Raw genomic sequence first — 1,153,433 nt, 5'->3', positions numbered from 1 at the left:
AATGTATCCATGTAAATAGCTTTGCAAATGCCACATATTACGTGATCTTTTTCTAGAAGTTAAGAATGGATATAGTAAGTTATCCTTAAAAGATAGACATTTCACATCGCGGACTTTTTTGTAGACCTATGAATGAGAAACAACCCCACCATACATTGTGTTGTTATAGCTCAAACGGATTAGGCAGCGTTTTCGATTAAAGCTCCTAGCCAGCGTGATATTTTCCGACAACATCGTTATATTTCAAACAATTTACACAAAACCTTAACAAGTTATATACTTAAGCCTTCCTCAAGAATCACTCTATTGATAGATGAAAGTCGTATGAAAATCCGTTCAGTAGTTTTTAGTTTTGGAGTAGTTTTATAAGATGTAGTGAATTGACGTTTTCCCCTAGAATTGCGGACACTAGGTTGCGTGACAGTCGTGCACGCTCCCATATTGTACATTCATGAACCATCGCTCATGGGGCTATGAATAATATCATTGTAAAGGGTCACTAAATGTTCCTATGACTGTTTGCACGACTGATCCGAAATGTATGGGAAGATTCGTGGATCCGGATTCAGATTAGGATAATTTCGGATCCGGAATGCAAACCTTAGGTGTGTCTGGCACATCTGGGGAAGTTGAACAATTTTTAGCTTTTTTAATCAGATAAGATTCAAACGAGCAAACGAATCGCCTGATGGTAAGCAATTACCGTCGCCCATGGATACCTGCAACACTACAAGGGTTGCAAATGCGTTGCAAGAATATAAAATCGGAGTACGCCTTTTCTTGAAGGTCGTATCGGTCCAAAAATATCGCGGAAGAGAATTCATTACAAAAGCAATTGCTATGATACATAGTTATGGAATTTTCTATATATTCTTTTACTATTTAGCTCACCGACGATACCGATTTTAACACTAATACATTCTGATTATTGATCAGTGCGTCATTAATACACATTAACTATGCGCCTAGATCAATAACTTATAGATCAATCTCAATCAACCTCGAACGTCTATTTCAAGTGCGTCAATGTACATACAGTCGCCATCAGATACATCGGAGCGGCCAAGGTGTTAGAACAAAGCCTCGATTATCAAGACGTTAAACAAATTCCATATTAAAGGAAAACATGGATAAAAGTTACGCTTCCGGCAGACGCAGACGCGGCTCGCAGACATATCTGCTCGTTAAAAAAATACCATACGTTAAATAAATTTCATGTTTAGATTTTTTGAGCACTTTGGCCGCTCCGATATACCTGACGGCGTCTGTACGTACATTTTATGATATTCATTGTACAAGGTCTCTAACTTATTTCGGTATTTGTAGTTCTTAGAAAATATGGAAAAGTTTAAATTTGTACATTATTTGCTTAAATTTTTATTTAACTCGTGTTTTTGTACAATAAGCTACTACCTAACTAGAGCCCTATTAACCAAGATATGCAGATATATTACCGTATATTACCTATCTTTGATTTTTATTGTTATTCAACATTAACACAATTGAATTATAGTTTAAAATCAATACTCGTATTGTAAAATGCGACAAACATTGTACACAGGGCGTAACGAGGCTAAAGCTGATTTGTTGTATTCTAACCCTGATTACACTTGATCTAACACTGGCGCGTAACTAGGGGGGAAGTCAAATATTTGATTCGACTGTCAACACGTCACATTTACATATGCGTTAACATATTAAACATAGTGTACGTGAAACTCCCTCTAAAGGCAACTCTCGATACAATGTCTGCTACATGTCGAGTCAAGGACCCCAAATCAAACTTACATTTTGATGTCCAAATGATACCTATATGATATCGTTTAGTTATCATTCGCGTATGCATTTCGCTCGTACTTGTTAGTACATGTATTGGCGATGAAATGCGCGATATTCCCGTATTTGAAAATAAAATACTTACTTTCGTGTATGGTAAAGGGGAAAAGATTTTTTCCACACGGCTGAGGTTCGCGACAACCTTATAAGGTCGTTGCGTTGTTCACCGAGGCTTCTCCATTCCGCACGATTTTCCGCCATTCTGATGAGTATATTATTAGTAGGTACTTAAGTTTGTTTCAATATTCTCCATTTTTACAAGCTTTTATTTAACTTACCCTGATAGTATGTATATTAGTTTGTTAGATTTCCGATTGAGCTGAAAATTTGCAAACATATGTAAGTCGGGTGACAATGCAATATTATCGTATTATCGAGCTGATCTGATGATGTAGATAGGTGGCCATAGGAACTCTGTGATGAAACAACACAACTTATTGTGTTTGGGGTTTTTAGAATTGTCACGATGAGTATTAGTTCCCTGCGGTAAGAAAAGGACAGTCAAAGATAAATGCCTCTACCGAAAATGTTTTTTTTTTTTTTTGCCTGAAACTTAGGTATTTAAGATTCTTTTTTGACTTTTTTCCAGTCTGTCTAGTACTTATTTGCCGAAACCAAACAAAAAACATTTTTTTGCCGAAAACTGCTGAAACAATAAACGAAACAACCGCCGGACCTTACCGAAAATACAGTTTCGGTGCGGCCGAAAGGTTCAGCAGCGTTTGGCCGAAACAGAAACATGATTTTTATGCTGAAACCCAAACTTCGGTCGGACACTGTCGACAAAGCGCCTGTCGTCCATCTTTTATAAACTTAACATATTGTTCTTCATTTCCGTGTTGGTTTATAATGAATAATACTTTTATGCTCTAATGCTGACATCTCACCTATCCGTCTATCCCGACATCTGATTGCGTTAGTCGCTTATCACATCGATATTCATTAGCGATAAGTGACAGGTATCGTTCTGCATACCAAACTGAACTTGATTGGGTGCTCTTCAATTAGGGGCTAATGAGAACTAGGCCGAGGCCGAACTGATTAGAGTGAACATAGGCTAATTTGAGACCTGAATAGTCGGACCAACCTTACTCTGCGCAGTACTTTCCAATGACATTTAAGTGTCACCAATGTCAACATTCTATGAAAATTCTATATAATGCATTACGCTACATATTTATATAATATAATGACGAAACGCACAGAAAAAATCTAATTAAAATACCCCTAATTTTAGCCCGGTAAAAAACAGTAAGTACAACCGCTCCAATAAGGGTAATTGCCTTGTTATATGTAGGTATTTAGCTCGTTGTTAGCATTAGAAAAAGGTAAACAATCATGACGTGTCTTTTTATTGCGTATTATTAAAAAAAGCTTTTAATAAATTAGTTTACATTACTAATGAAAGCAAAAGATTGTAAATAATCGTATTTGATTTATAATTGCTACATATTTACTGACTTATTTTTCATCAATTTAAATTCATTCATCATTCAAATATTTATTTTGAAGAGTACACCTTTTCATACACACGGAGTCCTTATTTTCCTCTCTGGATATAATATTTTTAAATATATTTTAACGCAGTTTGTTGTATATCAACCACAGCTATGCCCTATGTTTGATTTTTTTTTTCGAATCTTAAATTATTATAAGAGTTAGGAGCACTTAAAAAGTATGAAATCTGTTTTTCGCTATTCATACATCACCTGCAGGGGCCCATTTCTCGAACGGTATTAGACTAATAATATTAGTCCACGAACAGGGGCCCATTTCTCGAACGGTATGTCTGTTGCCATGGTACCCCATACGATTTGACAGTAAGGGGACTAATAATACCGTTCGAGAAATGAGCCCGTGTCAAATTATATGGGTTGCCATGGCATTAAACTAATAATATGAGACTAATACCGTTCGAGAAATGGGCCCCAGATATGCCAGATTTCCAAATTCGTAACCTCCTAAGCGAGGAAATCCGTAAGTTGCTGTGCGAATCACTAGTTCTCTCTAAGTTGAACTACGGAGATATAGTGTATGGGCCACGATTGCTGGATAAAACGCGCCGTCTTATCCAAAGAGTCCAAAATGCCTGTTTCCGCTTTTGTTGTTCAATCCCGCCGAGAAGACATATTACGCCTTACTTAAACAAAGCATCCATATTAAATATGTCCTCTCGTAGACATCTACATCTTGCGAATCTTCTATTTGGCGTGTTGAATAGCGAAAGGCCCGGATATTTGTACTCCAAAATACGTATTTCCTCTTTCCATAAACGACACGGTACTCGATCTACCAGACGATGTCTTTTGGAAGCGCATCCCCACAAAACCGTTGCTTTCACAGGCTGTTTTCGGTATCTCGCAACCAGGTGCTGGAACAATATTCCTCCACCTATTCGTCATATGAAAACCAAGCAATCTTTCAAATTTCATTTAAAAAAATACCTTTTGTAGAAACAAACTTTGGGAGTCCCTCATGGTTACCTGGTTGCTGATTACCGAATTTAGTCTTCACTAATACTATTATTTTATTTGGTTTTAGTAATTCATAATGTATATAAAATGATTTTCTTCTTATAATTACACTTGAAACTACGTATTACTTAAGCATGCTAATCACACTGACACTTCAATATCATAACTTTGCAAGTACTCACTTTCAATGATAATTATGTCACTAGTTTTATAAACAAGGTATTTAGGTAAGTACTAACTTTGAATATTGCATATTTTACACTGTATCTTGGTTGACGTGATCTGGTCCTGGCAGAATATCAGTGCCTCTCCCATAGGGTGAAGCGTAATACTGAGCCAGAACCCCTTTGTTTGCTGCGACGCACACAACATTTCCTATATGTATGGAACAGTATTATTTAAATGTATTTTTTTTTCTCTTTCTACTTCTATTTTGTATAAATGTGTATTTCTCTCGTATAATTTTGTATTATCTGTTTTTTTTTGTCATTTTATTAATTTATTTCCTGTGTGTATTGTGGCAAACAAATAAACGGATTATCTATTTATCTATCTATCATTTCTCTGCAGCTGACTAAACATACATGTATGGGTTGCTTATCTTGTTACTTAAGTACAGCCAGCCGCAGGAGTAGCTACCCCGATGAAGTGAAATGGACATATACTTCTGCTGCTGACTATACTTACTATTTTACTATACTTATTCATTAGTAACTGATTGAGTTACGCTTTGGTCTTTCGTAGATGGCGTACCTTTTGGATAATGTATGTCAAGTAAAATCTGTTATACTATACAATTTACAGACAATACTTGATCTAATAGACGCTTATCTCCTCGGTCATTATTTTGAAGAGGCAGTGATCACTTTTGGTACACAGTTTAAAATGTTGCTGTTATCAGCATGTGACGCTGTGCATAGCGTTTTACTTTAAAGCTTTGCAACTTATAATTATGTAATATTTATAAAGATTCAACAATGCCTCTGTTTGTTACCTTGGGTAGAAACATTTTCTAGCGTTTTCCTTGAACCGAGTTTCATAAAGACGTGCAAAATAAATGGATGTGAATTTTGCCACAGAATTGAGCTAACAAACGACGGACTGGGCATCTTGTAGCGTCACCTGTGTTACAGTTAGCCACGTGTACACGATTAACCGCAATCATATTCAGAAAAAGCGACATGATCGTTGTGCATTACATATTATTTAAATTAGTCAATCTGACCTTGCTGTTTCTAAGTCGCGAAAAATTTTGTATGCTGGAATTTAGAAAAACCTGTCTTAAGAAACGATCCAGAACATTCAACTTCCAAAAATGGCTGTAAGATTTTATGTACAGTCCATAGTTTAGCAGTCGTTGGTCGAATGATTAATTCTGTGCATGACATTGCGTGCCTGTGGGGCGTTGTTGCCTCGGTTTTACGCAATATTTTAATTATTCTGCCGATATTTCGTTTTGTTTTGTTTGTTCTTTTACATTTTTTCTACTGGACTGTTATGAACAGACGAGCACATGATAATGTTTTGTAAAATTTCTCAATTTGTTTTAAAGTAGCCTAGTAATTACCTAAAAGTTTAGATATAATGGGTCAAATGTAAATTAAAACGAATAAATGTAATGGGTATGTCAACCTATAGTAGGTGGATATATTTCCTTTAGCAAACTAATTCGATCATTACTTTCCTATTTAATACATGCATAATGTGGAGACAGGTGATGGGAATGTTCATTTACTTATCTGTATGTTTTTGTTCCCAGGTAATCATCATTGATTGCAGTTCATGGTGATAATTGCATTGGAGAAACATGGGTATCGATTTTAATAACAAAATTTCCGTGAGACACATACATATTAAATATGTTAAAACGGGTCACTAAAACACGGGTCGAGTGAAACATGTCGAGAGTGTTTGACTTAAAATAAGTGATTGGCCCGTTTTAACATATTTAGTTAATAGGGATCGATTGTTTAGTACGAAAATATTGAACGCGAGTTTTAAAAAAAATCGCCATGTATTGTAAAGAATAAAAAAAAAACAATATGTATGTTGCCTTGGAAAATATAAGGAGGCCTTTCTTTAATAATGCCCAATTACAGGCAAAACATTCAAACAAAAGTAATTTCATTTATATTTCGGCGAGAAAATCAAATTTGTCGTGTAAATGTTTCTGAGACGTATGGCACACTCTAGAGATTTGTGATATTATCGTGGTCTTAACCAGCAATAGAATTAAAGCCACGTTCGTGTCTTTTGTTGAAAAGATAATTGTTAACACTTGTTCATGGAGTAATATTTCGGTACAAGGCGAATGATAAAAACCTTATTAAAACCCAACGAAGTTTGAAAATCCTAAAACCACATATTACGTGTATAATACGTTTGTAAATCGGTGAAATGACACAATTTGTTGACACGAAAAACAACATTTGAACAGACGTAATATATAATTTAAAAAGAACATAGTTTTGTAAATTTATCGTAGGGGTTTTTAAACCTAAATTTGCCTTTTTTTGAGAAAAAGTTTATTTAAAATGATTAAGGACCACTCACGTTAGAACAGTCCAGGTACGGGTCGAAGCTTCCGAGACGTTGTTTTCTATGATCACACTACTCGCTTAACTCCTTACTCACGGCACTACCAGAGTGGGATTTGTTTGCGACAGGGATAGGAAAGCTGATATAGGAAAAACGTAAACTTATTTAAACAAAAAGTAGCAAAATCTGTACTCCTAGTGTAAATTTATTCGATATCGAAACGTGACGTCCGCGTTTGCGTTAAGTCTCATTTTGTATGGGATTTTGAGTTTCCAAAACGTCCCGCTTGGCGCGCTGTTTCTAAATCCTATACAAAATGAGACTAAACACAAACGCGTACGTTGCGTTTCGATATCGAATAAATTTACACTAGGGGTTCAGAAAGACGCAAAAACATAAACCAATTAGTTACCTTGCGCAAAATTAGGGATGTTCAGAAATGGCCCTTATTATAAATGTATTTTGCTTAATAACAAAATACCGGAAGAAATAAAAAATGAGACCAAAGATTATATTTTTAAGCGTAAACTTAAAAAAAAAACTATGTATTGAAAAGAGCTAGTGTCTGGCTACCGAAATATTACACAAGTTTTTGGCGGGAAATTAAAAAAATCTTGGGCTGGTCACACTTTGTGTAGTACATATTTTTGATTTTCTGTGCACACGTAAGGTACCTAAGGAAATCAGTTTACGTTGACGTGCACTCAAAGTCAGCTCACTTAATTTCTACCGCTATGTAAAATACAAAGACATATATAGATACATAACATGAACGTTGGACAACACCATAGTTAATTCGTAACATAATACTACCTCTAAGAAAAATTGCTGTCCTTACTTGTATAGGGTAAACCGTCTATTACTGGCCGACCTCCAATTACTGGCCACCTTATACTAAAAGGGATTCTGTTTAATAATCACACAATCTAAGTTAATCATCAGAACGATAGTTATTTAGTTTACTTGAATTGTGTAAAAAAATAAATAGAATTCTTATTTTAACCATTTTAGTATAAGGTGGCCAGTAATAGGCAGTTTACCCTATGTGTAATAGCAGCAAATATGCCATATTAATGAGTAAAACTGTGTGAGAGGGACTGAAACGCTCCGGGGACGCTACGAGCAGTTGCTAACGTTGATAATAATCATATTTAGGAGGCGGTCTAAGATTTATAAAATATAAGCTACCCGCTCTGACTGACCGAATTAGGTCCGGTATAGAAGATATTAGACATATAGTGCAAAAGACAATGACACTCGTATAAAAAAAGCTTTTAAAGCAGTCACTTTTAAAGTAAACAAGACGTTCAAATTTTTTCTTCAAGGTACAATAAAACAATACTGTTTTTCTTGGTGGTCCGCGGTTATCTAAATGGATCCAGTTGTTATGAGTCATTCTGCAAAACAAACATCCAACGTCCTCACTGTTGATTGTCAGTACTTGAACCTTATTACAATGGCATTAGGCCTATCTATAGTAAAATAATGTTTCTGTCAGTTCGTATACCCTTTTTGGTCCAGCGCTCAGAATAGCCGGTTTTGTTTAGTCGCCTTTACATTATGGCATAGTGTATGGAGTGACAAAAAATTTATTTAGTCTCAACCGCTTTTTGAAAGCGTTTAATTTGGTCTCTGTTTTGCTGTATTTTTAAGGATCGTTAACTCGCAAACTATATTTACATGAGGGCCATAAAAGAGCTTGCTATACATTTAAGACTAACAGTATGATGTGGCCACTGTAATTTTGCAATTTCGGCATGTAAGAATGTCCAGTGCTCGGCCAGCGATGATAACCAAGTTTCATCTTATCTATAATATGATAACGGTTGGGGACGGTGACGCAGTAGACACTTTCACTTACCCCACACGATGAGGCTTGTCTTTACTCCCAAACGCCACACAAATGAGCATCTAATCAAAAAATACAAGGTTAATTGTAATGTTAAATGTGAGGTGGCACATAGAGATCAAAATTTGTTGAATTCAAGTAATAGGTACCACAAGTGAACTTGAAAGTTTTTGTTTTAGATCTAACGAGGTTTTAGTATCGGAGCCAATAGTATTTTTCCGGAAAACGAAACGAACGACCAACGAACTTTTTTGATTTCGGCCGTAATTTTAACCCATGACTTCTAGTTTCAAAGTTTTCTACCTGAACTAGGTCACACTATGTATTATAGCCGTCGTGATTCTAAATATTAGGTAGTATTTTTTGCATTTAGCCATACTACATTCAATGAATATTATCTGTAGGTAACATTGCTTGTGGCATCAATCCCAAAAATCGTCAAACATTTTTTTATATTGGCTGATCAAAGTTATTTCAAAAGATATGAAACCCCAGCCAAGTTGATTGGACTTTCTACTTACCTAAAGGATAATAAGGATTTTACTCCACGCAAAGACATCCCAAGAGCCATTACCTAAAGTAGACGACGTTCGCTTCAATAATTAAAGCTTGAATTTGTAACCATTTGAGATTTTAACGAGTAACCGCGAGGAGATTTATTTAACAAATGACGGAAGTAACCTAACCTATTTAACTTTTGTTCTTTGCCAAAATTTAAAACTAGATATTATTCTGTAAAATATTATCTTAAAATTTTTTTTTTGAAGTGAAAACTTCTTTAGCGGCGCTGTGCACTTTTTGTGTTGGGGAAAAAATGTTAAACTCGCGTCAGGTGTCACGTGACCGTCAGATTGAAAATTCGTCAGACGGACACGTGACATCATGGTGACGTGCAAATTGAATGTCATCGAAGCCTGGTTACTTTTGACATATCGTATCTCATTCAAGTGTGACATTTTATTTTCTTCATAATCAAAGTGCTGTCATAACGGTTAAAGAGGTTTAGGTAATCTTTGTTAATTGTGTTGTATTGTATCTTTGTGTTGTTGGGTGACCATGATTGTAGGTACTCAATTTTCTTCCTTACCAAAAAGTTAAATAACAGAAAAGAAGCGTGATTGTTTTACTTAATATGATGGTGAACGATTCATTAACATTTACTGATTGTGTAGGCTGTAGTCCTGCTCACGTCTCATGAATTACTCTGTATATGTTATATATTAACACTAAAATTCTCATTTAAAAATATCTTCCAAACTCAAATTTATTTACGTAGGTATAATAAAGAATTATCTCCTTTTATAAAACTGCTATTCAATTTCTCCAAAATATCAAAAATGCACAACGTTAATATTCAAGTTTTTACTTCTGCCGGCACTCCCGGAGTGCAACCCGTTGTTTTTATTGGGTTTATTCTCTTCTTATAACAGAGAAGATTTCTCCGGGTACTTACTAACCTATTTGTAAAAAAATCTTTAATAAAACAATAATTCAGTAATTGATCAACCAATGTTTGGAAAATATTCATAAAATTGTATAGCAAACAATAAATACTTTCCCGTTGGACTTCCCTAGTATTTGATAGAGTGCGTGCCTGCTCTTCGTGTTTCCCTTCAACCTCGCATAATCCATCTTGTAAATAGTAATCCAAACAACCTTCAAAAAGAAATAACAACCTTAAATAAAACCGCGCTACTGACCTAACCCAATTCGATTCCTTATAAGAAATCTGTAAAGTCTTCAAAGACCCAATTCAAAGGGCGCCTTTGAGGAGTCGAGGGCTCTTCGTTAGTGCGCAATACGACCTTTTCCGAGGGTATATTCCATGCACTTGACTTAAAGGGAAATACCGTGACTTTCCAGAGTTGGTACATATAGAAATACAAAAAATATATAACATTAGGCGTAGATAAAGTATTAACTTATAACAGATAAACTAGAAACAGCGAATGTGTCCCTAAATTGTCTTATCTTAGATTGTAGTCCCCGTTAGCTAATAGCGCTGATATTCTAATGAGACTATCAGGTAAAAATACAATCTCTAGTTATAATACTTATAATGGTTTTATGGTTTACTTCAGTATTACGCTCGAATTGTTTAGGAATACTAAATCTCCTTCAGAGACTCTTTAAAATGAAAAAAAAAAACGAAGTGAGGCTAAATTTGAAACATTTCCCTATTAATCTTAAGAGCGAATATGTGTGCATTTGGTTAAGAAACATTTTGTTAAAAAAAGAGTTTACAAAATGTAAGGTACTTTAATATGTAGTACATATATTACGATACAACTGCGAAATATAGGAAATTTGCAACCTCTTAGCACATGTATCGTAAAGCGTTTTACAGTAAATATGTAGTGTAAATTTTATATTTACTGCAGAATTATTTCTTTTTCAATCAATCTACATAAAGTTGTACATGCATTTTCCTTGTTTAATACATGTTAATCCGTAGAACTACTATCAACCGTTAAATAATTATAGATTGGTCTTGCTACTATTACAAACAGTCAACTTAATTTATGAAAACTTGGTGCATAAAGGGGTAACTTTGAATATTCCCGATCGGACGCATGCGGGGTTTCCTCGAAGATAACTTTCATAGTGGTTTTCATGAAATTAGATATTTCAGAACGTTCACTCTACAATCAGTTTTTATGCTTGTTATTTCCCGAATTACCGCAACCCTCAACATTTGAGGGGAATATTAAGTTTTTTGGTGGGCGGAATGTTTTATTTTTGTATAAAGATTTTCTTTCCAGATATTTTTATGGCTTTATTAAGGGTGGATTAAATTGACGCTATTTCCGAAAAGCCTATTTTTTATCATAATGACGCTATTCTTTACTTTGTGATGACGACAGAGCTTAAGATAAAGCATTAAAAGCTTAATGGGTTTATTCATAATATCTAACAAGCCGTTGATTATCGTTTGTTCCTATCTGTCATATTGACCTTTTTTTTTCTCTTATCTAGAGACAAAATTAACAAAGTTTTGGTTAGCTTTATGAATAAGTATCTCTCTAGCTTGTAACCTAAAAGTTAAATATTTATTATTTATCGTTTGACTTGTCAAATTGGCAATGTCATTTGGAATATGTCAAAGTCAAACCTGCCCTTACGCCGCATGCCCTTATGCTGTAACTTACACGTTACATCGACCGTTACATAATCATTTCCGGGTCCCTAAACACACTTTTAATGGATATCTTTTATCCTTTCTATATTTATTATGGCTGTTTTAGATGTAAACTTTTTGGGTCACTCATTCAATGTACTTTGACAACTCCAATGCTCGGTATTATTCGACTTTATACTTGGAATTGATACATTAATTGCAAAGTCAAAATATTGTAGATTGTTAAGCAAGGAATGAAAGACACTCATTTTAGTTGAGGCAGTTTCAAAATAAACATGTACCTTGATTTAAAAAAAACATGGAAAGTATAGTTTTATCATAGTATTTATTGAGGGACCTTTTAATTATCAATTTAGGTCAAATTATCGTAATTTATGGAATGAGGAGTTAAATATCAGAATGTAAATTTTACAATGAATCCATTTAAACCTAATGTAAATTGCTTAACGTAAAAAAAACGAACTATACTCGTAAATATCCGAGTGAATTTCTTCATGGCATTTGCCCTTTATCAAAAAGTGTAAACATTCAATAATAAACTACAATTTAGCATTAGCTCCTCTTAACCCTCAGGACACACTTACGATATTGAAAAAATAAAAGTTTGTGACAACCACAACTTAAACTGCTACAAGTTTCATAATAGTCTCCGATATTGTTAAAGTTTCAAGTCCTCCAATCATGGTTGGAGGGCAGTCTAACTCTAGTTAAACTGCAAGGAAGTCGGATCATATAGTTTATAAATACTTTACTGACAATTGGGGTTCGGGCAAATGAGTTGTGAAATTTTGTTTTTGTACGTTTTACTGTTCTATAGGCTACTAAAAACCCTTATAGTTCCGTCGTCTTTCCGTCCGCGGCTATGCTTCGTGGTTGTTAATGCTAGAAAGCTGCTATTTGGCATGGTTATATAAATCAATCATGTCGATAAAATGGTAAAATAAAAACTAGATCTTTAGGGCCCACGTTAATTAAGTGTTTTTTTTTTTCACTTCGATCTTATGGTGTGTAGGAGGGGTGTCGTTAGATATGGGGAAATGGAAAATGGATCTTCCACCAACCATTCAAAGTAAAGATTTTAGGAAATAATCACTCCGAAAGAAAAAAAAATGGTATTTCCCCCTCTCATTTTTCAAAAATCTAAATATGCTTCCAAAATATTACCCAGGTGTCCAAAAATATTTATACAAAAAAATCGTGAAAGAAAAATATACTTAATTCATGCTGAGCTGAAGGTTGAAGAGGTCTATAATAGTGTCTGATGGTCAGCGGATATCGTTACCTATTAGGCCAGCGTTAATTAGTACCTATCAGGCCAGCCATATCCGGGACATTGGGGACTTCAGACACACCTTTGAATTTCTTAGCATCGCATGTATTATTTCTTCACAGTAAGGATGAGCAAGTTTCTTCGGTATCTCAGTTGTGTAGAACAATTTGTCGTTAGACATTTAGGTGTGTCAAAACTCTTCGATTTTTTTATTAAATACCTAGTGAACCTATTCTGTTATAAAACGTTTTTTGATTTTTTAGGGTTCCGTAGCCAAATGGCAAAAAACGGAACCCTTATAGATTCGTCATGTCCGTCTGTCTGTCCGTTTATGTCACAGCCACTTTTTCCGAAACTATAAGAGCTACTGTTCAAACTTGGTAAGTAGATGTATTCTATGAACCGCATTAAGATATTTACACAAAAATTTAAAAAAGACAATAAATTTTGGGGGTTCCCCATACTTAGAACTGAAACTCAAAAAATATTTTTTCATCAAACCCATACGTGTGGGGTATCTAATCTTGGTTGGTGGGGTCTTCAAAAATGATATTGAGGTTTCTAATATCATTTTTTTCTAAAGTGAATAGTTTGCGCGAGAGACACTTCCAAAGTGGTAAAATGTGTCCCCCGCCCCCCTGTAACTTCTAAAATAAGAGAATGATAAACCTAAAAAAATATATAATGTACATTACCATGCAAACTTCCACCGAAAATTGGTTTGAACGAGATCTAGTAAGTAGATTTTTTTAATACGTCATAAATGGTACGGGACCCTTCATGGGCAAGTCCGACACGCACTTGGCCGCTTTTTTAACCCTCCTACCACAAGGTTGTTTCAAAGACATCGCTTACAGCAATTAGGCCACCTGTTGTTACCTTTATTCAGATTGCAAATCTGTTTCAGCATCAGTGTGATACTCACAAAACATCACACATCCGTTGTGCTGCTCCATTAAAGCAAAATGAAATTTCAGTGACGCCTCTATCTAGGACAAAAACAGTAAACACATAATGCTCCCCATTTCTGGTGTATGTATCGAACTCGTCCCAGTTTCCAAGCGAAAGTGTCACAAAGACAAAACCACACTTGCTAAGCCCTCCATTAGCAAATGCGTTTAATTTTTCACGCGAATGATGCGGTAAACAAGGGTTTCGTTCTGAATTCCGGTTGCTTACCGAGAATAGGCCTAGCCAAAGACAATCGTTGATAGAAAACGCCAATCTAAACTTAAATAATGTATGGAAATAGTCACGTTTTTGTAGAATTATTCTATTCGTTTAACGAATTTCATCTTGACTAGGCCCCCAGGACAGCCGAATACTTGGTAGAAAAGGCGTAAAAATTTATCTCTGTATCCTCTGTTGACAAGTTGGTTTTGCGAGTTAAATTGGCTTCTATTGACTATTTAAAATCTTTTTGAATTGAGAAATCATGTCTCGCCAAGAGGCCACACGGGGGAACAAAACATAAGAAGGTCAGAAACCATAGGTGTCGTCAGCCTCACACCTTTCAGAAGCGCAGGATCCTGGAGAATCTGAAGGTTTCTCGAGTGACTTCGGGAGAGTGGGTCTGATGCTTATAAGAACAATAAAACCGGTTTCGGTTTTTAGAATCAACAATTCTTAAATTCATCGCCATGGAATAAAGAAAAGATTGCTTCACGTGTAAAAACGAATGCTAGTATAGTACGAGGGTTGCTACTTATATATCCGGAAACAAAAAAACAAACGTACACGGCTGAAAATGGTTTTATTGTTTTTCAAAGTATTCCCCTTGATGATCTATGCACTTTTGCATTCGTGTGAACCAATTTTTCGCTCACCTCCGCCACTCCGCCTGAGGTACCTCCATAACGTGTTGTTTGAATGCGTCGACAGCATCTTCAGCGGTGAAAATCGTTCACCGCGTAATTTATTTTTTATATTGGGAAATAAATAAAAATCATTGGGTGCCAAGTCAGGGCTGTACGGCGGATGACCCGTTAATTCCACATTTTGACCTTCCAAAAATAGAGTTGTTTCGCGTGACGTATGACAGCTGGCATTGTCATGATGAAGAATGATTCTTCGTCGCTGGTTAGTTTTACGAATTTGTTCAAATACTTCCGGTAAGCAAATGGTCGTGTACCAATCTGAATTAACCGTTTTACGGTTTTCTAGTGGCACTGTAGCTACATGGCCATTAATACCGAAGAAGCAGGCCACCATTTGTTTCAATGTACTTTTTGCACGAGTAACTTTCGTAGGGTTCGGCTCATTTTGAAACACCCATACCGTTGATTGTTGCTTCGTTTCGGGATCGCATGCAGATCCAGGATTCGTCACCTGTATAGATGTTATAAACGGCCTTTGAGTCACCACGGTTATATTTTTTTAACATTTTATTGCACCATTCAACGCGAGCATCTTTTTGCTCCTTAGTTAAGTTGTGCGGTATCCAACGCGAACAAATTTTTTACACAGCTAAATGATCATGTAATATGCTATTAATGCTAGTCATAGAAATACCTAGAGTCGACTCTATCTCGCGGTACGTAACATGTCGGTCGTCCATTATAAGTTTTCGCACAGCCCCAATATTTTGTGGTACAACGACCGATTTCGGGCGACCTGCCTTAACTTCGTCCGTAAGCATACTACGTCCACGATTGAACTCACTAAACCAGTGATACACAGTAGTTTTAGATGGAGCTTCATCACCAAAAGTTGAAGTTAGTTGATCTATGCACTGTTGTTGCGTTAAACCACGCCGAAAACCATAATAAATCATAGCACGAATATTTTCACGAGTGAGTTCCATTCTTGCAGCGAGATGACATTTAAAACCCGTCAAAAACAAAACACTAGCGTTAATAAGAAAGAAAAAATATACCGGCCAGTACTTAAACGAGTTCAAATTTTACCATGGAGGTCAAATATACTATTTAAGAAGATTGTAATCCCGGTTTCCGGATATATAAATAGCAGCCCTCGTATATACACGATTTTATCACGAAATTAAAGACAGAATATCTGACTATTTTATTGTATTGTATGGGAATTGTCAAATGACTTAATGTTATTTGTAACTAGGAATAGGAATAAACCAATTATATAAAATTATTTTTTTGGTTTGTTGATCAAACTAACACAACACCACATTATTTGATTTGATGTCGATTCAACCGGTTTAGGGCCGATTTACAGCCTTATAATGAATAAAACATGCAACTTAGTTAAATAAAAAAAACCGAATAAAACCGAAACCGGTTTTTTCAAATTCTAAAAACCCGGTTTTGGGTTTCCGTCAAAAAACCGGTTTTAACCGGGTATTTCGGTTTCGGTTAAAACCGGGTTGCATTCCCTAGTGACAGCTAAAGGGACCACATATAATACTCCTATGATAACAAAGATTGGTGTTACGATAATTTTGGCTACTTGTATAGCCTATCTGTTTTCTAAGATCAAGTTCGCCATACATTTACTATGGCGTACTTGATCTTAGAAAAACAGATGAACTATACCGCTGGTACAATTAACTTGATGCCGATTGTACAAATGAAACGCTTTCTGCGTACAATAACAAAATCGTAATAAGTTTCGCTAATCGCTTTAAACGCTGTGGATATTTATTTTTAGAATCAGATAAAGTATGAAAGTGTCAGTTTAAACAACACATTTCTATATATGACGTTTATTACGGCACTCCACACTATCACGTCAGCTCGATCGTAGTGCACGGGTCGCGGCAGCTGCTGGAAACCATCGCGAGCGTGGACTTCTGACCGAAGGGTGTGGTATTGCTGCGGTACCTTGGAAAAATATGCAGCAAAAAACTGGTGTGTCGCCAAAATTATTTTTAGTTTTTAGATTTTAATTACTGCATGGTCTGTATACATACAGTCTGCAATGCAAGGTATGTATTTATAGGCCTTGGTTGCCTGACAATAAATAACTTTGATTCGATAGTCGGTACAGACGCAGAGTTAGCTGTTGGTCCAACTAAATATATAAAACTGATCGCCGAACGAGAACGAATTCGGTTTTTAAAGATTGACAGTCTATAGTATATTTCTCCCTCTAAACATTTCCATTATGTACAAAGTTATGTCAATTGCCAGCGTTTCTTTGAATAAAAAAAAAAAAAAAAAATAAAAAAATCACTTGAGTACGAAATATTCCGTCGGGGAATTCCGACACGACACTGGAACATTCAATGACATATGTATTAAGGCGTACTTTGAATAGAGCCTTTGACTTCAGCTGGCTTGGTTGACTTCAAATATACGTAGACTTGCTTCGCCTTATTGCAATGGAATAAAGTGCAAAACCGTGGACATATCATTGACTTCGTCTGTATACAGGTTGCTATTGTAAGTACACTGTATGGCTATTGTCATCAGCCTATACGTTCCACTCCGCTGGCTAGACACAGGCTCCCAACGCAAGCTCAATGCGGATAAGGGACTTTGCTACACATCTTTGAATTCCTTACTATCGTGATTCGTGAGTCATACATATACTACACGACTATAACAAACGATTTTTTATGAACCAAAGGATACTACAAACCTTTAAAAGGAAAAATTCACCGATTCGTAGCAAATTCGAAGTCGTGACCTTTTGGAACACCCGTCCAATCGCTCTTCACCGACTGAGCTACCGAAACTCACCAGAAGCGTGCCAATCTTTCCATTCCTTCTTTTTGTTTATACGCCTTAGGCGCATAGCGACATCTGCCATAAGAATATTGTACTGCCTTTTGTCTTGTCTTGGCGGGTACACGACCGTGTCCCCTGTCCCCAGATCTTAGCGGCACGATCACCAGTAAATGTGTGCTAATCCATTCTAAACTATTTTTATCAAAACGATTCAACACAGTTTTAAATTGAAGGAAAACACAAAGGAAGGAAGGATAAAACAGAAAACGCTTATAAACATAAAATGGTGTTGCAGACAGGTTGAATGCAATACGGGTTATCTCACAATGATTTTTCGTCACGAAGCAAATGAGTAATTTATTTAATCAGGTGTTTCTTTGCGGAAGTCTTTAGTAATTCATTACTAGAATTATTTCGTTATTCCGTTATTTAGCAGAATAATACAGCAATATGAATTAATAATTAAAGTGAAACTGGTTAATATGATTCCCTGGATTTCATGTTTAATTCTGTCGATAATTACTGGTTGTATGGAAATAGATTTTAATAAAGGCTTTATTGATCTTGTTGCTTAATTTTGGCTTTTTATAATATGTATATAAAAGTAAAATATAAAGACACAAAACAATACAAAAAATATAAACACATTGTACTCGTAAAAACCTAACCTAGGGTGCCGCAAGCAGCAGGGCAGGGCCGCAGAGAGAGGAACCGCCGGACTATTCCAGCCGTGTCCAACTACCGCCCGCCTTCTAGCGAGAGTCTCTCAAGATGTTGGTCGACACTCTTCGCTGTCAGACCGTTCGCTGAAACGAATATCGGGACAACGATCGTCGAATCAACATCCCACATGGCGGATATCTCATGAGCCAAGTCTAGGTTTTTACTGGACTTGTCCTTCTCGGCTTTCACGAGATTCTCATCATGGGGGATGGTGATGTCGACTAGCACGGCCTGGGGCGTAGCGGTTGTCAGTGATGATAGATCTTTGGACGACCGGTTTGGCCTAGTGGGTAGTGACCCTGCCTACGAAGCTGATGGTCCCGGGTTCAAATCCTGGTAAGGGCATTTATTCGTGTGATGAGCATGGATATTTGTTCCTGAGTCATGGGTGTTTTCTATGTATTTAACTATTTATAAATATCTATATATTATATATATCGTTGTCTAAGTACCCTCAACACAAGCCTTATTGAGCTTACTGTGGGACTTAGTCAATTTGTGTAATACTGTCCTATAATAAAAAAATAAAAAAAAGATCGATCCCAATAGAGCGTGGCACGACCATTTTCTAGAGCTGGCGCAGGTAGTACGGTACTTCGCGGTCCACAAGGCCGTATAGAAGAGCAAGTTGCTGGTGAATAATCCTGGCTACGAGATAATGTATGTACTCGCCGTTAGCAAGATGAGAACAACCGTAGATGAGGCTTTATTATTATTAATTCTTTATTTTAGATTTTTATCCGTAGATTTGTTAGTTTGGCTTATGGCTATGTTTGTTACTTAACAACTTCATTATTTATTTATGATTTATTGATCCCAAAATTTCAGTAAGGTATAATCCAACCTGTCAGCTATGACCTTGAGTATGCTGCTTTCTTAGTATACCTACATGTATTATTATACAGTCATATTGATTATTATCATTCATAAAATATTTTGTAGGCAGAAAATATTTGTAAAATATTTGTATTCCTCGAAAATACGTTGCGAGTGTAATAAATTTATTAAAAGGTCACAGTCGTTCGGGAAAATCGATTTCCATGGCCATTACAAAAGTCTACGATTTTTCTAAGATTTTCATCATAAATATTTTAAAAAGAAAAACGTTTCTACATGCTTATAAAGTGCGAAAGTAAAGTATTTAAAGTAAGATGGTTTAAAAAGGTTCTAACGTTGTATGTTTTCAAAATACGAGTATGTTCTTTTTTCACTGTGACTAAAAATTTCTCTTTTTTTTTAAGCATCTCGAGTATTTCTATTACTAATAGATACTAACTATAGTACCTAACATATGTATCTGCGCGAGTTGTCTCCACTGGACGTATAGTACGAAGCCCCGCTGTGAAATGGACATTCGCTGTCTTTCGTCCCCGTAGTGCCACGCTGAGTCGGCGGAGTCGTTACATTCTAAAGTAGAGTTAGCCCCCGGAGGCACTCTGATTAAACATAAGATATCTCGTACCGGGAGTTAGAGGGAGAGTAAACTGACAGTCACAGATTTTGTGGCCGGCTAACTAGATTGGTAAAAGAAAACTTAGTCCTTATAAACAATTAATAATAAACATATTTTATAAAATTAATATCCGTTGATACGTGAGCCCAAACCAATAAAATATCGTCACTGGCCTTAATGTTCTTGAATCCCGATCTTCGTCGGACCGTACGATGAATTTTGGCTTCGGGATCGCCAAGGGCTCACCAAGGCTCACGCAGAGAAAAACTTTAGCAGCAAATAAAAATAAATAAGCAGCGACAGTCATACCTTCTGTTTAAAAGCGAAGAAAGGGCTGTAACAATAGTACGTGCTAAAATTTCGGGTCGGAACCTGACCCAAGCCTCATTCAGTTACAAGAAGCAGTGGTTTATCAATAAGACTTGGATTTGGTCTAAACATACGCAAAAACTTAAAATTAAGTAGATATTTTATATAGGTATACAATTTTACCTGCATTAGAGGCAGCCCATATATATACGAAGTTATTATCAAGAATAATAAAGCATAATCACAAAGGCCTGTGTCAATTTAACAAGTTGTAAAATGGGGAGTACCTGTCTCAAAAATGGATCCACTATCACTGCCTACTGTCGGCCGCTATGTTGTGTAACTTGAGTCATCCTTTACTTTGTCGTTACCTGAAAACTAAGTAAACACATAAATAAATATATAATAAAGCATAACCGTTAAAGTCTTGAAGATATCGGTTTATTGCCTTTTACGGTTATATCGATAAAGGTTCAAAAGAGCAGTATGATTCCATTTGCTAACTGAGCATGCGTGAGGCGAATTTGCACAAGAACCAGTATCAGTATTCTATGATTACGCTTAGTTATGACGGATTAAAAGGTCACACTACAATCGCGATTTAAAACTCGACTCATTCACAGGCAATGGGAATAGACTGACAGTAACAATGTGTGGTATTACTGTGTAAATTGTATCACATTCTTGCTTTAGCCAATAAGATAATAAAACTCAGACGAAGTTATGTAGTGGGAAAGTAAATTATTTACCTACTGCAGATAGTGCAGATGCGAAGCAGACCAAAAAAGAGATGGCGGGATGACCTCAACGCTTTTTGCAGCGACTGGCGGGCGCATGCACCAAACCGTGATGAGTGGCGGAAGAAAGCAGTGGGACACAAGATAGGCTATCAAAAAATACGGAACCCTAAGAAAAAGTAATTAAATGTTGCATATAGCGTTGTTGTAACACGGGCATTACATTTAACTCAACCAAACAACTCAAAACTGACATATCAATGTCATTTCGAACATCGATCGTCTGAGATAGTACTTACGTTTAGTAGAAAATGTATGACCTCGTACTAAACACTAATCAATATGTAAACAGGCCCTAACGCTAGTGTACGAGTACACGCTCGTAAGGGTCTTATAACATAAAAATTAATAATTGATTATCACCGAAGAGGAGTTAATTAGAATACCCGCGATTTTAAGAAAGTTACTTAATTTAAGCTCAGGGATGCACCATTGAAATTCACGAAAAAAAAAAACACGGTGTATATTGGAGCTATTGTAAATCAAAACAATTAAAGTAAGGTTGGATACCCATCTAGGTTACACGTGAGAGTATTTTACTCCTTTTATTCAATTTGCATATTAATACATTTGTAAATGAAATTTTACTTCCATCCACTCTCATTACAATTATTCATGTTTTTCCGTACTTTTGTTTTTAGCGTTAACAGACTTTAAAATAATTGAGAAGGAGGCTGTTGATGCTTAAGGTTGTACGAAAGTTTTTTTAATTTAATTTAGTCTTTAACAGATTCGGGTTTTCTTTAGGTACCTATCGCTAGGTTTACATTAACTTAGTGATAAATATTTAGTACTAGTTACTTTGACTACATATTGTGTTGTCTATTTGTTGTAAACAATAAACATACAATATTTGTTTTGTAGTTGTAGTACTTGTAGTGCGATTATTAACATATTGGATTTATTCATGGATAGTCAACATTTTGTACATAATATACAAAATACATTGAAATGAACTATAAACTAAATAGAATTAAAAATAATAAATAAAATATAAAGGGTACCGGATAAGGCTACATTCCCATGCTGAGTTGTGATGCTGATTCTTTGGTCTAGAAATGAGCCAGCCCTATTAGGGTCACTCAGGGACTTCATCTCAAGGAGTTCCATATAGTCATTTACACATTTAGATTTACATAGTTATTTTCTTATGGCGTTATTCATAATCGTAACCGTCTGTCAAATCTAACAAGTCGTTGATAATGTTTGGTCCCTATCTGTCAATTTGACATTTGTGTCAAGAAAGGAAGAAAGAATTTAACTCGTGTTGTTTCACACGCGTCACCCAAACAAGGCCAAGTCTACACCATACTCCGCAGTAATGACGTTATCTAAATATAACTTGGTTATTGTCACTCGTAACATTGCGGACAAGTAACTTATGTAGTAGTAATGTAGTAATGATCGTGTAAACCAAGCATATGTCCAAGAAATCATCACAATAAACAAACAAAAACACAGTTATTTCGGATCTCAATCCCTTTTTAAATTGAAATTCATACCGTAATAAAACAAATCCTGAATCAAAATTAGAATGTCGTTTTTATCGCGTATTTCGATGATGGATGACGTCATTACGGGATGTTTCCTTTTGCCCCGCGTTTTTACTCTTTTTGTATCGTGTAAGCCCTTGACAAAGATCTCTATATACTAGATGGAGTATCAGTGGCGGTGCGTCGAACAAATATATCGCTTAGGTAATCGGTTATATTGTTATCTGCTAAAGACTATTCGGTATTGTTAACGGCGATAATCATTATATACTGTGCTATATTTACGAGTACGTCGACTCGCGCACACAACTTAGTTTGAGTAGTATAATTTATTAGCCAGCGGAAAAAACGGAGCAAAAAACAGTGAATAAGGCCTTTCAAGTGCCAATAAAAAAACTTAGAAGTATTATTAGATGCGAAATCTCATACTCGGACATATTTTAATATAATATAACTTCGGTAACTTCGACAACGGCGCAGTTTTATAAATCGCTAATATCTATTAAACTAGAAGCACTTTATACTTTGGCAACACTTACGTTACGCTATTGTAGCGTTAATGGCGTCTTGCTTGCTGTAGCTGTTTGCCACAGTAGAAAGTACTTCTAATTTAGTAGATATTTATAAGCGATTTTTAAAATCACCTCGCTTTCGAACTTACCCCAAAGCTAACTTTTACTTACTTAGTTGTGATTGTTTAACAATGTGGGATTGGGATCTAGCGTGCGGTAATCTACAACGCCGAGCCACCTTAGCCGTTCTTTGATCGTCCTTTTTACGATCCAGTAATTTTATGATTGCTGTTCCCATTGTCGGGATAAGTGCTTGTCAGCGACCGCCGTCAAAGTCGCTGCCATTGTATCCTTTGTGATAGAGGTGTAAATATTTTGTTCATATCGTGACGAAATCCGAGGTTAGAGGTGTCACTTTCGGTCACAGTGTTGTCACCTTGTTATAATATCTGTCGAAAATTGAAAGCTTAGTGACAAATGATAGCCCTTATAATTGAGTCTGTAAATATCGGTAAAAAAGTTGAGGGGACTCTAAACATCAACACTTTTTTGTTAGGCGCGTGCAGTTTTTGTGTGGGATGTGATAGGTGGCAGTTAACGGAGCGTATTTTTCTTTAGAAAAGATTTGCTTTATAGTTGATGTAATCAACATTTATTTTTCTCGTACAATAAAGTGTTTAGTTTCTTACTTGTTTTTAAAAATAGGATAATATTGCGAGTAGCCTTAATTGACTGGAAATCATTGCTCTAATGGGCCACTGATAAACGCACCTGGTTCGTTATATACATTTAAATTAGTTTGACTAGATGCGTTTTTTTATAGTGCAAAAAACGCTATTGACGGGCCGGGTTTCATGTCACTATTCACCTTATTCATAAAACTTAGCAACCTCTTACAAAGCTCTGTTTAATTTTGCCTCTTTCTAACAAACGTAAACATCAAAATGACGGATAGGTACACACGATTGTCAACGGTTTAATATATTTGACATTGACACATTTTTAATAATATTAGATTGATTAGTTTAGTTAATATATATACGCGTGGTTGTGTTTTTGCATGCAGTTGCTGGTAAAATATGCATGTGCTTCTTAGTTGCTAATTGCTAAGTCCATCTTGTATACCATATTTTGTGCAATTTAAGATATTTGATTTTAATTTGATTTTGTACTTAGAAGCTTGATTTAGAAGCGCTGGTGGCCTAGCGGTAAGAGCGTGCGACTTACAATCCGGAGGTCGCGGGTTCAAGCCTCGGCTCGTACCAATGAGTTTTTCGGAAATATATACGAAATATCATTTGATATTTACCAGTCGCTTTTCGGTGAAGGAAACCGGACTAATCCCAAGCGGACCCTAGGCTCCCATGAGCCGTGGCAAAATTCCGGGATAACGCGAGGAAGATCGTGATGATTTGATTTTGGGCTTACTTTGATGTAGTTACTTACTGTTGCACAGTGTTGCCTCACAGTTGTTACACAAAAGTTAACTGCGGTGTGGATGTACCTTTAATGATAAATAATGGCAGAAATACGACAAAAACATCAGTCCACATCATTACATTTTATTTAACAAATCTAGGTCAAAATCCGCCAGGTGCTTTCCCTTTCCAATCCAGCCTGAAAGAGACATTTCCTACTTATGCGGCATTGCGAATGCCGTGCCTACGCATATTAATGAGGGACTGGTATTATTTTGTTTTCCTACAGACTTCATTGTACAATTATTTACTTAAATACGAATATAGTATTGTGTATTATACTGCGCTAACGTCTATTTTTGCCTTGAAGAGTAAATTTGCCTATTGTGAAATAACTGGCATATAAATTCTAGTGGTCCTGTAGCTAAAGAGAGCCCGCTGGCTCCGCCTTTATGAAATATTTGCATAAACTAAATTGACAATAAAATCCTGCTCACATAATTTCAAGAGAATAGTTTGAGAAATAGGACCTTTCGAAGAGAACAGCCCGATAGACATACGAAAACATTTTAGCTGGAGACGCTTCGTTTCTACTTACGTGCTCGCTCGGTCGAATATTTCGTGGTTAAATTATTGTTTACTAAAGGCATATGCACTATACAGTTCCAGTTTGAGTTTCATCTTACGTGTCGAAGCGTCAGCGATATGTGGCATTAAATATACTTAATAAAAAATCTATAAATAACCTTATACCTACTTTACATGAATGTCGTGGTGGTTATCGATATTTTTACCCTTTATACATAACACACCAAGGGTAGATTCTTACCCGATATCAACTTTCTTTGTAGTCCATAAATCAATGTCGGGAAAAATATTTCTATACAGTGAGGCGTGACAAAAGCGAGGCGTGTCAGGTTCACGTGCAATTACGTATTAATACTGTTAAAATCAGCTTAAACCTGGCTTAAACGGTAAATATATTATAATAGTAACTATTATCCATGCCTTTGTAGGGACATGGAAGTGACGCGTGTTTAAATCACGTCGGGGTCACTACTATGGGGTATGGGTATGAGGTAAAATAAAGTTCACTTTATACACCTTTTTATTACGTCTCAAACAATACATCAGAAGGTTACGATTAAAAATAGATTTATACAAAACCAGGCGGTGCCGCGGTATCGGTACAGTTAATTATGTGCGCATTATATGCCTAGCGCCTACCGACTGACTGCTTCTAATGTTCGTTTATGCTGAATACCGAAAATTCTGATTCTAAACACGCGTCACCGCCATGTTCCTATACTTTAAATAGATAGGTAAATTACTTGTATTGAGGGATCATGTACTTAGGCCTCATGGTCATCACACATTGGCACTCCCATACTAATTGAGAATGAATACCCTATCATTTTCAATAATGCCAAAGTTGCAAAGAAATCGATTGAACATCAGGGTTAGTAAAAATATAGATCTACCGCAGGGAATCCTAATTTCGCTGTCGGTATCCAACTTCGCCCAAGTTATATATTACTATTCACAATACTAATAGTATTTTTCCTTGATTGAGGAAGGGGTGAGGAACAAAACGGCAAGGGTTATAAAAAAGGAAAATTAAACACCAAGTAAGTAGCGCACGTGCCGTGCTACTTTTTTTATTGTGCCATTCGTTAGCCCAAGCAAAAGTTATAATTTAGGTATAAATAACTAAATAGTATCGGGATATTGTGTGTACTAAGACAACGAGATATATAATATACAAATACTTAAATTCATAGAAAACATCCATGACTGAGGAACAAATACCTGTGTTCATCACATAAATACATTCCGTTACTGGGAATCGAAGAGAAGAGAGCTTATATAGAGCCAACGAAGTGGGAGAGTCTAGCCAGTGACCGTCCACGTTGGAGGCATATTGTGCAGACTCAGGTGCGTCAGTTTGAAGCCAGGCGGCTCACAGAACTCGACGCTAAGCGCGACGAGCTGAAGGCCAGACCACCTGCGGCCATACTTTACAATTATGTCGGAGGGGTGCTGACTTGCAACGAGTGTGGTCGTACATTTGCTGCAAAAATTGGCTATATCAGTCACCTGAGAGCGCACCAGCGACGCTCTCAGCGGTAGAACGCAGTCGCTGTGGTCGAAAACGGCTAGGAGATGATGATGAGGCAGAGTCACTACCCACTAGGCCAGACCGGTTTCATCGTATCATATCTGATACTATTTTATGCAAGCCTATGTATTAATATTAATAGTTTGAAACCCTAAACAATCCCGTGGTGTATTATATTTCTGTGCCTCCATTGCTATAGTTAGGATAATATTAATATTTTGGTATAATGCTCTCTATTGTTATTTAGCTAATATAATGTATACATAGTACTTGCAATCCTGTAATATATGTACATTTCCACAATGAAATGAACTCCAATCCTTATCCAAAATAATCACAAGCCAAAATTAACAATTTCCAATATCCGCATAAATCATCTCGAATTCAATTCGAAATGTGCAAAATTCATAGCACTCGCTAAATTAAGCGTTGTAAAAAATTGCTAAACTCAAAACGAGCTCCAAAAAGCCGATAGGAGAAACTAGCGCTCCTAACTCACATATCGAAGCAATAACTCACACGAACACCTGTTCTTCGTAACTTCACGTTTGTTCCATTTGCCGCGGCGGTTCCATTCGACTCGAATTGGAAACCCAGAAGTGACAACATATTGATGAGTTTTCAAATTGCGGCTTCCGTCTTTTTGTCTCGAAAGCAAAACAAAAAAAACCCTTGCAAATTGGATGCGCGCAAAAAATAGGTCGCTCTACGATCCTATAACGGTTAAATGCGTTAAAAGGGTAGGGCAAACCCTACGGCTGCGAAATAAGCTGAGTAGGCAAAACTTTGCTTATGAAGCTGTGGTTTTATAAATCTGTACTGATTTAGGCCTTATCTGTATTTACATACATAAAGCTAGTCCATTAGGTATTACCGCAACAGTGGTGCGTAATGTAATCAGGTCGAATGTATCTAAATATGTAGATTAGACGGCCGAATGGTGCCGTCAGACGGAAAGGACGAGATTGCTCGTTCACAGTCCGTATAAGTCTGGATTAAAGGGCATAATATTGCTCTAGAACTGGCAGGTTCACAATACAGGTATAACAAGCAAGTATGTTTACATTTCTTGCATTCGGTTTTGTTTATAGTGCTTACACAAGAAATTTAATCATAAAGGGTCGGATGATTACGCCCTTCACGTTGCGATCGTTATGGTTATTATTTTCAATATATTTTCTCGTAACAGTTCTGCTTCGCGAGAGCGGAAAGAGAAGAGTCGTGGAATGTATGGGGCCCAGTACATTCCACGACTCTTCTCTTCCTGAACAGACTCTAGTAGAAAAATTCATGAGCTAAACTAAACATATGACATATCTCTTGTACTCGCTTAGTATTAGGTCGTTTACAGAATGTCAACAGAGTATCAACGAATTTTGTGAACTAAGAAGTATTATCACGTACAAATAAAATAGCTTGGTAAAGCGGGATGTAAATTAAAAATAACCACGTTTTTATTTGTTGCTTTTTTTATTCGTTCGTAAATCTATTTGTTAAAATAATAAAAATGTTGGTATGAAGTAACGGCCCGGCCTGGGCGTCGCCAAATGTCGCGTTTTCGCTTAAGAACAATAGGTAACAGACAGGTAAAATAACCTTCTTCGAAGGCTTGGCAGTTGGCACCTATGTTATTTTTACCAGCTTAGTGTTAAACTTCCAGCTTTCGGAACAACATTACGGTCGAGATTACCGTGGCAAAGTACCGTTTTACAGCCGCCTAGAATAGACGGCGCGTTAAATTTACTCATTTATGAGCGTCGTAAACAATTCGAAAGAGTTTAAACAACGATTTGTTGCAACCACAAACAGGGTCGTTGTTACACACGCTTACCGAGTATAGTGACTCAGGATGACTCCGGACCGGGCCGGAGCTTCCGGCGCCTCGTTTTAAATGTATGTAAGCTTTTAACTTGCAATATTTGTATGTATGAGCAGGTCAAATATTGCAAGCTAAATTAGACCCACTTTATTCGACTGAACTGAAACTTCACATACTTACATAATGTAAGTTGGGCGACAATGCAATATTATGGTACCATCGAGATGATGATGGAAACACGAGGTGACTATTAGGAACTCAGTGATAAAACAACGCAACCTAATTGTGTTTGGGTTTATTATAATTGTCTCAAAGAGTATTAGTTGCCTGTTGAACGAAAAGTTTAACCAGCGATAAAGCTTGTATCATTATTTTTTTTACAAAAAACTTATTTACTCTGATAACGTCGGTTGGAGCAAGACTTGCCGTGAGTTTTGAGTTTTATGTGATTGAATACATAGTTACTTGGGCATATAAACACATGTACCTATATCGGTTAACATACTAGTCGGCATTTAAGAATAATTTACCCATTTTTAAAGATAATTTCCTCTTAAAGTTGATGAATGAGCAATACTCAAAATATATATCTACTGCTTCTAAACGGGGGCAGGTTACTGCGGCTACTCTTCGAATTCTAACCTAACCTTACATTATATTCTGATAAGTATATATAAAATAAGCGTAGTTTCGCTAATCTGAGCATCTTTTCCTATTTAACCGGAGTTTTTAAAGATATACTTAGGTTTCATCGGCTGGCAAGAGAACCCATCTCTCCCTAGCTCGTTGGACCAACGGCAATAAAATAAACAGGACGGTTTATAGCCCGTGTTCGGAAACCGTGTGCATGTCCATTAGTCTTGCTTCTGTTAGAGAAACGTTTGTGCTCTATGTATACCTTATTGAGATATCGTATTTGGAAAATAAGTTTTCAAATGGCCAATACTTATTTTGATAGGTGAATTTGCATGTAATATAGGGCACTTTGTGCTCATGCTTAGTTATAAATTGGTGCATATCATTAATTAATGTTGATACAAATACTTTGATTATTTTGTATTTCTTCTTCGTCGAATCTCTGGAACTGAGGGTCGTTAGTCAGGAGGCAGGGTAGTTAGTTAGGTCGTTAGTCTTTGGGCTAGGCTAGGCCTATTGTGCCGGTAGGTACTAGGTTAACTACGGTGTAAATTAATTATTCGAAACTAAAATAGGGTCTACTATACCTACTGATACAGCGACCGTACACAAATGATAACTTATCAAGAAGAAATAGCTAATGAAAGTAATGAACCTACATCCCTTGTTTGAAAACTTGTTATCAAGATTTTTCGTAAAATAACTAAGGCCAATGCGGAGAATCCGTCCACAAGCTCATTCGTCGCTTTTAAATGTACACATACTCCTCTTACAGAAGATAAGTAGAGCAGAAGGAGTGAAGTTCTTCCTTTCCGATTCTCTCTGAGCGACTTACGTATACCGATAAGAGAGTTCTTGACCTATATATTAATCTAACCTTTAATGGCATGACAATACGAGCCAAGGTACGCGTCCTCATGAATGACACCGATCCATATCTATATGACATAGGATTGTACTTGTTTCAATGATCCTGGACAAATGTTAGCTTGCTCATATATTGCTTCCTTATTTAGATAGCTATGTACCTAATAGAGGTTCGTTATGTTAAATTGTACAGTCAGCATCAAAAGTAACGGATGAAACAACGCGCCAAAAGTATCTGATATTTCAGATAACTTTTCCAAATATAGAAAATTTTTTAAAATTCACGCTCAAAAGTATATCTTTTACAGTCTTTGTTGCTCTGTATTAAAGACATCACTTTTTGTTAAGCTGTTACAGAATGGTAGATATTTATGAAACCTTATTTGATCCGCTACTTTTGATGCTGACTGTATAACTAGGGTAATGTTCACTACGTTGTCTATATGGGATTGAATCCAAATAGAGCAGGAAAGGAATATCAGAAGTTATGTATAAAAGATAGCTTTTGTTGTTAGGAACTTCCAAGACCTATTTTAAACGAAAAAAGTGTAACGAAGTTTAACACTAAAATAAAAATATATGATTTCGTTATGGAAACGTGTTACTCGTAACGTAAGTCTATCAATCTTTATAAACTGCCGCAATTCGCTAAGTGCGTCTGGGCAGCAGTCGAAACATTTTAAATATTTTAATACAAACGTAAACTGAGAAAAATGTCCTTCTGAGAAAATTTGAAATACAAGTAATACATATAAGTGCTAAAAAGAGAATATTTAGGTAGGCAACGTTCGGTCCTATGAGCTGTTGACATCCGTCTCATCACGGCCCTACCTTTTGTCACGCAATAAGTTTTGATGGTCGATTTCCTACAATGTTTGTAACGAGTTGCAAATTTCCATGGACACATAGGTAATGAACTCATTCATAAAGTGGCCATGAAATTTTGCGTTTGTGTGTACCTGTTTAACAGTGATCTGGACCCCTAGTATACATTTATTCGATGACGTAACATGACGTACGCGTTTGTGTTAAGTCACATTTAGTATGGGATTTTGAGTTTCCAAAACGTTCCGCTTGGCACGCTGTGTCTAAATCCCATACTAAATGAGACTTAACGCAGACGCGTACGTCACGTTTCGATTTCGAATAAATTTACACTAGGGGCTCTGGTACCCGAATCTTATTTAACAATTTGTTACTGTTTTAAACTGAAATTAATGTCATATAGGTACTTAAATAATTTTTAAGAAAAAAAACTGACTTCAATGAGGGAGACCGCAGATAGAACTATTATTGTTGATTGTAGATTTCATACAATGTAATTAAAAAGACAGCGTCCTACGCCTAATTATGTAGAAAAGGAGGTAACATGTTTTTTTTGCCACTGCACCCACCTTGACACATTTCAGATTTGCCCTATGGTTGACTGGTAAGATACCCGCAATAGGGTATTCGACTGTATTTAAGATAAATTATTTCACACCATGCATGAAATAAAGCACCAGATAATTATTAAAAAAACTAAATAGGATAGAAATATGAAAATGTGCCTTGAAAACCTAACTGCTTGGCAAAGAGAACAAATTGCCAAACGTGAACTATGCGTCATTGTAGAGTTCCGTTCTGTTCATCATCAGCAGTTCCACTTCATCACATGACACTTCTACAAATGTAAATACTTGATTTGTTAATAAAAATACTAAAATCACTATATATATGCCTTTAACATTTGAGGAGTTCCCGCGATTCCTCATGGACCCCATCGTCAGAACTCGAACTTGACAAAAATTTGTCTTGAAAATCGAATTTGCTTAACAAAAATAGCGAAAAGGACAAATCGCCAAACGTGTACTATGCGTCGTTGAAGAGTACCATTCTGATCATCATCAGCAGTTCCGCTTCATCAAATGTCACTTTTTTAAATGTAAATGCTTGGTTTGTTAAAGAAAATAGAAGAATCACTATATGTACTTATGCCTTTCATATTTGAAGAGTTCCCTCGATTCCTCATGGACCCCATCGTCAGAACTCGAACTTGACAAAAGTTTGTCTTGAAAATCTAATTAACTTAACAAATACAGCGAAGTGGAGAAATCGCCAAACGTGTACTATGCGTCGTTGAAGAGTTCCATTCCGATCATCATCAGCAGTTCCACTTCATCAAATGTCACTTTTTTAAATGTAATTGCTTGATTTGTCAAAGAAAATACAAAAATCACTATATGTATGCCTTTCATATTTGAAGAGTTCCCTCGATTCCTCATGGACCCCATCGTCAGAACTCGAACTTGACAAAAATTTGTTTTGAAAATTTCATTTACTTAACAAACACAACGAAGAGTAGAAATCGCCAAACGTGTAGGTACTATGCGTCGTTGAAGAGTTCCATTCTGATCATCATCAGCAGTTCCACTTCATCAAATGTCACTTTTTTGCATGTAAATGCTTGATTTGTTACAGAAAATACAAAAATCACTATATGTATGCCTTTTACATTTGAAGAGTTCCCTCGATTCCTCATGGATCCCATCATCAGAACTGAGTTTTGACAAAAACGGGACCAATCTGTGTATATATATAAATTCAAACAAAAAAATATTTTCAAAATCGGTTCAGAAATGACGGAGTTATAGAGTAACAAACATTTAAAAAAAACATACAACCGAACCGAATTGATAACCTCCTGTTTTGAAATCTTGAAGTAGGTTAAAAAAGTGATCAAGGCCTCCAGTGCCCAGGGCAGAGCTTACAAGCATTCTTACTATCAAGTTTATGTAAAGTTAGCGTGGTCACAGTCTACCTACCTAATATTGAATAGGATGTTACAACCTTGATACGCAAAAAGTCCTTGTATCAGCGAAACTTGAAACGTGCCAATTAAAACTGCTCCGTGGGGCTGCGAAACGTATAAAATGACACCAGGATTAATAATAATGAAGGGAATTTGTGACGATCCTTGATCTCTGACATTTTATTTTAACGATTGCGTAAAAAAACTCGGATTTATACGAGTATACCGGTGATTAGTACTACCTGCCTGAGGGTTTAAAATGGTCGCACTTTAATCGAGGCCATCCCTTTTGCCGAAAAATATATGATAAAACGTTCCGAATATACCGTATACATTTTAGATGGATCGTACGATATTTGCGAAAGTTTTTTTTATGTTTTATGTTTCTACGTTTTTGACACACTTGCCCTTGACTAAATTTAAAATCTTTCCCGGCTAGGCACTAATGATAATTATGGCTAGTTAAAGATATTCCTAATTCCTATATATAATATATGTGTATAATATATATTTATTAATTATAGGACCTTCTTACACAAATTGACTAAATTCCACAGTAAGCTCAAGAAATCTTGTGTTGTGCACTCAGACAACGATATATATAATAGGTATAGGTATAATAAATATTTAATACATTGGGAAAAGTGTGGACTGAAGGAAGTTTTAGTGACAAAAATTGAGAAACATACCTTTCTCAGGGATGGTTTGGACAGGTGGAAAGAATGAGTGAAAGAAGATTAACAAAGAGAGTGTATAAGGGAGAAGTAGAAGAGAGAGCTGGAAGGGGTAGACCTCGGCGGACTTTCTCTGATCAAATCGGGGAAATCCTGAAGAAAGGCCAGGTCAAGAGCACCCTAAACCGACGAGCGTGTATGAGGAATGTTGTGATAGTGAAGGAAGCGAAAGAGGCATGTCAGGACCGTAGCAAGTGGAAATCCGTGGTCTCTGCCCACCTCTCCGGGAAATAAGCGTGATTATATGTATGTATGTAAATACATAGAAAACACCAATTGCACATGCACGAAGAAATATTTAGCTCATCACACAAATAAATGCTTGTGGCGGGCTTGAATGTACAAATCGTAAAATTGTCGGAAAATAGGTACGAAAAACTACATTTAGGATATACACTACGTGACAGGTTGGTCTAGTGGGCAGGACGTTATTAGCCGCGTAAGCTGAAGACACCGATTCGATTCCGGCCTCGGCCACTTTTTCTTCAGTATATGACATTTATTTCAGTTTATAACAAATAAATAGATAAAAAATATCATTCAAGTGCCGCTCCGTTGAGCACAGCCACAAACAGGATGCGGTTTGTTCGCAAGAACTGGCTGCAAATTGAACAAGCGCAGTCTATTGTACCTGTGTTTATTTTATTGGATAAGATTAGCTCGTGACACCACAGGATTGATAATACTTAGGTAGGTACCCACAGAAAATGCAGTCGCGGACAAATGCGATGTCTGAGAGAAACAGCTCGGATAAAAGCCATTGTACTTTAATCTTCTTTTTCAACCCTTTTTGATTCATTATTGGGTATGGGCTTCCTCATCAGCACGCTATTTTCCTCAGTCTTTTTTAGATGACGTTGATGGCAAACGAGCTTGACGTTATTGCAGCAAAAAAGTCGCCAGCATTACTGTAGCAGTATTGAAGCGTGACATTACTGCCGACTGCATTGCTCCTGATTGCCTGATGTCCGGATTTTTGGTATTTGCGGCTGCAAAGAAGCCAGTCAGTCAATCCTTATAGTAGTTTGAATGTTTCTAAGAACAGTGCCCCTAGTGTAAATTTAGTCGATAGCGAAACGTGACGTACGCGTTTGCGTTAAGTCTCATTTTGTATGGGTTTTTGAACAGCGCGCCAAGCGGGACGTTTTGGAAAGTCAAAAATCTCATACAAAATGACACTTAACGCAAACGCGTACGTAACGTTTCGCTGTCGAAAATATTTACACTAGGGGTACTGTATTCACATATTCGCATGGTAAACTTTCTAAACAATTGAATACCTACAACTCAAACTGAGGTAAACCAATATGGCCTACTTTTTTACCTTTTTGCCGATAAAATCTACAAAAGCATAAAATTCGAACATACATCAGGGTAAGTTTAGCCGTGCTTTTCTGAGCAGGTTTCGAACCCCAAACTTCCTGCTCAGTAAGCATCTGCTTTGGTACTGGGCCAACAGTTCGTGGAATTGCTTCAGTTGGCTTCGTCTAATATTTGGTATTAATCTTTGGGTAGAGCCTGATGTGCGCAAGCAGGATGGGAACGACAGATGATGATAATCTTAAATTATCAAGAAACTTTAGAGACAGACTTATAGATTATGCTAATGATGTTGTCAAGTTTAAGTATTGTAGTCGTCGTCTAGTGCACTTAATGTAATGCAAACCCAGTTCGGCGCTATTAGATGCTCCAAGCTAACCTTGAGACCTAAACTTCGAGTCCATATCTTGTTCTAATGTCATGGAAAGCATTGATCCTTAAAATACTTGTTTATTTTACAATTCATAAAATAACGATAACCCAGTTTTCCTGTTCTACCAAAACCTAAAAACCGGTTTTCTGAATAACGCGCGGTTTTATGACCCCTAGGTTCATGATGGGGGAACGAAAATCTCAATTTAATTTGCTTTTCGTTATGGTTCGACCTTGATCTAATCGCGTCTTACGCGCATCAGTGAGTGCAAATGAAATGTATTAATATCATTCTTGTTACCTATTCCAAGTTTCGTTACGCAGAGGCCTGAAATCTACTTGTGACACGTGCAGGTACTTGAGTTTAAAAATAAACCTAATAATGTAACTCAAGAGGAAGTCGAGGGAAGGAATGTCAAATGATTTATTTACAAAAATAAACCTCGTTTTAGTCGGGATGAAATACAGGAAAATCTGAAAGTTAGGATCTTATTTTTATCTTCCAAAAAATTTTATAAGGAGTTATGTAAATTGGAAGGTCAGTTTCGTGCGTTGGTTATGAAAAAATTACTGGATACTTTTTGTAGTAGTGCCTTGTTTGTTATTGCTATACTTTTTACAAGCTTTAATGTAACTTACTCTATTAGTAAAATGTAGGTATGTTATTTTGTTAGTGTGGGTTTAATCTTGAAAGCTGAATTCGACCCACTTCCCGATTTCCGATTGAACTGAAATTTGGCATACATATGTAAATCGGATGACAATGCAATATTACGATGACATGAAGCTGATCTGATGATGAAGACAGGAGATGGCCGTGGGAACTCTGTGATAAAACAATGCAAAGTAATTGTGTTTGAGGTTTTTAGATTTGTCTTGATGAGTATTAGTTGCCTGTGGAAAGAAAAGTATCCGCGATAAAAGCTTGTATCAAAAATGTTTTTTTTTCCAGGAACTTATTTTATGTGTACCAAATTTATTAATCTTTACATTTGTCGACCGGTCTGGCCTAGTGAGTAGTGACCCTGCCTATGAAGCCGATGGTCCCGGGTTCAAATCCTGGTAAGGGCATTTATTCGTGTGATGAGCATGGATATTTGTTCCTGAGTCATGGCTGTTTTCTATGTATTTAAGTATTTATAAATATTTATATATTATATATATCGTTGTCTAAGTACCCTCAACACAAGCCATATTGGACTTAGTCAATTTGTGTAATAATGTCCTATAATATTTATTCATTTGTATCTCTTTCATTCTGCATCTTTTTTAAAGTATTTAGGAAACTATTTCATGTTATTGCCGGCGAATTTTGTCAATGTCTCTATTTGCTTTAATACAAAAATATTTCCATTTATGTTGTTTATTTAGTTTCTTTTCAGATTCTTCGCGAACATTCTATCAAATTTATATAATTTCCCTAAAAAATACTTAATGTTATTCACATAAGTACTAAATAATTTAAACATATTGAGCGTATAAGTACGCCATAAAGTTACAAAACTTTTCAGAAAAACCCTGCCATCGGAACTTTTCGGAAAAACTCGAAAACAGAAAACCCGCGCACGTCCATAAGGTATGTAAGGTATGTGACGTCGTCTTTACAAACAAGTCGAAATTGTCAAGTGTCGTTGTACTGTCATTAACGAGACTAATTATACCGTTCTTTATTACACTTAAATTTTCTGTTAATGGAAACACGCCATTGTCGTAATTGCTGGAATAGTTTTTCCGCTTATTTGTTCAACTAGCACCGTAGAAATATATTTAATTACCCGGCAGGCGAAGTGGGGTTAATGGACGAATGATTTAAAATATGAGATATATAGAGACACAAGCATACAATGCACATACATGGTATGACCTTTACAGTTTTGAACACATTTAAATCTTTGATAATGAATTAACGGGGCGAAAATTAGGTTAAAAGTTTAGCTACGCGGGCGAAGATGTGGCCAGAGGCTGTTGTATGTATATCTCTTAGAACGTTATGTACTAGTGTAGTATTTGAAGATTTCGACTCGTTTTAACATGACACTGCGTGCAGTTTGTACGTGCAAGTATCTATCCACAAGAGGCATGGGTTTCTAACAAGTTCAAAAGAACTCAAGTTTCATTTTAATTACTAGAGGCTCAAAAACTGAGTCGAGTCTTAAAGCAGAAGACTCAAAGGACTCGAGTCTTAACCAACACCATTATGTAAAATCAAGAATTTGATGTTGACTTCCTTCTTCAGTGACATGGAAATCAAATTCCTTCACCTGTACCTACGTACCTAGCCAAACCGCTGGACATGTCATAGGTTATTTTTTCGGAGATAACACAGAAACAATCATAGAACATGCGCGCAATGCGATAATTCTTTGCTAAAATTGGAAACAAAACCGTGCGTTAAAAGTACATTGTTTGTAGCTGAACTGTTGTATGCTTAGGGATGTGTTAATGGGTATCGTTGTTATAGACAAAATTGTGGAACAGACAGGGACAGAAGCTATACTGCTTATTTTGTTGACACTATCAGTTACGTAATTGTAACTATATGTCATTAACATTATCTGAGCAATAATTACGTGTTTATTAATATTTAACATTGCCCCTATTTCTATCAGGGCCACGCTCTGATTCAATATACTCGTATGTGCCGGTAGCAAAAACAAAACATTACGCCGCAACACTCCATTCCACTCCACTCCACTCCAACACAGGTGTGAACGCACGAGATCACTGATCTAACTGATCTTGATTGCATAACAAGTTGTCCCAAACGGAGAGACCAATTCTGTTATAACAAGTTGATGTGCTTTTAATTTCATTTTGATACGACCTTGAGTCACCAATGCGAACGAAATTTATTTTGAGAAGACGATATTTATTTAATTGCCTAGTCCGATCTAATCTCGAGTATGCATCTGTTGCTTGGAAACTCATTTATAAAACCTACATCAATAAAAAGTCTCCAGGATAGACTTGCTGTCGCAGATACTCGTATTGTCATGTTGCATAACATATGCACTGAAGTCGTAGATACATCATCTGCCCGCAATTATTATTGAGCATTCGTCTCCGAGCACCTGTAAGATGGACGGCACGAAATCCAAAGACCTTTTCAGCCTTCCTAAAGACCAATGCCGGCAAACGCGCTCCAATTTATAGAATGTGTAACAACCACAATACGGTTCTTAATGAAGTAGATTTATTGTCATGCTCTCGCTCACAGTATAAAGCTATTGTAAAAATATATATAATAATTAGCGTTAAGTTTAAATTTATAATTTATCTGTAATTATCGTGAACTAAATCGTGTATAACTTTTTGCGTTCATAGTGAGATATGTTTAAGGAGATAATGTTACTAACATACGAATACCCTGTATTTCTGTGACTGTTTCTGTTTTATCTCCTTACTAAATAAATAAATGAATCTCTTCATTGCATTTTGTCAGCACCATTGCAATTGGTACCTATTTGGTGAAAGTTGTATCATAACATGATGAAAACCATATCACATGAATAAAGCAGAATGGGCCTCCAAGTAGAGCATGGATGGATAAATATTGAAAAAAATATTTAAATATATACATTTTTTCCAGGTAAGCATTGCAACTGACGGACCTCCAAAACTAGACGGGTTGTTTCTTCTATGGAAAACGTCACGTGAGTCCAATACAATTTTTATCTCGTGGATGTTATATTGAGAAAATAGTTGATTGGAGCGCTGGGTATGACAAGTTTCTGGATAGAATAATGTATTTTATCAATGGCTTTACGTGAGTTTATTTTTGGTCTCGCGAGCCAAAATTACCGTAACAGCAATGGCAGCATGGTTCCATTTTTACCGCTTATCACTATGCCCGTCACTTTCGCCCTTACATACTTGTTAGAACGTGACAGGCACGGTGACAGATGATAAAGAGCCGACCATAGGTATTAGCCCTACAGGACACTATGACTGCGATGAAATTGAAGTAAGTACTTTACTGAAATATCTGGAAGTCGCATAAACAAGTTACCACAGTACAGGCCTAATTATGCGCGCGCGGGGAATAATCAGCTTAAGCGATTGTCAAGATTTATCAAAATCTGAACAAACCCGTAACCATTATTTAGATCAGAATTGGACTCTTAGTATTATTGTCGTGGGCATTGGTTTTCGGAACAGCCTGTAGAACTACTCGCGAATTTTATTTTAAAAAGATTGTTGATTGTGGTGCGTGGGACTGACAGGTTTTTGAATATTTTAACCTTTTAGGTGAATCGTTTGATGTGCGTTGGTTTGATTTTAGCTATGTATGTATACGGTATAGGCACAACTGCACACTGCACATGTATGCATGCATGAATTTCGTTCCAATTTTTTTCGTGTGCCCTGTGCCTATTGCAAATACATTGTTGTCTTTTTAATTTCGATTATCAAAAACATAGCTGCGTAAGTAATTTTTTCTTGCTGAACATATATTTTTAGATGTGTCTTTATGTTTGTATTATTTCTTTTGGTTCCTAAAGGAAGTTTATGGAGGGAAGGGGGGAGATTTAATTTATGACATTCGATTTTCGTGTGTACAAAATTACTCCTATGTGGGATATTGCCTTCTGACTGAATGTTGCCTTATACAGCCATACAAATAATAGTTATCGAAACGAAGCTCTTAGTACATTTTTGACTTCGGAAAACGGTAAATATATCACTGATGAATATTTTTCAACACACAATTTCCCGCTATTAAAAAAGAGTTGTTATTGGCCATTAAAAGTTATGATTGGCAAAAATTAAATTATATATGTATGGAAAATGGGCGTTACAATATTTGACGTTGCCAACATGCGCTCTGTACCATATTTTATTATTATTATATCCCTTTATTCATTTAAAATCTTAGATTAGGTTATTTATAATATGAATATAAAAGTAAATTATAAAAACACTTACAAAACAATACAAAATACATATAAACTCATTATAAAAAACCTAACCTAGGGTGCCGCCAGCAGCGGGGCAGGGCCCAAGCTACCGGTGGTCAGGGCTGCAGAGAGAGGAACCGCCGGACTATACGCGTCGTGTCCAATATCACCGCCTTATGCATCTGACCCTTGATCCAACCACCTAACGAGAGTCTCTCAAGGTATTGGACGAGACTCTTTGCTATGAGACCGTTCGCTGAAATGACTATCGGGACAATGATCGTGGAATCAACATCCTACATGGCGGGTATCTCATGAGCCAAGTCTAGGTACTTACTGGACTTGTCCTTCTCGGCTTTCACGAGATTCTCATCATGGGCGATGGTGATGTCGACGAGCACAGCCCGGCTATTATTATTATTATACCACGACGCCTATGGACCCCTATTTTATATTATTTAGAACATAAACAGTCGCATACATATACTTACAAATGTATTTATAGTACAATGCAGTGTACTTACGAGTAACACACTTAAGAAACACAGACCTGGAGGTTCATTATTAAGTTCATAATGTTAACATAAATAATAACAGCTTAAAGAAAAGAAAATCATGAGCCATACTCATAACATACACATATATACAGAGGTAATTACTACAGTTGCACAATTCCCGTGGAGTAATTTTTTAACTCTACTTATAAACAGACTTCTATAGTTATTTAATTTATCGCCTTATAAAAGCGTCTTGACGTAATTTCAAAAACAAACCGGGTGAAATAAATGGGATACCTAATCAACTTTAACATTAGCTTGAAACTGACGCGGAATCAAAGCGAAATCAAAGGAAAGGTGGAAACAAGACCAATGCGCTCCACATCGCATTGTCTTCATTCTTTAGAAGCCGGAAAGAATAAAAACTCCGTACAAATCTTTCGAGTGAACTTTAACAAATAACATATTAGCTTACTAAAACTTCTATCTGACGCGACTGCGTCATTATAAAACCAACCTTATCTTACACAAAATTTGGCTCGCTTTTCAATACAATGGCTAAGTAAGATGTGAGGTTTTCAAAGTAAATGGTGGAAAAATAAGAGGATATTTCTGGTGTCAAAGTCTGACGCCGAACTTTTATTGAGATGGAATTTCTTTTCCGATAATATTGGTGGGACGCTGGGTTTCCGCGGATGTTGGTAAATATTTGTATATTTTAAGCCATACCTGTGATTATACTTAATAATGACAAAGGTCATAAGTAATTAATTATTAAATTAAAATTAATACAGTTGTAAACAAATAAAGTATTATTATTTACATAATAGATATATACGGAGGTTATAATAACTAGCTAAAATCTAAAATAGACCCTTGAGGCATTATACCAAGGATGCTGGCGGTATTTCCTCGTTGTATCGCAATGCTGATTCGTTGTGCGAGGAAGCCGCCAGCTCTTCGGTCACCAGTTAATACAGTAGTAAGACTCAGATATCACGGACAGTATGTTGGGAATAAAAAAATACGACAGTCAATTAGGATTCTGAAGAAGTATCGTCATTACATTATTATTAACATTCATTTTAAGAATTAGTTGAAAACAAAACAAGTCAGAATATAAATACTTGCCTACTAAATATAAAATAATTATTGTCAAATACAAGGTCTAGAAAAACAATTTACATTCCTTTTACTTCAATATAAATAAATAAATATTATCGGGACATTGTTACACAAATTGACTAAGTTCCATGTTAAGCCAATGAAGGATTGTGTTGTGAGTACTCAGACAACGATATATGTAACATACAAATACTTAAATACATAGAAAACATCCATGACTCAGGAACAAATGTCTGTTCTCATCACACAAATAAATGCCCTTACCGGGATTCGAACCCAGGACCATCGGCTTCATAGGCAGAGTCACTACCCACTAGGCCAGACCGGTCGTCATATTAGACGTATTATCCATGTAGCTAAAACCTCACGTACAAGATGACACTTTGCCAGGTCGCAATTTAACGCAAAGTCTGCCTACTTATATAATAAAATTAATAAAGAACTTGACATCCACTCAAAGTCACACCGAGATTACAAAACGCTCCTTACTGAGTGGCTAAAAACGAAATCGTACGAGGAAACGGAAAAACTACTAATCTCAAAATACTAAAAAACAAAACAAATTGCCAATCGGACAGAATAGTCTATCATACATACGTACACATACACGCACACACACACACACACACACACACACACACAAACGTTTTCATGTACAGCTACTTTCATATTTAAGTTAGTTATATTTATAATACAATAAAATAAGTCTTCAAATTTAATACTTAATTTATAAGCATATTAAATATTTAGAAATTATATTTTTAGATTTTTAGGTTTTCATATGTTGTCTAAATAATTTACTTGTTGTTTTGTTGTTAACGTAGGGAAGAGCGGTGCCTCCCAACACAGGCAATTCTTTGCTTACCGAGCGGCTCCATCCCCTAAATCATGGCCATGTGTTTTTTAAGGAAATAAAGAATTTTGTATTTGTATATATTAAACCTAATTGTTTGGTTTTCTGTATTTAAACTTTATTGCACAGTAAACAATCTACAGTAACAAAAAACTGAATTAATGCCACAGCATTCTCTAAGGTTTACCAACAGGTGTAATATATGTTAAAACTTATTGACAATATGAAAATAAAAAAAATTGCTCGAGTATTCACCGAACAACAGGCAAACGAAACATGCATATGAAAGTAATTGCTTACATAAATCTTAAACTAAGTATTTTACAAATCAGTTCTTGCTGTTATTTACAAGCAATAAATATAATCACTTAAATCGCAATTTATTGAGTATTATATTAACAAATTGTATCAAAAGTTTTGTAAGATATATTTAACGAATAAAAAAATATGTATGGGTATGTAAAGAACACTTCTTTATTTCTAATGAAATTTGCATTTAATGTGAATCGAAAATAATGCTGATAAGAATTCACAGCTGAATGACGTTCTTGATATGCACTAATTATAATTGTTATGATTACCACTTGTTACCCATTAACCTAATTATTCGTGTCGGCTAGGTTATGTACATACGTAACTGCTGATTGATAAGCGATGATGCATTTGGCCCTATGCAATTTAAAATACATAGGAAGAGTGCTATGTAAGCAACTCTACCCCTAATAGGCTAATTAAATTAGACCCAAAAAAAAGCGTTTTAAGGAATTAATTGCTAGCAAGCTCGAAGTCGTTTTAATACCTTCATTTGGTCCTAAATGTGTGTAATCCGAGTTTGTGCAATCCCAGGTGCATACAGTTTGGGAGCCTTGGGACATACATTTTTCCTTGGATTGCCAAACCACTCGATGTAGAAGGAACCCAACATCAATTTTAATGGCACTACCAGCAAGGTTTGGTGGATAAGACACCGATGAAAAGACGTTTTCGTATTTTATCATGATCATACCAAAAATATTTTCTATATGCCGGCCATTTTTTACAACTGCTGGCCATTTCTTTCGGATCCTCAAATATCAATTTTCATCATGATTAGAGCGAATTTTCCGTCGGACGTACCGTTTTCGAGCTACAAGCAAAAAACTGCAAAAGAGCAAACATTTTTGCACACCTCCTGGGATGGCGCAAATACGGATTGCACGCATTTAGACCAATTGAAGGTACTAAAACGATCTCCAGCTTGCTGGGAATTAATTCCTCAAAAGTCTTTTCTCTATCTATTCTATTCTATTCTTATTTATTTAAACTTTATTGCACAAAAGAAAACTTATCGTACAAAAGGCGGCCTTAATGCCAAAAGGCATTCTCTAAAGTAAAGCAGAGATATTGTGAGATATTATTCTTCGAAAAAATCTAATTTGATTGGCCCGTAATTTTCTTAATGTTTTTTTAAATACATCTACAGTATTACTTGATGCGTTATTATGTAAAATAAATAAATAAATATTATAGGACATTATTACACAAATTGACTAAGTCTGTGGGACTTAGTCAATTTGTGTAATAATGTCCTATAATATTTATTTATTTATTTATTTATTTATTTATTATGTGCCATATAAAAAAACGATGGCGGGACGTCTTGGACGCATTCTACACAGAATGTACGTATGTACATAACAAGAGCCAGGGCCGAATGGAGAAAAACAGGGATGGAAACTAAAATAGGATCTTAAAAAAAGAAACGCAACCCATAAATTTACAGTATTAAGTTTATGAAAAATAATTAAAAGAAACATACAGTTCAAAATCAGAGCTGCCTTGCATTGCAAAGAAATTCATAAAATTTACAAAACATTAGTCAAAGTACTTAGTTGTTCGGTCCGATTCGAACTTTAAGATACGTTAAACATTGGCTAAAGATACGATATGGATTAGATATATCAGTGTCAAAAGTGACGTTTCCTCAAACAAAAATGACACTTGTGACACTGACATTTTAGCAAATGTTTGACGTAAATGTAAGTTCGTATCGGGCCGGTCGTCGTTACTAAATACCTAGAGTCCGTATTAAGTAGCTACGACAAAGTGTGTAAGTGTGCGTTTATGGTGGCATATCCATACTTTGTTCTGGAGACCGTACACTTCGATAATTGAGATAAAAGTACCGACAGCAGGTACATATAAAGCAGCGAATATTATGACACCGCAATGCAATTTCATGGAACCCGCGCTGCACGCGCTTTGGTTAGCTATCACATTTTCCGAAGCCCAAATAACGTCACGCTCTTATTAGGGTCGCCAATGTTGGACCATTATATTTTAAATTAATTAGAATAATTATTCGCTATGTTGGCTTGCGTCGAATTTATTTTAGAGTCGGACCAAGCTAATTCTGCATGTTATTTGCAATGGGATTAAGTGTGATTGTAAAGAATGAATTATTTATTGTTAAGTATGTTAATAATGATGAAATTGATAATTCAATGTATTATATACCGTATTTTTTGACATTTAGATTTTATTCTAGAAAGTTTCTAGACTAGTATTTTTATACAATTTTGATGTTTGACGATCCTTTTGTGAAATTCTTATTATTAAGTTTACCATATCTATAATAATTCAATGTTTTTTTTAGAACAATAATAACTGCATCAATAAATTGCTCTGATATTTAGATTAAGATGATATTTGTAAAATTTGACGATTTAAAAGTGCTTGTTGCTAGGCCTATTTGAATAAAGAATATTTTGACTTTGACTTGATTTTGACAATGACAAAGTGATCAAATGAATTTCATAGAAATTTGACATTAATGTCAAATTTCTATGAAAATATGACGTTTTTAATGTCACTCGAATGCAAAGCTAGCTACGACCGACTTTAAGCATTGATGATGATTGAACTAAATATCTGCCTTATTCTGCCGCACTTTTCATTTCACGGCTTCATCATTGAATCTAAAACGCGTCAAATCAAATAAACAAATTGAAATACAACATGCTTATCTTAAAAAGTTGTTATTGGATTGTTATTTGTTGCGCATATCGCTCGAATCAATACTTTATAATATTAGTACAATACACGGGCGAGTAAAAAAAATGATTCCGTTGTCATACATTTATAATTTTGAATCGCCTCCAGTGACAGCTTTCTGTTATAGTGACAACAGTAAAATTGTTTGCTCTTTCTACACTAGTTCAGTTTCTAGAATACTCCGACCTGCCCGGTGCAATTTCGATTTGGCGTCAAATAAAATAGTACGACGGGCAAATGAAAGTCGCTCGTTTTCAGTCAATATCAATACAGATACTTTGACATATCATACCATCGTTATGTAATTCTAAAATATTATAATCGTGATTATAATAATATGAATCGATTTTTTTAATGTATTCTAAACTTTTGTTATATTATTAGTTCACGAACTGCGGCCCATTTCTGGAACGGTATTAGTGTGTTGCCATGGTAACCCATACGATTTGACAGTTCGTGGACTAATCTTATTATTTCTACCCATTTCTCGAACGGTATTAGACTAATAATATTAGTCTACGAACTGTCAAGTCGTATGGGTTACCATGGCAACACACTAATAATATTAGACTAATACGGTTCGAGAAATGGGCCCCTGTCTAATCGTAGGAGCTACTATGGCAACACAATAATAAAATTAGTCTAATACCGTTCGAGAAATGGGCCCTTGTCAAGTCGTATGGCTTACCATAGCAACACTAATAATATTAGACTATTACCGTTCGAGAAATGGGCCCTTGATTACGCGGATGTAAGATCCTACATCCGATATCGGATCGAACAACATGAAAACGTTCTTAGACTTAACCACTACATAAAACTCCACTAAATCTGTTAGACCTCTTCTATCAGATACCGGAAGTAAATCCGATAAATCCTTTATACGTTTCACATTCGAACAGTTTCCCTTACAGTCGTTAATACCAAATCGCTTGTGAAAAACATGCTCGGATTTTATTCAGCGTTTGTTTTTATCGAAGGACAGGTTGCCATCAGATATATCGGAGCGGCCGTGGCTCTCAACAAAACTGAACACGCACTCTAACACCTTGACAATAGAGGCGCGTTCAGATATTTGTGAGCGCCTTGACCGCTCCGATATATGTGATGACGACTATACAATCGGTTATAACAGACACTATTTTGTTCAAAAATTGGTGAAATAAATCGTAACATATGTTTGTGATCATAGAAATAAGAGTTCCGATAATAATATATTTAGCCACTTTGGCAGACACTGTCTATTTCAGCTCACTGTTGCTGTTATACTCAAATCATGACGTTTCTTCTAGTTTATATGTTGATTTCCTTAAAAATAGTTAATAATCACAACTGTCATATCAAAGGCCATGCCAGGATAAGCTAAGTGAATCTGCCCCCAGCGAGTTTTGGCTTGTAATTTTTTTTGATGATGTGGCTTTATATTAGTAGTAAGTATATAAAATTTTGGACACTGACAGATCATATTCATAACACTTCCCAATCAATTGCGTAACCTTGTATTAGAATCAGAATAAGCTCCACGTTGACATTTATTTTTCAGGTTACAATTTATTAGTAGTAGTGTTTTTCTTGAAATAACACAAATAAAATTACTTTAATTTGTTTCTAATAGTGCACTGCTCATCTAAGTGTGATATTGATTACATTTATGAAGCTTTAAGTAGTGATGTTTAAGTACTTACGTGTGATTCAAGAACTTGTTGCAACATGTTCCTTGATAATACGAAGTGACTAACCTACCACAGATATTCCCTGTCAAGCTGACCTCTGGGTTATCGGCGTTTTGTTTATGGATCGATTTAAGTGTATCCATTTACATAGTTACTAAAGTAAAACACAAAATAAAAATGTTATTCGTAAAAAATATATTTTACCACTTTATCAGATATTTTAGTAATCAAAACAATAAGCAGTTTTAGAAATCCAGCAATACGAGCATGTCTCAATTACCAATTTACTCTTAACAGATACAACACACTACTTACTTTACATGAAAACAAAGCAGGATTATAGATTTTTTTGTACGTGACGTCACCAAAGCGCAATTACGTCGAGTGCGTGTTTTAACAACGTTAAATAAATTATCATATCCTTAATCTTGGTTTTTACTACATAAAAAGTGTTGAAGTCATATCAGTAAGTTACCTGTTGTTCATTTAAGCTAAATTATATTGGTGGTCTGAAATCGTGGTATCAAACCTCGGTTGTGTAGTATAGAGCAGAAACAATCGTTCTACAAGACCGTTCTCATCCGGATCGTTCTCATAAAAAATGCAAAAAGACGTCTAAAAATTAGGTCAGGATCTTTATCATATACAGGCAAGAAGTTGAGCAATGTGACGTCAAACCCAGGTCTGGCTTCAATCCCAGAGTTTCTAACTTCTGTCGATCTGTTGCTATATTAATAAAGTCAAGTTTGAAACTTCAACCTGATCCGGACCGAGCCGACAGAACTAACTAGCACTTTGTGAAGTTGCCAATGTGTTTATACTGTTTATTGTCTTTGCTGATGCTAACTAATTTAAAATGACTGAAATCAGACATTCTCTTTAGAAGCGATAAATAATTGAGTTCCTGTCGGGTGAACTTTTTTCACTTCATGAGCTCAAGCCGAAAAGTTTAGCTGATGTTTTATACTATGTTTGTTTTTAATGGCGAATTTTAGCACTATAATTTTAGGTTAATCGTATGTGGGAAATTCGGCACAAGAGCGCGTTTATATAAGACAGTGCACTATTGTTAAGATTATTGTTAAACCAGTGACTGCTTTTAGCAATTAAAAACAGGCGGTACTTTCGCTGTCAGTTAAGGTTGAAAATAATGCTCTAGTAGTATACGGATTTTGACGCAGACGGATTTAGCCGCTGTGTATGTGTCTTTTGTTAGTATCACTTCTCTTGTGAGTATCACCTGTAGTATACATAATAGACGATCTAATATGAGAAACGAATTTGTTTGCTCAAAATCGGCGGACATATACATTTTCGCCTAACTTTGATAAATTTCAAGTTTTGCGGCAACCCTAGCGCTTGTCCACATGCCATTGTGCGAGGGCGTCAGTTCGCAGCGTGTGGTTTGCATCCGGCCGCGTACAATAGCCAAAGCGCGATTAGAATCGAGATGCGATCTCAACCGCCATGCAAGCTTTAAAAATTTAAACTTGATTTGAGGTTTCGCAGTGCATCCCGCGCGCACCAATAAGTTCGAGCTAGATAGTGCGAGTAGTGTCAAATCAAGTTGTGATTGTCACAATTCTAATGCGTGTCCTGGTCGTGTGTTGCCATTGGTCACGCGTTTATTAGACCAGTGTAAATTGGTCTCCCACAATTGAAATGATACCGCTGCAACACATCCGGGGCAATATAAGTTTAAAAAAAAATCGGCTCGGAGTTTGATTTGAACTTACTGGTACTGCTGTGGCGCGTCGACCCGAAGTGGATATTGGCCGCCCTTTACCAGAGACATGTTTCCCTGTTCGGAGCCGTTTCTTTCCAACCGACAGCGCCAAATTCACTGAGGTATTTTTGCACAAAAAATCCTTAGTTTTAGACAAATTAATGCAGGTTGAATTTGGCTATTGAAACTGATTTACGAACTAAACGAAGAAGTAACTATGAAACTTCTCATACTGTAAAATCTTAGCACACGTAATCGCGAACATAAACATTTTCGTGCTCTAAATATTGATCGAATACCATGTAGTGACTGAAATATTACTTACATTGTTAGGAAAATAAATGACTACATCAATTATTTTTGACCTGCTAATATTAGTAACATCTGGACGCTAAAAAGTTCCAAGAATATTATATTGAACTGACAGGATACGACCGATGATGTCTGACACAAATAACGTTCACAGACTTCGTCAATTTAGCGTAATCTATCGGCCCGATTCGCACACACATGCCTCTTGGAGTTGCAGGCGTACATAATAGACTATGGAGACCGCTTACCATTAGGCGGGCCGTATGCATGTTTGCCACCGACGAAGTATAAAAAAGGTATCATTAGATAGATAAAATCTAACCTAGGTTCTTCCCCGGGACTCAAACTCTACCATACGATCTTGATCGGTTCAGTGGTTTAAGCGTGAACAGTTAATAGATAGACAGACAATCAAAGTTACTTTTGCATGTGTCTGCGGAATTAAATGGCGCTCATATCTAATCCAGAGTGGAAAATGGGCACTACGTTTCTATGTACAAGCTGTCGTCCACTTTTCCCTTAAGGAATTAGAATTATCAAAATGTATGTATCTACCTTGTCGCGATCTCTGTTTGGGGCGAACTACCTACTAAAATACGTGTATAAATATCTGTATATTCGTATTAAATGGGAGTTGGGGGTAATTGAACGCAGCCACTCGTTTAATTAAGCCAATAGGTTCGTTGAGTCAATAGCTAAAAGTTCAGAGCTGTTTATTCAATTTAACAACCACCTGTAGAATTAAAAAAATACTTATTTTATTTGCGGTTTATAGAACTTTGTCGTAACTTAAGGCTTAAGAGAAACTGGGAATGAAATAAAATACTTCTTTTATTTGCAGTTTATATATAGAACTTGATCGTTACTTACAGTATTGGAACTTGGGACTTAAGACTTAATACAATAGGCTTAAGAGAAACTGGCTAAGTGCGTGTACAACAATGGCGAGTTCCATGCCTTCATACGTTACGAAATAAACAAAACTAGTCGCGACTTATGATTTACTTACGTCTATAGAGTACGGTCATGACTGAAAATATCGATACGATAAAAGTGCTAAAAATATGTATACACACAGTAGTGTATACATATTTTTGGCACATTTTTCGTACCGATTTTTTCAGACGTGACTTTATATTGACGACCGGTTTGGCCTAGTGGGTAGTGACCCTGCCTACGAAGCTGATGGTCCCGGGTTCAAATCCTGGTAAGGGCATTTATTCGTGTGATGAGCATGAATATTTGTTCCCGAGTCATGGGTGTTTTCTATGTATTTAAGTATTTAGAAATATTTATTTATTATATATATATCGTTGTCTAAGTACCCTCAACACAAGCCTTATTGAGCTTACTGTGGGACTTAGTCAATTTATGTAATAATGTCCTATAATATTTATTTATTATATTTATTTATTTATATCGTGCAACGGGGAAGTAATAGTAGTAATAGAAGAAGTAATAGTAAGAATAAAATTTTGTAAACGGGATTAAAGTCTAAAGATTCAAGTTTGCAATATGCTTAATGCTCTGTAGTAAGTGTTTTGTGTAATGTTATTTGTCACACTTGTGAAGAAAAAACAAAATTTTAAGGAAAATAATTCTTTAATACGGTGACATTTCAAACATTCGTCCGCCATATATTCTTTGACAGGTTAGCCATCGAAGGCACAGACATATCCGGCATTCAGACACGATGGAAATATCTGTAAAAATATTTTAAACGGCTATTAAATTATTCAAATAAAATATTTTTTAACATAAACATTAAAAATAAATTATAAAGTTAACTACGAAAATAAATGGTTGTTTGATATATAATTATGAAACAGCGAAAAAATATTCCATTTACGAAGTCAATTACGAAATCTTAATTATGAAAACAGACTAAACGAAAATACCCGCTTCCATATTTTAATAATGTTGTCAATAAAATTTAATATTTCAGCGATGAATAAGCACTACAAAAACAATAAAGAGTTAATCGCTACTAAAATAATTTATTGGTTTGCACATTTGTGTGGCATTTCGCCAATTTGTTCCATTTATCTTTAATGCCATCGACCCCGGCGGTCCAATTCACGCAAATTAATCATTGCCGATTATGCTATGCGATGCGATTGTTTGAAGCACTTGCGTTTGTACCATTTAATGTGGCTGGCAACTCACCAGATCATTGCCTCTAATCAAATTACCTACGAGGTCTAGAAGATGCTATTGTTTTTAGATTTTAAAACTTTACCCCGTTATTCATCAAACTTTACGGACCTGCTGGGCTAAGATTGTCGGTCGAGATAAAAATGCAACCATGATACCGCTGCTGCGGCGGCATCATGGTTCCATTTTTATCACTTGTCACTATGCCCGTCACTTTCGCACTTACATACTTGTTAGAACGGGACGGGTATGGTGACAAATGATAAAGAGCCGACCATCTTAGCCCTACTGAATTAGGTATAAATCGTTTGTCCCTTTTTTTCAAATACATAAGTCATAAATTATGTATTTCTAAGAAAGGGATAAAACATAATTTAACTAAATCAGCCAGTAACGCGTTTATGAATAACGTCATTAGTATGGAATCAATGATAAGTATAATAATCAGTGATCGCCGTTTTGCTTGCAACTTGGGGTGAATGACTTCAATTATATTTTATTTAATGCCGTATATTTTATAAATATATTACTAACACTTAAAAAGTATTATTTTCATGCAGTTTCAAATGTATCGCGTATTATGCATACGTTGAAATAGTGAACTTTTTATGCCGTGGTGTTGCATCCAAAACGCCGGTCGCTGATAATAATAGTATCTAATTTGGGTTAAACTTTCGACTCAATCATCGACCTCACCATACTCGTACATTGAACTGAACACGTCACCTCAATCTACCGTACGTCGCATCTACACAGTCACCTGCCATATATCTTGCACTACGATGCGCGGAAAAATATCTTACAATCTTATTTCTCGACTCAGACGAGCGTGTCATATATTTTTTATATTTTTAGATATTTTTGCAGCTGCTTTATAGACTAGCTACTACTGGTGAATTCGTCTGCGTAGAATTTTGATGATGATTATGATGAATAAAAACTATCCTATGCCGAAGACGTAACAGACAGACAGAGTAACTTTTAATATTTGTAGGATACTAGGGATTCATAATAATATTATTTAAACAGATAAAGAGACCTTTGAATTAATTAAATTAATATTTAATACTGAAAGTTTAGACTACGTATAGTTTGATGCGAACTTCACTGCAGCCTGCAGCAGTCAAAATCGAACATTCTCCAAAACCAATCGCCTTAATACTCGCTATCTAACTGAGCGGAACCATAAATTGCACTCTCAATAATGCCTGAAATGCAAACGATCCTTATTACCATTAGTCCCTCAGTGCAGTCAATACTGGCATTACTGGCATATATTAGGATTTGCATAATGTAGGCTAGAATCCTACATTTGTCATGTCATCGAGCTGGATTAAGCCATTTAACTGTTAGTCTGTTCCTATCGCTCACCGATCGTTCGCTTATGAATCGGTTTAGGTAAGTATATTCTTGAAGTCAATATTACGATTTGCATAATGTAGGCTAGAATCCCACATTTGTCATGTCATCGAGCATCGAGCTGGATTAAGCCATTTAACTGGAAGTCTGTCCTATCGCTTACCGATCGTTCGCTTATGAATCGGTTTAGGTATATTCTTGAGGTCATAATTGTTCGAAAAATCTACAAACAATACTTCCTTTGCAGGAATACAATCAGGAAGCAGAGCCAAGATGACATCAAACGAAAAATACGAAATGTTTATTTACAATAACAATATACATAATGGCTATATATGTACAGAGGATTACTATAACTAGCTTAAATCTAAAATAGGCCCTTGAAGCATTGTACTAAATATGCCGGCGGAATTTCCTCGTTGTATCGCAATACTTCGGTCACCAGTTACGTCAACCAGACGCTTCGCAATTTCTGCAATAAACTTGTGCGCGCTGTGATCCCATGGACATTGAATTTCAACGCGAAATGGTACAAAATGGTACTCTCTACCAAGGCTCTTACATTTATTACGTTTCAAATTTTCGGCGCTTTCCGCAGCTGCGCCCGCTTTTAGTCCGTTGGAGGTGCGACGGTGCCAGTCTGTCTACGCAGGTAGCATCCCACACTATCATCCGTCACAGGCTCCAGGAAACCAAGTGCATTTATGGAACTATTAACGTTAGAAACTTGGTAAGCGCAATCTAGAACCTTTATACAAATTATGTTCGTTAAACCCGTTTTCGTTGACTCCTAGCAAATGCTTAGACGCATTAAATGCGCTTGTTGTACTTTTTTATGTGCAATAAAATCGTATTGAAATAATTACGTGAATTTTCGTAGCATCTTTCAACGTTTGTCGTTTGTCAATTATCAATGTCCAGTTGTCATCTTGACTAAGCCCCCTACTCATTTCCAATAAATTGAAATGGCCTATTGTGGCTACTCATGCGAATATCATTTCTCTCTGTACCCAGATAAATGTCCATCGCATTTCATAAACGTATGTCCACTGTATCGGATTTACATTTACGTGACGTGAAACGGAAGCATACTAAATAGTTACCTATATATTATACTTTAGCGGATGATTTTTTTACGACTGCAAAGTAGCTTGTTTACATCTAAAATGAATATAAAATCTGCAACTGATACATACTCCAAAGTGATCCTCTAAGTGATTCTTGAAGCCATTTTGGTACAGTACGGAACGTTAAAAAAATTTGCACAATATTAACTTTAGGTATGACACCGCTAACAGTAAAAAAAATAAATGTCTATGTCATACCAAATATTATTTTTATTGTTCTAATATTAATTAATTCACTGATTGTAATTTATAGAAAAATAATATTGTTTGAAAAGATACGGTTTATAATTTCATGTATAGGTATTTCTTATAGTCTATTGTTGTAGTAAATGTACGGTTGACTACTATCCGTCTTTTCACTCCTAGCTATTTTAAGCTGTTTACACCATCTAACCCTCTTGGACAGCATTCAGTAAACATGTTCAGGTGATAAACACGACGGTATGCGCAGCAGAATTTGCTAAGCGAGCAAGATGTTCAAAATAAACCTTCCATAGTTTTATTACAGACATTAAGAGTAAGTATGTTTAGGTAAATCATATTAAACGCCTTACCCGCTTCTATGACTTCTGATGTTGAAAATATGTTGGGAGTAAGTCTACCTATAAGTAGAAGAGTAAGTTGTTTGCAGTGTTTGTGTTTATGACATACAACTTGAACTTCATTCACGACGACGACGACGCGGGCCTTGACTCGTATTGTCATGTTATTAAAGGTAGATTTGACAAATCTGCGCGTCGTCGTGGATGACACGAACTATATTCATAAGTAAATCGGTTAGGAATTTATCAATTTACACCCGTGGCATCCGCAGTAGGAATACGAAATCATATAAGTACTATATGTAAGAAGTGTTTTCATCAACCATCAGGAACACACTTTTAGAATCTTTCGGATTCCTCGTGAGCACCGTGTAGAGTTCTCTTTTTGTTCAGCTGTTTGAGAATGGTAGAACTATACATTTGTCGCGTTAGTCTGATCCGTTACTTTTGCGCGCGCTGGTGGCCTAGCGGTAAGAGCGTTCGACTTGCAATCCGGAGGTCGCGGGTTCAAACCCCAGCTCGTACCAATGAGTTTTAAGGAAAACATCGCGAGGAAACCGGACTAATCCCAACAAGGCCCTCTGGGTTGGAAGGTCAACTGTCAGTCGCTTTCGTAAAACTAGTGCCTACGCCAAATATTGGGATTAGTTGTCACGCGGACCCCAGGCTTCCCAAGAGCCGTGGAAAAATGCCGGGACAACGCGAGGGAGAACAAGTCTGATCTGTCTTGACGCTGACTGTACAACTGGGACGACGGTACAAGGGGACGGACTGAAAATCAGCGCTGCGCAATCAATTTGTAATAAAATGGCTGACGCAGCGTACGCTGAGTCCGTTCCTTTTGCCGCGCATGCCTATTTTTATTATTTTTAATTGAAACATTGTATTTTGTGTGGCAATAAATGGTTTCTTATTCTTATTCTTATTCTTAACTTGCCAAGACAAATGCAATTTTGATGTATACAGTATCTCGCCCGCAAGATAGTCTACCCGCCTTTTTCTAACTGTATTAATTAAAGAAGGACGGGTAGTCTTATCTCGTTAGCCCGGCTGAGCGGCTAAAGGTTGAACGATTTTTTCCATGCTGACTGTATGCAACGTTTTTTCTGCTTAATTAATATGTATGAAATGACCGATCTCGGGATGTTTCTTTTAATTAACACCTATCAAATGTAACCTTTGCTTAATTTCCACTCAAAATGCTAATCGGTCTTTTTGGGGCCTTCCTCATTGTACCAGGCCTGATATAAAATAATACCTTTGACACGAGGTGAAGGGAGAAATTGCCAATTTTCTATCTGGCTTTTTTGCGATACCAGCTTGGTTCGTTAATTTCTTTGTATCAAACGTTCGCCAAAATGAGGTACGAGGCTCCTAAAATCGAGATGCTAGTAAAGAAATGGAATTTCATTCAACATTTCGTGCCGCTATTAACACTTAAAGGTCATTTATCCGTTTGATGTTTATTGCTCAATAATACGAAAATTACCTACTAGTTTTTTTTTCATTTTAAGAAAAGTACCATAACAAGCGAGGATATGAAAATTTCATTCAGTTGCCTATGTACCTTGGCCAGAATAGGGATATCTCACTATTACATTAATTCACGTTACGGTTCGTCTAAGCAACAGTTATATATGATCTGCACTGGTTTCCGGTAAAACCAATTACTATCAAAATATATCTCAACATCCCAAAGTCTAGATATATTGATATCCGATAAGGATATTTTAATTTATTCATTATTCTTTATGAACCTGTACTCTCCTACTGCAAGACTTGGAGTACAGTAGTGGCAGCCGAAGTCGGGGTCCATATTCTGGAGAATTGAACCTCTGCGCGTTTTCGGGCCAGATCTTGGAACCAAACGTTGTCGTGGGTTTCGCGTACTTTCTAGTACTGGTACCCCTCCATCCATCGCGATCTGACGTATTTATAGTTAATTCGATACTCATCTAATTTCTGAGAAACCGTAATATGGACATGTCACACGGGTCCAGGACGGGGCCTACTGTGAACATCGCAATTCAATAATCGTCTATCTCCATCTTTATCTATTGAATGAAGCAAGAGCGAAAGCAATGCAGATAAACGATGCTATGGTACTGACCTTGGCATTGACCCATTAGTTTCAATTCAGTTGACTCGTTTCTCGGTGTCCATTGAATTTGGGCTTAAGTATTAAAAGAAATATTTGCGCCTTATGATTGCCTCAATGTTAACATGTAAGTCGACAGATTAGCGCATATACGTATTTTTAAAACAGCCGTTTACTTTTTGGAGTTTTTGGCTTAATGCGTACCTAGTTAATCCTTAATTTGGCACAATAAAATCAAAGTAGTGACTTCAAGTCTCCTTGACATTATTATTTTATTTATAATGGTTCTGGTTAGATAATAAATAGGTATAAAAAGGTAAAAGGTTTTGTATGTTCCGACGAAGATTGCCAAATAAGGGTTAATGTTCTTTGGATGGTAGGTACAATAAATGTATATTTTACCGATTTGAGTAGCTATGTAAGATAATTATGAGCTTATAGGTCCCTAAAACGGTCATTTTATGCGTACAAAGCCTTATAAAGTTTGTGACTTGTTTCCTTCCCTCCGAAAAGAACTTATTATGATATTTATGACACATCAATGGGCTTGAGATCCCATAAAGAAGTATATATCCCCAGTACGAGCCCTAAAGCCCCCACAAGGTTTTGTCATACGTATAATGCCAAATGGAAATGTGCATCCAGTCATGAATAACATATTGGTTGATATTGAATACGTCTCAGTTCAAAGAAACCGGCAATGGCAATAAATGTAGCTCCGTTCTTATTAAAGAGCTGAGCTGTGTTACTCAGGAAATGAATCGTAACCGTTTTGCTAAGTAAAAGAACAGTTTTTTAAATAACCAGCTTCTTCGAGAAAATAAAGTAGTGTTTGGCCTAGCGAATAGCGCATACACATCGAAACAAAGAAAACTGAGGCTATCACAATAATTACCATTGTTAGTTTATCTAAATTGCGTTACGTTACTAGATTCTCTGTATGGAATGGTAATATCCTTGTCTCAGATAGATAGCCAGAAAATACAATTCTCTCAAAATAAGCACACTAAATGTCCGATTGCGGAAAATACCCAGGAAAACTAACTAGCCAGAAATATTACATAAACAGTTTCTGTCTAAAACGAGAACCGTTTTTCCGTTGCCGGAAAAATAGTCAAGGAACAGATATTTATGTATGCCATCCCTATTGCAAACAGCGATACGGTTGGTGTATTGTGTGTGAATGGTGGAGTGAGAGCACCGATAAATCCAGCTCGCTTCACAAAATGCCTTTTATTACAAACTGGTATGTGCTGTTAGGGTAAGCTCGGGCAGATTAGTGATACTTATATTATTATTGCACCACGGTGGTTGCAACCTACGGCCAAAATTATTGTAAACGGCACCAGAGCTCTTAGGTACATACTGCAACTCAAGAGATGGCACAAGCGGCGTCATTTTAGGTGTCTATTTTGACAGTTCAAGGTTAACTGCTCTCTTTGAACGCCCAGAATAGCTTATCCTTGGACTCTTGCTCGCACAGTGCACAGTGCATCCTCGTTATATTGTTAATACGGTCGTATTGCCTCTTATATTGACACATTTATTTCATTTCTATCGCAACCACGACGTTTGCGAAAGCGATCTTTACGAACATAGATAGCGTTTATGTGAAAGGTAGCGTTTATTTGAAATTATTTTACTTATATTATTTACTCTATGAAGTAATTCACCGAGTTCACCCTATTGAAACAGGCCTGTTGACTGGAACTGGGGTGGAACTACTACATGTCCTCGTACTGTAGCGATACGGCCCCACTGATGCGTTCTTGTGAAAAATATTTCAATCTTCGGCGTTAATAATTCCTTTCAGACAAATTCCGACCAACGCCGACCATTTTCAGTTCTGTTAACATTTTTACCTATTGGATATACTTTTTTTATTCTGACTATACCTACAGGCGATCCCTAGATTAACAAGTTTTTATTTGGTATCCATCATAACATGACGGTTCACGTGATCGCTTTACGAGGCAGATGCTGCAGCAGGGTATGTCAGGTATGGTCAGTGGCGTGCACAACAAGAATTTAAAAATCTACAGTGTCAGTCTCCCGGCTCTCCAATTAATTATGTTTTTAATTTCAACTTTTCCGTATAAGCTTAATTACGTTCATGATTAAAATGATAAGGTCGATTTAATACCGTCTGCTTAACTTAGCTTAAACGTCACATTGCCTGAAGTCCTTTGTGATTAAATTAACTGACTAATTAATAAGAAATGTGAGCCAGCGTTCCGCTTTATACAAAAATGTCGATTTCGACGTTTCGCTCTTCGCTGTTTCCTTCATAAATAGTAAAGATTTTCGTCGATTTTTCTTTTTTGTCTTTTTTTTCTATTTTTCTACTCATGATAACGAGGTTTTTCGACCCTAATACGAAAAAAACTGTCCCCAACAATTACGGTCATAGACGGTTGTATTCAACACGTAATAAAAAAGTTGCGTACCTTTTTTTGTCGGTAAGAATCGAATGAGCTTGTTATTCTGAGTAAAAATGATATGAAAAACCCAATTCTAATACAAAAAATGGGAGTACATCTTCAAAGCCATAAAATGACTGTTCAATTGGCCAATTTGCTACCCAATCATGCAATAAAATTTTAAAATAATAAAACGTAGCATAGGATTTAAATAAAAATAAAATAAAAATCATTTATTTCAGACCGATAGGATCCATAAATTTTGTTAGTAACAGCAAAAAAAAAAATCTTACACCCTACGTTAGTACCAATTAATTTACATAAAACTAAATTAAAACTAAATCATCCAGCTCATTTAGCCTTGCCTATCAACACGTCTACCCAGTAGCTCGTGAGATGGCAATCAAGGCGTTCAGCCAACGTCCTTAGGAGGCTGTTGCTACTGCCGCGCACGCGTGTCAGCAGAGACGCTATTCTTTTGCGCCTGATGGCATAAAAGTCATCCGTTCGCGCCTCCGCGAACATACCGGATGCGCTACAGTACCTCGGCAGCTTCAACAGCATCCTCAGGACGTTATTATACTGAACCCTTAGTGTATTGTAGGCTCGCTGCGTAAATGTTGCCCACAGACTGCACGTGTAAAAAGTTTGGCAGTATGCTTTAAAAAGTGTTAACTTTACTTGTTTGTTACATCGTGCAAATCTGCGGGCAACCATATTGCCCCTTATAGCCATGGCTCTCCTTTCTCTTTCTAGATCCAAATCATCTTTCATATCTCCAGTGAGCACATGCCCCAGATACTTAAAACTCTCCACCACTTTGAGGGGTACCCCTCCCAGCATGATCCTAGGCATAGTTGAATCTAAATTGTACTTTCGAGCCTTAAAAATGAGTATTTCACTTTTGGTTGCATTATACCTAAGACCATGCTGCTCGGCGTAGCCCTCGCATATGGTGATTAGCTTTTTTATCGAGCTGACTGAGGGGCCCAACAGCGCCATGTCATCCGCGTAGCTTATGTTATTGAAACAAGTTCCTAAAATATGACATCCAACACGCGCGCTGCTGAGCCTCCCAATCAGTTCATCTACATAAAGGTTAAACAAGGTGGGAGATGTTAGCCCTCCCTGTCTAACCCCGCATTGTAGTCTATACTCGTCTGAGTACTCCCCATCCCATCTCACTTGATTGACCTGATTGTTATACCAGTATTTTAACAAGCCTACGCACTCTTTAGGTATTCCGGTTTTAGCCAGCTTGTCCCACAATACAGGGTAAACAACCAGGTCAAAGGCCTTTGACAGGTCCAGGAAACACGCGTACACAGGCGTGTTCCTGTCCCTGTAATACCTGACAGCCTGCTTAAGGCACAAAATTGCGGTTTCTGTTGACAGTCCAGGTCTAAACCCGAATTGCGCGTCGTTCAGCTTTATATGTTTCTGCAAATGTGCATTAAGCAAGCCATCAAGCACTTTTGCCATAATAGTTGCAAGTGAGATGGGTCTGTAGTTCCCTAATTCAGACAAGTCACCCGTTTTATTCTTAGCGAGCGGCACTACCACAGTACGCATTAGCTGGTCAGGAAGATAACCGTGCCTTAGACATAAGGTGTAGAACATTGCCAGAACACGAGGCATGTGTATCCCAGCGTGCCTGAGATGCTCAATACTGAGACCATCATGACCTGGATATTTCCCCCTCTGCATGCTATTTATGATGGCCTTAACATCTTTAGCCATAAACATTACAGTTGTTCCTCCCATGATAGTCTCAGCACCCAGCATCCCATGCGCAGTCGCACTCAGCGGACTCACTGCAAAAACACTCTTGAAGTTATTGGCAATAGACTTTTTATTGGATTCCCCGCCAACGCTCACAGGTACACTCGGACGCGCACTGAACTTATTAGTGTTTTTCCAGAAGGATTTAAAGTCTTTTAAGAAATTTATAAGTGTGAAGTTATTTGTTGATCATTAAGAAAAAAGGGACCTAATCCCTTTATGACCTAAAAAACTTTATACGCACAGTTTTCATTTTAAAGGACTAAGCAGTCGAAGAATGAACCTCTGCGAACTGACTTATCATTATCGCGGTAGTCTCTTTACTGATTAATTTAGTTCGAAGGATGAATCAGAGCATACTTTTTGAAACACTGTAATTAGCTCCATTGTTTCCGTCTAATAGGAATGCTTAGTGAGGTCACGAAACACCGATTTTGCTCTAAATTAACGCTGTCCACTAGGAAACCGGCACGATATTTTTTGGATTCTTACTTATTTATCAATAAGTTTTATTCATTGTTTTTCTCAGTTTTTAGCTTGTTTAGTAACTCATCATTTATGTGTGTCATTTTACTTTCGTTGTAAATGTTAAATACTGGTAATGAAAGTCGGACGATAGGGTTGTCGCTGAGATAAGACGTCTCGAGAATATTTTTTGTTTCTTGCCCATGCATGTTGTTCAAAGTGTAATTTCGATAGTTTATTATGCAGCGAACTATGGTGGAAGTGCGCAGCTAATGAGAAACTAATTTTGAAACGCGCTTAACCATGTTTTAATCAACACCCGGACTATCCAACATGGCTTTTAGTAAAGTCCACCTATCTCTTTACTAAAAGCAACTACCGAACAATAACGTCATGCTCTACGAGCATACTTAAACGTAACTACCGGATAAAGACATGCTCTATGAGCACATTTGACATCGGCAAAATCATCATACAGATTTGATGAGAGCCATATTTTAGAAGAAGAAGAAAGTCGGACGGCAAATCCACACGGCCACCACCGCTTTCAAATCAACCACCTCTTTTTCATTTTTGTACTCGTAAAGATAAAGTTTAATGACCAATAGGTGCAAATTATATTCGTCAACTATATACCTACATGTTTTGTTTGAACTTAACGTTTACCTTTGTTTTTGGGCTTCTTTGAAATTTTAATGGTGGCTGTTGTACTATTGGCGTTGTTTCATGTTTGTAAGTAGATTATCATCACAAATACTGCGGCGGCTTTGATCTCGTGTTCGTTCGGAATATTAAATGGACGTTGAGTTGCCGTTTCCAAACAGAACGATTTGTAAACGGGAAAAGGTTTATACGGAATATTAGGATCTTCAGAAATACAGTAAATAATATACATTTTAATATTTAGCTATCCCTTAGGTATTGCCCCTTTGGGAATTCCAATTATTTATCAGTTTATCACACTTAATGTAAAATACATTAAAATTAACTATAAATTACATACTAAAGCCAATACAATAAATTAAAACTAGAGTGACTCACAAAGGCCGTTTATCTACGCCATGCTCTTAAGGCCCCCATTCATTACCATCAGTCGGCCTGCAGTCTCTGGTCCTATCGAGGCCTGCCGTCCCAGGCCAATAACGTGTACACACATGTGATGATTGCCCGTTGGCAATGGTCTGCAGCTACCTCTGCGACTACATACTAGTAGTTGATAGTCGTCAGTTTTCGCCGCAAAACCGCGGGCTGTCCGGCTGATAAGTATCTGTCGACGATGACCGGAATCGTCAAGCGGCCACACACTCTCGGTTTGTATTAAGGATGACTCACGCTAGACCGGGCCATGGCCTGACCGGAGCTTCCGGTGCTTCGTTTTCTATGGAAAACACCACGTGATCACCGATCAGCCGTCATAGAAAATGACGAGTCGGACGCTCCGGCCCGGTCTAGCGTGAGCCATCCTTTAGTCGTCAAGCCGAGACCTGAGATGGAACTGTTAGTGTGTGATCTTTTGCAATTGACAGGTTTATATCATCCGGTGAATTGGTAATCCGTGCGCCGCTTTAGGCACTCCATTAACCTATCCCAAGACTCGGAAAATATGACTGCAAACCTTCACTAATTGGTGAGATACTAAAAGAAAAGGAAAGCTCTTTGTGCATGATATTATTCCATACGCTGTTTAGTTTTCTATGGGAAGTATATACTGTAAAGAGACCATCGATTTACAACCATTCATATGATACGATAACCCGATAATTCATATGTTAATCAATAAGCGGGTTATGCGCTTACATTCTACGAATCAATACTATGGAAAAAAATACTATGAAATTTCCCATTTTGGTAAAGTTCTCATAAGACAGTGATACCCAAATAAAATCGTCCACTAGGCTACTGATACTTTTTGATAAAACTAAAGATTTACTGATGCGAAATTTTCCTGTCCTATTATCTTCTTGTCTTTTGAATTCACAAACAGGGGTCAAATATGATACCAATGTGATGCCTATATCTTGCGTCGTTATAGGTGTATGAGCGAGATGCACTAATATTGAAATTTTATTGATATATTTTAAGTATCTGAATACAGTTGTATTTCGACAGATTTAAAAGGAAACAGTTTTCAATGAGTAGCAGTGTGTGGGCTGTATGTGGACTTAAAGATGTTTGAAACGTTCTTTAGAAAATAAGTATATTAAATAACTAGCTTCTGCCCGCCAATCGTCTGAATAGAACTCGTCACCCATCAGATATTACCAAATCTAGGAATTCCATGACACTATAAAACTTTAGGCGTGTTAACCCGAGTCACCTACTGAGTTATGAATTACTAGTGGGCGATTATTTTATTTTATTTTTCATTTGCGGCGGGTAAAACGGCTGCAAGGCTTATAACTAGGAGTACTTAATAGTACTCCTTGGAAGTGACGTACGATTTCGTACACAGATCTACATATACCCTGATTTCCTCGCAGGTTTGGAGAAAAGCACTATATATGCCTCGGCAGGAACAGCAATTCGTGGATTCGTCTTCTTAGTCGGACTCTGCTTCGCGTCGTCCAACAAAATCGAAACTCATCCACGAATTGCCCTTTCCCGGCCTCTGCAATAATGTACTATTAAACGCATGTAACACCTCTGGAGTTGCAGGCGTCCATAGGCTACGGTGACTTCTTACCATCAGGCGGGCCATATGCTTGTTTGCCACCGTGGTATTAAAAAAAAAGTAAGGTTATGACGATGCTTGTGCGGATCACGGTATACTCAACAAAATGTTTTATTTTTACAAAATTTTACTTAGGCACCAAATATCTTATACCATCTTGTACAATGCCATGTATATGGCCCTCATATGGCCTAAAGGTATAATGATAATGATGGAACAAGTCTAGTTTGGCGGTATAGTAAAGGTCTAATTTATTCCAAACCTATCAAATTGCCGATCCATAGACGACAGACTATCAAAACAAATGAAATTATTCTCAATATTCGTTGTAAGAAAATGTTTACCGATTGTGTTCCATCAAGTTCTGACAACGTGGCAAGGACCATCCAAAAATACTCTTTCGGAAACTCGTGATTCACAAAACACTCCCATTGTTCGCTACTCAGAACGTTTCATAATCATTATCATAGTCTACACTACACGAACTTAAACCTTATTGCAAAGACATAAGGATCGGCGAAGGTCAGTATACGAGTGTTGCTGTTATACTTACTTGTTCAATTAGTAATGGAGCGAATTATATTTGGAGTTTCCCTGAACAGGAGTACGTGAAATCAGATCGTGGACACGTGTCGGAAAAAAATTAAACGCCTCAAAAATAAATTTTACCTTGAGAGATTTATTTAAGATGGAGGTAATCCGTTTATGGGCAAATCTTCGAGCGCTTGAACCGCGCGTTTTAGCAATATTCTTTCCATAAGATTATTTTCTCGAATTATATTTTGTACTTGGAATTTATTGCACGAGAATACGACAAACAATTGGATGTGTTTTCGAAGTTCACTTACCTAAGTATGTCTGGTGGGGCAAAACACGACTTTGATCACATACTGTCGAAGACTCGGTAACACGGCATTTTCTTTTGTTCCTTACTCACCGGCAGGAACACAACACTATGAGTAGGGTCTAGTGTTATTTGGCTGCGGTTTTCTGTAAGGTGGAGGTACTTCCCCAGTTGGGCTCTGCTCTAGATCTGGAATGACATCCACTGGCTGTGCCCTACCGCACAAAGCGAGATGACATTCACAATGCCCATACCTCTCTCTCTCTTTTGAACGTAGTTTAAGGACGTACCCGGGTCAGATAATAGAGATAGGTTGAATTTGGAGTTAGCCAATTACGAAAATTCGGCCGAATGTTCGGTTCTGACTTCACCGAGCCGAATATTCGGCCGAGTGATTCGGTTCATCTGTACGATTCTCATAAATCATTTGAAAACGTTTCAATTACATTAGCAGCTACAAATGGATCGCTCCCTAGGCAATTTCCTAGAAACAAACAGGTCAAAAGGCAAGGTCCGGTCAATTTTCAACACTCCGAATACCGAATAATTACCGAAGATTCGGCCCTTCTCTAATATAAAATATCTTAACAACCCACGGGTCATTAACAGCGCTCTAAGGAGTCGCAAGAGTTGCATTTACTGTTGTTTGGAACAAAAATGCAATGACGCATTGCCGCACGCTAACGTCCTCAGATGACTCACGGAAGACCATAAACTACAACAGACCACTTACAGACTTTATAAAGATCACGAAGTCACCACAATGGATCATTACATATTTTGTCCCAAATTGGGATTGCATATTATTAATTCTGCCCGTAATGAGGAGCTCTTCGAACCTACCAAATTTTATCAGAATCAAAAAAAAGTAAAACAAAATAGAAATCGGTCGATAAATGCTCCGTCTAGCGTGTAAGTATCTGTACGGAAGACAACTGAGCAAAAACTTCGGGAGCAATCTCTCGTCAGGCCCGAATGAGTAAGTCGTTAACTTATCTGAGATGAGCCGAGACGGTATCTTAAACCCACGGTCCGTTGGTCGAATCGTCCATCTCTGACTATGCAACTCTTGCTGTATTGGAGTGACTATGATGAATAGAGGATTTCAAAAACTGGACTTCTCAGGAAATCGGCTCCACCAAGATTTTTGAGTTTTTGTTAGCTCTCACAATCAATGGTACTGTTGACGGACTGCGCTATTACCACAATCTGCATTTTTATAAGGTCATATATACCAGTTTCTATAGCTCTTAATTAGAGTGACAGAGACGAATTTCGGAAACTGCATTCAACAATACGTACTGGTACTTGCCTATTTCACCACGCTGTGACTTGACACTGACGAATTCATGTCAATATCAGGGTATAATTACTTATACCTACCGCTAACGTCGAAAAATCAATATTGTTTCTTCTCTACCGTTCTTGTATATTGGAGCGGCCGAGGCAGATAATGTGTAAGTATCTACTTTTCGATGTTGGCCCGGTAAGCCGTCAGATGTCAATTGTCTTGATATACAGTACGTAGTGAGAATACATGTACCTACTCGAATTATTTGCTTTTGGACCAGCAATGTACAATTGTCAGCATGGTGAATCAGAGGCTCAAAGTGTATCCATCCCTGTCTTTCAAGCTGGTGATAAAGTTATATGATAGGGACAGAGATAAACAAACATTGACGGATAATGACCAAAATTGCCTTATTTTTCGTTCATATCTAGTCCATTAATTTGTCCCTAGTACGCTGTCCGGTGAAGGGTGGGTTCCGCGTCAGCACGGTTTAATATTTACATTGGCATATTAAGAATTAACTTGAGCCTTATTCAGAGTAATTCGTTTACCCTTATCAAAAGCTGCCCGTGATGGGAGTCAGAGATTTGGACCAATCCGTGTTTATGGCAACACTTAATCATTGAGACAAGAGACCAATCAGCGGACGGAAAAGTTTTGAATGAAAAGTTTTCTTTTTGAATGAGTTTCTAACTCCACAGTGATAAAATTAAGTCTGAAGAAAAGATTGTTTTAAGCTGATTCATCTACTTGTACTTCACAAAATTTGTTAGCTGAAAGTGGTTAAACATTATAGCAATAATATTTGTGTCACTTAAAGAAAATAAAAAAGTAGTACAGGTACAAGTACTTACAGGTAACACTGCGACCTTATCGCTAAAGAGCGATCTCCTCTAGACAATCTTACGATCAAGCAAACGTACTCATTTTATACCGAAGATTGTGGGTGATAATCCTAGATTTGTACCATCAGTTTTTAACATTTTTAATTTGATATTTAACGACTAACTGCTTGACTAAGGCAAATCATAAGAAAGTGATTCAGTGGTACCTAGTGGAACCTCAATTGATAATGCCTATTTTTTAAACGAAGTCAATTTAAAAAAAGACTCGATTACAGTACAGACATACAGAATTACAGACAACGGGACAGGGGAAACTAATAAATAAGCTTGTTAATTTTAAAATATAGACAACGCGTGTAAGTTTAAATATAAGAAATAATTTTCCAAACCGTTTCAGAAATGACGGAGTTCTTAGGTTACATACAAAAAACACGGTACCTTTTCCTTTGTTTAAAGTTAGTTAAAAATACAACTTATTGAAGCCTTTACCGAGATTAGGCTCGTTTGGAGTATATTTGAAAATAAAAGGAGGAATATAAATAATAAAATAGGATTCGAGATGTCCTTGGATTCCATTTAAAACTTTTAATCTTACAATTTACTGTACCTATAAGTTGTACAGTTACTTATATTTTCAAACCTAATACAAAGTATTTCTTGATTAACAAAGTTATTCCTCAGACCCTATCCAACTGTTCCTTTAAATAAACATTCTAAGGGCGAGGAACTTTCTGAAAGGCGTTCCGTACAAAAGAAATGGCAATAGAAAGCCGGGAGTTAATAGTTCGACCTTTTCATGTTCTTCGTAAAAATAACATCGAAATTTACCAAAGGGTTATAAATATAGGTATCGGACTTTTTGACCTGGATTCTTTGTCGTCGGTCAAGTGTTTTCGCAAGTTTTATTGAGATTTTATTCATGTTCATTTCAGGTTAACAAAGGAACGGAATAAGTAGATGTTCGAAGCAGGGAAACTTTTATTTCACTTCTGAAGTATAATCCGTATAGATTGGTGGTTGAAAATGGGTTTATTTTTGCTGCATATATAAGTACTTACGTATAGTTCTTTTTTAATAACAATGTATAACTTACACGACAAACACAATAAATAAAGTAGTAAATAAAACTAAACTATGATAAATCTTTTAATAAACGGTGCCCAGAAGGCTGGCCGCGTTACCTTTTTGCATGGCCAGTATCCTCTGGCCGAGGTAGCTACCAGCCCTCCGGTCGCCTGAGGTGTCTATAAGGCGCTAGGAAATCTTTTTTTTACATTACGGAACTATATTTTTTAGTATGGGATGATGCTGACCGGGGTGTTGTGAGTCCACAGGGTTTATAGAAATTGGTTATTAAATACATTTTAGTTTCCGTGTGATTTTTTCAAGGCGTTTAAAAAATTACGCTTGATTATAACGTGTAAATATATATGCAAAACTTCAATTTTGTTCGCACTACGTGGAAGTCAAAATGAATGTAATCTAGCATGACGTGTAACAACAATTAGTAAAAGGAAATACTCAACTACTTATTTAATAACGGTATTTGCTAATGACTTGTGGTTTTGAAAAATGACAATACAAATTATACGTTTCTACAACTTTAAGTATAAGGCACGGCCGATAGTCACCGTCAGTTGGCAAAGGTAACTTAATATAATGCGTGTCATTCACGAAGATGCGTGCATTCACTCGTATTATCATGTTATTAAAGGTAAGATTTGACAAATCTGCGCGTCATCGTGGATGACACGAACTATTCCATTGAATGAATTACTGATTATAGAAGAATTCCATTATAAACAATCGTTTTCATGTTTAAATAATATAAGGCCCAGCTTACAAACAGGGTTGAAAGGTCAAAAGGCAGTCTCATTCGTAAAAATATTAAAAAAAAAATATATAAAAAATCATTTATTTCGGACGACACAATCCATATTTTGTTAGTTACAAATATACTTAAATTACTATGTTAGTACCTAAACTAAGACGTTGGGATGGGAGGTCCAGTGCCTAATTAATGCACTGTACCATCTCCCTGCCACGACGGCCAGGAGACTGTGGCGGCTGTCGCGCACCCTTCGGAGCGTCGCGGCGCAGCGCTTGCGCAGCGTCGCGTAGAAACCATCCACATGCGCGTCGGCGAACATGCCCGACGCGCTGCAGTATATCCTATATATATCCCTAGTACCTAATTTGAGGGAATAACTTTCAAACTTAAACTACTACTTGATAGTAGTACGCCAGTTCTTGGGATTAATTAATTGCCCATGAGAATTAGACACCCATTTTCATTGCTCTCTGCTGTAGTGTATATGTGCTCTTGTCGATAGAGTTAACTGACCATTTATACAACTTGTGGCAACCAGTAGGTCAGCTAAAGTATGTTGCCTATAATTTTACCGAATGAAAAACAACAGAATGAAATTTGACTTCATTTCAGTAGGGCTAAGATGGTCGGCTCTTTATCATTTGTCACCATGCCTGTCACGTTCTAACAAGTATGTAAGCGCGAAAGTGACGGGCGTAGTGACAAGTGTTAAAATGAAACCATGCTGCCACCGCTGGTGTGAGTCGAGATGCCGTTTCATTCGAATTTATGTAAATAACAAATGCAAACAGTGCAGTGTGGTCAAATGTCGCAATGGAATTCGTAACATACGGCTCCGAAACACATCACGAAGAGCTTATAATATATGTGTGTAACAAGGGCCATATTTCCGCCTACGCCCACAAGGCCCGGGCCTAGGGGCCTAAGCAACCTAGCAATGGTTTTAAAATGTAGAAGGGGGTCTCCCTACATTCCAAGTGCCTAGGCGCCCTACGTCTCTAAATCCGGGCCTGTGTGTAACTGTAGTGTATGTAACTGTACTTAATTAGGCATCAAAACATCGCGTGTCGTATTTATGTAACTCTCTTTCAACTCGTTTTATAAACCACTCGTATATTTAAAGCCTTCCGTATGTAGCAGTCACATAAAATACTTTTGTCTCTTTGCTGATACTAAAGTAACGTTAATGATGATGACACCGGACATTCCAAACAAAGGAAGATAACAGTAATTTAATTAGTCATTATGCCACTGCCCATTTTGCATAACGGTTCATTAATAGACATAAAAAATGTCTAATGACGGTAGCTATAACGATAAAATTATTGAAATGTTTGAGTTTGGTACTTCTAACTTCCCTCATAACTGGGGGCCTGGCCAAGATGATAATCGACAAACGAAAAGAAAAAAATACCGGTCAAGTGCGAGTTGGACTCGCCCACCGAGGGTTCCGTACTTTTTAGTATTTGTTGTTATAGCGGCAACAGAAATTCATAATCTATGAAAATTTCGACTGTGTAGCTATCACGGTTCATGAGATACTTACAGCCTAGTGACAGACAGATGGACGGACGGACGGACAGACGGACAGCGGAAACCTTTGAGTACGGAACCCTAAAAATGTATCGGGATGATAGATGCTACGAAAAGTCACGTTTCTATTTCTATACATTATCAATATTGGCGTTTTCCATCAGGCAATATTGTCCAATATTCAATTAGCTAAGCGAGCAAGATGCTTAAACTTAAGTGAACACCAACATATTCATTATAAGAGAACAAAGAAGTGACTAGATTTTTTTATAGTACATTGGTGGCAAACAAGCATAGGGTCCACCGCCACCTAAGCAGTCTCCGTAACTCCAGAGGAGTTACATGCACGTTACTGACCCTAACGGGGAGTGTTAGTTACCCTCGTTGAGCACTGGCAAATTTACTCACCGGCAGAAAAACAATACTATGAGTAGGTCTAGTGTCATTTGGCTGCGGTTTTCTGTAAGGTGGAGGTACTTCCCCAGTTGGGCTCTGCTCTAGATCTGGAATGACATCCGTTGTGATGACACTGATGACATTCACATTGTTCATACCTCTCTGCATATACCCGGGTCTGCATACTTCTGCTATTCACTGTACTAAATACAGTTTGTAACTTTACCACAGGTCTTTTAAATTATTGTATTACTAGCCTAAGTCAGCATCAGAGTTGTGCTTAGAGGTACTTACATTAACTTTTGCCCGCGACTTTGCCTGTGTGGAATTAGTAATTTGGGTAGCTTATTTTTCAACCAACATGCTTTTTATTGATTCTCCATACAAACTTCCTTATTTGAGAGACAACTACAAAAAAAAATCGTAATCGTTCAATTTGAGTATATGCTTACATCAATTATCAGGCGATGCATCGCAATAATCTCATTTATCTTACTTACACCCCACTTTTCACCATTATAAAGGATGATTTCTGGGATAAACATTCTCTGGTGCGTTCTCTGGGACTCAAACTATGCCAATTTTTAACTAAATTTTATAATATTATGGGATATGGATTGACCCAAAAAAGTAGAGTGACATCGCTCCACAAAATTTGGAAACTCTTCCAAGTTTGAAACTGAACTTAAACGCTGTCAATGCAAAATAGAGCCAACAGCCGTTAATCGGATCGGTGCACAGTGAGCCAAACAAACACATAGGATTCTATTGTTCCGTGTTCCATTCTCATTGATCCTCAACTTTATCGCCTTAGAAATAAAGTCTTATTTTAATTAACACGCGCGTGCCCAAAATTTCTGCTATTGGCAAGGCTGCTTTACTGTGAGTCATATTACAAATACATTAAAGATAAATTTTGAATGAAGGGTATAATATGCCTCTGGCCTCAATTTGTTCTTGGTTATATGCATAGTCGGCATAAAGCTTACAAAATAGCCAGGACTAATGAAGAATGCAAAGTAATTACTAAAAATAAAAACATGAAAAAGACGATACTAGTCTGAAAACAAGGAAATAATAAAGTTCACTTCATTTGATTTGAAATATGAGAACATATTAAATATTTAAAGGAAGCGTTTGTTTTCAAAGTTGATGCTGTAGTAAAAGTTGATAATGGAAATATCTCACCATCTTAAAAATGTCACCCAATATATTTCAAGGAGTACTTGATATTAATCGAGCTATATTTTGTTCCAGGTAAGTGACATTTAAAGAGCTTCCAGTTTGTGTCAATCTTCCGGATCCAGTATTTAAAGGTCACCTCGATTTAATACCGGTAAGTGCAATTCAATAAGCGCTGCTGTTATTTACGCTCTAGGAGCCTTAGGGGTGGGTACTACAGTTGATTGAAATGGACTCAGTTGGATCTGTTCCTTGTATGTTTGTGTACCTAATACCTATAGTGTGGTACATTTGTTAATTGCTGTATGTGATGGTAAATCCTGTTTTGACGACCAGTCTGGTCTAGTCGATAGTGACCCGATCTATGATACCGATGGTCTTGGAATCGAATCCTGGTAAGGGTATAGGCATGGATATTTGTTTTTGAGTCATGGGTTTTTTCTTTGTATTTAAGTACGAGTATTTGTATAAATATGTACATATATCGTTATCTGAGTACCTACTACACAAGTCTTCTTGATTACTGTAGGCCTTAATCAATTTGTGTAACGATGTCCTATAATATTATTTGTTCTTTTATTTATGTGATGTTTAATTTTATTGGGCAAGTGTGATTGAATTAGTAACTATATTTTTTTTGAAGAATCTTGAGGTTTATAGTAGTAACTGTATAACCTAATAGACAAAATCCTCATATCCAGCCGGACATCGAACCAGGTGGACAAATCAAACTTGTATTGTGACATCAAAATATCTAAATGATGTGAATCGCGAGTGCATTTTGCTCATACTTGCACGAGCGGAGCGACTGACATTTAGAAATCATTTTGATGTCACATTGGCTTCCGGATATAATTCTTTAAAAAAGATTGCCGGTAAGGCCCGTCCGATATATGTCAATGAATGCCCCTTTTTACGGAAATGGTTAGCCTTACCCTAAATAATTGCAATAGGCGTTTTATTATATATCAACGACCAATATTCATTCTACAAAAAAAAATACATTTTGTGCATCAGAACGGCTGCAGTTGGAATTAATTTGAATAATTTAGACAAAGAAATATGTCTGTTCTGGAAATCTACGGATAGGTATATTAGTTTTATCTTATCTTATCTTATACCTTTAAACGAGCAATTCTTGTATATATATAAATATATATATATATATCCGGGATCTCGGGAACGGCTCTAACGATTTTTCTGAAATTTGGTATATGGGGGTTTTTGGGGGTAAACAATCGATCTAGATTAGTCTTATGTTTGGGAAAACGCGTGTTTTCGAGTTTTCATGCGTTTTTCTTTCGACGCAGAATATAGTCGCTAATTTCGTGTTGCCGGCCACTGTCCGTCTGGTCCAGCGGGGTAAGACGCGGACTGCTAAACGAGTGTTACGGGTTCGAATCTCGCCCGGTGACTAACTTTTGTTTTTTTTTTTATATGTTCAATTTTATACATAATTTTTTAATTTTTATTGTTCTAGAAAAGTTTAATTTAGGAAAAAAATGTAGTTAAGATTATCACCTATACACCACCATATTACAATAAATAGTTATAACCGAGCAACGCTCGGTCGCCCAGGTACTTTACCTTTGTATGTCCAATATATGCCCCGTGGCTTCTAAACACATAGGTTTTTTCTTATGGTTTCTGATTTACCGTCACTGTCCATTCGGTTTAAACTTTCTGTGTACGTGACCGTTTAAGAATAACTCGATTTAAATATCGAGAAAATGGCATAAATTGATGAGCCGTACGGTATGATCGTAAGGATAAAATGTAGTGAAAGTGGTCCGGTTCCGCGTGGCCTTGCAAACGGAATGCTCTCGTTCACATTACACAGTGTTACGGCAAGAACTATACATCCTTTTATTTCCTGTCCTCTACTCAAGATTATCCAGGGTAAAAGTAGTGGAATATAATAAGTACCTACATAAAAGTGATCGGTACGAAGGCGATCCCGTTGAAACTTGAATGTCAGTTGCATGCCCACGCCGGTTCCGCGTGGCCTTGCAAACGGAATGCTCTCGTCCACATTACACAGTGTTACGGCAATAGCTATACATCCTTTTATTTCCTGTCCTCTACTCAGCATTATCCAGGGTAGATGTAGTGGAATATGTAAATACCTACATACAATGTGTCCGGTCAACGATGTCGGAGCCGTTAAGGGCATGTAGTACAATCGATTTCATCGATAAATCACCACGTGTTTTTTTTTTTAAGTCAAGGGTAATTAAATGGCGGCATTTTTAATTTTTCGAACACCTGAGCACGGGTGCTCGTGATATTTTTGGCATTATTTGTCAATTTTTCGTCCTACGAATACAAAAAATATCTTATTGGATGGCTAAACATGTAAGCAATCGATTAAAGCTAATAATTGTATGCAAACATTTCAATAGCAAGGCAAAAAAAATTATTAAAAGTAAATAATCAGAACAGAAACGCATTACTTTTTCAGTTTTTATTTTTTTATGTAAAAACTACGTCGTTTACCTACATTTTTTTTATTCTGTGTTTGTAGTACAGGATATTGGCTAGACATCAATACCAAAATTACGGATCTGTCATAATAACTTTAGAAGTTACAGAGGTTCCAACATGTGCCTAAAAATGTGTTGTTTTTTTAGAGAAGGAGAAAAAATAAAACAAAGCGCTAATAATCATTTAAATTTTAATAAAAATCATAACAAAAGTATCTTAACGCTAAAGATTACTAACTAGTTTAGTAACTGCTCAAAATAGCCCCCTCGATTTTGTAGACAAGCAGTTGCTCTTATCGCAATATGCTGCGTAGACCGCCGAATCATCTCCTTATCTTCTCTTAACATGTTTCCATGTTCAATTATTCTTTGCACTAAATCTTCCCTTGTGCCCGGTATGTCAACGTACACTCTTTGTTTCAAGGTGCCCCATAGAAAATAATCGAGTGTAGTTAAGTCCGGTGATCGAGGCGGCCAAGCGACATGTCCGTCACGTCCAACCCACGGGACATAATGCTCATTCAAATAATTTCGCACATCTCTTGCAAAATGTGGAGGAGCACCATCCAGCTGCAAAATCATCCTCCTCCTGTATGCTACTGGCAGCTTCATTAATGCGTCATGGAACTGTGTTTGGAGAAATTCTAAAAATCGTGGGCCATTCATTGTCCCAGGTAGAATAATTGGCCCAACTAAAATATCGTCAATGATTCCCGCCCAAACATTTACTGAGAATTGGTGCTGGAACGAACTTGGTCTCACAGCATGAGGATTCTCCAACTGCCACAGATGCTCATTGCGGTGGTTTACGTATCCCAATCGCGTGAAAGTGGCCTCGTCGGTCCACATAATACGTTTCAAAAACGTTTGATCTATTCGTGCTCTTCTTGTTATCCAGGAACAAAAAACTGATCTTGCAGCGTAATCTGGTCCAATAATGTCTTGTACTCGTCTGAAATGGTAAGGGTGTAATCCTTCTCTCTTTAATACTCTCCAGACTGTCCACTTGCATAAATTCATCCTGTTCGCTATTCTTCTAATGCTCAGTCTCGGGTCCTGTGTGACTAATCTTAAGATCTCTTCTTCGTCCTGGGGTGCCACAAGTCGAACACGTTCATCGGTGGGTCTTCTTATGCCGTTCTCAGCGAGCCGTGCATGAATTCTTATGAATGTGCGAGAATTCGGAATGGGTCTGTTAGGAAACCTCCTGGCGTACTCTCGAACAGCAGCATTAGCGTTCCCGTTGCAAAACCCATAAACGAAATGTATGTCAGCAGTGTGCTGACTAGAATAGTAGCCGTCTTCCATTTTAACAAAAACGGAAAATAAACAGCAGGTCCAACAACTAACAAAAGTTTCAACAATAACACAATCGAACTGAAGTAAGCCAAAGATAGCAGAAGTTTGTTATCACAACGCAGAGCGAGGGATGACTGATTGATCTGGCAGCACCCCTTGACTTATCTACCTGCTTGTAAAAGAAAAACTGGGAGTGGGGATGATAATTCTTGGGATTATCTCAAGTTATTAATAAAGGTAATTAACAGGGTCATATTTGAACACGTGTTATTTTTGAAGTATCGAAGATAGAGCTATGATTTTGGTATGCATTTCTAGCTAATATCCTGTACTACAAATGCAGAACAAAAAAAATGTAGGTAAACGACCTAGTTTTTACATAAAAAAATAAAAACTGAAAAAGTAATGCGTTTTTGTCCTAATTATTTACTTTTAATATTTTTTTTTGCCTTACTATTGAAATGTTTGCATACAATTATTAGCTTTAATCGATTGCTTACATGTTTAGCCATCCAATAAGGTATTTTTTGTATTCGTAGGACGAAAAATTGACAGATAATGCCAAAAATACCACGTGCACCAGTGCTCAGGTGTTTGAAAAATTAAAAATGCCGCCATTTCATTACCCTTGACTTAAAAAAAAAACACGTGGTGATTTATCGATGAAATCGATTGTACTACACGCCCTTAACGGCTCCGACATCGTTGACCGGACACATTGTATAAAAGTGATCGATACGAAGGTGATCCCGTTGAAACTTGAATGTCAATTGCATGCCCACGCCGGCTCCTCGTGGCCTTGTAAACGTAATGCTCTTGTTTACATTACATAGTTTTACGATAATAAACAGTAGTAGCTGCATATTTGCGGCGACAGAAACTGTGGCGATCGTTACTAATTTTATCAAGCAAATTTCATTTATACAGCGCTCACGCCCAGACCGTAGCAGTACTATAGCAACAGTAATGCATCTGCAGTAGCCATCTGAACGTCACCTTTAAAGATGTTCTACCGCGTGGCCTTGCATTGCATAACGTTCGACGATGCAAAAATCCCGTAAGTGATTTGAACGTGACTGTTTACCCACTGGAATTCTCTGTGTACCTTACCATCGCGTTGTCGAACGTAATTCATTTGGAATTCTAAAGTGTTTATAAAATTTGCATTTCAAAGACCACAACTGTAAGATTTCACCTTGAAACGAGCGCACCCAAGACTAATTTTAAACGGTGCGCTATCAAGGGAAAACGGCCATTCGTAGCATTATATTTTGTTGAGTTTTCTGAAGATTGTATTCTCGTACTCGTCCCAGGAGGGTTGCCATATGAAAACATTGGAATATCCGGACAAAAATTTGGACATCACCGTCCTCCAAATAACATAATGCCATTCGAAGTTTTCGACCAAGCAAAGCGAAGATTTCCGTAGTTTCAATTCAGGATTCGTAGATAAAGTCAAAAGCAGAACTATCTAAGCGAAGTCTTAGTTTTAAGAGTCTAAATTTTTACCCATTTTAACCTTTTATAAGGCATAAGGGTGTATGCAAAATTGAACCCTATCAATTTGAAATAAAGTTGAAAATCAGGTTGGATTGCCTTATAAAGGCTTAAGTGATTATACGAATCGTTGCGGATTTAGGATTGATATAGGAATAATGTTATTCTAATCGGACGCTCAAGCCTACAGTACAGCAACCACCAGTTTGACACTGACATATTCGCTAGCGTGTGCGTAACTTTCACTTTCTAAGCATCGCCCGTAATGCTTAGAGATGTATTAGAAAGTAAGTTACGCAGACGTTAGCGAATATGTGATATTGTCAGTTTAACACTGCACAAGTTGCGGATGGTTTCCAAAAAAAAATATGAAAATTCTCGGAGAGGAAACAAAGGAAACTTTGGAAATTGAAAATTTCTCACACAAAATTATGAGAAGATCCCGAAATTATTACAGGTGAAAATTGTTCTACATATTTTGGAAACTTTCCGACGGCTTATCAGTGCTCAGAACATTTTCTTTATTTAAACTTTATTGCACAAATAAAGAAAAAATTACAAATAGCGAACTTAATGCCAGTAGGCATTCTCTACCAGTCAACCATTGGGTCAAACAGAGACATTTGTGTATGTTGGTGCAGGAGAATTTTTTATCGCATACTTTATTATTTTCATTCTTCCGGACGGCTCATTACTGCTCAGGGCAATTTATATAATAATAATACTGTTTCATTTGTTAACATGAGGCCATACGCTTACGGCTGTGGGCAAAAGCGCAGCTTATCGCCGAAGCGTCGCTAAAACCTCTCGGGATGATCTTTGAGAGCACTCAAGCTCGCGTTTACTTTACGGCGACCATGCTTTCTGTTTATTAGTGGATTATTGGTGATGTGTTATTAGTTTATTGCCCAGCTATTTCGGCATCATTGTCATTTTTATTTATTTATTTTATTTTATTTTAACAACAAAATTACACAGCATTACAGTATGTACTAATGCACTGCGAAATTTAGGACAGAAAGTATACAAATGCATACACATCAGGTACATAATACAATCTGGGACTAGGTAGGTCAATATTATTTTTAAGTTATATATCCGTACACAAATAAAGGGTATTGATCATTAAATTGTGTTATACATGAAAAATAGAATAACAAAACACAAGAGAACCTTAATAACTAACTGAGGACGGACGGTCATCCATCGCCTCACAATGGTTTTTGTATTGCTCACAAATTTGCCTCCAACTACTGGCAAAAAGATCGCAGTCTGGAGCCGACTGGAGAAGTGCGTTGATGATATCATCTCACACAGACGAGGTCGCGGGCAAAAGCTAGTATTTCATACTTTGTTTAATTTGTTAACTTGAGGCTACACTTACCGGTGTGGACAATAGCGCGGCTTATCGCGTCGCTAAAACCTCTCGCGACGATATTTGAGAGCACTCAAGCTCGCGTTTAGTTTTTACGGCGACCATGCTTTCTATTTACTCGTATTTGTGGATTACTGATGATGTGCGGACATCGGAATTTAGGAAACAATGAATAGAATCAGGCGTTTCTATGCGGAAATCTATATTAAGAAAAGTAATATTTTTTAGTTTAATTTAGGGAACATTTAATGGCAAAGTTGGGAGTTCTTATATCGATAAACTCAATTATTGATGCTTCTTTCATATACCAGTGATGCTCAAAGTTTTGTTTACAAAAATAAAATTTTATTTAAAGTATTAACATGAACATAATAATAACTCAGTTCCCTTCTTTATTTTTCTTTTTGTGTTTGTTAAATATTATTACTGGGTTCCAAAGGCAAACAAATTTGATTTTTTTTACGCTACGACGCACGGTTTAGGAGATACAGCCCTATAAAGTTTTTTTTTCAGTCATGCAGAAATAATCAAATTTTCGTTCTCCTTTGAAATCCGACGCTCTAAATAACCTATCACATTAGGACATGAAACAATCATCATCATCATCATCCTATTTTTTATTATTATTTCATTCCAAGTTTGAGAAAAGCACTATACGAATCTCGGCGAGAAATGAAGTTGCCGGCCGCGTATCCCTATAAGACCTCGCTACGCTCGGCCGTCTATATCTACTTGGCCTGCAACCCTTCGTTTCCCGTCCTCTATAGTAATGTACTATTACCGTAATTTATTCCTGTAGGAATTCCCTACCGCTACTTGTCATTAAATGTTACCTCTTTGAATCCAATGATTTTATAGTTACCAAACTATTTGTAAACACAAAACTTAAACAGCAGCAACAGTTTAAGAATATACCATATTAAAAAGTATTAAAAGTAAAGGTAAATAATAAGCTCCCTTATCGCTAAAGAGCGATCTCTTCCAGATCACTTTTGAGTAGTTGAAAATTCGAAATAGAGATATGCAATTAATACTAAATACTTAATACATAGTTATTAGTTTCACATTTAATTACTTCAGCTCCGTGTTTTTTTTTTCATTACACTTTCAATGTCTGTTTTAAAGAAATAAGTTCTAATTTTATCCATATTATACGCTTAAATTACTTCTTTTACAGTCAAATATCTATTAACTATTATAACTTTTTAATATTTTGTTTTCTACTCGTACATTGTATCGACATAGGTGTAACGGAATTCGATACATGAGAACCCCCCATGATAGTTCAAAAATGCCACAATAATTCCGGTCTCTGATGATAACTCTCTGCTGCACGGCTTGGCAATTGACATTTACGTTAGTTAGCGACAGAGCGTGAACTCTATTCATTCAGTCATTTATTTCCTCTGTATCACACGTATTGGTGTAATCAGTACCAGCGAGATGGCCTACGATGGAGTTTAATGCAATCGCTAAAGTAAACATCAAGTGTCAACTCGTGGTACGGCTACTGGTCTAAATTGTATAAAAACAGTGGTTGACAAACTTTTGGCCTGCCAAGTAAAATGTTCTTGAGATTTATCTATACCCAAACAAAATTAATAGGCAAATGTTTTTTTTTTATTTGAGCAAGTGTTAAAAGCAGTTTAGCATGTAGTTCATTTTGATTGGCTGTTGTTTTATTTTTATTTATATAGGTATGAACATAATGTTGCTTTGTTACTTTTTAATCTTTTTTTTCGAAAATTCCATTACATTCCTACTCTTTTCTATATTTACATTATACATTTAAAAAAAATGTCGTTCATGAAACATGGGCACCTATCCACTTAACGAACGTTCTAGCGCAGCGGAGTTGCCTTTCTTTGCTTTCCCCTCTTTACTCGCAATCAGCTTGGCCCAATGCCATAACTTTCTGGCATTTGATTTTAAACTCTATTAGGAAGACATAAAGAAGATTTTTCTGGAGTATTCCCGCTAAAGATGTGAGTTCGTTGCAGAGGCTTAGGTGTACTTGGGTAATCCTTGCGTGAATTTCATATGAATTTTGTAGCTCCATTTACTAATGTAAGTAAGTGAGCTTAATAGGAGTACCTATTAGATTTAATTTATTTTTGAATAAATTCAGCGCTTTAATTTGGTATAGTCAACTATAAAATAAAATGAGTGTGATTAAAGAAATGCTTCTTGTTAATGTGTAACTTGCCCATAATAGCAGTTTACTTATTTATAATATTAACAAGTTACTTACATACAAATTTAGAGCTTTATCATATATGGACAATACATTTTTAATGAAAAATAACATTCATTTCGCCCCTGTAAACTTCACGCCTAATATTCTCGCATATGTACAAAATAAATAATAACACAATAAAAATGTTAGAACACGAAACAATATAATTTCAAGGTTCGTTATCCCCGACGACTCGCTTTAAATAAGGAACAAAGCAAACACCATAATTCTGCCGCGTTCGGCAGTTATACCGTAACTGCCTTTAAAAATCCAACCAAACGTGGACTTTATATTATGAGAATAAGGTTTACGATCAAATGCGTTTTGAAATGTAGTTACTACATATAGGTATGATTAAAGAATGTGATATTCCTATAGCTTACCTAGTCTGGGTAATGCTAGTGGTGGTAAAGAGGAGTCCTTAGGCCGAAGCTTGAGTCATTTTAAACTTTATTAAAAACTTAAACCTTCAAAAGGAGGAATAGTATGTTCAAAAAATTATTGTATGCTTAGAGCGTTGTAAAACTGGAAATTTCTGGATTAAATTTCATTCATTCATTCATTCAAAACTGAGTCAAAGTTGTTACGACTCTAGACACGTCAATCTCAGTCTAAATTCATCGATGCTAAATTAGCATAAGATAGGAATGCTATGAGTGGTGACACTGGTGACCTTTAAGATTATGTCCTCAATGGTGTTGGCCGGTCGAATTATGTTACAGATGGCGCCAGCATCGGGTTTACCTGTAAATCCTTCGAATAGTGTCTATAAATTGTTTTTTTTTTATGGCCTGTCCCTTTAAGCCAATTCTCATAGAACAAAAATGGGTACAGATAAAGCCTATGCTGGCGCCATTTTTAAATACCTTTGACAATTGTCAACCCCATTCGTAAAACTTACTGATAAGTTAGAACGTCCACCGACGGTCAGTTAATATTACTGTTAGTAAGGTCATTGGGATAACAACTAACAACGGATCCAGGAATTTTGAAGATTGCAAATGTCTGCTTAACAAGAAGCAATTTCTCAGCAATCTGGAAACAATAAGCAAGTGGCTTTGTTATTGTACTAAAGATTACATACTTGGAGTTCCTAGACGACGAAAAACTGCATTTGCGGCTCTTTAACATTTCTAAAATATGTGATTTCTACCTTAGTACGGTCAAATTAAGTCAAATTTCACAAAAGTCAGGAACTAATTCTAAGGACTAATAAAATCACTACGGATTGTTTTGTATGGGCTAAAAATCGAACATTATACAATCGTTACTAAATTCACCCCCCCGGAAAGGGGTGAAATCGGCTGAAAATAATGTAATGGTTATAACTAAGAAGAGAAAAAAGGTGTACTCGGTGCAATTTGGCGTACGTTTTACAACACTTATATCTAAATTCGCACGTGTTATTTATGTTAATTTAAGTTACGGAACAGGTAAAAAAAAAACAACATATAAAAAAATATATTTTGGCCATTGCGGGTCTGGGGAAAGTAATGTACTCGGTGCAAATTGAGTAAATAATTAGAAAAAATATCTAAATCCAATGTCAAATTCGCACCAGGGTGCGACACCCGGAAAGTAGTTTTTCATGTTTTACTGTCGTTGTACTTCGGGGGAAATTTTAATACTATTGGAAATTGATGCAATCATATTCATTTGATTTTGTTTACATTCGCACCCCATAAAAAATTGGCATTTTTATACGGAACATGCAGTTTTGTAATCAAGTACTAAAAACGTAGAGCAATAAATACACAGAAGCGACAAGCGCGTGATTAGTGGCAAGAGAAGGAACGCGAGTAGATGCACCGACGAAGCACGGCTCTTGAGGCACGAGTAGTGGCATGTACTGCAAAAATAGTAGGGTTTCTGAGTATGCAGACAGACAGTCAACAAATTAAATACAGGTACGCTCAATGTTTGTTAAATTCGAAAAATCGCGTTTTTCCATATACTTACGAAAACGTTAGACTACTTAGTTCACTCAATGATTATTTAAAACAATAGTTCCGTTTTCATGCCAGAAGAAAGATTTGTGCTCGTTGCCCGTCAAAAGTGTCAAACAAACTGTCTCGGAACAATCGCTGCGCGTAGGGTTTGAGATCCGGATATCCGAAATATCCGGATATCCGTCAACTATAAGATCCGGATCTAGCGGGTCATAAGATCCGGATATTACGGATCCGGTAAATATGGTTATTGACCTATAACCGAAACAATCTTCTAATGAAATTTATGAATAATTTCATACCATTTTGTCATTTAAATATAGTATTTTCATATATTTAATCAATTCAAATACTAACAGCACATCAATTTTGATAGGTACATCATGTCACGCAGTAACTTTATACAATGAATGCGAATGTTGCTTAATGCAAACATTAGTTCATTGGATATCCTGATGACTTGGGGCTATAGGCTCAAAACAAAAGCGACCTGGAGGCCAAGGCTAGGATAGTAGAGTACGAAGGAGAGAAAATTGGTCTGATAAGCAACCACTAGAATATCTCCAAATGAATAGGGCTAAGATGGTCGGCTCTTTATCATTTGTCATGAAGGGCATAGTGACAAGTGATAAAAATGGAACCATGCTGCCACCGCAGATCGAAAAGAAAAGACCTACCTAAAGTAATCGGGAAGAGGAGATAGATGTTCGAATCCAAAATGCCCTAAGATGCTCAGCAGCGCTTCACCGAGTTCTAGTATCCAAGCTGATCAGTAGACTGTCCATGATTCAAGTCTATAAGACAATAATTAGATTTTGATGAATTGCATCGGTAAGTATTACACTTGGACTCTGAATCAGAAAAAAAAGAACAAGTTCTTAGTTAAGAAGACGAAATTCTGGCGGAATATTCTGGGACCTATCAGAGATAAAGATAGAGAAGATGAAAGCGTAGGAAAAATAGGGAGCTAGAGTAGCTAGTTGCGGCACCCAATATAATTAGCGAGATTATAGCCGCACGAATTCGCAGGCTTGGCCACTTGGAGCGGACGGGAGAGAATCGGGCTGTGAGAAGATAGGAGCGATGTAGCCCTAAAACGCCCTCGGAGTATCCAACTAGCGTGGAGTGGTGCAGAATATAGCAGAGTGACGTTGTTCTTGTGTCAAAGGCCAAGATTCTTTTTGGGTCACTGATCCAGTGAAGTAAGTAAGTATTGCTTTCATAGTTAGTATTTCATGACGAATGAACACGAGGTGAGGCATTGGACGTATTTCCAACTATGCACCAGCTAATCCAGATATAAACCTTCCTTATTAAGTACGGTTTTAGAGATAACATTATGTTAGCTATTATAGTAATCAAGTAATCATTTAAAATTGGTTGGGGTAATATCATTGTATTAAAACATAGTTAAAAACGTTATTTCTGTGTTATCTAAATCCGTTTATTCGGATATTTATTTTGGTGGACATTCGAATAATTAGAATATCACAATATTCTAATTGCAAACCCTACATATAACTTCCCAGTAGTGACACAAATAGGTAATGTAAATACTGCGAGGAGGATCTTGTTTAGGAAATAATCGGACAGACAGACGGACATGACGAATCTATAAGGGTTCCGTTTTTTGCCATTTGGCTACGGAACGCTAAAACAGAGCGATCGAGTATATTCCTTCAACAGGATGCTCTCCTACAGCATATAAAAAGGGCTTAACAGACCCACATTGGGACCAATTTACCTGAATAGCGACCCACAAATGCTAGATTCTTGCAACTAGGCTTGGCGAAAGAAAAATGATGGACCAGCGTACACCTCTTTGTAGAAAACCCTTCCTGATGCTAGTCTCAGCTGCAAGGAGTTATTGTCTTGCAAGTGCAAAGAACGCTGTACAGGGTGTGGGTGAGTAAAACACGGATTTAAATACACTATGCTTTGCGCATGCCAAGGTGCATGCTCTGGGACAAAATAATACGTAAAAAAATAAATATTTTTGTTTAATTAGTGTGTAACTTTAACCGATTTTCAAAATTTTAATGGAATTTTATAGCTTACTAATGTAGCATTCATATCTTCATACAATGTTTTCCTGTAAAGTTACTAGTAAAGTTGAAGAAAACAAAAAACGGATTTTTTTTTTCGAGAAAATTTAAATAAAACTTAAAATTTCTCGCAAACTATGGTATTTACAAGGTCAAATGTATGAACGATATTGTAGCGCATTTAATTTTGCTTTTTATGACACCCCACACAAGCTTACATGTGATATACTTTCTGTGGTATACGCAATATTCTGAACACGGCACCGGCCATTTTGATGACGTCATAACTGGTGACTTAACCACGTTAGAAACTGTCTCCCGATGGTTTTTTTGTCAAAATAACATGCTTAACAACATACTAAAATATGGTGCTGGCTTCATCAAAGGCACCTTTTGGGCCCTATATGACCTAAGGGAAGCGACTTCATACCTACTCGTATAACTATTTTTTATACAATCAAACACATTTGAATAAGTAGTCGATAAAGCGGTCAAACACCGATCGATTATTAATATGTTGTAACATGACATCACTATTTTTGATCTCACATAGACAATTTACGCACAAACTTGCATTTCATTTTTGGTCGCACTTTTGAAGATTGACAGTCGTTCTTGATATCCTATTTCTATGTATCCGGATACGAACAATTGTCGGATATTGCAAACCCTAGCTGCGCGCTGCGCTATCTCCCCGCCCCGCGCGCCCCGCGCCGCGTGCGGCCAACCACCTTCGCTTGCTGTTCGTTGCGATTAATTCTATTTACTTTTTGACAAACTTCCGGTAAAAAAAATCTATTTTTTATTTAGTGCAAATGTAGTGTCTTTAGATAAGTACCGTTTTTAAAATTTTCACGTCTCTCTTAATTTCCCCCGAAGCACAATGTACAAAATAATTAAAAATACATGTTCCATAATTTGCCCAGGCGTGCAAAGTTAACTGAATGTTTATAATGCTTTAAAAAGCTTAACTTGAGATTGCACCAACCGACTGACTTATCCTCGAGCCGCAATCGAAAAAAAAAAATTTTTTAGTGTATTATACATTGCACATCTTTTTAATTAAGATATACTATGCACCAAGGTGTTCTCTATACACTACTTAGCTTGAACCCAATAGCTTTTAATTTACTCCAAAATTACGGCACTTTATATTTTATACCTAAAATTTAACGGTCTTCCGTACATAATAGAAACGGTGCAACTCGGGGGAAATAATCTAGTTGCGCCATCTAACGAATCCAAAAAAAGCACAACTACACGACTTACTTCCATACTTTTCCTTAACTTGACTATACTACTGGAGTTGGGCTCTTGTTCGCAAAAATTTGCCGAAGTATGAAGTGCTAGGAGCATTAGGTAGATTCTAGCGATTTTCAAAATTAACCTGCTTTCGAAGTTACGCCACTGCACTTTTTATGCTCCGTCCACTAGGTAATCTGTGGTCAGAAACTCACACACCAATGAGAACGCCTGAATTCTCAGTATGGCATTAACCCACTGGACGCTCTGGTGCACACGTCACATGGTGTTATCGTGAAATTACGAGGGCAATGCATTATCACATTGTCCGTTCGCTTTAATAAAATATTAGCCTCTGTTTTTTACACTGAACGACATATCCTTTTACAATAATTGTTTTTTTTATATTCCTTTGCATTCTACTGAGATGCTAAATTTGTTTTTTCTCATAGCCAGAGAATCGACAATCATACTGTCTGTTGAATTACCTATACAATGAAATTGAAAATATAAAAAAACAAATGTTTCGGTTGTTAACTATATGAAATAAGTTTTTATCGCTGACTGTACTTTTCTTTTCACGGGCTAATACTGATCGAAAATTGACCCACACTTACAAACTAAGAGCGCCAGTTGAATGCAAGCTTGTAAAAAGGAGATCACAGATTGCCACAGACCGTTCTTAACTACAACTGATATTTTTTCAAAAGTGGCGTACGTAGATACTAGATAATAGATTAAATCAGATGATTTAAAAGGCTTGTTGTATGTAATCCGTCTAAACGTAAAGAAAAACGTATCGTTGGTGGCATCACTTGTGTATAATGAGTTGGATAAGATTTTTCTTGGAAATTTTTGTGCTTATCGCTTAAGAGGGAAGTATACAATAATCGTTCATAAAAAAAAAGTTTTTCAACTTCTAAATATTTTCCATTCTCCATGATTTTTTTGTATGTTATTGACACAATGAAAATCTAGGTTTATAGGTTTTCCTTTTTTTTATATACAATTTGCAATACAAAATTACAATGTTTTTCAAAAACCTTATGCTGAAGCGATCGACATCAAAATCAAAGTGATTTGATAAGATTTAGTTAGTGGAAACCGTTTTCTCTCGAAATGGAATTTCATAGAAAAATTACCCTTATTTCGTTAGATTCGACAACCTATCGAATACCTCTTAAGTCAATATAAAAATGTTAGGTACATATCCCGACAAATTTGCGGATGAAATTGTAAACAAAACGATAAATTAATGCGGAAACACGCCGCAATAAGAGATAATTACCATTTTAAGTGAATCAGTAACTATGCGAATAGCGACTAATAGCGACTGTAATTAAATTATCGGTTTTTACTGTACTGTATCCACATTGCTAGGTATTGGTATTTTGAATTATCTGGAAAACCCTTAAATATGACAGTCATATTCCCACAATATTACAACAGGATAAAATCTAAGAATATTATTTAGATATTGGATGTAATGTAACCGGATTTTATCTGTCTCATAACGTAAACCTTTCGTTTACATCCAAATATATCCAGTTTCAATTCCGTACCCATTCTGATTCCAAAAATATTCCCCACAAAACGTCACCTAATTCGGGTTGAGTGCCTCAATACCCACAATTCAGTGAATTCCTGTACAAAAAGTATTTTACCTAATAATGAAGACATGCTGAAATAAATATCTTTATTGTAACTCTACTTTATGGAAATATTTTTGTCGCTATCCGGAAATCTACTGTTTTGTGGAATAATTCCTTTGTTTTCAGCGCGAATTTTTAAATATAAACCAGAGATTTATATTAAAACATTTTCCAAATGTAGTATTCAGTAGTTTATCTCTGAATCGTTATAAATAGGTTAGGTCCTTTTTAAGGTTCCGTACCCAAAGGGTAAAACGGAACCCTATACAACAGACGGATAGATTCCGATGTCTATCGGTCTGTCACCAGGCTGTATCTCATGAACCGTGATAGAACATTAAATTTTCACAGATGATGTATTTGACTGACAAGAAATACTAAAAAGTACGGAACCATCGGTGGGCGAGTCCGACTCGCGCTTGTCTGGTTTTGTAAACTTCAGGTAACCTATTTCCGACAGGTGGATTAAAAATATTGAGGTTTGTATTTGACGTGATTCTATCTTTGAATCTGTTCAAACATCGAACTAAAAAAAAAGAATAATAAATTAGAAGACAAAAGAACCTTACAGTATTGTTATTTTTGATGTAAGGCTGGAAACAATACAATTATCACGAAAGAGTGGCGACATTATTCAGATCATGTTATTCAAAATGTATTTAGTATGATTTGTAAAATTACTGTATTCTTATAAACGTGTATACTAACAATTGTAACAAAATTCCTCGAAAATATGAATTTATTAAACGCCACAATAATATACTAATGCGCACGTTCGCACGACCCACTGCATAAATAAACAGTTAATTGCGGTGGATCTCAACCACACTAACATTACAAATTCAAAAATAATTTATTTTGTCTGATTGTTACTACTTTTATAAACTACACCCCCTACTAACTTTTTATTACTAGTAGTAGTAGTAATTTTAACATACGTGTGCTACTACTACACTACACTACGTGTGTACTAGTGACATGTAGAACACGGCTACGAGTTTGCATTTGACATATAATACGTTCGCGACGGCGTGAACTCGCATTCCCTCTCTATTGCACCAATATTCAGTGCGAGAGAGGTGGACTGCGATCGAGTTCACGCAGCAATCGCTAACGTAACCGTAAAGTGTCTCATAGTACGGCTAATAGGTATACATTTTAGCGACTTTAGTTTTGGATATCCTCCCCCTGTCGGAGGTAAAATGAAACAGAGCGATCGATCCTCAGGCTACCGAAACCGCGGGTACAGCTGTTAAATTAGGTATATTAGGCTTTGTAACCGTAGAATAATTATCAAGGTTATTTTCATATCCCGCGAGTTTTACTATTAGCACTCATTATGTGTACGTAATGCCTGCGTCCTGTGGTAATACGTATGGCTAAATTGCATATCATTATACATGTTACAAATGATAATTACACGCGAAAATGATCCGAGGATTACTCGTTTTGTTGTAATCCAACGCATAGATATAATTTAGGAAAATAATGTAGGCACACTCTCATAGTAAATACCGTAATTTTTTTCCTATGAGTTTCTAGGAACTTACTATCAAAATATCATTTGATATTTACATGTGGGTTTTAGGTGAAGAAAAGCATCACGAGGAGAGTGTATATGTATGAGAAAAAACACAAAGGTATTCAACACTTTATATCAGTGATAAACCTCAAAGGCTGCCGAAAACAGTATTTCACGGTCGAAATAACTCATCAGTCTTGGATAATTATTTTACTTTTTACAAAATAAGCCTATAATCCGTACAGAAGACATAAAGTCTATTGCGGTAACTGGAGTTTGGCATGCTATTAAAACAAATATAAAATAAAGAATGACAATCTCCATGACAATCGAAGACGCATTTACTCCTTAAGCTCCCGTTTGAACTCAGAATGCAGCAGTATTGCAGCACGACATCACTGCTGACTACATTGCATTCGCTCCATAACGCAATATCCTGTATTTCATTTATTGTGCTATTATATTACGCCTCAACTACAGGACACCAACATGCACGTTCGCCGACCGCCAGACATTTGCGGCGTCAGAGTCTAGCGTACTGGCTCCTGACCTGACGCTCCGAGCGCGCTTTAAGAATTGAATAATTCATTCATCCCTCCATACGTGGTCCTAAAAGGAAGGTGTCTACTCTGTACAAGCTTCTGACTAAAATTCCAATAATCAATGGATGGAAATGGTAGATGTGCCGCTTAACATGAGACGAACCGTACGCCAGAGAACTCATACAAAACCTCCGCCAGGTTTTAATGACAGAAACGGAACTGATAGACGTTAGAACAAATTTGTATGAAACTTACAACCGAACGCTTCAGAGCATAAAGACAAAGCCAACGAGTTAATTGGAGACTAGATTCTAACGTATACCAAAGGACTTGTGACAGCACAATATAAACTTGCGAAGTTTCTAGACGTTTCCGATACTTGCCTGGAACTGGAACTAATAGGCTTGTGTGTCACAATCTATTTCATAGAACACTACCCTTGGCTCCGTCCATTATGGTAACGTGATTGAGTTTGCTTAGGATTCTCTTGTAAGGTTGGTAGCACATTTTTACGAATTTTACCCGCGGAAAATTATGGCCGTTATATTCAAAGAGAATATAACCAATACATTGTTATATTTGGCAAGAGTTATCGTAACTTTTACGCCAGCTTGCACTAATAAAAGTTTGTTGAAGTCTGTTTACTGGAGACGATTCCGAACATATGCCAAAAAATCAAAAAAAAAAACTTTCAATGGACATGAACACTCGATTGAAACAATAACAGTATTCAGTTAAGTAGGTATCGAAGAAATTGAACGGCAACCGCAATCGGGCTAACTATTTAAATTTTAGAAAGTATGATTTATGATTAATTAACTATAGGTACAACCCTAACCGTCTTGTATTTAAGTACGTTAAAATTAAGGCATATGTCCACATTGTAGGTACAAATTGTATTTATAATAAAATCATATCTAAAGGGGCGCTGATTACCAGTTCGCTGGACGAAATCGGCCTGTCAGTTCTATCCTATTAAAGCAAATAACTCAAAACTAATCATTGTTAACCCAAAAATAGTCAATAACCACCATGATTTTAACCAAATTTTGATTAAGAATGTCATGCAAACATTTAACATCTCGTTATCGTACTAAAATAACTAACTCACTTTATCACCATTTTCTAGTAGCATTTCGTTTCTGTAAGTGTCGCAGTTCTAACCTAATCGAGCCCACTTTTCTGATAGCAGTTCGGTTCTGTGAGGATCATTTTACTTTATTTGGTAATATGTATACATTTTATGGTAATCATAGTGATTTATTTAGGTGAAAATATTGCATTAATTTTCTCTTCAACATATATTTGGTGTTTGAATACAATCTGAAGTGCAGTCGTGATTAAAACAGCTCGTACTTGTGTAATTTTAGACCTTTTTGGTAAGGGAGATTTCTTTATTTAGGATATCCAAAGTATTTTTTCAAAGTGGTCATTATAAAATTGTAGCCATTACAGTCTGTGACCGTACCTGCGAATTCATATCCAGTGTGCAACCATCCTTACACGACATTGCCCAAGAGTTCCTTTTGTGCTCTACAGTTTCTTCTCGTACCAGTGCATTTAGCGAAAACTCGATGCACTTCCAATGGCCCCCAAAACTTAAAGAGATTCCCGGTCGTCAAAGCTTTGTGAAAGTTGCTAATGAGAAAATTGAGTTTTGATTCAAAGGACTTGATCACAGATTTCAGAAGACTGCTTAAGAGGAAAGACGACCACTTCTCCATACAAACGTAGTCCCCGTTTTCCTCTTTGGATATTATAGAAAATATTTTTATATTAATCATAGCTATGCCCCTTTGTTTAACATTTGTCGTTTTTTAGGGTTCCGTACCCAAAGGGTAAAACAGGGCCCTAAGACTCCGCTGTCCGTTCGTCTGTCCGTCTGTCACCAGGCTGAAATTTTCACAGATGATGTATTTCTGTCGCCGCTATAACAACAAATACTAAAAAACAGAATAAAATAAAATAAATGTATAAATATTAATTATACTCGTTACAGTACAGGAGCAAAAAACATGCGAAGATATTTTTTTAACCTCCTAAAGATACCTTTCGGATTTAAACTACAACACCATTACTGCTGCAGTAATGCGGTGCGATATAACTGCCGACTGCAATACTGTGGAATATATAAAATTTTCGGGCAGCATCGATTTTGACATCGCTGTAATACTGTGATACTGCTGCGAATTATAAGTACATTACTGCTGGTGTTGACAAATTGTACGTAATGTCTCAATAAAACATTTAATACGTTCGCATTTTGAACACATTTTAATACATTTAAAACCAGGTCTATCGCGAATTTATAAACACATTTGGTGGTTTGAAATTGTGATGCCTGCCCCAAACTTTTTCATAGACTTTTCGTCGGATAGATACTCAAATCTCTGTTTTGATATTATGTTGGGACATCAGATATCCGCGACCACGACCAGTGAAACCTGCGTCGAACCGTCGGCAATAAAGGTAACAAAATAAATTAGGTCCAGTATTAAATATGTTTTTAAAATGTCTCAATAAATTTATCTGTTTTTGCGTTTGTTGCAGCAACGCTGTCGGTAGAATTACTGCAGCAGTTTTGCTGCACTATATTACTGCCAACTGCTGCCCGGATTTTTGTCAATTGCGGCAGCAATGTTGCGCCGCAATACTGCAGCAGTAACGCTGGTGCAGCCTGTATCCGAACGGCACCTTAAAGGATGACTCACTCTAGAATGGTTCGGGTCTGCGCCGAGGCGACACTGAGTTATCTATAGAAAGCTTCACGTGATCACCGATCACCTTTCATACAAAATGAAGTGTCCGAAGCCTCGGCCCGGACCATGACCTTAATCCTTAACTCTTATTATTTACGGACTACGTTTGTATGGAGAATCGGCGCGCCACTTTTCTCTTCAAAGCGTTATTAATATAATTAACCGATCAAAACCCGCTCTTGTTCAGCCCTTTGTTTGTTCCAACGATGTTTGTTAACTTGTTTTCTGAAAGAAAATTTCGAAGGGCCTAATTAAGAAGGCGAATCAGTTTATTAGTTCAACTTGTGGTTGATTTAATTTCGTAAATTATACTTGTAGAGATACGGGAACATTGAAATAATTCTGGTAAAGCAACAACCGCGAAGTGTGTGAACGATTTAAGCTATTTTATTTAAAATTGTTAACACTGCACTTTTTTTTCAGTTTTAGGATTGTTTGTGTTATTTCTAATAAGAATCACGAGCTTTTTCGATAAACGATCTGTGTGCCACATTTCAGCTAAATTATTTCAGCCATTTTGGCGTGACTGTGGATCTAAACATCTAATAAACGTTAAAAAATGTTTATTAAAATTTAATATTTATAATTTTAGTATGTAGTTAGTAGTTATACAAACCATACATAGCTACAAATGAAAAAATAATTATCCAGATCGTCTCAGTAGGACTACCTACCCCATATTTATCAAGTCCATGTTTACAGTAACAATATCAACCAATAATAGATGCAACAGGTATTAAGAAAATATGTTTTCAATTTGAACCGCACAACGCAGAATTTTTCTAAAACGCTATTTCATCGCGAGTTTCCCGTGGATGCCTGCGAAAGAAATGTAATCTGCATCTCGTTAGTTATGGTACTGCTTTTGAGCGGCCATCTGGCCGTGATTCCGGATGGTCATGCGAGGACGGGTGGCCAGTTGTTGGGCGACCAATATAGAGTAAGTCTCGACCCCATACTAGCGTCTCCCGAGCGTCGGTGTCTAGTAAATTTTATGGCCGCTGCTCGACGCAATGTTGGCGTAACTGACTAGACGCCGACGCTCAAAAGACGACGGACGCAATGACGGGCTCAAAAGAAGTGGACGAGTGACCCTTGTGAATTTTGTGTAGTTGGAGATTGCATTATGCTTCGTCTCAATTTTCTTCGAGAAATCGTGACAATTTGGCTTAGCAATTTGGCAATCATATCAATTCACTAATAAGTAAACAATTAACAATATATCTTCTAGTTTAGAGAAAAAACTGCATTCATTTTTGTTTCCATAAAACTTTTTATGCGGCATTGATTGAACTCTGTTGACCAGAAGTTAGTTCTTTTGATTTAGTAAAACTAGATAGGGCATTGTTAATTTAGAGAAAATGATTATGATAATGTATGGTTATTTCTTTTAAAAGTCTATAAATGTCGTCTGTTTTACATGTCTTTCAAATATACATTACTGTTCCTTTGAATAAATCCTCCTCCAATTCAATCTCCTCATTCTTCTCCGTACGATACACGATACATTTTTCAAACTTTTGCCTTTGTATTCTTAGAGGCGTACTTTACAAAATTAATATAAGGAAGCTAAGTGAAGTAAGACTACCCATGGCTAGTCCCAATGTATGGACGTACCTCTCACTCGCTCAAAAAGGGCACCTTTTAAATGAGGAATGAAACAATCACATTCGCAAATAAAGCCATAACGTTAAACCAGTTCAGCGCCATTTAGCGTGATAGTTTCTAGAAAGCCTAAAATCTAAGTTCGCAAATTGCGGATAATTTTCTCTTTTACTCCAATTAAGGCGTAATTAGAGTGACAGAGAAATATGCCCGCAATTTGGAAACTTCGATTTTGCGGTTATAACCTAGATACAGTTATAGGCTATTGGCAAGATACGGACGCAAACATGTCGCCCACCGAGAATAACAGTTCTTAATACAACTTAAAATAGAACGACATTATATATATATATATGTGCAGTGACTGGCAACAGCGACCCTAACTAATTACTACCGTGAGCTCTAATATGGTTTGCAAAGCCGAACTTACTTTTAAAAACTCTATCGCAGGTGGGGCAGTAAAGTTGGCCAAATATATTAAAGGTATAATGATAGGAGGGTTTCGGTCGGGATATCTGACGTTTCGCGTCAAGATCAATGAGATGAGCGTTTTCAAAGTTCTCTACACTCGTTTTGACACGACAACGCCATTCTGGCCGCAGAGAAGTAATACTCCTCCCATTTGTCAAGTGGTATACCGCAGGAAGTTAGGTGGCGCTTATCCACGTCTTTGTAACGTCGGTGCTGCCCACTTTGCTTCCGTTTACCAGCTGATAGCTGGGAATAGAAAACGGCTTTCGGTAGTCTGCAATCACTATACACCAAACACCTTAGCTGACCCTTCATCAAGAGCGCCTCCATACCAGGCATCTTGCAACGACGAAGTACTTTAGTGTTGGGGACGCGATCTTGCCATTTTATATGCGAAATGGAACGCAGACAGCGTAAGTGGAACGTGTCTAGCGAGCGAATAGCCCCTTTGTCAAAATACCATGTTTCCGAAGCATTTAAAAGAATCGGAAGAACCATGACTTTGTACACCGACAACTTCCCGATCCACAGACACGATGCGTTAGCCGACCGAAAGTGGACGCAGCTTTGGCAATCCTTGAAGGGATCTCGGAGGCTAGTCTGTTATCCTTTCTGATCTGGCTCCCAAGATACTTGGAAGAGGACACTTCTGCTAGGGGTTTCCCTTCTATAGTTAGTTTGGAAGTGTCCGCTTCGCAATTACGGGCTGGTTGATTTAGCACTTGAGTCTTGAATATGCTTATTACTAAGCCAAATCTAAGGCACGACCTTTGCAGAGCATCCATGTAGGATTGAAGCGCCTCCATGCTATCGGCCATCAAGCAAACGTCGTCGGCATAGAGAATCTGCAGAACGGAGAGTATTTTGGAGAATAACATAATAAACTTGTAACAACATTTAATCGGCTAATAGCAAAACACAAATTCTTAAAGTGTATATTTTTATAAGAGTTTTTTTACATCTAAGGGCCACTTGCGCCATCCAGGGTTAGCCACTAACTCCGTGTTAACCGGTTAAATCGCGAGTAACCCTGGATTAACGGTTAACTTAGTTAGTGCCTCATTGGTGCAAGTGGCCCTAAGAGTAACGAATTCTACTCACGCTCTACCCTGTCCAAACCTGGTAAGCGTTTGCGTTTGGAATGACGTTGGTCGGCCTTCAAAAAGGATCTTACGTCCAGGGGCGGCCTTAGCCTCTGCGAGGCTCCGGGCGAAAAATCTTTGCGAGGCCCCTGTTATTAGTACTAAATTAAAAAATTGGTAGGTCGTATCAGGGAAACGCCTTGTAGACAGTCGAAAAGATTCTTCAAGAAAATGGAGCTCGGTCGTGAACTAAGTACGTGTGTTACTTATAAAGCGACGAACGAAACGAGGCCGACGGCTAAGCTCCGCAAATATAAGGCCGGCAGTCCCGAATGTATAGTTTCCTGCGAGTCTGAAGTCGAGCTGCAGAAGAGCATAACTTGGAATTGAACCAGTGGTCTAGTGTAAGCAAGACCGAAAGGGAAGCTTGGCTTAGCTTCACTTGTTTCCCTGTTGTGAATGTTTTCCATTTCAATTGTCTAGTAGGTACCTACCCACGACATAAGCCTTATTGATCTTTTTGTGGGACGTTGATTTGTGTAACATTTTGTTTTGATTGTTATTTCATTTATTTTTCATAGTCATTAATGCGTAAATTAAGTCTACCGTAAATACGAATACAAATAATTTGAAATAACATTATGTTCAGTCTACTGCAGTATTATCTTACACGAGTAGCGATACTTGACATGCTCTAATGGGTCGCGAATTATTTTACGCATTTCCTCGAGAGCGAAATTGCACGTTACTATACTGTACAGTCAGGGACTTAAAAGTTCAAAAGCAAATTTCAAAATTCAAAAATGTATTCTGTAAGTAGGCCTCAAGCATTGAGTTATTTACGATACAAGTGCAGAAAATAGGAAAAAAACGAGTGGTGATAACGACACGAGTTGCGAATTACCTTTTCGCACGTGTATCGTACAACGTTTTATAGTAAGTACATATGACTCTTTAAAGTTTCGACATATGGAAAGTAACACCATATGGACTGTAAAATACATTAACTAACATTTATAAATACTACAGCCAATACCAGGGTAACATTATATTATTTTTGTAGTCGACAGCTACCGACAAGTAGGTTGTAAATTATTGAGCAATAGTAGCACTTTTCGTCAGTCGCGACACTCGTGACTGCTATTGTCAAGTAGCAATACTGATAAAACCGCTACTTGACGCTAGATGTCGACTACGAAAATAATAAGCGTTTTGGTAAGAAAAAATATTTCCTTAATACACTTGTTAGCAAAATTGTGGGCGATTACTATTATTTGAGAAAATTATCGATTATTATTTGAGTTTATCGATATAGGAACTGCCTAACTTTCATAAACTTTTGCCCTAAAAATTCGGATGTCGGGCGATTAATAAAGCCGAGTTTGGTCTCATAATAAAAGTTGATCATATAAATAAATAAATAAATAAATAAAAATATTATAGGACATTATTACACAAATTGACTAAGTCCCACAGTAAGCTCAATAAGGCTTGTGTTGAAGGTACTTAGACAATGATATATATAATATATAAATACTTAAATACATAGAAAACACCTATGACTCAGGAACAAATATCCATGCTCATCACACGAATAAATGCCCTTACCAGGATTTGAACCCGGGACCATCGGCTTCGTAGGCAGGGTCACTACCCACTAGGCCAAACTGGTCGACAAATATAACCTACATATTTACTTACCTCGCAAAAAGCTAAGGGTTATAAACCACCCCGTATACAGCAATTCGGCAACAAGCTGTGTCAAATAAATTCTTAAGCGTTATCTCCTCTTACACTCTCTCACTTGTTACCAATTCAAGCTTATCCGCGCCCTAAGCGCAGCTCTTAGAGGGCCCTCCGTCAGAAAGCTGTTTTCCACACCTGAGACGCGAAACATTTTATATTGTTAACATATGACAACTGTAACTTGACCCCTATAACGTGAGGAAATGTGAAATCTCAGACGAGTCTTATACTGGTCTTTGTGCTGGCCTTACTATGAGCTTACTAACTAGCTGTGCATATCTCTCGAGCTGAGAGCTGATTTTTTTGGCGCAAATGAGATATAGGGTTTTATTTTTATTTTTTCAAATTACAATTTGCACCTTACAGCTATTGCCCAAGTGGCACAAATTTAAAAACATTAACAATTTTAACACATTAATTTTGATATTCATAGGCATAAGTCAGGTCCCCACTGAAAATCAGCGCCACGAATTGCCGCGGCATTATGCTGAGTGGGGATCCTATTTTAGCGTCCAGTTTTTGTTTTCTGTATGTCTTCTTTTCTCAAATGTTGTGGCGTTAAATACTTAAATGTATTTTCTTTCTTTCTATATGGTACTTTCAGGCATCTCTCTTTCTTATATTATCTTGCACTCAATCATCAGTCGCCCCATCTCACATACAAACAAATCACACGCCGGCTGTGCCTCGAGCACGGAGTTGAGCAGCGCGTGCGCGCGCGCGACTGGATGAAGTACGAGTGAGATTATGCGCACTTTTTAAGCATGTAAATTTGACACTCGCTATTGATCGTAATTTCGTAAAGCGAGGTTTAGAGTTTAGACTAGCAATAGTTTGCATGTAATTTTCGTTACAATGCAGTATCTGATCAGACTTTTGAATGCGTTTAGCTTAGTAGTCGGCAATGTAACGTAAATTGCATGCAAGTTCTTGCTAGTCTACGCCTCGCTTTACGTCCCCAAATAAAGTCAATTGTCAAGCGTATTACAGATATGTTGATTGATGGCATTCTTCATCGTTTTGTCATACTACGGTAATATGAAAATAATAAATAAATACGGGTATTGATTGACGGCCCGATTCGAACTTAAAGATTGGATATGTCAGCGTCAAAAGTGACGTTTTTGTTTGAAGAAACGTCACTTTTGATACAACATATCGTATCTTTAGCAAATGTTTAAAGTATCTTAAATTTCGAATCGGGCCGTGAGTCCCTTTCTCTCAAGAGCCGCATACATTTTTGATTACGACGGAAAAAGCTTCGTATATTTTTATCGTCAAATATACTATTTAAGCTTTGAGCCGTGGAATAAATCACAACAAAGGTTTTATATCGTCTTTGTAACATGAAAAAGGAAATATGTATTCAATATTAAATACTTTTTATCTTACATAAGGCACCGCTTTTATAAGAATAAAGGACGTTATGATAACATCTCTGTTTAAAGAAATTTAATTTATTACATCTCTAAATGCTAAAATGATTTGCATAATAAATGCAAAATTTACACATAATGCATCGTACAGCGGTATCAATAACTCAAAAAAACGGGTAAAAGAATAATTTAAGGCATTCCTTGCTTGCAGCATACGCTTGACGACATGTTGTGTGTAATACGGTTCATTTATATTTTTATGTAAGTTCCACCTACTATATTGATAGGTAACCAAATACACGAGTTGTACCTTTTGACTAAGAACAAAAATTGTTAACTTATTATGGTATTTCATCCGTTTGATTATTTAAATATGTTCTTACGTCTTTTTGTCAACTAACGAAACTTGTACTTCATTTAATTATCTACTGATTAAATCCTTGGTATCAATCGGATCGTGCAATCTTCAAACTATTGAAAACAACCTCTCTCTCTCATTTTCTTATAAATAATAAACATCTTTATCAGTCAAAATGTGAACTTCTATTAGTGTTTTTTACATCAAAATCTTTACAAAATACACGCAAATTTTCATCTTTACCAAGAATATGAAATGAACAAATATTTTAGGCAAATTGAGACAGGTAAAATTTCATCTTCAAATTATATAGGAGCGTACAAATGACTCCTTAGCACCTGCTAATAAGTACAACGTTGAACCGAGGCAATTACAGGACGTATTCGCTTTGCTTAGCTAGTCTCGCTCAGGTGAACCAGATGAACTTCGATTAATCTGAAAGTATCGTTCTGATTCGAATATTACTGCCCGGATATTTGATATTTTCGACACCAATGCATTTCGCGTCTGAACTCGATCTGTACGTTAATTTTGATATCACTCGCTGTGCATTTTGTTCGTCGTAAAGCGAGATGTGTGAAGCCAAAATGAAACTGTAAAAATATGACATCAAAAACAATCCTAAGCTCGTAAACGGTTTCGCTAATAAAAGAAGTGAGATCGAACTGGAAACCAAACCTACGGAAGACCAGCGCTGGCTTGGTCTGCTGAGTTGGTCCATTTCGTGATGCGCACTTAATGTTCTGTTCTTGTTTGTTTGTTGCCTCTACGTGTTCGTACATGTTTGTGACTGTTATATTGAATAAATATCTTTTATATTTATCTTTAAATTCTTTCAAATCCTCTTAAACCACAGCTCTTAACATGTAAACGTTTCCGTTGCTTAAAACGATTTGTTACGTTATTTGCTACTCAAACCATTTGTAATGCTACTCGTATACAAGTAAAGCCAAGAAAGGGTTCTTTTTATAAATTCATGGACCACTTCAGACGCTTCCAAGGACCACCACTGGTTTAATGTGTGCAAAGACACCTGAAATATTGTTTCTTCTTCGTTCGACTTACCTCGGCAATTGATCGGAATAAGAAAAGCCGGGATGTAATTTTGTCATGTTACTAAAATGTTATCAAGTTTGGCGGAACACGAGTTTGACTTTGATTTCATTACGTCAAAACGTCAGACAGCATCTCTAAGTGGCCTCGTTCACGTTAAAAAACAAACGTTTGGTGATTAATTTCTAACTATAGCCTTGATTCTCAAATCTTGATCTGAACAGGCATTCTCCAATGATTGTATTTATTACTCTCTATTTAAGTAATAAATGTTACTTTTTTATAAATGTAAAAATATTGATAATAGCTACTTACATATAATGGTGTAATACAAAGTATTTAATAAAAATAACTAATTAAGATTTTGAATCGTGATGATCACGTAGTTACTTTCATATATAAATACTTTATATTCTTCTAGCTAAATTATACTCGTAACATTCTTAGTTAAATTATCAGTACATGTATATTTCTAAGAAATCTTTTCTTGTTCCAGGTAATTCATATGCTGTCGAGTTGCGGGAATTGTTAAAATACTTCAGTTAAAGGTATTTATAATACCGTGGAGGAGTGTTCAGAACTAATAAATCTATGATAACATTTTTATTTCAATTTATAACATTGTGCTTGTTATATTTTTTTATGTACATTATATGTATGTTCCGGAAGCGCTCCATTATATGAATCTAGAGTCACAGAAAGTATTACATTTCCAAACACGTGCGGACGTTAATGTAATTGGGCGCTCACCTCATCGCGCGCATCACAGTGCACACTAACACCTAACCAGTTCGAGTTTCATTATTAGATCTATTACCAATACCAGACCTGTCAGTGTCACAACTGAAATTTCTGTCATTCATTCATTCTTTTAAAATTATGGCTTCAGTCCAGTGGAACTATTTCGCCAGTATAAAGGTATTACGACTAAAATTGTACGGTTAGTATTTTATCAGCTCTTGTAAAGTAATAGCTGGACTTTACAAGTAGCACGTGGACTACCGGCCGTTGACTCCAAAATGGTGGTTAAACGCGTTTTAAGATCAAATCTTCATTCACTGCAGACTACCACATTAGTTTACTGTATAATAAGCTATCGATATTACACTTTAAACAATATTAATGAGCAAGAAACAACGGAATTAATCACGAGGCTAACCATCAAGATGGCGCTCGAACCGGAAGTCCTGAAATTTCTTTAATCAAAAACGTCACTTTAAAAAAAAAAAAAAAATATATATTATAGGACATTATTACACAAATTGACTAAGTCCCACAGTAAGCTCATTAAGGCTTGTGTTGAGGGTACTTAGACAACGATATATATAATATATAAATATTTATAAATACTTAAATACATAGAAAACATCCATGACTCAGGAACAAATATCCATGCTCATCACACGAATAAATGCCCTTACCAGGATTTGAACCCGGGACCATCAGCTTCGTAGGCAGGGTCACTACCCACTAGGCCAAACCGGTCGTCAAACTTTTATATACATATTGGAAAGAAATCGAATAACCAAAACTCGTCAGACTTTATTCCCACACTTATATAAAATAACTGTTGATATAAAAAAATCGGCCAAGTGCGAGTCGGACTCGCGCACGAAGGGTTCCGTACCATTATCTAAAAATCACTTTTTTTGTATGGGAGCCCCCTTAAATATTTATTTTATTCTGTTTTTAGTATTTCTTGTTATAGCGGCAACAGAAATACATAATCTGTAGAAATTTCCGCTGGCTAAAGTTCATGAGAATACAGCCTGGTGACAGACGGACGGACGGACAGCGGAGTCTCATTAATAGGGTCCCGTTTGACCCTTTGGGTACGGAACCCTAAAAATGAAAAGTTGTGAAATAAACGATTCTCGACTAACAGCTACCTATATTATAATACATCAGCGAGCACTGTCATACCCGTCTGGTTAAGGCTTTAAGGTAAACACAAAGGCTATAATAACTGTAATAGCACAAGAGGATTACAGCAAGCTGGCTTAGTTCATGCGGCTCAATCAGAACCGCGAGGTAATCGGCTCAGAGCACATTATTATATGAATATTTTACGGGGTTGTGTACGTTAATAGCTAACAAACATGATGAAACAACAAATAAATTTGATATTAATACAGGGTGGCCCAACAATACTTTGTGATTTTTTATTGCTGACGCATATTGTTGATAATATTCACAAACGGTTGCAAAAAACTTAAAGAAAAAAATTTGTGCAAATAAGGCCTCAAGGGCTCTTTTACAAGCCAATACAACATTTATATTAACATCAGATAGTGATATGAAAACTACATGGCAACAATTATAAATCAATACAACAGCCAATACTTGGGTAAACAATGTCAGACTAGTACTAATAAGATTTGGAGGTGTAAAGTCTCTCCAAGTGTCTAAATGAAATTTATATTAAATAAATCGCGTCTAGACTGTAAAGCTAACAGTCTTGCATTTGCTTATCTTATATTCTTTATTAACTTCGTAGCTGACTTTTTCAGTCAGAATGTTAATCTCGGTAATACACAGATTTTTACTCATTATTGTTTACAAAAAAGCACTGTTGGCCTAGCGGTAAGAGCGTGGGACTTGCAATCCGGAGGTAGCGGGTTCAAACCCCGGCTCGTACCAATGAGTTTTTCGGAACTTATGTACACAATATCATTTGATATTTACCAGTCGATTTTCGGTGAAGGAAAACATCGTGAGGAAACCGGACCAATACCAACAAGGCCTAGTTTACCCTCTGGGTAGGAAGGTCAGATGACAGTCGCTTTCGTAAAAACGAATGCCTACGCCAAATCTTGGGATTAGTTGTCAAGCGGACTCCAGGCTCCATGTGCCGTGGCAAAATGTGGGACAACGCGAGGAAGAAGGAAGAAGGATTGTTTACAAAAACGGAACATGATCGCATAGCTATGATTAAGCTTTAAAGATACCTCCGACGTTTCGAAGACAGCGTTGTCCCGTGCTTTCGGAGAAGACTGGCTAAAGTTGTCATGAACATCTTCTTGCTGCACGAGTTTTTTTAAGTACCCGCGTTTGGTCTTGTTTATCAGCTTGAATATTTTGCACAATAGGGGTGTCACTCGGTCGAGACACAACACTCACGATATTTGGTTTTTCAACCGACGATATTCGTTTTCGCTTACATTTACTAATGACTGGATTCCATGTAGATGAAATCCTAAAAGCATCGTCCCGATCGTAATTTCTTTGTTTTTTTTTTATTACATTGGCTTCCCGAATTTTTCTACTATAGAAAGAGAAATGGCGATCCGTGGAAATGATTTTAGGATTAAGGTTGACTCACGCTACACAGGGGCAGGGCCGGACCGGAGCTTCCGGCGCTTCGTTTTCTATGGAAAGCATTACGTCATCACCGGAGCTCTGTAGTGGCCCGGTGCGGGCTCGGACCGGAGACTAGCCGGTCATGCTATGAGCAAAAATCGGATTTCCCGGAGCCTCCGGGCCACCCGGTGACTCAATTCTTCCTTTCGGGTGATATTCCACTAGTCTAAGATCTTTGTCCAATGTGCATTGCGTCTCACTCTCTCATTAAGCAAAATGTCAGACGCAAATACACATTGGACCAAGATGAAAAACCAGAATACCACCCTTCGCAATGTGCATGCTCGGATGTGTCGGTATATATTTGCCAAAATAAGAAGGTTACAAAACGTCATAAATTTGTTTGTTAAATATGGATGGTATAGCCAATACATTACTTGGTCGGGTTATATTTTACTCGGCGCAGAGAGAAGTTAATTAACAATGACTGCCAATCTCTATATGAAACCAAATTTCTGTAAATAAAGCTACACAATTCTACATATTGCCGGTTTTGTGGAAAGCAATAAAAAAATAGTACTTATATTTATTTTAGTCACGCTGGCTCCACATTTTACTTGAGATAGTTGATAGCGCCAGACAAGTTGCCTAAGAATTTGTTACCAATTTTAATAGTAAATGAAGTGGAATAAAAAAATGTTCAGAAGAAGCAGAGCTTTAAGAACTAAATACTGCCGTTTCGTACATATTGTCGGATTATCATATTATTGACAATGAAATAAATTATATAACAAAAGAATAACGTACTATAAGTATATATAAGTCGTTACGTAGCCGCCTGTTGTCTGCCTCTACATTTAATCAATTGTTTGTTTTTTATTTTCTTTTGTATCTTTTTACTGAGGTGTTCCAATAAAGAGTATTCTATTTATACATCTATCTATCTATCTATCTACGCAAGGTTTATTACAAGCGACTTAGTTAAGTATTTATTTGACCTATATATATTTCCCGAACAACGCGGTATCCGTGAAGATTCAGTCTTTATTATTTACTTTTCCATGTTAGGTGTTACTACATGAAAGTCGCGACGGTCGCAACACGGGCGACTCGGATATATACGTCAAAATTATATAAGTCGCATAATGTCTTGATTTATTTTGTGAAATACGGAGGTGTTGCGGAAATGTAATTTAGTCGGATTATATTAAATGAGATATCTAGTAATGTTACTGCTTGTAAAAATTATTCATTAATGAGCATGTAGGTTATAAATTAATATAAATATACTAATTTTTTCTCATATTCCCACGTATTACTTTTCATTTCGTACGAAGTTATATATAATGAAATATCTCGTTAATAAATTTGTAGATTACGGGAAACTATTTCTTTTACTTAATTTAAAGTCCAACTGATCTTCTGTAAATCTGCCTGCAGAGAGTACCTACGAACATCATATTTCAGTGCAGTTATTGAATTACTCATAAAGGTATATTTCATTTGCAATCTGTCGTTGGCGATATAATTGCTAACTGCTCGCGTACGATGCATTCTCCTGAAATAGATAGGCCATACATTTTTTCAGGCTGTAGAGAGCAGCACTAGCATGTATTATAAACCTGAGAGTAACTTATGCATACTATGCCTTAAACAGTTTTTTGACAAGTTTTCACTATGGCATTGATGCATCAAGGCGTTTTGGTTACAGATGGTCTAACGCGAAACGAAATTTCGTTACCTATCTGCCTCTCTGTCTATCGAATATGCAAGAATGATGGAGGCAGAAACCACAATTTAGATTTTCCATTTCGCGGTAGGCCCCGTGTGCGTTAGTAACGCCCTCTACGCAGAGTTTTGCGTAATACTCCCTATTTTATGCCTATTATTACTGTAACTACTGAAATAATACAATAATACTCTTCGTATGTTTTATTGTTCTTAAATTAATGATTAAGACGTGGAACGCATAATTTCGTCAGGGGGAAGGGGAAGCCTATGTGCCTCTCTTTCGCACAAAGAAAGATCGCGCAGTGATAGAGAGGCGAATAGATGAACTAATGAAGTGGTTCGCGGTTATAGCCCTTACTGTATTGTAGTATCGTAAGTGTCAGGATGTCAGGACCATGATAGCTATTTATATCGTTTACTCCCAGTTTTAGTACCTTTTTTGTATTATTTGGTACATGACATCAAAAAAAATTTACCTCGCTAAAAATCGAGAAATATTGAAAATAATGTGGTCAAAAAAGTTACAGTTAGAATAAACTTTGTATGTGCACAGTGGTGCAGCCACTCAATGTGAACCGGGCCTTCAATATAGTTCAACAGTTAATATTTTTGGCTAAAACAGTTATGTATTTTAGAGAAGTGGAAATCTTGAGCGTTTCGGGGGTTTGAAGACACGAGGGTTAAACAATTTTTTCTAACGACTGAAACACAACATTTTTTATAGTACATATGGTACTACTTTACCGCACTAGGGCGTTAATTAGTACTTTACGCGCCTATGTCGAAAATTTAAAGTGCCATATGTACTGTAAAACGTTGTATATGTGCGAATAGATAATTGGCAACTCGTTTCGATTTAAAACACTCCTTTCGATCGTGTTTTAATTTACTGCCACTGGTTGTGAATAATTGAACTCGTTATGAATTACCGGGCCTTCAATATAGTTCAACAGTTAATATTTTTGGCTAAAACAGTTATGTATTTTAGAGAAGTGGAAATCTTGAGCGTTTCGGGGGTTTGAAGACACGAGGGTTAAACAATTTTTTCTAACGACTGAAACACAACATTTTTTATAGTACATATGGTACTACTTTACCGCACTAGGGCGTTAATTAGTACTTTACGCGCCTATGTCGAAAATTTAAAGTGCCATATGTACTGTAAAACGTTGTATATGTGCGAATAGATAATTGGCAACTCGTTTCGATTTAAAACACTCCTTTCGATCGTGTTTTAATTTACTGCCACTGGTTGTGAATAATTGAACTCGTTATGAATTAATGTATAATTACCACACCAACGCCAAAAATTATTTAAACTTCAAAATCATCACAAGTCGTCGTCGTCGTTAATTTTACATTCCTAGGTGATAAAATATTTCAAAATTTGAATGATTAAATTACTTTGCATTTCTTGTGAATAAAATGTAAGTAACTTTCCCATCCGTTTTTAAAGAATAACGGCAATACATGCGAAAGACCGACTATGACTGTTAACCACCGAATCCCAGCGCTCAAAATGTATTCCACTGATGTCATGCTTAAAACAATCCAACATTTTGAGAATAATATGGTTAGTTATAATTTTTTACCCCTCTCATTTCTTGAAAATATAAGTAATTATGTTGAAACTCAGTAAGAGTTGCTGGAGAGATGCTATCTAGCAACCCTTACTGGACTTGTACTCCCTAACTATAGAGCTATTTTTTAATAAGTAAAAAGAAATGCAAAAAAGCAGTTACTTCTTTTACAGTCAAATATCCATTAACTTTATAACTTTTTAATATTTTGTGTTCTACGTTGTATCGATATATGTGTACCCGAAGTCGATAAATGAGAACTCTCTATGACAGTTCAAGAATGCCACAATAATTCCGGTCTCTGTTAATAATAGTTTGCCACCTTATTAACGTGCATTTTTACATATCAAACAAAAAATAAATAAAAATTATTGAATGTGGATACATTCATCCTCCTTAGACGTGGCTGCTACAGTCTTCACGATTTTATTTGCCGTGTGATCATCGCTTTCCAGTTGCAGCTTGGTGCCATCGAGGAATGTCCATAGTATATGAAAAAAGAAAAATGTTTATAATACCATTCATTGTATCACAATATCGACTAAGTACTACTAGAGGGCACCTTTAACCTTATTTTGGCAATGTTAAATATCCTTACAATTGTCTATTAATGATAGTTTTCAGTAAGTAGCTCATAATTGGGTAGTTTCTCCCCTACACCCTAAATTCATCCAACGAAATAAAATGTTCCGTAGGGTATACATGGTGGCCTATTTAGATCGTTCAGTATGGGAAAGTTTGAAACTATAACACATACGAAGATCTGTTCCTAGGAATCATGCCATCGATTTTCTATATATAAAGACGGGCCAATAACACCTGCTTTGTATCTACTGTTTTATTTTTGAAGATTCTATACCTATGTTATAATTATCACCTACTAAGTTTTTGAAATTAACAAAACTAAAGCTATTTTAGTCTAACAAGCATATTGTTATACTTTCTCTTTCACATATGTAAACTATTGAATGAAAAACAATAGCCCATAGGTAAGCCCATATAATATACCTAAGCCCTAACTCGTAAAATACTTGTCAAGGAGAAGTTATATTCTAATCTTCATGAACACGTTTCACCAAATAGCACTGTTTAAATGCAAATATAAAAATATACTATATGTAAAATATTTGAAGAGTTTCATCCATTATTCCTGGGATCCATTATCAGAAATAGATCTGGACTAAAATGAAGCTTGAAAAATAACTTGCAGAACAATCTCAACGAAGAAGATATCGCCAAACGTGAAATACGCGTAGTTGAGGTGTTCCGTCTGGTCTTCATCAGCAGTTCCACTTAATTAAATGTCACTCACTTTTTTAATGTAAATGCTTGATTTGTTGATACAACAACAAATATATACAGGGTGTTTATTTAGTCACCAGCAAATAATTTACGAGGTGAATAAATTACGAGGTCATACATTCCTTTGTACATCTCTACAAATCTTATGATATGAGCTCTGTTCATGGGTTCTGCTCGTTTGCCTCCTATATTTAAAAAAAATACTTCTACTTAACATAACGCCATTCCTTTGTACATCTCTATAAATCTTCTGATACGAGCTCTGTTCCTGGGCTCTGATCTTATGCCTCCTATATTTAAAAAAATACTTCTACTTAACATAGCGCCATTTCTATGTACATATCTACAAATCTTAAGATACGACCTCTGTTCATGGGCTCTGCTCGTTTGCCTCCTGTATTTAAAAAAATACTTCTACTTAACATAACGCCATTCCTTTGTACATCTCTACAAATCTTATGATATGAGCTCTGTTCATGGGCTCTGCTCGTTTGCCTCCTATATAAAAAAAAATACTTCTACTTAACATAACGCCATTCCTTTGTACATCTCTTTACATCTTCTGATACGAGCTCTGTTCGTGGGCTCTGCTCGTTTGCCCCCTATATTAAAAAAAAAATTCTACTTAATATAGTGCCATTTCTTTGTACATATCTACTTATCCTATGATACAACCTCTGTTCATGGGCTCTGCTCATTTGCCTCCTATATTTAAAAAAATACTTCTACTTAACATAGCGCCATTTCTATGTACATATCTACAAATCTTATGATACGACCTCTGTTCATGGGCTCTGTTCGTTTGCCTCCTGTATTTAAAAAAATACTTCTACTTAACATAACGCCATTCCTTTGTACATCTCTACAAATCTTATGATATGAGCTCTGTTCATGGGCTCTGCTCGTTTGCCTCCTATATTAAAAAAAATACTTCTACTTAACATAACGCCATTCCTTTGTACATCTCTATAAATCTTCTGATACGAGCTCTGTTCGTGGGCTCTGCTCGTTTGCCTCCTATATTAAAAAAAATAAATTCTACTTAACATAGTGCCATTTCTTTGTACATATCTACTTATCCTATGATACAACCTCTGTTCATGGGCTCTGCTCATTTGCCTCCTATATTTAAAAAAATACTTCTACTTAACATAGCGCCATTTCTATGTACATATCTACAAATCTTAAGATACGACCTCTGTTCATGGGCTCTGCTCGTTTGCCTCCTGTATTTAAAAAAATACTTCTACTTAACATAACGCCATTCCTTTGTACATCTCTATAAATCTTCTGATACGAGCTCTGTTCGTGGGCACTGCTCGTTTGCCTCATATATTTAAAAAAAATCTACTTAACATAGTGCCATTTCTTTGTACATATCTACTTATCCTATGATACAACCTCTGTTCATGGGCTCTGCTCATTTGCCTCCTATATTTAAAAAAATACTTCTACTTAACATAGCGCCATTTCTATGTACATATCTACAAATCTTATGATACGAACACGAACTCTGTTCATGAGTTCTGCTCGTTTAGCTCCTACTTAAAAAAAATCGATTCTACTTAACATAGCGCTGTTTCTTTGTACATATCTACCAATTCTATGATAAGAGTATGACCTCTGTTCATGGGCTCTGCTCGTTTGCCTACTATATAAAAAAAATCTACTTAACATACCGCTGTTTCTTTGTACATATATATCTACTTATCCTATGATAGGTACGACCTCTGTTCATGGGCTTTCCTCATTTGCCTCCTATATTTAAATAATACCAGACAAATGCGAGCCGGACTCGCCCATCTAGGGTACCGTAGTTTTTAGTATTTGTTGTTATTGCGGCAACAGTAATACATCATCTGTGAAAATATCAACTAACTATCACGGTTTACGAGATACAGCCTGGTGACAGACGGATAGACGTACTGACAGCGGAGTCTTAGTAATAGGCTCCCGTTTTACCCTTTGGGTACTGAACCCTAAAAAGGAACTTTTACTTATCATAGCGCTCTTTTTGGATATACTGTATAGTAATATTGAATTTACTGCTCTTCTGACCTATTTCGGTACCTTTTATGTACTTAGTACTTGCCTACATACATATTAAGGTTATACAACTATTATTTCTAGAATCAAAAAATCAATACAAACAAACCTACGTAATATACACGTATTTTAAAAACATAATCCTCGAAACTCGAAAGCTCCTCTTTTTGTAAATGCAATGCAAATAAAACGCATTAAACTTAATCATGACGTCACGATCAAGTATCATTTAATAAGGGGCGTTTCGTGCGTAGATAACGATTGTCAGATTTGACTCTCATTTCTAACTTTTGTATTGCTTCAATGTTATGGGTCCCATAAAGACATGTTTCTTTTATAAAAACTTATTATCTAGCCTAGCCTTTTGGCAGTATTTTCTCGAGCTTTATGCAGTTGATTGAGGAAGCTGCCATACAAGACAAAAGCATTTTCAAAGCGACTTTCTCTTAGAACACCCCATCTATCCGTCTATCTATCATAATTTATTTCAGGCAACTAGCGGCCCATAGATAAATACCTTAAGATTAGCATACACATTATAAACTTATATTTTAAAACTAAATACTACAAATCACATTATTTTACTGCGGCATGAAACTATTTATCATAAGACATACCCTTTGAGACTGTCTACCCATTGTTTTTGTATATGACAGCTACACATCCTTTCAGCAATGGCTTTTAGGAACTGCAAACTAATAATCTATGGCCCGCTGATTTTACCAGTGCAATCAGTCAACTTCGGGCAGCTTGTGGCATGCAGTTGGGGAGTAACGATCTCACGTACCCGAGTGTTCCTAGGGAGTTCTGTCATTCGAAGGAGGGTGGGTGGGACAGGATTATCTGCTTCTGGGTTGCCTTGGCCGGCCGGCCAGGGTGGAGTCGTTAGAGCTATAAGTTCCAAGGGTGGAAGTGCAAGACGCGAGTTGGCACAGTGGCTGTTACAGCCACTGGGTTGAAAGCGCTGCACGCCTCTCGATACCCCTGAGCCGCTCACACCAGTGTTACTCTTGAGCCACCCCAGATGTCGCTTTTTGTGTCGTCTACCGGAAATAAAATTGTATACCGTTTTATTAGGCAGGCGTCTGGTTTTTTTATCCCATAGCTCAGTGTTTAGCCCATCGCTTTCACACAGTAACCTAGTTTATTTTAGATTCCAACAACTCTCAATAGTCCTTACACCCTGTCGGGCCTGCCTCTGCGTGCGTCCTATGACATGGGCAAGGGCAGCATCAGCTCGGTGTACATCTTACATTTCATGAACGTGTCAAAAGGGCCTCTACGTTAGGTTAGGGCTCGGCGCACGCTTCTCAAAGGTCCGGAATACCATTGTTCCGTGATGGGAAAGACATACAAATTAAAATAATAATAATCGTTAATGCAATGCAGTGCTCTATTTGTCAAAGAAAATAAAATTGTTTCACACTCACAAAACATTCATTCTTATTTTTGCTTATTTTTTCATACATTAAGTATCTTTCTGTAAATAAGATCACTATTTTCTCTCTTGTCAGATTTATTTTACTATTTGAATAACATGACAGCGTCAAATGTCGTAAAAAGTATACAAGTAAAAAGGTTTAAGAAAAGAGTCCGCAACATATTATTTATTAGACCTATTAGCAAAGAATATCCTATTAGTACGGTCGCGGAAATTGATTCTTTAGCAACTTGCGGTTCAAGTAAATTTGGCTGTACATACTTATGGTAAGAGCTGTCCATTGTAACGTGACACGTTAACTGCTAAAGAATCAATTTCCTCGACTGTACTTACAAGCTAAGCCTAAAGTGCCATGGCAATTAATGCAAGCTTACGAATAAATACAAAAACCGGACAAGGGCGAGTCGGACGTCTATCACGGTTCATGAGATACAGCCTGGTGACAGACGGACGGACGGACAGCGGAGTCTTAGTAATAGGGTCCCGTTTGGGTACGGAACCCTAAAGATGAAAACTGCTGCCATGTTACTATACCTACATTTAAGAAACACAGAAAATCTGGAATTGACATATTGAAAAAATTATATTGTTATCTTCTTCTGTACGACTTTTTAGTATGAGGAAGCTACTTAGGTACGTAAGGCTACCCCCGATTCATTTGTTATGAGGGGGCCCTCGGCCTTAGAGCACGCATAGCACAAGGGCTACGCCCGACTTTCTCAATATGAGGCCGCCGCTGTAGCCCGACGTCAGAGCGTTCATATCATTTCGGGCTAGCATGACGGGCTACGCAAGACTCCTTTGCCATCTCACTTACTTAAAAAAAATCTTAAATTTAATACTCTTTTACTTGAATAACCTTTTCACTTTTAGTTACATGTATGGCGTGCCTAAAAATTATATTTTTATACATTTGAACTTCTAAACTAAGTAGTAGCTTACCATCAGGCCGGCCACCAACGTAGTATAAAAAATACCTACTTTCCACTTTTCTCTTTTGGTTATCTTATAGTTTTTGAGTAAAATAGCTGTGACATACGGACAGACAGATAGACAGACAGATGGACATGACGAAACTGTAAGGGTTTTTGCCATTTTGGCTACGGAACCATAAAATGCACACTGTAAATTTCAACTACCTAACCCACTCGTATTATAGATCAAAAATTCCTTTTCCGCAAGAAGTAAGTAAGCCAGTAAGTAGTTTATTTTTTGTACTTGTTAGACAATTCTATCTTAGTGTACCGAACTTAAAGGTTATTTTTTTTTACTTTGAGAGCGCACCACCGACATTCTTAGTGGTGTACGCGTATTTCTCTATAGCTGAATGTTTGTAGATGATTATCTTATATCGATACTTTAAAATGTTGTGGTATTCCTAACAGCCATTTTAAATATCTTCTCTTTTAAACTTAAGTTTTTCATGCATTCCTGAAACGGAACAAGTCTATGATAGGATTGATGGGAGAAAATAATGCAAAAACGCGGCATTAAGCAAAATGATCATTTGTGATTCAGGGTTAATATCTATCGGGTATCACTGAACCCCAACGGATATATTTTTGCAATACAACACAAATGCACACCTCAATAGAAGAAAATAATACTGAAAAACAATAGGCCTGTCTACTCGCTAAGAAGCACTTAGGGCAGCTTGTGATGAGTCAATCTCTAAGTAATCTGCCTAGTTACCTACCTCAAAACGAGACCGCTTTTCCATACAAACGTAGTCCCCATTACGGATAATATTTTTACAGTACATATGTTGCTACTTTACCGCACTAGTGCGAAAATTAGCATATTACGTTACCGTGTCGAACATTTAATGAGCCATGTACTGTAAAACGTTTTACGATACATGTGCGAATAAGTAATTCGCAACTCGTGTCGATTTATAACACTCCCTTCGGTCGTGTTTTAATTTATCGCCACTTGTTTCGAATTTCCTATTTTTCGCACTTGTATCGTAATGTACTATTACAAAATTGGATGTAGAACGAAGGGAATATCAATATCCAGAGAGGAAAATGGGGACTATGTTTGTATGGAGAACCGGTCATCCCTTTTCCTTTAATAGTTTAATATGCTTCGGCACATGATTATTTGAGACAATATACACGCATTGTATTTCCATTACCTTAAGCAGAGAACACGGTGGCTTCGAAAGAGTCTCGGGTCATGTGGAAATAAAGCTCTTCACATAATGTTGTGTAATTCTCCTTTTTCCGAAAGTGTCCGCGAAATGTCCAAATGCACAATTGCCCAGAGTATGCAGTATTCTCTTCATCAGCTATTATGGCAGCCAGGGCCAATATTTTGATTTTATTATTTATTTCTATATCGACTTGCTTCCCATCGAACCAATTTTTTCAATATGATTGACATTTGTGACATTTGTCATGAACAGTCCGTTATTTGGACGGCTCGGTGAGCTCGGACAGCCCGGCCCGGCCTGTCTCGCGCTCGGAGACTCAACGATAGTGTCAACGCATAGAGATACTATAATATAGAGATGATGGCCCGGTCGCCCCGGCCCCGGAACGGTCCGGCGACGGTGGCGCTCCTGAAAGTCCGTGTGACGGCTCGCTCCGGTCCGCCCCGGCCCGGTCCTGGCACTGTGTAGCGTGAGTCATCCTTTATGCAGCTCATTTGGCCCTCTCTAGACTCTAGTAAATTCTCAGCAACGGCAGGTTTGTTCTTGTTATATAAATTAAGCAGATTTGTTAAATATAATAAAATTATTAAAATAATTAATAATATTTATATAAATTTAAATATTATTCACGAGTGAATTCTTGTTAAATAGTGTACTGAGATATAAACACAATTAAATACAGCATGTGCCACTAAAAATAGATAACGAAGAGTTTACGCTTTACATAAAACTAGAATCAAAAGCTACAAGATACTTTCTTCCAACTAAAACTTGTGACAGGTGAAGTCGAGTAAATTGTACTTAAAAATAAATGTGCAACGATGCTGCCTGCAAACATTCCCTTAAATATAAATAGCTACTTAAAGTTCGTTGCCAGCTTGCCTTGCTACAAGTTCCTAGTAAATTTGTTATAAATTGAGGCGTCTGCGAATTTCGCCATCATTTTGAATGCACATTTAAGGTTAAAAATAACATAATTACTATGAAATGGAAATGAAAAATTCCAAGTCCAGTCATGCATACAGTTACATAAAGAAAAACTCATGAATGGTATATAGTTGACAGTCCCTTATCTGCATTGACCGATAGCTATATCTTGATTTGATATCCCTTAAACAGTGGACCAAAAATACGTTGACAAAATATTTTTTGGAATATTATTCTTACTTTTACATCTCTTAAAAAAATCTTTGAAAACACAAAAAGTATAATCTTTGTAGTGATTTGAATAACTAACACTGAGTTTAAGATGTATATTATTTATTAAAGAACATTAAGAACACCAACCGATATTGTCATAACGTAGATATGACAATAAAAAAAAAAAAAACAGTACTGTAAATTCTTCAAACGGCTAAACTTAAATGAGGGTCATATACTATGAATACATACAAACTCAATGTATTTGCATCGCTGTGTTATTCTAACAATCTTCAAAGTATTCTTCAGCTTTGCAAACGTTTGTTAAAATTTAATAATCATTGTTATTATATTCGTGGGCCACCCTGTATATCTAGTCATTCTAGTACAAATGTAGGATTGCCAATCGAACTCTCAGGTAAGTATCTGGGATATATAAACGAAAGTCTATAACTCTGGGGATATATTAATATTTGATCATCTATGGGATAAAGAAAAAAGCCGATTTTTTACGCCGGATCTTCTGGGGACAGAAATTTTGTTCTAGTCTACAGATGGTTTTTTAAGCTCTTTATAAGCGCTTTGCAATATGTTTTAATTGAATAATAAAGATAAGTTTTTAAAAAAAGTCAAAATAATACGTTGATTGATGTCTACATCAAGAAAGAAATCGGCTTCTTACGACAACTTTTCTACTTTTACGGCGTCTATAATTTTATAAGTCGCCAATGTTCGTCCATCGCCCACATTTTATTGTTTTCCGATACTGCGAAAACTTCAACTGTCGTTATAATTTATTATCAGTTATTTATAATTCCGGAGAGCGCTGTATCACATCTACAGAGGGACGTGAACAATAATTCAACTGTATATAGGCTGTCTTGTGGGATAGGAGCGATTTGTTCACTTCGCCGTCTTGCCTAAGTGGGCGCCACTCTAGGGCTGGTATTCATATACAGAGGTCGGAAAGGGTTGATGAGGTTATCAAACTATTTGCTTCTATTATTAATGTAATAAAATATTTCATAATTAACTTGTTAACGTTATTAACTTTACCAGGCGTATGTCACTCCGCGCCGCGCGGCCGGCACCAGATCTGGTATCGCAACAAAATATGTCTAAAGCAAATAAACACTGCATCGCGGCTGGGTACAGAAACAATGACTAAAATGCTTACCACACATAAGTATATATAATAATCGGCAATGTTTAAGCACGAAATACCTAAACAGGGGTTTTATTATACAGTTAACCTTCTGTACGTAGTACTATTATTTATTCTGTGACTTTACTTTAATATTGTAGCGACTGAATTTTTCTCACAGTACAGGGTGGCACAAAAACCCTTGATTATTTTTACCTTCCGTCATGCGCATAGAAAACAGATTAAGTTAACCGTTTAAATCTACAAACTAGCAGCTTGACAAGGTAGATGAGAATTGAGCAGGGTTTTGGGAATCTGTCACCAAAGAGAGAGAAAATGAAGGATCCTTGTATAACAATGTGATTAATAGAAATGGGTCTCAACGACATCCCACGGGGGTAAATAAGGAACGAAAACTTGTTTGGAGGAATATTTACTTGTAAGTACATTATTTTTGTATATACAAAAGATGCCATATCCAATAGATTTTTTTTGTGCTATGATGTTTAGATTCGTTTTATTTTTCGTGAATTGCCTCAGCTATAAGGATGTTATAACAATTTTAAAAGCATGGAAATATCGGTTTTTTTTTTTTTACACCATTACGTAAGCTACAATATGGTTGATCCTTTTTGCTAAACGTGTCGCGGAAATTTTGTCCCCTCGTGAATTCGAAGCTTTACGGTCAATTTGATTACACGGTACCTTAATAAATAAGGGTTTGGGTCCCTGTTGCGCTTATATTCTAAGTAATGATATTTAGGAGGCAATCTGAAGCAGCTCAACCTTATTCTAAACTTAACTGGGCTTGTTGAAAACAAGAATGGTAGTTTTGGTTAGAAATGCGACCTGCAGATACAAACTTTTACAAGAAAATTTGGTTTTAGAACTCTACTGGGCGATGGTGCGAGAACTCGCATGGGAATTTCATTACATAGCGTTATTTAATCGGTCGGCCGAATAAGGTGTCTTCTTCCTCGCGTTGTCCCGCCATTTTGCCACCGCTCATGGGAGCCTGGGGTCCGCTTGACAACTAATCCCAAGATTTAGCGTAGGCACTAGTTTGTACGAAAGCGAGCCTGGTTAGGATTAGTCCGGTTTCCTCACGATGTTTTCCTTCACCGAAAAGCGACTGGTAAATATCAAATGATATTTCGTATATATTTCCGAAAAACTCATTGGTACGAGCCGGGTTTGAACCGCGACCTCCGGATTGCAAGTCGCACGCTCTTACCGCTAGGCCACCAGCGCTTCATATTCGGTCGAATAAGATGTATAATCCGCAATGTAAATAAAATCGCATGCGAGTTCGCGTGCCGTATTAATCAGTCCTAAGCCAACTGGAATGCGCTTGTTTTTAGGGTTCCGTAGCCAAATGGCATAAAACGGAACCCTTATAGTTTCGCCATGTCCGTCTGTCTGTCTGTCTGTCTGTCTGTCTGTCTGTCCGAGGCTTTGCTCCGTGGTCGTTAGTGCTAGAAAGCTGAAATTTGGCATGGATATATAAATCAATAAAGCCGAGAAAGTCGTACAATAAAATCTAAAAATTTAATTTTTTTTGGGGTACCTCCCCTACAGGTAAAGTGGGGGTGAAATTTTTTTTTCGCTTCAACCCTAGAGTGTGGGGTATCGTTGGAAAGGTCTTTCAAAACTAATAGGGGTTTTCAAGAAACATTTTTTGATAAAGTGAATATTTTCGGAGATAATCGCTCCGAAAGAAAAAAAAAATGTGTCCCCCCCCCTCTAACTTTTGAACCATAGGTCCAAAAAATATGAAAAAAATCGTGGAAGTAGAGCTTAAGAAAGACATTAAATGAAAACTATAGCGGACATGATCAGTTTAGCTGTTTTTGAGTTATCGCAAAAAGTTTTCCCTTCATAGTAAAAAGACTTATTTTAATTAGGTACTGATTATGCAAATTTGCCTATTTGTTTAACTCAGGTGAAAAGTACCGTTTCATCCCTTGGTTAACAATTTACTATACTTTAAGCTCCAGTTTAGCTTATTGTGACGGAAGAGTAACTACGGAACCCTACACTGAGCGTGGCCCGACATGCTCTTGGCCGGTTGGCTTGGTGGGTATATTCTGAGTAATATATATAAGTTTGTATACGTTCTATTACTTACCTCAATGGAGCTTGGCCTTTAATAACACTCATTATTCCATCCAAAACATGTCTAATAGAGACCACATGTTTCACTAAACGAAAAAGGGAATATGTTACCCATATTTGGCCGCCTGTTAAGCTCTTTATTTTAGATAGCGTTCTAGGTATCGGTTCTTATCTGTAATTACCGCTTTACTACGATGTTACATCATCTATTTATAGGAGATAATGAAGGGTTTTCAATATAGTATATTGATAATGAAAATACAGGTGCTCTTTTAATCTTTAATCGTACTCTGCGAGGTGTATACTACGAGGTAGGTACTTCATGAATATTATTTTGCTGTCATTAAAGCTAATATTATTAAACCGTATGTTTAGTTACACGCGACATGTTTCGGAAACACGATCGTTTTAGAAAGAAGCTGAGGGTGAAATGCAGTCCTGACGACACCGTGGGGACCACAAGAAGCTGATAGCAGCGCAGACCGGCATGCGATACAACAAGATAGGTCTGAAGAAATGATACACCGTGTTTAAAGACCACATCAAACTATCCGATTATGAAATTCACGACGGGATGAACCTGGAGCTCTACTACCAATAGTACCAATACATAGCAAAGACCAAATGTCAATAAGAGCCCTTATAGACATTTAATCCTCAAAAGAAACTTATTGATCGACTGATACCATTAACAAAAAAAATTCATCTAATTATACAGAAGGTGCACCGTAAAACAAAACCAATGTTCAACAGCAAAGCTCGTTAACCCATTCAGCACTAATCACGACACGTTGGCGTTTTGCCTCTACGAAACATTTCCGTTACCTACATACCAGGAAACTCATCTTATCGGCTACGACCGTAGCTCAGCGTTGTCTGTGTCATGTATCTCAAGCGTTAACAGTTACTGTATAAGCGATAATATGTATATATATATTATCGCTTTGCTACACTGCAGCTTCACAGCGTGTAATACAACTGGCAAATGACATCCGCTGTCAAACGTATCTGATTTCCAGGCTTTTTAGTATCAAAATCAAATTAAAGCAAAACCTATATTGAAATATTCACTTCCAGCCTTGCCAATCCTACTGACGATGCAATTGCTTTCAGCAACTAGTATAGGGTTAAATCCGCTTTAGTGCTTGGGACTAATCGTTTGTACACTTTGTACCTAGAACAGCTTTGAGATTTAGCCTGAGCAACTCGAATACTAATTGCGACCTAGTAGCCAGTTCGATTTAGGTTGGTGGGTCCCTACGGGCTCTACCGTTACTTGGTTATATACCTATAAATCCAACTAGCCTATAAAAGGCACAAGCTTCGAATTACTTACAAAACAGCGCATTTTTCAACAACTGCACTTCAAAAAGAGCTCTAACTGTTTAAATGTTTAAGGCTTATTTTCATATGTCCGAGGGAAATTGATAAGTAGTTCTTGAAGTAAGATTTTTGGAGCTGGCGTAAAGTGATCAATTGTAGACTTTATTAGCGTAGTGATAAGAGTAAATTTCAACTAAACTAAATGAGCACGTGGAGAACGATGTGCTGACTGAAGATAGGAATGTGGTTTTAAAGGGGAATTTGGAATGTAACCAGAGATTTAGTAATATTTTATGAACTAAGGATTAAATGTAGAATTTGAACGTGAAATGTGGTTACAGATGGGTGGAATTTGAACGATCACGCTTGATTGAACTTACACGTAAAGATCCTTCTTGGGAATATCAGATATGTACCTAATGTTTGATAATCATATCATGTTCAGGGGACTGTGAAACAGAGGCAAATATGAAAAGATTTTGTACAAAAATAAGTCATCTGTAAATGTTAAATGGCTCTCGCTGTTATTGAGATAAGAGCAGTTTCGAACCGACTTACATTATCTACCAATCTAAGGATTGTGTAATAAAACCAGCACGTCCGTTCTAACGCCATTTATTTGCGAACAACCCGAATACCCACATCCCATATTTATCAAAAGATTATATGATTACCTACATTACACTCCTCTACGCTAAACATATGAACTAATGTTCTAGGGAACCTTTTAACCACCGTCTATTGAGCTGGGGACGAATGTCATCTCAGAACGAGCCCAACATGATAACTTGCAACTGCGAAAAATTAAGTTACATTAGGTAAACGAAACTAGTATATAATAATTTAGTAATAGGCGGTTAAAGGGTTTAACAGCTTTTTAAATAATAATAATAAATAAAATAAAATTCATTTATTTCAAGCTACAAGGCTCATAATCAATTTTAACATGTCTTAATTCTAAATCGTACATTCATTCTAAATTTTACATTCTAAATTTTATAATTAGGTTTATTTAATCGACACTGACGGATTGGGCGAGCCCGGGCAGGTGTAGAAGCACGAGGAGAAGCAAACTGCCACTCCGGTGAAGCCGGAGAGGCGCTGCCAGAGCTGGCGGTCTGCGCCGTGCCGCGCGACTCGTCCGCGGAGGCCGCCGACGTCTCCGCCCGAACCCTCACCGGTGTTACCGGTGTCTCCGCCGATACCGAGCGATGCCCTTGAGAATCTGTGCCAAGTGTGTCGGATGGTTCTATTGCCGTCGTGGTAGCTGCGAGAGATAGCCTACCGTTAACTGACCGTTTCCGCAATTGATCGATATGCCTGTGTACAGTTTCACCATCATCTCCTAAAACTTTATAATTGCTCGGCCCTAGAACATCTACTATTCGACCCGGAAACCATTTTTCTCCCTTCAAGTACTTCCTATACCAGACCGCGTCCTCCATCTCTACACTCCTACTCACTCCTCCCGCCGCCTCCTGCTGCCGCTGCTGCGCACGCCGCACGTGTCCCTCCCTGTCCGGTTTAATTGTGTCTAAACGCGTGCGTAAACGTCTACCTAAAAGAAGCGTAGCCGGGGATTCGCCCGTAGTGGAGTGTTCTACATTTCGGTAATGTATCAGAAAGGCCCATAATGCCCTCTCCACGTTTTGGTTTTCTTGCAGTGCCTTACGGATCACCCGCTTTAATGTCCTAACTGAATTTTCCGCTAACCCGTTTGACGCCGGATGATACGGAGCTGTAAATATATGTTCAATGCCACAATATTTTGTAAAATCATCGAGTTCCTTTGAAGTGAATTGCTTGCCGTTATCACTGACTATTTGTTTAGGTATGCCGAACCTACTGAACAATTCGCACAGCCGATCTATTAACCCTCCCGCTGTGGTATTAGTGACATTAAAGACCTCTATCCACTTAGACATAGCATCCACTACGACTAAATACGTTTTGCCCCCTATAGGGCCCATGTAGTCCAAATGGAGGCGCGACCAGGGTCGGTGAGGCCAAGTCCACATGCGCGGCGTGTGCCGGGCTGGCGCGTCCGCGTGCGCCGCGCACACCGCGCACGCGCGGCACACGCGCTCCACGGCCTCGTCGATCCCCGCCCACCATACATAACTGCGAGCGAGCGCCTTTGATTTGACGATTCCCATGTGAGGCTCATGAATCATAGTTAATATTTTATCTTTACATTTTTCTGGTACCACCAGCCTGGGACCCCACATGACGCACCCTAGTTCCTCGTACAACTCGTTCTTCCTATTGAAGTATGGTTGTAAATTCGAAATCTCACATGATTCGGGCCAGCCATCCCTAATGTAACTTAAAACCTTAGATAGCAATGGGTCACGTGCAGTCTCTCGTTTAATTTCATTATAATCTAGCAAGAGTGCTTGTTGAACAAAGTGCAAATAAGTTTGTTCCGGTGCCGATAATTTGTCTTGGCTCTTGGTACTAACAGGTAACCGCGAAAAACCGTCCGCGCCGTTATTATCCGTTCGCACATATTCAATATCAAACGAGTAGGCCGATAAAATAATCGCCCATCGCTGCATCCGACTAGCTACCATAGTCGGTAAACCGGTGTTGGGTCCGAAAATTGACACTAGCGGTTTATGGTCGGTACGTAATGTGAAATGCCGACCATACAAATACTGGTGAAATTTATTCATACAAAATATGATAGCTAATGCCTCGCGATGTATTTGTGAATAGTTCCGCTCGGCGTCATTGAGAGTGCGCGAAGCGTAGGCAACGGGCCGCTCGCGGCCGTCCCGGCCCGGCTGCGTCAGCACGCCGGCCACGCCGCGCGAGCTCGCGTCACAGGTAACAAACAGCTGTTTCTTAGGATCATAGTGAGCGAGTACCTCCGCGCTGGCTAATATTGCCTTAATTTCTTTAAAAGATCGTTCACACTCTGAAGACCAAAACCATTGTTTTTCCTTTTTAAGAAGTTCATATAGTGGGACTAACTTCACACTCATATTCTTAATAAATTTCCCATAGAAATTAATAATACCTAAGAAGGAACGGAGCTCCGTGACGTTACTTGGTCTAGGTACCCGAAGTACAGCCTCGACCTTGGCCGGGTCGGTTTTTATACCATCCTTACTTATTATGTACCCGAGATATTGAACTTCGTCTACTAAAAATACGCATTTGCTACTTTTTAGTTTTAAACCGGCCTTATGTATCCTGCTGAACACCGCTTCTAAGGCCGCTAAGTGTTCTTGTTTAGTTTTACCCCCAATGATTACGTCATCCAAAAATATTTCCACATTAGGTATACCTTTCAGCAAATTACACATTATACGTTGGAATATTCCCGGACTGGACGATAACCCGTATACTAGTCGATTATATTTTTTTGAATCATCCAGCTCGATCTGGTTATAGGCTTGGGATAAATCTATTTTAGAAAAGTAGCACGCTCCGCTAAGGCTTACCATTAAATCATCGATTTTAGGCAAGGGATATCGATCAATTAGCAAAACCGGATTCAATGTAGATTTATAGTCGGCACATATTCTCAAAGAACCGTCAGCTTTATTTACCGGCACCAGCGGTGAGGCCCAGTCGGAGCAGTCCACGGCCTCGATGACGCCGTCCCGCAGCATGGCGTCCAGCTCGGCGTCAACCCGCTCGCGCAGCGCGTACGCCAGCGGCCGCGCGCGGTGGAACACCGGCGCCGCCCCCTCGCGCACCCGCAGCGTTGCCTGCCCGCCATTGTACCGCCCGAGCCCGCCGCTAAACAATTCTTTATATCTGCAAAGTAAATTATTTATTTCATTAGACATTTTTAGATCATCAACCTTTACATTGTTACAATTGCTGAACTCGGGGATCTTAATATTTAACTCGGCCAACCACTGTCTCCCTAGCAGTGAGGTAGTGCCTCCATCAATAACAAACAATTCTAAATATTTTTCTTGCTTATCATAACTAACTTTCGGCTTGATAACGCCTATCGGCTTGACCTTTGCCCCGTTATAAAACTTAAGTGTTAACCAACCATTTTCAAGAGGATAGTGACTTAAAAGTTTCTTATAAGTTTTGCTACTAATACACGATATCGCCGAGCCCGTATCTATCTCCATTTGTAGTAAGATATGAGAGTCTATAGTGATAGGTACACTCACCGGTCCGTAGTCACTTAAACACAAATGGTGAAAGTCCTCGGTGGTCGACTCCTCCCGATCCGAACTCTCCGCTTGGCTATAATGCAGCCTTCCTGATGGGGCGCTTCCCCCGCGACCGCCGCCCTCACTACGGCTCGAGCACACTCGTCGCAAATGCCCCCTGCGACGGCATAAACTGCAGATATAATCTCGGAAACGACAATTGGTGTAGTCGTGAGCTGTCGAACCACAGCCTTTGCAGTCTTGGTGGGGCCCTCTGCCGCCTGGAGTGTAGGCCGCCATGCTGCCGCCGCCGGCGCCATGTCCGCCGTTCTCCGCTATGGCGTGCGATCTTGTCCCGCTTCCCCGCGCTATGCTACCAAAGCTCCTGGCGCGCCAACCACCCGTGGCCCGGGAGCCCCGCACCACGTTCCCGCGCGGCCCTCCTGGCGCTAGAGCATGTACCGCAGCTGATACCGTCGGCCCCGCACCGCTCGACCCGGTGCCCGACGATGGTTCTACCGCTGCCGCGTCTCTTTCCGCTGCCTCCAAGGACGTCGCAATCCTTATCGCGTTTGTATACGTTAGCGTATCTTCCTCCGCAAATAACCGCTGACGTATGATGTCACTTCGCAGACCACATACAAATTGGTCGCGAAGGTTTTCATTAAGGGTAGCATCGAATTTGCATTCCCTGGCCAGTTTCTTCAATTCCGCCACGTAAGTGGCAATATTTTCGCCGTTATTTTGTCGACGTTGTCTAAAACGATATCGTTCGGCCAAGACGGACGGCGTTGGTTGTAAATGATGACGTAATAGATCCACAGCTTCTTTGTAAGTGACCTCCGACGGCTTTTTGGGGCTTGCCAGGTTCACAAGTAGCTCGTACGCCCCGTTTCCCATCACAGCAATCATAGTCGGCAATTTTAATTCATCTTTTATGGCGTTTACCAGAAAAAACATTTCCAAACGGTCTACATATGATGACCACGTTCCGCCCGTCACGTCGAACTCGCTCATTTTCCCTATCGACATTGTTTATGTTGTTATTTTTACACGTATCACTTAAAGCACTCTGTTTAACGTAAATTTTGCAATAACACTGTATATACCGAATAGATCCCAACCTCGTAAGCCACTGTAATAAAACCAGCACGTCCGTTCTAACGCCATTTATTTGCGAACAACCCGAATACCCACATCCCATATTTATCAAAAGATTATATGATTACCTACATTACAGATTGCAAACTCCATTACAAATAATATCTACTTTTAAATGCAACGCAATATTTCACGAGTAAATAGCTGCACATATATTTTGAGGGATCTTATTATCTGGTACATATTCGTGAAACTACTTGTAATTAACTCTATTCCAGACCGAACCAATCTACAAGGTTTTCCTAAAAAATCCACATATACTTCAAATAAACCAACTTTGATTATCAATTTGAAACCAAGTCACATTTCTTGAAAGGCCAATCCAATTTGAACCTCAAAATTGGATTGCTAATGCTAAGGGTTAACATAGCAAAAAGTGTTCGTTAAATACGTCCGAATTTTTTATTTAGTCATAGTATGTTGTTGCAGTCAGTTCGATTGACACAAATTAAATATAGCCATCGGGGTATAGTGGTCTTTTTAGGGTTCCGTAGTCAACTAGGAAGCCTTATAATTTTGCCATGTCCGTCTGTCTGTCTGTCGTCCGTCTGTCCATCAGACACGGCACTTTTATAAATCAGTATAATTTGGCACGAATATATAAATTAAAGACTTTCAAGGAAAACTATAGCGAACCTGTTCGGTGTGTAGTGTAGCAGATGAAGATATCCTCAAAGCATACTCAGCTGTTAAAATGACATGCCCAGAGGTTTAATATAAGGTAAGGAAACTTAATAAAAACGAAGGGGTCATTCAGATGTGAACTGGACCTGCATTACTATTGCTACATTACTAGGCGGCGAATGCTGCCGCTGTAGGTATCTGTCAATGTCGATTCCCTTGATGTAATGAGTGGCGTTCGCCGCCGCATTACCGCCGCGATAATTATGTTCACTCCGTCATTCATTTTATCAAGGAAATTCACAGACACGTCAAGGCCTCAGCAGTAATTTAGCAGCAATTGCCACCCGAACGTCACTTGGTGCAGTCTGGTACGACTGTTTGTCCCTGATGTTCCCAGGATTGCACTCAGGCCCCGCCGACTTAATGGCAGTGCCGGCGGCTAGCACTGTGTCGTCGCGTAGGAACTCGCGGTCTCACTGACTTCTGCTTCGCTGCCGACTGTGATATGTTTGTGTGCAGAGTTGCAAATAATTCATTAATTTTTATAATGTATTACATTTCTATTATACATTATCATTGTAATGAGTAATGAACTTAATTTTCATTACTCAATACTTTATTTTTAATGGGTTTAATAAATTTTCCAATACATTTTTTTAATGAGTAATGTGTTTTAGCTTACATTACTCATTTCAATTTGAAATGAGTATTTTGAACTTGTCCATTAAAAACTTTTTTATTAATGAGTAATATATCGGTCCCTCATTAATCGTTATTTATTTAATTTTTAATGAATAATGAGTAAGTTTTCAATATTTCCATTACTCATTTCAAATGAAAAATTAATTTAAAGCTAATCAATTTTAAAATTTTAACTAAATATGATATTTACAATCTATAAATAATTTTTACAAAAAAGCGGTTTTGCAGGTTCAATTGATAAATGTAGTCTTATTTGACATTATTTAAATAAAAATACAATTACATATAAGAGCTAACAATAATTTTTTGCAAAATTAACTTTACAAAGTACTCTTTGTTCGAAATGTTCATCAGTAAGTCTATTGTACTTCGGTAAGTTCATCATTGTTACATGACTAAATAGCCTTTCTGCTGGAGCAGATGAAGGTAATGGCGTATTGAACTTCAAAAAAACTTTTCGAATTGTTGGAAATTTTTCCAAAAGGGTTAGTCCGGTCTCTTTACTCTTCAGATAACGAACAACTTCAGCTGCAGTTTCACCTTGTGATCGGGAAGGTTGAAATTCAGGGATCGCTGAAGAACATTCGCCAAAATTGAATCCATCGATCTCATCTTCAGTAATGGTAGCTGTCGAGTCGATCAATGCTTCTGCGGATACCACGCATAAAAAACGATCATGAATTTTTTTTTGTTCTTCTTCCGTGAAAGCAGTCAACCAGCGACCTTTAAACTGTGGATGAGAGATAGCAGCTATAATTGCATCTATATCCGGTTGAGATGGGTCAAATAATTTTTGAAATCGCTTATCGATCCCATCAATAATTGCTTGAGCAAGTGGCTTAAAATCAATAACCGTCGCATCATCAATTAATTTCTTCATTTCATACTTTAAGGAAACTAATGTTGGGAGAAGGACGCCATAGTAAGACTTGTCTGCTTGTAGACGATCAATTGCACACGCCAAAGGTTTTGAACAACGAATATATTCCGCCAAAAATTTGAAGTCATTTACTCCGAAAGCATTCGCTAACTTAACCTTGCGCGTGTCTAAAAGCTTATCTTGAACCAACAAAATCTGATCAATACAATCATAAGTGGAATTCCACCGAGTTATAACTGGCCGTTTGAGTGAAATTCCTAAATAAGCTTTTAAACTCTCTGATGTCTTAGGAGATCGTAAGCTATTCCATAATGATGAACATTTTCCCATTATCTTGTGATATTTATCCTTCAACTTTGAAGGAAAACTATTTATAGCTTTTAAGCTGTCGACTGTTGCTATTAAATTTAACGTGTGGCTAGCACAACGAAAATGACGAGGAAGTTTATCTTCACACGTTCTGGCAAACTCATCGCTCATCTCGATATTTTCATCAACAGAATCAAAATCTGTCTCATATGCACTGACATCAATTGCCATGTCCGTATCACTAGGTTGTTTTTCGTTCGTATCTGAAAGTAATAAAAAAAATTATGAGAATGGTCCACCCATCAGGCCATCCTTGTAATTTCCCGCTAATTACATACTGTTTTTGAAGCTTACTTTAGTCATAAAAACACATATTTACCTGCGAAAGTATCGTTTAAAGCTGCTATTCCAAACTCTTGAAAGGCTTTAACAAAATTAGACCCATTATCAGTTACAGTAGCTCGAATAGACTGCGCTGTTAAACCAAAAGATGAATGAATGTTTGATAATTGATCTGCAATAGCTTCGAAGGAGTGCGTGCCGTAAAATCTTCTACATGCAATCGCTGCAGATTTGCGTTCCAACGATTCAGGGTCAATCTGTATGAGAATCAAAAAATATGTTTTATATAAATAAATACGGTTAACTTTCAAATAATTGATTAATTTTGTTACGATTGAAAAAAAGATAGTAAAGCTAAGGAAGATAAATTTCTTTTCTTAGCTATTCACAATAATTTTGACAATATTATTATTTTTATTTAGATTAATCATGAATATAATCGTCTAGTAATTTATTATTTACCCAACTAACTGTTACTCCTAGAAATCTGCGTGATCCTCCAGTCCACACATCGGCAGTTGTACATAAATATCCTCCTTTATTTATAACATCAAGAATTTCTTTACGCACATTGTCAAATGAACTTTTGAAAATTCTATCAACTCGTTTCATTAAAATGTAACGAGTTAAATGCTGTAGTTGACAATTATCTTTCTTAATTTTAAAATCTGTGAAATGTTAGTTAGTTAAAAAACAAAAATAAATCACATTCGAAATTTAAAAAATCTGAACTTGGTTGCAAAACTTCATAGAAAGTCCCATAATAAAATTGAGATGAAATGAATGTAGCATCAAGCTATTCGTCATCTGATTGGCCAATCAAATATGACATAAGCATGAAAATATCTGCAAGATATAATATATATTGAGGTGCGTGCTTGCGAATTCTAGTTATATAAAAAATGCATCATTCATATTTACCATCAAATATTTTTCGGAAAGCTGGATCTTCTACTGCTCTGAATGGTATCATAAATCGCAGCATAAAATTGGCCACATTAGCCTCGAAACTTTCCTGGTTAAAAAAACATGACCAGCGCTTGCGATCAATCCTTTTGGTGTTCAATCCCTTTTTTTTTTCTTCAGAATATTTCTGATATTCTGTATAATTATTTTTGTGACATCTCTGTATAAAATCAAAATTTTACGGAAATATAGTTATAATTTGATTATACGTAATGTCAATGTGTTTACAAACTTTGAGAAAATCGGTAACAGTCACTTTAATCTCAAATACGCTTCAATTAGAACAAACTTGCCGCAACAAAACATTTCTCATTTTATTTCATTCAATCTATCAAAAATTAAAATATGACTAGAAACTATCAAAGATCGGAAACAAGTCATGATAAAAAATACATCTATTATAAATTAAATTTTGATTAAAATGTATGTTTACCTTAAGATGAGTAGTAAAGTTTGATGTTGTCCGTAATGATCCCTGGATTCGTTTATGTGGATTACAAAGCTTGCAGTTGGCAATAACTTTTCCAGTTAAACTTGACTTGTCAATAACAACTTCAAAATATTTACCGTCTAAACAAGCTAATTTTTCAGTAGCAACTAATAACTTCTGCTTATCATCTATTTCTTCATCCTTATCGGCATCCAAAATCTGATCAATTGACATTTCATCGTGAGCAGACACAGATTCATGAGTACTAATATTATTACCATTATGATCATTATGACGATTATGACTATTAGTTCTAGAATCATCACCAGTCTCACTGCTTTTATCACGAGTCTCATTAACATTGTCATTTTTGGAATCAGCGTCATAATTAAAACTTGTTTCACTTTCTTTCTCCGTTCTATGGGACGTGACATTTTTACTGATACCACTATCAGCTAATGAAATATTATCAAATGATTCAGGATTGATGCGACGTCTTTTTGTTCGTGAAGATCTCTTAACTTTCCCCATAATGCTGTCAACAACAATAAACGCCAATTGTCTAATTATTGGGCTAACTGATTATAAACATAAAATTAACATTATTGTAGTTTTTATTACTATTTTATATAAACAAAAAAAATTCTTTCATAACTTTTTTTCAATTTAATCTATAATTAATGTAATGTATTACACATTATTTATTTTAATGAATAATGTATGCCTTCACAAGACTCATTTTTTATTCTTTACTGAGCAATATATTTGCTATAATACTAATTAACTATTCGGTGAGTTAATGTAATATTTTACATTAATCATTAACTATTTAATAATTAATGAGTAAATATATAGCATTACTTAATATAAATTCTACTTACATTTTATGCTGATGACTGCGAAGAGCACTACAACGACTCCTGCTTCCAACTTCATGCGGTGACAGCTTCCCGAGCACGAATGACGAATATCTGGAGTCACTTCATTTTTAAACAAGTACTTGTCATCAAACCGTGATTCGTTTAACCGTGATTGGTCGAAATTATAACCGTCTGTTGATTGGCCAGTTAGATGATGACGTCTTGGCTTCGGTAGAAGATTCTAGAATCAGCATTTTGTTCAAGTGTTCCATCAGGACTCATGATTTTTTTTTAGCTCTATAGATTAATATTTGAATAATTCTGCGTTAGATTTATGCAGAATAGTTTCGAAAACATTTGTAAAAACTAAGAAACTTGTTTTATATATTAATTTTACACAACTATCTAAATTGAAAAATTCTGTATAATGATTAGTACGCTATCAATTAAGAAGAAGAAATTTTTCAAAACAATTCAACTATTGACATAATAAATATTGTATAGTATCCTATAATAAAATTGTTTAACGTCTTGGAAGTACTGTCACCAAATGTTCACTATTTTAAATCATTATTCAAAAAGCTATCAGAATAGTTAATAAATTACTTAAATAATCAAATTTTACTCATTTTTAACTCACAATTAAATCATTAATCAAAATCATAGCCAATTAAGTTATCGAATTTAAAATTTGAATGGAAATAGGTACCTATACCAAATAGTAAGATGGACGGTGTGGCTCAATGGATATAGAATAAGTGAAAGGAAATTTGGTATAGACCGGTTAGCTCAAATGGTAGAGCAGTCGACATGTCATCGAAAGGTTCTGGGTTCGAATCCCAGCTCGAGCTACCCCGAATTTTTTCTCACATATTCTATAAACTCCCATTGAGATGGTCCTCTCCTCATCCTCTCTCAATCCTTATCCTTCCCTATCCTGTTACGTGAGGAAGTGGAACGCTTCACGTAATAAATACCTCGTAACTCCCACTCTTTCCCGCTTTACAGCATTACTTGCATTTACCTATTTAATCGTTTTTTCCTCAAAATATTTGCCGCATAATAACATTTTTTATCTCCTTATTTTGCAGGGATCAGACTAGGGTCAGATTTTATCTTTTTTGCCTCCAGCTAACAGTAAGTGTGAGATGTGAATCAAATTAGTTACAGAATATTTGAGTCTTTCTCCTGCTAGATTTTTTAAAATCGGTATCATGTTCGAGCTTTGTACGCACGTAAATTATAACTATTGAGCTATGACCTACACGTAGAGTGTTTTTTAACTCAAAACTTTAATTATCTAAGCAATGGTCTTACATGCTTATATTATACATATTTTTAATATTTAGAGATGAAATGATGAACGAATTTGCATCCTTATGTACAAATATTTCTTTTTGAACTAAATTATTTGCATGAGTGTTAACTCGTGATTGAGGGAACTATCGCTCGATAATTAAATCAAAGCAAAAGACATAAATTAAACAGTAATGAATATTTATTATAAACTTAAAATAAACAAAATTTTGGTTCTTTTATTTACTTAATTTTTTCTGTTTTGACATTCATTAAGCATGAGTCTATAGCAGTAAAGTGTCTTCGCATTTCCAAGTACATTCCACTGTCGGGGCGAATATTTTTTAGAAAATGAACTAAGATATCATTTAGAAAAAAATACTGATCTTGAGATAAAATACTGAAATTTCTCTGCATCCTTATACCCAGGACTACTGATGGTATTGATACTGTTGCTGTTTTTATCAGTTGATACAGACAGAAATCTGCAGCACAAAAAGTCGCTGTTCTTCCCACACCTGCTAGTCCGTGGACGACAATTGGGCCCGGTGATGATTGGTGGTTAGCTAATGATTCTAAGAAGAATTCTTGGTATAGCTTATTGACTGCTAGCAAAAATTCAAAAAAAGATTGTACATCCGGAGTTCCATTTTCAGGCCAGTCAAGAAACTTAAAACGATATATAAATCTTTTTTCTCCAGTCTCAATGTGAATGAGGCTTAAAACGCTCATAGTGTAGTTATATTTTAAATAGATATTCTCTTTTTCGAAAATAAAATCTCTTAAGATATAATTTGGCTGTGATGATTCTCCAAGGCTGGTTAGTTGGACAATAATCTGAGAATTTTCTTGCCAAACCATAGACCAGAAGCTGTTTATGGTGGATTGCATAGGCTGCTCAGTTGCTATAAATTTGTTTGTTAAGTGGAATCCATCTATATAGTTGGCGTTGATGTAGTCTGATCCATCAATCTTCTCTGCTAAGACGACACGAGTGATATCCCAACATGGAAAGTACGCGAACCGATTTTTTTTCTTATTTTCAGGCTTATGAAAGTTTTCACAGGAGCCACTTATAGGTATTTTATTAATCTTGGAATGCTCTTCTAACTTCAGAAATATGTTGTTTGGATTACAAGCTCGTTCCATGAATTCAGCAGCTCCAAATGTTCTTGGTAAGTTGAAATCCATAGCAGAAAATTAATTCTTGCTTCGATGAGACGTAGAACTGTAACTTCAATGATGAGTTTTGATATACTAAAAATGAATTAACGTCAGTTTGCCTTTTGTAGTATTCCTTATCATATAGTGGTGGACTTATGAACTTGGTTTGTGTATAGTAGGTATAGTTAAATTTCAAATAATTGAACAAACAACGGCGTTATCTTTCAACAGTTGGTTACTGCGGTTTATTTTAAAATAATTAATAATATTATAGTTATTTCAAAACTCATACGATAGAATAATAAGTATCGTCCTCTATTTTTTGACAAAATTCATATGAAATGTTTATCTATAAGTCAGTATTAAGTTTTTTCTAGTTCAATTATAGATAAGTTAGTTTAAGATTTATGTGATTACTAGTAAGGTTGTAATTTATGTAAACCAAAGATACTAAGGTTGTGTAAAAATTTTTTAAGCTCTCTGAATAGTATTAAAGATTTAATAAGTCACCTTATTTTTATTTTTTCAAAGACCTAAACCATAAAGCAGGATTTAGATGTCTTAGTCCAAGTAATAATTTTAATATTGTAATTACAGTGGAAGTTTCAATAGAATACAGATTACATAGAATAATTAGACAATCGTTAAACACCTTAACCTATAACTAACACAGGGGCTATAATATTTAATGACGTTAATCGCTATTATTATACAATTCAAAAATTTTAGTACTAACCCTAAAGCTTCTAAGGATACTCATCATTTTCTTATCATTTCGATCAAGCGCTATTTGAGAAGCTGTCAACCTACTGCGATTTGTAGTATTCAATTCTAACGGAGTTGCTAAGCTGATAGTTTTGCATAAAATAATAAGTATGCGCATCATTTTATTTCAAGAAAGAAACAGTGAAAGTTCCTTCAAAAATTTTAATCAACTATCACTTGAATTCTCATAGCAATTATGATATTTCTTCTAATTATTTTCACAAGTTAGTATCCCTCCGTTTTCACTGATAAGAACATTAGATACTATTCAACCAAAAGCCATCCGTTTTTCGCCCACGAAACATTTGTACCGATGTATGCAGAAGTTAAATAAACTACTAAATTTAAAGTAAAAAATTTTAATCCATAAAAACTTATTTTTTAATAACAATTAAGATATTATTTTCTACTATAATGTTACATTAATTATTTTATAATATCTTAGAATCTCAGGAAATTGGAAAGATAGGAACAGTAATAATAACGTAATAATTTCGTATTATGATGAAGGTCTAATAAAGACCGAAACGTCGCAGAAGTAATGATTTAATTATTATTACTGTTCCTATCTTTCCAATTTCCTGAAATTCTAAGATATTAATAATGATGGAGAATATACATAACAATTAATTATTTTACTCTACATTCTGAATCACATGAGGTCTCATAAATGGAAACACGTCGAAGTGGTTCAATAGACTAAACAGAACATCATATATGAATACATACTGCTTTGGATCTAAAACACTTAATTTTCGCTGTTGCCGAATGTCTATCACGACTTTCGGCACTGAAATTTTACCGGTGTTTGATAACTTATGAATACAATAGTCTATCGTATGTCAAACACGTACCGTAATTACAAGAGAGCTATTTGCACTAGGTCTTCAACGAACCGCTCCCTTGAACACATGATCACTAACTCGTACTTCTTATTTTCATAAAGTTGTTTAGCTATCTCGATCTCTGCATCATTTAGTTCCTTAGCTTCCACCGTTTGAAGATTTTTAGACCTTAAATGGTGAAGTCTTGCCTGGAGCTTAAGGACTTCTGCTGCAAGCTCCAGTCTATCTTCAGGAGAATACATCCTGATGCACGTATGATCTTAACCAGACTTGGCAACGAAATAGCCAACCCATAGGTACCCTGTGGTTTATAGGTCGTCGCGGCTACAGTCGACGAAGTAATATATTAAGATAGTGATACAGAAGGAATGTAGTAACTATAGAGTCTACAGAAACAAATTTAGTAGGCAATGTAAAATCCTTCATATTACAATATAAAGCTCTTTTTTGATCAAATAGCAGGACATTTTTTAGCATACGTGAATTTATTTTGCTCCTACTTTCAATAACAACATAACAACTAATAACCTGCAATTAGGAATCAATGTCAATGTGACCGAAATAACCCCAGCCAACTAACGTCATTAATAAATTATTAAACTGCCAATAAAGAGGGAATACGTGGTTGACGATATGATACGGAAAGTCCAAGAAACAATTGACTTTAAGGTTAAATCATTTATCAATAGCTTCGCTGTAAGAGTGCGACATGCTTTAAGTTATTTAGTCCAAAGTTCTACAAATTACAGCAAACATTCTTCGCGATGTTAACGACATTTTGTAATAAAGGGCCCACTGTTCGTCTAATTCTTGAAATGACAAGTTTGAACGAATTTCATAGGTAACTGTACACTCGTGTTTACATCAACTTGTGGCGTGAATTAGAATAATGAAATAACTCATTTAATAACTAAAGCAAATGGTTTTACGCATGGATTTACTTGGAAAGTTGTAAAGTTTTGAGAGCTTCGGTGAAACGACTCCTATAAGCATTTACTACTAGACGTAAAAAATTAACACATGTTTAACATGTGATGAAAATTAGAAAATTTGGGTGAGGCTTTGGTACTTTACTGAAATTTTTCTAATTAAATTCTACAAAAATATTTTTGTATTTTGAACTTAAAATAACAAATAAAAATATATGTAATAGATATTTTGCTATTAAACTTCGGCGTCTGTACTATCTTTATTGAGATTTTTAAATAATTACGTCACTGAAAGAACATGTCATTCATATCTCTGAGTATAGGAAAGTGTTAGAGTATAAATTTGACTCATGCTATTATTACATATTGACGTGCATTCTCTTGACCTAGAATTATAGAGATTTAAAACAATAGACTGACTTACATAAATCATTGAAAAGTATTTAAATTGAATAGGTACAGAACAAAATTTAGAATAAAATTACCTTCGATATAAATTCACCCACTTATTAAAACATTTAAAAGCTGCCGTTTATAAGATCAAAGTGAGCACATTTCACTAACGAAAATACAACTAGTTAAAATCTTTAATTTGAGACATTAAGTCTCTAACTTCACTCGAACTAACCGAACTTGCTGGACTCACTGGATGCTCAGCTCTTGCTTTTGCTGCCATCAAAAACATATTCATTGTTTTTTGGTCATTATTTTGTTCGGCAATTTGGTAAGCCGTCAACCCATCTTTATTTTTTAATGTCTTGATTAATGTCCATTTCTACCAATCCTTCTATCAGCTCGTAGTCCTGCTTCTTTACCGCTATGTGTAAAACAGTGTCTCCGTTTTTATCCTGAGCGTTCAACGCCGCTCCCATAGTTGCCATCCTCGCTATCATATTGTCAGCATCTACTCCACTTCGGGTCTTTGCTGTAGTATGAAGGCACGTATCTCCGTTGTCATTTTTGAGTATTAAAATGTGTTCAAAGTCTTTTTTATCAGAATATCCAAATATTCTATCCCAAATCACGCTAGTGTTATAGTCAGCTATCGAATGGAATATCGTACTATTCTTTCGCGAAGAATCTGGACCAAATATATTGTTCAAGTTGTTGGAGTCCATTTTCAGGGAGACGTATAAACAAATTAGCCGATAAATGATATCAGCTATCACAATATAATTTAAACTAATTATAGTCTCTAACTTACGTTTGAAATATCTTGAAAATTACGATAAAGCGATCGACTTGAAATCCTTTACCAACCACTCATCGAAACTTCCTTTTTTCGTTAAAATCAAGGTTGTCATTTTGTAATCTTTCTTATTTTCTGCGACTTGATAAGCTGTTAATTCACACTTATTTTTTATATTTATGTCAATTTGCAGTGAAAGCAGCCACTTCACAAGCTGGTAGTCTTGTCGTTCCACTGCGATGTGCAGAACAGTGTCTCCTGTTTCATTTTCTTGAGCGTCCAAATCTGCTCCCATATCGAATAGCTGAGCCATTATTGATTCAGCTTCAAATCCTCTTAGGTTTTTGACGGCGGTGTGTAGACACGTCTCTCCCTTGTCGTTCTTTAGCTTCAGTACGTGCCCAAGCTCATTGCGACGGGTAGCGTTCCAAATTCGATCTAGAATATTGCCGAGGCCTTCTTCAGCTATCACATGGAACATGGTTGTATTTTTATCAGACTTTACTTGACCGAAAATATTTTCCAAGTTACGAGAAGACATTTCTCAGACAGCTATGTTACTTCTTGAAGTTTTGAATTGTAATGATACCAGTCCTACTGGAACATTCTTATATAGCGAGCTGATATGGATGGGACATAGACACAATTAGATTAAATTGCCGGTTTTCCCGCGGGTCAAATGTTATCGTGGTTGGAATTCTCGCGTGCTCCATATGGAACGTCGCCTATTAAAATAACTTTACATTGTTTACCACACAATGATAGTGAATGAAATTATTGAACTTGGAATAAAAAAACCTTTATTATAAAACCCATTTAATAAAATACCTGAAAAGGACAATACATAAGATCAAGCTCATTATATATAACTAGCAAAATACAACAAAAAATAGTTTATAACATAAATTTAGACTTATTAAAAAAAGAATGTCTTTAATATCACCTAAGTTGATTGGCCAGACTGGTCTTCTGGACCCACAGAATTATCCTCTCCTGTCATCAAAAACATATCCATCATTTTAACATCATGATTGTCTTGGGCTATTTGATAGACCGTTGACCCGGTATTATTCACAAATTTCTCATCAATTGGCATTGACAGCAACCATCCCACTATATCGTAATCTTGAAGCTTCACTGCCAAGAACACAAATTATATGAAACTCTATCAACAGTACTGGGATGCTGTTTTTCAAAATGGCTATTAGAATCACCGAAGATTCAAGCCGCAAAGAGACGGCTAAGGTCGCACACAACTTCTGAAGGTCGCTCTTCATCAACGAAATTGCTATTTCCAAAAAAGTGATTCAGGCGGAACCCAACAGATCGAAGACTTTGACGTACATTGTTTAAATATCGTACGGTACGCCTCCGCGCTATCCGTTCCCAAATCTGCATTAACTCCCTGTACAATAATAGTGGACATTCGGCTATGATCATATTTACATCCTCTGGGTCTTCAAGTAGTATGAACTAGAACAAAAAAGCAAAAAATATACACCATGAAGGAAACATAAATTACATAATCTGTCAGCAAGACCTACCTGGAGCATATTGGGCACCTCTTCTTCAAACATGTTAGTCTGCGGGTACTCCATTGTCACTTCACTGAGCCAAAGCTCTTCCGCCGAAGATCGCACAAACCACCAAATCGGGTCATTTGCTCGCACCATAGTGTCATCCTAAGAGAAGCGAAGTTTAATTAACTTGATGTTTATCCAAGTTACAATGTTGTTCTCAAATATAACTCACCATTTCTTCTTCGAAAGAAAAGCTATTTCTTCTCTCATATTCACACGTTACATTTAATATATACAAACTGAACGCAATTACAAAATACATTTTGAATACGCAAATTTAAATTGATCACTTTATTTACACTCGTCAATAAAAAGATCGGTCTATATACGTGTGAGGCACTAACTAGAGAAACAAATGTTGATCGTATGAAACTACAATTAGAAAAAATGTCTTTATTTGTAAATTATCTAATACAGATAGATAGATATATAGATAAGGATTTTACTTGTATCACTTATGGAGTGTTTACGAGCGGGTGGTAAGGAACACTTTTTATAATCTCTGCCCTTTATTATATCACCTATTATCATCCGCTTGTTACTCTCCACTTTATATGATACTCACAAGTTTCTCCACATATCAGTCTGTCTTTCTCTGCGTTTAAAGTTCCCCCCCCCCCTAACTCTCTCCACATGGTAGCGGCTGTGGTCGACTTACATCTCTCCTCTTTTACTGTACCTGGTATACAGGTTTCAACCTTAAACTGTACAACAGTCCGTCCCTGTCTTTTTCGAATAGAGATTATAACCTCTTAGACAAGGACATCACCCCATCATACTGTAAAGGAAAACCACAGAAAACCCGGTCGGTACAGCTCGGCTACCGGAGTGACGCTCGGCGATTGTTAATATAACTATACTAGCATTCGCCGAGAATCGAACCCTCACCTAACCAGTTTGATGTACAAAGAGCCCAAGAAACTGTGCCTTAGACCGCTCGGTCATCGAGCCTATTCAAAACAATTAAATAATTATGATTATCTAAGTTTGCTTTAAACACAGAACCGGTTCAAGGAATTATGACAAAAATTATAGGTAAATAGTGAAAACTACCAACAAATATGTTACTCAATATGTCATATTACAGAAGTTACTTTATTTAGGTCAATTAGTTATAGGATTCAGTTAAAAACATGTTAAGGTTTTAGTTAATTTAAACTTGGCCTGTTGCTAACGCGTTTTAATGATAACGAAAACAATTGTAATACCTAACTGTTGCTTCTATTTACGTCATGAATCATATCGCAAGCTCGTAAGGGAAAACCACAGGAGTTTGCGTCACCGACTTTGATATTATTTATTAATTCGCTTTAATATTATGAAATTCAGTTACATAAAAAGGACACTGGCTATTAATAATTCTCACTTGTAATCCAGCTCTGGAATTATGAACACGAAAATTTTTGTAGTCCTTGCTATCCTGGTCGCGACCTCAAGTGAGTATTAAATTTCAGTGCAATTGTTTAATAATATTTAATTTTCTACTTAACTCCAGATTATTATAACAATTTTTTTCCAACAGGGATCGAGGCGGCACCAGGTTACGACGACGATGTCTTCTTAAGCGACAATACAATCGAGTGCCGAAGAAATGAAATCCACACCCGTAGCGCGGCTGCTTGCCAACCAGATTGTGGAAACCCAGAACCTTCATTGTGCATCAGAGTAAGAAACTTTTTTTGTGCAGACTATTTTTGTATTTCTTTGTATCGCTTCAGGATTTTCTAATAATTATTTTGCGTTATTTTATTCCAGATTGGTATGCCCGGCTGCATATGCGAAGAAGGGTATATTAGAAATTTTAACTGGGATTGCATCAAAAAAGAAGACTGTGTTTACGAACGCAACCACGAAATAACGGAAATCTAAGGCCTATCAGAAGAGAATTCGAAACGTTGTGGAACGTGAGTTAACTTGGAGGTTTATTTGCTTCAAGGTAATACCCTCGCCAGAGGGGTTTTCTTAGGATCTTCTTATAATTTACACCAATTATTCTAAGTAATAATTCTGTATCGATTTGTAAAAAATGAGATTGCTGTTCTATACAGTTTTGGTAATATTTAATTTCAAACTTTGAATTTTTTGAGGAGGTTATACATTGCACTATAGGATAAAAAGGAAAATTTCTTCGTATATTTGATTATAATTCAAGAACTGTTCTTTAGATTTTTATAAAAAAATAAACCAACACTAAACAAAGACTACTTATTAGTTTGAACAATTTTTTATGCATGGTGACTACAAAGATTTCGAGATATAATTAAAAAATGTGCGCAGTATTCGAGAATTGTCATTAGTGTAAATGAATAAGCAATAGGAAATGAAAAAGACGAAAATAGCCTAAACTGTACAATGTTTAGCACGCCCTACAGTCAGCGAGGGTACTACCTTAATTGTATCATCGTCACAAATTTATTGTACTCAAAAATAAAAACTAATAATTATTTTGCATTTTTATTTATAGTTTTTTCTAAAAATCTTCAAATTATTTAATAATATATATAATCCCTCTCTTCTATTGCTAATAATAAACAATAAATTTGAAATATTTCTTCATACAAATTGACAAACAGTTTTTATTATTAACATGATCTTAATGCCCTACTAAATTATAAATGACACCAATTATTATCGATACTATATTTGTTTACTTAAACCACTAAATAAGTAGTAGTAAGAATTGAAAAAAAAAAACGAAAGTAAGTTTATAGAGAAGCTAATAACCTGACCAAAGTTTAGAGCTTCTGGTCCTCTCTGACACTTAACAGCGCGATGAAGACAAGTCTCTCCATTGTTGTTCTTGAGTTTCAGCGACAGTATGTCCGCGAATTCTCTGTTGCCCATACCACTATGAATACGGTCCAAGATGTCATCATAGCCCTTTTCAGCGATCAGATGAAACATAGTAGAGTTACCAAACCACATTACAGGCCCAAAAATAGTTTGCAATCTGCGCATTTCCATTTTTGAAAGAGTAAGTTATGTTACTTTTAAGGGTTTTGGATTTTCATGATAGCACGTCCTACTGGAATCGTCTTATATAGTCGGTAACTGATGTGGGAGAATTGATAAACAAAAATAGTTGAGTTTTCCCCATAGGTCAAATGTTATCGTGTACGTTATTCCCGCGTGCTTCCCAAGGCATGTAACCAACCTAAATTACTCTATATTATTGAAAATAAAATGATGTAGTGTGGTGTAACAAAAAACATAGTTCTCTGCTTGGTTAATAATGGGATCTTTGTTCACCTACGTTATCCTCTTCAGATCTTTCGAGATAAATACACCATCAGCTATTCCTGAAAACAAAAAGCCCACTTTAGCATAGCTACTGGACACCTTCACATGAAGGGTAGCTTTCAAGAGCTCTGAAGCTCTTTATACATGTGACATAGGATTCTGATCGATTGGAAGAAGAAAGAAACAGCAATCCTGCTTGTTTTCTCACCTGTACTCCCGATAACTTGATTGGCGTTACCTAAACTTTTTTCCTTAAACGTATTTAGCCTTTGAATGCTAACCAAACCAAAATAAACCTTATTTCAATAAGAAGTTATTTACAGAGCCGCCTACGTGTACTAGGCTAGACACAGATCGCCTGTTCAATATTCATTTCTTGATAACTCGAGTAGATAATCATAATCAGACATTATCATCTTTTATTTTAATATTACTTTCAAAAAACCCACGAACTAAAAAAAATATTGAAGGTGGTACTCACATTGTCGCTCGGACCAGGGTGGCTTGTTTACTATCGATAATTTGAAGTTGACACTCGGCACTATCACGGTGATATTTAGCGCGATTTAATTCCGATCTAAGACGATCCCTGTGGCTTTCTATGTTACGTATTTGGCTCTCCAACAATTTTATCTGCGAACTGAGCCGTTCAACTTCTGATCGTAGTCTACTGCAGTCAGCGTTGGAATTCATATTTTCCGTGGTGTTAATAATACAACAGAAAATAAAGTTATGATGTTATACGTGATATTCATTTTATATTAACTTTTAATTACCTATAGTTAAGCCCAGTATAATTATTCACATACTGTAGAGGATATTTTTACTTGAAAATCCATATAAGGGATTTTTAATTGTACCTAAGCTCGACAATAGCATTATTAAAAACAAGGAAAGGAAGTTTACGATAATATTCGAACGCACTGGGGTTTTCAGAACTGATAAGTTAGTTAACAACCTAATAGTTAACCACCAGCGGCAACACTCTGGACATCACGCACTTCGCTTACACCGATTGGAGTCATATATAAAAGTTTGTTGAGGGGCCTATTAGACTTTCTTAAGTTTGTTAAATTATTTACCAACAGTACCTTGTTATGAGCGGAAACTTCTGTTTGCCCTGTAATGAGCATAGGTCTATAAATAAAATAGGTCCTCGTTAGGCACTTATTTATGCCCGTATTTTTCCTGAAACCTTGGGAGTGTTATTGCGATACTTTGGGAAAACCCCGGTCATAGGTTACTGTTGACAGATAGGCGCGTGGGCACACTATCGAACCAAATTTATAGGTAGTACTGATAACATATTGGAAGCAAACAAGTCTCATTATCTTTATCACTTACTGGAACTGAAGTTGACCCTCGTCAACTCATTACTGAGTAATCAATGTTGATAGGGATAGTGTTGTACACCTATATTTATTTCTATCCAGAAAAGCTGACGCAATTTTCTATTTGTTTGAATTAATAAAGTGTTATATGGACAAATCTCGCGCCAAACGCTCGGATCCTCGCGACTTTGTTATCAGTATCCTAATTTTGATACTAGGTAGTATGTTAAACTGCGCCTGATTGATTTGTTATCTATGTTATGATCAATAAGAACCAGTTATGTAGAAATAAAAGAATGCATTGGTATTCATATAGTATTTTATTTTGGTTATTAAAGCTATATGGTATCTTGCTTCTATATAAATTGATATGGTGTTCGACCTTAAGACAACGTTCCTTATTTTCTTTGCATCCTTAATTGATTTTAGGACTATTCAATAAAATAGTAATTATTCCGATCAATTGAAATGTATGAAAAACTCATAATATTACGCTTAACCTTATATTTATGAATTTAATGAGTAATGTTTCCCATTATATATTAATTTTGAAATGAGTCATGTAAGGTCCCCTCCTACTCATTTTTTATTTTCTAATGAGTTATGTGTATCCCCACATTATTCAATATTTTTCAATGTGTAATCTATTTTCTACATTACTCATTCAATATGTAATGCGTACTGAACGAATATGATATTATCATTAAAAAAAGTAATGAGTATTGTATTATTTCTTACATTAAGATTTTTGCAACTCTGTTTGTGTGGCGATGGACGGCTGTGTGCAGTGAATATCTGAGGTTTTGTGAGAGGATGGATGATAGTTGTCCAACTGTAATAATTTAGTATTATAAATGTATCATTTCAGTGTAATTTAAATGTACTTAACTAACTTTCGTGGCGCATTAGTTATACACTGTAATGTCATGTAAATGTGTTTTCAATTAATGAATGTATTTATGCACGAGGTGGAGATATCCTCATAGCATATATGATACTCAGCAGTCGAAAGGAGACGTCCCGAGGTTTGATACACGATATGCACGAGGTGCTATATTAAGAGCGAGCGTTGACCGCTGCCGTTCCGTACCCGTTTATTCGTAATATGACTACTAGACCGCGGGCTAGGAGCATATTTTGTCAGTCATCGCCTTCTGGCTGATACTTTGTCAGATGATAGTTTATATGCTGTTTTAAATTTAAAAAAACCGTCAGCCGGTTGTATCGCGGAGGAAAGACCGTCAGCTGTAAAATGAACATGTAAAAAATATGCGCCTTACCACTTTATGTGCCGCAAAGTATGCGTAATGTGTAAATTGCGTAGTCCGTTGATGGCGTTTCAGACTTTACGCCTGATGAAATGCTTCATGCAAACTTTCATGATTTGTTATTGCTATCATAAAAAGGTTATAGCTATTATTTTTTACATATTCTTGCGACATGTAAAAAATAAGCGCTACGTTTTTAAATTAACAATAGCATCTGAAATTTTTGACAGGCGATGACATTTTTTTTTTTTTTACGCGTTTCGGTGGCTGCCATTCCTCAACCCACCAACGGAGCGGCAGCTGACGTCCACGAGGGTTCATCATACCTAACCGTTAACGACTATACGAGTTTTCGGCCGGGAGGCGATTTGTCATGGAAATATTTTCCTGGCTCGCGGTCTATACGGGAGACAAATTCGACGAGTTGTGATTGCAACTCAAAACATCGGAAACTTTGGTTAATCATTTTACTAGAAAAAGGCTTAGCAACATTCTTAAACGTAATATTAGTCTTATTACAAGATTGTATTACTAGCATCGTCACAGAATCTTTTTTCACCGCGAAAAAATTGAAGTGTGGTAAAAGATGTAATTTTTAGACGAGAGGAAGGTATCGTTCTTCGTATTCTTTAGTGCTTCTATACCCGAAAATATTATTCGATTCGATTATATTTCGGTTTGACTTTCTCTTAACTTTTTTATTTATTACAAAAATAACATAATATATACTTTTTATATATTATGTTTTTTCTTTTGTATACATGTATACTTAGTTGTGCGACAAAATGAAAGGGAAATTAGTGTGTAGGTACCAATTTTTCGAAGAAATAACGTATTTATTTTCATTTTGTAAGGTGCAAAAATAAATAATAAATGTTAACGGTTCTATAATATCATTAAAACACCCTTGCGCGGAAAAGAGGAAATGTCGAGGTGTAAGTTTTATGCCGAGGGGAGAATTTTTCATTACCGTCGTGCCCTCGTATTGTGTCGTGCTTTTCCTTTAAAGTGTTGTCAGGTGGCCCTAAATCTCTGAAGTAATCGAAATTACTTGAAAGCTACGAAAAAGTTGAGGCCAAAGTGCTCTCCTTTTGAGCAAATCGCCCGAGATTAAAAATGTACTAAAGGATAGTAATTTAAGGTTTTTTTTTTGACAAAGCAAGCATTATTACAATGACGTGGCTCAGCTAGCTAGTATTTAGAGCGCCTATTTAAAGATCCAGAATATATTTTTATTAAAATTATTTTGTTCATTGCAAACTTCTTGTTTTGTATTGATTCCATTTATTTATACGATTACAATTTTCGATGATCCCCTTTTTTCCGCACTGAGAAAAAGCTATCACTTTTTACCGATCACTTTAAATAATTTTCACCGTTGTAATGTTGCAAATGTAGCAATATCGATGTAAATAATATTACATTGCGAAGAGACGTGACATCGGAAAATATTCCTCTAAATCCACTTTTTACGATTATTTGAGGAAAACCATCTGGCAACATTTGTCTCGCATGGCCGTAATATTGTTTCGGTAGCGTCTCGCCAAAATAAATGTTTGTATGGACCCCGCGTGGGGATGCAATTTCACGTTATTGGTTCTCGGGAGATGTACATGGGGCGCGCTTTATTGTTACTATTAATGGCCTTAAGGAAGACAAATGAAAGCGAGCTTATGAAAAAGGGTGTTTCCAAGTAGCATTTTAAGAAAATGGTAGAAGCGACTTTTTAAATTCAAGAAGAAAGTTGGCCTACGTTATTTATTTAAAGGTTGTCTGGAAGAGACCGCTCTGTAGCGATAAGGCCGCCTGTTGTTAACCTCTATCTTCATGTATTATATATGTTTCCATGTACATTTGTTCTGAGGTTGTGCAATGAAGAGGATTTGTATTGTATTGTATTGTTATTAAATGGAGCAATTTTTTACATACATTTGTATATTTTCACTTTTAATTTCAGAAATCGCCCTTGGGTCAAAATAATTATAAACCTGTATCAGAAAACGAATTTAATTTTTTCCCCCAATTTAGGCATTATTATGATCCGGCTAACCGGAAGCCAGCGTTGTTTTAAATATTTCATCAGCCCTTTCCGGTTGGTTCATTTGGGAGATATCCCTATTACGGCAAGGCATTAAAGTTGCAAGCGATTCATTCGCAATGCTTACCGAAACCATTTAAGCTAGGTCTCCAAAAAAATCTACGTACAAAATCTAATTTGTGGACACAGATATCAACTGCGTCTGAATCGGTCCGCCAACGCTGGTCAACGGGAGCATTATAGTTCCACGGTGTGGAGCGAAACGTATCGAGCAATCTTCAACGTAAAAATACTTGAGTGATCCCCCAATAGACGGCACCTTCAACCAGAAAGTATCTCCAAAAGTAGCTTTCTGGCGAACCAGTTTTCGTCATTTCGAACATAACAAATATTTAGTAATTCCGAGCATTATATTTATATTCTTTTAAATTATTTGGTTTAAGGGATAGTCCTAATTTTGCATTGTCTCTTAAGCTTGCGACGACACCCGTATTCAGCAAGCGATTGGAATGAACAAATGTTGTTATTCTAACCTAACCCGTTTAATCCATCCAGTCTTAAGATGATCTTCCACTACAAACAGTTTCTATAGACCTCTAGGTCAACTTACACTGGATAAATATAAAAGGTTCTGAATTAGGTAGCAGTGCGCTTCTGAGACTAAACGGCGCTGGCTGAAGCGCCGATGACTTTTAATAGACCATTAACGGTCTTAATTGAATTTGAAAACAAAGGCTATTTTAGAATGTCCTCAAACTTTCCAATTGTACAGCCAGAAAATCATTGAGGTCTTTGATGATATTTTTATTCTGCCACTACGAAACTGTTTGACTACACCAGCATTACTGCTTCATCCGCAAGTATCAAGAAATCAGGCAGGAACATCGATTTTGACATTTGCAGCAGTGGGCAGTAATGTCGCGCTGTAATACCGCTGCGCGGCGCTAAGTAGCGGGACATTACTGGCAAAATCAAATGTTTCTGTGCTGGCACACCAGAATAGACTACAGTCTGAACAGAGATAGATCAGACTAGACTACAGTCTGAATCCGAAAGGTACCTTTAGGTACTGCTGTGCTACTCCTTAAAATTACCACAATTGACCACATAAAGTAATATAATAAATAATAATAATATAATTTTAAATTTTAAAATAAAGGATAGTTACTTTACCTATACAATAACGAAATATTTTTGCCATTTATTGTTGTATGCGTTTCCTGTGATATATAATTCAGTGATATATATCTGTTTTCCTCTTTATTCAGTTTACGTCGTCTGTCAATGTCACTAGTTATTTTATTATTTAAAAACATTTTATGTCTAATCAGCTTACCAAAATAATAATAATATATAATTCTGATTATTCTATAAAATTGAAGTAGATACTTATCCGTAATGAAAAACGGTACGTATTATTATGATTGCACTTAATTAAAATGTAATCTGAACGATTGATAAAATTAGTAACAATTAAATTTTGTTAACAATAATGATTTCATTTAAGCTATAGCGCATTAATATCCAATAGGTGAAATTCTGATCTCAACTGCACCTGCATCACTGTTGCGACGTCTTTGTTGCACCTCTGTACTTATCTGTCAATTTCCGTGATAAAATGCAACACAGGTAATACGGAACTGCAGTTGACATACGATTAAAGATTCCTAATTTTTGAAATCAAAAGTCTCAAGTAATAAAAAAATCTTTATATACTCGCATACGTAGACAATTTGTTATAGGTACTTCTCTGTTTAGAAAATCTTCTGGTGTCAAAAATCGAGAGTAAAATTAATGTTCAACATTCTTTCATGCCTGCACTGGGAAACGTTACCCACCCTTCGTCAGTTCAGTAGGAACTGTTTGAATCAAAATAATGTTGGAAACATTGCTGCTGACATTCGGCGACGCACCATTTACCAAAAAAAAAAATTAAACTCGCGACATATGAGCATAAGACGCGTCGCTGCGTCTCTCTCCCTGCCTTTAAGAGGGCTAACGAAAAAATATAGTTTTGGCAAATGCCTTGAAAAAAAAAACACACGTAAAGTGTCCGTGAACAAAGTTTTATACGGAACACTAAAAGTCAATAAAACATGTGTAGTTTTCATTCACTTTTAGTTGTATATAGTTACCCTGCTTATCATAACAGTATAAATTTTGTTAAAAATAGTGAGAGCAGAGAGAGACAAGCATAAATATTAAACAGAAGTATATTTTCAGAGTAATTAAGATAAAAGTAAAAACCCGCACAACGGCCATATCTTTCGTCGCAAGTTTCGCGCGACAAAGTATATCTTTTGTTTCCAAATTTCCTGGATTTACGTCCCCTCTAGACTTCAGTTCTCAAAGGTCAAACAAACAAAAATAAAAGGAAAAAAAGCTTAATGGCAGAATTTTCCTCATGGTTGAATGCCAAGACGTGCCATAATTTGACAAAAGAAAGTTGCCTTACAGTGTGTAAAGCTGTATGAAATTCCTTTACATATCATCTTCACTCATCGCACCTGATATGTAGTATTTCCGGACCTAATTCGAAGTAAGTCATGTCAACATTTCATTACAAGTTTGAGAAAATAAATATTAAATATATATGTATTATAGGACATTAATTACAAAAATTGGCTAAGTCCCACATTAAGTTCAATAAGACTTGTAAACCTAGACAATGACATACTTATATAATAAATAAACACTTAAATACATAGAAAACACCCATGACTCGGGAACAAATATCCGTGGTCAACACACAAATAAATGCCCTACCAGGATTTGAATCCGGGACAATCGGCTTAATAGACAGGGTCACTAACAATTAGGCCAGAGCGGTCGTCATAATGTAAGTACCTAAATTTGTCTCCCATGATTCCTTTACCACGAAGCAATGTAATTATCAGAAAAGCTTTTTCAATGATTGAATTATTAGGCTACGCTCACACAGAGTGGAAAGGAAAATGCACCAACACATGCAGCACTTTGCCGCATTACCGCCCCGAGTAGGTGAAAGGGATAAAGTTTAGTATTGTCAAAGGAAAAACGTACTTCGAGGATTTGAGAACTGGAAAGATTTCTTAGATGCCGACTGCAAAAACAGGGGTTACGTGTAAGTACATAATATATGTACATTTGTTCGTTCGTACACAAATTACTTGCGATTCTGACCATTTTGAGGAAAACTAACGCCAGACTTTATAAGACTAGGGAACAAATTAAATACCTATTTTGATTTGTGTTTGATAAGTGTTAGTTACACTAAATATAATTTCGTCATTAAACCGATGTCGATGATAATTATGTATACACTGAAATATATATATATATATAAAAGGAAAAATGACCAATTCCTTCAGCGGTGCCGGCTGGATACTTTATAGTGACAAATTTGGGGAAAGACCCCACTTTGGCAAAATGGAGTTAATAGTAGTTTTAAAATAGGCCTAGTTTCTTCTCTGGGTAAAGGTCAAATGTCGTAGGCGCTTTTGTAAAACTAGTGTCTACGCTAATTCTTGGAATTAGGTGCCAAGCGGACCCCAGCTCGTAGGAGCCGTGGCAAAAAGCAGGGACAAGGCCAGAAAGATGATGAGCAGTTCTTATATCTTAATATAGTCTTATTTATTTTGTAAAAATAACAGATTAATGAATAAACATTAGATATCACAATAGGGTTGGCAAAAAATGAATTAGCACTCTTGAAGATTTTCTCTAGTGACTTCATTGAGTCGAATCCTATTTTTTTAATTTTGCTCGACAGACACAATCACGAACATAGGTCTAAAACACACTTTGAAATTTGTAACAATTTATATTTTATTTTGGTGGCTCATTTTTCTTTTGTTAAAACTTACAACAACTTGAAATTTAAAAACATGATATTCGCGGTCCCGAGCATGCACATTTATTTCGCCTTCCCTCACGCTTACGTTACGTTTCTTAGTGAGAGTGAGAGTTAAACACGAATCTACGAGCTTAACATTTGATCGTGAAAAAAAAGGATAGTACCTACATACTTAGATGTTCTTCATCGTTGCATTTAATATTTTAATTAGCGCTCAACTTTAACTACAGTTGCAAACTTCAACAGCGATATAAACATTCTTCCTTTATCGGTTTTCGTGAAGCTGCGAACTTCCTCAATAGTACCGAGCGCTGTTCAATTATTAACTTCGTCGTCGCAAACCTAAGACTGCATAAAGTTACAACTCCACGGCCTACGGGTACGCTTATACCTACTAGCGGCCTGATTCGAACTTTAAGATACGTCAAATATTAGGTCTAGAAAAGATATGCATTGGATATGCCAGTGTCCATAGTGACGTTTTTGTTTGAGAAACGTCACTTTTGACGTTGACATATCCGTTCCATATCGTATCTTGACCTACTCGACGTATCTTAACTTAAAGTTCGAATCGGATAATACAAAAATGACACTTCTTGAAGTTTGACAGCGATTTAGAGACAAATCATGTCTCTTTCTAATGTATGGCACTATTAACGAGGCTCACCGCAAGTATAATTTCCATCAGAAAGCGAGGTTGGCAATCTTTTACGTCGACGTCCGTGTTTCTTACTGAACTGTCCAATAGTACCGAGAAATGCACAACTATCAAGTTCGAGGTCTCGTATAACGTAGCATAAAGTTTTACCTCAGTTCCGCAGGCTTATGTTGCGTATACACTGGCTAGAAGAAATTTTTGCCTTGTCTCCTAAACTTTTCCACTCCTAAATTTCTAGCGACAAGACGATTAACGTAAATTAAATCGTATATACTCGTAAGTAAGCAAATATTTTTTGTTGCTCCAATTACAATACATGTTACATGTATTTTTTTTAATTGGTAAGCATAGACATCGGACACGTCATTACCAAATTAAAATGGAGCTGGGCGGGACATGTTGCCAGGCAGAGTGATGGCAGGTGGGCCAAAATGCTAACGGAATGGTGGCCGCTTTCAGACGAAAGGAGTGCCTGGCGTCCGTTGGCTCGTTGGGTGGACGACATTCGGAAGACTGCGGGTCACTTCTGGATGAGATTGGCTCGGGACCGGGATAAGTGGCGTACTAGAAGAGAGGCCTATGCTCAGCAGTGGGCGATAAAAGGCTGATATGATGATGATGATTAAATTTATTTAAAAACACGTATTTCATGGTAGTTTGAATTAAAATAATACAATAATTAAATAATATTTAAGGCCTGAATGTATGTATAGCTTTAATTAACTTATCAATAAACCCTAAGATTAGTAAAACGACTATAATGAAAAAGGAGTATAATAAAATAAATTAATAATAAATCTTCCGTAACACATTTAAGGCTTAAAAATAAACTATAAATAAAACTAAACCTACAACAACCCACCCCGCATCACTCCCACATGTAAAATTGCAATGAAGAATTTAGAACAATATTCTAACTAGGTAACAATAGGGAGTCTTAAGGCTAAAAAGCGATCTCTTCCAGACAATCTTTGGGTAGCGGGTAATGAAGAATTCATATCAAAAGTTAACAGGTAAAGTCAATACAACAAACAAATACATACGAATACGTACATAGGTACTTATATCGGTCTATACCAAGCCTTACTATACCTACCCCTTCATGAGCATTGTGTTGAGTTGAAAATATTTTCTCACAAATGGCACAATGTAGATTTACTTTCTTGAGTGTGTTGTATTGATTATAGTGTTTTGTAAAACGTGTCACGTAATTTAACCCTGTTTTTCTTTTTCAGGTATGGGATTTATACAAATACATGTTGGCTAGAACTTCACTGTGTAGGTAAGATAATTTTCGGTAGATACCTAAGCCTTGCCAAGTAGAAGTGAGTAATAATGTGGTTAGTTGACGAAGATAAACAAAACAATGCCCTTGTTACATGATGCCTGCTAATGATGAGTCTAGACTGGTATTATAATTAATTACCTAAAATATCTTGAGTAAAGTGTTCAGGCGTGTATTATTAATACTTAATAAAATTAATTGTGTATTTAAGAAGTTAATCATGTTGTGGTGCTTTGTTAGTGCTCCGTACAAACTTTTGTTCACGGAGCACTTATGGGATCACTTCGGTCTTGAAAACAGCTTAAAGGTTTTTTTTTTTTCATAAAATAAAGCTAGTTTCATTAATAAAGCTCCTTAATTGCCTTCTGATACGTATGTAAGTTTTAGGCAATAAAATAATTTTTGGTACAAGCTTTTATCGCTGACTGTACTTTTTTTTCCACGGGCACCTAATGCTCATAGAGACAATTCTAAAAACCCCAAACACAATTAGTTTGTGTTGTTTTATCAAAGAGTTCCTATGGTCAACTCCTGTCTCCATTATCAGATCAGCTTGATGGTGTCATAATATTGCATTGTCACCCGACTTACATGTTTATGCAAATTTTTAGCTTCATTGAAAGTCGGAAAGTGGGTCAAATTTAACTTGTAAGATTTGACCCGTACATACATAGGTGGGGTCAGCATCAATAGTAGCGGATGAAACAACGCGCCAAACGTATCTAACATCCCGGATAACTTTTCCGAATATAGATAAATTTCTAAAAATTCACGTTAAAAGTATATCTTTCACAGTGCCAGTTGTTCTATATTAAAGACATCACTTTTTGTTAAGCTGTTACAGAATGATATATACTTATGAAGCGTTATTTGATGCTGACTGCTGTACATTGAAAGTTAAAAAAATAAAAATAAAGTAATAAATAAAAGCTTGCAATAAAATTACTAAATTGAACATTTTTAAAAGGCTGTCTGTTTAGTATATTTCTGAGTCAGAGCACGAGTGTAAAGTCTCCAGTAGATACGCGGCGAGAGGCAATAAGTACTTTCTTGGCATCTAAGACTTAAAGGCTGGAAATACAACATTGGGACTATATCATGATACTTGCGGGAACAAAGTTATGATATAACTTTACAGCGAGTTGCAAAGTCCGGATTTAGTTGAGAATGTGAACATTCGTTGAAACGTGTGTATGTATGTGTGTATGTATACAATTTATATTGTACCTACATAAGCGTCTCTCTGTTGTAGGGACTGCAATATCCGGCCAAACTGAGAGGTTTTAAATAATAAATCAGAGGTTTTTAACACTTAAATCCTTATTTATTTATCGGGACACATTAATGCGTCGAGCTAAATTAAACGGAGACAGAATGACAGATGATATTTGCGTTCAGAAACTAACTACAATTATCAAAATAAAATATTTAAACGGTTTACAGACTATTATTTAACACAAACTTCATTACCGGTTTCGTTTGTGGTTATGCCCGAAAAATAACCGACAATCGGTTATAATCGGTTACGGTTATTCTCGACAAAAAATGATACTTTTTCAATCAAGTAATGAAAAATTAACGAAAATAAAGGTACAATATTAGGGAATGTGACCATAAATAAGTCTTCGTTTTTTTTTTAAAGTACACAAAATACAGTAAAAGTGATTCGGTTTCCGAGTTTAATACTCACTTTAAATAACACAATTGTCAGGAATAATATCACACAAAATACGATTTCTGACGTTGTGTGTCCTTGTGCATCCACTTTATTATCTTTGAGTTAAGGTAGAAAATGAATTAAGTAAAACCATCTTTAAATTCTAAATTAGCTTTGAAACACTTGTAATTAGTTAAATTTGTTTTATTCAACATTATCGTTAACGTTTATTATTGTTTGTAAATAAAATAGAATTTGTTGTTACAACTTCAGCACCCTAAACTAAGTTATTTTTAGATTCTAATTTGGACTAGTGTAGGTAAAGTAGGGGAGGACGGGGCAAGAAGTTACTATTTTTATAAAATACAAAATTGATGTATGAAAACCGTGTAATTAGATTGCCTGGTTTGCGCAAGCTTAAAGAATGATTATTTGCATTTCTGAAAATTCATACATCATGCGATCTAAAAAGCATGATCTAGAAAGGCAGATTATCTTAGGTCAATTGGATGGCAATCGTGCGCAAGGAAGAGCACCCACGAGATGGTCTGGTGCTGTAAAGAGGGTGGTTGGCGGTAACATGCAGTGCGCTGTCCCATATGGCTTATGACCGTACAATACTGACAAACTGAGCAATGAGGGACCGAGGAAGAAGACGTAGAAAATTGATATTGTTTTGTTCATTATTAAACAGTTTTCTTACTAGAAATTTTTGTATTAGATCGATCGGAACGGAACTACTAACTCCGCTCTGGGGCGGGTTATTCCGTCGATTCAAATTATAACTTTTCCGTCAAAAATTAAAACTCGGTTCTTACACGCTAAAAGACTTTTTTGCAATTCATCGACTACGTGATTATTTTTGTGTACTATTAACAGTTAATAAAATAAACATAAAAATATATAGTTTCGTGGGGTAAGTTATGCCGTCATTTTTTATTGTTTTTCCGTAACTACTATTCTACCATAACGGAAATAACTAAAATGGCTCCTGCAATGACATAGTATCCTATTCCTAACATTTGGTGACAAATATCATACGAATCGCTCCATTGTTTACTTGCGTTTCTACCCTAATCGGAACGACTTACCCGCGGCATTTTAGCCCCGATCTCCCCTACCATAGAAGGTCCGTAATAAAATACTACATACCCGTTTATGATTGAAATTGGTAATGAAAACAACAAGGGTCTCCCTTGGGACCCCTGGATATAAAGGGCAAAAACAACTACCCTCTGAGATTTATTAAAATCCAAATGAGAAAGAACGATCACCTTCGATATTGTACCATAATATTGTAGATATAAAACGGGGACTTGCTTGGAGACTTATTCCAAAACCACAATTTTGGGACCACCAATGAAGGATTATGTTAAGATTTAGGATTATTTTGAGCAATTAATGAGAAATAGGTCAGTTTATTAGTAATTAATGGGTTTCTGAATAATGGTTAATTATAGGTAGCGATCGGGGTTCGCTTGTAAACACGCAAATAGCTTATGAACACGCTTTACCACGAATACTTGATATACTACCTAATTATTTATTTAGTCGAAAGTGGACGACGGCCCCCATTTTCCTCTCTGGGTATTAACACAAATTTATGTATATCAAGATATAATAATTTGTATGGAATTGGGTTTTCGCTCCTATTTCTCATATGTGCATTGCCGCCAAGTTTGTATCGGTCCTCGCAGTTTTGTTACAGCTTAAAACTACGTTGAGATAATTTTGGATAAATATAGGTAAGTCTCAATGAAAATAGACTTTAGTAGCTATGTATTTACTCTTAACTTTCACTAACAAAACTTCTTTATTACTTTTCTTCTGCACGTATTTAAAGCTTCATGATCCCACATCTGGAGAGTGGCTTGTTTTCATTGCTGTTGAGTGTGATTTATCACCATCAGGCGCATATTCCAACAAGTGACAGCCAACAATCTAGTATAACTGGATCAGGCATGAGCGGTGGGGGGAAATGACCGAACGGGATAGTGTTATGTGTCTTTCAGTAGGAGTAGCAGAGAAAGCGTTATTTGTTCTTGTCACAGTCTCATTTTGTTTTATTCCCCACCGTAAATTGTTGTATGGTTGATGGTGGGCAACAAATAACCCGACCAAATTACGTAGGTTGTTTTTGGTGCGTATGTTTTGTCCCTCACGGGCGAATGCGTAGCACATCTAAAGGATCCTACCATCTATGGTGACACCTGATATTGACAATTTCCTGTACCTTTCTGGCTTGGTAAGTAATGTCAGTACATAACGTCAATATTTACTTGTTAGATCAGCAATGTACGGTGCAACAACTTTTTCCAAAGTATTCAGGAAGGTCACGGCAATAGAGACAATTTAATATGATTCAACTTTCAACCACACCAACCTTTTGTGCAGCCGGAGGGCTCACAATCTGATTCTGATTAATTAAATTAAAATGGCGCTTTTTCTGAACAAAATCTTTTGATCGTAATTGATGCTTCAGATTCAGCAATTTTGTTGATTTAACTTAATGTGTTTACCCACCCAGGTAGTGACACTGCCTATGAAGCCGATGGTCCCGGGTTCGAATCCCGGTAAGGACATTTATTTGTGTGATTAACACAGATATTTGTTCCGGAGTCATAGGTGTTTTATATGTATTTAGTTAAGTATGTATTTTTCTATATACGTATATCGTCGGCTAGTACCCATAGTACAAACTTTGCTTAGTTTGGGGCTAGGTCGATTTGTGTAAAATTGTACCCAAAAAATAATCTGTCATTTCGAACATCGATCGTCCGAGATAGTACTTACGTTTAGTAGCAAATGTATGAACTCGTACTAAACACTTATAAATATGTACATAGGCCCTAAAGGAAGGGTATGGGTATACGCTTGTAAGGGCCGAATAAAAAAATGGATTTTCTCCGAAATGGAGTTAATTAGAATAACCGTGTCTTTGAGAAAGTTACTTAATTTATGGTCAGGAATGCACCCTTGAAATTAACGGAAAAAAAACAGATGTATATATACATATTTTAACGTCTAGCCTAGAAAAAAATATTTTATTTAAATTGGAATTCTGGAAGTCGGTTATTATAAAATTACTTTTTAGTTTTCGTTTTCTTTTAAATACTGTAATTAGTTTGGGACTAAATGAGATCTGTTTTCATTAAGAAAATGGTTAATTTGCCAGTACTTTAAGATAATTAAGTTAAATCCTAAATATACAAATTTCATTAAACATTTCGTGTTTTAAATGAAGATTATTCGCCTTTTCATTATTCAATGAAGGGTGTCTGAAGTTTTTAGAGTGCACGTTTTGCTTGAGTTATTTTATATAAGAGAGCTTTTGGCCATTGTTTACTTATTTAAAATGCTTTATTAATAAAATAAGTTTTAATTGCGATTGATTTTTAAAACAAGTTTTTAGGTACGAGATTATGTTGTTACAAAATACATATTACGAGTAATTCCCTATTTACAATTTGAAGAGAGGTATTGGGCAGTGTGAATGATATCTCGCTTTGTGTGGTAGGTCACAGCACAGCGGATGTCATTCCAGATCTAGAGCAGAGCCTAACTGGGAAAGTACCTCCACCTTACAGAAAACCGCAGCCAAATAACACTAGACCCTACTCATTGTGTTATGTTCCTGCCGGTGAGTAAGGTTGCCAGAGCTCAACGAGGGTGCGGAGTGTTAGGGTCATGTAACGGTAACTTACATAGGCTACGTAGACTGCTTACCATCAGGCAGGCCGTATGCTTGTTTGCCACCGACGTAGTATAAAAAAATTACAGTTTATAAATCGTGTCATTCACGAAGACGCGTGCCTTGACTCTTATTGTCATGTAATTAAAGGTTAGATTTGATAAATCTGCGCGTCATCGTGGATGACACGAACTATAAAGGTAACAATTTTATTCTACCTTGAGTAATCATACTCGTACTAAAATAATCTCGTGGGACGTTATATTGTGCTCAATTTCATAAAGATTTCAGTGCATTGATAGGTCCTCAGAAATTAATTAATATCAAATGATTAATATAATTGTTCATTAAAATCACCCGGAGAACTATGCAGAATATGACCAATTATCACATGACTCGCAGTGCAATACGCGCGCTCTAATAGCCGCGAACGATGATAGCATATCAATATCAAAACAATGAAAGAAAGAAAGAAAATACATTTATTTATGACAAAACAAACACGGATACTATAATTATACTTAAGTGATTAAGACCTAAAGCTCTTAACCTTTTCTTGGCAAGAAAGCCTGTTTTCCTCCAAAACCAATAAATAGTGCTGTAGTTTACGCATTCACTACGATACTGCAGGTAGACATTACAATTTCTATCAATTTAGCCTACCTACCTAATAGATACCCCTATTTATAGCAATAAAGCTCAACAGCAGCATTCAAACCTTATAGGTCTGATTCTGATTTGACATTCACAAGGCTCAGCCCAGCTTGTTCGCACCAAAATATACACGGGAGCGTCTCACATCTTCTCAGATGAAGATAAATATCCAATCAAGAGCATACTTTAAAAGTTCGAATGCCGCTTAAGAGCTCGAATGGCCACAACCATAAATCCTGACGGAGCGATTTACAGAGCTTATTACAATCGCTTGTGTGGCACGGGACATTTACCCTACCACCACTACAACTACCTTAAGGTACCATTCGGATTCAGACTGTATCAGCGTTACTGCTGCAGTATTGCTGTGCGACATTACTGCCGACTGCATGGCTGCCGCAAATGTCAATACTCTGGGCGCGAGTTTGACATTTCTGGCAACAATGTAGTTGACAATACTGCAGCAGTAATACTGGTACAGTGGCTTAATAGGGTTTAAGGGTCATCCCACTCTCGCGTCTTGAGCCTCAGCGTCTAGTCATCGCTGTGGAAAATGGTGTCGCTGCGCAGTTGCTCCCACGCTCGGGAGACGATAATGTCGGACTCGGCTGGCTCTAACAGACACATAAATTGGCGCCCGTGCTCGCTCAGCGAACGTGAATATCGGGGATACACGGCGATAATCTCAAAGATACGACCGGTGAGTTGAATCCGCTAACGTTCTTGAGAAAATGGCACTGGATACTTGGACAGCCAGTGAATGGTAAGCGGCAACTGAGATATGTTTGCACTTTAACAACTTGTGCCTTTGCATTTGTTCGCCTTTTGCGATGCCTTACTCTGGAGACCAAATGTTACATATAGTATGCGATATCAACTTGCCATCCCTTGGTCCATCAGCTGGCAACGCTCTTGATCTTGGCTACAGCCCCTTGACATCGCTATCGTAACTACAGGTGAACTGAAAACCAGCGCTGTGGGTGCTAGTCTACACTGCACCACAGCAAATGCTGAGATCATCCCTTTTGTCACACTGCCTGTTACTTTCTTGTTTAGTTTTTAGGAAACTGTCTAGTTTCAATTTATATCTTCTGTTTTATCTTTTTGTATGTTTATGTTAGTGGCAATAAATCGATTCTTTTCTACAGTTAACAATATTGATAATCTTTACCAACGTTCAGTAAAGTGTGTTTATGTACCTAAACCCACTGTCACTTGGGTCAGAAACGTTCAGAAAGATCGGCGTCTTTTCTCTGGACATTTCAAAAGGTAAAGATTCCGTTACATTATTCTAAGACTTTCATCACACAACTTGAAAGAAGTATCAAGTTTTAATATGCCTATAAGAATAAAGTAAGAAAATTAGGCTTTAAATGTTATTTTATGATTACCACAGGAAAGTAATCATAACTCATACTGAATAAGTTTGTCTTCCAAACACTACGAGTGTAAGGAGCCATCGTCAACATAGTTAAGAAACTGTTCGTATACCTTATTGCTTGGACATAAGGCCTACCAACAATGAGTTAAGTGTATTGCTAGGACAAGCGTCTGGGTGCTGAGATAAGTCGAGAACCTAGTAGCTGTTCACTGAAACATTACGTATTCGACGTATTCGTATTGCTTACAATGCTTTCATGTGAATGGTACTTTTTAAATACAGCATACACCAGCAATGTCTCAGCCGCAACTGTCAAAATCCAAGTTACTGCCCGGATTTTTGCAATGCAGTTGACAGTAATGTGGCTCTACTACTGCTGCAGTAATGCAGCAGCAACATCATTTTGACATTTGCGTCAGCAATGCAGTCGGCAGTAATGTCACGCTGCAATGCTGCAGGTTCAGCGGGACAAATAGAGTTATCTTCGCATTTCAAACATATAATTATTACACATTAATTTTTTTATTACATAAGAAATTATACAAAAATTACGGCCCATGTAAAATTTCAACTACCATAAGTTTAAAATTAATCCAATTATTATGTAAGTTATCCGCAAGTTGCGGACCGCAACACAGGCTTCGTCAGGTGGCCAAAGATGCAAATCAGCAACATGCTTCGTCCCAAACATACCAATGATGATATCCGCAACAGGCTTCGTCATTTTTGAACAATAATTTGAGCTAAATAAAATCACCGTTACGAATCGGACCTGGCTCAAATGTCCCCATCACACTGGCAGCGTTACCACGCTGAATAGCCAATGAGATCTGTTGGACCAGGTACGATCCGGACCGAGTCGGTCGCACCCCTTCTCCTTCAGCCGCCGACCCAAATCCCTTACGAACTCTTTCGCCTCCAAAGCCCAAGGACCCGCAGTCAGGTAATATAATATATATCTATTTAAGTATTTATCTATATATTATATATATCGTCATCTAGTCGGTTCGCACAACACAAGCCTTATTGAGTTTAGTGTGGGACTGGGTCGATTTGTTTAAAAATATTGTTTATTTAACTACATATATGAATTATATACGATGTGTATTTAGTCTGTCGAGACCTACTTACACTGGATTTAAGGCGAATGTTGACGCTATGTTAATAAGTCCAGGATACTAAAATTGGGTCACTACTAGACAAGCTGCACAAAGGTGAATAATTAATAGCCCTTCGCCGAGTCTTAAACGAGCATCATCGCACTAAAGATTAATACGTTTTATGAATTGTCCATTTGAAAACATTATTAGGGCCCTGTAGTCAAAACGGCAAAGAAATATTTTTTATAGTTTCTTCATGCATGCTTTATCATGCTAGATGTATTACCGTGCAATCGACCAGATAGTATGAGATTACCGTACAGATGTGTCTTTTAATAAATCTAAAAGGGACTTTTTATATAGGCATAGGTATACTACTTTTAACTCTTTATTTAAAGCATACTTAGGTAGATACTATATGACAAAATGACCAACCTATTTTTTTCTTATTCAGAATTTTTAAGACTTGAAGGAGGCGATGTGACTTGAATCGTGTATTTTTTTAATCTTGAGCGTTAAAGGGTTGGACTCCATATTCTGGTCCTTCAAGAGAACTGGTCAGAATGCTCACCCAGACAAAAAATTCAATTATTTCTATAAAGAAATTAAAATATCTCGAATAAATATTTCCAGTATAATACATTTGAATTACGACCCAGGACACCCAAAATAGGTCATGACTGCGAGCTAAACTAAGCTTAAAAATACCGTTCCGGATTATACGGTTTATAATTAGTACCGTGTTTAGATTGGGAAAAAGTAGAAAAAAAAATTTTGACACAAAAAAATATTGACCTTTGTATGGAGGATTGGCCGACTTGAACGACCTGCCCCATACAAAAAATGCCCTCAAACGGATCCCCACTATTTTTATTGCACCTTGTAGAATACATCATGCACAACACAGCTTTTCAAAGCATTCCATAATCAAATCTCTCGAGAAAACATGGCAGAAACCTCATTATTCATCTTGCACCTTTAGCAGTTTGAATCCTTTGGCTTCGTGGACGAAATATGAAAGTTTCTTAAACGAAATATGTAGTAATTGAAACAACGCCATGACAGCATAGACAATCTGTTTATTTTTTAAACAAGAAACAACACTTGTCAATGTGCAACATAACACCTTTCCACTAAAATTGACACAACATTAATCAGACTTAAATCTCTCGAATATAATTAACTACTCAACAGTACTCTCTGTGAGTGGACAACAACAACAGAAATAAATTCTAACATTACACATGTAACAAAATCAGAATCCAATTATATCCCTCCATTCACTTTCAGGTGGTATCACAATAGGCGGATCACACTCCTGTGACAGATCTCTGACCCATCTCTCTGGTGTATCGCTCATGGGCTCCGGTGGGACTCCAGTCTCAGACTCCTGGTCCACGCTGTTATCTTTCCTTGCTCTGATCTGATCAACATGACGTTGATGTACCACCCCATCTTCAGTTTTTACCTCATAGATTGTTTCACTATTCCGTTTCACCACCATTCCTTTCATCCACTTCTCCAAATTACTGTTATATTTTCTTATGTATACTTTTTGGTCAATCGAAAATTCTCTCAAGGCCTTACTTGATGCTTGAACAATCTTTTTGCTTTGAGTGGACTCAGGATGCAATGTTGATAATGCAGTTCGAAATTTCCTGTTGTTAAGGAGTTCTGCTGGAGTCTTCCCTGTCACTGTACTGGGAGTTGTTCTTATATGATACAGGAGTTTTGCAATTCTTTCCGGCCATGGTATATCACTCTGACGCTTGATTTTGTTCTTAATTGTCTGCACCGTGCGTTCGGCCTGTCCATTCGAGTTTGGATGATAAGGTGGTGAAGTTATATGTTGTATAGAATTCCTCTTCAAAAAAGTTTCAAATTCATCAGAGACGAAAGCAGTTCCATTGTCTGATACGAGTAAATCGGGCAATCCCTGTTCCGCAAAAATCCTCCTAAGCGACTGTATCACTTGTGTGCTTGACATACTAGACATTACTTTTTTTTTTTTTTTTTTTTTTTTTTTTATAACGATAGGCAAGCGTTTGACCACGATCTCACCTGATGGTAAGTGATGATGCGGTCTACGGTGGAGCACGCTTACCTATGAGATACCTATTTACCCTAGCCTTGAAGAGACCCAGATTGTACTCATGCGGAAACACAGACTCGGGCAGGGCATTCCACTCCTTGGCAGTTCGCATAAGAAATGTTGAAGCAAAACGCTTCGTGCGTATTTGTGGAATACCTACCATGAAGCGGTGCCGGAGTGCCGATTGTCTGGTAGTCCGATGGTGAAATGGGGACGGAGGAATAAGGTTGTGCAGTTCCTCGGCACACTCTCCGAAATGTATCCTGTAAAAGATCGTTAGGCTGGCAACCTTGCGACGATGCTCCAGACTTTGGAGTCGAGCATTCGTCAGATCGTCATCATTAATGATTCTCTTGGCTCTCCTCTCAACTGACTCGAGCGCCTCAAGCTGGTATTTTGCTGAACCATCCCACAGATGCGAACAGTATTCCACACACGATCGCACTTGTGCTAGGTAAAGGTCGAGCAGTTGCCTAGGTGTAAAATACTGCCTCACCTTGTTGAGGATGCCCAGCTTTTTTGCTGCTAACTGTGCTTTCGACTCGATGTGCGGGCCGAAGTTGAGTTTCGAAGTCAGCGAGATTCCGAGAAGCTCAAGATGGTCGGTTATCGGAAGGGATACATTTCGGAAAGTAGGAGTCAGATGGAATGGACTCCGTTTGGCGGAGATAAGACACGCCTGGGTCTTACTAGCATTGAACGAGACCAAATTGGCTTCACCCCAATCAGAGACTGCCTTTAGTGACACGTTCATGCGTTCGACCATTGCCTCCCTGAGCGCCTGTATTTGGACTCCACTAGCTCGTGAATTGGGTATGTAGCTTTCAACAACCGTAGTGTCATCTGCATATCCGAACGTACCTGGTTTCAGCAGGTCGTTTATGTGGAGCAGGAAAAGGGTCGCTGAAAGCACGGACCCCTGAGGGACTCCGGCATTGATTGCCAATTGATCGGACGAGCAGCCATTAATGACCACACGAATCGATCGATCCCTCAGAAAGTCTGATACCCAGTCACAAAAACTAGGGGGAAAACCGAAGGACGGTAGCTTGCTAATAAGGCCCTCGTGCCAGACCCTGTCAAAAGCCTTCGATATATCTAGAGAGACGGCTAAAGCCTCTCCATTCTTTTCGATGGCCTCACTCCAGATGTGGGTGGCATACGCTAGAAGATCTCCAGTAGACCGGCCTCGGCGGAACCCGTACTGCCGGTCACTGAGCAGGTCGTTCGCTTCTAGGTATGCCAGGAGTCGGTTATTCAGTACACGTTCCATACTCTTACAGAGTATGGAAGTGACCGAAATCGGTCTATAGTTGGCAGGGTCAGCCCGGCTACCTTTTTTCGGTACTGGTTGCACATTAGCAAGCTTCCAAGATTTCGGAACCTGACCGGTAGTCATAGAGAGGCGGAAGAGGCGCGTCAATATGGGACATAGCTCAGGAGCACAGGTTTTAAGAACTATGGCTGAAATACCGTCAGGACCACTTGCTTTGTTCACGTCTAGGTTTTGCAGCACTTTGCGGACCTCCGTCTGACGTATGCGTATGTCCGACATAGAAGTCTCGCAAACTAGTGGACTAGGAGGTTTTGCGCCAGTTACATCTAGACGTGAAGATTCAGCGAAGATGGAAGCAAATAAATTCGCTTTCTCTTCAGCAGTGTGGGCAAGTGACCCATCTGGTTTCAGCAGTGGGGGTAGTGAGGGGCGGCAGAAGTTCGATTCGACTGATTTCGCTAGGGTCCAAAACGCTTTACTACCCGTAGGGTGCGCAGCAAGTTTGTTTCCTGTCCGGCGTATATGGTCAAATCGAGCCTTCCGTAGAGCCTTTTTACTGGACTTGGTTGCCCTATTATAGGCTCTCTTCTTAACTGGTATGTCACTAGCATTGCGGTTTCGAGCATCAGCCCAGGCAAGGAAGGCCTCGTGTTTCTGTGCTTCAGCACGTCGGCACTCAGCTCCAAACCAGGGTTGTGTTTTGCTAGATGTGCTTGAATCGGAAAAAGGAATAAAGTATTCCATACCTTGGCGCAGCACATCAGTTATAGCATCCGCACATGCTGAAGGATCACCCGAAGAGAAGCACAAGGGCCGCCAAGGATAGGATGCAAAAAACGAGCGCATCCCATCCCAGTCTGCTGACTTATATCGCCATATCCGCCTAGTGCCTGTTGGGCTAAGGTCGGGTGGGGAATATACCGACACAGACTTCACTAGACAGTGGTCAGAGCTACCTAAAGGTGACGACACTGACACTGCGTAGTGATCCGGGTCGGTAGTCAGCAGAAGGTCCAGGCAATTGGCTGTTTGGCCGTCAACATCTGGAACCCTCGTTGCCCCTTGGACCAACTGGGTGAGGTTTAATGCCAGAGCGAGTTTTCGCATCTCTCTCCCAGCATGGTCAGTGTGCTGGTATGGGAATAGCCATTCTTGGTGGTGGGCATTAAAATCCCCCAGCAAAACCAGTTGGGCAGTTGGGTGTTTATGTTGAGCGGCTTCCGCCGCCTCACTTAGATACTCTGTGAGCCTGGTCGTCTCCCGATCTCCGCTGTGCGACCGGTAAACACAGGCATAGAGAATCTTCTCTATGCCTGTATCTACCAGTACCCATAGGGTGGAGAAGTTGGGGTCTTCAAGGCATCGGAGACGCCGACAGCAAATGTCATCGCGGATTACTTCTATTTCTGGCCATTTCGAGTATGCATCCACCAGTATTAAGAAGGTCTTATTCATGAATGGGCCCGCAAAATCAATGTGCAGGCGTTGCCATGCTTTCTCAGGCATAGGCCATTCTCTCAGTGTTGCCGGAGGATTGTTGCGAGTCAACTGACAGCGTTCACATTGCTCAACAATTTCAGTGATATCTGCATCCATACCTGGCCAGTAAACGTACGCTCGTGCATAGGCTTTCGATTGTACCATGCCAGCATGCGGTGCATGTATAATCTTTAATACTTGACCCTGCAATTTCTCTGGTATTATGACCCTATTTGAAAACAATAAGCAATCTTTGCTGACTGAAATTGCATCTTTCCTTTGTATATAGGGTAGCAACCTGCGGTCATTGCTCTCTGATGGCCACCCATGTAAAGCAAAAAACACAACTTTTTTAACACCTCATCCTTCTTAGTTTCCCTGGCAATATCGCCTACAGAAACTGTCCACCCTTCTGGTGTTTGTTCTAGCAGTAACACTTCTGGCAAAGGAGCTTCCTCCTGCACAGGTTCTGGACTGCACCATCTGCTTAATCCATCAGCATTCAGAATTACCTGGCCTGGCTTATACAAAATGTCATAATTGTAACTAGCTAAAATCAGTGACCAGCGTAGCAAACGAGGAGAGATCTGGTCTGGAATTGGCTTTCTTGGGTTCAAGAGCCCAATTAGCGGCTTATGGTCTGTAACTATGGTAAATTTGACTCCCACCAGGTACTCTCGGAACTTCCTTAGTGCATAAATAATAGCCAGGGCCTCCTTATCCAGTTGGCTGTAATTCCTTTCATGCAGCTGCATAGTTCGTGAAGCCATTGCAATCGGTTTCTCTTGGCCATCTTCAAAAACATGACTTATTACAGCTCCCACGCCATATTCCGAGGCATGGCAAGTGAGAATTACCTCTTTATTCTTGTCAAATTGCACTAGTGTCAAGTCAGAGGTTAACAGCTGTTTAGCCTTCTTAAACGCGTCTTCCTCTAGCGTTCCCCACTTCCAAGTCATATTTTTCTTCAAAAGCTGATGCAGAGGCTCTAAGATGTCAGACTTAGCTCTGTAGAACCTTTCATAGAAATTGATTAGGCCTAAGAATGCACGGAGCTGTTTCAGATCTGAAGGGCTTGGCCTTTCTTGGATTTCCTTAATCTTTCTTGGGCAAGGGTGTATGCCATTTGCATCAAGAACATAGCCGAGGAAGGTCACTGATGGTACCGAGAATTGACACTTGTTAATGTTTATGGTGAATCCCAGCTCTTGAATACGCTGAAGTACCTTAGCTAGCCTTGCAGCATGTTCAGTCTCATCAGTACCTGTCACCACAATGTCATCTAATAGAACAGCGACACCATCCATGTCTGCAAATTGACTTGACATCACTCGTTGAAATATGCCTGGTGCTGAACTGACCCCAAAAGGTAATCGGTTTACCTTCATCAGTCCTAATGGGGTATTCCATGTCAAAATTTCAGCTGATTCCGTATCTACTAACATTTGTGTATAAGCTTGCTTCAGATCCAGTTTTGAAAATATTTTACCTCCAGCCAGTAATTGGAATGCTTCCGTTGATGTTGGCAGTGGATAAACATCACAGTTTATTGAGATATTAACTGTAGAACGGTAATCGCCACATATTCTCAAGGTTCCATCTTCCTTTCTTACAATGCGGAGTGGTGTAGCCCAATCAGAATATCTCACAGGAGTCAACACTCCAATTGCCTCAAGTCGCTTCAGTTCAGTTTTCACCTCTTCTCTAAGAGCATAAGGGATAGGTCGACATTTCAGAAACTTTGGTTGAGCTTCATGCTTCAGAATTAGTTTTGCAGGCGGCCCCGTATAACAACCCAGTTGATCACTAAATACTTTAGGGTATTTCAACTGTAGTTCTTCTGGTACTTGACTTGTCCAACAGAGTCCTTCAACTTGTATGCCCAATGGCGCAAACCAATTTCTTCCCAAAATATTAGGTCCCCTGTCTTCAGCAACAATTATTGTTAATTCATGTTCAAGCCCTTTGTATCCAACTTTAACTTTAGCTAATCCCTTCAGCTTAATTGGATGCCGACCCCAGGTGATAAGGTTTATTTTAGCATCCTCCAATTTAATCTTGAACTGCAGATTTCTCCATGTTTCATATGAGATAACAGTACGTGCAGCCCCCGAGTCCACTTCAAACTGAACTTCTTTATCATGCAACTTGATTATAGTGAAGATCTTGCTACTAGCTTGTTCAGCACTTGACTTGACATGTACTTGCAGGATTTCATTCATGTAGGCGAAGTCCTCCTTGCTGTCGTCCAGTTCTTCAACTTCAACCAGGTTAATTTTCTTCTTATTACGATTCCAACATACGGCAACCGTATGGCCCACCTTCTTGCAGTAGTTACAGTTCGCCCTAGCAAATTTGCAGCCTCTAGGGTTATGATTCGCCCCGCAGTGACGACAGGCAGTCTCGCGCTTTTGCGAGCCGACGTTAACTAGGTTGGTGTCCATCGGTTCAGATATACTTGTGCTCGTTGTTGGTTTGGTCTCCAGAGGTGTTGAGGTACTTGTTTGCGGGTAAAGGTCGCTCACAGTTTGCTCATATTGAACACTTCGGCTTACGGCTTGTGCGAACGTTAAATTGTCCGTTTTCAGTAATTCTCGCCGCAACCGCACATCTCTAACTCCCAACACCAGTCTGTCACGCAATTGTCTTTCTAAATCACTGAAGTTACAATGCACTGCTATCGCTTTAATGGCCGAAATAAAAGATTGCATTTTTTCACTTTTCTCTTGACATCGTAGATGGAATTTCCCGGCTTCGAGTATTTCACTTTTCTCGGGCGCGAAAAACTTGTCTAATACGGCCAAGATATCATCAAAGTTCACTTCTACGAGTTTTTTCGGCGCCACTAATGAACTTAAAAATGCAAAAGTATCTTTTCCACATTGTGAAAGGAAAATGGCGCGGGCACTTTCTAGGTTATTTTCCACGCCCAGTGCTTGTAGCGCAAATAACATTTGTTCTTTATACACTTTCCAATCGTCCTTTTTTGATCGAAAGCCCCGGGCAGCAAGAAATTCGTATTTAACGCCATTTCGCTAATAACAACTAATTAAATTTCCTCGAATCGCCAATGTAGTAATTGAAACAACGCCATGACAGCATAGACAATCTGTTTATTTTTTAAACAAGAAACAACACTTGTCAATGTGCAACATAACAAAATAAAAACATTCCAAATAAATATGAGGAATATACCCAGGACACCCAAATTAGGTCACGACTTGGGAAGCTGAACTAAGCTGAATAATAAATGGCCCTCACCGAGTCTTAAATGTTCTCATCGTTCCGGATTATACGTTTTATAATCTGTTCACCGTTTTAAAAACGTATTTTGAGGAAGGATTTAGAAGAATTATGGAATATACTTTGGAGTTTCGCTTTCTAAATAGGAAAATCAGGAAGATGGGACATTTGTAAGATGAATAATGTTGAGATATCTAGTAGATCTAAAAAGTTTTTTTATCAACCACTAAAAAAACATTGGTACAAGGCGAATATATAGGTACTTTAAATTGATCTCTGCCAGCTAATTTGAGCACTTGGCACACCTAGGCAGACCTGGATCGTACATAAAAGTGAAAGTCTGTATTTTTTAGTGCCGCTTCTTCAATTTAGGTTTATTACAATGCACTTGTGAATGTCAAACACTACCATCGGTTCTAACCATACATCACAGCCACGAGAAGATACCGGCGCAAGAAACTCAGCGGGACTCCTCTGGTCAAATATTTATACATTACCTAAATCTTAAAAATGCTGACCAGGACCGGAGTAAGTGGAAGAATATGATTCGAACTCTACACCGTAACAAAGGTTAACATGATAAATAAGAAAGAGGTATGACCCGGTCTACTAAACCTCTAGTGTACATTTATTCGATAGCATAACGTGATGTACGCGTTTGCGTTATGGGATTTAGAAACAGCGCGCCAAGAGGGCGTTTTGGTAACTCAAAATCCCATACAAAATGAGACTTAACGCAAACGCGTACGTGACGTCACGCTATCGAATAAATTTACACTAGGGGTACTGATCTTAATCTTACTCCATTTCCATAGCGATTAACAACTCTTAAGGCGCCGTGAGTTCAGTTGGCAGCCAGCTAAGCACTGCGCGGACAGCCGTGCGTGCCCGTGATCGCGGATATCATTGTTATTAAATTATTATAAGTATCTTAATAATTTTTAACAAAAAAAAACAGTGCTTCAGCTTTCGTGCAAAGATAGTTATAAGTGTTTGATGGTGCGATTTAGACCTATGTTCGTGATTTTTTTCTATTAAGCGAAAGTTGTTTAAGTTCCATGTTTTTAGGGTGCCGTAGCCGAATGGCAAAAAAACGGAACCCTTATAGATTCGTCATATCCGTCTGTCTGTCCGTTTATGTCACAGCCACCTTTTTCCGAAACTATAAGAGCTATACTGTTCAAACTTGGTAAGTAGATGTATTCTATCAACCGCATTAAGATTTTTACACAAAAGAGACGCTTCCAAAGTGGTAAAATGTGTGTGTGTGTCCCCTCCCTCGTAACTTCTAAAATAACAGAAAGAAAAATCTAAAAAAAAATATATGATATACATTGCCATGCAAACTTTCACCGAAAATTGGTTTGAACGAGATCCAGTAAGTAGTTTTTTTTAATACGTCATAAAATTTAAAAAAAAAAAGTTTCATCAAACTCATACGTGTGGGGTATCTATGGATAGGTCTTCAAAATGATATGTAGGTTTTTAATATAATTTTTTACTAAACTGAATACTTTACGCGAGAGACACTTCCAAAGTGAAAAAATATGTCCCCCCCCCCTGTAACTTCTAAAATAACAGAATGAAAAATCGAAAAAAAATATATGATATACATTACCATGCAAACTTCCACCGAAAATTGGTTTGAACGAGATCTAGTAAGTAGTTTTTTTAAAACATCATAAATGGTACGGAACCCTTCATGGGCGAGTCCGACTCGCACTTGGCCGCTTTTTTAGCAAATGTGATCTAAAAAAGCGCTACTACTTTTTCAAAACCTGTTGGCAGTACTCACGGCACCTTAAGTATAATAATAGCCAATTTAAAACTTGCACCGGTCTTGTCGCTACCACCGATTAATTTAAGTTTTCTCATCTTGTCGGTAAGAGCAGGTTAGTATGCTCCACATTAACTGATAATATAAATAAGTAAATATTATTTATTCCACCATAAAGAAAACAAATTTAAGAACATAATATATTGTATTGTCTAAGCAATAACATCCACTAATGGTTCGTTATGTTGGTTGGTGTCTTTTAAAATTTTGACGTTAAAATTTACGTTTTTGTAGACATTACTAGAAAAACGATAACGGGTTCATACAAGTAACGCTAAAGTTTTGTATAGTGAAGATTAGAGAAGAAGATTGACAAAAAAAAGCGGCCAAGTGCGAGTCGGACTCGCCCATGAAGAGTTCCGTACCATTTATGACGTATTAAAAAAACTACTTACTAGATCTCATTCAAACCAATTTTCGGTGGAAGTTTGCATGGTAATGTACATCATATATTTTTTTTAGTTTTATCATTCTCTTATTTTAGAAGTTACAGGGGAGAGACACACATTTTACCACTTTGGAAGTGGCTCTCGCGCAAACTATTCAGTTTAGAAAAAAGATATTAGAAACCTCAATATCATTTTTGAAGACCTATCCATATATACCCCACACGTATGGGTTCGATGAGTTTTTTTTTTTTTAATTTTATGACGTATTAATAATATGAAGACCTATCCATCGACACCCCACACGTACGGGTTTGATGAAAAAAAAAGAGTTTCAGTTCTAAGTATAGGGAACCCCCAAAATATATTATTTTTTTCTTCTTTTCTGTGAAACAAGTTTCAACAGTATAGTTCTTGTAGTTTCGGAAAAAAATTACTGTGGCATACGGACGGACCGACAGACGGAGATGACGAATCCATAATGACATGAGGGTTCCGTTTTTTGCCATTTGGCTACGCAACCCTAAAAATGTGACCAAACTTAATGTCTTTATAGAAAAGGTACTAAGTTTTTCTAATTCCATCCAGTATCGCTTTATTGACGACCAAGAATGAGTTTACTTACCTTTAAGCTGTTTGCTTGAAAATGGCACAAATGCAGTTTAAAAACTCCTTCCAAGTTTGATAATAGTCTCAGTTTGAAACTTGCGCTGGACTTGTCGCTATTATAAACAGATTAGTTGCTCCTGTACACAAGAGCAAACTAAAACGGGACATTATATTACGAAGCTGCAAAATTGCATGAACACATTATGATATATTTCATTCATTAACTAAAAAGCCATGCTTTTGCGGCTAAGTATACAATGTGACCAGTTTCCATTGCAATTAGGTGTATGTGCCAATCAATTTAAGTTTCCCCATCTCGACGCTCGCCGGGAGGCCAATCCGAGCCACATTTTGACATCAAAAGGATATCATCTGGTTATCATTCGCGCGTGCAATTTACTCATACTTGTCCGTACATGTATAGCGCGAGCGAGATAGTGTTACGGGTGAATAATAACAAAATTACATCATTTAGATATTTTAATGTCACAAATCAAGTATGAATTGGCCGCCGGGTCGAAAGTTCTGTTACACCCTCATTAGGTTTGAACAAGAAACTTGATAACTCAGTTAGGTTGTGCGTCGAACAAAAGTTTAAGTGGCATCTTGTGTTCGTACCTCGTGTATGTAATGGCTGCCATTAGCAATACCAACCATTTTGCTCAAAAGACTGCTAAACCTTCACAATAGTCGGGTAAAGATGTCATTTGCATGTCAACTGCCGCTCCCTTGGAGGAATTAGCAACTGTAAGAGCTTACCCCTCTGTCAAAAACCTCGGCCAATTGTCATATGTAATGTATGGACTGACGTTTATCTGACGATAGCCATACATTTGACGTGCCCTTCTCCGGCTAAAATCGGCAGACATTTTTGTACAAAAAATTCAAAATTCAAAAATGTATTCTGCAAGTAGGCCTCAAGGCCTCTTTTACAAGTCAATACAACATTTATAGTAACATCATATAGTGACATGAAAAATACATAAATACATACAACAGCCAATACCTGGGTAAACATTACATTATAATAATCTTAAAATAAATAATTACTACAATACAATAGAGATGTATAGTCTCTATGGTTAAAAACACATTAAATCTGGAGGTGTAAAAGGTGTCTGCAGTTGTTAAATCCCCCAAGGCGATGCATTTCTTTTATGGCGTTTTTGCTGCCGCCGTTGTACTTGTCAATTTCCTTGATAAAATGAGTTATGGAATGAACATCATGATCGCGGCAGTAATGTGGCGGCGAACATCACCGCTACGGTGACGTTCCGATGTCAACTACAGCTGTTGCGGCGTCTTTATTGCTGCCGCGGTATTTGTCAGTTTCCATGATAAAATGATGATGACTGGCGTCATTATGATGTTACTTCCGTCACTCATTTTATCAAGAAAAGTGACAGATACAGCAGCAGCCGCGGCGGCTGTTGACATCCGAACGTCACATTTAAGTTCCCTTTTTTCCCTAGTTTTTTTAGTGTCCCACAAAGGTCTCCACGATTTCCGATCTAGCGCCTCTTCCGACCAATTGTTGAGGAAGGTGTGTAGGTCGTCCCGCCATCTCCGTCTGGGCCTACCTCGTCCGCGCCCATCTCCTGGCATCCACTTCGTACCTACACTAACAGCAGTCGTCAGTAGCAGTCTTCTCGCCAACGTCAGCAATGCGGATTCTTGAGCGCAGTGTGGTGTTCCGGATACGATCGGCCCTCTTAACACCTAAAACGCTGCGCTCAATAGCCCTTTGGCAAACTTTCAATTTGGACTTCTGACTCTCTGTTAGCGACCATGTTAGAGCACTGTAGGTTAGGACGGGCAGAATACACATTAAGCCCCCTTGCCTATAACAATTACTAGGGGCTGTTGAGGATACTAGGCAGTAGCATGTAGCATATTAATCAAACCACAAAATCTATTAACTATGTAATATTTACTCTTAGTACGCGTACAATATTATACATGTAACCCACGCTTCGTTAATGTAAGAGCGGATTCGATTCCCTGCGGAGACACCTGATGTAACTACGAAACCGTAGTGCGGCTATCAGCTTGTATATAAAATCGATAGGTTCTACGTACTTACAGGGAATTTCGGAGCTTGGCATTCAACTTAGTAGATATTTTGTTGTATTTGAAGCAATATATATAAAAATAAAACCTATTTTTATAATTCTGCATTGAAGAAAATAATAATCAATATTTTTTTGGAAAAAAACTCATTTTTGGTTCGAGATGTTATCGCTGTCGGTACTTATATCACAGAGTTCCCATGGCCACCCCTGTCTCCATCATCAGATCAACTCAATGTTATCATAATATTGCCTTGACATTTGATATAAATATGTAAAGTCACGTCTAAAAATATCGATACGGACAAAGTGCCAAAATATGTCAAAATTAGCTTCCAAGAGTTGACCCAACTAACATACTTAACTTACTAACAGGGCAGGTTAATAAGAGCTTGTAAAAAGATCTCCCATTTCAGATGTAGAATTGGGAAGAATAATTTGACAGCAGGTTAAGAGATATTTTTTAATGCAGGCAAAATAAAATTATCTAGAAATATTATTAGAAGCCACGTGGCTTCTATACCTACTTAGGTACCTACATATAAGTCAAAATGTGACGTCTGGATGGCAACTGCAATTGCATTACTGTTGCAACGTTATTGCTGCGGTCTTGACGCGGGCGATCTTTATTGCTTCATAAAATAAATGACGTTCGCCGCCGCATTAGTGCCGCGATTATGACATTCAATACATCACTCATTTTATCAAGGAAATAGATACCGCGGCGGCATCAACACCGCAGCGGTAATGCCGCAACAGTAATGCAGCTGTTGCCATCCGAAAGTCATCTACAGATTGACGGTGATGGTACCCGTTTCATTACTGCAGCGCAGTAGCAATAACCCTCGTAATCTGATTGTATATGTTAGGGCTTATTTTGGCGGCGCGCGACCTGGCATGTGATTTAAGATACATTGCTAACTATTAAGGTTACATCCAATTCAACCGACGATCAAATAGCGCAATGTAATGAAACTCGCATGCTAGTTCTCGCACCGTCTAAATGAGCCCCTAAGATAGATTCCTTGCATCTCATACTTATTCATAATTTCGAGTTGAAATTCAAAACTCGATTTAATTTCTTGGTAGGTAGGGTTACGAGAATTACGTTCAGATATTTATTTTAATGATTGTCTCAATTGGGTGATATCGGCATTGTAGTCACGTCAACCATTTGTATGCTAATTTGATATACAGCTTACTTGGCATTTAACCGAACCTAATAAACAACGTCTTATTCCAGGATTTCCTCTAATAATATGCAGATTTTGTATTGTTTATGTCTAAGCAAACTTGTAGTAATTGGTAGTTAAGTAAAGGCCAAGGAGCGGTATCCGAACTTTAAAAATCTGATCTTGATGTGACATTACTCGCATTGCTTATTGATATGCTTAATGAAAATCTTTATCTTTTTTTTTTCAGGTAACTATTGGCCCATTATTATAAAATATATCTAAAAACTAAAAACACAGTTAAGAGAACTACGGTAAATATCCAAATCAAGTAAATCTAGTAAAACTGTTTTTTTTTCCACATCTTACCATTTATTTTGATGTGTATCTTTATGATTAACTATATATTTTGAAACACATTTTCTTATACAGGTACTAGTTAGGTATGTAGTTCAATAGGTATCATCTTTCTGTAAAAATAAAAAGACAAGTACAGTTAGGTATACCTATAGATAAATAATAATTTAAGTATGTAACGGACAAATATATCCTACAAAGTTGTACCTAGGCGCAATTAACTAGAATAACGGCCCAATTCGAACTTTAAGATAAGATCAAATATTAGCTCTAGATACGATTTTGATCGAATATGTCAATCTCAAAAGTGAGGTTAGGTATAATTTATTCCGTCGCTGCGTCGATGGGTCTCAGGTAAGATACTCGTTACCAGTATTTTTTTCCATTTGGGAATATTACCAGTAACTCCAGTAAGTTACCAAACATACGAAACCTACGATTTTTATGAGACTTGATTATAGTTTTATTATTTATTTTTTATTGATTGACATTTCGGAAACATGAGTAAATATGTACAATACAGACATATTATAAGTATAACGTACCAACTACATTGACAACGCACAAAGATGTAGTTTTGATAGATACGAGTATTCTTAAATTATCCATGTTATACGTATACGCAATTTTTATACATATTCTCTTACTTTAATTTAACTATGTTATATGTATAAATAAGTTAGACTTAATACGAAAGGTGATTAATATTCTGTTCGAAAAAATATTTTATACATTTCAAATCGGGTCGGTTATTTATCACAGTAAAATATAAAAGGAATACCCGTAGTATTTCCTTAGACAATAAAACGCTTGATTTCATCAATTTACGACACATGCAGAGTCTACACAAATATATGTCTGTAACAGCCCGTGCCCTTTTTTCTCCTGGAACCCGTGGTACAACTGAGACGTAATATGAATAGTATATCAACACAGACAATAGACACACGCCAGTCCATCAAACTGAAGCCCTGGGGAACAATAGTGATATGAAGACGGTCCAATATTGATGGAATATTATGAATACTCCAGGCAAAGAGGACCTACTGGAGCGTTTCACAAAAAGGTCTACTCTGTCGGGGACTTGACGCGTATGGCAGCTACCTAAATAATTGAAAGAAATATCTAATTATACATGTCACATATCGGCTTCTTAGCTTTATAAGAAGTGTTAAAAATATGGTCACGTACCCGACACTTCTGAATGCCCTTATTGCACTGTACATTTATGTTCATGTTTGTATTCTGTATCTGTACTACCTTTTGGCCGTGACTTCGTCTGCATGGAATTTGTAATTGGGTAGAGCTTATTTTTTATCCAATCTGCTTTTTATTGATTCCTATAGCGCCTGGATAAAAAATAATGGCAATCATTCAATTTGAGCATATGCTTACAATAGTCATCTCATCAAATCAATTATCTCAAATATATTTCTGGGATAAAAACTATCCTATGTCAACTATCCTATTAGCCAGGGAAGGCCCTGGGACTAAAACTATCCCTATACCAAATTTCAACTAAATATGTATCTTAAGACGAGGGTTTATTATCCGGCGAAACTGAGGTTTTTTTTCTGTTCTAATAAACAACCTCGCCCATCATGTGAATGCCTGATGGATGCTGACCATTAGACACGTACTTTTTGTAGAATTATAAGTATACCTATAATTATAACCGGATATAAGTAACCAACCTTGCTTCTAAGCAACCAGCCCAGTGAGCCCAGCATAAAAAACATTATGTGCGGTGTTAGTCCGTCTATTTAAGGTATCTTTGCACCGTTTCAAACAGAACTAACCGAGGAAGGTCATTACACTCATTATAAACGACGTATTTTCATAGAAATTTGACAAATGATGACATTACCACACTTAGTCATTGCAAATGCTATGCAGAGCTAGCATGGTCTGACTCTAGCGGACCTTTGTTAAAAATACCTTCAGAGTTTGCCATTGATTACTCCATCCATATATTTCCGCTGGTTGACTGGACTAAAGGGTCTGAGCATTGTCGGAGGTATTTAGTGAGAGGACATAAATCAAGGCGATTTAATTAAATTGACTAGGACAAGATAACAAGTGGGGTTATGCATCAAAACCGACCAGCTTTACGGGAAATTCCACCATTTTGTAGTAATAGTTACGGTTACGAAATGGCGTTGTTTTAATGGTCGGTCACGCCTCTACTCAAAAGACGGTGACGGTACGGATTCGTAGTTACGTGCCGTAAGAGTACCGTTCTTTTTGTACGTTTTCCACGCCGCTGCTCAAAACACGGAGACGGTACGGAATCGCAGTGACGTTCCGTAAACTTCACGGCTTTAATTGGAGGGCATGCGATAATATCGTGTCAATCGTGACATTTACGGCACGACACTGCAATTTTGCACCGTCACCGTATTTTGAGCAGGGGTGTGGAGAGCATGCGATAAAATCGTGACGCTTAAGGCACTTCACTGGGATTAAAGATAAAGATAGTTTATTTTCCAAGTAGGCATATTATAATGCGCTCATGAACGTCAAATGAAGCTACGCCGGCTTTAGAGCCGGTGTACGGTTAGCCGTACACCTCTGACCCGATAAGATTTAAATTTCTCCTAAATTTTATGAAGATATCCCAATATGGGACCGGCAAGAAACTCGGCTCGGAAGAAACTCGGATTCCGTTCCGTTACCGTTGCTACAGCGTTGAAAATTGAAAATAAAAAAATGATTATTATTCGAGTGTTTTGTTTCTCTGAAACCCTATTTTGATATAAAAATAAATGTAACATGATTTTTATTTCAAGTCCTTTTTAGTCACGAGCTACTCCATTTTTCAGACAATTATTGTTCTCCGAAATGGAATATTGCAAAAAATATCTATCAACGTCACTTAATAAAGTTATTTCTGTATCTAAAATAATTATTAAGTTTTGTCTGAATGTCTCAGGGTAGAAATTATAACGGATCTCCCCTACTAGTTTTTTGATGTCTGGTGATCAAGACATCCAGCAAGCCAAACTATTCATTGGACGTAGTATGAGACTAAGCTAAGTTGGCAGCGATTTTCATAGCCCAGGCAAGTGTTAAGTAAACGTCATACTTCTATTTCATAGAAGTTTGACGCTTAAAATGACACTTGCACTGTCTGGGCTGTTAAAATCGCTGCCAACTTATCTTGGTCTGACTATCTACGAGTATGCTTTTCGTAATCTCTTATTTTCTGGATGACATTTGTTGTCTGCTTTTTCACCTTATAGATAATCGTTTTAAGTTCCCCGTTTAGAGACTTCCGTAGGTAGTTACGAAGTAGTCTGACGCTGTTCTGCATTTAAATGCAGATTAACCTATCAAACTAACTTTAATTAGCTTTTCCGTATGTTTTTACAGTGATATTAGTATTTTTATTTATAGTAATAAATAATTTACCTAAGTTGTTTTTTATGATGAATCTTTTATCCACCTAAAAAATATCTAGTTTCTCATTTGTGTAAGACAAGAGCCTTCCCGTGTCAAATAAAACTAATTCCACTAAAACATAAAACAGTAATTCAGAAGAATTATGAAGTATCTTTGATCTCAAAGATACTTCATAATTCTTAGTAAATCGCGACAAATAACTTACAAAATGGACATAAGTAATCAAACCCAAAAGTTTTTTTCGACTTTCGAATTCGACCCTTGTCATATTATAACTACTCGGAGTTTACCTAAGAGGCCAATTCGAACGTACACTGACATCAGAATGATACTAAATGATGTCAGTGACGTTCGAATTGGCCTTACAGACTGTGAAACTTGAAATGTGTGGACTTAACTGAAGAACTGTGTTTCGAGTCACATTCATTTATCACTAGCTTCTGACCGTGATTTTATTCGCGTAGAAATCAATAAAATACATCCATCCCCTCCACTTTAGTACTCTTGTACTATACTCCAACCCCTAGTCCCCTATTTCTATCCCTTGGAGCATGAATTCCGAGATTTAGGGCCTACGCTAGCTGACGCGGGTGCACGGAGTGAACGAGCGGGTTAACGAAAATTCTGAATTGAATACCTACGGGATATTTAGTGTTTTTATTTTTCTCGTTTGTTTTGGATAGCTCTTAAAATGTGTGTCCCATAAACGTCTCCAAAACAAGTTAACCGCAAAGTGCTGCTGCGGTACCTACTCCAAAACTGTCTATAAGTTCCTTAGTTCCTACATTTTATCCCCGAGGACTGTTTGAGATGTATTCAGAAAGATAACTAAATAAATATTATAGGACAATGTTACACAAATCGATCTAATCCCACAGTAAGCTCAACAAGGCCTGTGTTGTGGGTTCTAGACGACAATGTATTTACCTACCTAGTACCTCTGGTATATAGATATAAATAAATACGTAAATACTTAGAAAATATGGATATTTTGGATGTTGGAGTTATGGATAACTTACTAATACACCGTACTGGTTTTATAACTATTTCGCCGTCCAGGCTAGTCTTCTTTGGAATTCACTCCCTCTAAATATTAGACAAGCTCCAAGTAAGTTATCTTTCAAGCGGATGTTACGTAAGTATTTGCTAAAACAAGAGCTCGAATAATATCCATCATTATTATATTTATAGTATGTATTCTATAAATATGTGGTAATTTATATAGTTTTATTATTTATTTATGTAGTTTATAAGTATGGTTTGCTTTTTTTATTCATTCAATATTTTTTTTTTCTCTGCACCCATTCTAGGTATCTCTGTTTGGACCTATGGTTGATTAGAAGAAAATGCCATTTGGCATTAAGTTCGTCATTTGTACATTGTTGTATATATTTTGTGCAATAAAGCTTAAATAAATAATATCAATTGTGCAATAAATACCCTTATTATGATTTTTAGGCTCGCGTTAAATCAACGACCATTACACACAAACTTACCTTGTATTAGGTCTTAAGATACCTAAGATTCAACATATATGTATACTCGGATCATATTACAACCACGTTTTAAGGATGACTTACGTCTCACGTTAGATTGGTCCGGGTCCAGGCCGAGGTGTCCCACACTTATTTTCCTATATAAATAAATAAATAAATATTATAGGACATTATTACACAAATTGACTAAGTCCCACGGTAAGCTCAATTAGGCTTGTGTTGCGGGTACTTAGATAACGATATATATAAGATATACATATTTATAAATACTTAAATACATAGAAAACATCCATGACTTAGGAACAAATATCCATGCTCATCACACGAATAAACGCCCTTACCAGGATTCGAACCTGGGACCATCGGCTTCTTAGGCAGGGTCACTACCCACTAAGCCAGACAGGTCGTCTATATAACATCACGTCAGTTATAGAAAATGAAGTGTCGGTTTCCCAGGCCCGGATCCAGGCCGTTCTTACGTGGGTCATCCTTTCATTGTAAAAGCCAATATATCATTATAATCATTTTTATTATTGATGTTTATAATAAAGAAATATCAAATTCTTATAATATCCCATGCTTCCGAACACGCCCCAAAATTGAAAACTAGCACATTACAGTCTAAGCGCATGTCGCAAGTTTTACTCTCGATTTTACTTAAGAAACCAAGTTTCACTCGGTCGATTAATATGAATTTCTCGTTAAAACTGTTGCTTATCAATCTTATTAAAGTCTTATTCGAGAAAGAGTAAAAACACACTTTATTTTACATTAGCGTCTAGCTGCAAATCAAAACTTACCAAGACAAATGCAATTTTGATTTGTTTGGCCTCTGGGCGTCTGGAGGTCGAGAAAAACGAACAGTAAATACGTGCTCCTTTTACCCGAACTGACCCTGCAACTTTTATTTATTAAAGAAAACATTCACGATTATATAAGCCCTGTGTAAGCATTTAAAAAAGATCATCATTTTCCTCAAAATTAATTTAGACTTCACTTTATTTATCTTAGGATTAGCCGCATTAATAATAATGATTATATTTTTTGAGTTAGGCAGTTTCTTAAATGGAACGTCAATACCTACACTTTGATTATCTTAATTCTTACTTAGGTAGATATAGGGTAGACTGAGGCGTATCGGATCACATGGTGAATCGTATCAAAACGACTGGTCTAACCTAGCTTGATGGTAGTGACCCTGCCTATTAAACCGATAGTCCCGGGTTCAAATCCCGATGAGGGCATTTATTTGTCTAATGAACACAGATATTTGTCCCTGAGTCATAGGTGTTTTCTATGTATTAATCCATTTACGTATGTATATCGTCGCTTGGGACCCATAGTACAAGCTTTGCTTAGTTTGGCTACCCAAACTACAAATTTCAGGTAGACGAGGTAGCTGACAAAAGCTATTGATATAATAAAATCATTATGGAATCAAAACCATGAGTTTAAGCAGGCGCCTAGTTAAAAATGAAAGAAGAAATCGGAAATTCTTCAGGGAAAAGAATCCGAGTGTTATTACGTTTGGGTTCCGCCAACCCATATTGGATCATGTCGTTCCAAACGCTGACCGAGTAAAGAGTTTTCACACTGTCCTATCCGACATCCTTGACCGAGACCCTTGGAGAAAGGCAGCTGCCTAAAGTATCAAGTGGTTTTCTTTTGAAACATAAATAAATATTATAGGACATTATTACACACATTTCTTAAGTCCCATATTTAGCTCAATAAGGCTTGTGTTGTAGGTACTTACACAACGATATGCAACATATATAAATACTTAAATACATAGAAAACATGACATGACCCAGGAACACATGTCCATGCTCATCAGACAAATAAATGCCCTTACCAGGGATTTGAACCCGAGACCATCGGCTTCATAAGCAGGAACAAAAATGTAACATTTCATTAAACAAAGACTTTGACTCAAGAGCAATAACTCTACGTAAATGGGGACCAAGAACTGGACCCTCCCGTACTCGCGGAGCCATCACGAACTCAGCTCGGTTTATCCTTTTTTCTGCCTCTGTGGTCCACGGGCTTGGCTTATAATATTGCATTGGGATTTGGGAGTTATTGCACCCTGGACACAGATTACATTGTCAGTTGAGACACTACACTGAAAGGCGAAGTCGTAGCTAAATCGATAATGCGAAGCAAAGCAATGGCATCAACATTACAGTTACTGTTATTTGAGTAATGTTACACTTATCTAATTTCAAACTAAACATGTAGATATTGGTCGACGATTTATTTATTTCATAAAGTGAGTACTTGTGCAGCTGTATGTACAGCGAACTGCAAAATTGCACGATCACATTATAAATTATTTTATTCATAAAAGCGAACTGTGCATACCCATATGCACAGTTCGCTGTACATAAATCGTCGACTAGTATCTATTGCTGAATTTGAAACTGGATCAGTGTAAAATATTATTTATTTATTATAAATTAGCTACCTACACCATTGTTTTGCTGAATCTAATACATTTGCTGACGAGTGTTTTTTCAATTAGAAGAACGTTAACAGTTCGCGTTTTCTGACTTTTCCTCGATGAATACCTCGGGTTGTTGGGAGGCTGCTATGTGTATTTGAAAGTAGCGTATCTAATGCACAATGTACATTGTAATCTGTGACTTCCTCTTAAGGAAAGCAAGCTTTTAATATGAGATATAACAAACCTTTCTTTTTGATACTGAAAGACACATAGTTTCTTCACAAACCACCAAGAGCCACCAAGAGTGCGGCATGCATCCTTACATATAAGTTTCCTTTATTTGGCTGCTCTTCTTTAGACTTGTTTGTTTAATGAGGGCTAACGCGTTTAATTTCGGCGCGCTAGTGTAGACGGGGGCCTTTCAAAATGTCAAATGCATAGTATTTTTGAGGGGTTACAAACTTTTTTATCGCATTTATTATTATTTATTTTCACTCTTTATTCATGATTCTGGTAAACATTAAATAAAGTTCAGTAAATGTTAGTCGTTTTAAAAAAAGTGCCAACTAAAGTATATGCAAAATTAAATAGGTTTAAAAAACGGCAAATTTAGACACTGAAATATTTTTGTGTATAATAGAACTTTTTTTATAAGCATAGCAGACTTTTCAGAGCTGGTTTTTTGGACCACCATCTACAGTGGCGCCAACTGCTGAGCAATAAAACGGTAGCCCTCATTGAGATTGTACGAAACAAATGGTGGACTAAATGGCATTTTCCTACCACTTGGTTAACCCTCGGGTCAAACAAAAACATGAGCTGGTTTGAAAAAAGGTTTAGAATCATAGATTTTTTTCAAATTTGTTTTTGGCAGCCTATTACATCTCAAATGTTCATGACATGGCCCTGAGAAAGCTCATCTTATGTAGCTATGAGCGAAGAAGGAAGGAACAATTGAGTACATTTTTCACTTTTGCACAATGTTATCTATGACGAATTGTAACTGCCAAATTTCATCATTTCTTTGTATCAACATTTTTTTAAATTCTTATAATACAGTTTTAATTTCTTCAATAATTTGGGCAAAACATCCTGTAGGGTGTATTTCGGCAAGTCCAATTTATCTCAAATTGTCGGGTTATTCCGAAAATCATCCATGAGATAATGGAATCATTTTTCATTTTGGTGTAAATTGTCGAACTTACCAGAGAAATACACTGAAAGAAATGTTTGCATTACAGTAACTAAATATTCTGTTACGTAGTTTACATACGTACATAAAAAGTCGGACTTGCGAACTATGTGTTCCCATACCGGTCAGCAGGTCTCTTTGTAACAACAAAATCGGCTTTAGAATATTGATCAATATTTTTATTACTTGAGGTTAGTTCGTTTTTTTTTTCAAAGTGTTATATGCATTAAATTACACAAATTATGTCTACCATTGATCAATTTATAATCAATTATGGCGGACAAGAAAGCTGTGATAGATATCTCGTAGTAACCCTTCCCGCAGAGCAAGATGATCCCTCGTAAAAAGAAATCCACTAACTATGGAAGCCATTACTGTAATTAATGATCGAACACGGTTGTGTGCAACAGAGACGGACGGATCTTTGGACGGATGGGACGTTATTTGAAACTACAAAGATAGCAAACAGTCGTGTAACTTGTCTGTTAGTAAGTGGACAGTTGCAGGCTATGGACGCTTGCGAATGCAAAAGCGTCACATAAATATTAAACACATTAAAACGAGTCACTCACGTATTTTAAGTCGAAAATCGCATAAATAGACATGTTTCACTCCGTATTTAGGAGCTTCATCGGGAGCTGCGTAGCTATAGGTACGGAGTGAAACATGTTGAGTGAATTTTGACTTTAAATACGTGAGTGATCCGTTTTAATATATTTTTTAATACAGTTGCTCAAAAAGTGCTACTTTACGTAGCTGTTTAGCGTGCGGAAAGTTGCATTTCGCGAACTAGTGCTTTTTACTTTTCCACTTGTTCCAATTCATGACTACATGATGATTGATGAGTGTTAATGTTAGTTTCCTTTAAAAGTCATAATCAACATAAAAACCTGCTGTTAATGTAAAAATAATAAATATAAGCATATCTCTTATTTTATTACTTACCTCTTCATCATTATAATAAGTTTATTTTTTAATATTGAATATTGAAAAACCGTTCTTAATAAGTTGTCTGAATGGAACGGAATAGCTGCCGAAACGCCTGTCGAAGCAGAGGCGTTTTTCTTACTGCAAGAATGTTTTAAGGTGGTTCGATTAGGTTACCCAAAGCTTAAACCTCACTAGATGGCGCCACAATTGCAAATTTTGAGTTTTAATTTTTTTGTGGAGTAGTCTTGGTATTTCTATACTGTAAATTATGTTTAGCGCACTCATTAAATAAATATTGAACTATTACAACAAACATTGAACACTTCATTGTACAAAAACTACCCCTTAATGTCGACAGAATGTTTCTTGACTCTATTTCTAAGTATCACTCACACATTCAAACAGTCTTACTGGGATCCTTGTAGTAGACAATTTGGCACAGCGTGAGTAGGCTTCAATAGCGTTGCGGTATGTACGTGGAAATACATGCAAGAGGATGTGGGTTCGAGACTCATAAAAATTTTTTTTGTTATCAGTATTATCAAGTAGGTACCTATTATTAATAAATTATTTTATGAGAAATATGAGCGTTTTCCATAAAAATATTAAAAATCTGATTCTCACACATCATGATATTTTTGGGTTCTTCCAACTCAGAATCACTAGCATAATCAATCCTCGTGTTAAAAAAACCCGAAAATTTGTATTGAAATTTTAGTTTTACATTGAAATTTCTTTCACACTAAAATGTGACGTAATGGTATGGATATTTTAGGATATCTTTTTTTAATGCGAGGGTGGAGAAGAGTCTAAGTAGAATGAACCTAAGAAAGTCCAAATTTGTAAGTCAGATTTTCCGGTATTTTTTTTCAAAAAAAAAACGCTGTTTTGTTCTAAAATTAAAGCAATCCCTTACTGCCCAGCCTTTAAAAAAGTAGGTACTATTTTACAGTAGAATTAAAACAATTTTTTTACGATACATTTAATTAAATTACAGTGAGTTACAAAATTGCATGGCCTTCTATTTATAACCATTATAAAAAGAAATGAGATATTTACCATGTTTGTTTATATTATTGATTTCCCGATATTTTGTCACAACTAGAAGTTTCACACAATGCCTAGAGATAGAAAATTATTTATTTATTTTATTTATTGTCAATTTCATTCAACGGATCACATCATATCCAATTTATGTGTTTATGTATTGCATTGTCTGGAAGAGATCGCTGTTTAGCGATAAGTCCGCCTGTTGTTACCTACATATTTATACCTTTACATACTTTGTACCATTTTTTATTTTTTTTTGTAGTGTGCAATAAAGCATTTTATTATTATTACTATTATTGTTTTCTACCTAGTTGGTTATTAAATTCTGTTACTTCAATAATCTTTATCTACATAAAATATACCAACGAAAGTTTAATAAAGTATATATTAAAATGAAGTACACAAAATCAGGAATTACATATGACAATATCATTCAAAATCGCCTCCTCTGGCTTTGACACAGGCCCTCAAACGACGAGGCCAGTCATCAATAGCGGCACGCACGATTGTCATGTCTAATTCCGTCACTGTCTTAACTATGGCCCGCTTGAGGGAGTTAAGATTTGTGTGGGGTTTAGCACAGGCTTTCTCCTCAATAACCTGCTATATGGCATAATCCAGGGGGTTAAGGTCCGGGCTGGAGGACGGCCAGTCTTCGTGGGCAATAAAGTCAATTTTGTTCCTTCGAAACCAGGCTTGAGTTGTTTTTGCCTTATGTGCAGGAGCTGAGTCCTGTTCAAAGATCCATGGCTGGTTTTGAAATAGGGTGTGGCTTAAGGGCTTCACTATTGGTTCGAGAACGGTTTCCAGTTTCCGGTTTTCACACCTTTTTCACAGAAATGAATCTGTGTTAGCCCTGAGTATGACACACCCAAAATCATGTTTGGCGGGTGCCCACATTTGTGCAACGCAATAGGGTTGTTTCCATCTACAAATCTTAGGGCATAATTGTATCCCAAAAAATTTTTTGGATTATAAGAACATGTTAAACTACTTTTAGGGGACCTGTAATGACCATATTTTTGTAAATATTGAATTTAAAATATCTTTTGGCACACGTCACGTGACCAAACTCGAAACGTCATTGAAGATTCTGATGACGTCACAACTCTCGGATTGACACTGTTGACAGTTAGGCGATTAACAACAAATGACAAATATCAGTTAACAGTTCGTATCTTCTACGTGTGTATGTAGTTATGTGTCAAACCATAAACTGTGACGTCACACAATTTTCAAAGAGCGTTTTGGGCGCGAAACCATCTTTTAAAATATATTTTGTTAATTTAACATATTTAAAGCCGTTTTTAGTATAAAAGCTGAATTTTGAGGCAACTTTTAGTTAATATAGAAAGTAATACAAGCGTTTCAAAAAATTGGAATACGATTCTCTTTTAGGCCCGAATTCATTATAGATACGACGAGATAAGCGTTATGTGTGGTATATAATTATAGCTCACAAATCCACCACATTATGTCATTTTTTATTTTTTCGGTAGCATTTGTTTTAACGGAAATAAAGAGGTTGCAAATCGAGTAACAGAACTTCAGAACAGATATCATTTGATATTTACCAGTCGCTTTTCGGTGAAGGAAAACATCGTGAGGAAACTGGACAAATCCCAACAAGGCTTAGTTTTACCCTCTGGGTTGGAAGGTCAGATGGCAGTGGCTTTCGTAAAAACTAGTGCCTACGCCAAATCTTGGGATTAGTTGTCAAAGCGGACCCCAAGCTCCATTGAGCCGTGGCAATATGCTGGGACAACGCTAGGAAGAAAGAAAGAAATCGAGTAACAGAACTTAGTAACCAACTAGGTATAATAGTTATGATGTAAATGTCCATATCATGTTGGAGTCATATATGTATTAGCCAACTAATTATTCAAGATCAATACACTTAGCTTCCTTAGGTATTCGCCTAAGTACAATCTCGGGCAAAATTGAGTTTTATAAAAGTGAACTAGTTTCTAGGTCATATTTTCTATGAATTGGTCATTTTTGTAGACTCCAATTACAGTTACACTTTTCCTGGTTTTTCGCGGACCAGATTATCGATGATTTTTGTAACTTGATTTAGACGTTGCTATCATTTTCAATCCAAAAACACAAAAAATCACAATTCAGAACATGCGGCAGCTTTGTTTTCTATCAAGTACCTCAAGCACCAGGGCGGCTACCGGGAAAATCGAAATTCGTCAATTTCGGGCATTTTTCTCTGTCACTCTAATTACGTCTTAGTGAGAGTAAAAGAGAAAGATCCCCACAATTTGCGAATTTAGGTTTTCGCGGTAGGCCCCCAGGTCCTGTCAAGTTTCAGCAGTGTTGCCAGGTGAGCGGAAGAGAATTATCGTACTTGAGTGTCAATATTATTGTACCGTTGAAAAAAATATCGTACGCCAATCAAAAAGGCAGCCCCTAAAAATGTCTTGCAAAATAAGCTTAAACTTCCAATTAATAATTAAAAAAAAGACAATTTTCGTCTAAATTGCGCCAAAAATCTGTTTATATTTGTGTATTTTTGGGATAGACTCAAACGGTATACAGGAAATTGTGACATTTTAAACTTTAAACTTACACCAAGGAGCCGAACACCCAAAAGATACTAATTTTAGCCTATTTCTGAGAGAAAGTGTCATATTTTGCTTCAAATTACTAGACTTTTAAGGTGGCATCATCCAAGGGCTGAAATTATAGTACTTTAGTGTACGATAATGCTCTTTGGAACATTACGTCATACCGGGGCCCAAATTATCGTACATATACGACAATTATCGTACGCCTGGTCACACTGAGTGTCAGTGTCGACAGAGTCAGCTAAAAACGCGTCAAACTTCGCAACGTCGCGCCGATGCATGGAGTGGCAACGCCGCAATGTATTTGTACACGACATTTGTCACACACACATGAGTAAAATTTATGAAAATATAACGTTGATTATTGCATGATTTCTGTATGAAACAAAGTTTTTCTATTAATTTAGCGCAAATGAATATTCGAAAGTAGATAGATGCGCAACTATTTATGTAATAATATTGTGTAATTAATAAATAAATAGCGATTGTTTTTTGTATGAAAATCGAACCACCTTAAGTTTCCAAAAGCAACATTCGATGTTGTTTTTATACAATTTAAATATACAATACACAAATAATCGTAAATAACGATACTTAGGTAACAATTGTTTCTGTCTTATAGAACATGCATAATATGTACTTGTTGTTTTTCTTATTTTTTCGCAACTGTATTAAAAAACGTCGTTCGATACACGTGCGGAAATGTCATTCTTGTTAATTCAAGTAATGACATACTTTCCGCACTAGCATCGAAATGTACTATTACAGTACATATGGTGCTACTTTACTGCTCGAGTGCGAAAATTAGCATATTACGTTACTGTGTCGAACATTTAAAGGGCCATTTGTACTGTAAAACGTTGTACGATACATGTGCGAATAGATAATTCGCAACTTGTGTCGGTTTAAAACACTCCCTTCGGTCGTGTTTTAATTTATCGCCACTCGTTTCGAATTTCCTATTTTTCACACTTGTATCGTAATGTAATGTCTGTGTCTCACGGAAGTTTTGTTATTAATATTGCGTCACATGAACGTATGGGTATCTTTATTTAAGAGGAAGTAGTTTAATTCATGAGCGAGTATAAAATTTGCCCCAATGTAAAGATTTTTTTGCGAAATTGCTAGTAAATTTTATTTTCAGTTCTCATGCTCTGAAAGTGGATCATCGTTGTTTTACAAGGTGTACAGAAAGTAATACATTTTCGCACTAGAACATTTTACATTCCAAGTAAGTTTTTTAATTTTCCTTTTTAAAAAAAGCAATTAAAATTTTGTTTTAAATGAGTTTCCATTCTGATATTTAACTCCCCATTCCATAAAATTGAAAGTATCCTTAAGAGTAAGTACTTTGTAAGTTTATAATTGTCATGTTTTTTTTCCTCCTTTGTACTTGTTACTTTCCTCGTATTCTAAAATTATCGTAAATGAAAATAGACTGTTTAACTCGGGTGAAAGGCACCATTTCATCCCTTGGTTAATAATCTACTATTTAGTATGCTAAACATTAGTGTTACAATTTTAGATGAAAACTCCCTGGATACTCGGAATTTATAATACTGATTTAAGTGCGCCTATTTATTATATAAATCCGTTTATGTCATTAATATCTACTGTTCTCTGGTCTTACTTTCATTAAAAAGTAATTTAAAATATTCGGCGCGAAAGAATCTCTCCTTAATTATTTTGGTTCGTCAAAGCCAATTTGTAAAGCCATTTATCAACAAATTCCTTCTTTTGCCGAAGTTTTAAATATATTTTCTTTTTTCTTTAACGGCAATAAGGTTTTTTCTGCCACAGAAAATAATTGTATGTATCACTAATCTCAGTATAAATAAAACCGAAACCAGGATTTTAAACGCCAGTATCTGTGATTAAAAATTATCCGCCTAATTTTCTTCACATATTTTAATTTACTGGTTGTACATAGGTGCTTTTACAGGGTATTCAATTGTTAGCTATAGATAGTTTGCGAGGTGATACGTAAGTATTAGACCATACGAACAATGTTTACCTATATGGTCGATATCGGTAGACCTACAAATCGCGTTATAACTCGGTTACTCCAAAAGTCACCCATTAGGGCGTTTTCACATTGCCTGATCCGATATAGGATTTCGGATCGATCACAAAGAAGTAAAATAGAATAAAAACCGGACTAGTGCGATTCGGACTTGCCCACCGAGGGTTACGTACTTTTCAGTATTTGTTGTTATAGCGGCAACAGAAATCACGGTCACGGTCACTATCACGGTTCATGTGATACAGCCTGATGACTGACGGACAGTCAGACAGACGGACGGACAGCGGAATGTTAGTAATAGGGTCCAGTTTTACCCTTTGGCCTTTTACTCGCCATTTTGAATAAATTCCAAAATCTGAATCAATAAAAATATTACGTATCGTTATGGAAGCTGCTCACAAAATTTCACGAGCGTCCGTTGAGAAATGCGACCTATCGAGATTACCGGGACTACGAAAGAATTTTCGCCCAAGCTGAAATGTAGACCTTCGCTTTGCTCAGTCAAGAAATATACATAATTATATTTTTTGCTGTGTTATTTTATATTTTTAACAGATGAGATACACAGAAATTCTGCTTTTTATTATTTATTATGCATTAAAACTGAAACTCAAATTAATTTCATTCGCAATCAGCTTAAAATATCTGTATTGAGTAAAGAAAATACCAATAAATTGCATTGAAGCAAAATTAAACGTATAAAGTTGCAAATAGTTAAGCTTATTATGACACAAAATATATTTTATACTATCATGTTATAATCCGATTACCATTTTCGTGTTCCTTGAGGGGCCCGTCCGCAAGCTGGCGCGGCTGCACGGACCGAGTTGGCAGGTTAACAAATATTTTTTAAGAAAAAAAACCGACTTCAATGAGGGAGACCGGTGAAAGAAAATTATTGTTGATTTTGGATTTCATACAAAGAAATTAAAAAAAATTGTCTTGAAAACCTAACAAACTTAACGAAGACGAGAAATCGCCAGGCGGGAACTATGCGTCGTTGAAGAGTTCCATTCTGATTAGCATCAGCAGTTCTACTTCATCAAATGTCACTTATTTAAATGTAAATGCTTGACTTGTTGAAATACTCATAGAATAGAATTACGATTCATAGAATTACGTATTAATTTTGAAAATATTTTATATTAAATCCTTTTATTTGATTACAGGTACGTTTATTGAAACTGAAGGATATTCTCTTTAAAGCGATTGATCAAAATGGTGAGAATATGGTGAGAATAGTTTTAAATGGATCAATATTGACAGGCTGGTAGTGTCCCAGTGTCTATCTTTATTTCTCGGGTTCTGACGAAATTATTGTTTATTTCGGCCCGATTCGAACTTCATGATACGTCAAGTATAAATATTGTGACTTTTTTGAAGAAACCGTCACTTTTGACACTGACATATCCGATTCATATCGTATCTAGACCTAATACTTGACGTATCTTTTAATTCGAGTCGGGCCGTTTATTAGCCTCTATCGACGTTATGAACTCCTAAGAAAGTTAATAGACACTTTATTACTCAACATAAAAAGATAGGTACATAACAGCGTTGAATTATGATTATGAAAGTAAAAAGTCTTCTCGGGTCAGAGGTGTAGGGTTAGAGCCAGTGTAACTTTATTTGACGTACATAAGCGCATTGTAATATGCCTTTATCTTATGTTTAAAAGGCGAACTTATCTCTTTGAATGATCTTTTCCAGCTAACCTCATTTTCACCAGTTTTACTTGAATTTCAGAAAATCTTTACTTTGGATCTTTACTTATAGGTTTTTATTTTTCAAATTAAAAGGTCTATCGCCTATCGTCAATGGTGTAGGTTGTACATTGGTATATCATGTATAGTACAGTTTAACGATTAAATACCGTTATATTTAAAAGTATATCTGAACGTTAAAGACATAAAACTTTCATACCAATAAACGAACGTGAACAGAGCGTACCTGGATCGCCTAGCAGGAAGACGTCCTATCGGACGCCCCAGGTATAGCTGGAGCGACCTGCGCGCTGCGCGAACTTCGAATCAACAATTGACGGAAAGTGGCGTTGTCTTGTGTCGGAAGCCAAGTCTCATTTTGGGTCGCTGAGATAACAGAGTAAGTAAGTATATCGATAAACTGACAAACGGTTATCTCAATAGATACAACTATGCTAAGTTCAATTAATATCCGAACTAAGTTCTCCCGCGGCGAACTAAATTGAACAACTAAGTTTACTACTTATGACAAGCTTGTGCTTGTAAAATGACGACACACTGCTTTGGACATGTAATTAAACTTAATCAAACTTTAGTTGGGGTATAAAGTTTTGTAGTAAACTTATATACTACTTCATTACCCCTTTAGTCTGTCATTTATTTGTAGGTCGCCCAGTGGCTAAATTCTGACAATAATTACATTATTTATAGTAAACTTTCAACGCCATGTCTTCAAGATTGTCCTCAACCTACTACTTACTCATCAATGTGATTCCAACGTAATCAATAAGGTTGCGTTGTTTTATCCAAAAGTTTCTGTGTTCAATATTTACATTAAAATTTAGATCGTAAATAAAGGTAATATAAGTCTAGCGACAATAATAATAAAATTGCGTCTTTAGTTTAATAACCCAAGTCCCTAATAAACTTGTAAATTACTGTTATGTTGTTGATGCTCGGTTAGAATTCGGTTGGTTGAAGCTCACGTATTTAGATTTAAAGTCCGCAACTAAAAGTTAGTTGGCAGCCCTCATTATAGTTAATTACCAAGTTTTGGACACCAAAGTTGGCTCCGAACCGGACGACACCCGTGAAGCGAGAAACGGGTCCGCGGTTTGTACGGTCACTTTACTGTGAGGGGTTTTATAATGGGTCCGGGACCCGGACCCATTATAAAACCCCTCACAGTAAAGGGTCTGCTACAGTAAGCTACCCGGACTCCGGGTAGCTTACTGTAGCAGACTCTAGTAAATAGAGAAGACTAACAACCCGCATAAAACGCCGCGAGAATCGTCAATATTTATAAATTCAAAGGCTAATATTGGACTTCATTTACCGTAGTTATAGTGGCAAAAGTAGATTATAAAGCATAAATAAAACATTATGAGCCCTTAGAAAAGGTTTCACAGTGTTCAATAAAATTATGCTTAAACTGTTTTCATTATTTATCATTTTATTGTGCTTATGTGCATAGCAGCCAGGAAGATAGGATTCTTCGTTTAAACATGGTATATTTTATACATGTAAAGGTAAAATGGAAAAACAGTACGAAGGTAGCAATTCGAATGAACTGTCGCCTGCGGTATTTCCGGACCGATACGACCTTCAAACCTTCAAGAAAAGAGCGTACTCCCATCTTTTTCAAATAAATTTTGTGTCCATGGGCGGCGGTAATCGCTTACCATCAGGTGATCCGTCTGCTCGTTTGCCTCCTCTACCACAAAAAAAGGCACGCGTAAAATTCGGGTGTTTATGATATTTACTAGTCTCTGACTGCAAACACGTAATAGCACTCTGTACAGAAGTCTCACTGTCAAACAAGAGCGATGTTTTACATCTGAAGGCCACGCATATCGTTATTTTTGGGTCTCTAGGGTTGTCGCATTTGCGTGACGTTCTACCGTTACCGTTCTATTAAGTGTACCGCGTGATGAGTACATCAATTTTGCATTAAGTACTTTAATTTATTGACATATTTTAATGTTGTTTTTTCAGTACGTACTCGTATTTCGACCCCTTTTAAGTATCTTTCTGTTCTGCCATAAATGGCGATATTTGAACCATTGACCGCGTTGCATTCAGAATTATATGTATTGATTAGTCATTTAGCACAAAGCTCCGAGTATGGAACAGTTCACACTGAATGAAAAAAAAATAAGCCGCATAAGTAAGGGCCCCCACCTCGCGAGGACACTTGCTATGCTCTATACCCTCTGTGTAAGCCACTCATATTTACCGCCTGAGCTCATACGAACGGTAGTGGTTCCTATTGTAAAAAATAAGACGGGGGATTTGTCCAATACTAGTAACTACAGGCCAATATCTCTGGCCACTACCATAGCTAAAGTGTTTGACGGCTTGCTGAACGCGCGATTGCAACAACACCTGCAGCTGCACGACAACCAATTTGGGTTTCGGCCTGGACTTTCCACCGATAGTGCCATCTTGTGTTTAAAGCATGTCGTCAGATACTACACAGATCGAGAAACACCTATCTATGCCTGTTTCCTTGACCTGTCGAAGGCGTTTGATCTGGTTTCATACGATATCTTGTGGAAAAAACTCAAGGAAATTAATGTTCCTTGGGAGTTAATACAAATATTCAAACATTGGTATGGAAACCAGGTCAACGCTGTTAGATGGGCAGGTACATACTCTGATTGGTATAGGCTGGAGTGCGGTGTTAGGCAGGGAGGGCTGACGTCACCCTCGCTTTTTAATGTGTATATTAACTCACTCATCGAGGAGCTTAGCAGTCAACATGTTGGCTGTCATGTGGACGACATAGCCGTCAATAATATAAGCTACGCGGACGACATGGTCCTGCTGAGCCCCTCGGTGTGTGGGTTAAGGAAATTGCTGAGTACCTGTGAAAAGTTTGCCAATAATCATGGGTTGTTATATAATGTAAATAAATCCGAATACATGGTTTTTAGCGGGGGAAATAAAGCGCCTAGTAGTGTACCGGAGATTAAATTGTATGGTTCTCCACTAAACAGAGTGCAGCAATTTAAGTATTTGGGGCATATACTTACTCCAAGTCTTAAAGACGATAGTGATTTAGAAAGGGAGCGTAGGGCGTTGTCGGTGAGAGCCAATATGTTGGCCCGCAGGTTTGCTCGTTGTTCCAACGAAGTTAAAAAAACGCTTTTTAAAGCTTATTGCACATCTTTTTACACGAGCAGCCTGTGGGTAAACTACACTCGAAAAACTTACACCGCCCTACGCGTACAATATAATAATGCGTTCAGGGTGTTGATGCGGCTGCCCCGCTTCTGCAGCGCATCAGGGATGTTTGCGGAAGCGAGAGTTGACTGCTTTTATGCAACAATCAGAAAGAAATGCGCGTCCCTGGTGCGGCGGGTGCGGGATAGCCGCAACCGCATCCTGGCCATGATAGCGGATAGGATTGATTGTCCTTATATACGACATTGCTGCAGTGTGCACATCTCTTACAATGCTCAAGTAGTGGGGTGATGTGCCCACTGTTGCAATGGAGTATTTATTTATTTGTGTACATAGCCATAGCAATATAAAAACCTTAGATATAAGAATACTAACGTAGATAATAAGATAATGAACTATTTTGTTACTAACCATGTATTATGAATCCTTGTTATTTGAAATAAATGATTAATAATAATAATAATAATAATAATAAGTGGGAATTTTACAGAACAGTCAATTACCAGCAGCCACACATTTGACCAACTATTGTACACTTTATCACATTGGAATAAGGAGTAAAAATGGCCATTGACATTCAGCCCTTTTCGAAATATTTGAATGATGTGTTTAAATATCGTCTCGCTCGCGCCAATGCATGTACTGAAAGTACGAGCGAAATGTACGATAGCTGAATGACATCAGTTAGATGTTATTCTGATGTCAGTGTACGTTCGAATTGACATGTATGTCGTCGATGGCACATTGATCCCGTAACCCAGTTAAAGGTAATTATTTTACAATGGATGCTTAATCCGATACCTTTATAATGGAGCGATTAAAACTCCCATTGGATCCATAAATGTGTTTTTGACATCCATAACCCTTTTTGCCGTCATTGTTTTTAGGGTTCCATACCATAAGGTATAAAAGGAACCCTTATGATGCGACTCTGTCCGTCCGTCCGTCTATCTGTCACATTGCCAACCATCTCGATAACACTTTCAATGTGTCTTCATAAATATTAGCGTTGTTTATAAATATTCAAATTTTAAAATCAATAGCTCGAGTATAACTTCGGTTTTTAATTTTGAATATTTATATGAAAAACGCTGACACATTGAAAGTTTTATTTTCATTAAATAAAAAAAATGCCCAATATTAAGAGGGGCAAAAGTTTAGTTACTAGGTCAAATGAGATAGGTTACCAACGAAAAATTATCAAATTTTTACATAACATTAACATTACGAGTATCATAAATATTACAAGAAAAATATAATCACACCTCTATCTTGATAGCTTTTTATTATTAAAACCATTAACTAAATTTATTTGCATTTTAACCTCCTTTGCGGTTGTTTATTATATTTGAAATTTCTGTCCGATTACATCATTATTAAAAACACGTTCTTTCAAATAATACAAAAATTGTTGAAATCGATTCACATAATAAAAAAATATCCCAATAAAAACAACATACACACAGGTCGCGCAAAGTAGCTAGCCAATTTCAGGACCCGGGTATGTCCTTAAACTACGTCCACAAGAGAGGTACGGGCATTGTGAATGTCATCTCGCTCTATGTGGTAAGGCACAGCACAGCGGATGTCATTCCAGATGCAGAGCAGAGCCCAACTGGGGAAGTACCTCCTTACACCTTACAGAAAATCGCAGCCAAATAACACTAGACCCTACTCATATTGTTGTGTTCCTGCCGGTGAGTATGGTTGCCAGAGCTCAACGAGGGTGGGAGGGGGTTAGGGTCGGCAACGCGCATGTAACTCCTCTGGAGTTGCAGGCGTACATAGGCTACGGATACTGCTTACCATCAGGCAGGCCGTATGCTTGTTTGCCACCGACGTAGTATAAAAAAAAAAAAAATTACCGATAGATGGCGGCGCTGTTCACAATTATGCTTAGGCTTGGGCTTGGTTTGGGCTTATTGTATAGGTCTTGGCCTTTCCTGTTTATTGTCAAATGAGATAATTGAAAGTTTGTACGGAACCCTCGGTGCGCGAGGTAAACGGACTCGCACTTGACCGATTTTTTTAAAGCTTTTATTGACTTTATCTGTACCAGGGTCCAATGGAGGTAATAAAACATTTTCAGTGAAATTTTACCCACTTCCCTGTTTACGTTGGTCAACCTTACTTAGTAGATGTCAATCCAATGTTAAAATACCATGAAGCCTATCTAACTAATAAAGAACGCGATAGATTTTAAGATCGTCACATAGCTTTAATATAATTTTTTGGCAGAGAAGTTGCGTGAGATTTTTTTTTTTCAAAGAATTGGAATTTAAATTATAAATTTGTGAGCATGTTTATTACCTTTTCACGTCTAAATCATAAATAAGTTTTTGATGATATTTAAAATAGAAGGAAAAATTATCAAGATAAAATAAATAAATAAATAGTGTTGTGTTCCTGCCGGTGAGTAAGGTTGCCAGAGCTCAACGAGGGGGGTGGGGTTAGGGTCGGCAACGCGCATGTAACTCCTCTGGAGTTGCAGGTGTACATAGGCTACGGAGACTGCTTACCATCAGGCAGGCCGTATGCTTGTTTGCCACCGACGTAATATAAAAAATATATATATATCTTGCAGGCGAAACTTTGGGCACGGCAAATCTCATACATACTTGACGCGGCATGAATTATAGCAATGATGATTCCTATCCTATGACAGTTCATTTTCGTATGGAGTTATTGACAATGTCAAATGTTTTTGGACTTTTTTTTTGGTTCAAATACATACTGTGAAAAACATTTTTTTATCAGAAATGTAACAATTAAGTAATAAAGATACTGTAAAAATCTATTTCATCAATTATTTTGTAAATTATGTCTACCCAAAAGCAAATTGGAGAAACTGTCATGGGGATCATCATTGGCCGCGTCAAGTATAGTTGTGAGCTTAAACTTATTCTTAACATTTTTTCCAAGAAATTATTTTTTTGAAATACCTAATTCTTTATAATTTTTTTGTTCACTATTTTATGTATGCTGCTGCACTGCTGTTGATGCCCCAAAATTTTTTTTTTCTTCCTCGCGTTGTCCCGGCATTTTTGCCACGGCTCAAGGGAGCCTGGGGTCCGCTTGACAACTAATCCCAAGATTTGGCGTAGGCACTAGTTTTTACGAAAGCGACTGCCATCTGACCTCCCAACCCAGAGGGTAAACTAGGCCTTGTTGGGATTAGTCCGGTTTCCTCACGATGTTTTCCTTCACCGAAAAGCGACTGGTAAATATCATATAATATTTCGTACATAAGTTCCGAAAAACTCATTGGTACGAGCCGGGTTTGAACCCGCGACCTCCGGATTGCAAGTCGCACGCTCTTACCGCTAGGCCACCAGCGCTTGTTGATGCCCCAAATAAATAAAATAAAATAAAACGGGCCAGTAATTTATGTTATATAGTTAATAAATACCTCTAAGATTCTCTTATCATTGTGTAACAGGAGGCGTGTTGTTCCCGAAGCTTTACCCCTTTTACGCGTAAAACTTAACGCCCCTCAATTACACAATTTATCTTTACAAGTTGCACTGCATTCTCTTCTTTGATCAAAATAATTTCGTGTTTTTTGTTTATGTAATATTTTCTAAAATGTTTAGTACAATATAGTCGAATTTCTGGGCTTCACTGAAAATAAGAGTAGCTCTTTCCGTATACCTATAAATAACTCTGCGCTAAATGAGGATTTTTTCTATGTAGAATATTAATTTATTCTTTGTAAAAAAATCTATTGTTTTTATATTATATTCTACATATAACGCTTATAATGGTTCATCGTATCAGTGTGTGCGGTAAGTTTTAAGAATAAGTGCCGAGGGCGAAAACCGACCCGATTTGCAGATCCTCACAAAATTGCAAAGAAACTTGATATATGGAGCAGCCAACAATTTTACACAAATCAACAAGGTCTTTTTTTACATAGGTACACGGAAGTTTGATTAGTTCGTTACTGTAATAATTAATTAGTACCTACCTCTTGCCTCCCACACCTACACTATGGAATAGACTGTTGCCAATGGTATTTCCGGACCTATGCGACTTTCAAGAAAAGAGCGTACTCTAATCCGCCGGCCGTCTTATCTTAAAGGCCGGCAACGCACTGACAATCTCTTTGATGTTGCGGGTGTCCATGGGCGATGGTAATCGCTTACCATCAATACGTATGCTCGTTTGCATCCTATTACATAAAAGAAGCGGTAGTACATTGCCGTGGCGGGGATGTCTAACTGCTTTAAGAGTATACATTTAAAACGGACGACCTTGGGAGTGGAAACCGTGAGAGACGATTACATCCCAGACATAAAAATTACAGATTCGCGAGTCTAGTTTTTTTGTATGTACTGTAAAGGTTAGAAACCTTCACAGTCTCGTGGTAGATAACTGGCAACGATTATTTGAATTCAGAACTATCGCCCTGCTGAAGACGATATTTCTGTTATTAGTTTGAAGAAAAAATAGGATTAAATATTATCAGAAATCTACCTCGAGCGTTTACATTCTCCACCTCAGATAGACCGTATCTCTTTACAGTACCTACACCTATGGACACCCGCAACACCAGAGGGGTTGTAAGTGCGTTGTTGGACTTAAATATAAGAATACGCTCTTTTGGTTTTTAGGTAAACTGGTTTTTTACTAATATGACCAATGAATTGACCGATCCAACATTTTTAAAGACTGAACTTAGTTTTGTAAATACATTGAAAATAAATTAATTTTACTTTGTCGAAGGCCCCTTCGACCGGGGTAAAACACGAACATGTGACTTTGGCCCGCTTCCAGCGAGACCAATTGACCGCGGGGTACCGACGGTAATATTATTAAACCTCCACGCCACCGAAATTTACCTTTTACCCTTTGTAATAAGGCTTGAAATCGCTTTACGCTTAAGTGATACATTTCATGTCTATCGTATTTGTGTAAGATATCTTAAAGTAATTAAAGTTGTAAAATATAGGTACATATTGCTAACGATTTTGATCCTTTTGCTCGAAGTTTCATAATCAAGTGTCTCGTGTGACAGAAACCAAATAAATAATAACCGGTCCTATGTGTTACAGATTGTGTTTTGAGGTAGTGTCATTATATCGAGAAAGTATGCGTGGTTAGCAATTTTATTAACAAAACTTCCGTGAGACACACACATATTAAATACCTATGTTAAAACGGATTACACACGTATTTTAAGTCAAAAACGCTCGATATGTTTCGCTCCGTAACGCGTCGAGCGTTTTCGATTTAAAATACGTGAGTGACCCGTTTTAACATATTTAATATGCGTGGTAATTTTTTAAAATCGCAAAATAAAGGATACCCTAACGGTGATAGCTAGTATAATCTATGGAGATATAATAAATTGTATGGACAATTTTTAATATTAAAACGCAAAATTTCGATTTTTTTAAAATGAGATGACAACTGTCAGCATACCCAGGCTATATGAAAAATACTATACTTGAGGTGCTCTGTACCTAGACTTCTATGATGTAATAACCATTTTGCACCATTTATCAATTAATTAGTTTGTTTTAGAACTACGATAGCCAAAAAGTAGGCTTACTACGACTGCCTGCAGTTGCAAACTGACTCATTAACGTCTACGTAACTTACTTTCTACTTCGCTCACACTAATATGCGAGCACAAGCAAGATACATAGAAAGTAAGCTACGCAGTACGCACACGCTAGTGAATATTTCAGTGTCAAACTGGTGGTAGCCGTACTGATGGATTTAGCTGTAATCGGTATAAATGATGTTTGTACCTGTTCTACGGCTTAGCAAAATTAAACCGATCGGCGTCGGCAACCATTCTATCTTCATTAGAAATAATAAAAATAAAAGTTAATAAAAATGTTAATGATAAGAAACATATTTTTGGGTGAGGAAATAGAGTTACTAAAAAATGGGTAGCTTAATTACATGTTCACCTCTCTATTATTTTTCTCTTATTTTCTTCTTAAGTTGGGTTGTTTATAACATGAATGTAAAAGTAAGATACAAAAACACGTACAATAACAATACAAAAAACATATAAACATATTATAAAAACCTAACCTAGGGTGCCGCCGGCAGCGGGGCAGAGCCTAAGCTGCCGGTTGTCAGGGCCTCAATGAGGGGAACCACCGGACTATCTGCGTCGTGTCTAAGACCATCGCCTTCTGCATCTGACCCTTGATCTAACCACCTGAGCAGGAGTCTCTCAAGACGTTGATCGAGAGTTCGAGACTCTTAGGTATCAGACCCTTCGCTAAAACGACTATCGGGACTGAACTGCCCCAGCGGGCGTTAGTTCTTCGAGCATATGCTAACCTATAATTGAACATAAATGAAAATTAGACATGTTTTCGTTTTTTTTTTCTATTAAGACAACTTTTAACGGTTTTGGTTGATATCTTGGGGAATAATTTTTTTGACCGACACAGATATGTCCTCAACTTTTAAACTTCGTTGTAAAATTTCACTTTTAAATAATGGCTTTTCTATGTTACAGTTAATGGTGAACTTAAACAAAATCTTTGTACATATATTAGAAGCCCGATTTCTTGGTAACTCCAGATACATTTTGAGTAACGCTAGAGACAGTCTTAACTGTCGGTCATAAAGTTGATACGGCCATCTGCGTTAGCAAATGTAGTCAACATACTTAGTTTCCGTGTGAATATTCTCATGGTATTGAAACGTGTTAAAACTAACTACAAAAACTACAATTATGAGTTGGCCCCCGCTTATTGTTGACGAGGTTTACAAAATAATGTATGTATAAAGACATCGTCACCATAAAATAAGCCATTAAAACGTCAGTGCAGTAAGAAGGTAATTTTCGCTTCGTGGTTAGCACTATTACCGCTACATGCACGGCGGTAATGTGCTTTGCTGGAAGTATTCCGCCGAGACCAGCTATAAAATGGATAGTGGCTTTACATTGCTGGATTAAATTGTTAGGTTACCTGCAACAATGTCTGAAATTAGCAGTGCAAATTTCGAAGTCGAAACAGTGGTCTAGAGGCTAAAGCGTGCAACTTTAAATCCGGAAGTCGCAGATTCATACCCCGGCCCGTACCAATGAGTTTTTCGGAAGTTATGTACGAAATATCATTTGATATTTACCAGTCGCTTTTCGGTAAAGGAAAATATCGTGAGGAAACCGCGCCCAATCCCATTTCGTAAAAATGGTACCTACACGCTAACATAATAAAACAGCCACACTGAAGTGGATGAAAGCTAGTGTTTTACAAAGAAACATAGCTAGTCTTTTAACTTCACCAGTTATAGAAGCTGTTGGCGACATTCCAAGCCTCGTTCAGGTTATATTCCCTCCACCCACCAAACCAATCGCCTCATCTTAAAATACGTAACAGGTATAAATTCTCGTAGCTATACTGTGGAATGAGCTATTGCAGTATTTACGGATTGATAAGACCTTTAGAGTACTGTAGTACCTTTGCAGTACATACTTTTACTAAGAAGGGAAAACTGTTTTGCAAAAACTCTAAACCGGCTTAACCTATCATGCTCGCTATAGTGTTCCTTGAAAGTCTTGGCTAAGCTTTACCTTCGCGTTTTTCCTATTTTTTGGACCCATGGTTCAAAAGTTAGATTGGACAATATGTTTTTCTTGGGCGACGGTAATTGTTAGCCATCAGACGATTCGTCTGTTCGATTGCCTCCAATAGACGGCCAGGATCGCGTTCACGTGGAGGCCGCATGGGAGCAGGCGATGGGGTCGGCCGGCGCGCACGTGGCAGCGCACCGTCGACGCCCAGCTGCGGGCAGCCGGACTGAGTTGGAAGGACGCGGACACAGGCAGCAAGAAGACACAGGACAGGAGCGGATGGCGACGACGATGTCTCGCGAAGGCCCTCTGTGCCAATTATACCCTATTGGCACAGCATAATTTAAAAAATATATGAAGATATTGCATAGCCGCGCCACAGTCATGCACAGAGCGAATATCCACCTATGAACTTGTGCTGATATGATGGCTTGCTAGACATTGTGAATTATAGGACCAAGCTCATATCGATCGGCTTACACTTTATGGCCTAACTATGCAATGAATATCTAAGTGAAACTCATTTAGCGACTGCAGGGTGATGTATTTTTAATAATTGTTGTCATGTAATATACCTACTAAAGCAATAATTACGAGTATATTCGGTGGCGGAGAGGAAACTTCAACAAGCGTTTTCAGTTTTCTCAGCTGCCGGGAGGAAGGGGATTTATGCGGTGGTAAAAAATCTCGAGTTCGGTTGTGTTGTGCTGGTATGAGAAAAAAGAATTATTTCGAAAAAATTCAGTCTTATATATTGACGAGGTTAATTTGGATTTGACCATATTTTGAGTGGTGGATATGTAACTCATACTGAACGACTTTTGCCAACCCCGAAAAAATCTGATGTTCCATAGAAAACATTGACATGTGATTCATTGAAAAGTATGAGACGGCAGATGTTTTTTCGCGAATTCAAGGTTGTTCCCATAATAAAAGTTGTTAAGTATGACCCACATGTTTACCCCTCAGAGTATGGTCAGATATAACCAAATCACTGTGTATATCTAGTTTCCCGCGCGAGATGTATGTAAGGACAAATAAGCATCAAATCAATAACCGATATTTAAAGTTAGAATGCGGCTCTAGTGGGCATTTTTTATTTAAGTGGGCAAGTTTTTGTAAATAATGTCAATCGGTCTTGACTTTTCTGAGGATCAAATGTCTATATAGGACTCATGGCATTTAAGCAACACAAAGGTCAGAAATTATAGTTAAAGTCCGACGCTCGCACTCGACGATTGAAACGCCTCTAACAGAATGATATTGTAATGTGACTTCACGTTACATTCGTCTGTCCTAAATGTAAGTACCTATGGATGATCAAGATAATTGCTATTTCGAACCTGAAATAATGCATTTATGTATATAGTGGCCATACAATTTATTTTTCAATAAAATTTTGCGATTGAATGGTACCATTTTCTTTTTGAAAGTAGAAAAAAAATAACTTTTTTTTAGACTTTCGAGCCTTGTACTTTTTTATAATCTCAGTATGTGTGTATGTCACTTTATTGAACATAAACAGGTCTTTTTAAACCCCACGTTTTTATGATGGATGGCTCATTTTCTATCCATTTAGCTAAATTTTGTTATAATATTCAACATGTGTCAAGTACCCAATTGGGAAATTTTATATGATTTCTACTCGGAATCACGAGATTTTTCAAGTTATACCGAGAATTAAAATGCCCCTTAGTTTTTGCTCCATTTGGTAGCATTTTCAGTACAGCCTTCTATGACCGTATAAAAACTGACAAACAAAAAGGTTACATATATGTAGTAGTAACATTAAGTGTATAATCTTCTCCAAGTCTTAAACAAACTCAAAAAACGCATAGCGAAGCACTTTAGCACTAATTCAACCAGCCTATAAATGAACCACAAAGCACTTATCGTAACTAAGTGCCAAATAACCAAATATAATGACAATATATGTATTTTAAGGACACTGTTTTCTCGTATTAGAAATATTAAAATCAAAAAAGCTCGTGATTTTTACTGAAAATATTATTATAATTCCAAAATCTAAAATGCAAGTGAGGGATAAGTACGACTTCAAAAAGAAATGCCCTAGTAATTCTCTTATTATTATTTATGCGTTTTCATTGTTACCCTTGCTCAAAACTCTCTCAGTAAAGCGATAAAGTCGTAAAACAAGCACACGCCGCGCTCCATTAAATAACCGTCTTATAATGGCAGCTAACGAATCTTTTATTATGTTTACCGACCTTGATAATAACTACTTAACCCGAAATTTATAACCGATCTTCACTAATCCATGTGGGTGGTCTAAAATTGCGCATTAAAAAGCATAAGAGTACGTATTTATTACGATTTTATTCTTGTAAGATGGACCAAAAATACCTAGACATTTTTTTTTACTGTGCATATTGTTGCCGTGCATACCATTTTGAAGATTGTTTTGGTTTAGTTAAATGATTATGGTTTTAATTTTAATGATATTTACATAAACATAAATAAAATCAGACCCCATATGGAGTATTGCTGTCACCTTTGGGCAGGAGCACCTGCATACCAGCTTGGACCATTCGACTCAGTCCAAAGGCGCGCTATACGAATCGTCGACGATCCCAAACTCACAAGCGGTATTGAACCTTTAAGTCTAAGGAGAGACTTTGCCTCCTTGTGTTTGTTCTACCGCTTGTACAATGGGCTGTGCCCTGACGAATTGTTTGACATGATGCCAACGACCGCACCGCTCGCCGTCGGCAGGGTGTTCATCCTCACACCCTAGAACCTAAATGGTCGCGTACTGTGCGGTTTAGGAGGAATTTCCTCCCGCGAACGCTTCGGCTGTGGAATGAGCTTCCTGCCGAGGTTTTCCCGAGGGGCTACAGTATGGGGTTCTTCAAAAAAGGAGTGTACAGGTTTTTAAAGGGTCGGCAACGCACATGTAATAATACCTCTGGTGTTGCAGGCGTCCATAGGCTACGGTGACTGCTTACCATCAGGCGGGCCGTATGCTTGTTTACCATCGTCGTGGTATTAAAAAAAACACGTGTAAGATAGAAAAATATTTCGTTACTAAGGTTATATAGTTCACACATCCTCCTATTTACCACATTTTGTACGTGTTATCGGGCTTTTGAAAATTTATTTTATGCAACTTGAATTCCCCTTTCGAGAAACAATAGTGACCTCGCATTAGTTGCAGATAACATTGCCGGTTCCAAGAAATCAATGTGCGATAGCATGATGTCATAAGTTCATCTGTAAATACCCGAGTTAGTGTTAAAAAATGTCTATATTTCAAGAACTATGTTTTTCTAGTGTAGGAAATCCCTTTACGTAAGTAATATATATTTTCTTTCGTTACCGCTTTGGTTATTAATTGAATAAAACTATTTTTTTTTAGTTTATTTCACAAATCACGATATACGATGTACCCTCAGATCATAGAAAGTACTAGATGGCTGACGGAGGCGTGGCGCGTGTCGCCGTCGTGGCCATACCGGCCCGCCGTAAGACAGTAGCAAATTAGCTGTCATTGAACAATGTGCGCGTCAATTTTATTGAAATGCCGAATTATAGCGTTATTTTGTGTCGAAATAGGAGTGCATCCAAAAACTATAAGGATCATGGAGTTACATACCACATTTTTTTTCACATATTAGTCAATAAAACCACACATTTTAACAAATAAATCCAGTGACATATGATTTTTCTGAGTCAGACCATGTTGTCATACAAACGCGTGCCAATTTATCTATGCATCCTACATTGACGCTTTGGCATGGAAAACTATTTGTAGTGTCCATAGCAACGGCGCAATGCATTAAACCGCTAACGATATTCACAGGGGCATTATTGTTTCTTGGTACGACCGCCAACCGCTCCCTTCATTGACGCCGCGAAGTAGAGTGGTGCTCGTGCATATAATTGATCTTTGAGCGTTATCGATAAAAATGTTTGGATATAGTGTGAATGAAAGTAATTATTTCTCAAGTAAAATTTTACAATTATTTTATATGCACCTAATGTTTAATTTAATACTTATTAAATTGGATTAAAAATCGAATAGGTAAGCCAAAAAATAAACTGATTTAATTAAGTACAATTTATTTATAACATTATAGTTTATACCTATAAGTATATTTTATTCAGGTTCTTAGCAACGATTCGAATAACTGCACTAGGTATAATCAAATATGTTCATGATTGCAATTTTTTTTCAGTTTCCCGAAAAATTCCAGTATTAAAAAAAATAGATAGATGCTACAGGTAGAGGGCCCTAACTGGTTTACGAGCGAGAAAAGTGTTATTTGTTTGGATCATTTTCAAGAAAAATGTTTCCAGTTACACTTCACCTCATTTATATAACGATAGAATATAAATATGTTTAAAATAATAGTATATTGTTATACTTAGTCGATCCAAAAGTTCTATCAGAAAGATTTTTACTGATAATTATGATGACTCTTTCCTTATTATTCGTACATATGATTTAAAAGCTTATTTAATGGTGCATTATACTTACAATATAATTTACTATAACTTGCTTTCGCAGTTCTTCATAACTCTATGTAACATGCTGGAATTGCTTTCAATTGATGACGAAATATGCTATAATAAACTGAAACTATTTTTTTAATGAAGCGCTCACGTCTAACGACAATCCCAAAGTAAACAATTTAAACAAACATTACATTAAATAATGACTAAAATTTAAACCAATTTGATTAGTTAAGCATAAACAAGCTTTCGCATCATGGTACATGTTTTTTTTTTAAATTAAAAGCTTTGTATTACATTTTATCAGTAAAAACCTTTGTGAGAGAACTTATGGATCAACTAATATACCTTACACGTACCTTAAAATTCTTAGCTCGTAAATAAGGTCAAAAATTTAAAGGAATATAAATTAAGTCTATGGCAATTATTACTTAAAACAAAAATGTCAAAACTCTAAGGTCATGTTACTCATGTTCAGAACATGTAAAATATCGATAGCTCTATCGAATTGTCCTCACTCTAGTGCCGCCGCTCTAGGCTCCTACACCGCGCGGTTTGGCCAATCACAGCGCGTGAGTTGGTTGTCTGGCCACGCCTTTAATGATGTGGTGGGGGACAGTTGGAGACAGCGAGACTCGTTGAAATTATGCTTCGTTATAAATCTCCTTACTTCTTATATCTATGGATGTACCTATAATTAAAGTTTCGCCAAACTGTAAAACAGTTTGTTGGCGATGCGCTCCAACTAAACTAAAACAATAATACTGCTTAAGAACCATATATCGACAACACAACTGTCCCCCGGCCAATAATAAACCGTATTTCGACGCAATAAGCTGTCATAGCATTTGTCCGGTAAGTAAAACCTACGCCGCACGGCTCACGCTAAATGAATCGACACTTATTGTTATTTCCGCGAGTAAAGGTGCAAATTATATATTAAAGTCTACCTTAGATCAAAATAGGGTTTAAATGGGTTATATCGCGTATAATGAATTTAAAATACATCTCTACGTTTCGAACCCTTGACAGCGTACCAATGAGTTTTTCGGAACTTATGTATAATATCATTTGATATTTACCAGTCGCTTTTCGATGAAGGAAAATATCGTGAGGAAACCTGACTAATACTAATCCCAATAAGGCCTAGTTTCGTCTTTGGGTTGGAAGGTCAGATAGCAGTCGTTTTCGTAAAAACTAGTGCCTACTCCAATGCTAGGATTCCCTAACGGACCCGGGCTCCAATATGCCGTGGCAAAAAGCTGGGATAACGCATGAAAGATGATAATTTCTGTAAGACGAAAAACTTATTAATTTGTACAAACAGATTTCTTCCTTGAGCGTGGCATCACTTTTTCGCAGGTAATATATTTTTACACGATTTTCAAACGTAGCTAAATACCGGATGGGTCTATGCTTTAGATGCCTACAAAGTGTGGCAGTGTCAGTGACACACAAATTACCTCATCATCACATTTCCTTTTAAGTAAATATTTTAACGACCGGTATGGTTTAGTGGGTGCCCCTGCCTATGAAGCCGATATGGTCCTTGGTTCGATTCCCGGTAAGGGCATTTATTTGTGTGATGAACACAGATGGATGCGATGAACTGACCAAATCAAATCTGCCATGGAGGGACCCCTGAACGCATTTTCCAGAATGACCTCCAACCGTGGAAAATGGCGAAAAATCGTACGGCAAGCGACATCTACGACTGATGTCAGCAGTTGACCACGACACTCTGCAAAGAGTACAACGACAAAGAAGCAAAAACACAGATATTTGGTCCTGAGTCATCGGTGTCTTCTATGTATATACATACGTATGTATATCGTTGCCCAGTACCCATAGTACAAGCTTTGCTTAATTTGGGGCTACGTCGATCTGTGTAAGGTTGTCCCCAAATATTTATTTCCCTATTTTTTATTTTATTTAAATACTTATTAAATCGAAAAATTATAGTAGTCTCGTGCAACAGCATCGGCGGTCATTATTACTTGATAACCCGCGGGTCGTCGACGCGAACAAAGAATCCAGTACCCGGCTAACATTTACATTATGTGCAAAAAGATAAGCGGTGACGCAAAAACTATGTCTTAATGACTAGGTATTTCCTCCATTCAATTGGATTATTCCATTTGATTAGCAATAAAGGAAAAGTGGGAAAACCCTCTGTCTCTCTGACTCGAACTACTCCGGGATACCAGCCCGCTGCTCTACAACTGAGCTTCTGCACGAGTGATCTTTTTTTCCTACCGCCAACTGCGAGATCGACTAAAACTTTTTTAAATCTATTATCTTAAATATCGTGCTTTTAAATCGCATTCACTCATTCGTTTATATAATTAGTATTTTATGTAACTGTGCAAGCTGAGCAAAATTCTAATTTTTATTAGAGCATGTTTTGGGACCATATTTTTAAGCTTTGTTTTAATAGGATTTTTTTTTTATACTACGCCGGTGGCAAACAAGCATACGGCCCGTCTGATGGTAAGCAGTCTCCGTGGCCTATGTACGCCTGCAACTCCAGATGGAGGAGAGGAATGTATAAATCTAATTTTGGCATATAATATAATACAATTTAACTCGGCTGAGAACATAAAATATTGAAATTTATTGTTTTTTGCCAAGGTTACAGGTTGCCAAGATGCCATTTGTGACTCATTACATGACGTCATTATTTTTTAACCCCCGACAGAACAAGAGGGGTGTTATATGTTTGACGCCAATGTCTGTCCGTCTGTCTGTGGCATCGTAGCTCTTAAACGTATGAACCGATTTCTATGCGGTTTTTTAAGTGAAAGCGAGTTTCCTTGCGGTGGTTCTTAGCTATGTTGAAGTTTGAGTATCAGCTCTTTTCTTAAATGATAAGGCTTTATTGGCATGAAATGGAGTTTTTCGGCATAATGTGTAGGGTTTTTTTGTTAATTTCATAGTTATTACTTATACTTATCACATTAACGTAATCAGTCTCAATCACATTTGCAAATGACAGCAGAAAATTATATGGCCTTATGTAAATTGAATTATTCAAAGTTATTTCTCGTCTCATCTCGATATACTTAATCAAATCACTGCCCCGGAATTTCACGTTTAGCATTTTTCAAATACACGGCCACACGATTATGAGTTTTAACTCGTAGGCGCCAGGGTTGATATTGGAGCAATCAGTTCCCGGAATGACAAGGTAAGCCGGGAGTAAGTGACCTGGAAGCTTTTAAATTACGCCGGCTGAATATTTTATTTGGCACAGACCGTTTGGATATTTCCGTAGCCCATGTAAGCAAAGATATTATAACTAAAGATAGGTTATAGGCGTTCCAAAATTATAAAAAATTGGGGACAATCCTACACAAATCGACCTAGTCCCAAACTAAAGTATTGCCTGTACTATGGGTACTAGGTGACGATATACATACGTACATACATATTTATATACCTAGAAAACACCCATGGCTAAGGAACAAATAAATATCTGTCTTCATCATACAAATAAATGCCCTTACCGGGATCCGAACCAGGCTAACCAGGGTCACTACCCACTAGGCCAGAACTAGCCAGCTTACCCTTGTACAAGTACGAATGTACAAGTTGCCTTTAGTCGCGGCTAGGCAAGCGAGAGATGTGAACGTCCTTATGAGCTCCCGCACAGCGAAGGAAAAAAAGACAAGCTTATGTTTAAGTATGTCAAAGATGAATGGAATGCGAAAATTAATCAAAAATAACAGATTTCTTCGTAAGTATAGAAATAAATGAATGGATGGATGAATGTTTTGTGATCCTTAATGAGTTATAACCTATCTATTGTTATATAAATAATATCATTGCATATAAGGGCCACCCCACACTAGCGTCTTTTGAGCGTCGGTGTCCTGTCAGTGCTATGGAAAATGGCATAATTGCGCAGTGGGGCCAACGTAGCGTCGAGCATCAGCCATAGAGTTGACTAGACGCCGATGCTCGGGAGACGCTAGTGTGGGGTGGCACTAAGGCGATCCTCACTTTGGATGAAGATTCACGCCGCTCGAGTGTGCGAGCGGGACATCGATATACATGCGTAGTGCTGTCTTGCTCACATTCAGGTGCACATCAGTGTGATAACCGCGTAATGGCGAGATTCTTTCGTTATTCATTCGGTGGTGGGATTAAATTTATAATTGTTCCATTTCGAACGTCAATCCTAAAATCTTTTCGAGCGGTGACATTGGTCGTGTCGTCGGGAATGGGACCATCAGCGGTTCAGCGGATTCAGATCTAATTACAACCTTACTCTCTTTTTTTGTCTCAATTTAATTTTGAATAAATTTATTTTTAGCGCTTACTTTTCGACGTAAATTACAGAGCTGATATTCACTGTAATAGGCGCCAGGATGGGATGATACACAAAACTCAGTATTACTGTATTATGGATTAATTATAACAAACACTATAATCTCCCCTATGCTTGTAAAACTTAACTAAGGTAAGGTGGGGTAAGAGGAACATAATTTATTGTGCTCGGGGCAAGACATAAGGAAGATATGAGGATTCCATACAATTGTTTGTCTTGCCGCGGTCGGTGGTAGTCTTTACCCCACCTTACCTTATATACACCTCTAACGCTAAGTGCCTGTGAGAGGCAATCCCTTATCGGGTGTAGAGGTAATCTATCTTGTAGATTCATATCTACACGAATACTCATGTAATTGCCTATCAGATACGTTTAATTTAAGTATGAATACTATGAAATCACTTTTTGGTAATATGCAGATTATAAAATTCTAACTTTATTATACTCTACCTTCTACTGCATTGGTAGCTTTCAGGTTTGCGTACCCGAATTCTCTGTTATTTACTAGTCTATTTTATGAATTTCAAATACACGATATGAAATTCTGCAACTTTTATTTACTTCATTTCATATAAGTATCATTCGTATGAAATGTTTCGTCCCACAGTCCCACATGACGGAACGTCGGTTTCAATTTGAAGCAATATTATTGTTGATAAACTTATTCCAAGAACATAAAAATATTTTATTGAAAGATACTTTCGTCTCGTACACGGATGCGGTCGGCATTTTTGAAATCATTGATTTGAAGTTGAAATTCAGCACCCGTTTGAACCCGCGACCTTTTTTTAATACTCCGTCGGTAGCAAACAAGCATACGGCCCGCCTGATGGTAAGCAGTCTCCGTAGCCTATGGACGCCTGCGACTCCAGAGGTGTTACATGCGTATTGCCGACCCTAACACTCCGAACCCTCGTCGAGCTCTGACAACCTTATTCACCGGCAGGAACACAACACTATGAGTAGGGTTTAGAGTATTATTTCCCAATTTGGGCTCTGCTATAGATCTGGAATGACACCCGCTGTGCTGTGCCCTACCACACAAAACGAGATGACATTCACAGTGCCGACTGCCCCATACCTCTGTTTTGGTCGTAGATTAAGGACATACCCGGGTCCACCGGGACCTTCTCTGTGGTCATCATAAGTAGATTGATCTGCTTGGTTGTATAATAATATTAATAATATATAAAGGCACAGTATAAGCACACGTATACAGAGAAGAGGTCACGCACCTAACAACACCTAGTGTACATTTAATCGACATCATAACGTGACGAACGCGTTTGCGTTAAGTGTCATTTTGTATAGGATTTTGAGTTTCCAAAACGTCCCGCTTGGCGCGCTCTTTCTAAATCACATACAAAATGAGACTAAACGCAAACGCGTACGTCACGTTTCGAAATCGAATTTATTTACACTAGGGGTACTGTATTTCCGACGTTTCCACGCAGGTTACACTGGGCGTGCTCGCAGATAACTGACGTCCCGGCAACATTTCAAAACAGAGATTCGCGACGACCCGACGAAAAGTCTATAAAAAGTTGAGGGTAGATATCACAAATTCAAATAAGAACAATAAGGAAAAGTTTGCTTTTTTCATTGAATTTATTTTGTTATTATTGTAATACTAGCTGTGCCCGCGGCTCCGCTCGCGTGGTATTCGGTCTGTGTCAGTAACCGGCTCATTCACCGCTAATTTCTCTGCCTCTCCCCTGGAGGTGGAACTTGAAGTAAAGTTGACAGATGGATACGCTAGAGGACTGTAGTCTAGATAAAATATTTTACAATTAGGTACCACTTAATAAAACTACACTCGGCATTTTTCATAAGGCATTTTCAGTTTTTAGTTCTTATGGCATTTTAACGCGTATAAAATGCGAGTCCCAAATCGTTTGACATTTACACCGCAAACATCAGAGAATTTTTTTTTCATAGTACCCACCTTCGTAGCCATTATTAAGTGCTTAAAAGAGGCGATACGTATGCATATGGATACGATAAAATTACGATTCATGACGGAGAAAATATTTTTTTATATAATTATGCAGTTATACGCGTGTTGATATGTGTGTTGATTTTGCCACTACTTAACTATGTAAGTAAACTCATTATTAACCGACTTCAAGATTTCAAAAGGAGGAGAATCGAGGGAACTCTTCAAATATGAAAGTCATACATATAATGATTTATGTATTTTCTTTAACAAATCTAGCATTTACATTTAAAAAAGTGACATTTGATGAAGTGGAACTGCTGATGATGATCAGAATGGAACTCTTCAACGATACACAGTACACGTTTGGCGATTTGTCCTCTTCGCTGTGTTTGTTAAGTAAATTAGATTTTCAAGACAAATTTTTGTCAAGTTCGAGCTCTGACGATGGGGTCCATGAGGAATCGAGGGAACTCTTCAAATGTGAAAGGCATACATATAGTGATTTTTGTATTTTCATCAACAAATCAAGTATTTACATTTGTAGAAGTGACATTTGATGAAGTGGAGCTGTTCATGATGAACAGAATGGAACTCTTCAACGATGCATAGTTCACGTTTGGCATTTTGTTCTCTGTGCATGTTTGTCAAGTAGTTAGGTTTTCAAGACACATTTTTATATTTCTATCCTATTTAGTTTTTTTAATAATTATCTGGTGCTTTATTTCATGCATGGTGTGAAATAATTTATCTTAAATACAGTCGAATACCCTATTGCGGGTATCTTACCAGTCAACCATAGGACAAATCTGAAATGTGTCAAGGTGGGTGCAGTGACAAAAAAAAAACATGTTACCTCCTTTTATACATAATTAGGCGTAGGACGCTGTCTTTTTAATTTAATTGTATGAAATCAAAAATCAACAATAATCGTTCTTCCACCGGTCTACCTCATTGAAGTCGGTTTTTTTCTTAAAAATTATTAGTTTACTTGATTACTAAATTTTTACTCAGTTTCCCAAAAGATGGCACTGTGCAATGTATGGCAATTAATTTAGTGTCGTTTAATTTCGTTGTATTATTAGTATTATTACATCAACACAATTGAAATTGAATTGATATCCGTACCCCCCTCTTCTAACTTTAGAGTTAATTTGGCAAAATCCTTCCTCGGTGGCTTAATTTCAGCACCATATCTGTTAGTTTAGCAGGGTACTCGATACTCGTAGCACATATTTGTTGTAAAAGTTTGCACCTCCTTCCTAAGTAGCGCCATAAGATTCAGGTGCAAACTTAACTCAATCGAGTGTAGTGGCTACCCCCCCCCTCTAGGGGTTGAATTTTTATAGCCTATAACTTGGCCGGGCATTTTCTCGACAGATTAGTAAAGTTTGCATCAAAATCCGTTCAGCCGTTTTCACGTGATGCGAGGTCAAATAAACAGACAAACAGAGAAACAGACAAACAGACAAAAATTCTAAAAACTGTTGGAACGTGTTCTGTTAACGATTCTTAGTATCCCCAGCCTATTTTTTTTCGAATATCTTTCGTGTACAGACTTTCGACCCGCTTCAGCTTTATTATATGTATAGATACATACATAATATAAAAGTGAAATGTTTCGAATGCCTTTGAAGATAATGTCCTCTTTAACGCCAATGAGAAAACAACCAGCAGAACTTTTCTCAACGTTAATTTTATGCGCTTTACTCGTCTATCCTTCTCAACGCTAGCAAGCGTTTGCCTCAAACCACTCAACTCAAGAAGACGTAAGTATTATTATTATTGGAGTGTTGCGGGCCTTAGAGTGCCATGTCGATCAAACAGTGATCTATTGTGACCGCCTTTTAAAGTTCATTACTAATGGCCGTTTTGGCAGTGGGGTTTGGTATTTGTACTTAGGTGTTGGGATTGTTGCAAATAAAAAGTTCAGACGCGGTAACAACAATAAATCTATATTAACACAACTCAATACTAAACTAACACTAATTACAATAATAAGTAGGGAGCGATATATAATCGAGCTCGACCGTTTAAGATAGGTACCAAGAGAACGCGAAGGAGCGATACGATATCAAGCTCAACCTGTGATAATAGGTACGAGACAACTTGTTGAGTTGACGTCTGACTACGAACTATGTTTGACTCCCGCGATCCCGATGATTATAACCTTGCATCAGGTACGCAATAGGAATAGCGGTACAGAACCTGTAACGGTTTCGCACATGGCGAATCCTAACGTTTCCCACGAATTACTCCGCTGGCTACAAATTAGTTTATGACTTAAAGTTAACAATATTCGGAAACTGACAATAAAACAAAGAGAGATTAACACAAAGGCAAGTACCGACAAAGGGAAGGAAACAGATAACTTATATTACAATGTTTTTACAAGCTCATCCCTGTAACGGTTATAATAAACAGTTATGTATGCTATTAACTAAAATGCACATTGCGCATAACGGGAAAAGCTAAATTAATGTATTATTTATTTAATATCATCTAAAGCTTGGGCGAATGTAGGACGCAGTCCCTACACCGTTAATCCCGGAAGTTCTAGATTATACGGGCCGTAATGTTCCGTACCTCATAGGGTTGCAATTCTGACTCCTGGCAGAACTTGCATGTCGCATCTTGTTTATTTCTAATCTGAAACATGTTTTTGTTCAACTTACAGTGTACTGTCAATATTTAGGCACCATGCAGGTTTTGTGTCTTTTGAGCCCTAGAAAGCTCCTAAGCAGTTTTGCTATTGAACCCTTTGAACTTCGTAAGTAACACATAGCTATATAGTAACATATAGCTATTATTTATATATATTGAATATGTATATATGTAGGTATATTTAAAATATATATTTGTGTAAGTATAGTATCATAGTAGTCTCGACTTGTGTCTATTTCCATATCAACTCTTTACAATCCTGCACCAAACTAACTATTTCTGTTTAGCCCAATGGTTGACTGGTAGAGAATGCCTCAAGGCGTTAAGTCCGCCATTTGTACTCTTTTTGTAAATTTGTGCAATAAAGTTTAAACAAACAAACAAACAAACAGCTATCTCTTCTGGACAACCTTTAGGTTGTTGTTGTCCTAAAGCACCCCAGAGGTTCACAAGCTCGCGCCACGCCTTCCTATCTTCAGCTCGCCTTCTGGCCTCGCTCCAACTCAACCAGACTGCTCGTAGCTCACTTATGACAGACCGTTGCTTAATAACAGTGCTTAAATAAATATGTATATAAATATATCTTATAAATATAGTAAAAAAAAAACAAAACAAGAAAAAGTAAGTATGATTCGCTCCGCCTATACTCCACTGATAAGCGGCTCTTGCCAAATTAATATATGCTAACGGCTCGATTTAATATGAAAGGAGAATTGTCACGACTGCGGTCTACCAAGGCTTTTGTTTTGAAAGTGCACAACAAGGAAATAGAATATTTATCCATGGGTCAAGTTAAATTGGTTTATTTAAAGCGTTGTAAGCGTATACAAAGCCGTGTCAAAAAGTTTCCCAATTGTGCCCGTTAGTACGCCTGACTTTTAGAATTAATCTCCACGTTAGACAGCGTTATATTTCAAATTCAAATTCTCGGAATAATGAAACTTTGCTTACGGCACGCAGTCTTCCTTGCGGCTATTTTTAATTTGGTTGACACAAGTTTTCTTCGCAGTTGGTAAACTGATTAGCGACATAACAGCCTGTCTTACAAACGTTTTACAAACGTGACAGCGACATATCACAGGCAGGTGTCACTGTAACTTGTAGTCGCGTAAATCTGTTCACAAAGACACAAGTACTAGTATTGCAAATTAGGTCGTGTAAAATAAAAAAAAGCGGCCAAGTGCGAGTCGGACTCGTCCATGAAGGGTTCCGTACCATTTATGACGTATTATAAAAAACTACTTACTAGATCTCGTTCAAACCAATTTGCGGTGGAAGTTTGCATGGTAATGTATATCATATATTTTTTTTTGATTTTTCATTCTGTTATTTTAGAAGTTACAGGGGGGGGGGGGACACATTTTTTCACTTTGGAAGTGTCTCTCGCGCAAACTATTCAGTTTAGAAAAAAAATATATTAGAAACCTCTATATCATTTTTAAAGACCTATCCATAGATACCCCACACGTATGGGTTTGATGAAAAAAGATTTTTTGAGTTTCAGTTCTAAGTAGGTATGGGGAACCCCCAAAATTTATTGTTTTTTTTTTTCTATTATTGTGCTAAAATCTTAATGCGGTTCATAGAATACATCTACTTACCAAGTTTGAACAGTATAACAGTAAGGGGGTATCTATGGATAGGTCTTCAAAATTGATATTGAGGTTTCTAATATCATTTTTTTCTAAACTGAATAGTTTGCGTGAGAGACACTTCCAAAGTGGTAAAATGTGTGTGTGTGTGTGTGTGTGTGTGTGTGTGTGTGTGTGTGTGTGTGTGTGTGTGTCCTGTAACTTCTAAAATAACAGAATGAAAAATCTAAAAAAAAATATAAGATATACATTACCATGCAAACTTCCACCGAAAATTGGTTTGAACGAGATCTAGTAAGTAGTTTTTTTTAATACGTCATAAATGGTACGGAACCCTTCATGGGCGAGTCCGACTCGCACTTGGCCGTTTTTTTTAACTATGGTATCTGAAGCTACATACACTAATTACAAGCATAGATATACCAAGAACAAAGTTTTAGAGCCATCTAGCTAGCCGTTTTAAAATGAGAGCGTAACTACGTTTGGTTGGAGAACCGAGCTCGCTGGGCTCTTTTAATCGTCACTAAATATTTATTTTTTTGCATAAATATCGTTCGAAGCAAATTTTCACGAATCCATTAACGAAAGTCGTAAGTCTCTTCAACCTTAATATTACTTAAACGATAGCTTTTAAATAACGGAAACGATGCTACGACCCGCTGAATCGACATCGCTAAATACAGGTCCATTTAAATTTCTACATGAATGCCTAAGCTGAACTGTTCTTAAGTTGGATTTAGTGAATTGTAGAGAGAAACTTGAGACTTAATTTTGAGAATATTGTTAAACTAACTTTTGCTCTATGAGATGCTTGATTTAACAACTGTGTTTGTTTTGTTTGTACTCACAGACAAACTTAATAGACTGTTTGAAACACATTGGCAATACAAACTTTGCACGTTTTATTCTCGCTCGTAACGTAACGTAGTAAACGAATAACGTCTGCTATTTCTTTATAGTAACTTATTGTAAAAAATCACAGCAATTATAGTATTTAAGTACTTTATACCTTTTCAGATTTATTTACTATTAGGTATAAGTAGTATCAGTAGTGCAAGTTGCAGAAGGTTTAAAAAAGTTGGATATGTTCTCAGAAATTTAAGAATAATTCATAGCAAATTAATGAAACCTACATTTTAGAACGTAACATTTTAATCCCCATACATAATGAGGAGTTACCGAAATTTTTCAATGTGGAAATTTCGCAATTTTGGCAACTTTTCTACGGTGTTTCTTATCTATTTATCTCAGGCGGTTGATAAACTAGTCGCGAAGTGATTTTCTAGTTGAAGGTAGCCGAGTTCTGGGTCTAAAACTAGTTTAATATGTATATTTACATTTTTACTAAATAAATATCTTGTGCGTTACAGTATTATCTCTCTACTATTTATTTATACTTCTTTACATATAAAATAAGAAAAACAAATGGCGTACTTAATTGAGACATACCCTAGCAGTCAAACACTAGGTCAAAAATTTTTTTATTAGGTGCAAGCTTTATAATTTAAAATAGTTAAACATCATCACTACCCATTAAATAAATACATATATTATGTACCTTAGCTATACCTAAATGTCTTCGAATATTCTACTCAATCTCTGTATCGCAAACTATTCCATAAATCTGAAATTCCAAAAGCGGCATCGCTTTACAGAAAAAGACGTATGAGTATATTCCAGTCCAGAGCTACAATTATTCACTCTCGCTACCTTTGTGTAGACTCAAGTATGCCTCTAGAGGCCGCTTAGACCACGTCCCGGAGACGCTATTTTATCTAACGTGCTCAGCCGATTATTATGTTACATGGCGCACTGGTCAAAAGAAAATAAAATGGGGTTACTTGAGAATAGGGGCTACTTTGATAAAACTCAAAAGGCACTTTAGATGGTAAAGATGATATCAGCTATCGAAGACGCTTGGCCATCAGTCAGTAGATTATTACGTTACACGGCGCGCTGGTCAAAAGAAGGTAAAATGGGGTAAGTTGAGAATAGGGGCTACTTTGATAGTATGTTAGAGCTCTAACGGCGTCGTAGACTACAAAGATGCTGTGTGTTACCGAACGTGTCCAGACACATACATAACAAACACACTGATCATATGCAAATCTGTGAAGTAGATTGATCATAATGATTAACCAGCGATTTATGATTGATTGATTCGTTATTCTTAGAACGATTGAAGAATAATAGCCCATCCTACACAATCCTTTACAGCATTCACAAAATTTTCAAAAACCTTTATTTTATTAAAATAATATTTGGAAATCGGACGTAATCAAACTCCTTATTAAGATTTTACGTAAAGATCCCTAAAGTATATTGTAAATTGACAATAACCCATTTAAACAGGGAAATGGGCCTGAATTTAAAGTGAAGATTATTTTCGGTTAATTTTAGTTAACATTTAGGCCAAGTTATTTCGAGCGGTTGTTTGCCATAAAATACTCGTAGGAAACCTCTCTAAAGTTAAACTGTATTCAATCCAAAAATTTGAAATCCGGTTATTTAAATGCACACAAAAATATCAGATTATTAGATAAAATTACCTTAAGAGGACAGACAAGCCCATAACCAGGGGGGTGTCCCTACGCAGTTTAGGTATATTTTGCCGGCGCGCCTCCCGGGCAGGCGTATAGCAGCGGGCTGCCGCTCGGCTCGCACGATCACGATAGTCGTGTCACGTGGCGCTCGCGCAAATTTAAAAATACACAATGGATTTGAAACCTAAATCTCGATCTAATCCGTATAAAAGATATTGTTCTGTTTACTGATGTCTGAATAAACGGAAGAACAAGGAAGCAGATATAACATTTTTTTTAATTCTGGACGATATTGAAAGTTAAGTCATTTTGATGAATTTAAACTTTAAACCATAACATAAATACTCATTAATCAAATTCGATAACATTTTGATTTGTTTTGTTTGCATAAAACTAAAGCGCTTTAGACCAAATTAAAATGAATTATGGATTCCTAAGCTTAGACTAGGTAAATACCTACTTCTAAGAATTTTTCAATAGCCTGGGGGGTAAGGTCTATTAAGCACCTACTAAATTATTCCTTTACTTTATTATTTATTATTAGGAAGGTACCTATAATTACGTCGTCAAGTAGGTTGATGATTGATATAGTCTAAGAGCTAGTGACCTTTTCGCGAATCGTACTTTCTTTTCAACAATTTCGACATTCACACAACAAAACATATTTTTCACCACACCCGCTCGTACAGGCTGATTTTACCCTATAAAAACAGTGAGTAAAGTTTCATTTTATCCTCTAGAGAGTTAACGTAACTAGATTTTGATTTGTTGTTCACGCGTTAATTATCTTGTTGGATAGACTAATAATACTTAAACGATTATTTTGAATAATAAATGTTACATATAATTAATATTTATTACATGCAATAAAAATTGTTGCAATTAAAACAAATGGTAGTTTCCTCGCATAGTGTGGTTAAGTAAAAGTTCAAAAATTAGGGATTGCATTTACACACAATTTTAGGCACTATTTACACGGAAATCCTCGGAGTGAAATATTTCAATTACTGCAAGAGATTCAATTACGTAGTAATTGCCATATTCGTGTTTCCCTGCGGACTATTTATTAAGATTGTATATTTTCAACTCTGAGATTTAATAATCGAACTTTTAAATTTGGGATAAATCAATTAAATAATACTTAAAAGTAAAACAATTCAAAGATAATGTTGTAATAAACACATTTGATTTTTGTACCTATTTGTATTTTATTTCGTTACAAATACTGAGTTAAACGCCCATCGGTCCAATAAACTAACTTAACAATTAACATAATTAAGTTGCCAGCTCTTAGACTATGATTATGGCGCGTCGTCTTGGAAGCAAGCGTAAAGGCGGCGGCGCCCGATCGGTTCGCATTTCTTCTTTAGTTCCCGGAGTCCTTACTTAGTAAAAGTTAAAATAGACATCCTTAATGTATTGAATATTGGTTGCCCAGAAACAATATTAGGAACTGACCGACATATATTTCCGTGAGATGAGAATCAGACATACTATCTCCGGATAAAATTTTTATGTTTACAGAATCAACGTTTGTAATTCCTACATAATTATTTACCTTAAAAATAATTAGTAGGTATAGGTACAAAAACTTGTCAAGTGACAACCCTGTGCCGGCACTCACAGCTGGGTCATAAAACTGCGGTGCGCAAAGAAGATTCACGGTTCGTACGCGGTTATAAGTTTCAATTTTGCTTGCAGGCGGCGAGTATAGGTATAATTTTATACCTAAATCTGACTTTTGTGAAGGAGTGAACTTTCTGTACGGTAGTACTATTAGTTATTCTGTGCCATAACCTTAAAGCAGTGGTGGTCAAACTTTCTCCATGGAGGGGCAAGAAAGTTTAAGAAATTTAAGAGGCGCAAAAATGTATTTCGATTTACGATTATCGTGAGCCAATGCCATATACTGCTTATAAATCCCGTTTAGGGTTTTATCAGCAACAAGTTTTCACCAGAGTTGTCCGTCGTGGGCTTGATTTTTAGGTTCATACTTAATCATAAGAATCTTAAGGCTTAGCAAGTATCTATTGGGCAATTTATGTATTATCCCTTTTCAGATTTTATGAACCGCAACTATTCAAATAAAACACACATAAAGATAAAGTACATTGGACAGCTTTTAGCATATGTATGTACGTTGTACATAGCACCAGAGCAGTTAATTTGGTTAAATTTACTTGAACCGCAAATTGCTAAAGAATCTACTCGAATTTAGAAAAGACCGTACTAGTTAGACGGCGCGAGAACTAGCATGTGATTTTCTTAACATTGCAGTCTACTGAAATCAATCGATCAATCAAATACCGCAATATTGAAAAAAATTGTAAGCACATACATTTATATATATATAGTCCTCCTCGCCGTATCCGACGCCGGCGACTCCTTCAACTGTTTTTATTCGGAAACATGGAAAGCTCTAATATGGCTTGCAAAGCCAAATTTGGTTTTGAAAATGCGATCGCATGATGCGCAATGAAGCTGACCAGCTGGGTTGTAGGTATAGGTATACGAGGGCCTCGGTCGCGTCTTACGGAGATGGCGCTTGGCATCCAGGTCTTCCAAGCGCCGCTGCTCGTATTGCTCTACCTTTTTATGCACAGTTTCGCGCCATTCCGTTCTACGCATCGCCAGTTTCTCCCAGGAATCACTCGGTATACCGCAAGTGGTCAGGTGACGCTTGAGGACGTCTTTATGGCGCAAGTACTGACCCCCCTGTTTCCTCTTTCCGCTGGAGAGTTCTGAATAGAATACTGCTTTGGGTAATCTGTTTAAATGAGTTTCAACGTTAAAAATATAATTTAGTAGCTTGTAAGACTTATATAATTAATGTCATTAATATAAATAAATCCTTTAATGCAACGAAACCATTTCATATCATATCATATCATATCATTTATTCAATTGAAATCATGTTCATTTGCATATTTAGGTCTTACATATGGTCAAGTAGGTAAATGATACCCTGCTAGGGTGTACAATTTAGGATTTTAAGGATTTTAAATTATAATTTTTAGTTTATATTAATTTCTAGAAATACTTAAATGTCGAAACAAGTATATAAGTATTAAAATGTACATAATTCATTCAGAAATATATTTACAAAATCATTGTTAATCCTCAGTTATAGTCATACGAAAATAAAATTTAAAAATAACTAATCAATAACATAAATAATTATTTTTCACAATCCAGACTTTTATCATTCAAAGACTCATCCATTGAGTAATAACATTTTTCTATTAGCATTTCCTTTAACTGTTTCTTAAATAATCTATCACTAATTCCTAGATTCAAGAAACCAAGCACTTTATTCATAATGCGCACTGTTTATCGAACATCGACATAAAAGATACAAAAATATACCTAGATTTTAGCAAATATAAACCCTGTGGGTGCAGAACGTCCCGAGGAGGCAAGTGAGCAATCGTGGCGCATCGTGTGCAAGTGGCGTGCACTTTTAATGATACCCTCGACGTGCCGCCTCTATCGACTCTCTAGGGTCTCCGTGTTACACTTAAAGGGGATTTTTGGTTTGATTATTGATGAGTACAGTTTGGTTTCTAAAAACTTGTGATTTAAAAATACAATTTGTTTCACCGCAGACAGTAGTGGAGGAAGGGCGCGATAAATAGACTACTCGTTTTTTCTAACTATAATAATTAAACTAATTAAATAGGGACGTGTAGTCTATCCCGGGGGCGAGATACCGTCGTGCCCTAGGGCTATTTCAGACAGGCTGGTTTTACAAAAAAATAGGTAAATACGTGTTTGCAAGTTTAATAAGGCCCTATTTTTTAAACTGTGTGATTATGGAGTACCTAATCATATAGTTTGTGCAGACGATTCCTTATTTTACTAGTACGGTTACTTTTTAGTTACCTGCGTTACCGTTACCTTGCGCTAATTATCATACTAGTGCGGTATAGCATCACCTTATGTACTGTAACGTACACGTTACACGATATTGTTCAGAAAATAGACTAAATCCGAAAGAATCGATCGACTAGATAGTTACCAGGAATACATGCACCGCCTGGTTACTCGTATATAATTATGCAACTCCGTTACCCGCTCGGATGGGTTTCACGTGTACGTGAAGACGCTCTATCGATATCTGACGTGATCTTTGAACTGGGTATATTCGAGTGTTGATATGTTTGACTCATACCCGTAGGTATTCATGAACGGAATGCTTTGAAGTTTGAGTATGCATGAACAGTGAGCTGCGAAATTACATGGAGAAATAATGAATGAATTCATTGATTAAGTCGCCATGCACTTTTACGGCTGATGGTACAGTAGATACTTTATAATAGTAGATAGTCTAAGCACTTCCAAATTTACATTTTAACTACTAAAATAAAATATTGAGATCTGATGGGACCTACGAACCGAGCTTGTTGGTATAACTCATACTCGTAGGTATGGGGATTAGGGATGTATAAGTAAATAGTAAAAAAATACATAGACACCATGCTTAACTGTGTTTAAGCCCATTTAACACTTATTAAGAGAGAAGAATAGCTTTGTGATCCTAAGAAAATTACGATACATTTTCTATGAAATTCCATTTCGGCAGAAAACGTTTTCCACTTATTAAATCCTAACAAATCACTTTGATTTTGGTGCCGAGGGCTTTCGCATTCTAGGTTTATAGGTTTCGCTTTTTTGAAAATAAAAAAAATATTTTGAAAAATAAAAAAACGGAAACCTATACCTAAACCTAGTTTTTCATTATGTAAACATGGAGAATGGAAAATATTTAGAAATGAAAAAACGTTTTCTCTTATCAAATGGACGATCACGTGGTTATACTTGCCTCTTAATTGATTTTATTGTGTCACATAAGTTACCGCTTTCATAAACATTCACAGCTTACACCAACACACTTACATGCATGTAATTTAAATATAAACGAATTAATATTCCGAGAATGGAATCAGATATCTTAAAACTAATTATAGTTATCGACTAGATACATTGTATTTGAAATGCACCCGTCTACAGGCTTTAGTGACATGATTGCCTCCTATATCGACCACCGAGACTGGGAGCGCTCGCAGAACAGCGAACAGCGGACTGGCGCTAACGCGTTGTGGAGGGTCGCAAGTTTTGTGATGAGACCTGATTCACTGCACTCGCTGACAAGAGGCAAGTCGACACTCGAAAACATGGTGTCTCAGTGCCGTTTTCCCCACTCTTGCCAGGCCTGTGGTAGACCATGTCGGTCGCGCAGCGGTCTCAAAAACGTTGGCTCTCTGGCGTTACACCATAAATCGTCTGCAATAGACGCAAAGGCCAATGATGATGACAGTCGTTACATTCTTCTTCATAATTCCAAATTAATAATCTAAGTTTTCAGAGTTACAACGCTCAACGTATTGCTAAAGAGAGAACCGACTATTCCCTAAATTAAAAAATAAGAATATTAATTATATTTCCTCACGCGTTAAGTCTCGCGAATAAATTCCGCAAACGCTACAGGAACGTGATAAATGCGCGATCCTCGGGATAGGCTTTGCTCGCGAATGAGGCTAAAGGAACATTAATTTATATTTAAATAATACAAGTCTGTGATTGATCATGAGAACCGGATGAAGACTGATTAGGTGAATTATGTTTAAAATAAATTATAGGAATAATGTTAGAAATTTGAATTTGATTACTCGCAGTGCATCTTGCGCGTAATTGTGTTATCATATGGTCCAAGCTTAGGGAATATCAGACAAATATTAATTAGGAATAGAGTTTTATCATTTGAATGCCTTCTAGGTAAAGTGGAGGTCAATAGGAAAGGCAAATAATTAAACAAATATGAATAATGAACATATATTTTCACTAGTAATCGATAAACATAAAAGATTTAAGTATATAAGTTGTTAATTAAATCATGGTTGTCCACAAAAAGTGCAAGATTACGAAGAAATTAAGGTAAATTGGTTTGTTTACATTATTTGCCTGTTCTATTGAACACCACTTTAGGCATATGTAGGTATAAACATATTTTATGACGACGATACTAAAGAGAAATGTCAATAATTTCCACCAATATGATTGGCATTCTAAGGAAATAGCCAATGTCATACCGTCGTCAAAGCGTCTTACACAAAAACCTTTGTTATATTATATAGTTACTGTAAATACTCGTAATCAAAGAATTCATAGTCAAGTCTCGACAGTATGTTAATTAAACTCTCGAGTTATCGTTCAAAAACAGCGAAAATCGGTAGTACATTTTCTTTCCTTGGAAACATTATTCTAGTAGATACTTCTCAGTTTGCAGGCCTCTTCAGGAATTCTACTAAAAATTGAAGTAGGTATGTATATGGTACTATCCGAAACATCTATTTTAACGACGGCTAATTTGGATTGAAGATCATAGCTTATTATATTTTATTGTAGTCAGTAAAAAAAATTGAAAAAAAAATATTGAACTAATATGTGGTAAATTTGCTACTTCTAAGCGGTGGATAACGAAAATCATGTTCTTTTTAGATCATTGGCTTATTACAGTTATTACTCAGTTGCTTTTTGTCTTGACTAGTTTAACTATTTGTAAGTTCTGTAGAATCTTATAATGACATCGATGAGAAGTGACTAACACGTCATACTAAGTGGATGCCATATAAAGCAAAGTTGTACAACTTCTTATTTTTGTTAAGTTTTCCAAATTAATCTCAAATTCCTTTGTGAGAGATGAGTTTTATTAAACTTGCAACAATTATCACTGAGAGCTGAAATTATCACCGAGAATCAAAACTACAATAACTTACACCCCTCGAACGCACCAAATGTCCTCGCAGGGGAAGACGTGGTGACAGCCACGAAAACCAGCGAATGTGGCAGTATAACCGATCAGAATTTCATAAATATAATATGACTTATTCTATACATAATAAGTAATTTGTCAATGTACACGAAGTCATCTTGTCCGACTTTGCTATGAAGAATTCTATTAGAAAAGCAAACTTCGCACAGTAATTACGACATAGTAAGTGGTTGGACAGTAACTATAAGCATTACTCTAATTATACTCATACTATACGTAGTAGTATAATTTAAAGCATATCCCAATGCTGTAATCGGCCAAAACAACTATTCTCCTATTCCTGCTAGAGATCTAGATCGTATTTAGAAAACTCACGACATGTTTAACAAGCTTGGTATAAATTATAAAACAGTTTCGCCCGCAGGCACATGCCAGTGCACTTGACCCAGTTTATTTTGAGATGTATCGCTTTCCGAGACGAGAGCTCTTTTCCGTTCTCCCCAGCACTGTGACTTGCAATTTGGCAGTGTCGGTGGTGCAACATGCAAATATGGAATGCTAGTCGAGTACTTTTGCACCTAACTCACACGAGTGGCTGACGCGGCCGCCCAAAATGCCGGGTTAAAAAGCAAATAGGTACAGGATTTCGGAGCTACATATGACTATAGGCCGTATTCGAACAATGCTTCTAAGATGTCAGAGCGATACGATCAGTCAAAAGTGACATTTCATCAACCAAAATCGTCACTTTTGACATCGGCAATATCTTAGGCTTAGTTATTTTAGTTTGAGATTTTTACTTGTTTTTATTTTGCAAGAAACTTGAAATAACTAAATATTTAATGAAGCGAGCTCCGCAACGCGCCATGCAAAGGAGAATTTCCTATATCGAATCTAGATACCGGTGAATATTGAAGCGGAGGTACATTTTACCGAACACATTTCTTATCTTATTTTACCGGAACGGATGCTTCGTTTAGTTCGTGTTTATTTTATGATAGAGTCAGACCACTTAGGGCAACGATTTTGATAGCCCAGCCTGTGCAAGTGTTAAGTAATCGTCATAATTTCATAGAAGTATGACGTTTAAAGAACACTTGCGATGTCTGGCCTGTCAAAATCGCTGTCACTTCGTTGGTCTGACTCTAGTGCTTACATAGTAATTGGTTAATTTGCTTAAACAACTGTTTTGAAGTTCATAAATAATAATTTTGAAAAATTCTTATTAAAGTAAAACTTACTTCGCTATAAGTGAACAACCTACTTAATTTACCTTTTAATGTATATTCAAGTAAGTACTTGATCAATGTAAACGGGCTTCCAGGGGTGCTAAACATACCGGCGCACTGCTGCATCTACCTTACCAGCTGATAGCATTGGCTTGAGCGTAAGCCGGTTGATAGTGGTACGAATGGAATCTACCGGGTACTAAGCTTTAATTCGCTTTACGTCGCCTGACAATGAGGAGCCCATATGAGACGTGCATTTAATAAAATTACCTTGTTAGAAAGAAGATTTTCTACGTAGGGTTATTAGATATAAGGTAAGGTATTTTAAAAACCTAGACAACATTTACGATTCTATAACAATTAAATGTGCAATAGATTATTTCTCAATGATAACATTTTCAAAACTCTTTCTTTGATTGTATTCATTGTATTTCAGGGAGTATACTGTTGAATTGGTGATATTAACTAAATTCTATTTTTGTTTTAGGTACACAATCCTTAAAGAAAAGAGCTACATATATAACTTCCGGATCCATTACGAAAAGGTCAATTCAATATAAGAATATAAATAACATATGTAAGTGAAATAGTGATAGTCGTGTTTTTGAACGAAGACGAGGGTAGTGTGCACATCCTACCCTGTTGCCGAGGTTTTTCGTAAATACTGCAGTATGTTTTTTTTTTTCAATAATGAGAGCAGGTACTTACATTCAGCATCAAACTACGCGTTAAAAGTATACAACAAAAAGAGATACTGTAAAATGGGGTGAGTAGGGACAAAAGAGATAATTCAAACCTCGATAAAAAAATATTTTTACATATGGCACGTTTATTTTTATACGTAAAATTATTCCGGCCGTGTGAATTTTATTTTTTTAATGATTATCTGTCGTTTCATTTCGTAACTTTAACGATAAGCTCAAAATAGTGGTAGATCCCACTTCACCGAAGTGGAGTTAGCTTGCCTTGATCCGCGGTCCGAGCTACTCTTCGCTCATCCTTATCACTCATATCTAACACATCTCACTTCTAGAGATTTCACTTTTTTTAATGTTATGTTTGACTACCAACTCAGTTTTTCCACAAGAAAAAGTAATATATTTAAAAGTATAATAAAATTACTCTAAATGCAATGATCGAACCCATCGTTTTTAGAGCTCCGTACAAAACTTTGTTGACGGAGCTCTTATGGAATTACTTCTGTCTTGCAAATCGGTTAAATGCGTTTTTCTCACAGACCGTATGACGTAGATACTTAAAAAGTCAAAGTCAATATATTCTTTATTCAAATAGGCCTAGCAACAAGCACTTTTAAATCGTCAAATTTTACAAATATCATCTTAATCTAAATATCATAGCAATTTATTGATGCAGTTATTATTGTTCTAAAAAAAAACAATTAATTATTATAGATAAGGTAAACTTAATACTAAGAATTTCACAAAAGGATGGTCAAACACCAAAATTGTATAAAAATACTAGTCTAGAAACTTTCTATTATAAAATGTAAATGTCAAAAAATACGGTATATATACATAAAATTATCAATTTCATCATTATTAACATAACAATAACACAATTTGGAACAGTTCTAGCAATTACCACAACTATCACTATGAAGAAGTCACAACTGCTTATTTCTTATTTTTTTGTTAAAACTTCTCTTTCTTTCTCGTGTTGTCCCGGCATTTTGCCTCGGCTCATGGGAGCCTGGGGTCGGCTTGACAACTAATCCCCAGAATTGGTGTAGGTTCTAGTTTTTACGAAAGCAACTGCCATCTGAGCTTCCAACCCAGAGGGTATAAACTAGGCCTTTGATAAAACTAACTAACTAAAACATTGTAAAGCACGATATCCGCGATCCCGGCCACGCACTGCCATCTCCCTCACGCTTACGCTCAGCGAGAGTAAGAGAAGAATGCAGCGTTCAAATCATACTGTGTACACAAAGCTTACTCAATTTCCCGGTAGATGGCACTTTTCATTTTTACAACTAGCGAACGCCTGTCTACCGTGGATTTTATAAGGTACTTAATCATTTTGTTTTTTGTTTTTTTAAGGTACTTAATCATTTGTGTGGAGTAGAATACATAAATTAAACAAACTACTGTTTTTAATTCAACGAGTTGTTTGATTTTGAGCTTTCCCTTTCGAGACCAGAGTCCAGATTATACATACTGAATTTGGCATTTATCGTCCGTTTCAATCGTTGTTTATCATTTTAAGACGAACAGCCATCCCTTTTAAAAGTTACGTAATCGCCCTGCAGGATTAAAATAATATTTATTATGAAAATTGTACAGGTATTTATCATTGAAACCATCATTTATTCTTTTTAACCTTTCATCAATAAAGGAAATGATTTACATTTTTTATTGTACACTTTGTAAAATTATTCCGGCTCGCCACCGGTAGTTGGTAACGAATACAATTTACATACTATTTCATTTTAAAAGGATGTGGAAGTTTTATAAAATTGTGAGATCCGGGCAAAATAAAGCTATAGGTACTGAATGAATTAATTTCATAAAGTGAGTATGTACTTTTGCAGCTGCGTGTACACGGTACAGACATCATTAATAGTAGAAGATAAAACAACACGCCTAGAATATCTGCCATCCTGGAATACATTTTTAAATAGGGATGTTTCTTTAGGTCGCGGATTGGACGCTCGCGACGGACGGCGCGATAAGCCGCCGCCGCTGTCGTCTAAAACAGGCTCATTCAAGTCTACATTTTGATTGCGCGCCGCGTTTGTCCAGTCTGCGGCCTTGCAGTTTGCGTTCAAAAGTATCTGACACAATTTAAATGATAATTTATAGAGAGAAGTACCAAATCTACGTACTTTTGACGCGCAGTCTCTACTTTTGACTGAGAAAGTGGAATAATTAAGTGGGATTTTTAATTAAATATTATTAAGATCTGTAAGTTCTTTGTCATGGCTGGACTAGTATCCTGGGTTGGAATTCAGCATGCAAAATTTTACTTTAAATAAATTGGTAGTTTTTGAAAATCTAATTATAACATAGGTTATATAGGAAAATAAAGTATCACCACTACCCGACTACCATGAATCCCTATTGAAAGTTAAATTTCACTGTGACTAAAAATAGTAAAGTGGGAGTAAAGTAGCGTATTAAGCTTGTGTAAAGGAAAGCCAGAGTTTAATGGATTTCCTCAAAGTATCGCCTTTTATGGTGATGGATTAATGGATCACGCAGATTTTTTTACCTAAAGAGGATATTATTTTATCAGTTGTGTCAACGGGTTGAAATAGAACCCGGTAGAAAAGCATACCTATATAGAAAACGATTAAAGATACTGACATATACTTTTTATATATTAACCCATAGGAAATAACCTCTAGGCATGTAAGCGACTCACAATAATAAGACTTTAAGAAGTAATGCTTTGAAAAGATGTATCCCGCCGAGTTTCTTGCCGGTCTCATATTGGCAGGGATCGGAAACCGGTATTTTTTGTATGGGAACGAAAACGGTATTTTTTCGTTCTTTGTTAATTATTTCATTTCTAATTGGGCAATCTATTAATACGAAGTCGTTATCTAAAAACACAACCGAGTCCTATATTTGGAGTATAAAATAAACCGAAATATATGTTTATTTCAAAGTTTTTCCAAAAAACCGGCTCCGATCCCTGCATATTGGGATAGCCTCCTCAAGTTGAGGGGATTAAATCTTCTCGAGGCAGAGGTGTAGGGTTAGAGCCGGTGTAGCTTTATTTGACGTTTATAAGCGCATTGTAATATGCCTACTTGAATAATAAACTATCTTTATCTGTCCATTGCAACACATAGCCAATGTCCAATTAAAAGGCGTTAAAATCGTCCCACCATAATAATATATCCATGGTTAGGAACTCCTTTGCCGATGACGTTATAAGGTACGTGTAATCATCGAATCCAAAAAACATTCAATAAAAACCATTTTAGTTTTTTTTTATTTAAGTACATCTAGTTCCAGATACGGTACTCATATATTCAATAAGTACCTACACGAGAATATCAAACAATTCTTTCAAAATTGGAATACAATATTTTAATTACCTACTCTTTGTTATTTGCCAAGCTTGCGATACCTTGATTTCGTATTCTAGCTTAAATATTTTCTTATAATTTTAATTTTTACCCTTGACTGCTTTGTGAAATGGTTGGTATGTTCCTGAAAATGAGCACTTGGTGTTTATTACTACTACTATATTATTTCCACCGGTCAATACACTTTTCAGAGTTGCTAAGTGCCAACACATACTTATCACAGAACCGACGGTATTCTATCTGGTCAATACACTTGTCATACTCGCTAAGTGCCAACCCATATTCCTCACATAACTCAAGACTCGTGTCAAGCCGCATCCGTCCATTTGTCACAATCTACACGATGGCCGACATAACTGAATTATCATCTCTCCATGCTAATTTGACATATAGTTCGTGACATTCACGATGACGCGCAGATTTGTCAAATCTAACCTTTAATAACATGACAATAGGGGGCACGCGTCTTCGTGAATGATACAATCTATATTTTCGTGGTGACACCTGAAAAGGCCACTGAACAATTGAACATATAGAACATATTTTAGTAATATTGAATACGATCAAAGGTCGATGAAACTGTCAAATGAAAAAAAGCGGCCAAGTGCGAGTCGGACTCGCGCATGAAGGGTTCCGTACCATTTATGACGTATTAAAAAAAATCTACTTACTAGATCTCGTTCAACATTTTACCACTTAGGACACACATTTTACCACTTTGGAAGTGTCTCTCGCGCAAACTATTCAGTTTAGAAAAAAATGATATTAGAAACCTCAATATCATTTTTGAAGACCTATCCGTAGATACCCCACACGTATGGGTTTGATGAAAAAAAAATATATTTTTTATTTTATGACTTATTAAAAAAACTACTTACTAGATCTCGTTCAAACCAATTTTCGGTGGAAGTTTGCATGGTAATGTATATGATATATTTTTTTTAGATTTTTCATTCTGTTATTTTAGAAGTTACGGGGCCCGGGACACACATTTTTTCACTTTGGAAGTGTCTCTCGCGCAAACTATTCAGTTTAGAAAAAAATGATATTAGAAACCTAAATATTATTTTTGAAGACCTATCCCTGGATACCCCACACGTATGGGTTTGATGAAAAAATTTTTTTTATTTTATTTTAATGACGTATTAAAACAAAACTACTTACTAGATCTCGTTTGAACCAATTTTCGGTGGAAGTTTGCATGGCAATGTATATCATATATTTTTTTTAGATTTTGCATTCTGTTATTTTAGAAGTTACGGGGGGGGGACACACTTTTTACTACTTTGGAAGTGTCTCTCGCGCAAACTATTCAGTTTAGAAAAATATTATATTAGAAACCTCAATATCATTTTTAAAGACCTATCCATAGATACCCCAGACGTATGGGTTGGATGAAAAAAGATTTTTTGAGTTTCAGTTCTAAGTATGGGGAACCCCTAAAATTTATTGTTTTTTTTTTCTATTTTTGTGTAAACATCATAATGCGGTTCATAGGATACATCTACTTACCAAGTTTGAACAGTATAGCTTTTATAGTTTCGGAAAAAAGTGGCTGTGACAGAATCGGACAGACAGACGGACATGACGAATCTATAAGGGTTCCGTTTTTTGCCATTTGGCTACGGAACCCTAAAAAAGTGGATTCTACTAATACAAAATATCATTAAAATGTATGTATGCTATTGCGATACAGCGCGGGAATGCTGCCTGTGTGATGGGCACTCTGCCAAGAGGCCAAGGGTTGGAGTGTAAATTTTAGTTATTTTACTTTTTGAGTTAGGTTTAGTTATATTAGTTTATTTTATAAGTAGTTATAATTCTTGTAACTTAAATTTAATTTGTACTTATATACATTATTTATTAATAAATTCATTATTTAACTTAATGCTATACAATACAATTAAAATATATGGGTATATGGATGTATTATCTTAGTTAAAGAGAACGTTATGACAAATATTGTGAAATGAAAGCATTGTCAGAAAACTTGTGACATAATGGTGAGATGTTACAGAACAATGTATAAATTTACTCTTGGTGTTAATTTGAGTACATATCTACAACAACATGTTATTCCATTTCCTATGCATAGCAATTTGTACATACATGCAGAGAATTAATTACTTAAGTAAATACATAAGTATGTTGAGTAGGTATTTATTTACATGGGCGCTCATGCGAGCTCACTGAATTAATAAATATGCTTTCTAGCTTACCTACATTACTTACATCCATGTCTTTAACTGTCTAGATTCCTAGGTATACATATAGACGCGACATGACAATTATATTTTTGTCAAATGGAATGGATCTTATCAAAGAAGTTTGTCACTCAAAAAGCATAGTTTAACAGTAGGTCAAATATTACTCGCAGCTTCTAATACTTATATCATATTTACTTTACATTGGAGGAATGAGGCGTCTTATTTTTAATACTTATGTTCTAAGTAAATTTTGGCAGAATGTAAAGAAAAATTATTCTATAGGACATCCTTACACAAATCGACTAAGCTCCACAGTAAGCTCAAGAAGGCTTGTTTTGTGAGTACTCAGGCAACGACATATACATACACCCATAGAATATACAAAACACCCATGACTCAGGAACAAATAACAAAGGCCCTTACCGGGATTCGAACCCAGGACCATATAGGCGTGACCCTGCCTATATAGATAGAATACCGACTAGGACAGACCAAATGCTAGAATAGGACCATAGAAAATTACTGTACACTTCATACTGCCACAAATGTAACCGATATGAAACAACGGTGGAAAATGTCCTCAAACAATTAGCGACCATTTCAAGCACCCAAGCCGTCGAAATATCTAAATATCCAGACATTTTCTACGTCAAACAACGTCAAAGACCAAGGTCCGCTGGACAAGACGCAGGCTGTACGCTTTAGGCATTATTTATGTTGAAAACTATATTTCAATTTGTCTTTGTCGTAGTTTTGTAAACGGCGGCCTCTTTTGAATCTGCAAAACAATTCTCTTTCAGAGGAAAATTCAAATAGCATTTTGCCGTATTGAAAAGATTTGAAATTCCTTGTGTATTTTGGCTTAGAAATGTGCTTATTTATTTATACGGATTCTTATTTAAGGTCAAGGCGGCCAAATCCGTCATTGGGACAATTCCGTACACGTGCGTTTTTTTTTTTCAAACAGTACACAATTGATAATTTCATTCACAAAGCAGCGATTGTACTTTTAGTATCAGCAATCAAAAACAGATCGGCTTTTTTTTCCCCGTTCGTATATGGAATTGTCCCTATGACGGCTTTGGCCGCGTTGCCCTTACTTGAATGTATTTTTGTACCTCTAGGGTATTTATTATAAACATATCATTGATTACTTTCTAAACAGAGCGTTTATAGGATTGAAAAAAACCGGCCAAGAGCATGTCGGGCCATGCTCAGAGTAGGGTTCCGTAGTTACTCTTCCGTCACAATAAGCTAAACTGAAGCTTAAAGTATAGTAGATTGTTAACCAAGGGATGAACTGTGGATGTAGGTACGTCTTTTTACTATGAAGGGGAAACATTTTGCGATAACTCAAAAACAGCTAAACTGATCATGTCCGCTATAGTTTTCATTTATTGTCTTTCTTAAGTTCTACTTCCAGGATTTTTTTCATATTTTTTGGACCTACGGTTCAAAAGTTAGAGGGGGGGACACATTTTTTTTTCTTTCGGAGCGATTATCTCCGAATATATTCACGTTATCAAAAAATGTTTGTACCCATACTGTAGGGTTGAAGCAAAAAAAAAAATTCACGCCCACTTTACGTGTGGGGGAGGTACCCTAAAAAAAGAAAAAAAAAATAGATTTTATTGTACGACTTTGTCGGATTTATTGATTTATATATCCATGCCAAATTTCAGCTTTCTAGCACTAACGACCACGGAGCAAAGCCTCGGACAGACAGACAGACAGACGGACATGGCGAAACTATAAGGGTTCCTAGTTGACTACGGAACCCTAAAAATGAGGATAATATTTAAGCTTTTTTCTCCCATTTTTTTCTGCTCCTCAATAATTGAAGCAAAATGTTACATTTCGCCGAAAGCGCTAGTATTTGTATTATGTCAACAAGTCGAATTCACCTTATCACACTGTCAGGGGAGCTATATAGATATATACCACAGGTTAATTAAATATAACAAATGTGTACCGCAGAACTTCCAGCGTATAAAGGTTCTTGACCCGAGGAATTATTACATTTAACACCTCGGTTGGACGTGGCCCGCTTGTTAGGAGTAATTCCGTGGAACATGCTAAAACCTAGCGGGAATTTACGGTGGCCATATTTCACAGCTACCTTTATGCCAGGTTTACACGGACGTAGTATTTGTCATTGGTTATAAGGCTGTATTTTTCCAGATAATTGCGTGACTAGTAGTTGTTTACGTATTGGTATTAATTGGGAATGGAAGTTGAAACGGCTGGGTATGATTTTGTGCTAAAATGTGTTACAGTTGCCGTGAATTCAGGGCTAGAGGAAACCTAGCGTAAGAGCAAGCGAGGGTTTACGTTGCTTCTTTGCACATCGTGCCCTTCATTTTTTCATATAATGCATGTTAGTTATATGATGTAACGTAATGTTTTGGAAGGATGTGCCCCGCCGAGTTTTTTGCCGGTCCCATATAGAGATACCCTCCTACAATTTAGGAGGGATTTAAATCTTGGATCAGAGGTGTAGGGTTAGAGCAGGCGTAGCTTTATTTGACGTTCATAAGTGCATTGTAATATGCCTGCTTGAAAACTAAACTATCTTTATCTTTATTGATAAAAAGTTACACGGGTGTATTACATTTCGGGTCGTGGGATGTTCCTTCCTAACAAGAATCGAAAATACACATCACATAACACATCGTATTCGTGACCTCACTGAACGTGGCTTGCTTATTGTTAAAAGTAATTTTTTAATACAGTTGCTCAAAAAGTGCTATTTTACGAAGCTGTTTAGCGTGCGGAAAGTTGGATTTCGCGAACTAGTGCTTTTTACTTTTCCACTTGTTTCAATTCATGACTACTTATTGATGAGTGTTATTCCTTTAAAAGTCGTAATCAACATAAAAACCTAATGTTAATGTAAAAATAATAAATATAAGCATATTACATATTTTATTACTTACCTCTTCATCATTATAACACGTTTATTTTTTTATATTGTATATTGAAAAACCGTTCTTAATAAGTTATCTGAATGGAACTGAATAGCTGCCGAAACGCCTCTCAAAGCAGACGCGTTTTTATTTCTTACTGCAAGAATGTTTTAAGTTTTCAAAGGCAACATTCGATATTGTTTTCATACAATTTAAATATACGATACACAAATAATCGTAAATAACGATACTTAGGTAATAATAATATAATACTTTATATTTACAATTGTTTCTGTCTTATAGAACATGCATAAAAAAGCGGCCAAGTGCGAGTCGGACTCGCCCATGAAGGGTTCCGTACCATTTATGACGTATTAAAAAAAACTACTTTCTAGATCTCGTTCAAACCAATTTTCGGTGGAAGTTTGCATGGTATATCATATATTTTTTTTAGTTTTATCATGCTGTTATTTTAGAAGTTACAGGGGGGGGGGACACATTTTACCACTTTGCAAGTGTCTCTCGCGCAAACTAGTCAGTTTAGAAAAAAATGATGTTAGAAACCTCAATATCATTTTTGAAGACCTATCCTGATATCCTATTTGAAGATACCCCACACGTAGGAATTTGATGAAAAAATTTTTTTTTAAATTTTATGACGTTTTAAAAAAAACTACTTACTAGATCTCGTTCAAACCAATTTTCGGTGGAAGTTTGCATGGTAATGTACATCATATATTTTTTTTAGGTTTATCATTCTCTTATTTTAGAAGTTACAGAGGGGGGGGAGGGGACACACACATTTTACCACTTTGGAAGTGTCTCTCGCGCAGACTATTCAGACTAGAAAAAAATGATATTAGAAACCTCTATTTCATTTTTGAAGACTTATCCATAAATACCCCACACGTATGGGTTTGATTACAAAAAAATTTTTTGAGTTTCAGGTCTAAGTATGGAACCCCCAAAATTTATTGTTTTTTTTTTCTATTTTTGTCTGAAAATCTTAATGCGGTTCATAGTTACATCTACTTACCAAGTTTGAACAGTATAGTTCTTATAGTTTTTGAAAAAGTGGCTGTGTCATAAACGGACAAACAGACGGACATGACGAATCTATAAGGGTTCCGTTTTTGCTATTTGGCTACGGAACCCTAAAAAGTACTTATTTTTTTCTTATTTTTTTCGCAACTGTATTAAAAAACGTCGTTCGATACACGTGCGGAAATGTCATTCTTCCGCACTAGCATCGAAATGTACTATTGCAGGACACGTCACAATAAAGCGGGAGTGTATGGGTGACCATAATTCACTGATACGGAGGCACCTTTGTGCAAGGTTTACACGAGATTAGTATTTGCTTAGCACCTCGGCGGATTTCATCGTGTCTCTTTGCGTGCGACGTCTTGTAAATGTTACGAGTATTAATTGATATAACAGCTCGCCATATGACGAATTTCCTCAGAGTTAATAAGAGTCTGTCTAACCTAACTTTGCACCAATTTGAACAGAACAAAGCGAGGGAAACGTCATATTTTCATAGAAAGTTGACTTTAATGATGACATCGCCACATTCTATCATTGCAAATGCCATGCAAAGTTAGCTATGTCTACTGTACTAGTGTACATGGATTGGGTCGATTCGGTCTCGTTAGAAATAAATATAAAAAATGTTTTAAATGGCGCATTTTACAAAAATAATTACTTATGCTAACTTTTATGCAGATATTTTTTTTTTTTCATTTACTTAGGTAGGTACACCTTCATGTCAAAACAGTTTTAATAATGCAGACAAGTGCATAGTCACAAGTGACAAGTGGTTTATTGTATTAGTACGAAGTCCGTTGCATGGTAACTCAACGTAAATGTTCAGAGCACTCGAGTGCAACATGTATTTAGTATTTAGATGTCTGTTGGGAGTTGAGTTTAGTAGCTTAGTAAACAGGGATGGCGTTATTCACTTGCACTTGCACTTTGTAATAATTTACTTTGTTTATGCATGGCTAATAGTTATAATTGTTAGACTTAAATTTCATCTGTAAGTATGTGCTTCTTGTCTGAGGGAGGTAAAATAAGATAGATAGATAAATAATTTACTTGAAAGCTGCAAAAACACATAATATAAAGTTTAAATCACCATAACAAGCACACAAATTATTACACTAACAAAAAAATACAATAAAACTGGCACAAAAAAAAAATAGACAGCAAAATAGAAATAAGCACACATACAGTATACAAAATACTTGGAAAAATATGCTCAATTTCAATATATCATATTATTATCAGCTTGTATATTGAAAAATATAAATGGATCTATGGAGAAAATTTTAAAATAGGCACTAAACCTCATAACTACACTCCCATAAACATAGCATTATTAACCGTATTTAATTTTAAGTACCTACTGCGTGTCTTTGGGTGCTTTTAGTTAATGTTTTTTGTTAAATTACTAGTATTTGTGTTAAAACTGTGAATAGAGTAACTATCATTATTACATGTTATTGCTGTATTCATTCTATTGTTTTCTGTACAAAGAGGCAAGAATAGATTTTTGAATCTGACGAAATAACGGTATTTATTTTTCGTTTCAGGAATCCCATTTCGGGAGAAAACGGTTTCCACTAACTAAATTTTAACAATTCACTTTGATTGTCATGTCGACAGTACATAATATATTCTAGGTTTATAGATTTAAATTGTTTGAAGTAAAAAAAGTTTTTTTTTTTGTTTTGCAAATAAAAAAAAGGAAAACCTATAAACCTAGTTTTTCATTGTGTCAATGTCAATAACATACTAAAAAATCAGGGAGAATGGAAAATATTCAGAAGTGGAAAAAAGGTTTTCTCTTTTTCATGAACGATCACGTGGTATACTTCCCTCTTAAGGTTTGCAATAATAGTTATTTGTGTCCTAAGGGAGGAAAAGTAGGAAACTGCGTGCCGCGTGTAAAATTGTTCGACGGAGGCGGAAAGCGGCAACTTCGCTTAGCGCAGCGGGAGCAAAGTTGACGCTTTCCGCCCGGAGGGCAGAAAAGAGTATTGTATGCATAATTGTCAAAGGTAATTTCTATCCGCATACTACATGCGCGTGGCATGTGCGAGCCCCAAAGTTGATCACGAACAAGCGCATCACAACCCTGCCAAGTAGCCTGAGGAAGGCCTATAATAATATAATCTTTATTTCAGACCATGAATCCATATTTTGTTAGTAACATACATAAAAACTAGTGTTAGTGTATAACATAGAAATAAAAAATAAAATAAAAACAATTACAAACAAATATAATAACGTCATGTAAGGGCATAGAGCCCAATCCACCTCTTCAACACTGGTAAGTCCCAGCGATCAATAACAGCGCGTAGGAGCGTGTTGCGGCTGCCGCGTGTGCGCTGCATCATGCTGGCGGCGAAACCCGCCGTGCACGACTCTGCGAACATCGCAGAAGCGCTGCTGTAGCGCGGCAGCCGCAACAACGCTATACGATATATATACAATCGCTACAATTATTCATTTTATTAAGACAGCTATACTAAAATTACTTTATTACTCGGTTATAGTCTTCCCAAGGGAGTGCTCATCTATAGGTACGAAAGGGTCGTACGAAAATAAAACCTAATTGGTGTCATATCAATTCGAATCTGAGTAGTTACGCCTCCAAATTCTAAGCAGACGAAACCACAAACACTGCTAATGTGAAACAAATTATTAATATTAAATAATCGTTTCTGATTGTTAATAATTTTAAGAAATTCCAAATGGATTTGAAATACGAGACCCAAGTTTTGTTAATTATTAATCTTTACTTTTTATTGGGACCGGGACCGTGTAAGTCTAGAAAGTTCATGAGTAATTTTTAATAGACACGTCAAACTTTACTGATGAGAAAGTTTGATCTTATTACAAAGAAAACTTCTAAAAGTCATCGTATTTTAATAAAATATTAGCGTACGAACGAAATTTAATAAAGTTTATCCCATGTCACTTATGAAATCATTCTTAGTTTTTTATTTATTTATAAGAATCAATATAGTTTACGAGTATATGGTGTCAAAGTTTGACTAAAGGCGAATGAAATACACACAGGCAGTAAAACTTCGGAGATAAGAATAAAATTCTCGCGATTGACGCAATCGCGACGCGATGACGTGACAACTTGAGTGAACAACGATAGCGATCATAAAAAACACACACACACAACAAACGTGTGAAACCACAAATGTTTACGCCAAATAAATTAGATTTCATACGATAATGTTTGTAAACTTAGGCGTCTATATTTACTCATGAACATTTGAGGTGTTAATTTTAGCGCTCGATCTCCCGTCGTGTGTTGAGATCAAAGACGATGTTATTAAGACACTTAATAGATTTGTTTGATGCTGAGGAACGTTAAATATAAAAGGATTTCTTTTTATAACCTTGGGTAAAATTTGCTTAAATTGGGTATACCGGGTGGTATTAAACAAAATGCTTCTAAAAATATAGTTAAAAAAATATGGTCCATAAATAGGGTCAATCTTAAAACTCGATCATTTCGCATTAGTGGGTTTATTAATACTGGGTTTGTTAAGTACGGAACCAAATAGTTTTCGATATTATTTTTTACCACTAGTTTTTGGGTTCGAAAAATAATATATGGTGACTAACAGAATCCATGCAACCATCTCTTAGAACTGACGCAATAGGAAAATTCCCAAAATGAAACTTTTTGTGGAAAATATACGCCTTTAAAGTAGGCCAGGGTAGAGATAACTGTGCACTAGTAAAAAAACTGCACGATCCCCAACTTCGTAATCAAACTAACTAACCATGCCCTACAACAGTAATACCTACTGCATTTGCATGAAAATCCCTCGTTTTATATACCCCATATGTTAAAAACGACACAAAATATGGAAAGTTGGAAATGCGCTTTAGAAGTCGCCAAGAGCACACAGCCTCAAGTGAAATGCGCTTTTACCTAAGAAATATAAGTGCCCACTTCATCGCCTCGCACAAGAAAACGCTTCTAGGTTTCTGCTGCCCTGTATATCTATGGAATTACTCGTATAATATGCTAGTTTACTGTAGACTGTAATATTGTAAATTATTAGATGCTTGAAAAAGTACACGAAAAAAACTGACTAAGAGTATGTCGAGCCATGCTCAGTGTAGGGTTCCGTAGTTATGCTTCAATCACAATAGGCTGAACGGGAGCTATTAGTAAGTATTATCTAATTATAAGAAGTCTTTTCTTCAAAAATGGCTTAACCGATCAAGTTCGCTATAGTTTTCAGTGAAATTCTTTCTTAAGCTTTACTTTCATGTTTTTTGGACCCATGCTTCAAAATTTAGAGGGGGGGAGGGGGACATTTTTTTTCTTTCGGAGCGATTATTTACAAAGTATTTACTTTATAAAAAATGTTATACTATTTTCTTAATTTATACAAGGAGAAACTAGGAAATTAAACAAAACCTTTCGTGAACCTTAATTAAACAATTAAACGCCCCCCGACGCTTTAAAGCGATGTAGAACTTTTAAAAATATTTTTAAAACCCGTGGATAGGAGAATAGAGAATAGATGTATGTACTAGTGCAGCCTGCAATTACGTATCCAAGCGGTTTTACCCCCATTCACCGCTTACTCTCACAAACTCGTATCTCGTTCACTTTGATTGCAGGAAAAGTAACTTTCTGTGCAAGATTTAGGGTTGACTTTACAAAATAAAGTTAGAGAGAGATATGAGGATGGTTATGTGGTGGAAATGCGCTAACGGGCATTTTGCGAAAGTGAGATAATGTTGGCATTAAATTCTGGTACAAAATTGCAGATTATGAAATTAATGGTGTTTACCTGACTTTAGATCGACTTTTTGTAGTTTTTTATTTTAAAAGCGAATAAATATTTTTACTAAAAAAGCTGCAGTAGTAGCTAGTTTCAAATATTTAGAAGGCAACTCTTTGTTGGGCTGAAATAATTTCTCAGAACTGATACACGAAATGTCATTTCATATTTTATCACAAGCTTCTTAAAAAATAAACACGTCGTAAAGAAACCGGATCCCAATAAAGAGAATCCCTCAGTAAGATAAAATAAGATAAGATATATAGATAAAGATCAAGACGTATACAATTTATAGAAAATTGTACATATAATACATGCAGTTAATCATCTAAAAGTGTTTCGCTGATACTTAATTTAAGTATCAACCAACCAACCTACCATCTGACTGTAGATAATTTAGGGTCTTTATGTGTAATGTGGATACCCATTGATAAGTGTTTAGTTCTAGTTCATATATTTCTAAACCCAAGTAGCAAATGTATGAACTCGCACTAAATACAAGTCAATGTGTGAACAGGACTTTAGACACGGTGTTACATTGAGTGTCTCTCTCGCTATACCGTAATCCCGTTAAATGATTTGTATAGGAGGTGCAACCACGTACTGCTATCCTTTCAAAGTTGCTTAAAGCCGTTAAAGCCGCCTAGCCTTTCAAAGAATGAATATAGTCTAGAAATTAAAACAAAAGACATTACTTTGCTAATCCGCGAGAAGATAAGATGCTAATCAATCAGTGCTAACCCGTTATTGCTTTACTTGCGTATTTTTACATATAAATTAATGTTTCCACCCTCCCACCGCAAAAATAAATATAACAACCCACCACCGAAAGTACAAAACTCGACACGTGTTTCGCCTCTCTACGAGGCATCCTCAGGAGATGTTGACGGTCCGAAGTCTGACGACTGAACTTTTCAGTAATATTTTTTGTTTTAATTAATATGGATTTCCGCAAAGTAACGAGTACCGTCGTGGCCGGGTGGTCTAGTGATCAGAAAGTTGACCGCGTAAGCCGAAGACGCGGGTTCGATTCCGGCTTCGGCCACCGGAGAGCTTGATCACGTTTTCTTCTGTATATGTCATCTATTTCAGTTTCATAGTGTTTCATATTTCCACTGGAGCCATGGGAGCCATGCATGGCCCGGGGTGGCAGGCTGCGAAGGGCAGCGCAGGCACCACGTTTCCAGCGGTGGCAGCATGGTTCCATTTTTATCACTTGTCACTATGCCCGTCACTTTCGCGCTTACATACTTGTTAGAACGTGGCAGGCATAGTGACAAATGATAAAGAGCCGACCATCTTAGCCCTACAGAAGACGCCGAGAAGAAAATGCATTTGTACTTATTACATGAGACCCAGGCCCACTGGCCCAGGGGAACTAATATTAAAATACACCTCTGGTGATTCAGACAGATCAGTGGTTTCCATTTTGAGCCAGTTACAATGCACAAAAAAACACGATGGCTCACAGAGCTATCCATTTAAGTATAAACGGAACCAAAAGATGATATTTTAATGCCACTTTCAATTTCCCGGCCGAGAGCGTGCCAAACACGGTCTTGCCATAGAGCATCCATTTAGATATTGGATTGCCGGCCCAATCGAATTAAGGGAATGCAAACTGAACCGGGCCCGTGATTCTGGTCGCTTGAAGAAAATAGGGGGACTAGACAAGACGACAATCGTTTGAAGAAAACGAAACTTAACGCTATACAGACATGAATTTACGATTGTCTTTGCGTTTGTTTTCGTTTTCTACATAAAATTTACATCTTAGTTAGGCTCCCTGGGCGGCATTTAAATAAAATAATATTGCCCACAGCTGGGCCCAATTTCCTTAGATTTGAACATTGAAATAAAAAAATACGAAATGTCACGGATCAATTTGTTTAGGTACTTTGATTACCGCTACTGCTAGGGCTAAGATGGTCGGCTCTTTATCATTTGTCACCATGTCTGTCAAGTAATAAGTTCGAATTTTAACTAGTATGTAAGTGCGAAAGTGACGGTCGTAGTGACAAGCGATAAAAATGGAACCATGCTGCCACTGATAATGTATGACGAAGCTGTACACATTAATGTGTATAATTAGCATACCCACAGGGCTACAGGACCTTGAAACAACTCGTAATATAACTCGCGCGCATTAATAAGTGCAAGTGATCGTATCTCACCAATATCAAAGCTATTAGTACGAACTGATTGTAATATCTGAATTCCATAGCATTCGTTATACTGGTATCTTTGAGAACGAAAACTTGCGAAATCATTGGGAATACACAGAAATGGATTTGTAACACTTACTTCTCAATTTCAAATACGGAAATATTTGTAAGACGGGAAATAATATTTCAGAGAGTGACGCTAACTTAGTTTGGTTTCACTTTGGTTCTTAGCGCGAGGGGATTTTTCACCGACTTCAAAAAGAAGGCTCAAGGCACGTGCGGTTTTATAATAAAATAAAATGCGTGACAATGAGAGATTCACCGGATATTCAGTTACTATCCGGTATTCAGCCAAACAACTATCCACTGCATCTGTAGTAGCAATGCCCTCTAGGCATAGAACGTGTTGCAATGGAAAACATATTCATACGTTGTCTATTAGCACTATAACTCTAATGACAAGCAAAACTAGAACTATGTAGATTCTAATTGGCAATACGACCGTGTAGGGGAAATATAATAGAATGTGTAGACCTCTTAGTAATAAGTGGTTAGCACACACCATAAATTGAATTAGACGCAGCAATTGCCCGTACGTTTTGCGAGGCGAATTTTGTTTTACCGAATTGTAAGGTTATCATGGCGCTTATTCACCGGCGCGTGTGAATAAGGTTACAGTCTGCTTGAGCAAAGAGAATTTAGTATAAAGGCGTATTGTCAATGTAAATTTTGTAGTTAACTAAATTTACAGCCATTTTTCGACACAGAACTAACACTTTTAGAATGACATATGGCTATTTGACCCATGTTCTTTCACTGATATGTGTTAAATACTCGTATCAAAATCATACTCGAGTATAGGCCAAAGGTATATCGCCATCTATTCGAGCATAATTTTTCTTGATTTTTCGAGGCACATGCTTTTCTTAGACTTTATTTATGGTGGGCGACTGTTACCGTTATCAAGTGCTATTTATTTATTTAATATTTATTTATTATTATTTATTTACTTTTACGAAAACTTATTCGTAATAAAATTTAAGCTTAATAAGTATTAAGATTTAAGGGAATTTAAAACTTATTAATAATACGTTTTATCATACCTCCCTTATTAATTTATTATCTATAAAATACGGAATGTGAGCCTACCCCCATAGCTCCGCCATTAAAAAAAATCACAGTAATTGGTTGAGAAATGCGACCTATAAAGGACAGCTAGCATTTAAATAGACATACAGACGATTTTTGTCCCAAGCTGAAATGGAAACTTTTGCTCTGACTCGGTCAATACATAAAAACAAATTTTCGTTCCTATCCTGAATTTGCTGTTCGTATATAAAAATGGACGAACGAATGGAATTCAATTTACATATATATTTTTATTGTAAATAGTTCTACAAATACAAATAAAAATGATTCCATCCATCCTTGTAAAACTTTACGTATACCTAAATCGGAATGATACTAACAACATTCCTTCAAAGTTCCTTCGATAAGATACAAAAGAACATTAATTCGGAACTCCATTATTACTTTTACTCGTACATATCAATGTTCAAAATGAGTCATACAAAAAAGAAATCGATAAAGTATTTTAGCCGTTGCTCGCTATACGAATGAGAGCTTCACACAATACACTTAAGAGCAGTAGGTTCAGAGGTGGAACGGGGGTCGGAAATATTAATTTAATGATAACTTCTAAACTTATTAATAACTCACAAAATACACATATACATCTTCCAAATTTCACTCCTATACCTTAGAGTTTTTGACTTAATATCACAAAACTTCTTTTCATTTTATTTGAAGACATATTCTACAATGATACGGGACTCAATACACGATTTAATTAATTTGCGTCTAAGTAAATAAAATATCGCAAAAGAAGCTCTGGTTATTACTTAATCTTTTATTTTTATTTTTGTAACCTCTTTTATTTAATAGGCTTGGAAGTTTTCAACACTCATAAAATAATTAAGTAATACGATTCAAGTGCGATAAATAGGAAATTCGAAACGAGTGGCGATAAATTAAATCACGACCGAAGGGAGTGTTTTAAATCAACACGAGTTGCACATGTATCATACAACGTTTTACAGTACATATGGCCCTTTCAATTTTCGACATATTTACATAATATGCTAATTATCGCACTAGTGTACTGTAAAAACACAAATGTAAAAAAACGCTCGGCTCAGGCGTGGTCCACCACTCAATATACACTTTTAAAGTCTGAGCGGGTGCCGCCTTATGAGCAGCCCCTTGTTTACATTTGGTAACGGCGGGGCTATAATATAATTTGGAAATTGAGCGGTTATTAGATTAAAGAATCGATGACAGTTAAGATAACGTGTACTGATATTAGTTTTAATACAATAAATGTGGGAGATAATTAAGGAACGTTGTTTTTCACTGGGAGTGTTGTTCACAATTTTGGCATTATTCTAGCATCTGCCCACGACTTCATATTCAAATTATGATAATTTATAAAAACTATTCTATTTCCATCCTCGGGCCTAAAACTATCCCTGTACCAAATATAATATCGGTTAAGCGGTTTTATAGTGAAAAGGTAACAGATATATTAGGTACATAGATCGTCTATGTATTTAAGTATTTGTATATTATGTATATCGTTGTCCGAATACCTACAACACAAGCCTTTTTGAGCTTACCATGGGACTTATACAATTTGTGTAAGAATGTCCTTATAATGTTTATATTTATTTATAGATTTCACAGTAATAAATAGCTACTACTAGTAAATAGTTGGGATTCAATAAATGGCATGGCAAAACAAAATAATATATTTATGTATTTTTTATTTCTTAAAAGAAACACTTAGCGTACAAACGGTGGAAAGAATTTTGTTTCAACCAACCTTAAGGTGAAGCAGAGAAAGAAAATCGTTCAAAAAAGTATAAAATCGTATAAAACATAAATCTATGGAATACTTAAAATTCAATTAGGAAATCAAAAGGACGAGAATTTGATTTCACAACTGAATTGAAGCATACCACGGGAAATTGAGAATTTCAAACTAACATTGCGAATCCCGCTATTTCGATAGTTGAACATGCCACTTTCACGGAGCAACGGATGCACGTCAGTTACTACGTGAAGATACACAGGTCATACTGAAAGTTCATATAAACACAAAACCTGTAACCAGCAGATATGCAACATTTTGTTTTATAATTGCTTTTCTAAACTCTTTCTAACAATGCGTACAAGTATTCTTTACGATGGGATCAACCTGAAAAGTACACGGCCCATTTTTCCTAACGCACTTTTTGTATGAAAAGGCCCTTTTGTATGGCGGTTGTGAGGTATTTATTTATATTCCTGTTTTCTGGCGTACTTATACGTGTACGTGTACGATTTTTCTTACTTGATTCATTTGAATACCTCAGGTCTGAATCTGGTGATATGCGATTTTTTTTAACTTTGAGCACACAATTGCGATTTATAGGAAGTGTCTTCTCCAGACAGTCACACGCAAACTGGACTTCATTATAAGATAATACTCGAAGCCTGGGATTTTGTCGTCGAATGAGGGTACATTTAGAGTCGTATATAATTCTAACACGAAAAAAATCTAGGGTTTCAGTAATAAAACGCCCGCTATTCACTTTTGAACATATTACCATACCCAATTAAATTGTACCTAAAAAAAGACAAAAAGTTGCATTTTCAAAGAATAAATGTTTTCTTTCATGTGTAGTCTCTAAGTGGCTCATTATAGAAACTTTCAGTACATATTTACGGCCTGCTTCAAACTTTCCTAAAGATATGATATGGATTAGATATATCAGAGTCCAAGTGTTTTGTTGTTTCTGCAAACAAAAACGTCATTTTGACACTGACATCTATATCGTATGTTTAGGAAATTTTTGACGTATTTTATAGTTCGAATCGGGCCGATAGTATGTGCAACTGTGCCGAAATATCAGGAACTCACTCTTTTTAGATTATAATTTTCTTTTTATAGGTTTGCCTGGGTGCCTTTAAAGTCAGTGTCGTCGTGTCTATGACAGGACTTATGTTGAGCGACATCCTTGATTCAAATTTAACAACTTGTCATGGTTTTGATCTCATTTTGATTCGACCTTGAAGATCGCTCACGCTAATTGGTGCATGTAAAATAAGGAAAGTCGTGGATGAGATGCGATGCAATCACCAAGACGATCGTCAAGGTCGTATGACGTTCAGTTCAAAATCATAACATATTGTTAACAATTTATTTATTTGGCGTGAAACGGAATACTTAACCCCTATTTCGTATATCTGTAATTACTTTTTTTTTTGTTTCCAGTATTCCGTATTACGCGAAATAAATTTGTTCTATTCTATGTTTTATATTATAATATTAAGAATGTCCACACAAAAATATAATGTTCTTATCCTACTGTAGCAGATGCAATAAGGCAGCCGTAAAAGCCTCTCGTTCTACAATAGCGCACGTTTTCGCTACGTTGCGTTTGCTCCCAACTTATTTCCAATGAATTTTAGTTCGTGCTCGACTTCGGCGCGCCTAAAAGCGTCGATCGCTCTTACTGGATGGAGGACTTTTCGAAATTGATTTTTTTTACTTAATTTATACATAATAAATAAATAAAATCCTACAGTAAGCTCAATAAGGCTTGTGTTGTGGGTACTTAGACAATGATATATATATATAAAGAATCCTTAAATACATAGACCACCCATGACACCCATGACTCAGGAATAGTTATTCGTGCGCATCACACAAATAAATGCCTTTAACAGGATGTGAACTGTGAACCCGGGACCATCGACTTCATAGGCAGGGTCACTACCCACTACCCACTAATTATGAAACATTTACATTGTGTAACTTGCATGCTATTCACGGTTAAGTATGATTGTTCAAATTAATTTTAAAACTTGTGTATGTTGTATGTTATTTAACGCAAATACATTTATCATTATCATAACCACTAACAAGGAAAGGTACCCCTGTCCGGTTCCGATTTGATTCATATTTATATATGTTATAGAGTACTCTAAAATAACGGACACGTATTTTTTTTTTAGCTGTCCAAACTCAACCTATTGGGAGAAATTGTCCTCCGAAGTACTAAAAAGTTACTAAATCTTCTAACTCCTATAGAAAGTGATGCTCCAGCAACTTGCTAGTTAATGGCTGGTTTGAGTATATGTTTGAAAGCAGCAAAAAATAGTGTTCGTTGTTTTAGACTACTCTATAACATATATAAATATAAATCAAATCGGAACCGGACAGTTGGGTACCTTTCCTTGTAAGTAGAATTTTACCGCCACTATTTTTTAAGGAAGGGAGTAAATATCTGACAGAAAAAAACTAGTTTTTGTTGGTGAACGTGCATATGCCATAACCATCAGGTGAGCCGTACGCATCTGCCACATACGCTATTAAATATTAATGTTTAAAATCCTTTTCTATATTTTCTTTTACTGAAACGCAAATAGTGTCTGTCACGTTCTGTATGTATGTATGTGCGAAAGTAACAGGCATAGTGACAAGTGATAAAAATGCAACCATGCTGCTACCGCTGATAGTTTTTCTCGGCAACAAACTCTTTCCAGAGTCCCTTAAGCTACTCTAAAAGCCTCGTGAAACGGCATTTCAGAAGTATTCACTATTAAGTCAGTCCATGGCATGATTTGCTGGTTCTTTGCCATATTATCAAACAACCGCCTGTGTGTTATGAGCAAGAATCATTCTCAACTTTATATTGCGGGATCTAAGTGAAATGATCTACGCCTAAAAATGGTGTCGTCGTATAGATTCCATATTGGAATTCCTTTGCGATTTTCCGCCATCCAATTTTCATCGAATACCTGATTATTGAGGAATGCTGTTATTATCAAGATAAAACAATAAAATACGTGCTTTCACAGTAATAGGTATTTCAGCAATAACCTTTACCTAGGAAATGGTATTACAAGCAAAAAATATATTTACATTCGTTAGGATTCAATATATTGAATTACTTTACACAGAGAAAATATGCTTTATATTTTCTTCGCAATAAATAAATACACAGGGTGTCGCGTTCAGTACGAGTGAAGCGAAAATCAATGATGCTGAAAGTGACACCGTGTTTGAAATACAAATATTTAAATAAATATATGGGGATAATTTTAAACAGATCTAGGTAGCCTCAAACTAAGCAAAGCTTGTACTATGGGTACAAGGCGACGATATATACTTATAAAGATATACACGCAAACATAGAAATAACATCCGTAACTCAGGAACTAATATTGCACAAAAGGCAGACTAACTGCATCATGGCAATCTCGACCAGTTAATATTAGGGCGAAACAGAAAAATATCAACCTGGGTGCGGAAAAAAACATTTAAGATCGGACCAAGCGGAGAATTGTTTGACATGATGCCCACGGCTTCTTTCTATCACCGCACCGCTCGCCGTCGGCAGGGTGTTCATCCTCACACTCTAGAACCTAAATGGTCGCGTACTGTGCTGTTTAAGAGGAACTTCCTCCCGCAGAGAGCTACCTGCCGAGGTTTTCCCAAGGGTCTGCAGTATGAGGTTCTTCAAAAAAGGAGTGTACAGATTTTTAAAGGTTCGGCATTGCGCATTTGGCACCTCTGGAGTTGCAGGCGTCCATGGGCTACGGTGACTCCTTACCATCAGGTGGGCCGTATGATAAAGATAAAAATATTTTAATATTTTGATAAAGGTATTTAAAAAAAATTACGTAATTTTTTTGTGAAACTATCAATGATATTTTATAACTATAGATAGTTATACTCGTACATAAGCAGCACAAAAATACTTCCACATTTATTTTTATACCGACAAAGAAATCTGATATTTTTGATAAATTTTCGCATTCCATTCATTTTTGTCATCGTTGTTAAACATGAGCTTGTCTCTTTCACTTTCGGTGAACGGGAGCTCGTCAGCACGTGCACATCTCGCTTGATCAGATGCGACTAAAGGCAACTTGTACAATATGTCACAAGGTAAGCGCCTCAATTTTGGAACGCCTATAACCTATCTTGAGTTTTAATAAATCATTGGAAACTAAGACGTTCACTTATCACGCTATCTTACAAGCTTTTATTTACATAAATTGGCCCTGATAGCATATTAAATGATTTATGTATGTATAGGCATATTAGTTAGTGTGGGTCAAATATTAGAAGCTAAATTTGACCCGCTTCCCGATTGAGCTTAAATTTTGCATACATATCAAAATCAGATGACAATGCAACATTATGATGGCATGGTGCTAATCTAATGATGGAGACAGGGGGTAGCCATGGGAACTCTGTGATGGCTCCTCTACACGATGGCCCAGCACAGGCGAGTCCAAGGGACGCATTTATACGTTAGAGGGAGTAAGTGATATTGCTATCTCATTCCACCGCATGGCTGCGTCCCTTAGACCTACGCTGGGCCTATCGTGTAGAGGAGCCTTAATAAACAACGCAAACTGTGTTTGGTTGTTGGAATTGTTTATATGAGTATTAATTGCCTGGGGATTTTTTTTTTCTACACACTTATTCTATTCATGTCTTGTTGATTGAGGGAACTCCAGAATAGTAGGCAATTTTAAGTAATTATTCATAAAGATATGTTCATTACATACATACTACTATTCATTTAGGTTAAACAAAACAAAAATTAAAGATTTTATTTCTTACATACGACTAAAGAAAACTAATGGACCGTATAGTTAATACGCTATCCTTCGGGAAATGCATTCAGCCGCGCAGATTATTCACAGATCCCGAAGTTGTCGAAAAAAGTAGGAAAGCCGGAAAGTTCCGGCAAAGTTAGTTCACGTAACGATCTGCACGCGGCCGGTTGCCTAGCAACGCGAGGGCGGGGCCAAGGGGTTGCCAGGTTAAGGTTTCTAATAATAATGAAAAGTGATCCTTTGGTTTTTTTCTATAAGTACTTTTTTTAGCGGTTGTATCGCAATACTTTACAGTTCTGTATAGTATGGAATATTTTCGATTTTGATATCTGTGACGGAAAAGTCAATGCAAAGAATTTATTATTGACATTATTGTAACTATATAGTGTTAGTCGATCATGATCATTCGTTTCTTAAAAATACGTAAGTCAAAATGACAGACGTTATGATTATGACAAACGTTTATTAACTGAGGCTTGTAGGGCATTTATGGTGAACGCAATTATTTAATTAACACATGTCAAATATGTACATATTGTTAACTGTTCTATTCACTGACGTATTCGCTAGCGACTGCATAAACGAACTCACAATGCATCTCCCTCGTATTGAGATTGGTGCAAGCGACTTGCACTGCGTTTGAGTTGATGCAGTCGCTAGGGTTTATGGCCGCGTAAAACTCTTTGTCGGGGTATTGATAACACTAGCAAGCACCGAAGATTGTCAGGCAAAAGAATTGTTATGATTTTTGTTTGACAGCTGTATACCTATCCTAAACATTAAAAAATATATATATATGGCAGTGTTGTAAATAGTAATATTTTGTTTTGTAATGTAAAGTACCTATAAGTAATTACGGTTGCGGAAGAGCGGGACATCACAACGCAGGCCCTGTACTTAAAGAGAGGCCCCAGTAAATGTTTATTGTAATGTCTGTAAATAGATAACACAGATATTTTTAATTTTTTTTCATGTTCATTTTTTTCATTTTCATACATATGCATTTTACTTGTCATCCAATCACGGGTCGCTGGCATATAGATGCTTCTCAACCTGCTGTGCGGAGCCCTCATACTAATGCATTTAGAGTGTCGATGTTTAACGATGTTTTTTGATCAAATATTATGTAATTGTGATTTATCTCTAATAAATAAAATAACACACACAGGTGGCGTTCTCTCGTTTCGGAGGCCAAGATTCTTTTTGGATCGCTGAGCCAAAGCAGTTAGTTAGTAGTTAGTTAAATACTCGTAAAATAAAATGAATCAATAAAAATTCTAGCTGGTGTCCGTCCATGTATTTCAGATGAGAATATTTTCATTCATAATTTTTTGAACGTATTGTTTATTAGTCGGATTTTAGTTTTTGAATTATTTTTTTATTATATAAACGTGAGGTCAATAGCTTACAGAGCCGCAGTCATAATCATTTCATATAGATATATTTTTCCAAATAGCCTGGCAACCCATTCCTACCTGCGCTCCCGGGATGTATCCTTGCACCATAACAGTAAATATTCACCCCCTGTCGATACAACACACCATGTTTTCCTGACTCTTATGCCCTTGCATTACAGCCTATTTTCCGTAAGCAAAGTATCATTTTTCCCCTGTCAAGATTTGAATAGGTCCTCCGGAAAATGGAGCATTATACTCTTAGAATGTGGAAAGTAAAAGGCGGTTTTTGTTACGGAAAATTTAATCACCGTGCGTAAGATATTAAGTCATTTTTATAATTTTTTTGGAAATACCAAAAACATTTCTATATAAACCAATTCGTTAATAAAAGTATTCAGAATAATACGTTACATTTAACTAGGGAAGAAATCAAATTATTTTAGGATGTATTTTTTGATTTGTGATTTTTAAGTAGTCACACTATATATAAATTATTAACTGAAATAGATATGATACACTAAAGAAAAAACTACCAAATTCCACCGGTGGCCGAGGCGGAAATCGAACCCGCGTCTTCAGCTTACGCGGCTAACGTCCTGACAACTAGACCACCCGGTCACGGCGGTACCCGTCCCAAATTCTCTGGCGTATGCTATCTTTGAAAGGCTAGGCGTCTATTATTCTACTATTTAGAAAAAATAATATTTGGCCATTCCAAACTGAGTACTGGTATAAGTTTTTTTGAAGTCAGAATTAGAGCTGCGAAAATTTAAATTTCGATTTTGCGTCTCTATTACTCTTCCATATTCGTACGATAGAGAGGCAGATAACGAACTTTTGACATTTGTTTTCCGCGGCAGGCCCGCCAGCCATCTACCAGCTATGAGCTTGCTACGCGCCGCTACAATCGTAGCACGTAGCTCGTCTACGTAGGCAGATTACGGAGCCGAGCGATAATCAATGCTACGAAACGACTCTCTTGTGTATTCACGATTTATCTTAATATTAGGCTTGTCTGCGGTTTAGGAGGAGAAGGGGTGTAAAATAATTTATAAATTGAAGTTAACATGTTAGGATTAGCATAGGTTGCATTGAGATAAAGTTGTGTAGTATTCAATTTATACTACCTGTACCTTAAATTAAATAATGTCAGATCTTCAAATTCCTTCATGAGCGACTCTTGATAGTTTATATGTAAACAATACATTATTTTATAAAGTTTGTTTGACAACAGATGAATTTGGAATATCCTAATTGGCTTAGAGGTTGATTCAAAAATACACTTTGACATCAAAACTATATCGAAATGATGTAATTTACTTATCATTTGCGCGTGCATTTCACTGCTACTTGTACGTACATGTATTGGCACAAGCGAGACGAACGAAATAACATCGTTTAAATACCATTTTGATGTCAAAATGTAAGTTTAGGGTGGTTTCAGACTAGAGTTATAGACAAGCGTACGCGTACGAGCACGTCTTATAGACCGAATGTAGGGAAAAGTAACACGAACGTAAGCTCGTAAAAACCAAATATTAGCTAGTCTGAGACCGCCCTTTGGCATACTTAACCTTTAAAAAAACACTCCAAGTAATAATTTAATTCTGACTTATCTTTTATTACTATTCCTTTTCTTTAATCGGACTGAAAGCTTTCAAAGTAAATATACATTTCTTTCAAAATAAACACACTTAGCTTTCAAAAACCCTTTGAAATACAGAACGGCTGTGAATAAATAAAGGTTATACTAAAAATGTACCGTTATTTCAAAACAAAGTCATAAAAAGAGAAAACGGCCGTGTTCTTCTCGAAATAAGAACGTGCTCTAGAGTAACGACCACAGATATATATCTAACTGGACATCGCATGTCCCAATAAACAAGGAGTCGTGTAAATATTAAAAAAAATTTATTTCACTCAATACGCCTTGAAGGCGCTATGTTTAAAGATAAGTTTATTGTTGCTGCAATCTCTTTAGTTTGTATTTGACTTATATGCTTGACAAAATACATTTTTTTTTCTACAATTTACAAAACCGGCTAGATTACCCTGATTCTTATATTAAAAAATATGTTAACTCGTCATCTTTACAGATGATGGTTGCAGCGTCTAAGGAGGTATTTCGAGTAGGTAGTCTGTAGCCTGCATCGACTGCGATGGCTGTATAATCTTATGGCATGTATTGTCTACACTCGTATCATAAACCCTCTATGATGCTTTCAAAACCGAAAATTACGGGCCGCACAAATAAACTGTTTAATTGGAACGAATTTATTATCTTTGAAAATGAAATTATTGCGTTATAATCACGCCGATGGCGGTTTAATAAAGATATTCAAACTTTTATCATCTTGAAAAACAAAGAAATTTAATTAAACCTCTTTCTCCTCTATTTGTCGTCATTACATTTTATTCGAAATTAAATGTCAATTGCAAGCAGTGTGATAAAATGCCGCATTGACGGTCGTAAAACGCAGTTCCTGAACGCATGATAGAGAGCTTAAATTATGTGTGTGGATAAAACAGTTTATCTAACTGTTCATAATTTAGGCATTATGTAGCAGTCAGCAGTTCTAGATTTCAATTGATTAAAAATTTAATTTGTCCAAAGGAAACAGAACTCACATCCATTTAACAACATCTTCACAAAAAAAAGTTTACTAACAATGTTTAATGTTTGCTTAAAATGTTTTTCTATACATATTTCTCTAATCTAATATTACAATTTAAAACACAAACATGTGATGCTTATAAAAATATATTTGGCACGCGTAAGTGCTTTAAGATGACCTATTAAATGTATATCTGTGGGAACGATCTTCGCATAAAAGTGAAAGCCATATCTCACCGGAAGCTGTGGCGTTGGGTGTGTCTTATGTTACTTGTGTAAGGTCTATTATCGATTGACGGTATTCGAATTGACGAAGATAGGGGTATACAAGACACAGATTGATATGATAAACATAACCCAAGCTAACCAGTTTTAGTTGACCCTTCTGTACGTGAGTCCCAGGAAAATTTGCCAGCCAAGAAACGACCTTAAAATTTCAAGTTTAGAGTTGATTTTTAGGGTTCCGTATCCAAAGGGTAAAACAGGACCCTATTACGAAGACTCCGCTGTCCGTTCGACTGTCTTTCTGTCCGTCTGTCACCAGGCTGTATCTTATGAAACGTGATAGCTAGACAGTTGAAATTTTCACAGATGATGTTTTTTTGGTACCGCTATAACAACAAATACTAAAAAGTACGGAACCCTCTGTGAGCGAGTTCGACTCGCATTTGTACGGTTTCTTGTTCGTCATTGCTGATCCGATAACGCGCCTGTGGGACTCTAAGGTTAGCGAGGGTTCCTCAGAATGTTTGATTTGCACGTGCATTTCGCTCGTACTTCTTACATATTATGTATATTGGCGCAAGCGAGACGCAAGAACGAACGATACCAAAATTACATCAAAATGTAGGTTCGAATTGCTGGATTCTAGGACCCTCGAAAACCATAACATATTTTAATGAATTTCGCTCGATAGAAGACAACACTCTACAACTCATTTTGTCTCTCGATCATAGTACATAACATGATTTAAAAAAATTACATAAAATAAAATATAATGATGGCGTCAGCCATGAAGGAAAAAAATAGAGAAATGTTGTTATTATCATCTTGTTGGTGCATATTTTTAAATAAACTTTTAAGCTAAGAGATTCAAGTAATCTCTTCAATCTCTTCATCATGTTTTGAATAAATATTATTTCACATATTTCTCGTAACTAAAAGTATTGGTTAAAAGCCAAAGCCGATTACAATAATATTAAAGAGTTTCTAGGATAAGGAAACAATGGAAATCGTAATCCTAAAAGGAAAACACGGTGGGCTGGTACTGAAAGCGTAAAGGTATAAATCCTTTTTATATCAGTGCTGCCGCAGTCACATTACGCCTACGGCACAGATTACTTCTAAACAGAGTAAAGTCAGTCTTAAGCTAACTTTGCATCAGCTTGGCAAGCGACGTAGCCGGATGCAGACGGGTGTATCGTGTGTAATCCATCAATTTTAATAGGAATTCTGCGTGTGGACGGTACTACGAGTATTACATGTAAGGCTCGTGCCCGATCCATCGGCTGTCGGTTTTTAGCGTGAACACAAAGGCGCTCGCACTCGCAGTGCCGTCCACACGTTGACGCCAGCGTAATCTTACATTACACGTTACACCTTATGCTTATGGAAGCGCCACCATACGTCAAATTTTTAGCTTATAGTGTCATCTCTACATTTTGTCGCTGCACAGTAAGCTTTTTCAAGTTTTTATTGAACTTGACATGTTCTTTATATGTAATTCTTTTTTTTTTTTTTCAAATATTGCAAAGCATTTTGCAACCACTTCCTGATATCTGATGGAGCTGAAAATTGGCACACATATGTTTATCGGGTGACAATACAATATTATGGTAACATCGAGCTGATCTGATGATGGGGACAGGAGGTGGCCGTAGGAACTCTGTGATGAAACAACGCAACCTAATTATGTTTGGAGTTTTTAAATCAATACCTATAATAATATACCTAATATATATATATATATATATATATATATTTATATAGGTAGGTAGGTTTTTAATATAGGTAATTATCAGTTCAGTGTTTTTAAATACACAACAACGATATTTTTTCCATATCCGGTTCGAAGGACCAAATAAATGAGTGAGCCACGGGCTCGTGATACTACTGCCACTCTTGGTCTCACGGAATTTTAATGTAGAAAAGATATTGGTGTATTTATTTTTCAACAAAATTAATTTACTATGGCGGGATGCGAAAGGCGGGGCGGGTTTGCGATACTTTCGCCGTTCACAAAACTTGAGAAGCGACTTAGCCTTAATCTAGGGGCTTACTTGGTGGGTCCTCGTTCTTCGCTCAGGCTTGATCTGCAGAAATCGGGTCCTTTTTTGATAGGCGCACCTCGTGGCCCGCTTGATGCCAAAACCACTGTTGCTTCTCGATTTTGATCACAAATCCGACGTAGTCCATATGATTGACAACCCCGGGGCGAAATACAACACATAAAAAACACTAAATAACTAATAAGGGCGGTGCTACGGCGGCGATGCAATAATATGCTTCCAAACGTAGGAGTTTCGAGCGAAAACTGATTTTAGTAATGGCCGCGGGCGTTCACGCCTTGTTGTCCCTAGGTGGCGCTGTCGTACTCAGTTTTTAATAGGCGAGTATCGCATTGGCTCAAACAGAAAGGTCTAAATGAGTATTAGTTGCTCGTGGTAAGAAAAGTACAGTCAGCGACAAAAGCTTGCACCAAAACTGTTTTTTTTCCAAAAAAATATTTTTAATGGATCATGAACATTTACAGGGATCTACATTATAAAGACCATACCGTAATACGAGTTTTTCTGATATAAAATTATCAGGACTAAAAATGTCAATACTAGATTACCTAAAATTTGTTTAGTTAATAAGTTAAACGGTATGTCATTTCGTACATCACGACAACCGGTCTCGTCTAGTCGGTAGAGACCCTGCCTATGAAGCCGATGGTCCTGGGCTCGAATCCCGGTAAGGGCATTTATTTGTGTGAATGTCACGACCTCAACGCTTAAGCGCCATGAATTTTATGGCGCTTACGATGTTTTGGTCGCGTGGTACAGGTTGCGATTGTGACAATTTCATTGTTTGGTCTGGCTTATAGTATTATTACTTTGTATTGTATTGGCCGTATAGTAAAAAATTATTAAATGTTGATTTTAAAACAGATATTATCTATCTATTATATTATATTATCTGGAGTTGCAGGCGTACATAGGCTACGGAGACTGCTTACCATCAGGCAGGCCGTATGCTTGTTTGCCACCGACGTAGTATAAAATAAAATAAAAATTTAAAGTATAAAGTGAATTCGCTGTACTCTTGTACTACACTCGAGGGATTAAAAAAACATTACAGGCAAAAACAACGTTAGGACCTATTCTTATTTTTTTATTTTATTTCCTGAATACTCTTACCCATTATATTATTCAACGAGATTTCATTTCATTCATTACAGTCGACTGGAGGAGATTTGATTTCGAGCGAAAAAAGTTCTAACATGTCTGTTTGGTACCTACTCTTAATGCTTAATGCTTGCGAGTTTTTTTAATTTTTATCGAACGAATCGCCTAATTATATTTCGTGTTATCCACGATGACGCGCAGATTTGACAAATCTAACCTTTAATAAGATGACAATATGAGTCAAGGCACGTTTCTTTGTGAATGACACGATCTATATGAGTGACGGTACTGACGGTAAGTAATTACCCACGCACATAATAAATAAATAAATTGCTAGACAACGATATATATAATTATAAATACTTAAATACATAGAAAACACCAATGACTCAGAAACAAATATCCGTGTTCATCTCACAAATATATGCTCTTACCAGGATTTGAACCCGGGACAATCAGCATCATAGACATATGGACAAGTAATATTAGATAAAAGTACGCTGACTGGTATTTGGCTTTCAAAGCTCAGAAAAAATGTCTTTGAGCGACTCATCATCTGCGGCCCACAGTATCATGCAAGTCATATTTTGTAAATTTGAAAATAATCAATAAACACTTCCTTGTATGTACATCTATGAATTATTAGTTTTTGTAAAAAATCATCCAGATATTTTTCGACCCTTGCACAGTCAACGTTTGCAACACATGGTCTGCTATTGTCAAAAAGCGTTCTCGGTATGACTCCCAGAGTGTACAACAAATTACCTGAATATATAAGGAGAATGTGTGATGTAAATATTTAAAAAATCTGTAAAATATTTTTTAGCCAGGAAGGTTTTCTACTGATGTAATGAATTTCTTACTGGAAACTTTCACTGACTAATACATAAATTATTATTATTTTATTTGGAAATTGGAAAAAAAAAACTTTCTTATTATTTTATAGTGACATTACTGGAACTTTTAATTAATTGTATTTGTTGACATTTAATTCTGTTTGTTAATTGTAATTTAGTACATGGTGCATGCTAATTGATATTATCAATGAAACATAATTTCGTATGCCCTTGGGTACGACATAGTGGAACAAGCAAATGTATAACCATCATATGCAATATCATGTTGTATACACCTATGTTCAACGAATAAAGTAAGTATTTGTATTTGCTCTTTTCTGGAACCCCGGTAGTGGCAGTTATGTTTGTGAATATCTCAAATATGTTCATGTTTTAATGTATATCGATCGATTTTTAGCGATAAGACCGCCTGTTGTTTACCTCTTCTTTATGTGTTGTATTATTTGTACTGTTTCTGTATTGAGGTGTGCAATAAAGAGTATTTGTATTGTATTGTATATCGTCACACCGAATTCATAGCAACAAAGACGGCTTAAGTCATAACTTTTTCTTTGCCGTAGTCGAGTAAACATTTCCTCTAATATTAACCATAAAGCAGACAGGGGTTCAAGTTAGTATGGAGAAATGGCTGCCTTAATTATTACTCTCCCCATGTCTAGACCGCTCGCCCGCGGCTACCTACTTAGTAAACCGCTTTGTGCCCTCAACTTTGGGGTAACTAGGCTTTTACTCAATTTTGACTAAGATTAGGTACATAGATTGATAATAACCTATGGACGTAGCAGTGACCCTTGCTACCTACGAAGCAGGAAATCCCGGGTTCAAATCCTGGGTGTGTATCACAAATATTTGTTGCTGGGTTATCGATGTTGTATATAATATGATGTTGTATACAAGTATGTGTACCGTCGCCTAGTATCCATGACACGTACAAGCTTTGCTTAGTTTAGGATCCCCCACATTGTTATTTATTTAATTTATTAAATACTGCTTTTATTAACACTCTATTTCACTCTCACATTGACTATAGTTACATATATTATATGAAATACTGTTAACATTATAATTACAACACTTCTCGTACTCAACTAAAAAGTAACATACACGCACTTACGTATAGTTTACTTTAAGGGCTATACAATAATACCATTAAATTAAATAGCAAACATTATTGAAAAATATGTATAACTTCAAATTAGAACACATTATGTGTAACGCAAAAAAAACTACAACTCTAAAAGGGATTTCCAAAACCGTTGCTCTACTATCAGTAAAAGTACTACCCTAAGCAAAATTTCAGTTCACTATGTCAGCCAAGCGTAAATCTAAAGAATTTTCCAGCAGGTCTCCATACGGTATAGGGTCAAGAGATAGGTTGCACGTGAAAGGCTCGGTTGCATGAAATCCCTATTTCCGCTCGAGTTCATATAGATCCAGGGTAGAGAAGACTTGTGTCTTATAAATTCAAGGTGTCTTAAGACTTTTCGGTTGAGGGCTGGATGCTGGGTCATGCGCCGCGGGCGCAAGGAGCCGTACTCAATGGTAGGGTGTTATTGCTGTGACTTAACTAGCGTTTGCCTCGAAAGACGCTGCGTTCTTGATGTTGATATAATATACGTAGCACGCCTGAGTTACGATTAACCACAAAAAATAGTTTCAACACGTTATATGTGTGCAGGTACTATAAATTAATTTTGAAATGCTGTTATTTTTCGAAAATTTACAGACTTATTTTCTCAGCTCCTTGACTTCCTGGCATGTATAGTTCGCTAAAACTTTGACTCAGTTCTCAAAAAGAAACCGAGATAGATCATTATTAGTCCAGTTTCCTCATCATGGTTTCTTTCACTCCCGAGCGAGCTACAATATGAAATATCCTAGGTCCTGCCCGCAACTTCGTGTGCGTAAAATGATGATGATGATTAATAAAAACTATCCTATGTCCTTTCCCGGGCCTTAAACTACTCCATACCAAATTTCATATATATCGATCCAGCGGTTTAAGCGTCAAGGTAACAGACAGACGGGCAGAGTAAAACAATTTTTAACAACATTTTGTATGGTAATATTTTCATCATCATATCATAAGCAAAAGTAACCTCAGTATACTTGTTACGTCCCATGCTAACCATCGTTTAAAATATATTCACCTGTATTGAATTTACACACTGGGATTTTGTTCATAAGTTCCGTTGCGAGGAACTTCCAAAATATCAAATTCATCCACTCTAGTTACTGTTAGCTTGTTATGTTATGAAATTCAAATTACTTAAAATTGCGAAAATTAAATTACGAGTAGGTATATGAGACACGTGTAACATGGCAAAACATATTAAAACATAATCAAGGTATTTAAAATTGTTGGTTATTGCTTTAAGGTTTTGACAGTCGTATGAATAATACTGTATTTTATAATCAAATCAGCAGCTTTTTTCAAACTGTAAATACGATTAGTTACTATAGTTCGTGTCATTCACGTTAACGCGCAGATTTGTCAAATCTAACCTTTAACAACATGACAATTAAAGTCATGGCACCTGTCTTCGTAAATGACACAATTTATACGTATGGAATTGAACATCTTGCCTGCGTATGATTAGGATTCTGGTTGATTTTTTTTGCAAAACACAGCACAACCTAGTTTTGAACCCAAGATTTTTGACCACTATACAGATATGAAAAGTTATATATATGTAACCGATATATGACGTCGCGTTCAAGTTACAGATGTAGTGCATAATTATTTTCCATAGTATTTTCACGGAAACTTGCGAACGTGTCTTGCTGTTTCAGTCAGTCTCGGTACAAAAAGTGCTGACAATGACTGACGGCCAGATTTGATCTTTCTTGTCTAGATTAGGGTGACCAGATGTCCCGTATTTTACGGGTTATCCCGCGTTTCAGGCATGAATTTTTCATTGTCCCCTAATTTGGCGAAACTATATATTACTTTATATATATATTACTTTTTAAAGTTTTTCATTAAGAAATTGAGCAATAGATAGGTTATTTAAGTGATTATGCCAAATTTTAGTAAAAAAATTGTTGATTTTTGATAAAAAAACGTCCTGCCCCATATTGTGACCTCGACTCCGTATTTATAATTGCAGTTGTCCCTTAAAACCGGAAATTAGATCTGGTCACCCTACCTCAAGGATATGTCAGAGTCAAAAGTGACATTTTAGTTTGAAGAAACGTCACTTTTCTTCCGAATCGGGCCGTGAACTAGCATGACAAATACGAACGCTTCCGAGAAAATACAATGGGAAACAATTATACACTACATCTGTACTCGTACCTACCCTTTATAGTCCTTTCCGATTGATTAAATAGAAATTGTTTTTGTTATTATTTTCAGTGGATAGTATGAAATAATTTATTTTTAATCATAGTCCAAGTTCAATCCCTATACGGGATCACACGAATGCTGGTTAGCATGAAACACACGCTTGCTAAGCAACTAGAAAACTTATACTCTTCTATAACGAAGTAACTGTGCTAGTGCTTTTATAGATATAGGTCCTTTTTGAATCAGGGGTCGAATTCGACGCACGGTGCTGCTCGAGTGAAATGGACGCTTTCATATTCGTATGTGCGTTTTATAAATTGGTCACGGGTGGTTGAGTCGGGAAGTTAAGAAGGGTCATGTGTTATTTTTATTTTAATGAGGGCTGTATATTACCGCAGAATTTTAAACATTTTCCTGAATATGGCAGAATATATAATATCTTATAATTAATTTTAATTTTACATTGTATTTCAGTTCAAATAAATTTTATTTCTCTAAGATTACAAATCGCTTAAGCGAGAAACGAACAAACTTTAGTAACAACATAAATTACAAGTAAATTCATACATAGGTATAAGAGTATTTCATATAAATTTAGCTTAGCTACATACTTTGTTCGTGGAAATTAACATTCAGCCTACAATATATGATTTGTTTAAGTTTGTAATTGAATTTGTTACTATAATGTTCGGAACAAAGAGAAATATGTTTTTAACGCAAAACAATGTTCTGTTACAAAAATAACTAATTCATTCTTGTAAACCTTGAAGGACGATTGGAATATGCAAATAAAAAATATACGTTTCAATACACAATAAGAAAACAACTTTTTCACACAACAAACAAATTGAATGCAAAACAGCTTAAACTTTTTCAATAGCTTATTGTTTCCGTAGCTTAAACCGTTATTACGAACACAAAAAGTGCGATGATGAACAAACTAGAGAGCGATCATTTTTGACGTGTTCCGAATAGAATTTCTAACTCGCATGTGGAAGCTATTCGTGCAGTGACGCCAGCATTCTTTTATTTTGCTGATTTTGATCGCTCACGGAGGCTGCTGAGGTAGCCAAACAATTAGTTTAGAGACGAACGAAGCAAAGTGTGGCTATGTCATTATTAATGTCAAAATTCTATGAAAATATGACGTTTATAAACGCTCTCTCAAAATTTTCTGTGCAAATCGGTGCGAAGTTAGTTCAGAAGGACTTTATGTGCTTATTAATGTTAGATTTGTATAAGGCCGCAATCGATATAGGAGCCTATTAAGGTGTAATATAACAAATTTGACGTATGATCATAATTGTAGGATTACTGTCAAATACGATTCATATCGAAACTTATCTATAATAGTCTAATTGCAGCCTAAATAGTCTTCTGAAACCCAAACTAAACACTATTTGAAGGCCTGATTTTTTTCTCACCCTCTATTTAATGCGGAAAGGAAAACTGCCTTTTTGTCGTAAGATTTGTAATTCATGCCGTGTACAAAAACTTGCAATTTTAAAAGCATGTTTAGTAAGATGACATGTGCTTTTATATATCTAATGCGTCCTTATCATGACGTACTCCCCATCTCTTGGCTATATTCATTATTTATTGAAATATACGTGTAACTCCGGCGGAGCCCTCGGAAGACATACTCGTACTTTAATCGTAAACATAGCGTCGCCGTTGCTTACCAAGTCATTAGCTTAGCGTGCAGTTGGGTTCAAGCAGCAGACTTTTTGAAAAGTCGTAGCGCTTTTTTAGATCATAGATAATAACGTTTCCAAAAAATATGAATCATGAGGCTTTTATCTAGTAACTTAATCAATTCAAAACCTAATTAAACAACTTTCACTCGACGGATAAACATCACGAACATAGATCTAAAACGCACCAATACAAAATGTTACCATTTTGGCACGAAAACTATTAAGAGGGATGTAAGTATACCACTTGATAGTCCATACAAATAGAGAAAACGTTTTCCCACTTCAAAATATTTTTCATTAATTTTTTAACAAGCAAGTAATTGACACAATGAAAAACTAGGTTTATAAGTTTTCCTTTTTTTTTAAAGCGAAACCTATAAACCTAGAATATATTTGTGAACCAGTTTAAAAATAAATTAGACAAGCATATTATATCTACTACTCGTTTATGATAACTTTCTTTATGAATATTGGATACAGGTCATATCAGTTGTCAAACTGCCTGCCTGCTTATTAAATAAATAACTAATAAATATTATGCTGAAGCGATCGACATCAAAATCAACGCGATTTGTTAAGATTTAGTTAGTGACGTATTCTCCCGAAACGGAATTTCATAGAAAACGTACCGTTATTTCGCTAGGATCGCAAAGCTATTCTTCCCTCTTAACATGAAAATTGCTCCTAAATATTCGTAATTATTTTGATGAAACTTATCGATTACTTTTGTGTGAAAAGGAATGCGCTCCCGCCATCTGTATTCCCTGATAAATATGACCTCGGCCTCTTTAAAGCAAGAGTGAACAGGCTACTACAGAACCGGTGAACTCCATCTTAGTGTCTTCACTTTCCGACAGGTGTGACTAGAGCCAATCGCCGATCAGTTTTTAATAAAATAAAATAAAATGTTCGGGCACGCACAGCTGCTCAGTGCTCAGCGAGCTGCGTTCTGACCTCAACTCACTGATGCTTAGATAAAAGAAAATATTATAATGCTGTCCCTTACTGAGAAGTTACAAAAATGCAAATTTCTTTAAACAAAAACGTTACTTTTGACACGGTCATATGCAATCCATGTCGTATTTTAAAGTTCAAATTTTTGACGTATCTTAAAGTTCGAATCGGGCCGAAGGTCACATTACACCGGTACCTGAGAACTAGATTCTCCCTTACTCGGGTAACCATTAAGAACACGAGGCGGTTACGGGAACGTATGGCCGCCGCGCGCCGGTATTAATAAAATTATATCGACATACTTTATTATCACTGTGGGTGTTCTCAGTTATAAACGAGGCTTTATTCATTTAACGCTCACTAAAACACATACTTTTACTCATTCGTTTACGGTTTAATGTAGTAAGTTATTTATAATAATAAATAATTAAGTTTGTGAAATTAACTTATATATTTATCTGCCGTCTTTGGGATAATGTTAGCGTTTTTGTTGCGGGTATGGAGTCAACTAAACCGCTATCGAACAGGCGTTGGAAACTGTGCTTACCATTGGCATAAATGGGGCTGTTGTGACTCCCCTCAGAGTGTGCGGTGACCCTCAGCAGACGGTCGAACACATTGTTCTGGAATGCCCTCTCACCAAATTCAGGGGACAGATTGAAGACCTCGCGACCTTAGAGAAAGGGCTATCGAGTATCTGAAGAGTGCAAACATTAGTCTCTGAATTAATATTTAATTTAATTGAAATCCAGTAACTAACTATAATTTTATATGTAACATAATTATAGAATTCTGTAAATTATAGTTTATTTACAACAGTTATTTTTGTCGGTCGAAACCGGGCGTAGTTTTTGTACTAAACATGATTAATATATATTGTCTTTTTCCAATAAAAACATACAAAATATCTTTCCTTTTAAATCTCAACACCCTTAACCATTAAATTTAATATACATCTATTAGTCAAAACGTCAGGGCCAAGGTTTTATAAAATGACAAAACGTCTTTTCATAAGACATGACAAATAATGATCTAGGTCTGTCTAATTAAACCAAGAGTGAATAAATAGCCTTTTATGAACCACTCAGTATTATTAAGTCTGTGTCGTTAGTCTCCGTTATATAAAACAAGTGACTTGTAAATAACAATTTTTGAAGAGGTTAGTGACAAATTAATGATATTTCCTATGTAACATTCCCGCACACCACATTCAAGTTATTAAAATTAAACAGAAACAAATCGCAATATCGCTTTTATGAACAAAAGCCGATGATGAACTTCATCCATTTCTAGTTCCGATATATGCGGTCTTTCCAATTACTACGGGTCGGTGCGTCTCGCGGTCCAATAGTTGGAAGCTCCACTCTCCCTTTGGTTACACGAACTCGGTGACTTCGAAATCTTTTAACAACCAATATACCAAGACCCTAAGACTCATCATAAATGTGTGTGATCATACAGAGCTCTTATACTGGTCAGTTCGACCGATCAAATCGCTATAGCTGCGAAAGCGATTATAATGACAGCTTTATTAATTATTTCCTAGTATTATTGGGCCCGTTAGTCTGCATTTGAATATGATATTTGGGTAATGGATGAAGCTGATATTCCCTGTGTTATTATAAATACGAAATTCGGATAATGATTAACAGTGAATTTCAATGTGGCATATAAACTATAGGTGAATGTTGTCAGAAAGTGACGTATTGACAAAATATTAAAATATGACTTCTAAGCAACGAACTAGAATAACTATAGAAGTATTTCGAAAACGAGTAGTCAATATCACTAGATTCCCAATTTCTATCGCTTGTATTTTATAAAAATAGCATTTCGCCGCGCCGTTTTCCACAGATTTTCGAGTGACGAAATCGAGCGCTCGAAATTCAAAAATCGGCCCCAGGAGTAAGTATAATATTGTGCATTATGCCGCAAGCGACTCGACTGTAGGTACAACGCGCATGTTGACAACGTCAAATATTGTTATGCCGCGAAAGAGGATTGACATGTAGAGTTGTTTCTACTTACCCAATTGAACAAACACAACTTTTTTATAGCGGAAAATTATCATCATCAGGAACTTAACAACCCTAAGGGTTATTAACAACCCTAAGAGTTATTCTCTTGTCGGTGGAGTATCTTCCAGCTTTTCCTATCTTGCGCCAGCTCTTTGACTTTTTGATACGACAACCCCTTGGTCTAAGTAACTGCGTCTGGGTTATCCTTTACCTCGCTTGCATCCTATCCGCCTCTCCAGGATAATCATTTCTCCGCGTCTGTTTTCAATAGTGTTCAGAATAGCTCTTCTTTCACTCACTCTTCGTAACTCTCTCATTCTTTATCTTGTGTCTCTAACTAATGCCTTCCATTTGTCTCCAGCACCACATTTCAAATGCTTCCATTTTCTTCCTGTCTCTTAAGGTCATTGTCCATGTTTCATTTTCATAGAGTACTATACTCCAGAAGTACACTTTTATCAGCAGTTTCTTGTTTCTTTAAATTGATATAATTGGGGCAAATTTATGGAGAAGGGGTAACTTTCAGTGATATGTGTCAGGTAAGTGTCAGTCATATGATCCGTTTTTCGAAGTTAAAAATATACTGAGAGCTTCGTCTATAATTAATCGCTGCTTCTAAGCCCTAACCTACATATTACGCCCGGAGGGGATAAGGTCTCTCAAGATCAAAAAGATCCTGCAGCTGTTTGAAGTTGCAGGCTTGGATTGAGAGTTGTAGTAGGTGGCGATCACAATAGATCAGGGCCCATACATAGCCCCCAAGAAGAAGAAGAAGCAGCCCCCACCTAACAAGAAGCCTATTTTATAATAGGCTTGTTATAATATGGAGGTGAATTTGACTATTGTATTGTTGCCATTCAATGGAGGCTATATCTTTCAAAGCTAACTAATAGAAACGTTACTGCCTTTTCCAATACTTTTGATACACGCAAACTACTGTCTAGTTTATCAGTATCACACAATGATGTGCTCGTCTATCTGTTGTATTCGTAAAACCAAAAGTCAACCTGGGCATGTCTAAGTCTCATGCTAGTTTCAGTAGAATTTTGTAACTGTAAATTTCTACATAAACACTCATGTAATGAGGGAGATAATTGATGATATTTATAGTAATGCCCTCGAATGGACAATATTTCTCTTTAAAAAGTTAAAATATATTCCTTTATTCTGCTTATTCCTAAATAACGTTATTTATTCGTATTTAATGCAGTCCCAACCAATCCTAATTAGTACTGTATTAAACTAAATTCGTGAAAGCACCACGAGCACATATAATAGGAATAATATCATTAACGTCACGATACAGTGGATGGAAATGCTTCTACGTAGATAATGAAATTCCTTTCCTGGGACCTATTTATTGCCTACACCTTGGTATTGCTTATTTAGCCAGACGTGGCTCACTTCGCATTATAAGTTATATACGCTCTTGACTAGATAGTATAAGTTCTACTTGTAAAAGGTTACGGTGGCGTTTTAAATTAACATTATTTTAATTGAGTGTATTTGTAAAACGAACGCTTATTTTTATCTGTCGCATGTTGTCAGTCTTAGTGTCACCGCATTCGGAGTCTATACGATATATTATATGTGACATATCTAGAAATTAGTAGTAGAAACCTGTTATTTTTAAGTAAGTGCTTGCTATACGAAAACTTACTTCTCATGTACAAAAACAAACTCATAAAAAATAGCAAAAAACAGCAATACGTAGGTATAAGATATTGCATCGTAAACGCAATATTTGATAGAAACTCGTATGAACCTGACTCGACACACGTCAATGATCCGCTTCTGCTCGCACTGCGCTCGACTCGACGCAACATGAATATTCCTTTAATTAACGTACATTTTCAATACCTCCCAATATTCACTTTTATGTTAACAAGTGCAAGCAATTAAAACGTAGAATGCAGATGATATATTCCTTTAATTGGAAAGTCATTAAATGGAAATTATACTCGATTCGGTAATTATTTAGTACTCCTCTTATTAACGCCTGAGTATATCTCTTGACAATCATATTTTAGGGTGCTTGGAGTATTCCATTTTCCAGTGGTAGTCGTTTGCTAGTTGTATTCCTCGTAGTGCGTGGCGCTGAACTGAAATAGCATGGAGCGAAGCGTAACAAACCAACGCTTAAGAGATAGAAAATAGCGTCGCTGCGCATTTGCGCTAACGTTGCGTCGAGTAGCAGCCATAGAGTTGACTATGACGCTGCCGCTTTGGAGACGCTAATGTGGGATCTCTAATAACCCGCGTGAGCCCGACAACTTGTTACGCTTTTGAATTAGGTAGTTTTGGCGATCCTCTTAGTGATTGACGTGCATCTCATGCACGATCTTCACTTCATTTCGCATCTACCAATCAGAGTGAGCAAACTTCAAGGTCATATCAAAATATTGGGCTCCGTGTTACACTATGTGATTCTTAAGAGATACTTGTAATGCTAATGATTTTGAAGTCACGGCAAAGGGTCTTTTCACTGCTACTTAAGTCTATTAGAGACTTCCCGTCCTCCACCAACGGCCCCTTCTCTTGCAAATTTTCTTTCTTAATTTGTTCTCTCAGAGAAATTGAACAACTTGCGCCCTTGCAATTTGTGTAACCTTAAGCCTTCTTATGAGACTCATTGTATCTTGATATAATACCGACACAGAAATAAGCAAATTAAGTCTAGAAACACTTTATGTGTTTTGAGAACTATAGGAAACCTAGCAGGTCAAAGGAAACATAATTAACTTACAACAATTCATGGTTAATTACATTGTTGTCTTAGTGTCTCGTAGCTCCTTCATAAAGGATGCTCGCGAGAAAGCCGAATGATCTTCACTGCGTATTTTAACCATATATATAAACTGAAATGTTACATAAAGTTCACTCCATTTGCTATCACTACACATTATAAAACAATGTTCCCCGCCGGGCCTGTTTGTGTATGTGTGTTCGCGATAAACTCGAAAACTACTGAACGGATTTTCATGCGGTTTTCACTTATCAATAGAGTAATTCTTGAGGAAGGTTTAGGTGTATAATTTGTTAAGGTATTGTGTAACCCGTGCGAAGCCGGGTCGCTAGTACATAGATAAATACAAATTCAAGTTTTTGGCATGACTAAGTAAAAACGTCTTGATTGCCGCCACTATAGAGTTTATACTAGAACTCTTTGAAAAAGACACTGCGAAGTTTACATAAGCTGATAAATCCGAACCATATTGTTCTTTGTTCGTTCTCTACGAGCTATATGAAAACATTGATTACAATTCTAATGCCAAATTTAAATAAGAATTATAGTTCCAATTATACTATTGGAACCATTAAGACCAAAAGCCCTATTACACCTGATTTACATTAAGATTGCCGAGTCACACCTTCAATCACGAAATTGGCTTGCTCTTGATAGCCAAAGCGCGAATTACAGAAATGAAAGTCGTTGTCACGCGATGTCTCGGCCACTGTTAGCGTAAATTACTTGTTCATTTCCATGTTTCATGTCTACTTGGCTTTGTGTGCCAGTTTTGGCTAGTGCTGCGTTTACATGAGCTTAAAGATTACTTAATACTAGTTTGTTTCTTTCACTGTAGGGTGTATAAAAATTAAATATGCTGTGCTTGAAATTTCAAGTCCCAGTGATTTCTAGTAGCATGAACATAGTTATGTCAACTATTCATTGGAAATAACACATTAGAGGGCTAATCGTCTAATGCAGGAGTCGGAAAGCCGCGGCTCGTAAGCCGCTACATATCTCTTTATAGGTACAATTGCGGCTTAACAAATCACTCAAAAGCTTAACATTTGTTTGATTTTGAACCAATAGTAACAGCTCTTGCGGCTCTTGGAGTTTCCCAAAACTGGCGACTTATATTGTGATTGGCTCTTCTTCTCAAAAGTTTGCCAACCCCTAGCCTAATATTATCCCGGCAGTATAAAATTATTTTAATGTACCTAAGTGAGGAATATTGATAAAATAAGTGATTCTTTAAACTTATATCTATAATGCTTGACGGCTTGTTGTAATCAGTCTTGTCCTAATATAAACAAGCTTAAGCTCTAAAGACAAAAAAGCTTGTGTAAAGCTAGCATTATGTGCCATTGTTGTTTTAATGGAGCTCGGTTCGACCGTCTTTTTCATTGTTGTGCATGTGCAACACAGCGAAGATTGCTGCACACCGAGGTATCGTATTTATTTGCGGATGTTTTTTTTTTAATTTTCGGTATTGTATTGTTTTTTCTGTTGCTGAAGAGATCTTAGATTAAGCGAATGAACAAAATTTATAAACTGCACAACTATAACCTATGTCAGAACCGATTTTGGTCAGTTCAACCCGCAACGTAATCCAAAAATTAAGTAGCATAATCCTTAAATTTTCTAAAGGGAACTATGTATATAGTCTGTTTTTAAAACTATAAAGTAAACAAATTTCAATTAAATAAACAAATGAGCGTATTTAGCTTATAACTGAATAACCAGCCTTTCCGATGGTGTATAAGTCAAACAAATGAGCATAGAATATCAAACTGTAAATAAAAATTGTCTTTCATTTTGTTGCAGATCTTCGACAACCACTACCACTTCCACCACAACTCGGTGGCCAAGCGGTCGCTGTTGCCCTCGCACGACCACCACGGGCGTCTCGAGGGAGACACGAGGGTGCGCTGGGCGCGACAGCAAAAAGCTCTGTCGCGGAAGAAACGGGACTTTATAGTCTTCAACACCTCTTCTACAGGTAAGATCTGTTCTACTGATACTGGTCTAACCAATGCCTTTTCTACCCACACTTGGTGGCCAAGGGGTCGCTGTCGCCGTCGCACAACCACCACGGGCGCCTCGAGAGAGACACGAGGGTGCGTTGGGTGCGACAGCAGAAAGCGCTATCGTGAAAGAAATGGCACATAGTTAGAAAACACGATGGCTGCGCAAAAGCCTCTTTTAAGGATGTCCATCATCGCTTAATGATCAACTTTTCCTTGCGTAATTCGATCTGCCCGCGAGGGGAAACTAGCGGCCGCGACCTAGTGAACGAGGGAGGGTAATCATAGCGGTTCTGTTTGGAACTGACAGCTATTTCTTTCAATTCACCAAGTAAATGCAATCTAATCTGCTGTTTAATTTTTTTATTTTTCGGACTAATAATCAGCGCTGATAGCCTAACGGTAAGAGCGTGCGACTTGCAATACGGAGATCGCGGGTTCAAACCCCGGCTTATACCAATGAGATTTTCGGAACTTATGTACGAAATATCATTTGATATTCACCAATCGCTTTTCGGTGATTCGGTGAAGGAAAACATCATGAGGAATCCGGACTAATCCCAATAAGGCCTAGTTTACCCTCTGGGTTGAAAGGTCAGATGGCAGTCGCTTTCGTAAAAACTAGTGCCTACGTCAATTCTCGGGGTTAGTTGCCAAGCGGACCCCAGGCTCCCATGAGCCGTGGCAAAATGCCGGGACAACGCGAGGAAGAAGAAGGACAAATAATCAGCGCTGCGCGATCATATTATAATGAAATGGCTGACGCAGCTTATGCTGAACCTGTTCCTTTTGTCACACATACTAATTGTTAAGGTTTTTTTTTGTAAATTGGCATTTTTTGATTGGCAATAGCTGCTGACTCTAACAGCATTGACTAAATGCTAGTTCGTTTTCAACATTCTAGAGGTGTTTTACATGAGCTAAATATTTATTAGCGTAACTTTGTCCCGTCTAAACAGTTTAATAATCTCCTCTAACAAAAATCTTTTTTACAGTCGGGACGTATGTCCCATCGCCGTCATCGGCGACGAAGAGAGAAGCAGGGAACAAGAGAGAGATACCAGCGAGAGTGAAGGGTCGGCCGAGAGCCGCCGACTCCAAGTTTCAACTCAACGACCCAAAGTGGCCACACATGTGGTATCTAGTAAGTACTTCTTCTTCTTTTCGGTGCTCTTGTCGGTGGAGCAATCTCCAACTCGTCCGGTCCTCTCCCAACTTCTTAACCTTCTGATATGACACGATTTGAACCTTTTCTTTTATATGGTTGAAATAATTTTTAGACGGTCTTATTCTTCTCTCTTTCCCTCTATTTTTCCTTCCATGATGTTCTTAAGGAACAGTTCGTGTCGTAGCAGATGACGAATTAGTATTCCTCTTCTATTTTCTATTTCCTTTATTATTATTTTTTTCTCTTTAATCCTATCAAGAAACCTCATTTTTTTTCTTGTAAGTATTACTTTTTAATTTGTGATCCTAACATACCTATTTGTGTCATCGTAGTAATGGCTGGACCTGACAGATAAATTGATTCCGTTCCAGGCTTTTTTTGAGACCACCATTAGCAAAATTCCCAGATGTAGAAGTCCCAGAACCAGGACCAGTTGACATTAACAAGTGATACATTGTATATTAAGTGTCAAAAACAATAAATACGAGTAGCATTTACTTAAAGATATAATGTTTTTATCATTATCAACAAAAATAAAGGCATTCCACTAACATGTACGTACGAGCAATGCATATAAACAGCCGGTAGTAATCGCCGCCTATTTATGACATAACACCGTTAACGTTCGCTACATGCTAAAAAAGAAAAATAAAACCTCAATTTCGAATTTCTGAAATAGCCCTGCCTAAAATATATTTCGCAATTTTGGCAAAACGAAATGATAACCCGTACGGTGCGTTGCGGCGAAAAATCCGCGGGCTGATTGATTGTTTGATATCTGCGTTTTGATGTACAATCGGCACAAATCTACCTACATGTTTAACCTTATCCCATTGAAATAAAGTTTAATATGTTTAAAATGTGTGGCGACCAGACGTACCGCAATCAGAATGAAATGTGGTGGTTGGCAGAGTGTTGGGTTACAGAATTATGTGTTTTAATGCTGAACATCAGTGTTTTGTTGTGACTTGTGGTATTGGTTTGGTAATTTCAAATGGAATATGTTTTTGTAATGTTAACAAAAACAAAACACGGTCAAGCATAAACATGAATTATTTATTGTGATTCATCTTTACATAGTATTTTGTCATACTTATAGAAACAAATGAGAATTAAAACAGTCGTCTTTGTAGATAATTCGTGATAAAAATGTTTATGTTACTAAATGACGCGAAATATGTATGTATGTATGCTTAAAGGAGAATGGGCAATTTGTCCCATGGATGTATACTGTTGAGACATATCTCGTTTGAAAGGGTTTACTCTTAGCATTATTTTATTGTATGACACCAACTTTGGATAACGTGCAGGGACTGAGCAATTAAAAAAAAAGAGTGGCGAATATAAACTGTTGTTTTACAAAATACTTGTTATGTAGCCGGTTGTTAGGTGTTTTGTATGAAAGAATATGAGAAATTCTAGATTTCTGTTTACCACTACTTACGTTTAAGTACGTACAGGGCTGGAATTAGTTGATATAACATATGCTTGAATTAAAAATACTGCTATTAAACACTGGAACTTGCTTGTATACTCAAGCGATATATATCATTTAAAAGACATTTTTATAAGGTATTTTAATATATATATACTTGCACTCAAATGCTTGCAGGGGCGGTAATAAAACGAGTTTTTTCGTTAATTAATAGTGGTAAATGCCGCTTTGTTTGTTCTACCTGGCACTAGATGGAGCCTTGGTAGCAGTTTGGGTAATTTTTACTATTGGTATATACAATTGAGTCATATCCTATTTGGAAGGTCTTCAATTAAGCATTAATTACTTATATGACACCAAAGACCGAAAGTGTCCAGGGAAGATGATATTAATAATTTTGATCATGCGCTGCGGCGTAAACTGGAACTAAAAATATCATTCATATAGAGTTACTTTTGTAACCATTTACATCACTTTGCATGCCTGAAATATAATGAAAAAGTAAGTTATATATTTTTTTAAATTATTACCGCTCAATAAATGGCACTAAACTACTTAATTATGATTTTTCAAATCCTCTCTAGTACTGACATCTTGCGTGCAATAGGAGAACTGAATGAGCGGCAAATGCTGGATCCGTATAGTCGCTTATAAACGCTAAAAAATGTCACCGAAGAATAAGTTTGTTTAATTCGGAACTTTGACAATAAAACGAGTGGTTACCTTAAACTAGTAAGTTTCGTCTATTTATCTCTCTTGCTCTTACATATTCGAGTGATAAAGGTAGAAAAAGCATTATATATTTTAAAGTTCGCGTTATGTCCCGGTAGAAACGTTATATAAACTTATTATTAAACATGAAATAAGATTCCTAAGCAATAAGTAGGTAAGTAAATGTATTTATTGAGTAGTTGGAGTACCATAATTAGCAGTAAGAAAATAAATCTAAGTTTATATGTTACGATAAAATAAATCGTAAAAAGGTACTATGTACATACTTGTTTTGTCTCTCTGCAGGAAAATTGTGTAAATTGTGTCGCGGTTCAAAGCAACGTTCCCTTCGTTTGCCATATGAAGCAGGATTAAATTGTGTAGTTTTAAGTTCTCATGTAAGTGAATTGTCAAATTCTTAGTGAGAATAAAGAATCTTATACCTAAAATTAACGCAGTGAATACATTACAAGCATCAGCGACTCTTAACTGCTTGCCAAGCTAAGATAGTAGCTGTATTTCGTTCCATTATATATACATATGAAATAAAAACTTTTGAATACATTCAACACCTTTATTTCATATAAATTGAAAAATAACTGACGGCATACATTTTCTTCACGGTCGCACAAATATTAGCAGGATGAGTCGACAAGTTAATTTAAAGCAAGCATTGGTGAATAGGTGCATCCAGATCCAGATAAGAGAATGCATGGTTATTGCGCCAATCTCGGACCATTTGCGATTGGTTTGCTAAGGGCACCGCTAGCTGGTGCGGATGCACAAAGCACTTATACATAACTTATTAAATAAAAACTTTTGAATACATTTAACATCTTTATTTCATATAAATTGAAAAATAAGTGACGGCATAGATTTTCTTCACGGTCGCACAAATATTATCAGGACGAGTCGACAAGTTACTTTAACCCTTTACCAGGCCCCGAAGAACCAGCGTGTCTTAATACGTACTTTATATGCTGTTGCAACCGTATTGAACGCCTTGTAAAAAATGTATTTATGAAAGTCGGAGATCTTCCTTTAAACCAGAAATAAAAATGTGGGTTACGGTTATCCCATCGCCTGTCTAAGTAATGAACTGTCATACTAGATTTTGTCTTATTATATTCTTGATCAGGCCAAGGGATATATTCCACCCACATCTTATATCGGTTATAATAGTCAAGGTTTAACTCCAAATCTCCTACGAAACATTATATCAATCACTACTTACTTACGTGAGTTTTTATGACATGACAAGACAATTTACCGGGCCATGGGAAAAATAGCTCCCACACAGTTAAACTCTAATAAGGCCATGGGATAATGTCAACCCACGTCCTAATTCTGGTCATACACAATAATGCATGAATATTTAGCAATGTTTACGATTACATTAGCTTTCAACACTCAAAATATACAAAATATCAAAAAATTGTTCGACCTATGTACTTCTGTTTCATAGAAATTATGGAAAGTGTTCGAATTTCTCCGTAGTTTACTGAAATTAGCGTTCAAGTGAATTTAAACGGCTGCCGAAGATATATTACGCAATTTAGAAGCGTGTTCTGAATGAAGATCATAAAATAATATTTTCAGGGATTGACAAAATATTTTGTAGGTGGTTTGGAGTTAAAACCTGACTACGGTAACCGATATAAGATGTGGGTGGAATATATCCCTTGGCCTGGTAAAGGGTTAAAGCAAGCATTGGTGAATAGGTGCATCCAGATCCAGATAAGGGAATGCATGGTTATTGCGCCAATCTCGGACCATTTGCGATTAGTTTGCTAGCTGGAGCGGGTTAACGAAAAACAGTAACTGGCGATGCTAACTGGCGCGGACGCGTGCGACGAATTTTACCTACAAAGGCACCCGCGCGCGTGCACCCGCTCCGTGCACTCGCGCCAGCTAGCAAACGCCCTTAACCTTTTGAACGCCAAGAATACCTTAAGGCGTCGTAACTAGCTATGCTCAAAGCGTCATAAATACATTATAGCTGATATAGCCGCTGGCAGAGTAACCTTCACACTTTCAAGTAAGGTTTAGGGCATAGGGCGTCCGCAACGTCGCGCGTGTGCATGGAGCGGGCGTGCGGCTTACAGTATGAGCAACGCTAACTGGCGCGGACGCGTGCGACTGATTTTACTTACAAAGGCACCTGCGCGTGTTTGCCCGCTCCGTGCACTAGCGCCAGCTAGCAAACGCCCTTACCCTTTTGAACGTCAAGAACACCTAAAGGCGCCGTCACTAGACATGATTTAAGGGCCATGAACACATTAATGATTATAGCTGTTATAATCGCTGTCAAAGTCCCTAATGTAATACTCATGCACTTTCAAGCTCACTTGCGCCCGTGACCTTGGCATGTGAGTAACGTTTTTGTTATGGCGTTCAAAGGGTAAAGTATCAATGTCGTAATGCGTCGCTAGCGCGTTATTTTCGAATCGCACCCGTGCTCCCGTGTTGGACTGCACACGCGGTGTACACTTCTTGTTATTGTAACCGTTTGTGCGCCTAGATAACACAAGTACACATACACAACTCGCAAAATGCTCGCGTGCTCTTGTTTATATGTAAAGTACGTCTTCTAGGGCCGCGGATTGGACCCACGCGACCGGCGGGGCGGTGAGCGGCATACATTGGTCGCAATGCAAGCTGTAAAGCTAGTGCAGTGCATGAGGGACGCGCGGCTTTCTCTCACCACATCTTTAGATGTTCTTGCCGTTCAAAAGGCTAAAAGCACCTAATGAGGTGGCTTTACATTAGCTAGATGCCAGCCCACACGCCGATCCGGTGTGCAGGCTAAGGAAATCGCTATGTAGGCCAATTCGAAAGTGCAACTGACATTAAACCAATTTTAGAATAATATTGGAATTTAAGAGGAGTGTCATCTCTTATGGTAAAACTGTTGCAAAAGTGTCCAGCTGTCAGCTATAAATAATAGTTCCAAATCTCTCCGGAGTAGCGCTAGAGTAGCTAAGAACCTGGGCGCTATTGACGGAGTGAAGTGCGCTGTCTATGATTTGATTTTTTTGTTCAAGTATTCTAGGTATTGTAGCGCCACCTATTTAATGTTTTTTGATGACACTTTTTGGTACATGGAGATTTATTTCCTTACCTCCACCTTCCGCAATTGGAATGATACCAGTTAGCTGTCATTCGTGCGTTCATTTCGCACTTATACGCATGTATTTGTGCGAGCGAGACGCCCGCAACTAACTGATATGATTCCAATATTACTCTAATATCGGTGCTGTGCACGCCCCTTTTTATTCATTAGCAAGATTGAACCACTATAGAAGGCAGTGTAGAGGCCGGCAGTGGAACTGGTAGCGTTTGATGGAGACAATCAGTTTTCTGTCAAATGCAAGTTCAAATTGGCCCGACTGTCTCACTCGCACACCGGAGTAGCGTTTCATATAAGCGTACTTTGGTATATCCAATCGACCCGCTCTATTCAGTAGGTTTCATTATCTCGATCCATTAGTTAAGTAACAATCTCTTCAATCTGGTGGATCGAGATGGTGGATCCTACTGGACAGATGGAACCTATGGATAGGAAAACGTTATGCTCAACAATTTGGTAGCAGAAGCGATGTGATTTTTTAAAATCGCGACTGTGTCATTGACATAATATATCTGAGGACGGGCCTTACGGGCAATAAGAATGGGGCCAGTACAGCGGTTTGAGTACACGAGTTTGAACCAATCGTGCAGTCTAACGCCACAAGTACCACAACGTGATTGGTTGATGAGTTCGCATTACGCACGCGATTGATCGCATCTAGTTGCGTTAGACAGCACGATTGGCTCGAATTTGTGAATGACACAACTGAACTAGCACTATCGTTATTGCCCCTAAGGTCGGTCCTTAGATATATGGTAAGCGTCAGGATGGCGGTGGATCAAATCAGCGAATTTCAAAGAAATATTTATAAACATATTGTACCTTCTGTGTACCTCAGTGTACCTTTAATAGAAACCAGTGTACCTTTCCCCAAAACGAGATATTTTACAAAACGGTCCACTCGCCAACCTGACGTCAGGATGGCGGGTGGACCTATGAAATCTTGCATTATACCGCACTAAAAGTATGCAGTTTTATTGTACATGAGCTTAGCCTAGCTTGTTTTGGGGAGAGGTACACCGGTTTCTATTTCTATTTACAGAGGTACACTGAAGGTACAGTCACCATCATATATATCGGAGCGGCCAAGGTACCCACGAATGAACATGCCTCTACTGTCAAGAGGTTAGAGTGCGTGTTTAGATATCTTTGAGCACCTCGGTCACTCCGATTTATCTGATGGCGACTGTACCATATAACTGCATACTTTTAGTGCGGTATAATGCAAGATTTCATAGGTCCAACCGCAATCCTGACGTCAGAATGGCGGGTGGACTTTTTCTTAAATATCTCGTTTTGGGTTAGGTACACAGAAGGTACAGTATGTTTATAAATACTTACTTACTGCTATGGCGCAGAGACCCGAAGTGGATCTTGGCCTCCGACACCAAAGACCGCCATGCTTCTCTGTCCAAAACCGTTTCCATCTAGTCGACGGCGCCGAGTTCGCTAAGGTCTTTTTGCATTTCGTCTCTCCAGCGGGACCTACCTAGGACGTCTAGACGGTCTTCGGCCATTTGGAACTTCAGAGTACGCCCTCCAGGCTGCACGATCCTCACCCATCTGGACTACGTGCCCGAGTCATCGGAGTCTGGCAGTGCGAAAAATCCTAGGACTCACACGTGGAGAGGATGGAACCTGGAGACTCCACAGGAATCAGGAGATTGAAGATCTGGTGTCCGAGCCGAACGTCATTGGATGATAAATATTTCTTTGAAATTCGCTGAGGTCCACCCGCCATCTAGACGCCAGATGTCAATGCCGAGTGCGACCGCCCTTAAAGCGCTGTATTATCTCTATTCTCTCCAATGTGTTCTCCTGGTGGGTCCACGGGGTTTATTTTAAGTGTCATCATAAACAGTGTTCACCAGCGGGTCTACGGGTACCTAATTATTTTTACCATGGGCCGACCATGAACACGATTCTATTTTGAAAACGTTGCCCGCGTAGCTACTTCAGTCTTAGGCGGTATATACTCTACACCACGTTCACAAAAGATTGATATTTTAGGTAAAAACTCACATTTCGCTATATTTGTCCATAGTAAATACTAATTCAAAAACTACTGTAGGGCCTAAAATCTTCTGTGATAGTAATGTAGAAATAAATACTGTTGACAGGCGGTCAACGGTATTTAGTACAATAATTACACTAAAACAATTCGTATAGAATACAGAACCTATGAATAATATATACCTAGAGAATCTAACTTTAATGCAATAATATAATTGAACAAAAGAAATACATTAGTACGAGTAGTACGATCAACCTATATGTCTATTTTTAATAGTTTTAATGTTCGTGTATCGGTTCTGTATTCTATGGCCATTAATTATGCTTTATTTTTCAACTTTCTTTGACTACACACAAGGACACATTATATTTGCTTTTTTCTAGAACTTTATCTTGCCCATGTTCGATTCTTCTTATGTCGATGCATCCTCATTATTGCCGTATGGTTTCTGAAAATACAATAACAGTTTTTGTATTGTTTTCTAATACCTATGTTTGAAGTCGGTTTCCTATTTTTAAGAGAAGTTTTTTTTTTCATGTAAGTACCGTCAAGTGGGGTAAATTAGAGCAGATGGGATACCTATCGACAATTATGTCAATAAACAGTTTTACGTTCCATCAAGAATTGAGAGGTTGCCTCAATTCCTCATAGAACCCATGATGTAAGCTAGACCTTTACACAAATATTCCTTAAACCTCGTTAAGCAAGTAGCTTCTTTACAAACATAACAAAGAAGACAAATCGTCTAGCGTGAAATACGCATCGTTAAAGAGTTCTTTTCTGGTCCTGATCAGAAGTTCCACTTCTTCAAATAGCACTTTTTTGAATGGCAATGCCTGGTCTGTTGATGAAACTAAAAAACGCCTATAAGATTTGGGGAGTTCCCTTAATTCCTCGTGGTTTTGTCAAAAATAGGACCATCTTGGAACTATATACCCACTTTCAAACGATAACTAATTTTCAACATTGGTTCAGAAATGACGAAGATCTTACTTAACATATATACAAAAAAAAAGTTTTTGAAGTCGGTTAAAAAGTAGTATCTTTACAATACTTCCGTCCTTTTATCCGTCCGTCCGTCCGTCCGGGATGACTACTACAATTTGCTTACTAAGTAAGTACTTACTTACTATTAGTATCAGATTGAAGTCGACTCGAGAGTCGATAAAATGGGCGTCGCTGCCCTTTCCGGGTGGGGGGGATTTCACCGCATGAAAAAGAGACACATATAGTGAGTTCTTACTGTTCTACCAAACTACATATATAAAGTAGTCGTACTTTTAGAGTCAAATTAGTTTCATTCTAAAGGTGCGACGTAATGGCCTGAAGCCCGCTCTTAGCATACCTTGTTATACTATTTGATGGATATTGGTGTCAATTTATAATACGTTTCATTATTCATTGTCTTTACCTAATTATCTTTACCTTTTGCCGACCGGTTTGGCCTAGTGGGTAGTGACCCTGCCTATGAAGCCGATGGTCCCGAGTTTGAATCGCGTAAGGGCATTTCTTTGTGTGATGAACACAGATATTTGTTCCTAGGGTTTGTTGCTTTCTATGTATATACGTAAATATATATTTATCTAATTAAGTATGTTTAACGTCGCCTAGTACCCATAGTACAAGCTTTGATTAGTTTGGGGCCAATCTGTGTAAGATTGTCCCTACATATTTATTTATTTATTACCTAACGTAACCTACATTAGGTAATGAAAGCATTTTATTTTTGTAAGGGTAACAGTTTTGTTGGGATATAAAATGGTTAATGATAAAAACTAATACTTTTACCAGCATTTTAACTTTATATTCATATATTCGAAACCTATACATTTATGACAATAACTTTTGCAAGACGATAAGATTTTTTATTCACAATAACTTGTCCGTATTCGAACTGTCTGGCTACCCGTCTAGCCGTGGCTGTGTACCCGGATTTTATACTCTGAAACTGGAACTAGTGACAGATAAGAGTCTATTGATGTTTTTTTTAAAGATACTTATACTTAAATAGAATTACTTACCTATGTTTAATTAAAAGAAAGACTACTTATACATAATAATCCTTACAGTTTTAACCTATTTAACCTGCCTACCTACTTTTAATAGTAGCAGTTCGGTTCACTTAGTAGAAATACCTGTTCTAAGAATAATGAAAAAGAAAGAAGAGTAATAAAAATAAAGAATATGGAAGTCGTTGAGGTGTTCCGTTCTTCATCAGCAATTCTACTTCATCAAATGTCACTTTATTGAGTAAAATGCTTGTAATATTGATGAAAATCCTAAAATGACTATATGTATGCCTATCCTATACAATATGAGAAACTCCTTCGGTTTCTCGTAGAACCTATCATCAGAACTGGACCTTGACACAAATGTTCCTTAAAAGCCTTACATGCTATAAACGAAATAAAATAAAAAAAACGCCTAAGGTAAAATACTCCTACTAGGTAAGGGCATTTATTCGTGTGATGAGCATGAATATTTGTTCCTGAGTCATGGGTGTTTTATATGTATTTAAGTATTTATAAATATTAATATATTATATATATCGTTGTCTAAGTACCCTCAACACAAGCCTCATTGAGCTTACTGTGGGACTTAGTCAATTTGTGTGATAATGTCCTATAATATTTATTATTATTTATTATTATTATTATTACTTGTCGTTGAAGAGTTCCGTTCTGGTCAATATCACTAACTTGTTTAAATAAAAATGCTTGAAATGTTGACGAGAATCCAAACATTACTGTATGTATTGTATGCCTATAAGATTTGAGGAATTTCTTCGATTTCTCATGGAACCCATCCTCAGAACTAGACCTTATGACACAAATGTCTTCAAGAACTTTACTTGCTACAAAATAAACAAATAAAACATATCGCGCGCGAATTGGCGAGTTCCATTTTGGCCAGCATCAGCTGTTGCATTTCGTCAAATGTCACTTTTTAATAAAAATGCTTGATATGTAAATAAAAATCCAGAAATTATAAGATGTCAGGAATTCCCTCGATTATTTATGAAACCCATCATCAGAACTGAACATTGATATAAATACACCTTAAGAACGTTACTCGCTACAAGCTTAATAAAGAATACAAAACGCGTGCGTTGAAAAGTTCCGTTCTGGACAACATCAGCAGTTCCACTTGATCAAATATAACTTTTTTTAAATAAAACACCTAGAGATATTGATGAAAAAAAAACTATATGTATTTCTATAAGGTTTGAGGTGTCCATCATCAGACCTAGACACTAGATACTGGTGTCTAGCACAGATATTTCTTAAGAACCTTACTTTCTACAAACTTAAAAGTTCCGAGGAATTGTTCAGATTAATCTCTGCCGCCTCTTTCCGTCACCGCTTTACGCTACATCATTTATATCTTCACCACTTAGATTGTTGGCAATCCTCAACTGTGCATTTCTCTAGAAACTTCCTGCCTCATACAGCTAAACTATGAAATGATCTGTCGCATGCGGTATTTCCGGCCCAATACGATCTTTAAAACTTTAAGGAAAGAGCGTATTCCTATCTTAAATGCCGGCACCACACTTACAATCCCTATGGTGTAACAGATGTCCATGGCCAGCGGTAATTGCTTACCATCAGTTGATTGGTCTGCTAGTTTGCCTCTTATATCACAACAAACAAAAAAAGAAAAAAATCTCACGCGTTGAAGAGTTCCGTTTTAGTCAACATCACTAGTTCCACTTCATCAAATGCCACTAATGTGAATAAAAAAAGCTAAAGATATTGATGAAAATCCAAAATGACTATATGCCTATAAGAATTGAGGAGAATGAGGAGTTCCCTCGCTTTCTCATGAAACACATCATCAGAACTGTACTTCGACAAAAATGTTTCTTGAGAACCTTACTCGCTACAAACTTAACAACGAAGAAAAATTGCGCGCGTTGGAGTTCCGTTTTGGTCAACATCAGTAGTTCCACATCATCTAATGTCACTTTTGTGAATAAAACTTGATAATATGTTGATGAAAATCCAACAAGTACTATATATATACCTATAACATTTAAGAAATTCCCTCGATTCTTCATGGGACCCATCATCAGACCTTTACCTTAACCAAATGTTCGTAAAAACCTTAGTACTTAAAAGTTACTTGCTACAAACTTAACTAATAAAACAAATCGCGCGCGAGTTGGCGAGTTCCATTCTGGTCAACATCAGCTGTTACACTTAGTCAAATGACAATTTTTTTTATAAAAATGCTTGATATGTAAATAAAATCCCAGAACTTATTACATGTATGCCTATAAGATTTTAGGAATTCCCTCGATTCTTCACGAAACCCATCATCAGAACTGTACTTTGACAAAAATGTTTCTTAAGAACCTTACTTGCTACAAACTTAACGAAGAAAAATTGCACGCGTTGGAGTTCCGTTCTGGTCAACATCAGTAGTTCCACATCATCAAATGTCACTTTTGTGAATAAAAGTTGATAATATGTTGATGAAAATCCAATAAGTACTACATATATGCCTATAGCATTTAAGAAATTCCCTCGATTCTTCATGGGACCCATCATCAGACCTTTACCTTGACACAAATGTTCCTAAAAACCTTAATACTTAAAACTTACTTGCTACCAACTTAACTAATAAAACAAATCGCGCGCGAGTTGGCGAGTTCCATTCTGGTCAACATCAGCTTAACTTTTAGTCAAATGACACTTTTTTAATAATAATTGAAAACATTTATTTCATGTAACGGTGACACATACATTTTGTTAGAAAAAAAAAAACAGTTTCAAAAGGGTTAGTCCTTAAGCCTAAAAATTATATCTAAAAATTATACCTAAACCTACACACTTAACCTACCAGCTACCACTGTATGGAACCCATAGGGGAATGTAGTCCGCACAGTGTAGCATTCAATAATGCTTGATATGTAAATAAAATCCCAGAAATTATTACATGTATGCCTAAAAGATTTTAGGAATTCCCTCGATTCTTCATGAAACCCATCATCAGAACTGGACATTGATGTATTAAGTACACCTTAAGAACCTTACTCACTACAAGCTTAATAAAGAATACAAAACGTGTGCGTTGAAAAGTTCCGTTCTGGAACACATCAGCAGTTCCACTTGATTAAATGTAACTTTTTTTTTTAATAAAACGCCTAAAGATATTGATGTAAATCCAAAAAAATATGTATTTCTATAAGGTTTGAGGTATCTATCAGACCTGGATCTAGACACAGATGTTTCTTAACAACCTTACTTTCTACAAACTTATCAGGACAAATCTATTACGGCGAGTGTTCCATCGAATTGCTCGGATTAATCCTTACCGCCTCTTTTCGTCAGCGCTCTACGCTACGACATTTTTATTTTCACCACTTAGATGGTTGGTAGTCCTCAACTGTGCATTTCTTTAGAAACTTCCTGCCTCATACAGCTAAACTATGAAATGATCTGTCGTCTGCGGTATTTCCGGACCAATACGACATTTAAAACTTTAAGAAAACAGCGTATTCCAATCTTAAAGGCCAACACCGAACTTACAACCCCTATGGTTTAGCAGGTGTCCATGGGCGGCGGTAATCGCTTACCATCAGGTGTGACGTCTGCTCGTTTGCCTCTTATATCATAAAAAAAAACAAAGAAGAAAAATCTCGCGCGTTCAAGAGTTCCGTTTTGGTCAACATCAGTAGTTCCACTTCATTAAATGCCACTAGTGGGAATGAAAAAGCTTAAGGTATTGATGAAAATCCAAAATGACTATATGCCTATAAGATTTGAGGTGTTCCCTCGCTTCCTCATGGAACCCATCGTCAGACCTTTACCTTGACACAAAGGTTCCTAAAAACCTTGGTACTTGAAACGTACTCGCTACAAACTTAACAAAGAAGACAAATCACGCGCGTGGAAGAGTTCCGTTTCTGATCAACATCAGCAGTTCCACTTCACCAAATGTACTTACTTACCACCCATTTATTTGAAACAGTACCTAGGTACTCCATTTTGATGCTGCCAGCTTGAAACTTCAATGGCCTCAGTGTCCGATGAACAACTTAAAAATGCTGAAAGTAATAACAATTATAATAAGATGGGGAGTAGCGACCTTACACACCCGAGTGCTCCTGGGGAGTTCTGTTACCGGACATACAATAATAATAACAATAAATAAATATTATAGGGACATTCTTACACAAATTGACTGAGTCCCACAGCAAGCCGAGAAGGCTTGTTTTGTGGGTACTCATACAACGACATAATAATATATAATATACAAATACTTAAATACATAGAAAACATCCATGACTCTGGAACAAATATCTGTGCTCATCACACAAATAAATGTCCTTACCGGGATTCAAACCCAGGATCATCGACTTACTAGGCCAAACCGGTCGAGAAAAAAAGAGCAAAAAGAAAGATATGTCAAAAGAAAATGCGATTTGGAAACGTTATTCGCCACTTAAAACACTTTATATATCTGGTTCACAGCATTTATTTGGTGCTGATATAATGCTTGCAATATTACCCGAGTACATTAAAATATGAATAAATTATCATAAATTCAAAAGATGGTCCCTATAACAGTTCATTTTTACGTGGAAAAATGGCTTTCATGTAAAATGTTTGTCAGACATATTTTTGGAAGTATAGTACAATCATTATATAACTTAGAAATATAGGTAACATTTCACGAATGAAAATACGGTAACACATATTTTTAATTATTTTTTTAACTTATCCTACGCAAAATAGAATTGGAGAAACTGACATAGGAATTATCATTCGACACGACACGTATAGTAAAGTATGAATCCGCTCTAAGTCCCCTTACATAGACAGTGGGAAGTAAAATAATTCTTGTTCTGAAAACAATAAAATGTAAAATGATAAATGATTAGGTAGGACAATCCAAACTTCTAAGGTCGCGTAGATCAGAAGTAGATATGAATTTGTTCGACAATACGATAGGAAACTTTTCAGCATTTACATTGGCGCATTTTTTTCTGGAATACTATCTAAATTGCACTTTGTATACATGCTACATTTTTAATATAATTTGGAGCCTTTATTTTCCATGGAGTCGAACGCTATATAGCAGCTATACGAGAAAAAATAATATTTTTATCTTACCTACCCCATGAATAGTGAAGATCATCAAGGAGCATACTCTCTGAGATCAATGGAATGGAGTGCCTTTCGATTGGAGAAAATTATAGCGTATTAGAAATATACTATTTTGTAATTACAATGTTGAATATTTTAAATTGCGTGCTTTGACAATTATTGTTGACAATATTACATTCAGTCATCTTGACATAACTTTAGAAATCCATAAACTAGTCTATACTTTTTAAAATGATGGAGTAAGACTGACGAGATTACCGCTATGTATAAATGTTTTACGTCAAGTAGAATTTTGCTTTAGAGCGACATCTGGCGTTGAGTAGAAAAGTTAAGGCGTAATTAACTACAATTAATTAAGTCATTAAATGGTTTTATTTTGGTCCCTGCAATGATTTGACCCCAGTTATATTATACGAAAAATAGCTTATAAAAATACTTTTCACATGATATACATGGCATTTGTATACACTCTTATTTCGCTGTGCATCAAGTAATTTATCGAATGACGATTTTTTAAAACTGTACATTGTGTCCCTTTAAATACTTTATCATTGGTGTTGATACAAAAAACATAAAGCATTTTTTATATTCTTTCGAATAAAATACGCTAAAACTTTTTATATCCCGCGTATAAGGAAATATAACTGCTTATATGCGCAACTTCTTTTTTTATATAGCTCGGTCCCTGCAAGTGGTCCAAGGTTGGTGCCATACAATAAAATAATACTACGATTAAGAGCTTTAAAACGACATATGTCTCAACAGTATACATCCATGGGACACTCCCCATACAAAAGTGCCCATTGTCCTTTGACAGAAAAACACTTAATACGAATTCTTTACGGTATGTACATATGATATGACTTTCAAGATACTTATATTATAAAACGTTATACCTCGTTGTATATGTGACCGTTAAGGACATAGGGACATAAAAGACAATTCGTTAAAAAATATGAATACAGTATACAATCCAACAATTCGCAACGTGTTTTTTTTGTTAACTCCGAAGTATAATGTCTAACGCAGTTTAAAAACCCGAGCTAAACTTGCCAGTAATAAGAGTCAAGTTTGCGGCTCCGTCAATATTATGAGAAGAACATAAGAAGAAAATTTAACTTCATTCCCAAGTCGTTAAAGAAGCACATTGAGTTACTTTCGGCTTTGACTCGTAGTGTACTTTTAATATTTGTTTTGATTTCACTGGAGCAAAACGACTCCTTAAGTCAATTATGTTGTCGCGTCAAGTTCATTTGTTCCATTTCTGTCTGCTTGCAAAAGTGCTGTGTGGGTTTTAGGACTTTGACGTACTTTTATATCGAAAAGGCTTTTAAAAGTGAATTTGAATGATAATGTAGGCTTAGGCTACGAGTCAATGAAAAGTAAGGATAGTCAAGAATTCAGAATAAAACTGTGTGATGAGATAAGATGTCAATAATACAATAACGGCTTTTATTTGAAAGTCACCGACTTAAAAAGAAAATTAGATGTGGGCGAGTTTAATACACTTGATAGAAAAATCGCAATCTTAGCTCTGATTTTGCATTGTTTTACCAAAAAACCGTACCATTTAATTATTAGATTAAGAACGTTGATTTATCTCGTTGAATTTTAAGGTACACTGTACTTAAATATATTCTTTAAAGTTACATTCTTACACATTATGCTTACGTTCCAAACTCCACTATTATTAAACTTACTCTCTGTTTAATTTATGTGTTATTTGTCACATAAATTAAACGCCGAGCTGTGGAGAATTTGTGTGTTAGGTATACGTTGTTTGTGTTTTGTAATTATGTACGTGTCAGCACGGGTTGTGGTGACCTGTAATAGAATAAATATTTCCTATAGAGGCCAATAATGTAAAGTATATTATTCTTAAATGTCTTTTATTTTATATTTGGAGTTGTATTTGATTACCTCTATCAGTCTATCGCGGAATATCGACCTGCTAAGTATATACAGAATTGTCACTAATAAAATAAGATGTCACAGCGGAAGGTCTACAATCTTACTAAAAATATCCCTCTCTAAATTAGGGTACCTTATCTTTCTTGCTCGCTAAATCATGAGGCGACTGTGTTCCAAAACTTTAGTGATAGTACTGCTCCTGTTGAATTTTACAGCTATTCCACGGAAAACAAGTCCAAGTTATTTTCTAAAATACAAATAATAACATTGTAATTTGTGTTTTAGAACCGAGGTGGCGGTCTCGACATGAACGTGATCCCAGCGTGGCGGGAAGGAATCACGGGCCGCGGCGTCGTGGTCACTATTCTGGACGACGGGCTGGAGACCGACCATCCTGACTTAATTAACAATTATGTAAGTAATCCTTCTTCTCGGCCACACTTTGAATTCCGGTTCCGGTTTTTTATTTTCGAATGTTACGCTACCAACAATTTCCATTGACGACCACAATTCTTCTTTCCAGCAACGTTTGAGAACATGTCCTAGTTGAACCATCTTTACTTCTCTTTGGTATTGTCGTTTGTCCGATGTCTTTTATCTCTCTGCTTGGATACTTATATGATATGATAATTGCTAGTGGAGAAAGAAGGAATCCAGATATTTTTCAGTCCCACTTTATATTTATTAGTTTTTTTCATTTGCGCTAGTAGCACAGTTCAATTATTTTATAAAATTTTATGGTCAATAATAATGAATGAACATCAAATTAAGGTCGATATTTAGAGGTTATGATTTACCTACTCGTCATTCATATTTTTGCTAAATATGCTGCGATTCAGAATTTTTAAGACATCATCCAAAACATAGGTGAACAATTTGATATACTCTTGGCTAGGCCTACGCTGGATCCTACTGCAATCGGACAGAATTCGATTTCTGGTTGATACGGAAAAACATACGTATCTTGTTTTCCTGCAACATCAAAAGGCCAGAAACAGGGCGAAAAGATTACGAGTGTTTTTGACAATATATTTCTTCCATGTATAGTTAATGAGCCATGGTTTCATCTGGAAATGTCAAATGTGATGCCATTACCATTTTCCATAAATTACAAGTGTTTCGAGCGCGAAATAAGAAATTCATTTCCACATCACACGATCCGCCATTATTATGCATTATGTGTATCCCGCCTTATCCCTTTTTCTAAATGGGTCATTCTACTTTTCTTTAGTCCATTTTCTTTTGCAGGAAATAATGATACGTATTTACCTGGCGACAAAAGTTGTATTTAGAAATATAACTTTTTTAGCATACAGATTACCAAATAATTACCATCGTAATAATGTGATGATGCAGTGAAAAATATATTCTATTTTAACCGGAACAGTTCGAACAAACATATTGAAAGCTCGGAAAAAGAAAGAAATATCGGTTTTGTTCAATGAGCGAATTACTTTCTCTCCTTGCTTCCTCACGCCGCCGCTTGTTATTTTATTTTATAATGCAGGTTTAAATACAAATTCCAAGTATGTATATTGTGGATTCCGTTGGCTCTATCTCTTTCAGTACGTACTTTCAAAGTTGTAAAATACAGTATGCGATTCTTGGAAAACAATATTGATAATGATTTATGACCAATTAAAGCTCCTGGTCTTTTCTACCATCGACACAACGTTTGGTCCACATTTTGAGCACCATTTTGCGACAAACGAAAGTGGGACACATGGTTTTAACCGATTTGCAGACAAAGCGAGATTCAAATTGCACGATTCATCTCGCTCGCATTTAATTCCTTCGGAAAAACGTGATATTTGGAATGCGGTGTGCTGGGCGTGTTATTCCTATATACCTACTACAGGCCAAATTATAGCGTTTCGGATACAAACTAAGCTAGTTTTTTAAGTATTTTCATATTTTGTTATCAAACCCGCAAATCAAGAATTACCTATTAAAAGAGATTTAGTCGCATTTTTGTGTGAAAGTTTGTGCTTTAGTAGTATTCAAATATATATCTATAATGTTAATACATTGATTGTACCTAATCTTGAAAATGACTAGCAACGCTTATGTTCTGAATAGTAAAAATATCCGAACCGAGCATGGCTTGTTATCAGAGAAGCTGCACGCTTAGTAGTCTCGTAGGCGTCTAAGTCTAACTTTTAATGATTTTAATTCAAAAACTTGTTTGCAACCGGGAAGCGATAGGAATTGTGGGCTGAAACAGCTTTGCGTTGAAAGTGCGGGATTTAAGTGCAGGCCGAGAATTCGTCTTTTTGGTCCCCGTGTTAGTTCAATCGAGGACAGAAAACCATACATTAGGGTCGTGTGTAAAAATAAATATTTGATTGAAATTAAAATACAAAACTACACGTTAACGATTGTGAGTTACTATTCTGTTATATTTTAAGACCAGGGGGCCGATTTTTGAATTTCGAGTGCTCTATTTCGTGTAATTCCCTTCAATTTATCTCCACTACTAGGCATTTAAATTCTACTAATATAATTGAAAACAAGTGGTCAATACCACTAGATTCCCAATTTCTAAAGCTCGTATTTCTAAAATATCAATTCGCCGTTTTCCACAGATTTTTGAGTGACGAATTCGAGCGCTCGAAATTAAAAAATCAGCCCCGAGTTAATTTATTTTATGTCAAAAGCGTCACTTTTGGACATCAAATAATGATCAAATATATTTCACTGACAGGTTTCAGAATGTACGTCTTTTAACCCTGTATAAACGATTAACTCTGAGTTAGTTGGCTAACCCTGGAACGCGCCAAGGGCCCTAAGCGCGGTGTCAAGGATCCGACCGCCGGAACTTGACACCCAAAACTCCTCTTTGGTGATTGAATTTCGCTAGATTATTTTCTGAGATCCTTTTTAGTGAATCCTCTAATAATTTTTAATGTTATTATGGTTCTAATTATGGAATTACCATAATTTGGCTCTTAGAAGTTCTTGTAGGAAATGGCCAAGCCTTATTTAGCGCTGCCTCAAAAAAAATATGTGCCAGAAAATCCTAATTGGAAATCAAATTCGGGCGCGGATCATCAGTCTAGACATAGTAAAACATTGGCGCCAACAAGTATCAAAACAAAAAAAGAAAAAGTAGAAAAACACGAGAGCAAAGACAACAGGATACTTTGTCTAGGAATTTCCATCCAAAGTGATCATTTTATATTGCTTTTGACTATATATAGTTGTTCGTTATTTTTCTTTGAGGTGAACATTTAAACACCAACAAGTCGTTTACATTCTTAAACTTTTTCACTTGAATAAGCTGAAAATCTTAAAGGTTTGTTCATTAATTTAGGGGTTGTACAAAACAAATCAACGTTACAAGGAAGTTATATTCTTCTTTATTTACCTACGGGTCTGTCAGGCAAGTCGTATGATTTTACTCCATCCATCCCTGCATACAAATCCAACAAAAAAAGTGCTAAATGATTAATGTTTTGCTTGAACAAAAATGTATGCCGAGAGGTTAAATTTTTAACTTTAATGACTGTACTAGTAAGTATTGCACTTCAAATGTATGTATTCTCTTAAAATTAACTTTCACCCATTTCCCTCTAAACTCATTACTTAATTTCTGTTAATATATCATGAAATTTTTTGTCCCCAGGACCGGATGGCATCATACGACGTGAACTCGCACGACCCAGATCCGCAGCCGCGGTACGACATGATCGACTCAAACCGCCACGGCACGCGGTGTGCGGGTGAAGTAGCCGCCACTGCTAACAACTCGCTCTGCGCGGTTGGCGTCGCGTTCGGAGCTAGCGTTGGAGGTACGTGTGTACTATCAGACTGTCAACTAGCACCCGCAGCCGCGGTACGATATGATCGACTCCAACCGTCACGGCACGCGGTGCGTGGGCGAGCTGGCCGCCTTCGCCAACAATTCGCTCTGCGCGGTTAGCGTCGGGTTTGGAGCTAGCGTTGGAGGTATTTGTGTACTAGGTATCAGGCTGTGAACTAGCACCCGCAGCCGTGGTGCGATATGAACGACTCCAACCGCTACGGCACGCGGTGCGCGGATGAGGTGGCCGCCACCGCCAACAATTCGCTCTGCTAGGTTGGGTTGGTGCTAGCGTTACAGGTATGTGTGCTGACGATTGCAGCCAATAACTAATTTGTTTGAACCTTATATAAATATGTATATCGTTGCCTAGTACCCATAGTATAAGATTTGCTTAGTTTGAGCTAAGTCGAATTGTGTAAGATTGTCCCCATATATTTATTTTATATCATATTAGATCAAATGTGTAGGTATCAAAAGCTATGACTATGATAGTTTTGTAGTCACTCTGGGGAACACATATAAATATGCGGGTAAAAGCGAATAAATAAGTAATTTGATATTTACTATAATCGCATATTATACCAATTTGTCGTAAGGTGATATCCAGTACTGAATAAATTTCTATACTTAATTTAACATTTTTAACCGAAAATAAATCAATCTGCTGTCATTTTATCGGAGAAGGGTCGTAAATTTGCTTCATCAAAGGCGACATTATTAACCCGCAAAATTAAGCTTGCATAAATAACGCGTAAACTCGAGAGCAGTGTAAATTTATCTCTCTTAATAGGTATTTCAATACATATAACCCATTTTATTGCTCTTCAGAGTAACTAGTTGTTACTTTGGTGTTGAGTTGGTTATCATAATTTTACTAAGCCTACCTACTTGATCTGTATTAAATGTAGGTATCGCACCATTTCATTTATTAGGGTTCCGTACCCAAAGGGTAAAACGAGACTATTACTAAGACTCCGTGTGTCTGTCTGTCTACCCGTCTGTCAGCAGCCTGTATCTCAAGAACCGTGATAGTTAGACAGTTGAAATTTTCACAGATGATGTATATCTGTTGCCGCTATAACAACAAATAGTAAAAAACAGAATAAAATAAATATTTAAGGGAGCTCCCGTACAACAAACGTGATTTTTTGTCGTTTCTATAGATAATAGTACGGAACCCTTCGTGCGCGAGTCCGATTCGCACTTGGCCGGTTTCAAATTAAATATTTTACTTAACTATCTTTATAATATTACAAAATATGATAAGTTTGTCTCCAAAACACTTACAACTACGTAATTTCATTTAAATTAATAGGTAAAAGTATTTAGTACTACTCATCTAATTACTACTTACATCATTAATGTGTAAAAAATTAAAGTTTTCCACACATTCTTTACTTGTTGTTGTGTAATTCCATTCATTCATCATTCGTTTCATTCGCATCTCTCTTGAAGTTGGACAAAAACGCCCATTCAAAACATTACTAAATACGATAAGTTTATTTCCAAAACACTAACATTACGCGATTACGTAATTTTATGTGGGCGTTAGTCTAAATATAGGTATTGCACCGTTTTACGCACACGATTATACATCGTGTGTACAAATCAAAGTGTCAGCATCCGTTTAAATTTTTCCACACATTTCTTACATATTGTTGTGTAATTTCATTCATTCATCATTCGTCCCATTCGTATCTGTCCTGAAGCTCGACGAAAACGCCCATCCCAAATTACATTCAATCTGGAATCACAAAATAAAACCTCTAAAGAAATAGACTGGTTCTTAAGGATAGTAAGGCAAAGAGTAGCTTTAGCTACTAGGGAGATAAGTAAAGCGCTCAGTCAGCGGAGCGCACGTTTGAAGTACGTGTAGATTTTACTTATATAGGGAATGATTGATAGAGAGCGCTCAAGTGGAGCTATTGCTATTGGAACTGAAGGCAATTCACGTAAATAAATGTACATTTTAGGAAGTAGGTCACTGAAATATCTTTTAGAAAAAATTGTTTGCCGTTAACGCTTCATATTTATCCTATCGGCGGGAATGAGTTGATTAAAATATCATAAAATGTTATTTAACAAATGTAACTTTCGATGAAAACAACTTTGGTAAATAATTCAGACGTCAAATTTACAAATTTTAACTAAAATGAAATTTTATCAGTAAATTATTTATTTATTTATTCGAGACACTCGTTGCGAATTAACTTTCGCACATGTATCGTACACCGGCCCTTTAAATTTTCGACATAGTTACGTAACGTGCTAATTATCGCACTAGAGCGGTAAAGTAGCACTATATGTATTGTAAAGTATTTTTATGATTTGTGAATTAGAGGGTTAGTCGATTATGTGAGAATTTAAGACCAACGTTAACTAATATAAACGCAACTCTTACCGTGCAAAGAGCAGTTCGCAGCTGCGGACGGCACCGCGCATTGTGAAGATTTGCGTCCATGATACTCGTATGTTTCCTTTTTTTGTATAATCATGCTAACAGACTAGCGTACCGGACCGCGAACTTGGTCCGGTCAGCTTATCTCTTACTCGCTTTCACTCATAGGTCGTACGGTGAACCACCTTCCACTCGATCGGACAGGCCTCGGACTGTACCAAGATTGCGTTCTGGTACGCCCTTCTGTTAGTGATTTAAATCGCAACGTGAGCGTGTCAAGTTGGTGGTGGCGACCACCTACATACTCCGTCCTACTGTGATAAAGCCGTTGACAGACTAAAGGACAAACAAACGGAGGACAACAGAAGGCTTAGTAATAGATTTCTGTATACCATCCTTCGGATTGGAAACCGAAAAATGCTGCCCCGAAAAATATTTACATAGCTATCTGCTTTTCTTTTATTATTTATAAAAACATCTATAACAGCTTATTACAAATAGTTATACCCACAAAGGCGCCAAATACCGAGAGAATATTTAAAAAAATATATGTGAGTTTCACGTTTCAAATAATTTTAATACCGAGAGGCGTATAGAGTTTCAAGAGTATTTTATTCGTTTTGGGACTAAAAACATTTTCAACGCAAATCAATTTTAAATTCCAAATTGGACTACGATACGGAGCCCGAATCAGATTTTTGTAACGGTTTTCAATTAGACACGACCTTTAAGCAAAATGAAGTGACGGCCCGATTTGAATTTAAAGATACGTCAAATATTAGGTTTAGATAGGATTGCTTTAAGAAGATTCTTCCAAAAAAGAAACTGACATATCCGATCTATATTGTATCTAGACCTAATATTTGACGTACCTTAAAGTTTGAAGCGGGCCGTGAAAATCGTGCGCGAGATGCGTGCCATTCACCAAGACGATCGTCAAGGTCGTGTCAAAACCAATTCAAAGCCATAACTAATTGTGAAATTAGAATCGGCCTCATATAAGCAAGTTAATAAACACTATACGTACAAGTACAGTTCAATAAAACCATACGAAGCATAAATTGGGAGTTGCTTTCGAGCCAAGCGACTGCAGCACCACGTTGCCAGATGGCCGTGTATTGCTATTGGATGCGCGAGCGCGGGCGAATTTAACTCTCCAAACTTGCGCTTAAGAGGATTTGGGAGCTGAGATTTAAATATTTTTATTAAAATCTCATTAGGTGAATATATCCGTCTCGCTAACGAAATCAGCTCATAAAACTAGTGCGATAAGGACAATGGCAGGTTAGGCGAAAAAAAACCTGCGTAAAAATCTCAAAAAACGATTATATATTGATTAATTTAAAATTTGGTTATATTTTAGTAAACACGACATTTATGTAACGTATTTTCCTTTGAAATGCATGCACTTTTCACATACCCTAAGGCCGAACATATCAAGGGTCAATAATGTACACTTAATGATATTTAATGTACCATATGTTCTCGTGAATAAACTTTCATTCATTCATCATCTATAGGCCTTAGTTGTCTGACAATAAATTACATAATTATATTTGATTCGATATCATCTGTAACACGTGGAAAATTAGTCGGATGTTCCTATATTTCGCGAAATTTAATTCCTTTTGCACGATAGATCTGAAATGTATTGGAAGATCCGTGGATCCGGATCCAGATCCGGATAATTTCTTACATTCCGGATCCGGATTGCAAACCCTACTCTCCGGTAAGAGGGATCGGGAACAGCCTGGTGTCCGCTACGCTATTTAATTCCAGAATTGTTGCAGATACGAGTTTTATGCAGATACTACTAATAACCAATTCGAAACTGGAAGGGAATCTACGGTTTATTGGGATTCATCCGTTTACCTTGCGAAAATGTATTAACGCTTCCTTAAGTTCAGTGTAGTCAGTGACTCGCTTGTGTTAGTTAAACGACTGGAATGCCACCCCGGTGGCAAACTTTCCCGCCGTCCCGACCGAAACCTAATGCCGTCCTTGCGAATGGCTAAAATTTTCAATTCAATTACTAGTTTGAAGTCAATGCAATTTTGTCACATACTGGGTATCGCCGAATTAGACGCGGTATTTGTCCCCAAAAGTTGGTGCTAGATTTATGTTTGAAGTTTGAAACTAGAATAGTTCAAGTTTATAGCTACTGACTTCTTAAGATTTTACTACGTACAGTGTAGCAAAAATGTTTCGACTCTATTTGAATAGTGCGAAGGTTCAATTACGACAAGCCTTTGCATTCAGCGAATGTACAATGGTGCTACGAACTCGAAGTGCTACAAGTTGCGGCATGCTACGAATTACTCGCATTTATCGTAGCACGTGCTATCGTAGCTTGTCCGCTTTAACGCGTTCGGCATTAAATCACGACTGTACATTCTCGTTCCTTTACGAAGCATTTTGGGCGCAATACCGATAGCACTATAAGAATCAAACTGGCTATTCAACTTTTAGACTCGATAAGCGAAAACTTTCAAACGGGGCTTTAGTTAAAGTACAGAATGCTCAAATAAACATATTAGATTTGAGAAGTTCTATTAGGTAAAACTTTTTTCACCACACCAGCTCGTAAAGGCTCTTTTTGTACGAAATGAAAAAGTTGCGTTTTATCCACATGTGTGGCAAAATATAATTAGATGCAAATTTCGAGTTGTTTTCTTATTTGTGCTGATAGAATTAACTTTCAAATGATGCTTTTGAATGATAAATATTTAATAAAGTTTATTTTAGTGTGAATTGTCTACGCTCTTGGTTCAATTTTGTAATTTTAGCGGATACCAATTTTAGCATTAGGGGTTAAACAACAACTTTTCCCCCTTGTAGAACTAATAACTATTTCTATATTATCACCATTTCCAATTTAATTGCCGGCATGTAGTCCATACGAGAAATTATGTCTTAATAGTAGTTAGCAGAGTTGCTAAGATTCGATTGATTCAACTGAAGACTAAGAAGTTTAAATATTATTATTAACCACCTATCTGCATTTCAACCATCCGTCGCCCTACAAAAGGTTCCTATCATGTAACGTTCCGAAGTTAAAGCCTCAATTTGAACGGTCAAGAACTAGCAGGCTACGTTACATTACGGTATTTAGTCGATCGACTGAATTCATTGTACTCTGCAATATATCAAGTATTGGAACGGTCTAAATGGGGCTTTATACATATTACTCTTTTTACAGGTGTGCGGATGCTGGACGGTGACGTGACGGACGCGGTGGAGGCGCGTTCGCTCAGCCTCAACCCCCAGCACGTCGACATCTACAGCGCGTCCTGGGGACCCGACGACGACGGCAAAACAGTCGACGGACCCGGGGAACTGGCCCATCGGGCGTTCCTCGAGGGAGTTACTAAGGTGAGATCGTATGGTTGTAAAAATGACTATAGCGCGTGGAGGCGCGCTTGCTCAGCCTCAACATGTCGAAATATACAGCGCATCCTAGGGCCCCTATGAGGATGGGAAGACCATCGATGAGCCTGGAGAGCTTGCCTATTGGGCGTTCCTCGAGGGAGTCTCTAAGGTGAGACAACATATGTGTTTACATGTGTAAGGTGCGCTTGCTGAGCCGCAAACTACAGCACGTCGACATCCTCAGCGTATCCTGGGACCCCGACGCTGACGCCAAAACTGTTGAGTCCGGAGAGCTGGCGCATCGGGCGTTCCTTGAGAAAGTCACTAAAGTAAGAGAACAGACAACACCATACCGTTTGTAGAGAACTGTCACATATTTCCCTGCAAAGTAACGCAGTTCAGCCCCTGCTCTGCGTTATTTATACCCTTTGTTCAATTAAAAAACAATATAAGTCAGCGCCTTCCAGTTCCCTAAAGATGAAAACAAGATGGACGACATACAAGCACGATGTTTAGTTATAATAGCCACGGGCCACATGGACAGAATGAACAAAATCACTCATTTATGTGTTTCTAAATTACCAAACCGCGTTGAATGCAACTCAGGTGTTTAAAATCTAAACGTTATCTATACTCTTCTTCGTTTTTCTTCGTTTTCTTGTATATTTTTACTGAGGTGTGCCAATAAAGAGTATTCTATCTATCTATCTATCTACTCTATATAACGTCATGAAAGTTACCAGAAATATATCATGTATTAGTCGTTACACAATCATTGTTACGTTATGTTGTATATTCACAATTGTAACGTCACTCAAAATTAATTGGATTCCCAAATAAATAATCATTTCGTGTATTGTCCGCAAATTTGAATATAACCATTCAGTGCAGGACCAACAAACTGAAAACTGTCATCGTCAGCGACTACTATGACAGCGATTTGTGCTCAACTAGCACAGAGAATATTATATCACAGTACTCTGACAACAAATACTACTTATTGCCACGTTTATACACAGTACTCGTACAAAGCTTAGCAGCTTTAAATCTACCCTCTGATTACACATAGCTGTCATCCAGTGCTCAAATACGGGGTCACAGACGAAATACAAAACTGTCTGTGGGCACATAGGATAGAATGTGGGCCTCGTGCGACCGCGCCACATCGCGCTTTGTTTTACTAACAAGCTTCGTTTGCTATTTTGTTTTTCGTTTGGTATGTTGCGCTTTTTTTATTACTTTGCTGCCCCTAAACTGTAAAAATACCTGCAGGATATGGGTCTTTTGAGGATTGATTGGTTGACACCGTCATCATTTTACCAAAAGCTTTGATTTAAAAATACACGTATTTTGTACTCTTAATTGTAATTGAATTGTAAGTTTGGAATTGTGAGTCAATTCTCGTGCAAAGAATATTGTAACCAGAGGGCCTACCGCGAACCACGTTCGACGTGTTACCTCCCTATTACGCTTACGTACGAATTTACAAGTGCGACAGAGAGGTAGGATGTCGAACGTGGTTCGCGGTAGGCCTCCAGGACTTATCCCAATGCAACTTTCATGTCAGCTTATTAACAACAGCTGAAACCGAAAGAATTTTGTTGTATCGTGTTGTTTTCACTGGAAATTTATAATAATGTCTAAAACACTTGTACCTAATATGTGTCTCTCTACTAAGTTTTCAAGTCCAATTACTGCTTACAGACAACTATCGCAATGACAATGAGCTTTTGTTGACCCAGTAATGTATTTAGTCACACGGGCATTGACGGTCGCTCGCAGTCGTCTCGTTCCGCTGTGTTCGGCTAATTCTGTTTGCCCGATCATTATCGTCGCTTGATGTTGATTGGCGGGTTAACTTTATCGAACGAGCGAGCGAATTGCAGAGAAACTCTTACACTTAACTTGAAACAAATTTTAGCATGTTATCTGTACGGTCGAGTTCAACATCTTTTACAAGCCATAGTTCAAAAATATATTTGACGACCCGTCTGGCCTATTGGTTAGTGACCCTGCCTATGAAGTCGATGGTCCCGGGTTCAAATCCTGGTAAGGGCTAAGTTCCTGAGTCATGGGTGTTTTCTATTTATTTAAGTATTTATAAATATTTATATATTATATATATCGTTGTCTAAATACCCTCAACACAAGCCTTATTGAGCTTACTGTGGTACTTAGTCAATTTGTGTAATAATGTCCTATAATATATGTTTGTGACTTCAACTGTACATTTCGAAGTTAAGGTTTTGATACATAGTTTGTTGACAATAACTTTAGTACAGTCTAAAAATTTAATATGTGGCCCATTTTGTACCTTGTTACAGTGACAATAGTATGAGGTCTCTAGAGATTTCTAGGGGGTTCTTGTTTCGGAAAGTCCGATGATATCCCAGTTTATATTATTTATGGCATAATTTAGTTCTGTTATTCTATTATCGTTAAGTAGTGTTCTAACATTTAAAGTAGCTATATAGAGATCACTGCCTTCATTCACTTGTTTGTTGTTGTGGTTTCTGGTTGGGGGGTGTTGGTCGTACTCCTCCACGGGGACCAGCCGGCTTGGAGAAGGTGTTGTTTGTGGGGAGGCGCTTGTTAGTTTTTTTGGTCATAGTTGCTATTGTTTTTGGTGGATAGGTTTAATTGTGGTGGACGTAAGTAGTTTGTAATGCTTTGTGGCCTCGTTTTCTTGGCTTGTTGTATTGTTTTTTCTTCATTGGATTTGACTATCTCAACAGCGTCGGGAGATTCAGACAGCATTAGTTTTTTAGAGTGGTTGTCATTAGGCGTACGATTTCCCGCTGGATGTGATTTTAAAGTAATAATCTTGTTATATCGCAGTGCTACGTTTTTTCCAGCCTGCCATTCCCTTTTAAGCTCTTCTTGGAGTTCTCTCCGTTTTTGTAAGACAGCTGGGGAGTAATCTTCTTTAATATATATCCCGGTATCATCCAACTTCTTTCTATATCTAATCAGTTCAAATTTTCTACCAATTGTTGTAAACGTGACTATCGCCTGCCTAACCTTATCACTTTTTTTGCCAATTCTACTTACGTGTTCTATTTCCCACCATTGACACTTAATTTCCATTTTATTGTTTATAATGTCTAATATTAATTTGACCAAGGCATCGTAGTTCCGTTCTTCTTCCTGCACCCCGAAAAATACTACATTTTTCTTCCTTAATTTATTATCTAGTTGGTCTATTATTAAGCTTACTGTTGGACTACTGTGCACATGTTAGCGAATATGTCAGTATCATGTCAGTGACAAGCTCGTGGTAAGGTTACAGGTCGATCCGTTTAAAATTCTCCTATAATATTTATATATCCAATAACAAATCAGTCACGGTGTTCGCCCGGTTCTCGTTCTCGAGCGAGCTCTAATTGAAAAGGCATTACATCAGTCTAAACGAATTCCGACAAATGTAAATTACGTTTCCTTATTTAGCGAGTATCAATTAAAACTGCGTTACGACGATGACAATCTGAAATGAAAATACAATATAAATAAAATATTTAGGTTTGTAATTTTCTGTATGTATCGTTATGTATTTAATATTTGTATGTGTATTAGATCTCATTTTTCTCTTTATGATTTCTTTAGTTTTAAATGCACCGCCTGCAGTCTTTTCTACTTTGCCCTAAGGTTGACTAGGCTTAGGCATTAAGTTCGCCTTTTGAAAATATTTTTTATCTTTGGGCAATACATTTTAAATAAATAAATACATTTAATTAAAGAAAAAAAAATCTTTGAAGCAATTTGAACCCGTGACCTTATCGGATACCGGCCCAGCGCTCTAACCGACTGCATGAGCTACCAAAGACTGATATAAGGCGACGGTATTTCCGGACCGATACGACCTTCAAACCTTCTAGGTGTTGCAGGTGTCAGGTGATCCGGCTGCTCGTTTGCCTCCTCTATCATAAAAAAAAATTTGTCCACGACTTAGTCCGTAATGCAGTTCTTTAACTTTATTCTACTTATCCTATAAACCATATACGTTCAGCTATATTCGTTTTTTTTTTTCGATGAAATCAAAGCACGTCGAGTGCAGGCATTTAATACGTTTTTATTATCTATCATTTTCATAGCCTAATGCGCATGGGGAATTCTTCTTCTAACCGCCTTCTAACGCCTTTATACATTTGCGATAGTGTAGTAAGCAAGCGTTTAAATAACGCAAAAATGTTTTCCCAATGCAATATCACTAACGCATTGAAAATATATCCACATACTCGTACGTAACTTCGAAGCAAGCATATTCACATAACCAACCGTTAAAATTTCTTCCAAAAAGTTGAACGATAAAAAACTTTATAATTCCCATTAGCGGCATTCACCTCAAGTTCCCTTTTATGTTATTAATAAAGAATTAGTCCTTGAAACGCGGACAAAAAGTCCTTTCAGAGTGCCTGGTAAGCGTTTTTATGTTTCGCATTTTTCAGTTCACGTAGCCATAGGTTTTAATGAAAAGTTACAACGGTGTTCGCTACAAGATCGAATTATGATCGCTTAGAGAGCGCAGGAGCCACATTTAACCCATATCGGACTTGAAGTTCAAACATAACAGTCAAATGGCAGTCCTCCCCGTTGCTCATAAGACTTACCAATACATTTTTTTCTGGTATACGCTTATGAAATGAATTACGCCATTCATTAAGGGCTGATTTAGACGGTACATAGACATTTAGATTTTTTTATTTTATTTTAACGATTTTAGTTACATTGCGGATTATTTAGGTTACAACCAATTCGGCCGACCGATCAAATACCGCAATATAATGAAACTCGCATGCGAGTTCTCGCACCGTCTAAATAAGTCCGAAAGATTAAACGAATGTTTCAAGTGGCGCATGGGATCTAGCAATCACACGCCTGGTCATCGATCGGCGAATTTAGAAACAGCCATTGTCTTGATAAATATGGCATCAATATCAAATCTAGTTGAGATTGTTAAACTTAAAAACGGCCTCACGCCCGTTGTGCATGGTGGCGGCTATGTTCTTTTGACTCAATTATCGAGATTGTTGGCGTAGCTTCGAGTTCTCTTAGAATTAAGTGGAATGTCCATGGCACGCTGAACCTCTCGATTGAGAGGAAAGGGAGAAGGTCGAGGACATAGCACACAGCCCACAGAGGCCTTTGAGACGTCTATGCGGGATGGAAAATCCAAACACGACAATTAAGTTACAGTCGTTTTAACATAGTTTTTAAGTCTTGTTTTATTTTATATGTAATACTAACAAAAATGAGATCACTTTTGTCTTAAAAATAATAATCGAATTGAATTGAAATTAGGGAAATTCAGCTGTTATAGGTAGTCATCGTTTTTGTTTTAGTAACTACGAAGCCTATTTAAAAAAAAAGCATTGTCTTTTAAGATTACTGTAGATGTGGGCGTAAGTGCTTCGGAAAGGGAACGCACTTTTAAAAAATCTTAATCTCGAAGTCAAAGTTACACTGGTCACTGTGTGCGTTTCGGAATATAGTAGCAATTTGTCACCATTCACCCTCAATCCCATATTAAGCCTTGTTTAAGGCAGTTAAAGTGCATTTTCCCGTGGCAGAAGTTGTGGAACTAAGTTAGTTTGAAGGGCGCACAGTCGGGAGTGTAATTTCTGTAATGACGCAATTATTTTCTCCTGTTTGCCGCGACACGATATGGTCAAGTGCTCTTGGCTGTAAAATTTACATAGGGTAAAGTCGGGAAAATATGTTGTTCACTTAATGGTGCTCCTACATAAAGCTTAGAATAAATTTAAAAGTGGAAAAATTACTGTCTTGGGTGAGACTTGAACTCACGGCCTCTGAATCGATACTCCAGCGCTCTGCCATCTGAGCCACCAAGACCTCATCCATAGGCAGCAGTTTTTCCACCATATGGGTCTAGGGGACCCTAGCGGTACCTCAAAAATTGCTACTACATAGCTTGTTTAATCTATAACTCTATAATCTCTATATCAAAATTAATAATGGATATGGATTATAACAACTTTCGCTAAAAACTTAATTTATGGTTTGTAAAAGAAATTAACTGTAGATTTAATAATTATGCAATAAGCTAATCATGTTAATATTATTATTGTACTAATTTTGGTAATTCAAAATTTATATTTGTATTGACATTGTTATTCAGTAATAATTCATCCAAGCAATATAAATATTGAGTAAATGCATGTTAGTCATATTTAATAAATATGTATAGAGTACTTATAGTAAAATTTGCAAGCCATAAGTCGGCGGAATCATACCAGTATGAATCATACCAGTCTCATATTTCGATGTAACATCTGTGTTAACCATGACTAGCAAATAAATAAATTACATTTCACTGGCAACAGGGATGAAATAATATAACACTATCAATTCTATAATGGTGCCCTTGTCACACGATGTTATGTAACGTTATATAACTGCCAGTATAGGAGCACCATAACCCGAACCCTAAACAGAACCCCAAAGGGTTAATTTTTCCATTTCCCCTTTAATTTAAAATTATGTGTATTATTTCTAGATTCTTGTTTGGGGCATGATACGGTAAGATCGAAAATTTCCATTAATTACGCGAACTTCGTAACAAACCGGTGATTTTACCCAAATACATATTCAGCCGCAACAGTTAGGAAGAAACACCCAATCAAATCCAGCTATTTATTTTATGTGCGCTTCTTGCCTATGATCATGTAGCGGCCCGATTAGAAGAATGATTAAGACACCTTGGAAAGATATTTATAAGATAGATAGCAAAACGACATCAAAATTGACGTTTATTTCGATTCCGCTGTGATCCCAGTAAGATCCTTCTACGATATTTCTACCGTCAAAGTGACATTGGTTGCCCGAATCGAGCTGCTTCTGTCAATTAAACAATATACAAACGATATCTAAATGAGAACTTATCTAAACCACAACTTATCGTTATCGTATCTCAGTTTTCGAATCGTGCCTTTAGGTATAATAACACTGGGTAGCTGTTTTACAACATTAGTTGGCGAGATTTAAACAAGGTCTTTTACTTTAGTTTTTTATACATAGATCGCTTATTATTGAACATAATGATTATAAACGTGACCATTTTCTGATATTAAATTATGCATGCTTTCTCTTTAAAAGCATATTTTTCATCTCAAACTACCCAAGTTCACTCTAATCTCGTTTCCTTCTTCAACTCTTAGACGTCTCGTTCCTTGTTTACACCGAAACCTCGTTTAGGCTCTCCTCGCCGTACTTTTTCCTGATTATCTTTGCTGGCTCGAGGCCTAGCGCTTTATTGCAAGGAAACTTAATTTTACTTTACGTCTGATAGCTGCGGGGGACGAATTTTTGCAAGCGTCGCAACTCGCTCTTCGAATTATGCGTATAAATTTTATATTTCTTTAAATTAAAAAAAATGTCGCGTAAGCATGACTCGCGGGAACATTTGTCGTATATTTTCTTTCGTTTATCACCAGAAATGCTTTTTCTTGATAACGCACGTTTTTTCTTGATAATCTGTTTTATATTCTGCTGAAGCCGATCTTTTCATTTCTTCACTTATTATAAATCTTGTCTTTGTTTATATTGTCGGACAGACGAATCTCAACACATTTTTTTTATACTACGTCGGTGGCATACAAGCATACCTACGGCCTGCCTGATGGTAAGCAGTCTCCGTAGCCTATGTACGCCTGCAACTCCAGAGGAGTTACATGCGCGGTGCCGACCCTAACCCCACCCCCCTCGTTGAGCTCTGGCAACCTTACTCACCGGCAGGAATACAACACTATGAATAGGGTCAAGTGTTATTTGGCTGCGGTTTTCTGTAAGGTGGAGGTACTTCCCCAGTTGGGCTCTGCTCTTGATCTGGAATGACATCCGCTGTGCTGTGCCCTACCACACAAGGAGAGATGACATTCACATTGCCCATACCTCTCTTTTTTGCCCGTATCTCACATTTTTGACTTCTGAAGACGGTCCATATGACTCACTTATCTGACACTGAAAGTTCGTGTTCATAAAAATACCCCGCCCGCAGCTTTGAATATTTCCCAATACACCATTTCCCGCTTTAAAAAAGTTGTGATTGGGCAATAAATAATTTTGATTGGCCTGAATAACATTGTTTATGTCACTGTCAGTGATAATTTAATTTATTTTTGGGCGTTGTCGCAAAATACAGGCCTTATTTGATAGATTTTTTGTTAAAAGGTTAATTACAGGCCTTGCTATCGATTGACCCAATAGCTAGGGACACTGCTTGATTAAAAAGCATGGTCGCCGCGTTTTTATTCTCAAATTAAAGAATACGGTGAATTTTTGCAGGTTTCCGTGGAAAAATGGCAAAGCTATGTTTTTTTTTAAATATACAACGACGTTGTTAAACCATGCGTTAAACCCGCTACATGCTTAGTGATCACCGTAGCCTTCGAGAGCTTGAAACTACAGACTCGTGTATTTTTTGTATTAAGCTAATTTTCACCACACCAACTGGTAAAGGCCCTCTTGATTGTTCAAAAACGAATGAGAAAGTTGTATTTTATCCACATGTGGGGCAAACTAATCAGATGAAAATTTTGAGTTGTTTCCTTATGTTAGCTGGTGGAATTGACTTTTAAATGATGATTTTGAATAATACATTTCTTATTACGTTCATTTGGATTCGATTTGGTTTGTTTTTTTTTGTTATTTCATAGTTAGTATTTTCCTCGCGTTGGTGTGGTAAAAAAAAATTGTGTTTCACTCGGAGGCAAAGTTTGTTTAACCCTCCTGCCTTGAAACCCTCGCAACGCTCAAGATTCTTTCAGTTAAACAACAACTTTGCCCCCTTGTAAAACAAATAACTATTAATGTGTTTATTCATGTCTAATGGTCTATTCTATACTATTGCACTGGCACACCTCAATAAAAGGAAAGAGGGAATGCAGCAATTAGCCATAATGTACTTTTTATTCAGTGTCTAATACCTATCTCGACTTTTCTCAGCTACTAAAAGGTTAACTCGAAGAGTATATCCTCCAGACTTCTGAAAAGACTGCTGTAAAGAGATACTTGAGTCATTTGTATTCGATCTTGTTATTTCTTTGACATCACAAAAATATACTAAAGCAATCGTGTTCCGCAGGGTCGCAGCGGGAAAGGTTCCATCTTCGTGTGGGCCTCCGGTAATGGCGGGCGCGAGCACGACAACTGCAACTGTGATGGCTACACCAACTCCATTTGGACTCTCTCCATCTCTTCCGCGACCGAACGAGGAGAGGTGCCGTGGTACTCTGAGATGTGCAGCTCTACGCTTGCTGCCACGTACAGTAGTGGCGCGCTAAATGAGAAACAGGTGAGATAGATTCGACTATTAATCTTTCTTCTCAACCTCAACAATCCCTATATCATACGAGTATCCATCCTCTTCTTCAACTTTGATTCAGATTACCCTCTTGAAGTACATATGTTTTTTGCATGCCTGTTGGTCAAATTTAGCGAGACCACTCATTGAAGGATTATCATCAGTATAATGTACTACCTATATTTGCAAATAAAACATTCTGAATTGATTTGAATTGAATTGAAGTTAAATAAAACAGCAGTTTATTTGCATTCAACGCTACACTTTGACTTATTTCTAGCTTTGACATCTGTTTTTACCTTGACTTTCTTATACATATTTGATAAGTATAAATTAAAAATGTGGCTCATGAGCGAAGTGTTCTACGATTACGCAGAATACTTTAACCTACCTATTATAATTTAAAGTAAATAATATTATTGTTTCTGATTATATAAATAATATTGTTGTTACTCTTATAATTTGAACTTATATACATTGATTTTATAATGAATAATTAATTAATATAACACTCTGTGATTTTATAATCGTAATTACAAGGCATAAAGTACAGAATGTACCCACTATCAAGAAACGACTTGTAACTTTTTGTTATTAATAAATATCTGTATTTCATACACAATTCTTTAACTTCACCGTTAGCTTTATTTTATGTTTATCTCTCTTTTGTATGACTTCTTTTTTTGAGTTAATCTAAATATTAAGACTTTTAGTGTCACGTTGATGCCCTTGCTACTCAGTCCATATGTTCTAAAAGAGAATTTTCGACATATTTCCAGTACAAAGACACTTAAAAACTAGTTTTGTTGACAAAGAGATAATTAAATTACTTAAATGGGAATAAAAATGCAACTTCGTTACAAAGATCATACCTATAACTAGGAGCTCAATGCAAACAAAACGAGAGAAATAACAGTTCCAACCAGCTCAATAAACAACGTCCATTAAAGCAAAAACGTCAGCATAAAAACTATCGTAGCCAAAGATAACAAACGGAACAAAGTAGGGCATTTTATAAATGAAATTCAGAGTAACATGACACAGAAATGTATCTGCTTGATGAATGGCCAGGCGAGCTAATGAAATTGAGTTCGTGTCTTTATAATACGACCCGAGCTGTATTCAGAGCCAAGTATATGTATATACAAATGTTATATTTATTGGATACCAATTAATTATGAATATTAACGCAGGAATAAAGTGAAAAAGTTTACTGAGTGCAATTGGATCAGAGAGGCCTCGTATAAGATTTGTATCTATGTAGGACTAGTTTTTGCACTATATTAAACCTAAGTGGTGTACTGTACACTAATGATGATCTAATATCACTAGCATGCTTTTGACGATCGGTCTAGCCTAGTGGATAGCGACCCTGCCTATGAAGCCGATGGTCCTGGGTTCGAATCCCGGTAAGGGCATTTATTTGTTTGATGAGCACAGATATTGGTTCCTGAGTCATGGATGTTTTCTATGTATTTAAGTATTTGTAAATATCGTTGTCTAAGTACCCACAACACGAGCCTTCTTGGCTTACCGTGGGACTCAGTTAATTTATGTAAGAATTTCCCTATAATATTTATTTATTTTGATATTATTTAGAAGAAACAAATGCACATTTTGAGGATATACTTATAAGACCCTGGTCAAAACTTTTTGGTGTACTACAGTGTCACAATATCCTAAGTGTGTTTACACTACGTTAGTTAGACGCAATTAAGGAGAACGGTGATTAGAGTTAGTGAAATAAGCATGACTTTATTTCCATAATTAACCTTGCTTACACTTACATCGAGATTACTGTGCTTGACTTATTTTGAGCCATATGTTACCCCATCTAATACGGAAATTATTAGAACTAGGGGCATCTAAAAGCCGAAAACTCTCATTGCAGTTTTAGTACGTGCACCTCGAATACCGGATAGCCGTATACGTGCCGGTTTTTTTCTGTTAGTCCGTCAGTAACAAACGGCCGGGGGATGTAATCGGTGGAGCGCTGCCCGCACAAAAGATACAGGTTTCGTTTCAATTGCTCTCAGAGCGGGCTGGCCGACTCGAGCGAAACGGTAGTAATGTATGATTCACATAGAGGGAGATGACTTACATGAGCAGCAAGAACCGTCATATGACAATCATACATGCGTATACATTAACCCAAAGAGTAAAGTAAGTATATAGGTAAAGAGAGTCCCCTTGAAGCATTTTAAGGACACTAATTTCGAAGCGCTATCTCTAATTTGAATCCGAATCTGGCTATGTATTAGGGTGGTCCAAAAAAATTTTTTTACGTTTTTCTGTCAGGCCACCCCGTATTTTTGTGATACCTACCCACAAACTTATAATGCTAAAATTTTGTCTTCCTAGTGATAGCAGAAGTCAGTGCTCAACGAACTTAAAAATTTATATTTTTCGTTAAAATTGACTATTTTGATTTTACTCGCAACATGTATTAAAATCATTATAAAGAAGTTATTTTAATGAAAACAAAGTGTTATTGAATCAAAATTACTATAAATTAACCTAAAACTTGTATAAAGAAGTGTATTAGTGTTTGAAAATGGCTGTTTCAAGTTGCTAGTGCTGTATGTAAATTATTAGAGGAGTGGAATGTCAAAGGCCAAGTTCGAGCTATGAATTTTGATACAACATCATCAAATACTGGGCACATAAAAGGAGCATGTACTCTGATTGAAGCTAGTTTGTCTCGTGAGTTGTTGTGGCTAGCCTGTCGTCACCATATGATGGAAATCATTCTTGCTAAAGTCTTCACCTTATGCTTTGGCCCATCAAGTTCCCCCGAAATACCTTTATTCAAAAGGTTTAAAAATGGATGGGATAATATTTCTTGTGATCATTTCGAAGGCCTTGACTTAAGCTCCGATACAGAAATGTTTGTTAAAACTACCCTAGAATCGATTTATCGCACATTGAGCAGCGGAAGACAATGCCGGGATGACTATCAGGAACTTATCGAACTGACAATGGTAGTTTTAAATAAACCTCCCGAGAAAATTCATTGGCGTTCCCCAGGGCCTATCCACCATGCACGCTGGATGGCAAAACTATTATATGGTATAAAAATATTCTTATTTAAGAGTTAAAAAAGTAATGAAACTGACAAAACGAGAAGAGACTCAATTGAGTCGTTTTGTGCGCTTTGGTGCACTTTTGTATACAAAGGCGTGGATTGAAGCACCACTAGCAGCAGAAGCTCCGGGTGGAGATCTTCAGTTATGGCGAGACCTTAAGGCATATGAAGCTATTGATTCTGATATTGGAGTAGCTGCAAGAAAGGTTCTAGAGCGGCACTTGTGGTATCTATCGGATGAGCTCGTAGGCCTTGCTTTATTTTCTGATCGTGTTTCTACCGCCGAAAAAGTCGACATCGTTAACGGAATGAACACTGACCCTACCTGCCGTCAAGTAAGGGGGCAATCTACACTCCTAACAACTGATTCCACATTGGCAAGCTTTGCATCTAAAAGAACTTTACAAATGCTTTCCCTTTTGGATATAAAAGATACTTTTTTGACTCAATCTCCCGAAATGTGGAAAGAAAATGAAGATTTTCTACAAGGCCAAGACCGAGTTAAGAATTTACGAGTAGTAAATGATACAGCCGAAAGAGGTGTTAAGTTGTTTGAAGAGTATAACCGGCTGCTTACTAAAGACGAAGAAGAGAAACAATTCTTACTTCAAGTGGTTGAAAAAAACCGGAAAATTGTACCCACCCAGGCAACGAAAAAGTCACTTGTAAATGTAGTTTTTGATTAAGTAAAAGTACTATTAATTACTAATAACTTGTGCAATATTTTTTTAAATATGAATGTTATTACTTATTTTCATTTAATAAAAAAATAATTATTGATGGTATTTTGTTTTTTCTGCTTTTTCTAGGTAAAACAAAACAAGTATATTTTTCGCTAAAATTTCAATATTTGACTTTCGATGAGCACCATCTTCCCATTAAGTTATAAAGCTGAAATTTGATGAATATGTTTTTATATGTGTATGTAACAAAATTAGGGGGTGGCGTGAACAATAGGAAAAAAAAAATTTTTCCCCATACTAGCGTGGACCACCCTACTATGTATGTGTGCGTGCAGATCTATAAATGCATCCGTATGTGTAAGTACTTTTGTACTACATAATATTAGGCCTACTGGGGTGGTTTACAAGTCAATTTTTTATTTTATTTCTTATAACTTTGATAGTTTTTTGTTTACAAGATATCAAATAAAATATCGACTTGTAAACGATAAATCAAAAGAAGGTTTATTTGAAAAGAATAAAATCCAAGTAAAAAGACATACTTTTTTGGTCTTCTTCTTCATCCTCACGTTGTCCCAGCATTTTTGCCACGGCTCATGAGAGCCCGGGGTCCGCTTGACAACTAATCCCCAGAATTGGTGTGGGCACTAGTTTTTACGAAAGCGACTGCCATCTGACCTTTCCACCCGGAGCTTTATAGTAATACAAGTACATGTTTATTGCTTTCAATTTGATATACAAGTTAGTAATAGAATACGTGTCGCAAGTACTTGCAGCTTCTGATTCTCTTTGGAATTATTCTTCTTTTTACCTTTCTTCATCTTTCTGTAGGTACAAAGTTGCATTAGCTTCGTCATCTGTGAGTTATGTCTCAGTCTGACCTAGAACTCTTTCATGTGCGCATAACTGGCTTGCCTAGTTCTCAACTGATGCATTTTTCTTTGACCTTAACATCCAACTGGACTTGAATTCAAGATATTCCGGAGGTAAAGTAAGGACAGGTAAAGTGCACTGTAGCTCCGTAAACAATTCGCTCCAGATATTCTTTGAAATAAACACATGAGTAGGCAATGATATCGTGGTTGGGGTCCTTCTTCTTATAATGAATTTCAGGCATAGGACGTATGTCTTGTCTTCGCACGTACCTCCATAGATGCACTATATCTCGTCTTACTTAGCAGAATCAAATTGCACAATTCAAATCGCAGAAAATTAAAATAATCATCGCTTCTTTTCATCACTGCATGAGCGCTAAGGATGGTATTTTCTTCTTACCTTCAAGAATATCTAAACTTCCCGGCATTTTCTGTTAAAAATCTTGTATGGTGAACCGCTTGGATTTAGTACAATTATGTAATAAATAGCTTGTTCTTGATATAGTTAAATTGTAATTACATTGTTCGAAGTTTGCAGGTGATCTTTAGCTCAAATATTAATGGAAATTAAAGACCGCCTGGACTTAGAATTGACTTCGTAATATAAAACAGAAGTTTTCGGCAGTAATAAGTTGATTCCTAAGAAATGCCGGCAAATTACGATTGCAAAGGAAAGTTGAAGAAAGAAAACTCTGTCAATATTTAATTAACTGTATTAACCGAAAAAAATGGGAAATTCATAAGTAACTGTTAGAGAGAAACTAAGCAGAGAGCAGTAGCATGAATGGAGCACAACGGATGAATCTTCAATGAATATATTTCATAAATTAGTTAATACAATTAATCTAAATATATTATAAGTAACATAATAACAACACAGACTGTTTTTTATCAAGTGACAATTGATTGACTTAACAGTTCAAATCTATATTCTAAATTTGAAATATAAATTGTGGCGTGTAGCTTACAACCTTATTTCAACACTCCTCCTGAATATAGACTATACTGTCATCAATACATTCAATCACCTTGCATGCCCATTAACTTGTTTGTACACCATACAAACTTTCCTTTCAACAAAGGTTTAGTTAGTGCATCAGCAATCATAAGATCTGTCTGAACATACGTAACTGTTATCTGCCCATTCATGATCGTTTCTCTCACAAAGTGATAACGTATAGACATATGGGCGTGCTTCGTCCGCTGATGATGCACTGGATTGTCTGCAATCGCTATTGCGGATTGAATATCACTGAGGATAGGAATCAGTTCCTCTTCCTTTCTGGTGATTTCTGCAATTAACCTTCTGAGGAATATTGCCTCTCTTGCAGCTTCTGACATAGCTACGTATTCTGCCTCTGCAGTAGATAGTGCTATTGTCCTCTGCTTGATGCTTTGCCAGCAGACAGCTGCTCCTTGAGCTATAAAGGTGTAGCCAGTCCATGATTTTCTATCTTCATCACCTCCGTGACTTGCATCTGAATATCCTTGGATGAATCTGTCAGCACTGCATCTTTTGGAGTACACTATTCCATATATTCCATAGGATCTCTGATGTATTTAGCAGTATGTACGAGGCCAGACATAACGCATGCAGTCAGTATTTTGAGCCAATTTAATACTTGCTATACAGAAGAACACTGGGTAGCAGCAAAGCGTGTGCTCCGCTACCTAAAAGGAACGAAATCTCGTGGGATAGTGTACTCCAAAAGATGCAGTGCTGACAGATTCATCATCTATCTCCTTTCCAAGGTCTGACAGTTCCTGAGATGTCTCCATTACCGCTGTTACATAGTCTCTTACTGTCGTAAACATCTCTAGTTTATAACTCACTAGTCTAGAGAGTAATCTACAGCGGTTATTCAAACCTTTGTCTTCGAAGGCATCTTTCAACACTTGCCATGCCTCTTTAGCTGTCTTCACGTGTTTGACGTGTACTAGGCAATGCGGCTTTATCATCAAGCAAATTTTAGCTTTTGCTTTTTGATCCTTTCTCGTACCTGCTAAATCGGTAATCGCGGGAGTAACGCTCGTGTATTCCCATAAGTCTGTATCTATTAGGTATAGTTCCATCTGGAATTTCCATGTTGAATAGTTCGAGCAGCCGTCCAGTTTATCGAAGAGCGTCATACTATTCATAATTCCAGTACCTCTGTTATTATTCACGTCACTAGAAGAATCGCCAGAGCCCGTTGACATTTTTCATGCTTGTGCTGAATATTGTTCGCCCATAACCCTGTTAGAGAGAAACTAAGCAGAGAGCAGTAGCATGAATGGAGCACAACGGATGAATCTTCAATGAATATATTTCATAAATTAGTTAATACAATTAATCTAAATATATTATAAGTAACATAATAACAACACAGACTGTTTTTTATCAAGTGACAATTGATTGACTTAACAGTTCAAATCTATATTCTAAATTTGAAATATAAATTGTGGCGTGTAGCTTACAACCTTATTTCAACAGTAACTAAGCTTTATAAGCTTCGTCTGTAACTTATTATATTTTTCTGAACAAGCAAGTAACGTAAAAAAGTGGTGATCAAATCAAGTATTGCGTCAGGAAAAAGAATTGCTTCATAATTAGCCGGTTCCAAGGACTAGTTGAAATTGCTAAAAATAAACTCGGTTGCAGTTTTTTAATTTAAAAAAGCGGCCAAGTGCGAGTCGGACTCGCCCATTAAGGGTTCCGTACCATTTATGACGTATTAAAAAAACTACTTACTAGATCTGGTTCAAACCAATTTTCGTTGGAAGTTTGCATGGTAATGTATATCATATATTTTTTTTAGATTTTTCATTCTGTTATTTTAGAAGTTACAGGGGGGGACACACATTTTTTCACTTTGGAAGTGTCTCTCGCGCAAACTATTCAGTTTAGAAAAAAATGTTATTAGAAACCTCAATATCATTTTTAAAGACCTATCCATAGATACCCCACACGTATGGGTTTGATGAAAAAAGATTTTTTGAGTTTCAGTTCTAAGTATGGGGAACCCCCAAAATTTATTGTTTTTTTTCTATTTTTGTGTAAACATCATAATGCGGTTCATAGAATACATCTACTTACCAAGTTTGAACAGTATAGCTTTTATAGTTTCGGAAAAAAGTGGCTGTGACAGAATCGGACAGACAGACGGACATGACGAATCTATAAGGGTTCCGTTTTTTGCCATTTGGCTACGGAACCCTAAAAATGCAACACATTGGACAAGATTGGAGCTTACGGGTTTCTGTTATTCTAGCACAACCGATCCAACAACTGAGCTATCGAAGCAAACCCTCAGTCATTTAATGACGTTATTTTTTAATTCACCTTTTTTAGGGTTCCGTACACAAACAAATACTAAAAACAGAATAAAATATTTATTTCCAATCTCGAGGTTCTCATCCAATCACCGAAGTTAAGCAACGTCGGGCGGGGTAAACTAAGTATTCATTTTAAATTAAGAGATCCATAAGCAGAATAAATTGTAAAGTAGCTTAAGGTGTAGGTATGAATATAACTCGCGTAAAATACAATAAGAGTATTCCCTTGGTTTATAGGTGGTGACAACAGACCTGCACCATTCGTGCACCGCGGGCCACACGGGCACGTCAGCGTCCGCGCCACTCGCGGCGGGTATATGCGCGCTGGCGCTCCAAGCCAACCGCGAACTGACGTGGAGGGACATGCAACATATCGGTAAGATAACATGTTTGACGAAGAATCTGTATCATGTACCGCGGGCTATCCTGGCCACTCGCGGCTAGTATTTGCTACCAACCGCGAGCTGACGAGGAGGGACATGCAACATATCGGTAAGATAACATGCTTAACGATGAACCTGTATCATGTACCGCGGGCTATCCTGGCCACTCGCGGCTAGTATCTGCTGACAACCGCGAGCTTACGAGGAGGGACATGCAGCATATCGGTAAGATAACATGTTTGACAATGAACCTGTATCATGTACCGCGGGCTATCCTGGCCACTCGAGGCTAGTATCTGCTGCCAACCGCGAGCTTACGAGGAGGGACATGCAGCATATCGGTAAGATAACATGTTTGACAATGAACCTGTATCATGTACCGCGGGCTATCCTGGCCACTCGAGGCTAGTATCTGCTGCCAACCGCGAGCTTACGAGGAGGGACATGCAGCATATCGGTAAGATAACATGTTTGACAATGAACCTGTATCATGTACCGCGGGCTATCCTGGCCACTCGCGGCTAGTATCTGCTGCCAACCGCGAGCTTACGAGGAGGGACATGCAGCATATCGGTAAGATAACATGTTTGACAATGAACCTGTATCATGTACCGCGGGCTATCCTGGCCACTCGAGGCTAGTATCTGCTGCCAACCGCGAGCTTACGAGGAGGGACATGCAGCATATCGGTAAGATAACATGTTTGACAATGAACCTGTATCATGTACCGCGGGCTATCCTGGCCACTCGCGGCTAGTATCTGCTGCCAAACGCGAGCTTACGAGGAGGGACGTGCAGCATATCGGTAAGATAACAGGATTGTTTGACGAGAGACCAGCACCACTCAGTACCGCGAGCCATTTTAAGGCCTTTATCTGCACGCTCGCGCACCAAGCCAACCGCAAACTGACGTGGTGGGTCACGCATCATATCGGTAAGGCCTATTCTTACCTGAGCGAATAACTCACGAACGCGACGCGGCGCGGCGCGGGTGAATTCAATCCTTTGATACCTATGGAAGTGTCCTACGTGGGCGATCTCCGAATGCCGTTGGGCCGCCGTGCCGCGCCGCGTCGCATTCGCGAGTCATCGCCCACGTAAGCCGCGCTGTAAGACTCCGGGATAATTTGAAGTACGCTCTCTCAACACTGCAAAACATCGACAAGAGATGTCAGGATTTAACTGATTAATGCTGACTTATCACAGGTTGCATAACCACTACCTTGTAGTAGGGCTCGACGTATGTATACTGAATTCATCTAATTTACATTTTAATCAGCTCAACTGAGACCTCCCCGTATACAGTAGACTATAACCTATTTCTAGTTAAATAAGTAACTAGAAATTGGTTATGGTCTTCTGTATGACAATTTTTTTAGGGTTCCATACCAAAAAGGTACAAAAGAAACCCTTATGGTGCGACTCTGTCCGTCCGCCCGTCTGTCCTTCTATCACATCGCTAAATATCTCGAGAACCACTTAAGCTATCGATTTTAAATTTGGAATAGTTATGAACAACGCTAACCCAGACACATTGAAAGTTTTTTGTTTTATTAATTATGGGAAATTTCAAAATCTAGTGACTAGGTCAAGTGGGGTATCATTTGAAAGAGCGTTCTGCGTCATTGGTAGTGGTTCGTCCAGAACGAAATTCTGTAAACCACTTATGTACCATTCCATGAGAAGATTCCCCATAATATTTTTTTAAACAGTTTTCAGTCTCTTTAATAGTTTTTCCACGTAAAAAGTAATGTTTAATTAACACACGAAATTCGCTTTTCTCCATTTTCCAACAATTTTCCGATGGTATTTGACATATGCCTCAACAACTTTTTTATTGCTCCGCCTTTTAAAAAAAAAAACTGCGAGCTACCAAGGAGTTCAGAAAAAGTTTACATGTTAAAATGATATTTGTTTTGTAAAGTCACTGACTTCTCAAATCGCCGTCGTATGGATCAAATGTTGTCTGCAATAAATGATTTTATTATTTATTTATTTAATAACCTTGAAATTGTAAATAACAGTACAATTGTCTGGGATGTAGGTATACGGGACAAGGCATACGAAAGGTTAACTTATCATAATTATAATTTGACTTTATACTCGTAGATTTTCGTTACCGAGTTTCACCATTTAACAAAACGCTGCAATCTTAACTCATTGGGATACTAATATATTATGAATTTTACCTACACAACATGTAATCTAAAATCGTGTTTCAAAGTAAACCCGCTACAAAGTATGTCTAGCTTCAGCTATCTCAAGCAACGTGTAACGAAAGACGGTGCAAGTGAATTATTAATTTTCTACAAAGAAGACCACCCAAGGTTTTCATATTAGCTCCGCTAGTTCATGATTTACATGGTCGCTGATATAGAGGAAAATAAAGTTAGTTTGCACACCTTTCACCAACTTTCCCTATACGTTTTCTAATTTTAGAAAAATCGCAAGAATAACGAGGAAAAACTGGGCCGGGGGAAATCATGTCTTGGGAGTTAAAAAAATGTAAAGTACGATTTGTGCTGTCATTTCATTTCAGAGATTTCCAGCATCTTGACAGTTGACATTTTGATAAAAATCTCTTATGTTTAACGACAGTGCACATAAAGCATGGTCACTGACCCAGTCTAGGTCACTATTTTATTAGTATCACTCACCTACCCCATCTTAAAAAGTAAAGCAACACTAAGGTGAGGTGAGGTGACGTGAGGTCTTTTACTGAGGTGTGCATAAAGAGTATTCTATTTTTCTAATTATCTATCTACTGGCGTACAGTCAGCATCATTAATAGTGAAGAATTAACGCGCCAAAAGTATCTCATATTCGGGATGACTTTTCCTAATATAGATACATTTCTAAAATGCGCGTTCAAAAGTATATCTTTTACAGTCTTAATTGTTCTACATAAAGAACCATCACTTTTTGTTAAGCTGTTACAGAATAAAGTTTTGACGCGTTGTTTGATAAAATTTTATTTACGAGTAAATCAAGGCTTAAAAGCAATAATAAAATCACAAAAAAATATTGGCAGAGTTATTTTTTCCCTTAATAAAGTAATCTTCCCTTGCCTAATTTTTTTTTATATAGCTGTTTAATGTAATTTTATATATTATATTTATATGTATGTCTATTTATATTTCTTATATGTGTATGTTTATTCACTGTTATTGTGTCTGTGAATGTAAGCTTCATAACGTTTTAGCAAGACCTACTTTTTCGATTAACTTCTCTGTTTCCGTCACCTAAAGATTGTCTGGAAGAGATCGCTATTTAGCGATAAGACCGCCTGTTGTCTGCCTTTACATTTAATCAATTGTTTCTTTTCTTGTATCCTTTTACTAAGGTGTGCCAATATTGAATATTCTATCTATAATATCTATTTATTTTACATACGCACTTTATTTATAACGTATCGATACGTATAGTTTGTATTTATAGACAAGTGTAGATTTATCCAATATATTTTTGAGCATACAAAGAAAATAAAAAAGTAATTCAACACAAACAAAATTCAACTTTAAAATTTTTGCTAAAATTCTGTTTGATATAAAGTTAACGCATGGTCTGACATGTTAGGAATGTTAGATACTCGTATTCCTACAACAATAAAAAACTAGATACATTTCAGGAATATTCAGGATAGAATGTAAAAAACAATTACCTAAGAGAATTTTGCTAGAATAATATAAATATTGCAACAGAATATTTCATGTGTATTTTGTAGCACCGAGGGAGTAGAAAAAAATATCTAAAAATGGACGATAGTTACTCGAAAAATTAGAATTACAGCACTCTGTAGACCAAGTTAGCGCGCTCGGCCGAACCACAGTATAAAAATACATGAAAGTAATTTATTACACACATCCAACTTATTTATTAGTAAGCTTTTATCTCGGTGCCTTTAGAAGTCATCTTACAATCAAGAAGATCCATAGGAAAGGTTATCATTAGTTATATTTATTTATCATCATCATCACAGGCCTTTGCGTCTATTGCAGACGATTTAAGCATTGCTGTTTAGACAACGGGTTTGGCGACTGTGGAGGCCGATGCGTGAGCGGCACGACCTCCCACATTTTTGGCAGAGAAAGCTCATGCCACCTGAGGTTCCAGTCCCGATTTGCTTTCTGCGACACCTTCTGCTATCTAACGTAGTAAACCAGGCTTGGTCGCATAGCTTTCTCCCCTCCACAACACGCTTGCGCCATCCATCACGGTCCTCAGCTAGTTTCCCAGGCATGGTGGTCGATTTCAAATGCTGACATGTCTCGCTTAACACAGTCTTTAAAGCGCAGCATCGGTCTTCCAACGTTCCTTTTAGCATACGCAACTGCACCAAGCAAGACACGTCGAGGTATTCTAGAGGATTCCATCCGGTGCACATGCCCCAGCCACCGCAAGCGTCTCTGTTTGAGAAGAGCGGCAAGACTGGGCAGCTGCGCTTTTTCAAGAACCCTCTGATTTGTCACTTTGTCCTGCCAAGTTATGCCTAAAATGTTGCGTAGACAGCGCATGTGAAAAGTGTTGAGCCGTCGCTCCTGTTTTGCATACGTCGTCCAGGTTTCTGCTCCGTACAAGAGTATACTTAGAACGCAAGTCTGGTATACTATCATCTTGGTTCTAACAGTGAGGTGTTTGTTACACCACACCCTTGAACGTAGCCTCCCGAACATGGTCGCTGCTTTGACAATACGAATATCGATCTCTGCATCAAGCGAGAGATTGTTTGACACAGTCGACCCAAGGTAGCAAAACTTATTGACGACTTCCAGAGCGGTGCCATCCACCAGTATTCTGGGTGTTTCCGCACTCCCCTGCACTAATACGACTGTCTTTTTGGCATTGATGGACATGGAGAACAAAGTGCATGCCCGGGAAAACCTGTCCATGATGTTTTGCAAATCAGCTGCAGAGTTTGCCACAAAAGCCGCATCGTCAGCAAACAAGAGACTGTCGACGAAGAAGTCCTCGCGGTGTTTTGCTGATTTGAGGAGAGAGATGTTGTATAACTTCCCGTCGTTTCTTGTATGCAAATGCACCCCCTGTTGGTTATTACTAAAAGCAGCCTTTAAAAGTAGTGAGAAGAAAATAATAAAAAAATTTTATTTTATTTATAACGTATATGTATATAAAACTTTTAAGTGAGTTAAGTAAGTTTTTACACATTGAATTTGCTAGATTCTATTAACTTGTTACCCGATTCATTTAGAACCTTATCTTGCAAACTACTTGTCCACCACCATCAAATCGATTTTAGATTAGCTAAGGGTCACAAATAGCCTAAAAGAAGTTGCATTATATTTTCCGAAGCCGGTGTGGCAAAAAGTTACCTTGCATAGTTGGCTGACACACTCAAAAAAAAAAACAAAAATCAAAATAGTTTATTTGGTATCTATTAGAATTTAAACAATATTGGTAATGGATACCTCCTGGTAAGTATAGCAATACTTGTGTTAGGAGGTACCGCTCCTTCCTGACGGAGTTTTTCGGGTTTATCTCAGTTGACTTATTATTTTATAAGGTACATTTTGCTATTTTAACTATGTCTAGCTAACTATATATAGCTTATTTATATAAATATTATTACAAAACCACTCATGTGTTTAGACCACATAACATTTACAGTAAACATGAGAACCCTTAAAACAGGGGTCACGTAATGGCGGACCGCGGTCCGGATGTGGACCACCGACGTATACATTACATTTGCTTATTTAATAAACTCAAGTAGAAACTCATTTTATTTTAAAAAACGGACCCCTTAAGTAACTAATTGGTGATCCCTGCCTTAAAATCTGGATCGTCACTTGATTTTCATGTGTCCTAATTTTCATTGTTTAAAGTTATACTACTCTATTTCAACCTACTATAGTCTTAACTTTCAATTTAATATGCTAGGTATTTTCACATGTATGGTTATCTATTTTAAGTTAAATTTGTAGGTTATTCGGTGCGTTGGGATAGTTTATTTGCCAAGCCGTCTAGACTATTTCGCCTTTATTATAAATATTGATTTTCCATTCGTTATGTACACATTTTTGTGATCGATTTTAGGATTAGAGTGTAGGTAGGCATTAAGAATCTAGGTAAAAGTAATGCATTAAAGCCACTTTTAGGAGTATCTACATGTGGAAATGATTGTATATTAGATTGAAGTACCTGGGCGACCGAGCTTTGCTCGGTTATAACTATTTATTGTAATATGGTGGTGATAATCTACATAAATTTAAAAAGTAAAATATGAACTGACAATTATTATTATTTACATTCGATTTTAACCTTACAGCACTTGTCACAGAATAACGCCATCTATTGTCAATTTCTCTTATTACATAGGTCATTTTTTTTACTAAATTAAACTTGTGTAAAACAATAAAAATTAAAAAATTATATATAAACTTGAACATATAAAAAAAAACAAAAGTTAGTCACCGGGCGAGATTCGAACCCGTAACACTCGCTTAGCAGTCCGCGTCTTAACCCGCTGGACCAGACGGACAGTGGCCGGCAACACGAAATTAGCGACCATATTCTGCGTCGAAAGAAAAACGCATGAAAACACGAAAACACGCGTTTTCCTAAACATAAGAGTAATCTAGATAGATTGTATACCCCCATAAACCCCCATATACCAAATTTCAGCGAAATCGTTAGAGCCGTTTCCGAGATCACAGAAATATATATACAAGAATTGCTCGTTTAAAGGTATAAGATTATGGGTGTGCTTTAAAAGATAATTTTGGAAATTCTAACATAGAGAGTTAGGGACGTAGGTTTTGAAAATGTTCTACTAAGAAAGACAGCTAATACGAGTATATTTTTTCATCAAATCTTTGTTGAACAAGAAAACTTGGAACGGACTTGATGTTTGTTGTGTTTTTTCGCGCCTTATTTTATTTCTACTCTTATACACCGTGTTTTTTGAACTCCGTTAATTTCAAGGGTGCATTCCTGAGCTTTTTATTTTTATATCGTAAGAGCCTTGTGAGCGTATGGCCTGTTTACATATTGATTATGGATATGATTAGTGTTTAGTGCGAGTTCATACATTTGCTGCTAAACGCAAGTACTATCTTGGACGATCGATGTTCGAAATGACATTTGGTTGAGTTAAACATAATCCCCGTCTTACAAGGATATAGGAAAAAAACAAAATAAAAATGTACGAAAATTTACTCAGTACCTACTCCATTTAGTTTTCCGGAATTTGATAAAACAACCGTGTAGTGTCTAAAGCTAATTAATCAGCATTACTGCTGCAGCATTGCAGCGCGACATTACTGGTGACTGCATTACTGCTGCAAAAATCCAGGCAGCAACATCGATTTTTAGGGTTCCGTAGCCAAATGGCAAAAAACGGAACCCTTTTACATTTGCAGCAGTAATGCGGGCGAAAGTAATCTTGCGCTGCAATACTGCTGCAGTCGACTGCATTACTGCAGGAAACGTAAAACATTTTACCTCGTGTCGTCGTGTAAACATTTTACCGAAATGAAAGCAAGCACGTCGTAAATGAAAACTTTATAGTTGTATTATTTGAGTTTGTTTTTTTATACATTTTCATATTTTAACCCCCAGTGGTCCGGACGGCGCGTCCAGAGCGTCTGAGCGCCGGCGGCGAGTGGCGAGTCAACGGCGTGGGTAGAAACGTGTCACACTCGTTCGGCTACGGGCTGCTGGACGCTGCGGGCATGGTACCTATACTTCAGTACATTAGTATTTAGTTTGAAGGTCGGGAAATAGCGATTTGCTAGCTGAGCGTAATAATGGGCCAGCGTTTAGATGCCGTTTAGTAGGTACCACTATGACTGATCATTCTTATTCTGGTTGGAGTATGTGCATACATAATATTTCTTCATCAAATGGTTTGATGTGTCTATGGTGGTACGGTCGTTACGTGACGTGCCGCTCAAGACAATTTTACACGTCTTCACTCACTATATTTGAATACTTCGCAGTTCATTATAATAATCTTATCGTAAATGTTTTCACTCGTTTTTATTATTCATCGCCGCGATATCGCTTCGGCACTCGGCAAAAAGTTACCGCCGTCGAAATCTCATACCAAAATGTATGAAAAAAAACGCCTGGGATTTAAAAGTTGGTAACATTTCGTATATCTGTGGGAGTTAAGGGGATAATTAATATGTATGTAAGCAATGTTTAACCTAGAAACTTTGTATCCAGGTCCGAATGGCGCGAAGTTGGAAAACCGTGCCACCGCAGCGGACGTGTGAACTCGTCGCGCCCAAACCGCAGCGAGCGGTGCCGCCCCGCTCCAGCGTGACTTTACAGGTTTGATCAAGATATTTAACAGTGAGGTCCCATTAGTTCGTTGCATTGCGTTAACGCTGCGACGTTTTATATAGGTGTGGTTTCGATCATTTGTTAGGTATACAACGCATTCTAAATGTATATGCGACGTTTTAAGCAAAGAAAACATGAAAGGTTTTTCGATTTGTAGATTTTTCTCATTTCAGTCTCGTTCATTCGCTTTCTAACCTAGAATAAAGGCCTGTTTACAAATTGACTAGTGTTAAATGCGAATCCATACATTGACCACTAAACAAGCAACACATTTATATACGAACTCGCACCTAACACTAATCTACCTATACCTATGTAAACAGGCACTATTAGTAGTTATGAAAAGCGATTAAGTTGAAAATGTGACCAAAACTATCACAATAAGCACCGTTCGCTCTCTAAGATGCCAAGTCGACTCGTATGGACTATAGCGTGTAGCGCGCAACGAATGTCATAACATCATGTACCTATTAACTATATCCCCTTTTTCAGTAATCCCTAGACTACATTTTATAAGTTACCTATTTTAATTGTATAGACAGGTGAAAAGGCCTATCGCCACTGTTCCGTCAAACGCATGTCATTGTTGCCGGTTTAGACCTGCATACACTAGCTTCATTAATTCGAGCCCTGTATTCTTTGAGCTCTCTTTAAACACCCTCTTCTAAAGTGTATCTCATTAACCATTGTCCCACAGTTGGACGTGAACGCGTGTCCGGGAGTCAACTACTTGGAGCACGTGCAGGCGAAGGTTTCCCTCTCCGCGGCCAGGAGGGGGGACCTGAAGATCACTCTTACGTCACCAGCTGGGACTGAGGTCACGTTACTTGCTCCAAGGTAAAATATTTAGTCATGTTTTGATACTCATTTCTGCCCTCTATTTCTTTCGCACTTTTCTCGAACTGTGCTATTTCTCCCCTTTCCCCATTTATTATGTTATTTATTTTCTATTTATTATGTTTCTTATTCTAGGAGGATTTTTTTATGATATAGGAGTCAAACGAGCACACAAATCGCCTAATATAAAGGCATTCTTTACATGCCAAAAAGCCGAGAGAACTCCAGAAATATGATCACTATTTAGTATTTCTTCTGATTGGCCGTTTTGGCGTGGTTAAGCAAAACATCCAAATTTAAAAACATGTATATTATAATAAATTAAGTTAATCCTGAGAAGTTCATAAAGGTAAACAGAGAGTTTTGGAAAAAAAAATTGTAGAGAAACTTACAAACATCTGCGAAAAAACTCAAAGATGTCTAAGCACTGGAACTAATCGCACGAAAAGGCTTGTGCCCAGCAGTGGGACATACTATGTGCGTATGTTAAAGCGTCTAAATGTAATTTGATTAAATTTCCTCCATTCAATACTCGCGAATAATGCGCAAATGTACAAGACTCGATGGTTATTTACGATCCAAATCCCAGCGTTGCGTCGTTCTATTTATCAAGCAAATATCCTCGATCAAACTGTTTACACAACAGAAATCCAATTAAAACATACGCAAATCGGCGATTTCTAAACGTTTTGTGAAAACTGAACCACTTTTGTCTCAGATCAGATTTAATCTTTGTTGTTGTTTACTTCAATTCAATCGCTCTAGGGAATAAGAACTTTTTGAAACATAAATAACTCCGGCAAAATGATAACTAGAGGATTCAACACCTATTTAAAATCGGTGGAATGTCACAAATCCTTTGTAACTAGCAAAACCGCACTGTCATTTAATCGTGTGGGAGCTACGTTACTACAAAGTACAAGCAGCAGAGACACAGATTTACTTATCAAACTTAAGTATAACTCCGTTCGTTTTGCGTTCAAAAAGAGTACAAGAAAGATCTGATAAATAAGTTCTGAAATAAGGCCTTTCGTAAAGCGAGGCTTACAGGCGTAGGTATTCTAATTTTATTAAATGGATATGAATTAGATGTGTATTACACATGGATCTGATCTGTCAATGTCAACACATTTCTTTAACCAAAAACATCACTTTTGACACTGACAGATCAGATCCATATCTAATTCATATCCTGTTATTAGAATTAGAATACGCTTGTTAGACTAGCAAGAACTTGCATGCAATTCACGTTCCATTGCCGACTACTAAGGCAAACTGCATTCAAAAGTGTGATCAGATACCGAAATGTACCTAATTAAAAAAATTGCATAACTTGCATGCAATTTGTTTAATTACATTGCGGTATCTGATCACACTTCGTAGTCTAAACCTCTATTACGGTTTTTTTTTTAAATCGCTAACTTAATTTGTTTAACTAAACATTTGCGACTGAAATTATTCCTATCAAACTTAGCTTATTAGTCCCCAAAACTCGTGAACTGTACAAACTGTAATTCCCCTAAGTCCTAAAAGCCTGGAGTCGTGCCCAAATGTGTAATTAGTCTTTGAAGATGTGTAACTGTCAAAACGTGAACAAAGGTTTAGTTTTTCGAGAAGTTGGCAAACTAAACGCGCCTATTTAGCGCAAAGACTCTAACCTACAATTATTGTAAATATGTAAAATATTTAATTTTATTCCTCTAGTTAGATAGCACCCAGCGCCAAGCAAGGTCTCCGATATTTATCATTTCAATCATCATTATCCTAATTTTAATAATGAATTCTGCTTAATATCACTACTTTTCTTCCTTTTTTATACCATGATGGTGGAAAACAAGAATACTTCCCACCACCAAACTAATGACAAGCAGATACAGAATACTTAGCTTAAGAAAATATTTGCAACGCGTTTCTGGGGTCCATGTATCTAATACTTACTTTGTATTTTGTGTAACAACTTTTTACCATGGTGCAATAAAATATATTATGATTATAATTATGAGATCTAGTGACCTTGTGTGATTATAATGTGAGATTAGAATAGCTATCCATAGAGACTACCAATCCTTATCTTACTCAAATGTCTGTGTCTGTAGCTAAGACGCGGGATTCACAAACGCTAGTGGTGGACCTTACACGGGTTTATATTTGTTTTTACCTCGATTCTGTTACCTACAAAGAAACTCAATTACCTACAAATGTTTTCTTACGTTGAGACGACCCGAACTCTAAGGACCAAAACGCGAGTTATACAATGCGACGACAGACATACCGCGAAAATGTTGTCGCTTAGATTTTGTAATAAATGAACCATTTTAAAAATACTTAACTGTCAGTGTCAGTAGTGACGTTTCTGGTTGAAGAAATGTCACTTTTGACTCTGACAGTTCAAATCAAGATCAAATTCATAACATGTTATTACATTCAGAGTACGCTTACCGTTCAGTCTTTTTGTATGATTGAGTATGAGAGTTAAAGTCCGTTTATTTCCGTAACACGTCGTATCGGCGTCGTTACGGCATCGTACCATGTAATGCGTTCTCGGCCTAATTTGGGGTTAGCAAGAAACAAAACAAAAGGCAGGCATCGATGTTAACATTGTTTCTATCTTTGAAACTTTGTCGATAAGGCACGCACTTGAGTCTTAAGCTTGTAAAAAACGGCTAACAGAGAAATCTCTCGCCAAACGGATAATTGTGGATCGAAAGTCAATAAGAGTTTGCTGGACATAGACATTTTATTAACCTTGCATTAGAAAGATTAGTATTAGAAACTTAATCGTACGAATTTCTTTAAAAGGACATACGTCTCAACAGTATACTCGTACATCCATGGAACATACAAATACTTTAATGTAAATAAATGTGCTTTGTTTTCTAATGTTTTTATAGTTCATTATATTAACAGCAAAACGGAGCAGCATTAAGCAATATACTATCCCATATTTACCTCAAAGTTCATTGTTTTCGAGATATTTGGCATCAAAGTCGGACAATTTTAGGGCAAAAAACTGGTTTTCTCGCCATAATTTTTGTGTTAATTAGTTTAAAATTAAAAACTCTGTCCAGTTTTTAGAGACGTCAAAGACGAACCCATTGTGTAAATTTCGAATATGTTAAATCCATCACCGCAATCGAGTACAAAAAAACTGTTTTATAGACAATATTTAAAAAGAACATAAATAAATAAGTGTTCATTTCTTTCAAAATTGGACAGGCCAGAAAAAAGATAGAAGATTAAAAAACCGATAGCCGTTTGTCTCATAATTCTATCTATAGTGCAAATGTAGGAGTAACAACTCAAAACTTATCATAAATCGATAAAAACCGCGGGGAGCCCCATTACTAGCGCGATCTTATTTGAACATATTATTATCTATTGATAAATACCGTAATTCTTTATTTCTATCGGTTTACGGCGTCATATATATTTAAATTTATTTTAGTTCACTTGTTTCTCCTTAAGGCATTTTTTTAAATTAGAAAGATAAATACGAGACTTACTTTAAACCAACAAACGCACGCTAAGTTATATTAATAGAGATATAAAGCTCCAACAGCAATGTTAGTCAAGCATTACACGTATAAATTGCTTAACTTAGCTGCTGCACTACAAGTTTAGAGAAAGTTGAGACAGCAGTATTTATAGGTTATAAAGCTTAGGCAAAGCCTGAAGTTAGTTTTGTAACAGTGGTAATTACATGAAACTACTCGCATCTCCGACGCTCATCCATTAAATCCTCATTCCGAGCCGGTCGAGAGTATAGTCCGCGGAATTTAAAAAGTCCATTCTGTTCTGACATACTTGTTTGACCAGTGGGTTTAGGGATCCGCGGATCACTGGTAGTCTCTGGCCCCAGTTTTACCACTACGACAATTGTTACCACACAGTGATAATTTACCGTACATGGTCCAACAAGTAAATATCGACGCCTTATTACTTACCGACATGGAAATATAAGTTTGGGAAATTTTCAGTTCCAAAGTGTCAATTGTCAGAATAGTGAAGAGTACCTGAAGTGTTGACGACCTTTTGTTAACTTTATTCGTCATAGATAGACATCAAAACTATTGGTCGTTTCTGGCAAAAAAATGGTCGCTGTATTGTAAATTCTTGTATCTCCTGGTATGACGTCTACCTTTTCCTTAATTCAATTTACATAACATTTTCCTTGACTTTCCTTTTGCACACCATCCTTCAATTTTAAATTAGATCATTTTGTCGTGTCAAGTTACTTTTAATAGGGCATTAAGTTCGCCCTTTTTACGTTTGTATTTCTTTCGGGCAATGAAAATTAAATAAATAAATAGGATATTTACTATGTAAATTTGTTTATTGACAGTTTCCGATATTTTGACACTGTAAGTATCATTTTCACAACGCTGACATTCAGTGAATTATGATCTATCGGGAACTCATAAACACTGCACAGTAAATGTAAATACCGACCGGGGTATCGTTATTGATTAAAAAGCGGCCAAGTGCGAGTCGGACTCGCCCATGAAGGGTTCCGTACCATTTATGACGTATTCAAAAAAACTACTTACTAGATCTCGTTCAAACCCATTTTTCGGTGGAAGTTTGCATGGTAATGTATATCATATATTTTTTTTTAGATTTTTCATTCTGTTATTTTAGAAGTTACAGGGGGACACAATTTTTCACTTTGGAAGTGTCTCTCGCGCAAACTATTCAGTTTAGAAAAAAATGATATTAGAAACCTCAATATAATTTTTGAAGAACTATCCGTAGATACCCCACACGTATGGGTTTGAAGAAAAAAAAAATATTTTTAATTTTATGACTTATTAAAAAAAACTACTTACTAGATCTCGTTCAAACCTATTTTCGGTGGAAGTTTGCATGGTAAGGTATATCATATATTTTATTTAGATTTTCATTCTGTTATTTTAGAAGTTACAGGGGGGGGGGGGGGGGACACACATTTTTACCACTTTGGAAGTGTCTCTCGCGCAAACTATTCAGTTTAGAAAAAAATGATATTAGGAACCTAAATATCATTTTTGAAGACCTATCCCCACACGTATGTGTTTGATGAAAAAAGATTTTTTGAGTTTCAGTTCTAAGTATGGGGAACCCCCAACATTTATTGTTTTTTTTTTCTATTTTTGTGTGAACATCTTAATGCGGTTCATAGAATACATCCACTTACTAAGTTTGAACAGTATAGCTCTTATAGTTTCGGAAAAAAGTGGCTGTGACATAATCGGACAGACAGACGGACATGACGAATCTATAAGGGTTCCGTTTTTTGCCATTTGGCTACGGAACCCTAAATAGGAGTCCTGAGAAATCTATGTGATATAATCATTACTGTTTAGTAATGATTATATCTAATAGATTTCTCAGGACAAAAACACTAAGCACCGAGGGGTAACCAAGATGACAATCGTATATGGACAAAAGCTCTGGATGACAGGTTTAGCAAAAAGTGACGTGATCACTTCCAAACATTAGTTATTTAAGTTTTTCACTTGACTAGGCCTTCAAAAGAAATTACTTTTAAATCTGTGTTATCGTCGATCCAAATTCCACTGACTGTATAATTTTTCCTCCAGGGCTCACGACTCGTCCCGCGCTGGATTCACATCATGGCCGTTCATGTCGGTACACATGTGGGGCGAGAACCCCATAGGTGTCTGGCAGCTCGAGGTGTCCAACGAGGGACGTTACATGGGTAAGCAGAAATGTTTATATTGACTAACAATCCGTTATGCACTTGGTACACGCAAAATTCCGAAGTCATTTGTCAGAGAGTATATTTTTCCGAAATCCCATACCTAAAGCGTTTTCCGACAAATATAATTTTGGATTAGGACAATTAATAGAAAACTTACCGTCGATACATTATGCATTGAATATCTGAATGGAATCATCCGTGTGCACGTCACGCTTGTATAAAAATCTCGATATGACAGGGCAATTACTAAAATGATACATGTCAATCGTTTAGTTTATTTCATTTCATTGTTTGATGTGAATCATTAGCTAATCAATAAGTAATTGGGGTTATTATTATGCCTAGAAAAAAAAACTTGTATAGCGAAACATGATTTTCATGAGGTCGAAATTAAGAGTGATGCTTTAAAATAAATGATTTCTGAATTATGTAATGTTTTCTTACACACTTGTGATTAACATGGTCATGTAACATTTATGAACCCCAGGCAGAGCGACGTTACAAGACTGGTCATTAATTTTATACGGCACGACCCAGCCCGCCGCCAAAAACGATCCCATACCCTTCCGGAACCCAATAGTGCGCAAAAAGAGCAACGCCACTCGACCCGTCGTGGTCCAAACTAAGAAAAACAACAGAGGGAAACCTGTCCCTGTACTTCCTACTTATACGGTTGGAGTCGTGAAAGGGAAGAGGAAAAAGAATAAGAACTCCAAGAACTCAAATAGGAACTCGCAGAAGTCTAAGCAGATTCGACCAGCGACGCAATCAGCGACGGATAGCTCTACAGCGCGAGCAGCGACGTCTTCGGCGCCAGATTTGAGTTTAAACTTGCAAGGGGATTTAGGGGATCCGCTGGCGGATGCCAGAGGGCGCAAGATGACGAGTCTGTTCGAGCACAATCCGAAAATCCAGTTAATTTATCCGGCGTCGCTGCAAGCTAACGGTACACAGCATGTCACGATTCGTTTTGCCGTTTTATTTTCCGACGCTAGTTTGAGCCTGGCCGTGTGTTGTTATTGCGAGAAGAGCGCGGGTGGGTTATGTCCTAGTTCGAACCAGCGTTCCCAGTAGTTACCATTTTCTTCCCTGAATGTTAACAATATAGGAAATATTTTACACAATTTGATGAATATTAACCACAGATATGCCCCTTCTTTTCGTTTTTAATTATTATTTTATTTTATTCTATTATGGGAACAATCAGTCATTACATCAAATGAACTAAAATAGATGAACTACATAGAAGACAAACAGAGCCGAAAATTTTGCGATATTGTGGAAACATTATAGGAGTTGATACTGAGAGGTAAAGATAGATTCATCGTATTATAAGAATTAGGAGGTTTATAAGATGTAATTTGTTTCTTCTATTTTATTATAATAATCAAAAAAATCGAAAAAGGTAAGCGAACTAACTCTGGAGCATAACTATGGTTAATATTAAAAAAATGTGTAAAAATAATTTCCACAGTGTGAATACCCAGGGAGGAAATGAGGACAACGTGTGTTGCAAACGGAGGCATATTCTAATTTTAATAACAGGTTATGAATTTGATCTGAATTTGTTAAGGATATGATCTGTGAGTGTCAAAGGTGACATTTTGACATTGCCAGATCATTCCCGCAACAAATCCAAATAAAGTTTACAACCTGTTATTGCAATCAGAATACGCCTCAGGGTTGTCCACAATCCTAAGTTTGGTTTGTCTGCATACACGCCCCGCCCGTGCTCGCCTAGTTGTTGGAATGACCTGCGCGCCAATCACATTAGTTCCGGCGCGTTTCGCATTGTTTAAACTTTATTTCGTAGCGGATGTTGATTTCAACACTTGTTTCGTTTCAGTGTTTTTAGATTTTATTTTAATTATATTGCCTTAGTAAGCTCGTTTTGATGTGATTGATCTTATTTGCATAAATGTCTTTTGTTTGCAGTGTTCTTTAGTTCGTAGTTCATGTTAATGTATTTATTTATGTTGTTTAGCACTAATTTAGAGCGTTGTGTATCTGCAAAGCATTGCTTCTACCATAGATTCCTTAGATTTCTATTATAGATTGCATTTCTATACGACCCAAAGCAAAAACAATATTTCACATCCCTTATTTTATTAGAATTAATCTATATCTAGGTAACATTATAACTGAAGCTACAAGTTTTCATCTCTTTTTGTAAGAACCATAAGTATTCGATAGAAAAAGTAAAAACCCAAATTTTATATTTTTATAAAACGACCCTGGAATCTTTATGTTGTCTTTTGATAATATTTTTTGCATGTCGTAAGATATCCTTCATTCACTTTGTTTCCTACTCAATAGAAAGTAAATATTGCCGCGGAAATCGAATTCCCTAAGCAAGCACTCTCTCTTTGGCCAACAAACATTGTGACTAGTTTATGGTAGAGCACTGGATAAAATATCGAATCCTGTTCTAAACATTGACATATTTCTAAGGCCTTACGGGCACTAAGAATGGTGCTAGTTCAGTGGCGTCACTTACGAATTATAGCCAATCGTGCAGTCTAACGCAACTAACCACGACTAGCCCTGAACGACTGGCCTCGAATTCGTGTGCGTGACACCGCTGTACTGGCCCCATTCTTATTGCCAGTAAGGCCCGTCCTTAGATATATGTCAATGGATCTAAAACTCTAGTATCTTTCAAGTCGAAATTTGTTACCAGGATCTTGGTTCTACCAAGTCTCGGTATGAGTCTGGGAGCATCAGCGTCTGATGCTATTCAAGATGTTGGGATATAAATTATAAACTGTAAATTATAAAATAGACGTCACATAGTTATGTACTAAAGAAAAAGTGACCAGGATGCCCTGCGGTGGCGCCTTCAGCTTACGCGGCTAAAGCCCTGACCAGTAGACGTCCGACCTTTGCCACCGAAGGGCTTGGTTATTTTATAAAATTGGTATACTTACCTAAAGAAACTCTTGATAGCGCAATTCAGATTTTTTACTACACAGAACAGCTCCATCTGTCGTATAACCCCAAAAACTAAAACCACTTCCAAAGTGTTATTCAAATCAACTTACTCCACAGCGGGCCCGCTCTCACAATGGGAGCTCATCTTCTATGGCACGGAGACGCCGGCCCAAGAAGACGACGTGTCTTTGGACGCGCAGAAGGCTGGGACCTGGAACTCAAGGGAACCTGAGCCTGTGGACGAAGTCCAGCAGAACGATATAGAGTTCCCGCCAGCATGGCATGACTCGCATTCGGTAAGATTTTTTTTAATTATAAGCTGAAATAGAAAATAAAAGTCGCCAAAGCATCCAGTGCCCATGGCTGTAATTTAACCTGCCTCCTCTGCAATCGCTCGGCTACCCGGGTTTCAGCGGCATGGATTGAATTTTCTTTAGTATATGCGTCTCTTACTACTAGGGGAGGGCTTACGGCTCTTTATTTCTTAACTAGTAGATTTTTTGTACTTAGTTATCTAATGGAGGTTTTAAAAGGACAGTATTTTGATACTTTTTTTAAAATTGTTATTGCACAGTGCGAGCCATATACGTGCTCATCAGAAATAATTGTAAAGGTCGCCGTTGTTGGATGCGACATAGAGGACTATATATATATATTGATATCAGCGAAATTTATTTATTTTTTGAACGGACGTGTCTTTGGGACACAGATCTTCTACAGAAGACCTACCAGAATGATATAACAGTTCCGCCTGCTATAAACTTTATAAGTTCTTGTTACTAGCTGACCCTAATATAAAGAGGAAATCAAGGGCCTCTTGGGTGGATGCCGGTTCAAAATACATAGATATGCGTTTCTATATTTCCACCTAGATGTGCCTTTTCGTTGTCAATCGCAGCTATTTATTCACTGCGAATAATTTTATGAGTATGATACAAATTGTATTATAGGTGGTAAAAATTGACCAAACTTGGTTTGGATGACTAAAACCAGACTTATATTTTGACGAGTTGTGATTATTCCGTTATAAGTACCTATATGTAATTAGCAAAAGTATGTAAATCCGATACGGGCAATAAATGAAACCAGATATACAATTTTCCGTACAAAATGTTATCCAGAGTACGTTCAATTCATATAAAAGAAGCATTTTAACCATTCAAAATGTTTGCTTGTACACTCAATTAGCGACTGCAGTACAGACTTCACGTTACAAAAAAAACATAGTATTTCGAAATTCCAATATTTCCGACATCACTTTCACGATGCAAGTATTCCGTCCGTAGTTTAAAATTCCCGGGCAAGAACATATTGGCCCAATCAACGACGTTCCAGCGCTCTAAATTCGAGTTCAAAAAGAACCTTCCATTTCTGCTAGCTTTGTCCTCTATTTGGGCTACGTAGTGATGCCCGTCATGGAATGTGCAAGGAATGCTCCTGGTTCAAGGGAATAGGATATTGCTGGTCCATATGTTGATGAATGAATTGAATTAATTTTATTTGCGGAATACGTGTAAGTTCTCCATATTCTACTTAAACAAGCATGCAAAATATTATCTGTATTTTTGGTGGATTGTTTATGATCCAACAAAATACAGAAACTTAGCCTATTTACAAGTTTTATCGAACAACATGAATACTATTACTATATACAATTAACATTACAAAATTCATTTATAGTTTAAACATTTAGGCCACATAACTAAGCATACAAACTTGTTTTAAACTGATTAAGACATCGATTTTTTATATTCCTTGGAATCTTATTATATATTTTTACACACATAAAATATGGACTATGTGTCGTTTGTTTCAAGCGAGCGATGTTGTAACCTAATACCAAGATTTCCTTGGAGTAGGTTAATACACAAGAGCTTGTGCAATATTTGTATTCATAAAACCCGTGCCAAGCTTCGTGAACCGACGTATAGTATAATAAACACACAAAAAAAAGTTTGACTGGGACTGTACTGTAAAAATATACCCAATTAAAATCATACTCAAATAATACTAAACACAGTTCTTATTTTATTTTTAAATTTATTGTTAAGAACGTCACGTTTAGTTATCGATATTATTAAAATTACAACATAGTATTTAAAAAAACATCAGCTTTTGTTTTCATTCTTTTTTGTTTTCCCATGTTTGTGACATATTTCGGTAAACAGGGAAATATTCCCGGCATAATTCCCGCACAACACTAGTACCGATACGAGATAGGTAAATAATTATAGCCTCTAGTAATTTGTTCCGAAAGGTCAGCAATATTTCTTTCAAGCCAATTGTAACTGCTGTAATTTACACGAAATGTGTTTCGACAATTGATAGCATCGCTACGAAGGTGTCAGTTCAACGGGGATGCTCGTTTTTTTTTATACTTAAGCTGAACAGAATACAAAATAGGTATGTTTACTATGGGTACTGTAGGTATATACTGAATTCTCACTGTATATACCTCCCGTTAAATGACGGTTCCTAACAGATCCTTCAAATGTCTTTTGGTTGGGCTTAATTAAAAAAGAATCACAATGTTACATTTCTAAATAAATTAATGTGGTAATCTTGCAAAACTACAAACATTTTACGTGACAATTGCTCCATATAAAATTAGGTAAACTGTCATAGGGAGCCCATAGAGGTATAACAACATCAATATTCATCTGTCAAACATCGTGCATCGGTCTTTTCAGATATTGAGATATTCTATTTACCGTATTTCTTCGTAAGTATCTGGTAATTTTCTGGACAGGGAGTGGGCCTTTCTCTTGTTATTAAGTAGGCCATACACGCTTACGTGTACATTAAACTGGTGTGGTCTGTTTATTATAAGAGAGTTAAGTGCAGACACAGAAACCAAAAGACTTATTTTAGGTAGACCGTACAAATGCACTTTGCGCACATTTTGTTGGTGTATTTCTCTTGAAATAATTAAGTCAATAAAATGCTTAAGGATAAAAATGCCCTGGATGCTGCATAAAAAAAAACGAAGGAATAAATATTACATCAAGGTTTATTGTGAAGTCATTTACATGAAGCTCTATATAAAAGTGCTACAAATGGGAAGCACTGTCCAACTGTTCGTATCATGGTATTTTTAAGACGCTTGGCTAACTCGCTTCACTTTAACTCCTATTATCGGTTTCTGATCATTAAATTCTGTCATGCGTATGCAACATAACTTAAAAATTAGAAAAAGATGTGATGATAAGAGAGAGTATCCTACTATAGTGGTATTTCTAGTACCATTCTCACGCTGTTCTATTAACGTACATGTCTATGACAGACGCAGACACTCAGCATTAATGCTCTTAGACGTGGGAAAAATATCGTGGATTACTTTCCGTGACACTTATGTATTACAGAGGATCTCGTGATACACATCACTCAAGGACCAAAGGAAGGAGAACGAATTATTGTAGTTGTGTAAATAAACCACACACCATTTTGGAAACAAAATAAAATATATTTATTTTCAGACAACGTAACTGGACCAAATAAGATCGCTGTTTAATCTAATAATTATTTTGTATTAGTATTAGTTGGTGTATAGGCGCTCAGCTAATAAAATAAGCCGTTGTATTGTACCCATGGAAACCCCAGCACAAATTTACCAATCGATAAAACTAGCCACATAAAATTTCCACAAGGACTCGTAGATTTTCGTAAATACTTAACAGCTACGTTCATATTTACAACTTACATATTTACATCATATTTCATATTTACTGTACATGCGTCAAAAACATATCAACAAAAATTTTGGTCCAGCAATAAATAAGGGCTTTTGCAGTATAGATTAGTAATTATAATTAGTCAGTTAATCATTATATGTAACTACAAAACAAACACCGACTAAAAACAAAGCTCGTATATCACTGAAAAAAGGGGTTTAAATTAAACGAATTCTGATGGTGACTTTACGTTGTCAACGGACGATATGACAAACACGTATCTTCGAACGTAAGGACTACGTGAGTATAATATATAGCGTGTATTTTTGATACGACCACATAATCAAAGGGCAGTTAGTTTAGGCTTTAATTAACGCACTTTCATAGGTTTTTAAAAAAATGGACGACTTTTATTTTTCCATATAATATAATTCAACAAGCAATGTATCACTACTTTGTTTTAACTCAAAACGTCGCATTAATGACGCGACGTCACAACTGTCACCTGCGGTCGCGCTCGCAAAAAATGCAAAAAATTTGTGTTGTTGTGGTTAAGAGTAAATTAAAAAATTCTTTCAGAATCATTTCATACCAATAAAACCTATGTATATGTCTCGTTTATGTTTGTGTTTATATCAAAAAGACAGGCAGTATATATTGCTATTTGTAGGACCTATATAACGTACTCTTTGAAAGGAACCCTTGTCACATGAGATGTTTGTTCTGAGATACCTACAAAACTGGGGTGAAATCGCCCTTCATATACAAAATCTTGGTCGACTGATTCGATTTAAAAACCTTCTTCAAGCAAATATCCCTGACCTTTGTTTGTCCAGATGTCCTGAATACCCTCTGTACATATAAGGTCACTTTAATAAGTTTATAATAATTGTTTTTCCTAAGAGTACACTCGCACATTGTTTTTATTGAAGAATTGAGACAAAGTATTAAGAAATGAATGTGTAAATAGTAGTAATCACTCAGCAAGCTTTCACGTAATATGTAGCAATAAAAAAAATTTGTACAGTAGATACAGGTGTAAATACAACTTACAGGAATTGACGTACAAAGGCGTAGTTATGAACTGATTTACCAATTAATAAAAATTAATAAATAATTATTATGGGACAATCCTACACAAATCGACCTGGCCCCACGGTAAGCTCAATAAGGCTACCTATATAGGTATAGATAGATATAGATAAATACTTAAATACAAAGAAGACAACCATAACTGAGGAACAAAAATTTGTGATGAACATACAAATAAATGCCCTTACCAGGATTTGAACCCGAGACCTCCTGCTTTGTAGGCTAGGAGGCGTTAAGCAATATAATAAAATAAACATTCGAAAATCTATGTTGATCATAGAGGTTGTCACTGTAATGTTTTTTTATATTTTCTCCAGTTACCGAGATAGTTATTCACGAAATAAAATAAACTACCACGCACCACAAACGTCCTAAAACAAAACGTCGGAATTAAGTTGAAATTCATTATCTACATGTACGAGATATTATCCGTTTTCATAGTTTTATTGTAATGTTTTTATTCAAACTGATTGACGACAGGACTCGGATTTCGGAATTTGGACATAACTTCGATGGAAGCAAACGATCTGGTATGGCGATGTCATAACTAAAACGCGTAATAACGATGTAACGACCATGTCTTAATTTATGTTAATTTGCTAAATATGATACTGTTTTGTTGATTTCCGCAAAATACATAGTGCTAAAAAAACTAAGTACCTATTTGTCTTAATCAGTATGTTACAAGTGGTGATCATTTGCAAATTATTTACTCTCATCGTTGTTGTTAATATATCAAGTTAATTAAGCTTTCGTTCTATGTATTAATATCACTTATAAGTTTAATTATATAAGACAAATAATACTTAATGTTACTAAAAATGTAGGCGTGGAAAGTAGATTACCAGAATGACAATCCACACTTCGTCATTACAAATGGCATGCAGACTTATCTTAGTCCGACTCTAAAGCTTCGCCTTTCGCAGATCTTACCGCATCTTCACGACCGAATCAGGCTTGACATTAGAACCACATCAAAACAACATTGAATTAAGAGATCTACTCCAAATGCCACTCAAGGACAACCTAAGCTACAATTACGCAGTCTTTACGAATTTAGCGGTAAAACCAGAACGCACGACAGTGGGCGTGCCCCAGTCAACCTGAACTCATTCCGTGAATAGAAATGCATCGGCATCTGACCGTGGAACGCAGGCAATGCGACCGCTGCGCTAATGAATCGCACGTGGGTTGCCTGCGGTCAGACTGCGGTCCATTCAAAACGAAATTTATTTTAAATATAGCCTAATGAGACGACGCGGTAAAATCAATAATCAACAGAATATGTGTGTTTTGTGAGTTTCAATAAATTTGAGTTATTTTACCTTCATATAAGTATTAAAGATTAAATTTACATACTAGCATGAACAAAGTCAAAAATTACAATAACGCTTATGATTCACAAAAAATAACTGACATACACCTCTGTCCACCTCGAGAAGATACCAGCGCAAGAAATTCGGAAAAACATACCTAATGTATTAAAACAGTACACTCTAAGGCCCAGAGGCCCACCCACTTGCACCATCTCACTAACCCGGGGTTAAGCGGTTAAATCGTTAACATAGTGACAAATTGTACCATTACCATGGTAACTACAGGTTTAACCGATTAACCCCGGGTTAGTGGAATGGTGCATGTGGGCCTAACTTATGATATACTTTTTTACATGACAATATTACCTATAACTAGCTTAAGATTGTGTTAGTTTTAATTGGTAACGTACCTGGGTATATATGTCGTGTTATTTTCAGTCTTAACTCCGCTAAAAACCATTGCCTCACATTGCCGTACCGTTAAGTATGGGGACATAATTTATTGTTTTTTGCCTATAGCCGACTGAAAGAACATAGAGGGGTCTATGTATATTTTTACTAGTTACAATCGATGAATCAAATTTAAATTTTCAATGGTTTTAACAACTATCTACCGGCCAAGTGTCGGTTCAAAGAATCTAGGGATTAACAGTCATTTGTTATCTGTTCAGATCCGCGAGGAAGCACCCTCAGACGCGCGCGCTGACGGCGCGGACGCGCTGCGCTCCGGATGCACTGCGCGCGCGCCGCCCCCCTCGCACCGCTGCCTAGGTTTGTGTCTCCTCCTGTTACTGTTATTGGCCGACGCCTGCTTACTTGGCCCGAGTAACCATCGGCTCGAGCCGGCAGGCAGACAGCCTAAACCTAGACTAAGAAGCGACTGTGCACTAACTGCTAGCCTAAGACTAGACTTAGACTTACAATCAAGACCGCCCCGGGCCCCCTGCTTAATACAACACCCGACCCCGGTTATGGTGACTTAGCGTGCTCATGGCTCTTGTGATTTTAGTTAAATTTACTAAGTTAATTTAATTATAGGTCGGGCTTTACAGTTACTTGCTTGGTTCAAGAGAATAGGCTAAGGAAGCACTGCCATAGCATTACGACAATGACAGATCATAAATGCTCGGATATTAAAGGAAAGCTTTCATGCACTTTGGTACCAAAACTATTTAGTATCGTGCAAAAATATTATCACTAAAAATACCGATCATAGTGGTTACTTTCACACTTGGTATTGCACCGCGCGATGGGCACAAGATGTGATATTTTGATTTTTTTACTAAGGGTCGACTTCAATTTCAATACCTACATATAACTTGTGCGTAACAGCTAATCTTTTTTCCGAGTGTGGCAGATCAGTCTTATTGGCTAGTCAATGGATTATATTATACCAAGCGGGTTAGGAAATTAAATGTTTAAAATGAAGGACTGATCCTTTAGACTTAATTTAGTTCTTGAATCAAATAAGTAATTGAAGAGCCTCTTGCACGTCCATTTTAGTATAATTGTGAGCTTACACTCTCTGAGACGTATTGAGATTTTAAAAATATGATACTAATTTGATTTAATTTTGATACCTATTCAATTTCTATATTCAAATTAGGATCAGATTAGTAAAGTCTGGATATGCCTTTGGATTATAAAAAAAATGTTTAAGAGAATTTTCTAAATGGACTTTGCCTCAAAATCCAGGCGATACTGTGTATTTAAAAATAAGTACAAGCTGTTAAATAATAACTATGGTTTACTTAATGTTTTACTGTCAACTTGTATCATTTTAATTAATTATTGTAAATATCATCCTATTACCAAGGTGATAAATATCATTAGCTAATTTGTTATAAATATTATCATCGTACTTAATGCCAGTTTTCCTTATATTAGAAAAATAGCAGATTTCTACCTTGAGTTACCTGTCAACAGTTTATTATTTTGTTGACCAGATATAAGTCAGTTACACCAAGTTACTACGTTACGTTTTATCTGAGATATTTGCTATAAGTATATTGTTTTAGACTTACAAGAAAAAGCCTATTAAGTTATAATTGCTACTACATACCCTATATTATAGCCTTAAACAATACACTAATAGCAAATTCTTAGCTCAGGAGTTACATTCAAGTCGATGTTTTGCGAAACTGTGTAACCATCATTTAGTCATGTTAATGTTTGTATAAAATGAAACATTAAGTTATTAACGTTGTGTGTGGGTATGTGTCAGCTCCGACGCACGATTGGATTTTACTCCTTACGAACGATTATAAAATTCGTGATCATAACTCTGCAAATCGACAGCCGTTATTTGTGTGACATTGAATAAATAAAGTGTTTCCATGCAGACGTGGCTAGTGGATGCGCAAGATAAGTTTCACACAAAACATAACGTATCGTAACGTTTGATTTTTCTCCCCATAAATAATCATACCCCGGGCTCAATACTCGTATGTGAAATCGATTCTTAAGGAATGAACTCCAATAATTCAGATCCATATATAAACAACACTTTAGAATACCTACGAATAATATTTATTAAGGTTCATACATTAATATCATCGATTTGACATTGTCAAGATTCTTGAACTTAGTAATGAACAAGTGCAATTACTTACGTAAAAGTAACGTTATAATATACGATTGTCCAATACGTCCATTTTAATCGTATCAAGCCATCACGAATTCATCTATTATAAATTGTATTTATATAAGTATTGAATTTGGTCATACATGTGTATTTTCATCTAAATGTTGTCTTGCGTTATCAAATATAATGTCCACATGTATTACTTGGAATTAAAAGCAAGATGGCCAACAAAAGAACAAGATTTTATCATTATTTGATTATTATACGTATTTACAAAATTTGCAAAATAATAAAATGGTCTTAAACCAGACCTAAGTAAAATGGTACTTAACTTGTTGCAACAATTTACTAGAGCCACTTGGACCTTCCCACTAACCGGGGTTAATCGGTTAAACCGTTATCCCAGTGTCAAATTGTATACGTAACCATGGTACCTCCAGGTTTAACTTAAACACTTAACATGTTTTAATTAAATATCCAATTTGAAGATGAGGATTGTGGACAATATTTAATCCTATCATAACTCCTTACCTCTAGTGCCAATAAACAAAACATTTTAATTACTTCAGATAAATAAATTTATTTAACTTGCGAATAATGATTTAGGCTGTAAGTTAATTTAAGTTCGGGACATGTAGAATCCCAATCAATGGTGATACCAAATTGTAGCACATATATATTTATGGACGCAGTAAAATTATATTTACGTTACGCAACGCAAGCCGTAAAACAGCATTACCGCTACGCGGAAAAAAAATCCAAGCCAGAAAAGACGTAAGCTATTGTACCTACATATGATGAGCGGTAAAAAAGGCCTAATATCAATAATAAACAAGTAAAAGTAGGGCATTTGTTATTTTACCGCCCTAAGTATGTAGCTTAAAGGCGATGTCGAAAATATCGAAGCGTACAATGCTCACAAATATCAATATCTGCTTTACAAACACAACAGGGGGCCGTAGCCACCCGTACCTTGGATGACAATCGTTTAGAGTCAAATGAAGCTAACTCGGCAGCTATTTTGACAGCGCAGACTGTGCGAGTCTTATTTTAAACGTCATAATTTCAATAGAATAGTTTGATTGGTCTGACTCTATCGACAAACGTCAAACAGAAAGTATTAGTTTAATAGGATGACCTTGTCATGTGGTCATGTCCATGCAATATTTAACCTTCGATTGGCGTGTTCTACGATTGTCACTTGTCTAGTTGTCAAGACATTAGAGTATGTAAAGACTTTTTTGAGCAACCTGGATACATATATGACGATGACTATACTTGCACGTTGTTGGTGATTCACTTACCAAATATGTTCTTGATTTGCCGCGTGCACAAAAAATATAAATTCGTCATATGCATCCTGTTCGCCGATGCTGATATACGGCCCCAGAATATCGTTTTATCAATATTTATGTCGATCCATTGCAGGCGTTGGATTTTTCAATTCGCCAATATTGTAGTTTCATTAGTCGTTCGACATACATACATATCTGTTACAATAAGTTGATGTTAAATTAAAGTGTTAAATAATAATGCCTTTAAACGTAGAGCCGAGCAATGATATTATAGGCAATAAATACAATAAAAATAGCAATCAAACGTATGTCACACACAGGCCAAAAAATAATATTAGAAAAAATACAACATGAACTTTAATACCTAACTTTTTCAGATTTTAAATAGGTGGGTTTATTAAATAAAACAAATACTCTAGCTAGGTACTGAAGCGTGTGTTCCCCAAACAAGCGCGGATATAATCAAAGAACAAGGCTTCTAGGGAAGCTTTAAGGCACCTTTTAAATTTTGTACAACATTGAAAAGTCTTATACATTCCTGAATCAGAATAAAAAAAGGCAGCCGGCCTTGTGCTTATGTTACTAACCGGCCAAAAATTTCCGTAAGTAATTCTTTGTAAGTAATGCAATATTGCATATAATATCATTGTTGTTAAGTAGATCCAATCAAGTTAACGTAATTGTAATAAAATATAATTGCATATTGTGGTTGTGATCATAGCGGAGATTGCCAATCCATCTAGATGTAATGTAATTTTAGCATTAACATAATTGTACAGTACATTATAAGTATGTGTCAAGTTAAACAATTTGGAGACTTGTACAAATTTGCTCACATGTAAATTGAAATAGTTGTTATAAAAATGACTGAAAAGATCATCATTTCTCATCGACTGGTAGTTAAATTAATGTTAAATGTAATTCTGTAAAAGTAATTCTTGTAAACAATAGCTGCAGTAAATAATTATAGGTTAAAAACTTAAAAGGTACGCTCAGTTTGTGTAGTTGTACTTATACTTATTTAAAATCGGGTATTCCGTGCAGCAATATTTTTTTTATATTTCACAATATATATATATTTCAAACCGTGAGTTATTCGTTATATGTGATAAAGTCATCACATAGGGTTGATAAGAGTTATTATGTAACAATCCAATAATGATAACGATGTAAGCAATATAAACATTTTTTATGTATGACACGGATTCTAAAGTTTTGTCACTTTTCGATTCTATGTAATGGCATTAAGGTTCAAAGGTGACAAACATTCAAATTCCGTGACTGTACATTTTCATAGAATATAAATAATTTGAAAAACGAAATTCTATAAACAAGTTTTTGTATAAACCTTGGGGTACTTTTTAAGTTTTTAAGCTATACAAGTATTGGCCGTGGTAAAGAGTGTAGGTGTGCTGGAGTAAGTAGCTAGGCGCCAGCATTTCGCTCTCGGAGGGTCTCTTTTGTAACACTCACTGTATCAAATGTAAAATTGTTCAACTACATCGTTAAGTAGCTATCGTACGATGTATTTAAATGTAAATGTTGATGCATAATATGTATATATTGGTCATATGTGAACGAAAATAATAATAAAAACAATCTTTTATTACAAAACGTAACGCAGATTTTCATTTTAGACGAGTCTTGTCTCTGATCGTATTTTTTTCAAAGCAGTTAGTCGCATTTAGTTCCGTGTTCATTTAGTTTGAACATAACACAAGTAGATTGTAAGAAACACTGTTATTATGATTTATTGTAAACACACTTGTACCTATTGTTTATGTTTACGTTGCATGTTTTGCTTCGCTTCTGCCGCTTGTTGCAACACGCTTTTTAATTCACTGGTAAAATGCACGTAACATATCTCCTTTAGTCTCGTAACCACTAACAATGACACTACTGAATAATAACCAGTCGTCAAATTATCTGCTACGCTCAATTACTTTGAAAAAAGTAACTAAATGTAGCCATAAATAAAAATAGCACAAAATCAATGTTCGGCATTGGGAGCTAAAAAAGTATGTGTATTTCAACCGTGACTCTCTGTGTCCACTTAATTTATTGCTTGATGTTTATTTGTTTCTTACTGTCCACCTATCTACACAGCTCACTGAAATTCAAGAGATTACCTCTGATTTCATTTAATTTTGTGCACGTCTTTTCGAGCATGGTCACTATAGCAACGTGTTTTGTTTTGATACAATTTCATCATTAAATCAAAATTATTTGAGATCAGTGACAAGATTCTATAACCTATCCTAGTTTCCTCGATTCTATCTCCGACTGAAGGATCGCTAGTGTGGAGCATCTGCATCATCATTCGAGCAACATGACTGCATGGAGGCTGGAGGTGCTGGGTGGTGGCGGACTTTGGTTCTTTGACCTATGTAATAAACGGCTCTGTTCTCTCTTCCACTAGAATGCGCGAAGGGTTTGCACTTGTACGAGGGGCGGTGCTTCACGCGCTGTCCGCCCGGGACATACGCCAGCGAGTTACTGCAGGAGCGCAGCTCAAGACGACGTAACCTCACTTATTTCGAGACGCCCCAGCACAGGAAAAGACAAGGCACTGACGCTCCTACAGCTTTGGAAGCTGCCGATATGGAAGCTTTTGATATAACCGCCAAGTCTCCTTTAGTCTGCCTGCCGTGTCACTACACGTGCGCGACGTGCTCGGGCCCGCACAATAGCCAATGCCTGTCGTGTTTAGATGACGCTCGTCTTTTCAACATGTCGGATGTGGAGCCGCGACTCTATTGTTACCCCAATACTGTCCTACCGCAAATCGATAATGCGAACTGGCACTACAGACTAAACATAGCACTATCTCTGGCTCTGTTCATTATTTGCTTCATATCACTATATTTTTTGACTGTTTGTCTTATTAAAAAATGCGGCGCATATTGCTGTGGTAGTCACTATTCATCTAACTTGGTTAACTCCAATATTGCTTATAATAAACTCGCCGTGGACGAGACTCAGCAAAATGAAGCGGAGATAGAAGATGAAATTCTACAAGCCATAAAGTATACCAGTGACAGTGACTCTGAGGATAATTTGAATTTATAGCGTCTAGCGATATTCCACTCCGAGTATTATGAATTAGTCGAACAACTGAGTTGTAGCGAGTAGCAAAAAGTGAGAACGCTTTCAGACTAGCGTGTTTTCTTCGAGTAGAAACGCAAATGTGCGCTATTACATTGGCGTGTGTCATTCGTACGCGTTTATACCACTGTAAGTGAAAAACTGGCAGAATTGAGAATTAAAGTAACTTTTTTACTTTGTTTAGACACATCACTAGGTTTGATAAAGCAAATGCCCCATTTCAGAGCGACTTCGGCAGAAAACTTTTTTCCTAGGTTGAGCGCATAAACTACTCTAGTCTGTAAGCGCTCTAAGAGAATAAGAAACGAGTGCAGGGCAAAAATGTGATATTCCCGAAATAATGTCACAAGTTAAATGTTAGTATACACATCGTCGACTGTAAAATGACAAAAAACTAGGACCGTACAAAATTTTAGTGTTAATTATTCGTCCAAAGAGATTTCTAAAACTTCTTCTTTCCTTTATTTGGTTCAAATACTACGATATTCCACTGAGATTTGCGAATAAAGCACGTACGTGACTTGACGCAATGTGGTTTTAGAAAAGCTGTAGGTATATAAGAGTATGTATATATTTGTGACTATACTTTTTCGCCTTACGGACCCGAGTCAGATACATACTTATTACGTGTTATTTATTCTCGGAATTTAACTCCTTAAATGGTAATGTGATAAATTCTCGGAGACGTGAAAAATAGTTTATAAAAAGTATTTAAATAAAAATAAATAAATAAATATTAAAAAAATAAATAAAATTAAAATAAATATTTATAGGACATTATTACACAACTTGACTAAGTCCCACAGTAAGCTGAATAAGGCTTGTGTTGTGGGTACTTAGACAAGGATACATATAATATATAAATATTTATAAAAACTTAAATACATAGAAAACACCCATGACTCAGGAACAAATATTCATGCTCATCACACGAATAAATGCCCTTACCAGGATTTGAACGCGGGACCATCGGCTTCGTAGGCAGGGTCACTACCCACTAGGCCAGATCGGTCGTCAAAATACAAATATAGTAAACACCCCTATAATGGAACAGGCACCAGTAATGGGATGGTATATTTAGACAAATCTTGTAATACAAGTATTTACGATCAGTTTTTAATCGCTGGCAACATTTTACCATAAACAAGAGCCAAAGAGCTGCTTAAGTTTAATTTTTCATTGTTATTTGTTAATTTGAAAATTAAGGGCGCCATACATCCCATGACTGACTGGAACAAAAAACCATAGTTTTAACTGGTTAATAATATTGAAACCAAATGCAGTAGCTTTCATTAAATAAATATAAACCATCAAGGACGAATTGGATATTTAACCTTTAAAGCATAAAGCGGTAGAAATTTTACAGATGTCGGTGAATTAACAAAAATACTCTTTATTTTCTCTTAAATGTCCCATGATTGGTGCCGTTAACATACTTCCTTGATTACTATATCAAATGCAAAATACAAAATAGTTTTTGTATTTAAAATACTGAATACAGAATAGATGCTTTCAAAATACTTTTTTTTAATACAAGTATTTTGCGATAAAAGGTACTGTGAATCGTGAATATCGTTGCCGGGGAGGTTTTGGGATTATGCTGAGCAACTTTTACTATGGGACTAATCCCGAAAACTCGAAAAAAAATTTTACCCTCCCATAGAAAATGGACCAGCTGAAATGTATGAAACAGCCAGAAATATTTATCGCGATTTCGAGGTTGGTCCCATAATAAAAGTTGCTCAGTATAAGCCCAAAACCTCCCTGGCAACGGGAATGCACATATTTTTTGGCCACCTTGTATAGTCTGAATTAAAAAATATCACTCGGAATTTCCGAGTTGCAGAGGCTCTCTTTATTTTTTGAAAACAGTGTTTCCTGGTAAAATGGACTTTTAAGTGATGGTTTTTAACGGTCAAGCTAAAATATGTTGCTGGCTCGTGGTCCATTAGGTCGACTACTTTGAAACCTTTAAGGATTACTCACTAAGATTATCCGACGTTAACGTGAACTTTTATTTTCTAAGTAGCTTTAAAATCCATTTTCTGGACCCTGGTCAAGTAACTGAAAACTTAGTGTACTTTACGCAAGGAGTTTTAAAACTTTGAAAAGTTGGGGTAAGTAAAACCAGGGTCTTTAAATTTATTATTTCATTCCTTGGTCTTAAGAGGTGATCACAGTTATTTTTGTTGGATGCAAATTTAATAGTTTCCTTAGATCTAGTGTATTTAGGTAAGTAGGTAATAAAGTAGGTGTAACTTTAGACACTTTTATAGTGAACAATTTTGCACACGTCAAATCAAACAAAGCGATTGAATGATAACTCTTGAACTACACCGTGGGCAACTATAACCCGATGTACTTCATCATGTAAGAGTAAGACATTTTTTTTAATAAAGGGAGACTATCTATCGGTCTGAGGGAGATACACGTACTAATCCGAGAGTTCTGGGCGGTCTTTCCACCGATAAATTTTATATGCCAATGTGTTTTTTTTATTTTTTAAATTACATATTATAAATATCATCCGCCGTTCTTTTTGCCTTAGGCGTAGCAACGGCCATGAAAATTTCCAACTGACAACTTTACAAGTTTTAATATGTTGACGTTTATAGGTTCTGTCAAGTCAAGTACCTACACTTTTCGAGTATGATTATTAAATTTGTCGGGTTATTAGGTCCCACGGTGTAGTTATATTAGAAAGTAGGGTATTTGAGATTCCGGCTGTGATCCGCTCTTAAATAAATGCGACCAAACGTAGCAATAATTCGTAAAGCATAATATTACTTAAGGTAAATTTGCTCAAGTTGCCATCTTATGTGTAGCTGTAGAGTAAGCTTGATTGATGTAAATATGTGCTACATATGTAAATAAAGGAGTTCCTATTTTTAGAGGTTGTTATTTATTTAGTTTCGTTTTCCGGTAAATAACTAGTGGTAAGTACTTTATCTATATTATTATTTATAAAACAAGGTGTAGTTTACAGTTGTATCAAAAATTAAAAAGAGTACACTAACAATAGCGTGTGTTTCGTGCGATTTTTATGACCACATTTATTTACTTGACATCATTGTTTCTCAATAATATTTTCATAATGATAATGATAAATCGCCTAAATATCTTAATTAAACTTTTTTTTCAAAACTATTTTGCAAGTTAGTAAAAATCAAATTCCAAATTTCATCTTTCTTCGCCAACCGCCTCTGATAAAAGACCGTATCTGAAAAATCACTCATAGAATCCACCTAAAAACAAGAGCTACATAGCTCCATCTGGATTAAACACCTTGTATAGAAAACTAACCTACATATTTATCGACCAGCTACAGGAGTCATGCATGTTGCATTGTCCCTCGACCATGAAATGGACGCTCGGAGCGTGTACTGTACCTTCAACGCTGACGTCGATCGTCACACATTTGTTTAAATACACTACGAGCGACCCAGTAGGTTCTTTGGTTAACCGTACTTTCCACTTCAAAACGCAGAAAACGTAATACCGACTACGAATGTAGTGCGTAGCTCGCGCTGGCAGGGAATTGTTTTTAGTGGGTACCTAGAGTAGTTAATGTGTAGTAATATTTCTGTTATACATGTTTTAGTGAGAGCGGTTAAGGAAATAAGTGAATGTCCTTTGTGTCTATTTGTAACCTTATCTCCTGCTCACTTATTTCTGTTTGCTTTCCTTTATAAAATAAAATAAAATGTATTGCGGTGGGCGTGCGTCGAGCGTGCGTTCCATGGCCCTCGGGCGAGGCGAGTATGATTAAACTGGAGCCCTCTATTATTGGGTAAGGTGCGCGAGCGATCGATGAAGCGAATGTATCGGGGTAATAGAAAACGAGAGGATATATGGTTCATGGAAGTGGCTCGTTCTCGTTTCAGAAGCAACTGAGCTAAGGGCGATATCATGATATCAAATATAATTTTAATTAATCATCTAAGCGGAGTCAGGGAGACCTTGCCCAGGATCGTAGGTGTCTAGTTCTAGAGATATGTTTAGGTTTATGCTCATTTCATACCTGTTAATGATAGGTTGGTCAATCAATCAATGACAGTGTTGGCCGGATGTTAATTAGAATTATATATTAAAAATTAACCTTTACAAATTGAACCTTAAACTGTAGCCGTCCGTTACGGTTTACGGTTCAATTTGTAAGGTTAATTTTTAATTACCGTTCGGCCAACACTGATCAATGAAAGATAAAAATGCAAAATACTTGCAAGGGTTAAATGTGGTAATTATGTTTTGCTGCTGGGCATCCAAAAATGTCAGAAAACTCAAACGTAATTAATATAAAGAATTATAAATTCCGGCTAGGGCCCTAGAGCCCATTATTTAATAGTCTATTACACACCTAGGGCAGAAAAGTAAGAAATGTCTGGGCTTCGCCTCGGCTACAATTACATGTGATCTGAGGCTTTCCTATTTACTGCCCAAGGTTTGTATACTATATTCCTGTTCAATGTAGCCGAAAAGCGGCAATCTCTGTCGAAAGTTGACGATTTCCGCTAGGATAACAGCAAAAATATTTGCTACCTTAATGTTGGTGAAATCACTCTACAGTCTCAATTAAAGTAAGTAGGGAACTATAAAAGTATTTTATATATACACCATTTTTTATCAGTTATTTACAAAAGAATTACGGCACACGGGAACTAGTTTATATTTGTCAAAGCTCATGCATCAATTTCAATTTTATATATTATGTCGTTACAAATGTTACAATAAATAAAAAATAAATTAAATATTTACAAAAAATCTTAATATTTATAGTAAATATTTATGTTGATATTAGGAACTTTTAAAATATTTTGTCACGTTTCCTGAAATAATTAGATATGTATTTTATAATTAGATATGTATTCTTACAACTATTTTTTGGCAAGTTTAATAACTTGCCAAAAAATAGTTAATATATCAAATGACAGTTTATTAAACAATTACAGATAAAATAAGCTCTTCCAATTTCTTTACATCTCGCCGCTGCGCCCCCGCGCCGGTGTCACCCCAGAAACTCGAGATTTCGCCGAAAAATCCGAATAATTACGTGGGGGAGACGAAATTAAGCTTAACAATATATTGAAGGCGCACGCGGGGGCGGGCGCCGTCATAAAAACGAGCGGAGGCGAGGACATTGTTCGACATGGCGCATTATTCAATATTATTGTAAGCTCCTCTTTTTGATTGACTTCACTTATATGTCGTAATATGGTAATAGAACGATGTATTTATTGGTTTTGTAAGAAATGATTCCATATTTTCATAAACAGGTATTTGTTTCAAACGGCAATCTCAATTATTTCAAAATACGTGGTAATGACCTGGCCTGAACCATATATTATCATGCTAGCGAAATGAAACTATTATTACTTTTCAATATAGTGGCCTATAATGTGAACGAACTTTTGACATCTATGAATGAGCATCTCTATGCCTTTGTATAAGTACCTCGAAGTCTTGTCTTCATAATTACCTAAAACGGCCGTCTCCCTCCAGGTCTTCGTCATTGATTTTTTTTTCTCGCAAGTCTCGTCCTCGGACTGGTGCACCTTCACTTTAATACCCGGCTTTTCGTTTTTAAAACGCCACTGCATTGACTCACGTTGGCTCTCGATCATAACAAATCACCATTGTTTCGTCTCCAGTCATCACCCGTTCAATTACGCTTTTAGGGTTTTCGTCACACAGCTTCAAAAATTTAGAAGCATTTCCACTCGTTCTTCTTTCTGAACAGCTGATAGAAGTTTAGGTACCCACTTTGAACTGACCTTACTCATGTGAAGATCGATGATCGTTAATTATGCGGTGGACGGTGCTCTTAGGAAGCACTAACTAGTCTAGCTGCTATTTCTCTTATCTTTAGGCGGCGAACGCCTAAAACTATCTCTTGAATGCAGTTGATATTTTCAGGAGTGAGGACCTCCGCTGGTCTTCCATCATGTCCCAAATGTCCCATGTCTATATGATCAAATCGAAAGTCGTCTACCCAGTTTTTTACGTTGCTAAGTTTGCTTTGTTACGAAGGAGAAGAGTCGCCAAATACGCCATCTAAGCGATCTTTGATTTGAGCGGGAGATAATCCTTCTTTAAACAGGAATTGAATGACACTTCCGTACTCAATTTTCGACGTTGTTAAAAATTTTGCGATAACCTTGAATTAACTTCATTTAACTTCATCTAAACCTGAAAATAAAGCAAACAAGTTTTTCCGTTTAAAAACCACTGATTAAATGTACTATACAATACAACATGTCATGACATGTTGCGCAGAAGTGGGTCGGACCAGTTCATTATGGGACAGCCTGGTATCAGTCCCTCCAAGTTAACTCCTCGCCCACTTTTTCGCCCACTTTACCGTTTATTATGTTACGTTTTCTGACTCTGATTGTACTTAATTTATGTTTTGGCACATTTCAAGCACATTGATTTGGTAGCACACATTGGTTTCGTACATTTAAGCATATTAGGATATCAGGATTATTAATCATTCTGCTGTTTAAAGGCTTTTTGGCGAATATTTGGCACATCACTTGAACCTACAGATTTATCCATGGGATTATACCTACACCCGTCATTTTGATGCTCATTGCTCACAAAACCTCACAAACCAATCACGCACTTTATATTTTTTCATTAAAATTTTTCAAATGTAACTAGACTCCGTTTACGAATACGATAACTTTGCAACGACTTGAACAGAACGAAGTTAGGAAGTGAAATGATGACATTTTCACACCTTGTCATTGCAAGCTAGAAGTTAGCTTGGTCCTCTATCGCTAGGAATACATGTATTTACTAGAGGGGTTTATAAGCGTAAAAGTAAAGCAGGTAAGATAGGTATTTCTAGTCAATTTTCCTTGCAAACGAAAATAATGTCATTAGTGCCTACCTACAGAATATCTTCAGCGGACAAAGCTGCCATAATTGAGTAAACAAGGTCCCAGAAAAAATGACAGAAATAAGTTACGAAACCGCACTATATTTACTTTGCGGCGCAGCAAACTTATTTTGCGGTCGCAAAAAGATTTCTATCAAAAGAATGTTGCGAATGTAGTTTGTGTCCATGTCTGTGGCTTTTTTCATCGACTGCAGAGTTAAGTTGGTGTTATTAATGTGACTAGAATTCTAGTCATGGCATTGTCAGTATAATCTAGCATTTCATCAAGAAATGGAAGAGTATTCTCGATTACATAATATAATAGCCGTGTAATATACCTTTAAACGAGCAATTCTTGTATATATACATATATATTTGATTTTATTAAGCAGTATTCGCACGATCATACACGACGGTATTTTAAGAACGAGACATGTAAGGCCGTTTAACATACTATCTCACTCTATCCTATAGCTTGAAATGATGCTGACCGGGTCGTGTAGACGCCCGCTATATTAATAGACTGTTTGCGTTTTTCTTATTGGATACATGTTTAAAAAGAATAAAAATATCTTCCCATCCGCTAAAACACGACAATAATGATTAGATTTTTTTTATTTGAGCTTGACCATAATGAAGAACTTCCCGAACTATTTTTGCTACAATAAGGCGAACATATCCGAGCATATTCGAGAAAAAGTGCATTTCATTTTACAGCTTATTAAGAATGAACCTATGTTCACAGCTAGTTGTAAGCAGTAAAATGTAAACGTCTACCATTATTCGTAGAAGTACGGTATGAGAAAACGTGCAATTTAAATTTTCTTTCTTTCATATGGTAAGGGGAAAAGCTAAGTATTTAAATTTGCATTACAAATAAAGGGAAAATCTTGTTTTTACGTTCCATATGTAGCCCGACGAGCTACCAATGTAATGTAAGATCAAAATGAGTTTTATGAAAGTAAATGTTTGAAACACAAATGTAATTTTAATTTAGGTAGGTACTGCATAACTGCATAGTTATAAAAAAACATTTATTTTAAGCTACAAGTCTCATACTCAGTTTTAAAAATTTCTCATTTCTAAATCATATAAATTTCTGTCATAAAATATTGTACAAAAATATATAAAAATATTCATTTATAATTGCTCTTAATGAATATTATCATTATTCACAATACAAGTACAATAAATGTTAAAATTAATATTGAAAAAACTAAAATTGGTATAAATCAACGACAACGAGCTCAACGAGGGTGCGGAGTGTTAGGGTCGGCAACGCGCATGTAACTCCTCCGGAGTTGCAGGCGTACATAGGCTACGGAGACTGCTTACCATCAGGTGAGCCGTATGCTTGTTTGCCACCGACGTAGAAACAATGCATACAAATGTCTAAGTCCGTATCCTATCCCAGTCTTAATTAATTACATACCTGTGACAGCAGTGCATGATGTGAGGACAGTCTAGTCTGTACACGATCATCGCTAGGACAGCTATTATTGTGCAGCACAGTATTTTGGACAGACATTAGGGGGTCTAGAAAAGATGAAAATCGTAAATCGACTAACGCCAAACGAAAATAAGAATGTATTGGGATGACAAATGCTACGAAAAGTCACGTGACTATTTCCATACATTACATAAGTTTCGATTGGCGTATCAATTACCCCCTAAAATCCAATGCCAATTACCAATTATATTGCAACATACTTTGTTTTTGTTACCATAGAAATGAGGATTATATTGACTCTAAACAGGGACAGTAAACTTTATCTGTCCTTTCTAATCTGAAACAAAACTTTTTAAGCAAAAACCAACCTAAATCACTGGTGATAGATATGTAAATTCGTCGGGAGCCAGACATGTCTGTGTTAAAAAATAGTATTTAATGGGAAACATACAGCATATAATAAAACAAAATGGTAAAAACTAATCTAAATTAAAATATATCTAAATAAGGCCCCCGCGGCATTGTGCCAAAGATGCTGGCAGCATTCCCTCGCTGAATGGCAATACTTATGCGCTGCGAGAGAAAGCTGCCAGCTCTCTGGTCACCGGTAGAGTCTATGAGCCTTTTACTCATATCCTTAAATAGTATCTTGGCGCTTGGACCCCACGGCCCTAGTTGACTTGCAAGTGTCTGGTACCGACAGCTCGTAACGCCGACCGTCCACAGAAGACGCGGCTATAAAACCTTATCGCTAGCGTTTTATAGGTTGTTCGAGGTTTATATCTTCATAGAAGTAGTCTTAAATGGGTCACACATACGCAAAAAAACAAAAGTCTTCTTTTACTGGAAATAAATGGTGAATAATGAATAATGAAGCCAAATTTTTGGATTTGATTTATATACATCATGTATTTTTAATGCCAAAATAAAGAAGACGAAGGTTTTATTGCTATGATACGTATAAAAAAATTGTTTAGCTTTACCTAACAGAGTGCAATTCGTTTCAAGCGTATTTAACTTGCCCTGTTAGTATGTAAGTTTGTTAGTTAGTGTGTTAGTACTGATTACCGATTAAGCTGAAAATTTTCGTACATATGTAAGTCGGGTGACAATGCAATATTATGGTACCATCGTGCTGATCTGATGAGGGAAATAGAAGGTAGCCTTAGGAACTCTGTGATGAAACAGTGCATCCTAATGGTGTTTGGGGTTTTTAGAATTGCCTCTATGATTGTTAGTTGCCTATGATAAGAAAAGTACAGTCAGTGTTTAAAAGCTTGTACCAAATTTAATTTTTTTCGGGAAACCATGTATTGGATGCATTGGCATCATTTGTGACAACTATGATGTCGTATCAGTACCAGTAGGGTGACACTGGACTTTTCGGGCGATCTTAGCTCCATTCGGCTCAGCCTAAAACAAAACTAGTTTTCACCAAGGGACTTTGCGAAAACAAGCTTTAACTGAAAAATCCCAGTTAAAACTGGTTTTCACCAGCAATACAAGTTTCTTACGCCTTGTTTTCACTGAGGCGATTCGAAATACTAATTTTAACTAGGCAAGACGCATTTTCCCTAAAAACGGATTTTTACGATGGCATGTTTTCCGTTTACCTTTGCCATCCAATGTTATCACATCATTGTTATCTCTTCATTTTCCATAAAAGCGCGTAAAAGGAACAAATACATTATGTAAACTATAAAGCTCCACAAATTGATTACAAGATTTCTCAGAAAGAATACAAGACGAATGCTTGCTCGAAGCGCACGTAATGGAAAACTCATCACTTTATGATGGAAAGCAAATACAATGAGTCTCGATCGCTTTTCATTCTTTACCTTTCATAGAAACGTTCAACAACAATGGATAGAAGAATCGCTTCGCTTGTTCAGATTGAGAATACATTAGAGTATGGGTATTTTACACTGTTATTTAAACAAAAAGATAATGTTAAGTGTAAGGGTGATTCAGGAGACGTGATCAAGATGAACACTACTGCGCATTCAATAAATTATAAGCAACTGTTTCGTACCAATAATAGTGAGATTAAAAATAGATTTTATATATTTACAATACGCATGGACACCCTACATTAGAATACTTCCATCAAACAATTCTATCCATGACAAGAGTGTTAAATTGAATGTCATCATACTCTGGCTACTTTAGAAAAATCGTATCACACTCAAGTGTGTAATTTTTTTTCTTTATAATTAAAGTGCTGTCATAACGGTTGAGGAGGTTGTATCTTTATCAATTAGATGCTGTAGGATAATCATGATTGTAGATAATTAAATTTGTCCTCACCAAAAAGTTAAAAACAGGAAAATATATGATTTTTTACTTAATGGTGAACGACCCAGTATAATAACATTTACTGAATGTGTAGGGTTAGTCCTACCCTGCTCACGTCTCATGAAACACCCTGTATCCCTATATCTTGGGACTAATAGGCACAAACGTTCTACCCTAAAGATCAAATCACATGATATGGGTAGTAAGAATAGTGAGTACTTATATGTATTATGAACTACCAAGCTAAGGCTTGCTGTGTACATTTGGTGTATACTTATATTTAGTGGACTTTGTTAGTTTAACATTATCATTAGCATAGAGAATAGGCTTAGAGTACCAGAGTACTCGGAAGTAGGCTGAGTGTGTTATTTCTCTATGTCACTAGTCAAAGACACCCGCCATCCATATGCTCACCAAACATAGTGTAGGTAGTCTTACCACGACTGCCTTAGAAGTGTCAAACTGACATATTCGCCAACGTCTGCGTAACTTACTTTCTATACATCTTGCTCGCACTAATCCCTATGCCAGAACGAGTGAGATACATAGAAAGTTAAAAGTTACCTAAGTCTATGTCAGTGTCGAACGGTGGTAGCCTTGCGGCGTTTAGATTTTTCGTCCAAAAACGAACAATAACTCTCGATTTCAAAGCACGTGTCTCACCGCTCAGCTACCGATGCCTGCTTATTACTATAACTACATCCGTAATAATCTTAGAAGTGTTGAAATGACAATAAAATTCTCCCTAACCCCAATATGACATAGGATAAGTATAAGAATGGGTAGCATTTGCACTGGTGGTCATTGAAGGGGCCATAAGGGTCGGACCCTTACATTGGACCCCAAATAACGTCCGAAACGTGACTGCAGGCCTGTCAACAATAATGATCAATACTCGATATCGAGGGTCATTACAGAACACTATTATAGAGCAGTGTGTTTAATGGACGATCGTTAATAACCAATCATTTTTGTAGCGGAAAATAATAACGGTTGAATCATGTTTCCATTCATCAAAAATATCGTCCGGATTTTCAGCACGCACGGAAGGCCAATTCGATTATTTTTAGATCTTATGTGTTAGCAATAAACTTAATTGTAATATTGTATAATAGGTGCGTTTTTGATGAAAATATTAGCTTTTATTCCTACCGATAAAGTTATTAAAGCGGTCGAAACACCCGCTACAAATTAAGACTGCACTTTCCTTACATTAAGGGCCTGTTTCACAATGTCCAATTAAAGTCCTGAATGAACCTGCCACATATCTGACGAATAAAGTTATCGTTGGCTTTTCTTCAAATAAGCTCAATTGGCAGATAAAGTGCTAACTTTTGCATGAAGTTTTATCTGACAGTTAGTTTATTTGTTAATTAGCTATCCGATACTTTACTTGGACATTGTGAAACAGGCCCTAAAACTTTAACGCCTTGGCCACGATACGAACGTTCCTAGCAGGCACTCTAGTCGCGGGCGCCGACCGTCATATATCGTTTAATAGTCTGTGGTGCAGAGAATTTCAATCTATAGATGATTTATATGAAAAGGTATAAATGAAATAACAGAAATGAATTAAGCATCCTTGATTTACACAAAAATGGTACCAATACATAGCAAGGATTTTTTCGAGAAATTTGGATGTACCGCTCCGTACATTATGCGGTAACTCTAGTCGTCTAAATTTGAAATTTAACAATTCCGTTTTCATAAGACATATGGCCCCGTACTGCTGTCAAACACGAGGCTATGATTTTTCAGAGACATAATTGGGAGCGTGCACGACTGTCACGCAACCTAGTGTCCGCAAGTCTAGGGGAAAACGTCAATTCACTACATCTTATAAAACTGCTCCAAAACTAAAAACTACTGAACGGATTTTCAAACGACTTTTATCTATCAATAGAGTGATTCTTGAGGAAGGCTTAATTATATAACTTGTTAAGGTTATGTGTAAATTGTTTGAAATATAACGATGTTGTCGGAAAAAATCACGCTGGCTAGGAGCTTTAATCGAAAACGCTGCCTAATCCCTTTGAGCTATAACAACACAATGTATGGTGGGGTTGTTTCTCATTCATAGGTCTACAAAAAAGTCCGCGATGTTAAATGTCTATCTTTTAAGGATAACTTACTATACATATTCGTAACTTCTAGAAAAAGATCACTTAATATGTGGCATTTGCAAAGCTATTTATATGGATACATTATTAACAATTATCAAAATAAATACGTTACTTATATTAAGCATTTCATACAGCTTACAATGGTCCCTTACACCATACAATTTAAATAAATATTTCAGGAGTAATCGTAAATCAAAGTTTTATTTCGAGCCATATAATTGTACGAAATGTTAAAGACGCTATCCGCAGTTAGTTCAAATTTTTACCACCTTATGCGCTGGGATCGCTTTACTTACCCCTACCATGCACTTCGCACGGTCCCAATAGACTTTCCAGACACTCGTCTTAATAAGTGAAAGTACAGCGCCATCTTGTGATGTGTTTAAGTAGTAATTGTAAGAACATATAAAATGCCCTTTTCCCTAACTACGGCATTATTGTCTACCCCGGGGCGCTTCTTAAATTAGGACTGTTGACTTCCTTTACAGGAAAACAGGGACGTAATTCCAAACGTTTGTCTATCAAGCGAATATATTCAATCAAAATTATTGCCACTTGGTCCACAACGACGAATAGCATTTCGTTTGATAATTTTGGCGCCATCGTCTACCTGATTATGAAAGCTTACCAAACAAAACGTTAACAATTTTAATGTTTCTTCAAACTGACATGATACCTGACTATAAAATACTCCTAAACGCACATTGCGGTATCTATTGGTGGTACTCACCCAAGCTCCTTAATACGAGCTAGAGATAAATAAGATAAGAGAGAGATAGATAAGTTGAGTTAATTTACAACAACCTCCACATTAGTCTAGGCGGTAGTGACCCTGCCTACAAAGCTAGAGGCCCTGGGTTCGAATCCAGGTAAGGCATTTAATTGTGTGTTTATTACGAATATTTGTTCATGAGTCACACTTGCCACGACTGCAAAACTGCAAACAAAGCAAACGAATATTTAGTTGGTCAAATGGGCAACTTTACGACGACTACCGATTGGATCGCACTTTTATCGCACTAGACCCTAATTTACGATCGCTGCGAGTTGCTTCCGCAAGCTCTTATCTCTGTGAAACGTGGATTATTTTAAGTCATACATATATATGGAACCGGGGGTTCCGTATAAATTTAACGTATTTTTTTATAGTTATAGTATTTATATTTTTCCCTGTACTTGTAGTATAAGACGATATGACTTGGCTAGGACAACTGAAAGTACCTATCCTATAAATTTTGATTCCCTTGAGAGTGTCCAAACGAAATATAGGGTTTTTGCGGCATAAATGGCTGTATCTTTTTTTTACGTTAACTTTGAAGTTTAATTATTTCACAGCTTTAAGGGACTGGTATACTTACGTACGGTTTTAATTTCCAATCGATATGTCCACGCGTTCCCGAGATAAAGGGTCATGATAGACAGACGGGCGGACGGACGGACAAATAAACGGAAAACAAGGTGATGCTATCTAAGGGTTCCGTTTTTTTCCTTTTTGAGGTACGTAACCCTAACAAAGTTATTAACCATGTCTATGTATGAAAAAAACACATCGCTTTTAGATGCATTTCAGGCCAATTCGGACCTGGATTTGACGTCAAACGATTTTAGAATAATATTAGAATCATAACAGTTAGCTGTCATTCTCGCGGGCGTCTCGCTCGCCCTAATACATATGTAGACACACTAGGCCCGTCACATCTCCACCGAACCTCCGTGAGGGCAGCGGCAGAGGCGGCGGAGATCGTCAAAGTAAAAAAATACAGGCGTCTCGACACTCTTGACACCGAGTATAATTTTATTCCATTCGGATTCGAGACCTTGCCGACCTTAGTCCGTGGGGCTCTGGCGCTCTGAATGTTTTCGAAGACCTGTCGAAGATAAATAAAATTGTTCTACTTACCTAAGCAAGTCTATTAGAATTCTAAATTTGTAATTCTAACTGCTAAATTAAATTTTAATATGTTTTTAAATGTACAAGTTTTATAAATGTTTGGTTTATCAAATAGCTAATACGCAATGGTTTAATAATTTGTTTATATTCTAATCTTCATTCAACAAAATAAAATAAAAAAATATAGGGTAAAATTTTCAAATAAACATGAAAATAAGGGCATGTATAATTTATTGCCATATATCGAAAATAAACTTTTACATTCACCACCGAGTAGGTAGGTATACAAAACATATTTAACAGCAAACAGCTTTCTCTAAAATAACATTTTGGTAAGTAATCATATCTACTAATCTTAATCCCTTCGGTAGGTACAACTCGATCATATTCAGCCGCCCACCCGCCATATAATTATACCTACATTAAACCTCTAGGTGCTCCGAATTCCCTCCTATTATTAGAGATTCTGTATATTCTCAAATAACACACATAATTGAGTAGGTAAATCATGCACAAAAGGCTTGGAATTAATTTTACTCTCATAGTCTTGGCTCATTTTCTACTTAAAATAAATATAAATAAATAAATATTATAGGACATTATTACACAAATTGACTAAGTCCCACAGTAAGCTCAATAAGGCTTGTATTGAGGGTACTTAGACAACGATATATATAATATATAAATATTTATAAATACTTAAATACATAGAAAACACCCATGACTCAGGAACAAATATCCATGCTCATCACACGAATAAATGCCCTTACCAGGATTTGAACCCGGGACCATCAGCTTCGTAGGCAGGGTGACTACCCACTAGGCCAAACCGGTCGTCGTCTTATAACCTTAATTTAATTATGCAGAAGTAGGTATAAAGCATAGGAATAATGCTTCAGAATTAAGCGAAAACATACCGAATTAATTAGAAGTAGAGTTTGCTAACACGAAGAAATCATTTACTAGCATTACGCGAAGGCAATTTACACACCAACGTACGAGCGAAGCGGAAGGAAAAATTTAGCCATGTTGTGTTATAAAACAACTCCTTTCCTCCTTTTGATTCCATAAAGGATGACTCACTCTAATACGGTCAGGGTCCAGACTGAGGCTTCCGCGACTTCATTTTCTATGACGGGTCATGGCGGTTCAACTGATCACGTGATGCTTTATAGGTACCTCGTCGAACGGGTAAACAAAACGACGAACTAGGTAGATGAAGTGTCGGTCGCCTCGTCCGGAACCGGACACTTTTAGGGTGAGTTATCCTTAAATTGGGAATGCGCTGTAAATGCTTATATAATGCAAGTAATGTAAGAAGCTAAGGTGAGGTGCAAAAGGAATGCACGAATGCATCTGTATCTAAATCCGAGAACTGGGTCGTTGTCGCAAATCGGCTCCTTGTCGATTCCAACTCGAGTGCCAGTGATCGTATTTTTGTGGATCGTAACGACAGGCAATACGTGAGCAGCGTTGGAAAGTTAGTGCTGGTAATTTTACTAGCAAATACCGGGTGGCTTAAAAGATGAACAAGAATTTAACATTAACTGTTAAGGTTTTCGTAGCGCTACGCTCGTAGCCAATCCCAGCGTTGTCCAGCTTGTAAATGAAAGCAATCAAAGCGACTGCAATACAAACAGAGCGGCACTCAATGTGTTAAACAGTTGACCCCTTCTTTAAACCCTACTCACTTAAATACACGAAAAATGTCACATATTCAATCCCACTTTACTTGTCGGAGATGGAAGTAGTGATAAGAAAGATGTCAACATTGTGTTCTAGAACGTACGTCTAACGTTAGCTAGGTATATTAATTTATGAAGGCGCGCTCCACGTCTTCTCGTACTAATTGCTCAAAAGACTACGGAAACAGCGCAGGTCGCTTTGGTCGATCCTATCTTATACCTACCTATAATTTTATATAGAATTCGTCAGCGTTGAAGTGGCTACATGGTGGCTACTACATGTGCTTTCCTAGACGAGCTCTATGTTCAAAATTTAATGTTCCAAATCCTGACCAAATGTGACCTGAGTGTTGTCTGTTAGGATACCTTTCTATATAACTAATCTTGTATTTCAAAGGTAATATCTTCGTGGAATAATTTCTACAACGCAATTTTGATTGTGACAACTACCACATGAAACCCCAAATAGTTTAAACATTTCTGTGGAAGCGAATTCTTATCGTTTAATATCCGCGACATTCCTCTACGTGGAATCTTATTTCCTCGGCTTTCTTTACATTTCCTTGCTTCGAGAAAAGCCGCTTTGCTAGGTGATGTTTTAGGGAAAAGATTTTAAGAATATTTTCAGCGGGTGTATGCTACTAGTTGGAGTTAAAGCTGTGAATTCACGGGATATGTCGCGCGTCTGGTGTTGTCACTTCAGACGTAATCGTATGATTTGTTCAACGTGTTTGATCAGTTAAGGCGTACAGTCAACTGCAATAATATCATGCACCACGAAGCGTGTCAAAATATCTGACACAATCTTATTTGTAGAGCTGTAGCAGCATTTCACATTACATTACGTTACATTACATTATACATATTATTGTAAGGAATATCTACCCTCATCTGGTATTTATTTGTGATAAGAAATAAATGATAGACCATATTCACATTGACACCTTGCAAATAGGCAATCATTAAAATTGCGTACTGGTACTAGGCAACCTATTTGCAATGTATACATGTATTTGTATATTGTTATTGTAATAAAAGCGTTTAATGTTTGCAAAAAATGCTCAGACCATTCATTATGTTTGCAAGCATCATTGTGTTCGATATTAAGAGGGGGCTAACGCAAACTTATAATTTTCATATTGAATTATTAAACGTTTTAATCAAGGGCAAATACCATGAAAATGTTCACAGGGAAACTAGACTATATTTGCAACAGCAGACTCCAACCAATACCTAAACTTAAAATTAGCGCCAAATAAAAAAAAAAAACACCAAAACAAATTTTCCTTTATATTCAGTTAGGCACGTCCGTCCGTCGCAAGTCTAACGCAGCGCGCCATATCTTTAATTTCCTTCTACAGCGTAGAACCGTAGTATTTTCATTTCAAGTCAAATCAAATATTATATCACTTCTTTTCAGGCAATTAAGGCCCATAAAGTAACCTATATATAATAAAAAAAGGTTTAGCTGAATTATCCTTATATTTCAGCAAAACCTCCATTTCCTCCTTATATTTCAAAAAATAATGTCGGCGACGCAGTTTTTTTGTTGCGGTGTAGTATTCCGCAGATTTTCACGGAACTCCCGTCCCGGGTGCGTATTTCAGATACCATTAGTTAGAATCTACTAGGTTCTAACAGGTTCAGAGCTTTCAGAGAACCTTTTTAGGGTTCCGTAGCCAAATGGCAAAAAACGGAACCCTTATAGATTCATGTCCGTCTGTCTGTCCGATTATGTCACAGCCACTTTTTTCCGAAACTATAAGAGCTATACTGTTCAAACTTGGTAAGTAGATGTATTCTATGAACCGCATTAAGATATTTACACAAAAATAGAAAAAAAAACAATAAATTTTGGGGGTTCCCCATACTTAGAACTAAAACTCAAAAAATCTTTTTTCATCAAACCCATACGTGTGGGGGATAGGTCTTTAAAAATGATATTGAGGTTTCTAATATCATTTTTTTCTAAACTGAATAGTTTGCGCGAGAGACACTTCCAAAGTGGAAAAATGTGTGTCCCCCCCCCCCCCCCCCCCGTAACTTCTAAAATAACAGAATGAAAAATCAAAAAAAAATATATGATATACATTGCCATGCAAACTTCCACCGAAAATTGGTTTGAGCGAGATCTAGTAAGTAGTTTTTTTTAATACGTCATAAAATTTAAAAAAAAATTTTTTTTTTCATCAGACCCATACGTGTGGGGTATCTATGGATAGGTCTTCAAAAATGATATTTAGGTTTCTAATATCATTTTTTTCTAAACTCAATAGTTTTCGCGAGAGACACTTCCAAAGTGAAAAAAAGTGTGTGTCCCCCCCTGTAACTTCTAAAATAACGGAATGAAAAATCTAAAAAAAATATATGATATACATTACCATGCAAACTTCCAACGAAAATTGGTTTGAATCAGATCTAGTAAGTAGTTTTTTTAATACGTCATAAATGGTACGGAACCCTTCATGGGCGAGTCCGACTCGCACTTGTCCGCTTTTTTGCTAAGTTGTACAGCAAACAACTTCGATTTCGATACATCATGAACGAATACAAAAGCAAATTGTAGATAGTGACAGTAATGATACCTGACATCGAGCATTGTTGACCTCTGCCTCTTTAACTCCTCGTGTTTTAAACGGAAACTATATTAATTTATAAACTACAATTGAAATATTGTATCCTTATTTAGACGGTTCAAGAGCTTGCATGCAATATTCGATACATTGCATGCAATTTCTTGAACCGTTTAAAATTTATACGGTTGAAGAAATTGCATGCGGGTTTCGTTACATTGCGGTGTTTGGTTGATCGACTGAATTCTTTGTAGTCTATTTATACTACAGTATATATGGGGCTTTACATATTATGATTTGATACTTACTGAAATATTATAGTATAAATTAGGTAGAAGTATTTTCTTCTTCGATATTTTATTTAGAACTAGGTTTGGAGCGTATAATTGAGAAAAGCTACAAGTGAAGTCCTAAAAATTGCACCATTTTTCTTTTGTCTAATCCTAATTGGAACTGAGTAGGTGCAGACAGTGAGCATTATATACCAATGTAACTATTATCTACTCGGTCCCCTGGCTAGTCAATAAGTTTCTCGGTACTCAGAACAACGAAAAGTAATTTGATATGTACCGATAGATCTTCAATGAACAAAAAATTGTGAGGAATCTGGTCTAATTTCCCGTCTGGGTCGATCTTTAGTACCCATTTGTTCAAAAGAAAGAATTGTACGTGTCCTGGTTTCCATTACCCATTTATCAGTCTTAAGAAATTCATCCCAACGCTATCTAAGTTTTAAACTGTTTTCCGACGCAACTTCAGCAGACTCCTGTTTACATTGCAGTGAAATCACTGAAAACACAGATGTCACAGTAGATCACGCAAATGCACCGACCGCGGTTTCGTGCTCTCAGCAGCCGGTAGAGCAAATACAGTCATGAACATTTAGATACTAGGGCTCTGTGAGCTGTAGACCTCGCGTTAACCTTTTCGCCGCCAACTCAATGAAGTAATAAAGTGTCATCAACGCCACGTCAAAAATTGCACGTAAACAAACCTGACCAAAACCACGAATTAATATGAAGTCATAGTCATGGCGTGTGGGGCACGAAATGTACTGACTTTATATCAAGACAATGGCGACGAAAAGGTTAAGCTTAGAAAATGTAAAAATGAAAAATACTTAATTCATTGAGTCGTTATCACAGTGAACTCACAACGGTCTTAAGCGCCACACTGTTGGCGCTTAAGTCCTTTACGTCAATTTCCGCTTTTTGAAAAATTTCCCATAAAATGGATCGACAAAAGAAATCTATTTAATCATAGAATCTAGTCACGAAATTCCACGAGAATCGGTTGAGAAATACGAGCTGTACAGGAGAACATCCGGACATACGAAAGCAGATTGCCCGAGTCAAATCGGAGACCTTGGCTAACGCTTCGGCCTCACCTTTTTAGGGTTCCGTAGTCAACTAGGAACCCTTATAGTTTCGCCATGTCCGTCTGTCTGTCTGTTCGAGGCTTTGCTCCGTGGTGGTTAGTGCTAGAAATCTGAAATTTGGCATGGATATATAAATCAATAAAACCGACAAAGTCGTACAATAAAATCTAAAAATTTAATTTTTTTTAGTGTACCTCCCCTACACGTAAAGTAGGGGTGAACATTTTTTTTGCTTCAACCCTACAGTGTGGGATATCGTTGGAAAGGTCTTTCAAAACGAAAGGACTTTCAAAAAGGGGTCTTTAACAAACATTTCTTGATAAAGTGAATATATTCGGAGATAATTGCTCCGAAAGAAAAAAAAATGTGTCCCCCCCCCCCTCTAACTTTTGAACCATAGGTCCAAAAAATATGAAAAAATCTTGGAAGTAGAGCTTAAGAAAGACATTAAATAAAAACTATAGCGGATATGATCAGTTTAGCTGTTTTTGAGTTATCGCAAAAAGTTTCCCCTTCATAGTAAATAGACGTACACCCACAGTTCATCCCTTGGTTAACAATCTACCATACTTTAAGCTCCAGTTTAGCTTATTGTGACGGAAGAGTAACTACGGAACCCTACTCTGAGCATGGCCTGACATGCTCTTGGCCGGTTTTTATTCATTATGTTTTATATGCTTGTTTTTCTGTAAATGGACTTTGATATGATGTGATCTGATTTGTGTGTACCTATGTACTAAGTATACCACTCCAGACGCTTATATTTACAACCAATCGTGGCACTCGCGTCGTCTATTTAAAAACATGTCTGTATGTGCAAACTTTGAACGCAGTCATATAACTAGTTCCCTTGCGCAGCATATGTTCAATTCGCATATAGGATAGAACTTCGTTAGTACAGGATAACTTTTAATCCAGTTAGGAAACAAGGAGGTATGCCACGACTTTTGAATGCAGTCCTGTTTAATAGTCTCCCGTGACCCTACTGAAGTAAATCCTAGATAAATGGAATCACGAATAAGGCCTTTTAATAGCTAGGTAATAGGGTTGTTTCCATCTACAAATCTTAGGGCAGAATTGTATCCCAATAAATTCTTTTGGATTATAAGAACATGTTAAACTACTTTTAGGGGACCTGCAATGACCATATTTTTGTAAATATTGAATTTAAAATATCTTTTGGCACACGTCATGTGACCAAACTCGAAACGTCTTTGAAGATTCCGATGACGTCACAACTCTCGGATTGACACTGTTGACAGTTAGGCGATAAACAACAAATGACAGTTGACAGTTGACAGTTCGTATCTTCTACGTGTGTATGTAGTTATGTGTCAAACCGTAAACTGTGACGTCACACAATTTTCAAATTATTAATATATTTAAAGCCGTTTTTAGTATAAAAGTTGAATTTTAGGGACAACTTTTAGTTGATATAGAACGTAATACAAGCGTTTCAAAAAATTGGAACAACCCTATTACGACCAGTTCATGGGTGTACCTGGGATGGTATAGTATAAAATGGTGTAAAATACATCTTAGCTATGCAGCTCAAATTGTACCTATGTGTGATGACCTCGTGCTCTTTGTAAGCCATTCATGCGTTGTCTGTGTAGTATGTGTGTATATGTAACGGCGTATGAAATTAAATTCGAAAAACGAATATAGAAAAGAGTTGTGTACATAAATGACCTCACAGGAACTATCATACATCCTACAGTTTTGTATGCAGATGATTGTACGGTTGTGCTTACACGCAAAAATCAAATAACTAGCAGTCTATAATCAATAGTACAGTGGCTAGATAAAAATAACCTGAAAATAAATTTACAAAAAACTACAATAATGAGTTTTAGCCAAAGAAAAACTGAGAATAGCACTGCTGTAGCATTTAACGATACCAACATTGCTAGCACACATGTCACAAAATTCCTAGGAATATACATAGACGACAAAATGAATTGGACGACTCACACTGACAATCTCTGTAAAAAACTTATGCAATATTCGTATACCTTATATATGCTAAGTAAAGTCGTAAATCGCACTGCTGTTATGTCTGCTTATCACGGCTACGTATCTTCTGCTTTAAGATATGGAATTATTTTCTGGGGGAACTCTAGCCAAGCCAACGATTTTTTCAAAGCACAAAAACGGTGCGTAAGATCGATCTGTAAGTTGCGGTATAAAGACAGCTGCAGATCATATTTTAAGCAACTTCACTTACTAACCGTGTCCGATTTGTACATTTTGGAGACTACAATGTTCGTCAAAAGAAATCCACATCTTTTTAAAAATGTTGCTAGTGTACGACATTGCGATAAACTTTACCCAGTTCCTGGCAAATCAGCTCTTTTCCAGAAGAGTATTTTTGCAATGGCGCTGAAAATCTATAACGGGTTGCCAAAAATCACTGAGGTTGGTAGATGACGAGGTAGTTTTTAAGAATCTTTTGGTGAAGTTTTTGAATGAGCACTGTTTTTACTCAATGACTGAATTCTATAATATTAAGCATTGACTTGTATAAAAATCTCAATTAATTGACATATTTAACAATTTCATCTTTAAAATAAATTATTTCTCTTTGACATTTAATGTATTTCGATAGTGTTTTTCTAGCTAGCTTTTTTAAATCTACCAGAAATAACCAGAGATAGCCGTATTTTCGTTTTAGTTTTGTTTTGACATGTTCTAATTTTAGTTTTAAGTTTATTTGTATATTTGTAAATATGTTCTATATGATATGATTTGCATGCCTTCTGGCTGAATGCGCTGATACCAATATTGATTATGTCTGACAATAACATCTATTATGTACGTGCATTTTTAGCAAATAAAATTTTGAAGTTGAAGTTGAAGTTAAATTAGCCCACGAGCAATCTTTAGTTTGTTAACATAAGATAAAATTTCCGTCTATTTAAGTTCCATTTACTGAGGTTTCACCTTACTTTCTCCAAGTTTATCTACTGACAAATGACGGTAGTCTCAAATTAAGAGGTATTTATAGTACTGAAGAAGTGATTTGGAGCTAATAAAGTACTGGCAATTACCCGAAATAAGATAGGGTAGGTAAGCTATTTAGAGCTTTGGTCGACTTTATATAGGTACCTACGCCATGAAAGTTGCTGTACGATAAATTAGGCTTAAAAAATTCATTAGTTTAATCGTAGGTGGGTTGCGTATACTGAAAAGCTACTTTAGTACGTCCCCGTGTGATCTAAGACAAAGTTGATCCTAATTCGAACGCAATTTTTATTTGTATAGAATTTCAATATATTCCTAATGCAGTAGCTAAACGCAGCCGTCGGGCTCGGCTAGTATTCGGAGGCTTTTTCAAAAGCACCAATAGCAGCGCTCGACATATTTTGTATCGCGGTCAATTAGAGGCACCTACATTTAAAACCATTTTTATACTGTTCACTTTTGCGAAATCACTCTCTCATCAACATCCATACTATCAACCACCACTTCTGCACTTAAGCGTTTTTTGCAAGAACCCTTGTAAACCAGTGCATTGGAAGAATACATTAGTTTACTATAGTAAATTTATAAATCCAAGCTTTTTATTGGAGTCGGCGAGACCTGAGTGACTGATTAAAAAATGCATACAAATAATTGTCAGATTAAGTATTTAAGCACAATTATAGCATTAAAGTGGATCAAACTAACCAAATCCACAATCTAATTAACGATTTTTTTAACTGCCCACCAACTCCCCACCAACCAATGAACCATCATAGACGGCTAAAAGTGGATAAGGTAGACTCCACGGGTAGCAAGATATCACTCATATCTTAATCTGACACGCTCGAGTATGTCGAGTAACTACAAAAATCGGTGCAAATTAGCTTAGACAAACTATATTATAATATTCTACATCACATGTGGCGGTCCACACCAACCCATCTTCCACGGAATTAGTGACCTCTCGGTCCGGTTTCTTGCCATCATCCCTGAACCCCGGGAAGCTCGAATAGAAGCGAAGAACGCGGTGTGCCTAGAGAAGTGGCCGGCGCTCACTTGGCAAGAGAGCCCGTGGTGTCCAAGGACGTCTAAGTCAGTAGCGCAGTGCAGGGAAACTTAATTTACGGAAAACACAAATGATCGCGTGCTACATACATTACTCATGAATACATCTCGCCCACATACATTACCCATAAATATATCTCGCCCACATATATTACTCATAAATACATCTCGCCCACATACATTACCTATAAATACATCTCGCCCTGACAGAGTCCGCCATTTGTACCTTTGTAATCAAAAGTATTACAAAACCGAAGAGAATAAACTAAACATATATCCCAGTTTTCTTGCAGAACAATCCCCGTGCGTGAGATCAGAAGATCTCACGCACGGGGGTAAATAGAAATTTACGACGTGGTCGCACACTTGCCCGGTACGTAATGCTCTATAACTAATAACGGGGGATGGAGGGACAAATATTATCCCTAAAACGTACAGATTAAATAATGCTACTATTGCAGATACGGCACTTAAAAAGAGACTACACAAGGCAGCATAACATTTTCATGGACAAGAAAAGGCCATTCGAACTTAAACCCTGTCATGGATCAGCTTTAAAAAAAAGGATGGTCCTTTTTGCCGTATAAGTATAATATCTAAGTGTATAAAGGGTTAAAATTATAATGCAGAAATATGTATAACAGATGAAGATTCGATTTTTATAGTTCAGCGGCAGAGAGTTCCACTGAAGCCTAGTGTGTGTCCATTTAAATTCGTGGCATTTCGTCGTAACTTAGCAAATAATTTACGTACCATAATCTCGTCCTCTGATGTTTAATTTTGTCTTTTATCGGTAGGTACCGCAGTTAAAATTTCAAGGAATATACCGAACTAGTGTATTGATGAAATACTTTACAAATTATTATGACAAAGCAAAAGGACACGAAAGGGAACTTCATAGTCTCAATACTGGTAATTTTATAAGAAAGGTACCGTTAAACAGCCCAATTATAGTCCAACATCTCTCAAATATTGTTCCACAACTTACTCGAAGGTCGTGGTTTAAATTTAGGTTTATACGGTATGTTATTTTTAAATAAAATTTTGTTTAATGACAGTGTATAGTGAGCAGCGAAATTTCATAGAGAAATTATAAAGTCCACTTGTGATACACTTTTACGGCTGATGGTACTTTGCGACGCCTTAGTTCGGGCGAAATACTTATACGTAGTATTATACTTATAAGTTATGTACGAGTATGTCACGGCCATGTGGCTGTAACAAACAGGCATCGGCATTACGGACGGACGGAAAGAAGATGGTACAGACGGACATGATGAACCTATAAGGGTTTCGTTTTGCCATTTTGACTACGGAATCGTAAAACACGTTTTATTAAGAGTGATATATCTGCGATGGCAGAATTCAGTCCGTGCCCCCAGTGTGGACAATGCCGTCCCTTTTTCATTAGGCCTCACCTAACGGCCCGGTATTATGACGATGGGTATTTGCACGCTCTAGTTTAAATATTGAGTTAGTTTCGTATCTGTTCTACTGAGTATTTTATACACTTCACTACACTTAGAGTCAAAATGTCCATACAGTTACCTACCTAATATTATTTTTGAGAGGAAGCTAACGCAAATATGCACTTTTTATATTGAGTTTTTAACTCGATTTAATCAACGGCAATGCCATGAAATAAAGCACTCTGAAACTAGACTATATTTATTTGCGAGGGCAAACTCTAAGCAACACCTTAAAAAGTTAAAGTTGTCTCTATAGAAAAAATCACGAAAATATGTCTAATTTTCATTTATTTTCAATTTATGTTCTACTATTCTATTCTTACCTTGCATACCATAGCAGTATAATTTTAGTATAAAATAGCTAATGATATAACCGAGGCATTTTACTAGCAAATAAACAGAAGTACCTATACTTTCAGAGATATTCAGGGAAAACGTAAGAACCAACGCCATCGCGAAGTTTTGTTTCTTTCTAATATTCTGGCTTTAAGACCCCCTCTTAAGGGTATTTACTTTGCTACTTTCAGAATTAGGTCAAGTCGGGTCGGGTAAGAGAATCATTAAAAAAAAGTCCTACGTATGTATTTTATGATAATTTTTATTTATGCATTAGTTTTATGCCATACGAGCGTTTCTCTTGCCACAGAGTTTCTCTTACCGCATCTAACCTTACCTACGAGTATATGAGAATTTCACTGATACGACTGTTTTGAAATAATTATTCGTATTAGGGGAAATACGGACAAAATGACATGTATGGACAAAATTACACAGTTGGTTTATTTCAAAATTGGCGGGCTGTACTGAGTTTATAGACATAGCAACACCTCACAACTGTCATTTTTAGGGTTCCGTAGCCAAATGGCAAAAAACGGAACCCTTATAGATTCGTCATGTCCGTCTGTCTGTCCGATTATGTCACAGCCACTTTTTTCCGAAACTACGAGAGCTATACTGTTCAAACTTGGTAAGTAGATGTATTCTATGAACCGCATTAAGATTTTTACACAAAAAAAAACCAATAAATTTTGGGGCTTCCCCATACTTAGAACTGAAACTCAAAAAATCTTTTTTCATCAAACCCATACAGATATTGAGGCTTCTAATATTATTATTTTTCTAAACTGAATAGTTTGCGCGAGAGACACTTCCAAAGTGGTAAAATGTGTGTCCCCCCCCCCACCCGTAAGTTCTAAAATAAAAGAATGAAAAAACTAAAAAAAAATATATGACATTCATTGCCATGCAAACTTCCACCGAAAATTGGTTTGAACGAGATCTAGCAAGTAGTTTTTTTTTTTAATACGTCATAAATGGTACGAAACCCTTCATGGGCGAGTCCGACTCGCACTTGGCCGCTTTTTACAATTCTGCGAGATGCCCAGGATCATTGACTCATTATTGAGACTTGTGTCTACAGACTTGATACTTATTTGGCATTATGTAAAGGCAAGGAAAAAACGTCTGTTCTTCTCGGCAGCTGAATTATTTGAGTGAAACAACGTAACACCACACTATTTAAAGGAACTAGACCTCCATTCTGTGAGACTGAGCTTGAAATAAAAGACTTCAGTCTTTTGACTTGTGAGTCGACCATTTTACGAGCCATTTTGGAGCACGAGACTTACTCCGTCAGCAAATTTGACTATTTGCCTATAGAAAATCTTAATTTTGTGTACTTTTTATAAAATGTGCCTACTTAGCTCCCCACTAGTTGATTAATGGGTAATGTTGATTCAACAGTTTTTACACATTTCGAATTTTGGGGCCAAATCTGGAGCAAAGTTAGACCTACTTTCCTTAATTCGATTGAGCTGAAACTTCACGTACATTATTAGGTATGTATGTTGGGTCACAATGTAATATTATTGTACCATCGAACTGATTTGATAATGGACGCAGGAGGAGGTGAGGAGGAACGCTGTGACTAAACAACGGAACATAATTGTGTTTGGGTTTGTTAGAATTATCTCGATGAGATCTGTTGAAAGAAAAGTACACTCAGCAATAAAAGCTTCTATCAGAAATGACATTTTTGACAAAAACTTATTGAAATTTATGTGTTTTTGTTACTGCCAGAGATGGGTAGGAGTGGGCAAATAGTGAGTATTTATAAAGTATTTAGTCAGTATTTACTCAAAGCACCCGATAAATACCCGTATTTACTCATCTAGGTGAGTAAAACCGATTACTAATAAAATATTTAAAAAGTGAAATATAAGAACTAAATTGTTTTTTATTGAAAAGTTTTTACGTATATTAACAATATTTACATAACAAAAAGCATATAGGACTTAATTTTTGAGAAAAAGGGGTAATCATCAGTGAGAGGCAATTTGTAATAATGCGTAGAGAACAATACTGTTTTTGATTAGAGCGTATTTACTTTAAAAATATGGGACTTAAGAAGTTCTATCGATGGTCTACATAATTGCATGTCGCGAAAAAGTGCGTGTTAACACTGCACTTACGACCTTTTATTAAGTTTTTTTTTAAAGATTACTTTTAAAGTTCAAAGTATATTTTTAGTACCCTATTCTACGGCTAATCTCCCAGGATTTTTTGTATTTTTTTAAAACTTTGGTTTGAAAGTTAGAGGGATAAACATTATTTCAGCCTTAGAAACGGGGTTTTTCCAAAAGTTTTCAATTTATCCAAAACCGTTTTTAGAAACATTCAAGTTATTTTTAAAGACTCATTTAATGATGTGCAGCACGTTGGTGGTTTCTGGATATTTTTTTATGACAATTACTTACATGTATCGAGTACAATTACTTACATGTAGCCCCCCTAAAAAAATATTTCGTACAGTTTTGAGCACTTAATCCAGTAGCAGCTTACAAAATACACCTATATTTCAAATTATTATGCCCCTCTCAGCACTCTAAATAGTTTATACCCACCAATTTGGGTTTAAACGAGTAAATACTACTAAATTGAGTAAATACTGAGTATTTACTCAATTTAGCAGGTTACTCGGTATTTACTCACTACTTATCTCTAGTTATGCCGTGTCTGCCCCTTGTCCCCGTCCTTTGTTGTCGTCGTGCTCGGTGCCGTGAATTTCTACGGCAGATTTGAAATGCCGGAGCATCTAATAAGTTCTTAAAGAAAGTTTTGATACTTATTATCGAGTAGAGTGAGGTTTCAAAATCTGCCAATCGAATTGCTACTTCCCTATGGTTATTTCAAACTCTGAAATCAAAGCTTCGATTGAAATGAAACAGATTTTTAATTTCAGAACTTCTATATACCTTCTGTAGTAATTAACTAATTTAGGTAACCTTCTAATATCTACATCATGTTCTAATATTGTATACTTAATGCGTGGGCCTCTCTTTACGAGAAAGTGGAAACTGTTGTGCTGTAAAATTTTAGAACGTTGCAGAAATTGGCTTGTCGTATTGATAAATTTGTCTAGCACAAGAACATCGCGTCGTTTTGGTAACTCAATTGATATTTCATTTGATATTTACCACTAGTTTTTCGGTGAAGGAAAACATCGCAAGGAAACCTGCATTTGCAAAAAAAAAATCAAAGGTGTATGTGACGTCCCAAACCCGCATTGGGCCAGCGCAGTGTGGGGACTATAGCCCAAGCCCTCTCGCGCATAAGAGAAGGCCTGTATCAGCGTTGGCGTAAATCGTTTACGGCTCAATTTGTAATGGTTAACGGTCAATTGCATTAACGTTTCGGCCAACACTGGCCTGTATTATTATATTATTAGGTATTACAGTTTGAATAGCCTGTAGATATGCTACGGCGGATCCCTTTGTTTGACATAATTATTGAAAGTCATAATGTAATGATAGTCATATTATCATTAGTCATAACTCTGAAACCGTTAACTTTTCAGGAATTTCCTTAGATTATCCTATAGATAGGTTAGGTTAGGTTAGGTTTGTTTTATGGCAATCCTGAAAAGTTAAGCGTTTCTGAGAAAAATCAAATTATGACTAACGAAAATGCGGACAAACAATACATTATGACTTAAAACTTTATGGGAAGCAATAGAGACCCATGCTACGGCACCTGAGCTTCCTTCCCCTGTGTCTGGACGACAAAGACTGCAAAGTTTCTCGCCATAAAACTTGGAATCTGGCCCTTTATTCCAATCGCTAACAGACAGTTTTCTTAGATAATCAAGGGGCCTAGCCAAAATGACTGGATTAGTCACGTGAATTTTTGTAGCATCGGTCATCACGATATTTTTTTTTCTTGTGTTTGTCATTTTGGCATGGCCCTTCGGACGCATCCAGCGATGTCGAGTGATATAACGCAACTTTGTAGCCCTTGTTTTAACACGTCTTACAACAATCCCATCCGGCAGTCCGGCAACGGTTACACGTGTTGCCAAACCTTTGTTCCCAAAACAATTTCTAGTTTTATACGGTCCAAATAAGGCAAAGGCTCGTTAAGCGATGTGATGGCAGCTAGACAATGGGGCAAGTTATGAAAATTAAAATAGTTCGGCATTTGAGGCTTCCGCCTCATTTCAACTTTCACGTGGATTCCGAGAATTTTCGGTTTCATGCTGGAATTTCATTTTAGAAACGAGAAAGAATTTCTGGTGAACACTGCAGACGGCAATTTGAAATTTTGTAGTGTTAAATTTATTACAGGGCAAAGTGAGGCAAACAATCTTTTTTTTTTAATTTAATGTATTACCTACGTATCTTACAGTATATTGCAAATATCGTTAACAATCCAAATAATAAGTTTGTAACAAAAAAACATTTATGGCACAAGCTTTTATCGCTTACTGTACTTTTATTTTCCATAAGCAACTAATAGGTACTGATGTAGACAATTCTAACAACCCCAAACACAATTAGATTGCATTGTTTTATAACAGAGTTCCCATGGCCACCTCCTGTCTCCATCATTATATCAGCTCTATGTCATCATAATATTGTGGGTGCGTCATGAAACGTATACGCACTCTTGGTATAATTTTACTTTACAAACGTTCATAACAATATATTATTGCCAATTGTCATTGTCCCTTTCACTTCAATAGCAAAAAGAAAGAGACAAAAATAAGTGCATACGTAATTCAACGGTATATTGACGGTTTATATTAGACCCCGGAAATAAGCCAGACCGCATCGTTCCAAAACACCCTACGAGTCCTCAATCGTAATAATTAATTAATGAAATAAAAGTTTAAAATGTAATAATTAACTGTATAATAAAATACGTAAAATATGGTGTATATTTTACGTATTTTATTATACAATCAAAAGAATGAACTTAAATAAATACGCAATTGTTACGCAAAGTAAATAATTCTACTTTTAACGATCTCTACTATAGTTGACAAATAGTTGTATCCGCAATTCGGACCGTATTTTACAAAGTTTTTTGTTACAGTCGAGTTCATAAACATGTATACATTTCTTCACCTTAGTCCATTGCAATAAAGTGAAAAAATGTTTACATATTTATGAACTCGACTGAACAAAAAAAATTGTCGATTGAACTGTCAATTGATGTTCGTTACTTCATTATTTCCCTAGTCGTATTATCTTATTGAAATTTCTTTCGTTTTATTTTATTGCGGTAATTAAACTTTATTGTTAGAATACCTTAAGAAAACATGAATGAAATAGTGATGAGGGCGTATTAGATTTTTTCAGGTTGTATTTTTACCTTTCAAATATGTTCACACTGCTGTCGTGAAAAATTTTGTGTACTACACGAGATCAATAAAAGTATTTACATCTCGTGCGCTTTTGAGTCCCTTACTGCGCTCAAGATTCTAAATAATATTATAGAATCTTTCGCATGCACGGGACTCAAAATAAGCACTCGAAGAAATATCAAACTTTGCTCTCTTGTTGTACAAATAACTATTTCGACTATCGACAATTCTTCTCCTTGTTTATAACTCAAATAAACATTTTATCGAGCGGAAGTTAAGTAAGGTCAACATTCAACAACTTGAAAAACAGTTTCCATCTAGGGAACTTTTTATCGGGTTTTGGCTACTTGGTGAGTAATAAAACACTTTATTGCGCAGAATCGGTTAGCTGATAGCGGAAGGATGATTCACGCTAGAACGGTCCGGGTCGGGGCCTATGCGCCCGACACTTCGTTTTCTACGATGAGTAATCGACCACGTGGTGTGCTTTCCTTATCCTATTAAGTATAGATACTCTTAAAATTTGCTACAGGATGTATGTGATCTCACAACGAGTAAGTAGGTACTGAGGGCGTACCGCAAGCAACTTCGTTCATTCATTGTTATATTTCCTTCTCTATCGCTTGAATATGCAAGAGTAATAAAGAGGCAGACAATTAATTATTTATTTTTATTTTCGCGTAAAGTCCTCTAATCCGATGGCAGTAAATTGAAGCATCCGTACATCAAATTGATAAAATTTTAGTATAAAATGGAAATAAGAAGATAATATCCAAATTGTAAGACATAGAAATGTAAAACAACTCCCTTTTTTATATTGATCCGAAAACCCTTAAGATTATAAATACTTAAATAAACAAAAGTTCGAAAACCAAATTCTTATTTAAGTACGTTGTTAAAGAAATACGCAGTACAACCAATAACTCTCCAAAGTTTGCAGAATTCCTAGTAATAAGTTCCTATGCAAAGTTGAAAACATGGAAACTTGGAGCCAAGGTATAGATTACATAGGACTATTCAGATACAGCCATCTCGACACAAAACACGTCCGCGACTGAGGAATGTGGATGGCACTGGTGGTGTTACTTCATCATCATATCAGCCGAAAGACGTCCACTCATGAACTTAGGCCCTCTTCAATAATGTCGACAACGACCAGTCGTACGCTGCCCTCTTCACGCTTCCCTGCGATATTAATAATAGATCTACCGTTTAACTGAAGTGGTTGGTACTTAATTGATAATAATTAACTAGCAACCGCCTCAGCCAAACCATGCTGACTGAACATAACGGTCAGTTACGGACTTGCTGCATGAAGCTGATTTCTTCTCGTATTACAGTTTAAAACAATTAGGTACAAAAACTCAATTAGGTACTTCCTAGAAATCACAGTGTAAGTTATTTACCAACCGTTTGAGATAAATGGATCTATAAGTAGTCTAGTGGTAAAATGTACATTAAGTCCTTTCCCTGGCCTCAAACGATCTCCATGCCAAATTAGATCTAAAATAGTTTAGCGGTTCAAGCGTGAAAAGCTAACAGACAGATAGGGATAGATTGTATTCGGTGTACCTAATGCCCTCCGGATCGCTATTGCCACTAAAAAGCCCTTCTGCCCCATGCCTTCAGGCACTAACTATATTTACTTACCTTCGCATTATTGACCGAAGCGTCAGCGAAGGTCTCCCTTTTAACGGCATTTTGCTTTCGTATGTCTGTTCGAATGTTCTCCTCTACAGGTCGCAATTCTTAACCCATTCTCGTAAAATTAGTTACTAGTTTAATCTGTGGTCAGGTGTATGCAGAACTAGAGCAGCCCAATTATTTTACTCTGCAGGTACATGCCGCTGACAAGACTTCGAAAAGAAATAAAACTGCCAAGAGACTTAAGAGAAGTTAAGAGAGAGTACACTTAAGAACATACATGATGCAGAGTCTAGGCCGATTGGTGAGAAAGTACAAACTACAGGATGGAGGAAACGAGGGGAGGCCTTTGCCCAGTACACTAAATTAGGCTAAAAAAAGAACATGACATATATTTTTATAAATAATTTGTTTATAAAGTGTCGTTATTGTTGGTTTATAATAAGACGCGTCATTTTCCACAAATAGCACTAAAATAATTTCTACCTAAGGAAGAAACGGCAGTTACGCATGTACTGACTCATATTTCGCATTAAGTTGTTATTTTTCAGTAATCATGTGCCTAATATAGTGGATGAAGTGGACCAAATTAAGTTTGCATCTTAGACTTTGCAATAACAAAGCGTGGCGGTGTAAGCATAAACAAATCTACATTCATGGCAAGAAAATAATATTTTTACTTTATACCTACGTATATGAAGATATGACGTTTATTGTGGAACTACACACACTTTGTCACGTCAAACTCGGTGCTGAGTTAGTTTACATGAACTATATTTTTTCGTCATATAAAAATATTATTTTCTTTCGAATGAAATCCATTCTCTCATCGGTTCTCTGAAACATCCTAACTCAATTAAACTTTGCGATATGAGAACCAATATCTACAAGATGTCTTGACGGGGAAAAATCGGGAACCAATTAAATATCTGTTGACTCTAGGGCATTTTTACTTGAAAAAGGTTTAAAGTTTTAAGCGTGATTAGGCAAGTTTTGTGTTTGAAAAGTTTTTAACGAGTAGATATTATAACAGTTTAGCTTAGAACTACATCATACACTGAAGTGTAGTTTAATCTAACGGCCCGATTCGAGGAATGATTAAGACACGTTTAAGATCTTGGAAAGATCTTTAAAAGATCGATTTCGATAACTAAACGATGATATCAAAATTGACGTTTATATTGATTCCGCTGTGATCCCAATAAGATCTATCTACGATATTTCTAACGTCAAAGTGACATTGGTTGCCCGAATCGAGCTGCTTCTGTCAATTATACGACTTACAAACGCTATCTAAATGAGGACTTCTCTAAACCAGAACTTATCGTTATCGTATTTCATTCTTCGAATCGGGCCGTAAGGATATTTTTTCCCGCTTCAACCCGTAGCACCCCATAGTCCAAGCGACCTTTTCGTGATTTTAATATTTGAACGGCTCAATCACGAAAATCAAAATTCGCTGGAAGACTCCTGTATAGCTCTGTTTTCCTAGGATAGCGGGGCCGTGATATAGCGGCCGTCTCCGTTCTCCATACTAACCTACCTATGTACTTAAGTTTAAGCTTAGTTTTAGGATAGGTAGGTGACCTACCATAATAAAATTGTACGCCCTAGTAGGCAACTGTTGAAACTTATAATGTAAAAAGAGACCACCTTTGTATGTGCACAGTTATACAATAAAAAAATATATTCTATTCTATTCTATTCCATTCCATTCCATTCTATTCTATTCTATTCTATTCTAAATAATACGGCTAAATATGGATGAGTAGTATTTTGTATGGAGACGGCCGCTATATGACGGCACCGCTATCCTACGAAACCAGAGCTTAGACTCAAAAGTATTACAGTAATTTTCAAGTTACTTTTACTAACTTTAAACAAGAGAAAATGACCACGTTATACAGTTTTGAAGCCCTAATAAGCCTATTTGTTCTGTAGGGCTAAGATGGTCGGTTCTTTATCATTTGTCTTGCCTGTCACGTTCTAACAAGTATATAAGTGCGAAAGTGACGGGCATAGTGACAAGTGATAAAAATGGAACCATACTGCCACTGCTGGTTTAATACTTACATCAAAAACCACGTATGTAGCTACCTATAATTAAATTAATCAATTAACCATATCATATTGTTTTACCTCAAGTAAACTAAGGCTGGATGCTCAGCCAATTCGAACGTACATTTTGACATCGAAACGATATGGCGAATGATAAACTAAATGACATCAGTTTCACTCTTACTTGGCCGTATATAGATGTATTGACGCGAGCGAGACGCACCGATGAATGATAACAAACTGAAATCATTTTGATGTCTAAATGTAAGTTGGAATCGGCCCCTGGCTCTACTCAGCTACGCTGAAATATTTCACCGGTATTGCCATGAATGGGTCATAAATTGCGATATCAGTCCTCGGCTTCCTTAAGTTATGAATATCGAGGCTCGTCCCGCAGTGCAGTGCAATAAAGGTATATGGCCATGGATGATAGCAGATAGCATATGTATGTTAGAGATCTTTGAGCTTATGACTAGTACTTTTTTTATGAGCAAGATAAATAAATAAATACGAGTAAAATAAATATTTGGGGACAATCTTACACGGATCACAGATCGACCCACTAGCCCCAAACTAAGCAAAGGTTGTACTATACACCGTGTTTTTTATTTTCGTTAATTTTAATGGATTCCCGAGCTTAAATTAAGTATCTTTCTCAAAGACACCGGTATTCCAAGTAACTCCATTTCTGAGATAATCAATCATTTATTTTTATCTTTTAAGGCCCTTACGAGCGAGAAGCGCTGGTGGCCTAGCCTCGGTAAGAGCGTGCGACTTGCAATCCGGTAGTCGCGGGTTCAAACCCCGGCTCGTACCTATGAGATTTTCGGAACGTATGTACGAAATATAATTTGATATTTACTAGTCGCTTTTCGGTGAAGGAAAACATCGTGAGGAAATCGGACTAATCCCAACAAGGCCTAGTTTACCCTCTGGGTTAGAATGTCAGGTGGCAGTCGCTTTCGTAAAAACTAGTGCCTACGCCAAATCTTGGGAATAGTTGTCAAGCGGACCCCAGGCTCCCATGAGCCGTGGCAAAATGCCGGGACAACGCGAGAATGAAGAGAAGAGAAGACCCTTACGAGCGTATACACTTGCCTTAGGGCATATTTATATAGGTATTGATTAGTGTTTAGTACGAGTTTATACATTTGCTACTAAACGTAAGTACTAGGACATTGATATGTCACAGTTTTCAATTGTTTGGTTGAATTAATGTTTTGTATTTTTTTTAAATTAACTATGCCATTTAGTTTCCTTAAACGTACCTACTTACCCATACCCTGGAGTTAACGGAATTCAATAAAAACATGGTGTATAAATACAAACTTATATACATAGCAAACACCCAGGAACTGAACTGAACTGACTCAGGAACAAATATCTGTGTTCATCACACAAATGAATGCCCTTACCACCGTTCAAATCCGGGACCTTCGGCTTCATAGGCAGTGACCCTGCCTATGAAGCCGAAAGTCCAACCCACCCACGAGGCCAGACCGGTCATCTTACCTAACTACCTGGATACCTCTATTTTCTATTTATAGTATTCTCGTCTGTATGGTAGAGATCTCTCTCTTGAGCTTGTGGCGTCTCCTCTGTCACTGTCAACGCCGTGCCACAAGATTCTAAAAGATGGCGTTAGCATTTCCTACATCGCGCTTACGCTACAACTCAACTAACCATTGGACTTCGGTCCCCAGGCATAACATACAGTGCATACAGTTTTTACTAATACGAACAAGATGCTTTTTAAGTTTAAATTGTATTCAAAGGAAGTCATCTAGCAGGCGCTGTGGTATGGCCAAGATAATATACACTCGTATGTTAGAAATCACACTTGGGCTTACGTCTAGCAGGCACAGACCACAACCAAACAATAGCATATGTATGTTGGAGATCTCTTACGTCTAACAGCATTACATCTTCAACCTGTGAATCATCTGAGCCTATACTAGATGTGTCTTCGCTCGTAGAGGGGCATTTTCAGAAAAAAGGTGTACTCTGTACTTTTTTTTAACCTAACAAATTTTGGGTTATTTCTACACAGACTCTCGAGCACTATCGATTTAAGCAATAAAAAAGTGTCTTACTTTTAATTGTCAGTTTTGTAACGCAGTTAACCATACATGTTGTATGGACCGTTACAAAACTGACTAATAAATTTTGTATGGGCGTATTTAACCTAGGGCCAATGGGGCCATGGCCCGGGGCGGCAGACTGCAAAGGGCGGCAAACTAAGCAAAGCTGGTGCTATGGGCCATCATCCTGTCCTGGCAGCTTTCGGCCATGGCGACTGGGTGTAATCCTGTGTACTAGCTATTGAGAGCGACGATCGTGAGCTCTCAAGTGGCTATCAAATAGCGTTATTTCTATAGAAAATTTTTACTACGCTCGCGTTTTTATTTAGGTTCTTTCAATTCAATTTGTAAACAATTGGATCAGAGTCCTCCTTGTAAGTATATGTATATATACCTTTATCAGGAGAACCCCCGCTCTTTCTTAATGTAGGTACATGATATTCATATAACTTAAGCTAAGCTCAAGTAATTATTAAAATTAAAACATTGTAATCATTGATCACTTAATGGGGCGGCGAATCTAATTGGCCCGGGCGCCAAATATTTAAATACGCCTCTGAGAACAGGGACAGATTTGGTTAAGATACAAATGTATAGTGGCAATATTGGATATTGATATCGTTTCGTCATATAAAGGTAGACTAGTAGCATGTTGCACGGGTTGCACCAATCACAATAAGCGGACTTCATTTAGCAGTGACCTATGAAACTTCCCGTACAATATAAAATTAAGCGAACGCTTTAAGAGGGAAGTACAGCACGTGACCGTCCATATATTTTTTTCTTTAAAAAAAAGCGAAATTTATAAACCTAGAATATTATGCTAACGCGATCGACATCAAAATCAAAGTGATTTGTTAAGATTTAATTAGTGGAAAACATTTTCTCCGAAATGGAATTTCATAGAAAAAGTACCGTTATTGAATGAATGAATGAAAGTTTATTCACAAGACCAAATAGTATAGGTAGTTGTTAGTTTTGTAGCTGGCCCCCAACGGCTTATCCTTTGTCTATTGTTAACTAAAACCGCGCGTGCCACTTACCTGCAAAAAAAGGGCCGGGTAACTTTAAGCGGTTATTTAATTAGCACTCCTATGGTAACTGAAATAAGATTCAAAATGAACAAATGGAAAAATAATTTGTACCTTCTTGTATGGTCCCTATACGGTTACTGAGTGCCGGTGAGTCGAATGCTACCGAACCAGTCTAAAATGTCTTCTCGATATGCGTAACAAAGGCGCGTTATCGGAGAGCGCGCCGACACTGGTTTCTTGAGCGTTAGACTAGCCCGCGCTCAGGTGCCAATTAGAATTATACGACCATTTTATTGCAGGTAGTGGCACGCGCGGTTTTAGTTAACAATAGACAAAGGATAAGCCGTAGCGGGCCAGCTACAAAGCTAACAGCTATACATTAGATATAATTATGTATACATTATTTTTAAAAAAAAAAGCTTTTATATTCATTTACAGTTTGGGTCCATATTATATTAGTATGAAAATTTGTACATTTAAAAGTTAAACTTACAACTAATGTTAACTTAAATAACTATCCTAAAACCTAAACTTAAATGCAGATGAGATCAGTGCCTTATCAAGCCACTGTCCCACCTATCGGCTACGACGGCCAGGAGACTGTGGCGGCTGTCGCGCACCCTGCGGAGCGTCGCGGCGCAGCGTCGCGTGGAATCCGTCCACATGCGCGTCGGCAAACATGCCCAACGCGCTACAGTAGCGCGGCAGCCTCAACAGCACCCTGAACGCGTCATTGTATTATTGACCTTTGATATTTCGCTAGGATCGCAAAGCTATTCTTCCCTCTTAACAGTGGCAGACAATTTGGTGCAACCATTGATGTACGAGATAATGTTGCAACCGACCCTTAAACCGACAGAACATACTCGTAACTCGTAATGTTCGAAAAAAGAATTTAAATTAACCTCTTTCTTAAACACCGATAACTAAAAAAATACTTTAAAAACAAAGGAAATAATTAGGCTGTCCTCGTTTTTTGGCCTGTTAAATTAGATTGAAATAAGAAATCGTGATTATAATGGCAGTTTTTATTAATGCAAAGAAGTTAATTTGGTGTCTCTTAATATCTCGTCAAATAAAATGTACCTAGTCTTTTTTGCTGATACTTCAACTTTTACATTTTTATTAGGAACCAAATACTAGTCTTATCTACCTATGGATTTTTATAGCATCGATTCAAACAAATTCCCCAACATTCATCTTATTTAGAATAGACTGAAATGATAGTTAGTATTCTTTGGTAGGCCCGGCAGTTTTTAATCTTCTTAAGTATCCAAATCTTATTCCAGTACGCTACCACTCGGGTTCAGCCAATATTATGACCAGGCTTGGTGGATATTCTCTTAAAATGAACTACTCGTACTACTCGTACTTTGTTGTACAGGTTTGTCACCATACTAGCTGTATAAAAAAGTGGATAATTATGTTAAGGCAAGCTCTACGAAGAAGTTCTACGAAGCATTTCGTCTACATACCGAGAAACCCCTGTTATCGGCTACGACGTAGCGAAATTCGCAATTTGCGGGGATCTTTCTCTTTTGCTCCAAGCTCCAATGAAGGCGTAATTAGAGTGACAGAGAAAGATGCTCGCAATTTACGACCTTCGATTTTCGCGGTTATAGCCCAGAGGTCGGCAAACTATACGGCTCTTTCACGGCTCTTCTTTGTTTCTCAAAAATGGTGATTTAGTCAGACCACATCAACATTCATGCTTGTTTGGATAAGATTCCAGACCGTAGAAGGGCTCTATACTTAACTCTCAGGCTTATTAGTTTGACCTGACTAGAATGACACCTGACCCGGGTGATCCATTTAGGGTGCCTTAGAGCCGAGCCAAATATCCCACAGTTGGTCAGGGTACCCTTATATCTACTGGGATCTGAGAGACTCGAGTCCTCACTCCTCAATAAAGCCCTAAGACAGAGGAATAGCAGCCTTGGCTTAAAATTAAAGCTTTCCGGCTCTGAGATACGATCGGCTGATTTACATTAAGAAGCGATATTTTTGTTTCTGCCACTCGTAATCTGGCCGGGCATTATGCAAACTGTTTACCCGTGACTTGGTTCTAAACAATGTTTACAGACAAACAGACGAGGAATGTTTGTGGACCTTTGTGCATATCGAGTGCATTTTGCGACGATTCAGCTAGGATTTTCACAAGCAAAGCAAAAAGCTCCTGGATTATTTAAAGAGCAATGTTTTATTTAAACATGTAGGTATGCATGCTAAATCAATTCTGTCCGGAACATGCTGCAAACAAAATAGAGCAATGTTTTTGTCAGCGAATTTTTCCCTGTGCCATCCTATTATTTTAAAGGTGACGTTCAGATGTCAAATGCAGCCGCATTACCGCTGTAGGTATCTGTCAAATTCCATGATAAACGAGTGACGTAATGAACGCCATAATCACGGCATTAATGCGGCGACTCATGTCACTTACTTTATCAAAGAAATTTACAGATAATGCAGCTGCAGTTGGTATCAGAATGACACCTTAAGCTTGTGTAACATTGGAATTATTGGGAATCTATTAGGTCCCAATATTTCACACATCAGGTATTCTCATCTACCTAACTGTGACCTAGACGTTTTCTAAAATAAATATTGAAAACTTGATTCTTACAAATCTGGACATTCTTTGGCTTATTGTACATACTCAGAATCGACAGCATTCTCCATTGCACCTACCCTATTATCATTAAAAAAGATGTCCCAAAATGTTCATTCCATTACGTCACGTTTTAGTGTGATTTTTTTTTCACTTAATTGTATGTACGTGACGTATTGGAATTACAATTTTCATACAAATTATTAAGATATCCATAGCCAGCAAGTTTTTCCACCGTATTGGTTTAGCGACATTTATCGAGAGCGTTACACATCTGAAACGGCTATAGGAGTTCTATATTGGAAATTCATGTGCTACCCATACTAAATTAATTACAGGGTTGAGTTCAAGTCTTACCCAAGGCAGTAATTTTTCACCTTTAAATTTATTCTAAGCTTAGTGTATTTTTATTTAAGATGTTTTTTCTGAGACAAACTTACTTATTTCTTGCCAAAAAGCTAGTGATTTCCGTACGTTAAAAAAATAATTGATAGGTACGAACATGAATCCTCATAAAAAAATCGCACTCGATCCGCGTGATCTCCTCGGCTTACTAGGTAGTTAATAGTCAGCGATTGATTGATATGATTAAATTGATAATGTTTTTTTCGTTCGCTGTTAATAGTAACTAGTAGCAAGTTACAAATCTTTTAAATACTTCAGTGTACCTTTTCAAAATTTGTAACTTTTCTCAAACGTCCATTTGAAGGAAAACCAGTATCGGAAACGTAATCTACAGTGGGAGTCCATTGGGAAATACGAATTATTTAAGGATTTCCGGATCCAGCCCGCGCCACGGATCACTCTGAATTTAGTTTGTTCGTTCAACCGTATTATTACGTCCCCAATGAGGGATAGCAACAATTTAAATTCACGGGTATAAACATTTCTATTCACTCCTCCTTCAATGTATTGGATACCTACTCATAGTGTTGTATTTAATTATCTAGATCAAATTATGTTCAACTTGTTCAAGTTTATAAGATTTTTGAGTATTATTCAATAAGAGCTTGATTACCATTTGATTATCTATACTCGTAGATACTTCTTTAGCGATTTAGATACAATAACATTTTTTTGCTGCGTGCAAAACAGGGGAAGCCGAAACGATCACAGCTCTCGTTACTGAGGGCCTACCGCCAAAAACGAAAATTTAAATTTCGTTATCTGCCTCTCTACAGGCACTAGCTACCTACCTACAGGCACCAATTTCAGTTTTGTGTATCTCACATATACGCTTACAGTAACAGTAACAACCAATGTTCTAGTCGTGCTAGAGCTAAAAATCCATCCCCCCACCAAGACATGACGCGATGAGAATAGAAGCCAGCAAAAAAAACGAGGGCAGCCTGTAGGTACAGTCAGCATCAAAAGTAGCGGATGAAACAATGCGCCTAATGTGTCTGATATTCCGGATAACATTTCCAAATATAAATAAATCTCTAAAATTCACGTACTAAAGTAAATATTTTACAGTCTTAATTATGCTAACATATAGAAGCATCACTTTTTGTTAAGCTGTTACAGAATGGTAGATACTTTTGAAGCGTTGTTTGATCCGCTACTTTTGATGGTGACTGTACATGTACCTACCGTTTAAAAATTTACATACATAAATCAATCTTGATTTATATTATGCGCTCAGCCCAAGCTCAGCCCATGACCCCATGATCATGCTCGTCGCGGCAAAAAAATTAACTATCGCAATGACAGTGGGGCGCTACTATCGCGCACACAGTCTATCAAATGAATCAAATCACACCAATCAGTACTCTGGTTGGTGTGATTTGATCATTAAATCCAGTATTATTTTAGTGTATAAATAAGTATTATTTTTTTAAGGTGCCGTATGCAAGCATATGTAGAATGGAACGGAACGCAGCGTAATATTCTAATTACTCAACAGATGGCGCGCAAATCAAACTTATTTCGTCGGTAATAGACCAATCAGAATCCGCAATGTGTCCTGTCGCATGACGTCATTAATTCCACGTTGGAAGTTGTTCCCCCAAATGTCATTCTCAGTTTTGTGTATAAAATATTGTTTGTGAAGCAAAATGCAATAATGTTATCAAATAACGCTTTACGCTGCGATAATTGTGTTAATATGAGTCAAATAACCATGATCTGAACATAAATTCCGTTTAATTATGATGACCTTAAAGTGCGATTACATTGATAAAAATGACTGAAGTTAACAATGATTTCACCGGATTAATGGAATATTTCGCGATAGATGATCAAGAATTGAACAAAGTGGATGTTACAAGTGTTAAAATGGAAGACTTTCAGCACAATAATTACATTGTAAGTTATAGGTTAAGCTTATTTTTATCTGCGCGACACGGCGTGTGTTGCAATCTGCGAAGTTGATAACATATCATTGGATACGACAATGAGACAATTTTAGCGAATGATACGAGCAAGCGCGAGCGATCGAGAGGCGCGGTGAAGTAATAGTGATCGTCTAGCGCACCTCGCTCGACGGCTTTCGTGGCTACACTTTTACCGTTATACTTACGTTCATTTCATTCTGGGCTCGGCCGCGACCCGCTCGACTGCTCAAACCCAACTCACCCCAAGTTATCTAATTAGCGTAATTAACAATCATCTAATTATTAATAGAGTTCTTGATTTTGTTATTGTTCATGTTAGTTGCTCAGTGCGTGTGAGTCCGCGGCGCGAACCGGCGTTTTTACGTAAACAATCAGTTGCCAGCTAGGCACCATGCGGTTATCACTGCCATATGCCATCTAAATAACCAGCAGTGCACATAATTTTCCAGTCGTTACAACAAGTTACGGACACAAGTGAATGTTGTGTGATCTTACATTAGTTCTTTCACAGTGATAGGACCATTTTTGGGACATTTTTCTGTTATAAGTGACTGATGTTATAGTTTTGATGTTGTAATATTGTGAAGTGTTCAAAATGGATAAGAAACTGGACCTATTGTCCTTGTTAGAGGTAATATATAGTTTGATATCTTTCACTTTTCCCCAGAATCAACTTATTATCCACTATTTTTCCCTGTTTGTAGGTAGCTTCTTAGGTATAATTTAGGCAAGCTTTAAACTAGATATCTTTTATTTTGTTAAGATAAGATATAAACGGAGAAGCCAACAAACACATGTAGATAACTAGCTACATAGGTATTATAACCTCTCCGCCACATTTACACCTTTCTCTTCAGACTTTCAGAAGTCTAGAAAATGAAAGTGCTCATAAAAACTTACACCAATCTCTGAAAGGATTCAGTTCACTATTATACTCACATACAATTAAATATTTTTATTTTATAATTTAAAAAAATAGTTGTTACAAAATACTTTTATTTAACATTTTTAAAAAGCAGTAACAATATTTTTAAAGCTTTCATTAAACTGACAGTCCAAATATAGAAAGTCAATCTTCAGTACCTGCCAGTTTTAAGTTAACTCAAATGCATGCATAATTGCATGTATAATATGTAGGTCCAATTAAAATAAATGTTTGAGAGAGGCTTTTTTACATTACTATGTGGCATTTCTGTTCATCAGTATTTATTTCAAAAGTGACAACAACCTCAAATCATAATTTAACTTTTAGATTAGTACCTATTGCTCACACCTTGAAATCACGTCATAGATGCAAGCTGGCAAAACATAAACCTTAATAAAAGTATACAGGTCACATTGGCAGTATACAAAACTTACGTTGACACTGAGGGCTCAACCAAAGGCACACTTTCAGTGCCAGGCATCCCATTTACAATACAAAATGAACACACCTAGCATTTTCTTGACAGTGAATATGTTAAGAGGTGTTGATAGGGGCTCTGCTTATGAAGCCAATGGTCCTGTGTTTGAATCCCGGTAAGGGCATTTATTTGTGTGATAAACAAATATTTGTTTCTGAATCATGGGTGTTTCAGTATTTATATATATAGGAGTTGGGTGGGTCTAGAATATGCATTTTTGTGACAGTACTAAGGCCTATCCATTAAAGGCCTCCTACATGTAAGAAACATGTCTCACAACAATTCTTCTATTAACACATTCATTGCCAAGAACATGTATGTGTATTCATTTTGTACAGGAAACGGGGCGCTCTGCACTGAAAGTGTTAGCTATTGTTGTCCCTGAGCTGATGGGACAGAATAACAACTACAACAATAAACAGGAAAATAATTTCAGAAACTTGTTTTCCTCTGATTACTGATTCCTACAAAATCCCAGCATGTCATAGCAGCATTAACAGCTCAATGTTATCTAAATATAAACATTTAGATCATGGAATAACCAATGGTCAGATAAGAATTATTCTTACTTAACACACTTATCTTCCAAGAAATGTCTAACAAATAAGCAAAAAAATCAGATATTAATATGTTTTGCACTCATGTTAAAAAAGCATCGGATCATGTAAAATTGTATTTCATATATAATCCAAACGGAATATACACACTCCATAAATAAATGTATTTACCTGTATGGATTCCCCCAGTCTCAGGAAAACATTACCAGCCGGTTCTAAATACCAGCTGATTTCATAACAACTGACCTAATTGTTGTCTCTAACCTAGACTGGACTTTAAATCTTAAGCTTAGCTTCATAAAGTTCATTTTGCTTAAGCAAAATGTAAAGACTTATGTCCTTAGTAAATGGTAGTTAAGATGAGTCAGGCATGCCATTGTTTTTTGCTTCCTTTTTGAAATTCACTCAACAAGTCTTTGCCCTTTGTTTGGCAAACATTCAATCAAAAATACTGAAATGTTTTAAAGTACCGTTGTTATGCCTATTTGCGGATACTATACTGTAGGAGTAAAAATACTTAAATTAAAAAGGCCAAAATTTTAAAGTGTAAAAAAACAATTAACCTACAATTTATTTTGTATAGCCTAAACGGTTATCTATTACTATGGTATGATTGGTATGATTATATGAACTAAAATATATATTTATATTTATTCATATATGTATATAAAGATATTTATTTATATATACTTTATAGTATGTAATAATATATAATTACTTTAGATAAAGTTTTTAATTACTCTTTTAGGTATGGGTTAACTGGAAGAGATCCCTCTTAGGGATAAGTTCGCCTTTGTACTACCCAATTATTTTCCATCTGATGTTTTATTTATTTTTCTCATACAATAAAGTGTTTACTTACTTACTTAAAATGTACTATTTTAATATTTTTATTAACAGTACTTTTGTACTGTATAATCAAGTTTCTAATTAGAGTATGTACTTCTAGGCAGACTCGTGGCAGAGTCCGGATGATCTCCTGGAGAACATCTTCTCCTTGGAGCAGGGCTCCCTCAACTTCCTCGAGGAGTCCTTGCCAGACTTCAACTTGGCCACGGACAATGTACTGCAGTCCTCCGGAGCTGTCAGCAGCTCGTGTTCAGATAGTGGGCTGTCCAGTGATCCTGCTGAGTTGTAAGTACTAGAAGTTTTATTTTAGAACTTCACCCCGTTATTGAATTTGTTTCATAACCACAAATGTTATAGGGTTAAGGACTAACGAATTTCAACGGGATTCTCGTTATGACAAACATTTATGAATAATCCCATAAGAATTAGTGATCAACAACTAAAATATTCCAATTAGAAAAGTCTTCTGAACAATACACGCGCCTAAGTACCTACTTTTATTGTGCGGAAGATCCGTACTCCATAGTCGCTTGGCATACTGGATGCGATTCGCAGTTCGCACGTCGCTCTGATGTGCGAGCGGGATGTGGCTATAAATACGCGCATAGCGTTGTCTCCAGTGTGATAGGCGCCTTACTAGTTGGCTCCGGATTGAAAAACCTACACTAATCGTCGCGTTTAGATATGAGAGTAATAGAAATTGTTTTGATATCACTACCAAAAAAACTGTCAACAGAACACCGTCGTCGAAACTGACCTTTCTTAATCCTTATTGCAACGAGATAAGTTTCGCTGGTGGTCAGTTGTTGCTGAGAAAATATGATAGTGAGACAGTCATGACCTCATGAGTCATGGTAAACGGAACATTGTTAGACGGCGTTTGAGCGTGCGTAATGTCGGATATTCCTGGCGAAATACCGGAACTAGAGAGGCTTTGTACCTACAGAAAGATAAGTGGTATATTTCGTACAAATGAAACAATATTTACGGCCACTTTGTATGTATAAATTTGTATCCAATATTAAGTACACACGAACTTAATACACTGGCATTCTATAGTTGGTAGTGAAACTACCTACGAAACAGGTGATCCTGTGTTGTAAGATTAAATCCCAGTAAGGGCATTTGTGTGGTAGGTATAAGATATTTTTACAAGCTTTTATTTAACTTGCCCTGAATGCCATGTATGTATGTATGTGTGGGTCAAATCTTGGGAGCTAAATTTGTCTTGCATCTTTGTTTGCATCTCCAGATTTAATGTATTTTTAAACATAGAGACTATACATCTCTATTGTATTGTAGTCATTATTTATTTTAAGATTATTATAATATAATGTTTACCCAGGTATTGGCTGTGGTATTTATAAATGTTGTTATGTATTTTTCATGTCACTATATGATGTTACTATAAATGTTGTATTGACTTGTAAAAGAGCCCTTGAGGCCTACTTGCAGAATAAATTTTTGTTTTTTTTTTTGACCCACATTCCGATTTCTGATTGAGCTGAAAATTTGCATACATATGTGACAATGCCATATTATGGTACCATCGAGCTGATCTGGAGGCGGGAGGCACATATAAGAACTCAGTGATGAAACAACGCAACCTAATTGTGTTAGGAGTTTAACTGTATCGATTTTGCCACGTTGAAGCTTTGAGCGTGGCGTGGCAGATCCAACGTGGCAAATCGATCCGCAACGAGGACCATTCTTTCATCATCTTTGTTTTGTCCGTGACGCATGCGGGGCGCCCCTTCTACATGGCTGGAGGCCAATGTAACTTAATATCTCGTCTTTATCTGTTTTGATTTGTGTCTCGCCCTCACTTATACAAACAATGTTTTTTTTTTTACCTTTAGGCATAATTTACGAGGAGGATATGTAAATATGAAACTTTTAGTAGCGGCCTAAACCCAAAATTGGCTGCTTCATACATTTTCCGTGATCAGATCTCGATGGGAGAGCTAATTTTTTTCTCCATTTCTGGGTTGATCCCATACTAAAAGTTACTCAGTATTCTGAATGCCTTGTCTTTGTGTAGAATTCATGGATATAAATAACATAAATCATATTTTTGTATAACGCCTATTTCCCTTACTGTTGTTTAGATAAAACCTATAAAATTGTTGACTGATTCTTTATTCGGAGACTCGAGTTCTTTTGAGTTGCGCTTAAAAAAGACTCAATAAGGGACTCGACTGGGGACGTAAAGGACTCAGAAGTTTTTTAAGCTCTCAGTCTCGTAAAAACAAGTCGAGTTCTAGTAGTAGTAAAAACAAGACTCAAAAGACTCGAGTTCCTACCAACACTAGTAGATCGTAGACATAAAGGATTGTTTGTGCCAATAAAAGACTTAAATGCAGTTGATTCGCTTTATAGCTAAAGCGCTTTATTGTCACAAACAACATGACATGAGCAATTCGGTACACTACTTAGCTGACGAAGTTGTGGGCAGAGGTTAGTACCTATTAGCCTATTACATAGGTATGAAAAGATTTAGTAACTTGGGCAGCTCGCTTTAGTTTTATTTCATAAACATTTAGGTTTCTACTAAGTATACTTTGGGCCACTTGCACCAATCCCTAATCCGGGGTTAACCGGTTACATCTGGAGTTGCCATGGTTACCAGTACAAGTTGACACTGGGCTAACGGTTTAACCGGTTAACCCCGGGTTAGCGGGATGGTGCAAGTGGCCCTTACCGTACTAGTCCAGGGCCCATTTCTAGAACGGTATTAGTCTAATTTAATAGCGTGTTGCCATGGTAACCCATACAACTAATAATAGTAATCTAATACCGCTCGCGAAATGGGCCCCAGTACTACAATTAATCATAACTACCTATCTTCTTTTTGATGCTGTGTGACTTATTTTTCCCATCTCCCATTGATCTAAATATTTTGTCTTAGAACTGCAACGTTCACATAAAATTCACCTGGGGTCCATTTCTCGAACAGTATAATATTATTAGTGTGTCGCCATGGTAACCCAAACGACTTGACAGTTCGTGGACTAATAATATTGGTCTAATACCGTTGGAGAAATAGGCCCCTGAACGAAGATATTCAAGTTCGCTTTGGACCATAGTTAGGAGCCTTTCGGCTATAGTTGAGTGGTTTTACGGTAATTATCATCATGATCTAACCTTTAAACGGTCTAATAAACACACATATTTCGGGTTCTTTGTTTTCGCTGGTTACATCGTTTTTCTTTCCTTTTTCTTGCACGTCAACGTTCTTTCCTTCTTTCACGTCAACGTCCACGCCCACGTTATCTGTCTCGATCATGTCACATATGAGAAGACGTACGAGTCTGTCAATAATCACGTCGTTGGTTAGGGTGTTAGGGGGTTGGGAAGGCGCGCTGAGCGGTCGGGAAGGCGCGCTGGGCGGGCTGTAAGGCGCGCTGAGCGGCGGTCGGGAAGACGCGCTGGGCGAGCGGGAAGGAAGTGGCTTGATAATTGCTGGTATGATGAACTGACCTGGATTGGGGCTGGGCTGCGAACGTCCATTTTGCTCGTTGCCGTAGCCGTATCTACCGGAAAATTGGGTATACACCTGAAAGAATCAAACTGTATGCGCCAAATACAAAGTTCACCGATTAATATCGATAATGCCTTATTGCACAAACATAAGGCCCACCGATGGTCTGTTAACAGTATTGCTGTTACAGAGCACAGGATTAAAGTGACTGGAGTTTATATTGTGTATACTTATACACTTTATACAAGTTTCGAAAGATCTTTCCACCAGGCGCACCGTGTGCTTGCTTGCCATTAACGTAGTGTAAAAAAGAAGCACCCGGTCTTTCAGATATTGCGGAGTCAGTTTGACTTTGAAGTACGTTTTCAAATTGTCTCAATTTTTACGCTGCTATGTATGTCTTTCTCGTTTTTTAGATAATATTGCAAACAATTATTTTATAAAATTTGGCAATTGAAAGTATTAATTAAAGCCGTACCTCAGATATGAATAAAAGCGATGCCAACAACTGCACTTTGTGTGACACCATTTTGATATCGGTTTGACCTAATAAGGCTTTTCACCGCTTTATATACCTACACTGATGATTTCAAAATAAAAGTCAGATACTGCTACTGGGTTTTGTAACAAGGTTTTAGGTTTGATTTTGTTTGAGCACGTAATGTTTTTTTCTGAAATCATATGTTTTAGAAAAGACCGGACAAGTGCGAATCGGACTCGCCTACCCAATGTTTCGTACAAATTTGTAGGTAGGTACATATTATAAAAAGTTTAATGATATCTACAAAAAGATTTGGTCACCCATACAATTATAATTACAATGTATATTTTCAGATTTTCTCCCAGTACTTGTTGAAATTTCATAGTTCTGGGTCAACAGAAAGTACCCTATTTAATATTTATTCTTGAGAAAGTCATAATATACGTTTTTGCGGCATAAACGGCCGACTCTTGTTATTATGTCAACTTAGAAGTTTGACTGTTTCACAGCTTCAAGCGACACAAGCGACGAGTATGTGGTTTTTATTTCAACTCGATACTTCCACGCGTTCCCGAGATAAAGGATCTTGCCAGACAGACAGACGGACAATGAAATATTATGGGTTCCATTTTTTCCTTGTGAGGTACGGAATCCTAAGAAAACATTACGTGCTCAAAACATGTGCCAGCGACAGATAATGTTTGTGTAACAGCATGGAGGACATTCCAATGCTTTCTTTATCAGTGTCAATCTAACCTACTTGCTAATTTAATTAGATTTGACAACCGGTCTGGCCTAGTGGGTAGTGACCCTGCCTATGAAGCTGATGGTCCTGGGTTCGAATCCCGGTAACGGCATATACTTGTGTGATGAGCACGGATATTTGTTCTCCAGTCATGGATGGTTTCAATGTATTTAAGTATTTGTACGAGTATATTATATATTTATTCGATTGTTCATGTAATAAAAATAAGGACATGTACTAAACTAAAATATCTCATAATTATACTAAAGTTTACAAAATAACAATAAAAAATGTGATTGAATGATTGAAATATAAATTATGCATAATGTAATATAGTTTGCAAATATTAGATATTAAGGATATCTCGAACGATCTTTTAGTTTTATTTTGTCAAGTGTTTGACAAGTGACAGATAGTTGCCGCGGTTTTGGTAATATGTGACTTTGACAGTTAGATTACGCCTGAGAGGAAAAACTCAAGCGGTGGGCTGCTTTTATCAAAATTGGTTCATAGGTTTCGTTAGGTTACACCCTATCACCTGTACTAAATGTACCTATTTTACACCTATGGTGACGAAAGAATGATTGATTGGGGTGGGTATTTTTTATTATTATTATTATTTAAATTTTCCCAGTATTAAAACTGTTGCATTTAGTTTTTCTATTTCCTTAAATCTTTATACCAGACCGGCATACTGTAGAGTGTAGATAGCGATAGAAGCACTGATATCCGAACGGTATAACGTCCGGCTTCCTTTGCCGGAAGTCGTGGTTCGAATCCCGGCTCTTGGAGCTTATGAACGATACGAAATATCATTTAATATTTACGAATTGCTTTTCAGCCAAGGAAAACTTCATGAGACTGCATATCTTAGGTATCTGCGAAGTCAATTTAAGGGTGTGCGTCATTGACATGCATATCTATACTTTGTATTTTTAGGTATTTAAATAAAAGTAAACAAAATCTACCCCCAAATGGCTCCTTAAGCCAGTTGAGGGTAGATATAAACATTACATGATCAAAAAATGTAGGTTAAAGTCAGGTCGGTCAGTGACAGATCCAGGCGGTTTTGTATTTGGTTGGTTAACCAATAACCAAATGTTATAACTATCCGAAAATGTACAAATTGTTTATATACTTTTATTTAAATACCTAAAGATACAGAGTATAGGGACGGGCCTTACGGGCACTACGAATGGCCCTAGTTTAGTGGTGTCACTCTCGAATTAGAGCCAATCCTGCAGTATAACGCAACTAGTTGCGATCAATCGCGCGCGTGACGCGAACTCATCAACCAATCGCGTTGCGGCGTTAGACTGCACGATTGGCTCGAATTCGTGTGCGTGACACCGCTGTCTGGCCCCATTCTTATTGTCCGTAAGGCCTATCCTTAAATATATTATGTCAATGGTGTGTGTGTCGTCTCGAACCCACTTTTGGCAGGTAGATTATAAAACATGTAACTTTCAACGAAGATATTAATTAATTGGGATTTGTTAATAAGGAAATGATAATAACTCGTTTAGATCGTAATCATCACTAATGTAGTGATGTACTGAAATAGCTCATTATATTATTCGTGGCATTACCTAATAACATTGTTATTCAATATTTAAATTACAGAGTTCTACCGGTATACAAATACAATACTGGCATTGAACTCAATTAACTAATTCCTTATTAAAAGAAGTATGTTTACAAATGTTGCAACTATTCGATTTTTAAAATGTAAGTAATGAAGCGATACAGATAATATATTTTCTTATTGGAGTCCTTTCCTACTAATCCCACTATGGAATTTATATGAAAACTGCACAAGTGACGTCAAGTCGCCCACTTTTTTGGTTCTATCTGATTTATTAAATAGAAATTGTTTCAAAAATTAACTGCTGTCTGCGTTTTTCTTATAAAGTGCATTTCGTGCATGGCATGAAATAATATATTGTATAGTAATATAATTTCCTACTTTCCGCACTTGTATCGTAAATAACTACTACAGTACATCCGGTGGTCGAAATTTATAAGGGTCATATGTACTGTAAAACGTTGGACGATACACGTGCGAATAGGTAATTCGCAACTAGGGTTTTAATTTATCGCCACTCGTTGCGAATTTCTATCTATCACTCTTACATATCAGTGCGACAGAGACATTGTCCTTTTGTTCGCCACGGAGCGTAAACGATTGGTATCTTGGCATAGGCACCTATCTAAATTTCACGTGAAGTGTGGCGCAAACACACATTGTTTTCACTTTCCTCGGCCTCACTCTAAGGTTTAAATAGTGGTTCTTCTCTAACCCCCATATTCATAAACGTCTACTAAAATTACGAAGCCGCTAATAATCGTTTGTCCCTTTCCATCATACCAATACGTCGGAAAGGGACAAACGATTATTAGCGGTATCGTAACTTTAGTAGACGTCTATGAATAAGGGGGTAAATTCCTAAAACCACACAAAAAATGTCACTTCACAGCCAAGGGTGCCAAATTGGTTGCAAACTTAGCGCGGACGCAGTCTAGATACGTAATAGAAATTAATAAATATTTTTTAACATTTATGAATCACAGAAAAGGTAAGGAAATATCCTTTAATGATTTTGGATGTCGGATCTTTGTTTCAAGATTCGAAATATTTGCTAGCGGTCCGGTTGACAGGTTAAAGGCCTAACTACATCGTATGCGTAAACAGTAATGCAACAGGGCTTGAGCTTGTTGCGTTGACACGCGCGTGCGCATGCCGGTTGAAGCGTATAGAATTTTAATCAGCACCTGTCTATGTCCATACTTGGGCCATTACACTGATTCACTCCTTTTTTGAAGAATACTGCGAGCCCTCTCGGGTAACATGCTCAATGACTGATCATTTTGTGTAGCGTGACCACGTACGCAATGTACTGGCCTTAACCACATAATGGGTTCAAAATCTACAAGTCCGTATGTACTGTTTAGCAAACGCATTACATGTTTTCTATGTGTGTAATCTCTTGTACAAAATTAGACAATTAATTCGTGAAACAGCACAAAGTCATTCACCCGTAAATATGCGGACGTTAACATTCTAATCAGAAGCCTAAACTAGGACATGACATGACCAATATGACCATGCGTTACAGCAGCAATGACGTTTGCCGCTTCTAAATACTGTCTATTATGCGAGTTTGAACTGTGCCATCATATTATAAAGTCGCTTTTCATTTGACCTTTTTAGCGGAGACACAAGAAATGTCTATTAACACTTTATGACATATAATTTTAAACCGTGTTAGAATGTAATAAAGTCTGTTTTGATTTGACATACATACGTACTTTTGACGGATGCAACCAAAGTACAGTTGTAAAGAATGTGCCAATGAAAATAGTCAGAATGGAGCACTTGAACAATTATCATCTTTTTTGTTTGTTTTCCGGAAAAAATATACTACAATACATGTAGGTTTTCAGTTTATGTTTAAGGAAAACAAGTAACAACAAATTGCCAAAATTACATGTCAATGTTAGTACCTAGTTATCTTACATCTAGTGTTAGTATACATTTTTGTTGTCAGGCGTTTTTTATGATGTTTGCTTCAAACCGACTCTAAACTTTTGCTAAAAGCTAGCATTTTGGCTAAAAAAAACCACAAACTTTTGCTAAAAAAATGGTTTTGGCGTTTCTGTTTTTTAAACAAGTAATTGGCCCGATAAATAACCTAATTTTATTTTTGAAGGAAAAAGTTGCGCCACAAAAAGACCTTTTACCATCACCAATGACATATGATGATAACAATGAAACCTTGTAGTAGTGGTGGTTCAGGTGCTACAGCTATTGCCTATTTTCCAGCTTAGTTTTAGACCATCTATTGCCACATTGACTAGCTATACAAAGCGAATAAATAGTGTACAAAATTTAGATACGAGTTTTTTGGGACATCTTTCATAAATACCTTTTTATGCCCAAAGCCCAAAACTTGGCAATGAGATTGTCCCAATTTGTCATACCGATTTGTATTCTAGTATAGTATTAGTGTAATAAAAGCAAGATGAAGAAATAAATTGCCAATATAATTTAATTTCAGTATCAGGGATGTACCTACTCCTACAAACAAAACTAGCACCGTAAGGTTGCAATGCGTCATTACTTTGTAAACGTCTACTGTAGTTGAAAGAAAACAGTCAACCGACTATTTGCATAAACAACAATACATACTATGTAATTACCTTTTATCTTCTAGTTAGTAACACATGTAAACCGTATTTTTGTTTTTGTTAGTACCTATAGATAAATGATATCATTCGAATAATACTAAAATAAAGATAGATATTTTCTTCCTTGTCGTATCCTCATGGCTGAGGGACGTGACGAATGTGGACACTTCACCAGTGCTCTCCAAGCCGATGTATCTTTGGGCCCAGTGTATGCTAGCCTGTAATGTGGTCTTTGTCTCTGACGTTATAGACAACTTTAATTAATACAGACAACATAGATAAGCCGCTTAACTGACATTGGCAAATACAAATTTTCTTCTACAGGGGTCACATCTCTTTCCTTAGCCTTAAGGTTTACCCTTTCATGAATGGAAAATTGTATTACGGTTCTCTGCAGACCTTCATCTTTTAACTCTAATTCAACGATTGTGATGATTACTTTTCTCCGGCCCAAAGGTCGTCGTTTTTAATTTTCCCTGAAATGTAATATGACACATGTGAATTTCGCGTACTCGTATTGCGTACAGGTTTTCTATGCCGCTATCAGGCCTAGTGATAGCGGGGTCACCACGTGCTCATTTGCGCATCTTTCATTTAGTATAAACATTGGGAAATTAAACATACTACATAGTAGTAACCACGTGTATGATACGAGGCCTTTGCATAGATATACAATATAGCCGTTTATTAGATATCTATATAATCATAAACTGCATTGTCGCCATGTCGTTCAAGTTGTGCTTGTCGCAAAACGAATTGGTAAAAAACGCAAGTGAAAGATTTATATAAGCGTACTAATGAGTATACAATTGAACATATATTTTGTGTATAGGATAGCTAAAGCCTACATTTGAATAACTCAGCTCTTTATCATGACACGTTTTGGACGAATAAATAATATGGAATGTACAGTTGTGATTACGTTACCCCTACAAACTAGTTCGTTTCTGCCGTTAACTAAGATAATATGTGTCGTTTACAGCCACACTTTTTGTCATTTGCCAATAAGGCTCTGTCTTTGAATAAATGGCCGTCAAACAGTTATATTAAAAAAATATTGAGCTGGTAGAGACCAGAAAACGTCTCAATTTTGGCTGTCCGCAAACCAGTAACATTCTCGTATCACCCTAACTGACTTCCGATAATGCGTCAACTCTGGTTCTGATAATATTTTTGCTGGCCAATTATTTTCTCCGTCGAAACCGCAAAATACTTGCCCTTTCCATCCCGTTGTCCTTTGCCTCATGGTTACAGAAATCCGTGACGCCGCCATACCTGTTTTGTCCTCGTAAAACCGAAACTTATTTCAACTTTTCAAATCTGCTTACTTCCATTTTGGTAACTTCAAGACACGTTATTTATGAAGTTGTAGAGTCTCATGTAACCTTCAAAGGGCTTATTTGGAAAAGTTTTTTCAACTTTTAGTCTGAGTTTTCTTTGATTGCTGACTACCAATAGACATATTTACAATACTCGTAATTCTACGTTTATAAGTTCTACAACAGTATTATTAATATACTCGTATTTGAAAGATTTTGAAGCAGTGTATGTTTGTATGTAAATATATTGATTCTCAGTCAGACGGCCAAAAAGAAACAACAGTGGGGATATAATATGCTGGAGTGCCATGAAACAGCTAATATCGTATTCGTAAGATTGTAACCCTTTCTTTTGGCTTTTCTATTTGCAGTTAAAACTAAGAGAAAATAATCCATCCCACAAGGATTTTCTTTTGACGTCAGCAATGTGTAGTTCGCTTATTTCTATTATAATTGTACATATTTATAAATGAATAATAACTTCTACCCACTGCTTTCTACACAACGTTCATTGCACAAAGCGATGATAAGCATTATCCAAGGTGAACAACAAATGTTAAACACATAATATTTATGGCACAATTAGGTCTAATAATAATGCAGTGAATATACAGAATGCCAGATGCAATTGCCTGAACTGCTGCATGCCCCTGCACCGAAGTGCGTCCTCCGTACCATAACGCACAATAGAATGCCGGACCTTAAGTGCCATAGAGATAGTTGGGCGCTTTCAACTAATACGGGGACGTAGTCTAGAAAAATGGTAAAGCAAACCACACTAAGAATCATCAATGGTTTTTTATTAATGGGTTCGCTTCGAGTCCGCCTCTATGTTTTCTGTACACGAAAGTTTAGAACACTAGTGACACATATGCTAACAATTTCTATCACTTTCAATTGATATCTACTCCCGGAAACTACTTCCCGACCGGTTTTGGGCAATAGACGATTTAAGCCAGAATTTTGATTTCAATATCCTTATCTCTCGGGTACAGGAGGAGTATTTTTTAGGGTTCCGTAGCCAAATGGCAAAAAACGGAACCCTTATAGATTCGTCATGTACGTCTGTCTGTCCGTTTATGTCACAGCCACTTTTTTCCGAAACTATAAGAGCGATACTGTTCAAACTTGGTAAGTAGATGTATTCTATGAACCGCATTAAGATTTTTATACAAAAATAGAAAAAAAAAACAATAAATTTTGGGGGTTCCCCATACTTAGAACTGAAACTCAAAAATCTTTTTTCATCAAACCCATACGTGTGGAGGTGAAAAAATGTGTCCCCCCCCCCCCCTGTAACTTCTAAAATAACAGAATGAAAAATCTAAAAAAAATATATGATATACATGAATTAAATTCTTACCCCCGGAGTTACACACAATGTTTTTCATCACACTTGCGAAGAAAAAACTGAATTTTAAGCGAAATAATTCTTAAATACGTCACCGTATATCAAAGTTTGTCCGCCATTTTGTAATTTCCCGACAGGTTAGGCATCGAAGGCACAGACCTATTTGGCATTCAGCCATTATTGAAAATTATGTAAAAATATTTTAAACGATATTTTATTAATCAAATTAAATAATTTTAAACATAAACAAAAATATTAAATTATAAACGTCATATTTTAAAAGTAAAACTCATTTATGCCACTTGGTTTGTATGAATAAGTGACATAAGTAATTTAAAAAAAGCTATTACTCCCTAGGGAGTTATAGCTTTTTTTTTTTTTTCACAATCCGTAACTCCCGCGGGAACAAAATAGGCCTTTGTCCTTCAGCAAATCAGCACACCTGCATGAAATAAGATCTTTTTCGAGCAAGTATGATGAAAAGATCTTTTTCGAGCAAGTGTGATGAAAACATATTTTACTTACAGCGGCGCTCAAAGTTGTTACGTGGATTTCACATGCTTGTCGGCTCTTTTATGTATTTTATGTATGCGACTAAATTGAGAGTGCTTAATAGGCATCATTGACCGCCTGAGGTCCGCGGGGTATCGAGAAATGCGGTGTTAGATAATTTATTCAGAAAACCGGCGTAACCACGTGTCTGCGGTGCGTAGTTTTAATGTCAATAACTTCATCTGGGGGCTCCGCAATGGCCCCGCCAAGTCGAGCTCAAAACAAGTTTACCCAGCGCCACATTCTAACAAAAAAAATCACATCTTGATTCCCTCTGTCCCTCATCCTTATAAAAGATAAAAATAATACATTTATTCAACAACACCATAAAGGTTAATTTGACAATATTTATGCGATGCGAACAACACAAATTATAAGTCAAATAGGATCCCCGCTCTGCATATTTCGACGGCAAGTCAGCGGTAGATTTGTGGGGACATAGATATAGGTGCGCGCCAAATATGTGTTAAGATTTTCAAGTAGAAATAGGGCTCCCAAACTCCGACCATGCCACGACTCTCGGCCCGTGAGCATCATCGTTCATCAGATAACGCTTTATCTTTGCCTATTTTTAACGAGGTTTCATATCAGTTGCATTGAACTGCAGCTAAGGATTGAAAGGAATATTCCTATAACGTAAAACACTTATGAATTTTATGTACCTACGAGTAATTAATTCGTTCGAGTTATGCTAGATTATAACGAGACGAATGCAATGTAGAAAGTAGTAGCATGATACGTGACTTCGTTTAGTAGGTATATTTGATTTAGAACCTTGTCAAAAAGCGTACAAAATCTCTGAATAAGTATGCAAATTGCGTAACATTTGTTTTAACAGGTAATTAATTATTTGTATCTAAAATAAATGCATTTTATTAATAGCATAAATAAGCGATCTAACAGCATAACCGTATATAGACATTCTGTCACCAAGTCTTTAAATAGTGTTGTTTTATATTTATAAAATGTCGCATGTTATTTTATTACATACCTAGGTTTTTCTAGTTTTTGTGAAAGAGCCTGATATCTGACCTTTCGATCCACAGGCACACTAAAGTAAATGAGTTCACGTATTTAATATACATTAAATACACATAGCGTGATATTTTATAGCTTCATCGAAAAGGTAATAAGGTAAGGACGTCAAGAAGCATAATTATTTTCCAGACTTCTCCTTATTTGTCTCAGAGCGGAACTCCATTGAGACGCTCGCGAAGGCAATCTGCTTTTTATCTTTCGACTTGTCAACTTTCTTTGAACGCTATTGTTGCGCCTTGTGCATCCCCTGTAGAGGCTCGCAACCTCGCAAGTGAGTTTGGCTGCTATTGAAGTCGGTGACGGGTAACGAAATAAATAAATGATTACATTTGTAACTTTCAATTCCCTGGCAATTCAAATATATTGTGCAACTTAAAACTGATTTTGAACGGACATACCTATATGTATAGAGTTATTTAATTATAAAATGTAAGTACAATTAACACTTATGATAAATGTCCAGAATTCGTAGATTACTTACACGATTCAACGTAGTTCCATGTCTGCCCTATCACTTAAATTATTTCGCTTTACTTACTTAGTCATAAATCGATATAATTAAACTATCACATAAAGTAGATGTACGCGATGTGCAAACAATATTAAGTTCGTAGGTCATTAGGTGCTCATTTATCTACATTTAACGTTTACGTAATATTTTCTCCTTAAACTTATGTAAACTTCGATATCTTAGTATTTCTACGCCTTCAACTTGCCTTATCTTGTTAGTATTTTATTGTAAGCCCCGACTTTTTAAAGCAAATATGATTTTGCTTTCAGACCAACGAAGGTTGTTATTATGTGTAGAAGCTAAACACTTTTTTTTATTTTTTATGTTTTTTCATCTAATCTAATAGGTAATTTTATTACACATCATGTATCTTTTTTTTTCTATAGACTCATATTTCTTACGTCACTTTCATTCCACATTTTGTTATATTTACTTTTAAGGGAATTGAATAATATTTTAAGAAACCTCAACTTTACCTACATAATACAGTTGATGGATGGGATATAAGATGGAAATAAGAATAAACAATATATGTATTACTTTTCCGTTTTACACCCATGGCCTTAGTAGAAGTAAGTATAGTAGTACACTATGAATTCCTTATATCTACCTTTGGTGGGATGGCAACAGTTTTTTTTTTTTAAAAAGACCTGTTTAATTTCTAACCGTCTCATGCTGAGCCTCTTAACATGCAATGGGCAATAGACATCCTTTATTCACCTATTAAATCGACCCTTTATTTCCAGCGACTTCGAGCAACAGCTTTCCCCGTTCCTGATCCAAAACTCCTGCGACGAGGACCTAACAGGCGCGGGCCTGGAGCCGACCAGCCCCGGCGCCGTCCAGGATGTGGTCATCCAAGACTGCAGCGAAGCCTCCAACTCCACCGACGCCTTCGACGTGCTCGACTTCGAGCAGAACGTCGTTCCCGGCTTCATCAATAAGAATACATTCCAAAATGGTGAGTCCCCTCCTGAGCTAAATGGTATAGCTGAACGTTTAAACAGGTGGCGTAGATTGTGAAATACTTGAGTTTTAATACGTTATTCGGTGTAAGGATGCCTAAAATTTTCATTTGTGCATTCAACATTAGTTTCATTTGTCATTGTGTAATTGTCTTTGTACAACATGAGAACGGAATTGCAATGAGAGTTAAACAAGTAGAAGACATTAAATAACAAGTATAAATGAACCGGTAAACTAAACAGCCGAAAGTATGATGCCTTTAACTAAGAAAGTAACGAATAACGGACTTTGTACTAGGCGTGAACAGGATCCAATGGGAAGAGATGAACATGAACAGAGACTCTCAGTCACTCCTTCTTGGGTATTTCAAAAAGAAATAAATGTACACAGGTAGTGTGAAATTTTAGAAATTCTAAGGCGCAATAGCACATTTTGTCTCCTTTTATTTGATCAGACAGACCTTGGAAATGGATAGCTTTAATAATTTATACATGTTTGGCCTAGGCTAGGTTTAAAAGTTTGTTATGATATATACCATTTTAAGGTTATACTGCACTTAAAACTACATAGTCAGGTCATAAGTTCTGTCAAGAAGGTTTTGACTGATAAAAAGCTATGGGTTAAGCTCCCTTATTATTCCTATATATATGAGTTGAAACCTTACGTAATGCTTAATTACTTACATCATAATGTAACGTAATTTTCTGTCTCAGTTTTGCATAATTCTTTGTAATATTCAGAAAAAAATTATAAAAAACATGCAAAAAATACGCGACTTGTTCAAGGTGATTTTGATATAGTTTTTTTTTTTTCTTTGTTTACATGGTTGAATCTTACATAAAACAAAAGCTGGATCTTTTATCTTTCTTGAAATATATAATTCATGTGTATTGGTATTGCCAAACTGCAACTGTACGTGTTTCGCCAAACCTAATCGTTGTATTGCAGTTAAAAATTAGCGTGTCACTAAAAAACCTTAAGTTTGAACGGTATTAGCTGAAGTAGAGATTTGTCGGAGAACTAAATGCTGGTGATAAAATAACGTCCTAATAAATTAGGTTCATACAAATAATTGTTTACCTATTTTATTAATGTGACACTGATTTTTACTCCCTTTTATAAAGTATAACTTTTCACAATCCAGCCGCGTATTTGCGTCTAACGACAATCCCAAAGTAAACAAGTAGTAAATAAAGACGCGATCTAAATTTTAAACAAATTATATTACGTTTTGATCAGTGTAAAACAAGCTTTCAAATCATGGCAAACTTTTTTTATTAAAAGTTCTGTATTACATTTTATCTGTCAAAACCTTTGTGACAGAACTTATGAGCTAAGTATATTAATTAATACATTCATGGGCCGGCATCGGCACCATATATGTATTTGTCTGTAATGACTTCGCAGTGTCGCTAAGGAAATAAATATTTAACCAGAAAACAATACATCAAGCAGAACGGAGGTCATGCACAAAGTACTCGAACATTATATACATTGTCTTGATAACAATTATATCTGTTTTCCTCTTTGAACAAAAATGACAGCTATTATATGTGTGTGCGATTCTCTTCGTATAAGCATCATAGTACTGTGTCCTTTGAAGGCTTTTATTTGCACATAAAAGTTTTATTTTGTAAACTTTATATAAAATTTAATGGACTTGATATAATAATAAACACCCCTGCCAAGATTTACGTTGAAATGTTTCTTAAAAAAGAAAATTAAAATGTAGATCCAGTGACTCTGTGAAAACACGTTGTGCAAATCTAATTAGTTTAGCGTTACTAATCGGATTTGAAGACGACGCTAACCATTGCAACGTCTTTGATAAACCAGCGCTCAAATTTAAATGGTTTACTTTTCATCTCCTGTTTCAGTGTTAAGAAAATATTTAGTTTGTTTTAGTGCTGTTTTTAAATGCAAATGTTATCTGTAGTTATTTCGCAATACCGTTTCAGATTACGTAATGTCCTAAAAAAATGATCAATTCTATAAACAGGTCCAAAAGACATCGCCCGCCACTGTTTAAACTAAAAACTAAACGAGAATAATTTATTCTACAAACACGTTCTATAAGCAATAACTATAATACATTTTGTTGTCTAGAGAATTTTCGATATCTTAAAGAAATTTGCTTTAATGAACCTGGGATCCATGTCAATAATTAAATATTATTGACATGGATGGTTTATACATGTACTTTCCCTTATCTTTAACGTCCTATTCTCTCCTTCTTCTCCCCCTTATCTCTCGGAGAGGTTTACATTTTTAGTAGATGGCAGCGGGCACCGGCTCCATTCCAGTGCAAATCTCTCTATGGCTATCCCGCCTCACAAACTGTTAAATTATGAAATTCCTTACCGTCTTCTCTTTGACAGTGTCAATCGGTCGCATCGATAAAGGCGAATTTAAAAAAGTTGTGGCTTTCGGACGGAACTTAATCATTAGGTAGTATTAGGTGGTATTAAAATATTTGTTTTATTTCATATCCCATTTATATATTGTAGGTTATAGGACTTATTTACCTATCTTTTATAAAATTAAATATTTTCTTTTATGCCGTTTAGTACAGTTTTGATGTCTACCGTTCTCCAATTCTTCCTCAATTGCTCAAAGGTAAACTGAAAGAGATCCCTGAAAGGGATAAGTTCGTCTTCGTACAAATGATGTGTGTTCTTTCCTGTTTTATGTTTATTTTTGTACAATAAAGTGCAACTACTACTAAACTACTAATGTTTTGTACTACTACTACTAAATACTAAGAAATAAATTTTATATGTTCTCAGAAATACAATTTAGAAATAGAAAAAAAAACTTACGACATTCAATCTTTAAAACATTATTCGTAGATAAAAAGTTTCAATATGATTTAGATTATTTAGTAAATTGCTTTGAAAGAAACACCTGTAATTTCTGTACAGCATATAGCCTTGAATACCTATAGGAGGCTATAGGTATTGAATTTATGATTCATTTAAACCACTTGATTAAACATAGTCTCCTATGTTATTCTGTTTGTGTTAATTCGGATGATGATAACATGATAATGTATTGCGTTATCATGATAACAGTACCTTAACAGAGACTAACTATCGTCAAGGATGCCTAGTTAAGAATGTTAAGATATTGATAATGATGAAGGTACGCGGAAATAAATAATAGGATTCAATAACACGATCGACGTGGTTTTTTAAGTGTCCGTTGTATATGACTAGAGTTGGGTGGGATTTTTTTCTTTATATATGTAAGGGAAACCTGAAAGCAATTAGAAAAATATTTAGGTTCATAGGCACAATAAAATATTAAGTATGTCTTTTTCAAAATATGTCAAAGGAAAGGAAACCATTCTAAGATGTTTAATTGCGATTTTATCGTATATTTCCGTATAGTTTTTTGTTGCTAGGATTGTTGAACAAACTTCTAAAACAATAAAACAAACATAGCATTTCAATATATCAATCATTAATAAATATTTGCGCTATTTCAGTCCGTCAATCCAGTTATATTAAGCACAAAAAGTTACTGTTATATCTCGAACTGTAGTTAAATGCTGCTTACAACGTTCACCTTTCGCTCACGATTTGAATCACTTTCGCACCGACGGTTACGCAGTCGCGTAACTATAGGGTGGCAAAGCGGGCAAAATGCCACGTGACCGGTTTGACCGAGAGGTCGTGAGCATAGGCCTCCAATGGCCTCATTCGGTGAATTTGCCACGGATGTCAGTCTAGCCGGACCAAGATCTACACCGACTTTGACATGCCAAAGTGTCATGTTTTCATAGAGCGTTGACATTTTTATTTGACTTTTACACTTTGTCACTGAAAAGCAGACAAGTTTTTGTGGCAAAAACCAGTGTTTGAAAAAAATAAGTATCGATAAATCTGTTATCGATAAGTCAGTCTTATGTTAATAATTAAGAGATGTAAGTTCTACTTGCTGTTAATTACCGAGAAATTTCGAGAATGAAAATTAATTACAAATCTTTACATAATTGATTTATTACATTTATTTTGTACTTAAAATAAAAACATAAACCGGAGTATACAGTGCTATAAGAATAGAAAACGACCAATATATTAAACGTGTTGTGTATTTTGCGGTAGATATCTTCAACATCGATAACACACAGTCGATATTTCATTTTGTCAAACACTTTATTTTGCCACATAAACTTCTATGTCTGCTGCATCGGTCAGAGTAAGCTTTGTCCGTGTCTAAAGTTACGCAAATACCGTTATGTAATAAAGAAACCCGTCTTCAGACAAAGAGGGGCGCAAGCGGCGCCTCTCGCAGACGCCCCAGGCCGTGGTGCAGCCCAAGGTGCAGAAGCCCTCGATCAAGATCGCAGCCAATGTGAAGCCACAACTGGTGGTCAAGTCGCAACCGCAAAAGCCTCTTAAAGTTGCCAATATACAGGTACATTTATATACACGAACAATCATAATTGGTCATGTCTCGTTTCTATTTCCTAGCTTAATCTGGCCTGCATTTTTTTAGCGTAGAACCTGATTTTTTTTACTCCTGTACCCATAAAAGATTCACTGAATTATTTCAATAATATTTATATAAAAAACTCCTACAATTAACTGAAAGTATCATAAAGACCAATGGTAATAAAACAGTGCAACCTCATCTTCAATCAAAAAAGTACTGTCGGCGATAAAAGCTTATACTTTTTTTTAAACAAAATGTATTAACATCCTCCACGCAAATGTCAATTAACAATAAAATTAACCATAGACAGACACATCTCAATTTATTTTTCATCCCTAGGTCATCAACCCGCCACCAAAAGTATACTGCAAACCCGTCGAAACAGTCGCCCCCCAACGTAAAGTCATCCGCGTCGCGCCCATGGCCGGCAACCCCCGCTCCATCCTCCTCCCCGTCACCATCAAAGACATGAAGGACCTCAAGTCCATCAAGATCATCAACGCTGCCGACTTGAAGAACGCCTCCAATATCAAGTTGGCAGCAGCCAATCTTCTATCTCAGAGCAAACGACAGGACTTCAAAGTGGAATCTAGGAATGACTATGAATATGAGAATAATAATAACTGTGGTAAGTTTATCTAAAAACAATCCCTCTTATTCATGAACTACCTGAGAAAACTAGTTCAAATAGTTAATAGCAATTATCAAACTTTTTTGAGCAGCGTTTTTACTTCATACACTACTAGTGTAAACAGGGGCGTACGAAAGGAACAACCGTTAATAAATTAGCTCATTAATATCAATGTAGGCAGTTCGAGCGCAAAATAGTATAGTGCGTACTGCAGCTGTTTTAGTAAAGAAAATCAGGAAAGCATTCGAGCAAAGAAAATCATAATTCGATCCTGAATTTAAAACTTCAAGGTTGTTTTTTAGCTGGCAATTCGTACTCCTGGGTGTGGAAAAAATCAAAGCTAATACATTTGTTACGTACAGTCACGTTAATCTATTTGCAAAAAAATGGATATTGTTGCGTTGCGGCGCCCGGCTAGGACTCGACAAAAAGTTAAACCGTTATAATTTTAAAGTGAAATTACTGTTACGAAAGCTGTATATGATTATGATAATTCTTATAGCATAGAACCTTGGTTGCGCGGAGTGCACTGACCCCGTTTTCGATTATTGGAGGCAATTGTCTTGATTTAGACGCGCGTCATGTTTGAAATCGCTTTGATTTCATTGACTTAACACTTTAGTAGACGTTATGGCTTTTAACGATGACTTTCTAGATTCTAGTCATTGCTTTTATTTATCAGAAACATGTACTACCAAGAGACTTGTGATAAATAAACCATTATCAGGTGGAACTGTAAGCAAATAAACTTTTCAATTTGCCACCAAAACATTCCGGTTTCGGTATTTTTTTAAAGATACTTACATTAAATTTATCAAAGTAAGCACGACTCTGAAACTTACTAACGTTATACTCGGATTCATTAAAGTATTTAACTCAATCAAGATAATACTTATTTCAAATAGTATTTCAGATTTGACATGACCTGTTGATATTTTGTACTTGCCGATTAGTGCTTAGTGACATCACATGGTGTCGATATAAAATCCTAAAACTTCGGTATAAGATATATGTATAAGCAAAGGCCTGGTGTCGAAGGGTTAAATGACAAGAAACGAATCTTACAAATCCTACTGAAGCATGCTAAACCACTTCAATACTTCTACTGTACACAAAATAAACGAATTAGTACAGTTACAAGTTTATTATGAGGTACTTCTCACATAGCACCCGTTAAGTATGAGATCACGAATGTTTGAAGTGATGAACTTAGGAAAAAAATGACAGATCGCCGATATTTACTGCGTAAGGTCAACGCCACCTGCTATGTGTGTGTTTGTGTGTGTATGCGTGACGTGAATATGTTTTAGGACATGCTTGATTGTGCTAATGTTATGGAAATGTTTTTTTTTTTGGGCGTGGTACCAAAATCCTTCGAACAGGTTTGGTTACAATTATTTTACGTTTGTTATTTTTTTCCGCTTTCGTAAGTTTATAAAATACTTAAAATGGTATTAAGAGTGCCGGCAGCGAAATTTAAATAAAAACCTGATTATTATACCTAAACTTATGTCTTGTCAAGAACTGGAATAACATATAATTCGTTACTGGTTCGAAAATATTCAACAGTATATTAATTTATTAATAATATAGTAAGGATAGCAAATAGCTCCCGCCTTAAAATTGAGGTTTTTACCGTTTCTTACTTTCTGGATTAAAAACGAAGTGGTTTTACGTAATACTGCCTTAATACCGGTACTTTACCAACACTAATAAACTACACGGACACCTTATCTATAAACCTTTCCCCCAGACGACTCCGGCACCGAGCACAGCGACGACGACGACGAGCGCGCCCCGCAGCACGGCGGCGGCGGCGGCGGCGGCGGCTACCCGCGCCTGCTGCTCACCCCCGAGGAGCGCCGCCTGCTCGCCAAGGAGGGCATCTCGCTCCCCACCAGCTACCCCCTCACCAAACACGAGGAGAGAGAGCTCAAGAGAATCAGGAGGAAGATCAGGAATAAGATCTCCGCACAGGACTCGAGGAAGCGCAAGAAGGAGTACGTTGACGGGCTGGAAGACAGGTTTGTGTTGTTTTATTAACCACACCTCGCCAAGGAGGGCATAACCCTTCCTGCCAGCGTGAGGAGAGAGAAGTCGAGAGGATCAGGAGGAAGATCAGGTATAAGATCTACGCACAGAACTCGAGGAAGCGCAAGAAGGAGTCCGTTGACGGTTTCGAAGACAGGTTGGTATTGTTTTATTGACATACTATTTAATTTACCCCCGACGGAACGGAGCGGCTACTTGTTTGTGTATTTGCGCATACAAAAGTTCCCAATTTATTTAGGCTCTTATGATTCGTTTTTGCGAGTCCAATACTAAGTATCAAAAATTATATTTGTGTCAGAAACTTATCGATATCTTTCTCGCAACTTAGGAAGCTCAAACTCCCAAATATTTAGATGTGTACGTTAATGAGTCACATTTTTGTAAAACCTTGACAAATCGTATATTGACCCCTGGTCGCTAGCGACTATTTCACAAACTACGTAAAATAAAATAAAAAACACTTTAATATTAGGCGTACTCGTACTGTATAGCTGTAAAATTCCCATCACTCCCTTTCATTCTCCAAATAGACATATTTAACTTACAGCACCGCTGTCGACTGTACCACTTTAATTTAAGAGCAAGTCCAATTCCGTTGGACGAGTGCTCAACAATTAATCCGACTTTCACTGCATGACATTTCACGACGTATATGTAGCAAGCCAGTCGTGAAACAAACCAGTATGTGTACTTTGCAGTTGCATAATACAAATACTCTTTTTTGCACGCTCAATATAAACGATCGTTTTAACAGCCCATTGTGAATCGTGAATGAAAGTTTCTCTAAATTTTGGTTATTGTGTCGGATGAGTGGCTTCCTTATTGTGCACGTAGTGGATTTGAATGCGAGTAACATCCAATTCTTAATATTTTTACTTATATTACCTACCCGATTACCAGCAGTTGTTTTATGACAAGCGTCGGACTGCGGAGATATTAATTTGAGCTTTTAAAACATTTTGATGTTATAAAACAACTGAATTGATTCAAAATTGGTTTAAAATCGTATATGATCTGTCTGTGTGTGTGATTTAAGCTGTTCTTTATTAGTAGTTTTAGCAACGCAATAACAATATATTGATGTTTTTCCGTCTATAAACTCATTGGTAGATCCAACACGTATAGAGAAGTTTGCTAATATGTATTACACCTACTAGAACCTATTCACGAATACAAATAGAATAGATACCTGAATACCTGTAAATCGGTCCCAGCTGACATCGCGTCGGGGGCTATTATAAATAAGGTGGAATTACGCTTTATTGTTGCCAAGTTTATGCATTTAGCATAGAAAAGTTGATCAAATATAACATCTCTTTAACCCAGTTGCTATAGTCACACTACGTAGTCGCGGTCTCGTGTACGAATCCTGATTCGCGAGATCAAATATCCGGTGGCAAATATTTGCGTGATGATCGTTTCCGATATCGTTATGTGAGCTGAAAATGCAGACCATTTTTAACGAAAAAAACGGCTGAATAAGGTATATTAGTTTAACCACACCTGTTTCATATTTTTAGTAAGTCAATTTGTGTAGGTACATAAATTATAATAAATCACAAAAGTGTCAACATTTTTTACATTAAAAGCATTTAAAATAAAAATTATATAGGTACACGATTATTAAGATAACGGAAAGTCGTGGGTTACCAAGCAATAAATAAAACTTAACAATAGATACATGTGATTGGTGGTCTTGTCGATAAACAGAAATTATGTACTTCTAAGAAATATTGCAACAAGCTGACATATTCGAGTAGTTGCGGGCAAAACTCAGCTAAGTGACTTGACATTTGTTTTAATAACACTTGGGGTTTTTTATTAAGCATTATCATCACTATAGAAACAGTTCTAGTAACACTACACTTATCAAATGAGAGACACTGAATTCCGCACAGTGACCTCTTTATTTTATCAGTGGATGTTACGTAAACTTACGTTGAATTAAATGCGATATTATTCACTTGCTTTTTAAATGATAATGTAATGTAAAATGTTAAGCAAACATTTTGCGATCGGAAATTGGTTATATTTATTAATAAGAGTCCACAATCACGTCGCGCTGTCTGCTTGATAGCAGTGGCGGATTTGCCCTAAGGTCCAGTAGGCCTGGACCTAGGGGGGCAAGATATTAGGGCCGACAGTCGATATGACGGGTGCTGAGAAAGGGGCGGCTAGTAACTCACTACAGTGCCTGGCCTGGGGCCTAGGGCGTCCAGCACTGCAAATCCGTCACTGCTTAATAGGGTAACTTGGGGAGTAAATAAACACCCTAATTTATATAAGAATAATGAAAATTGATATCTTAGGATTCGAAAGGCTAGACGGTACGGAATAGGAATCCGGAGTCAAAAATGAGAAAAACGGCCGCCATCTTGAATTTCTTAGTTTTTGCTTTAATTTAATCATGATGAAAATTTATATCTAATATAATTAAATTCAAACATTGTAATAAGCGGCAGCCATCAAGAATTTTCACATTTTTTTATTTAAACGCGTCAATAATTAAATTGATATCTATGAATCTACTCATACAAATAGTTTTTGGCGAAACGCGAGTTCACTGTTCGGAGCGAACAAACTTAATAAAAAAAATTGTATTGTTGTTGCCATTATTAAAAGATTCATCACCCAATTACAAACTCAGGTTTAAACTCTATTTATTTATTTATCGTATGGCATATGTATGTCACTGGATTACATAGATAAACTTATAATTAGAATTTCGCCCTTCCTAGGTACACGACTGCTTCTTCTGATAGGATCTTAAAATCATCTACATGGCCTGTGTATCTAGTAAGGGGGCACTCCAGAATGATATGGTTGATGGTCTGGTCTGGGTGCCCGCAGTTACAGGCAGGAGAGGAGCTCCAGCCCCATTTGTACCAGTGGTGGCCGCAGTTGCCAACTTCTGTTCTTAAGCGGTTAAGAGCAGACCACACCCGGCGCGGTTCCTTGAATCCCACTGGGGATACTCGCAGGGGTAGAGCAGAGAAGGGGTTTGCTTGGTCCCTGAGGGCTTCCCATTCTGCGGTCCATGCCTCCTCCAGGGTACCGGTGGTCAGGGAGACTATAATGCATGGCTTTGCAGACTCTCGAAGGCGGCAAATAACCCAGTGTATAGTAGTCGTAGTAGCAGTAATAAAACACTTTATTGTACAAAAAGAAACATAAAACAGGAAAAAATACACATCATGTGTACAAAGGCGAACTTACCCGCCATACTTTACCTGGAGAACGCCTGCATAATTGTACATGTGTTGTTACAGGGTCAAGCAGTGCACAGCCGAGAACCAAACCCTGATCCGAAGGATAAAGATCCTGCAGTCGCAGAACCAGTCGCTGTCCGCACAGCTGAAGAGGTTACAGGTACGGAATAAATTATTAATTAATTTTTTCATTCTGTAAACATAGACCAAGAAAGTTGGCTGTAAGAAATAATGCGCGATATGTTATTGTCATTACCCGCATGGCAATTATGCTAAGGAAAACTGTGTTCTTTTTATGGTATACAAATTGTATCTGCGTTTTCCTCAGGACCTCATCTTCTGCCTTATTAGTGTAGTATTTAAAGTGCATAGCACCAAGAACATCTAAAGATGTCGCGAGTTTTTCATCTACAATGTGTCCACGTATAGTCGAGCCGTTAACCACGTATACGATGAATTTTATCGACAAATCAAGTGCAGTCTTGTTTGGCAGCATAAAACTTTGAAGGGGTGCAGTTTAAAATGGTTGAGAAAAAAACATAGGGATGGGGGGTGATTTGTCGATAAAATTCATCGTACTATACGTGGTTAACGGCTCGACTATACGTGGACAAACACATTGTATACTGCCAAGAAATATTGGTTAAGTTAGGTTAAACTTTTATTCCTCTTCTTGCAATAAATAGTGCACATCCAACTTTTAGCGTACGTAAGTCTTTTTAAGTGTTCGGTAGTAAAAGAAAAAAAATATCGTTGTCAACATGTTATTAGTTATTCTCATGATCATGAGATAGGCAAGTATGTAAGCGCACTGGGGCGTAAAGTTGCATTTGTCCTCGAGATTTAATGAGATTGTTGTCGCTATCATGTTTACTACGCTGTTATGTAATGAAGAATTTTAGAGGTCAATTTGGAATCAAGCAATGATTACCTACTATTAATATTGATAAAAAGTTGTGACACTGGCGACATTAGGCTTAATTTTTTTATAGTTACCCATACATGAAAAGTACGCAATTATAGTTTGGTATACGAAATCTTAATTCAACCATTACAGTCGGCGAGTAAAAAAAGTAAATTTACGAATCTACGTCGAATAATATTTAAGCATATTCCGAAGTGATTACAACTGCTACTATTACATAAAAAATTGACCAATCACGTGCCGCCGCGCTCCCATAGTAAACTTTAAACTGGTGCGGGCGCGAGTCGCGCGTTTATGTCTACATAAAACGTATTTGGGTCAGACAGTAGGTTTTATAGGGTGTGCTCCCTGAACTGATTTTCTATACAAAAAAAGGTCCGGAACTGGGAATTCCCCGTTCTCCCAATTCAAATGATACAAGTGAAAATGAGCAGTGGATCTGGCCCATTTAGTATATCGCTTGGTCCCCAGAACGTGCTGACGGGCGCCACGAGCGCGGGCGGCAAGGCGCAGCCCGCCACGTGCCTGCTGGTGCTGCTGCTGTCCGTGGCGCTGGTGGCGCTGCCCTCCCTGCGCGACGACGTGCGCCCGCCGCACCAGCACCAGCCCCACCAGCACGATCAGCACCACCAGCACCACCAGCACCAGCAGCCCGCCGCCGCGCCCGCGCAGCGCGCCAGGACCTTGCTGCAGCATACTAGTAAGTAATCGAGACGTTGAGCTTCCAACCGATGGAATCCTTTTTATAGTAGTTTATGTGACTGCTACATAATGAAATGCATTCACTAACCAAAATTACAGCCAACATTGGGGCATCGTTGCTCTTTTGGCGGAACTCGCGGATATGTGGCGGCGTCGTCGAAATATCTTCATCGTCATCGCTCATTTTAAACGAAACTTTTGCTATAGCTACTTTAAATATAACAAAACAAACTCATTTTATACTTAAAACTAATTAAATGATAAACTGTACGTCAAATGGCGGTAAATTAAAACTTTTTTCACGCATGTCACGCATTCGTAATTTTTATTTTATTCAGAGACAAACTAGAGTCGGGGTTGGGGCCGTATTTCCGTAACGTTCGACACAAACTAACATGCGAGATTTGTCAAAATTATATGCAATGCAATTTACATTTCATGTCGAACAAAAACGCATCGACTGTTATTGAAATAGAGGTCGAATCGAATCGCTTTTTTTCCGAAAATGTTCGAAATGTGAATGTTATTACCAAATCGATTTTGATCTAGTAATGAAGCAATTACAACATTTTCACAGATAATACATTTGTTATAACAAAATTATCTTATGGCTAACCATCATTTACGGATTTTTAAGGCATCATAGAAGGTTTATGATATGTGTGTAGATAAAACTGCATAATCGAATCTAAATGACGCTATCGATCCCACCGGCGTCAATCCAAGATGGCCCTCTCCAAAGCGCTATGCTGTTCAATCGTTTTCGTGTTAACAGAAAACTAAAACAATCTCCTAAACTCAACCTTCTATTTCGCATTAAATACATCATAGAATTCACCAGTGCAATTTAATAGAACGTAGCCCGTAATTTTGAATAATTAAAGCCAATAAATAATGTATGGAAATAATCACGTCAGTTTTCATTCACATCTCACAGTCTCCAGACTTCGCACATCCATACACCTACAATAATATTTGCAGGGCTCTTGACATAAAATCATTGTCCGTTCATAATGTCAAAGTAAAAGTAACAAAATGGTTGAACACTTTATCTTATGCTGAGACGGAAAAACTGACAACGATGGCTTTACCTAGCCACATAACATAAACATGCAAACACACACACACTCCTTCTGGCACACACACATAAACTACCCACACAAACACACGCTCACATAATATCTTGAATCTTGAATAATATGTTTGGTTAGTTCTTTTAGTTTAGTTATTGTGTATTTTGTAGCTTGTATTGAAGTAATTACTTTTAGTATTAAGCACTGTATCATCTACTAATGTGAAAATAGTTGTCAATCGCTCTCGCAGACTGCCAAGATACAGGCTCAGCCTAGTTTGGAGTCTGATGGATATATCTCTCACATGTATACAACCCTTATGATAATAAATTATTTGTATCTTTCCTTCCGATGCGTTTTTAACTTTTTACCATTCGATTGACGTTTCTCTACGCGATTTAGATAGGCTCGCTGTATATTGATTGTCGTGATATTTAAAAAGTTAACAGATATAATTATGCAACTTTCAGGGATTATTCAATGTTCGAAAGTAGCCGTAACGCTTTACTTCACTTGCATAATATAAACCGAACTTTCTTGAATTTCTTTTGTACCAATTGAATTATGCAATTATTACGTAATTGTTAAAATGACGATTTTATGTTTTTTATTCCGATAATACTTGAGAAACTTTGCAATTAAAGACCAGTTTTACGCCAATGCGATACGTAACTGATACTAGGTAAAAAAATTATCAATGATGAATTTCATTAAACTAATTACCTGAAATACTGGATTTGTTACGTTTCCGAACAAATATCTACAGCTGAAATAATTTATTGCTTAAAAGTTAATGGTAAATCTAAAAGTAAGGTACCTGCACCAAAGAAGGCTCATCGTTATTTTTATTAGGGTTCCCTTATAGTCGACAAGTCGACCTTATAGTTTCGCCATGTCCGTCTGTCTATCCGTCTGCGGGTTTGCTCCATAATCGTTAGTGATAGAAACTGCAAGTTGACATGGATACATAAATCAATAATGGCGGCGGCAAATTGGTAAATTAAAAACTACAGAAAATATTTTTTACCTCACCTCCCCAATTATTATTTTTTTTGTTTTCTCTATTATCCTATGGTGGGGTGTTGATGGATAGGTCTTTAGAATAGAATAGTGAACTCCAGCAACCATTTTTGATAAGGTTAACTTTTTCGTAAATAATCTCACCGAAAGAAAAAAAAAATTTACACGTACCTATAAAAGTATGAGTTTTTGAAAGTAGGCAAACTTAAAAACCGGGCCGCCTTCTTTGGCGCAAGCGTACTTTATATTAAAATGAACTTAAAACTTGAAATCATACGAAATTGTGCCACTGAACTCTCAGTTTTCACTTGTATATCTCTCTTGGGCTGACACAAGATATCCTGTCAGCCGTTGCCTTCTCAAAATTCCATCGCCAACTGGCTAAAAAAAGTATTTATTTCCAGAAATGGTGCTGGACGAAGCCGTCATCGACGATGGCGAGTTCAACATGGATGAGCTGATCACCTTCAACCGGCACTCCGACCACGACTACCAGGTCAGCAAGGCCGAGCTGCCCGGCGGCTACCTCGACCTGCCCATCGACGAGGACTGGCCGCCCAACCTCAAGAAACGCATGAAAACGGTGCACTTCGACTACGACGACGGACACGACTACCTCCCCCCTATCGTCAAGGAGGAAAACTACGAGAACGCCTACAAAATAGAAACCAAAATCGACGAAATAGAAGACAACGCGTTCTTTACTAACACCCTCATGTCCACAGGGAGAAAACTAGGCGAGCTGATCGATCTGTTCCCGCCCATACCGGTCAAAAACGAGGACATACTGGTGGAAGAGGTGTCCGATTATGACACGAGAAATATCACAGAGGTTAAAAGCTTCGTCGTGAATGGTGTGAACGGTATTTAGTTTAGTAAAAATACCATATAAGTTCCTACGCTTTATATTTAAATCTTATATGGTATTTCCATTGCATAATTATTTCTAACTTTATATTTTGTTACAATATATTTTCTCTATTTTTACTATTGATTTTATTTCGATGAAATTATTCCTTGCGTTAGTGAGATCGTATGATTTTATTTAGGCTAAGTATTATCTCCAGATGAAGTATGATATTACGTAGATGAATTGAAAGAGTTATTTATTTAAGACTTCAAATTAATATAATGATTATAATCTTAGACTTGTATTAGATATATTTTTACTTTGTTACGCAATTTTAATTTAAGGCATTTTGTGTTAAATTGGTGCAATTATGTGTTAATCGTCGAGTAGTGTTAGCTAGGCTAGAGTAAGTTACGATCTGTTCGATTCACTTTTAGCTGTAGTTCCGTTATATTATCTATACTACTTACACGATTGTTTTAAGTTTATTGTCTTATTGATTGGAATGTGGACGTTAGTGGAAATAAACTACGAGTAACTATATTATACTTTTCATTTAATGTGACCCTCGCCCTCAGAACGCCCTCGAACGGCATCAGCGCTGTAAAATCTAGATAGCTCAAATATCTATAGTCGGACCAAGTTGGCAACGATTATGATAGCCCAGCCTGTGCAAGTGTTAATGTCACAATTTCATAGAAGTTTGACGTTTAAAATAACACTTGCACTGTCTAGGCCAGGGTCCCCAAATGGCGGACCGTGGTCTGGATCCGAACCTCCGACCAATTAATTTATTTTTGGTTGTTTAATAAAATCAAGTAAAAACGGACCGCGGTGGTCATTTTGTTTTTGGAACTGGACCCCTGAAGAAACTAATTGGTGACCCCCTCGTCTAGGCTGTCAAAATCGCTGTCAACTTATCTTGGTCTGACGATCAGTTTGAATTATGCTTGAATGGTATCACATCATCTGACCGATCAATTACCGCTATGTAATGAAACTCGCATGCGAGTTATCGACCGTCTAAATGAGCCCTAAATCTGAGTTGTCTGACGGCAAATATCTTGCAGTTACCCACTATAGTTTGTCATCCACGATGACGCGCAGATTTTACAAATCTAACCTATATGCGTATTTCGTATCCCTTTCGTATGCGCCTGTCAAAAATTTGCCATTTATTTAGCAACCATGACATCTTCATGTTTAAGTTGAATTTGGTTGAATATATATGGAGCAGATCTTCTAAGCATACCAAAGGTTCATAACATGAGTCAAGGCACGCGTCGTCGTGAATGACACCATCTATAAAGGCTTAACCATTGTTATATATGGTACGGGCACGTCTGAAAATATCTATACGAAAAAAGTGCCAAAAATATGTATACACGACTTTATTACCCATATAGTGTATACATATTTTGGCACATTTTTCGTATCGATAGACGTGGCAGTACATAATAAAAACCAAGTGCCTACAGTGAAGCTGGCTTTGGATCTCATATATATCTATGGCCCAACCAAAAGAATTGAAGGAACTGGCCCATAAACGTAAAAAAAAATTGAAGGAACTGTCATGGGCATCATCATACGACGCGCGGGGTATACGTTGTTAGATTCCCTTATCCATTGTTTGTATCAAGATTTTTAGGACTCATTTAGACGGCGCGAGAACTCGCATGTGAGTTTCATTACATTGCGGTATTTGATCGGTCGGCCGAATTGGTTGTAACCCAATAGTCCGCAATGTAACTAAAATCGCATGTGAGTTCGCGAACCGTCTAAATCAGCTCTAGTCTAAAAAATAATGGTGCCTCCGAGTTACCGCGTAATACAAGAGCCATACAGTGCATTTACATTAGCTGCCAAATTCCAAACACGATTTCGTCTTAATAAAATTTACATCAAAGAGTAGTATATTTACACTATCATGAATTAATCTTTGTTTATAAGCGTAGGTACAACAGGTTTTTGCTGACTTGCAAGGTAAATAAGAGCCTGCAATTAAAACGAATAAAACAAATATCTTATAATAAGCTTTATTTAATTATGAGTTAACAAATATTTTCGTATTTTTGAACAGGTTGTGACCTTAACTGAATACAAGTCAAATTGCGTATGCAAATTTTTACCATACATCTTACAGAAAAATAAACACTGAGAACTGTTTCTATGAATATTAATATTTATTTTATACTTACAATAAGAATTCAATTCAGTTTCAAAAGCATCATGTATTATAATACATAAAGTTATAACTATAGCTTAAAAATCTTCATCGTGCGTCCGCAGACCGATCGAACATGACTTACTTTAGGTAAGCGAACGTTAAATTATAATTTAAATTAACTACACTCCAGCCTACCGGGCGGGCTCCGACCACGTACAAATACATTTTTGGTGCAACTTTCACATATCAAATTGTTCGGTTTTACATAGTGTAACTATGCGATGTAGGAAATGAAAGGTGCTTTATAACATTGTGGTTATTTTGTTAAGTTTTAACGCAAACTGACGATAGCTCTGCGTGTTTGATCACGTTATCTACACTTGGTCTTAAATGTCTATTTAACGCCGGATTTCTGAGCACCAAGTTGACACCTGATAACCGGCGTCTAAATTATTGAAGGACTAGGCCAAGTGTAAATGACCCGAACATAAAACGCCATATTGTATAAAATATCATGAGCAGCAAGTACCAGTAAATTATCCTAACGTATATCGCCATCGACAGCATTTGCGTTACGAACAGACTCGAAATGTATTATTGCGTAGACGCGCAGATTTATTTGTTCGCGGGTTACAAAACACTTTACATTTTAATACCCAATCTAATTTGATTATACTATCTAGCAAATAGAAAGTAACAATTAGGTACAACTATGGTATTTACGATCATGTTTAGATATACATGGTTTAATTACACTCCATTATAATATTGCCTTGTACAATACGAGTTAACGAACATTTAACGAGGAAAATACTTCATTTTGTTCACAATAATTCATTAAAAAAAAACATGATTGAAGAATTAAAAAAAAAAACTTTTACATTTACAATTTTCGACAATAATCGCATTATCTATACTTTTTCTAAAAATATGAAATCGACACAACAAGATGTTTTTAATGTTAAATCACTTCAAATATACTTAGCCAAAAACGAATAACTTCTAATGCGGGAATACACATTTGTGATGACTACATCTGTGACTAATCCATTACTCGTTACAGACGGCAATGCGCCACCTCCAGGTTCCGAAGCCGACATATTGCCGTCCACAAAACCTTACTCCTACGCTCACGCGTTGTCGATAATACTTGCCGCGCCCTGACCAAGCAAAAATATACAAATGTATTTCCTCCTAAGCTGTACAATTTTTACACCGACTACGCAGCGGCCGCGGCGAGCGTAACCATTCAGTAGAATTTAGCCATACTGTAATGTAATATTTTCATAAGCACAAGGAAGACTACAAAACCATAACGACCAACGAAATGTAACGTATTTTTGAAACTTTAACAATAACATAAAAAGTGATGACCAAATCGCGCCCAATGGTTAGTTAACATCTCGCGCGGCCGCGGCCCTCGGCGCCTCCTCGCGTCCCCCGGACTACTCAGTCTCTTCGCATCCTGACTCCGTCTGTGGCCAGGAAGCCGACATTCCTGCGTGCAGCCGTGCCTCACTATGTAAGCAAGAAGTGCTATTGGAATGACCGCGCTCCGAGAAGCGTCGCCGACTATCCTAATCAAAATGATATACAGTCATAAGAACTATTATGAAAAGAAAGCTCGCAAACGTGAATTGACTCTTGCCCGTAGCCGCGTTTGTACACGAAGGTGAAATGTTAGTCAGTCTTGTAGGGATCGGTTCCTCTACCCGGGTCGGGCACGCCCGAGAACAACCTTTACACGCTGTTATGAACCTTTACATAAATTATTGCACGTTAATAGCGATGCCATCGAAAACGACCGATTACTTCCATACTGAAGAGCTTTTGACACTTTCTTACTTATTGCATGAAATTACGTCATATATTAAAACTATAATTAAAGAATACGAGCATAAATAATGATAGGAAAGTATGCGGCCTCTATAGGAACGGAGCCGATTTAAATAATATGATAACCATACTTGTTTCGCACGTGAACTTAGTTTACAAAATGACTAAATAAAATTCTAACCTAGAATGCTTCAGTGTATGCGTCGCGCGCTCCCGAGCCTCGAGTCACAACCTGTATGGAATAACGCCACGAGCAACGTTCAACGCACAAACCGAACGACATAACGTAAGTCATATGTTATGGTAATGCTTTACTAAGTAACAAAATCCAATACACAGCGTAAGTAATGAAATCGGGACGTCGATTGCGTCAAGCGACGCTATTCTGTTACATCTATTTTGATGGAGGCTGGAATGGACCAACGCGGACCTAAGTTATATAAATGAGGTACTTATAGTAAATCTCACGTCTTAGAGAGGCGACTGCCCATCACCGATAAGCGACAAGCATTTTTTTTTTCATTGATAACTCTTAGCTTCGACTAACAAAAAACGCTTCAAGCGAATTCGTTTTGTTTATCACGAGTAGGTACACTCGAGGCGACTCGGAGCGTTTTATCATGACTCTTAGCTTAATTTCTATTAAATCTGTAAACAATGAGCAATTCATTAATAATATCTCTTCTAATCACACAAGGTCTACTATTGAACGTTTCTCGAGAGAAAGAATACTGGAGGAGCTAGTCGCTTTGTCGCTAATGAGCCAGCCGCCAGAAAGGGAAATATGAAACATAATTCGCTACGGACGGGAACACAAAACTGAACTGCCGACCACACCCCGCCGTCGCGGCCTCGTGAACTCTTATCGTCTAATGATGGCGGTGAACTACGGTCGCGATCTGAGTATCGATTCAAATAACAATTATGCCACTTTTGTCGACAAACACTATTAATATAATAAAGATTTCAATAGTAATGACAACAGAGATTTAAAGTCGCTTTAAATGAATGGCGAACGTGTGTGTCTGAGCGACGATAACCTTATTAAATTTACATAAAATTCTTTATATAAGTATTTTACATGTGATTTTAATCGTAAAGGTAGAAGCTAGGTTGTGGCGATGAGCACAGTTATGACTCTTATTCCCGGCGCTTGAAATAGTATCTCAATGATTCTGAAAGGGAGTGGTCCCAACAAAACAAATACTTCGAGGCCACGACATCGCGCGTCGGCTACGTTGAGTGAAACACCGATGTTAACGTCGTCCACAGCCTTATACATCCTAACCCTTATTACAAAGACGTAAAGCACACCTAGTCTGTATGAGTTGCTGCTGTATGTGTAGGAGTGAGACGTCGTGATCGGACATCACCGTCACTCATAGCGACTCTTCTTGCCGCCGCCGCGCGAAATCGTGGCCGTTTAATTGTCAATCCAGAGATAAATACGGGCATGCAAATAATGTTAACACAATAACGAATTAGATGTAAATTTCACTACATTGGAATACTATTCCAAATTTTTCATTCGATACGTTGATAGACCCCGTTGACCTTAAACGTACAGAGTTAATCAAAATGTTCTGCTATTAAGCCACTAAACATTTTACAATACGAGCTACCATCTTGATAATATTGTTGATCTAACTACCTTATGTATCACTTTGTATCTTTTTCAGGAAACCACATAATCAGTCATCACATTTTTCAACACACGCACACATATACTACTTACAAACCAATGTAAAATTTGCATATACATATTTAATGCCATTGAAATATTCGCATATACATATTTAATGCCATTGAAATATTCGCATATACATATTTAATTGCAAAGAAATATTTGCATATACATAGGTTGTAATACCAATTTGGTGTGTGTATTCGTAATCAGCAATGATTAGTTTCTCAAATATTATTGTTTCTCGTACTGTTTAAGAGACCGCAGCAAGCTCAGTTCTCCATACAAACGTAGTTGCACTCTCATTTTAAAACGACTAGCTAGATTCCTCCGAAACTGTACTTGAAATAGGGTAAGATAATGCCTGTAATAATAGTATTACAGGCATTATTATTTAGGCCTGTAATTAGTTTATGTACCTTCAGATACCATAGTTAAAAAATACAGCGAATTTGGGTTTTTATACAAAACTTGGTTTTGCTCTATTTCGTTTGTTTTACAAGCTGGAGTCATATTAACTAATTACAAGCATAGATATCATTATTTGTGCAAAGTTTCATTACAATACAATACGTAGTTTTAAAATGAGAACGAAACTCCGTTTCTATGGGAAGATGAAATTCGGCCGAGCTTGCTGCGGATTCTAAGATAGTTTCGATATCGTATTTATCAAGGTAGCCCAAGTAAAACGTAGGAATCGAAAAGCTCGTACCTCCATTCATACAGCATTTAAAGTTTCCAAATTATTCTTAAGTACCAATTAGGAAAACATACAGTTCCAAGATATATTCTCAAGTCAATCCACCCCTTCCCCCCTTCCTTCCTTCGACTACTAATATCAGTCACGATTGAAAATCGAATAATATTTATGACACGGTCAAGATATTCCGCGTTCTATATTGACTTTGTATTTCGAATAAAATTCCTACCAGGTCTTTTGATGCACCAAAGTGTAATGCTTTTAAACGAAGTCTTTAGGTTTTTTAGAAGTGGCACAGAAGAATAAATTGGAGCACTTTTGCTGTAGTGCAGAGGGGTCGATACTAGTCCTCTACAGGCCAATCAGTAAAGCTTCACATTTATGATTTTTCTATCTCTGAATTTGTTCACCAGTTATGTAAAACACTAGGTGGTCGATAAAAAAAAATCACTCTAATAAGAGTATAAAAAGATGGTATTCACATACCTTATGACCTCATTGTTTTTATTAAGAATTGACTGGATGTTTTGAAATTCAAGCATCATCTGGTGAAACTGTTATTTTGATTGTTTGATTATTTTATTGAATTAACCACTTTGTACAGGGTGTCTGTGTAGATTTGATGTAAAATCAATGTGAAATACGCTTTAGTTAATGACGAATAATATAATACAGTAACTTTTTTTTTTTTTTTATAATGCATTATCACAGTAACTATATTGTGAGATAAAATTTACTTCAAATCGACAAATCGCGTCAATACGTTATATTGTTCATCATTAGCAGAGCCTAAAACACTTTACTAGAGTCCGTCTAAGTTAACTTTGCATCGATTTGAATCAAACAAAGTGAGGTAGAGTCATTATATACGTTATGTTTTCATAGAAACTTGACATTCATGATGACATACCACACTTTGTCATTGAAAATGCCAGGCAGAGTTAGCTTGGTCCGACTGTAAGTTTTTCATCACCTAATAAAAACAAAGTTTCAAAGATAGAAAAATGTCATGCGGCACACCGCCAGTGAACGGGGGCTAGAAGCGCGAGAGGCCGGCGGAGGGCCTGGCGGCGGCTCGCGCGTGCGCGTGCACGTGCGCGTGTACGTGCGCGTGCGCGTGCACGTGCGGGCACGGGCACGGGTGCGGCGCGGGCGTGTGTGTGTGGGGGTGCGCGCGTCACTTGCCCGCGCGGGCGGCGCACTTCTTCTTTTTGCGTTTGAAGAAGCAGCAGCATCTGGAATAGACGGATTGCCTGTATGAAGATTTACGGAGTCTGCCGTCAACTAAATGATACATGGGGAGAGTTATATTTTCCAATTAACCGTGTAAGGCAAAAAATATTTTTAGAACTACTGAAATAACAACACATGACGGTGCCCTAAAAATAACACATTTTGAGACTTTGAAACTGTATCTCATTCAACCGAGAAAATAAAAAAACATTAGGGCTTACGAGTTTAACCTTCTAGCCGCTATGCCAAAGTGTCAAATCTACGCGAAGCAACAAATTGCACGTTAACAAACCTGACCACAGCCTCGACTTGATATGATATCATGGCGTGCGGCGCACTAAATGTGCTGACTTTATATCATCATTAGCGGCGAAAAGGTTAACACATTGAGCACATTACAGTAATTTTATTCTTATGCTAACAATATCTGATTGCTCTTACCCTCATACAACTCAAGATGGGACTTTAAAATTGTGCTTCGGCATATCAAGTAGATTTACTTTGACACGTGATACACATTGGTTATAAATAACCAAACAGTTATATGACTAAGATGCAAAATTATACAAGGACACATGATAATAAATTGCCCCAAAACACTATTAAACGAGTATTGAGATAAAAAGTATTTTATAATAAAGAAGACATAAAAAATGAATAATTTGTAAATTACAATCACTAAAAAAGTATTCTGACTAACATTAAATGGATTTAAAATGCAATAATTCGTTTATAACTAATTATTTACTTTTAAAATAGGTAAGGTTTTAAGACACAGACAGAAATAATTATACATTCACGTATCATCGTGCAAAAAACTAATTTTCAATCGCTGTCTCCATCATAAAAAAAAAAATATTTAGTGCGAAATAAGTAACACAACATCATATTGAACGTGGATTGATAGAAGTTGGGTATCATAAATTCAGATTCTAATAATGCGATAAGCGATAACGTAAGGTTTCAATTAAAAATAAAACAAATGTGGCCAAAAATGTAACCATTCTTTTTTTTGTGAAATGGATCTTATTTATATATTGGATATTTTAACCTTTTTAACGCCAATTACGCATATATCCACACCGTAGGTCCAACGCCGAAGACGGATTAGTCCGTCACAGAACACAGAGCAACATAGACCTACGTGCATATGCATAAAGTTCAATTTCAGTTTTGACACTTCGGTGACGTGGTATCCGAGTGACAGCTTTTGTGTTTGACACGGCGTCGAAAAGGTATATATAACTCGTTATATATTATAGATAATATATAACGAGTAACAATATTAATTTACACGTTTGGCCACTTCTAACGATAAATTAAATCATGCAAAGTACAATAGTCAGTTGCAGGTAGCGTCCAATATTGTTTACAGAGAAAAGATAGTGATTTATGCCGACTAGTTGCTTTAAACGGTTTCAATCAGTTAAGTCAGTTCGTGCTGAACCCATCAGTACCCCTAGTGTGAATAAATTCGATTTCCAAACGTGACGTACGCGTTTGCGTTTAGTCTCATTTTGTATTGGATTTAGAAAGAGCGCGCCAAGCGGGACGTTTTGGAAACTCAAAATCCTATACAAAATGAGACTTAACGCAAACGCGTTCGTCACGTTATGATGTCGATCAAATTTACACTAGGGGTACTGATTATTTACCGTGAAACAAATAAAATAAAGTCAATATTTAAAACACGCCATCGCTCGTGATGTTTGCAATGTTGACTTTTTGAATATTATAACAAAGTAGAAAATCAAATGTTTAAAAATTTATTATAAATTTAAGATTTGTCAAGCACCCATTAAAGACATATAGATTATATAGGATCTCGTTCCATCGCTCGTTAGTTTTCGATATGAAGCTTATTTTCTATGACTCCATATTATGTAGATAGAATTATAAAATCTATATGGTCTGTAGTTACAACGAAAACTGTCGAACTTTTGTTACCAGTTGCCGGCGCTGTCTTTCAAAATGACTTAAAGCAATCTATCGCCTAGGGTTATTAGATCTATCTCTTCCCCGGACACCTTCTGCAGCGACAGGGAAATAATATACCTTTATCTTTCTCTGTCCCTCTCAGCAGAAAGTGTCCGACGATAGGACGGACGTAATAAGTCGTTGTATGACGCTACCCGCTCGTCAGTCGGTGAGTCCTTAGACAATAGAAAAGAAATAAAAAGGCTTCGTACAGTTGGAACACTGACTTGGTGTCGTCCTGGTTGTCGGGGTCGTGGTGCGGCGCCGTGATGGGCGTGTTGGAGTGGCCGGCCGTGGGGTCGTCCGCGCCCAGCTCGCCGTTCGTCGACGACACCACCTGCGGGCCGCGGCTTTAGCGACTCGGCCCGGATCCGGACACGGACCCTCGATACGCCGGTCTCAGGTGGGATTTTCAGCTCATTTTCGAAAGGAGAATTTAATTCAAACCGTATTTCAGATCTTAAGTCATTATTCGAATATCATTTCCGTGGAGAATTTGTTTTTTTAAATAAGATTAGTATTGATTGTTGGCGTTTCCTGTTCCGTATATATAGTTGCAAAAAGTATCAAAATCTACAAAAATATTGTTCAAAAATGTAATCACGAAATTTATTGTTTACTTAAAATGTTTTTTTTTTACCTGCAAAGTTTGTATATCTTTAAACCACAAATAAAATATATTCGAATAATGACTTAATGTCAATTTTCTAACTGATCGAACTTTGTAAAGGTTCAGAGTCCCTTCTCTTTTTGAAATTAAGTTGAAAATCGCGTGGAACTTTATTTTACCCTTGGGGTATTTTCTCATTCTCATAGTCGAAAGTAACTAGTTGAATATTCAAATTCAAACCGACGATAGCAACTCACAGCAGCATCGCAGAAGCGATGACTATCAACTATAAGGCAAATCGGATATTACTCTAGGAACAATTTTCAAATACGGCACATGCAATAGTAAATAGATGCCAAGTATGTGATTAAGAATATAACGACGGTTCAAGCACCCAAATATTCAACTGATTACTCGAAAAAAAAAACGAAAAATGAATAAGCTTTAAATGACTATTCATGTACTTTCCTTGAAGTGCTTATTTCTGCTTCACCAATTGGTGTTGTTTATATGAGTTTTCAGAAAACAGTGTACCCCATTAGCGTGAGTTGTTGAGAAAAGTTAATCATTGTCAGTTTGGTGACGATAATTAAGCATTGAATTTCAATAAAACCTTGGTTTTGGTGCTCATTTCATAAACTATAAGCAATGTAAAAAAGGCAAAAAGTTGATTCTCATAAAGATTTCATGCTTAATTATTGTCACAAAACTGACAATGATTAACTTTTCTCAACAACTCACGCTAATGGGGTACACTGTTTTCTGAAAACCCCCTTATATTATACACCCAAGAGCAATGAAGTATTTTTAATAAGCAGTATTTTTTAAAGATGGCTTTTTCTTTGCTTTCAAGTGTAAGTTTATTTTATGACCCCTTAACCTCCATGAGAGTTGATGAGAGACTTAATAAAATGGTAAAATAAATAAATATTATAGGGACATTAGACTTATTATTCATAAACTAGCTATAAGCCTCAATTAGCTATTAATCGTCTGTTAGATAGATAGATGGATAAACCATTTATTCGCTTGCCACAATACACACATCTAAACAAAAAATAATACAAACAATAGCAACACCAAAATAAAAATTAAATTAATTAATTAATTATTTTTTTAAGTTTTGTAGTTTAGTTTTTAGTATATTTACCAAATAAACGTTTATTTTTGCCAAAAAAAAAAAAATAGCAACACCAAAATAAAAATTAAATAAAGAACAAAAAGCATCAATAAAAGAAATGTGTGCTGTGTACGTTACAGCAAAACAAAAGGGTTCTGGCTCAGTAATGCGCTCCACTCTTTCGGGTGAAGCACTGATAATTCTGCTAGAACCAAGATCACGAACAGATTAACGATGTAACAAAAAAACATAAATATACATAAAAAAAATTAGTAGCTTGCCTATAAAATAATAATAAGTGTCGTAGTATGGATTAAAGTGTGGTGCGTGTTGGTGTATAGTATGGCTGTTATTTCGACTTATGTATTTGTAAGAAAAGATAAAATACAAATTAACTAATTGAGACTTGTAAAGTTCTATGAAAAGGGGGTTAAAGTATATCTTTACAAGATTTTTGTAAACATTCTCTATCTTCTCTTCAGTGGCAGTCAAAAGGATAAAATTCTTTACTTTTATACAACACTTCCAGGCCCATCCAATACAATTGAGCTGGTTTGTGAACTACAACAAAACTTAATTAAATAAGTTACAATTAAAGTTATGTTAATACAAAATCAATTTTGTTAAAAGTAAAGCACTTTAAAAATCACTATTTAATTTCTATAATTATATTATGAAAATAGTCAGTTAAGCCATTTTTTTCTCCTCATGATGCTAGATGAAAGTAATGTTGCTCATACATAAATAACACCATTTATTTATAAGTCGTTTTTTTTTTTATATAAGTGATACAAGCAAACATTCATTTCAAGAAGCATACTGTAAAGGTGTTATTAGAATGAGATTAGGTATAATAGAAACTGATCAATAGCTCGATTTTTTATATGATCTAGGTATTAAATTTTAAATTGGTTTTCTTATAAAAGCATTAAAGAAAAACAACATCTATAAGCGAACAATGACTAACGACAACACTGCAGTATACAAAGCATAAATAACAATACTAACTATTAGCATGTACACATTCTGCGAGTAAGAAGTCCTAAACCAGTTAACCCATTCAACGCTAATCACGACACGTTGTCGTTTTGCCTCTACGAAGCATTTCCGCTACATACCGGGAAACCCATGCTATCGGCTAGGGCGTAGCACTACGACTGTAGCTCAGCGTTGAATGTGTTAAGAATTTATCAAATAAATAAATGTATAGGCCGAAGTTTGTCATAGAGAAAAAAAAACAACATGTGACGACATAGGGAGAAACAGGAAAAAGCCATGGTTTTTTTTTTTAAATAGTTTTAGTAAAAGATAATACTTAGCCATTCATTACAATTTTTTTATGTTATAACGGTTAGTTATGTGCTCAAAACAGTCACATAAACGGGACATGACTTCTTATTCCAAAACATATATAGCTGTTTATGAATGAATATTGGCTGTGCTTCATTATGGTTTTTGACAATAGCACAATGCACGGTCGACTTTATTCACATCGAAGACAACATTAACACAGTCATAAAGCAAAAAAAACGGAAAAATCGCAACATTTCGGAAAAGCGTTATTTATTAAAGGACCGACCACACGCTGCGTAAACGATGCGTCGTATTTCGAGCTGCCTATCTTTAAACATTTAAGCATATTGATATGTAAGGTCAATGTGGCGAAGACCGGCATATATAATGTATAGTTCGTGTTATCCACGATGACGCGCAGATTTGTTAAATCTAACCTTTAATAGCATGACAATACAAGTCAAGGCACGCGTCGTCGTGAATGACACGATCTATATTGCTGGGAAGCCCGCCAAAGGGCAAGAACTCGCGTATTTGTATACGTACGTCGTCCAGACATAGTTAGAAAGGAGCAGTATCGCTACTTCTCATCTACCACCGATATTCTGTAAATGGAGTATTGTAAAAACGCAAGAGTTAAACGCGACGAATGAGGTTGTAGATGATCTTCCCTCATAAACGGTTTTTTCCCTACATTGAAAATATATAAATAAAGATTAAAATATAAGACATTTAAAAAATACTTTTCAATAAATTTAAATCAACAATCTTTTATCGTTGCCAATATTCTTAGGTTTATTAAACTAAATTTCACTAATTCACAATTTTACCTAGTTACAATGCCTGCAGTTTTAAAATTAGTTTCTTTCCTCGGGCTGCGTGTCCACAAGATAGGTAAATGAAATGATTCTATTGGTTCTTATTTAACAAACACATCCCTCGCTACGCATCCTCGCTCGACTCCGGTGATAACGCAGCCTCTTCTTTATTATGTCAGAGCGCTTATTGCGCATAACGCGATCGAACTGTCTCTACGTAATTTTGCTACAAGAGTACGCTTTTAAGATGTTTTTTTAAGAAATGTTATGGGTTAAGGTTTCTTCGATGCTATAATTCGACTGTAAAGCAACATGCAGACAATCACACGAGGCTTGCCGCAAAATTTAAACTAACCGTGGACACGGATCCGGGGAATTTCACATACCGAAAATGCTTATTCTTCAACAGCTAAAAAATAAATACACCAATATACATTCACAATGTACACAACGTTGCGCTTATTCACAGTAAAAGCATGCATCAAATAAAAACTATTTAACTACATACATGATAAAATAGAAAGTGGCATTTATATTTTACTCGTTTATATCTACTCATGACGAAGCTAATTATTTATAATTAAGTTTATTTTGTTCAACCCAATCTTTAAAGTAATACATAGATACAAATCGCTGTTGATACTACCGTCCTCTTCGGGTCAGATCAAGATTAAAGTCTTAGCACACTATTACAATTCAACAGCCACTCGACTGCCACTCATCTCAAAATGGAATATTGAAATTAAAGCCTTATGTCGTATGTCCTAGAGTACAATTTTAAAAATGAATATAACTCTAGTGTTCGACAGGTGGTCTACGCGTCGTCCACTAAGCTGAGTTGGTGTTGGAATGACGTGGAATTGATATAGCGTGCGAAGATCTTTATAGAAAGAAAACTTCATCATTACTTTTTATTTTTTGTGTTTGTTGTATGTAATCGTATTGTAGGTCGATATCTTCATATTCTACTACATAACGCAATTAAACTGATAAATACCAGGGTAAATTAACTAGTTAGGGAAATGGCTCTTAGACGGTGTTAAAACAATGATTTGTGTCATGTCTTTTTGTTCTTTAGTGGGTTGTGTGTGCAGTTCGGCGTAGGCGATGAATCTATTGCTAGGCTCTGATTATAGTAAAGTACATAATATATAAACCTCTAGTCTTCCTCGGACCACGAGAGAATTGTCCCGCTCTTTAATAACGACATTTTATATTATAAATCTGTGGGGTTCTGTAGACTGCAACGCAACGAAAATTGCAAAATAATATGAGACTGGGCCTGTAACAGGGGTGAATAACCAAATAGTAGGTAGTTAAACTTTGCTAATGGGGAACAATATTTAACACAGTCACCGCTGAGCTGCGGTTGTAGCGCTACGTTGTGGCCGATAACATAGGTTTCCCGGTATGTAGAGGAAATGCTTCGTAGAGGCAAAACGACAACGTGTCGTGATTAGCGCTGAATGGATTAAGTAGTTTTTTTTTTAAGTACATATTCATTTAACACACTTTTCGCAGTGGTATTAAAACTAATTTAAAGTTACAAAAAAATGTTATAGTAAAATCAAATAGGGTTTAGTGATTTATCAAGATATTTATTGATTGCAATGTTAAGACTCATTGAATATTCTTGTCTACGTTATTATCAATATCCCTTACTATTGAATATTATTTAGCATTCATTACTGTTTTGGCCACACCCGGTATTTTAATTATATCAGCAAAAGTTTTTTTTTTTAAGTCTCGTTAGTTAATCATCTCGAAGTCAAAATCGCGTCAAGTGCGCTCGTTGCGTTGCATCAAGTAGTTTTTACTGCACGTGATTGGTAATGTGTCGTGGTGTATAGGGTGCGCCGGTGAGCGCGGGTTACCTGCACGGAGCCGTGGCGGTCGGCGGGCGTGAGGTGGCCGGCGGTGAGCGGCGTGGCCTTGCCGCTGTGCGGCCAGTTGCCGCCCGAGTTGGCGGCGCCGCCCCCGCCGCCCGCGCCCGCCTCTTTCGCCGTGCCCTGGACCACATATATGCTTCATGTACCATCAGCCATAAAAGTGCATGGCGACTTTATCAATTAATTCATTCATAATTTCTCCATGAGATTTCGCAGCTCACTGTACATCCCGAAGACACGAACGTCTCAGCCACGGGACGCACAAGCCGAGCGTGCACGCATGCCGCTGTCTTAGCCAATGTATGGTGTTGAGCGTCAGCGTCGAGCGTACACGCTCGGAGCGTGTGTTTCGTGGCCGAAGCTTAAGGCCAGCGAAGAGCGGCAATTTATTAATTTGACCGAGTTAAATGTAGCGATAATCAGGCTTGTCGCCCCGCTTCTCGCTCACGTCGCGTCCATTATGCAGCCTCAGGCTTTGGTATCCGGTAACATATATTACATACGACGTCATACTCTACAACAATTTAGCAACTTATAACTTCGTCGTACTATTCACCTTATCACGAGTATCACGACACACTAATTGCGTTATTTTCTAAATAGTAGTAACAGACCCTTTTCTTACCCGCAATGTATGACGACGGCACAAAACACTTATAAAAATTGGAAACGTCGAAAAGTTCAAATCTATATTCAAACAAAGACTTAAAGGGGAATCGGGGACACTCAAAGTTTAGCTATAAACACCATCGCACCTACTACTTTAAAAAGGTTCAAAGGGATACATAAGTATACAAGATATTCATAATGTACATATATCATGAAACGATTTTTTATCGGTGAATTTGATAAAATTGTATGTTTAAAATATCAAACATATGTACAAATTGTTGTTCAATACAACATTTTGAAATCACTACAAATAGAAACATTTTATAAAAAAAGAAAATGGGAATCAATGGAAAATTTCCCAAAACGCAGCTAAAACTCAAGCACAAAACAGGTACCTAAAAGTAGAACAGATACCGTTTTGGAAGAAGCATTATCGAAATCCACACAAGAAAACATTAGGGTTAGGGACTATCAAACCTAGAAGCACCAAGCACAAACACTAATGATTGCTCACCTAAGATGTTCAAAACACAGTTTACAAGCCCAAACATTATAGTGTTCAATTTAATTAATTAAAAATTATCATTGCGTTTAAATTTAGTTCAGGTTCAGCATACAGTAGTGCTCTGATGCTTCCAAGTCGTCTAACATATACGTCTGTATAGGATATAAGGTCCAAAAGTAATTGTAAAATATACGAATAAGATATTAATCCTGCATGTGAAAGGCAGATATGATTAAACGACAATTCGAAAATGCGTCGATGTGTTTTGACTGTAAATCGTGTTTTTTGACTAAAGTCTTAGATTTTAGCAGTCTACTGTAACTCTATTCGTATCGGATAACATGATAGCAAAATGACAGGAGCACGGCATTGGCAGGGGCGCTAACAACAAGTCGCAAACCTGGATGAGAGCCGCTTCATCGTCCTCCACCAAACCAATCATATAATCACACAAATCATCCTGGGTGACAAAAAACTAGAGTCAGTACCTTCGAATCCAAACTACCAAAGCTATCAATGAAACAGGAAAGTTTAGGGGAAAATAAGTATTCGGTAAAATTAAACATTTACTCGAAGACTACTTAGGTCAAATCATTTTTCGCCCAACTAAGGTGCGCTTAAAGTATCGTGTGGTTCATGGAGCTAGTTAGTATTATTGGGGTACCTACGTTGTTACTGAAAATTTATAAATAAACTAATAAAAGGCCAAGCGAAAGTATTCCATAAAGGTGCGGCCAAACATGAGGCCGAGCCGCTTATTTCATACATTAAAAAAAAAAAACTTTTTTTTCTTAGATGTAAGCGGCTCGGCACTCGGGGAGTCCCGCCATATCTGGCCGCACCAGTGGAATACCTAATTATTATTGAATCTGAGGGCACAGAACCGGTTTAAAATATAACGGTAAATTTTGGTCTGTTTTAGTCTCGTTCGAAATCTTTTTGAGGAGAGTTCATTATTCTTTTTTTAACGAAACACGATCAAACTGCTTGAAAAACCGGTAAAAAAACTGTTTAGCTACAGGCCTGAAATTTAATGAAATCGTTTTGAAGTAAAACAATTTTTAAGAGTTTTTTAGCTAATCCATTCAGCGATTTTGACATGACGGTGATGATAAACTCGGTCATAATTTTTTGGGAGTTGTATTGTATAGTTAGGGTAGTTTATAAAACATGTACATAGAACAATATAGAAAATGTATAGCATAAAAAGTGATATCTAACCTTATGGAAGGGCTGGTGCACCCGGTTCGGCGAGACCACGATCTCATGCCCGGTCTGGATGGATCCCACGGGCGTCGACTGAAATTGCAATTGAAAATCGTTTCAACGCGGTCGATCAACATATTTTTATAGAATATTCATTGATCTCATACATTGTTACAAAACAATTTTAGTATACGAAATGCTAAACAATATAGTATAGATATACGTCTCTCACTGATGCTATAATTGAATGATGTACAATTTAAAAAAAAAAGAGTTGCTATTGTCTAAAAGCTATTTACAATACGAGTATATTACAAATTTACACTTAATACTAAAATAATTTGCTAATTGTGTAGAAACAATGTAAAAGTGCTTAATCTATTTTTTTGAGGTGCTTTCAAATCAAGTCCGTAAGCCGCAATTTCACTATAAACATTTTGTTTAGGAACACGGTTTCAGAAACAGAAATCCACGTATCTGATACACAGAAATAGTTGCTGTAAACACTATTGGTTATAGCCATTTTCCGCCATCCACACTATGTGCGCTGAAACACTGTTTAGAGTGAATAAGCAACTTTATTTTTAAAGACATAGGAATTAATGGCTTTTAGTTCAGAAACTTTCGAAGCCAAAGTTTAAACAGTATGTACAGTCGCCGTCAGATATATCGGAGCTGCCGAGGTGCTCAAGATATCTGAACACGCACTCTAACGCCTCGACAATAGAGGCGTGTTGAGATATTTGTGAGCACCTTGGCCGTTCCGATATATCTGATGGCGACTGTATCATCTCCTAGGCTATTCAGTTATATAAACCACACAAGACACTTGACTCGACAGCACTATTGATATCGTACGAAATAAACTAGTAACAAAGCTATCTGAACGTACTAGACGTGATAAGTCAAAGAAGGAAACGGACTATCGAAAATAACAACTAAATTCAACCGTAATTAAATTCTCAAATGAACGTTTTTTTGTATTACTACCATCTAGAAACTTCTCAGTATACAATTTATTGACAGTTTTGTCTCAGCACGTCTAGCTACATAGTAAAGAGTGCCTTCACCACTAACCTTGTCCGACTTAGTTCTAACGACATTGGAGGGTGGCGCGTTACGCAAGATGCGCATCACGTGAATGTTGGAGGGCTGACGGGGGACGGCAAAAGCAAAACATGCGGCATGCAACAGCACAAACATAACGTTATAAGGCTGCGCCTAAGAAAACCCAGCGCAAAGCTCCAAACCGGTTAAAGTACTAGTAAAAGTTGGTTTTACTTCAAATTTAAAACGCGACAAGTTTAAGAATTGTTGTTAGCCTAAATTAACCGGTTTATGTGACTAAGAAAACCGGTAAAGAAACGGGGCGCAACACACTCAAACAGTTTTTCTTATATTTTAAACGGATTCCAATCGAAAATGGAATTACTTTATCCATAACAGATTTGAATAAACAAAACCGCAATTTATTTAATCATATAGCTAAATTATTACTTAATTCGAGTTGGTTAAAATGCTAATAATAAAGGATTACACAGCCATATTCAGCGTCTTTGCCCATGGGGCTGAGTCTCTTCAGAACCACAATGAAAAGGTTTGGCCAGGAGTGTGTAAGATAGATAAGTTGTACGACCAATTAGTATGAGTGCAAGTTATACGTCAACATCTACGGTTAGAAAATGTAACCGGTTTCCGAGCCTTACTGCTTTTCATTTATAGTCCCCATAACATTAATTGCACACGCGCGAACGACGTAGGATTGCCATCTCCATTGCAGTACGAAGCGAATACAGATACATGCGTTTGTGTGGCGCTGTCCGCAGTGAGTGCTGACGCCATCAAACATTGGACTAAGGCACATACAAAATAAACAACAAATAAACTGTAGGTACACTTCAATTAAAAAACAAATGCTACACAGAAACACAGGCAATAAGGATGATGTTTTATTTTTTTAACAAAGATAATAAATATGCAATTTTTAACAATATGTGTTAGAGTAATATTAATTTTAACAATAACGAAATTGGAAACTTTTAGTTCAGTTATTCCAAGTCCAGTGTCACTTCATGTAAACAAATACATATAAGGATAAAGTCAGTGGTAGCATTATCCGCTACTAGCATACTATTGGTGAGAATAGGATGTCAGTGTTACATTAAGGCGGGGACCATTAAAATTGTGTCGACACATATCAAATTTGCCTAGAATCCCATTTCAAGTTTATTACTAAAATAAGTTTATATTCTGTTACCATTTTTCATGAATTTTATATAAGTTGGTATGTATCGACACGATTGTTCAGATGTTCCAAGCAGATGTGCAAATACACGAAATTCATAGAATGTACGTATTTGTAAGTGCATTTAAATAAGGCTCTGAGTCAATTGTAAATCTGGCGTGCAGTACAAAATACAAAAATAAAACTACACAAAAAAGACTGCCTTGTTTTAGCCTCAAAATGCAATCAAAATATTCTTTAATAACACTATGATACACATATATTTTGGAGAATCCTCTCCAATTATTGACTTAGTCCTGCAATTTTAACTAATACCTAAATATCACAGTGAGTAATATAATATTATGTGACTGTTAGGTGACTTTTAGCGGCACTTTAATAGTTAGTTCTAGACGGGAATATAATGGTAGATTTAATTTTCAAGGAAAGTGGGATAGCAGTTTCTTTTTCCTCTCTAGAAACTATCATCCACATTTAAGCAAAAAAATCTGTTACCAAATAAAAATAGCAGCCAAAAAAAATATAATTTGAGGCGCATACAACCAGGCTAAAAAAACAGAATGTGTTATTTACCATTTTTTTATTTATCTCATAAGCGATATTTTGAAGAACTGTTATTTTTAACAGTATTGAGTATATTTGTAGTTTGATGACAAACAAACTTTTGGTAAAGAACACATTACAGAAGTTACGCTTATTCCCAAAACACCACATAACAATTCGTGCATTCAATGAAACGGGTCAATAGTAAATTATAAGTATGTGCTAAGAGATGGAGGTAATTTTTCAGTGTATTAAGTAACTGTATGGTAATGGTATCTTTTGTTAGGATAAGTTTTGTGTTCATTTTTGGAAGTATATGAGAACGTTTAGGGTCTGTAGCCAAGTTACGCTCGTCGCTTACTGCAAAATTGTGGAAAATTTTCATGTTTTGCAACTTAAGCAGATTGTGTTCTATTGTGTTTTGGGAAGTATTGGCGAAGCTTTAGTTTGGATTTTAATAGAGCAGTTTACCACGATTTTTGGCAAGTAGAAGCGGTCCGTATTTTCGGCTATGCACTAAGGTGTTTTGGAAATTAGCGTTTACAGGCTAAGCTGCGAAGCAGTATACCACGAAGTTTGGGAATCAGGATCGTTCAGGGTGGCTTGCACACAGCTTGTTTTGTTTTTTGCGTGTTGGGTAAACAGTGGTGTTTTCGGAAGTAGGTAGTACACAATTCGCAGAAAGATTAGCAGGCTAAGGTTAGGAGCATTTAGTCAGGATGTTTTCGGAAGTAGGTTTGAGGGTTTGGTGTTAGGCGGTACTGCTGTTTACCATGGTCTTGCCGGTCCAGTCGAACTCGCCGTCGTCCTGGTAGCCGCGCCGCTCGAACAGGTCGCGGAACATGCGGCGCAGCTGGTCGTAGTCCGGCGTCTCGAAGAAGTCCAGCCGCCGCACGTAGCGCAGGTACGTCGCCAGCTCCTCGGGGTGGCCCTCGCATAACACCTGGAAGACACGAACGGTAAACCGTACATTTTAACTCTTCGCTGCACGGCACCACATACGGCAGTTATAATATTCAACTTTATTGACAGCCAAAGTGTAACAATATAAAATGGCATGCAGTAAGGGGTGTCCGATAGAATAGGGTATTCGATACAAGGATCCTATACGTAGAGCGCTATGCATAAATCGTGGCCTAATCATAGAATTTGATCACTTCATAAAATGCTGTTTTAGAGTTGATCACTTCATGACAAGGTAGGTGAGGTTTGACTTTTTAATGATGTGGCTCGCCGATTATTTCATGAAATGATTACCACATCATGAAATGATCAATTGTATGATCTTGCCACGACAAATATAAATGATGTTGTCCCGCTCCGGAGCAGCGTGCGGATCCGCATCCAATCTGAATAATGTCCCAAAGTTTCACCATTTCCGTCTCTCTGTAGCGTAGCTTACTGGCCGTTAGTGCTAGAAAACTGTACTTTGGCTTGAGTAAACATTATTAACCCTAGATCAGTCGCGCCTTTACGTCAAACGCGAGTGCTCGCGTATTTTGTCACCCATACTTAGCATGATTTTTTGTTTAAAATAATGTATAAATAAGTTTGTAATTATTTTTACGGGATAAAATACATCAAAAACTAATAAAAATAGTATTATTTATACACTTACTATTAAAACAATGTACCTTGACTAAAATACCGTGTTCAAATTAATCAGTTTTTCTCGCCACGGGCGGCAAGTTACTCATTGTGCAACCAGGGTTGATCTATCACGCCAAGAGACAACATAGAAACATCAGTTCTTCGACTGTACACTCAAATACACGTTTAAAGAAACTACTCTGCAGTTTGGTAGATAAGTGCTTATGACTACTACTGTAATTTTCTTTTTTTAGAACTAAATTCATTTAAAAAAAAGTCAATTAGGACCCTTACATTCACGCAGTGTCTGCCTGTAACTTTATAGCTGAGGCACCATTAGTACAAGAAATGGGTATTTTGGCTTACACCACCAGTCACCAGTCAGATGGCCAGATCTAACAGTCGATCACGCCAAGAAAGTGATAAAATGAAATCGTGACATTTTATACTGTATATCCTTTGCAGTAACTTGTGTAGCAGTGACCCAGTGCAAAAATTTCTATGGCAATATCATTAATCAGGCGAAAGAACCTGTAGCACTAAAATTCGTTGCCATTAATTCTATACAAAGTGACCAGTTGAATTGCTCTAGAGTGTATTCTGAGAAGTCATAAAAGAAAATCAGACATCCTTAATTTCTATTCCTCGACGAGTGATGACGTCAGCATATTATCGATATCTATGATATTTCCGAAGCATCTAAAATCGATAAGCGATCACGCTTTTGTAGCACATGATAAAGATAAGTGGGTTGACCTTAACGTTGATACTTATCATTGTTCTAACTTGTATAATCGTTAGCTAAGTTAATGACGCGTAAAGATCAATTTGATCTTTGGTTTATGAGGCTGAAGCGGTATTAATGTTTCAAAATATTGTAACCGGTTTTGAAAATACAGACATTTATATTGTAACAGACTAACCGGTAACTTTATAAAATTAAAACCAATAAGACTGGCAACAAAAAATAAGCCGGTAAATTAAAAAAAAACGGTTAACAATGAAAAACTCTACCATACTTGATGAAGATTTATTGGAATATAATTAAACACTTGTAATTTTATTCGTGTTTCTCTGTCACTTAGACTTCATTAATTTATTTTTGTTACTTTTCTAACAAAACTACGCTCGTAGCGCCAAGAGTCGGTAGCATTATATATCTTTCCCGGTATGTGGCAAAAAGGCTTAGTAGGAATGACGATATATATTGTGTCGTGATTAACGATGAATCGGTTAACTATAGTTATAGTATAGTAGAAAAATGAAAATAATCGTGATGTGTCTTGTTATTGAAAATAATTGAAAAAGGCTTTTTAAAATTAATTTATATAACTTTGTGATTCGTTACCAAATCTTTACAATACAATACGTACCTCAATAGGCGTCGCACGCTTGGTGTCACCAATTTTTTGGTATCTTTCTTTGAGTGTATCAGCTTTTAAACCTTGCCAAGGTAAGGAACCACGTAAAAAATACATAAACATATGCCCCAGAGCCTCTAGGTCGTCGCGTCTAGATTGTTCTGAAAAACACAAACACAATAATTAGACAATACAAACAGATGGCCTCTAGTCGGCCAAAGGCTTTTGATATGAATATGATATGATGCATTCTGACAAATCAAAATCGCATTTTTCTTGGTAACAGGGCTCGGAACCGGTTTTATTTTAACCCGAAATAGCGCAATATTTTTAATTATTATATGGTAATATTATTATTTTGACCCATTAAAAATGAAATAATAAACCAAAGAACGAAAAAGAACGGAATAATACCGGTATTTTTTGTATCAATAAAAAACCAAGTCCCAAGCCATGCTCTGGTAACTCTTGATTTTTGGGCAGCTAGAGAATAAGACTGTGACACAGACATGTCAGGTATATGGATTTTTTTTCTTCTGGACTGCCCACATTTTCATTGACATAATCGTGTCTTGTGAATCGATCTGACAAGAGAGTAATCTCTTTTAAATAAAATAACCCTTCTTCCTTAACGTTGTTTTATAGGGTGAAACAATATAATATTTGACATTTGTAAATGACATAATTTACATTTTTATCTGCCTTACAGAAAAAGTGAACCTATTGTGTACAAAAACTATTGAAAGCCATAAATCTTCCAGTGGCATATGTCGTTTCTGAGCTATTGGAATTTTGATTTTATTTCAATTATTCAAATTTGAAATTTAAATTACATATTTATTTATTTATTTATTTAATCTTTATTTAACAAAAGAAAACAATCTTATAGTACAAAACGCGGACTTAATGCCACAAGGCATTCTCTACCAGTCAACCTTAAGGCTAAGCAGAGAGATTGAGAGCGGGCATATTCGATCGGGAGTTGACGGCCTACCACTTCAAGGGTTAAATTTAGAAGCTTTTATTAAACTTTTTTTTTAATAATTATAGGTCCATTTATTAAAAATACTATCTCTTTCTCTCTCTCTCTTTTATTTAACTTGCCTAGTATGTAGGTTGGTTAGTGTGAGTCTAATCTTGGAAGCTAATCCCACTTCCTGATTTCCGATTGAGCTGCAACTTTGCATATAATACGGTGTAACAAAAATAGTGGGGTTCCGTGACGAAAAAGTTCTTATAAAGGTTCTTATAAAGGGTCGGTCTTGACTACCTACCCCATAGAAAAAAAAAAATTCGCGCCAAAAAATTGTTTCTTCTACTTTTTCCTAATCAGAGCACGATACCGAATATGCCCTTAAACGGATCCCCACTATTTTTTATACATCCTGTATATGTAAATCGGATGACAATGCACTATTATGATGACATGGAGCTGATCTGACGATGAAGACAGGAGGTGGCCATGGGAACTCTGTGATAAAAACAACGCAAACTAATTTTCTCGATGAGTATTAGTTGCCTGTGAAAAGAAAAGTACAGTCAGCGATAAAAGCTTGTACCAAAACTGAAATGTTTGCCGTAAACTTATTCAAACACCTTATTAGGTGGTCGGAGTGGCCACTGCCACTGCACGTCAAATTGTATTAGAACTGTACAACAATTCTTCTTTACCATAACAGCAAACGTGAATGCAACTGAAATTAATTGCCGTACTAAGATAATTAATTATTCTTATACTATAATATTTTTCATATAAGTAGCTTGGGTTCTGTGACAGCTGTCATCTCAATACAATTTCTAACCTAAAAATGCCAAATTGTATTGAGAAGTCCGCTCTCACAGAACCCAAGCTATGTGAAAAATATTATAAATTAGTATGGTAGCGTCAATTTGTGATGCCAATGAGTGGCCTTATAAGCTTTATTTAGTAAGTAATTTATGATCTTACCTTTTCCTAAATGTGTATTTATTGACATGTATCTTGCGGTCCCGGTGAGTGACTTATGCTCCCGATATGGGATATGTTTGTTTGTCTCTAAATCTATATACTCTTTGGCCAAACCAAAATCTGAAACAATATTAAAACGTTAGTCAAAGCACCACAAAAACTGGGAAAAAGTAAAGGACTGCTTAACGAGTGTAGTTGGCCGAGCGTAAATGAGGGCGTTTAATACGAGGAAAATGTTTTTTTTTTTTTTAAGTTTATGACATGAAACAATGTACAAATCAAGCTTTTACCGGTATTTGAAATGATAAAACAGATTATGGCACCCTAAATACAACGTTCCGCGTATGTTTGAAAAACAATACTCAGTCGCATTTCACTGGTGTCACTTACGAATATAACTTGATGACTACTTGTATTTTTTTAATAAAATACTAGTTAAGTTAGTGTTGGTTTGATATTGTTACATTTTAAATACAAGCCATTGAATACCATCAGAGTAATAATTTTCAGTAAGTGACACTGGTGGAATTCTCCATTATGGGTCGTATACGAATGCAAATAGGTTGGGGTAATAGATTTCAACCGCAGTCTCGCTGTCAGTCGGCAGATTATGTTTCTGCTCACTGGAGTGAGATTCCAATCGCAACCACGACAACTCTATGGTTTGGCAAAACCAGCATAGTCAGCTGCCCAATTAAGCATAGCTCTTAATATATTTTTAGGGTTCCCTAGTTTAAGTCTGCAAGAATCCCTTGTAGATCCGCCCTTGTTTTCTGTTTGTCACAGACCATACACAGAGAATCCTTAGCACTAGGAAGCTGTTATATTGTATCGGCATACGTATATCTCATGTTGACTGAATGGTACCTACAATGGCATCTTGGAAAGAAAAAAATTAGGTCACCTGGGCACACGGAAATCGATGTTTTTATGTTGTTTAACTTTATGATGGCATGTCTAATGCGAGTCTTCGATCTCTATTTTTCGTTTTATTCTGAGCCATACTTTCTTTTAAATTGTTTCCCTGAAATCGCTACAATTGACTTGACTTTATCTACCTAACCGTGAGCTATCCTAACTCTTCACTAACTTTGCAAAAGGACCCTGTTGCGAATTCCCAGCTTATATTCCCAATGCAGAAGGTAAACGCAGCCGTCGGACTCGGCTAGTATACGCAGGCTTTTTCTATAGTACCAATAGCAGCGCTTCACATATCTCATTTTGTATTGTTCAAAATCTTGCATATATCTCTCATCAACCTCCATACTATTAACCGTCCACCACTTTCTGCACTTAACCGTTTTGGCAAGAACCCCTTTGTAAACCATTACCTATTAGAAGAATATCAGTTCACTGAGAATTTAAGTTTTATTTGAGTTGCCGAGATCCTGACCTGCACGGCGGCTACAGACGCTCTGTTACAGATCTGTAGGTCATGATACACTGTTCTCGCTAGTTCGAGTCGCACGCGGCCGCGTAACCGCTAAGACGATGTGCTTGTATGACTTGTATCTCGTTACCTAATGATGACTCTAATGCGTACGATAAATAAACTAGCATTTGTAGTTGCGGTCGAGACACCGAAAAGGTATTGATGCGTAAGATAGGGATATCAGTGTTATCGTTTTACGTATTTCAATAACTTCGGTGGCTCACTGTCACTATGTGTTCGTCAGTGTTCCGTTGCTTGGCAATGTGTTTTCGATAGTCATCATGAACTTAAGAGCTATTCTCTTGTCGATGGAGTATCTTACTGCTTTTACTATCTTGCGCTAGCTCTTTGACTTACTACTTTAATACGTCACGACCCCTACCTTTTCTTTCACTTGATCTAAGCAACTTTGTCTGGATTTTCTTCTACCTCGCTTGCGTCCTATCCGCCCCCTCCAGGATAGTTTTAAAGAAGAGGTTGTGTCTTATTAAATGTCCAAACATTTCGCGCGTCTATTTTACAATAGTGTTCAGAATAGCTCTACTCTCTCTCACTCTTCGTAACATTTAATCATTCGTTTTTGTTTCTATATCTTAGTGTCATTGTCCACGTTTCACTTTAATAAAGGCCTATACTCCTATTGCTGATAATAAGTCATCTTATTTGCTAAAGATTGCATTTTTACCGATGACGAAAAATTTGTAAAAAATAACTCCAACCAATAATGTGTTGTATTTTGAAATGATTTCAGTATACGTATTTATAAATTTTTGCTGTCTTAGATTAACTTTATAAAATTAATCACGATTAATCAGCTTAATTGTTCTAGCTAGAAAATGTAGATAAAACCGTTAGATATCGATAATAATTGTTTTGCTAAGTGTATCCGGAAAAACAGAAAGTAAAACGATAACCGGGATAGCGTTAATAGGGCAGGGGGCATATAATCATATACATAATATGTACCACCATGATTTAGACTTATTTTAAAATGGTGGAGTTCAATTTTGAGAAATTACTGACATCCTTCTTCTTCTTGTCATCATTCTTTTACTTTTTTTTTTGATCTTATTAATGGTTCCACACCTCAGGAAAATGATTGAAACAATTTGTAAATACTTACCAATAATGTGGATGATTTTTTCCCTTTTAGTTGCTGTTCTACCTATTAAAAAATTCTCCGGCTTCACGTCTCGGTATATTAGATGTCTCGTGTGGACATACTCGATACGATGTAACTGAAAACCATACATGACATATTTAACATAAACATTAAGAAAAAAATTGCTTTGAGTAAGTTAAAACGCCGACCTAAGGGCCTGTTTACATGTTGATGACTGATGAGTATTTAGCGCGAGTTCATACATTTGCATTCAGTAGTAATCAATGTGTAAACAGGGCCTAAAGCTCCAAATCTTAGGCGAACCTCATGCAGCAAGTCTTATGAGACTGTTATGCGTTGAGAGAGCAGTGGCGGATTTGCCCTAAAGCCCATCAGTAGGCCTGGGCCTAGGGGGAGCAAGACAGTAGGGGCGGCAGTCTATATGATGGGGCTGAGAAAGGGGCGGCTAGTAGTTACTAGCCTGAGGCCTAGGGCGCCAACACGGTTCCACCGCATAGCTGCGTCTTTTAGACTCGCTGAATGTGGTTTAACATAATTTCCGGGAAAAAAATACTGGTGTCTTTCATCGGCTTTTGATAAATGAACTGTTATAAACAAACAAAGATTTTCAAATGTAAACAATCAAACTATACGGGGACATTTCAAGACCATTCTGCACAAACATTGTAACTCTGTACGTTTATTCCAGTTCATTTGTCTCTGGCCCAACCAGCCACATTAAGTGATTAGTGAGTAACGTATCCAATTAGTCAGTAGTGTGCAAGTTAACTGCAAGATCAGAATTTGCATAATAGTACGTTGTAACACATTAAGCTGACTGCGATGTGCTTCGTGTAGTGCGCTAGAGAGAAAGTGTTCTAGACCGCAATATCTAGAGTATGCTTTTTCTGTGCGCAATTGCTGTTTCACAGCAGTGATTTTTAACACCGTAAAAGCTCTTAATTATAATGCAAATATAATCATAGAGCCGTATTGGAAAAAATAAGACTACAGTTAGAATGTTTCTAAATTCTCAACGAAAATCGGTAATGGAATAACTACTCACTTGACGATGAAAAAGTGTCATACACTAACCGTGAGCTGCAAAAACATCCTTTGGGACCATCTTCTATGACTTTAAGGGCCTCCGCATAGTCACGTGTTAGTACTGCGGTTCATATAAAAACGAAGCGAGGCCCAAACGTAGATCATAAGTGGGTATCAAACTGACCTGCTGCATCGCAATCAATAGCATGAAACAGTTTATTGTTTTTGCCCCAAGGACCGAAGTAGAATCGGGGAGATGTCTTCTGCAGTCAGTGCTAGAGGTGCCACAGATAAGGATATTCACAACTCACCAGCTGCATAGCGATCATTAACACAGTCTTTAAAGAGAACCGCCGGCCGCACAGATCGAAGAGATCCTCCAGCGAGGGCCCGAGAAGCTCCATCACCAGCGCGTTATATTTGCCGCACGGCCCGAAGTAGTACACCTCCGGGATGCCTTCCGCTGTCGAGGGGGCTTTAGGGGCCAAGGAATAGGAGGGGAGGGGAGGAAAAGAAACCGTCAGTACAGTACTTACATATGAGCAATTCTCTCGCTTACACCGCTTTGACATAAGAATACTGTTGTTGACACAACACCGCCGGTGAATATAAATTTGCAGGTCTGCGAGAGCATTGCTTCAATGGATACACAATATAAATAAAAGTAATGGCGTGCCTTGAATTGTGTCTACAATAAGTCTTTCAGTTTTATAGCGAGTTTTTCCTTTCATTATTTACAAGATCTCTGTTGGATAGGGCTTTTAAAGAATAATGAAAGGAATGGCTCGTTTGAACAGAAAGACTACATTTGCAAGTCAGCATGCCAGTTTAAAAAAAGGCGGCACGTTACAACAGCCTTGTGCACGGTTAGCTGCCCTCGCGACCAAGTGCCCAAAAGTCGTCCGGTGTTGTGTCAGATAACGACTTCTATCACAGACAACTAAACTAATAGAGCGATGGATATTTTGAGCTGTTGATTGATTGTTGAATGGCTTAGCAACAAACAGAAAAACAACTGGTCACACATATTTGGTCTGAAAAGAAAAAGCTCCGTTACATAGGAAATAGTTGCAAACGCATAGACAGAAGACAAAAAAGTATCATCATCTGCCAAGTTCCCACCAGATCTTGTGATTATTATCGGTTGACGTTATTTCCACTACATTGCGTCGGTATTCCTTTACCGTGTTTGTGTTTCTGTTTAAAGGTGACCTGTTGCCTCTTAACTAACGGCAATCAGGCATTAAGGGTCCCCAGTGTCGGTTATCCATACAAACGTATTAGTAACGCTCTCCTTTTAAAACGACTAGCTAGATTGCTCTGAAACTTACTATACTTACAATGGGATAAGGTATATCTAGAAGAGCTGTAATTAGTTCATGTAACCTCAGATACGATATATGTATAATTATATATAAAGAAATAAAGATTTTCATACAAAACTTGTTTTTGCTCTATTTCGTTTGTTTTATAAGATGGAGCAATATAAACTAATTTCAGCCCTAGATATTCCTCATGTCATTGTATGCGCAGTTTGATTTTAGTCCAAGACGTAGTTTTAAAATGAAAACGAAACCCCGTTTGTATCGGAAGGTGAAATTTGGCCGAGCTTGCCGGGGACTCTTGTTCTTGTTTAAAGTTCGCTCATCTATTAATTACATTGTCTGTGTCTATCTACGAGTCTCGCTCGCACTTACTAGCTGCATAGCGATCATTAACACGGTCTTGAGCCTGAACCGCCGGCCGCAGTGCACGAACAGGTCCTCTAGCGAGGGCCCTAACAACTCCAGCACCATGGCGTTGTAGCGGCCGCCGCAAGTGCCCAGGTAATACACTTTTGGTATACCCTCTGGTTAAATGTTAACGTTATGCGTCGTATAAAGAAAGGACCGTAGGGTGGTTGATGTCAACGCGGTTACCACACTTATGCGGATATGCACGCGGCTCCGGTGAGTGAGCACATCGGAGCGGCGTGCTAAGCCTCGTCCAATGTAAAACCGCCTAATTAACGCGTTTATCTCCCTATGGTCCCTTTTTATCCTCGTAACACTATTTGAATTAGACAAGAGATTTGCAACTTTATCCGAAACTACCTAGTTTCAAACCCCTTAAACTCTGAGGTAGATAAGATATTTTCAACTTTAGCCCATGGCATTAGAAATATAATTTAATAGGCCAGTTTAAAAAAAAAAAAAATTCTCATATATTTTTTGCTTGCAAGCTAAATAAGTCTGGGTACCTTCGCTACATAATTCTATTAAATCTACATTATCAATAAGTATTTCAATCATTTATTTATACCCTATTGTATCATTGTTCAAACAAGGTAAATTACGACGATTGAATAACTTTTTGATAAATTTATTTTAACAAACAATTTTATCGTTGACCACTATTGTGCCACAATGCCCATAATGTTAACCCTTTGAACGCCACGACTGTTATATATAACGCGCCATTGTAAACCTTATCAGAATGAACGAAGGTTTAGGCACTGTAACCGAATGCATCTGTTGGCGGTCAAAGAGTTTAAAAAGTTCAGTTTCCTTATTTTTTTACTGCGGGTCACTTGAGGTATGTTTTCATATATATATATTTTTGTTTACCAGATGTAAATTCCTTCAGAAGTGCGTTATATTGTTACTAGTAAGTTAGATAAAAAGTACCAATTTGTTGGTTCGGAATATGTGTTACCATAGCACGGCAGTCTTTAAGAAATACTCATCGACGACAGACAAAACGGCACTTTTTGCAGGAAAGATAACTAAAGGGGTGGACAGACGGTCACCAACAAAGCTTCCGGCCCGGCCAAAGTGTCCTTTCCGGTTTCCAACTGTGTTTTGCCATCAAATTTAACCTTGTAACCTTGGGCCGTCGAACGCTTAGTTGGATACCATCTGGCCACCCCGATATTCATAAATTATTAATTAGTATGAACGTGAACTCACCATGTGTACCGAGTAACTTGTAAAATCGGTACTCTAGATGAAGTTGTGGAGCCTTGGATTTCATAGGCTCCATCTTAATCGCTACATGTTCATTGTTGTACAGATTTTTCCCTGTAACAAATAATTGCAACGTGAAACAAAGACAAGAATTAAGAAATATTACCTCTGACACACACAATACTCGAGCAATGTTCCTAAGGCTACGGTCGTACTGCACACGCCGCACGCAGCCGACAACGTCCCGTCGCATGATGGAAGACGCTGGACGCAGCCGACAGCGGGTGTTTTGGTCGTTTTGAGACCGTAGCCGCAGCGGCCAGTCGCGGCAGTTTCCGAGAGTTTTTGTAGCGAAAGGACGTGTGTGTGTAGTATTACGATGGAAAAAACTCTAGCGTATTTACTGCTTAATGAGGAAGATGATGAGGACATTTTATTTATGATATCAAGGAAGCAAAAGAAAAAGAAGAACAATAGATTTAAAGCTTATCACGTGTATCGTACAAAATACTATTCGACTTTACTAACTCAATCAATAACTCGTCTTTTTCTTTCGTAAATTTCTCCATTTCGAGCTAGCGTCCAGCCGCAGCAATGCTCCAAAATGACTAAAGACGCAACGGCCAGCGGGCGGCTGCAGCGGGCGGCGGGGGGACGCCGCACGCAGCGAGCGAAAACGACCACTCCCGAGCATTCTCGAACACACCATTCAGACGCTGCGTGCGACGTGACGTTGTCGGCTGCGTGCGGCGTGTGCAGTACGACCGTAGCCTAAGAATAGCTTATTATAAAGTAAATTACCAGTCCGTTCTAAAATTAACGCCGTTTACGAATTTTAACAGTTGCTCAAAATGTTATTTGATGTAATCACAATCATTAGATTTCTGAATGGTTAGTTAAGTATGTTGCATTAAATGCCTATTTTAAAGTAAAATACAGCAGACATCCAATATTCGATATTGGAGTCGGATGTGACAAAAACGTATTTGCTGATATCTGACCAGAACCCATTTCGAGTAAGGTCCACAACTTCATTAAGAAATTCGCCGCCTAGCTCTTAACATTAATAATTATTATACTTCAAATAATCCGGAAATATGTAACGTAGCGCCGGTGTCGACATCAAAATGTTACTTGCAGATTTACGAGGCAAAAGATCAAGAAACGAGAGTTCAAGATCAACAGAAATGCGACCGTAGAGGCCGCGTAGGTCCTGAGGAAACATTACACAATATTTGTGGAAGGAACGTAGGCTACCTTTTACGTGTATAATCCAAAACTAAATTATACCTTTTTAAAGTGCCTAAGATATAATATAAATTTTTATTTACATAATAGATATATACAGAGGTATTACTATAACTAGCTTAAATCTGAAATAGGCCCTTAAGACATTGTACGAAGGATACTGGCGGCATTTCCTCGATATTACTTTTTAATTTTTGTTCTTGAAGAGTTTATTAACATTAACTTGCTAATTAAATTACAATAACGATCCAACTTTAAACTTTTCGCAGACATTCATCATAATAATACCCAAATGAAACTGCGACTGACATGGAAAACAATTGATAAGTCTGCCCATTATTGCCATGAATATGATTCTATTCAAACTTTGCAAAGTCAACATTCAATCAATCATAGTGAAACCCCAGAAAGGTAAGTCCACACCAAGGGTTTCTATTGTAGAGTGTAAACGTAGATGAGATGGTGTTGCTTGTTCGAACAAGCCAGTGAAGTAATACGCTTATTATTGTTACGTATTTCGAGGTCACATGACACAAATTCATGTAAGAGCACGACTCCACTGAATTCAAGCAACTTCAGAGAAAAGAATAATATGCTATAATATTCCTCCCAAGCCTAAAGCCTTTCGAGACCGACATTCATCTTCACCCTCACAAACGGTACATGATCGCACGTAGCTTCAAAAGAAGTTTTTCCCTGAACGATCCGGCTGGGAAAGAAGTTTTATCCTCTTCAGACGCTTCAAGGGTCTATCAGGATATGGAAACCCTTAGACAATATTTTCTGACCTCTGGCAACACTACATGAAAGCACTCCAGTGTGAACGAAACCTATCATAATTGATGGGAACTTTAAACACTTTCATTCCACAAACGAACAAGTTATTTACGTCGCCGTGCCGTCTTGAATGCAATCAATACTAACTTGTAATTGCCTGTTATGCTACTATTCAGACTTCTATTGTTTCTATACTAGGTCGTCTATACGTAAACAGAAGCCGCAAAGGCTAACCTAGTACCTATAGAAACAAGGTTAAATAATTTCTGAGAATTTGTTTTCGATTTCAGTAGTCAACAATAACAATAAGTCCTTATAGTTTCGCCATGTCCTACTGTCCGTCCGTCCGCGGCTAGATTACAAGTACAAGGTTTTTAAGTGCTCATACATAGTTCCAATTTTATTACTTCAGAGTTCAAGCTGTTTGCTGTATAGGGCATTGGTTGTATTATCGACGCCAATTTAATAATAATTTAATGAAGGATTTACTTGAAGGCTAAAACGCTTCCAGTAGCGAAATGTTGTTTTGGATGATTCAACAGACCAAGAAAACAAATATAGGTTAGAAACAAACACAAATAAGAAACTATGCCTTAACAAGATGCAGATAGTTTTCCCCCATAGTATGGGGCTCATTATTTTTATTTATTAGATTTGCGCTTAAAGGTTTGCATATACAAGTTATTCTTTCTTTACAACCTATACATTGAAAATGTGTAGACATTTTCAAATTCTGGTCGCGTATAATGCCCTTTCAAAAATCTTTTAATACAGTTTGTCCCAAAAAGCAATACAGTTGCTAAGTAAAAATCATGACTCAATATCTCTTTCTGTCTAATTGATTTTGGATGGCTCAACCTGTTTAACTGGTAAGCAGAGCAGTACAGGAAGGACATTAGAAGAGTGATTCAAGTTAATGACAGATCTGCGACCGTCCTAAGTAAGTAATACGCCGACGTAAGCCGTGATACTTACAATTAGTTTTGTATTGCAACTGCTACACGAGGCGAAGGCTTATTAGAACTAGGAGCAGCATTTGAACCTATCTTATCATATTTTTGGTATGTCTGCATGATGATGAGTATTATGACGAACAATGAATCTTTATATGTCGTGTCAAATCGATTTCAATTAAAGATCAGATTTTTAGAGTTAGTTTGAATACCGCTCAAGTGTTCGAGTGACCTCGATATTCGTAACAACTGTACTTATGTGACGATCACAAATGACCTCCACTTAATGGAGCACATAAGAATTATAACTCTCGGTCACCATTCATTGGCGCGCGTTTTTAGGGGTGAACTTGGACTGATTTAACTGATTTAGTTTAATAATGGCGTAGGATGCAACTCAGTATAGCCCAAAACATAGTACTTTACAAGGGGAAACTTAATGTGTCTGTGTTGTCAACACATGGCCGTATACCAAATAATATATTCGCGTTGCATCTCTATATCACAAATGAAATATAACGTAGCCATATTTGCCCAAGTACTAGGTATGATCCAAGGGTGTTGCGAGAGTAATAAAGTATGTAAACAGCTTCGTCTTATATATAATTTTCGAGAAGGAAACATTCAATGACAGGACGTCAAAATTGCAGTTTTTGGCCTCGCATTCGGAATCCAAGACTGGGCTCACATTTGCCCTTAGCGGTAGTAATTACACCCTAGCACGTGCGTAAGTTAATGTTATTTTCAGTGACGCGCACTCTGATCCAATTCAGCGCACGCAGCCCTATAATCCGCGGCATCTGCCAAATGAAACCTTACTGCTTTGTAACTAGGCACATGTTTAGGTCACATTGAATTATTGACATCCTACTAATATTGTGAATGTCAAAGTTTGAGAGGATGTTTTAGTTTTTTCCTGAACAAGTGAACAGATTTAGATGCATGGCTTATGAAAGGATAATTATCAAAGTTTATTTTCCGTGATAATTAAGTTTAGAATAATCAATATGATACCTAAATTTTTTGAGGGAATTCCCCGTTCCCATAGATAAATATTTTAATGAAAATACTAAGAAAGTAAATATAGAAATTCTATACTAGTCATAATTTTACGATAATTATGGCGATAATCAACAAGGCGTACAATTATATATCTTGAATCGTGTTTAGAAGCATGCCACGGAAGGTATCGCTTGCGATAGCTTGTCTTTTTGCACTTCTCATAAATACTTGACTAACCCATTGATTAAAATATAACTATGTCCTTCCAAAACTCTGCTTCCTAGGCTATATTATCTCCAGCAATCCAGAAATGGTCCTCAAACTCCCAAGGGAGTTAAAAGGGGGAGTGAGTAGTGCGGTAGTAAGATTAACGAGTACTACGCGGAAAAAAGCTAATTGAGTAATAAAATGGCAGACGCATTGACATAGTTTTATATTAATAATGCTAATTCGCAGTTAATAGACTTCCAGAGCAGACGAAAGATTAAAATGGGTTAATATTCGCTCAGATTGCTGTGTTACCCATCTGGCATCGTAAAATGCAGCTGATTTACTTTTCTGATATGTTCTTCGCAAAATTAAATAAATAATGTGTTAAGGCGTCTAGGCTTTGATTCACGTTGGTTTGCCTGTTGTAAGGAATTTGACACTTAGTTCCACACGCTCTTGAAGGGAAAATAAATCTTAAATGAAATGAATAACTAAAAATTATCATTAAAAAATTACGGCAACGAATTCCAGTTAAATTGATGGGCCAAAACATCCTTGATTTGGATTTTGAAATGGTGACGCACGAGATATAAAAGCAGATGCAGTGATTTTGGTTCATATGATGATGATTTGTAAGCAATATTTAATACCTTGACTACACGTATACAAATACGAGAGTTCTCGCCCTGTGACGGTATACCCTGTAATAAATTTTATATGCCGGTCACATTGTTCTTACACTACTTAAAGCTCGGATACGCAAAGATACAAAATGTAACGTGACGTAGAAAATCGCGTGACTTAGCTCGACAATTCGACATGTCTGGCAACATCACACGACATGTTCTATGGCTTCGCAATGCGTGGCCTTAAACTTAGTATGTGTTGTAAAATCAGGACGATCTAAAACTTCCTGTGTAATGTTTTGACTGTAGTCAGAGTCACATTCACATTAAACCAATAGATAAGTAGGATAGGTTCGTTAGGTTGCTTCAGATACCCGAAAGGCAAACTGTCCAGAAATAGGAGTACCTCCGTCGACTCAGGGAACGAGACAAAGATTTTCACGTTTCACGATATGCCTAGGAATTTCAAGATCTGCCTGATCTTACGATCGGCCGTCGACATACACTAACTGTCTCTATATGTAGGATAATTAGACTATAAGATACTGTTGTTCGCGACCTGTAAAAAAATATCCCTATTTGGAATAGTATTCCAGGGTGACAGACACTTTTAGCGCATCGTTTCATACTGTTGTTGCTGACTATATAATCATTAATCTACTGTATCTGACTGTACACCTAATCTAATGGAGTGAGAAAGTAATATACCCAACTTGTCAATAGCCGCCTCTCATTCTTGCATCACTTGAAGGCTGCAAGCAGGACCGTGAGTAGGTTTTGTTATAGTTATAAACAAAACAAAATAATAGCGCAGATTCGTCTGGACGCTTTTTATAGTTGAGCGGTATGATGCGGATACTTTGATTCGATATTTCATTTAAAATAATAACAAGACACCCGTTGCTGATTATAACATTCCAAGATGTCGTCTATCTCCTACCTGGCGCATCGAATTCGGCTATTCGTTTCAACTTCCAGATGTCTGCAGTTTTGCGTAGTGTAGGCTTTTAGAGATTCTGCAGTGAATTTGCAGTTTTTAAACATTAACTTTCAGACAAGTTTCACAGAAACTATTTTAGACAAGTCAATATCATTGCACCATTAGGGCTAGCGAAGGCAACGTAAATTAATTCCCGATTAATAAAGCTCCAACAAAGTATCCGCTACAAAGTAATTGCGAAAATCGAAATATCGTTAAACGCTTCTCTATCGCTCTTAAATATTCAAACGATAGAGAGGAAAATAGACGAATAAACGAACGAAGCGGTCCGCGGTAGGCCCTCGGAATAACGTCATCTAAGGTCGGAACATTAACGATTTTTCACGGTTATTGGGAAATTAGGCGCCGCGGACTGATAAAGGTCAAGTACGATTGTCTTGCCTTTTCTTTGATAAACTACACTGCTAATGCTTTTTGTTGAATCGGCAATCCTCGTCTATCTTCAACTTACAGGTGTTGCTACAAAGAGACTTCACTATGAAATTTCATTTAACATAACAATTGCTAAACAGCAAAACCTAAAATATACTCTCACTTTTCATATTATCTCTTTTAGAACCATTGCTGTTATATGAGTATCACAAATATTTTTGTTAATACCTAAGGAGCCGATTTTCCAATAAAAACAGCTCGCAAACAATCACCTTTGGAACAAAAATCCCAAAACAAAATCATAAAATGTCACATGATAACCACAATTGTTTTTATGTTGCCACGAAAAAGGCTTAGCTTTTTAACCAAACTCGAGCTTTTGAATCGACGCAAAAAAAAGTCGGAAAACTCAGACAAGTTATTTCTATTAAAACTTCTTGACCAATCAAAATATCGACACCTGTTTGTGCCTGCTTGCTCGCCGACCTAGCCTAGTTCTGTTAATGTCGACAAATTATAAAAATCCAGTTAGCAATTTCCGATAGACGGAACCGGGAGAGGTAATTAAAAGTTGGCGACATCGGCAGCGGAATATTTTGCCTGTTGAAAACAAGCGACGAATAATAATAACTGAACAATTTCTGATTTCTGACAAACTTGCGTTCCTCTGGCATGAAGGTCTATTTTGTATGGCGCTTTAACCTCTGCTTATATAAAGCCATGAACAAGGTGAAAAAAAACAGTGTCACATAAATTAAATATTTACAATTGTATGAACCTTATAAGAGCATATTTCGTCAACAGCATTTAGTTCTCGGACAAGTATGTACTTCTGCTAAAAACCCTTCAAACTTAGGGTATCTTTCACTTTCAGTAACACGGTTAGATTTGACTGCCATATTACAACAAGTAGGATTGGTAAAACATGTTCAGTAGCAATCTTGTCAGTCTAATTCACATGATTTATATATCAAATTACGATCCAGCTTTTGCGTTATGCAAGATTCAAGCATGTCAAAAAAGACTAAATAAGTCCCCGTAAAAACTCTTGTTACCTACTAAATGTTCTAATTTTTTATGTCAATTGTAGAATTCGCTAAATGATTAATGAAATTCCTTTTCAATTAGCTGACCAAGTGCGGGTTTAAATCCAGCAAGCTGTACCCTTTTTCATTACTTACACAATCAAATTGTTGCACATTGTTGAGATAAATACTCACCTACACTTTGTACCTAAGATGGACTACTTACCTACCTAATACATATTTGTACCTATGAACTGCTGTAAAAAGTAATGAAATAAACGTATTTGTATTTGATATAAATGTATGTATGTATGTATGTATATACTTTATTGTACATAGAAATAAAAACACGAAAAACACAAAAACAAATAGACACACGAAATAAATAGGGGCAAAATCACCTTGAACAAGGAACATGTTATTCAACTTTTTTTTTCAAATATTATATAGAATTCTGCAAACAGCGTACAGCAAATTATTTTAAATTATATTAAGTAATTCAGCATTAAATAAGCATATCCATGAATAATAAGGGATGACAGGACCTATGAACCGATTAAGTACTGAAAACTCAACGATGAAGCCTCAGTTAGGAACCAATTCTGTTCAATGACCGAAACAAATTTCAATTCACGATAGTTCATAACGCGTGATAAATTAATATGCACTCGATGAGTGTACTTCCTGGGTGATAAGCTATATATGTAAAGTAGGTTTATTCTGTAGCATGCAGGTGAAAATGCATTACGTTGCGAATGCGTTACATACCGACCAAGAGCTATACCAAGAGTACGTCCGTTTAGGGTTATACATACATACCTTTCAAATTATGTACGTAACTAACAAAACGACTAAACGATGAACTATTAACCTGACTGCCGTCCTGTATGCACGGCCCCTCTGTTTTACACTTGTACAATTTAGGTTTAGATAGGTATAAGGAATCTGCTTTTTTTTATGGTAGAGGAGGCAAACGAGCAGACGGATCACCTGATGGTAAGCGATTACCGCCTCCCATGGACAACTTCAACACCCGCGGGGTTGTAAATGCGTTGCCGGCCTTTAAGATGGGAGTACGCTCTTTTCTTGAAGGTTTGAAGCTCGTATCGTTCCGGAAATACCGCAGGCGACAGTTCATTCCACAGTTTAGCTGTGCGAGGCAGAAAGTTCCTGGAGAAACGTACAGTTGAGAACTGCCAACCATCTAAGTGGTGAGGATGGAAATGTTGTCTGCTGTACTTTTTCGGCGTGATTATTTGATTAATATTTATAATACCAAATACAACTTGAAAGATAGACGAACAAACTCAAAGGGCCTTATTGTCAACGGAACACTAAAAACGACTCTATGCGTAAAAGTATATGCGTTAGTGAATCCACGAAAACCTATGCACTCCAATGTCATATGGTTATCATCAATTAAATACGACTATACGAAGGCGCAAAACTCAATCAAAACTTTTACTGCACATTTCGCATAAATACGAAATCTAATTGGCTTAAAAGTGCCCAGCTTAACCCTCTTCGATGCAGATAAGTTATTCACAAATGATTTATGCTATGCCTTGTATAATTAGGTCTCGAAGATTATGCCTACTCGAGGGTCAGACGTATAATGTCTTCCGTATGGACGTAACGAAGTGGATGGCAAGCGGCGTGAATATCAACCCAGGCCCGACCGAATCAGCTGAAGCTGAAACCATAGGAGCATCCGCTCTTTGGAAATCAGTAGGTACTCGAGGCGGGAAAAGATTACGCCGCCGGCGAAGCTTAGATTATCACTTTTCAAGCTCGAAAAGTTTGTCTTTATGGATGAGTTTTCATGCTCGAGTCAAGTTCATTAAAAAAAATCTGATCTGACCAGATCTTCAGACCTCAGAACGAGTACTAAGTGTCGGTGGCAACTGTTTGCAATCGTAACGGTAGTTGGTTGACATTTACTTGTATGGAAATTATTTTAGAGTATTTTATGGGATGACAGCTGCAGGCGCCATATTTAACGTTAATTGTATCGTAGAATTTGCGTGCTGCAAACAAGTCTCGGTCAAGTATAATCCTTTAGGGAACACCATTTTAATTTGTTCCTAGCTGCACGGAGCCAGCCAGGTGCATCCCTGGCAGTGACATAACGGCCAAGAGCCAGGCTGCAGCGAACCGATTGATATGATTGGATTGGACGAAACAAGAACAAGAGGAAGACACGAATGCTAGTTTGATTTGACTGAAAAAAAATACAATATACAATTGAATCCAAGCCCTATTTAAAGCTTCTGTGCAACTAGTAGTAGTAAAAAATAATTTTCATCTGCAGAACAAAATAGCATAAGACCTATTACGTATTTAAGATATTTCACGAAGCCGCAAGACTTTGAAATAAGTTTCAGCTAACTTTGAATCGAGGGGAAAATAAGTAATGATTCAAAAATGTATATACCTATGCGTTATGCAATGAATGATCGGTTTCTCAAATTCTGTCTGAGCAATTTATAAAACAAGTGCTTTAGTTATAGTTATAGACTATGTTCTAGTCTAGAGCCGTAGGTCTAGGCGACATAGCAATCGCTTCAACTACGCAAATTGTAGATAATTTTGGAAGTTCGCTTTTATCTCCATTTCTTTATAGAAAGGTGAATGGGCAGTAGATTAGTTCCGGCTGAGCTTGGATTAATCGGGATTAGTTCCCACTGAGCTTGCAGCGTGTTTAGTTAAATATCGTAGAGTGTTTAGTGGAATCTAAAAGTAGACATCAAAATGTTACGTCACTTTTATGCGGCAAACAGCATTAGGTCGGTGTAAAGTTACCATCTACTCGACGCGGCAGTACGGGTTAGGCGGTTATCACACTGATGCGCTAATATGATAACAGCCCGATTGTGGCTCTACATAAGAGCAAAGTAACTAATACTTTTAATAAGATCGATATTGTTTTACCGTTATAGTATACATAGATAATTATTTCGTAAGCTATAATTTTTATAAAATAAAAATTCGTTTAATTCAGACCAGGTGATCCATATTTTTGTTAGTAGAACTAGAATAACTTACACCATATATTAAAACTTACATAAAAACACTTAAACTTTAAAACTAACTAATTCACTGCGAGCAGAAAGCAGCAAGTGACAAAAAGGTGGGTTATTTCGTCCTGCCTATCACCGCCTCTACCCAGTCCTCAGGAGGCTGTTGCTACTGCCACGCGCTTCAGCAGAGACGCTAGTCTTTTACGCCTAATGGCATAAGTCATCCATTCGCGCCTCTGCAAACATGCCCGAGGCACTACAGTGCTTCGGCAGTTTCAACAGTATCCTCAGGATGTTATTGTACTGAACTCTCAGTGAATTATAGGCCCTCTGTGTAAATGTTGCCCACAGACTGCACGTGTAAAAGTTTGACAATATGCCCTGAAGAGCGTTAACTTTACTTGCAAATCTGCGGGAAACCATATTGCCCCTTACTGCCATAGCCCTCCTCTCACGCTCCAGATCCACATCATCTTTCAAGTCTCCCCACCACTTTGAGGGTTATAAAGACAAAGAATTATTGATTTCATTAAGACGCTAGACGTAAAAAAAAATGTTAGACCTTTGAAATCCCTGCACTAGCCCGACCGCTCGGCAATAAAAATAATATATTCTGCACACGTCTGTCAGCGCCTTTAGGTAGTTAGAGACAGGTATTTCCCAACACACAAAGGGAGCAATAATCTTAACGTTCCTGGGCCCATTCCAACAATTCGGCAGGCATAATTAAACGAAATAAACACCAAATTACTCAGTTGGAAGCATTGTTTATTTTAGAATTATGACTTGTAACTAGCTAACAAGTTTTATTTTAATTCGTATTTCAAGCCGTGTGTTCTTGTTATATTCAAATTCATTGTTTCACGGACCAAACGCATCAGGCGGGTGAACCAATACGAATGAAATCTCAGATAACGCATCGGTAATTTGATAATTTTTGGTTTTTAATATAAGGTAATTTTAAAGCTGAAAATTATTTAGCCTTACAATTGTTGATTTTCATTTATGTAATCGATATCTGCCCCAACCGCTTAATTTAACAATTTAAATTTAAGCGCCAAACAGCAACGGCCGTGTTGGTGATGTCATCGAAATGAATCCGTCATTGATCGTGGTTATGTTGAACTGTCACGAGTTCAACGTATTGTTGTAACTTCAGGTTAAAAATAATATAGTCGTAGTATAAAAAATAACAATTTTAATGAGTATGTAGATTGGTCGTCAACTATAATTTTTTTTACACACATAGGTAGTAAAATACCTCATTGGAATGTTGTGATTCTTCATATCAAGTACTAACTAAGAATAAACTCACTTTGATTCAGCTTAAATGTTCTCTATGTCAGCCTGAAGTAGAGAATACAATCTAGATAAGTATTAAGACTGAATGTATTACGAAATGTAAACAAACAATTATGGAAACGTCACATTTCAATTCGAAAGTATGGGTCGTGTGAAGAAGGCAAAAGAATTAATGCAACAAATTGCATTCAGAGATGATTTTAAAAGACAAAACCAGTCAAGTGTGAGCCGATTTTGCAATATTATTTTTCTACTATAAAATAATATGTTACAATCATTGTATTAATATTATTTGGCATTGATGTGACCTAGGTTTTACAGGGCTTCCGAATATTGTAAGGAATCTTTCTAATTGATTTTAGCTAGATTTAGGGCACGCGTAATGGGCTTAACTAAACAATTGACAGGACAGGACAGGTATGACATTTTAATGTCAATTAGATTACGATATCACTTTAATTATTGGCGATTACCATCAATAATATGATGGATTAAGCAGCGTCCAGAAAAGTGCGGGAGTTATGCAAATAACTAGTGTCAATGCGAGAGCAGTAGCCGCAACCGCATGGCTGATAAGAGAATGTGATGCCCGCGGTGACGAAGGTGGCAATTCAGCGCGCTGGTGTCTTTTCTTGCCTAGTGTGAAGAAGGTTAAACCATGCTTCATCGTGTGCAACAACAAATGATATTCCAATCAGTGTTCCATCCCCATATAAAGTAACCAAGGAAGGGAGCCCTAAGTCAGAGCATGGCCTTGCGTTTTTTCACACAGCGTACAACTTAACTTGCAAGATATCATTATAGACACACAAACACAGAAACGAGTTGAATTAATAAAATATTGAAAGAATAAGATACATATCGTAAAATTATTCAGGCCTTTTCTTCTGTTAATATTTGGGTAAACCGCTCAACGCTGGTAGGCATTTAAATTAGAATCGTCTGACGAAGATGACTCATCGGCGGTCCGAACGGCATTTATCGATAACGTACAACGACGGTTAACTTTTGATATTCAATACGAGTGATCGAAGGCACTTATAATTCCAGGAAGATAGGTATCTAGACCATTCTAGTTTTCGGTGTAAAATAGCACGAGCAAAAAATCTCAGGCAGGCCGTATGCTAGTTTGCCACCGACGTAGTATAAAAAAAAATATTACCAATTTACATATCAGCAAAAAATGTACTGATCCTATTTTTACCAACGTCATATACAAGTTTACATACAGGCTCTTTTTATGACTACATAGTTTTCTGTTGTACCAATAAAAATGACTTAGATTTATTTATAATACTATTTATTTACGAAAATGATGCTCGTATGAGATTTCAGGCAGGTATGAATTACGACTGTTACGACTACGAGACAATAATATGTATTATCTGCACTTCACTGACCATTGGCATAGACTCACATAAACATAATAAACCTAATCACTTTTCAAGAACTTAACACCTAACATTATAACATTTATAGACTAATTGGAATTACAGATTGGGATGAAAATGAAGTATAAAATAGCGTAATAGAGCAACGGACTGGCTTTCAATCACTAATGATATCGTTAATTTGTTGTATTATTAATGCAGTTGCCACCAAGCCACCTGCGCGCGAACAGTTCGCGGTTTAGTGGCCAATGCACTTATGACTCATTCTGACCGAAACCTAGATCTCATTTCGCCTTTTTGCAAGGAAACTATGTTATTGTGTGAATCAGGAAACCAACTCGCAGGGGTATCTAGCCACTGAAAACTCGGTCATCGTGTCACCCCTAATTGATGCAGTGGACCTGAAAGTATCTCCTCGAAGATTTGCATATTAACCAGTGGCAGTCTAGCAGTACGCAGAGCTCTCCAATTTATAGTCCAAGTGCGCCGACCGCCACAAAAGCTTTGATCCTGGATTGTTTCCAATCATGTATGACAGCGTACAAGATCACTTCGTTATGTTTTATGTTATCCCATTAGGTTTGCAAGCGGGGACCGGATTAGGTGAACGAAGTAGTACCTACCTAGGGTAACTACCGCATAATTAAACCTTGGGTTTCCAGATACCACAGAATAGATGGACGTCGTCCGATGAGCTCCAGGTAAACTACACCTTTTGCTTCGTCACGTCGTCATCCATCAGACGTATGACTTAGACTTAGACTCTACCTAAGCCTCAGGGTTGAGAGCAGACTCACCCAGCCGGAGCTCCCCAAAGTTCCCGCAGCCGATCTTCTTGCCGACGCGAAAGTTGGGCCCGACCATCAACACGCCCGACGACGAGGTGACGGAGTGCCGCGACGGATGCATCGCGCTGCTGCCCACGCCGCGCCCGCCCACCGCGCCGGTAGCGCTGCAGTGTGAAAGATACTTTAACACGATGAGTTAAGGTGCTGGGTTGGATGGCAACTCTCATGCATGAAGGGTTGGATGGCAACTCTCATGCATGAAGGGCTGGATTCCTTGATCCAAGATTCCTAAGAGCCTGAGATTGGCTGCATAATTCGTGACGTGACGTTAAGCTGTCAACGATTGTGTTTTGTTAGACAGAGTAGTCGTTACTTTAGTCTTTTTCTTTCCACAAATCCAGCCATGGTGACTTGTACGAGATATGAGTTACCATAACCACTACCTATCTATCCACCTATCTACATTTAAAGGCAATAAAAATAGCTTGCATAGTATGGCCTTGTTTACCGTATCCCGCATGATAAATATTTAATAATACATCATAGGTACGTCATGTTGTCACACCGCATGATAGTAAGAGACAAATGCTACATATTGTCATGCTCGTTACATGCGACCATAACATAATACACCCAATGGAATGCATTTTATTTATACATATAATGCATATAAGATTATACATACCTACATTTAAAACACTCAACATATAAAATTGATCAAAAATATAAAATACTCAAAATTGGTGTTAAATTAAAATATAATAGAACAAAACTCAAACATTATAAACCATATTTATGCGAAATCAAAACGTGCAAAATATCAATCAATCAAGAACAAAACAGCAACCTGGCCTTACACTAGACCTTACACTGTTGCAATAAGGTTTATTTTACAAATGGGTAGTTAATTAAATATCAATGGCAATTCATTTGAATAAATAATGAACAATATGTTAGATAACAAGCTAGGGATTCATAAATGTAAAAAGTGCCGGATTAACCAATAAGCAAAGTAAGCACTCGGGGCACAATGTTCAGAGGGCACCAAAATTTGAAGAATCAATCAATTTGATGGATGAATCTGGGGGAAGAAGGGACACCATGGCATAGAGATGCTTAGTGCATAATCCCCCTTATTCATAAAACTTAGCAACCTCTTACAAGCCTCTGTTTAAATGTTGTCTCTTTCTAGCAAATAGAAAAGTCAAAACGATAGGTAGCGACAATTATCATTGGTTTGTAAGAATTGACAAACATTTATGAATAACATTAATATTTTATAATCCGGCACTGGATGTAGAGGCTAATCTCTCACCTTAGCCTTTTTCTAAAATGTATTGCAATGAAATAGGATCCAAGGGTGGAACACGCTTACCCAAAAGAAGATTGTTCACTATTTATTGTTGAAGAGTCACAACTAGTCTCGCAGTTCCTAATAGAGATAGAATATAGTATAAGCATAAGGATATTTATTAAATATATGAATTTATCATAATAAAATAAAATTCATTTTAAGATACATACAATGAAAATCTAAAACATGCTGATTTCTGTCATAATTCTACTTAAAATTTGTTTAATATGCTGAAATTTATAGAAAAATTAGACTTATAAATAGGTATTAAATTTTGTAATTATCGTCCAAAAGCCTTTGTTTCTCTTCTGATTATAATTAGTAATCTTATATACTTGCAGTTTTTGAAATTTTGATCAAGGAATAATGTTATCCACATGATGGTATTGATGGTGTGAGGATTGATAGATTGAGTGGTATGAAAATTTCTTAGAATTCATTAGTAGTCAAAAATATTAATTCCACAAGTGGTTATGATAATGTCACACAACTAATATTCAAGGACCAAATGATGTAAACCTCAGGGAATATTATTTAAAAAAATTAAAGGTTATGCATTTGTATTATAACAATCAATTTATAGCCATTTGTATATTTTGTATTACTTTTCAATGTAATCCATAACTAGGAAATCACAGAAACTAATATCCATATTTTTCACATATATAAATGCCCTTTAAAGAATTCAAAGCCAGGACCACTAACATTGCTGCAACGAGTATTTGGTAATTTCACGCAATTTCGTAATTTCAAATAAAAAATAATAGTAGCAATATAAAAGAATTTGCTAGTTACAATGAAAGAAATACAGAACACAGTTTGTTAGCTGAGTTGGAGCATGAGCATCCATTTAAAAAGGAAGAGAACATTCTGCTATTATGGAAGACAAGTAATAAATCCTTGGAGGATTTAACAACTAGAGTATCTAGAGCCACCTTTAAGCGCTTACTTAAGCTCCGTCGAAAACCTCGGCCAATAGTCATATCACATATGTACTGTATGGACTGACATTTATCTGACATTGGTTATTTGTACATTACATACAAATAGCCACACATTTGACGTGCCCCTCCGCAAAAATTGGCAGACTATTTAGTACAGAAAATTACAGACAAGGCGTCTCCAGTTGTTAAATCCTCCAAGAATAAAATGCATATAAGGGAAGTTTGTTGGTTACTAATCATTTGTTTATCAATTAAAGCAAAGAAGCGCTGGTGGCCTAGCGGTAAGAGCGTGCGACTTGCAATCCGGAGGTCGCGGGTTCAAACCGCGGCTCGTACCAATGAGTTTTTCGGAACTTATGTACGAAATATCATTTGATATTTACCAGCCGCTTTTCGGTGAAGGAAAACAACCCGGACTAATCCCAACAAGGCCTAGTTTACCCTCTGGGTTGGAAGAGCAGATGGCAGTCGCTTTCGTAAAAATTGGTGCCTACGCCAAATCTTGGGATTAGTTGTCAAAATGCCAGGACAACGCGAGGAAGAAGAAGAGATCAATTAAAGCAATTAATTGTTTGACAAATCACATGGAAGCTGAAGTACCTAGAATAGTAGAACTGGTACAACTGCAGGTGTGCTCAGACTCTGACATTCATCAAAGATAATAATGCAATGTTTTGGACATAGAATTACAGCTTTAACTTGACATTCAACTATAAAAATTAAAAGGGAATCATAATTAATCTAAAATAGGATAACTTCACTGACACTATGGGCAACAAAGAATAGATGATAAACATACAATATCAACACTAATTAACAATTACTCGAAAGGTATTTGTTAACGGCACCAATAATGGGATATTTAAGAGAAAAAGTGGAGTATTTTTGATATTTCCCATACACCTGTAAAATTTCTACCAGCTTATGCATTAAAAGTTGAATATCCTATTCGTCCTTTACGTTTTCAATGTATGTAATGAAAACTACTGCAATTGGTTTCATTATTATTAATAAATTAAAACTATGGTTATTTGCTCCAGTTGTGGGATGTATGGCACCATTAATTTTCAAACTAACAAATCGTCAGGTGACAAGCAAAACTAATTACTAAAAAATAATTAAACAAAAATCAACCTATTGTAGTAGTAATATGGTTTATTATGGCTATGAACTTGTGGTGGTAATTAGTGAGTTTTGCTTGTAACCTGATGAAATATCAATGAAAAATTAAACTTAAGCAGCTCTTTGGTTCTTGTTTATGGTCAAATATTACCAGTATCTTAAAACCGATTGTAAATACTTGTTTTACAGGATTTGGCGATACGTAAAAATATTTAATATTTAAATGTTACCAGTATTTTAAAACCGATTGTAAATACTTATTTTACAGGATTTGGCTATACCATCGCATTACTGGTGCCAGTCCCATCATATGTTCACTATATCTACAGCAACTGAATTGTCATACAGAAGGAAAAGTCAAACTAAAAAGATGGCATCTTATTTTGATTATGGGACAAATGCAATTTGGTAATATGTCAATGTGACAGTAGGTCAGTATGACTCGTGTCAGTGAGACAACATTTTTGATGCTCTCCTTCAGGTCACACTATTTATTGTATAGCACACTCCACTATAGATGAAACTTAGTGACACTACTAACCCTAAGTAACATTGATTAGGTAAAGACTTACCTGGAACCTCAGTTCTGAATAGGATATTATATGGGATAGTTAACATTGCTTTGTATGGAAACCATAGACAATGCATCAAATTTTGAGCATTCACTTGTTACTTTTAGGTTATTTTTAAATTAACCTGGCTGTGTTGTCTTTCCATGTTGTGTAATTCTTTCAATATTAAATTCTAAATAGCTTCTTGTACTAGTGCATTTTAACTTTACTCTCTGATTGCTAGTAAAATAGAGAAATATAGTAGGTAGGTACCTAACAACCACAACCATGTTTAGGTTTATTATCATTCTATCCAAATTAACATTAGTAACTATGCTTTTTAATATACTCCAAAACACACTTCAGTTATCAAGGGTTGCCTCTAGATAAAATAATACATAGATAATTTTTAAATATCTGTCTACTTGGCTTCATTTGTTGCTGACTGTACAATGAGTAAATATTCATTTTATATGCATTTTAAATAGTATTTAAAATGTTATTAGCCACACATTAAGGAAAGAGAACTATGTAATTAACATTATTAACAGCTCAGACTTTGTAACCTATTTGAATGTGTGAATTCACCAATAATCTGATTTGAGTAAGCAGATAATTCAGATATTTCAGATATTACACCTATTCAACAATTATCTACTACATACATTTATTTCTGATAACAAAACAACCTAAAAATACTCTGATAACACACTTACCTGTTTAAAGCAATCCAAAACATAACCATATTGCCTAATTTATGGAAATAACACTATTGAAGTTTTAAGTGACTGAGTTTAAATTACAGCAGCCTATGTCATACACAAGCAACAAGAATAATAATACTTTTTTAATATTTATTGCAACCATATTGTGAACATATTACTCACAGCAAATCTACAAACTATGGTCAGTGTTGCCACAGCCAGGCTCAATGTTATTGTTTAAAAAAAAAAGTATTTTATTAGGGGTCAATAGTTTCCAAAATATGATGCATACGGTGCCATGACTGTTTATCCACTAGTAGTGAATCATACTAGGCAACCGTTACTGGCATTGAGACAAAAAGTGAAAGTAATGCACTACAAACTATGAAAAGCAGGGAGCGAAACTATCTAGCCTTGCAGAGTAAATTGCAAGATGCACATTGCTTTAGTTTAAGCCTTTACGTTTTTGTAGTCTGTTATTTGTATTGCCAGCAAACAGAATCAGTCACACATTCAAGGATGATAAATTCAACTGGTCAGCGGTATCATAATTTATGTTCAATAGGTTTGCATTTGAATCTATGATTTCTAAATGTTTTTACCACCAAAGCAATTCACATAAGAGTTAGAGATATATTTAATATGATAAATAATTGTTCGAGTCATGCTAGAAGAGAAAGTCAATAACTGTAACAACTATTAACTTACTATTTTCTATGCATTCTTGTATTTTAAACACACCCACAAAAATGTTTTAAAATACATTTTTGATGGTAAAGTATTTATCACTGCATGATAACTTGTCAATTTGGCATACAATAACAGACTAGATTTCACACTTTTTTTATTAGAAATTTAAGTGTTGAGGTAAAAAAAAATTAAACACATAAAAAGTATGTACTCTAAAAGAGCCTAAAATATCATTAAGTCCTTTAAAGATATCTATGAATAGTGTATGAATGAGTAAAAACCATGAATAAGTGTATGGACATGAATTGTAACTATAGCACATGATAACTGGTGTTTTTATTAACTTAGCCTTATCAAGTTAGCATGATATAAGATGTTTACTGTCTTTAGAAACAATAATAATGCATAGACTATATTTATTTACTTTTAATCATTATATTTGAAGTATACTTTTGACTGCAGATTTATTGGAAGTTTAATTTTTAATCTAATTTTATTAAGATTAAGGTTTTAGTTCTAGTCACTTAAGCACATTTTGAAATTTTGAAAATTTACTACAGAGCTTCAGTTGAACAATGGGAATGAGAACAATTTAACATTGAGAATAAGTTTGATGCTATGTCCTAATGACTCATCATTATCTAATGTAGGTGAAAGTTCCCAAACAATACACACTCATACTGTAACTAACTGCACTCAGAGTTTATGAACATTGAAGCCAGTTATGGTAACCCAATTAAGGAGACACACCTGACTAGTAATTAATCATAACTTCTCAAACTTGTTAGTGCTACTAGTTTTTCCTTTGTCATTTTAGATGAGGTATTGGTTGGTTACAAATAGGAATTTCCAAATGAAATACAGTTGCAGTATTTACTTGTTAATTCAAAGACAATATATACACTAGGTGATTCTGACAAAGTAAATAAGTAAGTGTAATTAATAGTTAATACACTTCAATTCAATAAATAAATATGATAAAGATAGCAGGCCATGAAGTAATGTAATTACTTTATATGTAAGAGAAGAAATTAATTTATGACCAGAATAATTGCATTGCATGTCTTTGTGATGAAACATGTAGTTCTTTTTATCAAATATGCTTGACCTTTTGTACCATGTTTTAGCATATAAAATTCTGATTCTGATTCTAATCATTACAGTAATAGCTATCATATTTTTAAACAACAAGTACTCTCTTTTATTGAAAGTCTTACTTAACATATTCACTGTTGACATTTTCGTAGTGCCATACTAATAGCCGATCCCAGCATTCACCCGCTTTGTAGAGGAAAGAGACTACAACAGAGAACCTGCTGAGCGGGTTCCTGGCACTCAACACATTAACAAGTAGTTTCTGCTATATTTTTCACTATAAATTAGTATCTACATAACATGTTATTTTGTATTTACAAGTTATAGGCTGTAGATGACAGCTGAGATAAGAAAAAGCTAGAGTAAGACCAATCTAATTCTGCATGGCATTTTCACTAATAAAGTGTGGTAATGTTAAATTTCAGACAATATGACTTTTATAATGACATTCACTACTCACTCACTTTTTGTTCAAATTGGTACAAAGTTAAACAGACTCTATGGTATGGTATGGTTTTAAACTAATTGCAGGAACACAGAGGCACCAGCTTGCCCAGAATGATGGATAATTAGTGTATGAGACCAGAAGCCAGACTACACAACTGTGCAACACTGTCCGTTTATGAAGGAATGTATGCTAACTTGGCATATCCTCATCTTAGCACTACTATCCTACTTGAGCCCAGGGTTTGCTCAACAACCTAATTTCGAAAAATGTATTCAGAGATATTTGAAGTACATATTAAACACAAAAAGAAGTAGGCTTACGTGGAAGTTCTTTTTTCGTCACTTTGACGTTCCTTCTCCTTGTTGCCTTCGCGCTTGTTCATAATACTAGATGTGTGCCAGCCCGGCCCCACACTGCTCACTCCCGGTGCACGGCTTCAGAAGCCGAGCAGCCCATGTCACCACACCCGTAGGGGCGTGCAGTCTCTCCCCATGCCACACTAACACCAACAACACTTCTTTTATGAAAACTTTTTAATATTATTTCCGTTTTTTGCAGTTCTACACTTCGACTAATAACACTTTTATACAATTTATCTCAAAATCATTGTTGTTACACTGCAATCACCAATTTTTTTTGATGTTTCGGCGACCGTTTATAGCGACGCGTGGAACCTAAACAAAATTAATAACGATTTAGCACTTTGAAGAGTTATTAATTAAAGCTAATCTTTATACCATTAGGGAACTAGAGAATAGACGACGAGGCGTGCCAATGTTATGCTCAATCAAGAGTAACAACAAGCTATGTGGGTGGTTGTTCGCACTTTTACCAACACCTCGACCTGCTTCTCTAAAATATCCGCTATTTACGAGCTATACACCACGCCACAAAACTGTTTGTCGATAATGAAGATAAAATAAATGAATGGAAAATGTAACAATTGACAGTTCCTATTATGTGGGAACTCAACCTTAGTAATAAATCGTCGGTCGGCTTGAAAGCAGTTTCGAATATACTGCAAGGTTTCTCGGTTATGGAAGTCACGGCACTCGCACAATAAGAACTTCAAAAGACTGAATCACAGGACTCGTGTTTTTAGTTTGCTTTTCGAAAGATTAGTCACAACGTCGCCGAAACATCAAGTGGACATTTGTCCTGATAAAAAAGTTTAGGTTTTGTAATGGCCACCAATGTTACACTAAATATTTTAATAATATAAATTACACAGGTCGTGTTACTAAAAGTTTTGTCTAAAGAGTGGAATGATTTTTTACGTTTTATTAGATGAATTACCTAACTATGATAAAATTTCTTATTTTAGAAAATATGAAAACTCAAAGAATTATCACTGTAAAATCGCCATTCGGCGCATGCGCAAACTTGAACAGTATAATGTTGCCGGCTAAAAAAATATTTTGTTAATAACCGATTTTCTCTTACCTATTTTACACATAAGTAATAACTAATGATTTCATTTCGTGTTAGTTTTAAAACCTTTCACCAAAATCATTCAATCTAAAAAATAGTACAAACTTGTATGGAAAAACGAGAACCAGTTGGTGATTATTGTGTACTGGCAACACCAAATACTCTAACGATGCGTTCTATGCTTATGCGTTCATAAAATTAAGAAAAAGTCTATATTGCTTATGCTTTTGATTTTTTTTTTTTAACAATGAGAATGAATAATATATTAATATGTTTTTAATTTTAAACTTATTAAAATTATACACCTGGTTTTTTATATTTACAATTCAAAGAAGTAGGAATGTTCACTTCAATGTTAATATACCTTTAAAAACAAATGAGCACCTCGCTTGTTATTAATAACCCTGCTATTTAATTTTGTCAGGCACCGAGGCACCTTTCAAAGTTATAGAAGTATGTACGCACATCGATCAGAAATAGTATGTACTTATCATATAAGCACGGAATATCACTATTATATATACAGGTTGTTATCATCTGCTATAGTTTACGGGGTGAATATACAGGTCATACTGAGCAACCTTTATTATGGGACCAACCCCGAAATCGCGAAATAAAATTGGCCTTTTCATACATTTTGGCTGTCTGACCTTTTCTATGGAAGAGTAAAATTTTTTTAGTAATTCGAGGTTGGTACCATACTAAAAGTTGCTCAGTGTGACCTGTATATTGACCCCGTAAATTATTGCAGGTGACTAAATAAACACTGTATATATTTATACTTTCAATTCACAAAAACGGGTGTATATAATTGCAAACCTCTCGCTCAAATATGGAGCCGCCCAAGTCACCCAACTGCCCAATTGGAAATTACCTCTATTTTACAAACAGACCTGTCAAACGCTTCGTTCTGTGATTTTACATCAAAGAAGGCATGGTAAAGCTCCTAGACCTCCCGAGCACGCACGCTGTTGGCTATGATGCACCTGCGTACCTTAACCTGTCAACACACTGAATCTTTGCATACTTACCTACTTATAAAAAGTCGGCAACGGTCTCATGACACAGCTGCAGTTACAAGCGTCCATAGCTTACCATCAGACGGGCCGTGGGGTAGGCAATAGGCACATAAAACAAAATAAGACCACGCATGAGTAGTGGGTGTTACTTGTTACTTGCTTTATTCAAGATACAGGGGCGTAGCTACCGCCGTATCTGCCGTATCAATTATACGGGGCCCCCGGGCCACGGGGGCCCCCAACGTACGTTTTTGTGAGAAATCTTTACCCTTCCTAAGGGCCCCCAAACAAATTTTTATACGGGGCCCCGCCAAGGCACGCTACGCCACTGTCAAGATAAGTATCAACCCACTAACAAAATATAGGTCAGAAGGGGGAACACCGTTGAGCGCATACCTATAAGTAGTTTTCGCATGAGAAAATTTGAATGGCGGGCACAAGGGTTGCATACAGCTATTGTGCATAAGTTAACACATGTCGTGCAACTCGCCTCGGCATTCGTCCCGCTCACCTTGAAAACGTTATTTTTATGTGGGGTGTTGCAAGTGTTTAATCATATACCTACCTATATATGCTAAATCTGGCTGCGTGAGACTTAAATTCTAATTATTATTGTGTTTGTTTACATGTTGGTCGGTGACTCAAAACGCAATGAAAACTTTAATTAAGTAAGAGTTTAAAAATTATCTAGTTAAAGTTATGTTTCGCTAGGTATATGTAGGTAGCACCTTGCAGATCAAAATTCAAAATAAATAAAAAATCTAAATTCAAAAATTAAGTAGGCCTCAAGGGCTCTTTTACAAGTCAGTACAACATTATAGTAACATCATATGACATGAAAAATACATAACAACATTTACCTATAAATACAACAGCCAATACCTGGGTAAACATTACATTATAATAATCTTAAAATAAATAATTATTACAATACAATAGAGATGTAAAAGGTCCCCAATGTCAGAGTACTAATACTAATAAGATTTGGAGGTGTAAAGTCTCTCGAAGTGTCAAAATAAAATTTATACTAAATAAATAAACCGCGTCTGGACTGTTAAGCTAGCAGTCTCATAAACTAATGCTATCGCAGACTTACCGAGACTTATCGAGAAGTTAACCTAGTGTGAAATATTGCGGTGAGATTTCATATTTGGCTGTGCGACTAGTTTTTTTTTTGTAGAAAATAAATAATTAAACTAGATGAGCACAGATATTTGTTCCTGACTTTCGCAAAATACACTGAATATATTATAATTAATGATCCGTTATAAATATTTAATTGTCTTTAAACTATTAAGTAATATACCTACTAGTAGTAAGGTTGCATTCTTACAACTTGTTGGATGACGGCAATTTTATTCGCAAACTTGAACTCTGCGCTTTGTCATCTCGGCTTTCACTTCCTTATTTTGCGGTTATAATTTGTTTTTGAGGCTTCTACAGACCTTGCAGCAAATGGCATACGATTTAGTATGCTAAGCTAAGCGACTTAGCTCTGACACGGTCCGTGAGAAGTTACCTAGTGTGAAATATTGCGGTGAGATTTCATATTTGGCTGTGCGACTAGTGTTTTTTTTTTTTTGTAGAAAATAAATAATTAAACTAGATGAGCACAGATATTTGTTCCTGAGTCATTGATGTTTTCTATGTATTTAAGTATTTGTATATATTATATATTTCGTTGACTGAGTACCTACCCACAACACAAGCCTTCTTGGCTTACCGCGACACTTAGTCAATTTGTGTAAGAATATCCCTATAATATATATTTTTTGTTATTTATAGTAACTGAGGTAGGAGTAGGTGCAGTCAAATTCATTTGTGACCCATTTGGTACCTTGTAGTAGTAGTAGCAGTAGTAGCAATCTGGAGGCCTCGGGCAATAAAGGAGTGGAGGCCCCCTGGCAAAAAAATGGTAAATTTTCCGAAGTCTCTATTGTGGGGGCCCCTCTTTTGTGGAGGCCCCGGGGCATTAGCCCCGGTTGCCCTCCCCTAAGTCCGGCCCTGAGTAGTAGTATCTAGTAGTAAAACACTTTATTGTGCATAAAGAAACATCATTTGTACAAAGCGAACTTATCCCTTTCAGGGATCTCTTCCAGTTAACCTTTGAGCAATTGAGGAAGAATTGGAGAACGGTAGACATCAAAACTGTACTAAAAGGCATAAAAGAAAATAATTTCCTAAAAGATAGGTAAACCTATAAATCCTATAACCTACAATATATAAATGGGATATGAAATAAAACAAATGTGTAAATCTAAATAGTCATATATAGTTATAATATTTAATACATTCTATACTATATAATACATATATACAAAACTATCTAACCTCACACATCTTTTTGATTAAGTTCCGTCCGAAAACCACAACTTTCTTAAATTCGCCTGCACAACATGAAAGTCGCTAGAGACCTCATACTATAGGGAGCGTGCATGAACTGTAGGAGGCAGCACAGGAGCTGTCAGATTTTTGGCGCGAAGCGTAAATGTGATGTTTATTGTTCCGATGTAGCCCACAAGATGGCAGAACCTACTATGCACAAGAAAACACTTGACGTGTAAATGTGCCTGTTTATGGTTCCGATTCAGACCACAAGATGGCAGACCCTCCAACGCGCACGGTCCCTATATTGTCACTGTGACACTGACAAGGTACGAAATGGGTCACAAATTAAATCTTTTGACTATACCTAGGGCCAGGGGTAATAGTAATTATTATTTTAATGCTAACTACTCGGTTTTCTTAACATACTAAATCGTATTTTTTTCCCCATGGAGGTAGTACATCATGCAGCTGTAGATTATTTACCTACTTTAATTACGGGATCGACAGTCAAATTCACTGATCTACCTAGGCTATTACTTATCCAATTATAATATTCATAGATTTGTGATAATATTATAATTTACCCATTATGCCAGTTTATTATTTCGGTTCTCATTGACCTATCACTACATACGGTTGTATGCGATAGTACCGTTAAAATAGGAGTATGACCATGTTTAAATGTTTGTGGTTCGAATACCGGTTTGGCATTCGAAATTTAAAATCTCGACTTCATTTGATATTGATTTGACTTTCCAGTGTATCTTGAGCGCTCGCGTAAGGCGGTTGAGTTGGTAAGGTAAAGAAGTTACTAAAAGATGGTTGTCGTTGAGATTTAAGATGGCGAAGACATCTCGACAATATTTTTTTTGTGTTTTGCTCATTAATGTTGTTTCAAGTGTAATATTGATAGCTAATTATGCAGTGAACTAACGTGGAAGTGTGCAGCTAATGAAAAACTAATCTAGAAACGCGTTTAACCATGTTTTAATTTAATCAACACCCGGCAATCCATCGTGGCTTTTAGTAAAGTCCAGCTATCTCTACTAAAAGCAACTACCGAACAACGTCATGCTCTACGAGCACAGTTAAAAGTAACTACCTAAAAACGACTTGACATTGGCAAAATCAAAATCATCATGGATTTGATGGAGGCCATATTTTAAAAGGAGAAGAAGTTACAAAAGAAGTTATGGGACTGAAACTATTTTTTAAACATACTATATGACTATAGGTATTTCGCTTATTTTCCTAACATTAAAAATTAGCTTTATGCCAGCCAGGCCTTCATCAAGTCCATAGCTGAGGGCCTACCGCGAACACCGAAGTTCGCAAATTGCGAGCATCTTTCTCTGGTCACTATAATTACGCCCTAATTGTAGTAAAAGAGAGAGATGCCCACAATTTTAGAACTTCGGTGTTCGCGGTAGACCCTCTTACCATAATAACTTAACTTCCTACCAACCGCCTCATTTAAACGGTCCTCATTTAGGGCCCCTTAGGTTCCGGTTCTTCTCTCACTCTCACTGAGCGTAAGCGAGATGGCTGTGCGTGCCCGGGTTCGCAGATATCATGTTTTTGATTTTGTTTTAAGTTTTAACAAAACCTAACTTGTCTTACGACCACGAACTCTGCTCACCTACCGCCTCGTTTTCGCGGCACAATGTTTCGGCCATCTTTCTACCACAGAACCAACAAGCAAAAGTTAGTCAAAATAAGAGTGGTGTTACCACACTACAAAATATAGATTGACTTTACTAGTGTTGATACATTCCGACTTTTACATGGCGTATTGCGCTGTGCGCGACAGACAGCGATGATGATGAGTCAGATCAACAACTGACCTGTGCGTGGCAGACCTTGTTGGGTTTTCACTGAACATTGTCTTGATAGACGTATTGTGGCTGCTGAAGGACTTTGAACCTGAGATACGAATGGGATATTCCGTTTGGCATTTAGTACAGATCGACTTCAGGCAATGCTCATGCGCACGATAACATTCTTACTGAACGCATTTGCAGTAGGTTACATAGAATTTGAACTATTTTTATTTATTACTCGAGAAATACAGAGTTTAAAATATATAGGTGTAAGCTCAATAAGGCTTGTGTTGCGGGTACTTAGATAGATAGACTTTATTCAAAATTGTCTGTTTCATACATTTTGGCTGTTTGATGTTGAATGGCATTTTCTATGGGAGAGTAAAAATATTTTTCGCGATTTCGGTATTGATCCCATAGTAAAAGTTGCTCAATATGACCTATATATTCATCCCGTAAATTATTGCAGGTGACTAAATAAACAACCTGTATAAAGTATAAATATTTATAAATACTATTACATACTTACTTACTTACTCCGTTGGCTCAGCGACCCAAAATGAGACTTGGCCTCCGACACAAGACAGCGCCACTTTTCTCGGTCCTGTGCGACCTCTCGCCAATTGTCGACTCGAAGCTCGCGCAGATCCGCCTCCACCATGTCGCTCCAGCGATACCTAGGGCGTCCGATAGGACGTCCTCCTGCTAGGCGACCCAGGTACGCTCTTTTTACGTTCCGATCTTCGTCCATTCTCTCAAGGTGGCCTAACCAACGGAGTCTGTGGGCTTTACTTTCTCCCATGATGTTAGGTTCAGCCACTAGGTCTTCAATCTCACGGTTCTTAAGGACTGTCCAACTTCCATCCGGTCTTCGTTTGGGGCCCAATATTTTACGGAGGATTTTCCTCTCGGCAACTAGCAGCATGTTTTCTTCCTTGAGTGTTAGTGTCCATGCTTCGCATCCGTAGGTTAGGATTGGGCGAATCACGGTCTTATAGATTCGGATCTTGGTGCGTCTGCTTAGAAGCTTGGACACTAACACCTTGTGAAGAGCTGCACTGCATCGCAATGTATTCTGGATCCTAATCTTTATGTCCTCGTCACGATTGTTGGTATCAGTAACGGTGCAGCCTAAGTATTTAAATTTGGACGCCTTTGTACACTATATCTCCTACATTTAGGTTTTGGGGTGGAACACGGGTATTTTTATAGCGTCGCATGTGGAGATACTCAGTCTTTTCGTGTGATATACTTAGGCCGACCTTTTTAGCTTCCGTTGTTAGAACACTGACGCACTGCCGCACCTCGTCTACAGAGGCTCCAAGTAGGGCTATGTCATCCGCGTAGCCTATCACCTTATGGCTTCCATTTAGCTCTAGTCCCCCTTCCAGTAACAAAACTTTTTTTAGGACGTACTCCAGAACCAAATTAAAAAGCATGGGTGACAGTGCGTCGCCCTGTTTCAGCCCCGTAATCACTGCGAATTCCTGTGTCAATTCTCCATCAACTTTGACCAACATTTTACTGTCCTTCGTGGCGACTTCAATCAAGCTTACCAGTTTTTGGGGAATCCTAAAGTATCTTAAAATGTTAAAAAGACTGTTCCGGTCAATACTGTCGTACGCTTTAGAAAAATCCACGAACACTGAGTGAATACTCTGAGCATACTCCCACTTTTTCTCCATCAACTGCTTCAGAAGAAAGATTTGGTCAACGGTGCTACGGTTTCGTCGAAAGCCGCACTGGTAGTCTCCTAAGATTTTATCCGCATACGGTTCCAATCTCCTGAGTAGCACGTATGACAAAACTTTGTACGCAGTCGGCAGCAAGGCAATTCCGCGGTAGTTCGTGCACTTCCTCTTACAACCCTTTTTATGGACGGGGCATAAAACTCCTATATTCCATTGCCCTGGTTGCTGTTCTCCATCCCAGATTTCGCGCAGGAGTACATACAATTGGCTCTGTATTGCGCTCCCACCATATTTCCACACTTCTGATGGAAGGCCATCTACCCCTGGAGCCTTATTGTTTTTTAAGGACATCACTGCCGTACGGATTTCTTCAAATGTAAGAGGTTCTGTTTCTTCCTCGTTACAGCTGGCAGTGCATGGAACTGATTCGCCTAGTGCGGGGCAGTTAAGGAGCTGCTGAAAGTAGTCATGCCACATTTTTTTGATCTCGTCGCTATCAGTTACTAGCGTGCCAGTTTCATCTTCCAGCACTTGGGCGGTGGGCTGGTATCCTTTTTTAAAAGATCGCACCTCCTGATAGAAGTTTCTAGTGAAGTTCGTTCTTATGAGCGTGTCCATTTCCTGCACCAATCTATTTAGGTGTTGACGCTTCGCATTCTTTACAGCTGTTCTGGCTCTGGTTTTGATTTCCATATATTTGGCGTTCCAGCGAGAATCTTGTTCTGCTAGTACTTTATATCTCCTTCTTTCATTGACTAAACGTTCACACTCATTATTCCACCACTTCTTCCTTTTCTTCTTTTTCTTCCGCCTTCACCTTAAATGCCACCTCCTTTACATTATCTCTGATGCTCTCCCAGTGCTCGTCTACGTTATCAGCTAGTGGTAGACCTTGAAATCTACTTCTTAATTCAAATTCAAATTTTTCTGCAATTACTTTATCTTTAAGGCTGTCAGTGTTTATTTGAGGTTTGCTATGGCGTTTAAATTTGCCGTTTACTTTAATTTTCGCCTTAACCTTTACGCCTAGCAGATAATGATCGCTGTCACAATCGGCCCCTCTGAATGCTCGAACATTCTGAATTGAACTTTTATGGCGGTCATCAATAAGGACATGGTCAATTTGGTTGATTGTTACGCCATCCGGGGACTTCCAAGTACCTTTGAAGATATCCTTATGCGGGTACATAGTACTTTTAATCACCATAGCTTTAGACGCAGCAAAGCTGATGAGTCTCAGACCATTGTCGTTGGATATGTCGTGCTTGCTGTGTCTTCCTATTGTCGGTATAAAGATATCCTCTCGTCCCACTTTCGCATTGAAATCACCTAACACTATCTTAACATCAAAGCTCGGTATTTGCTCGTATACCATTTCAAGTTGTTCGTAAAATTCGTCCTTTGCAATGTCCTCCGCTAATTCAGTTGGTGCGTATGCATTTAGTATTGAGATGTTAAAGAGCTTTGATTTCACCCGAAGTACACATAGTCTATCTGAAATGGCATCAAATCGGATCACGTTCCCCATCACCTTCTTTGAAACCATAAATCCAACTCCTTTTCTATGTTGTCCGTTGTCAGGACCGCAGTAAAATAGTACAACTTCATTATCTACACTACATTCTCCCGTACCCAGCCACCGAACTTCCTGGAGGGCTGCTACCCCAATGTTATATCTCTGCAGCTCATTTTTGACTTGGTATACGGCGCCAGGTCTATAGAGAGAGCGCACATTCCACGAAGCTAGTCGGAAGTCCATTAGTCCATGCCTATAGTTGTTGGTTTTTGGATCAGATCGGTTCTTTTCTTGTGTCGGTTTCGTAACGATAATATTTTTCCGTGGGAGGGGTGTTAACCCGCCGCACAACCCCCATAATGCTGGAGGACCACACCCTACGTTGGTTAGCGAGTCCATCGGACTTGGCCGAGTAGTGTAGCTAGGCTGTACTACCGACCATTCCCCTATCCACCACCCAGGGGACGCTCCACTACGCCGTGAGGGCCAGCGCGTGGATTACATACTTACCTTATGCTAATTTACACAATAGTATGGCCAATTACAGGTTTTCCTAACCAGAGTGGGGTAATGGTAATTCCACGAGACTGTAACGTCAGTTACCAATTCTTTCGTGTGGTGTCTGGCGTAGCCCTACACTGGATACTTAAATTTGCTTAATTAATGTAAGAACACACGAAAGAATTGGTAACTGACGTTACGTTAAAGTCTCTCGGAATTACCCAGTGGCTAATAACAGTAATAACTCTTTCAAAACTTGAGTATCTTTTTGAGTTTTAATTACTCAGTTTATCGAGACGACCCTAAAATACCTACTTCAAGTCGGAGTTTAAGAGTCGAGTCAATTTTCGTGTTTTTGGGAGGTCGTTACGTCTTATTAAATTTGCAACCTAGTTCCTATAGGTACCTGATAATAGTAATAACGATTAATGCATTAATTATGGTTGTGTCTAAGACGCAATATTACAAAAACCCGATATCGACAAATCATTTTATCGTTCGTAATAAGTACGTGCGTCGCGCTCCTCTCTAGAGCGCGAACGCGCTGATATTGAAATCAATCTGATATCTTTTCCGTTTTGAATATAACTTACAAAACCTGTCTCGATTGTACAGACTCTTGCGCTCAACTCGTTGGAAGTTGTTAGTAGTTAGTTCAGTATTCCAGCACTCGCAAGCATCACCAGACGTGTCCTCCCACGCGCTTGACCTTGTGATCATCCGTTGCCGTATATTCGATAGTGTTTTGTTGACTAAATTCTTTTGTTTTGTTCATTCAGTGTTTAGTGTTTTGATTTGAAGAACAGTTATTTCGAAGAAGGCTTAAGTGAACAGCACGACTGGTAAAAGTTTGTTAAAATTTATACAAAAATCAAGGGCACACATCTTAAAGTTTTAGTCTGAGCTACCTGTCTAAGATGCATTTAATATGACCTAGACCTGGATTTTGGCGAATCTGAGTAAATATTAAAATATTTAAGAGTAATAAGATGGATAATGAATTTAAATGTTAACTTAGGCATGTCTGTAGGTACAGTTGCCATCAGATATATCGGGGCGGCCAAAGTGCTCAAATATATATGATGCACTTTAACATCTTAATAATATATTTTATTCAGATATTTGTGAACACCTGGGCCGCTCCAATATATCTGATTGCGACTGTACTTAATCCATGCGAAATATATGTATACAGAAATTTTATAATGTATGAATGTTATGATAAAAATAAGTCTTTATATTTTGATTGCCTTTGACTTTAATACATTTAAATCTTTACCTGCTAAATATATTCATAAGATATACATACATTACAAGAATCATACTATTTAGCTGCGTGTTTGAAATATGGACTTTATTTGCTTGGAATTAAGTTAGAAAATGAAATGATTAAAGTTTTTGTATACAAACTAGACGTTATATATATGTAGCTGTTTCTAAAATTTTCCTATAAACAAAACATAAAATACACTTAGATATAAGTATTAAATTTTAAATTTTAATTTAACACAGATTTAATACAAATATCGCCATTTTTAGGGTTCCGTTCCTTTAGGAAAAGGAATCCTTATGGCGCGAGGTGCGACTCTGTCCGTCCGTCTGTCTGTCACATGGCTAAATATGTCGAGATCTACTCAAGCTATCTATTTGAAAATTGGATTAGATTATTAACTTATGAACGACGCTAACTAATTGAAAGTGTTATTTTTTTTATTAATTTTTTATAACTATGGGAAATGCCCAATATGAAGGGAGGGCAAAATTTCAGTCTAGTTCCTAGTATAGGTCAAGTGGGGTATCATTTGAAAAAGCTCCAATTGAACATTCCAAAATAATTCATAGTGGAAAAAAAATTTTTTTGAAGGAAAAGTTTGACTAAAATATAAGCTTAATAAATACTTTCAAAGAAAACTATAGCGAACGTGACCGGTCCAGCTAAGGCCCAGCCGTTTTTGAGTTATTGCAAAAAGTCTTCTCTCAGTAAAAATACATACATGTACAAAGATGTACAATGCGCTGCGAAGGTACTTCCTTATGCTTGTAATGTACATAGCGTATTCTGAAAGAACAGTAACTACGGAACCCTACATGAGTATGGCCCGACATGCTCTTGGCCGATTTTATTTATGGCCTGGTTGGCAGAGGGCCTGTATGGCAATATATTTCCCACCTGACTTTGAACTTTATTTCAAAGTGATATGGTTCAATTTTGTATAATATCTGATACCCTTACGCCTTATAAAGGGTTAAGACAATATATACAGAGTCAAACCAAGCTAACTCTGCATGCCATTTGCAATGGCAAAGTCTGGCCATGTTATCATTTAATGTCTAATTTCTATGAAAATATGACGTTTATGACACCATTAAGTTGTTTTATTGAAGTCGGTGCAACAAGGTTAGCTATGACTAGGGCTGCCGTCGCGAATTTCGCCAAACCCGGACAAGATTCAAAAAAACTCGGACATTTGTCGTAAATCGCATTATTCGCATTTTTTACCCGGACGAGTCCGAAAATAATATTTTTAAAAAACAAGACCTTTAATTTTACATGTAGGTATTTTTAATGTGCTTCCTTACATGAAAAGTGTCACAGGACACTTCTTGACACCCCGGACGGCCCCCGGACGGCCTCCAAACTAGGACATTTCCGGGAAAATCCGGACGGATGGCAGCCCTGGCTATGCCGGACTCTTCACTATTTTGTCTACAATATCGCCATGTTGTAACATTTTCGCTTTTTTCCTCTTCTGATTTGACCTAACTTGTTTAGTGGTTTGGCCCTGACTCATTAAACTTCCTCATGTTTCCAGAATCATAATGGCCAGGCCATTATTCTGTTATTAATGTTATTATATACTTTATAATAGTTATAGTAAGTTTATATCAATAAGCAGGCATGAAATAAAACAATACTGCCTTACATCCATAAATACATGAGTGATGCTTCAGTTCCTCTGATCACAGCATTGTTTGTTACATAATACCTCTGCTATGTACTTATATGAGCGTAGTGGCCATTAGCCAGGCATACTTACGTATAGACAGACTATTATGGAGGGCTATAAACATTTCCTAGGTACGTACTTGATGGCTGCAACCTTGTAAATACATAGTTATTTTCCCGATAAGTACTGAATTCAGTAAATAAATGTTATTTCCGTTTAGTTTCTTCAAGTTTTTCTTGTGATAGCTATAAGCGTTAACGCCTCAGTTGACCGACTCGCCTTTTTAGGGTTCCGTAGCCAAATGGCAAAAAACGGAACCCTTATAGATTCGTCATGTCCGTCTGTCTGTCCGATTATGTCACAGCCACTTTTTTCCGAAACTATAAGAGCTATACTGTTCAAACTTGGTAAGTAGATGTATTCTATGAACCGCATTAAGATGTTTACACAAAAATAGAAAAAAAAAACAATAAATTTTGGGGGTTCCCCATACTTAGAACTGAAACTCAAAAAATCTTTTTTCATCAAACCCATACGTGTGGGGTATCTATGGATAGGTCTTTAAAAATGATATTGAGGTTTCTAATATCATTTTTTTCTAAACTGAATAGTTTGCGCGAGAGACACTTCCAAAGTGGTAAAATGTGTGTCCCCCCCCTTGTAACTTCTAAAATAACAGAATAAAAAATCAAAAAAATATATATGATATACATTCCCATGCAAACTTCCACGGAAAATTGGTTTGAACAAGATCTAGTAAGTAGTTTTTTTTAATACGTCATAAAATTAAAAAAAAAATTTTTTTTTCATCAAACCCATACGTGTGGGGTATCTAGGGATAGGTCTTTAAAAATGATATTTAGGTTTCTAATATCATTTTTTTCTAAACTGAATAGTTTGCGCGAGAGACACTTATAAAGTGAAAAATGTGTCCCCCCCCCCCCCTCTGTAACTTCTAAAATAACAGAATGAAAAATCTACAAAAAATATATGATATACATTACCATGCAAACTTCCACCGAAAATTGGTTTGAACCAGATCTAGTAAGTAGTTTTTTTTTAATACGTCTTCATGGGCGAGTCCGAGTCGCACTTGGCCGCTTTTTTTCTGTGTGGATTGATGACAACTATGACAAGTCTATATTGGTATAAATAATTAAATATATTTTTCCACTTATAATCTATTAAAATCTTTATGCTAAAAATATCAAAGGTGACTTTGTTGACCATACAATCAGGTTTTCGCTTCTAGTCCATATAGTAGTACATAGCAATTTGTCTTTTTTTTGCTTCACCATTTAAAGTGTTTTGTTTGTAGGTACATAATTTGTATTTTTGGCACAGGCACACCTATGACGCAAATGTAGAATGATGTTGTTCCTAAGCCGATTTTTATCCATTTTTAGGGTTCCGTAGCCAAATCGTCGGGGATAGTGCAATACCGCGCAACAAACAAAGTCGTAAGAGTTCGAAATTCAAACAATGTACAAGGTAATTGGACCTTACTGCATTTGTTAGTTACGCGGTATTGCACTATCCCCGACGAAATGGCAAAAAACGGAACCCTTAGGGATTCGTCATGTCATGTCTGTCTGTCTGTCTGTCCGTCCGTCCGTATGTCACAGCCACTTTTTTCCGAAACTATAATAACTATACTGTTGAACTTGGTAAGTACCTAGATGTATTCTGCGAACCGCATTAAGATTTTTACACAAAAATAGAAAAAAGACAATAAATTTTGGGGGTTCCCCATACTTAGAATTGAAACTCAAAAATTGATTTTCATCAAACCCATACGTTTGGGGTATCTATGGATAGGTCTTCAAAAATGATGTTGAGGTTTCTAATATATTTTTTTATAAACTGAATAGTTTGCGCAAAAGACACTTCCAAAGTGGTAAAAGTGTCCCCCCCCCCCCCCCTGTAACTTCTAAAATAAGAGAATGACAAAACTACAAAAAATATATGATGTACATTACCATGCAAACTTCCACCGAAAATTGGTTTGAACGAGATCTAGTAAGTAATTTTTTTTTATAATACGTCATAAAGGGTTCCTTCATATGCGAGTCCGACTCGCACTTGGCCGCTTTTTATTTTTGTTACAAATCTGGTGTAATTTGCTTAAGTTTTAAAGGTTTACCGAGCTATGATTCTGTAAGTTTCAAAATTGTGAGATTTGTACGATTATTAGAAATATTGAAAAAGTGTATTTTTTGTCAAATTCATAAGTAGGTACAGTCAAAAGATGCAAGAGCGCAAGTGTTATTTTAAACGTCAAACTGTTATGAAATTATGACGTATAAATAACACTTGCACAGCGTGTGCTATCAAAATCGTTGCAGCTAATCTTGGTCTAACCTAACCTAACTACTTATTTATTAAATTAGAATAATGCTTAGTATAATATACTTACTTTTATCTATGTTTACCTATAACTTTTATATGACTAATTACTGGATAAAGAATCATCAGTGCGCGAGTCCGACTTACGAGTAGATACGTCTAGGTACTTGACCGGTTTTTTATGATTATGGCTGGACTTTAACGTTTCTTGTACCAACTAAATGTGGACTGACATTCATGAGTTGTAAAAAGTGGTTTTATGTCCACCATCTGATAAAAAATTGAACCATAATTCGAGATAACGTCGACATTGTTCAAAAAGTGCGTTAGGTATTTCGATCGTTTTTCTCGTTGGCATTTTGCGTAATAAATAATCAATTTCATGGGCCTACGAGATTGGTACTGTCATAGTATAGGCACTTGGGTATTTAGTAATCGCCGAAAATTTGTATAAGAAGTAAAAATCACGTAATATTCATGTTGAAATGCGACTAGGTATAAAACTTACTTATAGAACCTTGCAAAACGAGTGCTTGTGAAATCCGCCTAATGACCTTTTCCGTGAAGTGTAAATAGTGTACTAATTATAAACAAAAAACCTTAACTGAATAGGTAGTCAGTGAGTGCAAAGCAGAGGGAAAACACAGTTTTGGTTTCAAGCTCCAGTCAAAATTAAAAGGTACCTATAATTTTTCACTGAAAAAAACGAATTCACAAAACAGTGTCATGTCATTAAAATTATTACGACCCTAGTGCATTTCGTAATAAATATACTGATAGTTACTATTACTTAGTCCAAAAATGTAAAATACTTTTTGATGAGGAGTTCTGTTCTGGTCTTCATGGTGGTCACCAGTTGAAATGCTGCAACACCTCACTTTACAGCTTAAAGTGCTGCTGTCAACTTTCTTTAGACGAATAGGGAGTATTACTGCAATGTTCTGCCGGTAGAGTGCAGCACTAGCACCTTTCGTAAACCATAGAGTAATTTATACATAATGTGCTTTAAACTGTTTTGGACAAGTTTTCACAGATACTAAAATATTTGTTGATGCATCAAGGCGATTTGTTTATAAAGGGCCAACCGGGAAACGCGTAAATCGAAATTTAGTTATCTGCCTAGTCATCGCTCGAATATGCAAGAGTGATACAGAGGTTAGATAAGGAAATTTCGATTTTCTTGTTTCGCGGCAGACCCTCAGATTGTGATGGATTGTGGTAGTGGCTCCCCCTACGCAGAGTTTCGCGTAATATTCCCTATTCTTTGCAACTTTCGTTGCAAACTATTTACCTACTAATTTAGAGTTGGAATAATAGAACATACCTATTTACAATATTAAATACATTATATGACTGACAGATGGTTACACTGTAATAAGTTAAACGTTTTGTTTACAGTAGCAATGGGGGAGCCGAAGGACCTCGAGAAGCTACTGGTAGAGCTAAAAGAATGGGTCGCCGCACAGCCTCACGTTCCTAAGGATATGGGTGAGTAATTTAGATATAAAACATTGGGTACATGTTTTTTGCCTTACTTATCCTTAATTTTCCATACAAAATTTATTAGTCGGTTTTGTATCGGTCCATACAACATGTATGGTTAACTGCGTTACGAAACTGACACTTAAAGGTGGGTTTTTTGTTGCTTAACTCAATAGTGCTCCTGATTCTGATAAGAAATAACCCAAAATATGTTAGGTTTAAAAAAAGTACAGGGTACACTTATTTCTGAAATTCCCCTTAAAATACGTACTCACAGGTAAAGTGGAAATATTCTGTATATTCAATACTTCGAAATCGAGATTAAAGCCACGGATAGACTAGGGACAATTGTCACACGACACGTGTCGCCAGGCCAGCGACATCAGGGGGCCTACCGCGAAAACCGAAATTCGCAAATTGCGGGGATCTTTCTCTTTTACTCTCACTAAGAGGTAATTAGAGTGACAGTGAAAATGCCCGCAATTAACGAACTTCGATTTTCGCGGTTATAGCGCAGGTGAAGTGCCGCGCGCGACGTTTGCCGGACTTCACTCTACACTTACTCCACATGTCGGGCGACATTGCGGCTTATATGATGTTGCCTGACATGTCGAATTGTCTCTAGTCTATCCGTGGCTTCAGAGCGTTATCAGATTGTCCGAACCACCACGTCGGCCAGGCCGCGGGGTATACCTTGCAATTTGCAACGGCGTGCCGAACCTGCTTCACGCCTTCATGCACACTTTTCGCACTACACGCACACTCGGCACACTACAACATACATTACATTAGGTATGCCTACGCACACAAATAAAAATTATCGCTCCGACTGCTAACGGGGGTCCGATATGTTTGAAATTTCTGTGGAAATCATCGACTAATAGCCTCACAGCTGATGGTAGAGTAGCGAGTTTAATCACGGAGCCGTGAGTTCAAGTCTCACCCATCACGCGCAAGTCAGTAATTTATTCTACTTTTCCTTTCGATTTTAAACTTTATGATTTCGTAACCAGACGACTGTGTTTGATACAAAAAAAAATAATTTATTTACCTATCTAATATAATTTATCTATTTCCGTCAAAATGAGTTTTTCGAAACTTTTCAATGATCTCTTTCTTTTTTCTGATTTCTTTTATCTGATGTATAAATGTAAATCTTATATTTACCATAATCTCTTCCGTGTAGAACTTCCGGACTGATAAGACCTAGTTTTTCCTCTGGATTGGGTTGGGATTTGGGATGTGGAAGAAACTGGAGAGACAGTCGCTTTCATAAAAACTATTGATTAGATGAGCGGACCGATCCTAATTCCTAGGGCTTTAGAATACAACCGGGACAGCGCTAAGATAAAGTCAATTTTGTATGTATGTATATACCTGGTTAGGTACGAGTATTTGTAAATAAAATAATACAATAGTGCGTGTGTGACGTCGACAACCTTTTAGAACAAAAACCATATTGAGATCATTAATTAACACTACCTATACGAGTATCTAAGGTCATATCTCAATAACATGTACTTATTATTTTTTTTACGTAGGTACTTACCATTTTTACGCGCACAATGTGCATAACAGTGAACGGACTGGTGCATGATAACTTTTATCGTCGTTAGAAATCAAAGCAGTAGGACCAAGATCTTCGGCTCTTTATGCCGATGTTACCGCTGCAGTGGCAGCATGGTTCTATTTTTATCGCTTGTCACTATGCCCGTCACTTTCGCACTTACATACTTGTTAGAGCACAGCTTACACCTGTAGGCCTAAGATGGTCGGCTCTTTATCATTTGTCACCATGCCGTTCACGTGCATGGTGACAAATGATCGAGGCGAGTAATAAACACATCAAAATACACCTTAATTCAACATTTTTTATCTGAAGATAAGAACACTGAGAACCTTTTTAACCTACAATTTTCAAGGCACAGCTAATGGGTCAAGTAGATTGTGACTCATTATACTTAGGTATAGATATTAATAAATGATTCATTAAGACATCTAGCACGAAGTCTATGCTGTGCAACCAAGAAAACAGAGGCTCATTATGCATTGTTTTTTTTTTCTAATTTAATCAACCATCGATTGTTATTCATGAATGAAGTAGATAATAATAACACAAATCAGTGCATCAAACGTAGACAAAAATACAGTATTTTCGGTCTTCATATTAGTCCTTTTAGCTTTAGCCCGAGGACCCCTCTGTGAGCCTACCGCGAAAACCGAAAGTCGCAAATTGCGGGAATCTCACTAAGACGTAATTAGAGTGACAGAGAAAACTGCCCGCAATTGACGAACTTCGATTTTCGCGGTTATGGCCCAGCAGCCTTCTCGGAAATACAAAATTAGCGCAAGCAATGATTATTATGAAATGAAAGCAACTACCCGAACCGGCAGTTGAAACTATGGAAATATGGAAGCAACTGCTCGAACCGGCAGTTGGACTAGCTGGGATTAATCTGGCTTCTTTACTGTTTTTACTTCCAAAAAAATTTCGGTAAAAGTAAGAACTCTTGGCACGAGTTCTCTATTACTAAGAAAAAATATCTCGGCTGCTCTTCAGTCAGTGCCTTAGTATTGTTTTTGGGGCAACGCATGTATTGTTATATGCCTCAGTACATCTCATCTAGTTACACTCAATAAGTGAGAGTGAGAGAGTGAAACCTCCTGGAATTGTCGAGGTATCGGAAACACTATTGTGTACTCGACACGGCACTTTAGTGAGATTCCAAACGGTTGTCGTTCAGAAGCAAGTCTGAGGCTAAAGCGAACAAATGTGACGTTTTCGGGCACAAATCATGGACTAATAATGTTATAACTAGCATAGTTGTTCTATTATTTATTATGAGTACTATATTAGGTACTTTGTCCTTCCTGAATTTTGGTACATGACCAAACTTTTTGTCGGTGCCCTCTATAACGGATACCTAAATCACTACCTTGTGCCTAGCCTAGCTTATTTTAATTTGTATTATGCTCCCCCTTAACTGTTTTTTGAATACCTAGATGAGACAACTTGTTTTTAAGCAAGAAAAAATGCAAGAGTCTACCTATGTAGGTAGGATCTCGCGTTTTTACTGAACAGCCTACCTACAGTTTATCGTCGACGTAACTTATAAAGTGTCTAGAGAAGTCCAGACCTTTATGCGACGTGCAACAAATGAAGCCTTTGAACACAGCCGGCAAAAAAAACTAATCGTTAATGTAATCCTTACAATGTAATGTTTCAGATGACCAGCTCCTCCGCCGGTTCCTGCACAGCTGCTATTACGACATAGAGAAGGCCCAGAAGGCCATCGAAAGCTTCACGAGCCTTCGGGCGTCGACGCCGGAGCTCTTCGTAAAACGGGACCCAATGTCGCCGCAAGTGCAAAACGCCCTGAAAATTGTGTAAGTTTAAGCTGTTATAGACTAAGGGGCGGGGCCAATAACCGGGGTGGATTCAATAATCCACTGGTCCTGACAGTAAGACATTTAAATTGAAATGGTTATATGTTATTTTAACGGACTGGATTCTGACTTGATCAATAGCCTAAATAGTGTGCCTGCCTGCGAGTGCGATGCCTAATATTGCATTGTCTTGGTAATTGAATTCGTGTATACAGTGTAGGTTTTGTGTTTATTTCGACGTTGCCAAGTAAGTACTATTATTTATTCTGTGACGTTACCCAAGTTACCAATGTTGAATTGGTTGTCTATTAGTTATTAACCTTAAATCCTCTTTAAAAGATCGGCAGAGACATAGAGCCATTTTTAAAATATTATGACGATCCACAGAGACAAAACCATCTCTCACCCGGTCCTTATTCCTCTCCTCTTGCAGCCTTCCATATTTATGCCAATTTCCCCTTCCCCCTTCAACCCTTTTCGTCTTCCCCTTGCCCTTTTATTTCATGACTCTTACAATGTGAATACTTATTATATTGAAGTTGTTAAATGGTTACACTGAGTTCAGAGATCACCTTTGTAAGTTTACTTTTTTGCATCTCAAGGTTTTTCAAGTCATTTCCTGTGTTTTCCTCTTGTTGATGTTGGCATCGGCATTTAATTGAATTAATTGTTTTTAATCGCTTGGGGTAATGCTATAGTCGCAATGCCCACGACAATTACACATCATACACGACAATTACATATCAAAACATGTACCTTTTAAAACATGTAGGTTTCATTACTTAACGACACAATATCCAGAAAGAAATGCTGAAATACAACTATTTATATTTGTAACTAAACTAATTAAATTAAATCAAGTTTCATATTTCTAAAAAAATATAACACTAAGAGAAATAAAAAGAAACAACGAAGTTACGCTAACACCACTAGATGGCGCTATGTGACAATATCATAATTATTTACAAATTACTTAAAAGATATGGGAGCCGCACTCTGAATGTAGCACTAAAATATTACACATTACAACTGCAATTCAACAGGCAAAACAAGTATATTTACTTAGTTAGGTCATAAGTTCTGTCACAAAGGATTTGACTGATAAAATATGATACAAAGCTTATAATAAAAAAACTTTGCCATGATTTGAACGCTTGTTTTATACTGATATAAACGTAATAAAATTATAGTTTAAAAATTAGATCGCGTGTTTACTTACTACTTGTTTACTCTGGGATTTTCGTTAGACGCTTTATTAGAACGTTTTTTTATCTTTACTTTATTAGAACTTTATTTAATCACCAGCATTTAGTTCCCCGACAAGTCTGTACTTCAACTAATACCCTTCAAACTTAGGGTACTTTTCAGTGATACGCAAATTTTTGTCTGCCATCCACCGTGTAGGTTTGGTAAAAACACATAGGTACATGAATTATATATGTATTTTAAAAAAGATAAAAGATCCGGCTTTTGTTTTATGTAAGATTCAACCTTGTAAAAAAGATAAATAAATCAATAGGGATCAAAATCACTTTGAACAGGTCGCGTATTTTTGGCGCGTTTTTTTACAACATTTTTCCGAATATTTCATAGAATTATGCAAAACTGAGACAGCAAGACCTATATATATACGAATAAGGAGGGATCTGTACTGTACCTATAGTTTTTTTCAGTCATAAACTTTGTGACAGAACTTATGACCTGACACATGATTTTCTTCATTGCAATATCTATGCAGTACCTATTACCTATGAGCAATGCGAAGCGACGAGTGTTTTAGGTACACTGCTATGAGCTGCTTTCGCACTTCACAAAAGGAAACCCTAAAAGGTTTAGTTTTTACACATTTTATTCTGGTGTTACCGGCTAACTAAAGCGGTAATAACTAAATGAAAACAGGTTCTTACAGTAAAAATATAATTGTAAAAAAATATGTACAATAAAATAAACTAATATCTGTCAGTACGCGACTCTACACCAAAACAATAAAATATCGTCACTGGCCTTAACATTCTTGAATCTTCATCGAGCCAAACGATGAATACTGGCAGCAGGTGCTACTGAAGGCTACGCGGGCCCACCAGGCGCAAGCAGATGAAAACTTCAGCAGCAATTATCAAGAAATTAGTAGTCTTCAATTTTAGATAAGAAGAAAGGGCTGCGTTAGAGGCAGCCCATTAAGTAAGAATTCTTTTTTTTAAATAACAATAGAGTGTTTAAGCTTTAATAACATTAGATAAATGTAATTTGATTTGTGCGATACGCCTTCAAATTGTCGAGCAAATTTCCCCCTAGAAAACAAAAGACGAACGAAAAAAGGCATACCGGCCAGTGCGCGCGGTGACTGCACCATGCAGGTTTGCCATGTTACACTGGGTTGGAATCTCAGATGGTAGTGGTTTGTGAAAAAAATGTTTCTCAGCCATTAAGTCATCCGCTAGGGACCTGTAGCGGATTTTTCAAGCAGGCCGTGACCGCCACGTGGAAATATGACGATTCATTTCAGTATCCCGCGTGGAAAAACCAGATTCAATGAATTAACAATTTTTATTTGGGTGTAGTGAGTGTAGTGACCTGAAATTGGCTCCAGTCCAGAACACTAAATGCCGAGACCACATTTTGTTCCACGTGGCGTAAACTGCGGAACAAAAACAAACCACTATACAGTGGTAAAAGACGTCTAAGACTTGCCTGATGATAAGCACCCATACCCACTGCAGCTAGTGTAGGAAACATACTTACTTACCTAAATACAATGATCTATAGATACAATACGGTTTTATTGTTCTCAAAATAAATTGCCTACAATTTAAGTAATTGTCTCACTACAAAAATTACCAAATACCTACCAATAGAATCTTTAAACCGCTTTATTAGAAGTATATTTAAAGCTTTAGTTTCGTAAATTCAACGCCATTCGTTGTATGTAGGTACACAACTTACTGTTTACCTACATGGGAGGTTCTTAAACTATAGTATAACACAGACTAAATTTGTGTCTTAATAATTTTAGGAACCTAGGCCAGGTAAAAGCACCAGGCAACCGCAACCTTTTCATCTGGCAACTAAACGACCCTGGCCTCGAGAACTACGACTATCTGCAGGATGCCCGCATGTTCTTCCTTACCACAGGTACTTAAACCTATGAACGCCACGCCTATCGTGTGGGGCGCGTCATCGTGAACGTTGTCAGAATGCACGAAGGTTCATGATAGGCTCTGGTCAGTTGACGTCTTTGGCGGTCAAGAAGCTTCAACTGACCTACGTTTGGTAGCTTTGTTTACCAGTCTCCCCTTATTACCTATGTGATAGAGTTCACTGAAAAGTATCAAGCGGAGGTTTTCGGAAATGAGCCGGGAGCGTAATGAGTGGTTCAAATCAAAAGGATGAATCTTACGCGTTGAGAAAGTTTCAAGCGTGCGGTCAATCGAAACATAATTTGCGAGGAAAATTACATGGACACTTTAAATTTATATTGTAATTTTACTAATCATGATTAACGATTTTACTGTATGTAAAGAAATAGTGGGGAATATAATGGCAGTGGAAGCACTTTCAATATTCCTAATTGTGAGGCGACTCGACTTGCATTTAGTCTCAAGTGAAGCTGCTGAAAAGTGAAAACATCGAATGAATGATGTAAATTAATTAAACGAGTAGAGATGCATATGGAAATCATTAAGGCCAGGTAGGGGAAGAGAAACACTTGTATAGAGGGAATCCTCAGAATCGGACCACGCTAAGTTTTCATGTCAAGTGGTACAGTCATCTGCAAAAATAAAGGAAATAAAGAAATAAAATATCTGACACGATCTTATTTGTAGAGCTTTAAGAGCGTGTGACATATTTTTGCGGCGTTCGAAGAACATATTATTGCAGGTAGTACAAGTATGTCAAGTATGCATTAATTATTATGGTCAAGTTTGTGCAAAGTTAGCGTGGTCAGAGTCTACGGTTTCTCTTGCGCCGAAAAAAATAAACTGTGTTTCTCTTATCCCATCTGCATGGTGCGTAGCCAACGTGCCAATCGTTAATGATCCGTAGCGCATGAAACGCAACTGTCACTGTCGCACTAATATGGAAGAGTGATAGAGAGCCATGACTACGCTACGCTACGGAGCGTTAACTATTGGCTAAACACCCTGACCTTAAGAAGGAAGTATACCACGTATACACGTCAACACAAAAAGAGAAAATGTTTTTCCACTTCTAAATATATCGCATTCTCCGTGTTTTTTTAGTATGTTATTGACACAATGAAAAACTAGGTTTATAGGTTTTCCTTTGTGTCAAAACTTGCAACACATTAAAGCGAAACCTAGAATATATTATGCTAAAGCGATTGATATCAAAATCAAAGTGATTTGTTAAGATTTAGTTAATTGAAACCATTTTCTCCCGAGATGGAATTTTATAGAAAAAGTACCGTAATTTCATTAGGATTTTCCCGTCTTAATGTATTTATTAATTTTTACAGATGCCTGGCTACTTGAAGAAAAGAATCTAGAAGAGCATGACATCGCCATCTTGGATGTAAAGGATATCACACTGAAAATTCTGACCAAGATAAACCTGTCTCTAGCGAAAAAACTGTCCAAATATCAGGAGGTATAACTTCCAAATATAAGGTACCCGAATACCTCAGAATATCGGATTATTCACCCGTAATTCCATCTGTAGTCTATTTTCGGAATTAATGATCGTTCTGAAGTATTTGGAAATACCCAAATACACCTTATTATAATAATGATTATAGAAGAACATCAGAACTTGACGCGGCGGCGGCGTATACGCAGTGACGTGTTTTATGCGTTGCGTATTTCTCATTAATTCTCATGCATTTTGCTACGTATCGGTCTTTGGCAGCAGTTTTGCGGATTCTTAAATCTACGCTTATATTATTATATATAGTCTTGATGTTATGAACTTGTCACCCCTTGCTCTAGTTGTTCTTCAACTTAGATTCCAACCATGCTTGCACCAACTTGGCAGAGACAATTGCATACATATCCCATAGGGGCGCCATCATTGATGCAGCGCTTGATATGATAACTTCGCGTATTCGGACTCTAAACCCCTATTTAGGCTTTTCAAGAACTTGCATGCAATATTCAATACCCTGCTAATTAGGTACAGAGCACAATGGATTCAGTCGAAGGACCAAATACCGCAAGGTAACGAAAATCGCATGCAAGATCTGAACTGACTAAATGACAATTACGGTACTGTCGTTATTGTTATCGCTCCGTCGTGAATACCTATCCAACCACAGAATATGTCAATAATGTTGATTTCTTTGTGTTTCAGGAAGCAATGCCGATCCGGCTAAAGCAGGTCCACGTGATAAATGCGCCACCCTTCATCGACAAGGTGTTCTCCATCATGAAGCAGTTCATGAACAGAGATATGAGCGAAATGGTAAGCACCAATTTATCGCACTGAATACTGATTTCAGCAACAGATTTTTTTTCGCTTCAATAACAGACAGGAGTGACATTTTCACACTTTGTAATAAAGTTTATGGAGTTAATTAGAATACTGGTGTCTTTGAGAAAGTAACTTAATTTAAACTCAGGAATGCACCCTTGAAATTAAATGAGTTAAAGAGAAACACTGTGTATATCAATAAAAAACTCTTTGTTATCCGTTTGAACATGGAATTCACTAAGGAAGTCCCATCTTAAGTTTTTCTTTTTTTTTTTTTTCATCTACATATTTAAAAGGAGCCTTTATCAATGAGACATGTCGGCTCCGTTGGGCCTCTACATTACAGTTTCAATGTATTACGAGTTGTCAAAAAAACTGTACACGAATTTCGCAGTTTTAGACAGCGGTTCCGCCAATATCGAGTGAAAAACCCCAATATCAGTTACTGCATAACCCCTAGCTTCAAATAGTTGCGCCCTCTTGTCTCGAGTCCGAACACATTCCATTAGGAAGTGCTGTACATCCTCGACAGAGCCGCAAATATCGCAGTTGGGCGACTCTGCTTTCCTCATCAGATGAGCAAATATATTTAATGGAATGTGACCGGACCGAAGCCTGTGAGCACGTACAATATTCGCCCGGTTTAATTTTTATCTTAAGTTTAGAATATAGAGGTAACAATTTTTTTGGCAGCATCCGTTTATTGCAAGCTAGATGCCGTAGATATCTCAATTAAATCTTTTCTAATTTCAGATCCATTTCCACGTGCCCAAGTCAGATACGCTGTTCAAGTACTTCAGCCGCGATGAGCTGCCTAAAGACTTCGGCGGCAACCTGGAATCCTTAGAGTACTACAACCAAAGGCTGCATAACGTCCTCTTGAAACATAGGTTAGTACCAATACGCATAACAAGCTTAAGTGACATAAAAAATTGAAAAGTTATTAAATTGTAAAATGATTTCTAATGTAATGTCATATGTTTATTATGAGTGGTGGGACTTGTGGGGCGAATTAATCGACGAGTGTCAACAAAAACATGGTTTTCACCACACCAGTTCGTAAAGGCTCTCTTTATTCGTTAAAACCTGATGAGAAAGTTGCATTTTATCTACAAAACTGGCAAAGTTAATTGATACAAATTTTGAGTTGTTTCCTCATGTTAGTTTGTAGAATTCACTTTTTAATTCATGATTTGATTACCTCTTATGCCTTCAAACATCGCAACGTTTAAAATTCCACTTTTCGAACTACACGCTACGCTCGTGGTTCAATTTTAGAATTTTTCGCTTTCTCGAGTCTCAATAATAGCATTACCCAGGTTAAACAACTATTTTTGATCCCTTCTTCTTTGCTTGCTCTTTTGTCAGTATGTTCCTATACTAAATACCCTTTGGTTTCTCAACACAATGCATATGCACTTACACACGTATAGAGGGACAATGCATATTTTAATGAACACTTGTTTGTTCTCATTACAGGGAAACTCTAAGCAAGGACGACCTTTGGAGAGCGCCCGAGAAGAAATCCAAGAAATCTAAGGGCTCGAAGAAAGAATTAGTCGTAGACGTCCCCGAAGTGGATTCATTCCGTTCCCTTGCCATAGACTAAAAAAGGCAAAACATAGAGTTCGTCAAAAGCGCTTCACACACCTTACTTAATTCAACTGATGACAGGGACGCAGCTATACGTTAGACACCATCTAAGGACGAGCCTTACTGGTAATACTCGTAGTAATGCGGCCAGTACCAGTACAGCGTATCACGCACACGAACTCGAGCCAATCGTGCAGCCTAACGTCATAACGCGACTGGTTGATGAGTTCGCATCACGCGCGCGATTGGTCGCAACTAGTTGCGTTAGACTGCACGATTGGCTCGAATTCGTGAGCGACACCACTGAACTAGCACCATTCTTAGTGCCGCTAAGGCCCGTCCTTAGATATATGTCAATATTAGACACGGTAGAGGTAGGTTTTTGCATCTTACTACTACGTATTGGTGGATCCTTGTCGTGTCGTCGCCATTACTGAATTTAGTAAGGTGTGTGAAGCGCTTAAGCTAACCTTGTACTGCACCGACTTTTGCGGAACCATGTGTAGAAGAATAGCCGTCACACATTCGTACAAATATGACATTTACAGTGATATTTCCAAACTTCGTCGTTGCAAATGGAGTTAGCTGGGTTCGATTCTAAGATTCTCTGTGCATTTTACAAGTTAGCAAAAATACGACTGATATACTTACTTGTCGATTGCTCATGCCCCAATAGTATTAATTAAGTACCTAATTATTGTAATCTGGTAAACCAATTTGTTAATATAAAAAGGCGCGAAATTCAAATTTTGTTTGGGAGGCGAAACTTGCGCGCCTACATTTTTTTCAAATTTGCTGCCTTTTTCTACTAACAGTGTTGGTTTGCCAGACTGTTTTATTTTTGGATATACATATTTAATTAATATATTGACGTTGTTATTCAGAACCGTGTGTGAGACACATGGGCAGTGGGTTAGGTAGTGTGTAAATAGTTTAAAATGTTTAGATTGTATCTTTTATATCTTTATCTTGGACTTAATCGTTCGTAAAATTTCGCTACAGATAATTGCACAAATTGAAATTGAATTTTAGTTATACATTGCTCTACTTCACATGCTTATACCTACTATAAGTAGATAAGTATTCATTATAAACGTTCTCTAGCTGTACTCTGTATCTTTAGTTTAGATATTAAATAAAAGTAAGCAAAATCTACCCTCAAATGGCTCATTAAGCCAGTTGAAGGTAGATGAAAACATTACATGATCAAGTAATGTAGGTTAAATTCAGGTCGTTTTGTATTTGGTTGGTTAACCAATAAATTTTATAACTACCCGAAAATGTACGAATTGTTTGTTTACTTTTAAATAAATACCTAAAGATACAGAGTATAGTTGTTTTTGATTTTATAAAAGTATTAGGGGGTTAAATTACGCCACGTGATTGTTTGTTTCTAAATAGGCTCTAAGTACTTGGTTACTTTAGTAGCCTTTACATTTGTGATCAATTGTAGAGTTTGGGAGTTGTATAACAACATATAAATCGTGTATTCCACGCCAAACTTTTGCAAGATAATATTATTTTTTACTTCTGAGCTGCAACATGGGTCTGTTGCACCAAACAGTCTGTCACCGTTGAATTGTTTGATAAATTTAATTTTATACGAAATTTCATCGTTGAATGACGTTGATCAGTCCGTTAAACGTGGTTGGAGTAACTGGCCCTAAGCATAGAGAAATAAGAAGTAATAGAGTGCTCACTCCATACATCAGTTTTGGTACCGAAATGATTATTATATTCGCAGTCGACATCTAGCATTAAGTAGCGGAACTCTCAGTACTGCTACTATATTTTCTCTAACCGGAACTATATTTTCAACTCCTACACTTACTCTGGTTATAATATTAGCTGAAAATCAATGAGCATTAGACTTTTTGTTTGCTGCGATATCTTTTGTCGAGTAGCAGTACTGAGAATTTCGCTACTCGATGCTAGATGTCGAGTAGCGAAATTCTCAGTACTGCTACTCGACAAAAGATATCGCAGCAAACAAAAAGTCTAATGCTCATTGATTTTCAGCTAATATTATAACCAGAGTAAGTGTAGGAGTTGAAAATATAGTTCCGGTTAGAGAAAATATAGTAGCAGTACTGAGAGTTCCGCTACTTAATGCTAGATGTCGACTGCGTATATAATAATCATTTTGGTACCAAAAGTGATGTATGGAGTGAGCTCTCTATTACTTCTTATTTCTCTATGCCCTAAGGTACCTATAGACCCTATGGTTACGCGCTGAAAACTAAAGGTGGGTGGGGTATAGAGGTACAATAAGTATATGTAGAGACGAAATGGTGGAGCCGGCAGATGACCGAACGAGATGCTCTTATGGAACTATCAGTAGGAGTAGCAGAGAAAGCGCTATGATTGTTTGTCCTTGTCACAGTTTCATTTGTTTGTATTTTTTTATCCCCCTCCGTAAATTTTTGTATGGCTTATGGTGGGCAACAAATAACTCGACCAAATTACGTAGGTTGTTTTTGGTATGTTGTCAGGAATGTTCAAACGTGTTTTTAATTTGGCGCATTGCGTATGTTCTGTCTCTTACGGGCGCACGCATAAAGCACATCTAGTTGATCCTACCATCTATGGAGTGTGGAATTAAAAGGAGTGATATCTCTTATGGTAAAACTGTTGCAAAGCCCGACGAAGAGGGCGCTGTTATTCTCATGTATAGGGTGACAGTTCAGTTTAGTATGAAAAATTCCGCAATATGGCGCATGCTCATATATTACTGGGCAGGAAAGTGTCCAGCTGTCAGCTATAAATAATAGTTCCAAATCTCTCCAGAGTAGCGCTAGAGTAGCTATAAGAACGTAGGCGTTATTGACGGAGTGAAGTGCGCTGTCTATGATTTGTTTTTTTTTTCAAGTATTCTAGGTATTGTCGCGCCACCTATTTAAGGTTTCTTGATGACACTATTTATTTGGTACATGAGGAGTTTTCGTTCCTTACCTCCACCTTCCATACTACCATCTGTGGATGGGCCAAATATATGTTGACAAAGATTTTTAGGAATATTCCTTTTTACGCACTTATCTTTTACAAAATGCTATTAATAACTAAATCTACAATAATTTAACTAAATAATAAAAAACGTTTTATCTTCAAAATATACGAGAAAAGCAAGCGTTTGTTAAAATATTCCCAATAAAAACGAATTTATGGACCATCCTGTAAAGCCGTCAGGGGCAATGTCTCTATTAAGTATAGTACTAAAGATGACCACTTAAGATGTCATTCACGTTCCATAGGTTAATATTACTTTAGTTACCAACTTATTTAAAATAAAATTAGTTATTCAATTTTATGTAGGTCTGGAGCGTGCATGAACTATAGGGGTCAGCACAGGAGCACTCTGTTTATTGGCGCGAAGTGTAAATGTCAAGTTTAAGCTTACAATGTAGCCCACAAGATGGCAGAGCCTACAAGGCATATCTGAGCTTATAGGGGGCAGCACTTGCGTTGTACGTGAAGTGTCAATCAGTCAATGTACAGTTTATGTTTCCGATTCAGGTCACAAGATGGCATACCCTCCAACGCGCATGGCCCCTATAGTAATTAAACAATTTTATTAGGTACTCGTATTATACCTATCGGGATTAGTACTCTGTTTATTATTAAGTTTTTGCAAATGAAACTTATTTGACTCGATGTACTAGCCTCGATGCAATGGAGTTTGTCTAGTGATAATAAAATATTTAATTTTAATATTTTTTACAAACGACTCAGTAATGGGACCCATAATAGTGATGTTTATTTTGATCTTATAATAAAATTGCATGAGCCTATTATTAAAAAAAAATGACAAAAAACGTTGTCTAAATCAGTGTTCTCTCCTATAGCACGTCTGCATGCATGGGCTCAATTGGGCTCGAAGATGGCTCGAAGCAAACTTGTCAGTTATTGGCAGAGCCATGTTGCTTTTTGTATTTATTTCTTGTACAGGATTTTTTTAAATACTTATAGATTGGCGATAAGGCTTGAATTGAGGATTTTTTCAGTCTTGCACGTTAACCCATTCATGGCCAAGACCCGTCGAGCGTACACAATACGCCGGGCCACCATACAAACCGTTTTTAGCTAAAACTCAGCTTAAGCGGGCCAGTTGAACAACATTATGCAACATTTTTACTAACCAACTTTTTTCTGTGCCTATCAAAAAAAGGTGTAGGAATGAACATTTTTATTTTTTACATATTGAACTTTGTGTTTGTTGTTGTTTTATGGGTCAAATCTCAGAGGTTCAATTTAACCCATTTGCCTTACCCCTCACACAAAACAAAATCTTTTTAAAAACTTGTAAATAATTGTCACACACTATTATAATAAAACAATATTAGTTAGTGGTAACTGTTTCAACTGCTTTGTTAATATTGAAACGAAAAAAAAGAATGAATATTAACATCATTGTTAGTGGATAATTGATTAAGATATAATACAACGATCACCAAATATTATCTCATAAAAGTACAGTGGGAGAAAATCCTCGTTGCCTTACCCCTCACACAAAACAAAATATTACTATACTACGGGTTGTTAAATATTTCGTGCCATCATCCAAACAGTAATCGGTTGTAAAATGGTACAATATCAAACAGCTTCAACACGAAATAAGCTTTAAAACTAGCCAATAAAGTTTATTTTAGCTTGCTACGGAAACAATTCTAGTTTTTACAAGTAGCGCCAGGCCACGAGTAAACCTAAATTTAATATTCTAGGCTCTATTTTCATAAAAACAATTAATTTGTATTTTTTTATCGTTATATACCTTATAGAAATGGTTGTTAAATTAGTGGATACGTACTTTATTACGTCAAATCACGTTTCGTTTATGTTTAAATCAGAATTTATTCATGACTCACATGTGAGTCACTGGCCCTGCGGAACTGTTTGAGCATGACACATATGCTGAGTCGCTGGCCCTGAATGGGTTAAAGGAATGTGAGATTAGTTTCTTTATTTCTGACAAGAGTGACAAGGTGCGGTATTGTTTAAGTATCTTGATGGTACCTGATGTCTCTTGTATTAAAAGTTACGAGATTAACGGTTTAGTATTTAGTTTAATATATTAAGTTAATTACTATCGCGTAGGTAGTTATACTAAGGTACAGGTAAATTATTCGTTTTCTATGGTCTCCTTTTAGGTAGGTATTTACCTATTGAATAAAATGTATCTATACAAAACCATGTGAGTTTATTCACGGACCTACTGTAAAACTAACTATGTACTTATGTAATATTCTATTGCTTTATTAATTGATTGACTAAGGTGTGTAAAAATCGTGCTCCAAGTTTGATAGCTGAAGAAAATGGCGGTGTTGAGCGCCATGTTTTGTGGTCAACTTTTGACAACCACTATTTTATTACGTAGATAATATTTGATCAGTTCATAAATGAAAACAATTTTGAATCAACAACTTAATATATTTGCAGTCTTTGAATACACGGAACACCAATTATCTTTGGTACAAATAAATGAAAAATTAAATATCTCGACACAATTCTACCACTTAGAACAAAATACCTAATACAAAATAGTTGTTTTATTTAGAAAAACGTGCGATAAATATACAGAATGTTTGTTTTTAAATCATTTATTTGTAAGTATGTAACGTAGTACCAATGGCCGACAAGAATTAATAACCGGCACAGTAGCTGCACAGTGTTGCCATATTTTGAAATCGGTTTCCTGTCCTTATTTTATTGAATAAAAAAATGTGGTTATTGGTTCTAATCGGTCATTGGTGCCGCTAAGTTACCTATTTAATACATAAATGGCGATGCAAAATCAACATTTTCAAAATACATTGAAGATTTTCAAAATGAAATTATGTAAACAATAACAGGGATCAAAGACGTATGACCCAGAGTGAATAGTGCAAAAGATGAAAATCTATAAACAATCATTATGTTAAATTTATACAAAATCTGTCGCACAATGAATGAACTAAAATTGTCGGTACAAAAGGCAAATTTACTTGAACTTATTAACAGAAACACTCCCTGAAGTTAGATGAAAACATTGAAAATAACGATAAACAGCTTAATGTTTTACAACCATTGAGTTACTATTACTATAGAGGAGCCATACCAAACAATGAAATTGTCAGAATCGCGACTAAAACATTGGTTCATGGCGCTTACGCGTTTAGGTCGCGAGATTCACGCTTCGCTTCTATGGTAGGTTGTCAAAACAACAACTCATGGCGCAAAATACTGGTTCTCTGTGCTGGTTCTATACGTAGTAATAATAATTCATTGCTTACAACTGACTTTACAAACAAACATATTGGTAGAGACGGACCAATTTAACTCTAAATGGCAATTGTAATAACAAAGTGTGGTAATGTCATCATTAATGTCAAATTTCTTAAGTAAGGACGCAAAGCATGAAGACTCGTACATTGACCAGCCTGTTTTTATCTCTTTCGCACGCGCATAATTATATTGTTGTCCTGTTCGCATAATGGCATTGCCCACCGGCATCATCGAGGGGACAGCAATATAATTAGGAACAGAAGGGCCAATATGTACGAAATTCTACTAGCTTAGCGTCCTAACTTTATTAAAATATAACGTTTATGACGTCGTTCCCCCACTATGGTCTTTTAAATGGGTGCCGAGTTAGCTTATAGGCGTTCGGTCTCTACTATACATATAATCCGTAAGTGGTACCCACCAAAAAGATTTTCATGTAACATGTTGCCAAGACGAAACCATAAGACTCGCAGTATCAAAAAGTTATCAGACCTCTTGTAGAGCCAAGCTTCTAACTCCACAAGCCCTAACTTCACAAACTCTACACCTTATTCAAAATACTTGGCTTGGCCGTTTCCGATTGTTTATTTTTATCTGAGAACATCAGGATGACCCAAGAGTCTGATAAAATAGGAATAGTATTTTGAATTAAACATACAAAAAGTTGTCATAAGCTCATAAGATGTCCGTAACTTACTGTGCAAGTTTGGGTAACATTTCAAAGTGTAATATTATAAACAACTATTTACGTCCTTTAGGCCTAAAAAGACAATTTAATACCCCTAAAAATAAAGTTCATTAAAAGTAAAGTAAACAAACCTTTCTGGGCGTAGGAACTAATTATATAAGTAAACGTAGAGTGCGTGCGGAAAGAGAATGTAAGGGAGCCCATACATTCTACGACTATTCTCGTTCCACACAGACTCTACCTATTTCTAGTAACTTCTAACACGAAATACTATTACTTATTACTCATCAAACTTTGACGGCATAACGAAAATTCCATATTAAACTTTATAAATTACTAAATAACAACACTGGGCAAAAGCAAAAAAAAAATCTAAATCATCTAGACTATATACATATAGTCACTTACAATTTAGTAATAGTTAAAAGCCAGTAACTACAATTTGACAGTTGAATCCGAGTCATAACCCTGATCTTGGTTGTGATCGTCTGCACCATTTTTAGACTCGTTACATTTTCTCACTTTATTAACATCCATTTTGTCAACATCATCTTTTAGAACTCTTTTTCTGTAATCTTCGAAAGATATCTTCTTGGCCTTATCTTCATTTCTTCTCTCGTGAGATATTCTTTCCTGGTTCTTATCTAATTTTCTGATACTGAACGGAATACGGTTCATGTCGGTGGGACCAGACATTCCAGAGCTCTTACTGTCGTTTGGAGAAAATATTTTAAAAGACTCCTGGTACGTAAATATAGGCAATATCGGAGGCGAATACCCGATGTTAGGAGACAATTTATCAGGAATTTTCACATTACTGAAATCCGTGGCTATGTTAGTTTTCTTAGACAAAGGACTAGGTTTTGAATGTTTAGGTTTTATTGGGTCTATTGCATCAGCTATACGCTTAAGATCTTTAGGTCTGCCGATTTCCTGGTTTTTGGTTGGTTCTGGAGACATCATTGCATTATTTAGTTCGGCTAACATCTTCTGTTTATTATCGACGATTGGTGTAACGGGAATGTTAATTTTTTTGATCGGATCACCATCAGCCGTATTACCAATCAAAGAATCTTTATTGACCTGCGGGCTTGGAGGCCTAGAAACTGATAATGGAGGCCGATAAATGTGAGGTAGAGGTGGGTAATAGAATCGCCATTGGTTTAAACCCATTTCCATTCCTCTTGAATAAGTACGAGGTAATCTGTTGGGTAGGAGAAACCTTTGTGGCGTAGGCCTGACTTGTGTCAAATTCGGATGATTATAAGGGAGTGTTGGTGGTGGATGTGGTGGTGGGAACGGCGGTGGGTAATCAAATCGTATTGGTCTCGGTCCAGGCGGAATTGGTTGACATTGGAATCTGTTACTAGGTTGTCCTTGATATAGGGGAGGATTGTTTTGTGATTGTCGCGTTGGGGGCAAAGGCGGTCTTCTAAGTATTATAGCGTTATGGCCGGAAAATTTGGAAGGAATTTGGGAGGTTGGTGGCATATTCGTCTTCTGATTAGGGTTTGATTCATTGTTAACCATTCCGTTTATTAACAGATTAGTCACGGACGTGCTGTTTCCAGTTGGTGTAGAGGGTTTAACTGGGGTATTTATGTCAGCTCCTTTGGTCGGGTTAATATTGGACACATTCGAATCGGACAATGCGCGTTTTTTAATGGCTGAAACATTGTTTTCCAAGTTGCTAAAAGCACCACATAGATCATTGCTTAATTTTTTAAATTCAGTCATTTTCAGTATTTTTATATTAGACGTGTTTTGGTTACATATCAAAGGACCGTTTGTATTTATTTTCGTCTTTGGTACGGTAGCTTCATTTGATCTTGGCGTAGGTGTGTATTTGGAGTTGATTAACTCTGAGTGACTTGTAGTGGAAATATGGGGAAGGGTAGATTGTTTTTGTAGATTACTAGGAGTACTTCTAGATTCAGCCATATTTCGTAGCGAGGAAGTTCCGGTGTCGCTGTGTGGAGTAATAGAGAATGTTGCACTATCTTGTTTTTCAGTAATATCAGTAACCTTAGCTGAAGTTACTTTTTCAGTAAATTTAGATGGCGCAGCTCTAACGGTAATGGTGGTACAGGGTATGACGGGAGAGTTAGGACCAGCCTGGTCTCTGCTATCATCTTTAACAATAAGTTTATCGACTTTTTTCGTTGCGTGAGAGTCTACTTGTTTACTACTCGTACTTTTAGTTGGCTCTTTGCCTTTATCGGAAATCTCGGAACTCTCAATATTGTCTAGTTTAAAATGAACATTAGTAGCAATTTCATTAACTTTTGCTTGCGGTTTCTTTGGATTTTGTTGGAACACTATATTAGTAGCATTTTTACTATCAGGTTTAGTTTTCTTAAGTGCATTTTTACTCAATATTTTAGAACTACATCGTGTTTCGCTACACACTTTGTTAACATCTAAGTTATCTTTAACGTCCTTGTACGTGGTTTGGCTTACTCCTGTCTTAATATTCTTAATTTCAGAGATTTTGGGTGAACCTTTCGGTGTATGATTATTTGTAAGCGGTATGACCGAGGTCCCCAGGTCATCCAAAGTGGCACCAAGTTTTTTCATATACGTAGTAACTATCAGTTCCTCCTTAGTTTTTTCTTCTTTAGGGTTACACTGGTTTCTAATTAAAGCTTTTGGAGCATTTTCTGGTATTTTTTCTTTACACTTTACAACAGTTTTTGTGTTCGTTTTCATTTCTTTATCTGCAATATTTTCACTTTTTTTCTTAGTTTTATTTTTATCAATGTCAAGACTTTTGGGTGCAATGTTTGCTCTTTGTATGTTATTTTCATTCTTATTATAGGATTTATTTTCCACATAGGTACTTTGCTTTACAGGCCAATTTTCCATAGCACTTGCAATATTTCCTCTAGAGTTATCTTCAGAACTTATAGAATTTTTTGTATACAGTAAATCTTTTCCAGAATCACTGTGATATTTTTCATTATTTTCGGCACATTTATTTTCAATACTTACACACTTTTCAATAACCAATGGTTTTTCTACAACGCTATTTTGGTGTTCATTAGATTTATTATCAGAAATGAGGGTTTTTGAGGTAATTGACAGCTTCTCGACGTCATTTTGATTTTTATCTTTGGGTTTGCTTTCAACAGAGCAACATTTAGCGTTAATCAAGGCCTTTTCTGTATATACAATTTGTTTGAAAATAGTATCTGTTATTTTCAACCCCACGAGTCCTCTGTTTCTTTTAAAATCAACTTGACTCAAATCCTTACAGTTGAGAGCAATTCGTTTCCTCTCTTCTTTGCGCCTCTTTAGTTTCTCATAGAAAGAATCACTCTGACGTTTCTTCTCTCCTTCCTTCAACGACTTTTCACCGACATTTTCTCTCGAATGGCTTATATTTACAATGCCTTCCGCATTAATATTATTCGGTTTATTTTCGCTATTACATGTATTTTGTACTTCTACACAACTTTCAACAGATTTATTTTCACATTTCTCTTGATCCTTGATATAGTACGTGGGATTTTGCTTGCAGTCAACTATTCTGATGCTCAATGGCTTACACTTGTTGAGCAGTTTAACGTTTCTAGATATATCAAAGAATGTTACCGGCAGTACAAAGTTCTTCTTCCCGTAGGCTGAAGTGCATGTGTCCTCTTCATCGGAACTGACGTCGATGATTTGATCTACGATAGAAACAAAAAGTTTTAGTCAAATAAAAATATTTAGAGTACAATCTATATTTTTTTAAGTGTGTCTTAAACTCGAACCCTTTATAAAGTTAATTAAGATGCATATTATCAAATATCATTACTAATTATGATAGAGTAAAAACTAGGCTATGTTTTTGATGAAGTGTAATACTTTTCATTAATATTACCATCTTGGGATAACTTGCTTTAATTTCATCAAATGTAATGTTGTATTTATTTTTAATTTTAACATATTTTACGAGAGTTTCTTAGTAATGAAAACTGAAAATAAGAGGCACGCATGATATAACTAGACGCTGTAGTAGGGGTCTAGCCCAAGGCGATCCAATGTTTCCAATAATGTTCAATCTGGTCACGCATAAAACAGCCCAATATACTGAAAATGTAATCTTATCGCATTACGCAGATGATTTAGTGATATTATAACAAGTCGTTTAAGTGAAATTATCATGTATATGCATTATGCAAGTAGCACTTAATAAAATTGGTGCTATCTTAGAAAACCTAAATTTAGAGATTTCTCACGATAAAACAAAGAGTTGTCTATTTCACCGAGGGCACCGAACACCACACATAGATTTGACATATAAGAATGATGCTATCAGTTCAGTAGTAAAAATCAAATACTTAGGATTCTAGTTAGTAAAATAGCTACTTTTCAATATCCACATAAATGAGACAAGGGCTAAAGTATCTAAGCATCTAAACATACTTAAAGTTTTGGCGGGGCCGTCGTGGGGAGTGCACCCCACGCATCTAAGGAGACTGTACGTAGCATTAATTAGAAGTAGGTTTGATTATGCGTGCTTTATTTATGATTGAAGTGCTAAATCTCATGTAGAAAAATTGGATAGGCTACAAAATCAGGCTTTAAGAATAATTGGAGGTTTCAAACGAACGGCACCAATACTATGGAGAGTGAACTAGGTATTCAACCCTTGTACTTACGCAGAAAATTTTTAGCTACCAAATATAGTTTAAAGTGCCTTTCCTTGTTAAATAACACAACTTTAGAGCTTTTAAAATCACTTAATTTGTAAATTCAAAGTAGATATTGGAATAAAAAAGAAAAAGCCCCTTTTAGCATTGATTTACAATGATATTAAATCTGAAACAGTATCTGCATCAATAAACCCTCTTAAAATGTTGACTTTGAATACATGGGTGTCAAATATAAATACAAAGGATATTATAGCTAGTAATTTAGACTTAGTTGAACGCTCCATTCCCGGGACTTGAAAAACGTCGTTTTATGTGAATTAATCGAGAAATATAGTGGTTGGCACAAAATATATACAGACGGATCTAAAGACGTAAGTAGTACAGGGGCCGCATACCATGATCCTAAAAATAACATAAATAGTACATATAAGATAGCATCAGAGATATGTATTATGTCAGCGGAATTATTTGCAATTTTACTAACAGTAATTTAAGTAGACAGTTAATTAAGATAGGTTTAAGATTGCGTTCCGGGCATATTCCGTCAAAATAGTTTGCACATTCCCATAGTTTGCCAAGTCCCATAAGACATAAGTAGACATGGCGTTGAAACTCTAGGTCCATGGGGTCCCAGCGCGCACAAGTTTTTTGGAGAAATCGCGAAACGTCTGGTTGACGTAACTGGTGATCGAAGAGCTGGCGGCTTCCTCGCACAACGTATCAGTATTGCGATACAACGAGGAAATGCCGCCAGCATCCTTGGTACAATGCCTCAAGGGCCTATTTTAGATATAAGCTAGTTATAGTAATCATCTGTATATATCCATTATGTATATTGTTATTGTCAATAAATAGTTTTATACTAAGTAGACATGTAAGAATACATGAATAAGGTACGATGGGGCTGGCATAATCATGTAACTGATTTAGTCTCTAAATATATATTTTTTTAAATACCTATGTTCAACACAATATTTTATTGTTATCAATGAATAAAGAATAAAGAAGGAATAAAGGTATATTTGAGCATAAAAATTCTAATCGGTAGCAAAGGAATCTTTCATACAAACATTCATCAGTTGCCAGCTTTCGAGGCCAGTGCACATCAAACTTCATTATTTAGCCAAAAACAATTACCTTCATCAAAAATTTCTGTTTTGATGTCATCAATAACCAACAATGAGATCGGGTCATCTAAGTACTCGTCATCCGCGTCATCAACGTTGGTGGACATGGTGTTAAAATCTGAAACAATGAGATAAGATTACTTGAGTAGGTAAGTTAATAAGTACTTACTCGGTCGCTATAGTCAAACCATGCTGACTCTGCATAGCATATACAATGGCAAAGTGCGGTGATGACATCATTAATGTCTAACTTCTATGAAGATATGACTATTATAATAACAGTTCCTCACTTTGTTCTGTTTAAGTCTATGCAAAGTTAGACGGAGTTTACCGGCATCCGGCTGCGTGCACATTTCGGCTCCCCGCGAAGACTCGCTTGGAGACGAATGAGGGCCTACCGTGAACACCCAATTTCGGAAATTGCGGGCATATTTCTCTGTCACTCTAATTACGCCTTAATTGAAGTGAAAGAGAAAGATGCCCCCAACTTCGGTGTTCGCGGTAAGCCCTCTGTTACTGGTGCCGATACGTTTGCTACACTTACACTTGATTACAATTTATATGGACTCTTAGTATTACAGATTATACGGACAGACACTTACGAGGTCGGGCGGAATTGGGAATAGAATGCTCGAAACTGGGGCGAAGCACGAAAAGAGGATAGTGGTAGGGATGTGAGATTACTGGTATTAAGACTTTACGCAGAACTGGTTAATTACGGAAGTCCGATAGGGAAAGTAAACAATGGGGTTGTAAAGATAAGGACGGAGACGGGATTCCTTTATCTATTGGAAAGTTAAAAGGATGGGATATGGTATTTATAAGAATTGGAAATATCTTGGGAGCATTATGTTATTTTAAAAGTATTCTTGTTCGGTGGAATCTATGTGACTGTGGGTGGTACTGGCGTGCCACGTGGTGGTATTATTAAGTGCCTAGCATACTAGCAAGACGAAAATGGAGGACACGTGCGAAATAACCTTTACATACAAACGTAGTCCTCATTTTCCTCTCTGGATATTAGCGTTATTGAAAATATTTTGACACAATTTGTTGTATATCGACCACAGCTATGCCCCTACGTTTGATTTTTTCCAGTTTTTAATTATTATAAGTGTTAAGAGCATTTTTGTATGAAACCTGTTTTTCGCTTCTAAATTTTACAAATAATCAAAAAATCTAAAAAAGTCTAACATAGGGGCAAATAGCTATGATTAATATACATCATCTTATGTAAAAATATTTTCCATAATGTAAATATCCAGAGAGGAAAATGAGGACTATATACTCGGTAAGTTTGTGTGGAGAAGCGGCCGTCCCCTTTCGTCTTAATTATCCCTTATAAATAGGGTTGAGAGGATCTAACATAAGAACATAACACACCGAGTTTCGAATTTAGCCTGAGAATGGAAGGATGTGCACAGCCGTTGGGTAGCTGGACTAATACTTATAGCCCGAACCACTTCGTACGTCTGTTGCACCTATATCCTATAGCTATATTTGATGACTTGAAAGACATATGCGACCTATTGAATACTGATTATGTATTTGTTCTGTTTTAAACATGTTTTTTATTTTATAATAAGTGACATTTATCCAAAAAATGCTGTGTACATAATACTAGTATTAGTTGAATATGTACCTAACTCAAAATGACCTGTAAAACATTGACTTTTATCAATAAATTTCTTGAATCTTGTATAGAGGTAGGTAGATAACAAAATTTACAATAGATTTTCAATGTTCGCAGTAATAGGCTCTACGCGTAGGGGTAGGTAAGTGGGGTGAAACGTAACTATATTTTTTTTTGAGATGGCGAATCTCTTGCGTTATATCTAACTAGTTGATATAACGCAACGCAAGTAATGTACCGTTTCAGTTATATTTATTTTCAGACATTTTAACCATCGTCGTGAACGCTACGCAAGGAGTAGACTGCTGGCCAGGAGTATATAATATCGCATCCCGGGTGATACTTTGTCCCATGTTAGTTTAGCTGGTTTGATGCTGTTTTAAATTTAAAAAACCGTCAGCCGGTTGAATCGCGGTGGAAAGACCGTCAGCTATTCAAATGAACATGTAAAAAATACGCGCCTTACCACTTTATGTTCGCAAAGTGTGCGTAACTGCGTAATGTGTAAATTACGTAATCCGTTTATTTATTTGAAATGCCTGATGGAATGCTACTTGCAAAGTTTCATTATTTTGTTATTACTAGGAAACTATAAAAAGGAAAGGCGCTTATTTTTTACATGTTCATTCGATTCGACCACCTGACAATCTTACCGCCACGATACAACCGGCTGACGATTTAAAATTAACAATAGCATCTGAGCTATCATCTGACAAAGTATCAAACGGGAGACGATGACTAATTTTTTTTACGTATTCCGGTGGCTACCATTCCTCAACCCACCAATGGAGCGGCAGCTGACGTCCACGGGGGTTCATCATACATAGCCGTTAACCACTATTACGAGTTTTCGCCCGGGAGGTGATTAGACATGGAAATCTGTTCCTGGCTCGCGGTCTAGAACCAGAGCCGTCACATGCGCGTTTTTTATACGAAAAAACGGGCAATAGCATGTCGGGCCATGCTTAGTGTAGCGTTTCGTAGTTACCATTCTATCAAAACAGGCCAAACGGGGTCTATTAACTGGTAAGTATCATGTAGGTACATTACAAGCATAAGGAAGTACCTTCGCAGCGCTTTGTACTTCTTTTTACTAAGGAGATAATATTTTTTGCAATAACTCAAATTCGGCTAAACCGATGATGTTTGCTATAATTTCCATTGAAAGGATTTAATAAGCTTTTGATTTAATAAGATTTTTTTCATATTTTTTGGACCCATAGTTCAAAAATTAGAGGGGGGGGGGGGAGACACATTTTTTTTATTTTGGATTGATTATTTCCGAACATATTAACTTTATCAAAAAATTGGTTTTTGAAGACCCTTATTCGTTTTAGAATAGAATAGAATAGTTTATTTTCTAATAAGTATTACAGATATTTTGATAGGCCTATCCAACTATTTATTTGCCTCAAGTAGGTACCATGTTTCAATCAGATATGGAAGTAGGTTGCCATGTATTTTTAATTTATTACACAAGACTTGTTTTTTTTTTTACTAAGACGGTGGCAAATAAACATACGGCCCGCCTGTTGGTAAGCAGTCACCATAGTCATATGGATGCCTATAACTCTACATGCACGATGCTGACCCTTGAAAAACCTCACCGGCAAACCTAAGACCACAGGAACTGGAGAAGTTCCTAGACACAATTCTACTGACACCATGATCAACAGCAAACACAGCAGTAACAAGCTTCATCAAGCATATAATAACTTACCTTAAGTAACTATCTATCTACTTGTACATTGAGCCTAACTCTTATGGTTTGTATACATTGGATTTTCTACCTTCATGTAAATAAAACAAAGTTGATGTTTTGAAACACCTGGTGCGTACCTTTATAAATTTTAGAATTTCTATTTCTATATCACTAAGGGTAAACAGACAACCAAGTAAAATACATTTAATGAATTTGTTCAGTTGTCAATCACAAATAGGAAATATCAAAGGCACATATAATTTCCACAGGCCCACAGTATTTTATATTGTCTCAATAATGACTTTACCATTCTATATTTTAGTTACTTATAATTGCATTTTATCAATTATTGTAGCATTTGTAGCTGTTTCCGTATTAGTAATATTATTATTGACTTATTTTATACAATGACTGAACTGCAGTTGTGCAGTCCACACACTCACACACACAACACACACACACACACACACACACACACACACACACACACACACACACATACACTCACATTAAAGGGAATCTTAAACAAGCAATTTAAGGTAAGACAGTTTACAAGCTCTTTTGTCGCTGTTTAATTCATGCTTTTGTATGTTCATGGTCTTTAACCCTTTAACGGGCAAGACTGAAAAAATTCTCAATTCCAGCAATATCACCAATTTATAGTCCTGAAAATTCTGTACAAGAAAAAATATAAAATACAAAGTATTAAAGGCTGGCCTTTTCTGAGACTGTTGGCCTATAAAGGATTAATTGTTAAGTAATTTAGGGATCAAGGTAATTTGGTTGATCAATACTTAGGTTATTAAACAACCAAATTAGCTTGAACCCTATATGGTTCATCAATTAAAGACCATGACTGTAAACAATCTCTGCTCCCAGACGGTCGGCAGAGCAGAAGAAATGCAGATCTTCCTTTCTGACTATGTCTGGGCGACGTACGCATACAAATACGAGAGTTCTTGCCCTGCGAGGGTTTTTTCAGCAATAATTTTTGTATGCGGTCTTCTCCACATTGAGCTTAACTAGGGATATAAGGTGCAACAAGCATATTTATTGTACAAAATTACAATAACAACAACTGAAAACACAAAACTTTCCGACATTTTTTTCATCAAAGATTAGAAGGTCCCCCCATAGCGGACCCACTACGCAAGCAAACAGATCTACACGTTACAGTTTAGACAATGTATTTAAATTTTAAGCCCTCATTCAAAGCATATACTTAAGTAGGTTATACATTTTTTCTTTAGATAATATAGAAAAATAACACTCACCCTTCGAAACCGCAAGTCTCCAATCGCACAATGTCTCCAATGAGATATGCTTCTTTATGTAACAATATCTTCATATAGGTACAATTCACATTTTGTTAAATAAAATGCTTTATTCTCAGACCAAATCGACAAACAATTGCATATTTATCAATATTTTAAAATAGCATTTTCCGTTCTGGCGCTGTTTAAACATTTTCGAATCTGACATCTGTCAATATTGAGTTTTACTGCACCCTAGCAACATTATCCCCCAGGGCCTTCCGCAAAAAAACGAAAATTGAAATTTCTATCCAAATTTCTATCGCTCTTAATCGTTCGACCGATAAAGATGCTGAGACAGAAATTTCGAATTTCGTTGTTCTCGGCACTGAACTGAAGGTTTTATCTCCCCATTAAAGATATCAAACACTGTCAATCATGTTATAGCCCTAGATCCTTTAGTAATCCGTACCCGCAAAAAATAGGACATCAGTGGGAACGAGCTCTTAAGGTCTTAAATTATGTACTGACTAGGTATGGTCACATCAATGTCACATACTGACTGAATAACATGATCTTGCTGAGTTGACAAAAAAATAATTCCACGAATGACACTATTGCACTCATGGCCAACTCATGGCATATGCAAAGAGCATATAATCACTACGTTCTATATGGTAATATAATGGGCATATGGATTCCGTATCATGGCATATGCAAATCGCACCTACCAGTACAAAGGTTCATAATTAAATGTTTGGGCCAATTACATCCACACTTCCCGATATCGGGTCCGAAATCAGGCCCGATGTCGGGCCTGATAATTGTTTTCCGTTTCACATCCTTAACAATTTTAGAAATGTAAAAATTTTCAATGTATTTTTTTCATTTCAAGTATGTGTTGATGTTTGGTGAAACTGAAAAATAATCTTGCTGGGGCCCGATAAAGCGCCAGGGCTATTTTCACTTATTTCACTCTAATTACGTCTTAGTGAGAGTAAAAGTGATATCCAGGCCATAATTGTTAAAAAAAAAATCGCAAATTGCGGGGATCTTTCTATCAGAGGGCTTATCACGAACCACGTTCGACGTGTTGTCTCCCTGTCGAACTTACGTACGAATTTACAAGCGCGACAAAGAGGTAACACGTCGGCCTGTAATTAGCACTTAAAAATTCTCGGACCTGCATGCAGCTATCTTTACAAAACTCGACTTCGTCTCGTTGAATTTTAAGAACCCTTATTAGAGTTATTAGATATGTAATGTGATATTAATACACACTATAGCACTATACAATATATCAATTACACACGTCCTACAACTAGGAACATTACATAAACATACATACACATCACATTACATTAATGAAATCAAGTGCAGTCACGGAACCAACATTATGAAAATCTACATTCAAAACATCTCGACAGCCTGCAATCGAACCTGCTAAAGTTTTGTTAAATACTTTTGGCTGATTCACCACTAAAGCCTATTTAAAAATAACGTCCTGTATAAAATAAACTATAAGCAAGTAAACGTAAAATAAAATATATTCACCTGTACGGAGTCGTTTCATAACGAATTTATCTTTAAAAGCTTGTAACTTCAGGACTAAGTCCTAACACACTTGTACCTACATCAATAAAGTTGTATTATAATTATTATAAAGCATTTATTAAAAACACAATTAAAATCATATCAAGACAGATGTCAGATCCACGACGCAGGCTTCGTCAATATATACGTAAACACCTACATTAATATTTTATTTTAATTTTTTAATAAATCTAAACAAAAGTTAAATGTATGTCACGTATCACTACACAACAGTCACAACGGTAACTAACTGGAAACTAAACTCCAGGTCCTTTAAGTACCATGTTTTTAAACACCGTGGAACGAAATCTAAGTACCTACCTGCTGCGGTCCCAGACTTCCCAGTAGTATATCCCTGTCCCTTTCATGAAAAGGACCCGCGAAACAGACGGTAATAAGTAATTTGAAACTGTGCCGAAGTAAAATTTATGTGACAGGTTGAAACAGTCCTTATTGTAAGTTGTTATGTTAAAGTGTTGACATTTGAAAATAGACCATAGGGTCGGTCAGTTATGACGTATAATGCTTGCACGGTCGTGTGCCGAAACTGATCGCATATTTCGGTCGGTTCGTTAACTGCTTCCGTAGCTCAACGGGCGACGCTCTGACTACAGAGACGAAGGTCTGAGGATCGATCCTAGCGCGGGCTAACTTTTTCCAAGTTTCTTTCTATTTTATAATTCAAATTTTAAAATCTGGTTGTGGGAATGACAAGTTAAAATAGTGACACTTGAGCTGGTAACGGCCGATAAAGCAGTCATGTCCTGCACTGTACCTGGAGATTAACAATTTAAAATGTAACGAATTTCCGAAATCTATAGTTACCATTAAGTAAATTCTGGACATTCCGTCAGTGGCAGTGACGAAGTTTATTTTTGTATTTAAAGTGCTGGAATATCTCCGAAAGGGGTAAGTGTTATGATTAAGGATCACAATGCAGACAGTTTATCGATATCATTAATGGGCGGCCAAGTTTAATGTTATTGCATTTCATTTTAGCCTACCGAAACGCCCTTGAGATACGGCTACAATAAAAATAGTTTACAAAGAGACTGAGCTAGAAAGACTGGCAGGGTGTGGATGAGTCCCCGTCGAACATCCGATGAAATTTCACCTGGCGCCCACTTATTCATAATTTAGATTAAGTAATTCGTTAGTTTTATTTAGGTTAAGTAGTGTATTTTAGTAAATAAAAGAATCATTGTGTTTAAAGTTAGTGACCGATGTTTCAATTACCTTATCGACACGTAACAAAGTAAGTAAGTAAAGTAAATATTCTTTACAATACATATGGGGCTACTTTATAGCACTAGTGCGAGAAATAGCATATTATGTTACTGTGTCGAACATTTAAAGGGCCATATGTACTGTAAAACGTTGTACGATACATGTGCGAATAGGTAATTCGCAACTCGTGTCGATTTAAAACACTCCCTTCGGTCGTGTTTTAATTTATCGCCACTCGTTTCGAATTTCCTATTTTTCGCACTTGTATCGTAATGTACTATTATTGCACCACAAAGAAGACAAATTTAAAAAACAGATTTACAATGTAAAGAAAGGTAGCAACAGGCGGTCTTATCGCTATCGGTTGTTTTGTAGGTCGACCGAATATTTTTTGAACCCCGATAGAAACTAATGGATAGTATAGTTTTTATACAAACTAGCTCGAAAAGGCCTCTTTGTTATTCAAAAACTGATAAGAATGTTGCAGCTCCACAAATTCCACAAGAGTGGTAAAGTAACGAAAATGGATCCTGAGCATTGAGGTAACATGTACCTAATACATTGATGTAAATGATCCTGAATTATAAGTACGAGTAGTGTAGTAACTCATGTTGTCTGGTGGAATTGACTTTTAAGTTAAGTGAGTGATAAATTTGACAACGTTAATTTGTATTCGTGTTGTAATGTTTTATACATTGCAGTTAGTAATTTCCCCGCGTTGATGTGGTGAAAAATATAGTGTTTCACTCAGTAGCAAGGTTTGTTTAACCCTCCTGCCTTGAAATCGTCGCAACGCTCAATATTCCACTCTTCGTATTACTCGCTAAAAATCCTAAAATTGAACCACAAGCGTAGCGAGTGGTTCGAGAAGTGGAATCTTGAGCGTTGCGAGGGTTTCAATGCACGGGGTTTAAACAAACTTTGCCTCCGAGTGAAACACAAAAATTTTCACCACACCAACACGAGGAAACTACTAACTATGAAATACCAAAAATTCAAATGAAATGAACGTAATTGAAAAATCATTCAAAGCATCATTTAAAAGTCAATTTTACTAGCTAACTTAAGGAAACAACTCAAAATTTGCATTCGATTACTTTGTCTCACATATGGATAAAATACAACTTTCTCATTCGTTTTTGAACCATCAAGAGGGCCTTTACCAGTTGGTGTGGTGAAAATAACTATTCTATGAACTATGAACCTCGAGGTTCGTTCGGGTCTGAGTCCGAGCCGAGGCGTCCGACACGACAATTCGTTGTCAATATAATGCATCTCGTGAATCTGAGGCTCGGAAGTTTCTTTCCATAGAAAACGAAGCTTTGGACGCCTTAGCCCGAATTCGGATTGTTCTAGCGTGAGTCATCCTTAACGGCCCGGCTACGACATCGCGCGGCGGCGGTAGCGGCGAGCGGTGGCCAGGCGGTGGCCATAGGTGGGAACAAAAGGTCGGATCGCTGTGTCTCGCTCCAACCTATGGTCGCCGCTCGCCGCTGCCGCCGCCGCGCGATGTCATAGCCGGGCCGTTATGGTGACATCCAGCCTTTTTAACCGACTTCAAGATTTCAAAAGGAGGAGGTTATCAATTCACATACACATCTGTTTTTTTAGGGTTCCGTAGCCAAATGGCAAAAAACGGAACCCTTATAGATTCGTCATGTCCGTCTGTCTGTCCGATTCTGTCACAGCCACTTTTTTCCGAAACTATAAAAGCTATACTGTTCAAACTTGGTAAGTAGATGTATTCTATGAACCGCATTATGATGTTCACACAAAAATAGAAAAAAAACAATAAATTTTGGGGGTTCCCCATACTTAGAACTGAAACTCAAAAAATCTTTTTTCATCAAACTCATACGTGTGGGGTATCTATGGATAGGTCTTTAAAAATGATATTGAGGTTTCTAATATCATTTTTTTCTAAACTGAAAAGTTTGCGCGAGAGACACTTCCAAAGTGGTAAAAAGTGTGTCCCCCCCCCCCCGTAACTTCTAAAATAACAGAATGAAAAATCTAAAAAAAAAATATGATATACATTGCCATGCAAACTTCCACCGAAAATTGGTTCGAACGAGATCTAGTAAGTAGTTTTTTTTTAATACGTCATAAAAATTAAAAAAATTTTTTTTTTTTCATCAAACCCATACGTGTGGGGTATCTATGGATAGGTCTTCAGAAATGATATTTAGGTTTCTAATATCATTTTTTTCTAAATCGAATAGTTTGCGCGAGAGACACTTCCAAAGTGAAAAAAATGTGTGTCCCCCCCCCTGTAACTTCTAAAATAACAGAATGAAAAATCTAAAAAAAATATATGATATACATTGCCATGCAAACTTCCACCGAAAATTGGTTCGAACGAGATCTAGTAAGTAGTTTTTTTTTTAATACGTCATAAAAATTAAAAAAAAAAAAATTTTTCAATAAACCCATACGTGTGGGGTATCTATGGATAGGTCTTCAAAAATGATATTTAGGTTTCTAATATAATTTTTTTCTAAACTGAATAGTTTGCGCGAGAGACACTTCCAAAGTGAAAAAATGTGTGTCCCCCCCCCCTGTAACTTCTAAAATAACAGAATGAAAAATCTAAAAAAAATATATGATATACATTACCATGCAAACTTCCACCGAAAATTGGTTTGAACGAGATCTAGTGAATAGTTTTTTTTTAATACGTCAATAAATTAAAAAAAAATTTTTTTCATCAAACCCATACGTGTGGGGTATCTATGGATAGGTCTTCAAAAATGATATTTAGGTTCCTAACATCATTTTTTTCTAAACTGAATAGTTTGCGAGAGAGACAGTTCCAAAGTGGTAAAATGTGTGTCCAAAGTGGTAAAATGTTGAACAAGATCTAGCAAGTAGATTTTTTTTTAATACGTCTTAAATGGTACGGAACCCTTCATGCGCGAGTCCGACTCGCACTTGGCCGCTTTTTTTTAAATGTTTGTTACTTCATAACTCCGTCATTTCTGAACCGATTTTGAAAATTATTTTTTTGCTTGAATTGGCTTGAATCTATCTATATACTCGTCTATACAGATTGGTCCCGTTTTTGTCAAAACTCAGTTCTGATGATGGGATCCATGAGGAATCGAGGGAACGCTTCAAATGTGAAGAGCATACATATAGTGATTATTGTATTTTCATCAACAAATCAAGCATTTACATTTAAAAAGTGACACATGAAGTGGAACTGCTGATGATGATCAGAATGGAACTCTTCAACGACGCATAGTTCACGTTTGGTGATTTGTCCTCTTCGCTGTGTTTGTGAAGCAAATTAGATTTTTAAGACAATTTTTTGACAAGTTTGAGTTCTGACGATGGGGTTCAAGAGGCATCGAGGGAACGGGATAGTGATCTTAGTATTTTCATCATCAAATCAAGCATTCACATTTGTCAATGTGACATTTGATGAAGCGGAACTGCTGATGATGAACAGAATGGAACGCCGCATAGTTCACGTTTGGCAATTTATTCTCTCTTCGCATGTTTGTGAAGCAGTTAGGTTTTCAAGGTACATTTTTGTCAAGCTTGAGGTTTGATGGTGGATTCCATGAGGAATTGAGGGTACTTACTTCTCAACTCTTTTAAGCAAACTTATAGCCATTTTTAATATTATTTCATGCATGGTGTGAAATAATGTATTTTAAATATAGTCGAATACCCTAATTGGTAAAATATACCAATATTTTTAATTTCATTGCATGAACTTAGAATAAATTTAAAAGTGGAAAAATACTGTCTTGGGTGAGACTTGAACTCACGAAATTGTATGAAATCCAAAATCAACAATAATAGTTCTTTCACCGGTCTCCCTCACTGAAGTCGGTTTTATTTTTCTTAAAAATTATGTTTAAATAATACTTACATAATAGCATTATGTCATACATTCCTGCCTCTCCCCCGGATCCAAGGTCTTACGGCTTCGTCAGTTAATTCTATAATCCACTCTAGTTCAGACACACCGGTTTCCACAAGTGATCAAGCGAGATCAAATTGCCAAGAGTATAAGTATTATCACATCATGACAACCTGCAAATTATTGTCATAAATGTCATAATATCCCTGTGCCCGTTGCCCGTACCATGAGTCACTGACAGTGGCAAACCGCAAAACTGACATATTACATATACGCCATCGAGAACGTAATTTACTTTCTATACATCTCGCTCGCACTTATATACGAGTACGACGAGATGCATACGAAGTAAGAGTAAGTTACGTTCCCGATAGCATTTAAGTCAGTGCCGAACTGGTGGTAGCCATACTTTTTTTCAACTGCATCCCACATGAGATTTTCGTGTACGTGGAATGATAATAACTTAAATAATTAAAAAAAAACTATATCCCGTCCCAGGCCTCAAACTATCTCCATGCCAAATTTCATCTAAATCAGTTCAGCGGCGTGAAGACGTACCTAACATCAGACAGATAGAGTTACTATCGGATTTATTTAGTAGGGAAAAAAGGATTTTCACACCAGTTTACAGACACACGGTGTATAATGTGACTATTGCGTAAGCGGAGAACAGTAGGTACCTGGCGATAAAAATTGCACATCAGTATTTAGAAAGAGACGAATGGACACACCGAGAAAGGGACAACGCTCTACGAAGCCGAAATTCCGATGTGCAATATTTATTGCCAGGTACTGTAGGTACTTATGCGAGATGCATTCGATAAATAGTTATGATTATTATGACATTACTTTGAATAATACTGGCTCCGTACCTATTCATAATACTAAGACGAGACGACATCCAAGTACATATTATCATTTTTAGAACTTGAAAAAAACGCAATATGCGATTTATGGTATTTTTAATAAGATTTTCTATTCAACACTGCAACTAGTGATATGACTAAATTATTACGCGATTACGTCAATTTGTCCTATATAGATTAAATATTTTTTTAATCTATCTAGTATTCTAGAGACGCCACGAATAGTGGTTTTGGCCAAATACCGAATATTCGGCCACACTCCCGACCGACGAATATCTTCTTCTTCTTCCTCCTGCCCTTATCCCACGTTATGTGGGGTCGGCACAACATGTTCTTCTCTTCCATTCTCCTCTATCTTTCGTCACCTCAGCACTCACTCCTTTCTTTCTCATATCCTCTTTCACACAATCCATCCATCGTTTTTTGGGTCTACCATCCGCTCTCCGTCCCGACCGACGAATATATGGTACAGCTTATTATTATTACTACTAATATGTATGTTACAGTCGAGCATATTTAGCTTATGATAAAAATAATTTCATTTACAAGCAACAAATTCTCAACAAAATTTGTCATTAATAATAACATCCCAACAATACATTTTACTTAAATGTAAAATATAACACAGTTTGTTGTATCATTGTTTTTCATAAGTGTATATAATAGCTATTCCGCTTTCGGCCAAATAGCTCGCAATATTCGTCCGAATATCTAATATTCGACAAAGTGGCCGAATAGGCCGAATACCGAAAAATTGCCGAATATTCGTGGCATTGTTAAAAAATACCACAAAAATGGTCTTTACTCCTCGTCTTCATCTGCCTTGATAATGTTCCTTCCTTTAGAAATAAATTCCCGGCGGTCCCGGCGCTTTTACTGTCGAAAAGGATTGAAAAAACAGGGCTACTATAACCGCGAAAATCGAAATTCGCAAATTGCGGGCATCTTTTTCTGTCACTCTATAACGCTGTCTTTGAAGTTAAAAGAGACAGATTTTCATTTTCTCGGTAGGCCCCCAGGCCGTAAACGAATATAGAATGTAGTTTCTACCATAAAAAATACAATGGCCAATCCGCCCATCAGACGGTCAATGCTGCACAACATGTGCAGTATCTATTGTCTTACATTACAAACCACTTGCAACAAAACAAGAAAGCGCCGGGAATTTAACATGTGGATGTAATGAGAAGTAATCTTAAAAGGCGGCGTTATTAACATTTCGACTCATTTTCGACTGTTTTACGAAAAGTGCCTAACTGTCGGTAACATTACTAACATTCGTTTTAGCTTCATGCAACCTAGTTTATTATTTTGGATGCTCTAACGGTAAAGTAGGTAGGTATATATGAGCCCAACCTATAAATAGAATAATATTTAAGGAGAATGTGTAGTACATATAGGCACAGATATAGGTAAGAATAATAACCTTTACTTAATAAACTGAATAAACTTTACTTAGGTAGCTAATTTTACAATTTTTTTTATTTTTTTGGTATTCGCAAAGTGTTGTAAGTAAATTGAAATGAGTATTGTAGAACTTTCCGCAACAGCATAATATTTTTACCAGCAAAAGCTAGATTAATATCTAATATTTTGTGCAAAATAATGATGATGATGATGATAGTTGATATACTACCTACCTAATGATTAATTAATTTCCCCTCATATGTAAAGCGTTTATTAAATAAATCACTGTTACATAAAACATTTACGCAGGTGCCTATACCATAAAGATATCTTACAAAAATGCAAAAATACTTACTAGTATTGATGACATAATCGAGATTAGCACTATACCTAATTAAATTAACGTGACATCAATATATAATACAGATTTAAAAATAAATAATCTTACCTAAATACTCAGGCCTTTCAAAACACTACACATAGTATTAAAACTAATTATACATTCTGAATATGACTCGTTAAATACTCTTTATTTGCTGACATTGCGATCGGTGAGTGACCGCGTTGCACAAACAACATGCTTAATTAGCGAATCGTAATATTAGGATGTGTTATTATCTATATATACAATTTAAGTGTGTGCCTGTTTGTGGCGTTGGAAATAGCTTGCCAGAGTCGCCAGACCTACAGGTAGGTCTACAGGTAGGTTTGTCGGATATTTTGGGTTCACGGTGTATATTAAGCGGTCGTCTCATCTGAAATAATTTTCTCTTTTCTCACATAACTTCAATGTTTTTAAAATAAGTAGGTATCTGTGTGTGCAATTAAAAAAAAATTAAAACGCCCTACGCTATATGCCAACACAATCCATTTTAATGCCAAAAATGCCTTACAACATTTTGGAAAAGAGCTGATAGGTACTCTTCAAATTGCAGCATTTATTTCTATAAAACATAGCTAAGAACTACCACAAGAAAACTCGCTTTAACGTAAAAATAGCGGCCAAGTGCGTGTCGGACTCGCCCATGAAGGGTTCCGTACCATTTATGACGTATTCAAAAAAAACTACTTACCAGATCTCGTTCAAACCAATTTTCGGTGGTAGTTTGCAAGGTAGTGAACAATATATATATATTTTTTGTTTTATCATTCTCTTATTTTAGAAGTTACAGGGCGGGGGGGACACACACACATTTTACCACTTTGGAAGTCTCACACACGCATGGGTTTGATGAAAAAAAAAATTGAGTTTCAGTTCTAACCCCCAAAATTTATTATTGCACTTCTGACGGTTACGGTCGTAAAACTTGAGTGTGAAAGTATAAATTATGAGGTAATAAATTATGTGAAAAATGCAACTTTGTAGTCATATTGATAGTTTGTTGTCGATGCGTTGGTACGCTGGGATTGGTACAGTCACCTGCAATAAGTAATATGTTACTCTTCGGAGGCTGTAAAAATATATGAGTATGACAAATAACATTGTGTCCGATATTTTTGCAGCCTTCGTTGTATAACATATTATTGCACGTGACACGGCCCTGAAACTGTGTTTGATGATAATGAGAGCAACGAAACCGCTCTATGTATTTACTTAGATTACTGTGGCTAGGTAAGTACTATCCTTAATTTTAAGTTTTTTATAAGTGTTTGGATTAATACAGAAAATGGATTTAAAAATATTTTTAAGATTTTGCCCCTGTTACAGACTTCAACGAGTTTACCGTGTTTTACTAAGAGTGTAGGTACCTACCAGAGACATGTCATAACAAGATCGCTTATTATATTTTGAATGAAGTTAAAGTTTTGTTTTGCTGCGCCGCCGTATGCAATTTGGTGTATCTGATATAAAACTGGCAAGCCAAAATCGGAGAGCGAGAGGGAGATTCCAGCACGGTCTTTGGCTTCGCACGGGCGCCCATCGAGATTTGATGCCCCTGATCTTCTGTCCTAGATTGAGGCGTTTCCCTGTACGGCCTAACAAATTTTTAATTAGCACTACAAACATGGGCCCCGCAAAGATTTTCCGCCCGGAGCCTCGCAGAGGCTAAGACCGCCCCTGACCTCGAGTATATATGTATGACCAACGTAGCAAACTTGTATCATAAATGTGACATTTTCTATGAAAAGGGACCTTATTGTCGGTGGCGCTTAACGATGCTCCCATATTATAAACAACGCTGCGCTACGCAGTGCGGCGTAAGCGCCATCGACAATAAGGTCCCTTTTCATAGATAATGTCGCAAATCATAATCTAGGTACTATGTTTTACTAAAACAAGGAAGTTGAAAGACAGATTGTACTTTATTTAATTATATACTACTTAGATATAATATGTGATAGGTACTACTTAGAGTAAAATAGGTTAGTAAATATAAGCTACTATTACATAATAATATTAATAATAAATCACATTGTTCAATATTTTACGAGTAAAATAATAGTAATGACAATTGTAAGTACCTAAGTATAATTATCTTGTATGTACTAAACAATACTAAATGGTTTAGGCCATAAATATTTTCAGTGCAATCGGATTCAAGCTTTTCCTCATCATGATGGCATCGAGTCGGGGTGAAAAGACTTCGTTACCTACAACGCTATATGTCACAAGGCGGATCCCTTTGTTTGACATAATTATTGAAAGTCATAATGTAATGATAGTCATATTATCATTAGTCATAACTCTGAAACCGTTAACTTTTCAGGAATTTCCTTAGATTATCCTATAGATAGGTTAGGTTAGGTTTGACAATCCTGAAAAGTTACGCGTTTCTGAGAAAAACCAAATTATGACTAACGAAAATGCGGACAAACAATACATTATGACTTAAAACTTTATGGGAAACAATAGAGACCCGTCACATAGTGACGTCAGCGATAGTAATCGCTGAGTCTTCGGGGACCAGTATAAAAAGTGGAAGAGCAGCGTGCGGGACACGTCGACGACACATTAGCGACACGCGAGCCACGCTCAATAGCGTTATGATGAGGTCACAAGGCTGATAGCGACCGTGGAGTCGCCGGGGTGCAGCGCGAGCGGCGAGCGCGGGTCGGGGCGGAAGGGGCGCGTGCGCGGCGGCGCGCGGGGCGCGGGCGACACGCGCACCACACGCAGCAGACGCGCGATGCAGCACTTCATCTGGATCATCGCGAATCTTTTACCTGTGGACAGCAGACAGCCACATGGAAAAAGATTCAAATTTCAAAACTTCTACAAGTATGCTGCAAGGTTCACAAAAAATAGTACAAGAAAAATTACAATTCAGATTCCAAAATTAACTAACAAAAATTTGTGTTGTTATGTAATATGAACTAACCGATGCAGACGCGGGGCCCATCCCCAAACGGCATGTAGACGCCGGGCGGCGGCGCTGGGCCGCTCCAACGCTCGGGATTAAATGAGCCGGCCGACTGGAAGAACTGTAACAATACCAAGAAAATTGAGTAAACACACAAAGTCGGATCAAGCTAACAGTGCATGGCAATGGCAAAGACAAAGTGTGACAATGTCATCATTCATCATTTTGTAATGATATTCTTCTAATCGGTGAAAGTTCAGATCAAAAGAAAGCAAACTTTTATAGCTACGTCTTTCTAATAAGGTCAATACGGGTAAGTGCATGTGGCATAGGGCCAAGTGTGGCTGGTCTTCACATTGGGACCTGTTTACACATTGACTAGTGTTTATTGCGAATTCACCTTTGCTACCTACTTGCGTTTAGTGGTAGGTGAGAGTCTCCGATCATTTTGGAGGAGCATTAGAAAAAAAAAAAACTATTGACCTTACATAAATGTGTTGTTTATTCGCTAGTTTTGCTATTACTTAGCGATATACGTATAGTTATGTTATGTCAGCCAGATCTGTATAGTAGATGTCCCTGGCAGACAAATGTGTCAATGTATGGTGGGAGTTAGACTTAGATACATTGACAAATTTTTCCACCAATCATATCTGCCAAACAGATTTGACAAACACATATCTATTACTTACAGTATAATATACTTCACATTACCTGCTCATCTCTCTGTATGGCAAGAGTAGGAAACAGCACCACTGTGCCCTTCTCGATAATGTGTCCAGTTTCTGGGATGACGTAGTCTCTGGTACACATCCGCTGGATGTTAGGGAAGGGCGGGTAGAGTCTCAATGTCTCTGCAACAAGCAAGAAAATACATTCAGTGTCTTTTTAACTACCATCTACCATCCAGCGGGATAACTGGGGACAAAAGGGTAACTTCAAACTTTTTTTTCTCTGAACAAATCTATTTAGTTGAAAATTTTACCCTAAGACTGATAAATCCTGATTCATAGTTTGTAAACAGCTGTGAGACACGTTCATATAATTGGGAAATATTTCCTTTAATGTTACCCCTCCTGAGCCCACTTATCCCACTTTCCGTAGTGTACCGTTAGGGCTTCGGTTTTGGACTCATTAAGACAACTGGTTTTCAGGACAATACATTATAAGGTGATATTAGTAATACGTTCTCGCTCACTGTAATTATTCTACAATCGCCAGCCTCACCTTGTATAACCATATCCATATACGTCAATTCCTGCAGCATATCATACGTCATCTCCCTCTCTCCCACCACGTCCAGTATCTCCTGTCTCAATTTTTCCTGGATGTCTGGATGGGCAGCCAACTCCAGGAGCAGGAAAGCGAGGGTTGCAGACGTAGTCTCGAAACCGCCGAGGAATATTATGAAGGCGTTGGCTGATATGACCATGTCCGCTGCGAAAAAAAAAAAACTACAAAAGCGGGTTCTTATTGAATATTATGTACACCCGACATTGGATCTATGACATACTTGACCTATGACTTGACAGCTCATGAATGACAGTTGCTGTATTTCTCTATCTGAGTGACTTAGATACTTGTCAAAAACATCTACATATATCTATAAGGACGGGCCTTACGGGCAGTAAGAATGATGCTAGTTCAATGGTGTTTCTCATGAAGCCAATCGTGCAGTTTAACGCAACTAGTTGCGAGTTGCGAGCAATCGCGCGCGTGATGCTAACTCATCGACCAATCACGTTGTGGCGTTAGACTGCACGATTGGCTCGAAATTCGTGTGCGTCACCGCTGTACTGGCCCCATTCTTACTGCCGTAAGACCCGTCCTTAGATATATGTCAAAGGCCAACAATCTGTAGTATAGTAGTAGCTCGTTAACGTGTTTTAGGTGTTTTATCAATCTAGACTTTTTATTCTTTTATTACACTTTTTTTTTTATCGTTTGTCATCCGCCACCAACGTCTTGAATAGGTAGCGTATATTGTGCAATGCAGGTTTTCAGTTGTTGACGTTACACGTTGTATATTCAATAAAGACGACTTTTTACAATTTCGTTTCTGTCGGACAAAAAAAGTTCGCACCGTCAGCATCAAATAAATACTGAAAATCAAGTAGCCAAATATAACTTTAGAAGTATGTCGGGGTTCTATATGGTAGCTAGGGTGACCTATTTGGTGTGGAATAATAATGAATTTTTATATTGACTCCGTTTATTAGAATAACCAAGTTGATTGTAGGTACAATGGCCTGGAGCGAGAATTGTGTCAGTGGCGTCCCGTTGCTCCGCAAAGCTTTTGGCTAGTCAGCTCATATCGCGGTGCAAGCGCACTTGAATATGAGCTGACATAGCTAAACTGTTCAACACAGCCATATTCCTAATATGGTAACTAACATATATTGACTTTGACTGCTACTATAATTTTGGCCACTGTGGCTATAAGCTGTTTGTTACTACTATATACGATTGTCACACCTACTATAAAACTGGTACAACACTTGGAATTGTATCTGTCTTATTATCGTAAAATGGACATTGACATACTTTTCCCCCTATACTCTATCCCCCTTATTCATAAACGTCTACTAAACTTGACAAGCCGCTAATAATCGTTTGTCCCTTTTCGACGTATTGGTATGATGGAAAGGGACAAACAATTATTAGCGGCTTGTCAGCTTTAGTAGAATAATGGGGTATTTCTTTAGGCCACGTAAAGCGGTTATCACACTGAAGTTGGTTGCGTAAGTTTTGACTTACGCTACGGCACTTACTGATTTCTACGTGATCTTCATCCTTGTCCGCCCGGTTGTTGTTTTTGTCGTCGTTCCGAAGAGCCATCATCATGTCTATGAAGTCACCCCGCTTATCTGGCACGCCTGTAAAATATATTCATACTTATATTACAAAGGCGAAAGTATTTTTTGTCTACATCCAGAGCCGGCACTGCGAATAACAAGACTCATGTAAAGCGCGCAAAAAAACCCGTATATTTGATATAATTTTTAATGTACGGACACGGACTTTAATTTTTGAGCTACATAAATATACCGTTATAATGTACAGCATTGACAACTTAATAAGCTTGAACCCTAAATGGCTGAACAATAAGCCTGTGACCGTTTATAGTTAGTCCCGGAAAGGGACATGGGTACTTTTTTTTAATTCACACCGTAAGGTAGGGAATAATCACACAGACCATATCCCACGCTGTCTCAAATGCGAGCGGAGCTAGCCCGGAGAATCCCGGAGCATTCCAACAGAATGAACTTTCGCTAAAGATTTTCATTTGCTTCCCATATTTTCGTTGCCCATTAAGTCAAATTTCAAGACAATGATAAAGCTTTAAATCGAGCCGGTGATAAATAATGATAATAGTTAGTTTTACCGGGCATTTTCCGTAAATCGACAACCATTGTGCCTATTTGGCGTGAAATAATTATAGTATCGGTAATGATTCGAGCATGCGGAAGTCGAAATTTAAGCGGATTTTTAACGAATATGGATGCTGATGAATTTCCGCAACAATTAACCTTGCTAGTGCTAGTGTAACATACCATTCTCTCGGTCCCTCAATACGCTCGTGACTATGTTGTAGAAGAAATCGTGCGTCTTCTGTGGGATTATCTTCAGTCTGAAGAACATGCAGAACGCGGGCCAGAACTGCCTCATGGTCCTGGAAATGAGGCGAGAGGGTTTAGATTTGAGGTGAGACAGCAGTTTTACACTAGGTCGACCTGGGCGACTTAATCTTAGGGGATACTTGGTGTCTTAAATTATAAAGTTACATTAAATTTAACATAGTTCTAAAATATCAGTTCTATCTCTACTGCGTTATCAAAATCAGAACATTATAGGGGAACGTGCATGAACTGTAGACGGCAGCACACAAGCTCCCTATTTATTGGCGCGAAGCATTATGTCAAGTTTCCATTTTCAGACTTAAGCCAATAGATGGCAGACTCTACTATTCAAATAACCGGCCAAGAGCATGTCGGGCCACGCTCAGTGTAGGGTTCCGTAGTTACTCTTCCGTCACAATAAGCTAAACTGGAGCTTAAAGTATAGTAAATTGTTAACCAAGGGATGAAACGCTACCTTTCACCTGAGTTAAACAAATAGGCAAATTTGCATAATCAGTACCTAATTAAAATAAGGCTTTCTACTATGAAGGGAAAACTTTTTGCGATAACTCAAAAACAGCTAAACTGATCATGTCCGCTATAGTTTTCATTTAATGTCTTTCTTAAGTTCTACTTCCACGATTTTTTTCATATTTTTTGGACCTATGGTTCAAAAGTTAGAGGGGGGAGACACATTTTTTTTTCTTTCGGATCGATTATCTCCGAACATATTCACTTTATCAAAAAATGTTTCTTGAAACCCCTATTAGTTTTGAAAGACCTTTCCAACGATACCCCATACACTAGGGTTGAAGCGAAAAAAAAATTTCACCCCCACTTTACGTGTAGGGGAGGTACCCTAAAAAAAATTAAATTTTTAGATTTTATTGTACGACTTTGTCGGCTTTATTGATTTATATATCCATGCCAAATTTCAGCTTTCTAGCACTAACGACCACGGAGCAAAGCCTCGGACAGACAGACAGACAGACAGACAGACGGACATGGCGAAACTATAAGGGTTCCGTTTTATGCCATTTGGCTACGGAAACCTAAAAAGAGCCAGCGTGAAGTGTAGGAGGCAGCACCTGCTTAGAAGCGTGAATTGTTTTAGACAAATTAATTAGCCATCTTGAGGCCCTTCTCGAGGGAGTCTATCGATTCGAATCCTGGTTATTTGACTTTCGCTCGAGAGAAAAAAAATCACAAGTACCTTAAACATGTGTAATAAAAATATGAAAAATGCTTCTAAAAATCGGCAATATCATGGTTGAGGGAAGTTATCGATTTTTTTTATTATTAAAACATTAAAATTAAAAATATATATATCCGCGATCCCGGGCATGCACATCTATCTCGCTTACGCTCAGTGAGAGTGGGAGAAGAACACTAACTTAATGGGCCTTAAGAAATAAATAAAATTGGGGAACTACTTGTAACTTAGAAGAAGCAAGTATCGCCTCTTACCCCCTTATTCATATTGGTATGATGGAAAGGGACAAACGATTATTAGCGGCATCGTAACTTTAGTACACATTTATGAATAAGGGGGTTAATGTTTAAAAGCAATCTAAATATCCCCATAGTATTCTCTTAATAAACACTCCTTTTGTTTGTTTTTGTTTCTCTTCAAATGCATCAAGCGGAAGCTCACTATATAACAGGGCTCAAAAGAATACCCACTGCTAAAATAAACAAATAGGTAGATTCGAAAAGCTAAAATGTGAATTTAGTTTCAGATTGAAGATTTAACTTTAATGACGAAAAAAAAGATACTATAAACAAATACATGAAAACATTAATAGTATTTTATACAATCGTGATATAATAGAGAGCTTTTCAGTCGAGTACCGTGTTTAAGCCACGAAGCTTGTTAAGTTGCCTAATGAAGGTACGAGATTCGCGCGTGTATAATATATATAAAAAATAAAAATAATTCAGCCTATATACGTCCCACTGCTGGGCACAGGCCTCCTCTCATGCACGAGAGGGCTTAGGCTATAGTCCCCACGCTAGCCCTATGCGGATTGGGGACTTCACATACACCTTTGAATTTCTTCGCAGATGTATGCAGGTTTCCTCACGATGTTTTCCTTCACCGAAAAGCTAAATATCAAATGATATTTCGTACATAAGTTCCGAAAAACTCATTGGTACGAGCCAGGATTTGAACCCGCGACCTCCGGATCGAAAGTCGGACGTCATATCCACTCGGCCACCACCGCTTATATATTATTCATCAAATAGTCGCGCGTTGGTGTCTTTTCTTCTTCAATTATAGTTGGCTACAGCGTTTGCCTATAAATATTTTAGTTGAGTTGGGAGCCCATACATGAAAAGTACTCAATTACAGTTTGATATAGGTACGAAATCTTAATTAAACAATTACAGACAACGAATAGAAAAATATATTTACTTCTCAAATAGATTGAACGGCGTCATCTCATAAAACGCATGTAACGCCACAGCAAACGGGTCCTTCTCATCGTCCATGACGTGACTCTTGACGCCGAACGCACAAGGCACTATGGCGTCCGCCGTATAGCCACCAAGGAGACGCTCTGAGTCCACCACGGAGTTACAGTGCAGCGTTGTGACGCGCTTGATGAACTCTTGTGCCGTGTTCTCTATTATTGGGAACATGCCTTTTAGTTTGTTAGGTCTGGAAAGATAAAAAGGTCGTTATTACACACAGTAGGTGAATTAAGTGATGCACGGGATTATTAGGCGTCCATTTAATTTGATTCCCATCGGCTTTTCCTGTTTTGCGACAGCTCAGTACGTATACGTAACTAATCCTATAAGCCTCAGAGAAAAAGCAAACAAAACCAGCTCCAACTGATTCCGCCGTCACTGCTAACATTTATACCATCCCTCTTTTTGACTAGGCAGGTACAGTCAACTGTACGGAAATGGTAGAGTCAGATATCAGACCAAGCTTAAGTTGGCAGCTATTTTGATTTTTGATAGCCCAGCTTAGACAGTGCAAATGCTAAGTAAACGTCATAATTTCATAGAAGTTTGTCGTTTAAAATAACACTTGCACTGTCTGGGCTATCAAAATCGTTGCCAACTTAGCTTGGTCTAATTCTACCCCTGCATTAAATTTCTATGCCCGTACGATTTTGGTGCTGATAGAAAAGGTAAGTAGCTGAAAAATAGCCGTTACAAAGATACTTCGTACACACACAATGAAGGTGAATTTAAGATTGAGGGCGAATTCAAGTTTATTTATACCACAAGGGTACCTGCATACTCTCCCGCCTTCCTGCAGAAACCAGAAACCTCTTATTGAGATCGTTAGTTACTAGCATATATTATGCTTATTGTTGATGGTGGCAGACCGCTGTACTCACGAGAATATAGGCGATATCTTAGCCCTCAGCCGGCGCCATTCCTGTCCTCGTAGAAACAGCACAGACCCCGCTAGGGGATCCACTTCCTCATTGAAGAAGAAACCGCGGTCCACGAAGTGCGAGAAGTCGGTCACGCATATACGACGTATGAGGGATGTGTCCAGGATAACCAGGGTTCTTTGGAAAAACTGGTGGGTGCCTGGAATACACAATGATCAGTTCATATCAAAAACGGCAATAATAGAGGACCTTCAGGTTATTTTCACATCAAAAGGATATATATCTGAATGATGTTTTGTTATCATTCGCCCGTGCTGTGCGTTCGCCAGGCGCGGATACAAGATTTGGCTTAGGGGGGGGGGGCATTTTGAGAAAATCATATATTTTTGCACAGAAAATAAGGTAAAAAAAAATTACTCAATTTAGTAATGTGAGAGCCAGGGTTTTAGGGGGGGGGCATTGCCCCTATGCCCCCCCCCCTTGTATCCGCGCCTGGCGTTCGCTCGCGCCAATACAACGTGCGGACAAGTACAGGCGAAATATATGCCCGAATGATAAGTGAATGACTGTATATAGATATTATTTTGATGTCAAATGTACGTTCGGTTTGGCCTCCTACCAGTAGGAAATTCGAACGTACATTATTCACCGGTTCGCGACTGCTCCGAGCAGTGGCATTGTAATTGTATTGGGAAGGAAAACACAACTTGTGACGTCACATTACCCCTTTGCATGTTCAGCAAAAGTTTTTGAGGAAACATCTATTTGTGTTTTGAACCGCGCTAACCTAACCTTTATAACTTGAACTGAACAATTCCAAAAACTATGAATGTAGGTCGAATATCTACCTAGGTAGATTAGGACCTTTATTACTAAATGGCATAAGCCTACTTATTTATAACCCCCGACGCAAAGAGAGGGATGTTATTTGTTTAACGCCAATGTCTGTCTGTCTGTGCCATCGTAGCTCTGCAATGGGCCGATTTCGATGAGGTTTTTTTACGAGAAAGCGAGTTTTCTTGGGATGGTTCTTAGCAATATTTCATAGCTAAGAATAATAGCATAAAATCATCAAAATGATGTAAGGCATAATTTGTCTTAAAATGGATTTTATTGGCATATAGATATAGTGTAGGGAGTTTTTGAATTTTTTGAGTAGAGGTCCATCAAATCGATAGCTCTTATTAAGGTATTGGCCCGTGTTGGTTTAAAAAAAATGCAAACCTCAAGAGTCAAGACTTCCTTCGAGACCACCAACAGAATGTCGTTCTCGAAACGTTGGCAAAAACGTTGTAGGTAATTTTAAGACTTAACTAATTAATTATAAGCGATTATATCCTGTTTACTGAAGTCTATGGACTATGAACACTTGCAAATCCAGGGGTGTCACACTCACAAGCGCTTTGTCGACCTTAAAATGTAAAGGTAATAATCCCTTTTTGAAGAACCCCACGAAGAATCTATAATATAATCCGCCGGGAAACTTCGAGAAATTATAATTGGTAATACCAATTATTACCTGCTGTCTAGTTGTACAATCAATCGCAATAGAGCTTATCGAATAAAAAAAAACTTCCGCAGTTAGCTCGTTCGCGCGAACAAATTTCTCTTTAACTGCACAATATTTGACGTGTACCGTGGTTTAAGGGTGTGAGGAATGAGGATTTAAAACACCCTGCCGATGGCGACCGGTTCGGAAGTAAATAGTGATAGCAATATTAGCAATTAAGACGAAAGTGGCGGACCTGCGCGAAATCACCTTTTTCATTTTTTTCGATTTTTAGGGTTCCGTAGCCAAATGGCAAAAAACGGAACCCTTATAGATTCGTCATGTCCGTCTGTCTGTCCGATTCTGTCACAGCCACTTTTTTCCGAAACTATAAAAGCTATACTGTTCAAACTTGGTAAGTAGATGTATTCTATGAACCGCATTATGATGTTTACACAAAAATAGAAAAAAAACAATAAATTTTGGGGGCTCCCCATACTTAGAACTGAAACTCAAAAAAACTTTTTTCATCAAACCCATACGTGTGGGGTATCTATGGATAGGTCTTTAAAAATGATATTGAGGTTTCTAATATAATTTTTTTCTAAACTGAATAGTTTGCGCGAGAGACACTTCCAAAGTGGTAAAAAGCGTGTCCCCCCCCCGTAACTTCTAAAATAACAGAATGAAAATCTAAAAAAAATATATGATATACATTGCCATTCAAACTTCCACCGAAAATTGGTTCGAACGAGATCTAGTAAGTAGTTTTTTTTAATACGTCATAAAAATAAAAAATATTTTTTTTTTTTCATCAAACCCATACGTGTGGGGTATCTAGGGATAGGTCTTCAAAAATGATATGTAGGTTTCTAATATCATTTTTTTTCTAAACTGAATAGTTTGCGCGAAAGACACTTCCAAAGTGAAAAAATGTGTGTCCCCCCTGTAACTTCTAAAATAACAGAATGAAATATCTAAAAAAAATATATGTTATACATTACCATACAAACTTCCACCGAAAATTGGTTTGAACCAGATCTAGTAAGTAGTTTTTTTTAATACGTTTAAATGGTACGGAACCCTTCATGGGCGAGTCCGACTCGCACTTGGCCGCTTTTTTTAATTATGTAGAAATTAACAGCATTTTTAAAATTTGTATGAAATCTGTTTTTTGCTCCTAATTTTCATAATAATACAAAAGTCGAAAAAAAGTCAAAAGTAGGGGCATAGCTGTGGGTGATATACACCTAATTGCGTCAAAACATTTTCAATATTGAATATCTAACAGAGGAAAACGAGGATTACGTTTGTATGAAAAGGTGATTTCGCGCAGGTCCGCCACTTTCGTCTTAATTGCTAATATTGCTATGGTTAATATACATCAAATTATGTAAAAATATTTACCAAAATATCAATATCCAGAGAGGAAAATGGGCACCACGTTTGTATGGAGAATCGGCCATCCTCTTTCCTCTTAAGTGGCCGTGACCCTATCACCCTAGTTCCCGAAAACTGGACCAGCGCAGCGCAGTCGCAGACCTCTATGACGTTATTTTTTCATAAACTGGTCCAGCGCAGTACCTCTATGACGTTAATTATTCATAAACTGGACCAGCGCAGTACCTCTACGACGTTATTTATTCATAAACTGGACGAGCGCAGTACCCCTATGACGTTATTTATTCATAAACTGGACCAGCGCAGTACCCCTATGACGTTATTTATTCATAAACGCGCTACAAGTCTAGCTCAATTTTATTTGTAAGAAAGTGACAAAACATACATTAACTAATAATGAAGACACGTATTTTATAAATAAGGGGTAAGACTCTACACCCTAGAACTAATAGCAAAATTCCTAAACTCGTAGTTTTGACTTATCTATTTTTAAGGGACAATTAAAACACGTATTTTATAAATAAATGGTAAGACTAAAAATACAGCGGATTTAAGATTTTCACACAAAACTTGTTTTTGCTCTATTTCATTTGTTTTATAAGGTGGAGCCTTGGACTAAAAATACTGGGTGGAGCAATATAAACTAATTTCAGCCATAGATATACCTAATGTCATTGTATGTGCAAAGTTTCATTACAATCGAATACGTAGGTAAACATTTCAACATCCTTTTGTATGAGAAGGTGAAATTCGACTGAGATTGAGTCTATTCATTATGTAAATCAATAGTCGGACCAAGCCAACTCTACATGACATGACATTCTTCATTTGCAATGACAAATCTTGGCAATGTCATCATTAATGTCTAATTTGTATGAAAATATAAACGTCATATTTTCAAATTGACACTGCCTCACTTTGTTCCATTCAAGTCGGTGCAAAGTTAGTTTATAAATCGTATCATTCACGACGACGCGTGCCATGACTCGTATTTTGACAGATCTGCGCGTCATCGTGGACGACACGAACTATAGACGAACTCTACCGACCTTGCCACCTTTAACACCAATGAGCCTACGGAAAGTAATAGATACCAACAAATACCAGAAAAAACTTACCCAAAAACCTTAGATGTCTATATTTATTATAGATCTTAAGGAAGCAGATTCCTCCCTGCTCCCTAAAGAGGACCACAGATAATATATGGCCGACGAGAGGCCAAGCAGGGGGTGAAAATATCCCTCTGTCCGACCAATAGTCATGATCATATGTCAGCAGACACAACAATCCAGACAACCATACACCACACGCGAATATATACCATAATACCACATTGTTAAACGTCCACTCTTGCAAACACCAGGACAAAATCACTAATAACTGCACAGATGAACGTTTAAAACCAAACATTTTGTTTTTTCTTTCTATTTCATTAACTGGAAATAATCTTTTTCCATTTTGTATTTCTAGTTTATTAAGTGATCCACAAATGAAGTAAAAACTGCTTGCCACTCTTTAAATACTTCAGTAATTCGTTATTCCATTATGTTTAAAATCTGTATTACTAATGCACTGCACTCACTGCAATCCGGCTAAAAGTCCATTGACCGTGAACTCAAATAAAAAAAAACAATTGTTACTAAACTTTAATAGACATTAAAAAGAAAAAAAAAAAAAACAAATTTCGAGCAACTTCAAGCCGCTGATCGCACCGCGAAAAAAGACCGTGATTTTCGCAAATTCAACAGTCAAATTCGAATTTGGAATGATGTCATGGCGGCTGCCGACGAGTTTGTGCTCAAAAGCCGAATGAGTTAACAAATGCTAGCGCAATGCGATGCTGTAACAGAGAAAGTCCAACAGAGACGCAATAGGATCTAATGTTACCGGCATATCTCTCGGCCTCTATTCTATGCTTTAGTAAACAATTGAACGCTGAACGTTCAGGATCTCTAAGTAATCGCAATTATTGGATGAGCAAATATTATGAGACAATTTACAGTTACACAAGTAGACCTAGTTCCACAACAATACGTTCAACAAGGCTTGTTGCCTTCTATACAAAAGTATCTGCCCCCTCTATACAAAAGTTTCTGCCACCCTCTACTTACAAAAAAGAATCTGCCAGTTGTGTCACACTGCATCCCTACTAAGGCACTAATTTATAAATGCGTACTTAAGTAACAATATCTGTCTGTCTATCTGTTACATGTGTACGCTGCTAAACCGATTTAGATGAAATTTGGTATGGAGATAGTTTGAGGCCCGAGATATAGGATAGTTCTTATCAATAATCATCATCATCATCCGACGCAGACGAAGTCGCGGACAGTACCTAGTAGTTAACATGCACATAATCTCTTTTTGAGCCAATTTCTTTCCTCGCCATACCATCTAATCCGCAGACCTATCTCAATAAAAGCACATAGGTACATTCGAAATTTTTCAAGTCCGTCTCTGCGGAGGGTCCTATTCTTACGCCACAAGGTCCGGTCATCTTAACCCGAATTGCACAAACTGTTTGCACTACACACCATTGATAGACAGCGCATGACGGCGCGTAGCGTCTGCCCGTAGTACAATGCTAATCAAGTAATCACCATGCTGCAGTCTATTTTGAATCTTAAGAGGCCGCTTTAAGGTTTCTTCTTTAATCAGCAGACTTCTATTATGAGTCTGTAATTTAATACGAGAATAAATACAGTGGTAAACGTGCGTATATAGCCAACTTATTGGACGCAATCCTGGGAATAGCATTTACTACCATTATCATATATCGGATATCGGCCCTATATATCATAATTTATTCCAGTTAGATGTCGATAATGGTTAAATTAAAATAAAATAAAGTACCTAATTGGGCCCTAGATTTGGGTCTTAAGTCACCGTTCCAAGGTTTCTTTTTGAATGAGTAGACAAAGACATATCAATTATGAGATTGTAATTGATACAAGTATATGCAGGTACTCCCGGGTGTAATCCCGGATAGCATGGCATAATTCATTCCAGTCAGAGGTCAATGCACAATGGTACTAAAATAGAAATAAATATTACTTAAAAATATTACTTTTCAAGATATTATGCACAAGTAAACGGTAGGTACTACAGCTAGCTAGGCTAGGTACTACCTACTTAATAATATTGCAATGTTCGCCCATCATTGCAAAGATGTAGAATTTGGATATCCCACTTAGAGTTTCAAGCCTAATAAATGTAAATTACCTACTTACATAACTACACAAATATGTACATTTTTAATGAAATTTATTGACTCATAATGGAATGTGCATCTCATAAAATACGGCGTTGCGCAAACAAAATATTTTCGGGGGGGGGGAGCTCAACATTATCTTGATATCTATATATGTCATTTAAACTACTAGGCCTAAGTTTGGTATCGGTTTAAGTCCTCTTCACGCTACAATCGCTAAACCAATTTAGTTAAGATTTGGTTATAAGATAATAGGGACTAAAAGTCCCGGGGAAGAACATGGGATAAAAGTAGTTTTAACAAATAAAAAAACCCTTAAAAGAGAATAGGTGTAAAATCGGGTGTAGGTTTGTATGGGGAAGCAATAACCGCTTAACCAATTTAGTTTAAATCTACGTCTACATCCTTGATTTAGTTGAAAATGATACCAAACTTGACTTAGAACCTAAACTTGCCCGGACATAGACCTAGATATACAAATTTTTTATTCAACATCACATGAAATGGCAGAGTTAACGGACAGTGACATTTAATACAAATAAGCCTTAAACTTTTACTTAAAAACTAAGAAATTGAGTTGTATATATAAGGGAGAAATATTCATGAGTGTTAAAAAGGAGCTTGCCTCAGCATAGTGTTGCAGTGTATTTACTACAACGCTGGTTTTCAGGCAGACCCTTGATATCCCTTACTCGCTGTTAGTCGGAAACTAAATGACATCGCCGACCAACGCTGATAGCTTAGTTAGCGTCACATTATTGGTATTCTTGCGTTCGCAGTCCGTACCTCCATTTTATCGGTCATAATCATACAAACAAATTAAGAGGAATCGGCGAGTCAAATTGGCGTTTGCGTCCACACCGCCTGATTTGATCAGACAATTTAAGTAATTATGTAGATTGGCGAATAAATTTTCCCGCCCGCCTGGATGGGCCGTAACCGTAACACCTCATAAACACTGGAGTTTCTCGCCGGGAATCGCATACAAAATCCAACTGGCTAACGGCAATTGATCGCACATCTTTTATTTTATTAGGGTCAGTTAAGTAGGTACTTACTAATACAAACTTATTGGCACATACTTCTTAAATTGAGAAAGTCAAGAGCGCTACATTTTCTAGGTCACAAATCTCTATTGCGAGTATGGATCGGTGGTCAGTCAAAGCCGGTGAATGGTTCCGTTGAGCGCAGTTACTTTCGACTTTATCCCATTCGGATAAGGTCTGAGATCGGTTGTATGTTGAAACGTGTTCGGAAACACGTGCTAAAGGTTCACGTGAATACTTTGATTAGAGTATTGAGACATAGTTGTATTGCCAAAGATGAAGGATGGGAGTAGAAAAATCTTCTTCGATGGTGCTAACTTTCGTTCATTTGAGCGGGATAGAGTCGGACCAAGCTAACTCTACAAAGTGTGGCATTCAAGGCTGGGAACCGGTTTTTAAAATACCGGTAAATACCGGTTTATTTCGGTTTTCCTTTGAACTTTTATAAGAACGCAATCGTTTGAAGAACTTTATTGTAATGATTGAGGAATGTAGGATGAAAGGCTTCGGTTAATTTGTTAGACATTTTTACCAATAATATATACTAATCTATGGCTATAAATACTAATCTATGATTTTTACTATTATGTAAGCTACATGACAATGACGTGTATTTTTCTTTCTCTATATCCTTCTCTATAGCAAATGTCATGTAAAGGATGTGGTACTTAGATGTTATACCTAAATCTATTTCGGAAAGCATGGGCGTATCTTGTTAGAGAGAACACGATCCATCAATCGTTAATGATCAGGACATTTAATTAAAGACATTCAACATATCCAACTCAGTCTTTACTGGACAAGACTGAATACAAATCATAATATAGGTAGCACTATTTATATTTCTCACACTGTGCAAACTAGTGGGTTAGATCCAGGAACCACCACAGACGTCATATATGTTCTCTCGTTCCTTCTCGTCTAAAGATTTATTGCCATTATATTATAGTCAGTCAGACAAGTTTGTCAGTAGAAAAAAGCGCTAATTTCTAATTCTAATCTAATTCTATGGGACGATAACCCTTCGCGTCTACATTTTTTCTACTGACGGAAAGGTTTTATTGTAGTTTTAAAACAGCTCTAAAATGAACATCTGTACGAGAATACCAAAATATATCGTTTAATAATTCGATTATTTATAAAACAAATAATCACATTTATCTACCGATTAGCGATTAGGTATTTTAATTAAGAATTACTAGTGGATTAACCTCATAATCCTCGATTAGATCAGATAGCGCATGACGTTTTTGATACATTATCGAATTATAATTAATATAGTGATATTAGTGATAGTTTAATTAACACTTCAGTCGCGCTTTAGTTGGACATCAAGATGAAACTCGCTATAGTTCTGCTTTGTGTTGTTGCCGCCGTTCAGGTAAGATTATTGTAGCTATAGTATAAAATCATATATCGGCAAATAAACCATAGGTATGCCGAATTTTAATATAGTTTTTGTAAAAGTGTACTAGTTGGACATATATCTGTATGTACCTACTGTTTAATCCCCTATATAATTATATAAATATTTTTTGGGCTCGACGTAGTAAATGATACCTACCTGCCTAAAATATTTATTGATTTATTAATCACACGACACATTTTCCTCCATTCTTCAAAAAAGAAAACGATAGGAAGTCCAACACCAAAGCCAACTTTTTAAAGTAGATACGTGCCTTAGTAAAATACCCTTCGATTCCCTTAACTTTGCGACGTCTACATACTATAAAATGTATATGACCCAATTGCTATTATTAAAATACGGAAACAGTCTGGATGTTCTGGTTCCGATTAAACATTTCAGAGTAATGCGCCGGTGGGCCAATACCTGCCTCATGTCATGTTATAATTATAAGTGTTATAACAGAGCGCTGGCCGAATTCTGAAAACCCAGCGACCTTGTGTAGAGGCGCTAGTAACAGTCGTGAATTATCGCTTTGCTAAATGGGTCAGACAGCTCAAATAGAGTGTAAACCAGTGCTCGATATACTAATGTCAATAGTTGACACTGCTATTAAATTTAATAACTGAAGTTTAAGGGTGACATGGACTGGGCCAGTGAAAAGCTCTCTCGGACATAGTTAATAGAATTAGGCGTTACTTTACGGAAATCCATATTAAATAAAAACAAAAAATATTACTTTGCTTATCCGCGAAAAGATGCTTTGCTTTTCGCGGATAAGCAAAATAATATTTTTTGTTTTTATTCTCTCGGACATCTACATATATTACCGGCCCAGATATTATACCGAATCACTTTATTTAGTATCGGTTCTTAGGTTGTTCGTTCATGTTATTATTTAGGCTAGCTAGGGGAGGTGTCCAGGACGAGGGATTACTGACAAATATAACTGCGGGGAAACAACAGATTAAGTGATGTCAGACATGTAGCAAAGGCAGTGCTTAGATAACTGGTTGATTGAGCATATGTGTTATCGCATTATTATCCGTGTAAGCACACATTAGCTCAGCAATTAGGTATGTTGTAATAGGTATACAAATTTAAACTAATTTTCTCAGGTTATTCAGAGGTTAAAATTGACGACGGGCGGATAATTTGCCATCCTATAAGACACAAGATCAGGGGGCATACCACTTCTTACATATTCGAGCTATAGAGAGGCAGATAAAGAAGTTTCGTTTTTCGAGGTAGGGCCTCAGGCATTGGAGCATTCAAGCAAGCGTACCTTCAACTAAAAATCACATCGGTTGCATCCTGGAGAGGCCCGGGATCTTGGAAACTTAATCCCAACAATGGGTACAGGCCTTTGTTAACGAAGGCATCTCCTATCTAACCTTTAAATCCACAAAGTATCATTGGGATCACTCTAACATTTCGCCCATAAGTTCCAAGAAAACCCATTGGTACGACCTGGCTTCGAACTCGAACCCGTGATCTCCGCCTATCAATCATTAGGCCATCAGCGCTCATTAATGATAAGATTGATAAGTAATAGCAGACTAATGTAAAGTTTATTGTTTCAGGCCCGCAGCACCGCCGTTAAAGGTAAACATAAAAGGCTGGTTTTGCTAATGGTAAATTCCTAACGTGGAAAATTAGTGCTTACTTTAAAAGCGCACATTGCGCATAAAATAAACCTTAAAGTACTTACAAGGAACTCTTGAAATATCGTCCTCCGCATCTTAAGGGCAACATCAACGGCATTGCAAGCCGCCGCTATAAGTCGATGTGCAGTGACAAAACTGAGAAGCAGTTAAAACCCTTCAAATTTTCTCAAAGGATTTCTAGGACACTGAAAGGTTTAACATGACTATAAAGATAACTTATCAACCAGGAACAGCATTGGATCCCAACTTGATTTAATATATATACTCCCTATTATTTCGTCGTATAAATTTTTTCATTTAATGATTTCGATCTCATTATGTAAGTATTGGCTTGCAATAATATTTTTTTACTTACGTAAGCTAAAATAGTAAGAGTGAGTTTTGTAGAACAATGAATTACTATCGCAATATGTCCTGCAGTGGGACACCACCAGCAGTCGTTGGCCGCTCTGGGCGAGAAACCATGGGTGGTCCACCTCCGCCTGGCCATTTCCACCAGCGGCTTCCTGGAGTCTTGCACCGGCGCTCTTATTGATAGCAGCTGGGTTCTCACCACCGCGCACTGTGTAAGAGAGTAAGTGTCATTGTAACTAATCCGTTCGAGGACATCCAATGGTAAACCACCTGCAGACACTAGCTGCTCTAGGCGAAATATTTTTCCCCGATTTCAGCGTTGAACCATGTCAACTCAATACATAGTATACATACACAACATATTCAATACCAAACTAAATAGTCGAAAAAGCCCAAACTTGGTATGTTGGAAACGTTTTAATTTAAATCAAGTGACTGAAATGTAATGATGTAAAAGCCCTTTCATCTTGATACCAAACATGATAGATTTCAGAACATTTTTTTATTTTTTCTATACAAAAAAAGATGACGTCATAACTCCTCTCCTTTTTTAGTGTCTAAAAATCAATCGTTCCTATTTTCATGCTTTTAACACCATTTGCAGCTTTTTTTGCGTACCGCTAGCACTAAATATGTCGATTAATGTGCGACGTTTTATACAGACATAAATCAATAATGAACTTTTCCACAGTGTCCGTTTCATCTGGCTCCGCTTCGGCGCCGTGGAGGTGATCCGTCCCGAGCTGGTGCTGGAGTCTACCAATGTGATCCGCAACGACGACTGGAACCCGCTGACCCAAGAGAATAACATCGCTCTGATCAATGTTAACCGCGTCATCGACCTCACCTGTAAGTGTCCATCGTTAATTGACAATTCTTAAACCTTATTAAAACATAAAGTCTTTTTATACAATAAAGTCATCGGCGATTGGCTGGTACACACCTGATGGAAAGTGAAGATTGAGCCTAAGAAGGAGCTCACAGCTCACCGGTTCAGTAATCTTATTCACTTGCTCTAAAGAGACCTACCGATTAGTTACCAGGAGTATTGCTGTTACTCGTAGCATAGTTGGTGCCCTACATATAAGCATCCATTTTCTGTACTTTTTAGAGCTATTAGCTAGTCGTCTGGTGGATATAGTCATGGCGTATACTAAAGCTGGGGCACTTACTGTACCAATAGATGTATTCCCATTTGTCCACGCTCCACGTGACCGCGCCATACATGAGGCGGGGTCAGATAGTATTCTGAATTGCATTTATTCCCATCTGTGCCCGGCGCGGAATGGGAATAAACCTATCTACATCCTACAACCTCAGTGACGACCGACCTGCGACCGCAGCGTTCGGAGGTGCCGCGTTGCGTTGAGCGTTCAAGGGATTTGAGAAGCCACTGAGACCAATCCAATCGTATATTTTAGCATTTGTTTAACACATTCACTGCCAAGAACACGTATGTGTGTTCATTTTATAGGAAATGGCGCGCTTGGCGCTGTTCGTCGCAGCTCGAGCGTCCACTCAATTTGCATTCTAGGCCGGCACGGATAGGATTGTCGCGTATTTGGGTCATACAGATTTAAAAGTATTAGTTAACTCATTCACGTTTTTCCTGTAGACATACAGGAGATATATTTATTCAGTAGGTACTTGAGCTAAAATAAGAAAAAACGCGATACTTACAGAAGAATCCAGATGGGACCATTTTCTAAAATATGTTTTAAAAAAATCCGCAATTTCCGAACTTCGCGGTTATAGCCCTGCTGTACCGGATAGGTAAATATAGTTGTTTGTTTCCAGCGAACATCGACGTGATCCCTCTGCCCGCCGCTAACAGCGGCCTACCCGACCGTGCCAACTACTGCGCCTACGGAGAGTCCAGCCCCGACAGTAAGTTACATTTTTGTTACCAAACGGGATGAGAAAATGGACAAGGAGGAAAATAAGACACTTCATCCAATTGCGTATGTTGACATGTTTACAATATTAGTAATCGTCAATAGTATGTTGATATGTTTAATCGTTTGTTACACGCGTGTTTTTCCCCTTGATAAGCATTGGAAAAAGGGAAAACCGGTGGTGGCCGAATGGATCTGACGTCCGACATTCAATCCGGAGATCCAGAAGTTATGTTAAAATCCTGACTCGTGCCACTGAAATCGTCGAACCTTGTTAGGGGACAGCGGGGTTAATCGTGCCGGGGGTAAGTGGTTCCGATGGGAATAGGAACGCAAGTAAACGCAAGAAAAGCCAGGAGCCAGGACCCTATGCGGTTGCAGGAGCCGTTTTAGTTGCTTTCATTATATTAGAATAGTAGTTATGGGAAATATATAAAAATCGACGGCACACCGCACAACTATTAACCCCACGGAAAAGCAGTTTTTACTTTGGATTTTTTAAATAACTGTTGATAGTACACAAAAATAATCACATATTTCGACGTACGGTACGGTACGTACCGAGATTAAATTTGTTGACGGATAAGTTAGGGATTGAAACGACGGAACAACCAGCCCCATAGCGGGGTTAGTTAAATTGTTCTTCCGAACTCTTAAAAAAAAATCTGGTAAGAAAACTGTTTAACGATGCGCAAAAAAATATCACTATTCAGAAACGCAAATAATCATTCTTTAGCACAATCCATATCTTATTCACACTCTTTTCATAGATCAATTTTTTATATTATGAAAATTGGCACGTTTGACCCCACTTTCCCTTACGGAATATAATTTGATTCTGGTATTTACCACTAGCTTTTCGGTGAAGGAAAACATCGTGAGAAAATCTGCATGCATCAACGAAGAAATTCAAAGGTGTATGTGTAGTCCCCAATAGTCCAAGCCCTCTCGCGTATCACGCGAGGTTTTTTCGGCTACTTTTGACCCCCTCCTCCCCCTTGGTGATATTTGCCTATTTGGTGAGGTTCTTGGCGAAATAAAGACGACTTTCTTGGCTGACCGTACATGAAACTGTCAGCGTCATATATCTAATTGTTATAATATAAGTATGATTCCATTTTTTTTACTTTTAATATGTCCCAAACTTTGTCCTGATGTCACTCCGCATACGTTAATATTTATAAAATGTTTAATACCATTATGCATCCACAGCCGCTGGTGAATTCCTCCGCTGCTGGGACGTGACCATCGTCGCCGAAAACCAGCAAGCCGTCATCTATGAAGGCGAAGATATCTCCGCTACCGAGGTACCTACTACTTAACACCTACTACTCTCTCATTAAGCATTCGCTCCATCAAAGAGAATTTGGAATCCAGGAAAAACTCAAAAAGTGGCGCCATCTTACCGGGCATAACCCAAAGTTTTAGACGCCATCGCTCGAAATGATGCCGCCATACCTTTGGCCTTTGATCTATTAAATGGCGCCACTTTATGATTTTCAACAAATTTAACACATATCAGTGAAAGGATAAGGATCAAAGTCAAATGGCGTTCTAAAAGTTTTAATCATGTTTCGAAAGATGGCAGTAAATTTACTGTGGCTACAAAGACAATGGGTTGACAATCCACCTCTATTTCAAAATTTTCTTTGGCTCCATACATAACTCTCTTTTCTCTGTGACTCTTTTTAGGGTTCCGTAGCCAAATGGCAAAGGTTCCGTAGCCAAATGGCAAAAAACGAAACCCTTATAGATTCGTCATATCCGTCTGTCTGTCCGATTATGTCACAGCCACTTTTTTCCGAAACTATAAGAGCTATACTGTTCAAACTTGGTAAGTAGATGTATTCTATGAACCGCATTAAGATTTTTACACATAAATAGAAAAAAACCAGTAAATTTTGGGGGTTCTCCATAATTAGAACTGAAACTCAAAAAATCTTTTTTCACCAAACCCATACGTGTGGGGTATCTATGGATAGGTCTTTAAAAATGATATTGAGGTTTCTAATATCATTTTTTTCTAAACTGAATAGTTTGCGTGAGAGACACTTCCAAAGTGAAAAAATGTGCCCCCCCCCCCCTGTAACTTCTAAAATAACAGAATGAAAAATCTAAAAAAAATATATGATATACATTACCATGCAAACTTCCACCGAAAATTGGTTTGAACGAGATCTAGTAAGTAGTTTTTTTTAATACATACGTCATAAAATTAAAAAAAAAATTTTTTTTCATAAAACCCATACGTGTGGGGTATCTATGGATAGTTCTTCAAAAATGATATTTAGGTTTCTAATATCATTTTTTTCTAAACTTAATAGTTTGCGTGAGACACTCTTCCAAAGTGAAAAAATGTGTCCCCCCCCCCCCCCTGTAACTTCTAAAATAACAGAATGAAAAATCAAAAAAAAATATATGATATACATTACCATGCAAACTTCCACCGAAAATCGGTTTGAACGAGATCTAGTAAGTAGTTTTTTTTAATACGTCATAAAATTAAAAAAAAAAAAAATTTTTTTTCATCAAACCCATACGTGTGGGGTATCTATGGATAGGTCTTCAAAAATGATATTAAGGTTTCTAATATCATTTTTTTCTAAACTGAATAGTTTGCGCGAGAGACACTTCCGAAGTGAAAAAATGTGTTTCCCCCCCCCCCCCCCCCCCTGTAACTTCTTAAATAACAGAATGAAAATCTAAAAAAAAATATATGATATACATTACCATGCAAACTTCCACTGAAAATTGGTTTGAACGAGATCTAGTAATTAGTTTTTTTAATACGTCTTAAATGGTACGGAACCCTTCATGGGCGAGTCCGACTCGCACTTGGCCGCTTTTTTCTGTGTTAAATGATCCTCATTCTCCTGAATACCTTAAGTCTCTATTTCAATACTACGGCGTTACCCGGGACCGTCAACTTCGCTCTTCCGGCAATATTTAACACCATTCTGTCTCTGTCTCTATCTATCCATCTTCACCGCACTTTGGAACGGACTTCCCTACGGCATCAAAAATGCTCAAAATAAGTTTGCATTTAAAAAATCCTTACGTTCTTTCTTTGCTAGCAGAATGAAAAAAATAATGATGTATGGGTAAGCTCTATATGTTTTGTCGTTATTTATGTATATATTATAAGAAATATAAGTATGTATATTTATGTATGTATGTATGGTATGTTATTGTATTATATTTGGTTGTTGTTGTTAAAGTAGCACCGCCCACAATCTCTCTGCTTTGCCTAAAGGTTGACTGGTAGAGAATGCCTCATGGCATTAAGTCCGCCTTTTGTACTATAAGGTTTTCTTTTGTGCAATAAAGATTAAATAAATAAATAAATAACTGACGCCGCCCTAGTGGGTGTGGGACGTCAAAGAGAATATTCCCTCACCAACAACTTCGCACACTTGGTACAAGCCGGGATTTGGACCTCCGGATTGAAAGTCGCAAGTCCTTATCGCAAGGTTGCCAACGCTTCCGCACAAGCATATCTAATCTACCTACGCATACGTGCCTACTAATGTATGAAACCTAATAAGGTACAATTATATGGCTCATATTGTTATAACGTTACAGTTCGACACCGGCGCTCCTGTTGTCGGCGATGGAGTGCTGCTCGGCGTGCTGTCTACGAAGGGCGAATTCCGTGACGAAGCTGGTAAGACAAGTCACTTTACGAGCCGTCTATACGCAGCGTAGGTAAAACGCAACCAAGAAGATATCAACGCCAATCGAAAATCAAATAATGAATCGAAGTGACCACATGATATTTAGTTCTTAAATTATTCCGATACTTTCTTGTAGCTTTTCGATTGGCAAATTCAATAGGAGCACTCCACCAGTGTAGACTCTTCTTTTAATGTCTGTGTTGCAAATGCAAATTTTAATTAAACACTGTTACATTTTAAAGCGAAAAATTTCCTTAGCTTTTAAAATGTTAAAAGATACCCTTACACTCTGATGGAATGCTCCAAGCAGGCCAGTGTTAGGTACTGAGCAGGCCGGTCACTGAGTACTTGCTAAGCAGGCGAGGTGTTCAAATTACACTGAACACAAAAATCATTTTCAACACATCATCCGTTTAGCTACTTCTGCAACAGATAGTAGTCACAGCATTTACATATATATATCTAAGGACGGGCCTTACGGGCAATAATAGAGCCAGTACAGCGGAGTCACGCACACAAATTCGAGCTAACGAAACTAGTTGTGACCAATCGCGCGCGTGACGCGAACTCATCAACCAATCGCGTTGTGGCGTTAGACTGCACGATTGGCTCGATTTCGTTAGTGACACCACTGAACTAGCACCATTTTTAGGTCCCGTAAGGTCCGTCCTTAGATATATGTCAATGAATCACAGGCGGGCCATTTGGTTCAAGAAAATGGAGAATTGGAATTTTGTTTTTTTGTAACCTTTACCTCGTTTTTCCGTAGTATTCATTCGCACCAGCGCCCAAGTGAACTGGATCACCGGCATGACCGGACTAGACTTCAGCCGCGCACCCGCACCCGAGCAGGAACGCCAGGAGGCCCAGGATGTCATCATCGTCAACGACCTCAACTAAGTTGACCTGACGACGTTTAATAAACGATTATGTGTTCCACGAGTTTTTTTTATTTGATTACCGCGTTTTATAGGGAGTTAAAGACAAGAAGAAATCATACTTCTGATTTGTAGAAGATTAGTAGAACCTCGATTATTTGGGACCGAGAGTAGTTCGGATAATCAAAGTGTGGGGTTTATGGGATGTCATCAAACAAAAAAAAAACACCAATTTACCACAAAAACCGTACCTACACAGTTCATTAAAACTTGACGTGCATAATACATAACGTTGTAATGTAAAACACCTAAGAAAATCTAATCGATTAATACATAATATATTTTTTTATTTTAAAAATCGACAATTTTTTATTGACGAACGGTTGCAGCGTTCAGATAATTGAGAGTTCGGATAAACTATGTCAGCGTTTGAATATTAGAGGATTCGGATTATTGAGATTCTACCGTATGACAAAACTGTGTATAGAGTCTGTTCAGATAGAGAAGAATCGTGGAATGTACCGGGCCCCATACATTCCACGACTCTTCTCTTTCCGAACAGACTCTAATCAATTTATCACACATCCTTTACAGAAGACTATAATCAAATTGGTCGATCCATACTGGATATTGATGAATATATTCATGTGTGCAACACACAAAAAGAGCCTCAAAAATAATCGCAAGTATCGTCTATTCGTCTCCATTCCATCGGGAGAAAGGGATCTGAATAACCCATGGACGAATAAAATAAGACTAACAACGTCTACATATACAAAATCGCGTACCTCCAAAATTCTAAGGCTATGGTCTCCTTTTTATGCTATACGCGACGTCTGACTTCGGCGTAAATTTTTTAATCATATGTCAAAAGAAGGCAGTAAATTTACTGTGGCTACAGTTTTCTTTGGCAATCCACCTCTGTCCTCTATGTTAAATTCTCTTTGCATTTGCTCAGAGCTATACTGAGAATATAGGATACTGAAAAAAGACATATAGACTGAGCAGGGCTAGACGGACCATCGAAGGTGCATCAAAACGCCAATGTCGACGTGTGAAGGAGACCACAACAGCACATCTTTTAAATAAATAAATCTTTATTTATTTAAAACGCAACGTACGACGTGACCCATAGCCTAACGCAGCAGGTCTCCGTTCCATACATTTTGATCGGCGGCTAGACCTATAGCCACAATATCTCAATTTTCATCACACTTGCTTGAAAAAGATCTTATTACATGCAGGTACTGAAGGACAAAGGCCTATTTTGTTCCCGCGGGAGTTAGGGATTGTGAAAAAAAAACTTTAACTCCCTTTTTTCTTAAATTATGTCACTTATTCATACAAATAAATTAGCATAAACGAGTTTTTCTTTTAAAATACTGACGTTTGTAATTTAATATTTTTGTTTATGTTTAAAATTATATAATTTGATTAATTAAAATGTCGTTTAAAATATTTTTACATAATTTTTAAATAATGGCTGAATGCCAAATTGGTCTGTGCCTTCGATACCTAACCTGTCGAGAAATTACAAAATGGCGGACAAAAGTTTGATGTTTCACCATATTTAAGTATTATTTCGCTTAAAATTTAGTTTTTTCTTCGCAAGTGTGATGAAAAACATTGTGTGTAACTTCGGGGGTAAGAATATTGCAAACTCGGGCCTTTAATTCCACCATCCTCCACCACCCTCGTATCCAAAATTTCACTTACCCCCCTCGTTGCACAATGTACTATTCCGTTCAATAGATAGCGCAAAATATTGGAGGAATGCGATTATGTATAGACATAGTCTTATTGTTTCATTTGTCCATCACGTCCATAGAACAAAGAAGTGTGGTAAACCAACTACTTTATACGATACAAAAAAGTACCACTGGTCACACCATTACGTTATACATGCGCCCGTGAGGCTTTGAAAGGTTTACAATCCAAGTCGGTTACAAATGATTAAAAAAACATTTCCACAAATAAAATGTATTTGTTCTTATTATAAAGTTTGGCTATTAACAACAATACTTTATCAGTCATCCACTAGCAACAAAATGATCACTTTTACATTCTTGACTAATAATCACTAGCTAAAATCTTCAAAAGCTTGTAACTGTGATCACTCTTCAGCTCTTTGTTTTAAGCTCGTCCTTTTACTAATTTTCTTAGGACTCTTGAATCACTTCACTTTGTTTCCTAATCCACATTGCATTTGATTAAATGCATGGACGATTGTCCATGCTCATGTTAAAATTAATTACGTCAACTTTTAACCTATTGCTTGCTAAAATTTTAAATCACTCTTCAACTCTTGACTTTTTAGCCACTTCACTAATCTTGCTTCTAAGGGCTCTTGTACCACTTTTCCAATCAATCGTGAACACTAAAGACCAGCTTTTCGCACTGAGGGCGGCGTTGCCCCGCGGTACACCTTTCCCAATCTACATTGCAATATTTGCAATCAATTGTCCATAACTAAACTAATCAAAATCACTTTTTACTTCAGCTTAACTGATCATTTGTTCAAATATTCAAAAGTTCTTAACTCTGATCACTAATCTTGCTTCTTCGGGCTCTTGGACCACTCTTTCCCGTTCCCGTCCCGGGGTAGGGACCAGCTTTTCGACCTCGGCCGGTCGGGGGCGGCGTTGTCCCTCGGTTGGGACGCGCGCGGTTTGGGCGGCGAGCGAGACTTGCTGCGCCGGCGGCTGCGCGAGCGCGACTTGCGCGGGCGGGAGCGGGAGCGGGAGCGAGTGTGGTGCGACCTGGAAGCACAGAACTTTTAGTATAAATAAAGTCAGCATCAAATAGAACCAACAACTCAAGGTTGCTCTGAGAGTTATGGATATGCTCGGAGTTTCTCTAAGAAATCGAATCCATCGGTTATTCATCAGAGAACCTAGATTACCGACATAGCGAATTAGCAAGCTGAAGTGGCAGTAGGCAAGCCATATATGCCAAAGAACGCTGCGTATAGCGACACATTGTACGGGTGGACAACTTCTATAGACTGTGACGCTGTAGCTGTACACAGGGAATGGCGGTAACCATAGACTAACTAAGGCGTCTTCTAGCTCCATAGAATTCCTATATTATATTCAGAAAATTGGTCGATCTAAAGATAATCTTCTGAGATGGGGAATACGCCGACAGGGTGATATATTCTGCGAGTGTGGAGTCTACCAAACAACAATACACACGACTCACACGAGACAATGTCCCTTGTGCTCAACGATGTACAAAGAGGAAGATTTCCTAAGGGCTACATCCAACGGGCTAGTAGTGGCAAAGCACTGGCAGACAAAAAATAGTTTATAAAAAGAAGAAGATTTAGAAAAGCAGATCGAAAATGCATGAATGATTTAACATGCAAAAAAGCACTGCCCTCAACCTTTTCTATGCGTGTGATGGTCAAAAATCGAGGGTTCAAACGTCGGTTGTACTGTAAAGAGCAGAAAAATATCGTTCCCGAAAAAATAAAAATAAAATATCAAAAAAAATTGTAATCTTATGATATACAGACAAGAGGTTAAACCTTTAAATCTATAGTTTTAGTAATCTATATCTCTAGTAACCTGTGGCCTCAGTGCCGGATTAAGAAATTTTGATGCCCTAAGCATTTCTAGATCTTGGTGCCCCCTCTGCCTAGGCTCATCCAGATTACATTGACAACATTGATTTTTTTTGGTAAACTAAGTGACGTTCATGGTCGCATTACTGCTGCAATTTGTATTTTCAATCCATTACTTATTTTATCAAGGAAATTGACAGTGCTGCAGCAGTAACGTTGCAACAGTAATGCTGGTGCAGTCGCCATCCTAATGTCACTTATCAAAGCAGGCGTGAACTAAAATATGGGTAGTTGACTGCCCTGCATGTATCATTGCTCCCGAGCGTATTAAAAAAATTAAAATAGTAAGAATGGCGCAAATAGCGCTTGAAAGTTTGATTCGCGAGTTACAAAAGACAATAATGTCACTAGTTAATAGAACCAGTGCGTTGGAGACCAAGATAAGTGAGCAAAATATTACAATTATGGATCAGAATGAAGTGATGAACCAACTCAAAAATCACTTGGAAGGTACCTCTACAAAGACACGTAAGTCAATTTCAAATGCATCTCCGGCAGCGCTGCAGCGCCCGGTGCGTCAAGCTAGATTGAAATCGGTTGCGACCGCTGCAGCAAAAAAATCAAGCGCGAAAACTACTGGACGATCACTGACTACTGACGTCGGAGCGCAGCCGATAGCACCCGAAGCAAGCCGCGCGGAGACAAAACAGAACGTCCCTCTCACTCTTCCCGCTGATAAGGAGCCAATACAACAGGGTGTGGCCCCAGTGCCAGAGATCCCAACCGCGACTCCAACAAATGCTATGCGTGATGAACCCAGTGGTCCCTCACGACCCAGTATTATTGCACGTTCTGAGATACCAACTCCTGCTAATTTGAAGGTGACTAGTGATGAATCCAATGAGGACAGTAGCACCAATCCCAATGCTTGGAAACATATCACATACAAGCGAAACAATAAACCTCGACTAATAATTACTGGTGCGGGAAAAAAAGACGATGACCTCCAAACTGTAGAGCGTCAAAAATACGTGCAGGCTTGGTCATTTAGACCAGAAACTACCGTACAAAATGTGACGAAGTACTTAAGTGAACGACTACCGATGAACGAAATCACTGTAGAAAAACGAGACATTAAGACTGATAAACACGCAGCTTTTATTATAGGCTTTCCGGAGCGGGTGCATGAGCTTGTATATGCACCAACTACGTGGCCGTCCGGTGTAAAAATATCGGAGTGGTTTCGACGCCGAACTGGTGGGGCGCGTGGCGCGCGGCCCGCCGACACTCACGCCGCCGCCGGCCTGCGCGGGCGCTTGCCCCACCCCGACACCAGTCGCACTGAGCAGTCGTAAACTCAACAGGGAGCGGACTGGAGCAACAACGAATGCGAGCGAGAATGAAACAATAACAGTATGTCATCAAAATATTGCCGCACTGGAGAAAAAAACACTTCGCCTGGAAGTGCTTCTACAGGGAGAACTTAAGTGCGATATCCTGGGGATCACCGAACATTGGCTACAAACGGCGAATTTGAATTGTGTTCAGTTAGACGGCTATAAACTTGTTTCGCATTATTGTAGAAGTAATATACTGCACGGCGGTTCGTGTATATACGCGCGCGATTACATGAAATGCATTGAAAACTTAGATATAGTGAACTTATCTGTAGAAAGATACTGCGAAATCTCAGCAATCGATCTGATAGATTTTGGTATATCTATAGTTTGCATATATAGAACTAACTTAATTTGTATAAGCGACTTTCTTGATGTTTTTGAACGGGTGCTCAATAAGATTAACGAATTAGAGCTACAGTGTGTGATCCTGGGTGATTTTAACGTAAATTGCTTAGGTGAAAGCAATGCGGAGATAAAAAAATGGTCCGATATGTTATGTTCTCAAGGTTTGGAGAATTTAGTAGATTTCCCTACGCGAATTACCGCTACAACAGCGACTTGCTTAGACCACTTGTACTCAAATTTACCGATGGGTTCAGCCACCGTGAAGCCAGTTACTACTAATCTAAGCGACCACCTCGCTATCAAAGGTGAATTAAGATTATTACGTAATAAATCTAACATAAACAACTCCAATATATACACCAGGTCTTTTTCTGTGATGAATCAGGCAAATTTTACGGAGGCTATTCATAGTGTTGATTGGAACTACATACTCGCCAAAAACACGAACGCTATTGAGCTTGCGACTTCCATTATTAATATTATAGTTAATCAGTTCGATATCTGTTTTCCTTTGCGCATGAAAACGATAAATAGCAGGCGTAGCTCGTCTTGGATTAGCCCAGATGTTAAATTATTTAAGTCTTTATTATTCGACATGATAGAATTAAGTAATACATTCCCAAATTATGAGCCAATTAATCAAATTGTATATGACATGAAAATCCATTATGATAATCTAATTAAGAGTAATAAATCTAGTCACTACAATAATATAATTCAATCTAGCACTAATACATCTAAAGCCATGTGGAATGTAATAAATAAGGAACGGGGAAAACATAATAGCCCTGTGTTAGATGTGACAGACGTTCTTCTAAAAAATGATGGGACAAAGTTTAGTTGTAAAAAACATGCATTAGATGCCATCAATTATAGATTTCTGGGTGCAGCCGAGGCGTGCGGGGCGCCGCGCGCTGACGTCGCCCGCGCCCTGCGCCAGCTGCGCGGCGCTCGACCCGCCGCGGATTGTTTGTTGACCCTCCGCCCCTTTACAGCGGATGAGGTACACCGACTGGTTGCTTCATGCATTCCACCTAAGGCGTCAAAGGACATTTATGGAGTTAGCATGAAACTGGTAAGGCTAGCGCCAATCCCATTAGCTTTTGCGATGGCAGAACTTTTTAATCGGTGCATAAAAGAGGGCACTTACCCAGATCCGCTCAAAATAAGTAAGGTCGCTCCTATCTTCAAAGGGAGGGGTAGCAGAGGGGATATGGATGGCTATAGACCGGTATCAATCATCCCGGCAATAGCAAAAATATTCGAACATGGCCTAAGTGCCCGCCTCTCGCAGTTCCTAAAAGAGACTAATTGTCTATCTGAGAGACAGTATGCGTACCGCGTGGGCCGATCCACTACATCTCTGTCCCGTGAGCTGGTACGGCGCATAGTAGCTGCCAGAGAGAGTCAGCAGCTGGTCGCCGTCTTGTGCTGTGACCTCTCAAAGGCATTCGACGTAGCCGACCATGCAGTTCTTACAGGTAAGCTCCGCCATTACGGCATTCACGACACATCGTTGTCCTTGTTCACGAGTTTACTCCAGAATAGGACACAAGTTGTGGTAAGTGATGGTGGGAAAGAGAGGTCGGATCCATTGGGAGCACAGATGGGGGTTGCGCAAGGATCGTCAGTTTCAAATCTGCTGTTCTCGCTGCTCTTAAACGACCTGCCAGACGCTATAAAAGCCGGCGAGGTATTAATGTATGCTGATGATGTTGCTGCAATTGTAACTGCTCCAAATGTCGATGGCATCGAGAAGGTATTAAACGAGACAGCGGCGCAGCTTGCCCATTGGTTCAGAACCAATGGCTTGGCTCTTAATTTACGGAAGACGCATTTCATGCAATTTAATTTATCAGGTCGCCAGGCAGCGCCGCTGGCTATAAACATTGATGGAACGCAACTGGATCAAACTACTAGCACAACTTTCCTGGGCTTTGAAATAGACTCGGGCTTGAAGTGGGATAGTCATGTTGACAAACTGTGCGGCAAAGTAGCTAGCGCGTGCTTTGCTTTAAGTCGAGTCGTCAGGTCTGTGACTCCGCAGGTTGCCCGTACATGCTATTTCGCTACAGTCCACTCGCTTTTACAGTACGGAGCGGAACTCTGGGGGCGCTGCGCTGAGTGGGAGAGAGTTTTTCGCCTCCAGAAACGTGCTATACGCATCATCTCACGAGTGCCGCTAGATACTCCAGCGAAGCTACTGTTTAAAAAACTGGGCATACTCACATTACCCGCAGTAGTCATTATGCAAGTAGCTGTGTACGTGCGTGAACACCTTGCGTTCTATAAAACCAACGCAATGGTACACGAGTACAATACGCGAAACGCTAACAAGCTCGTGGGTATTAGCCATAAACTTGTGAAGTCGTCCAAGCTAACACACGTGATGGGCCCCACGGTCTACAACAGGTTGCCAAGCATTATTACTGAGGCCACAAGTCTGCATAGCTTTAAACGGCGTCTAAAACACTGGCTTATTGAGCGCCCGTTTTATAATTATAATGAATTTTTAATGTATAAGGGCAGTTAGTCCTTTTACACATCAATTTAGATATAATTATTAATTTATTAATCATATATTAATTATTCTGTTTTTTATTATTTCTATTTTACTATTATTAGATATTATCATAATTTCAATGAATTTGTGACTTGACTACTTTTTTTTTTTTTTTTTAATGTATTAATTGAAAATTTTAATGTTATTTTTTGTAATTTTACCGTGATGTAAGGATTAATTTTTCTGTATAGTAATTCGATGTTGACTTGTAAATTGGCTTTATAAAATAAATGACTATGACTATGACTATGACTAAATGATTGAAATTACCTATATCTATGATTGTGTACTTGCCTTTCCGGCTAACTATGTGATTAAAACCTGCTTTAATCACTTCAAAAATAAACCCTAGAAGTAACATGGCCAAAAGTAACCCGAAAGTTACATAAGGACTGAGGCCCAGAGGCAATTGTAAATTCGTATGTGCGACGGGGAGACAACACGTCGAACGTGGTTCGCGGTTAACCCTCAGTTGTTTCTACCGTGGCGGGCAATCGTGCGAGGGCGAAGGCCGAACTGCAGGATAACAGTGTTTGGAATTGAACCAATGCTGGCAATAGTCAAAAAACGAATCCAACGGCCATGCTCATAAGGTTGAAGATCCGGAATGCCCACTTGGCGCTTCCGAGCAAGACCTAAAGGCGGAGTTGCGAGAGAGCTGGATTTTGTGACTGAAAAAATACCCAGTGTAAGCGAGGACTAAGGTCGAGCTTCACACAGGGATGAAAAGAGAGCTTTTCTGAGAAGCGCATTCATGTGAGGCTAAAGGTCGAGCTTCAGCAGGGCCGAGCTCTGGCAAGAATCTATGGCCAAGTGTCTTACAAAACTAAGTCGAAAGATGAGCTCTTCATAAGGCTGAAAGCGCGGTTCGATCGGCGCTTTTACGTATGAGGCTAAAGGCCGCGCTTCAAGAAAGCAGAACTTGGAATTGACAAATTGTGTGAATGAGGCCGAATGCTGAGGTCCTCATAAGGTTAGACGCCCGGAGAGTCTGATGGCGGCGCGCTAGAAAAAAAACCAATGGCGAATTGTAAACAAGGCATAATGCCCAGCCGCGAGTAACGAAAGCCTGGATTTGGACACATAGCCAAAATGTGAGGCTTAAGGCTAACTTTTGCATAAAGTAAAAAGCCGAGTATGAATAAGACCTAACGAAATCGAACCAATGTGATCATGGCTCTCCTGCTGCTCGGCATTTGGCCTCGCTCAAAAGGGCACTTGATTAGAGTTAGTTGCAGCCGATGAAATAGGCGTTTCGAACCGAAGATTTCCTTTGGCAGGATTGGCTCCTAGGAGTTAGGACCCAAGGGTTGATTTAGTTAAGAAGTGGAGCCACCAAGTTTTGTAGTGTACATTTTTAGAGGAGGGGGTGGGCTCTCAACTTTATCTTGTTATCTACATCAGTTAAGCTACTAGGCTATGTTTGGTATCGTTTTCGTATAAATCGGGAATGCCGAACTCATTTAAGAGTATGGTATCACATTGACACCATTCCGAAGTGGAAACATGTAAAATTTTCATTTTTTTTAATATTCCTCTTCACGCTTCAACCGCTGAACCAATTTAGTTGAAATTTGGTATAGAGATAATTAGTTTAGTCCCAAGAAAGGACAGGATAGTTTTAATCTAATAAACCATCGCTAAGGATGTGTAAAGGAGGGTGCAATTAATAACCGTTGCACCTATTTGAATGAAATTTGGTATGATCTACATTTAGATTATGTCGAAAATGATACCAAATGAATCTAAAATCTGGGTGGCATCACTTTTTAATTACATCTTAGGAAAACAAAGATTAATACTGCTAAAGGAAACCTTTGGTTCAAATAAAACCGTATGTTTTTGGTTTTCGACCTTCGTGGGGCCCCGAACCTGGACTTTAGCCTTTGATTCCGTCATCAGTTTTTTTATAATAAAACTTTGACAATTAGTTCGCACGATCGCGGCTCTGCAGCTTGGCCGTGTGCAATACGTCGCAAACCAATCTGGTGTGCAAGAGCTCGGGCACCATGAGTGACGAATTCGGATCCTCGAAAATCTGTTAAGACTTCGGTGCGAAGCCGAAGGCCGAGTTGCAAGAGAGCGAAATTCGGACACAACATAATTATAAATTAAGACAAAAGTAGATCTACTATTAAATTCGACACTCCGAGAAGGCCGAAGAACAAGCTCCACGTAGGGTTGAAGACAAGTAGCTTTCTAAAACTGAGCTCTATGTAAGGCCCTTTGGCCTAAAGGCTGCCAGATTTGCAGAATGCTGGAAATCAAAAATCAACCACGAACCAATGGGTAAAGTATGAGGAAAAAAACAGCATATTGCAAGCCTGATGGAATGGGCCTCCTCGTAGGGGCAAAGGCCTGCGTTGGAGACTACCCGTTTTTTTTGCCAACGATTTTGGTGCCCCCCTAGACGTGGTGCCCTAAGCAAGTGCTTATTTTGCTTAATGGTTAATCCGGCACTGTGTGGCCTGGACCATCGACTTCTGCTCTCACTCCTTCTCCGACTCCTGCTTCTACGTGACCTCGACCTTGACCGCGAGTAGGAGCGACGACGTGAGCGTGATCTAATGTGATATTTTATACTTTGAACCTGTGGCCCTTTGATCATGAACTCACCTTGACTGTCGACTTCTGCTCTTACTCCTTCTCAGACTCCTGCTCCTGCTTCTGCGCGACTTCGACCTTTTCCGCGAGTACGAGCGGCGACGTGAGCGCGATCTAATGAGTAATGAGATATTTTATAGTTTGAACCTGTAGCCCTTCGACCATGAACTCACCTTGACCGTCGACTTCTGCTCTTACTCCGTCTCCGACTCCTGCTCCTACTTCTACGCGATCTCGACCTTGACCGCGAGTAGGAGCGGCGACGTGAGCGCGACCTACGATATGAAATTAAGTAAAAGTCATGTTGTTTGGCAAGTATTTACACGACACACACACTACTATAGTTAAAGTACCGACTATTGAGTGAGTGCGTTGCGTCGATATATCTTTAGATTTGTTTTTTTTTTTTTTGATGTTCTGGAGGGGCGGGACTTTTAAATAAAATGTGTTTATATTCAATTTACTTTATTAAGTACACGCCGCGCTTCGCTATAGACGGAGCAGTCGGTGCTCCAGTCGAAGTTGATCACACATCAATCGTGACGTGATCAACTAAATAATACGTGAGTAACAATTTTATAAGAGGTGTATGAACAAAAAAATGTCTATTTCTACGGCGTTTTTTAGCATTAAAAAAGACAAAGTCGGCATCAACATGTCGCCTAATTGGTGATGTAAACTGCTCGCCTCCAAAAATTTATTCGACAACTACAAACAATCAGCTAACATACATGCGGTATACCCAGGGAATCGGGATGCCGGGAATTTAATTTCTTTGTTGAACGTCAGGTTTGAACCACCCTGGATAGGAGTACTTAATGCACTCTTTTACTGCCTGTAGATAAATATTCAATTTACAAAATGATACAAAAGCGACGTTTAAGGTTAAAGATTAACCTATCACTCCGCCTATTACTAACCCAATTTTTATAGCTTTTTCGGTAAAAACAACCATTTTCACCTTTTGAACGCCAAGAACACCGAAAGCCGTCATTACTAGTCATGCCCTTCGCGCCATGGACAACTATAACGCAGCGTCTTACGTGAGCGATGACTCGCGAATGCGACGCGGCGCGGCGGCCCAACGGCATTCGCGTTCACAACGAGATCGCCCACGTAGGACACTTCCATAGGTATTAAAGGATTGAATTCACCCGCGCCGCGCCGCGCCGCGCTGCTTCGCGTTCGCGAGTTATTCACTCACGTAAGACGCTGCGTAAGAGTTATGACGTACATCACTTGCGCTGGCAAAGTGACCTTCAGACTTTCAAGCACCTAAGGTTTACATATATGTAAAGCATTCAAAGGATTAAATCAACGAGAATTAATCAGGGTCCAACAAATACCTGGACCTCGAGCGTGACCTTGACCGCGTGTACGAGCGGCGGCGGGAGCGGGAGCGAGAGCGCGAGCGGAGGCGGTCATCGTGCTCGTTGCGGTGCTCGTTCTCCGTTAGCTTTTTGAAGTACCTGTAGAAAAGAGTTTCTGTTACAGTTAAAACATATCGTCAACCGGGATGAATAGGGATCGGGTAGGGTAAATAGGGACAAAAGTTAAAATGAGATTTACCTGCCAATTTTTTAATATCTACCCACACAGATTCCATCATTCGACCGAAACAAAAGTAGAGTTTGTCAGGTCAATCTCATTTTAAGTTTTGTCCCAATTCACCCGAGCCGTCCCTATTCACCCCGTTTTATGGTAATTTAAGTAATTCAGGTTTCGTCAATAAAAGGTTAACTATAACTAAGTTGGACCTTAGTCCGTTGCAACAAGACTCACTTGTAGTACTGGTGCGAGGCGTCGGGCCCGTCGAAGTACGGCATGCGCACGCCGCGGCCGCGCCCCCGCCCGCGGCCCCGCGGCCGCCGGTAGCTGTCGGGCGGCGGGTAGTACTGGCCCCGTACTGGGTAGTACATCGATGCTGCGACAACACATGGAAAATCTCACTAAATCGATTTTAAAAGCTTTGATTTCGAAGTCTTCTTTATGACTCCTTGCTCCAATATGGTAATTGATGTTGCATACATTTTCAGGGTGTTGTTGTATCGAAAAGCAATAAAAAAGGCGTGTACCATACATGTATTAGTGGTCGTTTTGTATATACAGACATAGGTCACTAGATAAGTTTTGCATTAGACAAATATGAAACAAAGACGTGGCCTACACATATATTTTTAAAAAGTATATTATACAATAGCCATAGACGATGTTTGGCTGGATACCATTTTTTTATTTATTTCCTTATTAAAAAATAGATTCAAACTTTGAAAATGTCGGCCTGGGCTAAGGACGATTTACGCATTTTTTATACAACATTTTCATTTCATACAAAGCTTAGATTTTTTTTAAGTAAATTTAAAAATTAAGTAAACGTTTTCCGGCCAATCATTGTCTATGCAAATATTGTTTTAAAAGTATATGTGATAGGTCACCTGGTGAGTTTCAAATTTGATATTTTTATTTTAAGGTCGTTTTTCCTAATATTTTCAAATGTAGGTACTTGTGAAACGCTCTTAACCCTTCCAAGTTACCTATCCCTTGCCAACGCGCACAAAGCCGTATTGCTGTCTCGCTTACGGCATGTTCTATGAAACGCCATCTTGGCGAATCAGTTCCTGAATCGATGCAGATCTAAACGCATCTCTTAGCCGAAAGAAATAAAAATGTAATGTGAAATTAGCAAAACTGTCGAACGAGAGTGAAAGTGATATACGTGTGTACTGTCGCTGAGGATCGTGGAAAGTTTACGAAGTGCTGGCCAGCTCAAGTACCGTACAGCAAGATCACCAGGTATGTGCGCAGGCATTTCCTAAATCCCTTAAATCTAGGCGTCAAACAAGTACTTTTTTTCTATTTATTATACAGTCCACTTAATAAAATCCCTCGTGGTGTCTTGAGGGCTCCCATACATATTTTCCCGCGCATATTCATTTCCGCACAAATATAGGTTTAAAGGCACTACCATATTTTTTGATCCATTCGAACCGGATAGTTAACTATTTGTCATAAATATCCCCCTAACTATATGGTCATTGTGCTAACGTAACTGAAATATTCTGTCAACCATGTTACTATATCTCCCGCATCGGCAGTTATTTCATTTTATTTCCGCCCCGCGTTGCTAAGTACAATCGATCGTAGGTTATTTCCTAATTTATTTTAATTTTATGACAAACATACTTATACACGTGTTCCACTTTTCCTTTGTTCACATTCCATAATTGTTAGCCATCTTGGAAATAGGCAAAATAATTATTTCAATTCATTCGTGATAGTTTGGATTTGTTCGGCAGATTTTATTTATTCCGCTCGTTTCATTCCTATACGATTGTACGGCAAGTTAACGCCACACCGCTCGCTCAAGTATTTCGGGTAGAAAAATATTACGTTCACCGTGTAACGGCGTCGACTCGCGGCTAATATTCGTTAGGTATACCTATTTAAAAGGGAACTCATTTATTTAAACCGCATATATTCAATAACATTCGCATAAATTACATCTAGTAGAATTGCTAAACTAAATAGTACACTACACCTTCATACTAAAATAACTCGTAGGTTTATTATTTATTTACGACGTTTTCATTTAGTTTTATTGCAAAACTTATTCGTACCCAATAAAAATGCCAAAACAATCAAAACAAAGAAAAGGCAGCGAGGGCGTTATTAGCGATGATTACAATACATATAAAAATCAGCTAGCCCTCTATACAGTTAGGCGCGATGTTATATACAAGCGCGTAGAAAACATCTTGGAACTTGCTACAATCTAAATCTATTTCCTTCGACGACGGAAGTACTTTTAAGGTTTTAGGTTTGAAATGGTTACCTGCACGAGACAGCTTTGTTTTTGACATTTCGAGTCCTCCGTCCGTTTGTACCAAGCGCGCCATTCTTTCGGCTACCGCACGGCTGTACGATGTCCTAGGACTCGTCGGCCCAGTTATTTTGTATGCTAAATTAATTATCAAGCAGCTTTGGCTTCTTTCTATCGATTGGGACCAAGAGCCTCCCTCGCATATTGTTAAGCAATGGCAACAATATTTAGCCGAGCTACCGGAAATATCTTGCCTTAGTTTTCCTCGACATACAAGCATTGAGATGCGGTCTGAATTTTCGTTCATTGGGTTTTCCGATGCGAGCGAGTCCGCATATGGGTGTGTAATATATTCCCACGTTGTGAATGGCAACGAGCCGCCTGTGGTCACGTTGCTTTGTTCAAAATCAGAGTCGCTTCCGCTAAGCCCAAAGTGACTCTTGCTCGTTTGGAACTTTGCGGGATATTACTTCTTTCCAAACTTCTTAAGGAAGTTCACGACACTATGTCTACTAGGCTTAAATAAATAATATTTATGCATTTTCAGACTTATGCTGGTCGGTCGCCTTTCCACATAGATTTGACACTTACGTCGCTAATCGCATTTCGCAAATCCAAACTAATATTTCACCTGACAACTTATACCACGTTGCAGGTTCGCAAAACCCTGGTGACTGTGTGTCACGTGGTCTTACTCCTTCTCAATTGCTCCAGCATGAGCTTTGGTTTAAAGGGCCCGCTTGGTTATCACAACCTATAGTGTTGGCCCATACAAAGGTTCGTTCCAAATCGGTCACAAGTCACAACTACCCGAGGAGAAAACTGTATCCCACGTGACTACGGAGGTTACTAAAATTGATCACCCTCTTTTGACGCTCGCCCACCGCTGTTCTACTTGGAACAAACTTCTTCGAACTACTGTTTATGTGCTTCGTTTTCTGAAGAAGCTACCGCGAAATGATGTAATTACCGCTAATGACCTGAATACTGCTGAATTTAAAATTATAAGAGCGGTGCAAGATGCACACTTCTCAGCTGACATTAAATCCATTTCGAAAGGACGTAAATGCTAATTAAAGTTACAGAAACTGTTTCCTTTTCTTTCTGATGGGATTTTACGCGTTGGAGGTCGCTTATCGAACTCATCGCTCGATTATGCATCTAAGCACCCTATAATTTTACCTAAAAAAGGTCATATAATAGAATTAATAATTGATTTTTATCACCGTAATAACTTGCACGCAGAGCCTCAACATTTAGTTGCAATATTAAAAACTAAATTTTGGATTATTTCTTCGCGTCGCATTGTTCGGCAACGCACTCAAAAATGTAACCGCTGTTTTAGGTTAAATCCTAGGCCTACTTTTCCTCTTATGTCAGACTTGCCTAAATGTCGCTTAGAGCAATGCAAGGCTTTTATGCATACTGGTATAGATTTTGCTGGACCACTATATGTTACTCCTTATAGAAAACGTGGTGTACGCAGCGTTAAGGCCTATATATGCCTTTTTATTTGCCTCGTGACGAAAGCCGTTCGTATAGAATTGGCCTCAAACTTAACCTCTGCGTGTTTCATAGACGCTTTCAAGCGCTTCCTATCACGACGAGGTCCCTGTAGCTTTGTTTACTCGGATAACGGGACAAATTTTGTATCCGCAAAAGCTTATTTTAAGGAGCTTCACGATCTTTTACAATCGGACGATTACTATAAAACTTTCAGCGACGAGCTCGCGAAACACCGTATTACCTGGAAAATGAATCCTCCTACCGCTAGCCATTTCGGAGGTATATGGGAAGCTAACATAAAAAGCACTAAGACTTTACTATTCAGAGTGATAGGAAAGCAGATTCTAACTTTCCAGGAGATGGAAACCGTCCTTACTCAGGTGGAAGCTTTGCTTAACAGTCGACCTTTGTATCCTTTAAGCTCGGATCCTTCCGAACCGCTCGCGCTTACTCCTTCTCATTTTTTAACCACGTCCCCGCTGGAATTTTTACCTGCTGCTGATTTGTCTGATGAACGCCCCAACTTACTGTCTCGGTTTTCATTAATGGACTCGCTAGTGCAGTCTTATTGGAAACGATTCAAAATGGAGTATTTACATAATTTGCAGCAACGTGAAAAGTGGAATACACCTTCAAATCCAATTAAAATTGGTACCGTAGTGATATTAAGCGTTGATAACGCCCCGCCTTTACAATGGCCATTAGGAATTATAACCAACGTCTATCCTAATAGTCAAGACGGAGTCATACGCGTGGCGGAAGTAAAAACGAAGACTAGAACGTATAAACGGCCAACCATACGGTTATGTCCGTTACCGACTCAATAGGAGTCTAATTTTAGTTAAGGATCTTAGGTTTAGTTCGCGTCTGATACTCGTATAGACCAATTAATTATAATACTTAAGCTAGCTTAGCTTATACTTACGCTTTACTTATCTTACTTAGATTATTGGCACAATTGTTGTGCATTACTATTATTTTTTAAACCTTTCTTTTTTTTGGGTTGAGGTGTTAAGTTAATTTTTGTTTTGTATTCCTATTACGAACTTAGCGAGTAACTTGGCACAATGACCATATGCCGCGATGATATTTTTCATAGTTTGAGCACTTTTGGCTCTTTCCTTTCTTTTCTTTGAAGTTTTCCTTCAAGGCCGGGGGGATGGTGAGTTTCAAATTTGATATTTTTATTTTAAGGTCGTTTTTCCTAATATTTTCAAATGTAGGTACTTGTGAAACGCTCTTAACCCTTCCAAGTTACCTATCCCTTGCCAACGCGCACAAAGCCGTATTACTGTCTCGCTTACGGCATGTTCTATGAGACGCCATCTTGGCGAATCAGTTCCTGAATCGATGCAGATCTAAACGCATCTCTTAGCCGAAAGAAATAAAAATGTAATGTGAAATTAGCAAAACTGTCGAACGAGAGTGAAAGTGATATACGTGTGTACTGTCGCTGAGGATCGTGGAAAGTTTACGAAGTGCTGGCCAGCTCAAGTACCGTACAGCAAGATCACCAGGTATGTGCGCAGGCATTTCCTAAATCCCTTAAATCTAGGCGTCAAGCAAGTACTTTTTTTCTATTTATTATACAGTCCACTTAATAAAATCCCTCTTGGTGTCTTGAGGGCTCCCATACATATTTTCCCGCGCATATTCATTTCCGCGCAAATATAGGTTTAAAGGCACTACCATCTTTGTTTCATATTTGTCTATAGCAAAACTTATCTAATGACCTATGTATACCATAGATATCGTTTATTATACATATAATAAATATGTATAAACACATATATTTCAAGTTTTAAAACACTAATATGAAACAGGACTTAACCTAACAACAACACAAATAGAGAATAGGAAGCTAAAAATAAATAATAATATTACTGAAGTCCAAATCCTGGAATTAAAGTTTAAGATCCGATACAACAGATAGTGACAACCCTAATTATAAAACGATATTAAGTTAGGGTTGTCGTTATCTGTGGCTGAAATCAAAACAATATTAGTTAAATTCGAACCAAGCATAAAGAGAAAATAATGTTTTTTTTTTCTTTTTGCTTGGGCTTTCATCTTTGAATAATGAACCAAATCACTTTCATTGACATATTTTTATAATTGTCAGAATAGAAATATATACAGTCAGCAAAACTTTTAGCTTAGCAGCCCTACTGCTACATGTTTGTATACAGGAGTACAAGTACAGCGGTGGCAGCATTGTTGTATTTTTATCACCTGTCACTATGCCTGTCACTTTCGCACTTATATACTTGTTAGAACGGGACAGGCATGGTGACAGCCGATAAAAATGCGACCGTGCTTTACAAGATAACGGGGAAAAGCCGTAAAATAAAATACGAGTAGATAGGTACATACACCGTGGGCCAATTAAACCCGACAGATTTTAACCACGCATTCCTGAGGTCATAAGGAGCATTAAATGTTATATGAGTTTTGGACAACTTCGTTTTCTGCACACAACACGTTATTTATTTTTACACCTTGGTGAAAAAAAACATTACAACGAATAAGTAAAGTTTCTTTTTTATTTACAGACGAATATTGCGAGTTTACTTTAAAACTTTAATATCTGTCAGTAGGTATGTCTAAATCAAGTCACATAGTGGCAGTGTCACAGCTAAAAAGGCGTTTTTGACTAAGGTATAAAAGAAACAAATTTTCACAAAAATTGTCATTATCTCTAAAACAAGACCTATTTCAGAAAACATTGTATGACATTTTAGTCTCTAAATGCGGTCAAGAATACACCTTTGAAATCTGTCGGGTTTAATTGGCCCACGGTGTATATTCTAATGTAAGGTATGAGTCCAGCGGCGGTAGCACTGTCGCATTTTTATCGTCTGTCACCATGCCTGTCACGTTCTAACAAGTAAGTGCGAAATTGACAGGCATAGTGACAGGCGATAAAAATGCAACCATACTGCCACCGCAGGACGTACGTGAGGCGGTTGAATTGAAACACTCAAATAATAGTCCAAATGTGTATCTAGACCGATTTATCAACTATGGAATCTCCTAAAATTTCACCAAAATCGTTAGAACCGTTTTCGAAAACTGGAGAACTAGGCTCTCCACGGGAACACCTCAATTACTTTAAATCGTTAGGATATTTCAATAGCCGAAAGGGAACATACTTTTATTTTATTAGCCCCAACGCAAAAAAGAGGGGTGTTTATATGCTTGACGCCAATGTCTGTCTGTCTGCGGCATCGTAGCTCTCCAACGGTTGAGCCGATTTCGATGTGGTTTTTACTTGAAAGCAGGTTTGCAGAGCAGTTTGTAGAGTATCAGCTCTTTTTCAAAATGATGAAAGGCATTTATGGCATAAAATAGATTTTGTTGGCATAAATTGTAGGGGTTTTTGTATTTTTTATTATTATATGTTATAACTGTATTAAACAAGTTTTAGAAAATTTTAGCAAAAAACACAACATTTTCCCATCAAACATGATGAACCACGTTAAGGGTACAAGAGTATTCACAAATAAAAATAAAAAGCATTTTATTTGACAACTAAAGAATCTGTGAATGCAATTTTTCTTCAACAGAATGGTACCTTTCAGTTTCAGCAAATTGAACTAATGTCAACATTTTAGGCCTGCCTGGAAGGCCCAATAAATTCTTTCAACGGACATTTATACTCGAAAACCACCGTCCGTGGAAAAAACAGCTAAACTTAAAAATGTAGGCTTAAATTTGATCTCCAACAGTAATTTTCTCCACGCGCCTTTACGCACTAACATATTGATTTGCCAAACCACAAATATGTACAGGATGTAACATAAATAGTGGGGATCCGTTCAAGGGCATTCGGTATCGTGTTCTGTCTGGTTAGGAAAAAGACGAAAAAAAAATTGTTTTTGACGCGATTTTTTTTTTTTTGGTCAGGTCATCCAAGTCGGCCAAGCCTCCATAAAAATGGCAAAAAATTTTCGCGATACCGAATACGCCCTTAAACGGATCCCCACTATTTTTGTGACACCTGTATAGCAGTGAAGTAATGATACTCATACTCTGAGGGAACGGGTATCCGGGCGGCGGCACGGCGGCGAACGGGTACCCGAAGCCGTACGGGTGCGCCATCCCGTACATGCCTGTAAACAAACAGGGGACTACTGACTAACATGTCTATACAATTTGCTAACCTAACTCTCGCAGTTAATGTAACACGCTAAGATTAACCGGTTAAACCTGGAGTTACCATGGTTACCGGTACAATTTGACATTGGGTTAACGTTTTAATTTTAACGGTCAATGCCTCTGCGCGAGCGGGATAGCAATATAATTATGAGCGTACGATAGAGATAGAAACAGACGGGACAGAAAAAATAAATACAGCATACATATACAATACAGTATTTCAAGCCAAAGCCATATATCTACACGTCAAAAGTTGTTGCTGTGTGCCAATTCCGTGAGTAATGATGTTATTTAGGAATATACCCATACTCAGCGGCCCTTTTTTTACTATTATAGGGACATTCCTACACAAATTGACTAAGTCCCACGGTAAGCTTAAGAAGGCTTGTGTTGCCAGGTACTCAGACAACGATATATATAATACAGGGTGTTTATTTAGTCACCTGCAATAATTTACGGGATGAATATATAGATCATACTGAGCAACTTTTACTATAGGACCAACCCTGATATCACAAAAACAAATTTTACTCTCCCAAATAAACATACTGTATACAAATACTTAAATACAAAGAAAACATCCATGACTCAGGAACAAATACCTGTGCCCATCACAGAAATACATGCCCTTACCGGATTCGAACCCAGGACCATCGCCTTCATAGGCAGGGTCACTACCAACTAGTCCAGACCGGTCGTCATCGTATTAAATTGAAAACTTACTGGCAGCCTTGTTGTACTCGAGCTCTCTTTCAGGGGTCGTCAACTTTTCTAACTTGACGCCGCGCCGCGGCCGCTCGTCCGACGATACGGACGACGGTGACAACGAACGACGAGGCTTTTTCGTCTCCAGCGCTGTGCGGAGGACTATACGACCTGGGAATATACGAGATATGTCTATTATTAAACAGTGCTACTTTATTTAGCCAAAGGCGACGTTTTTGTGTATTATGAATACGGTACACGGCGGGAAGTTGATATATTGAGATAATAAAATTGAAGAAATATGAACAGAATAGAATACCCATGAGGTTCAAATATCTTCAATTTTATATCTCGAGTTATCAAGCTGCTTCTTCCTGCCGTGTACGGAATTTATCTGCAATATTTAGGAAAAGGTTTAGAAACCAGAAGTAATAATAGTAGTAAACCCTTTGAACGCCACGCCTATCGTGCACGGCCCTTCATATATCTGCGACAAACCATAGCGATAAGTAATAGATATACCCATTGTCACGGTAGATGGCGCCATAAAGCACACCTATACAAGCTGCCGCAGTTGTCAAGCTTTTTATTTTTGCAATATACTGCATAAATAAATATTGGCATACATAATTATGAGTAAATAAAGTGTGCACTGACCGTCCAATGCCTGCTGGAAGCGATCCCTGGCGGCCTGCAGCGCCTCCTCGCAGCGGCGCTTGCAGCGTTCCACGACGCGCGCCCGCGCCGCGCGCTCGCCGGGCGCTGAGCGACCGTTCATTTGCAGGTCTGGCCGAAGCTTAAATGTTTTCAGAAGTCCTCAATGTAGCGTCAAGATTTCCCCTGACATTTCAGGATTTTGGGGAGACTTAGCGAGTGCCAAGGTTTGTTAGAAACCTCAATTAACTATACTACTACTATTAGGCAGATACTATTTGTAAAACAGAGAGAGCATGAATGGAACAACTGCCAACCAACCAAACCAATTTTAGGTCAAAAAAATATATACTTTTCTTGGCAAAAAAGAGTTTTTAAGAGTTAACAGATATGAAAAAAACTTTGAGATTCGGAGGTCTCATCAAAGAGACCATGACACCTGCACTACCATCATGTTTAGTTTCACCAATGGTTTTACTAACTGGAGAGTTAATAGTGCTCATGTCTGGTTTTGTGTTTTAATGTATTACTTAATAAATGCCAAATGAATTAGGATCTACTTTGCCAATCTTGTCGATAAAATGCAACTTTCTCATCAGTTTTTTAAATAGCAAGAGTACCAGCTGGTGAGAAATCACAATAATAACATTTTGATAATTTAGTTACCTCAATTCTTTTAAATAATTCCTCAATCAACCGCATAGCCTGTAACTTCTTCTGAGCTTCCAGCAACTTCTTCCTCTCTTCTGCAACCTTCCCGTTAAGGTCCACATCATCCCGCTGCATGAGTTTTGCTAACTGCTTCTTCTTCCTTCTTTCTTCCCGTTCCCGCATTTTCTCCAGTTTTTCCTGCTCTCCTCGCTCGTATTTTTGTCTTAAAGAGTGAAAAATTATACGTGAGACGGTTTCTTTTTGTCTGGAATAGATGGAATGTATGGAGGAAAGTTTCTGTAATGCTGGGGCCACACTAAGGGGAAACGCTTATTATCGCGATAATGGACACTTTTCATAAGGCCAATCTGGGATTACCATGATAATCAAGTTTCCCAGTAGTGTGGCCCAGTCATAACAAAGAATAGTTCTACAGTGCACAGAGTTGACATTTGAAGGTCAATGACATACTAATACTATTGTGGCAGTCCCAGCCCATTTTTTATCTCCTGGTACTGCATTTTGTAGGTGTAGAACCAAAGGAAGACTGTATGTAAGCCCAAACAAACACCTTTCATGTATGAGTCATAGGCATACCCGATATTGGGTGCAGAAATTCATTCATAACTTTGTTTATTGTAAAATACTTACCAAACTATGAATTAAAAATATGTAATAAGCTCCAAAAGTGCTTAGAAATGTTAAAATAGTTAATGAAGTTAAAATGATCATGAGCTACAGGTCTACAGTAAATATGTAATAATCCGTAATCATAATCAGTGCACTCTCGTTGAACTCTTTTAAAAACATACTTGACAAACATTTTATAAATGGACTAAACACAAGTGCAGAACATTGATGTGCATGTATCAGCTATAAGCTGCCTGTGCATTCATATATAATAAATAAATAATGAATAATCTCACCTTTCTTTAGCTTCTCTCTTAGCAACCTTCTCTTTTTCAGCCTTTTCCTCGTCTTCCTTTGCTCTCTGTCGAGAGGTGAGCCGTTCCCTTACGATGGCCCTCCGTTTCACTGCTGCATCAGTCATATGCTTGGTCTTGTCAAAATCAACTTTAATGCCGCACCATTCTGCTATGTCATCCTTCTTTCTTAGCAACTTCCGACCACGGAGAGCATCCATGCAGCGGACGAAGCCAACATATTCGTGAAACTGAATATATGCCTCAAAATATAAAGCTTGATCGGATAGTGGTGTTGTGATTCCCCGCATAGTAGACTTCATTTGAAGACGAAATGGGTCAGCTATGGGGATGTCAACTTGTCGAATGTTGCCAAATTTCTCAAACGCTTTTTTTAAGACATGTTCTGATGGTGGAGCATCAGCATCCCTGTCACGATCATGAACAAACCACCGGATTGGTAGATTACATATATGTATAGTGTCGGGACGCTCACCGGGCTTCATCTCATCCATGTCAGTGGCATCACGAAAAAACGAGTCCCACGAATGGCGGCTAGGAAAATCTGATTTCGCCTCAGATACTTTCACTTTGAGGGGTTCTGGGTAGTCATTTAACTGCACTATTCGGTCTTCGAGTCTCGCGAGCACCCGCTCGAGCTTATCTGGATGCTCTAACTCGGCATCAAATCTTATTACTTCAGAACTATGCTTGGACACTTTTAGAATCGAAAACGCGTCAGGTTGGATCATTTTTCTCAATTTCTCCATCAATTCCCAGTTGGAGATGGACTTGCCGTGAACCTTGTGGGCTGGGAGCTGGACAGAAACGTTTAGCTTTGCGAACGACTTGAGATACAAACGCTGGGGCAGATATAACACCACAGCGTCTGATACGTCCCTACACACTTGGATATTCATTGTGATTACTGATAACCTAACCTGAACCTAACACTAACACCTATACAATTAATGACAATACAATGAAAGGACAATTACAATTACAAACATTTTGAATGGAATGAAACAAGACGAAACGAAGATCTTAAATACTAAAATACAATGTAATGAAAGCTACTCATGAAATGACCAAAGTATTGAGGAATTGCGCCCATCGTTCACGCTGCTTAATAAGGTTATTTTCTTGGTGTTCCAACAACACGATATCACTACTACACTAATGTTATATTAGTAAAGTCGAAAAGAAATTCTCCATTTTCGTTCTATTCGAGAGTGAATGACACTAATGACATATGACAATTACACTCGACAGGTCGACAGCAACAAGCAGACCAATCAGGTGAAAGTATACGTTATATTGTATGTCTATGATTGTATGTCTATGAAGTATACGTACCCAAGCGGCTCTGTAATTGGTCAATAGAAATGAGCGGTACCGAAATATCTCAAATAAAAACATAAAGATAATGTTCTTTTCGCCCTGAAACACAAATTGATACACTTGAAAATAAACTTAAAGTCATTGCAGTAAAGGCCAGGTTTATTAATCTTCACATGTATATTATTTAACAATAACGTTGATGGCGTCTAAAAGGCGTCTAACGTACTATTACAAAGAGCATATAATCATTAATCACTACGTTTTAGTACTATTATTTATTCTGCTGTAACGTAACGTCGTATAACCCATAGATGGTAGGATCGTATAGATGTGATATGCCATACCGCGTGCGCCCGTGAGGGATAGAACATACACAATGCCACAAAATTAAAAACCCGTTTTAACATTCACTTCCTTGTTGCCCACCATAAGCCATACAAAAAATTACGGTAGGGAATAAAAACAAGAATGAAACTGTGACAAGGACAAATAATCGTAGCGTTTTCTCTGCTACTCCTACTGAAAGTTCCATAAGAGCATCTCGTTCGGTCATCTGCCGGCTCTACCATTTCATCTCTATACTTATTGTACCTCTATGTTTCGGGCCCGTAATCGGGAAGTGTGCATGTAATTGGCGCTTTAAGGTTGATATTGGGCTGTAAGCTTGTTCTCAATAAATAAATTAAAATTTAAAAAACAAATTGGGCTGTAGGGGCGCGCGCGTTAGTTCTTTGAAGGTCAAACTATTGGAGTGTGGAATTAATAGGAGGAAAATCTCTTATGGCAGAATTATTGCAAAAGTGACCAGGGGGCCTACCGCGACAACCGAAATTCGCAAATTGCGGGGATCTTTCTCTTTTACTCTTCGTAAGACGTAATCAGAGTGACAGAGAAAAATGCCCGCAATTGACGAATTTAGATTTTCCAGTTGACGAATTTTGATTTTCCCGGTAGTCGCCCAGGGGGCCTACCGCGAAAACCGAAAATCGTAAATTGCGGGGATCTTTCTCTTTTACTCTCATTAGGACGTAATTAGTGTGACAGGGAAAAATGCCCGCAATTGACGAACTTTGTTTTTCGCGGTTGTAGCCCAGCTTTCAGCTTTAAATATTAGTTCCTAATCTCTCCGGTGGCGCTAGGTCACGGACTTATAAGATTAACTATTAAGATTACTTTATATCTCCATGCGCTAGGTAGGCTCAGGGATTTGCCACACTGGATGCGTTCTGCGGTTAGGTCATTACATACATTTCAATTTGACCTGACCTAACCATAGACCGCATCTAGTGTGGCAAATCCTTCATGGATTACATAAACCATAGAGGTATAATAATATAGAGATAAAATAGTGGGGAGGGGCCACAAATAACCCGACCAAACTACGTAGGTTGTTTATGGTATGTTGACAGGAATGTTAAAACGTGTTTTTAATGTTGTCGCATTGCGTATGTTCTGTCTCTCACGGGTTAGCACATCTATAATAAATAAAAAAATAAAATAAAAATCATTTATTTCGGACGACACAATCCATATTTTGTTAGTTACAAATATACTTAAATTACTATGTTAGTACCTAAACTAAGATGTTGGGAGGTCCAGTGCCTAATTAATGCACTGTCCCATCTCCCTGCCACGACGGCCAGGAGACTGTCGCGGCTGTCGCGCACCCTTCGGAGCGTCGCGGCGCAGCGCTTGCGCAGCGTCGCGTGGAAACGATCTACATGCGCGTCGGCGAACATGCCCGACGCACTGCAGTATCGCGGCAGCCGCAACAGGGCGGCTACCGGGAAAATCGAAATTCGTCAATTGCGGGCATTTTTCTCTGTCACTCTAATTACGTCTTAGTGAGAGTAAAAGAGAAAGATCCCCGCGAATTTCGGTTTTCGCGGTAGGCCCCCTGTACCCTGCCTGAACGCGTCATTGTACTGTACACGCAAGGCATTCATAGAACGCTGCGTGCATAGATTTAAATTATGTCTGTGGCTGCGTGTATCTCGTCCACAGGCTGCAGGCGTAAAGCGAATACGCTCGAAAAAGTGTTATTTTAACTTGCGCTGTACACCTGCTGAACCTGCTGATGATCTACATAAATGAAATACCATGACATTTTATTTCGCGCCTAGAGTCTGGCTACTGAAATATTACACAATATTTTGGCGGGAAATTCAAAAAATCTTGGGCTGGTAACACTGCAATTATAGTACTAGTAGTAGTAGTAGTAGTAGTGTGTGTGTGTGTGTGTGTGGTAGTAGTAGTGTGCTGTAGGAATTATAGTTTTGATACTAGAAAATATTTTTGATTTTCTGAGCATGAAATTTAATAAGTTAATATACGTTGACGTGCACTCAAAGTCAGCTCACTTAATTTCTACCTAAACATAGGGTCAAACTGATAACTTTTTTATTTTGCTTAGTACGCGGGCGAAGCCGCGGGCAAAAGCTAGTATTTTATATTTTTATATCAATTTACTACTGACCAGTCATTCCACAGATTTCTTCAAAATATTAGTTTTCAGTAACTCGTTACGGTCCAATGTTTTGATTTTATTGATATTTTCCAGAACTTCTAGTTTATTCGTTTCTTTAGACACTTGTCCTGTTCATGAGATACAGCTATTAATAAAATAATTCACGTATGTACTTAATCAAATCAAAGTTATAGGCAAATGTTAGAACGAGTACTTAAAGTATCAAAATATTAGTAGAGCACCAACTTTGTAAAATTGTTTAAGACTTGTAAACATAGCAGTTTTTCGTTATACAACGCTTCACGTCGACTTCGCACATTACCGTAATTATTTATGAGCTTAAATAATAGTTTGCGGACCTCACTCGGTATAGTCATTATTAATATTATTTAAAATAAACCCCTTATAAACCAATCAATCAATTTTTCGTGTTATGGCTCCATCAAGCCCTTATAAACCGCGAACAATTTAAATGAATGACATAAATTGACAACAGACTTTTAGCTTTTTTTAAATCATAGACAATTGGTGATACAACATGGAAATATCTGTCAAGTCTGTCAACAATATTTGGCTAGCCAGACTCTATGAGCGCCGGTGAGTGGGGTTTTTATTGTGGCGCCGCCTATTTCATATTTTTTGATGGACACTTAATATATAGAAATGTTCCTCCTTTAATTCCACACTCTATCTTATAAACGTTAACGAAAGGCCATGGAAATAACAACAAATAATTATAAAGAATCCTTTTATTTTTTAAATACAGAATCAATTACTCACAAACGACACGTTTAATGTGTAGAGCTATTGCGTAAAATGCAATTTACAATTGATAAAACACCAAGCGCAACCCTAGAGGCACAACCGTATCAGAGATCAAGCAAAATAAAAAAAATATGCAACAATTGTTGAATTTGGTTTTTATCGTAGAAATTGTGACAGTTGGCGCCTAAGGTTGCGACTCGACGATATAACATATCAAATAGGACTTAGGCTATCATAAATAAATCGGCTCAGATTTACACAGCTCTATTCCAAAATATAATTACTCCTTACTAATAAAAAATAGATTTATAGGCTATTATGTACATGGTCACATATTGAATACTGTTTATTTGCTTATGACGAGTTAAGACTATTATGCTAAAGCAATTTGTAATAGATAGATTAGTCACCGCTATTATTTTTCATACTCAAATTCTAATAAAAAAAATAGAGGATGATTGAGTGCCATCATTTGCAAGATTTACAAAATCAATTAACAAGTTTTCATGAAGTTGTGGGTGAATAGTTGTTGCGGTTGTCTATATTTGTAAGGCAAAGCAATATTTTTCTTTATACAGTGACAAGGCACATATCAATTTCTCAAAAATGTATGTGACTTCCGCAAATTAAGCACTTTTTACAGTAGTCAGAATACTGGTTCACGAATTTAGATTATAACTAAATTCATTCATTATCCAGCACTCAGAAAAATGTAAATTTAACTGTAAACGTGCATTTAAATACACATAGAGCTTGCTAGCCTCTAAAAGCATACATAACATGTATATTGATATAATGTTATTTTAAATAAGACTAAACAATAGTAGAGTAGGATTATAAACTGGGTTTAGAAAGTGGCAGTGTGAAAATTATTATTTATTATATACATTTTATAAACCTTCTGTACAATATCAGCAACATATATTCATATTTATCTTTCTAGATCCATATCAATCAAGTGAAAAAAATATGAACTAAACCATAGCATACTGTACAGATACATTATTCAGCAATATTGAAATGTTAAAACTACATTGTACATAACAGGTATAAAGATACAGCCAGGTATGAAGACCACGAATTGTGGTTTTATTTCTTTAATATTAGTAAGGAGACAATTAGTACGATAAGTGCCTGTACAACAGGGATGTCAACCCAGCCTAATTTACCAATATAACAAATGACAGAAATTTCATAGAAAAAAGTTGAAAAACATTTATTTCTTATTACCACTGAATTTTCAATGTCATTTGTTACACAGGTGATAAAAGCGCCTGACTGAGCAGCCAATAAAATTTCACAAAATTTTATGTACATTCAAAAGAAATGAGACTAGGTCACTTTATTAGAAAATTTAAATAGGAATGACCCGTTTCCGTTATTCTTGAGTGTGTTGTTACTGATTGTCCTGTAACATGTATGGCATGCCAGAAACATTGCTTTAAAACTTGCAAAGCCCAAAGTTATACATCAACAACATAATAAATGTTGAATTTGTATCAGGGATAATGCAGTTGCTTGGCTTCCAGCTCTTCCAGATATAGCAATCTAGCTAAACTATACTAGATGTCTATCTACCCATTATAATCTAGAAATACTAACAGTCATATAAATTAAGTTGTGAATAGAAACTTCAAGGGTTGTAATACCTACATTGTAAGCCTATAGGAACCAACGTTCTGGATATACATTCCCTTATGGTACATTTAAAACTAATTCATTGCTCAAATGGCTAGTCAGAAGCGCAATCGACGTTTTTAAACCGTATATTGATAGGTTATAAACATGCAAGTTTGTAATACCGCTTTTGTCAATATACAGTTAATATAGTGTGGTGTTAGACAATTTTTAAGTCTATTTCACATGTTTAACCCTTTACCAGGCTGACAGTTCAAAAATGACAATCGAATGTCAGTCTTACTCATCGAAAATAGAACACATGTTTGAAGAGCCGCATGTGGGAAATATATATCCCTGAGCCTGGTAAAGGGTTAAATCCAAAAGCTAAGCTAATTGCACTAGAAGTATATTATAAAATTGGCAGTTCTGCTAAAATTTTCGTCCTAATATTTCATCTTCTTAACTGATTCAGAATAAAATGTAAATGCTGATTTGGAACACCACAAACTTTTGATGTTTGCAAATTAAGTTGAAACTATTCAATAGAATTTTGAGATCAGATCAGAATTTAAAAACATATTGAAAGTGGTAGTGATATGACAAAAAGATACGATTTCTGCTTTAACATTTTACTAATTTATTTTCTCCCACTTTAAAATTTAGAGTTTGTGGAGCTGGACCTAAACGAAGATTGAAACATTTTAATTACATTTGTTCTTATTAAATTTGTGAGTAAATTCGTTTAAACCTACTTGTGATGCCCAAGCACTGAGTTAAAACCTAGAAATACATTACACAATAAATATATTAATATGCTCTATTTAACGAACGGTACTCTAGAGATTTTTTAATTTTCATTTAACTAAACACATATTGCCCGATACAACAATTCTGCGTATTTGCAGTTTCAAACTAACTTATTAAATATTTACAAGAACTGTAAGAACTCGAAATAAACTCGCATACAAAACAAAACTTGATACAATCTAGTTTTCGTATGAAATAAGTAAAAATAAATTTCAGTCTTCTATTAAATAGTATCATTGCAGATGCTATAAGATCTGATTTACAATAAAAAGAGTATGATACAATTTGTACAACTTATTGAAAATTGACAATGTCTTAATGATATATTGATATAATTAGGTATATCTTTAAATCACTGGTGAGAATAAAGGCAAAACACTCATCCATACGCCATATATATAAAGTGATATCTATGCTTTGGATTCTTTATACACAAAAATTATAAATTAATTTCAAAATCTAATTTGCCTAATGTATCATCCGCAAGCCCAAGTTTACCAATGTGGTATATTATATGCATTACTTATATGGCGTACTTGAGAGCCGTTTTTTTATACCTCCACCTTTTCTATAAACAGTTCCGCACAAACACTTAGGAAGCCCCATCACTTGTCTAGTCAGTAATGCAAACCTTTACCATCATTATTAACACAATAGCTGCTGCATCTGTCCCTTTCCAACACTAGGCACTTGCTAATAGTTAAGCATAGTTTTATCACTTAGAAAATTTATTGCTATTACCACTAAAACACTCCCACTCAAAAGTTCTCTCTGATGGAGATACCAATGTGTTTCCCTTACATATTTGCTTCAGCCCAACCAATTACATTTCTTTGTATTTAATTTTAGTATGTGATTTTTTTTCGTTGATGTCAATTGATTTAGAACTTTACTGTCATTAGGTTTTTAGGTACACTTCAGGACATATGTACTGACATATTTGGTCATATTTGTGCTGCATGTCTTTCTCAGTGTGGAAAAGGAGACAAATGCATGGCACACTCCTTTCTCAGATAGCGTAGTATCAATTGTAAAGTAACTTGCATATCAGCTGTGATTTTCCCCGTTTCTCTCCTCGGTAAGAAGAAATGGTTAAATAGACGTCTGTTTACGACGGCTCAAGTAAATCTGGTGTAGTCCAGCCGGGTGCGAGTGCGACAGCTACGTGGAGCCAGCCTCGGCCAGGGCGGGGCACCGGGCCGGCTAGTTGGCGCGCGCGCGCTTGGCGTGCGAGGCGGGCGGCGCGTGCGGCGGCTCGTCGGCCGCCAGCCCCGAGCGCAGCATGTACTCGGCTAGTTGGCGCGCGCGCGCTTGGCGTGCGAGGCGGGCGGCGCGTGCGCGGGCGCGGGGCGCGGCGCGTGCGGCGGCTCGTCGGCCGCCAGCCCCGAGCGCAGCATGTACTTGAACTGCGGCATGTGCTGCATCACGTCGCGGATCTGCACCAGCGCCATGCCGTTCTCGCCGGCGGCGGCGGATTTGCACTTGCCCGAGTTACGGAGGACTTGGAGTTGAGTTCTGGAAACGAGAGGAAGATGTCACTTGGAATTTTAGCAAACCCGATCCTCACATTTTAAAGGTCAGTTAACAGCATTGACGATCGTTTCTACCCCCGAACACGAGATAAAGATAAAAAAAAAACTTATTAACAAAAAATTTACCCGACTTCAAATAAAAATTACCAAAAGCGCCATACATGTACCGATAACATTTGAAGAGTTCCCTCTATATCTCCAAGATCCCATCATCAGACCCCGACTTGGTGCCAACGGGACCATCCCGGGGTTATACCCGTTTGAATAAAAAAAAAATTGAAAATCGGTTCACAATTCTCGGAGATATCGAGCAACATCCATACAACAAAAATAAAAAATCAGTTGAATTGAGAACCTCCTCCTTTTTTGAAGTCTGTTAACAAATGCGGCATGATCCTACTATTCCGAACCAAAAAATAGTTTTAAAAACTGGACGAAATTAGTTTCCCTACTAGTAAGACTTTAACACATTCACAGCTGAGCTACGGCCGAACCTATGTTAGGTTCCCGGTATGTAGAGGAAATGCTTCGTAAAGGCAAAACTACAACGTATCGTGATTAGCGCTAAATGGGTAAGTTAAGCCTTTGAACGCCACGCCTGTCATATGCGGCGCGTCAAAGCGAACCTTGTTGGAATGCACCAAGGTTCTTGCCTCTTGCTTAAGCCTAGCCGAGGCAAGACTCAAGCAAGAGGCAAGACTCGCAACACAATCTGGAACATATTTTATTCAAATTTACTTACGAGTTGGGCCGGTAAAGAGTGAGGCCAAGCGCGTCAAGCATGGCGCGGCAGGTGGCAAGCTGAACTCGAGGGAAGAAGTGGCTGGCCAGGTCTGGAAGTGTCATGAGCAGTTCGGTGTACTGGTATGGCTTCGCGTTGATGCAGGGTACCATTGTGTTCTCCACCAGCGCTTTTTGAACCTGAGGTAGAGTATACAAAATTGTTAGTATTTTTTGTAGACAAGATGTATTAACAGAGTAAAAGTGTGATGTGGTCATTTACAGATTTTAAAGATACTAAACTATGATTAGGAGGCAGCAAAATTAAATTTTCTAGAATTCAAACTTCAAAAATGAACATTCCGCCGACTAAAATGACGATTTAAAATAAAGATTCTTCACTTTGATACTTAACAACTATACTACATAAATAATACAGTCGCATCAAACCGTATGTCAACAAAACGTTAGCTAAATCTAAGTGTATAGGAAGTTTCGTTCGCTGCTGACGGTGGTATTCCATCTGCCCAATATCTTAGTCCAATTTATATATCCAATATTACAACAAATTTTTTTGAAGGAGGCCTGGCCCATTCCACTTATCCAATATCTTGGTTCAAGTAGTTTTTATACTATTTGCCTAGCCAATTTTGGTTCGGTGTGGTGTAAATTGTGGTGGACGGAATGTTCAATTTTGTAATTTGTATTGTAAACTACAGAATTAAACATTCTGCCCATCAAAATTACAATAGTATAAAATAAAGAAACTTCACTTTGATACTTAACGACAATGCTATATAAATAATATGGTCACTTCGAACCGTATGTCAACAAAACGTTTGCTAAATCTAAGTGTATGGGAACTTTTGTTCTCTGCTGACGGTTGTATTCCATCTGTCCAATATCTTTGTCCAATTTCTATATCCAATATTTGAACAAGTTTCTTTGAAGGAAGCTTGGCCCATTCCACTTATCCAATATCTTGGTTCAAGTAGTTTTTGTACTACTTATTTGCCTAGCCAATTTAATTTTGGTTTGGTGTGGTGTAATTTTGGTGGGCGGAATGTTCAATTTTGTAATTTGTATTATAATTTATAAACTACAAAAAGAAACATTCCTCCCATGAAAATTACATTGATTTAAATTAAAGACACTACACTTTGATACCTAACAAGTAACAACTATGCTATATAAATAATACGGTTGCGTTTAAATTCGTGTGGTTTGCGTGCGCAAACCACACGAATTTATCGCAGTTTGTACCTACGCAGCGTATGCTGGACTTTCAGTTGAAATATATAATGACTCACCTTATACGGCGTATGGTTGCCAGTAATACTGATTTCTGTTATCGGCGTAAGCCGCTTGCGATTGTCCACGGCGTGAGAGGTTGAGTGGCCATTCATCGACCCGGTCACTTGCGGGGGTACACTGCAAATTATGTTTCATTATTAATCTGATACAGACTATCTTTGATTTGGTTTTGTGGTTTATTTTAGTGCATTTGTCATTTATTGTGCCGTCAAAGTTTGAATATTTTGATGGATTAAGATAATTTTAAGGAAACCTTCACAAAGTTGTCATCATTTAAATAAGATTAGTATAAGCGTAAAGTTAGGCCTCATATTCAGGTGTGGTTTTCATTTGGTTGGTCAGTTCATTATAAAGACAATATCCATGGACACTCGCCATCATATATATCGGAGCGGCCAAGCCGCTCAAAAGTAACTGGACATGCACTAATGCCTTAACAATAGAGGCCTGTTCATATATTTGTGAGCGCCTTGGCAGCATCGATATATCTGATGGCGACAGCATGTATCGTTCGTGTCATAATATATCATTAAATTTATCAAAATCGAACATAAAATGCAGAACCAAATTAACATTAATTTTGTTTGTTTCTAGGTAAAACAGACAAATAATGACAAAATCTATTTGAGAAGACAAAATTAATATTAAACCGTCCACGTATGATTCGACTATTTTGGATTTGACCTCTAGACATGTTCTGACATTGAGATAACCCTATTGCCAAGTGACATTAGAAAAATATCGTGCAGTAAATAATAATGAAAAAACACAAAATATTAACCTTGTCTATTGCAGACATTTCAGTGTCAAGACAATGGCGAATGGATAGTGTTTAAGAACAGCCTGTGGTCTAGATCTAAACAATCTGACGTTCAAATTGAAAACACTATTGTTTATAAAAATAAAATGAGGCTTATATTATATCTCACAATATAAACAAGTGATATAAGATCAAGTATTATGATGCAATATGACATGAGCTTTCATGTTATTATTGTAATTGGATAAGTTTAGTATATTTTTTATAGAAAAATGTATGACGATTGCGTTGTTTCGTCTCTATATAACTTGCGCTAAAACATAGATGTAAATATATTATCACGAATGTTTATTCATAAAGTACAAAGGTTGAAAATAAGTAATTAGGATATTCAAGCAAAAATCTATTTGAGCATTTGAAAAAAAATGAGCTATAGTAATAAAGATTATTACAATCGACCATATTGACTTAACTCAAATAGGTATTTTTTTAGGAGCGAAACAATCTCAATAAGTACGTACGAAATATCATGCCATGAATTAGTTTTAGCCCTAAGTGTGTGAGAGAGAACGCAACCGTCATTTCCACACAGACTGTTCCAACAGTAGCTACGAAAATGTATAGAATGCTCACTTCATAGTAGAGGTGTTGGCCGTGCTCCTTACGAGAGGCGGCGGCGGTTGCTGTCCCATCGCCATTGTTATTGCACTGTTCGGAAACTGGAATAAATCATAAAAACAAACATATTTTCAACCGACTACTAAAATGTATGTTCCCTTGGATAGAGATCAAAAAGAGAAACTTCAGTTGTAATAATGTTTTACTAACAAATTAGAGTTTTTTTTACTTGTCATGGAAAAAGAGTATATGTTTATAACTAAATAAATACATTTCTTAATAAGTGTCAATAAAACAAGGCATTATAGATATAATGTTTACCATGCAGAAATAAAATAATAATAAAAAAAAAAACAAATAACATGTGACAGACAATGCGTAATTTCTGAGAACCACATAATTATAAGAAACATCTAATAGGGTATACCTACCTATTTGTTGGCACGCTTCACACATCTAGCATAATGTTGATCAACTGATTATCTTCCAAAAACTAGGCACATAAACTTTTTCTTTAGGTCCAGTTAAAGAGGCGATTTACCCTCTTATTTGATGCCCTTACGACCCTTACATAGTATTATTTATTTATATTTAATAAACCCTGACGTTACAAATCTGGAAGAGCTAAAACCACTCATTTCCTATTTGCCAGCAAAACAAGGACCTTGTAATTTTAACTTCAGAATAGGGTATTCTCCTTTCTACTAGTCAAATCAGTTTCTTTTTTGAAACTGTCGAAACGATTTGCCAATATGAAATTTATATGCGTGCTATATTGACGTCACGGTCAAATCACCTACTTTTTTAGTTCTATCTGATTTATTTTATTGAAATCCGATGCTTTATTTCGTTCTGATGCGAAATAATTTATTTTAAATACACGAAACGTCAATATTGAATTTTGTTTCCCTTCGCAGAGTTGCTAACCCGATATCGCTTCGGTGGAAAGGGTCAATATTCCCTAACTAATTACTCGTACACATTAGCCCTAACAACTGTTTAAGCAACCGCTTAAAAAACGTAGTGGATGAAACGCAACGTAACCGCAAATAGTTACGAAAATAAACGTTTTTCGGTTACCATTTCCGGTTCCTGAACTCAGTTACGACATAGCCCGATAAAAGAAAATATCGCAACTTATGACATTGCTACACGGATTGCGACAGCGTTATGTAACTTTCAAAATAATCTTCCCAGATATTTGAACATTAAAAACAATTTAAATAATTATATAACCTTTTACGTAATTCTATTCGTCGTCTGCAAGAGATCGTATTATAGCGATAAGACCGTCTAGAGGTAGTTTACCTCTACTTTTTAATCGATTTCAACAAAGCAAAGAGATTATTATTTCAATTTAGTTTTTCAGCCTTCGTAGTTTCCTATTGTTTAACTTAATTACTTTACAAAATAACTAATTGTTTTCCTCGTTCGTTCACACGAACGTCACTGGAAAACTATATATTCATCATTACATTACGTCAAATGACGTGGATTCTAGGAATTCCATCATCAAGCATCGACATTTAAGGTGCTGTTTCGTGATTCAAGAGGACAGGTGCATGCTAATGCTATGTGTATGTGGTCCGTAGACGCAGGAACTGACGTTGTAATTATAGAAATTTACTGTTCTGTGATCAAATCTCAACTTACTACTATTTATAGTCCACCTAAAAACACTCTTTCACAAACGAAACATTCGAGTGACAAAATACCTCTGAAACATTTTTTTAAACTAACTAAACTGGCCCTGCTTTTAGATACTACCAGCGACTCGCTAACGCCACGGCATTACGCAGTGGCGAGACCATGCGGGAAAGTGAGATGCCGCGATCCAACCTCTTTACTTCCACTCATGGCAAAATACAGGAATCTAATATTCGTCTCACCTGAACATTTCGTTGGTGCTGCTGCGCGCGGTGTTGCGGCATAGCTGCCGCGGCAGCGGCGATTGCCGCGTTACTGTAGCGTGCTGCTGCTTGCGCTTGAGCGGCAACTTGCGCCTGCATAGAAGAGGATCATTTAAAGCTAGTTTCTACAAAAAAGCTTATTAAAACAATTTTTTTTGACAAAATCCCGCAGTGTTTTATGATCGATGTTGTTTCACGAAAGGCCTGTTTACACGGGGCACGTGAGCGTAGACGTGCACGTGGGCGTTGTAATATACAGATCCTTATGAGAGACGGCACACCGGCTGCGTGAAATGGGCGTGCGCAGCTCAAACAATTTGGTGCACATCTACGCACACGCGGCCGGTGTGCTCTGGCCTGAAAAGTGCGTCCAGAGTTCCAGACCTAGCGCTTGCATAATATGTTTGCGTAGCACGTGTGCAGTACGCAACCGCTTCACGGTAGGCGCGCTAGCGTTGCATTCGCCTAATCCGAACATTTTGAACACACCTTTTCGGAGTTATTTTGGCCACCATATATCTCTTCCATCTCCACCATCAATTTAAACCAGTTTTACGAGAAACAAACGTAACCCACGTAAAACAAAGGACGTTGCTTGCAAAGTAGCTGGCACCTTCATGGTAGGTAAGGGTTACGATAATGAGGATCGCAATTTAGCAGAACCCATGCTCACCTGCGCCAGCCTCAGCACCTGCTGTGTCTGAGCCTGCGTGAGTGTCCCAGGCAGACTCCAGCCACTAGCCAACGCCTGCACCGCCGCCGCAGATATACCCGCATGCGGCATCTGCATGGACGACGGTGTGTGGCGCTGCGCGTTAGGCCGCCGGCCTCGGGTAGAGGCGCCTGAGAGGCCGACGCCAGCTCCTTGAGCGACTACGCCTGGGGGAGGTGCGGGAGGTGCTCGCGTCCATTGGCCTCCGCCTGCTATTGCACCTGGAAGAGTAAGGGGAAATGTGATTTCAAATTACCAATATACTAACTCTATTTATGTATAACACCCTTTCGTTTCGGGAATTTTCCATTATGAGATTTGTAAAGATGCGTTCAGATCTGAGCGATTAACAGGCAGATAAAGAAATTTCGATTTTTGACGTTCGCGGAAAGTCCTTTGTCTGAACGCATCTTTTGATCATACTGCAGTATGCAAGTGTAACTGTAAACTACTTTTCAAGTATTGCATCGAGTTTTTTGGCAGTTAGTCGATCATTTGATTGACGCTTTGATACGAATATTCAAACGGACTAACGGAAGCACTGAACTGATCACTGGTGGACCTTATTTATATGCAATAAGGTTTACAGTTTAAATAAAATAATATATTACTTTGCGGAATAATTTTTGCAAGTACAAAATCGGCCCTGAGATAATAAAATGAAGTCTACTTTCAGAACATGACACTTTGCCATACATTGCGTGAATAGCATTCATTAATGAAATTAATTATAATATGTTACATCTATCGTTAGCGACTCATATCAACATGTACGTTTTACATAACTACGTGTATTTACAATTTTACATGCACGCATGAACATACTTTATTATATTATATATATTATATTATAACGAGCCCACTGTGTCCCACTGCTGGGCCTCCCCCCTCTTCTTCCACTCATCCCGGTTTTGAGCTACGACCGGCCAGTCCCTCAAAAAGGAGTCTAAGTTATCCCGCCATCGCCGACGAGGTCTGCCAGATCCCCGGTTTGACTCGTGGGGCACCCAATCCGTGGTTATCTTGGCCCACAAGTCATTCGGCATGCGGCAGACATGCCCAGCCCAGTCCCACTTTAACTTGGCCACTTTTCGAGCTACATCTATAATCTGAATTTTAGAGCGCAGCGTGGTGTTCCGGATGCGATCCCTTAGTTTAACACCTAATATGCTGCGCTCCATGGCTCTCTGGCAAACCCCGAGTTTGGACTTCTGAGCTTCTGTCAAAGACCAAGTCTGAGCACCGTAAGTGAGGACTGGAAGTATGCACATGTCCATGAGCCTACGTTTGAGTGACAGTGACAGAGGTAGGTCTCCCTTCATGAGGTTTTTCATAGACCAATAGCTCTTCCATGCGTTCTCAGTCCGAACAACATACTATAACCAAAGAGTTATTAATACCTAGAAGTTAGGTATAAAGTGTAAGATAACTTCGTGCTTCGAATTGTAGATGGCGCGGTATGGATACGAACAATATGCGGTAACCAAAAGAAGACGTTTGAAAATTACCACCTTACTACAAAACATGGCACCGTATAGCGCCATCTAGTTAGGCTTTTAAACTCGTGGGTACGATTTTTCTTAGACCTCTTCTACAACCAGTAACTCTATACCGCTATAAATACTCACTCGACAAGCCATTCAAGCAAGTAATAATAAATCGTATAATTTAAGTGGTATTATGTAAAAGGCCCGAGGTTGTCCTAGCTCCTAGAGCTGCTAAGCATTGCTGTAAACCCTGGGATGCCTTGCCTTTGCTATGCCTATCATGACTCAGAATAAATGATTTCATTTGAATAAACTATCCCGTCGTCGCATCGCATCACCACTACTCAACACCGATGCCACCATCCACCGCGTTAATAATATAACTAACAATATAAACCAGGGCTCAGAACCGGTATTGAAATACCTGTTAATTTCATTCCAAAACCGTTATATTATTTCGTTCATTCAAAAACGGTTAATTAACAAAGCGAACTTATAAAAATAAAAGCGATAAATTAATAAAAGAACACAAATAATATCTCCCAATAAGAATCGTCAACACACAACAATATAAAAAAACAATGAAATAGTATCTCCCAATAAGGATCATCTGTATGATAAAGAAAACAATGTCAATAAATAAAAACAATAAGAATAAAACAATTTCTGAATCAAAATGTCAATTCCATGAACTCATTTACTGAGTACAGAGGGTTTTCCAACAAAAGGTTTCTCAATTTACGTCTAAATATTTCGTCGCATTGCTCGTTTCTTATCTCGGCAGGTAGGTGCTCGAAATAAGTAGGTCCGATTATTCGTGGGTTCCTTTTTGAAAGCACCAAGCGACGAGGAACTGTTCTGAGACGACCTGTGTTACGCAGTTGTTTTCCTGGACAATCTACACGAGAAAATTGAGCAATATTATTTCTGACAAATATTATTAGTTCAAAGAGGTGTTGTGAGTAGCGAGTCATTATGCGTTCCGAAATAAAAAGTTCTTTACATGGATGTCTGTGTTTTACTCCAGCAAGTGTACGAATTGCTCTCTTCTGAACTATGAGGACTCTTCTGGCATCAGTGGAGTTACCCCAAATGAGCGTGCCGTACGACATAATAGAATGGAAGTGAGCAAAGTACACCTGCTTTAGAGCTTCCTTCGAGATAAGTGGCTTCATCTTTCGCAACGCAAAGACTGCACTACCCAACCTATCACAGACACTGTCAACATGGTGCTTCCAGTTAAGGTTACAGTCAACTATAAACCCAAGGAACCTACTCTCATTGCACACTGGCATCGGACTGCTGGCCATGCATGGTGGCAGTGGAATCTTCCGACCAGAGAATAGCATCACGTTCGACTTGGAACAGTTTAGTATGAGCCCATTTGCTGAAAACCAGGTCTGTAACTGCGCACAAGCATCACTTATCTTTAGGTTTAGCTGGTCGTAAGATTCTGCACTAACCAACACGGTTATGTCGTCCGCAAACAATACGGGCAAACCAGCTGCAATATTCGACGGCAGGTCGTTTATAAAGAGCAGAAATAACGTATTTCCAAGAGCAGAACCCTGCGGAATACCGATATTTACAGACCCTGCGTCGGATTGTAGTAGTTTGCCGTCGGCAAGCAGTTTTACGACTTGTTTGCGGTCCGATAAAAAAGACGTAAACAGCTGGTGAGCGTTGTCTTGGACACCATACAAATTTAGTTTTTTGAGCAGTAACATGTGACTGATGACGTCAAATGCTTTCGATAAGTCACACAATATTCCCGCCATCTTATTTTTGTATATTGTAATAGCGGCATTAAATAGGTGACCTTGCATTAGTATGAAGCAAAGGCATTAATGCATTGCCTTCCATATTTTGACTCCTTGCTTCTATATTTTCGGGCAAGGTTTGACTGGAAGTCAATTCATTCGATATCACTCGTATCATGTCGCCGTGTGTAATTTTGACAAAATTGTTCAAGCAGCATGCAGCTTTTGTAAGGTGAGTATAATAATATGAAAATAGTATCGCAGGAGTATTTTGTGTTAAAGGAAGAGGAGTGCTTCCTCTTCGTCCGATAAACTGCTGTCGAACATTGTTAGTCGTTTAGAAACTAGGAAATAATACGCAATTTTATATAGGCGGATGTACACGCAGCATGCACGCACGACAGAGCTGCAGCGTGCGCCTGCGTGGCGTGTTCAGCACTCTGCAGCACTTGCGTTGCGTGACGTGCGCGTAACCCGGTGTGACAGGGGTGCTGTGCACGTCTACGCTTACGTCGACGCACACGTGCTGCGCACGCAAGCGGTGTGGCTCGGCCTTTAATCCGGTCCAAACTCCAAACATTCCACAAAAACGAAAGACGAACGAATGTGGCATAAAATGGTACTTACCTATCTCAAAAGAACAGTTCTTTAACTGGTAAACGCAAACGGAACCGAACTTTTCGCTCCCTGATGAATTAACAAAAAAGGTTTCAGAGTCCTAAGTATAAACTGTCACATTGGTAAAACCGGGGCCAGTAAACAATTGCAAGCCATCATATCATAACTATACTAATAGAAACCGTAATCCATCACTAAAGTTGAAACGGAAAAGTCCATGACCTCTTTAAGAGAATAGTAAGTAAGGACATTCACACAAAATATATGTGTAAGTCAAATTAAAAGGGACGTAGCTGTTATAATAGAAGGGAATATATCGGTAACACATATATGTTACTATCCTATTGTAACAAATAAGTGCATCCAGTTCAGCTGTCCGGCGTATCATTATGTGCCGTAGCCGTATAGACGAAAACTAAATGCCAAACATTTTTTTCTTCGTTCTCTTAAGGCACATAAAGGTGTGACACAGATTTATAATTACGCTGCAAATTTAAGTTCCTCATAATTATTGTATAGTTATCAAAAATAGCTTAACGGCTTTGCAGGGAGCCGGAGCCGTGCAGCGGTCCGCAGGCAGAGTGATCGTGCCTTTAAATGAAGGTCAAAGCGCTGTCAACATAATATTATAACTGAGACTTAAGCATCAATGTGGCTTTTAGAATAATGAGCAGGTAAAGAAATTCTGTCTGGAAGGAAATCAGTCTATATTATGTATTCACTTCTCGCAGTCGTATGGGTTACTATAATCTATTCAAACAGCCTAACACTATGCTACATATCTTCGTAAACATAACCTGGTCCATCAGTAGATATTATATAATCATGACCTTAATGACTGGAAAAATCTCTCACAAACCGTACAAAAAGGCGACGGAGGCTTAATAAAGTGCAGTGACCTTCTTTTTCCTTTTAGCCTTGTTCTCAATTGTTTTGGGGTCAACTGTTAAGGTGGGTTTAGACTTGAGGTAACTAGATAATCAAGACTTATAGTAATGATTCATAATGGATTGACAACAATGTCCGTTAGGGATTGCAACGGCCGTTATGGGTAACGGCCGACCGCGGTAAACTTGCACGTGCACGTGGCGCGGACGCTAAAAGCTATGGAGTGTACAATTAAAAGAAGTGAAATCTCCTATGGTAGAACTGTTGCAAAAGTGTCCAACAGTCAGCTATAAATAATAGTTCCAAATCTCTCCAGAGTAGCGCTAGAGTACCTAGGCGTTATTGACGGAGTGAAGTGCGCTGTCTATGATTTGATTTTTTTGTTCAAGTATTCTAGGTATTGTAGCGCCACCTATTTAAGGTTTTTTGATGACACTTTTTGGTACATAGAGATTTCATTCCTTACCTCCACCTTCCATAGCTAAAAGCTTAGGCACACACACGGGCGGGCGCGAGCGTGACTAAGCGGGCCTGCCGCGCGTCTCATCAGCTAGTTTTATATGACCATCAACACACAACCCGCGGGCGCGGGGCGAGTGAGGGACCGGTCGTGCGAGGGTCGTGCGCGTGCGTGCGCGGGTCGGGCGTGTGTGCGTGTTTCTTTTACGTTGTATTTTATTACAACTAAGATTAACAAATCTTCGCTTTGCCGACGACATCGTTCTCTTCGCCTATTCAGCTGCGGAACTGAAACAATGCTACAAGATCTTTGCTCGGGAAGCCTTCAAGTTGACCATAAAATGAACCGGTCAAAAACTCAGGTGAAATGACCAACAGCATCAAACGTGACATTAAGGTGGACGGACAGATCCTACGCTATGTCGACAAGTATACGTACTTGGGGCGAATGGTGGACGGGACAAAAAGGTCGAAAGACTGGTCCAAAAGGCTTGTAAAAGCTATTGGTCTCTTAAGGAGCTACTGAAGGGAGAACTTCCGTTAGATTAGCTCTTAAGCGGATACTCGTCGACAAGTGCATATTGCCAATCCTCACTTCCGGTGCTCAAACGTGGTTTACGTGGTCCCTTAACGAGTTACAAAAGTCGACGTTGGGGTGAAAACTTAAATAATTTATTTGTTATTGTAGTTTTTAATTGAATAATAATTATAGCCTTATGATATTTACTTGAAAATTGTACTTTTCGAAACGACAACGACATAAGGCGGCACGCACACGTCACGCAAGCGGTGTGCCGTCTCTCATAAGGATCTGTATATTACAACGCGCACTTGCACGTTTACGCACACGGACCCAGTGAGCACGGGCCTTAAAATGTTTGAGCCGCGCACGCACACGTCACGCAATCGGTATACCGCCTGTTATAGAGATTTGTATGTTACAAAGCGCACATGCACGTCTACGCACACGCACCCGGTGTGAACAGACCTTTATTGAGCTTACTGTGGAACTAGGTCGATTTGTGTGATTATCCCATACCCATAACACAATATTTATTTATTTATAAACTTCGCAACGTGTGAGTGTGACTGCCGCCTTCTGAACATCCAAATTTTAAAATCGTTTACTTGTGTCTATCACTCGAATAATCCTCAGAGCGTTAGAGATGAAGATAAACGATATTCGATGTCAGTCGATTATGTGATGTGGGTGTTTTCCTAGCTATGGTGTTTGGCTAGTATGAAATTTAATTTAATATTGATGGAAACTGGATATCAATAGAAATGGCAAAAATTGGAAACAAATATGACAGATTTTGTTATACTGAAATATTACGGTGGTCACACCGGTTAAATAACGTTATGTAACATCGTGTGACAATGACTACATGACAGGATTCATAGTGCTTTATTATGTTGTCCCTGTCACATAATTGATATTTTACAACAGTCAGTTTGGGACCAGCATTAATAAATATATATACCTAATTAATATGAGTATTTCTTTAGTAGTGCACAATAAAGAATTTTATTATTATTATTATTAACCCAGAAAATGACAGGAATAGAAAAAAAATATATACCTAAATGGGTCAAATTGAGGGAAGGTGGATAGAAGATACAAGCTAAATAGTGTAGGGGCAGGTTCAGGATCTCCCATCCTATACTGATTGTATTCAGCCATTATTCAAAAGTCTGTCAAACTACTTTTAGTTAAAACGCTTTTTTAATTTATCCTTATATGTCGCATTCACTGCCACCGACGCATATATGCGTTCACCGTCATACAAGTTTGTTTCTAGGCCACGCCCCCTGGCATTGAATGCGTTAATGTGCGTTTGACAGAGACAACCCATTTAACTAAAATAGCCCTGTATAATTTTGAAGAATTTTGTAAGTCTCTTCACTAAGTTGCGTTCATGATGGCTGTAGATGGCGCTATTGACGTCAACTTTCCGTCCTTTCGTTTTAACTCACTAGATGGCGTTACGGTGTAAAGCAAAGATGATTGTCGATCTGCCAACAAGTGTAATTAAACAGTCAAGTTTAAAGATATGGGTGCACATATCTTCCTCAAAAATATGTCCCATAGTTCTTAATTCGCATAACAAGAGCTACGGAACATATTTTTGAGTATATTGTCGGATGAACTTAGTTGATAAAGGCGGCATATATGAAAAATGTAGGGACAAAAGGTCTATCTTTCACACAAATTTTGAATTTCGCGCCTTTTTGCTTTAAAAATTTGTTTTCCCAGATTATAATTATGTATATTGCAGCTTATCGTAATTGCATTATGCTAACTGTTCAAAATTGGTAACAAATGGGATTTTCGTTTACAGATTGATAGTCTATACTATATAGTTTGTATCATCCACAATGATGCACAGAGTTTTGACAACTAATCTAACCTTTAATAACATGACAATATGAGTCAAAGCACGCGTCTTCGTGAATGACATGATCTATAGTTGTTTACTATTACCGTTCTATAGGTTTTTGTGCACAGGTTTAAATAATCGGAGACAATTACTAGGACTAGGTTGCTGAGCAAAACAATCTGAAACAACTTAGGGCATCAATGACATTCCAAATTATGGGGATTAACCTAACTTAGGTACAACCAGTAGGTAGAGTTGTTGATTCACAAATATCTGAACAAAGGGCTCTAGTAAATTGTATAACAGATGTCAATCACAATGAAAAATCAATGATGATGATAAATAAAATATTAACATTTAAAGCCTCTATTATCAAAATGTTAAACTGCACGTCCAGATATTTTTGAGCACCTTGTCTGCTCTGATACATCTGATGGAGACTGAACCCTTGGCCTATATTTTTCATTGAAGTTTAATCCCTGGTGACAACGGTTAAGTTTATGAACTTTTCAAGCACCTAAAATTTTTTCATTAGATATGGCGATAGGTTCGGCGATAATTTTTTTACTTTGGTTAAGGCAAAAAGTGTGTAATTATTTCTTTAGTTTTTGAAGTCTGTGGAAAGTTAACTTTTATATCACCTGTTTAAATTTTAACAAGATTGTAGAACAGTGATATAGCATATTTTTTTTTTTAAAAGCTCATTAATAAGGCAATATAAACCACTGGGTGGGGGAACTGGTGCATAGTAAAATATGCAAATTTAAATTCATGTATGTATTAAAACATTTTATCTACACACATATCATAAACCCTTTACAATGCCTTCAAAATCCATAAATTATGGCCAACATTAAGATAAACTGTTTTGTTACAACAAATTTCTTATCTGTGATAATGTAGTTATAGCTTCATAACTACATCAAAATCGATTTGGTTATGCATTCAAATTTGGCACATCTCTGAAAAAAAAAGGAATTCGATTTGACCTCTATTCTAATATCAGTTGAGATACCTTTTTGTTCGAAATGAAATGTCAATTGCATACAATTTTGACATATGTCACATGTTAGTTTGTATTTAATGATACGGAAATAGGCCCCCGATTCTAGTTTGTCTCTCAATTAAAAAAAAACTACATGCGTGAAAAAGTTTTCATTTACCGCCATTTGACGTACAGTTTATATTTTAATTAGTTTTAAGTATAAAATGAATATGTCTTGTAGTTTTTAAGGTAGCTAATGTTTAGTGTGAAAATAAGTGATAAAAATATTTTGGTGATGCCACCATATATCAGCGAGTTCCGCCATGCCCCAACGGAGGCTGTAATTTGGGTTAGTGAATATTTCATAGAAAGTTTATAATATGTGTGTAGATAAAATAGTGTATGTAACTGTACATAATTAGGCATTAAAACACTCGTGTGATCTTTTTAAGAAACTCACTTTGTTCCTTTCTTAAACCCACACTCATGTATTTTAATGCCTTTTATTATGTAGCAGTCACATAAACTACTATAATAGATTACCACTAATAGATATAATTAAATTAAAATGAATGGAGGCTGCATGGAGGGATGAAGGTTGCCTGATGAGACAGAATATTGAAATTGGGGCTATTTACAGAGGTCAGGCTTTAAAACAATTGCCCAGAAACCTTTAAATCTTGCACTTACAGATAGCTGAACTTCACAAGACTAATTAAAATTATTATTATTGATGGAATTATTTATAACTTATTAACTCATTAAAGAGTCTGAATTTAAACATAAATATTGTAAACATGCAAGTATATACATTATAATTAATACACTACTCTAATAAGGTTACAGTTAGATATTATAATAATAAACATACATAAATATAACTCACCTTTAGCAGAAATGAGGAGCTGTGAGTCCACAACTTTGTTTGGCCAGTATTCCTCAAACTCGGTCCCTGGCGGGAAGTAGCTCTTGATGTCCGACAGGCTTATCACCGAGCAAGTCTCACTAGCAAACAGTTCATTCCGAATGCCTTGCACTTTACAGCAGAACTTCAAGTATGACAAGTCCCAACCCTTCAATTGGTCAGCTTTCAACTTAAGATTGTCCGTTTCACCTTCAAAATAAAATAAGGGCACAAACTTCTGCCCGTCTCTCACTGTGTACGGCACTACTGACTCTTTATTTATTCTGATGAACCCGCACTTATCTTTACTATTTGTTGTGCCTCTAAGTAACTTATTGTAACATACATCTAAGAAGTTATAAAATTCATAAGCGTCTGATAACCGAACCACAAGGTCCTTTTGCGTGAAGGCATCTCTACCAAACTGGCCATCACAATGCCTGCTGTTTATTTCGTTTAGAAGCCTCGCTTCTATCTCTGTTATGTAGTAACTCCTTATACAGGTGCAAGAGTATATGTCTGCATGAAGGTAATTCAGGTACTTGTTTAATAATTTAATTTCTACCATCCTGACGGCCACGTATTTCTCCCCGGACCGGTAGATGTAGGGAATGTGACACTTGCCCAGCATGTCCCAGCCGAAGTGGCCTTTCCAGCTGGCTTCGTCCGGGGCCGGGGTCTTCTTTTCGGGGTCGACGGGCGGCCGCGTGTCGGGCGGCGCGCCGGTCTTGCGGGTGAGGAAGTTGAGAATGCCCAGCTGCCCACCGGCACCGGGCGGTGCAGTGCCGAGCGCGCCAGGGCCAGGCCGAGCCGCCGCCACCGAAGCCGCTAGCGCCTTCGCCTTATTCGCCTCCACCATCTTCGCGGCGAGCTCCCGAATCTCCGCCTCATCGGGCCGCTCGGTCTTCACCTTTACCATCGTCGTCTCGGACATTTTAGCGGCCGCTAAATCCCTCTGAATAAAAAGGGCACTTTACACTCTTCAAGCCCGATTCGGGCTACATCCTGCCGCACCGCGTTCACAAATCTCAGTCAACATCTACGTAAACAATCCGCAACGTACACTGATCACTTCACTATTATTTTGACAGTTAGGTAAAACACATGTATTTATTGATAATATCTAAATCTCGGCCGCACACTCCTGCACAATTTTATTTCTTTGAGTTCACTAGGGTCTCCAAGCGACGACCACCAGCCGATCGAACTTGTGCTGGAAAACAGAGTTTATCGCAACTAGGAGTGTCTAACTTTTGAAAACCACTTTTCCGTCGACTAAAGAAACGAGGTAAATTAAATTAGCAAGTTTTTAAAAATATATCCCACGTAAAATATTATTATTTCATCCACGCTGTGGGAGGTAGGGAACATGAAACCCAAATTTTGTGTTCACGAGGGAAATGCCCAATACCGTTGTGAAGTCTCGGGGGGAGTGCACATTAATTCCGTACATTTTTCACCTTTTGGTGACTCAGAAGCAACAAAATGGCCGCCGTCGAGGCTTTGTTGGCCAATCAGGGACCAGCTGGCGGTCATACATAACTGCAAAACTTCCCGTCGGTGACGTAGCGGCACTCCCCACGAGACTTCTTCTCAAGGTCTTTTAATTTAGTTCCTTAATTTACGAATCTATTTATAGATTAAAACGGCTTAAAAGTCATTAAAAACCTTTTAAAAAATAATAAAAAATATCTATCAAAAAGTTTGACCCTAAAACAAAGTTTAAATGCAAGAGAAACCTCAAAACTATCGAGTTCAGTAATAATAAAATTTATGAATGTACTTTTACAAAGTAGTCACCACATCAAGTCTCGGGAGGGTGATCTCTTGTTGATAAGTCCGTGCCTGCGCAACGAAGTTATCAAAAATCAACTTTATATCGTATGTAGTAAGGTGCACGTGATAAGGAGTTGTGTTAGACTTCAACTTTACGTCCTGGGTGTACCGAGACTTGTCGACGCGCGCATTCCTTGAACAATAATTCCCAGCATGAGTGAGCGAGATGGCAACTACTAAAAAGTAGATGTCAAATGTTTAGGTATTTTACTATGAACGTAAAGAGAACGTAGGTAGGTATATAATGCAATTACAAGCTTACGTAAGCACTTTAACCTACTTTATCAGTGGGTACCTCCTAGCCTAGCGGTTTTTGGCTTTTTTTTCATTTGAATATTAGGTTTAATTGCGCCAAAAGTTGATAAAAGTTTTAAAAGTTCTTAATTGCAGTTTTCTGTGAATTTAGGGGTCCGTAAAAACCCCCTTTTAAAACTTCTTAAAATGCAGACTATTCTTTTTGATAAAACATGCATATGGTTATTTTAGTTTCATCATATGAGTTTCATACTGTGATACTATACTATTATTAGTCAGTTCAGGTTTTTAGGGTTCCGTTGGTATGGGTTATTCTTGTAGCCACTCGTGGAAGTAGCCATGGCCATGGCATGGCACATTTTATCGTCACCATAAACAGGGAGGATAATTATTTTTAAGATTGTTTCGTATTTTAGGGTTAGATAGATAGATATGTAGATAGATAAATCATTTATTTGGCAGCTGCAAAAACACACAATATAAAGTTGAAATCATCATAAAAAAAAAAAAACACAAATTAAGTATTACAATAACAATGGCACAAAAGAAAATTAAGACAACAAAATAGGAATAATTAATAAAAAATAAAATAAAATAAAAAGTACCTACCTACATACTGTGTGCGTTGCAGCAGGACAAAAGGGTCACGGCTCAGTGATATTCTTCACTCTTTCGAGTAAAGCACTGGTTTTCTACCGGAACCCAGGTCACAACAGATATACTTTCAAATAATATGAGGGTATGTGTGTGTTACATGTTTTAATTAATAAATAAAAATAAATATAATACCGAGATAATAGATAAGTCGGCAAGTGTGTGCAGGCCTTCTAGTCCTCGTGACTGCCATCTCCACCATATTAGATTCTGAACTCTGCGGCCAAAAAGCCGTATGGAATACCAGCGGTTTGTTTTTCGAGGAGAATCTTTTTAAAACTATGTTTTAATGATTTTTTGGATTTCAGCTCTCTCAAAGGCTGGGGTATATATCATTCCAGCATTTGGTCGTAAGATAACGGAAATACCCGGTAAAGGCAATTGTCCTATGAGGATGTACTTCTAAGAGGCAACGTCGAGTAGATTTTGTGCCGTGTCGAGTGTGAAAAGTAGAAATATTAATTTTCGAGTGAAGATACACGGGTGACTTGCAATTTATAACACCGAAGAGAAGACAGGCAAGGTGTAAATGTCTGCGTGATACCATATTCAAAGTCGAAGACTTGTTCAAAAATGGCGTGATATGGCTCCTTGGAGGAATTGTGTAGCAATATCGATGACACGCATTTTGAACTCGCTGTATTAGTCGACGAGTTTTTTGTTGCAGACGAGGCCCGTACACCACATCGCCGTAGTTCAAGTTTGAAAGTATGAGCAATTCGCATAAGGTCAAGCGAACTTTTTCGTTTAGAAGGTTTCTTACTTGATACAAAATTTACGTAGTAAAGCAACATTTATTGGGAACCACTTATTTTAGTCTGCGTATGTTTCCTACTATTGTTAATTTCTGTTCCAAGAAAATAAGTATGACTTAGGTGATAGAAGACATTTTCGTGGTTTCATCTCATCATTGCAAGTAATCTTCCAACTCTGCTAATCTCACTTTAAACGGTCGTGATATGCTGATCATTTCACAACTTTTGGACCAGTTTTTTGCAATCAATTATCATATCAACTTCTCTATAAGTACTTATTGTACCTAAATGTTAGTAATATTATTACCAATCTTTAGCACCTTGTACCGGACAAATGGCCATCGGGCCAAAATATCAAGTATGCAGACATTAAAAGTACGTACTAACACTATATTATCCCATACATTTTATTCATGAGAAAATAAGTTAGGTCTGGCGGCTCTGGGATCTTCGACTATATTGACAACATTTGGTTGAACTGTTTTCACCTCTGGAATCAGAGGGCCTACCGCGAACCACGTTCGACGTGTTGCCTCTCTGTCGCACTTGTAAATTCGCACGTAAGTGTGACAGGGAGACAACACGTCTAACGTGGTTCGCGGTAGGCCCTCAGGTGTGGTAAACGGTGTTCGTATCATAAAGCTCTTATTGTTAGACTACCTATTGAAAGGAAACCAACGGCCGCGTGATTGAAATAAGACCACTAGGTAAAAGCAGACTGGAATAACTGAAATCTAATTTGGCAGTTACATTTCAAATACACGAGTAGACTCAAATGATCCGAATGAACTATTCAACATACTTCAGAGCACGGTGTGTAAGGAATTCAATAAGACCTGCGCAAAAAAGTAAATAAGAGTAAAAAGTAAGATGTCATTCCAGGAATGGGCCACGGCGGGGATAAGTAGAGACAAATTATAAATATAAATATAAATAATCAGTTATATGAAAAGAGATCGTATTACCACCAATGAAAGTTTTCATCAGTACGTCAGAATTTAATCGAAATTATTTAAAATAGTATGCAAAAAAGCAAAAGCAGCTTATCTTAAAGAAAAAATAAAATGCTCTAAAAATAAAGTTAAATCTGTTTTGAAAATAATAAACACAGAAACGGGTCAAAGCAGTAAAGGAAATTCCACAATCACATTATCAGTCGATGGCAAATTAGAAACAGACCCCGTCAACGTAGCAAATGAATACTTTCTTTTCTAAAATTCCCAAGGAAACCACAAAATTTCTGGCATCATCAACAAAATGTAGAACTTAAAAATATAAGTCACTTCCATTTTAATAATGTTTCCCTTAAATAATTGTATGCCTTAGACATTCTAAAGACGTTCAAAAAGATAAAATTAAAAATAACTGAAGATCTATGGGGGGTATCGGTACAGGTACTTACCGGAATCGATTTTGGAGAAGCACTAGCTTTAGCATTAATTTTTAACAGTTGCATATAAAAACGCGTTTCCCAAGTTTAATGAAATTTAGTAAAGTGGTACCAATTTTCAAATCAGGTGATAGCCATAATCCGACTGATATCGTCCAGGATCTATGTTGCCAGCATTTAGAAAAATAAAAATAAAAAATACATTCGCAATTATATTCTCACTTCAATTCGAATAAAATCCTTCATACACAACAATTTGGTTTTACCACAAATAGATCCACTGCGGATGCGGTTTTACAAACTTGGAAAGAGTCGCAGGACGCGATTGGCGCCTTCTGCGACCTTTCCAAAGCCTTTGATTGTATAGACCATAAGACGTTAATTACCAAGCTTTGTTTCTATGGCATTTAAGGACAAGCATTGAATCGAATACACTTTTATCTATCAGAGAGAAGCCAAAAGGTTACCGTAAATGTGTCTTGTCGGCAGATAAAGTGGTAGAGCTGGGTGTGCCGCAGGGATCGATTTTAGGCCCGTTCTGTTTCTGGTTTATGTGAATGACCTGCCTTATATGGTAAGCCGAAAATCCGGCATTGTCATGTTCGCCGATGACCTTTGCTTTTCAAGATGAACAAAAAAGATACTGAGCTTGCTGAGCCAAATGGCACTATTTCTAAAGTATGTGAATGGTTTGCTGCAAACAATTTAATGTTAAATAATAAAAAATAAAAATTAATTTTTGAAATTCCCTTTAGTTAATGGTTCTAATAAAAATTTTGTCTCTACTATCAAACATAATGGTCTGTTGACTTTGTATAAACAACGGTGTTTTTAAGAACAACACTTGATTCAAAACTGCAGTGGGGATCCCATTCCCATGTAACTACACTAGCTAGTAGGTTGAGCTCAGCCGCTTTTGCAGTCAGAAAAATGAGACAGTTAACTAATGTAGAGACGGCACGATTGGTTTACTTTGCCTACTTACTACCTAAGCATACCTAAAGCAATTGTTGTAAATGGAATAGAACGAAGTGGTTTATGCTTAGAGTAAATAGTAATTTTAAGATTTACCCAGTTATGGCAAACCCCGCTACTTACGCCTTTTAATGAAAAAATAGAGCTACATAAAATAATCTATTTATATTTTTACTTACTTAAATTCCTAAATCGTTTTTTTTATTTTTAGCGCGTTTTTATGTAAGTAATGATATTGCTTGAATGATCTTCACTCATTGTAATTTATTGTAATTCTATCGCTACGAAACCCTTCAAATCTATTCAGCAGACAGAATTTACGGAACCCTCTACATTAAGCCCCTACTCAAAGCCACGCACTTTATGCTCACAATACCACAGAAAGCAAAGCGGCAATTCACGTGAAAATACACCTTCGGCCTACTGCGTAAAAAACTACCACCATGTTATACCACCGTGGTTTTCGTGTTGTACAGTATTACAGACAGAATAGACCACAACCCGCTCTGTGGAAGCCGATTCGCACTTGAACTCATCTAAAGCCTGATTTACATGCGTGCAAGTGCTTGCCTAGTGTCAGGGGCGATTATCGCAAATTGTGGGAATCTTTTACTCTCACTAAGACGTAATTAGAGTGACAGAGAAAAATGCCCGCAATTGACGTACTTCGATTTTCGCGGGTATAGCCCAGGGACGCAGCTTGGGCCAATTACATCTACACTTCCCTCATATCGGGCCCGAAGCCAGTTCCGATGTCATGTCAGGCCTGATAATAGTTTAATATCAGCACATCGTTAACAATATTTGAAATGTAAAAAAATGGTTCAAGTCGACACGCATGTAAATCACTAAATGAGGCTTACAAAAAAAAAAATAAAAAAAAAAAAATCTTTTATTTCGTGTAACAAGAGACACATATCTTCTTAAACTAAGAACTACTTAAGACTTAAGAGGCCTTGAGTTAAATTCGCAATACAGAATTGAGGACGCTTCAGTTAACCATTTTTACAGATTTGACATGTTACCACACTGGAGGCACTGGAGCCTATCCTATTACAAGTATAACTTCGTATGTCTAAATTTAATAATTATTTCTAAATGTATGTTGTGTGGTTGTATGTGCAGGGGGAGGGGGGGGGGGGGGTCAACTATCTCTGCAGCTGACTATACATGGCCGCGTCCTACATGAGCGATCTATGTAGCTACCATGAAACAGGGCTATAACTGCGAAAATCTAAGTTCGTCAATTGCGGGCATTTTTCTCTGTCACCCTAATTACGTTTTAGTGAGAGTAAAAGAGAATTTTTGGTCAAACCATCGAGTCATCAATTCTACCAATCCATTTTGTATCTAACGTGTCAAGAATCGTCGTCTCTGGAAGTAGATAGCGATGGCAACAGCAGCGGATGTGAGGATTAAAATAAATCCACATAGTTAATTAAAATAAGTGTAACTGTATCTCTCTCATAGAATAAAAAGATAATTTCTATAGAAAGTTGTTTTATTTTCTTACAAAAAGAACATAACTACTTAACAAAATTTAACAAAAACATCATAAGGGACGAACTTATTTTTTTCCAAAAATACTGGTCTTTGAAATGTGTAATCGTATATTTCTGAACTATTGGCCACTTACTAAAATGGCCTATACAATATTTATCTCTACTAACTAATATACTATACCTACACCGTGTTTTTTTGATTTCCGTTAATTTCGAGGGTGCATCCCTGAGCTTAAATTAAGTAACTTTCTTAAAGACACCGGTATTTTAATTACCTAACTCCATTTCGGAAATAATCAATCATTATTTTTTATGTTATAAGGCCCTTTCGAGCGTGAACACTTGCCTTAGGGCCTGTTTACATATTGATTAGTGTTTAGTACGAGTTCATACATTTGCTACTAAACGTAAGTATTATCTCGGACGATCGATGTTCGAAATAACCAAATCAAAATCAAATCAAAAATATTTTATTGTATGGTTATGGGTTCTACAAAGGTCTTAGGTAAATGAGTCATGTTCTCCATATCCTGCCTTACAAAGGCGTACAATATTTGGTAAGGTACTTATCTTAGATCTAAATTCAATGTAAAGTACATTTATTAACAAAAACAAAGCATGATATTAAGTGACATAAATTACCATAATATGTAATTTTATACTTAATAATTATTATTATATAACAACAACAACATAATATTAATTACTTATTACATTATTATCATACTATTAATTACTAACATTATTGTGATTTACTAACTTAGTAAAAAGTCATTTATGCTATAGAATCATTGCTTGACTAACCAATCAAACAGTTTGTTTTTGAAAGGTAATGATGGCAGTTTCTTAAGGTCTGTGGGAAGCTTATTGAATATCTTTATACTCATGGATATAATGCTTTTTGAAAAGAGTGCTGATTTATGGTTAGTGCGTATTATGTCGTACATATATTTGGTTCTGATTGCTTGAGTAGTGGATTTTTTTACGGGAAACAAATCCGGTTTTTTTTTTACAAATATGCAGTAAGTATCCTGTTGTCGATAAAGTAAGGTCTACATGATTCCATTTGATTAATACCGTAAGTGGAACGAATGCATTTTTTTTTGTAATCTGAAAATTCTGTCTTTATTGCTGCTGTTTCCCCACATTATTAGTCCGTAACGCAGATTTGACATTATATATGAGTGGAAAGCGAGTAGGGCAGTTTGATCTGATGATATATTTTTTAGTCTTCGTAGAGGGTATATGTATTTGGCTTTTTTGTTTTAAAAAATGCTCCGTATGGTGATGCCAGTTAACATTGATATGTCACAGTTTTTAATTGTTTGGTTTAGTTAAATGTAATGCCCATGTTACAACAACGTTATATGCAACATTTAATTACTTTTATGGAAATAAAAATAGTATAAATAATAGTAAATATGCCATTTACTTTCCTTAAACGTACTTATTGATACCCCGAAGTTAACGGAATTCAATAAAAACACGGTGATGTACATAATTATAAGAAGCCATTTAGTTTTTTTCATTTCCTGTAAAATCATGTCTAGTGTAGTTATGTTGTTTTTGTAAACATGCCTGCATTTTTAGGGTTCCGTAGCCAAATGGCAAAAAACGGAACCCTTATAGATTCGTCATGTCCGTCTGTCTGTCCGATTATGTCACAGCCACTTTATTCCGAAACTATAAGAGCTGTACTGTTCAAACTTGGTAAGTAGATGTATTCTATGAACCGCATTAAGAGTTTACACAAAAATAGAAAAAAAAAACAATAAATTTTGGGGGTTCCCCATACTTAGAACTGAAACTCAAAAAATCTTTTTTCATCGAACCCATACGGAGTATCTATGGATAGGTCTTTAAAAATGATATTGAGGTTTCTAATATAATTTTTTTCTAAACTGAATAGTTGGCGCGAGAGATACTTCCAAAGTGGTAAAAATGTGTGTCCCCCCCCCCGTAACTTTTAAAATAACAGAATGAAAAATCTAAAAAAAATATATAATATACATTACCATGCAAACTTCCACCGAAAATTGGTTTGAACGAGATCTAGTAAGTAGTTATTTTTAATACACTACCGTTTTACCGTTCTGTCGCCATGCGTGATTTATGTATCCATGCCAAATTGCAGCTTTTTAGCATTAACGATCACGGAGCAAAGCCGCGCCCGCGGACGATCTCTCAGACCGGCATGGCGAAACTATATAATAAAGGGTTCCTTCTTATTTCCTAGTTGACTTGGATTTTCAAATGTACTTTTTTCTGTCAGTAGGGAACACTTAGAAAAAATTGTAGGCGCGAAGGGTTAACTACATAACCGCCCATAGAAAATTTAAATTTCGCACCTTTTCTACTGACCTACTGACAAAATGGGTTTGCCAGATTATAATTTTGAAGTTCAGAGAAAAAAAAACTTACATGATGGCCAAGCGTGATTAGAAAAAAAAGCGGCTAAGTGCGAGTCGGACTCCCCCATGAAGGGTTCCGTACCAATTAAAAAAACTTCTTACTAGATCTTACTAGATCTCGTTCAAAGTGTTCAAACCAATTGTCGGTGGAAGTTTGCATGGTAATGTATATTTTTTTTTTTTTTAGTTTTATCAATCTGGTTTTTTAGAGTTACAGGGAGGGGGGGGGGGACACACATATATTTAATTTTATGACGTATTAAAAAAACTACTTACTTACTAGATCTCGTTCAAACCAATTTTCGGTGGAAGTTTGCATGATAATGTACATAATTTTTTTTTTTACTTTTATCATTCTCTTATTTTAGAAGTTACAGGGGGGGGGGGGGGGGACACACATTTTACCACTTTGGAAGTGTCTCTCGCGCAAACTATTCAGTTTAGAAAAAAATATATTAGAAACCTCAATATCATTTTTGAAGACCTATCTATAGATACCCCACGCGTATGGGTTTGATGAATAAAGATTTTTTGAGTTTCAGTTCTAAGTATGGGGAACCCCAAAAATTTACTGTTTCTTTTTTCTATTTTTGTGTAAAAATCTTAATGCGGTTCATTATTCTATGAACTCTACTTACCAAGTTTGAACAGTATAGCTCTTATAGTTTCGGAAAAAAAGTGGCTGTGACTTAAACGGACAGACAGACAGACATGACGAATCTATAAGGGTTCCGTTTTTTGCCATTTGGCTACGGAACCCTAAAAATACTTTCTATATTTGTATGAATGGTACAATTTCGCGCCTTTTTCTACTGACAAATTGGGTTTGTTTCAGTATAGCAAACTATCTATAGACGGGTTTCTTGTACAATAATACTTGTAAAAAATACACTCTATCTATATTTGTATGAATGGTACAATTTCGCGTCTTTTTCTACTGACAAATTGGGTTTGTTTCAATATAGCAAACTATCTATAGACGCGTTTCTTGATCAATAATATATGTAATAAAAAAAATTTAACAAAAAAATTTAACCTCCTAAAGAACTAAAAGGCAATAGAAAAACCGGCACTAACACGAAACAAATCGACCAACAAAAAAAAACAATAGCGCACTGAAAAGAAAAAATAATAATTTTGTCTTCAATAACGCAAGTGAATACCTACCCTATAATTACAATAGGGTTGTTTCCGTCTACAAATCTTAGGGCAGAATTGTATCCCAATAAATTCTTTTGGATTATAAGAACGTGTTAAACTACTTTTAGGGGACCTGTAATGACCATATTTTTGTAAATATTGAATTTAAAATATCTTTTGGCACACGTCACGTGACCAAACTCGAAACGTCATTGAAGATTCTGATGACGTCACAACTCTCGGATTGACACCGTTGACAGTTAGGCGATAAACAACAAATGACAAATGTCAGTTGACAGTTCGTATCTTCTACGTGTGTATGTAGTTATGTGTCAAACCGTAAACTGTGACGTCGCACAATTCTCAAAGAGCGTTTTGGGCGCGAAAGCATATGACAAAATATATTTTGTTAATTTAACATATTTAACGCCGTTTTTAGTATAAATGTTGAATTTTAGGGCAACTTTTAGTTAATATAGAACGTAATACAAGCGTTTCAAAATTGGAAACAACCCTATTATAATCTATTTCTATACACTTTCTATATAGAAAGTGTACAGAAATAGATTTTAATTGTACACCTAATACAATCGCTAGGTTTATATCAATTTAATTACATCTAGTAACAGTGCCGGATTAAGATATTTTGGTGCCCTAAGCATTTCTAGACCATGGTGCCCCCTCATCAAGATTACATTGAATTTTCTTGGTAAATTGAGTGACGTTTATTGCCGCATGACTGCTAAGAATAGAATTTTCAATCCGTCACATCATTTTATCACGGAAGTTGACAATGCTGCAGCAGTAATATTGCAACAGTAGGTAATGCTGCTGCAGTCGCCATACGAATGTCACCTTTACTAATTACTTGTATCAAAACTAAACGAAATGACCGAAATTATCTATTCTTCTACGTAGTCGTAGTTCAAATTGTAAAAAAATGGCCGCGATTTTTAAATTCTTTATCTTTGGTAAAATCATGTTAATCATCCAAAAACGCCTTCTTACCAGTGTCTGATCCACCAAACCTTGCTGGTAGTGTCATTGTTATTGATAGTGGGTTCCTTCTACATCGAGTGGTTTGGTCATCCAAGGAAAAATGTATCTCCTAAGGATCCCAAAATGTATGCATTACGGATTCGTCGGATTACACGCATTTAGGACCAAATGAAAGTATTAAAACAATTTTCAGCTTGCTGGGAATTAATTCCTCAAAACGCTATTTTTTGGTACTATAATTTGATTGACCTTAATTGCGAAAGTTTAAATCAGTGTTTTTAAAGGTAAAGTGTAAGGCTGAGCTTTTCATAAGGTTGAACGCTCGGAGCGTTCAATCGGAGCTTACGAATGAGGCCAAAAGTCGAGCTGGAAGAAAGCAGAGCCCGGAATTGACCAATGGCGAGGTGTGAATGACTGGACGTCTGGAGCGTCCGATCCCGGACCGTTATCATATACAACCAATGGCGAAGTGCGAGCAAGGCAGAAGGCCTAGCTGCGAGAGTGGAAAGCTTGAATTTGGATCTATGATCAAGTGAAAGTAAGGCAGAAGATCGACTTTTGCATAAAGTAGAAGGCCTGGTGTCGCATAAGACCTAACACTGAGCTGCAAAAGTGTGGCTTGAAATCGAACCTATGTAATCATGGTTTTCCTATTGCTCGGCCTTTGGCTTAATTCCAAAGCGCGACTTGATAAGATACATTTGGTTTTCGGCCTACGTGGGGCCCTTTATGACACTTTGAAAATTAGGTCGCAGGATCGCGGCTCTGCAGCAACTCAGCCTGGCCGGCAAATCTGGCGTGCAGGAGAGCAAAATTCGCTACAAAATCAGTAAACTACGCTAAAAAATCGGCTAGCCACAAGCCCGGAACGGCAAGATTTGTTGGCCATGAGGTTTGAGGGCCTCCGGGTAAGGTCAAATCAAAGGCCTACGTTTGAGACGTGCTTACCTATGTGTATCCTCATTCTCTTACTCTTACGATCCTACGACCCTTCGTTATTAGATGGGTACTTGCACACGTATCAAAAAGTTTCGTGTACAACTCCACTACGACTGCGATACTAATGCAGAGTGCGCGTTTTTTTCTTATGATTTTGGTGCCCCCCCTAGACGTGGTGCCCTAAGCAAGTGCTAATTTTGCTTAAGGGTTAATCCGGCACTGTCTAGAAAGTATGAACTATATACATACTTACTTCTGAAATCAATCACACAAATCTGCGTATTTATATTATTTACAATCTGTTATTTTTGGAGTCGCCAGCCAGCCTCAAACAAACTTGAGCACCATACATAAAATATATATATATATATATATATACGCGTCGACCTGAGAACCTCCTCTGTTTTTTTTGTCGGTTAAAAAATACTTTCTATATTTGTATGAATGGTACAGTCACATTATAGTACCTTATACAAATATTGTGAGGAACGAAACGTTATAGTCGTAGTGTTGTGCAACAATAATTGCTTAATCGATGAAATCCACATAGCCGCTTGTCAAATCGTCGCCGATCGGATAAATTTAAAAACACAAATCAAAATGTATGGACTACGTCCTACATTCGCCCAAGCTTAGATGATGTTAAAAAATGAAATATATTCAAATTTAGCTTGTACCATTATACGCAATGTGCATTAATTAATTAGCATACGTAACGATAACGTTTGTTAGAGACCGTTCGTTACGGACAGGACTTGTAAAAGCATTGTATAATTGTAAAATCTTCGCTGGTCTCAGGTGTTGTCGAGGTGGTAAATAATAATGGACTGTAGAATTAACGCTGGTTTATTGTCCAAATTGTAAGAAATACAAAAGGTGGCAAAGTGAATCGTCGTTGACGAATCGGTAACAACCGGTAAGTTTTTGAAAGCTCTAGGAACTGTCAAAGTTTTGAATACAAAATTGCCTTACTGAAATTTGAATATAGAGATTTGAAATATGATTGAATTTATACATTTTATTGAATATTTGAATCTGTAAATTCTTTATTTACAATAACAATATACATAATGGATATATACAGATGATTACTATAACTAGCTTATATCTAAAATAAAATAGGCCCTTCAGGCATTGTACTGTAAAAGAGATACGGTCTAGCTGAGGTAGGGAATGTAAACGCTCCAGGTAGATTCTAATATTAATATATATTTTTTCTTCATAAACGAAATACAATAATGTCGATTAACACAGATGCTTGCAATGCAACTTTCAGAATGAAATCGCCTGCAGATCTTTATTCCGTCAGCAGGGCGATAGTTCTGAATTCAAATAATTATTGCCAGTTATCTATCATAAGACTGTGAAAGTTGGAAACCTTCACAGTACCAAGGATGCTGGCGGCATTTCCTCGTTGTATCGCAATATACATATAATTAATATTATATTTTATTTAAAAGATATGCAATTTGAATTAAATTAATGATGAGAAAATATTAATGAACGAATTAATTTATTTTATTTCAGACTTTTTCAAATCCATATTTTTGTTAGTAGTTACACGGGTAGAAAAATACATTAAAATAAATTATGTAATATCAAAATATGAAGTTGATTTTTAATACATAATATGTTAGTTATATTGCCTGATGAATACAGTATCATAAGTGAGTCCTTTTTTGAACGATTAGAAACAATAATCCATATCCTTTTCTGTATCGGTACCCTTTGTTTTATCCATCTTTGTTTTTTTTCTTTGTCATTGTCCGAATATTGTTAACTTTAGGTTATAATCCAGTAACTTTGTCGCCTTTTGAAATGGGGTTCGTTTGTGTCAAATCCGGTAGTTCTGCAGACTTGTTTATGATGTTAACTCAAAGAATAATCCAAGTTTGTGACCTCGAGCGCCGAACATAACTGTGTCAAAAAACGAATAAGCCGGGAAAATTTCTGTTTTTTTTAGATATGTGCGATTATAACCCTAAAGGACTAGTTTTGATATCACTGTCTCGAAACGTTTTAAAGTTGACTTAATTTGCTGCAATACAAGACTAGAATTGTTTCGGCATAGACCAAATAGTTTCCGAGATAAAGACTTTCAAAGTTTATAAGAGAAGGTGTAAAGAGTTGGCTCACCAAGTCCAATCTATGGTATATTTCTTCATTGAATGATATATAACTTGCCCTAGTTGCTAATAGCAGGAAGAAATATAGTATAGATTGGATTTCCCCCCTCTTTTTGCGGGTAGGCACGGTACGATCTCGTGGCTACCAGACCAAATTAGCTTTGTTTGACCTAAGGGATACGGACAATTGTGCATACTTACCCTACTAATTCAAGTTCGAGTTCTTCATTTTTTGCCACAGTTGCGTTTGGCGCTCGAGGTCACAAACTTGGATTATTCATTGGGCTGGAAAAAATCAGAACTACCGGATTTGATGCAGACGCTAATGTATAAAGTTACTCTATTATTATAAACTAATTTGTAGACAGTGTGGGAAACGCTATTAGGATTCGCCATGTGCGAAACCGTTATCAGTTCTGTACCGCTATATCCCGGTGAGCCAGATATACCTGCGAAAGAGACGGTCATGGAGAGTTGGAGACACAACAGTTTGGAGTCGGACGCCAACTCGACAAGTTGTCTTGTACCTTTTATAATAGGTCGAGCTTGATATCGTATCGCTCCCTACGTGTTCTTTTGGTAATTTGGTGCCTATTATTTAAGGGTCAAGGTTGATTGTATATCGCTCTCTATTTGCTATTGCAATTAGTGTTAGTTTAGTTTCTGTGTTGTTATTTTTCGTTTATTATTGTTACCCCCTCTGAAATTTTATTTTGAAACAATCCCAACGCATTAGTACATACATTTACCAATACCAATCCCCACTTTCAAAAAAATATAGTAAAAATATTTTGATTTCTTCTATAAGTAATCAATAAAATTAATTGATTTAAGTTATTTGTTACATAAAGCAGATAATTTTTTTGGGTTTCGTACCCGAAGGTTGAGAATCGATTGCTGCGATTACGTTGTCAGCCGTCCATCACTGTCTATAATCTGTCTGTAAATGGATTCGGTGTCAACTACTGTCAAGATGTTAAAGGTCAGGATCTCATGATGACTGATGTGCCGCTGGAATATTTTCCTAAATTGAGATATTTAAACAATCTACTATATTTTTGTGTGTAGTTTTTTTTGCACATTAGTAGTCTCAAGCAAGAGCAGTTATAAGTACCGGTAAGCTCAACCTAAATGAAATTTTAAGAGATTGTATTTATCTATTGCCACTATGACAACAAAATAATAAATACATATTCAATTAAAAGTTAAGGGAGGCCTTTTTACACATTTTATTTCTTTTAATAAGTTTTGTCGTTATATTGTGAGCTCATGAGTTGTTAGAAATAATTAATAATAAAAATTAATCAGACATGGGTAAGACTTAAGAAAAAAAAAAAAACGGAACCCACAGGGCGCGAGTGCGACTCGTATGTGAGTGAATTATTGTTAACAGTTGCTTAAAAATAGTTTTTTGTTTACTCCTTAAGAAATAATCATTTCAATTAGTTAATTACAATCAATTATTAAAGTCATTCATAAGTATTAGAACCATTTAAACTTCATTAGCTAACTATATCGATACAATTAGAATCTATTTGAGTTTGCACTGCTTATGAGCGTCACTATAAAAGTCAAACCCAGTCAAATGACATTGACAGCTATCACTGTCAGTGTCACAGGACGCTCCGATCCTCCCCAAATCTACTGTGGCTTTTTTCTTCTCTTTTACAATTATAATTAAACCGTATTACAAGGGGATAGAGCATCATTTTCTAATTTCCTACCATTACTTTTTCGTCTTCACCGCTGAAGCTGAATGTACAATTTATTGTTTTGGCAGGAATGGGCTGGGTGGTTGACTAGGCGGTAGGCGCCGGATTGACCAAGGTTATGTATGTAGACTTTTTAAAACTATAGTTTCGGATACATTATTTTCATAATCAAGAGGTTAAAAACCCCGTGTAAGTAATTCCGGTCTTTACTGTCGATTTGTGCCCAAGAGACGAATGATAAGAATTTAAATTAGGATATTGCAATGAATGGCATCGATTACCTTTTTTTTTCAGTGTAAGAATGTCGGGATTTGAGAATGGAAGTATAACTTTGGACGAGGAGCGGGACGTCTACTATGCCGGGCAAGTGTTGTCAGGGAAGCTTGAGTTTGGAATTAATCAGCCACTACAGTTCAAGGGTAAATAGTGCCAACCTTATTCTTGACAAATAATTGTTATTCATTTGAATTTGCACCATATTGTAAAGTAATAAAAGTCTATATTAAAATATGTATCTACTACTTTTGGGCCAAAACAGTTGGTGTTACTTTAGAACAACCAATTAAAACCAATGATTCTGTTGTTAAGTGGTGTTTTAAATTATTCAAATATTGTCTGGTAAACAATTTTTTTGACTCCAACTATGCTGAGTATGCACTTGGCTATGAAAATGCATATATATTCCATAGGAATAGGAGCCACAATTTTGACATATCTCTTGGAATGAAAACAGTTTGGTTGGACTCAAAGGTCTTTTTATTTATTACTTCAGTATTTAGATAACTCTCTCAATAACTGTTAATTAAATTACTAGATATGATAACTCTTTGATATCTGCATTGTTTTTTTTCTGTTACTCAGCCATCAACCTAGTGTTTCACGGGGAAGCCAATGTGTCTTGGGAGGAAACAGAGGTGGAGGAATATGACGGAGTGCGGAGTTACAATAACATACCATATGGCGGCGAAGAGGTGTTCTTCCATGTAGAGCAATGTGTCTGTGGAGGTGTTGGTATGGATGTTTGAAATATTTTTTTATACAGAAAGTGAAAATATGGTTTTAACACTTCCAAATTAAAAAGGTGAGCTACTGGTACCAGCAATACCTCACCTCAGGCTCCCAGCTGAGGTCTCGGTAGCTCACTTAGCTTTACGATGACGTGTCGCACACGACAGGCGTGGTGTTTAAAGGGTTAATAGACTAGAGGGTTTGGACCCAGAAAGTACCAATTGCTGATGAAGAGCATAGAACTCCTCAATGATAAAAAATTCATTCTGATTTGTTAAGGTTGTTAAGCAACTTGGCCTCATAAAAGTGTTTGAACCTTGAATAATTAACAATAATAAACGTAACTCCGTGATGAAATAATACATCCTATTCTAGCCAAGTTCGGGCCCCTTTAAAGTAAGCAGAAAATTAGACTCGACCAACCATGATTTTCATTGGCAATTAAAACATTAAACTTAATTTTAAACCGAATTTAAACCGTCGTGAGTCATACTAACACTAAAACAATTTGAATCATCTTGGCTAGACATTAAGCTTTATATTCGAACATATCCCAGGTGTATCTCAGCTGCAGCCCGGTAGCCACATGATACCGTTCCGGTTCCAAATACCGCCCACAGTGCCTTCGAGCTTCGGTACTGGGGATGATGATGAAGAGAGAACCATTTATTACTTTGTAAAGGTAAATATGGCCAATGTTCGTGTATTATCGTTAATTATATTAATCGACAATTCGTAAAACTTATTGTACAGATAATAAGGCCTATTAATGGTCTGTTTGTACAGTCATATAGTCAAAGAATTTAATTTCCATTATATTTCGTACCTTGTTACTGTGATAAGGTATGAAATGGTACTGATATTAAATTCCTTGACCGTACAAATATATCGTAATAAGTAACACACATTTATTACTATAGGAATAAGGATATATTCGGATATATTTGGCCACTTTGGCTGTCACATAGAAATATGTAGCTAAATATGTAAACTATAATTCATGTATTTTTTTTTCGAAACATTTGTATGGAGAGTATGGCAATAATGGGATTTTCTCTGGAACTAAACGGTAAACCCTAATATCCTCACAGACGGTGCTTACAAAACAAATTATTTGAGATTTTTTGGCATACTAAGAATTAAAAAAAAACATTATTACTGCATACAATAAAAAAAATATATAATAAATTATTTTCTCGACCAAATTCACTATTCCTTCTGGCCATTCTGGAATTCTGTTGCCATTGTGGAATTTAGTTTCAGGGGGCCTACCGGGAAAATCGAAATTCGCAAATTGCGGGGATCTTTCTCTTTTACTCTCACTAAGACGTAATTAGAGTGACTGAGAAAAATGCCCGCAATTGACGAACTTCGATATTCGCGGTAGGCCTCCTGTTTCTATGAAAGCTGATTGTCAGCCCACCGTGCGTCATTGTTTATTTGATACTGACTGTTCATTACATACCCATTTAAGTACTACATAATATAACATGCCCATGACTCCATGAAGTGTTTCAAATGTTACAACTGTTAGTAGTAAGTATTCATATTTACGAAGATCGTGAATATATTCATATTTACGAAGATCGTGAATAAATGTGTCCACGGCCGACAAAACGTCCCACTATTTTTTTTTCCGAAATGGGTTTTACTCGCCAATTTTAGCAAGGATCTGGCAATGTCGAGGTGTAGACTTCTGACTAATGAGAAGAGAATATTCGTTTAAATTTTGACTTTTGTGGAAGGATAGGCTGGGAACGTAAAACACCCACCCATTTAGTCGCTTGCCATAAAGACGCTTTGACAGGTTATTCGTATACAAGCAAATCTCGTCCTTACGGCAAACGACAAAGTGCGACGTTTTTCCGAACGTGGACACAAAAATGTGTCGATTTACTTGTATAGTTTCTATTTTTCTCCGTGAGCTTCTACGGATTATCGTCTTATCTATTGTTTAAAAACCGCAAAGGCGCGTGCCACTATGAAAAAAAGCGGCCAAGTGCGAGTCGGACTCGCGCATGAAGGGTTCCGTACCATTTATGACGTATTAAAAAAAACTACTTACTAGATCTCGTTCAACATTTTACCACTTAGGACACACATTTTACCACTTTGGAAGTGTCTCTTGCGCAAACTATTCAGTTTAGAAAAAAATGATATTAGAAACCTCAATATCATTTTTGAGGACCTATCCGTAGATACCCCACACATATGGGTTTGATGAAAAAAAAAAATATTTTTTATTTTATGACTTATTAAAAAAAACTACTTACTAGATCTCGTTCAAACCAATTTTCGGTGGAAGTTTGCATGGTAATGTATATGATATATTTTTTTTAGATTTTTCATTCGGTTATTTTAGAAGTTAGGGGGGGGGGGGGGACACAAACATTGTTTCACTGTGGAAGTGTCTCTCGCGCAAACTATTCAGTTTAGAAAAAAATGATATTAGAAACCTAAATATCATTTTTGAAGACCTATCCCTAGATACCCCACACGTATGGGTTGATGAAAAAAATTTTTTTTTTAAATTTTCATGACGTAATAAAAAAAAACTACTTACTAGATCTCGTTCGAACCAATTTTCGGTGGAAGTTTGCATGGCAATGAATATCATATATTTTTTTTAGATTTTTCATTCTGTTATTTTAGAAGTTACGGGGGGTGGGACACACTTTTTTTTTTACCACTTTGGAAGTGTCTCTCGCGCAAACTATTCAGTTTAGAAAAAAATGATATTAGAAACCTCAATATCATTTTTAAAGACCTATCCATAGATACCCCACACGTATGGGTTTGATGAAAAAAGATTTTTTGAGTTTCAGTTCTAAGTATGGGGAACCCCCAAAATTTATTGTTTTTTTTCTATTTTTGTGTAAACATCATAATGCGGTTCATAGGATACATCTACTTACCAAGTTTGAACAGTATAGCTTTTATAGTTTCGGAAAAAAGTGGCTGTGACAGAATCGGACAGACAGACGGACATGACGAATCTTTTTAGGTTCCGTTTTTTGCCATTTGGCTACGGAACCCTAAAAATGGTCATGCCGCATAGGTAGCGTTTATTGAATTACTACTCTATTGAGCACGGAATAAGATTCATTATGAACTAATACAGAATTCTAACAGAATAGCTGTCTGATCTCTATTGGTGCGTCTAAGGTAGGCGACTAAACGCTTTCAAACCAGCTTAACTTGTGACACTGCGATCCGAAACAAAGATACGTATTCGAAGACCTCGCTTGCACTGGTAATGCGAGCCCACGGCTAGCTAGCGCCAAGGAAGCAATGTTATGTTTCTCGAAGAGCAGGTAAAAAACAGGGCCGGATTTTCACACAAATATATTTGGGTGGTTACGTTCTTTAATTTAAAAGCATTTGATACAATAGATATTAGGTCATGTTTAATTTGTTTACCTCTACAACTTATGTTTTGTAGTTGCTGTATATTTTTTGTAGTTCACGTAAGTACAGTATGTAAGCGCAACGCAAAATGAGCAGTATTTTATGCCAAAATTTAGTATCAAATATGTTATCTTAACCTTATCAATATTACTGCTGTTTTTCATGTCATATCCAATGGATTCAATGTGTCTAGTTTTGTGTTTTTGATATCATTGTCAACACAGTTATAATTTGTATATATGTAAACTTCATGTAAACAAGAAGTTAAATCTCCTTTATTATGTGTGTACAGTCTACAAACGCATTAAATAAATTACATTGACAATTCAGGCAGTTCTCGAGTACCACGATGGCCGTGAGAGCGAGGAGTTGGAGAAAGATTTCGAAGTTGTGGTGCCACTGGATTTGAACCTCAACCCAGAGATGCAGGTACAATGAGAACCCTTTTTATTTTAATAATTTAATTAGGTAATAATGATCACAAACATACGGTCAGTCTTACAATAAGCGTTCAAGTTTGGGCGCTTGCAGCAGTTGCAACTTGATGAACTCGAAAGTATGCTAGTGCGTACTACAATTTATGGGAATTAATAAGTATATACAGCCGATGGTCATAGAAACTCTGTAATAATACAACGTAAGTAACCTTAATGAATATATGGCCCCAAAGATTTTTGATGGCGCCAACGCCTAGGGCGGTTTTCCCTTTGAATGCGGTGTGCGAGCGATGTCCCTCGCTATACATATTCGTGCATAGTGCTGTCTCGCTTACACACCGAACCAACGTGGCAGGTCTGCATCAGGGCATTATTTTTGTCCACTGTCGTTTCCAAGCAAAAAGTCCCACTTTGTCGCTTTGACAGGTTATTTGTATAAAGAATAAAGATACAAGCAAATCTCCTCCTTATGGTAAGCGACAAAATGGGACCTTCGACTAGACTTCGACACATTTATTCTGTGATAAGGGGTGATGACTGTGTAAACTATAAAATATGGTCGCTATAAAATAATAAACAAAAATGTATTTTCTTACCAATTTTCACTGGTTTAAATACATTCAGGTAGAAAACGAGGTTATCTTCGAGGAAGCCATCAGCTCCTGCTTCTGTGGCTCAGGGCTATTGAAGGTGATCGTGACTCTGCCAGCCACCGGCTTCGCACCCGCCATGGTGATGCCGATTGCTGTCAAAGCTGACAACCAGAGCTCCGTGGAGGTCACTAAGATTATCTTCGAGTTGGTCCAGGTATGTATTATAATCATGAAGACGATTAACGTATAGCCGAGGATCTTCCGAACGACCAGTCGAATCGCGATAAACTTCGAGATCGGACCTTGTTGGCGCCTTCCCTTTCCGAGTATTTCAATACGTCGTCTAAGAACCTGTCAGCCACAAAGTTTCTTTGCAGAAGTCGCCGTTATATTTAAAAAATGGAACATTTACTGCCTCGGTTGCATGTTGGGCTACCTAATAATACTTAATAATTATGCTAGAGTCTGTGCGGCATGAAAAGAGTCATAAAATGTACCTCTTAGTTCCCTTATTCCATGACACTTCTTTTTCAGCATAGACTAACAGTGCTGATTCTTGCGACTCATTGAGACTTTGTTTTCCTGTAGACGAGGTAAATTATTATTTTACATGAATGAAAATACACAGGGAAATAATATACGGGTATCAAGCACACTCATATTAACAAAAGATGACTACCGTTGCATCTATGTAGTTGATTTACAGTGACGTCATAACAGGTCGTAAGAGGAAAAATACATGTTTTTTTATTAATTTATATTAGAAGACAACGTAAAAGACGACTAGTAATATCTGTCCTATAACTAAAGTTTTCTGGCTATTTCGAAACTGGCGTTATATGAGAGAACAATACGGTGGCTTTCACACTGACGCCGCAACCACAACCGATATGATAATCATCTACATTTAACTTTACATGTAAATTCTATACAAAGTAACCTGTTTACTTTTAAGTGTAGCAGACGTCAAAGCGGTATAATAGCCCAGAGCCTCTTCAAACTTGGACCCGAGGGCCACGTATAAGCCATCAGCTCTTCTACTTCCTTTTCGCAGGCCGAATTGTATGATCATTGGCTCTCTCGCTTCTTTCCGCGGGCCAAAATTAAGATCTCACGGGTCTGAAACGGCCCGCGGGCCCTTAGTTTAGTAACCCCTGTACTAGTCAATGCGCGATCTTAGCGGTTGCGTTCGAAACTTCAGACAGAGGGTTACAAATTGACAAACATTTTATCTTCAACAGAGGGTGAAATATTTCAGCACGGACCCCCCATCGAAGAAAGAGGAACCGGAAGTCAGGCTTCAGTACTCTAAAACCGGTGCTATCCCAGCCAAGACGAGGAGAAACTTCGAACACAACTTCCGGATACCGGATTTAATACCGGTTATCACGCAGAATTGTAATACCATCAAAGTGGGCTACTTTTTTAAGGTGAGACCTTGTATTAACTTGGCGAAAATAAGACTAAAGGTGCGTCAACATCGGTGAAATGCGCCGCGACGCGTGCGGCGTGTGTGAGCGATTTAAGCAATCTGGACGCACTTTCCGAATCCAAAAAAAGCGGCCAAGTGCGAGTCGGACTCGCCCATGAAGGGTTCCGTACCATTTATGACGTAATAAAAAAAACTACTTACTAGATCTCGTTCAAACCAATTTTCGGTGGAAGTTTGCATGATAATGTATATCATATATTTTTTTTAGATTTTTCATTCTGTTATTTTAGAAGTTACAGGGGGGGGGGGGGCACATTTTTTCACTTTGGAAGTGTCTCTAGCGCAAACTATTCAGTTTAGAAAAAAATGATATTAGAAACCTCAATATCATTTTTAAAGACCTATCCATAGATACCCCACACGTATGGATTTGATGAAAAAAGATTTTTTGAGTTTCAGTTCTAAGTATGGGGAACCCCCAAAATTTATTGTTTTTTTCTATTTTTGTGTAAAAATCTCAATGCGGTTTATAGAATACATCTACTTACCAAGTTTGAACAGTATGGCCCTTATAGTTTCGGCAAAAAGTGGCTGTGACATAATCGGACAGACAGACGGACATGACGAATCTATAAGGGTTCCGTTTTTTGCCATTTGGCTACGGAACCCTAAAAATGGTGTAGGTAGGTATAGGCCATAAGTCAAAACTTACATGCATGAAGGTTACATTTCCAGTGTACGCCGAAATACTTATGCGTTCTTTGAGCTGTGGCCACGGGCTCCTCACGACGATCTTAAGTATTTTTGGCTCTCAAGGGTTATATTTCACACTCCTCACCTACCACTTACAGCTAAACGCATTAAGCACTACTACTACGTAAAATTATTGCCTGTGTACCACATCCAATGTATTTTTATTCCAGATAAAAATAGTCCTCAGCGGCTGCAACGACGACGTAGAAGATGAAATGGAAATTTGTCTCGGACAGATTCCCATACGAGAGATGATAGACGGCGAATACGTACATCCCTTACAAAGCGACTTACCTATGGGCCCTATGCCTCATCCAGGAGAACCACCTATAGAAATACCACCTTACGTATATCCTTCGCAGACTATACAAGTTGTTTCTACTTATACTGTAAGTGCTTATCCTGGAAGTTACGCCCCGCCTGCAGGGTATCCTTATCCTAATCAAAATCAACCTTACCCAGGTGCAAACCCTAGCCCGAATCCACCCTACCCTGGCGCTAACCCACCATACCCTGGTGTTAATCTTACTACTGGCCCGAACCCACCTTACCCTGGACCTAACCCTCCCTATCCTAGTAACCCTGCTCCCGCTGCCCCTGTGATAGGGTTTGTGGCCAGTCCAGCGTACCCTCCTGCTACGGGAACCTCTACGCCTTTCAATCCAAGCGCGCCTCCGGAGTAAGTTTTACCTATGGGTAATTGTAACGTCGAGTAATGTAGGATTTACAAAACGAGCCTTGTGAGAGTCAAAAGAATTTTAACCTTCCATACCGCAGTTTCATTTCATATAAATAATGGCGCCAATCCTAGCTCCGTCGAATGCTTGCTATATTACTGCTGCCATATAAATACCAAATTAATATTTTTATGGAATAATAATGACACCAATAAATTGCTCTGATATTTAGCTTAAGATATTATACATATTTGTATGAATATTCATAAGTGCTTGTTGCTGGGCCTACTTGAATAAAAAATATTTTGAATCTTGAATATGAAATCTAACTACTGTGTAGAAGGTTCGAATTTGTTTGACTAATAGGACGCGCGCGGATTCTGGCCGATTGCAAATCCTATACCCTGCCTGCCATATTATGATATGGCAGGCAGGGTAGTTCACGAAAACGTATAATGAATATGAAATTATTGTTGGTATCCCGTGCCTTTGAAATTAATGATAAGCACAAATTATACTATTATTTAATTTTTATACGCTTTTATAAATTTCATTGTAATAACAAGTAATCTAACATGACCTCTCGGCCTATGATGATCACGCTTTGGTCGTTTGTGTGGCTGTCACATACTAACTACGTGAGTGCAACCATCCCATCCCTACAGGTGGTATTGATTTAACAATAAAAAAATATTTTTTGAACTACATGTACTTACCTTCTTTAATATTTATGACTATTAGTAGGAATTGCAAATGGGTGTGGTATGTATAGATTACCAACAAAGGGTAACCCATTGTATATGCAAAGGGGTTACTTTTCTTACAAGCGACTGTACTTATTGTTTAGTTAAGCTGTAGCATCGTCTTATTACCTAGGAGCTATACATACGTCGAAGTGAATTAGATTCAGATTATATATGAGAAATAAGGGCAGAACAAGATAAAATATGAACTATCTATATACAGTTACTTATCGTTAAGAATTTCGAAAGACAAATACTAAAAAATTATCTGTATGTGTAGTCTTGGCATTCATTGTATTCGCCGTCTACCTGTAAGAGCTGTCATTGTAATACAAACCTTCAGCTTTGGTAATAAAGAAAATTTTGGAATCCAGCTAAAATATTTTAAACATACAAAAATAAACGATTATAACCTCTATAAGTATTTGTTGCTGGACTACCTCATGTGCATTTGTAATTTATAAAACTATGTTTGTACAGAATAGTTTTATAAATGTTGTGTTATTTTTAAATTATCTAGGCCTTTTACTTATAGGGTACAAATAGTTAAATACATAATCACAAATAACGCATAAAATGATATTAAGATTTACGTTAGCTGTATGTTGGTATGTGCCATTAAAAGGTGCTATATTTCAGATTTTTTAAACGATATTATACATTTATACCCTATTGTATTTGTTATTGCTCTGTATATTAGAATTATGCTATTGCGCAAATAAATTATTGATTTCTGATTCACATGACATTTTATTGATATAGCCTATTTTGTGTCCCACTGCTGGACAAAGGCCTCCCCTTTTTTCCGCCACTCATCACGGTTTGAAGTATGTTTCCGCCAGTCTCTGCAAAAAGCGTCGAGGTCATCCCGCCATCTCTTTTTTGGTCTGCCTCTGCCCCGGCTAATCTGCGGTGTCCATTCGGTAGCCAATTTGGCCCACCGATCCGGGTGCATACGGCAGACGTGTCCTGCCCAACCCCACTTAAGCTTAGCGGCCTTAACACCCACATCTATAATACCAGTTCTGGAGCGCAGTTCGGTGTTCCTAACTCGACCGGTTCTCCGAACTCCTAGTATGCTGCGCTCCATTGCTCGCTGGCAAATCTTGAGTCGGGACTTCTGGGCTTCCGTTAATGACCAAGATTGGGCGCCGTAGGTTAGGATAGGCAGGATACACATGTCGACGAGTTTGCGCTTTAGTGTCAGTGGAAGGTTGCCCTTCATTAGTGCCTTCATGGACCAGAAGCTCTTCCAGGCATTTTCGATGCGTCGATCGATTTCTTTAGACTGCCTGTCATCGAAGGATGCTATCTGGCCCAAGTATATGTATTCGTCGACATATTGGATATCCTGCCCATCAACCTTGACTCACTCCTCGTTTCGCGCCATTGGTCATTAACTGGGTTTTGGCCCTGTTCATTTCGAGTCCGACTTCAAGACTTGCCGTGCTAAGGTCTTGTAGCATTTGTTCTAGATGGGGTGCAGTGGGAGAACAAAACTATGTCGTCGGCAAAACGCAGGTTAGTTAACCTTTTGCCGTCGACGTCAATGCCCATCGTTTCCCACTTGGTCGCTAGCTTTTGGAAAATCTGTTGTAAGCACGAGGTGAACAATTTCGAAGATAGCGGGTCGCCTTGCTTGACTCCCTTTTCAATGCGAATTTTAGGGCCAGGAACATGTAATTTAAATAAAATAGCGTTTTAAAATAAGCTTTTATTAAATCTCACAGGTCTCACATAAGCAGGTCGAGTCAGACCAAGATAAGTTGGCAGCGATTTTGATAGCCCAGACAGTGTAAGTGTTATTTTAAACGTCAAATATCTAGGAAATTATGTCGTTTACTTAACACTTGCACATCTGGGCTACCAAAATCGCTGCCAACTTAGCTTGGTCTCTAAAATGTCTTTCAATTCTTTCATATAAAAATTAAATGCTCATATTACCTCAACATTATTATAAAATAAAAACAACATTCAAAGATCAAAATGTAAGAAATTGTTTAACATTTTAATATAAAGCTTTTCATATAAAAATACACAAGTAGAAAATTATCAATAGTATGAGGTCTTCACTCTTATATCTAGTAAGCACTATGCATAGAAAGACTATAACAATGTTGTATACATAATTATAACGGGTGAGGCCTATAACACGAGCAATTATTTAGAACATAGATTGTAGTTCTCGAACGGTGACACTTTTTTCAATAACTTTAAAAAAATTGAAGTCTTTAAACTTCCTATTTTTCATACAAATTAAATAATATCTTGAAAAATTGACGTTGCTTGTCACGCCTTAAACATAACAAAATTCACAATATATTGCATCTTAATAAACTTTAAAGTGTATTAAAAATCATAACACAAGTTATTTTTAAAAGTCGCTGAACTAATGTTGGTAAGTTTGAGGAGTACAGCTTACAGTAAATTTTTTTGCTCCTGTTACAGGTCCCATCCCGTATTATATATCTAATTGTGTTCAATGTTGCGAGTACTAGCATGCTACACACAAAAGACAATATTTAATATATCTATTTCGCTTTAATATTCCTCAAAAAATTATTGTAATTCTAATTGTACATGTTTACTGCTACGATAATGCGGTAAAGTCTTCTGAAGGCACATTTGCCCTTTAGGGGAAGATTTTTTTAATACGTAGCTAAACGTAATAATGGCACTTTATATTACACATTTATTCATCATTATATTTATTTTTATAGCTTAAGAGATCTATGCATATTTATTTTCATAACTATTTTGTTAATGTCATAGAAAACGCGAAACTTCCTCAATCATCTCATTCTCGCAAAAACTATAAAAGTATAAAATCCTTAAATATTACTTTATCTACAATCTAAATTATTCATAACATACTGAAGCAAGAATCTTGATTTATACAATGCCCCCTTTCTAGATATAACATTATAGCACATGCACAGATCTATCCCTTTCAAATTGTAAAACTTCGACGAGAGCTAAAATAAAATAATCATTAACAAATGTCTTACCATAAATTCTTCGATTCTTATTACCTAAAGCAGTTTCATAAGTCATAAGCATTCCCATACCATAAGAATATCTTACTGGCCTTTAACATCTATACTACAATAATATACGTATACAATAATTAGGCGTATTTAAGTACCCCGTATATTAAGTACCAAAGGTAAGAAAAAACTGCATGCTGGCTCCATAATAGCAGTTATGCAAATATAAGGCAAAACGTACTTAAATGCAATGTATGCCATCTGCGACCCGTAACCAGTGGCTTTGTTCATGAATTTTGAACCTTATATTATTATTCAATAAAAGCGCAAAGTAATTATTTTAATGAGTGCAATTTTTTTGCTTAAACTTAGTTTGCAATTTACATGCTACCTTTTCGTAACTAAAAGTATGTATATAAAATTAAAAAATATCGGCTCCTGTAAAAGCGCATGATGATTTTTTCATTGTGGTTGATTGTTATGATTAACTTACAAAAAACAACTTAGTACTTTGGAAAAATATAAAGATTTTTGAACTCAATTAGTACCTTAGTTTAGGTACCGTTTACAAATAGGACTTCTTTAAGATTTAAAGTTAGGGTTGAAAGGAGGATTGTTGGAGCTGTAATCTATGGGGTTTTCTGAAAAAGAAAAGGCATTAAATGTCTACTGCATCCAGGAATTCAGGGGGATAAAGGAAAAATAATATTTGAATGTATCGCAAAACTCCATATCATATTATTCTCAATGCACCCAACTTGTCAGTAGAAAAAGGCGCGTAATTCAAATTTTCTATGAGAGATCAACTTGTGACGTCTTGACTCCGTTGTATGACAAGGTGGTAAATAAAATAAAGATTGTGATCGTGTGCTTGCGACCAGCTATCCGCCCGTTAGACACTTCACAACGGAGAGTCGACTTGCAAGACGACTCAGTTGGCAATCACACATTTATTGTGTAAACGTCACATCGCCTATTTTTTTTAAATTGCCGAAGTGGCTGTACCAGAGTATAGTTCCATTATTTAATCCATGTATAAGGGATCCTTGCGAACTAGTAAACCTTACACTTACTTTTCTCAGCAGAGTCTGGCGTAGCCGGAATCAGACCGGGGGCACTAGCGTTGACAAACGGACTGGAGGCCTAAAAAAAAAGTTCAAATTATATTCTGTTAAATTATCACTTTAATTGTCCTGAGGGACCAATAAATTGATGGGTTGCTGTATTTGCAGCAATTAAGAGTATGACGGCATGGCTTATATGTATACATTGGTACTAAGTTTTTCTCTTTTGTAACTAAATCTAATGAGAAATAGCTTGAGTAGTTGGATAGTAATTTTTTTCAAAGGGGATATGAAAACCCCTTGGAAAAGGTCCTATTATCCGCTGAAGTCGAAACTAGTTCGAAATAATTATCCAATAAAATTATTCGGGACTCAAATAAATAAAATAAGTAAATTTTGCTAACCGTCTCTATTACTATTTTAAAATATGATCTGAATCGAATATGTTAAGAAAAAGAACGAAAGGAAACTTTGGGCCTTACAATTATTTGATAAAGCAAACTTACCCCTGCAGGATACGGCACATTAGCTCCTGGCGGAAGCGAAGGTACAGCGGAGTACGGAGGCGGATACGGCGACACCGGCTGCGCACTTCCAGGGTACGGAGGATTAGGATACGGAGACACCGGCTGCGGGCCGGGGTACGGACTGGCGCTCGGGTAGGGAGGGCTCGCGCCAGGGTACGGGCTAGCACCAGGATATGCACCGGGGTATGGGTTACCGCCTGGGTAAGGACTAGGGGCAGGATAAGGCATGGGTTGGTTTACAACAGGGCCGAAGTGCGGCGCGGCGTTTTGGTAGTTCTCTAGCTGTTTTGGCATTTGGTCTTGCATTGGGTTGGGTATGTTGTCTTGATAGCCTCGGAGCGGAATGTTGCCGATGACGATCCTACGTCTCTCTTTGCTGTCTTCGTGGCAGCCGTCTGGTGATACTTTGACCTGCGGAAAAATAAAAGGTAAAATTATATAGGGTGTGTTTAATAACCTGCAATATTTACGATGTGAATACTGAGCAAGTCAATATTTTACCATCGTAAAATATTTAAAAGTTAAAAAAAAACAACATGTATTTAGGAAAATAATGGGACTGTAGTAGTAGTAGTAGTTAATGTTTTTACACTATTATAATGCCTGTTGCTTGAAAAACCTCTCCTCAGTTGGGAGACGTGTTGCCACTATGGATGAACAAAAGGGCTTCAGTTTGACAACTGACTTTGCTGATATTACTGTGTATTATGGACTAGCCGGGTACAGATTATACTCAGGGCAAAGTATGATTAGTGTTAAGAAAGGAGGGTTAGCAATTTAAGCTACTATACTCATATCAAATTTGAGAGGTGAGAGATTTAAGAGGGAAGTATAGCTTTGCGATCCTAGCGAAATAGCGGTACTTTTTCTAAGAAATTCCATTTCGCGTAAAAACGTTTACAACCAACTAAAACTCAAAAAATAACTTTGTATTTGATGTGGATTGTTTCAGTTAATATAGGTATATAGGTTTCGCTTAAAAAAATATTGCAAGTTTTGAAAAAAAAAAAGGAAAAATACAAAAAAACAAACCTAGTTTTTCAATCATGGAGAATGGAAAACATTTAGAAGTGAAAAAACTTTTTTTGTATGGACGATCACGTGGTATTATACTTCCCTCTTAAGAAACCAATATATATAGATTTCGGGTACCTATTAAAAGTGTATGATTGCTACATATTAAAAAAAAATAGTTTTTATTTTATTTTAAATTATAGCAATATATGACTCGAAGCTAACTTCATGTCGAAGCTTATAAGAGTGAAATTCTTTATGAGGTTATCACAACGAAATGATGGAAAAATGACAAATGTACTACACTACGTAATACACTAACATACGTAAAAGTAAACTTAAAATATTTTTTACGTTTTTCTAGGACATAATGGTATTTTTTTTCTTTGAATTGGACAATAATGATTAATATAAGGCCGACTTTCAAAAAAGGGTCAAGTAGCCTATAGGGTTTGATTTCCTTTTAGGTTTCATTAAGGCAAAAAGGGTTACCCTGAGGGTAACTTATTTACTAATTTTACAGGGCAAAGTAATATTAGTGAATTCAAAGTATGTTTAGAAATGTCAGTACAAGAGTAAATAGGGTTTCATTATGACAAAAAGAGTTATCGTCAGGGTAAGTCTTACCACGAACGTGTAGTCGATATCAATGTACCGGCAAGCAGCTACGTTATACAAATCCATGGTGGGCATTTCCATCTCCACGGTCCAGGTACGAGCGGTGTTGCCGGGTATGGGGCCCTTCTTTAGTTTAGCGACGGTGTCTTCGCTGCTCTTCGTGCCGGGGCGATGGGTCGCGTGGAACACCGTGTTCTGTAAATGAATACAATTTTAAATTAATAAATACCCGAAATGAACAATGCGGTACAGACCCCATCCCAATCCTTCTACAGAGTAGGAATGAGATGCACTCAAAGTGATTTCAAATTGAGATTCAAATTAATTCACACGGCCGTTTCGAACATCTAATACAAACACGCACAATTCTCGGAATCTGATCGGAGCGCAAACGCTCTGTATTTTTAAAGCAACATTCTTAAATTGACCATCGGAGGTCCTTATGTCTTAGCAATAAGGTTTCTTATCTATTCAGTACCGCAACTCAATTCGCCGAGTCGCCTCTAAAAGGACCCGAAAGACAAATTACCCATCGAGACCATTCAAGGTCATTAAAACGTGACAGCTAATCTTAGAAGATATGTCTGCGGTATAATTAGGCCCCACAATAAGTGAATAGGCGGAGGTAATTAGATGCAACCGCAGAAAGTTGCCCGTTATAATTAATTCATTATACTGATACATAAATAAATCGAATTCACATTATGTTACTGTTATGTTGTGTCTATTTATTTACAATCGAAAAAACATTCATTTTAATGTTATTCTAAGTAATTATTGCGTCTATTTTTACGAAATCATTGTCACATTAACCTACTAGGTATATTCGCTTAGTTATCTTTGTTCCAATTCAAGCCGCCCATTGCAGTATGAGCCCGGTCGGTCGGGTGACGTCATCGCAAAAAAAAAACACGATCGCGAAATGAATGACATTGAAATATGGCGATCTTACACATTCGTATTTCTATTAGGTGTATGTGGTGGGACTGGTAGGGCGTAGGGGAGAATAGTTCTATTCTATGGCGAACGAGTGTAACTTAAGGGGCCCACTGATTACCAATTTTTGTATTTACGTTTTGTCTACCCGAAAGTGATTTTTGTGGACCATTTTTGCTGATTCTGTCACATATCAAACTAATGGGGGCTATTAAAGTTCAGGTTAATTTGTCTTTCTAGTTTATTTATGCTGCTACAGTAAAATACCCAGGGGACAGGGTATCCGAAAGGGCAATGTCACGATAACATTGTAACTTGTCTCTGGAATACACTTTTTTGATAAGACGAGCCCTTAGCTCATACAATGCGTGCTATACAAAAATTGGTTTGATAAGCATGGCAGTATCAGCAATTGGAAAATTCTATTTTTATACCGACAAGGGGGAAGTCCCTAGTTGTAATTATGTTATCTAATCTAAGCAATTCATGCACAGCGCGCACAAGTTTTTTGCAGAAATCGCGAAGCGTTCGGTTAACGTAACTGGTGACCGAAGAGCTGGCGGCTTTCTCGCACAACGTATCAGCGTTGCGATGCAACGAGGAAATGCTGCTAGCTTCCTTGGCATCACTATAACTAGCTTAAATCTAAAATAGTCCCTTGAGGCGTTGTAGTCAGTAATACCTCTGTATAGGTATATCCATTATGTATATTATTATTGAGAATAAAATGTATATTGCAGCAATTGATTAGTCATACGTGTACATATTTCTAATTTAGAGCTTATCAAGTTATTTTTTTTTTTTTTTATTGGTATTCAGGACAACAACAGCCGTAGATATACAATTTATATAGGTATTTTTACATAGTATTAGGCCAATAACAGTTATCCCTTGGGTGCAAAATAATATACAAATATAATTAGTTAAACAAAGTAATAATCAAAGTGAAACTGTGCAAGCCCACAGTGACAGTAACAGTAGGTGATAATCAACATGAAAATTGAAGTTAGAGGTAGGTACACATGCTTGCATAAAGTTGATAGGTGTGCATTAACGTTAATAGTTGATTTAATTTATTTATATTGCTCTTGTAAATAATTTAAGTGATCACGCTTTTACCCAAAGATCACTATTTAGCGCTCCTGTAAAGTAACTGTTTTACTTACTACATGGGACCATCCCTTGCATAAGATACCAAAATTTGTATTATGCCAAGACGCCAATGATGAGTACTCCTACAGTATAATATAGGATTAACATTTACAACAGTATTTGGTTAATCTTTAGAACCTATTAAAACCCAAAATAATTATTATATTCATCTTTTTTTGTTAAGTAATATATCTAATACGTCATTTTTAAACTTATTTTTAGGGCCATTAAAAGGATCCGTTGAGTCAAATTCTTGATTGTAAAGATGGGGAATGCGAGATAGTACGGCATTTGCGCCGTAGTTAGTGGAGTGTAGTGGGACCTGAAAGAGGGTGGTATACCTGGTGCGACGTTTAGGAACCCGAAATAATATGCAAGACAGTAGCTCAGGGCAATCAAGACGGCTTCGAACGATATCAAAAAGGAGGTTCATGTCTGCCAACTTGCGTCTATTTTCAAGTGTAAGAAGATTGTATTCATGGCAGCTGTCAGAGTAAGAAGCAAATGAATTATTAAATTTGTAATTTAAATGGTTAATAAACTTTTTCTGGATTCGTTCGATGCGGTCTTTGTGGGTGGAATAGCAGACTGACCAAACAGGGGAAGCGTACTCAAGAACGCAGCGTACGTATGCATAATAAATAATTTTTAAACATAGTAAACTACGAAATGGTTTGCAGGTTCTCATTAAAAATCCAAGGTTACGATAGGATTTATTTACTATTAGGTCAACGTGGTTTCTCATAGTCATTTTGGTGTCAAGCATCACCCCCAGATCCCGCACTACATCGACTCTCTGGACTGTGATGCCGTTAAAATGATAGGAAAAATGTATAGGTTTTTTTTTGCGAGTAAAACTAATGCATTGACATTTATTGATGCTGATTGTAATCCTGTTTTCTAGGTAATATTTTGTTATCACTACAATACTTATGCCAGTCATATCTAACACTAGAAAAGGCCAAAATCGCTAAGTAATAAACTATTAAACTATGCGTTTCTTTAAATCAAAAAGGTAAACTAAAGAAAACCAAAATTGCTACAATTTGAGACCAGAACCAGGTCTGACGGTTCTATACTTAAACGAGATACAGCTCTCAAAAATGGGCAATTTATTCCAGAACTTGTTTTAATTTGGTCAATTTTCGATCCCAAAATCGGGGAAAATACTCATTTTGCATGTAAAATCTTAAAATCTTTAATTTTAGCAAAGAACCAAAACCGTTTACAAACAAATTAAAAAAAAAAACTGCATTTTAACGCCAGCTCAGGTGCGGAGCGCAAATCGGCGGAGGGCCTAAGTACTGATGTTTCTCTCTCTCTCTCTCTCTCTCTCTCTCTCTGTCATAGCTATAGCATTTAATACCTCGGTTACATCCTCATCTACTGACTTTTTCTCCTCCACTTCGGCTTTGCGCGATCTTCGGCGCCCATTTTTGTGAATGAAGTACAATACTTATATAAATGGCGAATTCGAACTATTCGAGCATGCATGACAGAGTTTACAAAAAACGTACGAGTTTTCTTTAGTACGCTCATTTTAATTTTCCGTTTAGCGCCATTGTCGGTAAAATAGAAGAAAGAGCCAATTCGAGAGAACTGGCACTACGAGTACTAAATCGGTAATAGCGCTAGATGTAGCAAAAATGACATTTTTTTGGATCGGCGGCCACCGTCGCTCACATAGCCTATAGAACGACAATAGCTCAGTAACACTAACACATTAGGAGCCGGATATTACAAGGCCAGCTATTCTTTGTACGTATAACAATATAACATGTAGCTATACATATATTTATAAGTAGGTACTAAATCAATCTACTAGTATTTTGGGGCCCGCTATGGTGTGTTGCTTCAATCAGTGTTTTTCAAACGGTGGGTCGTGAGGTCGTGCCCCCAGCGAAGCTTGCAAATCTTAGTAAAGAAAACCTTTTTTATTATACTTATAATTATTGACATCATAATTGTAGGAAGAGTTAAATTCGGCCGTGACTTCTATAAGGCAACAATACGGTAGTGTTCATCATGCCTCAACTAACGTTATACTTACCTGCTATAGAAGCAAAGCAGATGGTCTCAATGTCCAGATTGCCCTGGTTCTGGCAGCTGACTTCAATAGGTATGGTCTGTCCAGGGCAATAGCCATCTTTGGATAATTATAATCAGGTCTCGTCTAAGCAGGGCAATAGATACCTTTGGGAGATGGTCTCAATGTCCACATTGCCCCGGTTTTGGCAGCTGACTTCAATAGGTATGGTCTGTCCAGGGCAATAGCCACCTTTAGGTAGCTTCACCAAGGTCCCACTCTTCTATGGTGTTAAAGTTACCTGTTCTTTAGCAAAGGAGAGGAGGGTCTCAATGTCCACATTACCCCGATTTTCCCAGCTGACTTGAATGGGGATGGTCTGTCCAAGGCAATTGCCACCTTTGGGTAGCTGCACTAAGGTCTCACTCTTATGTGTAAGTTACCTGTTCTATAGCAAAGGAGATGGTCTCTATGTCCACATTGCCCCGGTTTTCGCAGCTAACTTCAATGGGGATGGTCTGTCCAGGGCAGTAGCCACCTTTGGGTAGCTTCACTAAGGTCTCGCAGGCGCCACGACTCATGCAACAGCAACAGTAGGTGTTGCTCATCTCAATCTCGATTGGTTCCTGTAAAAAAGTCAAGTTATTATTTTGCTAACTTTTAGGGAATGTTAAAATTAATAGTAAGTTATTTTAACAAATCGTCAGTGCGTTTTCTTCTCTTAATATCTGTTGCAAACGCAACAGATATTATGAAGCGATTACGAAGAATGCGAGGTCATTTTTTTTTTTTTTTATTATTTATTTATTGCATATTAATCATGTGGTACATAACAGGTATTACATTAGGGCAAGTTCACACATGAACCCTGTTAGGGCACAGCAAGTATATCTTAAACTACACTAAAACTAGGAGGTGCATGCACATATGTACATAAAATTAAAATACTTATGTTCAAGGCATAAAATTAAAAGATAACATTTGATATTTTATTATTATTTTAACTTAATAGTTGCCATTAATTTATTTATATTTATTTATTTGGTAAATACTCTCCCACAGAAACATTAACATTAATAAATTAGTATTATTTATATTAAATTCAAATTATCATTAACTATATTAAAAACATATTTAATATAATTTATTATTATTATACATAATTTTATTTGGGCAAAGATTCATCATTCAGGTACTCGTCTATGGAATAATAACATTTTTTGAGGAGCAAATTTTTTAGTTCCATTTTGAACACGTTGTCTTCCATTTCGTTTATTTTTTCGGGTAGTTTGTTTGCGATAAGAATGCATCGGTAGTAAGGGCCTTTTTTAAACATTTCTAATTTTGTTGGGGGTAGTTGTATTTCAATTTTATCATTTTTCCTTCTTTGCGAGTTAACTACTTTTTTTGTGAAAAGATGTGAATTATTCCTAACAAAGAGTGCCGCTTCCAATATATATATGGAGGGCAACGTGAGAATATTTAATGCAGCGAAGTGCGGTCGACAACTATCTGGTATATGCGTGTTGGTAAGTATGCGAATACATTTCTTCTGCAACAGGAATAGTTGGTGGACATCAGTGCTGGCCCCCCACAGAATCACACCGTACTGGAGCCTTGCGTGCGCAAACGCAAAATATGCTGACAGAGCGGTTTCCAAGTCAGTGTTGACCTTTAGCACACTTAACGCATATATAAAGCTCGATAACTTTGATTTTATATTCTGAATATGTGATTTCCAGTTTAAACTTGTATCTATTTTAATTCCTAGTAATTTAAATTCATTTACTTCCTCTATAATTTCGTTTTTTGTTTGTAATGTCATTTGCAGTGGTTTTTTTTGGATAGGCCTGAATTGGATTATTTTAGTTTTCTTTAAATTTATTTCAAGATTGTGATCTGAAAGCCACTCCGTTATGGTTTCTGTGATTTGTGGCAAGCGTTCGTTACACTCGGTACTATCCGCGCAATTTAGTAGCAAGGAGACATCATCCGCAAACATCACACATTTGCATTCCATAATTTTTGGTAAATCGTTGATATATGCCAGAAATAGGACACATCCGATCACGCTTCCTTGAGGAATTGAGCAGGTCGTGGCTCGCATTGGTGAGGTTATCGCCTTTACTACACCCGTATTTTTATAAAACCAATCAATTTGTACGCACTGTTTGCGATTTTGTAAATATGACTTGAACCATTTATGAGCGTTTCCGCGGATGCCCATGTCGTATAGTTTCCGAAGTAGAATATTATGGGAGACACGATCATAGGCTTTGGACATGTCCAGGAGTAGCCCTACAGCATATTTTTTTGAGTTTAGATAATTAAGTATTTCCTGAACGTAATTGTAGATCGCAAGAGTCGTCGAATGTTGTTTCCTGAAGCCGAATTGATTTTTGTCAAAAATCTGATATTTTTCAAAAAAGTTATAAATTCGTATGTTCATGGCTTTTTCAAATAGTTTAGAGGGTTTGGTTTTATGGGGAGGGAGAATTTTTTTAGCGCTAATATAGAGAACCGTCGACACTAGCGTTTCTCGAGCAATGGTGAGTTAGGCCGCGGACTGGACGCTCGCGGAGCGCGGCGCTGCGAACGGGGCGGCGGACGGCACGGCAAGCTAGCTGCTGTCGCTGTCGTCCAAAACAGGTTAATTCAAGTCTATACATTTTCGGTACGTACGGTTCCGAGCGGCACGATCAAAATGTATAATGCTTAAAAGTAATGTCATTATTAATGTTAGTGTCTGCTGGCCTGCATTATATAGCGCTCTTTTCCCTCTCACGAGTCACATTCTGTAGGTCCAATGACCTTTATATTATATTTGGGTGATATCTAGTCTATTCATTTTGATCGTGCCGCTCGGAACCGGGCGGCGCGAGAGGTGGTTCGCGCAGCACGATCAAAATGAATAGACCTGAGCGCCTACCGCAAACACCGAAGTTAGCAAATTGAGGGACTCTTCTCTTTTACTCCAATTAAGGCGTTATTAGTGTGACAGAGAAAGATGCCAGCAATTTACGCACTTCGGTGTTTCGGTTGGCCCTCTATTTGGACGACACCGGCCGCAGCTTGTCGCGTCGCTCCTCGCTCGCCGCGTCGCGTGCGTCCAGTCCGCGGCCTTAGGGCTATGGCTGCTGGTGCTGTGACGCCGTTGCGTCGAGCAGCAGCTAATAACCCTGATTTCAGACTGCCTTTGCACTGAGGCGGAAATGAGAGGAGACGCATGCGGGAATCAACCAAATAGCATTGGTTAAAGATAAAGATAGTTTATTTTCCAAGTAGGCATATTACAATGCGCTTATGAACGTCAAATAAAGCTACGCCGGCTCTAACCCTACACCTCTGTCCCGAGAAAATTTAATCCGGCGGAGCGGAGAAGAGACCCAATGCTATTGGTTGATTTCCGCACGTTTTTACTCTCATCAGTAAGCAGCCCAAATGCCGCGCCGGAAGACGCTAGAAATTATGGGGGTCTCGTAGAAATCAATACAGTACAAAAGCAAGGTCATGGCGTCATAAATAGGTGTTCTAATGTTAATTAATACGCAAGGAAGATCTCACGGGTGAAACCCCATGACTTATTTATTATTTTCCTGTGGTTAGTACCTAGCCTAACTTATAATTATTTTGTCTTATATAGCGCTGTTTTCCCTTTTGACTCAGTCTTTAGGTACAATGCCCTTTATATATGTTTTTCCTATTTCTTACGAGTCGTATACTGCACGGCTAGCACATGACGGGCGCGACAGTCGACAGGCGACAAAATGCCGCGACATAGAGCTTTCTCGCGAATCGGTAGCATAAGACGCGCGCGACAACCCGCTGTCTCGCGGACAAATGTCAAAGCGACATTATTTTGTCGTTTGACAGTTCCACGCGGGATACTCTCGAAACTCGTAGCACAAGTGCACTATGGGAGAGAAAATATCCCGCGTTTCAACGTCAAAAGGAGAGAAACTGTCTTCGAGGCTAGAGGGTCGCGAGAAGCATATTTTGTCGAAGTTTTGTTGACTTTGGTCCTAAAAGAAAGTTAATTTTCTATATTTTGTATTTATTTCATACTACAGCAATTTTCTGTGTAATTTTAATATGAATCCTGAGTTTTATGATTTGTCCGTTAGCTAAGTAAACTTGCGAGTAGGTAAGGTGTAGGTACGTGGTATTGCTTTATAAGATAGGTACCTATTAAGATACCTATATCTATATCATGCCGGTAATAACAAAATGATTGTATTTTTTCACATTTACTTGTTTATTCTCTTAAGTTAAATGAAAACCCGACAGAAAAATTAAAAGCCTAAGATTGTGCCACTACATCAACAAAGCAAACAGTTTGATGGCGAATTGACTGGAGGGTGATTAATAGAAATTACTTTGTGGAAATCCGTATTAATTGATACAAAAATACTACTTCGCTAATCCACGAAATAATTAAGTGCTAGTCAATCAGTGCTAAGTGTGCTAACCCGTTACACTTACACGCGTGTTTTTACAGTCAATGCATGCAACCTACCACCTAAAAAATATATACGCAAATAGTTAAATAAACCACCACCTAAGTACAAAAACTCGTCACGTGCTTCAATTGATTGTGGGATATAAACCGCGGTCTTGGGGTTTAATTATAGGTATATCCGTTTTAATGATTTATAATATGTGTACAAAAACACACTACCTAGAGAGGATGGGAGAGGATCGTGCTGTGAGAAGAGTGTATGTGGTGCACCCGGGTGGAAAACGTCCGTCTGGGCGTCCCAGATACCGCTGGAGTGACGAAGTCCTAAAAGACCTGTTCGCCCTCGGAATACCAACTGGCGTGAAGTGGCGCAGGATAGGGCAGAGTGGCGCTCTCTTGCGTCAGAGGCCAAGATCTTGTTTGGGTCACTGAGCGAGTGAAGTAGTAGTAGTAGTACAAAAACGCAATGTATTTTAAAACTTTGGAGAAAGCCTTCAGATTGGGTAAGGTAACCTACACCTACTGTACTTAGGTACCTATTACTTACCCTAAGTAGGTGTCTAAGTACACTTTTGTTACTATATGCATTATTTTATTATACGCAGATAATAAAATAATGCAAAATAATGAATCTGGCAGCCCAACTCAACCTCCACCTTACAAAAGGCCACGGCCGTAATACGAATATTCTGTAGTTACCACCCTAATGTACGATTCCCACAGACTGGTTGGAGTCAGGCCGCACCGGAGCGCATTTTTAATGTGCCTATATATTATATATCGCAGAAGCGATAGAATCCGTCCGGAGGCGTCTCCGCGTCCGCGAGCAGCCGACCGGCTTGCGGCCACATAAATGTGAAATGCGATCCGACTCCGCCCGTTCGGTGGGAGTCGTAGTAGTCGTACTTAAATCTAAATATCTAAAAGAGGTCAGAGTAAATAAAATAACTTAATGTTTTTGTGTATTTGCAATATGAGAAAACTTAAAAAACTAACGCTGCATCCATAGATCGCTAAAATACAAAACACGCATAAATAACTCATTGTTTTAAACATTCGAGTGTCGTTGTATGGAGTAGGTTCCCAACTTGAGCCCTTCTATGTCCTCCGTGGCAGGACGGCTGCGCCCAGCAGCAGCATGCTTAGGTATAGGCGCCGTGTTTGATGACAGACTTGTGCATGTCATCAATCTATCTTCAAAGCCAGCGGTGCAGCAACTAGCCAGCCACAAGGAAGATATGTTGGGGATTATCATGAGATCTTCAGTCTTCTTTGTAAAGATGGTAGCTTATTTGCCAACACTTTCGGGTAATGTCAATTATCTTAAAAAAACACCAATCATTCGTAAGGAGTGGTATTTAATTATTAGGTAGGTAATTATCTTTAGATATAATAATGTACTCCAACTTGTAACGACAAAGCGAATCAAATTATGATTGACACATTGACATTTCCGACTTCAAAATAATATTTGCTATTTCTTTAATCTTAATACTGCGAGAAGGAGACAAAGTTATCGTGACTAGGGACGTTCCGTTTCTAAAGCTGACTATTCATTATTTTCCCGATTATGTTAGTACCGATTCAGTGTTGCCACGAAAGAAAAGTTTGTTCCAAGTATAAATGGCCACACTGGCTAAGTCGCGCGCGGGATGGCTCTCTCGCGTGGAATTCTTTTCTCGATCTGCCAACTTATGCTACCAAAATCGAGAAACTGACAGGTCGAGATAGAAATTTGTGACACGCGACTGTTGTTTCTCGCGGCGCGAGTTATCCCGCGTGTAATCATGTGCTAGCCGTGCTGGGCGGGTTAAGGCGATATAAATAAGCCACAAACTAAAATTAAGTCCAAATATCCTTAACGTTCTGAAACAGAAAAGACAACTTTTTTCTGCATGTGTATGACCTAATTTATTAAGCCCATCAAATAATATTTGCAAATCCAATTAAAATCATTCATCAGCGTGGGAGTACCCGAGCTAAACTTCGATTCGATAACAAACAGTATAATCTGCATTATTACCTACCTACAGTAAAATGTACTTTTCACAGTAAAATGTAATTTTAATTTTAATATTATGATATTGAGGAATATGCCCATTTAAAGTAGACCATCACTACTATCATGTTGTAACACTTAAATGAAATTGTGATATAGTTTTCAATCTCATACGAGTACCTGTATAAGAACTGTTGGAGCACGGTTACCCAGTGGGGAGAAGAGTAGCCGCAATTTGCGGTTCCTATCCTGTATTACCTAATAAGTACAATAAAAACCACACGTAGCCATGTGCAATGATAAATGAGTTATCTACAACTATAAGTGCAATATGCAAAAGGGGTCGGATATAAATATGTTATCTCACCGACGATGTTACTACTATACTAGTTATAATACCCATTAATATGACATAAAGTTTTTTCGAATCCCGGATTCAAATTAGGTTGTTAATATAATATGTAAATATGTGTGAATGCTGTGTAACATAGGTTAGTAGATAAGTTTGCAAAAGACAAATATGAAACAAACAATACTTTTACTACTTATTAAAAAATAGGTTCAAATTATTAAAATGAAAATATGTATTGTATATAATATTCGTGAGTCGTGTCTAGGCCACGCAGATATTTTCAAAGTTTAAATCTATTTTTTAATAAGTAAATTTAAAAAGATATTCTGCTAGGACACCAGATCTTCAATCTCCTGGTTCCTGCGGAGTCTCCAGGTTCCATCCTCTCCACGTGTGGGTCCTAGGAATGATTTTTCGGTAGATCTTCCTCTCAGCTACCAGTAGCGCGCGCTCTCCCTAGACTCTAACAAAATCTAAAAAAGAACATGGGATAATTTTCATCATTGGAGAAACGAAAGCCGCCAGACTCCGATGGCTTGGGCACGTAGTCCGGATGGGTGAAGATCGTGCAGTCTGGAGGGCGTACTTTGGAGTTCCAAATGGCCGAAAACCATCTGGATGCCCTAGGTACCGCTGGAGAGACGAAGTGCAAAAAGACCTCAGCGAAATCGGCGCCGTCGACTGGACAGAAATGGTTTTGGACAGAGAAGCATGGCGGTCTTTGGTGTCGGAGGCCAAGATAGTTAATTTAAAAAAGACAGTAAGTAAATATTTTTCCACCAAACATTGTCTATGGAAACATAGGTCACAACACTTATCTAGTAACCTATGTACATGTCGCTCGCACTTCTACAAGTATTGGGGCAGAATTTATGAATAAGTAATAAAGCTGCGCATTTCAAGCACCGCTTATTTCTGTTTGCACTCAGCATAATACGTGAAACTATTGTGTTGGAATGTGATATAGGGGCATTCCACTAAAAGGTCTACTTTGTCGGGGTTTGTGTACATGTGACGCTTATGGCAGCTGCATTTTACATTCAGTTAAAAAAGCTAAATTATGAAACGTTTATTATGCTAAATATTGGCACCGTAGTCCTATTGCCCTCTGCGTTTTTCATTCCACGAAGCAGTTAGCGTTTGTCGTGATACAAACGCGCGTTTGCATCGATACACGCGCGCGTGCCCTGCGCGTCTTTTTACGGTTTATTATAATACAAACGCGTGTCGACGTAACGGCGGTTAAAAAACTCTGTATGCATAAGCTCTAATGCCTCTAATAGAATGTAGGTGTGCAAAGGTCTACAAGCTGCGTCTGACCTATTTAAATCGATACAAACGTTAAAAAAACCGGGTTACATAGGCCCTTAGCTTTATCAGAAGTGTTGAGAAAATAGCGTCACCTAACCGACACTTTTCTGGTATTGGTTGTATCAATCTATTATTATTGACCTTTACTATAGGTATATTATGTTTTCTTCGTTGTTATCTTATTTCTAAGAATGCTTGTATATCGTTTTCTGAATCATACTAATACCTACATGAATATTTGTATATTTGTTCCTCCTGTACAGTCAAGTGCAAAAATATGCATCGAAAGAATCGTCTCATAAATATGGTACTAGCTCTTATTACACTGGAATAAGATGCTATGGGACGTATTTTTGAGTAAGATGTGTACACCCATATTTTTATTTATTTACACTTAACTGTACGCAAATCTAGAAAAGGGATACTTTTTATCCCGAAAATCATAATATTCTCGCAATAAATTGCAATGTAAAATGGAGGGGATGAGGCAGTTTCACAATTTATTCGCTGACGAAGTAAGAAGGACAAAAAGAACAGAGTTTTAGTAAATCTACTTACACTGCAGTAGGGATCCGCATTAAGATCCAAAGGCGCTATGACCCTCAGCCGGACCTTCTTCTCTTGATCGGTCTTGAACGCCCGGTCCACCACCACCTTTATTTCATATCGGATGTGGCCATGCTCACCCTCAAAGGATGAGGGACAGTTCGCAGGCAGTGGGAAGTTGAATGGGTATTCATGTTTGCCTGGTTGTATTCGGTGTTCCCCTGATGATTAAAATATTGATAAAAATTGAGATTAAGGTTGGTAACTTATGACGGTTTGGTATAGTCCGCGGGCGCTCCGTTGGTTTGTTGAGGAATGGCAGCCACCGAAACATGTAAAAAAAATTGTCATTCCCTCCTGGCTGATACTTTGTCAGATGATAGTTTAGATGCGAAGAAAAAAAACTCACCAACGGAGCGGCAGCTGACGTCCACGAGGGTTCATCATACATAGCCGTTAACAACTATACGAGTTATCGCCCGGGAGGCGACTGATCACGGAAATCTGTTCCTGGCTCGCGGTCTAGTAGCTTTCCGTTCACAAAAAAAGCCTTTCAAACCTCCAAAATAATTGCACTTATCTATCGTGTCAAATGATGATCACGTTCGCGATGACATTTCCTTCAAGTCTCTTAAGGTTGAGTTAATTTAAAAAATAAGAAATAAGTTTTTACCATATTTTTATTGCTACACTTCTAAATAAATTAATGTGCTAAACTTCCAAATATGTAATGTCAACAAATTTTTAAGTGACAGTTACTCCATATACAAATGAACTGTCAGAGGGAGTATCATTCGACGCGAGAGGTACCTATACATATAATTTTACTTCATTTTGCTGATCACAATTTGTGATACATCTCATCAGCATTTGTTATAATAAATGTGGAGTAAATTTGACATTTTCTGCCAACTTCTTACTTTTATATTTTCTACCCGAGCTCACAGCTTGCTAATGGTTTGAAATAAATGTATTTTCAATGTATTATTTTTCTAGAATAAGGTCAGGTTAAGAGAAACATTGTTTATTTTGATCAGGGCAAGAGAAACTGTATGCCGAAAGTCCTTCTACATAAGTATTTTAAATATGTTAAAACGGGTCACTCACGTATTTTAACTCAACCCGCAGTCTGCTCCGGTTCGTCAACGCAAGCTCCTGACGATACTCCTCGGTATGGAGTGACACATGTCGAGCGTTTTCCACTTAAAATACGTGAGTGACCCGTTGTAACATATTTAATATGTGCTGTGTCTCACGGAAGTTTTGTTATTAATTATTTTTAAATTCATTAAATAAATTATATTTATGTACATACTAGTTTTATTTATTACATTAGTTTGTTTTATAGTTTCTCTTACCCCACCTAACCTTACCTACTACGAGGGATGATCCAAAAGTAATGATAACGTAATGTAATGTGTGTGTGTGTGTGTGTGTACGTAAAGTAATGGTAACGTGGTTGACTGGTAGAAAATGCCTTAATGCACCATTTGTACTTAATATTTTATGTGCAATAAAGTATAAATAAACAAATAAATAATCAGTATTTTATTTTTCAATCTAGTGTCTTGGTAAGCTTACTCACAAAGACCATCGATTTACTAGACCTTCTGTTCAATAAAAAAAAAATGTTTTTATTGACCCTTAAAAAATGCCTTCACAGCGGCCATTTGTTACTACTAAGATTTGGAAAGAGATAAAAGACGCCGGGAGATAGATCTGTCGAATATGGTAGGTTTTCTGGCAATTTAAACCCTTCATGATATGGCAGCCACTGCAACACCAGCCTTGTTTGTCCCTACAAATTATATATGGGTATTTTGTTCCGCTGTTAACATTCTAGGCATCCAACGAACATAAGTTTATCATGTGTAATTCATGAGTTAAGATTTTTTTACTACTGCCACACGCCACACGAGACCCTCGTGAGGTCAACTAGATGCCTAGGGATTGCAAACCGGATTGGTTTTCAATTCGGCCGGATCCGGCCGGATTTTGGCCGTAGTCCGGCCGGACCGGATCCGGTTTGGCATAGGGTTATCCTCCTAAGGCCCAGACATAGAAATGAAAAATCCTAAATTTGCCACTAGAATTTGAACCTATAGTGCAGGGAGTACAGTTGATTTTATTTTGTTTGAAAATTGAATGAAACAAAGCCAATGCAACTCTGTTCCAATTGAATATGATTTAAATTTCATCGAACTGAATAAGTCCTATTGGTAGGACCTTGGGCCTTACGAGGATATAAAAGTTAATTACATGACATATTTTTCTAGTTTTTTGCGTAATACGTATTCCTAAATCTATAATTTGAAGTTAATAAATAACTTCTTAACAATAAAATAGAAATTGGTACTTAGTAAAAAGTGTCACAATTTCTATATCACTTTAAAAATAAAATTTGAAATCGGTAATTTATTACATTTAACCATTTAAAAGTGGTCAAATTTTCGTTAAAAATTATAAATTTGATTAGTTTGAAAAGCCTGATGATGAGATGGTGGAATTGGAGCTCCTTGAAAGGACAAGTTTTCGTAACTGTTCTTTGATTGAATTCTTTGTAAAGTCTGTTCGGAAAGAGAAGAGTCGTGGAATGTATTGGGCCCCATACATTCCACGACTCTTCTCTTTCCTCACAAACTCTAACATTGACATCCATTCTAGCATAGAGAAATAAGAAGAACATAGAGTGCTCACTCCATACATCAGTTTTGGTACCAAAACGCTTATTATTTTCGTAGTCGACATCTAGCATCGAGAGCGGAACTCTCAGTACTGCTCCACGACAATAGATATCGCGGCAAACAAGAGTAACCGGAATTCTATTTTCAACTCCTACGCTTACTATTATTTATTACTTTTAACGAAGAAATTTTACTTTTAACAGTTTTAACCAATTATGATATTAAATGCGCTCTAGTATTATCTTGCTTTTTTGTCCGAAAAAGTAGTAGACTGCATGATTTAAAAAAATGTACTTTTTTTTAATTTATAGAAAAGTGTATTGGTCAAATTATAGGGAACAACACACGACACGACGATCTCATGCGAAAAATAATAGAATGTAGGATTGAAAACCATCGCGGAAAGGGACTCCGTAAGAAAAGTTACATAGATCAAATAAAGAATTGGCTAGACGTAGAGTAGCATGTACCAGGAGATGAAGGAAATTGCATAAGATTGGATGAAATTGTAAAGACAAAAGATTCTCTCTTAAATTTGAATAGAAAAGAATCTATATTTTATCATATATATAGATATATCGGAGAAAACTAAAGATTATCAATATTATCATATATATTTCATTCACACATATTGATGAGCCCAACTGTAGTTGGTTGAGTACCGCCGACTTAATCCTGCTCATTTGTTTACTTTTAATCTCCTATCACAACATTAACCTTGTCTTTAGCTTAATTACAAATGCCTTCCATGGCATCTCCATCCTTTCATTTTTCCTTCTATTACAGTATTTATGTAATCGTCATATCGTGCCACCAACATGAAAGAAGAAGAAATCCTCTTCTGTTCCCAGTCATCGTTATAATAAATATATATTTATCTAAGTATTCTATTTTATAAGTTAAATGAAAATGTAAAAATGTAACTAACAACTATGGATTTTTTATCCGAAATAAAATCATTTTATTTATTTATTTATTTATTAAATTTAAACTTTTTCATTCCTTTTTTGTTCTGTTCAACTTCATACCTTGTATCCATTGCCTTTTCCTCATCTGAAATGCACAGCGCGTGCTGTATTTAGGCGTTTTTTTATTTTAGCGGATCCGGTCCGGATCCGGTAGCTCCTGAAAAGTGCAGGATCCGGCCGGATTACCGGATCTGCCGGACCGGATTGCAATCCCTATAGATGCCTGATTAACAGATGGTTAACAAGAGATCTTAATTTTTCTTTACGTTTTCTTCAGTAAGGACAATAGATGGGCTGTTCATCTTTAGTTGATATTCTACTCAGGTTAAACTCCTTGCACCAGCGTGCAACTGTAGAATACATGTATCTTCAGTAAACATTTTTTGAAACAGAAGTACTTAGTAATGGCGCTCACTTCAGTTTTCTCCATTTCCACACATTTTTTCTGACAACTCACGAATAAATGGATTATAACTCACTAACAGATGTTATATTTATTTTTTTATTTAATTTACTAGCCAGGAAATGCTTTAATAAATTATACTGTTTTTTACTTATCTTTACTTTTGTCACCCCTCCTATCCATTGGTGTGTAATTAGTTGTAGAGCAGATAAGGAGTAAATTAAGCTTAACAAGCAAGCCTTTGATGAACTTTTCAGTTCACTCAATTTTTTACCCTACCAAACAAGTACTTAAGGTTGAAACTCCAGTAGTGACACACAGCACTCCCAATACAAGCAACAATTTATCAGCAAAAGCAAAACATTCTTTGCTCAAGTGGCCCACTTATTGTTTCTTAGAAAAGGCACACTAAGGAAATAATGGAGTATTGTATGAGTTTTTATACCCTTCTCTTGATGATAGAGAAAGAGAGATTTTTTTGCATACCAGTATGATACATAGGTACATAATAGACCCTGGAAAGGGTGTAGCAAAACATGTTGTTCACAATATCTTACTGTGCACCATGCTTTCTTATGCATCTACAAGTTAACGTTACTCTCAAAAAAAGCACTTCTCTATCTATAGAGGCCGGAGATTACCCTATACACATATTTTCATGTAAACAAATTCGCCTTTGCAGTGTCAAGGCTGGTAATCCCTGTAAATAACAAATATGGGGCACAAAATACTGGAAAGGGATCTCTGGCTAAGAATTTCCTATATTAATATAATTCAAAGGTTCTTACCACTTTCCCCTCCAACCAGGTAATTTTTTCTTTCAACATAGACCTCATGAGATTCATGTGTCTCAGTGTAGTGCTCCGTACGGTGCCCGCCTCGGCCGTCAGGGACTTGCCTTGAGTGCGAGGTTGTCCAATGGACTTTGCAGAAGCCTTTAATTTTTGCATATATACCTAAAATAATACATTATATAAATGTACACTCAGGTAAAAATCTTGATGTTGAGGGGGACGATTTTTTGTAAAGAAAACAAAAGAAAATAATAATGGTAATCAATTGTTTCATACGATTATTTCGCTAAGTCCTATAAAAGTCATGGAATATAATATAAGAGTTCAAATTCTTGATATTGTTTATCACAGGATAAAGTTAAATTACAGCAACAAAAACCAATTAAAAAATGTAAGTTAGTTAAAGGTAATTATAATGTTTCCGACAACAACAGGTTTATAGGAGGCTCTGTAATCTAGTTACCTCGAAAAGTTTTCACCTTGTCTTGGTTAAAAACTAATTTTGCATGAACCGTCTGTCCCGCAAAATATGATCCATTGTCACTGTCAAGGACTATCCTTCCTTCATCAAAGCCCATCTTGAGATAAACTACTAAATAACACAAACAAAAGGCAATAAAATTTATAAATAAAGAACCACTCAAGGCCGTAGCCACTTTAACCGGTGCCGAATGTACCGCTCCCGCCCCGGCCGCCCGCAAACAAAATTTACTTGGCAGATTAAAGTATAAAAATAAATTTTTGAAGTTTTCAGTGTTGCCACCAGACCCACCAGTCCAAAGAGTATGGTTCCTAGTTGCGTCAGCCTGCGTCGTCTACGACTTGGCCTGGACAGAAAAATGTAAATGTATTTCCTTTTTAGAAAAAAATAGGGCACCACACTGGAAATAAAGACTAACTTAAAATAAATAAGTACAAATAGAAATCACCATCCGCTAAATCAGAAATGTCATCAACAAGAATGAAAGGAACGAATGAACGCTTCTTATAGTGTACGTAAGGCAGCGATTAGACTATTAGAATCATTAAACATTACTAAAATAATTAGTTCACTTGTAAATTACAGAATGATAATTAAAAATTGTTTTCGTACTAAGTATTCTATTTGTTAATATTTATTTAAAGTTATAAAAATAAGTGCGTGAATATAACCTGTGTGTATACGTTCTTTTTTTATTTTCAAGCTAGCGAACTGTCAAACTCACTCAAATAAAGACTGACCAGGAACATATGATCATTGTCAAGAGGGCGCTGTTATTCTCATGTGTAGGGTGACAGTTCAGTTTAGTATGAAAAATTTAGTACCGATGAAATTCCGCAATATGGCGCGTGATCATATATTACTGGTCATGCTTTTAAAACACAATGCGTTTCGTTTTAATTTCATTCTTCAATTCAAATCAAATCATTCATTTATAATCAGTCAACGTGAAAGGACGTCCGTGGCGTGTTTGCGCGTCCTTTTCACGTGCTTTGAAATTATAGTGACAATTATCGTTTTTATCACAGAAAGTCTATATTTTGATACCAATGTTATTCTTCTAGTAATATTAGTAACATACATGCTTTAAGTGTATGTAAAATGGCTTTAATGCTGACATAATGCGCCTGTTTACAAAAAAACAGATTTTGATTACCTTTACTAAATGTATGTATATCAAATAATTTATAAAACAGTACTGTCATCAAATTAGTAGTGCAATCGAAAATGTCTCCAATAACACTTTAATCTATTGTAAATACATTGGTATAGTCATTACAAAAACGCCGGTCGTAAGAAATAAAAATGAGTTCCCCCGAAAAGGACATTGAGTTGAGCCCAGTTAAAAGTGATCCTACTCCGAGCGGTCCAGCACTACCGGAGAAGCTGAATGTGCCCATAGACGATGAAGAAGATGTTATTATCGGACGGTTTAGGAAAATAAGTTCTGCTAAGTCTATGGCAGCTACAAACGGCCAAATACAATATCCTTCTGATATAACAGTGAAGTTGGATGGTGATTCTGAGTCAGGATTGCAGTTTAAGAAGGAGCCTGGTGAGAAGGACAAGCTGCTGGAGCCAAACAATGGAGTGGTGATTCAGAGGAAGACTCCAGTCACTAAGAGCAGTTTCAGAGATATAGAGAAGCCATCTCGGTTCAGGAATCAGCAGTCTGCTACCAGGTTCCAGGTGAGATTATAATAGTAACCAAAGCTGTATTAGTTTTCCACCAATTTAATTTGAATGGAATATCCCTAATTTAAAATCTTTTTTGAATTTTTCGAAAGATATTCAGTATTTTTTAATTAATGTCACTTTTGCCATGTTAACACAATGCAGATTGGGGACTTCACACACACCAATTAATGTATTTAATGAATTTTGAATTTCTTTTTTGAAAACACTCATAAGTGAATCTTACCAACAATAAAACCTAGATGGATCGATGTTTCACCCTCGTTAGCCTCTGGTTTAAAAATTAAATTAAATCATTATAATTTAATGCCCACTGGCCTACTGCAAAACTCAGGCAAATTAATTCTTCTTCAAATGTATCCTAGGTTGATCAAATTGTCGTTTTTATATGTCCGTATATTGTAAACAAATTTCATCAAAATTGCTAAAGCCACATATGAAATAATCATATTTTATCAGATATGTTTGTATCTGAAAAAATATGATAGATTATTTGCCGCTTCTGTATTTTTGAAATCTTGTTGTTTTTCTTTTAAATTCATTAATTGGGCTATTTCTAGCCAAACTGCTGCATATACAATTTATAAAATATATGTGTTTAAACATTATATTTCACTTTTAATTAATGATTTATATGAAGTAAATATTATAGCATATCTAATTGATTATTATTGGAATGCATAGAATTACGTCAATCGCAAATATGGATATGCAATCAAATGGTTTTTCTTTTAAGTATTATGTAGGTTGCTGTTAACTTATTTTATTTTATTATTAACAGGTACACTAATTTTTATCATCTTCATCTTCCTAGTATTTGTCCCGGTTTTTCGCCACAGCTCTTGGGAGCCTGAGGTCCCCTTGGCAACTAATACCAAGAATTGAAACTAGTGTCTTCATACTAACTTGATACCGCGATGAAATGCACAATGGTTTCCCATAAAAGTCCCGATGCTAAGTCCGAATTTGATAGTCTGTCACGGACCTTGCCGAAAGTACAAAAAAGAAACTAGAAATTTACTTGCCGAAATTAGAAATTTACTGGTAGACACAAAAGCGAAATCTGTCACCTGTGACCTTGCTTACATAATCTCATCTGTCAAGGTGTTTCGGCAGGAAAAGCCATGGCAGACTTATATATTCCTGAACTTAGGGTTCATATCTACCAACTGGAGTTGGTTTCATGTTGGTATCTGATGGTCTGCTTTGTGTCTTTTCTGTGTCTGCCAGTAAATTTCGTCTCTACCACTATTTTTTACGAAAGTGTCTGCCATTTTGCCTTCCATTCCAACCCAGCGTTTAGTTATACCGTCATATAAGAATCTTATAAGTATGTACCTAAGCATCTGCAATAGCGAAATGTGCAAATACATGCCACAAGCAAATGTACGGTCACGTCTGAAAATATCGATACGAAAAAAGTGCCAAAAATATGTATACACGACTTTATTGCCCATATATTAAGGTAGTGTGTACATATTTTTGGCACATTTTTCGTACCGATATTTTCGAACTATAGCCTATCTCAATCTCTATTTCGTTTCGCCGCTTGGGCACCAAAATTTTCTAAGGATAGATACATAACTTTTTTTTTTTACTACGATTTAATCTTCAATAATCATAAATCTTGAGATGTGGCCGTATAGCAGGCAGTGGCGTAGCGTGAATTAATCTAGCCGTCGGCAAATCCACATCTGCGAGGCCCTTTTCAAATGTGTTTTCCCAAGGTAATAAAAAGGTTGGCTTTGCGATGCCTCTCTAAGTGCGAGACCATGGGTGAGGGCCCCATTCGACCATGCCTATTTCTACGCCACTGATAGCAGACAGCATACGTTTGTCCCCCAAGAAAATACAAATGTGTGCCGATAGGTACCCAGGTAACAAATTTCCAAAATGTTACCTATCACGTAACTTGACATCCTCCTCCTCCTTAGCATTTCTTTCTTCCGGACACTCAGAATACTCAGAATAATAAAAATCGTAATAACTTCCGAGCAAAGCAAACCATAGCAATGTACCTATACTTATCGCAGTTATAAAATTTAACTACCTGCGACCATAACTCACCATAATTACGTGAAACTTTAAAAGGCCATATGTAAATTGTATTTTTCTTTAATGTAGATCGTTCTGATTCGTGATATTAAAACAGATAAGCAATGTTGAAATAATGGAGCGCTACCTATTTAAACAGTCGGTAGCGCTTTATGTTCACAATACGATTAATGTTCTGCAAACAATGAATTTCTGTCGGTTTGTAAAAAACTTTACCGGCTTTTCATTCGGGCACAATCAGATATAAAAAAATAGTTATTTACGATACAAGTGCAGAAAATAGGAAATTCGCAACGAGTGGTGATAAATTAAAAATCAACACGAGTTGCGAATTACCTATTCGCACGTGTATCGTACAACGTTTTTCAGTACATACTTGGTTTTGACGAGCAGTTTGGCCTAGTGGGTAGTGACCCTGCCTACGAAGCCGATGGCCCGGGTTCAAATCCTGGTAAGGGCATTTATTCGTGTGATGAGCATGTATATTTGTTCCCGCGTCATGGGTGTTTTCTATGTATTTATAAATATTTATATATTATATATATCGTTGTCTAAGTACCCTCAACACAAGCTTTATTGAGCTTACTGTGGGACTTAGTCAATTTGTGTAATAATGTCCTATAATATTTATTTATTTAAATGGCTCTTTAAAGTTTCGACATATGCACGGAAAGTACTCATTCACGCACGCGTGGGGGTAAGTAGCACAATATGTACCGTAATGGTTTTTTACTCCCTTCGGCCGTGTTTTAATTTATCGTCACTCGTTACGAATTTCCTATTTTTCGCACTTGTATCGTAAATAACTATTTTATCACACTTGTTCGTAAATTATTTTATTCCACACTCGCGTACAGGGAGTGGCAGCTGATATTACTCTCCAGAGACTTACGGATTTTTAGAATTCCGTATATCTTCTATTAACAGTCTAGTGCCCGAAAGCTGTTATTTGGTATGAATATAATATATATGTTATATATCAATCACGGTGACAAAATGTAAAATAAATAAACTTTAACAGTACATATAGTGCTACTTTACCATCCTAGTGCGGTAATTAGTATTTTACGTGCCTAGATGTCGAAAATTTAAAGGGCCAATTTAAAATTTGTGTACTGAAAAACGTCCAATGCACGTTCGAATAGGTAATTCGCAACTCGTGTCGACTTGCTTAGGATAACACATTGAGTGCAGGGAACCCGCTCGGCAGGCTTTTTACTTTTCTGTTCGTAGTCGCTTTTCTTTACGCTAATACGAAAACTTGCGCTGCTTAGCGCTACGAAAACGTTGGCAGTGAATGTGTTAATAACGAATGTTTAAAATTGGCATAGGCATAGTTGTACTAAAGTACTGCAGTTAACCAAGTTCACGGCCTTTTACCCATCGTTTCCCTCCATCTCCGAACATCGAAGACGTTCGCCGTCGGCGCCCCGTCTTCCAATAAATCATAATAGTTTCAAATTGGATAAGTGCACTCGCGGCGTTTGCTTCCTATAGCCTCGTAGGTCCACTTAACGGGATGGGTGCTTGAAATAACACACCTGGTTTCATGGCGGACCGACCTATTTTCCTCGCGTTGTGGTGGTGAAAAATTGTTTGTTTCAGTCGGAGGCAAAGTTTGTTTAACCCCTTGTTGCCTTGAAACCCTCGCTTGCTCGGGTATCAATATTAGCACGAGCGGTTAAATAACAACTTTGCTTCCTTGTAAAACAAATAATTATTCCTTATCGCCAACCTGATCAGTTGCTCAACGGTCTTAATCCTTGCCCCAGTAACAACTGTTACCTAGTGGTTACTCTCAGACCAACTTTCGACTGCGGTCTACACATGTTTGGCATAATCCCGTGATTCTTGGCGGGCCGACCCAGTTTCAACTAGCTCCAAATGTTAATCATTTTGGTGAATGTATGTGGTAAATACAGGTAACGAATTTGACCGTCTTGTGGTCCACGTGGTCCAGTAACAAAACTGACCGCGTGATTCTAATTTGTCGCATTCTTGAACAGCAATGTCATCGGTTCAGGTCACAAAGTAGATAATAGTATTTACCTACTCTACGAGAGGATTACTCGTACTGTCCATCTTCTTTATTTATTTATTTCCTATTCTTATCTTTCTGCCGCACGCTTCTTGCTGGGATACCCTACCCTACGCAATGAACATACCTACAGGGTGTTTATTTACTCACCTGCAATAATTTACGGGCTGAATATATAGGTCATACTGAGCAACTTTTACCATAGTAACCTTTTACCGCGATTTCTCTTAAAAATTATCTGTTTCACACATTTTGGCTGTCTGACCTTGACATTTTCTATGGGAGAGTAATTTTTTTTTCGCGAAATCGTGTTGGTGCCATAGTAAAAGTTGCTCAATATGACTTATATATTTATCCCGTAAAATATTGCAGGTGACTAAATAAACATCCTGTATAGGTATAGGTTAGTTAGTTAGTTAGTGCTTCTGGGCATTTTCCGCAACTCGACAACCATTGTGCCTATTTTGCGTGAAACGAGGTAGCGCTACTCTAACCACCCCAGCTCCTCCACGAAGCCTAGCAAAGTTTTCAGGCTGCTAATTGCCTCTCCTAGTGTGCACGGATTCCCTAGGTATTTGTTCCTGTATACTTCTACCTGTTTGCAGTCTAGGAGAATATGTTTTGTTGTTTCTTCTTCTTCCATAGGTATAGGTAATCGTCGCATGAAATTTGAATTAAAAAAAAATTGACTCTCCCATACTCCCATAGTAAGTGTCAAGGTCAGACTGCTAAAATGTATGGAATAGTCCAATTTTTTTTGCGATTTCTTGGTTGGGCCCATAGTAAAAGTTGCTCAGAATGACCTATATATTCACTCCATTAATTATTGCAGGTGACTAAATAAACATCCTATAGAAGTGTGTTTGTTCCTATAGTCCGAAAGTACCGCGACGCGTAGGTACCTATTTATTTCATTAAATAGCGAAAGTAATTTTTGTTTTGTTCACATATTTTTTTCAAAGCTCTAAATAGTTTTTTAATTAAAGTGCATTTTTCACTTATAAATGGTTTTCCATCCCAACTTGGAACATATATGACAGTTACCCCGGATTATATTTTATCATAAATGATGATAACCGATAACTAACTAAGTATATAGTATACTTAAATCAAAATTAATAAATGATTATCGTTTCGTATCATGGTTAATGCGTTTTAATATTAAAAATTGTTGTCTAGCGTGCACTAACAATGTAGTCACACTTACCACATTTTGCTGAAGAAGTGTGACTCTGACTAAACTTTCATTAAAAATCTTAAATACCATTGTTTTCAGCTAAAGTTGAACCTTATAATATTGTACCTCAGGGCACAGTTCGAAATCTAACTTTATGATCTTGCTTTTTGTGTTCAAAGTTAACTTTTACATAAGTATGTCACACTTACCCATATTGACCTTACTTGAAAACGTACCCTAACGTCTTAACAATAAAGTCGTGTTCAGATATCCGTAAGAACATTCTTCGCTCCGATATTACTTCGCTACTTTTGCATCCTTAGCTTAGACTGAAAGATAAACAAGCTGCATGCGTTTATGCCTTCCATTCCACCATAAGGACAATGCTAGTTTCTGTTTACAATGAAGCTATAAACAAATGCATCGATGCACAAACATGTAGGCGGTTCCGGTGAAACCAGATAAGTGATTTGGAAAGCGGAAATGGGTATTTTTTTCCACTGATCTTTCTCAACGTGTACAGTCACGGAAAGGTGTACAGTAAACCCTAAATAACTCAACAATTAAAGTCCGTGACTGTACGATTTATCACATTAAATGTTTCTATTTGTGTTAGGAAGGAAACTAAAAACCGTCTGTTCGTAAAATATTGATAACATGTTATTTATTGCTAATAAGGAAAATGTTACTTAGACAACTAGATATATAAACTTAGATATCAAATTAGCTTTTACTCGGAATAGTGACTTTATGAGATCCTTTTCTAAATTCGATTTATTGAATGAACCATTAGTGGAGTTTGATAGATATTGGGAAATATATAAATAAATTATCATTTATTGTTACATGATAAATAATGATACAAAAACAAAAAAAAATAACACAAAAAGCAAAAAGAGAGAGAGAGATAACTTCTCTGATTCCCCTGATGCCGATGCTGAGGTATTAGTTCAAATTACCATATAAGTATCATAGCAATCCGTTATCAATATCATGGTAAAATTGGTAAGTACATAAATCGGATAACGAGAGTCAGAATTATCGGTGTCACATAAAACCTTAGCCACCCAACATAGAACTTTCTTATTCTTGTAATTGAAGTGGGTTAAAAAGTTACATTACAATGTCTAGTAATGTGGAAGAGACTTGCATAACCAAAAAAATCAAGAAGGAAGATGACTCCAAACAATCTAGCACTTAACACCTCTGCACGGTATCCTAATAGGACATTTCACTTGATACCATTGTCCGTTTTAACAAGGTTCAAGTGTGGCTATATTTAGACTGGCTAAACTTAGCAATGCTCGTAAATTCTACCGTTCAAAATCAAAGTAGCTTATGAGCATTGGATAACTGATATTTTAAGACCTTTCAGTATTGAGTGTGGCTGGAATCTGAAGATAAGGTAAGAGATAAGGTTATTTTTAAAGATGAAGAAACAGATACGGGTCTTCTTAAATATGAAACTAGGAACCTGACGGGAATGTCTCGACTCAGACGAAACGTCAAGTTTACGCCAACGCTCGGTAAATTATAAAACTTTCTCGGTACTTACATAGACGATTTACTGACATGGAAAAATGAACTCGTAAGCATAGTAAACTCTATCAGCTCGGCTTGTTATATCTTGCGAAGTTTATTACGAAATATTGTAGAGCAAAGATACCTCAAGATGAGATATATCATGCATTAGTGGAATCAAAACTTCGTTATAGTGTCAAGTGCTGGGGGAATAGCTATGAGTATAACATGAATAAAGCCTTTGTTATTCAAAAGCGTGCCTTGAGGACTATCGTGCGCATTCGACAAACTGAGTCCTGCAAGGATTACTTCATAAACTTAAAAATACTAACTGTCCCGTGTCTTTACATCCTTCTGCTCCTAACTGACCTGGTCAAAAGCCTCAATGAGTATGAGACCAATGAGGAGAGGGAGACACGCGTAACTACACGAAGGAAATACCTACACTGTAAACTGCAGCCTAAACTTAAAATAGTCACTCATTGTGCAGAATTTCAGAGTGTACAGCTCTACAACAAGCTTCCCAGTGAGTGGAGGAACATCACTAGTCTTGATATCTTTAAAAACAAATTGAAAACATTGATGTTGAAAGAGTGCTTTTATTCTATAGAGGAGTTTGTGACCTAATTTAGTAATTTGCCTACGTAATGAATAGTTGGTAATTAATTTAGATAAATACGTCTGATATTGTTCTGCATGTTAGATTATATAATTATTTGATTTAGAACTTAGATTTAAGGACTTTAGTAAGTAGTTATATTCAAATACAATTATTATATTGTTCATGAATAAATAAAAATAAAATATAAAACTGTTTAAGGACGCGAACGGTCGCCAGCGTAATCAAGATTGAGATTTTATTTTACTGGCCGCGCTCTGAGCAACAAGCATATTCAATATGTCGGTCCTTCAATTAAGTAAAAACGACAAGATACTAAATAGATCAACTTTCGATCGCAACATAGCCATAGCCCATCATAATTGTTAGAATGCAACGAAATCGCGGCCGTTGAATTGATTGAACCCCGAACGTGATACGTTTTTATATGAAGGTATTTGATTGTTTATGATAAACAGCTTCGCATTGGGCAGCATCTCAGAAACTAATCTCTCAACTTGGCAAAGATATTGATGATAATACAATACAGTCAATTATTAGCGGCAAAAATATGAACTTTTCAGGGACTATGCTTTTATTTTACAGATCTCATCAGATACTATTCATAAATCGTTTATTTCGTGAAAAAAACTTCAAATAATACAAACAAACAAACGAAAAAAACTTAAATCACATACAGAAGTATATATTATATATATTACACAGAAAATATTAAAATATATTGACATTGCTTACCATCTATTGAACTAGATACACCTTAATCACCTTATATAGTAAAGGACTGACTGACAATCTCTGTTGTGCAGTGACCTATATTTTGCCAATATCAAGCCCCGATTGATTGTTCCATACATAATTATTTGTAGGCTTGAATTTCAATGAGAATCTTAATACATTAATCAAAATGTGTATGTTACAATACAAAGGTATCGTTCTTCTATGTATTGTAAAACATATTCTTTTATTTTACGATATTTGCTGAATTAGGTCAAGACTGAGATAATTCGTTCTTCACAACAATAGTTGTGCAAATCATTAAAAATCAGTCCCAGCGATGAGTCTCAACAGTAGTTAGAACACAATCAAAGTAATCTCATGTTTAAGTGATGTTGTTATGCTGATGTTAATGATAAATACTAGCTTAGGGAGCTGTAGATGTGGTTCTGATTCTGACATAGATAAATCTGAGAACACGCTTGGAGCACGTGGAGATCAAGCTTACTAATAAGACATTTTAATTTTTAATACATATGTTCGGAGAAGAAGGAAGTGTGTAGTGATCTAAGTAGCTAGAAAGAGCCGTAATTTGTACACGCATTTCGTTAGAGTTAGACCAAGCTAAGGTGGCAGCGATTTTGATAGCCCAGACTACAAGTGTTATTTAAACAATTTCATAGAAGTTTTACATTTGAAATAACACTTGCACAGTCCGGGCTATCAGAATCGCTGCCAATTTAGCTTGTTCTAACTCTACTTATTCTGAATTCCACTAGAAGTTTTCAGAATCTTACCTCTAATGAAAGCAGATGACATTATTCTATGGGCTGCTTTGTATGGCATTTTTGGGTGCTATTTAATATTTATTGCACATAATAAAACACATTGTACAAAAGGCGAACTTAATGCCAAAATGCATTCTCTACCAGTCAACCTTTAGGCAAATTGTGGAGTTATCCATCCAGGTTAAATTTCATTACACTGAAATATTACGCAGGATTGATTTTTTTGTTTTATACCTTGGTACCTAGAAACTAAAATGATCGATACAAAAAAGTCAACATCATAATATTCACTTGTAAGTTATATGTGTTATAACTCATGGTGTGTGCTCTGCATCTAAGCATTTATAAGGGTTAATGAGTAGTTATCCTCCTTCGATTGTTGTTTATTGCGTATTGTTCAGCCCTTGGCTATTGGCGCTTATTATTATTCTATAAACAAGTACCTGGGCGACCGAGCTTTGCTCGGTTATAACTATTTATTGTAATATGGTGGTGTATAGGTGATAATCTTAACTACATTTTTTTACGAAATTAAACTTGTCTAAAACAATAAAAATTAAAAAATTATATATAAACTTGAACATATAAAAAAAAACAAAAGTTAGTCACCGGGCGAGATTCGAACCCGTAACACTCGTTTAGCAGTCCGCGTCTTAACCCGCTGGACCAGACGGACAGTTGTCGGTAACACGAAATTAGCGACCATATTCTGCGTCGAAAGAATAACGCATGAAAACTCGAAAACACGCGTTTTCCCAAACATAAGACTAATCTAGATCGATTGTTTACCCCCAAAAACCCCCATATTCCAAATTTCAGCAAAATCGATAGAGCCGTTTTCGAGATCCCGGAAATATATATATATATATTATGTATATACAAGAATTGCTCGTTTAAAGGTATAAGATATGTAATTATGTATGTGGTGTTGTTTTCCAAATGTGTGGGTACAGGAATTTATATTATTTAGATGTTCGTATCACACGGCCGTTGTTAAACTTTGATAAAACTTTTAAAACAGCGCTTTACCGTTAACTTAGTTTTAATTGAGTAAATAAATATTTGATGCTTGGTTTTGCCATGTCAAAACTAGATGAAACTATACTATACTAATGTAACTAACGAAAACGGATGCATCTTAGCCGTTTTAAAGTCCTCTATGCGGTTGAAGGATCCTAAAGTATCAGACTATCAGTTCGATGGCCGTTCTTAATTCCTAGGTTTACCGAAACTTTGAATTAAAGCAGTAAACTTACCTCTTCCGTTTTAACTAGCTTAGTTTTTTATTATTTGAAGCTTGATTTTACTCCGATAGAGGAAATTTAAAAACATTAAGGAAAGCCGTTGTGTAAAAATGCCTCTGTGTGGCTTGGCTAAACTGTAGTTTCATATCGCAGATGCTAAATTAAATTGACAATTCGATTGGTAATTTTACTACCCAATCCTGCTTGTATGCAAATTGAAATGACGGATCAGTTGGTCATATAGGGGCATTCGAACGTCATTTACGTATCTGGGATATAAATCATATAAAAATAAGTTTACGGCAAAAGCTTTTATCGCATCACTACTACTGTACTTTTTTACCACAAGTACTCATCGAGACAATTCTAATAACCCCAAACACAATTAGGTTGCGTTGTTTTATCGCAGAGTTCCTATGGCCACTTCCTGTCTCCATCTTCAGTTCGCTTGATGGTACTATAATATTGAATTGTCACCCGGCTTAAAACCTAAGCTAATTTTCAGCTCTATCGGAAATCGTGAAGTGGATCTTTAGCTTCAAGTTTTAACCCACACTACCTAACAAACCAACATACAATACTAAAAGGGGAAAGTTAAATAAAAGCTTATAAAAACAAAGTCAAAGCCCTAAGTAGACGTGGAGTGACAAACTGTTCTAAATATCAAAGACCCATCACATGAGCATGGCATGATCATGATCACGTATGGTGCCACGCCACGTCCTCGAGTATAATAAATCCGTGAACACCATGAAGTCGTGCTATTCGTGCTCCAATGTTTAACGCATTAGGACAACGTGATAATTGAATTCAGTGTTACGTTGCGTATGATTTTAGGCAATTAATAGGGATGTTTCCCGTATTTAAAATAAATGATTTCACACCATGCACGAAATAAAGCACCAGAAAAATATTAGAAAAACCTAGACCACAGTTACTTTCAGACTCAATTTCTAGAACTATAGAGTCGCCATAGTGGTTTTGACAGTTCGAAACAAGAAACTGATTTGACTAAGCAGTCAACTACCATATTGTTTTATATAAAGTTAATGCCATAGTCCTCTTGGTTTTAATTATAAGTAGTGCAACAGTACTTTGGTATATAATTTTCATGCGATTCTAAACATATGATGCGTATGTGCTGCCCTCTGCAGCCTGGCTTCGTCTCTATGCCAGCAGACACGCAAATGGCGTGAAAATGGTATGAATTAGCTTTTAAGAGTCCGCAGCAAGCTGGGTTCTCCATACAAACGTAGTTACGCTCTCATTATAAAACGTATAACTAGATTGTTCTGAAAATTTGTACTTACAATAGGATAAGGTATATCTATGCCTAGGATACCATTATTAAAAAAATACAGCGAATTTAAGTGTTTCATTCAATACTTGTTTTCAAGTTTTGCTCTATTTCGTTTGTTTAAGCTGGAACTATATAAACTAATTGCCGGCATAGATATACCTCATGCCATTTTATCTGCAAAGTTTCATTACAATCCAACACGTAGTTTTAAAATGAAAACTAAACTCCGCAATCATAAAAAAAGGTTTCATTAACGAATGCAGTGCATTCTTAGGAGCTCTGCGTAATTTTAATACATATCGGTTAAGGATTTTCTTAATGACGATAGTTTATAACATATTTTTTTAAATATTATTAATTGAGAAGACTTGTTTTGTTTAGTATTTTTAAGTTAATATTGTGTGCCATTACCTTATGGTCTGATTTTATTGTATAACATCTTGATTTACCTACTGTGTACATGACTTTTAAATGATATGAAATGATATCTTTATTGTACAAAAGAAAAACCTTATAGTACAAAAGGCAGACTTAATGCCGTAAGGCATTCTCTAGTTTTTCTACCCATCAACCTTAAGGCAAAGCAGAGAGATTGTATTAAGTGTCTAAAGTAATTGATTACCTATGTTAATACTTAATACACTAATGGCTGTGTGAGCTGTAGGTCTCGCGGTGTAAGCTTAAAATTCAATATATGTATATTTTCCAAAAACTTAATCTACAAAAATGACCTATTTAATCAGCGAACCTGCTTACAAAGTTTCACTAGTATCGGTTGAGAATTGCGACCTGTAGAAGAGAACATCCTGATATACAAAAGCATTTTTGCTCAAGCTGAGACGTAGACCTTCTCTAACGCTTCGATATCGTAGTTTTAAAGTCTATGAAGAACTTAATTTCATATTTGGTATGCTTGTTTTGAAGAGGCACACGTGTTTGGAATGCGTAGTTCCATTCATATTATAACGCATGTGTTTCATTATGTTACAATAACAAATTATACAAATACTTAGTTCTGTAAGCAATGTCAATCGTAGACACATATGTTTTGTACGATTCATGCCCGAATGACAAAATTTTAAAAATAAATAAACGAATTTATTTAAACCTTATTATAGATTAACATACAATATCAATTTGATAAAAAACGAAACACTATTTTGGCGATAGAACGGCGTGGCTCCGTTGAATCGTTTACTCTTGTGTCGGATTCGTCAGTTTGCCCTGGAACCTCCGAAACAGGACACATTTGAAAATCTGAAATCTGGACAAAATTCAATGTCTTACTAAACAACATGGTTATTTTTTTATAAATATTCATGTTTTGTAATAACGTATGTAACGTTAAAATCAATAGAGTTTACTCCAATGCAATATTACTTAAAGCCTGACCAGGAATCACGCGCCATATTGCGGAATTTCATTGGAATTAAATATTTCATACTAAACTGAACTGTCACCCTATACATGAAAATAACAGTACCCTCTTGACATTAATCATATATTTCTGGTCGGGCCTGGTCTGGTATAAATGATATGATGATATGATATAAACCTGCTTTCAGATTATTATGAGTATTAGTGTAAAGAGACTTAATTCGTAAATATCCGCCAGAGTAAACAAAAAGGTTGTGTGCAAAAAAAAAAATGTGGACGACAATTTAATAGTACTCACTCTTTATTTGGCATTCTAGCTTTTGTTACAGCTGGTCCTTAACCGCGGACCAGTCGCCCCGAATACCTCTACTCACAAGTCTCTGTAGTCTGTAATCTTTCTCGCACTAACTTATGTTTGTACCATTCTCATGCAGATGCAGGGCAAGTCTGAGGATGAGGCAACGGAGGAGTCCAATGAATCGGGGATGGAGAGCGACGACCCGCTTACTGCGTCTGACACCAAATATGGCAAGAGTTTCAGGTACCTAAGTGTCATATACATATGCGAAACTACTATGTGCCTATATATGTAGCAATGCAAACTTTACAACGAAAAAAGCAAAACATTTGAATGTCTAGAAACCAGAACATTTGTTTGTTAAAATCAGTAGGTATATACGAATACCATCAGTTTTTCGGTTTTCGAGGGGTCATCATTATCGGTTTAGTTTATATAAATATATTGGAAATATGAGGATACGGCTCAGTCAACGATTCCTAAGGGGTTACCGCAAACATCGAAAATAGAAGATTTATCTGTGCCTTTATTGCCCCATCGATGTAGTCTGTATATAGAAATAGTTGCACCGTTTTAAGTAATTATGTAAAGTTGAAGTAAGAATTTGTCTACAGGCATTTCACCAGAGAAGCGTTGCCCAGGCTGGACAACTACAGAAATGTGTTGTCCCTGCACGCTGCGCCCCGGCCCACATTGGATGAGCTGCATAACGCCTCTCTATCTAGGAAGGTGAGTTTCCGTTGCCATCCTATTTCAGAAGGCGGCTTATTGGGCTATAAGGTGTATCTGTATCCCAAACGTTGTGACTAAGTGCGCAGCGTAGCAAACGCCTTCAATCTGAGACCAAGAACTAGCCAAGAAATTGGCTATTGTATTTTAACTCGAAACTAGCATTCGATATCGAAATTAAAAGACCTCACTGGAACTACTTCACAGCAGCGCTATAAGGATTAAGCTGGGCCTTTTTAACTTCACTGTTCATAACGAAAGCGACAATTGGCTGGTAGAATATGACAAAACGCAACGTCAGATATAAGCCGGCTAATAATGGGATAATACAGATTATCTTCTTATGTCCAACTAACCAGTGACGTACCTACACAACACAGGTACCGGCAAGGGCTATTACGGGGCTCATTAGCTAATTGTGCTCGTTTGATACGGTTAAGACAAGTGGTGACCTTTATACGTTTAAGATGACGTATCGCTGTAAACGTTTGATATCGTAAGCTATGATCTGTGTCACGCGAACCTTCGACTGTATCTAGCAAATGAAAATGGGGATGGAAGGCACATGTTTGACAACAAATTTTTATACACGTTTTATATCGGAAAAGATTTAAATAAAATGCCCCTTTAAGATCTTGCGCCAACATCACCATACCTAGACAGAAGTAAGTTACTTTGACAGCGTCCGCCATAATACCTACTAGTATACTTGTCCTTGGCGCTCTGGGGACGACTAATAACGACGCCTTTAGGTGTTGTTGGCGTTCAAAAGGTTAAGATCAATAGTGTCAAAGTAAAAGGTTGATAAATCTGTTTTCACGGAATTGGATAGCTACTTGATAGTTGTGATGGTGGACTTCCGTTAGCAACTCATTTAGTTAATCAATTGATAATAATAATAACGCTAAACATACCATATGCACGAGTAGTACTTAGTCCACACAATAGGCAATATGCCGGAAAACTATTGTAAACATAAATTATTACTGTAGACTATAGGCATAATTAAAAACTTCGCTATGACTAAGCCTAGAAGCCTAGTCTTTTGCTAGCTGTAAAGTCTCCGGTTATACCGTCAATGCCTATTTGAAATTTCTAATATAACATAAGGTTTACACTTTTGCAGACTTGGCTAAGATGTTCTATGGTCATAATTGTTTAACTGAATATGCACACACGATCACTTTTAGCAAATCCATTGAATATATATAAGTTGCCTTACCTCCTAGACTTTGCATCATCAGTCATTAGTAACCAAGGAGATACTCAAGTTTCAATTAACAACGTACTTATCATCGTTATGGGTACCTTCTGACCCCAGCCCTCAGGTCGCGTTGTTCATTAAGATAACTCGCCATGTGATCTGTTAACCTTTTGATGAGTGCATTGATTATTGCTACGCTGGATGAGTCAGGCGTAAATAATAATCTTATTAACGCCTACGGTGCGACGGCGACGTATGAATGTAGCTAAATATGCTAGGCTTAGAATAGACTGAATAAATCCCATATGCCATTATGCATCAGAGAAAGTGAGAAAAATGAGACACGATAGAAGAGGAGAATGTTTGGAATACTTAATGAAAAATTCTAAATAGTACGTGAACTTCCAAAACAAACATTATTGGAGAACTTCTCGCATCGAACTAGGTATGTCTGTGGTGCAGAGGGACATCAATAGAGCGCTATAGTAGTCTATGCACATTGTAAGGACTGGCTGATGACGATGTTCACATATAGAAAGTCGTTGACAGACTTTTACACGAGGATCGGAGGATGGTGATATGTTATTTCTGATTTATAGGTATGTCTCCCAAATTTAAAACAAAACTTTTTTTCTATAGCAACTCGTAAAACCCATTTTCGAAGCAACCCGCTCATTAAAGATGCAACTGAATCAATTGAGTCCTTATACGACACCTCATGTCTTATTTATCATCCCATTAAACTCGTATTGTTGCAAAAAAAAAAAAAAACACTTCTCACGTAATGTTATTTCCAGCCAGGTCAGACCATGGAGAAAGACGCCGAGGGCCCGGCGCTGCCCAGCCCCAACCTGAAGTTCGGCTGGATCAAGGGCGTCCTCATGCGATGTCTACTCAACATTTGGGGCGTGATGCTGTTCCTGCGACTCTCCTGGGTGGTCGGGCAGGCTGGTGTGGGTATGTAGAAGGTGTAATATCTCACATGGAGAAAGAGAAAGCCAGCGCTGGTCCTAACAAGAAGTTCGGCTGGGTTAATGGCACTCTCATGTGATGTCTGCTCAACACTTGGTTCCTCCGGCTGTCATGGGTGGTCAGGCAAACTGGCGTGGATACGTTGTATGTGTTACAGTTTCACAGGTCAGACCATGGAGAATGAGAGGGTTTGGTGTTTCCAGTCCCAATGTGAAGTTAGGCCAAACTGTCTGAATATAAATATACTGGTGGGAATTGACGTTACTGAATGCCACAATTACAGGTTCTAATGGACGCACGACTGTTAAAAAGAATCTAGGCCATAATGTGCCTAGGGAATAACTAACAATTAAATATCAAATAGCAATTTAAACTAATGGCCTACTCAGTAGAAATATAGGTACGAGTACGCAATTTTCAATATTGTCGACATCTGAAGCTACTTTATTTTATTGCATGCTTTGCAATTGTAGGAGCGATAATCTACTCTGTTTGCAGTTACATACCGGTTGGATTTTCTTTTTAGGTCATTAAGGGCAGCTACTAGATCCTGTGACGCGATTTTGGCCTTGGTCCCATAGTAAAAGTTGCTCAGTAAGAAACCCGAAACGGGAATGTAGTTATTTTTTAGGCACCGTGTATTCATTTGATTCTTGTTGACTTTGCTTCGTTAATATGGTAGCTTCTATATCGAAATTACTATTTATCTCTTCTTTAAACTGACCTATAACTCCATCAAACGTGAAAAACATTAACATAACATTATCATTTGAATCGAAAGTAAGTCTGCAGAAATTGTGGCGTTCAGCTTATTTTGTTGATGTCTATTTGTACTTATCTGGGGTGTTGTACACACTGTACAAAGCCAAAGGGTCTAGCAGGCTAAGCGAACAAGAAGTGCCCCCAACGACGGATTTTGTCGATATTTCTGGTAGTGTACTGTGAGGTCCTAAGGAGGACCCTCCATGCTTAACATCAGACCTCGATTGTCTTTTGTTTGCGAGTTATTCAGGATAACGTAAAATAATTAGGGTATCAGTGAAAGTGTCATATTTTATAAACGATTCAAGTTACGTGAACCAAACAAAATTATATTTGATAACAATAAAAAAAACTACAAAATGCATATTTTTTACCAGCATCCTGTCCTTAAACTTCATTGCAAAAAATAAAATATTTTTTTCCTTCCAATTTTTTTTTTACTTTTCGCTTATTGTGTAATAAGTAACTATCTACACATCGCTAATCAAGGCCTATTGTGTAATAAGTAAGTATCTACACATCGCTAATTTTGTAGTGTAAGACCGCGGACTGAACGAAAGCGGCGCGCGGCGAACCAAGGCAATACATCGAGCTCAATGTATGAATGGTCTTGATTTGCTGCTCGTCACCAAATCAATAATTCATTTTCATTGGCAGCGCAGTCAATCCTGCTCATCATGACGACATCAGTGGTGACTACCATCACTGCGCTCTCCATGTCTGCAATTAGCACAAACGGTGTCATCAAGGGAGGTAAGGATAAACAGCGAAAGAAAAAAATCGGTTCCCTAAATTTGAAATGAAAGTGGTACTGAAATCTAACTCAACCAGTTAACTTGTCGCCTACAACGATTTGTTTACCTTGCTGCTGCGTTATACGTTATACAATTTCCCAATCTTGGCAAAGATCATGTATTAATACTTAAATGAAATTAATCAAAATCGTTAGAATTTTAGCGATTGGTTATATTCAGACGTCACTTATTGTTTTATTGATTTCAACATTACATTTTTGCACCGCAGCAGCTCGGACAAGCCTACTTTCGTCATAATGATGCCTTTCATGTGGTTAACTTTACTTGATGTTGAATTTTTGTAACCTTTAATATGTTCTCACTACTGAGGTGAAAAGTTGTATGTGTCACACGAGAGCAAAGTTATTTTACATTTCGTGTTTTTGAGTCCCTCGCTACGCTCGTGATTTAACTATAGAATCTTTCACTTACTCGGGACTCAAAATCAACACTCGCAAGAAAAACCAACATTCCTCTCTCGTTGCACAAATAACTATTCCCTATAAATTTTATGTTAAAGGAAAAAATGGAAAAATGTACGCTTCCGGCTTTTATTTTTTCCTTTTGTTAAAATTTCTATGATCGCCCACAGATGTTTCTACATGATAAAATATTGATTACATTTTCTTGTTTTTATAAAAATAATATGTAAATATCTCTTTTCAGGTGGAACTTACTACATGATATCCCGGTCGCTAGGCCCCGAATTCGGTGGCAGCATCGGCCTGATATTCTCAATGGCGAATGCTGTCGCTTGCGCCATGTATGTTGTGGGTTTTGGAGAATCGCTCATAACGCTTATACCTGAGTCAGCTTATATGGTCAGCAAGGCCTGGGTAAGTATCTTTCATTCACATTGATACATAGATCTAGATGTCTCTCCGGCGGCGGCACCGACCTTATATTCTCAATGCCGAACGCTATAGCTTGCGCCATGTATTTCGTCGGTTTTGGCGAGTCCCTTATAACACTTATACCAGAGTCCTGCTATAAGTATGGTCAGCAAGGGCTGGGTAAGTCTCTTTCACTCACGTCTGATACTCATATAGATGTCCCGCCTGAACGCTATGTATGTCTTCGGCTTTGGCGAGTCGCTCATAACGCTTACCGATACCTGAGTCGGCATACATGGTCAGCAAAGCCTGGGAAAGTTTCTTTTACTCCCTTAAGAAATACATCTATTTGGCCATTACATACATTCATTAACTGCCTCCGTTCTGGTGATTCGATCTGGATATGGCGTTACGCATTTCAAGCTATTAAATTTCAAATGTTGAAACAAACATAAAAATTGGAATGTTAGGTATTTGTAGCATAGCATATCGAATAATGTTACATGTGTTTATTGCCATAAAATAAATATAAACAAAAGTGAAAGGAGTGTAGAGATAGATAATTAATATTGTTATCCTAACTGTTATTGTCAATAAATAGATTTTTTTAATAAAAACATGAATTACAAGAAAAAAAAAAAAAATTGTAATGCTGTAAATATTTGATTTTAATTACCTATTATTCTATTTGTCATTGTTGTTTACAGATTTATTTTATAAGAGAGTGCCTTAGAAATAAGTACTTAGACATAAAAATGTTGCTACGCCCTAGTAGGGTCCATGATTGTACTCTATTTAAAGAACATCTGTAATACCATGGTTGCAACGAATAAATGAAATGAAATGAAATGAAATTGTGACAATGAGACCAACTGCAACATAATTTTCTGAATCACTTCTGTGGTCTTGGAGAAATCGGACAACATCCATCGGACAATGAACCAGACGAATTCAAAATATTTTCCTGTTTGAATTCGTTTAAAATAGGTGAATCTATTTGTTTTACTCTTTCTATTTTTTATGTTATTTTATTTTAGGACCAAACAATCTACGGCTGCATCACCATAGTCCTACTCACGGGTATCGTTATGGTGGGCATGGAGTGGGAGGCCAAAGCCCAAATAGTATTGCTTTTCATACTCCTAGCCGCCATAGCCAACTTCCTGATCGGCTCCATTGTAGGCCCGAAAAGTGACCTCGAGATTGCACAGGGCTTTGTTGGTTACAACAGTGAGTATACCAATCTAGACCTTATATCAATTTCATAAGGTTTATGATTATTTAGGCGTTTTATTGGGAGGTGAAATACCAAATTTTGTTGCTCTTCATACTTCTAGCCGCCATAGTTAACTTCCTAATTGACTGTTTCGTGGGCCCGAAAAGTGACGTCGAGATTGCACAGGGATTTGTTTGATATTGGTAGGAGATGATAATGAAGTGTTCCAATCAAGACTTATATCCTTACGATTAGGTTAATTTTGAGTCGTGATAAAGGGAGATGAAAGCCCAAATAGTATTTCTGTTCATACTCCTGGCCGCTATAGAAATTTTTTTTATAGGCTCTATCGTGGGCCCGAAAAAAAAAAAGAAAAGTAGAGCCCTATTAGCATTACGATAAGTTTCATTATTTGGTTAAGTCAAAGAGTTTTCAAGTGATACCTCATCTTCATAATGGTACCTTCCAATCGCTGCCTGAGTACAAAATGGAACTCAAACTGTCACTTTTCTGTACTGGTCAGTACAAGGCGTTAGCGTTTTATGAAATTAATTTTAAATCTTGCTAAATTCAAATTATGTGTTTTTTTCAGTGACGGTGTTGAAAAACAACATGGGGCCCGACTACAAGTTTTACGAGGGAGTGGACCATTCGTTTTTTTCCGTGTTCTCGATATTCTTTCCGGCGGCTACCGGGATTCTCGCTGGTGCTAATATTTCTGGCGATCTTAAGGTAATTAACAAATCGTCGGTTAAGAGTGTAAACCTGCTAAAACCATTTTTGATATTTATTTATTTTTTACTTTAATGTCTATAAAAATAAAAATGGGTTTCTCTGTTTTGAAAAAATGGATTTGGGAGGTTTACACTCTTAGCCAGTGAAATACAGAGATCTGTACTTGAAATATATCAATTTAGGCTTAAAGTATAGCAAGCAAAAAGGACAAACTGTCTTAAATCTATTCTGAACTATATTATACGAGTATAGTAGGGGTTAGAACTGTTTTTAAATTAGTCTCGCGCTCTCATTCATTTTGAGGCGGTAAAATACTAAGGAAACCTACGAGATTAGTATATTGATATTTTTTCATACCGTCCTTGAAGTTTCGCTACGCCCCCGTAGGTTGACGCGCCCAAGGTAAGAGTGAAAGGTTGACAGACTTTACGCCTTTTATACAAGTTGAGGAACTTGAAGTAATAAAGTAATAAAGTCCTGAGGAAGAGCGGTGTTCTTTTAACACAAGTATCTTAAATACTTACAAAGAGGCACCAGCACAGCTACTGCAATAAACCTAATCTTAGTTACTGGATATTTTTTTTATTAAATCAAATCTTTAAAAAAAAATCTTGAGCAAAAATAATAGTTACTTATTTGTTTTACAAGGGGGCAAAGTTATAGTTTAACCGATCGTGCTAATATTGATACCCGAGCAAGTGAAAAATTCCAAAATTGAACCGCGAGCGTAGCGAGTGGTTCGAGAAGTGGAATCTTGAGTAAACTTTGCCTCCGAGTGAAATACAAAATTTTTCACCACACCAACGCGAGGAAAATACTAACTATGAATTTCCAAAAAAACCTAAACAAATCCAATCCAAATTAACGTAATAAAAAAATTATCATTCAAAAAAGTTAATTAGCTAACATAAGGAAGCAACTCAAAATTTGCATCTGATTACTTTGCCCCACATGTGGATAAAATGCAACTTTCTCATTAGTTTTGCCTGGGCCTGTACCAGTCGGTGTGGTGAAAAATAATTTATTTTGTTTTCCTCCTCAGGATCCTCAAAAGTCAATCCCAAAAGGTACTATCCTGGCCATACTCCTGACAACCCTGTCATACCTGTTGATCGCCGTGATCGTGGGCTGGACGGTGCTGCGGGAAGCCTCGGGCGCGGCGGAGGACGTGGCCGGCTGGAGCATGGCCGCCTGCGCTAACCGCACCTGCGAGTACGGCCTGCATCACAGTAATGACGTATGTGATAGCACAAATACTCGACAATAAGAGGGACTAAATTCATAAACTGTGGAATGAACTGTCGCCTGCGGTATTTCCGGACAGATACGACCTTCAAATCTTCTAGAAAAGAGCGTACTCCCATGCAGCGCACTTACAACCCCTCTGGTGTTGTGGGTGTCAATGGGTGGCGGTAATCGCTTACCATCAGGTGATCCGTCTGCTTGTTTGCCTCCTATAACATAAAAAAATGCTTTTCAAAATCTTCATACGTTAAACGGAGACCAAGGCCTAAACCTGTATTATTAGCTCTGCTGATCACGCACGCATATGTCAGTCCCGCTGCTATAGACGCTCACTCACTAAACCTTAAAATCTTAATGCTAGAACGAGACAGACGATAACTGGGAGCACCCGGGATCATATCTTCCATGAAATTCTTGCAAGCCATTTGATGCTTTATTTTTACTCGACTGATAAAGAAAGGAGTATTAGTACATAACTGTCGAGGCTTGGAAATAGCTAATTGATAGATGATGATTAATTTTAAACGGACTACCTTGTGAGTCCGTTTAATTGAATCCTAAGCCAGTAATTAGCCTTCCAGCAATTTCAAAAAATGGTGCAAGAAAACAACTGGTAGTCGAATATCAATTTTATGAAAGATAAACACTTTCCAGAAATTAAAAAAAAATACATGTTATTTATTTTTATAAAAAAATAGAAGCGTATTTTTCTGCCGAAAATACGCCAACTTATTTCAGACATGTAAAAAGACGCGGTGCAGTTCAAACGTCATGACGGTTCTATACATCTTTGTTGTGTAAATTACATAGTTCATAATAAATAAATATTATAGGACATTATTACACAAATTGACTAAGTCCCACAGTAAGCTCAATAAGGCTTGTGTTGAGGGTACTTAGACAACGATATATATAATATATAAATATTTATAAATACTTAAATACATAGAAAACACCCATGACTCAGCAACAAATCATGAGTAATTCAAATGTAAGTAATCAGTCGATTGTCTCAAAGTTATATTGTTTGAACGCAGGTGATACGACTGGTGTCTGGCTTTGGACCTCTGATATACGCAGGATGCTTCGCGGCCACTCTGTCTTCCGCGTTAGCGTCTCTCGTCTCGGCGCCTAAAGTATTCCAGGTATGACTAAAATGGTACACATCAGTAGCTCGTAGCATACTCTCGGACCTAGGTATGTACTTAAACTACGTCCAAAAAAGAGGTATGGGCACTGTGGTCGGAATGGTAGGGCACAGCACAGCGGATGTCATTCCAGATCTAGAGCAGAGCCTAACTGGGGTAGTATCTCCACCTTACAGAAAACTGCAGCCAAATAACACTAGACCCTACTCATAGTGTTGTGTTTCTGCCAGTGAGTAAGGTTGCCAGAGAGAAAACGTCGACAACGCGTATGTAACGCCTCTGGCGGCTGCTTACCATCAGGCAGGCCTTAAGCTTGTTTGCCAGCGACGTAGAATAAAAAAAAAAGTAGCTAGGATAGCCTTTGACAGTTGTAAGATATTAAGAATGTGTCCGTCCGTCCGTCACCAGGCTGTATCTCATAAACCGTGATAGCTAGACAGTTGAAATTTTCACAAATGATGTATTTCTGTTGCCGCTATAACAACAAATACTAAAAAGTACGGAACCCTCGGTGGGCGAGCCCGACTCGACTCGCACTTGTCCGATTTTTATTATTATTTATTGTTGTGTTCCAGGCATTGTGCCAAGACAAGTTGTACCCGTACTTGGAGTTCTTCGCGAAGGGCTACGGCAAGAACAACGAGCCGGTGCGAGGATACGTGCTCACCTTTCTTATTGCATTCGCATTCATTCTAATGGGTAAGAATGAGACAGATAACAATATCCTTTCCAGACGATTGGTGGTCCTATTGTCTTTGTTATAAGGTTGTGAACTACGGTTCAGTAGAAAACAAGTTCGAACGTCCAATCCATTTAATGCGTTTTTTTATTATTAACATGCAGTTTTTATGCGCATTGATGCCACTGATTAACGTTGAACATGGTACTTGCCTGGCGGGACTCCCTCTGGTCGCATAACAACTTTTGTCATATTTTTAAGGGTCATAACCAGTGATCGGCACGACCCGTGACGCACCGCGGGATTGCGAGCAGAAATCATAATATGGACATGATTAGATTATAACATAACTCCGTGGTTTTGTTAAATAGAATAATTTTATTGTATGATATATATTTGCAAATATACGATAAGTGTTAAATAAGCTTATAAAATGTATAATTAATTATTAAATAAAAAATTGATATATTTCGAATGTTGAATATTTCAATTTGACAGTTTGTGAAATATTAAGTAGCGGCACGTAATTTTGCACTCATACAAAATACGTAAGTGTTAAAACGGTGTAACCATTTCAAGTGCAACTAAACCCTTCGACCGACTGGCTTATCGAAGGTCATTTGCGAATTTTCTATTGTTTGCGTTTGTTTAAACTGGTGCGGTGCAAAAAAGACGGCTAATTGAAATGCCTAAATAAAGAGTTAATGCCATCCTTTTCTAGTTTACTGATAAGGATTGCAACTATTTTCTAATGGCAAATATGTTTACTTATGTTCCTCGGTTCATTAAGTTCGCACGTGTTGTTAAAGTTCCTTATTATCTCAGTGTTTATTTCAACGACTTTGGCTTGTTTTACGGACTCGATAATCTCTTATGTTACACTAACTGGACTTCCTATTGGCTGCTGATTGGACAAAGTGAACTGTTGCTCGTTGGTGTCCTGAATATGACGCGTAGGAGAACTCGGACCTTTCCTCAAATGAACGAACTTGATGTCATTTTATTTAATGGTAAAAATCATTCATCTTCCTGTGTGGAATACCTTTATGTACTATAATCGGAAATACTGACTTCCTAAAAAGACCGAAATCTCGGGGCATATCCATGTTAACATAATGATTGAGGTCATTGACACTGTGCGACACGGGTCGTGCCGATCACTGGTCATAACTCTTTATGCATAAAATAGTAAGTCAAAAATCTTTCGTCAGAATTATTCCTGAGCATAACTGAGTTTTTGTCATAAATGAGTTGTCCTAATTTTTATAGTCATAAGTTTAATTCGCATATAATTTTAGGTTAGGTTTGGCCACCCCAGTTGCTGGCACCAATATGAAATGTCATTAATTCCCTAATGGCAAATTTAAACAAAACAAGCAACCAACAACAAGAACACCTAACGTCGTTGTCTCTAGTCGTGCCCACAGCGCCATGAACAACTATAGGTGTTATGACGTACGCTGTCAAAGTAACCTTCACACTTTCAAGTAAAGTTTACATTCGTTCGCTTGCGCCCGGGACCTAGGCGTGTCAGTGACGTTTTTCTTTGTGACATAAAGCGTTCAAAAGGTTAATAGTACGGACACTTGCTCTGCTGCAGGTCTTTCTCCAAACTAACCAGTAAACATTTACTAATGTGGTTGTTAGTATCTTGTACCTTACACAAGCTTTTCTGATATTATTTATTTACAGGTGGTTTGAACCAAATCGCACCTCTGATATCGAACTTCTTCCTTGCTGCGTATACGTTGATCAACTTCTCTACATTCCATGCGAGTCTGGCCAGACCCGTCGGTTGGAGGCCTACTTTTAGAGTAAGTAAACTGCTATACAGTTTCCCCCTTATTCATAAACGTTTACTAAAGTTGACAAGCCGCTAATAATCATTTGTCTCTTTCCATCATACCAATACGTCGGAAAGGGACAAATGATTATTAGCGGCTTGTACTTTAGTAGACGTTTATGAATAAGAGGGTAAATTGTTTAAGGGTCCTCAGCAAGCTTGGTTCTCCATACAAACGTAGTTACGCTCTCAGTTTAAAACGACTTGCTAGATTGCTTTAAAACTTTTTACTTACAATATGATAAGGTACATCTAGGGCTATAATTAGTTTATGTAGCCTCAGTCATGATGTCAGCCACAGTCAAAAAAATATAGCGATTTTAAATTTTTCATACGAAACTTGTTTTTGGTCTATTTCGTTTGTTGTATAAGGTGGAGCAATATAAACTTATTTTAGCCCTAGATATACATCATCTTATTGTATGTGCAAAGTTTCATTATAATCCAACACGTAGTTTTAAAATGAGAACGAAACTCCGTTTGTATGGGAATGTGAAATTCGGCCGAGTTTGCCGGGGACTCTTGATCGTAAAAGGTAGATTATATATAATTGTCTCGTCGATAGTTCATAAACCTTGAAATTATCAGTAACGAAGCAAAAAGCAGTATGTATGACATACCTTGAAGAACAAACTACCCAGCACATTGTTGAACGATGCCCAAAGAGACGTTTCCAAGGCAGCCCGGAGGACCTCTATACCAATTTGACACCGGACGCGATCAGTTGGCTGCGTGGCCTGGATGTCGACTTATAATAAATAGATAGTATATTAATATTGCCTACAATGTTACGCCATACGCTTAAATAAAAAATAAAATAATATGACATAGCTGTAAGAACCCTACATGGGTTACACGGGCATTTTACGTAGGCGTCGAATTTGTTGAGTATATTCATAGTTTGCTAAACTGGCGATCAATGAGAGAGTAGCGATTAATTGCGAGATTTATTTTCGCCGTCGAAATATTTCTCTTAGAAAAAGTACGCATCTCTTTTACATCAACGTTTCTTGCGCGCGAAAACGTTATCGCTTTCGGTCGTATTGGAAGACTGGCTAAGAATAGTAAGAATAGGTATTATGGATTGAAGTGTTAGTCTAATATATATTTTTTTATATGCCAGTTGTACAACATGTGGCTATCTCTGCTCGGCGCGGTCCTGTGCCTAGCGATCATGTTCGTGATCTCGTGGATCACGGCGCTCGTGACGTTCGCGTGCTTGCTCGCGCTCTACCTGCTCGTGTCCTACAGAAAGCCAGGTATGTCAGCATACACTATGCTAGTTGTACATTACATGTACTATGCCTGGCGATCATGTTCGTGATCTGAGTTAAGAGGGAAGAATAGCTTTGCGTCCTAACGAAATGACGGTACTTTTTCTGAAATTCCATTTCGGGAGAAAACGGTTTTCAATAACCAAATCTTACAAATCACTTTGACTTTGATGTCGATCGCTTCAGCATCTTATATTCTGGGTTTATAGATTTCGCTTAAAAAAATAAAATTGCATTGCAAATTTTGAAAAAAAAAAATTGGAAAATCTATAAGCCTAGGTTTTCATTGTGTCAATAACAAACTCAAAAATCATGGAGAATGGAAAATATTTACAAGTGGAAAAACGTTTTCTCTTTTTGTATTGACGAGTGCGCGTGGTATACTTCCCTCTTAAGAGTGACATGCCCTTGTAATGCGTTTGACCGGTAACTCAAATAAGGTTACCGCTCATCTTTGTGGCGCAAAAACATGAGAGACGTCCCTTTAACAGTGGTCGCTCCGCTATTGTATTTTGGATTTTATTAGTAATTTCATAGACTCGACATTCCAATAGCAGTTTTTGCAATTAGTTTTGGTACGCAGATGTGAACTGGGGCTCCACGACGCAGGCGCAGACCTACAAGGCGGCGCTCTCCGGCGCGCACCAGCTCAACCGCGTCACAGAACACGTCAAGAACTACAGGTATGGCTGTACAACACAGGCACTGCATGCAAGCCTTTACGGGGATCGCGAGGCAACGAACATAACCTTCCAATCTGACTAGAACTCTAAAGCCACCTCACGGGTTTTTTTTATTAATTTTCGGAGTTTAGAGGTACTTTTTCTCCATCACATCCCGGGAAAGAAAGGGGGGCCTGGTTCCTGAGAGAACACAAATCTTTTCCTCCTTGGAGTGTGGTGGTGATGTTTGTCGGTTTGTCTGTTAGTCTTAGAGTGCCTTTCGACCAAAGATGTGCTATGCTAGCTATGCTATGTTTTCATACATTTGAAACGCAGCTCCAGCTACAGCTACGTTTCACATGTATGAAAACATAGTATAGCACAGCATAGCACATCTTTGGTGGAAAGGCACCCTTAGTTGAAAATGGTTGATTATAAGTATAAGGTCTATAGGTTTGTCCTTCAAAGAGGAGAGCTATCAAAGCAGGTTTTGCAACGTTTTGGACCTTACGGAGATTGTGCCACGAGCGGCTCAACTGTACTGCGTGCATATTGTTATTGACAACGTCAAATATTGTAATCCTGCGTAAAAGGACGTCACGCTCCCATACTGCAGGACCACCTATATGCGATAACAGTTGTCCTACATGCTCCATCTTGTAGGTTGAGACGATCCATTACAACGAGGAAGTATTCGTATGTCAACGAAGACAGCGGAAGTTAGCCGATCAGCATAAATGTGACACACGTGGATATAATAATATGCGATTGGTTTCCCCCGTCATTAAATGCCAAAATGCTTTCAATCCATTTTGTAGAAATTTCACCAATCATATCGTCATTTTCAAGTCATGAGCTGTCATTAAAAATTGAATCTGCCTCTTGAAATAACCACTTACATATTCCTTGTTTCATGTCACAGGCCCCAAATACTGGTGCTGACTGGTTTCCCGGGCGAGAGGCCCATCCTGACCGACTTCACGTACCTCCTGACTAAAGGCCTGTCGCTGATGCTTTGCGGGCACATCGTACCTGTGAGTATATTTTATTACCAAATAGTAATAAATAACGGTCTTTCTTTATAAGCAGACTCTTAAATTTATGTGATAGGTCCTCATATTTCGATTTGATCTTCGTTATATTTTAATGAAACAGCGGTTATTGATGGTTTGATACAATCTACGTTAATCCCTCAACAGACTCAACACCCAGCATTTGGAAATGTCAAAAACCACTTACTCGGAGGCGATTCTGATTTTTCTCATATTTTTTTTATGAAGTCTCGTGAAGCGATATCGCGTCGGAGGGAGCCGGAAGCAATTCTATTGCCGGTTGACGGGTTAATTTATCATGGACCTGCTTTTAGAGCAATTTGCTACTGCACACACTTTTACTTGTGTATTAATTCTAAATTATAATTTAGTGATGTCTTTACTACTGACTTATCTCCCTGCAGTTTTTGGGTTAAAACTTACTTACTTACTTGGCTGGCGCGATGACCCAAAATGAGTCTTGGTCTCCTACACAAGAGCACGCCACATTGCTCGGTCCAGAGCGGACTCGCGCCAGCTTTCGCTGATGCCGAGCTGCCTCCACTGTATCCGTCCAACGATATTTAGGATGGGTAGGCGTCCAGTTGGTCGACCCAAGTCCTTACTTGGCCTTTTGATTGCCCGATCATCACCCATCCTTTCGAGATGGCCAAGCCAGCGGAGACGATGTTCTTTACCTACCTATTATATTCAGGTTAAACACTGTCTAAGTTTCAAAGCCTTTTTTGACATTATTGGTAGTTTAGAAAGTATCAACAACGTTCGTTGACAGAACCAAGTGAGCCACCGCGCCCGCGAGGCGCTGTCCGGCCGCGCCTACCACTGGTTCAACAAGCGCAAGATCAAGGCCTTCTACAGTCTCGTCGACGATGTCAGCTTCAAAGATGGCGCTAGCGCGCTTATACAGGTATGCCTCTGAAAGCTATGGTTTCCTACGATAGCGGTGCTGTCAGGGGGGCGAAACTGTTCCTTTCGGTCATTCTCGGCTCCATTCGGCTCAGCATTGCTTTGAGCAATTATTAGGGTTGGCACAACTTGACTTCCGTTTGCGTGTACGATCACAGAAAAGATAATGACTTGATTTATGACAACCCTAAATATCCGAAAGAGATAGTACCATGCATTCGAAAGGGACAGCATGATTCGTCCCTGAGTCGGTGACAAACTTCGGTTTTGTAGGACGTTTCTTTTCTGTGCGGTAGTACTATTACATATTCTGTGGTGCTGTCATATAGCAGCCGTAATACAGCGGTGAAATGGCGTCACTAGAACGTTGTCTATGTAAACAAATGGCGCGGTTTCCTAAAGGGCCGTGATGGAAGGAACATTATTTTTGCGCCGCCATATGACGGCAGCGCTATCCTAGGAAACCAGAGCTTTGAGATTTAATACATATTAATCAGTACTTTATTAATTTTACTAGACATATACCTCACACATATATTTTATTATCATCTTTTTAAGTGACTCACTTCATACATAGAGACTCAGCGGACATTTGATGACGAAGTATTCAGTCGTATCTCTTTTTTTTTGTAGACGAGTGGCCTTGGAAAACTCAAGCCTAACATTCTGATGATGGGCTTCAAGGAGAACTGGCTGGACTGTGACCGTTCGGAAATCGTTGACTACGTGGAAGTTATGCAGTAAGTCTTGGACTAGTTTAGCTGGTGTATATTTGTAAATTTTTAGTAATAACAAATAATTCTCTCGGAAAACCGTTCTTGGAAACCGTCTGCTTCGTTAACAGTAAAGCTCTGGACGTGCACATGGCGATAGCGATCCTGCGTGTGGAGGGCGGGCAGTACACAAGCGAGGCGCTCGACGATGACCTACAAGCCTACCTACACGACATGAACGCTAAGGACCTCACCACGCTAACACGTAAGTACTTACATGGTTCGCGTGTTTCAACAATTTCATAATAAAATAAAAACAGTGCGGGTCTGACACTAGCTAAACCCCCATTACACGGCGCGAGAAATGGCATTCAATATTAGATACATTGGTAACTACAGAGTACAGTAAGCTGCAGAGATAACTGAAATGCATAATATATACATAATGTTTGCAGACCAGTCAGTTCTCTCTGCAGCTTACTGCACGATGAATTTAGTCGATGGACCAAAAACCGCAATGTAACGAAAATCGCATTTCGCATGCAAGTTCTTGATCCGTCTATAGTAACATTAGTATAGGTAACATTATTGTACCTAAGTTTCATACCTCACCTCAGATCAAATTAAATGTCTTAGGGCCTGTTTCACAGTGTCCAAGTAAAGTATTGGATAGCTAATTAACAAATAAATTAACTGCCAGATAAAACATCCTGCAAAACTTAGCACTTAATCTACCAGTTAAGCTTATTTGAAGATTATGAAACGCCAACGTTGACTTTATTCGTCAGATAAGTGATAAGTAGCTTATTCAGGACTCGGACATTGTGAAACAGGCCTTAGTGTGTCTAATATTTCGTTTCAATCATACAATAAACTGACGCCTTAAATTGGCAACGTTTATCGTTTTATAATTATTTACTAAAACGGGACTTAATTGCGTAAAATTACAAGTAAATTATTAAGCGTCGGGAGTAAATATAAAAATTAATTTTACGCGATTATTTCACATTTCTAGTAAAAAATAATCAGTAAAAATCGTGAAAGTTTAAAGTAGTGTTTAATCATGTTTATCAAAAACGCCCACTCACAGTGTCTAAACTCCCATACGCCATTCATCTGTATATAACAATGTTCAATGAACAATGCTAACACGTTCGGCAGGATCGATGGGAGACAACTGTAAGGAATCCAAGTCTACTGAGAGCTTGAACACGCACTCAAGAGGTAAGATATCACTTGTTAAGAATCTTACTAACCAATACTGTTATTTGACTATGTACTCATCATCTATGAAAATGAGGACTACGTTTGTATCAAACGGCGCGCGGGTCCTTCACTTTCATCTTAAACACGCGATTGATAAGTGAACTTATTTTAGTACATTACACGAGGTTGAGAAGCTTTATCTGAGGCATATACATGTTGTTAAAAATACAAACCCCATTTTTTTTTAATATTCTAGTTGGAGAGGAAACGAAAACCGGTTTTGTTCCCTCTACATAGTACACAAAAGACGGTTTATAGTCTAGGAGTATTGAAACATCTTACTATTGTAGCAGGTCAATACCAACAATATAATGTGAAACTGAACTAACATCTTTCCAATATAAGATGGTTCCAATTTCGTGTCCTCCAGGACTTGCTGAATTGCGCATTATGCGCCCTTCAACCAAAAACGTCACTTTTGACACTGACAGATCAGTATCATATCACTGTCATATTGGAATGATATCTAATAACTAAACCTCTAATCCAAAAACGTCACTTTGGGCAATGACAGATCAGTATCAGATCAGTATCATTATGGACGGTAGAGAAAGGACGACAATCTCTTATGGCAGAACTGTTGCAAAAGTGACCAGCTCTCAGCTTTAAATAGTAGTCCCTAATCTATCCGGTGGCGCTAGGTAGGTTCATAGATATTACACGAACCAGAGGTATAGTAATATAGAGATGAAATGGGGGAGGGGCAGCAAATAACCCGACCAAATTACGTAGATTGTTTTTGGTATGTTGTCACGAATGTGAAAACGTGTTTTTAATTTTGTCGCATTTCGTATGTTCTGTCCCTTACGGGCGTACGCGTATAGCACATCTATATAAAATATATGTCCTGTATGTCGCAGGCAGTAGCATGTCCGACGTGTCGCTGGGCTCCCCGCAGCTACGACGCGCGGCCGTCTCCGCCGACCCCAACGCCGCCGCCAATAAGCCCGCTAACACCGAACAGAAGGAGAGGTAAATTGTATCCATTATGAACTTTACTTGTACTTACATTGTCTAGAGGACGAACTTTGTTGACGAGAAACATGACCTGCTTGGGCCCTTTATACTGTCAATATATTTAACACAGCCAAAAAAAAAATACGGTCACTTCCTATGGAAATATGTATGCAAACAATTCTAATATTATGTATGTAATATATTCTTTTTCAAGAATTAATTAAAAGAGAAGAGAGAATAACATTCAAGGATTAATTGAAAGCGCCTGGATGACCTTCGACGGTTAGATAATTAATTAATTAATAATAATAAATAAATTGGATTAAATTTAAATAAAAGTTATTTAGTCATAATAGTAATATCGTGATCTATTGTTGTAGTAGACGTTCAAGTAGACGTTCTACATGACATTAATGCTCTCCAAAGGACCTCTACGTGTTGGAGCTATATCCTCACGCAAGCCTATCAAAAGACCGGGATATAATTATATGCCTGTGAAATCCAAAATGGAGATACAAATATCGCGCTACACGTGGAGTCTACCTTGACGACTTTTAGCCGTCTACTATGTTGGCCTATTGGTTGGTGGGCAATTAAAAAAATCGTCAAAGTTGCCAGAGCTCAACGCGGGTGCGGAGTGTTAGGGCCGACAACGCGCATGTATCTCCTGTGGAGTTGCAGGCGTCCTTAGGCTCCGTAGACTGCTTACCATCAGGCGGGCCGTATGCTTGTTTATCACCGATGTAGTTTAAAAAAAAAAGATTGTGGATTTGGTTAGTTTGGTCCACGTCGATTCCATAGTTTAGCTAATGTTTAATTCGACAATTATTTGTACGCATTTTCCTAATCTCACGGTTAATGTGTTTCGAACTTGTAATGTAGACGGCCAAAAATGCTTCAGGTAGACTCCACGGGTACCAAGATATCACTAATATCCTTGTCTGACACGCTCGAGTAACCACAAAAATCCCGTCTTGGGCTCCCCTACCATACTAGTAGTAGATTAGTTTGGGAGTAAACCTAATTAAAATTTTGTGCACACGTGCCGGCACAAGGCAGTTAACAGCTTGAGTGCATTACTACATTGTATCGGACGCGTGCATTATACATCTGTCCGGGTTTTATACATCTGTCCGGTCGCCGGGCACTTTCTGCTGTGTTAAAACAAAGATAAAAATAAGATATTACTTTCACCGTCCTTTTCGCATTCGTCAGATTAGGACAATAATTTCAAACGGTCCTACTGCATGTTTTTGAGAAAATTGTATTTTCATAAAATTATTATATGATTCAGGAGCGGCGGCGGCGGCGGCGGTGGCGGCGGCGGGCTAGGCGGAGCGGTGCGGCGCGCGCTCGGCGGCGCGGCGGCGCGGCGGGCCTCCTCCTTCACGTCCGTGGAGCACTTCACGCGGCGCCAGGCCGGCTCCGTCGACGTGTGGTGGCTGTACGACGACGGAGGTACACTTGTAACGTACACACGGCTGTACAGCGGCGGCTAGGCGGAGCGGTGCGGCGCGCGCTCGGCGGCGCGGCGGCGCGGCGGGCCTCCTCCTTCACGTCCGTGGAGCACTTCACGCGGCGCCAGGCCGGCTCCGTCGACGTGTGGTGGCTGTACGACGACGGAGGTACACTTGTAACGTACACACGGCTGTACAGCGGCGGCTAGGCGGAGCGGTGCGGCGCGCGCTCGGCGGCGCGGCGGCGCGGCGGGCCTCCTCCTTCACGTCCGTGGAGCACTTCACGCGGCGCCAGGCCGGCTCCGTCGACGTGTGGTGGCTGTACGACGACGGAGGTACACTTGTAACGTACACACGGCTGTACAGCGGCGGCTAGGCGGAGCGGTGCGGCGCGCGCTCGGCGGCGCGGCGGCGCGGCGGGCCTCCTCCTTCACGTCCGTGGAGCACTTCACGCGGCGCCAGGCCGGCTCCGTCGACGTGTGGTGGCTGTACGACGACGGAGGTACACTTGTAACGTACACACGGCTGTACAGCGGCGGCTAGGCGGAGCGGTGCGGCGCGCGCTCGGCGGCGCGGCGGCGCGGCGGGCCTCCTCCTTCACGTCCGTGGAGCACTTCACGCGGCGCCAGGCCGGCTCCGTCGACGTGTGGTGGCTGTACGACGACGGAGGTACACTTGTAACGTACACACGGCTGTACAGCGGCGGCTAGGCGGAGCGGTGCGGCGCGCGCTCGGCGGCGCGGCGGCGCGGCGGGCCTCCTCCTTCACGTCCGTGGAGCACTTCACGCGGCGCCAGGCCGGCTCCGTCGACGTGTGGTGGCTGTACGACGACGGAGGTACACTTGTAACGTACACACGGCTGTACAGCGGCGGCTAGGCGGAGCGGTGCGGCGCGCGCTCGGCGGCGCGGCGGCGCGGCGGGCCTCCTCCTTCACGTCCGTGGAGCACTTCACGCGGCGCCAGGCCGGCTCCGTCGACGTGTGGTGGCTGTACGACGACGGAGGTACACTTGTAACGTACACACGGCTGTACAGCGGCGGCTAGGCGGAGCGGTGCGGCGCGCGCTCGGCGGCGCGGCGGCGCGGCGGGCCTCCTCCTTCACGTCCGTGGAGCACTTCACGCGGCGCCAGGCCGGCTCCGTCGACGTGTGGTGGCTGTACGACGACGGAGGTACACTTGTAACGTACACACGGCTGTACAGCGGCGGCTAGGCGGAGCGGTGCGGCGCGCGCTCGGCGGCGCGGCGGCGCGGCGGGCCTCCTCCTTCACGTCCGTGGAGCACTTCACGCGGCGCCAGGCCGGCTCCGTCGACGTGTGGTGGCTGTACGACGACGGAGGTACACTTGTAACGTACACACGGCTGTACAGCGGCGGCTAGGCGGAGCGGTGCGGCGCGCGCTCGGCGGCGCGGCGGCGCGGCGGGCCTCCTCCTTCACGTCCGTGGAGCACTTCACGCGGCGCCAGGCCGGCTCCGTCGACGTGTGGTGGCTGTACGACGACGGAGGTACACTTGTAACGTACACACGGCTGTACAGCGGCGGCTAGGCGGAGCGGTGCGGCGCGCGCTCGGCGGCGCGGCGGCGCGGCGGGCCTCCTCCTTCACGTCCGTGGAGCACTTCACGCGGCGCCAGGCCGGCTCCGTCGACGTGTGGTGGCTGTACGACGACGGAGGTACACTTGTAACGTACACACGGCTGTACAGCGGCGGCTAGGCGGAGCGGTGCGGCGCGCGCTCGGCGGCGCGGCGGCGCGGCGGGCCTCCTCCTTCACGTCCGTGGAGCACTTCACGCGGCGCCAGGCCGGCTCCGTCGACGTGTGGTGGCTGTACGACGACGGAGGTACACTTGTAACGTACACACGGCTGTACAGCGGCGGCTAGGCGGAGCGGTGCGGCGCGCGCTCGGCGGCGCGGCGGCGCGGCGGGCCTCCTCCTTCACGTCCGTGGAGCACTTCACGCGGCGCCAGGCCGGCTCCGTCGACGTGTGGTGGCTGTACGACGACGGAGGTACACTTGTAACGTACACACGGCTGTACAGCGGCGGCTAGGCGGAGCGGTGCGGCGCGCGCTCGGCGGCGCGGCGGCGCGGCGGGCCTCCTCCTTCACGTCCGTGGAGCACTTCACGCGGCGCCAGGCCGGCTCCGTCGACGTGTGGTGGCTGTACGACGACGGAGGTACACTTGTAACGTACACACGGCTGTACAGCGGCGGCTAGGCGGAGCGGTGCGGCGCGCGCTCGGCGGCGCGGCGGCGCGGCGGGCCTCCTCCTTCACGTCCGTGGAGCACTTCACGCGGCGCCAGGCCGGCTCCGTCGACGTGTGGTGGCTGTACGACGACGGAGGTACACTTGTAACGTACACACGGCTGTACAGCGGCGGCTAGGCGGAGCGGTGCGGCGCGCGCTCGGCGGCGCGGCGGCGCGGCGGGCCTCCTCCTTCACGTCCGTGGAGCACTTCACGCGGCGCCAGGCCGGCTCCGTCGACGTGTGGTGGCTGTACGACGACGGAGGTACACTTGTAACGTACACACGGCTGTACAGCGGCGGCTAGGCGGAGCGGTGCGGCGCGCGCTCGGCGGCGCGGCGGCGCGGCGGGCCTCCTCCTTCACGTCCGTGGAGCACTTCACGCGGCGCCAGGCCGGCTCCGTCGACGTGTGGTGGCTGTACGACGACGGAGGTACACTTGTAACGTACACACGGCTGTACAGCGGCGGCTAGGCGGAGCGGTGCGGCGCGCGCTCGGCGGCGCGGCGGCGCGGCGGGCCTCCTCCTTCACGTCCGTGGAGCACTTCACGCGGCGCCAGGCCGGCTCCGTCGACGTGTGGTGGCTGTACGACGACGGAGGTACACTTGTAACGTACACACGGCTGTACAGCGGCGGCTAGGCGGAGCGGTGCGGCGCGCGCTCGGCGGCGCGGCGGCGCGGCGGGCCTCCTCCTTCACGTCCGTGGAGCACTTCACGCGGCGCCAGGCCGGCTCCGTCGACGTGTGGTGGCTGTACGACGACGGAGGTACCATGCACCCAGCTGTACCTACAACCTTACACGCTACGACCACAATACGACTAGTCTTCTGGACGGGTTACGTTAGCTTTGTTTGATAATTTATGTCAAAGTCATAGCAGAATAATTACTTAGCATTAAACTATTCATAAGCATGGTAGTGCTCTCCAAAAACAAGCCAAATCCGACCCTACTCGTATTTATCGAATTTTTAAGCTCTCAATTTTACTGACTGAATTTTATTGACTAGAATTGCCTTCACAGGTTTAACCCTCCTCCTGCCATACATCTTATCAACGCGGCGCGCCTGGTCGTCGTGCCCGCTGCGCGTGTTCACGCTCGCCAACAAGAACACTGAGATGGAACTCGAGGAGCGGAAGTAAGTTTTATCGTGTCTTATATTTTATTATATTTTTTCAAAGATGTTTTTTGACTCAGGACACAGCTAAATGTAATCTCGCTCGAATATTATGCCGGCTGTACACACTCGTCGAGAGCCGTCTCAATCGGAGTAGGGCGAAAGGGGACGTGAAAGAGCGAGACGAGAAGGGAGCAGTATGTACTCACTCGTTCACGGCCTGTCTCGGGAATTCTCGACGAGTGTAGGTATACAGTCAACATAAAGCGGGCTCACCTGAGAAAGCACCGCAAGACCCATTGCCTCACACTACTATTCGCTCTGTAGATATGATGTGTTCTGCTTCCTGGTGAGAATGGTTTCCAGTGCTCCCGAGGATGCTCTGCGTGTGTTGGCTCTAAGCGTCCACCATTTTGTCCATTACACAGTAAATCTTAATACTCGTATAAATGCGGGAAGTGGTTTAGTCCGCAACGCGTTTGTGATCGCTACATATTTAGGGTCTGCACCAACCACAGTTGACGGACTGACAAACGTCACTCAGCAGTGAACTATGAGACTTCGCATGCAATTAAACCGTATGGTAGTTTGCTTACGACGTGATCTAAAAACCTGACTGACTAAAAACATGCTAGTACAGATGTGAAAAATCGAAAACATTCGTATTTGTCATGCTACTTCAGTCGACCTTAATATTTTTTTGTACTGAGACTGACTGAAATAGCATAACACGTTCGTGCGATTCCGTAAAAATACGATGGTAGAATATTATTCACTACATCTGTAACTGACTTCCATTCCTATGGTTGTAGCATGGCGTCCCTCCTGTCGAAGTTTCGCATAGATTATTCCGCCCTGAAGATGGTCTCTGACATTACGAAGAAGCCCAAAGACTCAACTTTGGCGTATTTCGAACGACTCATCGCACCGTTCCGTACTACGGACGACTCCAATGATGCTCGTGAGTATTATGATCTTTAAGTTTTAAGTGATAAGGTCTACTTTACTACCCCGGCCTGCGATGGTCTCTGATATTACGAAGCCGAAACACTACACGTTGGCGTACTTTGACCGCCTCATCGCACCGTTCCGCACTTTGGACGAGTCCAATGTTGCTCGTGAGAACAAAAAGAACCTTAAGTTTTAAGAGATAAGACCACTTTGCTACTCGACGCTGAAATTAGCGCTTTAAAGAAATAATCTCAGTATTAGATGTTACTGCTTTTTATAATTTCTTTATTAATAGATAATAAATCCTTGAGATTTCTGGTTGTAAATAATACCATAAGGTTGTTATAATGCTCTTATGTTTTTATTCTCATAATTTTTCTTTTCTTTTGTTTGTTTTTTGTTTTTGCGCGCACAAATAGCTCTGTTTTACTATGTAGAAACTACTTAATTTAATAAGCATGATGTTAAAATATTTTCATTAAGGAAACTGTAAGTCTAGTTTTAAGAAAAGTTCCTGTGCTATATATAACTATAAAAGACTGTTTGTTTCTTAAATAAATAAATAAATAAAATAAAATTAGTTTCTGACATTACGAAGACGCCGAGAGACTGCACTTTTCGCGTCGCTTGAATAAGAGTACATACATTGTATTGCCCTTACAGTCCAAGTTGCCACAATAACACTTTGGATTTATAAGTAGGTAAGCAAAGAGTTATCTATAGTAGAGCGTGAGTTATCAATAGGAGAGGCGTAAAGTCTTGACAGCTGAAGTGGCTATAAGATGATTGGCAGTTCAGTTACTATAAATGGCGACGTATAGTTCTCAAACTTTTATACAATGAATAACACCTTGGTAGAGTAAGTCGTGCAGTAAAAACTATAATAAGTTTTTTTTTACAGTAGGCATTACCGATGCAGACCTACTAGCGGCCCGCGAGCGAACCCACCGCCATCTCCGTCTACGGGAGCTCATCTCAACACAGTCCTGTGGAGCGCGCCTCGTCTGTGTAACATTACCCATGCCTAGGAGAAGGAACGTTATACCACCCGCTTTGTACCTGGCTTGGTTACATGCTATAGCGACATCTGTGGATAGAGTACTGTTGCTAAGAGGAAACCACTCCGCTGTGCTGACATTTTACTCTTAAATTGAACCGTATGTCAATACTATTAAGGTCAGTTTTACATCAACCGTTGTCTCTTTCGAAATATTTCAACACTGTAGCGCTCGACTTGTCTGTATAACATTACCCATGCCTAGAAGACCGAACATCATACCACCCGCTTTGTACCTGGCTTGGCTACATGCTACGAGTATAGCGACATCTGTGGATAGAGTACTGCTGTTGAGAGGAAACCACTCTGCTGTGCTGACGTTTTACTCTTAAATTGGACCGTAAGCCAATAGCAGTAAGGTTGGTTTTGCATCTACTATTATTCTACCTTAGAAAAGTTTTAACAATGTAATGTCGAGCGCGTTGCTTCCATCAAACTGGCGCGCCACCCGCTTCGTACGGCTGTTACTATTAGACTGGACCGTATTATAGGTATAATAGTAGCAAGTCCAGTTTTACACCAATGCGATGTCGTCTGTTAGAATGAATTTAACGATTAAAGACAGCCAGCCATGTAATATTGCTGGGGGCGAAGTGTTACACCACCGGCCTAGTACTAGTACCTTGCTAAAGGTAAGTTTTAAGAATGTTTTAGTACACTGACTTTTGTTTTATGAGAATGCGTTGTGCCCATTAGTAATATAAAATTACAATAATGTTTGAAAGTAGCATACAATTTTGTTTTTAGTTTGAATATATAGTACAAATTTTCTAAGTGTATTTTAGGCATATTATTAAAAATCTCGAATAAACTGATACTGTGGATTAATTAAGCTACTATAGCTGCTAAGGGCAGATAAAACAATACTTTTTTTAGCTTACACAACAGCTTGGGTATGGTGAAAGATGTCAATTCCATCCATTTTATTAGCAAAAAATCGGCCAAGAGCATGTCGGGCCATGCTCAGTGTAGGGTTTCGTAGTTATCATTATGTCAGAACAAGCCAAATGGGGGTTATTAATTAGTAAGTATCATATAGGTACATAACAAGCATAAGGGAGTACCTTTCCAGCATTTTGTACGTCTTTTTACTAAATAAGTTTTTGGCAAAATTTCATTTTTGGTACAAGCTTTTATCGCTGACTGTACTTTTCTTTCCACAAGTAACTAATACTCATCGAGACAATTCTAAAAACCCCAAACACAATTAGGTTACGTTGTTTCATCACAGAGTTCCTATGGCCACCTCCTGTCTCCGTCATCAGATCATCTCGATGGTACCATAATATTGCATTGTCACCCGACTTACATATGTATGCAAATTTTCAGCTTCATCGGAAACCGGGAAGTGGGTCAAATTTAACTTTTGATTACAAAATTTACAAACAGACAACGGTCAGGTAAAAAGTAAATAAAAGATTGTAAAAGAGAAGATTTCTTGCAATAATTCAAAAACGGTTAGACCGATAATGTTCGCAACAGTTTTCATTGAAAGTATTTACTAAGCTTTTGTTTCAAGATATTTTTCATAATTTTTGGACCCATGGGTCGAAGGTTAGAGGGCCGAATTTTTTTTTTCTTACGGATCGACTATTTCCGAAAATATTATCTTTATCAAAAAATGGTTTCGGTTTGAAAGACCTATCCAACGATACCAAAAAATGGTTTCAGTTTGAAAGACCTATCAAAGCAAAACAAAATATCATTTTGTGTGGGAAGTACCCTAAAAAAATTGCAACTTTCTAGCACTAACGATCACGAGAAGCCGTGGACGGACGGACAGACGGACATGGCGAAACTATAAGGGTTTCTAGGTGACTATAAAACCCTAAAAACGCAAAATCTTGCAAAATTGTATTGAGGTGATATATGTCACCGTACCCAAGTTGTATGAATGAATGCATATACTATAAGATTCTTTTGAGTCTGCGTGATTCCAAAATAATGTTTTCATCTTTTAGCTCTTTGACCAAGCTGAATAGAAATAGTACATTACTACAGAGGCCGGGACGAAAGGGGTTGCCGGCCGAAGACATAAAGACTCGTCGTCCTCGGATAGGTCTGAGGCGGGCAACCCCATATTTCCCGCCGAGGTATGTATAGTGCTTTTCTCAAACATGCAATGAAATAATAATAAAAATAGGATGATGATGATGATTGTTTCATGTCCTAATGTGATAGGTTATTCAGTGCGAGGGGTGTTGAAGGGGAACAAAAATTTGATTATTTTGGCGCTACGACGCACGCCATTACGCTTCTTTCCTTTTTTTTATCTTTTTAAAAATTATTGTTTATCCTTTTTTTTGTGTTTTTTTATTACACCTATAATGAAATCTAAACCGTGCGCCGTAGCGCAAAATAATCAAATTTTCGTTCCCCTATAGGAAACCCTGAAATAATAATAATAAAACACAAAAAAGAAAAAAAAAGGAGTTAGAGGCCTAGGCCTGCAAGATTTGTATGAAATTCCATTAACGACCTCTTGTCCTAGCCGCACCTGAAACATCATTCTTCGCAGCCTATTATAAGGAACATAACATCAATATTTCATTGCATTTTTGAGAAAAGGTCTTTCCATACGCATTATGCCATGAAAAGGCAACCAAATGTAGATTTGGTATTTTTTGGGCTTATTTCTGTTTTGTCAACATGTCAAGGAAATAGGCCACAATTTTAATACGGTGATTCTACAGTAATTATTCTTATTAGTATTATGTAATTATTAATATTATTATTTGAATCTCACTATTTATGCAATTTGGCGTTTTATGCCCGCTTATATAGCGTTTTAAAAACGCCTTGTTTAAGAGGGAAGAAAAGCGTTGCGGTCCTAACGAAATAACGGTACTTTTTCTATGAAATTTAATTTCGGGAGAAAACGGTTTCCATTAACTAAATTTTAACAAATCACTTTGGTTTTGTTGTCGATCGCTTCAGCATAATATATTCTAGGTTTATAGGTTTCGCTAACTTAAAAAAAAAAAGATTTTTTGTTTTGCAAATTTGGAGAAAAAAAGGAAAACCTATAAACCTAGTTTTTAATTGTGTCAAAAACACAGTTAAAAAAACATGGACAATGGAAGATATTTTGAAGAAAAACATTTTCTCTTTTGTATGGTACAGTCAAGGTATTAAATATCGACACGGATAAAGTGCCAAAAATATGTATACACTACTTTAATGTATAGGCAATAAGGTCGTGTGTACATATTTTTGGCACTTTGTACGTGTCGATATTTAATACCTTGACTGTACGTGCTATACTTACCTCTAAACTCTTACCCCCTTATTCATAAACGTGTACTAAAGTTACGATGCCGCTGATCATCGCTTGTCCCTTTCCATCATACCAATACGTCGAAAAGGGACAAACGATGATCAGCGGCATCGTAACTTTAGTACACGTTTATGAATAAGAGGGTTATAGTCTTAAAATATCACGTGGCTTAGATAATTGAAAGACAACTTTTATTAAGCTTTATTATACGATTTCCTGAAAGTACAAAGTGGCTTTATCGTAAAACCGTAATACGTTAACGGCACGATTAAAATATTGCTAAGCGCATTCTGTATCGCATCTTATTAAATGACGATTGCTAACGGAATTGGCTACGGGCTACATGCATGAAAAATAGTTTATAATGTGTGTTCAATGAACACGTTACCGCGAAATTAATCGAAAATGTGGATGCCGCAATTTTTGTATCAAAACGTAATTTATTTATTTATTGCTAAAATGTATATTGAACACTTTTATTAAATTCTTTTCTTTCTTTCTTTTTATAATAATAAAAAAACATGTACAGCAGCTGTATACTTAAAACATTTATTTGCTGTGTATATAATGAAAAACTTATTAAGTATTCATGATTCTTTTCATACACATACTTCGGTGCAGACGTGTGCCTTGTGACGTCACGATCCGCGCACTTCTTGAATGGAGTTTTACTCGCGGTGCGCGGTGTCGCGATTTCGAAGTTTTAGGGGCACATTAAATATCAGGTTAATAGAATCGATTGACATCTTTAAAACATCATGCATGTAGCTAATTGGGAGATCTGAGCCATTAATCTGGACAGCTTTAACTGTTATATTCCACTATTATTAATATTTTTACTATAATTATGACTTTATGACATTCATATTTTTGTACAATCGTAGGTATTTTTGTAAACTATACCAGTGAGTGCCTGTTGTAACTTCTGAACATATTTTATACGAAATGTCCACAAGCTTTTTACAAATACACAAATTAGATATGAGATTTGGAATATATTTTTGTAACGCAGCTGTTTCAGTCGTCCAATATGGTTTGGTTTTTAAATTGTGTGTGTGTGTGTGTGTGTGTGTGTGTGTTCGTGTGCGTGTGTAATAAAATAAAAATTAGGTAAATATTCTAATTATTTCTGGCACAATATATTTGTTAAGTTATACGAGTGGTGTAATTAACTTTTATTATGTACATTTATTTTTAAAGTTACCCAGTTGGCTATGTGCACGAATGTAGGCTCTAGCCTGGCCGCTATGGGTCGCATTCGTTACTTTTACACCCATAATTCATACCTAGCCAAAAACCTTGTATACCTTTATAATTCGCAATATATACTGCGTAGCAGTTAGGCTTAATTTTCGTTTCTCAAATTTTCGTTATTATTTATTTTATACCATTTATTTAAATGCACATAGCGCTTATTTTTGTTTGTTTAACGTATTGCGTTGTTATTTAATTTATTCATATATGTAGCACATTGAATGTACCTTGTCATTGTTATTTTTTAACCGTAGGGTAAGTCTGCTCCTAACTTATTTTAGTCTAAATATGTAATATCAGTTTTGTGATTAAATGACTTGAGACCATTTAGCGTTTCATTGCCTCCATTTCATTCCTCTTAGTTTAGAGTTCTAATAATTAATTAGATAGGTGACCGAGTTGAGACAAACTGTAGTCGGTTCGTATACCAGTTAATTGAATCTATAGTTAAGGCAAACAGGGGACACAAGTTTTATATTTGCTCTTTGAGCGCATTTGCATCGATTCACCAACAACTTGGTCGAACTATTTAGTACCAAGAAGAAAGGATATTAGTAGGCAAGTAGGATCAAATTGAAGTTACCATCATAAGCAATAAGATGTACTTAACAAGTAACTAACCATTTAGTTAAGTCTACCCATCTATGTTTTAAGGGAGTCCCTCTGCCAACAAACTTTCCTGCAGTTTGGCAGAAGAGTTGTTTTGTAAAATGGGTTATATTTATTCTGAGTAAATGATTTATTATTTATTTATTATTTCGATTGTGTGCGCAGTCAGGGTGATAGGATTCGAAAGAAGGGAGGTTTATATATGGTGTAGATAGATACTAGAGTTAGACCAAGCTGTTCTTCAGTTCAGTTGGCAGCTATTTATATGTCATAATTTCATAGAAGTTTGATGTTTAAAATAATACTTGCACAGTCTGGGCTATCCAAATCGCTGCCCTCTTAGTTTGGTCTATCTCTACATATATATATGGTATTTTCATGGGCGTAGGCAGGTACAGGTAAGGGGTGCCCCCCCCCCCCCCCCCTAGAGCTCAATATTGCATACAATGTATGCCCCTCTGCGGCATCTGCCACCCCCCCCAGGCCTCCGGTGATATCATATTGCCCCTCCCCTGATTCACTGGCTGGCTAGGTGGCTACGACCTTGGGTATTTTGATAGATACATAGTATTGCGGAGTATCCCATCGTCTATTTCAGACTTTTCTGATTGATTCCGGTAATTATCCCATTTTTCGATATGATTTCATGATTCGACTGCTAGTGTACAGTCGCCATCAGATACATCAGAGCAGCTAAGGTGCTCACAAATACTTGAATTAAATACGCCTCTATTGTCAAGAACCTAGAGTGCGTGTTCCGATATTTTTTAGCACCTCGTCAGTTCCGATATATCTGATAGAGACTGTACCTAGGATTCTTGGCTGATGTTACAACGCAATGTTTCTTGAGTATCAGCTACATGACGTCTATACATATGTTTCCTCGTTAGTTGCTTATCTTTCTGCTACCTGGACCGAAGTCGGCGTGTATACCTAGTCATTATCATTTCGAAGTCTAATCCGTGTTTTGTCTAGGGCATTCTAGGGTTTGTCTGACATGATCTGGAGTACTGTAGCAAATACTTAACATTCAGTCTGCAACACTGCTGCAGTAATGCGGAGCGACATTGCTGCCGTAAAACATCGACAAAAATCCGGACAGCAACATCGATTTTGAAATTTGCGGCAGCAATGTAGTCGGCAGTAATGCCCCGTTGCAATTCTGCAGCAGTAATACTGCAAATTGCATTTGCATTCTGGATTTTATTCTATTCTAGTCTGAATCCCAAAGGTACTTTTACACTCACATGTTTCACATAAAACATTTAGTTGCCTAGTTGCCGTTGTCGACCCTCGTCTTAATTCATGAAAGGAGCGGATGGTACACATCCATCGTGCGTGTCTGAGCATCTTAATTTAACCGTCCATTCGATCGTTGGTAATCGCTGTCCCTACAAGATGCTGCGTATCGGTTTCATCACAATCTTCTAAAGCGAAAACGAATTCCTATCATGCACCCCAGTAATTCACTCCGTATTGCATTATTCGAGAGCTACATCGCATTCATTGGCCGCGCCTGCGATTTATTCATTTTCTAACTTGGTTTAATGCAACCATTATCTCGTCGGCCGGCCGTGTCCACTGCTCGCAGATTACACACCGCTCTCAGTTCCCTCGCGAGCCTTGAACGCGCCGCGCGTACTGCCACAACTCAAAATTCCCGCGTAAAACTTTTTAAAAATAAACAAGTGACTGTGGATTATTGTAAACTGTGTTTGTGTTGGTTTTTTAGTGTCGGATCAAACTAAGGAGGTAAATCGTGTTTTGTTTTTATTATGTTGGTTGTTTGTAAACATTTTTTTGTGTATTCGTGACCCAAGTTGAGGTATTCCAGTTGCGTAAATTGACATTTAACCGCAACCGGCTCAATGTTTTGGGCAATTCTGACAGCTCTACGATAGCGATGAATTCGATGATTTTTCTCGGCGACTGTACACGGAGTTTGTTACATGTCTATATACGATCTGTGTAAGATTTTTAAAGAGATTTCCTTTACGATACAATACATTAATACATGTCCAAAAATTTAACAATTAGAGACACAGATTTATATTAAATGACAATCTCTATCAAATCCAATACAAGGCCAACAAATTGTGCTATTTGTATTTTCAGATGTAGTTTATTTGTGTTTTCGCTATGTAAGGTAATTTAGCGTTTACGTTGTGGCTAGGTATGTATGCCAATTTGGTAACAAAACAATTATAATTAATTTACAAGTATCAAGATGTCCAGTCAATTATAATTACCGGCATAATTACATTGAATTTATCTTCGAGTTGCAATATTATCATTCCAGGTTAATGAATTACCACCATTGATATAAATAATTGTTCATTATCATTATCACTCAGTAGGTCATTGAGCTCCTGCCAATGTCTTACCAATTACCTACTTACAATCATTAACTTGGCTGAACAACACACCAGAGCTACAAAACAGGATACCATAAAAAGGTATACTTAAAAGCTTGCTTCGCTTTATGATCCGTATGGCTATTATGGCTGTATGGCCTCAATTCCTAAACCATGATCACTATTAAAAACTCAAATTGTGCAACCTTTCCTTGTCTTTGGTCTGCAGATTTCCCCGTCCAAACATTGAAGGTTAACTCTTGATGAAGGTAACCGGTTTAAATGTTGATGATAGTAATGGTTCTTGCATAAAATAAATGTTGATTTACCAGGCAAGCTGTACTTACTACTTCTCGTATAGTCAGCAGCAAATTGTGCAGCGGGTGATAAGACGATTCAATAATAGAGTCGTGTAAGTAAATGTAGGGATAATTTTGAACACATTGCCTACTTAACTGATGTGTACCTGCTAATGTTAAGTTAGGCCAACGAAACCATATTACCATCTATTTAGATACTTAGCAGTCCATTCAAGCAACCAAAGGCCCTGCCACCATCAAAAACGAAAATAGACATTTCTTTATCTGCTTCTCTATCGCTCGACTAAGAGTAACAGAGAGACAGATAAAGAAATTTCGATTTTCTCTGGTTAAATTTGCTTGACTATCTATCAACATAGGACTATAATGCCAAAGAGTGGAAAATAATTATTATGATTAATTATGAATGGTACTGGTACACGTTATAACAGACTACTCATGCAATTTGTACTCATACTAGACAGAAGCTGTATGAGACATATCCTATAGTACAAATTCGTTGATACATCAATAATCAATATTCATAATTCGATAAGATAGTACACAAGTCGTATTCCGGTGAGTAGTTACAATCATGACATCAAGATATTAGATAAGCCTACTTGCATATCAATATTAGTACTTAGATGTTGTAACACAACAAAGTTATAATATTTCGGTAATATGTTTTCGGTGTTTGTTTGAACTCACTCTTTAGTGTATTCTATCTTAGGTAATTCCCGTAAATAAGTAATAAATATAAGAAAACAAACCGTAGGACACTTAAATACATACACTAAAAAAACATCAACCGTCCATTCGTAGGTAGGTAAGTAAGTATATTGTAATACTGAAAACAGTTTACGAATTGCTTTAACATCAAAACTATTTGTATTATATAAAACTATAGTCTGGCAAACAGAAAGACGAGAAATTCAAATTTTGTATGTGAGATCGAGCCTAAATTATTTACTGACAAAATTGGTTTGCCAGACTTTAGTAATAAATATATCGTAAGAAAGAGGTAGAACTATTATAGCTACACCTTTCATCTGAATGCCTCTGAGTTAACTATATAACCAAAGGAAATTGAGGAGTTATTTATAAACCCTGTAATTTAAGGTAGTAAAACTATAGCTCCAATCCATGGAATGTACGGTTGAACAAACTACATGGTTCTGATAAAAATAATAATTTTCAATTAAATCATTAATAATTTTCGAACTAGTACTATTAAGTTTCTTGCAAATCACTATATTTTATGCGATGCGACTATTGCGATAAATTACAATATTTTATGTCAATACAATATAATTGGCTACACAGGGATAACATTAGACAGAATGTATCATTGAATGTAGGTAGTTAGTTGAATGTTGGGCCATAAGAATGGTCATTGTAAACATTAGCTACAGTGTTCTCAGTCACAATCATGTTACCCCCTTTTTCATGGTAAAAAAATGGTAACGTGATAAAATTTCGGCATCATAGTACAGACGAATGCTCTGTGCTGCAGTTGTCAATTAATAACATCTCAGATCTAAACGACGTGGATTTTAGGTTTATGTAAACCTAAAATCGTGCAGACGAGTACCCTGTTCTCCAGATGTCAATTAATAACACCTCAGATCTAACCGAGGACGATTTTAGGTTTATGTAAACCTAAAATCGTGCAGACGAGTACTCTTTTCTCCAGTTGTCAATTAATAACACCTCAGATCTAAACGATGACGATTTAAGGTTTATGTAAACCTAAAATCGTGCAGACGAGTACTCTGTTCTCCAGTTGTCAATTAATAACACCTCAGATCTAACCGACGACGATTTTAGGTTTATGTAAACCTAAAATCGTGCAGACGAGTACTGTTCTCCAGTTGTCAATTAATAACACCTCAGATGTAACCGACGACGATTTTAGGTTTATGTAAACCTAAAATCGTGGAGACGAGTACTCTGTTCTCCAGTTGTCAATTAATAACATCTCAGATCTACCTAAAATCGTCGTTTATTCCTACAAATCCACTTATATAAAATCGTACACGATCACAAGACTAGCTAAGTAGGTTGCAGCGGTCGGCAGCAGGCGGGAAAGCCTGTTTGCAAGAAAATCTCGCGCACGCGTGCGTGCGTACGCGCTGCTTCGTTCATGCAGGCTCACGTTTTGAGCTCTCCGTAATTGCCGGTTGTCCTAATGGAGCGATGAAAGTGCGATACGACCCATACATTTAAAATTAAATGTCCTTTTAGTCAAAAAATTACGAAAATGATCTTAATGTTTGCGCTAACGATTATCTGCGGTCAGCCCATATTAATCATGATGTTTATTTATATCATACAAATGTACTAAGATTTACAATACTGCGTAGCACACGTGATAGCGAAAGTAATTGATGTATAGTCGTATCGTTTGATGCTTACTTAGTTATGGGACAAGAAATGCATTTTCTACGTAAAGAAGCAACTCTGTAGCGCTCTTCGCCTGATCGAAACCTAAAAACCTTAGGTCGTTTCTTGTCGCTAAAGGTTCTGCAGCTTACAGATTAAACACTGATAAAAAAAGTCGGGCGTATTTTTTTATTTCGGTTAGAAATGAACTTAAGAGCCCTTAATCCTTGGAGCGTTCTCCGATTTCACGAAATAACGCTCGATAGATGGCGTTGGCGCTCGGTACGCGAGCGCCGGCAACGCGACGCGCGTTTCAATGCAGACTAGAATAATCTTGATAGTTTTCAATATAATTTCAAGCAACATTAATTTTAGTGTTATATGATATCATATGGGCACTCTTTATTTTATTTTATATGCACAGTAGTTTTTTTTATGTACACTACTACTAAGTGTACAGACTACAGAGTGTACTATAACCCTTGCTCTTTATTCTGTCTCTTTCACACCAATGGAAAATGAAGAAGTTAGTAAATGACTGCAGGTATAAATAAAGTATATTAGTGCGATAGAGAGACAGATAGTGTTTCGTTGTCGTATCGTAAACGATTGGCATGTTGGCCACACACTTGCTTGGTGCCTAGCCAAAATACCAATCGTTTGCGTATATTAGTGCGATAGAGAGACAGTAGTGTTTCGTTGTCGTATCGTAAACGATTGGCATGTTGGCTACGCACCCATGATACCTAGCCAAGAAGCCAATCGATTGCGCATATTAGTGCGATAGAGAGACAGATAGTGTTTCCTTGTCGTATCGTAAACGTTTGGCATGTTGGCTACGCACCCATGCTGCCCAGCCAAGATGCCAATCGTTTGTGCATATTAGTACGAGAGAGAGACAGATAGTGTTTCGTTGTCGTATCGATTGGCATGGTGGCTACGCACCCATGCTGCCTAGTCAAGATGCCAATCGTTTGCGCACATTAGTGCTATAGAGTTTCAGTGTTATTTGAAATCACGTTAGGGTTTGTATTATTATTTATGACCCGAATGAAGTCCATCCAGGTTCTTATGATGGAGTCAGGAGTTGGTCACCAGAACTCCTAATCTACTCATTATAATTCCATCGTGCTTGGGCTCAAAAGATTTGCCCTGACGAACACCATCGATCTAGATGAGGTCCAGGGTCTCATGACGGAGTCAGGAGTTGGTCACCAGAACTCCCCAGAACTCCTAATCTACTCATCATAACTCCATCGAGTTTGGGCTCAATAGATTTACCCTGATGAGCACCATCAATCTAGATGAAGTCCAGGGTCTCATGATGGAGTCAGGAGTAGGTCACTAGAACTCCTAATCTACTCATTATAATTCCATCGTGTTTGGGCTCAAAAGATTTGCCCTGACGAGTACCATCGATCTAGATGAAGTCCAGGGTCTCATGATGGAGTCAGGAGTTGGTCACCATAATTCCTAATCTACTCATCATAACTCCATCGTGTTTGGGCTCAATAGATTTGCCCTCACGAGCACCATCAATCTAGATGATGTTCAGGGTCTCATGATGGAGTCAGGAGTTGGTCACTAGAACTCCTAATCTACTCATTATAATTCCATCGTGTTTGGGCTCAAAAGATTTGCCCTGACGAGTACCATCGATCTAGATGAAGTCCAGCGTCTCATGATGGAGTCAGGAGTTGGTCACCAGAACTCGTAATATATTTATCATAACTCCATCGTGTTTGGGCTCAATAGATTTACCCCGACAAGCACCATCAAATTACCATTATGATGAATAGATTAGGAGTTCTGGTGACCACAACTCCTGAGTCCATCATGAGACCCTCGACTTAATCTAGATCGATGGTACTCGTCAGGGCAAATCTTTTGAGCCCAAACACGATGGAGTTATGATGAATAGACTAGGAGTTCTGGTGACCAACTCCTGAGTCCATCATGAGACCCTGGACCTGATCTAGATTGATGGTGCTCGTCAGGGCAACTCTATTGAGCCCAAACACGATGGAGTTATGATGAGTAGATTAGGAGTTCTGGTGACCAACTCCTGACTCCATCATGAGACCCTGGACCTCATCTAGGTCGATGGTGCTCGTCATGGCAAATCTCATGAGCCCAAACACGTTGGAATTATAATGAGTAGATTAGGAGTTCTAGTGACCAACTCCTGACTCCATCATGAGACCCTGGACTTTATCTAGATTGATGATGCTCGTCAGGGCAAGTCTATTGAGCCCAAACACGATGAGGTTATGATGAGTAGTTTAGGAGTTCTGGTGACCAACTCCTGACTCCATCATGAGACCCTGGACCTCATCTAGATCGATGGTGTTCATCAGGGCAAATCTATTGAGCCCAAACACGATGGAGTTATGATCAGTAGATTAGGAGTTCTGGTGACCAACTCCTGACTCCATCATGAGACCCTGGACCTCATCTAGGTCGATGGTGTTCGTCAGGGCAAATCTATTGAGCCCAAACACGATGGAGTTATGATGAGTAGATTAGGAGTTCTGGTGACCAACTCCTGACTCCATCATGAGACCCTGGGCCTCATCTAGATCTATGGTGCTCGTCAGGGCAAATCTTTTGAGCCAAAACACGATGGAATTATAATGAGTAGATTAGGAGTTCTAGTGACCAACTCCTGACTCCATCATGAGACCCTGGACTTCATCTAGATCGATGGTACTCGTCAGGGCAAATCTTTTGAGCCCAAACACGATGGAATTATAATGAGTAGATTAGGAGTTCTAGTGACCTACTCCTGACTCCATCATGAGACCCTGGGCCTCATCTAGATCTATGGTGCTCGTCAGGGCAAATCTCATGAGCCCAAACACGTTGGAATTATAATGAGTAGATTAGGAGTTCTAGTGACCAACTCCTGACTCCATCATGAGACCCTGGACTTTATCTAGATTGATGATGCTCGTCAGGGCAAATCTATTGAGCCCAAACACGATGAGGTTATGATGAGTAGTTTAGGAGTTCTGGTGACCAACTCCTGACTCCATCATGAGACCCTGGACCTCATCTAGATTGATGGTGCTCGTCAGGGCAAATCTATTGAGCCCAAACACGATGGCGTTATGATAAGTAGATTAAGAGTCCTGGTGACCAACTCCTGACTCCATCATGAGACCCTGGACCTCATCTAGATCGATGGTGTTCGTCAGGGCAAATCTTTTGAGCCCAAACACGATGGGATTATAATGAGTAGATTAGGAGTTCTGGTGACCAACTCCTGACTCCATCATGAGAACTTGGACTTCATCCGGGTCAAAAATAATAATGCTGTTGGTGATGGAAAGATGCAGATTCTTGATATAAACATTTAATTCGGAAAGTTACATGCTAACGTTATTATTTCGGATTATTCTTGAGGGATGCGCGCGCGCGATCGTGATGGTGGTTGTATAGGCTCTGGCGCGGAGTCGTCCCCCGCGCCCTGCGTTCCCCTCTGTCGCCTCACGCGGTAGGACCGGTCCTTGACATCCTCCCCGCCCTTGGAAGGACTTGCAGCTTCTTCCAAGACATCAGACTCCTCCGTCGTGGTTGGTAGAGGGCAGACCTTGTTAACGCCTCGTCGTTCAACGCCTCGGTAGGTCAGAAAGTCGGCGACTCTGGCCACTCCGTCATCGCCGGGGTAAAGTCGCTGAACTCGGCCGAGTCTCCATTTGAGTGGTGGCAGATTAGGTTCTTTGAAGACCACCAAATCCCCTTTCTTTAGGTTTATCTGCCGGGAACGCCATTTTGTTCTTTGTTGCAGTTCGGCCAGATATTCTTTTCTCCATCTTTCCCAGAAGTTGCACCGGAGCAGTTCGACCAACTGGTACCTTGTGCGAATTTTTATGTTTTCAGGCTTCTGCGGGCTTGGTAGTGACGTCAGCGGCCGCCCGATGAGGAAGTGCCCTGGGGTCAAAGGAGAGAGGTCGTTTGGGTCAGGTGATAAAGGAGTTAGGGGTCGGGAGTTAAGGATCGCTTCAATTTGAGTGAAAAGCGTGCCTAACCCCTCGTATGTAAGACTAACATTCCCTGCTATACGTTTAAGGTGAAATTTTGCACTCTTTACGCCAGCCTCCCAGAGGCCGCCAAAAGTTGGAGAGTATGGGGGATTGAAAACAAACTTTATGCCCCTATTAGTCGCAAAGTCAGTTATGCTACTTAGGTTTGACTGCAACACTCTGCCTAACTCATTGTTTGCTCCGACGTAATTTTTGCCATTGTCACAGCAGATGTAATCAGGTTTACCTCTTCTAGCGATAAATCTCTTAAGGCAAGAAATGAAAGCTTGGGTCGTGAGATCACTGACCGTCTCAAGGTGCACAGCTTTAGTAGAGAAACAAATAAAGATGCACAGATAGCATTTTGTGGTTCTACTGCCGCGACCTGTTTTGCTGGCAATCATGAAAGGGCCAGCAAAATCGGTTCCAGTAACCTGGAAAGGATAAGATTGAGACACCCTAGTAGTAGGTAGGTTACCCATTAATGGTTCCATCGTCTTACCTTTCATCCTGACACAAGTGACGCATTTATGCACAATGCTTCTAGCTAGCGTTCGTCCACCAATAGGCCAGTATTTTTCTCTGAAAGAACTGAGAAGCAGTTGAGGACCAGCATGGAATAACCTTAAGTGCTCACTTGACATCAGGATTTTGGTAAGATGGTGTTTTGATTTTAATAGAATAGGGTGCTTGGCATCATAATTAAGGTTCGCGTGTTTTAACCGACCACCCACTCGCAGCAGTCCCTTTTCATCGATAAAGGGAGATAATTGCAGAACATTGGACCTTTTAAGCGACTTGTGTTCTTGAAGTGCATTTATCTCAAATCCAAAGGACTCCTGCTGAGCGGTTTTAAGAAGGAAGGTAAGAGATTGATGAAGTTCAGTTTCATTAAGAGAACCCACAGTTTTGTTCTTATGATTTTTGCAGTTGTTTATGAACCGGAATACATATGCTAATGCTCGCTGTAGCCGTATAGGATTAGAAAAATTTACAAATTTTACGATATTTTGATCATTGTTTTGGACATGATGGGCTTTTATTTCAGGTAATTGACTTTCTGAATGCCCAGTTAGCTGCTGAGGCCATTCAGATTCAGGTTTCGACAGAAACTGAGGACCGTTCCACCACAGCGCAGCATCAACAAGCGCGCTGGGTTCAATGCCTCGAGAAGCCATGTCCGCTGGATTAAGGTCAGTCGGTACATGTCTCCATGATTCGCGTTCTGTTAATTCATGGATTTCATTCACTCGGTTGCAAACGAAAGTCTTTAAGAGTTTTGGCTGAGTTTTAATCCATCCTATGGTTATCGACGAATCAGACCAAAACGTTTTAGTGTCAACTTTGCACCGCAAAGCTTCACAAACCTTTGTTGCAAGCCGTGCTCCTAGAAGAGCAGCACATAGCTCGAGCCTGGGAATAGTAACAGGTTTCAAGGGGACCACGCGCGTTTTGGCGCATAATAGGTTGGTGCTTACGTTACCTTCATCGTCAGTTGAGCGTAGATATACGCAAGCGGCATACGCGTTTTGTGAGGCATCCACGAAACAATGAAGATCTATGGAGACTGGGAAAGAGCACAGAACAGATCTGGGAATTGACAGTGCAAGCAATATGTTTAAGTTATTGATGATCTTATCCCACGTCTTTTTTATGCCGTTTGGGACGTCCGAATCCCATTCCAATTTAAGTTCCCAAAGCTTCTGCAACAGAATCTTAAGTGTGATTGTGCACGGGCTTAGCAAACCCAAAGGATCGAATATTTTACATGTATTCGATAAAATCATGCGTTTGGTAACCTTATGTTCATTTTTGTCTATATTTATTTCGAATCTGAGAGTATCGGTACTAGGTGCCCACAATACTCCCAGTACACTTGACTCTTTTGACAAATTATGAGAGTCAGATTCTGTGGCTTCCTGAAATATTTGTGGACAATTTGTCTTAAATTTGTGTATAGGAAAACCAGCAGAGTTAAGAACCTCGGTAACTGTTTTTAGGATGTGAGCTAGTTCGCCCTCCGTCGCGGCACCTGTCAAGAGGTCGTCGACGTAAAAGTCGTTTTTTATTACCTTAGACACGACAGGATCAGAACATTCCATTGCTAGCTGAACTAGGCACCGGGTGCTTAAGTAAGGTGCACATGCAGTACCGTAAGTTACGGTGTTCAACTGCAGAGTTTTAAGTGGCATGTTATCCTGCTCTCTCCAGAGGATAAGCTGGAGATGTCTTTGTGACTCATCTACCATGATTTGTCTATACATTTTTTGAATGTCTCCAGACAACACGTATTTATGCTGGCGGTACCGAATGAGTATGTTGAACAACTCATCCTGGACTACGGGGCCAACGTGCTGAATGCTATTAAGCGACTTGTTTGATGATGATTTCGCTGACGAGTCGAAAACGACACGCAAGCGCGTAGTTTCGCTGCGCTCACGGATCACAGCGTGGTGGGGCATAAAGTACCCGAATTGAGGCCTGCTGATCTCAGTTAAGTGACCTAGTTCCTCGTATTCACGAATAAACTTGCAATACTCATTTTTAAAGTGAGGATCTTTATTAAGTTTTTTCTCAAGGCTATAGAAGCGCTTTTCAGCCATGCTGTATGAGTCACCAAGTGCTACCTCTGGAGTCTCTTTAAAGGGCATGAAAACTGAAAACCTACCATCATCAAGGCGCTTCGTGGTAGCAGTAAAGTAGCGTTCACAGAATTCGTTATCAGCTGACAAAGTTGGTTTTGAGGTTGGAACTTCTTCAAGGCTCCAAAACTTTGCCAATTGATCACTGATCTCTTTGGTGAAGTTACAATATACTTGTCGCTGTGGTTGTAGATCGGTATTATAAAGACGACCTGCCACCACCCAACCTAGCTTGGTTTCGACAAGCATCGGCTTTTCTGGGCCTAGTTTTATGTTATTGTAACACAAGAGATCATAGAACAACTCTGCTCCTAATAACATATCAACTTCTGAAGGGTGGAAGAAGTTAGGATCCGCCAGTTGAATGTTATGAGGTATGTTAAGTTCCGTTACATTTATTGGGGAGTTAGGGAGTGTCCCTGTAATGTCAGGAACCACTAGACACTTAAGACGTGTGCCAAAATCATTTACACATGATTGTATTGTCACTTCGCAGCTGTCATATATGGGAGTTTTTTGTTTCATCAAGCCGAATATACATGATGTATCCGTACCATTACTAACGTATCCAAGTTTTTCTTTCAGGTTCGTCGTGATGAAGCATGATTGGCTACCCCCGTCGAGGAACGCACGTGCAAGGTAAGTACAATTATTTTTAGGATTTATGACCTTGATTACGGCGGTGCCAAGGACAACTTGACCCGAAGAACGAGCCGGCAGGGACACAGGTGAGTAGCTACAATGATTTAAGGTAGTATTTGTTTCAGGTATGTGACTATCTACATGCAATAATGTATTATGTTTGCTTTTGCAGGTCTTACATGTACCCAAAATCCGACATTCATTTGTAGCGTGCCCCCTACGCAAACAATTAGAGCAAAGTTTTAATTTAGAAACCTCAGCACATCTATTTTCAGGTGACAGCTGTTTAAAGGAAGGACAATCTATAATCCGATGCTGCTGATTACAAAATGCGCACGAAAATGTCGGTTTGGCGCTAGCAGAGGCAACAAAACTTTTTGATGTTTTATTATGGGGGTATTCTTTATTTTTAGGTTCAGGTTTTTGATTATTTTTAAAGAAATTAGATTTACTATCGCGTTTGTCGCTTCTGCTGATCGCCATTGTCTCAAGAATGTCAGCACGGTTTCGCAAAAACTGCATAAAATCGGATAAGGTCGGTAAGTCCTTGAATGTGTTTTTATGCTCCTCCCATTTAGTGAAGGTAGTTGCATCTAATTTAGTAGACACTAAGTATATAATGAGAACATCCCATTTGTCAGTGGGCTGCTCTAAAGTATCAAGCGCTCTTAAGTTTTTTGACACATAGTCTATCATGAACCGTATTGCTCTGTGAGACTCACTTGAGATGCATTCTATTTCAAATAACGCTTTTAAGTGGTTATTGATAAGAACCTTTTTGTTATCGTAACGTTCACGTACTAAATCCCACGCAACAGTATAATTTTTTGAGCTAAACTCTAATGATTTGATTATTAAAGCCGCACCTCCCTCCAATGATGACCTCAGATAATGAAATTTATTTATGTCCGATATGGAATCATTGGAGTGAATTAACGACTCAAAAGTGTCCCTAAATTCGAGCCATTTCAAATAATTTCCGTCATAAGTAGGTAGCTTTATAGTGGGTAGTTTGATATTTGAGTTTTGATGATGATGACTACACGTGTTAGAACATGTCGAGCGAGCAGAGTGAAGGCTCCCTTCCTTTTCTTCATTAACTTTAAGACGCGTGTCCAGTATATGTTGAGCTAAAGATAACGTGCTATAAAAAACGCTTTCAAAATTATCCACCTCACTGTCGTCTTCCTCAGACGATAATATTTCAATTTGAGACTGAACTTCATTAAACTCAAACAACAAGTTTTCAATTCGTTCTAAACGAAATTTCAATTCTTTAAGTTTTAAGTCACTTATTTCCTCTTGTTTACATGCATTTATGACAGAAACATAATCTTTAAATCGTGTTAAACGACCCTTAATAGTGCCCCGCAATTTAGTTAACTCTTTCAATTTCTTCCCATCAGAATCAACGCCAGAAGTTTCAACCATTTTTAAGACTATAAACGTAACGTAATTAATGAGTTAAGCAAAGTAAAATGTGCATCAAACCAGTTACAATGAAGTAGCAGCCGCGCGCCGTGTAGACACGGTGAGACACTGTGTTGTGTGCAGTACGCTCCGATAACGCGAGTGACTCGACACGCTGAGACACGGTGCCGCGCCGTGCGATTCACAGTGCACGATGACAATGCAGACAGCAACGGCCACTTGCCGGTTACGTAATCGGTCCGCCTGGAATGTTCGGCGAAAACAATTAGCAAAATGATTTTTACTACAATTATGTTTACGATTGATTTTAATTTTAAGCGAAGAGATAATAAATCGAGTAACTTATAAGGGCGTAAAGATGTTTTGCTTTTAGAAATAAAGTTTTAAAGATAAAAATGTAAATTACGAAAATGAGAAGCCTTTTTACAAACAAAGAAATACAAATTATAATTTAAATTTCACGAAATCGCTGCGCTTTTATTTATGATGTATATATTTACGTGTAAATTAAGCGTTTAGCTATAAAATTAAAGTATTTAAGCATTTATTTACCCTCGTAGCATTAAGCAGTGCTTGATTTTAAGTAAACACTTTTAAATAAAGGCTAGCGAAGCGGAAATTATGCAAATGCTTACGATTATTAAGAGCTAAACCACGTAAAAATGTATATGCACCGTGGTGTACATGCAAAAAAGAAATTAACTTCTTGATTAACACGACACTTAGTGCACAAAGAATATTAGCGTTACACACTCGTAATCAAACTCGCAGATCACACAAACTTGAAGAGGGAATATTTAGGAAATAAAGAAAGGACAGGGCTACTCATCTGCAATAACGCTGACTCGCCGCGATGTAGGTGCCACTATTCACTCCTGTCGCATAATATGCAGCCCAGCTTCTAGATGCGTCGTATGGCGAAGTTTAAATTATGTCCGTTAAATAACGAGTTTTGGTTTAACATGTAGTTTCCTTCTTCATGTATTATGTGTCTTAGTCACGGTCGCCACTTTTGTTGGTGATGGAAAGATGCAGATTCTTGATATAAACATTTAATTTCGGAAAGTTACATGCTAACGTTATTATTTCGGATTATTCTTGAGGGATGCGCGCGCGCGATCGTGATGGTGGTTGTATAGGCTCTGGCGCGGAGTCGTCCCCCGCGCCCTGCGTTCCCCTCTGTCGCCTCACGCGGTAGGACCGGTCCTTGACAAATGCAAATGCAAACCCTAACGTAATTTCAAGTAACAATGCGTTTTTCAGAAAATCGCAGCCAAATAACACTAGACCCTACTCATAGTGTTGTGTTCCTGCCGGTGAGTAAGGTTGCCAGAGCTCAACGAGGGGCGGGAGGGGGTTAGAGTCGGCAACGCGCATGTAACTCATCTGGAGTTGCAGGCGTACATAGGCTACGGATACTGCTTACCATCAGGCGGGCCGTAAGCTTGTTTGCCACCGACGTAGTATAAAAAAAAGGACCACTGAAAATCCATCAATAAGCGAGAGTCTGTTAAGCATAGTGTAAAAAATGAACTTTTATTAAGATTTTCTAATCGCAGTATATAGCACTTCTCGGAACTCCGTAGCTGATTACGATCGCAACGAATGCCTGACAATCGAGCACAGGTCCGTCCTCTAAGCGCGCTCCGCGCGGACTGAGAGCGGGGCGTCGCTGCTACGTGATTTATACGTGTTTTAAAAAAATATAAATTTACGGCAATGTAGGTCCCATAGTTATGATTTTTTTTTTATAGGTTAACATAAAGTTACAGTTTGCTATAATATTATTTTTAAAGCAAAATATGCGTACATATTGCGGAAAAAAAATATAATAAAACCCTGTTTTCGCCAAAAAAATGAAGAAAACTCGGAAGGTATTTTATCAGTTTTTTCAAATGAATCTTCGATTGTTAATCATTCCAGCCCCTCGTACGAGATATGTTGAATCAAATTGTAGTCATTCGGGTACCAAATGATTCTTGTTTACAGCAAAATTGAGAACCGAAACGCCACATCTCACTGCAAAATTTGGAAAAGACTTCCAAAAAAACTCATTAAAAAAGAGGTTTAAAAGAGAAAATGAAAATTTGAACTGTTGGAGCCGCTAGTTTAGGAAACGATTATTTAAGTACGTTACCAGTTTTTGAATAAATACTAATAGTTACGTCGTAATCTTGAATGAAAAAGGAAGCATTTTACAAAATACGCTCGTCTGTAGGAATAAGGACTCTTAAATTAACGTGACTAACTAAAAAGACGAATGCTATATGGATATTGTTGGTCCGTAGTACAATTATATGTTTAAGTAAGTATACTAGAGACCTAAATATCTACATATTATGCTAACTTTAGTAACCACGCAATTCAATATACTTAAGTAATTATATCATAATGTCACAATTCCATCAATCAATAGTTTCTATTGATAAATCTAAGCACATAAACCTAATTGAAGAACTACAATACTACCTACGTGATTTATTAAAGTAATCTTATAGCTACCATTTTCAATCTTATCACAAGGCAGTAAGAACAGATTCGGAATGCCAGTAAAATAGAACAGCAACTAGTGCATTTTGAGTCTAATAAAATTACAAGTGCATAACAGCGACAAACGAACACGCTAACACAATCATTATAAGCCTTATTCCAATGGTTTAAGGACTATGGGCGGTGTTATGGTCTAGAGAATTGTTCCGCCGTTCGATTCCGGCCCCGTTACGTTAAATATGCAGCTATTCCGCGCTACATAATTGCACTAGATGCAGCATCCTTGAAGATGCATTGTGGCTATAATTTTGCCGGCAACTGGGGCGGTGTATTCGAACGTATAATATGGATTATCGTGTAAAACATACTTTTTACTTTTATTAGTATAAGTAAGTTGATGTTTATTGAACACGTATATATGTTGTAACATATATATCTATGTATGTCGGAATACTTATTTATAAGGTATAGAATGCTTTGCAGGAACGTAAAAGTAGTAAATGGAGTAATCTTCTGGATCGCAGAAGAAAAACAACCATACTCGTGCGAAATCTGTAAAATTAAGTTATTATGATGGGGCGTAAATTCAGGACTTGGGAAGAAACAAAAGATTAGGCACTTCACGCGAAAGATTTCGGGATCGCGTGGGTTTTGACGTTTTTCCTCAATATCTCTAAAAGTACACTTCCGTTTTAAATTTTGTTAGTCAAAACTCGGCTATATCATTATCTATTTTATTCCTACTAAGAATATACTGCTATGATATGCAGGGTAACGATATACAATTAAAAATAAATGAAAATTAGTCATGTTTTCGTGATTTTTTTTATTGAGCCAACTTTAACCTTTTACGGGTTTTTTTAGAGCCTGCCCTCGCAAATATTGTCTAGTTTCCGAGTGAATATTTACTTAAAATGTATAGAAATTCAATACACTTAAAAATTACTATTTAGCGTTAGCCCCTCTCAAAACTTATGCCTCTATTTCAGAACACTGAAGGGTGCTTGCAATGAATACTAACAATTAGCATGTATTTATCTTCGTACCCTGTTCTGGCTCGCCAAATACCGCTGCATCCTACAGGTCAATTACACTTAATTTAATAGGTATTATATTATATACACATAATTATGTTTACCTAACTGCTAAAAAAGGTATAGGTACCGACACAGACGAACTGTTTTAAAGATAGGAAGTACCTAATTAATTAATGACTATTCTTAACTTGTAATTATTCATAGCCAACCCTTTACGCTTTTCGTAATTAATGAAATCACTTACATTTTTAATTATAGTACTAATTAGTTAATGCAAATATAACTTTCCATTGCATTACTTACTTATATTGTAGAAAAGCATTTCCGTGAACGCGAAAGTTAACAACCCGTCCTACAATTAATTACAATAAGTAAGTTATTCGTTAACACTACTATAAATAGAGAATAATTAGCTTACGTAAACTACAGATTACAATAAATATGGGACAATCTTACACAAAGCAAAGTTCCAAAGTAAGCTCAATAAGGATCAAAAATAAATGCTCGTACATTTTGACGTGTTTGACGTTCTTTTGGACGAGTACAGTGCTACGGGATTATGAGTTCAGGGGGCCTATCGCGAAAATCGAAGTTCTTCAATTGCGGGCATTTTTCTCTTTCACTCTAATTACGTTTCAGAGAGAGTAAAAGAGAAAGATCCCCGCAATTAGTGAATTTCGGTTTTCGCGGTAGGCCCCCAGGTTCTTTTCCGAACGTAGAACACTGAGTACTGAACGGAAACTGTGCGTGCCTGGGATCGAGGCATTAATTTTTATTGAATTGTAATTTTTTAGTTTTTAGTGAGCTTAAAGTTCGATCAAAAATAACATTACACATTTTTAGAAGCAATTCTCATGTTAAATAATGTGTAACAATAGAAATTGGGAATCTACGGGTAATTGACCACTCATTTTCAATTCTATTAGTAGAATCTAGTAGTGGAGATATTATTAAAGGGCTAACACGAAATCGAGTGATAGAATTCAAAACTCGGCCCCATGTTCGTGATTTTTTTTAGCGAGTAATAGTTGCTTAATCAGGTTTCGAATCGATAATGTTGTTAGCAAAAGGCCTCAAGATTGTTATTCATATTTTTTCGCAACCGTATTATGGTCTCAATAAGCGCTAAGATTTCCAAAAACTCTGCTGTCTGAACCCACTGCACGTTAACTCTTAAAGTGGCATATGTAGTTTTTGAGTTATTGGAATTTTGATTTTATTTCAATTAATCAAATTTGAAATTTAAATGACATAATCGGTTGGGAGTCGACGACCTACCACTCCAAGGGTTAATCGACAATTGAAGTGGACATCTTATTGTCAATTTGGCGATATCAGCCATGTCATAACACTCGCTTTTTTGGCTGTCAAAAAACCAAGTCAATGCTTCAGTTAACATCCACTGACACTATGTACACATCCACGGTTACATAAAGGCAATTGCGCAGCATCCTTACTAAGATCATTCATCTCCACCCGCTCTTTGTGTTGCGATATCCCAAGACTTATATTCACGCTAAATTACACTTTATTGACATTGCATTGTGAGTTATTCTGTATATCTCGGTTGTTGTATGCCTGTAACCTACACATGGTTGGCGTATGGTGTGCATCTTATTATAAACTATAAACAATAGACATGTACCGATGTATGTATGGACAAAGGTTTTTAAAGATTTTGAAATGATAATATTTAACCTCGTAGTTAAGACTCGTAAGTTACTATAAATATAAATATTATACGACATTATTACACAAATTGACTAAGTTCCACAGTAAGCTCAATAAGGCTTGTGTTGAGGGTACTTAGACAACGATATATATAATATATAAATATTTATAAATACTTAAATACATAGAAAACACCCATGACTCAGGAACAAATATCCATGCTCATCACACGAATAAATGCCCTTACCAGGATTTGAACCCGGGACCATCAGCTTCGTAGGCAGGGTCACTACCCATTAGGCCAAACCGGTCGTCAAAACTATAAGTACCTATACTATATCGCATTATGTACAAAAAATAAGGTTGTTTATAGGTACTTCTCAGTTTAGGTTTTACTGATTGATAAGAGAAATCCCAAGAAACTGTATATGGAATCTAATTAAATTTCCAAATAAAGGAAACTTGTTTAGATTGTGAAAAATGCGTTATTAGAAACTGAGAATTGGTATTTGGGAAATGTCTCTACTTCCCTAGCTTACTTTAGCTACTGCTGTTTAGACAATAGTCGAGTTGGACGGCTTTGATTACCTTCTAAAGATGAAAACATCGAAATATTTAAGGACTGAATACCAACCCTGTAGAGTTTAGCAGAACTAGTGCATATTAATAGTACCGATGGTCTCATCGGAAGATCAGCTAGGGAAGCCACTTACACATACTTTCTTTGTTTTTGTTATTTAAGTAATGTGTCTTGTTTGTGTTTACGAATAAACAATATTCTATTGTATACAGTCGGGATATAATAGAGATCTTTTCAGTTGAGTACCGTGTTTAGGCAACGAAGCTAGCTCAGTTGCCTAAGTAAGGTACAAGAAAGAAAAGCTTGTTTATATTCACTATAGTATATAATATTTTTTTCTATGAGTAATTTAAAAGAATACTTTTTTTACTATAAAACCTAAATAATTAATGAAAATTGGTAAGTATCGTAGAACATAAAAATGTAGTACAAAATACATAAAAGCGCGTCGAATGAATATGCTCATGAAATAGTTGCCCGTTTATATCTTTTCTGTGGTAGCGCGGCGGCACGTGATTGGTCAAAATTTTTGTAGTTGACTACAGCGTACCGAAATATATAGTTTGGTATACGAAATGTTAATTCAACCATTACAACGAGTAGAAAAAATATATATTAACATCGGAAACCCACGCAAGATTCAAATGTGCAGGTATAAAAACTAGAAGCATAAAAAATAAATGTTCTGTGGTGTAAACAACGATGACAGTACATTAGTAGCTAGCATACTAAGTGATACATAAACAACACATTCTGCCCTTTTTTGTTCAACTGTAGTAATAAAAACGTATTAAATGATAATTATGTGTCCTATAAGGACATGACTAATTACGGCAAGCTTTTTCTTTTAGTTAATTTAAAATGGACTACAGTCTAGATTTTCTAGAAAAGCAATTTAAAAAAATCGCTTTTTTTTGTATGGGAGCCCCCTTAAATATTTATTTCATTCTGTTTTTAGTATTTGTTGTTATAGCGGCAACAGAAATACATTATCTGTAGAAATTTCAACTGGCTAACTATCATGGTTTATGAGATACAGTCTGGTAACACGGACGGACGGACGGACAGCGGAGTCTCAGTAATAGCGTCCCGTTTGACCCTTTGGGTACGGAACCCTAAAAATTACATTAGTCTGAGTATGGATGAATGAATGCCATATAGGTAAAAGAATATTAAGAATGAATGTTGATGGACGGAGAGCGGATGGTAGACCCAAAAAAACGATGGATGGATTGTGTGAGAGAGGATATGAGAAAGGAGTGAGTGCTGAGGTGACAAAAGATAGAGGAGAATGGAAGAGAAAAACATGTTGCAGGAGGAAGAAAACATTAGTCTGAGTAATTTCTATGTATATCTACTCTATTTGCCAAAACCGGACCTTTTAAAATAGATAATTAAGTAATTCATTATTATTTATCAGGTTATTGTGATTAATGATTATATAATATCGTAGATAATATCACCCCGTAAATTAAGTTTACCGTCAGTTCGATGCCCGCAACTTTGTACACTTGTCTTATAGAGTAAAAAAAAGACGCAATACAAGTGCCGGTTCCTAGAATTAAAAGTTCGTTAAAAAAACTTGTATGAAGCAATGTATAGATAGTAAGCACGTGCCAAGGCAGGCGCGCTGCACCTTTTAGTTCTTATTGCTTTGCTTGTTTTTCTCAGTATTTTCCACGCATACAGATGAGGCTATTGTCTATGCAGTAAGATTGTTGGAATAAAGTTTTATTATTCAATAAGTATAGTAATAACACGGATAATGTGACAAAAACATGTTACACTATTAACATCTGTAGTAAAGTGTTGTATCTGCCTATAACGAACTGTAGGTTCATAAGTATTTTGGTGAAAAAGTCGTCGATTTTCATGTTGCTATTTGACTCAAGAATATGAGAGGTGTACATTTTGAGATAGGTGGTAAATTAGTGATGTCACTGTCGAACTGTAAATTATTGTAATTTGACAATTTGCCTGTTGGCCAATTCTGCGCTCCATCCAGTCTTAATTTAATTAAAGCAAGCTTCTGCTTATCGCTAACGTAAATAAAGTAAAGGATTTACAGCAAGAATTAGCACCGCGGGGATTTTTCCAAACCGGTGTTTGTTGGTACTGACCTTCAATGTATGCAGAATAAAGATATTTGCTAAAAGTTATACTCATAGACAGTGAAAAAAATAGCCAATGAAAACGTCAGCAAATGCAAACGGCTGATTATATGTATATAGACTGCATGTTAGCTGGATGGACGGACCGGAACAACAGACAGCGGAGGCTTGGAATAAGTTGCCACTCATCGGTTAAGTACGGAACCCTAAAAACTACGGCGCGGTCTAAAAAAAGTGTGTCATCGCAATTGTTGTTACATAACTGATCACTAGGCTTTTTACACTATTCCTTACACGATCTGCATACATAATTAATTGGAAAATGGCAAACAGGTTGCGTACTCCTGTACCATTGTTAATGGATTGAATTAGTTTGCAAACTTACTTTCTAAAACTCTTATCTAAAACTCTTAAAACTGTAAAAGCAACTTTAGTGTGTATCAAATAAAGTTTAAATTGAAAGGGGTGGGGCTAATATAAACTTAAAAAACCGAAGGAATATATCGAATTGGTATTCTATTTTTGATCCAGCCAATGGCCTGAGGCTACGGAAACACTTAACGTGCGCCTGACCTGATGGCCATGATTTGTAAACATGTTTTTGTGGGGTGCTATGCTAAGCTTATGAATCTTAAAACATTTAAATTATTGCATCTAAAATAAATTTTGGAGCATTCCACGGTCTGTTCCGTACGACACGAATTTTATTTTCGGCGTTTAAAGCAAGCGATTATTTTTTTTTGCATATTTTTGACCATTAGTCACAGAAAAGAAAACTCTTGTACCTGCAAATCCTCAGAAAATTTGACAACGGTAGACAATTTCATGGAATGCTCCTTTTGCAGCTTGGTCCAGAGGTCTAATGAATAAATTTATTTATTTGGACTACAGATAATGGAAGCATACAGATCTACTTTAATATTTTCTGTTGTCGTAAGTTACGGAAATTATTGTGGAAACAAACGTCCACAACTTTGGTAACTACCAGTCCAAAAATTTATCGGACCGGTTTGGGCCCAATATTAGGCTCCAATGACGTAGTTTTAGAATCAAAAGCAGAAGATACAACTTTTGTTTTTCTGCGTGAGTAAGATGATCCGATATTAACTGATGCGTCTATATACTATAAGTATTCTTAAAACAATTATGTTCATAGCGCAAAATATGCTATAACGCCTGTGGTTAACACGGTACAGACAATAGAGCAACATTTCACTACTAAATAGCAGTTATCAATTGTATCCGTTGTGTAACAACAACAACAACGGTAACTAGTATTGTATTTATCTATATTAGAGAATTCAGATACAAATATTTTAATAATAACGTCTGTGCTCGAAATCTCCATGCTGAAATAAAAATTTACAGCCAATTCGGCAGCAAAAATGTACAAGAAACTGAGACATTTAAAAAGCTATAATAATAATCCATTAAGAGTATTAGTTAGCAACGTAAGATGTTCAAATATTTTGTAAGGTACCATGACGCCAGACAACGTAGCCAGGCCACTGCCACTACTAAATATGTAGGTACTACTACTAGGGCGGCGTGGCCAGGTACCTAACTCTTTTTTGTGTCTTCGCTGCATGCTAACTCTTTCAACATGGTCAAAGAGCGAAAACACCTTTTATTTAAATAAAAATATTACTTAAATCACTCTCTAATATTTAATATCCCCGTTAAGTTCCGTGCACAACAACAAGGAGGTCTCCGATTTTGTACGAAGGTTGACATTCTGTAGGTATTATTTACTTTTCTCTGTCCAGTGTCTATACCCAATGGATTCGATACCGTGTCGCCAATTTGTGTGTTGAATGATGTTACGATGGCACGTCGGTGGTAGCATCGATCACATTATTAACTGACAATACGTAAACCTTATCGCAAAGACATAAAGTCCACCAATGGATAGGTAAGCGTTTTGCTAGTACTGTCATTCACGGTCATGCATGCAACGGTGACCTTTCATTGTGGTTTGGCTGTCCAACCATGCTTGCACGGACTATTGGACACTTGTAACAGTATTTTCGCGCATCCATAGGTAATGTACTAAAATAGTGAGGTGTCAATAACATTTGTACGCATAAAAAACTCGAAGCTAATTTGGTCAACGAGCTGGTCAAAAGTTATAAGATAAATTTTTAAATCGAGTTCATTAGGAAAGCCTTAAAAACTAGCCGTAGGTATTCCGTTTATTTGTCACCTTGCAGTGGAATACTGGGGATTCCTGCGTTGTGTAAAAAACATACAGCTAAATAATATTGCTCTTTGTATGGTATGACATAGTAACTACTAGGTATTGTGCCGGCATAGGGCCTGCTTTCGGTTTGCCCGGCGATTCAGTACTTAATATTTAATAGCTGAGAAAAGGCCACCTTGAAAACCACTAATTGACTTCTACCTCTCATACATCCCAGCCCGCGTAGCAAACGTGCCAATCGTTAAAGCTCCGTAGCGAACGAAACGCAACTGTCACTGTCGCACTAATATGTAAGAGTGATAGAGAGAGATGACTACGATACGCCACGGAGCGTTAACGATTGACACGTTGTCTACGTGGCCTGGATGCTTAAAACGTAATGAACTTTTTGCCACTTTAAGAAGTAATTGAATTCAGTGTCTTTTTTTAAGTAATTACTTTGCTAATGGGGCTAATACAGGGTGCTCCATAAAGTGACGAAAAAACGAAGATGGCTAAGCTAATAGATCATTATATCAAGTAATAAGCCATTAGTATCAGTTCCATGTATCTTATTGCATTGCAATTATGTATGTTTCATTAAATTCATTAATGATATAATGCCAAAAGGCCTACATTTTAGGTTTACGGTAAAAAAGTGATCTTGTTAATGAAAGTACTTAGCTCTATACTCTATAATTACTAAATTAGTGTTTTGTAAATTTATCAAATTAATTATTCAAATCACCATTATATATGAGTAGCACAAGAAGCTAATCAATTCAAATCTGTAATCAATACGACTTGCTAAACAGTGTCAATATAATTATTACGAAGAATTACGTATAAGCCAGTCACCATTTAACTTCGATTCTTATCTTATAGACATATGATCCAAAATGCAATTACACGTTTAAATGTCGTAATGAATAAATTCTCGATCCGTACGGTGCGCGTACGGCGACGACACTTGTACGCGCGAATAAGGAAGCCGGTGTATTCGCAATGACATACCAAGCCTGGGGAATTGCTTCGGAATTCGTCTTTTTTCATCTCTACAGACAGAAAATTGTAGCGTAGTAAAATTGCAGAGACACAGATCGAGAATTTCGATGTTCATTTAGGTAAAGGTTCACAAAAATAGTAGCAAACACTCAATATTAGAGTGACACAAACGAATTTTAACGGCATATTGACAGGCATATACGATACGAATAAAATTCAAATAACATCCATAACTCAGGAACGAATATTAATGATAAACACACAAATAAATGCTCTTAATCATTTAAAATAACCAATGAACCTTCTGGGCTATCAAAATCGCTGCCAACATATCTTGTTTTGACTCTACCGAGATTCTAATCCGTGACCTCTTGCTTGGACGCGAAGCAACTAGGTGCAGAAGGTGCAAGCGCTTTTCATTTGATCTCTAAGATCTCGCGGTCACATATTTATTAATACTGGTTCGCGCACACGCGTTCGCGTAACACATGGCAATACACGGTCTATCCGGGAACATATTGCGACAGACCGGCCGACACGCTTTTACTATGACGTAGTTGGAAATCACTAAGAAGTTTAGGGCTACCTACGGACCTTTCAAGATAATAATAGTAATGATTGTACTTATAAACAGAAACTTGGCAGAATGTCAATATATTAATCTGTAACAGCCTACTTATGTCATAAACAAACCAAATAGTGGTTTATAATCCTAAACCTTGTACGTACTAAACGTCCGTTGATTAAGAAACTTCATTGCCCTTTCTGAAATTTGAATAGAAGAACACCACGGAAATGTAAGTAAAGCTTTCCGTGCCAACCTTAGTTCCAATGGTTCCATTATACTAGAACTATTTTGGCTTGTGCCTGACATGAATTACCATCTGTGACCATTCGCCATTTTAATTGACCATTTGAGAAGAGAGTCAGCACACTGAAAGTATTTAGCCGACGACAAAAAATTTTAATGGGGCGAATCAATGTCATATTAATAATTAGGTACGTCGGAAAACAGATTCGTAACCAAATACGAAAACTGACCTTTGTAAACAATGTATGTAGTATAGAAAACTAACAGTACGTTGATATCGAATTGGTACGCAAGCAATACACACAGCGAGTATGACTGTTCATCGTGGAATAACTACATAACTGATACGATAGGTAAAAACCATTCGTTGGCAATCACAACAACAACGCTTGATCGTGAATATCGCATCTATACTCAAATAATTATGTTCGAAATTGTATGAAATGCTTGGTGGAAATATCCTCCTACCGGGTTAAATAGAAATGACGCCTGTGCGATGAAATGCGAGTGCAGATGTGACATGTTGCGATAGCGACCAGAGACTGATAGCACACGGTCATGTCGGTATCTGTTGCTGAGATTGATTTATTGTAGTGTTATTAATGTATGAACCCAGGTTCCGTTCTTGGTGTAGTAGAAATACCTACCAATCATGTATCATGTTGTGGCTCCTCTACACGATGGCCCAGCGTAGGCCAGTCCAAGGGACGCATTTATGCGTTGGAGGGAGCAATTGATATTGCTATCTCATTCCACTGCATAGCTGCGTTCCTTAGACTGGCCTACGATGGGCCATCGTGTAGAGGAGCCCTTGAAAATAGGAGTTAAGTCGAGAATCGAGAAGAGCTAGTGTTCTGATTCTATACTATGAGTATTACTACGGAGCTCGGAGGTTCAGAACCAATTGAGTTCAGCGATTTTATGCTCTATCAAGTCTATGATCGTGTCATTCACAAAGACGCGTGCCTTGATTCGTATTGTCATGTTATTAAAGATTAGATTTGACAAATCTGCGCGTCATCGTGGATGACACGAACTAAATCATGTCTTGCAGAAATAAAGATGTGAATGAAAAGACATGCTACTTACTTATTTATTATTATAAAAAAAAGATGAAGATAGCGGTGGAAATGTCACACGATAGACTTTTTTTCTAAGGAACCTGCGAATGAATTGTCGGTGGCAAACAAGCATACGGCCCGCCTGATGGTAAGCAGTCTCCGTAGCCTATGTACGCCTGTAACTCCAGAGGAGTTACATGCGCGTTGCCGACCCTAAACCCGCCCCCCCTCGATGAGCTCTGGCAACCTTACTCACCGGCAGGAACACAACACTATGAGTTTTCTGTAAGGTGGAGGTACTTCCCCAGTTGGGCTCTGCTCTAGATCTGGAATGACATCCACTGGCTGTGCCCTACCACACAAAGCCAGATAACATTCACAATGCCCATATATTTTTCTTACAAACAAAATATATAATAAATTATAAAGTATCTGATTGTGTAATTTGTAACATGTGGAATGCATGCCATTTGTATACACAAATGCCTACACTTTAAATCATATTTTTGCATATGCAATGTATTTACGTCTGACCAGATGTGCAAACGATGATGACGTGACTAGTTACTGAAGAAATAAGCATATCTTCTGCACCATAAATGCAGGCCGTGATTCATTACATTGGGTACTAAATGCCTCTAAGACATATGTAGCTATTGAATTGACACTAAAAAATCTTCAATCCCAACAATATGCTGCTTAACATGATAAAACAGTAGTTTATCAACCAATGTCATTCGGCTACATCTCCTCATTATGAAAACGATGTCAATATCGAGGTCTCGCACTTATAGTCTATGAAATGCGTGACTCATATGAGCAAGATCATTCAAGCGAGTATAAAAGGCCTCTTTCTTGATACTTCGATCCTAAAGCGGTATAAGGTCATGTACCTACGGCAATTCTTGGGACCAGAATATCAATTACCTTTTTTTTAAAGTTAGCGGTATTAAATTCGGGGTTTTTGATGTTTTGACCGAAACTTGTACGTGAATTACAGTGAAACCGAAAACAGGCTTTAAAAGAATGGCGATGATTATTATTTCCTGTGGCCTTCGTTTGACACGAAGCAATGAATACGAAGGCAATGAAATAGTTATTTGTTGTTTAACTGGTCGTGCTAATATTGATACCTGAGCAAGCGAAGTGTTCCAAAATTGAACCACGAGCGTAGTGAGTGGTTCGAGAAGTGGAATCTTGAGAATTGCGAGAGTTTCATTAAATAATCTTTGCCTCCGAGTGAAACACCAAATTTTTCACTAACCAACGCGAGGAAAGTACTAACTATGATATACAAAAAAAATCCAACCAAATCAAATCCAAATGAACGTAATAAAAAAAATCATTCAAAATCATCATTTAAAAGTCAATAAAATTCTGCCAGCTAACATAAGGAAACAACTCAAATTACTTTGCTACTCTTGTGGATAAAATGAAACATTCTCATATGTTTTAGAACAATAAAGAGAACCTTTAAGAGATGGCGTAAAAACTGCAATGTGCAAAATCGCTAGAGGCACCTAATAACAGTCTTATCCATAAATGTGCGAACTCATCGAAAATAAACGAGTTGAACTTTTATTTCTAAAATATGATTGGCTCAGCGAAGAGTTGCATCAAAATATTTTTTATGATCTTCTTCCTGTGGCAAAAACTGACAGTGCTGGTAGAAACGTTGTTGCAAAAGGCAGAGGCAGCCGCGCATATCGCGCGTAAACTTTTTTCAATAAGGGAAACTGAACAATTATCGTCTACATTTTGATTCAGCTTCCTATTTCTGAGTGTATTTTTTACACACTTTCACTTATTTACACATCACAACGATTCTAACAAACTTATAGTTTTAACACCGGACAAGATGTACCATCGTTAAGTATTATTCTTTCTTCGGTTTGCGATCAACGAAAATATAAAATGATATACCTATAGGTATGTATTTAAATATACCTGACGCCTCACGAAAGCTCCATCTTACCTATTTCATAAATTATTACTACACAAAAATAAAATTACTTGCCCCCGTATTAAAAAAATGATGCGATAAATAAGTGAACTCTTGAAGTAAGGTAAATACATTATGTTAAGTACATTGAGTAGGTTCTAGGTAGTGGCACCCTGAGTAAACGCAGTTTTTTTGGTTCGTTACCTCAGTTTCCGTTTTGCCTAATAATTAATTAAGTTCGAGTCGCACTTACCATTTCGTGCAAGTTCAGTGACTACAAGAAATCAACGATGGGCAATCAATCGAGGGGTGACGCAAAAACACCGCCAAGTTCGTACGCCGTGAAGGCAAAGCATTGCAAGAACATATTTTTTTGTAAATATTTATTATTATTTCGTGATGGACCATTTTTTGCACAAAAACAGTGATTTTTTGCGCTTTTTTTGTCGGTTACATTTAGACGGAAACAGTACTTTTGAAAAAGTACGTTATTATGTTACTGAATTTAACGAGGTTTTTGTTGTTTTCGTTGTGGCGAGGAAGCTAACTCAATGTAATTTTGTAACTAAACAAACAGTGGAAGCTATCAGTTGAATACTAGCAAAACAAATGACGACTGGAATTTCCTGTCTGTAAATAAATTTATACATTAGGTTCCTAAGAAATTCTAACTTAACATTTTTTATTTGATGAGTTCATCATAATAGAAATGTCAACTAAGTACTTATATATGTCGGCGACCGATCGTAAAATTATGAAATTCCTAGACATAGGTATCGTGAATCGTCAAAATTATTGTTACGTTCCCTTAGTCTACGCTACGCGGGGCTCCTATCTCTGGACAGTTTGCCCTTCGGGCATCTGAACTTCAGATTCTGAAGCAACCTAACGAACATATCCTATCTATCTATTGGTTTAATAAATGTGACTAGTTGACTACCGTCAAATCATTACATAGGAACTTTACGATCGATATTACGATTACGACCTGACTTTACAATGTAAAATTTTATTGATATAATGTAAAGTTTACATTATATCAATAAAATTTTGGCGATGTTTCTACTACATTACCTAAAATGCAACTTGACCAATGTGACTCCGACTCCCTCCGAAACAATAGATTTAATTAATTTCTACATATTTCCGCGAACAAGTACTGTACTAAGTAATAATTTTCATTAATTAAATTCAGGGTTTACTGCTGTTTATAGGTAAGTATAGTCAGTTTTACTAAAATTGTCGTTAAGAAATTGTTATGTTACGAACTACTAACATAAAAGAAGTAGTAAACTAATTAGTGACATCGTTGTTTACAGGCACTAACTAAGAACGAAGCCAAGTAATCACTTTAGTTATAACAATGACTGTATTCATTACCTACTTTTTTATACTAGGAAACACGGTTAGCATTTTAAATGTGTAAAATTAAGCGTGCAAGGTTATAACTATTTATGAAATACAAATAACATGGTATTTTTTGCAAAATTGCAGATTTATACAGGAACTGGGCAGAAACTAAAATCATTTGAAATCGGCATTCATTTAAACGTTCGAACTACGTTTTCCAAACGTTTTTGAATTAGTTTTTACTGTAAACAACATCCTATTTACGTTGTAAACTATTGCCTACAAAATATACATATATGTATATACAGATCCAACAAAATAAAACGTGTTAAAGCTTTAAAGACAAGTGAAAATTGCTATGCCTTTTTATACTACAACAATCCAAAGACACTCGGGCTCTCAGACATAGCAGGTATAGCAGCGCTTGTGGTGATCACAAAATCATATCTCCATCTTTCAAACAAAACTTTCATTACAGTCTTACATACGTAAATCATCAGTAATTAACGGTCTGCTCCTAAGGATGAATCATGAAACCATGGCATCGGTTCAGTGGGTCAGGATGTGAACCGGTTACAATGAGGACTGTGCAGTATACGTACCAACAGCAACACTCTTAACGTGACTATCGGTAGACTTTATTCGTTTGCAATAAGGTTCACGAAAAGTCATTTAAACAATGAGGACTGTATGTACGGTGTACGCCCACGTGCATTTACGATGCGCGACTGTAAACAGGTAGCCGTTATCTGAAAATACAGTAAAATCCGTTTGAAAAATACTTCATTGAAATGCGAGGCGAGGTTAAGTACTTTTTCAACTGAATGGCAAATGAAATAATCTATGTTTTTGGTGATTTCTTTTAAGCTTACAAGGTTGGTGCTCGTTTAGTCTAGTATGTATTAGATAGAACTAGGCACAAATCATTACAAACACATCTCTTGCAAATTTGATGAAGGACCGACAAATAAATTGAATTGGTACCTATCATATTTTACGCTTCTGAATACGCCTGAACAATAAAAGACAAGGCTCCATTGAAAATGGCGTATTACGAGGTTATCGTATTAAATGTGATTGTTAATGGGTACCTGCTTTTTTAAATTACTCGGTTCATTCTTGTTCCGAACAGTTTCGGCTCAAATTATTTGTTTCAGATTATTTCGGATCTGTATACTTTCCAATCATTTATTATGAAAACTATAATATGTTGTACGAATAACCAGTAAAGTAACATAAGATAGATAGATTTAGTTTTCAAGGAAGCCTAATTTCCATCACTCAAACAGTACAATGATATTCTTTTTGACAAGTTAGTATCATACATCGCACGACGATAGAAAAAGACATATTGTAAGCAATTGTTAACAAGTTTGTAATTATAACTGCGATAATTCGAAGGTTAGGCGCAATTTGTGAGAGAATACAGTATGGCATAATTATGAGCCTATTATGAATAAAATGCATCAAAACTTTAAAGCAGAAGACCAACGTTCCAAAAAATCTGTCCGACATAAACTTAGCAGCTACCGAGGATTGGGGAACCGAGTAGCATTGAGCAACATTTTTCTTTGCGAGGAAGTGTTGTTATCTTTTAGGGAATGTACCAGCTGCTAGTGTGAATAGTAAGCGACCAACGAATATGCCTTTAACTGCTTAATTCACTCGGGATGTACAGTCAGCATCAAAAGTAGCGGATCAAATAACGTTTCATAAGTATTCTGTAACAGCTTAACAAAAAGTGATGTCTTTAATAAATAACAACTAAGACTGTAAAGGATATACTTTTGAGCGCGCATTTTAGAAATTTATCTATATTTGGAAAAGTTATCCGGAATATCAGATACTTTTGGCGCGTTGTTTCATCCGCTACTTTTGATGCTGACTGTACATCTAGACGAACGTTTTTGGCGCGAAGAAATAGGCTATCATGAAGCTTTCCTGTCGACGGCGACGGCCGGTCAATAAACTACTATGCCATCAGACTCTTAGTATCTGGAATGGTATCACGTATACTAATAGTATATAGAGTATTTATTGGTTATCGTTGTATTACGAGATTTAAGGAAAATTAAAAAAATACTAAGATAAAATTCTTACAATACCGTAAACGTTCTGATGCATTTGAATTCTTATCGGAATAAGGACGGCTACCTTGATACTGTTTACACAATGCCACCGTCTGGGAACGGCTACTTTTTGTCCGTAAATGCTCTCCGCCACTCAAACTGTTATATGACAATGAATCTGCCAAACGAATATCAATTATATCCCAATTAGAAAAGGTTTGATTTAGAACGACAACCGCGCGACCAGCATTGGTGACCCATGCGCTGATCTTTTTAATAATGGTCTATAAAAAGATGTCCGTTTAGTTTTTAGGTGCTATGGTATCTTATTAAGCCGTGATTGTTGATTGTCTAGGAGTGTCTTAGAATTGCGAATTGGCAGATACAAATACATAATTAGGTCCTGAACGGTCTAGTCTACGGTCTAGTTTATGGTGTAAAATATTTAATATCATGCTCAACATGCAATCAGTTTACACATGACACAATATATTATACAATAAGTTTTGTGTCATTATGTTACATCTAAATATAGTCTGTTCGGAAAGAGAAGAGTCGAGGAATGTATTGGGCCCCATACATTCCATTACATCTGAATATGTTAAATTAGTTATTGTCATTTGAAGTTATGGTCAGTGGGCCTAAACTTTTCGATACATACGTCTAGTCTAGTAACTTTGCTATTAAGAAATAACTTGTTTGTTAACATTACGAAAATATGTAGTAATAACTAATAAATAACTGGATTAGCTACTTAGATACCGGCAACCGGCATCTTGTGTTGACAAAGTATGCCTGTATACTTATAAGTTTTCATCATGTCTAAATAAGTCTCGATCACTTCTTTAGTCTGTAGAGCGTGCTAATGAAACATGCAAAGGTATACTCATAAAACGTTATCGTCTTCTGTGTCGGTTGGTTAAAAACGCATCATTTTTTCGGTTGACTATTAGTCAAAGTCAAACTAAAGAGTGCACGCTATACCTATACCAAGATTTGTAAGTTGTTTTTTATTGCACTGTTAAATACTGTCAATCCTTAGACATGAACAGCATAAGAAGGTGCGGTGAAAGAGAAAACTAAAATTGCTGCAATCATATCAGTGTAGGTAATAACATTTTCTCTAATTTATTTGTAGCCAAGTGTCTAGTGATACATTTTCTAAGGCTGTGGGCATACATGCGAGATAACATTATACGCTAAGTCACCCGCCAAGTTTTATGTGAAGTACATAGGTACAGATGGCACGGCACGGTCATACATTATTACTGCCAAAAGTGCTAAACCAGTTCAAACTTAACATTGTCGAAGTCTATGGTTCGTTTTTTTTGCATTAGAAAGAAGGTAAGCGATCTTGATGTGTGTTTTTATTAAAAACACTGTTGAAAAATAAGTCACGGCAAATATTTATTTACATTATTTTGCTCTTATAAGTAATATAAACATATTTTTGAAAGGCGTTTCTCAAAATTTTCAATAAAAAGACACGTCCAGATTGTTTACCTTTTTTTCTAACAATAGTTTTTTTGTGTAGAACTTACTTACCATGTTATCCTTTTTTGGCAAACTTGTTATTATACACTGTTTTAAAATTTAATCGTTGGACGTAATAGATGTGGGTGTAACCCACACGTCCGTATTTTCTACTCGTAGTTGTGTGACTCATACAACACCCGTTAAAATCTCAGCAGTAAAACTAACAACTAATATGGGGTCATCCATTAATTACATCACACATTTAGAGGGAAGGAGGGGGTCAAGAAAATGTGACATGTTCTGACAAGGGGCGGGGGAGTCACAAACTTTGTGACGTCACTATAACTTCATCAGTAACTTCAAAAGTAAGTAAAGTATTTTTTTTCGTTTGTAAAGTTAAATAACGAGTTTTTGGAACGATAATTGTTTAATTTTCTTTCCTAGTCGGTATTGTGTTATAAAATTACTGATATTTTTTTGTCAAAAATATTTTGTTGAAATATTAATAATACCTAATTCTAATAGGCAATTTCGTTAAAAACAAAATTGCCAATAATGTGACACCATACCAGGGGGAAGGGGATTGCCAAATGTGATCAAGTGTGACAAGAAGGGGGGACGGGCAAAAAACCTACAAATTCGTGTGACGTGATTAATGGATGACCCCTACTTACGTATTATTTATTTGAGTATTTGCTTGAATTCTCGTTTTGATGAGAATGGTTCTATTCAAAACTGCAAATTTTTAAGAAGGCCATACATACAGGATGTAACAAAAATAGTGGGTATACGTTTAAGGGCATATTCGGTATCGTGTTCTGAGTAGAAAAAAGTGGAAAACAAATTTTTTTCACTCTAAAATTTGTTTTTTCTATGTTGCAGGTCGTCCAAGTCGGCCAACCCTCCATACAATTTTCGCCAAACATTTTTCGAGTCAAATTTTTTTTCTTGTACTTCTTTCTAATCAAAACTCTATACTGAATATGCCCTTAAACTGTATATGAAGTCAGCTTTTTTTATGTATTTAACAATAAAATCTTTAATATGAAGAATTCTGTAAAATTCAAAGAAGTAAAATGTCTTACACACGAACATCGAGATAATGTTGACATTACAACACTTTTTATCCCTAATCTCACGTATGTAGTGTACTCTCAGCTTTACAAGCCTCATTACACAAATTGCAGTAATCATTGTTGCTTACGTTGTCAGGTGGACTGGGTGATGTCACATAATACAAATCGTGTATTGACAGTTTCATACTATACTGGGACATGGTTTGAGTCAAACTGGGGTTAAATATGGCAGAACGTCTAGTCATTTAAATATTTAATGTTGTGAAGGTTAATATTTATATTGTATTATTTGTACACTGGCTTTCAAATATATGTAATATTCTTAGTATTACGTATTCACAGAATGCAATAACGTACTGTCTTTCTCTAAAATAGTTAGGAATATTTAACATTACCTAATAGCATTAGGTAAAGTGAAATTAAATAATAATTTAAAAGTGATCCATTGCATCCGAAATATTATATACTTACAGGTTATTTATTTAGTCACCTGCAATAATTTACGGGCTGAATTCATATGTCATACTGAGCAACTTTTGGGACAAACCCCGAAATCGCGAAAAAGAATGGAGTGGAAGATTTTTTCCATAGAAAATGTCAAGGTCAGACGGCCAAAATGTATGAAGAAACAGACAATTTTTTTCGTGATTTCGGGGTTGGTCCCTTAGTAAAAGTTGCTCAGTATGACCTACATAAACTATAGCAGGTGACGCAATAAAAACACTGTATAAAATTATTAATATTATAATTTACGATCTATATTATACAGCAACCGATGGAACGTAAAATTAAAAAATATGCAATAGACCGATCGTAAATCGTGCCAAATGATGCGACTTCATCAATAGGTATTTAGCAATAAATATTAATGCCGAGAAATGTCACGGTTGTACAAGCAAGCATTAGCTTATAATAGATTTGAAAATAGCTGCATTTGTAGTTGTAATTATTTTACTAGAAAAATCACATGTTAAATAATTTTAATTGAAAATCGAATACTGCCCGACCTATTGTTCGACCGGCTACTTGGCGTGTCAAGCTATACTTACGAGTATTACGTCAGTAATCCGTTAATTAATAATATGACATATGTTAATAGCACCAATAATGGGACATTTAAGAGAAAATTTGGAGTATTTTTGATGTTTCACAGACCTGTACAATTTTTATCGCTTCATGCGTTAAAAGTTGAATCCTATTCATCCTTTATGTTTTTTTTTTATGTATTTAATGAAAACTACTGCAAGTGGTTTCAACACTATTAACAAATTAAAATTAAGTTTTTTTGCTCCGCTCCAGTTATGGGATGTATGGCGCCATTAATTTTCAATGTACCAAATATCAATAAAAAAATTAAACATAAGCAGCTCTTTGGCTTTTGTTTATGGTAGAATGTTGCCAGCGTTTAAAAACTGATGGTAAATACTTGTCTTACAGGATTTGCCTATACTATCCCATTACTGGTGTGGTGCCAGTCACATCATAGGGGCGTTTACCAAGGTCCTTTTTGAGGCTTACGGAACTTTTCTAATTTGAATTAAATTATTTTATTATTTCATGTCAATTTTAGTTAAGAGAGTAAAGTTTTCCTTATAGTTAAAATAAATAACTTAGATGAAAGTAAATAAAGGCCTAAAAAGTTGGCAGTCTGATTTATGCTGGCGCTACCTCTCTGATTGCCTGTAGGGTGATACGTTGGGATGACTGGGTCTATATGCCCCACATGAAATACAGTGAGTAACGGCGCGTGATTCAATTCACGTTTATAAAATATAAATAAATATACAATAGTTTCAACCACACCGATTATCTTCGCGATACCGTGAGCTGTTCATCAAAATTTGCCCGTAAACAATTTTGTGTACATCGCTAATTCTTGCGTAAATCATATATTGCGTTCATCTCAAATACTAAAGAAAGAAAGCCATATAGCTATAAATATGCATAAGTATCTGATTTCTCTGTATGCACGCTACTCGAGCGCGTTGGAATCGTATAACGATTTTTTTTATAGTAAATGCTTGAGTCGATTAACCGATTGATTGGTTGGGGTCATTTCGGACCTCTGTTAGTTCTGTTACACAATCTATTCGTCTTTACTAAGTTGTAGGTTCTTGAGAAAAATGAGTTGTGCGTAGAGGAAGGTGCGTCAAGTTGAGCTATCGTTGCCTGCTGGTAAGAACTCAATTTAGAGACTTGTTATATCAATATATCAATTCTTAAAGACAATACCTATGCGCCATCTTACCCCATCCTGGCCCACTCTCACCAACTTTGGTTTATAGTTTCATGAAAGCAAGCGTGCGTTTTTGGTGCGACACAGTATTAAGGGTAATTATGTATTAATAACAGTATTAATAAACCTACGTAAGTGTAAGGCCTGAGTTAGACGCTGCCCGCTGCGCTGCGGCGTGTAGCGGGGCGGGGCGTGCGGCGTGCATGTTAACCACATGCAAACGTATAGGAGCGGCCTTAGTTCACGCTGCTCAAATAACTTGTGAACCCGACGCCACGTTGCACGCCTCGCCGAGCGCTCCGCTTCGAGTGTCCACTCAGGACTTACATTAAGTAATATTGTAAAAAATGTAAATAGCGCCATTACATATAAAAAATATAAAACAGTTGATGGATCTGAGATTATTTTCTTCTCCCTACAGGTTGTACAACGAAGGTAAATACATACGTACGTACAGTGCGGGCTTTTTTTTGATTTGCTTTTATAAAATGTACATTTTTAGACCACATCTTAAGTTCCTTGACCATGTAGACTTGCATAATTCTCTAAAATATACATATGTAATTATAAAAGAGATAAATCTGCAAGTTTCTTTCGCAAAAGATAAGATTTGAAACGGTTCTTCATCAAATACGGCAGTATGAGTAATGAATATGCATCAGTTGAGTTATAGCACTTTACGTAACACCGCTTTAAATGTGATTGTTTACGTAGATTAGTTGCTCTAGGATTTGACGGATTAGAACGAAATGCATTGGGTAATTATTTGAAATTGTAGGCATTTGTATTATAGTAGCGCACTTATGTAACCTGAATTGATATTAGAGGGCGTCTATTATACATTTTTGGCGCTAATTGGCGCTTTTTCTGCCCCCTAATCAATCAATCTTTATGCAAAACGACTCCATCGAGACTGTCATTTATTTCGCAATATTTTAAACCGTGTAAGATAATGGGTAAAATCGGTTGACAGTTGAGAGAATCAATTTACTCCTCCTTTCATAACATCTCGTGGCGCTTCCAGGGGGAGGGCCCTCTCCTCACAAAGTTGACGTGAGATTATTCATAAGGAAAGTTTTTATAGAAATATTAATGTGTGTTTTATTAGGCACTTACGTTGGGTTTGTTAAAAATATGTGTCTTCAGGACAATAGGTATACTTAATATTTGTCAACAACATCCTTCCCCCACCCCCGCAATCCCTATGTGATTGGGTGACTCCCCCTTCAAACGGTTTACGTAAATAATTGACGCCACCTCAAAAATGTCAAACCTATTTTCACTATAACAACACATTGCAGTCAGCTCAGGATGTTCGTAAAAGAACTGTATAGCGCCGTCGCAGGACTTTCGATTCCTATTATCTCAAGAGATTATCTTTGATTATCAAACCTACACGTAACACGATGAAAGTACAACTATCACAACAATTCATTAATGTCACAGTGATTGCAAAGCAAAAGTATTTTCGAGTAAAAAACGTAAATGGCCGGCACATGAGCGTGCGTCAAGCTTGATTGCGCGGGAGCTCACATGTATTTATTCGGTGAAATGTTGGCAGGGACAATTAACTTCAGATCTACAAGTGTTTCTCATTTCTTTGAGAATATTTTAAGGAGCGATTACACATTTTTGATTCATTAGTAACGATGTACGTGTTAGGTATTTCGTCAGTTATTTTCTCGGAATTATATATAAGTAGGTTTCAGCTATTTAGAATTTTGCAATCAAGTTTTTTTTATATTTATTGCAAAGGGAAACAACACAGCAAGTTACACGTGACTTGTTCCACAATCCTTTTTGTTATCTACACAGACCAAAGCTTCATATAAATACAATAATAGTTCATGGGTGTCTATTGTTGGGCCTGTGAACGGGTTCCAGCAGGCGTTCTACATGACATTAAAGCTCTCCAAGGGGCCTCTACGTGTTGGATCTATATCCCCACGCAAGCCTATAAAAAGACCGGGATTTATAGGCCCGTGAAATCCAAGGAGATACAAATAATAATAATAATAATAAACCCGCGGGGGCAGCTTGTGGCGAGCTGACGGTGAGTGGCGACACCGCGGACCCCTATTCCAGAGGGTCCTTTTATTTGGCCCTCGCCTCTGCGCTTGCCTTCACCGGCCGGCCAGAGTGGAGACGCAAGAGCGGGACCTATGCTCCAGGTTGGAAGTGTAAAATGTCATAACGCCGGCGGCCTGCTGAACGGATTACCGGGATCTGGCTGCCGCAGACTCACCTCTCGACAACCTCACAGCCGCTCCAAAGTGTTGCCCTATTGTCGCACTGTGCGTGCGGCCGTTGTGGGGCCCACTCAATGAGTTGGCGAGTCACCACCTGTCTTAAACAATTCCGAGACTGATTGTCACGGCAGGTGTCCGTTAGTCTCCTCCCATAGCCCATTATCCAGTCCATCCAACTTTCAAATCAATAGCCTTATGACCTTAGATCCCATCGCAGCACAAAAGTGCTGCACTGCAATAGTCTTTGCACCTGGCGGGGACCATCTCCGGATGTATCATGTTGTGCGCTCGGGGATGGTATCCGCCACGTGTATCCCTTGCTTTTAGATTAATTTGTCTTAAAGGGCCTCTGCGCTGTTGGCTTCGGCCCCACGCATGCCTCCCAAAGGTCCGGGACCCCATGGTCCCGAGATATGGTAAGACAGACAAATAATAATAATAATAACCTATAATAATAAAAAGTTTTTATTCGTTAACTAGTACATCATTACTAAATTAATGTATCCGGGAACCCCATGAAAACTTAATAGTAGATTGTTAACCAAGGGTGGAAAGTGAACCACATCGCCCGAGATATTTTACAATAATTCGAGGGTGAGATGGCTACTTTTACCCGAGTTAAACACTCTACTTTTCATTTCGACTATGAGGAAAGTCAAACACAACAAATCTAGGTTATGTGTTTGTTCCGATCAAAACGTAAATGGCGCCATTACATTTATTAAAAAAAACAAAAACCATAGATAATCCGATCTTAAATTGGGATGCGTCTGAAACGGCCTTAATGTATACGCGCCTTAAAAAAAAGTGAAACTGAATGAATGAATGTAATGTAATGATAAATTTTAAACATTCATCATCATTTATATTGATATTCGATTTATCAACAAATATTTTTTTGACTTCATACATTTAAATATTAAATAGAAGTACATAGTATATTTTTTTAATAATTTCGATAACACTTGGTCTGAAAATGCGGAAGCTAATATGAGAGCTTTTAACTGAATCATATGGTATGGCTGTTAGCCGTTGACCGAAGTACAAATAAAATAAAAAAATAACAACGGGTTGCACTCCGGGAGTGCCGGCAGAAGTGAAAACGTACGTTGTGCATTTTTGATATTTTGGAATGATTAGGGAATAATTTTGCACGAATTGCTTTAATTATCAGTATAAAAGTACTATCATTTATGTGGTAAAATACAATATTCATTTATTGCGCTATCGTACACAAACATGACAATTTATATAACATTAAAAATTTAACTAGGTACTGGCTTCAATGACATTGTAACAGTTGTTCGATCAGGTCACGTGTCCGCCTTATGAATTTTCAATCTGACGAATCTGTCGGTCACGTGACCTGTCGCGAGTTTAACATTTTTCCCCATCACAAATAGTGCACAGCGCCGCTAAAGAATTTTTCACTTCAAAAAACTTTCCACCCTAGGGTGGGAAATGCAATTTTCTACCCGGTTATTAGCCTATGAAAGGTGAACTTTCCGAATAGGATAGATACATTAACTAATGATTTTGTGACTTCCGTAGTTCGTAAGCCAAAGATAACGTATATAATATCCGTATGACCAATTTGCTAAAAAAATATAATGACGCAGCGCTACGAACTCTGCTATTTTGAGTCACGAATGTCAAGGCTTTCTACAGTTTCCACCATACTTGCACCAGGATTAGGGTTTGCACGACGGATCTTATGTATGGGAAGATCCGTGGATTCGATTCCAGATCCGGACAATTCCATATATTTCGGGTCCGGTTTGCAAACCCTACCCAGGACAAAGTGGCGAGTCGGGAAATAAAAGTCAGGTACCGTGCCTTTTATACGTTTTGGAGTCGTCCCACTCCAAAAAGCGGTGCAAGTGCGAAAGCGAATTCGATGATTTACGACTTCACTTCGCTCTTAGTTTTGTGGCAAGTAGGTATAGGTCTATAGGTAATCTGTTCACCAGTCAAATACATAGAGAATAGATATTTTTTATTCCCATGGAATAAGGTGCACAATATAGAATGCACTGTGCGCTGTAATCTTTTCTAATGGCTTGTATGGCTTCCAAACCCTATTTATCTTATCCGGAAGACCGGAAGCGGTAGAAATAGTGTTATACAATGTATGATATACATGCATTAACACAAAAATCTTTCAAGTATTCGTGTTAAATCTGTTACAATTGGCTTCTGATGTCAATTACGGTTATATGTCTGTGGCTCTAGTGAAAATGTACTAGTAGAAGTTCTAGTACAAGTCTCGCTCAGCTCAGGTGGAAAAAGGTACAAGTATTATTTTACTGCGTAAGACTGGTACAATTTGTTACCAGAGCCACAGAGGTATCTTTTATTTTTTACCACTGACTACCGTCAGCGAAGAATAAACTAGATATATCCTATTAAACTATAGCTGTGCAACTGTACAATTCATCTTCCTTTTCATAGTTTTGTTTAACGCTGAAAAGATTCTAAGGATAGACCCTAAGTTAAAATCCATCTAGATATCTGGGATTTCGGTCATTGCAGAAAAAAAGACCACTTTAAGGGACCTATCGCTATCACACTGGCGATTTGTCGTGAGTTGCGAGTTGAAAGTAAGGCGAGCGTGCAGCGATTTTGTCTCCTTTCAACTCGCTCGCAAATCGCCAATGGAGAATACCCTTCCTCCGCTAGGTCTGGTAAGAGATAAAACTTGAAACAATTATTGCAAGTATACGGGCTCCAAAACCTCCGCATCTCCGAGGCGGAAAAAGCGGAACCGGCCACGGCCGTGCGCATTGCCACGCGTTGGCTTCCTTCATGCTAATTACGCAGAACAATGTGCAAGAGTATGGGGGACAGAAGTCCCATTCGCATTTATTGTTAAATATTATAGGTAAATTTTTACACAGACTGTCTCACAATAAGCTCATCTCATTTTATATAACATATAGTTATATCTAGATGTATTAAACCAGATATATAACTTATCCGCGAAATCTTTTTAAAGTCTCTCTTAATTATGAGTATTATGCCCCGTAATTTTTTTTTTAAATGTACCGAGCAGCAATGTACTGGAAACATTACGACATATGAGCTTTTTATAATAACTGCCAACAAGCGTTGACATATACTCATGGAACTTATTTTCTAGGTCCGTGCATATACTTTAAAAAGCTCGTATCCCGTAACGTGTGTTGCTTTACATTGCGGGCCGAATTATGTTGTATGGTTAATATTTACATAGTATTTCTAAGCAAATTTTATCTCAATATACTTGTTAGGTCCTATACTACACCGATTGTCGAATGTGTGGCGAAGAGGAAGAGACAGTAACACACTTAATGTGTGAATGTCACGCCCTCGCCAGATAAATAATGAAGGACGTTGGAGCAGGCTATCTGGAACCAAAGGAATGGAGACCACATGGAGACGGTCAAAAAAGCTCTTGAGTAGCTGACGGATCTTTCCTTAGGGGACAACTACACAAAAGACTCTTATGGGTCGAAGGGTATCCGCAAGGGCCCCCGAAAGTTAGAAGATAAGAAGATATGTCCTATGCTAACCACCGTTTAAATATTCGCCCGTATTGAATTTACAGCACACTGTATACATAGAAAACATCCATAACTCAAGAACACATATTTGTGACCAACACAGAAATGTCTCCTGTAGCCTTACCACGACTGCCACAGTGTCAAACGGACATATTACTTAATTCGCTAACGTCTGCTTAATTAATTTCTATACATCTCGTTCGCACTAATATGCCAGGGCGAATAATTATGTCAGTGTCAAACTGGTGGTAACCGTACTGCTTCGTGGGCAGTGTCACTGCCAAGTGCCGTGCCGACTAGACAAGCAGGCAAGCAGGCCGTCAAAATTTTGAATATTTCAACTTTAGTTGTTTACCCAGAAGCTGTGGTGGCCGAGTGGATATGACGTCCGACTTTCAATCCGGAGGTCGTGGGTTCAAATCCTGGCTCGTACCAATGAGTTTTTCGGAACTTATGTACGAAATATCATTTGATATTTACCACTAGCTTTTCGGTGAAGGAAAACATCGTGAGGAAACCTGCATACATCTGCGAAGAAATTTAAAGGTGTATGTGAAGTCCCCAATCCGCATTGGGCTAGCGTGGGGACTATAGCCCCAGCCCTCTCGCGCATGAGAGGAGGCCTGTGCCCAGCAGTGGGACGTATATAGGCTGAGTTATTATTAGTTGTTTACCCGTAGCACCGCGAGTAATGTCAAAACAAACTGCCCTAACATTGTTCTTTTCCATGATTTTTTGTATTTTATAGACACCATGAAAAATTAGATTTATAGGTTTTTCTTTTTTCCAAAATTGGCAAAAAAAATATAATTAAAAAAAGCGAAACCTATAAATCTAAAATGTATATTATGCTGAAGCGATTGATATCAAAATCAAAGTGATTTGTTAAAATTTAGTTAGTGGAAACCGTTTTCTCCTATACTCCTAGTGTAAATTTATTCGATATCGTAACAGCGTGCCAAGCGGGACATTTTGAAAACTTAAAATAAATTTACACTAGGGGTTCTGAAATGGAATTTTATAGTAAAAGTACCGTTATTTCGTTAGGATCGCAAAGCTATTCTTTCCTCTTAATGTCTAATAAATGAGTACTTAATGAATGAAAATCCTTCAAACCTGCCCAAATTTGTTAAGCTCATCTATCATTTTAGTACAAAAGCATTGGGAAGTTATTTATTACGTTTTTAGTAAATGTTTTCATCACACTTGCTCGTAAACGGTGTTATTGTATGCCGGCGTACTGAAATGCATAATAGATTTTTTGAATTTCATTACGCCCATGGGCGTATTGGGTGTAATATTTTTGTGCAAGTTGGTATAAATTAAATTTACTTTTAAAATAGAGACGTATATGAATATTTTTTGTGTTTATGAATTTAATAGCCGTTTAAAATATTTTTACACAATTTTATTTTCAATCGTGGCTGAACGCCGCGGTTAGGTCGGTGGCCTTCGATGCCTAGTCTGTCAAAAATGACAGACGAATGTTTGAAATGTCACCGTTATTGAGAATTTTTTCGCTTAAATTTAATTTTTCCTCACGAGTGTGATAAAAAACATTTTGTATGCTACGGGCGGTACAAGAATTACGAACTCGTGTTAATCGGGCACTCGCCTCCGGTTTCGGGCTTAAAATTAACAGTTGTTTGTAAATTCTTGTTTACCGTCCTTAATACACAATGTAATATTATGTATTAATTGCACAATACAGTTTTAACTACCTATTTCATGTAAATATTTTGTCTACGCATCCTAGGTACTGTATCATAGCCTCATAGGACAGGTTTGGTTAGTTTTGATTTAAAACTAATCAACAATAAAATAAAAAGAACCGGAAATTCAAAACGTTTAAGGAAAACATCTTGCGTTCCATAAATAACTTAAATATCTTGCAAAACTGCAATCTGCATGAGGTCTTTCGACATTATTACTATTATTAGTCCAATAAACCTGAAGCCTTGTCTACATAAAATCACTAGCTGTCGAGAGGTTTCATCTATTGGTCATTTATAAGGATGTTTCAACGGCTTTATTCTCGAAAATGAAATTGTAATACTAAGATATCAGAAATGTATTGAACGTGTGCGCTTCTCAATTTAGTTACAGTACCTGGGCTACCGAGCGTTGCTCGGTTATATTATAACTATTTATTGTAATATGGTGGTGTATAGGTGATAAGCTTAACTACATTTTTTTACTAAATTAAACTTGTCTAAAACAATAAAAATAAAAAAAAAATATATAAACTGAACTGAACATATATAAAAAAAAAACTTAGTCACCGGGCGAGATTCGAACCCATAACACTCGTTTCTAGCCGTCCGCGTCTTAACCCGCTGGACCAGACGGACAGTAGCCTGCAATACGAAATTAGCGACCATATTCTGCGTCGAAAGAAAAACGCATGAAAACTCGAAAACCCGCGTTTTCCCAAGATAGATTGTATACCCCCAAAAACCCCCATATACCAATATATATATATATATATATATATATATATATATATATATATATATATATATATATATACAAGAATTGCTCGTTTAAAGGTATAAGATAGAGTTAAACTAAGCTAATTTGGCAGAGATTTTTGGTTAGGTATTTTAAACGTCAAATTTCTATAAAATTATGACGTTTAAACAACCCTTGCGCAGTTTGAGCGATCAAAATCGCTGCCAACTCTGTGTGAGGTGATGGACGGACGGATGGACTTTTGATTTATCGTTTTTAAATACAGCCTTCCTCGTACTGGGCTAGTAGGATTACTGTAGAGCAATTACAGAAAGGCAATTTTTGTTTTTATTTATGTTGCGATGTGTGTACACGTGTACCGTTAAGGAATTAAATTTCAGAACCATTTTGTACCTTGTCACAGTGACAATAGTATGATGTCCCAAGCGAGTTTCATATTGATTGTCACTGTGACAACTGACAAGGTACGAAATGGTACGGATATGAAATTCTTTGACAGTTTACATATTTGTTTCAAAAGTACTTATCTTATGTGGTAAAGGTACGTTCTCCTCAATATTGTCATGAATGGATCGAAATTAGTGAATGAAGAATCTGTGTACGTTAGTATCGGTTAAAAACTCGTCACTTTTCAATATATTTATTTGCAAATTTTCATAAAGCAGTAATACAGCCAGTAGCAATATAGTAGAGATATGAAGTTTTCTGGACCACTAGCTGTTACTTATACTAGCAGTGGTGTGTCAGAGAGGTAATAGTTGTAATTTGTTTGTTTAGAATCAATCATTATCTATCATTGTTCTATTTGCGTCCTCTGCCACAGAACTTCAGCAAATGCTCCAAGATCTGAGCAACGCAAGCCTTCAAGTTGGACTTCAAATTAATCGTGCAAAGACTCAGGTAATGACTAATAGCACGATACATATTAGGGTTGAGGTAAACGGGCAGTTTATACAATATGTCAGGGAGTATATATACTCTTACTTGGGCCAGTTAGTCTAAGTTGAGTGCCGTGTTCTAAATGTCTGGAAGAGCAACTGATGGTCCGTGAAAGAGCTAATGATGGATGACCTTCTAATGTCACTGAAGCGTAAACTTGTTGACATGTGTATTCTGCCTGCCCTATCTCCGAGAGCCAGAAGTCCAAAGGTTTTCCCGCGAGCAATGAATTGCAGCATTCTAGGTATCACAAGGACGGATCGCATCAGAAACACTACATTGCGCTCCAAAACACGCATAGCTGACGTAGGGGCGAGGACCTGAAGTGGGACTGGGCGGGTCACGTCTGTCTCATGCATCCGGAGATGGCGGGACGACTTAGACACCTTCATCAGTAAGCAGCAGCTGTGGAGATCACGGGGAGCGGCCTTCGCCCAACAGTGAGACACTATAACGGGCTAACTCAAAAAAATAAACTTAATTAGGTCCTTTTTGACCAATTTTTGTGAATTTCGATAGATTTGGCTGGGGGTAACCACGACGGGATTCTGCGCAGTATATCAAAGAGTCACTACTAAACTATGCCATACACACACAGTGAGATTCACATATGTCAGATTTCACTGATTTCATAGAACTGACATGGAAATTTTACCCATTCTGCGGTTCGTCCTTTTATCATGTTTTTCTCCAGACCTAAACATCTCTATTAGGGTAAAGGCACCTATTACCGTGGTAGTTAAGGAACTTTTCAAAAGAGATCCAAAAAATAAGGGTATCAATGCTGTCTAACAGCCAGGAATTATTTTTTTTCATCAGAGCATTTAATGAACTTTCCGTTTCACACGTTTTTGGATTCATTTTGGGTTATTATATGTATTAAAATATTTTTTGAAGCCAAAATGACCAAATCTTCTATTACCGTGGCAAGGGACAGGCTGTGATTCTATTATCGCGAATTGAGCTTTCATCACCGAGGGTACAATTGGCATGATTTTTCTGCACTCGTTAACAGAAACCAAACTCAAAATTCGAAACCTAATACCGAGGGTTAAAACAATAATAACGACGTGGGTTCTGTATATTATTTTTGTGTCATTAAGTTTAATAATGACACAAAAATAAAAAATAAAACTATAGGAGTATGTTTAAAAATAAGAGATATATTCGAAGGGATTATAATTACACTTTGGCACAATCAAATACTATTAAATAGTTAACTTACCAAGTACCCACGAGTACCTGTATAACAAGTTATAAGTTGAATGTTTTACATGTAAAACAACAAAAATTATTGTTAGTAAAGTTTTACTAAGGACGTATATGACAAATAGGCCTGCCTGTTATTAAATAAAGTAATTTTTAAATGCTATAAAGATTGATAAGAGTTTGTCTTACTGACATAATTAGCTGCACAAAAAAAACAAGTAAGTAACATTTTCTCATAAGGCACAGCGTAAATTATAGTCGAAATTTTATAAGCTGGACGTTTACCACCTGAGTGAAAGTTTACCACAGTGAAATGGTAAACGTCCACATTATAAAATTTCGACTATATATAAAAACATGAAATTTTTTAATTCTAATATTTTTGATAAGGTAATTAAGTTAAATAAAGTCTCTCACATATTATGTGTTATAATTTACCCATTTATAACTAACAAATCACAGTACTTTTCTTATTGCTGATTCTTATAGCTAAAAAAAATCATGTCTGAGATTTTGGACTACTGTATAAATAAAATTATATAAAAAAAAATCTAATCGGAATTGTCCGGCAGTTGGGTACCCTTCCTTGTCTGTCAGAGTAATAACTGAATCAGAAAACAGAAGAATTTAAATCTGATAATGATAACTGAAGTCTAAATTTTATCAACGAAATCTGTACTTGCCCTAATGCGATATTTCAATACAATACCAAATAGTCACTCGGTAATAGATAACTCTTTAAGAGCCTATTACCGAGCCATTCGATATTTCTCTGGGTCGGTAATAGATTTCTATACATTCTATTACCGAGGGTAATCTGATCATACCATCGGTAATAGGCTTAATTGGGAGTTTAATTAAACCTAATTCCGACCCATAAAAAGAATAAAACACAGATGTTTTTTCAAATCAAATCAAACACGTATATTACAAGCTTCTTGTAAAGACAAAATCACATAACTGGCAAGTAAATTTTAGGTTTTAACTCAAAATAAAAAAAGTTGACAGATTAAGGGTTCCCATAGAAACAAGGAAATCGGTGCTGAAGTTTTTGTTAAAAATTAAGGGTTAGTTGAATACTTTCCATACCACGGAAATAGCTCTTTAATAGCGTGAATAGATCAAGATTGGAATAAATAAAAGAAATTATAAAATTGATAATTTGTACCAAAACTAAAGAGTAAATAATAAAACTACCACTTTTTCTATTAACGTGGCATACCACGGAATTACTTACCACAGAAGTAATTGGCGCCTATCACCGCTGTATTTTATTTTCAATTTTAAACGTATTTCCCGGTCAAAAACTAAGTTAAAAGTAATTCAAAATCGTGTAGAAAACAATACACAACCTCTTAAAAGGCATTGCACTAGTTTATTTGCCATAACTATTACGTAAAACACTAAGTAAGATTGGAGTGCACTTACCTGTGGAGTCACGCGTCTGTATGGAACAACCGGTTCTTGCGCCGCCGTCGCACAAACTGACGAATCGCGAGTTTTTTGTTACACTCACACAAATGCACACTAATGGGCACGATAGACCAATGAATGAGCTTGTTTTGTGTATGCTTTATTTCTTAGAGAATAGATCTGTTTGCTTGCAAAATGCGTATTTGTAAACACCGCGGTGTTAGACGTCGATTTTGATACCCGCGTTAATAGGCGCCGTTACCCTACTTAGGTACATTTAATGCATATCACATTTATTTCTTTTAACTTCACTGACCCTGTTTAAATGAAAAACCAGATTCACATTATCTTAACGACCACGTGTTATCCTCATCAGCCGAAACGACTTTTTCGAGACGGTAGTTTTGCACTTTAACTCAGTAAATAAATTTGCATTTATTATTGCATATCTTTAACATTAAACAGCTACACAGGATTTGACATTTCAAAATGATTGGGTTTTTGCAAATTCTTAATGCGAATAAGGGAGACTAGGGCAGAAACAGGTTCTTATTTTAGGTTTCACGCCTGTATTCTAGCTGACGTTGACGACTCTTCATAAAAGTCAAGAGCCTCCATTTCAGGGTTCACTTTTTTCTTTAATGTCAAGTACTTTATGAATAGCGAAGACAACAAAATTGATAAGGCATTTAGCAATACAGTACAGGAGGTCCATACTTGCTGCTGCTTTGCAAACTTAATTATACGTTGGCTGGTCATTTCCGCGCTTATTCTAGGTATTATTTCCGAGATAGGTATAATTTGACTGTGTATAGTACAGGAAACAAGCATATTCTAAGACGAGGTTCGGACCCAAGTTAGAAGTCAGAGGCGCCGTAATTGCGGCGTTGCCCAACCTCTGTCGCAACGCTCCATGCTATTTATGTGAGCCTGGTACCTCTGCATTGCAAAAGTTATTAAGCTGCATTCGTTACGCGTGTATTTTAAGCTCTTTTTTTGTATCTAGAGTTGACCTTCAGAGTTTCCTTTAGATTTAGTAATTTAATCATTTAATTAATGCTGGTAGGCGCTTTGGTAAGTTTTGAGACTACGTAAATTGAATCAGCAATAACCGACAAGTAATTATAATTTCATTGTCATTTAGACCAAATCTAATTTATAACAAGCAAAGGCCTGCATCCAATTAATGTACTTATAAGAGAACCTAAAGAATCAAAACCTTTATCAACTCCATTTCTGTAATGTACTAAGTAATTCAGCAGGAATCAATAGTTGAGTTCATCACACAAATAAGTGCTCTGATCACCATGTCCTGCTAAAAATTTTTTTTAAACAATGGCTAACTGAAAACTTTGTAACTAACTATATCCAACCAAACATTAAACCTAATTCTTTAGACATCAATCAATGTCTATCAAATTGTACAATTTCATAAAACACGCAATTATTTGACCTGTTTGCCGGTAAAGCATACATTCAATATGTCAATCACCTGTAATTCCTGAAAACATGATCGTAAATGAGCCTTATTGTGTTTGAAGTAAGGTTCAAAGTCTCGATGAGCCTTTTTGTTCAGGCTGGAAGTATTTTAGTGTCCCATAAGGCGGCGTTATTGAGTTAACGGATTAGTTATTTCTGTCGAAAGCCATATATTAATAACTTCATCCATTTAAGCGTTTTTGGGTGTTATTTTATATAACGTCTATGATCAGCGTTATATGCTATTATCTACATAATGGATAATTTTTTATTATAATTTTTAATGCTCTAAGTCAAATACACGGTTGAAATAGGTAATTAAGCTTGAATTTATGAACGATACACTTCGTATGCTTAGTACTAGGTAAAAGGTATTGACTTAAATTCAACGTTTCTAAGGTATAAATGAAAATAACGAAGAGTTTACGTTCCTACTACTAACAGTAGTTAGATATTCGTTGTATGTACACGGCTTTACCGGTCAGAGGGCGGAGTTCACCGGGTGCAAAGGTGAATGGATCCTAATGTTGACACCGCCATCACGCAACCCACTGCCCTGTTCCGAAACATCACAACTACACTTGAAATTGGTTTAGAGCAGCGAATACGGACTTATTTAAGATAGGGTTTTATCTCAATTTGAATCTGCTTAGTTAGCGTAAGATAGGGTCACCTGTTCAACAGTTAACCACCTAATATTCAAAGCATCACACCGCGTAATAGGTCAATCAGAGCCAACTTTTTTCTACTTTTACCGAAAGGTAAGTTATCTGGCTACAATTTGGCATTTAAGAATATTTCGTATACTTAACAGTTCTTGAGAAAGTCATGTTTTAAAAAAAAATGGGAAATGGCTAACTGTGTCCACCCCCTAGTACACTATTAACCGGGGGGGTATGCTACAATTAACCATGGCGTACACAGTTAATCACTCAATATGAATAATTATTTATTTTGAAATAATAACCCCATTCGTTATAATATTTGGCTTTTATTTTGAAATAAAGGGTACATTCGACAAAATCAACAAAAAAACATAATCTTCTTACGTTAGTTAGGAACAAAATAAAGTGTTTATGAATTCAACAATTTAACTTAAAGTCTTGAAACATTAATGATATCAAAAGCGTTTTTTATTATAATTATATCAATATGAGTGAGTTTTGACTTCTTAAATATAAAATTAGAACTAACTTATACGCTTAATAGGACATACGACTATGGAGATCCATTTAGTTTCATTATAATCTTCTTATTAATTATTGGCACGTAATCAGTCTCAAATCAGTGTTTTAAAATACTAATAAGCCTCATATTTAAAATAATTGGCCTTTATAAACTTATTAATCAACAAACATATAGCACTGACAGCTAAAGAGATCCAAATAGTTTCATTATAATCTAACTACTAATTATTTATAATTAGTAGTTAGATTATAATTATTTATATTTAGTAGTTAGATTATAATGAAACTATTTGGATCTCTTTAGCTGTCAGTGCTATATGTTTGTTGATTAATAGGTTTATAAAGGCCAATTATTATAAATATGAGGCTTATTAGTATTTTAAAACACTGACTTGAGACTGATTACGTGCCAATAATTAATAAGAAGATTATAATGAAACTAAATGGATTAAATGAAAAGGACATTTGCCTGCGGCTGCTGCCCATAATGTTTGGATCAGGCAATATATATTTAATATCCCGTACTCGAATACCCGCATTGTCAGGTACCAAAGGCTCGCAAAATGTTTGGTGCGTCTTATTTTTAAGCCTCAAAAAGCTTACAAAGAAATCGGAATCATCATCATTGTCATCGATTTTTTCTAAAATTTTTGCCACGTAATAGACAAAGGTTTTCTTCAATGGAAATAAGACTAGCACGAATTCATTTTCCTTTGGATCTCGAGGTATTGGTTCAAAGTTCCCATCCAGTACTACTTCCCCACATTCTATAGCCTTCTTCATGTCATCTGCGGAATGGCCTCCTTTCTTTCGTTCTGGTTGCTTACTACGCCCCATCTAAAAAATAATAATAAATAATAAATCTAAAAAATAAATTAAATCAAAATTGAAAAAAGCAGCAAACAAATAAAGCTTTCCAAATAATTGGGGTATGGTACACAATTAATCTCATGCGGTACACAATTAACCATAGTTAGTACACAGTTAACCATGGTTAACTGTAGAACGTACCGTTTTGGTTAATTGTAGACCACCCCACTCCCGAAGCCGTTACGCAAACCTCATTTTTAAATGAGCGTCACTACGCACACAAGTACTTTACCAGATGGAACATGTTTAGTTAGTCTACACAACGAACATATAAGCATCTATGTGATGCTAAGCTAAAACGAGTAAAGAGAAAAAGTACTCACGTTGTTTTTCACGTGTCTTCATTAAAAAAACACAAAATCGTTCTTCGTGTGACCGGCGCGCACGCTAGCTCGCGGAAAACTGGGGACGGGGGAGAGGGGCTATTCCGTCATTCATCGCGCGGCGCTGCACGAAGTGGCAACATCGCGTTTGCAAATTATAGCGATGGTTAACTGTGTCCACATGGTTAACTGTTGAACAGGAGACCCTACATATCTTATTACCTGACAATAATCACTATATTGCTATGATTCTGAAGGGCAAATTAGAGACTAAATGTTTCATACCATTTTCGCATTTTTATAACGTTTATTGTTACAACATATATAATTATTTATTTACTAAATTATTTATTAAAAAAACTAATTTAAAACTAAAACAAATAAATCGAACTTATGCTAACACAAAACAACTTAAAACTAAAAACTAAATTTTTCGCATTTAATTACATTCGATATTTTTATCGAGGGGTAGTCTTAACTTCAATTTCAACATTTATTCAGCAAATAGGCCACAAGGGCACTTTTACACGTCAACAATTTACATACAAGCAAAAACAAGCACATCAACAATTATAAAATACAATTAATTGAAAATATTAATGCAAACTAAAGTATTATTGTTTGAAGTAAACCGAATGAGGTGTCTCACTGTAATTATACTCAAAAATAAAATTACCTTAAACAGACCAGTCTCCACAAACCGTGAATGGATAAAACTGAAAGAAATGCAGTTTTTCGGTTTATAAGAAAATTATATTAAAGTTGACCTAATATCGACAGTCGGACAAAAACAGAGCATAGACTAGATTGCCTATTGCCTTTTCCCCTTCATCTTTTCTAAGCGGTAGCCAGAGGTTGAGCTCTTAAACCAAGGGAATTGACAGGAATACTTTGACGGAAAGTTTAGTGCCAAGCGGCATCGCTTGCGACATAAGTAATTATATACTTAACCGACTTCTGTTACGTAACCCACCTCAAACATAAACGATTGCAGTTGCATCCACCTTTATTAAAAAGTCACAAGTGTCCCAACTTGATACTAATGGCCGTATTCGAATAATGCTTATAAGATGTCACAATAATACGATACCGATCAGTCTCAAAAGCGACGTTTCTTCAACCAAAAACGTCACTTTGGCACTGAAAGATCGCTGTGACATCTTATAAGCATTGTTCGAATACGACTGTAAAGTATTTGTGCTTCATACGACTCTTTACTGCTAGCGAGCTGGGTTTTACCTGTAATTCCAATAGAGACATTGCCTTTATTGGATCTATTTGGAGTTGCATGTCGTGCGCATTTCTCATGAGCAATTTGTTGTTTCAGATAACGATGTTTGCGGAGTGACACATGGCGGGGAGGTAAATATTCATGTTAAAATTATTTTGATAGTATTATTGATGTGATAGTATGTTAGTTTAGTAGTATATTATTGATAGTAATTGATGTTCCGTAATACAGCAATAAGAGTAATAGAGAGACACACACATATCGTTTCGTTATCGTAGCGCGAGCGATTGCCACTTGGGGTAGACATCCAGTATAGGTCAAAAGGTCATAACAAATAAATGTCTGAAAAAAACTGTACTTTGGAAGAGTTTTCAATTTTCTAGACCGTAAATCATCACTAATCTAGTTCATATCTTTGGTTTAGTTTCTGTGGTTTTGAATTCAACTTACATTGAACTACAACTACGTGTGTCGAAGGATGTTGTCCTAAAACATCATGCTTAAAGAGGATTTGTAATGAGCCTATCTATTCTATAAATGCTATACGTGGTTTTACAAATAATAAATAAATAAATCATCTTTCATTGATTATAAACCCATATAAGATATAGAAAAAAACATATATATATGATATTAGACCAAACGTTAAACGTCATTTTTAGACACAGAACTGACTTTGTATCTATGCATTGTGAATTACCCAATGTTCATTATTAATATTATCATCCATCAATATTCTCGTGTCAAGGGCTGGATGTTATCCTAACGAGCTGTTCCAGGCAGTGTTTAGAGCAGATCTCTAATGAGCGGAGCTTCACGCGACGCGTGCGCCGCGCTCCAGCGCGCGCCACGCTTTCTGCGCGCGCACAGCATGCGATGCTGCTTTAATTTAACCAAAATACTGTAAATAAGTAATAGTGGCTAATGGGCTGTGACAATTATCATCCTAATTATAGTAGCCTCCCCTTATCTTAAAATCTTAAATACTTCTTTTAAGCCCTCCGTCCGGTAAACTATTCCGAGATTTGGAGCAGATGCAGAAATGACTGTCGTCTGATTCAAATTCTCCATATTAGAAGTAGGTTCACTTATAGATATAAGGTCTTTCTTTTGATTAGAAAAACTCATTTGCGCTTCCGTAGCTCAGCTAAGAACAATCGGACTGGTGTTCCGAAAGGTCACAAATTTGAGACTTGCCCGAAGCGCAGAATTGTTCTATTTTTCCTTTAATATAAAATTTGTAGTAGGTATTATTCTCAGACGTAGGTGCTTGATAAAAAATAGTTTGATGTCGACATACTTTATTTGCTTTGAGGGGAGGTGCGACAAGGTTACATTCGAATGGCGACTGCAGCAGCGATGCATGTGGAGTCTTACTTCTGCTGTTAGTCTACTGATATTTATAGTAACATCTCTTGTGTCGATGCTGCAGCAGTAACAGCCACAAATCTACAATGTAAAAGATTGCATGTCAAATGTCAAAAGTGAGATCAAAATCGGAATGATGTCGTGTCATCGGAAGTATTGAATTAAGAAATAATTGTTATTTCGTGAATTATTTACTTTTGTAACAGTATATTCCAAGATAAAACCACATATTGTATCTCCTGTATGCATCTTTTCTTATTTTCCATTTCGTTAACTTTATGTTTTGGTAAGTACATTCATGCACCGCGGCTGTTAGCGGCCGCTATGAAGCTCAAAAGCTGCTCAAAAGTGGTCTAATTTTTTAATTTTTAATCTGTAACTTTCGCACTCATGAGGCGTTCATAATTATATGTGATGGCTTCCATTTCGTACACTTCGATTTAATTATCTTTAAGCGTAAAGCGTCATTGCAAATCTAAAGTAACAGAAGGCTTACCGCGAACTACGTTCTACGTGTTGCCTCTCTATCGCACTTGTAAATTCGTACGTAAGTGTGACAGGGAGGCAGGGATCGGAAACCGGTATTTTTTGTATGGGAACGAAAACGGTATTTTTTCGTTCTTTGTTAATTATTTCATTCCTAATCGGGCAATCTAATAATACGAAGTCGATATCTAAAAACACAACTGAGTCCTACATTTTGAAATAAACCGAAATATATGGTTATTTCGATGTTTTTGCAAAAAACCGGTTCCGATCCCTGCAGGGAGGCAACACATCGAACGTGCTTCGCGGTAGGCCCTCAGCAAGGTAAGGCGGCCGCCAACCGAAAGTAATATGTAGGCGTTGAGTTATCAATCCAATGCGCATTCGATTTTACTACCAGTGCTACCAGAAAACAAGCTGTGGTCAAGTGGTCACTGGTGTAATAATAACGGTTGCAGTTCAACTAATGACCGTCATTATGGCACGTCATGATAATGCTTTACTTACGGTAAAGCAATGTGTGTTTATTATGTTTATTGCATCATAAAGGAAACTAGGTATTGTCTTAGATAATGGTGTTATCTCTGTTAGGTAGCATCGGAGATAATATTAGAATAGTGACCATAGTCATTTGGGTCAGCTGTGAGTCTAATTGTCTTTGACAAGATAGGATAGTTACTATTATACTGCTATTATATGAGACAAGATACAATAGTAATTATGACAACTTTTAAATAGAAAAAAGATAAATCTGGTATGCAAAGTGCATGAAACTTAATAAAAATGTTTTATTTTTTATACTACATCGGTGACAAACAAACATACGGCCGCCTGATGGTAAGCGGTCTCCGTAGCCTATGGACGCTGGCAACTCCAGAGGAGTTACATGCGCGTTGTTACCAAAATACCAACCCTAACACTCCACACCCTCTGCGCCGGAGTGGGTTTAGTGGGTAGGGCCAAGTTCTCCCCACCTCTCACTAGGATAGAGGGGACAGGAGCGGTGAGTCCACAATTATGGTCTTCCCGCGGCTGGGGGACGGTGCGTAAACGCATTCGCCCACTCCGTGAAAAAAAGGAACACAACACTATGAGTAGGGTCTAGTGTTATTTGGCTGCGGTTTTCTGTAAGGTAGATAGAGGTACATCCCCAGTTAGGCTCTGCTCTAGATCTGGAATGACATCCGCTGTGCTGTGCCCTATCACAGTAAGCGAGATGACATTCACAAAGCCCATACCCCTCTTTTGGACGTAGTTTAAGGACATACGCGGGTGATATAAAATTTACAATCCTGTTCCATCATGCCTAGTACACGGTATGCTGAAGTGTCGACAAAGAAGTAAGCATAGTGTCGACTACCTAAGTGTTAGATCGTCAAAATTATTGACGGACTAAATGTTACGTGTGGTCGACATAAACTATGTGGGTTACGAAGTCAGTTTCTTATTGAACGTACGCAATTGTAGAATAATTAGAGAGGAATGCTAAAGAAATGCTTATATAACCGGAAGTGGTGTGATTAAGTACGAGTTTAATAAGCATTATAAAACATGACTAATTGCTTAAAGCATATATGTATTATCTCGTTATCATATCACTAAAGCAGAGGCTGTGAGCGTTTTCACATTGCACGATCAGATATCGGATGTGGTATGCATATTATGAAAGAAGTAAAAAAAGGTGCTATTTATATTTATTCATATAATAATGGTGTGTTGTTCCAAAAAAAAAACATTATCAGTATCTAGCCTAGCAGAAGTTTTTCTTCAAGGGTCATCTGATATGCAATGTCGCATTAAACAATGTAAAAACCAAAATGTTGAAAAGGTAGAGAGGAGTGGCGAGTTGAACGAGCCCAACTATGGGTAATAAAACCTATTTTGGAAAATTATAGTAATGTCTACGAGTCTACGACGCATTATGTACCAATATGCGGTCTAATGACTTTTTCTCTCTTCTTCTTCTTCCTCGCGTTGTCCCGGCATTTTGCCACGGCTCATGGGAGCCTGGGGTCCGCTTGACAACTAATCCCAAGATTTGGCGTAGGCACTAGTTTTTACGAAAGCGACTGCCATCTGACCTTCCAACCCAGAGGGTAAACTAGGCCTTGTTAGGATTAGTCCGGTTTCCTCACGATGTTTTCCTTCACCGAAAAGCGACTGGTAAATATCAAATGATATTTCGTACATAAGTTCCGAAAAACTCATTGGTACGAGCCGGGGTTTGAACCCGCGACCTCCGGATTGCAAGTCGCACGCTCTTACCGCTATCGCTAGGCCACCAGCGCAATTTACAGATAGAGGATTTGGGCATTTCCTCTCATAAATGCAATATTTGATAAAGTAAAACTGCTAATGAATACCATTAAATGACGGCATACAGTTTTGCGATCGTTATCTGTTTTTATTTTGTTAAAGATTAAGCTGTGTTCTCTGTGCTCTTTAGTCTTTAATCTATTCTTTTGTGTACCTATATTTAGAATCTAGTGCATCTAGCCCGTGAAATCTGTTACAGATAGCTAGCATGCTAATGGGAGCAGGATCACACAAAGCGTTATATTAGCATGCGAGCAAAACGACTGGCAGATAATGCTCACAAAGGGGCATTGTTGCGTCTAGATTCGGAAATGTGGAACGATACGGTAATACTTTATACGTAGTAGTTTATAAGTCACACTAACCGACTACTACGAAAATAGAAAATCTCAACTAAATCTATAACTAGACTATGGGAAGGGTTTTTGCAGACTATGTAGGTATGTATGTTTCACCATAACGTCAAAACTAGTCGACTTTCCCGAGGTAACTTTAAAAGGTTTTTTTTTTCACGAAATAATTAGCTCGGTTAATAGTTATTTGTGCAACAAGAAAGGAAAGTTGGTTTTTCTTGCGAGTGTTGATTTTGAGGGCTGAGTAAGCGAAAGATTCCAAGTTAGAATCTTGAGCGTAGCGAGGGACTCAAAAACACGAGACGTAAAATACATACAACTTTTCACCTCAGTAGTGAGAACATATTAAAGGTTTAAAAAATTCAACATCAAGTAAAGTTAACCACGAATGAGATGAGATGAATGAGAGGCATCATCATTATGATGAAAGCTTCTAGAAATATTCATGTATTCATGGCCTTCACTAAATTAAAAAGCTACTTTGTCTCACTTGCCTAGAGTGACGAAAGTAGGCTTGTTCGAGCTGCTGAGGTGGCTTCTATTAGATTTGACATGACACAATAACTATAATAGGTATAAACTTATTTTTAAAATCACTATTTTATACATACTCTCCATTTAGTCTCGGAAATCATCTCGGTCTTAATTTCTTACATACTGTAAAATAGATAACAGTAAAATAGATAACGATAACAATTAGGTACCCTTAGCTTAGCTTAGTTTACAGCGAGCAACTAAGCATATTTTAACTGTCGACTTTTACGATCAAATTACTTAATGACACAGTGTCTTTTACTACCCCTAATAAGCCATAAACCTCCTGCTAAGTACATTGGAATACCAAACACACATCACATGTCATTCGCACGGCAGTATAGTCATTTGGAACAGCAGACAGTTAGTCCCATTATCTCATATCGTTGTCATTTATCTAAACAGTATTGCTTACCGAGCGCAAGCGTATGCGAACCAGTAAGTATAAACAGTTAGCTAATTATCTGGAGTGAAATGGAAAATTCAGAAATATCAACTTATTTGACGTACTTGCTGTGCGTATCGCTCGTACTAATTATCCATGGGGGCTCGCTAAATTTACAACGAGCAACAGAGAACTTTTCACTACGAATTATTTAGAGATATATACAGGCCTATCCCAACCTGCATAGACATCAAACCATACATATATCAGTTACGTAGCTGTCATTCGCGCGGGCGTCTCGTTCACACTAATATTTGTGCGAACAAGTCTGAGCGAAATGACCTCGCGAATGACAGCTAACTGATTTGATTCCAATATCTGTTTGATGGCAGTGCACGTTCGAATTGGCCTGTTTGTCAGAAAGCTAAGCGATAACCTCATGTCACTGATCGAACAGGAAAGTGGAAGGGAAAAAATTACATGATTGATCAAGTGCCTCTAATAGGTACCTACATAGTTGTCAATGCGGTTCATGCTGCCTATAACCAGAATAATAGATGACGGTATACTGTTTAGGAAATGATTACTAGATCGGTACAGTACTATTGTAGACCCTTGACTGAGTTGGTTCCGGAAAAGTTAATGTCAAGGTTTGGCCACGTTTTACATGTAACCACCGCGAGAAAATTATCTCACACTAAACTTCTCAGAGGGAGATTCCGTCCCTCTATTAAGAGGGAAGAACTGCGATCCTAACGAAATACGATGGAGAGAGTTGCATATCGCGTCTGACAATAGGAAGGCTCTTTTTGATGAAAATTTCATTTCGAGAGAAAACGGTTTCCACTAACTAAATCTTAAAAAATCACTTTGATTTTGATGTCGACATAATATATTATAGGTTTATAGGTTTTGCTTTAAAAAAAATACACAGTTATAAGACAAACTGCTTAATTCGACCAGGTTTTAATCACAAAAAAAATTATTGAGGTGCTTTTAAGTTTGAATCTGTTGCAAATTAAAAAAAAGGAAAACTTATAAATCTAGTCTTTCATAGTGTCAATGACGTACTAAAAAATCATGGAGAATCGAAAATATTTAGCAGGAGAAATACATTTTCTCTTTTTTATGGTCGAATACGTAGTATTCTTTCCTCTTAAGTGGTAGGAGTCGTTAGTACCTAATATTATTTATCTTGACGGCCCTAATTTATTGTAACGTAACAATTGAACTTTTAAGCAGGTCAAGAGATGAGTTCGTTCGGCCGTTAATCTTAATTCTCAAAACGAATCTATCAATCACAGCGCGTAACTGCCCAATTGTAGGCGCTCCTAACTTAATAATCGTATCGACGATTTTAGCTTGAATTGCGCAAAGTTGTTACATGGCTAGTACTCGGGAAGTTGTGAGAAAGACCCAAATGGTTTGGTTAAGGTTTGTTATGTAACCAGACATAAGGTATTTCAATGAATGACACGAATATGGCGATAACGATTGGTATCGTATGTTCTATCTCTACGGTCGGTACCACAACAAATCTTAGGTTCTTGTGGCACCGACCGAGTGACGATCTGCCGATGAAATACCTAGGGCTTATTTTTGCCCAAGTATTTTATCTCAAAAACAATTTTCATCGGCAGTATTTAACGTTATGCTATCGCGTTCGTCCTAAAATAATGCTATAATTTTGCATCATATCTGTATTTGTGAACCTTATTTGTTCACTTTAGTTCGACTTGTCAACATACGCTGTTGTCGTGTAGACGGTGAAATCATAAGTTGTTACGCCTTCCTAATATAGATGTAGTGGGAAGTGAGAATTGGCTAACAATAACAACACAGAACTAACAAATATGGTAAGCTCTGCTATTAGAAAATATGCATGTGTTTGAATGGACTAGTATCGAAAATTCAGTAAAAATATATACGTTATAATTCTAAGATACCGAGGTACTTACAGAGGTAGGCAAATTACAATTATTATCCTTGGTTTGTTAATACTAACAAACATTTACAATAGAATAAAATGGAATAGAAATTATTTCTTGTAATTAATGTTTTTATTTATTTTTTATGATCAAACTCGTTACGATCAAACTCGACTGTCGAGTTTAATCATAAAACGCGGAGAACAAAATGTAATAAAAGTTGAAGACGCACTTCAGTACCCCTAGTGTAAATTTGATCGACATCATAACGTGACGAACGCGTTTGCGTTAAGTCTCATTTTGTATAGGATTTTGAGTTTCCAAAACGTCCCGCTTGGCGCGCTCTTTCTAAATCCAATACAAAATGAGACTAAACGCAAACGCGTACGTCACGTTTCGAAATCGAATTTATTTACACTAGGGGTACAGATCGACTACGCTCATCTTTTGCGATAATCGGAGAACTACAGTTTTTCCTAATGACGCCAATATTTTGCTAATCAAAGAAAGCTTCTTAAAATGAGCCAAGGAAATTCTTTTTCACGAAGTTCGTTTTAAGTCCCAAAGATTCATTGATTTTAATTACTTTCCAATTTCAGTTTACTTATTTATCTTTTATTATTTTCTTTAGATATTGTAGTGTGTATGTGTAATCATATATATTCTCAAACTTGTAATGATATGTTGACATGACTTAAAGTCAAGTCAAAGTCAATATATTATTTATTCAAATAGGCCTAACAACAAGCACTTTAAAATCGTCAAATTTTACAAATATCATCTTAATCTAAATATCAGAGCAATTTATTGATGCAGTTATTATTGTTCTCAAAAACACATTGAATTTTTATAGATATGGCAAACTTAATAATAAGAATTTCACAAAAGGACCGTCAATCACCAAAATTGTATAAAAATACTAGTCTAGAAACTTTCTAGAATAAAATCTAAATGGCAAAAATACGGTATATATAAAGTGCAAAAATATGTATCGAAAGAATCGTCTCATAAATATGGTACTACGCTCTTATTACACTGGAATAAGATGCTATGGGACATATTTTTGAGTAAGATGTGTATACCCATATTTTTACACTTGACTGTACATTGAATTATCAATTTCATCATTATTAACATAACAATAAATAATTCATTATTTACAATCACACTTAATCCCACGGTGTTTCATCAAACAAACAAACTTCAAATTACGTCCGGAAATACTACATATCAGGTGCGATAAGTGCAGATGATATGTAAAGGAATTTCATACAGCCTTAAACACCTAGGCCTGTAGGGCAACCTTTTGTTTTTAAACGTCAAATTATGGCACGTCTTGGCATTCAAGCATAAAAAACCTATAAGCAAAATTCTGCCATTATGTTTTTTTCTTTTTTTTTTGTGCTATTTTTCTTTTTTGTGTTTGTTAATTATTATTTTCGAGTTTTAAAGGGGAACAAAAATTTCATTATTTTTGCGCTACGACGCACGGTTTAGGAGATACAGCCCCATAAAGTTTTTTTTTCTGTCATGCAGAAAACTTTATATCTCCTAAACCGTGCGTCGTAGCGTAAAATAATCAAATTTTCGTTCCCCTTTTAACAGCCCCAAAGTAATAATAACAATCATCATCATCATCATCCTATTTTTTTAAATTATTTCATTGCAAGTTTGAATAAAACACTATACAAATCTCCGCGAGAAACGGGGTTGCTGGCCGCGTATCCCTATCCGACTTCACGTATAAAAGCAAGAGTACAAGGTTTGAGTCTTCTCACAGGGGAAAGCACGGCAAGGTATAGTCTAATAAGGAAGTGACGATTGTAGATGTAGACGCTTGCGCAAGCGGGTCATCCAATTCAGTGCCCGTGACTTCGCTCCACTTATTATTGTTTACCAGTACAATCATAACTAAATCAATGTTTTGTTTGTTCTGATATTGCCTTTATCCCTTAGATGTTTAGAAAATAAACCTAAAGCCAAACAGGAATAATATACTTGTATAGTAAGTATTGTTTGTATTCAATGGGTAGATGGGTATTGGGAGCTCGTATAGTGGGTATTCTTTGAATGCCTGTGACGTCGCTCCACTGTTATGTTTGTGTTTGGGTGCTACCACACCAATCGATCGATGGTAGAATGGTACAGTTGACATCGATCAATCGATTGGTCTAGGTAGAAACTATCGATCGACGTCGGCTGTTCCATTATATCATCGATCGATGTCATCGGTTCGAATAATTCAAAAAATAACTGAACTTAAGTAATAACGAAATAAATATTGTCCTAAAACCGATTTTGTTGTTACAAACCGACATAGTCCCAATTTTTATGCGAGGGTTACAAAATATTTTGTTACTGTTATGGAAACATTTCTTTCAGTGAATAAGCTGGGAACATTCAAAGTATTGATATGAACAAATGGGAATGGAATAGTTAAAATATCACTTATACATTTTTCAAGGAACATGTCGTGAAAAAACTTGCATATGAAAAATATTTTTTAGCGTTTTCCCGATTGCATTCTTAAGGAGCTCGAGGTCCGTTTTGGCAGTCTAAGCCCAAGATGTGGCGCTACTAGTGCTACCTACCAGTACCAGTTTCTACGAAAGCGTCAGAGATATGAACATTTTATGAACATGAATCGCTGTAAGAAAGTGGGGGATACACCTACTCGATAAGTCTTATACTTAACTGTGCCTGTTACAAAAAACCTAATGAGCCATCTTTAAGCGCCATGCCTCACTAATATCTCCAAATATATATATTTTTCTATTGTTACCATAAGACACAGCTCAGTGCTTACAATAGACATTCCAAATGACTAGAAACCTGCACATAAATCGCGGTGACGTCACCAAACTTTAGTTGCGGCAGAAAATTCTTTGTATTATTATTGTTAGTTCCAGGGGACATTTTGTTGTCATTAAAGTACCTATCTACAACTCTCAATTTTTATCATCTTTTACTTAACTAGCTTACAATACAACTTAGCTTTGGTACCTGTACTGTACATACTATTTAACCGAATGTACCAAATCCAAAGATACAATATAAGCGCAATATCACCGTATTTCGTACGTTCGTATAAGTTACGAAAATGTATAGTATTTTCGTAACTCTACGGAAAAGTACACAAGTACATTTTATTTATCCCAAACTGGGAGTTCGTATTCAGGTATTCCGCCAGAAATAAGGAGTTCTTCAAACTGACAAACCATTTTTGGCTGACAAAAAAAATCGATTACAAATAAAATCAAATGCCCATTAGTCTACGTGGCCGCGTTATAATAACAGTATCAGTCTCTTTCATTCACGTAGTGTTCAAAGTGACATTTGATTTATATGATACGTGAATAAAGCCATCAATAATACGCCTGCAGATTATTTCGTTACAAACAACACGCAATAACATCAAGGAATCTATCTTTCTCAACATTCCGATTTCCACTAATCATTCCATTACAAATAACCCGCCAAATACCTCAACGTGTAATCACATAAGGCAGTCTTCACACAAGCGGGGTGCGAAGCACGCACGAAATACCGTAAAATGAGACTAATTGAGAACCTCGGGGCTATTTGGAAAAGAAAAATTATAAGTTTTGAACCCATATATTTCTTATCATGGCCGTAGTAGAAACGTAGACCTTCGTCTGACAATAGTAAATCTAATGTAATATTGGTTAATGGCCACAATGACGCCGAGGAATTCACATTCACACACGTGCTTAAAAACAATTTTGAGTGTTTGAGTGTTTTGTTAGAAAATCAGTCCTCGTCCTACTTCTATTCAGATATTGTTTCGTGGTAGGTTAAAGCTTTGTTAAATGTAGATAATACGTAATAGTGTAATAGTACACATTCTTGGGAGTTTTTTAGGCCATATGACATAATTTTAAGCTTTTATTTTGCTAGATAGCGGGAGCGGGAGCAAGAGGCACGGGCTAATGATAAGAAAATGACAACATTTAGACATGAAAATGTCCCTAAGTTACAATAAGCCCCCGGAGTGGCATGCGGTACATCAGTGTTACAGCTGTGCAAGAAGCAGTCATTTTCCAAGAAGTTAAAATAGTAGTCGAAAGTTACAGAAATAAATCACAGAAAAACGTTCATTTTGGAAATGGAAAATTTCGATCTTTATACAAAAACATGAGAATTTCCCATATGGAAATTTAGCAATTTAGTAAATTTTCCGGCGGCATCGGGACATCAGTAATCAGTGTGGTACCACGTAATTAGTGGGATGTAATCGCGGCGTCCGTCAGATGGCCGGGGGCGGATAGCTCTCGCGTTACACCAGACTTTCTACGTCATATTCGCTTCAATCGGATGATTCAATATCAGCGCGTTTACATTATATTTTATCAGGGCTAGAAAAAATACCAAATAATCCGATGATGTTATAATTATATGTTTTTACTCGTATATGTAATCTTTATTTTTTCTAGGACCCGGGTCGGCAATCCGTGTCTCACGAGACACTCAAAATATTAATCCGCTTAGAGCTTATACCACTCAAACCAAGTGTTATGGCTCTTTGAGATTCCTAAAACTGATGATTTCTCTAGTTACTTTAGGGTTGGCTCTTGTCGTCAAACTTTTACCAACTCCTGTCTCTAAGAACACCTTGCTAAACGTAATTTTCTAATGTTTTAGATTTACATAAAAGGGCATAAAATAATTACTAGTTCAACTGGACTAAGTTATTAAAAACCTAGTTCACTCACTACATACCTATGTGTAAACTAGATTTTTAATTTTGTATAGGTATACATCTCAAATAGATAAAACAACGGCATAACGTAAAAATAACCAATAAATCATTCTCAACCTCAACCATCGGCGTGACGATCTGTCCCAAATATTATCTCCAGCTACTTTTATCTACAAACAAGGGAAAGTAATATTAAATCTCAATAAAGCGTAACTTTCCGCGGTTACCCGTACTGCAGGCGCATGATGGATGGCATCATCCACGTAGTTAAATAAACGTCACTTTTTGCCACCGTGTGATTGAAAGAGACAAACGGTTATTATCATGCCGTCACGTAAACAAGCGAGACCGTCATCGTCATATCAGCGCTAAAATCAGAGCCCGTGAAGAAAGGGCCAAACGATAATAATAGCCAATAGATGCGTTTCTGGTTTACCTATATAACCTCTTTACTTATTCTTCTGTGTATGTGATTTCAAGCTCAGCAACTAAATTAGGTAAAGGGCTTTGAATTTATAGAAATATACAAAACTACGTCAATTCAATAGAGACAAAATACAATTACCATTGTCCTGTCTAGTTACTTAGGTGTCACACGGCGTAAAGTAACTATTACCAACTATTACTGATTTACAACATGGCAATTCTTACATGTTTTAGTATATTAAGTAAAATATCCTAACAATAACCTTTAAAAAAAAACATTTATTTAGGTAATCTTTGGATTTGGTACATTCGGTTAAATAGTATGTACAGTACAGGTACCAAAGCTAAGTTGTATTGTAAGCTAGTTAAGTAAAAGATGATAAAAATTGAGAGTTGTAGATAGGTACTTTAATGACAACAAAATGTCCCCTGGAACTAACAATAATAATACAAAGAATTTTCTGCCGCAACTAAAGTTTGGTGACGTCACCGCGATTTATGTGCAGGTTTCTAGTCATTTGGAATGTCTATTGTAAGCACTGAGCTGTGTCTTATGGTAACAATAGAAAAATATATATATTTGGAGATATTAGTGAGGCATGGCGCTTAAAGATGGCTCATTAGGTTTTTTGTAACAGGCACAGTTAAGTATAAGACTTATCGAGTAGGTGTATCCCCCACTTTCTTACAGCGATTCATGTTCATAAAATGTTCATATCTCTGACGCTTTCGTAGAAACTGGTACTGGTAGGTAGCACTAGTAGCGCCACATCTTGGGCTTAGACTGCCAAAACGGACCTCGAGCTCCTTAAGAATGCAATCGGGAAAACGCTAAAAAATATTTTTCATATGCAAGTTTTTTCACGACATGTTCCTTGAAAAATGTATAAGTGATATTTTAACTATTCCATTCCCATTTGTTCATATCAATACTTTGAATGTTCCCAGCTTATTCACTGAAAGAAATGTTTCCATAACAGTTACAAAATATTTTGTTACAGAAATGTTTCCATAACAGTTACAAAATATTTTGTTACTGTTATGGAAACATTTCTTTCAGTGAATAAGCTGGGAACATTCAAAGTATTGATATGAACAAATGGGAATGGAATAGTTAAAATATCACTTATACATTTTTCAAGGAACATGTCGTGAAAAAACTTGCATATGAAAAATATTTTTTAGCGTTTTCCCGATTGCATTCTTAAGGAGCTCGAGGTCCGTTTTGGCAGTCTAAGCCCAAGATGTGGCGCTACTAGTGCTACCTACCAGTACCAGTTTCTACGAAAGCGTCAGAGATATGAACATTTTATGAACATGAATCGCTGTAAGAAAGTGGGGGATACACCTACTCGATAAGTCTTATACTTAACTGTGCCTGTTACAAAAAACCTAATGAGCCATCTTTAAGCGCCATGCCTCACTAATATCTCCAAATATATATATTTTTCTATTGTTACCATAAGACACAGCTCAGTGCTTACAATAGACATTCCAAATGACTAGAAACCTGCACATAAATCGCGGTGACGTCACCAAACTTTAGTTGCGGCAGAAAATTCTTTGTATTATTATTGTTAGTTCCAGGGGACATTTTGTTGTCATTAAAGTACCTATCTACAACTCTCAATTTTTATCATCTTTTACTTAACTAGCTTACAATACAACTTAGCTTTGGTACCTGTACTGTACATACTATTTAACCGAATGTACCAAATCCAAAGATTACCTAAATAAATGTTTTTTTTTAAAGGTTATTGTTAGGATATTTTACTTAATATACTAAAACATGTAAGAATTGCCATGTTGTAAATCAGTAATAGTTGGTAATAGTTACTTTACGCCGTGTGACACCTAAGTAACTAGACAGGACAATGGTAATTGTATTTTGTCTCTATTGAATTGACGTAGTTTTGTATATTTCTATAAATTCAAAGCCCTTTACCTAATTTAGTTGCTGAGCTTGAAATCACATACACAGAAGAATAAGTAAAGAGGTTATATAGGTAAACCAGAAACGCATCTATTGGCTATTATTATCGTTTGGCCCTTTCTTCACGGGCTCTGATTTTAGCGCTGATATGACGATGACGGTCTCGCTTGTTTACGTGACGGCATGATAATAACCGTTTGTCTCTTTCAATCACACGGTGGCAAAAAGTGACGTTTATTTTACCACGTGGATGATGCCATCCATCATGCGCCTGCAGTACGGGTAACCGCGGAAAGTTACGCTTTATTGAGATTTAATATTACTTTCCCTTGTTTGTAGATAAAAGTAGCTGGAGATAATATTTGGGACAGATCGTCACGCCGATGGTTGAGAATGATTTATTGGTTATATTTACGTTATGTCGTTGTTTTATCTATTTGAGATGTATACCTATACAAAATTAAAAATCTAGTTCACTCACTACATACCTATGTGGTGAGTGAACTAGGTTTTTAATAACTTAGTCCAGTTGAACTAGCAATTATTTTATGCCTTTTTATGTAAATCTAAAACATTTGAAAATTACATTTAGCAAGGTGTTCTCAGAGATAGGAGTTGGTAAAAGTTTGACGATAAGAGCCAACCCTAAAGTAACTAGAGAAATCATCAGTTTTAGGAATCTCAAAGAGCCATAACACTTGGTTTGAGTGGTATAAGCTCTAAGCGGATCAATATTTTGAGTGTCTCGTCTTCGAGACACGGATTGCCGACCCGGGTCCTAGAAAAAATAAAGATTACATATACGAGTAAAAACATATAATTATAACACCATCGGATTATTTGGTATTTTTTCTAGCCCTGATAAAATACAATGTAAACGCACTGATATTGAATCATCCGATTGAAGCGAATATGACGTAGAAAGTCTGGTGTAACGTGAGAGCTATCCGCCCCCGGCCATCTGACGGACGCCGCGATTACATCCCACTAATTACGTGGTACCACACTGGTTACTGATGTCCCGATGCCGCCGGAAAATTTACTAAATTGCTAAATTTCCACATGGGAATTTCTCATGTTTTTGTATAAAGATCGAAATTTTCCATTTCCAAAATGAACGTTTTCCTGTGATTTATTTCTGTAATTTCCGACTACTATTTTAACTGCTTGGAAAATGACTGTTTCTTGCACAGCTGTAACACTGATGTACCGCATGCCACTCCTTAAATATTGTACCTTAGGGACATTTTAATGTCTAAATGTTGTCATTTTCTTATCATTAGCCCGTGCCTCTTGCTCCCGCTCCCGCTATCTAGCAAAATAAAGGCTTAAAATTATGTCATATAGCCTAAAAAACTCCCAAGAATGTGTACTATTACACTATTACGTATTATCTACATTTAACAAAGCTTTAACCTACCACGAAACAATATCTGAATAGAAGTAGGACGAGGACTGATTTTCTAACAAAACACTCAAACACTCAAAATTGTTTTTAAGCACGTGTGTGAATGTGAATTCCTCGGCGTCATTGTGGCCATTAACCAATATTACATTAGATTTACTATTGTCAGACGAAGGTCTACGTTTCTACTACGGCCATGATAGGAAATATATGGGTTCAAAACTTATAATTTTTCTTTTCCAAATAGCCCCGAGGTTCTCAATTAGTCTCATTTTACGGTATTTCGTGCGTGATTCGCACCCCGCTTGTGTGAAGACTGCCTTATGTGATTACACGTTGAGGTATTTGGCGGGTTATTTGTAATGGAATGATTAGTGGAAATCGCAATGTTGAGAAAGATAGATTCCTTGATGTTATTGCGTGTCGTTTGTAACGAAATAATCTGCAGGCGTATTATTGATGGCTTTATTCACGTATATAAATCAAATGTCACTTTGAACACTACGTGAATGAAAGAGACTGATACTGTTATTATAACGCGGTCACGTAGACTAATGGGCATTTGATTTTATTTGTAATCGTTTTTTTTTGTCAGCCAGAAATGGTTTGTCAGTTTGAAGAACTCCTTATTTCTGGCGGAATACCTGAATACAAATTCCCAGTTTGGGATAAATAAAATGTACTTATGTACTTTTCCGTAGAGTTACGAAAATACCATACATTTTCGTAACTTATACGAACGTACGAAATACGGTGATATTGCGCTTATATTGTACAGGGAACTTTATTATCTATTTACCAAATTTCATCAAAATCTGATGACCGGACGGTAAGCAAACTTTGGAATATACAGAAACAATAACAACTCTAGCTACAGAGTTCCATGGCTTATGAGAATTTGGTACAACCTCATTGGATAGTATCCTTATCTCTCAGGAATCGGGTTTCAGGCAAATATCCGATAGATAAGCCCTACCTAGCTCTCCACTATCAACAAGCAGCATAACATTAGAACGTCCCGTTTCAAGTATTTTAGAAATATAATGCTATATATATGCTAATAATTTCAAGCTGTCATTAAAAACTGAAATGGATGTCACATTTCTTTAAATAAGTGACCAAGTCCTAATGACTAGGTACGTCCTGTCTGGCCTAGTGGGTAGAGCCCCTGCCTATAAAGCCCAAGGTTGCGGGTTCAAATCCTGGTAAGGGCATTTATTTGTGTGATGAGCATGAATATTTGTTCCTGAGTCATGGGTGCTTTCTATGTATTTAAGTATTTATGTATGTCATTGTCTGTGTAAGTACCCACAACAGAAGCCTTATTGAGCTTACTGTGGGACTGAGCTATTTGTGTATTAATGTCCTATAATAATATTTATTTGTTAATCGAAAAAAGATCGGATATTGTATTATTTTTTCTAAGTTATGGTCAATGGTTTAAGATATTAATTCTCATAAGTTGCAAGCTGTGGGTAACTTGTCAAAATCATATGGAAACATTGAAAAACCTTATTGCTTAACAATTTACTTAATTTATATAGGTAACTAATTATTTACAATGAGTTACAAATCTATCGCTACTTCAAATTATATTAGGGCCATACCTTACAGCCTTGCTGTTTAGTAATGAAAGAAGGTTATATTAACATGAAAAAAAAAATTGTCTAGTCAAGTAAAAACATACATCGTTTTTCCAATTGCCGGACATAACTTGTACTGGCCATTTATCGGGAAAGAAAATAAAACAAATATTGGTTACAGACCTTACAGTTACTAATTTTCACTTGAACTTGAATGCTATTGTTAATTCAGCACTAAACGTTCACCACGTTTAGCGATGACTTACACTACAAAAAATAATCACAACAACTCATTTCATACAAAACACTCTCACAGTTGCAATTTAAGTTATTTTTTTTTATATAACTAAATTTTAAGTAAAAAATATTGAAAATGGCGGGCGCCGGTTTAACTTTTTAATTTTTTTTCTGTTAACGATAGCCACCGTGACAGTGATAGTTTCATACAGCTAATAATTAAAAAAAAATTTGAGTGTAATATCATATTACTCGTATAATAACATTTAATTTGTATGATAACAAATAAATATTTAATTTCTATCGTTAATTAATATTTTTGGACGTAATAAACGTGTAATGGCGAAATAAAAAATATATCAAGTTTTTGGACATCCGAACTATTCGGTGTAGTCGTATGGATTACGGTCAAATATAAATTTAAAAAAGTGGCGGTGACATAATCAGACAGACAGACGGACATGACGAATCTATAAGGGTTCCGTTTTTTGCCATTTGGCTACGGAACCCTTAAAAGTTAGAAAAGCATAAAGCACTAGTTCGCGAAAACCAACTTTGTGAACGCTAAACAGCTACGTAAAGTAGCACTTTTTGAGCAACTGTATTAAAAAAAATAGTATCTAACCTCCCAACCAAGAGGGGCACTTAAAAACTTTGTTAGGAGCAGTCCAGTACCTTCACAATGTTCACCAGAAAGCTGATTTTTAATACGTAAATTCTGAGAAACTCATTAGTATGAGCGTTTCGTACCTACGTCGTTCGTAAACACTCGGCTTCTGATTCATCCAATAATAATAAAATAATGAAAGTATTAAATCATTAATATCATTATACATAAACATGTACTACGCTCATTAAATGTATCCATCACATTAGACGAATTCAATTATAATGCAACTCCCTTCGCTGTTTACGGCCTTCACTTTCGCTAGATCATTTCGGCATCTTTTGGCCAACGAAAGTAAAAATGATATCATATAATAAGTAATTTGGAGGAACTGGACCGAATCTGACAACTCAAAAGGTCGTATATACGTCAAGCATTGAACGCGTATAGGTCTTTTTGATTGGTTGAACTTTTGACTACAATTTATATTCATGACGTTATGAAATGTGTGGTGAAAAGGTACTTTATTCGGTATGTGCATAAAATCAGTCCCTCGAATAGCTGCAGAATTACATAAAATAATAAGAAGACATTTATGAGTGAAAAAATATAATGAAAATACCAAAACTAAAGGTCTTTTCGCAGTCATTATGTGCCTAATTATAGTCTTATTATAGCCCCAAAAAAGTGAAAAGAATTCGTCATAAATATTTAAAGTAAACAAAAACGCAATCGTACTTGCAATGTTGCCATCCGCAAAAACACCAGAATTTCAACCAATTTCGTGCAGCCCAGCGGGAAACTTTTTAATTCACTATCTGACCGTGGTGATGCACGGCAATGCCGCTAAAATGGGTTATTGTTGGGTCATTTATAACAGAGATGAGTGAATAATGTAGACTTGTAGTTCCTATTATCTACAGGCGCAGAAATAAAAACCCAATGGAACAATCACGATATGTTCATATGTTTTAATTTGAACTCTTGAAAAATTAACTGAAACTTGCTAGTCGTCGCGTAAAGCGTCGTTTCATCTAAAGTCCGACCAGAAATATAGGATTATAGTCTAGAGGGCGCTGTTATTTTCATGTATAGAGTGACAGTTCAGTTTAGTGTGAACAATTTAGTTGATGCAATGAAATTCAATATGGCGCGTGATATATTACTGGCCAGGCTTGAAGTAGGTTTGATTTTTTCAGTAACCTTACACATTAGGCACTAAAGAGGCGCGTTGAGCACCATCTCTAATAACTAGGTAGGTACTAGGTAGGTTTGTGTGGTAGGGCACATCACAGCGGATGTCATTCCAGATATAGAGCAGAGCCCAACTGGGGTAGTACCTCCACCTTACAGAAAACCACAGCCGAATAACACTAGAACCTACTCATAGTGTTGTGTTCCTGCCGGTGGGTAAGGTTGCCAGAGCTCAACGAGGGGAGGGAGGGTTGTTAGGGTTGGCAACGCGCATGTAACTCCTCTGGAGTTGCAGGCGTACTTAGGCTACGGAGACTGCTTACCATCAGGCGGGCCGTATGCTTGTTTGCCGCCGACGTGGTATTAAAAAAACTTACTACTTCTACTATGCATACTAGATAATATTATCATTAGGTAACGGTCTATTTTTCACTAATCCCTGTTAGTACGTTAACAACACTAAAGTTTGTGTCATCCACGAAGACGCGCGAATTTGTCAAATCTAACCTTTAATATTATGACATTACGAGTCACGCGTTGTCGTGAATGACACGATCTTTATACCGTTGTCGAAGCATGTATCCATGACTGTGAAATTGCGAATGTTGTGCTACGGGACAAACGTCAGATAACTGAAGTCATTTGTTTTTTTTTTTTTGGTTGATCACTTGGGTACGGTTTGTTAATCGGCCAGTTATGATGCTTATCTTTTAGAGTCTGTTTAGAAAAAGAAGAGTCGTGGAATGTATTGGGCCCCATACATGCCACGACTCTTCTCTTTCCGAATAGACTCTAATAGGATTTCATTAACCATCATGTTAATTACAAATAGGGACATAAAACAGTTTTCTATGTATTTTTTCTGTGGCTACTTTTTCTTACAAAGGCTTTTTATACCTTATCCTTTTCATCTTAAATTAGGATGGAAACTGTATATTAGGATTAAAGCAATAATGTAAATGAATATTTTGTACTGTATTCTTATTCTATTGTCGGGCAAAGCCTCCTGTCATCAGCCGTTCAGTTAGAAAATATGAATCGGTATTTTTATTAAAATGTAAACGTATGTCAAGATGTATGTAGGAATTGACGTCAAATTGAGGTCATACACACAATAAAATGTTAATAAACTGTCATGAAAAATAATTTTTCGTACCGATATTAAGCTCAAAACCCAACTGCAACATGCGAGATTGACTAAGGAGTTTCTTCAAGGAATTTAGCTTAGGTACACATATCTCGCACTTAAATGACTACAGCATGATGCACCATAGCCGAAAGTTATAGGTTTACAGAAACCGAAACATAGGTACTAAAATAATAGAGTCGGACCAAGCTTACTCTGCATTGAATTTGCAATGACAAAGTGTGGAAATGACATCATTTAATGTCAATTTTTTATGAAAATATGACGTTTATAATGTCGGTCCCTCACTTTGTTCTGTTCAAATCGGTGCAAGTTGGCTTAGACGAAGTCTAACCTATTCCGGATCTTAAAGTAAGGTTAGCAAAGGCATTGCATCAGCCTCGGTATAAGGGCATGTGTACACATCGCTCGTGCGCCGCGCGCCGCCGCCGTGCATAACACCACGAATTACATCGAAATACACTCGCGCGCACAACTGTTCTGTTCGATTAAACTAACTCGTCTGCACCGAGTTTGTGGAAATTTGGAGGCTATGGTGATAATACTACACTTTGTCACTGCAAAGTCTGCAGAGTTAGCTTGATCTCATGATCTGACTCTACATCCTTCATCTTGGCGATAATCGGTTCATTCCTAAAGGAGTCTTGAGTTGCTTTTGGCAACTTAGTGGAATAAGTACCAAGAATTCCGACTTTAAATTTTAGAAAAGTTTTTGCCACTAGTGTTATCTGTGTCTCAAACATAGAGGGAAACTTATTGTGTTCCTTAGATTCGGTGTCTTAATTATTTTACGTTGGTTTTCTACCAATAACAAATGGCCAACGACCACTGATTTTAAGAATTACGTCTTACCACTAAGCCACCGGAGCCCTTGAAATTTTTCATTAATGACATCTATTAGGTATTTTAAAATTTATGTAGGTACATAATATTTTTAAATTAATATAAATATACAAAACATGCTACTGAAAATAGTTATTTGTACAACAAGATAGCAAAGTTTGATATTTCTTCGAGTGCTCTTTTTGAGTTCCGTTCATGTGAAAGATTTTATAATAGATTTACGAGCGTAGCGAGTGAACCTAATTTAGAATCTTGAGCATAATAAGGGACTCAAAAGCGCACGAGATGTAAATAACTTTGATCTCGTGTACCACACAAAACTTTTCACGAAAGCAGTGAGAACATATATGGAAGGTAAAAATACAAACTGAAAAAATGTAATCCGTCTTCATCACTATTTTACTCGTTTTCTTAAGGTATTCTAACAATTAAGTTTAATTACCGCAATAAAACAACCGAAAGAAACTTAAATAAAATAATACGGAAATGATGAAATGACGACGACGAAATACAACTTTTTTGTAAAAAAAACTTTGTAAGATACGGTCCGAATTGCGGATACAACAATTTGTCAACTATAGTTAGAGATCGTTAAAAGTAAAATTATTTACTTTGCGTAACAATTGCGTAATTTTTAAGTTCATTGTTTTGATTGTATAATTCAATACGTAAAATATGGTGTTTTTATTAAATTTAAAACTTTTATTTAATTAATCAATTATTACGAACGAAGACTGGTAGGGTGTTTTGGAACGATGCGGTCTGACTTATTTCGGGGTTCTATTATACGCCGTCAATATACTGTTGTATTACTTATGCACTTTTTTGTCTCTTCTTTTTGCTAATGACGTGAAAAGGACAAAGACAATAGAATCCAAATATTTTGAACTTGTATGTTGCATGTTGAAATGACATTCGAGTATAAATATCACTTGAATGTTATTTTGTCTCACTCAGTGAGCAAAATGCGACTTTCATCATCGTTTTTCAGCAGCAAATTACCCTTGTTCGAGCTGCTGACGTGAAAAGAAAATGTATAAAGCTTTAGTCTGTGACTGTACCAATGTAGTGAGCAATGGCAGAGTCGCTCGTTAAGATTCTAGTAGCGCGACGTGCAGCGTCGTATCTACCTCAATTTAGCTTATTTCCACATTGGTTACAGTTTGATAGTAGACCTAATTTTGTTATCCATAAGGTTAATTTTACATTTACAATATCTATAAAATCAAAATATGACTTTTAAAAAGTAATTATTCTGTTCTTGTAAATGTCGCGCAGGGAAAGGAATTTAGTCATCAGTACAAATGCTGCACAAAGGATATATTATTACTTATATGAGAAGGTAACTATTAAACAGTAAGTGGTTAATTCATTCGTGCACTACCTGTTCTAAAAACTTACTGTTCTTTATATCCTGCTACCCTAAGGTTGTCTGGAAGAGATCGCTTACAGCGATAAGACCGCCTGTTGCTACCTTTCTTTACATTGTAAATCTGTTTTTTAAATTTGTCTTCTTTGTGGTGCAATAAAGAATATTTACTTACTTACTTACTTAATCTTATGTTTCATTTTTATTGCATTAACTTTGCGATTATAATTACATGTATCCATAAAATCTAAATATGACTTTAGAAAAGTAATTATTCTGTTCCTGTAAATGTCGCGCAGGGTAATAGTACGGTCAAATTAACTCAAATTTCACTAAAGTCAGGAACTAATTCTAAGGACTAATAAAATCACTACGGATTGTTTTGTATGGGCTAAAAATCGAACTTTATACAATCGTTACTAAATTCACCCCCCCGGAAAGGGGTGAAATCGGCTGAAAATAATGTAATGGTTGTAACTAAGAAGAGAAAAAAGGTGTACTCGGTGCAATTTGGCGTACGTTTTACAACACTTATATCTAAATTCGCACGTGTTATTTATGTTAATTTAAGCTACGGAACAGGTAAAAAAAAAACAACATACAAAAAAATCTATTTTGGCCATTGCGGGTCTGGGGAAAGTAATGTACTCGGTGCAAATTGAGTAAATAATTAGAAAAAATATCTAAATCCAATGTCAAATTCGCACCAGGGTGTGACACCCGGAAAGTAGTTTTTCTTGTTTTACTGTCGTTGTACTTCGGGGGAAATTTTAATACTATTGGAAATTGATGCAATCATATTCATTTGATTTTGTTTACATTCGCACCCCATAAAAAATTGGCATTTTTATACGGAACATGCAATTTTGTAATCAAGTACCAAAAACGTAGAGCAATAAATACACAGAAGCGACAAGCGCGTGATTAGTGGCAAGAGAAGGAACGCGCGTAGATGCACCGACGAAGCACGGCTCTTGAGGCACGAGTAGTGGCATGTACCTACTGCAAAAATAGTATGTTTTTTTTTTCTTTTATACTACGTCGGTGGCAAACAAGCATACGGCCCGCCTGATGGTAAGCAGTATCCGTAGCCTATGTACGCCTGCAACTCCAGAGGAGTTACATGCGCGTTGCCGACCCTAACCCCCTCCCGCCCCTCGTTGAGCTCTAGCAACCTTACTCACCGGCAGGAACACAACACTATGAGTAGGGTCTAGTGTTATTTGGCTGCGATTTTCTGTAAGGTGGAGGTACTTCCCCAGTTGGGCTCTGCTCTAGATCTGGAATGACATCTGCTGTGCTGTGCCCTACCACACATAGCGAGATGACATTCACAATGCCCATACCTCTCGTAAAAGGTTTCTGAGTATGCAGACAGACAGTCAACAAATTAAATACAGGTACGCTCAATGTTTGTTAAATTCGAAAAATCGCGTTTTTCCATATACTTACGAAAACGTTAGACTACTTATTTCACTCAATGATTGTTTAAAACAATAGTTCCGTTTTAATGCCAGAAGAAAGATTTGTGCTCGTTGCCCGTCAAAACTGTCTCGGAACAATCGCTGCACGTAGGGTTTGAGATCCGGATATCCGGATATTTCGGATATCCGGATCTCAACTCCTACTATAAGATCCGGTCAACTATAAGATCCGGATCTAGCGGGTCATAAGATCCGGATATTACGGATCCGTTAAATATGGTTATTGACCTATAACCGAAACAATTTTCTAATGAAATTTGTGAATAATTTTGTCATTTAAAAATAGTATTTTCATATATTTAAGCAATTCAAATACTAACAGCACATCAATTTTGATAAGTACATCATGTCACGCAGTAACTTTATACAATGAATGCGAATGTTGCTTAATGCAAACATTAGATTATTGGATATCCTGATGACTTGGGGCTATAGGCTCAAAACAAAAGCGACCTGGAGGCCAAGGCTAGGATAGTAGAGTAGGAAGGAGAGAAAAATGGTCTGATAATCAACCACTAGAATATCTCCAAATGAATAGGGCTAAGATGGTCGGCTCTTTATCATTTGTCATGAAGGGCATAGTGACAAGTGATAAAAATAGAACCATGCTGCCACCGCAGATCGAAAAGAAAAGACCTACCTAAAGTAATCGGGAAGAGGAGATAGATGTTCGAATCCAAAATGCCCTAAGATGCTCAGCAGCGCTTCACCGAGTTCTAGTATCCAAGCTGATCAGTAGACTGTCCATGATTCAAGTCTATAAGACAATAATTAGATTTTGATGAATGGCATCGGTAAGTATTACACTTGGACTCTGAATCAGAAAAAAAAGAACAAGTTCTTAGTTAAGAAGACGAAATTCTGGCGGAATATTCTGGGACCTATCAGAGATGAAGATAGAGAAGATGAAAGCGTAGGAAAAATAGGGAGCTAAAGTAGCTAGTTGCGGCACCCAATATAATTAGCGAGATTATCGCCGCACGACTTCGCAGACTTGGTCACTTGGAGTGGACGGGAGAGAATCGGGCTGTGAGAAGATAGGAGCGATGTAGCCCTAAAACGCACTCGGAGTATCCAACTAGCGTGGAGTGGTGCAGAATAGAGCAGAGTGACGTTGTACTTGTGTCAAAGGCCAAGATTCTTTTTGGGTCACTGATCCAGTGAAGTAAGTAAGTATTGCTTTCATAGTTAGTATTTCATGACGAATGAACACGAGGTGAGGCATTGGATGTATTTCCAACTATGCACCAGCTAATCCAGATATAAACCCTCCTTATTAAGTACGGTTTTAGAGATAACATTATGTTAACTATTATAATAATCAAGTAATCATTTAAAATTGGTTGGGATAATATCATTGTATTAAAACATAGTTAAAAACGTAATTTCTGTGTTATCTAAATCCGTTTATTCGGATATTTATTTTAGTGGATATTCGAATAATTAGAATATCACAATATTCTAATTGCAAACCCTACATATAGTAGTGACACCCAGTAGTGACACAAATAGGTAATGTAAATACTGCGAGGAGGATCTTGTTTAGGAAATAATCGGACAGACAGACGGACATGACGAATCTATAAGGGTTCCGTTTTTGCCATTTGGCTACGGAACCCTAAAAACAGAGCGATCGAGTATATTTCTTCAACAGGATGCTCTCTTACAGCATATAAAAAGGGCTTAACAGACCCACATTGGGACCAATTTACCTGAATAGCGACCCACAAATGCTAGATTCTTGCAACTAGGCTTGGCGAAAGAAAAATGATGGACCAGCGTACACCTCTTTGTAGAAAACCCTTCCTGATGCTAGTCTCAGCTGCAAGGAGCTATTGTCTTGCAAGTGCAAAGAACGCTGTACAGGGTGTGGGTGAGTAAAACACGGATTTAAATACACTATGCTTTGCGCATGCGAAGGTGCATGCTCTGGGACAAAATAACACGTAAAAAAAAATTGTTTAATTAGTGTGTTACACAATCAAGTTCTACGTCGAAACAAAAATACTCGTAGTACCTAGTACGCAAATGCGTATAAAGTCCCACTACGATCTACGATTGATTTAATTAATTAGTGTGTAACTTTAATTAGCTAGATCCGGAGTAAATTACAATAAAACGATCTCAGTATTCTTAATTTTGATAATAATACTTTTATCGAAAATATTACTTTACTATAAATATCGTTCAGCAAGTTACCTTTACTTAAACATCATTTGCCTTGCAAATTGTATTGAAACAGCCATCCGACTCTTGGTGGTGTCATCCGGTATGGAACAAAAATAATGTAATTTGCTTGTTTATAAACCGATTTTCAAAATTTTAATGGAATTTAATAGCTTACTAATGTAGCATTCATATCTTGATACAATGTTTTCCTGTAAAGTTACTAGTAAAGTTGATGAAAACAAAAAACGGATTTTTTTTCGGGAAAATTTAAATAAAACTTAAAATTTCTCGCAAACTATGGTACTTACAAGATCAAATGTTTAAATGATATTGTAGCGCATTTAATTTTGCTTTTTATGACACCCCACACAAGCTTACATGTGATATACTTTCTGTGGTATACGCAATATTCTGAACACGGCACCGGCCATTTTGATGACGTCATAACTGGTGACTTAACCACGTTTGAAACTGTCTCCCGATGGTTTTTTTGTCAAAATAACATGCTTAACAACATACTAAAATATGGTGCTGGTTTCATCAAAGGCACCTTTTGGGCCCTATATGACCCTAAGGGAAGCGCCTTCATACCTACTCGTATAACATTTTTTTATACAATCAAACACATTTGAATAAGTAGTCGATAAAGCGGTCAAACACCGATATATTATTAATATGTTGTAACATGACATCACTATTTTTGATCTCACATAGACAATTTACGCACAAACTTGCATTTCATTTTTGGTCGCACTTTTGAAGTTTGACAGTCGTTCTTGATATCCTATTTCTATGTATCCGGATCCGAAAAATTGTCGGATATTGCAAATCCTAGCTGCGCGCTGCGCTATCTCCCCGCCCCGCGCGCCCCGCGCCGTGTGCGGCAACCACCTTCGCTTGCAGTTCGTTGCGATTAATTCTATTTACTTTTTGACAAACTTCCGGTAAAAAAAATCTATTTTTTATTTAGTGCGAATGTAGTGTCTTTAGATAAGTACCGTTTTTAAAATTTTCACGTCTCTCTTAATTTCCCCCGAAGCACAATGTACAAAATAATTAAAAATACATGTTCCATAATTTGCCCAGGCGTGCAAAGTTAACTGAATGTTTATAATGCTTTAAAAAGCTTAACTTGAGATTGCACCAACCGACTGACTTATCCTCGAGCCGCAATCGAAAAAAAAATTTTTTTTAGGGTATCATACATTGCACATCTTTTTAATTAAGATATACTATGCACCAAGGTGTTCTCTATACACTACTTAGCTTGAACCCAATAGCTTTTAATTTACTCCAAAATTACGGCACTTTATAGTTTATACCTAAAATTTAACGGTCTTCCGTACATAATAAAAACGGTGCAACTCGGGGGAAATAATCTAGTTGCGCCATCTAACGAATCCAAAAAAAGCACGACTACACGACTTACTTCCATACTTTTCGTTAATTTGACTATACTATAAGGAATTTAGACAGTACAAATGCTGCACAAAGGATATATTATTACTTATATGAGAAGGTAACTATTAAAAAGTAAGTGGTTAATCTTATGTTTAATTTTATTGAATTAACGTTGCGATTATAACTAACAAACGGCGCGTGTAATGCTTAAAGTGCACGAAATAATAGTAAAAGTAGCCAGTTCCAGCCACCTTGCTGCTTACCGATCTTGATGTTTGATCATGATGATGCTTAACTGGAAGAGATTAAAGAGAAAAGTTCGCATTTGTGTACATTTATTGTACTAATCTATTATCTCCGTGTTATGTTTTTTACTACTACTATTTTTCCTTACCTTCTATTTTCCCCTGTTAGTTCTCTACACAAATACAAACATAAAAATAAGAAGCTTTATCTAAGATCTGTACCTACTTATAACTGGTAGATTTAGCCATGGCTATGATGATATTTCACATCACTACGACTTCACTAAAGGGAACGCAAGCGCACTCTGTCACGATTTTACCTCAGTGTCTTTACCATAAAACCATCGCTATATATAACATTATTTTTCTTCTCCTCAAATATTACGTCGTTTGTACTAAACTTCTAAGTTGTACCACAAGTTGAAACAGCAATGCATTACGTGCATTGCGATGCTACAGCTAAAATGTCTACGTAAAAATGTCAACCATTGCTCGAGGAGTGGTCGGTAGAAACGTGTGTGATATATTTATCTTTAATCTTAATATTGATGGATGCATTACTCACGATTAATGCATCTAACTTTCGATGACTATATGTAGCTTAATGGGCGAACTAGTTGTATAAAGCAAAAACATTTGTCACATATCATATAGGTATATTATTGTACTTAAGAATAAGCTACAGAGACCTCCGGTGCCCGAGGCAAGGATTGAACCAGCACCTTCGGCCACGAATAGCAATTAGATTGTTTTATAGCGGTCATGAAATCAAAGTTATTCAGCAAACACCTTATAAAACCAGTTTTTGTACTTTCAATTGTATATTGAATATTGATATGTGCAAAATTTTATCCACTCTACTTAAAATCCATAAAACAAGTAATTATTTAATGTGTTCTCTTCAAATATTTGTCACACTAAGGTAGAACTTAACATGCTATATAACACGATATGTAGACACATACATAAAATTGTCAATCAAAGGGAGTTTCTTGAATTGGTGCCATGACTGGTTTAGTATTCAAACAGTGACCGACGGGCCCACAATGCTCATATCAACGTCAAGCTGATGTTTTATTTGATGTACCTACACAATAGGTAATGTTTTAGAACTTTAAAAAATCCATAAAACGCAAACACCTGTATAGGATTTTTTATGATGTCCATTGAAAGTTGATTTAAAATGATTCGCCTACATAAACTCTTGGATTAGGTTTAGGCCCAATTGTGACGTATGTAAACAATTTGACAATACTAACACAATTATGGATAAAATGGTGATGTACATAACTTAAAATAAATTGACAAGGCCTGGATATCGAAGTCAGATACAGCACAGTAGTCAGTAAGATTAACGTGCAAAGTAGGGCACCGTGGGCGCAATGGAGACGAGGCCGGGACCTCTGCGCGTACGCAATTGTACTGCTGCTGCGTGACCGTGAATGTTATGCTGAGGCTATTGATTTGCTCTGTTTTTGGTACTGCTCGTCAGAAATGCTGTTTATGCTGTTAATGCTGTTTTATTAAATCAAATTGTTTGGTTCTCTTGACGTTGTATTGAACATCTAAAACTTCGGTGCTTTGACTTGACATTTTCAATCATTGAAAATTATTATTTGCTTGTTAACTAAACATTGACAAAAAAACAGTAAAGCGTCTAATACTTTTCAGTGGGTTCCTAAATATCAGATTTTTCTACAAGGGTAAAGATATATATAACACCGTATAAGATAAATAAAGTCTAAGAAAAAAACCGGGCAAGTGCGAGCCGGAATCGCGCACGAAGGGTTCCGTACCATTATTTATAAAAACGGCAAAAAAAATATGTTTGTTGTATGGGAGCCCCCCTTAAATATTTATTTTATTTTGTTTTTAGTATTTATACACAGACATACATCATCTGTGAAAATTTCAAATGTTTAGCTATCACGGTTCATGAGATACAGCCTGGTGACAGACGGACGGACGGACGGATGGACGGACGGACAGCGAAGTCTCAGTAATAGGGTCCCGTTTGACCCTTTTGGGTACGGAACCGTAAAAACGTGCGTCAAAAAATTAAGAAAAATATATGCTCGAATAGATGGCGTTATTCCTTTGGGCTATACTCGAGTAGATGGCGACACCGTTTAATATTTAACACATATCAGTGAAAGAACATGGGTCAAATAACCATATGACATTCGTCTTCTGTCGAAAGATGGCAGTAAATTTAGTTGACAAAAAATACTTTGACAATACGCCCCCATTACTCAATTATCTTGGCTATAACGAAATGTTAATTAGGTAATATAATAAATAATTGTTTTATAAAAATCGCCAATAGAAAAACTTTCAGTGTTATCTTTAGCATTACAACTAGCTAGAAATAACCATTAAATAAGATTGAGCTATCGCTTTCGCCTTTTCAATTTAATGTACTACGCTTATTTAGCTCTTATCTACACTGCCTACGTCTAGAACTGGTTCTAGGTAACCTAATTTTGTCTAGAACGGTACCTAATCGAGATTTAAGCTGCATGCTTGCAGCTACTATGTCCTACAAGCCAATTTGAACGTATACTGAAATAATGATATTTGGATCATGTTATTTAGTTGTCGTGCTTTTCGCTTCGTACTTGTCCGTACATGTATTGACGCGGGGGAGACGCACGATAGCTAAATAACATGGTTCAAATATCATTCTGATGTCAGTGTACATTCGAATAGGGTTGTTTCCAATTTTTTTAAACGCTTGTATTATGTTCTATATTAACTAAAAGTTGCCCTAAAATTCAACTTTTATTCTCAAAACGGCTTTAAATATGTTAAATTAACAAAATATATTTTGACAGATGCTTTCGCGCCAAAACGCCAACATAATTGTGTAACGTCACGTCACAGTTTACGGTTTGACAAATAACTACATACACACGTAGAAGATACGAACTGTCAACTGACATTTGTAATTTGTTGTTTATCGCCTAACTGTCAACAGTGTCAATCCGAGAGTTGTGACGTCATCAGTATCTTCAATGACGTTTCGAGTTTGGTCACGTGACGTGTGCCAAAACATATTTTAAATTCAATATTTACAAAAATATGGTCATTACAGGTCCCCTAAAAGGAGTTTAACATGTTCTTATAATCCAAAAGTATTTATTGCGATACAATTCTGCCTTAAGATTTGTAGATGGAAACAACCCTATTGGCCTGCTAGTCAAAGAAAGTCAACGAATAGTTTAATTAATACGAAGTCTCGTTATCGACTAAAAATTTCACTAGATTAAATATGTAGATTGTTTTAACAATTGTCAAATTATATCCTTTAAGAATATACGGGTTTGTTTTTAAAAGGTGACTAAGAGAAGCGACATTTTATAGACGGAATATATTACATAGAAATTAGGCACGATCATACCTAACTAGCACAGTTTAACAATGTCTTTATACTATTAATGTTACACTCGAATCTTGTAGGCAAAGTGGCAGTTTTATTTTGTTTTGAGTTACGCTAGGTTAATTTAAGAAGTTATGAAAAATAATCATAGTTTCTAGGTTAACATCTAAAGGATGTTTGCCCTAGCTGTAACCTACTAGGCACATATTATCCTTCGATTACCCCAAATTGCGCTACATTTTTTTTCCTTTTCGTCCCAAGAAAAATGTATTGCAAATAAATGAGTCTTATTAAACTTACCTTTTTCTTTCGAAAGGTGGAGCACGATTTGTTCGCACCTCTAACTTTGATAATGACCCTCTGCCGTGTACACATTAAGTAGCAGGCAAGCGATAATGGCCCTTAACATTTCGCGCGAGGGTATTCAACAATCGCAAATGGTACGATGGTAATGTAAGGTAAGATTATGGTAATTTGGGTGCAAGCAGGTCACACTGAATCATAAAGTTGACATTAGGCGCGATGTTGTGAACTGAATTTGATATGATTGTTGGTTCTGTTGCTCGCCTAGTTCTATTTTGATGGATAAAGTAGCCACGCGAAATTAAAGTAAGTAAACAAATGTTTTATGTTAGTCTAGGACGGGAAACATTTCTAATTCATTAGAGTTTAACTCTCCGTCTTTGAGTTAAATACGGACGTTATTTTTATCTTTTAAGCTTTTTATTTGCAAGACCATTATGAAAACAAACAAAATGTTAATTAGTGACAACACAATTATTGTTTTTACAGATAAAAAAGAATATTTGAGATAGATCCGGCAGCGGATTAAAAATAGCAAGGAGTAGGTATTCGTTTAAATATATTGTATACAATATTAGTTATTAGGTGAAATGATATAGCACCCATTTGATAGGTGTACGGAACCGTGTTTGACATTTGATATGTATTTGACGAATAATGAGAACACATCTACAAACTAGAGCAAAGTTGGATGGGTTCACGGTACCTACAATAAAGTGTCAAAAGACTCTGAAACTGAACTAACTGATGTCTCTCATGAGTCATGACTTGAGATATGACAAAGAAAATTCGACAACAATAACTTGAACAATCCAATCGCGAAAGTGGAACAAACTTTCCATTTAATATAATGCTTTGAAGGATTACAAACTACTTAGTACAAGTGATACTGTTATACCTAACTTATAGCAGCAGTTTAAAAAGTATAAGTATTGCTTTGTTTACTTCGGTGTAAGGGCTTGTCAGAACCCCTTGTGTATAGTTTATTCGATATCGTGACGCGTGACGTATGTACGCGTTTGCGTTAAGTCTCATTTTGTATGGGATTCAAAAACAGCGCGCCAAGCGGAACGTTTTGGAAATTCAAAATCCCATACAAAATGAGACTTAACGCAAACGCGTACGTCACGTCTCGCTATCGAACAAATGTACACTAGGGGTACAGTTGCTATTAGATCTCATTGTATCTTATTCGGATTAAATTCATATCAAAATTGTAGAAGAATAGGATAAACATTCCACATAGTTCTACGGTAGAATTCTTTCTACTGATATTAGCTGCTAGTTTAGAGGCTAACTTACTATATTGCTTACATGTAACACTTGTAACTACATAGGCAACAAGCGACAAAAGCATGTCGTCACGCTAATCTGCAGCAGTGTCAATAAAGTCATGGGAATGGCCTGTCGACGCAACTGCACTGTAGCTGCAGCCGGTCGGCGAATAAACGCGTGTTGCAACACGGAACTAATCGAGCATGTTTTAATAGAATCGTGATTATTTTTTATCAAAGATAAGATTTCAATTGAGCAATTTTATTGTATCGATGAGGTTCACATTTGCGTTTGTAATTAAATTAACATGTGTTTATCTAACACCTATTTAAACATGTTTTTTTTAAAGACAGCAAAGAAAACCGTATATTGAATGGAGATCGTATAAACGTAGACTGGAAAGGCACCCACACAGGTGGAATATCGACGTAAGAGGGTTTTACTTAAGTAGTTAGGCGCAAAGTTAAAAAAATATTTAAAAGAAGAAAGAGGTTAGAAATCAATCTGATTATTTCCCACTTAGAACAAGGATAAAGGCCTAGTTTACCCCTCTGGGTTGGAAGGTCAGATGGCAGTCGCTTTCGTAAAAACTAGTGCCTACGCCAAATCTTGGGATTAGTTGTCAAGCGGACCCCAGGCTCCCATGAGCCGTGGCAAAATGCCGGGACAACGCGAGGAAGAAGAAGAAGAACAAGGATAAAGGAAACCGTGTCATAAAGATAAGGAGTTAGTATATATGTGACCGCGGCGGGCAAATCGTCCCACTTTGTCGATTGCCATAAGGATGAGATTTGCTTGTATCTTTATACGAATAACTTGTCAAGGCGTCCTTATGGTAAGCGACAAAGTGGGGCGTTTTGCCTTTTTGTATATTTTATTACAAGAAAAATAATTTTTGATTTTTGTTTGTTTCAGGATAATCATGGGACACAGGATTCTGGCAAGTCATTGAGCAATTGCGACATAAAGAACAAAATGAAGTTATAATGGAGTCACCAGTAAGAATATCCTTAGGTGAGTATCCATGGTTATTATTAAATATTTTTTGTATGGTTTTTTTCATCTCCACAATCGAACAAGAAACTCGATCACGCTTTCGTCCATAATACTATTTTGTACTTAATTACCTATTTAAATTAAATTATTTAATTCAGTGGAAGCGCTGCTCAACTTGGACACAATAAAATGCTATTTTACTAACGCATAATGCATAATATTTCCAGGTGCAGCATTAGTAGCATACTTGCTACTATTAAGCAGCACCCCAGCCGGCGGCAACGCGCTCCCGCTCGAAACGACCCCGGCCACCGTCCGCGACGACCGGCCCCGGCCTGTCCGGCTTAACGCCACCTGGCCGCGCAGCCGGCCCCGGGGCCTCGACCCCGTCCTCAACGAACTGCCTAAGGGCTCAGTCTCCGAGGAACACACCGAGAAAAATGCCAAGTATAAACACAGAGGAAGGACTCGTTACTACTCGCGCTCCACCACAGCAAGCCCTCTGAGAAGGGTCAGAACCTCAACCGCAGAGACGGTCCCGGGAGTGATCATAGTGACTCCAACGGCGGAAGTTAAGAAGCCAGAGCAGATAATGGATAGCATGAGAAACTATAAGAGAACGAAAATGCCAGTAAGCACAAGTACCACCACGGAAGATAGTAAAAGCGAGGAAGATGATGATGACGACTCATTTGAGAAATTTACTAGTAAATTTGATGACAATAATTTCTTTACTATACCTGATTTCGATGATGATCATGGAAAAGATTCTAGAGAAAGTCCAAGTGATAAGTATAGTGATTATTCAAGTACAGTACTTAGCTCCTTTTCTAGTTTCCTGCCCAAAAATGATGATGATTCGCCCTACAAATCCAATTTCTTCGATTTTGATACTGATTTGACCACGCCTAAAAATGACTTCTTCGATAAAAAATATCAAGAAGTATCTTCAAGTATTATTAGGAATTTGGAAGCTATCAAAGCAAGATCACCCCGACCCAACGTAACAAATGTACATATAAGTGAAACATTAGGTTTAAGCCCAAATATTACTAAGCCAGGTAATAGGTCTACTATAATTATCAAGAATACCAAAGAAACCCGCCTTATTGACAATGATGGAGCTGGAACTATGAACAAGGAACTTTCTGACGTGCACGGGACAAGCGTTTATTATGAAATGTCCGTACTCTCCACTGAAACATACGCAATAAACAATTCCAATGAAGATGATTGTGACAATGATACATTACCTTCGGAACCTACAGTTCAGACCCCTGCTGAAGACGAGTTGGCATCAATACAAGGAACTCCGTCAAATCTTTTCCCCGTTTCCACAAAACCGCTTTTCCCTGATCCTGATTTGGGATCCACCGTGTCCTCCAACTTTTTACCATCTTCAAGTTCTCTGACACCTTTCTTTAATCCTTCAAGTTCAATACCCTATTCCACCATAAATTCTATATCATCTACTGAGAAGACGAGGCCGTTCCCTAACAGCTTCCCCAGCAGAAATAGAGGGTATTCTAAAAGACTAAACGGCTTCACTGGGGCTAAGGATTCTCCAAATAACGTCACACCTACAGCCGATAATATACAAACCCATAATGTCAGAAACTTCACAAGAAAATTCCATTACACGACGCCTAAAGCAAAACCAATATGGATGACTCCAAGGCGGAATATTACCAAAACTTATCCAAAACCTACTTATCCTACAACAATATACGCGGAGCATTTCAGTATTAAAGATAGAACGACCACAACCGTCCGTCCAAAACAGTCGAATAAAACCATTCTAACCACTGTATCATCGGACATAGATCCAGTTTTGCAAAGCGATGTGAGCGGTGTGAAGAAGCTGGTACAGTCTCAGACGATTTCCGACAACAGTATTCCCTCGCTGTCTAAGAGGGGGTCGATGAAGTTCGGGACTACGACAGCCACATCCGTGGAGGAGGAGATGACGACCACCAGTGAGATGGAAATTCCGCCTACGCTAACAGCGTGGGCGCTTGCCAGCTTAAGAAGCCCTCCTGGACCGGCAAATGTAACGAGTTCGACGCAAAAGAGCGTTGAAGAAAACGAGGTGCAAAAAGTCAATGAAGGTGAGTTTAATTGTTTTTGTAATTACTAATTATGCATTAGATAGATATTTATAAATTAAAATAAACAGTTTACATGCTTTTATCACTTTAAAGTCTCCATCTGCAGTTTTATTTGAATAAAACGTGCCTTCCGACTCTGAGAGTAAAATACACGAGTACTGGTCATATAAATAATACCCAATTCAATACATCCATATAGACCAGTCTAAATTTTTAAAATATTTGCAGAGTTCCCTCAATTTTTCCAAGAATTACTTAACATTTAATTCTTGTTGTTTGGCTTTTCAGACAAAAACGAAATTATTACGAGTTCGACCACTACAACTCTAACTCCTGAAACGAATAACTTAGCTACCAAAAAGATGACAAATATTGACCAAAATAAGTTGCCTTGGCGACCAGTGCTTCCTCACACGTCACCTGACCCTATTATGAACACGGAGGTTATACCAACAGAGAGCAAATCTGAACGGCTACCAGCTGAGAGCAATATCTCCGTGCAGAATAGTCCTCAGCCAATCACGTCCACTGAAGGAGTAAAAACCGAGACAGAAGCTACAGAGGGTAATACTAAAGCAAAAGAAACAGTTACTTCTTGGGTACCAGTAACTAAGAGTGAAGTCAATTCAGGTGGAACTTTTGCTTCTATTACTAAGTTTCCTAAAGGAGTAACAACGCCACTCGATGAAACTCCTAAGCAAAATAATGAAATCGTTACTGAGACAATTACTGAAGAATCGGCCACCACTGACTATGAAATAACGACTAGAAGATTTTCCTACGTTCCTACAGAAGCTGTGACTGACAAAGTAGAATCATCCACATCTAGTGAATGGCATCCAGTGGCTCCTACTAGAACAAGAGCAACTACAATAGAGCATAGTCCTGTTACTACATATAGACCTAAATATTATACCACGACAGATTATGTTGAAGAATTTACTACGAACATTCCGGAAACAACACCATTCATTGAGGTGTCGTCACTATCAATAGCTAATGTAACTAAATTACAATCGGAATTACCCGCACCAACTACTCAAGTTGCGGATACCACATCGAAACAACCAGCAACGCACGCCACCATTGCAGACAAAGAATTGCCTATTGAAACCACAACTGAGATTGTAGAAGCTACGTTTGCACAAACTGAAGCTACCACTGAAGTAGTAACTGACAAATCAGTACAAACAGAAAGTTCCGAGGCTGATGTAAGTACTGAGGTCTACGAAACATCACCAAGTGCAATGAAAGAAAAAGAAAATATTTCTGAGGATAGCAGCGGCAGTAACGAAGTCATAATTATGGAAACGACAAAAATGGTTCCATCTTCATCGACCACGACTAGTACTAGCACTACAACTACAACTACAACAACAACAACTACCACCACAACTACTACTACTACAACTCCAGCTCCAACTACAGAAGAGAAAAAAGAAACAACAACAGAAGAGGAAACAACAACATCTCAAATATCAACTGTACCTGTAGAGAAAATAGCGGAAACAGAAGTTGACGTTGATACGACGACAGAATTGGGGACGAAGCCGATCGGCGAGTTGGAGGACGTGTCGAGCTACGGTGACGTGACGACGGAGCGACTCACGCCGATGGAGGAGGCGGGCTCGGGCGCCGCGGTGGCTATCGCCGTCAGCACCATTGGAGTTATAGCCTTGATACTGCTTATTGGACTTTTGGTAAGCATTTTACATATACGTTTTCTCTTACTACCTATCTATTCTACTTGAATCTTTAAAGACAATAATTTTTTCCATCCATGTTGCTCTATAGGTCAGGCTGTCTGTCGCTATCTAAGTCACTCATTGTGAATGAGTTGTGAGTCATCATTTAATAATGCTAACTATAACATTTCGATAGACTGAACAATACAAGATAGGAAATGTTTTTTTTATTTGATACGTCATAAATGTACAGCAAGCTGCAAAATTGCACGGGCACATTAAGAATTGAATTCATTCATATATTTCTTGTATCTACTGATCCCGAATATAAATTAAATTCTTCATTAATGAAAGAATTCACGTCAAAATTTAAAAGTGGAACGTGACCGTTTGTATAAAGACGCGGTTCTTTTTTTACATGCGCCAGCACTGCTTAAGTTTTGCGTGACCATCTATCTATCTATCTACCTACTTTTCAGTAGGTACATAGGAGATAAAGTAGTATAGCTCCATATTTAATTGATTTAAGCCTCTAAAAGTATATTAACGGTACCAATCATGAAATAAAACTGCTTAAAAGAAAATTTGGAGTATTTTTACTGTAAAATTTATATTTTCGCGTTTGTGTTATAAAATGTGTTTAGTGTACAGCAAAAGTAGTATACAGCAATTGGTTTCAACATAATTAACCAGTTAAAACTATGGAGATGGTCGATAAAGCTCTTGAGTAGTTGACGGATCTTTGCTAAAGGGGTAATTACACAATAATTACATAAAATACCCCTATGGATCGAAGGTCCTTAGCAAGGGCCCCAGAAAGACATAAGATAAGATAAGATCTCCAATCATAGACAATCATGAAACAATTCATCAATCAAACTTGGAGCTATTTCATTTGGAACAGACCTTTTGCTTAAGACAGGCTTTTATTTAAGGTAAAATGCTGCCGGCGTGTTTAAAAGCTGATGTTGTAGTTTATGTGACTACTAAATAATGAAAGGCATTAGAATACGAGTGTAGGTTTTAAAAACGTGCGAAGTGACTGAAGTGAGTTTCTTAAAATGACCACACGAGTGTCTTAATGCCTACTTATGTACACTTACATACACTGTTTTATCTACACACATATTATAAACCCTCTAGGATATATTCACTAAGCGCATGTTACAGCCAGTATTAAAGCATCGTGGCTCTCTGGCGGAACTCGCGCATATGAGGTGGCATGTCCGAAAATTAGCTATATATATATATATATATATATATGTTATAGTGATTAGCTATATATATATATATATGGCGGTAAATGAAAACTTTTTTCACCCATGTCACGCATCCGTATTTTTTTTCTATTTATTTAGAATTTTTTTTTTTTTAATTAAGAGACAAGCTCAAGTCATGGTCCCAATTAAAATTGCCATATCGTTCAACTAACATGTGAGATTTGTCAAAATTGATTGCAATATACATATTAACATTTCATTTCGAATAAAACGTCATCTCGACTATATTATAATAGATGTCAAATCAAATTGCTCTTTTTCTCAGAGATGTTCTAAATTTGAATGTTCCTGATTATAAAATCGATTTCGATATTATTATTATGCAATAATAACATTTTAATAATAGTTTATCCTTATACTGATTTAAACTTTCACGATTTTTGCACCTTATTAACTAATAGAAACTGAACTTAATCGCGTATAAAAAAAAAAAAATTAAAATCGAATACGCGATTAAGCCCTGTTTCTGTTAGTTAATAAAGTTAATCCTTATGCTGGCAAATAATTGCGGATTTTTAAAGCATCATAGAGGGTTTGTGTTACGCGTGTAAATATAGTAGATTGTTAACCAATGCATTGAAGTCCGAGACTGAAATGGTGCCTCTCACCCGAGTTAAACACTCTACTTTTCATTTCGAATACGAGGAAAGTAAAATAGATGTGCATTTAAAAAAACACGGCTAAATATAAACTTCAGTAGTATTTCTTGAGGGTAGGTACTTTCAGTTAACAATTTAGGTAAAAATATAGTTATTTTTGGAATGGCGAGTGAATTATCGAAATGGAAATTCCAAATCCATTTAAAACCAAAATTTAATTGCTTATCATAAAAAAAAAGAAAAAAACCTTATTAGAAAGGACAGAGCTCTAGAGCAGAAACGTATGGTTTTCTGTACACTTTTTAGAACAACAACGACTCACTTTCAGAGCATGAGAAATGAAAAAATACTTTTACAGGATTTTTGGTTTACGGCCACGGCCATTATAGGGACGTTTAAGTACATATAGGTAACTTAGCCAAAAACCCCTTTTGCTTATGTCAGTACGAGTAATGTGTATTGATTGAAGTTCCATATTTGAAATTTGTAACGTAACGTAACACGTGTTTGTGACATAAGATTTGCAGATTCGTTATTTACTTATCTAAGAAGTTTGATGAACAAACTCCTCTTATCAATGTTGCAGTTCATTGAACATAAGGATTTAAGAAAAATCACGTACCTAAAATTCGCCTTTAGTACATAACCTCGCATTTACTAACATTAAATCATAGTTCCAGTAAAACTTGTATGATGGCCGTTTAGTACTTAATTAGGATTTGGAATAAGTTTTATTAAAAATAATGACTAGCCAAAGTTGAGAGAGAACGAGTAGAGAGAAGTGACCTTATTTAATAATTTAGATTTTTTAACTTGAAAACTTATTTTACGCAGCTCTATTTATAAGTGAGCTTAGTGTTGCCTACGGTATCTCTATCAAAACTATCTAGTTTTGTCAACCCTTATTGTCAATTAATTCAAACATTAATAACGGGATTTGTTGATTAATGTTAAGTACCTAACATATTTAACGCGTTTTTGTAAACTGTACACAACTACATGCAAGAGGGACTTCAGCTAACTTCTTTACCAATACTATATATGGTAAACCGTCTATTACTGGCCACTTGGAAAATAACTGGCCACCTTATTCCATACCAATTCAAATAAACCATTAGTTCTGAAAATTTACTTGGATGGTGTGAATATTAAACAGAATCCTTTTTAGTATAAGGTGGTGGATTATTGGAAGGTGGCCAGTAAAAGACGGTTTATGTTCAGCAAGTTTGCATATTGCATGTATAACCCTGAAAATATTACAATAGGCACTGAGTAATCCAAGAAACAGCACAGACAATCACAACACACAAATACAAACTTTACCTGCTTTGAGGCATCTTCGTTATTCTTTATTTTCCGGGGCCCGCCTGTCTTCTTCTTCTATCTGTCTCTTCTTTTCATTTTCTAGTTTTCAGAATATTTGTTTGTTTCGGTGTATATTCGTACAAGATATCCAAAGTAATGAGCATAATATCTATAGGTCTGCCTCACGATAAATTACGTTCACTACTTTGGAGACCATTGCAGACTAGATTCAGATCTTCTGCCAATGACTGAAATATTATAAAGTTTGATTAACCCGTTGACCGCCAAAGACGTGAACTGACGCGCGCGGTTACAGCCCAATATCAATCTTCGTGCAATTCCGATAAAGTTCATAGGTGTGCGTGGCAAGTGGCGTTCATAGGTTTAAACACTATCTTCTGCCAGTGATTTAATTGCATAAAATAATAATATCCGTGAAATTCAAATAAATTTTCATCTATATCGGTTCAGCGGTTTAAGCGTGAAAAGGTAACAGAAAAAGAGTTACTGATAAATAAACAATAATAATAGGATGACAAATTCATTTATTTTATTTTATTTATAATTTTATTGTGAATTATTTTTAATTTCATTGTGCTTTTAGGTATATAGTTGGTATACAATTACTTTTTCAATGAAATGTAAATCATCGAATGATACGCTTTTTTTTGCTGTTTTGGGGTCTTGTAACGGAAATCGTCAATTACTGGCCACTCTTTAATAACTGGCCACCTTATAGTAAAAATGAATTCTGTTTGTAGGTGAATAGAATTCATTTATTAAAAAGTGGCCAGTAATTGACGATTTATCCTATCATTTAATAAAGTCCTTTTATTTGGTGTGCAATATGTTGTGATAAAATGCTTATTTCCTATTTATTAAACTAGGGTTCCCAATATTAGTAGGTATGGATATTGTTAGGGCTCAGAAATAATTTTACTTTTATGTATAGGTACTTACATTTTCTCTTGAAGATTGAACCAGGTCACTGCTCTGCTTGTTGACTAGTCCTGAAAATACATTATTAAAAAATTAAGTTTGGCGCTAAATCTACATTACGTAATTATCTTAAGTTTGATAACTGATTGTTTAACAAACTTATATTACGAATATGAATGCTAGTCTAAGGCTAAAATTCTGCAAACAAAGAAAATCCACACATCAATGTTAGACTCTTATCCTAATCCTATATTAGACTTGGAAACTTATTCGGAACTTCGCTTGAATAGGGTATTCCTATTGAAATTAAATGAGTTTCCTATATCATTATATTATATGTGGTTGGGTACCTAGTAATCGTAATCCATTTACTATACCTATATTATTATATTTTATTCTTTCAAGTAGTAAGACCAACAGGCCAATTCGAGTTTTAGTTAATCGATCTGCTTCCGATATGATACTGATCTGTCAGTATCAAAAACATCATTTTTGACACCATAACAAATAACTAAAACTCGAATTGGTCTATAAATCTTGCAAACATTACCATCCTATTATTTAGAAAGTTTTTCTTTAATAGAGCTTGGTAGGTAACTGAACTTTCTGATACCTACGACCTGCTCCAATAAACGGTACCTAACAGTTGAAAACGACATGTACGCTTGAATGCCACCATAATCAGAAGTAACACAATCTGCACAAGGGCATTCTGCTGAAAGCTCGTTAGATAACGAATGACATAACCTGGACGCAGTTCAACGCAAACGAATATAGACTCTAATACCAAACGGTAAAACACAAAATAACTTACTTGGCATGAAGGTAATCCGACGGTTACAAGCAAATTTGAGTTCAGTCGTGCAGGAGTTAAAGTTGAAATTGTTGTGTGATGTTGGACGAAGTTTATCTGCCGATAAAAATTCCGCGGGCTACCCGAAGCTGCAAGCGAAGACATTTGACACGTCAGATAAGTTTATGATTAGTGGGAACCGGTGGGCGATCGCAAATGTCGGTCATGAGGTAGGTAACGGCTACGATAATTAGTATTAACCAACCCATCTACTCCCTAACCGTTAGACGCTATTTTGCCTGGTAACATAGGAGACGAAATGAAATAGATTAATGGTTGTTCAAAAATCTTAGAAAGCAGGTGGGCGGTAGACCTTTGGTATTTGGTATATTTTGATACCTAAGTAAAAAAAACCGGCCCAGTACGATAGGACTCCAGACTCCAGAGAGTCCGTTTTTAATAAAGATTTAATTTTTCTTTGTTAAATCGATTCACGGCCTTTGTATAGGTTTTCCTGTAATTTATAAGATAAATAGGTAACTAACAATTTTTCATAATTTTAGGCACAATAAGAGATAAAGGGGGAGTTTACGCCTATTTTCTTAAGAGCTACGTCTTCTTTTAAGTCGAGAAAACCCTAACAACAGCTGCGTTGTTGCGCGAGGCCCGAGCTATAAGGCTAACAATCGTTGATAAAACCGCCATTCGAAACATGGAAATAGTCACGTGAATTTTCGTAGCATCTGTCATCTTGATACATATTTTCTTTTCGTTGGTCGTTTGTCGAATACGATAATCTTGGTTATAGTCCGTTTTGTTAAGCATTAGAAAAAAAAGGTAAGTGATTTAATGTGTTTTCATTGAAAAACACATTTGAAAAATTAATCACGTCAAATATGTAACAATTATTTTGCTCTCATAAGTAATAGGTAGTTACTGATATTTCAAAAGCGTTTTTCAATAAAAAGAGATGCCTAGATTGTTTGCCTTTTTTCTAATGCAAATAAACGAACTATAGGCTCCACTCGCTACCTTCAACTGTCTAAATTCTATTCTATAGAATGTATAGTTCTGCTATATATAGAATAGGTAGTTCTGCTGAATAAGCTCTATGTGACGGTACTTTAATAGTTATGTCTTCTGCGTTTCCGGACGACAATATAAACATTACAGTCAATGCATAGTCTGAGTTAAGTAGGTTATTTTATTAAATAGGTACCTACTTAGATATATACTTAATAAGTGTCGTTCCTTTAGAACAATGAGTAAAATGTTTTGTAATAAAATACCATACCTACTAGGGTATATCTATGAAATGAATCAAACCGTATGTTATGACTTAATGAGTGTGTCAATCTCAATAACGCATTAGAATCTAATTAGCCTTTCGTCTTCGATATTAAGTTTTCGGATAAAAAGTAGCTTTTGTTTGGGTTCCATACCTCAAAAGTAAAAAAAAACGGAACCCTTATAGGAACACTTTGTTGTTCGTCATCAAGTCCCTTTATCTCGGGAACGCGTAGAGGTGTCAAGTTGAAATTAAAACTACATACTCAAGTCAACAGTCCCTTTGAGCTGTGAAAAAATCAAACTTCTAAGTTAACGTATAAATAAGATACGGCCAAGATACGGCCGTTTATGCCGCAAAAAACGTATAATTGACAGTCTCAAGGGAATTAAATTTTATAAAGTGGTACTTATCCCGTTCACCTATAACTAAGTAATTTGTCAAGTAGGTATCGTGTTACACTCCAAACACCTACAGGGAAAAATCAAAATACTATAAATTTGTTAAAAATAAATAAATATAAGTAAGTTAAATTTGTGCGAAACTCTTGGAGGGCGAGTTCGACTAACACTTGTCCGATTTTTTACTTACTACAATAAATCGTATTTTTTACGAGATAGATAGGTTGTTAAGTTGCAGAAAAAACCGGTCAAGAGCAAACTCACGCACTGAGGGTTAAGTCGCCTGTAGTTCTGCAGAAAGCAACCAACTTTTTTTTGTTAGACTTACACCATAACTCAATGGATTTGGTCGCTTTCTGTATTGATAAAAAAATGGAGTTGGTTGTTTTCTGCATAACTACGGTCAGTATTATGTGGTCCATCAAAAGTGGGTACCTTATGGATCTGTACCCCTAGTGTAAATAAATTCGATTACGAAACGTGACGTACGCGTTTGCGTTAAGTCTCATTTTGTATGGGTTTTTGAACAGCGCGTCAAGCGGGACGTTTTGGAACGTCAAAAATCTCATACAAAATGACACTTAACGCAAACGCGTACGTCACGTTTCGCTGTCGAAAATATTTACACTAGGGGTACCGATTACTTGTCAAATACATGCAGGTATTTCTCTATCACTACATATACACATTAAGGTGCGACCAAACCGCAGCTTAAAAAACGGTCACGATACGGAATCGCAGTGATGCGTCGATTGCGTACCGTTTTTTTTTTTTGACGCATGCTCCCCACACCGCTGCTTAAAAAACGGTGACGGTACGGAATCGCAGTGACGTGCTTCACGCGAATTTTTTTAGTTCGCAAAACAGTTGCGTCTTTTACGTCACCGGCGTGGTGTCTGCCATAAGATCTCCGTGTAATATTTTTTGCGATTTTTACGCAGATCAATTTACGGTGCGTCAGCGTATTTTAAGCAGCGGTGTGGGGAGCATGCGTCAAAAACGGTACGCATACGACGCGTCACTGCGATTCCGTATCGTGACCGTTTTTTAAGCTGCGGTCTGGTCGCACCTTTATAAAACAAAGTTCCCCGCCGCGTCTGTCTATGTCTGTATGTTCTGTTCTGTGGTTTTCACCTATCAATAGAGTGATTCTTGAGGGAAGTTTAGATGTATAATTTGTTAAGGTTTTAATGTAACTCGTGCGAAGCCGGGCCGGGTCGCTAGTAAGAGATATGTCTCAATATGTAGGATACTTAAGATACTTAAGATCGCGAACTGCCGACTTAGCCGAGGTGACGATCGCTATCGCCATGACAACGAAACGCTTGTGTCTCTATATAACACTTCCAGATAAGTGCGACAGTAACAGTTGCGTTTCGATCGCTACGGAGCGTAAGCGATTTGCATGTTGGCTACGCGGCTCTTAGAGATTTATTTCTACTTGGAAAAGTATTCCAGGGTGGCAGACACTTTTGGCGAGTAATTTTATCCACTACTATTGATGCTGACTGTACTAACTTAACTTTTTGTTGCCAAACTGCTATCTTTTTTTGCCAACTTACGATTATAGTCGTAAATCGTACCTAATCGCGTTTATACGCTTTAAATGAAATCGACAACATTAAATCTCATACAATTAGATCCCTGCTATACCGTGACGGTAATACGCATGTTTTTAGGTTCTGTACTCAAAGGGTAAAACGGGACCCTATTACTAAGACTCCACTGTTCATCCGTCTGTCTCTGTCTGTCCGTCACCAGGCTGTATCTCATGAACCGTGATAGTTAGACAGTTGAAATTTTCACAGATGATGTTTTTCTTTTGCCGCTATAACAACAATGACTAAAAATACGATGAAATAAATATTTAAGGGGGCTCCCATTATTACAATATTGCCGTTTTTATAGATAATGGTACGGAACCCTTCGTGCGCAAGTCCCTCGTACTTGGCCGGTTTTTATAATTTACTGTTGACGTACATGGTAAAGTATAGCGCCCCATAGGTTTTCAATACTTAGAATACTTAGTCAGGTCATAAGTTCTCTCATAAATGTCAGACTGTTACGGATAAAAAAGTTATTATTCATATATAATAGTAAATAAACTAGCGATCTAAATTGATACTTTCCTTGATTAGTGTAAAACAAACTTTCAAATTACATTTTATCAGTCAAAACCTTTTTGACAGAACTTATGACCTGATTTAGTATTTTCGTTTGTGTATGATTTTTGCGATATAAACGGTACGGTCTCTTGGTTTCATTACACTTAGAAGTATGTTTTTACGACTTCAGGGAGCAGCAGACACGATAGTTTGATATTTCATCTATTTTAACTTGATTACTCCATTCCTATTTGAAAAAGTGGGCCAAAAGATAGACAGACAGCTAGACAACAAAGTGAACCATAATACATAGAAGGCTCTTCTTGAGTTACGGTAACTTAAAAACAAATTCGCGGCAATGAATGACATAAAATCTTTTACAGTACATATGGTGCTACTTTACCGCACTAGTGCGATAATTAGCACACGTAACTATGTCGAAAACTTAAAGGGCCATATGTACTGTAAAACGTTGAACGATACATGTGCGAATAGGTAATTCGCAACTCGTGTCGATTTAAAATACTCCCTTCGGTCGTGTTTTAATTTATCGCCATTCGTTACGAAATTTCCTATTTTTCGCACTTGTATCGTAATGTACTATTTTATAAATACAAAACATGGATCCTGTATTGTTCGCATGCCAATTTTTAAAGAGTTATTAGCTCTTCAAAAGTAATAAATAGGTCAATCTTTTAACCTAAATCAGTTTTTAGCGGTATTTTGTCCACATTTTGTAGTTTTATATACAAGAGCTAGAGTTTATGGAATTTAGAAATCATACTACTGAAAAAACTCTCACTTCTTTCGAGTGCCAATAGTCCGAGACGGAAATGGTGCCTTTCGCCCGAGTTAAACACTCTACTTTTCATACGAGGAAAGTAAAATACATGTGCAGGGTATACTTTCAATTAGCAATTTAGGTAAAACTATCGTTATTGGAATGGGGAGTTACGAGTAATTATCACAATGGAAATTGTACAACAAGTCCATTTACAGCGAATATTTTAATTGCTTACCAATTATCATAAAAGTACAGTGCTCTAGAGCAGAAAGGTTCATTTCCTGCACACTTTTTAGAACAACAATGATCCACTTTCCGAGCATGAGAAATGAAAAATATGTTTAATATCATGTAGACGAGAACTCAAAACTGTATTTAATTGTAATACGTACAAGTATCAGGAAAACTTAACAAAACAATGATAAAGAAACTTACCACAAACCCATCTTCTATGACGCATGAAGCACTGATATTAAAAAAACGGAACAAATTTTAACTTAAATCAACTATTCATGGCTCCCAAAACAATATTTTTAAAACAATTGACACTTGAACTTATTTCTTTTAAATATTAAAAGCTACTTAAAACCGACCGCCAAAGAAAATAGAGGAAAAATTTGTATTTCCTAAAAGAAAGAACCAAGCTTTTAAAATTAAGTATGAAACGAAAAATTACTAAAACGGTCAAAATTAACAAAGGAAATGCAAAGTAATTCAGAAATATAAAAATTAAAAGAAAGGACCAAGTTTTTAAAATTTACTAGAAACTGAATATTACTAAAAGTGTCAAAATTAATCGGATATATAATAGTTAGAATTATTTTGGGAGCGGTCCTCGCCGCGCGATATGTTACGTGGATGTGGTCGCTATGCGCAATCGCAGGGCGCTGGGCGGTGCTAGGGCAGCGCACGCGCAGGCATGGCGGCAAGAAAGTGTTGACGCGAGCTTTTGATAAGGATGGAATTTTTGGAAACAATAAAAGGTAAGCTTAAGGAAGGTGTTGTTAGCCCAATTATCTTGAACGGATCGATTTTATTGTGAGTGTAAAGTATTTGTGATATCAGCGATGGTTATTAAGCGGATATATATCTACATATAATTTTGTCTTGGGTACTAAAATATTTAGATTTCGAATTATTACTTGTTACTGGATTTAGAACTATTTTGCAAGGGCGATAATATAGGTATACATTCATATATTATATATGGTAAATATTTATAAATTATATATGTCGTTGTCTAAGTACCCTCAACACAAGCCTTATTGAGCTTACTGTGGGACTTAGTCAATTTGTGTAATAATGTCCTATAATATTTATTTATTTTATTTTATTTATTCATATAAATAATAATAATTTTAATCAGTAGGGACTACATAGAAAATAAAAAAACGATCTAGATGTTTGAAGTCAAAATAAATATTGTAGGAAACGTTCACTGATGAAGCTCTAATTCATAAAACATAAGCATTCTATAATTATAAATTGCAAGGGCAAATTCTTTGACTAAATAAAAGATTTAGATAGTCTTAAGAGCCACCCCACACTAGCGTCATCGTTGCGTCGAGCAGCAGCCATACAGTTGACTAGACGTCGATATTCGAGAGATGCTAGTGCGGGGTGGCCCTAAAAATGTAAAGTAGGATCGTGTGTCTAGGGAGCAGCACAGAGAGCCCCGTATTATTTATTGGCGTGTAGTGTATATGCCTAGTTTAATTAAAGACTAGGTAAAACTCGCGCTATCCCTATACTTACTTAAAACGTTTTCAGTCAAGTCGTTGTTGACTGATGTTTTTTTTATCTGAAAAAAATTCCTTTCTCATAGGTTTTATATTATTTCTAGTTGAAGAACAGTTACATTATTAGGCACTGGTATTTAAATTATTAGGTATACGCCTCACAGAATTATTTATGAAGCGAATTCGAATTTTATTTTGCACATCCCTAACAGCCCTGTAATTTTGTCGGTCTGTACCCATTATTTCGCTAAGCGTAAGTGTCGCCGTATCGCTCGGAGGATGTTTTTACAACGCGAATTATAAACAAAGCCCGATGACGGACTGACGGCGCGTTTCCATTGCGAAACACGAGCGGTCAAGAAATTTTAACCTTACATTGTGACTTTAAGCCAATTTGATGATGCTGCCCCTTTCATTTCACGTGTGCTAGTTCTTGATAGTTTTAATTTAAGACTTGTAAAGTCTGCCATCATGTGGTCTAAATCGAAAACTTAAACATTTAAAAAGGCGTTTATTGGCACGAAGTGAAGCTTATGTGCTGGCTCCTACATTTTGATGCACGATCCCTATGTATATATTTGTTGGTATTATTTGTAACCGTTACTAAAGTTAGGTTATAGATATTAGGTAGGTACAGTCAATATTGTAGCGAATGAATTAACGCTCAAAAAGTACCTGCCATCCTGTAATTATTTTCTTAATATTTCTTAATATTAAATATCAATTATTATCAGGCAAGTAAGGCCCATAGATACATACCATACAAACTAACATACAATAATAAAATCTTAAAAACAAAAAATATTTTCGGGCACAGTTTTCTGTTGTGTCGCATGTCCCTTCGGCCAGAATTCCACGCTCGCGACCTCGCGACGGTATCGAGCAAACGAGCAAATATACAGGATGCTTAGACAAGATGTAAATCGTTCGCCCCGTAGCGTACGATAAGGTAATCTCTCTCTGTCACTCTTCCATATTAGTGCGACAGTGATAGCTGCGTTTCGTTCGCTACGGAGCGTAAAAGATTGGCATGTTGGCTACGCGCCATGTCCGCAATCTAACGTATCTGTCGCAGTCTCATTATTCTACATACATGGACTTATATATTATTGTTAACTTATTAGATACCTACTTTAGATGCGTAGTCTGATGACTGTTAGGTACCTGGGTGTTTATTTAGTCACTTGCAATAATTTACGGGCTGAATATATTATATAGGCCATACTGAGCAACTTTTACTATGGGACCAAACCCGAAATCGCAAAAAAAATTGTGTACTCTTCTATAGAAAATGTCAAGCCATAATGTATGAAAAACAGCCAATATTTTTTTCGCAATTGCTTTGGTCCTATAATAAAAGTTGCTTAGTACAACCTATATATATTCGGCCCGTAAATTATTGCAGATGACTAAATAAACACCTGTATAAAGTAGGGACGACCAAATTTGGGCTAAACTGTATTTTGTAACGACAGACTGGTAATTAGACTCATTTATTGTAGGTAACTAATAAAAATAAATGCCACTATATATAAATAAAAAAACAGAACTGTTAGATAGGTACTAAATGAATTGTAGCATTAGTTCGCGACTGTACTGTCCTGTGTTTTGCAATAACATTGAAAGGAGGTATAATTTTTATAGGTACTTTGTTATGGCAGTAAATAAAATATTCCTTAATTTTGTACAAAAGTTATATTTTTGAATTCAATTTAAATAGCGTTTTACCAATCAATTAAAATATTGTTCTAAAACCTGCAACTTAAAAACAAAATTAATTCATTCAAATGTGTTAAATAACCCATATAATACTCAGCTATTAGGACAGTTTATCTTTCAAGAATTTAAACGATATTTCGTATCGTATCCAACAATGGACAACAGCCCATACTAGGGCACTTCATAAATTAGTTCTAAGTGGTACTAAGCGCTGAGTCTCCGATGGCTTCTCACGGCGCACTCAGACGTTCGTAAGCATTTTTGAGAATTTGTTGACAGCTCTAATTTACGATTAGACCAAGAATTTATCATACCTTCATGAGCTTTGAAATACTTCTTTGTAGCATGGTCTATACAAAGCTTTAATATAATATGTTTGTGAGTTCGCTACATGGCAACGATATATGGCAACGGCCAAGGTGCTCAAAACATGAGCTTTAAAGCATTGATAATAGAGGCGTGTTTACGTGTTTTTTTGCCGCTCCGATGTATCTGTACAGACAGCATCAAAAGTAACGGATCATACTACGCGTCCAAAGTATATAACCATTTTCTAATAACTTCACAAAAAGAGATATGTCTCCATATGTAGAACAATTACCAGCGGGGGGAAACTGCATCGTTCGGGCGTTCTCGGCTCCGTTTGGCTCAGCATTGATACGAGCAATTATTACTTATTAGGGTTGGCAGAACTTGACGTTCCTTTGCGTGCACAACCATAGATAAGATAATCACTTAAATTTTGACAACCCTACATAGCCGAAAGGGATAGTGCCATGGGACGACACGATTCGTCCCTGAATCGCTGACAAACTTCGGTTTTGTAGATTTGTAGGAAGTTTCCTTTCTGTACGGTAGTAATATTATTTATTTTGTGTTAACCTGTAGAGATATATCTCTATTTGGAAAAGTATTCTAAGGTGGCAGATACTTTTGTCGCCCTGTTTCATCCGGTACTATTGATGGTGGCTGTACATGTATTTATGAACAGGTTCTATAATTAGCGTGTTACGTAACTATGTCGAAAATACATGTGCGAAATTCGTCATTCACAATTTATAGCCACTCGTTTCCAATTTACAATTTTTCGCACTTGTATCGTAATGTACTCGAGAGTCTAGGCGCAATTTCAAATGTAAAGAAAAACATGTTTTTTAACGCCCTTCACTGTGCCACTGTATTACTAGTTGGTCCACAATGTTCATAATATGTTAATGATTTGTAAATGTAGGTTTGACCCATTTTGCATCGTCACCTATACCTTATACCTATATATTATTTATACGAATAAAACGCGACGTTACGATAATCTATCAGCTAAATAGTTTATGGCATCCGTTTCGCACAAAAGCATAACGGTTCGTTGTTTTCTGTTTATCTCGAGTAAGATTCGGTTCCAAAACATTGCAACAAAATACCTAATTGCCTAGCTATTGGATTGTTCATAGTTTCACTATGTGGTAAGCACTAAAACTAAAAGCAAAGATATTGTTTTGTAAGTAAGACTGATTCGAACTTGCTATTTTTTGTAATTTTGTCATTACCTATTAGGCCGTGTAAATCACTAGATTTTTTATTGCAAGCGGGTGCGTTGGGAGTAATAGGTATTACATAAACAACAAATTAATAAAATATTTTTAGTCGAACTAACCGTTCCGCTCGTAGTCAGTGGAAAGAAATAAAAAAATACATGCGAGAAATAACGAAAACACGAGAAATAAATTCATTTTGGCTCATTGACACGATGAAAAACCAGCTTTATAGGAATTATAGGTAAAAAGATACTATTTTTTTTAAAGCGAAACCTATAAACCTAGAATATATTATGCTGAATCGATCGACATCAAAATCAAAGTGATTTGTTAAGATTTAGTTAGTGGAATGGATTTTCTTCCGAAATGGATTTTCAAAAATAAAAAACAGTTATTTCGCTAGGACCCCAAAGTTATTCTTCCCTCTTAAGTGACTTGCCAGATTATTGACATCTGTATGCCGTATACCTGTTTTCATCTTGACATCTTCAAGTATTTGGGCTGGACTGGACTTGTCATTCTTCTCTTCTTTTTCTGGTGTTTGGTAATTCTAGTGCTTGTACAGTTGCCATCGAATATCCGAGAGTAACAAAAAACTAATTTAATATATCAGTGCGTAATCACTCAGCACTATGTTTATTATTATTATATCAGGTAAATATCTCCATCGCGTCGCTCCTAAAATTAGTGCGATATAAAAACTTAACAAATCGTAACGAAATTTTGAGAACGGAATAAGTGAGGAATTATCTATGTCTGACCGTTTTCATTTTTGTGTTTATTTATTGTTGCCGACTTTTTACTTAAATATAACATTTTTTGGTAACGAAAACCAGTACCAGTACCCCTAGTGTAAATTTTATCGACATCATAACGTGACGAACGCGTTTGCGTTAAGTCTCATTTTGTATAGGATTTTGAGTTTCCAAAACGTCCCGCTTGGCGCGCTCTTTCTAAATCCAATACAAAATGAGACTAAACGCAAACGCGTACGTCACGTTTCAAAATCGAATTTATTTACACTAGGGGTACAGACATAGATATATGTTACGTAACTGTTTATGTCAAGTTTAATTTCATTTTACCTAGTCGTTTAATAATAATACTTTGATTGTATGGAAGCGGCTTTCTGGCGGCAAGTTCGTGTGACTCTTAAGAATCCCCAGCAAGCTCGGCCGAATTTCACCTTCCCATACAAACGCAGTTTCGTTCTCATTTTATTTATTTTTCAACTACCTGTTGGATTGTAATGAAACTGCACATACAATGAGACGAGGAATATCAAGGGCTGAAATTTGTTTATATTGCTCTATCTTATAAATCAAACGAAATAGAGCATAAACAAGTTTTGTATGAAAACTGTATCTTTTAACGAAGATTTCTGAGGCTACATAAACTAATTACAACCCTATATATCTTAACCAATTGTAAGTACAAAGTTTCAGAGCAATGTAGCAAGTCGTTTTAAAATGAGAGCGTAACTATATTTGTATGAAGAACCAAGCTTGCTGGGGACCCTTAGGCCTATTCGTTCTCTTCTATTGAGTACGATTTGATGGCAGCTGTACACTAAATTAATAACGAAGCATAATACCAGGTACCCTATTTCCAGCTGGTGGTCCGCCGACGCGGGCGGCGGGGGGTGTATGCGCAGCGTTGTACCCCCGTGTCCCTGGACGCGTATAGCTTGGACAGCGTCAGCGTCGGACATCGTAAGGGCAACCAGAGGCTACGGGCTAGCAAAAGGAGCTATGGGAATCCGGCGTATGATGATGAGGTGAGGAATTCTGCCGTCTGGGTAGATTTTTATTTTGTTGACGATTTTTTTTAGTTAGATTTAGGTACAATTTGGCTGGTTTAAAGAGCTCCTTATTCTGGGTGGAATAAATACGAAATCCCAATTTAAGGACAATAGTTATTTATTTTACAAGTGGGCAAATTTGTTGTTACACCCTCGTGCTAATATTGATACCCGTGCAAATTTTAACAAATTTGCCCCCGAGTGAAACATACAATTTTTCACCATACCAACCCGAAGAAAATATTAACTTTAAGATATCAAACAAAATCAAACCAAAACAAATCCAAATGAACGTCATTAAATATTTATAATTTAAAATCATCATTTAAAAGTCAATTAATTCCATCAGCTCACATTAGGAAACAACTCAAAATTTCCATCCGATTACTTCGTCCCACATGTGGATAAAATGCAACTTTCTCATCAGTTTTAGAACAATCAAGAGAGCCTTTTACCAGCTGGTGTGGTAAAAAAATGTATATTATTTTCCGTTGTGTTACGCAAATACCATTTTTTGTACAGAATAGAGAATTCCCTCTATCCACCAAATTTTATCAAAATCTGGTTAAAAAAATGACAATAAAATAATCGGCCCATCTACAGATTGGAGAGCGCCAGTTTATCACGCCGCAATAACCATCAACTGCTTGTAAAAAAAGTTACGGCAATCCTTATGACAAAAAGTTCTGATTGAATGATACTGCAGTTTTGCAGACGTACTTGAATAGCGCTAGCGAATTGGAACGGCAAATGATGATGGTGTGGCGACGAGTTCGCCCTCCAGTCCAGACGTCTAGTGGGTCCGTGTTGTGCACCTAACGCTAACAGCCAGGAAACGAAGCTAAGGCAGGACACTCGTATGATGCCGAGGTTAATAATATTTTACTGCAGTAATATTGGCAAAAATTAAAAAGCATATCTCAATAGAATAGTGTGTTTGTGTACTGATAAACATTTTATATATATTATATTTTAATATTACATTTTATAGCCTTTTGAGACCCAGAAGCAATTGTTTTATTTATTTATTTGGAACCCTTAGTTACATAATAAAAATTCAAAGTAGATTTTGGAATATGTACAAAAATTTGTACTCAGGGTCTTAGGAGGATAGTCCGGTCTGGTTTAGTGGGTAGTGAACTAGGGACCCTACCTATGAAGCCGATGGTCCCGGGTTTGAATTCCGGTAAGGGCATTTATTTGTGTGAACACAGATATTCGTTCTTGAGTCATATGGGGTGTGTTCTATGTATATACTTATAAGTATGTATTTATCTATATTCCTACCTACCCATAGTACAGTCAAGGTATTAAATATAGATATGGACAAAGTTACAAAAATATGTACACACTTACCTTAATAAATAACTATTTGGCAATAAGGTCGTGTATACATATTTTTGGCACTTTGTCCGTATCAAAGTCAAAATATTCTTTATTCAAATAGGCCTAGCAACAAGCACTTTTAAATCGTCAAATTTTACAAATATCATCTTAATCTAAATATCAGAGCAATTTATTGATGCAGTTATTATTGGTCTAAAAAAAAACATTTAATTATTATAGATATGGTAAACTTAATAATAAGAATTTCACAAAAGGATCGTCAAACACCAAAATCGATACATTTAATACATTTGCTTAATTTGGGGCTAGGTTGTGTAAAATTGTCCCCAAATATTTATTTATTTTATTTAAATATTTAAACAAGGCCTACATAACTTTTTCCTTAATTCTAGGTGACATCCCATCCTATGAACTACGCGGCGCTGGCCAACTTCGCCCTGGACATGGAATCCATGAACACAGAATTCGCAGAGATTCCCTCCGTCACTGTCCGACCTGATGAAGTTCCTCCAGGGTGCGAAGACAAGAACAGATACTCCAATGTTCTGCCGCTGCCTGAGACCAGGGTGCCGCTCAAGAGGGTTGGGAACGATCCCACGTCGGAGTATATTAATGCTAATTATATAACGGTGAGTAAAAATGTGTATCTTAACTTCTGATACATATCTTCTTCTATTAGCTTCTAGCCGGTGAGAAAACCTAATTTGCGAAGAAAAAGGAAGGTATTAAACCCTCCAATAGGATAACGTAGAAAATACAGGATATGGGAATAGTTCAATATCTTTAGTAAATAGTAAGTATGTTTTCTTCTTTTTCCATGTTCTCTCACCGCTAAAGATTGTGATGGGAGTATAATTAAGAGCAAAGGAATGAAATATAATAGTTATACATATAAAATGTATGCATTTTCTTACATTTTCATTGTCTTGTTGTTTATCAATTCTACATTTTATATGTTACAGGGCCCAGGCAACATCAAGAACTACTACATCGCGTGCCAGGCGCCGCTTCACAACACCGTGGCGGACTTCTGGCGCATGGTGTGGGAGCAGAACTCGCGCGTCATCGTCATGCTGACGGAGTACATGGAGAACGGTGTTGTGAGTATCTTTCGATGAAGTTTAGTCTTGGATAAAGTCATAGGTAGTGAATTGAAGATGGTGCGCATGTAGCTGCCAGCCCGGGGAACGAGCATTCTGAGTGCGCCGCCAGTGTTTAGTCATTCAGAAGGAGATAATTCTCGTTCAGTAACAGTAGAAGATATTGTATTAAGCAATATTCGAACCATTATGAGTATCATGATAAGCTTCTGATTTTGCCCATCCGTCATAGCAAAAAATAATCTTCAATTACCATTTCAGGAAAAATGCTACGAGTACCTTCCCCCATCAGAAGTGTCAGACAACAAGCGGACCTTCGGCGAGTTCCAGATCATGCTCAAGAAACGCGAGCAGCGCGACAAATACGCCGTCTCCAGCGTCCAGCTCATCAACCTGACGACCAGGACGTGGAGGGAGGTCACGCACCTCTGGTACTTCTGGCCGGCGAAGGGAGTGCCTGATGATTACGACTCAGTGCTGGATTTCTTGTCGGAAATGAGGAGTTACATGAAAGTTTCGCAGTCAGCTAAAGAATATGATGAAGAAGGTAAGTCTGACACATTCTTTGTCATTTTTAGCAAATAATCTACTAAGCTAAACGAAAATCTTTGAACCTGAATACGACGAATAAACATAGTACAATTTCTGTAAAAAAGAAAACTAGTCTACAAACCTTGTTTTCTACAATGAATAAAATAAGAATTGGTACAGTTACTTATTTTATCCGTTATGGTTACGTCATGACTCATGAGTACGGGAAATTCCAGCCCTGTTTGTGTTCAATGAGTAACGAAAATCATTTATATTGTAGGTGTAGAAGTAATTTATGGCGACGGCAGCCGTTCCTCCTACGGAAACCTGTCCAAGCTCCGAGAAGAGGGCAGCCCCGGCAACGGCGTGAACGTATATTCGCCGGCTAAGGCCGAGGAGATGATGCGTCGAGGCCAAGCTACCAACGGCACGCTCAGTAGGATGAAAGCTGCGTCTGAAGTGGAAGGTAAGGTTCAGCAACTAACAGAGAGATAGATTTGGCCGCTCGGGCCACGGTAAACATGACCCAATGAGGTGAGCCACCAACGGCACGCTTAGCCGTATGAAGGCTGCATATGAAGTGGAAAGTAAGGTTCAGCAACCAGTATGCCGAGTGCGAAGGGGTTAGAATTAGAAGTATTACTGGCTAGATGATGCGGTAAGGCGAGTTACTGGTGACGAGTTCGGTAGGATGAAGGCTGCGTCTGTGGTGGAAAGTAAGGTTCAGTAACCAGTAGCAACTGAAGAAGGCAGTCTAACGGCGTGAATGTGTATTCTCCGGTCAAGGCCCAGGAGGTGATGCGCCGAGGCCACGCTACCAACGTCATGCTTAGCAGGATGGAAAAAGCTGCGTCTGAAGTGGAAGGTATGGTTTAGCAACCGATAGATAAGTAGTTAGACATATTTCGCCTTGCCGTTTAAGGTAAGTAGATGATGATGCAGCAGCAGCTACGTTACCAACGACACCCTCAGCAGGATGAAGGATGCGTCTGAAACCAGTAGCAACTTAAGAGGACAACGGCGTACCATCTGCCCAACTAACAATGCCCTACTCCATTAAACGACACGTCTGAAGCATGAAAAGTGAATGCCAAATTATGTACATATTATTATGTAAGTGTCATTAAAATATACATTATGACTTTGTCCAGGAGTCCGACCATGTACGGTGGTATGCGCAAGCGGTGCGGGGCGCTCTTGCGCACTTATCGCGCTGGACATCTGCGCGCGCGCGCTCACCGCGCATGCCGCCGACGTGCCGCGCGTCGTGCGCGAGCTGCGCGCGCAACGTCCGCACTCGCTCTCCAATCGACACCACTATATCTTCCTATATAAGGTTAGTAATACCTACTTAGTAGCTAATAGCTATTAATAGCTATAGGAAAAGAAGTGTAAAAACAAGAAAAAGATCGTGCTAAGGATGGCATTTGACAATTTAATTGCAACGCTTTTTCTTAGAACAAGCAATAAATATTTTGTACCCAGCTTGCTTTTGGGATAGGGTAATTTAAAATTTCATACCAACCTTACACCTGACAATCAATACTTGAATGACTAAGAAATCTCGTTTAAACGGTTTATCTAAAAATGAAACCTAAGTAACTATACAGTGTGTCTTGTCAGCGATGTCCGAGCACCAGGCACACTGTATATATATTCTTGGTTTTTGAATATTATAGGCCAATGAATTGTGTTAAAATTAATTTTCATTAAAAAAAAAAATCAGTCAGGTTTTTTTGGGCCTTAGTTTACTTACTTAGGGGTTAGTACTTACAATACTAAACTTCCCCATTCGTTCCATATCTACATATTTCGTCCTTTGATTCGTTCCGTTATCGATGCAGTCATTAACATTTATTTATTTATTTTCAGGTGCTAAGCGAGTACGGCAACAAGCTGAACGGCGGGGGTGTCGACACCATATAAGCCCGCCGCTGCTGATTTCTCTCCATGACATTCAATACTAGTTACTTAGATAGGTAACGACTTATGCCAATAAACTACTGTACGCGAGAATATCTAGACAATAATTTGGTAAAAAAATATTTTAACATATGCATAAGGCGGATCCTATTAATGGAATATAAACATTTTCTCCACATTTTGGATTAGTTCACAAAATGCAACGTTTTGAAGACTTTATCAGACTTTCCTTGTGTGTCAGATTTACACTAAGAGCTAAGCCCAAACTGTGCTTTTTGAAAGATGAAGATGAAAGTTAAAGAGAAAAAGGGCACTGGACTTAGCTTGGACATACTAGTAGTTATCAGTAGGTATACATATAGATATTATAGATACCTCAACCGTGAGCCACCGAACGCACGCTACGAGCATGCAATGCACACTGGGTTTCGTGGCCTAGGCGTAAAATGTTTATTTTTTTTAATGTTGCAGGTTTTTTGAGATTTCTATCCCATGTAAACTAATTTATTTATTAGATAATTCGATACAGGTTAGGGTATTGGCATAAATCAAAAGTGAGAAAACTATTGGGAATATACCAAAGTGTAAGTTACGAGATCTCTATAGAATTTGATCGCTCAAATATACTGATGTTTACCTTTTCATGTTTATGTACCAGAATTTTAGACCATTCTATTAGGTATGATTATTATATTTGTTAAACTTTTTGCATTGCTAGGATGTAAATAGGTCTTAATGATGATAAGTCAATAATATGTGACCAGGTAAACTGGATATAAACTAAATTATTAATAAGCAGTTATTTAATGTCGGAATGTTACTATATATATTGACGCGATCGATATATTATGTGGTTAGGCTCTTCTACTATTAATATTACCTAAGTGCATGGATTTTCGTTGCTGTTGGTGAAAATAAAGTGACATGTGCACCTACTAACTAATAATAGGTATACTATTATATTATTATTCGTTATTATTACTTATGCCTATTATGAGCTGATCGTATCGATACTACTTTTATTATTACATTCGAACAATTTATTTTTACTTACTTTTAGAAGTTCATTCCACTAGTCTAATTATTTTTTTAAGTACATATTTGCCAAAAATGTCAATAATAATCAGTTTATATTCAAAGCGCATAATTAAATCACAAAAATGATAAACGTCATAATAATTTACAATGCGTAGTGATTATTGAAATCTGCTGTGATTTCTGTTAATTTCTAAGATATTCTTTGCTTTGTTAAAAAATCTAGCTTTACAGTATTCCTGTAATAAAATATACCTACTTTGTAAGTTATAAGCGCCCTATTTTGAAGAATTTGTTGTAAGCATGTCCTGTGACGCAATTTTAATACTCTAAGATAATATCTTGAAATCCATGATAATAATTGGAGTGTTTTCAAACACATACGTACCTTAGTGTATGAATTTATTAAAACTATCTCAGTGCGGTTATCTTTTGTGTATAGTTTTCCTCTACTTCTTCGATTTTATGCGTAATTGTTAAAAGTTGTTGTTAATTTGATATTTTTAAGTTTGTTATAAATCGCAGCTGAATACAATATCCATGAGATTTATTTATGGTATCAAGGCATTTACTTTATTTTAATATATGTATATGTGAAAGCACTGTTTGTCCAACACACGTAGAATATAAGGTATGTGTATAGTATTCGATTAGGCTTAATAAATTACAATAATGACCAAAAACATAAAAAAATATCATTTATTATACTGTCCTTCATTAGTTGTAACAGCTGTTTTTATAAAGAACGTAAATAATAAAAGTATAAAGGATAACATAACATTTTTACTTTTCTTACCTCACACGTAAACGTTAAAGCGGAGTGACATAACATAAGCTAAATAATATGATCGTAGATTCTACATTTTTATTATTATATTGAATTTAAATATTATTTTATACTAAGAAGTTCTCATAATCTTCTTCAGCTAATTCTTCGGTTACTGCAACATCATCTGGAAGGGTATCAGTAACTCCAGTCATGTCTTTTGGCATTTTAGAATTTTTGGCGTCTGTATTGTCATTTACTCTTCTAAAATTATCTCCTGTTGTCGATGCAATTTCATCATAATCATTCAAATTTTCAAGATTTTTATCTATCTCATCCAGCTGAACCTCGTCTACGTCATCTTCGAAGCTCTCGCTTGACTCCGTTTCATTTCCCTTTAATTCACTTACAGCTGTGTTCTCAAGTGTTGAACCATTATCGTTATCATTCGGTAACTCTTGACATATATCTTCAATATAATCTTCATCAGCAAGTTGTTCGTCAAGCATATCTTCAGCGTCTTCAGAGTCATAATCTGCTTCCTCCGCTTCATCTGATACTTCATTATCATCAAGCTCCACTACGCGAGGCAAACTGTGGAAACTGATTGTCTTCTTGCCTTTGTTATTTTCAAATTCTCTTTTTTCTTTGTTGCTCTCGAGTTCCTTTTTGACTTTGTTGTTTTCGTGTTCCTGGAAAGCAAAAAGAAAAATCCTGTTTCGTAGAATTAAATTATAATAAAAAAAGGTTGTTAAGGAATGTGCTAGTGTAGGTTTATTTATAAACATTAATGAGCTGGCGCGAGATATTTACTGAACTGTCAAATTTCTCATATAAAAAACGCGCCAGCTTTCGTGGATCAACCTATAATGATCGGAAAGGTGATTTTTTTATGAACTTTTTCACGAACATCAAAAATTATGTTACCACCGGTATCAGGACATTGTGTTACATACCTAGATCTGTTCTGTAAACTTCTGTCATTCAGATCGCAAGTGATCGAAAACTTCCTAAACAATTTTCAGTTAGTTCATTTTAAATAAAATTATTTGAACAGGCTTAAGTATTTATTTGTACGTCGTTACCTGCCACAGTATAATAATTACCAATATAAATATAAAAGATCGTGTAAAAATATCAAAATTCCTATCAAAATATGGTTATCTAAATTTCAATACAAATTTATCAAAAATTGCTTCGTTTGCGCAATTGCGATTACCTCTTAGTTCCTTTTAGCTAATTTTTGTATAACTTTGATAGTACGTTTTAGTCGCTGCAACTATTATCTGCAAAGATGTTGCAGCGTGAAAAACTCTAAAACCAATGAACCGCCTCGTCACTGAGCAATTTTTACAAGATGGTCGATGGAATTAAAGAAAATACTCCAAATCGAGTGCATGTTTGGCAATAAGACGTTTTTCTACCCCTAATTCAAAAGAATCCCTTACACACGACTGGATCTTATTTGGATTGCCGAGTTCGTTCGTGATATAGTCGAAATTGGCATTTTCTGTCTCTTTCTCGCAGACCTCGTCGACCTCTGCGATGTCCGAAGGCTGCCCGATGGAATACGGCTTGTATAGGGGGAGTGAGAGGAACGAACCAGCCAGGGACATAGATGAGCATTTGCTTGCACCTGTATATAATTCTCAATATGAACATTCAATTGCTTCTAATGCTTTGTAAAAGCCTTCTTTTACACTTGCAGGAGAAGTCACTGCTACTGCTCACGACTTTTGAAAATACCAATTGTAATTAAACAATATATAAATTCCCGAATTAACTATGATCCTTTTCCTTATGGTCATACTGGACTCAATAATGAATAAGAACAATATTTGGAAATCATGTCAGAAAAGCTGATTCTATGCAATGATAATGGAAAAAGTTGTATGTTTGCTTACATCTCTTTGGATGAACGAAATCTGCCACAAGCTGCTCCGACTGTAGATCAAATTTTACTTGTTATCCTTTAGCGATTTATTCATTGTCAAATATAATCAATTATAACTTCATTTTCGCTTACCTCACGAGGTTTTCCATCCTCACCCTGGAAGAAAATAAGGAAAACATTACAATTTGTAAATTGTAAGTCCAAACTGATATGAAACTACAGTTCTCCACAAAATTCGCATGAAGCAATTTTTGTTAGTAGTTTTTAGGAAATTATCATGTAAATGTCATTCCCGGTTTTAATCCCTATTCAACCCGCCATCCCGATTTATCGGTTGACGGTATTTAACAAACCACCTACGTCTCGTTTTTTTCAGATTAGATTTTTTATAACCTCAAAAGTAGTTCTAGTAACTTTGTTCTCCAAAATTAATTCTGACTAACTAAGTATGCACTGAATTAGTTTCGTTTACATGTTATTGTACCGCAATATTAGATACTTTTGAGGTTAGACTTATTGTATGGTAGTAATTCTTTTGTTTTCATACCACACCATGTTAGAAAAACATACCTTGACTTGAAATCGAACTTTCTCGGCTATTTCTTCCTTCGTGTCTTCCTTCTTTTTGGAGTTCGGCTGGTAGCCAGCCTTGCGTAAACGCCGAACGTTATATGCACGATATGCTGCCTGTAACAGATTTCGGAATAAATTATACAGATCAGACGGATACTCGTATGATGGTCGATCTTATCTACATGACAGCGTGATAAAAATGATCGGCTCGTTTGGTTATAAAGTGTTAGTTATTTTATTCATCATACGCCTGCAGGGGGGGGGGGGGTTTAACTACAAAAGATAATTGAAATGTAGAATGTATCGAGATCACAGATGCTAAGGAAAACTAGCGTGATCGTTTCCATATTTTATTTTATTTCGATTGGCGTTTTCTATAAACGATAGTTGTTGGGTTGGTATTTTACTAAAAGTTAGAAAAATATAGACGTTCCGATAGTACGACGTAGCTCGTAGGTCCTGATTCTAGTAACCATATGTAAGCAATTATCATACACCGTGTTTTTATTTAATTCCGTTAACTTTGGTATATCGGTAAGTACGTTTAAGGAAACTAAATGGCATAGTTAATTAGAAAAAAAAACTTTATTTATTTATTTTTTTGTTTACATTTATCAAAAGTAGTTAAATGTTGCATATAGCGTTGTTTTAACACCGGCATTATATTTAACTCAATCAAACAATTGAAAACTGTGACATATCAATGTCATTTAGAACACCGATCTTCCGAGATAGTACTTACGTTTCGTAGCAAATGTATGAACTCGTACTAAACACTAACCAATATGTTAACAGGCCCTAAGGCAAGTGTACACGCTCGCAAGGGCCTTATAAGATAAACATTAATTATTGATTATCTCCGAAATGGAGTTAATTAGAACACCGGTGTCTTTCAGAAAGTTACTTAATTTAAGCTCAGGGAGGGGTTACTAAATAAAAAAAAAACACGGTGTACCTATATGTGGTGCTGATATAGTATTGGATTGGTTTGAATGAATAATATCTATTTAGCTATCTAGATTAGCTACCTTCGGTGCACCATTCTACCAACAAAGTCTAAATTGTGAAAATATGTGTATATTTTTGCTGCCTGGTTATCTTAGCACCTGTATTTTGGAAGCCACGCAATCGTAGTTAATGTCTGGACTTTCAGTGACTTTCTTGTATATTTTAAGCGTGTGTTTTGCTGCTAGTGATATCTCATCCAACTCACTGTCTGTCGACGATGTCTGTGAACAAGAAGCCTTATAATGGTTACAGAGAATTGGCAAGCGGAGACGGGGACACCATGGGTAGCAAATTAGCAATAGGGGACCGAAATTCGCTATGTGCACGACTGTCACGCAACCTAGTGTCTGCAAGTCTAGGGGGAAACGTCAATTCACTACAACTTATAAAACTACTCCAAAACTAAAAACTACTGAACGGATTTTCATACGACTTTCATCTATCAATAGAGTGATTCTTGAGGAAGGCTAAGGTATATATATAACTTGTTAAGGTTTTGTGTAAATTGATTGAAATATAACGATGTTGCCGGAAAAAATCACGCTGGCTAGGAGCTTTAATCGAAAACGCTGCCTAATCCGTTTGAGCTATAACAACACAATGTATGGTGGGGTTGTTTCTCATTTATAGATCTACAAAAAAGTCCGCGATGTTGAATGTCTATCTTTTAAGGATAACTTACTATACCCATTATTAACTTCTAGAAAAAGATTACGTAATATGTGGCATTTGTAAAGCTATTTACATGGATTTATTATTAACAATTATCAAATTAAATACGTTAGTTATATTAAGCATTTCATACAGATTACAATGGTCCCTTACACCATACAATTTAAATGAATATTTCAGGAGAAATCGTAAATCAAGGCTTCATTTCGAGCCATATAACTTGTACGAAATGTTAAAGAGCTATCCGCAGTTAGTTCTAATTTTTACCACCTTATGCGCTGGGATCGCTTTACTTACCCCCACCATGCACTTCGCACGGTCCCAATTAAACTCACCGTCGGATAGAAAGCTTTCAGCAACAGCGACAACGTCTCAAATCCTGTCATTGTCATTACATACGTAACGATGCGCTCCCGTATATTCTATACTTACTAAATATCTGACTGAAGATATTGGTATTTTTCGATACTTTCGAATAATCCTATCTGATGGCATCTGGACATTATCGGATATGTATGTATATGTATTTGAACATGCACTTTAACACCTTGATAATGGCGACGTGTTCAGATATTTCTAAAGCACTTGGAGATATTCAAGTTACCTCGACTTGAGTGCATTTGTTGAGTTGGTGGCGCATAAAAGCACGCCGCACTGCATCCTGAACAGCGGGAAGAGCATTTGGGTCTATGCCGGTTTCTCGCACCAACTTCTGTAGCAAATTGCCCTCTTTCACTGAAAATAGCAATCCACGTAGGTATTCTTTAAATTTTAATGATGTTATTTATTTATTTAAAATATGTTTACACGACATTACAGAAATCGAATGCGTCATGCAACCAAGATCAAACATGTTAATAAAACACATACACATATAATAAAAAGAAGATACAATAACATTGTATACAAAATAAAACAATATTACATTACACTCGCAAGCCTGGCATCCATCACCTCACAGAACCTCAAGCATTCATTTCTCATACTCGCCCACCGCGATGCAATCAGATCACACTCCGGTGCTGACGCCACCTTGACGTTATGTTATTCATAATTCAAAATTCAAAAATTTATTCTGCAAGTAGGCCTCAAGGGCTCTTTTACAAGTCAATACAACATTTATAGTAACATCATATAGTGACATGAAAAATACATAACAACATTTATAAATACAACAGCCAATACCTGGGTAAACATTACATTATAATAATCTTAAAATAAATAATTAATACAATACAATAGAGATGTATAGTGTCTATGGTTGAAACACATTAAATCTGGAGATGTAAAAGGTCCCTAATGTCAGAGTACTATGTATGTTAGAGTATTGTTTGCATTATGCTTTGTAAGTAAATGTCTTCAGGGAGTCTTATACAAAACCACTGTATTTTCACAGAGGAGAGTGGCGTAATAAAGAATTTCTTTACGCTTACGCTTTCTTTACGGTTACCTGCACACATTGATTCCAACCCAATTAACTAAAATTCCGTCTTTTTTTTCTTTTTTTTTCTTCTTATAGACCGCATACGGACGAATGTAACACGCGTTAATAAACAAAAATACTAACCTACTGAGACAAACATATAGACATATATAAGAAGCCAATGACAGACATACACACAAAATTCTAACTTCTACAAACCTTCACCACTTGAAAAGTATCCTGAGATAATTTTCAAACTGCTCTGAACATCTTCTTCACTCAGCAACAACGTGCGCAGTTCGTCTTCCAAGTCCGCGCAGCAAGTGTTCGTGCAGACGTCGTCGCATACGCGCGCCGCAATGAACAGGTGCTCACGCGCAACTAGCAGTGAGGAAAGATAGTCGGCGATGAATTGGTAGAGGTTTTCAGGTTGAGCGCGTAGCACCTTAGAAATATCAAAGGAAGATAAAATCAAGAAGATACTACAGATTTTGCAAATACAAATATGTAGCGGTAGAAGGTAGGTTCTTATAAAATGTCACGCATGCACCTATATCAATGGAAATAGCTGGTAAGTAAATATAAATCAAGTTAAAAACGGCAAAAGTTTATTGTTCACTTTTTCATTGATAGCATAAATACCTACCTGTGCCTAACACTACAATGTTCTTGGCGCTCATGGGAAGCGCATGACAACACTCGTCATCTTCAGAGATCTTTACGTCCAAAGGGTTAAAAAGCGATCTACAAGTCAAGTACCTAGGTAAAGTATTAGGAAATTCTTACTTCTCGAGAAATATCAGCCATCAAGTCCTTCAGTCCTTCGGGTAGGGCGAGCCTGCAGCTCTCTCGTATTTGGGATTGCAATAAGTCCTCCATTTGTTTTATCAAATATTTATTAATTGTGCAAAATATATTGACATCTAATAAAGACGCAAAATCAAGTTAGCCACGCTGCGATACACATAAGTAACCTGTTTTGACTAAAAATCGTAACATGTACAAAACTTAAAATAATACTTACAGCCCGATATCATTTTTAATAAGTGTTACGATTAAGATTAGTTCCAGTAGTATTAATGTGTTGCATTACTTTTATATGTTGAAAAATAAATCTCGAAAATAGAGTCTGTGAAGAAAGAGTCGTGGAAAGTATAGAGCCCAATACATTCCACGACTCTTCTCTTTCCGAACAGACTGCAATTAAGAACTAACTAAATTTTATTCTCTGAAAAAAAAAAAACAACTTCACGTCACTATACGCTGTTGTTGTAAATAAATGAATCGTTATTCATTTACGACTGTCAACTCTAATGGATGGTCTTATCCGTCATTTAGACATTTGTGTTTGTTAGAAAGGGACGCAATTTAACGGAGGCTTGCTAAGTTTTATGAATAAAGCAATGGCTAGGAATCACTGATAGTGAGTTAACTATTCTTCGCCCTCCTGCATGTCTTCGTCGGCGGCGTCCGTGGCCGTCTGTCCGGGGCCGGGTCAGGGGTGGTAGTGGCGTCCGGTCCGACACGCTGCTTTCGTGGCTTTCTGTGCGCGCTGCATCTTCTGCAGGATTCCGTAAAAAACTAATTCTATGAATAAGGGGGTCCTAGGAATCGCTGATAATGAATTTATTCCTCTTTGCCCTCCTGCACGTCTTCGTCGGTGGCGTTCGTGGTCGTGGCGTCGGGCACGGTGCTGGCGATGGCGTCCGACACAAAGCACTTGTCGCCTTCAGTGCGTGTTACATCATCTGTAGGCCTCCGTGAAAACCAAATTTTGTAAATAAGGGGTGCTAGGTATAAATAATAGTGAGTTTACTCTTCTTCGCCGTCTTGCACATCTTCGTCGGTGGCGTCCGTAGCCGTGGCGTCAGGGACGGTAGTGGCGTCCGAGACGACGCTCTCGTCGCCTTCCGTGTGTGTGGCATCTTCTGTAGAACAATGAGAAAACCTTTACTAAAAACTAAAAAGTTATTGATTGTAAAAAGTTTAAAGCTGAAATGGATGGCGTCATATATTTCACAGAATTGTCATACTTATACTTTTAACAACCTGAGTTACCGCATAATGTATGGACCGTATAGCGCCATCTACATACGCACCCGAGACCATTAGGGGATTTAAATCTTAACTAATTAAAAATTAAGCTTATTCAAAGAAAATCGATAAAAAAAGATGAACTCAAATATTATTAACTAACACAAACGGGACTTAATCGCGTATTAAGTTTTAAATTTACCTCCGACGTTTTGAGGACGGCGTTGCCCCGTGCTCGTTTTGGGGATCTCGTCCACATGGAATCCAGTCATTAGTATATATACATATGTAAGCGAGAACGAATATCGACAGTCGAAAAATCGAATGTCGTTAGTGTTGCGTGTCGCTGTCGACAGAGTAACATCACTAGTGCGCAGAATTTTCAAGTCAATAAACAAGATCAAGTGCGGGTAGTTCGAAAAACTCGCGCCGCTAGAAGATGTTGATGTCAACTTTAGCCAGTCTTCTCCGAGACCACGGGGATAACGTCGTCTTCGAAACGTCGGAGGTAAATGTTAATAATGTTTAAAAATCGTGAAAGTTTAAATCGATGAAATCAAATATTATCCCTTTTCTAAGCGCTAATATGTTTCAAGTCGGTGGCAAGCCTAATCTTAAAGCGTCAACATACTGCGACTGTCGAACCGAATGCCGACCTTGATATGTGTGTACACACACGTGTAACATACTTACGAGAAAAACGGTCGAATTGATAACCTTCTCTTTTTTGACATCGGTAAAAAAAAGTCCGCTTTTTAAATCATAGGTACTCGCAAAGAAAATAAGGTCTGTTACTGACATTGAAGTCCCCGGTTCCCTTGATATCTAGGTACATTTGATATCTACACCTAATTTGGCCACAGGGCACTTTTAGCAGGTTTCTCGTTAACAAATTGGACTGCTGAGCACACATTTAACATTTATTTAGCAATCCGCGATGGAAGTTACTATGATAGATGAGCGTTTGAGCTAACCGGTGATATCCTCGGCGACTTCCTCGGCCTCTCCGTCGGAGTCCTGCGCTGGGACCAGAGCGGGCACCTCGGGTACTTTGAACGCCTCGCCAGTTTTGTCGCCAAAGATCTCCGGCGGCTCCTACAGCATGTCATATCAACTATAATTTGCTGTGCTAAGGACAATCTCAAGCAATACATGTATAAATAATACTGTGGCCCTAGTGAAAAAGGGTACAAGTCTCTGGCAGTTTAGGTGTATAAGGGCATAAGTGTTACGTGGAACTTACACCCCTTTACACCTGCGCTGTCAGAGACTTGTACCCTTTTTCACTAGGGCCAATAATAACTCAGCCTATAACGCAGGCTACAAGTCAAGGACGAGAGGAATTGAGTTATAGTCCTATATCAAAGCGAGTTGTCACATAAACCTTTGAATTTCTTCCTCATGAACTAATAGCCTATTACTAATAGTGAACTACATAAAAATGTACGATTGCATTGATTGCCTTTAGTAATCAACTTGCACCCTAGGACACATGAGGCATGACAACTTCATAATGCCAACCAAGGCTTCTGAACTCCACTTTTAATAACATCCCGAGCTTAAATTCAGCAGCTTTAGCATCCTATTAAACAGTTGTGAAAACTCTTTGGATGTGTTATTAATAATGTAGGATACATACCGTTGCAAAGGAGATTCTGGGAACGTTAGTAAGCGAAGGAATGCTTTCATCTTTATCTGAGTGTAAGGAATCTACCATGCCACTTGAATACGGCGTTCTAGGCACACCACGGCGACCTACAAAAGAAATCTTATTGAAATAATAAATTAATACTCACCCGGGGTTAACTGGTTAAAACTGGAATTACCATGGTTACCAGTACAATTTGATAATAGGTTAACGGTTTAACCGATATTGGTCGGGCGCAATATAATTTGGTTGTCATCCATTGTGGTTGGAAGTCTCGTTGCCGACCGTGTTGTAAGGGGTTTACTGCTACACGAAGACTAGGTAAACTTAAGACCATGAATGTGATCATGAAGAATATCATCGCTTATATTCAAAACTTGATTTGCCACCGTAATGTCAAACTGAGATAAATGAAAAAAAAACTATTATTTCGTATTTACATTGATAAAACTGAAAGTTTGCATTGTTAATTAAAAAAGAATATAGCAAAATAAAATTATTCGGAATAAGTATCCAAAAAAAAAATACAAATGAACATACTTTTTTCCAATAAAAAAATGGACTAATCGTATTTTTATGAACGCTTTGGACAAACGACGCTTTGTTTATAACACCCAATCTATTTTTCGGTATGACGCAAGGGGACTTTGAAAAAGTTTACATCAAACCAAACAAAAAGAGTTTTCTCCATAGACACAATGGCGGCAATAGACTGTTAGCGATTGGCTGAAGTGGCAATAGTACATTGTGCAACGAGGGGGGTAAGTGAAATACGAGTGTACCAGAGTCTATATATTTACGACAGCCGCAGACATGAACAAGACATAAACAAGAATACTGAATTATAAACGTTAATATTTTAAAAGTAAAACTCATTTATACCTAGTTAATTCGTATGAATTAACGTATTAGTAACAAAATTTTAAAAAAGCTAAAACTCTCTAGGGAGTTATAGCTTTTTTTAAATCCAAAACTACCGTGGGAACAATATAGGCCTTTGTCCTACAGTACAGTGAAATAAGATTTTTTTCGAGCGAGTGTGACGAAATAGTATTTTATGCATCAGTTGTATAAGAAGGGTCAAAAAAGGCGAGTGGCGTGAGTTACAATGTGAGCCGGAGCCAAAGGCGTAGGCGAACATTGTAAAGGAATACGCCACGAGAATTTTTTGACCTACTTATACAACGTTGCATACAATATTTTTCCTACGAGTCAACAAAAATAAATCTTAATTTAGGTAAACAAATTACAGCAAAAGTATATAGCCAAGATGCGCGAGCATACCTTGTTACGCGCCCGGCCCGCCCCGGGCCGCGGCCGGCCGGTCGGCGACACCTCCTCGTAACTCATGAGGCCCTGGTACTTGCTACTTGCTAAATTAATTTTTTTGCACAGTTTTTTCTCAATTTTGGCCACCGTAGCCTACGGAGACTAACAAGCAACGCTAAGCGGTCTTCGTAGTCTATGGGTGTTGCTATATTACGGGTGTCACATGCGTGTTTCTGACTTATGAAGTAATTATTTTTACTATGCAACCAAATGAATATTTTGTAAGTTGGCATCAATGCACTTAGTTTAAAACTGTATTCGTTTTGGTTTTGTTAGGTTGGTAGCCATTAATCGCAGTAACATTATAGCTTATAAAAGCACAAGAGCTTTTATGAGGAATAGACAATATAGACTTTTCTTGAAATCTTTTATGTATGTTCTTATATTCGTGTTAATGAATGCATAAATGACAGATAACAGTAGAGGAGTAGGAAAAATACTTTACAGTACATATGGGGCTACTTTATAGCACTAGTGCGAGAAGTAGCATATTACGTTACTGTGTCGAACATTTAAAGGGCCATATGTACTGTAAAACGTTGTACGATACATGTGCGAATAGGTAATTCGCAACTCGTGTCGATTTAAAACACTCCCTTCGGTCGTGTTTTAATTTATCGCCACTCGTTTCGAATTTCCTATTTTTCGCACTTGTATCGTAATGTACTATTTTGCACGACAAATTCTTGTGGATAAAACTCTTTTTGCAATATAGATATAGACAATATGGCGGACAAATATATAGACTCTATAATACAATATTTCACTTAGCACTCTCGTTGCTTAATGTACTATTATTCAGTGATGAGACATTTTATATAGGTGTTTTTTTTAAATTCCTATAGACTGATAGGATTAACTTAATTTTGTTTTTTTTTTTTGTGACAAATCAGGTTTTGATTATATCCTCAATTACAGGCCACTCAATTATTCACATGACGCGCTCAAACACCATCGCGGCAAACCAAGGCTTCTGGAATCCACTTTTAACGTCTCGCTTACGTCATTCATGGTTCTCTTTACACAACGCACCAGTAAAGTTAATGGGATCGCAGGAGCACTCGTTCACGTTCAGGTCTTCGCTAGGGATGTGGGTGAGCATGCGAGTGGTGTCAAAGGGCAGACCCAGCTGGTTCCTGACGTCCACCTCAAACATCTTGCTTACGTCGTCATGACCCACTTTTAAGCTCTGCAAACGTGCAAATAAATGATTATTTATGTGCATTCTTGTTACATACTAACTTTTAAAACGGTACTTTTTAAAGTCGAACAACTTTGAGAGATTTATTTAAGCTTTAAGCCATTGGATAACAAAAAGGTCTTAAATGAATGTGACAAAAGATCTATCTCCCTCAAGCTTGCAATGTCGATCGAAGGTCCAAGCAGTTCCCTTGGCGATTCACCAGGCTCTTGAGGAGTACATTTCTGTGAATTTGATATTCCTTGTACGTTGTCTGGAAACAAAGTAATCCCTTACGATAACGCATCGCAGGTCGACCTCCCTGGAGCCTGCGACGTCGATGGGCGGGCCGGGAACCGGGCGAGATTTTCCTTGAGTGAGAGCAAATTCTATGAACAGGGTAGCATAAGATGTCTCTTGTAGTCTGCCTGTAAATAGAGTAGTCGCTTACGATAACGTGTCCTAGGTCGGCTTCCCTGGAGCCTGCGATGTCGATGGGCGGGCCGGGAACCAGGCGAGTTTTTCCTTGAGTGAGAGCAAATTTTATGGACATGGTAGCATAAGATGTCTCGTGTAGTCTACCTTTAAATAGAGTAGTCGCTTACGATAACGTGTCCTAGGTCGGCCTCCCTGGAGCCTGCAATATCGATGGGCGGGCCGGGAACCGGGCGAGTTTTTGCTTGAGTGAGAGCATATTCTATGGATATGGTAGCATAAGATGTCTCTTGTAGTCTGCCTGTAAATAGAGTAGTCGCTTACGATAACGTGTCCTAGGTCGGCTTCCCTGGAGCCTGCGATGTCGATGGGCGGGCCGGGAACCAGGCGAGTTTTTCCTTGAGTGAGAGCAAATTTTATGGACATGGTAGCATAAGATGTCTCGTGTAGTCTACCTTTAAATAGAGTAGTCGCTTACGATAACGTGTCCTAGGTCGGCCTCCCTGGAGCCTGCGATATCGATGGGCGGGCCGGGAACCGGGCGAGTTTTTCCTTGAGTGAGAGCAAATTCTGTGGGCATGGTAGCATAAGATGTATCTTGTAGTCTGCCTGTAAATAGAGTACTCGCTTACAATAACGCGTCCTAGGTCAGCCTCCCTGGAGCCTGCCACGTCGATCGGCGGGCCAGGCAGCTTCTTCTTCGGCCCGGGCTTTTCCTTGAGTGTGAGCAAGTTTCTGCGGACATGGTAGCCCCTGTACGCTGCCTGCAAACATAGGAGTTGTTTGTCAGTTAGGTTTGTTTAAACAACAAGGAGAAGTGAGTGAGGGGTATTGAAGGAAATGTTCTTATTCAAAAGTTACTTAATCAGCTAAACAAAAATTGACACTCTCAACGTCAGTCAATCGTGTAGGTAGTATTATTTAAGAAGAAACCCCTTACCCGTTTAACTGCTTACCCCTTTAGTTATAAACCTTAGCAACCACTTACAAAATATGGCGAGAACTGGCAATTCCCGGTTCTGGCACTGAATTTGTATAGAAAACCAGTACTTGGAGCACTCTCTACTTTCTAACGAACAGAAAAGCCAAAATGACGAGTACGGACAAACAATTATCAACGGTTTGTTAGATTTGATAAATGTTTATGAGTAAAGCCACAAGATATTAAGACGTTGAAGATTGTAAAATGTATTTGGATAATGGCGGTAAGGGTCCATAATATCATTGTGGCGATCTTAAGGATCGGATATCTAAGTACCTAATAATGACACTGGTGATAGGCATAGTATAGGCACAGGTGTGTAAACCTGTATCTTTTCCGTGGCTCTGTTAAGCTCGCTGAAGGTTGGGTTGGTTCTCTTGTAGATCTCGAGGGTATGCGCCGCAGCTACCTCCCACGGCTCTTCAGGTTTTTTCGATAAAGTCTGATAACAAACAACTTAATTTTAAAAATTTAATAGGTGCGTTTGAAAACACATTCCAGTAGGGCTAAGATGGTCGGCTCTTCATCACTTATCACCATGCCTGTCACGTTCTAACAAGTATATAAGCGCGAAAGTGACGGGCATAGTGAGAAGTGATAAAAATGGAACCAGGACACCGCCGCTGAATTAGACTATATAATATTGAAATTTAATCTCAGATTACTTCGGTTTCGTTCAATGCTGCTAAGCTCCTTCTTTTTTCAGGCATAATAAGTATTAATAAAAGTCAAAACGAACCTTTGCTAGTAATTGCTTCCTATACCAATAGTCGCGGTAAGCGTTTCTTGCAATCTGGCAAACTTTGGCGGTCATAGCCTCGTCTATAGGATTCCTTTGCAGGATTTTTTTCAGGATTTGAGTCTCTTTCACGTGCTCTGAAAAAAATATGTGCATTTTTTTATCCGATGATGTCGTATTGGGTGATGCTACGAGGGAAGCCGGTGGCAATTCACGCATATAATTTGGTACCTATTATGAACTTATCCATCAAACATTTTTATTAAATACCCACACATTTTCTGCCGGTCCCTTGTTACACAACCTTGACCCTTTGCTTGTTTGAGATACCTTATAATGTTTGTTTAATAAACAACAAATACGTTTTATGAAAGAAGTCTCAAAGCAGCCGGTTTTCATTTGCTTTCTACCTACTGCTTACACAAAAACATTACCTAAAGTATGTAGTCTCCAACTGCCTAACAATTTATTGTGGACACAATTGAGATGAAATACATTTCAAATTAGGATGGATTTGTGCTTGCACTTAATCCACTTTAGTTTAGAGTTTCTATGCTTACTTCTCGTATATTTATTTATATCCGTATAATATCCAATCCGTGATGTTATTTATAATAACACTAAACCAACGCCATTACGGACCAGTATAAACTGGCCTTCAATTACGCTCAGTTTACTTGGTTGCTACGATCTTGGAACCACAACTGAATAGTTTATGGTCAACAGCAAAAGGTTTTGTGAATAGAAATGCAGTATAGGCAAAGTGCGTTGAGTCATATCGAAATAAAACAGCAAAAGAAAAGGTCGAGGCCAAGAATGTCGCTCGGTGCACGCAAGTGCGCGTGCGCTCGGAACAAATGTAAATGTGATGAATGAGCAAAACTAAAAGATTCACTTTCTAGGTTGTATGTTGTATATTAATATAAAAACAATTTAATATGTAATGGCATTTTTGGATTATCAAACCTTTTGATAAAATGTCAAACATTTGATAAAATAGTGATTTGTGTGTGAGAATAAGGCAGCTAATAGCTCGAGTAGCTTGGTACTTGAGCCTTTGGTCATTTTCTTTCTTATATATATATGTCATCTATATTTTATTATCTATTTCAGTTTATATTATTATGGTTATTAACGTTTCTTTGCGATTCTATCAAATATTTTTTCTAGTTTTTCTCCAGGGAACAAAGGACACCATTTTTTGGGTATTTGAAGAGCCATAGCATAGAAGAGCCATAGCATAGCATAGAAGAGCTATTGACAAAGTCTGTTGATCGCTGTGTATCAAAACAGACGAAGAGCAAACTTTACGAATCGTTCGAGAAATCTTACCATTCCCCTCATCCGGCTCAGTTTTCTCAATCTCCTCATGTATAATTGCAGCTATAATAGAAGCCTGCACCAGCGGGAAGCCCAAGGCTTCCAAATGCTCCGTCACCGAGGGCCGGCAGTCGCATAGGTCGTCCAGTATCTTCACCGCCATGATACCGTGTTCGCGCGTGATGATGAGCACGGAGAGGTAGTTCGCTATGAAGTCGAATATTTTTTCTGGTTGCGCGCGGAGTACCTGCCAAAAGAAGTTAGAAATTTGCTTGAGGTTCGACTTGTCCTCGAACAATTTGGTATACAATATGTTAACTTAACAGCCTTATAATTACCATATGTGCGTGGCTTGCATAGTGCTCATAGTTGACCACGTAAATGAAAAAAAAAAAATGAATGAGATGAAAGGCATAAACAATAAGAAACCCACACATAAATATAACAAATTATTTTTTTGGTATGAGAGCGTCATGCATCGGGCATCATAAAATAAATGGATTGTACAGCCTAATTTTCTTTCTTAGTTAGGATCTGAACGAATGTACCACGACACTCTGCAATGATGAGTATAATGATTGAAAAGAAGAACTGTTACGAGTACCTCGGGTTTCCGGTTGAATTTCAAAATGGCGAAGTCGTCTGGAGAATATTTATTTGTTTTATGCTCACTAATGTTGTGATGTTTAAAGTGTAATATTGATAGCTTAATATGCAACTCAACTAAAACTCGGAAGTGTGCAGCGGAAAATTTTGTCAACACCCGGCAAACCATCGTGGCTTAGTTGTAAAGTCCAGCTATCACTTTGTGGCTCCTCTACACGATGGCCCAGCGCTTGACCAGCGAGATGACCCTGCGATGGTTATGGCTCCTCTACATGATGGCCTAACGAGATAGCCATACCATGGTTGAGAGTGTCGTGTAGATGCGTACGCACCATCGCTGGCCCACTAACTTTGATGTGCGGACGAAAAACCGTCACCGTGGCCATCCCATCGCCATTCCGCCGTGCGATAAGCGATCCGATATCATTACCCTTTCTACACCCATATTAGTGGGTCAGTATGTTGGCCCATCGTGTAGAGGAGCCAACTCTTGTGCTCTTGTGCTTGCAGAGCATGACGACGTTCGGAAGTGAATGCAAGCACACTTTTGACATCATGCTCTGTGAGCACACTTTTGCGATTGGCGAATTTTTTGGCCTTTTGCCTCTTTTAATAATAAGAACTGTTACCTCACGGGTTATATCAGCCATGAGTTCTTTGAGGCCTTCTGGGATAGTAAATACGTTAGCACAACCATGTTTCTGCAGTAATTCGTTCATCTTTTAAATATTGGCCTAGAACATGAAATATAACACTTTTACTTGTAATACCGTGACAGGAATTTAGTGACAATATGTCATTTAGAAGGAGGATTTATTGAAATTCAGCAATAAACTGCTAAGGCCTACTTAAACATACATGCGTGTAAACTTGGTGTAAACGGTGAGACGAATAATGAACCCGAAGGTGTGAACGCAGAAAAAAACGCACATCTTATCATTCAATTCGTCACGTTAAATTTCGAGTAAATAGTGTGTTAAACGGTACTTTGGTCATGTTTTTAAAAAGTAAATTTAATAACTTGAACTTTACTGTATCATTCTGTAGGCATTAAGTAAGTCCTTGATTCACGACAATAGGTTTGTAGGTATGCGCCATTCAAGAATGAAATGATGTCTAATCAAGTAATCAGTTATAGAACATAAGTATTGGGCTTACACACGGTCGTGATGTGGCCGACCTTGTCTGGATATTTTAGACAATGGAAAGAGAGTGGTAGTGGCGGATAGAGAGACAAGCCTTCGATCGCAAAAAATAAAGGCGAAAGATGGATAGAAACAATGACTTACAGCTTTAAGTTATATAGCCTATCTATACTTAGGGACATACAAGAGAGATTTTTCGCGCGACAGAGACAAATATAATTGGGCTTAGATTTTCAATGTTCACTCACAGACTTTTCATAGACTTTGGTTTAAAAAATACTTACGCAATATTAGCATTGCACTGTTGAACATCAACAACTTCTCCAAAAAAAGTAGGTAGGTAGGTAGTTGTAGTAGTAGGTAGTTTTTTAGGGTTCCGTAGCCAAATGGCAAGAAACGGAACCCTTATGGATTCGTCATGTCCGATTATGTCACAGCCACTTTTTTCCGAAACTATAAGAACTATACTGTTCAAACATGGTAAGTAGATGTATTCTATGAACCGCATTAAGATTTTGACACAAAAATAGAAAAAAAAACAACAATAAATTTTGGGGGTTCCCCATACTTAGAACTGAAACTCAAAGATTTTTTTTTCATCAAACCCATACGTGTGGGCTATCTATGGATAGGTCTTCAAAAATGATATTGAGGTTTCTAATATCATTTTTTTCTAAACTGAATAGTTTGCGCGAGAGACACTTCCAAAGTGGTAAAGTGGTGGTATTTTATTTTTATTTTTTTTATTTAATGTACATCTGTTGTGACCTAGGTTCCGGCAGAAAACCAGTGCTTTACTCGAAAGAGTGAAGAGTAACACTGAGCCGTGACCCTTTTGTCCTGCTGCAACGCACACAGTATGTAGGTAGGTACTTTTATTTTATTTTATTGTTTATTAATTATTCCTATTTTGTTGTCTCAATTTTCTTTTGTGCCATTTTTATTTTGTTCCTGTAATAATTTGTGTTCTTTATGATGATTTAAACTTTATATTGTGTGTTTTTGCAGCTGCCAAGTAAATGATTTATCTATCTATCTATCTAAAATGTGTTCCCCCCCTGTAACTCCTAAAATAAGAGAATGATAAAACTAAAAAAAATATATGATGTACATTACTTACCATGCAAACTTCCACCGAAAATTGGTTTGAATAAGATCTAGTAAGGAGTTTTATTTTATTGTACTACGTCATAAAATTAAAAAAATATTTTTTTTTCATCAAACCCATACGTGTGGGGAATCTATGGATAGGTCTTCAAAAATGATATTGAGGTTTCTAATATATTTTTTTTCTAAACTGAATAGATTGCGCGTGAGACACTTCCAAAGTGGTAAAATGTGTCCCCCCCACCCCCTCCTGTAACTTCTAAAATAACGGAATGATAAAACTAAAAAAAAATATATGATATACATTACCATGCAAACTTCCACCGAAAATTGGTTTGAACGAGTTGGTGGTAAGTATTTTTTTTAATACGTTATAAATGGTACGGAACCCTTCATGGGCGACTCCGACTCGCACTTGGCCGCTTTTTTTCATGTCTTGCCCTAATAGTAGTAGTTTGTTTTTCTCCTTATGCCTTACCCTTGCTAAGTTAACTTAGATTTAGTTGTTAATAAATTTAAAAATACTTGTTGTGTATTTTAATATTTAACTTATAATTAGGGGTGATCTGAAAACCAGCGCTGTGACAGCCAGTCTGTAACACAGCAAATGTTGTGTCCATCCCTATTGTTTAAATAATTTGGATAGACTTAAGAAATTATGTTAATTCAATTGTTGCTGCTCTTCTATTCAACATGTCTACTTGTTTGTTTTTCTTTTATCGTCTTTGTATTCTTGTATGTGTGTGACAATGAATAATTATTATTCTTATTCTTATAGGTCGTGTAAAAGTTGGACGCCAGTGACGCCACTGTAGCAGTCAACATAAATAGTAAATAGACATATTTAACTTCGTTTAATATCTGATGTTACACCAAACCGCAAACATTTCACCACCTTCTAACCACACAACATTGATGATCGTGACATACTATCACCAGGCTCTCACTCACCTAAGTATACATATTCTCATGTAATGAGTCTGATAATTTCCAGCCAAAATTCTTCGACTGTGGCAAAAGTACGGCTTATTTTAGGAAGATATATTTCTGCTTGCTGGTAGGCAACTATTGGTACGTATCTCCCAAAAGTTGTTTTTTCCTCATAGTGACAGTTGAACGTTTCGTGTGCGCGTGCATCTAAAAATAACCATAAGGAAAATTTGGAGAAATTTTTATTCAGATTCCAGTCTTAATGTCATAGGATTAGCATAATAACTTGATTCGAAAGGGCGTGTCCTTACGTCACAGATAGTGACGTTCATGTGGGTAGGTACCTGGATAATCGATTATTATTTTAATGATCATTGATCACTTTGACCTCTGAGCTAACTGTCAGCTGTGGTAATTTATTTGCGGTTAAAAAAAGCCCGATGTTAAAGCGGAAAGTGTACTCAATTTATTAATACCATATTTCATCAGAAACGTTAATGTACTAACGAGGGTATGGTGAGGTGTGACTGTGAACTGGAATTTTGAAGGATGCCGGATTTTAAAATACAAGATGACATATGTGTAGGCTAAGTTATACATGTAGTTTTACCATTATATAATGTTATAAATAAAAATATTTATTAATTCTTATTAATTAAATTCTTATTAATTAAATTGTTACTAATTAAAAGTAATCATAATATAATGCGGGTAATAACCTGCCCGGGACTTTTTGTAAGTAGGTCTACTTCTTCCTCGCGTTGTCCCTGCATTTTGCCACGGCTCATGGGAGCCTGGGGTCCGCTTGACAACTAATCCCAAGATTGTTGGGATTAGTCCAGTTTCCTCACGATGTTTTCCTTCACCGAAAAGCGCCTGATAAATATCAAATGATATTTCGTACATAAGTTCCGAAAAACTCATTGGTACGAGCTGGAGTTTGAACTCGCGACCTCCGGATTGCAGCTCGCACCCTCTTACCGCTTGGCCACCAGGGCTTTTTAGGGTTCCGTAGCCAAATGGCAAAAAACGGAACCCTTATAGATTCGTCATGTCCGTCTGTCTGTCCGATTCTGTCACAGCCACTTTTTTCCGAAACTATAAAAGCTATACTGTTCAAACTTAGTAAGTAGATGTATTCTATGAACCGCATTATGATGTTTACACAAAAATAGAAAAAAAAACAATAAATTTTGGGGGTTCCCCATACTTAGAACTGAAACTCAAAAAATCTTTTTTCATCAAACCCATACGTGTGGGGTATCTATGGATAGGTCTTTAAAAATGATATTGAGGTTTCTAATATAATTTTTTTCTAGACTGAATAGTTTGCGCGAGAGACACTTCCAAAGTGGTAAAAAGTGTGTCCCCCCCCCCCCCCGTAACTTCTAAAATACCAGAATGAAAAATCTAAAAAAAATATATGATATACATTGCCATGCAAACTTCCACCGAAAATTGGTTCGAACGAGATCTAGTAAGTAGTTTTTTTTTAATACGTCATAAAAATTAAAAAAAAAATTTTTTTTCATCAAACCCATACGTGTGGGGTATCTATGGATAGGTCTTCAAAAATGATATTTAGGTTTCTAATATCATTTTTTTCTAAACTGAATAGTTTGCGCGAGAGACACTTCCAAAGTGAAAAAATGTGTGTCCCCCCCCCTGTAACTTCTAAAATAACAGAATGAAAAATCTAAAAAAAATATATGATATACATTACCATGCAAACTTCCAACGAAAATTGGTTTGAATCAGATCTAGTAAGTAGTTTTTTTTAATACGTCATAAATGGTACGGAACCCTTCATGGGCGAGTCCGACTCGCACTTGGCCGCTTTTTTTTTGTAGGTAAGTAGATCTACCTACGTTTTTATTACTAGGTACAAGATTGTATTTGTAACCTAATACAATAAATGCGTTAAAATGATGATTAATGCGTATAAAATAATTACTAGTAGCTACTTGAAACAGAATCCATTGAAGTGACTCACGATGTGAATCAACAATGTTTATAAGTGCTCCCTAGACGACAGCTCGTTCTATTATTTAGACCTACGAAGTGCTTGCATACAACATAATAAGGTCAAATACGGCGTTCTCTGAACAGAATTAATTTTTGTGTTTTACGATGTATGGACATTTTTGATGTAGGTTGGGGGGTATCCAGCTTCGTCGTCGTCGAAGTCGTCGCTTCTGAAGTTATTGTTTAAAATTAGGTTCTAAGTCAAGTTTGGTTACAGCGGTTATTGATTCCCCATAAAAAGTACCACTTCCTTTTCCCCACCCTAGGGGTGATTTTTGGAATAAAATCTATACTATGTTCTTCCCCGGGACTTAAACTATCTCTATAATAAAATAAAAAAATCATGTTTTTTATTCATTTTGTTTAGGTATTCAGGCCGATTCGATACTGCCATTAGACTGACATTAGAATGATAATCTAAATGATGTCATTCAGTTATCGCTCGTACTTGTCCGTACGCACAATAAATAAATGACATCATTCAGAAATCATTCTGATGTCAGTGTAAGTTCGAAGCCCATTGTGCAAATAGGACCTTATATACATTTTGAAATAATAATAGCATTTGAATTAATTATCCCTTGGTGCACTACGCTACATGTTGTAAAACTTGTAAAATGATTTAAAATAGAAAATATTAATGTATGTGTTTGTGATTTGCTCGTCTCGTGCCCTAATATCTGGAAAAGATAACTAAACTAACAGTAGGTATATAGATTATATAGATATAACGGTATCATCAGCTTAACCAGCTAACAATTGGTCAGAAAGTCATTATATTGAGTAAATTACGTAGGTGCACAATGAGATAAATCTCATGAAAATAAAATTAATTTTGCCAACAGTACCACTACAAAGAGCGTGTATTACGTGTTTCCTCTTTGTCTCTAAACCAATCCTACTTGACCTCGGGACGTTCATTACGCACTAGTTCTTCCTAAAAATTGTTCGAGTAGTGCAAAACTAAAGGGGTCAAGTGTAACTGGACGTTTCTGATGATTCTCTTGATTCAACGCGTAAGAATTATGCCAATATAAATCTTATTATTTACGCACAAGAATGCATTACCTATTGTTTTTTGCTCTTTAAGTTTGCGAGCGTATGTTTTGGATAATTTCGCTCCATTCCGAATCGGCCGCGCCGGCGGTTGGACATTGAATATGTTATATTGCGATATCATTTAATAAATATATATGCGCACGTGAGAACCGTTGTGTTTTGATTGTGATAACGGTGTGTACAAATAGTACAGATAGGGCTCTGTTGAAACGGCAGACACGTTTATACGACGTAACGGAAGACATGATTAGAACATATACAATTATTTAGGCTGTTAACAGCTTAAGCGTGGACGTGTGTTTAACAAGAAAACAACACAAAAGCATTATCAAAGTGTGTCTCATAAAGAAAATAAATAACGGCGGCGTTAAGTGTTTTAAAAAATTGGTGATTAGTTAAAATGGAGATATCAACGGCAAAAATTATAGCCGCATTGGCGTTGGGCATTGGATCCTTCTTCACAGGAATGATACCAGCTGGAATATCGGAAAGTACAAGACAAAGACATCCTTTGACCATCTCCTGCCTACTCTGCTTCGGTGCCGGCGTTCTTCTAGCGACATCTCTAGTGCACATGCTACCAGAAGCAAGGGAGGATCTTCCACAGTTTTCGGAACTTCTCCTTTGTGTTGGATTCTTCATAGTTTACTGTGTAGATGAAATAGTACATATTTTCTACGGGAATGGAGACAGGCCTGGACACCAAAGACAGAGTTACGGGACTGAGCAAACGAGTTTGTTGCGGCATCATGACGATTTGAGAGGGGTTGATGGAGAGATGGATCCTAGGAGGTGTTGTGGTGACACAGAAAATCCGAGAATGTGTCATGTCAGTCACACTGAACCCTGTAATAAGACCTCTTCGGGATTTGTTGGGCTGTTGTGCGCGTTGTTTGTGCATAGTTTACTAGAAGGGCTGGCAATAGGCTTGCAAAAAAGTTCAGCACAGGTAAGATTTTATTTTCTGTTTATCTTAGCTTTTTTGCAAAAATTGATATGTATTAATTAGCGCAAGTGGCAATACAATAGCCTATTTTAATGTTGGCGATCGGGCGATGTCATCTAAACACAAATGAAGGTACATACGAGTAAATGTTAGTGACATCATGAGGACCTAACTAAAACAAAGGAAGCATACGAGTAAAACCTACTCACGTCGCAAAATGTATCTGGGTCAGTAAATATTAAATACACTTAAAATTGTTATTGTTTGCAACGCCTATATATGTGCCGATTAATCAATGTTTAAATTAACGATAGCAGAAACTTCCTGCAGACGAAGACGAATCTAAAAGTGTCGCAATTGCACATCTAAGAATGTTAGAAACAAAGAAAATAACTAACACTTAATCAAATGGACCTTGCGTTACTATACACTTCTCAATCATTGAAACAATTAAATGTGAAACGTGGTTTATTGGTGTTTGAAGGCGTAGATATCAAGTCATTGTTTTATTAGGTATTTAAACGCGCAAGTGTGTTCTCATATTTCACAATGCCTATTATCTGTCCTAAAGGCCAATTCAGATTCGTTAAGGTGACATCAATACAACACTGATTTCATGGGTGCATGCGTAATCTTCTCCCGTCATCATCAATTTAGAATCTAAATAAAAAGTTGAAAGTTTGTAGTCGTGCTAGTAGTATTTAGTTGCAACTGCTTTTTGGGACCATATCTAAGCATAAAGAAATTTTCCAAAATGAAGTACCTATTACGAAAAAAGTTAAATTTACTCGTACTTGATGTTAAATGGGAGTGCAGCTGTCGTTGTAGGTAAGTAATTAGTGAAAAAACTAACAGCACAAGTATAATTTCTACTACTTATTAATACAGTAATTCTGGTGACTATCTAGAATTTGATGTTGAGTATGACCTGCTTTAAAACAGTGACGTAAAGGTGTGACTTATTAATCTTATGATAATGACTACTTAATAACTCATGAAGTGACATAGAAAGATTGCAATGAATATGCACTTCATACTAGAATTATGTCATCAGCAGAAGCTAAGTAGTCATCAAACTTGTGAGTTAAATATTGGCGTTGAAACTCTAGGTCCATGGGGTCCCAGCGCGCACAAGTTTTTTGGAGAAATCGCGAAACGTCTGGTTGACGTAACTGGTGACCGAAGAGCTGGCGGCTTCCTCGCACAACGTATCAGTATTGCGATACAACGAGGAAATGCCGCCAGCATCCTTGGTACAATGCCTCAAGGGCCTATTTTAGATATAAGCTAGTTATAGTAATCATCTGTATATATCCATTATGTATATTGTTATTGTCAATAAATACAATTCCATATGACAAATATACTTACACCAATTTAATTGCATTGGCTTATCCAATTCAAGGGCGATGCGACGGCGAGTACAGTGCCAGAATAAAATACAATATTTTTAGATGTGCCTACAGTGAATTTCGTATTTTTTCTAATTACAATTTACTAGGTACTTACTTATTTACTTTTAAGTTGACTGGTAGAGAATGCCGTGTGGCATTAATTCCGCCTTTTGTAACTGTATATTTACTGTGCAATAAAGTCTTAAGTCTAAATAAAACGAACGTACTAATTCTGATTGGAAGTACCTACCTAGGTATTTTTTTCATGTACTTTAAATGTACGTACTTCTACGGAGGGTCACAAACGTCATAAACATTTCCAAAGCAGAATTATTGATGGGTTGATCTATTTCCTACATGTTTGTACGGCAGGATTGTGTAATTTATAGCGACCTCTAAATGCTGTTTAATTGCTCTAAATTTTGGAATGGATTTGGTATGGATGGATGTCTGTAAATTTTGGATTTAAAAAATCTAATAGAGAAGGAATATTCATAACTTTTTTTTTGGGCCACCCTACTCAGACGTTAATAGTTCTATGGCAACATAGTTCTACAAATGGAAGAAAAAACTCAAACATGACCCAAAATAACACTTAAATATGTATTGAACTAATGGGCCATAGTTGTACTGGTATTGGACTAATTATGGCGGCTAATTTGACGGTAGTTATTTCTTAATATTTCATATAACATTAACAGAGTGTCTAAGTATTGCAATCCAAATGCTATCGGCCAAACGCTAAGCCGGAAGATAACGCGCTCGTTGCGAAGGTCAGAAGAGATTCGTTAGATACTCGTATTTCGTAATTTTATCTTACAGACCAACTCGAACGTACAGTGACATCAGAATGATATCTGAAAGATGTTATTTAGCTATCGTGCGTCTCGCCTGCGCCAACACATGTACGGACATGTACGTTCCAATTCACCTGTTTGCGCAATTTTTGTGGCTGGTACTTGTCATTTGATTTTGATAATTTCTAGAGATTTAAGTCTATAACAACGGTAAGTAACTACTTATTGCTAGACGGCAGGTATTTACTCTGAATAGCTGGATGCCAATGAATGATGTATTATTTGCAATGTTAATGTTATTTTCAAATAGCTACCGGTTCTCCAATACATACCAGGAGTAACTCTGAGGGACTACCGTGAAGTCCGTGAACCACGTTCGACGTGTTGCCTCCCTGTCACACTTACGTGCGAATTTACAAGTGCGACAGAGAGGCAACACGTAGTTCGCGGTAGGCCCTCTGTTCTCAGGCTCAGCAAGGAGCAACTAGAAGTTGAGTCATACGATAAGGACGAAGTCGACCGCAATCTGCATTATGAAGTAGGATTAGGTATGTACTAAGACATTAACGCAAGTGAAATGTGTTAGGAATATAGAGTAACTACGGTACGAGGGTCGTACTTAACCGCCTTGAAGCCGCCGTATGAACCTTAATTTGGTTTTTCTTATATAGTAGGTACGTAACTCCAATATGGGCAATAAATTAAACCAGATATAGAATTTATCCGTTTAATCATTAATTAAGAAGTTTTTTAAGTTACATTTACAAGTAAATTCATTTTTGAAAATTTACCGAGCAGCAATGTACTGCAAACATTACGAAACATAACATGACATGATTGACATGACATTACGAGATTTTTATAGTAACTGCCAACAAGCGTTTACAGTTACTTTAAAAAGCTTGTATCTCGTAATTTGTGTGTCTGGCTTTACATTGTGTATAGTTAATATTGTCATTGTATTTCTAAACAAAATTTGTCTCCATATACTTCTTTGACCCTATGCAAACCACCGTTTAAAGATTCGCCCGTGTTGGGTTTATTCACTGTATTGTTACAAATAATTAAGACATATCGACGCAGAGTTAAGAGTCATTAAATAAAAATAATTATTAAATTAAGAGCTATTTTCCTATACGTTAAACTAAAACTACGTCTTTAAACTGGTTTCATTCTTCCAAATAAACATTCTGATAAAACGTTAAAGGATAAAACTAAAAGGAAAATATTATTGTTAGATTAGTCTCGCTTTGCACGTACCCGAGGTCGTATCGTGGGTATGTGTGTTGGCCCCGCGATACAACACCGTAACGTTGCACGACACGCCGCAACGTGAGACGACATCGTATCGTGGGTATGTGTGTTGGCCCTTGGCCCTAACTATGTACTATCGGGAGCGTTGACGATGAAGCACCTTTAAGGCGAAAATCGTTTTAACGTCTTGCAAATGGATAAGATTGCTTTGCTTTAAGCGTTACTTGGGTAGGTACTAGGTAATGTACCTAAAATGGCGTTTCTTAAAATAAACTTATAAAACCCCACAGAAGATTGTCGTTGATAGAATGTCGTACACTCTGTCAGGCTAATTCGAACGTGCAACTGACATCAAATCGATATTTGAATTAAGTATATCAGTTCGCTGTCATTCGCGCGTTTTTTCGCTCGGGCTTGTCCGTACAAGTATTAGTGCGAGCGAGACGTCCGCGCAAATGTTGCGAGTTGCAAGTTGATAGGATTTCAATATCATGCAAATATTGGTTTGATGTGGTGCACGTTCGAATTGGCCGGTGTGTTACTTTTGTCTCCTCCACCACGCAGCATAACAACATTAACAACGGTAAGTGACAATGACAATGGGTAACCAACTACTGACTAATGTCCTATTGTTAGTAGATTTTAGCTTAACAAGTGGAAGTAAAAGGCTGTCTATGAGTCACATGTACGAAAACTAATTAAGTATTCATAACATGGTACACCCAAGTCATACCGTTTGTCGGTTGCAAAGGTTTTTGTGGAAAACCTTGTAGAATCGGGGCAGCGTCATTTTGCAAGTTGCAAGTTTCACACAAGGACGGTGGTAAACAAGGATACAACCCACCTGATGGTAAGCAGTCACCGAAGCCTATGGACACCTGCAACTCCAGATGTGTTACATGCGCGTTGCCGATCCTATTAGTATAATTATCTATTTTCTTAAAACCCAACTAACTTGTGTGTAGCGATGTTAAAAGTGGTTCATGTATATCTGTCAGCTGTACTCAGTACTCATGACCGTCGTGCCTCCCGTTAGCTATAGAGTTGATCTTTTTTATTAGACAGATCTTACTTTTTTACATGCCTCATAAATTATAAATATCACCGCTATTGGTTTTCCTGATAACCCAATAGCTGCAGCTCAACGTGTCCTACAATAATTACATGACATTACTGTTATTCGCGAAACTATGATAATATATAAATTTAATATTTTATAATTATTTTACAGGTGCTGCTACTTCTTGGCGCAGTGGCCTCCCACAAGTTTGTAGTTGGGTTCTGTCTGGGCGCCGAGCTGTGCGCGGCTGGCCGTGCGCTGTGCGCCCATGTGGCTTGGGTGGCACTGTTTGCGGGTGGATCTGTGGCCGGCATAGCCCTCGGTGCGGGGCTTGAGGCTGTACAGAGTATTCAAGACTCTGTAGCTGTGCCTATTATGCAGGTAGCTATAGTTACGAGCAATAAAAACTGCCCGGGTGCGGGCGTCCGAGGCCTACCTCGGAAAACCTATTTCGCGATGTGCGTATATATATGTTGCGTGCATTGGCACTATTTGCCGGTAGGTCTGTGGCCGCCATAATCTTCGGTGCGGGGCTTGAGGCTGTATAGAGTATTCAGGACTCTGTAGCTGCGCCTATTATGCAGCAGTGTTTATGAGCAACGAAAACTGCCCGAATGCGGGTGTGCGAGGTAGGTCTCGCACTGTGCGTTACATATACGTTGCGTGCGTGGTACTATTTGCTTGTGGTTCTGTGGCCCGCATAACCCTCGGTGCGGGACTCGAGGCTGACAGAGTAAACAGTACTCGGTGGTTGTGGCTATCATGCGGGTGCCTAAGTAACTATAGTACCGATCCTGAGTAACAAAAACGGGTGTGGCTGTGAGAGATAGCTAGCGCACGCGTTTTGCCCACACGTTGCGTTCATGGGATTGTTTGCCGGTGGATCGGTTAGTTGGAATCGCTTTTAGCGCGGGCTTTGTAGCTGAACAGTGTATATGAGCGATCGTACACCGTCTGGCAAGCAGGCCGTCTCGGTTATGTAAGAGTATGTTTAGGTACCCATTGGGTCATTACTCTACCTATGAAATTGGCGTTTCTGTTCATAAGTATTAGTCATGTCATAGTTTATTTATTTTAATAGTAATTTCGAAGTATTTTTTAATTTCATTAGTGCGCTACATAACAACGATTTTACATACAATTATTTGCTACTTTTATTGTTTTATGTATTCAGAATACAACAACACCCCGAAAACACCCTGAAAACAGCTCTTTTCATGTGCTGTCGGTTCGAGTATTTAAATGACTTATATTTATCTGACGGGACGGGACAGATTTAAAAAAAAAATATGAGATAGAAAATGTGCCTTAAAAATGTCTCAGATTACTGGCAAAAATTTGTTTGGTTTGAAAATGCCATCACAAAATAATCTGCAAAATTCATCGTATGAAAAATCGAATTTCGTTAAAGTTCTCCATACAAAACGCCAATTTCATAGGTAATGACCTAATATATGGTAGGTAGGTTAGGAAGGTTAGTAGGTAGAGATAAAACAAGGGTATCCAGAGGCCGTGGAGGAATCCTCTTGATACGCATAGTATTTTATTTATCCCAAACTATTCCAAATTGCAGGCATTAGCGGCGGGTACTCTTCTCTACGTGACAGTCAGCGAAGTGTTGCCTCGCGAACGAGCTCGTTTCCACGAGCAGAAGCGCTGGAGCGGGATGGCGCAGTTGGCAGCTGTATTGGCCGGCTTCGCGGGAATGTATCTCAGCACGAGATACCTGGGTATGTTGCTACTTTCTACCAAAACCGTCAATAAGGTTATTCTCGAAAAAATTAACCATTACTGAATGTACAAAATCCCTCGAAAGCAGCTATGAAGCAACTTTTAAGAGTCACCGGGTTGTCACTTGTCACTAGTCATCATTGCAGTAGTAATGAATAGCAATTCGTGAAACAAAAATAGTTGCATTAGCGCCATCTGTTCAGTTACGTTAGAAATAGTTGATCAAGTAATGTTGCCAGTGTACACGGTAGTAAGTATATTGTAGTTGAGTTTAATTTGTTACGTAGAAATGCTACTCCCCGATAGATGGCGCTATTATCAAATTTGGATGTATAAAGAAAACTTCTGTGTGGTCTAATAGTGTGGTTATTATTTGGTAATATATTACATTGGCATTTTGTTTAAACGACACTTGTTAGGTACCGATGTTGTACCTATGAAAACATTTGGAAACCATCTGTTGTTTTCTAGACAGAAATAATGTATGGTCGGATGTCGGGATGGATTTTTTAAAATAACTAGCGACCAGCCCCGGCTACGCACGGGTTACACAAAAAAATATTCCTCAAGAATCACACTATTAATTGGAGAAAACCACATGAAAATCCGTTCAGTAGTTTTTGAGTTTATCGCAAACACACAGACGCGGCGGGGCATAGATCTAAAAAAGTACGAAGTAATATTATATAGGTAGGTCTATGCGACGGGGTATTTGTTTTATAGGTGTAGTGATAAATATCCGCTACATTTCTATTATTATTACTAAGTGCTTGACAAAATTGATTTGATTCTAACTATTGCGTTTTTTTTTGTTTCAGACCATGACTGAGCTTAGTGGATCTAAGTTAAATTATTCAAAATTAGTTAAGTCTTAGACTCACAGTGTTTTTATTACATAATAATGTAGATCTCTGTGTATTTGTAAGTAAAATAAAAATTGTTAAGGTAGGATTACAATGACGCATTTTTTTGTAAGTAAGTTTACTAATAAGTTACTTAATAATTATCTTAATTTGGATTTGCACTATTACCAGTTAGGTACAAAAAATAAAACAATTTCTCTGTTTCAGTTTTTTTTATTTCATTTAATATTTCATTTTGACAGCAACAATAAATCGTGAAGTTATTATTAATAATGCTGGACATTATACTGATAATTTTATGTATTTACAAAATATTTGACTGAGGTACCTATGTTTTAACTTATGAACATTATTCACGCATTGGTAGGAAGTAATTAATTTTTATTTAACATCTATTAAAATTCGGTGGCAGAGTGTACGTATAAAAATCTAAGTACAAAACTGACTACATGAAACTACACGAATGACAAATTCACATTTAAATGAAAAATGGCTTACACTAATTACGAACATGGCACTGTTTTGTGATACTAAGTAATTAACAATACAAACTCAACGGTCTACTGTCATTAAATCGTAATATATTTTGTCTCTTTCTTTTGTGTCATTTATAGGTTAAATCACTATTACTTCAATTCGACGGAAATTAGTGTGTAATCTTCATAATTATAATAATATTTTATTTTTAGCAGTTTGGCTACTCGTCAATAGATGTCACTATTATAAGTTTTCAAGTGATGCGAACATTTCAAGGTTCAAATTTGACGAATGCTACTGTATTTTAAATTATTGTTAAAATATCTGTCTTGCTATTAAATTACACATCTAAATGCACAAAATAATCTCAGTCAACAATACTACTGTGTTATTTATTTATTTACATTCATAACATTTTATGGAAGCGATTTCAACACACATTCAACATTCATACTGAAAATCGGAATACCTCGTATTAAACAGTATAAATAAATGAATATCCTTAAACAACTACGTTTTAAATACAATAAAAGTATTACAAAATAGAAAATAATACAGATCTTTGACTCGCACTTATGCCTAGCGTAGTAAGTACCGCTACAATGATAACAAAAATCTAAAATGTTAACTTTGAATAAATATTCTTAATTTTAAGAGGAAGAGAGCGTAATAATGAATGGAACATATCTGCCGAGTGATGTATAGTAGCATGATACTGAATTGCAACATCTACGGAAATATCAAATGTATTTTTTAATTCTGTATTGTTTGAATTATTCTCTTCACTACTTGTGATATTTCCACAATACATATTATAAAATTTGTTAGTAAAAAAAATTGTCTATCTGAATTTACAATTTATGTCAAATGAAGTCCTCTAAACATTAAACAAAGTATGTTTAACAATTAACAGTTAACAATGGTATTTAAGGCACATCAGTTCCACAAGGCACCGCAGATCGTCCCGTTTTATTCATTCAAGATCAACTATACAACACTAACAAGAAGCGTAACTATATAGACGAAATTCCGAAAATAAATACAATAGATACAATCAACCGATAGGCTCTTACAACCAAGCTTACACCTGACATGTCGCATCGGTAACATAACGTACTCTTACAAGACGAAATAAAACAGAATCCAGTGCATATTTTACTAATAATTCATTTTTCAGGATTAAAAAGAACTCCGCAGAAGTAAGCATGAGGTTCTAAATGACATTATACGGTAATTATTTGAAGAAAACTAACTCTTGTGAATTGATAACCTGTACAAAACCGATATATATGTCGCAGTACGATAGATAAAGCCGTTATATAGTTATAACCCTAGGGATATAATTATATGTCGTAACATTAAAAAAAGCGATTCATTATTATCTTACTAGGAATATAACTATAATACGTCTTTAGTTTAGTGATATAGTTATATAACTGATAGTTATATAACTATATCCAGTAATATTACTGGATTAAGTTTAGTGAAATCATTGTAGGTAGGAGTGCGGCGGAGGTATAGTTATATCCCTAGGGATATAGTTATATATGCCGTATTATAATCATATTCCAAGTAAGATACTAATATCTTACTAGGAATATAACTATAATACAGTATTTGACTAAACTAATGTGGTTAAATGGTTATAAATCTGCCAGGGAATCAAAGAAAACAGTAAGTACATTCGTTTTTATTTTTATTGCAAAATCAACTTTGTTGGTTGCAATTAGTTGTAATACTTTTTAGCAATATTACGTAAAAGTACAGGTCGATTCACGAAAGCTGGCGTGACGTGAACGTCGAAAAACTGATGCCGAATGACTGCTTGTGGCAGCGACTGGCGAGCGACGTGCGGGGAAGCCCCCGCCGCCGACTCCGCCGCACCCTCGCACTAGACTGCTACAATTATAAATTTATAATACTGAACATAATCCAGTAATATAACTATATTACTGAACTAGAAACGTATAATAGTTATATTCCTAGTAAAATATTACTATCTTACTAGGAATATGATTATAATGCGTATTATACGGCATATAACTATATCCCTAGGGATATAACTATACCTCCGCCGCATCGCCGCACTCCTACCTACAATTATTTCACTCAACTGAATCCAGCAATATAACTATATCACTAAACTAAAGACGTATTATAGTTATATTCCTAGTAAGATAGTAATGAATCGCTTTCGTATAACTATGTTACGACATATAATTATGTCCCTAGGGTTATAACTATATAACGGCTTTATCGATCGTACTGCGACATATAAAAGAGGGGTAAAGAAGTACAAGCTGGATAAAAGACTTCTTACTAATATCTGTAACTATGTAAGTACTTGAGTATGCAATTGGCTCCTGGGCCTAAGAAGTTAGCGATAAGTAGCTAGACTATAAATTTTCTGTAGTGGTTAGTTGGGTCGTCAGTAGCCATAATATTTACTGCTACTGCGAACTGTGAAAGTGACCCCCGCAAGTAATTATTTGCTACCTCCATAATCACAAGCGCAACTTTCGTGATGTATTTAGCTTTGGAACATCTGAGTCACATCGTCTTGTAATCTAGCTCAAATGTCTCCGCATCTAGTTAATCACTTAAAACTAAACTGTCCTTGGCCCACCATCGGTAGACTAAATCACAAAAACTAGATACGAAGACACTCCCGTAATACTAAGTCGAGATAAACCCTCGTAAATTTGTTCAAAGTCCCACTGGATTACACTAGCACTGAGTTCCACAATCAGGTCTCGTCGCCTTGCTTGTATTTCTTTCTTTCTCTCACGAGTTCTTTCGTTTTTTTCCCCTCCCGCCGTTCTATTTTGTTTTTGTGCTGGTTTTTTTTCCTCGGCTTAAGAGTGGGGATGATTTGGCATTCGCAACCGGAGCGAACTTGGACGTAGTCCATGGACCAGCCACCCGAGACGGTGATTTCGCCGTCTTTTTTGAAGGCCATTCCTTGTCGCTCCCTCCTGTGGCGATGCGGGTTTTCCGTAGCGGCGTCAGGGCCGTAAGGCCGCACTAAAGCGTACGAATAGGAGTATTTCTGGACGCACCGAGACTGGTTGTAGAGTCTGGCGTCAACGAACCGGCATGGCTTGTCGACGACGCCCGCTGCGCAAGAGATTTCGTAGAGCTGCATGTTGTTCTCGCCGTCTCGGTAGAGCTCCACGAAGAGCCCGCTGAGGGTGCGGCCGCCCTGAGGCGCGGTCATCTCGTGCACTGTAGGGCAGCAGTCCACGCCGTCGCTGTGGTTCCTGGCCTCATACACCAAGAGTTGATGCATCTCGCGCCAATGCGATCTTTTCCACTCTTCTTCTATACTGTAAAGTAAAATGAAAGAATTAAGCTATTGGTTTTTAAACATTATTCTTACTGCTATGGTATCTAACAGTAACAGGAGGTGTATTGTTTATCGTAAATATACTGTTTGGTCGCCAGGCAAATTAATTTCATACATTAGTTGAAACAAATGTATTACGGTAGGCGGCGTAAGCATTGAGTCTGCATGCTCGGAGCGAGCGTTCCGACTTCCGTGGTTATCGGATCACTTTTAAGATGACCGGCGGGGTTGCGTGGCCGAGACGTTAGGGATTTTTAAGACATGTCGCTTAAAGTTGCCATTAAGTAAATTAATAAAGTTATAAGAAACTACTTAGTAAGATAGTAGTAGATAGAAACTTACGGCGCGCGGTGATGCTGTCGAGGCGTCCGGCGCTCGCGATTCGCGTTCGTCAACACGTCGCCCGCCACCCCTGCCCCACACAGCACCTGGAATGAGGTAAACACATTTGTTAATTACTTATGTTTTCGTCTGGCAAATCCAATTGCCAGTAGAAAAAGTATCGGCCAATTTGTACAGTCAGCATCGATGAAAAAACGTACCAAAAGTATGATCACCTTCAAATACTTGTCTAAAATGAGATAAATATGTATATGCAGTTTGCGTTCAAAAGTTTATATTTTATTGTGTTACATATAAGCATATCTCTTCTTGTTAAGCCATTAGAGATTGGTAAACTTTCGACGCGTAGGTACTCTGATGCGCTACTTTTGATGATGACTGCACCTATGAAATTTATATCCGTACTTTCGCATAAAAAAAAATGGCCAAACTATAGGTAGCTACAACATTATAAAAACAAAATCTAGGGAGTCTCGGAAATAACCTTCGAACGATACATAGGCAACACTGTGATATAATATTACGGCCCGATTCGAACAATGCTTCTAAGAATATGTCACAGCAATTTGACACTGACAGAACCGGATCGTATCGCGATGACTTCTTATAAGCATTGTTCTGTTTGAATCGGCCCGTTAGTTGTTTGTCGTTTAATCTGTAGTGTAGGTAGATACAGGATGTTTATTTAGTCACCTGCATTAATTTACGGGTGAAAGAGATTGCTTTTAGGCCAGAAGTCTGCCTGATTATTACCTCTACTTAAATTGCTGTAATTTCCATATTAGTTTCTACTTTCGAGAGGATTGTAGTGTTAATAAAAAAAGAGTATTTGTATTGCATTTTAATGAATCGGGCAATTCTGTTTCAATAATACAATATTAATAAATAAATGAATATTATAGGGACACAAATTGACTAAGTCCAACGGTAAGCTCAAGAAGGCTTGTATTGTGGGACAACGATATATATAATATACAAACACTTAAATACTTACATAGAAAACATCCATAACTCAGGACAGGAACAAATATCTGTACTCATCACACAAATACATACCCTTACCGGGATTCGAACCCAGGACAAACGGCTTCATAGGCAGGGTCACTACCTATTAGGTCAAACCAGTCGACAATAATACATAGAATATTTATTTATTAATAGTACCTAATCATAATATTTCAGATAAACTTTCCAATATTTCCGTTTTCAATTTATCCGAAATACTTTCTAGGACTATGGCTTGTCGTATCATCTTTTACATTTAAAGCACTTAAGCAAACAACACAAATGATAACATATTATCAATTGTCCGAGTCAGTATGTTTGATTTAATAGCTAGTTAGTAGACATAGATACATGTATACACTTATAAATGTTCTCATAGAAAAGAGTACTTATTAAATGAATGTAAATATAAAATGTATAATGTAGTCCCCTTAGTTTAAGAGAAAACTGTATCATATTTCCGGAGAGCTTATTAAGAAGCTACTTAATTTAAAATCGAATAGTATATACGTTTTATTTTATTTTATTGTTAACTGTTAATAAAATTCCATTTACGTTTATTTTATGGTCCTACATTCATTAAGTTGGGTCGCTTAATGTAAATTAGCAACTGGGGATCATAAAATGCACATAAAATCAGCGCACCTATGTCTCAATTACTAACTATACTCAAATTTCAAACCAATAAATTAAGACGAAAATTTACAAGCAAAACGAGTAGTGTCTCATTTTGCGTCGATCGCGACTTTTAGAATCTTTTTAGTAAAAACACTTTATTTAGTCATACGGTCATGAATTTTCTGTCACAATTCTTAAACGTAGAGGTAAAACCAGATAAAATCTCATCACTAGCTATGCTATTTACAATTATGACTATCAGCGGTGTCTTAGGATTACAATATTAATAGGTATTGAATATTTGCTTATTATCATCAATATTATAAGTAGTTCTTCCTTCGTAAAGTCAGTCACCGGCCCATCGCTAACCGCAACCTACTTTCTTCAGAAGAAACAAAGGTGTCCATGATGTTTTGAAAACATTTCTGTCTGGTGACTCGTGTGACTGACATGCCACAAGATACATTGAAGTCATACGATTTTGTTATGTAAACCTGTTAACACTTTACGAACCAAATCAGACGTCTTTAAAACAGTTTATTGCGATAAGTCTTTGATTTACTGACAATTAATTTGGTCTGCGGCTTAGGAAAATATAAAAGTAAGAATCTACTTAAATAACTTAATTGACCAAATTCAGACAGTCGGCTGATTAAAATAGATATAAATATTTATTAGAATAATGTGCGGTGCGGGCGAGACGCACGATAACCAAATAACATCACTCAGATATCTTTCTGATGTTAGTGTAAGTTGGAATTAGTTCGAATTGCCCTGATAATCTAGTTCGCTCGAGTGTCTCGCCTCATCTGACTATACGTATGGGAAATCTCCCTATTTATTAACTCTTTGGCATTAACGTGTAAAGGAACGTCAAAACTGTTATGACATAACTCGTGTAGCGGCAGTTGATTCCATTCGACCTACATCCTTCTATCATAATGATACTCGGAACTGTGTTTAGTAATTGGATTGATGACATGATTTTTAAATTTTCTTCTACAGTTATTACAATATTTTTTGTTTTTTGGTTCGATCTAGTAGGTATAACTGATAGGCATCTAAATGAATTGTAGGTACACAAGTTTTTAAGCAGAGCCAGGTACTACGAACCTATAAATAACTTTAATTATTTCAACTAAAAATCCCAAGTCTTCATTTACGGTAAGTACCTATTCAGTTGTTTTTATTCGTTGTACGATCGGTGGCTAATGAAGGAGCTATAGTTCCTTCATTAGCCGTATGAAATGCGGCAGTACTGCCGCATTTCATAAGGTTAGCTAATGTAGGGTCGTTAAATATGTATTAATAAATCGTATTTACAACAGGGATGATGACACATGTTGAATTTTATAACAAAATCTAGTAAAGTAGATACCAAATGAGCAATTTATCGCAATAATGTGGTTATTAAAATAATATATGGAAATGATAAAAAAATATAGGATCTGAAAGTTTCAAAATTAAAGGTTTTTTTATTTATTTCCAAAAAGGAATTCGAATCCTTACATTTTATCCAAAAAAATTGTATACCAAATATATACATAAACGCAATATTTCACCGACAAAATCGGAATTTTAATGTTTTTCACACTTCAAGATGGGCTCTTGGTGACCGTGACGTCACATTTGCTTATCGTTTTGTTGGGAGCGTTTCGCGAGTGAAGTACGACTGTCGGACTTTGATTATCATTTCTGACTTTTGTATTGCTTTAATGCAATGGGTTCCATATAGACATTTGATTCTAAAAACGAACCTGAACGATTGATACCATTAATAAAAAAAATCATTTTACAGTACATATGGTGCTACTTTATCGCACTAGTGCGAAAATTAGCATATTACTGTGCCGAACATTGAAAGGGCCATATGTACTGTAAAACGTTGTACGATACATGTGCGAATAGTTAATTCGCAACTCGTGTCGATTTAAAACACTCCCTTCGGTCGTGTTTTAATTTATCGCCACTCGTTTCGAATTTCCTATTTTTCGCACTTGTATCGTAATGTACTATAGCCTATTGTATTGACAGTTATAATGAAAATGAGTGAATTTTACTATGGAAATTACATAAATACTGCCGACTAACATCATGCACTTACATAGTATATCTTTATCTAAAATTCAAGTAAATATTTTAAACAGTTTTACTTTTATTTAGGCTTTAGATGAAACTGTGCTGTCTTTTTATGATGAGAATTATGCAATTATTGCATGACCTGATGACGTGTTTGATTTAGTTTTAAAACGATTGCTTGCGCAAGCGCGTTACTGTGCGGTGTGAAAACAATTAAATAGAATTCAAAATAAACTAGTTGTAAAGAAAAAAAAAACTAGTCAAAATCAGAAAACATTCCACCAGATAATAAATAAAATAATAGAGAAATAAGGTACCTAATCATCAAAATAGTTGATACCCTAATACCAACACATCTTTATTGCGATTAAATAGGTAATAAAGATCTCTGATTTTTAAGCATTTAAACTGAAATGATACTTAGATATTTTGATAAGCAACAAAAATCATAAAGTACCATATCGTGAAACTAGCAAATACCACACCTCAGAAGGTCCGACGAGATGTAAAATGATCCCAAAGACCACAATGCGTTTTACGAGCGATGGTTGGTTTCTCAAGCAGCTGTCATTCCCACAGTCACTGGTCCGAGAGTAGTACCCGGTCCGAATCTCCTCATTATCACGTTATTACGGTTCTGCGTCAAATTTCACGTGCTATCACCGAATACCATTAATGTCTCACGCTGTGTCCGTTAAAAGTGTTAAAACTGTGTATGAAATTAACGGTTATTTTTTATAAGTCACAAATTGACAGGTATGTGTCTCTTTTTTGGTTTGTTTTACTATAAAGGTACTATTTTAAGTTTAAATTGAAAGCACTGCCATTCTAAGAACAACTTTATTAACTCAGCTTCTGTTTCAAAGCTTATTTTTCACAAAAATATAACAACGAATATCTGCACCCGTTATTGTTATTTACCTACATTCAACTATTTAAATCTGTATTTGCTTAAATAAATAGCAATATCCGAATTTGTTTGATTCTAGTTTCGTTTTAACATCATTTTAGATTATCAATGGAACATTTGCATAAAAGTAAAATTCCTAAAAATATCAGATACTAGGTTATGGTCTGGCGTAGCCGCGTAATTCACCATTCACATGCGTCCTCCCCAATCTGCATGTTTACGACATCTAGTGTCGGAATTCCAATCACTAGTTGATTGCTATATCAATAAATTAACAAAATACCGCTTCCCGCTAATTATGGACTATTTCAAATCTAAATCAAAAACAAATGATCCATGAGAAAATGGATCTTCAGCTCTTGACTTAGAGTTCACAGTTTATCACCGCTTAAAATAATACTTATCAACCTGTATTCTTTAAATATTTAGCATGATTCTCTTGTCAATCGAATGTAGCACTTAAATCTAAGCTATTTAAGTCTACGTCCCTAATCATATATAGTTTATGAATTAGCGTCAAAAATCGGCTTTGAAAATCGAATTTATAATGATTTCCCAGAATTCTCTTGTATTTTACAATGCTTATCTTCATCTAGTTCATATTCATATTATGCTTCGTCTTTATTGATTTTATTGACACTTGGTTCTGTTAACTTATGTTCTTTTAATACAGAATCGATCGTTTTCGATTCTTTATGATAGTGATTATTAAAATACTTATTATTAACAGCTTTGAAGGAAAAAAGTCGCATGTGTCTATGAATGTCCAAGTCGCATATGATAAAGTCTTAATAAATTTGTTTTAAGCATGTGAAAAAATCCTTTATCGGTGTAAAAAAATGTCAAGCATACTCCGTTGGAATAGATATCAACGCAAACGGCTGAACAAAGTCAAAATGTCTGAAGTAAGGGCAAGTGCAAGAAAAATGTGTATGTAAAGGCAGAACGTTAATTTTAAGCGCCACGTATGCTTTGATTTCGCTTCCCGCAAGGCTGCAGCCTTGTTAGCTAGTATTGTAGTATGTATTTATTTTTACTTATATATTTATTGATATATTTTGTTTTTCAGAGGTTAATTTGCTTATTTATCATCTGAGATAGTATTTAGACCTTAACTTAAGTCAGTACGTTATTTACGTCTGTGTCTGTAGATATTTTTTAACACCTTTTTTGTGCAGTTTCGCCCTTATTCATAAAATTATAACTTAATTTAGTAGCTACTTATTACTGATACATTTTACTGTACTATTGATAGCTAATTCATACTCGTAATTCTACCATCGAATCTGAATGAGTTCAATTGTTTAAGCTCCTGATATAGAAATAATAAACATTCACAGTCACGGATCACGCGGCACATTCAATCAGAAATATCGTGTAATAAGCTTGTCAAACAATAATAACTAATAGCTTCAAACACAATACAAATCATGAACGTGGAAATCATATCGCGGGTCATAAATAACACAGACAAATTTATCTAAACATCCCATTTAAGAACACGATGTTGACAATAGATTTTAAGTCATATAGGTTTAAGAATTACAATTGATTGAGTCCTGTTTTTAAGGGCTAAATTTGGTGGGATAATAATGAATTTAAATTTTCGCGGTTACTGTTTTGATGATAAGATTTAGTTAATGTTAACAGTATTTACTTTGTAAGGATAATGTAGCTCATTTTATATTTTGATCTAAAGCTTCTAAAACATGCAATAATAGAACATACAGTTTTAATTAAACAATGTAATTTAGTGCGATGGCTAAAACAATATCCTCAAAGTACCAACTCGACTAAGTTAGGGCCTTCTGTTGGATATAATACGAGTATAACATTGGATTGCAGGCCAGCAGAGCAGCTTGCAGCCGTGCATATGCAATTGAGGCGCATCGTAGTAAAAGCTTTACCTACCTCATAGTACCCCAAGGCGCAAGTTTTGTATTAATTTCGGAATATGCGGAAAAGGCTGAAGACTTGGGTCGACGTTAAGAAAATATGATTTTCATAAAATGAAATCCGCACTAATTTTTTTTTCTTAACAATAAATAGTTTTTGTTTGTATGCTTTCGTTTTTTCGTACTCATTTTTAAATCGGAAATGTGCCGATGGATAGCTTGTATATCTACATTCTGCAGGTGCAGGTACAGTGGTCGTGGTGTGTTCAATTGATCAGCGGCCGCGTCCATGCGAAGCATTCGGCAAAGCTGTTGGAGACGGCGTGAAATCGGCTGCCACGTCTTTAGTCGGCTCATGACTCAAATCTGACACTACGGAATGTTGTTTACAGTAAATACGTACCGAATATTAAGGAGCGGTGTGCTGAGGGTGACATGCCCAATTTTCGATTTGATTTTCTATCGTGCAATCGTACCGTACCTACTTACAGCAATATGTTTACAAGAAATTAGCATGATATAAAATTGAATCAATAATTAGGTTTATACGTTAAACTTCAAACCTGTCGGCTTCACTCAACCTTAAGGTAGGTATGTAAATTGTTATTCTGGAGTTAAGTACATATTTCTTCTTTAGGCTTGTTTGCGACATGTTGTATTGCCTGTTTGTATTGATATCATTCACAATGACGCGCGGATTTGTCAAATCTAACTTTTAATGGCATGACAATACGAACCAAGGCATGCGTCCTCGTGAATGACCCGACCTATACTTATGTACCTGTTATAAGCTAGAAGCTAGTACTTTATGATCTCTTCTCTAACAATAAAAGTTATCAAACCCGATCGCTATTTATCGGTGTTAAATTTCAAATTTATTTTATTATGTCCGTCAGATAATTTTATCTTGCGAAGTCCTATAAAATTCTAAACCCTAACTCTGGACTGGACCACCCATTTGTAGGCTATAAATAAATCGGAGTTAAATATAATTTATAACGTTTTTGTACAATCCTAAAACACGATATATCAAAGTCCTCGCCGCTGCTTTTAGCGTATCTTTGGTTCGGAATGGTAAGATAACACTTCGCGCAAGCCTTACAACTCTTAAACAACACTTATAACACTTAATACCAATAACACTCATCGATGAGAATGAATCACCGCTCAGATTAGTTGCATTAAAAACGCATTAAGACTTCAAAATGATATTTGGCATGATATGCTAGTGACACCAATTAAAGATATTTTTGACAAAATGAAGAATTTATGCGTTTAGGGCAAGAGGTGGTTGTTGTGTTGTATGATTCGGTGTTTCCATATCTACCTGCTAAATGGAGCTAAGTTAAAAGGGATTTAGAAAGTGTACAGTTTTTTAAAGGGTCGGCAACGCGCATATAACACCTCTGGAGTTGCAGGCGTCCATAGGCTGCGGCGACCGTATAAGTATTAAAAAATGCAACTTAAAAGCACCCTGTTATATTTAGATTTTAGTTAGATTTGAATATTTTCAAAATATAGTTTTTACGGCAAACCTTTTTTTGGAACGGTATAGATGGAATAATACAAAAATATACATGATCCTACTTATTTAAATTTCCTTTCATTTAAATGTATAAATCAAATTAGGTATCCCTTAAGTGATTTTTTTCTTATATGACGCCTCATACGACAATTCGTGCAAATAACTGCATTGATATGAATATTTTAATATTCCTTTGAGTAGCCGTAATCGTCTTATGTCTCCCTGTCAGGTAGCGTGACCAATCAATATGTCAAACAGAGACGCAATTGTAATGAGCTCTCGGATTAAGGACTCCCATATCAGGGTTTAAGAAACTACGGTCAAATTGTAAAGACGACGTTTATCAGACGGTTATTGTTTTTGTATTTACTTTATTAGTAAGAACATAACAAATTTAAACGTGGTGTAAATGGTAGCATTTGAAATAAAAATAGTAAATTTTGATTGATTTGAATTGAAGATTGCCGATTTACCTACCGCTAAAGGATCTTCGGCTAAGTGAAGCAAATATTTGTGTGTGAAAAAGTCCGTACCTATATATTCTAGGATAACTGTCCCGTCTGTAGACACTATACATTCACAAATTTGCCCGCCAGGTGCCAGACACATCTGCCTGACAGATTTGACAGACACATTTATTTATACGTATATCCTAGCGAATCTATTTAAAAATTACGAAGTTCCTGCAACGACTGTAATCACCAAACCGTATTTAAATGCTTTGAAATTAGTCAATAGCTGTAACGTAATCCCTCTTTGGTTACAAAATATTAACTATCTAAGTTATTTATCTGTATACACTTTAAAATTATATCTCCTAACCAAGTGCGGGACAATAGTGACAACTGCAATTAACTTACCACAATGACAGTTGACTTTTACAATTAGAAAGTCACATTTTCATAAAAGGTATTTATACTTCTTATTACCTAACTAGTAAGTAGCATTTGTTCTCGATTAACTTCAACTTGTAACTGACCCAAATATATTTAAAAAGCAAATATCCATTATTATTGAGCATACAGCGTGAATAATGTTTTATAAATCTTTGGTGTTACTATTTATGTCCATTAGAGTTAATCCCCTAGTTTACTTAGACACCACATAAATTTGGTTTCGTAATGCTTCTTATGTTACGTGACCTGGTTTGGAAGACGTTAATTGATTTAGAAATTGGATGCCCCATATTTTAGAATTGTAGGTACATAAATCGTTTTTACATAATACCTACTTAGCTCGGCTTTAAACTATGCTACAATGATTATCCCTTCATAAAAGGTTTTTTTTTTTTGTATCTACGCTTTGAGATCTAATATCCAAACAATTTACGATACCGTTGCATTCGGATAGGTAAGTATTCATGGACTGTTAATAATGTCATTATTTGACCTATAAATAAATTTATAATCATTTTATTACATGTCTTTTTACAAAATCATAAAAATTGAAAAAAGAGTTCCGATAAAAATCGCCGCACCTGTATCCTTGCTATCGTATAAGCCAACGTTAAGCAGTCGCGGCGTACGCGCACACAAGATGCCTGTTCGAACTTCAAGAACAGTTACTTGGTTTAACATTAACCGTATGATTTGACATTACTGCCAGTTCTCGCACGCAGAAATAAGAACCAGCGAGATGCACTGCCGCGTAATGTCAATACGAATGAAAGTTCGAATAGGCCTTCCAGCACAGTTGTAAGCCGACAAGCCGACACCACCCAAGCCCGACCCTTCTCATAAATCAATTTCCACCCATTGTAAGATTACTTATTACGAGCTTTCAACCTGACACAAATAATAATATTAATACTATATCGTGAAAACCTTTCGCTAAATAGGAGGTTTAAATTTCCAAATTAGTACGAAATGACTCGAAGTGAATAGTAGACCGATCGATTAATTTAACGAAATTCTGAACAATTACATAAAAGTTCCTAAGCCACTTTCTTGGTGATGTCACATAGAGATCTGACATGCACTTAAGTCATATTTATTCCTACCCTTATTCAAACTGGACACTATGCGACATAAGTGCATGGCCTTTTGCTATGGAGAGACATAATAAACTTGTTTAAGGTGCATTCGTAGCTAAGAGCAAAAACTGCAGCTTTACATTCGTGGTAAACAAGTAACTTATTGCAGTTAACATGGCTCTTAAAATATATTTATCAAGAGTCATTTCAGCTTATCAAGTCGAATGATAAACCAGCCACCATAACTTAGTGGTTGACAGCTAAATGTATTCCTGACAACTCAATGTGGTTTCTGTCGATTTTAGAAGTTTATTCTTTGACCAGATTTATTTTACTGCCACTGAAACATTTGAGTTGAAATTTCGCAATCGTTTGGACGGGGTACACATAATTCAGAAAGTAACACGTTGATCTGTAACCGTAAATGTATGTTTATAGATCGTGTAATTCACAAAGACGCGTGCTTTGAAAGGTTAGATTTGACAAATCTGCGCGCCATCGTGAATGAAGCGAACCATTCTTTAGGTTTAAACGTCAATTCTTTAATTTTAGTTTTAAATCGCATTACTTTATCGACATACATATTTCTTTTCAAGCATATAAAATTACCGCTAAGATGATGATGATGATGATGGTGGGGTCTACCTCTCTGTCCCCAGTTACCCCGTCAAGTGGGGTAACTGGGGACAGAGAGGTAGCTTATGTTCCCGTATGTAGAGGTAGCGTATGAACCCTCTGTCCCCAACTCCCCAGTTAACACTTGACAATATTCTATAACCTGCCATGGGCTATATTTTATGTAGAATACTTCAATAAAAAAGTTCAAATGTGATGTATTTGATGCGTTACATTACTACTAGGGATAAAAACAATTTTGTTAAAATATTTTTTGATTTGTGTTTTAACCGTTTAATTTGTGTTGCAACCGGGTGGTCTAGTGGTCAGGACGTTAGCCGCGTAAGCCGTAGACGCCGGTTTGATTCCTGCCTCGGGCACCAGAGTGCTTGGTACCTATTTTTTTCTTAATTATATGATTTATATTTCAGTTTATAAAACATAAAATATTTTATGAAATAAAGTGGCATTTAAATACAAGTCTAGATTTGATCACTGAAATAATAAGATTTAATTGAAAATAAATTACGATTAGATTAATAAACAGAATAAGCCCGTGAACATATATTATAGATTTGGTCCAAAGAGTAAATACGGCGGACATAGTTTAGACATGTTTAGACAAGTCTGACTGGTAATGTTTCCTGGAATCTTAATTGAACGCTGAATGATTTGTGGAAATGTATCAGATGGAAGTTTACTTTGTGAATGCTTATATACAAAGAAACATTCCGATTATTCCGAATGAAATGACGTTTTTTGTTGTTCAGTCGGTAGTTGTGTGTTATTTATTAAAAAGTTTAACGAATTAAATAGGTACATTTAAAAATAGTGGAACATCATAGTGATATAGTGGGTTAGGAGACAAATTGTAAAGGATATTTTTGGTAATTAAGTTAGGTTAGGAATACTTGTTGCATAGTAATATAATAGCCACATGAATACTGTACGGTTTGTCTTTATACCTGCCCTTAGGTATTTGGGTCGAAAAATAAATATTATGTATTTTACTGTACTAGTAACAATGACAGTGTCCAGCGAATGCGATCCAACGTGGTGTTAAACACGTAAGACAAATGACATTGACAACTGTTTATGATATAGGTATGTTGTCGCTGTAGCTCTGTCGCGTCGCGTTGTCATGTTTGTCGTCAACGTTTGAGATTAGGGATTAGAATAGATTAGGGGAGATGGCCTTAGATTATATAATGCGACTACGACATTCGACTAATAGTAATAATAATTCAGCCTATATACGTGCCACTTCTGGGCACAGTGGGCACAGGATACCTCTCATACACGAGAGAGATTGGGATATACCTAGTCCACACGCCGCGATAACTTTTGAATTTCTTAGTGGATATATCTACAGGTTACCTCATCGTGTGTTCCTATAATGGAAAATATGAAAAGATACGCGACTAATAACAGTAATAATTCAACTTAAAACTGCATAGGCATTATTGTTTTAAATTGCGGTTTACGATCGAATAGCAGCAAAAGCCTATCAATACAATTGAATCAATTGATATTCAATTTGAACGTGCGAGAATAATTCCCCCTGTTTGTTGCTGTTGCTGTATCAGTTACGATTCGTAATGATGTCAATTCCGGGTTCTAATTATAATCACTGTGTTTAGTCTGACTTCTAGGATTTCCGCCCTGTTTAGTCTAGACAATGCATTCCGTATTAGCCAAACATGCCTAATTTAAGCATTTTGGCGCCATGTTATAAATAATGTTAACATGTCACGCGAAAATATGATACATACATTTAATACGTATAAATTTAGTAGGCCTAACAATCCCCGCCCACGTACAGGCTAGTCCAAAAATACGTTGGCAAACGACCTGTAAGGAAGAAAAATATTGTTTATTTTTTTGTCATCGTATAAATTTGGGCCACGCTGTATACAGCCCACTTTTTATAATACCAAGTCGGTGGCAAACAAGCATATGACCCGCCTGATAAGCAGTCACCGTAGTCTATGGACACCTGCAACACCAGAGGTATTACGTATGCGTTGCCGATCCTTTAAAAACCTGTACACACCTTTTTTGAAGAACCCCATACTGTGGCCCCTCGGGAAAACCTCGGCAGGGAGCTCATTCCACAGCCGAAGCGTTCGCGGGAGGAACCGCACAGAACGCGAACATAAACTTTAGGATGTGAGGATGAACACCCTGTCGACGACGAGCGGTGCGGTGATAGAAAGCGGCCGGTGGCATCATGTTAAACAATTCTTTAGAGCACAGCCCATTGTACAGGCTTAAGGTTTATCACTTTTGCAATATTGTAAAACGTTATACAATATTAAATGGTTTTAGAATAGAATTCAATTCTCTTAATTTATGAAATATAAAAAAAATGCACACAACACACAAAAAATGATTAAGTATATAATCACGTTTAAAATCTGTTGTGTTATAAAGTGTAATGTGTTTTAATTGAAGCAACAATCTTAGAAAATATTTACTCTGACCGAGATTCGAACCCGTATCAACACGACTTGTATTTTCTTCAAAATTCACCTTCATCTTAATATTGACTCCATTTCTCAATGTTTAAAGAGACAGGTCTCATCAAAGGGTTCCGTGGCGGGCCAATATTTGGTAAAACATTTTGGGCAAACAATTGGACACCAAATAGTATTGCTCATCCCGACGCCTCCGACTATTGGAGATCCATTTCCTGTTTGTTCAAGATAAGGGATGATGTTCAAACATGTCGAGGAATGTTCAACATGGGGGTTTGGACTCCGTTCACGCGGATAATTTGAACGATTCTGTTTTTTATGTATTTGTCTACTTATATTGAGTTCAGGGTGGCTTCATGATGTTTTGCTAGATCGTCTAAATATTATATTACATTGGTAAGGTAAGATTAGTAAATTTGCCCTATTCTATTCCGCTCTAATGAAAAATGTCACACAGATGATTCATTCGCGCTTTATCTAAGATATGCAAGTAGTTACATAATAAATACACTCATTAGAAATAACTAATAGATGTCATATATTTAATGATGTCAATTATACTATGAGTGTATTTAACACCACATTATCCATTATTATAGGGACACTTTGGGAAGAGATCGTTTGTTTAAAGGGAAAGGATTGAATTTTTCCGAATTTACATGAAGCAGAATATTATATTACATTGGTAAGAGTATCTCCGTAGCACAATTTTCTGAACCTTGCAATGAAATGTTGACATGACTTAATTACTTCAAATTAGGACCGGAAATACTACATATCCGGCGCGCTGAGTGAAGATGATTATGTAAAGGAATTTCACACAGCCTTACACGTCTAGGTCTGTAAAGCAACCTTCTTTTGTTTTTAAACGTCAAATTATGACACACCGTTTTGGCATTCAACCATCATACCTCGTAGTTTTTTCGTAATTTGTGTTTAGCTGTGTAAATCTATGAATAAAACAAATTGACTACTTTTTTACTATATTTTATATTTAATTACAAGTTTGAGAATAGCACATTACAAATTTCGGCGAGCAAAGGGGGTGCCGGCCGCATATCGATATTTACAACCCTGCACTAACTACAAGTTTCTGTTTGACTCAATGGTTGACTGTTAGAGAATGCCTTAAGGCATTAAGTCCGCGATTTGTACAATTTTATATCGTGCAATAAAGTTTAAATAAATAAATACCTCTATCTATATCTACTTGTCCTGCAACCATTCGTTTTCCGGCCTCTATATTAATGCACTATTACATTTCTTGACGACCGGTTTGGCCTAGTTGGTAGTGACCCTACCTACGAAGCTGATGGTCCCGGTTTCAAATCCTGGTAAGGGCACTTATTCTTGTGATGAGCATGGATATTTGTTCCTGAGTCATGGGTGTTTTCTATCTATTTAAGTATTTATAAATATTTATATATTATATATATCGTTGTCTAAGTACCTTCAACACAAGCCTTATTGAGCTTACTGTGGGACTTAATCAATTTGTGTAATAATGTCCTATAATATTTATTTATTTATTCATTTATTTCTATACCAGAGTTCTAAGATATGAAAGTTTTGATCGATTTTTCACTGATGATCCATTAATAAAATACGTCTAATCTGAACAATAGCTAAAGATAAATACGTAGTCCCGAACACAATATCAAATGGAAATTTTATTAAGAATCAGGTGATCCAATAAAGATTATAAATACTTCATATCGCTAAAAGTGTGGGTTTTACCTTTAAAAGTAGGTACAGACACGAAAAAATGTGTTTATTGTACAGATACATCTAAATAATCAGGCAGGTATCAGTATCATAATAATAGATATGTAGATACAATGGTAATATTAGTAGATAGTTGTGAAATAACATAGTTTTGTACAATTAGGCATCAAATAATTATAATATTTATAAAAACACACATGACATCTGTCATAACAGAGGTATGGTCATAAAATGTATATATAAAAAGAAAAGGTTGATGTATGGAGCTTTGGTAGTTAAACTTTAGTGGATTACAAGTGCAGAAAATAGGGAATTCGCAACAAGTGGTGATAAATCGACACGAATGAGAATTACCTATTCGAACGTGTATCGAACAACGTATTACAGTACTCTTTAAAGTTTCGACATAACCACGGAAAGTGCTCATTCCCGCACGGGTGCGGGAAAGTAGCACCATAATTATGTACTGTAAAAAAGTTTCTTAAATATTTGCTTAATCTATCAATAAATTTATCGATTAATCTATCATATGGGTAATTTAGAAAAAAAAAACAAATGATTGCAATTAGAAACTAGAAAGATTATTGGTAAAAAAAAAAATTACAAAAATTTAATGTATTTAATGTTTATTATGACAACGTCTTATAGTGATCAGTGCAAAGTAGGTAAGATAAAGTTTTAAACCGATCCAAAAAACAAAACTAATAATACATTGAACGTACTGAATCGGAGAGCAAAAATATATAATGTATTCCGTGGGTGTGTCTATAATAACTGCATACCAAAAAAGATAAAAGTAATATTAATTATCAATTGCGTATCTTAGTCTTTCACGTCATTTTTTATGGCATTTTATTAATAACAATAAAAATATGTACAATATGTATATGTATATGTCTGTATGTATGTGTGTTATGTATATGTATGTATGTGTATGTATGTATATACGGAAAAAACCTTTTTAAATGAGGAACTATCATAAATACTTTTTATGTTACTCATTTGATAATGGCAAACGTAAAAATATGTACATGAGCAACGGGACGACGTATGAGCACTTTCAATTTTGAATTTTTATATGAAGCAAAATCATTAACACTATTGAGGTCTAAGGAGACTTGAACTCATGACCTTCGCGTTTTTAGCCAGGTTAAGAGCAAATCTATACATACATATATTAGGTACCTACTCTATATTGGTACTTTTTTGCTGCATAAGTGTAATGAAATAAAATAAGTATAGAATGATTTAAAAATTAATTAAATTGAACGCAATTCATTTAAAGAGATGTATTCGAGTTCATTTGCAACAAATAAGTCCTTAATAGGAGAGGTCCATACAGTCGGAATGGAAAAAAAACAAATAAGCTGCGAGTTAGCCAAACGCCAAGGGTTAGGTATAGGGTAAGGTGCTCCAGGAGTGCGCACTTTTTAAATGACACTTAGTAAAAAATAAAATAACAAGGCTAGGAAAATCAACTTTATTTATCAGTAACTCTTATCTCTCAGTAACAAATCAGCATACACGCATTAATTATAATGTCCATAATTTTGGCACAAATACAAAGTAAAAAAAAAATAACCAATGCGCACTCTTACAACGTATAACGTATAAGAGTGCGCGCAGGGTTGCACAAGAGTGCGCGCAGGGTTGCAAAGAGTGCGCATTTTATTTATGAGTGCATACGTCACACTCATAAGATCCTAGGCCTAAATAGGCTGTGCATTTTTCATGCCACCATTCTTTACACTTATCGCACTCTATCCAGTCTTCTATGATGGGTTCTTTGTATACCTCTCGGCAGCCACCACATTTCCAAATTTTTTTTTTGGGGGTTTTCTTTGGTTTTTTGAAGTCTTTTTTCACTTTTTTGGCTTTTGAAGTTTGCGTCTTTGAAGTTTGAGGACGTTGTATGTCAATTTTCAGTTTAGTTTTAGGTTTCTTTTGTGCTTCTTGCTTTTCGATTTCAATTTTATACGGTGAACTACTAATTATGTCAGATTTTTTGTGTTTTCGTTGAGAGACTGGTCTTGGCTGGGCCTTGGGGATGGGACAAATATCCATTATTGTTTTGGGCTTTCCAGTTGTAGCAGAATTTGTATTATGTGAAGAGACTTCAGTTGGCTGCATTGGTGATTCGTTTGCAGCCGAATGTTCGGTTGAAATCACTGATGAGTTTGTAGGACCTCCCACATTTGTTAAATCCATTAAGGGGCTGCGTGAGGTTTGTGGTATTGCCTCTGATACAATCGATGCTCCAGAATCGACTAATGGCACATCAGTGGCACTTTCAGCGTTATCATCACCTCGTTTTCTTTCAGTTACTGAGCTTGCTAAATAATCTGCGTCAGTAAAGACATCTGGGTCGTAAGGCACTATACCAGTGACTTTGAAGCACTGAACTGCGCACGCTAAAGTTGCAGCTTTGAGGTAAGCAGGGGAAAAAATTGCCACCATTTGGAAAACAGTGATCGCCCTACCGGGATGGTTGCGCAGCCATTTTTCGCATTCATTGGCATAGTATTTTTTCAAGACTGTGTGGAATCCACAGTCAAGTGGTTGGATTTTGTGACTAGTATGAGGAGGCAAAGTCAATACGTGGATGTGGTTGTCACGATAAAAATTAATAGCTCTAATCGTGCAATGTGACACATGGTTGTCCAAAATTAGTAATACTGGGTTTTCTTTCGTTGGCTTTGTATAATCTTTGAAATGTGACAACCAATCCAGAAAAAGATCCGAATTTATATAACTGGAGTCGGATATCATACCGATGGACCCAGCTGGTGCGCCATCTAAAAGCTCGGGCTTCATTCTTTTGCGCTTAAATATAAATGCTGGTGGGACATAAACACCCGATGCACTCATAGCATTCACGGCTGTAATGTTGACTCCCCTCTCTGCACTAGATATTTTACTCACTGACCGTTTTCCTTTTGTGCTCAAAACTTTTGAAGGTTTATTAGGCACAGTGGTGAAGCCAGTCTCGTCCATATTAAAAATACGGTGGGGCGGAAAATTGTATCTATCTTGCAACACCATAAGATTGATGTAAAACCGCTCAACTTGTGGCCGGTTAAACGCCATAGCACGAGCAATGCTAGTTGACGTTGGTTGTCTCAACGATATTTCTGGATGACGGCTTCGAAACCCTCTTAACCATCCCTTGCCTGCTAATTTTGTGTCTGTGTTAAACCTATGTGGAATATTATTCGCGACGGCGAATTCAAAAGCTAACTCTCTCAAACGTTTTGCTGTCAAGCCAAAGTACATATCATCTAGAAGTTTCAAATAATTACAGAAGTCTTCTTCAATTTGTTCCGTAAATGTTGTTTCGTATCTACCCAATTTAGTAGCAGGTTCACCTCTCTTCAGACGTTTTCTCAACGATGATTCTGGCATACCAAAAGCCTCGGCGACTGATCTTTTTGACTGACCTTTTTCTATGAGCTTCCGAGCTTCTTCAAGTACATCGGCTGGACAATTCTTTCGCTCAGTCTTTCTCTTTTTCGTAGACATACTGTAAATAAATAGTTACGTATGCTAAATACATAATAATAAGCAAAAAAAAAAAAATCAAAACTAAAAATCAAGTGGTATATAAGAGTGCGCGCGCACTCTTGTTCGCATCTAAACTGCGCACTCTTAGTAACTACGCCCTAACACGAAATGATGGACTCGTCACGCCATCTATCGGAGAACGCGGTCATTTGCTCTTTATCCATCGCTAGACTAGTTTATAATTTGTGGGTTGTGACAGTTCGTTTTATTGTTTTCTTCGTAGTTTTTAGACAGCAATCATTGTTAAACACAAGAAAAATAGATCAAAACGTCAAAAAAACTTTAGGTTTACCTGGAATCCACGTTTTTCCATGAATTTCGATTATTTTTCGGCAGCGCGCACCGGTTCACTAGAGCACCAAAATACAACTGAAGTTAGCTACAGATGGCTTATTGGACTCGTGTGACGTAAGGTGCGCCCTCATATAGACCTCGCACTCTTAGAGCACCTTACCCTATTTGACACCACGCTGATACTATTTATCTATATTCTACATTTTAGCTTATAGCACATTAGCTCTATCATCGCAAATATAATTGTAAACGTTCATTAGAAAAAATAAAGCACATTTATATTAATGGATGCATTATGCGAAACTTATTTAGGTCAATTTATATTATATCTGTCATGGCAACCGGTCTTTCTTAGACTATGCCTAACATAACTCATTAATCAGCCGCTATATAGCTAAAATCAACATAACACAACTTTATGGGCGTTCTCGTCTGTTACGAAATCAATTTTTCCGCCAATACCGTTCGGTTTATGCAAATTTTATGCATAAGATGGTCGAACCATGTTCATAGATACAAGGTTTCATAATACTACTAGTAGACAGATAATTTGTCAGAAGAGCTATGCATTTTGAACGTACCTACCTATTGCGCCATACCTTGTATAAATAATTATTTTGTAATAAAAAAACAGCATTAGGTTTATCATGGGCCTGGCCCATTTTTAGGGCCCGTTTCGTATCCGAAGTGTGCCATCTATAGGTAGATGCTAACAAAGCCTACTCTTAATCTGTATATCAGACTTTTAAAAGCTTGTAAAGCGCAATAGGAGAGTGGTCGAAATGTTGCCATAATCTGCACTGAAAATGAAGGATTAAATATAAAGTAGCCTAAATATAAAGTAGGGTGCGAATCAAAGCCCTATAACTAGGCAGTTATAGGGTTTCGATTCGCACCCTTTATGTATGGGGTATGCCTTTTTTTTAGCCTTTTTAAACAGATTTAAGTATAAATGACTCCCGTCATTTTACGAACCGGTAGTATGATGAATCAGAAATAATTTATAATAGCTGATGTTTTCAATTTAACGGATGGGTATAATATATTTCTAGTGTTATATACGAACTAGAATCCGAAAAAGAATGTATCTATTAGAAATGTTTTTCTGTAGGTTTTTGGTGAAAATATGTATATTTACGTTTAATAATCATCTAAACAAAGTAGGTACTATTTATTACCATTTATTTCTAGCAAATTAAGACATGTACATAATACGTATCACACGTGCAGTGCATTTGATGTTTAGCTTTACATGTAATCTTGATTTCGCTTTTTACAAATTGAAGGCTTAAATGTCGTTATGCTTGCATATAAAAATTATAATGATAAAAATTATAATTCTTGAAAAAAAATGGGGTTAATATTTTTCTTATTTACCTACTTCCGGGTAGAATCTTCGTAAGATTCCTGGATGTATATTATCTGTAAATATTTTATAAGAATGTCAATTTTCAAAATCATCATGCTATTATAATTTAATGAACTTTGCGCAACCGTATCATTACTGGGCTAAAGTCATTTATTCATTCTTCATTTATCTTTAAAACCTTTAAAAAGCGTACTTTATCAAGTTATCATTAAGACACCCTGTGCAAAAATGCTTCTAAACAATTGGGATGGAACTCTATGTGCGCAAGACTGAATCTCACTTAGCCAAGTCATTTGACTCGTTCTGTCCTTGGTAAAATTAAGCTTCAAGCATTTAAAGTAATTTAAAACATAACTATTGAACTATTTAATCGATTCATGATGCTTTAATCACAAGAGAAAATTTACCGGCTGGTAATTGAACAAAGTTAAAATGATCCGTTGTTGATATAAATAAACCGTTTAAACACCGAATAACTAATAAATAGTTTTTCTTCAATTATAGCAGGTCGGTTGAAGTGTCGATTACTAGCTATTATTTAGTCGTAAATCGGTTAATCGTCGGTGTATCGAATGCTCCGATTTCATATTATAGGAATAAAATGTTGATCTTTGGGAAATATACTCGCGTATAACATGTTTATAGTACAAGTTCATAGATTTATTCAGAATAGTAAGGGCTAAATATAAAGGATATATTTTATGCGAGTAAAAAGATGCTGTTTTTGTCTGAAACTAAATTTTAAGGCCGTTTTTACAAATTGTTGTAAGTTCATATGTTCTAAGATTACGAGAATTGAAAAAACTAAAACGATTGAAAATGCCCATTGGTGTCCTTTAGCATGAGAGACACGCCAATTCTCGGGATTAGTTGCCAGAAAGCGGACTCCAAGTTCCCATGAGTTGTGGTATAAATGCCGTAACAACGCGAGGAAGATGAGGTGTCCTTTAGGATGAGACGTGTTCGATGGTAGTAAAAGAGCGCCACTAGGCGCGTAGGTCTTACTTATGTGCAAAATAAACAGCACTGAATGACGTAAAAGCCATTAACAATATCCGTGATGTTGACGTACGTATTTTTTAGAAATCAAAATTCGAGTTACTCTATTTGGAAACAAGATTTGAAAGCTTTTTTTACAAGTCTGAAGTGGCTTCTTCTCGTCTAATTATATTAATCTAGGAATATGGTGAGGTTATGTCGTATAAAAACATGAATGACTATAAACATTCAGGTTGCTTAAGCCTCAAGTACTTATAAGTCTCCAACTAATATTTAATTCACTATTAATAAAATATCAATATATAATAATGAATACAGTTACATATTTCGGATAAACAAGTCTCCAACTGGTATATATAGATGTCATATACGGAAGAAAAATTGACCAAGGCCCAGACTTTTACCATTTTTGCTTTCTTATATGACAATAAAATAAGTATTATATAATGGAACATAAAATGACACTATACAGTAACATTTAAAATTAAAGAAGTAAACTAACTATTCAATTTATAATCAAATGAGCATTAGGGTAAACAATTAAATATTTTATATTTCAGTTTATAATAGTTATAATGATAGCATGTTTTTTTAAATAAAAATATTAAAACTATTGCACCTAAGGCGAATACATTTACAATATATCCTTATGTTTACGATTTCTGGTTGCTAGACGGTTACATGAAGTTAGCGTTGAATTATTATGCAGTTTAGCTTGCAACTTATACAAGAACTATAGTTTCATTCCCCTCCACGATGCGATTGTTAGGTGTATGTTATGTTAACAGAGTCCATTTCGTGATACTTTACGATCTATTGAAATACAATATCAAAGTTTCATTACGTTTCTAACAATGCGGTTCATTTTAACTGTCTATTAACGTTTTCTATATTATAAATAATATATCAAGGGAATTTAGATCAACTGTAAACAACTATAAATTATGTAGCCATAAACATAAATTAATCCGAATATTATACGCAAGCAATCTTTATTGACATATTGATTCTAAAATTAAATTAAGACGTTTAAATATTAATCAACTCACCATTTTAATTGCCATGAGCAAAATTAAATTTGTCCAAGGTCTTGAATAAATCATACATAAAATTTGAGGTCAACACTTCCGTTCATTTGAAAAATTATATTTTAACCACTCGCGTCACCACTCTTAACGTCCGTTTTGACATATTTCGTTCACTTATAAATTAACTATAAAAGTTTACAGCCACTGTTGAAGATTTAAAAAAGTTCGTTAAATTTAAAATATTCCATTTTTAAATTTTCAGTCCCGCCGCGCGGCTACAGCTGTCAGCGTAGCGTAAGTTTTTCTAAGGCGACTAGCGTAGGCCACGGCGCGTAGCATACTGCCACGATGGTCTGGGCCAGAGGAATAAAATGTAGACGATTCAACCGGCCTTATTGGAATTGGAAATGCCACCGGTGAGCACCGCCGCGCCAATACGATCTGATAAAAATGTTTCCGGACCATCTGATTGTTGTCGTCATGTTGGTCAAACCGTTTGAGAAAATTGAAATGGCGTTACCGTTTTTTAGTGTTATTGTGTCTCAGTCAGTAGGTTAATAGATATTGATTTAATGTTTTCGTTTGTTTTCATCTATTTTTTGCCGTAATATAATTAGACATTTAACTAGTCTGTTTCTTACTTAAAACTTTCTTATGGATTTGATTTCTAATGTTTTACAGTTAATATTTTTATTGAATTGGCATGGTGGATTTTTTTGTCTTTTACTCGGTGGCAAAGGTATTAAACAAACTTGTCCTATGAAACCCTCGTAACGTATAAATTTTTGGAAGCTTTCGCTTTGGAATTTAGCATGAGAAGTTAACATTGCCCGCTTGTATTATCCAGAAATCAAGGTCTGGGTAGGTCACCGGGATTTCTGTAAAGTCAGTAACTAAAATAAAAGAAAATTGAGTTCGAAGGTAGAACAGTCAACGAAAGGCAATGTTGAACAAACTTGTGTAATTAATTTGAAGTTAAAACTCAAGCGATTGCAAAGAGAGATTTGAAGTTTTCTATGATTTGAAGTATGAACTATTCTTAATTATTTTTATTGTTAATGACTTATACTGGGAATAGTAAGATGAAGTTAATTAGAATCTACTTAATTATGTTCTTAATATTCTGGTACCGTGATAACGTCTTTTTTCTGTACGTCAGCGAAAAAGAATGCAGATTAGATGTCAAACAGCATTGAATGACTTAATATTGACATCATCAATTCAATTATTCATACTGTGAGCTACATGACGTTTTCAATCTTACGGGTATGTAGGTAAGGTCAGACAAAGACAAGTCTGCAACGATTTTGATACCACACGCAGTAAAAGTGTTATTTATACGTCATAATGTTATAGAAGTTTGACGTTTAAAATAACACTTGCACTGCGTGTGCTAACAAAATCGTTGCAGACTTGTCTTGGTCTGACTCTACTTAGGTACTTTTTGCGGATTAACGGCCTGATTCAAACTTTAAGATTCATCACATTAGGTCTAGGTATGATATGGATCGGATATGTCGGTGCCAAAAGTGAAGTTTCTTACAAAAAAAACGTCTTTTTTGACATTGACATATCCGATTCCTATCTAGACCTAAAATTTGACGTATCTTAAAATTGGAATCGGGCCGTAAGCTGTTCCATATGGAATTTTATGAATGAAACCCATATTATGCTAGCATATAATACTAATTCGAGAATACCCTTCATATTTAGTCTTAGTTTTAGCATAGATTAACTCTATTTTAATAATGCATCACTTTTTGTAAGAATACTAAAATTTATAATGTTGTGTATATTTAAATAAGTTTAATTTGTAAAGATGAAATAAATATGTTTTATGTTATGTTTGTGTTGTCTATTTTCCCGAAATGAACAATTTTGACAACTTAGGAACCTTCAGGTGTAGGTACTATACAAGTTCTGATGATTCGTGCTGTAATAAAGTTCAAGGCTGCCAGAAAATTGAAACCTACTTACATTTATTTATGAAAAGTAAAGTTTTGCATTTATAAAACAGTCTAATTTATTATTATTTTTTTTCTTTTTTTTTTTTATAAATATCCGATAAAGCAATTTGCTTGAATTGTCAAATTTAACTATCTAGAGACCACAATAGGCTTTCTCGGAAGAAACAAAAAAAACGAAGACTGTCATATATTTGACCTTTTTCTCATAGTGTTTTTATGCCTGACTTATTATATTGGTGCAAATGCAAGTAAATGTAACCTACATATTTGTATCGTAGTACGTGCGATAAACCTAGATCGTCAACTCAGTCGTCACATGACATTGACGTAATAATTGTGAACATTATTAAGGAATTGTATCATATCGAATGTAATAGCTTTGTCTTTTAACACCAATCGATTGTCACATTAATGGATTTTGATCCAAGATTTTTCCTGTACCTACAGTATTATTCAGATTTCTGTGCTAAATCGCTTTTAGAGTAATCAACGAAAACGCAGTTACCTACTGTGGTTTACGCTACGCACGAGCGAGCCACGTGGGCGGCCCAACGAAAATATGTGTACTCGTAGCGTATGAGTATAAAGCGGTTAGGATGCGATGCGTTATGGTTTTGATAGGACCTTGACAATCGTCTTGGTGACACGACGAACTATTATTACTCCGTATAGAACCGGCACAGAGAACCAGTGTTTTGCGCCATGAGTTGTGGTTATGGTAAAAACGAGTAAGCGCCAGGAATTTTACGGCGCTTACGACGTTTTTGCGATTGCGAAAAATTCATTGTTTGGTATGGCTTCTCTATAGTAATAATAACTATATGGCTCCACTAGAGCTGATGTTTCCAGCAGAGCTGTGCTGAGCGAGGATAGAGGTCAATTAAGTGTGTTGTGACAAACACATCCCTCGCTCCGTATCCACGCACATATCTGGTGGAAACGGAGCTCATTTGTGTCAAAATATTTTCCGAAGAGGAAACTGGGGACTACGTTTGTATGGAGAAACAGTCACGTGCTGTCATCCAATTTCGTCTTAAACGTGGAATGTAGCTCGAGACGTGTTATGAAAATGGACGAGTTTTTCAATGTACCTTACGGTTGATTGATATGCGTAGTAAGGCAGAAATTACTGCACCAGGCCTCCGGCTTCCCTTATCAGTGTACATTCCTTGCGTTGCGTACGTATAGGTTTTTTATACTCGTAACGAATACGGTAAGCAACGCAAGAGGTAAAGACGTGCTGCACACGTGCAAACGCATACGGTGATGATGTTAACAAAAGTTCCCGTAACGGAACAGAACGGCGTGCGAATCCGCATCCAATGTGAAGACCGTCTTCAGTCTAGTGTAAGCATAAAAAGTACTCACCGCGAGCAGAGTGGTGAGGGCACTCGGCATGCGCATAGTAGCGGCGCGGGTCGGCGCCGGCCGTGTGCTCGCGGCGCCGGCCGGCCGCGCGGGCGCATCCGCCCGCCGGCCCGCCGCCGCTTACCGCGGCCGCCGCGTGCTCATCACCGTACTGCAAAGAAACAAGAGGTAGATTAGATGGAGTAAGAGAAAGACCGGGACAAGAACTTGTAGGGAATCATCATCAAGTTAATATTTTTGTTTTAAAATCTGACCTGATATTATTTCGTAAAAACATTGTGGACGAATGTCAACCGATGAAAGAAGTGCCTACCTAGGTTATTTAAATCGTCTGTATTACGAGTATATCTGATTATATTTTTTTATGGTTGACGGTTATCAGTACATTTTTTTAAATTCAATATGCAATGAAGAATAAACTGTATTAATCATATTCAGTACCCACCTAATATATACCAAATATCATGATGTGTATTCCAAATTTAATGAAAGTCATGCTCCTGAAACAGTAACGACCATTGTGGATTCTTTTGAAACTGATAAGTTGTGTGAGGTAAGCGATCAAAGTCCGTCAATCTCTAGACACGACAGGTAAGAGGGTGTGTTTTCCAGTGGTTTCTGACGAATTCAGAAAAGAAAAGCGGCACTTAGTGAACAGCGCCATTATTTAAGCTTTTTTCTGCAATTTGACACTAGGTTAACGGTTTAACCGGTTGACCCCGGGTTAGTGGGATGGTGCAAGTGGCCCTAATAAATTTAAAAATTGAGTTAGTGTCAGCTTAAATTCTCTTATACTGTGATAACTGATATGATTAAATTATAGATTTTACACTAAAATACCCATGACGTAACCATGCTTTAATAAAGCTGACATAATTGGATCGAATGAGTAAAGTATTTACGACATGATTCAGGTTTATAGTCACAATAATTATAGATGTTTAGTTTATTACGAATGTCCTACTGGCATAACATGCCTACTTAATTTAAACCCCATGCCATGACAAGAAAAAAGATGGCGGCTATGGCGCCTAAATTTGGGATGCGCATGTGCAAAACCGACTAATCGAAAGTTGGCCACGCCCTTATTGGTTGAAAGGTAATGCATATTTGGGGCCCATGGTGATTGGTAGGACAGAATGGGCGGATAAATTGTGAATCCCCTAGATTAATTTAGAAAGCAAAAGGAAAAAATCACAAATTGAAAAAAGTGAAATGGACAAATATAAAGTTTCGATGTCAAAATAATATAAAGAAAATTCGAGGTGGACAACTATACGCAAAATTAGATTAGAGCTAGACCAAGATAAGCCTGCAGCAATTTTGATAGCACACGCAGTGCGAGTGTTATTTCAAAACGTCAAACATCTATGAAATTATGACGTATAAATTACACTTGTAATGCGTGTGCTGTCAAAATCGTTGCAGATAAGTATCTTGGTCTAACTCTAGAAGAGTTGCCAAAAGACAGAAATAGTAAAGTAACTAGTATAAAATTGGTATTAATTTAATGATGTCGACATTCATATAGGTACGAAGATAACATAATAATATATTAAGATGCATTGACCTTGCTTATATAAAACTATAACTCCAGTAAACACTAACCATCAGTGTCACCTTTTATAGATGCCATGCAATGACTTGTTTAATCTAATTGTATTGTATTACTGATTGCCCACTCATGTCATAACACAAGTTTTATTGAGCTTATTGTGGGACTAAATCGATTCGTGTTAGATTGTTCCATAATATTATTAGCTTATGCTTATTATCTAAACCTTCATAACTGCGCTACTTAGCAAAGCATTATCTTTGCCAGCTTTAGTCCTTACTATTTACATTACAATTGTCATGATTGATGAAAACAGTGTCGTTTTCATCTATTACCTTTACTTTATCTGTCATAATGAACATTGTTTCATTTTCCTTATTAAGTTCGCTGACATCACTGGCGCCGCTCACACCTACTGCTACGTCATTAACTGCGAAATTGTGTTTTATCAATAAGATAATCGATTGCCTGGCGCCGGATATCAGATAAATGTAAATATTTCGTTCATGATTCAGATTATTCTTATTCATAACTGTAATGTCACTGTCTTGGAGATTTTTTGTTAAAATTGAGGAATCTGTTTGATTTATTGAGTCATGTATCCTTATTTGATTTCCGTTACTGATATTAAGAAAATGCATACAGCTGAAAGTGAGTCAAGTTAGCTTAGTAGCTACTGGTCACATTAATTTTGGGACTTAAATCAACGGTCTTTTAAAATATTTACTGCCAAAAACACGCTAAGTGTATTTTGTATTGAAAATGAGGCGCTTGGAAATGAAAGTGTTCAGATATGTGATGAAAATGATTACAGTAGGTACTTAAATTTAAATATTGAAATGCAAATTGGGTTTCACATTGATCGCAAGAAGGAACTTACGGGTTGCCAAATTTTGCCAATACGTCAATAAAACGTTTCTGAATTAACGGAAAGTTGAAAAAATAAATACCGCAATCATTTAACAAGATTCGAAACACCGTTCCAATCGCTTTAACCAACTAAGCTACGGGAGCTATAAATTCAATTAAATTAAATCGATACGAGTTGCGAATTACCTATTCGCACATGTATCGTACAACGTTTTACAGTACATATGGCGCTTTATATTTTCGACATAGTTACGTAATGTGCTAATTATCGCACTAGTGCGGTAAAGTAGCGCCATATGTACTGTAAAATTAATTAACGCACGTTATTATTTAGCAGAATAGTTTAGATTTTCTATTGTAATTACTAATGTGTCAGGAATTTTCCATAATTGCAAACTTCTATATTGATAAATTTCGGAAGTTTGGGCAGCGACATTTTTCGTTTCCAAATTAAAAGTTTTCTTAATTTCCTACAGAGGTTTTCCTGAAATTGCTCAGAATCTTTCCAACTTTTTTGAAACCTTCCGCAACTTGCACAGTAATGCAGAAATTCATGGATTTACCAAGGATCATGTTATTCCTCTAGGAGTGCTTGATAGGTAGGTCTGGCCCTAAATAACCCAAGTGAGGCAATAAACAAATCAGGTCAGAGGATGTCGCGACCCCACCGACCGATTATGAGTTACGGCACGCGTCTTCGTCGATGACACTATTTATAGTTTTTTGTGCTCAGGGCAAAAGAAACCGCACGAGGAAAGTCACTTTACATAGGTAAGTTAAGTTTATTTAATTATTCATACAATAATGTTATATTTACTATTATGATTTAATAATATTTTTCATATTTTTAAGTATCTCCAACTGTTTATTTTTCCTAAAAGTACTTCTCTTGCCACATTATACCTTATTTATCATGAAGAACCGAGATATGTCCAAAACTGATCACGGATTTTATAACATAAGGTGAATTTAATAGAAAACAATGAACTTATAAACTTGCCAAATTACGTAACCGTTTAAGTTTTGTGTTAAAAACTGTAGTTATCGCGTCTGCCGCGAATGTAGAAGATGCTCGCTGATTCGATTCCAGCCCTTGTCTCAGGAAGGTTTGGTTACTGCTAGTCAAACTATTTTCTTGTCACATGAATCCTTCTACAAATATGTCGTAGGTAATTTGTTTGTCAATGAATCAATTGAAAATAAAACAGTTTTCTTTATTGTGCTATTTTTAATGAAATTCTCGTAAAAGGAAATCTCCAAAATCATGTCCCACTTGGACACATAAAACAATATCAACTTTTTCTTTCGTATATGCATTCTATTTCAGTTTATGATTTTAGTATAGGTATAGCAGTATTTATATTTAAAATAACACAAATCAAAATATTTATAATACAACAAATATTGCTATAACAACTTTATAAGTAACAAACACGATAATCGGACACGCAATCGGAGGTGCGAAATTTTTAGTGTTCGGAAACTACTGAATAGGCAATAAAGTTTGGTGAATTAGTAATTATTTGAGTAGTGACACACTGCAGTGATGTCACTATGTTACAGTTCAAAAGCAAATAATTTAAAATACCGGATATGGGGCAGGACATGGTTTTTCTGGTTTCTATGTGAATTACGTAACCAATATTATCGAATAGCAATTGCATTTGCTTCAGAAAATGACCTCAAAATAACGAAATTAATCTCAACTATCTACGTTTTCCCGCGATGGACTTTTTTCGTAATTTTACAGTCTAGTCGGTCAAATGCGTATTCAAAGGTAAAAGGGAGGCCTTTCTTCCATACATAAAACGACAGCCTCCTCGGCATTCTAAGTGACTAGTTTTCATTTCTCTTGAATGTTACCTGGTAGGCATTTGTTGGTGTCTCTTTTAAATAATTTATGAGACAGATAAAACAATGATAATTGTCTACTCAATCCCGAGATAATGGCGACGTCAAATTTATGACTGTTAATATATGCGAGTGACTTATTACTAATTACTGGTCTACTCTACCAATTAGTTTTATTCGAATCGACTCCCATACAAAAAGGGAAGTCAAATGTCATGAATTAATCTTATGAATTTCTTTAGTACTTCACAGTTTGACTTAATTCACCGATAGATGGCGTTAGTAGTAGCAATTTTGGAAATCTATTTTGTTAATTTTTTATGGAAATGAACACTAAAAAAATTGTTAATTTATTTGAAATAAGGTGTATGTAATATTTTGCATTTAAAGCCACAAATTAACAATTTGTTTTCAAAGAAAATTAATTTTCCAAATATGTCAAAAGATGGCACTTTGTTCCCAACATGTGTTTTCTAGAACGCGGTGTTAAGATTTTTCCGGGTTTATATTTAAGGTCCGAGGAACAAAACCAAAATTAAGCTTCCTCGAAGGGACGCCCCGGCGTTATAGCGATAGTTAGTGGAGGAATCTCCAAACTTAGAAAAGCCCTTAAAATTAGTGTTATACACCGTGTTTTTTTTGATTTGCGTTAATTTCGAGGGTGCATTCCTGAGCTTAAATTAAGTAACTTTCTCAAAGACACCGATATTCTAATTAACTCCATTTCGGAGATAATCAATCATTAATTTTTATCTTATAAGGCCCTTACGAGCGTGTACACTTGTCTTAGGGCCTGTTTACTTATTGATTAGTGTTTAGTGCGAGTTCATACATTTGCTACTAAACGTAAGTACTATCTCGGACGATCGACGTTCGAAATGACATTGATATGTCACAGTTTTCAATTGTTTCGTTGAGTTAAATGTAATGCCCGTGTTACAACAACGCTATATGCAACATTTAGTTACTTATTATAAAAATAAAAATAGTAAAAAAAACAAAAAAAAATTTTTTTTATGAAAATTAACTATGCCATTTAGTTTCCTTAAACGTACTTACCGATACCCCGAAGTTAACGAAATTCAATAAAAACACGGTGTATACAAAGTGTAGTAGTGTATACAGCAATAAATTGTTGGTATCTATTTTGGACCTCGTACAGTCGGCGTCAAAAGTAGCTGAGCTGATCAAACAGCGCTTCATAAGTATATCTACCGTTCTGAAACACCTTAACAAAAAGTGATGGTTCTATATGTAAAACAGTTAAGACTGTAAAAAATATACTTTTTAACGGGAATTTTAGAAGTTTATCCATATTTGGAAAAGTTATCCTGAATATTAGCTATTTTTTGTGCTTTTTTTCATACACTTCTCTTGATACTGATTGTACACCGACGATGATCTTTGAAAATGCTTAGGAACGCCCATTTGAGGCACAGTAGGGCGTCAAGTGAGTCATCCCTAAACAGTAAATGCACAATTATAACTACTGCTTACATTAAATTATATCCTTTGCCCACGCATATGTACTTAATTCCTACTAATCCCCAACCGACAACGGTCTTAAAACTAATTAACATAACAATAAATAACGCCTAACTACTGTCCTTACACGTTAAATAATTAGTACGATATTGAAAATAACCATCGATTCAATAATTAAAACTTTAATACGTTGACGTAAAGTGTCTATTGCAAATACACTGTAAATCTGATACGACTTTGTTGAGAATCAAGTAATTTGAATTAATTCAATTATGGAATCAATATTGAATACTGCATCCTGATTGGCCGTTTCACATTTGACGTGTATCCTGTCTGAAAAGCTGATTTATGATTGGTCGGCTCCTTGCAGTGTAATGTAAATAATGGTTATTTATACGTTAGTCATTCAAATGTAGCTCTTAATTATATGTGTTCAAGAACTTTGTTGTGGATAAATAACATTACGGAATATTAACTATGAAGAGGATATAAATCAAAATGTTACATCTATCAGTTGTTTAATATGGTTGACGTGGTATTGGCGTCAGAATAATTATTAAGTCTGCAAAATCACTAAGTAATGTCGTGATTTTATCAAGCATTAATAAGTGGTTGAATTTACGGATACATACAATCTAAACGAATGAAGCAAATTAGATATAATTATATTTTTTATGCCACAGGAAAAAGCCTACTAGAAAGTAAAGTTATCAAGAAGTAAATGTGATGATTATGTTAATATAAATACAATCTCAAATCTCCTGCGCAAAGATAAAATAAATGTATACAATACACATTACACTATTTTTAGTACAGTGTGAAACAAATTAATGGTCGATGTGGGAAATGTGCCTTATAACTTTAAATTAGCTCAATTTATTTAAAGGAAACATTTTATTTTGTTTTTAAAAAGAAACGAAACTGAAATCTTTTCTCATTTGTACATTTGTATGTGTGTAGAAATACTATAAAACATGATTAAACTTGATAAACAAAGTCTAGTTATATGTACAACTTTAAGATGAAATGGCCCAAATAATGCCCAAGGAATATACACGATATTAATAAATGTAGTATGTGCCAATGGTAATATTAGATTTACGTTTAACAAATAAGGTATTTATATCTACAAAATGAAACCAATTCAAATAAACGTCGAGAAGTTAAATTGGAAATCCGGATTAATGAGAAAATTAAATTAAATTCGTCGCCATCGAAACCAATTAGGCCAATTTAGAATTAGTTAGAGTTGATTTAGTAAGCCAGCTCTATCAATTACTGGCGCAACGTAGAGCGTTTACAAATGTAAAGATAATACGCAAATCAGTGTCTAGGCTGGAGAAGGGGTGTTGGTTTCAATCTCCTATTAGGTGATGTGGGTAAAGGCCCCGTTCAGATTCAGACTGCACGGATGACTCACGCTAGAACGCTCCGGGCCCAGGACGAGACTTCCGACACTTCTTTTTCTATGACAGGTGATAGGTGATCATGTGATGCTTTGCGTGAACAGTCCGCTTAGCCAATATGCTCCGTAGCGTAGCGTAGTCATCTCTCTCTATCACTCTTACGTATCAGTGCGACAGTGACAGTTGCGATTACTGTAGCAGCATTATCAATTTTTAGATTTAAGTCCTATAAAGGTATTGGTTAGAAAGAGACCTAACATATTTCAAACAGCAAAAGTTTAATATTTCAGTACCTACGTAGGTAGGGCTAAATATTTTCCCGCGCTGCGTTCACGACGTTCAGGTCGTGTCCAACATTCCAAATACTCGTACCTTTTTTATGGTTATATTTAACGAAAACACTTCATGGTGGGTACGAGTAATATACAGAGTGGGCAAATAAGACTGATACACATAGTTTTTATATTTCAATTATCTTAAGTGCATTTCTTTTACTTCTCATAAATATATTATTCAGGGTTGGCAATGGTTATCACGCATACTAGTGACAAATAGTAATCTACTATAACTTAAAACCTAAAATAAAGTAAACAATATATTTCACGGAAATACATACTAAATTATATCTAAACATAAAAGTAATTAAAAACTAATCTTAACCACTAAACCTATATGTATCTGAACTTAAATATAAACTTAATATGTATAAAATAACTAACTACTGACTACTGGGCTGCACCTGTAGCAAAGGTGCCCATCACGCTCGCTGCGTTGCCGCGTTGGATTGCGACGGATAGGCTTTGCACCTGGAAAAACCCGGAGCGGGGGTCAAGGCCTCTTTCTAGCAGGCGACGACCCAGATCCCGGAGGAAAAACTTACCCTCATCGCACCGCATTTGCTTGATTAATTTCGAGAAAAAGTGACAGTGATTGGCGGGTAATTCCCCAAATTTTGAAGCTAGGTGACTTATTTCTGTGGGGCTATCTAAAATTACGTGTCAATGCTAACAAGCTGATGAAATTTAAATAGTTAAAACCGACTGTCCGACACAAATTTATTAAGATAACGCTGGAACAGTGCGAAAATATGCTGAAAATTTCGATGATAAGGGCTTACATTTGCCTGCTGTTATATAGAGGTGGATATATGTTAGACATTATGTTCCTCATGTATTTGCCAACCCTGAATAATATATTTTTAAAACAATAAGTATTTAATAATCTTTGAACTTAATATATGTAGTAAAAAATTAAAAACAAAATGAATACTTCTTATTTGCCCATCCTGTACTGTACATAATATATACGAATACGTACATAATATGTACGCCGACGAATATTCTAATAAAACCAACATTCTGTTAAAAGTAAGACTGACGGCCCGATTAGAAGAATGAGATACGATAACGATAAGTTCTGGTTTAGATAAGTTCTCATTTATATATCGTTTGTATGTCGTATAATTGACAGAAGCAGCTCGATTCGGACAACTAATGTCACTTTGACGTTAGAAATATCGTAGATAGATCTTATTGGGATCACAGCGGAATCGAAATAAACGTCAATTTTGATATGTCGTTTAGTTATCGATCTTTTAAAGATCTTTCCAAGATATTAAACGTGTCTGAATCATTCTTCGAATCGGGCCGTGATTATAAATTCAATTTCCATTTCGCTAGATAACACAATAAGTGTTAATCTACGCACTGTAATTTTTAGCGAGCGGTCGCATCATGAAATTTACGCACTTTCGCATGCGTGGGAATCATTATGCACAGTAGCAGTTAACGAGGTGGTTTGTTAGTGCACTCGTTTGTTAGTCGTCTGGTAGGTCTGTCTTGGCCTAATATGGAGCGTGCGTCTAGACAAATCAGACGCATTGGGGCTTGGGGTTATGGAACGCGGGTCGCGAAAGATTGCTTTAAACGTCATTCACAGTTAATAAATAGATAGTACTTTAATATTGTCATTAATTTTTAGTGGATATTTTCTGTTAACTCACAAAACTGTAATTTTTTCAACCAGAAATGGATGAGATAAATTCACTCATTGAAGATCTATTCAAATAGTGAATTTTTGTCATTACTTTCTAGTCTATATACATTTTATTTACAATAACGATATATATAATGGCTATAGACAGAGGATTACTATAACAAGCTCAAATCTAAAATAGGTCCTTGAAGCATTGTACCGAAGATAGTGGCGGCATTTCCTCGTTGTATCGCAATACTGATACGTTGTGCGAGGAAGCCGCCAGCTCTCCGGTCACCATGCAGTTACGTCAACAGTTAGTTTCGCGATTTCTGCAAAAAAACTTGTGCGCGCTGAAACCCCATGGACCTAAAGTTTCAACGCCAAATGGTACAAAATGGTATTCTCTATCGAGGCTCCTATATTTATTTCGTTTCAAAATTCACCGCTTTCCACCGCTGCGCCCACTTTTAACATTAGTCCGTTGGATGTGGTTTGTGTTGGTGTCTGGTTGTATATTCTATAAGAAGGGAACAAAAGATATAGCGCGCCACGTGAAACGTGTGACGGAATATATGGCCGACGCGCTGGTTTTTACAACGTGTAAGTAAATAAAATAAAATAAATTACTGTATTCCTACTGTTTTGTTTAGACTGTGTCCGCTTATACGCATGGCAATGTATCAAACAGAGCGATCAGTAGGTAACGAAGTCGGTGCATTTACCTTAGTTACCTACTTATTGTGTGAGCGGGCGCTGTGACAAAATGAAACATACAGGCCATTATGTTATGGCAAAAGCTAATGCATGCTATGGTAATGTGAAAATATCACTCTTTTTACTTATCACAACAAGCACAAGGAAGTTATTTGTTTAATTCATGCCACCCGCGACTATGTTGTGTAGCATTTATTTTGTAGAACGTATTTAAGAGGGAAGAATAGCTTTGCGATCCTAAGGAAATAACGGTACTTTTTCTATGAAACTCCTAAATCTTAACAAATCACTTTGATTTTGATGTTTATCGCTTCAGAATAGTTCTAGGTTTATAGGTTTCGCTTTATTTTTATTTTTTTGTTTTGCAAATTTCAAAAATAGAAAACCTATAAACCTAGTTTTTCATTGTGTCAATAACATACTAAAAAATATTTAGAAGTAGAAAAATGGACGAGTATACGTGCTATACTTCCCTCTTGAGATTCTACTGTATTTTATCTGATTTATTTTCTTCATTAAACACATGTCTTGTAATATAAAAAAAAAAACTTAAATAGAGCGTCAGTATAAAAGCGAATCAAATTATTAGTAAATTATTACTCGTATTTCAAGGTTGTCAATTAATTGTATAAAATAATTTCTGACGCTTTTCTACATTGCATTTTGGTGTATCAGAATCGCATTGCAAACTTGACTGTTACCTGGCTATGTCGCTAGTTGTCAATAAAATACGTCATATTTGCTTCTGACTTAACATTCAGCTATTAATCATACATAGTAAATTGCGGGTAATGCAGGTGTCAACAGTTTTACCAAGACTGTTACTACCGCGAGAGAAAAAACTGCAATATGGCCTTGTTGCGCCAATGCAATAATTACACGGAGTGCGGTTATGATTTATCTGCTTAAAACCAAAAAGTTTAGTTCTAAATACAACTTTTACTTTTCTATGTGTGCACGCATACCTACATAGAAAGGTTTTCAATATCGAAAGTTAAAATATTGGAGCCCAACTAATTTCTAGTTGTGGAAATTATTCGGGAATGAGACTTTTATCTTACAATAGTTATACAACTAGTGGTTCTGTGACCTCGCGAGCATAACTCAAAAAACAGAATAATGTATGTCTCAGCCATTTTGAAAAATTTCTTAAAACCGAATCGACCAAAAAAAACTATTTAATAATTAAACCTGCTCACGAGTGGTACGCCTTTAAAGAAAAGATTACGCACTTAAAACCCCTCTGATATTGCGAGTGTCCTTTACTTTAAGGTCGATCGCTTCGGCGTAATATATTCTAGGTTCAATAGGTTTCGCTTTATATTTTATTTGTTTTGCTAATTTTGAATAAAAGGAAAACCTATAAACCTAATTCATTGTGTCAATAACATAATAAAAAATGACGGAGAATGGAAAATATTTAAAAGTGGAAAAAGGTTTTCTCTTTTTATATGGACGATCACGTGGTACGAGTAAAGACGTCCCTCTTAATAAGAGCAGAAAGAAACATTTTCGTTCTCTGATAATGAAGTGGATACCTAATTAAATATCTCTATGATCTGCACGATTAAATCATGTGTTGTTAGCCTTTACAACTTGAACGAATGCCAGGACCCTCACCCGACCGTTAATGAGTAGATTAGTCAAAACGCAATCAGCTTGCGAATGCGGCGTCATCTTACCTGGGTATCTATCTACACAACATGTGCTTATGTACGTAGTTGTAGGTACAATGTAATTATGTATGAATGTTTTGTACATCCTAGGCTAAATGATATTCACTAGCTTTTCGGTGAAGGAAAACATCGCGAGGAAACCTGCATACATCTGCGAAGAAATTCAAAGGTGTATATGAAGTCCTCAATCCGCATTGGGCTAGCGTGGGGACTATAGCCCGAGCCTAGCCCTCTCGCACATGAGAGGAGGCCTGTGCAAAGCAGTGGGACGTATAAAGGCTGAATTATTATTATTATATTAGGCTAAATAGTTTGTAGTATGTGTAACTAGGGTGGTTCATATTTCGTCGAAGGTACAGTTTTCTACGTGAAAACGGTTTAATGTAGTCTTTGCCACTAAAATACCAATGTGGATTAATTCATTAATTTTAAATTCGTTTTAGGAGTCGCTAATTTGAAAATACGAACCCTCCATACAAGCCGGATTTTTTCTAATTATTATTTTTTGTTGATCGACGAGTCAGGGAGTAGTAATGTACAATTAAACAAAAAATAGCATCACTGATTTTTTCTTGCGGACGCACTGCTAAATCATGAAATTAAAAATTATATAAAATTATGTAAGCTAAAACATGCGTAATACGAGTATAATTATATGAGTAATGGTATGAGTAGTGTGAGTGCAAAGGGTATATGATAAGGGTTCTTAAAATTCAAGGGCTGAAGTTACAAAACGAGACGAAGTCGAGATTAAGAGGCTTATGATCGAAAACTGTAGTAAAATAAGTTACACTCACATTTTCTAAAGAGAAACTTACTCGTGTGGCGCCTCGAAGCCTATTTATTGCATATTGGTCAATCTAAGCACTCATTGCCGGTACACCAAGCATAAAACAAGCCCTTACGTATCTTGATATCATAATCGTAATTGATCGTGGATTTGACGCTTGAATTACGTGATTATAATTATAATAAGTATAGCTATTCCAGCTTGCATACGCAATATGATTTTTCCCGTTCGAAACGCGAGTTTACGGAGCCAGGGAGCCCAGCTAAGATGGCAATCGTACACCGACAAGCGGTAAACGAAAATAAATAATGTATCGGGATAAAGGCACGAAAAGTATCGTGACTATTTTCATAGATTATTAAAGTTTCGATTGTTGTTTTCTATCAACGATTAGGTATCATCTTGACTACGCCCTAGTTCTGTTATCGAAAATGCTTCAATTTGCATAAAACAACTATTTAAAACTTGTCCTTTACATCAATTCACATTTTCTTAAGATGAAATCAAAGAAGAGCTTTACCTTCTGAGAATTTCAAGAAAAATTGTTTAAGCAAACATCTCAGCGTGTTGAACAATCGCTTTAATTTATAACACCTCGTAATTGCTTAAACCAATTAAATTTTATAGCTCACGCCACGCGCCTAAATAATAGCTTTGATTAGTTCCAAAGACAATTATATAAGAGTCACATTGGTCTGGCTTAATCAAGGTAAGTAGGTCTAAGGTATTAACACCGTTAATGATCTCGCCACCGATATCCGATCGATCTCAATCGAGATCTCACAGCCGATTACGCTTAGAATTCCACTTGTTTGCTAATGTAGAATAGGGTAGGGCTGCGTACTTTGAGGTACGGAACAAGGTCTCATCTAAATTAGTAGTTGCGAATTCATTCTAAAGTATCATTGCGAGAAAGACATCCATCATTAATCTCTAGTAGAAAAATACTACTCATAAATACTCGTAATAGAATATCCTTGGAACAGTTGAAGCTACTCCAAGCGTACTAAGTACTACTTTGGAGCCCAGAATCGAAGCAATCGATTTGCTTTAAAAATGCTGCTTTCCCGGGTAAAGTTCTGCTCTGCGTTATATATAATAAATATAGATTTGACGACCGGTTTGGCGTAGTGGGAAGTGACCCTGCCTATGAAGCTGATGGTCCTGGGCTGATCGTGTGATGAGCACAGATACTTATTTGTTCCCGAGTCATGGATGTTTTCTATGTAGGTATGTAAGTATTTGTATATTATATATATCGTTGTCTGAGTATCCACAACACAAGCCTTCTTGAGTTTTCGTGGGACTTAGTCAATATGTGTAAAATGTCACTATAATATTTATCTATTTATTTATATATATATATTGTCTGATACTTTTAATATTTACAGATACTTGGCTGAATCAACTACATTAACAACAAATCCGGCGGCTCTATTAATTTTGAGTTGGCGTCTCCTAAGATATTTTTAAATATTTAATTTGAACTTTATAAACTAATTCATAATTTGACTATACTTATAAACATTAACATTTATTTCTTCTTCTCTGCGTTACAGGGAAGTCTCTAAAATTGATAAATACCACATATAAGTATCTATTTTGATACATATGCGTCAGCTTAAAATGACAAAACTTGCGCTCTCACTCAAAATACTTAAAATAAGTGTCTTCTTCTTCCTCGCGTTGTCCCGGCATTTTGCCACGGCTCATGGGAGCCTGGGGTCCGCTTGACAACTAATCCCAAGATGTGGCGTAGGCACTAGTTTTTACGAAAGCGACTGCCATCTGACCTTCCAACCCAGAGGATAAACTAGGCCTTTTTGGGATTAGTCCGGTTTCCTCACGATGTTTTCCTGCACCGAAAAGCGACTGGTAAATATCAAATGATATTTCGTACATAAATTCCGAAAAACTCATTGGTACGAGCCGGGGTTTGAACCCGCGACCTCCGGATTGCAAGTCGCACGCTCTTACCGCTAGGCCACCAGCGTAAAATAAGTGTAATATTCATAAATGTAAGCGCCGGCGCAACGCGATCGCGCAGGCGCCGTCCGTCACGCGCCGACAGGCGCCCGCGCTTACTTTGTACACTTGCGACTGTTGCAAGTTACTCAGGCCTTGATATTTGCAGTCAATTATGTGTCACATATAGAGACGAAGTCAGAATAAGTTAAATGTCTTCAAATCGACAGTATTCTCACCACTTGGGGCCGTACTCAATATGAAAATCTAAAAAGGAAAGTAAAATTGTATCGGGTTAACAGATACAATGAAAAGTGACGTTTCGTTTGGCATTTTCTATATTGTTAGTTAGCTGTACCTCCTGTTGTAAATAAAAACAATGTGCTTTCATGTAATACAAACAATCTGATCGGTCCTGATTTACAATCTGCCAGCCATAGACACCATTACCGCGTGTTGATATATTTGTTAAATATATGAGCAACCAAAAGGAATTCAAATCATTCAAAATTTACTGGAACATGAAAATTTGACTTACAAAGCAATCATAACAAAAGAATATATCAATTAACTTTAATTAAAAATAGCTAAAATAATTATTATAATAATTTAAAAATACTAATAATAAAATGAAAAAACATCAAAAATTACTAATCATAATTCGCATGTGGCCTGATTGAGTGCCAGAATATGGGATAGTCCACTCGGTCGGCAATATTTGCCAGGATGCTGGTAGGACTCCCACGGACGCGGTAATGTATACCTACATTATTAACAATATTACCTAATTATTAAGGTCATTGATAATGTTTATTATCAACCGCTGTTGATAACCCGTTGTTGTTAAGGATCGATGCGCTTTTGTCTATGATGGCTGAGGGAGGTAAATAGATGAGTTTTTCACTAAATTTTGTATAAAGATTGACTAAAGAAGGACTGTAGGGGCACGAAGTAAAATCGTAAAATACTTCTTTTCGGAAATTATTAAGAAACTGATGGTTTTTAAATTTTAAGTTGCCGTTCAGATTCTGTTGGCGTTCATCAATGTTTTTCAAATCTAATACACCGTTGCAAATTGTTTGTCCATATCCATCATTTTGACATTCCAGTTTCTTAGAATGAAAAAAAAAAAAACGAACAGAGGTTTGTTAGAGGTTTTGAAGTATTATGAATAAGAGGGTTGTGGTCAAAACTGTTGCTCTATTAACATATGATAGAGCCATATAACCTCATAACTACCATCGGTTAAATTGCACAGCCTCACTGATTAACGCCTTCGAGCGGCGTGAGTAACTGCAGCAATTTACCTAATGGCTACTTCACGGGTAACTACATGGGAATAAATGAGGTGTTTCTGCGACACAGAAGTCAGAGGTTATTAGATATACACGATAAGTCACTGCAAAGTAAACGTAGCTGGCTAGTCGTCCTGAGCGCCGAAAATGCTGCAAACATTATCCCCCTTATTCATAAACGTCTACTAAAGTTGACAAGCCGCTAATAATCGTTTTTCTCTTTCCGACGTATTGGTATGATGGAAAGGGACAAACGATTATTAGCGGCTTGTTAACTTTAATAGACGTCTATGAATAAGGGGGTAAATGTATAAATCGTGTCATTCACGAAGACGCGTGCCTTGACTTGTAATGTGATGTTATTAAAGGTTAGATTTGACAAATCTGCGCGTCGTCGTGGACGACACGAACTATACACATCTACGTTTATTTTTATCCTGAATTCGGCTCTATAATTTTATTGAGCAATAGAACGATCGGGCTGCATAGGGGAAAGTAGTATGGGGAGAATCCAGGACCCTTCCGTGAACAGACTTGATTTACTAAACAGAACCCTGTTCGTGTGTTGTGTCTAACGTGGTACATACGTAACCGACTACCACTTCCGAGATCAGGTTGAATCACTCCACTGATCTCACTGGAACGCAAACTCTGTAGGAGTGGTTACTCCTACAGAGTTTGCGTTCCAGTGCATAGCAGGCCATAGTGATATCGAGCTTTAGTAATGCCACTATATTATCATGAAAAGTTAAGACTTGGCAGCGTAGTGTCTATTGGTCCGATTCGAACTTTAAAATAAGTCAAATATTAGGCCTAGATACGATATTGATCAGATATGTTAGTGTCAAAAGTGACGTTTCTTTAAACAAAAAAATGTCGTATCTAAAAGTTTGAATATGTAGAAAATATGCAGTAAAAAGAATTCCAACAAGAAACTTGAAAACAACTTAACTAATAACACTATACCTTATAAAACAAAGTCCCCCACCGCGTCGGTCTTTCTGTATGTTCGCGATAAACTCAAAAACTGTTAAACGGATTTTCAGCTTAGTTTTAGGACTAAAACTAGTTTATATATTACACGTTTACTTACTATAATACACATCAGCTCCATACCAGACAAGCTTTCAACTACTCCGTAGTTAACCATAATTACTTCTCACCAACCACCTTCAGTTAAACGGCGAGCCGTTGAATTTTCTTGTTGTTACGTGTTTATTACTTATTAGTTATTAGGTAAGTTAATGAGTGAAATAACTAAATACCTACTACCTACTCCTGTTTACGACGCGTCAAATACGAAACTTTATTGCTAGTGTCAAAGGGCAATTGAAGGGGAAATAGATATGTTACGTTACAACCAATTCGGAAAGTAGTTCCACAGATGCTACGATACCTATTAATGCAGTGCAATGATTCATGTTTGTTAAACAGAAACATTTCCAGTTTATTCTTGTGTTTATATGTAGAGTAACTGTCTTTCTTGTAGGTATACAAGTACCTACATAATTATTTGTAAGCATATTTTCGCTACAAAATAGACTAAGCGGCAGTGACAGCTTTGATCGTTATTGTCGCTGTAGCTATATAGTGTCTCAGGCGTGGTTGTCGATTTTGTTAAGTGGGCATTACACTACGTATTTCATCAGGACATGTGCCTCTATATTATATTATTCTATAATCGCACCCTCCCTGAAGACAGGAAATATAACTACTTCGTCGCCCTGTACTGGAACGCAGTTCATGAAAACAGGGGGCCTACCGCGAAAACCGATTTTCGCAAATTGCGGGGATCTTTCTCTTTTACTCACACTATGACGTAATAAGAGTGATAGAGAAAAATGCCCGCAATTGACGAACTTCGATTTTCGCGGTTATAGCCCAGGACCAACATGCGTAGCGTAATAGCTCCGTTACGACAAGGCAGGCCTGGACAGGTGGGTAAAATACGAATACCAGCATCGAGTAACTTTAACAGTCATATAGTTGTACGACCACTAATCACTCTAATCAGGCGACAACTGGGTTTAGCGAGATCCGCGATAACTAAACGACCTTAAAGGCAAACCACAGTCCGAATTGGCCAACGTGTCAGCTGCAGATAGAGTAATGGGTTCAGATTATCGTTGGCGATTTGTTTGTAGCCTGACAACAACTAAGCGAAGTGGTAAAGAGTTATTGAGAAAGAATTAACGGACAGAGAGTCGAATTAAGACAGGACAGAGAGTCGTATTTGAAGAATTGCATTTCGATTTTTTATTTAGTCATACTAGTCGCAGTTTCTTTTTTAATTGTTTTTACGCAAGATATAAATATTGTAGGTATATAGAACCTATATAAGCTACCTATTGTCATAATAACGACATAAATAGTATGTACGTAAGTATATATTACCATCTTTGTATGTGTATGTTTATAACTATGTTACGAGTATATTAGTTACATAAATAACTGGATTTGTGATTGTTCATTTTTTTTCCATCTCGATATTTACAATCCTGTACTTACTACAAGTTTCTGTTTGACCAAATGGTTGATTGGTAGAGAATGCCTTAAGGCATTAAGTCCGCCATTTGTAACATTTTATATCGTGCAATAAAGCTTAAATAAATAAACTACTATTTTGTACTTATTCATAATACCAGAGAGTTTATTTCAAATGACATTTCATAATCAAAATAAGTGCTTTGTGAACAAAGTTTTGTAGATTTACATTTATTTATTTCATAGTATTAAATGACAATATAAATTATTTTAAGCTAATCTATATGAATGTATATTATGATCGTCAACTATTTATTATATACCTCTACAATGTCAATATTAAAAAAAACAACGTCAAATATCAGTGGCAAAATAAAATCATCACAATGTCAAATTAATATTGGGAAATAATTATACAATCTAAAATAATAATATAATTACGTAAATATCGTACGCACGTATAGATAAATGTATGGAGCACTAAAAATGCTCTATTATGATTAATAAAGTATCCTAGAAATTTTATCGTTATTTTATCACACAATTATAATGTGTCTAAGTATATATTTTTTTTACGATATTAATGACCAAGAACCGTAATATTAAATGGTAATTTAATTCAACGTGTAAACAATTCTGATTCAACACTTTCCATTCACGGCGCCGAAAAAGGAGTTGTATTGTGAAAGATCTTGTAATACATATCGCGAACACTGACCGGTGACAGAACAGTAGTAGTCCCCATGAGTTAGTTCACAATGTAAATAGGGGGCCAGTCAATTGTTCTCTGCTTTTTATGCATCATAAATTCAGGTCCAGTCCCCGCGAAGTTTACGGGCGGCTTGTTCCGTACGGTCTATGGGATTTTTTATAGCTCTCATGAATTAGGTAAGTTGGTGATGTTTTATTATGATAGATGAAGATGATGGTAATGAATGTGAAAATGTGAAGATGTTATTGCGGATGGGCGGTATAGATGAGGTGTATTTATATACCGTTGAACTTTTTTAGCCAGTTCATTATGGTGCTGAAGAGTTTGCAAAATGAGGTCAATATACATACTCTGTAACGACTACGTAGTCACTCAGTCTTTCCAGTCATAGATTACCACAATCCCAACTCCGGTAACTTTGAGACACCAGTGCGCTGATGGAATAAGAATAGGTGGATGGTGCCAAGCCTAGAGAAAAAAAAACTGACGCGATTATGTGACTAGTTATACTTAGACCTAAATAGATATTTATTAAACAATGCTTTTCACAAAGGAATTGATAGGGAGAACTAGAGAAATGTCTTCTGAAAAAATTGTCAGCAGAGTCAAAATTGTCAGCAGAGTCGAATTGGCCTGGTAGGCGTATCTAGATTTCTTCACTAGATGTCGCTTCTGACTTTATTTCACTGGAGTTAAAATTTGGGAAATCATAAAAAATACTTACGGCTACCGCAAGTAATAGCACAACATGATCACTGAGCATTTAAGGCCAATTTTAACGTACACTGACATCAGAATGTTATTCAGTCAACATTCATTTCGCTCGTAAATGTTAGGTAGGTGCGGGCGAGCCGCACGATAACTAAATAACGTGATTCAAATATCCTTCTGATGTCAGTGTACGTAAATTCAAACGTACACTGACATCAGAAAGATATTTGAATCATGTTATTTAGTTATCGTAATTTTCAAAATACTGAATTTGATACTTATATTGTTACAGACCCTACAAGGGTTAGGCATTCGGTTTTGTAAGCATTTGGGTCGCCGCACAACCTTTTATGTTTAAACCTTATTTATCTACTGACGACTGAAATTATACGATAAATTCAATGGATTATGTTTGTTAGTGCGAATTTGTTTGCATTATCAAACCTAAAGCTAAATCCCAATTTGTCGCTTGATATGTAAATTTCGAATGCCTTATTGATTTCGTCTTTAAAATTAAGATTCTTTTTATTATTATTAGCGATGTCACTACCAAATTATTGGACATACTTAATATATGTAACTACTAGCTTTGATCGCAACTATTGTAGCGTATCAATGAACTAGATGTAACTACATATATTTAAAATTTACTACATTAGTCAAGAAATAAAACAATTTTCTATTTTGGAATAAACATTAAGGCGCTCTTATAGACGGATTTTAGGTTTTTGAGGGGGTGAAGCAGATGAAGTGGTAAAGCAGGCAGGCGGGCGCCCCGCGCGCCGCGCCTGCACCACGCCTACGTCCTTATTCTGACGCCATCCGTATTCTGGTTTGATAGTTTTGGGATCTTTTCCGGAAATTTATATTGACTATGATTTATACTCAATGAAATTAAAAATTTGATAATTATATATAATACTAGAGTATACCGCGGCAAATTGAGAACCTAGTAAAATGATACCAAATCGTTTTGTGACGAAATAATATTACTTACTAATTCAGACAAAAGTTACAACTGTCTGCTTTAAATCATATCAAAACTTAGTTGACCTTAAAAATGCAATAGAAGTCAATTTGGGGCAAGTAGTCAAAAAAGGAAGTATACTAGCAAAGCTAAGTAATTTGTGGAAGTGAACGTAAAAAGGTAGCATATTTTTGCAGGTATTGAGATAACTCAAAACATAAGCACAAGGTATGCATAAGCATATGTAGCTCCAAAAAGTAGATAAAATTTGCTATCTTCTTAAAAAAGAACCATGACTCTAGCTGTAACGACTATTTCTTTATTATTTTTTCAATTGACGACGATTATAAATTTTAAATGTAAAAGTCAAGAAAACTGCTATTATTATTTATTATTTAAAGTTTATAATGCCAAAAAATACACTTCTACTTCGAAGTTATATAGAAATGAGTATAATTGACTGACTTTAATTAATGTCTAATACAGAAGCAGTCTGTTGTCTGTCTACTCTGTCTCTAATCAAATATTACAAGTATATTTGACCCACTGAGGTTTCAGATGAAGTTGAAAATCTGCATACATATAGGGTGACAATGAAATATTATGGTACCATCGAGCTGATACCATACGATTTTCCACTAATATTTTGTATTGGAGGAAAAATAGTAAAAGCATATCACAAAGACATAACAAGGTCCAATGTTTCAAAGAAGAAGGTAAAATCATTGCTGATACCTGAAATTGGCGGCAGAATGTCATCGAAATTTATACTAGTTTTAGCAAGGAGATTTTAATTTATAAGGAAAAACACATAGGCTAGAAAAGTAATTGCAATTCATTGATGAAAAACCCACAAATCAATGCTTTTAAAATTAAATTCGACCTATGTAAATATATCGTGAACGAATAATAATCGCGAATTTCGGGACAACCGCACCGCACCAGTGTCGAGCCAAAAGTGTCTCAAGCCAACGGAAAACAATGTGGCGCCATTTTTTTGCGTGAAGTTGTTGCGGGCTGAAGTTGCAGCAAATCGGTAGGTAGTTGAGCGCCATCTATTGGTATAGCGCGAAACAGCTTTGTTCAAAGCTGGTCTTGGAAAAATTAGGCTTCTCTCCAATACTAGATAAAAGAAATAAAATGTCACCAGTTTTCATACAAAATAGAAATAGCACGGTATAAAAGTATTCAAACCCATATAACTTTACCAAACTTTTACAGAGGGTATTATGTTTAGCATTATCATAAATAGAATTTAGTATCATTCTTGAATTTACAGAATAATTAACTAGTGAAATAAAAATAAAGGCGAGAAGTACAGATATATCAGAAATTGCGAAAATTTTGTATGGGACTTGAAGGGTAAATATCGCTCCTGCTCACCTTACAAAATCAAATAATTGATAAATGTAAATAAAGTCTTATATGTATACCATGATACATTAAAATATGAAAGTTAATAAGCCAGTAATACCAACCAAAATCAGCATTAGTTCTTGTAAAAAGACTTAAAGGAACAGGCTATATAACACAAAACTATTACGCATCCACAAAAACGCATGTAACTCGGAAACATGCAAACATACAGGGTGTGGTGGCATTCCTTGCTTCAGCTCATGGGACTTTGGGGCTTGTTGCTCGTATTTTGTCCTATAATGGCGACAATACCCAAATACCTTTAGTAGCTGAGGCTTTTTCTAGGTGGTCCACGATTTGCCAATAACCTCAGTTCCCAGAGAGCATGGGATGATATCTTGTGTAAAGATATTTGCGCAACTCTGCTCGGCAGCACGGCTGGGTTGAACTTAGCGGGTCTCAAGGCCGCAACTAGGCCCGAATCGGGAGCATGGCTCCAGGCATTACCTTCCCCTCAGCTAGGCACCCTGCTCGATAATGACTCTCTGAGGATAGCGGTTGCCTTGCGTTTAGGTTGTAAAGTCTGCGAACCGCACCGGTGTGTCTGTGGCGTCATGGTCGAGGAGGATGGCCACCATGGACTAAGTTGTCAAAGATGCGCAGGGCGTTTTTCTAGGCATCACGCAATCAATGATGCGATTCGCCGGGCTCTAGTGTCAGCCAACATTCCGTGTGTGTTGGAGCCTCCAGGATTGTCTTGCACTGATGGCAAACGCCGGACGGACTTACATTGGTTCCATGGCAAAAGGGTCGGTGCTTCTTGTGGGACGCCATGTGTGTCAGCACGTTTGCACCATCCCACCTTAGCCTAACGCTTAGTGTAAATGGTAGGCACTGGCGCGAGGAATGAAAAACGAGGTGTAAACTTGACAATGAAACTTTTATTTGAATTTCGGATACAGGGTCGAGTTAAACCGATCACGTCTAGCAGCGGACTGCCGCCGACGCATAGCAACGTAGTGCACATTATTAGCATAAGATGTCATACAATTTTGAACCTTAAGTATTAGTAACTAAGTATCTAATTAACATGGCAACTTTTCCTTAAAAATAAAACTTAACTGGTTACATATGTACCTATAGTGAGCGCATCGCTAACACTTAGATTTGCTGGGGCAGCTGCTGAATATGCGGCCAAACTCAAGCACGCTAAGTACAGTGCCATGGAACCGATCTACGATTTTGTGCCAATTGCAGTGGAGACTGCGGGACCTTGGGGAACAGAGGCTAAGGCTTTTGTGAAAGAACTTGGTCGCCGACTTAGGGATAGGGGCTGTGATCCACGCTCAGGGTCGTATCTGGTGCAAGGGATTTCATTGGCTATACAACGTGGCAACGCTGCTAGCGTAATGGGAACTTTTGGATCTGATGCGATTCGGGGTGGTCCTTTTTAAATGAAATGATTGTGTATTGAACATGACGAAGCCTGTTGCGGATACCTTTATTGTTTGTGTGCAATGACGACGCCTGTTGCTGATTCTTGATTGTACCCTCCTGACGAAGCCTGCGTTGCGGATATGAATTTGTCATTATTTTATTAATGCTTGATTTTGATTAAATAAAATTAAGATTTTAACTCGGAAACTAAAAGTCGTGAAATGGTACCTTTCACTAAGCACTCCCACATTCTGTATGTTTTAAATTGAAGGTGTTCCAATATAATGACATATAAATTAAACAAGCGGATTAATTTTATTTGTTTATGTTTAAGAATAGGTATTCAATTTGATTATTATTGTAATAGCCATTTAAAATATTTTTTCATTCCTCATGCTCTGAAAGTGGGTCTTTGTTGTTCTCAAAAGAGTGCAGAAAAGTTACTGCTCTAGAGAGAGTCTAGAGCACTGTACGTTCTTAGTACGCTTGCAAGAAGTAATATATTTTCCGATAAGCATTTCAAATTTTGGTTTTAAATGGATTTGATGTACCATTTCCATTCTGATAATTAACTCCCCATTCCATTAATAATTATGTTTTACCTAAAATTTATGATTAAAAGTACCCCTCACGAAATACTACTGAAGTTTACGCTTAGCCGTGTTTTTTTTAATGCATATATATTTTACTTTCCTCGTATTAAAAATGAAAAGTAGAGTGTTTAACTCGGGTGCAAGGCACCATTTCACCCTTTGGTTGAACTTGCACTTCGTGGCTGAATACTGGACGATGCGGGTGTAAAACTTGTCAAAAAAGATAATATGACGGACGGATGTCTGAAATGTCACCGTATTTAAGAACCAAGTAGCTTAAACTTTAGTTTTTTCTTCGTAAGTGTGATGAAAACATTGTGTGTATAACATATTTGTGTATTTATAGTGTGATTATCCATTTTATGTAACGTCCGCTAAACTAGCACAGGTCCGACGCTGACAGTGGTCACGGGCGTACTGGCGTACTGACGGTATTGCCGCGCAGGGTAACGTTTAGTAGACAAAACGTTGAATTCATAATTATGAATGAAAAGTTTAACGCACCGATAAAATGACAAGCGAAATCATAGAGTTACTTAAAAACTATCGAATGGAGTAAATTTCATATTGATATTCGTCATAGTACTTCTAAAATAGGATACAATTTTAAGCATATTTTCAAAGCAATAATCTATCGAGAAAAAGATGAGCCCTCGTGTTTCTGACAAGCATACGGCTAGTTCAAGGACTGAAGTTATACATACTAGAAAATAATGGATGAAATCTTTGTACAAGCTTGTAAATATCGATTTAAAAACAGCGCATTTTACTATACACCGCGCCTTAATGCCCATACGTACAAATATGTTAGAAGTTACATTTTTTTTTCAACCTGACATTAATCGCAATTTTGAAAACTTTTCGTCACCAAATCTCTTCACATAAAACAGTTTTTTCATCTTTCATTGTCAGCTATATCGAACGACAGATTGGTGTCACTGATTGTATCCTAGCAAGGAGGCCAATTCACACTTACATTATGAGATAAAAATGATATCTAATGATTTCAGTCGCATGTGCAATCGCTTGTATTTCTTCGTACATGTATTAGTGCGAGCGAGACGCATATAATTTTGATGTTATAGTGTAAGTGTGAACTAACCTCAAGAGCAGTGCCTCGTGGCGTGAACTTAGTTGCTTAGTTACTACGAGTCGATCTCTGCTGTAGAGGTCGACCCGTGTTGGTCCGAACCCGCCCAATCTGGCGCAGTCCGGTCCTATCAACCCTACGCGGTGTTAAGGTGATGGCCGTCGTAGACATGGGAATCTATGAGATATGAAAAAGGTAACAGAGTAGCAAAAAATGGGAATCAGCCTTCTTAAAAAGGGAAAGGGGAAAAGGAACATCTTTAAAAAGGAACTTTTGGCACTTTGCGTGCCATTATATGACGTAAGTATGTAAGCTTAACGATAATATGACTTGAACAAACAATGGTTTTTTTTTTTCGTGATACCTACATACAGGATAGTCCAAATAAACGTTGACTGAGGCATATTGTAGATCATTTTAATAAACGTTTGCGTTTGTGTATCAAAGCCAAAGGAGATAACAATCCAGTTTGTTTTACTTAAGTTTTAATTTTAATGATACTTTGTAAATAGCGTGTAACAGAAATCCTAAAATTTCTTTGTCAGCCAATTTGGTTCGTCCTTTATTTACGTGGTTCGATCTGTATAGAATTTAGGTTAAGAATGCGAAGAATTCAATTTTTTATAGAACAATAGTTACCCCGAAAAGGGCTATTAAAATTAAATTATTTGAGCTCGACAGATCCAGCCCAGCAGTCTAGTGTTATCGACCCTACAGGTTAATGGTCATCATTTGGTAGAGTCAAGTGTTTATTGGAAGCGGCAAACCACAGAACATCAAGCTCTTTAGTGCGACAGACTTGAAGTTATTCTATAGGAATCTACCGTATATGGACATGTTATTGTCTGAAGTGGCAAAAATTACTGTAAATCGTGCTAAGATCTGGATCATTATTTTATATTTATATCCATGTGGCAATAGATATAAGGTATGTAGTAATAATTTTATTAAATTTACATACAAATTAGAACCCAATAAAAATCATATAATTACAGATGATTCTTTCTTTAATGTTATATTGAAATAACATATTGATATCGATCTATCCATTACATATTTAAACAAAAAAAATAAAAAGAATATCCTGTCTTCAGAGTCTATTAGACTCGACTGTATGACAGGTCGTTTCGAAGCTACTATTGTTAATAATATTGAAACCAATCGCAGCAGCTTTGATTAAATACATAGATAACATAAAGGATGAATACGACATTCAACTTTTAATGCATAAAGCGGTAAAAATTATACAGGTGTTGTGAAATATCAAAAAAACTCCAAGTTTTCTCTTATATGTCCCATCTTTTGTGTCGTTAACATAAATGTCCAAATTCGTGTTTTGTCAGATATATAGTAAGCTCATACGTTATTGAGGACAAAAATAGACCCCCAGCTCATACTCCTTGCAAATATCTATTTTCGTGTCTTATATGTTGTGTTATATTATGTTACTTGTTGTTTTCTTTTTTATTTTGCCACGAATAAGCGCTCTCTACTCTACTCTAACATACCTAATGTAATGTCAGGGCAAATGTTCCCCTCGGGACTAGAGTCACTCTAAGGATAAGATAGAACAGGTTCCTCTCTAAATCTTACTAGTCAAATTTGTTTGTTTTTTCGATCTGTCAAAACGACGACGCTATGGAAATTATATGCGGTATTTCCGGTCCGATACGACCTTCAAGAAAAGAGCGTACTCCCATCTTAAAGGCCGGCAACGCAATTACAACCCCTCTGGTGTTGCAGGTGTCCATGGGCGACGGTAATCACTTACCATCAGGTGATCCGTCTGCTCGTTTGCCTCCTGTATCATAAAAAAAATTAATACTGCACATATAACTTTTTTTAGTTCCATCACTTTTATTAAATAGAAATTGTGTCAAAATAAGTGCTGTCTAAGTTTTTCTAATAATTATCTAGTCTTTTATTTCGTGCACGGCGTAAATTCATTTATTTTAAATACTAGTAAAATATATCCCTATTCCTAAAAAACAGAAAAAAAATCAAGGCAAAAATGCATTTCCATTGTTACCAAAAGGAACGACTGCTTAGCGACTAACCGCGCCACTTCTGCCCATTCTAAACCTTAAACAAGGTGTCATGTACGCGGAAGCGGCTAGTTGTCAGCCGGCCGTATGTACTGGGTCACATGAGGCGGTGGTCACCTGATACCAGAGTCATGGTCACCACTCACAGGTCACTACTTGCTATTACTAACCTACTATAGAAGGCATTAGATACTCGTAGTTTAGATACCTTCATTTTGTAACTAAAGACGTTGCTTCAGCTACCTTCAACTTAAACTTCAACATTTATTCAGCAAATAGACCACAAGAGCACTTTTACACGTCAACATGGATGTTACATACAAATAAAAAAAGCACATCAACAATTATTAAATACAATTAACTGAAAATATAAATTCAAAGTAAACTATTATTATTATTTAGAGATGACAAAAAAAAACTAAACCAGATACAAAATTATCTCAAATTATTTACTTAGAAGTGTAAATGTCTCTAAGTGTCCGAACTAAAAGATTATATCGTTTATCAAATTATCCTTAGAGATATATATTGGGCCTGCAAGAGTCAAAATCCTGTATAATTAAAACATTCTTTAGGATAAAAGAAACATACTAGAACCGCATGAGGTGTCTCAATGTAATTATACTCAAAAATAAAGTTACTAAGTATAATAGGTAGCCCGTGTTAGCTTAAACAGACCAGTCTTTACAATGGGCCAGAGATATAGAGCGCTCTGTGCTAACAATGTTGCTTCAGGTGACACCTGACGTGTCAGAGATACACCTATTACCTACTTATAGAGCGGGGGGTCTTAATTTCGACATAGCGGCATTTCAGTAAGTAACGGTTACATCAGATCAGGCCTAAGGGCATATCTACCTTATATTCTTCTTTACGGGCTTTTGCGATTGGGCAACAAAATCGTTCATTACCACAGGATTTTTTCTGGCTACGCACGTGTTTATCACTATGCAAATTTTTTAAATTGTTTTTTATTATTCCTTCACCGAAAAGCTAGTGGTAAATATCAAATCGGTGAAGGAAAACATCGTGAGGAAACCTGCATACATCTGCGAAGAAATTCAAAGGTGTTCAAAATTGCACTGGCCGTGGGGACTATAGCCCGAGCCCTCTCGCGCATGAGACGAGACCTGTGCCCAGCAGTGGGACGTATATAGGCCGAATTATTGTTTTTATTACAATTTTTTATTCTTATTATTATGAATAAATGTTTTTAATATGTACGAAGTACTAGGCGCCATAGTCCATGCTCATATTCTGCATAATAAATTAAACTATTCAGTCTTTGTCTTTAATGCAAACTGTTGTGGCGATTAAGTGCAAATATTCATTAAATATTAAGATATTCTTCGTGGTGATAATCATGGTTATGTACCATTTACACTACACTGCTTGCTTATAAACGTTGCTTAAACCTAAGATACTAGATACCTATAGTTTCAACTAATGTTTAATTTAAGTTCGGTGATAGTAATCTTTTTTAAAGAATTATTTGTCTACAAGTCAAACAATCTATTATGACACAAACAAAATTTGAAAATAACGTTGTTGTTTGGTTGTCATATTTGGTTGGTTGCTCATGTTTTTTTTTTTATCTAAACCGTAGCATTGTTATGTTAATGATAATTAGGTCTGAATTGGACTTTCTCTTCAGACCCAGATTACTAAATCCTATTTAATATTGTATATCAAATAATTAGTGGTTGTTTTTTATAAGTATAATTTTTGTATATAATAACTGTATGGGCTTTTGGCCTGAAACAAACGTTTATTATTATTTTCAAGCAGTGCAGCTGGTAATAAATGTCAGCTATAGTATGGGTCGAAAACAAGTAATAATGTAATAAAACGAATCTCACATTTTGAAAGTTTGGTTATTTCAGCAGTTACCAGTATAAAAGCCCCTTTAATCTTCAGACCTGCATCCACTTTGTCAACCTGTCGATGCCTCGCTTAATTATATGAGACAGGTACATATTAGCTATCGGACAAGATTACAAAACCCACGTTATATTGTAATTCAAAGTGTGTTTACCTTTAAAGATATTAGAACGTAATTTTCCGTTTTGCATAATGACATACAATTTGTAGCAACTACGAAGTTAATATCGTGTAATTGAAACCGTTTGTTTAAATATTGTCTACTATAATTTTAATACAATAATATGCAAGCTAATTTAAAGATGCAAAACATCCAATAAGTAGCATCGGATAGTCCAATTCAGACCTAGTTATCATTAGAATATCGAATGCTACAGTTTTTTTTTTATATTAGCAACCGACCAAAAATTACTAGCAAACAACAACGTTATTTTCTAATTTTATTTATTTTATAATAGTTAAGACTCTAAAAACAAATATGTACAATTTTAAAGTCACATGAGACTAGCGGAAACCTAAAATTTTCGTCATGCCCGTCAATTAATTATATATTTCTTACGAATTAAAATATATTATCATAATAATACTAAAAGGAGAATGCAAGTTGTATATGAATAATAATAATCAAGCATGATTATTTTCAAAAATAAAGTGATGAAAAAATTGAGTGTTAAACACCAACAATAATTTCGCAAAACTAACTGTTCGATTAAATACGTGTCCAAAAAATATACGGTCGACATAAAAAATAATTGCGATCCATGGCAGGCCTGTCACAACTTTGGTGCGCGAAAGCGTGTTGAATCGTGCCCCTGCGCATGACGACGACGCGTATCATCGCGTGCGAAATCGCTTATTTATCACTGCGTGCTTTTATATGGATGGCAGTGTTTTGTTTGTTTAATTATTTATATGAACCACTGATTCGAGCTTCAAGGAATAAAACAAACATATGGCGATTTTTTTGTTATGGTAACTTCAGTATTTATATTGACAATCTAGGGACCTAAGATAGATGGATATAAGTTTAATTAATTATTTTTCTAGTTTTTATGTAAGTTTCAACATAAGTTTATACTTAATTTTTGTATAGTTTATAAGTTTTGTTTATTGTACCTATCATTCAAAAATAAAACACTGTTCTTTGCTTTAAAAGAAAACAAGAATGGTTCTAAAAACAGACGCCACTATTTTCATTTTACTACTAAATACATCTAAGCGTAATATATATTGGAAATAATTTATTTACAACTACCTACTGATTGATAAGGCTTATTTTTTGCCAATATCACATTGTATACAAAAATTAAGAAACTCTATTCAGTTTAAAAACACAAAAACTACTATTTGGTGTTGGGTTAAAAAAAGAAAAGTATCGTTATTTCGTCAGGATCGCAAAGCTATTCTTCCCTCTTGAAAGCAACGTTTACGAGTCAGTTGATGAGTTTCCAGTATAATAAAATTACATGCTCGCATATTCGAGAATTGATGTATTGTATTATCCATTCACAATTAAACACAATATCAAGCTAGAGGCCGGAGATAAAAAAACGAAAATGTTTATTAATGTTGTCAGTGTCAGGTCAGTGAATTAAACTTATGCCTCAGTAATTTATTTCTTCAATTTATCTTTCCGAGTGCGTTAAAAATATGAGCGCAGTGATGATACTGAAGGCCGTAATGAACTTCAAGTCAGACAATTGCTTGAAAAAAATTTGCTGTTTTTTCATCATTTGATTTTCAAAAAACAGTATTTTAAATTTAATTGTTTATTTTCCTAAGCACTTGCGGGCACACCTGTCTATGCTCCTGTTGACGTTGATATTTGCATATTGAAATACCTCGATAATGGCAGCAAGTAATTGATACGCGTGCATTTTTTTATAAAACTGGTAAGCAAAGTGTTTATAAGCTTTATTTGTATGGTGCGAACAGCTTTAGGGCGATATGGCCACAGTGGACACAATCGCAGTAGGCTTGAAGCGATATCTTAATAACTGTTTGTGGATGGTTGATAATGGTCTAAATAGTTATTAACCTTTTGAACGCCAAGAGCTACTAAAGTGGTCGTGTGCTGTCGTGCCTACCACGCCAACGACTACTAAAGAGGTCATGGCAGAACGCTGTCAAACTAATTTTACTGTTGACAGATAAGGTTTAAATTCGTTTCTCAATAGTTGACATATTAGCGTGTATGCCACATTTTGATGCGAGGGAGAAAGCGTTGAAAAGGTTAATAATTTGACATAGGTACCTGCTAGTTAATTTGTTAATCTCACAGAAAATAAAATATGGTGATCGTTACAGACGCTTATCATATCAGTGGCAGGCAGAGAGCCTACCGCGAACCATTCCTTTCATTCTTTCGTCTAAATACCTCTATCGCTCGAATATGTTGGAGTGACAGAGATGCACATAAGGAAATTTAGATTTATAAATGTACTAAGATTGTTGTTACTGCTACAGCACTGTATACCCGATTAATAACATATCGAACTACGGCAATGATTACTTGCCATTCAAAATAGTGGCATTTACTTTCAGCCCACACTGTTGTAAGTACTGTATTATCGATGTTAAACTGGTCGGATATAAAAATGAAAATGTTTCTTAATATTGTAAGTAGCGACATTAAATTAAATATATGCCTCAATAATTGATTTCTACAATTCATCTTCCCGAGTGCGTAATAACCACGACCAATTTGTAAAAAAAAAATTACAGAGTAAGATCTGCTGTGCCTAGATGTATCACAAGAGGTGACCAGTTTGCTGATTGCTTGCGTTTATCATATCGGCGTCCATAGCTGGCGGGTGCCGGACGCTACTTAACCAAATATCTACTGTGCGGAGATCGTACGATTTTAAATGTTAGAACCGGCGGGAGAACTTACGTGGGTAATTCCTGAAAGTAATAAAAATGTTTATTTTTTGAAAATATAACTTATTGTCTATTTTTAGATACAATTCGTTCGGTGATGATTTGTACCTTAGGAATGCTGGTTGAAAATTATATGTCAGGCATTTTTTTAAACTTAAGATTCCAGGAACTTTCAGTATGACCTAAGTACTGTCTGCAGTCTTCAACGTCGACGTCTTCAACAATTTTTATTATACGGAAGTGAGACAGTCGATATTATGAGAACGAGAGGCAATTGAAACCCGATCCGTAGCGCGCAGAGGGGTTTTATTACTCGAGTTGACCATTTGAATACCTCGGAAATGTTTTTATCGCATTTGCGAAGAAAAGAAAATTAAACGAAATAATATATTTATTTTCTTTGTCTTTCTTTTTTACTTATATCTTTTGCAATTTTACACGATTCGCAATCTCAAGATACCTATATCTACACAGCCAAGATCAATCATTTAAATTTTGGTGACTTTTTAAATCGGACCCTGTTATGGGGAGAATGTTATTTAGACTTGAGTTACCGTTTTTGGGCCTTTGCCGCTATTTAAATTATAAACAAAAAAAATAAAGACCAGCTTAACTCTTTTATAGCTTGGAATTCAATAAATTAAATAAAATAATAATAATATAATTAATTAATTGAATCGTTGATAATTATAATTATGATTATCTAACTCACAAAAGAATAAATAATTATTAAGGAACTACGAAGAACATAGTTACCACCTAAAAAAAATATATACAAAACATTAATCATTCAACGTATAAAAAATTGACTGACTGTAAGAAAAACAAACATTTCTCTTTTCTTCTTCTTCCTCGCGTTGTCCCGGCATTTTTGCCACGGCTCATGGGAGCCTGGGGTCCGCTTGACAACTAATTCCAGAATTGGCGTAGGCACTAGTTTTTATGAAAGCGACTGCCATCTGACCTTCCAACCCAGGGGGTAAACTAGGCCTTATTGGGATTAGTCTGGTTTTCTCACGATGTTTTCCTTCACCGAAAAGCGACTGGTAAATATCAAATGATATTTCGTACATAAATTCCGAAAAACTCATTGGTACGAGCCGGGGTTTGAACCCGCGACCTCTGGATTGCAAGTCGCACGCTCTTACCGCTAGGCCACCAGCGCTCTTTCTCACACATTTCTCAAAAAAAAAAACAACCATAATATTCTGTCATTTGGTATGTATGTATTTTGGAATAATACATTCAGTCGTTTAAAATCTAGAGCAGTTCAAAGTCAACCCTGAACTGTGAAATTTTCATTTTCTGGACGTTTTCTAACCTACTCACAAAGCCCTTTATACACACGCTAAGTTCAAAAAAGAAATCCCGAAAAGAAAAAAGATAAACCGAATTTTTGACTTCACAGTTACTACCCCCACCAATTTTGCGCTTGTCATCTGATATATTTGTAATAATTTTGTATTTAGAACAACATACTGAATCCATTAATATTACACCGTGTTTTTTTTTCGTTCATTGCAAGGGTGTATCCCTGAGCTTAAATTAAGTAACTTTTCGAAGACACCGGTATTCTATGTAATTAACCCCGTTTCGGAGAAAATCAATAATTATTTTTTATCTTATAAGGCCCTTACGAGCGTGTACACTTGCCTTAGGGCCTGTTTACATATTGATTAGTGTCTAGTACGAATTAATAAATTTGATATTAAACGTAAGTACTATGTCGAACGATCGATGTTCGAAATGACATTGATTTATGTCACAATTTTTGAATTGTTTGGTTGAGTTCAATGTAATGTTCTTGTTACAACAACGCTATATGTGTTGCAACATTTAATTACTTTTTATAATAATTAAAAAAACAAAAAAATAAACAAAAGATATTTTCACAAAATAAACTATGCCATTTAGTTACCTCAAACATACTTACTGATTCCCCGAAGTTAAGGGAATTCAATAAAAACACGGTGTATATATAACCATATCCAAAATCAACTTCTAGAAGACTTATGGACCAAACACTGATCTACTAATGTCCCAATATTAGAAAAACTCGACTATTATTTGGTACATAACATTTAAAATAATCTAATCATAGACAAAATATGCTTATTGGTCAGAAGATAACGAAACAAGAAAAAAACGTGTATGTTATTTATATGGATATTGATTTACACATTGAACCGTTTTCATTGCTCCTGGGTCGAATTGCGTCATGCTAATCTTAGGGTTTAAAGATAAATATAAACAGGGTATCAATTACAAGACACTTCAAGGATATTCTTAAAGCACATTAAATTTATTGCTACCCTCATCAAAATTCCTACTGTCTAGTTATTTCGTACTTTACGGCGGCCTTAAGTTAAAAGGAAAGATAATAAGATGGGAAACTAATAGGTCTCTAGGTGACCTGTTCCAGTTTACTGGAATTGCGCCGTTTTACGTATTGCGTAAAATGTCTTAAAAAGCTTAGAAAAACCTGTCACTTTTGCCCTTTTGTAGCGTGAAAGATTTGAGGACAAACCTTAGTAACGAAGGTAATATTAGTAAACTTACCTTTATTACGTTTGAAAGAAAGGGCGGTAAAATGTAATTGCCGCCACCAGGGCAGTTTGCGTTTTATTATTGGGTCGGAATATTAATATTTTTGCTTAACGGCCAGGTTTTATGGCAGGACGTGGGATGTCGTGTTGTAAAGCGTTTTGTTTTGGACTATTTCTCATACGTTTTGATTAGTACTGTCGAGCTTGAAATGAAACGTGGGTGAATAGAAACACTCGAAAGTTTATGGGCAAACGAGCCTGGGTAAAATTTCATCCCCGGCCTTTGTTTTTACAAAGGCCGGGTTTTTACTATGTATTGCAAATTGGCGTCATCTAAACGAGTATCTATTGGCGTTTTGCCCTGTATGGCTTGCCAGGCGGATTTAGAATAACTTATATATGTTGGTACCTAAATCGATTACTGATACCCACTCACATGCTTCATATTTTTCAGTGACCTCTATTATTATAATAAAATAAGGGTGACAGCTGGTAACTATAGTTACCAAAAGCAATTGATTGGTTATTGATTTAACTTGAATCAGCACGTTTAAACCTTTCACGAGGGACAACGTATTAATAAATACATGTGCATGCCGCCGAGTCCTCAGTCGCCTTAAGGACCCGCATTACCATTAAACAGTTTATTATATTTTATACAAGTCTCATTATGTTTTTCAATGGGAATTTTGTTCAAGTCGGGAACAAACCAAATTATTTTTTATTAAATATTTTCATTTGTATAAACATACTATACAATAGTATTTTCACGTCAGCAGCTCGAAAAAGGGTAATTTGCTGCTTAAAAACAGTGAGCAAAATCGCATTTTGCTCACCGAGTGAGACAAAATAACATACAAGTGACCTTTAGATTCGAATGTCATTTCAACGTGCGGGGCCTAATACAAGTTCGAAATATTTGGATTCTATTGTCTTTATCCCTTTCACGTCATTAGCAAAAAGAAAGAGACAAAAAAGTGCATACGTAATTCAACGGTATATTGACGGTTTATAATAGACCCCCGAAATAAGTCAGACCGCATCGTTCCAAAACACCCTACCAGTCTTCATTCGTAATAATTAATTAATGAAATAAAAGTTTAAAATTTAATAAAAACACCATATTATTATACATAATTTATTATACAATCAAAACAATGAACTTATACAAATTTATGCAATTGTTACGTAGTAAATAATTCTACTTAACTACTTTTAACGATCTCTTATAGTTTACAAATAGTAGTATCCGCAATTCGGACCGGATCCTACAAAGTTTTTTTTTACAAAAAAAAATTGTCGATTGAACTGTCAATTGATGTTCGTTAATTCATTATTTTCGTATTATTTTATTGAAATTTCTTTCGTTTTGTTTTATTGCGGTAATTAAAGGTAATTGTTAGAATACCTTCAGAAAACATGAGTGAAATAGTGATCCGTCCGTCTGGATTATATTTTTTCAGGTTGTATTTTTTGATGGCTGACTGACGTGAAAAATTTTGTGTACTACACGAGATCAAAGTTATTTACATCTCGTGCGCTTTTGAGTCCCTTACTGCGCTCAAGATTCTAAATTAGATTCACGAGCGTAGCGTATTATAGAATCTTTCGCTTGCACGGGACTCAAAACAAGCACTCGAAGAAATATCAAACTTTGCTCTCTTGTTGTACAAATAACTATTTATACAATCGTGATATAATAGAGAGCTTTTCAGTGGAGTAGCGTGTTTAGGCAACGAACCTCGCTGAGTTGTCTAAGTGAGGTCCGTACGAGATTGAAAAGCTTGATTATATTACTATTGTATAAAATAATTTTTCTACGAGTCATCAAAAATATTTTTATTTTTTTACTATAAAACCTAAATAAGTAATGAAAATTACTACGTATCTAAGTAGACAAAAATACATAAACGCGCGAGCCCCCGCCCGCCCGTCTCCCGTTCTATAGGAGCGCGGCGGCACGTGATTGGTAATTTTTTTTATAGTTGACTGTAGTCCACGCGTACGCTGTAGCGTATCGAAAGAAATTTGCAAAATACAGCCTAAGAGCCTAATTTAACCTTATGTTATGGGTAACACTGCGTTGTATAATCTCAGCGGATCGCGTTCTTCTCTTACGGCGAACAAAGCTTTAAGTGTAGTAGTATACATTATGTTGTAAGGATTGTAAACTTGCTGCACGCCGAGATTACATAAAAGCTTGTAAACTAGACCAGTGTCCGGTGCCGCTCAAAGCATTACATAGAAAAGAAAAATGATACAACGTCATACTACTTTCATATGTACTTGTCGCATTTTGGATTCGAGCAGCATTGGTAATAAGAAACTAATAACTTAACAAACAACACGCGATGCTTCGCGGCGGGAAAAAAGCCCTAATTATAGGTATTTAGTGGCATCTTAGCTAACAGCGTACTATTTGTGCAAATTATAGGAAGGCGGGTAGAAAGGGCAGACTATTCGGGATTTGAAAAACGCTTCGAACAATATAAATAGTGATACAGGAGATGCGGTGTTAGAGCGTTTTCATATGATGTATCTTCACATGTATTGAGAAGAACAGGAAAAAAGCGACGTGAGTCCATCTTTTCTAAATTTATTGTTATTTTGTCCTTCAAGTTTTACATACAACTGCAATTGAGGAAATCTTAACTCCTCCATTTTTATGCATGTTAGCAATTTGAATGTAATAAGTCTAATATCTTAATGTCGTAAATTTTACTGTCATCGCTTCCCCCTCTATCTTCATATCATTAAGTTAAGTCTAATGTTATTAAAAAAAATTATACTTCAACCATATTTTAATATAATTAGTTTTACTAAATGTGATCGATCGTTTCGATTTCAAATGAGTGGATCATTCTCTCTGTACCTCAAAATGATTATAAGTAGTCGATCCATGTCGGTCGGCAGCTGCGCTCCGACTTTGATTAAAACTTAATAAACTTATTGTTTTCACAGAAATGGACACACACATTGTTGAACTGTATAGAATAATATATAAGTGAGCGTTGGAACCTCAGGACATCGATGTATATTACATCGATGCCTCAGGATATCAAAGCGTCTGAACATTTATGAGTGTTTTCCGCAGTATTTTTTTAATAGTTTAAGGCATAAGTAAGGGTTTCATCTCAAGTTTGATCATCTGAAATATTATGAATCTTATTATTACTTAAACCTAGAATTTAAGGTTATAGTCCACGATTACTGGCCTGTAAATAGTAAATCCTGGCCACACGAGGTGGTCCCCATCATAGCACTTGTTACGTGTGTACTTTTAGTAAAGCTTAGGGCGTCATTCTGGTTGCTTACTCAGTACCTACGATCGAGTTAAATGTTGAAGCGTTCCATTACAAGAGCGCTCTGTGTTTATACTTTGTTGTTTCGGAACTCGAGGCCACGTAATGTTGGGTTATCCTTTAACTCGCAGACTCGCACGCTCGGTCCCAAAGGTTCATATTCATAACTATCCTGCTGTCATGTAACTGGCAGGATTCTATGCAGATACCATTAGATGCGCTGATTACGACAAGATAGAAAGGTGACATGGCATTTTGAAAGGAGAACGGTAATTTGTATGAGATCGTTAATGTAATTTATTAACCCCTATACTTACATTACCTATTGATTTCTGGGTGAACAACGGAGAATGATCGGCATTTTTGTTTAAGATATGATAAAATCTAAAATTGAATAATTTTAAGTACCTATTTAAATCGATAGCAAATCTATGATAATAAAATGCATCGATAATTATATAACAACTTTCTCGCTATCCGCTTGAACTACTGACCAATATAATGTGATCTTGTGAACACTGAAAGAAACCCAAAGCGTGCAACGGATACCTACATAAAAAACTTATAATACGTACAAATTCAAATGAACAGGTTACAATTTTCGACTTTTACTAATTTCATGAGTATGAAGGAAACACAAAAATAGACAATATTTGGCTGAACATTTGTTAATGTATATAATATGTTATCAACTAATGAATCAAAATACTTCGTATTCAAGCTGGAAAACACAAAGGGTGTAATTCGGGGGATCTTGGAAATAATAATTTAAAAAAATCAAACAAATACAATGATGTATTTCCAATTCTTATACATCTATCAGGGAATTTAGACAGACTTCACAGACATGACGAAAACAACCGCTTTCAGCAATATATATCTTTATGAAAACTAACAAGAGAACAAAAGCATTATCAAAATATGACAAAATAAACAGACAATATAAAAATGTATAAAATATAAAAAATCTACCTACGTAGATCTCGACAAGTTTCAATGATACTCGATATCTACCATTGCGTTCCGTCGCGTTTTCTGCAGTGATAGGAACAGGTAAGGTAGCAGGTAGGTTGCAGGCATAGGTACTTAAATTTAAGCAGTATTTATATAGATATTTTTACTTAGAGTCTTAAGGCCTACCGCGTACCACGTTCGACGTGTTGTCTCTCTGTTGCACTCGTAAATTTGTCCATAAGTGTGACAGGCAACACGTCGAACTTGGTTCCCGGTAGGCCCCCTTACATTCCACGACTCTACTCTTACCGCACAAACTTCTACACTGTAGAATCTACAGGTATGTAGTATAAACCTACGCTAATGAAGCGTACCTAATAAAAATGTTGTAAAACAAGCAATTTCCCTGCATTACAACTTCATAGCGAGAGCTCGGTCATCTGGCCAAGCTGTGCAGTAAAGTTCATATGCCTTTACACTTGGAGACGTAAAAAGGCCATTGGTGGCGAGGAGGTAAAACAGATCTGGTGGCCTAACCAAGATGACAATCGTACATAGACAAAACCAAATAAAAAGCAAAATTTCATTGAGATGACAGATGCTACGAAAAGTCACGTGACTATTTCCATACACTATTTAACTTTCTGCCTCTTAAAATTAGGATAGTAGAGTGACAAAATAAAGAAAAGGCTTATTATTTATTTCAACAGAATACAAGAAGATGGTGATGTTGACTTTAGCCAGTCTTCTCCGAGACCACGAGTGTAATGCGCGCTTGAAATGTCGATGGTAACTAAGCATAAAAGCCATATATGGCAGTTTTAATTTTTAACTTTATTGACATCTATTAAAGTTCAAATTTATGACAATTTTTCACAATATGCACTAGACTAAGAGGGTTATTTTTCACCACATCAACTGGTAAAGGCCCTCTTGATTGTTCAAAAACGAATGAGAAAGTTGCATTTTTCCACATGTGGGGCAAAGTAATCAGAAGCAAATTTTGAGTTGTATCCTTATGTTAGCTGGTAGAATTTACTATTAAATAATGATTTTGGATGATATTTTTTTCATTACGTTTATTTGGATTTGATATGGTTTATTATTTTTTGGTATTTCATATTTTCCTCGCGTTGGTGTGGTGAAAACTTTTGTGTTTCACTCGGAGGCAAAGTTTGTTTAACCTTCGTGCCTCGAAACCCTCGCAACGCTTAAGATTCCACTTCTAGAACCACCGCTACGCTCGTGGTTCATATTTGGAATCATTCGCTTGCTCGGGTATCAAATTAACACGAGCGGTTAATCAACAACTTTGCCCCCTTGTAAAACAAATAATTATACACGATTCAATCCCGAGTCCCGTTTCTGTTAATAAGAATACTTGGCTAAAATTATGTCTCACCCACCTAAAAAATCGTGAGACACGAATATACAAACCAGTGAGGTCAAATCACCCTTAATATGCCTATTAGGTACTGAAATACGTGTACCTATTTCTTTATTTGTACTAAAGTGTAGGTCCATTCAGGAAGAAGGCCTGTTTTATGGAGCAATAAATATAAACAAACACCATTAAAGTAACCAGAGAACAACGAAACAAAAGGAATCTAATGGAAATCCAAGTACATATTACTAAGTATGTAAGGTTTCGCTATTATCCGGGCAGTTATCGCTGGTGGTAGTTTATTCATTCATATTGTGGCGATTTTATTACCGAGCGCTTAATTAGGATGGTTTGTAAGAAATAGTTGTGGGGTTGAATACGGTTATTTTAAAGTAACCGACTTGTGAGAGCAAAAATAATGTATGAAAAATCTGACGATTGTAATGGTAAAGAGTAGGTTCATTCTCGTATTGTAATTTGACGGTATAGGAATCAGGTTTTAAACGTATAGGATTTAAGAACACTTGCGTGTTTCCAAATCCTACATTAAGTCTAGTTCTAAAATACAAGAGCTTTCTGGTGACCAGAGGCCTGGCCAATATTTCAATCAGTGAATCAGCATTATTATCCAGCTAGCGTTCTGGGCACCATACCGAGCGACCACGATTTAGAACAAATTTTCTATTTACAAGTTTTTATTTAAGTATTTTTTTACGTTTTTACTACAGTAATTTTACATTAGGTAAATAGAGATAGGTAATATACATCCAAAGGTTTTACCAACTAAAAACAAAACAAAATAACCCCTGTTGTTTAATTATTACGAATGTTAAGTAAAGCACTTAATTTAAAGACTAACTCGTTAATTAAGCCTTAACAGTGTGATAGCATTCGTTTTATTTAACCCTGGTACAAATTGGCCGTGCCGCCTTAATTGAGACATCGGGACCAATGAGCCAAGATCAAATCTTGGCTTAACCGATTGTACTGTCGTGTGGACATTTGCTAACCTCCTTATTCATAAAACTTTACAAGCCTCCATAAGTTAATTTTCATCACACTTGCTCGAAAAAGTTCTTATTTCATGCAGGTGTACTGAAGGACAACGGCCTATGATGTTCCCGCGGGAGCTATGGATTGTGAAAAAAAGTTATAACTCCCTTCTTTTTTTTATTATATCACTTATTCATACAAACCAAGTAGCATAAATGAGTTATACTTTTAAAATAATAATATTTTTGTTTACGTTTAAAATTAAATAATTTGATTAATTTAACATCCGTTTAAAATATTTTGACATAATTTTCAATCGTGGCTGAATGCCGAATAGGTCTGTGCCCTCGATGCTAACCTGTCAAGAAATTACAAAATGGCGGAAGAATGTTTGATATGTTACCGTACTGTGTGTAACTCTGGGGGTAATAATGTTGCAATCTCGGGTCTTTAATTCCCTCCAGTGGCTGCGGCTGTCGGGAATTCCCATCCTCGTATCCAAAATTTCACTTACCCCCTCGTTTCACAATGTACTATTATATGTGGCATTATCTATGAAAAGGGACGTTATTGTCGATGGCGCTTACGCCGCACTGCGTCGCGCAGCGTTGTATTTGTATCGGAGCATCGTTTATAACGGCGGAAGGGCCATCGACAATAAGGTCCATTTTCATAGATAACATCACATATTTTCTCTCTTTCTTATAAATACATGAGTAAAGGATTGCAGCCCGTTTCAGAATGACGCCATAACATAAGTTGTGATTGATTCTCAAGCCTTACGAAGACGGTTACAAAAACGATGTATATAAATTCGGTTTCAGTAAACTAATCTGCTTACGTTTACTTAGGGCTTTTCACAATGTCTAAGTAAAGTCTTGAATAAGCTACTTGCCACTTATCTAACGAATATAGTTATTGTTGACATTTCACAATCTTCAAATAAGCTTAACTGGTACATAAAGTGCTAAATTTTGCAGGAAGTTTTATCTGGCAGTTAATTTAGGTATTTGTTAATTAGCTATCAAATACTTTACTTGGACATTGTGAAACAGGGCCTTACACTGTAAGTATTAACGTCAGAACTGATATCGGTTGTTAATTTCATGTTTAAATTTTTAAAAAATATGTATGAATTAGTAGAATTATATTTTGGTAGAATTAATTATTATTAAAAAAAATTATTATAGTTTCATTGTGTGATAATAAAGTTCAACAGGATCTTATACTGGTCTGGGTAGCTATTCGAATGTGAGCAATTTACATAGTAGGCGAATAAGAAAAAAGGTTTGTAGGTTTTTTTTACTCGTAACTTTGAAATTTCACTACTATTACGTAAGTGCAGCACAGCGAGCTTATTTAAATGTAAAATTTAACTGTTTTTGCACGAGAATGTACAATCGGCAATCGCCTCATACATCGACCGTGCCACTCCCCGATGCATATCGCAAAGATTACGAGTGTCTGCAAGTGCAGTGAATTACGAGCCTGACTGTACATGTATTGTACTGTACAACCACACTGTAATTTATAAATATGTCATATTTTACTGGGTTAACAGCCTTTTAAATAGTACGGCGTATTGTTTTTTTTTTTTTTTGCTTTTTGTTTCGCGCAATTTTTACAGACTATAAAAGACGTAAGTTAATATTTTTTTCTACTCGTCGACTGTATTGGTTGAATTAAAATTTCGTATACCAAACTATAATTACGTATTTTGCATGTATGGGCTCCCAACTCAACTATATATTTTTTTCCAATGCTTTGCTATGCCGCCGCGCTCCCATAGAACGTTTATGTCTTTTGTCTACTTAGATACTTACCAATTTTCATTACTTATTTCGGTTTTATAGGAAAAAAATATGTATATTTACGATGACTTGTAGAAAAAGTATTGTATAAAATAGTGAGATAATCAAGCGTTTCAATCTCGTACCTCACTTAGGCAACTCAGCAAGCTTTGTTGCAACCACGACCACTAATATTTCCCCTTAAGCGTGAGCGTCATTCTAGATCTATGATGTAGATGAAGTTCGCTCTTGACAATGGCATTGCGTCTGAGTTCGATTGATTTTCCTGCACTCTACATTGTAATAAAGAGGCCATTGTCGTGCCACCCACAAACCACGTCCGACTTCCATGCGCTAGTGTTCTAATACTATAACTCATACGATAGAGTACCGAACATAGATTGCATTCAACTAGATCTTACATGCCGATGTTATATGAGTCGCGCTGACCACTAGACCGTAACTCGTTTAGCATGCAGTGGGAAAAAACCGAGAAAACGCTACGTAAAAGCTTAGACTTGACAATGGCATTGCGTTTGCACGCACGCTACATTGTAATAAACAGGCCATAGCCGTACCACCCACAAACCACGACCGACTTCTTTGCACTAGTGTTCTAATACGTACAATAACTCATACGATAGAGTACCGAACATAGATTGCATCCGACTAGATCTTGCATGCCGAGGTTATATGAGTCATGCTGTCCACTAGACCGTAACTAGTTTAGCATGGAGTAGGAAAAAACCGAGAAAACGCTACGTAAAAGCTTAGACTTGACAATGGCATTGCGTTTGCACGCACGCTACATTGTAATAAACAGGCCATAGCCGTACCACCCACAAACCACGACCGACTTCTTTGCACTAGTGTTCTAATACGTACAATAACTCATACGATAGAGTACCGAACATAGATTGCATCCGACTAGATCTTGCATGCTGAGGTTATACGAGTCACGCTGATCACTAGACCCTAACTCGTTTAGCATGCAGTGGGAAATAGCCGATAACACGCTACGTAAGAGCTTAAACTTGACAATGGCATTGCGATTCACGCACGCTACATTGTAATAAACAGGCCATTGCCGTACCACCCACAAACCACCACCGACTTTCATGCCCTAGTGTTCTAAATGTTCTAATACTATAATTCATACGATAAACCAAACATTTTTTTTTGCCGAGGTTATACTACGAGCTATATTGACTCGAGTTACTTAACTCGTTTAGTATGCTGTAGCGAAAAGTCGAAAAACCGGCCAAGTGAGAGTCGAACTCGCGCATGAGGGGTTCCGTACCATTATGTTTGTTGTATAGGAGCCCCCCTTAAATATTTATTTTATTCTGTTTTTAGTATTTGTTGTTATAGCAGCAACAGAAATACATAATCTGTAGAAATTTCAACTGGCTAACTATCACGGTTCATGAGATACAGCCTGGTGACAGACGGACGGACATAAGACAATATTCATGTATTTTCATATAAATATCCATTAAGATAAAGAAAATCATTAGAGTGGTTAGTGAGGATATATATGAATCATATTAGTGGTTATCTCATATGATTCATCTAGTAGATAATAAAAAATATTCTGTGCTGCCATCGTTCTAAGACGACATATCCCAAACATTTCTGTTCTACCATTTTTATCCAAAACGCTCTCAATAAATTCATGAAGCATATGTACTTGCTTTTAAAAACAAACCTTGTACCATGAAATTGAAGTTTAAATTTGGAAGCATGTAACACTTTGCGAAACTTTACTGGCCCGATGACGAGAATCACTTTCGGTTGATGATGAGGAAGCTGTTTGTTTTAAGATTAGACGTGGATTGGCTGACTATAATATATTCGGTGTAATATTGTCAGCTCGTTGGCTTGTCAAAATTTGTAGTTTACGACTGATATCTACTTTTCTTGAAAGGTTGGTATCGGTTAGGAAAGAAACACTATTTGGCCAATTGGCAATTGCAAAAAAGATTTCTAATCTGAGACCAACCTCACAGTAAGCGTGACGCTTAATGTTCAAATATAAGTACGTAAACGTGCGTGGTTTTGGCCTCGTAGGTACCCCAGGATTGTAAACATTCCATTAAAACTTGCATAGTCGCAGCAAGCGCTTGTCAATCTGGTGTGTGGATAGTATAATCTTCAATATTATCGTCGCCACCATCCAATACATAGGTATTCCACCGGTTGGCCTGTGCTTTTAAAGGCCGTCGTTCGTCGCCACATTACTGCCGGGATTATGATGTTCACACCGTCACTCATTTTATCAAGGAAATTAACAGGTAGTGGCGGAAACAACGACGCCGTACAGTGATCCAGCTGCAGTTGACATCCGAACGTCACCTTAAGAGCGATTGGGCTATTTAGGGTTTCCTGTTTCGATCCCTGGACCCTAGTCCAGTCTAATACATGTACTTAACCTAATGACGTAAAGTTAGAAGTATAGGTATACCTACCAAAACAAATAGCTGATTGCGCTGTAAAAATGTGTTAATTAATTGGTAGTGAATCACAATGATTTTGTCCCTGAATCATAATCTTTTTTACAAACCTTACATAGTTGTTGTTTCGTTTATTTTCGCTTATTAGCATTTTTATTTTTGAGCCCAGATAATTTGGCAATGGTTTTGACAATCCAGCCAGTGAAAGTGTTATTTTAAACGTCAAAGTTCTATGAAATTATGACGTTTACTTAACACTTCCACAGGCTGGGCTATCAAAATCGTTGCCAATTTTGCTTGATCTGACTTTATCTCATGAATTATTATATTCGCTTGCAACCCCTACGTAATCCCAAAGCCACGGAGGCTTAACTATAACACGATATGGTCCGCACAAAAATAACTGATACAATATGTAGCGCCGCCGGTGGTCGGCCGATAAATTATGTCGTCGCCCCCGGACCGTAATAAACCGATTTGTTTTTATCGGGAGCCGACATAAAAATAAGAAGCGAAATTGAATATGTGGTTGCGCGCTTCGTGCGGTATGGATAAGTATAAAACATAAGTATTCTCTCTATAACTATTATATATGTACAGTCAAGCGTAAAAATATGGGTGCACTTACTCAAAAATATGTCCCATAGCTAGGCTAGGAGTATGTTGTATGCAATTATATTTTATACACTTGAATGTACATTTAGCAGCAGAAGTAGGCAAGCAGATGACTTATTCAAAATTATCTGAAGACAACTTTTATTGTTGTTTTGAGAAAGAGTGTGTGCAGATTATTTTATATGGACAGCCGACTCGCTTAGCCACTCCTACTGCAGAGTGTACATCAACCATTCATTTACGTATCTTAAGAGGGTACCACGTGATTTTCCATACAAAAAGAGTTCGTTTTTCCACGGCGTTTTGGCGGCGGCTTCATGTAATTCATAAAATATTCGTTCGGTTATTCGGTTTCGGTTCGGTAATCGTTAGGTCATTACCATGTTACACAAATATTTGCCCTCCCGTTTCGAACCTTCAGTTGGCTAGGCTGCCGTGTCGTCAGACCGTAATTTCAGAGCAATAACGCAAATTACGAGTGAGGATTGGCAGGCACATGCCCTTTTAGATACCTTAATGTACCCAGTATTACGCCATAAACACGTCAGGTCAACAATAAAATTAGCATTTCTAAATTAGTTTTCTACTAATGACTTCTTGTTTATTAGTTAATGAATAATTTGCTTTGATTGGGGCTAAAGAGTTTAAAATATTAAGAGTACTTATTTATAATACTAGCTTCTGTCCGCGACTTCTTCTGTGAATATAGTTACATAACTAAATAGTACGAGTATGTATTAAGTATTAACTACCAATTCTTGTTAATACACTTTTACGTTAGTTAAGTAATTAAGCAATCACTCAGACGATATACACACAACACTCACGAGCACACGACATATCTATTATGGTAATGTACGAATTTCAAAGTTTACATTAGGTATCAATAAATATCAGAAAAATGTTCTCCTACAGATATCTAGGTACAAATAACTAGAGTACGAATTGATTAAAAATCAATATAACCACTTATCTAATCGATCGCTTAATCTAGTGGCTCGCCGTTTCATTTAATGCTTAAATTAGCAAACGTGATTAAATTGGCGCGCAAGTAATATTGAACATTAATCATAGCGTGTAAACAGGCCACACGCGTAAAATTATTATTTAAGTGTTATAGGTTAATCAGTTTTTACGTGAAAATCAATCATCGTGTTCTATATTTCTATAAGTACTTTAGGTATCTTACAGGATGGGCAAATAAGAAGTATACAATTTGTTTTTAAATTTTTACTATATTAAGTGCAAAAAATACTTAATATTTTTTCATAAATATGTTATTTAGGGTTGGCAATTGTATATGGAATATAATGTCTGCCAAATGTTTGCCTCTAGCAGCAAGCAATCGTTTCTCAAATGTTTGTATTGTTTGAAACACGTTCACTCGATTAATTTCGAGAAACAGTTACAGTGATTGGCATCCAAATTCCCCAAATTTTGCAACTTATTTCTGTGGGGCTATCTAAAATAACGTGTCTATGCTAACAAACTGATGAAATTTAAACAGGGTAAATCGACCATCAAACAGAAATTTACTGAGGCAACGCCGAAAATGTGCGAAAACATACTAATAATTGCGATGATAAGAGCTATTAGTGGTGGATATTTGTCACATATTATGTTCCGCATGTATTTGCCATCACTGAATAATATTTTTTTTAAACAATGCTTAATAATCTTTGAACTATATTATAGTTAAAATTTAAAAACAAATTGTATATGTATATGCTTCAGTTTTACCCATCAATAAAAATGAATTTTCTGGATGCTGGTTTTCAACTACGGAACGTAGGTATTAAGAAACAATGCTGCGTTGATGCGGGTGGAGTCACTGTAAACTGATTTCTACCATTCCAGAGGAGGCAGGCTACTTTTTATGCGACGGGTGGTTGCTTGATTGCAAAAACCTATTTTCAAAGACAGTGCCACATACATATACACACTCATGATCACTTCGCACACCACCAATAAAAAGTATACAAGTTAATCTGCCTTAATTATTAAAATCACACGATTAACCACTCGTTTACCGGCTAAATACCTTTCAAACTGATAAAAATCTGAGTTTAACATTTAAATTGTCGACACACAACAATTCTCGGCTTAGTTTACGAGAGCAATTACGCTGTAATCTTAACTGTTTAACATATAAAAGGCATATTCTTACTACATGCTCTCGACATACTTATGCCTTTTTAGACTGTAACGCATAATTGCGCAGACTATAGTTATCCGTTTCAAATCACGTTAATAGTATGCTCCTATTCTATGTAAACAGGAGTAACTATAATGAGTTTAGCAGGTTCTTAGGGCATTTTATTGTTAAAGTAGTAGTGTGGAAACTAAGTAAATGATGTCTATTGCATTTTATTCATATGAAGGCGCCACGTTTATAAACGTCTGCTGCTTTGTATTAGCATAATTTAGGATTATACGAAGTCTGCAAGTAGTTGAGTATTACATAGAAAGTTATAGGTGTTACCTAAATTTAACAATCATAACGAAGAAAGAGAATGTATCGTTATAAGGCTCATGATTCGTAATTGTTGAGTCCAGTAAAATTATATGGTATTGCATTTGTTTTCCAAAATATGTATCTCAACTTCGCCTTAACGTATCTAGAGAGAGTCTTTTCATAACTCATTCTCATAAACAACATCTAACAACGCACCTAGTCAACGCAGTGACATTGGCAATTGATGACGGGCATTGTCACAAAAGTCAGTGACAGTGAACTAGGTAATGAAAGTACATGCAAAATTTACAACCCCCTCAGAATTCATTAGCAACCTAATGTTAAACAGCAATAAGGTTCAAAATAAAAAGGAGAGCACATTTTCATCCGCATAGATAACTTTGTTTCATTAAGTGAGAGCAGTGGAAACATTAGGACCAATTCACTTCAATAGGAGCGTTAAACTTAAAGAAATGTTGACGTCAAGAATTAGCGCACTTGCTTTTTAATGAATGGACATTTAAAATTATCGATAATGCCTTTTCCAAACGACTGAAATACCTACGATATTGCTGATTTGTTATGAAGAACCGTTATTTCTGTAAGAAAGTGATTTGGAGAAAAAGTATAAGGTACCTTATTTTTGCACTCTTAGTGTAATTGATCCATAATTAACCATACTTTGTATCAGGTCTTTCGATCCAGTGCCGCAGAGCGTGTATAAATTCGCCTGTACTCTTATGACCACATGCAGAATCCCAAAATCAAAGAAAGAAAATTCACACTCTTGATGATGTCTTGACACTCTTAAAAAAAAAGTAAAGTAAAGTAAGTCAGTAAATTTTTTTTTTATAAAGATAATTTCGAAAAGTCTACCTGTTGTCGACGATGCTATTAATACATATTTATTACTGTTTTTAATACTACTGACAAATCATTTCCATCATAGATCAAGATCGTATCTAAGTGACCATAAATCTTATCTAGCCAATCACGTATATTATTTAACACACCGTTCACTTTCGAATAGTCATAAGTTTAATAAAATTTTGATTAAAATGTGTCGTTTATGGCTTTACAATGTTACACAGCTTTAACATGATGTTTTGGTTGCTGTCTTCAATTAGCTGCCGACGGCGCCTTTTAAGGATTGGTTAAGATAACAGATAAATAGATAAGAAGTATCTTGAAAGAGTTTTCATTACGAGGGTAGGCATACAAAGTGCAGGGCAATGAAAACTCATATAAGTAGGTATCTATAATATCTACTGTAATCTAAACTTGTTTCTTACAATAAAGTGTTTTTTAATTTTAATACAGTTGCTCAAAAAGTGCTACTTCAGGTAGCTGTTTAGCGTTCGCAAAAACCAGTTGGTAATAATTAGTGCTTTTCACTTTTCCAACTTTTTTTTATTAATTTATTTGTGACCATAATCTATAATCCAAACCAAAGAGACCAAAAACATTATATATTTTTTATTTCGCCATTACGTTTTATTACGTCAAAAATATATTATGAAACGATATAAATGAAATAATTATTTGTTATTATTTATTATATAAATTAAATGTTATCTTGATACATTTGTTGGTTGCCAGAGCTCAATGAGGGTGCGGAGCGTTAGGGTCGACAACGCGCATGTAACTTCTCCGGAGTTGAAGGCGTCCATAGGCTATGGTAGCTGCTTACCACCAGGCGGGCCATATGCTTGTTTGCCACCGACGTAGTATAAAAAGATATGGTACGATATTCAACTAAAACAATTTTTTAAATCATTGCCAAGTTGGCTGTCGTTAACAGAAATAAAAAATTAAAAAACGGCCAAGTGTGAGTCGGACTCGCCCATGAAGGGTTCCGTACCATTTATGACGTATTAAAAAAAACTACTTACTAGATCTCGTTCAAACCAATTTTTGGTGGAAGTTTGCATGATAATGTACATCATATATAAATTTTAGTTTTATCATTCTCTTATTTTAGAAGTAAAAGGGGGGGGGGGGGGAGGGGCGCACACACACACACATTTTACCACTTTGGAACTGTCTCTCGCGCAAACTATTCAGTTTAGAAATAAATGATATTAGAAACCTCAATATCATTTATGAAGACCTATCCATAGATACCCCACACGTATGGGTTTGATGAAAAATAAATAAATTGAGGTTCAGTTCTAAGTATGGAGAACCCCCAAAATGTATTTTGTTTCTATTTTTGGGTGAAAATCTTAATGCGGTTCACAGAATACATCTATTTACCAAGTTTCAACAGTATATTTTTTACAGTTTCGGAAAAAAGTGGCTGTCAGCCGTTACAGCTTTTTACATTGAAACTTGCCACTATCACCAATTAAAATGAATCGAATGACACTTTGCGTTAAAATAATAGATATACATTATACATAAATTTGAGGTTCATCTAACATCAAACTGAATATAGGTGCTTTAAAGAATTCGGCTCATGAAATATACAGAATGACAAACCCACGACATCCTAAATTAATCAGTTATTTCGGAACATCAAACGAAGCCCAACAAAAGCTCCCGTCATGTTCAACATCAGTTTTTATGAATGAAAAACCATCTTAAACGTTGAGTGACATGATCGTCACAACACAGTGAGTGACGTTGAAACCGTCTTTTTATCCAAATTGAAATGTAACGAAAGCCCATCTGAAACCGAATTAACACGATGAGAAAATATGCAAAACTAAACCATAAAACGATAGCAGTAAGGTGTTTGTCAGTTTTCATTATTGAATAATGGATCCGGTGAAAACAAAAGAATGATGAATTAACGCGGACGCGTGTGAGTTGTCATTTCACTCGTTCAAAGAAAAAGAGCTTACGTGATTTCATCAGGTGCTTTCAAATTTAAGCTTTCTGTAAATGCATTAAAGTTGAATTTTAAATAACTAGACCATAAATTTAAACCATTATTGATTGTTGGCTCGTATATCATTTGTCTCTGGTCACGCTCAGTATGAGGATAATTGAGGCGTCCACGACTTGAAAGATGTCAGTTTTGATTATAAATCTTGTAAAACAGGCATGAAACAATTAGGAAGTGACAAAGAAACTGGTGCAATATCTATACTAATTACAACTGTGTTGTCGGTATTTTGTGATACCTAACTTACCTTGGTAACTAAGTAGTAGGCAGGTACATAGGTACCCATATAGCTCTAGGTAATGGTTAAATACTAGATTCAGACGAAGATAAGTTGGCAGCGATTTTTGACAGCTCAGACAGTGCAAGTGTTATTTTAAGCGTCAAACTCCTATGAAATTATGACGTTTACTTAATACTTGCACAGACTGGGCTATCAAAATCGTTGCCAACTTAGCTTGGTCTGACTTTACATATTGTATTATAAATAGTCTCTCGGATCGTCCTCGTCTAAAGTTTAGACTCTAAACTTCACCAGTATACGTTTCCGCTTAAATTCATATACATCGTAGCATATACTGACATGACATGTTGCTTGGTTATGGCAAGGAATAATAAGGCAAGGTTTGAGTAATAATGCGGAGTACCTATCAATTTTCAAACAAATCTTGAAAAGAGACATGCAAGTGAAGTGTGATTTAGAATGGCGAGACATGTCAATGACCATCAACCAATTGCAAATGTTAACGATTTCAAATAAGAAATGCAATATCTAAACAAATTTTATGGCTTTTAAATCAGTTTTATTGAGCATCAAGAAATGTATGTTCATCAAAATGTCATTATTATCAGTTCTAAACGTCAAGTGAACGGCGATAGCAGTAAACGGCCAATTGTTGAAAGTTATTTTACTTCTCTTAACGATTATAATACCTACTAATACTCGTAGGTACGCATATAATATGTATAGGCGCAGAAGGCAAGGCAATCAGCGCTTAAAGTGACATAAAACCCGCGGCTTACTCTACTGGGCGCTGGTATACCAACCCAGTTGCTAGTGAACCAACTAAGATGCTCAAAGCTTTGCTAATAATCTCTAAATCACTTTTCCTTTTACGACAGTCATGTATCTGGCTCATGTAAGGCCCATTGTCTAACAAAGCCCACTTTGCAAAGCTTTGTTTTCTAAGCCAAAAATACTATTAATGCGTCAATGATTCAATAAATAATTAATCAATTTTGTTATTTGTTTCTTAAAATTCATAGTTCCATTTTGAGTCTAAAAATAAATAAGGTGGCCTTTACATGGGTCCGATACCTTAGCATTATCCACAGAGTCGACTGAGTTTTCTTACTTTATCTACGTTTACGTACTTTGTATCTACTATTTAACATACCTTGACAATTTTGAACTCCTTAAGCGGTCAGGCGTGTGAGACGTATCTGAAATAAAATAAACTACTATTAAAAACATATATATCAGTTCCGTTTTCGTTAACAATATATATGTGTGTATTTCATCGCGTTATATAGGAAAAAGTAGAATGTAAGATGAAAGTACAAAACAAAACAATATACAAAATGTTGTCGACTTTGCAAGCCATTGATTACACGAAAACTATTGTTTATTATGCATGACTGTCTCGTTGTAATAGTAAAACTACTGGTCATCTAGCTCAAGTACCTATTTCAAAGACAGCGAGGCCAATTCGATCAATTTGATGTCAAAATGCGTGCGCCCGTGCGTCTCGCTCACGCAAATATATGTACATTCAGCATCAATAGTAGCGGATGAAAGAACGCACCAAAAGTATCTGCCTCCTTGGAATACTTTTAAAAACATAGATAAGTATATCTCTACAGTTCATGAAAAAGTATCTGTTTCAACGTAATTGTTCGGCATATAGCGACATATCTCTTTTTTTTATTAATTTTTTTTTTGGAGAAACAACAGAAGTATGCGACAGGATAATAGGTTTAATTGTTAGGTACATATATTATTGATATGAACACTTCCTTCCTTAAACGCTCTCACTAAAACATACTTAAAATAAACGGACTTAAGTAAAAGGTAAGTTTACATACAAGTTTACCAAGTTTTTTTGTTAAGCAATTAGAGAACCTCCATACTTTTGACGTGTAGTCTGATCCACTACTTTTGTTGCTGACTGTACGAGCGATATGCACATATTATTAACAAAATGTCATGATTTTGATAACAAACATTATTTTACAGCTTACTGACAAATTGTACCAAGGATCAGGAGAAGGATCATTGTATAGACCAATAGGTTAACCAATCGAAAGCCTAAATTCGTGTCGAGGATGATACGATATAACGGGAACTCCTCATAGATCGACAATACTTAAGGAACTACTTAAGAAATATCAAACTATTTTTAGACATTTGTGAATGTTGACGGATATCTAAAACTAGCTGTTATATACGACCATCAAATCTGAAATTCACATTCCGAATTAAACCAACACCCAGTACGGAACGTTACACAATATTAATAAGGTCTTTGTCTAAAGCAGGCCGATGTTTCAATGAACACCGTGAACATTCGCAGAAACGCCTGCTTCTTACCATATTCTGATCAATTCAAATGATTTCACTGACAACCCTAACAAACAACGCAGCAGGAGCACCCATAAGTTCACCAGTAATTCAAAGTGCTATCTTATTTATAATTCAAACTTTATGTCCATTAAAATTAAATGCATAATCCAATAATCAGCTCCTACACGTGCTGGATAAAGCTGAAATTTCTGGCAGAATTTCCGATGTTAATATCAAACGCAATGAATTGAAATTAGTTTGCAAATACACGAGCGTCTCTATTCACGAAATATCACTCCTTGACTGAGTAAACGCGGCCGTAAATACAAACCAAACATTATGATTTGTGATAATTACACTTAATACTACCGTCGAGTGTAATGCATTCATAAATCTAAGGATAAAATATCTGTGCTGCGGTAGATTTAGACTCCCAACAGTGTCGGTACAAGTACTATTACAATGTCATTGCAATTCATACGAGCATCATTATGTTGACATGATTATAAAGACGTAGGAGCCACTCAAACTGAACAGCATGTTATCCAATATCAGAACGAGTACGCTTTGACTACGGCCTGCAAGGCTTAGTTTGTTAAGTCGTTAGTGAAGGATCAAAAGTGAACAACGATTACACAAAAATCCAATCCAATTACCACGTCTTTTGTGGCCTAAAAGCCGCCATTGTAGTCCAAGGGTTACGTCGAGTAACTGAATAATCAGTATCAATATTTGTGCTTCAATTTGTTTGTGTAAGGCAGGCGCCCTGTAGTGTTATATTCGACAAGCGTAGTTTTATTTCTCTGAGAAGATTCGTCAGGACACCGTGGGAAAGCGGAGCTTACGCAAGGGTCAATATTGGTTCACACAATTTGATTGTTGCACTCGGAGGTAGTTTTTCGGATATACCGTCAAACAACTCTTCAGCCCGACCGTACTTTTTACACCTACGTTCTCAGATGTTTGTGTTTGTAATTAGTTGTTCTGTCGCGTTGCCGATATATAATGGTAAATAATGCATTGTTGTGGGTCATTTTTATGACTGGGAGTCCGGAATTCGTCATGGGTGGCAGTCGACGCTTGCTTCAATGTAATAACGTTGTTTTCCTACGGTAATGGAACTTATGTGTTATGCGTTTTATTTCTCACGATATGCGTGCATTTAAATATGTGCTTTATCTACTATTTATGGCATCGTGCTTGATGAATTTAGTTTTACGATAAACGATAAATTTATCAATCATCAAGTACCAGTAATGTAAAGCACTGCAAGTGCAAATAATTCCGGAATAAACTTGGGAATACGAGTGCAAACATACATGAACAGATATAATTTATATTAAGATTTGTTTTCTCGTACTTGATTACAATTTGAAAAAATAATTCAGTTTCGTCGATTTCGTTATCGTTTTAGGGTCATAGGTACATATTTCAATTGACATCCCAATGTTAAGCAAAATCAAAGCATTCATGCGGTCAATCATTTTTTATGCGGGATAAATTTTTTCAGTACTTGAGACTCTAATAAGGAAAACATGGTATATTTGTATCCGATCGTTAATTTTTATTGAATTGTCCACAAAAGTGACTGAGTCTATGATTGCTATATTAAACACCAGATTTGAAAAGTAGTTAACTATTTGCAAGTGTAACGAAAAATATGTAAAGTATAAGCTGCAATATATAGGCAGTATTTCAATTTAAAAAATATAGCTAAACAATACCTATAATGTTACATATGTTATTTTATGTTCAATTGTAAGATTGCTCACATGGTGGCATCCTAGCATTACTTGCAATATCATGTGACACGATCCACTTTTGATGGCACATGGCAAATTTTCAATACATATTACATAACACACCGCGTGATTATAATCCATCATATATAATAACATACTTTGTGTCTACATATTCAGGAATCCCGCTTGAGATGGTATGGGCATATCATGAGACGCGACAAAGACCATGTCGCGAGGGAAGCCCTTGCACTAAAGGACAATAAGAGAGGATTTGAGACAGACCCAGTTGAAGAAAGAGACAACCCGTGATCGACCGACCTGGCGCTTGAGAACGAGGAAGGTCGGCACCCCAAATAATGGGAAGAGGCACGGAAGGAAGAAGGAAGTGTTCCATGTTATAAAATTTGCACCTACATAGTTGAAAACCTATTTATATCTCTGTTGGCCATTTAACTAAAGCAAGTTTTGCTGGAATGTACATTTATCGTAACTTTAGATTACTATCAATGTAACTAAGAAGTGTTAGCTATAAATTAATTACGGTATATGGCCAATATAAATAATCTGGATGCGAGTCTTGAAGGCCTAAAGTAAAGGGTCGGATGGCAGGCACGATTCAATTTATCTGTCAAAAGGCAGAGTGATTTTCTAATTGCTTCTACTGTTTCATGTTGATATCGTGAGCGGCTTTTGTAGGAGCTAGTCTTATTTATTTATTCATTGTTACTTTAAGTATTGTAAATGTTAGAAATTTTAAGCTCAGTCTGTCTGTCTGTTACCTTTTCACGCTTAAATCGCTGAACCGATTAAGGTGAAATTTAGTATGGAATTAGTTTGAGATCCGGGGATGGAAATAGGCTAGTTTTTATCAATAATTATGATAATTTTACGCAGGACAGAAACTATAGATAATATATAAATACATATCTTCAAATCTTGTAATAGTACATTGTGTATTAAGGACGGTAAACAAAAATTTACAAAATTCTTACTTAATATTTGTACCGCCCGCGGCACACATAATGTCCTTCATCACACCTGTGAGGAAAAAACGAATTTTTAAGCGAAATAATTCTTAAATACGGTGACATTTCAAACATTCGTCATTGTTGACAGGTTAGGCATCAAAGGCACATATCCATCCGGCATTCAGACACGACTGAATATTGTGTAAAAATATTTTAAACAGCTATTAAATTAATAAAATTAAATATTTTTACAAAGTAAAACTCATTTATACTTACCTCCTTTCGTAGAAATTGAGTAGATAATATAAAAAACTATTATTCCCATGGGCATAATGAAATTTAAAAAATCTATTACGCTCGTGGGCATAAGCCCAATCCATTTCATTATGCTGGCATACAATAACACTGTTTACGAGCATTAGTGTGATGAAAATGAAATTGTCCACGGGTGTCACCACGCGCATTCTTCTTCTATTTTTATGAAGATTGATTCGGGTGGATTGCTCAATCACCTTCGCCGAATACTGGCATGCACCAGATTTTGCAACAGAATTACAGCATATTGAACTTGGATTAACCTTTCCCAGGCTGGACCTTAATAGCAGCAACAATTTCTTCAAGACTCGTGGAAATTGAATCGTCATTGAGATAGGTGAATACGAACAATTCACGCCTGGTTTATATGGGCTTGGTGAATAATAGTGTCTGACCGAAACATGTTTTTTTGCCAAAATCGAAACCAAAGGTTAGGTTTTGGTTCTAGTTTCGGCCGAAACCAAAACTGAAACTTGTTGGACCGTTACCCATGAAAAAGTACCTATAATTCGCATAGGTGGTACAAAAAAAAGTTTAGTAAAAAAACGCCAAAATAAAATGTATCTTTTCTAATTTTTAAAGTCACAATCAACCAAGCTTCAATAAGGCCTGTTCAATTTACTGAGTGGACACTCATACACCTCTTTTAATCTGTTAATTTAAAAACAATTGACGTACAGCTCGCAACAAGCTCTTATTCATAAATTGCTTCATATTTGTTCCTCAATAGTCAAATGTTTTCCCAAATGCATCGAATTAATGTAGAACATTGCAAATTAGCTGTGCAATCATGGTGAACTGGCAAGTATTCACTGCTAAACTCAAACGCAAATCAAATATTTAAAAGATTTGGAGAGTAACATAGAATTGAAGATTTTACAAAATCACAGCCCAGAAGTTACCTAAAATCTAAAAATAGGGTCTCTATTGTTTTCCATAAAGTTTTAGTCATAATGTATTGTTTGTCCGCATTTTCGTTAGTCATTATTTGCTTTTTCTCAGAAACGTGTGTTTTTTCAGGATTGCCATAAAACAAACCTAACCTAACCTAACCCATCCATAGGATAACCTTACGAAAATCCTGAAAAGTTATCGGTTTCAGAATTATAACTAATAATAATCTGACAATCGTTACATTATGACTTTCAATAATTATATCAAACAAACGGCTCCGCCAAAAACCGATAAGAAAGTGATACGTTTCCGCACACTTCATAGGACAACAGTGATCCTCTTTCAGAGCATGAGAAATGAAAAAGATAAATTCAGGAAGAAAGTTCATGCCTGACAACCAGTTTATTCCAGTGGCCTAAAAAGTGCATTCTATTTTGCAAAAGGAACTTATTGGTAGCGAATTGACATAAAATAATGAAACGAAAAACGATTAATAGTTACCATCCATCAGAAGCATATTAGTATTCCTGCTTTGTTTTGGCCTGATTTGCCAAGTGCCGCACTATGCTGGTCAGATTGTGGAGCTAATTAATTAAAAAAAGAGTGGTGAGTAGCTACTGGGCCATTGTACAAGTGAACTTAAGAAATGATAGGCGAAAAGCTAAGAATAATTTAAACGAATGTGATTTGCAAATTCTCCAAATGCGTCAAAAATGCGGCGCATCTGAGTATATTTCAAAAATTTCATAAATTGATTTACATTATATTCTCTCTTCTATATCGTTGGGTTCCGTTTCATTACGTTTATAAACATAAACGTTTCTAGACCAACTAATGGATATACCATTTTGGGTGTCCGCTTAGTAAATTGAACAGTCTTTACTTACTGTAAAAAAATTGATACGAAAGTACAACGTCATAAGTTTCGGTGCGACCGAAAGATTCGGCAGTTTTTGCGCCGAAACCGAACCTTCGGCCGAAACACGATTTTTATGCCGAAACCTGCCGAAACCGAAACCGAAACTTCGGTCGGACACTAGTGAATAATGCTAAGTACTAATTTTATGATTTGGTATAGAAAACCATGAATAAGAGTCAATGAAAGCAAATCATAATATACAAAAAGTCGTTATATGCTCACGATTCTCAGATATAAAGAACCGAATATATAGAGACAGAAATAATTTAAATGCATAAGTAAGTATATGTATAAAGAAAAGTACCGAGGGTGCAAAACCACTATGATATGATGTAAGAAATCCATAATAATGTAATGCATGTAAATTAAAACTGTAAAAAATAAGGTCCGCTGAGTTTATTGCACCAGCATTATTTAGTGTCAGGTAGAACTTAGAGTAGTTGGCTTTTTTATGTTTAAACAATCAGAAATAAAAAAAACTATTTATAATCTTCTTCTTATAAATATTTGGGTACAATCTTACACAGATCGACCTAATCTCAAACTAAGCAAGCTTTGCTTATGTACCATGGGTACTAGGCGAGGATATACATACGTATAAAGCTAAATACTTATTACTTATGAAAACACCCATGACTCATCAGGAACAAAATAAATATCTGTGTTCAACACACAAATAAATGTCCTTACCGGGATTAGACCATCGGCTTCATAGGCTGGGTCACTACCCATACCCATTAGGCCAGATCGGTCGTCAGAAACATATTACTATGCGAGTAATATACCTAAAATAATAGTTATATAAAATATTTTTGTATATTTATGAGTAAGTACTAATTATAGCAAGTATTAAGCCCGTGTAAACTTAGCCTTATTGAGAAACATACTGGAACTGACCAGATTTAAGTGTAACAACAGTGATTCAAATCGAAACAGCCTTAGCCATGAGACATATTTATATTTTAGAATTGTGATATCAACATGATACTCGTATTCATCTTAGGAAGTCCATTTCCAACAATTTACTCGTAAATTGCGAGCGAGGCGCACGGAGTTAGATACGATGTTAGTATCATATTTCTCATATCTGAATATGCCTCCATGAAGATTGATTCGCTGAGGTGATCGCATTAGGTCCGCCCGACTTGGGAAAATACTAGCGCGGAGTAGAAATGTGTACTTGTCCTCCAATCAAGTAATCATCGGCGGTGAAACACTTCCCTAACCTGCCTAAGGTCAGTATGAACGTGTACAAGTTATGTACCATCAGTCGTATACTTAATTACTTATACGACTTGCACTTGCATGGCGACTTTATCAATGAATTCATTCATAATTTCTCCATGCAATTTCGCAGTTCACTGTACCGGTATTGTGTTATTAATTCTACAGATGTTCAATTTAGGTAATGCCATTTGCCACTATTCGGGTTGTATTATTAGTTGTGAAATTTTATTTTTCTTGTATTAGGCTCGTACTGTTGTAATTTACTTGTTTTAATTTGTATTTAATAATTAAATTGTGTGAGAACTTATAAATTAATACTTAGAGATTATTTTACTACAACAAAGTCATTTTTGAAATAGTTTGAAGAACTGTAAAACCTATTACATTACCTACAGTTTTCTTTACTTATTTGTTAAGTATAGATATAGTTGATTATCATGATTTAACAGTAAATACAATTATTTGTCTTCTTTCAGTTAAATTATCTTACTAGCAAAACGTTGTGTCTTGTTAGCGGTTAAACTAACCTAACGGGTGAGTTAGGTACCTCCCTGAAATTTATTGATTGAATTAATTTTAGATTAAAATGATACTTAACTAACTGGCTTAAATACGTTCAATACTTAATTTCAATTTCCAATCGTCAAGATTTGAGCCGAAATTCTGTCATTAACATGTTCTTTGTCAAGATCACTACAATATCTCCGCTATTGTTGTATTTAAACGGCATCTTCACTAGGATTTGTGGACTGTCGACGCGGTAATCAAATACCCGTATAATGTGTGGATACCAATAAAAGGCTTCTCGCCTAATTATCACGTTTCACACTGCTCCAGCGCGAGATAATTACCAAGGTTCTCATAGAAATATCACGTTATTCCCGCTTTGGATATGGGGTCGTCTAAGGGGTGAAAATTGCTACAATAGTGTACGTTCAGTTCGTTGTAGTTTTATCTTCTCTTCATCTGTCACACAATGGGTTATTATAAAGTACAGTCACCATCAAAAGTAGCGTAGGTATCAAACTATGCGTCAAAAGTATCTGTCATTATTAAGAGCTCACAAAGTACTCGTCCATACAAAAAGTAAAAATGTTTTTCCACTTCTAAATATTTTCCATTCTCCATTATTTGTAGTATGTTATTGATACAATGAAAAACTAGGTTTAAATTTTACTTTTTTTTTAAATTTATAATAACAAAAACAACAAAAAAATTAAATAGAGCAAAATTTATAAACCTAGAATATCTTATTCTGAAGCGATCTACGTCAAAATCAATGCGATTTGTTAGTATGTAGTTAGTGGAAACCGTTTTCTCCCGAAATGGTATTTCATTGAAAGAGCACCGTTATTTCTTTAGCGTTTGAACGCGACTGTTTAGATTTTCTAATTGGAAAAATATTCTAGAGGGGCACATACTTTTGGCACGTTGTTTCATATGCTACTATTGATGCTGACTGTACTAGTAAGTAGTTTGTGTTTCTATGAATGGCGTATATCTTATATCCATGTCGGATACGCAATTTTAAAAAAAAAGGTACGTTTTAATACACATTTCTCTGTCTTAGAAAAATCCTATATTTGCGACGGCGACGTGACTAGTTAAGTTAGCCAGCACCTCCTATTATAACTTATCGTGACCCGTACATAAGCCTTGTCACTGTATTGTCATAGTATTGTCATGAGCGGACAATATGCGCGACAACATGGGATATGAAGACAGATGTCTCAGTTAAGTTGTCTAACTATATTATGTTTATTGAAATGGGGTCGCCATTCACGCCTCGTTTTTATACGATCATCATCAGTTAAATGTCCTATTTCACGCACTCGAACATCACTCATTACTGATTTTTGATAGACATGCCTGATGTAAGTATTCATCTAGTATATTTGTGGAGACATGCTCAAGAAGTGCGGGTTGAAATCGCGTACCTTCTCTCTTGCCACGAAGTCGCCGCTTACTTAGTCGCGAAAAAACGTTCAAAACGAATTGCTTTGCACGCTTTTTCTTAGCTTCACTCCATATTTTTATGATCTAAATAGCGGTATTTGATTCAAATAAAAATTAATTATCACCTGTGTTTGCTTGAGCTGTAAGCGTTATACTTCAGTAGTTTTGATGACACTGCTTTTTTTCTGCGGCCTTCGGTTTCCATCACTGACCTATATCGCTGAGCGTTAATGATCGTTTAGTTTACTGCCCCTCCGTTGCCAGAGGCGCCGCCTCCATAAACTCGCTCATAAACTTCTAATTGCTCACACGTTTGTTAATGTCTTGCTCCTTTTGGGTGATTTGTGATCGTATAATGTTCCGTTTTATAGGACCTCACCGCCGGACACTTGAGTGAAAGCGGCAGATTAGATAGAAAAACGAATTTATTTTCAGACTGGTACTTTTCAATGTCTAACTTAACATCCTTATGTTTCTATTCTACCCTCACATAATCCCTTAATAGATGGGTGTTTTCTATATAGTATAAATAAATGCAAATTATTATTATGTATAGTATAAATGCAAATTTAACTATGACTGTTACAGCTAAACTAAGAAAAAAAGCATTTAAAGAGTTTGAGCCCTAATGACAGACATAGAGTGTTATTATACGAGCACATTCTCTGCCTTTTTATGTGTGGATCATAGTCACTATAGCATTTATAGTCGTGTGTTTCATGCACTTTGTTGCTAAAGTTTTGATAATGGGTTAGGCACACACAATTATGCTAACACAAGTTTATTACATTTTAATCTGTACAAAAATTACCCAGCTATAATATAAGCACGACATAAAATTAGCCCGAAATCATGTTTTAATTATAATCCCATATTAAGTCATTTGTTAATTTATGACTGAACAAAATAGCCTTTTGATGGCGGCTGTAAAATTGGGATGGGTTTTTATTTTACCCAAGTGGTTACCCTAACGGTTCATTTCCTGCATTTTTATTCGACGTTAATAGAAACTCGTGATAGAAGAAGAAAAACAACCTACTTTTGCCTAAAATATGCTACCAACACCGATAGGTATCCTCTTGTACGGTGATTGATACAGTATCATATTTTTTAAATCGAAATACTTAGGTATCGCTAGACTGGTGCTTCTACCTGCGTGCGTCCTGATGCTAGGCAAATACCTTCTCTCATTATACAGTATGATTTGGACTACAGTCCCCATACTTAATGCATTTGTTAATGAGATAAGAGATAAAGCTTTAATCGAATTATATGTATGCACAAAGTACGATTGTGCTTTTCATTGCTTGAAAATGGACACCTTAGGTACTCCGAAATATTTCTCTCGGAATTGACTAAAAATACGTAAGTAAAATCCATTATGTACCTAGTAGTGACAAAACTTGGCACTTTCAAATCGTTCAATAATAAATGATAAAAGGCGGCAATATTGGAATTTAGATAACAGTGAGTTAGATCGTAAAAACTAGCGTTTATTTAAATAAAACTAGAATTTTAACTCTGTAATATTGAGCAATCGAGATAAGAGTTAATTTCCTCCATCAATATAGCATAAATTGCTGTTTAAATGTGGTCTGGTTTGAAGTTTTACAATGAGTTCTAATCGACAAGGTACTGTCAACCGGGGGCTTGTTACGTCAGTTCTACAGGGTGGCATTGACCAAGGGGCTAAATGCTCGGGCTAAACATATAATTACATTAAAACTTTATCCTAATAGATTCAGAATCATCTGATCCAGAACGAACTCCATTTAGTTGTTCTAGTTAGTCCGAATTTAGAGCCAGAAAGAGCTTTGGCACTTTCGATTACTACACGAAGCCCGCCGAAGCGAAATATCCGAACTCAGAGCCAAAATACGAAGCCAGCAGAAGCGAAATATTCTATAAGGGTATGAACAAGTAATGTCTTTTCACTCAATTATTCACAACTCCGAAGAAAAGTATTTTTTAAGCTAGACTCACTTAGCGCCACTTGCACCATTCCACTAAACTGGGGTTAACCAGTTCAACCTGGAGTTACCATGGTTACCAGTACAATTTGACAATGAGTTAACGGTTTAACGGGTTAGTGCGGTGGTGCAAGTGGCGCTTAATGTTAAGGCGAGACTATCACCAACCTCTATTTCGCGGATAACGATTCTGGTAGTTCGTTTTGTGTTCGTAAAATAACTCATTCTCATTACCGTGTTACATTGGCCCTGGAGAATCTTTTGGGACCTTAATAGGAATAGGGGAATTTTATTATTGCATTGAAATCATGGCACATTTTTACTCGTAATTTAAACCTACGCAGTTTAGAAATATTATTACAATTTCCCGCCACTCACTCTGCCTGTGACCACGAACGTAATCTCAAGTTCGAAACGTCAAGCTAAATAATAAAAGTAAGTAAACGCGTTTCAGTTTAAATCATGACACGTTGTTACCGGGGTGGTGTATGGCTTATACATTTAGCTGCATACCTTATTAAGGTATGCAGCTAAATGTATAAGCCATTATGCGGCTAAAAATACACCCGGTATAAAGACGTAAGTAGGTAATGAGCATTGCTTGTTAAAGGACAGCATAGTACTAATCGAAACCGATAAAACGATGTTGTGATTGTGACCCATTTTACGATGACATTAAACTTAGTCGGAGTGACACGTGTCTAATTCGTTTTAACATTTAATTATAATGATTTAAGATTGTTACCTTAAAAAGAAAACTTCATTACCAGCCTCTATACATGTATGGCGGTTATCACACTACTCCACACTTCATATTTTTTACTTTGTACTGTAGAATCTCGATATTTATTTATTTATTTTTATACGCTAATGCCCACATAAATAGTGACACGAGCCAATTATAGGAACTAACATATAGCATATATATGTATGTAAAAACCGCATAGTATAACACATTGGCTCGCTTCTTACACCGAGCCCCATAGTACCGTACGGATTTTTGTTCATAAACGCTATTAGTCATGTATTGCAACTTCGGATATAGTTACGGAGAAAACAGAACCACCGTATCATCATCGTCATTGACATATATCTAAGGACGAGCCTTACGGACACTAAGAATGGTGCTAGTTCAGTGGTGTCAGTCTAACTCATCTAGTTGCGACCAATCGCGCGTTTGATGCGAACTCATCAACAAATCGCGTTGTGGCGTGAGACTGCGCGATTGGCTCAAATTCGTGTGCGTGACACCGCTGTACTGGCCCCATCCTAATTGCCCGTAAGGCCCGTCCTTAGATATATATGTCAATGGTCATCGTCGCACGCGAATTCGTCGCTTCGCGCTTCGCAACGACATGCGACAGCAGCGTGATAACCGCATATCACGCACATGCTATGTCCTACTGATGGACACAGGCTTTCAGAACGAGGTTCTTGACAATAGTCTTTCTCGAAATTAAAAAATCTCTCCCATAATCATCCACCTTATCTACTAAATACAGCTTTTAGTATTTTCTTGTCCGCTAACCTTACGCATTGAAGCTGAACAGTGGTCCGGTTTTTCATTTGTAGTCTGCCTCTTTCACACTCATGATATGTTCATTTAATTAAGTGATGGCTTTTCTTTTGCACACTTCAATTATCTTTAAGCGTGTGTCACTGTAGATCAGTTAATCAGTCGAAGTAATAAACCACGTAAGCAGAACGGATTTCCTGCAAAAAGGCAGACATCCATAAAACTGTACCCGACAAGCGAATATCACACTTTAAGATAAGTATTATAATTAATATAATAATTTAATAGTACACAATTTATTATATTATTTCTAAACGCACTGCTACTATAACATGTTATGTAGGTACTTATACGTGAACGGGATTTGCGTTAGCTCTGGATAAAGTCAGAGAAGTTTAGAGACCTTACGAAACTAGAACTTAGCAACCTCCGGTAGGGTTCCTATTTGTGTATCTACAAAAAATACAGGGACAACGTTTACTCCATCTTTTTAGAAAACGTATACAATTTATTTATCAATTTAGTATACCGCCCTTTCACTGATATTACATTTAGAAAAGTAAATACATATCACATATTAAATCTATTATAAACGGCTACAGTCACAGGTATTTTAAGTTGTATCTGGACGTTAAACATGCAGTCTCAAAATAAGTAAGCTTGTGGGAAAGGATTTGTATAAATATATTGCCACTGCGCTGGGAATTAACACAGACAAAGATTTTATGACATGCTAACAACAAATTCAGTATTTAACGTCAAAAGCAACGTAATATTCACCGATATAGTTCGTGTCATCCACGATCTTACTTTTCCGAGTTTGCCTCCTTAACACTGCAAATTAAGGCGGATACTATCTAAACAACGCTACGCCTAATATTGTTCGCTTTGAACTAGCTCATAAACTTCGGTATTGCAAGTTGTTTCTTATAAAAACTAAGTTATAATATTTAAATACTAAATATTAAATGTGCTGACAATATTATCAAAATAACCCTAGTGGTTCCCAACCTCTTTAAAATTTAATACTATTTAAGAAGAGGATATCATCTTTAAAATCTACTCAGTCAAACAAAATTAAAGGGTTTTTTTTTATGATACAGGAGGCAAACGAGCAGACGGATCGCCTTATGGTAAGCGATTACCGTCGCCCATGGACACCATGGTTGTTCATTAATGTCTATAAATATCATATATTTTATTTAAAAAAATGCCGATAGGTAAGTAGTATAAATTTTTCCCTTTGAGATTTATTACTAAGAGACAAAACCAATGAAGCTTTAAGTAATACATTTTGATAAAACGTACATGATATGTAGGTATGTCAAAAAAATAAAGGTTGAAAAAATCACAAAGCTTCCGTCGTCGCAGCTGCCTCGTTGAAGTGAGGTAAAGAAACGTTGAAAACCCTACGCATGCGAAAAATGTTGTCCGACTGTCCCATCCGTCATCCCAAGGTGGAGGTCAACGCCCTGGTCCAGTTGCAACCAGATGCGAGCCACCTTGCGTCAGGTGAGACAATCCTTACACGTTCACAATGCCCATATTGCAATCTACAATGTAATTAAGTGCATCGGAGTTGCATAACAGGAGCGTATTTAGTTGTTTAATGCTCGTGATTTTGAATAGTGAATAGGTACATAAAGATATTTTACTCATATCGTTTTGATGACATTGCCTTGTGTACAAGCAGAGAATGAACCATATTTAGTACAACTTACAGAATTATCATTGTCAAGATCAATGCTTGACAACGATTCCCTCTAAAGGGGCCCATTGATTACCAGTTCGCCGCACGATATCGGCCTGTCAGTTATTCGCGATCAGTTTTCATTAATCTCGACTGTACTTAGTCTAATCTAGTAAAAAAATTCTATTAAGGTTGGCTAGTAGATTTTTATGGCCTACCGCGAATATCGGAAATTGAAATTTATCCTATCTGTCGACCTCTACCGCTCGAATTTGCAAGACCGATAAAGAGACAGATAACGAAATTTCGATTTTTGTTATTTCTGGTATGTCTTCTGACCCTGAAACTACTTAGTTTCGTCGATTTATTATTTTTACAAGATTATAATTGCCTCACGTTTCTGCTTGTCCCTTCATAGTCACATCGCTTAAACATCCAAACAAGAGCTCCTCAAACAAACCACCCACACACGACGGCAATTTAAATGCAAAACCAGACAACTGACAGACGGTAATATTAACATTACATAACCCGTCGGGAAGTTGCAATTTCTCGGCTCGAAAAGGGTACAGTTGGCGTGAAATATGTCAGGCTATAACGAGGTATTTAAATTAAATGACGACTATATTATTACAGTTTAAATATTTAGATTGACATGTTTGTTTAAACTATTTCTACTATTTAAACATAGCAAGTAAAATATTCTGAAGGTATTTAAGTAAATGGTCTTATGGTACTATAAATACTTGTGCATAACTTTTTCAGAAGATAAAGCCCAGTTATGATTTTGGCAGGCTATGTACTTTGGAAACATATTGATATGTGTGATTGTGGTGTTTATGATACAAACTTATCAATATACAATTATACATATTTCTGAAGTACATAGCCTGCCAAAATCATAACTATAGCGTCGAAACTATTAATATATAAGAGGTAATAATATATAGGTAATATATGAATAGGTCAAGCACATTTCAAGAAAAGGCCACTTCTGTGGACAATGCAAGAAAATTTAACGACCTTGGTACATATATAAGCATATCACGTTTTTCTTATTTGAGTCTCAAGTATTCAAATGTAAAAGTGCAGCGTAAAAATTAACTTTGATTCTCTTAACTTTGCGATGTCTACTGGAAAGATGCGAACGAGTTAAGCGTACTTTAAAATGTGTATGACTAGAATTTTCTTAACCGAAAACACCGTAGTCGAGTTACAGTTGATCAAAAGTTTTACTACTTGGCTGATATGATAATCATGATTACATTTAGAGTCAAGTCTACCTTCAAATTTAATTCAAATGAATTTCTGTACCCTGGCAGTTAAAGTGTCAACGAAGATCGAGTGTTGACATAAAGCATAAATAGAATGCCAAACCCTTAGTGAATGGAACACTTCAGCAAAGGACAGTTTACGCATTATTCGTGAAATTATCAGTTACATTAGTATACTAGCCCTAAACGCAACATGATAAATAATGGCAAGATCTTAAAAAGGCTTATGTTGAAACTAAGAAGATATGGAGATACAACATTTTGAAGTGCTGACACTAGTGAGGGATAGAACTGCATTCGTCATTGTCACTCTTAAACTAATACTGCCACAGAAAACGTTGTTGAAAGAAAATTCACTTTTGAGTTTAAAGGCGGAGGTTATGTTTGTGCTCCACTAGCAAACGCTGCAGCCGTGAGTGTATGAGTGCAAGTGCACGGATGCAGGCAAGTCGAAGTTATACGAATCAGGAACATTCTTTGTAATTGTCTACCGTTCTCCCGTACAAACGCGATATTTATAAAGATTTGCAGGTACATGAGTTTCCTTTTCTGTAACTAATGGTCAAAAATATGCACAGAAAAATAATCACTTGCTTTGAACGCACAAAAAAGTCGCAAAATGCGTCTTTCTGGGGCAGCCCGTGGAATGCTCATCTCGAAAGGATTAATGCCAAAAAACATTCTAAATTCGATGTCGATGAGTGCAAAGTAAAGCGGCAATTGGCCATAACACTATAAAAGAGAGAAAAAGATACAACTTGAGCTTATATTGAACAATGCCATGTCGTAAGAGCCCCCTCAAGTATTGTTACGAGAGATGATGTCTAAGTTACCTTTTTTTATAAATGTTCGTCTACGTCTGAGTCTAGATTAAACACAGCTGTGCAAAAACGACAATGACGTTCAGTTTGGGTTAATATTGAACAATGCCATGCTGTAAGCGTCTCATCAAGTATTGTTACTAGAGATGGTTTCTAAAGTAAATGTACGTCTGAGTCTAGATTTAATACAGTTATGCGATACCAACAGTGTCGTTTGACACGAGCAGTTAACATGATTGAGGTTTCGTCCAGAGATCGGAACCGCTTTTTTGCAAAAACTACGAAAAAACTGTATATTTCGGTTTATTTTATTCAGTGGTGTTTTTAGGTAACGACTTCGTATAATTAGATTGCCCTATTAGAAGTGAAATATAATTATACAATGAACGAAAAAATACCGTTTTCGTTCCCATACAGAAAATACCGGTTTCCGAAACCTGGTTTCGTCCACGGCTGAGTGGACAATCTGTGTTTAGCACAGCTACGTCGCCCTTTGCCACTGTTGGCGTGACAAACAGCCTGACAACTGTCAACGAGACGTGACTCCACCTGTTTGCGGACGAGTGTAAATTTAACCATTCTGTTATCTTGCATGTTAATGACGTGGGAACAAGCTTTGACCCTGTGGGGTCAAGTGTGATGTAGGTAAGATGTAGGTCAAAGAATAATATGTACAGAAGTAATACTAGGTAGTTTATAAATATTTAATCTCGGGATCAATCCCTGATCTAAATAATTCGTGCGAACTCGTCCACGTGAGTATCGTACAGTCAAGATATTATATATCGACACGGACAAAGTGCCTTAAAATATGTACCTATACACGACCTTAATGTATCTTACCTCCGTTAGATAGAACTCCACTCCACAAAAACATCCTTTGCCTGTGGTTATGTGGTTACGCATAACTATTTATTCATGATAGGGTAATCAACATTCTAATGTGCAACTACATACTCGTATCATAAGATTCATAAGCGCATTAAAACACTTGGTAAGTATTTGTTATTGTTTTAATACAAGAAAAATCAAATAAAGTATGTAATTTGTGTGATATTGATTACTATTAATACCACTATGCAATGAATAAAATAAACATCACTTCTTTCTTTTTATACCAGACCTCCTTTTTTGATAACTTTCAAGAATGCCTTAAGAAGTAGACACACATTGGGATTTTATACTTAGAACAAGGAGGAATTATGAAGAGCATGCTAACAGGGTGGCATGCGAACAGCGCGCAGGATTCCGAGAATATTTTTTGTTACGTTGTTACGTTTCTTTACTTAGGAATGCTTCGATTTTTATATCTTGGCATTTGGATATGGAATGCTTAATTTGTGAAAATGTTAGGCCTCATAAATGAGATCATTTTTATTAAATTACACACAAAATGTTGCTGAAACAACAAGAAAAGGCAGATTTAACTCAAATTAATGTCAGCTTGTGAAATAGTGTTATAAGTATTTACAGTACTATATGGCGCTAATTTGCACTAGCACTATACGTGCGTATGTCGAAAATTTAAAGGGCCATATTGTAGCACACTATGTAAATAAGACTCACGTTATAACTTTATAATGTTTATTTCGGAATCACAGCAGCATCCAATCTTATAAATCTCCAACCAAACTTATTGCGGGCTCACACCCGTTATCAAAATTATATGGGCTCACACCCATTATCAAAACTTATATGGGCTCACACCCATTATCGAAACTTATATGGGCTCACACCCATTCTCAAGATATATATGGGCTCAGACCCAACACTAATTATGGGCTCACACCCAATACTAGACCTATTTGGGCTCACACCCAAGACCTACAGCTAACAAGGGCTCACACCCCAGATCCTAACTACCTCGGGCTCACACCCGATACCTAGTGCGACGAGGGCTCACACCCAACGTCTCACAATCAATTCGGGCTCACACACAACTCAAGACTTAATAATCAGCTAAACTATTAACATAAATCATAAATCAAAATGGCCACTCGGCCTACTAAACTTATTTAACTGCGCACGTCCGTACGGCTCGACCGCTAGAATCAGAATGGCCGCCGCATGGCGGAAAACCCGTGCCTTTGCCTTGAGAACCCCGCATAGCCGTCAGAATGGTCAATACACTTACTGTTTAATTTCTCATTTTATGCATTTATTAATTTAAAATTAGGTATTAAATAACCAAAATGTATAGAATAATTTAATAAACCTTACACTCGACCATCCTGACGACGTGCGTGTCCTCACGCACGCACCATGTGGAACCTTACACTCGGCTAGTTATGGCAACAAAAATATATCAATGTCATCTGCAAATAACATGCACTTTTAGCTATAAAAATTGTTGATTTACATCCGTTAGTATTAAATAACTTGTACATTATATAACTTGAATAATTAGATTAATTTCATGACACATATTGCAATGTGAATTAAGTCAATTGGATTTATAACTCTTATTATAATTTTACACGGTTTATTAAAACGCCAGTATCATATATACCTTTACATGCACGACTTACAGTTGACATGATCATTTCTACTATTTTCTAATATTAATTAACTTGAACATTATGACAAACATTGGAAATCATAAGAACATTTTGTTTAAATTTGAACTTTAATACCTGTCAATAGAGTTGAATATTATAACTGCCACATATGGATGCATATGCGGTAAAGGTAAGATTTTTTTAAAGAACTGGAAGCTTGATATGCGCATCGACTATGGTACGGTGTCAGCCTTTGTCCCCGACATCCTGCTTGGAGCGGCAAACCTCAGCTTTGTGTCCTATCTTATTGCAGTTAGTGCAATTTGTCAAGGGTTTGGTGCACCTTGAGAAAGGGTGCCCCTTTTCTTTGCAGTTGAAACAGACTAAACCTGAACTGCTAATAGGATTTATTGGATTACCATGTTTATCTGCTACCGTACCCATGTTTAGATCTCTGGAAGGTTGTTGTTGACCTGATAACTCCTTATTGTTACTTAACAAGAACTTAAGGAGTTGATCTGGCTCTTCGCAACGTAATGCCAATGCACTCGACCTTATAGTCCTATCCCCAATGCCGTGAATGATACAGTCGACAGCTTTCTTTCCTACGATATCGCATTGATTTAGTAAAGCAATCTTTTCGTAATAATATGTTTCAATTAACTCATTTGGTCTACTCTTTCGTCTAAGCATGTCCTCTAAAAGTCTGTTCACTGGGAAACGCATTTATTAACTTGACTTGCCATTCTTCCCAAGTGAAAAGGATAGAGTTAAGACTTTCATACCAAGTTTTTGCTAGACCTGTTAGTTTTTGCATAGCAAAGTGCACTGTTGCCTTCGCGTCCCAGCCATAAACCTCGGCACATTGATTGACTTTCTTGATCCATGTATCTACGCGTTGGTTTTTCTCAGACGGGTTAAACTCGGGGATAATATTTTTGTGATCTATACTCTTACTAGCAACAGACGTGCCTTGATTTGATGGCTGAGGCGGAAGGATGTTTTTAATTGACTTAATTATTTGCATGACATCTTTAGACGAAAAAGCAGGACTAAGGGACCTGTTGTTCCGTGGCGTTGTTTGTTCCCTTGATGCACTCGTGGCAGGCTGCCTGCTGCGGCTACGACTGCGTCCCTGGCGACGATAACTTACTTCGCGAGACTCGTGATGCTCGCTCCGTCGTCGCTGATCGGCGTTGCGTGCCTGCTGTAGCTCCTCTTCCAGCACGCGTAACCGTCCCTGCTGTTGTCTCAATGCTTCTTCTCGTTCTCGCAGTCGGTGTCTGTGGCTACGGCTGTTGCTACGGCTGTGGCTACGGCCGTGGCCACGGCTGCGGCTCCGATGGCGAGAACCTGCGCTCGTCCGCGCTCGGCTACTTCTGCGCATGAAATGATCTCGCTCTCGCGTAGGAGTCCTCAGACTTCGTCGATGCACTCTTTCTCCCTCCATTATCTGGAACTCGTCGCAATATTTGAAGAGTTAATAACATAACATAAACTGGATTTTTGACTGCATTACATATCGACTCTACATATCGACTCTACATATCGACCCTACATATCGACTCTACATATCGACTCTACATATCGACTCTTCATATCGACTCTACATATCGACTCTACATATCGACTCTACATATCGACTCTACATATCGACTCTACATATCGACTCTACATATCGACTCTACATATCGACTCTACATATCGACTCTACATATCGACTCTACATATCGACTCTACATATCGACTCTACATATCGACTCTACATATCGACTCTACATATCGACTCTACATATCGACTCTACATATCGACTCTACATATCGACTCTTCATATCGACTCTACATATCGACTCTACATATCGACTCTACATATCGACTCTACATATCGACTCTACATATCGACTCTACATATCGACTCTACATATCGACTCTACATATCGACTCTACATATCGACTACATATCGACTCTACATATCGACTCTACATATCGACTCTACATATCGACTCTACATATCGACTCTACATATCGACTCTACATATCGACTCTACATATCGACTCTACATATCGACTCTACATATCGACTCTACATATCGACTATACATATCGACTCTACATATCGACTCTCCATATCGACTCGCCATATCGACTCTACATATATACTCCACATATAGACCCTACATATAGACTCTACACATCGACCCTACATATCGACTCTACATATCGAAGCATATACAATTTTAAATATACCCATTGCGCGTTGGTAACACTTGCCAAAAGGTACAGAACAAAAAGTGGAATAGGTACTCTAGAGTCAACATTGAAATGGTTGTCAATTAAATAGTAATTTAGTTAAAGGAGACGAAACATATGGAAACAAAACACATAATAGGTAATAAGATCATTTAAAAATATATATTTAATAGTAAAGATACATATTTAAAATAAAACTAATGACTAATAAAATATCGGGCGTGTACTTACAAAAGTCTCGTCGTAATCCCACTGGCTGAGATGTAGCACACTATGTAAATAAGACTCACGTTATAACTTTATAATGTTTATTTCGGAATCACAGCAGCATCCAATCTTATAAATCTCCAACCAAACTTATTGCGGGCTCACACCCGTTATCAAAATTATATGGGCTCACACCCATTATCAAAACTTATATGGGCTCACACCCATTATCGAAACTTATATGGGCTCACACCCATTCTCAAGATATATATGGGCTCAGACCCAACACTAATTATGGGCTCACACCCAATACTAGACCTATTTGGGCTCACACCCAAGACCTACAGCTAACAAGGGCTCACACCCCAGATCCTAACTACCTCGGGCTCACACCCGATACCTAGTGCGACGAGGGCTCACACCCAACGTCTCACAATCAATTCGGGCTCACACACAACTCAAGACTTAATAATCAGCTAAACTATTAACATAAATCATAAATCAAAATGGCCACTCGGCCTACTAAACTTATTTAACTGCGCACGTCCGTACGGCTCGACCGCTAGAATCAGAATGGCCGCCGCATGGCGGAAAACCCGTGCCTTTGCCTTGAGAACCCCGCATAGCCGTCAGAATGGTCAATACACTTACTGTTTAATTTCTCATTTTATGCATTTATTAATTTAAAATTAGGTATTAAATAACCAAAATGTATAGAATAATTTAATAAACCTTACAATATACAGGATGATTCATGAGACGTGAGCTGGACTAAGACTACACAATCAGTAAATGTTAATGAATCGTTCACCATCATATTTAAGTAAAACAATTACGCTTTTTATCTGTTATTTAACTTTTTCTTAAGGACAAATTTGATTATCTACAATCATGGACACCCTACAACAATTAATTAACAAAGATAAAACCTCTTTAACCGTTATGAGTAATGTTATGACAGCACTTTGATTATGAAGAAAATAAAATGTCACACTCACTTGAGTGAGATACGATTTTATAAAAGTAACCACACTCCGATGACATTCAATTTGTCACTTATTATGGATAAAACAAAGAGGGTGACCATAAATATCGTAAATAAAATAAAACTCTTTTTTTAACAGTAAAAATTAAATTAACGGTAATCTCACAAACACTGGTACGAAACAGTTGCTGATAATTTACCGAATATGCAGGCTTGATCCTGCTCACGTCTCCTGAATCATCCTGTATACTGTAAAACTATACGCAAGAAGGTGTAGAATTTTGTTACTCTAAGTACAATAAATAATGTAAAAAGTTGAATTGTACAATTTACTGTAAGGCTATTTTTAAAAATGCTCGCTAAAATAACATTGTACGCTAGTTAAATAAAGTTATTTTATCAATTGAGAGTTTATAATCGCATTTAAAACCCGATGATTAGAAGTAGGTATTCTATACGTTATGAAGCTACCTATTTTCAATACATAAGGCTTAGATGATATCTACAGAATGTTCCAAGTAACTATGTAATTGCAGGAGACTAAATGTTCCAAGGTTATTGCATGGGTCACTTGGAACTTGGGTCTTCTTAGAACTTGCGGTCTCAGGTTCGCATACCGGCGGTATTGTTATAAATGTGAGGAGACATGAGTTACATAAAATCTTGTTTTTTTTTCTGCATGGAATTTGTAAGCAATATTTCAAGTTTAAATTTATTGGTCTTTCTAATTGTAGGTATGTTTGGTTAACTTTTCGAATAAGCTTTATAAGAATTTGTTATTTAAATTATCAACAGTAAACTGAACTCGTATTAAGAAACCGTGTAACAATCAAAAATAATTTCCGTCATGAATTGAGAATGTTGCATGGAAATGAATTTAAGATAGAACTGACTGACATTGCTACAAGACAATTGCTTTTATACTGTTAAGGACTATTTAAATTTGAAATTGTAATATTTAATTTTTCATGGCCTGTTTATGACATAACTGTGACATAACAATCTATTTTAGTCTAATTTATGTGCAATTTATAAGTGTTTCTGTTTTTATTGTGACAATGTTTTATTAGGATTACTTATTAAAATTTTGCATGTACCTGATGTACTCTACCCGTAAATGCATGTAATTTTCTGCACTTTTTAGAACAACAACGACCCACTTTCAGAACATGAGAAATGAAAAGTTTGTTTCTCCGTACTTACGGTGCAGTAAATAGTAATATTTATTTACGGTAACAGTGGCTGAGAATTCAATAGTTTATAACATCACAATATATTGTAAATGTTCTTAAAAAACTGTAGTCTAAACAATCATTTAATGTAATGCCAATTGGGCGAACATTAAAAGGTGGTGGGCATCGTGGCCGACATAATGGTTCATTGTTGTGTTTAACGGCCCAACCACTTTGTGTTTAATACGTAGACCGTAAAGTACACGGCGATTCGGAATTGTGACTGGGCCAGGTAGTTTATTAATAGAAGGCATTGGAGATATAAATAAATAAATTATAATATAGGACATCCTTATATAAATTGACTAAGCCCCATGGCAAGTTCAAGAAGTGTCTCGTGGTAGATAACTGGCAACGATTATTTGAATTCAGGAATATCGCCATGCTGAAGGAATAAAGATATGCAGGCAATTCAGTATGAAAGCGGCAAGCATCAACGGTAGTCGATATTTCTGTTATTAATTTGAAGAATTTCTGTGCTCATCACACATTTAAATAAGGCGTGGGAAAAGTTTAAGCGCGAACGGCGTCTGGTCAAGCAGACCGAAGCCTTGTAGGCTAGCCTAGTTGGCTGACATGTAGATGGAGAAATTTGGCCAATTTTCCATTATTCGTAGCGTTATCGCAGGTGTGCTAGAAGCAACCTTCAAGTCTGCATAGGGCATGAACGTAATCAGTCGCGATAAAGGATCTGGAACACTTAAGTGTATGTTGTAGTCGAACCCTGAAGCTTTGGTACTTACTGCTCAGTTTGCCTAGTCTTCACATTAAGTTGACCAGTAATTATAGGTAGTAAAAAAATGAGTAATATATGTCGGCCAATCCTGCAAGTAATGAATTGGGTAATCAATAGGATTGGTCTTGAACTTGACCATTAAATCGATTTAAAATCCTACAAAGCCAAGCAGAATATTGCTTCTTTTTCGGCTTTAGGAAGCTAACAAATCTAAGTAAACCAACCTACGGTTAGAAATGTTAGAATACCTATGAAGCCAAAGCCATACCTCGATTAGATAATTTTGTGTCTTTGAATGTCCAATTTATAAATCGTCAGGATTAATTAGCAAAAAGGGTGAATTATATGACACGTGTAATTAGTATTAGAGGAAACATATCGATCAAGTAGTGTGGCAAGAAAGCTTGTGGCTCTATAGAGACGATAGCCTACCTAGCTTGAGCACTACAGCGTCATATTGAGGGCAAACACGATTGGTTAAGAAGAGAGAAAGAGAGGAAGGATTGATTAAAATTTGACTGCATGGACTTAGGTATACCCCAGACAAAACCAGGGTTGTCTAGTTTTAGAGTCTGACTACAACATAACAATATCGGCAACGACTTCCGTGTTCACTGGATAGTTTGTATAGTGTATAGTAGTATTTTCTGTTGTCGCCGTTATTTATTACCGTGAAAAATGTAATTAAGTAAGTGAAATAGTCGGTAGTAAAGAATTATATGTTTCTAAAGAGAAGTAAGAATGTACCTACATACTGAAAATAAGCGAAATATTTTAATTCATTTTGTGAGATGACAAATACTGTTTTGATATTACGATGATGATTGTTTTGGTCCTTGTCGTATCAAAATTTTACACAATCATTATACCTACCTAGTGCCGCTAATAATTAATTAATTTAATTTATTTTTGTAATCATTTATTATGTTTGTAGGTGCTAAATTTGTTATTTAATCTATTTTTAGTATTTTTTGTAATGTGTCTTATGGGTGCCTGAAATAATTTTTTTTTTTTTTTATAACAAGAAAACATAATACAATAAACGCAGTTCAGGATTTCCAAGAACTGAAAAATATAATGAATGATGAATACATGAAATTTTATACACAGGTAAAAAACCTAAGAAGATAATCATTTTAAAATTTAAAATGGCGCTGTACGCTTCCGGTCTATTTACGTAATTATTTATTTATTTAATATGTTCAGTATATCGCCTCACCTTGCTTACATTTAACAAACTTTATGCGTACTTAGATACACGTGTAAAGATCATATCTACACCTACTAATGCTCAGGTATAATTTATTTATTCAAACTTTAATGCGCGATATAAAATTGTCCAATGACGACCTAAATGCCTTAAGGCATTCTCTATCAGTCAACCTCAACAAGTCAAGATTAGGTCTAACAGAAACTTATAGTTGGTGCAAGATTGCAGTGACGGTGCTGCGGTGAGGTGCAGAAACACAAATCAACATACTTACCAATAATAATAAATTGTTCCGTGATGGAAAAGACATAGATTGTTATAATTATACAGTCTATTGTTGATCATTTACGTATTTGCGCTCATGGATTTACAGTGTGCATTATAGTGGTAATAAATAATAAACCAGCATAACACTACGTCGACAGTTCTATAGGGCTTATCGATCTAACGACTCCGATCATGTTACTAGTTTTGTAACGAACTATCGATACCGGAATATCGTAAATATCGATAATATCTTTGCTTTGGGTTGCGAAAATGTCACAAGCCCACAACACTACCAATTGTACTGAAAAGAAATAGATTTATTAAATTAACCCTTTAATTAATAAATTAGAGGCTCAGTACCTTCAAGGAGGCTTCAACTCACGACCTTCCACGTTTTGTCTCCAAATTAAAGGATAAAAGTAGATGAATTTTAGTGGTTGATTCACCAAAAATTTCGTGAATTGAAGTGATTGAATAAGCAAACAACTACAGAAAGTAATCTGGAAGGTAAAGACATACGCCATGTTTTGATTTCAAAACGAGCAAAGAATTGAATATGTTTATTTTTGTCGATTAGATACCTATCGAAATAATATATAATCCGGTCCAATAAACAAACTTTTAAATATAATTATTAGTTTAAGTTATATGCTTAAAATGTATGTCATGTTCTTTTTCATATTGATGAGCAATAACTTTTGTATTGTATTACACAATTAGTTAGTAATAACGTGATCAAACCTGTAGGTCAAAAATATTTCAATCAATTTCTTCCTTTTACTAGGCATTTTATGAGAATACGAGGTTGTGTTGGAATGTGTACACGTGGTACACTTACTGTACACCATACGTCACAATACTCGTAACTGCGACTTCACGGTCACGATTACTATACTACGTATACTCTACAAGTAAACAGTTACTAGAGACATACTTAACGCAAAATATACGATGGTTTTGCTCTTCACAAACAAAATACTAGTGATGACTGTATGTCAATAATAACACAATTTTCCCATAACATGTTAAGCTTTATATTGGGCAAGTATTACCTTCTTATTATCTACTTTTATAATCTCCTAATTTACTGGGAGAAATCACTTTAAACTCTGTCTTAAGCTGTTCAACATTCGGTTTAATTTTAAAGTTACATACATTTTATTGCACAAGATACATGGGTACGTATTTAGAAAAGAAAATGTAACCCTAAGTATTCGAATTCAACTAGTAAAATGAAAGCTTGCTTGCAAACATGGGCTTAGAGCGAGAGTACATATCCAATAAAATTTCAATATAATTTAGTACGTCATAAGCTTTATGGAGAATAAGGCCCCTGCCCAATGCGTGTATACAAACACTTAATGAGGCGAAAAGTCAAAGAAAACAAATATGACACCCACGCAAATTCCCCATCTATCACCAATGAAACTTGAACTGTCTGAACTTTTCTCAAGGTCGATGATAGTATGGAATGGTGAACATGAAGAGGTCTAGTTTAACTGGATATTGATAGCCTCTCAAGAATACGATACAATTCACATATTGGTGACATTAAGTTTCTTCTTTGATAGGGTTGCATTGCATAATACCAAAATATTTCATTTTAGAGGATGTACCTGCTTAGAATATTTATAGAACTAAGTAAGGTTATCTTCTAACCTAATGAGAGTGCTAAAAATAAATTAATATTTACCTTAGTTGCGTTCTCACGACACACAAATGTCATTTTCTGAACTGATGACACACGTGTCAAATAGAACACTTATGGGATCACCTTTCCCTTTGGTATTTGTCTGTCCATATCACAGAGCTTTTTCCAAATCGTTTCTGTTACACCTATCAGTTTCACTGCCCGTCATGAAGAGAAGTGCCCCATTGCTAGCCGAGTGTCTTTAAGTGTGTCTGAGGACCCTTGTAGGCGCCACGTAAAGCCTTGGGAATTACTACAACTTCGAACTAATTCTACCATGATATTAAGTTTTTGCCATTGTAATATTTTGTTGGTTGTATTAGAATATGGTACGAAACCGACCGCAAAAAAGCAGACCCACCGGTAATTGAAATCATCATCAGATGTTTGCAGTTCGCAGAGTGATTTCAACATCCCTCAACTTCAACTAACCTAACCTAACCTAACCATGAGTTATTTAATGTAAGGTGGTCAATATGTGTCGAGCGTGTGTCTAGACATCAGCATAAATATTTTTATAACTTCGATTAAAGAAATCAAACATACAATTCTATATATTTTTAGTGAGCTTTTTGTCTTTGAACATAATTAATATTTCTTTTAAATAAATAAATATTATAGGAAATTCTTACACAGATTGACTAAGTCCCACGGTAAGCTCAAGAAGGCTTGTGTTGTGGGTACTCAGACAACGATAGATATAATATAAAAATACTTAAATACTCGTAAATAGAAAACACCCATGACTCAGGAACAAATATCTGTGCTCATCACACAAATAAATGCCCTGACCGGGATTCGAACCCAGGACCATCAACTTCATAGGCAGGGTCACTACACACTAGGCCAGACCGGTCGTCAATTTTAATTATATTGTCGTGTTGTTGTATTATTGTATTATTATTGTCGGTTTTAATTCTATTACCTCACTGTAAATTATATTTATAATATTTTAAAGTTGTAAGCCCATTAGCGAATTGTCAACACTTAAATATTCGGAGTTAATTGCAAACGCTCGGTGCTTCGAACCTCGCAAATAAAAAGGTGTTGAGTACTTAACACTATTGACTCTCTTTAAAAGATCCTGAGATTATTTTCACAACATTATTGACTTAAATGAAGAAGCTTGGTCAAGTGACAAACTCACTTCAGAAGATAACGCAATATGAACTTTGACATAGAATAATTACTTAAACGCATCCACTTAGTTCATGGCCTGAAATACTTTCTGATTCATCAATCACTTTCATGTATCATCCTTGTTACTCCAAAGTGATCACTCAATCGATGTCACTAGTGATAAAATACCATTTAATTTTACTTTTATTTATGTTCCTCTTACAGCAAATTGTAGTTCATATTGGACCTTAACATAAGTGTCAAAAGAGCTTTTCGTTTTATTCTTGAGGGTGGTAAATTTTTCTGTCGCATAAGGTGATACGCTAGAAGTCTTAATGAGAAATTGACATATTGAGGGTGCCAATAACCTAATTGTAACTTCAAGTGGATGAATCTCCCAGTGTTAAAAAATAACAAATTCACAGAACGATACAATTAATTTTAGTCTTTAAATATAATAAGTCAAGGTTAATGTTTTAATGGGGTAACAAGTTGTTATATGCACTTAGTTTGACGTCATACTGCAAGTGGAAACGAGAAAAACACTTTAAATGTCATCACAGATAAACGTACTACAGCAACGGGTGACGACAAAGAAGCGAATGTTTAAATAATGCATCAAGTGCTATGAAGATGGACCGATAATAATGAATTAAGCATTCCTGCGGTGTCAATGTTTGTTTCTGGTCTTGCTTTTATTTTATCTCAAGTGGAAAAAAAAATTGCAATGGCACTTATGTTTATTATTATAGCTTTCATATTATTGTTTAATTTTTTTTATTGATTTAAGTGACAATATTGACATAGCCTTTACAATAACAAATTGGTTATATAAATTTTAAAGAACAGTGGACAGATTTTTATAGCTATTTTCACCACAAAAATTGAAATAGCTAGTAGTGAAGTTCATTAAAACCTCAGGATGATAATAAAATTGTATCAAGATATTTTGTTCACGATTTTATTACATGTGTTTTTGATTAATAATTGGACAACTACATTTACAGTGACTTATTTGGGTACAAACTTTTCGTTTCAGATGGTTGTATAGGTTTGTTTGTGATATCTTTATCCTTGAGTAGATGATTTTCATAAATTTGTTCCAAATTAATGGATAAGTGATAAAAAACAATTCTGCCACTCCATTATTGCCACCAAAAATATATCCTCAATAACAAATTGGATGTAAACGCATCCTATCCTATGGGTAGGTACCTACTATATGAGTTACTTACATCTACATTTTAGCCTTATAAGTAGCAAATTTTACCGCCACAATGACTACAACCATTATAAATATCCGAGTATATTATTGAAAAAGAACTATCTTGCTGAACGTTATTAGGTTTCTTGTTTCTCTCAGTATTAGTTCCGTGAAACCGTATTCTATAAGACAAACGGTAAAAACGTTATAATGTAACCAAGTTGCAGCTTTATTAAAACAATAGTTTACGAGAGCTCTTGACTGCGCCTGAGTAAACAGTTAGGACAAGTGGATCATCGGAGAGTATCCGATTTCACGACGGCGCCATCGGAATTGATACTTTTGAGCTGGGGGTTTCCCTACCCTGTGGCAGAACAAGATTGACACAATGTCGTTATTTTTTCGCCAGATTTCGGTCAAATTTCGGGGATAGATAAAGTTCCCAGTTCTGTACAATATAAGCGCAATTTCACCATAGGTACTTATGTCCTAAATTTTTTCCTCTGAGTTACGAAAACTTATGGATTTTTCGAAAATTACATGCATTTTTTCTCTAGTTGGGATACGGTGTTTATTCCGCCCATAATGATGAGCTCCTCAAATCTTACCAAATTTGGTCAATATCCGACGAAACAAAAGCCTTCAATAAAATAAAAATAAGCCCAAATGCAACACATTATTTTGCATCGGTATAGGTGTGATTTGACTCTACATAGGAGTAAAAGCAACTTTGTACATTTAGGCATACTCACCGCAAAGTTCTTACTTTTTTATTTAATTTTGTTTAATGTTTGATTGTACAGTCAGCATCAAAAGTAGCGGATCAAATAACGCTTCATAAGTATCTACCATTCTGTAACACCTGGACAAGAAGTGATGTCTTTAATATAGAACTACTAAGACTGTAAAAGATATGCTTTTGAACATGAATTTTAGAAATTAATATATATTTGGAAAAGTTATACGGAATATCAGATACTTTTGGTGCGTTGTTTCATCCGCTACTTTTGATACTGACTGTACGGCCTTAAATAGCAATTCGAAATGACCGAGACGCTCAAGATCAAGAAGAAATCGCTAAAGAATTATGTTAAATTGTAAGAGATTCAATATGTAAAGTACTGTTATAGTAGCAGTCGTAGCAGAATGACAGTCGCACTCAGAGCATTAAAACTTACAAGAAAGTCAATTAAAAAGCGGGTGAAGTTTAAGTATTTTAGTTAGCCGGCAAGCTTTACCTAGTACACTGATTTATCTACCGCATCAACTAAACGAGGTAAAGATTTATTTAACCGATCTTTCAATCAACTTCGACCGCCCAAAATACGCCTTCCCGAAACACATGTGAAGGCGTAGATTTACAAATGGACACAAATCGGTTGATTCGCTCGAAAGGGCGTAAGTCTCACGGGTACAATGAAACATAGGACTTTTCTTGTTAGTGTGTGTCGAATGTGAGGATTGTGTAGCAATAAATCAAGATCAGACGTTTGTCGGCTACGGGTCGGAGTTTAAAACGTGTATAGTGTTTATCTAGTATCCTATTATATGGTGTAATAGACAAGGGTGTCAAACTGAGGACTGCAACAAAGTCTCCGGCTCTTCCGCTTCCATTTGCAGATCGGATTGTATAGAGTCTGTCGGGCATAGTTTGGAGACTCCTATACCCTACAATTAACCAACTATATTAGTTCCTGTCATCCACGACGTCGCGCAGATTTGTCAAATCTAACCTTTAATAATATGACAATACGAGTCAAGCTACGCGTCGTCGTGAATGACTATTATGGTCCCAACTATTATGGTCCACTATCAACTTGAATATCTTCGTTTACGTGTGATAATTATTTGAATGACGTCCTGTAAATTAAGTCCTGAGGCAAAATATTTAGTTGCTTACATAGGAGAAAAAACTTAGGTAAAACTAAAAAGAACATAGGTATTGACACAGCCAAGGCGCTCACAAATATCTGAACACGCCTCTATTGTCAAGGCGTTAGAGTGTATGTTCAGATATTTTTGAGCACCTCGGGCGCTTCGATATATCTGATGGCGACTGTACCATAGTTGTATCTAGTACAGGGTGTATCTAGTATATAATTGGGTGGTTTCACGGTAGTTTGACCATTTGACTGCACAATCGCCGCTACTTTGGTTTAAAATTACTTTTTTTAATGATCGTTTATCTGTGAACCCTAAAAGGGTATTTCCAACCGTGGCCGATGTCCCTTTTCTAAGAAAATAAAAGCCCGACGCAAAACATGACGGTTCTTAGAACACCGCTCGATACCAGTATTGTTTCGTATATCATTATTTAACATCATAACAAGAATATTATAACATCTACATATTGATTTTGAAATGACTGACTTTGTATTATATGACAACTAATTCGAGTTACAAAATTATTTACATAATCATTAGTGTTACTACTTTACAAAATAACATAAATAAAAATGTACATATATAAAACAATTTGAATATTCCACTTTTGTAAAAAATACTTAGCCAAAAAAATTTGCCTATACCTAAGGGTAACCTCCGATTACGTACTGTTGTTACAGATTTAGAGGGCTCATTTATGCTGGGTCACTGAGCCAAATGCTGAGTGATGAAGGTAAATAGTCCAGATAGGTAACACGTGTAAGTAACGTATTAAGGGCGGTCAAGTGCAGGTCCAAGCTCCAAACTCATTGAGATAAAACATTGTCATCATTAGTCATGATGCTAATGATTCTGTAAGGAGCTCGGTCACCAAGTAAAAAAAGTTGCGTAATACCTGTCTCATTATTTTGTTTGTTATACATCTGACAAATTTACGAACTTAAAAAAGTTCTTTCGAATTTTAAAAAGCAAACCAATAGGTACATATGGACTGATGTGTGTCTGGCTTTATTATTTATTGTTATTTTGTAAAGGTAAAAGTAAGAGTAACAACATAATGAAATATCAGCACAGATTGTTCACTAAGCGATCAACATCAAGATTGAAAGCCATAAAAAATCCAAAACAATATAAAAAAGTTATAATGCATACATTCCATGCAAATTTGCGAAACTTTCATACGGCAGTAGACCATAGAGAAGAAAGAATATTAGAGATATACTTAAGTACTTAGTCTCTTTTATCTTTGAGCATAAAGAAGACCTCACACAAGTGCTGACCCAGTCAAAGTAAACAATCGTACGCAAAGAAAAAAGTAATTTATTGTTCCGGACCGGACAGAGTTTAAAGCAAAAGGCCATTAAAAAAAATTAAAAAATTCTTGAGAAAACAATTATATAATTGTTCTTACGACATTATTAACCTCAAATATCAGTATTGTTTCAGGTGGGTATAATTGGAAAATTTAATTTATTCTTGTTTCTTAAGCAATAAGCAATTTTACTGCGAACCCTAATTATTTACTGCATATGATATCTAAAACATACATACTTATTACATGTCAGCTGTAGCGCGCCGGAAAGCTATGTTATAATTTTTCCACTTAAGTCATCTGCTTTTCTTCAAAGTTCGACTGTCCTATTATGTCCTATACAAAGTACAAATAGCGATCAATCATTAATAGCAGCGTTTTACCTTACAATAAAACGCTTATTAAGCGAAATACCTTATTTGAAGCCTATTTAATATTTGAGAGTGCGATGCTGTTTGACAGATGACGTAGCGGTTCACTATAGGCTGACACCTATCCCTTTTGTACTCGTATTTCAAGTTTTAATCCCCTCCACCAGGCGCCCGTGGCGTGCGGCCGCGGAGCTCTTCATTGGGTCTCAAAATATAAATAAAACGAAGTTGCAATATACCACATTCGAAAAAGGATTGCATTTGATATTATTTATTATTTCGTTTTCAATATGAAGAGACATACCAGTTGACTTGTATGTATAGACTATAGATGTTGCTTATTGCAACCTGCATGGTAGGAGAAAACGCAGTGAGTTAAAAATACCCTCGACGGGCATTATATAAGTGATTTGGTTTATTGCAACTGAGTGTTGTAGCCACAGGCGAATTTAAAAATATAGGCTTCAAATAAGGTATTTCGCTTAATAAGCGTTTTATTGTAAGGTAAAACGCTGCTATTAAGCTTCTGTACCGTTATTTGAAGCCTATTTAATATTTGAGACGTGTCTGTGATCGCCTGGTGGTCAGAAAACGCCAATGTGATTAATTTATACTGATATGTGAAAATGGTGGAGACAACAAGTACAAGTGTACTTAACAATCCGGGTACATGGATGAATGTGAAAAGGCTTAAAGTGTGCAGTGACATATTTTACTTTACAATGTTATTTATAGATAGGACCTATAAATATAGAAAACTGTATGTTTATTAAAATAAATTATGAAAACATAATTATACTTTTTATTTTATCCATCCAAAAATAACATTGCGATCATTATATGTGGTTCAATACTTTCAATTGATTTCAAGGTCCACATTCTAACAAACTGACTCATATTTGACCTTTTATTACCTTGCCAAAAAGAAAATAAACTTGATTATCGACACTTTAAACTGTGTGTCTTTTACCCAGATATGGTTACCAAATATTGGTATTTACTTATGAAGCAGGATACAATTTAACTTATAGGCTCACAAAAACGATTTTTATATACATTTTTCAGAGCTTCGCTTGTTTGTTTTCCAAAAATCCTACAGTCTTAAGGGCAAAGTAAATCATATAAAAAGTGCACTTATCACAACATGCAATATTGTCTATTATATTGTAGAAGTAATCAGGCTCTCGGACAATTAATTCATGGATTAACATTAGCTGTCCTTATTTTCCCGCTTTTGAACATTCTTAAATAACAAATAGACAGTAAGTGATATAGTAGGTTAATTTGGTAGCGCTATAAACAGCTTTATGTTACTCATCCAAAAGAGTTCAACCCGTTACCACTCTCACCGTTGTAGTTGTGTACAGTGCATAACCATTCAGAATGTAAATAAGCTCGTAGAATATCCAATTTTCAATCATAGTACACAACAAATCTTATTTGCTGTAACCATTTTAATTTTTCTTTGATATTCGCTACGATGGTAGTCTTACCCCAGAGAGTATTCTAAAATATTTTTGGGCCTAAGCCCATACTTTAACCAGCCTATAATGTAGTTTTATTTTATTATTACATGTACAATAATTAGGGCCAGTATGGTAAGAACATAACCTTTATCAATTAAATGCCTGCAATACAGCAAAAATAATACTAGGATTTTTCCTCTTGGAGGTATCATTATTACGAGTATCATGTTGAAATTATGTACCATCATGCAAGATGTATAGGTATATTTAAGGCTTTCACCTGAATATACTTACTTGGCCTTTAGTTTCATACATATTAAAAACATAAAGTGACTGATTAAAATCTTAAACAAGATCTGTATTATTGGCACTAAAAGCTCGTCAATTTCAGTTAGTGAGCTACAATTTAATCTTGAAAACTCTGCCAGGAGAGTGCTCTCCCGCTTGGTTCTTTGTATCGTCTGTATTTCACATATTACAATGTCTGCGTTCCTGATAAGCCAAGGTTAGGCCTGTGCGTAGATGATAGATCTACGTTCGCTAAAGTGTTTGAATAAATTACAATTCGCATAATTTAAAACATATAAGTAATAGCCATGCTAACTGGTAGACCCAGCTTTGTCCACAAATATACTCGTACCTTATTTCAGGATTACCTACTTGTACTACCTGGTGCAAGCTCAAGGAAGCGCGAGATGTATGGACATAACTATTTATCTTACCAAGGATATGTTATTGACTGACGGGTTAGATAGTAAGGTCAAAGACCTTCGTTAAAATACTCAGTATTTAATCATTTGGCATTAAGTAGCCTTCCTATTTTTATGTTTTTGAAGAAAAACTAATGTTACATTACTTTAAACGAGATTTGAGAGCTATATATACTTAAGTAGGTAATTCAACCTGTGGCATGCCCATGCCCAATGGCGCAGACTTGTCTAGCATTTACATTGTATCAACGGTGATTTAAAGCAATTCTAATGTTATCTCAGTGAGCTCACTGATTCTCACATATATATTTTGTAACATACAGTATACAATACAGAAACTTTGTCTTGTACATTATTGTTGCCAAAAACTGAATACTTATGGGAATAATTTCATAGGACACCAATTAATGAACATTGGTATAGAAATAACCTTCGAGGTTGCTTGCCTTTTTTACTACGTCGGTGGCAAACAAGCATGCGGCCCGCCTGATGGTAAGCAGTCTCCGTAGCCTATGTACGCCTGCTTAATTCCACACGGGAAATTTGTAATATTTTATATTGAATATCATAACCACACAGTCTTTTAAAGTAGATTCGAACCAATAGGTAAATGTATGTATCTCAACCCTTAAGGGTTTGTATCCGTTATCCAAAAAAGCACTTTTGGCTATTAACAAGAAGTCGTCCCGAAATCTAGGACATATATTTTAACGCCTGATGTATTCATCTAGATTAATAACCGAAATGGCTTTCTTTCATTTGGACTGCGTTGATGAGTTGCATTGAGCTATGATTATATACCAGTTGTGGGTCATAGACATTTTATTATGTCCTTCACGTCTTTCCTGTAGACAACGCAACGTTAACGGAGTTCAAGCTACGCTATGCTGCTGCCATCTTGTTATGCTGCTACGGGCGGGATACATTTTTCCCAACATTTGTTGTGTTTGACCCAAATGGGGTTAAATGATGAATGGCCAAGAACCTTGAACCAGTCCAGGGTAATATATTTATATCTTTAAACCATTAGAACTATGTAGCGGCGGGGCGGCCGGTTGATTAAGGCAATTCAAAACAAATTTAAAATTTTTAATTCAACGATCAGTATCATGAACTCTAGATTATCAAGATTATTAGCATGACCGAATGGGCCACGTATGAAGTATGAACCACTTATGGTGATTTTTAATATTACTCACCGGAAAGCCAGTTAACACATTCAGTGCCAGCGTGAGCTACGCGTTACGAGCGAAGTTGATAACGCGAGAAAACAGTATGTCTCGCAAAGCGCCTACTAAAAGGGAATACGCCTAGCGGGTCGCTGGAAGTGAGTGTGTCAAGGCTTATTTTATCTTTTTAGGGTTTTATGGTCTTCCTGGGCCAGCCTCATGTTTAGTGGGGTGTGTTTTCGCAGCAAAACGATAGTAAAAATTATTTCTCGAATGCCTTGCGTAGGATTTTTATGTGCAAATAAATGATTATGAATTATTATTGTGAATTAGGCGGAGATTTACATGGGAGTTGAAATCTTGGCTTATAGAAATAGATACATGTTAAGTAGGTGCTTGTATCATAAATGCTTTGTAGTACCAATATTTGATTAATGATACCTTGAACCAATTGATACCCGCTTGCGCAGCAGGCAAATGGATGTTGCACGCCTTGCGCAGGCATGTTGTATGATCTTAATATACTTTTATCTAATAACAGTATCAAAACCATGTCTGACTTTTAGCCCCAGTGACTAATCATTTTCACACGCCTTGCGCAGGCGGGAAAGGTCTTGGCGTTTGGAACCATGTTCATTGTATTAAGTATACTGGTCTTATAGTAGCCATTTTGCTTCATCTGCTAGCGTAGCAGGATAATGAAAATCCCACACCTTGCGCAGGCGGCAGGTCTTCAGCTGGCTAAATAGTAATATTCACTCGCCTTACGCAGGCGGGAAATATTAGGTACGTTATGTATGTATGCTTAACAGCACATATTTATATTTTAATAAACCTTCTGCTAAGTAGCAGGATAGTTATTGTAGTAGGCCATGGCGGATATCCATAATAGGTACAGGTAGTATAAGTACAATAAGTTACGCAATGGTAGTAAATTTCTCCACACCTTGCGCAGGTGGGAAAGGTTACAGTATGCTAATTTAACATAATGCAATATTGTTCAACTCTGCTTACGCAGCAGGATATGTGTTATGCCTTGTGCAGGCAGCGGCGGTCTGAAACCACCCGACCTCTCAGTCTCAATTACGTTCTTAAGTCATGAAAAGATACTTCGAACCTCCTTTTCTCACAAGGGTTATAGTTATAGCAAAGGGGTAAATAGTGCCCCTCCTGTATGCAGTTATACACCAAAACTAAAATTTTATACGTATATAAATATAATAACACTCCTTAAACGAAATTCACAATAACACAACTGAATGGGCATATGTCAGTTTTACATACAAGAGTTTCACTTTTAAATCCCTTGCTTTAACTAGAAGGCACTTTTAGCAGTTGCACTATTTATTATTACGTACAAATACCTTCATTGAAAATAAAATTCACAAAGATATTGACGGTACTGTGCATCCAAAATTGGTATTATTAAGAAAAAACTTTCCAAAGGATATAAACAAAAAGATCGAAAAGGAGGTTTTCGATGTAGGTTTGTTAGTTACCTTTCGTCCCTCAGAGCGGAAATAGAAGCCCCGCGACAGCGGGGCTTCGTCGACTTTAAGGCGGATAGGACCCTAATTTGGTAGCCAGCATGATACTAGAGTAACTTTACTGTTTAATGGTACCCATGGCAATACCAAACATCTTATTCTAGTTTATTTTAGGCGTTTTAGCCCCAGCTCTCAAGCATTCTAAAATTGGGGGTACTTCCAAATCCAGCCTTTTATTGTGATATTTCGATTTAAATGCAAAATAAAATAATTTGTATCACAGCAGCACAGTACCAGAAAATCTGGAAATGCACGGAAAATATCAGGTCATATATATCTTACGATCATTATTATTGTAATTACCCTAAGGTTACTTAATGCAAAATCACAAGTTGATTAGCATAAACTACGACGTCGCAGAGCGCGTCTTTTTAGTTATTCCTAAGTTAGGCAGTTCTATACTGTAATAGGAACCGCTATAACCTCCCTTTCGGAGGACAATAAAACTGTGGCCTATAAACTGCCATTCACATTTTCACTTTTTCAAGGACCTGCTCCGTGCTTAAAATGATTCGATTCGCTGTAAACAAAATAAAATAAGAATCGCTTACTTACGCGACAGCTACGCTGCGCTCGCGATGTGAATCGATGAGGTGTCAGCTTTGCTAAACACATTGACGAACACAAGCTGTCCATCAATCATTGAAGTAATATTAACAATCGAACGGTAAAACCGTTTACAATACTTTTAATTGGTACTTACAAAAAATTCTAAGAATCTAAGGATTTCTAAGAATTTTTTGCAGTGAACCGAACGTTCCGACAAACAGAACGCCAATGAAGAGCTCCGCGGCCGCACGCCACGGGCGCCTGGTGGAGGGGATTAAAACTTGAAATACGAGTACAAAAGGGATAGGTGTCAGCCTATAGTGAACCGCTACGTCATCTGTCAAACAGCATCGCACTCTCAAATATTAAATAGGCTTCAAATAACGGTACAGAAGCTTAATGAGCAATTGTTTTCGCGCGTGGACCAGACCCATTACCGTAAATCGGGAAATAGACTGGGGAACATGACCGGTCACTGGCCGTCTATGATCGACCTCTCACAACCGTTTGAAAGTTCTCAAATGCATCTTAATTTCCCGACATTTAATTAGGTACTTGTGTCATGACTTTTAAAATATTTTAAACCTTAACTAAACCGTATGTTTACTCGACGTATTTTGGTCTTATGTTAGTTGAAACTATATCAACATTAAATCAACCTGATCTAACTTTTTGAGGTTTGCATCTTAGGCCCTAAAAGTTATCGTAAAAAAAAGACTAACTACAGAGCAAGTTATTAGGCAAGATTTGTATTTTCCATTGCCATTCCTTAACTTTAGAGTATGTCCTACATTTGGTTCTACTAGCAGTAGTTTAATGCAGCATAAATGGAAGACGGAACAGGAAGTGACAATGCTTTTTGAAATTATTTTATCACATTAAGTGATTTGTTTGCAGGGAAACCAACAGATAGAGGCTGGCGAAATTAAAACATAAATAACGACGACAAAAGGCTGATTAAGGTTTTTTTACTCTACTCAACAAAAATGAAACCCAAACATAATAAAATTCATTTAAACGCTCGTATTGATAAAAATCAGATGAACCGATACCAGGTCGTCGACACACCAAGTGTTGATTGACTGATAAATTATATCTACTTATTTAAATAGGGAAGATAAAATCGAAATTGGATGAGCGTTGCGGTAACAGTAAGCTTTAACTTACGTTTGTCACTTTAGGATGAGATTGTTGCTGGTGTGTTGTGTAATTGATTGGTCATATTCAATGTTAGCTGACAGAGATAGGAGATATGAGAAAGGGCGTAGTATGTTTTGACTATCATTCAGTGTTGCTCTAATGAAAAGGTGTATAGGAATAAAATCGGGAATTATATTGAAATACCTCATAATTTCTTAAAAATTACACAAATCTACCTAAATTTTGAGTCGCATTGATGACAAGATTATCAGGAGTAACTAACGTCAATAAGTCACGGAAAATGTTTACCAACCAATGGATCTTCCGCTAGTTTGCAACCATCATAAATTATAATATAAGCATGGGCAATTTTTGCGTTTCTGACTTCTTCTCACTTTTATTTCTAGGTACGAGTATAAGTATAACATTTTAAAATCGTGTTGAATTTGTACTTGTACAAGTACGCGGGAACTTACGAGGATATATTTAGTGGAAACAACGACGGATCAATTACTTACGCATCTCATAAGTAAACTTTATATACATTTTAATTAAGTGAATCCACCGGATCAGTCAGTTTCCGATCCGACTTCCTTTGTCAACGTTGCCCAGCCACCCGTGAGCAGAACCAGTCGATAATAAATCTTTGCGTACTTTGGTAAGCCTACGTTTAAAAATGTAGCGGTAAGCGATTCGCTATCATGACCATAGAGAAATAAGTAAGCTTAGAATGCTCACTCCGTACATCAGTTTCTTTACCAGGAGGTATTGTAAAACGAAGGCATTAAGAGAAATTCCTAGTTGCGATTTTTCCATACAAACGCTCTCGACAGTTCCCTCCCTGGATTTTTAGCCTAGAGCAATGTTTTTTTTAAATAAGATCAATATCTGTGCCATGTTTTGCTTTTTTGTATTTTTTTTTTTGAAGAAACTTACAGCCCCTCGAAAATCGCAAAAACGGCTCAATTGAATTATGACAGAAAATATTCAAAAAACTAAAACATAGCGGCATAGATTATTTCTTTCTCTTGCAGTATCTAAAATTTCATTATGATTGGTTGCGTTTTGGAGAAGGAAATAGTCGAGAGCGAATCCTCGATTTTTGAGTTTTTTGCGTGGGAATTTTAGTCCGAGCTGCAGTTGTCCTTATCGCACGCACGCACTCCCGACCACCGCAGCGCGACAGAAACATAGCTTCAAAAATTCGAGATTTGAAAAGTTGCTCAGCTAGGAATTGCTCTTAATAATACCATTAATACTGTTAGCGCCTCCTTGGTGCTACCTTCATGCGTTGCTGGCCGCTGATAGCCATATTAATTTTGAATTCAGTTTTTTGACATTGACGATATATGCCGATCAAGTTTCGTTTGGTGTGATAGATTTTATTTTTAAGTTAAGAGTTTGTTAAGAATCAGTTATTGATTCTTAACAAACACATCCCTCGCTACACACCCTTGCACATCTCTATGGTGGAAACGCAGCCTAAAGGTAGCTAATAAACTATGATGCAGTATGCAGTACAGCGTATTACATTTTTAAGATTTAACTGTAAGACATCGCCAAATCCCGCAAGGAAACTTATGAAACCGCTAGCTCTCGCTTACGTCTCTTTATGTCCACAGCCTTATTATGCGTCAATCGTATCAAAATCTCCGCATGTGGTCAAGCAGATGTGACGAGGTATCACGCGCTTCTTGATATGGTAATTTTCATTATAGCGGAAAAGAAGACTATTAAAAATATAAGGTCAATCATTTACAAGTGAGCTGACATGTCTATCGGGTGTGGCAAGTTCCATTCCAATCATTTTATGAGTTCCTAACACGTTTGTGATTAATAAAGTGTTCAAATCTAACAGGGCTAGCATATCTACCTAGTACACCTGTCGCGCTTCTTATTCCGATTACTCTTATATAGCCTGAAATAGTTTATTAAAACGGATAGTTTAATGGACGCCACATATGTATATGTAGATACGATGCTTGGTATGCAATTCAGAAAAAAATAAGATTTGTAGAGGCTTCGCATTCAACATATTTTAACACATAATGTTTAGTTAAGTATTTCATATTGCTAAATCTATCCCTAAGCTAAGAATATGAAATCTAGAAACCTACTTCTTTAAAACCGACCTTTTAAAAATGTAAAATCAATCTGTATACTCCGATCTATATGAGTTTAAAAAAAATTTGCCAAAAAAAGTTTTTTTCTTTTTTTTTAATTTTTGAATGTATTTGTAATGTACATAAAAAGTTAATGTTATGGTAAAATAAAACTGACACTGAAAATGATTTTTTATGTTTTTTTATAATACCTGGTTTATGCAAAGGTTTACTTGTCACTTTTTGACATCTATCAATAAGGATATTTAGACTACGCCCCATAATGGCATCATCGCCATCAAAAAGGCGTTTTGCACTAAGTTACAATAAGAAGATGTTTTTTTAAATTGGTATTAACTCTGAAACTAAGCGAAATTACTATTACGCGGTAGCCCCTGTTAAGCGTAATCTGATTTTATTCTTCCCTCTTCTCTCGTAAATGGCATCACGACAATCATCAACGCGCACACAGCATAAAATTATTGCCCCAATAAATTACCTAATAAATCACTCGTAAAAGGCTACCGTATGGCATAGTCATCAACACTACACATGCTGGGATAGGTCAAGTTCACATCCCCATTACTCTTTCAAGCGTGCCATAAATTATTTTAAGGGGGGGTGTTTATTTGGACTTATTATACTTATGTTTGAAACGGCCGAGTTCAGTATAGAAGGTTTGACGCTTACGATATTTTCTAAAAAAGACTAACTACTCTGCTGCTTTGTTAAAAGGGCTTATAAGCAAATTTATTCATACAAAATTAAGCCTTTATGGAGACATAATAAGATAAAGGGTTTTAAGTGTTTATTTTATGAGCGTCATAGAGTTGTGAGTTTGATATGCGAAGCATAAATAGGACACCTAAGTGTCTAAGTGTGTGAAGTTTTAGAACGAGGCCGTGCTTAGGAGGCAGTCTGCTTGAACAGTATACATCGGAGTTTTGGATGCGGGAAAGATTTCGTGTGTTTATAACTTCGTTTACCATTACCAAACTATGAATTTAAAATAAAATAAAATAAATAAATAAATAAATATTATAGGACATTATTACACAAATTGACTAAGTCCCACAGTAAGCTCAATAAGGCTTGTGTTGAGGGTACTTAGACAACGATATATATAATATATAAATACTTAAATACATAGAAAACACCCATGACTCAGGAACAAACATCCACGCTCATCACACAAATACATGCCCTTACCAGGATTTGAACCCGGGACCATCAGCTTCGTAGGCAGGGTCACTACCCACTAGGCCAAACCGGTCGTCAAATAAGTAATAAGTAGAAAGCTCCAAATGTGCTTTGAAATGTTAAACTAGTTGGTGTTTTTACAGCTTACCTATGTTCTGGCTGGAGTAAAAAATTCTCGCACCCAAATGTATGTTAATCAAACACCATAGGTACGTAAGTTTAGGCGGGCTCTGACAAACCAGTACCACGTGATGATGGTCGATCTTAACTCCGTCAAATCAGATTAAATCTATGAAAAGCTTTTTGGAGTTGAGGCTGATTACAGAGGTAGAATTTTAAAATAACCAAGATCCGTCACAGCCATTTATGTAATAATCGGATGTAAACACTTCACGATTACATCCTACAGGATCCCCACTATACATAGTGGAGATAGTAAGGATTAACCGCGAGAGGGTCGTCTTCATCGTTGACCAGGCAAAATGATGTCATAGAGAAACCATTAAACATAAACACGCCTGTAAACTCTTACCCCCTTATTCCTAAACGTGTACTAAAGTTACGATGCCGCTAATAATCGTTTGTCCCTTTCCTAGGTATTGGTATGATGGAAATGGACAAACGATTATTAGCGGCATCGTATGTTTAGTACACGTTTATGAATAAGGGGGTTAACGATTACATCCTGTATAATATAAACTCTGTCTTTCTGTTACTTCTGTACCACTGAACTAAAATAAAACATTTGCTGTGTAGGTAGTTTGAGACCCGAGGAAAGACAAAGAACAATTTTTATCAATAATCATCATCATATCACGCAGCCGAAGTCGCTGGCCTTAACTAGTATATAATAATATAAAAAGATACTAAAAGTATTCGATAAAGTTTGCCGTAAAGACTTTTATATAAATTTGTGCTCGCAGGTGACTTACCCCGTTGGTTAGAAATCATCGTCTTTGTTTATAAGTTTAATTATTCCTTCGAGATGCGGGCGGCGACACGATAAACGACACAATAACAGCGGGCATAATATAAAAATAACGATAAATATATCTACGATACAAAACTTCAATAATTTTTCCGTGTTATGGCTCCATCGAGGAGTTGATGATTCTCAATCAATTTTTCGTGTTATGGCTCCATCAAGGTGTTGATGATTCTGCCAGGCTGACGCAACTAGGAACAAAATAAGCTTTGTATGGAACTTGTTTCGCAAATCTTTGCCAACGAAGAAAAATAAAACGTCAGTGCTATTTATTCTGTCAAGTTTACATCAAGTCAACTGTCAGCCTAATTGTTTTGTTTGTTATGAAGGCTTCAATGTTTTGTTCGGGTATTTCGTGCAATTTCTTTATTATTTAGTGAAAATATCGAAAATAGTGAACCGTGATCAGAGTAAAGAACGAGTTTGTTACAATGCCACCGAGAAAACGGTTTACTAAGTGTGAAATATGTGGCAAGCGAGCCACTCGAGAAAATCACGAAAAAAGGGATTTTATGTCGAAATTTCCCTTGGATAAAGACCGGTACGTATTGCTTTAGATACTTTTGACCTTATTTAGGTGCAGCAGGCTTTAAACACATCGAAAATTTGATATTTTATATTATGTTTAGTTGTGAACTAGGGATGTACTAAAACTATCGATAATTGTATGTTTATTTGTATATCAGTGTAAGTAATTAAATAAAATATGTAAAATTTCCTGAGAACTTGCATGCAATATGACACAAAATTAATTCGTCGAAGATTTTCATTGGAAAATTATCTATCATCTATGCATTAATGGTCATTATTTAACATATTTGATTTGATTTATAGATGCATATTAGCGCTAAATAATCAGTTGATCATCTCATTAGCAAACACTTGGAATATAAACTGTACATAACCAAGGCTATATGTTTTCAGATGCAGGCAGTGGGTTAAATTTGTTGGGAGCGAAGACCTGATACATCTTCCCATAGAAAAGTTACATTTATTGAAACATAGTATCTGCAGATCATTTTGAAAATAGAGCTTTTAATAAAAAAAAAAATAAGAATAAAAATAGTGAAGGATTTTGTAATTACAATCTGAGTGTAACGAGGTATTCTAAAATAGAATCCTAGCGTAGTGAGGGATTCAAGTGTTAACGCCTATGGGTGGTATTCCACCTATGCAATTTCTTTGTCCAATGTGTATTGCGTCTCACATTTTGACTAATGACAGAGTGAGACGCAATGACATTGGACCAAGAAATTGGATAGGTGGAATACTACCCTAAGGTGGAAATATTTTTGCTACCACGTGATAAATTTACATACTGCTTTGCACATCACCTATGAGGAAATTATTATGGTACAAATAAATAAATAAATTTAATTAATGGTAATTAAATTAAATAATTTAACCTAAGAAGTATGCAAAAAGAGGAAAAAAGTGATTCCTCCTAGTAGGGAAAAAAGTGCTACTTTGATCCTTCCTAGTGGTGAAGAACAACAAGGTGTTCTAAAAAAAATCGAGTCCGCATTAAGCTCGACCACGTATTAGTCCACTCATAGAACTATCCACTATATAACATACAACTTAAATGTGGACTCGATCCTAACTTGATTTCGAGTACAAAATTTGTAGACAAGAGTCTATATTTCAACATTTTCAACCCTCCCCATTTTATCGATATCGATAAGAAACGCAAGCGTGTAGCGTACTACACTATTTAAATTGCTTATGTTGGTACTATGGTTCTTTGACAGTTCTTTGTCGTACATTTTGGTAATGATTTGCGAAACAAAGGGATTCCACTCGCTAGTATGGAAGTCCCGTCTCTTAAAACGTAGTGATTATATGCTCTTTGGATTCTGCCAATGTCGAGGTTGGATAAGACACGGCTAGTGATTGATTTTCAAGTGAAGTCAGTTGTCAGGCGGTCAATTATGTCAGTGTCTTGTCTCGGTGGCCAGCTAGTCACCTTAGAGTTTTTATGTGAAAAAGGTTATGCTGAAAGGGAATTTGGCGCAGTAGCGCCACCAGTATTCGCAAACAACAGATCGTGAGAAACAGAACTAGTAAGAGAAGGATTCCAATAGAGGCATAAATTTAATATTTTCGCTACTAGAATGGTGTCTGAACCAGATATTAATAATTTCTGGAACTCATGGACGGTTGCTATTATTAACTATGCACATAGGATACTCGTAACACTAAAGGATACTCGTAATAATTAGGAACCTCTTGGCAATTGGAAATAATAAGCTTATAATTATATTCCATATCATGAAGTTTGTATAAAGTTTGCCCCGAAGAAAACATTTATAATGTAAGTAAATATAATTTTTCTACTCGTTGACTCTGGTTGGTTAGTTGGTTTGGTTGGATTAAGATTTCGTATAGACTTCGCGTGTTTATGAGTTTTGTCTACTGAGGTACTTGCTAATTAACATTAATTATTTAGGTTTTATATTAAAAACAGTGTTATTTTAGACGACTCGTAGAAAAAGCATTGTATACAATAGTGATATAATCAAGGTTTTCAATTTCGTACCATACTTGGCAACTCAGCAAGCTTCATTGCCTAATCACGGTACTCGTATGAAAAGCTGTCTATTATATCACGATTGTATCAATTACTATTATTGCTCCAATAACAATACATATTACATACATATACAAATTTAGAAGAAAATCATAACTAGGTAACAATAGGCGGTTTTATCGTCTATAATGATCCCCTTGTAATCTATAATCGCGTTTTTGTGTCAAAGCCACAAAGCAGTTGACTTATCATTTACCGCTTAAATGGAAAACAAATATCCAAAAAAATCACAAGCTATATAGTAAAACTTTTTTTTTATTGTAAAATATTAGATATTATAAAAATAAATAAAATTTCGAGCAGAATTATCTTCTGACCAGGGAACAAATCAGTTATTTCTCGTTTTTAAATTATCTTAATCGACGAAGTTCTTGGTGGTTTCATTAATCATCGAATCACAATCAATTTTCAGAGATTGTCCATTATTAGTTGCAGTTTTCAGTATCACTCAAGTTTCTTAGCAAAATGCGATATATGCAATTTAATGTTCCACTTTAATACCCATAATTTTTGTTCCAATAAACTACCGGCATTAAGTCGAGACAGCAAATTAAAGTACACTAAAGTATCCAACACTAGTTGACACTCCATAACACAAGCGTTAACGAAAGGGGTACGTACGAAAATAACTGATAATAAAACTATTAATACCCCGTAACGCCCAATAAAACATCAAAATTTTAATAAAAAGAGATTAGGTGTGTTCGTGTTACAAACATACTTAGGCCCTTTTTTCACGCTTGTTCTTACAATTTGTCAAAGAGCGCATAATTTTGTCGGTGCATCCACGGGATTTTACGAGAGAAAGTTGGTGTAAGTTGAAAGCTGAAGCGTCAAAAGTGAGTAAATCAAAATACATTGCCTATTGTTTTAAGAAAATATGTAGACAAACTAACCTAACCACTGTACGTGGAAATCTTTTAACATAAGTCCGCTTTCATACGTTTGCAAAGCCTCAAGTTTTTATTCTCAAAGGGCGCTTAAATCACCAAATTAAGGCAAATGTGTATCCTAAGTAATATCTAAATCACTTTTTCTACTCCCTCAAAAATACCTCTGTCATCATAAATAGTTATGTTATCAAAATGGAAGATTTATCACCAAATAAATACATTTGTTTCTTAATGTTATGAAAAAATACCCAACAGATAATTATTATGTATCTGCCTAAGCAGCTACAAAAACCAAATCAGGGAATATAGAGAGAGATTACCGTATTGTTCGCTACGGAGCGAACAATTGGCATCATGGCTAAGCATCCAGAGCACCCCATTTCCCACATGATCTTGTGTGTTCTAGCCCTAGAGTGTCATTGCGGAGATGAGCGTTGATGCAAGCGCTTTCATACGCAAGAGCGAAGGTGCTACGAAGCGCCAGAGCCGATGAAAATATAATGACTTGTTTCTTTTCTTGCTGACTCATAATAAGAACACTTTATTTTATTGGGGATATATGTCTCATTTTAAACGCTAAGCAAATATTTATGTAATCGTTTTAAGATTGCTTGGTGACTCGATTTTGGTGACAGATCTAAGGCAATGCTACCTAGACCTACAGCCAGCTTTTATTGACTTATGCAATTATGTGATGATTGATTACTATTTGCCAGAGATTAAACATATTTTTGAAATTAGCGTTTGGAAATTATTTTATAATTCACTTTTAGTGACAGACATACCTATTTTATTACCCAATCATATAAATAAGGTATACATTTATTTGGTGATCGATTATATCATAGAATCAATTCAAGATAAGTTTGTAGCGATTTTGATAGCCCACACAGTGCAAATGTGATTTTAAACGTTAAATGATGAAATTATGACTTTTACTTAACACTTGCACGGGATGGGCTATCAAAATCGCTGCCAACATAGCTTTATCTGAATCTACCCTCTAAAAAATAGTATGTAAAAGTATTAGCTAGTAAATATTCCGGGAGACTCGGACATATTAAAATTATTTGAATATGTAAATAAGGTTGCCCAGAAAACGAAAGTTCGGAAACATCGTCAAAAGCGCATCGCTTGCGTACCCCGGCGCGGCAATCAACATTTCAGCGCGGGGCGGCTGCGCCCGCGCTCCTTGATTTATCCACGCGCTGCTCTTGAAATCCTCCGCTCCCGAGTTCGAGCATTTGTGTTCGTGTCTGTACACACATGAATAAACTTTGCTTATTATTTCCGGACACTAAGTATTTATGAGAAATTGTTGTTAGAATAAAGCTTTTGGGAAAAAGTTAAAAAATATGAAAATAGAATTCTAAGAAAAATTACAACTCCCAAAATGACAGTTATACTAAAAATAACACCAAATCGTAGTATTATTATTACCTATTCAATATCTGAAAAAATTACAATCTTAAATTCATTTAGATATCACATGTTCTTTCCGTATGATAAATTTGTGTTAATGAGAAGCTATTAATAATTAAAATTGTAATTTATAGCGTTTTGCCCATACATAGATTTATGATTAGATTGATATTAATTGCTCATTTATTAATAGGTCAATCAAAAGTTTTGCGCAATGTGTGTTATGCCGTGTCTAATAAATCTAATAAAAAACATATTATGTTTATAATTTACTTTTTATTTTTTTAAATTAAAGTAATAACACCATTTTAGAGCCTGGTTCTCGTTTACTTAGCCTGGGGCACCGGAAGGTTTATTCGTTTTTATGGTGCGTCAAATTAAATTTGTAACAGTTCCAACACATCTGCAAGTACCTACCTACTAAATTAAATTACATGAATTTTATTGATACAACGAAAAACAAGGATATAAAACATAATTTAAAAAAACACTTAAATTAAAAACATATAAATAAATAAAAAAAACCCTAAATCCTGGTCGCTCGGTAGGGTGCCCAGAAGGCTGGCCGCATTGGCCCGCTGGATAGCAATGCTGATCTGCTGAGCGAAATATAGGCCGGCCCTCTGGTCACCAGAAGTCTCTATGAAGCGCTTTGGAAACTCCTCATAGAGGCGACGCACGCAAGGCCCCCACGGCCCCAGGGTTTCAACCCAAACGCCGTTTTTTTCTGTCAATTTCGGTTAGGAAAGTAATCGGAGTGATTGATTGTATCATATACCCTTCTCGGTAAAACGTGTAGGTACTTACGGAAAGTGATGCTGTAAACTTGTTCATATCCGTTACCAACGGATACCTAACTAGTAATATCCGTTAAATTCGGATCTATTTCAAACACGTGTAAAACACAAAATTTTGATTTAATATAATAAGGTTAATATTAATATATATTCTTGGTATACATGTAAAATAAGTACATATTAATTAGTTATATTATACCTAACATAAATTGCTATAATATCTATGTATGTATAGCATATAGCAATATCTAACTTGAATGAACCTCCCGGGAATATATTTTTTGTACATATTGCACAATTAATTTTGAACTTTTGTTGAAAAACAGAGTTTCAAATTTAAAAACAAAACCACTGCGTATGCGTCTCAGGAGGTTAAAGTGACTAATTTCTATTGTTGTAAGCAATTTTTTTTTGTTTTAAAAGTTGTGCAAATCTTAATTTTATTTCTTTTCTGTTCCTACTACCAATGCCTAATTGCATAGTAATATTGCATTCGCACTCCTGTTATTAATAATATCAATAAGTATAATATTATTTAGTGTGTTTACCACTTAAGCTAAAATAATCATCTTGGGTAACACTACAGGTAGACGAATTACTTCACAAAGTAAGAAATAAAAAAAATGCATTTAAAACACTTCTTACCTGCAAGAAACTCACAAAAACAAACAATCATCACATACACACACAATCACCATCAAGAACACGACACAGTTAATCGTTTAAACACATCACTTTAAAAAAATCGATGTAGACAAATCCGGAAATTAAAAGCACATCACTAACTGTTCTGGAAATCGATAGTGAAAAGTAATCGATGGCATCGATCGCCGATGCGTGTTGACGGGGGGCGAGTATGGCCTGCACTGTTGCGGGCGCCCGCGCAGTGCCTATTGAACTTGGCAATGCGGAGCCGAGCTTTGCATGGACTTAGAGATTAGAGTTTAGGGATGCGATGAATTTTACAAGAGTTTTTGTTGGGGTCAGGGGTTCTACCACGATAACCGAAATTCGTAAATTACGGGGATCTTTCTCTTTTACTCTAATGAAGGCGGAATTAGATTAATAGAGAAAGATGCCCGCAATTTGCGAACTTCGATTTTCGCGGTTATAGGCCAGTTTTAAGATACGATGAGGCATGGCTGATTGTAGATGTCTAACTCGATGAGTGTATTGAAGGGTCAGCTGAAAAATTATGAGTTAATGCTTTGAGGTCCGGCTTTATAAAAACAAACCTCAACTTTATTGACTCAATAAGTAGGTACAGGGATCGGAACCGGTTTTTTGCAAAAACATCGAAATAACCATATATTTCGGTTTATTTTATACCCTAAATGTAGGACTCAGTTGTGTTTTCAGATAACGACTTCGTATTATTAGATTGCCTAATTAGAAATGAAGTAATTAACAAAGAACGAAAAAATACAGTTTTCGTTCCCATACAAAAAATACAGGTTTCCGATCCCTGAGTAGGTATCTAATAATAGTTGTCGTAGTTAGAATCTATGTAGAAAAGTAATTAGATAGATATTTTATGAAACTGTAACTATTTTATAACGAAAAGGGGATTGTACTGGAGAATGAACTTAACCAAGAAAGTGGTAGCATTATAAACCCGACATTTTACGGCTGGCGCCCGAGTAGTTTATACTCGTGTTATGAGTAGTATTAGTACCTTCATTTTATTACACAATTAATTGAAAGAAACATACTCGTAGCTACTTATTACAGAAATATAAAAAGCTTCCAAGTTAAGACTTGAGACTGTACATTAAATAAAATTAATTGTTTTTACACTCTACCACTAAATTTAACCCTCGTTAAAACCACAACGTGCGCATAACTTCCTCAAAACTAACCTCAAAACAAAATGAGCATCACTATATTTCACAAAGGCTGCAAAATCTATCACAAATACCTTAATGTACTAGTAATAAACCCTTTTTTGGATTGAACATTGTGCTAAGTTATCGTGGTAGTTTAGCGAGTATTGTTTCATTCCTACCTGCGCACGCGGTGTAATTGCGCTCATTGTTGTCTTACACTTTACAAATAGGCTGAGTTTGTTAAGGGTTCCGTAACTAAATTTACATTTATTCAAGAAGCTTTAAAACCTTGCTAAATTAAAGAGAGATACAATTGCTAAATAAAAAATAAGTATCTTTAGTCTTCTATTATAAATTGAGTTTATCTTTAGACTTGCCTGGTGGAAGTGATAGAGTAAATATAACATGACATCCCTTCATAAAACTAATAATTATTATTGCACACTTTAAAATACACTTTAAAAGTTAAAAATCGTAATATTAGAGGAAACAGTGAAGTAGCCTTATCGTTAAAGCGTTCTGATCTAACGTTATGTTGATTAAATGTGAGAGTACTAAGAGAACCCAAAAACGTTTTGTCAGGTATAGAAGTAAACAAATTTCATTCACTTACCGGTTGAGGTAATCAGACTTAAGAAACCCAAAAAAACTAAGTTATCAGTAACACGTGGCAAGGATTACCGCGGGTAGAAAGAGTTAAGTCTGTGATAAAGACTTTCCTAGGTTACTGTACACCAAGCTGCATAATGTGTTTGACATAACCTAAAAATTGGTAAAATATAGCATGAAACCCTCTAGCATTAGCTGAGTTTTTTACATGTACCTTTATGTAACGACGTAAGTTTAAGATATTCATAGGTACTATCTAGGTAAGCTTAGTTGCCTGTAGTACTAGATTTTATTCATTGATTCAAAACTGGCAAAAACGTTATTATTATTATTGTAGTTTGCGGGCCTTTGAATGCCACGTCGACCAGGCATTGGTCTATTGTGACAGCCCTTTAAAGTTCATTACTGATGCCCGTTGAATCCAGGAAATTCCAGATTCTTTGGGCCGTAATGTTTTGTACCTCATAGAGTTGCAATACGTGCCGCCCTAGGTGGGTACTTCTTTTTGACATTAGTGGTCCACAGGAGCAGAGAATGTGCATTGCAGTCTCCTCTGACTCATGGCAGAACCTGCATGTCGCGTCTTGTTTCTTTCCGATTTGGAACATGTGTTTGTTCTATTTACAGTGTCCAGTCAAAATTCTGGTCACCGCGCAGGCTTTGTGTCTTTTGAGCCCTAGAAGCTCCCTAGCAGTTTTGCTGTTGAACCCTTTGATTAGAGCTTTCGAGTGTTCTTGTCCTTTTACGAACTTCCACCAATCGTTTGCCCTTATTTTTTCTAAATTGCTGAGCAGTGAATATGCATCCCGTTTTGTGATTCCACGCCCTTCTGCGCCCTTTCTAGCAAGTTCGTCCGCTTCTTCGTTTCCGTTAATGTCGGAGTGCCCTGATACCCATCTAAGTGTGACTTTGTTGGAGTTTGCCAGTGCATTGAGGTTTGTTTTACAGTTCTGGACTAGTTTTGAGTTTGACTCAAGGGATTCTAGTGCCAGCAGAGCAGCCTGGCTGTCTGAGTTGATGTAGATATGTTGGTGTCGTAGGTTTTTATCCAGGTTAATCTCCGCACATTTGTTGATGGCGTAGACTTCAGCCTGGAAGATTGAGGCCTGTGTGCCCATGCTGACGCTGGCTCTGAGCTTAGGTCTCTCACCATAGATCCCACATCCTACATCAATGCCTTTCTTGGAACCATCCGTGTACCAAATATGGCAAAAACGTTTTCTTATAAACCAAATAGGTACAACGATGAAATACCGCCAGCATCCTTGATATAATGCCTCAAGAGCCTATTTTTTAGATTTAAGCTAATAGTAATACCTCTGTATATAATGTTAATAAAAATCTTACGAAACTGTTTTGTTACAACATACATAATATAAAAATAATCCCAATTCATACGAATTCGTCCGACAAGTCAAATAAATGCAATCGGAACATTAGGAAACGGGTCGAGTTACAGTTGTGTTGTGTAACATTCTCTGTGTGTAAATAGTTTATATTTAAGTTACTGCCTAAATATAGTGCAACTGTCCGAATATAGTCCGTGTTAGTTAAATCTACCGACTGTGCAGAGACAAAGTGAGGAAGTACCACTCTTAACGTCATATTTTTCTAATTTGACGTAGAAGCTTTTATTTTTGCATTAACATTATTTTTAAATTAGTTTTCTTTTGAACAAGAAAAAATAATTATGTACATTTATATAAAATATAAAAAGCACTTTTTACTTTTTCCTTCTTTGTAGTCGTATCTAACATCCGATATTCCGATATCAGCCATATTGCAAAGACACAGTGAGGCGCACTGCCTACTGCTACTGCTACTTTTTCTGATAATTTGATGTTTATGAAGCCTTTATTTTTTATATTTAAATTTACTTTCTTTTGAATAACAAACTATAATTACATGTACAATAAATATAAAAGCACTTTTTACTTTTTCCTTTTTTGTAGTCGTATCTAACATCCTATATTCAGGTAGAGACAAAGTGAGGCAGTGCCACTCTTAACTTCATATTTTCTAATAATTTTACGTTTATGACCCCTTTATTTTTGCATTCTCTTTATTTTTAAATTAACTTTCTTTTGAACAACAAACAATAATTAAACGTATAAAAAATATAATAAGCACTTTTTACTTTTTCCTTCTTTGTAGACGTATCTAACATCCGATAACGGATCGGACAATGTAAAAACGCTCTTACTCGTACACTATTTGTCACTTCGAAACAGCATTTTCACAGTCGCATCTAAGAAACAACACGATAGCAAGACAGTGAGATCCGAATGTTCCCTAGCACCTCTGATACGCATATGACAGTTATGACTCGTAAACCTAGTTTTGACCGTTTCAATAACGGTGTAACAGGACTATAACAAGATAACTTGATATATTCCATATTCCATATTGTAATATTATTTATTTATTTATTTAATCTTTATTGCACAAAAGAAAACCTTATAGTACAAAAGGCGAAATTAATGCCATGAGGCATTCTCTACCTGTCAACATTTAGGCATAGCTACTTTAACAACAACAACCAACTATAATACAATAACATACCATACATACATATATACATATTAATATACATACTTATATTACTTATAATATACTTATACATAAATAACGACAAAACATATAGAGCTAACACATACATTATGAATATCTTGTATGACATGTGCTTTTGTATCTAGTGTGTACTGTTTAATTATATATCCAGTTTCTATTCGCGAGTTCCTATAACTGGCTCTGTAGTTCGAGAAAATTAAAACTATTAAAGTAGCCTTGTCATCCCATTTTGCATGAGATTTTTGCTGATGACAAAACTCGTAAAATTGAAGTTAGTTCAGACATTGGTTTACATACCTACCTAAATAATTTCAAATTTCAGAATCACTTTCTTCAATTTACATAGGTCTGAAAGAGTAGAAGTAACAGAACTCAAAGCTACACAAAAGTTCGTCATTAATTTTAGTGATGTAACGAAATATGTATATTAAATTGTGACTGTAAAAAGAGCAAACCCTTGGCTGTGCTGGATAAAAAGATATCAGGATTAAAAAAAGCGTCTCGACGGGGTTTGAGATACAGATTGCAGATTCACACGACTTTTTCTTCGAACTTGGCCGGACACGCTTCCGTGTATCTCAATTTATCGTTTCACTAAATTATAATATTTTTATGTTACCTACCTATTTTTGTAAATGGTGCTTAATTAACATAAGAATTACACATGCTTTTTTAAAATGTAAGTACCTACCTTATATGTCTAATGTTTGCCCAAACATGATTATTTGATCTAAGATCTTCTAATTGTCAATTAATAGTAAAAATCGTGTAGGTTTATTAGTGGGTGGCTGATCGCTATATTATTATATTATTAATGATTTCTTAGAAAGATTAGCATCAGCAATCATTAATCCATATTAAGGCATTTATTCATCCGTTTAATTACTTATCTCGATTATAATTTAGTGTTGATTAATTTAAATTTATGAGAGGACAGATCTAATATTAACAGGTGTACGATCAAGTAGTTGCGTGAGGTATGTGTCTGCTGTGTGTTTCTGTATCTAATAGTAGTTTATGTGACTGCTACATAATGAAAGGCATTAAAATACGAGTGTGGGTTAAACGAAGTGAGTTTCATTGTATATTATTGCAGATAAATGGATTTTCATAGATAATATGAATTTGAATTGAGGTCGAATCTAATTCCTTTGTTTTACAGAGATATTCGATATTTGAATGTCATTATAAAATCGATTTTGATGTTATTATTACGCAATAATAACATCTTCACAAATTAAGTACGTATAATTGTTTAATCAATCTTTCAAAAATGTGTAAAGGTATTCAAAGAAAGAAAGGAAAATAAATTCAAGCTCTCGTTAAGTTGTCAATGTCTGTCATAGATTTTATAATTATAATTAGGAGTAATTTTTGTGTAAATGTCCCGTGAATTTATAATTAAACTACAATCAAATCCAAAAATGCCTACTATCAAATCATTTAACACTTGTATTATAAAGCTTTTGCTGTTTTGACTGCTATTCGATGAATTTGACACTATCTGCGAGATAACGGACACGCTATGTTAAACAGCAACTTCAACAACATCGTATCACGATTAAGGTTTGCATTGAAGTTTGAACTCTATCAGAATTGAATAATGAATGTTTTAAAAGGAAATTATTATCTGAGATGCATGGCAATGAAAATTACAAGTTTATATGAAATATGCATAGGTAAAAGACATGTAAATAATGAAAACTGTCGATCACCTTAATACAATCGTATACGTCATGATTTAAAATTATACCTTCAAGTATCTTTTGGTTAGTTAATAATAAAAAAAAACGAAGAAATATGTTTTCACTGTGTTTTAATGACATACATTTACATTTCTATATTCAAAAACTGTCTACAAACATTTTGCGTGACCTACTCCGTATAAAATAACATGTCATAGGGACCATTATTCGATGCAATAGGATAGCATGGTCATCTGTCTCTACATGGACTCTACTCATAGTGTTCTGTTCCTGCCGGTGAGTAGGGTTTCCAGAGCTCAACAAGAGGGGGGGTGATGTTAGGAACGCGCAACTCCTCTGGAGTTGCAGGCGTACATAGGCTACGGAGACTGCTTACCATCAGGCGCGCCGTATGCTTGTTTGCCACCGACGTAGTATAAATATAAATATACATATATTGTGTACAACACTATTACCCCTTCTTATTCTTAAGGTATGGCCTTTGGTAAGCCATGTCTTTGCCACGTTGGTGACAAACAACGCACGATACGCCTATGTTAGTAAGCAGTTACCGTAGCCCATGTACGCTCGCATGGCTTGTAACACCAGCCCGCGTAGCCAACATGCCAATTGTAAACGCACCGTAGCGTAGCGTAATCATCTCTCTCTATCACTCTTCCATATGAGTGCGACAGTGACAGTTGCGTTTCGTTCCCTACGGAACGTTAACGATTGGCATGTTGGCTACGCAGGCAGTGATGTTACATAAACAAGTATATCCAAGTACACACTCCTTTCTTGAAGATCCCATTGCTACACACAAAAACTCGGCATGAAGACCGTATCGCAGTCGGAGTATACGCGGCAGGGAAATTGACTGAAACCCCACTGTGTGTAACTATATTATATCCCATGGTTTTAAAAATGAAAGCAGCTGAACTAGACAACAGCTTTTTTTCACGAATATGATGTTCGTTTTTATTTACGTGACAGAGTGAAAATACGGTGTCTGGCACTTTCACTCCGGCGGTGTTAAACGTGACAGTTATTTTATCACGTGGATATAGCCATCCATAATATGCCGGCTGCATAATATCCACATTATGTCAAAGTCATGTGATAGAGTTGTAATATGCCTTAAGCTGTCAAAAGTGCCTTACAAATTATAAAGCACTGGGACCGCGCCTACATCTACAACAACAAATACAGGGCCCGCTTTTTAAAGAAAGTTGTTCAGTATGACCTATATATTCACCCCGTAAATTATTGCAGGTGACTAAATAAACACTCTGTATAATCAAAGCTTTGTACTGTGTAAATCTTTATTGTTTACAGGTCTCTGACATAGGGTATGAGGTATTGGCTCGTTATTAACAGTAGCTGTGAAACAGCTCCTTTATCCGAGATAGTATTGACGACTTGGATTGCATTCCGACGGTAATATAATAGTGTTGATTAATTCATTATATTGTGTTCTGATAGATTTATATTACAATACCGGTAACAATAATGTCAATAATGGCGTTATTCGAAATAGTTATTGAACTTTTAATAACGCGTAATTTTATCTTGTACTTAAGCTTATGACAAAAAATATACTCCCCTTTACTTTTGACTGCTTTTTCGCTCCTAAAGTTAATATACTTACATCAAAATATGTAAAAACATTTTCCATAATGTCAATATCTAGAGGGGAAAATGGGGACTACGTTTGTGTGGAGAAGCAGCCGTGACCTATCTATCCTCTTAAACATCATCATGACCGACATCATTCGACCACCGGTGTACCGAGGGCGTGACAAAAGAATTAGGAATCTTTGGTTAAAAACAATAAAAGCAATTATACTTTTTTTACTCCCTGCCTCGTACAGCTAAATTGTGGGATGAACTCTCACCTTCACACCTTCAAAAAGAGCTTACTCCCATCCTATTACTACCAGGCAATTTGTCTGCTTGTTTTCCTTCTATATCATAAAAAACCAAGGTGCAAACCAGACGTGTGGCGCCTGCGCCTCTGCCATAATATTTATTCTTCACTGTCAACAACCAACAGTGGAGACTACGTAAACTATGCGATAGCCGTTTGTTCCCATTCATAACCAAAAATAGTCCCTAACTACCAACCAGAGCAACTGTGACCTTAGGGCCTTAAGAGATCGGATAAAGCCGGGAAATTAGAAGGAAACAAAAGATCAAGCGCGCCACGCGAAACTTGCGACGGAAGATATGGCCGCGTGGGATTTAACCTTTTATCTCAATTACTCTGAATATATGCTTCTGTTTAAAATGTTGATCGTCAGATCCTTCGGCTGTATCACTATTTAACACTAAAATTATACTACTGTGGCAGGTACCTATGCGGGGTTAACAATACATATATATGTATGCAATTGATCCATGAATGAATATGTATTTAATAAAAGACAACTCGTATAGGTTTACTAGAGGCAATATGCCTTGCGTACTGTTCAGTACTGTCAATAACTAGCGCTGGCTCTGTGTTGGTATGCTACCCTAGATGTTTAATGAGCGCTATGTGGCGACAAGTTTGTATGCGGCGAACTGCTGAAGTTCCAAAAATACTTAATGGAGAAAGAAAGAGTGGTGTATGCTTCAATCTATCATTTAACTACAAAAAAGGCGGCATTAGAAAAACTCCCAAACATTTGGATTCTAAAAAGCGTATCAGGATTATCAGGAACTCTCCATTCATTTCCTTTCTACTAATACCATAAACCCCTCAGTATAATTGTTGTCAAGATAAACACAAGAGCAATACATTAAACACTCCAAATCAGACGATGACATATTTATTATGTGTGGGAAGGTCGCTGTTATGACTGGAGTCCATTCTCTAAACTGTGATTGATACTATTAACACCGATTCTATAATTAGATGAAGAATAGAGGGTAAACGTCTCCAGCAATAGTGCATTACTAGACCGGGAAAGTAGAGATTGCTGCTAAGTAATACGTCCGATCGTATTACCAGCAAATAGTCAATATTCAACACGAACAACCTTATGATACGTATTAATAAAATGTATTTTTAATATATTTACATTCTTGCTTTATACTTACTTCATTTTATGATTTCTAAACTTAATTAGAATTGTATGGAGGCATTGGAGGCTCATAGTAGGTATTTTATATTTACTAGACTCCGGTATTGCTGACAATGATGAGAGCGAAAGATCTTATAAATTTATAACTTGTTTCAAGTTTGAATGATACTTTAGCTATTCTAGTAGTGACTCAGTACTTAAGCACTTAAGTAAATTAAATACAGGCCACCACAAGAGTTCTTAAGAAAATTATTACTTTTTAGTTCATGGTTCAATACAAAAATCAGGCTGACAGTTTCACAAATATTTAGCTATTGGTACCTACCTACTACACAGGCCAAAAGATTTTTGATATCATTTAGATATCGTAACGCTACATTTCATAAATTAAAATAGGTATATTCATAGGTCATATGGATTTAAATATGCGTCAGGATTACTCAAACCCAATAGTTACTGCATCCAGGAAGTAATAAGCATGGTTTAACGCAAACTACGGATCTCAAGCAAAAACAGCCATTGGTATTTACTTCTAAAGCCATTTGCAAATCTACAATAACTTGGCGCCAAATGCGCCAGCGATAGCGAACAATTGGTGCATGTTCATTAAATTAAGTAAGGTTTGGATTTAGTACATGTACCTATTAAAAAGGATCAGTCACGTTGGGTAAGTCAAAAAAGCTCAACATTTTTCGTTCCATACTGAGGAGCTTTGTCTGCACATTTTCTTAGTCTTATTGTGAGACAAATACATACTTCATTTTATTGTAAAGATACTTTATTTTACATTTAAGCTATAAAAATATTAAAAAGCATTGTTTTTTACGAGTATAAGAGTAATACGAGTGTTATAAAATGCTACGTAATTTATTTACTTACATTTACTAAGGAACATCAACTAATTCTACTAACCTTTGTTTTTCCATGAAGTTCAGATGAAACAATTTGTGTATGTTGCAAATACCACTTTATTTGAAAGGTATTTAGTCACAATTTCAATAAAATGCAATAAAATTATCATGTTTAAAATGTTATTCCACGACTTTAACTTCCGTATTCAGATTACGCAATTACTGTAGACAGTAGCTGTTCAGGTTTCAAAGCTTTTAGAAATGCTAATTGAAGTGCAGTAAACTATTGTCTTTACAAGTTATTGTAGTTGTGGACACAGTTTAAATGAAACAAAGGAATACTATGAACATCCACAGAGTTTAATAACGTTTATACAACTTGTGGCATGGATATGTCGCTGATGCCTTGTGATTTTAGATACAGTAAGTGTTTTAAACCATTCAGCTTCAGTTTTACAGAGCGTTTTAAGTTAGACAAACCGATTGTAGACAGATCACGACAGTAGTTAGTCCAAACAAGAGGACTGTAGCTCTTATATTATTCACGCAGTTTTATGACCATTTTGCCACAAGTTACTGTTATAAGGCTGACTTTAAATTAAAGATAGTTACGAGCCCACGGATGTGATTAGAGTGTAGTAAAAATTTAAGAGTATGTGAGTAACTTTTACATTTAAGTACATTTTCAGGGATGACAAGAAATATATTGTTTTCAATGAAATATGTTGTAATGTATAAGTAATGTTACATCTACATTGTCCACCCTTAAGATTGTTTAAACAAATTACCTTTAAAAAATTAGCATTTGAAATAAGTTAACTATTTATGGACGTACGTTTTATTTTGTTGTTATCGACGACTAAGGACTACTTTTCTAAAGCTATAGTTATTTTCCATAATAAATATTTTGCTGTTGAAGTTCTTGCACGTTATACAAGGTGTAATAAAAATAGTGGAGATGAGTTTAAGGGCATATTTAGTATCGTGTTCTGATCAGGAAAAAAAATTTGAGTCTGTAACATTTTTTTTCTATAGGGCAGGTGGCTTAAATAGGCCAACTCTATAAGAATAAGAAGGCCGTAAATTTATCTTCTAAAAAAATCTTCTACTTTTTCCTAGTCAAAATACGTTGCCGAATATGTCCTAACACGGATCCCCATTATTTTGTTACAACTTGTATTTTGCATTGATATTTAATACAGTTGCTTGAAGCTCGATTATTATAATCTTTGCAGAAACGGTTGCCAATCCCTGAACGAGAATTATTTTATTTCTACCCAGTGGGCTTAAGAGTCACTGACCCTAAGGTTTCAGTATGTTATGAAAACAATTTTAACCGTTTCATTTATTTTACAGAAAACATTAAAACATATTTCAAGTCAAAACATGAAAGCAAGCTAATTTTGTCCAGAATTCAGTTGTGTTCAGGCAATGTAAAATTCTATGGCTTTTAAATCCCTCCCCACAAGTAAGTTTAAGTAGCAGTATTGATTTACATCAATATATTTCACCAACTTTATAATTGTCACCTGATATTAACAAACTAAAATAATTACTTGCATACTTACAATTTGTTTTTTGAACTAGTCTCTTAATCGGGATGTTCGAATTCAGCTCATTTTAATTAATCACATTATATATGACACGGAGACTCTCAGACCACTTTCGTGAAATGTCAATGTCATTAGGGACCTGTAAATTTAAAAAGAGTTTATAATTAATATATACATGATTTTACTTGTCATTATCTACTACGATGGCGTTCTAACATTCGACAAAAGATATTTATTGGCGGCTACTTTATATTAATTTAGAACAAAAAGCTCGGTATTCGGTGATTTGTCGCTGCGCGGGATTAACGAGCGCCACCGGCGGAGATCAAAGGCAAGGAGGTTTCGGCGGCAGCTAGGATTGGAGTTTATTCACACTGGGACAGTACTTGGGCAAGTACTGTCCTGCAGGCGTATTATGGATGGCTTTATCCAAGTGATAAAACAAGTGACAAGTTATTAACACCCGAAATTGAAAGGGGCACTGTCATTGTAACCTGTTACGTAGACAAATACGAGGCCTAATGGATAACAATTTGTATTAATATTTATTTATTTATTTATACCAGGAATTCCAACAGATATAAAAAAATACATTAAACTTTTTAGATAGTAATACAGAGCCAATTACAGGAACTCGCAAATAGAAACTGTCATAATATAACGGAATTCTCCTTTTGATAAAAGATATTAGCCAGAAAGTTCGCTTATTAATACATGTGGTGGTTTATTGTGTAATTAATAATGTGTAACTTTTAATATTAGTGGAACTCTCTGAATTATTAATTATGCAATAGGCCACTGGTAATACGGTATAAGGACGGTCTACCGCCAACACGGAAATTAAAAAAAAATGTAATGTCTGTGTTATTTTTCATTTTTACAACAATAAAGATGCAGATATGTATTTATCGCCCGTACAATACAAGAGCGATAGAGACACAGATAAGGTAAGTGCAATCTGTTGACGGCAATGAATTCATTTGCATATTATACCTCTTAAGCAATGTTAATTTAATAGTTTTTTTGAAAAATTTGCAAACTTTCCGCTTTTATTTTCTTCTTTTAACCGCTGTTAAGCCGTTCTGTTAGTGTTTTCAGGTTGGTAAATATTGAAAAGCATAAAAGCTTAGTACTCACTTTACTTGCTTCGTCTAACAATAAGTCTAAACAAGGCATCTAATACGTGACTACGGCGTGATCCGACATTTAGTGCCAGTGAGCGGCAGCTTTTATTTATGTATACCCCGTGTTAGGTGTACACGCCAACCAATCAATAACAAAAACTGTAGTATTATAAAGGAAGACTCACGCTAGAACGTTCCGGGCCCGGGACAAGGCTACCGATACTTATTTTTCCATGACAGGTGATCGGTGACCACGTGATGCTTTCTATAGAAAAATGAAGTGTCGGACGCCCCGGCACGGGCCCGGACCGTTGTAACGTGAGTCATCCTTAAAGGTTGTAAGCATACACAATTAAAATGTCTTTGCCGTTTCCGAAAGTTAAGATCCCAGGAACCTAATTTCTGCTTATGGTTTAAATCTGCCAAGACCGCTCACGGTATAGTTCTCGTCTATATTTAAATTGTAGGCATTCGTTTCACTAAAAGTCTAAAAACTTCCATAAAAAGACGTGTTCATTTTGGCCATTAAATGACGTTAATACAAGCAAAAATAAAACACAAAATGTAGACAGAAGATTGATCCCTCGCCTAGATAATATGCAAAATGTGATCTTTCGGTTAGAGGTTTTTTCTATACGAAGTATAATCTTTTTACATTACCTGTAGTCGATTTTGAATTTATAAATATTGACAATCTTTATTATGTACTGGTCTCTGGTACAAGAATGATTTAAACTACTTACAATAAATAAGTATTAGGACGAAAAGGCGCCGTTATCGTATTCTTAAAAGGTATAAAAAGTATCATTCGATTTTAACATTCAAAAAATGAGTCAAGAATTCTAGGAATGTATCGAACAATCCATATTATTTGTCTGTTTTGATTTCTCTGGTGTTCAAGCTCTTTTGTTCCAACTGACAGCAAAGTTATAAGCAAATATTTTGTGAACGTGTGTTTGCGTGTTTGTATGTCTCCCTTGACCAGGTGGATAGACACAATTGTGCACGACGCACTGATCTGGGCCCGAATAAATAACTGGTACAAATGTTAGGCAGCTACTCACTGTATATACTTATTTATATAATTTTTTTATAAAACTAAGATAATATTGACTTAATTATTTACTCTTAATATAAAGGTTGACGATTTCTGCACACTTCAGTAATTCACCTCAATTCGATAAATCCATAGTTTAATTGGAACTCCATTCTCCATCCGTAAATCAAATCGTCTATTATCTTTTAATCCAATCCGCATATTAGCATTAAAACCGAATAAAACTTAAATCCTGCTACAAAATTATCTAGAAAACGGCTTGGCTTTTGACTTTTACATCAACAACAAAAAGATTAATGTGTTGACAAAAACACTTTTAAGTACAGTCATCTACAATACGAGGCATTTCTACTTAGAACCTGATGTATTTTTAAGACCAAATCGATATTTGAACATGGAATTGAAAAAAATCAAAATAGCAAAAATTACTGAGACTGGAACTTGTGTATCTAAGTATTAGCCACAGCTATGCTCCTTCGTTATACTTTAAGTATTTGATTTTTTAGTTATTATCAGAGTTAAGAGCTTCCAAAAATATGTTCGTATTTTTTTTCGCTCATATTAATTTAAATATAAACGTGACGTTTATCAAGCAAGTGTCCTTAGTATCCTGCTGTCCGCTTCAGAAACGTGGACGACCAACTCCAAGCAAGAGCGTCGTTTAAACGCATTTCACATGCGTTGTCTGCAAACCATATTAGGCGTAACTTGGAAGGATCTGGTAACGAATGAAGCTGTTCTTTCAAAGACCAAATGCAACAGCATAACGGCTATGCTGAAACAGAGATGACTCCGTTGACTAGGACACGTTCATAGAATGGACCCTGACAGATTGCCGACACTAAGAGACCGGTTGGTCGACCCGTACTCCGTTTCAAGGATTCCTGTAAACGCGACATGAATGGCTACAACATACCGGTTAACTGTTGGGAGGAACGTGCGGAGATGAGACCGGAGTGGCGTCGTAACCTGCGGGAAGGCATGGCTAAGCATGACGAGTTCTGGATGGACCACCTCATGGAGAAGCAAACTCGCAGAACTGCTGGACCACCCCAGGAGTCAAGACACATCTGTGATCGATGCGGCAAGAAATGCCGATCGGCTATTGGTCTATACAGTCATCACAGTCGATGTAGGCTGTAGACTTCTTCCTCAAAATACCTCCTTATAGGTACGCCGCAACTATCATCTGCAATGATGCTGTGGCCAATGATGATGATGAATTTAAATATGTAATAACTATAAATTCTAAAAAAGTCTAACGACGACACTTTCCTCTTAAAAACATATGTATACCTATTACGTAATGTCAAATCCTGAAATTAAAGCCGGGCGGGATCCTTACTCCTCTGTTGCTACCGATAAAGGCTAAGATGAGAAATAGAAAAACTTTTGCGGTAGACTGTACCAACAAACCTTGTTCTAAATAATTGGCAGAGGCATGACATTCAAAAAAGTGAAAGCTGCAGGCAATTTGGTCCATTTGTGGCAAATTATGTCAAATTAGTTCTCACGCGATCCGTCTGTGCGTATAGGTACAATGTAAAGCTGGAGGCACATGTGTGGTAGAAAAAGACGGTCTTTTCTGCTGGCGAGCAAGTATACAGCCTACCTGGTGGTAAGTCCCTCACTATGAACACTACATGCATTATCGGCTCACGTAATTTTTTTTTATGAAGGTGCAGTCAAAGCCACATCCGCTCAATTTTTTTTCCAAATCTTCACACGGCGTTATAATGCTGTGTGAAGATCTGTTACACTCTAATTGTTTTACATATAGAAACATAATTATACTATATATTTACTTATAATATAGTACTACTCAGAGTACGGTAGGTACTTTTGACATGTAGTTGTGATCCGTTACTTTTGATAGTGACCGTAACTACCGAAAGCATAACCACATCGTTAAAGTGATGGATGATATGTCACCGGTAACTTTATAATTTTTGTATGAGAAATAAATGCATTTGTAAATTAATTTCAAAACTATGAAACTCGTAAAACAAACATTTATTTTAAGGTAGATTACGTCTCAAGGCATTCAAATTCACAAGATTTTTAAGGATGAATGTAGTATGGAATCACACCTGCTTTATAATGTCCCCCAATACGCGTTTATTGATCGACACAGCACTAAGCTTGCTACCTTCCAGACTTGATAAGACCTTCGCCTTGAGACCCACCCACACTGCGATTTTAGCTAGCTTTGAAAACAATATGACTGCCACAGACGTATCTGTTACGAGGCTATCGTAAATAGGTAACAAAGAGACAAACACGCTGACAGACAAGATGTGTAATGCACTTTATATGTCCATTAGACTTTTAGGAAAATGAATAGATCAAGTGGAAGTATTTAAGTTTGGGGCGACAAAAAAATGCTTAACGATATTTTCTCTATCACGTAATACAATACCTCATATTACCTATTAATAATATGAAATGCGTTACGGCCTATCATGGCGTTTTTATAACATGTGGGGAGCTGACTTATATCAGGCTACAAGTTGAATGACCAGCTAAACGATTATTTAAAAACGGTTTGGTACTAAATATTTCAACGGATGGTTCCGATAAATATGAGTATTATATAGTATAATAATATGTGTAATATTGTTTAACAACTACATACTTAAAAATACCTCGGTGATTAATCGAATATGTAACTGTGATCGCTGTGATGGAATTTTGAAGTTTCTCTATTCCCATAAAATTTAATCAATTTTGGTTAGAATGAATAAGAAGTTTCATTAAAATTAATAATAATTAAATTACTGAGTGTTCACAAGGTCACAAGAAAACGTTAAATGTAAAATACATTACTAAATTTTGGCACGAGTCAAAGCAAATATATCACTTTAAGCGCCAGTCGATAAATCAACAAGATCTTCAGCGTCAAATCGCACGCGCAGGGCACGGACACATTTTCTCCAGTCACTGAATTATATTCCTTAATCTGTTGAATTAAGGTCGTTGTTATTCATCTCACTAATTTCAAGCATTACCTATACCTTTAAAGTTGGATATATATGGTATTAATTTGGTATTATTTAGGTGGGTGAAAATTAGTCATTGCTAAAGTATCACGGTTTCATTTCAAGTGACTTTAACGCTAAATCGTGTCCTTTGTATGTATTTTGCATATGGTACTTGTACAAATAATGTCTACGCAATTATCTCATTATAAATTCAGTTAACACTAAGTCAATACTTATAATATATCTATGTATCTCTACATACGATTATTGCAATAGCTAATTATAAAAAGTACCACGAACATCCGTCATAAAGCTTCCCATACAATTGAAGTTACGCAAGACAATAGTTTACATGCAAAATTTACACGGTCTATTTTATTTGTTGGTATATACTTATATTACAATTCCTTACAACGAAAACAAGCACCAGACAGACATATGTTACTTGAATTGCTATCTTGCATGCCAAGTTTAATGTCATTTCAGAAATTCGTTTGTTTTAAATGTATGGCAGAAACGATGGCGTCCGTGCGGAGCCGGTCGCGTCTGCGTACAAATGTGAAATGCGCGCCGACTCCGTCCGTTCAGTGAGAATCGTACTTAACCGACAGCAGTGACGCCAGTGACTGCCTTCAATTTTGTACGCATCACACACTAGGTTACTGTAACAGTAACCCAAGGGCCGCAATTGACGCAGATCAGTACAGAGCTAATCCGCCAAACGAATCGAATTACTCCCGATAGACCCGATTTATTCATGTTAAAACTACAATATATCGCGAAATATAAATTGATTCTAAGCGCCGTACACGTAATCAGTGTCTAATAAACGCCTATACAAATAAACACTTCAATACATAATAAGCATATAACATATACAACAAGAAAACAATTCTGTAGTTTATTCGGCAGTAAATGTTTGCAATCTTGGACGGTTTGCAATCTAACATGATTAGGTTTATTTAGGTAATATATTTCATACAATCTGACTCATAAACCTGACGTATGGATAAGTATTTACTTATTTAATAAAATGGTACGCCGTAAGCAGCCATACTGCACACAAACTGAACTGTTTTGTGCTGTAACAACTAATGTCGGTTCCTGAACACATAATAGAGAAGCTTATAATATATATGTAGGTACATAAAACAATGTATAACGATTCCAGACTGTAACAGTCACATAAGCTACTGTTAATTAATAATCTTTAGGAAATATTACATTATGGCTTAGATCACCATAATGAAATGTTTTGTTGTTTAGTTGTCAAACATTACTTTAGGTAAATACTATTTATGATAACTTATGTTTCATCTTGTAGTGTAGACAATCTGTGTCCACAGGAAAAAATCGGCGCCTACATACCGAATATCAATGAATGAATGGAGCCTGACAACCTGAAATCTTACAACTTATCAGTCTAAGTAACTAGTTCATACCAAATATCCCGAGTTAACTCTGGCAATGAAAGCCAAGATCTAGTTTATTTCCCTATTCGCGGCTGCATAAACATCACCCAGACAAGTTTATAGTCAAGTAATTCATAATTTTATAGTTATCCAAGAGCTTACTGTTAAATTTACCACGAACATTTTATTTCTACCTCTTGCAGAAGTCGATTCTGTCGAAATTATTCATGATTGATTAGTTTCTGTAAAGACTTGTTGAACTTATTCCAGCAAATTATTATTTTACCCTCTATAATTTCGTCTTGTATTTGGAGTAAGCTTAGATATAAATATTTAATGTGGACTTTGTACTAAATTATATGATTTATCTTATAAAGATAAAATAAATATTTCATCGGTCGAACATGTTGCTATGCGAAATCTTTGAACCCAATTCGTGCGTGTAGTTCTGTATCGCGATAAAATATTAAGATTTCACGACTACTATTTTTTACGTGATAATCATAATCTTCACAATATGTAGGTAGATACTTACACTAGAAACTTTCTCTCATAGACTTCTCGTGTTAAGAGTAATAAAAGAACCTTCGAAATATTGAAGAATATTTAATACTTTTCTGGGTAACACATCTTACAACATAAATAATTTTATTGTCCAGCATTTTTAATTGGCCAAGAATAGGGTTAAGTACCTAACACACCAAACCAGCCCAATTTTTCCAGCGTCTAGATAATGCCAAATGTGTTTAACCATCAATCACAACCCAAAACCAAGGTCTAGTTCTAATGAACATTGGCAACAACACATACACTTAAGAGTAACATAAACGGTTCACCTTCTATAGATGTTCTAAATTATGCAGACTTGTTGTCTTGCGATAACATTTTTGTCCTACGTTGCAGTTCTTTACATTCTTATGTCTAGTATTTTAGGTAGGTATAAGGTATAACTGGTATAAGTATTGGACAAGAGTATAAGTACTAAGTAGGTCTGAATATAAACAAACTAACATGTGAAACGACCTTGGCCAGTATTTTAGTAGAGTAGTAGTAGTGGCCATACCAACTGGGTTATAGTGACAAGACAATAGGGCGGTGCCATTTAAAATTTAAATTAAATAAAGCAGCGAATTGTATCGAAATGCAACACCGAAAATAATAAGTGGACACTGCTGTCCAGTCGTGATAACATGGAAACCGCTAGGGACCTTCTATTGTCCCTGTGACAAGGTATGAAGTAGCACAGATATAAAATACATCACACTTCTGAGAACGTACCTACTTTAAAAAGGATTTTTTTAGATAAACTAACCGAAAAAAGATCAGGTTCTAATCTTGCACGAAATAAAGATAGCAGACGGACAAGGAATTAACATTATATTTTCCACATAAAAAATTAGGAAGTATACGATGCGATAAAAAATAAATATCAGACAATCTTACTCAAATCAACCTTATCTGACAGTAAGCTTTCGCCTCTAAGACAATGACAATAGAACGTGTAATTATACTCGTATATTAAATTAATTTTCTTGTATAGACGTTTTTCTCGACCGCACTATTCGCCAACACATTCATAAACACAATCACACATCTCAAATAAGGAACCGAGAACTGCCATTACTTCCCTAAGCATCGATGAAACACGATAGTTGATGTCGAGCTCTTATCGATGCTATCGATTGTCGAACAGCACTGACCTGTAAGTAATAGCCTTGTTACGATCGAGGACTTACCGAGTCTGCACAATCGAAACGATTAACCGATTACGATTACGACTAGTATGTTAATTACATTGATTAATTAAAACTAGCTTCAGCTCAAGACTTCGTCCGCTCTCCCCATTTTTAGAACTAACTTTTTTCTTCTCTTAGAACATCCTTTAAAAGGATGATTTCTCGAATCGTCTCGAACTCGAATCGAACCTACTGTTACTTGTGTAATGGCATGTGGTACGTCATTTTAATGCCAAATTGTATCCAAATTTATTTGTGCGAAATGATAAGTAGTTTTAAATTTTATCAAGACAAGATAGAGGAAACACAACTAGGTACCAATGCACTGTTAATAATCGTATAACATTAGTCTGCGTAGCGAATCAAAGTATTAACCTAACTACTTCGACAGGTAATAAACTACTGGACTTGAGCGGAAGATTGCCGGAACTCCGATATACAGGTGAACGTGTAAATGGGTCTGTAGACACTAATAATTAAAAGTATAAAAGACAACCAAAATTTTCAGAAGAACCAGAGCATTAACACCTGAAATAAATAATAAAAAAACTCTTTTTAATTAGTAATACCAACCAAAAAGAAATTGAACCCGGTAAGAAAGGTACGAATGGAGATCACGGAGGTACCGTTATGAATAAAATAAAAGTTTTAATTTATTTTACTTAAGGTATCTAAAGAACGACTGAGGAATCATTCTGTTGAAGAATTGGCTGATATCTGAAAAACTATTGACATATTTTGTTTATTTTCCAACACAGTTTTCATTTCCAGTTTTCCCCACCTAAACATATCTTGTTAGTTTTATTCACTCTGTATACCAAGTTATTTACTCATATAAAGTCAGCAACATTTAAGTGAGATGAGAGATTTCACTGCTCAAATGCCAAAGCTCTCAAATTACACTAATAAATGTAGGATCACATTGGGGCCACTGATACCATCGTCTGTTAGCTGACAATTCATAAACCTTATATATAAAGACACAAGATCTAAATGGTCAGTAAAGATGGCTGTTAGTAAGAGGTTTAGCGGTTGCTGCAATTTAAGACCTAGTAAAATATTGTCGCCTCGATTTACTAGAATCATTTCTTTCGAAAAAGCTTATCTACAATGGGTTTTATATGTAGATGTGCCCTTTTGCAAAAGGGAAGTGTAATAGGTTAGATAACCGTAAAGGTTTCCTCCGGTGTGAAATAGGGCGATGGTGGATTACTAGTGGCTCAATCAACGGCGCGGAAGATATATTTTAGATGTTTATGTAAACATTAAATAAGTTAATCGAATGATATTTACTTATATGGTATTTGGTATACTATAAATTATAAAATTGAAAGTGTTCAAATTGAAAAATAACCCTAGGAATTAAGTATTAGGTACTTAAAAGGGAAAGAAGGCCTTGATGGGATTTTGATAGCTCAGCCTGTGCAAGTGTTAAGTAAACGTTGAAATTTCATAGAAGTTTGACGTGTAAAATAAAACTTGCACGGTCTGGGCTGTCAAAATCGCTGCCAACTTATATTGGTCTGACTCTAGTTTGGTTTTATTCCTTCACGGAATTCACTTTAAATAAAACACTGTCTAAAACACAATATTTATACGAAAATCATTCGGGGTTGTCACGAGAGGATGTTACGATGAATTTGTTGATGTTTAAAATAGTTACAGCAAATAAGCAAATAGAAAAAAATATACAAAAAATGTGACTTGACTATAGTCGTAAAATGGTAACCATAGTAACCTTTTGTTTGATTTTTTACAACGACAATTAATTTTCCGACTCAGTAGGGCACGACTGGCACGAGCCACTAATCTAAAGCGGCAATTATGTATAATAAAATAAATAATATTTATCTGCCAATCAGCACTATTAGCAGTAGTGAATGCCGGAAACCTTTATTAGGTATTTACAAGTTTCAGGCAATTACTTAATTAAAATGTAATTTTATTACACGAAGCACCTTATTAAATGCCTGGCATAATAATCTACACTGATTTCCGTATTTGCTAAGAACTAAGAAGGAATAATAGATTTTTGAATCTAATGAAATAACGGAAATTTTCTATGAAACTCCATTTTGGGAGAAAACGGTTTCCACTTACTAAATTTTAACAAATCACTTTGATGTCAATCGCTTTATTAGCATATTATATTCTAGGTTTATATGTTTTGCAAATTTTAAAAAAAGGAAAGCCTATAAATGTTTGTGTCAATAACATACTAATAAATCATGGAGAATGGAAAATATTTAAAGGTGGAAAAACTTTTTTTTTTGTATGTACTATCACGTGGTATACTTCCCTCTTAAGAGTCACACGAACTCGCCGTTAAAAGCCACACGCATACAGTCGAAGTTAGCTACACTTCCATTTTAAAACGACATGCTTAAATAGGTACATGAAACTTGGCAGGAACATATTTCTATGAATAGTATTCTTAGCTAGAAATTGCAATACAAATAAATTAGAGTCAGTAGAAGTTTTGTATGTAAACCTTGAATGTTCAAATTTCATGTTAAATCAAATTGTCTTTTTAAAATAAGAACGAAACTTCGATTCTATAGCGATAGCTAGGTTCGTGTCACTACGTAGATATAATTAAATTGCCCAAAAAATCTGAAAAAACACAAATAGGAGCGAATTGCGCTCCCCAGCGCTTCAGTAGTAAGTAAGTAAACCGTTTTACCTATACAGTTGATAAAACTGCGCAGGCATACCCTAGTGTGTATTAGGCCAGCTTTACCTACCTACTCGAATATCAATGCATATCGAAATTGCTTAGGACAATCGACAATTTAAATTATAGGTAGTGATTAAGAGGAAAGACTAGCTGAGCCCCTTCTTAGATCTGAGAATTTTAACTAAATATCTCCATCGCGCTGCCGGGAGCGGCTCCTGAAATGAATGCAACTGCAGCTTAGGCAAAAATTCCAGAGTAAAAATCTCAGACAAGTATATAAAAACGGACAGACACAGGTACTAGTAGTATTTAACTCATATAAAAATTATATTCATCTAGAGACAAAATTCAGAGAGGATAATGTCGAGAACGTTTGTATGGAAAAATGACCACTAATCTTTCCTCTTAAATTATGTTGAAATCGTCAAATCAGTGCAATAAAGTTTGAGGACTTTAGCATTTTCGATATGTGGCAGTCAAAACTATATTGTTTAACACGCTCACTGCTTGATATTGCGGAACTTGTACGCGGGTCAATTCATATCATTGTCTTGTTTTTATGTCCCCAAAAAAATGTGACAGTGTAGTTTTTCTAAGGGTGATTTTTAGTTTTTAATTTTTTCGAGTAAAATAAAATCTATAGCTATAAATCCATGCAATAGTACTCGACTTTTTTATTTGATAGAAGCCACCAATACAAACGCGACAGAGTGGTCAGAAACAAGGCAACGAAAATATTTTTGATCCCACGTAACATATAGGTAAATAACATATATTTGGTTAAGTATATATAGTGAGGAACCGTGTGTAGGCACCTCGCTCTCATAGAATACTAAGAATCTTAACTGAATAGGTATCTAGTAAGTCAATATTTATCTAGTTCCTAAACAGCTCTGTTTATTTATCAATTGAAGAGTCTAGATTTAGCCATCACAAAGCCAAGGGCATTAAGCGATTCAGACTAAAACCTATTCCAATGTTAAAATCAAAACAGCGTAAGAATCTTCTACGTACCTGAAGATTTAAGCCGTAATGAAACTGCACTTTGCCTAGACCACTTGAAATAACAAAACTTGACAGGATAATATTGACCGATGATTTGCAGTCAGTTCTAAGTAAGGTAATCGAGATAAATACAATCCATTAATATCTAACACTCGAGTGTTTTTTCGTCGTCGTCGCTATAACACGACGACTGAATCGAAACTGTAGTTAAGTACCTATCTCCTAAATCTTAAATTTAGTTAAGGCCTGCCTTTTTTGTTTAGTTGTCTATTGCAAAATATGATTTTAGATTTTTTAAAGGTTTGGCAGCGCGCATGTAGCACCCCTAGAGTTGTAGGAGTCCAGCTCCGGTGACTGTTTGTCATCAAGCGGGCCGTATGCTTGTTTGCCATCGAAGTGGTATAAAAAAACTCTTTGAGTAGGCAGGTATTTCATTTTTGGTACAAGCTTTTATCGCTTTCTTTCCACAGGCAACTAATACTCATCGAGACAATTCTAAAAACCCCTTACACAATTAGGTTGCGTTGTTTCATCACAGAGTTCCTGTGGCTACCTCCTGTCTCCATCATCAGATCAGCTCGATGGTACCATAATATTGCATTGTCACCCGACTTACATATGTATGCAAATTTTCAGCTTCATTGAAAACCGGGAAGTGGGTTAAATTTAACTTGCAAGATTTGATTACAGACCGACAGACAACGAGACAGGTAGAATTAAATAAAAGCTTGTAAAAAGTAGAATCAGTTTTGCTCCTCAGATTACTGTAGCTACTCAAATAAAAAAAAAAAAAACAAGATATTCAGACCAAATTTCAGCTATTAGTACGTAAAGCAAACGATGCGTAGGCATAGGAATATTATATTTAAAATTTAAGTCGACTATATACTTACATAAACTATAGTATGAACAGATTGTTTAATTTAGTAAGTGTTTATAGTTATAACAAGGAGACCAAAACGTATACCAACATTTACCTGTGTCCAGAACACAAAATGGCAACGTAACGTTGCTCCGTCTAAGATGATTGATTAATATTAATTAGTGCTAATACTAACAAACATCAAACGTTCTCTAATACATTTGAACAGGTACCTACTGCAAGCTATTTTCATTGCGCATTCTCTAGAAACGCGAGTGCTTAGTGATGAAAGTCCTTTAAATGTCCTGCTGATTACAAATTATGTAACATTGCAAAGCAAAACAGCAAAAGCATAACTAAAGGAAAAAATAGCGTGTAGAGATCGAATGCCAGTGGATTTTCAGGAGACGATACGAGTTCGTAGCGACCATATTAAATAAAATTTGCGCCCACATTAGTTAGTTGCGCCAGTTATTGTGTGTCTCAGTCGCACGAATACATGTATGAAATGAAATGCACGATAGCTGAATGACATTATTTAGACATCATTCTAATGTTAGTGTACGTTGGAATTGGCCTGAAAACCGTACCTACCTGTTAAGTTTTAAACTTACATTGCAACCACGTATTAAGCCAGGTTCAGACGGGTATAACGTAATGTAATCCATCGTGTAATGTAACAGAAATTCTTCGTGTGGACGGCACTACGAGCATTAAGTACATGTAACGTGCATGCCAGATCCATCGGCTGTCGGTTTTTAGCGCGAACACAAAGGCGCTAGCAGTGCCGTCCACACGTTAAAGCTATATTACACGTTACACCCGTCTCGACCCGGCTTAAAAAATATGTTAAATTCAGACAGGCATTTGTAAAAATGTATAGAAATATCATCATCAATGTAAAAATTCTATGTAAAATAATGACACTCCTTCAGTTTTGTTCTGTTCGAGCCAGTGCAATGTTGGCTTACACGTACTCTATGATATGGACATCCTCTATCCCACGAGTACGCGGATCCAGATAAAAAAAAATGTTATATGATATGGATTAGGCTAAAATGTAAGGAATCATGGCGTATATGTCTACCTATCCACCAAATATGAAAACTGAGAAAAAAGAAAAAACGACAACAAAATAAAAAGTGGCCCACTTTTCCATTGACCGTGACGAGGACATAATGGTTGGTTTTATATTAAATTTTAATGTTACGACCAATCCAATACTAGCACCTAATCGTGCCATATAAATGTATTATGTTTAACAAATTGTTTAGATCAGGCGTGGACAAGCGACTCGTGCATCCAGAAATAAACGCGACACAAAACGATGACAAGCCGCAGAGGCAACGTGTCCGACTACTGCGTCCAAAGTCATATGTGGCGTGTGGCGTTGTTACACCAAATCACCAAATGCAACATCTTTTACTTTAAACCAAAATCTACGAGCAAGTCAGTCTATAATAATAAAGTGGAAAATATGCTGCACTACGCATCACAAGATAGACATAGCAAGTAGGTACGAGTGAGAGTTTGTTTTAATAACACCATCTTTTACTGTAGTGTGGAGCCAAAATCTACGAGCAAATTTGGCCATAAAAATAAAGTGAAAAATACTCGTTGAAAATTTTTTTTGGGTCACTATTTTTTTAATGTTTTTTCCTAATCAGTACCCCTTAGTGTAAATTTAGTCGATAGCAAAACGTGACGTACGCGTTTGCGTTAAGTCTCATTTTGTATGGGTTTTTGAACAGCGCGCCAAGCGGGACGTTTTGGAAAGTCAAAAATCTCATACAAAATGACACTTAACGCAAACGCGTACGTCATGTTTCGCTGTCGAAAATATTAACACTAGGGGTACAGAATACGATACCGAATATGGATCCACACTATTTTTGTTACACCCTGAATGTAGTAATAATATTCTTTATGTGCACATAATGTGTCAAATTGTCAATAATTAAATTAATATTCATGTAGATATAATTCCAACAATTGATACCTATTTTTTTATTTTTTTTTTATACCACGACGGTGGCAAACGAGCATACAGCCCGCCTGGTGGTAAGCAGTCACCGCAGCCTATGGACGCCTGCAACTCCAGAGGTGTTACATGCGCGTTGCCGACCATTTAACCTGTACACTCCTTTTTTGAAGAACCCCATACTGTAGACCCTCGGGGAAAACCTCGGAAGGGAGCTCATTCCACCGCCGGTTAGCTAAGTAAACGGAAACAGGCCCAACTAGGCACGGACAGGACGGTTCGCGAAGTTTAGCCACTAGTGTTGTTTAATATCTCACTTTTTAACCGTGAATCCACACTAAATAATAGTTAGGTACTAACATAAATGTGTTATCTGAGTACAAAAGGCTGCCATGACAACCAAAACGCACTAATTGTTGTTTTATTACCGCGCGGCTCACTATGGCTATAAACTTGTGGTAGTAATTAGTGAGTTTTGGTTGTCACCTGACGATTTGTGAATTAAATCCTTAACCACAAAAACCATAGCCAATCAATCAAAAGATCCTTTATACTTACACACTTCCCGACCATTAAATACGTGGGACGTGGGAGTCGGCACAAAGATATTCGGATGCAATAAAAGATACCGAACACTGTATTAATGAGGCGGAAAACGATGCAATTAAGTTAATTAATTACTACTAAACGTCTGTTTCAGCTATTGGGAATGATGCAACAATAAGAATAATCGGAACCTTGAATTGGATGTGAACGGGGCGAATGATGGTGCAAATTAGAAGCGCAAGCGATTGATGAAGAAAAACAATGAAAATGAGCGACATTTGTGGCAATACAATTTGATTTAAAAGTTAAAACATGAATCTTGTACTTAATTTTATTTTTTATTCGTTTAAGTTGTATACATTATCTTTTGTATTTTCTATGCAAACAGATACTTAACTATGCCGTTTTGCCATTGCGATTTTTGCAAGCTGGTACATATAATGTTTTGTTTCTTCACTATAAGCTATATTGCTCCTTAAGTTGCTTGCGAGTAACAAGTTACAGCTACATTATAGCTACGTATAGCTTTTATTATTTTATGAACACTCTCTATTTAGACTTGTGCGAAGCAAGCATATAATGCTATTCAGTAATCAGTAATTAGTCATATATTACTTTCATAGTTAGGTAAGGGACATAAAATCGTACATCAAAATATAGATCAGCTATGAACCCTGCAAGGGCACTGCAACTTATTAGGTAAGTTCGCCATTTGTACGTACAATTCTTTTTGTATAATAATATTAGAATAAACGATAATACGTAGTACGGATTTGTAAAAAGTGATCGAATTAACTTTAGATAGTTTTGTATTCAAAATTACCACGCTTGCCGCTCGAGGCTTGTACCCATCATAGTCTCTAGCCCATGCCGTATGCGCTGAGTGGCATCTTTATATCCATAACGAAACTTAAAATATCCACGATATATCGGTCTCATTTACGTCTATTGTTTGTTTCTAAAATATCCCATCATTTTCTAAGTGAGCTTTAATATAGTGTAATCCTTATGTTATTAGTAGTGTTTAATTAAGCATACGTTATGTCAACAGGAGCGTGTGTTCGAAAGGCCCTTGAAATGAAAACCACAACATCAGAGACATCTTGTATGTAAATATGTAATAGAAACGCACTGTGAAACAAGTACATATTTTTTGGCAGGGAAAACCCTACCTATGTACAGCCAGCTGCAGAGATAATTCCCCCCCTTCATATATATTTGGGAGTGCTTCTAATCCGAAGGGTGCGCAGTCAAACCTGATAAATCGAACAAATGGGTTGTTGAAATTTAAACTTTGAATGACGTGAATTAGAGTTATCGGGTTTGACCCCTCAGTCTTCGCTATGTAGTTATATTTTCTCAACAGAAGTTTCTGTAGTGTTTTAGATCGTGGGCTTTGATACACATTATATGTATGACATATAGCTACATATAGATCGTGTCATTCGCTAGAATGCGAGCCTTGGTTCGTATTATCCTGCGATTAAAAGCTAGATTTGTCAAATTCGCGCGTCATCGTGAATGACACAATCTACGGATCATAAACCCTTTTACTCCACTTGAAATATGCCTTGAAGAATTTATTTCTGTCTGTTACTTTAAAGCTTAACCTTCCCAAACTCGCTCGTATCTTTCGCTAAATTTGAATTTTATAGTAGCTTAGTTATAACGCCATTGCCTTTCCATGGTATAATTATGTTACTTTATTACCTAAACACGTCATTTCGGTGAGATTAGACTTCAATAAACAAATCGTTGACGATTGTTCGAGACAGTTTTATAGACCATAATCCGACGAGCGTTAGCACTAACCAATGTTAAATTTTGGACACGATAATATACTGCAGTTGGTATTCTAATGTTATGTTTGCTTAATAAAAGTCACAGTAACTACTAACATGACAAACGGCGTAATTCAAGAATTTAAAAAAAATCTACCAAGTGCTTATTTCACGATGTCTAAGTATTGGATAGCTAATTAACAAATAATTAACTGCCCGATAAATCTTCTTGCAAAACTTCGCACTTTATGTCCAGTTAAGCTCATTAGAAAATTGTGAAAGGCCAACGTTAACTTTATTCGTCAGATAAGTGGCATGTAGCTTATTCAGGACTTTACTTGGACATTGTGAAACAGGCCCTAAGTAATTTAAACAATACTGACACACAGGCCACATTAGTTAGTAAGACGCATATCACGTGAAACTCTAAATAAAAAGAAATAAAACCGGCCAAGTGCGAGTCGAACTCGCGCACGAAGGGTTCCGTACCTTTTTTATACTACATCGCACTTGTTAGAACGTGACAGGCATGGTGACACACGATATAGTGACGACCATCTTAGCCCAACTGTAGACCCAAACTAAAAAGGGAGCCGCTTCGTATTCATTTATAAATGTCCTGGATATATTTCACCAGCAAGATTTTGTGACCGGAAATAGTACCGCTAGGTTATGCAAAAGGTTGTCAGCTCTTCGATACCATGAATCACTACCATTGTATTCACCACGTGGCAGCCCTAACTGCGCATTACCATCAATAAGACAAACTGACTAATGATCCTCATCAAAATGCAGATCGGTTGCGTGGGGACCCGTGAACTTTCCATTTCTCCCAAGTCTGCAGATATACAGGTATATTTATTTGAAAATGTAGTGTAAATAGTTGGACTGTAAGTAATTTTTAAAGTGCGTACATTTTACTTCACGAAACATGCAAATTTTCCTTATTAACTAGATAGGTTACTATAACTAAGTATAGTATATAAAAAGTTAAGAACAATAAACCATGCATTATAATTATATACCTAATATTAATTAATTTATATCTAAGATTTACAAAATATTATAATCATTATTATTTATTAGTTTACACAAATCAAATATTCGTCAATTCTATAAGCTCGTACCAATGAGTTTTTCGGAACTTTGTACGAAATATCATTTGATATTTACCAATCAAGAAACCCTTAATAAAAAAACTCGGATGTTGTCATATTCTGAAAATCAACAGTACAAACTAAATAAACTTCATATTAAGAATTATGGAATATGTAGGTACCAACATAGAGGATCAATGAAAACTGGAAAACTGTAATTAATATAAAATAATGACTCGGGCGAGTCGGATGTCCAAGATAATTTTTATTATTATTTTTATTTGGCAAACTGGCCCAGTTCTTAAATTGATTTCCATTGAAGGTCATTCTTTAAATACTACGTAGTCCATATTTCTGCACTTGCGTATTTTTTTATAAATCAAATGTGTTATTTACAATATCTAAGTAGCCATAGTCCATATTTGTGTTGAAGTCTAGTCAAAGGTACAACTTTGTCACTTACCGTAACGACAAGATTTGTTGTATCTTTATACGAATAATCTGTCAAAGCGTCCTTATGGCAAGCGATAAAGTGGGACTTTTTGCTTGGAAACGACACATTTAACTTCTACAGTGTTAACTTAAATACCAGGTATAAAACACTATTTTAATTATACGTGATTATTATAGGTATTACATACATAATATCCTAATCAAAAGGGAAAAGCAACATACAAAAGTCACCATTAGATATATGTGTAATATAAAATTCTCCATAAAGTATAACTAATACGCTTTCAGCAGAAATTATACTTTAATAGGACGTTAACCAACTAAACGACAGTTACTGCATAATTTTCCGGCTAAGCGCTAGTTTTAGTCAAATCAGTGGTTTCGTTTTACATTAATTTTCTACAGATAAAGCGTTTGGTTAAAGCTTGTGTAAAGTAATTTGCCTTTTGACAGATATTAGTATCTAATCGCGGAATATTACATTATTAGAATTCTTCTAGATTAGGGTAATGCTAGATGTTTTGTAACAGAAAGTAAACCTTTAGATCATTTATGACATTAGGACAACTATTTACTGATGATCATCTAGTCTTTCCCTCAGGTGTAAGTTTATACAATGGCGCATGGCAATATAGATACAAAAATACGTAATATTCCAAACCCTTTTAAACATAAATTGTATTCACTTATCTAATTTTCGTCAAGGTTGATTCTTACGAGAATTAAATTAAGATTCAAGACAATGTATTGCCAAGTTATTTAATTGATTTGACTTGAAATTTCGCTATGTTTAATTCCTATCTAGTTAGCCCTAGACAACGCGAATATTTAACGAACTCCGTAATCCAAAACTAGCAGCCTAACTTCTAACTTCGCAGATCATCCTCATAATGCAACATCCAGCTCACATTAACATAACTCCGGCATAATCAACACTTTGGCGCCAAACAAGCATTATATAAAGCTACAGCACTTAACCCGACAGCAAACACCAAGACCACAATTGCGATAAAATAATAAACTGTTGCACGCGCCCACGCCAGCTTGTCGTCTAAACGCAAATGCTTGTCGAGACCATAAAGTACCTAATGGCCGCGCTTAGATCCACGCCGGCTGAACTTTGATACATGAACTTTGTGGTAATCTTGTTACACGTTTCCGCAGATATTAATGAAGTCTTGATCCTAGGAAAATAGGCCTTCACACGATTTTATTGCTACATACAGCCTTGCGGGTTCGGTTTGTTTGTTTTTTTTTTATGGGTAATAATATGTTAACTTAATAGCGACTAAATTCTCTTGTTAAATTCATGTCTTTGACTTGATAGTCCGTCAGGTCTTGTGAAATACTTGTAAAACCATTAAATTTTCGGATCTTTGTTTGGTATTAAATATTTAGGGTCATCCATTAATTCATCACACAAAATTTTGATTTTTTTAGACCCCACTTCCCCCCTTATCACAATTTTTCAGAGGAAACAGATAGGTATTTAATACGTACTGTCACACTTGGCAGGACCTCCTTCTCCCCCGGTTGCTGTGACGTAATATGACGATGAACCCTTTTCTCTACTAAATACTTGTTACGGCAATTCACTAAGGAAAATTTTAAGCAGATTAAATTTTCTTCTGAATGTGTCAAACTTAGTCTACATAAACCTTATCATAACAATACTTCATTTTCTCTCATAAAAGGTTAGCATTTCCATTACCAAAACTTGGAATCTGATAGCTAAGCTAGCTAGCCTGGCTACGATATCCATATGATACGAAAAGCCAAATGCAGAATATTTGAGATATGTTACAATAACTATTTTCTATATACTTAACACATGGTGCCTTGAAAACTTCAGATGTCGGTATCAAGACACGGTCGCCATGCGATGCAAAATAATACAATATTTATAGGCAATATATGTAGGTACAATAATCATGGCATTATATCTATAATGCCATAATTATTGTACCTGATTGACATAATTATTGTAAAATATCTATTTTATCTGTATGATGTGTCAATGGTCGAATATCTATAATAATCTGCCATATAAAACGCCATAATTAAATAGCCAAATTTTACAATCTCCAGCTATTGGACTTAAGCTATTTGATAAGATCGTCCGTAAATTATCTTAATTTTTATTTATAATTGACAGTATTGAATATAATTATGTTAATGAACGACACTTCTGTTTCGACCGTTACTTTTATCTGGAAATATGCGTTTGATATACTTTCTTCCGTATTTCTCATTAGGGTGACTCAGAGAGGCTACCGCGGGCGTCCCGCAAGGCGGTACTCTCGCCCACTCGTTTCATACGGTTGATTTACTTATCCCAACATTGGGCCATAGATCACTTGCGCGGGAGGACAGACTGCTATAATCTGTGTGTGGTCTACAACTTTGATAATTGTCGAATTAACTCGTTAAGTTAATTACACGATAAGATGATCAGTGGTTTTGATTTCATGAGACAATTTAGTTGATTATTCAAATTTGAATTAAATTTACGTTTCAAAGATGATACTTATCACAGCTGTTTAAAATAACGTTTATAACTATTTAAATGTACCTAAGTAATAATCTTACTCCATGCTTGATTTGTTGATCTGTTTTTATCGTAGACAAGAAACTGTACAATTTTATCACCTACTTAATACGGTTTTAGCTGTTGAGATATTAACAGCTCAGATGAGCAAAGACATAAAACTGATACTTGTATTTAACAAAAAACCTATCTAAGCATATTGATTGCTATAGACAAGGCCTAAGACTTAAAAACTTCTGTTAAATAATTTTAAGTCGTTATTCTAACAAACAGAAATGTCAAAATAACGGATAGGGACAAACGATTGCCAACGGTTTGTTAGATTAGACAAACGGTTATGAATAACGCAACTAGACTTCTCACAACTTTTAGAGTTGACTCATAAAAAACAAAGCTTTTTCTTTATCGTTATTTTATGGCTTAGACTGAGTAACTATGTCTCGGCAGATCATAAATCTGACAGACCATTTAGCATCTATATTATTCGCAGTCGTATGTCTGTCTGCTTATCTTGCTCCAGCTATCCAAGTGCCGTCGTCATCGGACAAAATGGGACTTTAATTGGTGCTAAATTTAATCGGGTACAACAATAGGCGGGAACTAGCTTAAGCGTTTATTTGATGGAGAGAAAACTTAATCGTTTACAGACGCGGTGAGACAGTTTGTATCAACTGTAAGCATACTTTATTGTTGTAAATTCTATCTATCATTTCTATCAGCTCTATCTTTTACTGAAGAGTTACTTAAATCTTATGTCGTTCATGAGAGAGACTTCTACGGAATAGCTTTCGAGAACTGAAGGCCTACCGCGAACCACGTTCGACGTGTTGCCTCTCTGTCGCACTTGTAAATTCGTACATAAGTGTGACAGGGAGGCAACACGTCGAATGTGATTCGCGTAGGCCTTCTGTTTCGTATAAAAAAACGACACTTTGGTTTGTTCAGCTTGTTGTGGCAGTTTGTTCTGTATAAGGACTTCTAATAAGAAGATTAATAAATCTTTGTGCATTTATATACTGTTAGTTTAAATAAGTGTCGTAAATGTACCTACTTAACAACCTGTTTTGATTGCGTTTTTATTATGTTATAGATTTCTAGATCCATATCTATCTCTTTAATATTCATTTTGTGAATTTACGTAATAAAACGTCTGTTTTATTTACGTAATTTTCCCAAGAAAATCTTATATTTAAATGTTGCATTAACACTCTACTTATTATTCTATTAAATAAACAGAACAAGAAAAATGCGTTCAAATTTGTTTTTACGAGGTGTTTATGAAGCATAAAAATACCATGAAAAGATACGAGATAGTAATTTTTAAATATATTTAAGTATGCACATTACATTTCTGGCGACACAATACATAATAAAAAGTACGTTACCATGATTTAGAAGGACAAGTTATGTGAACGTAAAGCTTGATATTGAAAAAAAAAAATTTGCTTTTTGTAACGTTTCCGTGTTTTTAACTTTATCTCTTTAGTCGTATACTGTTGGTCTCGGGCCTTTGAATTGCTTTCCGACATCCTTTTGTAAATCTCTATTCAAATATTCAAGCTACACAGTAACACGGCAAATCGGATAAAAATATTTAGGGGTGACGTCGGCTGATTACGATCAGTGATTAATCACACTGATTAATCTGGATTTTGTTTCATCCACTCTAGTCTGAAGCGGTGAAACTCCAGAACAATAAGTCCCTAAATAGCACGATAAATATAACCGGAGGAAGTCAAGATAACAATCGAATATCGACAAACACCAAACGAATAAAAAAAATACTGTGACAGAAATGTAAGGAAAAGTCGCGAGACTATTTCCATACATTGTTCAAGTTTCGGCAGGCATTTTCTATCGACCATTCGCTAGACCACCTGTTGTGAAGGTAAGGTCGACGATCGTGTCATTGTATTGCAAAAACGAGCTCCGTATGTTCCTCTTTGCAATGCGTATGCAAATAAAGAATGTATTTGCGGAGTGCAAGTACCATATGAAGGTTCTATCGTATTAAGTGCTCCAGTTTTGCTTATCTTTATAGCTTTTTGTGATGATGTTTCGTGCAATTTAATTTGTATAAATAAAGATTAGTCAGACATAAGTGCCGTAGTTGGTTAGAAGTGACGCAATAGAAGCAAGGTATTTCTGACAACAGGACGAGCAAGATGAGGAAACTATCCAAATAAAAAATCGAGTAAAATGTCATTCCATATGAACTTCGTTAGATTTAAAACCCGGCCAATTGCATGTTGGATTACGCATGATGGAAGGTTCCGTACCTTCATACAATATAAAAAGCCGTACCAACAAATTTAAAAGGTGTATATGTAGTTGTAGAAGTATCTGTTTTGTTCATTGTTTTGGTAAAACTGAGTCAATTGATCATGTTCAAAATAATTTTCATGAAAATTAACCTATTAAGCTATTTTTTATTTATTTTTTTTACCTCCTGTTCAAAGGTCATTAGCGAGAAAAGCACAATTTTTTTTCGACTTTCGAAGTGATTATTTAAAAAAAGTATGTAGTTCATAAAACATAAATCATTTATTTCGTGGTAAAACTTAAATTACATACAGAAGTATATGTATTACAAAAAGAAATAAGATTAAAACATATTGAAATTGTTTACCACGAAATGGGCTCTCCTCAGCATAATGCTGAGCTGAAGGTCAGCGCTGATCACAACACAACACAACACAAACACATCAACTTTTTAATAAACTCAACCCCTACTTTAAAAGACCTATCAAGTTATGTGTCACGCCTTTATTTTAACTGAAAAAATAAAACATTTTAGTTACATGTATGGAATGCCCCCCATAAACATATATATTTTTTACCTTTAACCATTAGATTTAAGCGGCTGACAAAATACATCGTATAAAATTTCATTAAAATATACCTAAGAAAAATATATCTGTGACATACGCACAGATGGACATGACGAAACTATAAGGGTTCCGTTTTTGCAATTTTGGCCTCGGAGCCCCAAATACAAGGCTTTAGATATATCCGTATTTTGGGTCACTATTAATTTCTATTGTTATAATTGTATCCATATTGTCCATAGTTCTAAAAATATAAGATACCCTTTTAAAACCCGAACTCCTGATAATAACTTATATGTATATTTTATGATGAAGTAATCTCTAAGCTCGATAATTTTATGCATTTAGAGAAAATAGCAAACAAATCAAAGTAACGCTAGACATAACGTATTTATATTGACATTTAGAATTTCTTCGTTAGCGACAGATAGCAGTTTGTGTTACAAAGTTGCGCTGAATCTACTGACTCGACATTAAATAAATAAAGCGTATGATTTGTTTGACCACCATCGATATGTTTTATGAACATCTTGGGCACTGATAAAAGTGTTAACCCAACAAACTTTAACAACATATTCTTTGCAAATATGTAATACCTACGTATTACATGTTTGTCTTAAATTAACTTTACTAATTATCGTTCGTTTTGTTCTACCAAATAAATGAATATCTTTTCATTAGTAGCTGTTTTGTAAACATCGTCTTTAGTTGCCCTATTAAGGTTAGAGGTATGACGACTTTTTTGTTTTAAGAAATAAACATAAACTAGGCGCGGTTTTGGCCTCCTAGTCCAGTTGGTAGTGACAGTGCCTACGAAGCAGTAGGTCTCGTGTTGGAATCCTGGCAAGGGGGGCATTTATTTGAGTGTTTATTACAAATATTTTTATATTTTATATGTATATAATTATTTATATGAATCGTTGTCTACCACCCACAACACACGTCTTATTTAAGCTTACTGTGTTTCTATTTATTTAAATGTCAAATGATTTAAATGTTGTCGGGTTAGGTAACCCATGCCGCAAACGTCAGAAACCACGCGCGCACATAAACGCAGTGATAAGCTCTGATAAAGCATGCATATGATAGCGGAATAAACGCAGTAAGCGCCTTTGAATCTCACATACACTTCCTACGTTCGGAGATAACGGAAAACCAAATAAAAGGATTTTACGACTTTTAAATGAGGTGCGCTGTAAACAGAACGATTGAAATACTAAGATGTTGATTTTATTGTTTTGAGTTCTGTCTAGATTATTTATGAAGTACAATTTTGTATAAATTTTACGATTGGCGTCCGGTATGACGTTATAAATATAAAGGATGGAATGGTTTCCTACTTATCGATAGAGATCTTTATAAAAAGATCGCATTTAGATGTAAGACCTCTTGTGGATTAGGTCAACCAACTTCAATCTACATAATTATAGAAAGCCGCGCTTTTTTTGTTAGCTCGTTGTTTCTATGCAAATTAATATAATATGCGTTATTATATTACTATATAATAATTTATACAGCATTTCTAAACTAGTTGTACGATTAACACCATAAACAATACCTACCTCAATAAATCAACACGACTACACCAAGATTGAGTTTGTTGGCCTCGATGCGTGTAAAGAAAGATCTACAATAAAAGCTTAGCATCGAATAAAACTTAACTTAAGAAACATCCCTTTAACCTTAAACCAATTCCAAATACTTATTTGAAGCTAAAATCAGCCGATAAACAAATTCGCGAACACTGGATTGTCAGAAGCCTGATAAAGTTATCGTTACTAAGCCACTATAAGATGCAAGCTCTTATAGTGGCTTAGAAAGTTTAAATTTATGAAGCACAAGTCCACTAGGAAGTATTAATAAAATAGCCGCTATGGCAATAAATCACTAATGTGACTGCGAAATGTTCTTAAGCCTGAGGGTATTAAGATGTGCCGTGAAACCACCTGATAGGTAGTTTAATTTGATTATGGATAATGCTATTTGACCTACATGAGACGTAGTTATATGAGGTCAGCAAGATATAAATAATAAATAAATAAAATATTATAGGACATTCTTACACAGATTGACTAAGTCCCACGGTAAGCTCAAGAAGGCTGGTGTTGTGAGTACTCAGACAACGATATATGTAATATACAAATACTTAAATACATAGAAAACACCCAGGTATAGAATGTTGGTTGTCTTGCGACTTCTTTGAGGCTTAAACCTTTTCTAACAAAGACTTAAAGAAAGAGTGCTTAACAGCCAACATGATGCAGTCATAATTATTATGACTGCATCATGTTGGTCGTTTTGTTCAATTCGCTAATTTTGGCTAGTTTTTCTGTTTGTTAACATTCATATTAAATTAGCTAAAAGCTCTTGAGCTTCGTCTTGACGAACTAAATCATGTGAGACACATATAATTTATTGCCTCTTAAAAAAGTCCACTAAAAACTCATTAAAATTTTACTAAATCAACAAGCGGAAGTCCCAAGCCGGTGGCAATTTTGACAGCGTTTAACTACAGTAAAAACAGTTGTCTGGTACAAATTGTTTTCTTTTATGACTTGGATACTTAAACGTTTAACTACGGGAATGATTTACACCTTTCCTCTGCTTACTAGACACGTTTTAGAGTTCCGTATGTATGAAGACTTGGAGTAACGGAATGAATCTTTAAATTAAAATCTTTAAGATTATGATTATTTGGGGAGCCAGTACGGTAGATAAATCGCATTTCATGAAAATTTATAAAAATTGGTAGGTAGTGTAAAAGAGATACGGTCTTCATATTTTTTCATCAATCTAATAACAGAAATATCGACTATCGTTGCTGCTTGCCACTTTCCGAATGAAATCGCCTGCAGATCTTTATTTCTTCAGAAGGGCGATAGTTCTGAATTCAAATAATCGTTGTCAGTTATCTATCACGAGACTATCTATCGAAAATTGTCAATTTGAAACTACAAGTACCTGCGTATTTTACTTCTGTTTGTGTGTATGGAGACGTTTATAAACCTGAAAATCAATAGAGGCAAGTCTATTGGTTTTTGTATATTTGTGTACTAATGTATTGCCATCGAAAGTATTAGGTACATAATTATTATTAGGCAAATATTTACCTAATACAAAAAATCAGCCTAAAGCGGTGTAATTAAAATTTTTGCGTATACGCTGTGTGCTAAATAAAACCTTTCTTAACTTATTTTAATACGTAAAGGCTTTGGCCATGTTATGCTTGCTATGATTTTCTGCACTTAGCTCTGGTTCTCTTACTTACTTCTTAGCACTTTCTCCTTCATATGTTTTTCTCATTTGTTTTTTCTTGAGTGTTTGACCTTCCGAATTAAATTTATTTATATTCTATTCTATATCAGGAAAACAAGTGAAAACCAAGCCAAATTGAATAATAGGCTCTTCTACGTTGTTTTTTAGACAGCGCGCAGGCGCTTTTTTAGGTGGCATTAAAGTGTGGGAAACCGGAGTTAAGCACTGCCAGACGACTCGCCTCGGCAGCTATTTTCCGGATGCCGTTACAAGTATCAGTAAGGTATTACAATGAATTTTTCATCGGTATTCAAATCAATCGAGATTTATCTGCAACGAGTTAATTTCAGGTACTTTCCCCATTTAGTATTTTTTTAGAAATTATACTTTCACCATAGAGAAAAATCATATGATTTAGAATCATCCAATTCATTTAAGCAACAGGCGATGGTACAGTTAGCATCAATAGTAACGGATGAAACAACGCGCCAAAAGTATCTGACATTCCGGATAACTTTTCCAAATATAGATAAATCTTTTACCGTCTTAATTGTTCTACATATAGAACTACCACATTTTGTGAAGTTGTTACAGAATGGTAGATACTTTTGACACCTTGTTTGATCCGCTACTTTTGATGCTGACTGTATGACTTATTTTTTAACGTATTGATACTGGGAAAACCTTGAATACTGGCAGTATAAATATAAAACACACCCTACATCTACCTACCTGGTAATCAAATACGTTATCAGCTTCATTTACATGACATTTTAGCCATTTTTATATATCGCGGTAATTTTGGGATAATTCAACGAATTAAAAATGACATAAATGTAAGCAACAAAAGTGCGGCTTACACCTTAGCGGCTATTCATAAAAGATTGAGCTAGACTGTGATGAGCTCCTATCATAACTAGACCAGGAAGTTCATAAAACCTACACGTTATCGAAGGTCAAATTTATGTCGGTCCATTCGTTCCAAAGTATCTGACAAATCTGAATATAAATAGGATCGTATTCCAATCGTTTTCCAGGCGTGGTGGTAAGAATATATGGTGTACCAGTTTAAGAGTGACCCTGTCCACTCCTATCCTTAGATCTAAAATCAGTCAAAAGTGTACATATATAATTGGGTGCAAAAAAATTATTAAATCTTGAAATCTTTGGTGGTTGGACCAAACCTAGAGATAGAGAGACCTAAGTTACATTACATACTCATCGCTGGCTTATCGTAGACGCAGTGGACAAGTGGTGATAAAGATGGCAAAATATGCTGTAGTATTTCCATAAGACATCTCTTCACCCTCACCAATCACCCTTAAGACCTCCCTGACTCGTCGGTACGGTTTTAATATAATTAAAAATAGCCTAGTAAGTCTGATTTGCCAGCGCTCGCTATCCGATGGCAATATTGTCAGTTCACACGTGTGAGCGCAAGTGTCGAGTTTTACGGCGTTTTTACGATCTCGATAACCCCTCGTACAATTTGTCTGATATTGAAGACCTGTTAATATTATATTAATGGGTTGTGTTCTAGTTGAACCAGTATTAATAGAATGATGAAATTAATTGACATTGGACTTCGTCACTTATTTTTAATAATAATGTGTATAATTAGAAAAAGCAGATTTAATTTCATACACGCTCCTCAAATTCGTTATATGAACATGACCAGAACATACACATGAATGAGCTTGAGTATATTTGGAACAATGAAAGGACGATCATTTCAAGCCATAGTGATACATAATTGGAAGAAACTAAAAAAAATGTTACATGGTGAAAACACGGCGACCTTGGAGCTTATCAAAGTTTTAAATCGGCTTAGCTTCTTCAAAATACTTGTATAGCCCCAGGTGCCTCAAAACCACTCGTTGCAGGACAGGACTACATCTTTTATGTTTTAAAAATTAGTGCTTATCTAAGGACTAGGTTATATAATGTATTATATGTCGATTTCGTAAGCTTTAATTAAATTAAACTATTTAACAGCACTTAACCTGATTATTTTACGGTGCTTCGACATAATAATCGTATATAAAACAAAACTTGCATAATTATTGGCGACTGCATTTTATTATGTCAAAAGGAGAATTAAACACCTAAACAGTCTCCTTTGAGTAATATCTTTCATAAATTATTGTCATTAAAATAAATTTAACAATATTCCTGACACTTAAAGAAAATTGTTTCCCGAAATTCACATTATTCATTGAAAGCATAAATCATTTAAAAATGAGTCGCCGTTTAGCAGAAAGAAAGCGAACGTGGCAGAGAAATATTCCAAAGGGAACTAGCTACTTTTAAGGGTCATTGGCACTGTTTTACCCCCAGGCGAAGGAAGGTTACCATTAGTGCATCTCAATTTATGGTTACCGGGTCCCTGAGGAATACGTGTGAGACCGCCCTGTGCATAAATCAAAACACATAACAGCGCAAACAGCGTCTTAACTCAATTAGCCAAAGCTCATTTTTGCTTAGAATTAAAGTATATTCGGACTAATGTCCAATAAAAAATGCTTATACGGCAATTTAGATTAAATAACAAGTTAATTTGCAACGAATTAAAAACGCTTAAAGTTTAAATTTCTTTGATCGGTTTTCAAACAACTTCCCCAAATTTGATATCTCAATTGGCATCGATTATATTTATGGATTTATGACCGTGTAATAACTGCGATCGGTGTTTGTTAAATGCTTGTGTTATTTTATTTGAAATTTAGTGTTTGATTGGAGTGGCTTTGTGGAACCACTTTTCTTAGGTCAATATAAGTCTCAAATTTGTTACCAATTAGATGGTCATTTGTTCAAATTAATGTTCAGTTCGATTAATGGGCAGCGTTTGTACCTGCAAATTTTAGAATCTAAGGACATTCGAGCTTCATTTTACAACATCTTTCTTTACAATGCACTAAGTGGGCCTTGGACTCTGGACTTTTTTGCTCATCGTCTGTTCTGCTCAAAGTTTTTCCAGAGATAATAACATCAACAACTGTAAAAAACTACATTAGGTAGGTACAGAAAAGAAAACCATATATTATCTACTAAATTATCCGCACCATCTCAGTAACAACATTATTTTCTTTGGTGTATCCGATATATAATACGCACAACAACTGTTGATTTGCTCGTAAAGTTTTTTTAAATTTTGGCACAAATTCAAAAGTCGTAAGACAACAGACAGCTCTGAGACGGGTATGCATATATACCTATCATATAATACGAGGAGGTACAATATTAAGTATGTATTAGTAGTGTAGTGGTTTGGTAGCACGACTTTTGTGTTAATCAGGAGACCATAAACTTTGTTACAACAAAAATGCTTCGATAGACCACTGACTTTTTTAAAAACTTAAATACATTTGAATTTTACCGCTAGTTTTTTGATGATTCTTCTTTTTTTTCTTTCTTTCTTTCTTTATTAAAAATGTGCCTGTTGAGATTTTTATACAAATTACCTTCCCTTTATGCAAATTCAAACGTGGCACACATATGCATATAGTCAAGACTGCTGCATATGCCTATTTCTGGTCTCTGGATTTCTAGGTAAATCAATGTTATGAAACTTTACTTAACTAATTAATTTTGTAGAATGAACACTTCGGACAAAATGCAAATTTTAACCGGCTAGTTTACCGATAGTCACCGATACACCGCCAGAGAACATTTTATCCTATTCCTAAATTGTTTTAAACTGAGCATGGCCCACAATTAGTATAAATCACGGTAGACGCGGATTAGTGAGCAGTTACCGAGTGATTAGTAAGTGATTAGTGCGAGATTAGAACACGATTAGTACGGAGTTGAGGAGAATGCGCTCGGTTTTGAACTCGCGCCATTAGTTTTCGTCGCTATAGGCGTTGCCAACAACATATTGACAATTGATTTGTTTCAATTAGTTCTGTTAGTTTTTAGACATTTGAAGGAGTACGAAATTCTAACTGCTTATGAAATGTGTAACTTGTGAGCATCGTGTTTTTACATTGTATAGTTTTAAATGCGAGTTCTCATACATTTGCAACTAAACGCAAGTCGCAAATGTACGTGTATAAACTCGCAATTAACACTAATCAATGTGTAAGCAAACGGGCCCTAACTTAAAAACATTGTTACTAAATCAGACACAAACTACCTATCTATAATGACACAGCTATTTTACATGAATAAATAAAAAATATACATAAATAAATAGAATATTTCATATATCGGTCTCGCCCTCGGCCCACGTCATAAGGAAAGAAACAATAATTTATTGAGTCAATACTTGCACAAAGTTTATAATTATGAAAAGGCCTTGACACTGTTGCTCTTATAATACTTAAATATGTAATTAATATTACTGTTGCAGATTTTAAAGTTCAAATGTGGTGGTTTAGATTATATAATTAAAATAACTAATTAAATTATATTACGGATGATATAGCTATTAAATTGCATAAAATTACATAATTAAGTATAATTTTTGTACCGTAAAGATCAAAACGAGGACAAATGGAACATTTGTATGAAAATATTTGTATCACTAGGGAAAAAATATGAATAAACATTTTTTGTAGATCATTTGATACCTGCGTGATTAGATTGGCAAAAATAGTGGGGATCCGTTTAAATGCATATTCGGTATCGTATTTTGACTAGGAAAAAGATTTTTTGATTCGAAAAAAAATTATATGCTGCTGGTCGTCCAAGTCGGTTAACCCTCCATATAAAGGACAAAAAAATTTTAACATCACAATTTTTTAAATGTTTTTTCTTAATCAGAATACGATACTGAATATGGATCCACACTATTTTTGTTACACCCTGAATGTAGTAATAATAATCTATATGTGCATATAATGTGTCAAATTGTCAATAAATTAAATTAATATTCATGTAGATATAAACTTAAATGTCAACAATTGATACCTATTAGTAGTCAAAGAGCTCTCCCACAAAACGGCGTTTATTATAAATAAGAAACGCAATTGTCACATATACTTTGCATCTTACACACAGCTTTACTATATCTTTACCTACGTTTCGGTAGTCAAATGGTTTAAATGTACAAATTTCCTTTAAAATTAGAATGATTCAATATATAGTGCTACTATTCAAATTATGTACTCAAGCGCCTATGTTCGGTTACGTGAAAAACTCAGGCGACAATTGTAAGCGTGATGAAATAGGGGCTATACGGCGACCACCAGTTTCGAGGTTGACATATTCACACACGTCTACATTAATTACTTTCTACACATCTCGCTTGCACTAATATGTGAGTACGAGCGAGATGCATTGAAAGTAAGTTTCGTAGTATTGACCGAATATGTCAATGTCAAACTGGTGGTAGCGGTACTGGTCGCGTCGCGACTATATCTCATATTTCTTGTTCGAGCAACGTCAACGTCCAAGTGTAACTTGTCCACGAAATCGCGTCTTTAAAATAATTGGCCTATTAAAGATGGTATAGGTATTTGTCTACCGGATAGGAACACCGCTGATATTATCCTGTTTGGAGACAATTAGAAGGTTATTAACATAAATTAACATTTATTTCGTATGTCGCATCCATTCATGATGTCGTTGGTTGGCGCCAAGAATATTTATTCTCCAAGATCGTTTTGCAAAATATGAATTAAGTACCTCAATTAAGGATGGATTTGTTATCTTGTCATTTTATTGTGGATAGCTTCTAATTGTGTAATGACTGTATCAATTTTATGGCATTTTAATTATTCCTTAGGATAAAGGTTACTGTGATCGTACTTTACTCATGGAATATTTTACATCAGGTTTTTGTTTTTTCGCACTCCTGTGACCTGTGAGTAAATGACGTTGATATAAGATTTTTTAAACTCAATTTTCGGTTATTTCCTTACTTTGTGCATTTATTCTTACAATTTGGATAATTCATTGTTTCTGTAATCTGCATATTGTGATTAACATTTATTGACAATCTTTATTATTTAGCTGTCTAGTAAGAGTCGTAAGAATATTTAGTGCGACAGAGGGAAATAAGAAATATTATGGCAAGTTATATACTACAAAAATGTAAGATTTTTTTCATCGATTTCTGTATGAATGCGGATCAGGTTTGTCTGTTAATCTCTTTATTTACTTGTAGGCTTTTGCTTTGAATGTAAATGATTTTATAACACACAAGGATGTGCCTATAACCACGTAATGACTGACTTACATTAATAACACACCGCCGGCGCCAACACCTGGTTTTAAGAAAAATAAAATATAAACAATTCCCGTATAATGAAGAATTATGACACTTAATTTTGATGAATGACGCGACCTCATGGCGACAATAGAGTCAAGTATAAGATTAGACGACCGGTCTGGCCTAGTGGGTAGTGACCCTGCCTATGAAGCCGATGGTCCCGGGTTCAAATCCTCGTAAGGGCATTTATTTGTGTGATGAGCACGGATATTTGTTCCTGAGTCATGGGCGTCTTCTATGTATTTAAGTATTTATATATTATATATATCGTTGTCTAAGTACCCTCAAGACATGCCTTATTGAGCTTACTGTCGGATTTAATCAATTTGTGTAAGAATGTCCTTATTGTATTTATTAATATATTAATATTTAAGGTTTTGGTAGGTATATCAAATTGTCCATGTAATATTAATTCACACTTATAGTGATATCAACTGGTAAACTGGTTTTATAATCTGTCGCAGATCACCCCAGATAGCTTAAACGTAAAAAGTATATTATTCATACCCAGACACGAATTACGAATGTGACCTGTTTGTATGATGATTTGATCTTCTGCGATTGAGATAGTTTAGCCAAATTTATACAGATAACGACCTCGTGTATTAACAACTTGATACAAACGTGATAATTATTATAGTTGGTGAGCGCTGTTCACAGTGATGTCACCAAGGCAATCAGGAGGACCTTTATTTGTATCAATTTGATATCTGAATCGATCAGCTAGCTATGCTATATTGCCTGAATGTTGTTTTATAATTAAATTACCTACAGTTTAAATACTCTACGGGAATTTATAAATACTGTATTGATAAAATTAAGTGCTGTTAATCGATGATATGTATGGATTACAGAAACGGAAAATTTAAACTAAATAAATAGGCATGACAAATGTGGTTTTTAGCTCAACTCCCGTTTATATTTATGCTAGATCAAGACCAATGATGAAGCACTTGACAATTCCAAACAAAATTAGAACAAAGGAATGTTAATTATTACCTTGATACGAAAACCACGGGCTTGAAAAAGCTCCGTTCAATGCGTCGAACCCATCAAAGGCTATCAAAAGCCCAAATTAGATCAAGATAAACAATGAATGATCCTTTGACACAATTCTGAGCCAAGCGATTTTTCTTCGTCTAACAACACTTTCAAACGAAATCAAACCCTATTATATATCCCACAAAGAGTATTATTCAAATTAATGGGACTAAATATTCAGGGAAAGTAGTCAATCTTCGGTTCAGACATTTTAAGAATGTGTTTTTCAGACAAACCATTGAGTAGTCGTAAACTGTGGAATGTGTGAGGAATGCTTTTTGTCTAAGTCTTCGAGTGGAGCCCGATTTTGACGATTGGCCGTTTTGCACTTACATATTATTCTCTCCTTCATCTCAGCTTAACTTTGATCTGGAACAGAAAGCATTTATTTTTAAGTAAACATCAAAACAAATTATTAAACTTGCGTTAAAGTAGGTACCTATCCATCGGTTCACTTTAATAGATTTGGATTCAGCTTGCATTGACGTTGAGATAATTAATTTTTAGGTAACCTTATAATATTTTGAGATGGAGAAGAAGGCACTGATAAATTTCGGGGGGGGCCTGGAATTCCAAGGACCTTAATAACCGACAAAGTTTTATCTACATATATATCTCTAAATTTAGGCCTGTCTATAAATACATTACTTAGTGGAGTTATCCGAAGAAAAAAAATACAATTACAACTTTTCGATTGACAATAAATAAGAGTAGTAAAAATATGTAATCAAACATAATGATTATTAAAAACTCACAACGTAGCAACTACATACTTCTTATGATTGTTACATTTACCCACAGAATTTATAAATACCTATGTTTATTCTCTCTTTTCTGTATGTCTGTACATACGGAAGTGAAGGATAAATAACAATTAACAATAGAACCGTAATTCAATTATAATTAGAAGTTTGAATGCAGTACTTAAATCCTTTGGCAAGCCGCCATTGACTCCCAATGGAAACCAACCTTTTTCCTAATTCTATATTACGACATTAATTAGTCGTAAAATATACAAATTACGAGCCAATCAATCAGGCTGTTATGCGCCATTGGATTGGACAAACCGTTTTATAATGCAACGGTTGGGTACACCACCACAATATGGCATTAATTACGACTATTTTGTCGTCTTTAAAGGTATGACAATTTAATCAGTGTACATTCATGATGCATTCAATAAAAAAAAAATATACAAAGTGCAATAGTAATTTTTCTATTCGTCGACTGTAATTGTTGAATTAATATTTTGTATACCAAACTATAATTGCGCACTTTTTAAGTATGGGCTCCCAGCTCAACTTTAATATTAATTTCGATACGCTGTAGTCAACTATAAAAAAAATGGCCAATCACGTGCCGCCGCGCTCCCATAGAAAAGATAAACCGGAAAAATAGTCGTGCGTTTATGTACATTGTACTACATTTTTGTTTACTGAGACACCAATTTTCATTAATAATTTAAGTTTTATAGTAAAAAAGGTATTATTTTTTGATGACTTAAATAAAGTAGTGTATATAAATCATGATTGTATAAAATACGATTATCCGTATACTATACAAAACGTATCTCAACGTACAAAACGGAGAACATTCTCGAGAACGGCACAACTATAATTATACTAACACCATAAAAGTGTTTCTAAAACATTTTTTTACAGAAACAATTGATATTCAAAGTAGGGACAGTCAAGTGTAAATATATGGGTGTACACATCTTACTCAAAAATATGTACCATAGCATCTTATGCCAGTGTAATAAGAGCGTACTCGTAGTACTATATTTATGAGACGATTCTCTGGATACATATTTTTGCAGCTGACTATACGAGTAAGTAAGTTTTGGTCCTAATATTTTACATATATTTATATGAGTTCTTAGTTGTCTTACTAAAAATTACTTAGCAGTCTGGACCTACAAGAAAATGTTTGAAAATATGACCAATAAACTTAAATCGATACAGATGCAAATATATCATAATTAATTATTTACTGTTGGAAAATAAAAAAAAGTGTCATTCAATGTCAGGTTCTGCAGTTGTCAATGGAGAAGTTACGTGACTTGTTTGCCCAGTTCTATCAACAGACTAAACCACTAACCTACGACTATCCAGTTTGCTTCTCGCAAATCAATTTTAATTGCATCAAAATAAAGGACCTAATACACTAACGGTACTCTACTATTCACAAAAATTTAAAAACTAGTTTGCCAAAGGCGGCCAGAAGAAATTTGATATCTGGTTACGCATGATGGATATTACAAAGCTGACTCCTGGTTACTAGGGGTACGAGCTGAACATCGAGTACATAATGTATTGTGAATAGTTCAAGAAAACCAGAGCGTGCCACGCAGCGGTGGTCCGATATGGACGACCGTCCATATCGCCAACTTATATCTGATTTATCAAACTCCTTATCACAACGAGCCAAGGCGTAATTTACCTTGATTCGTTCCAACAACCTGGCCGCATACAACCGGTCGCATACATATGATGACATTGCTCTTGAAACGATAAAGGTTGTAACTGCTTATGTATTCCTTAGATAGTTTAGGCGTTTTTCCTTAAGTTGTCTAAGAGACGCCCGCCTAGACGCCTAAGTTTATAAGCTGTGAGACGTGTGCTGAATGCTTTATGGTTGATTGATTTAAATTTCACTGTCGCACTGAAATTATGTAACGTTGAAAAATGGTTCATGGACGTCAATCAACGAGGCGGCGACGGCTCGCTATTAACAAGGAAAGGTACCCAACTGTCTGGTTCCGATTTGATTTATATTTATATATGTTATAGAGTAGTCTAAAATAACGGACACGTATTTTTTTTAGCTAACACCCGTCTTTATGGGTAACTTTAGCGATAAGATATTATAAAACTTCGAATGTCGATTTTTTCAGGAAAAAATGAGTTTTAGCCGATATAACAAAACACGTGCTCATTATTTTTTGCTGGTATCAAACATATACTCAAACCAGCCATTAACTAGCAAGTTGCTCGAGCATCACTTTCTATAGAAGTTAGAAGATTTAGTAACTTTTTAGTACTTTAGAGGACAATTTCTCCCAATAGGTTGAGTTTGGGCAGCTAAAAAAAAAATACGTGTCCGTTATTTTAGACTACTCTAAAACATATATAAATATAAATCAAATCGGAACCGGACAGTTGGGTACCTTTACTTGTAAGTCATATGGGTAGGTGTAGTGTTATGAATTTAAGCTTCGAGGCGTAAACTACAGGACTCGAGTCGCGACTGCTGAGTCTAGAAGCCTCGACCATATACGCCTCAAATTAATAAGTTGGCGTTGCTGCTTGCGATCACAGAAACCTCGAGTCTTTAGGCCTCAAACTTTAAAGCCTCCTAAGCTTTAGAATTTGTATTTGTATAAGGTTTAGAGCATTTAAGTACCATCAGGCGGGCCGTATGCTTGTTTGCCACCGACGTAGTATAAAAAAAATTTAAGAAAAGCTTTTAACAAATTAGATCAATCTATGCCATTTTTGATAGTTATACAGGATGCACGTGAGGAACCCGAGAAATTTTAACAGCGTAATCCTGAGGTCATAAGAATTAAAAATATGATGTAATTGTTTGTGAAATAGGGAAAAAAGAAAAAATAATTCGGACTTTATCGCAGACTTTGACTGCAGATCAATGTTAAGAGTGACAGTCTTTTTGCGATCCGTTAATCACTACACCCAGACATGACTACCAAGTGGCAACGTAGTTAGGTTCATAATATTCTTTAAAAAAAAACACTATAATACTTTCTGCCTAGAATGCTCATTGTTTAAGCTCTTAACGCTTGACTCAGGCCTTCGAGGTTCGGGGGGCTTGAGCTTTCAATAGGCCCGACTTTTTAAAGCTTGCGCTCTCTATGAAGCCTGAGTCTTAAAGACTTACTTTTAAGAGCTCATAAAAAGCTTGAGTCGTTAAGGTTCTGAACCGTTTTTGAGCTCAAACCTTCAACGCTTAAGACAAAGCTTGAACCTTCAAGGTTTACGAGTCTTTAAGGTTTCAAAGTCTTCAGGACTAGTCTTTTAACAACACCAGGTAGGTGTCTTAAAATGTTTACTGTTAAACAATAGATTTAGACTATCTTTAATTTGGCTTAAAGTCAACGATCGCATTTGTCTTATAACAATATACTACATGCTATCATATAGACCCTCATGGCGGTATAGGATACTAACTAATAACTCACCATGAGCCACAAACTATGAGACTAAATGCAATGAGACCTCTAGAAAGTATTTCTTATTCTCGGCATATGGCAATAAAATTTGATTTCTCTGGACTTTTAATTATCGCCAAGATATATTTTTCAATACTTACATGCACAACTGAAGCCGTAGTTAATGTAACAACAGTCCAGTAGAATGGAACTACGGCTGTCTACTCTTTATAACGTATAGTTAAATTGATTATCATTAGTTAGTGTGTGAGTTTTACCAACAGTACGTAAAATATTATAATATACGTAAAAAATAACATTTTTGAAAAGTCCTCGCAACTCGTTTCCCATTTCACCCTTGCCCTGCGCCGGATACTACACACGGCGATCCTGCCCCGTTATGAGTGAAATATTTGCATCTATTGTTAAATATAGAATTGAGCATGTCGTAAATGTTGTCGCTGAACCTTGGTGCAACGACTCGGAAATCTGGAAAGGTGCATAAATTCCCTGTCGCACAATAAGGAAATTAATGAACATAAGTCTATCTAGTCACATAACTTATATCCGTGTTTCCTTAATGACTACATACGCTCATATTGACCGAAGAATGCGTGTCGAATCACTTTGTCTTCTACAATTGTGGCGCCACCATCGACGATATACTACTATAAAAAACCACAATTGGCAACAGCCAATACTTTGATTCGAGCTTCGTAGGTTTTAGGAATAAGGTCGGAGATTGATTGGCAAGTGCAAGTATATCAGGTAAAGGCGTTTGCAAAGTTCTACGCGACTCGACTTCGATGTAAACAGTCTCGATGTATTGGCTCATTTTGAAGTCAGCCTTCTCATACAAATTGTATATTAAGTGTTGTTTAAATGTTCAATTTCCTTTTTACATTTGTCATTCTGGACTGTTTAGTTTACTACGGGATGGCTTGGATTAAGTTTTGCAAATTGTCTGGACGCGAGGCGAATGCTAATCGATATTGAGTGGTCAGTGCTGAACGATTTAATTATTATTTGATAGAGTAATTGATTAAACATTAAGCAGTTGAATATATATTTTGTAAGCAAAGTACACGGAGAATAGGCAGAATGAATAATAATTGAAATAAAATGTAGTTTTTTTTAGTTGGTAAGTATATAACAATTTAGATATCAATGATAGTTTTAAAGTAGCATATTTTATTAAGAAGTAGATTAAGAATAAAATGGACTGAGGTCGGATTCAGTAAATACTCACTTTATATGACATCTATAAGTGGTTAGGCTAACACATATAGGATTTGCTAAGCAGCTTTAACACGTGTCCTACATTTTAGCTGGATTATATTCTTGAATAGATGTCGTAATTTAGGATTAATCGACATAGTATTACCACTTTTATCGTAATGCCCTTTACAAAAATATCAGATTTTGTTTAATTTGGTCTATCGACCTCATAAAATGGATTACAGTTTAAAACTCATAAAGTGGGTTTAATATTTATAGTGCTAAATTAATTTCTAGTTTAGATTCTGTCTCTTTTTTTGTGGAAAACGGTCAAGAAATCAGCAAAATGTCACTAATAACTTGTAAGATTAACCGTCTTTGGTGCACCGACTGAATATTTTAACCTTAACATGACTCTTATTAAGATTTATACCGAGCTAAAAATAGTGTGCTTTGAATGAGTTTAATTCTACAAAATAATATCATTAAAATGGATGTGATGTCGTACTTTTGCTTGTAGATTTTATAATAAAGGATGGAAAAAATGCCTGCTTGTTAATCATTAAAATCACTCTTGAGTAACTTTATATTAAAGTAAAAACTTCAACATTTTGAATGTATAAACATAAACGCTGCTAATTAATTCCATGCGACATGTCAGTTGAGTCTCCCTTTTATACCTCCATATAACGAAAGAGCAGCTGTGTTTGAATTCTGTTTGATTCCAAATATATAGTTGAGAATCTTTAAAGATAATTTAGGCTTTTTGCCTCGAAAAAGTACCTATCTAGTAAGGTAAACATGACAATATATGATTACCCTTGACCGACTCTAACGGAGAGAAGATTCTGATAAAATACTTACGATTGGTTACGATGAGTGAATAACAAAGAAGAGACCGAACTAACTAGCAGGAGTTGGGCTTCCGACTATATCACACCATCTTTGTTTGGAATACAGTTCCGCAAACCTATTATGCGCTTACGTCTGTAAAACGATGCGCAGTGTCACATTGCGTCTGGGCCACACCAGTCGATTCAAAAGAGAGGTAGCGAAGTTATTAAAACTAAATATAAAGTTTAAGCTGAACCAGTTCAATGTTTAATAATTGGAAGTAAAGTATTAGTAGACAGGCTTGCGAGGGGATATAGATCCAACACCTTGGAGAGCTTAAATGTCATGTAGAACCCCTGCTGGAACCCGTTCACAGGCGGTGTCGTGCCGTTGACAGGTTTTTTTTTTATTATTAAAAACTGATCGGCGATTGGCTCTAGTCACAGCTGAGGTGTCTATTAGACTCCCATGAACCGGTCGCAGCAGACATTGGGAAGTAAAGTATTTATTATTAGGGGTGTTGCGGGCCTTTGAGTGCTACTTCGACCAATCCGTGTTCTATTGTGTGGGGTTTTTTAAAAATTCATTACTAATGCTCGTTGTATCCTGGAAGTTCCAGATTCTTAGGGCTGTAATGTTTTGTATCTCATTTATGCCGCCCTAAGTAGGTACTTTTTTTGACATTAGTAGTCCACAGGAACAGAGGATGTGCATTGCAGTCTCCTCAGAATCCTGGCAGAACTTACATATCGCATCTTGTTTCTTTTCAATATGAAACATGTATTTATTTCACTACTTAAGTTAAGTATAAATACTCAAAGGAGGTGACTTTAGGAGGAACTTATTATACTTGCTCTTGTAGCGTTGGGTAATACTCCTGGTGGTGAGTAAAGTAGGTATCTAGAACTAAAAGGACGGTAGTCCTTTCGTCCTTCGCCAAAGGTAGGTAAAACTCGAATAATTTGCCATAACGAGCGTGGCGAAAAGGAATGCGGAGCTTCATGATTTCTTCTGGTTGGGGCTTTATTTTGTGATTAAAATCCGGACTCAAATCAATAATTTAATTGTGAAAGAATTACTCAACTCATCTAGATTCAAATGTAAAGTCACTCAGTTAGAACGTAGAACTTTCACTTGTTTAAAACAAAGATCATATATAATTCAATCGTATCGGCAAGTAATGCAAATAGCATAAACCATGTTCTATAACCATCGCCGCCTTCGGCGAACTTTATCCAGCTCAGCACTAAGCTTGTGTTTAGTTTGCTCGTGCACTAAATATGTTATTATTGCGTGTTTGTACTACTATCTCACATTAATACGGGCATCTGGGCTTCTATGGTGAAATAGCTGTCTGGTTATTCACAGTACTATCTTGTAATATTTATTTGTAAAAACTATAAACTATAAATATAGCTGTGAATAAATTAAAAAAATCTGCATTTAAATGAAAAATCTAGATAGGTTTATAAAAATAGGCTTACCTGGTTTTAAGCTTTCATGTCGCAGATATTAAACTGATAAAGTCAGTTTTTGTAAGGGTTTAATATTATTTTTGTATAGGTACTTAAATTTAACGTAATCGTATTAAAAAAAAACAAACAGTAAACCCGTCCCGACAACCGGGGTGAATGGCTGCAAGTGGAACAAAACTCAAAACGTGAATTACCTATCGGACAATTTCTTAAAAATACCCACACAGATTCTGTCATACAAAATCTACTTTATTTTCAATGGAATGGTACAGTTTGTGTGGGTTTTACTTAGACATTGTCAGGTAAATCACATTTTAAGTTTTGACCATATTCACCCCAGCCATCCCTATTCATCCCGGTTGACGGTACTGTATTTTATTAGTAAGTCTAAGTTATTTTATTTTCACTTATTTTTCGGCACTAACAAACATTATTTCTGACTATTCCTAGCAATTAATTTAAAATTCAACTTAAAAATAAACTGTATTTCCACCAAAACAGTTGCTCAAACCATTGCACCATGGTATCGGCAAATCTTAAAATACTTCCGAACTAACAAACTTTTATTGCCTTTTAACATCTTTGATTTTTTCTGAAATATGTATACATGCATAGATCGCTTCTATTTCCAAGCAGTAAAGACCACTATTATTTCAACGACCGCATAGTTAAGTTGGTTTGTCAGTAAAGATTATCTGAAGGATAAATAGTATGGCACACAGACATGACAAAGCCAACTTCGAGTTCATTAAGAGATATAGGGTCAATATGTACCCATTAAAGTTTTATGCACCCACGTTTCTCAAGCGAGCTATTTTGGACCTTGATGCGTCATGATAAGGGTTTTGTGGTTGATATAATCTTGGGGCTATAAAGATGACGTGCCAATAGGTTATGTCGTAATGTTTACAGTAATGAAATATAAGGGACAAGCGTGATCCGTTTCAAGCAGAAATAGGGTTTTTACTAATCCTATGTATTAGTTTTTTTTATAGCTTAATACCTAACGTATAGCAGATCATCTGCGGGCGGGCGGGCGTGTGTGTGTGTGTGTGTGTGTGTGCTTGTGCGTGTGCGTGGGCGTGGGCGTGTGCGTGTGCGTGTGTATGTATTTGTGTGTGCAAGTATGTTACATGTGTAAGTGTTTGAAACCCGCATGGGTTAGGTAGTTAAGTATTAACAACAAGTTTTCTATCTCAAAATAGCTTTTTATTTGCAACAATATAAAAACCTTAATTTTACACTCGTGGGTAGTGGTACAGTAGATGTCGATATTTTGGTTAAAAGCATTGTACATATTAGTAGATTGTGCTGACTGCTGTCTCCTTGCAAATACTGTTTTGAAATAGGGGGGTAAATTATTTTGGTTTGTTTTATACGAGGCGAATCTATTATTGGTTTGTAAGGAGTTTCCTTATGAGTTTTTATAATTGAATTTAAGATGTAGAGTTTTCTGACAGCCAATAAATCGCAAAATATATATAGATCAGTGGTAGGAAATCTGTACGTCTTAAAGTACATGACTTAAAGCAATGACCTTTGTGCTCTCTCTAGTTCTATTTTATTTTTGTGGCACCACCCCATACAGTCATCCAGTATGTTATAATTGATTGAACCAGTGAAACGTATATTTTATTTAGCATGTCCTTCATAGTGTCCTCTGGGTTGGAAGGTCAGATGGTAGTCGCATTCGTAAAAACTAGTGCCTACGCCAAATCTTGGGATTAGTTGTCAAGCAGACCCCAGGCTCCCATGAGCCGTGGTAAAGTTTTAGAATTTAGATATTTTAAAAATTCCGATGATTCTCCTGTTTAACCCTGCAACCTATGCAGCGGCATTTCGGAAGATCAAATTAATTAGTACCTCTTAAAAATCAAACAGTTTTTATGGACGAGCCCATATGGCGTGTCCCGCGAGTTATGCAAGACAGGTGTTAACAGTGTGAAGCCACGCATGCGTCTTTATTAATATTGATTAACTATACGTTATTTAAACGTCCACTTGACTGGGAGAATAAATGTCTTAACTCCTGTTTTGATTAATTACCTATTTGTACACAAATTTGCTTGAATTCACGCAAAATAAACGGTATCTCAGTTATTATAAACACTAAAATTATTTCAGTGAATAAGTGCGAGTAGGAGTAAGGTATATTAATAATAAGAAACATGATTCTATCGTGGGAGTTCAGTCCCTTCATAAGCTTATTTTTTAGTTATATTTTGTGCGATAAATTACAAATTACAATGACATATTAATTTTGAAATGAATTCCATATTTTGTTACTTTCTTCATGTCGTCTTGTATATAAATACATGTATTTATATACAAGATGACATGTTATGTTATTTATTTAAAGATAAGTGAATGTGTGAATAAGCTACTTCGACACATCTTACTTATGTAATTGATACGTAGTGGTCGAATTTAATAAAGAACACTATACCATTGTGCTGGTAAATATAAAGTCTTGCTTAGCAATCGGACACCCTGGATAATTCGACCATATTAGAAAACTTCCCGTTTTGAGACCCTTTGGAATATACTTTTCACTTTCACTTTCACTCTTTTGTCTGTGGCTACCGCGCAGTTAAGCACAATTCTGCCAAAAACGAGTATCGAGCTTCACACGGCTGACATGGGGGAAGATCATAAGAAGTCCAACATAAGGATATCGGTAATTTGTGTAATACCTGGAACAAATGACAACGAACACAATTTAACATAAACCACCACCAATTTTGAACCATTTGATCGAAAAATGAGACATTTAAAGCACATGGAGCATTAATGATAATAAACATAAAGTGTGCATATGTATTTATAGTTTTATGTTGTTATTAGTCATGAATTTGCTTACGGCGGACATAATTTTTTTGCTATCAGTTAGATATAAAAGTGAGGCCATATTAGCGGGTAACGGTACGTTAAGTCTTGGCAGACATGAATACAGGTCAGGGGGTTTGTTATTAATCGGACAATTAAAGAAAATATGATCGATATTGCCTACTTCGTTTCCACAATCGCACATGGGAGAATCTTTCTTTTTAAAAATATATAATTGCTCAGATGAGCAGACGCGGCCCAATCTAAGTCTAATGATGATACTGGTGTGCCTTTTAGAGAGTGATCTATTTTTGAAAAACCATGGACGAGATGGAATGGTTGACTGAATTTCTGAATAGAAACATTTCTTTGCTCGGGACCAGCGGACAGACCATTTTTTCCTCATGAAATTAAAAGGAAGGCTCAGAGCATCTGGTTGGAATATTTTATAAAAAGAGTCATCGCCATCAAGAATAGCCTCTTTGGCTGCTTTGTCCGCCCTCTCATTACCTACTATGCCAGAGTGGCTAGGGATCCAAACAAAAACAACCTCCAACCCCGCTGAATGGCATTTGTACGACAAGTGTTTTAGTTGGCAGGTAATGTATTTGCATGCAAAATTCTTAAAAGGGCGCAAAGAAATGGATTGAAGTGCGCTGAGACAGTCTGAGAAAATAACTGATTTGGAGAGTTTATGGGTATAAATATATTCTAGAGCTTTTAAGAGGGCCAAGCATTCACCAGAAAATACAGACGCTTCGGGGGGAAGTTTGAATTTAGCCATGATATGTGAGTTAGCAAGGAGAAAGGCCGCTCCCACGCATCCTTGATCCGTTAATTTGGACGCATCAGTAAAAAAGAGCCGGTAAGAGGGGAAGTGATTGATAACAAATTTAGAGAAAATTGAGTTAGCCAACGGAGATCCCTTATCGATACCAATATTAGTTATTACCTTGGAAGAATGTGTGAAGGCCTCGAAAGGAACGGAATAAATAGGAAGAGAAGAAGATTTCATAATAGGGGGCCTGAGAGCGGCTAGTCTCTCCAGGCTGTTGACTAATCTAGGTTTTTCTTTATTGCGCCAGTAAGCTTTACTGGACGAGTATAATTGAAGAAGTCGAATTTTTGGAAGTAATGGGTGGGACGATAGGGCAGAGATCCCAAATAAAAAGCGATCAGCAAGTAGTTGCCGTCTCAGATCTAGTGGCGGGTCCACACATTCTACTTGACAAGCGTATTCGAAGTTCAGTTCTTCGACCTGTTTCCGATATGATACTGATATGTCAGTGTCAAAAGTGAGGTTTTTGGTTAAAGAAATGTCACTTTTGACACTGTCATATCAGTATCATATCGGCAACAGATCGCATAACTAAAATTGGAATACGCCTGACAGTCCACTTTTATGGAATTTGAATCGGTTTTTAAAAACTTATGTATGAAATTCCATTTGATATTTAACTAGTTATCACTAACATTTACATCTTGAGAAAATCGACTTAATCACAACAAGGCCTAGTTTCCGCTTTAGATGATGGACTGTCAAGTTTACTATTAGAAGCTCATCGTTTGCATTAAACTGGACACGTGGCAAATTTACGAAATTTTATGGTATATTTCCTCGTGCAAGTGTGTTTAAAACGCCATGAGGTTTACGTTATTATGATAGAGTGCTCAGTATACCATTCCATAAAATGTTAAATAAACTTTCCCGAGAAATAAACTTCGCAACACTTTCGTTAGCATCGAAATTATCTATTACCGACTTTCTCAGAATAAAATGCATTGAAGTTAACCTACTTTTTGCTAGGGTATTAACACACTGAAGGTATCAGTAAGCGCCACTTGCACCATCCCACTAACGGCATTAACCCGATGTTAATCGGTTAACCTAAGTAGTACTGCGGCTTTTATACTGTTTAAGTTAGATCTTTGATATATGTTCTAACCCGATTAAGGGCGATAACAACAAGAAATATCACTAAACTTTCTGAACAGTAGGAGCACTACACTACCCGTCTTTTTCTGTGTTAGTTAAAGAGGTCGCGCCAAACATGTGCTAACCCTGCAGGGGGCTTAGCCAATATAAAAATCGTTGATAGAAAAAGCCAATCAAAACTTAAATAATGTAAAGCTATTTTGAATTTTGACCCATGAGAAAATGTGGAATCAACTGTAAGCCGCCATGAAAACAATATTTTCAGGCAACGATGTGCACGAGCCCTTGTTCAAAACTCTTTCCTGAAGTGTATTTTTTATGAAGAGTATTGTACAGAATATGACGTCATATAAACGTCAGACCTGTCAAAAGATCAAAAGAACTTAGTTTTATTACTTTTGACGATCGATGTCTGCGTAAAACTTTGTTTGTATGACTGGCTTCCGTGTTTAAATTATCGTTTCGCAATTTGTTAAGAAAGTCCGAGTTTGCTAAACAAATTAAGTGTCTTAGAATCTTCTTCATTATTTTTGTAAGTAAAGCTCATTTTACTGACTTTCTTATACATAGAGGAAGTTCTCATGACAAATGTTTGATTTGTGTTGTTGCTGATAGTTTTTTGGTTGACCCGTGAAAGTATTTTATAATATAGGTACTCTTGCCATAATTACACAAATTACACAAATACACAAATTACACAAATTAATTATTATTTTTTATTACACAAATTGACTAAGTCCCACTGTAAGCTCAATAAGGCTTGTGTTGTGGGTACTTAGACAACGATATATATAATATATAAATACTTACATACATAGGAAACATCCATGACTCAGGAACACTCTGTACATCTGTGCTCAATGTGCTCATCACACAAATAAATGCTCTTACCAGGATTTGAACCCGGGACCATCGGCTTCATAGGCAGGGTCACTACCCACTAGGCCAGACAGGTCGTCGTATATGTGATTTGTTAAATTAAATAAAAGGTCGGCAAAGCCCTAATGTCCTGATATTTACGCTAACAGTAATAAGACTCAACACAGACGCACGCAAAATCATTGTTATACAGCCCATACAGAGATCTAACTAAAAAGGAATCTACACAGTTCTCGTAAGATGCAACTGCAACTAATCACCGTAGTCCGATCAACAACAACATCCGAAAATACACCAGTCAAAAATAGACGCGGGTAGACGTGTAAATAACCGCAGTGATTGAAACGCGCGATCACACTCTGTGATCAGTGTGGAAGAGACGCGACAATTTGATTCAGTTTTTGATCCGCAATGTTTGTAACAATTAATTCCTACATTTTAATGTGATTTGACGGACGGGTAGTTTAGGTGCAGGCACTTTGTACAATGACCGTGATATTTAATCCAAATCAAGTTATGCATGTACGCTTACCATACTTTGTTTACGACCTGGATATATTTAATACCAATAAATCCCGCTCTGACATATATCACGGCTAGGATACGGTTATAATAAGAAATTATCTAGTTTACACAACGTAATCTGCTACAACAAATTCTGAACTTACAAAAATAAGTAAAATATTTAAAAACGTATTTTTTATATAATTTACGTGAGTGTATCCTTATAATTAAATATTTTAAAATACATATGTCTCACGAAAGTTTAATTTCGATTGAAGCGAGTAAGTAGGTAAATATTCTTTGCTTCACCATTCAACATGTAAATAACAAATAAATAAATAAATCAAAATGTGACTAGGTACCAACAGGCGGTATAAGTTCTCGACAGATAGGTTAGGCATTTTATTACATATTTATGTAAATAATTTATACTAAGCAATTAAATAAAATAAAGTAAACTACTTTTTAGTGTAATCAAATGAAATGAAATTATGAAATTGAATTACTTATGATGTTATGAAATTGAACAGTAATAGAAATTTGAAATTGTAATAAATCGCTGCATGATTTTTCTAATGTTAATAATTTATCGATCATGTTATTTTTAATTTTTTTATCTTATTTTATGTGACTAAGTATACTTCAAATTTGGCATGTTACACTAAGCAGGGTATGGTTGAACTAAAATATATTATTGTACACCTTTGTAATGTAAACCCATATTCAGAAAATAAATAAATTCAAATACAAATAATCCTACACATAAATCACCAATAACTAAATAGATATACTTCACCACTGACTGACTTATCACCTTGGGCTTTCTTGCATACACAGATACACACTTAAGTTTCACTTTTAATTCATTTTAATTCTCAAATGCTGAGTTTTAACTAGTCTGTTATTAGTTTAATCTATGCACACTTAAAACTAATTTACTAAGAAGATTGACGACGCATATTTAAAGATCTTTAAAAACTCTTGTAACTTTTTATACTTTGGAATCCAATGACTTAATTTTATTTTTAGTTTACAAAATTAAGTACCTAATTGGATTCCAAATAGCTAATGAACAAGCAAAATTGACTATATAGGTGTATTTTTAAATTAGTTTATAAAAATGGCTTGAAACATATATAATTGAGGCCTAGTAAAAAAAATGTTTTCGGATTCCTCAGATCCATAGATTGTTATTACAAGACACTTATAAAACTGCATTAGTAAACTACCTTATATTAACAGGTTCCATAAAAAAACTTACTTCTAATAATGTTGATACCTAGATTTAGTTTTACTTTGCACTAAAAAAGCTTCACGCTACGTATCACGCTATATGTATCTAGTCAACTTTTTGCTTACTAATTAACGGTTAGCGGTATTCCAAAATTTTGAGATACGTATTAAGTTTTCTGACTGTATGAACAATTGAACAATATTTTATATTGTCTTCAGTTACCGGAATAGTTACCTACTCATAAAATAAAATAATGTAATCGGTTATATTATATCATGTATAATGATTTAAAATACATCCCGACGTTTCGGAGCCTTCACAGTGTTCGTGGTCAACGGGAGACTGAGGAAAAATATATAGGTACCTCTGTCAAAACTACAATGTACAAAACTAAAAAAAATATAAAATAAAAACAAGAACTATATATATGTATATTAAGGATGGCTATACATGCAGAATAGAGAATACATAAGGCTAGTTACAACTGTTTTAAGTAATACGACTAGACTAAAATATTTACACCATTTCAACACTGTGGGCTCACAGTCCCATACTTTCCTTGTTCCTTTATTAGAATACCTATTCTACATAATATACATTGTACCTACCTAGGTGCAATATTTTTATTAACAGTGAATCACTAGCAGCTACCCATAAATCCTAATTTAAACAGTATTCATAATATCTGTATTTTATATGAAACTTTAAAATCCCCAAATGAATTCTCGCAAAATTTCCTCGGTAGTGTCAAATAATTCTCACGTGCAGTTTATTCCAATTAGTCTGAAGAGAGAAGCGATGTTAATGTGGTGCAAAATGCGATTTATGTCTCATTACTTACTTGCAAGCGCCGTCTGGGAATTTTTTAGGGTTCCTTGCATGTTGAAAAAACACTACCATTGTAAAATGTATTAGGTAACATCGAAAATAAATAATAAAATATTATAGGGACATTCTTACACATATTGACTGAGTCTCTCGGTAAGCCAAGAAAGCTTCTGTTGTGGGTACTCAGCAGCGGCGGCGCGTCACAAATATTCGTGGGGAACCCGGAGCTAGTTTTGCTTTCCTTTTCTCCATGAACCGATCGTGAAAGTACTCAACGGGCTGAAATTAGACAAGCTGGTGGGAATCGAGTTCTTTGAACGATCCGCCACTGGTACTCAGCCAATGATATCCATAATATACAAATACATAGAAAACATCCATGACTCAGGAACAAATATCTATACTCATCACACAAATAAATGCCCTTACCGGGATTCGAACCCAGGACCATTGGCTTCATAGGCAGGGTCACTACCCACTAGGCCATAGGCCATACCGGTCGTCGAAATCGGGGCTATTTTGAAAATTTCTGATTATTACAACTATTGTAATAACAGTAACCATGATAAGCGATGCAGTAGCGTGAAGCCCCCAGCACACGGAGCGTAAACGTAAGCGTATCGTAAAAACGTTACGAGCACGGGACGTAGAGATAAGAGTAGAGTTCTGGGCAACAAGCGTCGCGTATGCATAATCGTTTTATAAGTGAAATCTAATTGTTGAAATCGTGGCGTCGCTGGCGTCATGTCTTCGGTGGATGTATCGACGATCTTACTTTCTCGACAAATGAAGATTTTTTTACACCTCTTACACCCCTAATACGCTACGCCTGTCGTAATAACGACAGAAATCTCATACGCTACGCTATGACGACGCTTCGTGTGCGGACGTGTTTTGATGTTGTTCGCGCTCGTAGCGCTCTCGTTATACGCGCATATTACGATACGCTTACGCGTCTCTTACGCTTATACTCCGTATGCTAAGAGCTTTAGTGTAGCTAAAGTATGAAGTGCTTCTGGTTTATTAATAATAGCCATTTTAAAAATTACCCCACTTTCAAAGTTGTCCTGATACTCCTGATGCACTTTAACTTGTATTTACAGCTCACAATTTAAGTTTGTGCATTATCGAGCCGATGAAACTGGTGTGAGAGGGCAAGCGGGACCAGGGCGTAAGATAAGTTAGTACTTAAGTAATTCTTTATTGCAGAATAAATGAAAACAAATCCGGATAATAGATTTACAGTGTAAAAATCTTATCGATATAAGCGATCTCTTCCAGACAAGCTTAAGGTAACATGATATAGGTAGTAAAGAAGTTTTTAAATCACGCAAAACATTGTCTGAAATGACAGCTTTTGTGTAGACGGCACAACTGCATTGATCGAATTAATTTTGCAAGTTGACTTAGGTGAGACACGAAAACAACTATCGGTCCCAATAAATAATGATTATGGGACAATCTTACGGAAATAGTGAATGTCCTGTAGCAAACTCAATAAACCTTGTGATGTGAGCAGTTGTGACGGTATATTAAGTAGGATTGTAAATTTAAAGTTGCAGTGGCACTGACATTTTCGTGTATTTCACGTGTTATTATTATGAGCGTGCTGCTTGACCCCCCCTCAGGTGGCGATACCAATACACTATTGCATATTGCATAAGGTGTAAATATATAGTGCTAATATTGCACTCTTGATGGATCGCTTGTTGATAACCAAAGTTTGCAACTAACAACCACCTTTTTAAAATCAAATATATTTTAAATCACTATTAATAAGTTACAACGTTGATGCTTATATCGACTATGTAACCACCTGTAAATTTTATACTGCTTTATGCGTTAAAAGTTGAAAGTCCTATTCGTCTTTTATGTTTTCTATGAAAGCTACTGCAATTGATGGGTTCATTATTATTTATAAATTAAAACTATGCTATTATTTTTCAATCTAACAAATATAAATGGAAAATTAAACTTTGGCTCTTGTTTATGGCAAAATATTGCCAGCATTTTAAAACGGATGGTAAATACTTGTTTTTACCATTACTAGTGCCAATCTTATCATCATAGGGGTGTTTACTATATTTTACTAAGCAATTTTGGTATTTAACTGATGACCTTCTATTTATTTTATTGCCAAGAATATATTAACAAAGCTCTTTTATAATGGCTTTCATTACGGGCTAGCGCGGGAAACGAATCCATAACAACAGACCTAATTTTAGCATGTAAAAACTTATGAGGAAGACATCAAGAGATCCCATCAATATTCACTTTTAAGAATCTAATAAATAACCACTGCCTGTGTGGCCAAGCGATATGCACTGGCGCCGTCATTCAAAGGTCAGTCAACACATGTCATAGTCGGCGCAGTCTGCCAAATCCTCCGTCAAAGAGACGCTTCGCTACGGCCGCTATTTCTGCCCACCACACTACACACATTCTATATCTTATACCTTTAAACGAGCAATTCTTGTATATATATATTTCCGGGATCTCGGAAACGGCTCTAACGATTTTGCTGAAATTTGGTATATGGGGGTTTTTGGGGGTAAACAATCGATCTAGATTAGTCTTATGTTTGGGAAAACGCGTGTTTTCGAGTTTTCATGCGTTTTTCTTTCGTCGCAGAATATGGTCGCTAATTTCGTGTAGCCGGCCACTGTCCGTCTGGTCCAGCGGGTTAAGACGCGGACTGCTAAACGAGTGTTACGGGTTCGAATCTCGCCCGGTGACTAACTTTTGTTTTTTTGAACATATATGTTCAAGTTTATATATTTTTTTTTAATTTTTATTGTTTTAGACAAGTTTAATTTAGTAAAAAAATAGTTAAGATTATCACCTATACACCACCATATTACAATAAATAGTTATAATATAACCGAGCAAAGCTCGGTCGCCCAGGTACTTATAATTTAATCGTAACAATGTTTCTTCTTTTATAACAATAAATTGCTCAATAAACTGTCACTGTTGCCAGGCAGCGTTTAATCCAATGATAATAATTTAATTTGTATCGGATTAGAAATTATAAACGATATATAATTTGAAATTAGAATAAGTTCAGATTTGGAGTCAATTATTATAATTTGACAGTTGCATCGTATTAAATGGTTATTATAGTGTGAGACAAATCTTATGGCAGGAAATAACTGTAAATGAACAGCACCAACATTTGACCTGTCTGGCCTGGCCTAGTCTAGTGGGTAGTGACCCTATGAAACCGGTGGTACGGGGTTCAAATCCGGGCAAGGGCATTTATTATTGTGATGAGCACGGATGTTTGATCCCGAGTAATGGATGTTTTTTACGTATTTAAGTATGTACATATTATATACATCGTTATCTAAGTACTCACAACACAAGCCTTATGGAGCTTAATTTAAAACTTAGTCAATTTGTGTTATAAAGTCTTATAATATTTATTTGTTTATTTGTATCATAAATTCATTAAATTTATCTAAGCACCTTAGAAGGAAGAAGCTCCAGAGGTTGTATCAGCAGAATGATAAAAAAATAAGATTCCTCATGTCATGCATTTAGCACCTTTGCATACAAAGTTCCATGTACGGGTACCTTTTCTCTGCAGCTGAATGTACATCGTGCTGAAGTGCATGATTGATTAAATTTACATTTCCAATGTTCTCAAAAGACTCTCCATATGAGTGCACATGCACCATAATCGCCTAATGCAAACGCACTTAAAACACAAGTTGTTACGAGTAGCGTAAAATACATCCAAAATATTATTTTACCGCCCAGACAACAATGATAAATGTGTCATTTTGTTAGACGATACAAGCTGTGAAAACATCGGATAGCGACTAATTTATCAGGTAAAAGTCCTCCAGACAAAAACCGGCAGCTGAGGCGGACGGGCGGACAAGTAATATGATTTTCCCACGGAATAAACTGTTGACAGCTTTATGTGTCTGCCAACTTTGATGTTGCGATCAGAGGAACGTTGTTTTTTCTTTAACACCCTAGAATTAGGTACTAAGTTGGATGGCAATAGACGATGTTAACGGCTTGAAGGATTATGAAAAAAAGTCACGATTTGTAAGCGTGCCACGCATTATTGACAAGTAATTTGTCGTGATTTATTTATTTATTTTACGCAAATCAAAGAGCTAATTGTTTTATTTTATATGAAATATAATGCCTGCCACGGATGGATTAGGTGTAACTTTTATATTTATATTGATAAAGTTGAATAAGCAATGTAACCTTAAATGAATCAATAATTATTTGATAGAAGTCGACCGCATGTTTTGTCAACGTTGTCGATTAATTTGTTAAAAAAGGGTCCCCAAAACTAGTTTTCGAAGCTCGTGTTTTAGATCTCTCTCGAGACTCTCAGAATATCAGCTATTAAAATTAGTACTTTTAGATAATTAATTTTTCGTCGCGTCCACGACCTACACGCTCTAAAACGTCCCGTAACGTCACATCGGTTTTGGCAAGCGGTGAACCAGACACTTTACGACGTCGTTAGCCGCGACACGTCTAGATAACACGGGCTAGACTACATGGACCAGACTAAGCATTACTATTGGTTGCGCGAGAGCGACTGAATCGATATCTAGGCTCGACCATTATAACAGTTTAAAGCGAGGTTTAGACTAGCAAGAACTTGCATGCAATTTTCATCATATTGCGGTATATGATCAAACGTTTGGATAGAGTTCACCTTAGTAGTCGGCAATGTAACGTAAATTGCATGCAAGTTCTTAACAATCCACGAATGAGTGGATCGTGCGTTAGTCATGAAATTCAGCGATCGGCTGATGATGCTTGTAAAGGCTTGGCTTAGTTTATCAGAACTGTTTTCAACGTACTCAAACTTATGTTTTCTTAAAACATGACAAAATATTTGAAACTTTTGAGTCGAGTTTTCTTCAAATAAAATTGATGTTTTGATAAAAAAATATGTAAGTAAATAACGACAATTCTCATAACGCTTAGATAGAACCTTGTATTTAGCGAATTCGAAGTAATTGCTAAAGGAGTCACATTTAAAAAAAGACTCGACGCACGATTTAAATGACTACAAATTCTTAAATAAGAGCGAAGTCTCGTCAATCTGTCCAGTTCTTATAAACTAATAAGACTTGATACTAACTTTTATTCTGATTCGCCTGCGTCATTATGTGTAAGTCACCCATACTCGTCCAGTTATCAGAATGACACCCCAGGCAGTGACGTGAACGTTATGAACGCGCCATTGTAAGATAAGTGCTTGTCTAGTTGTCAATGACTTAACAGTACCGTAATAGAACTTTATCCTACTGCCCGTTAAATGTAAAATATCCCCCAGTTTGCAACTACACTTTTTTGCAGCTCATATGCCGTAGACCCGTGAAGTTATCATGTTAGTGCCTTGTCTATCTTGTAAAAAAAATTCTGGTGAAAAATGGAACATTCACTTTTAACATTAGTGTAAGTTGCCTCTACACAGGGTTCCACAAGAAGAGAGTTGATTAATTTTCAAAGAAATTGGCACCAACTAAATTATCAGTTTTACATGGATAACAATGAGCAAGAAATGAGGCAAAACCATAAAACTCAATTCATTCTGTCCTACCTAAGTATTTCAAGTTAGTCGCGAATGCAGAAAACGCTGTTTCGATCCCGGGCATGATTCTGGGCACTGTATGTATTGGTCACTTTTTCTTCATTAAATGTATGACATCTATTTTAGTTTATTATAAGTTAAGTAACTAAGCCTCAGTAATTATTGAACTTATACTTCTCAAATAATAAATATATGGTAATACTGAAATAGCTATGTAATGGGTGATGTGCTCGTATTTTTTATACATTCAAAAGTTGTCATAACCTATTCCAGATTGAATAAATCCTGTTTAATATAAATTTATTACCGGCTTAACAGTTTAGACTGTCTAGACTCACATTTGGGTTACGATCTCGCGAATGGTTTTATGATAAAGTATGGTTTGGCTTGTCTACTTATGCTGAGATTAAAATTTAAATTACATCGCATCAGTAACATTGTTGAACATGTAGTGCCGTATTTTAATGTCCAAATGCCGGTGAAAATAGTAAGGAAGGAGATAAGAGTTCTCAATGCGGAATGATGCTGATTGCTGACGAGTTCATGTCTAAGTAGATAGCTACTTGACTGATTTTGCGTATGTGACTTATGAACTAGGTAGGTAATGAATATTAAAATTCCAACAATCCGTCAATTGCTGCTAGACACCAGCACCACCTGTCACTGTAAAGTTAGGCCGATATTTAGTAGTGATAATCCTGATAATATAATAATGACGATGGTTTTTCTTCGCATATTTCATAGCATTTCCTATACCACGTCTACAAAAGTATAAATACCATTAGGGAAATAAAGAAACGCAAGTATCTCATTACACAGATACAAGTAATTGCAAATATATTAGTACGTTGCGTGCTCCGGAAACACAAATCAGGCCCCACAAGGAGCAGAACCTCAAGCTAGACCCGACAGCTATAAATAATCGCAATTTATTATTGTTCTCTACGAAATTATTGATTAAAAATCGCTCAAGAGAACCCATCGCGTGTGCTCCGCGTCATCAGTAACTCCAGCGAAAGCAAATAAAATAAAGACTGTTAGTTAACCTCTATAATTTTAATGTTGGACTCATCATAGGCCCAAATGAAAAAATGATAAAGACATTTTATGCAAGTACATTAAAGTACAGTAACACGTTAGCGACATTTAATGTACATGATCATGTTTGGGAAAGCCCCATTTTTTATAATAAATATCTGAGAGACCGAGCTTTGCTCGGAAAACATAAAAAAACTCAAAAATGCCTGTTTTCTCAGACATAAGACCTAACTCGATCGGTTTTACGCCCCCGAGATCCCCGAAATATATAAATACACAAGCTTCCGCACACAGTATAGTACAGTAGCTCCTGTACACAATCGTCAAGAGCGGCTGGACAACCGCGAGACGAGACAAGGAAGAGCGAGACGAAAAGAGAGCTGTTTCAGGGTCTCTCGACGAGTTTGTACAGCCCGCATAACAATGTTTCGAGCCCTTACACATTATAGCCTCGTTAAGGCCCAAGGTCCTATTTATAGGACTTATTCCGTTCGATGAAATATAAATCATATTCAATTGGAACAAAGTTGCATTTGTTTCGTTTCGTTCATTTTTAAAACAAAATAAAATCAACTGTATTAACTAAAGGTTAAAATTTCAGTGGAAAATTTTGGAGTTTTCATTTTTATGGCTGGCCTAGGAGGATAAAAAACAAGTATTTTGTAGCATTTTAAGGTTTTAACTAGACATTAGGTGGCAAAATTAGGGCAACGCCCTAAGAGTAAGTAATGGACATTATGAACATACCGTTAGATAAAGGCAAATAAAATATAGTCATAGCATTCAATAATTTCTTAAAGCTAAACAATACACTTTCTCGCGTGTAGGAAATTTGCTGTTACATAGTCTAAATTAAAGCGAGCAAAACAGAAGCGAACCCATTAAGTCCTGTCCGATTTCAAAGTGTTCCACGTTCATTGTTCCCCACCTCATAACATAAGTGATTTGTCATTATTTCTATTATAAAAGATTAACAAAAATCACCCTTAAAACATGTCGCATAAGGTTTTCCATATATTAATGTTCATATACATACGACCTTTTCACATGCCTTTTATAAACATTACCCATTGTTTCAGAGCAAAACCAAGAAGTTGGCTTCGGGTTTCTAAAGGAAAAATAAGGATTGCAATGGAAAATACGTTTGTCTGGTCGAATATTTTGGTTTGAAAGTTGTAACAACATAAGGTATAAAGACAAATTACTTATAAGGACTACTGATGAAGTGATTTAGGAGAGCATTTTTTTTTATCTGCCGACTTAAAATTGTTACTTTACTGTTACCTCTACTAATCTACTTACTCCTTGTTTACTTCAGTAGGGTGATTTTCTGCTAGTCAAGTCAGTTTCTTTTTACGAACTGTCAAACGATTAGTCGCTATGAAATTTATATAAAAACAGAATAATTGACGTCCCAGTCAAGTCACCTACTTTTTTAGTTATATCCGATTTATCATATAGAAATAGTATCAAAATATAATTGCGGTCTATGTTTTTCTAATAATTTTCCGATACTCTATTTCATACTTGGTGTGAAATAAGTAATCTATTTTAGTTACAGACAACATCCCTATTTAAAACAGAAGTATTAGTATATTAGAATATAAGTAAATTGAGAAGTCGTACACTATATGTATAAAATAATTTACCTATAAAAGAATGACCGAAGTCTTAACTCGACCATTGAAATATCAACAATATAAAAATCTTACAATGAAAAATAAAATTCTTCGAACTAATTTCACAGTCAGTTGAATGCATAACAATAGTATTAAGTTCATAAACGCAATCGATTCACAAAAGATGAGCCGCTATTGTACAATCAGATACCTACCGTGTAATTGGATACTGACAACTCAATCGACGGCCAACACTTTCATTATCATATTGAGTCGACGGATGATATTCCAATGCTTTAACGCACAGCCGAGACGTACGCAATGCGACATACCTACGCGACAACGTGCCAAATAACTCCTTCTACTAATCCGCCCATATGTCGTCTAGACGCGCATGTTTTGGCTATTTTTGACATTTGAGTAAGTTAAACAATCTAGGAAAATTTTCGAACAATGATTGCTTTTAGCAAATTTATCCATTATGAAGAAACACGAATTTAAATTGGTTCGTCAGATCGTTCGACTCTTCTGGCACTCGGTAGGCAACCAAACTAAGGCGGTAAAGGCCCATATGACTGTCAATGAAAATCAATTCTGTTGCGTTTAATAGAATTATTATAGCCTTTTTGGGTATAAAAATATACAGAATAAACAATAAAACCGTTTATCACCGAAACCCAAATTATAAACCTTTCATAATTTCTAACGATTTCTTGTAGTTTTTTTTTTAACTTTTTCAATACGTACATATAAAAAATTACATTCATGAGCAGTAAATATATCTAGATATTAATCATGGCAGAGTCTAGTAAATAAAGAAGACTGACAGCCTCCATACAAACGAGATCGTAAGTTGTAAATTACATTAAATATTATTTTCACATTATAGTTATTTTTGTATAGGTAATAACTGCCATTCCATTGATATTCATAATTTCAAATCATAAATTTGGACTGGACTGACCGTAGATTACAGGTTTAAAGGCAAGCGAGGAACGCGGTGTTGTAAGGAGGTTGTCCGTCTTGAATGTTTACTAGTCTCTGGTCATAGTCAATATCATGAACACACTACTTGATATCATTTTGCTTCGCTTATTTTGTTAATTGAATTCTACTAAATGATAAATGTAAATTCCTATAAGTACCTACCTACCTCTAAAAAAATGCACGTTTCAGCAATCAGAAATGTATTCCGTCTTGATGTGCAGTCTGATTATTCTGATTTTCAGTTGTTGTTGATTTTCAACAATTAAAATTTTGATAAGAATCATTTAATTGATATTTATCAAATAAAACATAAATGCTCCTAAATCAAATGAAGGCCTATAATAATATTATATATAATAAGCAGCGTTGGGTGCCGTGATTTCATAAACGTCGTTAATATGCAAAACGGTTGCTATTTCATAATGTACCAACGTAAGTATCTAAAATACATTTCTATCTGTGTCATTGCATTGTTAGGGAAAGTGCGGCTGTGTACTTGTATGCATAATAAGGTTAACCAGTGAACTAATATTAAGGGACACACATTAATACAGAAAATTAAATGTATCAATATATGATGATGATGTATGTAAATGCGGTAGTCACATTATATTTGATTTGTCCCATCCTCGTCGCCACTGAGATGTATGGAAGTAAAACGACCGTGTGTTGCTATTGCTGATTTAATACTGAACAATATTACTTAGCCACAAGACGTTAAAGTGCATGTTTAGACATTTTTGAGCACTTTGATAGCTCTGATATATCTGATGGCATCTGTGCCTATGCAAGGTGGCTGGTGAGAGCTGGATAAATGTCACCGAAGATTGTCCTTAATGGTGAGAGGCCTCATGAAGTCCAGCAAAAAGCAAAAATGCCGACCGCTTTACGTAGTGTGTTGACAATTAAAACAGTTCAAATTGCTGTAAGTAAATATGGTAAGTACTAATACTTAATACTACTTTGGTCTTAATATATATGTATATATTAAGACCAAAGTGGACGACCGCCCCAACCGCCCCGCCTTTACATACAAACGGTAGTCATGTTCCACCATGTAACCACATCTCTGCCTGCTTATTAAATTTTTTTCGATTATTAATTATTATAAGAGGAAGTTTAAAAAAAATATGGAATTCATTTTTCGCTCCCTCTTATAGTAATTAGAAAACCGAAAAAAAAAAACGAGCGGGCATAGCTGTGTTTAAAATACATCAAAACCTGTAAAATATTTTCCATAATGTTTGTATGAAGAAGTGATCGTCCCCTTTCCTCGTAACATGGTAATGTCGTCTCCTTAACTCATGGGCTAACATTAAGCCGGTTGATATTAGGAAATGAGCGAAATTACATTCTGTTTTGAATGTTGGAATTGTTTTATTTATTTCGCAAGCAGTGTTTCTGAACACGTTGTTTGTTCCGCAATCAAATATCTAAAACGGATTTCTAATATTTTCGATATTTACTTGTGCATAAACTTATCTCTTTAAGTTTATAACAGTAATTGGGTAGGTTATAAGCTGCTGAAAAAAGGTGTCCGCTAAGGATTTCAAAGAAATGTTTTTGGCCGCCAGACGAAAGCTGTAACTCCGAGCATTCATGGCACGCACCATCGAAAGCAAGTTACGAGCAGTTGAACTAAGCTGAAAAAAGTTCAAGTTCAAGTTGGAAATAAGTAGGAAGGCTCGTCTGCAGCTCTTGTGTGTCTTAATTAGGACAAAAACATCTAAGGAACTTTAGCGCGGGAGCTCTGGCAGGAACCTACCTCTGGGTCGTTAAGTTGGGACTTTGACAATCATTCCTCTATACTTTTGGCACTCTATTCAAATATCAATGAGTCCACTATTTCGTATACCTACATAGCATTTACGTCTGTATTCAAACATAAAAATACTTCTCATAATTTAACATGGCTTGTACACAGCCAAATTAGCATGAGTTTCTCATAAAACTAACTGCTTTATTAGTTTAAGCTTGTGACGTTAAGGCGATTACTCGTTTGACCTAATCTAGCACTAAGTAATTATAGCAATTATCATAAGCTTAGGCATATGATTGCAATAGGGACCAGTACTTGGGCAAATTGGACATTTTGAGTTGTATGGACACGTGCAATAATATTTTACACAATGATTATAACTAGCATAATTGTCCCTCCGCTAATAGAGCTGACATCAACTGCAGAACATTAGGTATTGCTGTAGCGTTGCGCTGCACTCGGGTGGTGTCGATGCCAATCTTCTTGATAAAATAAGTGGCGGAATAAATGTTCTTATCGCAACAGTAATGCGGCGGTAACGACAACGCATTGACATATATGTAAGGATGGGCCTTACGTGCAATAAGAATGAGGCCAGCACAGCGGTGTCACGCACACGAATTCGAGGCAATCGTGCAGTCTAATGCCACAACGCGATTGGTTGATGAGTTCGCATCACGCGCGCGATTAGTAGTAACTAATTGCGTTAGACTGTACGATTGGCTCGAACTTGTGAGTGACACCACTGAACTAGCACCATTCTTAGTGCCCGTAAGGCCCGTCCTTAGATATATGTCAATGCATCAACTCAATTCCTCAAGGAAATTAACGGTAACAATGTCACCGTGACATCGCCCGCGTCTACGCTGCAGCGGTAACGTTGCGTTGCAGTTGTCATCCGAAACATAACTTTGACTTGCACTAATTCAACGCTGTCGATCCAAGCCATTTGTTACAGAGCAATGTCATCGTAAGTAGCCACAAGCATTTATACATAAGGTCATAAGTCGGATTTGACATTTTGCTAACAAGACCGGTTGGTACAAATGCTAAGGAGAAAGGGCTTGTTTATTATAAGATGTATGTAACATCATTGCAGATTAATATACTGAAAATACAACAATTTATCACCAAAGCAATAAACTTTAACTTGAAATCAAATAAAGATATTTATGTTAAATTCCATATTTTATTATACAAATAGTTTTCAAATCAAAGATCATTAATCAACAAACTACGGTTGCGACGCAACTTGAGAGCCATAGCTTCTGGCATTCGGTAAAATATGGTGTCGGCGCGCCATTAAATTAAACTCAACTTAATGACCGCGTCGGCGACATAGAAGCCAATCGAATATTGTCATTCGGAACAATAATGACGCCTATAACATAAGCAGCAACCATTGGCTGACACAACTGTCTGACCATCCATTCAACGGTTAACCTTCAGTCTTCAAAAGTTCCGATCGCTTCTCAAAAATAGGAGATTGTAAGACTCAGAGGAACCACTATTATTACGCTCTCTACTCACGCACATTTATTACAGATATCGTGGTCAAGATACATTGGTTAGCTAAGAATTGGACTCAACTGTACTAGCGCATCAATTATAATACACGGCCAAGTCCACCGCTTTACCACTACGATCCACGTCACTTTAAACTACCTATAGGTGGAGCCACTGAATATATTAGCATACTATTGACTGACATTAGAACTATCGGTAGGAAGAGAAAGTACGGTAAATATTTGATCTGTAAACGTATTGAATTTTGTCACGGAAATTGAAATGTTTGGCTCTTTGTGTTAGCATTGGGTATTTTACAAGTTTGGTTTAACAAAACAACTTTATGTTAATACGGTTGTACACGGTTAACGTGACATACAGATCACTGTCTTACCACTGTTTGTGTTTGTCCAGCGTGCTCTGCGCGGGTAGAAGTGGTTGGACAGGGCATCTGCCACCCGACCGGCAGCGTGGGAAAATGAATGAATGATGGATTTTACATGCGTTTAAACATGGACCATAATAGTTAAAATGATGAAGATTTTTAACGCTGACGTTGCAGTACCGTAATTTTAACTTTACTATTAATATTTATAGATATGACAAAAAAAAAACCATCTCACTGTTGTCGAAAGCCAACATTTGCTAGAGGTTCATGAAACTGTCACAATAAATAGGTACGTGTTTAGACATAAAATAGTTATCTAACTTTTTATACAATCATGGGCACCCTACAACACTTAATTAACAAAGATAAAACTTCTTTAACCGTTATGACAGCAGTCTGATTATGAAGAAAATAAAATGTCATACTTAAGTGAGATGCGATTTTTCAAAAGTACAAGAGAACAGACTCCGATGACATTCCATATATCATTTGTTATGGATGAAACAAAGAGGGTGACCATTAATGTCGTAAATAATTTTTCTTTAACAGTATAAAATAACTTAACGTTGATCTCACAAATACAGGTACTGAACAGTTACTCATAACTTACTGAATACGCAGGCTTGATGCTGCTCACGTCTCCTGAATCATCCTGTATAGAGGTAGGGGAACCCAATCATAGGGACCAGTATTTCATTCAACGAACTACTGTGTTATCGTAAAGATTTATATAGTCTAGACATTACTGTAATATAATTTACAATAAAACTTTACCTTGGCCATTGCCCAAACATAGAAAACTAGCCTTTTAATTTATTAATCGCAAATTTATGGCACAGACGAAAACAATAAAATGCGAAATTTAGAGGACAGGTTATATGCTAAATATGCCAAAGTTTAAATTCAAATCATAATATTGAATAACTTCTCCCAAAAATTGATATCGTTAAAATACTGACATAGTGACAACATCGTAAAACCATATCTCGTTATGGAAACAGCTATTTGATGGTTATTTTATTAGCATTGACAGTTCGATTTCCATCGTTCCTAGTATCTTCATTTGGTAAGTTCTGCGTTATAATTTTTGCATAATAATTTGGGCAAAGCTTTATTCGTCTGTCTAACCAAAAATAGACACTTAATTAAGGCATGGGAACCAGGTTTAATTTTAATTCAATAAAATGAGAACTTAAGGCTGCGATGCTAGAACGTATTGCGATAATTTTTTTGCGATTTCAGTCTAATATCATGCGGCTTCAGTCTTGCCAGCGCGTGCGCTTATGAAGCATGCCGACTTGATGCCGTACATTAAATTTTTGGCGGTTCTGAAATCGCGTACGCAAGTATGTTTGCTTCAGATAGCGCAATTCATGCAATTTAGAGCAATTCATGTAATGCAAGGCTCAATTAGAGAAATTCATGCAAGGCTCGTATTAAAACGCACAATCGCGAGACGTTCTTAATAGAATATAAAGGATAGCCTTTTTCTAGAACATAAAACTAAACTTGAAACAATTGATAAAATACTAAAAAAATTGACTTGAAATAATTTATATTGTAATTTAATATTATGAAATAAATAAATCTAATCTAATCTACTTAATCTAATCTAATCATACCTAACGACTGCAAATTTTCATCGATTCATGTTAAAGAAAGTCATTAGTTATTTTCTCTACGAGCCAAAACCAACTCATCATAGTTCATTAACCCGTTGAAGTCTTTTTACATGTTACTCGAATTCTATGCTCATTTTATCTCAAAGACATTAAGGTACTATCCTAACAATTATTTTAAAAAGGCATAATTTGTTCTAATAAGTCAAGCATTTAAGCCTTTTTCCTCTTATGTGGTGATAGTGGTATCGCTGTATCGAATTAACTTTCACCCGAAGTGTAATTAACGACCTCTAGCGGCCATAAACTTAGGTGTTTATGAACGATATTTTTACGCCTCAAGGCACTGCCGATAGGTTCTATGAATGAAATGAGGTGCATTATTGAATAAATTGGTTCGGTCACATTTTATTGGTTGTAGTTTGTCCAAATATCGTTTTTCTTAATTTAGCTTCAATCTTGGTAAGTACCTAATCATGTGTATATAAAACGTATGGTATACAAATAAAACTTAACGCAGCTTTAAGAATAGATACATGCATATAAAGGTAAACTTATTTAATTAAGGGATTTCTTTGAGAACGAATAAATGCCTATTCTCATCTGATTTCTAGACAGAAGGAACAGCACCTTCACTTTGTTTTTAGAGTTCCGTACCCAAAGGGTAACACGGGACCCTATGACTAAGACTCCGCTGGCCGTCCATCCGTCCGTCTGTCACCAGGCTGTATCTCATGAACCGTGATAGCTAGACAGTTGAAATTTTCACAGATGATGTATTTCTATTGCCGCTATAACAACAAATACTAATAAGTATCTGGAAGGGCGAGTCCGACTCGCACTTGTCCGGTTTTTCAAATCGGTGCGGAGCTAACGTAGACGTACTATAAAGGTATTTGCCCTATTATAAAAATAACTTTTAAAATAACGGATGCATGTGACAAAACTTACGTATTAACACCTGTTTTTCCCATACATTAAGCGTCTTTAACCAGTTCGAGTTCGGACTACTGGTTTCATTCACGCGAGACTTGAAAGTAGATGCAAATGGCTATCGCCAGAGAGACATTTAAAATAAATAACATAGTGCGTTTAAGAGATATGTCTAGAGTCTTTATGAACATATGATCTTATAAAATAGGAGTCCCACTAATAGAATTGGTAATGAAAATGTTTGTAACACAAACATCACACCGGCTGAGCAGTGGATAACTGGATAATAGTGAGTACGGGACTACCAAGGGGTGATATTCTGAAAACTTTTATGTGAGCCAAGTCGAAGGCAGAATCGAAACTATAGATACTAGTATACTAATAATGAAAAAAAAAGAATGTGCAGGGATCTAAGAGGAAAGAAAAATCAAGGAAAAGGTGGAGGGACTGTGTGAGAGATGATGTGAAAAGAAAGCAAGTAAATGATATGATGATGAACGACAAAGAGGTATGGAGGAAAAAGACATGCTGCGCCGACCCCAGGTGATGGGAAAAGGGCAAGCGAATGATGATGGCATTGTGATGACTAATAAAAGAAGCTATGTGACATAGGTACCTACTGAAAGTTGTTTTTTTTTATGCAGAGCATACGGGACTTGACTAATCACACCATATAAGTACAAATACCAACATTCATCACATTTGACTTTTCTGTACTCATACTTTCACATATATTTGTTCCTGAGTCATGGGTGTTTTCTATATGTAGGTATATAAGTATGTATTCATTTATACATATACATATGTACATCGTCGCCTAGTACCCATAGTTTTGCTTAGTTTGGGGCTAGGTGGATCTGTGTAGAATTGTCCCCAAATATTTTTTTATTTATTTACATTTTGATGTCAAAATCGTGTCTTTTTGTTATTATTCGCCCTTGCCTCTCGTTCGCGCCAGAGATATATGAATATATGAACGAACAAGTGCACGCAAAATGCACGCGCGAAAGATAACAAAATGATAACATTTTGGAGCGCTTCTTTTTTTGCCATTATTTGTATTTTCTAGTCAGGGCCGCGAGCCCTTGTCATCTTTATAGGGGAAAAAAGTGACCGAAAATGTTCATATATTTTTCAAACTTTGCTTTAGTTACGCTCTTTGATATCAGAATATCTGTTCCGATTGGGGACCAACAGGTATAATTAACTTTCTCATCCGTAAGAGACATCTTGTGTCTGATATGTATGACCCTTATAAATGTAATGTTTTGATTCGAATACATCCATTTTTTTCCCTCAAATTGCCGTAGCACCTCCATTTTGCCAACTTATGGTGAACAAGCTTATGGTGAAGCCAAACGAGCGTAATGGTATGAAGAGTGGTGTATTGTCATCTACCATATTTATGCGCGGCCATAATATTATGCCCTCTGGAATTTACTGGAAGCAGTGAAAGAGAAGAATTTCCCATGTTATTATTGTTAATAACTGAAACAGAATTATATCTCGATCAATGAATTATGTATCTAAAATACCGTTTGAAAACACGCAAACTCCTAATTCTAAACCGTCATAAATACGGTTCATAATTCTAATAAATTATAGCCAGTCGCATCAATCAAACTTAATAACATTACTAAAACATTTAATAGAATATAAGTACGACGTGATTTTTGCGAAGCCTATATTTATAACATAATCGTGGTGATAAATTTAGTTTATCTTTCTAAGTCCATCATTAAGTAGGATTTAGGTGACATTCATTTGATACAGAAGATCTTAAATTTTTTTACAACTTGTATTTTGTGACCTTTTAACCGAGTCAGAGATCAGGATGTATCAATATAAAGAAGCTCCAATGAGCCGGTACATTTTACACACATAATATAATTTTTACAATTTATATGAAATATCAAGAATATGAAATACACAGAAACAGCGCAAAAGCTTATACGTACAAAATATAATAATATATACTATTTAACCATCCAACGAATCAAGTATATAAATAAGTTTTTGGCAAAAATTTCATTTTTGGTACAAGCTTTTATCGCTAACTGTACTTTTTTTTACAGGCAACTAATACTTATCGAGACAATTCTCTCACAGAGTTTCTATGGCTACCTCCTGTCTCCATCATCAGATCAGCTTGATGGTACCATAATATTGCATTGTCACCCGACTTACATATGTATGCAAATTTTCAGCTTCATCGGAAACCGGGAAGTGGGTCAAATTTAACTTGCCTTGTTAGTATGTATGCATACATACTAACAGGGCAAGTTAAATAAAAGCTTGTAATTAATCAATAAAATATTTTCTGGATTTAAATTTACCATATTTTTATACACATGTATCCACTGTTCTTACCTCTAGAATAATCTCTGTTGGTATACATGTGCTTGAACTAAAACGCCGACCCACTATAAAAACATTTCAAAATAAAATATTCAAAGTAGGAGATACCTTATGATTTGATTTAATGTGCCGATGACATAGTTCTATGGTGGTCCAGGATTCCATTCATTTGAGGTACAAATTATATCCCACGACCACCAACTAACATCAGCAAAGCTGTTAAAAAAAACTACACAAAAAGATAATAACAATTACTTATAAAACAAATTAAAATAATTGATTTCAAATTAATTAACTTTAAACGTCGATAAATCGAACGCAGAACTAAGTTCAAAGCCGAGAACTACCGAACATTATCGAAGAATTTAGATAATGTTGTCCATGATATATGCAATAAATTCGTTTCGACACATTCTTGAATGTATCGCCAGTTCGTTTCCACTGCCACTGTACCACGTCTCTATATTATCTAAAGAATTTCATTAATCTAATAATATAACAAAGGACGGCTATACTTACCAACTATTACAAATATCATACGATTGTTAGCGCTTAAGACCAAAGCTTATTTTTTGCCCCCGACTTTTCTTAGATGTTGTTAATTAAAGTCACACTCTAGTTAGGCACGTACATTTATTTCTTAGGTACCCTAGTACTAAAACTTTATCCCTGAAGAGCATGACTTCTAGAAATAAAGGATGCTGCATGTTAATCAAGTTAAGGTTATCTGTAGCCATGTCAATTTTTATTTTCTGTTGAGGTAATTTTGTAGGTGAAACAACCAATACAAAGCAAAGGAACACTAAAATTAATATCAACAGTTTGGTAACAAGCCACCCGCGCTCAAATACTTATCAGATCACAATCGACATTCCTACTCGAAGACCAGAGTAGCAACCTTGGAATCAAATCCTAGCATTTAAAATACTATCACAAAATAATCAATTATCAGATATACATACCAGTCCAACTATGAGAGCCCAAAATTGATTCTACGAAATAAGGCCGCGAAATATGATTTTTGCAATTTATGACAATGATTTTACATAAGAATTTAACGTCAGATTCTAATTTAAATATTGTATTGTAAAATGCTAGTGGGTGGTCTAATCTAAAATTATATTTTCATCACATACTTTATAGTCATCCATGAGAAGAATAGACACACGGTAGTAGGGCGATAAAAGGTCTACTTCTGAGTTCTGGACCCAAGAACTTATTTACTTTTTTTTTTCAAAATAGTGTCTCATCAAAGGTGGTATTGCTTTTTTTTAGAGCGGAACCGTGGATCTTGAACCCAGTACAGTGTTAACTAATTTTCATTAATCTTGGCGCCCAAACTCGTTCCTATTTGCAGTGTAGGCACCACCCTATAAATATAGTTAAATATAAACACCGGTTGACTACTTATGTCAAAACACAATTAGCACGGTCGCTCGCCATCAAATACTATGGTTATTCTTGTCACCTGCGCGCCGCGAACAGTGTCGTCAACGTCAAATGTCACTAATAATACAATCAAACCATTTCCTAGAATCTGAAAATTAAATTCTTCCACACGTCCATTTATTTGCAGATTTGATCGTATGATATTTTTTGTGTTTGCGGTTACTGTGGCTCATTTGGCCTAGTGCCAAACGTTTTATTGTCGAACAATGGACCGCCCTGAGTCTATATTTTCTAATGAAAAAGAAAACCGTCGAATGCTTATGGTATTGTTGGTGCTGATTCGTCTGGATAAATTGACATTTTACAGTTTTAGGGAAGTGGGGAAGAACGGTAACAGTTAATTTAACCATCTTTTTATTTGTTTTCACAGCCAAAGCTATGTGTATGGGGTAGTTTTATAGGGAATTTGTAAATCAGACCGTCTAGCATCAGTTCCGTACTCGCGTACGATTGCATACTTGAAGTTGCCCAATATGTATGGAGTCGCGCGCGAGAAGGCAACTCATGCTAGCAGGTCTGATTGACAGTTACTTTCCCCATTTGATATGGATTGTCGTGTAGATATCTATTTGGTTATTTAAAGCGTTTTAAGTTATTTATTGTCTTGCGTTAACAGAACCTATGCCTGCTGTTTATTTTTACCTTTAAAATTACAGTTTGATTTGGTAGTAACACTATCGACACAACACAACAATCCAATGTCGTTAAAATAAGTTGATACAGCCCGTCTAATTTAACTTTGCAGTTCACCGACTTGAACAGAACAAAGTGAAGGAATGTTGTCATTTTAAATGTCATATTTTCATAGAAACATGGCATTAATGATTAGATTGGTCCGACTCCAAAGTGAAAAGGTACATGTTTATGATTGTACAAATATAGAAAAAAGCCTTTTTTCCTGGGAGTGGCCGGTTCGTATCGCTCGCGAGTCGCGTGGTCCCGCAATTACTGACTGTCTCACGCGCATCATACTTAAGCAGGGTTGACAGTTATATAGAAAATATTAGTCAAACGTGCTATTACAATAAAAAAATAAAAACACTGTATACGTACTTGTAAGTACCTAAGTATGTCAACGGTTATTCCACACAAGTACTAGAATACCTCTCTGTACCTATTTGAAACATTTTAAATTCATATAAGACTTATTTTTTAAATTCATATAAGAAATGTTTTTTAAATAGCGGCATTGCAACAATTAATCAAATAATTTTTGCAATGATTGTTTTGATATTTTGTGGCATCGGATTTACTTAGTTACAGAGAATTACTGGGCGCTATAATATATTTTCTCGTCGTGAATCCTACTTGTACTAACTTTCTTTAATCGCTAATTTAACAACTTTACAATAATTTCAAACAAATAAAATAAGATTTATATCTGTATAATATCATATCAGGCTTGCTATCTACAATATTCTAGTAGGACATAGGCGAGAAAATATTAGTTTCTAAGCTACTGTGGGAATAATTTTATATATATTTTTATTACCTTTTCTCTCATTAGAGATGGGTAGAAAGTATTTCTCCCTGTGGATGCGTTTATTGCTAATGTGCTAGTACAAGGTGCTAAAGTGTTTATAGGTATTAATCTATTATTTATCTAGTTATTTGTTAATACAGATTTACATGATATTAATTGTTTTTCTTCTCATATCCTGTACAGTCTGATAGAAAATTCCGTAAGACATTAAGTTCATCGTTGTAAGATATTTAATTTATTAAAGCGAGTGTTGTAAGTACTGCCATCTATGCAGGTTTATGAATGGCATTTGCTGAAGTAAAATGCAGATACATTTACTTATTTTTATTTACATTCTTAAAAGCATCTACTCGTATATGAACACTTACAATAGGCCTGTGTCGTAAATTTCAAAAATGGCTTATTTCGATAGTTTAGTACCTGTATTACCCCAAAAAAATAATATTTCATGATAAAAATTATATTTAAAACACATATTTTAAGTTTGAAAAAAATATTTTTAAACTGACGTAAAAACACAAGAAAGTGTCATGGCGTCGTGAATGACGTCACATAGTTGCAAGCGATTGTGTTCACTTACGGCGAAAGTTTGTTTTGTTTAAATAAAAATGGAAACTTCGTATTTTAAAAACTGTATAGTGCCCCAGTGTATAAATACAAGTATAAAAACTCGGACTAAATTATTCATACGTGTTCCGGTCAAGGAAAAAATGCGAAGAAAGTGGTTAAAACTGGCAAGGAGGAAAGATGCTCATTGTTTATCAACAACATCGAGAATTTATTTTTGTGAAGATCATTTCGATGTAAGTATTATTAAAAAAAGTAGTGACTTCATATTCAACTCGTAAATCTTAAGAAAAACCAAAGCTTTTTTTGTTGCCCTGGGAGCAAACAAACAATTATTTTCTAATTCTTACTTTCGAAATAGGCAATTAAAACCCACTATTCCACAAACTTGCGATAGGGCTTAAGACACTAAGACAAAGTAGTGTCTTTCTTTACAATATCATCTCTCTATATTTACATTGTAATTCTAACCTCAAAATCAATTAATTTGCAATTGGTATACATTCCTTCAAATAATAATTGACTGCGTGCTAAAGTGAAATATACGTGAAAATGATAATAAGCAGTATTTTAGTATTGTTTATACTTACATAGAAGTTTTAACATTACGAAATTCCGATGAACAAAAGTCAGTGTTCGACGCGAAAAATCGGCCTAGCATAACAGCGTCAATTTTGGGTAAATTATTGCTGTTCGCTTTGATAAATCCAGGTTCCATGGCAGTTTATGCTAGTATTATCCGATATGGGTGGAAATAACACTCTCAACTTGTCGAAAAATGATAATAATAGAAAAAAAAACGAAGTGACTTGTGCTGTTGTATGAAAATCATAACCAAACGTCAACAACAACAATGGCGCATATCACCATGTGACGTAATACGTTCTAATTGGCGTTCACGGCGGAGGGGCCAGGGGGGTATTTTTTTGATTTTAATTTGTAAAAATAACAATAATCTTATTTTTTTATGAGGAATTATTTCGGTTTTCCTTGATTAAATATTACAATTTACGCCTAGAAACATTCATCCATTGGTTTCATTGTTAGTTGACACAAGCCTATTCCGGTGGTGTCACGAACGCGTTGCCAACCTTCAGATAATAAAGATTCAGATTATGCAAAGAGTCAAAGGACAAGTGAAGACCCTTCACCGTCAACACAGTGCCTACATTGGATGCGTGCACTGCTTCCTCGGTACGAGTAGCTCTATCCTCTAACAACCTTAGACAGTATTTTCAAAAGATTGTCGAGGATGCGCGGGAGCAAGGTGCACCCCCGCACCATGCCAATCAAGTTAATATTGACTTCGCACCAATATCTTACACCCATAGGAGAGGGCCATATTAATCTACAGAGTATCTAATTGTAATGTAATAGTGTCATTTAGGTAACCTAAAACTTTTAGCGCAGGTTACTTCGAATCAATTGCACGTCAGTCTTCCAGTTTATCTACGCGCGTTGATTTCCAGCATTATTAGCGTGGTTAAGAGGAAATTGTGCATCGGAACATTTTCCACTTTAAAAACAGTAAATAACTTCATTGTATTGACAGCTAGATTACTGTTGTTGGAGGAATTGATCTTTAACAGCGCAATCACCTTAATATATTTCATTTTATTTAATTTGTTTTTAGTGTGGAACAGAAGACATCAATTCTTCGTCAGGGACACGTTCTCTGTATCTGCTAAATGAAAAATTTGCCATATTGATTAATTATGTTTACCATAGTTAGGTAAAGCGGTAAGTATATTAAAGTAATAAATAATTGTTTATGTGACAAGATTAATTTAATTTCAATATTTAAAACCACTTTCAGTCTGTAAAAATGGTAAACGCATTATTTTTTGATAACAAGGAAAAATATTGACAGAAAATACTAAAAAATGGGTAAACAATCGTTGCCATATTGTTGTTGCCATTTAGAGAAAGATTTTATCAAAATTAGTAGTTGATTCCGCAAATTACCACCATTTTATATTTTACTGAGCTTAAATGTATAGTTATTTATTACTTAAGACTTAAAAAAAATGGTAGGTACATACCCTCTCTGTATCTCAGTATCTGACGTACTTAAAACATGTCTTAAATACCTAAAATTTTTATGAACATGCTGCAAGCAGCCCTATGCTCAAGTTATGCCGGTTATGCCAAAGACGTGATTACAGACATCCTTCCAGCCGCATGCATATTGCATGAACTTGTTAAAAACGCGTCAATCACACACTTAAACTGCGTTATATCCTAAATCCACTCAAACTAATATGAAGCATATCACCAGTTGTTACAGTCTAAAATAATGTAGCACTTAAGGTAATTGTGTTGCTTTTTGTGTGGTAAAACGATGTTGATATTGTTGATTATCGCGTCGATAAATTGTAGCGTTGATCGTTGAATTAATAGGTGTTTATGATTGAGCTGTCTTTTATTGTTATTATGTTTTCTTTTACTAATTATAAGGAACAATTGTAAATATTTAAAGTGTGCTATGTATGGCCACATTTTTAAACACGGTTGCTAATTAAAACATTCAGGGAAGTTTATTGTATTTTTCTACCCTGTATAAACCATTTAAAATAATTTAAATCATTTAAAATAAAACAGATAGACGTACTGAAAAAGCAAGTATCAAAAACCTTATTTTGCTTAAATATTGTGAGGTTGAAATGGCCTGGGTGATCTTCGAAGAATTATACTATACTACCTACATCATTTGATATCAAAGACAGTAGTAAAACTGAAGGCCACCATAGAATCAATATGTAAACGTATGACGAAAAAGCGTCTATTTGTCGCATTCTGTATTTACGAAGCAGCATACTGCTATAAATGTCTATATTAATATTAGTTTTTGGACTGCTACTGCCTGTCTTGCTTGTTTGTTCAATTGGTCGTAAGTTCAAAACATAGTTTAGTCCTATTGCATAATACTGACGGATTCGAGTCTTCGATTCGACCACACCGGAACACGTGATGTATCTAAGATGATAGTGGATATTTTCCTCTGTGGATCTTGACATTTTGGAAAATATTTTTTCCCAATTGGATAATACCTATTAACCATAGCTATACCTTTTCGTATGTTTTTTTTTTTAGTTTTTGTTTATTAATATAAAAGTTAGGAAAAAAACAAATACCATCCAAAGTTTGGAATGCTCCTAACGTGTATAACATTAATCATTTAAAAATCTAAAAAGCCGTCATCCACTTTCGTCTTAATCTAATTTATAATTAAGGTTTCCCATGATTTAACGATGCTTATAATTTTGTGAACGTCTCCAAACTACCTAATTCATAAGCTCTTCTGTTCACATATTCTTAAATAAATAATTTAAAGTTAAGAAATTAGGTTTAGATGCTATTTAGTGTTTATATTCGATCTCACGCCACCCAGTAGTATGAAACTTAACCTCAAAATCGTAATTCCTCAAACATCAGACAGCTCAATAAACTTCCAGCATTACACTTAACTAATGCAGTAAATAAGGCTTTCCTTTCCATTGTGGTCATAACAGGAGGGTTTTATGTCTCGAAGCGTCAGGTGAAAACTAGGAGGCTATTCTGTAGCTCAACTATTATTCGTCGTAAACTCCTATTTGATATGATATATAATACCCATTTGATCCGTGGACTTTTGTTATATAATCGAGGTATTACTAGACAGTTAGGCGCTCTAGTAGTAAACGTCAAAATGCTAGTATTTATACATTACTAGACTTCCACATCAAATCGGCCACGCATTTCGTAGTACATATTACCTACTTCCTTTAAATTGTATAAATGTTAGTTTTTGTACCTGTTTCGTTTGAAAATATTTCATAAATTTACATTTTAAATGTCTGGATGATTTTGATCAGATATATATTTTTGATTATTATAAAACAAAACAATATCCCAACACCGTCTTGGCTTGATCCTAAGGAGACACTTAATCATCTTAATAATTGACAATAACACAGTAAGCGTACTCCCATCTTAAAGGCCGGCAACGCACTTACAACCCCTCTGGTGTTGCAGGTGTCCATGGGCGGCGGTAATCGCTTACCAACAGGTGATCCGTCTGCTCGTTTGACTCCTCTACAATAAAAAAAAAAATTCACTCTACTTCTAAAGAGATGGAAATATGAAACACTTTCACGCCTTATAATGCAGAAAACTGGAAGGAAATCGCACTCAGCTGAACGCGCTGGCACTGTCACTCGTTTTGAAGGCTAAGATCCAATTCGGATTACTGAGCTGGTGGAGTAAGTATTTCTACTCAAGGTCTTTTTTTTCCAAACACAATGTATTAAATATTATTGTAAATGCAGTCACTGGTCTAATTAAAGTCGCAGAACTGTAACAGCCTTGCGTCGCCTCGGTAACTCATAAGGCATATTATTTTGACAGCACGACATTCCGCAAACTGGTACAGTCGAAACAATAAATTCAGCTCTTGTCATTGCTTTCAGCCATTCCTTTTTGAACCTTTTAATAAAGACGGCAAAGTCGACATTTGTAAGTTGCGAGTAAGGAATTGATCATAGATCGGTGCAGAGAATGTGCTCATTGAATGTTATTGCTTAAACGGTATTGTTTATCCGAAAAGGGTTAACTTTCTTGACGGCCTGAATACCAATGTAAAGTGATAGATGTGGTTTACTTTTCATACTTTGAGAAAACTATCTCTACTAACAAACTCTGAAAATCTCTATTACAAAATTAAGGCAATCTTACTGATGTCAGAATAGGTCACCCTGGTTCAGAGCTAATTTTATCCAGAAATGAACACAAAATTCCTAATGTCCTCAACCTATCCACCTGATGGTCAAGGTGGCGCATACATTTTTTTATGGCTCATTATCATTATTGTTGTAATTCCATAATAGTATTTTAATACAATACTAGTATTTTTCGTGATATATTAGAGAGCTTTTCAGTCGAGTATCGTGTTTAGGAAACGAAGCTTGCTGAGTTGCCTAAGTAAGGTACGAGATTGTACAGCTTGATTATATCACTATTGTATACAATACTTTTTCTAAGAGTCATCTAAAATAATTCTTTTTTTTTAAACCTTAATAAATAATGAAAATAGGTAAGTATCTCACTAGTCAAAAATATAGTACAAAAGACACAAACGCGCGTTGAATGAATATGCACATGAAATAATTTATGTATTTTCTATGGGAGCACGGCGGCACGTGATTGGTCAATTTTTATATAGTTGACTACAGCGTATCAAAGTAATTATTACAATTGAGTTGGGAGTCCACACATGAAAAGAACGCAATTATAGTTTGGAATACAAAAGCTTTATGAACGATTACAGTAGAAAAAGAAAATTTGTAAGTCTATATACATTTTGCTGTTCACTTTAATATCTCCAACTTATGATGGCCAGACCCACCAGTTTCAAGAAACAATTTGATCTGAGACAACAATTCGTTTACCATTTTCCCACCATTCAAATCTGAAATATACCTGAAATATAATTCAACTAACGCTACTTGACAATAACATAAGTTATTACTATTTACTATCAATAAAATAATTTCAGTTCAGAGCTTTCATAGGCAATAAAAGTCGTGAAATTGAGTTTATATAGTTACTGGTATCCAAATATATGCTATATTCACACGCACACTACAAATCATACAATATATTCTGAAAACCAGCGTTACAGAAGGGCGAATCTTTACCATATACATTATTTAAGCTAAATTGGTCTTTATACTTATAAGATAAAGAGCTACTGCAATAGCAAAAATGTTGTTAAACCTGTAAGTAGCCTGATTTGCATAGGTATCAGTTTAGTTTTACTGGCCTCTCGGAAACGTCGTGGAAAAGCTAACGGTGTGAAAACACTTATGGTAGTAATACGGGATTTGGTGAATTCATTTCAAGGCCTAGTAAGCAAATAGTTCTAACATATTTTAAGGAAATTTTCTTAAGTGCTCCAAGTCCATAGAAATATCAGAATGACTAACATTATTTAGGGAGTATAGTACCAGCTCAATATAGATATTATGACATTCCATACGTTGTAACTAAATAAATAATAGTAAATTAAAATACAAGTGCAAAAAATAGGAAATTGGTAACGAGTGGCGAATTACTTATTCGCATAATACATGTGCGAATAGGTGGTGCGTACAAGTTTTACAATATACACCGTGTTTTTTTTTTTGATTTGCGTTAATTTCAACGGTGCATTCATGAGCTTAAATTAAGTAACTTTCTCAAAGACACCGGTATTCTAATTACTTAACTCCAGGAGATAATCAATATTTTATTTTTATCTTATAAAGCCCTTACGAGTGTGTACACTTACCGTAGGGCCCGTTCACATATTGATTAGTGTTTAGTACGGGTTAATACATTTGCTACTAAACGTAAGTACTATCTCGGACCATCGATGTTCCAAATGACATTGACATATCTTCAATTGTTTGATTGAGATAAATGTAATGCCCATGCAACAACAACGCTATATGCAACATTTAATTACTTTTTATAACAAAAAAAAATAAAACCATTTTTTTTGGAAAATTAACTATGTCATGTAGTTTCCTTAAACGCACTTACCAATACCCCGAAGTTAACGGAATTCAATAAAAACACGGTGTATATGACCCTTTAAATTTTTGACATAGTTACGATGTAATGTGCTAATTATCGCACTAGTGCGGTAAAGTTGCACCATATGTATTGTAAAATAATATTTACACATAGGACATTCTTACACATCTTGAATAAGCCCGCACAGTGAGTTTTTATTTTGTATGGCGCAGCATTCGGCAAGACTTCTTCCTGTCTGTCCAAACAGTTTTGAGCAATGGGTACGTTTCAAGTTTCAATGTCTGGATCTGAATCCGTCAACATTTGAGGAGTTTTCTCAATTCCTCTTGGAAACAAATCACAGAACTGGACCTTGACACAAACGTTCCTTAAAAGCCTTGCATGCTTACCAATTTTAACGAAGAAAGCAAATCGCCATACGTAAAATACATACGCGTCGTGTTCTGATCTTTATCAGCAGTTCCATCATCAAATAACACTTTGTATTATGGCTTTGGTTAGAGAACTTTCCTAATTCCTTACATATCCATTTATCAAAATTGGTTGTTGAACTTAGATAGGTATTCTACTTTCAGACAAAAAAAAATTCTAAATCGGTTCAGAAATGTCAGAGTTCTGAGGTAACATACATACAAAGATCAAGGACACGGTCGAATTGATGACCTCCTCTTTTTTTGAAGTAGATTAAAATCGATCAATTGTATATATTGAACACTTAGCCCGCTTAGCTACTTCTGCTGCTGACTGCACCAAAGGAACCCTCCTCGCGTTTGACACAAAAAACGAACGCAAACAAATAAAATCCATTTCACTCCATTACTAAACTCATTGGATGTGTCTAATTATATTCCTGCTACTATCTCATGTGCAAGATAGTAACACTATCAGCAATATCATTTGCAATTCAAACCAAACATCATTTCCATTAATTTCATTGTTGGGCAGCCACAACTGCACTTATCATGGAAAGGGCTTAATTAAAACTAAATTGATAGGGCTCAATTAAATGCGAGGAGATTACGACATAGCATAGATAGGCAATCTTGATCTGGACAACGACAAGCAAATGATAAAGACCATTGAACTTCGGGCAAATAAAGGCTGCTAAATTTAATCTATTTGTTTTATTTGTTATCATTTATTCCGGTTTAACTATTAAATCTTATTAACTTAACTTATGGAAATTTGTAAGTCTATTTTTTTGTTTTTAGCGATGATTGCATGTTAAACTTTAAGTAATAGAATGTCAATTAGCAAGTAAGATTAAGCTGTTAGTGTTGATTAAATAGAAATAAAATAAATGAAATGAACTTCGAACAATATAGCATTCCTATTTTTGTGAGATAAAAAACCACTTTGACAAAATTGATACAAATTCGCAAGTTTCCGGTTTTACCTTCTTTGGTAGATTGAAGGTAGTATAGTATTATGAACATACGGTAAAGTCAATATAGGTACTTCACAAAATTGATAGTATCTCGCTTTTTTAGCGCAATATCTAACAATGATAAGCAGCGCAAGCTTGTTTAAAAGTTTGTAGAGACCAAGTCTTTATTATTTGCTTGTCTCTGATCTCTTCAACGCTCAAACGCTCTATTGTCAAGACTGAACAAGAAAATAATTTAAATTATGCTTTCGCGTTTCCATAACAGTTTAAGTACCGGGTTTTCTGATTTTTGTAAGAAAGACAACGCGTATTCAAATCAAATATAGCATTTAACATTAAACCTTCGGCCTTTGTTGTCTGAAATACAATTTTTTATTCAGTTTAATGTGTGACTTATCGTTAAGACTCTCGGTCCGTGGAAGTAACATAACATAACATTACTTACATATTTTAACTAATTTCAAAAGTAGTCCTCAAGTTACCAACGCTATTTGTATGGAAGCTGTGGTGGAGCATAATCGATAGCTGACTCATTCATATGACAGACAAATAAGACAGTCAGTTAAGTTGTCAGTATAAATCTAACCAGACTGGCAATGTGGACAGTTGCCAATTGCACGAGACGGTTTTGTGGCATCCGACGTGAAACGTTGGATAAGGGTTTTTGTTAAATTTTATTTATTAAAGGCCTTCACAAAGTCTGAGAATAGTGCTGGAAAGCTAACTAAGAAATAAATTAACTGCCAGATAAAACTACCTTAAGTTATTTATCTATCAGTTAAGCTTATTTGAAGATTGTGAAACGCCAAACTTTATTCGTCAGTTAAGTGGCAAGTAGCTTATTCAAAGTCAAAGTCAAATCTTTATTGCGTATCACAAATCACATTCAGGACTTGGACATTGTGAAACAGGCCCTAATTGTAGTATAAAGGTCTCATGCTGTATAATGATGTATTAGGAGTCATACAGTGTGTATTTTTGATATAACCGCAAACGTAAACTAGACGTAGGGTATGTTTTAGTGCTATAAAACGATTTTGAAGTTTTTTTTAATTTAGTCGTAACTGCCAGAGCATAACATTATTAATTTTTGTATTTTATTCGAGCGGCAATGTATTTCGTACATAATAGGCACTTGTGACAATTGTGGAGTCGTGTCATTAAATGCGACGTTTTGAGTGTAGTGATACATTGCTTGCTAATTATTTTACATGGAAAAATAAATGTCAACTGTTTTTTATAAAACCTATGAACTTTCATACACACACACTTGTGTTAATTAAACCCTAAACTATTGGTTATGCGGTCGTATCAAAAATACACGCTGTAGTATTACTTTGGCGATTAATGGAAATAGTAAAAAAAGGTTGATTGGGGTAACTACGAATGTAGATAAATGGCGAATATCTACTAAACTAGAAGCACTTTTTATTGAAGCAATAGTACACAAGATGCCTTGGTAAGCGTTGCAGTAGCATAAGTGTTGCTTAACTGTGAAATGCTTCGGGTTTTACAGATATTTCCCATTTTCTAAATTACTCCCATTTCGAAGTTATCCCAATGCAACTTTATATCTGCGTACCTACAGCTAGGTCAAGTTTTTTTAAAACTTCTGTTTATTTTCATATAAATTAAGCACTAGATAATAAATGCTTCCTCCTTTCTTCAGTCTTATAAAATTATACCGAAATAAAACAAAAATCTAAGGTCACTGAAACTATAGCCCCCGTTCCCCAACAAATATTAGTTTAGTAATTCTGTAATTAGACATTCCAACTAACTAACAGGTTCTATAAAGTAAATCACGTAATAAATTAATTATTGTTTTATAATTCGAATTGCACAAGTAAATAAATTATTATTTTACTATAAATATAAGCCCCTTGTTAAGAGTCCGCAGGAAGCTCGGTTCTCCATACAAACTCTATTTGAAACTACTAGCTAGATTGCTCTGAAACTTTGTACTTACAATTGGATAAGGTACTATGCCTGTAATTAGTTTATGTAGCGTCAGGTAACATAAGTAGTTAAAAAAAATACAACGAATTGGAGTTTATCATACAAAATTTGTTTTTGCTCTATTTCGTTTTTTTTACAAGCTGGAACTATAATAATTACAGGCACAGGTATAACTCATATTATTGTATATATGTGCAAAGTTTCATTAGAATCCAACACGTAGTTTTAAAATGAGAACGAAACTCCGTTCGTATGGGAAGGTGATTTTCGGCCGAGCTTGCTGTGGACTCTTAGATAATAGAGGTATTATATTCGCTAGTTAGTCCTTGCATTTGCTACTTCTACATTTCAACAATAAATTTGATATGTTTGACTGGTTGACTGACAGATTTGAGCAACCATTTATAAGTTATTACTCGTAGTAATCGTTATCAACAGCCAGTTCTCATAGCAATGTAGGTACGGCTGATAAAACAATATATACTAATTAATTAGTAATTTTGAATTTGTAACAGGGAGTGCTCCCAGGCAATATTCGGATTAATCCCTGCCGCTTCTTTTCGCCATCGCCTTACGCGATAACGGTTCACATTATAGAGAATTATCCTCGAAAAAACCAACATACATGCATTACATCGCGCAAATTAGACAATTTGCCGATAGATGGCGATGGCGCTGTACACAATTATATTTAGTATAGGTTCTTCTGATCAAAAGTATTTCGCATTTATATTGCATGTTATACTTACAACATAATTCAAAGTTTGTACGGAACCCTCTGTGCGAGAAAAACGAGCTCTTGAGCGGTTTTTTCTTTTTGCTTGTAAGTAACGTATGCTCTTACGTATGTAAGACTTGTATTGGCTGTATGGCTACGTATGCATAACAACAGTGGCGCCTGCCTGGCAGCCACGGAAAACATTAGTTATTTGGTATTTGTGACAGACTTGAACCGGAGTAGAGTTCACATTTTTGGGTATCCAAAGAGCCGCAATAGTTGAGTTCAGTAGTCCAAGGACTCCAAGGTTACTATTTAAGTATCAATTTTTTTACTGAATTGAAAAGCCTCAATCGTCCCTTCAAAGTGTACAAGCGAGCCGTGGCTAACCGCGCCAAACCCTAGCCAAAGCGCTCTAGCATTAGACTACATATTTATTTGTAGACAGGTTGTGTAAAAGCTTTCGTTTTCTGTGGAGCCTAGGCTAACCTAGCCATGGCGTTTGAAATTACTTTTCAGTTAATTATTTGCTATATTTTACAACCCATCTTGTCACTTTCATATACTCCCATCAAATACAAAGTCAATGCCCCATCCTCATAAAAAACACTATTTATTTTAACAACTTTACGCGGTCCTGCAAAAGATAAATACCAACTTTATTGCTAACGACATACGGTACATTTAAAGTGCAAGTAGTAATATTGTAGACCTGCGCCTCCCACAGTGTATAGATCCCTTAGGATTAACATGACATTTTAGTATGTTATAGCTTCCTTATGCGGCTAGCCGGCTAGTAATTTATTTTTAAGTCTGTATTGTCTTTGCTGTTCGGAACCCTCTTAGCAACAAACTCGATTACATAGAAGGATCTATTCATCATGGGTATAATAATATTTTTTGTATATTTTTACTTATGTACTGCCACCGCAGAGGATGATGACAAATGTCGGCGCATTAATTGTTACTTTAATCCCATTCTAAGCCTGGTGAAAGCTGGTTACGATGTTCAACGAGGACACTGTTGGGCTCATGCTTTATGTGCTGATGTTCCAAAGAAGACAAAATGTTTTATTCCTGAACTATGTCCTTAGGATTTTAGTATGCTATTATGCCCTTACTTAGTGTGTCATTTGACCCATGCTATTTGGACAAAATGATAACTTTTATATTATTTCTATACAAGTAAAAGGCTATGTAAATGTTAGTCAATGAACTTATGATGACTACCAATAACTAAAACTAATTATAATTACTTCTTTAAATAATATTCGAAAACAAAACACCCTGTCATTCTGTCCGTACTTTCCTTAATTACTTAGGTACGTACACCTTTTAATTTATCACCTACCAACAATCTTATTCTAGGAACAATTTTGGTCATATCAAATTGACTGACAATATTTTATGAAAGATAGAGACATGATACAGATATAAAACATGAATTTTAAAAAGCACAGGACCACCCTACAGTATAAACCACAACCTAAGTATAATTTTATTATTACTGAACTTTATAGGGATATTCAGCATTCAATATTTCCATTTTCTACTTTAGCACTAGGATCTGTCACTAATATAGTAACTACTAAACCTAAAGGTATACTTTCTAATATACCTCTATAGATAGGTAGATGTCATTGTTAATTGCTTGTTAGTTTCACAATAAAACGAAATGTGCAACTGTTTTTCATGGGACAGGGAAATATCGAATTCTGACGCAAATAAAAATTGTATATTGTTGTAATAAAAAAAATATGCGAAGCCTTACACAATCAGGTATTAAAAACTAAATACTGGGAGTATCATATCTCTTAAGATATCGAGACAATATTATCACGTTTCTACCGTTATTCAACACAGTCGCTTCATTCCTGTCGTCGCCAGTTTTCAAAACACAAAGTAAACCATCTCATCCATCGAATACATAATCGACTAGTAATCGTTTCGATTATCAGCTGATCTTAACGGTAATTATACGATTATCGCGGCGCCGGCTCTTGGAACTGGTTTGCGGTAAGTTAAATAAACTCCTGGTTAACTACTTGTAGTTACAATATTGGGTTTGGACTATTTTTAAAGCCTGCAATGTAATTATTAAGGAAAATTACTGTCAGTATGTTTGTCTTGCTTCATATAATAGATATAAAGTTTTTAATAGGTTTTAAAATAGTTTCACTGCACACTTTAATTAATAACCACTATAACCAGTCCATAAACACACAATTGATTAAAAGTAAAAGTACTACTAGAATTCTAGCGATTGATGGTATTGATAGAAAGCGATCTTTCAAACAACCTATTTTTACTTAGGTATTTATTTCAGTACTATGTAAATTGGCCATTACAGATTTTGCTAAACTTGTAAATTTAAATAAATTAATAAATATTATAGGGACATTATTACACAAATTGACTAAGTTCTACGGTAAGCTCAAGAAGGCTTGTGTGGTGGGAACTCAGACAACGATATATATAATATACAAATACTTAAATACATAGAAAACATCCATGTTTCAGGAACAAATATCTGTGCTCATCACATAAATAAATGCCCTTAACCGGGATTCGAACCCAGGACCATCGGCTTCATAGGCAGGGTCACCGGTCACTACCCCCTAGGTCAGAACAGGTCAGAACGGTCGTCAAATCGGTCGTTCGTTATTTAGTAATAGCAAATGCAATATTAGGATATACCTGCTTTGCGACGCTGGTCCAATGAAATGGATAGATGTGATATAATAATTTCTGACGACTGGGAATACGCCCCAGACGGTGATGTGATAGAATTGTTTTGGTACAGCCAGAATTTAACACAAAATGACAGCCAAAGTGGTTCGTAATAATGTGTTGATATAATATTTTTTATATATCGTAGTGTATACCTATAGTTTATAGTTACTATCTGATGTTTTTGTATGTGAATTAATATTTGTAGTTTTGGTCCTACTTATTTATATGTATATCTCAAGTTGTGTATTTGGTTTTGTTTATTTATTTTTTTGCTAACTTTTATCACTTACTTGTCTGCATCTATATATCATTTTTTTGTTATTTTATTTCTTGTCTCCACTACCCGAAGGTTGTCCGGAAAAATCGCTCTTTAGCGAATAAGACCTCCTGTTGTCTACCACAGTTTAAGTTACATACTTAATTTGTATGTCATTCTTTTGATATTGGTTAGCAATAAAAAATATTTATATTTTATTGTGGTCAAATATGTTTATATGATGGTCCCTATCTATTTCCTATCTAGATGCTGACATTGCTGACTGTATATGTGTACTTAGTTTATATAAATAGTACCATAATTTCCGCTATAATCGTTAATGAAGTCGAATACCATCTCATCACTGACGAGTATGCGTAAAGTAAACACAGATTCTATTTTCCAGTTCTCTTTAGCTATTTCCTTGCGCAAACAATTAAGAGGTTTACTGGCACAGTCGCGACGAAAAGTCTTCTGAAGCGGTAATATTACCGCTAAGCAGATAAAAGGCTACAAGAAGAAGTTATATTTTTGTAAGCTTAATTTAATTTTACATAGATTAAATAAATAAAAGTAATAAGAATAGTATTCGGAGAATAATTATTTATCACTATACCTTATAAAACAAAGTCCCCTGCGGCGTATATCTGTGTGTATGTATGTTCGCGATAAACTCAAAAACTACTGAAGGTATTTTCATGCGATTTCCACCAATCAATAGAGTGATTCTTGATGAAGGCTTACGTGTATAATTTGTTTGTGTAACCCGTGCAAAGCCGGGGCGGGTCGCTAGTACAGTATAATACTAACTTTGATAGAAACTTTTGCTCACAGCAAGTTTGCTAACACTTTTAAGCAGCTACCTCTAACTGCTCTATATTGTCTGATGTCAGAAAATATAGATAATAATTAATAATACAGTCAAATTGGTTGTTTGTGAATGTTATATTATGTATATCTAAACTTTCTTGTTTTTTTTATAAATTGACATACTACAAAAAAACTTACTCAACAGAGTAGGTAAGTATAAAAGGATTTGAAAAACGTTCCGGAATTATATTACTCTTAGTTAATCTTCTACGTGTTAATATTGGTTTTCGGGAACTCCATTTCTGAAAAATAGGTCGTACAACAATATACATACGGCGTGTATTTTTGATACAACCACATAATCAAAGGGTACTCGTATTTAGTTTAGGCTTTAATAAAGACATTTTATAGGCTTTATAAAAAATAGACGACTTTTATTTTTCCATATAAAAAATTTAAAAATTCAATTATGCTGTTGTGGCTCAGAGTATTTTTTCAGAATCATATCATACCACTAAAACCTACGTTTGGTTTAAGTTTGTGGTTATATCAAACATACACGCAGTATATACACATGTGAAACATATTATTCATATGGAATTTAATATTGTGCTACTAAGTTTACCTACATTTTAGAAACACATTTAACTACTTCTTGTGTGTAAAGATATCTTTATTACACATCTCTATTAGTGAAAATTATTTCATTGACTGAGCCTAGAACAAGTTGTTAATATTTCTTGTTATATTCACCAATTAAATTAAACACCTAGGTATCTACTTAAGGTGTAACTATGCTAATATTGTACGTACGCACTTAAACTCAGAATAGTAAACCAATGTCTATTCTAATATTAAATGAGAAAGTAATTTGATGATCAGACATTGACCTATAACGAAGTAAATAAAAAAAAATACACATAAACCTACATAATGAGTAGTTATGGCAAAAATTTGGAAAAAACATTGACATATTTGCTTATAGTGAAACAGTTTTTACTTAGGTGGGTTAAATTATTTTCTTTGCCTAGTATCTGACCACTCTCTCACGCTTGTATTTGTGTCTTTTATCAGATAAATAAAACAAAGTCGAGTGCTATTGCGTGTCCTTCTAGCTGTAGATTGTAATTTAAAAGAAAACATTTAAAAAAAATCATCTCGTACTAAAAGCTACACTTTGTCTCCCTAACTAATTAGTCATAGTAATATTGTCACAACACTTACAATTTTGTTTTGTTGTTTTTTTATTAATTCTATACAAAATAGAATTGTACATAAGGTACATTAGACAGTTTTGATGTTGATTATACTTCATAGAAAGTTTTACGCTAACGGTTTTTTACTAACAAACAATTATTGTTTGGCACAAATGGTACAGGATGGACGGCTACTGTTGTCTGGAGGGCAATTCGAACGCACACTGACATCAGGATGATACTTGTATGATCAAGTAGGTAAGAGCGAAATGTATGATAACTGAAAGACATTAGTTAGATGCCATTCTGATATCAATATACGTGCGAATTGGCCTGTTACATTATGATATCTAAATGATGTCAGTCGCACGTGCATTTGCAATTTTGATGCCACAATATAAGTTTGGATTGACCTCCTGACCAACTAGCATGAGTTGCGTTCTCGCGCGCGTTTCCATACTTGAAGTCGCGCTAGATATATGGAGTCGCGCGCGAGAACACAACTCATGCTAGAAGGTTTGGTCTGGTAGTTACGGATACGGAGTACGAATTTGGTGGTCCTAGGTTCGCATCCTGGTTGGAGTAATTATTTGCCCGAATACTTTTTATATGTAGGAGGCAAACGAATCGCCTGATAGTAAGCGATTATCGTCGCCCATGGACACCGGCAACACCAGCGGGGTTGTAAGTGCGTTGTCGGCCTTTAAGATGGTAGTACGCTCTTCTCTTGAAGGTTTGAAGGTTGTAACTTTTTACTGATGTTATAGTCGTTACTGATGTTTTTGTATACTATTTATGTATGTAAAATTTAATGTGTCGTTTCCAAGCAAAAAGTCTCACTTGTTGCTTACCTTTGCTTGCTTTGACAGGTTATTCGTCTACAAGCAAACCTCGTCCTTATTGCAAGTGACAAAGTGGGACCTTTGACTAGACTTACATATATGTTCTCATCGTTTTTTTCTGTATTAAGCAGAAACATTTACAAAAGATACCACAAAGCTTAGGAATAAATGAAAAGTGGAAAAATTATCTGTCTCGGGCGAGACTCGAACTCGCGACTTTGGATCAGTAGCCCCTTGCTTTGCCAACTGAGCTACCGAGGCTTCCTTCGATGACATCGAATAATTCCAGTATATCACTCAAATGCGCCTTAGGGAGGTGCCTAGCGACAACTACCTTTTAATTTTTTTTCTGTTGTTAATTACATCAGAAGTCCTTCATATGGGAACCGATTTAGATTTTTTGTTCAAAAGTACATAGGTTCCAAGTTGGTCCCATTCACAAATTAAGTTCTGATGGTGGGATCCCTGAGGAATCAAGGGCACTCCTCAAATCTTTTAAGCATACATGAAGATATGTTTATATTTGTTAACAAATCAAGCATTTGCATTAAATAAAGTGCAATTCGGTAAACAAGTTATATATATGAGTACCATAACCATATGTTATAGAAATAACATTTAACGGAACGCAGCGCGACCAAGAGCGTTATTTTTTTATTTGCGTATGGTAAAACGGCATAAGTGCTAAGATATTAGAAATGTTTACAAGCTTGTAATTCACAAACACTGTCAAGCAATCATTAAGGTTAAGTCAACTACAGTAGCCATTAGAATTTGATACTATTAGAAATCGAAATGGTCTTGCTAGGCTGTGTGCGATAAACCTGGCTGGTGAGAATGACTGTCAATAAACTAAACTATTTTCTCGGAATCGTTCGTATTTGTCATGTTACTTCAATCAACCTCAGTACTTTTTGTATCGAGAGTGACTGAAATAGCAAGACACGTTCGTGCGTTTTCCGTGAAAATACGATGGGAAAGGATTATTCACTACATCTGTACAAGCTATTTAACACGCGGCCGTTGATACATTAAAAAAATAAGCCAAATAAGTTGTTAGCCAACTATAGTTGGTTTAGTGAAATCTGGAACACCACTCATCTCTTTTTGGTATGATAAGTTACCACTTAGCAGAAATAATATAGAAAATACAATTATCTTTCCGTTTGCTCCATTGACAGAACTGTAGTAAGTAGGGGTGTCAAATGAAAATTTTCCTCACAAAAGTCCAAACATCACCCGAAATATTTTTTTGGCATAAATTTAATTTTTTCGTTTTTTCGCTGACTGTACTTTTCTTACCACAGGCAACTAATACTCATCGAGCTAATTTTAAAAACCCCAAACACATTTAGGTTGCGTTGTTTCATCATCACAGAGTACCTATGGCCATCCCCTGTCTCCATCATTAGATCCGTTATTTGGTACCATAATATTCCATTGTCACCCGACTTACATATGCAAATTTTCAGCTCAATCAGAAAGTGGTTGAAAAATGGTTTGCAAGGTTAGAAAAAAAAAATGTTACATACGAACGTATCAAGTTAAATAAAAGCTTGTAAAAAACATCCACGACTGCACGTTACCGTTACCACGTCAAAATATAAACGCGCTCATAAGACCCCTTAACTCGCCACCATATGCTGTAGCTGAGGGTTTTTGGAAAAATATGTTCCCGTTTTGCCTTCATTTTCCATACAAAACTTATTAGTCAGTTAACTGCGTTACAAAACTGACAATTAACAGTGGAACCCTTTTTTTATTGCTGAAATCGGAAGTACTCGTGATTCTGAGTAGAATAACCCAAATATATCAGGTTTAAAAAAAAGTACACGGTATACCTTTTTCTGAAAATTCCCAGCTACAGCATAAACTTCCTTTTCCTCTACCTGGCGTTGGGTAGAAGAAAAAGAAGTTTATGCTTTCAGCTACGTTCTAGTGACAGCTAAGGCTTCTAAAACCCTGACACTCACCTAGTTCCCCCGCAATCCTGAAAAAGAACCAAATATCCTGACATATGGGAACCCTAGTCATAAGGGTAGTCTATACTTGGGCAATTTGGCCATACTATACCTGAGTCAATTAAAACCCAAAGACAACTACACGTAAATGACGCTGAATAACAAGAAGGAAACGAAACAATAAGAAATCAAAAATGTTGATCGAAATAATAGACAATAATCAATAAATATGTAAAGACAAAAAATATACCAACAGCATGCTGTCCGTTACAAAAGAATTTATTAAAAAACTTTCCATCTAATCTTGCTACATCGCTTGCTCGGTCACATTTGCTCAATTCATTAACATTCCAAATTCAAAGACAAATTAAAAGAAAAACTTAATTAAATAAATCAAGTGGTGTTGGGCTTAATAGGTTGCAATTAATTTCAACATAACCCAAGGTGTAGCTGTAAGTAATCTACTTTAAATTGTTGTAATCGTGTCCAAATCGGTTGACGCCGCTGTCAAATATATGTTGATTGCCGTAGGAGCAATTATCACCCATGCTTGTAGATTAAAATAGAGCGTATAATTTGGCAGATAGTGATACGCGTCGACATCTTTTATTTAAATCACTAACAAGATAATATTTTACACTAATCCAACGTGATGCATCGGTTTTTCTAGAAGAAAAATAGACTTAAAATAACCGTGCAGCAAACACATTTGTTAAGGAAGCTTACCTGAACAATCATTTGTCTCTAGGAAAACTTCACAAAACGATTTCAGCAATCACCGAAAAAATCAGTTAATTTTCAAATTAAGTTTAGTTCAAGTCACACTTCAACACTATCACAACACTACTTACACAACAACGTCACTCACAACGGCCACGAAAAAGAAAACTGGTCTATGGTCTTTTGAAATTGAAAATTCAAATTTCGAACGCGTATCGCGAGGGAAATGGCGGCAACCGTGCGGGCGCGCGCGATGCGTCGTAAGCTCGCACTGAGGCCAGAGACACGGCATTAATAGTATCCCTTGTTTTTTATTTCATTTATTTTGAAACTGAACGAAAAATCAGCAAGATTGACGTACCGGTGAGCGGTTGCTTTGATATCGCATGCACTTTTAATTTCTTATACCGCCGCCACTTAATTTCGGCGGCGCGTCAGTTTTGACGCGATAATCCGCGCGTTCGAGATACGAATGTCAAATTGCGGTTGCCGAAAATACTAATTATGGCCGTAAATATCGAATATAATTATAGTAACCGTTTGCGCTGCAAATATATGGGGTGCAGACGACTTTCTTTTGTTCTTCATTCATTTACATCAGCTGCTAACTTCAAACGGTTTTATTCTTAATTGGCATTAACCATTTATTTTATTAAAAGGCATTGCTTTTAGAGTTACAATGACATGCTTTAGAAGTAGGCAGACTAAACATCAATTAGGTACCTATTTGATATAGACACTTCAATATTTTACAGAATAGGTTAGGTGAAATTGGCGACACGAGTGCGAATTACCTATTCGCACATGTATCGTACAACGTTTTACAGTACATATGGCCTTTAAATGTTCGACATAGTAACGTAATATGCTAATTTTCGCACTAGTGCGGTAAAGTAGCACCATATGTACTGTAAAAAATGTTATATGAGTTTTGGTCAAAATGGGCAAAAAAAAACATGGCCCATAAAAAATTGTTTTGCGTTTTCAGCACACGACACATTATTTCTTTTTACATCTTGGCGAAAACAAAACATAACAACTAATAAGAAAAGTTTATTTATTTATTTATAGATAAAAATTATGATTTACCTTTAAGCTTTATGGTGTATCTAAACCAAGTCACACAGTGGCAATGTCGCAGCCAAAAAGGTGTTATTCACCAAATTATTACAGAAACAATTTTTTACAAAAATTGTCATTATCTCTAAAATAAGACCGATTTCAGAAAACTTTGACATTTTAGTCTCTAAATGCGGTCAAAAACACACCTTTAAAATCTGTCGGGTTTTAGCAGCCCACGATGTATATTGTAGAAACGTAAATTTGTATAAGAGGAAACTGGAGGACATTAGGAAACCCTGAGGTTGTTCCGGGTGCGGTGAGTTAAGTAGCATCATTGATAGCTGTTAATTTTCCTGACTATCTTTCTGTACCTCCCTGACGGGAGGTATAAATGGCCGTGTCCGCCGTTAGGCTGCGACGGCTGTAGCGGGTCGCTCCCCACCGATGAGGGGAGGTCATTTCACGTCATTTTGCGGACATGTGTGCTGCTGGTGATGGCCAGCTCTTCGCTACCGATCGTTACCCAACCCCACGACCCCTAGCCTGGTGATACCGTCTGAGCGGGGTCAGGTTTCGGGGCCGATGAATTTTCCGTTGATTTTATATTTATTTAAGTATGGGTGTTTTCTGTGTATTTAAGAATTACATGTATATTAATATATATCATTGTCTAAGTACCCATAACAAAAACCTTGTTGAGCTTACTGTGGGACTTCGTCAATTTGTGTAATTATGTCCTATAACATTTTATAATGATTCTTTGCTTGCCTCTAGTAACTTGTATTATATAAGCAGATAGGATATTGCAATAAACTATTCAATCAGACCCTACGAGTTAAATTTCAACCACTTTCCTTTGCTATTCCTTTCTAAATATACATTCACCATTTTTTTTATTAGAACTCGATGGCTGGTCAATTAACCTTTTGAACTCTTTCTCTCTTGCATCAAAATGTGGCATACACGCCAACATCTAAACTAGTGAGAAACGAATTTAAACCTTCTGTCAACAGTAAAATAGCTTTGACAGCGTCTGCCATGACCCTTTTAGTGGTGGTTGGCGTGTTAAGCAGGACAGCACACGACTGGTAGCTCTTGGCGTGCAAATGGTAAAGTTAGAACCTGCACGATAAATTTGTATTTTTTTAAATGAACTTGTTTGCCAATTACCTACCTTTACGCGCCCGAGCCGGTCGTGCACGCATCCAAACAGGAATTCCTGGGGAAATGAACGAATGAATGAGCGACAAAATCATTCTCTCGTCCAGCTCTTCTTTTAATGCTTGATTACCGGTCGATATACCGTTAATGAGGGAATATCTTATACAATTTGAGTAATAAAGAGTCAAATAATTATATCTGGAGAAACTTCTAAATACATTTTTGTGAGCGTAGATATAGTGTTCAACCATAAAGTGTATTCGAGTCAGTCCAAACAAGTTCATAAGTAACGGACTATATAATTAATTCTGAAAGTGGATTCAATTGGGATGGAATTAAGGGTGGTTTTCAGAATTAGACTACTTTGCTTTACAGGACTAGGTAAGGCTGTATGAAATCATCTTCACTCATCACACACCTACGTAGTATTTCCGGACATAATTTGAGTAAGTCATGTCAACATTTCATTGCAAGTTGGAGAAAAGATAGAAGTTATAGGGGGCTGCGAATGGATTTTTAGGAGCGGAAACTAAGCATTTAGTGGTGGCAGTGGCAGACTAACGACGTAAGTAAAATAATCAAGACCTAGGCTTAAATACCTATATAAATGGGTTGAGCTTAAATAAATAATATACCTGATGTATTTTCCGGTGTGTTTTATGTGATAAAGTCCCGTTCAATTTCAATTGTTTACTCAAAAAGAAACGATGACGCTCCGTTTTGACATGCAGGCACTTATTCCCAACAATAACACAAAACAAGAACGTTCCCAATATTTCATTCAACATCAAAAACAAAAGACAAGTTTCCCTTAAAGCGTCAAAATTGTGCACCTTGATCCTTTATTATTGCGATGACCAAGACAACAGTGACGCTATTTCAAACGCTTACCGAACACAGGTTGTTTTAAACCTTAGCCTCAATCCACCAGGTGAATATATAGGTCACACGAGACAACTTTTAATATCGACCCCTTAGTTGCGAAATAGTATTTTATACAATCGTGATATAATAGAGCTTTTCAGTCGAGTATCGTGTTTACCGTGTCAACGAAGCTTGATGAGTTGCCTAAGGTACGAATACGGTACGTACGGTAAATAAGGTTCGTCAAAATGTTGGAGGCGCGCTCGCACACGTCCCACAAGCGGTGTGCCGTCTATTATAAAGATCTGTATATTACAAATCGTACGTGCTCGTGCACGTCTAAGTACACATACGCACCCGATGTGCACAGGCCTTTACGCATTTTCATTACGGTTGAGTCTCAACTCAAGATCAAATTGCACTGGTTTGCTCAGTTTTAGACTTGGTACGCGTTAAGAACATGCAAGCAGGACAAAAGAAGTCAAAAGTCACGTGTCACCGGAGGCGCAAACGCATCTCATCTGACAACCGATTATAATCCACCAACTGACAATACAGCTAGAAACCTTGAATTTAAACCTTAACCCTTTCGCATAAAGTCTAAATAAAGTACATAAAAGAAAAGTATGGTTTGATACCGACAAAAGATTTATGTACGCAAAAATTACCAACAAAAATGTATGGCTTTGAGCAGTATTTGTTGAAATATTTAAATTGTTCGCGAATTACTGGCATTATGGATCATTCAATTGGATAAATTTAACCACTATTGATTGCATAATACATGAACATATTATCTTCACAGGAACAATGTTATACCTACTCTGAGAGGTAGCTCTAGCTGATTTGAGTGTCCCAGAAAAGGCCTAGACTTCCAAGTTCCATGACTCCGTATTTAGTGCTTAAAAAGGTGTCCACTTCGTTCCGCCATATCTTCTTGGGTCTACTACGCCTACACCCTTCTTCCGGTATCCACTTAGTGGATATGCTAGCCAACCAACCAATAGGTGTGATGGACAGGAATGCAAGCAGTAGATATGACCGGCCCATTCCCATTATGGCTGGGTTTTTACAAATACTCTATTAAAACAAAGATTGCCAATTAAACCTCAAAAAAAATATTTTTTTCTTAATTTTGCTAATTTGTGGAAAAAACTGTTGGATACTTTATGGTTTACATATTTAAAACATATATCAGTATCCACATTAGGTATCGCTATTAGAATTTACGAGTGTCTTAATTTTTTACCAAAATTTAATTTTTATTCTAAAAATCCAGTTCATGTCTCAATAAAATAAATTCTCCAAGATGCGTTGCTTATTTCAAAATACAAAATGTCCCAACTGGTTCAGTTTCCGTCGGCATTCGAAGCGCATCGTCACAAAGAGGCCCATTCCTTATTCAAATAGTTTCTCGATTACGTTCAAACTGGCCGTTTACGATCTCCGTATCGATTACACCGATACATTAATCGACTCAAGTTGGTGTCAAATGGATCCAGTACATTTCAATCGATGCTTTTCTTCAATCGTTTTGTTTCGACAAAACATGAGAGTTGTAGGTCTAAACAGGGACGGCAAACCAACGGCACTCGATTATACCATTTCACGTATAGTAATAAATTATCGAATTTTCTTATTAAGACCAATCTTTATTTCACGCATGCTGACAAATTTTCTGTATTTCAAATTTCAACAAGATTGTTGAGGCAGATTTTTTTAGAAAAAATGGCACGTTCAGGACCAGGATTGCTCACCCCTGCCCTAGTTCTTTAGAAAGTTAACAGATAGGCCTAAGTAGGTCCAATGGGGCATTTAATGGTGCGTAACAATCATAAATTACGTGCGGCGAGCGAGCGCAGTATGGGATACTGTGGACGCGTGGTGCGCGCTCAAGAAGATGGATGTGGAGCTGTGTAATTCCAGTTTCTAATGTGCCACCTAAACGCGTTATTAGAGGATACCGCTTTATTTTAATGGAATATTTAAAAAATTAAAACCACCTGTATGCATTTCCGTAAATTTAAGAACTGGTAGCGGAATGCGCAATAAGGCATGTGACTTCCAAATTAAGCTCCAAACCGGAGGTTATGTTTCGAAACCCAGCTCGTGCCAGGAGAATTCTACTAAATTGTTAACTGTGTAATCTTACAAGTACAAATTTTATGGAGTGTTTAGTTACGAATAACAGAGGGGTACAAAAATGTGTTATATACCAATCAATAACTTAGAATGCACACTATAGTGGCAAAAAAGTCCTCTTCTGGACGAGAAACCCCCTAGCGGTTTCCGGCGATCTTCACCAGATCGTTGGTCTAGCTTGTGGGAGGCCTGCCCACGCTGCATCTTCCAGTACACGGTCGCAACTCGAGAACCTTTCCGTCCAAGTGGCCATCAGTTCTTCGAGCAACGTGCCCTGCTCACTGCCACTTAAATTTGGCAATTCTGAAGGCTATGTCGGTTACCTTAGTCTCAGTGCCATTGGTCGACACTGGCAACAGGCACTGGTCGAAGACCTTCGACTTGAGACACTACGGTGACTTGGACGATAAGATATTACGAAACTTCCCGATCGCTGCCCAGCCGAGTTGGATTCGATGGTTAACCTCGTTCTTGAAGTTAGACTTGCGTAACTGGACTCTTTGTCCTAAGTAAACGTAATCGTCGACAATTTCGAGTGCAGAGTCACCAACTTTTACTGGAGTGGGTGCAGCACGGACGTTCGACATGATTTTCATTTTATCCATGTTCATTTTGAGACCCACTTGTTTGGGAACTGTGCTGAGGTCCTCCACTCCATGGTCACAGCCATAACCACTATATGGTCGGCAAACCGAACATGAATGATGTACTCGCCGTTGATGTTGATGCCGAATTCGTCCCAGTCCAGAAGCTTGAAGACATCTTCCAATGCCGCTGTGAACACACTAATGCACACTATTTTTTGAAAAATATACGTACGCTTATGCAAAATAATCTCCCTACAATGTGCCAATGATTTTCTCACAATTTATTTAAGTACGATACCTATAATACCATTTGATCACCACTCAGTCGGTCTTCAGAAATCATAGCGAGTAAATCTGTAAGGATATGGTGGTCGCATTTGTTTACGCGAAAGTTTTAATACAGTCATGTGGCTGTCTCTTCAACTGTCAATCACGTTGTGTTAAAAAGTGAACGGGCATCGCGCTGTGCGTTCAATTTGATTTCGGCTCTTCACAGCAATGGGAGCAATGAGAGACCTATGTCCACCAAAAAAAGGAATAGCATATCTTCTTGACTGTAATGTAATCTGTGAATACATACATGCACATTCGCGCGCACTCGCAGAACACTAGATTACCCCTAAACACTACTAATGTACGCTGTACGGCTCCAGTCACAGGTAAATCAGTAACCACACGTTGAAGACTTCCTTCTGGCCCTGCTACCCTGGTACTTTACTTTAACATTATGATATCCAAGTATCTAGACAGGTAGTCGACTTGTCTTATTGTTATTTAGCCTATGGCGTTGTTGTATAAGGCACCTTTATTGAAAAGTAGATATTTTCATATAAGATTTACGATGGCATATAAAAATAGAATAAAATAGTATTTTTTTTATTCGTAAACACACAAACAGTCAATAGACATACATAAAAGAGAACATAGTGAGAATAAAGTGTCACGAAATGGCCTCATCTACGCATGTTGCTGGCGACTTCCAGCGCTGATCTTCCGATGAGACCATCAAGCGAGAAATAATCACAGAAGGTAACAGACAAAAGGACAGAATCATAAAATAGACCGAAATAAATTATACACAGTAGACAAACTTATACAAAAAAGAGATACAACATGACAACATACAACACTAAGTTAAAATTAAATTGCACGGACGAACCGAACTGTACCGGTTCGCTCGGGTCATACCGATACCGTGGCGCGGCATTAAGCGTGCAGCGTGCATAACTAGAGCCAGCGGTAGCTACGCAAATTAAATTCAATGACAGGATAGACCAACATAATAATAAGATTGATGTAAAATGTTATTAATCTCAATCCGTTTTTGATCATGAAAACCATATTAGATACAAACAGGTACATCCACTGAAGAGCAATGGTAACGGGTAACTTTGTGTGGAACTTTGCATGCCGACTGCTCACAATTCTAGCACAAAGGAGCACGCATAAATATTTAACCGATGATGATCCTCGAAATGTTCAAAATTTGGTACAAACATTCAAACATTTTTGACCAGCTTGGCTATTCAAAATACTTTAATTTGTCGCAACCCGCAATTATAATTGCAAACTTTGCTACACTGGCCCACATCTCATTGTCCTCCATATAATTAGTATTACAGCCAGTAAGGACATTTTACACATAAATAGTGTCATCCATTAATCCAGCGCAAAGACACATTTTTCCACGTTGAGGTACGGCGTCTAGACGGGCGTACGTGACACCAAACTGAAGTTGCGGGTGGTCAGTGAACGCGCTGACGGTTTTACGGGACAGGGGAATGAAGGACCGCTTTTTGTGGGGGCGTGATGGACATACGATTGTTGTAATTAAGTACGTTGATAGAAATGCGTGAATGGGATTAATTAGACATAGCAAGGCATGTGGGGGTTGAATTTACGTGAGTGCGGACTGCTAGAATGGAGAAGTCGAGAATACACGCGGAAAAGAAAAGTCGACGTTGTCAGATGTTAAGATGGCTACATACACAAGATGTAAAGAAGAAAATGCGTCTAAGTTTTATCACCTTAAAGTAAGTATTATTACTTTTATTTTTTTATACTACGTCGGTGGCAAACAACCATACGGCCTGCCGGATGGTAAGCAGTCTCCGTAGCCTATGTACACCTGCAACTCCAGAGGCGTTACATGCGCGTTACCTACCCTAACCCCACCCCCCTCGTTGAGCTCTGGCAACCTTACTCACCGGTAGGAACACAACACTATGAGTAGGGTCAAGTGTTATTTGGCTGCGGTTTTCTGTAAGGTGGAGGTACTTCCCCAGTTGGGCTCTGCTCTAGATCTGGAATGACATCTGCTGTGCTGTGCCCTACCACACAAGGCGAGATGACATTCACATTGCCCATACCTCTCTTTTGGACGTAGTTTAAGGACATACCCGGGTCCCAAACCGGCCGGGTCGGGTTATTTCAGTAACAAATAACTAACAATACTTAGTTATTAAAATTGTACTGCTGTTCTACCACAGGACCGACATAACATTATGCTTATTTTTATTACAATCGTTTATTTACGTTGCCCTGTTAATATGTTCGTATATTAGTTAGTGTGGGTAGTTAAATTTCGACCCACTTCCCGATTTCCTTTCTCCGAAAACAACGCAAACTAATTGTGTTTGGGGTTGTTAGATTTGTCTCGATGACGATACTCACATACAAACCCAAACCCGGTTAGGTGCCTGTTTAAAGAAAAGTACAGTCAGCGATAAAATTTGGGCCAAAAATGATTTTTTTGCCAAAAAGCTTTCATTTTCCTGTGACGATATATTCAGACTGTAAATTTGATTGCCGTTAAATTCTTAAATTATACGCTTCCATTCATAAACAAAGAATGTTAAACGTATGATTGATTGTACGCCGGGATTGTAAACAAGGTGCAAGCATCATTGTTCCCCCTCATTTGTTATTCATTATGCAGATCCGATGAATCGCACTTCATCCTCAATGCTGACGACAATCCTTTATCGTGCAATTTGTGCGCAATCAAACTTTCTCTTTTTTCATTTGGTTTGCATAATTAAATCTACAGAATACCTATAGCCAAGTTGTATGATGCTTAACTTAATTTTAAGGTTCCTTTCCTACTCTGACTTAATGCAGATCAGAAATATTATTACATATTGCATTCGCTAACAATAACACAATCGTAATATCTTTACGCACGCTACATACTAACGTATTAAGTTCATAAATTACCTATAAATGACATTTGGTTTCTACGACAAGCCTTTTTAGTGAAGGAAAACATCGTGATAAAACTTGCATGCCTACTCCATTGAAGAAATACAAGTGTTCAAAGTTTTTAAGAAAATACCTGCATTTTTATAAGTGCATCAATAGTTGGCGTAGTTGTGATTCCTACTGAGTGTATGTTAATGGCGGATGAAACGTGCGATTTTTTCACCGCCACCCCTCTCGTGCATGTAAAATATACTCGGATCAAGCGCAAGTGCATACTTGGCGGATTCCGTACCTCTTATAAAAATGGCTCCCTCCCCCTTATTGCATATGAACACTCCCCCTGGGCATCAGCGACGCCCTTTTGGCTAGATGCCTTTAGACCAATTTTTGGTAATAGCTAACAACAGCCCAGGATACACAGTATACACATCTTACTCAAAAATATGTCCCATAGCATCTTATTCCAGTGTAATAAGGGCGTAGTACCATATTTATGAGACGATTTTCTCGATACATATTTTTGCAGCTGACTGTACAATATAAAATTTGCAGACATTCAGCTTGGGGCGGATTTTAGCTGTTTAACTAATGATTTGCTTTTGGAATATCATTTCCCTGTTCTTAAGCGGCTATCACGTCACCTTCAGGTGAGCCAGCGACAATCTATCACTTTAATTGCTTTTGTCCTGTATATTCATTCTAGCTGTATGTAATAACTAATAGTAGATCATTTTACATACTCGTACATATATTTGCGTAACTTTGGTCGCTAACCTATGACAATAGTGACACCGTTATAGCCGTTTGGCTTCCGTTTGTATGTGAGTACGTTCCTTTCCTTTCGTTGCACTTTTATTATTAGTGCGTTTAGTTATGGTCCTTCTGTGTCGCTTCGACCAGTTAATGATCTATTGTGGCAGCCCTGAAAAACCCACTACGTTGGTCTAGGTATTGCTTCCTTATTGTACGTGTTTAAAGAGCCTGTCCAGAAAAAAAATGTAAATACAAAGTAGTGGTTAAAATGCTTAAAAAGGACTTTTTTCTGCATTCACTAAAACATCAGAAATTACGGAACTCTGCAAATCACGTCGCATTCAATGGTGACAAACGAGGTGACACGCGTAAAATGACAATGCTCGAATTGTAACACAATGGTCCTGCATTGTAAGAGGCACACTTCGTTTTATCAGTTTTATCTAATTTCATTGAAACAACGGTCAACGTTAAACGTATTTTATGTCCCTGTTTAAGATTTTGTGTCTGGATTACTGTGGTTTAATTATACATCTTGAAACGAATCAAATCATTGTTCGAATTTGGTAAGTACCCTTTGGTAAGTAGTACCTATTTCCTTAAGTTGCATTTTGCGAAACGAAGTTGCCTCTCATCAATCTGTGAAATCAACTTCTTTTTTTTTTATTTACACATTTTTTAGATAACGTCACAAATGATGCAGTAACACGGTTATATTCCCTGATAATATGTGATCCGGTGGTCACGCTGCATCAAAACTATCAATATACAACTTCAAAAACCATCACATTAAACCACCACTTGTATTCAGAACGCATTTATATCAACAAGTAATTTGCTATTAATGAACGTGACCGCTATGAATTCTGGTCAGAAGCGAAACGCCTTAAATATGCCTAGAACGTAAATACCTACATTGCGGAGGGCCTCCCGCCAACCACTTCGTCCGTTCGTCTATTTGCTCTTCTTTGCCTTTCTACCATTCAAATATGCACGAGCGACAGACAGGCGGATATCGAAATTTTATTATTATTTATTGCAGTTATTTGGATGTTCTTGATATCGTACCAGGCGCTGATGAATCAAACTGTCAATCCGGCTTCGTTCTCCTAAGTGCTGGGGGTCGTGACCTCCTACGCGGACCAAATGATTCCAGATGGCAGATTTCCAGGTATTCCGATCCCTTGCGACTTCTAAGGCATCATGGACCTTGAAGGATAATAGCTATTTGTTAATCTGGTCGGACCATCACGTTGGACTGCGGCCCCTTTTCTTTCCTTCCACCGAACCAGGGACCATAAGCTTTTCCAGGTTGTCTCCAGTCTTCCTGGCTATATGTATTGAAGTTCTCTCCGGAGACATGTGGTTGAAAAAATTGGTGGTTACTCCGAGCTCCTTAAGTAATAAGGCGTTGAGGAGAACTGTCAACCAAACTAGTATCAACTGCGATTCAAGTAACCCATAGCTGTAATGTAACGTATCTTAAGTTCACAGTTACGCCGGTTAATATTTTCCTGTTTCTATGGGACTCGTCGCAGCTTAGTTGTAGGGGACTCAAAACGAATTCGACTTCCAGAGAAGACAAAAAAGAATGCTTCGTTTTCACACAGTACCTAGTTATCCATGATGTATAAATATACTTTATTTCTAAAAGTATCGATTATTTATTAATTCTTATTTTTATTATAGAACTGGAATCTCGACTCAATAGCTACCTAGGCTACCTAGACAATAAAGTTAGCGCAGAGCCTCAAAAAAGCAAGTCGTGTTCTTCTAGACTCATTTATTTATTTTCTATATAAACTTGTAATGTTCATCTTTACCAACTAACACTCCGGAAACCCCTCGTATTGAGCAGGACGATGGAGTAACGGAGGAGGATCTATCGATGTACTTAAAACACACACATATTGTGTTCGACTCACCTGCTGGGGTGTGCTACGTTGAATACTGCCTGTAGATTAGCTTATTTTAAAAATGCATTGGACGTAGGTAAGCAAGTAGAGAATAATTATATTATTGAAAATTAATTGTATTTACGCTAACCCGTTTGATTTAGAGTGAAGTTGCAAGAAATGTAGTGTACGAGCGGGACACATAGATATTAAAATCAGATACTGATCATCTTTGTATTGAAATGTAAGTACGTCTGGAAATAAGCCTCTGATTGTTATTTGAGGTACAGCACGAGTAATATAATGAGGTAATGAGGAATCTCCTCACGCCTCATATGTCAGGACCACGCAGCGGGCATGTGGAGCGGACCACCTGCACACTTATTGCCGTTTTACTTTCATATGTACCGAGACACGTAAAAATAGAGTGTCACTTTTTGACACAGTCGTATTCCTGCTCTAGAGCCCAACTTAAAAGGTGATGTAAAAACAAACCAGAAACTAAAATAAACTATAATTAGACGAGAATAAGATAATTAGAGAATCGCGCGAAATAAAAATTGTATAAACGGCCAATACAACCTGCCAACCATACTTTGTGCCAATTTTAGTGCTGACTTTTCCCTGTTTGTATATATCTGTTTGAATGCTGTATATTTATTAAAAATAATGCTTATATATTTGAAATGAAAAAGACAGCAAACAGGCTAAACTTTCGCCCGATGAAACCCGAAATAGAGGTAGGTAGCCTGCTCTAAAGCAAAAGAATATGTTAGTTATGGCAACAAAGTCGTTTAATAAACTCCCAGCACCATGGCAAAATTTAACTATAAATAGATTTACGAGTAAGGGTGTATTGTATACGTTTATTTCTAAAAAAAATAATTACAATATTATGGAATTTTTGAATGATGAGTATGATGACAGCTTACCATAGACATAGAAACTGAATTATATACTTTGGACATTGTATTGGTACTGGCGTAGATTTAGATATTATATGATTGAATAACTTGCTAAGCTTGTTATTATATTATAATAAGTATTTGCTTTGTATAGGTATATTAAATGCAATATCAATTTCGAACGCCGAAACGGCTCGTCATAATAGTTGTCACCAAATAATAATACTGTTGCCTATTAACTATTCCCTGTGATGACGAAACAAATAAAATTGAAATTGGAATGAATTTACATTTTACTTACCTACCTCAATAATGATTACTCGTAAAATACTTCTGTTTCGCCGTGTGGTGCCGGCGTTTTAGAATAGCACCACCCCATCTCGTCCCGTGGGTGTCGTAAAAGCCGACTAAGGGAAACCGACGTATGGGCAGCAGCGTCCGTCGAGTATTGTTATCAACACCTACTGTCGCGAACGTATTGCGAACCAGCTAATATTTGCCAACGTCATGGAGTAGATGGCGCTAGTAGTCACGTTAAAGTAACCGCTTCTAGGTTATTGGGATTTTTTGAGGGAAGTTGAGAGGGTAGATGAGAACGACAGTAGGAAAAAGGAGGTTGTGTGCGAACAAATCGACGCGGCAGTGATATTTGCTTTTAGATCAAGTCAAGAACGTTCTTATGGTGCTATTAGAATAATGATGTGTCTCTGGTATATTGTGACCAACGTTATCAGTACTCAGAGTGAACAGTGATCCAGTGAGGCTAATATGAACTTAAGGTAAACTTTGTGTGAGGAATGGGGTCGCTATAAGGGGAGGTTTGGAGGCGACTATTAAGCTCAAGAAACCAGGTGGATAATTATGTGATACTCATGTTATATGTAGGTAATAAAGTCGGACACCAGCACAACTCATATCGTCATCTCACTAACATCCAGGCCTCATAGGTATGTAGTACATTTACATATCGCTTTCCAGTATCCGTAAAAGCATGAGTTCATTCGATAGGTTAATAAGTATGGTGAGCTTGACGACACCTACCTACTGCGTTCCCAACTCGTACAACCAACTTAAAAATCCCAAATCAAACCCCCATTTAAAAATAAAAATTTCGCAACAACAAAAAGCACCAATATAAATCTCAACCAGGGACCATGGCCGCCCGTACTCAATGCAGGGACCATGGGTCTATCTTAGCTCAATCACAACAACAACGCCGGGTCTTCAACTTGAGCATCACCATTGCTTCTTGTCTGATGGTGATGCCGGACTCGGCATCGCATAAACCATGACAACCATTCGCATATGTCACCACGGGCACAGGGTCGCCCGTATCAGTAGCGAGGGCCCTGTGTCTACAACTGACACTACAAAACCTTTAAAAAAAATACTTCTGTTTCAATATTTGCTATTCACATGGCTCGAATACATTATATCACTGGCTAGCCCCAAACGAGAATTTTGCGTTATCCCCTCTTAAATATATTTCAGTTCTATATCGTTTTGTAACGCACTTTGGTTGAGGTATTTAGAAAAGGAGGCTTAAAAAGCCGATAATAATTTACGGTGTCAAAGCTCTTGCAATGTAGGTACCTTTTTGTTATTTTGAGTGTATGGTATTTATTATACACCTGTTTTTATTGAATTCCGTTAACTTTAGGGTATTTGTAAATACGTTTAAGGAAACTACATGGCATAGTTAATTTACAAAAAAAAATTGCGTTACATTTAACTCAACCAAACAATTGAAAACTGTGACATATCAATGTCATTTCGATCATCGATCATCCGAGATAGTACTTATGTTTAGTATCAAATGTATTAACTCGTCCTACTAAACACTAATAAAAAGGCCCTAAGGCAAGTGTACACGCTCGTAAGGGCCTTATCAGATAAAAATAAAATTTTGTTTATCTCCGAAATGGAGTAAATAAAATATCGGTGTCTTTGAGAAAGTTACTTAACTTAAGCTCAGGAATGCATCCTTGAAAGTAACGGAAATAAATAAAAAACACTGTGTTCAAGTATCTACTGACAATTCATTAATTGACGCCATCTATTATTATTATAATTGTAAACTACCATTCTTTATTATTAACTTATCTCTGGTATCATTGTTGGTTTGGCCATTGCCTTTGTAATGAGCAAATTCTATCTTTATTAAAGATATTTATCAAACGAATATATTCCCTTCGTATATTCCCTTGGTACCTCTTTTACCTACCCAAGAGGTAAACTGTACCTACATACCTGTCGTGTATGTAGGTATAATTATAGATCCTGACACCCATTCAGATTACTAAACATAGTTATACCTGCTTATAAAGATGCTCTGTAACGACTGTAACTAAGTATATGGGCACCATAAGGTAATCATATGATACCTATAGGTCCCTTATGCAAAAATGATAATAAAAAAGATGCGCTTTCGTCACAATAAATAGGTTTGTACCTATGCGCATGGCATGAAATTAAAACTATTGATTTCAACCTACATTTTAATAAATCTGCCATAGAATAATCGCTTTATATTTAAATTCAACGAGACATAAAACCAACTCGCAATAGCCCGTTTCTGACGCAACAGTGCAGTAATTAGACGATTAACATCCAGCCGCAGAGTAAACAGTGTGGTATTTTAGGAAAGCTATAAATCGGACAGTCAACTGAAAAGTTTAGTTATCTACTTATAGGCACTTTAACCGGGGCTTACTCCAACTGGTTTAACTTGTCCGTATCAAAAATATGATTGACAGCGACACCTAGTGTCGAATAGATTAAGTTTTAGTTTAACTTTTGTACTGACATCTATGGGCGAGTAGACACACTATACTTCTTATAATTGTCAATAGATGGCAGAGTAATTGGACTTAAGATATTTTTTACTAATAGTATAAATAATTCCAGTTATATTTTTATGAAATATATAATAGATATATATATATAAAGTAAATATTTATTTCGGTTTTAGTTATATACAGATAGTGCCTCGCTAGTATCATTTTAAGTAGCAACCCTAAAGTCAGCCATATTTATTGTCCTTTTTGACGTTGCTGTCATAATCAAAACACAGCACGTGTGAAAAATGCGTATAGAAACGTGTTATTTCTGTTCCTCCAGGATATATCCTGGCCATGGGATCCAATTCGTGAGAAATGATTGCAAGGTAAAACGATATCCATATATTTCCGTCTCATAAAACTTGATTTCACCAAGTTTTGTAACTAACCAATAGACCGATCAGATTTTCAGATTCTGCCGTTCGAAATGCCACGCAGCATTCAAAAAGAAGAAGAACCCGCGTAAAACCAAATGGACCAAAGCTTACCGTAAGACCGCTGGCAAGGAATTGGCAATTGACCCATCGTTTGAGTTCGAAAAGCGTCGTCACACTCCCGTCAAGTACAACAGGGAGTTATGGACAAAGACCATCGAAGCTATGAAGAAGGTGGAGGAGATTAGGCAGAAGCGTTCCAACAACTATATCATGCAAAGGCTGAGGAAAGGACGTGAGGTTGAGTGGCAGCGGGATGTCAGAGAAGTGCAAAGGGACATTTCACTCATCAGGTTTGTGATATTTATAAACTTTGTTACTTTTATTTATTAACATCGAAATAATTTAAACATCTTTATACATATCGGCTTGATTGTTCTCCATAAACAATATCCCATCAAAAAGATTTTCATGTAAAATGTTGCCAAGACTTGCACTGTCAAAAAGTAATCAGATCTCTTGTAGAGCCAAGTTTGTAATTCTACAAGCCCTAACTTCACAAATTCTACACCTTAGTCAAATTATATGGCTTTACTACAATTCATGTAGGCAGTGGCTTTAACTGAGGCTCAGGCTAAGGTATAGGCTGTAGGCCCTGTGGGATTATGCAAACATGCTAAAATATCACTAATTTTAATATACCTAACCAACTCTAAAATATGAAAACAAGCAGGTAAATTGTTTATTAGGAAATTTACTTACCAACCTGATTTTTTTGGGACTATTAGATTTGTACAATACATATTCTTTTGGACATGTTTTATTATTTCGTAATTACCTATTCTGTAAAATATGCCATACAACGAAATAAATGCTTATTTATTAGAATGTGCCTGTAATAGTCTCATACTGTCATAATACAATTAATAGGAATTCCACTTATACAAAATCTAATGTATTTCATATTACAAGCTTTCGTTTAACTTGCAATCTTTGTACAGTCAGCTGCAGAGAAAAGTACCCCTTCTGCATAGAAATTTGTATGTAAAAGTGCTAAGCGAATAGTATTGCTGATAGTACCTATATATGTTCAGGTCAAATCTTGTAAGCTAAATTAGACCTACTTCCCATTATTCGAGTTGAAACTACATAGTTGGGTGACAATGTCATGTTATGGTACCACAGAAGGTACATAGGAACTCGATAGAAAACATCCCTATAATGGAACAGGAACCAGTAATAGGATGATATATATAAATCCTGTAAAACAAGTATTTATCATCATTTTTTTATCGCTGGCAACATTTTACCATAAACAAGAGCCAAAGAGCTGCTGAAGTTAAATTTTTCATTGATATTTGTTAGTTTGAAAATAAATGGCACCATACATCCCATGACTGGAGCAAAAAACCAGTTTTAATTGGTTAATAATATTGAAACCAATTTCAGTAGCTTTCATTAAATACATAGGAAACATAAAGGACGAATTGGACATTCAACTTTTAAAGTGTAAAGCGGTAGAAATGTTACAGGTGTCGGTGAAATATGAATTTTAGTTTATTAGAATTGAATTTAAAGTTATAGTCAGCAAAAAAAGCTTTTATTGTAAACATTTTCTTTTTACTTAAAACTTATGTTTACCGTCCCTTTTTACCTACAGGTCACCAGCAGCAGGCCTAAAACAGCGACAAGCCGAAGAAGAAACTGAAATGGAAGTTGAACCGGAAACCATTGAAGTGGTTGATGCTAAGGGCCGCAAACAAATTATTGAGGCTCCTGTTATGGTGCCCGCAGTGGGAGAAATGATTGAAGATGGAGGCGACATTGAACTATAACTTTTTATGATGTGGCTTAATACAAGCAGCGGAATGTTTAGTCTGGCCTGCCATTTCTCTCAGCAGAACAAGGCATTATATTTGAGAAATGTAAGAGCAAAGGTTTAATTTCTATTTCCATAAAAAAATTGAATCTTCTATCTGTTTCTATTGAACAATTGGTTCACCTGAGTGAAAATTTACATAGGGATGAGATATCCAAATAGAACAGTATTAAGGCATTCAGCGGTGGCAACATGGTTCCATTTTTATCGCTTGACACTATGCCCGTCACTTTTGCACTTACGTACTTGTTAGAACGTGACAGGCATGGTGACAAATGATAAATAGCCGACCATCTTAGCCCTACAGACCTATCATTTACATAAATGTGTTTGTGTAAACTTGTATAGATAGTGTCATTCACGAAGACGCGTGCCTTGACTCTTATTGTCATGTTATTAAAGGTTACATTTGACAAATCTGCGCGTCATCGTGGATGACTTGTGTCACTATAAAGTGAATGTTTTAATACTTCAGGGGAAAAGCTTTTAATTTTTTTTTGTATACAATGTCATTCATAGTTAAATAAATTGATAATTAAATTTTGTCTTATTTTAATCTTGTAACATTCACACCAAAGAAAAAGTTACCAAGCCCTTCAGTGGCGAACTTCAGTGATGGTTCTGCCACTGGAGGTCCTGGTTAATTTTTGTTTAGAATATGACATCTATTTATGTTTATAATATTCTATATATGTATGCAGTATGTAACAGAACGAAAAGCAATTACTCAAACCTTTTAATGTTTAGGTCATACTGAGCATTTTTTACTATGGGACCAACCCGGAAATCGGGAAAACATTGACTACGAAATTTCAACATCAGACCAGCAAAATGTATGAAATGGCCAATTTTTTTTCCCATAGTAAAATTTGCTCAGTATGACCTAAACATTAACGGGTTTGAGTAATTGCTTTACGTTCAGTTACATACTGTTAATTATATATTTTTTTAATACTACGTCGGTGGCAAACAAGCATACGGCCCGCCTGATGGTGAGCAGTCTCCGTAGCCTATGGACACCTGCAACTCCAGAGGAGTTACAAGCGCGTTGCCGACTCTAACACTCCGCACCCTCGTTGAGCTCTGGCAACCTTACTCACCGGCAGGAACAACACTATGAGTAGGGTCTAGTGTTATTTGACCGCGGTTTTCTGTAAGGTGGAGGTACTTCCCCAGTTGGGCTCTGCTCTAGATCTGGAATGACATCCACTGTACGACATACATGTGTTTGCCCATACCATAGCTACCTCTCTTTTGGACGTAGTTTAAGGGCGTACCCGGGGTGTTATATATTATAGAGTGACGACTACCAACTTAACAAATCAAAATATTGAATAAAATAATTTGATTTTTCCCTTAATTGTACAGAATACTTTTATTCAGTTAATGCTTACCACCATTACAGGTAAACTTAATTTGTAATCATTACCCCTAGCGTAAATTTATTCGATGGCGTAACGTGACGCACGCGTTTGTGTTAAGCCTCATTTTGTATGGGATTTTGAGTTTCCAAAACGTTCCGCTTGGCGCGCTGTTTCTAAATCCCATACTAAATGAGACTTAAAGCAAACGCGTACGTCACGTTACGAAATCGAATAAATTTACACTAGGGGCTCTGATCACTTCTACACTTTGAAAATTTCCTGATTTAATTATTTTAACTTGATTTACTAAACAGACGAAATACAGGTAACACACTCAAATAGATTAATTAGAACTGTAGGTCTTCAATGTGACCTATAATGAAGATACAATATAACTTAATCAATCAAGTTAAGCGAATTGGCCCTAAGGCCGCGCCTAGACATGTGGGGACTCGCTGAATCCCGATACATATCACTTATCAGTGTCGGCCGAAACGTTAATGATATTATCCATTACAAATTGAACCATAAACTGTATTTTTTTTATACTACGTCGGTGGCAAACAAGCATACGGCCCGCCTGATGGTAAGCAGTCTCCGTAGCCTATGTACGCCTGCAACTCCAGAAGAGTTACATGCGCGTTGCCGACCCTAACCCCCCCCCCCCCCTCGTTGAGCTAACCTCGTCGTTTAATGATCCGTTACGGTTCAATTAGTAATGCTTAATTGCAATTAACGTTCGGCCCACACTGATACATATTAATATTTCCTTAGATATAATCGGCTCTGGGGGCTGATTTTTAGGGTTCCATACCCAAAGGGTCAAACGGGACCCTATTACTGAGACTCCGCTGTCCGTCCGTCCGTCTGTCACCAGGTTGTATCTCATGAACCGTGATATTTAGCCACTTGAAATTTCTACAGATTATGTATTTCTGTTACCGCTATAACAACAAATACTAGAAACAGAATAAAATAAATATTTCTTTCCAATCTCGAGGTTCTCATCCAATCACCGAAGATAAGCAACGTCGGGCGGGGTTAGTACTTGGATGGGTGACCGTTTTTATAGATAATGGTACGGAACCCTTCCTGTGCGAGTCCGACTCTCACTTGACCGGTTTTTTAACCAAATTCGTCACTCGAAAATCTGTGGAAAACGGCGAATTGATATTTTAGAAACACGAGCAATAGAAATTGGGAATCTAGTGCTATTGACCACTCGTTTGCAGTTATATTAGTAGAATTTAAATAACGAGAATTAAATTAAAAATTGAATACTCGAAATTCAAAACTCGCCCCTCTGCACTCGGCGAGTTCCGCATGTGTGGTCGCGGCTTTAGAAGGCGTACGTTACGAAGGTACCTACAGGTTATAAAGAAACTATCGATCCTGTGGTAGCCCCGACTAATCCTCTTACGTCTTTAGGCAGGGGTAAACAACATGCTGTTTTTGAACCATAATAAGGTTTTTTAGATATTTAAAAGGACCTGAACAAGCTTAGTAATGAAATTATGTTTAGATTATTTTGAACACCAGACCCGCGTGCTGAATAGGTAGTTAAACATTGGATATAAGATATAACTGATTTAAATCGAGATGATGGTTTTAGGATCTCATCCACATGGAGCATTCCATGTTCCATTCATCAGTGAATGTAAGCGGAAACGAATACCGGCTGAAAACCTAATATGATATAGTGTTGACAGTGTATGATATAGTGTAGACCAAGTGTAGGTAGGTCGAAAAACTCGTGCAGCAAGAAAACGTTGATGTCAGTTTAGCCATTCTTTCTTCGAGACCACTGGATCGATGCCGTTCTCGAAGCGTCGTAGGTAATCTTAAAGTTTAACTAACTATGCGACATTAAGTCCCATTAAAATAAACAGTAATGTGTGAAAATCGATAGATTTTTTTATTTAATTCTAAGAAGAATACAGTAGTAATCATAAGCACTCATCTGCCAAACTGCAGAAAAACTGCTGCTGGTGTTTAAAAAAAATTAAGATCATACCTATTTATGTTTTTATTTCAGTCACAAATTTTAGTTTTGAATACCTACTTGATGCAGCATATTATTTTAATTTAGTAACTATAACTTAAAAAAAAGTTGCGTATACCACTTTAATTCAATTAGACTACTTTTACAGCAGTTACAAAGTACGGGATTGAGTAAGCCGGTATCATGCAAGTAGGCACGACATCGACAGTGGCGCGCCGCAAATATGACGGTGTATTCGTACGTATTCGGTGTAATCGTGGCGTGTATATCCTATTTAGTGTATCAGAGATATGTGAATTTATATCCAAGTATCGTTTCAAAGCCTGAGAAAAGATATGACTATATTATTGGTAAGTAGGTCCAGGCGCCTGATAAAAAGTAATAGCAACAATGTTTGAGTAGAAATAACAAAACTGTGTAGGCGCGCTCGGCGCTGCGGGCGTAAAATTATGTATTATACACGACAACTAACACATGGATGCGCGTGTCTACACACGGAGCCAAAAGCCCTGTTACAAAAGTATCTACTTTATGTAATCTTGATCAACATAAGTAGGTGCTTTTCAGTCGGCGCCGGGACCTCAGGCTGCGTTCTGGCCGCTCGCCTCTCCGAGGACCCGACGGTGACAGTACTCTTGGTGGAAGCGGGTTACCACATGGGCTATTTCACGAAGATCCCACTCACGGCTACCGCGGCACAACAAGGGCCTGACGACTGGTCGGTCAGGAGCAAACCGCAGAGATATTCATCGTTTGGGATGTGGGATCAGGTTAGTGGATTTCTTAAAACTATGGTGGTGTTGATTTAAAACTTACAAATCAACTAGAAATTATGCAAACGAAAAATATATAATTTGACCATGACATAAAAGGTAACACTACCTACCTAACACTAAATTAAATTTACAAAGTTAAAACGAAACTAAACTAGTCAGTAAACTCATCCTTCCACTATTTTCACTCATAAAAGGTGCATCGCTCGCAGCGTTACCACGCTAAATAGCGGTAGACAGCCTCTGCTTGAGGAATGACATAAAGTATGTACATTGTACAGTCAGCGTCAAATGCTTCGTAGCAGTCAAAGTAGCCAAATAGTTCGGTACACCATATATTTAGTATGGTGCACTTTGACTGCTACGAAGTATTTGACGCTGACTGTACAATGAGGGAAACACGGCCGCTTGTAATGGACCGTACGGTTTAACTTATAATTCGGTTGGTAGGCTACCTACTTGTAAAATCCTTAGCAACCTTAATATTATTCCCATTATTCCCGCAGTCTCAGATAATCCCTCGAGGCAAAGGTCTAGGAGGTTCCGGTCAGATCAACTTCCTCCTTCACGGCTTCGGTTTGCCAGAAGATTACGAACGCTGGTCTGCCCGTGGCTTCCACGGTTGGGGCTGGGAAGACCTCAAACCGTACTTCGTCAAGGCTTTCGGGACAGACAGGAGCGAGTATGACACTGGACCCTGTGCTGTGGAAGGATATTGTAAGGGTGATAAGGTGAATACTGGGATTTTAATTATTGGATACAGTGTTAGATGTCGCAATCATTAGATAAGTAGCAAAGCAGTAGTAAAAAACAGTTACATTTAAGGACTTAATAGGGAAAAGCATCAAACCCACAAAAATCTGTCAATAAAATTTGCACTTTCTGTCTAAAAGTCATTCATTTGAATGTAATTTTTTTGAGGGTGGATCCTTTTCTCTAAATTACGTCCTTTACGAGTAAGAGTACGAGAAATGGACCTAAAAGTTTAGTAATTAATAATTTTCATGGTCCTCTGATTTAAAATAAATATTTGGTACAAGCTTTTATCGCTGACTGTACTTTTTCTTCCACAGGCAACTAATACTCATCGTGACAATTCTAAAAACTCCAAACACAATTAGGTTGCGTTATTTTATCACAGAGTTCCTATGGCTACCTCCTGTCTCCATCATCAGATCAGCTTGATGGTACCATAATATTGCATTGTCACCCGACTTACATATGTATGCAAATTTTCAGCTTAATCGGAAACCGGGAAGTGGGTCAAATTTAACGTGCAAGATTCCAGGATATACATACAAAGCAAAGCAACAAAGATACATACACTTGAAGTTAAATAAAAGCTTGTAAAAATCTGTTTACATAAAAGAGCATCATAGTACCTACATTACGATACAAGTACGAAAAGTAGAAAATTCGCAACGAGTGGTGATAAATTAAAACCCGAAGGGAGTGTTTTAAATCGACACGAGTTGCGAATTACCTTTTCGCGCGTGTATTGTACAAGGTTTTACAGTAGGTACATATGGCCTTTTAATTTTTCGACATATGCACGTATAAAGCTAGTTACCGTATTAGTGCGGTAAAGTAGCACCATATGTACTGTAAATGATTCTACAGAAACCCATTCTTACTGCTGATTTAAGAAACAAACAATTTTACGTATCTCCTAACATATGCAATTTATCGTACAGTCGCCAATGAAGCTCCAACAAATCGATGAAAACCACGAGTTGCTCAGAGTGTTCCAACAGGCGTCTTCACAACTCAAGAACAAATACACCGTGTTCAGAAAAACTACGGCCACAGTGAGGGGCGGGGTGCGGGTGTCAACCCTGGACGGGTATTTGAAGAAAGCAATGAATAGGAGGAATCTGCATGTTGTGCTTAGAACGCAAGCGGTTTCTGTAAGTAATAGTTTGCGTACCTACCTCATACCATATCCTACATGAACATTATAAATCTTGTACCTTTATTATATAGTAGGGATTTTGCTAGACTTCTTCGTGGACTGTACTACAGCGATGAAACCATGATTCGAGACATTGACTGGGACAAAGTTGAAGGAAAGTTTTCATAATCATAAAAAACAATAAAATCTAATAAACGCAAAGACGATGAGGTCCGTCATCTCTTTTCAGATCAGATTCGAAAATAAGACAGCGTCGTCTCTCTTTATCCTCCGCCGCAACAGAGAGTTGGACAACGTGTTCGTGAACAGAGAGATCATTCTCTGCGCCGGCGCCGTTAAGACGCCCCAGATCCTGATGATGTCAGGCATTGGTCCTAGAGATGTCATACAAAGGTACCTACCATTACCAGCCCTCGTAAATCTACCGCTAGAAATGCCTATCTGAAGACAAACAACCAAGCCTATTCTCAAATATGTGGGTCGGTGTCATAAGAGTCACAAGTATAACGACATCTGACTGAAGGGCATTCTAGCATTCCAATCACTAGGTTAATAGGCACTGTCACTGAACCTGCCTATTTTAACGGGAAAACCACGCCGATGCCCAGCATACCTCTGGCTTCCACGAACGACATTAGTAATATTGATGTTGATAATACAACTCCAGGCTCCAGGGACCTTTGAGCAGGGATGGTTATTTTTTTTTTCAGATTAAAGATCCAGCTAGTAGCGGAGAACAAGGCAGTGGGCCGCAACCTACACGACCATATGAACCTAGCGGTATACGTCAGTATCAAGAAACCGATCAGCCTGATCCTACCCAAGGTGTTCACGTTTACCACCGCTTGGGACTACTTCATGAACGGGAAAGGTGAGTGAATCACACAAATTTTAAATACACATGCTTTTAGACCATCAATGCTTCAGTGATCTGTATTCCCAATTGCCAGTGACGTCGTTTTCTGTATCAACATAGAACTACGTGCCTTGCTAAATTCATCGTGTAGAAAATTAGGTTAAGGTTCTTTTTGGACTGGAGACCTCTCTCGCCAGCTCTGCGTCCATAGCTTTTTGTTATGACTCTCATTCACACTCTGTCTTGACTTTCTATTTCTACGCTATAGACACACCACTGGTAAAAAAAACCCTTAAATATTATGTGCGACATTACAACTAAAAAAACAAATGATGGAGTTCCAGTAAAAAAATGCATTTATTATCTTTTCGCAGGGCTTCTATCATTTCCACCTGTAGCAGGTGTGGAGTACCACGAAGCATCTGCATTGATGCTGTTTACTATGGGGACTACCAGCGAGCGACTCCTCAGGGACTTGTCTAATTACAAACATACAGTAGGTCTAGATTTGATAACAGATAGCAGGGCTGAGCTAAATAGATCATTTAGTTTTTGGTTGGTTACGCAGCGTAGTACAGTACAAAGTAGTACAACGTCACGTTCTATAAACATGTTGCAGTCATGTTTGTCCACCCATACAATGGTTTGTTGTATGAAGTATGCGGCGGCAACCGGAGACCAACGGTGGTAGCATGGAAGGATTTTTATCGCCTGTGACTATGCATGCACTTTCGCACATACTTACATACTTGTTAAAACGTGACAGGCATGGTTACACGCGATAAAAATGTGACCATGCTACAACCGCAAGGCTGAAACATGTTTGCATACTCCTCCTAGCAAGGACCCCCCTGATTACTTAATTGCTGACTCATTTAACTTGAGGTACTTAACATGAAAACGTCATGAAAAGGTACTTATTTAAAATGCTTCCACAAAACTGTTCTACTACTGTGTGTGTAGTTTCATATCTGTTTCAAGTACATAGCTTCATTTCTCGCATATTTTTATTTATTTAAACAATTTAATACCTACTTACAGGTATTCCGCGACACATTCCCCTTCCACAACGACAGCAGCCGAGAAGGTTTCATGTTCCTGGCGACGTGCGCACAGCCTCGGAGCAGAGGCACGGTTACTCTCCGAGACCTGAGCACCAACGTGCCACCGCTGGTTGACCCAAACTACCTGCATGATGGCTTCGATGTCAAGTGCATGATTAAAGGTAGCTACGAGTAGAACTTGCGGCAAAAGAAAATAAGCTGCAAGATAATATTTGCAGACACCAACTTAACTCTGGTGAGTGAGGATAGATCAAGTATAAGACTAGAGGCACAGATTTTATACCTATAATAATTCCTACGGGCTTCTTGTTCCGTCTGCGGCTGTCTACGTGTAGGTATCAATCCCAGGCGCGGATCCAGCCCTCAAAAAAGGTTGTGGTCACAGCCACCCGAAAATCGGCCAAGTGCGAGTCGGAGTACGAACTCACTCATGAAGAATCATGACTCATGAGTCATGATCGTCATCGTTCATGAACGATCATCAGCCTATCGATCTCAATAGCCCGTGAAAGTGTTACGTCACATGACTATAATGAGGTACCTAATGATTCTCAGACCTATTTTTTGTAGATTATCGATTTGCAGACAACGTTTCGCCGATCATCGTTTTGCAAAGGGATTTATTCGTACCTAGATGTAACTTTTAGTTGACTAACGTTTGGTAGAGTCTAGGTTCACATACCGTTCAATTACAATTATTGGGAGGATTGCGGGATATTGCTATTTTACAATAAAAAAAATAATTATTATAAAAAAGAAAAACCCGATTGCACACAAAAAAAGAGGAAAACAAGCCCCATAAGAATATTGTTGTTGATGGTAAGTACGAGTATCGCAGGCGGGGACCAACAGAGGGTTACTTATAGCCATTTTGGTTGTTGGTCCCCACCTGCGATACTTACCATCAACAACAATATTCTTGTGGGGCTTGTTTTCCTCTTTTTTAGTGTGCAGTCGGGTTTTTTGTTTTTTTATAATAGTTTTTTTTATTTATAATTTTTTAGTTACCCCCAAAAAGACATCCCGACAGACACTCCCGTGATCAAGACGAATCTAACGATACTTCATACATCAAAATCCATCAAGCAGTTTAGGCTACAGGAGGCCACAAAGAAACAGACATACATACATACATACATACATACACTCGAAAAACATCCTCCCTTTGGCAGTCGGGTAAATTTTTTTTAACCAAATTTCATTTCCAACTGTTCATTTTTCAATCAAATTTTCCCTATATACCTACTTATTTGACAGATTTCAATTTAACAAATTACCATTCCCTAACAATAATTAAACAACATTCATTAGACCAAAATGTTTCACTTGGTTTAAAAATGTTTAACAATTTTTAGTTAATCAAACATGTTTAGTCTATTTTTATTTATTTATTTAAATAAAAATAAAATATTATTTAAAGAATATTAGAGTATCTACATAGAGATTACCGTACCAAAAGTTTAAGTAAATCGCATTAGCCAGTGTGGGTTTTTTTATTTATTTATAAGTTTTATACATTTATATCTCAGAAAATAACAGAGATAGGAAGCAGAAACATGAGGGTTCTTAATAAAAAAAAAAATACTGTAAACATTTCGTGGAAAGGCCGCTTTTCTATGAAAACACGGCAACTAAATAATTCGAGGAATAAAAATGGGGACAAAAATCTTTAAAATACGGAAATGTATAAACTTTCTTTTTTTTTTAAATCGCTTGCAATACATTTTTATGCTATGTATTGAGTGGAAAAATTTGGCGTTTATGTTTTTACGATAGATTCTTTGGAAAATGAGAATCTAGCAAAAAACTTTTGGTAATCTTTTGGGTCTTTGAATTGGTGGTTTTTTTTTTTTCTTTATTCCTTACTTTCTTATTTAGCAAAAAACTTAGTAATCCATTAGTAACCTAAGAATTTCCTTTGGCAGAGTAATCTATCCGATTAAACAAATTTTATTCGAGCAACGTTTTTTTGAATTTAATTTCGAATAAAGTGACAGTTAAATTATAACAGTTTCGTTAGTTTAGCAATTGCGGTACTATATACATATTATCGGCGTATAAAGTAATGTATCGGAAATCGCAAGCAATTTATTGCAATCCATGGAGCCGTTTAAACAGATAACTACGCTAAAAAACTCCTACGCCTGAAAATTAAAAGCTGGTATTATTTTTAGAAATTTGTACTAATATTTGTAAATGTTTCAGGTTTCTAAGACTCCTTAAGCTAAAAACAATGGCCCCTGTAATTTTTAGTAAATAATAATAATTTTTGTAAATAAGTATCAGCTGATATTAAGATGCTCGAATTTCTAATTAATACTAAAAATCACTCTAACTATCGTGTTTCGACCAAGGGTTACTCGGGTAATTGTGACGGTTACTAAACGATTATTCTACGAAAAGTAAATCTGCTTATCCATGTTATGCCAAGTTGCCAACTGACTACTCTGCGTAATGAAATTCTGCCAAACCGTCCACTGCCAAAGCGTCTGCGAAACGAAAATCAGCTTAATTTTACTAGGCGAATCAATAGGGCACCCTATTAGGGTTGTGGGCATGCCCATCGTGCCCACAACGGTGGATCCGCCCTTGATCAATCCGAGGTCTGGCGGAGAGTTCTATAGGCTTGGTATACTTACATACAAACTAGTATAAGTATACTCCGTATTTTTTTAGAGATATGAGAGTTACGTATGCCTCCAAACGTCGATCTGTAACTTACATGTTACCTACTCAAAGTGCCTAAAGTAAATCTTGACTGATTCTTGAAAGCGAACACCTGTTCGCTTTCAAGAATAACGCGGATTTTTGCGTAGACTTATTGAATATAACTTTCAGTTATTATCTTTTGTAGCAATCCGTCGAGCTGAACGCTTGGTGTCATCGCCTCCGTTCCAGGAGATAGGTACGAGAATCCACTGGCCCCGGCCGGAGCGGTGCCGTTCATTCTGGAACTACACGCGGAACGACCAGTTCGGCGCAGACAGAAAAAGAAGAAGAAAGTAAGTGAACTGCAGAGATTTTGATAGATGATTCTTGATGATATGATTGATAGTCATGTATAACCTGATTATATAGGTACCAAATTCAATTTAGATGTATCAGACCGTAGCTCAAATTACTTCCCGAGAATGTAATAAAATTTGTTGTAGCCGACAAGAACTACAAAATAATAATAGTAAGAAACGATATGTAATAATTTAAAAGCTCGCACTTAAATATCATACTTGTTGTCTTTTCATGATCTAGAATAATAATACCTGGCCCGCCTAACCAATCGCCGCCAAAAGAGAAGAAGCCAGACCAAAAGCCCCATAAGTCACAGAGGCCCCCCGACGAGTTCCTGGAGTGTATGTTGAGAGAGGTGGCAGTGACAGGGCATCATGTTGGGGGGACGGCTGCAGGAGGCACCGTTGTGGACAGTCAGCTGAGGTATATATTTCCTGGGTTAGGGCTATTGGGAGTCTTCTTCGACGTCAACTTCAACACACTTGTATCTGTCTTTCAAGCTAAAGTTTACCTTTAGTCCAAAAGACATAGATAAAACCATTCTTATCCAAATACCTAATTGTTTTTAAAATTCTTTAATCCAATAATGTGATATTTTTATTAAAGATCTTTACAATTAAATAATGTTTTTTATAAATAAGAACTGCAAGAAAAATAACCCACCTTTATTTCACTGCAAAGACTAGAACCTAGATTGACAGTGGTAAATAATAAAAAAATATATTAATAAATAATTTATTTGTTTCAGAGTAAAGGCGTTGTCAGGACTACGTATTATGGACGCCAGCATCCTGCCCTCACCTCTGTCCTTGTACCCCAATTCTGTGTTAGTGGCCATGGCTGAAAAAGCTGCGGATATTATAAGAAACACGATTGTTACTTGAATAATAAATACCTACATTATATTATCTATTTATATTATAGTTACACAATAATTATACCTATTATAATTTTTGAAGAGTAACTGGCTGATAATTAGACGTTACTAATGATCATTGAATGAGCAGAAGTCGTACTGCAAAAGTGACCCGTGGTTTCGTTTTTTTTTTTTTGCTTAAATCCCACATATTTAATGTAAACTCAACTTTTTATTAAGACTTTAGCCATTTTTAGACCACAACAATCAAATTTAATGTTCAATTGAAGAGAGAGCAAGAAACTCTTAAAGTATCCATATTAGGTGCTAATAAAATTGACTGCCTTCATGTAACAATAACTATTCATCAGGTATGTAAGTACAAGGAAATATCCCACACAATCATGCATGGTGAAGCCGTTGCTCAAGAAAGAGGAACCATAATTTTATAGTTTCAAGTTTCAAGAGACGGGTTGCACAATTGTATTGTAGAAGAAACTTTATAGTGTTGATTATTTTGAATTATTTACGAGCAGTCTCTTCCTTGAATTTTCAAGCGGAGTGCTAATTACATATGTTATTATATTACACTTTGGACGCCTTGAGCGCCTAAGTTCGTCACTAGTCAAAATAAGCCTTACCTTACCAACCTTATAAGCAAGCGCATTGTCCCTAAAATACGCACTATTTTATTGTGATATTCTTACACTGATTTTATTAATAATGTTTAAAGCATGTTGGCAATCTGAGGGCAATGACCACGTAACACCTTAGTAGGTGTGTGTGCGTATAACTATGTTTTAACCGAGGCCGGGAGGAATAATTTAATTCAAGATATAAATATAAACGTGGCCCTACACGACTTAGATAAAGAAGACGCACGCTACGCCGCTAGTTGCTACTGATGTGCCGTTGGAAATTTTCCAAAATGGCGGAATTTCCACTTGGAAACATTTCGGAAACTTCTTATAATTTTGTATAGGAATCGAAATTTTTCATTTCTGCAATGAAATTTTCCGTTGTTTCCTGTTAAACCTTTCCGGAACTTGCACATCTGTTATTATGCCAATATTTCTATCTCATAGAAATACGGGGTAGTTCCCCTAAAACTAACTTAAAGGGATTATCTTAAGTTAATTATCAGAGCAATTTTATTGATGTAAGTAAATATTATTCCATGATACTTTAATACAGATCACAACTTATAATACAGATCAAATTTAATACTAAGAATTTCACAGTATATCATCAAACATAAAAAAAAAACAATTGTATAAAAAGTACTAGTCTAGAATGTTTCTAGAATAAATCCTAAATGTCAAACAAATATAAATAAAATAACAACAAAGGAAGTACATACATTGGAATATCCATTTCATCATCATTATTCAAATATAATAAATAATTAATCATTTCGAATCACAATTAATCCCACGTTGTTTTATCATTCATGTAGGTAGTCTTCTGTGGTTGTCTGAAGCTTTAGAAATAAGTTTATGCTTTACATGATTCTTAAATTTATTAATTGATATTTCAGTAATATGGTTTGGAAATTTATTATAAAACCTTACACAATTAGCCATGAATGTTTTTTTTTAAATTTTATGGAGTCGAGTGAAGGGCACTGCAATCTTATGTTTATTTCTAGTATTAATATTATGAATGTCACAGTTGTTCCTAAAATCGGCAATAAGTTTTATGTACATACAGAATATTCTCATAAATGTATAGACATTTATTTATTGTCTCATGCCATCTCTTTTTTTTATAACAAAGTAGTTTAGTTGCGACAAAGTAAGCAGTCGAATCGCCTGATGTTAAGCGATTATCGTCATGGACACTCGCATCACCAGAGGAGTTGTAAGTGCGTTGCCAGCTTTTAAGATGGGAGTAGATACGCTTTTCTTGAAGCTCGTATCGGTCCGGAAATACCGCAAGCGACATTTCATTCTATAGTTTATGTTTACTTTACTATACCTAAACTATGTAACTGATTATTTATAATTAAGTATGTAGGTAAAAACCGTTTTTTATGCATTTTGGGACAAATTGAGGAACAAATGCTGGAAACTCAGTTAATATTAAATGATCTGTTTTCAGTTTTCCGTTTTGACCTGCCGTACGCACATAGAAATTTAAAGATCCATTGTCGCGTGCAATAGTTATTTACGATACAAGTGCACACATGTATCGTACAACGATTTACAGTACATATGACCCTTTAAATTTTCGACATAGTAAGCGACAAAAGTAGCACCATATGTACTGTAAAATATCACATATGTAGTGATAAGAATGAGACGGAATATAAAAAAAAACTTCCACATATACGCTACTAAATATATTAACAATTCCTATTAATTACGATGTATGACGCATGTACAAGCATCTTATAAATTCAAAACTCGTCCTGTTTTTATACCTCGTATGAATATGAACAGTTCCTGTTTACTCAGTATTGACTTTGGCCCCGAGCTATAACGTATGTTGCTTTGCCTTGTGTTATATTATATTAATTAGCAAGGAATATGTGTAAAACTGATACAAAATTGGACGGTAAAGTGGCCATTGTGACTGGTGGAAGCTCAGGAGTCGGTTATGAAGCAGCTAAGAATCTAGCTCGCCGAGGAGCTAGAGTCATCATAGCTAGCCGCAACGAAACTAAACTGAAACTAGCTAGGGACAAACTCGAAGAAGAAACCGGAAACAAGGACATTGGTTACAAAACTATGGATCTAGGATCATTCAAATCTGTAAGAGATTTCGTGAGCGAAACTACCAATACTGAAAGTCGACTAGACATTTTAATTAACAACGCTGGTGCTATAGGCCTACCCGATGTTCTTACGGAAGATGGACTAAATTTAACCATGCAAGTAAATTATTTCGGGAATTTTCTACTTACTTACCTATTAATACCATTTCTGCGCAAATCTGCACCAAGCAGGATCATCAACGGGTCTGCAGGATCGATGTATATCGGGGCCATTGATTTTGACCACTGGAATGACGTTGGCAGATATTCGTTCATAGAAACGCTGAGTAATTCTAAACTTGCTATGACTTTGTTTAATGTTGAGCTGAGTAAACGTTTGAATAGTGACAATGTTACTGCTAATAGCTTTGACCCTTTCGTAGTGCCAGATACGGGTATTTTAAATCAGATCCCGAGCGGTATCAGAGACATAGCTGACTTCTTTATACGATTAGTGGGTCAGCCGAAAGAAGAGGTTGGAGCTCAGATTGCGTATTTAGCCGCTGCGCCAGAGTTAGAGAATATTAGTGGCAAACATTATAAATTCTGTATGGATTGGTTTAACCACTGGTTAGCAAATGACGATGATCTAAGGAGACAATTATGGGACGTTTCGAAGGCACTTGTTAAAATAAGTGCGGATGAAGATTGGGAAACGAATGTCATACATTAGAGAATGTAAAATTAGTGCTATTACTATGTAGAGCCACATAATCACTTTCTCTATTTTATTGCAAAAGTTTTCAGTTAGAGTGCATCTATTAATTTTATTAAGTACAGCTTATTTAGGGGTCTTCAGCCATTTTTGTCCCCTCCTTTCCTGAAATAAATGAGTTTAAGTGTTTTATCATTTCAGAAAATGCATTTTGTTACTAAGGAGTATCTACTTAAATATATGATTTTTTTTATTTATGACTATATACTTGCTATATACACACAAAAGCTTCGCCAAACTGAAGACAGTTTGTTGGCGCGGATTATGCCCGTCCCATCGTACCTTATTCTATTATTCTTACATGTCTACTTATGGGAAAAAATATATTTCTGAAGTGAGATAATTTAACAATGGAAAAAGAACAAGAGAGATATATCATCTAGACACGCGGTAGCGTTTCCAGCCAAGTGCAAAGAAAAAGGAACTGGCACGTAGCAACCGTGTATAATATTACACGAACCATTTCGAGCTATTTTTGACCCCTTCACAACCTATTTAACTTACACACATGAAATTTGGCAAATTCATTCAAGTACCTTAGCTTGTCTAAAATAAAAAAATCGTAATTGTAGCTAAAACAGATATTGATAAATTATCGTTTAAAAACCGGCATTTTTGTGGCTGACTGACATATAGATCTAAAACCTAACCCACTTCTAGATGACCTAGAAACTGGATATTTGGCACGAACGTATACAAAAGAAAAAATTTGGAAACTGATTTTTTTTGACAATTGACCTCCTGTTAGCGAGAGTCTCCTCTTCAGCTTGGGCAAAACTACTTTAATGATTAATACAGCAATTTATGTACAAGAAGTAATGATATCCCACAAAAACATAAATGTGAAATGAGAGCCAAATTCTGTGCTGTGTAAAAAATCCTGAAATTATAAAGGACTAGCTTTAGCCCGCGGCTTCGCCCGCGTAAAGTAAAAAAAAGGTTCTCAGTTTGACCCATATGTTTGTATGAACGCATGCAGGTATGTATGTTTGTCCGCGATTATTATGTTTAGAATCATGTTCTGAAAAATGCATGAAGTATTCCACAACTTTATACTTGTTAAAGTACTTTCTTATGAACAATATTTTTAGCCATGTTTGAAAGTGGGAGCAATAGAACCTAACTTTGAGGTGAACTTACACGGGAGCCCGCCACATAGAACTGACTGTGGGAGAAACAGTCCTGTCGTAGTATCTATTAGGATAACGCGGGTCTCGTTCCATATCTCAAAAGCTAAAAAAGAACCCTTATAGGATCACGTGTGGCTATCTGTCAATCCATCTGTTACAACCGATTTGCTCCGAAACTACTGGACCGATTGATTGAATTGTAATTTGGCAAAAATACTTTCAACATTTATCATGTACACAATATTAAATTTTAAAATTTTCGTAAATAACGTCCCAAATAACCATAAAGCGACACCCATATTAATATTTAGTAATTTCAACCCCATCGCACCCCAACAGGGGATGTGTATTTCACGTCCACCTCGTTAGATTTTACAATCGTTGTTATTTTCGTAATCAGCGACCCGATAAACCATAGAAATAATACCCATGTTGATTTTTAGACTTCGTCACCATATTTTCCCCTTTTAGGGGTTGAAATCTCAAAACCTGAAACACGTGTTTACTCATTTACCGTTAGGAATACTCTTGTAAAGTTTCGAATAAAATAGTCTAACTAATCTTGTTTCCCCATACAAACTTTGGACCTCCATTTTACCCCCTTAGGGGGTGAAAATTGAAAAATCCTTTCTTAGTGCACCTCTAGACCTTCGAAAGAACCTACGTGCCAAACTTGGGATCTCTAGAACCAGCGGTTTAGGCTGTGCGTTGATATGTCAGTCAGTCAGTTTCTTCTTTTATATATTTAGATTTGTCTTGGCTAGTTTTAAAGTATAGGCTGTTATATTTGACTATTACTTTTCTAAAATTTGGTTTGTTGTTAAAAACTAGCCAAGTCAAATCCCTATTCAGGATTTTCTACACAGCACAGAACTTGGCACCCATATAGATCTTAAATCTTTTTTCGGCGAGTCAACAACTACGCATATTCTTATGATTGAACCTTGCTCTCATTTCACATATTTGTGTTTTTGTTGGGATTAAAAATAACATAAGTTTATGGTTTATATTTTTTTAGATTACAGCGCCGTCTTCATTAAGCTTTTCGGATTTACCCTCATTGTGTCAGAGGTAGAACACCGGAAAAGTTTAAACGCACTCGCGTGGTCCCACGCCCCGTTTCGCACAATACGATTATTCATTGTTACCCGGGACATTAGGAAACTCTTGCGCATATGGCAAATAGAGAGCTACATAATTACTCTTAGGCAAATATAGTTTACTGTCCAAATTTCATCACCGACCTATATAGGTACGTAGGGTACCGAGAACTGGTAGGTATACCCAGATAACGTTTAATTTATTGATCGTGCTGTTTGTTAGTAACACTTATCTACCTCATACCGTACCTATTTATATATTTACAGTATGTATGTTCAGTATGCCTGCATAGAAATTTGTTGGTAGGGGGTCCGTTATCCCTGCAGCTCACTGTACGCTTTTTACTTGATCAGTATTTCGAGTTTAATTATGTACTTATGTTTAATGTATGCACGGCCAGTGTCGTGCGCCTTTGAGTTCAGGGCCGTTATTCTTATTAATACCCAGGAAATAGGAGTATCCTTAGTCGAATAACCATCATAAGGGATCTCCCATTACACATAACTATGAAGAGCCTCAGGGTAACTTATACTGGTGCGCCTGAGAAGGGAGTTTGGCAGGCGTTACGAAGAACAGACATACCGTGTATAGTCGAACGACCTTCCTGCCTTAAATGTTTTTTTTTTTAATTTTGCTCAGTTCGTAACCAAAAACAAGTGTAACCGGACATTATTCTTGCTGTTTCAATATGGCTCGCGACGAGTTTTCCAACTGCGAATCGGATATACGGTTGGAGGGAAAAGTAGCCCTCGTGACAGGAGCAACGTCCGGCACTGGGCTGGAAGTGGCCAAGAACTTGGCCAAACGAGGGGCCAAGGTCATCATAGCCAGTCGAAACCCTGCCAAGTTGGCAGACGCGAGGAATATAATTACAAACGCGGCAAAACACAAGAACGTTGTCGCCAGAACCTTGGATTTTGAGTCACTGACGTCTGTGAGGACATTTGTACATGAGACAATGATGCAAGAGCCAAAGTTGGACATTTTAATTAATAACATTGGTGCCATTGGTCTGGAAGATAGACTGACAGAAGATGGCCTTCAGACTATGATGCAAGTTAACTATTTTGGTTCGTTTCTGCTTACATTTCTGTTATTCCCACTTTTGAAGGCGTCTGCACCGAGTAGAGTGGTCAATGTATCCTCTCTTGCGTTGGTTCTTGGCTTTATAGACTTCGAACACATGAACGATGTTGGCAAATACACCAATTTTCAATATTATTGTAACGCTAAGCTAGGAAACATACTCTTTACAGTGGAAATGGATAAGAGGATCAAAGGCCAAGGCGTGAATGTGTACAGTATGGATCCAGGACTAGGAAAGTCGGAATTCTTCAGACATCTGGATAATGAGGCTTTGAAGACGTTGTTGAATGCTGGTTTGCAGCTGATTGGGCGGCCGTTGGACAGGGTGGCCACAATGCCGGTGTATTTGGGGATAGATCCAAGGGTGGAAAACGACAGCGGAAAGCACTTTAGAGACTGTATGCTGTTCTACAGTAGTTGGTTTGCGAATAACACGGCATTGACAAGCAACTTATGGGAGGAAACGAAGCGACTGGTCGGAATTACGGAAGAAGAAGATTGGGAGAGACAGAAATTGTGAAATTTAATTTGGAAGACGGTAGTTAACTTGTGAAAAGTCCTGATCCATCAAAAAAATGTTGCTTATTTTTAATGGATTGTTTGTTTGTGTGAGTTTAAGCGAAATTAGCGAAAATATAATAATATATTTCGTAAATTGGTTTTTATGTTACAGGTCTAGTTCACTTTAGTCAAGACTAGCGTCTGTCCCTCAAGTAAATAAGTTGAATACCGCTTAAGAGTCCCCGGCAAGCTCGGCCGATTTTCACCTTCCAATACAAACGGAGTTTCGTTCTCATTTTAAAACTACGTGTTGTATTGTAATTAAACTTTACACATACAATAACATTAGGTAAGTATATGTATGGCTGAAATTAGTTTAAAGTGCTCCACCTTATAAAACAAACGAAATAGAGCAATAACAAGTTTGTATGAAATTTTAAATTCGCTGTATCTTTTAACTGTGGTATCTGAGGCTACATAAACTAATTACAGCCCTAGATCTATCTTATCCTACTGTAAGTACAAAGTTTCAGACCAATCTAGCTAGTCGTTTTAAAATGAGAGCGAAGCTACGTTTGTCTGGAGAACCGAGCTTGCTGGGGACCCTTAACTATAACATATTTCGATCCATTATGAGGATCTCCAACAGTAATAACACTCATGTAAGTACGTGAGTGACCAATAGATTCCGCCGAAACTAACTTTGATAGAACAAAGACCGACTTGAATTGAACAAAGTGAGGAGTGTCATTATAAACGTCATATTTTCATAGAAATTTAACATTAATAATGACACAACCATACTTTGGCATTTCAAATGTCGTATAGAGTTCGCTTGATCTATCTATATTTCAATATGTCCAAGTTTCACGAGTTTTCTAGGTAAAAAATACGAATATTAGCTAAGCTCACGCGGTAGTATTTATTTCACGGGGGCAGTATTTGAGCATCTCGCGCTCGCACTCGCTTCCGTGTTACTTACGTAAACATACACAGTGGCCTAAGGCATGAGAGACCGCGATGGTGGCATACGAGCACACGGCTGTCTTGATGGTTAGTTATTAAGCTAGTAAAAATACATGTAGTTCATTCTAAATTTATTTTGTAAGTATGCATGGAAATAAATTAATATTTGTATGCTTTCTTTAGCTGTCAAAAATGTTCTATAAAAAAAATAGTTCCAGTGCTGAGGGAATTAAAGACCCGAGTTTGCAATATTCTTGCCCACGGAGTTACACACAAACATGTTTTTCATCACACTTGCGAAGATGAAACTAAGTTTTAAGCGAATAATACGGTGACATATCAAACAATCGTCCGCCATTTTGTTATTTCTTGACAGGTTGGGCAATATAGACCTATTCGACATTCAGCCACGATTGAAAACTGTGTAAAAATATTTAGTTAAATTAATCAAATTAAATAATTTTAAACACACACAAAATATTAAGTTATAAACGTCAGTATTTTAAAAGTAAAACTCATTCACTCCCTAGGGAGTTATAGCTTTTTTTCACAATCCACTGTTACCGCGGGAACAAAATACGAGTATATCTTTGTCCTTCAGTACACCTGCATTAAATAAGATCTTTTTCGAGCAAGTGTAATATAAAATATTTTAAATTAAAAATCAAAAAAAGGTTTTTACCAACATTTATTCTCTTATATTCTTTACTAAACTTCTATAATCAAATCTGCAAGTTTGTAAAATTTGACCCTCATCCCATTTTATTGTATCTATAAAATGAGCCAATGAGAGATAGAAGGTCAGATCTCCCTATCAGTTTAACGTTTAAGTCCACCTGAATGAAGAATACTTAGGCATCTAGTCGTATGTAACAAAAATGCTGTAGTAAAAATAAGCCATCACCACAATTTTTTTGGAATATTTAAATACGACCATTATTTTTATTATGACCTGGCAAAAAAGGGCAGGGGCGGATTAAGAAGGCGCGGGGCCCTTAGCACAAAAGCTCGCGGGGCCCCCTGGTTTGAAAAAAAATTATTAAGTGCGAGTCGGACTCGCACCCCGAGGATTCAGTACCATCACAACATTTTTACGATGTCTTAATTTTTGTCCACTCGTTCTCTATTAGTTTTTAACATCTTATGCAGTGTATTTTTTAGGGTTTTGTAGTCACCTAGAAACTCTTACTCGTATATAAGTAGTTTCACCATGTCTGTCTGTCCGAGGGTTTGCTCCGTGATCTTTAGTGCTAAATAGCTGTAATTTGGCATGGATACATAAATCATGCATTGCGACAGAACGGGTAAAATAAAAACTATAAAAAAAATTAGGATACCTCTCATACAAAATGTTTTTACTTTAATAATTTTTTGCTTTGACCCTGTAGTGTGGCGTATGGTTGGATAAGGTCTTTCAAAACGAATAATGGTCTCCAAAAACCTTTTTTTAAATAAAGTTATTATTTTCGGAAATAATCGCTCCGAAAGAAAAAAAAAATGTAGGGAGGAATTTCGATCTTTTTATTTTTTTACTAATCCATTTTAAAACAGCCTAATCTTAATGAAGTTGTGTTATTTTATCATAGTTCCTTTCTTTTATATAGGTTTCCTCCTTACCTTCGGTTTTCATCATCAGATTAGGTCGATTTTGCCAAATTTTGACAAACGGTCAGAAAAATAGTTTGCAGATGGTTTGCAGGTTTTGAAAACAACTTACGAGTATTAAAAGTTAAATAAAAGCATGTAGGGATACTGTGTTACAACATCAATATTATTAAGTTTAATAAAAACTTGTAAAAATAGGTGAAAAGTGAGTCGGACCTAAGAAGTGGGAACTAATGGCTAAGTGAGCCAAAAAACAAGGCCGAGGCTGAGCCCCACGAGCTGAATATCCGGACCGATCGAACCACCCGATTTCGTAGCGTTCCCGTGCGAAACTGAAGGCCAACCTGCAGGAAAGCAGAGCCTAGAATGAAACCAATGCCAGAGTGTGAACGAGGCCGTAGGCCGAGCTCCGTATAAGGGTGGAGGCCCGGAGCGTTCAATCGCGGCGCGCCACCATGCAAAGACTGAATCGTAGGAGAACAGAGTTTGGAATTGATCTCGGCTCGCCTGCTGTTCGGCCTTAGTTCTTGCTCGAAAGTGCGACTTGCTGGGATGCTTTGGGTATCCGACCCTATGTAGGGCTTTACATCCGGCTTATGCGAATGCAAAGCCCTGCATAGGGGCCCCGCTGTTTTCTTTTTATAACATTTTGACAATTAGATCATATGTATCACGGCTTGGCAGCAACTCGGCATATTTTGGGCGCCCGGCCAGCCGTAGAGGAGCGAGTCCTTTGGCCTCCTACGGGCTCAAAGCTGATCATCATTAGGCATTAGCTGTAAGGTGCAATTTGTTATTCGAAATAATAATTAGTAAATAAATCATCCTTCCTTGCTTTTCACTAATATGTTTTTAAACACAGTATCTTCTTTTGTTCGTTTCCGAGCTCTGCTGTTTCCTGCAGCTTAGCCATGCACAAAAGTTTGCACCTTCCCCAACACTCTGCACCTTCGGTTTTATGCTAAACTCTGCTCTAGGTCTTTGCGTAAGCCTAAAAAAATCTTTAAATTTGGTATCATTATAAAGAAAAATAGACAGGATAATAACAAATAATAATAATTGATCAATATTGTTACTGAGTTACGCAAAAAAATACATTGTAAATAAAATGTGGTAGTACAGAATCCGCGGAGTGCGAGTTCTACTTGAACTTGGCCTGTTCCGCATGCCGAAATCGCATGGTCAGGGTCGGAGCGCGGGGCCCCCCTTAGGCGCGGGGCCCTTAGCATATGCTTTTTCTGCTGTTCGGTTAATCCGCCACTGAAAAAGGGTGTAATTTATACAATTTTGTTTTAACTATGTTAGAAAAATGCCACATGCCACTCAGTGTTTCTAAAGAACCGAGTACAACAAGTAGTGTTACTACAGATAGAGTCAGATATGTAGATAAGTTGCCAGCGATTTTGATAGCCCAGCCTCAGGCACTGCACAGGCTAAGTTAAGGTAAGGTTAAGTAAACGTCATAATTTCAAAGAATTTTGACGTTTAAAATAACACCTGCACCGTCTGGGCTGCCAAAATCGTTGTCAACTTATCATAGTTTGACTCTAGAAGTTGCGGAAAGTTTCCAAAATTTTGGAAAATATCTCGGAAATTTCCGGAAAATTCACAGGAAGCAAAGGAATCTCTTATTTTGGAAAAAGAGAGTTTTAATTCGTACATATTTGAAGTTTCTGATTTTTTACCAAGTGGAAATTTGGCAATTATGGAAACATTCCGACGGCCCTTCAGTAAGTGTTACGTTAAAAACTCGCTAAGTCCTGTGACTTGTCGCCGACACTAAAAGGATTCTGCGGTCATCGGGAAAGCGTGTTTTCCTTCAGACACCAAACGCATTCCTAATCGTCACTAAGAGCTATGAACCCAATTACGCAATCAAAAACAATAGCACAGACTAACTACATTAACACAGCCGATATGCCACTGTAGAAAAATCACAGTCATTGTTTTTGGTTATCAATATAGCTCATCTAAATGCGCTGAACAACAACATTGTTTATGCTCGATTTCTGCTAAGCGTAGGCTTCGCTTTCTTGGGCTAATTTTGCTCAGAACGGAAAAATTTAATAATAAGCAAGTAGGTAAGTAAATATTATTTATTGCAACAAAAAGAGAATAAATGGCAAAACATTTCAATAAATTAATTAAGGTAACATGGCTGAAATAAAACAATTAACGACAATAATGCAATTTAATTAACACAACCATGCAATGAAAACCTCAATTTTTTCCTTTCCAAAATGATGTGAAATTGACGTACCGTTTTACTGATAAATAGACGGTCATCTGACACTACAATGACAATTACGTACCTGTCTATTTCCGGGTCGATAAGTAACGATAGTACCTACCGGAGCCTACCGCGAAAACCGAAATTCGCAAATTTCGAGGATCTTTCGCTTTTACTCTCACTAAGACGTAATTAGAGTGACAGAAAAATGATCGCAATTGACGAACTTTGATTTTCGCGGTTATAGCCCTGGCACCAATATGTTTGTGTCCGCCGAGACTCTGTGTTTAATCTGCGACAATACGTCACCAAATCCTGCGAATTTAGCTTTCTCCATTTATATAATATATGTGCTACAGTCTATTAGTCGTTTTTAGTAAAATAAAGTATTAGTAAAACGTATTTTTTTGCTCCAATAGACTTTATAAAAAATACTGTATTATGTAATGTAATAAAAACTGTATTATATTTTATTGTTTTTGAAGTCAGTTTTTTTGGAAAATGTTCATACGTACGTACAAGTAAATTTGGTTGCACATATTTATGCTAAGAGCTGTCCAATGGAAAGTGAACCATAAACTGCTAAAGAATCAATTTCCTCGACCGTACAAGTAGGCTATGCAGCCCCATCACATAGGTATGTGTATAGGTAGGTACCTGTAATAAATTAATAACAGTAAATGAAAAGTTCGAATCGATTTTCCAATGTCACTTACTCTCCTTATGTTCTTGCGAGACAGTACGGCTCTTCGTGTTTGCCACGCAGGGTATAAAAATCTGAGGCATTATAAGGTGTGTTTCCGGTACTGGTTGTCCAAACGAAAACAGTCCCGGAATCGGTTCTTGCCAAACAATACCCAGTACCGGGAACATCTGCACTGTGCACGAGCGCATCTACGCAGAGTGCTGGTGGTATTCGGTGTGTATCATGTTTAAGCTACCTACGCAGATTAGCTAGACACGCAAGGACTCGTCCGCCGAGTTCGATATCTCCTATTTATGCATGATTTCAAAAATTCCAAGAATGGAACTGATTATAACTATCTTTGGCAAGGAAGGATATATTAGGTACATATATATTATTGTAGATGATTGTACCTACCTAAAATAGTAATAGTAACATTGCTACCACACGCACACACCCAAAAATGTGTAAATCAATCGGCCAATCTGTTAAAAATTAAAGCTATAAAACAACTCTATGCTATCCATAAAACAAATAGCTCGTTAGGATTTTAGCTCGTTTAATAATCGGATGCTAGAGCGAGCATCGCTGTTTAGATACTGAGCCAGAATGGCAAAGTTTAAATGGCTCCAAGACAGGTGCCGGGTCTTACCTTCTAATGCTATTAATTAATAATCTAAGATATCTATCGTATATATCAAAAACAAGATGAATGTTCCATTATTTTAGCAAACGCTAAATAAAGAAAGTCTTGTCCAAAAACTTTGATCGATGTGTCTGACTGATATCAGGCTCAGAGGTCAATCCGTCGCCCGCCATACAAAATTGCGTTCAAAAGCCGAGTACCTACAGTAAACCTCGATGCAACTCTATTATAGGCAGAAGTGTGACATAATAATAATCATCACCCGCCGCTAGTGATGTGAACGATGTATAGATCCATATCGATGTTAAATAAACTGAGAGCATGGAATGAATATTTTGAGCACGTAGATTCATATTTTGATAGGTTAATCAAATTTAGGTGTAAGGGTGCACGGAAGCTTCTGGCAAAAGAGAGCAGACAGTAGGAAGTATACTATGATTTTTGATAGGAGGATACTTTTTTTTTATAAACGTTTTAAAAATCATAAGAATATTACATATCGACTATGTTTACCTATTGTTTTTAAGGTAGTCGGTAACATGCCATGATTATACATGTCACTGCAAGAAACTAGAGAAGTTTTAAAACTTGTATAAAATTTATTACAGTGATGTAGTTGGAACTTAGGACGCGCAACATTATTCTTTAATAGGGAATATTATGCGAAACTCTGCGTAGGGGGCGCCACTACCACAGTCCATCACAATCTGAGGGTCTACCGCGACAAGAAAATCTAAATTTCGTTATCTAACCTCTCTATCACTCTTGCATATTCGAGCAATGAAGACACTGATAACTCAATTTCGATTTTCGCGTTTCCCGGTAAGCCCTTTGTAAACAAACCGCTTATTATCTGTGAAAAGTTGTCAAAAACTTGAGTTAAACAATTTTGAATCTCCTCGATTATTTATTGTAAAAATTAAATTAGATATTAATAACAAACACCGAGCTGCCCTTCTAAACTGTTTATATGGAAATGGGATAAACACGTTGCACGGCTGGACCGTTAGGCCAAATTAGACTCTGCGGGTCGGCCGGAGTAGAAGCAGATCAAAAAAGAGATGACAGACACACTTTGATGCATTTTATAGCGACATTTATTTTCATTTTCATTTATTCACTTAAATACAATGTAAGTTTACAGTATGTCATCACACCAAAGCACTTACACGCTAAATTATTAATTATACATAAAGAGAAAATATGTCAGAAAGAGAAATAGTCAAATAAGAAATTACAATTATTTATCGGTCACAAAAAATAATAATACTACTAAATAAAGATAAATAAAGAAATACTAATAAAACAACTCATGATTCATTCAAATTATTTAGGAACTGTTTGGCAATACAACATAATTGGGCAAATTTTCCGGTAAACATGTCAGCCTCCTCGTGCTGAGTGAGCATTAAGTGCAGTAAAGATATTGCGCGCGTGGTAGGAGCGTGTCGAGCGTGGCACGTGCGAGCGGACACGCGCTGCAACAGGCCCGGTCGGCGGCGCGGCGCCACCGCCACGCCTTTTATATCCTGGGGGAGCCTCACCGGAACCACCAACCTGATCCTCTCTAGCACAGCTGGGCAGTCCACTCTGTGGTGTACAACATAAAGATAGTGGACTAACAACAACAACTTCCTCTTCATCCGAAGCGTGTCTAGCCCAACCATCCCGGAGACAAACAATGAAGGGTACAGGTATGGATAATACCTGTAGGCTTTGCGATACAACCAGCGGGCGAATTTACGCTGTACTCTTTCCCCCATCAAGGAGTTTTTAGCCTCGTAGGGATCCCAAATAACAGGCCCATATTCCAACCTACTACGGACATAGGCACTGTATAGAATCACAGCTACTCCGACATGGAACTGCTTCGACGCCCTCATGACGAAACCTAGGGTTTTACTAGCCTGCTTACAAATACCAGTTACGTATTTATGGAAATCAAGTTTAGTATCTAAGACTAAACCTAGGTCCATAATTTCCTGAACTCTTTCCAAACCAACGTTCCCCAGGCTATAATCGGCTAAAAGTGGCGAGCGCTTACGTGAGAAGGTAAGGCGCTTACCTTACATTTTGCTGTATTAAAAGGCAGCCGGATTTCTACACTCCATTCAGCTGCCGCATTGATATCGCTCTGCAATGCAGCGCTATCCACCATACTGCTGACGCCGAGCAACAACTTTAGGTCGTCCGCAAAAAGCAAATAATCAGCTGAGCGAATTGTGTCAGGCAAATCGTGCAGATATGCAGGAATGTAATGGGAATGGGCATTACCAAGCGGTGATGAGTGGCAACAGAGAGTTGAGGTGTGCCCAGTAGTGGGACACAAATTATAGGTAAACTGTTAAAAAAAACAGACTAATATTTATCGGTTTGATTATGAAACTACCGAAATCTTCGATACATATATGGTCGATAACAGCACATCACCATTACCTCAGGTCAATGGAAAGTAAGAGGCGAAAGGTTATGGAGCTCGCAATGGCACAATTCCACCGCCCGGCGAGTACGGTATGCTTCACCCACTTCCAAGGAATAGTTGGTAACTTTTCTATAGTAAAGTATATCTCACATCACAGATTGAAGAATACTTTAGTAACGCGTCTGAATTGAAACAATGTACCTACATTATTCTGCTCACAACACAAACCTTATCACGCTTACGGTGTCTAGTCTACTTGACTGATTTATGTATGATTGTGTGTATGTGTGTTGGACAAGTAACTAAAATAATTGAAAATATGTAGTACATACCTTTGTGTACTTAGCTAAGTGTAAAAAGTGTAATTTTTTCAATCGCAAACGTCACTTTTCACACAGACAGATCATATTAATAACAAATCCAGATCAAATCCATAAGCTGTTATTACAATAAGAATAAGCTTTTGTCTAAGCTTTGTTTTGGAAATCGGTTAAGAACACTTTGCTCTGACTTGCAGTTGCGGGTGAAAAGTATTACTTACCGGCTTCATTTAGACTAAAAATGGCTCTTTCAGAATTCACAACAGTTTGTCTAGCGACACTCCAGTGGAAAGCTCAATACGGAACCATAGGTTACGAGTATATCCTCATAAGACTAGTAAATACAAAAAATTCACTGTTCACACAATTGACACTTTTAAATACAAACGTTCTGTTCAGTTAAAGTGTTAAGTGGCAAATAGCGACTGCAGTAAAACTAGTTTCTATGTACACTTTCGTGTGTGTTTTGACTGTTGTTTATACCTCTAGTTGACAGTACCTATACCAATATAATTTTACGAGATCTTTTGAAGACGTGCTGTGTTGACGAACTGGGCGGCAATTTTAAAATTGCGATCGCTCGTTTTCGGCAATCGAAAATCTGTGGAAAACGGGGAAATGCTATTTTTATTGCTATTTGCTAGAAATTGGGAATCTAGTGGTATTGATTGACCAGTCGTTTTCAATTATATTAGTGGAAATTGAATGCCTAGAAGATATTATGGTGAAGATATTATGTTATTGAAGTTATTATTAACGGAAGAATAGAGCGATCGAAATTGAAAAATCGGCCCCCAGTTTTTACCCAATTTTTATTTTTTATTTTTTTTATTATTAACATAAAATGATACATCTCAAACTGATACGGAGTCCCACAAAACAGTTTACACGGTTTGACTGTGGGATCGTGCAGTCTCTACTCTCTTATATTTATATAACAATGAGATTCGTTTCGATATCTATATGCTTAATAATTATTTTATGCAGTTTACAAGGTAACTACGCAGCTTTTTACCAACCTTAACTTTGTTGGCTTCCTGTCTGATGTCAGAGGGATATAACAGACAATTTTCATAATTATGAATATTTTCACATGAAACTTTATATATAATTTATTTGGGCGGCTTTCTTTTTCTTCGGTGAAATGGGCGAGGAGGACGTATTTTGAAGACTAGCCGGATATTTGCTAAAACCGAGACAGACGGGGATTAAAGGATGAGGCCTATGCCCAACAGTGAGACACTCCATAGGCATAGTACCTATAGAAATGGAAAAATATATTTTTTTTATTAACTTTCCAAGTCTTGAGCAATTTCCCACAAGTTTCCAAACATTTAAAAAGCATTATTCCACAACTTACACTTCTTTAAAAACTTACTATCTTTAATTATTATTTAGGTTAAACCTAATGCACATTTTGAAACTCCAACAGCAGTCATTTGCGAGTATGTAGATAGTTCTAATTTGAAGCCTGATTAAAGCTTAAAATGTTGATTACAGTAATTTTGGTTTCATACAGCCTTCATTGTTAGGTATAGGATGCTATTATCTTTCACAATTTCCTACCTGTCAGCAAAGATTCTTGCAGATCATAGTGCAATCTGGTATATACTTAGTAGTAGTTAGAAACGAGAACGTTGGAAAGGCTACTTTGAAAGATTAATGAATGAAGAGAATGATTGGAGCAGGGTACAGAATCACAAACTGATAAGTATGGGTGTAGTGAGAGAAATATGCATGGATGGAAGACTGGTTGTGAGCCATTGTGTGTGAACCATTCCCGACGAATGGTGCGACAGCATGCTGGTGCCCATATTTAAAAACAAAGGAGATGTACAGGAATGCAACAACTATAGAGGAATAAAGCTCATGTCACATAGCATGAAAATATGGGAAAAAGTGATAGAGAGACTCCTGAGAGACGAGAGTGATATAACACAAAACCAATTGGGCTATATACCAGGAAGAGGTAACAGACGCCATTTTTGCACTTCGCCAACTATGCGAAAGATATAGACGTGCAAAAAAGAACCTGCATATGGTGTTTGTGGACCTCGAAAAGGCATACGATAAAGTACCCCGAGAGGTTTTGTGGTGGGCTCTGAAAGAGAAATGCGTGCCTGGGAAGTATGTGGAGCTAATTCGGTCAATGTACAACTGTTGTTGTACACGCGTCCGGTCAACTGCTGGCACCACCGACAGATTCAGTGTCACGGTAGGCTTGCACCAGAGATCGGCTCTGAGTCCCTACCTCTTTCTGCTTATTATGGACGCTCTGTCGTCGGATATACAAGAGGAGGCACCCTGGTGTATGCTTTTCGCTGATGACATTGTGCTTGTGGGTGAAGACGGACTCGAGGTACAGAGCAGACTTGACGATCACGTGCGATGGCGATATTGACCGTGAAGTGAAAAACCGGCTTAGCACAGGATGAACGAAATGGCGACAGGTCACGGGAACAATTTGTGACGCCCGGATGCCCTTCCGACTGAAGGGTAAAATTTATAAAGCCATCATAAGACCTGTCGTCAGGTATGGATCAGAGTGTTGGGCCCTAAAAGTGACGGATGAAAAGAGATTGCACGTAGCGGAAATGAGAATGTTAAGATGGATGTGTGGTGTGACAAGAATGGATAGGATAGGGAATGAGTATATAAGAGGAAGCCTGAAAGTTGCACCCATAATAGATAAAGTAAAAGCGAATCGCCTAGCGTGGTATGGACATGTGATGCGGAGGGATGAAAGTCATGTGACAAGAAAGGTATTACGAATGAATGTGGAGGGATGGAACGGGAGAGGAAAACCTAGGAAAAGGTGGATGGATTGTGTGAGAGATGACATGAAACGAACGCGAGTGAATGATGAGATGACGGGTGACAGAAAGATATGGAAGAAAAAGACATGCTGCGCCGACCCCAAATGAATGGGATAAGGGCAAGCGAATGATGAGTTAATACTAAACTGATTTTGGAGTTGGTAATACCAATAAGAATAAAATGGCAAGAAGTAAAAAAAGCATACTGCCCCGAAGACTCATTGCAGTTTACGATAAGTGGTTTTCTTGTTGTGTTACAGACTACACATGTCTTTATACCGCACCAAGTGGCGAGCGCGATATTTTTTTTTACATTAACCGTATTTTTTAAATAAAGAAGGGATATCTATCCCATCCCGAGTAACGGCCGTAACAGCAAATAAAAAAACCGGCCAAGTGCGAGTCGAACTTGCGCACGAAGGGTTCCGTACCATTACCTAAAAATCACTTTTTTGTATGGGAGCCCCCTCAAATATTTATTTTATTCTGTTTTTAGTATTTGTTGTTATAGCGGCAACAAAAATACATAATCTGTAGAAATTTCAATTGGGATTGACTATGACGGTTCATGAGATACAGCCCGGTGACAGACGGACGGACAGCAGCGGAGTCTCAGTAATAGGGTCCCGTTTGACCCTTTGGGTACGGAACCCTAAAGACTACTTAGTTTTTTTTTTTAAGAGATTAAATGAGTTTTCCTTTCGCTGTGTGGTTGGAGAGTTGGGGACGTTATATGTGCAATCGCCAATATATCAGAGCGGCCATGTACTAAAAAAATTAGAACATGCACTTTAACGTTTTGATAATGAAGGTTTTATTCAGATATTTGTGAACACCTTGGCCGCGCTGATATATTTGATGGCACTGTACTCTTGGTTGCTGCTCCACAGTACTTATTTATGTGGTAAGTTGTGAGATGCAAGCGACGAGAGCATATTGCGTGAATCCGAATCACATGTAAATCGTTTTTAACCGATTGCGTCAGACGGACATTAGCCCGATATGCATCTGCCGCTATAACCGACTGTTTGCCAACCGACCAATTGGACAATAGGTATATCTGCAGTTTGAGAAACAAAATGATTTCAGGCAAATCTATTTGAGGTAAATAATAATTGGGGATTTATCATGAATCTAGTATAACTGGATCAGGCATGAGCGGTGGGGGGAAATGACGGAACGGGATAGTCTTATGTACCTATATTTCAGTAGGAGTAACAGAGAAAGCGCTATTATTGTTTGTCCTTGTCACAGTCTATTAATCAATCATTCACTTTATTTGCAATAGAACATTCTTGGATGCCTTTAAGCCAGTAGCTTGATCTTGATAGTATGATAAAAATGTCAGTAATAGTGTTTTCGTTTTCTTCCTGTGAAATAACCATACTAGCGTCCAGTAGAACTGACACAAGAGAACATCATGTTCTCGTTTGATTGTATTATTTTAGTTTTGGACACTTAGAGACCTTATACACCTCTAAGATTTTATTTTATTTTAAATTTTATTTTATTTTAAATTTCATTTTATTTTAATACCTATTTTAATGATTTGGACACTTAGAGACCTGTACATCTCTAAGTCAATTTAAATTTATAATTTAGTTTTATAGGTAGGCACTCCTTATGAATAATATGTAGTCGCGTTTATGTGGCGCTATGCCGTCTTTAATGCAACTTACAAGCACAAATGTTGTATCTCACAATTTTTTTTATTATATTTATATTAATACAACCCGGCAGCTTGAACATGTCATGCTCGCTTAAAAGTCTTTACTTACGGTGGCGTCGTTGATCGGGTCGCCACTTTCCCGAATGAAGGTTGAGGGAGGCGATGGCTGAGATACACGTCATACTCGTGAACGGGTGCTGTTTGTGGAGACCGGTCTGTTTAAGCTTACACGGGGTACAGGTTATGTTAAAGTATGTAACTTTACTTTTGAGTGACATTAACGTGAGACACTTCATTCGGTTCTTGTCTGTTTTAATTTATTTGTCTTTTAATTATTTATATAAGAATTCAAGCCTTGGCGACCCTCTACATCTCTAAGGATAATTTAATATATATTTTTATATTTTATCTCTGACACTTAGAGACTTATACATCTCTAAAGAATTTTAGTATTTTATGGTTTTATTTTTTTATCATAGTTTTTTTTTGTGTAATTTGACATTTAGAGACAGTATACATCTCTAATAAAGTATTTATTATTTCATAGATTCGATATTTGTAATTGTTTTTTTTTTTTAAATTTATTGTTTGTAAAAATGGACATGTAAAAGTGCCCCTGTGGCCTATTTGCTGAATAAATGTTTGATATTTGATATTTGATATTTGATATTTGATCTTAAATGCATGCAAACACAATTATAATATGGTACGCAATAAAGTAAAAAAAAAAAAAAAAAACAATCGCAATGATAACAATGCATTACAGATAAAGATGTCAGAATTACATGTAGGCTTAGTATATATGTCAACTATTATTATTAGATCTCATACATTTTAATTTATAGCATTTGCAAAATATTCGTTAATAGTATAATAAGGCTTATTTATAAAGTAGTCTGTTAATTTAATTTCAAATGTCCTTTGATCCTTACATGTTTTTATGTTAATGTCCAATTAATTGAACACTTGCGGTGTTGTGTCAACTTTTATTGAAATGTTGGAAATTACTTTTAGTATTCAAAAAATCATTCTTAGCTCTCAAGTTTCTGGAGGTATTTTGTCTACTTATTTGGAATCGGTCTTTGTTTTTGAAAACATATAAACAAATACAATAAAGATAGAGATATCACAGTTAATTTAATACTTTGTGCTCTGTAAACAATTCTCTATGAGTAGCAGGCACACGGGTATATCGTGCGAGATATCGCAGGGCTTTTGTCTGTTTAAGGAGTACTGCATTTAAAAACTCTTGGTAGAATTAATTCTTAAGCCATTCGATAAAAACCAAGTACATAATTTAGACCAACAATCTTAAATTTTTAAATTGAGATCTATTTCTGTGTGAGCTTTTATTACAATACTGGTGTCGTCGGCATAGAGATACGGCGTTCCACCCGTTAGACATTGTGGTAAATCATTGATAAATATAATGAAAAGCAGTGGGCCCAGCACAGAACCTTGTGGAACGCCGTATCTTATGACCCTTTCTCTCGAATGAACTGCATCTTCAGTTCCTCTAATCTCAACATATTGAGATCTCTCGCTCAGAAATGACTTCAGCTAATAAATAATAATTCAACTAATAAATTCTATTTTTTTTATTCCCCGCCGTAAATTTTAGTACGGTTTATGGTGGGCAACCCGATCAAATTACGTAGGTTGTTTTTGGTATGTTGTCAGGAATGTTAAAACGTGTTTTTAATTTTGTGGCATTGTGGCATTATGCATTATTATGCATTTATGGATAATGCATTTAAAAAGACTGGGCCTGTACAGGCGCACGCCTTCGTGAACGAACCATATCTACATACATGTATATTAGATATATTACGTACAGGTACTTATATCTATACATATGTAGATCTAAGAGTTAATTACGTACATACATACTGCTCATGGATTGTGAAATTGCTAAAAACGGAATAGTCATTAAAATGCCATATAATTATCGAGCCTGCTCACAAAATTATACAACAATCGGTTGAAAAATGCGACCTGTACAGAGGAACAGCCGGACAGACACACGAAGGTATTTTTGCCCAAGCTGAAGTTTCGATCTTGTCTCACGCTTTTCGGTCAAAAAAGTATTCCTGTGCTGCGGTGTTACATAGGTTACAGTAAATTACACAATCGTTAACATATAATGTAAATGAACAAAGTATTAATAAAAAAGTAAAGTTAAGTATTTTTATTTGTTGTAAGTATATAGTAGGTACTTTGCACTGCCGACTTTATGACGTCACAGTAACTACCCCCACCATTTTCCCCTTCGGCCGCGTACTCAACCAGAGCTTCGTAACCAGATGCGATCGAAAACTATTTCTGCCTTGTACGAAACCGGTTGCGATCAAAAACTAATTTCGTCTTACCCGTAACCAGTTACGATCGAACACTTCTCGTTCTTATACGAAACCAATGTCTGGGCCATCTAGCTATACATTTTTTTTTCAAATATTTTGTCATGATACTCATGATAATTTCTTATCCTGTGCATTTTTTGGAAACTATTGATTTAACAAAACTCAACTCAAGCCAGTGTCTTTTAAGGAACAAGGTTACATTGTATTTGCCAACAAAGTACCTATTTGAATATTATCAACTGGTACAATTTTTGTGTTCTGATTTTTGACTAGATATATAACGTGTACAGTACTTATACTGTATAACAAGGTGTATAAATATAATCTTAGCTGACTTTATCAACGGTCGAAAGGTTTCGTACAACAAAGAAAAGTGTTCGATCGTAACTGATAACTAGTAAAACGGAATTAGTTTTTGATCGCAACCGGTTTCGTACAAGGCAGAAATAGTTTTCGATCGCATCTGGTTACGAAGCTCTGGTTGCGTACGCGGCCGAAGGGCCATTTTCGCGCTTGTCATCTCATATATTCATGTTCAAGACATCAAACTGAATGCATTCATACCATATTCACCCACATTCGAGATGACATAGCGAAAATCGATTTCTTGAAGACTTCTAGACAAAATACCGACTTACTATGCTTGGAAATTAAGAAATCTAGGTACGCGAAACGAAAAGTTCCCGCTCCTGTTAATCTCGCTGATAAATTAATGTCTGGTTATTTTTTTTGTAATCGTCTGTTTTAAACTAGATTATTTATTACTAATTTATTTATTACTACTAAGTAGGGTATTTGGACCAAGCCAAGGAGAAACTCAACGTAGTGACTTATCAGGAGCTCAAAACAGTGGCAGAGAGAAGAACAGAATGGTGGTTACTCCACCGACAAGAGCAAGGCTCTTAAGACTTATGATTATGATGAAGTAGGTTATAAACATACCTACAATAGGTAACTAGATAAAAACAAGCGAGCCAGTCAATATGAATGGATTTGACCCTCGAGGTGTCAATGAGATGAGGTCGAACTCGAAAGTGCTCCGTAGCGACAGAGGAGGCCTATTCAAGTATTCATTCATGTTGCCAGGATTATATGTTAAACTGAAACGTCTGGTCGTTAGGAGAAAGTAGAAGTACCTAAAGGGGCACTGATTAACAGTCCGCCGGAGCCGGACGGTATCGGCCTGTCAATTAGAACAAAAAGTTGACAGTTCCGAACAACTGACAGGCCGGTACCGTCCGGCAGACTGTTAGTCAGTGGGCTCCTTTAGGCTAGACAGATTTTTTTTCATCTTAAGAAATTGAATTTAGAACCTTCTTTAATTTTAGTTCATAATTCAATCCGTATTTAATATTTTAAATAAAGAGACATCGGGTATTAAAAATTTAAAACGAATATAACTCACGCAAACACCATAAGGTGAATATTATAATATGGACAGCCAGTGGTACTTTCCAAACAACATTAACATTATAATACCCACCTATAAATTTAATAATGACAATATAATAAAATTAATATGTAAAACACTGTCATAAAACATGTGATTACGCATCAGGACATTGAGAAAAAAGAAACAAAAGAAAGTTGCAGAAGATAAAAATTCTAACTTCATTGGCTATGTTTTGGCTTTCATTTGACTTATGTTTTGGCCGCTTCAAAAACGAAAGGTTAGTCGTAATGTGTAGTCGTAAATGCGTTGCGGGTCATCGAGTGCCCATTTATAGTCGACGATATCACACAAGTCATGAAGTTGGAGAACGTAGTAGGAAGAGAAAGACGGGAATAATATGGGCTATTTCATAGATAAAAATACTTCGATGTGGTGTAGACTTTCTGCTGTCAAATTGTAAATTCCATTTGAATAGGTTTACGGGAATGATACGGGAGGAATACGGGACTTTGATTCTATACTTTTTGTAAACCCTGTTTATGTTATCATCAACGCTCGTCTCATCAGTTTTTCGTGTATTTCTTATTTCGTATCATTCTATATTCATCACCTGTTGATCAACAATAACATAAAAACAGCGAAGAGAGACAAAGAGCGAACAAGCCGAATATAGAACGAGTGACGAATACAGAATGATAATGAAAAAGAAATAAACCCTTTTTTTGCGAAAAAGAAGATACGCATTGAACAAACATATTAAAATAGTACATTACGATACAAGTGCGAAAAATAGGAAATTCGAAACGAGTGGCGATATATTAAAACACGACGGAAGGGAGTGTTTTAAATCGACACGAGTTGCGAATTACCTATTTGCACATGTATCGTACAACGTTTTACAGTACATATGGCCCTTTAAATGTTCGACACAGTAACGTAATATGCTAATTTTCTCACTAGTGCGGTAAAGTAGCACCATATGTACTGTAAATGTGTTTTTAATAGTATCTTAACCATTAAAAATGAAATTATTAATAAGAATGTGTGGATATATATATTTATTACTTATATTAATCAGAAGTGGTGACGTTCAAGGCTTTTTTCATACACAGGGTCATAATTACAGCTAGGTAATTTTATTTATAGATATTTAAAGAAAAATAGATATGATGATTAATCTCCTTTTCAATAAGAATGCAGCAAATTAAATCAAGACCATGGTATTCCAAAATTACATTTTAAGCTGAGGTGTGGGACGAAAAGTACATATTTGTCGAGACGAACGGAGCCGAAAGACGATATACAAAAACGAATCCCCCGGGATGTCCCTTCTCTCCCGGAATGTCACTTTCCCGGCGTCAATCCAGGGATATAATAGAGAAAAGATTAGCTCTAAACTCCCAAAACTAACAAAAAAAAACAAGCTCGAAAGTCGTATCGCACTCGTGTCGTTTCGTATAAAATTCGCGTGCCTCTACATTTCGCAAGCCTCTCCGATGATAGCTGGATTTAATTAATAGAAACCGATCAATACACCGGCAGTGGGTTTGTTTGTTTATTAATTATCTATTTTTTGTTCGATCAGTCAAACTTTGATCGTGATTGAGAGTCGTGAGCTGTTGCCGATTGGCTGAAGTGATGTTTGGCATGTGTATGAACATTATGGATATACTGGTAAGGTTACTGGCGAGACGGGTTCCGTATAAATAATAGTCGAAGCAATAGAGCGGGAAATGACAGGCAGAGTGATGGCAGGTTGACCAAAATGTTAAGGGTCCGCCGGACGGTATCGGCTTGTCAGTTGTTCGGAACTGTCAACTTTTTTGTTCTAACTGACAGGCCGATACCGTCCGAAGGGCTGTTAATAAGTGGGCCCCTTTAACGGAATGGTGACCGTTTTCGGACGAAAGTAGCGCCTGGCGTCTGTTGGCTCGTTGGGTGGACGACATTCGTAAGATTGCGGGTCACTTCTTGATGAGATTGGCTCAGGACCCGGAACAAGTGGCGTACTCGAAGAGAGGCCTATGCTCAGCAGTGAGCGATAAAAAGCTGTATTGATGATGATGTGAATATTCGAAGCAATAAATAGGTTGACGGTTCCACTAATCCTCCACTCAAAAGCACTTTACAATAACATACAGAATTAGATTCAAAAATAAATAACCGACCAAGAGCATGTCGGGCCACGCTCAGTGTAGGGTTCCGTAGTTACTCTTCCGTCACAATAAGCTAAACTGGAGCTTAAAGTGTAGTCAATGGTACCTTTCACCCGAGTTAAACAAATAGGCAAATTTGCATAATCAGTACCTAATTAAAGTAAGTCTTTTTACTATGAAGGGAAAACATTTTGCGATAACTCAAAAACAGCTAAACTGATCATGTCCGCTATAGTTTTCATTTAATGTCTTTCTTAAGCTCTACTTCCACGATTTTTTTCATATTTTTTGGACCTATGGTTCAAAAGTTAGAGGGGGGGGACACATTTTTTTTTTCTTTCGGAGCGATTATCTCCGAATATATTCACTTTATCAAAAAATGTTTCTTGAAAACCCCTATTGGTTTTGAAAGACCTTTCCAACGATACCACACACTCTAGGGTTGAAGCGAAAAAAAAAATTCACCCCCACTTTACGTGTAGGGGAGGTACCCTAAAAAAAATTAAATTTTTAGATTTTATTGTACGACTTTGTCGGCTTTATTGATTTATATATCCATGCCAAATTTCAGCTTTCTAGCACTAACGACCACGGAGCAAAGCCTCGGACAGACAGACAGACAGACAGACAGACAGACAGACAGACGGACATGGCGAAACTATAAGGGTTCCGTTTTATGCCATTTGGCTACGGAACCCTAAAAAGATAAGATATACTCGTATTTCTCAATTAGATATTTTGATCTAAATATATAAAATCATCCTTATCTTAATGCGGTTAAAACACTCGGCGAAATCTTTAATTGTAATATTGATAATGATGTACAGTCGCCATCAGATATATCAGAGCTCCTAGGTGCTCAAAAATATCTGAACATGTACTTTAACGTCTTAGAGGGTTTACTTGCTATGTTCTGACGACTGTACCTACTTATGAAATATTTTTTTAAACGAAGAACAATATGTACATATACATATTTATGGTTTAAAAGGGGGCAGCCAGGAAATTATGATGAAAAAAGATATAACACCGCGCGAAATTTGCCACGGAATATGTGGCTATCGCGCGGGCTTTTCCTTTTATCTCAATTACTCTGAAAATGTCATGTTAACTCTACGTGCCAAAACAATCGCTTCTATGCAAAGTTAGTATCTTTACTAATTACTTACCTATACTAAATAGATCGTAAAAGTAGTAAACGTCTCCACAAATCCCATTTCAATCGGCCCTTCTCCCTATTCAAGAGTCAAAGTAAAATACATTCTATCCTCAAGCATTAAAACTCATAATATTATAACAGCAAAAGGTCAAAAATCTCAATTAGCATACGAATGTGATGAGTTATTAAGTTATCATTACCTATTTACATAGATTACTTCCCACAGATACTGCATTATAACGACCGTCACCACATAGAGACGGTCTTTTACTTGTAAAGACTACGCCGCGACATCGCTTGGCTGTATGCTTGCACTAGTTTATACTATACCAGGTTTACCCTTAAAACTCGATATTCGTAGGGATTTGTAATTACTATACAAATATCATCATTCGCTTGCCCTTGATCTTATCCCATTCATTTGGGGTCGGCGCAGCATGTTTTTTATTCCATACCTCTTTCTCACCCGTCATCTCATCATTCACACGTGTTCGTTGAAACAAACAGTCATCATAATGTCATCTCTCACACAATCCATTCATCTTTCCCTCGGTTTTCCTCTCCCGTTCCTTCGTGACGATGGCGCCCGAATAGTTTTGGTGATATTTGGCTTCTTTCCCTCCAATATTCAGCGAAGGATTGAGCTTGATTGTTTTGCGCTATAATATTACATACCAACTCAAAAGAAAATTTAAGATTAAATTGTATTTTGGATAGCTAGAGTATTTAATCACATATTGTGTCTGGAACAGACAGTACCTACTACTGATATTACAGTACTATGTCATTATTTGGTATAAGGTTATTTTAGGGAAGAAAATCGACTATTTACATTTTAAGTTTTTTTTTAAGGACTGTTTACATCCACTTATTTATATGAAAACATTCTTTTTTTTTCTGTTTTTATGTTACTTAATATTACTTGTTAGCTTGTTAAGAGTAATGCTATACCTGAACTGGTGAACTTAAACTTGTTGTTGGTCGATAACGCTATAACACTCTCTAAGTTTTGTACTAAATAACTATTACTTTACTCCCTTTTGGACAAACAATAAGGAAAATACAGTTTATATTTTTATTGATTACCTTTACATTCATAACGATGGCGACTGAGACCGTGTTGGAGGAGCGTCCAATAGCGTTTGACCTATTGAAAGAAGATGAACTCCAGTATGACAATGGCATTCATTCGTAATATCTTTCTCGTCACATGACTGTCATCCCTCCGCATCACATGCCCGTAGCACGCTAGGCGATTCGCTCTTACTTTTTCAACTGCACACAATGATATAGTATAATTATACAATTTAGAAATTTAGGTGTAAACCAGCAACATCGTAGTTGTTTTGCCTGTTGTAAAAGTTGTAAAATATTAATTTGTACGCCTATTTATTTTTATTGAATGGAAAACCAGGTCCACCAGGCTACTGGCCGTGGTTTTATACTGAGTAGGGATCTTGTTTGACGCTGTGCTCTTTTATTTTTGTTTTTTAATCAACTTCAAATAGAAGGTTTGTTACCTCAGAATGCCGATAAATGTGTGAACCGATTTGAAAAATTATTTTTTGTTCAAAAGTATATTATTATAGTTCCAAGGTTTTCCCATTTTAGTCAAATCCAGTTCTGATGATGGGATCTACGAGGGATTTCTGTATTTTTGTAAATCAAGCATTTACCTTCGAAAACTTGACATTTATTTAATCGTTTTTGAAGTCGATTTCCTTTTTTTTTTTATTGTTACATCATATAAACATATCTTCTATCTTTATTTCTAAACGTGCGACTGAAACGAGCGGTTGCAGTCTCATGAAAAATATAGGTATTGTATGGTAAGGTCACGTCTGAAAATATCGATACGGACAAAGTGCCAAAAATATGTATACACTTCCCTAATATATGGGCCATAAAGTCGTCTATACATATTTTTGGCACTTCAATCGTGTCGATGTTTTCAGACGTGACTGTAACGTCAATGTGTGGTGATGCGGACGAAGAGTCGTCTTAGTATATGGTCCATCTAGTAGCTTAAGTGATCATTAAATAGGTACTTAATGCAAAGAGGTCACGACCGTGTGAATGGTCACCCTGAACTCTAAGGTTAAATGAATATGTTTTTTGGATTAGTTTTTTATTTATTCAGAGCTTTTTGTAACAGTTATTACCTAGGTTAATTAAATGCTTTAAACACTGCCGTTTTTGGTTCCACCAAGGCTGCTCGTACAGCACTTGCTGTGGTAATGGAGCCCATTTCTCGAACGGTACCTATTAGTCTATTATTATTAGTGTGTTGCCATGAACCTATACGACTTGACAGGGGCCCATTTCTCGAACGGTATTAGACTAATATAATTAGTTCCAGGACCCAGGAGTCATCATAGACCATTTTTTGACACAAAATCGTTTAGATAAAATAGAATAAAATACAGGTATATAATAACAAACATGCCGCCCAAGAAAAAAAAAACGCAAGTTCAGCTTAACATCCAGTGTGCAATATATGAGCCATAATATTGTGAAGTCGTAACTGCCCACGCGCTTCTAACATTTTTTTTATGAACAACTCAAGCCGGATTTATCATATTTTTTTTCTGGGTATATGTGAATAAAAATGTAGCAGCCTCGAATGTAACGCAGTCATTTGGGCTCCGCATGAGGCGAAGTACCAGTTAATGGTCGAACGCATACAAAATAAATTTATTCGTTTTTTGTATTTACGGCAATATGGAGTATATCCTTTTTACCCTCTTATGTATCCCACGTTGTTTGTCCTGGGCATGGTGGGTTACAACGAGTTGCAGGTGCGCAGAGAGCTGAGTTTGGCGACATACTTGTTTCGGTTGCTAAGGGGTAAAGCCTACAACAGTCAAGTGTTGAGCTGTGTCAGCCTGTACGTGCCCGACAGGTACGTGTGGCGGCGGCGCCGACCGCGGCTGCTGGCCGAGCAGCGCGGGCGCACCAACCTGCTAACGAAGGCGCCGTTGACGTGCGCTGTGCGGACCCTTAACCTAGTAGCCGAGAGCATTGATTTGTTTTGGTGTTCACTGACTGAATTCACAAAGTCTACATTGTTTACATTATGTTATATGCGCCATAAGTTAAAATAATTTTTTGTTAATAGTTACACTATTGCCTTAGGTTTAGTACCTGTAAAGATAGTTGTAAGTGTGGAAAAAATAAAATAAAAATAAAAAAAATAAAAAAATAAATACAATAAATTGAATTTCAACATCGTATTTTTAATTCATTTAAATAAACATTGGGATTTTAATCAAAATTCGAAGCTATAAATATTATAATATATATATTCGAAATCAACTTTTATTACACTTTAAGGCACGTAATAAACTATTTCTATAACGCAGCCTCTGACCAATATGTTTCTTCTTTAATAGTTACTTAATAAGCAACTTAAAAAGTCGAAAAATATATTAAAAACAAAAAAAAAATGTAGAAAAAAGTCTCATTTCTGACAGTTGCTCGACTCGATTGCTTAACGTAAAACTTAATATCCTTATTATTTATAAAAGTTATTGTGAGTTTGCTGTATTTCAGTATCACTTTCTTCGGAACTTTATTTTCCACTAGGACTGCAAATATTTGGTTTATCACTTAGACAAAAAATATTTTTATTTTTTTATGTACAGCGTGTTGTACACTGGGCGGTTAGGTCTGAATTTAATTTCTAAAGTCCGGGTAGTTAGTTATGCTGAGTTTCACTTTGTACAATGTACACATTGGGCGTCACGAGGATAGGTATAAGTTTTTTTTTTTTCAAATTTAAGTACCTAAAAATATATCTTAACCCATCCATTTTTATAAAATTGTACTTAGTTAGACTTCGACCAAGATAAATTTGCAACGATTTTGACCATTTTATTTTTAAGATAGTCATATTCATATAACATGCGTGGTCTTAGGGAGATTCAAGTGCAGTTTTTTTTTTAGCAGTGAGCTTACAGATTTGATTTTTTTTTTTTGCTCAGAGTTTTTGTATTTTTTAAAGAAACTCGATATGTAAATTATAACAAAGAAATAATGACAATAATGTATAAAAAAGCAATAATAATTCACATCTCTGCAATGCATGGTCAGGTGAAGTTGGTGCTGGGAATGGCTGCTCCGTCGTCAAACCCCAACAACGATTTTGATAGCACACGCAGTGCAAGTGAGATTAACATCATAGTTTTATAGAAATTTGATGTTTAAAATAACACTGCTCTGCGTGTGCTATCAAAATCGTTGCAGACTTGTCTTGGTCTGACTTATCTTCTCTGCTTTAGAAATTGTTATAACGCATTTTACTTACATACTCAATATACAAATATCATAGGTCACGCATTAGATTAAAGGTCATGTCCCACCTACATCAAGTCATTGCGGTCAATTACAGTGTCTGCATCTATCGCGTGTAGACGCGTTTATGCCGTTTATGGATTTTTCACCGATCTCTAGCGCACTAGAGAGGGCACTTTGAACTAAGGCTAGAGCCAATAATCGATTATCTCAGTCCCGCGTAGCCAACATGCCAATCGTTCACGCTCCGTGGCGAACGAAACACAACTGTCACAGTCGCACTAATTTGGAAGAGTGATAGAGAGAGATGACTACGCTACGCTACGGAGCGTTAACGATTGTAACGTTAGAATCGTTAACGATCTGTAGCAAACGAAAAGCAACTGTCACTGTCGCACTAATATGGAAGAGTGGTAGAGAGATGACTACGCTATGCTACGGAGCGTTAACGATTAGGACGTTAGCTACGCGCCCTGTTGCTATTGTATCGATTATATTTAATGAAACCAAGAATTTTTTTATCGCCACAATATGAGTATAAAAACATAAAACGCTAAAGTGGGATCCCCACTCAGCATAATGCCACGGCAATCCGTGGCGCTGGTTTTCAGTAGAAACATGTACTTGAAACCAACGATACAAAAAATAAAATTAAGGTCCGATATCGGATTTGACAAGGGAAATGTTGCTGGAGAGCGCCCTATTTAAAGTATTGTTAAGTATTTTGTAAAATGGATATTTTTATATTATAACTAGGCAATTTACATATTCCTTTAAGCGGTCTACTATTACACGTATCTACCCCTGGTTTTCGACGCGGGCGTATAATGGGGATGTTGTATGTCAACACACAGTGGTAAAACCTTATGCTGATTGTACACACTCGTCGAGAGACCCCGAGACAGGCCGAGTACGAGTGGGTACATACTGCTCCCCTGTCGACTCGCTCTTACTAGTCTAAATTTCACCCTTCTTAGATTGGGTCGGGTTTTTGCCAAGACTCTCGGCGAGTGTGTACAGCCGGAATAAGGCTTAATAGGCTTCTTATCGCTATATTCGGACTACAACCTGACACAACTTGAGCGATATAACAAGGTGTCTATGCGTCAAAGTTTAAAAAGTGGACGGACCTGCTCGGTCACAGCCTTGTACCGATTACTGAGGCTCACCGCTCTAACATCTTCTCGCCACATTCAGACCACATCCTGACACGACTTGAGCGATATAACATAGTGCCTATACGTCAAAGTTTAAAAAGTGAATGGACTGGGTGAACCCTGCTCGGACACAGCCTTGTACCGATTACTGAGACTTACCGCTCTGACATCTTCACGGCGTGTGATTTATAATTATAAGTCTACAACCACAAGGCATAGCATTTAGTTTAAATGATTTATTCAATTATCACTTTGCTTGAGTCCTCGGCATGGCCATAAAGACTCACGCATATAATTTTTAGTTTCCATACCCACCTTTTAGTAGCTACATGTATTTTTATACTTATGATTTTTCATACAAACACAAATTTTAAATGACTTAAAAGAAGAAGTTCTTTAATTCCGCCTTATGTTTTATTTAACATAATTTTGAAGATGAACTCATATGATCATATTACTAGTTGGATTAAAATTATTTTCGTTTTCTTGTTTCTGACCACTCTGTCACGCTTGTATTTATTTTTTATATCAAGTAATCAAAAAAAATCGACTGCTATTGTATACCTTTCTAGCTGTATATTATATTTAAAATGAGAACTACTAAAAACTAATTTTCATCTCATACAAAAAGCTCCACTCCGTCACATTTTTTGGGGACAAAAAGCAAGACAGTGAAAAGAATTTTGACCCGGTTGACTGAAGTAGGATTTCTAATTAGAGATACATTCAAATAAAACAAGTGGTAAACTAAGTTTCCATACAAATGTAAGAAGGAAATTAATCCTTACATCCATTATCTAACTAGGTACAAAAGCAGCAGTAGTCGTAGTAAACTCTTTATTGTACAAAAACACATGCACAATTAGGAAAAGCGAATTACAAAGGCGAACTTATCCCTTTAAAAAGCATAGGTACACATAAGTGTAAAAATAGGTTAATTGATATTTTTTAAAGCAAAGCATGCAAAAAACTAGAGCCTAAGTTATTTATAACACTAATTTCATAATCATGTTCGTTGCATCTATGTCTGTATAATTTAGATTAGTTTGGTAAAGTTCTAACGTTCACATTGTTGTATGGTTACGTCGCGTCTAGTCTGGCAGTGAATTCCGATCATAGACTACCTTTCAGAGACTCCGTATTATAACGCCTGTACAAAGACTAGCCATCACCACCAGTTAGGTGCCAGCCTGTAGAGAATAAAATCTCTGGTTAAGGTACCTTTTTATTTCAGAAGGTTTGGTTATGTTTTATTTTTACTCTACGATCAACACTTTAAGAGCTACAGGTTATTAAAGTTAACAAAGAGACAAAAAAATAGACGATTTAAGATAACGTAGTTTTTTCGTAAATGTTCACTATAACTCAATTTTTTAGTTTATTTTAAGCAAGCTTAGTCACCTGCTGACCAAACATAAAAAAAAACCAACAAATCTATGACTACACTAAGCTATACTTCCACGATTTTTTTCCATATTCAGAGCCCATGGTTCAGAAGTTTGGGGAAGTAAAAAGGGAAACATTTTTCAGAGCGATTATTTCCGAAAATATTACGTTTATCAAACCCGTATTAGTTTTGAAAGACCTATCCAATAACACCCCGCACTATAGGGATGTCCCGAAAAAAAAATCATCCCCACTTTTGGTGTAAATAAAAAATTGTTTCTTCTAGTTTTTTGTTTACGAAAAAAAATCGTAAAAGTAAAACTAAGTAAAAACTTTCAAGGAAAAATATAGCGAACCTGACCGGTTTAGCCGTTTTTGAATATTTGCTAAAAGTCTATTTTGACGGACGGGTAACTACGGAACCATGCCGGCCCATGAACATGGGCCGACGTGCTCTTGGCCAGTTTTTTTTTTATATTTGATGAATAGGTGACTAAGCTTGCTTATTGTAAACTAAAAAATTGAGTTATGATGAACAATTATGAAAAAACTACGTTGTCTTAAAACGTTTATTTTGTGTCTCTTTGTTAACTTAAACACCCTGTAGTTCCTAAAGTATTGATCGTAGAGTAAAAATAAACATAATCAAATTAGGAAAATTTATGGTAAAACTTTTTCCCGAAGTAACTATAGTGCTATTTTAATTCAAGATACGAGCAAAAATCTGAAAAAGGTACCTTCAAGCTCCCCTCCACGAACCCTTAGCACAACCCCCACCCTCGACGACTTTTATAGTATGTTTATCTGTAGTCCATCAGGCATAACTATGTCAATTTACAAAACCACACGAATTATTTATCCTGATTTTATGAAATTTCTTGAGCTAGTTGTCAATATGAGGTGTTGCTCTTTCATACTACCTAAATTAGTATAAATGGCGCTACCTTGAGGTGGCCGCGATTAGTCTTATACGTTCCATCTATTTTATATATTGAGTGATCTGTAGTGAATGTCTATGCGAGTAACTAAATTGCAGTAAAAAAAACGTAGCATTAAGTTGAAAAAAAACTATACTTAGGATCTTATCGATCTTTTTAAACAATGCTTACTGCCCTAACGATTGACATATCGTACTGATAGATTGCCGAACTCTTAGTCACATATCGCTTTAGCGGTGAAAATCGCGTATTTAGTCGATAAAATATAACATATTAATTCACTATATAATTTGAGCTTATCTTCATTACTATTAAATGCTACTTCTAATTCATCGTGCAAATGTTACACAAACGTAACTAATTTCGCAATTAATTATATTATCTTTTAGCAAAAGTCTAGACTGATTTATAGAACAAGTTACGTAAAGTAGTAATATTAGTATCTTTTTAATGCAATTTAATGAATTGTTGCATCCGAAAGATGCATCTGGAATGCTAATTTGCTATTAATATTAATGAGACTCTAATTAACAAAATTAAATGACATTACACACGCCGCATACATTAACAAAATAAACTCGAGTAGATTTTGAACTATCTCAAGAGGTCAAATACATATATTTTTACAGCAAAGCTAAACCGAAAGGGTTAGAATGTATGGCTTTACAAGCCTATGTATATGTGCCTACTTATTTGATATGTAAATAAATAAATACTATAAGGACATTATTACACATATTGACTAAATCTCACCGTAAGCTCAATGAAGGCTTTTGTTGTAGGTAGTTAGACAACGATATAAATACTTAAATACATAGAACAGCCATGACTCAGGAACAAATATCCGTGCGCATCACATAAATAAATGCCCTTACCAGGATTTGAACCCGGGACCATCGGCTTCATAGGCATGGTCACTAGGTCACTACCCACTAGGCCAGACCGGTCGTCATATATGCAATTTTGTATATATGTTCGTGCAGGTGTCTTTATTAGGTGTGTCTGTAGTTAAAATTTCTGATAAAAGCAGTAGCTATATCTATTCGTTTTTTTAGAAAGGTGAATTTTTTAAATATTATTTTAACATATATACGAGTAGGTATATATAATATATAATATTTGGGGACAATCTTCACAGACCGACGTAGCCCCAAACTAAGCTAAGCTTGTTCTACGGATACTCAGTGACGATATATATAATTATATAGTTAAATACATACTTACATACATATAAAACATCCATAACTAAGGAACAAATATTCGTGATAAACACACAAATAAATGCCTTCACCGGGATTCGAATCCAGGGCCTCCTGCTTCAATAATAATAAAATATGTATACTTAGTGTTTTTAAGTTGGTGTGCTCCACGGTGGCGTCTTAATGACGGTGCGCTGTCAATGGAAACCGCGAAAATCTAACAATAAGTTCGTCAATTGCGGGCATTTTCCTTTGTCAGTCTAATTACGTCTTAGTGAGAGTAAAAGAGAAAGATCCCAGCAATTAGCAAATTTCGGTTTTCGCGGTAGGCCCCCTGTTTTTATGTCATGGATGACATCTTAAGCATATAACCCTCTTTAAAAGAAGACGTTTTTTACATAAAAGCCGTAGTCGAATTAAAAAAAAAACGTTTGCACTTGTTGTTTCTAAATTATGTCCCAGTCACTTAAAATTAAACATTTATTCAATATTCCAGTCCATACATTACAATTTAATGTCATTAATAACATTATGTGCAAATTTCAACGACTACCGTCGGGGATTCTGCGAGTTGCCAAGTTTTGCGAAATAATTTATGCATTTGTGAGGTTACAATAAATTATTATATTAATAAATATTTATAACCACTAGAAAGGATTTACTTTACATTGCTTATCGGCATTCAAATATTCAACTTTCATATTACGATTGAAAATAAGTAATAAGTAATAATACATATGTGCCGAAAGAGTATGCATGTATTGTGGATAAAATTACGTGTAGTTTGCTTCGAGATGCAGCCGCGAGGTTAAAAAAACATCAATGTAATCAATTTGTAATTTTGAATTACGCGCCTGGTCTGAAAGCACAAAATTTACATAATGATTGAAAACCTTATCCTATATTACGTCGGTTAAATATATGCATTTTGTAGGTAAACAAAGCAAACAAGGTAAACAAAACGCAGTAAACAAATAAACAAACATTATAAAATGTTTTTTTTATATTCATACATATTTATAACCACTAAAAAGATTATCTCTACATTCCATGTCGGTATTAAAATATCCAAGTTAATATTATTTTAACAGCAGTTTTTTTTTTTTTTTTTAACGTCTGAGTCTGAGCCTCATACCTATGTTTGTTGGTGATCCTTGTCTGTGTATAATAACTTGATAAGACACATGTGAAAGATTAAACATAATTAGAATAAGAAACTAAAACAAAATCATGGAAAAATCATCATTGGTCAAATTATTCACTTTATGTAAATCATCCAATGTTGTGTAAAACCCTATAATGGTTAATAAATAATAATTTACGATTATCCAATGTCAAGTTTGGCAACACCGTTGGAATCCGATCCGCCCCTTGACATTGGTGTGAAGTCCACGAAGTTGTAGGGAGAGATCGTAAAGGTCAGAATTATAATAGTATCATCATTTACATAACTAGTGCATTATTATTATTATTATTTATTATTATTTTATTTGATACACTAGCAGCTCTTGGAGCACTTGTGTTTATTTAGCATTTTTTAATGTTCTAAAATGTGTATCTAGGCTAGTTCACTGACGGTGCACTAACAACAGTTTCTGGTAGAGAGTTCCACACATTTACTACACGATTTGGCAAGAAGTGTTTCCTAGGGTTGCTAGCACATGGAGGTTTGACTAGTTTTTTAGTGTCCTCTTAACCTTACATTCTGGCTTGATATGTATAGGTCTTTAATATTTGGAATATTGTAGTGTCCAGACAAGACTTTGTATGTCTCAATAAGATCGCCTCGCTTCCTTCTGTCCTCCAATGTTGTAAGACCTAATTCCTAAAGCCGTTCTTCTTATGGCTTGTCTTTCAGTGAAGCAACCATTTTAGTTGCTCTTCGCTGTACTTTTTCCAGCAAAGTGATGTCCTTTTTAAAGTAGGGGGACCATATCTGAAAAGCATACTCAAGTAAAGGACGTCATGTTTACACAAATTTTATTCTTACTTTACCCTAGTTTTCGCTGCGATTTTTCTTGGCAATAGATCTATCTCCCATTAGTCCTGCTTTAATAATACCCTCCCTCTTTAATGGTCACTTGATTTCTCCAGAATTTCATCATCAGATCCTTACATACAAGCAAATGAACCAAACTGTATATATATGTTACTGTAAAAGCCCTAAGTACGGTAAAACCTAGGATTTACCGGTAAAATCCAGGTTTTTACCGTACTTCTGTATTTTACAGTAACATAGGTATATAATCTTTTTCAGGAACTTAAATAGAGCTCCAGTGAATTCAAAACCTCCTTCTTCAAATTTTGAAATTTTTTGTAAAGTGTCGCCATTGTCAGCAATTTATTTAAAAAAAACCGCTTGCGACATTCCAAACAAAGTAGGAAAAATCACAGAAATACTGTATGGAGAAAAAAATCCGTAAATTTTTAAAACTATATTAAAACTGTAGCCTCAACATTTTTGTTCCAAATCTTTCATAAAAGAGAATCCATTATAAGCATAGTTTTCAATGTCGTAGTCAGGGCCGTGTCGTAACGTTATTATGTATAATTTATGTGTTTTGGCGGCATTCCATCCAGCAGAGGTCACTGCCCTTGCTAAAGGCGACAAATCGTTTTATGGAATATATAATAAATAGGTTACTTACATTATAATTAAATAATAAATAAATAGATAAATATTAGACATTCTTACACAAATTGACTTAGCCCCACAGTAAGCTCAAGAAGGCTTGTATTATGGGTAGTCAGACAACAATATATCGTATACGACACGTAACGGTACATATATGTAATATAATTATAAATAATTAAAATTAATAGAAAACACCCATGACTCAGGAACAATCTGTGCTCATCACACAAATAAATGGCCTTACCGGAATTCGAACCCAGGACCATCGGTTTCGTAGGCAGGGTCACTAGGCCAGACCGGTCGTCAAATTATTATGTTATAATTACAATATTAATTGCAACAGCAGTAATCCTACACCCAGAAACATTAGAAACTGTCACGCACGTTATGGTCTCATTTTAATAGTAATTATTTAAAAAAAAACTCTACTATCAACTGTTTTACTGTGATGCCAATTTCAAAACGCACATTACTCGCCTAACTAGATCGCGCATTAAGTTTTGTAAGGGGGTTAAAACATATCCGCATTAGGTAAATGAGTTCAATCGTTGCTAAATATTTGACTCATGAATTATCTAACTACTTTTACCCGGTGTATTAAGATTTGTTCATTTATTTATTTAAACTTTATTGCACAATAAAAATAAGTACAAATAGCGGACTTAATGCCTTAAGGCTATCTCTAACAGTCAACCATAGGGCAAAACAGAAAAATAATTCAGAATACATAACATTTATAAACAATTTTGGACATTGACAACATTATTTACAACGTTACACATTACAAACATTACATATATATAGACTTATTGCTATATAAATACCAATATATATATATACAAATATATATATAAATACCAATATGTATATATATATATATATATATATATATTGGTATTTATATAGCAATATATAATATAATAATAATGTTTATGTAATAAGCACACATATTTTTTTACTACTGTATGTCAAATATTTATGTAGTTACTCGTATTTCACAGGCCCAAAATCAATTGACCTTAAGGACAACATGCAAATCATCACAATGATTCTAACGGCCAGTCAAGGCAGCGTGGCGTAAGCTTGCGTGGCTCTATTTGTATTCCACCGGGAAGGTTAAAAAACAAACATAACATATGCGAATTCTAATCATATCATTAGAGAAATACCCTTGAAAGGGTCATTGCTAAAATTAGGACATAGGTAGGGTACAGTAGAGTTTTACATACAAAACTCCTACTCGCTCTATTTTCATCGTATTATTATTTTAAGCTATTTATGTGCGCATGCCATGGATGCCAATTCGAATTTACATTCCGATATAAAAATGATGTCATCTTGTGATCATAAGTGCGTGCATTTTGCTCGCTTAGCTACGTACACGTAGACACGCACGGGCGAATGATTACAAAATGACATTATTTTGTCATCGCATTGTACCTTTCTTTTAAAGCGGAAAATATGGGAGAGTTTACCAACTGGAAGAAGGTCACCAGGCACCGCGACAACTGGAGGAAGATTGTGGCGGAGGCCAAGACCCACAAAGGGTTGTAGCGCCAAAGGAATTGAAAATTAAATTGAATAATTTTAAATTTATTTATCTTTTGATTCTTTTTTGCGTGAAAGAATAAACAACCATCCGTCTACACATTCATCCACGCTTACAAGCTTTAACCTTTTGAACGCCAAGTACACCTAAAGGCGTCGTTACTTAGTCGTGCCCTCAGCGCCAAGGACAACTATAGTCTATATGTGTTATGGCAGACGCTGTCAAAGTAACCTAATAAATTTCATTCTAGTAAGGTATTTACATTAGCTCCCTTGCGCCCGGGAGCTTGGCGTTTGAGTGATGTTTGTGTTGATGACATAAAGCGTTCAAAGGGTTAACGTACTTAATTATTACCAAAATAATATTGCCTAGCTATTCCGCTAAGCTGTTAAACTCGTAAATTACTAGCGTATTAGTGCCTGCAATTAAAGAAAAATACGCAAATACAGGCAAACACACTACCGTCAAAAGAGATGTTTCCTGTTTTTGAAATAAATTATTTCACACCATGCACGAAAAATATTAGAAAAACCTAGACCCTATTTATTTTCAGACCCAATTTCTGTTTAATAAACCCGAAAGAACTATTAAGAGTAGGGAACTTGACCGTGACGTCATTGTTCTGTATTTCATAGAGATTCCATAGTGACATTAAGGGCTAATCGCTACCCTGCCCTTCCCTATATTTTCCCGATTGTATGAAACTCGACACGTGTCTCGCTTCTCTACGAGGCATCTTTCCGAGGCAAGTTTATAAATTGATTTCCTATAATAGAATCTGCTTCACGTCAGTAAAACTGTGGTAATAATTGTACCCTATAATTTGAATTGTAACATTAACTTACGTTACCTACCATATTTTCAAAAGCCCACAGTCTGAAGCATGTTATCACGCAATTTAAATGCATTAGTCGCACTCTTACGACAAGGATTTGTGCCGAACCACACAAAATTTGTAATCGAATTGCTATCCATTCAAACGGTAGTTTCACAAACTTAAAGTACAAAATAACAAAATGTAATGCTGTTTTCGAGTAAACGAGGCATAAGATGTGAGCGGAACATTGCCATACTCAGTAATTTTTCATAATGTTGTGGAATCTGAGCCAACTAACAAAAATAGCTAATTCTTAAAAACATATTTAAGAATGACTGGATGTTATTGGTAATTCTATAAACTCTAATGAAACATCTTCAATAAAGGAGATTGTAATATATTTTTCATGTTTTATTCGTATGACATATTTCAATTACAATAAAAAACAATACAAATACAGCTCTGCTCATGATTTGAAAGTGGGTTATTCTTATTCTATGAAGTGTGCAGAAAGTGAACGTTTTTCTCTAGTGTTTTACTAATTTACTCTCCAAATACGTTTTATTATTATTATTTTACGATGAGCAATTAATGGTTTTCAATGGAATAATTGTACAATTTTCATTATGATATTTAACTACCTATTTCATAAATAACAATACCTACCTACTTTTACCTGAATTGTTAATTAAAAGTCCCTCAAGATATACTACGAGTATAATAGTGTTTACTTAGTCATGTTTTTTTAATACACATGGATTTAACACTCTTATTCCTCTCACTGCGTTCGAGCGACAAACTACTGAGACTGAAATAATCTACTATTGTTGCAATGTTGCACACCTCAGCAGAAGAAATTATACAGAAAGAAAACAGCAACAGAGCGCCTTATTTTGCTAAAGAGCGATCTCTTCCAGATAATATTTAGGGTACCTATACCTACAAATACCTCTTGCGCGTGTGACTTGTGCCGATTGACATAGCAGACTTCAATGGTGCTTCAATGATGAAATGTCAAGAATAATAAGTCTGAGCTCTCGAATTCTTTGACCTTAAATGTACATAATGATGATTTGATTATGAACATGCGTAATACTGGTGTGTAGGCGTGAAATATAATGCATTTTTAGAATTGCCTCCTACATGGCCTTTTTAGAGATAAGTAAGTATGGAATAATATCCTTATTTATTTTGTTGACGTGGCGTTTAAAACATATATTTTACACGTGTTGTCATAAAACTGAGTTAATAAATAAAGGATGAAGGAATGGAGTTAATAAAACGACAGTTGTGTCCAAATTAATGATATATCAAAAAAACACAAAATTGTCAAAACTTCAACCTAAGTAATAAGAAGTTTAGTATGTTTTCCACCTTCCCAGGCTTCAGTTATCCCCAGTCATATAAGCGGTTGTAGGATCCACACTTGCGAACGGACCCAATGTCAGATGCAAGGGTCGAAATACTCGAAATATCAGCACATCGTTAACAATATTTGAGATGTGAAAAAATAGTTCAAGTGCGAAAATATCCATCATTGAACATTTTTGGCAATTCGAGATAAAGTATTTTCTACATGTCAAATAGTGTCAAAGATGTTTATTTCGTGAAACGGTAAACGACCCTTGCTCGAGCCTGACATCGGATCCGTTCACTAGGGTCCAGGTGGCCGTATGGATCTAATAAGTCCATTTACCCCAGTTAAGTTTAGTAAAATTAAGCAGCAATGTTCCAAATTCCTTGAAAAGGACACAAATAAACTTTACTAATTAAAATATCTAGCCGTGTTGTAATTTTTTAATTTTTCGCCATATCCACATCCATA

General features: G+C 36.7%; 25 protein-coding genes and 1 long non-coding RNA gene across 55 annotated transcripts in view; 13 read left to right on the top strand and 13 right to left on the bottom strand.

Moving 5' to 3' along the window:
- LOC133526766 (furin-like protease 1) overlaps positions 1-351,501 on the top strand; it is a 409,795-nt gene extending 58,294 nt beyond the window's left edge. For 2 of the 4 annotated variants that reach the window (XM_061863486.1, XM_061863487.1), the window contains exons 3-17: positions 272,856-273,030; positions 274,051-274,199; positions 290,825-290,953; positions 294,165-294,330; positions 299,942-300,114; positions 309,212-309,421; positions 317,626-317,764; positions 325,350-325,465; positions 325,959-326,066; positions 326,776-326,915; positions 332,495-332,613; positions 333,104-333,562; positions 335,665-335,843; positions 342,298-342,397; positions 347,925-351,501. In XM_061863486.1, coding sequence (XP_061719470.1) covers positions 272,856-273,030; positions 274,051-274,199; positions 290,825-290,953; positions 294,165-294,330; positions 299,942-300,114; positions 309,212-309,421; positions 317,626-317,764; positions 325,350-325,465; positions 325,959-326,066; positions 326,776-326,915; positions 332,495-332,613; positions 333,104-333,562; positions 335,665-335,843; positions 342,298-342,397; positions 347,925-348,574 — 3,012 coding nt within the window. In that variant the 3' untranslated portion in view covers positions 348,575-351,501. Of the gene's footprint in view, positions 1-272,855; positions 273,031-274,050; positions 274,200-290,824; positions 290,954-294,164; positions 294,331-299,941; positions 300,115-309,211; positions 309,422-317,625; positions 317,765-325,349; positions 325,466-325,958; positions 326,067-326,775; positions 326,916-332,494; positions 332,614-333,103; positions 333,563-335,664; positions 335,844-342,297; positions 342,792-347,924 lie in introns of those variants that run through there. The other 2 variants (XM_061863488.1, XM_061863489.1) reach the window with 2 other exon arrangements.
- Positions 351,502-391,452: 39,951 nt separating this feature from the next.
- On the top strand, positions 391,453-424,669 carry LOC133527266 (uncharacterized). Of its 2 annotated transcripts, none has more exons than XM_061864203.1 (9): positions 391,453-391,759; positions 394,698-394,882; positions 409,010-409,224; positions 413,494-413,648; positions 414,006-414,294; positions 416,051-416,321; positions 419,619-419,718; positions 420,955-421,183; positions 423,683-424,669. In XM_061864203.1, exons 1-9 carry the CDS (start codon positions 391,637-391,639, stop codon positions 424,147-424,149), a joined length of 2,034 nt encoding a protein of 677 aa, XP_061720187.1. In that variant the 5' UTR covers positions 391,453-391,636; the 3' UTR covers positions 424,150-424,669. The 2 variants fall into 2 exon arrangements, with proteins under 2 accessions (XP_061720187.1, XP_061720188.1); XM_061864204.1 differs by lacking the exon at positions 391,453-391,759 and adding an exon at positions 391,979-392,419.
- Positions 396,956-398,653, bottom strand: LOC133527267 (uncharacterized). The gene is made up of 2 exons (XM_061864205.1): positions 398,557-398,653; positions 396,956-398,153 (listed from the first exon to the last, which is right to left on the bottom strand). Exons 1-2 carry the CDS (start codon positions 398,605-398,607, stop codon positions 397,737-397,739), a joined length of 468 nt encoding a protein of 155 aa, XP_061720189.1. The 5' UTR covers positions 398,608-398,653; the 3' UTR covers positions 396,956-397,736.
- A 1,483-nt stretch (positions 424,670-426,152) lies between the features above and the next one.
- On the bottom strand, positions 426,153-478,014 carry LOC133526767 (casein kinase I). Of its 14 annotated transcripts, none has more exons than XM_061863492.1 (17): positions 477,910-478,014; positions 476,934-477,230; positions 471,081-471,137; positions 469,715-469,869; positions 455,995-456,105; positions 453,358-453,521; positions 452,021-452,135; positions 449,466-449,585; positions 447,530-447,678; positions 445,339-445,509; positions 442,856-442,930; positions 441,794-441,871; positions 440,973-441,032; positions 439,441-439,575; positions 437,953-437,975; positions 433,938-434,062; positions 426,153-431,750 (listed from the first exon to the last, which is right to left on the bottom strand). In XM_061863492.1, the coding sequence occupies exons 2-17, from the start codon at positions 476,993-476,995 to the stop codon at positions 431,506-431,508; spliced, it is 1,845 nt and encodes a 614-aa protein (XP_061719476.1). In that variant the 5' UTR covers positions 476,996-477,230; positions 477,910-478,014; the 3' UTR covers positions 426,153-431,505. The 14 variants fall into 14 exon arrangements, with proteins under 14 accessions (XP_061719476.1, XP_061719475.1, XP_061719478.1 ...); XM_061863491.1 differs by having other exon boundaries at positions 426,153-431,768; positions 433,953-434,062; XM_061863498.1 differs by having other exon boundaries at positions 431,547-431,750; positions 433,953-434,062; positions 437,922-437,975.
- A 7,660-nt stretch (positions 478,015-485,674) lies between these two features.
- Positions 485,675-486,661, bottom strand: LOC133527159 (craniofacial development protein 2-like). The gene has a single exon (XM_061864053.1). It carries the CDS (start codon positions 486,659-486,661, stop codon positions 485,675-485,677), a length of 987 nt encoding a protein of 328 aa, XP_061720037.1.
- A 904-nt stretch (positions 486,662-487,565) lies between these two features.
- LOC133526770 (alpha-tocopherol transfer protein-like) lies at positions 487,566-505,431 on the top strand. Of its 4 annotated transcripts, XM_061863510.1 has the most exons (9): positions 487,566-487,761; positions 492,728-492,892; positions 493,612-493,701; positions 496,923-497,082; positions 500,096-500,214; positions 501,560-501,690; positions 502,390-502,500; positions 503,263-503,399; positions 503,989-505,431. In XM_061863510.1, exons 3-9 carry the CDS (start codon positions 493,617-493,619, stop codon positions 504,116-504,118), a joined length of 873 nt encoding a protein of 290 aa, XP_061719494.1. In that variant the 5' UTR covers positions 487,566-487,761; positions 492,728-492,892; positions 493,612-493,616; the 3' UTR covers positions 504,119-505,431. The 4 variants fall into 4 exon arrangements, with proteins under 4 accessions (XP_061719494.1, XP_061719493.1, XP_061719492.1 ...); XM_061863509.1 differs by lacking the exon at positions 492,728-492,892 and having other exon boundaries at positions 493,615-493,701; XM_061863508.1 differs by lacking the exon at positions 492,728-492,892.
- A 4,074-nt stretch (positions 505,432-509,505) lies between these two features.
- Positions 509,506-521,677, bottom strand: LOC133526765 (uncharacterized). Its single transcript, XM_061863485.1, has 3 exons — positions 521,425-521,677; positions 516,826-516,933; positions 509,506-514,719 (listed from the first exon to the last, which is right to left on the bottom strand). Exons 2-3 carry the CDS (start codon positions 516,920-516,922, stop codon positions 511,484-511,486), a joined length of 3,333 nt encoding a protein of 1,110 aa, XP_061719469.1. The 5' UTR covers positions 516,923-516,933; positions 521,425-521,677; the 3' UTR covers positions 509,506-511,483.
- Positions 521,678-533,254: 11,577 nt separating this feature from the next.
- LOC133526987 (probable cytochrome P450 6a17) lies at positions 533,255-546,621 on the bottom strand. The gene is made up of 9 exons (XM_061863874.1): positions 544,654-546,621; positions 540,646-540,844; positions 539,706-539,951; positions 537,224-537,342; positions 536,441-536,545; positions 534,897-535,106; positions 534,384-534,523; positions 533,688-533,790; positions 533,255-533,532 (listed from the first exon to the last, which is right to left on the bottom strand). Exons 1-9 carry the CDS (start codon positions 544,943-544,945, stop codon positions 533,351-533,353), a joined length of 1,596 nt encoding a protein of 531 aa, XP_061719858.1. The 5' UTR covers positions 544,946-546,621; the 3' UTR covers positions 533,255-533,350.
- A 2,443-nt stretch (positions 546,622-549,064) lies between these two features.
- LOC133527224 (transmembrane protease serine 11D-like) lies at positions 549,065-557,726 on the top strand. Its single transcript, XM_061864129.1, has 8 exons — positions 549,065-549,173; positions 550,781-550,802; positions 551,285-551,438; positions 551,910-552,067; positions 553,016-553,105; positions 554,326-554,420; positions 556,696-556,777; positions 557,557-557,726. The coding sequence occupies exons 1-8, from the start codon at positions 549,129-549,131 to the stop codon at positions 557,685-557,687; spliced, it is 777 nt and encodes a 258-aa protein (XP_061720113.1). The 5' UTR covers positions 549,065-549,128; the 3' UTR covers positions 557,688-557,726.
- Positions 557,727-559,629: 1,903 nt separating this feature from the next.
- Positions 559,630-582,104, bottom strand: LOC133527223 (A-kinase anchor protein 17A). 4 transcript variants are annotated; one of them, XM_061864125.1, is made up of 10 exons: positions 581,916-582,104; positions 580,563-581,377; positions 579,652-579,859; positions 578,989-579,127; positions 578,350-578,502; positions 577,500-577,580; positions 569,925-570,066; positions 569,489-569,611; positions 568,316-568,417; positions 559,630-560,424 (listed from the first exon to the last, which is right to left on the bottom strand). In XM_061864125.1, exons 1-10 carry the CDS (start codon positions 581,976-581,978, stop codon positions 560,214-560,216), a joined length of 2,037 nt encoding a protein of 678 aa, XP_061720109.1. In that variant the 5' UTR covers positions 581,979-582,104; the 3' UTR covers positions 559,630-560,213. The 4 variants fall into 4 exon arrangements, with proteins under 4 accessions (XP_061720109.1, XP_061720112.1, XP_061720110.1 ...); XM_061864128.1 differs by lacking the exon at positions 581,916-582,104 and adding an exon at positions 581,637-581,816; XM_061864126.1 differs by lacking the exon at positions 581,916-582,104 and adding an exon at positions 581,649-581,816.
- A 2,997-nt stretch (positions 582,105-585,101) lies between these two features.
- Positions 585,102-607,279, bottom strand: LOC133527244 (uncharacterized). Its single transcript, XM_061864156.1, has 7 exons — positions 604,590-607,279; positions 595,087-595,346; positions 594,393-594,506; positions 592,519-592,604; positions 591,122-591,242; positions 589,834-590,012; positions 585,102-589,074 (listed from the first exon to the last, which is right to left on the bottom strand). The coding sequence occupies exons 1-7, from the start codon at positions 605,539-605,541 to the stop codon at positions 588,852-588,854; spliced, it is 1,935 nt and encodes a 644-aa protein (XP_061720140.1). The 5' UTR covers positions 605,542-607,279; the 3' UTR covers positions 585,102-588,851.
- Positions 607,280-620,922: 13,643 nt separating this feature from the next.
- Positions 620,923-631,089, top strand: LOC133526872 (arrestin domain-containing protein 1-like). Of its 2 annotated transcripts, none has more exons than XM_061863701.1 (8): positions 620,923-621,421; positions 621,596-621,720; positions 622,163-622,312; positions 622,867-622,991; positions 626,048-626,146; positions 626,779-626,961; positions 627,989-628,177; positions 629,103-631,089. In XM_061863701.1, the coding sequence occupies exons 2-8, from the start codon at positions 621,603-621,605 to the stop codon at positions 629,613-629,615; spliced, it is 1,377 nt and encodes a 458-aa protein (XP_061719685.1). In that variant the 5' UTR covers positions 620,923-621,421; positions 621,596-621,602; the 3' UTR covers positions 629,616-631,089. The 2 variants fall into 2 exon arrangements, with proteins under 2 accessions (XP_061719685.1, XP_061719686.1); XM_061863702.1 differs by having other exon boundaries at positions 620,923-621,490.
- A 959-nt stretch (positions 631,090-632,048) lies between these two features.
- Positions 632,049-654,913, bottom strand: LOC133526763 (arrestin domain-containing protein 17-like). Its single transcript, XM_061863482.1, has 8 exons — positions 654,656-654,913; positions 654,187-654,354; positions 649,356-649,564; positions 641,120-641,302; positions 636,572-636,757; positions 634,910-635,341; positions 634,413-634,482; positions 632,049-633,980 (listed from the first exon to the last, which is right to left on the bottom strand). Exons 1-8 carry the CDS (start codon positions 654,768-654,770, stop codon positions 633,922-633,924), a joined length of 1,422 nt encoding a protein of 473 aa, XP_061719466.1. The 5' UTR covers positions 654,771-654,913; the 3' UTR covers positions 632,049-633,921.
- Positions 654,914-655,340: 427 nt separating this feature from the next.
- On the top strand, positions 655,341-700,167 carry LOC133527273 (bumetanide-sensitive sodium-(potassium)-chloride cotransporter-like). 2 transcript variants are annotated; one of them, XM_061864212.1, is made up of 24 exons: positions 655,353-656,362; positions 669,636-669,742; positions 670,114-670,228; positions 672,230-672,389; positions 673,824-673,919; positions 674,627-674,796; positions 675,831-676,023; positions 676,602-676,741; positions 677,787-677,981; positions 679,027-679,134; positions 679,713-679,836; positions 681,509-681,630; positions 682,783-682,918; positions 683,517-683,616; positions 684,518-684,629; positions 685,420-685,554; positions 686,187-686,293; positions 686,398-686,531; positions 687,428-687,490; positions 688,393-688,504; positions 689,784-689,947; positions 693,209-693,323; positions 694,115-694,263; positions 695,155-700,167. In XM_061864212.1, exons 1-24 carry the CDS (start codon positions 655,979-655,981, stop codon positions 695,400-695,402), a joined length of 3,489 nt encoding a protein of 1,162 aa, XP_061720196.1. In that variant the 5' UTR covers positions 655,353-655,978; the 3' UTR covers positions 695,403-700,167. The 2 variants fall into 2 exon arrangements, with proteins under 2 accessions (XP_061720194.1, XP_061720196.1); XM_061864210.1 differs by lacking the exons at positions 687,428-687,490; positions 693,209-693,323; positions 694,115-694,263; positions 695,155-700,167 and having other exon boundaries at positions 655,341-656,362; positions 689,784-692,782.
- A 1,776-nt stretch (positions 700,168-701,943) lies between these two features.
- On the top strand, positions 701,944-815,103 carry LOC133526764 (mucin-2). Of its 2 annotated transcripts, XM_061863484.1 has the most exons (13): positions 701,944-702,202; positions 754,333-754,367; positions 758,606-758,732; positions 788,242-788,340; positions 788,550-790,430; positions 790,719-792,130; positions 808,212-808,376; positions 810,140-810,376; positions 810,710-810,847; positions 811,109-811,394; positions 811,659-811,844; positions 812,530-812,714; positions 813,251-815,103. In XM_061863484.1, the coding sequence occupies exons 4-13, from the start codon at positions 788,313-788,315 to the stop codon at positions 813,302-813,304; spliced, it is 4,572 nt and encodes a 1,523-aa protein (XP_061719468.1). In that variant the 5' UTR covers positions 701,944-702,202; positions 754,333-754,367; positions 758,606-758,732; positions 788,242-788,312; the 3' UTR covers positions 813,305-815,103. The 2 variants fall into 2 exon arrangements, with proteins under 2 accessions (XP_061719468.1, XP_061719467.1); XM_061863483.1 differs by lacking the exon at positions 758,606-758,732.
- On the bottom strand, positions 815,010-821,744 carry LOC133526769 (uncharacterized). 2 transcript variants are annotated; one of them, XM_061863505.1, is made up of 9 exons: positions 821,459-821,744; positions 820,892-821,117; positions 819,854-819,984; positions 818,676-818,798; positions 817,567-817,683; positions 817,129-817,152; positions 817,007-817,046; positions 816,551-816,738; positions 815,010-815,794 (listed from the first exon to the last, which is right to left on the bottom strand). In XM_061863505.1, exons 1-9 carry the CDS (start codon positions 821,549-821,551, stop codon positions 815,231-815,233), a joined length of 1,506 nt encoding a protein of 501 aa, XP_061719489.1. In that variant the 5' UTR covers positions 821,552-821,744; the 3' UTR covers positions 815,010-815,230. The 2 variants fall into 2 exon arrangements, with proteins under 2 accessions (XP_061719489.1, XP_061719491.1); XM_061863507.1 differs by lacking the exons at positions 816,551-816,738; positions 817,007-817,046.
- Positions 821,745-822,167: 423 nt separating this feature from the next.
- LOC133526771 (uncharacterized) lies at positions 822,168-824,873 on the bottom strand. Its single transcript, XM_061863512.1, has 3 exons — positions 824,346-824,873; positions 823,681-823,801; positions 822,168-822,600 (listed from the first exon to the last, which is right to left on the bottom strand). The coding sequence occupies exons 1-3, from the start codon at positions 824,421-824,423 to the stop codon at positions 822,485-822,487; spliced, it is 315 nt and encodes a 104-aa protein (XP_061719496.1). The 5' UTR covers positions 824,424-824,873; the 3' UTR covers positions 822,168-822,484.
- A 1,813-nt stretch (positions 824,874-826,686) lies between these two features.
- Positions 826,687-832,380, bottom strand: LOC133527158 (uncharacterized). Its single transcript, XM_061864052.1, has 6 exons — positions 831,575-832,380; positions 830,352-830,586; positions 829,020-829,156; positions 828,606-828,722; positions 827,931-828,062; positions 826,687-826,872 (listed from the first exon to the last, which is right to left on the bottom strand). The coding sequence occupies exons 1-6, from the start codon at positions 831,662-831,664 to the stop codon at positions 826,687-826,689; spliced, it is 897 nt and encodes a 298-aa protein (XP_061720036.1). The 5' UTR covers positions 831,665-832,380.
- A 4,443-nt stretch (positions 832,381-836,823) lies between these two features.
- LOC133527147 (zinc transporter ZIP3) lies at positions 836,824-845,462 on the top strand. Its single transcript, XM_061864041.1, has 4 exons — positions 836,824-838,160; positions 842,834-843,043; positions 844,236-844,392; positions 845,212-845,462. The coding sequence occupies exons 1-4, from the start codon at positions 837,612-837,614 to the stop codon at positions 845,220-845,222; spliced, it is 927 nt and encodes a 308-aa protein (XP_061720025.1). The 5' UTR covers positions 836,824-837,611; the 3' UTR covers positions 845,223-845,462.
- LOC133527148 (uncharacterized) lies at positions 845,459-978,123 on the bottom strand. Of its 2 annotated transcripts, XM_061864043.1 has the most exons (5): positions 977,985-978,123; positions 927,345-927,390; positions 874,829-874,979; positions 849,422-849,507; positions 845,459-849,059 (listed from the first exon to the last, which is right to left on the bottom strand). In XM_061864043.1, the coding sequence occupies exons 3-5, from the start codon at positions 874,862-874,864 to the stop codon at positions 848,480-848,482; spliced, it is 702 nt and encodes a 233-aa protein (XP_061720027.1). In that variant the 5' UTR covers positions 874,865-874,979; positions 927,345-927,390; positions 977,985-978,123; the 3' UTR covers positions 845,459-848,479. The 2 variants fall into 2 exon arrangements, with proteins under 2 accessions (XP_061720027.1, XP_061720026.1); XM_061864042.1 differs by lacking the exons at positions 874,829-874,979; positions 927,345-927,390; positions 977,985-978,123 and adding an exon at positions 871,515-873,271 and having other exon boundaries at positions 846,281-849,059.
- Positions 865,707-868,265, bottom strand: LOC133526974 (uncharacterized). The gene is made up of 2 exons (XM_061863847.1): positions 868,096-868,265; positions 865,707-867,762 (listed from the first exon to the last, which is right to left on the bottom strand). The coding sequence occupies exon 2, from the start codon at positions 867,759-867,761 to the stop codon at positions 865,911-865,913; it is 1,851 nt and encodes a 616-aa protein (XP_061719831.1). The 5' UTR covers position 867,762; positions 868,096-868,265; the 3' UTR covers positions 865,707-865,910.
- Positions 978,124-1,003,757: 25,634 nt separating the features above from the next.
- On the top strand, positions 1,003,758-1,005,214 carry LOC133527219 (uncharacterized). 2 transcript variants are annotated; one of them, XR_009800838.1, is made up of 2 exons: positions 1,003,758-1,003,865; positions 1,005,035-1,005,214. It is a non-coding gene; the product is annotated as an uncharacterized LOC133527219 (long non-coding RNA). The 2 variants fall into 2 exon arrangements; XR_009800837.1 differs by having other exon boundaries at positions 1,003,758-1,003,869.
- Positions 1,005,215-1,096,001: 90,787 nt separating this feature from the next.
- Positions 1,096,002-1,098,623, top strand: LOC133526938 (probable ribosome biogenesis protein RLP24). Its single transcript, XM_061863799.1, has 3 exons — positions 1,096,002-1,096,156; positions 1,096,235-1,096,557; positions 1,097,865-1,098,623. The coding sequence occupies exons 1-3, from the start codon at positions 1,096,076-1,096,078 to the stop codon at positions 1,098,037-1,098,039; spliced, it is 579 nt and encodes a 192-aa protein (XP_061719783.1). The 5' UTR covers positions 1,096,002-1,096,075; the 3' UTR covers positions 1,098,040-1,098,623.
- Positions 1,098,624-1,101,603: 2,980 nt separating this feature from the next.
- Positions 1,101,604-1,109,995, top strand: LOC133527063 (neither inactivation nor afterpotential protein G). Its single transcript, XM_061863951.1, has 11 exons — positions 1,101,604-1,101,799; positions 1,102,017-1,102,219; positions 1,102,729-1,102,953; positions 1,103,917-1,104,129; positions 1,104,364-1,104,527; positions 1,104,845-1,105,005; positions 1,105,365-1,105,486; positions 1,106,032-1,106,215; positions 1,108,909-1,109,056; positions 1,109,304-1,109,486; positions 1,109,812-1,109,995. Exons 1-11 carry the CDS (start codon positions 1,101,673-1,101,675, stop codon positions 1,109,945-1,109,947), a joined length of 1,866 nt encoding a protein of 621 aa, XP_061719935.1. The 5' UTR covers positions 1,101,604-1,101,672; the 3' UTR covers positions 1,109,948-1,109,995.
- Positions 1,109,996-1,112,210: 2,215 nt separating this feature from the next.
- Positions 1,112,211-1,113,566, top strand: LOC133526991 (retinol dehydrogenase 11-like). The gene has a single exon (XM_061863879.1). The coding sequence runs from the start codon at positions 1,112,448-1,112,450 to the stop codon at positions 1,113,345-1,113,347; it is 900 nt and encodes a 299-aa protein (XP_061719863.1). The 5' UTR covers positions 1,112,211-1,112,447; the 3' UTR covers positions 1,113,348-1,113,566.
- Positions 1,113,567-1,113,654: 88 nt separating this feature from the next.
- Positions 1,113,655-1,119,133, top strand: LOC133526990 (retinol dehydrogenase 11-like). Its single transcript, XM_061863878.1, has one exon. It carries the CDS (start codon positions 1,116,309-1,116,311, stop codon positions 1,117,224-1,117,226), a length of 918 nt encoding a protein of 305 aa, XP_061719862.1. The 5' UTR covers positions 1,113,655-1,116,308; the 3' UTR covers positions 1,117,227-1,119,133.
- Positions 1,119,134-1,153,433: the final 34,300 nt, after the last annotated feature.

This window comes from Cydia pomonella, chromosome 17, assembly GCF_033807575.1.
Source record: "Cydia pomonella isolate Wapato2018A chromosome 17, ilCydPomo1, whole genome shotgun sequence".
NCBI classification, from domain to species: domain Eukaryota; kingdom Metazoa; phylum Arthropoda; class Insecta; order Lepidoptera; family Tortricidae; genus Cydia; species Cydia pomonella.
This window is presented reverse-complemented; position numbering and strand designations above follow the sequence as displayed.

Excerpts from the sequence above, each read along its gene's own strand:
- LOC133526763 (XM_061863482.1), bottom strand. The coding sequence starts at position 654,770 with ATGGGCTTTGATGAAGGAAGGATAGTCCTTGACAGTGACAATGGATCA. Across the intron at positions 649,565-654,186 it reads CCTGGTTGGAGGGGAAAGTG|GGGAACACCGAATACAACCA; the intron begins GTAAGAACCTTT and ends TTTAATCATCAG. Across the intron at positions 633,981-634,412 it reads GCCAGACTCTGCTGAGAAAA|AAAACCCCATAGATTACAGC; the intron begins GTAAGTGTAAGG and ends TTTCTTTTTCAG.
- LOC133526771 (XM_061863512.1), bottom strand. The coding sequence starts at position 824,423 with ATGGTAGATTCCTTACACTCAGATAAAGATGAAAGCATTCCTTCGCTT. Across the intron at positions 823,802-824,345 it reads CCAGAATCTCCTTTGCAACG|GAGCCGCCGGAGATCTTTGG; the intron begins GTATGTATCCTA and ends GACATGCTGTAG. Across the intron at positions 822,601-823,680 it reads AGTCGCCGAGGATATCACCG|AAGATGCCACACACACGGAA; the intron begins GTTAGCTCAAAC and ends ATTGTTCTACAG.
- LOC133527063 (XM_061863951.1), top strand. The coding sequence starts at position 1,101,673 with ATGACGGTGTATTCGTACGTATTCGGTGTAATCGTGGCGTGTATATCC. Across the intron at positions 1,101,800-1,102,016 it reads AAGATATGACTATATTATTG|TCGGCGCCGGGACCTCAGGC; the intron begins GTAAGTAGGTCC and ends GGTGCTTTTCAG. Across the intron at positions 1,106,216-1,108,908 it reads TGTCAAGTGCATGATTAAAG|CAATCCGTCGAGCTGAACGC; the intron begins GTAGCTACGAGT and ends TATCTTTTGTAG.
- LOC133527267 (XM_061864205.1), bottom strand. The coding sequence starts at position 398,607 with ATGGTGTCACACAAAGTGCAGTTGTTGGCATCGCTTTTATTCATATCT. Across the intron at positions 398,154-398,556 it reads CGCTTTTATTCATATCTGAG|GTGTATACCCAATTTTCCGG; the intron begins GTACGGCTTTAA and ends TGATTCTTTCAG.
- LOC133527273 (XM_061864212.1), top strand. The coding sequence starts at position 655,979 with ATGAGTTCCCCCGAAAAGGACATTGAGTTGAGCCCAGTTAAAAGTGAT. Across the intron at positions 679,135-679,712 it reads CGGCGCCTAAAGTATTCCAG|GCATTGTGCCAAGACAAGTT; the intron begins GTATGACTAAAA and ends GTTGTGTTCCAG. Across the intron at positions 687,491-688,392 it reads CTTGAACACGCACTCAAGAG|GCAGTAGCATGTCCGACGTG; the intron begins GTAAGATATCAC and ends TGTATGTCGCAG.
- LOC133527148 (XM_061864042.1), bottom strand. The coding sequence starts at position 871,568 with ATGATTTATTCAAGACCTTGGACAAATTTAATTTTGCTCATGGCAATT. Across the intron at positions 849,508-871,514 it reads TGCTCATGGCAATTAAAATG|GTGCTGTGTGGGGCAGGGGT; the intron begins GTGAGTTGATTA and ends ACCTCATTCCAG. Across the intron at positions 849,060-849,421 it reads CGACAGCATCACCGCGCGCC|TATAGAAGAAGAGTGGAAAA; the intron begins GTAAGTTTCTAT and ends TTTACTTTACAG.
- LOC133526974 (XM_061863847.1), bottom strand. The coding sequence starts at position 867,761 with ATGTCTACGAAAAAGAGAAAGACTGAGCGAAAGAATTGTCCAGCCGAT.
- LOC133527224 (XM_061864129.1), top strand. The coding sequence starts at position 549,129 with ATGAAACTCGCTATAGTTCTGCTTTGTGTTGTTGCCGCCGTTCAG. Across the intron at positions 551,439-551,909 it reads ACCGCGCACTGTGTAAGAGA|TGTCCGTTTCATCTGGCTCC; the intron begins GTAAGTGTCATT and ends ACTTTTCCACAG. Across the intron at positions 556,778-557,556 it reads CGAATTCCGTGACGAAGCTG|TATTCATTCGCACCAGCGCC; the intron begins GTAAGACAAGTC and ends GTTTTTCCGTAG.
- LOC133526769 (XM_061863505.1), bottom strand. The coding sequence starts at position 821,551 with ATGGAGGACTTATTGCAATCCCAAATACGAGAGAGCTGCAGGCTCGCC. Across the intron at positions 819,985-820,891 it reads ATACTTTTCAAGTGGTGAAG|TGAAAGAGGGCAATTTGCTA; the intron begins GTTTGTAGAAGT and ends TGCTATTTTCAG. Across the intron at positions 817,153-817,566 it reads AAGTTCGATTTCAAGTCAAG|GGTGAGGATGGAAAACCTCG; the intron begins GTATGTTTTTCT and ends ATTTTCTTCCAG.
- LOC133527223 (XM_061864124.1), bottom strand. The coding sequence starts at position 581,479 with ATGAATATCCAAGTGTGTAGGGACGTATCAGACGCTGTGGTGTTATAT. Across the intron at positions 579,860-580,562 it reads AAGAGAGAAGCTAAAGAAAG|ACAAAAATACGAGCGAGGAG; the intron begins GTGAGATTATTC and ends TCACTCTTTAAG. Across the intron at positions 569,612-569,924 it reads GCCTCGCACCAGTACTACAA|GTACTTCAAAAAGCTAACGG; the intron begins GTGAGTCTTGTT and ends TCTTTTCTACAG.
- LOC133526987 (XM_061863874.1), bottom strand. The coding sequence starts at position 544,945 with ATGTTTGGTTTTAAACGTTCATCTGTGCAGTTATTAGTGATTTTGTCC. Across the intron at positions 539,952-540,645 it reads AAGATATCGCCTATATTCTC|ACCTAACAAACTAAAAGGCA; the intron begins GTGAGTACAGCG and ends TTATCTTTCCAG. Across the intron at positions 536,546-537,223 it reads ATTGAGGGACCGAGAGAATG|GCGTGCCAGATAAGCGGGGT; the intron begins GTATGTTACACT and ends TATATTTTACAG.
- LOC133526872 (XM_061863701.1), top strand. The coding sequence starts at position 621,603 with ATGTCGGGATTTGAGAATGGAAGTATAACTTTGGACGAGGAGCGGGAC. Across the intron at positions 621,721-622,162 it reads TCAGCCACTACAGTTCAAGG|CCATCAACCTAGTGTTTCAC; the intron begins GTAAATAGTGCC and ends TCTGTTACTCAG. Across the intron at positions 626,962-627,988 it reads TTATCTTCGAGTTGGTCCAG|AGGGTGAAATATTTCAGCAC; the intron begins GTATGTATTATA and ends TATCTTCAACAG.
- LOC133527266 (XM_061864203.1), top strand. The coding sequence starts at position 391,637 with ATGACTGAAGTTAACAATGATTTCACCGGATTAATGGAATATTTCGCG. Across the intron at positions 394,883-409,009 it reads TCCAGTGATCCTGCTGAGTT|CGACTTCGAGCAACAGCTTT; the intron begins GTAAGTACTAGA and ends CTTTATTTCCAG. Across the intron at positions 414,295-416,050 it reads TGAGAATAATAATAACTGTG|ACGACTCCGGCACCGAGCAC; the intron begins GTAAGTTTATCT and ends CCTTTCCCCCAG.
- LOC133527147 (XM_061864041.1), top strand. The coding sequence starts at position 837,612 with ATGGAGATATCAACGGCAAAAATTATAGCCGCATTGGCGTTGGGCATT. Across the intron at positions 838,161-842,833 it reads TGCAAAAAAGTTCAGCACAG|GTGCTGCTACTTCTTGGCGC; the intron begins GTAAGATTTTAT and ends ATTATTTTACAG. Across the intron at positions 843,044-844,235 it reads TAGCTGTGCCTATTATGCAG|GCATTAGCGGCGGGTACTCT; the intron begins GTAGCTATAGTT and ends TCCAAATTGCAG.
- LOC133526938 (XM_061863799.1), top strand. The coding sequence starts at position 1,096,076 with ATGCGTATAGAAACGTGTTATTTCTGTTCCTCCAGGATATATCCTGGC. Across the intron at positions 1,096,157-1,096,234 it reads TCGTGAGAAATGATTGCAAG|ATTTTCAGATTCTGCCGTTC; the intron begins GTAAAACGATAT and ends TAGACCGATCAG. Across the intron at positions 1,096,558-1,097,864 it reads AGGGACATTTCACTCATCAG|GTCACCAGCAGCAGGCCTAA; the intron begins GTTTGTGATATT and ends TTTTACCTACAG.
- LOC133526765 (XM_061863485.1), bottom strand. The coding sequence starts at position 516,922 with ATGTCCACCAACGTTGATGACGCGGATGACGAGTACTTAGATGACCCG. Across the intron at positions 514,720-516,825 it reads AACAGAAATTTTTGATGAAG|ATCAAATCATCGACGTCAGT; the intron begins GTAATTGTTTTT and ends TTTCTATCGTAG.
- LOC133527158 (XM_061864052.1), bottom strand. The coding sequence starts at position 831,664 with ATGAACGAATTACTGCAGAAACATGGTTGTGCTAACGTATTTACTATC. Across the intron at positions 829,157-830,351 it reads TGAGCCGGATGAGGGGAATG|AGCACGTGAAAGAGACTCAA; the intron begins GTAAGATTTCTC and ends TATTTTTTTCAG. Across the intron at positions 828,723-829,019 it reads GGAAGCAATTACTAGCAAAG|ACTTTATCGAAAAAACCTGA; the intron begins GTTCGTTTTGAC and ends GTTTGTTATCAG.
- LOC133526991 (XM_061863879.1), top strand. The coding sequence starts at position 1,112,448 with ATGTGTAAAACTGATACAAAATTGGACGGTAAAGTGGCCATTGTGACT.
- LOC133526764 (XM_061863483.1), top strand. The coding sequence starts at position 788,313 with ATGGAGTCACCAGTAAGAATATCCTTAG. Across the intron at positions 808,377-810,139 it reads ATCCGGCGTATGATGATGAG|GTGACATCCCATCCTATGAA; the intron begins GTGAGGAATTCT and ends CCTTAATTCTAG. Across the intron at positions 811,845-812,529 it reads AGCTGCGTCTGAAGTGGAAG|GAGTCCGACCATGTACGGTG; the intron begins GTAAGGTTCAGC and ends GACTTTGTCCAG.
- LOC133526770 (XM_061863509.1), top strand. The coding sequence starts at position 493,617 with ATGGGGGAGCCGAAGGACCTCGAGAAGCTACTGGTAGAGCTAAAAGAA. Across the intron at positions 500,215-501,559 it reads CATGTTCTTCCTTACCACAG|ATGCCTGGCTACTTGAAGAA; the intron begins GTACTTAAACCT and ends TAATTTTTACAG. Across the intron at positions 503,400-503,988 it reads AACGTCCTCTTGAAACATAG|GGAAACTCTAAGCAAGGACG; the intron begins GTTAGTACCAAT and ends TTCTCATTACAG.
- LOC133526990 (XM_061863878.1), top strand. The coding sequence starts at position 1,116,309 with ATGGCTCGCGACGAGTTTTCCAACTGCGAATCGGATATACGGTTGGAG.
- LOC133526767 (XM_061863491.1), bottom strand. The coding sequence starts at position 476,995 with ATGAACAAGCGCGAAGGCAACAAGGAGAAGGAACGTCAAAGTGACGAA. Across the intron at positions 447,679-449,465 it reads AAATACACATTTAGGAAAAG|AACAATCTAGACGCGACGAC; the intron begins GTAAGATCATAA and ends TGTGTTTTTCAG. Across the intron at positions 441,872-442,855 it reads TTAGAACTAAGTCGGACAAG|TCGACGCCCGTGGGATCCAT; the intron begins GTTAGTGGTGAA and ends TTGCAATTTCAG.
- LOC133527244 (XM_061864156.1), bottom strand. The coding sequence starts at position 605,541 with ATGTCCGAGACGACGATGGTAAAGGTGAAGACCGAGCGGCCCGATGAG. Across the intron at positions 595,347-604,589 it reads GCTCCTCATTTCTGCTAAAG|GTGCAATAGCAGGCGGAGGC; the intron begins GTGAGTTATATT and ends TTACTCTTCCAG. Across the intron at positions 591,243-592,518 it reads GCCAACACCTCTACTATGAA|TGTACCCCCGCAAGTGACCG; the intron begins GTGAGCATTCTA and ends CATAATTTGCAG.
- LOC133527159 (XM_061864053.1), bottom strand. The coding sequence starts at position 486,661 with ATGGACTTCCGACTAGCTTCGTGGAATGTGCGCTCTCTCTATAGACCT.